General features: G+C 49.0%; 1 protein-coding gene, 1 long non-coding RNA gene and 1 pseudogene across 3 annotated transcripts; 1 reads left to right on the top strand and 2 right to left on the bottom strand.

Moving 5' to 3' along the window:
- Positions 1-89,171: 89,171 nt before the first annotated feature.
- Positions 89,172-118,943, top strand: LOC147679357 (uncharacterized). The gene is made up of 3 exons (XR_015300994.1): positions 89,172-89,216; positions 89,571-89,668; positions 118,773-118,943. It is a non-coding gene; the product is annotated as an uncharacterized LOC147679357 (long non-coding RNA).
- A 92,216-nt stretch (positions 118,944-211,159) lies between these two features.
- Positions 211,160-957,881, bottom strand: GCN1 (GCN1 activator of EIF2AK4). Of its 2 annotated transcripts, none has more exons than XM_086942874.1 (58): positions 957,792-957,881; positions 909,660-909,762; positions 882,995-883,058; positions 826,799-826,930; positions 826,009-826,117; positions 825,782-825,880; positions 825,551-825,685; positions 824,749-824,817; positions 823,884-823,992; positions 793,236-793,310; positions 792,210-792,338; positions 779,362-779,412; positions 737,295-737,393; positions 736,966-737,139; positions 713,276-713,428; positions 684,922-685,014; positions 683,955-684,030; positions 654,846-655,005; positions 654,009-654,198; positions 647,423-647,547; positions 601,352-601,530; positions 600,940-601,033; positions 600,500-600,613; positions 600,043-600,241; positions 597,738-597,893; positions 588,977-589,158; positions 587,277-587,357; positions 586,035-586,178; positions 580,474-580,601; positions 558,725-558,914; positions 550,764-550,834; positions 550,266-550,431; positions 548,029-548,223; positions 547,475-547,721; positions 547,053-547,174; positions 546,787-546,901; positions 546,077-546,256; positions 507,619-507,839; positions 506,467-506,535; positions 506,109-506,247; positions 501,048-501,244; positions 500,229-500,371; positions 462,702-462,819; positions 457,921-458,136; positions 455,171-455,335; positions 424,700-424,861; positions 423,442-423,534; positions 414,053-414,196; positions 413,558-413,827; positions 388,331-388,444; positions 387,867-388,097; positions 387,245-387,438; positions 356,148-356,262; positions 355,951-356,047; positions 355,488-355,636; positions 342,013-342,120; positions 236,906-237,124; positions 211,160-211,800 (listed from the first exon to the last, which is right to left on the bottom strand). In XM_086942874.1, exons 1-58 carry the CDS (start codon positions 957,879-957,881, stop codon positions 211,675-211,677), a joined length of 8,088 nt encoding a protein of 2,695 aa, XP_086799000.1. In that variant the 3' UTR covers positions 211,160-211,674. The 2 variants fall into 2 exon arrangements, with proteins under 2 accessions (XP_086799000.1, XP_086799001.1); XM_086942875.1 differs by having other exon boundaries at positions 647,423-647,544; positions 957,792-957,876.
- LOC147679356 (uncharacterized) lies at positions 358,548-380,932 on the bottom strand (annotated as a pseudogene).
- Positions 957,882-1,003,178: the final 45,297 nt, after the last annotated feature.

Raw genomic sequence — 1,003,178 nt, 5'->3', positions numbered from 1 at the left:
GTTTCATTTGTCAATCCTTCCGCTAAACCCGGAAAAGTTGTGGCTTTGAAGAGCAAGGCTTACACAAAGGAACAAGTGTAAAGCATTTAAACAGCGCCAAAACAATTGAAGAAGAAATCGACAAGACACTCAAGAAATCTGACACAAATTTATAAAAATAGACAGTATTTTCAGACACCAGAACAAAAAAGATCCACTGGAGGGTTCCAGAGATAAGAATTTACAAGGTATAGTAAATCAAATCATTTCAGTCAAGCGCAAACAAGGATCAGAAAACTCAACAAATTTGACACTTAGAATCTGTTTCATTAAAAAGTTGGGTTAGGTGTATTGCGATTACCTAGAGTCACTCTAGGCGACCAACTGCAGTAGGGAGCCAGCCAGTTGGACCAGCAAGACCCTAAGAAAACAGTTACATCAGTAGATGAAACAGTTCCATGCACTCTTCCCCGTTGCAGTTGTTTCCTATGGAGGTGTTCTTGATGCAAGGTATGAAGGATGCTAACGATACTCAAGGATGTGATGCAGCCAGTGGCCGGGGGGGGGGGGGGGCTCTTCCTGTGGTCTTCCTGTGGCTACTCCTCGGTCTTCAAAGAGGAAAAGGCATTCCCGGTCACATTAGCAGGTCTCCTCAGGAGGGCAGAAAGCTGACTCCAAGACTTCTAAAGTTTCACTTTGCTCAACAATGACATTAAACTCGATTTAACCATTGAATCAAAAGTGAATTTGGTATTGAAACTTCATACGTCATCTAAATGTTTGATGCCTTTAGATTTTAATGCAATGTACTGTTATCAGCACTATGGCCATCACTTTTTGCATAAAACGAGGGCACCACGTAATGTTTCCGCATACCACCAATGGGAACTTTGCCCAACACAGCCGAAAGGTTGTTCACAAACGTTTGCACAAAAGTTTGCTTATTTTCTGGATTCAATACATCAGATCCACGCTTATATTATTATAAGCTTGCACCTATATCAGCAAGGAAAAATATGCTCACTAACACAAAACAATATAGTCTGCATCCTTTATTGCCCAACTATCTGAACAGGGTTTCAGCTTATGGAAAGACACAATAGACATTAAGTCTGGGGGACTAAAGAATGGAAGGTTCAGGGAACCAAGGCACTATTCAGAGCACGCCTCATACCACAACAGATGATTTTCCTGAACAACACTGTGCAACAGACTTCCTGTCTTAGGTTAGCCAAGATTAAGGACATGAACACACCTTGTATTCCCTCGCTTTCACACTTGGAGGGATGGCACAACTGTACAGAAAATGGTGAGGGTACACTAGATGACATCATGCATGGCGTTTCATACAATTCAACAGACCCCAATTGGAAGGGATTGTTAGTTTGGCCTATCAACACAAATAGGTGTCAGTCATGATTCAGGGGTACTGCAGTAGGATTTAGTATCCATAGGCCTGACTTACGCTATGTACAACGAGAACATCGGGGGTGGTGATATCATGCAGTGTTGGGAAGTTATGCCTAGATTGGCTTAAGAACCTCGACACTGTCACAGGTGAAAAAACACTTGTTTATTTATTTGCACCTTATAAAGCACCTGGTTACTACAATTCCTAGTGTCCCTGTGCTAGAAACTAACTAACCAGAGTAAGAGAGACTGGGCAAAGACTACTGTTGGTTAAGTTTTTATTTAATTAGCCAGGTTTTGAGGCGTTTGCGGACGGCCAGTTGAGAAGGGTCTAATCTGAGTACTAAAGGAAGAGAATCCCATTGAACTGAAGTAGGTGCCACCAAAGCATTTTCTTTTGTATGAGGGGACCTTAGCCAATCCAGTGCCAGCTGATCTCAGGCAGCGTCCAGGATGGTAAGGTTAGATCATCGGGAGCAAGAAATGCAGTATTTTGTGAGCATACCATAGGGCTTTGAAGGATGTACTTTCCTCCACGGGTAGGCAATGGAGTTTCCAAGGCCTGTCCTGTGAGAGATGACATAGATCTCAGGGATTTTTTATTAGGTCCCCGTAAGCAACGTCAGAAACACTTCTTATATGCTGTTTATAATGACATTTGAAAAATCACCCAACAGGAAGCAGTGGAGAAATTGCACGAAATTGACAGAATGAACTTGGAAAAGGCTTCGGCTGTGGTTGACAATGGCATGACCACACCAACATCCAGGATTTATTCACTGGGCAGCATTGTATCTTCTGCTATAGATATAATGGAACAGGATCTGTCCATTTTACAACACGGACAATCACAGCTACTTTCTATTATGTTATTAAGCTGGACGCTACAATAATTGCGCCCAGGTTACGTGCCCTGGCGATATATCAACAGTACGTCCCTGTTCTCTGTATATAATTTGACAGAAAAGCAGACAATAGTGGCACAAAGGGTTGCGAAATATACAAAGCTGCGCATTGAAAAATTTGACCAATTACCTTTCAGCGCGGCAGAGTCACTGTCCACAGAATGGTTAATTCATGGCCATATAACATTGCCAGGAATAACTTTCCAGTTAATGTTATGTTAATGTTAATGTTAAGTTGGTCTTCTATAGCGCACGGCTACTCCAAAGGAGTGTCCCGGCACTTTAATTAGTGACCGGAAAAGACAAACGGCAAGAACACAAACAAAACCACTACAGAAGAATAAGAAAAATACAGCAATGGAAAGAGAGCACACTACCGGGCAAAGAGCCATGTTTTAAGGCCCTTCCTAAAGGCCAGTAGATTAGGTGTACTGCGTAGTGCAAATGGAAGAGAGTTCCAGAGCTGCGGAGCTAGCAGCCTGAAAGAGCGCCCTCCAATGCGTGCCTTTTTTACTCGGGGAACCACAGCCTGGAACAGAGACTCAGATCTCAGGGATCGGGCCGGATGGTAAAAGGCGAGTCTCCTTTGGAGATATTGGGCTCCCGTGGTATGCAAGGCCTTATGGGCCAGTGTCAAGGTCTTAAACACTATCCGCTTCCGGATAGGCAGCCAATGAAGCGACTGCAATAGGCTCGAGACTCTGGCCCGCCTGTGGAGGCCAAAGATTGACCGTGCGGCCGCGTTCTGGACCACCTGCAAGCGTTGCAGGAGATACTCCTGCAGGCCAAGATATAGTATGTTGGAATAATCTAATCTTGAGCCGATTAAGGCCTGAACCGTGGTCCTCCTATGCTCTTCAGAGAGCAGAGGGAGGAACTTCCGGAGCATCTTGAGAAGGCCAAAACAAGTTCCTGAGAGAGCCAGAACCTGGGATCTTAATGTCAGCCCGTTGTCAATCTTAATTCCCAGGTTCTTAGCTAACTGGGACGAGTGCGCTGGAGGGAACATGTCGGCAGGCCACCATTCATGCCACTCTGTGTCAAGTGAGCAACCGAAGAAGAGTATCTCAGATTTATCTGAGTTGCACTTGAGGCTGTTTAGCTGGAACCATTTGAAAACAGCCCCAAGGCACTCTTGGATACTCTCTCCGTCGAAATCTTCTCCTTTCCGACATGTAAAGAGGAGCTGGGTATCGTCGGCATAGGATACGATCTGGGCCCCAAAGGACTCCACCAGTGTCGCCAAAGGGGTCATAAAGATGTTAAAAAGAGTCGGGCTCAAAACAGAGCCCTGAGGGACTCAGACTCCCAATGGCGGCATCTCGGCAGAGTTAGGAGAGGCCCAGACCGTTTGTCGTCGGTCAGCCAGGAAAGATCTAAACCAGCTGAGCACCGTCCCCCTTAGACTGATCTCATAAAGTCTGGCGAGGAGACCCTCATGGGGGACGGTGTCAAATGCCACCGACAGATCAAGCATGACAAGCATGGCTTTGCGTCCCGAATCCTGCGACTCTTTAATGGCTTCAGACACCTCCAACAGCGCCGTCTCGGTGCTTAAGTTGGGGCGGAAACCAGATTGGGAGGAATGTAGCAGATCGTGGGACTCCTAAAAGTTGGAGAGCACGATATGCACATGTTTCTCCAAGATCTTAACCAATGCGGGAAGGAGCGAGATAGGCCTGTAATTGGCGAGAACCTCAGGAGCAAGGCCGGCTTTTTAAGGAGGGGAATGACCATTGCCTGCTTCCACGCCTGCGGAACCACCCCTTGACTCAGAGAAAGATTCAAGAGCGGGTTTGCCAAAGGATTAACAATAACCGCCATTTTCGCCAAGAATTTGTCCGGGCACGGATCAAGAGGCGATTCAGATTTAAGATTAGCCATAAGAGCCAAGGACGAGGCTGTCGAAAATGGCGGAAACACCGCCAAGACTGGACCTGAAGGAATCAATGGAACTGGCCCATCCACGGGGCTGGGAAAAACATCAACCAGCCTCGTGGGAAAAGAGTCCTGGATCAGCTTTATCTTAGTGGTGAAGAAATTGGAGAGGGCAGACACCCATGACTCAGAAGGGGCGGCCTGAGTTGAATTAGATCGAGGGGTCGTGAATTCTCTAACAATCGTAAAGATCTCCTTACAGGAGTTGGCTGCCGCCTCAATTCTCCTGGCGAAATAGCTTTTTTTCTCCTGGAGGATTTCCCGGTGGTAGGCTTTAACCGTTGTTCTGTAGACAAGCCTAGCATCGGCATCATACTGTGACCGCCAAACCCTTTCGGCTACTTTGCACTGCCTGCGGGAATGCGACAGTGCTTCAGTGAACCAGGGGGCAGAAACCCGTTTAGATGTCGATCGGGGGGAAATCACAGGGGCTAGATCGTTCAGCCTATCCATCAGCCACAAATGCAAAGATTCTAAATCTTTGTCCAGTTCGCCCGTAAAAGGGAAGGGATGATCCAGAGAGGCCTGAGCCAGCATCTCCGGAGTCACCCGATGGTACGCCCTGGATACAGTTTCAGTATTGCTTAGAAAACCAACAGGTAGGCAGGTATGAAGCAATGGGTAGGGAATTCATCCATGAATCTTGGGAATTACCGTATAGATTTAGATGCAGGAACGGGAACACTGAAGTGTTTCTCAGCGGTACAGACTGTGAGAATTCTTTGCGAGGATCTCTCATTTGCCAGGACATTATGCTTCACAGGGCCTGTTATGATTCAATAGATAACTTATCCTGTCATTTGAAAGATTCCACAGCTGCCTTGATTAATCTAGTGTTCAAGCTGCTCTTGAATGGGAGTTACTTAATGCTGAATGATTAAGGTCGTTGTGGGATGCTTCGCATATCTTGTCACTGTAAGTTCCAGGGGTACTTGTTGTATGCAAGTATTGTTTCCACCAACCCACACAGTCAGGGAGGCGCCAGTATGGCCCTTGTTGAATGTTTCCTTTATACGGTTTGATACTCGGAGCTGAATGAAAGCCATGCTTTTACAGAAAGATGTACCCTTAACCGCAGCCTGAAAAACTTTTGATATCCAGGTTGCAAGATCCTCTGCTGAGATACAGTCACTATTACGAACTAACTGCTGTTTCCATTTCAGAGAAATGGTACCGCGTATCTTTAACATGTCTGATACGAAGGGTATAGTACACCTATTTAAGACCATAGGTTCTGGACTGTTAAGCACCTTTCAAACAGTCTTCGGAGTGATTCCAGCTTGCATACAGTCCGTATTCTGAAGCATTTTTTGAGGGCTTCCGTAAATCCTGCTACTGGGAGTGGGTATCCTGATTTAAATGTTTCTGCTATGCAGTAAACATTCCAGTGACCAAAGAAATGGAAAATACGCTTTTGGAGCGATGTTACCGTGATCCGATGGTACTCCATCTTGGCACACCTCGACTTCGGGAGCTAAGCGAGTCTTGGTTCCTATTATTTCGACCAGTCTGGATTGACTGTGTTTTGCTAGTCCACCGTTGCTTGTTATGCAGCTATAAATGCGTGTTGGACCTCTGTCTAATACATCCATCGGTTGAGCCACCGGACACGGATCCATTACTGGACCTGTTAACAGTCCATGTACTGCCGTGTCCCCAGCATATTCCAATGTTGATGTTGGCATACTTAGAGCCACCATGCGATGCTTCAGTTCCTATTGGACCGGATACTGGCTCTGCTGCAGGCACACATGCTTTGGATGTTACAAATGTTTCCCCAGCATCGGCTGTGGGAACTGAGGAAGATCATCTTTGCTCAATTGACCTGATCTGTGAGGTGTTACAGGGACCGTTGTCTGTGAAGGTAAGCAGCAGTGATGTTGCGTCTCCCACACAGGACACATAAACATTAGGCTCTCCGTGTGCAGGGAAGAATTTGGCCTTTTTCCAAAACAACAGAAATTGGAATTTTAAACATAATTTTTCTTTTCTATACTACTACTGAGCTCCATGGGCACATTCAAGAGAAGTGACGCATCGCTGCGTAAAAGCAGCGATGCGTCACTTGTCAGTGCGCCCTCCTTGTGACCTGATTGATGCGTCATATTTACTGTATGACGCATCATGTCGCAAGGAGTTACAGATACGTCAGTATTTCTGACGTATCTGTATGTCACAAAAGTGACGCAACTCCAGCAATGTGTCCTTTCACATGGGGCAAGTCCCATGTGAAAGGGCTTGCATCAGTCTTACGCCTGCTGTGAGGCAGGAAAAAGATATTGACTCATTTGCGTCCTAGAAGTGGCGCAGTGAAATCTGGTAGATTTCACTGCGTCACTTCTACGACCCTTTCTTGCGTGGGAACACCCCCCCTGAATACATTATACCTGGCACAGGTATAATGTAGGGCAGGGGTTTACAAAGTGACGTATCCACCTAGATGCGTCACTTTGTAAATGTGGAGCAACAAGGCGCATTTTTTACACTGCTGCTGCGTCACAAAAAGTGATGCATCAGTGGTGCAAAAGTGACGCAAGGGCTCATAAATAAGCCCCCATGACTTTCAGACGTTCTCAGTGGCTCGGAATATATATATATATATATATATATATATATATATATATATATATATATATGCCACAAACGATAACCTTCTCACAAGGAAACCCAGGGACACAGCGGGGTACAAGTAGGAAGCCTTTAATGACCAGTAACACCAGCATGATGCATTTCGGCTTTGAAGCCTTCTTCGGATGCCGCATTACTTTCAGGTATCACCTCCTCCCTCCTTTGAACTGCCAGGGAACTCCCATTTGATGAGAGCTCAGCCTATCCTGTCGCTTGGTCGAACTGCAGCGTTGTGGACGACTACAGTTCCCAACATGCACTTGAAAAGTTCATGTGGCAGCTGGATTCAGTTTTTGATCGCGCTGAGTTATTGCCACGCAAAGGGGGGCCATGTAGTAGCTGGTGACCCCGTTTTTCACTCTCGGTGTGCAAGGCTCCCTTTGTCCCCAACGTCCAAAGCCTCAGAAGACTGTAACACGGCAGGGTCGTGAGGCGGGAGGAGCTCAACCCGCCTCCCCGTAAAGTTACAGTCTGCCACCGGCAGCGACCACTTGCTCGGCCCGTTCCTTGAGGCGTTCCTGGATGAAATCACTACTGTGATGAGGGAACAGGTTTGCCAACCAAAATCCAGGAAACTTGACTTGGACGGATCCCTGTATCAAGCTGTTGGCGAGCGCGAAAATTATGCCACAAACAATAACCTTCTCACAAGGAAACCCAGGGACACAGCGGGGTACAAGTAGGAAGCCTTTAATGACCAGTAACACCAGCATGATGCATTTCGGCTTTGAAGCCTTCTTCGGATGCCGCATTACTTTCAGGTATCACCTCCTCCCTCCTTTGAACTGCCAGGGCACTCCCATTTGATGAGAGCTCAGCCTATCCTGTCGCTTGGTCGAACTGCAGCGTTGTGGACGACTACAGTTCCCAACATGCACTTGAAAAGTTCATGTGGCAGCTGGATTCAGTTTTTGATCGCGCTGAGTTATTGCCACGCAAAGGGGGGCCATGTAGTAGCTGGTGACCCCGTTTTTCACTCTCGGTGTGCAAGGCTCCCTTTGTCCCCAACGTCCAAAGCCTCAGAAGACTGGAACACGGCAGGGTCGTGAGGCGGGAGGAGCTCAACCCGCCTCCCCGTAAAGTTACAGTCTGCCACCGGCAGCGACCACTTGCTCGGCCCGTTCCTTGAGGCGTTCCTGGATGAAATCACTACTGTGATGAGGGAACAGGTTTGCCAACCAAAATCCAGGAAACTTGACTTGGACGGATCCCTGTATCACGCTGTTGGCGAGCGCGAAAATTATGCCACAAACGATAACCTTCTCACAAGGAAACCCAGGGACACAGCGGGGTACAAGTAGGAAGCCTTTAATGACCAGTAACACCAGCATGATGCATTTCGGCTTTGAAGCCTTCTTCGGATGCCGCATTACTTTCAGGTATCACCTCCTCCCTCCTTTCAACTGCCAGGGCACTCCCATTTGATGAGAGCTCAGCCTATCCTGTCGCTTGGTCGAACTGCAGCGTTGTGGACGACTACAGTTCCCAACATGCACTTGAAAAGTTCATGTGGCAGCTGGATTCAGTTTTTGATAGCGCTGAGTTATTGCCACGCATATATGAATATATTTTAAAAGACATTTAGGGGCAGATTTACAAGCCCCTTGCGCCACTTTTGCGTCACTTTTCCCATGTTAAACAGGACACAAAAGTGGCGCGAGGGCCTTGTAAATAGGCCCCTTAAGTTTATTTTTTAGAGATTTTTTTAGAAGCTTTCTTTAATGCATTTTTAACAATGTTTTATGCTTAATTAGACGGGAATTCCCTTTTTAGCATGTTGTCTGGTCGGATGAGGAGTGGGTGTTACGTTTCATAGGGTACCCCAATATAGGCCTGAGTATTTTCCTATCCCTTCATCTACATTTACAGAACCATTACACTACACAACAGGTTTTGGTATTGGCCTTTTGTCTAGTTAAGCGCTGCATAAAATGTTGTGTGGTATTCCCCGAAAACTAGTCTCATTAAATATGCATGAAGATTCTCAGAATCACAGCAGGATTACCATCTTGTACATAATAACTATGTATAAAGGTCATCCCTTCCATCATCCTCTACCGACATGACACAGTAAGGTAGAATTCCCTGAAGGTACCTTTTTAGTATATATACACCATATCTTTGCCAAGGCAGGTAGAGGAGAAAGTCTTCTCTGCTGACACACTGACACATGATGCTGAGGTTCCTGCACGCACACATTCCAGCAGGCAGTGGTCTGACATCCCTCACGGGGTGTCCATCTTGAGACTAAGACGGGGTCCCACAGTCTCTCACTTCAGGTAATGGGGTTGGTTTCAGCCTAGGGGGATTCTAGGCTCTACACCTACATACATGCTAGGGACACTTAGGTACATCTAGTTACGGTCCCATCGTAGGAGTACTCATTATTATTGTCATGTATTTTTATACCTGCCTGTATTGATGGTTTTAACACTGTGGTAGGAATCTACCATCCATTTACCCTATTGGTGCTTATAATCATTTATATCTAGTTCTTTCTTATGGTTGTTTCAGTACCCCTATTTTACACTAGAATGACGCTGGTTCAATAAATGCTTATTGAAAACGTCCCCACCGTTTATTCTGTGTTTCTCTCTGAGAGAAAGTGAGCACGAGTGACTGAGCGAAAAGTACAGTACTGTTTCAATGATCCCTGATGGGATTGAGTTGTCATGTTCGATAGTTGCCAAGAACTATTCCCTACTTGGTAAGAGGAGTGTACAGTAGTACTGTGAGAAGTTGGCCTGTCATATGATGTCTACTATTCTAGTGGGCACCTTGCACCAGTCCAAACGACCCTTATTGATGGTAGGTTTAAGACAACCTTTATAGAAAGCTATCCTAGTGGTAGCTGTGGAGAGCAGCTTTCAGGCTAAGTCTTGAAGGAATGTATAGCAGCTTATTTTACCAGTCTATAATCTCTTGAGTGATCAAAAGAAAGAGCACCACACCAGGTATACATCAAATATATATGTATTTATTCTAAACCCAACCCCTCTAGTCTCTTTATGAGGCTAGAGGCAAAATTACAATACGAGAACCTAAATAGCACTCAGTAAATTAGCACAGTATACGTTTTGCCCTAGGGGCCTCACAAACCATATACTAAGTAAGTGATATAAGAACCATGTGAGGGATAGAAGTTAGGCCAAGAGCCTAAAGAACTGGTGGGGCAATCAGGAACCACCCAAGGTAGGGATGCAGGAGACCCACGGGGGCACATGCAGTGTCTAAACACAGCCGTAAATTACCATTGACTTCTATGGCGAAAGTTAAAGTTACGAGTTTAAAGATTAGGGACACTTAGAAGTGGACTACGATGGAACCCCTTCAGTACTGGACACTTTGAGAGTCAAGACCCACGGGAGCACTGAAGTACTCGTGTTACCTCACCCAGGGAAGCCGGGTGCATAGGTGTCTTTTCGTGTCGGGTTTCGTCGTAGTTTTCAATGGAGAGCTGCAAAGAAGAGCTGCAGGCCACCATAGGAAAACTTTCCGGATGAATCCAAGGGTGGATCGGAGATCTGAAGAACCTGAAAGCAGAGGGGACAGAGTCTGGGTCACTAGCCAGTGACCAGGATGGCGCCAAGAAGATGCCAGCCGATGTCGGGTACTTTCAAGTGGAGGAAGTGAAGCTTGACTCTTCAGGAGGCAACGACAACAACCAGGAGCTGAATTCGAGCTGTCCCACATTGCATGTGGAGTGCTGCACCGTCGGTATCCGGATTGGACCCAACAAGCCTTGGCAACAGCAACCCACGCAAGATGACAAGATTGGCTTTGGTGCAGACCAGCAAGGTCTGAGGGACTCACCCTTTGGAGGGGAGTCAGGGCACATCTGGAGCAACCAGGGAAGCCTAAGAAACAAAGGATTGTCCTTTGTGGGGACCCACTAGCCAACGGACTAGAGATCGCAAAGGAGCCTCGAGCGGAAATGCTGAAAGCGGACCCACGGAACACTCGTGGAGTGTAGGCCCACAAAAATCCTCGATGCAAAAGGTGCTCAGGGCTTGGACTACAGGTAGCCCAATGCACAACTTCGGGAAAGCTCAGGAAGTCGGTGCAACAGCAAATGTGCAGGATGTCCAGGAGTTCCGGTCCCGCATCTCTCGTGATAGCTACAGGTCTCAGCTTCACTGGGGACTCGTGTCAGCCTCGGAGATGTCTGGAAGTCCGTGTCTTGTGTCGCAGATTCTTCGGGATCCGGCGAGAGCCTCAAAATGAAGACCAGCCAGATGCTTCTTTGGTGCCTGTTTGAACAGGGGAGTCACTCCTTGAACCCAAGGGAGATTTCTTCCGTCTTTCAGTCGATATGGAATGGAATGTCGAAGGTCCAAGATTTATGTTTCAGCGCTTCGTCCAGGGTAATCTAAAGTCTCAGTGACTGGGTTCCTATACTTATACTAAGTTTAGTGGATGGACTAACTCTAGGGTCACACCTATGGGAGGCCCTGGAGAGGGGGTGGTTACACCCCTTCCCTTTTGTCCAGTTTCGCGCCAGAGCTGGGGCTGAGCACCCCAGCAAGCGGTTTGACCTGGGAATGCATGGGACACCTTGCATTCACTGAATGCAACCCACCCTGCCTCAATGCACTAAAAGCTGTCTGGGGAGGTGCTGGCACCTCCCTGGACAGGAAACATATTGTCTAGGCCTCCCCTGCCAGAGTTTCGTCCAGAACAGGAGGTCAGACTCGTGTCTGTGGCAGCAGCATCCATTTTGTGATGCTGAGGTTCTTTTAAACTATTACCGGGTTTACAATTGTGTACATGTCTTCTCTCTTTAGAAGGGTGGAATGCTACCCCCACCACCAGACCTGGCGGGGTGGGGTAGTATTCCAAAGTGTTTGACACCAAACATGACATGTTTTGATAAAGCCAAACCAAAGTTAGCATTAACAGCGAGGATTATAAAGCACTTAAGAGTATATGGTATGGCCATATCACAGAACAGCTGTAAAGAAGGGTTTTTGAAAGCTGCAGAGGGGCTCAGCTCATGCTAGGGCACCCTCTCACACAAAACCAAACACTCTGCCTTCAGGATTGTCAAGGCCTGCCATAGGAGTGACTTAAAGGTTAATATGTGTCTGTTTTAAATGGTGGATATAGGTATACTATATCCCAGTAAGGAGTGATTACACCACCTTACCCAGGATGCAAGTGCAGACCTATGGTGCCATTTGGAAGGGTTCCCAGGGGTGACATAATACATGCTTCAGCCCCTGGTTGGCCTCTGGGGTACCTATGCCCTTGGTACCTAAGGTACCATATACTAGGGACTCACAAGGGTAACCCAGTAACCAATCTGTTGTGTACCTAATGTACAGGATATCAATTTAGAGAGAGAACACCTAGGCTGTGGTCCTGATTAGCAGGGCCACAGCCAGACTAAAGTCGATAAACCAGTGAAACACAGCAAAAAAGTTGGGGTAACCATAGGAAGCAGATCCTTCTCCCCTACAGGTACTGTGAGCTAGCTGGTATACAGGCAAACATATCCGGTGGAGGTGTCTGGAATCAATCTGGACACCAATCCCACAGTCTATGTTGTCTAAACGCGCAGATCCTGTATATGTTAATAGAAACTACACAACACAGCTCCCAGCCTCAGTGCCTGTTAGGCTTACCTTAGGGGTGACTCATATATATTTAAAAAAGAGGGTTAGGCTTTGCCATTGCCTCAAATCGCGAAGTTGAATTAGCAGTTTTAAACCTCCATTCCATTCTGCAGTGGCAGAATGGGAGCTATGTTTGACCTTACGAACTAATGCTACAGTCCACGAGAGACACCTCAACTTACCATGTACTAGGGACTTACAGGTAAGCTGGGCTGTGCCAATTTGAGACATTTCAATAAAACATGCACCATTTTAAGGGTCAGAGCACATAGACTGACTGAGTTGTTTTGAGCAGGGCTTGGGGCATTTCAGAGCCAGTAAACCAGTACGTAGTCAAATTTGGGGCAAAAGTTGAGGCAAACATGCAAAAAGCCTGCTTCCTTGGAGTGCTGATCTACTCTGGAGGCACGTTGGTGTTTGGAGGTCTTCTGACCAGAATCAGCCACATAATGTTTTTGAATGTGATCAATGAGAGGACATGGGCAAGCAGGCAGCCATGTAAGATGCAAGCAAAGTGAGCTCCATGACAAGCACCATTATTAGTTATCCTAGACTGTAATATCCCCCCTACCTCATTTTGGGGGTGGGAGTCCTTTGTGGTGCTCTGGTCCAAGTAGATGGATTGGGGACGAAATCGGTTCCTTATGGCCACCGGAACCTACTGCGACAGGAGACATGACTTAGGGCCAGCTGGGGGAGGCACTACTGCCACTGCTGTTAGGCCGGCCCTAGACTGGAGCCGTGGGTGCACCAAAGAGAGAGTTGATGCCAGTTGCACCTTTGAGGCCCCCGAGGAGGAATTCACCTTTCGTTGCCAGCCTGCTCCTGTGAGTGTTTGAGGGCATACATGGAACCGGAGTAGAGCGACGTACCAACCGATGACTTCCTTGCTGGGGCGGGCTTGAAGAGGCGAAGCTGCCCTGAGTGGTCTCCCCTGCCAAGGGGTGGATAGCTGCTTTCCCCGACAGCCTGCACCTGTGGACGAGTTGAGGCAGATGCGGCCTAACAGAGGATGACGCGCCCACCCATGGTGAGCTGAGACTTAGCAGCAGGATTGGAGCCTGAGTAAAAGAGGTGGAGCTGCCTCGGAAGCCCGAGGGGAGACCAGGGCACGTCTGAGACTGCCCTCCACTGGAGGTACGGCCGAGAACAAAAGGGGACCCTTGCATGTGATGAATGATGAGTAGGGGGAATGCCTATACCAAGATCTTTCCCCCAGAATAGCGCCGGTGACTGCTGCGTGTGGCGTTGAGTTCCCAAGCGGCTGTGCTGTCAATGGACAGGTGGGACACAGTGAGCACTAGCTCTGTGCATTTGTTCTGCCCTGATAAAAATGGAGAAGCTCCGTTGATTGAGGTCCGCTGATCAGGGGGATCATATTGACCCACAGGGGCTGTCAGGGGACCATACTGCACCACATGCAGAAACCACGGTGACCACCCTGCGCAACCACTTAGACAAGTTTCAGGCCAGCCTCCACGCCATCCAAGATGTCAGGACAACATTAGAACCCAAAATTGATGCCAAGGCCATAGACCTGGGTTTGGTCCGAATGGACCACAGGAAGCTTACGGACAGGGTCGAAATGAGGGAATCAATGCTTGCTGTGATGCTCCCAACCATGAAAGAGATGCAAACCAAAGTGAAGGATTAGCAAAAGGAAGTTGACTTGCTGTAATTAAATTGCAGTTATGCTGAAGGTAGATCATGTAATAATAATATTCACATCGTTGAATTGCCAGAACTTGTAGAGGGCCAGAGCATGGAATTGTACCTTGAAAAATGGCTTGTGAACATGGTACTGGCAGGGAAGCAGTCAACATTTTTCTCAGTGGAATGGGCGCACAGAGTCCAAGGCCATGGCCGGGCTTGTGGTGCCCTCCCCCCCCCCCAGCCAATAGTGGTGTGCCTCTTTAATTACAGGGATAGGGATCATATCCTGCAGACCTCCAGGAGCAAAGGCCCGTGGGTGGTGTAAAACTGCAGTGTAAATATATTCCTGGGTAACATGTCAGAAATGCAGTAGTAGAGGGCCTTGTTCCTCCCAGTCAAACAACGTTTGTGACAACTGAACCTTTGTTACTCCCTATTATATCCCACCAACTTGTGAATCATCGAAGGCGAATGCACATACTTCTTCTTAACACCAGCAGAGGTGCCCACATGGCTGGAATCAAATAGAAAGACTGCAGTGACGGACAAGGTAACATAGGATAGTCCCTGACAAATCCAAAGACGGAAGAGCAGGAGCAACCGTAGAGTGCACAGACCCCCACTCTCTAAGCGGGCAACAAAAGAACATGTTGTGGTAATGGAAGAGATGGAACAATAAACTGCTGTGATCACAAACATCACTGAATGGCACGGCCTCCCAGGATGAGTGCAACGTAGATGATCTGGCTGAGATAGAACATGAACTACTGCAGGGGCCAGACATCACCCTGATGACAACAGATTTAGCTCACTGACACTATTTAGCTGTATCTTTTAGATGATTGAATGTCGACGCCCATGGGAATGTGAAGTTATGCTAGATGCAGGCACACCCACGCATGCCTTATACGGGGGTGGAACCTATAGATCTTTCTTATGGTGATGAGGGATCTCACATGGATTCGTTTTTTTTTTGCACATGTCCATCGTATTGGGCCTCTCTACACACTGAGATGGATGCAGCTTGGGCGACACATGATGAACTCCTTTAACATGCATGAGGAACATGGCAATACCATGCTCGTGTGATAACACAGGTTGTCACAGATGTATTGGTACGTAATGCAGAAAAACTCACTAAAACCAATATTAAAATAAATTTGATCAATCAACTCCTTCCTGTTTTTGTTTTAGCCTGGCAATGGCAGCAAGATTACTGTTCTAATGCCTTCTAATCCAAAAACTGGAACAGGTGGTCCGTATGATAGCAGGAAAACATTTTTGGGGGGGATTTTTTTCTTGCACTAGGTCTTCCACCCATCAGCATCATCAGGAATCTTATCTTCACCTGTGGTAGAGTTAGAATTCTTCACATTAAATAATTTAGTTCTAGTTGTTCAAAAATTCTGCAATCGAGTTAATTGTACCAGTGGGTCAGAGGTTTTTTTGACTCGGCCGCTTTCTTGGGGACATCAAGATCAGGCATATACATTAGATGTCCAAAGAGCATTTCTTACAGGGTATGACCATCTAATACCCCTCTAGGTAAATTATTGTATGCTCTCTAAACCCAGTAAACATTACATAGCAAACTCAGTCCTGTATCCAATACCCCAGCAGTCAGGTCTTGTTTAAGCATACATTTAGCGCCTACTAAAATATCATTACTTTCTGAGTGGAAAGGGTGCCAATATAGCAGCTGTACTCCCAGAGCAGTGGCAGTCTTTTGTGGCCAAACCCAAAGGAACCTAGACCATGAATCAACAGCAACCAATATATATAAATTGGTTAACACTCTGGATTGGCCCAATGTGGTTGAGGAAAATTACCCCAAAGGGTTTGTCAGAGATAGTATGGGGAGTCTGCACTGGTTTTGTGACAGCAGAGTGTTTTCTCTTTTGCCAAATAGTGCATTTCAGCACATATTTTTTTTAAAGTTTTGATAAATATGACCACCAATATTGTTGCTGTAGCATTGATACAATAGCTCTTATCCCAACACATGTATAAGTAATCCTCGCTTGAGGTGCCCTGATAACATCTAACCTAGCTCACTCATTAGGAATATATCGATCTCTTACTCCAGGTATAAAAAACCATAGTAACATTATCTTTAGTGAGGGTGTACACGTATTTAGAAGGAAAATCAGTTCAGTTCAAGAAAACATTATTTCGGTCAATATGACCTAAAAAAATACAAGCACATACATACAATCATTTATAAAATTACATCAAAGCATACAAGCATCAAATTTAGAGCGCTGTAAGAAAATCATTATAAACATAATTGGCATACATGAGTAACTCCATACATTATTAGAAAGAACAACAGTCTTACGGAGTGTTACTATGCAGGAGACTTGCAAAATAAATAAATAAATAAGTTAGATAAAAAGAGATTCATAAAAAGGATGACCCATAGATATAAAACAATAAAATGAGCCACGGAGGAAGGTTATACCAGGTTATGATGTTATTATTTTTGATTCCCTAGGAAAGGTCCAATGCATCTTTAGTTTTTTTTTTTTTTTTTTTTTAAATTGTTCCAAGACCTTTATTGAAAGTGTATGTTAAAGAAACACAGCTTGGTGCCTACAACCTTGATCAGGCCGGCAGCGTCGTGATCCGTAAAGCATGTGGCATGTAAATAATCTTGTAATGTAAATGTATTTGAGCTTATATAGCGCACAGCTACCCGCAGTGGGTTTCCCGGCGCTTGCGTAGGGAACCCGTCCTGGTATTCCCCTGTGAGATAGCAGGGTATCCACAAGATGAAAGTCAGGCATCCCGCCGCGAGGGGCCGTTGTGGAGATTAAGCAAGCTATTGCCCAGAGTCGCAGAGTGTGAACCCGTGAGTCGAGAAGGCACTGGAGCGAGAATTATCGAGTCCGTGGAATTTTTAGCCCAAGACCCGCCGAGGCGGGGAATTGAACCCTGGTCCAGGACCGATCTCAGCTTCCGGGTCTGCCGCCTCTAACCCCTGAGCCACACTTCTCCATCTTCATAGGCAGCACATAAATACACAGCAAGTCGCCTACTACCACTACAGGACAGCCGCGTCAACAATGATATATGGTCTTGGTGTTTTACTTTTTCCAATACGGAACAAACATCAACCAAACTGGATCATTCCACTACCGCGCTCCCCACCCAGTCAACAGTACTGCGTGAAGTGAACTGCGGTGCCGTTGTGCAATTGAGACAACAGTAATGATAATAGGCTTTTAACGTAACTCTCAGCAAAGACATTCAATCAGCAGTGTGTGCATTCAGGTAGGTCGTCAGGTACACCCAATAGTTTTTAGGCCGGGCCCTAGGTGGCAACATTTCTTCATAAGTACATAGTGTGTCCTGGCAGTAAGACATATCCCTCAGCCACTGTTTGACCGATGTAGCATTGGTACTCTCCCAGCACATTGAGATTCTGCGTTTAGCCAACAGCAAGGTCACCGCACAGAACTTACGCTTTGTGGCCTTCACTTTTCCCAGTAGACCCAGGAGACAGCAGCGAACAGTGCATTCAATGGCAACCCCCACCATTTCAGACAATACAGTTACTACTTCTGTCCAATAGTGTTGAACCCTCGCACAATGCCATGCTAAATGGACAAAGTCAGCTTGGTCGAAGCCACACCATTTGCATCGTGCTTCATCCTGCAAACCATATCTATGTAATTGAACCGGGGTATAATATGCCTGGTGTAGGTACTTAAAATGTATAATCCGCAAATTACCATTAGGTGTGAGCAGTTTAGTCAGCGTGCAAGCAGTCTCCCAGTCTTTGTCTGTGAGGGGGACCTCCAGAACTAGGTTCCATCGTTCCTGAGCTCTGGTAGCCCTATGGCCTATTTCCGTCTGTGCCATTGCATAGAGTCGAGATACTAAGTGTTTAGTGTTCTGGGCTGTCAGGACGAGTTGTAGTGTATCTAGAGTAGGTGGTTCATCAGGAAAGGTAGGGTAATGTTGTCTAATCGCACCTTTCAGCCTGTGAAATGTGAATTGAAATAATAACGTTGGGTTCTGTATATAGTCCAAGTCCTGTGCCGTGAGGATTACTCCATCTTTATATAGGTCATCCATTGAGACTATCTCCACTCGATTTAGTAGATCCATACCCACGGTTTCAGCCGTAACCGACAAATTGGGATGGTGGTGGAGAGGTAAAGCAGGAGCGTAGAGTGGCAGTTTGTGTGCCAGTTTACCTAATCGTCTCCATGCTGCGTTTGTGGTGTCAATTGAATTAATGTCCTTGTTGTGGAGAGGAGGTCTATCATGTGTGATGATGGCATCCAGTGGGACAGGCCTAGCGTTGCCCTCCTCAATAGCTACGTGGGTCAAATATGGAGTTGGATGGTACCAAAGGTTGGCATAGTGTGCCTGGGCGCATAGGTAGTATAATAAGAAGTCTGGTACCCCCCACCCCCCTTTGGAGTATGGTAACGTTAATACAGCTAGTCTGATACACGCTTGCTTACCACGCTTGAAAACTTCCCTTGGTGGCTGAATGGGGATATTGTTGAAGAGGTAGAGGAGTTTAGGAAGCACTACCATCTTAACAATCGCTATGTGGTCAGCCAGCGATAGCGGGAGCTGTATCCACCTCTTAACTTTGTCCTCTAGGGTGTCTATTACTTTTCCATAATTCGTCCTAATTACTATTTCTGGGTTCCTATGGAACCAAATACCCAGGTAGCGTACGGGATCTGTCTGCCACTCCAATGGGAATTCTATTGCAGTGTAGTGTCCGTTAGTGGGAATATCAAGGATTTGTCCCAATTTATCTGTAGTCCCGAGAGTCCCCCAAATTTAATATATGTACGCAAGAGGGGGTCCAGATTTTTCGCGGAGTCACGAACATAAAGGAGCATGTCGTCTGCATAAAGGGAAATATGCAAGGGTCTGCTTGGGAATTGGAGTGCTAGGTGATGGTTCTTCTGCCGAACTGTGCAGGCCAGTGATTCCAGGGCAATGGCAAATTGGAGAGGGGATAGCGGGCAGCCCTGTCTGGTCCCTCGTTCTATATTAAAGGCATCCGAGACATAACCATTGATTTTAACTCTGGCCGTAGGTTGCGTGTACAATAACTGGATCCATTGAATAAATATTAGAGCGAAGCCCATCCTGTGGAGTATTGTAATTAGATAGGACCATTCAATGGAATCAAATGCCTTTGCGGCGTCCAGCATAACCGCTACAGCTTTCGTGGTCGGTGACATGTAATGTTAGACTGCAAAGAGTGTCCTAGTGTTGTGTGCGGTGTTTCTGGAGGGTATGAAACCCGACTGGTCCGGGAGGACCAAGTTCGGCATGAGCGGTTGTAATCGCGTTGCGAGAATTTTTGCGAGAATTTTCGAATCCACATTCAGCAAAGACAGTGGACGATGTGAGTTACATTCATCAGGCATTCATCAGGATCTTTGCCTGGTTTAAGAAGCGCTATGAGCCTCACGCAGCGTAGATGGTAGTATCTGGGCGTCATGCGCGGCCTCGAACATAGCAACAAGCCGAGGCGCTAGGATATCTTTGTACGTTTTGTAGAATTCACAGATGAATCCGTCAGGACCCGGGGCCTTGCCATTCGGCAATGATTGGATCACCTCCGTCCATTCCTCCACAGTGACAGGCAGAGATAAATATTGCCTTTGTGCGTTGGAGAGCCATGCAATGGCGATGTCCTCCAGATAATGGAGCGTTTCTTGCTGCGTGGCCACCGGACGTGATTTATACAAGTCACTGTAGTTTTGGACAAAGCACTGCAGTATACCCTGTTGATCCGTGTGTATCCTCCCATCTTCCCCTTTAATCTGCGTTATAGTGTGGGTTTTACGGCCGGCACAGATTTTAGCCACCAGTACCTTCCCGGGACGCCCACCCTCTCCGCACGCTCTGGCTATGTGTTTTTTACTCAAATATTTAATTTCATCAGCTGCAAATGCTTGATGTTCAGTTAGTGTGTCTCTAATTTCACTAAGGATAGAGGGCTGTGGGGTTATTTCATACTGATGTTCTAACCTACTGAGTTTGGATTCGCAACGAGACAGCTGTGTTCTGATATCACGCAATAAACCTGCCGCTGTGCAGATGCAGACACCACGTATTGTGGCTTTAAACGCCTCCCATAAGAGGCCAGCATCGTCGGTGGATGTTTCATTTAGTTGAAAGTATTCCCGGATTGCCTTCTCTATTGTGTCTGCATAAACTGAGTTAGTAAGCGCCGCAGCATTGAACCTCCAGCTGTATGGTGGTGGTGTGTAGTTAGGAATTTGTAGGGACAGCTTGATAGGGTTGTGGTCTGAAAGCGTCTTGGGCGTGTGTGTAATCGTCCTGGTCCACAACAGTAGGTCATCAGACCCCAGCCAGTAGTCTATACGTGACCAGCTGCCATGTGCCGCCGACGCATGCGTCGCCTCTCTGACTCCTGGGTTACGTGCCCTCCAGATATCTTTGATATTTAAATCTAAAAGTATGTCGTGTAGGTTGGCACTGGCCCATGTATGGTGTTCCGTCGTGTTGTCTGATCTGTCCAGACTATCATCAAGAGCAATATTTAGGTCACCACCCCAAAGCAAAGTCTGCACATCCTCAGTGTGGAGCTGTTGCCATACCTCGTGATAAAAGTCAGGTTCATCAGAGTTTGGGCCGTATGCGTTAACTAGTGTCAGTCGCCGACCCCGTATCCTGCCCCTGAGTATAATGTAGCGACCATTCGTGTCCAGTGTCGTTGTGTCAATTCTGAAGTTCGTACTTTTCCTAACCAGAATGGAGACCCCTCTAGAGTATGATGAATATTTTGAGCAGTGAATAGTTTCTGCCCATCTCCTTCCCACCTGAGCATGTGAGTTCGGAGCATCGTGTGTTTCCTGGAACATAACAATGTCAATGTGCTACCTGTCCAGGCATGCAAATATCTGACGTATCTTTAGGGATTGGTATACCCTCTTACATTCCAAGTGAGCAAATTTAACGTTTGTGTAGGTAACGTAGGCTCAGTCATGGGGCCCAATAGTGTGATCCGTGAATGTTCTTTGTCTCATCCTGACAGAATCTCCTCATGATAGTCAACACATATTGCACATAGGCACCATATTGAAAACAACAGACATTTTTCGATTGGATGTAGGCAGCACATCTTAAGTAGTCTGATCCATGAACTAAAACAGTGACCCTCCTGTCCCCCCCCCCCCCTCCCACAACAGCAGCCCAATCCTGCTGATGCCACACCCCAGTTAAACACCCCAATTGCATAGATTTTCGCAGGGATCACCCATTGGGGGGTCCGCCTGGACTACACGTCTCCATCCGAACTAACGGATGTGGACGGACTACGCTATCAAATAGCGTCCTAAGTAATATACCAAACTATACCATGGTAGCAATTAACAGTGCATTTCGAAGAGCCCATACATATCACAGCATCCTGCAAGGCGTGCAACTTACATTAGCGCTCTTGGCATTACACGTAAGACAGTGTGCAAGCGATGTAACCTGAAGTGGAGCAGATGCTGTACCAGATACAATGGTGGTAGAGAGGACACGCCACGGCACATCCAAAGGCGCGACCATCCGTTCACATGTGTAAAGAGGACCAATTTTGCAAACCACATTCACATGAATGTCAGCCGTAGTCGCCTCTTATCTAAGTGGCAGCACCGTACCCAAACAGTTCCCCCCAACCTATTATAATTACAAGGACATGAAGCTCAGGTCTGTCAATTTCCCAGGATTTGCACAGAGAGAACACAGCAACAGCATGTTAAAGCAGATACACCCTGTACCCGTAGCGTAATGAAACTAGTGTGTGGAGCAAACGGAGATATACATGAAGGCAGTCACAACGTAATGTCTCTGAGGCATGGTTCCTAGGTCAACCAGCGCTACATCCGTATTTACATCTATACCTTCCTAGTCCATGCAATGACCATTCTTCACCCAGGTCCAATCCCCAGTCATCTCTGTGAGGTAGAGGATACACACCCACCTAGTATAATAAAATTATGTGCTAAGGTCCTGCACACTTCAGGCCATATAGTACCCATTGCATATCGAGACAGTTTAACTTCATATACGTTTATAAAGACATGTGTACTATTGCCTGGTAACGCTTCAGAAAGTGGACTTACCACTGGCAGGGTGCCCAGCGCGACTCAGTTCAGCAGGTATAACAGTCAGGGCAGTTCCTACCAGACCGCCTGGGACAGCCGTGATTATCAGTGATACCGACAGTGTCTGTTTCCAGCAGAGCTTCACTCCTCGTCATGTTCCTGATCCTGCTCTCCTCTATTCTTCCAGGCGGTCACAATGGTTTTGATGAATTCGTTCGCTGCCCTTGGTGTGGTGAGCATAGTTGATTTGCCATTCCAGGTTACCTTCAGACGCGCCGGGTACAACATAGCATATTCTATTTTCAAATCACGTAGTTTGGTGTTTGCTGTGTTAAATTCTGTGCGGGCCTGCTGCACCGCCATTGTGTAATCGGGATAGAATTCCTGTCGGTTGTTTTGGAAGGTGAGGTCTTTATGCTCGCGAGCCATCCGCAATATAGCATCTCTGTCGCGATAATTCAATATGCATGCAACTATTGGCCTGGGTGGTGTGCCTGGCGGGGGACGCGGTGCCAGGGTACGGTGAGCGCTCTCCACGATGAATACCGGTGATAGTGCGTCTTTGCCAAAAAGTGTCAGACAGAGTTCCTCCACATACATCTCCATTCTGCCCGTGTTTGTGGATTCTGGCACAACTGCGATGCGTACATTGTTGCGACGTGACCTGGCTTCCAAATCCTCCGAGTTGGACCTTATTACTTCCAGTATTTTTTCGAAACCAGTGCATTTAGATGTGCTCGTGCGTGCTTCATCCTCCACCGCCGATATTCTGGTTTCAGCCTCATCCAGCCTTTCGCCATGCTTGTCCATCTTCGCCGCCATATTATCCACGCGGCAGGTGAGGTGGTCCAGCTTACCATTCATGTCCTGGATGTTGGACTGGATGGCTTTCAGAATGGACTCCATCCCCTGCGTCGCGCTCTCCCCCAGGTCTGTCTCTGTGTCCGAATGTGACGCAGGTGTCCGTGTCGTCCTGCGTTGCTCAAAGTTGAGCTTAGGTTGTTGCTTGTCCGGCTTCCCCATCTTGGAACGGCAACCATCGCTATGGTCCGCAATCTGGCGCAGTATGACACAGCACTCAAATGATGGCAAGACGTTATCCCTGCTATGTGCTCAACAGTGGTAATGCGAACTGGACGTCTCCCCCGCGGTGGAGCTGCAGCTATGTGAGCATGTACACCACAGCCCTCAATTACAATGCCACCGGTGTAACCGGGTCCACCTCGCTGTGATAGGACTGTGCTTCCAGAAAGTGTGCACAGGATGAAATGCGTACACTTGTGCCCGAAGACACACCTCAGTAAGGAAGCTGTTGGGGCCTGTGTCACGTGTTTTGCACCATCCAATGACCACGTCAAAATGGCAGTTTGGCTAGATGTCACATAGACAGTTTTATCAGACTTGGCAGGCAAGAGATACCGTGCTTCCCACAAAATACACCACCATGAGATGTTTCGTGAATCTAACAGCCTTATAAAGGAGGTGGTGTAGCTCGTTTGTGCAATGCTCCGCCGTTGCTCCAAGAATCAGGTGTGTCACAGTGTCACCGCAGGGCTGGCATAAAGCAATTCAAAGTGTGCGCTGTAGTGACTTCGTGCGTGGACTCTGATACGTTTAATCATCCCCGGCTCGTTCTCCAGCCAGTCGGAGAGAGTCGACAGGGAAATGGGCAGAGTGTTGTTAATAGGCATTCTTAGGTAGCGTTGCAGCCACTACCACTGTTGTTCAGTATCTGCATGTTCGACATTAGCACGGTGTTATGAGGCGGTATACACAGCAACGTAGGTCATCATGTTGCATGTCACATATATCGCACTGTAGGTTATGGGCTCCCCGCCATTTTACATCTTATTAGCGCGCCATAGCCACGTCTCCGTTTGAATCAGCCCGTACAGAGGCTATTATTAGCATTCGGACAGCAGAATGCTCAGGGGGACCGTGCTACCCACCATCCACTGTGGAGTAAACAGTGCGCAGATATGAGGGCATGCATCCACCTCAGGAGTGCAGAATTACGGGCCGTTATTAGCGCAGGGAGCTGCCATTTTGCCGTTCTTTGTGTAGACAAGCATTGCCCACCACTACGGAAATGTCTCAATTTCGCAGGCATGTACTTCACAACATCTCCGTAAAATAAGCGGCTACGCTACTACAGCCTTAGGCGTTTCTCCGGTGGGTCTCGGACAGGCGGCAGTTAACCCTTGCAAGCCTAGTTGGTTGCGGGCGCCATCTTACCCGGTCTATGGAAGTTCCTCGCCAGCAGGTCCGGGGCGAGTTGCTCCGCGCATATCAGCAGATGTGGCCTCAAATAGCTCTCATTAATCGCCCTGCATATTCCGCTCATGGATCTTGTATGGCAATACCGATTTCAAGTGTTAGAAACGGTATAAAACTCGTGATTTCCAGTCCGTCCGGCGGAGCTGCCTTTTCAGCCAGCCATTCCACAGTGCGCTCTCTAGCGCCCCCCCCCCCCCTTTAGTTGATTTCAAAAAGACCCTTCTGGTACACCACATAGAAAATAGGAATCCTGCAACTGAGTAGACAATCGGGATACTGAGGTCATACTTCAGTATCCTAAACACCTCAGAACAATGTCTACTTCCAAGGTTCCTACAAATCTGCACCAACCAACATTTCCTTGCTTTGTGGTAGCCAGGGCAGCTACAGAAAACGTGGAGTACTGATTCTTCAGGGTGATCACATGCCGGGCAATGCACCGCTTGCAAACCTCTCCATTTGGATGTAAAACAGCGGAGAGGGAGAACCCCATACCTAAACTGTAAATAGAGCTTTCTTGCCGCTACTAAGGCCATCTCAAAGCGGAAACTAACTTTTATTTCTAAGAAAGCTATGGTTAATTTGCCTGTTTGGGAACAACAATGGAGTTGAGTCATTCTGTACTCCTCATAGTGGACCCTCATTTGTTTCCTTGATATTAGTGAGCAGGCAAACTCGGGATCAACCCAGCAATCCCCCAGGCCCATACTGGTTAACAAATGTTTAATATGAGCAAACCAAGGCAATTTAGCAGCATCCCGTGCAATCATAACTTCCAACAGTTCCTCCCTGTATGGAAAAATTTGGGAGTAGTCCACAGGCGATGCCAGTACAATAGGGGTTTAAGATTAGACACTTATGCAATCACCATTAGCCCCCATAACTCTGCGCCATATAGCGCACCACCTCGGGCTTGAGCCTTGTAGATTTCTATTGCCGGGCTAACTGCTCTCTTGCTCGACTTGCGGAACACCTTCATGATGTCACCTGTTGATTGCGCTAATTTTAGTGTTGATTTAATAATATGAGCCCCCCAGTCCATAGTTTCTGTGATGGTAATGCCTAGATACATAAAGGAAGAAACTCTTTCGAGGGGTTTGCCGTTTAGTAAAGGGTTAGGGAGTGTACTTTTTAGACTGTTAAACGCCATAAATTTGCCATAGAGGTACCAGTGGAGCGAGCGGCACCTGGTGGCCACCCAGGTCGCAAAGAAAACTCCCAGGGCGGGCTGCTGGGTCCCCTGACCCGTGCGGCAAGCAAGTAGGCCGCATCCCAGCGATTGCATCCGCCCGGCGGTCACCGGAGATTGCCAAGTGGGGCAGGCTAGTCCCTGAGGGTGACGCCACACAGGATTCTGGTAAAGGGCCCACGCCCTACACCATAGTGGGCCCTGGATGCAGGAGCTCGCGTAAAATGTGACCTGGAGGGCATAACGACAAGAGGGAGTGTCTGAGGCCCGGTGGTGAGAGTGGTGCAGGTGGGTCATTGGATCAGCAGCCTCAAAGCGCCTCACTGGCACGAGGACCTACAGGGCCATAGCACCGCCTGGCCTGCGAGTGATCTGGGGGAGACCCCCGCGCCGAGTGACCCTGACGGTGGGGCCCTCCGAACTCTCCTCTGACTGGGCCCTTGGGTGTATTCTTCTAAGAGAAAGCAAGCAGTCCTGAGACCCACATCCTGGGAGCTGGGGGGACATCACGTCCGGCAAGGTGTGCCCCTGATAGCGGCGCAGCATACTAGGAGGCCTGGATACCAGCTTCCCTGCCTGCACGCCCAAGCTACTCTCCTGCTGAGCAGGCCCTGCATCGAGACTCTGCACCCTGTGTCCCCAGGCGACCGTGCATACGATGCAGTGCCTGAAAAATCAAGCAGTGCACACAGTCTGAGTCACTCCAGAGGGGCACCCTTCTCCTGAAAGCAGCGTTCTTGGCCTTGGAGACCCTCCATAAAAGACCTCTTGCAGAAACCAAACCCTAAAAAGGCTGTGAGTAGATCTCTGGACCATCCAGCAGCTCACATCCAGGAGAAAGAAGCGGACCACGCTGGGGAGCACTCAGAGGAACCGGTCACTTGTGGATTTTTAGAACAACTGTTCGGAACTCTTCGAGAAGATATTGCTGGCCTACAACAGGATTTTACGTCCGATATCAAACAACTCAGGTCTGAGATGCAGGAATTAGGGGACCGCGTGGACACGCTTGAACAAAATGACGACAGCAGGGAGAAAGACCTCACTGAACAGACACGAGAACTGCTGGAGCTCCGAGACCGCAGCGATGAGCTCTACTTGCTCTACCTGCGACTGAAAGACCTTGAAAACCTTTCTCGGAGATCTAACATCTGCCTCAAAGGTGTCCCTCTACAGTCAGACAGGGAGAAACTGGAGGAGTGGGTGGTCCTTTTCTTCCGCCACGCAGTGCCTGCACTTGGGGACTCCTGGATTACGGAAAGCGAATGAAATATCACAGCCGTCAATGAAACTACATCGGAGGCACGGTGGCAAACAACAGAAATCTACCAAGCCCACAGAGCTAGAACATCAACAAGAAAGAGACGCCCTCTTACGAACCTGAAACCTCCCTGAAAGGCTTATCCTGCAGCATCGGTAGATGTTGGCTTAAGGTGGGGATGAAGAATAGCTGCATCCCGGGATGGACACTACCGGTCTTGGTGGGCGGGCCCGACTCTTCTGAAGTAATGCCTGAGGATCTACCACATGGACCCATGCACGTTCGTTCAAATTCTGCCATGTTACAGACGAACTCTGGCTTCCTTTTCTCCCTCTACTTGTTTCTTTCTCTACTCTTCTTTCCCTCTTACCTTTACGTATGGATGTCTGGGATTTCTCCTTACTACGGTGGGGGAGGAACCCCGAAGGGAGACCTCAGGGCACTGGGGAGGGCTAGAGGGGTGGACACGGACACGAGAGGATATGCGGCGACACCCTGCACAACATATCGGTTCCCAGCATCATGCACAACACTCTGGAATACGGCTCAGCTTATCATCCAGCCTAGCTTCAGAACTTGGGCCAGATGTTGACCTCCTGGACCCCACGGCTCAATCACAGGAAGGGAGGGAGGAAGGGTCTGGGCCCAGCGCAGACAGTGCAGCATGGGCTAGGAGAACAACGTGGCGGGTGTACCCACACACTCTCAAGGGAACCCCATGTTTACTCCTCCATAGTTTTCCATCACCCACCTGACACCACTTAAAGTCCTACTTTTAAGCCTTAATATATACGGCTTAAACTCACCACTCAAACGACGCACACTCCTCATGATACTCAGGGACACTAAGCGCGACATCTGCTTACTGCAGGAAACGCACCTGTTGCGCTCCGATTGGAAGCATCTTCGCTCTAAATGGTTTGACAGACAGTACCTCTCCTCAACACCAAAGAAAACAGCAGGGGTGGCCATCTTACTTGCTACTCACTTCCCCGGGATGGTACAGGGGGTTCATGTAGAAATACCAGGGAGACTGCTGGCATTAAGAATATCGATGGGTGCCCACACATACCCAGTCGCAACCATATACGGCCTGAATGAACAGCAGAAGCGCTTTCTGAGAGACGCACAGAGTAATATCCTGGAGTCCCCGGACGAGGACCTGATTCTGGTGGGTGACTTCAACATTGTCCCAGATGCCCAACTCGATAGATCAGGGGCAAGGCTACGACACTCAGGTTCACTCTCTGGCCCAGTGCTACAGAGACTGGAGGAGGTGGGTCTGACAGACGCTTGGCGACATCGCTATACGTCAGCACGGGACCACACATTTCTCTCTGCGGCACATCACACCTACGCAAGAATAGACCTCTTTTGGACATCCCCACGGGTCACTAACTACACACAAGATGTCAGCATAGGCACAGCCTCTCTCTCAGACCATTCGCCAATCTCTCTGGAGTTATCTGCCTGGAAGGACCCCAGGGCGGAAAACTTGGCACTTAAATCAAAACCTACTCCCATACGAACCCAAGGTGGCCAAGACATGGGCAGCTGTAAAAACATACCTAGCGATTAACGATGGCGGCACGGCCCAAGCACCTATGGTCTGGGAGGCGCTAAAGGCAGTTATTAGGGGTCACTGCATAGCCATAGCGTCAGGGCTGAACAAGGATAGGAGAGACAAATGAGTACAACTAGAGGCAAGCGTCAGGGAATTGGAGGGTGTCCACTGCCGCACAGGGGCAACACAGGCCTGCCGACAGCTCTACGCTGCCCGCAAACAATTGAAAGCCCTTTGACAGGGCGGAGTATGCCCTCTTACGCACTAAACAGTGCTATTATGAGGGGGGAAACAAGGCAGGTAGACATTTGGCACACCTCTTGCAATCCCAGGCAAACTCCTGACGTATCGCCAGGATACGGAACTCCAAGGGGGAGATCCTATCGACAGATAATGATATTGCTGTGGAATTTGAAGCATTTTATCAGTAACTTTACTCTGCCGAGCACTTAGACTATGCAGCAGATGAGGCTTATTTTGGGTCAGCGCCAGTGACGCCTCTCCCAGCTCTAGACGCAGAGGCCCTGGAGGAAGACATCCACCCGGAGGAGGTTCTGCGAGCCATCCAGGGACTTGCCTCAGGGAAAGCTCCAGGCGCAGGATTCTCAACTGACTTTTACAAGGTTTTCGCCTCAGCACTCTGCTACTTGTGCGTCTTTTTAAATCTTTTAGCGATACTGGTGCCCTAACCCCTCTCATGACTATGGTGGAAGGGGTAGTATTGCTGAAGCCCGGTAAGAACCCTCAGGAATGCACATCCTACCGACCCATCTCCTTATTTAACGTGGACCAGAAGATCTTTACCAGCGTACTGCAGGCCGCCTTGCCCCTAATATGAAAGGTCTGGTAGACCCGTACCAGTCCGGCTTTATCCTGGAATGCAATTGTAGTGATGGTTCTTGCCACCTGTGCCACCTACTGGATAAAACCCATCGCCTTCAACACCCCATGGTATTCATGTCCGTCGATGCCGAGAAGGCTTTCGACTGCGTACATTGGCCCTATCTACAACAGGTCCTACGGAGATTTGGGGGTGGCGAGTGCTTCTCTCGCTGGGTAAACTGAATGTATAACGACCCGAAAGCTTGCATTAGGGTGAATGGGATAGCGTCCCGTCCAATAGCGACCAAGAGAGGTATGCCCCAGGGGTGCCCTCTGTCACCCTTACTTTTTGCGCTCTATATGGAGCCATTTGCAGAATGCGTGCAGCACTCTCCTAATGTCTCCGGGATCAGGATGGGGGATAGGGAGCATGAAATCAACCTTTATGCGGACAACATAGTGGTCTTTCTTATGCAACCACTGCTCTCTCTGTCTCCTCTTCTGGACGAACTACGAGCCTTCGGCAAAGTCTCAGGCTTTAAAGTCAACATGCAGAAGACCCTTGCCCTCAGCATCACTTTATCTGCAGCGGATCTGCAGCAATTGGCCGCCTGCCTCCTGTTCACCTGGGCCCATAAGGGGGGTTACATACCTGGGGCTGCTGATTCTCCCCACAATCGAGAAAACGATTAGAGCCAACTATTTATCTCTCCTAGAAGGGACACGTCGGGAGCTCCTTAACTGGAAGAGGCATAGAATGTCTTGGCTGGGTAGATTAGCTGGAATCAAAATTACTTTATTGCTGCGCATCTTATATGTGCTGCAAACATTACTGCTGTTCCCCCGCCCGATTACTGGCTAGATGCAACATCTAATTGACAGTTTCATCTAGGAAGGGAAAAAGTCTTGTATGGCGAAAGGCACAACATATTTAAGTCAAGTAGATGGTGGCCTCTGTGTACCAAACTTGGAGAAATATTTCCAGGCAGCACAACTGCGATACATGACAGAATGGTACAAACTAGAATCTGAGAAACACTGGTGCTTTATCGATCGAGGGATTGCAAGGATGCCTTATATGGTAGGTACCCTGGCACCCAAAGAAACACCGCCTGGTGTATATCTTCCCAGTTCTGCGAGCCACCATGGGCACTTGGGACAAGGTATACATGGCGTGTGGTCTCTCTACACCGGTGTCACCCTTGACGCCCTTTATAAGTAATCCAGACTTTGCCCCAGTCCTAAAGAGCAATAGCCACCTCAAATGGCAGGTAGCCAACTGCAAACTAATAGGGGACCTTTTTGATGAGAAAGGGATTATGGACTTCCCCCAGCTAGTCCTAGGATTCGGAATCCCTAAAGAGGCATAATGGCAATACCTAGCTGTTAGATTTGGGGGTCTCTAGTTGGCACAGGTAAGTACTTGTGACAAATAGGGACCCTCTCCTCTAGTCAGGGAAAGGGGATTACACACCTAAAATAACCCCTGCTCACCCTCTAGGTTGCGTGGTGTGAGCGGTCAAGGCTTACTTCAGAGGCGTTGTAAGTTAAGCAGTTGTGACCACATACAGTAACCCAGTGACAACACTACAAATGGACACCACACAGGTTTTATATAAAAAAATAAGTAGACTTTATATAGAGTTACCACAAGACCATAAACAACAAAAATACACACTATGATTACTTTAAGATGGTAGATTAAGTTTAGTTAATTTCAGTTCTTAGATGCGACACTCTGCGCCAATGTACCTTAAGTTGCGTTGCTCTTCCACGACAAGCAATGTCGCAGTGATGGGAAATGCTGCAAAGTTCAGATACAAAGAAATAAAGACGTGAAGATCTTCCAGATGTGTCCGGCTTCTCGGGGAAGCGAGAAGCTCTCGGTTCGATGCGTGGACTGCAGCGGCGACACCCTTACGATGCAACGGCAACAGCTCCTGCGGCGACACTCTTCTCCACGATGCGTGAAGCTTCCGCTCGTGCGACAACTACAGCGGCAACATCCAAAATGCAATGGCAGCAGCTCCAATTGCAGCGCGCTTCTCGGGGATGCAAGGTGCTTTTGATCGATGCGGTGCAGCGTGACAGTTCCAGCGGCGACACCCTCCTTCTCCGGAGTTGCGAAGGCAGGCACAGCGTCAAGCTCCGACCTTGTTGTGAGATTCTTCTCATGATGCGGTGCAGTGCGACAGCTCCAGCGGCGACACCCTCCTTCTTCGGAGTTGCGACGGCAGCAGCAGCGACGGCGACACGTTTCCTCTTCATTGCGGCACGCTTCTCTCCGATGCGGTGTAGTGCGACATCTCTAGCGGCGACACCCTCCTTCTCCAGAGTTACGGCGGCAGGTACAGCAACGGCGACACGCTTCTTCTCGTTGAGTCGCGCTTCCAGCTCCTTGCGACACGCAGTTCCTCATAAGGCCCAAAACAGCAGCAGGCACTTCCACAAGAACTCTGGGGAGATGGGGGTTGACGTATGTTGTCCCTGAGACTTCAGCAGGAGGCAAGCTCTTTTCCAAGCCTTGGGGATCCTTCAAAAGTTGAAAGCGAAGTACACAAAGTTCCTTTCTCCTTCCTTTTTCAGTAAGGCAACAACTGCAGGCCAATCCCCCAAGCAGCACTTCAGCTTTGGAATAGTCTCTCCTCAGTTTCTTCAGAATCCTCTCCTCAGTAAAGGTTTCTTCTTGTAGTCCAAAAGTGATCTAATTTCATGGGAGCAAGGTCCCAATATTTATACCCCAAAATCCTTTGTTCTCTAAGGGGTGAGGGGCATGTGCCTATTCCAAACCAGTTCCTGAGCACTTTGTTGACAGGACTCCTTCTTTTCTTTCAGTGTGCAGGGCAGAGACATCAGCCACTCCCCAGGGGGTGGAGCCAGCATTGTGAAAGGCAGGCACAGCCCTATTCAAGGTTCAGGTGCACTCCTTTTTCCCATCTACTCAGCCTGCCTCCTGGAATTCCCCAGCCCTGTCACTCACAGAAACCAGACATAGGAATACACAACCTAGCAGAGGCAGGTTTGAATGGTTAGACAAGCAAATACCTACTTTCTAAAAGTGGTATTTGCAAACACAGAATATTAAAATAACCTTCACTAAAAGATGTATTTTATTATTCTGAGTTCAGGCATACTAAACTCGATTATCTACCATGTTCTCTGAGCCTGTTAGGATTATAAAGTGTAACAATTCTAACAGCCCATTCTGACCTATGGAGAACAGGTAGCCTTGCAATAGTGAAAAACGAAAATGGCTGTAATTAACTATTAGGACATGCCACACACACCAGGTCTTGTCCTACCATATACTTCTAATGCACCCTGCCCTTCGACCTACTATAGGGGTGACTGATATGAAGAAAAGTGAAGGTTTAGGGACTGGCAAGTGGGTTGTCAGAGCCTCAGTTGGAATTCTCACCTCACAAGATCTTGCGCAGGAGCAGAAGTCGATAATTCCCAACTCCCGCCCAAAGCTCTCCCCGAGCCTGTTATTAACTAGACTCCGGAAGATCCTCAGGGGGGAAAGGGGAGTGGATAAAATAATAAACTGACAAAGAAGAGACTGCTCGGGTATTCCTTCTGGCTTCTCTTTGGTGTCCGTTCTGCAGACTCCTGATTCAGAGAAGACCTGTAGTGTGATGACAAGAATTCAGTCAAAAAGGCCCTATTCTACTCTTCGTCTAACATTTCTCTCTTTCTGTTCTCTCCTTACCTAATTACCCTGAGTTATTGCTTCTCTCCTGCTCTCTTAGCTTTTAATGCTCTTCAACTAGAAGATATCTGTATGAGAGGAATATACATGTGCAAAGGTAAGATTAATTGTGTGCTTTCTATTCTCCTCATGAATCTCTTACTAATTAATATAGTTCTTCCTCTTACCTTCTCTCACTAGTTGTAGTCTGTGTATTTTATTCACCTTATAATCTTCCAATCTTTTCTCTCTGTACCTTGTGCTGTCGAACCTATGGGTTACTACTTTACCTCTGTAAATTCCTTTTACATGTGCTTCTGAATGTAACTCTTATTCAGTCTTTTCGCTATTGTCAAAACTGCCTTGTAATTTGTTCTTCCTTTTCCTTCTAGGAACACACTCTGTTATCTTAGTAAATATGAAACTTTATTTATGCCTTTCTTATACTCCGCTATCTCAGGTAAGTGCTAGTCTGTATCAATTTGCAATTCTTAACTCTCTGTGACTTTTGACTAAAACCTTATGTTCTAATCTTTAACTTATCTCTTTTCCTTGACAGACTTCTTCCGTCGTGCTGGCTGCCCTTTCTGGACGCGTTGGAGGCCTCTTGACGATGCTCTGTACTCTCGACGTGAAAAAGTGTTTCTAACCTTTTTTTCTTCTTTTGCTTTCTCTATATTTCATTGAGTCTCATTCAGTAAGTTCGGAATTTGCACTTGACATTCAGCGCCAAAACAAGGGGGCATATTACCAAGCACAGCGATAATTATAGCTATTGCTTGGTTAGAGACAAAAATTTACCGCAGCGCTGCGGCGATTTTTACCGCAAATAAACCTTGGTATTACCAAGATTTAACGCAAATGCGGTAAAAATCGCCACAAAGCATGAATATCGCTGAAAAGTCCGCGATATTCATGCATTACCGAGCTAATGCTCTTAGCCATGTTATCCACCTCCCATTGGATAACATGGCTAAGAACTGCTCAGGGCAGGTGTTAGCTTTTGGAGATATTCCCGCTTAGCGCGAATATCTCCAAAAGTTGGTAATAGGAGATAGCGATGTTAGCGACTGTTTTCAGTCTCTAACATCTTGGCACGCCCACTTTGCATCTCATTAGTGATAAATATCACTGACATGCAAAGTGGGGCCCAAGATGGTCGCTATCTCCTACTAGCTGTCGCTAACTGGTGTTAGCGGCAGCTAGGTAATAGGGAGATAATTTTATCTCCGCTTTCTTGGCTTTTAAAGCCAAAAAAGCGGAGATAAACCCCCTTGATAATATGCCCCAAGGTTCTATAATGACTCTTTACCAGAGCCCTCAAATCTCAACTCGATGCCGGGAGGACTTAAGGTGAAGTGCGCCATTAGTTAGATTTGCGCGCCTCACCTCACATTCCTGCATCTGGAGATTCTTCAAGAACTAGACCGCTAACTCGCAATTGAGTTTAGCGGCCATCTTGAGTTACGCCATTGAACGCGGAGTCTCCAATGATTGCAAGCGGGTCTTTTTCTTAGCAAGGATAGCGGCTGCTTCCCTACTAGTGCTGAAATATTGTGATCATGAAACCCCGAGGTTCTGACATGGGTGCAGTTGCCCAGTCAGCATGACAGTACCAGACTGCACGCAGACTCTGCAATGGCAGACCTTAGACACATTTTACAAGGCTGCTTCTGTGGGTGGCACAACCAGTGCTGCAGGCCCACCAGCAGCATTTGGATTACACGCCCTGGCACACTTAGTGCACTAGACTAGCGTCTGACAAGTAAACCAAAATAGCCAAACATGGAACCACTGATTGATACATCAATTTACAATAGGGAGCACTTGCACTGTGGCTCTGGATAGCAGTGGCACAGTGCCCAAAACATCTAGCACCAGCAAAAACACATGAGGCAACAGCAAAAATGGAAGGGAGACCCACGCTAATGGTGCCAGGTCTAACACGTGTCCCCTCCAGCTGAAAAGGTGGGGAGAACTACCCTAACTCCTGGGAGTTCTCTTCGCTAAGGCGGAAAAATCTGGATAGACCATCAGCGTTGGCGTGTTCTGTACCAGGGCGGTGTTCCACCGTAAAGTCCATACCCTGTAGGGAGATGAACCACCTCAACAGCTTTGGATTCTCACCCCTCATTTGCATCAGCCATCTGAGGGGCCTGTGGTCTGTCTGAACCCAGAAGTGAGTCCCAAACAGGTATGGTCTCAGCTTCTTCAGTGCCCAAACCACAGCAAATGCTTCACGCTCAATAGCACTCCACCTCTGTTCCTGTGGAAGTAACCTTCTACTGATAAAGGCTACAGGTTGATCTAGGCCCCCCTCATTCATTTGTGACAGAACAGCACCCACACCATGCTCTGAAGCGTCTCTTTGGACAATGAGCTCTCTTGGGAAGTTGGGTGCCAGGAGCACGGGCGCTGTGCACATGGCAGCTTTCAGGACCTCAAAAGCTTTCTGACAGGTGTCAGTCCAGATCACCTTCTTGGGATGCTTCCTGGAAGTCAGCTCTGTCAAGGGTGCAACAATGTTGCCATACCCCTTGACAAACCTCCTGTAATACCCGATGAGACCTAAGAAGGCTCTCACCTCTGTCTGGGTTTAGGGTGGCTCCCAAGCCAGGATTGTTTCAATCTGGGTTTGTAGGGGCGCCGCCTGGCCGCTCCCAACTTGGTGTCCCAAGTACACCACAGAACCCTGCCCAATCTGGCACTTACTCGCCTTGATCTTGAGTCCTGCCTTGTGCAGAGCCAACAACACTTCCTAGGGGTGGCGCAGATGTTCCTCCCAACTGACACTGAACACGGCGATGTCATCCAATTAGACGGCACTGAATTCCTCCAGTCCAACCAACACCTGGCTGACCAACCTCTGAAAGGTGATTCAGAAAAGGGGGTGGTGATGAAAAGAGTGTCTGAATTAAGCAGACCACTCTTACCCAGTCAAAAGATCAGGGCTTGATCCATCACCATTTTTTAGCTCACTGCACCATCCCAGCTCAGAACTTGGCTATATGCAAATTAGTCTGACCCTGGCCCAGTGCATCATGGGAACAGGGCAGACCAAACTACCAAGCCAATTCTTATACTGGGAAGGAAACAAGCTACCGGGGACCGGTTTCTGGCATTTCAGCCGTCTTCGGCCCGGCTTGCTTGAATCCTGGTGGTGCAATGAGCTAGGGACTCACATCTGAGTATACCCTTCCACGCTTATGGTGGACAAAAATGATTCAGAAAAGGGGGTGGTGATGAAAAGAGTGTCTGAATTAAGCAGACCACTCTTACCCAGTCAAAAGATCAGGGCTTGATCCATCACCATTTTTTTAGCTCACTGCACCATCCCAGCTCAGAACTTGGCTATATGCAAATTAGTCTGACCCTGGCCCAGTGCATCATAGGAACAGGGCAGACCAAACTACCAAGCCAATTCTTATACTGGGAAGGAAACAAGCTACCGGGGACCGGTTTCTGGCATTTCAGCCGTCTTCGGCCCGGCTTGCTTGAATCCTGATGGTGCAATGAGCTAGGGACTCACATCTGAGTATACCCTTCCACGCTTATGGTGGACAAAAATGATTCAGAAAAGGGGGTGGTGATGAAAAGAGTGTCTGAATTAAGCAGACCACTCTTACCCAGTCAAAAGATCAGGGCTTGATCCATCACCATTTTTTAGCTCACTGCACCATCCCAGCTCAGAACTTGGCTATATGCAAATTAGTCTGACCCTGGCCCAGTGCATCATGGGAACAGGGCAGACCAAACTATCAAGCCAATTCCTATACTGGGAAGGAAACAAGCTACCGGGGACCGGTTTCTGGCATTTCAGCCGTCTTCGGCCCAGCTTGCTTGAATCCTGATGGTGCAATGAGCTAGGAACTCACATCTGAGTATACCCTTCCACGCTTATGGTGGACAAAAATGATTCAGAAAAGGGGGTGGTGATGAAAAGAGTGTCTGAATTAAGCAGACCACTCTTACCCAGTCAAAAGATCAGGGCTTGATCCATCACCATTTTTTAGCTCACTGCACCATCCCAGCTCAGAACTTGGCTATATGCAAATTAGTCTGACCCTGGCCCAGTGCATCATGGGAACAGGGCAGACCAAACTACCAAGCCAATTCTTATACTGGGAAGGAAACAAGCTACCGGGGACCGGTTTCTGGCATTTCAGCCGTCTTCGGCCCGGCTTGCTTGAATCCTGATGGTGCAATGAGCTAGGGACTCACATCTGAGTATACCCTTCCACGCTTATGGTGGACAAAAATGATTCAGAAAAGGGGGTGGTGATGAAAAGAGTGTCTGAATTAAGCAGACCACTCTTACCCAGTCAAAAGGTCAGGGCTTTATCCATCACCATTTTTTAGCTCACTGCACCATCCCAGCTCAGAACTTGGCTATATGCAAATTAGTCTGACCCTGGCCCAGTGCATCATGGGAACAGGGCAGACCAAACTACCAAGCCAATTCTTATACTGGGAAGGAAACAAGCTACCGGGGACCGGTTTCTGGCATTTCAGCCGTCTTCGGCCCGGCTTGCTTGAATCCTGATGGTGCAATGAGCTAGGGACTCACATCTGAGTATACCCTTCCACGCTTATGGTGGACAAAAATGATTCAGAAAAGGGGGGGGTGATGAAAATAGTGTCTGAATTAAGCAGACCACTCTTACCCAGTCAAAAGATCAGGGCTTGATCCATCACCATTTTTTAGCTCACTGCACCATCCCAGCTCAGAACTTGGCTATATGCAAATTAGTCTGACCCTGGCCCAGTGCATCATGGGAACAGGGCAGACCAAACTACCAAGCCAATTCTTATACTGGGAAGGAAACAAGCTACCGGGGACCGGTTTCTGGCATTTCAGCCGTCTTCGGCCCGGCTTGCTTGAATCCTGATGGTGCAATGAGCTAGGGACGCACATCTGAGTATACCCTTCCACGCTTATGGTGGACAAAAATGATTCAGAAAAGGGGGTGGTGATGAAAAGAGTGTCTGAATTAAGCAGACCACTCTTACCCAGTCAGAAGATCAGGGCTTGATACATCACCATTTTTTAGCTCACTGCGCCATCCCAGCTCAGAACTTGGCTATATGCAAATTAGTCTGACCCTGGCCCAGTGCATCATGGGAACAGGGCAGACCAAACTACCAAGCCAATTCTTATACTGGGAAGGAAACAAGCTACCGGGGACCGGTTTCTGGCATTTCAGCCGTCTTCGGCCCGGCTTGCTTGAATCCTGATGGTGCAATGAGCTAGGGACTCACATCTGAGTATACCCTTCCACGCTTATGGTGGACAAAAATGATTCAGAAAAGGGGGCGGTGATGAAAAGAGTGTCTGAATTAAGCAGACCACTCTTACCCAGTCAAAAGATCAGGGCTTGATCCATCACCATTTTTTAGCTCACTGCACCATCCCAGCTCAGAACTTGGCTATATGCAAATTAGTCTGACACTGGCCCAGTGCATCATGGGAACAGGGCAGACCAAACTATCAAGCCAATTCCTATACTGGGAAGGAAACAAGCTACCGGGGACCGGTTTCTGGCATTTCAGCCGTCTTCGGCCCGGCTTGCTTGAATCCTGATGGTGCAATGAGCTAGGAACTCACATCTGAGTATACCCTTCCACGCTTATGGTGGACAAAAATGATTCAGAAAAGGGGGGGGTGATGAAAAGAGTGTCTGAATTAAGCAGACCACTCTTACCCAGTCAAAAGATCAGGGCTTGATCCATCACCATTTTTTAGCTCACTGCACCATCCCAGCTCAGAACTTGGCTATATGCAAATTAGTCTGACCCTGGCCCAGTGCATCATGGGAACAGGGCAGACCAAACTACCAAGCCAATTCTTATACTGGGAAGGAAACAAGCTACCGGGGACCGGTTTCTGGCATTTCAGCCGTCTTCGGCCCGGCTTGCTTGAATCCTGATGGTGCAATGAGCTAGGGACTCACATCTGAGTATACCCTTCCACGCTTATGGTGGACAAAAATGATTCAGAAAAGGGGGTGGTGATGAAAAGAGTGTCTGAATTAAGCAGACCACTCTTACCCAGTCAAAAGGTCAGGGCTTGATCCATCACCATTTTTTAGCTCACTGCACCATCCCAGCTCAGAACTTGGCTATATGCAAATTAGTCTGACCCTGGCCCAGTGCATCATGGGAACAGGGCAGACCAAACTACCAAGCCAATTCTTATACTGGGAAGGAAACAAGCTACCGGGGACCGGTTTCTGGCATTTCAGCCGTCTTCGGCCCGGCTTGCTTGAATCCTGATGGTGCAATGAGCTAGGGACTCACCTCTGAGTATACCCTTCCACGCTTATGGTGGACAAAAATGATTCAGAAAAGGGGGTGGTGATGAAAAGAGTGTCTGAATTAAGCAGACCACTCTTACCCAGTCAAAAGATCAGGGCTTGATCCATCACCATTTTTTAGCTCACTGCACCATCCCAGCTCAGAACTTGGCTATATGCAAATTAGTCTGACCCTGGCCCAGTGCATCATGGGAACAGGGCAGACCAAACTATCAAGCCAATTCCTATACTGGGAAGGAAACAAGCTACCGGGGACCGGTTTCTGGCATTTCAGCCGTCTTCGGCCCAGCTTGCTTGAATCCTGATGGTGCAATGAGCTAGGAACTCACATCTGAGTATACCCTTCCACGCTTATGGTGGACAAAAATGATTCAGAAAAGGGGGTGGTGATGAAAAGAGTGTCTGAATTAAGCAGACCACTCTTACCCAGTCAAAAGATCAGGGCTTGATCCATCACCATTTTTTAGCTCACTGCACCATCCCAGCTCAGAACTTGGCTATATGCAAATTAGTCTGACCCTGGCCCAGTGCATCATGGGAACAGGGCAGACCAAACTACCAAGCCAATTCTTATACTGGGAAGGAAACAAGCTACCGGGGACCGGTTTCTGGCATTTCAGCCGTCTTCGGCCCGGCTTGCTTGAATCCTGATGGTGCAATGAGCTAGGGACTCACATCTGAGTATACCCTTCCACGCTTATGGTGGACAAAAATGATTCAGAAAAGGGGGTGGTGATGAAAAGAGTGTCTGAATTAAGCAGACCACTCTTACCCAGTCAAAAGGTCAGGGCTTTATCCATCACCATTTTTTAGCTCACTGCACCATCCCAGCTCAGAACTTGGCTATATGCAAATTAGTCTGACCCTGGCCCAGTGCATCATGGGAACAGGGCAGACCAAACTACCAAGCCAATTCTTATACTGGGAAGGAAACAAGCTACCGGGGACCGGTTTCTGGCATTTCAGCCGTCTTCGGCCCGGCTTGCTTGAATCCTGATGGTGCAATGAGCTAGGGACTCACATCTGAGTATACCCTTCCACGCTTATGGTGGACAAAAATGATTCAGAAAAGGGGGTGGTGATGAAAAGAGTGTCTGAATTAAGCAGACCACTCTTACCCAGTCAAAAGATCAGGGCTTGATCCATCACCATTTTGTAGCTCACTGCACCATCCCAGCTCAGAACTTGGCTATATGCAAATTAGTCTGACCCTGGCCCAGTGCATCATGGGAACAGGGCAGACCAAACTATCAAGCCAATTCCTATACTGGGAAGGAAACAAGCTACCGGGGACCGGTTTCTGGCATTTCAGCCGTCTTCGGCCCAGCTTGCTTGAATCCTGATGGTGCAATGAGCTAGGAACTCACATCTGAGTATACCCTTCCACGCTTATGGTGGACAAAAATGATTCAGAAAAGGGGGTGGTGATGAAAAGAGTGTCTGAATTAAGCAGACCACTCTTACCCAGTCAAAAGATCAGGGCTTGATCCATCACCATTTTTTAGCTCACTGCACCATCCCAGCTCAGAACTTGGCTATATGCAAATTAGTCTGACCCTGGCCCAGTGCATCATGGGAACAGGGCAGACCAAACTACCAAGCCAATTCTTATACTGGGAAGGAAACAAGCTACCGGGGACCGGTTTCTGGCATTTCAGCCGTCTTCGGCCCGGCTTGCTTGAATCCTGATGGTGCAATGAGCTAGGGACTCACATCTGAGTATACCCTTCCACGCTTATGGTGGACAAAAATGATTCAGAAAAGGGGGTGGTGATGAAAAGAGTGTCTGAATTAAGCAGACCACTCTTACCCAGTCAAAAGGTCAGGGCTTTATCCATCACCATTTTTTAGCTCACTGCACCATCCCAGCTCAGAACTTGGCTATATGCAAATTAGTCTGACCCTGGCCCAGTGCATCATGGGAACAGGGCAGACCAAACTACCAAGCCAATTCTTATACTGGGAAGGAAACAAGCTACCGGGGACCGGTTTCTGGCATTTCAGCCGTCTTCGGCCCGGCTTGCTTGAATCCTGATGGTGCAATGAGCTAGGGACTCACATCTGAGTATACCCTTCCACGCTTATGGTGGACAAAAATGATTCAGAAAAGGGGGTGGTGATGAAAAGAGTGTCTGAATTAAGCAGACCACTCTTACCCAGTCAAAAGATCAGGGCTTGATCCATCACCATTTTTTAGCTCACTGCACCATCCCAGCTCAGAACTTGGCTATATGCAAATTAGTCTGACCCTGGCCCAGTGCATCATGGGAACAGGGCAGACCAAACTACCAAGCCAATTCTTATACTGGGAAGGAAACAAGCTACCGGGGACCGGTTTCTGGCATTTCAGCCGTCTTCGGCCCAGCTTGCTTGAATCCTGATGGTGCAATGAGCTAGGGACGCACATCTGAGTATACCCTTCCACGCTTATGGTGGACAAAAATGATTCAGAAAAGGGGGTGGTGATGAAAAGAGTGTCTGAATTAAGCAGACCACTCTTACCCAGTCAGAAGATCAGGGCTTGATACATCACCATTTTTTAGCTCACTGCGCCATCCCAGCTCAGAACTTGGCTATATGCAAATTAGTCTGACCCTGGCCCAGTGCATCATGGGAACAGGGCAGACCAAACTACCAAGCCAATTCTTATACTGGGAAGGAAACAAGCTACCGGGGACCGGTTTCTGGCATTTCAGCCGTCTTCGGCCCGGCTTGCTTGAATCCTGATGGTGCAATGAGCTAGGGACTCACATCTGAGTATACCCTTCCACGCTTATGGTGGACAAAAATGATTCAGAAAAGGGGGCGGTGATGAAAAGAGTGTCTGAATTAAGCAGACCACTCTTACCCAGTCAAAAGATCAGGGCTTGATCCATCACCATTTTTTAGCTCACTGCACCATCCCAGCTCAGAACTTGGCTATATGCAAATTAGTCTGACACTGGCCCAGTGCATCATGGGAACAGGGCAGACCAAACTATCAAGCCAATTCCTATACTGGGAAGGAAACAAGCTACCGGGGACCGGTTTCTGGCATTTCAGCCGTCTTTGGCCCGGCTTGCTTGAATCCTGATGGTGCAATGAGCTAGGAACTCACATCTGAGTATACCCTTCCACGCTTATGGTGGACAAAAATGATTCAGAAAAGGGGGGGGGTGATGAAAAGAGTGTCTGAATTAAGCAGACCACTCTTACCCAGTCAAAAGATCAGGGCTTGATCCATCACCATTTTTTAGCTCACTGCACCATCCCAGCTCAGAACTTGGCTATATGCAAATTAGTCTGACCCTGGCCCAGTGCATCATGGGAACAGGGCAGACCAAACTACCAAGCCAATTCTTATACTGGGAAGGAAACAAGCTACCGGGGACCGGTTTCTGGCATTTCAGCCGTCTTCGGCCCGGCTTGCTTGAATCCTGATGGTGCAATGAGCTAGGGACTCACATCTGAGTATACCCTTCCACGCTTATGGTGGACAAAAATGATTCAGAAAAGGGGGTGGTGATGAAAAGAGTGTCTGAATTAAGCAGACCACTCTTACCCAGTCAAAAGGTCAGGGCTTGATCCATCACCATTTTTTAGCTCACTGCACCATCCCAGCTCAGAACTTGGCTATATGCAAATTAGTCTGACCCTGGCCCAGTGCATCATGGGAACAGGGCAGACCAAACTACCAAGCCAATTCTTATACTGGGAAGGAAACAAGCTACCGGGGACCGGTTTCTGGCATTTCAGCCGTCTTCGGCCCGGCTTGCTTGAATCCTGATGGTGCAATGAGCTAGGGACTCACCTCTGAGTATACCCTTCCACGCTTATGGTGGACAAAAATGATTCAGAAAAGGGGGTGGTGATGAAAAGAGTGTCTGAATTAAGCAGACCACTCTTACCCAGTCAAAAGATCAGGGCTTGATCCATCACCATTTTTTAGCTCACTGCACCATCCCAGCTCAGAACTTGGCTATATGCAAATTAGTCTGACCCTGGCCCAGTGCATCATGGGAACAGGGCAGACCAAACTACCAAGCCAATTCTTATACTGGGAAGGAAACAAGCTACCGGGGACCGGTTTCTGGCATTTCAGCCGTCTTCGGCCCGGCTTGCTTGAATCCTGATGGTGCAATGAGCTAGGGACTCACATCTGAGTATACCCTTCCACGCTTATGGTGGACAAAAATGATTCAGAAAAGGGGGCGGTGATGAAAAGAGTGTCTGAATTAAGCAGACCACTCTTACCCAGTCAAAAGATCAGGGCTTGATCCATCACCATTTTTTAGCTCACTGCACCATCCCAGCTCAGAACTTGGCTATATGCAAATTAGTCTGACACTGGCCCAGTGCATCATGGGAACAGGGCAGACCAAACTATCAAGCCAATTCCTATACTGGGAAGGAAACAAGCTACCGGGGACCGGTTTCTGGCATTTCAGCCGTCTTTGGCCCGGCTTGCTTGAATCCTGATGGTGCAATGAGCTAGGAACTCACATCTGAGTATACCCTTCCACGCTTATGGTGGACAAAAATGATTCAGAAAAGGGGGGGGTGATGAAAAGAGTGTCTGAATTAAGCAGACCACTCTTACCCAGTCAAAAGATCAGGGCTTGATCCATCACCATTTTTTAGCTCACTGCACCATCCCAGCTCAGAACTTGGCTATATGCAAATTAGTCTGACCCTGGCCCAGTGCATCATGGGAACAGGGCAGACCAAACTACCAAGCCAATTCTTATACTGGGAAGGAAACAAGCTACCGGGGACCGGTTTCTGGCATTTCAGCCGTCTTCGGCCCGGCTTGCTTGAATCCTGATGGTGCAATGAGCTAGGGACTCACATCTGAGTATACCCTTCCACGCTTATGGTGGACAAAAATGATTCAGAAAAGGGGGTGGTGATGAAAAGAGTGTCTGAATTAAGCAGACCACTCTTACCCAGTCAAAAGGTCAGGGCTTGATCCATCACCATTTTTTAGCTCACTGCACCATCCCAGCTCAGAACTTGGCTATATGCAAATTAGTCTGACCCTGGCCCAGTGCATCATGGGAACAGGGCAGACCAAACTACCAAGCCAATTCTTATACTGGGAAGGAAACAAGCTACCGGGGACCGGTTTCTGGCATTTCAGCCGTCTTCGGCCCGGCTTGCTTGAATCCTGATGGTGCAATGAGCTAGGGACTCACCTCTGAGTATACCCTTCCACGCTTATGGTGGACAAAAATGATTCAGAAAAGGGGGTGGTGATGAAAAGAGTGTCTGAATTAAGCAGACCACTCTTACCCAGTCAAAAGATCAGGGCTTGATCCATCACCATTTTTTAGCTCACTGCACCATCCCAGCTCAGAACTTGGCTATATGCAAATTAGTCTGACCCTGGCCCAGTGCATCATGGGAACAGGGCAGACCAAACTACCAAGCCAATTCTTATACTGGGAAGGAAACAAGCTACCGGGGACCGGTTTCTGGCATTTCAGCCGTCTTCGGCCCGGCTTGCTTGAATCCTGATGGTGCAATGAGCTAGGGACTCACATCTGAGTATACCCTTCCACGCTTATGGTGGACAAAAATGATTCAGAAAAGGGGGTGGTGATGAAAAGAGTGTCTGAATTAAGCAGACCACTCTTACCCAGTCAAAAGATCAGGGCTTGATCCATCACCATTTTTTAGCTCACTGCACCATCCCAGCTCAGAACTTGGCTATATGCAAATTAGTCTGACCCTGGCCCAGTGCATCATGGGAACAGGGCAGACCAAACTACCAAGCCAATTCTTATACTGGGAAGGAAACAAGCTACCGGGGACCGGTTTCTGGCATTTCAGCCGTCTTCGGCCCGGCTTGCTTTAATCCTGATGGTGCAATGAGCTAGGGACTCACATCTGAGTATACCCTTCCACGCTTATGGTGGACAAAAATGATTCAGAAAAGGGGGTGGTGATGAAAAGAGTGTCTGAATTAAGCAGACCACTCTTACCCAGTCAAAAGATCAGGGCTTGATCCATCACCATTTTTTAGCTCACTGCACCATCCCAGCTCAGAACTTGGCTATATGCAAATTAGTCTGACCCTGGCCCAGTGCATCATGGGAACAGGGCAGACCAAACTACCAAGCCAATTCTTATACTGGGAAGGAAACAAGCTACCGGGGACCGGTTTCTGGCATTTCAGCCGTCTTCGGCCCGGCTTGCTTGAATCTTGATGGTGCAATGAGCTAGGAACTCACATCTGAGTATACCCTTCCATGCTTATGGTGGACAAAAATGATTCAGAAAAGGGGGTGGTGATGAAAAGAGTGTCTGAATTAAGCAGACCACTCTTACCCAGTCAAAAGATCAGGGCTTGATCCATCACCATTTTTTAGCTCACTGCACCATCCCAGCTCAGAACTTGGCTATATGCAAATTAGTCTGACCCTGGCCCAGTGCATCATGGGAACAGGGCAGACCAAACTACCAAGCCAATTCTTATACTGGGAAGGAAACAAGCTACCGGGGACCGGTTTCTGGCATTTCAGCCGTCTTCGGCCCGGCTTGCTTGAATCCTGATGGTGCAATGAGCTAGGGACTCACATCTGAGTATACCCTTCCACGCTTATGGTGGACAAAAATGATTCAGAAAAGGGGGTGGTGATGAAAAGAGTGTCTGAATTAAGCAGACCACTCTTACCCAGTCAAAAGATCAGGGCTTGATCCATCACCATTTTTTAGCTCACTGCACCATCCCAGCTCAGAACTTGGCTATATGCAAATTAGTCTGACCCTGGCCCAGTGCATCATGGGAACAGGGCAGACCAAACTACCAAGCCAATTCTTATACTGGGAAGGAAACAAGCTACCGGGGACCGGTTTCTGGCATTTCAGCCGTCTTCGGCCCGGCTTGCTTGAATCCTGATGGTGCAATGAGCTAGGGACTCACATCTGAGTATACCCTTCCACGCTTATGGTGGACAAAAGGTGGCAGGGGCATTCTTCATCCAAAAAGGCATAACACAGAACAGGAAATGCCCATCTGGTGTAGAGAATGCTGACCTCTCCTTTGCCCCATCAGTCAAGGCGATCTTCCAGTACCCAGACGTCAAATCAAACGTGCTGAGGTACCGTGCAGCCCCTAGCCGATCTGTTAGCTCATCAGCTCTGGGGATGGGGTGCGCATCAGTCTTCGTGACTGAATTGCGCCTTCTGTAGTCCACACAGAACCAGAGTTCGGGTGTGGCACCCTGCGCTGCAGCCTTCGGGACCAAGATCACTGGGCTGGCCCAAGGACTACTAGATGACTCAATCACCCCAACTGCAAGCATCTTTGAGACCTCCTCTTTAATGCAAGCCCTTACCCTGTCAGTTACCCTGTAAGACTTGTGCTTCACAGGTAAGCTGTCTCCTGTGTCTACATCATGGACGCACCAATCTGTGACACCAGGAACCAGGGAAAACAGATCAGAAAACTGTCCCAGCAACTGGCGGCAGTCATTCTGTTGCTCAGGGGTCAGGGTGGAAGAGAGGTTAACACCATCCACTGACCCATCTTGCTCTGACGCTGACAGGAGGTCAGGAAGAGGCTCAGTCTCCTCCTCCATCCCAGCATCTGTTGCCAAGAGCATGCCCAATTCAGATCTCTCTCTAAGTGGGGCTTAAGGCGGTTGACATGTAGGGCCCTCAAGGGGTTCCTAGGAGACCGCAAGTCCACCAAGTAGGTAACAGGACTCTCCACAAACTCAAAAGGTCCGGTCCACTTATCTTGGAGCGCGCAGGGCTCCACTGGGGCCATGACCCACACCTACTGTCCAGGTTGAAGCTCTACCAGAGTGGCATTCTGGTCATATCAGCGCTTCATTTCCTCCTGGCTGGCCTCCAGATTCGCCTGAGCGATTTGACTGAAGCGCCTAGTCTGGTTTCTGAAGGCCAGCATGTAGCTAATTACATCCTAGGGAGGTTTCCTGGGAGATTGCTCCCAGCCTTCTTTAACCAGACTCAGAGGTCCTCTGACCGGGTGCCCATAGAGAAGCTCAAAGGGACTGAACCCTAGAGATTTCTGTGGCACCTCCTGGTATGCAAACAGTAGGCACGGTAAGAGGACGTCCCACTTACGCCTCATGGGTTCCTCAAGACCATTATCATGCCTTTCAGGGTCCGGTTGAACCTTTCAACCAACCCATTTCCTTGGGGGTGGTAAAGAGTGGTGAACTTCTAAGTTACACCGCACTCCTGCCACAGGGACTTCATATACTTGGAAATGAATTTTGTTTCCTCGGTCAGACACTACCTCGCGAGGGAATCCTACTTGTGAGAAAATTCCCATCAGTGCTTGTCTCACCATGGGGGCAGTCACTGTCCTCAGAGGCATGTCTTGGGGTCCTGTGGCCCCACAATGTCAATCCCTACCCGTTCAAAGGGGGTACTGACTGCAGGAAATGGCTGGAGAGGAGCCTTCTGCTTCCTCCCACTCTTTCCACTTGCCTGGCAAGTCTGACAGGTCCTGCAATGAGTATCAGAACTCTTACGCATTTGGAGCCAATGAAAGTGGGTGACAAGCCTCTCAAAGGTCTAGTCCTGCCCCAAATGTCCTGCTAATGGCACATTATGAGCCAGCCCCAGTAGGAAGGCTCTGAACTTCTGGGGTACCACCAGCACACGGGCTGACCCAGGTTCAGCAACCTTAGGCTCACTATAAAGGAGACCATTCTCCCAGTAAATCAACTGTGACCCTGACTGATCACCTGCTGCCTGGCTTGCAGCCTGTTGCCACAAGCCCACAAGAGAAGGGCACTCTTTCTGCTCCTTGCAAAATTCCTCCCTGGAGGAGCCTACTTCTTGCTGCCAATGGGTCAGCTCAGGCAGGTCCCCCAGTTCAGCTACCTGTTCCCCGGTAGGCTCCAGGACATCCCCCTCAGGGTCTACCTCCTCCTAGGCCGTGGGAACTTCAGGGGCTGGTTTCCCGTGCCCCTCGACACTTCTCTCTTCGGCAGGTTCCTGGACCTCTCTCTCAGGCTCCAGGTCCTCTTGAGAACCTCTACTGGCTGACATTGACCGGTGGTCACACACGCCCAGTCAGGCAGCCCAACCATCTTCAAGTGAGTACTCTTCTCTACCTTTTCGCAAGGGGAGCTCTCCAAGTCATTTCCTAACAAACAGTCAACAGGCATGGCGGGCCTCACAGCTACCTGAAGAGTACCAGAGACCCCTCCCCCACTCAAAGGGAACCTGAGCCATTGGACAATGACTCTCTGTGTTGTCGGAGTTAACAACTTGGCAAAATGCATGAGGGAAAATCTGCTCTTGAGTCACCAGGTGACACCTGACATCTGTCACAATGGCTCCTGTGTCTCTAAGAGCCTCCACCTTTTGGCCATTGACGCTCACTCGCTGCCCATATTTCTTATTGTTCCTGGGTAGCTGAGCTTCTGAAACCTTCTCACAGTCTCCTAAAGAGACAAGGGTCATCTGTGCGGAACCCCACCTACCTTCGACATCCATCTCCTCCCCCAAGGCTACACTAGCCATCTGCCAGGGCGGAGCACTAGTGGGTGCTTGTTTACCAAACAGGCGGCACCTGGTATAATTCGCCTTATGACCCAGGTCACCACACTTGTAACATTTCAGGGGCCCCTGGGGAACAGGACTACCTGCCGGACCCTTTACTTTCTCTCATGGGGAGAGGCTGGGAACCTTTCACAGGGTTCCCTTGGGACTACTTTGGGGTCCTTTGCAGAACTCCTTCTTTTTACCCTTGTCCCCCCACTCTTCTGCTGGGGACCCTGCCCACCTTTGGCTGAGTCTCCCATGTGACCCTTGTGGACCCTGGTACTGACCCAGCGGTCCGACTCCTCAGCAAACTTCCTAGGGTTAGTCAGCTTGCTATCTATCAGATGCTGGCGCAGCTCTGTAAAACAATTAGCAGACAAGTGATCCCATGCAATCAAATCAAAGAGACCTTGAAAATCATTAACCTTGCTGCCCTTTATCCAACCATCCAATGCTCTGCAAAAGAAAGTGACATATTCAACCCAAGTACTGTTTTCTAACTTTTTGCATTTCCTGAACCTCTGCCTATAGAGCTCAGGTGTCTATTCCAATCATGGAGTCCCACTCTGCAACTCTGGGCAATAGCTTGCTTAATCTCCACAACGGCCCCCACATCGCTAAGGATGCCTGGCCTCCACCTTGGGGGTGCCCAGGAGTGGACACCTCACAGGGAAAGCCAGGATGGGTTCCACAGCGGTATTCGTACAAGCGCCTTGAGACCCTTGCGGGTGAGTAGTGTGCTATACAAGTATCAATTTACAAACCATATCTAGACATCAATGCATCTTTCACGTGGCTGTATGAATTGTGGACTTCAGAAGTCAAGTCTAACAATGTATCCCGCCCCTCACTAAGGAACCTTCCCCACAATCCCGCTCCCCAATCTCTCTCAGGGATCCGGTGGGAAGACATGGCTACCTTATAGGCTTTGAACCACTGACCAATATAATCATTTTTGTAAAACTCCTTCACCACATCCTTGGGAATATACACTCTACTTTCTGTATGTACGGACGGTACGCTGCCACCAGAGGGAGTAATTTCTAAACTTTTGCTTTTAACTCCAACTCCCTCAAAACTTTTTGATGCTCAAACTGTATTTTCTTTTCCTCAAGATCTAACCTTCTAGTTTCTATTTCTAGCTGCCTATTCACCTTGAACTTAGTTATCTCCATTTCATGCCTTCTTGATCTCTCTCTGTCCTCCAATTCCTCTGGAGTCAGACTTTTGTTAGAAGCACTGCTACATGCGGGGGAAGGTACTTTACTTCCTCCTACGCCCACTGGCCCTTCTTGTTGCACAATTGCCAAGTCATCCTTGTAGGAGAGTAGGGTCTGCAATCCTATGATCACCCAGATTTTTTGCTTTTGTTTCACTGGTTTACAACTTTCTCTGGCTGTGGGCCTGCCAATCAGACCCACAGCCTAGCTGTTCTCTCACTAAATTGACATGTGTACCTTAGGTGCATTATCCAATTGGGACTGGGCCACCTTATCAGACCCTGTAACTCAGGGCATAGGTGTACCCAGGGCCTACCAGGGGCTGAAGCATGTATTATGCCACCCCTGGATGGCCATCTAAATCTGACACAACTGGCTGCACGACAGCTGGGGCAAGGTGGTGTACTCACCCTTTGCTTTAGATATAGTATACCTATATCTAACCCTAAAAATGGACACACAGATTCCTATCAGTCACTCCTATGGCAGGCCTTGACAATCCTGAAGGCAGAGTGCTTGGAATCGTGTGAAATGGTGCTCTGGCATGAGCTGAGCCCGTTTGCAGCTTGCGGAACCAAGTCCTAATAGCTGTTCCATGATAACGCATACCATATACTCTTAAGTGCATTATAATCCTCGCAGTTAAATGCTATCTTTGGTATTGCTTTATCAAAACATGTCGAGTAAGGTGTCATACGAATTGGAATACTAACCCCTCGCCAATTCTGGCGACGGGGTTAGCATTCCACCCTTCTAGAGGGGCACGACATGTATGTAACTGTGAACCCCGGGTAAAGTTAAACGAAGCCTCAGCTCCACAAAATGGATGCTGCCAACACAGACACGAGTCTGACCTCCTGCTGCTGGGAGTCCTTCCAGCGAGGAGAGCTTGGACAAAAGGTTTCCTGTCAGGGGCGGTGCTAGCACCATCCCAGACAGGGTTTTGTGTATCCTGGGTAGGCAGGGCTTTACAGGAAGGTGACTGCAGAGTGGCACCCCGGTGCTCACTACGCATCTGCCGGCTAGAACCACTTCCAGGGGCACACCAGCCCCTGGCCTGGGGAAAGTCCGGCATGGGAGAGGGGTGTAACCACCCCCCTTCCTGGTCCCACCCCTAGGGCAGGACCTAGTCGCGTACCCACCCCTTTCTTTAGGATAAAGGCAGGAGCGGGGACCCTTCCAAATTAGATCATCTTTGAATCAAGAAACTACTTTCTACGAAAGGAACTCTCGACTCTTCTCAAGATTCTCCCTTGTGACTAAGGAGTAGTCACCCTGCATCCGCAGGCACCATCTAAGAACTCTGCGGTTTGCTGCACGTCCTTCCTCAGGAATCCGACCGACCAGCACAACAAGACCCGGCTTCCCTTGCACCTCTGACCTCTACCTACCTCTACAGCTAAGCTAAGAACCGTAGGTGCGACGAGACCTCGAGGGACCGGCCATCATCAGAACTGCACGACTTCTATCCAGCACGACCGCCGAGGGATCCTCTGGTGAGTGCTTTGGGGTCCGAGAAGCCCCGACCCTGAGCAGCTCCAGCACCGAAGTCCAGCCTCCCAGCATCTCCACGATCTGCGTGGGGCCCTTCTGCTTTTTGCTGCTCACCGCGTTGTTTGGCTACTAGCCCGCTGGCTTGTGGCCTTCTTAACGACGCCCGACGACATCACCGCTGCTGGTCTGGTTGCTCCAGACTGGCCCTTGCTCCCTTCCAAAAGAGGAGCACCCCGGACCCTCCTGGTCCACTCCAGACGCCATTTTAGGTCCACCGCGTGGGCTTGAATTTGCCAAGACTTGTTGCCCAATCCTGGGTCCAGTGACGTCGACAGCATCATCCATCGTGGGACAGCTCGCACCTCCATCCTGGTCGCCGACAATGCCTCCTGGTCCGTGAGACTGCAGAGCCCAGCGTCGCCCACTCACCTAGTCGAGGTGACTACCATCCGGTGCCCTCCTGGTGCCATCTGACTACTGGCTAGTAGTCACGAACTTGGTCCCCTCTGCTTTCAGGTGTCATCCATCTTCGATCCAGGCTTGGATCACTGGAACTATCTTCACTGGACGCCTGCCAGCAACTTCTTTTCTTCAGGCTCCTGGTTCGTCTACGAGGATTCCCAACGTCTTTTGAGACATATGCAGCTGCAGCCCCTGGGCTAGGTAACTTCGGCATTTCGGTGCCCCAGCATAGCCTCACTATCCAAGGGTCAGGATCCACTGTCGTTTTCGATCTACCTTATCGAGTTCGCCCGAGAACACTAACTTTGTCTTTACTAGCTCCCATAGACTTTGTCCCGCGTCCCGCATCCCGCGTGAGAGTGCACACTCTGCACCCGAGTCCCCTAGGCCTCCTACTAGTAATCTGAAGGTTCAGTAACGTAGTCCTAGCGATTCCAAAGCCTATTAGTACAGTACTTACCTGCTAGTAATTTCGCATTCCACTTTCAGAGTATATGGTTTTTCGTGCCCCTCGGGCATTTGTGTAAATTGTGCAACTTGAAGTATTTTCCAAAGAGTTTTGTTGTGTGCTTAGTCAAAGAGTACAGGGCTGTTGTGATTCTAATAAATACACTGTTTATTTTCATAACACTTGTGTGGGGTCCTTTCACTTGGTGTTCAAGGGGTATATGTGATGGTATAACATCTGGCTTAACACGCCCTCTAGAGTTTAGCCCGAAGACTGCTCGTATCCACGCTACTAGGATAGCTGGTCTAAGGTTGACTTACAACCAATCACCATAAGGGTTGTTTGGACTGATACAAAGTGCTCACTAGAATAGTGAACATTATATATCAGGCCAACTTCTCACATTGGTGAGCAGCGGTTGGGATTTGAGCTTGCTGTTGTTTTACCACACGTATCCTAAGAATATCTTGTGAAAGATCACATAAGTACTCCAGGTACATATAACTTAGCTTAGAATACTCTGAGTTCTACTGAACCAGCTGTTGTAGCTCCTCAAGGCTTAGCACACCTTAGCTACAACTCTTAGCAAGAGATCAGTAGGCAAACATATAGTGTAGGTAGGTGCATCACTTACACCACACTAGAATCAGCATGTCAGACAAAGGAGGAAACTCTGAGTCTCCCCTTGTGTCAGTGGACCCTCCACAGGTCACTTCCAGATATGCTGCTCTTAGCTTCCAGGAGATGAGACAAGTGTGTACCTCCAGGGAACTAAGACAGGGGTCTAACCCCACAATCCCATTTCTGATTGGTCTCTTAGAGACTTATGATGCTAGGAGGGCTGGTAACACAGCACCTTCTCATCCAGATGGGAACATGCCTCCCCTAGAGGGAACCACAGGTGACCCTGACCTTATCCATCTCTCTGCAGAAGGTGAAGAGGAGGATGAGGATCTAGAGCCATCTGAGGATGAGGCAGACAAAGGTCCAGAAGTAGTTAGCCAGCTAACTAGGGACAACTTAAGCAGGCATGAGAATGGTACTAGGAGACCCCTGGGGCCCCTCTCAGGCCAGCTTAACATTGGGAATGGACGAGTTAGGTCTCTATCAAGAGGCTCTAACAGATCCATTCGAACCAATGGCTCTCAGGCCTCTTCTCACAGAGGGATGACATCCCCTCAGAGGAGAGTATATGAAGCCAAAGTAAGGGAAGTCAATCTGAGGATTGAAAGGGAAGAACTTGCCCTGGCCAAAGAGAGACTTGCCTTTGCTAGAGAGCAAGAATTGAGTGGGACAAATCCCACTGGTGGCAGCATTCCCCCAAGGGAAAACAGGAGTTTAGACACTAGACACCTGAGTAAGATAGTGCCCCCCTTTAAACAAGGGGATGATATCCACAAATGGATTACTGCTTTGGAAAGGGCCTGCACTGTACAGTGTGTCCCCCAGAGTCAGTGGGCAGCTATCTTGTGGCTCTCCTTTGAAGGTAAAGGTAGAGATAAGCTCCTCACTACTAGAGTTGAGGATGCTAACAATTACCAGGTCCTGAAGAATACACTGATTGATGGGTTTGGCCTAACCACTGAGCAGTACAGGTTGCTGTTCAGGGATACCCAGAAAACTCAGTCTCAGGATTGGTCTGATTTTGTAGATTGTGCCACTAAGGCTTTGGAGGGCTGGTTGCTGGGCAGTAAGGTTACTGATTACACAGGATTGTATAATTTGATCATGAGAGAACAGATTTTAAACAATTGTCAGAACCAGTTGTTGCATCAGCATCTTGTTGACTCAGATCTGACCTCTCCCCAAGAATTGGGAAAGAAGGCAGACAGATGGGTCAGAACAAGAGTTAAGCAAAACCAGGGCCAGAACCAGGCTGGTCAGAAGAAAGCAGACCAGAAGGGTAAAGATTCTAAGGGTGAACAAAATGACCAGAAGTCTTCGACAGGTCCCCAACAACCCAAAGAAGGGGGGGTCAGGCTTCCCAGAAAAAGAAGAATCAAGAAGGCCAATCAAAAAGGTGGTGCCAATACTGTAAAAGTAAAACTCACTGGTTTAGTGAGTGCACCAAGAAAGGAGGGCAGACTCCTGCTACTGCAGCCCCTAAGGCACCTGTGCCCCCTAGTACAGCCAGCAGTAGTAGTGCACCTCCCAAGGGATTAGTTGGGTTAACCTTGGGTTCTGAGGGGTATGACAACTTAGTTGGCACACTCACTCAGGCTGTCCTTGTCTGTACAGGGGATATGGATATATCCCCTGATATCAGTCCCAATACTTTGGGCAAATACAGGCAGACACCTTTAATAAATGGAAGAATGGCTCAGGCCTATAGGAACACTTGTGCCAGTGTCACAATGGTGACACCTAACTTTGTGGACCCTGGACAGATCATGCCAGGTACAGATTTCCTGGTGACCAATGCAAGCAATGTCACTACCAGTCATAGTATGGCAATTGTTGCTTTCTCCTGGGGAGGGGTAAATGGCCAAAAGAAGGTTGTAGTTAGCTCAGACCTCCCAGTGGATTGTTTGTTGGGCAATGATTTGGAGTCATCACAATGGTCAGAAGTGGAGCAGAGGACTCACATGGAGATGTTAGGCTTGCCAGCACATGTGCTTGCTGTGACTACGTCACAGGCCAGAAAATGCCCAACTGAACAGGTGCTGGATCCTGGAACAATGGACCAGACACCTTCCAAGAAGAAGAGCAGTAGGGTTAAGGCATTGCCTTCCCCCAGGTTGAGGATCAAGTCTCAGAGGAGGCTGACCTACAGGAATTGAGGGAAACTGAGCCTAAAGAATTTGAACTTGATCAAGTTGAATTTCTGGGCTCAGGGGGACCCTCAAGAGAAGATCTGGGGAAGGAACAATTAGACTGCCATTCCCTTGAACCCCTCAGACAGCAGGCTGCTGCTGAGGCTGCTGGGAACGCCACAGGTACCCACAAGGTATACTGGGAGGATGGACTCCTGTACACTGAGGCAAGAGACCCCAAGCCTGGCATGACCAGGAGGCTGGTTATCCCCTTGTCTCAGAGAGGTTTCCTTCTTACCTTGGCCCATGAGATTCCCTTGAGGAAAACGAAAGGAGCCAGGCCCTTATGGACAGGTGAGGAGGCTGGACCCTATTGCAATCTAAACACCAAAAAATTGCCTCTTACACCTATATTTTTGACCACACTTGCGGAAAAGTTGAGCACGCTATTAATCGTATTCAACAAGCTATTTTTATTTATACCAAACCAATCATAGAATTAATCGGATTCAAACCAACATATTTTCACACATATAAAGACACATGGATACATGAATTATTTACACCATGAATATTGAATACATTCAAAATACAAATATGATCCTGATTCAATTAAACAAAAACATTTAGGAACAAAATAAGTGATGATTCTATAACAAGACAAAACATTTCAAACATGTGTTACATACAGTGAAGCATTTTCAACTGTGAGGGACAATTAAAGCAAGAAGAGTAATGAAGAAAAAAGAAGGTAGAAAAGAAGCAAAGTTAATTTGTGAATTTTGCAGCAGCAGAATTACTGCTGTCTCGAAATAAATCAAAACAACTCCTTTCTAACTGGCCGACGCGTTTCGATTCCAGTAAGAAATTTCTGGAATCTCATCAGGGCACAAGTGAAGTTCTGTCTGTAGAGAAAGAGGGGAATTGAATTAGGAGTCTGAACACTATAAGTTCTATCTCCCACAAAAATGACGCTGAGCAAAAGGAACCTACCAGAGTGTAGGAATTGTAGAAATGCACATAATTTCTGGAAGTGCAACGTCAAGCTTCTAAGGCATATGATCAAACAATGGGCTGGGGGTCACCTACGAATTAAGCAATTTATAATCAGACATATGTATTATGTCCATGCACAATCGCAAAGTTAATGAAATGAATAGAAGGGACATACCGTCCAAAGGCGAATATGAAAATCCCGCCTATCGGCGCTATGTCACTGTTGTGTTCTCAATGGGGAGAAGGGCAGAGCGCGGGGCTCTGACTCGCGCTGTGAGAAAAAGGAGCAACAGGTAAGTGCCAAGGGATATTTGTCTGGCCAATCTAACTGCAAGTTATGTGGGGACCACGTACCTTTCTTTTTGACAAATTACTGGGCTTGGCGCTCCGTGGTTGATTATCGTGGATATCCCATCGTGGCTTCAAAGTTAAAGAGACGTCCGCTGTAAAAATAGCGGAAAACATAAATAATGCGTCCCTGTGGATCGATATTTGCAAATCAAGAAGCGGGAGAAGAGAGCGTTGCGTACCTGTGTCCTATGGATCTCTGCCTTCTGACGTTCTATGCCGAATCCAAAATGGGCGCCAGGTGTGTCTACCTGTATCTAGCTCACCGGTGGGAGTATAGGCATTCTGGGAATTGTAGTTCCTCACCCGGTGCGTGTAAAAAATACACGGTGAGGCGAATTTGGTTCAATTGAGGTTTATGTAGGTGGTGACCCATACATGTACATCTTTGGGAATTTAAAAAGAGGAGGAATGAGACAAACAGGGCAGCCTAGGTGGCCGCGACCCGCCGCGGCACTTGATTGGAATCTTTAAACTCTAGAAATTTCAGATAAAGTGTTGAGACCATTTTGCGCACTCTTGAATTTTAAAATGAGATATGCTTCCTTCTGAAGGAGCATTCTGTCAATGTCCACATTTCGATTCGAGGATCGAAGTGTGTATAAAACCGTCCACTTCAGATCGTTGGCATCATGTTTCTCATTCAAAAAATGATCCAACATAGGGGCATTAGCGATTTTATTTTTTAACCTTGATCTATGCTGGCAAATGCGGGTATTGACTTGTTGTGTCGTCTTGCCGATATAGATCTTTGCACAGGGGCATTGGACTAAATAAACCACATTCTTGGTTTTACAATTAGAAAATTCTCTGTGGTTCCATCTTATCCCCTCGTGTGTGAACTCATCACCTTCAATGGTATTGGGGCATACAGCACAGGTGCCACATTTGTGGTGGCCTGTGATCGGTTTGAGATTCCACTGGGTCAATAAATCACATTTCTTTTTAGGTAACGATAAGTCTGCTCTCGTGATTTGCTGCCCTATGCTTTGGTTTTTTTTGTACGCGAATATGGGCCGTGGAAACGGGCATTCAAGATTGGCAAGTAGATGCCAGTTACTCAACACGGCTTTTCTCAATTTATGAGTGTCTGGTCCAAAAGTGGAAACACAGACCAATCTGTCAAGAGCAGGCTTAGGTCGAGTTTGAAGAAGGGTTTCTCGAGGGGTATAGCGCGCTCTTTTACAAGAGTGCTTAAGTAACTTTTTAGGGTACCCCCTATCTTCCATTTCTTGGCAGAACCTCTCAGCATGGTAAGAGAAATCCTCCAAGTGTGAACAGTTTCTCCTGATTCGTAACAATTGCCCAAATGGGAGATTGGATTTGAGATTGCCAGGATGAGATTCCCTTAGCAGGTCACTTAGGCCAGACAAAGACTTGGGACAGACTTGTCTCACACTTTCACTGGCCTCACATGAATGAGGATACCAAGGAGTTTTGTCGCTCCTGTGTCACTTGCCAAGCCAGTGGTAAGTCAAGTGGCACAACAAAGGCCCCCCTTATACCAATTCCTGTGGTGGGGGTGCCCTTTGAAAGAGTGGGGATTGACATTGTTGGTCCAATGGAACCCCAGACAGCATCAGGGCACAAGTTTATACTGGTGGTAGTGGATCATGCCACCAGGTATCCTGAAGCTATTCCCCTTAGGACCACTACAGCACCTGTTGTGGCAAGAGCCCTAGTTGGAGTGTTCTCCAGAGTGGGCTTCCCTAAGGAGGTTGTCTCTGACAGAGGTGCACACTTCATGTCAAGCTACTTAACTGCTATGTGGAAGGAATGTGGTGTCAACTACAAGTTCACTACACCCTATCATCCACAATGCAATGGGCTTGTTGAAAGGTTCAACAGGACCCTAAAAGGGATGATTCATGGACTACCTGAAAAGCTTAGGCGTAGATGGGATGTCCTGATACCCTGCCTTCTGTTTGCTTACAGAGAGGTCCCACAAAAGGGGGTTGGCTACAGCCCTTTTGAACTTTCGTATGGGCATCCTGTAAGAGGCCCCCTGTGTTTGGTGAAGGAAGGATGGGAGAGACCTCTCAAAAAGCCTGCAACCAACATAGTGGACTATGTACTTGGTCTCCGCTCCAGGATGGCTGAGTATATGGAGAAGGCATCTGAAAACCTTAAGGCCAGCCAAGAACTCCAAAAAGCTTGGCATGACCAAACGGCTGTCCTGACTGTGTATCAGCCTGGACAGAAGGTGTGGGTGTTGGAGCCAGTGGCCCCAGCAGCACTCAAAGACAAATGGTCTGGGCCCCACACAATTCTTGAGCAAAAGGGAGAGGTCACCTACCTGGTGGACCTTGGAACTTCCAGAAGCCCCCACAGGGTGCTTCATGTAAACAGGCTCAAAGCATATGTCGACAGGAAGGACATGAGCTTGCTCATGGCCATAGATGAGGGACAGGAGGAAGAGAGTGACCCTCTCCCAGACCTGCTCACTCAGAATCCTGATGATGGATCAGTAGATGGTGTTGTCTTTTGTGGCAGCCTCTCTGAACATCAACAGAAGGATTGCAAACAAGTTCTTCAATCCTTCAGGCATATGTTCTCTCTAACACCCAGTCAGACCAATTGGTGTACCCATGAGGTTGACACTGGTGACAGCTTGCCAGTCAAGAGTAAAATCTACAGGCAGCCAGATCATGTTAGAGACTGCATCAAAACAGAAGTGCAGAAAATGTTGGAGTTGGGAGTCATTGAACCCTCAGATAGCCCTTGGGCTAGTCCAGTAGTTCTAGTGCCAAAGCCTCACACCCAGGGTGGTAAGAAAGAGATGAGGTTTTGCGTAGACTACAGAGGTCTCAATGCAGTCACTAAGACTGATGCCCACCCAATACCAAGGGCAGATGAACTTATAGATAGATTGGCTTCTGCCAACTACTTAAGTACATTTGACCTGACAGCTGGGTATTGGCAAATCAGGTTAGCTGAGGATGCCAAGTCCAAGACAGCATTTTCTACCCCTGGTGGGCATTATCAGTTTGTGGTAATGCCCTTTGGTTTGGAAAATGCACCTGCCACCTTCCAAAGGTTGGTGAATCATGTTCTCACTGGGCTGGATGACTTCTGTGCAGCATATCTTGATGATATTGCTGTCTTTAGCTCCACCTGGGAGGATCACCTGGTCCACCTGAGGAAAGTGTTAGAGGCACTGCAAGCAGCAGGTCTCACTATCAAGGCCACCAAGTGCCAGATAAGGCAGACACAGGTTGTATACTTGGGCCACCTTGTAGGTGGAGGCCAAGTTCAGCCACTGGAGAGCAAGATACAGCCAATCAGGGACTGGGCTCCTCCAACCACCCAGACTCAGGTTCGAGCTTTCTTGGGCCTGACTGGTTACTATAGAAAGTTTGTCAGAAATTATGGATCAATTGTGACTCCACTTAATGAACTGACAAGTAAGAAAATGCCAAAAAAGGTTCAGTGGACAGCAGGCTGTCAAAAAGCATTCGATGACCTAAAGCAGGCCATGTGCACAGCACCTATCCTCAAGAGTCCAGACTACTCCAAACCATTCATTGTCCAAACAGATGCTTCTGAGTTGGGTGTGGGAGCTGTTCTATCTCAACTGAATTTTGATGGTCAAGACCAGCCCATTGCTTTTATAAGCAGAAGGCTGACCTCCAGAGAGAAAGATTGGTCAGCTATTGAGAGGGAGGCCTTTGCTGTGGTTTGGGCCCTGAAGAAACTGAGGCCATACTTGTTTGGCACTCATTTCAAGATTCAGACCAACCATAAGCCCCTCTTGTGGCTAAATCAGATGAAGGGTGAAAACCCCAAACTGCTTAGGTGGTCCATTTCCCTACAGGGGATGGATTTTACAGTGGAGCATAGACCTAGCACTGATCATGGCAATGCAGATGGGCTCTCCAGGTATTTCCACTTAGAGCAAGAAGACTCACCTGGTCAAGGTTAGTTTATTGTCCCAAAGTTTGGGGGGGGGGGGTCATGTAGGAGAGTAGGGTCTGCAACCCTATGATCACCCAGATTTTTTGCTTTTGTTTCACTGGTTTACGACTTTCTCTGGCTGTGGGCCTGCCAATCAGACCCACAGCCTAGCTGTTATCTCACTAAATTGACATGTGTACCTTAGGTGCATTATCCAATTGGGACTGGGCCACCTTATCAGACCCTGTAACTCAGGGCATAGGTGTACCCAGGGCCTACCAGGGGCTGAAGCATGTATTATGCCACCCCTGGATGGCCATCTAAATCTGACACAACTGGCTGCACGACAGCTGGGGCAAGGTGGTGTACTCACCCTTTGCTTTAGATATAGTATACCGATATCTAACCCTAAAAATGGACACACAGATTCCTATCAGTCACTCCTATGGCAGGCCTTGACAATCCTGAAGGCAGAGTGCTTGGAATCGTGTGAAATGGTGCTCTGGCATGAGCTGAGCCCGTTTGCAGCTTGCGGAACCAAGTCCTAATAGCTGTTCCATGATAACGCATACCATATAATCTTAAGTGCATTATAATCCTCGCAGTTAAATGCTATCTTTGGTATTGCTTTATCAAAACATGTCGAGTAAGGTGTCATACGAATTGGAATACTAACCCCTCGCCAATTCTGGCGACGGGGTTAGCATTCCACCCTTCTAGAGGGGCACGACATGTATGTAACTGTGAACCCCGGTTAAAGTTAAACGAAGCCTCAGCTCCACAAAATGGATGCTGCCACCACAGACACGAGTCTGACCTCCTGCTGCTGGGAGTCCTTCCAGCGAGGGGAGCTTGGACAAAGGGTTTCCTGTCAGGAGCGGTGCTAGCACCATCCCAGACAGGGTTTTGTGTATCCTGGGTAGGCAGGGCTTTACAGGAAGGTGACTGCAGAGTGGCACCCCGGTGCTCACTACGCATCTGCCGGCTAGAACCACTTCCAGGGGCACACCAGTCCCTGGCCTGGGGAAAGTCCGGCATGGGAGAGGGGTGTAACCACCCCCCTTTCTGGTCCCACCCCTAGGGCAGGACCTAGTCGCGTACCCACCCCTTTCTTTAGGATAAAGGCAGGAGCGGGGACCCTTCCAAATTAGATCATCTTTGAATCAAGAAACTACTTTCTACGAAAGGAACTCTCGACTCTTCTCAAGATTCTCCCTTGTGACTAAGGAGTAGTCACCCTGCATCCGCAGGCACCATCTAAGAACTCTGCGGTTTGCTGCACGTCCTTCCTCAGGAATCCGACCGACCAGCACGACGAGACCTGGCTTCCCTGGCACATCTGACCTCTACCTACCTCTACAGCGAAGCTGAGAACCGTAGGTGCGACGAGACCTCGAGGGACCGGCCATCATCAGAACTGCACAACTTCTATCCAGCACGACCGCCGAGGGATCCTCTGGTGAGTGCTTTGGGGTCCGAGAAGCCCCGACCCTGAGCAGCTCTAGCACCGAAGTCCAGCCTCCCAGCATCTCCACGATCTGCGTGGGGCCCTTCTGCTTTTTGCTGCTCACCTCGTTGTGTGGCTACTAGCCCGCTGGCTTGTGGCCTTCTTAACGACGCCCGACGACATCACCGCTGCTGGTCTGGTTGCTCCAGACTGGCCCTTGCTCCCTTCCAAAAGAGGAGCACCCCGGACCCTCCTGGTCCACTCCAGACGCCATTTTAGGTCCACCGCGTGGGCTTGAATTTGCCAAGACTTGTTGCCCAATCCTGGGTCCAGCGACGTCGACAGCATCATCCATCGTGGGACAGCTCGCACCTCCATCCTGGTCGCCAACAACGCCTCCTGGTCCGTGAGACTGCAGAGCCCAGCGTCGCCCACTCACCTAGTCGAGGTGACTACCATCCGGTGCCCTCCTGGTGCCACCTGACTACTGGCTAGTAGTCACGAACTTGGTCCCCTCTGCTTTCAGGTGTCATCCATCTTCGATCCAGGCTTGGATCACTCGAACTATCTTCACTGGACGCCTGCCAGCAACTTCTTTTCTTCAGGCTCCTGGTTCGTCTACGAGGATTCCCGACGTCTTTTGAGACATATGCAGCTGCAGCCACTGTGCTAGGTAACTTCGGCATTTCAGTGCCCCAGCATAGCCTCACTATCCAAGGGTCAGGATCCACTGTCGTTTTCGATCTACCTTATCGGGTTCGCCCGAGAACACTAACTTTGTCTTTACTAGCTCCCATAGACTTTGTCCCGCATCCCGCGTGAGAGTGCACACTCTGCACCCGAGTCCCCTAGGCCTCCTACTAGTAATCTGAAGGTTCAGTAACGTAGTCCTAGCGATTCCAAAGCCTATTAGTACAGTACTTACCTGCTAGTAATTTCGCATTCCACTTTCAGAGTATATGGTTTTTCGTGCCCCTCGAGCATTTGTGTAAATTGTGCAACTTGAAGTATTTTCCAAAGAGTTTTGTTGTGTGCTTAGTCAAAGAGTACAGGGCTGTTGTGATTCTAATAAATACACTGTTTATTTTCATAACACTTGTGTGGGGTCCTTTCACTTGGTGTTCAAGGGGTATATGTGATGGTATAACATCTGGCTTAACACGCCCTCTAGAGTTTAGCCCGAAGACTGCTCGTATCCACGCTACTAGGATAGCTGGTCTAAGGTTGACTTACAACCAATCACCATAAGGGTTGTTTGGACTGATACAAAGTGCTCACTAGAATAGTGAACATTATATATCAGGCCAACTTCTCACAATCCTCCTCAATCACAGGAGTTTTCCTTGCTTCTACCCAGCCCCTCAGCGCCTTGTAGAATTCTTCTTTTACTCTGAACCCAGAGGTGGGAACATTGAACTTTTTGCAAAATAATTTCAGCTGTGCAACTTTGTAGCTTTCCAATTTCTCTTCTTCCCATTCAAGATAAGTAGAGGCTATGGATTCTGCCCTCTCTATTACAACTGAATTAGGCATCTTTCAAAAACAGGCAATCCAAAAATTCAAAAAGGAATCTACCAAAAAGTATGCGGTATCGTTATGGTCTGCACTCACTAAGTAGTGTTCACCAGTCACTGTACATGAGTCGCAAATGCAAATTCGGAATCCCTTCCGCTGCCTACCAATGTTAGATTTGGGGGTCTTTAGTTGGCACAGGTAGGTACTTGTGAGAAATAGGGACCCTCTCCTCTAGTCAGGGAAAGGGGATTACACACCTAAAATAACCCCTGCTCACCCTCTAGGTTGCGTGGCGCGAACAGTCAAGGCTAATTTCAGAGGCGTTGTAAATTAAGCAGTTGTGACCACATACAGTAACACAGTGACAACACTACAAATGGACACCACACAGGTTTTATATAAAAAATAAGTAGACTTTATATAGAGTTACCACAAGACTATAAACGACAAAAATACACAATACTATTACTTTAAGATGGTTGATTAAACTTAGTTCAGGTCAGTTCTTACATGCGACACTCTGCGTCAATGTACCTTAAGTTGCATTGCCCTTCCACGACAAGCAATGTCGCAGCGATGGGAAATGCAGCAAAGTTCAGATACAAAGAAATAAAGATGTAAAGATCTTCCAGATGCGGCTGGCTTCTCGGGGATGCGAGAAACTCTCAGTTCGATGCGTGGACTGCAACGGTGAAGAAGCATGTTAAAAAACTTGTTTAGAAGCTCGTTGAAAAGGACCTTAGCAAGTGATCTTGGTGACAGATACTGCTGTGAAGTGTGGAGGTTTGCCACAATAGATCAATAGATCTCAAACGAAGAGAGTGACAGTAGCAGATGAAGACCTGGTGATTCAAACCACTAATTCACAAATTCAAACTTTAGTTCACAACATGGATCTACAAGGGAGAGAACAAAGAATTCAAGAACAACAAAGAATTCAAGAGGAAGAACTACAAAAAAATAACAAGAAAATCAAACTTTAAAAACTCAATCTCTGAAAACCCTAAGAGCAACTCAAGGTATTCCAGGTGCAAGCTGTGCAAATCATGAAACAAGTGTAGATGAAAATGAGGCAAGTGTAACAAGTCTGACTGAAGATGGAAACTTGATACAAGCTGATTAGTCTGAAGGTGTGAGAAGGAAAAAGAGTGCTGTAGGGAGCTCACAGTTTCAAGAAAAATGGACAAAAATCAGCTGAGACAGTAACAGAACTGATTGACAGAGATTCCGAGAAGCCTGAGGTCAGGAGATCAACAAGAGTAGGAATGCCAAACAAGAAGTATGCCTATTTGTCAGATTGAACCAGAAGAAAGAGACATTGCTCTGAAAGACAATTGGAGGAACTCCATGATTAGGAATGAACTGAGAATGATGATCAACATAGAATAATTTCCTGATGGAATAATGGAACACTTTTTTACATCTTTGAGGAGAATAGTTTAGATTTTCACAGTGTGCTTGCATAACTCTCTAAGATTAGAGACTTATGTAGAGTCGTTTTCTTCATGCCTGCATTTTTCAAAATAAATACCTGATTTGAAGATATTTAATTTGTACCTTAAATAGCCTACTGAAGATAGTTTTGTGTCTGGAATGACCATTATGAGTTGAACTGTTCATTGGGGCCAGCAAGGGCGAGTGACAAATAGATTCCAGATTGCGCGAGGGGTTCGGCAGGGGTGTGTACTGGCACCGACTTTATTTTCTCTTTACATTAACAGGGTGATTAAGTATTATGAGGATCACCCCACTGATGCTCCGAATTTAAATGGAAGTAAAATACCCCTGTTAATATTTGCCGATGACACCCTGCTACTTTCGAAAACCCAACAAGGTCTGCAGAAGGCCATAGTAATATTTGAGTTGTTTTGCCAGGACTTTGGTCTCAAAATTAACGCAGACAAGACCAAGTTCATGATCCTACACAAACAAAAAACTGTAAAAGGGAGAGTTACCTTGAACAAAGTTTTACTTGAGCAGACACATGTTTTTACGTATCTTGGCATTGCATTAAGCTCTAGACTTAATTGGAACCCACATTTGGATCAGTTGCTACTAAAACATGCTCAATTGTCTGGTGCTCTGTTAAAAGAGCACCGGTTATCTTATACAAAGCAGATTGCCCCCGTTCTGAAAATCTATAATGCAAAAATTGCAGCTTCGATTTTTGTACAGGGCTGAATATGGGGTTTCAGCAACCTATCGGCACTCTCGACCTCGCAAAATAAATGTATGAGGGCTATTACAGGCCTGCCCCAATCTACTCCACTAATACCGCTTTATTACGACCTGGGAAGCCAGTATTTAGAGGATGTGACTCGCTTTAGACAAGTAGCTTACTGGAGGAGGCTCTGGGTCACCCCCGAGCTAACCCAGTATGTGCAAGCCCTATTGGAGGTTAGAGATTCAGATAGTGCTGGAAAAATTTCATGGTTGAGGCAGGTAAAGCCCACTCTGAATGATATGGGCCTTAACAGGTTGTGGCAAAATGGTACATTTCCATCTCGAAAAGAATTGAGGGGCTATACTGGAATATGGTCACTATGAAACGTTTCTCGTCTCTGACGAGTCCCTCACTGTCAAAAGAGTTTTTAGAGACCAAACATGTACCTGATTATGAAATGTACTGGGACCTTCTAACGGTTCCCAGTGATAGGAAATGGTACCACCAATTTAGGATAGGTACCCTTCCGATTAAATCATTCACTGGAAAATGGGGTATAGGTTCCTGTACGGAATGTCCGTTTTGCCCAACACAATCAGAAACTATAGCCCATATCTTTTTTATTTGCCCCGTTTATAAGAACCTGAGGTACAAATGGCTGAAGCCCATCTGTCAGATGATGGGGATTACTTCTGGCTCTGAAGCGTTAAGGATCCTAAAAACAGATGGAAATGAATTAACTATAATCGCGATCGCCAAATTTTTACACGGCATGTGGATGACTTGTGCTCATAGATTGAGCAATTAATACTGTTGAGGGATACAATAGGTCTACCATAACGAGATTGTGCTAATTGGTTTTATTTAAAATCTGGTTCATAGTACTGCGGCCTGACTTTTTATTGATATTCATTGTCTATTTTAAATGTATTTTTATTATATTAAATTATTGTATTTTTGTATGTTAGGAAGGAATAACTAAGAATTATTTTGAGGGGAATTTTGTACTTTGTATTCAATAAGGAATGAATTGTCAGGATATTACTGTTATTGTTTTAAATGTAAATGTCTTTTATAATTATGTAATCGAATAAAGACTTTGAACTTGCGTTAGACTGTTGAATTATATGCCAGTATCTGCTTACATCAATCCATTTTGAGAACTGAAAAACTCACATCAGAATCTCTAAAATTTTTAAAAGTTAATTTGCTCTGACAATTTTGCATCTTCTTTAGAGGTTTAGTTTTTGTTTATGAAAGTTTGTATAGAAAGAAGATGGCTACTTGCAAGCAAATTCTAGGCTTGGCTCTAAAAGAACACGTTACTTACCTTTGATAACGCTCTTTCCTCGCAATTTGAGTTATTCCAAGGGGCAGACTTTTTCTGGAAACCTTTTCAGCAGTACCTCTGCACACTGGTAGGTGGCGCAAGAGGCTCTCCTCCGACGTCATTCCATTCTGGAAATGATGTGGAGAGCCTATAGGGGCGACTCTACTGCAAGCTGATTTAAAGCTGTCCAAATTGGTTGCGACCAGTGGTAGAGTTATAGGGATCTTCCTAGGGATCTAATGGATAGAGTCCAACCACAGAACAGAGAGGATGGGAGTGTCACTGAGGACTTTGAAGTTAGATAGAGTCTCCACCAGAAAGAGAATTACTGAAGGTAAGTAACTTGTTCTTCTCATAGAAACTTCTAGCCACAACTTTTTAATGGATACAAAAGCTGTTCCTTGTTAGGTCTCGCCTTGGCAGCGCTGTCTCAGCATGCGCTGTCTCAGCGAGACTTAAAGTAATCTGTATATTGGCTTCAACTCTGTGTAATTTCTCCTGCCCCTCGCCATTGGTTTAAGTCTGGTATTGCTGTTGTTTTCCTGATTTCTGTTGGCCCTAAGGTTACTTCCGTGTAGTCCCAAGGCAGTGGCGCCTAACTACAGTTTTGCTCTACTCTGCTCGCACTTAATTGCTTTCAGTGTGCCATCTGGTTGGGACCCCCTCCCCTCGTTCCGCTCGGCCTGCTTAGTTGTATTAGAGGAAACGTGCAGTGTGCCATTTGGTTAGGGGAGTGGCCCCCCTCCCCGTTCAGCGTGGCCTGCTTGTCTTTGCAGCTTCCTTGTATCAGAGGAATCCGCACATTCGGTCTTCCTTTTATCCTCTTTTTTTTTCATTCTGACCTCCATGGCCGCGTGTTTCCTTTTACTTTGTCCTACCTTTTTTTCAAATTTATTTTTATTAAGAATTTTGGTAGAGTACATCATATTACATTACCATAAATCTCTTCACAGGAGTGTTGTTGAGAAAAAAGGGGGTTACAAAATTTGACATTGTGAAAAGTTATGCAAATCTCCAGGGTCAGACCCCGGCCCAACCATATTGGAATGCACATTTAAGGAGTACAGCTTCTAACGTAAAAGGGTTTAGGTCATGACCCTGCCCCTTACAAAGAGCGGTAAATGAATCTAGAATTGTCCCATCGACCTTTGCGACAGATCTTTCGGGAGTCCTACTGAATCAAGGGTATTGCATAGAAAGTACTACAGTGAAGTAAGAACGGTTCCCAACCGTGGAGTAAGAAACAAAAAGTCATTAACCCAGCCCTTCTCCACCCTCACCCCCTCCCCAAACATGGTGGTGGCACATAAGCAAAGAAAGAACCAAGGAAAAAAGCAGGTGTTACAATTTACTTGGTAGGCTGTACTTTATATCTGGAAGAGGTGAAGCACCCTAATGGAGGAGGGACAAACAGCGGATGGAAGACCGCGGGAGAGAAAGGTGACCGATGGACCCCATTTAAATTAAAAGATTTTAAAGTCATTCCTAAAGATATCTGAAATTTTCTGCAAGCTAAGGAGCTTCCACAATCTAGAGTGCCAGAGGGAAATTGCCGGGGCCTCTCTTCTTTTCCATGCCGCTGTTAATGTAATTTTCGCAGCCCCTATACAAAGCCACATGATCTTTTTGTCTTTTCGGGTCTGGTGTTCTAAGGAAGAGTCCCGCAGTCCCAACAAGACCTCCACCATGTTTGTTGGGATAGGTTATCCTAGTATGTCTTTAATATGAGCAAGGATTTCCTCCCAAAAAGGTCATATGTGTGGGCAATCCCACCAGATATGTTGGAAGTCTCCCAAAAATCCACACCCACTCCAGCACCTATCGGAAGACCCAGGAAAAATTTGACGGAGTTTGGAGGGGTGAATGTACCAGTCCATCATGGTCTTAAGGTGTGCCTCCCAGCGCTCAACTGAGTGGTTAAACTTCGTAATATCTGACCATAGGTGGGACCACTCATCACCTGTGATATCCCGCTGCAAAATACCCTCCCACATTGCCATGTAACGTGGGCGCGGAAAGAGTATGGTAGTAATTAGAAATTTATATATAATGGAGATTGTACCTTTCATTGACGTTGCCTTGGTGAGATTTTTGTCAGGGGCTTAGTAGCTGCCTCCCGGACTTGTGGTGTGAGGGCCCAGTGTAGCAGCTGATTGTAGCGGAATTTGTCTGAGTTCTGTACATTGTACTCCCTCTTACAGCTATCAAAAGTGAGGGGGTCAAAATTATGGAAGAGGTGTGTTAGGGCTAGGCATCCCCCCTCCCGCCAAGCATCGAACAGGCCCGGCTGCAGTCCTGGAGCGAATGCAGGGTTGAAGTGCAGTGGTGTAAAGGGGGAGGGAAAGAAGGTCCATCTCTCGTCGATCGATACCGTGTCCCATATCTTAAGTGTTGTGCGTGTAGGGGTGCTAATATAAGTATTCTTAGGGCTATCGTGTTTGGGGCGCCACACCAAGTCCCATATGGTCCGACCTGTCACACTACGGTCCATGTGAAGGCAGTGTTTATCTCTCGTATTTTGACCATTCCGTGAGTACTCGTAGCTGGGCCGCCTTGTAATACAGGAGGAGGTGGTCCATTGGAGTGGCGTAAGATGTTGGAGACTCTGCATCGTAGCTAGTGGGAGCATAAGGTTAAGAATAGAGGATTTACCTAAGTTCACTTTGAAGCCTGGCACTTTCTCAAATCGAACCAAATCCAAATGTAAAGGTGGGAGCGATGTCGCTGGCTCTGTAAGGGATAGCAGGACATTGTCGGCGAAGAGGGAGATTTTATGTTGTTCTCCTGTGAACGGGATCCATTGGATTGTAGGGTTTGCTCTAATTGCCGCTGCGAGGGGTTCGATACTAAGAGCAAAAAGTAGGGGGGAAAAGGGACACCCCTGCCTTGTACCTCTTGAGAGAAGAAATGAGGTGGATTGCATGCCATTGACTAGCACTCGAGAGCGAGGTTGTTGATAGTTGGCTCGGATCATAGTAAGGAACTTGGCGGTGGAGCCAAAAGCCAACAGGGTGCGGAACAAGAACTCCTAGTCCACACTGTCGAAAGCCTTCTCCAGTCCAGCCCCACAAGGACCACGGGGATCTGGCGGTTGTTGGCCTTCTCGATAAGGTGCACAATGCGACGAGTGTTATCGTGAGTTTGGCGACCTTTGATAAAGCCGACTGATCGGGGTGAATGAGGTCAGGCATGAGATCATTTAACCTTTTAGCTAAGATGGAAGAATATAGCTTTGCGTCAAGATTGAGTAGAGCGATAGGCCTATAGGAAGCACATGCCTCAGGATCTTTCCCCGGTTTGGGAATAACAGTAATTACTGCTTTCGATAAAGAATCGGAGGTGGTACCTTCCTCCGCCATTCTATTAAAGAGTTGAGTGAGATGTTGGGTGATATCGGAGGCAAAGGTTTTGTAAAATAGAGATGTAAACCCATCCGGGCCTGGGGCTTTATGCAATTTGAGAACCTTAATCCCCATGGCGACATGCTCGCAAGTAATAGGAGTCATAAGTAGCTCGTTCCACTCAGGGGAGACGTGTGGGAGCTGAAGGGTTTGTAGATATTCCCGTTGGGCTTCTGGATCTAAAAGATCCCCAGTGTATAGGGCACTATAAAAGGACCTAAAAAGTTCCAACTTAACCTCATCGCTATGAGTGAGATCTCCGTGAGAATCCCGGATACCGCCAATGTATTCCCGTACCCGTTTATCCGTGAGTTGCCTTGCGAGATGTTTGCCAATCTTATTGCCCTGGGAGTAAGAGAGTTTGCGTAATTTCAATAGGGTAAATTCCACCCTATTATTATAGATGACTCGTAGTTTACCTCGTAGTGCCATGAGACTACTGAGGGTTTGCCTAATAGGGTTCAATTTATGGGCTTGTTCAGTGGCGGCCAACTCTGATTCTAGAATTTCCCTTTCCGCGGCACGTTGTGAGTTTAATGCGGAATTGAGGGAGATGCATTTCCCCCGAATAACTGTTTGAACGCGTCCCAGTTGATAAATTCCGATGTGTCGTCAGGATTATTAATATCAAAGAATTTGGTGATCGCCTCCCTTAATTTAGTACAGGAGTCCTTATCACGTGTGAGAGCAGAGGGGAAGTACCATCTAGAAGAGGGAGGGTTGTTGGCCCTCCAGCGCAGAGAAATCGCTAGGAGGCTGTGATCGGAGATAGAGAGAGGGAATATTTTAGCGTCTTGCAGATCGCCCAAGAGTGGTTGGCTGATAAAAATGTAGTCCAGCCGGGAGTAAGTGCGGCACACATGGGAATAGAATGTGAAGTCACGAGACGTAGGGTCTAGAGTATGCCAAGAGTCCAAGAGACCCATATTGTGGATTCGTTGCTGAGTGTCTGCATAAAAGGAACCAGTGTCTGAGCGTTGTGGGTGAGTGCTATCTAAGTTCTTTTGCCACGGTAAATTAAAGTCGCCCATGAGAATTATCTGTCCTTCTGCAAAGTCTAGAAGTTTCCCCATAAAGGTGTACTTTGTCCTACCTTTTAACTTACATTGGGCACATTGAAGGTTTGTTCTTTGCTTCCTGCTGCAATGACATATTGACTGCTGAAGCCACACAGGAGGCTGCTCACAGCATTTGCAGTGCAATACCTCTCTTTTTAGCCAAAATGCCAGCTATTGACATAGCAAATGCAAATGTTATTTCATTTTAAAGTATGTTAGTATTAGCATAAACAAAGAAATTATTTTCACGAAGAAAAGGGTGCAGTAACACAGGCTGTCCCTAGGTGTCCCTGTTCCTGCACCCTTCCCTTCGTAAAAGTAATTTCTTTGCGTACTGCTACAATGCAAAAGGTCTCGCATTTACCCTAGTTTGAACTATTAGCATTGCAAATGAGAATGCCTTTTATTTTTAGGTTTTGTTTTTTGAAACATAAATAAAACATATTGTCATTTACAATTCCAATAGTTTAAACTTGCATAAATGCGAGACCTATTGCATTGCAAATGCTTGTTGTAGATGGGACTGGAAACGAACTCAAACCAGAAAGTCCCGTAGGACCTCGCACGCAAAAAGTCCTTTCTGCATGGAATTGCCTTTTGTAGCTCCAGTGAACCCCACATAGAACTGATCCTCCACCCGGTTTCTCTGGTACAATCAATGTAAAAGGTTAGTGCTCTTTTGGAGTGCAAATAATAGAATCTCCCCATCTCCGTGGAGGGGTGAGGCGGAGCATAGAGCACTGGCAGGGTGATAGTTCGAAAGGTGTGGAATGGAGTCACAAACTTCGGAAGGATTCTCGCATTTGCAGAAACAGTTTATCTGGGAAGAAGGTGGTGATTGGTGGTCTGATACATAGCGCTTGAAGCTCACATAACCGCTGCGCCGATGTTATGGCAATGAGGAACACTGTGTTAAGGGTGAAAAGTCACAGGGAGGAGCTGTAATGCGGCTCAAAGGGAATGCACATCAAATATGCGAGGACCAAGTTAAGGTCCCACTCTGGCACGAGAAAGGAAGAAGGCGGAACAGGTCTTGTAAACCTTTCAAAAAACGCATCACAACAGATGTTTTAAACAACAAGGGCTAATCTGGAAACCATAAAAAGGTCAATAGAGCTGAAAGGTACCCTTTAACCGTGCCCAACGCAAACCCTTGCCAAGTGAGAAACAAAACAAACAACACAATGCCGGGCCCCGGGGAAAGCAGAGTCGCAGACTAGTCTTTCCCCGGGGTCTTTCGCGCAGGGGATAGGCCAGGTAGGGGAAGGGGAGGAGTTAGGGGGTGGGTACTTAAGCGCGGAGGAGGAAGGGATCTTCCTCTTTTCCGCGCCTGGCACCTTCGGGAGGGAGCTCGAAAGGAGTTAGTTAGTGCTTAGTTTGAGGCCTAGTGCTAATTCTGGGGGATTTTGCTCGGAGCTGTTCCACGGCAGCTGGGGTGTATCTTTTTCCCCTTGTTTGTTTCTCTTGCTTGGTTAGGATGTCTGGTGTGTCTGCGGAACAGGTCCGTGAGGCCTTGTTGCTGCTTGCTAGGGCCGGCCGCGACGATCTTATTAGGCCAGGGGTCATGGATCAAGCTTGGGTGGGGGCCACCAGGGGCACGCGGGCTGCCTCGGCCGGGGTTCAGGCGGCGGTTTTCGCCTGCTTGGAGGACGAACCGGACCAGGAGGGGGGGTCTGGGGTCAGGAGGGGTGGGGGTGTTCCCAAGGATACGGCGCGGGGCGGGAAGCGCAGGACAACCTCCGCGCGGCCCTTCCCCCCGCTGGAATTTTTGCCTGGGGCCTCGGGTGTGGCCGTGATGGCCGCGCCTTCCGCGCTTCCGCTCCGCGGGCCTCTGTCGGTGCTGGCCGGCGCCGTGCGGGGGGAGGGGCAGGCGGGCGCCCCGGCCGGGCCTGCTGTGGTCCTGGTGGGGTCATCGGGTGGCGTTAGGGCCCCTGGGCCTTTGGTCCGCCTGGAGGATGATCCTGTTCAGGGGGATGGGTCTGGGCTTGTGCTTCGGGAGTCAGGCGAGGTGTTGGGGGAGGCCCTCATTGACTTGTCCAAGGGTTCCAGGGCAGGCACCCCGGCCGTTGTGAGGCCTTTGGCGCCTGGGTTTCCGGCGGGCCGGAGCGCTTCGCCCGCTCTGGTCCCCATTAGCGGTCCGGGTTGGGTGCAGGGTTTTCACCAGATGGGTTTCTTTCCCCGGGGGAGTGATTTCTTTGGCTACGGCCCGCCCCCCCCCCACACCGATTTGGGGTTCTGTTTCCTGGGAAGAGAGGTCGCGTGGGGAGCGGTTTCTGGAGCAAATTCAGGAGGTTAGGTGGGCTGAGGAGGCGAGGGCCAGAGTGGGTGCAGTTTGGGGCCCTGAGATTGAGGGTCCTCCCACCCCCACCTCTGAGGAGGAGAGGGAGGCGGAGAGGCAAGAAGAGGAGGCCAGGAAAGCCAGGTTGAAGAAGTCAGGGCCGGCCGCCAACCTTTCCAAGGGCGCGGCTGGAGTAGGGACGGCCAGCACGGCTTTGAGGCCCGATGGTGCCGGGGCCCTGCCAGGTTTGAGCGACCTGGGGGGTGGGAGGGGTTCCAAGTCGGCGGTTGTCGGCAGAGCAAAGGGGGGCCTAGTGGGGCGCACCACGGCTCCGAGACGCAGGCCGGAAGAAGTAGGGCAGTCCGCGGCGGCTGTCCCTCCTCCGCGGGATCGGGCGACTTCGGCACGTGGCGCCACCGGAATGCGTGGCCGCGGATGTATGCAGAAGGGTGTGAAGCGTGCTGTGAAAGAGGTGGCCTGCGAAGGTGTGGCTCTGGAACCGGTGCTTGAGCTGGATTACAGTGATGAAAGTGAGGAATTGGAAGAAGGGGAGGTGCGGGATGACCTGGAAGGCGTAGGCGGCGCAGCGGGAGACAACGACCTTGGTGTGTTGCAGGTCGAGCCCGGGACGAGGAAGAAGGCCGGATCCACGACGATCCGGGGGAAGGAGTCCAGAGGAAGGCCCCGGGAGCGGACGACGGCACTGACAGGTGAGGGTGCCTGGTGGGCGGTTTGGGATGACGCTCCTCGGGGCGGGGAAGGTCGGAAACGCACCTGCCGGTCGGTGGGTGTGGGGGATGGGTCTGTGAGGGAGGGGGAGACGCCGTCCGGCGGTCCACCTGAGGATGGTAAGAAGGTGGATGGTAAGTCGGTGACTTTGGGGGTGCAAACGGACAATGGTGATGGCAAGGAGGGAAAGGGGATGAAGGTCCCTAAGAAAATGCCTTACATGGGGTTGGCGATGCCTTTGGGGTCGCACTTGTCGGAGAAAATGAGGGACAAAATATGGAAACACGAGTTTGTGGATGTTTTTAAGTTGCTTCATCGGGAGGTTCAGGCTAAGGAGGGCTCCCAGGAGGAAGAGTGGGAGTTGACGAGGCGGCCCAGGGTGCCGATAACTATGGAGAACTGGACGTCGGCCTTTTTGATTTATGCCAGTGTGTATTGCCAGAAGTATCTGGACCGGGCGATTGCGCTGTTCAAGTATATGGATATCATTCGCAAGGCCCAGATGCAGTTTGGGGGGTTTGCATGGTTGAGCTACGACGAGGAGTTTCGGGCCCGGGTTAGCGCGGATCCGGAGAAGAGTTGGGGTGAGGTGGATCAGGAGCTTTGGATGCAGTGGATGGCGTCTTCGCACTCGTCGGCCTCGACCCACACGGCCACTGGCTTACCGGTGTTGTATCGGTCTTTTCCGACGCGTCCCGCCCAGGGCGGGGCGGGGGGCGGAACTGTGCCCAGCACCATTGTGTCCGGTCAGCCATCCAAACCCGGAGGGCCCACTACGGGTGCGTGTTGGAGCTACAATCGGGGTTTCTGCTCTCGGTACCCATGTAAGTTCAAGCACGAGTGCTCGAAGTGCGGCGGGAAACACGCCCTTACGCAGTGCCTCACGCTCACCACCCCTTCCGAGCAGTGGAGGAACGCGAGGGGTCGGGGCCAGCCTGGACCGAAGGGCGCCTACTCCGGTTAGGGTGGAGGCGATGGCCCCGTGACTCGCGTGCTATCCCGATCGCGAGGCCGCGGTGCAGCTCTTATGGGGTTTCACTGAGGGCTTTCGGGTAGGCTACCAGGGTCCCAGGGAGCGTCGTTGGGCTGAGAATTTGAGGTCGGCGAAGGAGTTGCCGGGAGTGGTTGCTGCGAAATTGGACAAGGAGGTGGCGGAAGGGAGAGTAGCGGGCCCGTTTGCTGACTGGCCGTTGCCGGATCTGATCATTTCTCCTTTGGGGGTGGTGCCCAAGAAAGAGGAAGGGGAGTTCAGGATGATTCACCACTTGTCGTGGCCGGAGGGGCGGTCGGTGAATGACTTCATTGCAGAGGAGGACTCGAGGGTGCTGTATGCGTCGGTGGACGATGCGGTCCGGATGGTGAGCTTGTGTGGTCCCGGTGCGGAGTTGGCGAAGTGTGACATTAAGTCGGCTTTCCGTCTCCTGCCTATTCACCCGGCCGATTTTGCGCTGTAGGGCATGCAGTTCGGGGGTGCCATCTACGTGGACAAGGTCCTGCCCATGGGGTGTGCCATCTCCTGTGCGTTGTTTGAGCTTTTTGGCACTTTTCTGCAGTGGGTCATGGTGCGGGTGAGTGGGTGCCGTGAAGTCACTCACTATTTGGACGACTTCCTCTTCCTGGGCAGGGCGGGGTCGGGGGATTGCGGCAGGGCCCTGTCGTGTTTCCAGGCCTTGGCCGTGCAGTTTGGGGTGCCTTTGGCGCCCGAGAAGACGGCTGGTCCCAGCTGTTGCCTCACATTTCTGGGGATTGAACTGGACTCGGTGGAGTGGTTGGCGCGCCTGCCGGCAGCTAAGGTGGAGGAGATTCTTACGTGTCTGGAGTGGGCTGTGTGGGAACGGCGGATCCCTTTGCGGGCGGTTCAGAGGCTTCTGGGTTTCCTTAATTTTGCGTGCAGGGTGGTGCGGGCAGGGCGGACGTTCTGCAGACGGCTCGGCATGGCCATGTCGGGGGCAGTGCTTCCGCATCACAGAGTGAGGATTTCCCTGGGGGTGAGGACGGATTTGAGGACTTGGATTACGTTCCTGCAGGATTTCAACGGGGTGCCTTTGGATTTTGATGAGGAGAGGGCGGTCTGGCAATGCCAAATTTTCTCTGACGCGGCTGGGTCAGCGGGGTTTGGTGTTTTCTGGGATGGCCGGTGGTGTGCGGAGAGCTGGCCGGCCTCCTGGATCAAGCAAGGCAGGAGCATTGCCTTTTTGGAGTTCTTCCCATTGCTGGTAGCACTGGTGGTGTGGGGGGAGGACTTTCGGAACAGGACTGTGCTCTTTCACGTTGACAACATGACGGTGGTGGACCTTGTTAATAACCAAAGGGCGAGGGACCTGCGAGTGCTGCTGCTGTTGCGCAGATTCATGTTGGCGTGCCTGCGGTTGAATGTGGTGTTTCGGGCCAAGCATGTCCCTGGGGTGAATAATGACATTGCGGATGCTTTGTCTCGTTCGCAGTGGCAGCGGTTCCGGCACCTGGCGCCGGGAGCGGACGCCTGCAAGACCGAGCTGCTGGCCGGCATCTGGGCCTTGGGGGAGTGAGGATGATTGGTCTGGTGGAGGGTTCGTTGGCTCCGTCCACGAGGAGCACTTATCGTCTGAATTTTGTACTTTTATGGGCTGGACGGTGGATGGTGTCGTGAGTGGGGAGGCGGCGGTGCTGGAGGGTTTGAGGGGTTATGTGCTGGCCTGTATGGATCAGGGTCTGACTGCCGCTACGATCTCTGTGAAATTGGCTGGAATTTCCTTTTACTGTGTTTTGTTTTTGGGTTTTGACCCCACCAAGGATGTGGTGCTGGCTCGCATGTTGCGGGGGTGGGGTCGGGAGAGGGGGGCGGTCAACTGCGGGAGGCAGTGACGTTTGATTTGTTGCTTCGGCTGGTTGGGGTGTTGCCGGATTGTTGTTATGACCAGGGTGAAGTGGGCCTGTTTCGTTTGTGCATGGTTTGGATGTTCTTTGGGGCGATTCGGGTGTCTGAGCTGTTGGGCACGAGACAGGGGGCGGGCAGGTTGTTTGAGGATGTGCGTGTGGATGCGGGGCATCTGGGGATCTGGCTGGGTCGCTCAAAGACGGATCAGGCGGGCAGGGGCAAATGGGTGTGGTTGAATGAGTCTGGTGGGGCGGTTTGCCCGGTTCTGGAGTGGAGGTCTTTCTGGGGGTCGGCTGGGGCCCGGGGTGGCGAGATTTTCTGCCATGCCTCCGGTGCGAGAGTGACGGCTGGCCAGTTGTTGGCGGTGCTGCGTATGGCTTTGGGACGATTGGGGATTGATGTAACTGGTTACGGTACTCATTCCTTTCGCATTGGGGCTGCGACTGCGGCGGCTCGCCTGGGTTGGTCCTGGGACAGGATTAGGAGGATTGGGCGTTGGAAGTCGCGCTGTTGCGAGAGGTATGTGAGGAAGTAGTCGGGTCCCAGGCAGGTTGTTGGTGTTGCACTGTTTTGTTTGACTGTTCTAACATCTTTTTCTTCGTAGGTTGCGTGGGTGGCCCGGGCGGTAGGACGGTGACTTGGATCGTTGGGCACTCATTCGTGCACTGGGCTTCCAAATATGCAGACCAGCAGGTTTACGGCCGTAACCTGGGGCTGAAAGGACAATTGCACGAGGTGAAATGGTGGGGGAAGAGCGGAATGCGATGGGGGGCACTACTGCCCTGGCTCGCGAAGATGGTCCCACAGAGGGGATGCCCGGATTTGTTAATCATTCATTTGGGGGAAAACGACCTGGTGCAACTGTCTGGATTGGCATTGTTACAACTTATGCAAAGGGACTTGGATGTGTTGAAATCCAGGATGGCGGAGGCCTGCATTGCCTGGACGGAGCTGGTCCCCAGGAAAGTGTGGAGGGGAGCTATGAGACATGGGGCCATTGAGAAGGCCCGGAGGAAACTTAATCGGGCAATGAGACTGTACTGTGCGGACAGGGACGTTAAGGTCATCTCGCATCCTGGGATTCGACTGGAGGAGCCTTTAGCTTTTAGGGAGGACGGTGTGCACCTGTCTCGGCTGGGCAATGCGTGGCACATGATGGAGTTGCGGGATGTGGTGAGCAAGTTGTGGAACGAGTCTATATGGTGCCGGCGGGAGTAACTGTGCAGTGACGGACGGACGGCCCTGTGGGGGGGTGGGGCAGTGAGCCGCCCTACAGGGGGTCCACTGGTTGGCAGGATTCGAAGGGACAGGGGGTCAAGAGCGGGCATACCCATCCCTTGGGGGGGGGAGTTGGCACAGGACGGACCGAAGTTTGAATGGAAGTTTGCAATGACTGGGGGCTGGAAGACGGTGATTGACGGCCAAGAGAAGGGTGTTTGGAGCAGCTAAGGCTTAGTGATGACGTGGAGTGAATGAAACGAATGGGGGGGATGTGTGAGTGGGGGGTTGCTGTTACTGTTATTGTTGATTTATTGTTATGTACAGATTTGCAGTTCTGGTCTAATAAAATGGCCTTTTACGCTGACACTGCGTGGTCTGTTTATTGCGCGATGCCGGGCCCCGGGGAAAGCAGAGTTGCAGACTAGTCTTTCCCCGGGGTCTTTCGCGCAGGGGATAGGCCAGGTAGGGGAAGGGGAGGAGTTAGGGGGTGGGTACTTAAGCGTGGGGGAGGAAGGGATCTTCCTCTTTTCCGCGCCTGGCACCATCGGGAGGGAGCTCGAAAGGCCGCCCACCCACCCGGCAGTTGGAGGTGGTTTCTGGGTTGGTCGATAGCGTTGCCAGTTTAGGCCAGAGCTGCTGTAGGCAGGATTCGAAGGGACAGGGGGTCAAGAGCGGGCATACCCATCCCTTGGGGGGGGAGTTGGCACAGGACGGACCGAAGTTTGAATGGAAGTTTGCAATGACTGGGGGCTGGAAGACGGTGATTGACGGCCAAGAGAAGGGTGTTTGGAGCCGCTAAGGCTTAGTGATGACGTGGAGTGAATGAAACGAATGGGGGGGGATGTGTGAGTGGGGGTTTGCTGTTACTGTTATTGTTGATTTATTGTTATGTACAGATCCGCAGTTCTGGTTTAATAAAATGGCCTTTTACGCTGACACTGCGTGGTCTGTTTATTGCGCGACATCAGATAACTTGGCCTGGCGAGGGTCAATCTGGCATGTGTCACATCAACGCCCTCCGGAGGAAGATCAGAGGTGTCAGCTGTCGCCGTTCACTCTGGATCCATGAAGGGGGACATCACTGACCCATCCCACTCCTCAAATGACGTGCAGAGCCCATTCCCGCATGCTGATGTCAATTCATTACTTTCAGCAGCACCAGTCAGTGAGCCGGAGCTACCGCTCGTCTCTTTGAGACAATTTACCTCAAACGTTTTTCTGTGCGAAGCAAATGTCACCTCCCAAAATGACAGGTTTTATGCCCTGTAAAGACTGTCACAGATCCTCATCAGTTTTCCCTGTGGTGCCTGGGGTTGCGCCACGACTCGAAGGCCCAAAGGCCATACAAGACTGCAAAGCAAAACTATATATCACCAAGCACTGGAAGACTGCAGCGAGACCAGTCCACATCGGAAGGTCGGTCCTGGTCCAGAAGCCACAAGAGTAGTTCCAGAGGACAGTCATTGTTGCGTTCCAAGGGGCAGATTTACAAGCCCCTTGCGCCCCTTTTACGCCTTGTTGCATCGCTTTTGTGACGCAGAGCCGGCGCAAAACAAGCGCCATGGTGCGGGGTACTTACAACGTGACGCATCTAGGAGATGCATCACCTTGTAAAGCCCTGTGCCACAAGGAGGCGTTCCTGTGCAGGGGGGGGGGCGTTCCGGCACAGGAACGCCTCCTAAAAGTGGCTGAGTCAAATCTACAAGAGTTAACTCAGTCACTTTGGGGGACATGCTGCGTCAAAACCCTGCGCCTGCTTGAAGCAGGCGTAAGGATTGACGCAACATTAACAAGATAGCCCCCCCCAGAGCCTTGCTGGAGCTGCGTCGCTCTTGTGACGCAACTCCAGCAATTCACCGCTTTTACGGCACAGATGCATCACACATCTGTGCCGTTTTTGCCCAATGGTGGCAGAGGCATGGCGTACAATAAGTGGCGCTTCCCTGCTGATATGCAGGGATGCGCCACTTATTGTAAATCTGCCCCCAAGTCTTTGGGTAAGACGTAACATAAACATACCAAATCCAAGTGAGACTTTGCCTCTTCCTGCCTATACATAATCCGGAGATGGCACAAGGGCCTCGCCATGCCTCTTGATCTTGCTCCCGAGGTCGGTGGACATTGGAACACCCATCCACCAACTTGTCCTGGCACAATCCGAGTTTCCTGGGCCATCTGCGTCACTGAGGCAGATCGAAGAGTTCTGCAAGACCATGCTCTGAAGCTTCTGATCTTTACCCATTCCCCCTGGCATGCCTGGGAGCTCCAAGGAGCCAGAGGCCTTCCATCTGGGATCCCGTCAACTGGTTTGCCTTTGACGTCAGTTGAATCCTCCGAATGCGGCACTGACTCTAGCACCACTCTCCACGCCGGTAGCCATAGCTTTGACGCCAATGCGGATTCCATTGATGCCGAAAGACGAGGTGCCCATTGCGCTCTTCAGCTTCGAGTCGGCTCAGTCATGACTATGACCGCGGCAGCACTCGATTTGCATCGGAGCACAACTTCTGCTTACCACCACTACAAGGAAGAACACACATGGTGTTTTCCTTATATCGTGCATTCCTTATTTGGTACTGATTCGGTCACCAATTATGATACGGGTAATGTGATAGAGCAACCATACCATGAAGAAAGTTGGTATGATTACCTTCAAGAGGCCAGTTGCCTTGACACTTCCACCCAATCTGGACTCTTCTCTCTCCCAGGCACGGTCAATGACAAGAGTGCATCTTTAGCAATGGTCATGCGTAGGGCAGCTGCAGTTCTTGCCTCCAGATTTCCATCTTAGAGGTCAAAACAAATGTCTCAATGGAAGTGCTCCAGCTGGGGCAAACATCTACTGAGTAGCTCCCACTCTTCATTGGGGCACTTAAAGATACTGTATTAGGGGCCTCGGCAAATCTTGCTCTGGCTGCTCAGTTAGTCGCCAAATTGTGAGACCCACTGCCCGCCTCAGGCGACCCTGTATTTTGTCTCAGTACTCCGTCTGGAAGCTTGGTGGTACAGGCACCTACCAGACCGATGAACCCAAATACCTTTTCAACTACTCCCACGATAGGGAGCCCAAACGAGTGGGGACCTTTCAGAAGAGAGTATTTTCTTCCACTAGTTTGGCCCTCAGGTCTGTTAATGCCACTTGCCTACTAGCTATTCTCACGCTCTTTGAGATTGAGTGGCCTCCCAGGTGTCTTTGACCCAAGGCATACAGGACGGTCATTACACAGACATGTTCACAATTCGTTGTGGCCTGGATACCCGAGATTCCATTGGCACTAGCGCCATTATTCGCTGCCATGCCTTGCTGTGATCACTGGTTTTGTGTTTTTCATGCTATGTCCAATAGTCCCTCATAGACATGCCCTTTTGCGGGACTCACCTGTTTGGGGGTAAAAGAGCAGATCCACAGCACACTCCCTGGGCTTAGCTGCCTTTTCTTGCCAGCTGCATCAACCCTACCTTTCATTTTGCAGTTTTGGCAGAAGTAGCCCCATACCAGCAATCAACTCAGCCTCAGCAAGGTGCCCAGGGTTAGGCGGTCGAGTTGTAGTAAATGTAAATGTGTGTGTCTTGTAAAGCACACTGCTACCCGGAGGCGTCCTGGAGCTATAGACCACTGGGGAACCCGTCCTGGCTTTCCCTGTGAGATGTTCCCTCCTGGGTATCTCCAAGGTGAAACCAGGCATCCCCGGCGTTTGTGGGGGGCCGTTGTGGAGATGAGGCAAGCTAATGCCCAGAGTTGCAGAGTGTGATCCCTGGTTAAAGTAGGCACCGAGGCGAGAATTATCGAGTCCGCTGACCCTGGTTCACAACCCTGCCGCGTCGGGAATTGAACCCTGGTCCCGGGCCGTCCTCTGCTTCCAGGTCTGCCTCCTCTAACCAGTGAGTCACACCACTCCGAGTTGTAGTGCCCTAGCGCCCCTGCAGTCATGGTCAGCGAGCCACTCAGTCCCTTTTCCCTCTGCAGCCCCACATGCCAAGCCCCTTTCCCATGCCCTTAGTGGATGACAGCCACCTGGTTGGAGTCCAGATCAAACGATTCTTGCCAGGTTGTCAGATCATCATATCGTACATGTGGGTCCTGCAGCTAGATTGAAAGAGGTACTCCCTGTCCTTTATTGCCACTCTGCTGCACCTTCCACCATCTCCGGAATGACTGATGGAGGGCCTTCTCCCCATCTTAGGACAGGAAATACAAACCCTTTTGGCTTTAAGGTGCATCGAGAGGGTGCCTGTGCCAGAAGTAGTTCACGAGTGTTACTCCCACTACTTTCTGGTGCCAAAGAAGGAGAAGGCCTTTGTCCTATTTTAGGCCCACACCCTCTCAACGCATTCCTCTGGAAGGAAAAATAAAAGCTGCTCACACTGGCCCAGGTCTTTTCTGTTTACGACCCTGGAGACTTGAAGATGGTGTTGAATCGGCAGGACATCTATTTTTATATACCTGTTCTACAGGCCCATTGGCTCTACCTGTGGTTCATGGTGGAACAGGCACATTTTCAGTTTGCTGTGCTTCCTTTTGGTCCTACCAGCGCACCTCAGGTGTTTATGAAAGTGGTGGCGATGGTAGCAGCACATCTTCGGAGGTCGGGAATTCTAGTACCTCCGACAACTGGCTGTTGAAGGCCAGCTTGCCCCAGGCAATGACCTCCACACTGTGATGAACCTTCTTTCATCTTTGGGGTTCACTATCAATGTGCTGAAGTCACACTGGACTCCTTCTCAGATGCTCCGCTTCATTAAAAATGTTCTGGACAACGTTAGGTTTTATGCCTTTCTCACGGAAAGGAGAGCCCAGGAGATTCAGTCTATGATCTCAATCTTTTAGATTCTGTACTGGATTTCAGTCAGGCTGACTCTAAGTCTGCTGGGAGTGAATGCCTTCTGCATCCTTCTAATCAAGCACACCAGGTGCCATATGAGGGCTCTGTAGTGGGATCTGTAGTCTAAGTGGGCATAACATCAAGGGGATTATGAAAGCTCTAAGTGTGGCACCTGGACCACGATTGGGTCATCAGCAGACTCCTCTCCCCACACCACCCAAAAATGACAGTGGTGACCAATGCGTCACTTGTGGGTTGGTGCAGCCACCTAGGAGAGATGGCAATCAGAGTACTCTGGTCTTTGGAGGAGGCCCTGTTCCATATCAACCTCCTGGAGCTCTAGGCCATCTGCTTGGTGTTGAAAGCCTTCCATCTGTTGATTAATGTGAGGCTGGTACAGCTCCATCACCATGTGCTATTATAATAACCAGGGTAGAGTGGAAACCTGTGTCCTGGGCCAGGAGGCCCTATGCCTCTGGAAAGGGGTGAACCATAAAGGAATTTTCCTGGTGGTGAACAATCTGGCAGGATCTGTGAATGCCAAGGTAGACAACCTCAGCATTTGACACCTAGTGCATCACGAGTGGCAGTTACATCTAGAGGTGGCACAAGGTCTCTTCCATGACTGGTAAGAATAATGGCTCAATCCACTCGCCACCACCAAGAACGTGCAATGTCAGCAATTCTGCACATTGGCGTTTCCAAGGCATCTCTCACTGGGACATGCATTCCGCCTAGAGTGGAACACGGGACTTGTGTATGCCTTCCATGTAGGAGAGTAGGGTCTGCAATCCTATGGTCACCCCCGATTTTTGCTTTTTGCTTCACTGGTTTATGACTTCCCTGGCTGTGGGCCTGCTAATCAGACCCACAGTCTAGCTGTGCTCTCTCTAAAATTGACAACCATGTACCTTAGGTGCATACCCAATTGGATACTGAGTCACCTTATCAGTCCCTGTACCGTGCACCTTAGGTACCCAGGGCCTAGGTGCACCCAGGGCCTACCAGGGGCTGCAGCATGTATTATGCCACCCCTGGCTGGCCATCCAAATCTGACACAACTGGCTGATCAATCAGCTGGGGCAAGGTGGTGAATTCACCCTTTGCTTTAGATATAGTATCCCTATATCTAAACCTAAAATGGACACATATCCTCCTATCAGTCACTCCTATGGCAGGCCTTATCAATCCTGAAGGCAGAGTGCTTGGAATTATGTGAGATGGTGCTCTAGCATGAGCTGAGCCTGTCTGCAGCTTTCGGAACCAAGTCCTTTAGCTTTTTCCATGATAACGCTATACCATATACACTTAAGTGCATTATAATCCTCGCGGTTATTACTAACTTTGGTATAGCATTATCAAAACATGTCGAGTAAGGTGTCCTACGAATTGGAATACTACCCCCTCGCCAATTCTGGCGACGGAGGTAGCATTCCACCCTTCTAGAGGGACACGACATGTATGTAACTGTGAACCCCGGTTAAAGTTAACTCGAGCCTCAGCATCACAAAATGGATGCTGCCACCACAGACACAAGTCTGACCTCCTGCTGCTGGGAGTCCTTCCAGCGAGGGAGGCTTGGACAAAGGGTTTCCTGCCTTGGGAGGTGCTAGCACCACCCCAGACAGGATTTTGTGTATTAGGTAGGACAGGGCTGAAAGGAATGAGACATGCCTGGGGCACACAAGGTGTCCCTGTGCATACACCGGTCTAAACCAGTTCCTGGGGCACTTCAGCCCCAGAGCTGGCGCAAGACCGGACAAAGGAAAGGGGGTGTAACCACCCCCCTTCCTGGTCCCACCCAGAGGAGGGACCTAGTCGTAGTGCAGCCCCCTTTAGCCGGATAAAGGTAGGAGCTGGTCCCATTCCAGATTAGATTATCCTGATCAACTTTACAAGAAGAAACTCTGGACTTCGACGTTCTGCTCCACAGAAGACTGAAGAAATCTCCCTTGTGGGCAAGGAGGGTCCACCCTGCACAAGCAGGCACCATCAGCGTACAGCGGCTTCCCTTTGTCGTCTTCCTGCAAGGATCCAGACTTCAGAGCCCAACGAGACCCGGATTCCCAGACCTCTCCGACCTCTACCTACATCTGCAGCACAGCTGAGACCCGTGGGTGCGACGAGACACTTGGGACCGGCCATCTTGAAAGAAGCGCACTTCGCTCCAGCACGACTTCAGAGGCATCCTCGACCAAGTGCTTTGGGGACTGAGAAGCCCAGACCCGAGCAGCTCTTGCAAAGAAGACCAGCTCTCCAGCCTCCACGAGATCTGCGTGGGGCCCTTCTGCCTGTTTGCTGCTCGACGCGTTGTCTGGTCACTTGCCGGCTGGCTAGTGGCCTCCTAGACGATGAACTATGAAATCTTCACTGCTGATCTGGTTGCTCCAGACTGGCCCTTGCTCCCTTCCAAAAGAGGAGCACCCCGGACCCTCCTGGTGCACTCCAGATGCCGTTTCCACTCACCGCGTGGGTTGCCTTTGCCAAGGCCGGTTGACTCCGAATCCGAAGACGACACCGCCGACAGCGAGAGCCTGCGTGGGACAGCTCGTGCCTCCATCCTGGTCATCGAAGACACCACCTGGTCCATGTGGCTGCAGAGACAAGCGTCCACCTTCACCTGATCGCGACAACGACATCTGGTTCCACTCCTGGTTCCACTCCAGTCACTGGCTAGTGACTTTGAACATTGTCCCCTCTGCTTTCAGGTTCTTCTCTTCACTGATCCACCCTTGGATCACACCGGACATCTTCCTCCTGACCGCCTGCAGCATCTTTTCCTCCAGGCTCCATAGACTTCAATGCCGGAACCCGACACGACTTGGCACCCATGCACCCGCAGCCTGTGGGTGAGGTAACACGAGCATCTCGGTGCTCAAGGGTAGCTTGACTCTCCTAGTGTCCAGTTCCACAGTCGTTTTGTCCTATCTAGTCAGGGACGTCCGTACTCACTTTTTTCTTAAACTGTACTGTCCAAAGACCTTTGTACGCATCTCGCGTGTGAGTTCACACTCTGCACACGTGTCCCGTGGGCCTCCTATTACTTACCTCAAGTTAGTATAGCGTGGTCCCAGCGATCCTACAGCCTCTGGACAGCTCCATTCCTATTATTGACTTTCACATTCCACTTACTTAGTATATGGTTTGTCGTGCCCCTAAGGCACCATTGTAAATCGTGCAACTTAAACGTATTTTTCCTAAGAGTTTGTCATGTGCTTAGCCCTCTGACCTCATAAAGAGTTCAGAGGTGTATGTTAGTTAATAAATACTTGTTTATTTTCATAACAACCTGTATGGTGTCCTTTCACTTGGTATTCAAGGGGTTATATGTGGTAAAACAGCTGGCTTCACATGCCAAAAGAGTTTAGCCTAAAGACTGCTTTGTCCATGCTACCATTAGGATAGCTGGTCTATAAGGTTGACTTACAACCAATCACCATAAGGGTTGTTTGGACTGATACAAGGTGATCACTAGAACTAGTGAGCATCATATATCAGGCCAACTTCTCACATTCCAGACAATACCTCTTCTTCCCAGAATTCTGAAGAATATCAGAACTGGGCCAGCCCAAGTCATCCTAATTTCCCGGGATTGGGCACAGAGAGTATGGTATCGATTACTCCTGGGCTTGAGCATCAGTCCTCTTATTAGGCTGTGCCTAGGGTAGGACTGCTGCTGCAGCAATAGGGGATTTTCTTTCTATTTTATTAATATTAGTTGGCATGCATTTTAGTGATTGTGTACACTCCTGTTGGATCCACTTCAGAAGATAAAAAGAAAAACAATTGTTATCATAGTAATGTTACAAGAGATAGTAGATCATAGAGATGTTTTTGTTGGGAAGTTGAGGGAAAATACTTATGTTCATTTGTTTCCTGAGTACTAGAGGATTATGAATGTTACAAATTGTTATATCTGTACTTACCTGCCTCGGTCTGTGTGAGGGAGAGTAACTTATTTTCAACTTCTGTTAAGCTAGCCTATGGTATATCTTGCAGCATTTATTTTACAGTTCTGTTATTACAGGATCAGTTGGAGGAGTATGAAGTGGGCAACAATTGTCTTTGGCGGAGTTACCTGTAATTAAGAATTGGGCTTTTGCTAACAAAAAATAAATAATACATTGATTATGCTATTTTATCAAAGATTAACACTACTTACAAGAGGTCTGTGAGTTGGGTAGGTTAACTGATGTAGAGTGTAATTTTACAAGAGAATTTAATTTAAAGGAGATTGAAAATGAATAGCAATGCTGTAGGAGATTCAAATACAGGAAGAAGGGGCGAGATCTAGAAATTCAACAATGCATCCTAGACTTAGAATTCATCAGGAGAAGAAAGGAGTTATATGCCTGACATTTGAGAAACATGATGAATGAGATACTTCAGAGCTGATTGGGACCAGTGAGTGCATGCATAACTATATAGTTGGCAGTGATTATGGGCCTAATTCTCAAATTACATTTACACATTTGTGTAAGTTTACTCTTTCGCTATTCACAAACTCTGACCTAATAACTTTACAACTGTGAAGACTCTGCATTCGGGGCAGAGAACTCTGCACATATAAAATTAGGTCAGGGCTACTGTTTGATGTGCAGAGTTCTCTGCAACGATTGCGGAGTCTCTGCATTCGTAAAGTTACTATTAAATCATAGTTTGTGAATCCCGAAAAAAAGTAAATGTACACAAAAGTAATTTTACCTTGGTGAATCAGGCCTTTATATGTTGGGTAATGACCCTATATTTTGGGGCATTTATCATGTCTGAAGTAAAACAGCGTATTCTAACAATGTAAGTAGTTGGGTAGGTTCCTGTATCTAGCATTAATCTTTCAAAGAGTATATCATGTAAATGAGATACGTGAAACAAGTCTTAAAAGAGTGAAAAGTGGATTTGGCCGTGACCCACCCTCAGATGATGATAGTTCTAGCTCCGATTCTGATTAATGTGTTGAAAATGCCGCACGTGCCTCTGCCGAGACGGTTACATTCCGATATATCTGTATTTATGGCATAGTAATGTTATTTTCTGTTGGACTGATGATGTGCTCTGTTCATCTAATAGTTTCACTGAACAATGTATCGCGTTGTTTTGAAAATGCAAATAAAAATAATTTAAAAAAAAAATGTGGATTTGGCCAAGTGCTCATGGATATAAATGGTATATTGATTCCTCCTATTGGTGTGGGTTTGAATGATGCAAAGATTAGAAAGCTGTCTACTTTATTGCATTGTTTGGCTACTAACACTGCATTAACTAAAAATAATGAAGACATGATAGCCAGTTGTGCCATGATTATCCAAAACAGATTAGCTTTGGATATTTTGCTTACAAAAGATGGTGGTGTGTGCTGTGTTATACAGGTCCAACAGTGTTGTACATCTGTGCCTGATAATTTCATGCTAATTAATTAAATTAATATATTTATAAAATAACTAATATTTCACCTGAAACTAAAATCTTAGGAGACACTGGTGCATGGTTCAGTTAAATTGGATAAGGAACTGGTGAGTGGTTTGATATGGGCTGTTACTTGGTAGAAAGTATACTAACCCCTACTATTACAATTATTCTTATTTTAATCTATGTCTTCTGCAAAGTTTTTTTATTTAAAGAGAAGAATACATTGTGATTGTGGATACAGGAAGATGACCAGAAAAAGGAAGAGAGAAGGTGCTGAGCTTAATGACATCAAATCTAGAGTGTATGATTGTAGGAGGGATGGGCGGGTATATGGCTTTGGAGGCAGATTTTATTTACTAATTGTGGTGTTTTTTTGGACATGTATCATACACATATACCAGGATGGACAGAGGAACGTCTTCCTTTTAGATCCAGCGGTAACCGAGTTGTCATTCTTCTCTTCTCTCCCCTCAGGATGGTTGCCGCCAGTGTCCTCAGGAAAACAGAAACAAATGCGGTAAATAAATGTTCTCACTAGGTGTTGGTCATTCCCTTCACCATAACAATTGTGAGCAAAGTGATTTGGGCCCTAAGTGGGATGAACATGCTCTCCATACCACTGGAATAAAGCTATCCTGGCTGATGAGCGCTGAAAGCCTGAAACTGGTCCTAGGATGCTTGTTTCCAATCCAGGGAGGACCTGGCCTGGCAGTTTGGGCTGGACTTTTCCCATTAGGCGCAGGGTCAAGACTGATTTGCATATGGCTGGGTCCAAATTGGATTTAGGCCCAGATCTCTGTACTGGGGTGAATGTATGACATTGTTCTGCATTCTATCCATCAATTGTTCTTTTTGCATTTGTCTCCCCCAGTGGGACGGGTATGCCCAGACGTGGGTCTCGTGCTCTCCATGCCACTGGAGTCAAGCTATCCTGGCTGATGAGGGGTCTGTCCAAACTGGAATGGCATGGTAAGCAAAAAAACAATTGATTTAGGCCCAGATGTACAAATTACTTACTTTCGGTAACAATGTATCTGGTAGAGACGATTCTAGCCGCAGATTCCTTAACATAGAATAATCCCCAGGCGTGAGACTGGATCCGGAAAATGTTCTTTGCCACAGTATCTCTGCGCGCCGGGGCGGTACCACGTGACTCCGCCCAGACGTCGTCCGCGGGTGTGACGTCAGCGAGGTCACATAATCCCCAGACGGCGCACTGACGTCAGTTTACTTCGGAGAACTTTTCCGCGCCACAACGCGGAGGCATCACAACAAAATTGTGGAGAGTATGGGAGCAGTGTGCAAAAAAGTAGTGACAATAGAAAAGGGAGGAAACAAAAGGAGAGGAACAGCACCATTTGGAAAAATGCTATGGTACTGAAAGCCATAGCAGGGAAAGAGCAGAGCACTGCTCTGAGGAGCAACCTTGCAAGCTAAGGCAACATTCTCCATGGAGGCAGAAAAATATGTGAGGAATATCCTAGCAGACAAAGAGTCTGCAATCACAATCCACAACAGTGAAGGGCAACAATTCCAGAACAGATGAGTAACGGCAAATTACCCCAAGACAACACCATCAAGGAAGGCTGTATCCCCTGGAAGGAGCTAAAGGCTGAGGTATAGCCAAAAGACCCCAACTCAGAGGACTGCAGAGGAGTCAGAAACCTCATGCAATTAAAAGTGAAGAAGAGTAAAAGTAGGCCCCCACACCCGAAAGAACCAGGGTGTAGGGATGCAGAAGTACACATGAACCAACCAACCTTGTACTAGCAAGGAAGGGGTGGAACAATCAAACAGAACAAAGCATACAGTCAGGGAGGAAGTGAAGAGGACACTCACAGGAGACAAGCCACCCGGGAGGGGGCGAGTGCATAAAGCCAAGCTGAAGGTCCTCGCAGAACGGGGAGGAAGGGCGGGTCATGAAGGAATCTGCGGATAGAATAGTCTCTACCAGATACATTGTTACCGAAGGTAAGTAACTTGTACATCTGATAGAGACTACTAGCAGCAGATTCCTTAACATAGAATAGATACCCTAGCCATACTCAGAGGGGAGGAGGGCCTGCGAGAGAACCTCCCCAGTTAGGAAGAAACACAGGGCCTCTGCAGGGTATGTGTCATGGGACAAGAAGGGTGTCCCAGCCCCACCCAGGCAGAAGTAAGCAAGGACGAGGCGAGGGGAGGCCAGAACACCCCCAGTCCATCCAAGGTACCAGGAACATCCACCAGAAAGCCCCGGAGGGACAGAGAACGGCAGATGAGTACCGAGGAAGAAAGAGTTACCCCAAACTCTAAGGAGAACAGGTAGAAATGGGGCAAGGCCCTACACAGGAGAGCACCCAAGTGAAGGGGACAGCTGAACCGGCCCTAGCCTCGAGTCAGCAGGCAAGGCAGGAACGGTTCCACAGTCAAGAAAAGCAGGCAAGAGAAGACAGACGCAGTCGCGCAATGCTCCAGCAGAACAAAAGGCAAGGGCACACGCCAAGGCCCCCGGCTGTGGACCAAAAGAGCAGGTGTGCACAGCTGGCAGCTGGCAAGTACCATAAGCCGAGCACCCAAACCAAGCCGAGCGCAGGATGAAAGCAAAGGTCAGGGAAATCCAGAACAACCCCTAGAGGGAGGCCGTTCCAGACAAAACCGACACACAAAAAGAAGTGGGACCAGCCAGAAGAGTGGAGGAGAATTACGTAGGACGGACAAAGCTGTCCAAAACACATGAAAAAAGGGCAGAGAATCCAATCCTTCCTGAAACACCAGATAGAGGACCAGGCCAAAACGCCGGACGAAAAAGGGCAGAAACACCACAGCACAACGCCGCAGGCGGCATGCCAAAGCCAGTCCAGCGATGTAGCAGATAATGAAAAGGACAGAACCTGGAGTAGTGTAAGCTACGCCCAGACAAGAGCAAAGAAACCGCACCAGGGATATACAGTAACACCAGGAAAGGCGAGGAACACGCAAGGGGAGTCCACACACCCCCAGCGTATGACAGAGCTATACAATAGCTACAAGTACCCCACGTAGGGTAAGACACGTCCCAAAGAAAATATGGGATCCACTCGTACGGAAAACTTCCTGCAGCAGAGAACAAGAACATAAGGACTTGTGACTAGAACCACAAACGGCTTACCAATCGGCCAAAAGATGCCCAATTGCCAAAAGGGCTGAACCAGCAGCCAATAGGAGAGAGGGCCAACCTAGGGACCCTGAAGGCACGGCAAACCACACAGAACATACAGGCGGGCCACTCAAAACACCAGACTCCAGGAAAAAGGTGGGATAACGCCTCCCACCAAGCCCAGGAGGATCAACAAGCCAAGCTTAAGGATGGGGGGAAGGACCGAGCCCCGCAAGGAGACGTTGAATGGCGGAGTCCGCGTGGGTGTTAAACAAAAGAACCCCAGCAAAGGGCAGGTCAACCAGACGCTCCCTAATATTCTCAGGAAAAACACCATCCCGCAACCAAGCATGGCGACGGAGAGCCACAGAACTGCCCATAGCACGGACGAGAGCATCCGAACATCCAAGGCCGCACGGATAATAAACGCGGCCAACTCCGACCATCCAGCACATGGTGCCGTAGATCAGCTGGCATTGTCTAGGGAGACGTGAGACAGAAGGGACTCCACAGAATCCCACAAGCTGTAGGTAGCCCTGGCCAACACACAAAGAGTGTTGAGCGCTCGCAAAGCAGCACTAGAGGAAGCAAAGATGTTACGCCCCCCATTAATCCAACCACCGTGATGGAGGAACCAACACCACAGGCAAGGACGGAAAAGCAGTCTGCAGAAGAGTGCCAGAGTAGAAGAGTGGAATGAAAGGCAGACCGGGTCGTGCGAAGCAGGACGGTGGTGGTGTAGGAGCGGCTGAGGCACCGGATCACCCGTGGCAGGATCCCCGAAGCCCCCCGAAAAGGAGTTGGGGAGCGAAGCTTCGAATGGAAGAAGCAGCTCCCGTCCACCAGAGCCCTGATGGAGAACTTCCAATAGATGATCCGTAGGGAATGGGGTGATGGGGTTACCCATTCGCAAAAAATGCCAACAGCAGTGGAAATAGCCCAAACAAAGGCAACATTGGCCTCCGTAGGGCGCCGCGGGGGAGAAAGCAACTCCTATGTGGGCGACGGTTGTAAACTAAGCTGTCCGTCCCCAAGTCCAGTTAGAAGAACAAACGGCCAGCCCCTGAATAGTGGGGGATCCAGGGACGAGTGGGGAACTTTAGGGGCCCCCGGGGTAGGAGGAGAAGCCAGTGGAGCAACCAACCGTGAGCTGCGGAAGAGAGGGTCCGAGGGCTGAGGCTGCTGGGACAGCGAGAAGCCCTCCCTAGAAGACACTGGTGAAAAAGCAACGACGCAGCGGCCCATCTCTAAAGAAGAAGAGACCAGGAGCTGACAAACCTCTGGAGAGGAAGGAACCTCTGGAGATGAGTCGAGGACCCAACATTGGCACGGCACCGTGGAGACCGCAATGACCCAAAGGGTTTCATAATTAACCTCTTAAAAACTGCCCTGCCCGAACTCCAAGCATGGGAATTGGATTGTGAAGTCCAACGTGCTTATCGCTTTCCTCTAACACTCCCCAAACATTCTCATAGAGCAAATCAATACCCGAGGGCCATATTGGTCTGTTTTGGAAACTTTCTCCTACGAGAGGCCATTTATGATATTGCTCGACCAACGAGCAAAAGAGAATATAAAGGATTTATTTTTTTGGCGCGCCTAGACTTTGCTCATGCAACTGTGGAACGCCGCTGGAGGATGCGGCAACTCTTTGCCCCATTTGAGCAGATAGGAGCGACGGTTTACCTGCAAAACCCTGCACGCCTAAGAGTTATCTACAAAGGAGTAACCAAGAATTTTACAAGTGAAATCCAAGCGGAAGCTTACTTACAAGAACTTTCAGACTCAGGCAAATCGGGGAAAAATAAAGGCAAACAGTAACAAACATCTAAAAAACAAAATATAATCAAATATAAGATATGTAATAAGTTACGGGGCACAATCAGGAAAGGTGGTAGGGGAGCAGGATGGGGAAAAGATAGTTCTTTTTTGTTCTTTTGTTGTGTACATAGAAAAGTTTAACAAGCTACTGGGAAATTACAAACGAAATTAGCTTCACATCTCACCCATCAGTCTTTTTCTATCCACTTCACTTTTATTTTTATTGTCAGGCCACTTAGCGAGCTGTGACGTACGGACCACTCGGACGCCCACACCTGGGTGCCCTATGACCCAGGAAATCTCAAGTTATGGTGGGGGGAGGGGGGTCGGTGGCTTTTAGCGGTGGGTGGCTGGACATGCAGGAAAGGCATCAGGGTAGAAGCTATGGCTTGGTTTGTCATTAAGAGAGCTGTTCTAGAAGACAAGGTGGATCTTATTGGTATTAATGGCTAAGTTGAAAATTTTGACCATCAACATTTGTGGGCTAAACGATATAAATAAAAGACAAAGAATAGCAATAGGTTTTAAATCAATCGGGGCAGACATTGTTTGTCTGCAAGAAACTCATGTCAAGGGGTCCCAAACACATTTATTGAAAACACTTGGATACAGAGTTGTCACAGCTACAACCCAGACAAATAAAACTAGAGGGGTAGCTATCCTGGCACGGGGTGGAGGGGTCCGTTTTACGAGATCTGCAGCTGATAAATGTGGCTGATGGGCCATTTCAGAGTGCCGATATGGTAAGGGAAAAAAACGTACGGTTTGTTCAGTATATGGGTGTGTCACCGATGATCTCAATCTCCTGAATTTCCTATCTAACGAACTAGCACACTGGCCAGTTCCTATGATTGTCTGTGGCGGCATTAATTTAAATCTTCCATCCAATTGGTCATCCGTGAATAACTTTAGCTACCAGGGCAGGAAACCAAAAACATTTAGAGCTCTTAGTGATCTCTGTAATACTCATGCGATCTCAGAATGCTGGGAGATGAAATTCCCAACTAACCCCGAGTATACTTTTTTTTCACACCCTCATCTCAAATTTGCAAGATTGGACTATATTTTTGCATCAGATACTATTATATCGAATTGTTCGGTAGACCGATTACCAAGGGTTTTTTCCGATCATAATCCCCTAATTGTAAGTATAGAAATAGGGAATCAACAAACAGACCGTAGTAACTGGACGTTCGAAAGCGCTTTATTGCTTAATGTAAAATACTGTAACCTCATAGAAAACTGGATTCCAGAAATTTTAAAGTATAATCTGGGGAGTGCTCCGCTGGTAGTGGTCTGGGATACACTAAAGGCGGGAGTACGGGGAGAAACTCTTAGATTCTCAATTAAAAATAATCAAGAAGCAAAACAAAAATGAATAAACCTACAGGATAATCTTGTTGGTAAAGAAGAAGATCTGATGATAGCAGTCCAGGGCGGTACTAACATAGAAGGGGCTGTAAGAGATGTTGCAATTGCAAGAAATTTAATAACGGAAACCCTTACCACAAAAGCTATATGTAAAGCCACCTTGAATAGGGAGAACGCTTATGAGCTCAGTGAGCAGGTAGGACATCAATTGGCAGTCTGCACAAGACAGCAGAACAGTGATAATACAATTAAAAAGATTAGAGATCCCTTCAATGGCCTCACCTGTGACTCCAAAGAGATTAGGGATGCGTTTCAGAAATATTACGAGGATCTATATACTGAGACTGGTAAGAGTCAGTCTAAAATAGATGAATATTTCGATCTCGCTATGGGGGCTCAACTACCTCTAACTGATAAAGATACCCTCGCAGAGGCACCTCAATGGGTCAAAATTCTCCTGTCTATTAACAGCCTCCCAACCAGCAAGGCAACGGGTTTAGATAGAATTCCTGTGAAATTTTATGCAAGATTTAATAAACAATTAAAAGAAATTTTAACTAAACTGGTGAAACATGTCTTCCAGGGTGGCCGACCACCTGAATCCTGGGATCGGGCTAAGATCATTGTCTTTTCAAAAAAGAATAAAGATCCATCGGAATTAGGGGCCTATCGCCCAATTACATTGATAAATAATGACGCTAAAATATATTCTAAATTACTCGCTAGCAGACTGGCCCCAGTAATTCATAAAATTATTTCTGTCAGGCAGCACAGATTCGTCCCAGGCAGATCCACCACTGATCACATCCAGAGGGTGATCACACTCTTTGACATAGCAGACGTAACAGGAGACCCTATGGATCTAATACTCTTAGACGCCGAAAAAGCCTTTGATAGGGTCTCCTGGAAATATCTATGGACTGCTATGTCAAGGAGTGGGATCGGGGACGTATTTATCAACGCAGTCCGCATGATGTATGCCAACCCAGAAGCAGTGGTCATGATAAACGGGGAAACTTCTGACACCATTAAAGTGTCTGGAGGAACAAGGCAGGGGTGCCCATGTTCCCCTTTCCTATTTGCCATATTTATAGACCTGTTCATCCTTAGGTTAGAAATGAATCCATCTATAACGCCAATGAAGACTCCTAATGGTAAAACCAAGTCCCTGGCATATGCCGATGACATCGCAATAGTTACAGCCGATCCAAACGAAACTATCAACGCAATGGAAAAAGAGGCAAAAACTTTTGGCGAAATTTCAGGATACAAATTAAATCAGAACAAAACTCAGATTATAATTAACAGCAAATGTAATTTTCATGATGAAAGGGTGACGGAGGATAATGCGATGTATCGAGGCGTTAATTTTACTTCTAACCTAAATAATCTGGTAAAACTTAACATGAACCCACTAATGAAACAAACGGAAAAAAGCTTAATAAAGCTGCATAATCTACACTTAACAATTATAGGAAGATGTAACCTAATTAAAATGTTATTTTTTCCTAAATTTTTATATTTTTTTCGTACAATTTGCTTAAACTTTGACCCACTGATATTTAAAGAAATAGACGGTATCTTTGCCCGTTTTATATGGGGGTATGGAAGAACCCGCAGAGCTAATAGATTTGTCACGCTACCAACAGACAGAGGAGGTCTCGCACTTCCTAATCTTAAAGCCTATTGAAACTTTGTCAGTGGGGTGGCGTCAGTGTGTCTCAACAAGGTCCCCCCCCATGATGCCACCCTTCGTGCTAAATAATCTTCTAGACACCTTACCGGGCACATGGAGGACCCGGGAATCCTGCGTATGATTACGCAGTCACCCATCCCACTTTGATCGGTCTTGGACCTGACAAATGAGACCGTCATCGTCTCCCCTCTGATCTGGACGTGCTCCTGGCACAATCCTCCTGTCACATCCTGCTTGTTCCTCGCCACTAGTTCGCTTACCCGCATAGCCCCATGGAATGCCAGCATAAAAGCGGCTCGGAATAACACCGTCTCAAACTGAGATGAACACGTAGCAGGGAGTCTGGATAATAACTGGGCCAGCCTATCCAAACCTATCGGGCGCCTCTCGTCTACTCTGCGACCCTCAAGGCGTTGCCACCCCCGTAGCGCTTTCTGTACTACGAAAGACGCTGTCGGGTCCTGGATCCCATGAGCCCTAGCAACAAAAGAAATGGCAGCCCGATGCCTCTGAGCCGTGGCCACCGATTTCCCAACCAGGTGTAATGACATCAGAAAATTTACCACCCACTCCTCCTGTCCCCAAAGCTCCTCTCTATCAGTCCCCAAAAAGGCTAAATAGGACCGGAACGCCCCTTCATATGCCTTCCTCGTCCTGGGTGCTAAACTCTCTCCCACGAGGTTACGAAGTTCGGGGCACCGAGAGGCCAGAGAGCTTCGGGAAAGGGTGCCGGCTCCGGGTCCGCTGTGGGAAGAAAACCCCAGAAAGCCTGCATACGAAAACGAGACAGTGCATCAGCTGCCTGGTTCATTACCCCCGGGACATGTCTAGCTTTAAACAACACATTCAATTGCATACACAGTAAAACAATTTCTTTTAGTAATCTCAAAATCCATTTGCATCGTGCTGCCTGGCTGTTGATACACTCGACCACGGTCATATTGTCAGACCAGAATACCACGGAGTGATCCTTGAACCCTTCGGGCCAAGTTCTCAGGGCCACTAAAATGGGGAAAAGTTCCAGGAAAGCAATGTTACTTGTCAATCCACTGTCATGCCACCATGTCGGCCACTTTTGTGCCGACCATCTTGTGCCGAATATAGCACCAAAACCTATGCTCCCTGCCGAATCCGTCCACAGCCCCAGCTCCTCAGAGGACACGGCCGGTTTATTCCAGACGACTCGACCATTGAAATCCGCCAGGAATGCCAACCAAATGCGCATGTCCTGGCGGACCTCAGCCGAGAGCCTCGTGCGATGGTGGCCTTCCTTCCGGCCGACCATGGCTTGAGCAATCGAACGAGAAATGGGGCGGGCCATTGGTATAACCCTCAGGGCAAAATTCAACTGGCCCACTAGCTGCTGTAACTGATGTAGTTTGACCTTGGATCCATTTATACACATTTGCAGGGATGACTTGAACTTTAACACTTTTTCGGCTGGTAAACGAAAACAACCTTCATTGGAGTCCAACTCGATCCCCAGAAACTCGAGGCAAGTGGACGGCCCCACAGTCTTACCAGGTGCCAATGGCACGCCAAACTGATTCATCAAGACACAAAATTGTGCCAAAGCCTGCCCACATTCCGGATCCCCGGCTGCCCCCAGGAACAAAAAATCATCAAGGTAATGCATCACATTTCGGAAACCCGTCTTCCTTGTGAAGACCCATTGTAGAAAAGTACTGAATTTTTCGAAATAGGCACAAGATATAGAGCACCCCATCGGCATACACCTATCCATGTAATAATGACCCTGAAACATGAAACCTAGGAGACGCTGATCGTCTGGATGTACCGGGAGCAACCGGAACGCTGACTCGATATCAGATTTTGCCATCAGCGCCCCGGGCCCCAGGCGATTCAAAATGGCTACGGCCTCATCGAAGGATGCGTACCGCACCGAACACACTTCCGGGTCTATCGCTTCGTTTACGGAAAGACCACGTGGGGCTGATAAATTATGTATCAGTCGAAACTCACCCGGGTCCTTCTTTGGGACCACACCTAAAGGGGAACAAACAAAGTTAGGAACCGGTGGTACACTAAACGGACCGGCGACTCGACCTCGAGTCACCTCTTTCCTGATCTTATCCTGTACCACGGTCGTATGCTGGAAGACCGATAGCTGATTTTTACATTTTGCTGCACCTTGAAAGTCCCCCACTGGGATGCGGAAACCATAAGAAAACCCGTTCCGCAACACCCCAGCAGAAGTACGATCCGGGTATTCACTGAGCCAAGGAATCATCGCCAAGGTATCAATCGGGGTAGGTAAAGGCGCCCCTCGGACTATATTAGACCTGTTTGGCGCCTCCTCTACCCCCGTTATCACCCGTTTTGGCTCTGCACGTGGACTCAGGATGGGATGATTGCCCACACCCACTACATTCGTGCCTAAATTTGCACGATCCCTGGGGCCTGGTACATTTACCCCTGTTGAAGTTCCAACAAACCCCCCTTTTTCCTGTATTTCCTGTATTTCCGGCAGGCCTCGAATAATTGTCGGTACCTGTACCTGATCGAAAGGGCGTCCCCGCATACTGGCGGTAGGATTCGCCAACGTTACTTCCCACCAATGGCACTTTCAACATACCAGTCTCCTTCATTTTATCCCAAGACACAGAATCATAACAATCCCAAGTTAAGCATTTATCATGTTCTTTAGCCTTTCTAAACAGATTATCATAGCAGAACCAATGGTTACCCTCATGTGATACCGAGTACCCCATGATTCGAGACTGATAAATCGGCAATTCGTGCAGCAGATCGGGCCTTCGTTCCCCCAAGATCGATGTAAAGACCCCCCACGCTTTGCCCCAATTGCCAATATTTTCGTTCACCTTAAAGGCGGCCATTTTAGCGCGCCAAACACTCGGATGCATGAGATCTTTCTGGCCCTTAACATGCTCCATTTCATAGTGATCAGTAAGCAACGAGAAAATGTTTACATATTCTCCCGCCCATATCTTCTCCTTAATAGCCAAGGGAACATGCTGGCCCACCCTTTCCCTACGAGAAGGTGCTGACTCATCCCTTGCAATCGGCAATGGCCGCTTACCTGAACCGGACGGCGTCTCTGCGACCGAACCTGTCCCCTGTGGCTTCTCTACTACCGCAGCCGGTGTGGATACCTTCGCTGCTTCCCGTGACTCACGCAGTTGCTTCATCAGCACCTGCGCGTCGACAGCCGTGGCGCCCTCACTATCTTTACCCAACCACGCTGCTAGTTGTGCTGCCAGCTCAGGCGGCATATCGTCCCCGGACACGGGGGTGACCACAACGGGAATCGGATTCCCTCCCTCCGGCACGGGGGTGGGTGCCTCTAGCGGGGCACTAGGGCCCGGGATGTCTTCCACAGCTCTCCCTCTCCTGGGCCTCTTGTTTTTCCCTCCCGGGGCTGCTCCCGCCAAAGGACGTTTCGGTCCCCCTTCCTCGTTTTCATCCATTCGCCTCTTTAACTCAGTCATCTCTTTCATAAGAACGCGCAGCATCTGGTCAGTAGTCATGCGCTTTCCCGCCTTCTTCGGCATTCTCCAACAGAGTATCTGGAAGACAAACAAGAAAGATTACAACGCTCAAAATTGGCTCTTCGTTCCGTCTCGAGCTCACGTGCAGCGAGGAGGTGCAGCTTCAGAGCACAGGAACAAGAGGATGCCTTCGGATCTTGCTTCTCCTTTTATCCGTCTTCAGGGCGGGCGTAAACCCGCCCCTGCCTGCCCCAAGGGCGTGGCCAGCCGCGTCGGTGTCTAGGCCAACCCACTCTAGGGCGGGAAAAGGCGCGCCCCGGCTACGCCGCTTCGGGCATACCAGCCGAGACTCGCCTCCCGCCCAAGATGGCTTCCCGGGGGGATCGTGGTACTCCGCCATACGTTCGGGGGGACCGAGTGGTCGCCCCTTTCCAATAGATTTGTCACGCTACCAACAGACAGAGGAGGTCTCGCACTTCCTAATCTTAAAGCCTATTGGTGGGCGACAATCATTAACATCAAATCAAGATGATATCCCAGAGAGATCGGTTCCAACTCCTCAGGAACTTATTCTCGGTAAAGAAGCTGGTGAACATCTGTGGCGATTGACCTATGATTGTCATTTTAAGAAAGTGCGCTTCAAAACCCTTAAACGTTTCTACGCTGCCTGGAATTATGTTCGTAAACATTTGGGGATAGGTAGGTTCTCGTATTATACGACCTTTATCAGCAATAAAAACACTTCTATGACGCAGTGGATCAGGTCAGGTATATCCCAAATTGGCTCTTTGTATGAGCCAACAGGCTTTAGTTCATTTGAATCCTTAAAAAATAAATTTGGTTTAGAACATCGGGACTTTTTCAAATATCTACAGGTTAGGGATTTTATAATGAAAAAGGGGGGTGGCAGGGTAGTATTCTAGAAAATGGAGTTAATTGAAACAGTGGTTCATTGTAGTGGAGTTAAAATTGAGGAAATATATAACAATTTAATCATTGGCTATCCCGACGACCTGGATAAACATACTCATAATTGGCAGAATAAACTAGGAACCCCAGTCATTTCTATTCAGAGAGCATTTCAATTCTCTCAGTCGCTATTAATGTCTTCTAAATTGCAAGCCCAATTTTACAAAACTTTTTTTAACTTATACACCACCTACAGGTTAGCAAAATAGAGTACAGGTAAAGGGACATCCTGCCCCAGATGTGCGATGCCAGAAGCAGATTTAATACATATGTTTGCTACATGTGGGGCACTCGGTACCATCAGAGATCTCTACTTTTCTTTCAGAAATATTTGAGACACAAATAGAGATCACAACCGCAGAATAATTTTGGGGGTAGAAAGGGACTTTTGTTTGTTTCAATGGCAGTGCTCAGAATTTGTCTGGCTTCGGCCTGGCTTGACCCAGATCCTCCAACTTTTCAGCAATGGCGGGCACGATTATTATCGACCTGTAGCCTGGAAATAGCTATGTACAGTAGGAAGGGTATGAATAAGATAAAGAAGGGACTAGAAATTTGGTACCCACTTACGCATTGGATAGAATGTCTAGAACAGTAATGTCTTCAATTAATTACCTAGATGGAAATATCAGTATTGTTTTCTTGTAATAGTATTTCACTATTTTTAGTATATGCAATGTAAGCTGAAATTGATATTATTATTATTATTTAAAATTGCCTGTATCGGGGTGGGTGGGGAGGGTGGAGTGGGTTGAATAAAATGTTAAGAAAACTTTCTTCAATAAAGAATGGTTTAAAAAAAAAAAAAAAAGGTGCCGGCGCGACGCCGATAGCCACTGGAGTGGACATAATTGGCGCTGAGTCGACCTCCACCACCATGTCCTCCCTAGGAGAATGGGGCGGGTCGGAGCCAGTTCGGCTAAGGGATGGCGCTTCCACCTGTGGCATCGCCCGGGCCAGGGAGGAAAGCCTTCGGCGCAGAAAAGGCGCCTGCACAGAGGACCAAGGAGGACTCGGGGACGAGCCTTGAGTCCCGGCGATCTCCTGCGACATCACAGGGAGCTCCGTAGGGATTGGCGGCAAGGCAGGGACACCGTGGGTCGAAGAGGAGAGCCCCGCAGGACCGCGCCCCAATGACACCACCCTCCTACAACCTGAAGCCGACTCTGTCGGCGCCGGGGTCGAAGCTGCTGGCGACTCCGTGGAATGCTCTTTGCGAGGCAAGGGATCCGCAGATGTCTCAGGGCCAAAGAAGTCTACAAAGCCGCAGCATAGGTTTTTGTTTGGGCCTTAGTCGCCCCAACGCCAGGAAACGGCGGGTAGGGTGGCGACAGGCGACGGCGGACGTCCCAAGGGAAACCGTGCCCTCTGCCAAACGAGGACAAGGCCTCGGAGACCAGCTACAGGACCTACCAGCTGGCGAGTGATGCACTTAGGGCCATGGCGCAGGGTGATGCCGTAGTCGGAATTGACGGCTCCTGGCTTCAGAGGTAGGGGACGGACGCTGTGACAACACCCACCTGGACAAGTGGCCCAACAGCAATTTCCTCCGGCGCTCCGGCCGGGACTCAGTTTGAGGTGCTGACAAGCTTCGCAGTACGTAGAGTCATGGTGCTCACCCAAACACCACATACAGATAGGGTGAGGGTCCGTCGCCGACATCTGACATGCACAAGTACACGTCTTGAAGCCCGAAGGCAGTTGCACACTGTTCCGCAATGCAAAGCGTGAAAATAAGGCCAGGACACGGTCCGGATCCGCGTTGGAACACAGAAAAGAAAAAAACTGATGTCAGCGTGCTGGGTTGGGGCTTATGTGACCTTGCTGACGTCAAGGCCCGCGGACGACGTCAGGGCAGAGCCCCCCCGGACCCCCCCCCCGGTCCGCTCATAGATGCTGTGGCAAAGAAAATTTTCTGGATCCAGTCTCACGCCCGGGGATAATTCTACGTTAAGGAATCAACGGCTAGTAGTCTCTATCAGATCTCTGTACTGGGGTGAAAGTATGACATTGTTCTGTATTCTGTCCATCAATAGTTCTTTTTCCATTTTAAAATGTGCCAATAGTATGAGGCCTACAGGCTTACTCATTTTAATGTTCCACTGCTGTGTGCTTACCTCTTCCTTGGCCTACATCAGTTTTGTGTGAAGTGCTGCCAAGCAATTGAATGGTGTATGTGGGGTTGGTGTGTGCGTTCCTGGGAAGGGTACAATACAGGGATAATGCAGTACTGGGTAGTGCATGCAGGTTAAATGCATGTGCTGGGTATGTGTGCTTGTGAGTGGTGCAGTACATGACTGATACAGTGCTGGGCAGTCCATGCATGTTAAATGTATGTGCTGAATGTATATGTGCCTATGCGTGGTACAGTAAATGAAGGATACAGTGCTGTGCGTGCATATTAAATTCAAGAGCTGGATGTATGTGTGCCTATGAGTGGAACAGTACATGAAGGATACAGTGTTATGCAGTGGGTGTGTGCTGTATACATGCACAGGATGTATGTGTGCCTATGAATGGTACAATACATGGCAGACTATAGATTCCATTTTGGGAGACCCTGGCCTCCCTGGGGGGAAAGCCAGGCTTCCCCTGAACACTTCTAAGGCTGCTCTTTAATTTAGTTAGAGGTCACAAGAAAGGGACTTGGGCACATCTCATCAAAGAGATGGGGCTGATACAAGAATCATAAAGAGTAGGTCTGGGGCCCTGGGCTAACCTTTTAATACATATCACTGTGACTCTTAACTAAGGACTGTGTTGTTGGGCTATCCGCTTTGGAGTCACTCCTTCTGTGAAAGACTGCTTTCATGAGGAAGAAGAGGGCAGAGGAGAGGGCCCTTGAAAAGAGGCAGACTATCAACATACACATCAAAGACTCATATTCTAAATCACAGTATCAGAAAATGGACTATAGGGAGAGTTTGAGACCCCAAAAATGGTCATCTGTCAAGCAGCCAAACGGGCTGGGTGAGGACGGGAGGCTCTGTAAGACTTCTGCTTGTAACTAGGACTGGGAACCATGGCCTGCTAGTCTCGCTGCTGGGTGAGGGGACATCACCCAAGGAATCCAAGACCACCTGAGCTAGATCCTGGAGCACCATTGCATGCCAGCTTGCCAAGACCTGTGTATAGGAAGCTGGCTCTGTATATACTATACCAAAGTAAGGTATTGTGTGCACAGAGTCCAGTGGATACCCTGAGGCTTTACAGAGGCTCAAGTAGATAATACTAAAGCTCTCTTTTGTGGTTGTGTGGGCTTGCAGTTAGGCTTATCAGAGGGCAGTGCCAAGCATTTGTTGTACACACACAGGCATGAAATTATTACACACACTCAATGACTAAATCCGGTACCTATGGTTTGTAAAAAATATTACTTTTAGTATACTTATTTTATAGAACCAAAGATACTTTGTTGCAGTAAAATACATTTTGCAATATCACTGTTTTTAATGTAAAACGTGGGCATTGCATTTTTCAATTAGTACAAGGTTATCCTACGGGAGGAAATGCAATCAGCAATATGCAAGTAAGTAAACGATTTACGGTATTGAGATTTTCAATGAAGAATCAGTATCAGGTAAGTGACCTCACTGCACCACAGCGGCACTAGTGCAGCCGGGTGCAGAGATCATACTCTGGATTTGGTGCTAATGTTATCCAATGGAAAAAAGGGGCGATCAAAGTGGTACTACTTTAGGTAAGTAGAATGGTTTGGTAACCCAGACTCCAAGGATTCACCACAAGACAGCACCAAACTTACACCCTCAGTGGCACATGGGCAGCCGGATGCAGAGTGATAACACAGCATTGGGCGCTCAATGCAAACAAATGAAGAATCTCAAAGTCACAAAAAAACTGCAGACTGAGGCCGGGAGGCTGGATGAAAGAAACCTACAGCTGCACAGGTAAGTTGGGGTGTGCTGGAGCATCAGGACACTATCTGTAGATGTCCCCATGGTCCAGGGGCTCTGGGTGCAAGGGTGTCCTTTGGTGTTGGAAATCGGCTTACCATTGAGTTCGCAGTTGGGGTGACTTGTGCACAGGCTACAGGCATCGATGTGGAGTCTGGCAGGGGTCAACCCACGAGGGACTCTTGCTCAAGATTGCTGGGGGACCTTTTCTGCACCAGTGGGTCACTTGGACTCAGGCCGTGGGCATCGGGTGCAGAGGTGGTTGGTTTCACGGTTCCACAAGCAGAGCACTTTTGTCTTTAAAGTTGGTTTTCTTCTGGTCCGCTGTCCACTGGAGATTAGGAGTCTTTTTAGAAGGTAGGCAATCCTCCCAGGGTTCTTGAGGTCTCTGGGCTGTGGAACGAGTCGCTCTTCTTTAGCAGGGTCTTTGGGAGCTTTAGACAGGCCGGTAGTGCTGGGGCCAAGTCTGTTGTCTTCAGCATTCACTGCTGCACAGCTCTTGTTTGTCCTCTTTTTGTCATAGGTTGTCATTAATCTGAGGATTGAGGTTCTGTGGTGCCCCTAAATACTCAATTTAGGGGCGTTACAGAGGTTAGACAGTAGTAGCCAATGGGCTACTTACCTTTAGGGAGACTACACCCTTTGTATGTCCTCTCCCACTGATAAGGGGCCGGCCTATCCCTAACCCTATTGGCTAGAATCCTCCAAAACAATATGGAGGATTTTCGAAGGAGGGGGGTTACTATAGCTCGGGGCACCTTAGGGATGGTACTGGCTGAGAGGGGACACACATCTCCTGTTTACTAATTTTTTGCATCAACCTTGCTGCCAAAAGTGGGGCTTGTTCAGGAGTGGGCATCTCCACTAGCTGGTTAGCATAACAAAGGGCAGGAAGCCTTTGAGGCTCATCGCTGTTCCATACTGTTCCTGATTGGGGTTGTAAAGCACCTCCACCTAGAGCAGGCTTTGTTTCTGACCCACGAGAGCAAAAGGCGTTCACCTGAGGGGGTCAGAAACATGTCTAGAGATGGCAGGCTGGTGCAGACCAGTCAGGCACACACTAGTGGTTTGGTAGGTTTGCAAGGGGCACCTCTGAGGTGTCCTCTGAGTGCATTTATTAATGAATCCAACACTGGCATCAGTGCAGGCTAATTCATTTGAGGTGTTTGGTACCAAACATGTTGGAATTCCGTGAAAGGCCAACGGAGCTGTGGAACTGTAGTGTCAAGCTCCCAGCCCATGTACACAGTATGGCTTCACTGTGCACTTATAATGTTCAAGAATGTACTTCGTATAGAGGCATATCTGCTCATGCAGTTATACCCTCACATGAAGTTAAATGCACCCCGACTTAGAGCTGTAAGGGTAACTTACCTATGCCTCTTGTAGTGCTAGTAGGTCTAGCACACAAGGATGTGTGCCAGGTCGACTCTTCTATCTGCACGCCGCAGACTGCAGTGGCATTGTGCATGTGTTTGGTGAGAGGTCTCTTAGGGTGGCACAATACATGCTGCAGCCTTAGTCACTCAAGTTACAAGGCCCTTGGTATCTCTGGTACCTTTTACAAGGGACTTATATATGTGTTAGAGGTGTGCCATTTGTGGAACTAAAGGTACACTTTTGGGAAAGAACACAGGCACGGGGAACCTGGTTAGCTTGAACCCAGTGCACATTCAGTGAAAGCTGCATCAGAGTCAGGATAAAAAGTGGGGGGTAACCCTGCCAAAATGAGTACTTTCCTACACTGTATGCAATGTGAGGAAGAGGAGAGCATTGGAGGGAAGAGGTCCAGTGGGGAATCCTGTTGAGTGGATTCCCGGTGCGAGGTGTGAGGAAACGGCTCCTGCACCAAACGGGTCATTGCCTGTGTGCAGGACAAAGCCGGCAACCACCATGTGCCAGGAGAGATCTGCAGTGAACTGGACCACCGGGAACGCTGTGCAAATCTGTCTGGAGCCTGTGTGCAGATGAAAACCGGCAACCCGGTATCCTAGGAAGGGCTGTTACACGTGAACTTTATTGAACGATGTGCCTATCTGCCCATAGCACGTGTGCAACTGAGTATCTGCAACTTTGTGTGCCAGGAGGGTTTGCTGTGTGGACACCTGCTGTGCAGAGTGAGTCAATGTCTGTGCACAGTAGGGCCATGGTGACCCTGCATGCCAGAGAGGATCTCTAAACCTAGCAAGAAATGTTAAATGTCCCAGAGCATAGTCAGAGGAGTGAGGCACATGTAGGACCCCCCCCCCCATGCATTTATCCCCAGATGAGGGATCAGCACTGGGAATTTCTTGACATCTTCCTCTGTCATGGGAGAGACCAAAAAGCCTTACATGCAACATGGAGCTGTGAGCAATCTCCGGTCGTTTCAGGAGCAGGACCACATGTAAAGGAGATAAGGGATCAATAAGTGCAGGCTGCGTGCAGTCCATTGACCTGGACAAGCCGTTGCCGGTCAAACGCCCTTAGAAGAGGCACGCTAAGGAAGCCTGCTGGTGCGAGTAAGATTGAATTCAGTCGAATTGGTTGTGGGGGAACATGCCAGCTAGAAAGGTGCTTCCATACTAGAACACTTTTGACTTTAGAACAGAGTCCGAATGGACTCTTGAGACTCGAACTACTAGTGGGTCATTTCTTAGATGTTGCCAATAGTGAATGGGGGAATAACCACTATCGCTGGTGCAAGGACAATGTGGGACAGAGTACCGCCAAGGAAACACTAGTGCCCTGACCCCTGGGGGACTGTGTAGTTGTTTGTGGGTCCCGTATTTTTCCTTTGTGTGAGTACCGCTAGAAATAAAAAATCTCTTTTTTCGTAAAAGTGAGTTTAAAGAAACAGGCTTTTTGCAGGTTCACCCCCACTGTTTTCCCCTATTTTGACTGCTAGGCAGTGGCTGTTCCTCAGCTATGGTGGAGGAGCATTGAGCCCCCCCCCCCCCCCCCCATGTCCTCCTCCCCCGCTAGCATCCTCAAAATTATTATCAGTTTATTTTTCAAGTTCTAAGGGCAGAGTCTTGGGGGTAGGGCCATTGCGGGGCAGTCATGGAGGGGAAGAGGTAGACACTGTTGTCAGTGGGCATGTTAGTTTGGCCACTCATCTTAGGATGGGCAAACTGACATGTGCACTGAGCAGTCTTTAACCCGAGCTGCGTTGCGGGTCGGAGACAGCAGGCACCAGCTCCCAGTCTCTCTAGGAGCGAAAATCCAGGTAGCTCAAGCCAATCATAACGTTGCTCTCATGCTGACAGCATCAATCGAGCAGCGTCTAGATTGGCCGCAGGGGTGTCTGGGAGCCTGTGCTGCAGTGGAGCCAGAGAGGGGCGATGTGGCGGGCAAGTTCTTTTTGTTTGTTTGGGTTTTTTTCTTTCTCCTAGTCTGCTCCCCTGCTACCAGCCGCTACTACTGCTAGGTACTGATGTAATGTCTCTCAAATGTCCAGAGCACTGCTAAACAGGATTCAGTGCATCTACTCTGGCCCTTAAAATGGTATATGTTTGAATTGGCTTGTCCCCAATTGGCAAAGTTCAATCTACTTGTAAGTCCTTAGAATATGGTACCAAGGGTACCTAGGGCCTGTAAGTTGAAGTATCTCTCTTGGACTGCAACACTAGTTGTGCCACCAGGAATATGACAAGATACAACTTAGCTCCCAGTCTACTACTGCAGAATGAAAGGGCAGTTTAAAACTGCCAGCTCAACTTTGACATTTAAGGTAAAGGCAATGCCTAATCCAACCTTTTTAATATACGTTAACCTAAGGTACACCTATGGAGCCCTAAGGCAGGGTTCTGTATATTAAATACCGGAACATGTACTTTTATGTGTTCTAACAGTAAAGACGCAAACTTGTTGTTTTAACAAGTGGAAAGGCTAATGCACAAGTTACTTACTTGTGTAACGATATATCTGTAAGAGACATTAGTTAGTGATAGATTTCTTACCTTAGAACATCCTCAGGCGTCAGACTGGATCCGGAAAGTTTTTTTGTCAGAAGTACCCCTGCGCATTAGTAGGCGTCATCGTACTGCTCCGCGTACGTCGCAGTCACTAAGATGACGTTGCTGGAGCTACTTAGATGTGCCCACGTGCGCGGACATCAGTTCTGTACACGACTTTCCGCACCAGGAAAGCAGAGCCATGTAATATACTGACCACTGGTGCATTGAAACTAGGGCCCTGAAAGGGATGACCTTAACCCTAGAAATCAGTTTGCAGAATGGGGAGGATGGGTGGGGCGTTAAGGAATCTATAACTAACCTATGTCTCTTACAGATATATTGTTACACAAGTAAGAAACTTGTGCATCTGAAAGAGACAGGTTAGTGATAGATTCCTTACCTTAGAATAGATACCCCAGCAATACCAACCCCGGAGGGTCTGCGAACCAAGATCACACCAGAAAGTCACGTAGAACAGAACGACCAAAGAAGCCGTCTCTCCAGCTTGACTGCCAAAGCAATGATGCTTGGTAAAAGTGTGCAGGAAGGCCCACATGGCTGCCTGACAGATGTCTTGCAGGGGGACACCGCGTCCCGATGCAGTAGTAGATGCTGTCGCCCTGGTAGAATGGGCGCGCAAACCCCACCGGAAATTCCTTTTTAGCCAGAGAATAACAGGCTTTGATACACAAGACGACCCAGCGGGAGATTGTCCTCTTGTGTATGGCCCGGTCTTTCTTGGCGCCCACGTAGCCAACAAAGAGCTGGTCATCCACCCGGAACTATTGTGTATATTTCAGATAGGAAGAGAGGGCAGGTTTTGGGTCCAGACGGTGGAACCTCTTCCTTTCTGGAAGGGTGCGGAGGCAGAAAGAAAGTGGGCAAGGTGATAGTCTGCCCAATGTGAAAAGCAGTGACCACTTTTGGCAAGAAGGAAGGACAAGTGGGAAGCACAACCTTGTCCGGATGGACTGACAGAAAAGAAGGCTTACAAGAAAGAGCCTGGAGCTCACTCACATGCCTAGCTGAGGTGATAGCAACCAGGAAATCAGTCTTCAAAGTCAACAAATGAAGAGGACAGTTGTGAAGTGGCTCGAAGGGAGCACACATCAAAAAAAAGTACCAGATTCAAGTCCCACTGTGGCATAACAAACGGAATAGGAGGGAAAAGGTGAGTAATGCCTTTGAGAAATCTACTAACAGGTGACTTGAAAAGAGAGGGTTGATCTGGGAGCCTGAGAAAGGCAGAGATAGCAGAAAGGTAGTCCTTGATAATGCCCACAGCAGAGCCCTGCCAGGCCAAAGAAAGAAGGAACCAAAGGACCTCTGAAAGAGGGACAGAAAGGGGGTCCACAGCCTTTGCTGTGCACCATGCAACTTATTTGTTCCACCTGCAGGCGTATCCCGATTTAGAGGAGGGACGCCGGGCTGCCAGAATGACATCACAGACTTCAGGAGGAAAGTCAAACAGAATAAACTGTTGTCGCTCTATCTCCACGCATGTAGGTGGAGGCTGGACAAGTTCGGGTGGAGGACAGTCCCCTGCTGCTGCGACAGAAGATCCTCCTGAAGAGGCAGTCGGATCGGGGATCCACGCTCATACTGAGTAGCTTGAGATACCAAACTCTTCAAGCCCAGTCCGGGGCCACAAGAATGACTTGGGCCCGGTCACGCCTGATCTTCTCCAGCAGTCTAGGTAGAAGTGGTATAGGCGGAAAGGCGTACAATAGACCACAGCTCCATTCGCGATGAAAAGCGTCGCCGAGCGAGTGCCACCTTCGAAATTCCAACGCGCAGAACAGCTGACATTGCACATTCTCTTCGATGGCAAATAGATCTAACCAAGGCTCTCCCCACTGTTGAAAGAGACCTTGCGCCAGCTCCGAGTGACAACGACATTCGTGATCCATCAGGCACCGGCGGCTCAGTTAGTCCGTCCTGGCGTTCAAAGAACCTGCCAGGTGTTGAAACGTCAAGGAAATGCCTTGTTGTTCCAACCATGTCTAGAGGCGCAGAGCCTCCTGACATAGGGTCCACGACTCCACCTGCCCAGTTTGTTGCAATTCCACATGGAGGTGGTGTTGTCTGAGAACACCTGCACCACCTTCCCCTTGACAGAGGGAAGGAATGCCTTCAGTGCAAGAAGGTTCGCCCGAAGCTCCAGAAGGTTGATATGGAGCCGGGACTCCGCCGGAGACCAGAGGCCTCTGATCTCCGCCTCTCCCATGTGGCCGCACCATCCGAGGAGAGATGCATCTGTCACCACTGTGTGCTCCGGTTGGGGAATAGAGAGGGATCTGCCGCTGACCCAATGATGATTTGTGAGCCACCACTGCAACTGTTGTGCAGTGCCCTTCGAGATCTGGACGTAGTCGGAACTAGTTCCCAAGATGCTGCGCCCACTCGAACTTCAGGTCCCACTGCAGAGCCCGCATATGCCATCTGGCATGGTTGTTGAGCAGAATGCAGGAGGCCATGAGGCCCAACAGCCTCAAGGTCGACCTGACCGAAAAGCGGGATGAGGGCTGAAAGATCGGAATCATAGCCCGAATGTCCCGGACTCGCTGTTCGGGAGGATAGACCCAAAACTGCAACGTGTCCAGAACCGCTCCGATGAAGAGGAGCTTCTAAGAGGGAATCAGATGCGACTTCGGCACGTTGTTGGAAATCCCCAGCAAATGCAGGAGGTTGGCCGTAGTCTGGAGGTGGGAGACGACTGTTTGGGGCGAGCCCTCCTTCAACAACCAGTTGTCGAGATAGGGGAAGACTGAAACCCCTGCGCAGATGAGCTGCGACCACCGCCATTACCTTTGTGAACACCAACGGGGCGCTTCTGAGGCCAAAGGGGAGCACGGTGAACTAAAAATGCTCCTGCCCCAAAATGAATCGCAGATAACGCCAGTGGACCGACAGGACAGGAATATGACAATTTGTGTCCTGTAGGTCTAACGCTACCAACCAGCCTTGTGGGTTGAGGGCAGACCAGACCTGAGCAAGTGTGAGCATCTTGAACTTCTCTTTCCGGAGGAAGCCATTGACATTCAGGAGGTCCAAGATAGGACCCAGGCCTTTGTTCTTCTTTGGAACCAAGAAGTAGTGGGAGTAACAACCACAACCTACTTCTGGCATCGGAACACGTTCAATGGCCCCCTTGGCCAAGAGGGCCATAACTTCCTGCTGGAGAAGTGCCAAGTGGATCCCCTGACATGTGGTGGTACTGTGGTGGCATGGCTGGAGGGGTAGATTCGGAGGGGAGGGAGTAGCCCCTTCGGACCAGTTGCATAACCCACCAGTTCTGATGTGATGGTGTGCCAGTGGTGGAGGTGATGGCGAATCCTGCCACCCAATGGCGCCTGGTGGGCCTGAAACACCGGACTAGGAAGGTTTGGAGGCAGAGTCTGCAGGGGGGGGGGGGGGTGGACTGACCCGTATGCTGGCCCTGTGATGCGCCTCTTCGGGTACCACGTCTGCGGCTGCGCTGAGACTGTTGCTGCGCAGGCCTGTGGCTTTGAAACAAACATGCTTGGGCGCCCCTTCCTTGGCCGCGAAAGGAGCGAAAAGCAGAAGCGGAAGGAGTGTGTGTGACGAAAGGCCCAAGGACTTGGACGTAGCCCGTGAGTCCTTAAAATGTTCCAACGCGCAGTCTGCTTTATCGCCGAACAGGCGAGTGCCATCAAAGGGCATGTCCATCAACGTGTTCTGGACATCCCCAGAAAAGCCAGTCGTCATCAGCCAGGCGTGAGGGCGTAGCGCCACTGTCGTTGAAATCGCCCTGCCCAGCGAGTCAGCAGTATCAAGACCGCAACGGATGGTGAACTTGGCTGCGTCTCTCCCCTCAGCAATAGCTTGGGAAAGAATTGTCCAAGCCTCCACCGGACACTGCGGCAGCACTTGCGCAACCGTATTCCACACAGAATTGGAGTAATGGCCCAAGAGACATGCCGTGTTCACAGACCGCAGGCCTGAACTGGTGGAAGAGAAAATTTTCTTCCCAAACTGCTCCAGTTTCTTGGATTCCCTGTCCTGAGGTGCGGAATGAATGCGCTTGGGGACGCAGAGGCTTGGACAACCAAGCTTTCGGGGGTGGGATGTTGGGAGAGGAAAACGGGGTCGCACGGGGCCGGGCAATGGTGTCGGGCCTGAACCAGGTGCCCAAAAGAACGTCTGATAGTGTGTCGTTAAAGGGCAGCAGCGTCTCCATAGTAGCAGAAGCTGGCCGAAGCACCTCTGTCAGCAGATTAGTCCTGACGGCCACTGAAGGGAGTTCGAGTTGGAGAGCCTCGGCTGCCCTACGCAACACCATAGAATATGATCCACCCTCCTCCATAGCCACAGTAGAAGGAGATAGTGCGCCAGGTTCAGGAGCATAATCCTGGTCACCTACATCCTCCGGATCCTCATCCCAGTCCTGGTCTAACTCGCATTGGGCTGTGAGAGGGTCCTTAGACCCCTCCCAGTCCTCTCCTTCCTCCATAGCCTGTGGAACAGGTGGAACATACGGAGATGGGTGGACAAAGGGAAAGAAATTCCCAAACGGCTTCGGAATCTGCATCGGTCGATACACTTCTGGCACCTGTCCCATGCCGGGGTCGGGGCCGGCGACGTCGATGCCGGTGGAGGTCGCACAGGGCCAATCGGCATGGACGGAGATCCAGGCCTGGATCCACGGAGGGCCCTCAGCGTCGACGCCGGAGTCGTTGACAACGTCGGGCCGGTGACGTCGAAGAACGAGCACCCCCAGCCAGCCAGGATCGCTGGGCCCGAAGGTGCAACGGAGGGGACGGACGGTCTAAAGACACGTGCCATGGCTGACAGGAACTCCTGCAGCTGGACCAGAGTTGCCGATGGACCCGGAAAGGGCGGGTAGGCCATCGGCAACTGTGTAGGCTCCGCCGGAGCCGCAGAGGGGTGGCGCCACCTGCCCCCTTAGCCGTGTCACGGGACCGGCTAGGGGAAGGCTAAGAGCGACAACGCTTCTTTGACTTTTTATGCTTCGCCTTACCTGTCTCAGAGTGTGAAGGCTGCGAGTGATGGTGATGGCTCCGCGCCCAGTCCCTCGTTCTCCCTCTGGACTCCCGTGCCTCCAGCCACTTTCAGGACCGCTCCCGTAAAGGTTTCGGAGCCATGGCCCGGCAGTGGGGGCACAACTTGGAGTTGTGGTCGCGCCCCAGGCAGTAGAGACACTCACAGTGCAGGTGTGTCAACAACATCGTGCGGGGACAGGCTGCGCAAGACTTAAAACCGGGCATCCCTATGCACCTGTAGATTGTATAGATTACTTGAAAACAGAGACAAAAGTCCCCAAAAACTCAGTCAAAAACTGACTGGGGGTACCGCTCTGTCCAGATCTGCGCTTGCAGGCACGGAAAAAGAAAGAACTGACGTCAGCGCGCTTGGGAGCGTCTAAGTAGCTCCAGCGACGTCATCTCGGCAACTTCGACGCCAGCGACGTACGCTGAGCTGTACGACAACGCCTACCGACGTGCAGGGGTACTGCTGGCGAAAAAACTTTCTGGATCCAGTGTGACGCCTTGGGATATTCTAAGGTATGGAATCTATTACGAACGTGTCTCTTTCAGATAGCCCCTATAGCAAGTACAGAGTTATAGGTGGACACCTCAGCTCTGCAACTTCAGAATGGGACTACTAAAGTTGGTACTGTAATGTATCAAAATAAACAGTGCATTAAATCAGATTTCATAGTGAAGTTGAATTTATTATCACTGGTGGGAAAAAGTGCAATTTCAGAAGTTGCCACTTTAGTTGCGATAGATCTTCAGTGACAGTTCACAGTTGTACACGGTGTCTGCCTTCCAGACAGCTTTCTACCCTCCTGAGGAGACGTGTTAATGATTCCCTGGAATGGAAACAATAGAAGCCTGCACTGTAGAGAGGTGTTACCTCCCTCCTGCAGGAAGCTACATGGGTGTTAGCCTAGACACGCTTCAAAGGGGACGCTGCCTTTAAATCGAAAATGTTTAACACTTGGGAGAAGGGCTGTTCCATTGGCTGGCATTATGGACAGTGAAGGGGAAATTAGTTGCCAAACCAGTTTTTCATGGGTATGCTGCCCCCTTGGTAGCCACACATCTGGGTTTGGCTAGGGAGCTCTGGATGCTGAGAGGGGTTCTGCCATGTTGGAAGTGGGCAGAATGGTCCATCTTAAGATATCCAGATGCCACACACCACAGGAAGAGGTCATCAGGAGAGAGGGAACCTGGTAGCCCATTGGCAGCCAAACGCATCCTACCCTGAGGGGACCCCTTGCAACCTGAACTTAAATCTCAAAAGGAGTGGAAGAAGGACAGGAGAAGAACTGCCTTGCTGACCCATGGAACCTGCAAAGAGAGGGTGCACTGGCATAGACTGCACCTGCTGAACCTGGTGGCTAGCAAAGGGGAAGGTAGGGGCCTGCTTGAGGAGAAGTCATCTCCATAGCCCAGCTGAAGCAAGAGACTCCAAGGGTCAGTTGCTTGCCCTCCTGTTCACAGCACAGGGCCACATCAGCTGAAGAAGGCTGCAGGGGTAGGTTCGCGGCCCAGACTTTTCAGACAGCCACTGTGCAGCACCAGAGACCAGAATCAGATGCTCAAAGTTGCACACTTTGCTGAGCCAGGGAGAGTTGTTGAAGTGCAGCGTGGTCACCCAGAAGATGAGCTATCACACAGGGAAGGATTTGGCTGTAACCACGATACCGCGTAACTGGTAGCCCAGTGGCGACTGGGTTGCAAACAGGACTAAGAGGACTTCGTGGGACGTCGACCCTTTGACCACGATCGTCTTCCTCCCTTCGTTGACCAAGAAGTAGTCGCAGGAAGAACCCTGTTGACTGCATTGCATCCATAGCATTCTTGAGCATCTTTAGCAACCTGTTTCCCATGATCAGGATCATGTGCATAGGGAACTATTGCAAAGGATAAAAGTGCCTGGAACTTACTGAAGACTGCTTCACCTGCTGATGCAACAATATGATGACCTTGCTGGTTCACCCTAACTGGCTCTCAACTGAGTTGGTTGCCTAAATGATTTTAAATGACTTCTATACAACTAGCCCAACTTTTTACTGAAACAGTTTGGGTCACATTTGTTGGATTTGCCAAAGCTTGTTTGTTGTTGGGTGAAATGCTTTGCTTTACTATACCTTGTAAATCTTATACCTCCAGAATCCTCCAGTAGATCTTTTTTGTTGTGGTGTTGAAAAATACATAAAAATACAGTGTATGTTTATAGATTTGTGTCGGATTTTGAGTGTTTCATGTATTTCTTCTTCAATTGGTTTGGTGATGTTTGTAAGAAAGTGCCATCTTTCTTGCATGGTATGCCCCCAAGTTTTGCTGACTTGCTGATGTACTTTGACTGAGTGTGCCCTGGGTTCCTGCCAACCAGGTACCCAGGGCCTGTGTTCCTTCCCTAAAACTGTGTTGAAACCAAAACCCAATTGGTATCTCTGGCCACAGGTCAGTCCCTGGTAAATGGTACCCTCGGTACCCAGGGCACTGTGACCAGAGAAGACAAATAAGGGCTGCAGCACTTATTGTGTCACCCTTACGGGCCCCTGTACCCTGACACACACACACACACACTGCCTTTGCAGGCTGAGTGTCTTGGTGCAGAACTAAACAGAGAGTCAACACGGCACACATCCCTGTGTGCCATGACAACAAACACACTGCCCTGGCATACCTCAGTCACCCCTCTAGCTGGGTGCACTATGCCAGTGGTGTGGGCACAGGTGCATGAGCCCTGTGCCCCTACAGTATCCAGGGCCATTCCTGGGCACTGTAAGTACAGTGATGTCATTAAGGGTATATGGTGCTGTGAGGTTGTCATTACGAACTCCACAGTACCATAATGGCTACAATGAAGACTGACAAGTTTGAAATCAAACTTCTCAGCACATTAAACCCTCACTGATGACAGTGTGGGATTTAATGTAAAATGCACTACTGAGGTCATCTTAGAGATACCCCCTGAAATCTAACCAACACCCAGTGTCCTGACTGCGTGGCTACCGAGGCTGCCACCACCCGACATGTTTCTGGACCCCTGGTTTGAGAGCTTGCCGTCCTCAGGGCCTGAAACAATGCACATCCTGGGACGAGGTGCCAAGCCTCCTCGCCCAGGATGGGCAGGGGAAGCTTCAAGGGCATGCTGCCTTTTGTGAGCTTCCCTAGGCCAATTGCTGTACTCAGCAACTGGCCCCCACCGGCTCTGATACCCACTCTTGACGGGAAGACAGGCGGGAAACCCTAAGTGAGGAAAGGGGGTGTGCAAGCCTGTGCTAACTCCACCCCTCAGGTGGGAGAGGTGAGGTGAAGCACAACTCCGACCTAACGCCATCTTGAGGATGGGGAACCCTACCCAATCAGAGCTAGGCCCCTGCCCCCTCCCACAGGAGGGGAGCAGGATAGGGGGTGTACTCACCCCAGGACAGGGACCCACTGTTCCCTGCCCTTGCCCTAACTGTAACGCCCATGAATTTAGGATTTAGGGGCACCCTGAACCTTCTTTCCTCAGATTCTGATTTAAAACAAGAAAGAAGAACAAGAAAAAAGAAGACCTTCCGTGTAGCTGCTAACAAGAGGACGACACCAACTGACTTGGCCCCAGCCCTACCGGCCTGTTTTTCCTTGAACCTGCTCCTGCTAAAACCCCGGCGTCTCGTGCGGACAGCAACCTCAAAAACCCCGAATGACCTGCCTGCCTTGGTCATCTAAAGACTGGGACTCCGATTAGCAGTGGTTCTGCTCAAACAGCAACAACCCCTGGTGCCAGCCAGGAGCAGCGAATCCAGCACACTCAGCACCCGCCGAGCCCGGCCTGTGCCTGAGTGGGCAAAGACCACGAGGATGTCCCCCCAGCGACGGTGACCTGAAATCCAGTGCCCAAAGACCCTCCTCGACAATCCTGATGACGCCTGCAGCCTCACAACAAGGGACCCCTCCAACCACGACCAGCTGCAGGTAAGATTTCCCGACACCAAAAGACACCCCTGCACCCGGCGCCCCACAGCCCTCTATGCCTAACTCCTGGGTGTCTACCTATCCTCCAAGATCCCAACTTACCTCTCAAAGTGGTGGTTGCACCTGAAGAATCTCCGTCCCGAGCCTGCAGCCTTTGTTCAACTTCCAAGTCTCCCATTGAATAACATTGGGTGCCCGAAGGCCCAAAAGCACCCTGCACCCAGCCGCCCGAGTGCCGCTGGAAGTGCAGCAACTACCCTAAGTGACCAGGAGCTCAGCTCCCACAGCAGCGTGGCCTACCTGCTAGCAGCCACCAACTGAAGGCCCCCTATCCACCATAGGATAACATTGGGCCTACTCACTCTGCACCCGGCTGCCCCTGTGCCGCTGAGGGTGTAACAACTGTACTTACCTGACCCTGGGAGACCCCTGAATCTACCCCCAGATCCTTAACTCTGCCAGCCGAGTACTTACCCAAAGACCGATAACTTCATTTTCTCCATAGGGTAACATTGGCTGGGTGTCACTCAGTGTGGAGTTTTGCAACTTTAAAATATTCACTAAAAATCAGCCGAACAACGAATTCCGAATTACGCACCTGTTATCAGGAGAGAACCCAGTGCTGTATTCTTTAGCCCAGCCCTGAACCTGAAAAGTAATTATAACCCTGATTTACTGTTAACTCAATTTTCCTCCATAGGAATCCATTATCTGTTTTTCACCAGAAAATCTTCTGTGTCCAATTTCTAAACTCACACATATTCCTTAAAAATCACCTGTATGACCTAAATGCATTCTTTCAATTGCTTACAGGAGATACACCACACTGAGTAAGAAAAAGGAACGATAACACTACTTACCTGCTAAGTGAATTTCCTCCCATAGGATAACATTGGTGATTCTATGTGAAAAAGTTTTGAAGTGTCATCTTTTAAAATACAATATTATTCCTTAAAAATTACAACAGTAACCATAACGCTTTTACTCAATAGTTTACAGGAGCTGTCCCAACACTGAATATAGGATCCAGTCCTGTGGTTAGAAACGTAATCCTTAAAGAAATCAATTTCATTTAACTAGAAATTCCCATTGAGCTCAATGTCACATTGTCTTTGAAACTGTGTTGTCTATTGCAACAACTGTAGCTATTGTACTCAAAAAGTCTATTGCCTATTTGAAAAGTATTTAACTAAAGTAACTCATTCTGAGAAAGTATACTTTGATACCTATTGTTGATTCTAAAATAAAACAACTATATATTTTTTATACAAACCCTTGGCCTAAAGTTCAGTTCTTGAGTGAGTGAGACCATTTGCTGACTGAGTGTGTACAACAAATGCTTTACAGTGTCCTCTGATACGGCCTTACTGCTCGACCAAACTACCACTTTAGGAGTCAGGTGTGACTTAGACATGTTGATAGTAAACCCTAGGGAGTACAGATAGTTTGCCGTGGTCTGAAGGAGGTCGACAACTGCCTGGAGTGAGCCCACCTTAAGCAGCCAGTCGTCGAGGTAGAACACTGGAAACGCTGATGTCAATAGATGTGCTGCAACCACCGCCATCCCTTTTGTGAACACCTCAGGGGGCACTAGTAGCGAGCTGGAAACGCTTGTGGCTTAACATAAACCAAAGGTAACACCTGTGAGCCTGCAGGTCAGGATTGTGGAAATGTGTGTTCCGCAAGTCCAATGCTATCTTCCACTCTCAAGGGTCCAGGGCAGACAACACCTGAGCCAGGGTGATCATCATCACAATGTCTCTTTTTGCAGAAAGGCACTGAGAGGGCACAGATCTAGTATGGGTCAGAGGGCTTCATGCTTTTTCTGCATCGAAAAGTTGCAGGAATAAGGACAACCTACTTCTCGTGCCGTCAGCTGTTCTGGGGCTGGCAGCAAAAGTTTAGGGGTTTCTATCAATAAGAAGGGCATAACTCCTCTGCCACACTTGCCGGAGGTTACTTGGGTCCATTGGGGCAGATGGTGCCTACTCGGCGCAGGCCTTGCGGTTATGGCTCGACCTCAGGCACCAAAAACAGATCAGGTGGGAATCAGACACAGACATCTGTCTGTGACAGTCCCCACATGAATTAAAAACCTGTAGATTTGTTAGGGGACATAGTCCTAGCACACTGGGAGAAATTGCTTAAAAAATGCTGGACAAAAAAGGGAAAAAAAGTGGTAAAAAAGGGACAAAGGTAGCTCTCCACATCAGAGCTTTTGATGTAGAAAGAAAGGAACAGATGTCTAGGTGACGCGGTTGCACATATATGGGCACCGTGGAGTCACTCCCAACGCTGTTGACATCAATGCCATTAGCACCTCTGAAAACCCACTCCAGCTGGCGGAAAACTCTGTCTGAACCCTGGTTTAATAAAAAACATAAGTTACAAAAGCAGCTCTAATGAAGAAAGGAAAGGCAATGGGCCTAATTATAAAAATAAGTATGCCCAATCCATATTGGACTATAAAAGACTAATCATGGAAGAAAAAAGCTAATAGTTTTCTTCTAATATCGGACAGTCTTAAAACTTGCACAATAAAAAATCTAGCTAAACTACCAGACCCCACTAATACTGTAGCCAGGACCTTTGTAACTCACTGGCAAAATTCTTTCAGGGTAAAGTTGAAGAAATCTATAACTCCTTTACAACCAGCAACTCTCAAAGTGAATATGTTGATGAAATCCCTAACACTTAACGTTCACCAATAACCCTTGAATCCTTCTCTCCGTTTGATACAGAATAACCTTTAAGGCTTATGAATTTAACCAAACCTAGCTCACTAGCTGAACCCTGTCCTCCACGAATAATCCATGTAGCACCAGTAATTATAAGTGACCAACTCACTAATATTCTCAAAAGAATTATAATGATAGGACTTTTCCCAGCTGATTGGAAAATGGTTTTCATATCTCAGCTGATAACAATCTAACCTAGAGCAGCTAAAGACCCATTCCCATGGTACCGTTCCCTTCAAAAGTATTAAAAAATGGCACTAAACATGTAATGAACATCTTTCATAAATAACAAGTCTCCTAGATCCAACCCAGTTTGGATTTTAAGCTGTTCACAGCTCGGAGACTGCCTTATTTGCAGTCTCCGAAGAGGGTACTATTGATACTGGATGAAGGAGGGAAGGCGGCCTTATCGAACAAGTTACTTACCTTCGGTAACGCTATATCTGTAATAAACATTAGTTAGATTCCTTACCTTAGAATATCCCCAGATGTCAGACTGGATCCGGAAAGTTTTCGTCAGCAGTATCCCTGCGCTTCGGTAGGCGTCGTCTGTGGCTCCGCGTCCGTCGTCAGCGTTGTGATCGCCAGGATGATGTCGTGAGAGTACTTAGACGCAGCCCTCTCACACTGACGTCAGTTCAGTAAATAGCTTTCCGCACCAGGAACGCAGAGCCATGCAAGAAACCGACACTGATGCCATGAAACTAAGGCCCTCAAAGGGAGATACCTTAACCCTAGATATCGGTTTGCAGAACAGGGAGGATGGGTGAGGCGGTAAGGAATCTATCTAACTAGTGTTTCTTACAGATATATCGTTATCGAAGATAAGTAACTTGTTCATCTGAAAGAAACACGTTAGTTAGATTCCTTACCTTAGAATAGATACCCCAGCAATACCAACCCCGGTGGTGGGTCTGCGAACCAAGATCACACCGGGAAGTCCTGGAGAACAGAACGGCCAAAAAAGCCATCTCTCCGGACTTGACTGTCAAGGCAGTAGTGCTTGGCAAACGTGTGCAGTGAGGCCCACGTAGCTGCCTGACAAATGTCCTGTAAAGGGACTCCCCAACCCAGGGCAGTAGAAGCCGCCGTGGCCCGAGTGGAATGGGCGCACAGCCCCACAGGAGGTTCCTTTTTTTTTTAAAACCTTTATTGCACTTTGCATATTACACAGCGGAATGGCTACAACCCTGTGGGCCGGCCGCTAATACGTGCTCATTAGTCACGGTGTAGCTTTGCATTGTGGTAAATAAATCAACAGTTTCAGCAATTGTCCAGTAAAGCATACTGCAAAGTAAAAGTGCATTTGAAATAGCATTGTCAACATTCGAGGAGGTTTTGATGGCATTTTTTCTTATTTTTGAAAAACAACAAACTCTAAACTGAAAACATTAGGAATGACATTACGGTCAGACATGGATCAATGCCGTTCGAATTGCAAGTGCCTCTTGGGAGATGCCTACTCCCGTCTCGTACCCCAGTGTTCGATCGCCCCCGCCCACGTTGTGCTTACATCCACCCCCGTCCCTTATTCAGCCGTTCAAAGGAAGGAACGCATGTAGCGGCCTTGGTCGTCCTCCTGCCCAACCACTTCATCCAGCTTCATCCCTCCTCCCCCTCCTCGTCAGAGTCCTCCTGATCATCTTCCAACAAGGGTTCACAAATGTCCCCCCTGTACCCATTCCATTGCAGCCACACCTTATTCCATTTCCCTGGGCAGGCTCGGCTGGAATATACCACCCTCTCGGTCACCATCACTCTATCCATATGTAGACACCATTGGGACTTGGACGGTAGGTCTGCCACACCCCATCGCTGCGCTATGTCACGCTTTGCCACCATCAACCCCACCGTGACCCAGAGCTGTTCATATCTGGAAAGGTCAGTAGGCTCCCAAATGTGAAGTAAGCACCTCCGTGGGTCAGGCAGCAGGGACCGGTTTAATGTTTGTGAAATTGTGCGGAGTATTTTCTTCCAGTATTCCTGTATCTTGGGACACTCCCATATGGTGTGAAAAAACTTGCCCTCCTCCCCACACCCACGAAGGCAGTATGGATGGGGCGTCTGATGTATGCGGTGTAGCATGGTTCTCGTATAATAAACCCTGTGTAGGATCTTGAACTGCACTAGTCGCATGCGCGCTGAAATGCCTACTTCCTTAGGGGACCCAAGTGCTTCATACCATTCATGTTTGTCCATATCGCCGATGTCCCCCTCCCATTTCCCCTTTAGTTGGAGTGTTGGATCCGGGGAGTTATTGAGCAATTTGCGGTAAGTGAGTGACGTTGCCCTTTCTAACATGTAGTCAGTGAGGAGGCGGTCCTCCAGAGGCGAGGACTCAGGCAGAGGTGTGTCGGGGGGCAGGGCTGTGAGCAGTACGTGTTGTATTTGGATGTACCTATAAAGCTCCCTGTCACCCAAATCATATAGTTCTTTTAGCCGGGCAAAGGGTATCACAGCATTCCTCTCCCACAAATCACCCACCGTGGAAATACCTATCGTATCCCAGTGAGCAAAACCCTTAGTATTCCTCATATTGCCCAGTGCCCGAGAATCCCACAGCGGAGTCATTTTAGTGATTTTCCCTTTCCAGCCCAGTGCCGCTGTTGCCGTGTGCCACAATTGAACTGTTAATTTAGTGGGGCCCACTAAGGCCCGCACCTTGCGGTGGTCATACAACGGACCCAACAGAGTATCTGTGCCTAATTGTGCCCTATCCGACTGGAAGGCTGGTTCGGTTTGCGGAGCGTGAATCCAGTGGTTTATTGGCTTAAGGTGTGCAGCCCAATAATATAGTCTTAGGTTTGGCAGCGCAATACCCCCGTCATACCAATCTCTGTGCAGCTTGGACTGTGCCACGCGTGCAGGGAGGTTCCCCCATAGAAGGTTTGAAACCAGAGCTGCCACTTTCTGGAAGAACCTAGGTGCCACGGGATAGGGTGTATTTTCGAGGACGTACAGAAAACGTGGCAGCGCCATCATCTTGTAGAGTGCCGCCCTGCCCAGGAGTGTCAGCGGCAGGCCGGACCAGAACATGACATCTCGTTTCAGCCTGTCCAGGTGAGGTTTCCAATTTTTTTTAACAAATTCTGTCGGGTCTTTGGTGACATGGATGCCCAGATATTTAAATGATGAGCCCGCCAACTTCAGCGGGCACGTGCCGGCCAGATTCGGGGCCGGACCCTGCAAAACGTACAGTTCTGATTTGGTCCAGTTCAACGTATAGCCGGAAACACTTCCATACTTCCATACTTCCCACTGGTAGTTAGTAGCATAGTGGGTAGCAGACTGGATTACTGCAATTCGTTGTATCTAGGGGCCCCGTTATATATTCTACAAGGGCTCCAAAGAATCCAGTCGGCGGCAGCTAAACTTGCTCTTGGTTGGCAACGCCGCTCCTCGACAACAATGGCACTGAGGGAGCTGCACTGGTTACCGGTGACAGAACGTATTCGCTTCAAGTCCCTGTGTCTGGTTTTTAAAGCGATACATGAGTTAGGGCCAGTCCCTTTGGAGGAAAGGTTCTCTAGGTATCAACCCTCCAGGCAACTGCGATCATCTAGTGCCTCACTACTCACGGTGCCCAGGTTCAAACGGGCCAGGTTAGGAGGTAGAGCATTTAGCGTAGTTGGCGCTCGGCTGTAGAATGGACTTCCCCAGAGCCTTAGACAGATTAGCGCCCTGCTGGAATTTCGCAGGAACCTGAAAACCTGGCTCTTCCCCAAAGCCTAGCAGGAATCCTCTATACAGGTAAGGGCTGATGTAACCTATTTAATCGTGACTCAGTTTTTAGTCGAAAGCGCCAGGATACCCGTGGGGTGATAGTAAGCGCTATATAAGTTTTAAAATCAATCAATCAATCAATATGTATCGCAAATGTGTAGCAAAGCCGGCACCCCACCCTCGGGGTCAGTTAGATAAAGCAACATATCGTCTGCGTATAATGACAGACGGTCCTCCCAACCCCCCTTCCATGTTATACCCTTGAGGAGGGGTGAGGTCCTTATAAGGGTCGCAAGAGGCTCCAAGGAGATTGCAAACAACAGGGGCGACAAAGGGCACCCCTGTCGCGTGCCCCTCCCCAATGGGAACGTGTGTGAAATATGGCCGTTAGCCACCACGTGCGCCACCGGGTCGGTGTACAATAGTTTGACCCACGCAATAAAGCGAGGTCCAAACCCCAAGCTTCTCAGCGTTTCAAAAAGGTACTCCCATTCCACCAAGTCAAAAGCCATCTAGGCGTCAAGTGCCAAAATGACTGCTGGTGCGCCGATGGTGTCCGCTCTAGCCAGTACACCGTGCAGCCGCCGCAGATTCAACGTTGTGTTTCTGTGCGGCATAAATCCGGACTGGTCCGGATGTATAATCGACGACAGATGGGGCAGGACCCTTTGCGCTAGGAGTTTAGCCAATATCTTCACTTCAGCATTTAGCAAAGAAATGGGTCGATAAGAGGAACACTCCTCCGGCGGTTTGCCTGGCTTGGGGATAGTTACGATGGTCGCTGCCCGTTGGTCCGGCGGGAGGGAACCCTTCTCCAAACAATCCCTATACATTCCTAACAGATGTACACTGAGGGCCTCAGGCATCGCTTGGTACCATTCAATGGGTATGCCGTTCGGTCCCATTGCCTTACCCGGGTTTAGAGCCTTAATCACCAATTGGATTTCGTCGGCAGTAATGTCCACCTCCAACTCACTTGAGGCCTCCAGCGACAATGTTTGGACCTCGATCGGAGCTAGGAGGGCTCTGGCCCTCTCAGCTGTGATCACACATTCCGGGGTGTATACTCGTTCAAAATGGGCCGCCAGTAATTCTGTGATACGCCTTGGATCAGTATGCGCCTCCCCACTCTCATCTTTCAGACGCTGGATCCCCCTGGAATTTCCCTCCCGCTTATCAAGCCACGCCAGCATTTTCCCTGCTTTGTCACCTACCTCATAAATTCTATTTTGAGTGTCGGCTATGTGTCCTTTTACCAGCAGGCGCAAGTGAGCATTATATAGTTGCTGTTGGAGGGTGAGTGCGTGAAGGCCGGAGGGAGAGGGGTGTCGTTCGTGAGCTTCGGTCCGTTCCTGCAATGCCACCTCCAGATCGGCCAGTTCCTGTGACAGCTGCCTCCTATGCCCCGTAATGGAATTAATGGCTTGCCCCCGTAGGACCGTTTTATAGGCTTCCCAGAGTGTTTCCGGGGAGCGCACTGAATGCATGTTTTCAAGGAAATATTGCTTTGTTGTGTTTTTAAGAACCTGTGGGACTTTTAAGTAGGCTGCACTAATGGGGTAAATGCGTTTGCGCGCTCTTGCCTGTGAGGAAAGTGTCAGTGTGAGTGGCCAGTGGTCCGAAATCCCTCGAGGGTGAATTACCATTGCATCAATATGTCGGAGGCCCTCACCCAGCGACAGGAAGTAGTCAATGCGCGAGAGGCTACCATGCACCGCAGAGTGGAAAGTGTATTGCTGCGCGCTGGGGTGCAAGTGTCTCCAGACATCAGTCAGTCCCATAGCCGCTGTAAATCGCTGGAGGTAGGAGCCCCCCCCCTGCAGAGCCGGTGCGGGGTATTTGTCTAGTTGTGTGTCCATGACCGCATTAAAATCCCCCCCCATAATGGTCTCACCCTTGGGGAGAGTCAGGAGGAATTCTCCCAGTTTCGGGAGGTGGACCGACTGCAATGCTGGTGAAATATACACGGACACTACGTTAAAGAGCTTTCCCTCCCACTGTCCGTGTAGGGCCGCAAAGCAGCCCTGGTCATCAGTCTTAGTCGACAAAGGCAGGAATCGTGAGTTTTTCTGTACCAGAATGCCGGACCCCCTGGAACCGGACGTGAACTCGGAGTGAACCCACATTTTATAACCGCGTCTGTCCAAGGCCTTTACAGCCCCCCCTACCAGGTGGGTGTCTTGCAACAGGGCTATGGTAGGCCGCTGTCGCTTAATTGCTGTCAATACCAACCCCCGCTTAACCTTGTCTCCCAAGCCCCTCACATTCCAGGACATTAAACGCAGGGGAAGGCATTGTGAGTCGGTGGACTCTACTCCCCCTGCCGGGACAGAGTTATCAGCCATTGGTGATTACAGGGCTCATGATGCATCGGCTGAGAAGCAGAACTGATCTAGCGGCTATGCCGTCGCATAGCAAAGAACCAAGGGACATCACTGGGGCATAGTATCACTGGCCATCCCCATCAACTTGCACTGGCACACACAGGAATTGAAACATTGACCCCGACCGTTTGCGTACATTACCAACAACAACAAGAACATTACAAAACAAACCCCCTCCCTGCCCCCCTGCCAAACGGACTTCGAATTGCCCGCCACCCCAACTGAGCAGAGTGCTTTTCCCATCCCACAACCAGAGTACTTGCGTGTAGGGGGGAGAGCGTCTCCCCGGGCAGGCGGCCTCCCTGTAGGCTGTCGGGGCGGCCATGCCAGAGTCCACGTGCAGCAGTTTAAACAACAAGTCACATTGGGAATCAGCGACTTTTAACAACGCAGAGTCCGGGGTAGGAGTCATTCGTCCCCACCTCCCCCTTCAAATCCTCGGGATGGAGAGCGTTCCGCTCCCTCCACTCGGCCAGACGTTTGTGAGCCAGTTCTGCTGCCACCTCTACGGTCTTGATCCGGTCTGTGCGTCCTGCGCTGTCGCCCAACAGTATGCCAGCCCTCCAGCCAGTCCCGGGCTGCTTCCGGGGAATCGAAAAACCACACTTTTTTGTCCGCAACCACTCGAAGCTTAGCCGGGAATATCATGGAGTACGGCAGTTCCTTTTCTCTCAGGGTCTTTTTCACTTCTAGGAACGTTCTCCTCTTTCTGGACACCTCTGCCGTGTAGTCCGGGAAGAAAGCAATCCTCGAGTTCTGGATTTGAGTGGCCAGCGCCACTCTCGCAGCCTGTAAAATGGCATCACGATCTCGGAAATTGAACAGTCTAGCCAAAATTGGTCGCGGCGCGCCTCCCGTCTTGGGTTTTCCCCCCGGAATGCGGTGAGCCCTTTCGACCGAGAAGAAGTTCGAGAGTCCCTTGGGTTGGAGCCGATTCTTGACCAAGTCCTCCACGTAGAGGTCCAGTGCCCCCTTGTCCTCCGATTCCGGCACACCTATAATGCGAACATTGTTGCGCCGGGAGCGACCTTCCTGGTCATCCAGTTTGTCTCTGAGCAGCTTGTTATCAGTCTGCAGCCGTTCCATCGCCGTTTGCAGTTTGGACACATCCTCGACCAGCGATTTAGTAACCACTTCGACCTGCTTGACCCTCTCATTCATTTTCTGGAGATCCGCCCTTATTAGGTTGACTTCAGTTGCCGTGGCACCCACCGTTGCCTGCACCTGGGCCAACGCCGCAAGGACATCATCAAGCGTGGCCTTTTTTGCCCCGTCGGTCTCCACCACTTTTCCGGCATTCTTGCGTTGCTCCTGGGGCGGTGACTGTCTCTCGTACGCAAATTTGTCCAGCTTGGCTTGAGTTGAGGTGTTTTTAAGGCCCCTGTGTGACATGGTGCAGGCTGTAGCGATGCCGCCAAAAGGGCGCAGTTGGACGCGTCTGAACGGAGCTGGACCGTCCCCACGTGCTGCGGTGGTCGGCCGCGTTGAGGCGTGTAGGCAGATTCACAGTGAGGGAGGAGGACGTCTCCTCGCAAGTTCACAGTAGGGGAGGGGGTGCCCTTACAGGCGCTATGCACCAGCCGGTTGCCGAGTCTATGTCGAATCCACACCCCTGTAGCGGGCCTGTTGGGTAATTGGGTGGCTTGTTGCAAATTATAGCCAACACCGGGCTATGCCCCCGTGGTATGCCTCACCCCAGTGCCCTCTTGATGTGAGCGCAGTCCGGGCCCCCGCCCCTCCGACGGCGCGGCTAGTGAGCGCTACTCGGCGCCCTCGTGGATAGGTCTGCACACGCTGCCGTCTCCCACAGACAGTGGGCACCGTGATGTGCAGATGGCCGCTGCTGGGACCTGGTGCGCCTCGTGGGTGCAGCGGGAGAATGGCGGCGCCGAGCCCAGTTTGCACGGTGTCCTCTACACCTCCGGGTGGGTCACGCGGGCCGGCAAACATGAAAGGGCTGCACTTGGAAGCGCTCGTGTACCTGGGTCACTGGAGGGAGCTCCGTGGATTATCGGAGTGACGCTCCCGGCGAGCCGGCACTTCCGGTCACTCTTCCCTCGACACCAGGCCACTTCCGGCCGGCTGCAGACGCACTGTGGCTCCGTGGCTGCACTGCGGAAGGTAGGCCCAGCTCCTCCTCGGTCTTCAGTCGGTGATTCAGTACCCGTTCAAGCCTCCGCCGCTCCCGAAATTTCGGCAGTGATAGCCGCACGGACTCCGGGTCCGGTCCGCCCCACACAGCTAGTGGGGAAAAGGATATTAGTCACGGATTGTTGCGGGAAGCCGCTTCTTCCTGGGAGCCTCCCAAAGCCGCGGCCGCCATCATCGGCTGCTAGCCACGCCCCCCAGGAGGTTCCTTTTTAGCCAAGGAATAGCAGACCTTGATGCACAAAACGACCCACCGAGAGATGGTCCGCTTGTGCACCGCCCATACCTTCTTAGCGCCCACGTAGCCAGAGTTGGTCGTCCACCCGGAACTGTTGTGTGCAGTTGAGGTAAAAGGAGAGCGCATGTTTTGGGTCCAGACAGTGGAGCCTCTCTTCCTCTTTCGAGGGATGCTAAGGCGGAAAGAATGTGGGCAAGGTAATAGACTGGCCAATGTGAAAGGCAGTAACAACCTTGGGCAGATAAGAAGGACAAATCCTCAGAACAACCTTGTCTGGATGGACAGAGAGGAAAGGAGGCTTAGAGGAAAGAGCCTGGAGCTCACTCACTCTTCTGGCAGAGGTGATGGAAACCAGGAAAGCAGTTTTGAGAGTCAGAAGACGAAGAGGGCAATTATGAAGTGGCTCAAAGGGAGCGCACATCAGATAAGTAAGAACCAGGTTCAAGTCTCACTGGGGCATCACGAAGGGAACAGGAGGGAAAATGTGCGTGAAGCCTTTCAAGAATCTATTTACAACTGGGGACTTAAAAAGAGAAGGCTGATAAGGAAACCTCGAGAAGGCCGAAATGGCAGAGAGATAGCATTTGATAGTGCCCAGAGCAGAGCCCTGCTGGGCAAGAGAAAGAAGAAAGAAGAAAGAGGAGAACCTCAGAGAGTGGATCCACAGCCTTTGCTGTGCACCATGCCACAAATTTGTTCCACCTGCAGGCGTATACCGTCTTTGTGGAGGACGCCTGGCTGCCAGAATGACATAACAGACTTCAGGAGGCAAATCAAATGGCCTCAACTGTCGCCGTTCAATCTCCACGCATGTAGGTGGAGACTGGACAGGTTCGGATGGAGGACCGTCCCCTGCGGCTGCGACAGAAGGTCCTCCTGAAGAGACAAACGACTCGGGGGATCTACTGACATGCTGAGTAGCTCAGGATACCAGTATCGTTGTGCCCAGTCCGGAGCCACAAGGATGACTTGGGCCCGGTCACGCCTGATCTTCTTCAGCACTCTGGGCAGAAGTGGTATAGGCGGAAAGGTGTACCTAAAATAGACCAAAAAGTTAGTCAAAAAGTGACTAAGGGTACTAGCTCTTCCTAGATCTGCGCTTGCTGGCGCAGAAAAAACAGAAGAACCGATGTCAGGGCACGAGGGCAGCGTCTAAGTACTCAGACGACGTCATCCCGGCGGTCACGACGCCGACGACGGATGCGGAGCCGCAGATGACGCCTACCGATGCGCAGGGGTACTGCTGATGAAACCTTTCCGGATCCAGTCTGACGCCTGGGGATATTCTAAGGTAAGGAATCAAACTAACGTGTTTCTTACAGATTTATTGGATTTTTCTGCAGCCTTCTACACAGTCAACCACGACATTCTAATCAACTGACTCTCAGGGTTTAGAATAAAAGATGCAGCATTAAAAACTCTTAAATCGTTCCTGTCAGACAGAGTATAACATGTAACAATGGGATCCTTCTCCTCTGATCAATTTAGGTTGAGATGCGGGGTACTGCAGGGCTCGTCTCTAAGCCTCACCCTTTTTAATCTATATGTAACACAGCTGGCAAAGCTGATAAAATCTTGTGGTTTCGGTCGTATCATATGTTGATAACACTAGCTAATTGTCTCAATATCTTGTAACCCAACTGAAACAGGAGAACGCTTGAATGGTTGCATGGCCTAGATTAATAAATGGATGAAAGCCAACTCAGATTCCTTGTGTGCTTATAAACGCAAGATTTTTGATTAAAAATACTATTGCATTCCGCGAATTCATTGAAGCCCATCAAATAGAAATGGCTATCATCACGGAAACGTGGGCCGATGCTTCTTCAGACCCAGACTTACTTTTGGCCCTTCCTGGAGGATTCAAGATCCATAGAGTAGATAGGCAGATAAAGAAAAAAGGGGGAGAATTAGCCCTAATCCTTAGAATCAGCCTCAAGTCCTGGGTCAAACCTCTCCCTGACAAGCTAGATTGTGAGGCTATAGCCTTCAAAATCGAACTAGACAGACAGAATTCTGTTAACGGCATACTACTCTACTGCCCACCCAGGGTCAATTGATTGTATTGGTCAACTTCTAGAAGTCAAGGCAGATTCTTCCAACTTCTCCATTCTAGGAGATTTTAACTTCCACATGGAAAATGTCTTTGACTGTGAAACAGAAGCACTCCTTGATCAAATGTCCAGCACAGGACTAAGTCAAATTGTAAAGGGCCCAACACATATAGCAGGGCATTGTCTAGATGGGATTTTTTCGGACAATCCCAACCTTGAATGGACCAGCTTACTTCCCCATATATGGTCTGACCACAAGGCAATTCTGTTTGAAATTTCACTCCCACAAAAAGTGTCTGATAAATACCTTGAAAAGTTGATCACCGGGCGGCCTTAGAATAAGATAGAAGCTGAATAACTAAAAATCCTGCTCACTCAATCCTTGCAGGAGACACCCCCTGAGCTAGACATCGCAGCAGCAAATTATCACTCTTGGATTGACTCTAATTTTGCCATTAGCTCCTTCTGTTAGCCATTGGCGTCTAAGGCTCTCAGCTTCGGGACCCTGGTTCAACGACTCACTTAGAGCTCACAAACAAATATGTCAAAGATTAGAAAAAAAATGGAGATTAGATGATAATCCTTGCACAAAATCGGAATACAAAGTCTATAAGAACCTAATACTGAAGGAAAAGGCTTCCTACTTAAAAAAAAAAAAATTGAAGCAGGGAATGGCTGCTCAGAAGTATTATTTGCCACTGTAAAAAGTCTCTCGAAGCTTCCAGACACACATGATCTCGGAGCTAGCCAACAATTTTGCAACTCACTAGCTATGTCATTTCAGCATAAATTTAAATCTGTCTATGACACTGTTATGCTCCAGGACAAAGGCTCAGACCAGACACCAACCCAATTGAGCAAATTATCTTCATAGCCCGCTCAATGCGACCCGGCAATACCAACGCTCTTGTCGTTTACCATCTTAACCTTAGATCAGATTTTAAAGATTATCTTAGCAGTCAAATCAGGATCTCCCTCCGACCCCTGCCCACTGAGAATTATACATCTGTCCCCAGAGATCATAGCCACTGCTCTCATGTATATCTTTAATCTAATGCTTATGTCAGGGCGATTTCTCACTTAATGGAAAAAAACATCCATACTACAGCTGTTGAAAAAGTCCAATTTGGACGCTAACAACACCCTTAACTTTAGGCCTATCTTGAGACAGCCTTTCCCTTCAGAGGTAATAAAAAAAACTATTGATATGGAATTAACCACCTTCATTTTGAATAATGCTAGTCTTGATCCATCTCAATATGTATTTCGCACCCTCCATAGCACAGAGCTAGCCTTGATTACTGCCACTGAAGAGCACAGACAAACTTTGGATGGTTGGGGGAGTGCGGCCCTGATCCTGTTGGATCTTTCAGTGGCTTTTGACACGGTCAACCATGATCTGTGGTTGACTGTCTATCCTCGCTCAGGATCAGGGATAAAGCGCTCTCCCTGCTGAGCTCCTTTTTATCAGATAGCTCCCAAGCGGTGGCTCTTGGAGTCTTTATCTCCTCATCCATCTCACTATCCTGTGGAGTACCTCAGGGATCCTCCTGAGTCCGACATTATTTAATCTGTACGTTATCCCTCTGGACAAATTAATCAAAAGCTACGACTTTGTATTGGTGTCTAATGCATATGACACACAGATAATTGTCTCAATGCACAAGTTAATTACCTTCAGTAACAATATATCTGTAATAAACAGTAGTTAGTGTTAGATTCCTTACCTTAGAATATCCCCAGGCCTCAGACTGGATCCGGAAAGTTTTCGTCAGCATTACCCCTGAGCGTCGGTAGGCTTCGTCTGCGGCTCCGTGTCCATCGTCGGCGTCGTGATCGCCGGGATGACGTCGGAGTGCTTAGACGCCGCCCTCGCACGTGGACATCAGTTCTGTACATAGATTTCCACGCCAGGAACGCAGAGCCATGCAAGAAACCGACACTGGTGCCATGAAACCGGGGCCCTCAAGGGAGATACTTTAACCCTAGATATCAGTACGTCGAACGGGGAGGATGGGTGGGGCGATAAGGAATCTAACCCTAACTACTGTTTCTTACAGATATATCATTACCGAAGGTAAGTAACTTGTGCATCTGAAAGAAACAGGTTAGTGCTAGATTCCTTACCTTAGAATAGATACTCCAGCAATACCAACCCCGGTGGTGGGTCTGCGAACCAAGATCACACAAGGAAGTCCTGGAGAATGGAACGGCCGAAAAAGCCATCTCCCAGGACTTGGCTGTCCAGGCAGTAGTGCTTAGCAAACGGGTGCAGCGAGGCCCACGTAGCTGCTGACAGATGTCCTGCAAGGGGACTCCCCGACCCAGGGCAGTAGTAGCCGCCGAGGCTCGAGTGGAATGGGCGCGCAGCCCCAGAGGAGGCTTCTTTTTCGCCAAGGAGTAACAGACCTTGATGCACAAAACTACCCACCAAGAGATGGTCCGCTTGTGCACCACCCGTCCATTCTTAGCACCACGTAACCAACAAAGAGCTGGTCGTCCACCCGGAACTGGTGTGTGCGGTCTAGATATAAGGAGAGCGCACGTTTTGGGTCCAGACGGTGGAGCCTCTCTTCCTCTTTTGAGGGATGCGGAGGCGGAAAGAAGGTGGGAAAGGTGATGGACTGCCCGATATGAAAGGCTGTAACCACCTTGGGCAGGAAAGAAGGACGAGTCCTCAAAACAACTTTGTCTGGATGGACAGAGGAAAGGAGGCTTAGAAGTCAGAGCCTGGAGCTTACTCACTCTCCTGGCAGAGGTGATGGCAACCAGGAATGCAGTTTTAAGAGTCAGAAGACGAAGAGGACAGTTATGCAGTGGCTCGGAGGGAGCGCACATCAGATAAGTCAGTACAAGGTTTAAATCCCACTGAAGCATCACGAAGGGAACAGGAGGAAACATGTGTGTGATACCTTTCAAGAATCTATTTACAACAGGGGACTTGAAAAGAGAAGGCTGATCAGGAAGCCTTAAGAAGGCTGAAATGGCTTAGAGATAGCCTTTGATAGTACTCAGAGCAGAGCTCTGCTGGGCAAGAGAAAGAAGGAAGAGGAGAACCTCTGAAAGGGGGGTGGAAAGTAGATCCACAGCCTTTGCTGTGCACCATGCCACAAATTTGTTCCACCTGCAGGCGTATACCGTTTTTGTGGAGGGACGCCTGGCTGCCAGAATCACATCACAGACTTCAGGAGGCAAGTCAAATGGCCTCCACTGTCGCCGCTCAATCTTCATGCATGTAGGTGGAGACTGGACAGGTTCGTGTGGAGGACCGTCCCCTGCTGCTGCGACAGAAGGTCCTCCTGAAGAGGCAGACTAATCGGAGGATCGACTGACATGCTGAGTAGCTCGGGATACCAGTATCTTCGTGCCCAGTCCGGAGCCACAAGGATGACTTGGGCCCGGTAGCGTCTGATCTTCTTCAGGACTCTGGGAAGAAGTGGTATAGGCGTAAAGGCGTACAACAGACCGCAGCTCCACTCGTGACGAAAAGCGTCGCTGAGCGAGTGCTGCCTTGAAAATTCCAAGGCGCAGAACTGATGACATTGCGCGTTCTCTTCGGTGGTGAATAGATCTAACCAAAGCTCTCCCCACTGCTGAAAGAGACCTTGTGCCACGTCCGAGTTCAGATGCCATTCGTGATCCATCATGCACTGACGCCTGAGTTCGTCTGTCCTGGCGTGCAGAGAACCTGCCAGGTGTTGAACCACCAGGGTGATGCCCTGGTGTTCCAGACATGTCCAGAGGCGCAGAGCCTCCTGACAAAGGGTCCACGACCCCACCCGCCCTGTTTGTTGCAGTACCACATTGCGGTGGTGTTGTCCGTGAACACCTGCACTACACTTCCCCGGACAGTGGGAAGGAATGCCTTCAGTGCAAGCCAGATCGCCCGCAGCTCCAGAAGGTTGATAGGAGCTGGGACTCCGTGGGAAACCAGAGGCCTCTGATCTCCACCTCTCCCATGTGGCCCCCCATCCCAGGAGGGACGCATCCGTCACTACTACATGCTCCGGTTGGGGCAGGGAGATGGATCTGACGCTGACCCAATCGGGTCCGTGAGCCACCACTGCAACTGTCTCGCAGTGCCCTCTGAGATCAGGACGTGGTCGGACAGGTTGCCCTGATGCTGTGCCCACTGAAACTTCAGGTCCCACTGCAGCGCCCGCATCCGCCACCTGGCGTGATGCACCAGCAGGATGCAGGAGGCCATCAGCCCCAGGAGCCGCAGCGTCAACCTGACCGAGACTCGGGATAAAGGCTGAAAGATCAGAATCAGAGCCTGAATATCCCAAACCCGCTGCTCGGGAGGATAAACCCAAAACTGCGCCGAGTCCAGAACCGCTCTGATGAAGAGGAGCTTCTGAGAGGGGCACAGGTGTGACTTCAGCAGGTATTTTTTTGATGTTCAAACTGTTTTATTGCATCTTTCATACAGTACACCGCTTTTTGTGCCTACAACCCTGAGGCCGGCAGCATGATATTCATGTCAATATGGGGGTAGCAACTGGTGTGACACAGCCTTTCTTTACCGGCATCCCGGAGGCCCGGCGGCGTTTTGTATTAACAGTTATTACTTGTTCTGCATGTTAGGCAAATTCTATTCTGATATGTCGTCACAGTAGAACATTTTGTAAATTTTCCTACATATTAACATCCTTAACTTTTCCCATAACTTAACAAAGAGCACTGCCTCACAACATTCTCACTCCTGTCGTGTTCGTGGTATTCTGTTATTGATTTCTGACATGGTGTCCCCATGTTATCACAGGCCTTACCAACAGAGGAAACAAACAAAAAAAAAAGAAACTACTGTGTACTCACCATCTGGCGTTGACCTCCCCTTCAGATATTCAATTAGGTACATCCAGTAGTCTTTGGGTCTAGCACCTGCCGGTAGTTCCTCCTCATACGTGTTTAACGTGTCTTTACAATATGTGAGATCCGCCAACCAGTTTTTCATCTTAGGGTGCCTTTTGCTGTTCCATAGGAGTGAGACTCTACGCTTAGCCATTAGCAATGCTATTCCACAGAACTTACGCTTTCTTGCTCGTATATTCGGAACCAGGCCCAACAGGCACACTTTTACTGAACATTCTATATGCGTGTCTAGCATTACGCCTAGTGCTTCTGTCACTTCTCCCCAATAGTCCGCTATCCCGGGGCAACTCCAAGCCAGTCTGCACTTAAACCGTATCTATGCAATTTGTGTGGTGTGTAGTACATTTGATGTAAGTATTTGTAGTGAATTATTCTTAGGTTACCATTTGGGGTAAGCATGTCAGTTAACATACATGTTACGGACCATTCCTCTGTAGATAGTGGTTCATCTATAACGCTATTCCATTTAAGCCTCATTTTGTCTGTGTTGTTCGCGATGTCTTCCTGTAACCTGGCATATAACCTGGAAACTAAATGCGCTGCTGTGGGCGTTGTCAGCAGGTATTGTAAGGAGAGCAGTTGCTGAGGCTCTTCAGGGTATACAGTTTACAGCTCCTTCATTGCCCTCTGCAATCGGTAATAAGTGGAAGTGAACAGTAAAGTCGGGTTACTAATATAACTCAATGTGTCTAGTGTTTTAAAACGTTCTTCCTCGTAAAGATAGCCCATTTTATCAATCCTGCACGTTGTAACAGTTCCATGCCTACTGTTTCTTGCGTCACCGATAGCTCCGGATGATGTGCTGTAGGTAAGTCAGGTGCATACAGCGGGAGCTTTTTTGCTTTTTTTGCCATCAGTTGCCATGCTGTGTTGGTGGCATCTATCGTATTTATGTCTTTTGTATGCAGTGGTGGACGCTTGTGTGGCAATATTGCCGACAAAGGAATGGGGTGGGCATCTCCTGTCTCAATAGCTACGTGCGACATGAAGGGTATCTCGTGGTACCAGTAGAAAGCGAATTGCGCTTGCGGGCACAGATAATAGAGATAAAGATCTGGCACCTTAAAACCGCCCTGCGCATATGGTAGCGTTAATGTTTGGAGTTCAAGTCTAGCCTGTTTTCTTGCCCAGATAAGATTTAGGACCAATCTATGTTTTGGAAGACTGCTGCCGGTGGTTTGATAGGAATGTTGTTAAAAAAGTAGAGAAACTTAGGTAGAAGCACCATTTTCACTATGGCAGTTCTGTCTGCTAACGAAAGTGGTAATTTATTCCATCTGTTTATTCTCTCCTCCATGTCGGAAATGACCCTCCCATAGTTCGTGCGAATGACCAGTTCAGGGTCCCGGTGATACCAGATGCCTAAGTATCTTGTGGGTTCGTCCTGCCATTCCAGTGGGTAATCCAATGCAAATGGGGTGGTGCTGTCAGTTAGCGCTAATATTAGGGATTTGGCCCAGTTGATCTGCAGACCAGAGTGTTGACCACATTTAATGTATTCCCTCAACAATGAGTTGAGGTTTTGGGCAGGGTCTTTCACATATAGCACCATATCGTCGGCATATAAGGATATATGTAAGGGTCGTGTTGGGAACTGTAGTGCCGAATAATAGTGGTGGTGTTGCCTGATTTTGCATGCTAGAGGCTCCAGCACCAGCGCGAACAGCAGGGGGGACAAGGGGCAACCCTACCGATCGCTACCGGGTCCGAAACGTAACCAATCGCCCTTATTCTAGCCGACAGATCCTTGTACAGCATAGCAATCCATTGTGTGAACATTATCGGAAAGCCCATTCAATTGTATCGAAAGCTTTTGCTGCGTCCAGAAGGATCGCCGCAGCTTTGGTGTCTGGCGTTAGGTAATGGGAAAGGGCAAATAATGTCCTTTTGTTATGTGTCGTTGCACTTTCAGGTATAAAACCTGATTGATCTGGTCTAATCAGCAATGGCATTAATGGCTTTAGGCGTGCGGCCAGCAATGATGTTAGGATTTTTGCATCCACATTTATAAGTGATAGGGGCCTATACGAGTCACAAAGCTCTGGATCTTTCCCGGGCTTCAGCAGGGTGATTAACATCGCCTCTCAAAGAGATGCCAGGAGAATTTGTTTCTCGTGCGCTTCCCCATACATCCCTACCAAGTGCGGGGCCAGCTGATCAACAAACGCTTTATAGAACTCTCCAGTAAACCCATCAGGCCCTGGCGCCTTACCGTTAGGGAGAGCTTTAATAATCTCGGTTACCTCTTCTACCGTGATCGGGCTGGACAGATATGCCCTATGACCATCCGATAGCCAGGCGATTTCAACATCCTCCATGTAGTCTAAGATGGTGTCAGGTGAGACGCACAAAATCGATTTATAAAGGTGGCCATAAGTCTTACAGAATTCCTCCAGTATCCCTTTCATGTCATATCTATTGTTTCCAGCGGTCTCCCTTACTGTATGAATGTGCTGTGGGGCACGGCCTGTACATATCTTCTGAGCGAATACCCTTCCCGGCCTGCCACCTTCCCCATATGCCCTGGCTATACCCCGCTTTGTGGTGTACTTAATTTCTGCATTTGCATATTCCTGATGTTCAGACAGGACTTGTTTGATATCTCCCAGTATGGAAATATCTTGTGTGTGTTCAAATCGACGCTCCAGTGCACTCAGTTTGTCTTCCCTAGTCCGTATCTGCTGTCTAATATCTTTTAGTATCCCCGCTGTTGTGCTAATACATTTTCCCCTTATCGTCGCTTTGAAAGCTTCCCACAATAACCCCTTGTCTTCCGTCGACGGAGCGTTGAGGTCAAAGCATTCTGCTATGGCTTTGTGTATGGTTTCTGTGTATACTGTGTCTAGGAGCGCCGTTGCATTAAATTGCCAGGTGAAGGGCGGGGGCACATAATTAGGTAGCTGCAATGACAATAGTACTGGGCTGTGGTCAGAGAGTGTGCGTGGTAAGTGTTTAACATCTGCTGTCCATAAAGATACATCACTTGACCCCAACCAGTAGTCTATCCTCGACCAGCTGTGATGCGCTGCCGAGACGTGTGTGGCTTCCGCATAGCCTGGGTTGCGTGTCCTCCAAATTTCCCTTAGATGTAACTCTTCTATAGCATCTTGCAGTTCTCGCGTGCTCGTTTGTGTGTTTCTACCGTGGTAGGTGACCTGTCTAACCCATCATGTAGTGCTATATTAAAGTCGCCTCCCCACACCAAATGCGGTACATTTAAATCTGATATAACATGCCATAATTTTGTGAAAAAACCTGGATCATCCGTGTTTGGTCCGTACGTGTTCACTAAAGCTACTGTGTGGTGTCTGAGTAAGCCAAGGACTATAACATATCTACCTTCCGGATCTTCGAGTACCTTTGATACTCGGAAATTAATATCTTTTCTGATTAGTATGCTTACACCTCGTGCGTACGATGAGTAGTTGGAACTATGCACAGACTCCGCCCACCTCCTTCCTATGGTATTCGTTGTATGTGCTGCAATGTGTGTCTCCGGGAGGAAGGCAATGTCTATCTTGTGTCTTGTGAGGTATGCAAATAACAGTCACACTTTTTTGTGATGATTCATACCCCTTACATTCCAAGTAAGAAAGTTCAGGTTAGTGCCCTTTAGGATTTCAGCGTGTGACTTTACCACTCATGGTCTCGACTCTATTCACCTTTTGTAATTTGCTATTTGGCCCGTTGGCTACTACAAGGAAATCTACCATCTCATACAGAAAAAGTGATTTGGAGTTTGCAATGCTTCTCAGATACAGTGATTTGCAACAAACATCCCCAACGGTTCCTTTTTCCCCCCCACCCACTTCAGCAACCCAATTCTGCCAAAGCCAGAACCCCAAACAGGTTAAACTATGAAACCAACATGTTTTGGGGAACACCCATGTAGGGGGTCCACCAGGTTCACACATCTTCACCCACATTGTGGGTGTGGACGGGTAGACCGTCACAGTCAATTAACGCAATCATGGTGCTATAAAGCTACAGTCTTTTCCTATGCTGTCGTAATTCTATGTAATGTGTCGGAGCTACAAAGCCCCCAATCCAAGACCTTGATCCCTACTCTGTAGGAGCGTCAAATCATTATCATGTTAGTGCCTCACCGTTGTGTCAGTAAGGTCCCTTTCTGCCACTATGCAGATCACCGACAGTGCATTTCCCGCCAAAACCAAATATCTGCTCAGTGTACGTGGGAAATGTTTACGTAACTGGGTCACGAAATTTACCCCTAGTTAGTTTCCCTTGTATCAATATGGTCTTCACCTTTCAACAGCATGTTGATGTAATCATTTTACTATAGACTGTGTCGGATCGGTGCATTCATCTCATATCTCTTGTGTCCTTGCACAATGTAATTGCAGTGTATAAGCGATCTACAATCATCATTAACTCGCTAATTATGGCAAAAATCAGTCTTGGGTTTGTTTTTCACGGCTCGTGGAGCGTTCAGGGTATCCCACCCACCATCAAACAAAGATCATGTCTGTCATATTGTTTATGTGGCCATTGTTCAGTGTGTTCGAGAAAAGTGATAGGAAAGCACACCTTGTCTCAGTCCACTTCAGTCTAGTTTCCAGGCGCTATACATCGGCAGTACTTTATATCATAAGTCTACATTGGTACAGCATTACCTTGTTGGTATCTCTCAGCTCTCGTCGTCCTTCCGTTCTTCACGTTCTGGTGTGCGTCTCCACCTGTCTAATTTTTTGATAAATTCTTGACCTGCCTGTGGTGTGGTTAAAACCATTGATTTTCCTTCTTGGTTTACTTTAAGTTTTGCGGGATAAAGCATGGAATATTCCACCCCTAAGTCTCTGAGCTTCTTTTTCGCTGAGTTATATTCCTTGCGGGCCAACTGGAACGCTATAGTGTGATCTGGATAGAAGTCGAGTTTGTTACCTTGGTGAGTAATGTCGCCTTTTTCTCGTGTCCATCTGAGGACAATGTCCCTGTCCCTGTAGTTCAACAGTCGTGCTATTATGATGCGCGGGGGTGCTCCAGACTTCGGACGTGGTGCCAAGAATCGGTGGGCCCTCTCCACCAGGAATACCGTCGAGAACTCTTCCACTCCAAATAGATCTTTAAGGAGGTTTTCCACATACACTTCCATCTTGCCAGTGTTTGTTGACTCCGGAAGGCCCGCTATGCGAATATTATTGCGGCGGGACTGCGCTTCCAAATCATCCGCCTTACTGCGTAGAGCTTCCATCGTCTTTTCCATGGCGGCACAGGCTGAAGCGTTGGTATTAGCGACGTCTTCCACTGCCGATATCCTTGTTTCCGCCTCCACCAACCTTTCCCCATGCTTGTCGATTTTGGAAGCCATGTGGTCCACTCTCTGTGTGAGAGTATCCAATTTACCGTTCATTTCTTGTAGGCTGCGCTGTATGGCGCGTAGTACTCCTTCCATTCCGACTCCCTCCTCTAACTCATGGTCTCCCTCCGTCTCTGACCCACCAGTCGCACCTTTAGTTTGCTTTTTTGCCTCAAATTGCAGCTTTGTTTGCTGTTTTTCCGGCTTACCCATTGCGCTGGTCACGTTGGGTCCTCCGCGATTTGTGCGCGGCAGATTTTGAATGGCGTGCGCCCTTCTCGTCACTGTGTTCATCCGGTGTTTGTGACACTGGCTGGCCTTCAGCAGCGATGTAGGTTAGGGTCCGTGTCCGTGCCAACACCTCACCAGTGGCCCACGGGGACTCGGGCATCCATCCCCTCTCGAAAGCTGCGTACTCACACTTCTTCTCCCATTTATATTCTTTCCTCCGGGCACATAGGTACTTGTTGCAGATCACGCGCAGCTCGCCAGATGCAGGCAGCTCACAATGTCACACAGGGCCTCCTTCTTTTATCGTACAACATCAATATAGTGGGGTTGTTTCTACGGAACCATCGTGGCACACCACTGCGTGTGTAAGGCTCTCACGCCTATCTCCGATCGACGAACATGGGACCGCTGCGTGCTCCTTATGTCTCAAGGGTACCGACACTCCAAGGTCATGTGCTAGTTATTGCCAGTTTCCCCACATTAACTTGTTGGCTCCAACTCCTCCGGCTCCGTTGCTCTCCCGCCAGAAGGGCCAATTCAAAAGCCTCCAGCTTCCCACACATACGCTCTCACTAACAGACGCAAAAGGCCCAGCTGTGGGACAGACGCTATTGTGGGGTATGCCGGCAGGGAGAGGCCGGCACGCTTATTTGGTGGACGTATCGAGAAACATCGCTGCGGCGTATGTTGTTCTTCAAAAGGCGCACAGTAGTCTTGTGCGTTTCATTGCGGCTGCCATCTTGTGCTTCGTGGAATGCACGGCTTAATGTACTCACAGTTCGTGCCTGCCTCTGTCAGTTAGCAATTCTTCCGTTCCGGATGGTTGGCCGATCTCCACGCTGTGTTAGGGATGCATTTAGGGTCCAATCCGCGGTCTCTTCACGTTCATTTTTCGCCGTCCCCTCACATCGCGGTTTCCACCATTTTGAATGTCTGTCCGAGGTCCTCGCTGTTTCGCCCCACAGGTCCTGATTTAGGCAGTTTTGGACCTCAGAAACCCCTGCCTGGCATTCCACAGATGTTCCGACTGCCCGTCCAGCAATGCCCACTCATTTTCGCAGCCTCAGCACCGCTGTTTATGCATTAAACGGTCTCCCGTCCGGCGGAGCCGACTCAGGAGCCAGCCATCCCACAGTGCGCCCTCTTGCGCCCCCGTGACTTCGGCAGGTTGATGGAGAACCCCAGCGAGTGCAGGAGATCAGCTGTAGTCTGGAGGTTGGAGACAACAGCCTGGGGCGAGCCCACCTTCAACAACCAGTCGTCGAGATAGGGGAAGACTGAAACCCCTGATCTGCGCAGATGAGCTGCAACCACCGCCATCACTTTCGTGAACACCAGTGGCACTGGTGGGGCCGAAAGGGAGCACGGTAAACTGAAAGTGCTTGTGGCCTACCGTGAACTGCAGGTAGCGCCGGTGGGCCGGCAGGATGGGGATGTGGAAATATGCGTCCTGCAAGTCCAACGCAACCATCCAGTCTCCAGGGTCCAGGGCAGCCAGGACCTGAGCTAAAGTCAGCATCTTGATCTTCTCCTTCCAGAGGAAGCCGTTGACACTCCAGAGGTCCAAGATAAGGCGTAGGCCTCCTTTGCCCTTCTTGGGTACCAGAAAGTAGTGGGAGTAGCAACCACAACCTACTTCTGGCCCAGGAACGCGCTCGATGGCCCCCTTGGCCAAGAGGGCCATAACTTCCTCCTGCAGAAGTTGCAAGTGATCCCCCGACATGCGGTGGTACTGCAGTGGCATGGCTGGAGGGCTTTCCTTGAAGGGGAGGGAGTAGCCCCTTCGGACGATTTGCAGCACCCACCTGTCCGACCTGAAGGTATGCCAGTGGAGGAGGTGATGGCGAACCCTGCCCCCCACCTGCGTGGAATGGGCCTTAAAGGTCAGACTAGGAAGGCTTTGAGGCAGATGCTGCGGGAGTGGATGTGGGCTGACCTTGCCGTTGTCCCCCAGCACCGCCACGGCTGTTACCACGTCCGCGGCTGCGTTGAGGTTGGTTCTGTGGCCTGTGGCTGGTTGGACCTGTGGGGGCGCCCCTTCCTTGGCCACGAAAGGGGCAAAAAGCAGAAGGCTGCTGGCGCTGGCCCGACAGGTTCAAGGACTTGGACGTAGCCCTAGAGTCCTTGAAACGCTCAAGCGCACTATCTGCTTTGTTGCCAAAAAGGCCAGGATCATCAAAGGGCATATCCATAAGCATTGCCTGGACATCCCCAGAAAAATTGGTGGACCTCAGCCAGACGTGGCGACGAATCACCACCGTCGTGGAAATCGCTCTGTCCAGCGAGTCCGTGGTATCAAGTCAACACCTGATCGAATGACGCCCGCATCCTGCCCCTCAGCAAGGGCTTGAGCGAGCCGTGCAAGGGCCTCCTTCGGACACTGGGGCTGCACGTCCTCAACCGTGCCCCACAGGGAGTGGGTGTAATGACCCAAAAGGCAAGTAGTGTTGATAGACCGCAACCCCAAAGTCAATGAGGAGAACAGTTTCTTGCCAAACTGGTCAAACCTTTTGGATTCCCGATCCAGGGGAGCGGTCGGGAATGCGGTCTGGGACGTAGATGCCTGGATCACCAGGCTCTCGGGGGTGGGCTGTATGGACAGAAAGCTGTGCCCACGTTCTGATCCACAGGGGGCACTGTGGAGGGCTTGGACCAAGTGCCCATCAGAACGTCCGTGAGGGCTTCATTGAACGGCAGCAGAGGCTCCAAAGAGCTTACTGGCGGCTGAAGCACTTCGGTGAGTAGGTTAGTCCTCACGGCCGCGGCAGGGAGCTCAAGAACCAAAGCCTTGGCTGCCCTGCGCAACACCACACCTTAGGTAGCACCCTCCTCCGTAGTCACGGAGGGAGGAGAGAGGAATCCAGTGTCAGGCGATGTATCCAGACCACTGGCCTCCCCCAGCTCATCTGCCCTGTCCTGGCTCAACTGGCACTGTTGTGCCAGAGGGTCCTCAGATGCCTCCCAGTCCTCCCCCTCATTTGTGTCCTGATAAACAGGCAGAAATGACGGACCCAGGTCATAGGTGAAGGCCTCACGCATCGACGCCGGGGCAGAAACTGGGGACGGTGTCTTTCGAAGACAGCGCCTGGAGTGACACCATCGGGGTCGGCGCCAGTGGAGGAGTCGTGAGGTCAACTGGCGCGACCAGGATCCAGGGCTGGATCCCCCCGGGCCCTGTCGCGTCGAGACCGAAGTAGACGACAGCGCCGGGGCCGAAGCACCCGATGGCGCCGGCCCACCAGGGCCCCTAGTCGGGTCTGCGGGGCCCGGAGGTGCGCAGACAAGCCTCGATGAAGGGAAGCGAGTCCTCATGGCCACGAGGAAATCACGTATCTCCCCCGGCGTCGCATGCAGCCCAGCGACCAGAGGGTATGGTCCTGGATGCAACGCCTGCGGCTCCGGTGGAGCCACGCGGTTGGTGTCACCCAAACCCTCAGCCGTGTCGCGCGACCAACGAGGGGAGTTGGAAGAGCGATGTCGCCTCTTCGACTTCTTTTTAGAGTGCCTCGACTTACCAGAGGACTTGGAGCCCGACGAGTGGTGATGGCTCGACGAGCGGCAATGGCTGCGGCTCCGCGACCGGTCCCTAGACTTGGGAAACATCCTTTACAACACAACTATTACCACGCAATGCCTTTACGACGTAACTTTTACAATGCAAACCATTACAACGCATTGCGCTTGGGGGCGCTCTAGGATAGGGAATACGTTTAATTTACTATCCAACACCTTCCCTAGTGTCTACGGGGACTGGAGTTGGAATAGTAAATTAAACTATTCACTATCCAGCACCCCAAAGCGCTATGCGTTGTGAAGGTTTGCGTTGTAAAAACCACGTTGTAAAGGCATGCGTGGTAAAAGCATGCGTTGTAATGTCATACATCCCTAGACTTCCTCCTTGACCGGGACCTTGAGAGGCGCAGAGCCGACTGACGGATCTCGAGTAGCTTGCGGGACAGCTCCCATCTAGCCTTCGAGGTCAAGGCCCGGCAGTCTGGGCACGACTTGAATAAAGCTTGGGGTTTATTACATAATACTCTATAAACAAAGGTTGTCTCAGATACCAAATGCATTAGATTCAAATATATGTAGCAAACTTATAATCTAAAGGCATGAATCAATAACTGAGCAAACTATAATACTGATTAATAAACAAGCAATAACTGATATAAGGTAAGATACACTGGACGTCCTGCAAGAGATCAGAAAGATGTATATACAGATACACTGGACGTCCTGCAAGAGATCAGAAAGATGTATATACAGAGTAGAGGATCACTCTGGATGTGCACCTCCCACACCACAAAGAAAACACCTCAAACAATCACAGCCACTGGCTCACATCACAATGGCAATAATCACAAAACTCGATACATCACCTGATGCATACACTGCCCACTTCTGGCCGGGGTAAGTCTTCAAACTCCCAAACCTCTACTTCCAACTTCCACCAGACCAGTGGAGGCTCCCCCTTTTTAATACAAGTGGAAACATTGGTCGAAGCTTCTAGCAAGCCTCGCCTCCTTTTCCCATCAGATTCTGTACAACTCCGTGCCCAGAACATAGCATTGGTTGATCAGGCCTTTGCTATGACCTCGAGAAGGAGCCTGTTCATTCCTCTGATAAGAACCGGTTTCTACTAGCACATAGAGTGCAGAAAAGAAGTGAAAGCAAAACATCACTTCTCACCTAGAAAGGCTCAGAAGATGGAGTCGCTTAAGCATAGGTCACTAATGCAAGTTGGCATAAGATTATTCCAAAGCCAATAGGCAAGCCCTGCCATTAAGCAAGATAAAGTCAGAATGGTCAAAGCCAATAGTAAGAACTCATAATTCTCACCACGGACACATTCCTACACAACTGCACACCTTCAAATGCACATCCCACACGCTCTGCTCTTGGCAAGACTGTTCCACTCAGTAACAGCTCCCACTGAAAGACAGCAAGATTACAGAACCGAAGAGAAGCAGGCAAATGCAGGACCATCCTACATTAAGGAACACACTAAAATCAATTAAAATGGTGGTGGTGAGGGTCCTCATAGGGTGCCAAAATCACAAGAGTGGCTCATTTATTACATGTAACCCCACCTACGATTCCTAGTCAAGCGTTACAACTACTACAATCCTCTCTCCTGTCCCTTGACACCCAGCTAACGCCTGTAGTAATTTTCCAAAAGTATAGGCTTAAATTAGGCACAGGTGCAGTTCACCCATAATGACCCCACAGTAGTGGTGCTTAACTTGCAGTCTGAGGATCCCTGGAGCGCCTCAAAGCTTAATCAGGGTTCTTGAGGACTCAGAAACTTAAATAGCTGAAAATAGGTTAGTATTCTCAGAGCAGTGCAAGTGCATCAAACAAGATAGCATGGATAACGAGAGACCTTAGCTAAATTTAAGAAAGCTCTAACCTTCCCATTATGATTAAAATTTTGATTTTCTTTTCTGTATCTGAATTAAATTACATATTCCATCATTCTGTATTTTTTGTTTATTGTTTGCGGTTCAAATGAAAATGCTTAGGCTGGGGTTCCAGGCTTCCCGTAATGACTCAATGGGGGTCCATTAATTTCGATAATGATTCAGTGAGGGTCCCTGGGTTCCAGCAGTGATTAAGTAGGGGCCACAGAAATCAAAATGTTAAAAACCACTGCCCTACAGAATAAACTGTAGATAAGTTTAGACTGTTCTTGCTGAAAGCGATCACATTGGCAACAGTTAGTGTTCTCACAACAGTTTTACCTCTGGACCATCAGTTCAGTTTTTGTCTTTCACTTTTACGCATCCTTTACTTACTCGGGAAGATAGAGCTTTTGTGCTGATCTGACCTGCAACTTCAGCATTGGCTCTGGCAATGCGGGTAAGTATGGGCGGAAAATCCGTTCCGCTCGCGGATTTTGCGGATTTTCTGTAAATTCGCAATCCGCGAGATTTGCGAATTTTCCGCAAAATCCGCAAATCCGCGAGCAGCGGATTTTATGGCTTGCTCACACTGTTCGCGTGAGTTCTCGGCTTCCCAGTTCAACTTCGCGCCCCGCGAATAAGCGCTAAATTGCAGAAATACGATCTTAGCAAAACTGAAACTACTTACCAGGTTCAAAAGTTCAAGCTCATCATTAGTAGCCATTTCCTGTAGTGCTTCCTGAGGGGCCCCTCCAGAGTTCAGTTGCCTACTTGCAACTATTATGTGACCCTGCTCTGACCCTCAGAATAGTTACACATATGCCACAAAGGTCCTGAATTACAGCTAAGGGAGACAAGCAGGAGCCAGGCTGGAAGTTCAAATCCAGTGACACATTAATCAGCCCCTAATTCATTATTGTCAGTTGGGGCAGGGCAGGTGTTGTAACTAATTTTGCAACAATGAAAGCACTTAGCAAGTGCAAAAGATCACTAATCAGGAAGCACTAAGGAAGCAGGTGCCAGCTAAAAAAATATTCTGTGACACATTAAACAGCCCCAAATTAATTCAGGTCACTTGAGGCAGGGAAGGTGTGCTTTGCTTTGCCACAATAATGTACACTGGACAACCAGAGGGTGCTGTGATGAAACAGAGGGTGGCATGTGTAGGAGAGAAGGGTCTGCAATCCTATGATCACCCAGACTTTTTGCTTTTGTTTCACTGGTTTACGACTTTCTCGGGCTGTGGGCCTGCCAATCAGACCCACAGCCTAGCTGTTCTCTCGCTAAATTGATGTGTACCTTAGGTGCATTACCCAATTGGAACTGGGCCACCCTGTCAGACCCTGTAACTCAGGGCATCGGTGTACCCAGGGCCTACCAGGGGCTGAAGCATGTATTATGCCACCCCTGGATGGCCAGCTAAATCTGACAACTGGCTGCACGACAGCTGGGGCCACGTGGCGTACTCGCCCGTTGCTGTAGGTGTAGTATCCCCATACCTAACCTTAAAATGGACACCCGAGTTCCGCTCAGTCACTCCTATGGCAGGCCTTGACAATCCTGAAGGCAGAGTGCATGGAACCGTGTGAATTGGGCTCTGGCACGAGCCGAGCCCGGTTGCAGCTTGCGGAACCAAGACCCAATGGCTGTTCCATGATAACGCGTATCATATCGGTAACTTCGGTATCGCGTTATCAAGACATGTCGAGTAAGGTGTCATACGAATCGGGATGCTGCCCCCTCACCAATTCTGGCGACGAGGTTAGCATTCCGCCCTTCTAGAGGGACACGGCATGTGCGTAACTGTGAACCCCGGTTAAAGTTAACTGAAGCCTCAGCTCCACAAAATGGACGCTGCCACCACAGACACAAGTCTGACCTCCTGCTGCTGGGAGTCCTTCCAGCGAGGAGAGCTTGGACAAAGGGTTTCCTGTCAAGGGCGGTGTTCGCACCGTCCCAGACAGGGTTTGTGTATTCTGGGTAGGTAGGGCTTTGCAAGAAGGTGACTGCGGAGTGGCACCCCGGTGCTCACTACGCATCTGCCGGCTAGAACCAGTTCCAGGGGCGCGCAGCCCCTGACCTGGGGAAAGTCCAGCAGGGGGAGAGGGGTGTAACTACCCCCCTTCCTGGTCCCACCCTTAGGGCAGGACCTAGTCATGTACCCGCCCCTTTCTTTAGGATAAAGGCCGGAGCGGGGACCCTTCCAATTTAGATCATCTTTGAATCAAGAATACTTTCTACGAAAGGACTTCGAGACTCTTCTCAAGATTTCTCCCTTGTGGCTAAGGAGTAGTCACCCTGCATCCGCAGGCACCATCTAAGAACTCTGCGGTTTGCTGCAAGTCCTTCCTCAAGGATCCGATGGCCCAGCTCGACGAGAACCGGCTACCCTGGCACCTCTGACCTCTACCCACCTCGTCAGCTCAGCTGAGATCTGTGGGTGCGACGAGACCTCGAGGGACCGGCCATCATCAAAACCTGCACGCTTTCTTAACCAGCACGACCATCGAAGCAATTCTCTGGTGAGTGCTCTGGGGTCCGAGAAGCCCCGACCCTGAGTAGCTCCAGCACCGAAGTGCAGTCTCCCAGCATCTCCACGATCTGCGTGGGGCCCTTCTGCTCGCTGCTCAGCACGTTGTCTGGTCACTAGCCGCTGGCTTGTGCCCTTCTCTGACGACATCCGACAACCATAGCTGCTGGTCTGGTTGCTCCAGATCGGCCCTTGCTCCCTTTTTCGAGAGGAGCACCCCGGACCCCCCTGGTCCACTCAAGACGCCATCTTAGGCCCACCACGTGGCCCTGAGATCTGCCAAGGCTTGTTGCCCCAAATCCTGGGCCCAGCGACGCCAACAGCATCAACCTTCGTGGGACAGCTCGCACCTCCATCCTGGTCGCCGACAATGCCTCCTGGTCCGTGAGACTGCAGAGTCTAGCGTCGCCCACTCACCTAGTCGAGGTGACGGCCATCCGGTGCCTTCCTGGTACCCTCTGACTACTGGCTAGTAGTACGAACTTGGTCCCCTCTGCTTTCAGGTATCAACGATCACTGATCCAGGCTTGGATCTCTACGAACTATTCATCACTGGTCGCCGGCCAGCCACTCCTTTTCTTCCGGCTCCTGGCTCGTCAGCAAAGACCCCCGACGCCTGTAAGACTTGTGCAGCCGCAGCCCTCGTGGCTAGGTAACTTCGGCATTTCGGTGCCTGCATAGCCTCCTTACTCTAGGGTCCCGAGTCCCTCGCTTCCGACTTGCCTTATCGGGTCCGCCCGAGACCACTAAACTTTCCGTGCCCTCGAGCACTTGTTTTAATTGTGCACTTGAAGTATTTTCTAAGAGCTTTGGTTCTGTGCTTAGTACCCTGTCCTCATAAAGAGTACAGGGCTGTTGTGATTCTAATAAATATACTGTTTATTTTCATAACACTTATGTGGTGTCCTTTCACTTGGTGTTCAAGGGGTATGTGATGGTATTACAGCTGGCTTAACACGCCCTCTAGAGTTTAGCCCGAAGACTGCTCGTAACCACGCTACTAGGATAGCTGGTCTAAGGTTGACATACAACCAATCACCATAGGGGTCGTTTGGAACGATACATAGTGGTCGCTAAAATAGCGAACGCTGCATATCAGGCCACCTTCTCACATTGGTGAGCAGCGGTTGGGATTTGAGCTTGCTGTTGTTTTACCACGCGTATCCTAAGAATATCTTGTGAAAGATCACATAAGTACTCCAGGTACATATAACTTAGCTTAGAATACTCTGAGTTCTACTGAACCAGCTGTTGTAGCTCCTCAAGGCTTAGCACACCTTGGCTACAACTCTTAGCAAGGGATCAGTAGGTAAACCCATAGTGTAGGTAGGTGCATCACTTACACCACACTAGAAGCAGCATGTCGGACAAAGGAGGAAACTCTGAGTCTCCCCTTGTGTCAGTCGACCCTCCACAGGTCACCTCCAGATATACTGCACTTAGCTTCCACGAGATGCGACAGATCTGTACATCTCGGAAGTTAAAACAGGGTGCAAACCCTACCATTCCGTTTCTGATTGGTCTCTTGGAGACTTATGATGCTAGGAGGGCGGGTAACACCGACCCTTCTCATCCAGAAATGGGGATGCCTCCCCTCGAGGGAACCCGAGGTGACCCTGACCTTATCCATCTCTCCGCCGAGGGCGAAGAGGAGGACGAGGAACCAGAGACATCTGGGGACGAGGCAGACGAAGGTCCAGTCATAGTTAGTCAACTAACTCAGGACAACTTAAGCCGGCACGAGATTGGTACTAGGGGACCCCTGGGCCCTCTCTCGGGCCAGATTAACATTGGGAACGGACGAGTTAGGTCTCTGTCGAGAGGCTCTAACAGATCCGCTCGAACCAATGGCTCTCGAGGTTCTGCTCGAAGAGGGATGACATCACCTCAGAGGAGAATGTACGAAGCAAAGGAGAGGGAAGTCAATCTGCGGATCGAGAGGGAAGAACTTGCCCTAGCCAAAGAGAGACTCGCCTTTGCTCGAGAGCAAGAGTTGAGTGGGACAATTCCCACTGGTGGCAGCATTCCCCCACGGGAACCCAGGAGTTTAGACACTAAGCACCTGAATAAGATAGTGCCCCCCTTTAAGCAAGGGGACGACATCCACAAATGGATTACTGCTTTGGAGCGGGCCTGCACTGTACAGTGCATCCCCCAGAGTCAGTGGGCAGCTATCTTGTGGCTCTCCTTTGACGGTAAAGGTAGAGATAAGCTCCTCACTACTAGAGTCGAGGACGCTAACAATTACCAGATCCTGAAGAACACACTGATTGATGGGTTCGGCCTAACCACTGAGCAGTACAGGTTGCTGTTCAGGGATACCCAGAAAACTCAGTCTCAGGACTGGTCTGATTTCGTTGATTGTGCCACTAAGGCTTTGGAGGGCTGGTTGCTGGGCAGTAAGGTTACTGATTACACAGGATTGTATAATTTGATCATGCGAGAACAGATTTTAAACAATTGTCAGAACCAGTTGTTGCATCAGCACCTTGTCGACTCGGATCTGACCTCTCCCCAAGAATTGGGAAAGAAGGCAGACAGATGGGTCAGAACAAGGGTTAAGCAAAACCAGGGCCAGAACCAGGGTGGTCAGAAGAAAGCAGACCAAAAGGGTAAAGATTCAAAAGGGGAACAAACTGACCAGAAGTCTTCGACAGGTCCCCAACAATCCAAAGAGGGGGGGGGTCAGGCTTCCCAGAAAAAGAAGAATCAAGAAGGCCAATCGAAAAGGTGGTGCCAATACTGTAAAAGTAAAACTCACTGGTTTAGTGAGTGCACCAAGAAAGGAGGGCAGACTCCTGCTACTGCAGCCCCTAAGGCACCTGTGCCCCCTAGTACAGCCAGCAGTAGTAGTGCGCCTCCCAAGGGACTAGTTGTGTTAACCTTAGGTTCTGAGGGGTGTGACAGCTTAGCTGGTACGCTCACTCAGGCTGTCCTTGTCTGTACAGGGGATGTGGATATATCCCCTGACGTCAGTCCCAATACTTTGGGCAAATACCGACAGACGTCTTTAATAAATGGAAGAATGGCTCAGGCCTATAGGGACACTTGTGCCAGCGTCACCATGGTGACGCCTAACTTTGTGGACCCTGGACAGATCATGCCAGGTACAGATTTCCTGGTGACCAATGCCAGCAACGTCACTACCAGTCATAGTATGGCGATTGTTGCTTTCTCCTGGGGAGGGGTAAATGGCCAGAAAAAGGTTGTTGTTAGTTCAGACCTCCCAGTGGATTGTTTGTTGGGCAATGATTTGGAGTCATCACAATGGTCAGAAGTGGAGCAACGGACTCACATGGAGATGTTAGGTTTGCCAGCACACGTGTTTGCTGTGACCAGGTCACAGGTCAGACGATGCCCCACTGAACAGGTGCTGGATCCTGGAACAACGGACCAGACACCTCCCAAGAGGAAGAGCAGTCGGGTTAAGGCTTCGCCTTCCCCCTTGCCCCAGGTCGAGGATCAAGTCTCAGAGGAGGCTGACCTCCAGGAATTGCGGGAAACTGAACCTAAAGAACTCGAACTTGATCAAGTTGAGTTTCTGGGCTCAGGGGGACCCACACGAGAGGACCTGGGGAAGGACCAGTTAGACTGCCCTTCTCTTGAACCCCTCAGACAGCAGGCTGCTGCTGAGGCTGCTGGGAACGCCACAGGTACCCACAAGGTATACTGGGAAGATGGGCTCCTGTACACTGAGGCAAGAGACACCAAGCCTGGCATGACCAGGAGGCTGGTCGTCCCCTTGTCTCAGCGTGGTATCCTCCTTACCTTGGCCCACGAGATTCCCTTAGCAGGACACTTAGGCCAGACGAAGACGTGGGACAGGCTTGTCTCACACTTTCACTGGCCTCACATGAACGAAGATACCAAGGAGTTTTGCCGCTCCTGTGTCACTTGCCAAGCCAGTGGTAAGTCAGGTGGCACGACAAAGGCCCCCCTTATACCAATGCCTGTGGTGGGGGTGCCCTTTGAACGGGTGGGGATCGACATCGTCGGTCCCATGGAACCACCAACAGCATCAGGGCACAAGTTTATACTGGTGGTAGTGGATCATGCCACCAGGTATCCTGAAGCTATTCCCCTTAGGACCACTACAGCGCCTGTTGTGGCAAGAGCCCTAGTTGGAGTATTCTCCAGAGTGGGCTTCCCTAAGGAGGTCGTCTCCGACAGAGGTGCAAACTTTATGTCGAGCTACTTAACTGCTATGTGGAAGGAATGTGGTGTCAACTACAAATTCACTACACCCTATCATCCACAATGCAATGGGCTTGTTGAGAGATTCAACAGGACCCTGAAAGGGATGATTCATGGACTACCTGAAAAGCTTCGGCGTAGATGGGATGTCCTGATCCCCTGCCTTTTATTCGCTTACAGAGAAGTCCCACAGAAGGGGGTTAGCTACAGCCCTTTTGAACTTTTGTACAGGCATCCTGTAAGAGGACCCCTGTGTTTGGTGAAGGAAGGATGGGAGAGACCTCTCAAAAAGCCTGCAACCAACATAGTGGACTATGTGCTTGGTCTCCGCTCGCGGATGGCTGAATACATGGAGAAGGCAACCGAAAACCTTAAGGCCAGCCAAGAACTCCAGAAAGCTTGGCATGACCAAAAGGCTGTCTTGACTGTTTACCAGCCCGGACAGAAGGTGTGGGTGTTGGAGCCAGTGGCCCCAGCAGCACTCAAGAACAAATGGTCCGGGCCCTACACCATCCTGGAGAAGAAGGGAGAGGTCACCTACCTGGTAGACCTGGGAACTCCCCGGAGCCCCCACAGGGTGCTTTTTACGGAATACCCAATACCAAGGGCAGACGAGCTTATCGATAGATTGGCTTCGGCCAACTACTTAAGTACGTTTGACCTGACAGCTGGGTATTGGCAAATCAGGTTAGCTGAGGACGCCAAGCCTAAGACCGCATTTTCTACCCCTGGTGGGCATTATCAGTTCGTGGTGATGCCCTTTGGTTTGAAAAATGCACCTGCCACCTTCCAACGGTTGGTGAATCACGTTCTCACCGGGCTGGATGACTTCTGTGCGGCGTATCTTGACGATATTGCGGTCTTTAGCTCCACCTGGGAGGATCACCTGGTCCACCTGCGGAAAGTGTTAGAGGCTCTGCAAGCAGCAGGCCTCACTATCAAGGCTACTAAGTGCCAGATAGGGCAGACACAGGTTGTATACTTGGGCCACCTCGTCGGTGGAGGCCAAGTTCAACCACTGGAGAGCAAGATACAGTCAATCAGGGACTGGGCTCCTCCAACCACCCAGACTCAGGTTCGAGCTTTCTTGGGCCTGACTGGTTACTACCGGAAGTTCGTCAGGAATTACGGATCGATTGTGACTCCGCTCAATGAACTGACGAGTAAGAAAATGCCACCCTGTGGGGGCAACAGGCTCAAGGCATATGTCGACAGGAAGGACATGAGTTTGCTCATGGCCATAGATGAGGGACAGGAGGAGGAGAGTGACCCTCTCCCCGACCTGCTCACTCAGAATCCTGACGATGGATCGGTAGATGGTGTTGTCTTTTGTGGCAGCCTCTCCGAACATCAACAGGAGGATTGTAAACAGGTTCTTCAATCCTTCCGGCATATGTTCTCTCTAACACCCAGTCAGACCAATTGGTGCACCCATGAGGTTGACACTGGTGACAGCTTGCCCGTCAAGAGTAAAATCTACCGGCAGCCTGATCACGTTAGAGACTGCATCAAGAGTGAAGTGCAGAAAATGTTGGAGCTGGGAGTCATTGAACCCTCGGATAGCCCTTGGGCTAGTCCCGTAGTTCTAGTGCCGAAACCTCACACCCCGGGCGGTAAGAAAGAGATGAGGTTCTGCGTAGACTACAGGGGTCTCAATGCAGTCACTAAGACTGACGCCCACCCAATACCAAGGGCAGACGAGCTTATCGATAGATTGGCTTCGGCCAACTACTTAAGTACGTTTGACCTGACAGCTGGGTATTGGCAAATCAGGTTAGCTGAGGACGCCAAGCCTAAGACCGCATTTTCTACCCCTGGTGGGCATTATCAGTTCGTGGTGATGCCCTTTGGTTTGAAAAATGCACCTGCCACCTTCCAACGGTTGGTGAATCACGTTCTCACCGGGCTGGATGACTTCTGTGCGGCGTATCTTGACGATATTGCGGTCTTTAGCTCCACCTGGGAGGATCACCTGGTCCACCTGCGGAAAGTGTTAGAGGCTCTGCAAGCAGCAGGCCTCACTATCAAGGCTACTAAGTGCCAGATAGGGCAGACACAGGTTGTATACTTGGGCCACCTCGTCGGTGGAGGCCAAGTTCAACCACTGGAGAGCAAGATACAGTCAATCAGGGACTGGGCTCCTCCAACCACCCAGACTCAGGTTCGAGCTTTCTTGGGCCTGACTGGTTACTACCGGAAGTTCGTCAGGAATTACGGATCGATTGTGACTCCGCTCAATGAACTGACGAGTAAGAAAATGCCAAAAAAGGTTCAGTGGACAGGAAGCTGTCAAAAAGCATTCGATGACCTAAAACAGGCCATGTGCACGGCACCTATCCTCAAGAGTCCAGACTACTCCAAACCATTCATTGTCCAAACAGATGCTTCTGAGTTGGGTGTGGGAGCTGTTCTATCTCAACTGAATTTTGATGGTAATGACCAGCCCATTGCTTTTATAAGCAGACGGCTGACCCCCAGAGAGAAAAATTGGTCAGCTATAGAGAGGGAGGCCTTCGCTGTGGTGTGGGCCCTGAAGAAACTGAGGCCATACTTGTTTGGCACTCATTTCAAGATTCAGACCGATCATAAGCCCCTCCTATGGCTAAATCAGATGAAGGGTGAAAACCCCAAACTGCTTAGGTGGTCCATTTCCCTACAGGGGATGGACTTCACAGTGGAACATAGACCTGGCACTGATCATGGCAATGCAGATGGGCTCTCCAGGTATTTCCACTTAGAACAAGAAGACTCACCTGGTCAAGGTTAGCTTATTGTCCCAACGTTTGGGGGGGGGGGGGTCATGTAGGAGAATAGGGTCTGCAATCCTATGATCACCCAGACTTTTTGCTTTTGTTTCACTGGTTTACGACTTTCTCGGGCTGTGGGCCTGCCAATCAGACCCACAGCCTAGCTGTTCTCTCGCTAAATTGATGTGTACCTTAGGTGCATTACCCAATTGGAACTGGGCCACCCTGTCAGACCCTGTAACTCAGGGCATCGGTGTACCCAGGGCCTACCAGGGGCTGAAGCGTGTATTATGCCACCCCTGGATGGCCAGCTAAATCTGACACAACTGGCTGCACGACAGCTGGGGCCACGTGGCGTACTCGCCCGTTGCTGTAGGTGTAGTATCCCTATACCTAACCTTAAAATGGACACCCGAGTTCCTCTCAGTCACTCCTATGGCAGGCCTTGACAATCCTGAAGGCAGAGTGCATGGAACCGTGTGAATTGGGCTCTGGCACGAGCCGAGCCCGGTTGCAGCTTGCAGAACCAAGACCCAATGGCTGTTCCATGATAACGCGTATCATATCGGTAACTTCGGTATCGCGTTATCAAGACATGTCGAGTAAGGTGTCATACGAATCGGGATGCTGCCCCCTCACCAATTCTGGCGACGAGGTTAGCATTCCGCCCTTCTAGAGGGACACGACATGTGCGTAACTGTGAACCCCGGTTAAAGTTAACTGAAGCCTCAGCTCCACAAAATGGACGCTGCCACCACAGACACAAGTCTGACCTCCTGCTGCTGGGAGTCCTTCCAGCGAGGAGAGCTTGGACAAAGGGTTTCCTGTCAAGGGCGGTGTTCGCACCGTCCCAGACAGGGTTTGTGTATTCTGGGTAGGTAGGGCTTTGCAAGAAGGTGACTGCGGAGTGGCACCCCGGTGCTCACTACGCATCTGCCGGCTAGAACCAGTTCCAGGGGCGCGCAGCCCCTGACCTGGGGAAAGTCCAGCAGGGGGAGAGGGGTGTAACTACCCCCCTTCCTGGTCCCACCCTTAGGGCAGGACCTAGTCATGTACCCGCCCCTTTCTTTAGGATAAAGGCCGGAGCGGGGACCCTTCCAATTTAGATCATCTTTGAATCAAGAATACTTTCTACGAAAGGACTTCGAGACTCTTCTCAAGATTTCTCCCTTGTGGCTAAGGAGTAGTCACCCTGCATCCGCAGGCACCATATAAGAACTCTGCGGTTTGCTGCAAGTCCTTCCTCAAGGATCCGACGGCCCAGCTCGACGAGAACCGGCTACCCTGGCACCTCTGACCTCTACCCACGTCGTCAGCTCAGCTGAGATCTGTGGGTGCGACGAGACCTCGAGGGACCGGCCATCATCAAAACCTGCACGCTTTCTTAACCAGCACGACCATCGAAGCAATTCTCTGGTGAGTGCTCTGGGGTCCGAGAAGCCCCGACCCTGAGTAGCTTCAGCACCGAAGTGCAGTCTCCCAGCATCTCCACGATCTGCGTGGGGCCCTTCTGCTCGCTGCTCAGCACGTTGTCTGGTCACTAGCCGCTGGCTTGTGCCCTTCTGACGACATCCGACAACCAACGCTGCTGGTCTGGTTGCTCCAGATCGGCCCTTGCTCCCTTTTTCGAGAGGAGCACCCCGGACCCCCCTGGTCCACTCAAGACGCCATCTTAGGCCCACCACGTGGCCCTGAGATCTGCCAAGGCTTGTTGCCCCAAATCCTGGGCCCAGCGACGCCGACAGCATCAACCTTCGTGGGACAGCTCGCACCTCCATCCTGGTCGCCGACAATGCCTCCTGGTCCGTGAGACTGCAGAGTCTAGCGTCGCCCACTCACCTAGTCGAGGTGACGGCCATCCGGTGCCTTCCTGGTACCCTCTGACTACTGGCTAGTAGTACGAACTTGGTCCCCTCTGCTTTCAGGTATCAACGATCACTGATCCAGGCTTGGATCTCTACGAACTATTCATCACTGGTCGCCGGCCAGCCACTCCTTTTCTTCCGGCTCCTGGCTCGTCAGCGAAGACCCCCGACGCCTGTAAGACTTGTGCAGCCGCAGCCCTCGTGGCTAGGTAACTTCGGCATTTCGGTGCCTGCATAGCCTCCTTACTCTAGGGTCCCGAGTCCCTCGCTTCCGACTTGCCTTATCGGGTCCGCCCGAGACCACTAAACTTTCCGTGCCCTCGGGCACTTGTTTTAATTGTGCACTTGAAGTATTTTCTAAGAGCTTTGGTTCTGTGCTTAGTACCCTGTCCTCATAAAGAGTACAGGGCTGTTGTGATTCTAATAAATATACTTTTTATTTTCATAACACTTGTGTGGTGTCCTTTCACTTGGTGTTCAAGGGGTATGTGATGGTATTACAGCTGGCTTAACACGCCCTCTAGAGTTTAGCCCGAAGACTGCTCGTATCCACGCTACTAGGATATCTGGTCTAAGGTTAACTTACAACCAATCACCATAGGGGTCGTTTGGAACGATACATAGTGGTCGCTAGAATAGCGAACGCTGCATATCGGGCCAACTTCTCACAGCATGGGTGAGCCAGAGGGTGGCATGTGGTGACAGAGGGTGGCAGTGATGAAGAAGAGTGTCCCAAACAGGCTGGACACGTAGAAACAACAAGTTCGCAAAACTTGCGACCCGACAGGTAAGTTTGCGTTTGCGAAATTGTACAAAAACCTTTGCGACCTGGCAGAAACCCGCGCAAACACAAAAAAAAAAATCCGCAAATTCGCGAGAATTCGCGGATTTTGCGGATTGCGAGTTCGCAAATCCGCAAAATTCGCGAACGCGAGATTCGCAAAATTCGCCCATGCCTAAATACGGGACCACGGTGGCAACTTCACTCTAGACTTGGACTGCTGGGGTGGAACAGTGCTTGTCTTCGGCATGTGTGACCTCTGGGCCAGGATCATACAGGTTCCCATCTTCAGCATGTGCGCCATCTGCAACTGTTGCGGCCTCCTAGCTGTGCGCGTCTTCTGTATATTAGTCCAACAGCAGATTAATCACCGTCCTCCTAACTCCCTGTTCTATGGAGTGGTCTCATTTTAACATCTAAATAGGTCTCAAGTTAGAGATCAGAAAACTAGTAGGAATAACTGTTCATGCTTAGCATCTGAGGGTGCAGAAAGGAAAATAAAAAACAAATGTGTTTGTGTGGGTGGCCTCACAGGTCGGTTATTTAATGGTATTCCACCAAACTTAAAAAGTTAGACAGAGACGAAAATACATTCTAATACTTCCCACTGCAAGTCCTTGCTGGGCCAAAGATAGAACAAATAGTAATGCATCTGACAGTTTGTCTTCTAATAGGTTGTGTCATAGGCACTCCACTAAGCCATAAACTTGTCCCAGCGTCCTGGGTAAATGGATTTCCACTACGTAGGGAAGCACTTTACTGGGGACTGACAGTAAACCAACTAAGCCAATCATGGAAATTAATTATATGTACACTTTACATAGGGAGCGCTTGCACTGTGGCACTGATTGGCAGTGGCACAGTGCCCTGAGCAGCTAACACCAGCAAAACATCTGAGGCACATCAGCAAAAAGTGGAAGGGAGACTCACGCCAAGGTGCCAGGTCTAACACGTGTCCCTTCCAACTGAAATGTGGTGAGAACTACTCTACCCCAGGGAGTTCCTCATCACTAAGGCGGAAAAACCTTGCTAGACCGTCAGCATTGGCGTGATCTATGCCAGGGTGATGTTCCACAGTGAAGTCCATACCCTGTAGGGAAATGGACCACATCAACAGCTTTGGGTTCTCACCCCTCATTTGCATCAACCATCTGTGGGGCCTGTGGTCTGTCTGAACCCGGAAGTGAGACCCAAACAAGTAGGGTCTTAGCTTCTTCAAAGCCCAGACCACAGCAAATGCTTCACGCTCAATTGCACTCCACCTTTGTTCCAGTGGAAGTAACCTCCTACTGATGAAGGCTACATGTTGGTCCCAGCCCTCCTCAGTCATCTGTGAGAGAACAGCCCCTACACCATGCTCTGAAGCGTCTGTCTGCACTAGTCTTCAGGGTGTCAAAAGCTTTCTGAGAGGTGTCAGTCCAGATAACTTTCCTGGGCTGCTTCTTCGAAGTCAGCTCTGTCAAGGGTGCAACAATGCTGCCATACCACTTGACTAACCTCCTGAAGTAACCTGTGAGTTCTAAAAAGGCCCTCACCTCTGTCTGGGTCTTTGGCGGTTCCCAAGCCAGGATCGTTTCAATCTTGGGTTGCAGGGGCGCCACCTGGGCGCTCCCCACTTGGTGTCCCAAGTACACCACTGAACCCTGCCCGATCTGACACTTGCTTGCCTTGATCGGGAGGGCTGCCTTGCGCAGTGCCATCAACACTTCCCAGAGGTGGCGCAGGTGTTCTTTCCAGGTACCACTGAACACTGTGATGTCATTCAGGTAGGCGGCGCTGAACTCAGCTAGCCCAGGTAACACCTGGTTGACCAACCTCTGGAAAGTAGCAGGGGCATTCTTCATCCCAAAGGGCATAACCCGGAACTGGAAATGCCCATCTGGTGTGGAGAATGCTGACCTCTCTTTTGCCCCATCAGTCAAGGCGCTCTGCCAGTACCCAGACGTCAAATCAAACGTGCTGAGGTACCGGGCAGCCCCTAACCGATCTATGAGCTCATCAGCTCTGGAGATGGGGTGCGCGTCAGTCTTGGTGACTGAATTGAGTCCTCTGTAGTCCACACAGAACCGGAGTTCAGGTGTGGCTCCCGGCGCTGCAGCCTTTGGGACCAAGACCACTGGGCTGGCCCAAGGACTGCTGGAGGACTCAACCACCCCAAGAGCAAGCATCTTTGAGACGTCCTCTTTGATGCAGGCTCTGACCCTGTCAGTTACTCTGTAAGCCTTGTGCTTTACAGGCAAGCTGTCTCCTGTGTCCACATCATGGACGCACCAATCTGTGATACCAGGAACCAGGGAGAACAGATCTGGAAACTGCCCCAGCAATTGGCGGCAGTCATCCTGTTGTTCAGGCGTCAGGGTGGGTGAGAGGTTAACTCCATCCACTGACCCATCTTGCTCTGAGGCTACCAGGAGGTCAGGAAGAGGCTCGCTCTCCTCTTCCATCCCATCATCTGTGGCCAAGAGCATGCCCACTTCGGACCTCTCCAAGTGGGGCTTAAGGCGGTTAACATGTAGGACCCTCAGGGGGTTCCTGGGAGACTGCAAGTCCACCAAGTAGGTGACAGGACTCTTGCGCTCCACAACCTCAAATGGACCTGTCCACTTATCCTGAAGTGCACAAGGCTCCACTGGGGCTAAGACCCACACCTTTTGTCCAATTTGAAGCTCTACCAGAGTGGCATTCTGGTCGTACCACCGCTTCATCTCTTCCTGGCTGGCTTCCAGATTTGCCTCAGCAAGTTGCCTGAATCGCCTAGTCTGGTTTCTGAAGGCCAGCATGTAACTGTATACATTCTGGGGAGGTTTCCTGGGAGATTGCTCCCAGCCTTCCTTGACCAGACTTAGAGGTCCTCTCACTGGGTGGCCATACAGGAGCTCAAAGGGGCTGAACCCTAGAGACTTCTGTGGCACCTCACGGTATGCAAAGAGAAGGTATGGCAAGAGGACGTCCCACTTATGCCTCATGGGTTCTTCCAGACCCATTATCATGCCTTTCAGGGTTCGGTTGAATCTTTCAACCAACCCATTTCCTTGGGGGTGGTAAGGGGTGGTGAATTTGTAGGTTACACCACACTCTTGCCAAAGGGATTTCATGTACTTGGAAATTAAATTGGTGCCCCTGTCAGACACCACCTCTAGAGGGAATCCCACTCAGGAGAAAATTCCCATCAGTGCCCGTCCCACCACGGGGGCCGTCACTGTCCTCAGCGGGATGGCTTCTGGGTACCAGGTGGCATGATCCACCAGGACCAGAATGAACCTGTTGCCCATGGCTGTCCCGTGGGCCAGAGGCCCCACAATGTCAATTCCCACTCGCTGGAATGGTGTACTGACCACAGGGAAGGGCTGGAGAGGAGCCTTCTGCTTCCTCCCACTCTTCCCACTTGCCTGGAAAGTTTGACATGATCTACAGTGAGTATCTGAGCTCCTACGCATTTGGGGCCAATAAAAGTGGGTGACAAGCCTGTCAAAGGTCTTGTCCTGCCCCAAATGTCCTGCTAAGGGTACATCGTGAGCCAGTCCCAGTAGGAAGGCTTTGAACTTCTGGGGTACCACCAGCGAACAGGCTGACCCAGGTTCAACAACCGTAGGCTCGGAATACAGGAGGTAATTTTCCCAGTAAATGAAGTGTGTCCCGGACTGATCACCATTGGCCTGGTCTAAAGCCTGCTGCCGCATACCTATGAGCGAAGGGCATTCTCTCTGCTCCATGCAGAATTCCTCCCTGGAGGAGCCTCCTTCCTGCTGCCAATAGGTCAGTTCAGCCAGGTCCTCCAGTTCGGCTATCTGTTCCCCAGTAGGCTCCAGAGCATCCCCCTCAAGGTCTGCTTCCTCAAGGGCCGTGGGAACTTCAGGGGCCGGTTGCCCATGTCTCCTGCGCCCTCTCTCTAAGGCCGGTTCCTGGGCCTCTCCCTCAGGCTCCAGGACCTCTTGAGCACCCCTACTGGCTGCCATTGACCTGGTGGTCACGCACCCCCAGTCGGGTAAACCCACCATCCTCAGGTGAGTTGTCTTCTCCATCTTTCCCCAAGGGGAGCTCTCCATGTCATTCCCTAGATATCAGTCAACAGACATGACAGTTCTCACAGCAACCTGCAGAGTACCAGAGACCCCCCCCCCCCACTCAAAGGGAACCTGAGCCATTGGACAACAACTCTCTGAGTTGTCAGCATTGACAACCCTGCAGTAGGCATGGGGTACAACCTGCTCTTGAGACACCAGGTGCTGCCGGACTGCAATCACACTGGCTCCTGTGTCTCTAAGAGCCTTTACCTTCTTTCCATTGACGGTCACTACTTGCCCATATTTCTTAGTGTTGGAGGGTAAGTAGTACACAGGGACCATCTCACTGTCTCCTAAAGAGACTAGGGTCATCTGAACAGGACCCCCCCCCCCTTAGACTGCTACTTCTTCCCCAAAATGAACAATAGCTATTTGCTGGGGGGGAGCACCAGTGGGTGCGGGTTTTCCAAACAGGAGACACTTAGGGTCAGTGGCAAAATTACCCTGGTCACCACACCTGTAACAGGTGATGGGCCCTCTCTGAACAGGTTTACCTGTCTGTACCCTGGTCTATTTCTGGGGTGGGGGAGGCTGAGAACCTCTCCCTTGGGGATTACTTTTAGGGGCCTTTTTGGAATCCTTTCTATTTACCCCTGTACACCCCACTCTTCTGCTGGGGACCCTGCCCACCCTTGCCTGAGTCTCCCACTTGACCATAGTGGACCCTGGTGCTGAGCCAGCAGTCCACCTCCTCAGCAAGCTTCCTAGGGTTAGTCAGCTTGCTATCAATCAGGTGCTGGCGTAGCTCAGGAAAACAATTACTAGACACGTGCTCCCATGCCATTAAATCAAGAAGCCTTTGAAAATCATTCACTTTCCTACCGTTCACCTAACCATCCAGTGCCCTGCAGAAAAAGGTTACATACCCCACATAAGTACCCCCAGGAATCTTAGTACAACCCCTGAACCTCTGTCTATACATTTCAGGAGTTAACCCAAACCTGGTCATTAAGGCTTAGATAAGAATTGTAAACTTCAGAGGGTAGATCTAGCAGAGTGTCCCGCCTCTCAGTAAGGAACCGCCCCACAACCCCGCTCCCCAATCTCTCTCAGGGACCCGGTGGGAGGACATGGCTACCTCATAGGCCTTGAACCACTGCCCTATGTCATCCCCCTTAAAGTATTCCTTTACCACATCTTTAGGCATGTACACCCTTGACTCTACCTGCACCGGCGTTGTGCTGCCACCAGAGGGGGTTGTGTCCAAACTTTTAGCTTTCAGCTCCAACTCCTTCATTCTCATGTCATGATCCATTTGGAGTTTTTTCTCCTCCATTGCCAATCTTTGTTTCTCCATTTCCATCTGTCCATTTAACTTCGCCATCTCCACTTCATGTGCCCTGGCTGCTGCCCTGCCTGCCAGCTCCTCTGGCGACAGGACTCTGCTCACATCAACAATGCTTTCTGGTGGTTCCACTACCACTGCATTTTCTGGATCCCTTGACTCCTTCCAGGCCTTTACGAAGTGGGGTTTCCTTTTGCATCCAGCGTGGGCAACTCTGAACCTCCTGCAGTAGCCTTTCAACTGCTCTACTGTGTAACCCTCCAGTCCCTGGTCTTCCCAATCTACTTCATCAATTCCAGAGATTATGGAGGGTGCTCTTCCAGCAGGGAGTGAGCCAGGCATGACTTCAATAATTGGAGATCTCTCAGCAAAATTTAAACAACAATAAATCTGTGGCTGCGTTATAGGTCTGCTCTCACTATGTAATGATCAATAATTTATTGTACATAAATAATAAATGCAAATTCGAAAATCCTTTCCGTTGGTTCAAATGTTAGAACTGGGGGTCTCTGGTTGGCACAGGTATACACTTCTGACAAACAGGGACCCTCTCCTCTAGTCAAGGTAAGAGAATTACTCCTTAAAAATAACCCCTGCTCACCCTCTAGGTAGTGTGGCGCGAGCAGACAAGGCTAATCTTTCAGGGCGTTAGTTAAGCATTTATGACCACATACAGTAAACACAATGACCCACCACAAATGGACACCAGGCTATGGAGTATGAAAATGACTATGTAAATATAAATCTATAGATAGGCTTAATACAAGACCATAATAATGTTTTCTTTAAAGGAGGCCACAGTACTTTGATATCACAAGAGTTCTTAAAAGTTCTTTAGAAAGGCTTCCCTCACAAATTTCATTTGCTTTAAAATGGTCCCAATATCCTTTAGACCGGTTCTACAATCTGTAAGGCAAAGTTCCGTTCTGTTTTGGCAGTGCTTTTCCCTGCTGGGCGCTTCGTAGCGCTCCTGTACGCTTTGTAAGCTTCTTAGAAACTCTGTGGAACCTCTGTGACGCTTACCTGTTGCCCGGTGTCCACGTTAGTCCCGCTGCTGGTCCTGCTGTGCCCACCCGCCTCCCGCTGCCGCACACTTGTTTCATCTTGGTGTGGTCGCTGTGTGGAGGGGGGGTCCGCGGCACCTAGAGGAACTCCATCTCTCACCAGTCAGTGCGGCCGGAAGCTGATACCCGGGCAAGCGCGCCAGGAGGTGCTTAAATTGCGGCATCACTCCCGGTGGAGCGGGGAGCCTCTTAGAAAATCTGTGGAACCTCTGTGACCCTTACCTGTTGCCGGTGTCCACGTTTGTCCCGCTGCTGGTCCTGCTGTGCCCGCCCGCCTCCCACTGCCGCACACTTGTTTCATCTTGATGTGGCCGCTGTGTGGAGGGGGGGTCCGCGGCACCTGGAGGAACTCCATCTCCCACCAGTCAGTGCGGAGGGAAGCTGATACCCGGGCAAGCGCGCCAGGAGGCGCTTAAATTGCTGCATCACTCCCCGCGTCGCGGGAGCACGCGGGAGTGTCCCGGGAGAAGCCCAGGACAAGGGTGGGCCGCCTGGGGACGTAAGAGGACGGGCCGGGCCATACCACTGACATTTACATCTGAATGCCGGTCTGTTGGGGAGGAGGTATCATCCAAACAGAACACTCTTCATAGGTGAAACAAATATCGTGGACGCTATTGTTATAGATACTCAAATGAGCTCTGCTAACATCAAATCGTTCTAACAGTCTTGGGGATTATTATATCTTTTGTGAACATTGGGTAAGGCATGGGCAAGCGTAAATCGATGGAAGGAGGAGGGGGGGCGATTGAGTAGGTCAAGAGACCAAAGCAGAGTAAAAGAAAAAAATCGAAGGGAGCACCAAAACACTAAGCCATGAATTTTGTTATAGATAGGATTGACTCAATCGTTGATGAATGCCAAGAAATCCTGACTGACGAAACAGGGGCCCTTGGGATGTTGGGCTCTGCCATTGAGGTTGGTGGGGTTGTAAATGCTGGTCAAGAGACAACAGGCCCCTCTATTACGATCCCAGATATGTTCAGAGCACAGTCTAAATCCTCTGTGGTCAAATCGCCGTACCAAGTAACAGAAAGGCTTTCTAGACGGGGGGAGGGTGGTCATCCTGGTGACAAATGCCCTGGTCAACATGGACAAACTCCTGCCCAAATTGTAATTGACAACGACTCTATACCATGTTCTAATAGATTTACGGTTTTAGCAGACATACAGCATGAGGGGCAAAATGTCATCTCTAGTCACCTCGTTAACACTTTCCAAAATATTAAAACAGGAACCGATGGTGATCTTACAAGTGCTATTGACAGCTTAAGAACCTTCAGCGACTTAGTCAAATTAGTCTCATTATTGAGAGACGAGATTGAGACCATGAAAATATTAATTATTAATTTAACCTCAGTAATAAAACCTGCCCCGGCTAATCCCTGGGTCCAATCTGGGGTTACTCAAAAGAAAGTTACTGCTTACCCAACTAAAGGAAATTGTACACCTCTAGATAAATGTGAACTCTCGGGTAACAAAGCACCCCAGACTCGCCTCATAGATGGACGTGTAAAAAGTTCATCGAGCACTACTAAAGTTACCACTAGTAGGGTACAAGGTTCCTCAATGTCAAATAGGATAGAAAATCATTGCAGGCTTAGTGAACAGAGGACACAGAGAAATCCTAGTGGGGGCAGCAGATTATCGGGGTCGTCCCAACAAAAGGTAACAGGATCAATTGTTGGGGCACCGCAGAGTAATATTTTTAAACATCAAATCCAGGGGATATCAAACCGTAGTTTAGAGCTCAGCAGGGCAGAGGCACATATGATGGGTAATTTTACTACAAATAAAATATACATGACTAATGTTCCAAGGCAAGACAAGAGGGCTAACTGTCTCAGGGAAGGGGTAGACTCTCTGACGAACAAAGCCATACACTGGCTGCGCTACGTCCGAGGTAGTAGATCAGTCATAAGAGACGATATAGTAAAAGATAGGAGGCTGAGCCACCCTGGGGAAATCCACGATGTCATTGAACTAACTCTGTGCTCTGAGGCTTTAGTTGAGAATTTATTCCAACTGGAATTTAGATCTAGCCCACCTATCCATTCAGGCATACAGCTTAGGAAGGTGCCCCCTCCTCCATTTTCACGCATTTCCCCTATGTTTTAAAACAAAAACAGGCCTAGGAATAGTAGCTCTGAACTGGAAAACATAGATTGACAGCCTAATAACGGGACAGGTGAAATACCCGACGAAACACTGGGGACCAGAGAGAGTAACATCAATGTCGTTTGCAGAGGGGGTGAGGGGACTGATAATCTGGACCAGCCAGGGGATAGCCCAGTAAAGGGCAACCTGCCCAGCAGTAGTGCTGGGGTGGTATCCTAAGTTTCACATTTAGATCTAGAAGCAGGAATTCAATCTCCAAGGGAAAAAAGGTTAAGTACATCTAATCCAGTTACCACAGGGCTACAGCAAGAATTTAGCAGGGATAGGGGCAAGATAATTTCCTGGAATATTGCGGGACTGGGCACTAGATTGCAATCACCTGAATGGCTTTCTTTCATTATGGGTTTTGACATCTGCCTCTTCCAGGAGACCTGGGCCTGTGAGCCCCAGTTTCTCCAGGGTTTCTTGAACTTTTTTGTGCCGGCACTAAAGGGACTATCTGGTTACGTCAAGAACTTTTTGACAGAGTATTAGAGCTCCCAGCTAACAACAGAGACATTCAGATGATCAGGCTACCAATGGGTTCTTCGGGCACTTTGGATATTTATAACCTGTATGTTAGAGGGTCAGGTGGGGGAAATCCCAGGTTCTGGCAGCCCTGGATTATCTGATTGGTTTAGAGCCATGCGGAAATAACATGATAATCGCTGGCGACTTAAACATGCCCTTTGAGCCACTCATAGCAGGCGACTGGTATGCAGGAGAGGAAGAAGACTCCCAATGGGGGATTCCTAAGCTGGATCTAAACCCGATAGACAGATGGACTGATAGCATAATCCAGATTAATGCAATATGCTTTGAAAGAGGGCTTAGAGCACTGAACGGCAGAACTGCGAGTGACGGCCAGGGCGAAAACAATTTTGACAGTGGTCGCTCAACAAGTAGGATTGATTATGTTATCTGTAATATGGCAATTTGGCACCTTATGCAAGACATGAAAGTAGTTGTCAGGCAGGAGAGTGATCATAACCCTCTATGCATTACCCACCAGTTGTGGGGAGGTGAGACAGGGGGGTTAAATAAGGTTGAGGAGGCTTTAGCTGACATTGTTCCAACAAATGACATGAGGTGGGCGCAAGTTGTGATGAATAGTAGGGTGTTGGAGAACATTAGTGACGAGCTGGATAAAGCTACTACTGCAATGGATACCATAGTGGGGATAGTAAAAGAAAACCACCTCAGGGGAATTACTAATTTACATGACAGTTTCTTCGAAAGTATAAGGGGACACTTCTTTAAGGCAGTTACTAAGTCTACGGGCAAAAATAAACAGCCTAAAAGAGTGGAATGGTACAACGATGCTTGCAGACTTGCAAGAATTTCCCTAGGAAATGCAATTAAAAGAAGAGATCCGAATGCTGTTAGAACAGCTAGGCAGGCCTACAAGAAAACTATACATAGGGCAAAGAAACAATGGGACGAACAACACTGGCAAGACCTTAAAACAGCCAGTACTGCAAAGGATTCTAAACTCTTCTGGAGAATTGTTAAGTGGGGGCAAGGAGGCCATCCTGAACCACCTATAAACCATGTAACACAGAGTAGTTGGCTGGATCATTTTGTTCCCCAATATGCATGCCGCCCTGAGGATAGGTATGGAGAACCTGTAAATAATACCTTATGTGTGGACCCCCCCTTTAATATTAATGATGTAGCAGTGGCCCTTAAATCTGTCTCGAGGGGAAAAGCACCAGGGCCTGATGGGGTTCCAGCGGATGTTCTTCTCCATGATAAAATGCATTGGGGCTTGTATATTGGGAGGTTGCTGGCTAATGCCGTGGCGCTAGGGGCGCCAGTATCAAAGTCCTGGCAAGGGGCAATAATAATCCCTGTATATAAGAAAGGTGACAAAACACAGCCTGGGAACTACAGGCCTATTAGCCTGATCGACACGGTACAAAAGGTAATCGGAAAAATGACCCTGGAGAAAATATTAGACTGGGTAGAAGGGGAAAACATTCTGTCCCCTTTTCAGTCTGGCTTGCGCAAATTAACTAGCACCACTGACCAGATATTTTGTTTTATCCTGCTCCACTGGAAGACGGTAGCCTTAGGTAACGGCAGCATTTATGCTGCTTTTATTGACTTACGTGCAGCCTTTGACCTGGTGCCACGGTTCCAGTTATGGAATGTGTTAGCCAAGATGGGCATGCCAACTGAGATTTTGACGCTAGTGATGAGGCTGCATGAGTCTAATTACGCAAAATACAGTGGTGGGGGCAGGGACAAGTCACTCCAGAATTCCCGGTAGAGCGTGGGGTGCGCCAAGGCTGTGCTATGGCCCCCACGCTCTTCTCACAGGGTAGTTGAAAGTATGCTTTTGGGATGTGTAGATGCCCCTACCTTGGCTGGAGTGAAAACTCCTATTTTATTATTTGCGGACGATACGCTTATCATATCCAAAACCCCAAGTGGGTTACAGCGAGCCATGAAGAGTTTTGAGGACTTCTGTGTTGACCGTGGGCTGGAAGTCAATGTTGCAAAAACAAAGCTCATGGCATTTAATCCACACCGTAGTCTCAGAGGGAACTTTTTTATGAATGGTCAAAAGGTGGAAATGGTGTCGGATTTTGTTTATCTGGGCATCCCCGTGGCAAAAGTTGTTAAATGGGGGAAACATACAGAAATGGCAGCATTAAAACTTGGCCAAAATGCGGGAGCAATAATCGTAGAGCACAGAAAATCCCTGACTAAGCCGATACAGCCAGCACTTCAGGTGTATGAGGCGAAAGCTCTAAGCTCGGCACTTTATGGAGCCGAAATATGGCGTTATGACAATTTAACATCACTAACACTTGCTGAAAATACATTTTTGCGCAATCTTGTTGGTCTCCCTAAAAGCACACTGATGAAACCATTGCGTTACGACTTAGGAAGAAAGGCCTTAGCCGATGTGGCTAGATTACGACCTGTACTATATTGGCGACGTATCTGGGTCACTCCGGAACTTGCCCATATGCCCAGGGATTCTTAAACGTAATCAAAATGGATGATTTCCACAAGATAACGTGGCTGAAGGAACTGGGTAAAACCCTGGTGGGAATGAGGTTGCAGGGGTTGTGGGAGAATCCGGAGGTAGCCCCGTTCCCATCTAAAGATATCTTAAAAGAAAAGTACTGGGAAATGGTCGCTTACCGGAATTGCAATGCCACTGATCCCTCTACTATGGAGGGTCGTTTTTGGAAATTAAAGCTTCGCCCAGTTTAGAGCCCTATTGGGATGGCATCACAAAACCCGGGGACAGGAAGCTTTATTTTCAGTTTAGAGTAGGGTCCCTCCCTATAAGAGCACTAACTGGTAGATGGGCTGATGGTAATTCTAATATGTGCCTGGCTTGTAAAAATGATAAAGAGACCATTGCCCATATTCATTTTGTTTGTAGGGCCTATTCTATCCCCCGACGAGTTTGGCTAAAAGCAATGTGCAAATTGTTAGGCACCAGGGATAGCATGGTGGCACTAAGATTAATCTCCACCAGCACCTTACCGGTTATCACAGTTGCGGTTGCTAAATACCTGGGTTGGATGTGGGCCATCTGAAAAAAGCTTTATGACGTGAGTGATACTTTGCTGCGATTAATTTGCGCTTTCCCAGCTTTTATGTTTGTGGAATATCTAACTGTTTTTAAGCAGATGTATAAGATCATAGGGTACTGATTAGTACCAGCCTTTGAATATATGACTATTGATTGTTTTATTGGTTTTTTAAATCAGTACTGTCAAAATGCTTTCTCTTATCTTTGATAAATGTAGCTTTTTTAATTGTTTTATCAAATATGTCATTGTAAATATAGTGTAGTAACGATGGTCTGTTTGTATTTATGCTTTTATGAGTTTTTATCATGAATAAAGCAAATTTGACTGACTGGCTTCGTTCGGTGCGTCCAAGAGGCCTCGCCAAACTTCACGCGCCTCGCGGACACGTTAGTCCGAGGCATGGCGCTTGATGCGAGGCGCACACGCTGTGGGCTCACAATGGGGTACGCGTTGTTGCAGTCCCGTGCGATGCGTACCTCGCTAGCTGAACAAAGGCGGTCCAAATCCTACGCGCCTCGCGGTAGAATGGGACGAGGCGTACAGCGATGCAAGGGTCGAAACGAATGGCGATGCGTACAGCGGATGCAGGGTGTGAGGCGTCGGTTGAAGCTTGCGAGACGTCCTCCACCAATATGCAGTTGCCGCTTGACGAACCTTCGGGTCTGTAAGGGGCTGGGCGCGATGCTCCAGGCAGGCAGGTGCGGCACTGGGCTCCTAGTACGAACTGTACTGGAGACCTCGTAGGTGTGCGGCATGGCCCTTCTGATGCAAGAGGGCTGAGCGGGGCGGCCGGGTACGTTTGCGAACGTCCGGGCCGTCCGAGGCAGGATCCAGCGCTCCGATCAGTTTCTGGAAGGAGGGGTGAGCAGCCCAGCAGCCCATTCTGGCCTATGAGAACAGGTAGCCTTACAATAGTGAAAAACGAAAATGGCTGTAATTCACTATTAGCACATGCCACACACATCAGGGCTTGTCCTACCTTATGCTTACAATGCACCCTGTCCTTGGGCCTACCATAGGGGTGACTCACATGAAGTAAATGGAAGGTTTAGAGCAGGGGTCTCCAACCTTTTGTGTAGTGAGAGCTACTTCTGGTCAGTGAAAATTATCGTGAGCTACCACACCCCATGCAACTCGCGCATTTTTCCGAGAAACCTCCCACGCCCAGTTTCATTGACGTTAAGGTTAAAAAAACTATTTTCTTCCGAGTCCACCATACTGTGGTTAATAAATAATGTTTGATGCACAATGCAAGGCATATTTTTACATTGAGATCACCAAATCCACAACATCATACAAATACTGCAAAAGTGCAAATCAAGATGAATGACTCACAAAACGTTAGTTAGGTTGTGTTGCTGAAAAAAGACAGTAGTTTTGGCAGGTATGCCTGGGTTACAACTCTGTGAACGCCATTACATACTCTTTTCACCCTGGCCTATGCACAACCTGTCCCTGTTGATTGCAGAGTAATTCATATCTGACAGAGCAGACGAAGAAGAACAGATATTGATTTATCACCGCCTCTTGTGTGGAGGGGGAGACAAACTGAGGAGCTCCCTCGCTGCCCCTCGCCAACCCACCACCACCCCTCCAGCCCTCTCCACTGCTGCAGTCTCCAGCAAAGCAAGTGCTAATCATAATCAAATGGAGCAGACAAAAAAAACACGGCCCACCAACTGGCCTCAGCCGAAGGACCGCCTTGCCGATCCGAGGCAGGGTGAATTTATTTCAACACCACCTAGCCTTGGTATTCGGGAACAAATATCCAACCTAAAGCACCACCACCGGAACAGAGCTTTGGGGTGCAACATTAACTCATTTACAACCAGCTGCACAGAAATTAATTAGCACCCCTGGCCCTGACTGACTCTGCAGGCATCGATTTGGGGCCCACATTTCAGCACAGAACGCGTTGGCTCAAAGAGACGGATTGAGCCAGAGAAGGGTTCATGGAGCGGGTACACACCCTGCGACGTGTGACAGCCTCCAGTGTGACAAGTAAAAGGAACAATTATCACAGGTATGAATGAAAAGATATTACACATCCGTGTTAACACCTCCGAGAGGACTACCTGCTGCTCGGTTGATAGAAGGCGGCAGCGGGGCTGTACTGAAGGCAGATGGCGCGCGTCTAAACAGATCTAATCTACTGCTTGCGTGACCTGCTGCTTTGCCCTGCCACTCCCGATGCTGCTCCGCACTCGTCACTGATCAGCGTGGTGCCTACGAGGAAGAGGCAGGGGGCGCTTACAGAGTGTCACGAGACCCTGATCACGTCATACTCTTCACCCCGCCCCGCACTAGCTAAGCTGCCGGACAATCTTAGCAGCTGGTTTGGGGGAGGGCGGGTTCTGTGGAAGTGCAGGCCAGGACTGTTCGAGGCAGTGAGTGGGTGGGTTATAAACAATAAGCACATGATTAGGCGCTCAGTCTTGCCTGCGTAAATAATTATAATCCACAACATTCACGGAAATACATTTTGGGTATTTACAATGGCTTTTGCATAATTGCCACATGACAAGGCACATTTTAGCACAATCCAGCGCGAGCTACTGGCAGGGTCTCGGCGAGCTACCAGTAGCTCGCGATCGACTGGTTGGAGACCCCGGGTTTAGAGGCTGGCAAGTGTGTGCACTTGCCCAGCCAGTATGACAGTACCAGACTGCTGGCAGGCTCTGCAATGGCAGACCTAGACACATTTTAAAGGGCTGCTTCTGTGGGTGGTGCAACCAGCGCTGCAGGCCCACTAGCAGCATTTGTACTTACAAGCCCTGGCACTCCTGGTGCACTTTACTGGGGACTGACAGAAAACCAACTAAGCCAATCATGGAAATCAATTATATGTACACTTTACATAGGGAGAACTTGCACTGTGGCACTGATTGACAGTGGTACAGTGCCCTGAGCAGCTATCACCAGCAAAACATCTGAGGCACATCAGCAAAAATTGGAAGGGAGACTCACTTCAAGGTGCCAGGTCGAACAGGCTAGTAGTCTCTATAAGATATAATAATACGTGCCCGTACTGGAGTGACAGAGCATTCCCTTTTTCATGGGCAAATATTGGTATGCTCTATGTAGTAGAAGAGAGTGTTTCAAAGAGAAAGTCATCCTCTAAGGAGTCTTCATGCAAGGGGACCCGATGATATGCAGCTGCCCTAGCTATTAGTTCCTGAAATGATGTTGCATCACTTGGGGGTGATGGCTTAGCTGGGCAAAGGTCTGGGTCATTATCACTCGGAGAAGGGAAGAGGAGGTGGATGGGAATGTCATAGCTGTCCCACAGATCTGTGGGCTGCTGATCACAATCATCTCCTCCCCTGATCCACAGTATCAGACTGTGGGAAACCCTGTGGAGTAATGTCTCATATCACTAAGATAGTGATGTGATGGAGGAGGTGGTTGTGAGGGTGGTGGAGGAGAAGCAGGAAAGGTGGCTGTAAAGGACTGGTTGCAATGTCCTTTTTCTGTTTCTTAGGAGGTACATGTAGATTGTTGGCCTCCTCAAAAGAAAGTTGCCTTTCAATGAAGAAGGGAGATCACTGTACTGTCTTTGCAAAATCATCATCTGCTCAGATTTAGCCTTTCTTTCAGAGATTGGAGGATCGATTCTGGTGCTGAAGAACAAGTTACTTACCTTTGGTAACAATATATCTGTAAGAAACATAGGTTAGTAATAGATTCCTTACCTTATAATTACCCCCAGGTGTCAGACTAGATCCGGAAAGTTTTTCGTAAGCAGTACCCCTGCGCGTCGAAAGGTGGCGTCATGGTCGCTGGGATGACGTCTCGGTAGCTACTTAGACGCCGCCCTCGCGCGCCAACATCAGTTCTGTACATGACTTTCCATGCCAGAAGCACAGAGCCATGCAAGAAATAGACCACTGGTGTACAAAACGAGGGCCCTGAAAGGAAATCCTTAAACCTAGAAGTCAGTTCCCAGAACGGGGAAAATGGGTGGGGCGTTAAGGAATCTATAACTAACCTAGGTTTCTTACAGATATATCATTACCGAAGGTAAGTAACTTGTTCAAATGAAAGAAACAGGTAGTTATAGATTCCTTAACTTAGAATAGATACCCCAGCAATAACAACCCCGGAGGTGGGTCTGCACCAGAAAGTCCTGGAGAACAGACGGCCAAAGAAGCTGTCTCTCTGGACTGGGCTGTCCAGGCAGTAGTGTTTTGTGAACGTGTGCAGCAATGCCCACGTAGCTGCCTGACAGATTTCATTGATGGGGGACTCCACGTTCCAAATCACTGGTAGCTGCAGTCACCCTGGTGGAATGGGCGCGTACCTCCACTGCAGGCTTCTTCTGTGCCAAGGAATAGCAAGCTTTGATGCAAAAAACGACTCATCTAGAGATGGTCCATTTGTGCACGGCCGACCTTTTTTAGCACCCACCGGAAATGCTTTGTGCGATTCAAATAAAATAAAAGCGCACGTTTTAGGTCCAGACGGTGAAGCCTCTCCTCCTCTTTCAAAGGAGGCGGAAAGAAGGTGGGCAAAGTGATGGTCTATCCAATATGGAAAGAAGTAACCACTTTGGGGAGGAAGGATGGATGAGTTCGAAGGACAACCTTGTCCGGATGAACAGCCAGGAAAGGAGGCTTAAAAGACAGTGCTCAGAGCTCACTCACTCTGTGCGCAGAGGTGATGGTCACCAGAAAGGCAGTTTTTAAAGTCAGAAGCCTGAGAGGACAGTTATGAAGCGGCTACAAGGGAAGGCACAAAAGATATATACGAACCAAGTTCAAGTCCCACTGAGGCATTACGAAGGGAACAGGAGGAAAAAGAGGAGTAATGCCCTTAAGACACAAGTTTTGCGTAGCAGTACCCCTGCGCGTCGGTAGGCGTGGTCTGTGGCTCCGTGTCCGTTGTCGGCGCCGGGATGATGTCGTCGGAGTACTTGGACGCGGGCTGACGTCGGTTCTTATACACAGCTTTTCCGCGCCAGAAACGCAGAGCCATGATAAAAACCAACACCGGTGCCATGAAAACTAGGGCCCTAAAAGGGGATGACCTTAACCCTAGATATCGGGTCGCAGAACGGGGAGGATGGGTGGGGCAGTAAGGAATCTAATACAAACTACTGTTTCTTACTGATATATCGTTACCGAAGGTAAGTAACTTGTGCATCTGAAAGAAAAGGTTAGTATTAGATTCCTTACCTTAGAATAGATACCCCAGCAATACCAACCCCAGTGGTGGGTCTGCGAACCAATTATCACACCAGAAAGTCCTAACGGAACGGCCGAAAAAGCCATCTCTCCAGGCTTGGCTGTCCAGGCAGTAGTGTCTTGCGAACCCGTGCAGCGAGGCCCACGTAGCTGCCTGACAGATGTCCTGCAAGGGGACTCCCCGACCCAGGGCAGTAGTTGCCGCCGTGGCCCGAGTGGAATGGGCACGTAGCCCCACAGGAGGCTCCTTTTTAGCCAGAGATTAACAAGCCTTGATGCACAAAACGACCCATCGAGAAATGGTCTGTTTGTGCACCGCCCGTCCCTTCTTAGCGCCCACGTAACCAACAAAGAGTTGGTCATCCACCCGGAACTGGCGTGTGCGATCCAGATCATATGAGAGCGCACGTTTTGGGTCCAGACGGTGGAGCCTCTCTTCCTCTTTCGAGGGATGCGGAGGCGGAAAGAAGGTGGGCAAAGTGATGGACTGCCCGATGTGGAAGGCTGTGACTACCTTGGGCAGGAAAGAGGGTCGCGTCCGCAACACAACTTTGTCCGGATGGACAGAAAGGAAAGGAGGTTGAGAAGATATAGCTGGAGCTCACTCACTCTCCTGGCAGAGGTGATGGCAACCAGGAATGCCGTCTTCAGAGTAAGGAGACGAAGAGGACAGTTATGAAGTGGCTCGAAGGGAGCGCACATCAGATAAGTCAGAACAAGGTTCAAGTCCCACTGAGGCATCACGAAAGGAACAGGAGGAAACATATGAGTGATACCCTTCAAAAACCTATTTACAACTGGGGACTTGAACAAAGAGGGCTGATCAGGGAGCCTTAAGAAGGTGGAAATGGCAGAGAGGTAGCCCTTACTAGTGCCCAGAGCAGAGCCCTGCTGGGCAAGAGAAAGAAGAAAGAGGAGAACCTCCGAAAGGGGGGCAGAAAGCGGATCCACAGCCTTTGCTGTGCACCATGCCACAAATTTGTTCCACCTGCAGGCGTATACCGATTTTGTGGAGGGACGCCTGGCTGCCAGAATTACATCACAGACTTCAGGAGGCAAGTCAAATGGCCTCAACTGTCGCCGCTCAATCTCCACCCATGGAGGTGGAGGCTGGAAAGGTTCGGGTACAGGACCGTCCCCTGCTGCTGCGACAGAAGGTCCTCCTGAAGAGGCAGGTGAATCGGGGGATCGACTGACACGCTGAGTAGCTCGGGATACCAGTATCTTCGTGCCCAGTCCGGAGCCACAAGGATGACTTCGGCCCGGTCGCGCTTGATCTTCTTTAGCACTCTGGGCAGAAGTGGTATAGGCGGAAAGGCGTACAAACAGACCGCAACTCCACTCGCAACGAAAAGCGTCTCCAAGCGAGCGCCGCCTTGGAAATTCCAACACGCAGAACTGATGACATTAGTCGTTCTCTTCTGTGGTGAATAGATCTAACCAAGGCTCTCCCCACTGCTGAAAGAGGCCTTGCACCACGTCAGAGTTCAGAGGTCATTCGTGATCCATCATGCACCGACGGCTGAGTTTATCCGTCCTGGCGTTCAGGGAATCTGCCAGGTGTTGAACCACCAGGGTCACGCCCTGATGTTCCAGCCACTGCCTGAGTCGCAGAGCCTCCTGGCATAGGGTCCACGACCCCACCCCGCCCGGTTTGTTGCAGTACCACATGGCGGTGGTGTTGTGCGTGAACGCCTGCACTACACTCCCCCGGACAGAGGTGAGGAATGCCTTCAGTGCAAGCCGGATCGCCCGCAGCTCCAGAAGGTTGATGTAGAGCCGGGACTCCGCCGGAGACCAGAGGCCTCTGATCTCCCTCTCGCCCATGTGGCCCCCCCAAATCCCAGGAGGGACGCATCCGTCACCACTACGTGCTTCAGTTGGGGTAGGGAGAGAGATCTGCCGCTGACCAAATCGCGGTTTGTGAGCCACCACTGCAACTGTCTTGCTGTGCCATACGAGATCCGGACATTGTCGGACAGATTGCCCTGATGCTGGGCCCACTGAAACTTCAGGTCCCACTGCAGAGCCCGCATCCGCCACCTGGCGTGATGCACCAGAAGGATGCTGGAGGCCATCAGCCCCAGAAGCCGCAGCGTCAACCTGACAGAGACTCGGGATAACGGCTGAAAGATCGGAATCAGAGCCTGAATATCCTGATCCCGCTGTTCGGGAGGATAAACCTGAAACTGCGTCGAGTCTAGAACCGCTCGGTTGCAGAGGAGCTTCTGAGAGGGACACAGGTGTGACTTCGGCACATTGATGGAGAACCCCAGCAGGTCGGCCAGAATCTGGAGGTGGCTGACGACTGTCTGGGGCGAGCCCGCCTTCAACAACCAGTCGTCGAGATAGGGGAAGACTAAAAACCCCTAACCTGCGCAGATGAGCTGCGGCCACTGCCATCACTTTCGTGAACACCCGTGGGGCGCTGGTAAGGCCGAAGCGGAGCACGGTAAAAACTGAAAGTGCTCATGGCCTACCATGTACCGCAGGTAGCGCCGGTGGGCCGGCAGGACTGTGATGTGAAAATATGCGTCCTGCAAGTCCAACTCTACCATCCAGTCTCCCGGGTCCAGGGCAGCTAAAACCTGAGCCAAAGTCAGCATCTTGAACTTCTCCTTCTGGAGGAAGCTTGACGGTCCTTAGGTCCAAGATAGGGCGTAGGCCCCCTTTGCCCTTCTTGGGAACCAGAAAGTAGTGGGAGTAACAACCACGTCCTACTTCTGGCACAGGAACGCGCTCGATGGCCCCCTTGGCCAAGAGGGCTGAAACTTCCTCTTGCAGAAGTTGCAAGTGATCCCCCGACACGGGGTCATACGAACAAGTTACTTACCTTCGGTAACGATATATCTGTAAGAAACATTAGTTAGTGTTAGATTCCTTACCTTAGAATATCCCCAGGCGTCAGTCTTGATCCGGAAACTTTTGCGTAGCAGTACCCCTGCGCGTCGGTAGGCGTCGTCTGCAGGCGTCCCCTGCGGCTCCGCGTCCGTCGTCGGCGTCGTGCGCCGTGATGACGTCGCTGGAGTATATAGACGCCGCCTCCGCGCGCTGACGTCAGTTCTTTGCACACAGCTTTTCCGCGCCAGGAGACGCAGAGCCATGAGAGAACCAACACTGGTGCCATGTAAAACTAGGGCCCTGAAAGGGATGACCTTAACCCTAGGTATCAGTTCGCAGAACGGGGAGGATGGGTGGGTTCGGTAAGGAATCTAACACTAACTAATGTTTCTTACAGATATATCGTTACCGAAGGTAAGTAACTTGTTCATCTGAAAGAAACACGTTAGTGTTAGATTCCTTACCTTAGAATACATACCCCAGCAATACCAACCCCGGTGGTGGGTCTGCGAACCAATACAAACTACACCAGAAAGTCCTGGAGGACAGAACGGCCAAAGAAGCCATCCCTCCGGACTTGACTGTCCAGGCAGTAGTGCCTCGCAAAGGTGTGCAGCGAGGCCCACGTAGCCGCTTGGCAAATGTCCTGCAAGGGGACTCCCCGGCCCAGGGCAGTAGTAGCCGCCGTGGCCCGAGTGGAATGGGCCCTCAGCCCAACAGGAGGCTCCTTCCGAGCCAAAGAGTAGCACGCTTTGATGCAGAGGACGACCCATCGAGAGATGGTTCGTTTACAAACCGCCCGTCCCTTCTTCGCACCCACGTAGCCAACAAACAGTTGGTCATCCACCCGGAACTGGCGTGTGCGATCCATGTAGAATGAAAGCGCACGTTTTGGATCCAGACGGTGGAGCCGCTCTTCATCCTTTGAAGGATGCGGAGGCGGGAAGAAGGAAGGGAGGGTGATGGACTGCCCGATGTGAAAGGCCGAAACAACCTTGGGCAGGAAAGAAGGTCTAGTCCTCAGAACCACCTTATCAGGATGAATGGACAGGAAAGGAGGTTGGACAGAAAGAGCCTGGAGCTCACTCACTCTCCTGGCAGAGGTGATGGCAACCAGGAAAGCCGTCTTTAAAGTCAGGAGACGGAGAGGACAAGAATGAAGGGGCTCAAAGGGAGCACACATCAGGAAAGTTAGAACCAGGTTCAAATCCCACTGAGGCATCACAAACGGAACAGGTGGAAACATGTGAGTGATGCCTTTCAAGAATCGAGTTACAATCGGGGATTTGAACAAAGAAGGCTGATCAGGAAGCCTCAAAAAGGCTGAAAGGGCAGAAAGGTAGCCCTTGATAGTGCCCAGAGCAGAGCCCTGCTGGGCAAGAGAAAGAAGAAACAGAAGAACCTCCGAAAGAGGGGCAGAAAGAGGGTCCACAGCCTTTGCTGTGCACCATGCCACAAATCTGTTCCACCGACAGGCGTATACCGACTTAGTGGAGGGACGCCTGGCTGCCAGAATAACATCACAGACTTCAGGAGGCAAGTCAAATGGCCTCAACTGTCGCCGCTCAATCTCCAAGCATGGAGGTGGAGACTGGACAGGTTCGGGTGGAGGACCGTCCCCTGCTGCTGCGACAGAAGGTCCTCCTGAAGGGGCAGGCGGATCGGGGGACCGACTGACATGCTGAGTAGCTCGGGATACCAGTACCTTCGAGCCCAGTCCGGAGCCACAAGGATAACTTGGGCCCGGTCGCGCCTGATCTTCTTCAGCACTCTGGGCAGAAGTGGTATAGGCGGAAAGGCGTATAACAGACCGCAACTCCACTCGCGCCGAAAGGCGTCGCCGTGCGAGTGCCGTCTTGGAAACTCCAACGCGCAGAACTGATGACATTGCGCGTTCTCTTCTGTGGCGAATAGATCTAACCAAGGCTCTCCCCATTGCAGAAAGATGCCTTGCGCCACGTCCGAGTTCAGACGCCATTCGTGATCCATCGAGCACCGACGGCTGAGTTCGTCCGCCCTGGCGTTCAGAGAACCCGCCAGGTGTTGAACCGTCAGAGTCACGCCCTGACGTTCCAGCCATTGCCAGAGGCGCAGAGCCTCCTGGCAAAGGGTCCACGACCCCACTCCGCCCTGTTTGTTGCAGTACCACATGGCGGTGGTGTTGTCGGTGAACACCTGCACTACACTCCCGTTGACAAAGGGGAGGAATGCCTTCAGTGCCAGACGAATCGCCCGCAGCTCCAACAGATTGATATGGAGCCGGGACTCCGCCGGAGACCAGATGCCTCTGATCTCTGCCTCTCCCAAGTGGCCACCCCAGCCCTGGAGGGACGCGTCCGTCACGACAACGTGCTCCGGTTGGGGAAGGGAGAGGGACTTGCCCCTGACCCAATCGCGGTCCGTAAGCCACCACTGCAGTTGTCTCGCAGTGCCCTCCGAGATCAAGACGTGGTCGGACAAGTTGCCCTGATGCTGGGCCCACTGAAACTTCAGGTCCCACTGCAGAGCCCGCATCCGCCACCTGGCGTGATGCACCAGAAGGATGCAGGAAGCCATCAGTCCCAGCAGCCGCAGCGTCAACCTGACCGAGACTCGGGATAGCGGCTGAAAGATGGGAATCAAAGCCTGAATATCCCGAACCCGCCGTTCCGGAGGATAAACCCGAAACTGCGCCGAGTCCAGAACCGCTCCGATGAAAAGGAGCTTTTGAGAGGGACACAGGTGTGATTTCGGCACATTGATGAAGAACCCCAGGTCGTGCAAGAGGTCTGCCGCCATCTGAAGGTGGTGGACGACTGTTTGGGGCGAGCCCGCCTTCAACAACCAATCGTCTAGGTAGGGGAAGACTGAAACCCCCAACCTGCGCAGATGGGCTGCGACCACCGCCATCACCTTTGTGAACACCCGTGGGGCGCTCGTAAGGCCGAAGGGAAGCACGATAAACTGAAAGTGCTCCAGGCCTACCGTGAACCGCAGGTAACGCCGGTGGGCCGGCAGGACGGGAATGTGAAAATAGGCGTCCTGCAAGTCCAACGCTACCATCCAGTCTTGTGGGTCTAGAGCAGCCAAGACCTGAGCTAACGTCAACATCTTGAACTTCTCCTTCCGGAGGAAGCCGTTGACGTTCCTTAGATCCAAGATAGGACGTAGGCCCCCCTTGTCCTTCTTGGGCACCAGAAAGTAGTGGGAATAGCAACCACGCCCTACTTCTGGCCCAGGAACGCGCTCGATGGCCCCCTTGGCCAAGAGGGCCGTAACTTCCTCCTGCAGAAGTTGCAAGTGGTCCCCCGACACACGGTGGTTCTGCGGTGGCATGGCTGGAGGAGAGGTCTCGAAGGGGAGGGAGTAGCCCCTTCGGACGATTTGCAGCACCCACCTGTCCGAAGTGATCGTGCGCCAGTGAGCGTGGTGATGGCGAACCCTGCCACCCACTGGCGTCACATGGGGCCGAAAGCACGGACTAGGAGGATTTTGGGGTAGATGCTGCGGGGGAAGGTGTGGTCTGACCCCGCCGTTGTCCCCGACCGCCACCACGGCGGTTTCCACGGCCGCCACCGCGTTGGAAGGATTGTTGCGGCGCGTGGCTGGCAGCACGTGTGGGGGCGCCCCTTCCTTGGCCACGAAAGGGACGAAACGAACCCGTTTGCTGACGCTGGGTCGAGAGACCCAAGGACTTGGCCGTGACCCTGGAGTCCTTGAAGCGTTCCAGCGCGTGGTCCGCCTTGTCACCGAACAGGTGACAGCCATCAAACGGCATGTCCATCAATGAATTCTGGACATCAGCCGAAAAATTGGCGGATCTCAGCCAGGCGTGGCGACGAATCGCCACCGTCGTTGACATAGCTCTGCCTAGCGAGTCGGTCGTATCAAGACCACACCATATTGAATATTTCGCTGCATCTCGGCCCTCAGCCACAGCTTGACCGAGTTTTGCCCGCACCTCCATGGGGCATTCTGGCAGCAGTTCCGCGACCGTATCCCACACAGAGTGGGTGTAGCGGCCCAAGAGGCAAGCGGTGTTGCAAGACCGCAGGCCCAAACTAATGGACGAGAAGACCTTTTTGCCAAACTGGTCATACCTCTTGGATTCCCGGTCGGGCGGGGCCGACGGGAATGCGGACTGGGAGGTCGAGGCCTGGATCACCAGACTCTCAGGAGTGGGGTGGGTAGACAGGTACTCGGGGTCGTCCGGACAAGGACGGTGGCGCCTGGCCACGTTCCGATCAACAGGCGCACCTGAAGCGGGCCTGGACCACGTGCCCAACAGAACGTCTGACAAGGCTTCATTAAACGGCAGCAGTGGCTCCTGTGGGCATGACTGCGGTTTGAAGACCTCGGTGAGGATGTTAGGCCTCACGGCCGCGACGGGGAGCTCAAGGTGTAAGGCCTTGGCAGCCCTCATCAGCACCACAGAATAGGCAGCTCCCTCCACCGATGCCACGGAAGGAGGAGAGATCAAACCAGGGTTAGGAGAGTCGTCCAAACCACTGGCATCCCCCAAGTCACCTGTTCAGTCCGGGTCATACTGGCACTCGCGTGACAGAGGGTCCTCGGACCCCTCCCAACCTTCACCGTACTCCTCATCTTCTCCGTATTCGGAGTCAACGATGAAGACCGGCTCCTCGGGGTTCATGGGCCCCATCGGCGCCGGGACCGGCGTCGAGCGACGCCCGTCCGGCGCCGCGTCCGGCGTCGGGGAAGGTAAGGGGACGGCGCCGCCCGGAGCCGGCGCCGGAACCCCACCGCCGGCCGGAGCCGGCACTGGAGAACCGGCGCCGCACGGGGGCGGCGTCGGGGGTAACCCCGATGGCAACGGCGCCGGGGAGGCCGGAAGACCAGCCGGCGCCGATCCCGAAGGCCCTTGCGGCGCCGGGGTCGGAGCCGTCGGCGGCCCCGGGGCCGGAGCACCCGACGGCGCCGAGGCAGGGACACCCGAACCGCCAGGGCCCCCAGACGGTAGCACTGGGCCCGAAGGCGCCGTAGGCCCTGTCGGAGAAGCGAGCGCCCTCATGGCCATGAGGAACGCCTCGATCTCCTCAGGCGTCGCGCCATGCCCAGGGACCGGAGGGTATTAGGCAGGCCGCGCCGGCGACTCTCGCGGAGCCGCGGGGTTGGGGTCACCCGAGCCCCCGGCCGCATCGCGCGAGCGTCGGGGGGAGTCGGGGGTACGATGACGACGCCCCGACTTCTTGTGCTTCCTACCTGACGAGCCTGACGAGTGGTGTCGACTTCCGGAACGCTCGGAGCGGCTCCGCGACCGCTCCCTCGAACGCTCTCTCGACCTCCGGCCGGACCGGGACCGCTCCCGGTCCCGACGTGGGGCCGACACCCGGAGCTCCAGTAGCTTGCGGGACCGCTCCCGCCTAGCCTTGTTGGTGAGGGCCCGGCAGTCGACACAGGAGTCCACGTCGTGGTCGGGGCCCAGACACCGGAGACAGAGGCGGTGATGGTCCGTGACCGACATCGTGCGCTCACAGTCATCACAGTGCTTGAACCCAGGCATCCTATCAGGCACAATAAGAGAAAAAACAATCGAAAAACTTGGTCAAAGACCGGGTACCGCTCTTCAGATCTGCGTCCACTGGCGCGGAAAAAAGAAGAACTGACGTCAGCGCGCGGAGGCGGCGTCTATATACTCCAGCGACGTCATCACGGCGCACGACGCCGACGACGGACGCGGAGCCGCAGGGGACGCCTGCAGACGACGCCTACCGACGCGCAGGGGTACTGCTACGCAAAAGTTTCCGGATCCAGACTGACGCCTGGGGATATTCTAAGGTAAGGAATCTAACACTAACGTGTTTCTTTCAGATTGCGGTGGCATGGCTGGAGGGGTCACCTCAAAGGGGAGGGAGTAGCCCTTTCGGACGATTTGCAGCACCCACTTGTCCGATGTGATAGTGCGCCAGTGGAGGAGGTGATGGCGAACCCTGGCCCCCACTAGCGTTAAATGGGCCTGAAAGCTCGGACTAGGAAGGTTTTGAGACGGATGCTAGGGGGTAGATGTGGACTGGCCGCACCGCCCCCTGTTACCGCCGCGACGGTAACCACGTACGCCACCGCACTGAATGTTAGTCTGCGCCCCGTGGCTGGCAGGATGTGTGGGAGCACCCCTTCCGTGGCCACGAAAGGAGCGCTGGGCAGAAGAATGCTGGCGCGGGGCCGACAAGCCCAAGGACTTGGCCGTAGCCCTGGAGTCCTTAAAGCATTCCAGCGCATGATCTGCCTTGCCACCGAAGAGGTGGCTGCCATCGAATGGCATGTCAATAAGGGTGTTTTGGACATCGGCCGAAAAGTTGGCGGACCTCAGCCAGCCATGGCGGTGAACCGCCACAGACGTGGAAATCGCTCTTCCTAGCGAGTCCATGGTATCCAGTCCACATCTTATAGAGTACCGCGCTGCGTCCCTTCCCTCCGCGAGGGCTTAAGCAAGTATCGCCCGGGCTCCCTCCGGGCACTCAGGCAGCACGGCCGCAACCATATCCCACAGAGAGTGGGTGTAACGGCCCAAGAGGCACGCGGTGTTGACAGACCACAACCCCAAACTAAGGGAAGAGAACATCTTCTTTCCGAATTGTTCATACCTCTTGGATTCTCGATTTGGTGGTGCAGTCGGGAATGCGGATTGGGAAGTAGAGGCCTGGATAGCAGGCTCTCGGGGTGGGGTGGGTAGACAAGAAACTAGGGTCGCCCGGGGCTGGGCGGTGGCGCCTAGCGACGTTCCTATATACCGGGGGTCCTGTAGGAGGGCCTGGACCAAGTGCCCAACAGGACGTCTGTGAGAGCCTCATTAAATGGCAGTAGAGGCTCTGGGGAGCTTACCTGCGGTTTAAGGACCTCTGTGAGGATGTTAGAGGTGGACCAGGGACGGCGCACCAGGGACGGCGCCGAGGATGACAGCCTAGGGGCCGACGCCGGCAGGGTCGTAAGGTCGACCAGCGGCGACCCGGATCCGGATCCAATGGGACCTTGCGGCGCCAGGACCGAAGTCGCCGGGGCTGAAGCACACGTCGGCGCCGACGCACTCGGCCCGCTTGGGCTCCCAGTCGGGGCCGCTTGGCCCGAAGGCGCCGCGGAACCAGACAGAAGAGAGAGCGACCTCATGGCCATGAGGAAGGCTTCGATCTCCTCCGGCGTCGCGTTCTGCACAGGGACCGGCGGATATGGAGCAGGCCGCGACGCCTGCGGCGGAGCCGCGTAGGCGGTGTCACCCGAACCCTCGGCCGCATCGAGCGAGCGTCGGGGGGAGTCAGAAGAGCGATGTCGCCTCTTCGACTTCTTGTGCTTCTTACCTGAGGACTTGGAGCCCGACGAGTGGTGTTGACTCGCCGAGCTGTGATGACTATGGCCCCGCGACCGGTCCCTCGACCTCCTTCCGGACCGGGACCTCGAACGGCGCGGGCCGACTGCCGGAGCTCGAGGCGCTTACGGGATCGCTCCCGCCTAGCCTTCGACATAAAGACCCGACAGTCGGGGAACGACTTGTCATCGTGGTCGGGCCCCAGGTAATGTAGGCACCAGCGATGGGGGTCGGTAACCGACATTAGTCGGTTGCAGTCGGCACAGGGCTTGAACCCGGGCATCCCTACCTGCACTGTAGGAGTCGTACGACTCGAAACGGATCGAAAAAGCTTAGTCAAAAAGTAATCACAGGGTACCACTTTCTCAGGACCTGCGCTTGCTGGCGCAGAAAAAAGAAGAACTGACGACAGCGCGTGAGGGCAGCGTCTAAGTACTCAGACCACGTCATCCCGGCACCAACGACGGACGCGGAGCCGCAGACGACGCCTGCAGGGGTACTGCTACGCAAAATTTTCCGGATCCAGTCTGACACCTTGGGATATTCTAAGGTAAGGAATCTAATACTAACCTGTTTCTTTCAGATGAAGCGATTTATAACAGGGGACTTTAAAAAAAAAAGGCTGATCAGTTAGACTAAGAAAGGCTGAAATGGCCGACAGGTAGCCCTTTAGAGTGCCGAGAGCAGAGCCCTGCAAGGCCCAGAGGAGAACCCTGCAAGGCCGAAGAAAGGAGGAACAAGAGAACCTCAGAAAGAGGGGCAGAAAGGGGATCCACAACCTTTGCTGCACACTATGCCACAAATTTGTTCCATCTACAGGCGTATGCCATCTTAGTGGAGGGACGCCTGGCTGCCAAGATAGCATCACAGACTTCGGGAGGCAGGTCAAATGCTCAATCTCCATGCAAGTAGGTGGAGGCTGGACAGGTTCGGGTGGAGGACCGTCCCCTGCTGCTGCGACCGAAGATCCTCCCGAAGAGGCAGTCTGATCGGAGGATCAATGGCCATGTGTAGCAGCTCGGGAAACCAGAGTCTTCGTACCCAATCTGGAGCCAGAAGAATGACTTGGGCCTGGTTGCACCTCATCTTCTTCAGCACTCTGGTCAGAACTGGTATAAGTGGAAAGGCGTATAGAAGACCGCAACTCCACTCGGGACAAAAAGCATCGCCTAGCGAGTGCCGCCTTGGAAATTCCAACGAGCAGAATTGCTAACATTGCGCGTTCTCTTCGATGGCGATAAGATCTAACCAAGGCTCTCCCCACTGCTGAAAGAGTCCTTGCACCACCTCCGAGTGAAGACGTCAATCGTGATCCATTATGCACCTGCAGCTGAGTTTTTCTGCCCTGGCTTTCAGGGAACCTGCCAGGTGTTGAACCACCAGGGATATGCCCTGATGTTCCAGCCATGTCTAGAGGCGGACAACCCCACCCGCCTTGTTAGTTGCAGTACCACATGGCGGTGTTGTCCGCAAACACCTGCACTACTCTTCCCTGGACATAGGGAAGGAATGCTTTGAGTGCAAGACACATCGCCCGAAGCTCCAGAAGGTTGATGTGGAGTCCGGATTCCGCCAGAGACCAGAGGCCTATCATCTTCGCCTCCCCCATGTGGCTGTCGCATCACGGAAGAGATGCATCGGTCACCACTGTGAACTCTGGTTGGGGAAGGGAGCGAAATCTGCTGTCGACCCAATCCTGGTTCGATAGCCACCACTGCAACTGATGTGCAGTGCCCTCCGAGATCTGGACGCAATCGGACAGTTTCCCCTGATGTTTTGCCCACTGGAACTTCAGGTCCCACTGCAGATCCCGCATATGCCATCTGGCATGGAGTAGCCAGAGAGTCATCCTGACCGAAACCCGGGATAGAGGCTGAAAGATTGGAATCATAGCCCGAATAGCCCTGACTCGCTGCTCGGGAGGATAGACCCGAAACTGCTTCGTTTCCAGAACCGCTTCGATGAAGAGGAGCTTCTGAGAGGGACTCAGGTGTGACTTCGGCACGTTGATGGAGAACCCAAGTGAATGCAGGAGGCCGCCCGTAGTCTGGAGGTGGGAGACTACAGCCTGGGGCGAGCCTGCCTTCAACAGCCAGTCGTCGAGATAGGGGAAAACTGGAACCCCTGATCTGCGCAGATGAGCTGTGACCACCGCCATCACTTTTGTGAACACCCGTGGGGCGCTGGTAAGGCCAAAGGGGAGCAGGGTAAACTGAAAGTGCTTGTTGCCTACCGTGATCAGTAGGTAACGCCGGTGGGCCAGCAGGACGGGGATGTGAAAGTAAGCATACTACAAGTTCAATGCTACTATCTAGACTCCAGGGTCGAGGGCAGACAGGAGCTGAGCTAGCGACAACATTTTGAACTTCTTCTGGAAGAAGCAGTTGATGTTCCTGAGATCCAAGATAGGACGCAGGCCTTTGTCCCCCTTGGGCACCAAAAAGTAGTGGGAATAGCAACCACAACCTACTTCTGGGACAGGAACTCACTCGATGGCACCCTTGGCCAAGAGTGCAGAAACTTCCAGTTGGAGAAGGGCCAAAATGATCCTCCAACATGCGATGGCACTGAGGTGGCATGGGTGGAGGGTTAGTCTCGAAGGGGAGGGAGTAGCCCCTTTGGACTATTTGCAAAGCCCACCTGTCCGACGTAATGGTGCACCAATGGGGAAGGTGATGGCGAATCCTCCCATCCACTGGTGATTGGTGGCCCTGAAAGGTCGGCCTAGGCGGGTTTGGAGGTTGCAGCAGAGGGGGATGTGGTGGATTGGTCTGCCCGCTTGACCCCAGAACCACAGCGGTGGTTCCCACATCCCTGGCCGCGCAGGGGCTGAACAGCTTGCGCTGGCCTGTGGCCCTGGGTGGGACCTGGCGGGGCACCCCTTCCGTAGCCACGAAAGCGGCGAAAAGCAGACTGCGCAGGGCAGGTGGTGGAGAGGTCCAAGGCCCTGGCCGTAGCCTGAGAGTCCTTAAAGCTCTCATCTCCCTTCGGCAACTGTACAGGAGTACGGCCCGGGCCTCCTCCGGGCACTGAGGCAGCACTTTGCCCCATCATATCCACACAGTGGGTATAACGGCACAACAGATATGATGTGTTTACTGACCGCAGTCCCAAGCTGGAGGAAGTAAACATCATCTTCCCAAGATGGTCCAGCTTTTTGGATCCCTATCAGGTGGTAGGTTAGGTAATGCGCCTTTGGAGGTGGAGGCTTGGACCACCAAGCTCTAAGGGGTGGGGTGTTGGGAGAGGAAAGATGGGTCGCCCGGGGTCGGGTGGTGGCGTCGGGCAATCATCCTATCCGCAGGAGCCCCTGTGTTGGGCCTGGACCAAGTGCCCAAAAGATTGTCAGTGCCGGCTTCATTAGACGGTAGCAGGGGCTCTGAAGAGCTCGCTGTGGGTTGAAGCACCTCTGTCAGGAGGTTGGTCCTGACTGCCACCATAGGTAGCTTGAGAGCCTCGGCTGCCCTACACAACGCCACGGCATAAGACGCTCCCTCCTCCGTAGCCACGGTAGGAGGAGACATGACAAGATCTGGTGAGGTATCCAGATCACTGGCTTCCCCAGTTCCTCTCTCCAGTCCGGTTCATTGCCCACCTGGTCAGTTAGAGGGTCTCCAGACCACTCCCAGTCCTCCTCACCCTTTTCTGGTTGCCAATCTGCTCTAAAAGAGCAACGGGTAGAACAAGGGCACAAAAGTACCCATCGGCGCCGGATCCTGCGTCAGTCTGCGCCGGTCCGGCTCCATGTCTATATCAAGGTAGAGGCCGGGGTCGACGTTGGCTCGGGACACAGCCGACGCCAGCTGCGGACGTGGTGCCGGGGGAAGCGTAAAAAGGTAGACCGGCTCCGATCCGGATCCAGTCGTGGATCCAAGGGGACTAACCAAGTCCACGGGGCCCAAAGACGCACCAGGGGAGTTGGGCTGCCCAAAGATGCCATGCAACGCTTTGTAAAATTGGGGCACCAGGTCCCGGGAAGGGAGGGAAGCCTGGAATCGGCCCTTCGTGCTCCGCATGCAGAGCAGCGGGAGGGGCACCACCCGCATCCCTCGTTGCGTCGGCTGACAGACGGGGAGAAGTCGAAGAGCGACAATGCTTCTTCGACTTCTTCTTGTGCTTTGACTTACCTGACCCCCAAATGCGAAGACTTGGAAGAAGAGTGATGATGATGACTCTGCGACCGGTCCCTTGACCTCCCATACGACAGGGACCTTGAACGGCGTGGAGCAGACTGCCGGGCCTCAAGAAGCTTTTGGAACCATTCCCGCAAAGACTTCGGATTCATGGTTCGGCAGTCGGAGCACGACTTGGGGTCATGGTCGCGCTCAAGGCAGAACAGGCATACGCGGTGCAGATCCGTCACCGACATCATAAATATTATCACCGTGCATACTGTGTACTGGCGTTTTTTCCACGTGAAATGACGATCTTTACTTGTCCAGACATCTTTCCAGAATTATCTTGTATCCAGGGGGATAGGGGTCTCCCCCCGTCATGGACAAGTACTCTCAACATATCCTGCTCAATTAAATACGGCTAGTAAGGGATTGGGACCATTCACCCCTCCATATACTGAAGATCGGCATGGAGATTGGTTGGCTCAATGCAGAGAGTTTCAGATTGGCTTCTGGTGGCGGGCCTGAGGGTGGGGCTTCCTTAGCAGATGTTCAGTGCCTACCACGGCCAGTCGACAACGGTGGTCCGGGAGCCATAATTTCGGTCTAAAATGAGTCTCTTACTGAGTTGGGCAGGGTCATTGGTACTCACTGTGCGCTGTCCCGAAGTTAAGTCCTACATCTGTAGGCCAAACTCTATTTCAGGCTGGAATGTGGAGTCTGATATGGAAAAGGCTACTTCCTCCTTTGCAGAAGCCTCGTGTTGTTCCTCCTCCTTGTGCTCATCATTTTGGTAAAAAATGTCAGGTGTCTTGTCCAGATTTCGCAGCGGCATCTCTTTCTATTGCGCCCGATGTTCCCGCATTGTTTTCTTCCATCAAAAAGATTGACAAGCCTCACAGTTTTCCTCGTTGTGGTCAGGAGAGACAGAGGTTATAAATCTGTAGGTCTGTATGGGGGGCTTTTGCTTGACAGTTGGGAAAAAATCGTAATGAGTTTGGTCCATTGGCTTTACAACATTGGTAGAGTTGATGTAGACAAGAAACATGGCCCGAAAAGGTGAGGCCCGAAGGCCGTGACTGGAGAACATCCAATTGATGATTGAAAGATTGCTTCTGTTTTTGAAAGGCAACTGTGTAACACGAACGAAAACAATACAGACAGGTATAGATGTTCACAACTAACAGAAGGGAGCCTGAAAGCAGTCTCGTACTGGTGTTTCAAAGAACACATCCAAACCAGATGGTGGAAAGAAAACAATCTATAAATGGAGTTGATGCCAATGTGCAATACCACCGAAAAAAGGAGTCACTTTACCTCGAGAGACTTCTTCGCAGAAAAAAAACTTGCACACATCCAGACCCAACATTAGATGGCAGGAGTATGCAGAGCATGTATAACTACAGCCACACCTGCTAGAAAAAGAACTGACGTCAGCGCGCGGAGGCGGCGTCTATATACTCCAGCGACGTCATCACGGCGCACGACGCCAACGACGGACGCGGAGCCGCAGGGGACGCCTGCAGACGATGCCTACCGACGCGCAGGGGTACTGCTACGCAAAAGTTTCCGGATCCAGACTGACGCCTGGGGATATTCTAAGGTAAGGAATCTAACACTAACGTGTTTCTTTCAGATCACATAATTTTCACAAAACGCATCCACTTTCTTCATCTCCCTGTCCAGTGAGATCATAGGGAAGAAATTGGGGTTAGCTCTACTCGCGGAGGCCTGTACCACCAGGGCTTACAGAGTAGGATGCTGGATAAGAAAGGTCAGGCCAACGGGGAGCTGGTCTGTTGCAATGTACCACCTTCTCTGTTCTCAAGAGCATGGTTTTGCCCAAGTGCCCATAAGGGTGTAAAGTGCTTTATTACAAGGAGGCAGAGGCTCCCTAGAGGAGCGTTTGGGCTGCAGAACTTTTGTGACGACGTTAGTCTTCACTTCAACTGAAGGAAGTTGTAAATATAAGGCCTTGGTTGCTCTACCAAGGCAGACTCTTCAGTACAGGGGCCACTACGGAATACGAGACCTGTTTCAGGGGATGTATCTAACCTTCTTGCCTCTTATCTATACTACTATTATAAAGAGAGAACTGTGTCCTTTGAGCCAGGTAAACTCGAAAAGTACACCACCAATCGTAACACCCAATACAGCGTTGGAAAGGGGGGGTCCTGTAAATGGACATAGGCTATTAAAAAAATAAAAATAAACATTATTTAAAAAATAAACAATAAAAAAAAGTAGTCCCTAAGAAGCAGCGCCTGCCGTGTGCGCTAACAACGTGGAGGTGCGTGCTGACAACATCTAGCGCGGGGAGGAGCGGCAGACAGCAGCGGTGAAGTCGGGCTGAGATACATGAAGCGTGGGGAGGAGCGGAACGTGTGCGGCTCAGAGAAGCGATGGGAGGAGGCGGAACGAGGAGCAGTGAAGTCGGGCTGATGGGAGGAGGCGGAACGAGGAGCGGTGAAGTCGGGCTGATGGGAGGAGGCGGAACGAGGAGCGGTGAAGTCAGGCTGATGTGAGGAGGCGGAACGAGGAGCGGTGAAGTCGGGCTGAGGTAGGTGAAGCGCAGGAGCGCTGGGAGGCGGAACGTGTGCGGCTCACTGAAGTGCTGGGAGGAGGCGGAACGTGTGCGGCAGAGTGAAGCGCTGGAGGAGTGGAAATGTCGTGGCGGGCGGGGGCCGGGGCGGGAGTGCACGCAAGCCTGAAATGCTGCCCCCAGCCCCCTTCTGCCCCGGGCAACGCTGGGGCGGGCTGCTAGTTGGTCTATATAGAAATTGTCATATTGTGGGGAAAAATTCTCCAAGCCATAAACATCTCCAAATGCAGGTTGGCTCTGCTCAGAGTCCGCCCTAAAGAGATTTTCAAGTGCGTTCGGGGAGACTTCTAGGTAAAGGCATCATCTTATCTGAACCAGAATTAGATCTAGACTGGGCGCGTAGGAATTGAACAAGCATGCAGCTATGTTCGAGGTGGAAACAGTTTGGAGTTGGACAGAACAATGGGCTCAATACCCTCCTCCGGCATATGCGTCGATGTGGCAGGAACCATAGTTGATCACGGTGCTGGTTGTGAAATGGGCTCCGGAGTCTAAACTGAACCGAAAGAGGTTTCAGGCATCATGGAGGGCAGACCCACCAGCGGTAACCTGGCTAGTACCCTTCATGGGTCCTTGGGGCCATAGGCGCACCAAAGGATACTGTTAAGGTGCTGTAGATGGAAAGCATGGCATCTTTAAATCCCGTTGTGGTTTCGCCAAATTACTTAAGAATTCTAGCTGCATCAGTTGCGGTATTGGGTCGGACTCTTGAGGAACTTGTGACTTCATCAAAGGAGAGTAACGAGGCTGGGGCAAGTCTCATTTAGACTTCTTGTGCTTGAATGTTCTCCAAAATTGAAACTAATGTAACCAATCCTGGGCACAAAAGAATGCTGCACACGTACAAGTTACTACTTGTGTAACGATATATCTGATATATCTGTACATTAGTTAGTGATAGATCCCTTACCGTTGAATATCCCCAGGCGTCAGGCTGGATCCGGAAACTTTTGCGTAGCAGTACCCTTGCACGTCGGTAGGCATAGTCTGCGGCTCCGCGTCCGTCGTCGGCGCCGTGATGACGTCGTCGGAATACTTAGACGCCGCCTCCGCGTGCTGACGTCAGTTCTTAGACACAGCTTTTCCGCGCCATAAAAGCAGAGCTATGCTAAAAACCATCACTGGTGCCTTAAAACTAGGGCCCTGAAAGGGGATGACCGTAACCCTAGATATCGGTTCGCAGAAAGGGGAGGATGGGTGGGTCGGTAAGGAATCTATCACTAACTAATGTCTCTTACAGATATATCGTTACACAAGTAGTAACTTGTGCATCTGAAAGAGACACGTTAGTGATAGATTCCTTACCTTAGAATAGATACCCCAGCAATACCATCCCCGGTGGTGGGTCTGGAAACCAATAATCACACCAGAAAGTCCTGGAGGACGGAACGGCCAAAGAAGCCATCCCTCCGGACTCCGGACTTGTCTGTCCAGGCAATAAGGTCTTGCAAACGTGTGCAGCGAGGCCCACGTAGCTGCCTGGCAAATGTCCTGCAAGGGCACACCTCGGCCCACGGCAGTTGTAGTCACTGTGGCTCGAGTAGAGTGAGCCCTCAACCCAACAGGGGGTCCCTTCTTTGCCAAGGAGTAACACGCCTGGATACACAAGATGATCCACCGCGAGATGGTCCGCTTGTGCACCGCTTTCCCCTTCTTAGCACCCACATAACCAACAAAGAGTTTGTCATTCACCCAGAACTGGCGTGTGCGATTCACGCACGTTTTGGGTCCAGACGGTGGAGCCTCTCTTCCTCCCTTGAGGGATGCGGTGGCGGAAAGAAGGTGGGCAAGGTGATGGACTGCCCAATGTGGAAGGCCGTGACTACCTTGGGTAGGAAAGAGGGCCTTGTCCGCAACACAACCTTGTCTGGATGGACTGAAAGGAAAGGAGGTTTACAGGATAGAGCGTGGAGCTCACTCACTCTCCTGGCAGAGGTGATGGCTACCAGGAAGGCAGTCTTCAAAGTAAGAAGGCTAAAAGGACAATTGTGGAGTGGCTCGAAGGGAGCGCACATCAGAAGAGTAAGAACCAGGTTCAAGTCCCACTGAGGCATCACAAAGGGAACAGGAGGGAACGTATGAGTGATGCCCTTCAGGAATCGATTAACTATAGGGGACTTGAACAAAGAAGGTTGATCAGGCAGCCTCAGAAAGGCTGAAAGAGCTGAGAGATAGCCCTAGACAGTGCCCAGAGCAGAGCCCTGCTGGGCAAGAGAGAGAAGAAAGAGGATAACCTCAGAAAGGGGGGCAAAGAGGGGATCCACAGCCTTTGCTGTGCACCATGCCACAAATCTACTCCACCTGCAGGCGTATACTGACTTTGTGGAGGGACGCCTGGCTGCCAGAATGATGTTACAGACTTCAGGAGGCAAGTAAAATGGCCTCAACTGTCGCAGCTCAATCTCCAAGCATGGAGGTGGAGACTGGACAGGTTCGGGTGGAGGACCGTCCCCTGCTGCTACGACAGAAGGTCCTCCTGAAGAGGCAGACGAACCGGGGGATCGACTGACATACTGAGTAGCTCGCGATACCAGTATCTTCGTGCCCTGTCCGGAGCCACAAGGATGACTTGTGCCCGGTCGCGCCTGATCTTCAGCACTCTGGGCAGAAGTGGTATAGGTGGAAAGGCGTACAACAGACCGCAACTCCACTCGCGACGAAAAGCGTCTCTGAGCGAGTGCCGCCTTGGAAATTCCAACGCGCAGAACTGATGACATTGCGCGTTCTCTTCGGTGGCGAATAGATCTAACCAAGGCTCTCCCCACTGCAGAAAGAGACCTTGCGCCACGTCAGAGTTCAGACGCCATTCGTGATCCATCATAAACCGGCGGCTGAGATCGTCCGCCCTGGCGTTCAGAGAACCTGCCAGGTGTTGAACCACCAGAGTCACGCCCTGATGTTGCAGCCATTGCCAGAGGCGCAGAGCCTCCTGGCAGTGGGTCCACGACCCCACCCCACCCTGTTTGTTGCAGTACCACATGGCGGTGGTGTTGTCCGTGAACACCTGCACTACACTCCCTCGGACAGAGGGGAGGAATGCCTTCAGTGCTAGACGAATCGCCCGCAACTCCAAAAGGTTGATATGGAGCCGGGCCTCCGCCGGAGAGCAGAGGCCTCTGATCTCCGCCTCTCCCATGTGGCCTCCCCACAACCACGTGCTCCGGTTGGGGAAGGGAGAGGGATCTGCCGCTGACGCAATCGCGGTCCGTGAGCCACCACTGCAGCTGTCTCACAGTGCCCTCCGAGATCAGGACATGGTCGGACAGGTTGCCCTGATGTTGGGCCCACTGAAACTTCAGGTCCCACTGCAGAGCCCGCATCCGCCACCAGGCGTGATGCACCAGAAGGATGCAGGAAGCCATCAGTCCCAGAAGCCGCAGCGTCAACCTGACCGAAACTCAGGATAAAGGCCGGAAGATTGGAATCAGGGCCTGTATATCCCGAACCCGCTGTTTGGGTGGGTAAACCCAAAACTGCGCTGAGTCGAGAACGGCTCCGATGAAGAGGAGCTTCTGAGAGGGACACAGGTGTGACTTCGGCACATTGATGGAGAACCCCAGCTGGTACAAGAGGTCTGCCGTCGTCTGGAGGTGGCTGACGACCGTCTGGGACGAGCCCGCCTTCAACAACCAGTCGTCGAGGTAGGGGAAGACTGACACCCCTAACCTGCGCAGATGTGCTGCGACCACCGCCATCACTTTCGTGAACACCCATGGGGCGCTGGTAAGGCCAAAGGGGAGCACGGTAAACTGAAAGTGCTCGTGGCCTACCGTGAACTGCAGGTGACGCCGGTGGGCCGGCAGGACGGGGATGTGGAAATAAGCGTCCCGCAAGTCCACGCTACCATCCAGTCTCCAGTGTCCAGGGCAGCTAAGACCTGAGCCAGAATCAGCATCTTGAACTTCTCCTTCCGGAGGAAGCCGTTGACGTCCCGTAGGTCCAAGATAGGGCGTAGGCCCCCTTTGCCCTTCTTGGGTACCAGAAAGTAGTGGGAGTAGCAACCACGTCCTACTTCTGGCCCAGGAAAGGGCTTGATGCCCCCCCTTGGCCAAGAGGGCCGAAACTTCCTCCTGCAGAAGCTGCAAGTGATCCCCCCATACACGGTGGTGTTGCGGTGGCATGGCTTGAGGGATCGTCTCGAAGGGGAGGGAGTAGCCCCTTCGGACGATCTGCAGCCTTCACCTGTCCGAAGTTATAGTGCGCCAGTGAGAGAGGTGATGGCGAACCCTGCCCCCCACTGGCGTGACATGGGCCGAAAAGCACGGACTAAGAGGGTTTTGAGGCGGATGCTGCGGGGGAGGGTGTGGACTGGCCTCGGCGTTGACCCCGACCACCTCCACGGCGATTTGCACGGCCGCCACAGCGCTGGATGTTAGTTTGCGGCATGTGGCTGGCAGCACGTGTGGAGACGCCCCTTCTGTGGCCACGAAAGGAGCGAAAGGCACCCGATTGCTGGCGCGGGGCCGAGAGGCCCAAGGACTTGGCGATAGCCCCGGAGTCCTTAAAGCGCTCAAGCGCATGGTCTGCCTTGTCGCCAAAAAGGCGACGGCCATCAAACGGCATGTCCATCAGAGTGTTCTGGACATCTGCCGAAAAGTTGGCGGACCTCAACCAGGCGTGGCGCCTAACCGCCACTGTCGTTGCCATCGCTCTACCTAGTGAGTCGGTGGTATCCAGCCCACACCGGATAGAATATTTGGCTGCATCCCAACCCTCCACAAGGGTTTGGCCGAGTTTGGCCCGTACCTCCAACAGACACTCTGGCAGCACTTCCACAACCGTCTCCCACAGAGAGTGGGTGTAGCGGCCCAAGAGGCATGCGGTGTTGGAAGACCGCAGTCCCAGACTAAGGGAGGAGAAGATCTTTTTCCCATACTGCTCGTACCTCTTGGATTCCCTGTCCGGCGGAGCCGACGGGAATGCGGTCTGGGAATTGGAGGCCTGGATGACCAGACTCTCGGGGGTGGGGTGGGTGGATAGGAAACATGGGTCGCCCGGGGCTGGGCGGTGGCGTCTGGCCACGTTCCTATCTACGGGCGAACCCGTAGCGGGCTTGGACCAAGTGCCCAAAAGGACGTCGGTCAAGGCCTCATTAAAGGGCAGCAGAGACTCGGCCGAGCTTGACTGCGGTTTAAGGACCTCAGTGAGGAGATTAGTCCTCACGGCCGCGACGGGGAGCTCAAGGCCCAAGGCCTTGGCAGCCCTCATCAACACCACACTATAGGTTGCCCCCTCCTCCGAAGCCACGGTAGGAGGGGAGACAAAACCAGTGTCTGGAGAGGTGTCCAGGCCACTGGCCTCCCCAAGGTCTCCTGCCCAGTCCTCAGACCCCTCCCTATCCTCCTAATCACCCATCTCCTGATACTCAGGGTCCTCAAGCAATGGGGCCTGTTCATAGAAGTGAAACTCCCCAAGCGACGTCTGGTGCGGCGCCCAGTGGGGCCGTCCCGACGTCGGCGCCGGAGGTGACACCTGATGGCCCGACGCCGGGGAGGTCGTAAGGTCCACCGGCGACAACGCAGATCCCGAAGAAGGTCTAGAGGGGTCCCGTGGCGCCGGGTCCGAAGGCGCCGGGACCGCTGGACCCCGTGGCGCCAGGACCGCTGGACCCTGCGGCGCCGGGACCGCTGGAACCTGCGGCGCCGGGCCCGAAGGCACCGGCGATGTCGGGATTGTGGGGCCCTGCGGCGCCGGGGCCGAAGCACCCGACGGCGTGGGGGCTGAAGCCCCCGACCCGCTAGAGGCCCCAGACGGGTCCGCTGGGCCCAAAGGCGCAGCGGAGCCCGTCGGAGGAGAGAGTTTCCTCATGGCCATGAGGAAGCGCTCGATCTCCTCCGGCGTTGCGTCTCGCCCAGGGACCGGAGGGTGTGGAGCTTGATGGGGTGCCCGCGACTCCGACGGAGCCGCGTGGGTGGTGTCACCCGAACCCCCGGCCGCATCGCGCGAGCGTCGGGTGGAGTCCGAAGAGCGATGACGCCTCTTCGACTTCTTGTGCTTACCTGACGACGACTTCGACCCAGAGGAGTGCGGCCTACTCTCGGAACTGTGGTGGCTCCGAGCCCACGACCTCTCCCTCGACCTCCCGTGCGACCGATGTAGGAAGGTACATCCTGACTATGGTTGCCCCCAACTTTTTGCCCTGTGTTTTAGCTGGTTTTTGACATAGTCAACCTGGGACCCTGCCAATCAGGACCCCAGGCCTACTGCTCTCTCTGTAAAATGGATTCCATGTACCTTAGGTACATTTTCAATTGGTACTGGGCCACCTTATCAGACCCTGTAACTCAGGGCATAGGTGTACCCAGGGCCTACCAGGGGCTGAAGCATGTATTATGCCACCCCTGGCTGGCCTCCTAAATTTGACACAACTGGCTGATTGACAGCTGGGGCAAAGTCGTGTAATCACCCTTTGCTGTAGATATAGTATACCTATATCTAACCCTAAAAATGGACACACGGATTCCTATCAGTCACTCCTATGGCAGGCCTTGACAATCCTGAAGGCAGAGTGCTTGGAATCGTGTGAGATGGCGCTCTGGCATGAGCTGAGCCTGTCTGCAGCTTGCGGAACCAAGTCCTAATAGCTGTTCCATGATAACGCATACCATATACTCTTAAGTGCATTATAATCCTCGCGGTTAAATGCTAACTTTGGTATTGCTTTATCAAAACATGTCGAGTAAGGTGTCATACGAATTGGAATACTAACCCCTCGCCAATTCTGGCGACGGGGTTAGCATTCCACCCTTCTAGGAGGGACACGACATGTATGTAACTGTGAACCCCGGATAAAGTTAAACGAAGCCTCAGCTCCACAAAATGGATGCTGCCACCACAGACACGAGTCTGACCCCCTGCAGCTGGGAGTCCTTCCAGCGAGGGGAGCCTGGACAAAGGGTTTCCTGTCCAGGGCGGTGCTAGCACCATCCCAGACAGGGTTTTGTGTATCCTGGGTAGGCAGGGCTTTACAGGAAGGTGACTGCTGAGTGGCACCCCGGTGCTCACTACGCATAGGCCGGTCAGAACCAGTTCCAGGGGCACACCAGCCCCTGGCCTGGGGAAAGTCCGGCATGGGAGAGGGGTGTAACCACCCCCCTCCTAGTCCCACCCATAGGCAGGACCTAGTCACCGGGTCAGCCCCTTTTCTTAGTATAAAGATAGGAGCGGGCCCCCTGTTCAAATTAGATCATCTTTGGAATCAAGACACGACTTTCTGCGAAAGGACTGATTTCTTCTTCAAGATTCTCCCTTGTGGCTAAGGAGTAGTCACCCTGCATCCGCAGGCACCATCAAGAACACTGCGGTCTGCTGCAAGTCCTTCCTCAGGAATCCGACGACACAGCTCGACGAGACCCGGCTTCCCTGGCACCTCTGACCTCTACTCACCTCTACAGCCAAGCTGAGAACCGTGAGTGCGACGAGACCTCGAGGGACCGACGATCGCCAAGACTGCACGACTTCTGCACAACAAGCCCGCCGAGTGTCCCTCTGGTGAGTGCTTTGGGGTCTGAGAAGACCCGACCCTGAGCAGCTCCAGCACCGAAGATCAGCCCTCCAGCATCTCCACGATCTGCGTGGGGCCCTTCTGCTTTTTGCTGCTCACCGCGTTGTTTGGCTACTAGCCCGCTGGCTTGTGGCCTTCTTAACGACGCCCGACGACATCACTGCTGCTGGTCTGGTTGCTCCAGACTTGCCCTTGCTCCCTTCCAAGAGAGGAGCACCCCAGACCCTCCTGGTCCACTCCAGACGCCATTTTGAGTCCACCGCGTGGGCTTGAATTTGCCAAGGCTTTGTTGCCCAATCCTGGGTCCAGCGACGCCGACAGCTTCATCCATCGTGGGACAGCTCGCTCCTCCATCCTTGTCGCCGACAACGCCTCCTGGTCCGTGAGATCTGCAGAGCAGAGCGTCACCCACTCACCTAGTCGAGGTGACTACCATCCGGTGCCCTCCTGGTGCCACCTGACTACTGGCTAGTAGTCACGAACTTGGTCCCCTCTGCTTTCAGGTGTCATCCATCTTCGATCCAGGCTTGGATCAACTCGAACTATCTTCACTGGTCGCCTGCCAGCAACTTCTTTCTTCAGGCTCCTGGTCCGTCTACGAGGATTCCCGACGTCTTTTGAGACATATGCAGCTGCAGCCCCTGGGCTAGGTAACTTCGGCATTTCGGTGCCCCAGCATAGCCTCACTATCCAAGGGTCAGAATCCACTTTCGTTTTCCTCCTACCAGGTCGGGTTCGCCCGAGAACACTAACTTTGTCTTTACTAGCTACCATAGACTTTGTCCCGCATCACGCGTGAGAGTGCACACTCTGTACCCGAGTCCCCTGGGTCTCCTAGAAGGAGTCTGAAGATTCTATAGTCAAGTCCTAGCGATTCCAAAGACTATTAGTACTGTACTTACCTGCTAGTAATTTCGCATTCCACTTTCAGAGTATATGGTTTTCCGTGCCCCTCGGGCATTTGTATATACTGTGCTAACTTAAGTATTTTCGTAAGAGTTTTGTTTTGTGCTAAGTACCCTGTCTTCATAAAGAGAACAGGGCTGTTGTGATTCTTAATAAATATACTGTTTATTTTCATAACACTTGTGTGGTGTCCTTTCACTTGGTGTTCAAGGGGTATATGTGTGGTATAACAGCTGGCTTAACACGCCCTCTCGAGTCTTTAGCCTTAGACTGCTCGTATCCACGCTACTAGGATAGCTGGTCTATAAGGTTGACTTACAACCAATCATCAATAAGGGTTGCTGGACTGATACATAGTGTTCACTAGAATAGTGAGCACTGCATATCAGGCCACCTTCTCACAACCGAGACCTCTCGCGGCGCGGGGCCGACTGCCGGAGTTCGAATCGCCTGCGGGACCACTCCCGCCTGGCTTTCGAAGAGAGGGCCCCGCAGTCGGAGCAGGCCTTGTCGTCGTGGTCGACGCCTAGACAAGTTAGGCACAGGTGGTGAGGATCCGTGACCGACATCGTGCGGACGCAATCCTCGCAGTGATTGAAGCCAGGCATCCCTACGGCACCGATCGGAGTCGCAAGACTCCGAGAAATGATCAAAAATGATCCAAAAGGTAGTCAAAAATTGACTAAGGGTTACTGCTTTTTCCAGATCTGCGCTTGCTGGCGCGGAAAAAAGAAGAACTGACGTCAGCACGCGGAGGCGGCGTCTAAGTACTCCGACGACGTCATCACGGCGCCCACAACGCCGGACGCGGAGCCGCAGACGACGCCTACCGACGCGCAAGGGTACTGCTACGCAAAAGTTTCCCGATCCAGTCTGACGCCTGGGGATATTCTAAGGTAAGGAATCTATCACTAACATGTCTCTTTCAGATATGTTCTCGCGCCACTGCGGTAAACCATGTAAGGTACCATCTAGTACCAGTAACTAGAAAAGTCTGTTGTCTGGCACAGAGGTTCACCTAGGGAAATTGTGGAAGCGAGTAACAATATTTAACTTTATGAAATTCCCCTTCTAGGAAAAGGAATATTTTGTGCTTATGTAAACAGTTTGTGTAGCTTAGACCATACAAAATTTAAAATTAATGAAAACCAGAGGACCCACTGAAAAGCCATGCATGACAATGCTTCTTGTCCAATCACATAACTATCTCCATTGTTGAATAGGTGACCAACCTTTCCAACTATATGCCTGCCAAAAATGATTCATAGAACAGGCGTCTTCCAGAAAATAGTTGTCAGTTCCAAGTTGTTTAAAAAACGATTTTCCCTTTCTGTGCTTACTGTCTTTGCATGTGGTCTGCCCAGCCCCCACCCCCAGGCCAGCAGACCATAGGCTATTCAGATACCAGGCAAGTCTGAGCCCTCCTCTCACACCTGCCCAGGCCCCTTAAGGCCTTGCTGGTTGCACCCCAAATCATTCTCCTCCATCTTGTGAATTGCAACCTACCTGTGCCCCAGATTGCAGTGAGCAGAGTCCAGGAAGTGGTAAGGAGACAGACTAGTGCTGTCTCTTCCCAAAACACAAGTTGTTTAAAAAACGATTTTCCCTTTCTGTGATTACTGTCTTTGCATGTGGTTGTTACAGTTTAAAATTGCAGTTTTGACCTGCCTGTGATTGAATATGTTATCACCTGTTTTGTGTTTTAAACTTGTGGTTTTCCTTGCCATGATTGCTTGCATTTAACGTGTTGAACTGTGGGATTTGCAGTCCAACCTCTGTAGTTTGTCCCTCTCATTCCTTGGTGACAAATAGGTTTTCCCTCCAAATTTCTCCTTTGCTCTGTGCTAAGACCTGTGTGTTAAAAAACAGTGCACCCCCAGCTACCATTTTGTGTTCACAAGCCAGTGAAGCCAGCCCCCCTGCCCCCCTCCCCAGCAACAGGGATATTCTACATCAGAGGGTGCTTCTGTGAGCAGTTTAAACTGTATTTACTGGGGCCTGTGCACTTCGTTTTTTGGCCAGCAGGGGGAGTAAAGTTCTATTCAAACAGTATAGTTAGATTTCGAGTTAGTGAAGCCTTTACCTGCAGAAGTCTAAAGTGTGGATTAAGCCTGTCTGTCTCCTAGGAGAAGCAGCTGCCCAGCCCCCACCCCCAGGCCAGCAGACCATTGGCTATTCAGCTACCAGGCAAGTCTGAGCCCTCCTCTCACACTTGCCCAGGCCCCTTAAGGCCTTGCTGGGTGCACCTCAAATCATTCTCCTCCATCTTGTGAATTGTAGCCTACCTGTGCCCCAGATTGCAGTGAGCAGAGTCCAGGAAGTGGTAAGGAGACAGACTAGTGCTGTGTCTTCCCAAAACAAAAGTTGTTTAAAAACGATTTCCCTTTCTGTGATTACTGTCTTTGCATGTGGTTGTTACAGTTTAAAATTGCAGTTTTGACCTGCCTGTGATTGCATATGTTATCACCTGTTTTGTGTTTTAAACTTGTGGTTTTCCCTGCCCATGATTGCTTGCATTTAACGTGTTGAATTGTGGGCTTTGCAGTCCAACCTCTCTAGTTTGTCCCTCTCATTCCTTGGCGCCAAATCCGTTTTCCCCTCCAAATTTCTCCTTTGCTCTGTGCTAAGACCTGTGTGTTAAAACGGTGCACCACCAGCCACCATTTTTGTGTTCACAAACCCTATTTCTCATCCTGTGCCTCTGTCAACATATTTAATCTAAATATACTTACTTCCTTTATGTATCTATATACTTTCAATGTACTTATGGATCTAAAGATTTATCACTTTCTTCTAATTTAGCATTTCCAATGCACTAGCCTATTTCTCAGCCTATACTTCGCTCAATATATCTTCTAGCCCAACCTTCTGACTCATCTCAAACTTCTTTCTACTACTCCTTCCAATGCACTACCCTATCTCTCATCCTATACATCTATCAATATATACTCTACATCCTCTCTCTTTTATCCCAAACCCCATACCACTACTATGATCGCCAAAATAACCCTTTCTAGACTCTCTCCTGCTCTACCCCTCCTTGCATCATCGGACACCTCTTTTTACTATACCGATCCCCTAAAACAAACCTTTCTAAACTCTCCCCTCTGACTCCTCCCCTCTAAAACTCCTTTTTACTCATCCAAAAGCCTCTTCCTACTGCTAAGACCTAAAAAAAAACCCCAAAAAAACCTTCACTCTTTTATCCCTCCACTATCCTTTTCAATCAAAATTAACAGACTAACATGTTCACTTCTCAAATTCCATATTCAACTATACTAATATACTGCCCAAATAACTGAATAACATATCTACTACTCAAATTACTTCATATTTATACTGTACTAATTTTCAATACTAATCCTTTATGAGTTTCGGAGTGGCGTGCTACTCGCCAGAAAAGCGCTTCAACACCCATCAGGGGTAACAAGTGATATATGAATGCAAATCTTTCTTCCCTTTTTATCCCTCCGATATCCTTCTCACTCCAAGTAACAGACTAATATCCACCACTGAAATTACCTCATATTTCACCGTATTAATTCACCACTAATCCTTCCTGAATGCGTCAACAAGTGATAAATAAATACAAACCTTTGTCCTCCTCTATCCTTCTGCTATCATTCCAAATCCAAATAACTGACTAACCTATCCACCACTTAAAAAGTACTTGCATGTTTCACTATACTAATTCAACACTAATCCTCTATGGGTCCCGGAGTAGCGTGCTACCCGCTGAAAAAGCGCTTTGACGCCTCGTCAGGGGTAGTAAGCGCTATATAAATGCAATTACAATACAATACAATACTTGTGTAACAATATATCTGTAAGAGACATTAGTTAGTGACAGATTCCTTACCTTAGAATATCCCCAGGCATCAGACTGGATCTGGAAAGGTTTTGCTAGCAGTACCCCTGCGCGTCAGTAGGTGGCGTTGTGCGGCTCCGCGTCAGTCGCTGGCATCATAGGTGCCGAGATGACGTCATGGAGACTACTTAGGCGCCACCCATGTGCGCTGATATAATTTCTGTGCACGCCTATCCATGCCAGGAATGCAGAGCCATACAAGAAACTGACTACTAGTGCCATGAAACTAGGGCCCGTAAAGGGATGTCCTTAACCCTTGTAATCAGTTCGCAGAACGGGGAGGATGGGTGGGCAGTAAGGAATCTATCACTAACTAATGTCATTTACAGATATATCGTTACACAAGTAGCAACTTGTGCAACTGAAAGAGACACGTTTGTGATAGATTCCTTACCTTAGAATAGATACCCCAGCAACACCAACCCCAGTGGAGGGTCTGCGAATAAGATTACACCAGAAAGTCACGGAGAACAGAACGGCCAAAGAAGCCGTCTCTCCGGACTTCACTGTCAAGGCAGAAATGCTTGGTAAACGTGTGCAACTAGGCCCACGTAGCTGCCTGACAAATGTCCTGCAAGGGAACGCCGCGTCCCAAGGCAGTAGTGGCTGCAGTTGCCCTGGTGGAATGGGCACGCAGCCCCACAGGAGGCTTCTTCTTTGCCAACTAGTAACAGGTCTTGATACAGAGATCGACCCCCCTAGAGAGGGTCCGTTTGTGCACGGCCCAACCTTTTTTGGCACCCACGTAGCCAACAAAGAGCTGGTCATCCACCCGGAACTGTCGTGTGCGTTTCAGATAGAACGAGAGCGCACGTTTTGGGTCCAGACGGTGGCGCCTCTCTTCCTCTTTCGAAGCATGCGGAGGCAGAAAGAAGGTGGGCAAAGTGATGGTCTACCCGATGTGGAAGGACGTGACAACCTTCGGCAAGAAAGAAGGACGAGTCCTTAAAACCACCTTGTCCGGATGAACAGAAAGGAAAAGAGGTTTTTGAAGAAAGGAAGACTCGGAAAGAAAGAGATGGCCAAAAGATAACCTTTGAGAGTACCCAGAGCAGAGCCTTGCTGGGCCAAGGAAACTAGGAACAGAAGGACCTCAGAAAGAGGGGCAGAAAGGGGATCCACAGCCTTTGCTGTGCACCATGTCACAAACTTGTTCCACCTGCAGGCGTATACTGTCTTAGTAGAGGAACGCCTGGCTGCCAGAATGACATCACAGACTTCGGGAGGAAGATCAAAAGCTGTCAACTGTCGCCGCTCAATCTCCATGCATGGAGGTGGAGGCTGGACAGGTTTGGATGGAAGACCGTCTCCTGCTGCTGCAACAGAAGATCCTCCTGAAGAGGCAGTCGGATTGGAGGAATCGATCATGTTGAGTAGCTCGGGATACCAGTATCTTTGAGCCCAATTTGGAGCTACAAGAATGACTTGGGCCCGGTCGCGCCAAATCTTCTTCAGCACTCTGGGTAGAAGTGGTAGAGGCGGAAAGGCGTACAACAGACCGCAACTCCACTCGCGACGAAAAGCGTCGCTGAGCGAGTGCCGCCTTGGAAATTCCAACGTGCAGAACTGATGACATTGCACGTTCTCTTCGGTGGCGAATAGATCTAACCAGGGCTCTCCCACAGCAGAATGAGCCCTTGCGCCACGTCCGAGTTCAGACGCCATTCGTGATTCATCATGCACCAGCGACTGAGTTTGTCTGCCCTGGCGTTCAGAGAATCTGCCAGGTGTTGAACCACCAAAGTAATGCCATGATGTTCCAGCCATGTCTAGAGGAGCAGAGCCTCCTGACACAGGGTCCAGGACCCCACCCTGCCCTGTTTGTTGCAATACCACATGGCGGTGGTGTTGTCCATGAACACCTGCACCACACTTCCCCGGGCAGAGGGAAGGAATGCTTTCAGTGCAAGTCGGATCGCCCGAAGCTCCAAAAGGTTGATATGGAGCCGGGACTCTGCCGGGACTCCGCCGGAGACCAGAGGCCGTTGATCTCCACATCTCCCAAGTGGCCTCCCCATCCCAGGGGGAAGCCTCCGTCGACACTGTGTGTTCCGGTTGGGGAAGAAAAAGGGATCTGCCATTAACCCAATCGCGATGCGTGAGCCACCACTGCAAGTGACGTGCAGTGCCCTCCGAGATCCGGATGGGATCGGACAGGTTGCCCTGATGCTGTGCCCACTAGAACTTCAGGTCCCACTGTAGAGCCCGCATATGCCATCTGGCATGTTGCACTAGCAGGATGCAGGAGGCCATCAGGCCCAGGAGACCGAGGGTCATCCTGACCAAAACCCAGGATAGAGGCCGAAAGATCGGAATCATAGCCTGAATATCCCGGACTCGCTGCTTGGGAGGATAAACCCGAAACTGCGTCGAATCCAGAACCGCTCCGATGAAGGGGAGCTTCTGAGAGGGACTCCGGTGCGACTTCGGCAAATTACTGGAGAACCCTAGCAAGTGCAGGAGGTCGGCCGTAGTCTGAAGGTGGGAGATGACTGCCTGTGGAGAGCCCGCCTTCACGGTAAGTCTGACACCCCTGACCTACGCAAATAAGCTGCGACCACCGCCATCACTTTCGTGAACACCCGAGGGGCACTGGTAAGGCCGAAGGGGAGCATGGCAAACTGAAAATGCTCCTGGCCTACTGTGAATCGCAGATAGCGCCGGCAGGACGGGGATGTGAAAATATGCGTCCTGCAAGTCCAACGCTACCCTCCAGTCTCCAGGGTCAAGGGCATTCAAGACCTGAGCCAGAGTCAACATCTTGAACTTCTCCTTCCGGAGGAAGCGATTGACGTCCCTGAGGTCCAAGATGGGGCGCAAGCCCCCTTTGTCCTTCTTGGGAACCAGAAAGTAGTGGAAATAACTACCACATCCTACTTCCGGCCCAGGAACGAGCTTGATGGTCCCCTTGGCCAAGAGGGCCATAACTTCCTGGAGAAGCGCAAAGTGATCCCCCGACATGCGGTAGAATCGAGGTGGCATGGCCGGGGTGGAAGTAACCCCTCCTGATGGGTTGCAGCAGCAGCCCCCACTTGTCGGAAGTGACAGAGCGCCAATGGAGAAGGTGATGACGAATCCTGCTACCCACTGGCGTGGAGTGTGACCTGAAGCTCTGACTAGGAAAGATTTGAGATTGACGTCGCAGGGGTGGAGGTGGACTGACCTCACGCCGGTCCCCGGGCCACCCCTGCGGCCTCCACGCCCACGGACATGCTGAGTTTGGTTCTGCGCAGGCTTCTGGCCGAACGAACGGGCAGCGGGGCCTCTGCCCTGGTCATGAAAGGAATGAAAAGTAGACGTGGCCGGGCGCATGGTGGAAATGCCCAAGGACTTGGCTGTAGCCCGAGAGTCCTTAAAACGCTCCAGAGCAGTGTCGGCCTTATCACCAAACAGGTGAGTGCCGTCAAAGGGCATGTCCATGAGCGAGCCCTGGACGTCCAGGGAGAACCCGGTGGACCGCAACCAGGTGTGGCGACGAAGCGCCATGGGCGTGGAAATTGCCCTACCGAGAAAGTCCGCGGTGTCCAAGCCACAACCAATGGCGAACCTAGCCACGTCCTTACACTCAGCCACCGCCTGAGAGGGCACAATCTGGACCACCTCCGGGCATTGAGGCAACACCTCAGCAACGGTATCCCACACTGCGTGGGAATAGCAGCCCAAAAGGCACGCAGTGTTAACCAACCGCAGCTCTAAACTGGCCGAAGAGAACAACCGCTTGCCAAACTGTTCCAACTTCTTCGAGTCCTTATCCGGCGGAGCCGTGGTAAATGCACTCTGGAACGTTGAAGCTTGAATGACTATACTCTCAGGTGTGGGGTGGGTGGTCAGAAGGGTGGGTGGTCAGAAAGGCAGGTGGGTGGTCAGAAAGGCAGGGTCACCCCGCGCCGGGCGATGACGCCTTGCGATGTTTTTATCAACAAGACTTCAGTGAGGGCATTGTTAAAGGGCAGCAGTGGCTCCAATGAAGTGGACGCCGACTGGAGCAACTCAGAAAGGAGATTAGTTTTAAGGGTCACCGTGGGGAGATAGAGGTTAAGGACCTCAGCAGCCAGACGGAGGCCCCTTCTCCATAGTGGGCGGGGAGAGTCAAACCCCGGATCAGAGGAGACAAAGGCCGCTGGCCTCCTCCAAATCGTCCACCCAATCCTGCTCAAAATCACAATGACGAGCAAGAGGGTCCTCAGACCCCTCCCAATCATCCTCCACCGCCGGCGCAGGCGGCGGGGCAGGGATTGGGGAGGGAAGAAACTGCGTCGGCTGGGACCGAGCCAATGCCATGTCCCTATTCGGATCCCAGGCATGGACAAAACCGTCCGGGAACCGGGGCAGAGGTGGAACCAGCGGTATCCACTGTGGCGTCGAGGGCGGCGCCAGGGTCCGAGCCGGCAGCTTGGGACCTCTTGGTGCCGGAGCCGGAGGTGCAGGATCCTGCGGCGCCGGAGCCACAGGCAGTGCCGGAGCTGAATCAGCCGGAGAGGTCGACGGACCAGCAGGATCCTGACACAGGACTTCGGGGCCCAAAGGTGCACCGGCGGGAGCCCGAGGCCTAAACAGGCGGTCAATGGCAGCAAGAAATTCTTGCATTTGTGCGGGAGTCGCCGATGGACCCGGGTAAGGTGAGTAGGCCGCGGGGTTCCCAGGCTCTGAAGGAGTCGCAGGGACGGAGCCCCTGTCCCCTTCGTCCGCATCCGAGGACCAACGGGGGAACATTAGAAAGCAAAAACGCTTCTTCGACTTCTTTTTGTGACGTCTCTTGCCCGAGTCCGAGGGTGAAGACTTGGATCCAGAGGAGCAGTGATGACGGCTCCGCGAGCGGTCATGGGAACGACCCCTGGATCTCGAACGGCGCAGGGACGAGTGCCCAACTTCAAGCAACTTCTGGCGCCGCTCCCTCAAGGCCTTCGGGCCATAGCCCTACAGTCCAGACAGGACCGGGAGTCATGGTCGCGCTCCAGGCAGTAGAGACAGACATCGTGAGGGTCCGCCACCGACATATTGCGACGGCAGGTCCCGCAGCACTTAAAACAAGGCATCCCTACTCGCACCAGAGAAAATCAACACGAGACAAAAGTCTCAAAAAGATAGTAAAAATATTATTGAGGTACATGCTCTAAGCGGCGCGGAAAAAAAGAACTGATGTCAGCAAGCATGGGTGGCGCCTAGGTAGTCTCTGTGACATCATCTTGGCGCATACGACTTACGCGCAGGGGTACTGCTAGCAAAACCTTTCCGGATCCAGTATGACGCCTGGGGATATTCTAAGGTAAGGAATCTTTCACTAACGTGTCTCTTTCAGATAAGTAATTTAACAATACTTAATTAGTTTGCTATTAAAACATTCTAAAACCAAATGGACAGAATTCACTCCCCATGTTTGTACTAGGATACCATATTTGGAGGATAATGTGCCAGCCAAAATCACTCATCTAAAATGCCACCCAAAGGGCACTTTCAATGTGTCATGCAGTACTGTACAGTAACAAAAACATTCAGCAATGCAAGAAGCCAATTCAAACCATCTGGATTAAATCAAACCATTTATTAATCATTTATGTGAGCAGCTGCTATTGTGTTTGAATCCTGCTCCAAGATTCAGCCTTTGAAGGCTAATGAAATACAGTTTTAGATTCAAACCTCAGAAACAAACAGAAGAGTCCACTTTCACATGTCGCCTGCTTCATGTACTTGTGGTAACAAGGGAAAGGCAAACAATAGCTCCATGGGCAAAGCTTTCAAGCAAATATTGTTTGGGGGACAAAGCCCTTTCAGGTGTGGGATCCAAGCTACTTCCAAGTCAATCAATCAATGGACCTGCCTTAAGGCATTCACTCATGGAGGCATATTTTACATTTTTGGCTTGTTGTAAGGCAATGCCTTCTGGTACAAGCAATGGTCCAAATTTGCACTGGCAAGCTCTATTTTTGTGCCTTTCACAATGAATCTATTTTCAAAAATGAAAACATTTGCTTGATTTTGAGCCAGGATGCTGATGCAGTGGGTGGTTCAATGACGTCTCTTCTTGGGCCCAAGTTGTGCTCATCACGTTAATATGGTTTCATCAATCTGTTCAGTGGAGTCTGCTTGGCTGGCTAACTTCTTCAGAGACCTTCGACAGCTCTCATTTAACAGCTCCAAACTAGCTGCATCCAGGATCTTAGAAACAGACTGAAAAAGAAGAAAATAGGCTTCAAATTACAACACCTTCACCCACAAATGGAATTTCAGATATATGTATTTCTAAAGCATACACGGAGTAACATTTTGACAGTCACTCTGGTCAAAGTAGCACACATGATCTAACTGTTGCACTGATTCAAAAAGTATTTAATCTGCAGTTAGAAGTATCCATGTGAAGAAAAAGATAATAACCCCTGGCAGCACTCTTTTTGGTGGATTCTCTATCACCCCACATAGTACTCCCCAATGTTCCAGAGTGGAGGGCAGAGAAGTACTGGCAAATTAACTGACATCGGCATGAAGGGGTGAGGCCTGTATGCAGCACTGTACTCACTTCCAGTGGTAGGGCAGAGCCACCACGGAGTCATATGGTACCACCTGCTAGTGCTCCGGAGCTATTGCAGAAGACATTTTTTGCCAGATCAAGTTTGGCACCTGGTAGGGTTCAAAATCTGAGGGATGCGCTGTGAGAACTATTCATCAGAAGAATTAGTTACTTATTACTGGCAGCACCTCAGAGGCTGACGAGATTGACAAAACAGCAGTACACCATACTAACTTAGGACCTTATTAACAGTCACAAGACCACGACTTAGAACAAGAAGGTGGCCGTGGTCAGACACATATCTGCAGGTTGAGTCGCAGATAGATCATTGCAGAAGGAAAGTAAGGAAAATGCTACTTACAGTATGCATCTGTTCTTGGCATGTAGAGCTGTAGATTCGTATACTTGTGGATGGATCGCCATCTGGTGTTGGGCTCGGATGTTTGCACTTTGTTTTTGCCTTGGAAGAAGTCTTTGTGGTCACAAGGTAGGTGACTCCTCCTTAGGACAACAGTGCGCATGGGAATCGACTCCATCTCCAGATTGTTTTGCCATGGAGGGTTATGATGGAGTTAGTAAGAAATAGAAAAGGATGTCCATGTGTAATGTATCTAAGTAAGATAATTCTAAAAGAGATAGAGGTATCTGGGGAGGCGGGTGGGCGTATACGAATCTACAGCTCTACACGGCTAGAACAGATGCATACTGGTAATTAGTCAAAAATGGACTAAGGGTACAACTTTTTCCGGATCGGCGCTTGCTGGCGCGGAAAAAAGAAGAACTGACGTCAGTACGCGAGGGCGGCGTCTAAGTACTCCGACGACGTCATCACGGCGCCAACGACGGACGCGGAGCCGCAGAAGACGCCTACCGAAGCGCAAGGGTACTGCTACGCAAAAGTTTCCGGATCCAGTCTGACGCCTGGGGATATTCTAAGGTAAGGAATCTAATACTAACCTGTTTCTTTCAGATTAGCATTTTCCGTTTGAGGCATATGAGCTGTAGATCATATACTTGTGCATAGAATATACAGCAGTTACCTTTTTAGTGGTGGCTACCTGCATCTGTTGCAGTGGTTTGAAAAAGTTTTCTTAATACAGCCTGGCCCACACTAGCTTGTTGTTTTGCCTGCACATCTACACAGTAGTGTTTTGTGAAGGTGTGTGGTGTAGACTAAGTTGCTGCTTTGCAGATGTCATCTAGGGGAATGTTCCCTAAGAAAGCCATAGATGCCCCTAGTTTACGTGAAGAGTGAGCTCTAGGGGGAATGGTTAATGTGCTTTTGGCTTTGCATAGCATATTTGGATGCATATAATAATCCACCTTGAAATCTCTGTTTTTGAGATAGGATTGCCCTTATGAGGCGGGGAGAAAGCAAGAAATAGTTGCTTAGTCTGTCTAAAGGTTTTTGTTCTTTCAATGTAGTAAAATATTGCTCTTTTCATGTCTAGAGTGTGAAGAGCTTGTTCAGCTACGGAGTCTGGTAGAGGGAAAAACACTGGGAGTTCTACAGAATTGTTAAGGTGGAAAGCAGACATGACTTTAGGTAGAAATTTTGGGTTAGTCCTAAGAACCACTTTGTTATGGTGAATTTGTAGAAATGGTTCTTGTATGGTTAATGCCTGGAGTTCACTGACTCTTCTGAGAGAGGTGATGGCAACCAGGAAAGCTACTTGCCCATGTCGGACCAATCAGGATCGTTGTGAGGAAAGGCTGTTTGAGCTTCAGAACCACTATCGGAATGAGTGGGAGAGGCGAAAAAGCGTAAACAAATTTGCCTGACCAGGTCATCCATAGCGCATTGCCTTTGGACAATGGGTGTGGATACCTGGATGCGAAGCTTTGGCATTTGGCGTTTTGGTGTGTGGTTAACAGGTCTATTTATGGTGGCCTCACATTTGAAAGAATGGTAGCCGAACTTGAGGATGAAGTTCCCATTCATTGATCTGCTGTTTTTGGCGACTGAGTAGATCTGTAATTTGATTGTGTACTCCTGGGAGGTGTACTGCAAGGAGATAACTGTTTTGAGGAATGTTCCATCTCCATATGCTTTGAGCTAGGTGTTAAATCTGCAGAGAGAGTGTGTGTGTGTCCCCCCCCCCGTTTTTGAATATAATACATTGCTGTCATGTTGTCTGTACAGATTAGGGCAGCTTTACTCATGAGGTGAAGATGAAAAGATTTTAACGCTAGAAAGTTTGCTAACAATTCCAGGTAATTTATATGGAATTGTTTTTGCTGAGGGGTCCATATGCCCAGAATGGTATGGGTTTGAAGATGCGCTCCCCAGACGGTGAGCAATGCGTCTGTTAGCACTACCTGTAGAACCGGCTCGAGGAACTGCCACCCTTTCGAAAGGTTTTGTGTGTTCCACCACTACAGAGAGTGATGGGTGCTGTTGTCTACCAACACCAGATCTGTTAACTGACCTTAAGCCTGGTTCCACTGACGTGCCAAACACTCCTGTAAGGGCGCATCTGGAGTCTTGCATAAGGGACGATGAGAATGCAAGAGGCCATAATCCTGATTAACTGCATGAACACTTGCGCTGGTGGAGAGTGTTGAGGCTGAATTTTTTGTGTTAGAGCTAGAATCACACTTATCCTGACTGGGTTGGGGCATGCTGGAGCTGCTGTAGTGTCTATTGTAGCCCCTAGATATTGTTGTATGTTGGATGGTGGGATTTGGTGAGGTTTATTGTGAATCCAAAGTGGTGAAGCAGCTGGATTGTTTTGTGTGTGTGTTGCACATAGTTGCTGTGTGACTTGGCTTTTATGAGCCAGTCGTCTAGATAAGGGAAAACATGAATGTGAGTCTTCTTAAGTGGGCTGCGACTATTGTGAGACACTTGGTGAAGACTCTGGGTGATGTAGTCAACCAGAATGGGAGGACTTTGAACTGGTAGTGTTGACCATCTACCATGCATCTGAGATATTTCCTGTTAGTGGGGTGAATGGGAATATGAAAGTAGGCAACCTTTAAATCCAGTGTAGAGAGAAAGTCGCCTTGTTGAAGTAATGGGAGTGACGATGTGGAAGTGGTCCGACTGAATGTAGAGGTCTAGCGGTCTGAGGTCAAATATAGGCCTGAGAGAACCATCCTTTTTTGGGATCAGAAAATAGAGGGAGCTACCCCTGTGCCTAGGTGAGGCAAAGGGACTGGTTCTATTGCATGATTTTGTAATAGAGAGAGAACCTCTTGTTTGAGAAGTGTAAGATGTTCAGTGGACATTGGACGAGGTCTGGGGGGAATGTTTTGGGGGGTAGAAGTGAGTTCCAGGCAGTAACCATACTGGATAAATTCTCTTACCCACTTGTCTGTTGTGAATGAAATCCAGACAGGTTAGAACTATGATCGACGTCCCCCGACAGGAATGGAATGATTGGGGGTAGTGGAGGAAAGTCACTGGTGGTAGGGGAAGTGAGGGTGGAGTTTCCCCTGCCCCTTCCTCTATTGTTATTCCCTCTGAATCCTCCCCAAAAATATCCTCTAGATGAGGAGTATTGATTGGGGCTTTTATAAGATGAGGAGGTGTTTTCTGAAGCAGCCGTCTTTGAGCCACCCCTATAAAAGGAGCGACAAAAAGAACCTCTATTAGAGGGTAGTTGTAATGCCCCCATGGCTTTAGCAGTCTCTGTGTCTTTCTTCATTTTCTCCAATGAAGAATTGACAGTGGGGCCAAAAAGGGGTTGTTGATCAAATGGCTGATTAAGGAGTGCTGACTGTACTTCTTGTTTGAATCCTGAGATTCGAAGCCAAGCGCGTCGGCGTAGCAAAACGCTGGTGTTAATGGCACACGAAGCCGTGTCAGCTGCGTCAAGGACACATTTGACACAAGTGTTTGTGATAAATTTACCCTCTTGAATGAGGTTGTGAGCTTTATCCTTGTATTGGTCTGGTAAGGGTTGCATCCGTTTTTCTAGCTCGTCATACCGAGCCAGGAGAGCTTGTGCATTGGCAATGCGCCAATAGTTGGCAGCTTGAGATGCGATTGTCTTGCCTGACGCATCTATAAGTTTTGATTTTTTGTCAGGTGGAGGGTCGTCACCTGTTGTATGAGAATTTGTCCTTTTCCGTGCATTTGCAACAAGCGAATCTAAAGATACCTGACCCGTGAGGTAAATTGGGTCTATAGGAGCCACTTTATATTTTTTGTCTACCCTTGGCGTCAGTATTCAGGCTCCAACAGGATCTTTGAATACCTCATTAACGTGTGCTATCATACCTTTGAGCATGGGCAGAGTGTTTGTGGTTTTTTGTGAGGGAGTGAATGTTTCCACTAGAAAATCATCTTCTAAGGGATCAGTATGTAATTCCACCCCATGGTATTATTAATGAGCTATGTGAAACAAATATTCTAAGTCAGAGGGTCTTGTATAGCGCAACATGTCACTGTTAGGTCTCAAATATTGTCATTGAGTGGTGATGGTTTTGAGAGATATAGATCGGGTCATTAGTATGATCCGGGTCTTTATCATAATCCTCCCAGGGGTCTGCGTCCTGTGGAATGCTGTCCTGATTATCATCCCCATCCCGATCTCCGTCTTCATCTCCATCCCCATCCCCATCCCCATCATTATCATCCTGTGGCCCAGGTAAAAAATGTGGTGGTGGTGAATTTGCTGGTGAAATTAGCAGATGTGGGTTAAAAAGTGGAGGAGAGGGAGGTATGTAAGGGGGATAGGGGTTAATTCCCATGTCTTTTTTTTCTTAAGAGGTATGTGGTAGTCTTCAGGGAGGTCCAGTTTCAGTTTTTTGGGAAGTGTTGCTTGAAGTTTCCCAGTGTCTGAGTCAATATGCAGCTGTTTTTGCTTCGGATCCAAAGAGTCTTGTGGAGGAAATTCTTAGTATGGATGTTTAGGAGGGCTTCCGTGTTTTTAAGGCTTGGTGCCCTTAGGTGCGGGTTGTTTCAGCTCCCAGGGCTTGGTTTTACCCTGTTTTGGATCTGAAGGCTTTTCTTTTGGTTTCGGTTCCGAAATCTTTTCCTTAACTGGTTTCGTCTCTGATGCTTTCGGTTTAGCCGGTGTTGGTTCTGGAGCTTTCAGTTTCGATGGAATCAGCTCCGAAGTCTTTGGGTTATGTGAGTCTTTAGGTGCCGAAGATGTCTTCGGTGCCACTAGCGGAGTATCAGACTTAGCCTTGTGTTTCGGTGCCGAAGATGTAGGCTCGACACCTGCATAGGATTGGCTCGATCCAGAGCCAGAGGGCTTGTTTTTATGTTTCATAGCCAGGATCGAAGGCGGGGTGTCCGAAATTGTATCACGGGGTCGACCTGAGCTCAAAGGCGAAGGTGTAACTGGAGTCTTTGGTGTTTTTGTGAGCATTTGGGGCTCGTTACCCACAGTTCGTTGACTTGGAGTGATGCTCGAGTCCTCTTCAATACAGTTGAGTGGTATGGATTGCGCGTCGAAAACGTTTGAAGAAGATCCCGAACCGGAGCGGCGCAATACACATCTGAACCCGATGGCGGAAAAAAACAATCTGGGGATGGAGTCGATGCCCATGTGCACTATGGTCCTAAGGAGGAGTCACCTACCTCGTGACACAAAGACTTCTTAAAAGACAAAAACAAAGTGCAAACATCCGAGCCCAACACCGAATGCTGATCTTTGCTAAAGTATACGATCTACAGCTCATATGCTTCGAACCTTGCTCTACTGACAGCTGCTTCTATCTGCAGATTCCTCATCTCTTGAATCACTACCTGAGTACTCCACTATTTAAGATGTCCAGCCACACAACTGGCAAAATAGCCGTTTCTACAGTCTTTAGAGTCAAGACAGTAATGAACAAAGCTCAAGTTATGGTTTATTAAGTACTATTTGTAGTAGTGTGGACGAGCAATAAGGCTGTATCAGAGGGTAGTGTTAAGCATTTGAGGTACACACTCAATCAGCAAATGATGTCACACACTCAAAGACTGAACTCAGACCAATACACTGGGAGTTTCGAGGCAGGTCAGAGATCACTAGATCTCGGGTCAGAAACGCCGGGGAGACCTCCTCGTGGTGTTGGGCTACTTGAACTCGGGCCATGGGCGGCGGGTGCAGAGTGATGCAGACTCAATGATTTTACTGGATCGGGTGTCTGTGGATGAACAAATCCGGTGTTCACTGGAGACAAAGTCCTTTTTTGGAAGGCAGGGCAGGTCCTCGGATTTCTTGAGGTTGCTGGGTGCAGGACACATTGGAGTTTCGCTTCTGCAGGTTTGAGGTGGGGACAGGCCGGTTGGGCTGGGGCCAAGTCAGTGGGCGTTCTCCTCTTAGCTTCGGCATGGCTGTTCGGTCCTTCTTTTCTTCTTGGTTGTTACTTGTCTGAGGAGGCACAGTTCTGGATGCCCCTAAAGAACTTACCTTCGGTAACAACATTACTGTAAGAGACATAGATTAGTTATTGTAGGAGAGTAGGGTCTGCAATCCTATGATCACCCAGATTTTTTTGCTTTTGTTTCACTGGTTTACGACTTTCTCTGGCTGTGGGCCTGCCAATCAGACCCACAGCCTGGCTGTTCTCTTTCTAAATTACCTCATGTACCCTAGGTGCATCTACCAATTGGTACTGGGCCACCTTATCAGACCCTGTAACTCAGGGCATAGGTGTACCCAGGGCTGCCAGGGGCTGCAGCACGTATTGTGCCACCCCTGGCTGGCCTCCTAAATTTGACACAACTGGCTGCATGACAGCTGGGGCAAAGTCGTGTAATCACCCTTTGCTGTAGGTGTAGTATACCTATACCTAACCCTAAAATGGACACACAGATTCCTATCAGTCACTCCTATGGCAGGCCTTGACAATCCTGAAGGCAGAGTGCTTGGAATCGTGTGAGATGGTGCTCTGGCATGAGCTGAGCCTGTCTGCAGCTTGCGGAATCAAGTCCTAATAGCTGTTCCATGATATCGCATACCATATACTCTTAAGTGCATTATAATCCTCGCGGTTAAATGCTATCTTTGGTATTGCTTTATCAAAACATGTCGAGTAAGGTGTCATACGAATTGGAATACTAACCCCTCGCCAATTCTGGCGACGGGGTTAGCATTCCACCCTTCTAGAGGGACACGACATGTATGTAACTGTGAACCCCGGTTAAAGTTAACTGAAGCCTCAGCTCCACAAAATGGATGCTGCCACCACAGACACGAGTCTGACCCCCTGCAGCTGGGAGTCCTTCCAGCGAGGGGAGCCTGGACAAAGGGTTTCCTGTCAGGGGCGGTGCTAGCACCGTCCCAGACATGGTTTTGTGTATCCTGGGTAGGCAGGGCTTTACAGGAAGGTGACTGCTGAGTGGCACCCCGGTGCTCACTACGCATAGGCCGGTCTGAACCAGTTCCAGGGGCACACCAGCCCCTGGCCTGGGGAAGTCCGGCATGGCTGAGGGGTGTAACCACCCCCCACCTAGTCCCACCCATAGGCAGGACCTAGTCACCGGGTCAGCCCCCTTTTTTTAGTATAAAGATGGGAGCGGGCCCCCTGTTAAAATTAGATCATCTTTGGAATCAAGATACCACTTTCTTCGAAAGGACTTCACGATTTCTTCTTCAAGATTCTCCCTTGTGGCTAAGGAGTAGTCACCCTGCATCCGCAGGCACCATCCTAAAGAACACTGCGGTCTGCTGCAAGTCCTTCATCACGAATCCGACGACCCAGCTCGACGAGACCCGGCTTCCCTGGCACCTCTGACCTCTACTCACCTCTACAGCCCAGCTGAGAACCGTGAGTGCGACGAGACCTCAAGGGACCGACGATCGCCAAGACTGCACGACATCTTTACTGCAAGCCCACCGTGTCCTCCACTGGTGAGTGCTTTGGGGTCCGAGAAGCCCCGACCCTGCGCAGCTCCAGCACCCAAGATCAGCCCCCCTGCATCTCCACGATCTGCGTGGGGCCCTTCTGCTGTTTGCTGTGCACCGCGTTGTTTGGCTACTAGCCGGCTGGCTTGTGGCCCTCTGAACGACGCCCAACGACTTCACGACTGCTGGTCTGGTTGCTCCAGGCTGGCCTTTGCTTCCTTCTTCAAGAGAGGCACCCCGGACCCTCCTGGTCCACTCCAGACGCCATTTTAGGTCCACCGCGTGGGCTTGAATTTGCCAAGGCTTTGTTGCCCAATCCTGGGTCCAGCGACGCCGACAGCTTCTATCTTCGTGGGACAGCTCGATCCTCCATCCTGGTCGCCGACAACGCCTCCTGGTCCGTGAGATCTTCGAGTCAAGCGTCACCCACTCACCTAGTCGAGGTGGCTACCATCCGGTGCCCTCCTGGTGCCCACTGACTACTGGCTAGTAGTCTCGAACTTGGTCCCCTCTGCTTTCAGGTGTCATCTATCTTCAAGATCCAGGCTTGGATCCGACTGAACTTTCTTCACTGGTCACCGGCCAGCATCTTTTCTTCCGGCTCCTGGTCCGTCTACGAGGATTCCCGACGTCTTTTCAGACCTATGCAGCTGCAGCCCCTGGGCTAGGTAACTTCGGCATTTCGGTGCCCCAGCATAGCCTCACTATCCAAGGGTCAGAATCTACTTTCGTTTTCTCCCTACCAGGTCGGGTTCGCCCGAGAACACTAACTTTCTAATTCCTAGCTACCATAGACTTTTGTCCCGCATCTCGCGTGAGAGTGCACACACTGCACCCGAGTCCCCTAGGCCTCCTAGACATAATCTAACGATTCCCTAGTCAAGTCCTAGCGATTCCAAAAGCTATTAGTACTGTACTTACCTGCTAGGAATTTCGCATTCCACTTTCAGAGTATATGGTTTTCCGTGCCCCTCGGGCATTTGTATATACTGTGCTAACTTAAGTATTTTTGTAAGAGTTTTGGTTTGTGCTTAGTACCCTGTCCTCATAAAGAGTACAGGGCTGTTGTGATCTTTAAATAAATAACTGTTTATTTTCATAACACTTGTGTGGTGTCCTTTCACTTGGTATTCAAGGGGTATATGTGTGGTAAACAGCTGGCTTAACGCGCCCTCTCGAGTCTTTAGCCTTAGACTGCTCGTATCCCCGCTACTAGGATAGCTGGTCTATAAGGTTGACTTACAACCAATCATCAATAAGGGTTGCTGGACTGATACATAGTGTTCACTAGAATAGTGAGCACTGCATATCAGGCCACCTTCTCACATTGGTGAGCAGCGGTTGGGATTTGAGCTTGCTGTTGTTTTACCACACGTATCCTAAGAATATCTTGTTGAAAGATCACATAAGTACTGTTAGGTACACATAACTAAAGCTTAGAATACTCTGAGTTCTACTGAACCAGCTGTTGTAGCTCCTCAAGGCTTAGCACACCTTGGCTGCAACTCTTAGCAAGGGATCAGTAGGTAAACACATAGTGTAGGTAGGTGCATCACTTACACCACACTAGAAACAGTATGTCGGACAAAGGAGGAAACACTGAGGTTCCCCTTGTGTCAGTTGACCCTCCACAGGTCATCCCTTCAAGATATACTGCGCTTAGCTTCCATGAGTTACGACAAGTGTGTACCTCTAGGAAGATTAAGCAGGGGTCTAACCCCACAACTGCCTTTCTGATTGGTCTCTTAGAGACTCATGATGCAAGGAGGGCTGGTAACCCAGACCCTTCTAATTCAGATGGCAACATGCCCTCCTTACAGGGTCCCTTTGATGCCCAGGACCATCCTCTTCAGGAAGCAGATGATGCTGATGATGAGGATGATGATTTGGTATCAGGGGATGAGGCAGAAAAGGAACAGGTAGAAGTCAGCAGACTAACCAGGTCCAACTTAAGCAGACATGAGATGGGCACTAGGGGACCCTTGGGGCCACTCTCAGGTCAGCTTAACATTGGGAATGGACGAGATAGATCTCTATCAAGAGGCTCTATCAGATCCCTTCATACCAATGGCTCTCAACGTTCCTCTCAAAGGGGAATGACATCTCCCCAGAGGAGAATGTATGAAGCTAAGGAAAAGGCAGCCAATCTGAGGATTGAAAGGGAAGAACTTGCCCTGGCCAAAGAGAGGCTTGCCTTTGCTAGAGAGCAACAATTGAGTGGGACAGTCCCCACTGGTGGCAGCATTGTACCTAGCAATAGGGAAAGGAGTTTTGATACAAAACACCTTGGTAAGATAGTGCCCCCCTTTAAACAAGGGGATGACATCCACAAATGGATTACTGCTTTGGAGAGGGCCTGCACTGTGCAAGGTGTTCCCCCAAGTCAGTGGGCAGCTATCTTGTGGCTCTCCTTTGAGGGTAAAGGAAGAGACAAGCTCCTCACCACAAGGGTGGAGGATGCTAATGATTACCAAGTCTTGAAAAATGCACTGGTTGATGGGTTTGGCCTAACCACTGAGCAGTACAGGGTGCTGTTCAGGGATACCCAGAAAACTCAGTCTCAAGATTGGGCTGACTTTGTAGATTGTGCCACTAAGGCTTTTGAGGGCTGGTTGCTGGGCAGTAAGGTTACTGATTATAAAGGATTGTACAATTTGATGATGAGAGAGCAAATTTTAAACAATTGTCAGAACCAGTTGTTGCATCAGCATCTTGTTGACTCAGATCTGACCTCTCCCCAAGAATTGGGAAAGAAGGCAGACAGATGGGTTAGAACAAGAGTTAAACAGAACCAGGGCCAGAATCAAGGTGGTCAGAAGAAAGCAGACCAGAAGGGTAAGGATTCGAAAGGGGAACAAAATGACCAGAAGTCTTCGACAGGTCCCCAACAACCCAAAGAGGGTGGGGGTCAGGCTCCCCAAAAGAAGAAAGAAGGCCAATCTAAAAGGTGGTGCCAATACTGCAAAAGTAAAACTCACTGGTTTAGTGAGTGCACCAAGAAAGGAGGAGGGCAGACTCCTGCCACTGCAGCCCCTAAGGCACCTGTGCCCCCTAGTACAGCCAGCAGTGGTAGTGCACCTCCCAAGGGTTTAGTAGGGTTAACCCTGGGTTCTGAGGGGAGTGACAACTTAGTTGGCACCCTCACTCAGGCTGTCCTTGTCAGTACAGGGGATATGGATATGTCCCCTGACATAAGTCCCAATACTTTGGGCAAATACAGACAGACACCTTTTATTAATGGAAAAATGGCTCAGGCCTATAGGGACACTTGTGCCAGTGTCACAATGGTGACACCTAGCTTTGTGGACCCTGGACAGATCATGCCAGGTACAGAATTCCTGGTGACCAATGCAAGCAATGTCACTACCAATCATAGTATGGCAATTGTAGCTTTCTCCTGGGGAGGGGTAACTGGCCAAAAGAAGGTTGTAGTTAGTTCAGACCTCCCAGTGGATTGTTTGTTGGGCAATGATTTGGAGTCATCACAATGGTCAGAAGTGGAGCAGAAGACTCATCTGGAAATGTTAGGTTTGCCAGCACATGTGTTTGCTGTGACTAGGTCACAGGCCAGAAGATGCCCCACTGAACAGGTGCTGGATCCTGGAACAATGGACCAGACACCTTCCAAGAAAAAGAGCAGTAGGGTTAAGGCTGTGCCTTCCCCCTTGCCCCAGGTTGTGGATCAAGTCTCAGAGGAGGCTGACCTGCAGGAATTGAGGGAAACTGAGCCTAGAGAGTTTGAACTTGATCAAGTTGAATTCTTGGGTTCAGGGGGACCCTCAAGGGAAGACCTGGGGAAGGACCAGTTAGGCTGCCCTTCTCTTGAACCCCTCAGACAGCAGGCTGCTGCTGAGGCTGCTGGGAACGCCACAGGTACCCACAAGGTATACTGGGAAGATGGACTCCTGTACACTGAGTCAAGAGACCCCAAGCCTGGCATGACCAGGAGGCTGGTTGTACCCTTGTCTCAGAGAGGTTTCCTACTTACCTTGGCCCATGAGATTCCCTTAGCAGGTCACTTAGGCCAGACAAAGACTTGGGACAGACTTGTCTCACACTTTCACTGGCCTCACATGAATGAGGATACCAAGGAGTTTTGTCGCTCCTGTGTCACTTGCCAAGCCAGTGGTAAGTCAGGTGGCACAACAAAGGCCCCCCTTATACCAATGCCTGTGGTGGGGGTGCCCTTTGAAAGAGTGGGGATTGACATTGTTGGTCCAATGGAACCCCAGACAGCATCAGGGCACAAGTTTATACTGGTGGTAGTGGATCATGCCACCAGGTATCCTGAAGCTATTCCACTTAGGACCACCACAGCCCCTGTGGTGGCAAGGGCCCTAGTTGGAGTGTTCTCCAGAGTGGGCTTCCCTAAGGAGGTTGTCTCTGACAGAGGTGCAAACTTCATGTCAAGCTATTTAACTGCTATGTGGAAGGAGTGTGGTGTCAATTACAAATTCACTACACCCTATCACCCACAATGCAATGGGCTTGTTGAAAGGTTCAACAGGACCCTAAAAGGGATGATTCATGGACTACCTGAAACACTCAGGCGTAGATGGGATGTCCTGATGCCCTGCCTTCTGTTTGCTTACAGAGAGGTCCCACAAAAGGGGGTTGGCTACAGCCCTTTTGAACTTTTGTATGGGCATCCTGTGAGAGGCCCCTTGTGTTTGGTGAAGGAAGGATGGGAGAGACCTCTCAAAAAGCCTGCAACCAACATAATGGACTATGTACTTGGTCTCCGCTCCAGGATGGCTGAGTATATGGAGAAGGCATCAGAAAACCTTAAGGCCAGTCAAGAACTTCAAAAAGCTTGGCATGACCAAAAGGCTGTCCTGACTGTTTATCAGCCTGGACAGAAGGTGTGGGTGCTGGAGCCAGTGGCCCCAGCAGCACTCAAAGACAAATGGTCTGGGCCCCACACAATCCTTGAGCAAAAGGGAGAGGTCACCTACCTGGTGGACCTTGGAACTCCCAGGAGTCCCCATAGGGTACTCCATGTCAACAGGCTCAAAGCATATGTCGACAGGAAGGACATGAGCTTGCTCATGGCCATAGATGAGGGACAGGAGGAAGAGAGTGACCCTCTCCCAGACCTGCTCACTCAGAATCCTGATGATGGGTCAGTAGATGGTGTTGTCTTTTGTGGCAGCCTCTCTGAACATCAGCAGAAAGACTGTAAACAGGTTCTTCAGTCTTTCAGACGTATGTTCTCTCTGACACCCAGTCAGACCAATTGGTGCACCCATGAGGTTGACACTGGTGACAGCCTGCCAGTCAAGAGTAAAATCTACAGGCAGCCTGATCATGTTAGAGACTGCATAAAAACTGAAGTGCAGAAAATGTTGGAATTGGGAGTCATTGAACCCTCAGATAGCCCTTGGGCTAGTCCAGTAGTTCTAGTGCCAAAGCCTCACACCCAAGATGGTAAGAGAGAGATGAGGTTTTGCGTAGACTACAGGGGTCTCAATGCAGTCACTAAGACTGATGCCCATCCAATACCAAGGGCAGATGAACTTATAGATAGATTGGCTTCTGCCAACTACTTAAGTACATTTGACTTAACAGCTGGGTATTGGCAAATCAGGCTAGCTGAGGATGCCAAGCCCAAAACAGCATTTTCAACCCCTGGTGGGCATTATCAATTTGTGGTAATGCCCTTTGGTCTGAAAAATGCACCTGCCACCTTCCAAAGGTTGGTGAATCAAGTCCTTACTGGGCTGGATGACTTCTGTGCAGCATATCTAGATGATATTGCTGTCTTTAGCTCCACCTGGGAGGATCACCTGGTCCACCTGAGGAAAGTGTTAGAGGCTCTGCAAGCAGCAGGCCTCACTATCAAGGCCACCAAGTGCCAGATAGGGCAGACACAGGTTGTATACCTGGGCCACCTTGTAGGTGGAGGCCAGGTTCAGCCACTGGAGAGCAAAATACAGTCAATCAGGGACTGGGCTCCTCCAACCACCCAGACTCAGGTTCGAGCTTTCTTGGGCCTGACTGGATACTACAGAAAATTTGTCAGGAACTATGGTTCCATTGTGACACCATTAAATGAACTGACAAGTAAAAAAATGCCAAAAAAGGTTCAGTGGACAGCAGGCTGTCAAAAAGCATTCGATGACCTAAAGCAGGCCATGTGCACAGCACCTATCCTTAAGAGTCCAGACTACTCCAAACCATTCATTGTCCAAACAGATGCTTCTGAGTTGGGTGTGGGAGCTGTTCTTTCTCAACTGAATTTTGATGGTCAGGATCAGCCCATTGCTTTTATAAGCAGAAGGCTGACCCCCAGAGAGAAGAATTGGTCAGCTATTGAGAGGGAGGCCTTTGCTGTGGTTTGGGCCCTGAAGAAGCTGAGGCCATACTTGTTTGGCACTCACTTCAAGATTCAGACCGACCATAAGCCCCTCTTGTGGCTAAATCAGATGAAGGGTGAAAACCCCAAACTGCTTAGGTGGTCCATTTCCCTACAGGGGATGGACTTTACAGTGGAACATAGACCTGGTACTGATCATGGCAATGCCGATGGGCTCTCCAGATATTTCCACTTAGAACAAGAAGACTCACCTGGTCAAGGTTAGCTTATTGTCCCAAAGTTTGGGGGGGGGTCATGTAGGAGAGTAGGGTCTGCAATCCTATGATCACCCAGATTTTTTTGCTTTTGTTTCACTGGTTTACGACTTTCTCTGGCTGTGGGCCTGCCAATCAGACCCACAGCCTGGCTGTTCTCTTTCTAAATTACCTCATGTACCCTAGGTGCATCTACCAATTGGTACTGGGCCACCTTATCAGACCCTGTAACTCAGGGCATAGGTGTACCCAGGGCTGCCAGGGGCTGCAGCACGTATTGTGCCACCCCTGGCTGGCCTCCTAAATTTGACACAACTGGCTGCATGACAGCTGGGGCAAAGTCGTGTAATCACCCTTTGCTGTAGGTGTAGTATACCTATACCTAACCCTAAAATGGACACACAGATTCCTATCAGTCACTCCTATGGCAGGCCTTGACAATCCTGAAGGCAGAGTGCTTGGAATCGTGTGAGATGGTGCTCTGGCATGAGCTGAGCCTGTCTGCAGCTTGCGGAATCAAGTCCTAATAGCTGTTCCATGATATCGCATACCATATACTCTTAAGTGCATTATAATCCTCGCGGTTAAATGCTATCTTTGGTATTGCTTTATCAAAACATGTCGAGTAAGGTGTCATACGAATTGGAATACTAACCCCTCGCCAATTCTGGCGACGGGGTTAGCATTCCACCCTTCTAGAGGGACACGACATGTATGTAACTGTGAACCCCGGTTAAAGTTAACTGAAGCCTCAGCTCCACAAAATGGATGCTGCCACCACAGACACGAGTCTGACCCCCTGCAGCTGGGAGTCCTTCCAGCGAGGGGAGCCTGGACAAAGGGTTTCCTGTCAGGGGCGGTGCTAGCACCGTCCCAGACATGGTTTTGTGTATCCTGGGTAGGCAGGGCTTTACAGGAAGGTGACTGCTGAGTGGCACCCCGGTGCTCACTACGCATAGGCCGGTCTGAACCAGTTCCAGGGGCACACCAGCCCCTGGCCTGGGGAAGTCCGGCATGGCTGAGGGGTGTAACCACCCCCCACCTAGTCCCACCCATAGGCAGGACCTAGTCACCGGGTCAGCCCCCTTTTTTTAGTATAAAGATGGGAGCGGGCCCCCTGTTAAAATTAGATCATCTTTGGAATCAAGATACCACTTTCTTCGAAAGGACTTCACGATTTCTTCTTCAAGATTCTCCCTTGTGGCTAAGGAGTAGTCACCCTGCATCCGCAGGCACCATCCTAAAGAACACTGCGGTCTGCTGCAAGTCCTTCATCACGAATCCGACGACCCAGCTCGACGAGACCCGGCTTCCCTGGCACCTCTGACCTCTACTCACCTCTACAGCCCAGCTGAGAACCGTGAGTGCGACGAGACCTCAAGGGACCGACGATCGCCAAGACTGCACGACATCTTTACTGCAAGCCCACCGTGTCCTCCACTGGTGAGTGCTTTGGGGTCCGAGAAGCCCCGACCCTGCGCAGCTCCAGCACCCAAGATCAGCCCCCCTGCATCTCCACGATCTGCGTGGGGCCCTTCTGCTGTTTGCTGTGCACCGCGTTGTTTGGCTACTAGCCGGCTGGCTTGTGGCCCTCTGAACGACGCCCAACGACTTCACGACTGCTGGTCTGGTTGCTCCAGGCTGGCCTTTGCTTCCTTCTTCAAGAGAGGCACCCCGGACCCTCCTGGTCCACTCCAGACGCCATTTTAGGTCCACCGCGTGGGCTTGAATTTGCCAAGGCTTTGTTGCCCAATCCTGGGTCCAGCGACGCCGACAGCTTCTATCTTCGTGGGACAGCTCGATCCTCCATCCTGGTCGCCGACAACGCCTCCTGGTCCGTGAGATCTTCGAGTCAAGCGTCACCCACTCACCTAGTCGAGGTGGCTACCATCCGGTGCCCTCCTGGTGCCCACTGACTACTGGCTAGTAGTCTCGAACTTGGTCCCCTCTGCTTTCAGGTGTCATCTATCTTCAAGATCCAGGCTTGGATCCGACTGAACTTTCTTCACTGGTCACCGGCCAGCATCTTTTCTTCCGGCTCCTGGTCCGTCTACGAGGATTCCCGACGTCTTTTCAGACCTATGCAGCTGCAGCCCCTGGGCTAGGTAACTTCGGCATTTCGGTGCCCCAGCATAGCCTCACTATCCAAGGGTCAGAATCTACTTTCGTTTTCTCCCTACCAGGTCGGGTTCGCCCGAGAACACTAACTTTCTAATTCCTAGCTACCATAGACTTTTGTCCCGCATCTCGCGTGAGAGTGCACACACTGCACCCGAGTCCCCTAGGCCTCCTAGACATAATCTAACGATTCCCTAGTCAAGTCCTAGCGATTCCAAAAGCTATTAGTACTGTACTTACCTGCTAGGAATTTCGCATTCCACTTTCAGAGTATATGGTTTTCCGTGCCCCTCGGGCATTTGTATATACTGTGCTAACTTAAGTATTTTTGTAAGAGTTTTGGTTTGTGCTTAGTACCCTGTCCTCATAAAGAGTACAGGGCTGTTGTGATCTTTAAATAAATAACTGTTTATTTTCATAACACTTGTGTGGTGTCCTTTCACTTGGTATTCAAGGGGTATATGTGTGGTAAACAGCTGGCTTAACGCGCCCTCTCGAGTCTTTAGCCTTAGACTGCTCGTATCCCCGCTACTAGGATAGCTGGTCTATAAGGTTGACTTACAACCAATCATCAATAAGGGTTGCTGGACTGATACATAGTGTTCACTAGAATAGTGAGCACTGCATATCAGGCCACCTTCTCACAGTTATGGATTCCACATCTTAGAAATACCCCCAGGCATCAGACTGGATCCGGAGAATTTTTCTTTAGCAGTACCCGTGCGCATCAGTGGGTGGCGTCAATCGAATCAGCGTTCGACGTTAGCATCTTGGTCGCCGGACGGAAGTCACAGTATCTACTTAGAAGCCGCCTCTGCGCGCTGACGTCAGTTCTTTACACGACATTCCACGTCATAAGTGGAGAGCAATGCAAGACACTGACCACTGGTGCACAAAACTAGGGCTCTGAGTCCCTTACCCTAGAAGTCCCTTACCCTAGAAGTCAGTTTGCAGAAGGGGGAGGATGGGTGGAACGGTGAGGAAGCCATAACTAATCTATGTCTCTTACACATATATCGTTACCAAAGGTAAGTAACTTGTTCATCTGAAAGAGACAGTTATGGATTCCTCACCTTAGAATAGATACCACAGCAATACTAACCCAGGAGGTGGGTCTGCGTACCAAGTTCACACCAGAAAGTCCTGGAGAACTGAACAGCCAAAGAAACCCATCTCTCAGGACTTGGCTGTCCAGGCAGTAGTGTTTGGTAAACGTGTGCAAAAAAGCCCACATAGCTGCCTGACAGATCCTGCACGACCGAGTGGGAGTAACGGCCAAAGAGACATTTGGTGTTCACCGACCGCACTCCTAAGCTGGAGGAAGAAAACATCTGCCCAAGGTGGTACAGCTTCTTGGATTCCCTATCAAGTGGTGGGGTAGAGAATGCGCCTTTGGAAGTCTATATTTGGACCACCAAGCTCTCTTGGGTGGGATGTTGGGAGAGGAAATGGGGTCGCCCGGAGCTGGTCGGTGGCATTGGGCAATCATTCTGTCCATAGGATCCCCTGAGTTGGGCTTGGACCAAGTGCCCAAAAGGATGTCCGTAAGGGCCTCATTGAACGGCAGCAGGGGCTCCTAAGAAGCCGCTGTCGGCTTAAGCACCTTATTCAGGAGGTTAGTCCTGACCGCCACTGTAGGAAGCTCAAGGTTTAAGGTATAGGTCGCCCAACGCAACACCACTGCGTAAGATGCACCCTCCTCCGTAGCCACGGTAGGAGGAGATAGCATTCCAAGGTCTGGGGAGGTGTTCAGACTACTGGCTTCCCCCAACTCCTCTCAACAGTCCAGTTCCTCTAACTGGTCTGCCAAAGGGTCAATAGACTCCTCCAAGTCCTCCTCACCCTCCTCTGGTAGCCACTCAGGGCGATAGAGAACACCAGGGGAGAACAGTGGTACAAAGTTATCGGTCGGCACCGGTCCCGACGCCGGTTCGGCTCCGTGTCCATATCGATGTCAGCTGGGGACACAATCGGCATCGGTGGGTACAGAGGTGTCACCACTGGATTTGTCGCCGGAGGAGGTATAACGAGGTCGACCAGCGCGGATCCGGATCCAGGACTGGATCCCTGGGGGCCCTGTGGCGCCGGAGCTGCCGACATCGAAGGCCTGGAGCCCCCAGCCGAGTCCGCGGGGCCCGAAGGCGAGCCAACGGAGTCTGGCTGCCCAAAGATGGAACAGAGGGCTTCGTAAAATCTACGAAGTTGGGCAGGGGTCGCTCTGGCTCCCAAAGAAGGCGGGAGTCGACCCAGCCGGACGACTACCTTCCACTTACTGCGTCGCGTCGTCCGACGGACGGGGACAACGCGAAGAGCGACGGTGCTTCTTCGCCTTCTTCTTGTGCTTCAACTTACCCGAAGACTTTGACGAAGAGTGGTGGTGACGACTCAGCGACCTCCATCTCGACCGGGACCCCGAAGGGCGCAGAGCGGACTGCCAGGCCCCAAGAAGATTTCCGGACCGCTCCCGCAACGACTCCGGGTTCATGGCCTGGCATTTGGAGCACAACTTCAGGTCGTGGTCGCGCTCCAAACACCAAAAGGCACACAAAATGCGGGTCCGTAACTGACATCAGTTTGTGACATGAATCACAAGCCTTGAAGCCGGTTTGAGGACAGGACATCCCTGCGTGCACCCAGAGTCAAACGACTCGAAAAGATGTTGACAAAGAGTCAAAAAATTACTTGAGGTACTGCTCTCTCCAGACCTGCGCTGGCTGGCACGGAAAAAGAAAGTACTGACGTCAGCGTGCATGGGAGACATCTAAGTAGATACTGCAAGGTCATTCCGGCAACCACGACGCCAACGACGAACAAGGAGTCGACCAATGCCACCCACTGACGCGAAGGGGTACTGCTAAAGAAAAATTCTCCGGATCCAATCTGATGCCTGGGGGTAATTCTAAGGTGAGGAATCCATAACTAATTATCTCTTTCAGATTGCTCCTTTAACGTCCATGCACATTTGATGGACCCGTCATTCGATGGAGCTCGCTTGTTCTGAGACAAGTCTGACTCATTATTGGAGGAACTTAAGGCAAGAAAGGCTACAGCCTGCTCCGTGGGACTTCAACTACTGCCCCCACCCCACCCCCTCAAGATATTGCAAATGTTGCCATTTTCGTGGCTTCTCATGGGAATTCTCGTTTTATCAACTGTAGTAATATGGTGGTTTGCGTCCATTAATGAATCAAGAATTTAAATTCTTCCTTAGAAAGAAAAAGTTCAAGATACTGTTGCTAGCACAAGTGTTACTGGCGTGGGAACCTTTAGACTGGATGGTGGCACTTGACCTGTAGGAGGCATACTTCTACATTCCTATCCTGCCGGAAGTAGTTGTGATTTTAGGTGGGCTCTACACACTACCAATCTGCAGTTCTCTTCCATTTGGCTTAACGTCGTCACCTTGAGTTTAACTGGGTTATCCCGAAGTCCGACCGGAAGTGTCCGAAATCAACTACTTTGTTAACTTTACGTTCCCATTGACAGTCTATGAGAACCCGCGTGTGTGTTTAGACACTGCACACGCATCCTGTGAGACTCCTACTTCCTAACCTGTGGTTGTTCAGTGTAGTCCCAGCGATTCCCTAGGCCCTAGGCCTATTTACCTTTTTTGAAGTGGTTCTTATACCACTTACTTAGTATATGGTTCGTGAGGCCCCTAGGGCAGAATTTTATTTGTGCAACTTATAGTATGCTTATTGAGTCACTTGTGCTGTATCTCGAACTCTGACCTCATAAAGAGTGTAGAGGGGTTGTGTTAGTAATAAATACATATATATTTGATATGTACCTTGTGTGGTGTCCTTTCATTTGGTATTCAAAGGGTTATTATTGGTAAAACAATTGGCTTTAATAAAGGAGAGGGACAGGTAGGGCTATTTTGGAAGGGTCCAGCGTACATGCCCGGGGAAATAACAACAAAGAAAGGTACGCAGTTTCCCTGAGGAAGGGTGAGTGTCCCCTGAGATAATAAACTAATGGGACCCAGGTAACAAACTAAGAAAGGACAGATGAAAGGGGGATGGGGATCCTCCCTTTCGGGACTTAAAACCCTCACACACCCAGCGAGCTAGGTGTCATGCTTCATCATATGGGTTTTTGCTCCTCGTCAAGGTGGCGGTGCATTGCCTGACGTGCACCTAGATGTTGCTCTTTGTCGGAGATCTTTTGTTGCTGCCAGTTGGTGCATGCAGGTTTGAGAGCCTAGTGCGAAAGGGTGTAGACATGTGTGAGTGATAGTGGTGTAGGGAAACTCCCTGGTTCAATGATCCAGGGCAGTATGCTCTACCAAGTGATCAATTAGTGGTCGGTCGACATGTTTCATGCTTTAGTTCATAAGGATACAGCGCAATTCTTCAGGACCTTAACAAAAATAAAAGCGCACAGTTAAAAACAAGGCCCAACAGGGGTTGCAACATAGCTAGTCAGCACAGTTCATTGAACCAGGGAGTTCACCTCTCCATATTGTTTTTAGTAAGGTAGATAACCACGCCAATAAAAACCATTGTGGATTACCTAACCTTTGTTTTTAACTTTACACCACTATCACTCACACACGTCTACACCCTTCGTTTGTTACCTGGGTCCCATTAGTTTGTTATCTCATAGGACACTCACCCTTCCTCAGGGAACTGCGTACCTTTCTTTGTTGTTAAAACAATTGGCTTCACATGCTCTCTGAAGTATTAGCCTAAGACTGCTTTTTCCATGCTGCCACTAGGATAGCTGGTCTATAAGGTTGACTTTACAACCATCACCATAAGGGTTGTTTGGACTGATACAGGTTGCCCACTAGAATAGCGAACATCCCATATCAGGCCAATTTCTCACAACCTGTTACTTTCAGATGGAGTACCATCGTGTAGGAGGCACGTGCCTCCATCGTAGGCGGGGAAGAGGCGAACCCCGGATCAGAGGAGACATCAAGGTCACCCTCATCCTCCAAATCGTCCCCCCAATCTTGCTCGAAGTCATATTGCTGGGCAAGAGGGTCCTCGGACCCTTCCCAGTCTTCGTACGCCTCTGGTGTAGAGGGGGCTAGTCACGGCGGCAGATCCGGAGCGAGAGAAGGGACGAACGGCGTTGGGAACGGCGCCGGCTGGGGCCGGACCGGCGCCGGCTCCTAATGCGGATTCCAGGTCGGAACAAAATGGTCTTGGAACAGGGGCAAGGGAGGGATAAACGACACTCAGCGCGTCGCCGAGGGTGGAGCTGAGGGCGGCGCCGGTGGCGGAGCCGCCGGGCCAACAGGATGTGGACACGGGGCCCTCGGGCGCGCCGGTTGAAACCCGAGGCTTAAAAAGGCGGTCCGTGGCAGCAAGGAACTCTTGCATCAGTTCGGGAGTTGCCGACGGACCCGGGTATGGTGGGTAGGCCGCGGGACTCCCAGGCTCCAGAGGAACCGCAGGGGGGATATCCCTGTCCTCCTCGTCCGTCTCCGAGGAGCGACGGGGGGACGTCCGAGAGCGAACACGCTTCTTCGACTTCTTTTTATGGCGTTGCTTACCGGAATCTGAAGGCGAAGACTTGGAGCCCGAGGAGCGAGGGCTTCGGTCCCGTGAGCGGTCCCGGGAACGGCTCCTAGACTCGGAGCAGCGGTGAGGACCTCCAGACATTTCCTACGCAGCTCCCGCAAGGCCTTGGGGGTCATGGCTCGACAGTCCCGGGAGTCGTTGTCGGTCTCCAGGCAGTAGAGGCAAACATCGTTCAGGTCCGCCACCAACATATTACGGCGACAGGCCCTACAAGACTTAGACGGGCATCCCTACGTGCACCAGGAGAAAAAAAAGGGGGGGGGGGGGTCAAAAGTCTCAAAATAGCAGCCAAAAAGTGACTAAGGTACGTGCTCAATCCGGATCTGCGCTTACTGGCGTGGAACATGATGTCATCTCGGCACTGACGACGCCAGTGACGGACGCGGAGCCGTAGGACGCCACCTACTGAAGCGCAAGGGTACTGCTAAGCAAAACTTTCCAGATCAAGTCTGACGCTGGGGATATTCTAAGGTAAGGAATTTATCACTAACGTATCTCTTTCAGGTGCGTGTTTTAGTTGTCAAACATACATACTTGCACTTAGAGGAAAAATAATGTATCTGTTCTCCTTTCGAGACACGATGAATACACATAAATAATAAGGATTTGCTTTCCAATATTCATCTGGTCTGCTTCCTAAAGGGCATATGATTGATGCTGCACATATGGGATATTTTGGTTGCATTATACAAGTCTGGGAATCTCACCCTCGGAGACCTGGCTTCAGTGAAGGTCTACTTTTGGTGTGAGTAATCTATGTCAAGATTACATGCATGAGACAGACAAGGATGAGAATCTCTAATGCCTTGTTAAATCATACTCCCACTGCCAATTATAACTGTGAAACATTGCTTTAATTAACTGTTTTGATGTTGATTGTTTAAAAAAGCCTTGTTATATACCAACAATGTGATTGATGCACATTATATGCGTATTTATCTATACCTTTGTGGCCAACATTTTGTTTACATTTTCTAATATATTAATTTATAATAAAACAACTTTTCAATGGATGAATTTTTTTGTGAGTGTCTCTAGTATTGAAGTACTGCAATGTTGTTCAAATATGCCCACAATATAAATTAATGATTACACTGCAATATGTTTTGTTGCACCATCTCACGGGTTATTTGCCCATGTAAAAACAAATGTGAATAATAGGTGTAATCCAGTCTATATGAGGGAGTAGAAACAGCTCCTAAACTACACTTTTTAAAATCTTCTAAACACAATCTCCTTCAAAAAGAGATTTCTGACCCTTGCCTATTACCGATGATGGTTCTGTATAAAAAGTAATAATGACCAAAACAGCAACTAATCAAAACATCTAAGAGGGAGACTCTTGTTGGGAATGGTTACCGTAAGCATTTCTTTTTGAAGTACTTTGAGGATATAGCCTCTTTGTTATGCTCTATGTTGAACCTCCTTTCTCTTTCTTTACAATAACGTCCGTATTACTGTCTCTTTCTTGTATTCGATTATCTGTTTTGAAGGGTTGATGGATGGGGTTTGCTAATAGGATTGTATATACACTATTTTTATGGATTTTTGTAATAAAGCCAAAGAGTTTGCAAGTACTCTCGCTTCATGATTATTCATTCCTATAAATTTGGTGGTGCTATTATGCTTTTAATATAAATACACAGACTGACAAAGGAGCATTGTTTTTGAATTATTATTATATTAGAAAAGTGAGCACCAAATTAAGGTCCTACTATGGCATAAATAAGGAGGAAGCCACAAACAAATGGGTCAACCCCTTTCAAAACTCTTACAACAGTAGAGGACTTAAATAACAGACATATCCAGTAAACCAAGAACGGCTGAAATGGACAACAAATAACCTTAGCAGTGCTCAAAACATAGTCAGTTTTTATTTTATTTTATTTTACTGCTCCGCAAATTAACTGAAAACCATTGTGACAGCTTCTATGCATAAACATCATAAATCCAGGGGTGGCCATTTTGGTTTGTTCTTGGTTGCAGACACTGTTTAACGGCAACAAGCATTCTATTTCTTTTTGACAAACCTGTTCACCAATGGCAAAGCATAAAGTTTGGCTAATGCCTTTTGTCTTTGCTTAATGACTTGTCGCATTTTCAGTTAGTGTTTAGAATCTGAAATTTACCCATGTTAAAAATTGAGCACCATTTCCTCCTCTGCCTTTGACCACTCACAGCTCCCTTTACTTATGTCTTTGGTAAAAGCAATTTTCCTCCTACAGAAAGTGTAAATAAGTGGATTTATCTGCTTTAAAAACATGTTTGGAAAAGCCCTTCCTTTCAGTTTCCAAACGTATGCCTTGTAAAATGTAGAAGAAATTGCAAGTCTATTTTAAGAGCTTGAAAAAAGCATGAGGAGGGTGTGCTCAAGCAATGAGGTTTCAACAAGGAAACCATTGGTTATAAACGGGACTAAAATGGATTAGATTCATTTTTAAACAAAGGCTGAATTGCACCTGGCAAAAAAGTAAAAGAAGAAGGGGTGGCCTTGAATTGAACAAATCCAGCTTGAAATCAAGCTTTACTTTTGCATTCTGACTAAAGCTGTTTTTCTAAATGGCAACTTTGAAAGCGATTAAAAGAAAAACAAGTGACCAACACACATACCCATCACTCACAAAAACAAAACACACAAACCTTCTTTGTTCTGTACATCAAGTAAAGGTGACTGCATAAAAGACCCAAAGAAACACTACCGAAAATAAAAAAGCAAAAATTTAGTTTTTCCAGAGAATGGTCTATATCTGACTTACCTGAAGCACTAGTTCTCCTGCCCTCATCTTCAGTAGGTTGACTATGGCTTGGTCGCTGTAAGCCCGCACACTTGTATTTTTGTCCTTCGTATTATCCAAGAGTGCCTTCAGGAGAGGCTTAATGGTTTGAGGATCCAATGGGGGGAGTTCATCCTTGTTTGCCCACCAGATCATTTTCTCTGCAGCCAACTTGATGTCACTGGATGGGTTCTGAAGACACTAAGGTGAAAAAAAGGCTTTTTACAATAATTGCTATAAACACAGTTAACTTGCAAGACAAACCATTTCCCCCATTTTTACTAAGCAGTTCATTGTATGTGGAATTGTATTGCTAACAATCAAATGAAATAAAGCATCAACCAATCTCAGGAAAAAACTACCACAAATGTAGGGAGGCGTTATTGTGTATTGGATAGTTAAAAGTCTCACTGCGCAGTGACCTTAAAGGCTCCATAAACTAGATTAGCGAGTGATGGTGGCACAAAAAAAATTGAACTGAGCAAAATATTTATTTTGGCGGACTAAATGATTTTTAGTCAAACATACAGCAACAAAACAGAACTCCAGGAACAAAACAGTCATAGAATGAATTCCCTATGGCAACTTTCTTTCTGATTGATAAGTGAATTCAATTCCTTACTTGAACCCCTTCCTAGGCCCCAGACTGGATCTAGAAATATTTCTGTAATAATTCAGTCATTAGTACCAGGCAGCACTGTTTAGAGTCCGCAACTGTAGCGTTCAGGTGCCCTTGGATCCTAACTCATCAAGGCAGGCTCCTGTAGCTTTTATGGCCCTTTGGCATAACTGGGAGTCAGCCAAATGACTCTTGGAATCACATTCTCAATCTGGAGCTCGGAAATGACTTTTCCTTGAGTGGGACAACACAGGCACAGTCCTTTCTTTGCTAGCCCATGGTACAGCACATGCAGTCTGGTTTTTAATGCAGCCTTTTCACCTCTCTTTGTTGGGTGTAGGGAAAAGAAGGGCCGTCCTTCTTCGGTCCAGTACAGAGGTGATCGGTGGTCTGGGTGCCACTTTTATGCCTGTTTCACACCCTCAGGGATGTGGCCGCTACTGGTCAATGGGCAACCAGATCCCCTCCCGCCTAATGACTACTTCTTGCGAAGTGTGGCATATAGCTTGTCCAAATGGCACCATTCTGCGAATCCCAACATAGCAGAACCCTTCTCTTGGTGTGTGGAGCTCCCTAGGCCTTCCCAGAGGTGGATCTACACGATCACGGAAAAAACGTTTTTGCAATGCCTTCCCCTTCTCTATCTGAGATGCCAGCCTATCTGCTAAAACAAAAGAAAACCCTTCTCGTGTGTGACTACCATTTGCCCTTCAAAGGTTGCTTCTCCTTTGAAGCTTGCCTTTTGTGCTCACATCCTGTTTGGCGGTCCGCCAGGAGGCAGGTCACAGCTCTTTCAAAGGCAGGCCCTTTGTGGTCCTTCCAGAGTTGTTCACATCTCCCACCAGAAGGGCAGAAGACCATCTCGAGGACAACAGCTTGTGGGCAACTGTAAACTGTAACAGGAAAACTTTGAGTAACAAAGTGGCAACTTTCTGAAGTTGCCATTTGTATAAAACTTACATTAAAGTCGACCTGAGTAATAAGTCTGGGTTAATGCAACAATTGAACAAGTTACTTACCTTCGGTAACGATATATCTGTAAGAAACAGTAGTTAGTATTAGATTCCTTACCTTAGAATATCCCCAGGCGTCAGTCTGGATACGGAAACTTTTGCGTAGCAGTACCCCTGTGCGTCGGTAGGCGTCGTCTGCAGGCGTCCCCTGCGGCTCCGCATCCGTCGTCGGCGTCGTGCGCCGTGATGACGTCGCTGGAGTATATAGACGCCGCCTCAGCGCGCTGACGTCAGTTCTTTGCACACAGCTTTTCCGCGCCAGAACACGCAGAGTCATGTGAGAACCAACACTGGTGCCATTTGAAACTAGGGCCCTGAAAGGGATGTCCTTAACCCTATGTATCAGTTCGCAGAACGGGGAGGATGGGTGGGGCGGTAAGGAATCTAATACTAACTACTGTTTCTTACAGATATATCGTTACCGAAGGTAAGTAACTTGTTCATCTGAAAGAAACAGGTTAGTATTAGATTCCTTACCTTAGAATAGATACCCCAGCAATACCAACCCCGGGTGGTGGGTCTGCGAACCAATACAATCCTACACCAGAAAGTCCTGGAGGACCGAACGGCCAAAGAAGCCATCCCTCCGGACTTGACTGTCCAGGCAGTAGTGCCTCGCAAATGTGTGCAGCGAGGCCCACATAGCCGCCTGGCAAATGTCCTGCAAGTGGACTACCCGGCCCAGGGCAGTAGTAGCCGCCGTGGCCCGAGTGGAATGGGCCCTCAGCCCAACAGGAGGCTCCTTCCGAGCCAAAGAGTAGCACGCTTTGATGCACAAAACGACCCACCGAGAGATGGTCCGTTTATGTACCGCCCGTCCCTTCTTCGCACCCACGTAGCCAACAAACAGTTGGTCATCCACCCGGAACTGTCGTGTGCGATCCATATAAAATGAAAGCGCACGTTTTGGGTCCAGACGATGGAGTCGCTCTTCATCCTTTGAAGTATGCGGAGGCGGGAAGAAGGAAGGGAGGGTGATGGACTGCCCGATGTGAAAAGCGGAGACAACTTTGGGCAGGAAAGAAGTTCTAGTTCTCAGAACCACCTTGTCTGGATGAATGGACATGAAAGGAGGTTTGACAGAAAGAGCCTGGAGCTCACTCACTCTCCTGGCAGAGGTGATGGCAACCAGGAAAGCCGTCTTTAAAGTCAGGAGACGGAGAGGACAGGAATGAAGTGGCTCAAAGGGAGCACACATCAAGAAGGTTAGAACCAGGTTCAAGTCCCACTGAGGCATCACAAACGGAACAGGTGGATACATGTGTGTGATGCCCTTCAAGAATCTTGTTACAATGGGAGACTTGAACAAAGAAGGTTGATCAGGCAGCCTCAGAAAGGCCAAAAGGGCAGAAAGGTAGCCCTTGATAGTGCCCAGAGCAGAGCCCTGCTGGGTAAGAGAAAGAAGGAAGAGAAGAACCTCAGAAAGAGGGGCAGAGAGAGGATCCACAGCCTTTGCTGTGCACCATGCCACAAATCTGTTCCACCGACAGGCGTATACCGATTTCGTGGAGGAACGCCTGGCTGCCAGAATCACATCACAGACTTCAGGAGGCAAGTCAAATGGCCTCAACTGTCGCCGCTCAATCTCCACGCATGGAGGTGGAGGCTGGACAGGTTCGGGTGGAGGACCGTCCCCTGCTGCTGCGACAGAAGGTCCTCCTGAAGGGGCAGGCGGATCCGACGACCGACTGACATGCTGAGTAGCTCGGGATACCAGTACCTTCGAGCCCAGTCCGGAGCCACAAGGATGACTTGGGCACGGTCGCGCCTGATCTTCAGCACTCTGGGCAGAAGTGGTATAGGCGGAAAGGCGTATACCAGACCGCAACTCCACTCGCGCCGAAAGGCGTCGCAGTGCGAGTGCCGTCTTGGAAACTCCAACGCGCAGAACTGATGACATTGCGCGTTCTCTACTGTGGCGAATAGATCTAACCAAGGCTCTCCCCATTGCCGAAAGAGGCCTTGCGCCACGTCCGAGTTCTGACGCCATTCGTGATCCATCGAGCACAGACGGCTGAGTTCGTCCGCCCTGGCGTTCAGAGAACCTGCCAGGTGTTGAACCGTCAGAGTCACGTCCTGACGTTCTAGCCACTGCCAGAGGCGCAGAGCCTCCTGGCAAAGGGTCCACGACCCCACCCCGCCCTGCTTGTTGCAGTACCACATGGCGGTGGTGTTGTCCGTGAACACCTGCACTACACTCCCGTTGACAAAGGGGAGGAATGCTTTCAGTGCCAAACGAATTGCCCGGAGCTCCAACAGGTTTATATGGAGCCGGGACTCCGCCGGAGACCAGATGCCTCTGATCTCTGCCTCTCCCAAGTGGCCTCCCCAGCCCTGGAGGGACGCGTCCGTCACAACAACGTGCTCCGGTTGGGGAAGGGAGAGGGATCTGCCTCTGACCCAATCGCGGTCCGTAGGCCACCACTGCAGTTGTCTTGCAGTGCCCTCTGAGATCAAGACATGGTCGGACAGGTTGCCCTGATGCTGGGCCCACTGAAACTTCAGGTCCCACTGCAGGGCCCTCATCAGCCACCGGGCGTGATGCACCAGAAGGATGCAGGAAGCCATCAGCCCCAGCAGCCGCAGCGTCAACCTGACCGAAACCCGGGATAACGGCTGAAAGATGGGAATCAAAGCCTGTATATACTAGACTCGCCGTTCCGGAGGATAGACCCGAAACTGCGCCGAGTCGAGAACCGCTCCGATGAAAAGGAGCTTTTGAGAGGGACAGAGGTGTGATTTCGGCACATTGATGGAGAACCCCAGCTCGTGCAGGAGGTCTGCCGTCATCTGAAGGTGGTGGACGACTGTCTGGGGCGAGCCCGCCTTCAACAACCAGTCGTCTAGATAGGGGAAGACTGAAACCACCAATCTGCGCAGATGGGCTGCGACCACCGCCATCACCTTGGTGAACACCCGTGGGGCGCTGGTAAGGCCAAAGGGGAGCATGATAAATTGAAAGTGCTCGTGGCCTACCGTGAACCGCAGGTAACGCAGGTGGGCCGGCAGGATGGGGATGTGAAAATACGCATCTTGCAAGTCCAACGCTACCATCCAGTCTTGCGGGTCTAGAGCAGCCAAGACCTGAGCTAAAGTCAACATCTTGAACTTCTCCTTCCGGAGGAAGCCGTGGACGTTCCTTAGGTCCAAGATAGGACGTAGGCCCCCCTTTGTCCTTCTTGGGTACCAGAAAGTAGTGGGAATAGCAACCACGTCCTACTTCTGGCTCAGGAACGCGCTCGATGGCCCCCTTGGCCAAGAGGGCCGTAACTTCCTCCCTCAGAAGTGCCAAGTGGTCCCCCGACACACGGTGGTTCTGCGGTGGCATTGCTGGAGGAGTGGTCTCGAAGGGGAGGGAGTAGCCCCTTCGGACGAGCTGCAGCACCCACCAGTCCGATGTTATTGAGCGCCAGTGGGAGAGGTGATGGCGAACCCTGCCCCCCACCGGCGTCACATGGGCCTGAAAGCACAGACTAGGAGGATTTAGTGGCAGATGCTGCGGGGGGAGGTGTGGCCTGACCTCGCCGCTGTCCCCGACCGCCACCACGGCGGTTTCCACGGCCCCCACCACATTGATAAGTCTGTTGCGGCGCATGGCTGGCAGCACGTGTGGGACCGCCCCTTCCTTGGCCACGAAAGGAGCGAAACAAACCCGTTTGCTGGCGCTGGGTCGAGAGACCCAAGGACTTGGCCGTGACCCTGTAGTCCTTGAAGCGCTCCAGCAAACAGGCGACTGCCATCAAACGGCATGTCCATTAATGCACTCTGGACATCTGCCGAGAAGTTGGCGGATCTCAGCCAGGCGTGGCGACGAATCGCCACCGTCGTGGACATCGCTCTGCCCAGCGAGTCGGTCGTATCAAGACCACACCTGATGGAGTATCTTGCTGCGTCTCGGCCTTCAATCATAGCCTTGCCGAGCTTAGCCCGTACCTCCGGCGGGCATTCAGGCAGCAGGTCCGCGACCGTATCCCACAGAGAGTGGGTGTAGCGGCCCAAGAGGCACGCGGTGTTGCAAGACCGCAGTCCCAGACTCAGGGACGAGAAGACCTTTTTGCCATACTGGTCGTACCTCTTTGACTCCCTGTCGGGCGGGGCCGACAGGAATGCGGTTTGGGAAGTGGAGGCCTGGATCACCAGACTCTCAGGGGTGGGATGGGTGGACAGAAACTTTGGGTCGTCCGAACACGGACGGTGGCGTCTGGCCACGTTCCTATCAACAGGCGAACCTGAAGCGGGCCTGGACCACGTGCCCAAAAGAACGTCAGTTAAGGCCTCGTTGAACGGCAGCAGTGGCTCCTGTGGGCATGACTGCGGTTTGAGGACCTCAGTGAGGATGTTAGTCCTCACGGCCGCGACGGGGAGCACAAGGTTTAGGGCCTTGGCAGCCCTCATCAACACCACTGAATAAGCTGCTCCCTCCTCCGAAGCCACGGTAGGAGGCGAGACAAAACCAGGGTTGGGGGGAGTCATCCAGACCACTGGCGTCACCCAAGTCACCCGTCCAGTCCAGGTCGTACTGACACTCGCGGGTCAGAGGGTCCTCAGACCCCTCCGACTCCTCTCCGTAATCTACATCTTCACCATATTCGGAATCAACAATGTAGACCGGCTCCTCGGGGTTCACAGGCCCCATCGGCGTCGGACTCGGTGTCGGACAACGCCGGTTCGACTCCGTGTCCGGAGTCGGAGAGGGAATGGGGGCGGCGCCGCCCGGAGCCGGCGCCGCGCGGGGGCGGCGCCAGGGGTTGCCCCGATGGAATCGGCGCCGGAGAGGCCGGTTGACCAGCCGGCGTCGACCCTGAGGGTCCCTGCGGCGCCGGAGCCATCGGCGGCGCCGGGGCCGGAGCACCCGACGGCGCCGGGGCTGGAGCACCCAAACCGCTAGGGCCCCCGGACGGGATCACAGGGCCCGAAGGCGCCGCAGAACCCGCCGGAGGAGACAGAGCCCTCATGGCCATGAGGAACGCCTCTATCTCCTCGGGCGACGCGCCTTGCCCAGGGACCGCAGGGTATGGAGCAGGCCGCGTCGGCGACTCACGCGGAGCCGCGGGGGTGGGGCCACCTGAACCCCCGGCCGCATCGCGCGTGAGTCGGGGGTACGATGACGACGCCCCGACTTCTTGTGCTTCCTACCTGAGGAACCAGAGGAATGGTGACGACTCCCGGAGCGCTCGTGACGGCTCCGCGACCGCTCCCTCTATCGCTCCCTTGACCTCCGGCCGGACCGGGACCGCTCTCGACGCGGAGCCGACACCCGGAGCTCGAGCAGCTTGCGGGACCGCTCCCGTCTAGCTTTATTCGTCAAGGCCCGGCAATCGACGCAGGCGTCCACGTCGTGGTCGGGGCCCAGGCACCGGAGGCAGAGTCGGTGATGGTCCGTGACCGACATCGTACAGTCACAGTCGTCACAGTTCTTAAAACCGGGCATTCTACCGGCACCGTAAGAAGAGTCAAAAAGATCAAAGATCAAAAAACTTGGTCAAAAGACCGGAGTACTGCACTTCTCGGATCTGCGCTAACTGGCGCGGAAAAAAGAAGAACCGACGTCAGCGAGCGGAGGCGGCGTCTATATACTCCAGCGACGTCATCACGGCGCCCGACGACGGACGCGGAGGGGTACTGCTACGCAAAAGTTTCCGGATCCAGACTGACGCCTGGGGATATTCTAAGGTAAGGAATCTAATACTAACCTGTTTATTTCAGATATTTTGATACCTTGATGTACCATATTATGTCACCCCATTCAAAAGTTAGCACTGCTGATTGGTCAGCATGTAACCCTCTACTCTCCAAAGGGGCTACCAGCATTTCTACCGTAAAATACAAACAGTATGGGGCATTTACTGTCAGGACATGTAAAAAATACCATGTCCTACTTTTTAGTATACAGCACCCAGCCTTTACGGCTTGTTAGGCTTGCCTTAGGGGTGACATATGTTAAAAAATAAGGTATGGGGTTTGCCATTACTTTAAATGGCAAAGTTGAGTTAGCAGTGTAAAAACTGCCATGCCAGCCTGAAATGGCAGAATGGGAATCATGATTTTGTTTTGTGACACTCATGGTAGCACAATAAAAGCTTCAGTTCACGAGGGACACAACTTAGGCCCTTGTTCCCCATCGTACCATATAATAAGGACTTACAATGCAAGATAACCTAAGCTAATTGGGGGTGAGCCAATTAGAGATATACCTTTTAAAGGCAAGAAGCACTGGCACCGAGGCCCGTTTGGCAGGACTCCGTGTACTTACAGAGTAAAAAAAAAACCAGCAGCATCAGTCCCAAAACTTGGGGAGAGAATGCAAAGAGTATTTTCATTACATGCACACCCGCTCCCTCCAGATGAAAGATGATCAGCAACTAACCTACACCCGATGTAGGAAATTGGGTTTCTGTTGCAGTAAATCCCTCCTCCCACACTTTTTGCCAGATTTCTGATGCACTTTGACTGAGTGTGCGCTGGGTCCCTGCCAAACAGGTTCCCAGTGCCTGTGTTCTTTCCCAAAACTGTACCTTTGTTTTCACAATCAACACAGCTTTGGCTCACATGTAAATCCCTTGTAAGAGGTACCAGTAGTACCAAGGGCCTAGTGATGGGAGAGGGTCTCCAAAGCCTGCAACATGTATTGTGCCACTCTCAGAGACCCTCCACCAAACACATACACACTGCCATTACAGACTGTGTGTTTTTGTGCAGACAAAACCTATGAGTCGACATGACACACATCCCTGTGTGCCGTGCCCACAAACACTGCCTATGGCACAGGTAAGTCCCTCCTTTAGCAGGCATCACAGCCCTAAGACAGGGTGCACTATACAACAGGTGAGGGTATAGCTGCATGAGCAATATGCCCCATACAGTGTCTAAGTCCATTCTTAGACACTGTAAGTGCAGTGAAGCCATATTGAGTACATGGGCTGGGAGGCACCCGCGTAGCTAGGGGGGGTGGTGGGTGGGGGCAGGGCGGTCCGCCCCAGGTGGCACAATTGGGGGGCGGCCGCGCTGCACTCTAGGTCCGTTGCGGCGGCATTTATAATTTATTTGGGGACACTCAGTGACAGTACTGTCAGTGTCTCCAAATAAATTATAAATGTCGCCGCAACGAGTGTTGCCAGATTGGGTTATTTTTTTCACGCACCAAGTGAATGGGAATATTGTCGCCTATTTGTGCGGGGAAAAAAATCCAAATTGTAGGCGGCTAATCTTTGGGCGTTTACTGGCCTGTTGTCACATTGTGCGCATATTTGTAACCTGGGGCGGCGCTTCAGCAGTGTCTAAATCATCCTTGGCAGCCAGCCCTGATTTAGTGATTGGAAACCAAGTGTGCTGCGCTGCGCAGCATAACTAAAGCCGCGAGTAGCCAGTGTGTGTAGCAACTGCATTGCGTGCACCACCTGAGCTTATTTTAAAAGTGTACTGTACTGTACCTTCATATTTGGTTGGATCTCGGGCGTCTGGCTGGGGGCAGATTGTGTGCAAGTAATACTTTCACTTTCGCTTCCCACTGTGGAACATGCAGATCGTTAAGAGATTCAAGTAACAGCAGGTAAGTTTCCCCCCTAGTTTATAACACTATTTTGTGGAGGTGGCGGCACTTCTAAAAAGATAAAATGCGCGTCACTCTGGGGTTGAGGTTAGGGAAAGAAGGACACAGCCCGAATAGAAGTGTTTTTTGTGTCATGTGTAGAGAGACAGGGTGTTGCAGGGACAAAAGTTCACAGCTACAGGGGAAGTGTTTTAAATGGGCCTGCACATATAAATATACTTCTCTTCGGTAGGTAATGGAACGTTATTTTACAGTTTTGTAGCAGTGTAGTTCGCCACTCAGCCGGTCTTTGATTCCCTGTGAACAAATTGTGAGCATACCACAGACACCACAGACTCCATGCGAGGGGGACCGAGGCTGGCTGTAGACATTTGGTGAGTGTAAAGTGAGCTGGGTGAATGGGCGCCCTTCCATAACAGGCCACAGGCGCAGGAGCATGGACAGTCACTAGACATCGTGTACGGTTACGTGCAGATGACCACGAGCCTTGGTTGCACCTTTATTACCTCCGGACCGAGCACAGGCAGTAACATGCATCAAAGTGTTCTAGTGGAGGACGACTCACTACAGTGAGAGTGTCAAGGCCAGCGAGGGACGTCTCGAGGACTGCGTCCAGCACGTCCGGGGTGGTTGAGAACGTCCCCTGTGGCTAGTGTCAAGTGCTCATGTCAGAGATGTACTGGATTCTAAAGAGGGGTGGAAAGGACCGGTACACAATCAGATGGCTGACTATGTCATGCCTTATTTATCTAAACTTCACAAGCAGTGCGATATGCAAAACTGAAGAATTTTAAACAAGCACCTTAGCAACCATTCCCAGCATCCCCTTCACAGCACACTCTTCACAGCGCCCCCACGCACCCTTCGCAGCATCCCCTTCAATGCATCCCCTTCACAGCATCCCCTTCACAGCATCCCCATCACAGCATCCCCTTCACAGCACCCCCCCTTCACAGCACCCCCAAGCACCCTTCGCAGCATCCCCTTCAAGGCACCCCTTCACAGCATCCTCTTCACAGCATCTTCTTCACAGCATCCCCTTCACAGCATCCCCTTCACAGCACCTCTTCACAGCACCCTTCGCAGCATCTCGTTCAACACCCCTTCACAGCATCCTCTTCACAGCACCCCTTCACAGCATTCCCTTCACAGCGCCCCCTTCACAGCACCCCCTTCACAGCACCCCCTTCACAGCACCCCCTTCACAGCACCCCCTTCACAGCACCCCCTTCACAGCGCCCCCTTCACAGCGCACCCTTCACAGCGCACCCTTCACAGCGCACCCTTCACAGCGCACCCTTCACAGCGCCCCCTTCACAGCGCCCCCTTCACAGCGCCCCCTTCACAGCGCCCCCTTCACAGCGCCCCCTTCACAGCGCACCCTTCACAGCGCACCCTTCACAGCGCACCCTTCACAGCGCACCCTTCACAGCGCACCCTTCACAGCGCACCCTTCACAGCGCACCCTTCACAGCGCACCCTTCACAGCGCACCCTTCACAGCGCACCCTTCACAGCGCACCCTTCACAGCGCACCCTTCACAGCGCACCCTTCACAGCACACCCTTCACAGCACACCCTTCACAGCACACCCTTCACAGCACACCCATCACAGCACACCCTTCACAGCACAACCTTAGTTGTGTTTAAAGTAGTAGAAAGTTCCTTGTATATTGAGCAGTTTTGGGCAACAAACAAAGTGCCAAGTTAACTCTGGTGAATATTTTACCTGCTGGAGAGAGATGGGAGTTTCGTCTAGTGACAGTTTTCACTTGTGTAAGGTAGCCCAGAGGGTTAATATCGTAGCTGGCTCGTATTCGCATTGATGTTGTGACTTTCCATGTTTGCAGTGACTTATGAGTGACATTCCACAGGAAACGTAACTCTTCTAAAACACTTTATAATGTGTTAAAATAATGAGTTGTATATTCATTGTGCTTTAAGTCATAAGCTTGGACATTTACCTCACTGCCAGCCAAACATCTGTTCCTTTACTGTCTGGTTACATTAATCTGCAGTGACAGAATTAATCTATAACATTTCATAATGCAAACAAGTGCATTTCCTACTGATTACTTTAACTTTGATTTATCTTTAGACGTACAGTGTGCCTTTATTTTGAATGCTGTTACCTGAAGGTGAAGACAATCAAAACTAGTGACTGAATAAACCTATTTTGTCCTCCAACCCTTTTCCCATTCGTCCGGCCTGGTACTGCCCCAGTTGCAGCACTCAAGTTAGTCTAGTGATCAGGTGCGCTGGACTCACCTGTAGTATCCTGAAGGTGCTGCCGGGCCAAGCCTGCAGAGTGCGTGGTGAAACCCAGTGTGGTGGACCGGTCTGCAGACATTGCTGATGTTACCTACAGGCCCAAGGCCTGCCAGGCAAGGCTACTCTTTGACCTTCTTAGTCACGGTCTCTTGCTGTTACACTAGGTGATCCTAAGTACTAGTTAGCAGTGCCCCCTTTGAACTGCACCCACCACCGCCCACTGGACAGTCTACAGGGACCCCTTCAGGATCAAAGGCCAGGTGCTGGTGATGGTTAAGTTGCTTGCTATCTTTAGGCAAACTGTCCAGTGACAGCTGCCTGCCAGCAGCACAATCATAGAGAGCACGCTGTAAGAGTCTCACAATGCTGTTTGCTTGGTGAGCATGGTAACAGGTAAACAAACCAAAATTCAGCCACTGGCTTGGATTATCTTTGCAGACTTTCTGTTGATGGTACAGAAGTGCCGGATCCTGGCTGTGTTTATGCTCTGCAGTGACACCAGATGACCAGGTGGAGGGCCGGGCCTGGAGCAAATGTATTTAAGCTGCAGGGCAGAAGTATATGTGTGTTTTTAGAGAAGTTTTGACACCATAGGTCACAACGTTACTCCCTAACAGCCAAAGCGTAATCGGTTATAAGCTCCTAATTGCAGCGCTGGACAACCAGTAGCGCAGCAGGTGCTGGCAGTGGCTGCTTTTATCAGAATATGAAGCAACGTGTTGTGATTCTTCCAGGAGCTATAGTATGCGTGACTAACACATTTTAGTACGTGATGCAGGCATCAGTACTAAAATGCCTTAGTCCAACCCCTGATGCGTGGTACTTGGCAAGACTAATACGCTGCTGCAAAGGACCTGTGCCATGCATATCAAAGATTATTATTTTAGGGATACAGGTCAGTGGGTTACTGCTTTTGTCACAGAGATTCTGTTGTTACTGTGTAGTTCATATGTTAAATTCGTAATCTAGAACAGTGAGCTATGAACTGGTATCTAAGAGCTTCATGGTACTTGTTAGAAAGTGATGTGTTTTTTCCAAGTCTTTCTATTTCGATGTTGCTAAGAAAGGTTTGTTTGGGTAGAAATACATTTTTTTATTAAAGTCGATCCTAAACACTGTGTTATGTTCGGAGTCTGTCCTTCTCCAGACCAAGCACTCTTAACAAGTGCCTACCAGCATGGGTGGCATATGAATCTTACACCTTTTGGTCTTCTTTGCCTTATGTAACATTTTCTATGCACTAATTCACAAACATATAATTAATTGTGTCTGGGTGTGTGATTTTGAGAATGTGGAAAGGTTTTGCTTTAGGAGCAGGGATTAATGGAGTCCTTTTTAAATGCAGACTGTAACATCTGCAGTTGTAAAGCAAGCATTCAAGCCTTTGGGCATTCTGGCTTCAGATAAAATGTTTGTTACTGATGAGCTATGTTTCACACAAGTTTCCCTATTAGGCACACTATGTCATACCGCCTTCAATTGTGATCTGCTTTCGAGGCACCATGTTTGTTGAGACCAAGTGTGGTGTGGCAGCATATGCAAAGAAGGTGGGACTGTGTCTGACAAAGGGTAGGGTGTTGAAAATGCACTGGAGAAAGTTAATTATCGTGCATTTCCAATGAATGCATGATGATACATAAAGCGCAATAATGTATGAGATTCCATACATACTAGATGGTACCTCTGCTGTGAGAGAACTCATGTAGAGGCTTGCACAATATGCATTACACAACAAAAACACACATGACTCCCCTATGATGTCCCATTTTTAGGTCTCGGCTAGAAGCGAGCGAAGCTCGCTCTCGCCAGAGACCTTATTGTTAGCGGCTCAGCTTCCCAGGAGGACAGTCCTGGCCGCGCGCAAGGCGATTTGAGCCGGCCACGCGCGCGCGAACGCGCTGTCCTCCTCGGAAGCTGAGACGCTAGGTATACCTCCCGCTGCTTGCGCATGCGCCGTGCCCCATTGAAGGTTTCGGGCTTACGCATGCGCCGTGCCCCTTACTGCAGGACCGGCCGAGGCAGACCCGGGGCTGCGGCCGTCCACGGAGCGCGCGAGGACGATGTAAGTGTTTTGTTTTCATTTTGCATTTATTATTTCCCTAGTTATTCGGCTCTCAACACTGTAGATGTAGACACTTGAGCACCGGTTAGAGGGTTTTTTCTGGACATGCTTTAGACCTGATTAGAATCTCAGCGCTTACTCCGTGGGGTTTTTAATAGCATACACTTCTTAGCAAAGCAGAATATTTTGTATATTTTACCATTGCAGCTAGACCTGCGGGGGTCCAGTTGTTTATTTTGGATCTGACCCGCGAACTGAAACAGTATTTTCTTGTAGCTGTAGAACAATAATTTCTGTATCACGAGCTGAGGAAGAAATGCCCCACTTGTAATCTTCTTAATGTGCAATTTGTGCAAGCAAGGAAATGAGGTTGTGACACCTATGATTCTCATCCAGCAGGTGCTTAAGGCACTAAAGAACACGCCCGGAAAAAAAACGAATTTATATGCAGTTGTTTCAGTCGTCCTCAATTGTGCTGTTGTTAAAGAGTGTGTGGCTCACAAGAGCCCCTCCTGTTTTGTAGCCCGCGGATTACGATCGTGGGCATCCCATTTACTACAGAGATTAACTTTTAATATCTCGTGAAGTCGACACACACATGCTCGTGTTTTTCAGAATTCAAAAACAAAGGCACAGCCAACGTGATAATTGCTTCGAGGCAAAAAACGCTAACATGTACATTTACTAAATGTTGTTTAGGAATAAGCATAGCAAAAGCACAATTTACTAGTTTGCGTGTAATAATTACTGTGTTGCAGTGTGCGTTGAGAAATGGCAGCCTTTCCATGGTGGGGTATGTTTACACAATTGATATAAACTTTGCAAGTGTGCAAACAGTGTTATTTGCCATGAATCATATTGCGCATATTTTATTTTCTCTCCCCAGCCAAGTAGCTAGTTGTTTAAAACATATTGTTAAACCTGACTTCACCATATCGATATTAGAAGGCCTTGTGCATAATTCACATGTTGCATTTGGGACACTCATTTCCATCCTCGGCTATGCTCCACCTTATTTGCCGCTCCTTATTGGGCAGCTACCACCCAGTCGCACTACGAGGGAGAAAGGAAGACTTAGGTGCCCCTGGACCTGCCTATTGGCAATGTAAATGACAATGCCATTTACTTATGATTTATAAAAAAATGTCATGAGCAATGCCAATAGCTCTACCTTTAATAATGCCGAGACCATTGCATTGTAAATGCTTGTTTTTCTATCTTCTTTGGCTCAGTGTAGTAATAGGTAGGGATGTCTCTCAACCTTGCCTTTATCATTATCCCATATATACTAGATGTTACCTCTACCTTGACACTCTTATTTAGAGGCATACTCCCATTCTGTGTGAAACTTCTTTCTCCAAGGGCAGCAGCAGGCAGGAGTGTCTCAAAACTTAGCCAGTAGCATTTTTCCATACACACTAAATGGTACCCTCGTTTTGAGCGATATCATGTAGAACATGCTCCATAAGTAGCATGCACACACACTACTCCCTAGTGCTGACCCCAGTCTGTTTGCACTATCGTTCTCCCAGTACAGTATCAGGCAGTAGTGTCTGAGCCTAGCTAGTAGTATTCTTCCACATAGACACAATGATAGAGATCTCATGTAAAACATGCACAATAAGCAGTATGCAACTTTATACTCCCCAGAGCTGCCCCAATTCTGTTTCCGTGTGAACAGGACATGGAGAACCCTATATGCCAACGAGAAGCATGGTAATTGTATTACATTCCATCAATAGTCCTGTGGGACTTATTTATGTTCTACTTCAATCTTATTTCAAACCAAATGTGTGTAGACTCAATTCTATTAGTCAGAAGAAAGGTACAGGATGCCTTCTTATTTGAATAGAAGTTAATTTGTTGTCTAGTAACGATATAGCTCATAAATCGAAAAATAGAACATACTCATGTAATGAAGATGAACTGTAAACATCTGCGTCGTTGACACAGTGTTCTGTTTTGTACACAGGAACTGCATTGCTGACATGGATTATCTTTAGGTTTTTTTTATGGCCATTATTGAGAAAGGTGTATATATTTTTTTTCACACTTTGAGCATTATTGAGATATTGATCCATGCTTTTGCCTTGAAATTTAAGGAGCTTGTTAGAGTGCCCATTAGTGATCCATTGCAAAGGCAGTTTTAGTAGCTGCTCTGTGTGAGAAGTTGGCCTGATATATAATGTTCACTATTCTAGTGAGCACTTTGTATCAGACCAAACAACCCTTATTGATGATTGGTTGTAAGTCAACCTTATAGACCAGCTATCCTAGTAGCATGGATACGAGCAGTCTTCGTGCTAAACTCTAGAGGGCGTGTTAAGCCAGCTGTTATACCATCACATATACCCCTTGAACACCAAGTGAAAGGACACCACACAAGTGTTATGAAAATAAACAGTGTATTTATTTAGATCACAACAGCCCTGTACTCTTTATGAGGACCGGGTACTAAGCACACAACAAAACTCTTACGAAAATACTTTAAGTTGCACAATTTACACAAATGCCCAAGGGGCACGAAAAACCATATACTCTGAAAGAGGAATGCGAAATTACTAGCAGGTAAGTACTATACTAATAGGCTTTGGGATCGCTAGGACTGGACTACTGAACCTTCAGATTACTAGCAGGAGGCCTAGGGGGATCGGGTGCAGAGTGTGCACTCTCACGCGGGATGCGGAACAAAGTCTATGGTTGCTAGAAATGACAAAGTTAGTGTTATCGGACGAATCCGACTAGGTAGAGCTGAAACGAAAAAGGATCTGGACCCTTGGATAGTGAGGCAATGCTGGGGCACCAAAATGCCGAAGTTACCTAGCCCAGGGGCTGCGGCTGCATAGGTCTGGAAAGACGTCGGGAATCCTCGTTGCAGTCTATGGAGCCTGAAAGAAGGAGTTGCTGGCAGGCGACCAGTGAAGAGATTCGGATGGATCCAAGCCTGGATCGAAGATGGAAGACACCTGTAAGCAGAGGGGACCAAGTTCTGAATCACTAGCCAGTGATTAGATGGGCACCAGGATGGCACTGGATGGAGTCACCTCGACCAGGTGAGTGGGCGACGCTGGGCTCTGCAGTCTCACGGACCAGGAGGCGTTGTCGGCGACCAGGATGGAGGTGCGAGCTGTCCCACGATGGTATCTGCTGTCGACGTCGCTGGACCCAGGATTGGGGCAACAAGTCTTGGCAAATGCAAGCCCACGCGGTGGACTCAAAATGGCGTCTGGAGTGGACCAGGAGGGTTCGGGGCGCTCCTCTGTTGGAGGGGAGCAAGGGCCAGTCTGGAGCAACCAGACCAGCAGTGTTGATGTCGTCGTTCGTTGTCGGGAAGGCCACATGCCAGTGGGCTAGTAGCCAGACAACGCGGTGAGCAGCAAAGAGCAGAAGGGCCCCACGCAGATCTCGTGGAGGCTGGGAGGCTGAACTTCAGTGCTGGAACTGCTCAGGGTTGGGGCTTCTCGGACCCCAAAGCACTCACTCGAGGATCCCTCGGCGGTCGTGCTGGGCAAGAGTCGTGCAGTCTTGAAGATGGCCGGTCCCTCGAGGTCTCGTCGCACCCACGGATCTCAGCTGAGCTGACGATGTGGGTAGAGGTCAGAGGTGCCAGGGAAGCCGGGTCTCGTCGTGCTGGTCAGTCGGATTCCGGAGGAAGGACGTGCAGCAAACCGCAGTGTTCTTGGATGGTGCCTGCGGGTGCAGGGTGACTACTCCTTAGCCACAAGGGAGAAATCTTGAGAAGAAGTCGAGAGTTCCTTTCGTAGAAAGTAGTTTCAGGATTCAAAGATTATCTAATTTGGAAGGAGGCCCGCTCCTATCTTTATACTAGGAAAAGGGGCTGGCACGCGACTAGGTCCTGCCCATGGGTGGGACCAGGAAGGGGGGTGGTTACACCCCTCTCCCATGCCGGACTTTCCCCAGCTCAGGGGCTGGTGTGCCCCTGGAACTGGTTCTAGCCGGCAGATGCATAGTGAGCACCGGGGTGCCACTTGCAGTCACCTTCCTCTAAAGCCCTGCCTACCCAGGATTCACAAAACCCTGTCTGGGATGGTGCTAGCACCGCCCCTGACAGGAAACCCTTTGTCCAAGCTCCCCTCGCTGGAAGGACTCCCAGCTGCAGGGGGTCAGACTTGTGTCTGTGGTGGCAGCATCCATTTTGTGATGCTGAGGCTCGAGTTAACTTTAACCGGGGTACACAGTTACATACATGTCGTGTCCCTCTAGAAGGGTGGAATGCTATCCCCGTCGCCAGAATTGGCGAGGGGTTAGTATTCCAATTCGTAGGACACCTTACTCGACATGTTTTGATAAAGCGATACCAGAGATAGCATATAACCGCAAGGATTATAATGCACTTACTAGTATATGGTATGCGTTATCATGGAACAGCTATTAGGACTTGGTTCCGCAAGCTGCAAACGGGCTCAGCTCATGCCAGAGCACCATCTCACACGATTCCAAGCACTCTGCCTTCAGGATTGTCAAGGCCTGCCATAGGAGTGACTGATAGGAATCTGTGTGTCCATTTTAGGGTTAGATATAGGTATACTATATCTAAAGCAAAGGGTGATTACACCACCTTGCCCCAGCTGTCGTGCAGCCAGTTGTGTCAGATTTAGATGGCCAGCCAGGGGTGGCCTAATACATGCTGCAGCCCCTGGTAGGCCCTGGGTACACCTATGCCCTGAGTTACAGGGCCTGATAAGGTGGCCCAGTTCCAATTGGATAATGCACCTAAGGTACACGTGTCAATTTAGTGAGAGAACAGCAAGGCTGTGGGTCTGATTAGCAGGCCCACAGCCAGAGAAGTCGTAAACCAGTGAAGCAAAAAGCAAAAATCTGGGGTGATCATAGGATTGCAGACCCTACTCTCCTACACTCTGCCTAAAGCCATGAGTGGCTGATAGGTTTAAAGGCATTGCACAGCCTGAGATTTCACTGATTTTTTCTTTTTTTTTAAATATATTTTTATTGCAGGAATCAGTAAATTATTACATAGTGGACCAGCATTATAAGTTCAATCAAAATTAGTAGGATACATCCCATCGTCCCTCAGCAGGATGGTCCATTACACAGCCATTTAGCCCACAACCCAAGGGTCGGGCGGTGATTACCAGTGGGGACTCAACAGGAAGTCGAAGCCGGTCCGGATGATCTACTATCCGTCATCTGCTTTTCTAAACCATCCTACAAAAAAGGGCCAAAAGAAACCCCCCCCCCCCCCCCAAAACACTATGAACCAAACAGAACCCCCCCCAACCCCGCCATCAGTGCACGGTAACAGCCGCAACAGGATCTATGAGAGGACCCCCGGGGAAAGCAACAGACATGTAAAGTGCAATCGTCTATCGGGACTCAGGGCGAGCTGCATCCTCACTTTCGGAATCGCTGGGAGCGCAATAATCCCTGAGGGCCTGCACTAATGTCTCCCATTCTAGCGCTGCCTCCTGCGCCTTCTCGTTGTGTTGTCTCCTAGCTAACTGGTACCGCAGCGTACTTTCCCCCGCCGCCCATTTCAAGAGTTCGCTGTGCCATCGGGCCCCCGTTGGACCAACCCGTGCCTTCCAGTTCCTGGTCACCTCCCGTTTAGCAAGGAGAAGCCCCAGATCGATGAATTTACTAGTGATTTTATTTTTGGGGGTATGCGGAAACCAGTGCAGGAGGCCCTCTGCCGCATCGACCGATAAGGACCTCCCCGTTACCTCCTTCAGGGTATCCCCCACTTCCAGCCAATAGGAGGACAGCCCCGGGCAAGACCACAACATGTGGAGGAGGTCTGCATCAGGCGCATGGCACCTGGGGCAGTCCGCAGAGTCCGTGGCAAAATATTGTCGGATCTTCGCCGGGGTCAAGTATGCCCTGTGGAGTACATAGTAGTGGACCAGTTGAAAGCGGGCATGGCGCGTGCCCTTCCAGGCCCGCCTCATGAGTTGGGACCAGGTCGTCTCCGGGATTTCCTTCCCTATGTCCTCCTCCCAACGGGTTTTTAAGGTAGTGAGGGGGGCCAACCCCTCATTGAGCAGTCTGCCGTATAGGCAAGCAACCGCCTTAACCGTTCCCGCGGACATCATGACATATTGGCACACCGGAGATGTAGGAGGTTCCTCCTGCCCGTGCTTCCAGTGCGCCTGAATCGCTCAGACCAGGGCCGTGTGCAAGAGAAAATCGCCGCGAGGAACTTCGAAGCGATCAATGAGCTCCTGAAAGGGCAATAGCGCCCCGTCCTCGTAAAGATCACCCAAGAAACTGTAGACCCGCGTCCTCCCAGTCCGCTAATCGTGACCAATCACCGCCATGAGGCAGGGCCGTCAGCATGCCCAGAGGCATTTCGGGTGCATACGGTATCCGCACCTGGCCCCGGGCGTGGGCTCGGTTCCAGCATAATCGAATAGTCCTCTCTTCGAGCGTCAGGTCCCGCAAGGCCAAACGTTGTCGCAGCGCTATGAAGGAGAGAACGTGCCTAGCCATCCCTGTGCCCCTCCTGTCCTCTGGGCCTCGGAATTCTCTGGCGACCTCCTGGGTGAAAGTCTGCAGCTGCGCTGCCAAGTAATACTTTTCAAAGTCCGGTACCGCAAGCCCACCCTCAGCTTTCGGTCTCGTCAGGGTCTTGAGGGCCACTCTTCGGCGGCCCGATCCCCAGAGGAATCCCACCATCATTGACCGTAACAGTCGAAATGTGGCTGGCGGGACCCAAATCGGCAGCGCCCGGAAATAATACAGCAGCCGGGGGAGCGCCACCATTTTAAGCAGAGCGATCCGTCCCGCTACCGAGAGCGGTAGAGTAGCCCAGAAGTCCATGCTACCACGCAGCGCGCGAGTGCTGCGAGCTATGTTCCCATCCAGAAGGTCAGACGGTTCATGGTAGACGTACACCCCCAGGTACTTAAAGCAGTCAGGTTCCCACCTAATCTCTCTGCTGATATCGGGGCTGGGTGTACCCTTGCGAACCGGGAAAAGACAGGTCTTAGCCCAATTCACCCGGAGGCCCGAGACCTCCCCAAATGCCGTGAGCGCCGACGCAGCCCCATTCAAGGCAGCAACCGGGTCCTCAAGGAAGAGCAACAGGTCATCGGCGTACAACGATATATAATGTGGGCCTGAAGGTGTCCATAAACCATTATAGTGGGCCCCCGACCGGAGTAGCAGCGCCAGTGGCTCCACCGCTAACGCAAAGAGAAGCGGGGATAATGAACAACCCTGCCTCGTGCCTCTCTCCACCGGGTATTGCGAGGAGATCAGCGGGCCTGCCCGTACCCTGGCCGACGCCGAGGCATACAGTACCGTGGTCCATCTAACGAAACCCTCACCGAGGCCGAACCGCAGCAATACAGTGCGCAGGTAGTCCCATTCCAGGCTGTCAAAAGCCTTCTCCAAATCTACCGAGAGGACTACCGGGCATGGGGCGTCCACGAGCGGTTCTCCCAGCAAGCGGAACAGCCTACGGATGTTCATGGTCGTGTTTCGCTTGGGGATGAATCCGGCCTGGTCCTCGTGTATCAGAGAACTCATGTGACCTAGCAATCTCGATGCTAAGATGCTGCTCAGTATCTTATAATCGACCGTCAGCATTGATAAAGGACGGTAGGACGCTGGATCGGACGAGTCCCTTCCCGGTTTGAGGAGGGGAACCACTAAGGCCTCGCACATCGAGCCGGGGAGCCGACCAAGCCGCTTCGCCTCTCTGTAAACTATCAGCAACCTCGGTGCCAGGAGATCAGCATAGGCGGCATAAAATTCAACCGGAAGGCCGTCTAGTCCCGGGGTCTTATTCCTCGCCATCTTTTTAATGGCGCTGCGAATTTCCCCCAGTTCAATGTCGGAGCCCAGGGCTTTCGCTACGTCAGGCTCCACCAGTGGGAGCTCTAGGGGTCGCAGGTAGTCATCGATCAGGTCGGGGTCTCTGGCAGAGCGACTGCGGTACAAGCATTCATAGTAGCGCAGGTAACAACTCAAAATCTCAGGCTGAGTGGGCACTTCAGCCCCTTCCGCCGTACGCATGGATGTCGTTAGAGAGGTCTGGCGCGTGGGATTAGCTAGCCACGCCAGCAATGCTCCCGACCTGTCCCCCTCCGCGAGCGACCTAACAGTATAGGCCTTATAGTCGAAACAGCGCAGCCGTTCGACCTCCGCCGCTACCCCCTCCTTCGCCGCTGCCGTGCGTTCCTGAAGTTCAGGACGCCCGGGGCGGCGGAGTTCCAACTCACGGAGTTTCCGATCGGCCACAGCCAAATCATCAAGGATGATCCGCCTCATGCCCACCTTCTTAGAAATGCAGAATCCCCTGACCACCACCTTAAAGGCGTCCCATTCCAGCGCCCTCGATTCCGAGATCTTATCCTCTAAGTCCGCTTTGAAGACTATGTCCTCCAAGATTTCGGGACGCATTTTCCAGGTGGGTACAGCAGGCACCCCAGGAAACCAGCGAAGGTCCAGCAGGAGAGGGTTATGATCTGAGATGGTCCTGGTCAGATATTCAGACCGGACCGCTGCTGAAACCAATTCTGCCGAGCCCAGAAACCCGTCCAGTCGGACGTGTAGCTCATGCAGGCCTGAGAAGTAGGAGTAGTCCCTAGTGTCGGGGTGCTGTGCCCTCCAGACATCCGTCAGACCCCAGTGCGTCTGCCAGTCCCTCCGACCTTTAGCCACACGGCGAACCGGAGAGTCAGGGAGGGAGGGGGGGGGGGGGGGGGGGTGCGAGCGGTCAGCCTCCACATCCACTATTGAATTGAAATCCCCGCCAAGCAGGAGGGGCCCGGAGAAGAAGTGGGCCAACGAGCCCGATAACCTGGAAAGGAAGGCAAGCTGGTCCACATTAGGCGCATAGATACAGCAAACGTTTAGGTCCCTCCCCCCCAGTGTGCCCGAAATGGCCACGTAACGACCCTCCGGATCCACCACTGATTTCGTAACCTGGAAAGGAACCCCAGCTCTGATCCAAATCAGCGCCCCCCCTGGCATACGCGGAGTACGAAGTGCAAAAGACCTGCCCCCTCCACCTACGCTGTAGCGCCGCCCCTTCCGCCTTGTTAAGATGGGTCTCCTGCAGCAGCGCCATTTGTACCCCTCTACGCACCAAATAAGCGTGGACTTTGTGACGTCTAGACATAGTGTGAAGCCCCCGTACATTCCAAGTGATGCATTTCACATTAGCAACATCAGCCATTGTCCCATATCGTTCGTGCAAAGTCTCTCCATCCGGGTCCCAACAAAGAAAGATCAACAATCAACCCAGCACTGATGGCGGCCATTTTCCCCAACCAAAAAACAACAACCCCCGTTCGATCCAAACCCTTGCCCACCCTCCCGAGAACAGGACCCAAATAGTACCATCTAGTTCCCATCCAAACCATACCCCCAACAAACCCACTGTCCCCAACTTATCCTGCAGTCGCCACCGCAGGAAGGCCTTAAGGGCTAGGTGCGGGCTGGGCGCCGGCAGTGGGCCCTCGATTCTCGGGCTACCGAGACTTAAGTGAGCCCAAAACAATAAAAGAAAACCCCCCCGTCCCGAGCAGGGCACCCCACTGTAGGAAGGTACATCCTGACTATGGTTGCCCCCAACTTTTTGCCCTGTGTTTTAGCTGGTTTTGGACATAGTCGACCTGGGACCCTGCCAATCAGGACCCCAGGCCTACTGCTCTCTCTTTAAAATGGATTCCATGTACCCTAGGTACCTTTCCAATTGGTACTGGGCCACCCTATCAGACCCTGTAACTCAGGGCATGAGTGTACCCAGGGCTGCCAGGGGCTGCAGCATGTATTATGCCACCCCTGGCTGGCCTCTTAAATTTGACACAACTGGCTGCATGACAGCTGGGGCAAAGTCGTGTAATCACCCTTTGCTGTAGGTGTAGTATACCTATACCTAACCCTAAAATGGACACACAGATTCCTATCAGTCACTCCTATGGCAGGCCTTGACAATCCTGAAGGCAGAGTGCTTGGAATCGTGTGAGATGGTGCTCTGGCATGAGCTGAGCCTGTCTGCAGCTTGCGGAATCAAGTCCTAATAGCTGTTTCCTGATAACGCATACCATATACTCTTAAGTGCATTATAATCCTCGCGGTTAAATGCTAACTTTGGTATTGCTTTATCAAAACATGTCGAGTAAGGTGTCATACGAATTGGAATACTAACCCCTCGCCAATTCTGGCGACGGGGTTAGCATTCCACCCTTCTAGAGGGACACGACATGTATGTAACTGTGAACCCCGGTTAAAGTTAACTGAAGCCTCAGCTCCACAAAATGGATGGTGCCACCACAGACACGAGTCTGACCCCCTGCAGCTGGGAGTCCTTCCAGTGAGGGGAGCCTGGACAAAGGGTTTCCTGTCAGGGGCGGTGCTAGCACCGTCCCAGACATGGTTTTGTGTATCCTGGGTAGGCAGGGCTTTACAGGAAGGTGACTGCTGAGTGGCACCCCGGTGCTCACTACGCATAGGCCGGTCTGAACCAGTTCCAGGGGCACACCAGCCCCTGGCCTGGGGAAGTCCGGCATGGCTGAGGGGTGTAACCACCCCCCACCTAGTCCCACCCATAGGCAGGACCTAGTCACCGGGTCAGCCCCCTTTTTTAGTATAAAGATAGGAGCGGGCCCCCTGTTAAAATTAGATCATCTTTGGAATCAAGATACCACTTTCTTCGAAAGGACTTCACGATTTCTTCTTCAAGATTCTCCCTTGTGGCTAAGGAGTAGTCACCCTGCATCCGCAGGCACCATCCTAAAGAACACTGCGGTCTGCTGCAAGTCCTTCATTACGAATCCGACGACCCAGCTCGACGAGACCCGGCTTCCCTGGCACCTCTGACCTCTACTCACCTCTACAGCCAAGCTGAGAACCGTGAGTGCGACGAGACCTCAAGGGACCGACGATCGCCAAGACTGCACGACATCTTTACTGCAAGCCCACCGTGTCCTCCACTGGTGAGTGCTTTGGGGTCCGAGAAGCCCCGACCCTGCGCAGCTCCAGCACCCAAGATCAGCCCCCCTGCATCTCCACGATCTGCGTGGGGCCCTTCTGCTGTTTGCTGTGCACCGCGTTGTTTGGCTACTAGCCGGCTGGCTTGTGGCCCTCTGAACGACGCCCAACGACTTCACGACTGCTGGTCTGGTTGCTCCAGGCTGGCCCTTGCTTCCTTTTTCAAGAGAGGCACCCCGGACCCTCCTGGTCCACTCCAGACGCCATTTTAGGTCCACCGCGTGGGCTTGAATTTGCCAAGGCTTTGTTGCCCAATCCTGGGTCCAGCGACGCCGACAGCTTCCATCTTCGTGGGACAGCTCGATCCTCCATCCTGGTCGCCGACAACGCCTCCTGGTCCGTGAGATCTTCGAGTCAAGCGTCACCCACTCACCTTGTCGAGGTGGCTACCATCCGGTGCCCTCCTGGTGCCCACTGACTACTGGCTAGTAGTCTCGAACTTGGTCCCCTCTGCTTTCAGGTGTCATCTATCTTCGAGATCCAGGCTTGGATCCAACTGAACTTTCTTCACTGGTCACCGGCCAGCATCTTTTCTTCCGGCTCCTGGTCCGTCTGCGAGGATTCCCGACGTCTTTTCAGACCTATGCAGCTGCAGCCCCTGGGCTAGGTAACTTCGGCATTTCGGTGCCCCAGCATAGCCTCACTATCCAAGGGTCAGAATCTACTTTCGTTTTCTCCCTACCAGGTCGGGTTCGCCCGAGAACACTAACTTTCTAATTCCTAGCTACCATAGACTTTTGTCCCGCATCTCGCGTGAGAGTGCACACACTGCACCCGAGTCCCCTAGGCCTCCTAGAAGTAATCTAACGATTCCCTAGTCAAGTCCTAGCGATTCCAAAAGCTATTAGTACTGTACTTACCTGTTAGGAATTTCGCATTCCACTTCCAGAGTATATGGTTTTCCGTGCCCCTCGGGCATTTGTATATATTGTGCTAACTTAAGTATTTTGTAAGAGTTTTTGGTTTGTGCTTAGTACCCTGTCCTCATAAAGAGTACAGGGCTGTTGTGACCTTTAAATAAATAACTGTTTATTTTCATAACACTTGTGTGGTGTCCTTTCACTTGGTATTCAAGGGGTATATGTGTGGTAAACAGCTGGCTTAACACGCCCTCTCGAGTCTTTAGCCTTAGACTGCTCGTATCCACGCTACTAGGATAGCTGGTCTATAAGGTTGACTTACAACCAATCATCAATAAGGGTTGCTGGACTGATACATAGTGTTCACTAGAATAGTGAGCACTGCATATCAGGCCACCTTCTCACATTGGTGAGCAGCGGTTGGGATTTGAGCTTGCTGTTGTTTTACCACACGTATCCTAAGAATATCTTGTTGAAAGATCACATAAGTACTGTTAGGTACATATAACTAAAGCTTAGAATACTCTGAGTTCTACTGAACCAGCTGTTGTAGCTCCTCAAGGCTTAGCACACCTTGGCTGCAACTCTAGCAAGGGACCAGTAGGTAACACATAGTGTAGGTAGGTGCATCACTTACACCACACTAGAAGCAGTATGTCGGTCACAGGAGGAAACACTGAGTCTCCCCTTGTGTCAGTTGACCCTCCACAGGTCATCCCTTCAAAATATACTGCTCTTAGCTTCCATGAGATGAGACAAGTGTGTACTCTCAGGAAACTAAAACAGGGGTCTAACCCCACCACTTCCTTTCTGATTGGTCTCTTAGAGGCCTATGATGCCAGTAGGGCTGGTAACCCAGACCCTTCTAATCCAGAAGGAAGTATGCCCTCCTTACAGGGTCCCTTTGATATCCATCCCCTCCATGAGGCAGATGATGCTGAGGAAGAGGATGAGTTGTCTGGGGATGAGGCAGATAAGGGACAGGTAGAAGTCAATAGACTAACCAGGTCCAACTTAAGCAGACATGAGCTTGGTACTGGGGGACTCCTGGGCCCACTCTCAGGTCAGCTTAACATTGGGAATGGACGAGTTAGGTCTCTATCAAGAGGCTCTAACAGATCCTTTCGAACCAATGGCTCTCTCAACTCTTCTCACAGAGGAATGTCTTCCCCTAAGAGGAGAGTGTATGAAGCTGAAGAAAGGGCAGTCAAACTGAGGATTGAAAGGGAAGAACTTGCCCTGGCCAAAGAGAGACTTGCCCTTGCTAGAGAGCAAGAATTATGTGGGCTAGTTCCCACTGGTGGCAGCAATAAACCTAGCAATAGGGAAAGGAGTTTTGATACAAAGCACCTGAATAAGATAGTGCCCCCCTTTAAAGAAGGGGATGACATCCACAAATGGATTACTGCTTTGGAGAGAGCCTGCACTGTGCAGGGTGTTCCCCAAAGTAAGTGGGCAGCTATCTTGTGGCTCTCCTTTGATGGTAAAGGTAGAGATAAGCTCCTCACCACAAGGGTGGAGGATGCTAACAATTACCAAGTCTTGAAAAATGTACTGGTTGATGGGTTTGGTTTAACCACTGAACAATACAGGATGCTGTTCAGAGACACCCAGAAAACTCAGTCTCAAGATTGGACTGACTTTGTTGATTGTGCCACTAAGGCTTTTGAAGGCTGGCTACTGGGTAGTAAAGTTACTGATTTTAAAGGATTGTATAATCTAATTATGAGGGAGCAAATCTTAAATAATTGTCAGAACCAGCTATTACATCAGCACCTGGTAGACTCTGAGTTGACCTCTCCACAGGAATTGGGTAAGAGGGCAGACAAATGGGTCAGAACCAGGGTTAGGCCTAAAAACCAGGGTGGTGACCAGAAAAAGGAATCAACCAAGCCTCAAGAGAAGGGTGGGGATAAATCCACAGAGAAGACTTCCCAAGGGCCCCAAAACTCCAACAAGGGTGGTGGGTCCCAGAACACTCCTTCTGAACAAAAGAAACCTTATTGCCATACCTGTAAACAGGTGGGCCATTACAAAAGTGATGCCAGTTGCCCTAAAAATGGTAATAAGGGAAATATACCCCCAGGTAATACTCCTAAACCTCCTGTTACCACTAGTGGTAATCCCCCAGGTGGTGGGAGTGCCCCCAAGAATGTGGTGGGCATTACTTTGGGCAATCAGGAGGACTATGGCTTAGCCAGGTTCCCTGACCACACTCTTGTCTGTGAGACTGGCATGGGGTTTGCCAACTTCACTACTGGACCCCACATTTTGGGCAAGTATAGACAAGAAGTTTTAGTGAATGGTCAGAAAGTTGAGGCATTCAGAGACACCGGGGCCAGCCTCACCATGGTGAGTGACCATCTGGTCCCCTCTGCTCAACTGACCCCTGGTTTTACTTATCAGGTGACAGACATTCATGGAGTGAAGAGAAGGCATCCCATGGCAGTAGTCAAGCTCAGTTGGGGTAATGTCACAGGGCCCATGAGAGTGGCAGTGACAGATAACCTACCTGTAGATTGCTTACTGGGGAATGACCTGGAACTCTCAGCATGGGCTGAGGTGGAACAAGAAACACATTCCAGAATGATAGGCCTATCCAGACAGGTTAGTGGGGCAGTAATAGCTACAGCCCCAGTCCAAGCACCATTCCTCCCTGAAAAGGTTGGAAGGGCAGTGGTAGCCACTGCCCAGGCTCAGACAGACTTTTCAGAACAGGATAGGAGGGCTGTGACAGTCACAGCCCAAACACAGACTGAGTGCCCTCCTGAAAAGGTTGGCAAGGTTGAAATGGTCTCAGCCTCTACTCAGACAGATAGTGAGGTTGTGAAGCCTGAAACAATGGATCACTCCACTCAAACCGAGAGCATTGAGGAGGAAGAAGAGTCTTCCCCCTCCCAGACACTAGGTGAGAGCCAGCCTCCTCAGGGAACTGACTCTACCCCTGTTGAAGGAACTGCCCCAGAGGTAGTCAGGCCTAGCCTGGCAGAGCCCCTGATGGCAGTGGACCCTTCCCAGGTGGGACCCAGTCTGGAGCAGGTAACCTGCACCTCTCTACCCTGCCTCAGTCAGCCCAGGGCTGAAGAGACCAGGGAGGCCAGTGGTGGACCCCAAAGGGCCCCCTGTCCAAAAGAACCCCCTAATCAGCAGATTAGGATCACTGAAGCTGGTAAACCTAGCCAAGTGAAAATAGAACAGACTCCTGAGGGATCCCCCTTAAAAGTAGTTAGGGAACTCCCACAGCTGGACACTGTTGGGCACAGCCAAACATGGGGCCTAAAAACCCCAGACCTGACCTGTCCCTCCAGTAAGCCAAACAGAGGGACTCAGCCTCCAGCTTTAGGTAGCCAGAGACTGACCCTGAGAGCTCAGTGCATCTCAGCTAAAGAAAGAAAGGCACACATGATGAATGGTGATTGGAGGAAGTTGAGCCCAAAGGTAGAGGAGCCTCACTTCAGCACTCCATCCCAGCATCAGCCTTCTTCTTTCCCAAGACACACCAGAGACAGAGATTCCCTATGGTGGAGACCCTCAGATACCCTTAGGGTGAGGGGTTGCCTAGTGGACCATGACACAGGGGGAAACCAAGCCAGAGCTGGTACTTCCTTATATGGCCACTTAGGTAATAGAGGCTTACCTGGACAAGGATAGCCTTATCTCCTTTCGTTTGGGGGGGGGGTTGTGTAGGAAGGTACATCCTGACTATGGTTGCCCCCAACTTTTTGCCCTGTGTTTTAGCTGGTTTTGGACATAGTCGACCTGGGACCCTGCCAATCAGGACCCCAGGCCTACTGCTCTCTCTTTAAAATGGATTCCATGTACCCTAGGTACCTTTCCAATTGGTACTGGGCCACCCTATCAGACCCTGTAACTCAGGGCATGAGTGTACCCAGGGCTGCCAGGGGCTGCAGCATGTATTATGCCACCCCTGGCTGGCCTCTTAAATTTGACACAACTGGCTGCATGACAGCTGGGGCAAAGTCGTGTAATCACCCTTTGCTGTAGGTGTAGTATACCTATACCTAACCCTAAAATGGACACACAGATTCCTATCAGTCACTCCTATGGCAGGCCTTGACAATCCTGAAGGCAGAGTGCTTGGAATCGTGTGAGATGGTGCTCTGGCATGAGCTGAGCCTGTCTGCAGCTTGCGGAATCAAGTCCTAATAGCTGTTTCCTGATAACGCATACCATATACTCTTAAGTGCATTATAATCCTCGCGGTTAAATGCTAACTTTGGTATTGCTTTATCAAAACATGTCGAGTAAGGTGTCATACGAATTGGAATACTAACCCCTCGCCAATTCTGGCGACGGGGTTAGCATTCCACCCTTCTAGAGGGACACGACATGTATGTAACTGTGAACCCCGGTTAAAGTTAACTGAAGCCTCAGCTCCACAAAATGGATGCTGCCACCACAGACACGAGTCTGACCCCCTGCAGCTGGGAGTCCTTCCAGTGAGGGGAGCCTGGACAAAGGGTTTCCTGTCAGGGGCGGTGCTAGCACCGTCCCAGACATGGTTTTGTGTATCCTGGGTAGGCAGGGCTTTACAGGAAGGTGACTGCTGAGTGGCACCCCGGTGCTCACTACGCATAGGCCGGTCTGAACCAGTTCCAGGGGCACACCAGCCCCTGGCCTGGGGAAGTCCGGCATGGCTGAGGGGTGTAACCACCCCCCACCTAGTCCCACCCATAGGCAGGACCTAGTCACCGGGTCAGCCCCCTTTTTTAGTATAAAGATAGGAGCGGGCCCCCTGTTAAAATTAGATCATCTTTGGAATCAAGATACCACTTTCTTCGAAAGGACTTCACGATTTCTTCTTCAAGATTCTCCCTTGTGGCTAAGGAGTAGTCACCCTGCATCCGCAGGCACCATCCTAAAGAACACTGCGGTCTGCTGCAAGTCCTTCATTACGAATCCGACGACCCAGCTCGACGAGACCCGGCTTCCCTGGCACCTCTGACCTCTACTCACCTCTACAGCCAAGCTGAGAACCGTGAGTGCGACGAGACCTCAAGGGACCGACGATCGCCAAGACTGCACGACATCTTTACTGCAAGCCCACCGTGTCCTCCACTGGTGAGTGCTTTGGGGTCCGAGAAGCCCCGACCCTGCGCAGCTCCAGCACCCAAGATCAGCCCCCCTGCATCTCCACGATCTGCGTGGGGCCCTTCTGCTGTTTGCTGTGCACCGCGTTGTTTGGCTACTAGCCGGCTGGCTTGTGGCCCTCTGAACGACGCCCAACGACTTCACGACTGCTGGTCTGGTTGCTCCAGGCTGGCCCTTGCTTCCTTTTTCAAGAGAGGCACCCCGGACCCTCCTGGTCCACTCCAGACGCCATTTTAGGTCCACCGCGTGTGCTTGAATTTGCCAAGGCTTTGTTGCCCAATCCTGGGTCCAGCGACGCCGACAGCTTCCATCTTCGTGGGACAGCTCGATCCTCCATCCTGGTCGCCGACAACGCCTCCTGGTCCGTGAGATCTTCGAGTCAAGCGTCACCCACTCACCTTGTCGAGGTGGCTACCATCCGGTGCCCTCCTGGTGCCCACTGACTACTGGCTAGTAGTCTCGAACTTGGTCCCCTCTGCTTTCAGGTGTCATCTATCTTCGAGATCCAGGCTTGGATCCAACTGAACTTTCTTCACTGGTCACCGGCCAGCATCTTTTCTTCCGGCTCCTGGTCCGTCTGCGAGGATTCCCGACGTCTTTTCAGACCTATGCAGCTGCAGCCCCTGGGCTAGGTAACTTCGGCATTTCGGTGCCCCAGCATAGCCTCACTATCCAAGGGTCAGAATCTACTTTCGTTTTCTCCCTACCAGGTCGGGTTCGCCCGAGAACACTAACTTTCTAATTCCTAGCTACCATAGACTTTTGTCCCGCATCTCGCGTGAGAGTGCACACACTGCACCCGAGTCCCCTAGGCCTCCTAGAAGTAATCTAACGATTCCCTAGTCAAGTCCTAGCGATTCCAAAAGCTATTAGTACTGTACTTACCTGTTAGGAATTTCGCATTCCACTTCCAGAGTATATGGTTTTCCGTGCCCCTCGGGCATTTGTATATATTGTGCTAACTTAAGTATTTTGTAAGAGTTTTTGGTTTGTGCTTAGTACCCTGTCCTCATAAAGAGTACAGGGCTGTTGTGACCTTTAAATAAATAACTGTTTATTTTCATAACACTTGTGTGGTGTCCTTTCACTTGGTATTCAAGGGGTATATGTGTGGTAAACAGCTGGCTTAACACGCCCTCTCGAGTCTTTAGCCTTAGACTGCTCGTATCCACGCTACTAGGATAGCTGGTCTATAAGGTTGACTTACAACCAATCATCAATAAGGGTTGCTGGACTGATACATAGTGTTCACTAGAATAGTGAGCACTGCATATCAGGCCACCTTCTCACACCTGTGAGAAGGTGGCCTGATATGCAGTGCTCACTATTCTAGTGAACACTATGTATCAGTCCAGCAACCCTTATTGATGATTGGTTGTAAGTCAACCTTATAGACCAGCTATCCTAGTAGCGTGGATACGAGCAGTCTAAGGCTAAAGACTCGAGAGGGCGTGTTAAGCCAGCTGTTTACCACACATATACCCCTTGAATACCAAGTGAAAGGACACCACACAAGTGTTATGAAAATAAACAGTTATTTATTTAAAGATCACAACAGCCCTGTACTCTTTATGAGGACAGGGTACTAAGCACAAACCAAAACTCTTACAAAAATACTTAAGTTAGCACAATATATACAAATGCCCGAGGGGCACGGAAAACCATATACTCTGAAAGTGGAATGCGAAATTACTAGCAGGTAAGTACAGTACTAATAGCTTTTGGAATCGCTAGGACTTGACTAGGGAATCGTTAGATTACTTCTAGGAGGCCTAGGGGACTCGGGTGCAGTGTGTGCACTCTCACGCGAGATGCGGGACAAAAGTCTATGGTAGCTAGGAATTAGAAAGTTAGTGTTCTCGGGCGAACCCGACCTGGTAGGGAGAAAACGAAAGTAGATTCTGACCCTTGGATAGTGAGGCTATGCTGGGGCACCGAAATGCCGAAGTTACCTAGCCCAGGGGCTGCAGCTGCATAGGTCTGAAAAGACGTCGGGAATCCTCGTAGACGGACCAGGAGCCGGAAGAAAAGATGCTGGCCGGTGACCAGTGAAGAAAGTTCAGTCGGATCCAAGCCTGGATCTTGAAGATAGATGACACCTGAAAGCAGAGGGGACCAAGTTCGAGACTACTAGCCAGTAGTCAGTGGGCACCAGGAGGGCACCGGATGGTAGCCACCTCGACTAGGTGAGTGGGTGACGCTTGACTCGAAGATCTCACGGACCAGGAGGCGTTGTCGGCGACCAGGATGGAGGATCGAGCTGTCCCACGAAGATAGAAGCTGTCGGCGTCGCTGGACCCAGGATTGGGCAACAAAGCCTTGGCAAATTCAAGCCCACGCGGTGGACCTAAAATGGCGTCTGGAGTGGACCAGGAGGGTCCGGGGTGCCTCTCTTGAACAAAGAAGCAAGGGCCAGCCTGGAGCAACCAGACCAGCAGAAGAGTTGTCGTCGGGCGTCGTTCAGAAGGCCACAAGCCAGCCGGCTAGTAGCCAAACAACGCGGTGCACAGCAAACAGCAGAAGGGCCCCACGCCGATCGTGGAGATGCAGGGAGGCTGATCTTGGGTGCTGGAGCTGCGCAGGGTTGGGGCTTCTCGGACCCCAAAGCACTCACCAGTGGAAGACTCGGTGGGCTTGCAATAAAGATGTCGTGCAGTTTTGGCGATCGTCGGTCCCTTGAGGTCTCGTCGCACTCACGGTTCTCAGCTTTGCTGTAGAGGTGAGTAGAGGTCAGAGGTGCCAGGGAAGCCGGGTCTCGTCGTGCTGGGTCGTCGGATTCGTGATGAAGGACTTGCAGCAGGCCGCAGTGTTCTTTAGGATGGTGCCTGCGGATGCAGGGTGACTACTCCTTAGCCACAAGGGAGAATCTTGAAGAAGAAATCGTGAAGTCCTTTCGAAGAAAGTGGTATCTTGATTCCAAAGATGATCTAATTTTAACAGGGGGCCCGCTCCCATCTTTATACTAAAAAAGGGGGCTGACCCGGTGACTAGGTCCTGCCTATGGGTGGGACTAGGTGGGGGGTGGTTACACCCCTCAGCCATGCCGGACTTCCCCAGGCCAGGGGCTGGTGTGCCCCTGGAACTGGTTCAGACTGGCCTATGCGTAGTGAGCACCGGGGTGCCACTCAGCAGTCACCTTCCTGTAAAGCCCTGCCTACCCAGGATACACAAAACCATGTCTGGGACGGTGCTAGCACCGCCCCTGACAGGAAACCCTTTGTCCAGGCTCCCCTCGCTGGAAGGACTCCCAGCTGTAGGGGGTCAGACTTGTGTCTGTGGTGGCAGCATCCATTTTGTGGAGCTGAGGCTTCAGTTAACTTTAACCGGGGTTCACAGTTACATACATGTCGTGTCCCTCTAGAAGGGTGGAATGCTAACCCCGTCGCCAGAATTGGCGAGGGGTTAGTATTCCAATTCGTATGACACCTTACTCGACATGTTTTGATAAAGCAATACCAAAGATAGCATTTAACCGCGAGGATTATAATGCACTTAAGAGTATATGGTATGCGATATCATGGAACAGCTATTAGGACTTGATTCCGCAAGCTGCAGACAGGCTCAGCTCGTGCCAGAGCACCATCTCACACGACTCCAAGCACTCTGCCTTCAGGATTGTCAAGGCCTGCCATAGGAGTGACTGATAGGAATCTGTGTGTCCATTTTAGGGTTAGGTATAGGTATACTACACCTACAGCAAAGGGTGATTACACGACTTTGCCCCAGCTGTCATGCAGCCAGTTGTGTCAAATTTAGGAGGCCAGCCAGGGGTGGCATAATACATGCTGCAGCCCCTGGCAGCCCTGGGTACACCTATGCCCTGAGTTACAGGGTCTGATAAGGTGGCCCAGTACCACTTGGTAGATGCACCTAGGGTACATGAGGTAATTTAGAAAGAGAACAGCCAGGCTGTGGGTCTGATTGGCAGGCCCACAGCCAGAGAAAGTCGTAAACCAGTGAAACAAAAGCAAAAAATCTGGGTGATCATAGGATTGCAGACCCTACTCTCCTACATGACCCCCCCCCAAACTTTGGGACAATAAGCTAACCTTGACCAGGTGAGTCTTCTTGTTCTAAGTGGAAATATCTGGAGAGCCCATCGGCATTGCCATGATCAGTACCAGGTCTATGTTCCACTGTAAAGTCCATCCCCTGTAGGGAAATGGACCACCTAAGCAGTTTGGGGTTTTCACCCTTCATCTGATTTAGCCACAAGAGGGGCTTATGGTCGGTCTGAATCTTGAAGTGAGTGCCAAACAAGTATGGCCTCAGCTTCTTCAGGGCCCAAACCACAGCAAAGGCCTCCCTCTCAATAGCTGACCAATTCTTCTCTCTGGGGGTCAGCCTTCTGCTTATAAAAGCAATGGGCTGATCCTGACCATCAAAATTCAGTTGAGAAAGAACAGCTCCCACACCCAACTCAGAAGCATCTGTTTGGACAATGAATGGTTTGGAGTAGTCTGGACTCTTAAGGATAGGTGCTGTGCACATGGCCTGCTTTAGGTCATCGAATGCTTTTTGACAGCCTGCTGTCCACTGAACCTTTTTTGGCATTTTCTTACTTGTCAGTTCATTTAATGGTGTCACAATGGAACCATAGTTCCTGACAAATTTTCTGTAGTATCCAGTCAGGCCCAAGAAAGCTCGAACCTGAGTCTGGGTGGTTGGAGGAGCCCAGTCCCTGATTGACTGTATTTTGCTCTCCAGTGGCTGAACCTGGCCTCCACCTACAAGGTGGCCCAGGTATACAACCTGTGTCTGCCCTATCTGGCACTTGGTGGCCTTGATAGTGAGGCCTGCTGCTTGCAGAGCCTCTAACACTTTCCTCAGGTGGACCAGGTGATCCTCCCAGGTGGAGCTAAAGACAGCAATATCATCTAGATATGCTGCACAGAAGTCATCCAGCCCAGTAAGGACTTGATTCACCAACCTTTGGAAGGTGGCAGGTGCATTTTTCAGACCAAAGGGCATTACCACAAATTGATAATGCCCACCAGGGGTTGAAAATGCTGTTTTGGGTTTGGCATCCTCAGCTAACCTGATTTGCCAATACCCAGCTGTTAAGTCAAATGTACTTAAGTAGTTGGCAGAAGCCAATCTATCTATAAGTTCATCTGCCCTTGGTATTGGATGGGCATCAGTCTTAGTGACTGCATTGAGACCCCTGTAGTCTACGCAAAACCTCATCTCTCTCTTACCATCTTGGGTGTGAGGCTTTGGCACTAGAACTACTGGACTAGCCCAAGGGCTATCTGAGGGTTCAATGACTCCCAATTCCAACATTTTCTGCACTTCAGTTTTTATGCAGTCTCTAACATGATCAGGCTGCCTGTAGATTTTACTCTTGACTGGCAGGCTGTCACCAGTGTCAACCTCATGGGTACACCAATTGGTCTGACTGGGTGTCAGAGAGAACATATGTCTGAAAGACTGAAGAACCTGTTTACAGTCTTTCTGCTGATGTTCAGAGAGGCTGCCACAAAAGACAACACCATCTACTGACCCATCATCAGGATTCTGAGTGAGCAGGTCTGGGAGAGGGTCACTCTCTTCCTCCTGTCCCTCATCTATGGCCATGAGCAAGCTCATGTCCTTCCTGTCGACATATGCTTTGAGCCTGTTGACATGGAGTACCCGGTGGGGACTCCTGGGAGTTCCAAGGTCCACCAGGTAGGTGACCTCTCCCTTTTGCTCAAGAATTGTGTGGGGCCCAGACCATTTGTCTTTGAGTGCTGCTGGGGCCACTGGCTCCAACACCCACACTTTCTGTCCAGGCTGATAAACAGTCAGGACAGCCTTTTGGTCATGCCAAGCTTTTTGAAGTTCTTGACTGGCCTTAAGGTTTTCTGATGCCTTCTCCATATACTCAGCCATCCTGGAGCGGAGACCAAGTACATAGTCCATTATGTTGGTTGCAGGCTTTTTGAGAGGTCTCTCCCATCCTTCCTTCACCAAACACAAGGGGCCTCTCACAGGATGCCCATACAAAAGTTCAAAAGGGCTGTAGCCAACCCCCTTTTGTGGGACCTCTCTGTAAGCAAACAGAAGGCAGGGCATCAGGACATCCCATCTACGCCTGAGTGTTTCAGGTAGTCCATGAATCATCCCTTTTAGGGTCCTGTTGAACCTTTCAACAAGCCCATTGCATTGTGGGTGATAGGGTGTAGTGAATTTGTAATTGACACCACACTCCTTCCACATAGCAGTTAAATAGCTTGACATGAAGTTTGCACCTCTGTCAGAGACAACCTCCTTAGGGAAGCCCACTCTGGAGAACACTCCAACTAGGGCCCTTGCCACCACAGGGGCTGTGGTGGTCCTAAGTGGAATAGCTTCAGGATACCTGGTGGCATGATCCACTACCACCAGTATAAACTTGTGCCCTGATGCTGTCTGGGGTTCCATTGGACCAACAATGTCAATCCCCACTCTTTCAAAGGGCACCCCCACCACAGGCATTGGTATAAGGGGGGCCTTTGTTGTGCCACCTGACTTACCACTGGCTTGGCAAGTGACACAGGAGCGACAAAACTCCTTGGTATCCTCATTCATGTGAGGCCAGTGAAAGTGTGAGACAAGCCTGTCCCAAGTCTTGGTCTGGCCTAAGTGTCCTGCTAAGGGAATCTCATGGGCCAAGGTAAGTAGGAAACCTCTCTGAGACAAGGGTACAACCAGCCTCCTGGTCATGCCAGGCTTGGGGTCTCTTGACTCAGTGTACAGGAGTCCATCTTCCCAGTATACCTTGTGGGTACCTGTGGCGTTCCCAGCAGCCTCAGCAGCAGCCTGCTGTCTGAGGGGTTCAAGAGAAGGGCAGCCTAACTGGTCCTTCCCCAGGTCTTCCCTTGAGGGTCCCCCTGAACCCAAGAATTCAACTTGATCAAGTTCAAACTCTCTAGGCTCAGTTTCCCTCAATTCCTGCAGGTCAGCCTCCTCTGAGACTTGATCCACAACCTGGGGCAAGGGGGAAGGCACAGCCTTAACCCTACTGCTCTTTTTCTTGGAAGGTGTCTGGTCCATTGTTCCAGGATCCAGCACCTGTTCAGTGGGGCATCTTCTGGCCTGTGACCTAGTCACAGCAAACACATGTGCTGGCAAACCTAACATTTCCAGATGAGTCCTCTGCTCCACTTCTGACCATTGTGATGACTCCAAATCATTGCCCAACAAACAATCCACTGGGAGGTCTGAACTAACTACAACCTTCTTGTGGCCAGTTACCCCTCCCCAGGAGAAAGCTACAATTGCCATACTATGATTGGTAGTGACATTGCTTGCATTGGTCACCAGGAATTCTGTACCTGGCATGATCTGTCCAGGGTCCACAAAGCTAGGTGTCACCATTGTGACACTGGCACAAGTGTCCCTATAGGCCTGAGCCATTTTTCCATTAATAAAAGGTGTCTGTCTGTATTTGCCCAAAGTATTGGGACTTATGTCAGGGGACATATCCATATCCCCTGTACTGACAAGGACAGCCTGAGTGAGGGTGCCAACTAAGTTGTCACTCCCCTCAGAACCCAGGGTTAACCCTACTAAACCCTTGGGAGGTGCACTACCACTGCTGGCTGTACTAGGGGGCACAGGTGCCTTAGGGGCTGCAGTGGCAGGAGTCTGCCCTCCTCCTTTCTTGGTGCACTCACTAAACCAGTGAGTTTTACTTTTGCAGTATTGGCACCACCTTTTAGATTGGCCTTCTTTCTTCTTTTGGGGAGCCTGACCCCCACCCTCTTTGGGTTGTTGGGGACCTGTCGAAGACTTCTGGTCATTTTGTTCCCCCTTAGAATCTTTACCCTTCTGGTCTGCTTTCTTCTGACCACCTTGATTCTGGCCCTGGTTCTGTTTAACTCTTGTTCTAACCCATCTGTCTGCCTTCTTTCCCAATTCTTGGGGAGAGGTCAGATCTGAGTCAACAAGATGCTGATGCAACAACTGGTTCTGACAATTGTTTAAAATTTGCTCTCTCATCATCAAATTGTACAATCCTTTATAATCAGTAACCTTACTGCCCAGCAACCAGCCCTCAAAAGCCTTAGTGGCACAATCTACAAAGTCAGCCCAATCTTGAGACTGAGTTTTCTGGGTATCCCTGAACAGCACCCTGTACTGCTCAGTGGTTAGGCCAAACCCATCAACCAGTGCATTTTTCAAGACTTGGTAATCATTAGCATCCTCCACCCTTGTGGTGAGGAGCTTGTCTCTTCCTTTACCCTCAAAGGAGAGCCACAAGATAGCTGCCCACTGACTTGGGGGAACACCTTGCACAGTGCAGGCCCTCTCCAAAGCAGTAATCCATTTGTGGATGTCATCCCCTTGTTTAAAGGGGGGCACTATCTTACCAAGGTGTTTTGTATCAAAACTCCTTTCCCTATTGCTAGGTACAATGCTGCCACCAGTGGGGACTGTCCCACTCAATTGTTGCTCTCTAGCAAAGGCAAGCCTCTCTTTGGCCAGGGCAAGTTCTTCCCTTTCAATCCTCAGATTGGCTGCCTTTTCCTTAGCTTCATACATTCTCCTCTGGGGAGATGTCATTCCCCTTTGAGAGGAACGTTGAGAGCCATTGGTATGAAGGGATCTGATAGAGCCTCTTGATAGAGATCTATCTCGTCCATTCCCAATGTTAAGCTGACCTGAGAGTGGCCCCAAGGGTCCCCTAGTGCCCACCTCATGTCTGCTTAAGTTGGACCTGGTTAGTCTGCTGACTTCTACCTGTTCCTTTTCTGCCTCATCCCCTGATACCAAATCATCATCCTCATCATCAGCATCATCTGCTTCCTGAAGAGGATGGTCCTGGGCATCAAAGGGACCCTGTAAGGAGGGCATGTTGCCATCTGAATTAGAAGGGTCTGGGTTACCAGCCCTCCTTGCATCATGAGTCTCTAAGAGACCAATCAGAAAGGCAGTTGTGGGGTTAGACCCCTGCTTAATCTTCCTAGAGGTACACACTTGTCGTAACTCATGGAAGCTAAGCGCAGTATATCTTGAAGAGATGACCTGTGGAGGGTCAACTGACACAAGGGGAACCTCAGTGTTTCCTCCTTTGTCCGACATACTGTTTCTAGTGTGGTGTAAGTGATGCACCTACCTACACTATGTGTTTACCTACTGATCCCTTGCTAAGAGTTGCAGCCAAGGTGTGCTAAGCCTTGAGGAGCTACAACAGCTGGTTCAGTAGAACTCAGAGTATTCTAAGCTTTAGTTATGTGTACCTAACAGTACTTATGTGATCTTTCAACAAGATATTCTTAGGATACGTGTGGTAAAACAACAGCAAGCTCAAATCCCAACCGCTGCTCACCAATGTGAGAAGGTGGCCTGATATGCAGTGCTCACTATTCTAGTGAACACTATGTATCAGTCCAGCAACCCTTATTGATGATTGGTTGTAAGTCAACCTTATAGACCAGCTATCCTAGTAGCGTGGATACGAGCAGTCTAAGGCTAAAGACTCGAGAGGGCGTGTTAAGCCAGCTGTTTACCACACATATACCCCTTGAATACCAAGTGAAAGGACACCACACAAGTGTTATGAAAATAAACAGTTATTTATTTAAAGATCACAACAGCCCTGTACTCTTTATGAGGACAGGGTACTAAGCACAAACCAAAACTCTTACAAAAATACTTAAGTTAGCACAATATATACAAATGCCCGAGGGGCACGGAAAACCATATACTCTGAAAGTGGAATGCGAAATTACTAGCAGGTAAGTACAGTACTAATAGCTTTTGGAATCGCTAGGACTTGACTAGGGAATCGTTAGATTACTTCTAGGAGGCCTAGGGGACTCGGGTGCAGTGTGTGCACTCTCACGCGAGATGCGGGACAAAAGTCTATGGTAGCTAGGAATTAGAAAGTTAGTGTTCTCGGGCGAACCCGACCTGGTAGGGAGAAAACGAAAGTAGATTCTGACCCTTGGATAGTGAGGCTATGCTGGGGCACCGAAATGCCGAAGTTACCTAGCCCAGGGGCTGCAGCTGCATAGGTCTGAAAAGACGTCGGGAATCCTCGTAGACGGACCAGGAGCCGGAAGAAAAGATGCTGGCCGGTGACCAGTGAAGAAAGTTCAGTCGGATCCAAGCCTGGATCTTGAAGATAGATGACACCTGAAAGCAGAGGGGACCAAGTTCGAGACTACTAGCCAGTAGTCAGTGGGCACCAGGAGGGCACCGGATGGTAGCCACCTCGACTAGGTGAGTGGGTGACGCTTGACTCGAAGATCTCACGGACCAGGAGGCGTTGTCGGCGACCAGGATGGAGGATCGAGCTGTCCCACGAAGATAGAAGCTGTCGGCGTCGCTGGACCCAGGATTGGGCAACAAAGCCTTGGCAAATTCAAGCCCACGCGGTGGACCTAAAATGGCGTCTGGAGTGGACCAGGAGGGTCCGGGGTGCCTCTCTTGAACAAAGAAGCAAGGGCCAGCCTGGAGCAACCAGACCAGCAGAAGAGTTGTCGTCGGGCGTCGTTCAGAAGGCCACAAGCCAGCCGGCTAGTAGCCAAACAACGCGGTGCACAGCAAACAGCAGAAGGGCCCCACGCCGATCGTGGAGATGCAGGGAGGCTGATCTTGGGTGCTGGAGCTGCGCAGGGTTGGGGCTTCTCGGACCCCAAAGCACTCACCAGTGGAAGACTCGGTGGGCTTGCAATAAAGATGTCGTGCAGTTTTGGCGATCGTCGGTCCCTTGAGGTCTCGTCGCACTCACGGTTCTCAGCTTTGCTGTAGAGGTGAGTAGAGGTCAGAGGTGCCAGGGAAGCCGGGTCTCGTCGTGCTGGGTCGTCGGATTCGTGATGAAGGACTTGCAGCAGGCCGCAGTGTTCTTTAGGATGGTGCCTGCGGATGCAGGGTGACTACTCCTTAGCCACAAGGGAGAATCTTGAAGAAGAAATCGTGAAGTCCTTTCGAAGAAAGTGGTATCTTGATTCCAAAGATGATCTAATTTTAACAGGGGGCCCGCTCCCATCTTTATACTAAAAAAGGGGGCTGACCCGGTGACTAGGTCCTGCCTATGGGTGGGACTAGGTGGGGGGTGGTTACACCCCTCAGCCATGCCGGACTTCCCCAGGCCAGGGGCTGGTGTGCCCCTGGAACTGGTTCAGACTGGCCTATGCGTAGTGAGCACCGGGGTGCCACTCAGCAGTCACCTTCCTGTAAAGCCCTGCCTACCCAGGATACACAAAACCATGTCTGGGACGGTGCTAGCACCGCCCCTGACAGGAAACCCTTTGTCCAGGCTCCCCTCGCTGGAAGGACTCCCAGCTGTAGGGGGTCAGACTTGTGTCTGTGGTGGCAGCATCCATTTTGTGGAGCTGAGGCTTCAGTTAACTTTAACCGGGGTTCACAGTTACATACATGTCGTGTCCCTCTAGAAGGGTGGAATGCTAACCCCGTCGCCAGAATTGGCGAGGGGTTAGTATTCCAATTCGTATGACACCTTACTCGACATGTTTTGATAAAGCAATACCAAAGATAGCATTTAACCGCGAGGATTATAATGCACTTAAGAGTATATGGTATGCGATATCATGGAACAGCTATTAGGACTTGATTCCGCAAGCTGCAGACAGGCTCAGCTCGTGCCAGAGCACCATCTCACACGACTCCAAGCACTCTGCCTTCAGGATTGTCAAGGCCTGCCATAGGAGTGACTGATAGGAATCTGTGTGTCCATTTTAGGGTTAGGTATAGGTATACTACACCTACAGCAAAGGGTGATTACACGACTTTGCCCCAGCTGTCATGCAGCCAGTTGTGTCAAATTTAGGAGGCCAGCCAGGGGTGGCATAATACATGCTGCAGCCCCTGGCAGCCCTGGGTACACCTATGCCCTGAGTTACAGGGTCTGATAAGGTGGCCCAGTACCACTTGGTAGATGCACCTAGGGTACATGAGGTAATTTAGAAAGAGAACAGCCAGGCTGTGGGTCTGATTGGCAGGCCCACAGCCAGAGAAAGTCGTAAACCAGTGAAACAAAAGCAAAAAATCTGGGTGATCATAGGATTGCAGACCCTACTCTCCTACAACACCCACCTCCACTTCACCGGAGTTCATGAGCAATCGCCTACCCCGCCACCCCCGCCGCGGCCCCCCACCCAAATGGACTCAGCTCACCCCGTCATCCCTGTCCATCCAAAAGGTCCTCAACTGAGTTCGGAGTGATCACCGGCGTGTGGACACTGTCGGTCACCGATTCCTCCGAGTCCGTTGGCGCCCCCTCGTCACCAAGGTCCGCTTCCTCTTCAATGGGACCATCTCGTGAGCCAGACAGCGCAGACAACACCTCCAACACTCCCTTCCGCTCCGTCGACGTCTCCACAGTCGAAGGTCTGCCTGACTGGCCACGGCGACTCCGAATCCTTTTGGACCACCGCCGCTGTCCAGGCTCCACTGCTAGTTGAGATGAGGAGCCAAAGCCATCCTTTCCGGCTCTGTATAGTTCGAGCCAGTTACAGACGTCCTCCGGGGAATCAAAGAACGGAGTCTTGTCATCAACGATTATGCGGAGCCTTGCAGGAAACAGGAGCGAGTATTGGATGCCCTCGCTCCGGAGCTCGCGCTTGACCGCCAGGAAAGAGAACCGCCTGCGCTGGGTCTCATATGTGTAGTCCGGGAAGATATTCACCTGGCTATTCTCCACCTTGTAGGGGCCATTATGTCTGGCGGCATTGAGGATGAGGTCTCTGTCCCGAAAGTGCAGTAAACGTGCCTCCACCGGTCGCGGGGCACGGCCCTGCTGCGGCGGCCTCGCTGGGACTCTGTGCGCTCGCTCCAGGGTGTAGAAGGAGGATAGGCCCTCCGGGGCCACCGTGTCCCGTAGCCAGGCTTCCAAGTAGGCCACCATGTCGCCATCTTCAATCTTCTCCGGCAGGCCCACCACTCGAATGTTATTCCGCCTATTACGACCCTCCGCATCCTCCGCTCGCCGCTCCAGGGCATCAATCCGGGATAGGGCATCCTTCATCGTCGCGGCCAGGGTTCTCTGTGCTGGCTCCAAGGTCTGTACCGAGCTCTCCACTTCTTTGACCCTATCCGAAAGCTTGCCGTGGTCCGCTCTAAGGAGGCCCAGACTCGTCGCAACCTGGGCAATGTCCTGCTGGAGGGCCGAGCGCGTGGTCGCGATCGCCTCCAGGACCCGGTCAAATTGTTGCTGCAATGGCGCACCACCAGAGCTCTCCGGGTCCCCACGTTCTTCTTTGTCCGGGGCCTCCGAGTCTGAGGCGGCTGGGGTGGTCCCCTTGGCTCCCCTCGGTTTTCCCATGGCACAGGAGTCCCACGGTGGAGAGTCAGTCAGAAGTGCCACCGAGTGCGGGTGTCGACTATGTCTCTCTCGGCTGGTGGTCTTCGGGCCGAGGGCCGACGATCTCTGTCTCCAGGGCCTGTTGGTCCTCCACAACCTCGGGCCGCGCCACCACCGCATCGTCTGAGGGCACTGAGGAGGAGGCGGGGACAATCGGCGCCAGGTCGGGCAGGCCCGTTTGGCCGATGAGGATCTGGAACGAGGCTCACCAACACCACCGGAGACTTTGTGGCGCCAAGGCGCCGTGCTGCCCATGGAGGCCAGTCGCTCGGCGGGATGCAGCCGGGTGCGGCTTAGGGGGTCGGCACCGCAGATAGGGCCGCCAGGCGTCCGTGAATCGAGGTCCACGATAATGTGGGCATCTGACCATCCAGGAGCGATCACCGTGTCCAAAGTCCGATCAGAGCGACACCCAGACCATCACATCACAGGGAGATAGAAGGCGGAGGGTGCGCTGTAGCCAACGACGCTCCTACAGACTAAGGGTCCCAGCCAAGGAGACAAAGAGGTCCGGGCGCCATGTTGGGCCGCACTCCGCGGGACCTCAAACTTCGATTTTCCGCCGGATCAACCCGTGTTCGAGTTTCACCGGGTGCCTTAGCAGGTCCCAATCGGTCCGATCAACGGTTTGCGGGGGCTAGGGTGCCCCGCGGACTCCGATCTGCAGGATAATCACGGGCTCAGTCCCGGAGCCGAGCTCTCAGGCGACCATCGCCATCGGCGTCCAAGCCACGCCCCTCCCTGAGATTTCACTGATCAATGTTGATATGAGAGCCCGACGGTGCGTATGATGAAGAACTATTAGCGGCGGTACTACATGTCTTTTGGACCTCTTGCAAGTGCTCGCCGTCCTTTTTCCCCTGCACCCCTCCATCCCAGGGGCGGCAATCTGAGGGATAGCCCCGGGCGCCACAAGCTCTAGCTACGCCCCTGCTGGGAGGTTGTCATTTTACGAACTCAACAGCTCCATGATGGCTTTACTGAATGCGGAGAAGTTTGGTATCAAACTTCTCAGCACAATTAACTCACAATCAATCAATTAGGGGTTTGTATGGCACACTACTCACCAGGTAGGGTCTCAGGGCGCTGGGGGGCATGGGGGGTGCAGCTAGTTGGGTCACTAAGAGTCAGGATTTGAGGTCTCTCTTGAATTGGTTCAGTGTCGGGCTTAGCCGGAGGTGAAGGTGGAGATCGTTCAAGGTCTTGGCTGCAAGTTAGGAGAAGGACTTTCCACCTACTCTGTTCCTGTAGAAGCGTGGGACAGTGGCTAGGGAGAGGTTGGCTGAGCGGAGGTTTCTCTCAGGGGCGTGGAAGGAGAGGTGGTTGTTGAGGTACTGCGGTCCGATGTTGTGGCTGACTTTGTAGGCATGCGTGAGTAGCTTGAAACGTATTCTTCTTTCAACGGGGAGCCAGTGGAGGTCGCGGAGGTGTTGGGTGACATGGTTGTGTCGTGGGATATCAAGGATAGCAGAGGAGTTTTTTGTTGATTCCAGCATAGAGGGAGTAGTCTTACTCCAGTCTGCTGGTGGTGTGGGTGTGAGTGACAGTTTTCCTGGAGTCAGAGGGTATCCATTTGAATGTTTTGCGTAGTATGCAGAGGGTGTTGAAGCATGCGGAGAAGACTGCGTTGATTTGGCGATTCATAGCGAGTGATGAGTCGTAGCTCGGGTGCGATAGCTGTGGAGGTTTTGTGGAAGATGTGTGGTCGGCAGGGGTCTGAAGGTGCTCCGGAGTGGATGCTCTTCATGGTCTTTAGGGTGTCTTCGGTTATGAGTGGGGTCCAAGTAAGTAGGGCCTGTTGGGTAGAGTCACTGCGGGTAGGGGTCGAGGGGGTGATGAGGACTTGGTTGTCTAAGTTGTAGTAGAGCGTCTTGATCTTGAGGTGAAAGAAGAAGCTGAGTCTATCACAGAAATTTTGGGAGGGAGGGACGTCTGTTATTTCACAGTTGGAATTGGCAAATTCTTGTATAATGGAGAAGAGTTCCTTAGAGTTGTAAATTCTTCTTTGTGGATTTGATGAGTTGGTGGTGTGCGGTAGTGGCTGTTTTGCAGGTGGTGCGTGTTTCTGGGGTTTTGTTGCCAGTGTTGAATTTATTATAAAATGCACTCAGAGGGCATCTTACAGCTGCCCCTGAAAAACTACCAACCCAATAGTGTGCAGCTGACTAGTGTGCACCAGCCTGCCACACACAGACATGTTTCTGACTCCCTGAGGTGGGAGCCCTTGTGCTCTCGTGGGTAAGGAACAAAGCCCGCTTAGCGTGGAGGTGCTTCTCACCTACCCCCACCCCCAAACAGGAACAGCATTCAGGGTGATGAGATCAAAGGCTTCCTGTGCTTTGATAGGCTAGCCAGGGCAACTCCAGCTAGTGGAGATGTCCAATCCCCTAACTAATCCCCACTTCTTGCAGCAAGGTCGATAGGAAAATTAGGAGTCAGGAGAGGTGGGTCCCCTCTCAGCCAGGACCACCCCTAAGGTGCCCTGGACCAAGATGACCCCCTCCTCAGAAAATCCACCATCTTAAATGGAAGGATTTCAGTCAGTCAGGTTAGGGGATGCTCCCTCCCCAAAAGAAGGGGACATTACTAAGGGTGTAGCATCCGAAAAGGCAAGTAGCGCATTGGCCACCTGCTGCCAGTAACACTGCTAAATGTACGAGTTACTTACCTTCGGTAACGATGTATCTGGTAGAGACGATTCTAGCCAAAGATTCCTTAACGTAGAATTATCCCAAGGCGTGGGACTGGATCCGGAAAACTTTTCGTTACAGCATCCCTGCGCGCCGGGGGGACGGCACCACGTGACTCCGCCCTGAAGTCATCCCCGTCCGTGACGTCAGCAAGGATACATAAGTCCCACCCCGGCGCGCCAACGTCAGTTTTCTTCGGAGAACTTTTCCACGCCACAACGTGGAGCCATCACTAACAAAACGCACAAGTTACTTACCTTTGGTAACGATATATCTGTAAGAAACAGTAGATAGTGTTAGATTCCTTACCTTATCCCCAGGCGTCAGACTGGATCCGGAAAGTTTTGCGTAGTAGTATCTCTGCGCGTCGGTAGGCGTCGTCTGCGGCTCCGCGCCCGTCGTCGCTGGCGCCGGGATGACTATGTCGGAGTACTTAGACGCCGCCCTCGCGTGCTGACGTCAGTTCTTATACACAGCTTTTCCGCGCCAGAAACGCAGAGCCATGATAAAAACTGACACTGGTGCCATGAAACTAGGGCCCTCAAAGAGAAGAACCTTAACCCTAGATATCGGTTCGCAGAACGGGGAGGATGGGTGGGGCGGTAAGGAATCTAACACTAACTACTGTTTCTTACAGATATATCGTTACAGAAGGTAAGTAACTTGTGCATCTGAAAGAAACAGGTTAGTGTTAGATTGCTTACCTTAGAATAGAAACCCCAGCAATACTAATCCCGGAGGTGGGTCTGAAACCAATGATCACACCAGAAAGTCCTGGAGAACAGAACGGCCGAAAAAGCCATCTCTCCGGACTTGGCTGTCCAGGCAGTAGTGTCTAGCGAACGTGTGCAGCGAGGCCCATGTAGATAGCTGACAGATGTCCTGCAAGGGGACTCCCCGACCCAGGGCAGTAGTAGCCGCCGTGGCCCGAGTGGAATGGGAACGCAGCCCCACAGGAGGCTCCTTTTTAGCCAGTGAATAACAAGCCTTGATGCACAGAACGACCCATCGAGAAATGGTTTGTTTGTGCACCGCCCGTCCCTTCTTAACACCCACGTAACCAACAAAGAGCTGGTTGTCCACCCGGAAATGGTGTGTGCGGTCCAGATAGAATGAGAGCGCACGTTTGGGTCCAGACGGTGGAGCCTCTCTTCCTCTTTCGAGGGATGCCGAGGCGGAAAGAAGGTGGGCAAGGTGATGGACTGCCCGATGTGGAAGGCTGTGACTACTTTGGGCAGGAAAGAGGGATGCGCTCTCAAAACAACTTTGTCCGGATAAACAGAGAGGAAAGGAGGTTGAGAAGATAGAGACTGGAGCTCACTCACTATCCTGGCAGAGGTGATGGCAACCAGGAATGCAGTCTTAAGAGTTAGAAGACAAAGAGGGCACTTTTGAAATGGCTCGAAAGAAGCGCACATTAAATAAGTTAGAACAAGGTTCAAGTCCGACTGAGGCAGGACAGGAGGAAACATGTGAGTGATGCCCTTCAAGAATCTATTAACAACAGGGGACTTGAAAAGAGAAGGCTGATCAGGAAGCCTCAAGAAGGCTGAAATGGCAGAGGTAGCCTTTGATAGTGCCCAGAGCAGAGCCCTGCAGGGCAAGAGAAAGAAGGAAGAGGAGAACCTCGGAAAGGGGGGCAGAAAGTGGATCCACAGCCTTTGCTGTGCACCATGCCATAGATTTGTTCCACCTGCAGGCGTATACCGATTTTGTGGAGGGACGCCTGGCTGCCAGAAGAACAAGTTACTTACCTTCGTTAACGCTTTTTCTGGTGGATACATTATCTGCCTGTGGATTCCTCACCTTGTGAATATCCCCTTGCGTCAGCACTTTCGGAAATTCTTTCATAGCTCTTCAGGCATATGTGGACGACGTCACAGAAGCACGTCATCGCGCGCGGCTCCGCTGATGTCACAGACTCCATAATAGGCCTACGTGTGCGTGATAACTTCAGTTCCGCCCTTTTTTCCGTGCCTTCGAGGCACACTGACGGACCAACAACAGTAGATATATACACAATGTACACAGTACCAAATAACCAAAGTAACACACACAGTGTGCAGTCAATGCTGGAAAGCAATTAAAACGAATACATTTCCTTTGACAATAAAATACATACATTAAAACAATGTCACTAATGCAGGTACAGAAGAGTGGACAACGGGGAGGCGGGTGGGCCAGAGAGGAATCCACAGGCAGATACTGTATCCACCAGAAAAAGCGTTAACGAAGGTAAGTAACTTGTTCTTCTGATGGATACATCTGCCAGTGGATTCCTCACCTTGTGAATAGATTCCCACAGCAGTCCCACTCCCGGAGGTGGGTGTCCACTCTCCTATACCAGAAAATCTTGAAGGACAGAACACAAAAGTGACCGTCCCTCCTCACTTCGGAATCTAAGCAGTAATGCTTCGCAAAAGTGTGGAGGGAGGCCCAAGTCGCCGCTCTACAAATGTCCTCTACAGGCACACCTCTAGATAAAGCAGATGTAGCAGACCTTGCTCTAGTAGAATGAGCTCTCAAACCTTCAGGAGGTTCCTTACCCGCCAAAGAGTAGCATATCTTGATGCACAACACAATCTATCTTTATAACATGCGCTTGTGATCAACTCTGAACTCTCTGGTCCTGTCCAGATAGAAGCTTACCGCCCTCTTAGGGACCAAGCGGTGAAGTCTCTCCGCCTCCTTAGAAGGGTGAGGGGGAGGATAGAAGGTAGGAAGGTAGGAAGGGTAATGGACTGCTCCAGATGGAAAGGGGTTACCACCTCAGGCAGAAAAGCAGCCCTGGTCCTGAGTACCATTCTTTCAGCATGAATGGTCAAGAATGGGGGTTTTGAACTAAGAGTTTGAAGCTCACTTACCCTCCTTGCCGAGGTAATCGCAATCAGGAAGACCGTTTTATAAGATAAAAGTCTTAAGGGACACTTGTGCAAAGGCTCAAATGGAGAACCCATTAAGAAAGTAAGCACAAGATTCAAGTCCCATTGAGGCACAATAAAAGGAGTAGGAGGAAATTTATTTGTAAGGCCCTTTAAAAACCTTAAAACAATAGGAGACTTAAACAAGGTCGGCTGATCCGGCAGAAATGCCGACAAGGCAGATAAATAACCTTTTACTGTAGCTACAGCAAACCCTTGCTATGACAGAGAAAGTGCAAACTGAAGAATGTCAGACAAACGAGCCTTCAAAGGGTCAATGGACTTCTCCCCACACCACAATACAAATTTGGACCACCTTTAAGAGTAGATAGAATTGGTGGAATGGTGCCTGGCTGATAGAATAACATCCACCACATCATGAGTGAGAGAAAAATAATTCAGGTTACCTCGTTCAATCTCCAGGCATGAAGGTGTAAGGTCTGGAGGTGGGGGTGTAGAACTTGCCCCTCCATCTGAGAGAGGAGGTCTGCCCTGAGAGGGAGATGGAGCGGCGGGCACGAGGAGAGGTGGAGAAGACGAGTACCACACCCTTCTTGGCCAATCCGGGGCGATCAATATGACTTGGGCCCGGTCTTGGTGTATCTTCCTCAGAACCAGAGGAATCAAGGGTATGGGAGGAAACACGTAAAGGAGTTTTGAGACCCAACTCAACTGGAACACGCCCCCCAAAGCTCCCTGCATCGCATACTGGAGACTGCAGAATGACGGGCAGTGAGCATTCTCGTGAGTGGCAAACAGGTCCACTAGAGGAGTTCCCCACGTCCGAAAGACGTGACGAACTACCTCTGGATGAAGCCTCCACTCATGGTCGGCCAAGAACGTCCGACTGAGACTGTCTGCACGCACGTTCAGAACTCCGGCCAGATGATTTGCCATCAGACAAATCTGATGATCTTGAACCCAGGACCAGAGACGCAGAGCATCTCTGCAGAGACACTGCGATCCCACTCCTCCCCGTTTCTTGACATACCACATCGCGGTGGTGTTGTCAGCTAGGACTTGAACCGACCGACCACAAAGGGAGGGGAGGAAGGCCTTGAGCGCCAGACGTATCGCCCGTAATTCCAGAAGGTTGATGTGAAGCAACATTTCCTCTGGAGACCAAAATCCCTTGATCTCCATGTCCCCCAGATGAGCACCCCACCCTAGAGTGGATGCATCCGTTATCACTGTGCTACCGATGGAGGCAGATGAAAGGGCTTTCCTCGAGATAGATTGCCCTCCACGCTCCACAAAGACAGATCCGCTGCAGCTTCTCTGGAGATCCTTACTGACTCCCTGAGATCTCCGTTGTGCTGATACCACTGCCTGCGGAGACACCACTGGAGTGCCCTGATGTGCCAGTGTGCATGGTTGACCAACAGAATGCAGGAAGCAATCAGTGTGAGAAGTTGGCCCGATATGCAGTGTTCACTATTCTAGCGACCACTATGCATCGGTCCAAACGACCCTTATGGTGATTGGTTGTAAGTCAACCTTAGACCAGCTATCCTAGTAGCGTGGATACGAGCAGTCTTCGGGCTAAACTCTAGAGGGCGTGTTAAGCCAGCTGTTATACCATCACATTCCCCTTGAACACCAAGTGAAAGGACACCACACAAGTGTTATGAAAATAAACAGTATATGTGAGAAGGTGGCCTGATATGCAGTGCTCACTATTCTAGTGAACACTATGTATCAGTCCAGCAACCCTTATTGATGATTGGTTGTAAGTCAACCTTATAGACCAGCTATCCTAGTAGCATGGATACGAGCAGTCTAAGGCTAAAGACTCGAGAGGGCGTGTTAAGCCAGCCGTTTACCACACATATACCCCTTGAATACCCAGTGAAAGGACACCACACAAGTGTTATGAAAATAAACAGTTATTTATTTAAAGATCACAACAGCCCTGTACTCTTTATGAGGACAGGGTACTAAGCACAAACCAAAACTCTTACAAAAATACTTAAGTTAGCACAGTATATACAAATGCCCGAGGGGCACGGAAAACCATATACTCTGAAAGTGGAATGCGAAATTCCTAGCAGGTAAGTACAGTACTAATAGCTTTTGGAATCGCTAGGACTTGACTAGGGAATCGTTAGATTATGTCTAGGAGGCCTAGGGGACTCGGGTGCAGTGTGTGCACTCTCACGCGAGATGCGGGACAAAAGTCTATGGTAGCTAGGAATTAGAAAGTTAGTGTTCTCGGGCGAACCCGACCTGGTAGGGAGAAAACGAAAGTAGATTCTGACCCTTGGATAGTGAGGCTATGCTGGGGCACCGAAATGCCGAAGTTACCTAGCCCAGGGGCTGCAGCTGCATAGGTCTGAAAAGACGTCGGGAATCCTCGTAGACGGACCAGGAGCCGGAAGAAAAGATGCTGGCCGGTGACCAGTGAAGAAAGTTCAGTCGGATCCAAGCCTGGATCTTGAAGATAGATGACACCTGAAAGCAGAGGGGACCAAGTTCGAGACTACTAGCCAGTAGTCAGTGGGCACCAGGAGGGCACCGGATGGTAGCCACCTCGACTAGGTGAGTGGATGACGCTTGACTCGAAGATCTCACGGACCAGGAGGCGTTGTCGGCGACCAGGATGGAGGATCGAGCTGTCCCACGAAGATAGAAGCTGTCGGCGTCGCTGGACCCAGGATTGGGCAACAAAGCCTTGGCAAATTCAAGCCCACGCGGTGGACCTAAAATGGCGTCTGGAGTGGACCAGGAGGGTCCGGGGTGCCTCTCTTGAAGAAGGAAGCAAGGGCCAGCCTGGAGCAACCAGACCAGCAGTCGTGAAGTCGTTGGGCGTCGTTCAGAGGGCCACAAGCCAGCCGGCTAGTAGCCAAACAACGCGGTGCACAGCAAACAGCAGAAGGGCCCCACGCAGATCGTGGAGATGCAGGGGGGCTGATCTTGGGTGCTGGAGCTGCGCAGGGTCGGGGCTTCTCGGACCCCAAAGCACTCACCAGTGGAGGACACGGTGGGCTTGCAGTAAAGATGTCGTGCAGTCTTGGCGATCGTCGGTCCCTTGAGGTCTCGTCGCACTCACGGTTCTCAGCGGGGCTGTAGAGGTGAGTAGAGGTCAGAGGTGCCAGGGAAGCCGGGTCTCGTCGAGCTGGGTCGTCGGATTCGTGATGAAGGACTTGCAGCAGACCGCAGTGTTCTTTAGGATGGTGCCTGCGGATGCAGGGTGACTACTCCTTAGCCACAAGGGAGAATCTTGAAGAAGAAATCGTGAAGTCCTTTCGAAGAAAGTGGTATCTTGATTCCAAAGATGATCTAATTTTAACAGGGGGCCCGCTCCCATCTTTATACTAAAAAAGGGGGCTGACCCGGTGACTAGGTCCTGCCTATGGGTGGGACTAGGTGGGGGGTGGTTACACCCCTCAGCCATGCCGGACTTCCCCAGGCCAGGGGCTGGTGTGCCCCTGGAACTGGTTCAGACCGGCCTATGCGTAGTGAGCACCGGGGTGCCACTCAGCAGTCACCTTCCTGTAAAGCCCTGCCTACCCAGGATACACAAAACCATGTCTGGGACGGTGCTAGCACCGCCCCTGACAGGAAACCCTTTGTCCAGGCTCCCCTCGCTGGAAGGACTCCCAGCTGTAGGGGGTCAGACTCGTGTCTGTGGTGGCAGCATCCATTTTGTGGAGCTGAGGCTTCAGTTAACTTTAACCGGGGTTCACAGTTACATACATGTCGTGTCCCTCTAGAAGGGTGGAATGCTAACCCCGTCGCCAGGATTGGCGAGGGGTTAGTATTCCAATTCGTATGACACCTTACTCGACATGTTTTGATAAAGCAATACCAAAGATAGCATTTAACCGCGAGGATTATAATGCACTTAAGAGTATATGGTATGCGATATCATGGAACAGCTATTAGGACTTGATTCCGCAAGCTGCAGACAGGCTCAGCTCATGCCAGAGCACCATCTCACACGATTCCAAGCACTCTGCCTTCAGGATTGTCAAGGCCTGCCATAGGAGTGACTGATAGGAATCTGTGTGTCCATTTTAGGGTTAGGTATAGGTATACTACACCTACAGCAAAGGGTGATTACACGACTTTGCCCCAGCTGTCATGCAGCCAGTTGTGTCAAATTTAGGAGGCCAGCCAGGGGTGGCATAATACATGCTGCAGCCCCTGGTAGCCCTGGGTACACCTATGCCCTGAGTTACAGGGTCTGATAAGGTGGCCCAGTACCAATTGGTAGATGCACCTAGGGTACATGAAGTAATTTAGAAAGAGAACAGCCAGGCTGTGGGTCTGATTGGCAGGCCCACAGCCAGAGAAAGTCGTAAACCAGTGAAACAAAAGCAAAAAATCTGGGTGATCATAGGATTGCAGACCCTACTCTCCTACATGACCCCCCCCCAAACTTTGGGACAATAAGCTAACCTTGACCAGGTGAGTCTTCTTGTTCTAAGTGGAAATATCTGGAGAGCCCATCGGCATTGCCATGATCAGTACCAGGTCTATGTTCCACTGTAAAGTCCATCCCCTGTAGGGAAATGGACCACCTAAGCAGTTTGGGGTTTTCACCCTTCATCTGATTTAGCCACAAGAGGGGCTTATGGTCGGTCTGAATCTTGAAGTGAGTGCCAAACAAGTATGGCCTCAGCTTCTTCAGGGCCCAAACCACAGCAAAGGCCTCCCTCTCAATAGCTGACCAATTCTTCTCTCTGGGGGTCAGCCTTCTGCTTATAAAAGCAATGGGCTGATCCTGACCATCAAAATTCAGTTGAGAAAGAACAGCTCCCACACCCAACTCAGAAGCATCTGTTTGGACAATGAATGGTTTGGAGTAGTCTGGACTCTTAAGGATAGGTGCTGTGCACATGGCCTGCTTTAGGTCATCGAATGCTTTTTGACAGCCTGCTGTCCACTGAACCTTTTTTGGCATTTTCTTACTTGTCAGTTCATTTAATGGTGTCACAATGGAACCATAGTTCCTGACAAATTTTCTGTAGTATCCAGTCAGGCCCAAGAAAGCTCGAACCTGAGTCTGGGTGGTTGGAGGAGCCCAGTCCCTGATTGACTGTATTTTGCTCTCCAGTGGCTGAACCTGGCCTCCACCTACAAGGTGGCCCAGGTATACAACCTGTGTCTGCCCTATCTGGCACTTGGTGGCCTTGATAGTGAGGCCTGCTGCTTGCAGAGCCTCTAACACTTTCCTCAGGTGGACCAGGTGATCCTCCCAGGTGGAGCTAAAGACAGCAATATCATCTAGATATGCTGCACAGAAGTCATCCAGCCCAGTAAGGACTTGATTCACCAACCTTTGGAAGGTGGCAGGTGCATTTTTCAGACCAAAGGGCATTACCACAAATTGATAATGCCCACCAGGGGTTGAAAATGCTGTTTTGGGTTTGGCATCCTCAGCTAACCTGATTTGCCAATACCCAGCTGTTAAGTCAAATGTACTTAAGTAGTTGGCAGAAGCCAATCTATCTATAAGTTCATCTGCCCTTGGTATTGGATGGGCATCAGTCTTAGTGACTGCATTGAGACCCCTGTAGTCTACGCAAAACCTCATCTCTCTCTTACCATCTTGGGTGTGAGGCTTTGGCACTAGAACTACTGGACTAGCCCAAGGGCTATCTGAGGGTTCAATGACTCCCAATTCCAACATTTTCTGCACTTCAGTTTTTATGCAGTCTCTAACATGATCAGGCTGCCTGTAGATTTTACTCTTGACTGGCAGGCTGTCACCAGTGTCAACCTCATGGGTACACCAATTGGTCTGACTGGGTGTCAGAGAGAACATATGTCTGAAAGACTGAAGAACCTGTTTACAGTCTTTCTGCTGATGTTCAGAGAGGCTGCCACAAAAGACAACACCATCTACTGACCCATCATCAGGATTCTGAGTGAGCAGGTCTGGGAGAGGGTCACTCTCTTCCTCCTGTCCCTCATCTATGGCCATGAGCAAGCTCATGTCCTTCCTGTCGACATATGCTTTGAGCCTGTTGACATGGAGTACCCTATGGGGACTCCTGGGAGTTCCAAGGTCCACCAGGTAGGTGACCTCTCCCTTTTGCTCAAGGATTGTGTGGGGCCCAGACCATTTGTCTTTGAGTGCTGCTGGGGCCACTGGCTCCAGCACCCACACCTTCTGTCCAGGCTGATAAACAGTCAGGACAGCCTTTTGGTCATGCCAAGCTTTTTGAAGTTCTTGACTGGCCTTAAGGTTTTCTGATGCCTTCTCCATATACTCAGCCATCCTGGAGCGGAGACCAAGTACATAGTCCATTATGTTGGTTGCAGGCTTTTTGAGAGGTCTCTCCCATCCTTCCTTCACCAAACACAAGGGGCCTCTCACAGGATGCCCATACAAAAGTTCAAAAGGGCTGTAGCCAACCCCCTTTTGTGGGACCTCTCTGTAAGCAAACAGAAGGCAGGGCATCAGGACATCCCATCTACGCCTGAGTGTTTCAGGTAGTCCATGAATCATCCCTTTTAGGGTCCTGTTGAACCTTTCAACAAGCCCATTGCATTGTGGGTGATAGGGTGTAGTGAATTTGTAATTGACACCACACTCCTTCCACATAGCAGTTAAATAGCTTGACATGAAGTTTGCACCTCTGTCAGAGACAACCTCCTTAGGGAAGCCCACTCTGGAGAACACTCCAACTAGGGCCCTTGCCACCACAGGGGCTGTGGTGGTCCTAAGTGGAATAGCTTCAGGATACCTGGTGGCATGATCCACTACCACCAGTATAAACTTGTGCCCTGATGCTGTCTGGGGTTCCATTGGACCAACAATGTCAATCCCCACTCTTTCAAAGGGCACCCCCACCACAGGCATTGGTATAAGGGGGGCCTTTGTTGTGCCACCTGACTTACCACTGGCTTGGCAAGTGACACAGGAGCGACAAAACTCCTTGGTATCCTCATTCATGTGAGGCCAGTGAAAGTGTGAGACAAGCCTGTCCCAAGTCTTTGTCTGGCCTAAGTGTCCTGCTAAGGGAATCTCATGGGCCAAGGTAAGTAGGAAACCTCTCTGAGACAAGGGTACAACCAGCCTCCTGGTCATGCCAGGCTTGGGGTCTCTTGACTCAGTGTACAGGAGTCCATCTTCCCAGTATACCTTGTGGGTACCTGTGGCGTTCCCAGCAGCCTCAGCAGCAGCCTGCTGTCTGAGGGGTTCAAGAGAAGGGCAGCCTAACTGGTCCTTCCCCAGGTCTTCCCTTGAGGGTCCCCCTGAACCCAAGAATTCAACTTGATCAAGTTCAAACTCTCTAGGCTCAGTTTCCCTCAATTCCTGCAGGTCAGCCTCCTCTGAGACTTGATCCACAACCTGGGGCAAGGGGGAAGGCACAGCCTTAACCCTACTGCTCTTTTTCTTGGAAGGTGTCTGGTCCATTGTTCCAGGATCCAGCACCTGTTCAGTGGGGCATCTTCTGGCCTGTGACCTAGTCACAGCAAACACATGTGCTGGCAAACCTAACATTTCCAGATGAGTCCTCTGCTCCACTTCTGACCATTGTGATGACTCCAAATCATTGCCCAACAAACAATCCACTGGGAGGTCTGAACTAACTACAACCTTCTTTTGGCCAGTTACCCCTCCCCAGGAGAAAGCTACAATTGCCATACTATGATTGGTAGTGACATTGCTTGCATTGGTCACCAGGAATTCTGTACCTGGCATGATCTGTCCAGGGTCCACAAAGCTAGGTGTCACCATTGTGACACTGGCACAAGTGTCCCTATAGGCCTGAGCCATCTTTCCATTAATGAAAGGTGTCTGTCTGTATTTGCCCAAAGCATTGGGACTTATATCAGGGGACATATCCACATCCCCTGTACAAACAAGGACAGCCTGAGTGAGTGTACCAACTAAGTTGTCACACCCCTCAGAACCCAGGGTTAACCCTACTAAACCCTTGGGAGGTGCACTACCACTGCTGGCTGTACTAGGGGGCACAGGTGCCTTAGGGGCTGCAGTGGCAGGAGTCTGCCCTCCTCCTTTCTTGGTGCACTCACTAAACCAGTGAGTTTTACTTTTGCAGTATTGGCACCACCTTTTAGATTGGCCTTCTTTCTTCTTTTGGGGAGCCTGACCCCCACCCTCTTTGGGTTGTTGGGGACCTGTCGAAGACTTCTGGTCATTTTGTTCCCCCTTAGAATCTTTACCCTTCTGGTCTGCTTTCTTCTGACCACCTTGATTCTGGCCCTGGTTCTGTTTAACTCTTGTTCTAACCCATCTGTCTGCCTTCTTTCCCAATTCTTGGGGAGAGGTCAGATCTGAGTCAACAAGATGCTGATGCAACAACTGGTTCTGACAATTGTTTAAAATTTGCTCTCTCATCATCAAATTGTACAATCCTTTATAATCAGTAACCTTACTGCCCAGCAACCAGCCCTCAAAAGCCTTAGTGGCACAATCTACAAAGTCAGCCCAATCTTGAGACTGAGTTTTCTGGGTATCCCTGAACAGCACCCTGTACTGCTCAGTGGTTAGGCCAAACCCATCAACCAGTGCATTTTTCAAGACTTGGTAATCATTAGCATCCTCCACCCTTGTGGTGAGGAGCTTGTCTCTTCCTTTACCCTCAAAGGAGAGCCACAAGATAGCTGCCCACTGACTTGGGGGAACACCTTGCACAGTGCAGGCCCTCTCCAAAGCAGTAATCCATTTGTGGATGTCATCCCCTTGTTTAAAGGGGGGCACTATCTTACCAAGGTGTTTTGTATCAAAACTCCTCTCCCTATTGCTAGGTACAATGCTGCCACCAGTGGGGACTGTCCCACTCAATTGTTGCTCTCTAGCAAAGGCAAGCCTCTCTTTGGCCAGGGCAAGTTCTTCCCTTTCAATCCTCAGATTGGCTGCCTTTTCCTTAGCTTCATACATTCTCCTCTGGGGAGATGTCATTCCCCTTTGAGAGGAACGTTGAGAGCCATTGGTATGAAGGGATCTGATAGAGCCTCTTGATAGAGATCTATCTCGTCCATTCCCAATGTTAAGCTGACCTGAGAGTGGCCCCAAGGGTCCCCTAGTGCCCATCTCATGTCTGCTTAAGTTGGACCTGGTTAGTCTGCTGACTTCTACCTGTTCCTTTTCTGCCTCATCCCCTGATACCAAATCATCATCCTCATCATCAGCATCATCTGCTTCCTGAAGAGGATGGTCCTGGGCATCAAAGGGACCCTGTAAGGAGGGCATGTTGCCATCTGAATTAGAAGGGTCTGGGTTACCAGCCCTCCTTGCATCATGAGTCTCTAAGAGACCAATCAGAAAGGCAGTTGTGGGGTTAGACCCCTGCTTAATCTTCCTAGAGGTACACACTTGTCGTAACTCATGGAAGCTAAGCGCAGTATATCTTGAAGAGATGACCTGTGGAGGGTCAACTGACACAAGGGGAACCTCAGTGTTTCCTCCTTTGTCCGACATACTGTTTCTAGTGTGGTGTAAGTGATGCACCTACCTACACTATGTGTTTACCTACTGATCCCTTGCTAAGAGTTGCAGCCAAGGTGTGCTAAGCCTTGAGGAGCTACAACAGCTGGTTCAGTAGAACTCAGAGTATTCTAAGCTTTAGTTATGTGTACCTAACAGTACTTATGTGATCTTTCAACAAGATATTCTTAGGATATGTGTGGTAAAACAACAGCAAGCTCAAATCCCAACCGCTGCTCACCAATGTGAGAAGGTGGCCTGATATGCAGTGCTCACTATTCTAGTGAACACTATGTATCAGTCCAGCAACCCTTATTGATGATTGGTTGTAAGTCAACCTTATAGACCAGCTATCCTAGTAGCATGGATACGAGCAGTCTAAGGCTAAAGACTCGAGAGGGCGTGTTAAGCCAGCCGTTTACCACACATATACCCCTTGAATACCCAGTGAAAGGACACCACACAAGTGTTATGAAAATAAACAGTTATTTATTTAAAGATCACAACAGCCCTGTACTCTTTATGAGGACAGGGTACTAAGCACAAACCAAAACTCTTACAAAAATACTTAAGTTAGCACAGTATATACAAATGCCCGAGGGGCACGGAAAACCATATACTCTGAAAGTGGAATGCGAAATTCCTAGCAGGTAAGTACAGTACTAATAGCTTTTGGAATCGCTAGGACTTGACTAGGGAATCGTTAGATTATGTCTAGGAGGCCTAGGGGACTCGGGTGCAGTGTGTGCACTCTCACGCGAGATGCGGGACAAAAGTCTATGGTAGCTAGGAATTAGAAAGTTAGTGTTCTCGGGCGAACCCGACCTGGTAGGGAGAAAACGAAAGTAGATTCTGACCCTTGGATAGTGAGGCTATGCTGGGGCACCGAAATGCCGAAGTTACCTAGCCCAGGGGCTGCAGCTGCATAGGTCTGAAAAGACGTCGGGAATCCTCGTAGACGGACCAGGAGCCGGAAGAAAAGATGCTGGCCGGTGACCAGTGAAGAAAGTTCAGTCGGATCCAAGCCTGGATCTTGAAGATAGATGACACCTGAAAGCAGAGGGGACCAAGTTCGAGACTACTAGCCAGTAGTCAGTGGGCACCAGGAGGGCACCGGATGGTAGCCACCTCGACTAGGTGAGTGGATGACGCTTGACTCGAAGATCTCACGGACCAGGAGGCGTTGTCGGCGACCAGGATGGAGGATCGAGCTGTCCCACGAAGATAGAAGCTGTCGGCGTCGCTGGACCCAGGATTGGGCAACAAAGCCTTGGCAAATTCAAGCCCACGCGGTGGACCTAAAATGGCGTCTGGAGTGGACCAGGAGGGTCCGGGGTGCCTCTCTTGAAGAAGGAAGCAAGGGCCAGCCTGGAGCAACCAGACCAGCAGTCGTGAAGTCGTTGGGCGTCGTTCAGAGGGCCACAAGCCAGCCGGCTAGTAGCCAAACAACGCGGTGCACAGCAAACAGCAGAAGGGCCCCACGCAGATCGTGGAGATGCAGGGGGGCTGATCTTGGGTGCTGGAGCTGCGCAGGGTCGGGGCTTCTCGGACCCCAAAGCACTCACCAGTGGAGGACACGGTGGGCTTGCAGTAAAGATGTCGTGCAGTCTTGGCGATCGTCGGTCCCTTGAGGTCTCGTCGCACTCACGGTTCTCAGCGGGGCTGTAGAGGTGAGTAGAGGTCAGAGGTGCCAGGGAAGCCGGGTCTCGTCGAGCTGGGTCGTCGGATTCGTGATGAAGGACTTGCAGCAGACCGCAGTGTTCTTTAGGATGGTGCCTGCGGATGCAGGGTGACTACTCCTTAGCCACAAGGGAGAATCTTGAAGAAGAAATCGTGAAGTCCTTTCGAAGAAAGTGGTATCTTGATTCCAAAGATGATCTAATTTTAACAGGGGGCCCGCTCCCATCTTTATACTAAAAAAGGGGGCTGACCCGGTGACTAGGTCCTGCCTATGGGTGGGACTAGGTGGGGGGTGGTTACACCCCTCAGCCATGCCGGACTTCCCCAGGCCAGGGGCTGGTGTGCCCCTGGAACTGGTTCAGACCGGCCTATGCGTAGTGAGCACCGGGGTGCCACTCAGCAGTCACCTTCCTGTAAAGCCCTGCCTACCCAGGATACACAAAACCATGTCTGGGACGGTGCTAGCACCGCCCCTGACAGGAAACCCTTTGTCCAGGCTCCCCTCGCTGGAAGGACTCCCAGCTGTAGGGGGTCAGACTCGTGTCTGTGGTGGCAGCATCCATTTTGTGGAGCTGAGGCTTCAGTTAACTTTAACCGGGGTTCACAGTTACATACATGTCGTGTCCCTCTAGAAGGGTGGAATGCTAACCCCGTCGCCAGGATTGGCGAGGGGTTAGTATTCCAATTCGTATGACACCTTACTCGACATGTTTTGATAAAGCAATACCAAAGATAGCATTTAACCGCGAGGATTATAATGCACTTAAGAGTATATGGTATGCGATATCATGGAACAGCTATTAGGACTTGATTCCGCAAGCTGCAGACAGGCTCAGCTCATGCCAGAGCACCATCTCACACGATTCCAAGCACTCTGCCTTCAGGATTGTCAAGGCCTGCCATAGGAGTGACTGATAGGAATCTGTGTGTCCATTTTAGGGTTAGGTATAGGTATACTACACCTACAGCAAAGGGTGATTACACGACTTTGCCCCAGCTGTCATGCAGCCAGTTGTGTCAAATTTAGGAGGCCAGCCAGGGGTGGCATAATACATGCTGCAGCCCCTGGTAGCCCTGGGTACACCTATGCCCTGAGTTACAGGGTCTGATAAGGTGGCCCAGTACCAATTGGTAGATGCACCTAGGGTACATGAAGTAATTTAGAAAGAGAACAGCCAGGCTGTGGGTCTGATTGGCAGGCCCACAGCCAGAGAAAGTCGTAAACCAGTGAAACAAAAGCAAAAAATCTGGGTGATCATAGGATTGCAGACCCTACTCTCCTACAGTATATTTATTAGAATCACAACAGCCCTGTACTCTTTATGAGGACAGGGTACTAAGCACAGAACAAAACTCTTAGGAAAATACTTCAAGTGCACAATCAATACAAGTGCCCGAGGGCACGGAAAGGTTAGAGGTCTCGGGCAGACCCGATAAGGCAAGTCAGAAGCGAGGGACTCGGGACCCTTAAATAAGGAGGCTATGCGGGCACCGAAATGCCGAAGTTACCTAGCCCCAAGGGCTGCGGCTGCACAAGTCTTTACAGACGTCGGGAGTCTTCGCTGACGAGCCAGGAGCCGGAAGGAAGGAGTTGCTGGCCGGCGACCAGTTGAAGATAGTTCGTAGAGATCCAAGCCTGGATCAGGGATGGATGACACCTGAAAGCAGAGGGGACCAAGTTCGTACTACTAGCCAGTAGTCAGAGGGTACCAGGAGGGCACCGGATGATCGTCACCTCGACTAGGTGGGTGGGCGACGCTAGGCTCTGCAGTCTCACGGACCAGGAGGCGTTGTCGGCGACCAGGATGGAGGTGCGAGCTGTCCCACGAAGGTTGATGCTGTCGGCGGTGCTGGGCCCAGGATTGGGACAACAAGCCGTGGCAAATTTCAGGGCCACGTGGTGGGCCTAAAATGGCGTCTTGAGTGGACCAGGAGGGTCCGGGGTGCTCCTCTCGTAGAAGGGAGCAAAGGCCGGTCTGGGGCAACCAGACCAGAGGCGTTGGTTGTCGGATGTCGTCAAAAAGGTCACAAGCCTGCGGCTAGAGACCAGACAACATGCTGAGCGGCAAAAGCAGAAGGGCCCCACGCAGATCGTGGAGATGCTGGGAGGCTGCACTTCGGTGCTGGAGCTGCTCAGGGTCGGGGCTTCTCGGACCCCAGAGCACTCACCAGAGGATCCCTCGGCGGTCGTGCTGGTTAAGAAATCGTGCAGGTTCTGATGATGGCCTGTCCCTCGAGGTCTCGTCACACCCACGAATCTCAGCTGAGCTGACGATGTGGGTAGAGGTCAGAGGTGCCAGGGAAGCCGGTTCTCGTCGAGCTGGGCAGTCGGATTCCCGAGGAAGGACTTGCAGCAAACCGCAGAGTTCTTAGATGGTGCCTGCGGATGCAGGGTGACTACTCCTTAGCCACAAGGGAGAAATCTTGAGAAGAGTCTCGAATGTCCTTTCGTAGAAAGTAGTTCTTGATTCAAAGATGATCTAATTTGGAAGGGTCCCCGCTCCTGCCTTTATCCTAAAGAAAGGGGTGGGTACGTGACTAGGTCCTGCCCTAGGGGTGGGACCAGGAAGGGGGGTAGTTACACCCCTCTCCCATGCCGGGCTTTCCCCAGGTCAGGGGCTGGTGTGCCCCTGGAACTGGTTCTAGCCGGCAGATGCGTAGTGAGCACCGGGGTGCCACTCCGCAGTCACCTTCCTGTAAGCCCTGCCTACCCAGGATACACAAAAACCTGTCTGGGATGGTGCAAACCCCGCCCCGGACAGGAAACCCTTTGTCCAAGCTCTCCCCGCTGGAAGGTCTCCCAGCAGCAGGAGGTCAGACTCGTCTGTGGTGGCAGCATCCATTTTGTGGAGCTGAGGCTTCAGTTAACTTTAAGCGGGGTTCACAGTTACGTACATGTCGTGTCCCTCTAGAAGGGCGGAATGCTAACCTCGTCGCCAGTATTGGTGCGGGGTCAGCATCCCGATTCGTATGACACCTTACTCGACATGTCTTGATAACGCGATACCGAAGTTACCAATATGGTACGCGTTATCATGGAACAGCCATTGGGTCTTGGTTCCGCAAGCTGCAACCGGGCTCGGCTCGTGCCAGAGCTCAATTCACACGATTCCATGCACTCTGCCTTCAGGATTGTCAAGGCCTGCCCTAGGAGTGACTGATAGGAACTCGGGTGTCCATTTTAGGGTTAGATATAGGGATACTATACCTCAAGCAACGGGCGAGTACGCCACGTTGCCCCAGCTGTCGCGCAGCCAGTTGTGTCAGATTTAGATGGCCATCCGGGGGTGGCATAATACATGCTTCGGCCCCTGGTAGGCCCTGGGTACACCGATGCCCTGAGTTACAGGGTCTGACAAGGTGGCCCAGTTCCAATTGGGTAATGCACCTAAGGAACAAGTTACTTACCTTCGGTAACGATATATCTGTAAGAAACATTAGTTAGTGTTAGATTCCTTACCTTAGAATATCCCCAGGCGTCAGTCTGGATCCGGAAACTTTTGCGTAGCAGTACCCCTGCGCGTCGGTAGGCGTCATCTGCAGGCGTCCCCTGCGGCTCCGCGTCCGTCGTCGGCGTCGTGCGCCGTGATGACGTCGCTGGAGTACATAGACGCTGCCTCCGCGCGCTGACGTCAGTTCTTTGCACACAGCATTTCCGCGCCAGGAGACGCAGAGCCATGAGAGAACCAACACTGGTGCCATGTAAAAACTAGGGCCCTGAAAGGGATGACCTTAACCCTAGGTATCAGTTCGCAGAACGGGGAGGATGGGTGGGTTCGGTAAGGAATCTAACACTAACTAATGTTTCTTACAGATATATCGTTACCGAAGGTAAGTAACTTGTTCATCTGAAAGAAACACGTTAGTGTTAGATTCCTTACCTTAGAATACATACCCCAGCAATACCAACCCCGGTGGTGGGTCTGCGAACCAATACAAAACTACACCAGAAAGTCCTGGAGGACAGAACGGCCAAAGAAGCCATCCCTCCGGACTTGACTGTCCAGGCAGTAGTGCCTCGCAAAGGTGTGCAGCGAGGCCCACGTAGCCGCTTGGCAAATGTCCTGCAAGGGGACTCCCCGGCCCAGGGCAGTAGTAGCCGCCGTGGCCCGAGTGGAATGGGCCCTCAGCCCAACAGGAGGCTCCTTCCGAGCCAAAGAGTAGCACGCTTTGATGCAGAGGACGACCCATCGAGAGATGGTTCGTTTACAGACCGCCCGTCCCTTCTTCGCACCCACGTAGCCAACAAACAGTTGGTCATCCACCCGGAACTGGCGTGTGCGATCCATGTAAAATGAAAGCGCACGTTTTGGGTCCAGACGATGGAGCCGCTCTTCATCCTTTGAAGGATGCGGAGGCGGGAAGAAGGAAGGGAGGGTGATGGACTGCCCGATGTGAAAGGCCGAAACAACCTTGGGCAGGAAAGAAGGTCTAGTCCTCAGAACCACCTTGTCAGGATGAATGGACAGGAAAGGAGGTTGGACAGAAAGAGCCTGGAGCTCACTCACCCTCCTGGCAGAGGTGATGGCAACCAGGAAAGCCGTCTTTAAAGTCAGGAGACGGAGAGGACAAGAATGAAGGGGCTCAAAGGGAGCACACATCAGGAAAGTCAGAACCAGGTTCAAATCCCACTGAGGCATCACAAACGGAACAGGTGGAAACATGTGAGTGATGCATTTCAAGAATCGAGTTACAATCGGGGATTTGAACAAAGAAGGCTGATCAGGAAGCCTCAAGAAGGCCGAAAGGGCAGAAAGGTAGCCCTTGATAGTGCCCAGAGCAGAGCCCTGCTGGGCAAGAGAAAGAAGAAACAGAAGAACCACCGAAAGAGGGGCAGAAAGAGGATCCACAGCCTTTGCTGTGCACCATGCCACAAATCTGTTCCACCGACAGGCGTATACCGACTTAGTGGAGGGACGCCTGGCTGCCAGAATAACATCACAGACTTCAGGAGGCAAGTCAAATGGCCTCAACTGCCGCCGCTCAATCTCCAAGCATGGAGGTGGAGACTGGACAGGTTCGGGTGGAGGACCGTCCCCTGTTGCTGCGACAGAAGGTCCTCCTGAAGGGGCAGGCGGATCGGGGGACCGACTGACATGCTGAGTAGCTCGGGATACCAGTACCTTCGAGCCCAGTCCGGAGCCACAAGGATAACTTGGGCCCGGTCGCGCCTGATCTTCTTCAGCACTCTGGGCAGAAGTGGTATAGGCGGAAAGGCGTATAACAGACCGCAACTCCACTCGCGCCGAAAGGCGCCGCCGTGCGAGTGCCGTCTTGGAAACTCCAACGCGCAGAACTGATGACATTGCGCGTTCTCTTCTGTGGCGAATAGATCTAACCAAGGCTCTCCCTATTGCAGAAAGATGCCTCGCGCCACGTCCGAGTTCAGACGCCATTCGTGATCCATCGAGCACCGACGGCTGAGTTCGTCCGCCCTGGCGTTCAGAGAACCTGCCAGGTGTTGAACCGTCAGAGTCACGCCCTGACGTTCCAGCCATTGCCAGAGGCGCAGAGCCTCCTGGCAAAGGGTCCACGACCCCACTCCGCCCTGTTTGTTGCAGTACCACATGGCGGTGGTGTTGTCGGTGAACACCTGCACTACACTCCCGTTGACAAAGGGGAGGAATGCCTTCAGTGCCAGACGAATCGCCCGCAGCTCCAACAGATTGATATGGAGCCGGGACTCCGCCGGAGACCAGATGCCTCTGATCTCTGCCTCTCCCAAGTGGCCACCCCAGCCCTGGAGGGACGCGTCCGTCACGACAACGTGCTCCGGTTGGGGAAGGGAGAGGGACTTGCCCCTGACCCAATCGCGGTCCGTAAGCCACCACTGCAGTTGTCTCGCAGTGCCCTCCGAGATCAAGACGTGGTCGGACAAGTTGCCCTGATGCTGGGCCCACTGAAACTTCAGGTCCCACTGCAGAGCCCGCATCCGCCACCTGGCGTGATGCACCAGAAGGATGCAGGAAGCCATCAGTCCCAGCAGCCGCAGCGTCAACCTGACCGAGACTCGGGATAGCGGCTGAAAGATGGGAATCAAAGCCTGAATATCCCGAACCCGCCGTTCCGGAGGATAAACCCGAAACTGCGCCGAGTCCAGAACCGCTCCGATGAAAAGGAGCTTTTGAGAGGGACACAGGTGTGATTTCGGCACGTTGATGGAGAACCCCAGGTCGTGCAAGAGGTCTGCCGTCATCTGAAGGTGGTGGACGACTGTTTGGGGCGAGCCCGCCTTCAACAACCAATCGTCTAGGTAGGGGAAGACTGAAACCCCCAACCTGCGCAGATGGGCTGCGACCACCGCCATCACCTTTGTGAACACCCGTGGGGCGCTGGTAAGGCCGAAGGGGAGCACGATAAACTGAAAGTGCTCCAGGCCTACCGTGAACCGCAGGTAACGCCGGTGGGCCGGCAGGACGGGGATGTGAAAATAGGCGTCCTGCAAGTCCAACGCTACCATCCAGTCTTGTGGGTCTAGAGCAGCCAAGACCTGAGCTAACGTCAACATCTTGAACTTCTCCTTCCGGAGGAAGCCGTTGACGTTCCTTAGATCCAAGATAGGACGTAGGCCCCCCTTGTCCTTCTTGGGCACCAGAAAGTAGTGGGAATAGCAACCACGCCCTACTTCTGGCCCAGGAACGCGCTCGATGGCCCCCTTGGCCAAGAGGGCCGTAACTTCCTCCTGCAGAAGTGTCAAGTGGTCCCCCGACACACGGTGGTTCTGCGGTGGCATGGCTGGAGGAAAGGTCTCGAAGGGGAGGGAGTAGCCCCTTCGGACGATTTGCAGCACCCACCTGTCCGAAGTGATCGTGCGCCAGTGAGCGTGGTGATGGCGAACCCTGCCACCCACTGGCGTCACATGGGGCCGAAAGCACGGACTAGGAGGATTTTGGGGTAGATGCTGCGGGGGAAGGTGTGGTCTGACCCCGCCGTTGTCCCCGACCGCCACCACGGCGGTTTCCACGGCCGCCACCGCGTTGGAAGGATTGTTGCGGCGCGTGGCTGGCAGCACGTGTGGGGGCGCCCCTTCCTTGGCCACGAAAGGGACGAAACGAACCCGGTTGCTGACGCTGGGTCGAGAGACCCAAGGACTTGGCCGTGACCCTGGAGTCCTTGAAGCGTTCCAGCGCGTGGTCCGCTTTGTCACCGAACAGGTGACAGCCATCAAACGGCATGTCCATCAGGGTATTCTGGACATCAGCCGAAAAATTGGCGGATCTCAGCCAGGCGTGGCGACGAATCGCCACCGTCGTAGACATAGCTCTGCCCAGCGAGTCGGTCGTATCAAGACCACACCGAATTGAATATTTCGCTGCATCTCGGCCCTCAGCCACAGCCTGACCGAGCTTTGCCCGCACCTCCATGGGGCATTCTGGCAGCAGCTCCGCGACCGTATCCCACACAGAGTGGGTGTAGCGGCCCAAGAGGCAGGCGGTGTTGCAAGACCGCAGGCCCAAACTAATGGACGAGAAGACCTTTTTGCCAAACTGGTCATACCTCTTGGATTCCCGGTCGGGCGGGGCCGACGGGAATGCGGACTGGGAGGTCGAGGCCTGGATCACCAGACTCTCAGGAGTGGGGTGGGTAGACAGGTACTTGGGGTCGTCCGGACAAGGACGGTGGCGCCTGGCCACGTTCCGATCAACAGGCGCACCTGAAGCGGGCCTGGACCACGTGCCCAACAGAACGTCAGACAAGGCTTCATTAAACGGCAGCAGTGGCTCCAGTGGGCATGACTGCGGTTTGAAGACCTCGGTGAGGATGTTAGGCCTCACGGCCGCGACGGGGAGCTCAAGGTTTAAGGCCTTGGCAGCCCTCATCAGCACCACAGAATAGGCAGCTCCCTCCACCGATGCCACGGAAGGAGGAGAGATCAAACCAGGGTTAGGAGAGTCGTCCAAACCACTGGCATCCCCCAAGTCACCTGTCCAGTCCGGGTCATACTGGCACTCACGAGCCAGAGGGTCCTCGGACCCCTCCCAACCTTCACCGTACTCCTCATCCTCTCCGTATTCGGAGTCAATGATGAAGACCGGCTCCTCGGGGTTCATGGGCCCCATCGGCGCCGGGACCGGCGTCGAGCGACGCCCGTCCGGCGCCGCGTCCGGCGTCGGAGAAGGTAAGGGGACGGCGCCGCCCGGAGCCGGCGTCGGAACCCCACCGCCGGCCGGAACCGGCAGCGGAGAACCGGCGCCGCGCGGGGGCGGCGTCGGGGGTAACCCCGATGGCAACGGCGCCGGGGAGGCCGGAAGACCAGCCGGCGCCGATCCCGAAGGCCCCTGCGGCGCCGGGGTCGGAGCCGTCGGCGGCGCCGGGGCCGGAGCACCCGACGGCGCCGAGGCAGGGACACCCGAACCGCCAGGGCCCCCAGACGGTAGCACTGGGCCCGAAGGCGCCGTAGGCCCCGTCGGAGAAGCGAGCGCCCTCATGGCCATGAGGAACGCCTCGATCTCCTCAGGCGTCGCGCCATGCCCAGGGACCGGAGGGTATGAGGCAGGCCGCGCCGGCGACTCTCGCGGAGCCGCGGGGTTGGGGTCACCCGAGCCCCCGGCCGCATCGCGCGAGCGTCGGGGGGGAGTCGGGGGTACGATGACGACGCCCCGACTTCTTGTGCTTCCTACCTGACGAGCCTGACGAGTGGTGTCGACTTCCGGAGCGCCCGGCGCGGCTCCGCGACCGCTCCCTCGAACGCTCTCTCGACCTCCGGCCGGACCGGGACCGCTCCCGGTCCCGACGTGGGGCCGACACCCGGAGCTCCAGTAGCTTGCGGGACCGCTCCCGCCTAGCCTTGTTGGTAAGGGCCCGGCAGTCGACGCAGGAGTCCACGTCGTGGTCGGGGCCCAGACACCAGAGACAGAGGCGGTGATGGTCTGTGACCGACATCGTGCGCTCACAGTCATCGCAATTCTTAAACCCAGGCATCCTATCAGGCACAATAGAAAAAACAAACGAAAAACTTGGTCAAAGACCGGAGTACTGCTCTTCAGATCTGCGTCCACTGGCGCGGAAAAAAGAAGAACTGACGTCAGCGCGCGGAGGCGGCGTCTATGTACTCCAGCGACGTCATCACGGTGCACGACGCCGACGACGGACGCGGAGCCGCAGGGGACGCCTGCAGACGACGCCTACCGACGCGCAGGGGTACTGCTACGCAAAAGTTTCCGGATCCAGACTGACGCCTGGGGATATTCTAAGGTAAGGAATCTAACACTAACGTGTTTCTTTCAGATGTACACACATCAATTTAGCGAGAGAACAGCTAGGCTGTGGGTCTGATTGGCAGGCCCACAGCCCGAGAAAGTCGTAAACCAGTGAAACAAAAGCAAAAAGCCCGGGTGATCATAGGATTGCAGAACCTACTCTCCTACAATCAGACCGAGCAGGCGAAGGACCTTTAGGACTGGAACGACTGCTCCATTGAAAAATAAAGGAATGATCTCCTGTATGTCGCGAATCCTTTGAGGAGGAGGAGGGAATGCCCGACACACAGTTGGATCCAGTAGTGCACCTATGAACAGGTTGCACTGGGAGGGCACATGGTGAGATTTGGGCACATTTATCGAAAAGCGCAATCTGTACATCAACTGAGTTGTGCATTGCAGATGATGGAGCACCTTCTCTGGAGATTCTGCTTTGATCAGCCAATTGTTCAGATAAGGGAATACTGGAATCCCTGACCTTCTGAGATGTGCTGCCACCACAACCATCACCTTGGTGAAGACTCGAGGCGCAGTAGTAAGACCAAACGGAAGGACCGCAAACTGGTAATGTTGCGAACCCACCGTGAAACGGAGATACTTCCTGTGCGACTTCAGAATGGGGATGTGGAAATAAGCATCCTGCAAGTCGATCAACACCATCCAGTCTTCTTCCAGCAGCGCTTGAAGAACCTGCGCAAGGTTGAGCTTCTGGAACTTTTCCTGTTTCAGAAAAAAATTCAAGACCCTGAGGTCCAGGATCGGATGAACTGTGCCATCCTTCTTGGGGATCAGGAAATACCGGGAGTAGCATCCCTGACCCCTTTCCTGCTCCGGAAACACCTCAATCGCACCTTTTCCTAGTAACGCCAGGACTTCCTCCTGCAGAAGTAGCAGAAAGTCCTCTGTGCAAAACCCTTGGCAAGGAGGGTAATTCGGAGGGAATTCCTGAAAAGGAGGAGCATACCCATTCTCCACGAGATTGAGAACCCAAAAGGTCAAATGTGACCGATTCCTAATCTCGCAGAAAATGGGTAAGCTGACCCCCCACAGGATCCACATGATCCAGAATGGTGGATCTAGGGCTGCTTTGCTGAGGTTGGAGAGGGGTGGGAAGAGGAGGAGGATGAAGCTTGACGTCCTCGAGGGCGAGCCCTTGGTCTACCTCTGTATGCCTTGTACAGCGGATTTTGATGTTGCTGCTGCTGTTGCGGTTGCTTGTAAGATTCAAAGGAAGACCTTCCGAATCCTCTATACCTCTTACTCACAGAACCTCTGGACTGGAGACCCAAAGATCAAGCTGTTGCTCTGCTATCTTTGAATCTCTCCAACGCAGCATCCGCCTTTTTCCCAAAAACGGTACAAACCATCAAATGGCAGATCCACTAAAGTAGCCTGGACATCTGCAGAAAATTCAGAAGTCTTCAGCCAAGCTGCCCTCCTGATGGCAATAGATGACCCTATGACTCTCGCCACAGAGTCAGCTGTGTTCAAACCACTCTGGATGACTTGGCGAGCAGCAGCTTGAGTATCAACAAAAACCTCATTAAAGTTCTGCCTGTCCTCCTCAGGCATTTTGGGGACCAATTGCTTCACAGAGTCCATCAGAGCATGGATATAACGCCCTAAAAGACAGGTGGCGTTCGTTGACTTGAGAGCCATGCTAGCTTAAGAAAAAACGTTCTTTGCCGTCTGGTCTTGCTTTTTAGACTATTTGTCGCCAGGCACCTGAGGAAAGGCACCTGCAGATTCCTTAGAGCAGGTTGCCTGCACCACCAAGCTCTCGGGCAAAGGATGAGAAGATAAAAAGTCCGGGTCTCCAGGAGCCACTCTATATCTCCTTGCAACAGCTTTTGAAACTGCTGGAGCCGTAAGAGGCTTACACCACACATCCAAGATTGGCTCTGTCAACACCTCATTAATAGGAAGCATAGGCACTACCACAGAAGATGGAGAGTGGAAAACTTCTGTTAAAATATTTGATTTAAATTCCGCAGTAGTCATATTTAAATTCAAAAGTTCTGCTGCCTTCTTGATGACTACATGATATGGAGCCCATCCGAAGGGGAACACGGTAAACTGAAAGTGCTCGTGGCCTACCGTGAACCGAAGGTAACGCCGGTGGGCCGGCAGGACGAGGATGTGAAAATATGCGTCCTGCAAGTCCAACGCTACCACCCAGCCTCCTGGGTCCAGGGCAGCTAAGACCTGAGCCAGAGTCAGCATTTTGAACTTCTCCTTCCGGAGGAAGCCGTTGACGTTCCGTAGGTCCAAGATAGGGTGTAGGCGCCCTTTGCCCTTCGTAGGTACCAGAAAGTAGTGGGAGTAGCAACCACACCCTACTTCTGGCCCAGGAACGCGCTCAATGGCCCCCTTGGCCAAGAGGGCCGAAACTTCCTCCTGCAGAAGCCGCAAATGATCCCCGATACGCGGTGGTGTTGCGGTGGCATGGCTTGAGGGGTCGTCTCGAAGGGGAGGGAGTAGCCCCTTCGGACGATCTGCAGCACCCACCTGTCCGAAGTGACAGTGCACGAGTGAGAGTGGTGATGGTGAACCCTGCCCCCCACTGGCATCAAATGTGCCTGAAAGCTCGGACTAGGAAGGCTTTGAGGCGGATGCTGCGGAGGTGGATGTGGACTGGTATCGCCGCTGTCCCCTGGCACCGCCATGGCGGTTACCATGTCCGCCGCCGCGCTGGATGTTAGTCTGCGTCCTGTGGCTGGCAGGACGTGAAGGGGCGCCCCTTCCTTGGCCACGAAAGGAGCGAAAGGCAGATGTTTGCTGGCACTGGCCCGACAGGCCCAAGGACTTGGCCGTAGCTATGGAGTCCTTGAAACGCTCAAGCATGTTGTCTGCCTTGTCGCCAAAGAGGCGACAGCCATCAAACGGAATGTCCATGAGTGAATTCTGGACATCAGCCGAAAAGTTGGTGGACCTCAGCCAAGCGTGGCGGCGAACCGCCACCGTCGTGGAAATCGCCCTGCCCAGCGAGTTCATGGTATCCAGCCCACATCGGATTAAGTATCGTGCTGCATCTCGCCCTTCCGCAAGGGCTTGAGCGAGTTTGACCCGGGCCTCCTCTGGGCAATCTGGCAGCACGTCCGCGACCGCGTCCCACAGAGAGTGGGTATAACGGCCCAAAAGGCAAGCGGTGTTGACCGACTGCAACCCCAAACTAAGTGAGGAGAACAGCTTCTTACTGAACTGCTCATACCTTTTGGGTTCCCGATCAGGTGGAGCAGTCGGGAATGCGGTCTGGGAGTTAGAGGTCTGGATAACCAGGCTCTCGGGTGGGGTGGGTGGACAGGAAGCGAGGGTCGCCCTGGGCCGGGTGGTGGCGTCTGGCCACGTTCCGATCTACAGGGGGACCAGTAGCGGGCCTGGACCAGGTGTCCAAAAGAACGTCAGTAAGGGCTTGATTAAATGGCAGTAGAGGCTCCAAAGAGCTTGCCTGCAGTTTAAGGACCTCAGTGAGGAGGTTAGTCCTCACGACCACGAGGGGGAGCTCAAGAGCCAAGGCCTTGCCCGCCCTTGTCAACACCACGCTGTAAGCAGCCCCCTCCTCCGTAGCCACGGTAGGAGGGGAGACAAAGCCAGTGTCAGGCAAAGTGTCCAAACCACTGGCCTCCCCTACATCCAATGTCCAGTCCTGATACGACTGGCACTCCCTTTCCAGAGGATATACAGACCCCTCCCAATCCTCCTCGCCTCCCATCTCCTGATAGTCAGGTGCAAAGGATGGGGTTGGATCATATAAGAATTGCTCTTCTCTCGGCGTCGAATACGGCGTCGAGCGACGCCGGTCCAATGCCGGATCCGGACCGAGGGAGGGATCGGGGATGTCATCGTCCGGGGACGTCGTCGGGGGTGACACACTGGAGGTCGGCGCCAGCGGAGGGGTCGTAAGGTCGACCAGCGGCGACCCGGTTTCGGGCCCTGCGGCGTCGGGACCGAAGCACCTGATGGTGCCGGGGCCGAAGCACCCGGCCCGCATGGGCTACCAGTCTGGGCCGCGGGGCCCGAAGGCGCCACAGCAGGCCCTGACGGAGGAGAGAGCGACATCATGGCCATGAGGAAGGCATCGATCTCCTATGGCATCGCGTTCAGCCCAGGGACCAGCAGGTATGGAGCTGGCAACGGCGCCTGCGGCTCCGGCGGTGTCGACCGAACCCCCGGGCGCATCGTGCGAGCGTTGGGGGGAGTTGGAAGAGCAATGTCGTCTCTTCGACTTCTTGTGCCTCTTACCCGAGGACTTGGAGCCCGACGAATTGTCTCGACTCGCCGAGCTGCGATGACTGTGGCCCGTGACCGGTCCTTCAACCTCCTCCTCGACCTAGACCGTGAATGGCACGGGCAGACTGCCAGAGCTCGAGGCGCTTACGGGACCGTTCCTGCCTAGCCTTCGACGTCAAGGGCACGACTTAACGTCGTGGTAGGCCCCAAGGCAATACAGGCACCGACGGTGGGGGTCGGTAACCGACATCAGGCGGTTACAGTCAGCACAGAGCTTGAACCCGGGCATCCCTACCGGCACCGAGAGTCTATCGACTCGAAAAAGGACCCAAAAAGGATTGAAAAAATTAGTAAAAAAGTGACTAAGAAGTACTGCTTTTTCCAGATCTGCGCTTGATGGCGCAGAAAAAAGAACTGACGTCAGCGCGCGAGGGCGGAGTCTAAGTACTCAGACAACGTCATCCCGGCGGCAGCGACACCAACGATAGGCGCGGAGCCGCAGACGATGCCTACCGACGCGCAGAGGTACTGCTATGCAAAACTTTCCAGATACAGTCTGACGCCTGGGGATATTCTAAGGTAAGGAATCTAACACTAACCTGCTTCTTTCAGATTGTGAGAATACTGGAACAGTGTGCGAAAAATCCCGCTAAATAGAAGGGAAAGAAACAAATGGTGAGGAACAGCACCATCTAGAATAGAGCCAGGTACTGAGGCACCAAGATCTGGAATGAAAGAACAGGGCACCGCTACTGGAAAGCAATTCTGCAAACAAATACAACAGCCTCCCCAGGGCAGACGCATGTGAAAAATACACAGCAGACCAAGAAGTCTGCAGCCACCGCCCAGAACAGAAAGGGACACCAAGGTCAGAACCGAGAGCAATGGCCATTTAACCTCAGACAATACCAGCAGGGAGAAAGTCTCCAGAAAGTCAAGGTCGAGACCAGCCAAGGTACCTCAACCCCAAGGACCACGGTGCAAGGGCATAGAAGTGCCTATAAAAGTCAAGAATGGAGCAACAACAAGGCGAGCATCCCCTGAAGGAGGAAGTAAGAAAAGGCACTCGCAAAAGACAACCACCCGGAGGCAGGCGAGTGTAGAAGACCAAGAGGGCCCTTGCAGAACGGGGAGGAAGGGCGGATCGTGAAGAAATTTATTTTATTTTTGGAATTTTTATTGCGCATACAATTACCCGAAGGTGTCTCGGCGCATGTGTGAGCTAGCGGGACCAACAACAGAATTCACTGGTTAAACAGCCATGTCTTTAAGAGCCTACGGAAACTCATCAGATTAGGGGCATTTTTGATAGCAAAGTGGCAGAAGATTCCAGAGTTTTGGCGTAGCAACTAGGAAGCGTCTGTCTCCCCAGGTTACCGTTCTTGTGCGAGGTACCGGTAGGAGGCATGTGTTAGCAGATCTCAGCAACCTTTTAGGGCTGTACAACTGAAAAGCCTCAGTCAGAAACTTGGGTCCGACGCCATGTACTGCCTTATAGGCAATGCAGAGGGTCTTGAATCTGCTGCTAGAATCGTCTCTACCAGCTACATCTTTACAGAAGGTAAGTAACTCGTACATCTGATAGACTACTAGCCACAGATTCCTTAACGTAGAATAGATACCCTAGCCATACCCAAGGGGAAGGAGGGTCTGCGAGAGGACCACATCAGCTCAGGCGAACCCAAGACCCCGACAGGGGACAAATCACCGAGACAGGGAAATAACCCAGTCATACCCAACAGAGAATGAGCCACAGGGACAGGGGAGGAAAGAGCCCAGTCCCCCCACCCCACCCCCAAGCAGACTAGAACCTCATTGTCGCGGAGTACACCGCCCCACAGGGGATGTGTCAAGACAAGCGGTAGCCCCGCCCTCACCAAGCAGCAGAAGGAAGGGCAATACGAAAGGAGGCCATCAGCCAATGTACCCGGGACCTCCACCGGAAGCCCCAGGTACAGGCAATACGAAAGGAGACCAGCAGCCAATGTACCAGGGACCTCCATCGGAAGCTCCAGGTACAGGCAGTATGAGAGGAGACCAGCAGCCAATGTACCAGGGACCTCCACCGGAAACCCCAGGTACATGCAATAGGAAAGGAGGTCAGCAGCCAATGTACCAGGGACCTCCACCGGAAGCCCCAGGTATAGGCAATGCGAAAGGAGGCCAGCAGCCAATATACCAGGGACCTCCACCGAAAGTCCCCGGTACAGGCAACGCAGGGGAGTACCGAGGAAGAAGTGTAACCCAGAGACTACAAGGACTACAAGCCCAGAGTCCTGGTGGTCTCCTGCGAGGCCACAGGGAGCCCCGTAGGGATTTGCAGTGAGGCAGGGATGCCAGGCACCGAAGAGGGGAGCCCTGAAGGACCGCACCTTGACGACACCACCGTCCTACGGAGCCGCCGGCGACTCCGCGGAAAGCCCCCGTGAAGCAAGGGATCCGCGGACATCTCATGAGGTGGAGGAAGGGCCAAAGAAGCCTGCAACACCGCCGCGTAGGCTGTCATTTGGGCCCTAGTCGCCTCTGCGCTGGGAAACGGTGGGTAGGAAGGCAACAGGCGGGGGGCGCATGTCCCGGGGGGAGCAGGCGCCCACCGCGAAAGGAAGACAAGGCCTCAGAGATAAACTGAAGGACCTACCAGCCGGCGAAAGACGCCCTTGGGGACGCGGCGAAAGACGATGTCGCAGACGAAACCGGCGATTCCATGCTTCCGAGGTAGGGGACTGACGCTGGGATGACACCGACCTGGACAAGCACGCCGACAGCAACTTCATCTGGTGATCCCGCCGTATCTTAGGCTTAAGGTGCTGGCAGGCGTCGCAGCTCTCCGAGTCGTGGTGCTCACCCAGGCACCACATGCAAATTGGGAGAGGGTCCGTCGCCAACATAGGGCGTGCACAGGAGGTACACGTCTTGAAGCCCGAAGGCATTCGCACACTGTTCCACTTAACGCCAAAGCGAGTAAAAGAATAGAAGGCCGGAAAACAGGCCAGGACATAATCTGGATCCACGTTGCTCGCGGAAAAGAGAAAAAAACTGACGTTGGCACGCCGGGGTGGGACTTATGTCACGTGGTGTCGGCGCGCAGGGATGCTGTGGTAGTTTTCCGGATCCAGTCTCACGCCTAGGGATAATTCTACGTTAAGGAATCTGCGACTAGTAGTCTCTCTCAGATTCAGAATTTAGGGGCACCCATGAAACAGATTACTGCAACCTACAAATAAGACACTGTGCAGCAGAGCTTGAAGACAATGAATGACTTGGCCCTAGCCCTACCAGCCTGTTTCCAAGTGAAAGAGCCTGCGAAGCAGACGACACCTGTCCTGTGGCCAGCAAATTCCAAGAACAATATGAAGAATACAATTTTTCAACAAAGACCAGATCTACTGAGGACAGCAGCCCTGTCCAGAAAACTCCAACTTCAAGGACTCCATATTCAAGTAGATCCGCAACCCCTGCCCACACCGCACCGGGCGCCCACAGCCTGAGTCTGAACGACCCTTGACCCCACCAGGTAGGTCGCTCCCCCTCCGCACAGCACTGCCTGTGCCTCTCTGACCCAGCTGCCGCTGCTGAGGACGTTCGAGGCCCTCCACCACCCGCAGGCTACCACCTGCGCCTCATCCCTGGTGGTCAGTGTTAGGCTGTAGGTAGGTTTGTTCATCCTCCGCTTTATTGCTTTTATTGTATTGCCTGTATTTTCATTGTTGTGTCTGTGACTGCTGTTGTGTGTCTTCCCCCGCTGCCTGTACGTGGTCCGTGCCCCTTTGCCTTCCCTCTGTTCTCCTCGCTGTCCCCGTGATCTCTCTGCCCGGTCTTTCCTTCTGTACCCCTCGCTGCCCCAGTGTCTCTGCCCGGTTTTCCCTTCTGTTCCCCTTGCTGTCCCCATGCCTCTCTGCCCATTCTGCCCTCTGTTCCACTTGTTTTTCCCTCGTTTTTTGTGCCTCTCTGCCCTCTGTTCCACTTGTTTTTCCCCCTTGTTTTTTGTGCCTTTCTACCCTCTGTGCCACTCGTTTTTTGTGCCCTCCTGCTCTCTCTGTCACTCGTTTTCCCCTCGTTTTTTGTGCCTTTCTGCCCTCTGTTCCACTCTTTTCCCTCGTTTTTTTGTGCCTTTCTGCCCTCTGTTTCACTCGTTTTCCCTTGTTTTTTGTGCCTTTCAGCCCTCTGTTCCACTCGTTTTACCTAGTTTTTTGTGCCTTTCAGCCCTCTGTTCCACTCGTTTTCCCTCGTTTTTTGTGCCTTTCAGCCCTCTATTCCACTCGTTTTCCATCGTTTTTTGTGCCTCTCTGCGCCACTCTGCCCTCTGTGCCACTCGTTTTTCCCTCGCTTCTGTGCCCCTTTTTCCTCCTGTTACCTACGTTGTCCCTCACCGCTGCGGCACCGCCCCCTGACTGCCCGCTGCCCCCGGCTCCCAGCTGCTCCTCCCTCCCACCTCCCCATATACGGCAGCCGCTGCGCGGCCGCGCCACTGGCGCGCAGAATGCGCGCCTAAGGCGAGTCCATCTGCGGCTGTCTGCGCCTGGACCACGCCCAGCACCAGAACGTCTGGCCCCTGCACCCGCCACGACGACCGCGGCCAGCACTCTGCACGCTCTCAACTCCGGACGGAGCCACACTTGCTTCAAGGCCGCCCCCAAACGCACACACGCCCACTTCACCTGCCGGAACTGCAGCTACACCAGCCTCAGAGCCGATGAACCACCCGCCAAGAAAGACCCCAACCGCCGCACCAGACATCGCCATAGCCATCTCAGACGGCTACAAGATCACCCGCAGAGACCGCACCAACGGAGTCGGAGGAGGAATCGCCATCGTTCACAAGAACAGCATCAGGGTCTCGACTAGCACCGACTACGTGCTCAGCACCGCCTAACACATACATTTACAGATCCACACAGACCCTAATTTAACCCTCAGAGGCACCCTCGTCTACCGACCACCCGGACCCCGCCCCCAGTTCAGCGACTCCATCGCTGACTTGATCAGCACGCACGCCCTGACCTCCATGACTACATCCTCCTCGGAGACCTGAACTTCCACCTTGAGAACAACAACAAATCCACAACCCTACTCGATAACCTCGCCAACCTCGGACTGAAGCAACTCGTCACAACGCCCTTCCACTCCGCCGGGCACATGCTCGACCCAGTCTTTTCCTCAAGCCCGTTCACCTCCATCAGCCACACCACCGAACTCCTCTGGACCGACCACCGCTGCATCCACTTCGCCTTCCAGAAACCCACCACACACCACCGCACCCAAATGATCCCCCGCCGCTGCTGGAGCAAAATCACAGAAGACCAACTACACACAAACCTCGCTCTCAGCCCACCCACCGAACCCTCCAACACTGATGACGCTGCCCACAGCCTCAGACGCTGGATCGAGGACTGTGCCAACACCCTCGACCCGCTGAAGAAACCCTCCCACAGAGACACCAGCAAGAGGGTCAGCTGGCTCACCCCCGAACTCCTAGCCTCCAAGCAAGCCTGCCGGAAACTAGAGAAGAAATGGAACAGTGAACAAACTCCGGACAGCCACGCAGCACACAAGGACGCCATCCGCAACCACCACCACCTCATCAGGGCGGCCAAGAGGACCTCCTTCAAAGACCGCCTCAACAACAACGCACACAATAGCAAGGAGCTCTTCAACATTGTGAAGGAACTCTCCAACTCCAGCTCCAACACCAACGACGTCCCACCTTCGCAAGCCCTGTGCGACTCCCTCGCCACCTTCTTCCACTGCAAGATAGCAGACATCCACGACAGCTTCAACACCCAGACAGCCCCAACAGACAGCAACACAACTGACCCTCCGTACACCATCGACCACGACCCCCTGCTAGCCTGGGCCAGCATGAGCATTGATGACACCATCAAGACCATGCGCTCAATCCACTCCAGATCTCCGTCGGACCCATTCCCGCACCATGTCTTCAACAGAGCAAGCAGCACCATCGCACCTCACCTGCGCAACGTCATCAATCTCTCCGTCGAGACCGCGACCTTCCCAGAGATCTGGAAACACGCCGAGATCAACACCCTACTCAAAAAATAAAAAGGCAGAACCAAGAGACCTTAAGAACCTCCGGCCCATCTCTCTGCTCCCCTTCCCGGCAAAGGTCATCGAGACAGCTAACCCGATACCTCGAAGAAAACAGAATCCTGGACCCTTCCCAGTCAAGGTTCCACAGCAGTGAGACTGCCCTCATCGCCGCCACCGACGTTAGGACCCTGCTGGATAACGGCGAGACCGCAGCACTCATCCTCCGAGACCTCTCTGCCGCCTTCGACACAGTCTGCCAATGCACACTACACGCACGCCTCCACGCCGCAGGGATCCGAAACAAGGCTCTGGATTGGACCACCTCCTTCCTCTCCGGCAGAAGCCAGAGCGTCCGCCTCCCCCCATTCCATTCCAAAGCCTCCGAGATCATCTGCGGCGTACCCCAGGGATCCTCCCTCAGCCCGACGCTGTTCAACATTTACATGGCCCCGCTCGCACATGTAGCCCGACAGCACAACCTCAACATAATCTCCTACACCAACGACACTCAGCTGATCCTCTCCCTCACCAAGGACCCCATCACAGCCAAAGCCAACCTCCACAAAGGAATGAAGGCCGTCGCCGACTGGATGAAGACCAGCCGTCTGAAGCTGAACTCGGACAAGATGGAGGTCCTCATCCTCAGCTCCAACCCTTCAGCCTGGGACGACTCCTGGTGGCAGACGGCACTGGGGGCAGCCCCGACACCCACCGACCACGCACGCAACCGCGGAATCATCCTCGACTCAACGGTCTCAATGACCAAGCAAGTCAATGCCGTCTCCTCCTCCTGCTTCAACACCCTCTGCATGCTCCGCAAGATCTACAGATGGATCCCGATAGATACAAGAAAGACAGTCACCCAGGCCCTCGTCAGCAGCAGACTCGACTACGGAAACGCCCTCTACGCTTGAGCCCTGACCAAACTCATCCAACGACTACAGCGCATCCAAAACGCTTCGGCAAGACTGATCCTCGATGTACCTCGCCACGGCCACACGCCCCCACCTGAGAAACCTGCACTGGCTCCCCCGTCAACAAGAGGATATCCTTCAAGCTCCTCAGCCACGTACACAAGGCTCCACAAGACTGGCCCAGCCTATCTCAACAGACGGCTCTCCTTCTACATCCCCAACCGCCAGCTACGCTCTGCCGACCTCTCACTCACCACCGTCCCGCGCATTCGAAGAACAACCACCAGTGGGAGATCCTTATCCCACCTCGCTGCCAAGCACTGAGCCTACGACAGACCCAAAACCTGCCTCAGGGGGATACTAAAGACCTGGCTGTTCGATCAGTAGTGCCCCCCGCGCGCCTTGAGACCCTCGCGGGTGTGAGAAGTTGGCAAGATATATGATGCTCACTAGTTCTAGTGATCACCTTGTATCAGTCCAAACAACCCTTATGCTGATTGGTTGTAAAGTCAACCTTATAGACCAGCTATCCCAATGGTAGCATGGACAAAGCAGTCTTAGGCTAAACTCTTTTGGCATGTGAAGCCAGCTGTTTTACCACATATAACCCCTTGAATACCAAATGAAAGGACACCACACCACCCTGGTAGATCCTGAGTGCACCTATGCCCTGGGTACCTAAGGTATACTGTACAGGGGCTGATAAGGTGACCCAGTATCCAATTAGATATGTACCTAAGGTACATGGAGTCCATTTTAACAGAGAGAGCAGGAAGCCTGGGGTCCTGAATAGCAGGATCCCAGGCCAACTAAGTCGAAAACCAGCAAAACACTAGGCAAAAAGTTGGGTGAAACCATAGTCAGATATCCACTTTCCTACAGCGGGTATGTAGTGCGCTTTACAAATGATTGATTGGTCTAAACCCCTGAAGACTAGAAGAGTAAGACGTGAACTTATCTGTTAATGCCTTTAACTGTTCTCCTTTCATAGGATTGCATTGCATGTCTCCTATTGCATTTAACTATCTTTTACAACTGCAAAGTTTGCTACTGTTTTTGATTGACAAAACAAAGACCATACTATAAACTATTCATACTGCCTTTGAAAGACACTTCCTGTTGCATTTTGAAAAGTATTACTACTCTTGAAACTGTTAATTAACTGCAACTGAGTTCCACTTGGTTCTAAAATAAAATAACTTTTTATACAAAACAATTTGTTTGGGATTCAGTCTGAGAGTGTGTTATCATTTCTTGCCTGAGTGTGTACTACAAATGTACAAGTTACTTACCTTAGGTAACAATGTATCTGGTAGAGATGATTCTAGCCGCAGATTCCTTAACGTAGAATTATCCCCAGGTGTGAGACTGGATCCGGAATCTTATTTGCCACAGCATCTCTGAGCGCCGGGGGCGGTACCATGAGAGTCCGCCCTGACGTCGTCCGCGGACGTGACGTCAAAGGCCACGGAGGCAGACCATACAGACAATGCGTGTGCAGCAGAAAGCTGGCAAATACCATGAAGCAGCGTGTTCAGAAGAAGCTAAGCGCAAGATGAAGGCAGAGGCCAGGGAACTCAAGAACAAACCCCAGAGAAGTGTCGTTCCAGAGACACAAGCCGACCCACGAAAAGAAGTGGGACCAACCAGAAGAGAAGGAGGAGAAATACGTAGGACGGACCTAGCAGTCAACCAGAACACAGGAGAATACTAGGAGAATCCTAGCCCCCCTGGAACACAAGACAGAGGACCAGGCTGAAAAGCTGGACAAGAAGGTGGAAACACCACGACAACGGCGTAGACGGCATGCCAAAGCCGGTCTGGCGATTTAAATCTGAAAGAAACACGTTAGTGTTAGATTCCTTACCTTAGAATATCCCCAGGCGTCAGTCTGGATCCGGAAACTTTTGCGTAGCAGTACCCCTGCGCGTCGGTAGGCGTCGTCTGCAGGCGTCCCCTGCGGCTCCGCGTCCGTCGTCGGCGTCGTGCGCCGTGATGACGTCGCTGGAGTACATAGACGCCGCCTCCGCGCGCTGACGTCAGTTCTTCTTTTTTCCGCGCCAGTGGACGCAGATCTGAAGAGCAGTACTCCGGTCTTTGACCAAGTTTTTTCGATTGTCTTTTTCTACTATTGTGCCTGATAGGATGCCAGGATTTAAGAATTGCGATGGCTGTGAGCGCACGATGTCGGTCACAGACCATCACCGCCTCTGCCTCCGGTGTCTGGGCCCCGACCACGACGTGGAATCCTGCGTCGACTGCCGGGCCCTTACCAACAAGGCTAGACGGGAGCGGTCCCGCAAGCTGCTGGAGCTCCGGGTGTCGGCCCCACGTCGGGACCGGGAGCGGTCCCGGTCCGGCCGGAGGTCGAGAGAGCGTTCGAGGGAGCGGTCGCGGAGCCGCGCCGGGCGCTCCGGAAGTCGACGCCACTCGTCATCCTCGTCAGGTAAGAAGCACAAGAAGTCGGGGCGTCGTCATCGTACCCCCGACTCCCCCCGACGCTCGCGCGATGCGGCCGGGGGCTCGGGTGACCCCATCCCCGCGGCTCCGCGAGAGTCGCCGGCGCGGCCTGCCTCATACCCTCCGGTCCCTGGGCTTGGTGCGACGCCTGAGGAGATCGAGGCGTTCCTCATGGCCATGAGGGCGCTCGCTTCTCCGACGGGGCCTACGGTGCCTGCGGGCCCAGTGCTACCGTCTGGGGGCCCTGGCGGTTCGGGTGTCCCTGCCTCGGCGCCGTCGGGTGCTCCGGCCCCGGCGCCGCCGACGGCTCCGACCCCGGCGCCGCAGGGGCCTTCGGGATCGGCGCCGGCTGGTCTTCCGGCCTCCCCGGCGCCGTTGCCCTCGGGGTTACCCCCGACGCCGCCCCCGCGCGGCGCCGGTTCTCCGCTGCCGGTTCCGGCCGGCGGTGGGGTTCCGACGCCGGCTTCGGGCGGCGCCGTCCCCTTACCTTCTCCGACGCCGGACGCGGCGCCGGACGGGCGTCGATCGACGCCGGTCCCGGCGCCGATGGGGCCCATGAACCCCGAGGAGCCGGTCTTCATCATTGACTCCGAATACGGAGAGGATGAGGAGTACGGTGAAGGTTGGGAGGGGTCCGAGGACCCTCTGGCTCGCGAGTGCCAGTATGACCCGGACTGGACAGGTGACTTGGGGGATGCCAGTGGTTTGGACGACTCCCCTAACCCTGGTTTGATCTCTCCTCCAACCGTGGCATCGGTGGAGGGAGCTGCCTATTCTGTGGTGCTGATGAGGGCTGCCAAGGCCTTAAACCTTGAGCTCCCCGTCGCGGCCGTGAGGCCTAACATCCTCACCGAGGTCTTCAAACCGCAGTCATGCCCTTTGGAGCCTCTGCTGCCGTTTAATGAAGCCTTGTCTGACGTTCTGTTGGGCACGTGGTCCAGGCCCGCTTCAGGTGCGCCTGTTGATCGGAACGTGGCCAGGCGCCACCGTCCTTGTCCGGACGACCCCAAGTACCTGTCTACCCACCCCACTCCTGAGAGTCTGGTGATCCAGGCCTCGACCTCCCAGTCCGCATTCCCGTCGGCCCCGCCCGACCGGGAATCCAAGAGGTATGACCAGTTTGGCAAAAAGGTCTTCTCGTCCATTAGTTTGGGCCTGCGGTCTTGCAACACCGCCTGCCTCTTGGGCCGCTACACCCACTCTGTGTGGGATACGGTCGCGGAGCTGCTGCCAGAATGCCCCATGGAGGTGCGGGCAAAGCTCGGTCAAGCTGTAGCTGAGGGCCGGGATGCAGCGAAATATTCCATTCGGTGTGGTCTTGATACGACCGACTCGCTGGGCAGGGCTATGTCTACGACGGTGGCGATTCGTCGTCACGCCTGGCTGAGATCCGCCAATTTTTCGGCTGATGTCCAAAATACCCTGATGGACATGCCGTTTGATGGCTGTCACCTGTTCGGTGACAAAGCGGACCACGCGCTGGAACGCTTCAAGGACTCCAGGGTCACGGCCAAGTCCTTGGGTCTCTCGACCCAGCGTCAGCAACCGGGTTCGTTTCGTCCCTTTCGTGGCCAAGGAAGGGGCGCCCCCACACGTGCTGCCAGCCACGCGCCGCAACAATCCTTCCAACGCGGTGGCGGCCGTGGAAACCGCCGTGGTGGCGGTCGGGGACAACGGCGGGGTCAGACCACACCTTCCCCCGCAGCATCTACCCCAAAATCCTCCTAGTCCGTGCTTTCGGCCCCATGTGACGCCAGTGGGTGGCAGGGTTCGCCATCACCACGCTCACTGGCGCACGATCACTTCGGACAGGTGGGTGCTGCAAATTGTCCGAAGGGGCTACTCCCTCCCCTTCGAGACCTCTCCTCCAGCCATGCCACCGCAGAACCACCGTGTGTCGGGGGACCACTTGACACTTCTGCAGGAGGAAGTTACGGCCCTCTTGGCCAAGGGGGCCATCGAGCGCGTTCCTGGGCCAGAAGTAGGGCGTGGTTGTTATTCCCACTACTTTCTGGTGCCCAAGAAGGACAAGGGGGGCCTACGTCCTATCTTGGATCTAAGGAACGTCAACGGCTTCCTCCGGAAGGAGAAGTTCAAGATGTTGACGTTAGCTCAGGTCTTGGCTGCTCTAGACCCGCAAGACTGGATGGTAGCGTTGGACTTGCAGGACGCCTATTTTCACATCCCCGTCCTGCCGGCCCACCGGCGTTACCTGCGGTTCACGGTAGGCCAGGAGCACTTTCAGTTTATCGTGCTCCCCTTCGGCCTTACCAGCGCCCCACGGGTGTTCACAAAGGTGATGGCGGTGGTCGCAGCCCATCTGCGCAGGTTGGGGGTTTCAGTCTTCCCCTACCTAGACGACTGGTTGTTGAAGGCGGGCTCGCCCCAGACAGTCGTCCACCACCTTCAGATGATGGCAGACCTCTTGCACGACCTGGGGTTCTCCATCAACGTGCCGAAATCACACCTGTGTCCCTCTCAAAAGCTCCTTTTCATCGGAGCGGTTCTGGACTCGGCGCAGTTTCGGGTTTATCCTCCGGAACGGCGGGTTCGGGATATTCAGGCTTTGATTCCCATCTTTCAGCCGCTATCCCGAGTCTCGGTCAGGTTGACGCTGCGGCTGCTGGGACTGATGGCTTCCTGCATCCTTCTGGTGCATCACGCCAGGTGGCGGATGCGGGCTCTGCAGTGGGACCTGAAGTTTCAGTGGGCCCAGCATCAGGGCAACTTGTCCGACCACGTCTTGATCTCGGAGGGCACTGCGAGACAACTGCAGTGGTGGCTTACGGACCGCGATTGGGTCAGGGGCAAGTCCCTCTCCCTTCCCCAACCGGAGCACGTTGTCGTGACGGACGCGTCCCTCCAGGGCTGGGGTGGCCACTTGGGAGAGGCAGAGATCAGAGGCATCTGGTCTCCGGCGGAGTCCCGGCTCCATATCAATCTGTTGGAGCTGCGGGCGATTCGTCTGGCACTGAAGGCATTCCTCCCCTTTGTCAACGGGAGTGTAGTGCAGGTGTTCACCGACAACACCACCGCCATGTGGTACTGCAACAAACAGGGCGGAGTGGGGTCGTGGACCCTTTGCCAGGAGGCTCTGCGCCTCTGGCAATGGCTGGAACGTCAGGGCGCGACTCTGACGGTTCAACACCTGGCAGGTTCTCTGAACGCCAGGGCGGACGAACTCAGCCGTCGGTGCTCGATGGATCACGAATGGCGTCTGAACTCGGACGTGGCGCAAGGCATCTTTCTACAATGGGGAGAGCCTTGGTTAGATCTATTCGCCACAGAAGAGAACGCGCAATGTCATCAGTTCTGCGCGTTGGAGTTTCCAAGACGGCACTCGCACGGCGACGCCTTTCGGCGCGAGTGGAGTTGCGGTCTGTTATACGCCTTTCCGCCTATTCCACTTCTGCCCAGAGTGCTGAAGAAGATCAGGCGCGACCGGGCCCAAGTTATCCTTGTGGCTCCGGACTGGGCTCGAAGGTACTGGTATCCCGAGCTACTCAGCATGTCAGTCGGTCCCCCGATCCGCCTGCCCCTTCAGGAGGACCTTCTGTCGCAGCAGCAGGGGACGGTCCTCCACCCGAACCTGTCCAGTCTCCACCTCCATGCTTGGAGATTGAGCGGCGGCAGTTGAGGCCATTTGACTTGCCTCCTGAAGTCTGTGATGTTATTCTGGCAGCCAGGCGTCCCTCCACTAAGTCGGTATACGCCTGTCGGTGGAACAGATTTGTGGCATGGTGCACAGCAAAGGCTGTGGATCCTCTTTCTGCCCCTCTTTCGGAGGTTCTTCTGTTTCTTCTTTCTCTTGCCCAGCAGGGCTCTGCTCTGGGCACTATCAAGGGCTACCTTTCTGCCCTTTCAGCCTTTTTGAGGCTTCCTGATCAGCCTTCTTTGTTCAAATCCCCGATTGTAACTCGATTCTTGAAAGGCATCACTCACATGTTTCCACCTGTTCCGTTTGTGATGCCTCAGTGGGATTTGAACCTGGTTCTAACTTTCCTGATGTGTGCTCCCCTTGAGCCCCTTCATTCTTGCCCTCTCCGTCTCCTGACTTTAAAGGCGGCTTTCCTGGTTGCCATCACCTCTGCCAGGAGAGTGAGTGAGCTCCAGGCTCTTTCTGTCCAACCTCCTTTCCTGTCCATTCATCCTGACAAGGTGGTTCTGAGGACTAGACCTTCTTTCCTGCCCAAGGTTGTTTCGGCCTTTCACATCGGGCAGTCCATCACCCTCCCTTCCTTCTTCCCGCCTCCGCATCCTTCAAAGGATGAAGAGCGGCTCCATCGTCTGGACCCAAAACGTGCGCTTTCATTTTACATGGATCGCACACGCCAGTTCCGGGTGGATGACCAACTGTTTGTTGGCTACGTGGGTGCGAAGAAGGGACGGGCGGTTTGTAAACGAACCATCTCTCGATGGGTCGTCCTCTGCATCAAAGCGTGCTACTCTTTGGCTCGGAAGGAGCCTCCTGTTGGGCTGAGGGCCCATTCCACTCGGGCCACGGCGGCTACTACTGCCCTGGGCCGGGGAGTCCCCTTGCAGGACATTTGCCAGGCGGCTACGTGGGCCTCGCTGCACACCTTTGCGAGGCACTACTGCCTGGACAGTCAAGTCCGGAGGGATGGCTTCTTTGGCCGTTCTGTCCTCCAGGACTTTCTGGTGTAGTTTTGTATTGGTTCGCAGACCCACCACCGGGGTTGGTATTGCTGGGGTATGTATTCTAAGGTAAGGAATCTAACACTAACGTGTTTCTTTCAGATGAACAAGTTACTTACCTTCGGTAACGATATATCTGTAAGAAACATTAGTTAGTGTTAGATTCCTTACCGAACCCACCCATCCTCCCCGTTCTGCGAACTGATACCTAGGGTTAAGGTCATCCCTTTCAGGGCCCTAGTTTGTACATGGCACCAGTGTTGGTTCTCTCATGGCTCTGCGTCTCCTGGCGCGGAAAAGCTGTGTGCAAAGAACTGACGTCAGCGCGCGGAGGCGGCGTCTATGTACTCCAGCGACGTCATCACGGCGCACGACGCCGACGACGGACGCGGAGCCGCAGGGGACGCCTGCAGACGACGCCTACCGACGCGCAGGGGTACTGCTACGCAAAAGTTTCCGGATCCAGACTGACGCCTGGGGATATTCTAAGGTAAGGAATCTAACACTAACTAATGTTTCTTACAGATATATCGTTACCGAAGGTAAGTAACTTGTTCGATAATGAGAAAACAGAACCTGGAGCTGCGCAAGCTGCGTTACGACAAAAGAAAAAAGACCGTGACGCTAGGAAAGGCGAGGAACCCTAAAAGTTGTCCACCCTCTCCCAGCTTAGGACAGAGCTACACAATAGCTACAAGCACCCCACTTAGGGTGTGACATTTCCCAAACAAAACATGGGAACACCTCGTAGGGAAAAAACCCGCAGTAGAGGACAAGAACATAAATTACCTGCCTTACCACAAACGGCTTACCAATCAGCCAAAAAAGGCACAGATGGCCCAACCTGAGGGCCTATGCGGATTTACGAACAGCCAAAAGACTACACCACAAAAATATAAGGGCTGTACCAGCAGCCAACAGTACAGAGGGGCCCACTGAAGGACCCCGAAGGCACTTCAAGCCACACAGAACACATAGACGGGCCAACCGAAACACTAGGCCCAAAGACAAAGGTGGGATAAATGCCCACCATAAAGCACCCCAAGGAGCTGTTGAATGGCGGAGTCCGTGTGGGTGTTAAAAGAACCCCATCAAAGGGCAGGTCAACCAAACGCTCCTTAACATTCTCTGGAAAAACGCCATCCCGCAACCAAGCATGGCGGCGGAGAGCCACAGAACTTGCCATTTTTTATGAAACAACAGCGGTCCCATGCAAGCAAGTGAATACGAGACAATGAATATAGACGAGATCAGTACTATATTTGGAGCGACATGTCCAGCCGGACAGAGGTCTTCAATTTTTACTCAATTGAAAGTTTTTCATATACAGAAGGAATACCTTCGACACATCACCAGTGTGGGGCACAAGCCTGTACCCAAACACAATTGGATCAAATACAGAAGGTGACAAAGAACAACAACAGGGCTTTTAAGGCAAAAGCAGAGGTTTTCTGTAAGAATTCAATGTACAGAAAAATCACAAGGGCACCATTACATATATACAACATATAAATAAAGTTTTTGTATAAGGTGCACAACAGGTCGACGGCGTTTTGATCCCACTATTAAATCATGGGGACCATCATCAGGACATTAATTTAATGCTTTATCATTTTAAGCCTCTAATGCCTAGGGAAGGGGGGAAAAAACATACATATATTTTATGACATATACATGAGAATTGCATATTTCACGGGTGACTTAGTGAGCCGTAGGGCGTCGCGGGGGAGACAGCAATTCCTCCGTGGACGACGGCTGTAAACTAAGCCTCCCAACCCCGAGTCCAGCTGGAGGAAGAAACGGCCAGCCCCTGTAGGGTGGAAGATCCATGAGTTGGGGGCCAGAGGTGCCGGCAGAGAAGCCTGCGGGGCAACCAACAGCGAGTTGCGGAAGAGAGGATCCGGGGGTTGTGGCCGCAGAGACAGCGAGGATCCCTCCATGGAAGACGCTAAGGAAAAGGCAGGGACGCGGCGTCCAGTCTCCGGTGAAAAGGAGACAAGGAGATGACAAATCACTGGAGAGGAAGGGACCTCCGGAGACGAGTCGACGACCTGACGCAGAGACGGCGCAGTGTAGTCCGCACCGGTGCGACTTCGATCGGCGCCGAAGCGGTCATCGGGGGCGCTGAGTCGACCTCCACCACCACGTGTGTCCTAGGAGAAGGGGGGGGGGGGCGGGGGGTCGGAGCCAGAGCGGCTAATGAACGGTGTCGAAAAGGTGCCGACGAGGCAGCCGCCTGTGTAGAGGACCGAGAGGGACCCCCCCCTGGCCCCAGCCACCACGCGCGGCGCCGTCCGGGGAGGAAAGCCGTCTGTGCCTGAACGACGCCGGCTCGGCCTCCAGTAAGGCAGCCGCCTGCCCAGAGGACCGAGGGGGACTCTGAGACGAACCGTGAGTCCCGGCGACTTCCTGCGACACCACAGGGACCTCCGTGGGGATTTGCGGCGAGGCAGGGATGCCGTGGGTCGAAGAGGGGAACCCCGTAGGGCCGCACCTCGACGACCACACCCCCAAAACCTGAAGCCGAACTCGTTGGCGCCGGGGTCGAATACGCCGGCGACTCCACGGAAGGACCTGTGCATGGCAATGGATCGGCGGACGTCTCAGGAAGAGGAGGGGGCCCAAAGAAGCCTGCAGAGCTGTAGCGTAGGGCTCCATTTGGGCCCTAGTCGCCCCAACGTCAGGAAACGGCGGATAGGGTGGCAACGGCCGAGTGCGCATGTCCAGAGAGGAACCTGCACCCTCTGCAGAACGAGGACAAGGCCTCAGTGACCAACTGTAGGACTTACTGGTGGGCGAGTGATGCTCCTGGGGCCTCGGAGAAGAACGATGCCACAATCTGAATCAGCAGTTTCTGTGCCCTTCCGAGTTAGGGGATGGACGCAGCAACGAGACCGATCTGGACAAGTGGGCAGAAAGCAATTTCATCCGGCGCTCCCGCCGGGACTTCGGCTTGAGTTGCTGACAAGTGTCGCAGTCCGTCGAATCATGGTGTTTGCCCAAACACCACATACAAATAGGGTGAGGGTCGTCGCCGACATCTGGCGGGCACAAGAAGTACACGTCTTGAAACCCAAAGGCATTCGCACACATGTTCCTTAACTCAAAAGCGTTAAAAGTAGGCCTAAAACAGGCCACGGAACGCAATCCGGATCCGCGTTGCACGGGCAAACAAGGAAAACTTACGTCAGTGCGCCAGGTGGGGCTTATGTGACCTCGCTGATGTCACGTCCGCGGACAACGGCAGGGTTGAATCACGAGGTACTTCCCCCGGCGTGCAGAGATGCTGTGGCAAAAAAATTGCGGATCCAGTCCCACGCCTGGGGATAATTCTACGTTAATGAATCTGCGGCTATTAGTCTCTATCAGCTACTTGACACAGCCGTCTGACACACCTTACTGCTCGACCACACTACCACTAATAGAGCTTTTAGTACTGCCTCTGGGGATCCACTGGGCTCTGTGCACAAACGTTTTTGAGTAACCGAACACAAACAGTCCAACTAAGTCAGTTCCAATCCAGATCGAGCATCATTGGCTGTGGTGTCCCACAGGGAGCATCGCTAAGCCCCACTTTATTTAATGCCTACGTATCATCCCTGGCTAAAATCAGTAGAAAGTGGGGAATCAGCATTTGCTCCTATGCGGATGACACACAGCTAATGGTAGCCCTTAGGGAAAGACCTGAAGTTACAAAAATAAAACTCCACAACTGTCTTTCAGAGATGGCACAGTGGATGCATGAGCACTGCTTGAAACTGAACGGAGGGAAATCGGAGATCTTGCTCTTTGGAGGTGCCAAGTTAATTTGGGACGCCACATGGTGGCCGCAAACACTTGGCGCTGCTCCTATCCCGAAGCAATGTGTAAGAAACCTGGGCATTCTTATCGATGATACTCTTTCCCTGAAGGACCATGTGCGGGCCCTTGTAAGGGTTTTGCAACCCTGAAATTGCTATCTAGGCTCTTCCCCTGGATTCCCTTGGATTGCAGAAGAATAGTTCCGCAAGCCCTGCTCATAAGTCAGATCGATTACGGAAACGCCTTATTCATGGGCATGACTGAGTACCTATTCACGCGGCTGCAGGTGCTTCAAAATGCCGCAGCCAAACTGGTATGTAATAAAAACAGATTAAGCTCTGCGTCAATGTGCATAAAAAACCTGCATTGGCTACCCAGGCGTCAAAGAGCAGTATTTAAACTGCTCAGTCATGCACATAGAGCACTGTATCTAAGCGGCCCTGAGATACTCCAGGAGAAAATTTATTTTTATGTCCCCACAAGGAGCCTACGGTCACCACATCATGCTTTAGCCAGAACAAAACGTATCAAGAAGGTGAGGCCTGGAGGGCGCTCCTTCTCATATCTGGCAGCCAGGAAATGGAATGAACTTCCCCTGGACCTACGGCTCACTCCTAGCTACCTGGCGTTCTGAAAAAAACTAAAAACGTATTTATTCCCAAAATACTAATACTTACTTGTATCCCTTTATCAGCAGCCATGCCTTGTTTGCCACTAGCGCCATGATATCCGTTGGGATGAGTGTTGCGCTTTATAAGAGAGATACATAAATAAATGTACCCTACTTAGGTATAGTATACACAGAGCTTGCTTCCTGCACTGGTGGATCAGCGGTGGGGTATACTACTCTGCATTTGCTGGACCACTCTGACAATAAGTGAGCACACAACTACAATCCAAAAATTGCCTTTAGATTCACTGTATTTTTGGGAATGACACATTCTCCACATTTTTCAACTCTAAAAAGGGCCTTGGTCAAGTCCCTTTAGAATTTTCAAAGTTTAACCCCTCCCACGCTGGTGATGGAACCGTTCCGTCACGCCCCTCGGGTGGGCTGTGCTGGTGACGGACCCATTCCGTCACAAGCACAGCTCACCCGAGGGGCGTGACGGAGCGGTTCCGTCACCAGCGTCGGAGCGCCGTGCGCCCCCACCCCACTCGCCGCTTAGCACTGCGGCAGAATAGCCGCCGCAGCGAAAGGGTAAAAAGTCTACATTAGCTAGGGAAAAAGTACTTGGAAGTTTTTTTGAGTCTTTTAAAAAAGGCCCCATCTATTAGTAAAATAATGGAAGGTGCTGGTGAAATGGTGGTGGAACTCTACCTGACCCCTCACCTTTATCTTGAATGGAAGAAGCCAAGGACCCTGCACAAACTAAAAAAAAAATACAAACTGGTTCCAATCCTACCAAGGTTAAGCTGCAGGAGCTCTTGGTAGAATAAGCAAAGCAACACCCTTCTGAAGGGATGACCTCCCTGAAGGAGGCAGTAGGGATGAGGGGGACAATTCCCATCCACCTCACCTCACCTACATAGAGATGTTGTGGTCCCTGCACCCATCTTCCCGAAAGTAATGTTTAGGGTACCTAGATCTCACACAGGTGGGACAGGCACACCAAGTGATATTTAGGACAACCTCAATGAAGAAGACATTCTTTTAGCAAGGTTGAATAGAAGACTAGCTCTACAGGCTAAGCTCTTAGCTCTAGAAAAGGAAAGAGCAGAATTGGGTATAACACCCAGATATGGTGGCAGAAATATAATACCAAGGGACAGAGAGAATTTGTATGACCCTAAAATCTCCAAAGGGATGGTTCCCAAATATGAGGAAGGTGATGATATCACAAAATGTCTCACCGCCTTTGAGAGGGCCTGTGGAATGAGAAAAGTGGAGTTGTTGCACTGGGGAGCCTTGCATTGGGAACCGTTGACTATAACTGCAAGGACAGACTCCTGACCCTTACTTGAGCAGATGCTGAGTACTAGGACCTCATGAAGGGTACCCTGATTGAGGGCTTTGGACTTACCACTAAGAAATATAGATTTAGATTCAGGGGGGCTTACAAATCCTCAAGTTAGTCTTGTGCTGACTTCATAGTCTACTCAGTGAAAACACTAGATGGCTGGTTAGCTGGAAGTGAAGTGCAGGACTATGCTGGGATTGATAATCTGTTTATGAAAGAACACTTGAGTAATTGCATTATTGAAAAGTTGCATCAGTATCTGGGAGACCTAGGTCCAATTTCTCTCCAAATATTGGGTGCGAGAAGCTGGCCTGGTATATGATGTTCACTAATGTAAGTAGGCACCTTGCACCAGTCCAGACAATCCTTATGGTGATTTAAGAGGTCTCAGACAACATTAGAAAGCTATCCAAGTGGTAGCTGAGGAGAGCAGCCTTCAGGCTTAGTCTTGAAGGAGTGTAAAGCAGCTTGTTTACCAGAATGCACTCATAAAATAGATTAAATGAAAAGGACCCTCACAAAGTGTCCATATAAATATGTATTTATTATATAACACTCTCTAGTACGTTACAGTATCTCCTACGTGGAGATAGACAAAAAGCGCACAATACTTTAGCAAAGAAAACACAGTAAATAGCACTAATGAATGAGTTACTTACTTTTGGTAACGATGTATCTGGTAGAGACATAGTCTAGCAGCAGAGTCCTTAACTTAGAATATCACCAGGCGTCAGACTGGATCCGGAAAACCTTTCGCAGCAGCACCTCTGCGCACCGGGGGCACCGCTGCACGGCTCCGACCTGACGTCCACGGACGTGACGTCAGTGGAGCCATATATGCCTCTCCCAGCACACTGACGTCCGTTTTAGTCGGAGAATCTTTTCCGCGCCACAACGCAGAGCCACCATGATGTATTTGGCAGAGACGGTTCTAGCCACAGATTCCTTAACATAGGATTATCCCCAGGCATGAGACTGGATCCGGAAAATCACGCGACTCCGCCCAGGCGTTGTCCGCGTACGTGACGTCAGTGAGGTCACATAAGTCCCAAGCTGGCGCGCCTACGTCAGTTTTCTTCGGAGAACTATTCCGCGCCACAACACGGAGCCATCAGACAAAACTGTGGGAGTATGGGAACAGTGTGCGAAAGAGCAGAAAAAGTGGAGAAAAAAAAGGAATGGTGACAAACACCACCATAAGGAGCAGTGCCAACACTGCAGTACCCAAAGTATCTGAGTATCCACCCTACCAGTATGTAAACCTTTCACCCCTTGAGACCAGGAACATATAATGTCATGACATGTAGCAGGACTATAACCCCAACCAAGAACAACGAAGGGGAACCAGTTCCAACACAAACAGGAAACGACAAACCTCCAAGACAACCCCAGCACAGAGTGCGACCACCCCCCACCAAAGGAACAAAGGCACGGCCAGATGGCACCAACCCATAGGTTAGCAGAGCGGCCAGGACCCTTAGTAACAAAAAGGAGGGAGGGGAGGGACGAGAGTAAAGGCAAGCCCCTATCCTGGAGCGAGCAGAGGGGTACAGGAGTACTTATAAACCCATCCTCCAAACTGCCAAAGAGGAGGAAAGGAATAAGAAACAAGACAAATCATCCTGACAAAAAGAACAAAAGAATGCACTCACAGAAGACATACCCACCCACCTGGAGGCGAGAGCAGAAGACCAAGCCAAGGGTCCTCGCAGAACGGGGAGGAAGGGCGGGCCGTGAAGGAATCTGCAGCTAGTATCGTCTCTACCAGATACATTGTTACCGAAGGTAGGTAACTTGTACATCTGATAGAGACTACTAGCCGCAGATTCCTTAACGTAGAATAGATACCCTAGCCATACTCACGGGGAAGGAGGGTCTGTGAAAGGACCCCACCAGTCTGGACATAACAGAGGGTCCCTCAGGGGGACTAGTCCAACAGACAGGGCAGGGAGCCTTGTCCCCCCAGGCAAGGGGAACCCCTACAAGTAGAACACCACCGACCTCAAGAAAAGAAGAAGAAAGAGGAAGCCCACTCACACTCAACAGAGAAACAAGAGCAAGGCCAGGGGAGGCCGAAGCACCCCACGCCTCTACAACCCAACAGAACCGCCATCCAGAGCCAAGGCAAGGAAGAGGAAGAAGAACAACCTAGAGGACCCAAGGAGGTGAGGGAAAAGAAGGCAAGTCCCCCACTGGGAACACGCCCCTCAAAGAGGGTAGCTGAGCCCACCACAGCCGGAAGTCAATAGACAGCAATAAAGCAGTCGGAAGCAGGAAGGGCAGCCCGTGGCCCCCAGGAAGACCGGGCAGGCTGCACCTGAAAGAAGAAGGAACATAAACCAGGAACATAAACCACCCCAGGACAGAGAACATGAGGGCAAAGAAGAGCCCAGACACACCTCAGCAAGGGGTCCGCACACACGACCCAAAAGAAGCAAAACCAGAGCCACAACGCCAGGCCGCAGACAGCAAGTCAGAACTGGCGAAAAGCGCAGCGACCCCAGAGCACACCGGGGCGCCACCAAGGTATTCCAACCCAGCAATAAGGAAATTGCACCTGCAACGTACATAAACGCCATGGATAGCAGATGCCCTAAGGCGACCACAACTCCCCAGCACAGAACAAGCTATATAACAGCTACCACTACCCCACATAGGGTGTGTTAAGTCCAAAGACATGGGAACCCTCTTAGGAAGAAACTTTCGCAGCAGAGGACAACAGAAAGAGCTGGGGGGAAAAACAAAAACAGAAGAAGGCTTATCAAGCAGCCAAAGAGAAAAAACAGAAAGCCTAATCTCAGGACTATTCTGGTGAAGATAACCCAAAGCAAAAACACACAGTCAAGATGGGCCGTCTAGCAGCCAACAGAACCACAGTCTCAACAAGGAGGACTTGAGTGGCCATGAAACACACAGAACAACAACTAGGGCGACCCGCCCTAAAGGAGGAACACCTCCAAGAACTAGATCAACTCACAGGTCACTGAGGGGGAGAATAAGGAGGAGAAGGAGGAGGCAGTCGAAGCCCTGCCAAGAACCTCCATGGCCGAGGCTGCCGGGGCATGGAACAAGAGAGTGCCATCGAAGGGAAGATCAACCAGCCGTTCCCGAACATTTTCCGGGAACACACTGTCCCGCAGTCAAGCATGGCAGCGAAGGGCAACCGAAGAAACCATGGCACGACCAAGCACATCCGAGATGTCCACAGCGGAGCGAAGAATAAACCCCTCAAGTTCCCGGTCATACAACGCATGGTACCGCAAATCAACCCGAGCATCCTCCTGTGAAGTGGCGGATCCCAGGGACTCAGCCGAGTCCCACAAACAAGAGGTGGCCCTAGCCAACACACAAATTGTAAAGGGCCCGCAGAGACGCACTGGTCGATGCAAACATATTGCGCCCCCAAGAGACTAGCCAGCGGGCCTCCAGTGATGGTGGAGACAACAGCGGCGACAGGGATGGGAAGGCAGTCCACAAAAGGGGCCTTGAGGCAGAGGGGTGGAGTGAAAGACACACCGGGTCACGTGGTGCTTGAAGGTGCCGGTGCAGAAGGTGTTGGGGCACCGGATCCCCCGTGGTAGGGCTCCCCCAAGTCCCTATCAGGGAAGAATGGAGCGAAGCCTCAAAGGGAAGCAGCAGCTCCCTCACACCAGAGATCTGGTGGAGAACTTCCAAAAGATGATCCGTGGGGAAATGGGCAACCGGATTACCCATGCGCAAAATAGCCACAGCCATGGGACACAGTGCGAGCGAAGGCCGCACCTGCCTCCGTAGGGCTCCGCGGTGGCGAAAGCAGCTCCTCCGTGGTTGACGGCTGCAAGCTAAGGCGGCTGTCCCCGAACCCAACCGGAGTGGGCAAAGGCCAGATCCGGAAGGGAGAAAGAGGGACAGAGGAGTGGGAGACCTGTGGCTCCTCCGGTGAAAAACGCGGCTGCAGCAGCGGCGAGGAGCCGTCCTTTGATGATGTCGGGGAAAAAGCCACAACGCGGCGCCCCTTCTCCGGCGAGAACGACACCAGCAGGTGCCCAACCTCCGGGGAAGAGGGGTAGTCTGAAGACGAGTCGGAGACCCGACGCCTGTCCGGCGCCGTAGAGTCCGCAACCCAAGGCAGGACGTCATCATAGTCGGGCGCCAAAGGGGACGCCGGACAGGCTTCCTCCTCACCAGACAGCGCAGGGGACCGGGGCTGGGCCGGAGTTAAAGTGGCTAAGGGACGGCGCCAACTCGACTTCCGACGGGTCAGCCGCCTGCGTGGAGGGACGAGAGGGACCCGGGGAGTGACAAGGAGCCCCCGCCAGTGCCGGCACATATTGGGACGAGGGGGGTCCGCTGACCAATGTGGCGCCATCGAGGCCGACTCGATCTCCGACGAGGCAGCCGCTTGCGCGAGGGACGAGAGGGGCCCGGAGGAGAACGTGCGGTCCCCCGCCAGCCTCGACCCATGACGGGACAAGGGGGGTTCGCCGACCCCTCTAGCGCGTCAGGGCCAGCAGGTGCCGGCGCCGCAACGGCGTCACCTCGGCCTCAGACAAGGCCGCCACTAGTCTGGCGGTGGTTGACGACTGCCTGGGGCGAGCCCGCCTTCAACAGCCAGTCGTCAAGGTAGTGAAAGACTGACACCCCCGACCTGCGCAGATGAGCCGCGACCACCGCCATCACCTTCGTGAACACCCGAGGGGCACTGGTAAGGCCAAAGGGGAGCACAGCAAACTGAAAATGCTCCTCTCCTACCGTGAACCGTAGGTAGCGCCGGTGGGCCGGCAGGACGGGGATGTGAAAATAAGCGTCCTGCAAATCCAATGCTACCATCCAGTCTCCAGGGTCCAGGGCATTCAGGACATGAGCCAGAGTCAGTATCCTGAACTTTTCTTTCCAGAGGAAGCGATTGATGTCCCGGAGGACCAAGATGGGGCACAGGCCCCCCCTTGTCCTTCTTAGGAACCAGAAAGTAGTGGGAATACCAACCACTCCCTACTTTCTGACCGGAAACGCACTCGACGGCCCCCTTGGCCAGGAGGGCTGTGACTTCCTGTTGAAGAAGAGTCAAATGATCACCCGACATGCGGTGGTACCGATGCGGCTTGGCTGGAGGGGAGGACTGATAGGGAAGTGAGTAACCTTGGCAGATTATCTCCAGCACCCACTTGTCTGATGTAATTTCGCGCCAGTGGGGGAGGTGGTAGCGGATCCTGCCACCCACTGGTGTGAGGTGCTCCCCGAAGCACAGAATAGGATGGTTTGTAGGCAGAAGCAGCGGGGATGGAGGAGGACGGACCCGCACGCTGGTTCCCCGACCGGCCCCATAGGAAACCGCGACCACGGCCGCGCTGAGGCTGGGTCTGCACAGGCTTGGTGATGGGCGTGCCTGGGAGCCTCTGCCCTGGCCACGAAAGGAACGAAAACCAGGAGAGGCCGGGTACTTAGCAGAAAGACGCAAGGACTTGGCCATGGCCCACGAGTCCTTGAAGCGCTCCAGGGCGCTTGTAAGTCTTGTCGCCAAACAGGCGGGTGCCATCAAAAGGCATGTCCATGAGTGAGCTCTGGACATCGGGTGAGAACCCAGTCGAACGCAACAAGGCGTGGTGCCACAACGCCACAGTCGTAGAAATCGCCCTGCCCAAGGAGTCAGCGGTGTCCAACCCACACTGAAGACGGACTTAGCCGCATCCTTACCCTCAGCAATCGCTTGATAAAGGACAGCCTGCACCTCCCTCAGGATACTGAGGCAACACCTGGGCAACGGCATCCCACACCGCGTGGGAGTAGCGGCCCAACAAGCAGGCGGTGTTCACCGACCGCAACCCCAAGCTGGCAGAAGAGAACAACTTCTTCCCAAACTGGTCCTGTCTTTTAGAGTCTTTATCCGGCGGGGCTATGGGAAAGGCACTCTGCGACGTCAAGGCCTGAATGACCAGGCTCTCAGGCTTGGGGTGAGTGGTCAAGAAGGCAGGGTCACCTGGCGCCAGCGTCGTTTTTATCTACAGGAGCCCCCGTCGCCGGCTGCGACCAAGTGCCCAAGAGGACCTCGGTCAGGGCGTCATTAAAGGGAAGCAACGGCTCCGATGAAGTAGACGCCGTCTGGAGCACCTCAGTAAAGAGGTTGGTTTTGAGGGTCACTGTGGGGAGGTTGAGGGCCTCAGCAGCCCGACGGAGCACTATCGTGTAGGAAGCGCCCTCCTCCATTGTAGGCGGGGGAGAAGCAAACCCCGGGTCAGAAGAGACATCAAGGTCGCCAGCGTCTTCCAGATAGTCTACCCAATCCAGCCCGGAGTCACACTGCCGGGCAAGAGGGTCCTCGGATCCATCCCAGTCCTCCCAATGCGGATCCCAGATCGGAATTAAATAGTCCTGGAACTGGGGCAAGGGAGGGATGAACGGCACCCAATGCGGCACCGAAGGTGGAGGCGAGGGCGGCGCTAGGGCCGGAGCCGGAAACGCTGCATCTCGTGGCGCTGGGGCCGGGGCCAACAGAGTAGGAATACTGTGGCGCCGGGGCTGCAGCCGGTGGCGGAGCCGTGGGGCCAACAGGATCTGGACACGGGACCGCAGGGCCCGAAGACGCGCCGGCGGGAGCCCTAGGCCTAAAAAGGCAGTCCATGGCAGCAAGGAACTCTTGCATCTGTTCGGGAGTCGCCGACTGACCCGGGTATGGTAGGTAGACCGCGGTACTCCCAGGCTACAGAGGAGCCGCAGGGGCGAAGCCCCTGTCCCCCTTGTCCACCTCGGAGGAGTGACGAGGGGACGTCCGAGAGCGAACACGCTTCTTCGACTTCTATTTATGGTGTCGCTTACCAGAATCCGATGGCGAAGACTTGTAGCCCGAGGAGCGACGGCTCCGATCCCGGGAACGGCCCCTAGATCAGGAGCGGCGGCATGACGAATGCTGGACCTCCAGCAATTTCCAAAGCCGCTCGCGCAAGGCCTTGGGGGCCATGGCACGGCAGTCTTGGGAGTCATGATCGGTCTCCAGGCAGTAGAGGCAAACATCGTGGGGTCTGCTACAGACATATTGCGGCGAAAGGCCCCACAAGACTTAAAGCCGGGCATCCCTACGTGCACCAGGAGAAAAAAGGGGAGACAAAAGTCTCAAAATAGCAGTCAAAAAGTGACTTAGGTATGTGCTCAATCCGGATCTGCGCTTACTTGCAAAGGAAGAAGAAAGAACTGACGTCAGCACGCATGGGTGGCACCTAGGTACTCTCCGTGACATCTCGGCGCAGACGCCAGTGACGGACGCGGAGCCGCAAGACGCCACCTACTGACGCGCAGGGGTACTGCTAAGCAAAACTTTGCGGATCCAGTCTGACTCCTGGGGATATTCGAAGGTAAGGAATGGATCACTAATGTGTTTCTTTCAGATATTAGGATCACAGAACAGCAGAAAAAGAGGCCCACAGCAAGATTGTTGCGAAAAACTCCATAGGAGCGTACCAGTGCTAGGCAGCCACCAAATAGCCTAGAAATACCCCACATAGGGTAAGTGTCAACCCCTGCAAGGGAAGTCCTCTTGGGCAAAATACACATTCAGAGGACTGAAAGGAAAAACAGAACCAGCCGTCTGGCTGCACGTAAAGAATACTGAGATGGCGGAACCACCGCCTACACTATCCGGGTGCTACGCAGAGAACCGGGATATGTATGAAATTAAACCTACAAGGCAACATCACCTACGCAGAATAAAAGAATACTCATAAGGCAAAAAAAGACTCACAGTAGCTCTGACTTGAGGCAGAAGACCGCTGAATCTGCGTGGCTATCAAAAAAGGTTCACGCCATTGAAAGGCAGATCCCTACGAGCATCCAGAACATTGTCCGGGAAACGACTGTCACGCAGCCAAGCATGGTGGCGCAGAGCCACAGACCGAGCAAGAGCTCGTCCCACCGACTCCGTGGCGTCAAGAGTAGAGCGGAGGGAAAATTGCACCATTCCACTTCCATCATGCAGAAGGCAGATTAATTCTACTCGTGGGCCTTCTGGAATTGAAGGTAGAAGAGCCTCGACCAAGTCGCAAAGGGAAAAGGATGCTCCTGCGAACACGCAAGCCGTATTCAAGGCGCAGATGCCAGCACTGGCAGTGGCGAAAAGCTGGCGACCACATGCGTCTAACCACCTAGACTCCCTGGTGGGAGGCAACAGAGGCAGGGCGGAGGAAGACTAAGTCAAAGGCCACCTGAACAACTAGGCCCTGAAGGGACAGACAGAGCGGATCATTAGGGGCAGGACGGTGTCAACGAGCTAAGGTCCGATCAACAGGGTCACCAAAGGTAGGCCTCGCCCATGTGCCCAGCATGATGTCAAACCCATCCACTAGACAGTAAAAGTGTAGGAGCCAGGGGCTGATCCGGAGTCCACACAAGGTACCTGCACCATGGGCCGAAACGGCCGCATATCAGGGGTGACCAGAGGAGCGTCAGCGTGTGGCATAAGATGAGGCGCCGGCATCGACGTCTAAGGAGTCGGGTGGAATATTAACCTCCTGAAATAGAGGAGACCTGGACCTCAGCACCGGCGTCAAAGGACATTGAGCCGGAGTCGCCTGGACATCGACGACCTCCAAGGGGGACTCTGGCTGGGCGCCATCCAACGTCGACCCCACTGCAACATGTGGGGAACAGGGCGTCGAGCCCAGCGCCGCCTCCGGCGTTGATGCAGGGAGCTGCTGAGGGCTATGCGGAGACTGAACGGGTGGGCTAGACGGACGACTGGGAGGACCCACTGGGCCGTGTACCGTCGGCGTCGTATCCGCTCCGGAACCGGAGTCGATGCACACAGCCGGTGCAGAGGACGAATCTGCCGGCGAAGATCCAACATGAGTGCTTCTACCTCTATTGGACCCGAAGGCACACCAGGGAGAGGGGGTGACCCAAAGTAAGGGGGGAGTGCTTCAGAATAAGCCTCCATTTGGGCTTGTGTTGCTCCAGCACACGGAAAGGGGGGGTATGGAGGAGACGCCACAGTCACAGGTATGGGAGGAAGAACTTCTGTACTTGCGTTTGTGTTTACCCGCATCCGAATGACTTCTGTGGGAACGACCTCTGGAGTGGGTTTGATCCTGAGAGGCAGAGCGGCGACGCGAAGGTGCAGGACCGGACAGCTGTGCGGCCAGCAAATTCATCCGACGCTCCCGTAAGGACTCTGGTTTCATCGGCTGACAATCGTCGCACTCTTTAGAGTCGTGGTGCACTTCGAGGCACCACATACAGTTGGCGTGCGGGTCCGTTACCGACATCTGACGTGCACAGGTCTCACATGCCTCACAGCCCGAAGGCATCGCACACTGTTCCGGGACGCTGAAGGCATCGTGAGGAACCGAAAAACAGGTCAAGGAACCGCTGGTTTTCCAGGATCTGCACTGGGACGCAGAAAAGGAGAAAACTGACGGCAGCGTGCCAAGAGGGGCATATATGGCTCCCGCTGAAGTCACGTCCGTGGACGACGTCAGGGCTGAGCCATGCGACGCCACCCCCGGCGCGCCGATGTGCTGCTGCGAAAAGTTTTTCCGGATCTAGTCCGACGCCTGGAGATATTCTAAGTTAAGGAATCTGTTTTTTTTTTTAAAGAATAGAGGAGCGACACCTCCGGCTTCCGCCTCAAGGGTAGCTGTTTGTCAACACCGGCTTGTTGCTCAGCGCGGCGTTATAAGCGTCAGGGAGGGGGCGTGGCTAGTTGTAAGGGGCGTGGCCTCGAGTCTCGTGGGTGGTGATGGCGGCTGAGAAATCGCCCTTCCTACAGCAGCGCTGGCTCCGCTGCGCAGGAAATTGTCATCAAAAGCCCAGAGCAACACAATTAAAAGAGCAGTAAAAACGAAAACACAGTTTGTTTGTGAAATCAACAATGTGCAAATTACGCTGTTTTTTTTAAAAGAATAGAGGAACGACACCCCCGGCTTCCGCCTCAAAGGGTAGCTGTTTGTCAACACCGGCTTGTGGCTCAGCGCTGCGTTATAAGCGTCAGGGAGGGGGCGTGGCTAGTTGTAAGGGGCGTGGCCTCGAGTCTCGTGGGTGGTGATGGCGGCTGAGAAATCGCCCTTCCTACAGCAGCGCTGGCTCCGCTGCGCAGGAAATCGCACACAGAGAAACCAAATGTGCCCCTCAGGCAGACTTCCAGTAGCTGGCAAGCACACCCATCCAGCTCTAATACACTATATCCTGTCTGGGAGGTGGTCACAACTTCCTGTGACAGGGTGCCTATTGTTCTGCCGTCCCCTGCTCGAGCTCTGGACTAGAAGGCTGGTACCAGGTACATTGAGCGCTTAACGAAGGTCTCTCCCGGTGGGTGGAATCATACCTCCCACACCGGTAACGGTGTGGAAATAAGATTCCAATATGTTTGACACTAAACATTATAGGGTTTGTTGCAGCAGTTTTCGAGATGGTCATCGAGCAGTCACGTTATGCCCATCTATTTTAGTATATGGCTGCTTCACTGGCAACACGGGAGAAAGGACTCCGTAGGCTGCAGGGGTGTCCTGCCTATGAAGGGGCATACTCTCACTTAGAACCAAGCACCCTGCCCTCAGGATGGTAAAAGCCTGCTAGAGGAGTGACTTATAGGGTTTAAGTGCAGTGACCCTTAGATATAGTAAACCTATATACATCTTTCATAAGTGGTGCATGCACCAACGTACACAGGCTGCAATGATTTTTTTAAAGTGAAAAGTATTTTTTAATAAAAGCGTACTTACCTGATTACAAAGACCTGGGCTACCATTTGTTCACAACTTGTACTTGCAATGCCTAGTTATCTAAAAATGTAGTACCTTAAAGATTGATCATAGATACTCCTAGAGGCTGTGAATCTCTGCGAACTACCGCTTTTCTCATCTCATTTGTAACCAAGAAAACACTTGTACTTGAAAAAGAGACAAAAACCCTCCTCTGACCCAGTCTATCTTTCTCTTTCCCTACCTTCATTAAATGAACATGCCAACATTTTTCTCAAGATTTGAATTAAAAGACTGGGGAAGGGGTTCCCTTTACGGGTCTAAAAGCATGCTTGGAGGTACTATGTAAGAAAAAGTCTACGAAACGGCTTGCTCATTTAATTAATGTAGGGGCCGAACTGGGGCAGGGTCAGAGGAGGCCATATGTTTTAGTTTTCAACAGGAGGAATACATTCAGATGAATGCTTAGTCAGAAAAGATGTAAGTTTTCTTTAATTATATATAGGTTATGATCAATCAGAACATCCATCCTTTTCTTATGTGGTTAACGTTATGTAGGAGGCAGAAATATGTCCTTTAGCATTATCCACTGGAAAAGCAGTGAGATCTCCATTCTTTTACTTTGTTAGCAGCACTATAAATATAATCAAAATGTTTGGGGAGTTTAACAGCAAATCCTACACCATTTTGTGAACATACCTTAATGAAGAGGCTAGCAATCTTTGGAGGCAGATTTCCATCCTCTGCTTCAATGCAATGCTTCATGAGGAAGCCCATTCCCTTAATACCACTGATGGCGATTGGAATCTGCAGAACAAAAATAATAGTAGGATTAACAGTGAGACTTCAGAAACACACAGGAAACACAGAGGAGGCTTAATAATCGAGTGAACTCTGAAGAGCTGGAGACCCAAAGAACAACCCAAGGTAAGAACACAATTGGGTGCTCAATACAAGTGAATGGGTAAGTCACAGTTGCAGTTTTCAAGAAGAAGGACCCTTCCCAGACAACCCTGTGGAAAATGGAAGGTTGGAGAGTCAATCCACCTGTGGATACACTGGGAACCAGGATACCTACACCAGGGAAGCAGGGTGCATAGGTGCGTACTGACATAAGAAACTGCTGTAGACCTTGTAATATGGTGCATCTTTAACCTACTGAATGATGTTGAGCTGGAACGGGACTGAACGTGAGAACCGATCTTGAACGATCGTAAGCAGCCTCGCAACTTGGAGTAGGACATATGTGTGAGAAGTTGGCCTGATATATGATACTCACTAGTTCTAGTGATCACCTTGTATCAGTCCAAACAACCCTTATGGTGATTGGTTGTAAGTCAACCGTATAGACCAGTTATTGGTAGCATGGACAAAGCAGTCTTAGGCTAAACTCTTTTGGCATGTGAAGCCAGCTGTTTTACCACATATAACCCCTTGAATACCAGATGAAAGGACACCACACAGGTTGTTATGAAAATAAACAATATATTTATTACTAACAAACAGCTCTGAACTCTTTATGAGATCAGAGGGCTAAGCACATAACAATACTCTTCAGAAAAATACAGTAAGTTGCACAAATTACAATGGTGTCCTAGAGGCACGGCAAACCATATACTAAGTAAATGGTATAAGTAAAACGATAGGAAATGAGGATGCCCAGAGGCTGTAGAATTGCTGGGGCTACACTACCCTAACCTTAAGTAAGGAGCAGGAGGCCCACGGGACGCGTGTGCAGTGTTAGAACACACACGTGTGTTTCAATGCAAAGTCAATGGGCATGAACAAATTACGAAATAGGTAAGTAAGGACAGTTCCGACTGGTTGAGACTGAAACTACAGGATACCTGGACACTAGGAGAGTCAATCTACCTATGAGCACCGAAAGGAGGAAGATGTCCAGAGTGATCCAAAGGCGGATCGAGGAAGATCGAGACCTGAAAGCAGAGGGGACAAGGTTCAAAGTCACTAGCCAGTGACCGGCGTGGAACCAGGAGGGAACCAGATGATGTTGTCGCGATCAGGTGAAGAGGTGACGCTTGGCTCTGCAGCCACGTGAACCAGGAGGTGTCTTCGACGACCAGGATGGAGGCACGAGCTGTCCCACGCAGGCTCTCGCTGTCTGTTCCGAGATCGGAGTCAACAGGCCTTGGCAAAGGGAACCCACGCGGTGAGTGAAGATGGCGTCTGGTGCGGACCAGGAGGGTCCGGGGAACTTCTCTTTTGGAAGAGATTTCAAGGTTCGTTGTCTAGGAGGCCACAAGCCAGCCGGCAAGTGACTAGACAACGCGGCGAGCAACAACCAAGCAGAAGGGCCCCACTCAGATCTCGTGGAGGCTGGAGGGCTGGTCTTCGGTGCAGGAGCTGCTCGGGGCTGGGGCTTCTCAATCCCCAAAGCACTTTCTCGATGGTGCCTCAGAGGTCGTGCTGGAAGCGAAGTGCAGTTCTTTAAAGATGGCCGGTCCCACATGTCTCATTGCACCCACGGGTCTCAGCTGTGCTGCAGTTGTGGGTAGAGGTCGGAGAGGTCTGGGAGTCCGGGTCTCGTCGAGCTCTGAGGTCTGGATCCGGCAGGAAGGACGACAAAGTTAACCGCTAGGACACTTGATGGTGCCTGCTTGTGCAGGGTGGTCACTCCTTGGCCACAAGGGAGATTTCTTCAGTCTTCTGTGGAGCAGAACGTCGAAGTCCAGAGTTTCTTCTTGTAAAGTTGTTCAGGATAATCTAATTTGGAATGGGACCAGCTCCTACCTTTATTCTGCTAAAGGGGGCTGTACTAGTGACTAGGTCCCTCCCATGGGTGGGACCAGGAAGGGGGGTGGTTACACCCCCTATCCTTTGTCCGGTTTCGCTCCAGAGATGGGCTGGAGTGCCCCAGCAACTGGTTTGAACCGGGGTATGCACAGGAACACCTTGTGTGCCCCAGGCATGTCTCATTCCTTTCAGCCCTGCCTATCTGGATACACAAAGTCCTGTCTGGGGTGGTGCTGGCACTTCCCCAGGCAGGAAACCCTTTGTCCAGGCCTCCGGTGCTGGAAGGACTCCCAGCTGCAGGAGGTCAGACTTGTGTCTGAGGCAGCAGCATCCATTTTGTGATGCTGAGGATCTGTTTAACTTTAACCGGGGTTACAGTTACCTACATGTCTTATCCCTCTAGAAGGGTGGAATGCTACCCCCGTCGCCAGAACTGGCAAGGCGGTAGTATTCCAAAGCGTATGACACCTTACTAGACATGTTTCGATAATGCTATGCCAAAGTTAGCAATAACCGCGAGGATTATAATGCACTTAAGAGTATATGGTATAGAGTTATCATGGAACAGCTATAAGGACATGGTTCCGAAAGCTGCAGACAGGCTCAGCTCATGCTAGAGCACCATCTCACATAATTCCAAGCACTATGCCTTCAGGATTGATAAGGCCTGTCATAGGAGTGACTTATAGGAGTATATGTGTCCATTTTGGGGTTAGATATAGGTATACTATATCTAAAGCAAAGAGTGATTACACCACCTTGCCCCAGCTGTGTTACCAGCCAGTTGTGTCTGTTTAGATGGCCAGCCAGGGGTGGCATAATACATGCTGCAGCCCCTGGTAGGCCTTGGATGCACCTCTGCCCTGGGTACCTATAGTACACTGTACAGGGGCTGATAAGGTGACCCAATATCCAATTGGAGATGTACATAAGGTACATGGATCCATTTTACAGAGAGAGCAGATAGCCTGGGGCCCTGATTGGCAGGGTCCCGGGCCAACTAAGTCGAAAACCAGCTAAACACTAGGCAAAAAATCTGGGGTAACCATAGTCAGGTATCCACCTTCCTACAATATGCATCAACCTTTACCTCTTCTTATGTTCCGCAACAAAGTTTTGTCGCCTGTTCCAGGTTTGGGTACACAAGGGTACAACTTGCATTCAAGAACAAAGCCCAAGCGCTGAACACACAGGTGCAGGTTTATGGCTTGAATCCTGTCATTTTCGAGCAGCACATGATCCGCTGAACACTAGCTGAGGTAAATTTTGGAGGCATCAGAAAACTGAAAGTTGGGAGACGAGGTCTGGATTCGCATCGAATGGAGCGGAACGAAAGAAACTGATAGCAGTGATACAGGGGTGTCCCCTATGTAGAGGTGTACTGTTTCCAGGGCAGTACCAAGTCACTGAGGAGCCACATGGTGCCAACTTCTAGTGCTCAGGAGCACTGCTGAAGAATTTCTCTGGGTCAAGTCTGCAAAGTGAGAATATTTTAAAGGTAAGGAATCTGCAGTTAGTAACATCCATCAGAAAGTTTAGCTTTCTGGATTCGGTGGGTGGGATAATATTGGCATTTCTAAACTGGGGGTTGGAGAAACTGGGCTTTGAACTAAAGACCATATTAAATCCTTCCAAATATTGAATGACTAATTCTTGATACACAAATCTAAATTTTATGTGTACCTTCAACTGTGTCAAGCTCTTAAGATGTACAGGTCTAGTTTCAGCGCGCTTTTTTTTTGGTTTAAATCTTTTATTGAAGGTTTACCACAATAGACATAGGATACATAAACATCTCGGGTGAGCATGCGGTCGCCCTCAGCGCGCTTTTTGAGCCCCTTGACGCTAAATTGACATTTGAGTGATTGGAAACTAAAGCCATCCCACAGGTCTGCTGCACCATAATCATTAATGCACCTCATCACTAAATGGGTTGGAGATCTCAGTCCCTTAGACAATGGTGAATGGTGAGAAGCACTAACAGTGTCATGAAAAATGGTCACATCGGTCAAGTTATGCTTCATACAATTCAAATATTTCCACTGGATATAATAAACCCCATAATCTCCACAGGAAAGATGGGTGGTGGTAATTTCACAAACTGTCTGATGTGCTTGTCACAAGTGTAGATTTACTACAAGTAACAAGAGGATACTTTATTATTGGCTCTAGATCTCAATGGTCAAGTCTGCTGTTTTTGGATACAGGTCACACACTCTTCCAGAACAGTGCTCCATGGCATTATTGGGGAAGGTGGTAATACAAAAGGCAAGCAAACTCATGGGCCTGCGGCTCTTATGGACTAAAGAACAAGTTACTTACCTTCGGTAACGATATATCTGTAAGAAACATTAGTTAGTGTTAGATTCCTTACCTTAGAATATCCCCAGGCGTCAGTCTGGATCCGGAAACTTTTGCGTAGCAGTACCCCTGCGCGTCGGTAGGCGTCGTCTGCAGGCGTCCCCTGCGGCTCCGCGTCCGTCGTCGGCGTCGTGCGCCGTGATGACGTCGCTGGAGTATATAGACGCCGCCGCCGCACGCTGACGTCAGTTCTTTGCACACAGCTTTTCCGCGCCAGGAGACGCAGAGCCATGAGAGAACCAACACTGGTGCCATGTAAAACTAGGACCCTGAAAGGGATGTCCTTAACCCTAGGTATCAGTTCGCAGAACGGGGAGGATGGGTGGGTTCGGTAAGGAATCTAACACTAACTAATGTTTCTTACAGATATATCGTTACCGAAGGTAAGTAACTTGTTCATCTGAAAGAAACACGTTAGTGTTAGATTCCTTACCTTAAAATACATACCCCAGCAATACCAACCCCGGTGGTGGGTCTGCGAACCAATACAAAACTACACCAGAAAGTCCTGGAGGACAGAACGGCCAAAGAAGCCATCCCTCCGGACTTGACTGTCCAGGCAGTAGTGCCTCGCAAAGGTGTGCAGCGAGGCCCACGTAGCCGCCTGGCAAATGTCCTGCAAGGGGACTCCCCGGCCCAGGGCAGTAGTAGCCGCCGTGGCCCGAGTGGAATGGGCCCTCAGCCCAACAGGAGGCTCCTTCCGAGCCAAAGAGTAGCACGCTTTGATGCAGAGAACGACCCATCGAGAGATGGTTCGTTTACAGACCGCCCGTCCCTTCTTCGCACCCACGTAGCCAACAAAAAGCTGGTCATCCACCCGGAACTGGCGTGTGCGATCCATGTAAAATGAAAGCGCATGTTTTGGGTCCAGACGATGGAGCCGCTCCTCATCCTTTGAAGGATGCGGAGGCGGGAAGAAGGAAGGGAGGGTGATGGACTGCCCGATGTGAAAGGCCGAAACAACCTTGGGCAGGAAAGAAGGTCTAGTCCTCAGAACCACCTTGTCAGGATGAATGGACAGGAAAGGGGGTTGGACAGAAAGAGCCTGGAGCTAACTCACTCTCCTGGCAGAGGTGATGGCAACCAGGAAAGCCATCTTTAAAGTCAGGAGACGGAGAGGACAAGAATGAAGGGGCTCAAAGGGAGCACACATCAGAAAGGTTAGAACCAGGTTCAAATCCCACTGGGGCATCACAAACGGAACAGGTGGAAACATGTGAGTGATGCCCTTCAAGAATCGAGTGACAATCGGGGATTTGAACAAAGAAGGCTGATCAGGAAGCCTCAAGAAGGCTGAAAGGGCAAAAAGGTAGCCCTTGATAGTGCCCACAGCAGAGCCCTGCTGGACAAGAGAAAGAAGAAACAGAAGAACCTCCGAAAGAGGGGCAGAAAGAGGATCCACAGCCTTTGCTGTGCACCATGCCACAAATCTGTTCCACTGACAGGCGTATACCGACTTAGTGGAGGGACGCCTGGCTGCCAGAATCACATCACAGACTTCAGGAGGCAAGTCAAATGGCCTCAACTGCCGCCGCTCAATCTCCAAGCATGGAGGTGGAGACTGGACAGGTTCGGGTGGAGGACCGTCCCCTGCTGCTGCGACAGAAGGTCCTCCTGAAGGGGCAGGCGGATCGGGGGACCGACTGACATGCTGAGTAGCTCGGGATACCAGTACCTTCGAGCCCAGTCCGGAGCCACAAGGATAACTTGGGCCCGGTCGTGCCTGATCTTCTTCAGCACTCTGGGCAGAAGTGGTATAGGCGGAAAGGCGTATAACAGACCGCAACTCCACTTGCGCCGAAAGGCGTCGCCGTGCGAGTGCCGTCTTGGAAACTCCAACGCGCAGAACTGATGACATTGCGCGTTCTCTTCTGTGGCGAATAGATCTAACCAAGGCTCTCCCCATTGCAGAAAGATGCCTTGCGCCACGTCCGAGTTCAGACGCCATTCGTGATCCATCGAGCACCGACGGCTGAGTTCGTCCGCCCTGGCGTTCAGGGAACCTGCCAGGTGTTGAACCGTCAGAGTCACGCCCTGACGTTCCAGCCATTGCCAGAGGCGCAGAGCCTCCTGGCAAAGGGTCCACGACCCCACTCCGCCCTGTTTGTTGCAATACCACATGGCGGTGGTGTTGTCGGTGAACACCTGCACTACACTCCCGTTGACAAAGGGGAGGAATGCCTTCAGTGCCAGACGAACAAGTTACTTACCTTCGGTAACGATATATCTGTAAGAAACATTAGTTAGTGTTAGATTCCTTACCTTAGAATATCCCCAGGCGTCAGTCTGGATCCGGAAACTTTTGCGTAGCAGTACCCCTGCGCGTCGGTAGGCGTCGTCTGCAGGCGTCCCCTGCGGCTCCGCGTCCGTCGTCGGCGTCGTGATGACGTCGCTGGAGTATATAGACGCCGCCTCCGCGCGCTGACGTCAGTTCTTTGCACACAGCTTTTCCGCGCCAGGAGACGCAGAGCCATGAGAGAACCAACACTGGTGCCATGTAAAACTAGGGCCCTGAAAGGGATGACCTTAACCCTAGGTATCAGTTCGCAGAACGGGGAGGATGGGTGGGTTCGGTAAGGAATCTAACACTAACTAATGTTTCTTACAGATATATCGTTACCGAAGGTAAGTAACTTGTTCATCTGAAAGAAACACGTTAGTGTTAGATTCCTTACCTTAGAATACATACCCCAGCAATACCAACCCCGGTGGTGGGTCTGCGAACCAATACAAAACTACGCCAGAAAGTCCTGGAGGACAGAACGGCCAAAGAAGCCATCCCTCCGGACTTGACTGTCCAGGCAGTAGTGCCTCGCAAATGTGTGCAGCGAGGCCCACGTAGCCGCTTGGCAAATGTCCTGCAAGGGAACTCCCCGGCCCAGGGCAGTAGTAGCCGCCGTGGCCCGAGTGGAATGGGCCCTCAGCCCAACAGGAGGCTCCTTCCGAGCCAAAGAGTAGCACGCTTTGATGCAGAGAACGACCCATCGAGAGATGGTTAGTTTACAAACCGCCCATCCCTTCTTCGCACCCACGTAGCCAACAAACAGTTGGTCATCCACCCGGAACTGGCGTGTGCGATCCATATAGAATGAAAGCGCACGTTTTGGGTCCAGACGATGGAGCCGCTCTTCATCCTTTGAAGGATGCGGAGGCGGGAAGAAGGAAGGGAGGGTGATGGACTGCCCGATGTGAAAGGCCGAAACAACCTTGGGCAGGAAAGAAGGTCTAGTCCTCAGAACCACCTTGTCAGGATGAATGGACAGGAAAGGAGGTCGGACAGAAAGAGCCTGGAGCTCACTCACCCTCCTGGCAGAGGTGATGGCAACCAGGAAAGCCGTCTTTAAAGTCAGGAGACGGAGAGGACAAGAATGAAGGGGCTCAAAGGGAGCACACATCAGGAAAGTTAGAACCAAGTTCAAATCCCACTGAGGCATCACAAACGGAACAGGTGGAAACATGTGAGTGATGCCTTTTAAGAATCGAGTTACAATCGGGGATTTGAACAAAGAAGGCTGATCAGGAAGCCTCAAGAAGGCTGAAAGGGCAGAAAGGTAGCCCTTGATAGTGCCCAGAGCAGAGCCCTGCTGGGCAAGAGAAAGAAGAAACAGAAGAACCTCCGAAAGAGGGGCAGAAAGAGGATCCACAGCCTTTGCTGTGCACCATGCCACAAATCTGTTCCACCGACAGGCGTATACCGACTTAGTGGAGGGACGCCTGGCTGCCAGAATAACATCACAGACTTCAGGAGGCAAGTCAAATGGCCTCAACTGCCGCCGCTCAATCTCCAAGCATGGAGGTGGAGACTGGACAGGTTCGGGTGGAGGACCGTCCCCTGCTGCTGCGACAGAAGGTCCTCCTGAAGGGGCAGGCGGATCGGGGGACCGACTGACATGCTGAGTAGCTCGGGATACCAGTACCTTCGAGCCCAGTCCGGAGCCACAAGGATAACTTGGGCCCGGTCACGCCTGATCTTCTTCAGCACTCTGGGCAGAAGTGGTATAGGCGGAAAGGCGTATAACAGACCGCAACTCCACTCGCGCAGAAAGGCGTCGCCGTGCGAGTGCCGTCTTGGAAACTCCAACGCGCAGAACTGATGACATTGCGCGTTCTCTTCTGTGGCGAATAGATCTAACCAAGGCTCTCCCCATTGCAGAAAGATGCCTTGCGCCACGTCCGAGTTCAGACGCCATTCGTGATCCATCGAGCACCGACGGCTGAGTTCGTCCGCCCTGGCGTTCAGAGAACCTGCCAGGTGTTGAACCGTCAGAAACACGCCCTGACGTTCCAGCCGTTGCCAGAGGCGCAGAGCCTCCTGGCAAAGGGTCCACGACCCCACTCCGCCCTGTTTGTTGCAGTACCACATGGCGGTGGTGTTGTCTGTGAACACCTGCACTACACACCCGTTGACAAAGGGGAGGAATGCCTTCAGTGCCAGACGAATCGCCCGCAGCTCCAACAGGTTGATATGGAGCCAGGACTCCACCGGAGACCAGATGCCTCTGATCTCTGCCTCTCCCAAGTGGCCACCCCAGCCCTGGAGTGACGCGTCCGTCACGACGACGTGCTCCGGTTGGGGAAGGGAGAGGGATCTGCCTCTGACCCAATCGCGGTCCGTAAGCCACCACTGCAGTTGTCTCGCAGCGCCCTCCGAGATCAAGACGTGGTCGGACAAGTTGCCCTGATGCTGGGCCCACTGAAAGTTCAGGTCCCACTGCAGAGCCCGCATCCGCCACCGGGCGTGATGCACCAGAAGGATGCAGGAAGCCATCAGTCCCAGCAGCCGCAGCGTCAACCTGACCGAAACCCGGGATAGCGGCTGAAAGATGGGAATCAAAGCCTGAATATCCCGGACCCGCCGTTCCGGAGGATAAACCCGAAACTGCGCCGAGTCCAGAACCGCTCCGATGAAAAGGAGCTTCTGAGAGGGACACAGGTGTGATTTCGGCACATTGATGGAGAACCCCAGGTCGTGCAAGAGGTCTGCCGTCATCTGAAGGTGGTGGACGACTGTCTGGGGCGAGCCCGCCTTCAACAACCAGTCGTCTAGGTAGGGGAAGACTGAAATCCCCAACCTGCGCAGATGGGCTGCGACCACCGCCATCACCTTTGTGAACACCCGTGGGGCGCTGGTAAGGCCGAAGGGAAGCACGATAAACTGAAAGTGCTCCTGGCCTACCGTGAACCGCAGGTAACGCCGGTGGGCCGGCAGGACGGGGATGTAAAAATAGGCATCCTGCAAGTCCAACGCTACCATCCAGTCTTGTGGGTCTAGAGCAGCCAAGACCTGAGCTAACGTCAACATCTTGAACTTCTCCTTCCGGAGGAAGCCGTTGACGTTCCGTAGATCCAAGATAGGACGTAGGCCCCCCTTGTCCTTCTTGGGTACCAGAAAGTAGTGGGAATAGCAACCACGCCCTACTTCTGGCCCAGGAACGCGCTCGATGGCCCCCTTGGCCAAGAGGGCCGTAACTTCCTCCTGCAGAAGTGTCAAGTGGTCCCCCGACACACGGTGGTTCTGCGGTGGCATGGCTGGAGGAGTGGTCTCGAAGGGGAGGGAGTAGCCCCTTCGGACGATTTGCAGCACCCACCTGTCCGAAGTGATCGTGCGCCAGTGAGCGTGGTGATGGCGAACCCTGCCACCCACTGGCGTCACATGGGGCCGAAAGCACGGACTAGGAGGATTTTGAGGCAGATGCTGCGGGGGGAGGTGTGGTCTGACCCCGCCGTTGTCCCCGACCGCCGCCAGGGCGGTTTCCACGGCCGCCACCGCGTTAAAAGGATTGTTGCGGCGCGTGGCTGGCAGCACGTGTGGGGGCGCTCCTTCCTTGGCCACGAAAGGGACGAAACTAACCCGTTTGCTGACGCTGGGTCGAGAGACCCAAGGACTTGGCCGTGACCCTGGAGTCCTTGAAGCGTTCCAGCGCGTGGTCCGCCTTGTCACCGAACAGGTGACAGCCATCGAACGGCATGTCCATCAATGTATTCTGGACATCAGCCGAAAAGTTGGCGGATCTCAGCCAGGCGTGGCGACGAATCGCCACTGTCGTTGACATAGCTCTGCCCAGCGAGTCGGTCGTATCAAGACCACACCGTATCTAATATTTCGCTGCATCTCGGCCCTCAGCCACAGCCTGACCGAGTTTTGCCCGCACCTCCATGGGGCATTCTGGCAGCAGTTCCGCGACCGTATCCCACACAGAGTGGGTGTAGCGGCCCAAGAGGCAAGCGGTGTTGCAAGACCGCAGGCCCAAACTAATGGACGAGAAGACCTTCTTGCCAAACTGGTCATACCTCTTGGATTCCCGGTCGGGCGGGGCCGACGGGAATGCAGACTGGGAGGTCGAGGCCTGGATCACCAGACTCTCAGGAGTGGGGTGGGTAGACAGGAACTTGGGGTCGTCCGGACAAGGACGGTGGCGCCTGGCCACGTTCCGATCAACAGGCGCACCTGAAGCGGGCCTGGACCACGTGCCCAACAGAACGTCTGATAAGGCTTCATTAAACGGCAGCAGTGGCTCCTGTGGGCATGACTGCGGTTTGAAGACCTCAGTGAGGATGTTAGGCCTCACGGCCGCGACGGGGAGCTCAAGGTGTAAGGCCTTGGCAGCCCTCATCAGCACCACTGAATATGCAGCTCCCTCCACCGATGCCACGGTTGGAGGAGAGATCAAACCAGGGTTAGGAGAGTCGTCCAAACCACTGGCATCCCCCAAGTCACCTGTCCAGTCCGGGTCATACTGGCACTCGCGTGACAGAGGGTCCTCGGACCCCTCCCAACCTTCACCGAACTCTTCATCCTCTCCGTATTCGGAGTCAACGATGTAGACCGGCTCCTCGGGGTTCATGGGCCCCATTGGCGCCGGGACCGGCGTCGAGCGACGCCGGTCCGGCTCCGCGTCCGGCGTCGGGGAAGGTAGGGGAACGGCGCCGCCCGGAGCCGGCGCCGGAACCCCGCCGCCGGCCGGAGCCGGCACCGGAGAACCGGCGCCGCGCGGGGGCGGCGTCGGGGGTAACCCCGATGGTAACGGCGCCGGGGAGGCCGGAAGACCAGCCGGCGCCGATCCCGAAGGCCCTTGCGGCGCCGGGGTCGGAGCCGTCGGCGGCGCCGGGGCCGGAGCACCCGACGGCGCCGAGGCAGGGACACCCGAACCGCCAGGGCCCCCAGACGGTAGCACTGGGCCCGAAGGCGCCGTAGGCCCCGTCGGAGAAGCGAGCGCCCTCATGGCCATGAGGAACGCCTCGATCTCCTCAGGCGTCGCGCCGTGCCCAGGGACCGGAGGGTATGAGGCAGGCCCCGCCGGCGACTCTCGCGGAGCCGCGGGGTTGGGGTCACCCGAGCCCCCGGCCGCATCGCGCGAGCGTCGGGGGGAGTCGGGGGTACGATGACGACGCCCCGACTTCTTGTGCTTCTTACCTGATGAGCCTGACGAGTGGTGTCGACATCCGGAACGCTCGGCGCGGCTCCGCGACCGCTCCCTCGAACGCTCTCTCGACCTCCGGCCGGACCGGGACCGCTCCCGGTCCCGACGTGGGGCCGACACCCGGAGCTCCAGTAGCTTGCGGGACCGCTCCCGCCTAGCCTTGTTGGTGAGGGCCCGGCAGTGGACACAGGAGTCCACGTCGTGGTCGGGGCCCAGACACCGGAGACAGAGGCGGTGATGGTCTGTGACCGACATCGTGCGCTCACAGTCATCACAGTGCTTGAACCCAGGCATCCTATCAGGCACAAAGAGAGAAATAACTATTGAAAAACTTGGTCAAAAGACCGGAGTACTGCTCTTCAGATCTGCGTCCACTGGCGCGGAAAAAAGAAGAACTGACGTCAGCGCGCGGAGGCGGCGTCTATATACTCCAGCGACGTCATCACGGCGCACGACGCCGACGACGGACGCGGAGCCGCAGGGGACGCCTGCAGACGACGCCTACCGACGCGCAGGGGTACTGCTACGCAAAAGTTTCCGGATCCAGACTGACGCCTGGGGATATTCTAAGGTAAGGAATCTAACACTAACGTGTTTCTTTCAGATACAGATGTTTAGATATTGGTAATCCACTAAGCCTTCCCTCTACTATCCAGGAGTGGTTGAGATGCATGGGCCAATTTTCACTAATAGACTCATACAAATATACTAAGTTTTGAGGCGAATCATGGGATAATTTTTGTGCAACAGTGGTGTGATACTGAAATGTAAGGTATACATGGTTTTTTGGCCTGTTGGTTAACTGTGCCTTATCCTGTATATTTATTTGAACTGGCCCTGCAATCTATAACAATATTGTCGCTATGTTTTACTCCTTGTAGATTTTACAGTTGAATGATAAAATGTATGTCTGGAACCAGCTACTTGCCATTTATTGCACTATTAAGACATTCTAGTCCTTCAGAATTGAGAAATGCCCTTCCCTGGATCACCAGAACATGCCCTTTCTCTAGCAACTGAAACTAAAAACTAGAGATAGTTCTTAATCAGTCTGCTTTGACACTACAGATGTTTATATTTGCAATTTCTACTTAAGAAACAGAATGTTCATAATTTGTCAGCTGCAGTACCTTATTTCCAATAACGGCAAAAGAAAAAGTTGGAAAAAAAGTGCTGATGTTAATGTTACTGTGATTTATAGAGCGCAGGAATACCCGGAGGTGTCTTGGCGCTGACGACAATAGTGGACCTGCACCAATGCCTACACTATAAGATCCATGTCCTTCCCCCGAGAGATCACTTTACCTAGCTTTCTTTTTCTTCTGCTGCTGGTTATTAACAATTTTCTATTGGGTATCACCAAGACACTGCATTGGCAGCCTGTGGTGACATTGGTGAGAATACATGGAAGCCAATTAAACCAGGGTTTTGCACTTGTGAAGATCAACTGGGCACTTCACAAGTGTTTGGCTAGAGATTCATTGCAGAGAAACCTCAAGGAGATCATCTTACTATCTCTGCAGTAGCAGTGCTAGTGTTCACCCAGACATATCCTAACTTTTCTACAGGAGGAAATTCTTCTAAAGTGGCAGACTCCACCGCAAGTTTGCTGTTGTATTGTTGAGGAAGTCTACTTACTCGGTCAGCTGTTGCATTGCTGAGAACCATTGCTTGAACACTGTTGCTGTACTTGGGTGTACAGAGCTTGCTGGAAGCTACATTTATGGCAACAGAGAGCGCCAAGCTCCGACCATGCCTCACCATCCAGTCAATGCCAGAAATGTCCGCTGTAAAATGTAGGAGACAAATGGGGAAAAATCTGAATCATAAATCAAATGTCATAGTTCAAGGCAAATGCCCAATTGGACTAAATCAGCATTCCACCTCTTAATATATTTAGTGTATGACAGAAGTTGTCAGCTGATCATGCGTTCAAATACTAATAGGAGTTGTAAGTTAACAATCCAGTATATTTTTAAATTTCATCCTTATCCAAGCTGGACAAGATTCTCTGTAAACATGAGCTTGATGATTAAATACATTGAAGTACAGGTTAGCTGCCACATATTATTCGAAAAGTTATTCTGAAAACAATCTGTACCTAGGAGATGTTGCTGAAGGACGTTACTAAGCTCATCTTCTGCAAGAAATGTACACAGCTCTCCCAGACAGCCTGCTGAGGCCATGCGAGTGGCATCCTGTTCAAGCAAAGCAAACAAATAGTTGAAACATAGATGTTGGTATCAATATAAAGCTAACAAGCAGTAGCAATTTGGCTTCAGTGTACAAATCACGTACCTCGTCGTGCCCAAGCATTCCTAGCAGTGCTGCAACTATATTTTTACGTATTGTTGCATCTATTTTCACACCAGCTCCCTGAGTGACAAACCGCAGGGCCTGCAGCATAGTCTCCCTGTACCAAAAAGTGGATAAACGTAAGAATCTCAGAGTCAGCATAAAATCAGCTATTATAAAAATGCTCACATGGTCAAAATGATCATGTATTTGTACTACCATATTAATATATATATCTGATCCCTCAGACCAACTCCCACAACCTACCCCACACGCGCACACACACACATACATACACATGATCAACAAATGTGCATACATACATGCATATGGTTGGAAAAAAAGAGAAGGGTGACATCAAACTGATTTCTTCTCCAAAACACGCAAGGTGTGAAATTGACAACCAAATGTTGCAGGAACACAAGCTCATCCAAGACACTCAACTGCTCCAGTTTCATGGCAGGAAGGGGTCTGAATGTTTAAACAGTGCAGCAAGCAAAGGTGGGGGTTAAGTTTGACCCTTGCATGGGTGAGAGGCCCGAGAAGGATCACGGAGTCTGTCATGGCAAGTTGGTTATCATAGTTTTACCATTTTAAATTACAATATATGCTCTGCAAGCTGAATGAGAATGCTCATGTAGATATGTCCTCACATGTAATATAATGCACCCTACCTTAGGTCGACAAGGCTTGCTGCAGGAGTGCATTACAAATATTACATGCAGTTTTAGGGGTCATGGCACACAAGTGTGTGCTATGTCGTGCTTTAACTTTTCAGAGCACCTTGTCACGCAGCCTTTAGTGGCAGTGTGTATGCGTTAGGTGCTGCGTTCCTTAGTGTGGTACAAGATATGCTGCAGCTCTCAGGGACCTTCTTTAGAACTTATGCCCTAGGTACCAGAGGTACCACTTGCTAGGGAATTACAGAGGTGCTAAAGGCCTGGTCACTTGGCTATCAAGTGACCAGTTGTCTTGTTTTGGGGAAAGAACACTGACACTGGGGACCCGGCTAGCAGAACCCAGAGCACTTCAGTCAAAGTTGCACCAAATACCAGGCTACATTGGGAAAAGAAGAAGAATAAGGCCCTACAAGGTGCTCATATGGCAGTGCTCCAACAGTATGTTGATGTTTAGATGCCGGAGGTATAGGATAGGTCAGAGAGTCCCATCTTTCTTAGGGGTCAGAAAGCACAGGGAGTAGACTTACTGCACCCACTGTTGAGGGGGCATGGGTTGACAGTACGTTTGGGTAGGAGCATTTGTACATCTTCTTTTAACAGTTACAGTAATAGTCAGCTGCAGTGATTAGTCCAGGATTGGCCTGCCTGGCAACACATTTGTTTTATCTTCGGAGTGCATGCTAGGTTCTGGGCCCAACCAACACTAGATCTTCCCATGACCCTGAACTTGTGACCACTGCCTAGCTAAGCGCTCCTGCAGAGGATGCATGTGTAGTCTTGAGTGCAGCACTATGGCTAATCTTGATGTAGTAATCGACCACAGTTTCATTGCTGTCCTTAATGTGTTAGGATGTGATGTCTGAAAAAAGAAGTAAGAGTCATTAGATTGCCATCACACGTCTCTTAATTTCCTGAGATGGAGTTCAGGACAGCTCCTAGAAGAGACTGGAGATGCTGTGGTACGTAATACAACTTTTTGGCACCGATTATGAAACCTAGCATGTGCAACAAAGACAATGTTGTTCAAGTGAGTGCTGGGCATCTTTGTTGGCTGCTGCTCTTTATCAGCCAATGGTTTAGGTAAGGAAAAACATAAAAGGCATTTCTGTGCAGGTCTTTAGCCACCACTTCTAACACATTTGTTTAACACCTTCAGGGCCGTTGTGACCCTGAAGCAGACTAGTTTGAATTGGTAGAGTTGTCCATATACCACAAGATGGATACCTGCACTGGGTAAATGAGGATGTGTAAGTGTGGGTCCTTCAAGTTGAAGGTCACAATGTTATCAATCTCTGGGGAGCAGTAGGATGACATCTTGTGGAGTAGAGCAGTGCTCTGACAGGATATCCCAATTGAGGTGCCCGAGATCTGGGATCTGCTGGAGAGTTTGGGGGCTAAGGAAGACGAGGGGATAGACTAAATGACTACATTGGTGAGGGGTTACGGGTTCAAAAGTGCTGTTGGCCATTAGCACCTGCACATCGTCCTGCATAGAAGGTCTTGATTAATTACATGGCGATGATGAGCTGTGTTTGGTGGTGTGGTAACCACCTCAGTTCAACAGATGGCACCCAATTTTCAGAGGTTATTTCGTTCCACTGTGGAAAGAATACCCTCAATCGTCCCTAGACAGGTGTTCTGTGATCAAGTGAAATGATGGGCGAGTCACTGCTTGCAGGCAAAGATGTTCTTGTTGGAGCCACCTCTGCCATTGCCATTTATGCTACAGAGCTTTGTTTGCTGTGTGACTGATAGGGCTGCTGTTGGTGAAATCCATGGCCTGTAGTAGGACTGCATCATTTAGGACCTCCTCTTGCCTGCTGTTTGCGGTAACTTGTGCTTCATCTGAAATCTTATAAACAATGTATCTAAACTGATAGGTAGGAAGGACCAATCTGTCCAGGAGTAACAAGGTTTTCATCACGAAAACACAAAGTCTGAGGACAAGGACATACAAGACATCCTGGTCAGCCTGCCCATTCCTAGATTTCACAATAATCCTAGGGTGTATGCTTCGGCCTCCATCCAGCTCAAGACACTAGCTTAGTCTCTGCATTCCTGCCATCAGGTGTGCATACCATTGGCAGCAGGTAGATGTGCAGACTTTCAACCGCTTGATACATCAATATAGCCTGTTTAGTTCTTGACCATAACCCTTAACTCCACTTACCAGCGGTCACTGGTTGAGACCTAGACTGTGGTGGGTGCTCCAGTCCGGCAAGCGCCCCAGAGCCTGAAAAACGACTGCCACCAACCCATTTCTTTATAAGTGCTCCCAACGCTTTATACCGCAGGGGACTGCATAGTGGATACTGACCCTTAACAACCTTTGTTCCGCTATAATAATTGAAACTTTACAAATGCTCAACTCTAATGTGGTTACAGGACTCGGAAAGACTGGCTAAAGGCCCTCAACACAGAACTATGTGCCTATTAACTGGACTCGGGCGGTATTTGACACGCCAAAACCTAATGACTGGCAGGGAGGGAGTAGTTGGGCTAAGAAGGTTTTAACTGAAAACATAGCAGAAGGATCTCAAACTCACTTAAGTTATTAACGTTGCAGTCAAAAACAGATATCAGGGGGGGTGGCTTGGCCAGAGAAGATGGCGGTTGAGTCTTGATCGCGCTCCGACCAGCCCCGCATTATCCTTTACATTGATCCTGCCTATCCGACCTAGAGTCGGTATAAACACAGACCGAGTGCCACCGGAAAGCTCGGTCATCCTCCCGGGCGAGTCCCGAAGCGGTAGAAGGAGCAGCGGCGAAAATAAGAACGCCGAATGCGGCCGAGGCCTATGAAGGAGGCGCTCTGCGCGAAGCCGGGAAATCTCCTGACTTGATAGGGTGGAGGCGGGGCCCGGACAATGGACCGGCTGGTGGGTGGGCCGCGAGACTACCGGCGTCCCCCGCGACTGTCTGGCAGAGGGGAGCCCAAGTGAGACAGCAGAGAGCCCCACACACTGAAGAGGACTGCGGCGTGTGTCGGTGGCCGAATCGGGCCACAGAGGTAGAAACTTTTGGCGGTAGTTGCGATGGTGAGTCGGCGGCCATATTGTGCAGCCCCGGGGCGGCCGCGCGGACATCTGCAGATAAGAAAGAGTGGTTGTGACACTGGGACCCAAATGCTAATGATTGTGGGGTCTGCTTTGACTGCTCCTCCCCTGTATCATCTGATCTCCTCCACCATCTACCGGCAGTGATACTCGGCGGCTGTGTCGGGCTGAGGGAGGGGGGGATGAGGGGGGGGGCGGAGGGGGAGGGGCAGTGCCCCAGAGTGGAGGAATACCGGAGGGCCCGCCTGGATAAGAATCAGGCCCCTGGAGCTGGTTGGACGGGACAGAGTGGTGTCTGGGGCCTGTCCAGGGACTGAGCTTTTTTCCGGCTCTGTACCCCTGGTGAGGCTGCGGCCGGCGGGTGGCTGCTGGTTTTAATCACTGCTAGTGGTGTGAACCGCCGTTTTGGGTCGCTGCTGCGGGGCTGAAGGTGAGGATGCTGGTCCCAGACGCGGGTTAGACTCCCGTTGGTACCAGGGAAGGTGCAGGCTCCTGGAGTGGACGTGGGGCCAAGGATCCCGGGCAGGAGTGGGACTACTGGAAACGTGTAGCCCTCCTTCCCCCCAGTTCTCCACTCGATCAGGGCAGGTGCCGGCTGGGGGTCCAGCGGTCGTGTCGGGCCGCAAGGAGGAGGGGGGTGCGAGACCTTCCTGGAAGTGAACCGCGTGGCGGTGAACTCGGACTGCGCTTGCCCGCTGGAGTGACTCGCATCTGACGCCCTTGGGTGCCTGTTTGGAGCGCCTTGTTGATCGACAGGACGCGAGATAAAGGCAGTGGGGGCAGATCAAACAGGGCCCAATCGACAAATTCACCGGGGCGGAACCGGCGGCTGGGACAGCAGGGGCAGGTGTCCGATTACGCAACACTCCTGGCGGCTATTACCCAATCCAGGGAAATGCTTGACGCAAAAATTGGGACAGTCGGCTCCAATATCATGCTGCTGCGACAAGATCTGTGCAACGCTGTGGCACGCATTACGGAGGACGAGACTCGCCTCTCTGGGGTCGAAGATGATGTCACTACCCTGAAGAAGAAGGCTGCGGCCATGGAAACCATCCAAAAGGGACTGGCAATGCGGGTGGAGGATGCAGAGGGGCGTGCCCGGTGCTTTGTAGTGGAACGGGCACACAGGGCACTTATGCAGAAGCCCCCGCAAGGGGCTCGCCCGCGACCAATCATAGCAAAACTCCTAAATTACTTGGACCGTGACACTATCTTGAAGCAAGACCAAGCCAAGGAACCCCTTATTTATAACAATGCACGCATCCTTATATTCCCGGATTACACACCACTGGTGTAGCAGCAATGGCAATGTTTCTTGCGGCGAAGGCCCGCTTCCGGGACCTCAAGCTCCTGTATGCCCTGTTATTACCAGCCCGCCTGAAAGTGGTGTACCGCTCTCGTACGCACTTCTTTGATACCACTGAGCAGGTTTTTAAATGGACTGATGAGACAGTGCGGGTGCGAGACCATACACCACCTGGTGGGGAATCGGATTCATCCTCTAGCGAGGCAGCCCAGAGGGGACCCCGGGGCCAGCTGAAGAGAAGCAGGAGATTGAGGTGCAGGTGTCGTTCCCAATCCAGAATCGCCCTCTCGCGGGGGCTCCGCTTCTGAAAGACAGGCCTCGGCGGACTAATCCTTGGGTTCATTTGGGGCTGTGGGACCTCGGACTGTGAACTAATTGCCGGATAGGCTTGGAATTCGGGCTGATATCTCTGCCAAGCAGCTGCTGGCGGGGGAGTTGCCCACGGGGCATGGGTTGTCAGTTGAGGATCCATTGGGCGGTATGGTTCCTGTCCCCCGGCTGGGGATTCAGCTCCTATCTGACAGTGACAGATACTTCAACGTTTGTGAGGTATGGGGTGGGGGGGCTGTTATGGAGAGAGGGGTTGTTCTTGTTTTTAGATTTGTCGTCCACTATGGGTTCTCACAGATTAGCACACACACGGAGAAGCGTCCATACCAGTCAAGGTCATAAATGCTTATTGGGGTGTCTGATACAACTGGCTGGATGCAGGTGACGTCGAGAATACACATATCTCTCCATAATATATGATTAATTTTCGATACTGACTACCTTTTCGTCCCCAGGGTGATAGTGCATATGGTGGTGTCGGCAGATATTTTACCAAGGGGCTTGCCAGATGATTCATCGGTGACCCTTACACCACAGATAGGTCCAGGGCGGCAACCACTCAGATGGCGCATGTCGGTGTGGCATCTGCAGAAAAGAGGACTACAGGGAGCATCTGACCGAAGCTATAGATCACTACTTGACAGTTAATGTAGGGTCCGTTTCCTCTGCCGCAGTACTGTGGAGGCACTAAAACCCATGCTGAGAGGGGTAGATATTTCCTGGTGTGTGGCAGCAAGTAGGGAGCGCAAGAAGGAACTGTTGCGTGTAGAGGCTGAAGTGGAGGCGCTGGAACCGGCCTGGTCAGACGGCAACAAATAATGGTTCAGCAAAACTATGCAGCCCAGCTGATGGACGAGGCCCGCCAGGCTTGACTGGCAACGCGTAGTAGGGTGTATCAATGGGGGGACCAATCCAGCAAGATTCTGCATCGACTATGCCAGGGTGCCTTTCATTTCCAGGCTCTACCGAGAGTCCTGGGCCCGGCCGGGGTGGCGGTTATCGAGCCCCAAGCTATTGCAGAAAGCTTTGCTACATACTATGAGGACCTCTAAGCACCGAAAGAATGCCTTACAGCCGCCGTCATAGCTAAATTTATAGATGACTTACCACCCAAGGCCGTTTCTGATGAGGTGCAAGACCGACTAGATCGGCCACTGACGGATGAGGAGTTGGGCACTGCTCTGGGGAACTGAATCCGGGGAAGGCTCCGGGACTGAACGGATTCCCCAGCGAGTTTAAAAAAAAATGTTTTGTACAGCTGGCACCACACTTTAGACCGGTGGTGGAGAAGGCGCAGGAGGGCCTGCTCGCTTCCTCCGGACTGGAGGCATGCGGAGGTGGTGGTCTTCCTGAAACCTGGCATCCCTCAGGAGCAGCACACGTCGTACCGTCTCATCTCCCTCCCGAACGTGGAGGCGAAGGTCTTGGCCAAGGCAGTGGCCAGCCGGCTTCTACCACACATTTCCACTCTGGTGCACCCCGACCAGGCTGGGATCATGCCCCAGAGGGCGGCGCGTCATATCAGGTGCACACATGTGGTGGTGGCGGCCAGCTGGGTGAACTTGCGGCACTCTTGTTGGCCGACATGATAGGGCCTTTGACTCGAGTTGGGTGTATCTCTTCGCCTTATTACGCAGACTCAACTTCGGCCCGAGATTTCTAGCTTATCTGATGCTATTGTACACTGACTTGACGGCGTCGGTGCGGGTGGCGGGAGCGCTCTCCAGACCCTTTTCTATTCAGCGGGGCTGCCCCCTTTCCCCGTATCTATAGGCGCATGCCATGGAGCCGCTGGCGGCCTGGGTGCGCATCGATGCCCAGCTTCGGGGATTTGAGTGGGCGCCGGGTTCTCAGAGCGCCGGATCTTTGGGGTCACTCTCTTGCTGTTTACAAAACATTGATTGAACTCTTATTCTGTTGCAGCCTTGAGAAAGCCCTGTCATGATCTGCCACAAAGGGCGAAACAAGTGTCGGCTGTCTTCCTCACTGTCAAAAAAAGCTGACTGTTTTCCTTAATAAAAACTGATGAAACCAACAAAGAGTGTAAAGGATTATATAAGTGGCTAATTACTGGAAATGGAACAATAGCCCTCTATCAACGAAACATTTGATAATAAGGATTTATCCTCGTTGACTAAGTATTTGTTCAAAAAGAAGGGACATTAGCTCATAAACACATAACCCTACTTGACTTGACGAAGCTACCACGGTCCAGAGCTTCGAGCACAGTTCCTTCACCTTCTAATTCTCTAGGAATCAATATCTAGACCTAGGATCCCTGGATCTGTTGCCCTTGTTTGAATAAGTAGATTATATAAATCCTATTCCATTGTTGAGTCTCTGGCACTTGTCCTATTCACTAGTACGATTGACAAAACTTGTAGAGAAACCTAAGGAGTTCGAGGGCGATTCAAACGCACCAAACGCTACCTAATATGATAACACTAGCCATAGAGTTTGTTAGTTTGAAATCTAGCAAATAGATTGTCAGTGACAAACATTTTCAGGCCTATACCTCCTCCGATTTAGTTTTTATGCATCATAGTGGTCACTACTCACTTTACTTCCCTGCAATAAGAGCCCTGGTCTTCTTCTAAATTGTAGCACTGGTTGTATGCATGTTATATAGTGTTAGTCTATAGTTTTAGTACTGTCCCACTCCAGGGGCAGCTGTACCTTTTAATCTGGAAGAGTGAACATTATTTACACGAGACAAATGGGTGCTAAATATACTGTTTCTCATGTATTTTTCAAAGCCAATCCGCCACCAGTTCCTTCAATACCAATAGTAAGGCAGCCCCTCAGGAATGAAAATAATTGTATTATGTAAATGTGCAACTGAGCCAGTTCCACTTCATCTTAAAGACCAAGGAGTATATTCTGTGTAGTCCCTGGTGCAGAAAAAAAGGTTCAAGATATGTATAGAGTGTATAGAGTCCAAGTGTCCCCAGAGGTAGGCAGAGGTTAAAGTTAGATAGAACCTTACTCTCTAATAGTGGTAGCTTGTCCGAGTAGAAAGGCAGTATCAGAGGACAGTGTTAAGCATTTGATGTACAGACTCAGTCAGCAAATGCATTCACACACTCAAAACCTGAACTCTAGGCCAATTGTGTTTGTATGAAAATATAATGTTTATTTTTAGAACCAAGCAGGCCTGCTACAGGTAAGCATTAAATACTTTTCAGTAATAAGTTACTGGATATAGAACAGTTTGAAAATGCAATAGGAATTGTACTCTGATTTACAGGGGAGCAGTAATATGCAACACTTAGCAAATACAGTACATTGAAATGAATAGGCTTTTTCAGTAAACTGCAGGAAAGTTACTTTTTATGTTACTTTTCTAACTCAGTACTGTATACCTAGATTCAGCAATGGGACATTTCCTCTAAACAGGTAAGGTATTACATTTTGGTTATTCGCATGATTTTTTCAAAACTCCACACTTAGAAACTTTTTAGAGCAGTACATTGAAATGAATAGGCTTCTACAATAAATTGCAGGTAAGTTACTTTTCACGTTACTTTTCTAACTCAGTGCTGGATTGCTGGATACCTAGATTCAGCACTGGGACATTTCCTGCAAACAGGTGAGTAAACACGGTTTGGCTATTTGTGCAATTTTTAAGGAATATTTTTAGATTTCAAAACTCCACACTTAAAAACTTTTTGGAGAACAAGTATCAATGTTATCCTACAGAGGGAAAACAGGTTAACGGTTCTCAGGTAAGTAATCGACTGTGGGAGTTAAACTTAGGGGTCCCCCAGGGTCAGTGATGCATTATTGTTGCTCCCTTAGCGGCACTAGGGCGGCCGGTGCAGAGTATTGAGGCCCAATGTTATCCAATGGGGGATAGGGGGCCTCCGGTTAGTGGCTGCTGGCAAGCAGGCCACTGGGTTGTGGGAGCAAAGCTCCTACGGTTAAGGTCAGGGCAAATGGGGAAACAAAGTAGCACAAAAGGTGCACCCTCAGCGGCACTGAGGCGGATGGGTGCAGAGTGCTGTTACTACATTGGGTGCCCTGTTGTTTTCTATGGAGAACCGCCGGTTTGCAAAAGCACTGCAGGCAGGGAGACAAAGGACTTCTGGGTGCGACCACCACTTGGGAGAGGTAAGTTGGGAAGTTAAGGGTTGGCTAGGCACCATCAATTTGGGCACACAACGTGTCGGGTTCAGGGGTGCCTTTTGGGGTCAGATCTTCTTACAAGCTACTGGTCGCGATTAGGGGGGCCTTCTGGATTTAGCCTGCAGGCATCGGCTGGAGGCTTAAGGCAGGCCAGGGTTCGCCGGTTCTCGGGTCAGGATCGCAGGGATGACCTCCTCATGGTGTTTTTCCACTCGAGCTCGGGCTGGGTTCGGCAGGTGCAGACTGGATTTGCGGTCTCTGGCTGGCACGAGAAGCTGCAGTTTGAACAAGTCTGGTGTTTATGGGAGATTCCATCTTTGAAGTGAAGGCAGGCAGGTCCTCCGGGGTTTTTGAGGTTGCTGGCTGCAGGACACACCAGGATTTCGCAGGAGAAGGAGAAGGTTTGAGGGGAAACAGGCCTGTAGGGCTGGGGCCAAGTCAGTGGGCGTCGTCCTCTTGTTAGCTCTGCATGGCTTCTCGTTCTTCTTCTTTTCTTGTTGTTTCTGTGGAAGGAAGGTTCAAGGTGCCCCTAAATACTTAATTTAGGAACATTACAGGTAGGTAAAAGTCAGGGACCAATGGGTTCCTTCCCTGGGGTGGGTACACCCCCGATTCTGCCACTCTCCAGTGGGAGGGGGGGCAGGAGCCTGTCCCTGGTTGGCTGATTCCCCCCATCCCCAAGATGGCGGGGACTCGAGGTTGTGCTTCACCTCTGCTCCCCCCACCTGAGGGAGGGAGTTGGCAGAGGTGAGCACACCTCTTTTCCTCACTTGTTTTTCACACCAGTTCTCCCGCCCAAAGTGGGGGGGGGGGTAGAACCAATGGGGACCAGTTGATGTAAGCAGCAAATGCAGGGGGTTGGGGGGGGGGGGGGCGTTCGCCTCGTCCCAGGATGTGCATTGTTTTAGGCCCCCGAGAGCGGCAAGCTCTCGAGTCCAGAAACATTTTTGGAGTGGCAGCCTTGGCAGCCACTCAGTCAGGTCACTGGGAGTTGATCGAGTATCAGGGGGCATCTCTAAGATGTCATCTGTCATACATTTTACATTAAATCCCACACTCGCATCAGTGTGGGTTTAATGTACTGAGAAGTTTGATACCAAACTTCCCAGTCTTCAGTGTAGCCATTGTGGTGCTGTGGAGTTCGTAATGACAACGTCCCAGCACCATATACTCCTTATGGCAGCACTGCACTCACAGTGCCCAGGAATGGACCTGGGTACTGTAGGGGTACAGGGCTCATGCACCTGTACCCTCACCACAGGCATAGGGCACTCAGCTAGAGGGGTGACTGATGTATGCCAGGGCAGTGTTGTGTGCGTCAGGGCACAGGGCCTTTAAGGGTGGCACAATAAGTGCTGCAGCCCTCACGGGCCTTCTTTGGTCACAGCGCCCTGGGTACCTAGGGTAACATTTATCAGGGGCTGACATGTGGCCAGAGATGCCAATTGGGTTTAGGCTTCAATGCAGTTTTAGGGAAGGAACATAGGCCCTGGGTACCTGATTGGCAGGAGCCCAGGGCACACTCAGTCAAAGCACATCAGCAATTCAGCATAATGTGGGGGCATACCATGCAAGAAAGCACTTTCTAACACCATGTTGGTCAAAGGGACCACAAACCTCACAATGAGATGTCTTGAAGATGCACACCTCCACAGGCATCTGCGATAACGCTGACTTGTGGAATGAGGTCCACAAATGGCCTGCCCTGCAACAGAATGTGAGTTGACGATGTGGCTGGAAAAGAGACCGTATGAACGCCTAAACCTTCTCTTGTAGGAGAAGAACAATAGTTACTTACATGTAATCTGTGGTTCTCCAGTATTGGTGTCTTTCATAGATTCACATGCCTGAATCATTCCCCGTCGTCGGAGTGGGAGTCCCACGGTACATAAAAAAGCAATAATATGCTATAATAACATAGAAAAACTTGGTAATAACCAACCTGGAAGTAAAATAGCCAAAGCTACAGGAGAAACAAGCATTGGAAATGCAATAGGTCTCGCACCATTAGAGTTAGTGCTTTTAGAATTGTTTATGGGGTTTTTTTGTAAATGTTTAGCATTTTTGTTTCCTGTAGCCAATGCTAAAGTATTACAAATAAAAAAAGCCAGAAACATTTCTAAAAGCTCTAACTGAAATGGTCTGAGAACTATTGCACTGTGTGAGGGTGAGGGTGGGTGAGGGTGAGTGAGGGTGAGGGGTTGAGGGTGAGTGAGGGTGAGTGAGGGTGAGTGAGGGTGAGGGTGAGTGAGGTGTTGAGGGTGAGTGAGGGTGAGGGGTTTAGGGTGAGGGGGAGTAGTTGAGGCTGAGTGAGGGTAAGGGTGAGTGAGGGGTTGAGGGTGAGGGGTTGAGGGTGAGTGAGTGAGGGTGAGGGGTTGAGGGTGAGTGAGGGTGAGTGAGGGTGAGGGGTTGAGGGTGAGGGGTTGAGGGTGAGGGTGAGGGTGAGTGAGGGTGAGGGGTTGAGGGTGAGTGAGGGTGAGTGAGGGTGAGGGGTTGAGGGTGAGTGAGGATGAGTGAGAGTGAGGGTGAGTGAGGGGTTGAGGGTGAGTGAGGGGTTGAGGGTGAGTACTGCAATAATGGTAAATGCTGTTATTATCTGTGAAGGCCTTTTGAAATATACACAAGTTAGGATTTACTCCTTGGTAGTCCCACATTTGGAATTCAGGTAAAATGAGTAACAATAAAGCAAAATAATTTGGGAAGGTTCACCAAAAATTAGTCAAGTGGGGAAGCCAGGACTCGAGCCCAGATTTCCTTTCACTGGCCAATGTCGCCTCGCTCCAGTTTACACTTCAAAATAATTCCCACCTGGGGTATCTTACAAGAGCTAAATTAGAACACTGCATTAAATGAAGTTGACTTAAAAAATGCATGTTGTTGTATCTTTGCCTTTAATTCTAACATTCTCTGTTAAGAATGTTATTCTGTCATGATTGAGAATGTGTGTGTGGGAAGCTATGACCAGTTGAAGCTGCCGTTTGACTGTGGCCACATGCCTCTCCGATGGTTGTGAATAAAGCTACTTTAATTCACTTGAACAGGATCTTCGTTTTATTACTGGCGATGCAGGACGCCCATCGGAAAAGAATCCGACGTGCAGGAAGTCATTTTGGATAACTTACATGGATTGGAAGTGGGTCAGTGTACTTTGTGACTTTTAGGATTCCTTCAAATATTTATTGACTGTGTAGCTGAACTCCGGCTGAAGTTAACAGTATAGCAACATTTATTTACCTTATTTTAGCAAGGTAAAAGTGTTTGTGAGAAGTGCTTACTGTTGTTTGTTTAGTGTTTCGCTGGTAGCATCTTTTAAAAATCCTATTGTGCGCGTGTGGAAGCAACGTGGACAGAGGCGCGAGAGGCTCAAGCTTGAAACAATGTGTCGTACGTGACATTCTATTGTGCGCGTGTAAAGGCAGCGCGAACAGAGGCGTGTGAGGCACAAGCTGGAAACAATGTGCTGTACGTGACTGGAATCCTGTAGGAAGCGTATAAAGACAGCGCGAGGAGAGGCGCGTGAAGCGCGAGACGAGAACACTCTGCTGTGTGTGTGATTTGAACACCGTCGGATGAGATGTCACCGGACGTGTGAGACGCTGGAGCACACCACGTTAAGAGCACCGTGAAAGGAGCCTACATAATCAGCGCTATTTAGAAGGAAACGTTAAAGCAAGTTCTTCTAAAATTCACTCATTGCTCCAGATCGCAAGGAATGAGTGCGGCACGGAGGGAAGAGAGGGGAGGGGGGAGGAGAAATGCGACACGGCGGGAAGGGGAGGGGCGGAGCGGGTTAAATTAAACAAACAAGACGGACGGAGGAGAGGGGAGGGGGGAGGAGAAATGGGACACGGCGGGAAGGGGAGGGGGCGGAGCGGGTAAAACAAGACGGACGTGCACCCGCTTTTAAGCTCAATGCGCATGCGCATTGAGCTTAAAAGTCACGGGCACTGCAAGGAATCGCCACGATTCCTTGCAGTGGATAAAGAGTGGATAAGCCCCCATAGTCTCGCTTGCTCGATGCGCATGCGCATCGACAGGCGAGACCTAAAAACTTCCACACCCATGACTATCCTAGTCATTTTGTATAGCCCAAACTGCAGCCAATCAGGCAACAGCACCCACCAGAAAGTTCTCCCCAGAGGCTCAGGCTCTCAGATTTTCTCGCACAGGAGTGATGGGAAAGCAATGTAGCCTATGAACCTCTGCGGGTAGGTGGGTGGGTTGCATGTGAATCTATGAAAGACACCAATACTCGAGAACCATAGATTACAGGTAAGTAACTATTGTTCTTCTCCAGTATTGGGGTGTCTTACAAAGATTCACATGCCTGAATCAGAGTAGATAGCAGTACATATCCGTGCTTGGAAGACGCTATTTGTAGCATAAGGAATATGCTACTTACCAGTATGCATCTGTTCTCGGCATGTAGGGCTGCTGACATTCATATCTCTGCATACATCGCCGCCTAGTGTTGGGTCCGGATGATTGCACATTGTTGTCCTGGAAGAGTCTTCAAAGTATCACAAGATAGGTGGCTCCTCCCCTGGCCTACAGTGCGCATGGGCATCCTCTCCATCCTTAGATTGTTTTTCGCCATTGTGGCAGAGGTGGAGTGTTGTACAGTAAGAGATGTCCATGCAAGAAAGTGAGAGTTAGAATGAATGAATGCTACAGCTGCGACAGGCACCGGGGAGGAGGGTGGGCGATATGAATGTCAGCAGCCCTACATGCCAAGAACAGATGCATACTTGTAAGTAGCATATTCCGTTCGAGGAATGTGGGCTGCTGAATTCATATCTGTGCGTAGAATGTATAGCAGTCTCTCCCTTAACGGTGGCTACCTGTGCCAGCTGCAGCAGTCTGAAACAGAGTTTTTAGAACGGCCTGTCCTACAGCAGCTTGCTGTTTGGAATGTACATCTACACAATAGTGTTTTGTGAAAGTATGTATGGTAGTCCATGTGGCTGCTTTACATATTTCCTCTAGAGAAATGTTACCTAGGAAAGCCATGGATTCCCCCATTTTGTGTGTTGAATGCGCTCTTGGGGGAACTGTTAAAGTGCGTTTTGCCTTAAGATAACATATTTGAATGCACTTAACTATCCATCTGGCTAACCCAGATTTAGAAATAGGGTTGCCTTTGTGTTGTGGTGAAAAAGCAACAAACAACTGTTCTGTCTTCCTGAAATCTTTTGTCCTGTCTATGTAATATAGGAGAGCCCTCTTAACATCTAGTGTGTGTAGGGCCCTTTCAGGTACTGACTGTGGATTTGGGGAAAACACTGGCAGTTCTATTGTTTGATTGATGTGGAAGTGGGATACCACTTTTGGCATGAATTTAGGGTTTGTCCTAAGCACGACCCTATTTGCGTGAATTTGGAAGAATGGCTCTTGAATAGTTAGGACTTGCAGCTCGCTAACTCTTCTAAGCGAAGTAATCGCTACGAGAAAGGCCACCTTCCATGTTAAAAATTGTATTTCACACAAGTGTAAAGGTTCAAAAGGTGGTCCCATTAGTATGGTTAAAACAACATTTAGGTTCCAGATAGGTGAAGGTGGGTGTCCTGGGGGGGGATCACTTGTTTGAGTCCCTCCATGAATGCTTTAATTGCAGGCACTCTGAATAGCGAAAGGTGTTGCCTGTTCTGAAGGTAAGCTGCTATGGCAGCTAAGTGTATCCTTATAGATGTATAGGCTAGATTGCAGCGGTGTAGGTGCAAAAGATAGCATATGATATTTTGAGTTGATGCGTCTAGTGGGTTTAGGTCATTGTTGTTACAGTAAATGACTAAACTTTTCCACTTTGCCGCATAGCATGCTCTTGTGGTAGGTCTTCTTGCCTCTTTGATAATGTTCATGCAGTCAGGAGGTAAGTTTAGGTAGCCAAACTCTATGACTTTAGGAGCCAGATCGCAAGGTTCAGCTGCTGCGGATCTGGGTGCTGAATGTCTCCATGGCTCTGCGTTAAGAGACTGGGTGTTAGTTTTAGTCTTTGATGAGGCACCACGGAAAGTTCTAGGAACGTGGTGTACCACGGTTGCCTCGCCCATGTTGGAGCAACTAGGATTAGCGTCATGGAGTGCTGGCGCAGTTTGCGTGTCACTAGCGGTATCAACGGTGCTGGTGGAAAAGCGTAGGCAAATTTGCCTGACCAGTTCATCCATATCGCATTGCCCTGAGACTGCGGGAACCTTGCGGCGAAGTACCGGCATGTTGCGTTTTGTTTTGTGGTGAACAGGTCTATCTCTGGTTGTCTCCACTGTTGGAAGTATGGTTGAAGCACTGAGGGATGAATCTCCCACTCGTGCACTTGTTGGCTGTGTCTGCTGAGCAGATCCGCTATTTGATTGTCCTTGCCTGGGACGTGTTCCGCCATGAGAAAAATGTTTCTTTGAATGGCTGTTAGACCTGTCTGCATCTGGGGGTGTTCTAACCATTGTTATTTATTTTTGTCACCCTTAGCCTCCCAGTGTTTCTATTTTTATTTTTATGTTCACCAGGATTTTTCAGCGCTGTCAGAGGGCTAGGTGTTCCTTGACTACGACACCATTTTCCCCTTCATACTCTGTGAGGCCTACTTAAGCTTCTGGAAAATCTAGGGACACTCAGGAACCTAAAATGGTGTCCACCAACTGCCATAACGGACATCCCAGGAAGGCAGACCCATAGGCTAACATGAGGAAGGTTCCAGAACCATCTAGTGGCTTCCAGGGGTCTGAGGCCAGCCTATAAAAGGCCAGTGACCAGCAGCCATTTTGTGCATTATCAGGAGTGACCAGTGTGGAGAGAGGCGACTTAAGGAGGAGGATTGCGCACTAGTAGTGACAAGATCGACCTGTGGGGCCGGCTGTCGCACTACTGGGAAGTGCCCCCTTTTAGGCTGACCAAACCCCACTGCCACAGCGTTCATAAACAGTGACCAGAGACTCTGTGGCAAGTTTTATCAATCACTGCGACTCTATGTAGAGTGGCCCTCGAGTGACCTGACCGCCCCGCCCTGAAGGCCGTGTGCAGAGCAGGTGAATTTGGACTCAGTGACGCGCTGACTGGCCCAGGAATCCGGGGGCAAGGAGTAAGGACAGCCGCAATTGCAGCACTCGAGTCCGAGTCACACCCTGAGGGGAAAGGCGGTAGAATCAGCTGTGGCTCCTACCTGTGAGAGACGCAGACGCCAAGTCGATCCCTGACGCGAGACCGGAAACGAGAGAAGTGCCCAGCTGTCCCGTGTTGTTGACGGGAGGAGTCGACGCTGAGGGAGAGGCGGAGTCCGGAGACGGGAGGAACCCGGCGGCGTCAGAGGAGGCGCGCCTGAAGCCAAGCCAGCTGAGGAAGAGGCGGAGCTTTGGCCTGAGGGAGCGCGGAAGGAGGTTGAAGCGCTGACCCAGACTCGCAGGAGGAGCAGCACGGTCCGGAATAACTTCTTATTTCCCCCCGTCGCCAACTCCCACGGAGCCCTCATCTACGGCGCTGGATCAAGTCACCGGAGCGTGCGAGCAACTCCAGCCGGGTTGCTCTCTTCAGAGGAAGTAAGCGGGGAAAACGTGGGGAAGCGGGAGGAGGCACAGCCGGCGTACAGTGTTCCCTGAATCGCCGACAGAGAGATTAACTGTCAACTGGCATCCCGTTTGGAACAGGAACTTAAGAAACTTGGTTTCTATCCCTCAGAGAATAACATTAAGATATTGGGGGAGTTAGAAGGGAAACGGAGCACCGAGTATATGAGCCTTAAGCAAGGGTATTGGAAGCTGGGCTACAGGGTGCCAGTAGCAATCAGAGTTCATCCTGAAAACCCCTCCAGGCAGTGAACCACTCTGAATCAGAACATCTCCAATAGGGGTATAGTAATAGAATAGACACAAGAAAGCATAATTAATTTGCCTTGTCTTCTTTTAGCCATCTAGCTGGCTGCAAGCTTTGTGAGGAACGCTGCTGGGGGTAGAATTCTGTTGAGCTGTTCTGGACCCTGAGTGCAGATGGGTAATGTACATGCCAGGTTATGTAAAATGGCGCATTGAATCTATACAGTGAATTTTCCCTTCTATATTAGCTAATTAAAGAAGCAATACTGATGTAACTGATGGTGAATTACCTCAAATGTAATGTACCTTCTTCGCTGGATTGAGAAAAGTGTTGAAGATTGTGAATTGTATATGGAAACTTATGCTAAACTGAATGTATACTGCTTTTGACTAAGAAAAGATCAAAGAGAACTTTTATAAAAGGTACTGGTATTTTTCTAATTTGGTGTAGTGTCCTTTACTTGTAGTGGTAAGTCATTGGGTTACTGTGAGTGGGTCTGTAAGCACTTAACCAACGCCTTGGAGATTAGCTGTTCCCCCTACTGTGCCAGGCTACCCTATGTAGTCTAGGATACCCTAGGTCTAACAATGGCCCACTTCCACATGCTTTGAGCTAGATGTGACAGCTGTGGAGAGTGTGTTCCTTCCTGTTTCTGTATGTAGTACATCGCAGTCATGTTGTCCGTCCGGATCAACACGGTCTTGTTGCACAGATGTACTTTGAAAGCTTGAATTGCCATAAAAATTGCCATCAGCTCCAGTAGGTTGATGTGCATTTTCTTTTGTTGCGTGGTCCATAAGCCCTGCACTGTGTGGTGGAGCACATGGGCTCCCCACCCTATCAGGGATACGTCCGTCGTTAAGACTATTTGTGGTACATGCTCTTGGAACAGTCGTCCCTTGCAAAGGTTTTGTGGATTCCACCAATGCAGAGTTGTATGCACGACTGGTCACCAACACTAGGTCGTTTAATTGTCCTTGAGCCTGGTTCCACTGACGTGCTAGGCACTCCTGCAGCGGACGCATGTGCAGTCTTGCGTGAGGGACTATAAAAATGCATGAGGCCATCATGTCTATTAGTTGCATAAACACTCGGGCTGGGAGCGAGTGTTGGGGCCTGAATCTTTGGATTAGTGTTTGAATGCTGTTTATTCTGACAGAATTTGGCTGTGCTTTCCCTGCCAGAGTGTCTATCGTCGCTCCCAGGTACTGTTTTACGTGGGCAGGCTGAAGATGGGACTTTGGGTAGTTCAGCGAGAAACCTAAACTGTGCAGGAGGTGAATAGTGCGTGACATGTGGCTGGCACATTGCTGGGCTGACTGTGCTTGTATTAGCCAGTCGTCCAGATATGGATAGACATGAATATGCTGTCTTCTTAGATGTGCAGCTACTGTCGCTAGGCACTTGGTAAATACTCTCGGGGCTGTTGTCACCCCGAAAGGAAGGATTTTGAATTGGTAGTGCCGATTTTGCATTGTAAACCTGAGATATTTCCTGTGTGCTGGGTGGACTGGTATATGGAAATATGCGTCTTTGAGGTCTAGTGTTGCGAGGAAGTCTCCTTGACGCAACAGTGGTAATACCTGCTGTAGAGTGAGCATGTGGAAATGCTCTGATAAAATGCATTGGTTTAGGGGCCTGAGGTCCAAAATTGGCCTGAGAGACCCGTCCGTCTTGGGGATTAGGAAGTACAGTGAGTACACCCCTGTACCCTGGTGTTCTAAGGGTACTAGTTCTATGGCCCCCTTTTGTAGCATGCTGATGACTTCTTGCTGCAATAAGTGTAGGTGTTCTGCGGACATAGGATGGTGTCTTGGAGGTATGTTGGGTGGTGTGGAGATTAATTCTAGGCAATAGCCATGCTGGATAATTTGCCTCACCCACCTGTCTGTAGTTATGTTTTCCCAGACTTGTTGGAACTGCTGCAATCTTCCCCCGACCGGTGTTACATGGTCTGGGGGTAGTGACCAGAAGTCACTGTTTGGTATTGGTAGAGGATCTGGTGGTGTTATTCCCTCGTCCTCTACCCTTGCTGTTATTGCCACAGTATCCACCTCTACTGTTTTTGTTGTATGTGTTTTGCGTATTCCCCTTGTTGTATGAGGTTTGCTGTGTTGAGCCTCCTCTTGCAGCTACTCTGTTGCCGGAGCGACGAAAGGAGCCGCCTCTGTATTGTTGTGACTGCAAGGCTCCCATAGACTTGGCTATCTCGGTGTCTTTCTTCATTTTGTCTAGTATTGAGTCCACATTAGGACCAAATAAATAATCAGTGTTTACAGGTTGATTGAGTAAAGTGCTCTGAACCTCATTTTTAAACCCAGATATGCGTAGCCACGCATGTCGTCTTAGCATGACACTGGTATTGATAGCCCTGGCTGCTGTGTCTGCTGCGTCTAGCGCACACTTGATGGCGGCGTTAGATATTAACTTTACCTCTTGTATTAGGAACTCTGCCTGTTCCTTATAAAGGTCAGGTAGATTCTGGAGAATTTGCTCTAGTGTGTCGTAGTGGGCCCTGCCGTACCTGGCTAACAGGGCTTGTTTGTTTGAAATTCTCCATATGTTAGCTGCTTGAGCAGCTACCCTTTTGCCTGAAGCCTCCAGAATTTTAGATTCCTTATCTGGAGGTGGAGCCTCGCCACTAGTTTGAGAATTAGCACGTTTCCGTGCATTGGATACTACCCAAAGAGTCTAAGGGCAGCTGTCCCTTAATGTATGTAGGGTCCACTGGTGCAGGCCTATATTTCTTTTCTATTCTGGGGTTAATGACTCGTGTCCTGGTTGTTTCCTTAAATATGTCTCCTGCGTGTTTAAGCACCCCCTTTAACATTGGCAATGTTTTGACTGATCTCTCAGAAGTGATGAAAGTGTCAAAGGGGAAGTCTTTCTCAATGGGGTCTGCATGCATTTCCACGTGGTGGTTGTATGCTGCTCTTTCTATTAATGCATTGAAAGCAGCGGTGTCCTCTGTAGGCGAAGTTTTAACAGGGTATGCAGTATTGTCTTGCATGGGCTTAGAGTCTACAGGATCTACAGGCTCAGACCATGGTTGATTTTGGTTGTCCTGTTCATTGTCCACAGGATAATTATACAGTTCATTATCCTCATATTCCACATCCTCATCTGTGCGTGTGGGAGAATATGTATAAGTGTCTTGCACATGTGGTCTGATAGGCTCAAAGAGAGTTGGAGATGTAGAAGAGTCTCTTTTCTTTTTTAGTGGTATTTTGTAGGTGTCAGAGTAAGTTTCTGGTCTGATTTTCCTTTTTAATAGGGTAACTCTGCCAGTATCGGGGTCAACATACAGTTTCGACTGTTCTTCTGTTGAGGGCTCTTGCTCTTCATGTGCTTGAGCTCTTTTCCCCGTTATCTCCTTTCTTGTTTGTGTCGGTTCGATTTCCGTAGGTGTTTTGACCGTTTTTTGCCGCATGTGCGTTGGAAGTCCAAATTTTATTGGTCCGAGGGACTTTGGTGCATCAACTGTCTTTTTAGGTTGTATGAACTTCTTCGGTGCCGTAATTGTCATCGACCCAACTGTTCTTCTTTGTTCTATGACCACTTTTTGCCCTTGTGTTGTCTTCGGAGCTTGCTGCTTCGGAGCGATGTTTTGCCTTGACCGACCCCTTCGCTTCGATCCTCGCCTTCGGCTCGAGTGTTTTTGTTTGCGCCGTCTTTGGCTTGTCGACTTTGTTTCAGTTCGACAACCATCTTCTGCTGGAGTCCTTTGTTTGTGTTGCCTGGCGTCGACATCGATCTCGTCTGTTTGACGGCCTTTATCTTAGGCATGTCCCTAGTTGTACTGGCTCTCGGCTCGACAACCCTCATATGCGACCCAGCCGGGTCGACGGCCATTTTGTGTTTGCTCGGCGCCGATGGATTCGCACCTTTCGGTCCGAAGACTGTAAAGTCTATCAGTTTCGGTTTCTGTTTTTCTTCTTTTACTTTCGGTTTCGAAATTACCAGGGAATGGTAATGTTGCACCGATGGCTCTTGCCTTATGTTCTTAGCCGGGCTAAATTGCGGGGCTATAGAATCGATGTGCTGATCTTGGCTAAGGCCTTCTGGCGATGCCTCGACCTGAGCCTCTGGAAGCGTATCAGTAAATGTACTGGGCTCCGTACTCACGGTTGGCCCCGTGGCCTCGCCGGAGTCGTCCTCTACGGCTCCGATGCCTGGATCGTCGTCCCCTACCTCGACGATGTCGTCTTCTTCGTCGACGTAGTAGTTGGAGTCATGTTCTGACCCTTGCTCCGACTGCTGGTCTGAGTCCTCAGCTTCGACGACCTCTTCGTCGTCTTCAAAGATGTTCTCCGGGTCAGGCACTGGCTTCTGCATCGTCTGTCTCGCTGCTCTTCGAATCCGAAGTGTTTTCTTTGAACGAAACTGCGCACAAGCTAAGCAGTCAGCTTCATTGTGTTCAGGAGATAAACACTTGTTACACACAGGGTGTTTATCTATGTGTGGAAATTTCGAGTTACAGTTGGGGCATCTTTTAAATGGACTTCGTTCCATCGACGATCGGTCCCTTGTTGTCGAAAAGGCCATGCGGCCCGATTCGACGTTCTGAGTATAAAACAACAGAAATAACGTTGTTGGCTCTGATCGAATAACAATACCGACAACCCCGAAGGCCTTTTGGCCTTTAGAAAGGTTTTTTATCGATTCCGAACTCAGAGTTGGAAATCACACCGAACCCAATGGCAGAAAAAAACAATCTAAGGATGGAGAGGATGCCCATGCGCACTGTAGTCCAGGGGAGGAGCCACCTATCTCGTGATACTTCGAAGACTCTTCAGGACAACAATGTGCAATCATCCGGACCCAACACTAGGGGGCGATCTATGCACAGATATGAATTCAGCAGCCCACATGCCTTGAACGCCTGTACATATGAAAAAGTACATAACCATATAACAGAAAAGTCGCATTTTCTAAAAGCATGAAAAGTGCAGTTACATGAGCATGTACATAATAATAAGCATGAACAAGCGTCTGAAAAGCAGTAGGAGGAGGAGGGAAACAGAGGCTCACCTTATCTGAAAAGATTACACCAAACTACTTGACCCACTGAAGCGTCAGTCTCGCTGGCTGCATCCAAACAATAGTGTTTGGTGAAAGTATGCTTGCTGGCCCAGGTTGCTGCCCTGCAGATGTGCTGAAGAGGAACCCAAGCGAAAAGAACAGTCGAGGAAGACATGGCTCTCGTCGAGTGAGCCCTTGGAGCTGCCTGCAAAAGTCTTCCTGCTTGTATATAGCAATAGTCAATAGCTGCAGAGATCCATCTTGCTATTGTTTGTTTAGACACGGCATGACCTTGACGGAATTTTCCATAGGCGACAGACAATTGGTCAGATTTGCGTATTGTAGATGTCCTTTGTAAATAGAACTTTAAACACCTCTTGATGTGTAGTGTATGCAATGCCCTTTCCGCAGGGGATTGTGGGTTAGGAAAAAATTTCCTTAAGATGACTGGCTCGTTCAGGTGAAAGTCCGAAGGCACCTTAGGCATGAAATTTGGGTTTGTGCGGAGCACTACAGAATCTGACGTGAACTGCAAGAAAGGTGGATGGACTGTGAAAGCCTGGACATCACGGACTCTTCTAGATGAAGTCAAAGCCAACAAAAGCTGTATTATTCTTTAAGTGTACAGAGAAGTGGACACATCCTGACGATACCTTGAAATGGCTGCTAGTAAAACCTTTAGAGTTGCGTGAGATAATCCTGTTTTTGCCAGATGTAAGAAAAAAGGCAATATCTGTTCTGGCTTAGCCTGAAAGGGATGAATCCCAGCCGAGTGACACCAGATACAGAATCTCTTCCATTTAAGTCTGTATGTTTTTATTGTAGCAGGTGCTCTTGCTTTGGCTAGTACCTCCTTGCAATCTGCAGAGATATTCAGATGGGTGAATTCAAGGTACTCAGGCGCCAAGCCGCAAATTTCAGAGAAGTCAGGTCCGGATGGTAAATCTGACCATCCTGGATAGAGAGGAGATCCAGTATTTGTCGAAACTGAATTGGTTCGCACTCTGATAGGAGAAGGAGCTTGGTGAACCAGTATTGGTGAGGCCACCTAGGGGCTATGAGAATCAGGCAACACTTTTCTTTTTTAATCTTCCAGAGAACTCTGGGAACCAACGGTATTGGAGGAAAGGCGTAAGCATATATTTGAGACTAGTTGATCGAAAATGCATTCCCCTGAGAGTCTTTGTGGGGATGTCAGCTTGCAAAGAACCGGCATTTGCTGTTCTTCTTGGTCACAAAGAGGTCTGGATCTGGATGACCCTACTGCTGAAAAATCCGATCCACCGTCGGTTGATGAAGTTCCCATTCTTGGGTGGACACCGTTGTCCTGCTGAGAGTGTCGGCAAGAACGTTTGCCGTTCCCGATACATGGACCGCCAGAAGATTGATTTTGTGTCGTATTGCCCATGCCCATATATCTTGGGCTTCCTGAGACAGAAGAGTCGATTTTGTTCCTCCCTGTTTGTTCAAATAGTGCATGCTTGTAGTATTGTCTGTGCGAACCAATACTGTGGCCCCTTGAACTATTGCGCTAAAGGACTTGAGGGCTAGGAAGATGGCTCTTAGCTCCAACAGATTGATGTGCCAGACCTTCTGTTTAGGACTCCATCTCCCGCTGACCGTCAGCTCCTGAAGATGTGCTCCCCAACCTTCGAGGGATGCGTTTGTGGTGATTGTAAAGTTTGGTGCGTCTTGGAGGAACGCGCAACCCTTTTGTAAATTTCTCCTTTGAATCCACCAGAGAAGAGCACCTCGAATGCGAGGGGTGATCCGGATGAGGTCCTCGAATGAGCCGGAGACCTACAGACATTGCAGGTTGAGTTCTTCTTGAAGAGGCCTCATCTTGAGACGGCAATTCGGTATCAAAGGAATGCAAGAAGAGACCATCCCCAGAAAAGACTTGAATTGTCGGATTGAAACTAACTTTCTTGATAGTAAAGTCCGAGCCATGTCCTGTATTTTTTCTTGCCTCTCGTCCGATACGAAAGCTCGGACCAGCTGTGTGTCCAAGGTTGCTCCCAAGAAAGGTTGTCTTTGGGATGGTTCCAGCTGTGACTTGCTGTGAAATTGATGGAGAGACCCAGTAACTGGAAGAGAGACTGGTTGTCTGTGTTTGCGTAAGAACTCGCCTTGATAAGGCAGTCGTCTAAGTAGGGAAATATTTGTATTCCCTCCAGCTGGAGGTGTGCTGCTACCGAAGCCAGGACCTTTGTAAACACCCTGTGTGCCGAACGCAGCCCAAAGGGGAGGACCTTGAACTGATAATCCCTGCCAGCCACTCTGAATCGCAGGAACTTTCTGTGACGAGGTAAAATGGGGATGTGGAAATACGCATCTTGGAGGTCCAAGGTGGCCATGTATTCTCCCTCCGAAAGAAGATGCAGTATTTCTTGGAGTGAAAGCATCCGGAACGTTAGCTTCTTCAAATACTTGTTTAGGGCGCGGAGATCCAGAATTGGACGCCATTCCCCAGACTTTTTCTTTATTAGAAAGAATCTGGAGTAGAATCCTGCTCCTCTCTGAACCTGAGGAACCTTTTCGATTGCTCCTTTTTTTAACATCAAATTGATCTGGGAAAACAACTCTTTTAGATGAGCTGGAGGTGGGCCCCTTGGGGGAACATTTAGAGGAAACTTTTCGAATTAGAGGGCATGGCCCTTGGCCACAATGTCCAAGACCCACCTGTCTGATGGTATTGAGGACCATTTTGAGTAGAATTTTGAGATCTTTCCTCCAATTTTTATGTGAGACTGCAGGTGATGACACTCATTGTCTTTTATCCTTTCCGCGGTAGGCAGGCTTTCTTTTGTTTTGGGAATAATTAGTGTTGCGCTGGCCGTAGGACTGGTAACGTTGGGTTTATGAACGTTGATTCCCTTGTCTGTAGGAGGACTGCTGACTATAACCTTCTCTAGTAGAGGACGATCCTCGATCCTACGATCCTCGATCCTCTCGCACCTCAAAAGGGCGGCTTTTGAAATTGTAAGGTGCCCAGGGATCCTTGTAAGGTGCCCAGGGATCTAGCGGTCTCTGTGTCCTTTTTTATTGTCTGCAAGGCTTCCTCTACTTGCGTTCCAAACAAAAACTCCCAGTCATAAGGCATGTCTAACACCTTAGCTTGAACCTCCTGGCGGAACAAAGTCGCTCTTAGCCAGCCTTGCCTGCGCAAGACAGCAGCTCCTTCTAACTGCCTGAACCAAGTTGAAGCTACATCAACTGCAGAGTCAATCATCTCAGCCGAGATTCTTTCACCTTCCCGCAGTATTTTCAGAGCTTCTGACTTGGAGGGCTCTGGAAGCATGTTGACAAATGGCAAGATGTCAGACCACATTTGCCGGTCATTTCTGCTCAGAATGGCTAATGAGTTGGCAGCCCGGACTGTAGTTGCTGCAATTGTTGATACACGCTTTCCAATAGCATCCAGACGCCTGCCGTCTCTATCCGGTGGGGCTGCGATTGTAGAAGAAGGATTTCTAGATCGCTTCTGTGCAGCCTGTACGATCACCGAATCCAATTTTGGATGTCCTATAAGGCAAGCTGGGGAATTTTCAGGAGCCATATATTTTTTATCTATCCTCGGCAGAACTGGAGGGATAGATGCAGGAGTAGACACAACTTTAACTCCCTCTTTCCAGATGAAGTCTAAAATAGGTATAGACTTAACCTGCCTCCTTGGCTGGTCCTTGAAATCATAGAGGAAGCATTCCTGCTGTGTAGTCTCCATGTCAATATGGAAGCGTTTTGTAGCTCTTTTCATTAGAAGATGGAATCCTCCCACGTCTACTGGGGGTGAATCAGCGGTTACCGGAGGTGAAGTAGAAGGTGTTTGGACCCGATAATCGTCCCACTCCGACATCATGGATCCGTCATCGACTTCCCCTTCTTCTCTCTCTTCTTCGTCAGAAGAATGTTGTTCTTCAGGCTGATGGGACGCTACAGGTGGAGGAGACTTTGGTGGTCTTAAATCATGTATGGGCGTTTGCACCACAGGTGTAGGAGGCGCAGAGTCCGCTGACTCAGACGGTGGAAAACGCCTGTAATATTCATTTAGCATGTGCTGTATATTTGTTAGCAATGCTACTGGCATCTGAGCTGAGGGGACATAGTACCAGGTGATGTCACATGCTCAGGCGAGTGTTGGTCATCTTGATCGTCCTCTTGGTATTTAATGTGTAATTCTGAAGGACTTGTAGCCGTACCAAACATTTCATGTCAGAATCCTCCTCACTATCTTCAGAGTCCAGTAACTTGTCAGGGACCTGTAGGGGTACTGTTTGAGGTGACAGGCGTAGAGGCGATAAAGGTTCTAGGCCAGAACCGCGTCTCTGAAGCAAGGATGGCTTCGATGTTGACGTAAAAGCCGTAGACGGTGACCAAACTTGCATGGTGGTACATGTAGACAGTTGCGGCGTCGACAGAGGCCCCATCAACAGGCTCGTCGACGGGGGCTTGGCTCCAGAAGACGAAGAGGTCGTCGTCGACGGTTGAGTTGTCTACGCCGACGAGGGTTTCGTCGACGACGGTTTCTTCGTCGACGACGGTGTCTTCGGCGACGGTACAGGAGTCGTAGACGAGCTCGTCGACGACTGGATGCTCGTCGACGGCGATGGAGCAACCGTTGACAGTGGCGTCGACGAAGCTATCGTCGACGGAATCTTCTTCAGCTTGGCCGCCGACAGGGCCCTGACGATGGAAGATGAAGCTTCTTTCGTCGACGAGATAGGCCTTTCAGTGAAATAGACCATCGTCGACTGTGAAGACGCTGTCAACAATAACATCTCAGGTTTATGTGAAGAGAAAGTTACCGTAGACGTAGATGTTGCTTCGACGGAGATCTTCATCGACGAAGGAGTCGACAACGGCATCGTCGACGACAGGGTCTGTTTCTGAGGTAAAGTCTTCTCAGAAGTCGTCTTTTGAGGTAATTTTGTTATTGTTCTTCTCGGGGATGTGGAGGGCCTAGGTTTGCCCTTAGTAGGGGGAGTAGCCATAGAAGTGGAAGGCTTCTCAGACCCCTTAGAAGATTGTTGCCTCAGGAAGAGCCATCTGTGGCAGGAAAGCTTCAAAGGCCTTGCTGTCTTTGCAACGCGACCTCCAGCATCTCCTGCTGTGAGAAGCAGACCCCCTCCCTGTCTCACCCCCTTTCGGCGGAAAGACAGGCGGGAAAAATTAAAACATCTCAGAAGGTGTGCCCACCTCTGCCAACCCCACCCCTCAGATGGGGGAGGCGATTTGAAGTCACTTGTCAGTGTCCGCCGTCTTGCAGATGACAGGCACTCAACAAGCAGGATTAGGGATTGTGCCCACTCCTCCACGTGGGGTGAGCGAAACAAGGGTTTAGTCACCCTAAGGTCAGAAGCCCATTAACTACTACCAAAATACTCCTAAAACGCCCCTAAATACAATATTTAGCAGGCAGCCCTGAACCCAGAAGGCAGATTCCTGCAACCGATGAAGGTCAGAAGAAGCTGCACAGCAGAGGAGACTACAGAGAAGAACTGACATGACCCCAGCCCTACCGGCCCGTCTGTAGTTTCCGGAGATCCTGTGCCAAAAGTCGACTTGTCCTGCAGCCAGTGACCTCCAAAACCCCTAGCAGAACTGAATGCCTTCAACAAAACAAGCAACCTCCATAGGATTGCATTCAGCTCCTGACCCCTCCCAAGCACCCTGCACCCAGCTACCACAGCGCCGCTGGTGGTGCAGACCTGGTATCCTCTTTGCCCAGACCTTAAACATAGGAGCTTGGCTCCCGAGACAGAGTAGACTGCCCATGAGAAGCCCCCAACCAAGGTGCCCCCTAGCCCCATTGGCGTCCTGCACTCTGTACCCGATAGCCCTAGTGCAGCTGGTGGTACAATTTGAGAGCCTACCTGACCTTGGGGGACCTTGGTCCTAACCCCCAAAACTCCCACTTGTAAGACATTTACTTACCTGTAAAACCGATAACCATTTTTACCCATAGCTTGAAGTTTTTGGCCTAAAATGCTTAACTGATGTTTGAATGGAGAAAAGAGAACTAAACTGCAAATTCTAATAAGTCTTACTTACCTTGTATTGTGAGATCCTTGGTGTGTTATCTATCACCCCAAAAAGTCATTGTAATCTGAAAGTAATCAAAAAGTATTCTAAAAGCAATTAGTCTAATTTAAGCTGCTTTTTGAAACCCTACCACCCTGTAATATTTGTAAATCCATTCCCAACTGCATTTCTGTGTAAAGGTTTACAATTGAAAGTATGTAATGTAAAAAATATTTATAGAGCGCACGGACACTAAACGGTTTCATGGCGCTAAAGGGAATGAGTACGCAAGAGGGAGAGGCAAAGTGAAAATGTTAATCATAGGCTTGACGGAACAAATGAGTATATTTTACATACCTGTACCAAGTCCTGCTTGGTTCTAGAAATAATACAAGTATACCTGATTTCGACTAACCCAATTGGTCTGGGTTCTGCCTCCGAGTGAATGCTATCAGTCTTGATTGAGTGAATACAATAAAGGCTTAACACACCCTCTGGATAAGCCTAACTGCTCACCCACACTACCACAAAGAGAGCTGTAAGTACGTACCTAATTTAGCCTCTGCTATACCTCTGGGGTCTCCCTGGACACTGAACACTATGCCTTACTTTGGTATAGTATATACAGAGCCAGCTTCCTACACCCCTTAACATTGAAAGACACAAGAGGGACACACTGTCCTGGATAGAGTCTCAACCAGAAACCATTGTCCTCAGGCATAACATTCATTTCTACGGTACAGTAGGCATCTGCACCCTAAATAACCCATTGATGTGCAGTGGTGTAATCTGATTGGGGAGGTCCCTTAACAGGGACATGTTCTAGGTGTGGGTACCCCAGGGGTTCTATTTCATAGTCCTCCAATGGGGCATGTTTGGGGTGTTTGTACAGAGGGGCTTCCAAGCCCTCTAAAGCGGAATAGGGCCATAGGGCCTGTGTCCAAAAATGACTGCATTGACCCCAGTGCCAAGCATGGGGCGGTAAAGAAGGTGGAGGTGCAGTACGGTGAGACGTTGCAGGTGGAGTTGGTGTAGAAAAAGGGGAAGGGCTTGCAGCCTTGACTTTGAGCCTTTAGGGGTAGGGCTTCTCATTATGGAGTCTTGGGCAAAGTCTTTCCAGGGTTAGCAGATATTTTGCCAGTGCAGGGGGGATAATGATCTACCTTCATCAAGTTTCTGCTGAAGCTTCTCGAGGGAGGGCTTTCGGAGTGTTTAAAACTGGCTGTGGACGGCAATGTTTGGGCCTTAATGTTTAAACAGGGCCTTAAGCTTTGCCATGTGCTTGGATGTCTCAGGGCTGAGACGTCAATAAGACTCGAAGAACGATGGGGGTTGAGGCTTTTGCCTCGATTCCGTCTCTGCTCTGATGCCTTGCCTCAATGCTCACCGAAGCCCGAGGATTAAGCATGGGGCTTGATGGCTGACCCTCTTAGGGTTGGAGCTTCGCCTAAGCTTTTCGTGTTTTGCGATCTTGGGTTTTGACTGTATTCATGATTCTCAACATGGACTTGTTGCAATGGTGGGTGTCAACTGGCCATTGCAACTGAGGTGGATGGAGTGCCTTTATCCCAGTATTATCTTATTCATCGGGTACGGTCTCTGAAGTGAGTAGAGGGAGAAGAGGAGGGATGACCGTCAATATAGAAATCTTCTCAGCAATGGGAGTGGAGAGAAAGAGTCCCGGAGCAGCGAACATTCAACCTCTAATGCGTTGAGTCCGGGAGCAACGCTGATACACCCCCGAACCAGATGGTGGGCAAACACAATCAAACAATGGAGACCATGAGCATTACTACCTAGGGAAGGAGTCATAACATACCTCGTGACTAGAAAGACGACTTTGAAGAAAAACAAGTTGCAAATGTCCAAGCTCAAAATTAGATGGCTGGAATATGCAGCATATGTGTATCTACAGCCAAACACGCTATGAGCATGGTTGTTTCACATTTCAAATATCCTTGGTCTTTAAATAAAACTGTAAAACCATTTTGAAATCCAATGTGCAAAGAAATCAGTCTACTAGAAGAGATAATTGGAAGAGAGAGTCTGGAATAGATCAGCCACTTTAAAATGAAGCAGCAACAAACAGCACAGATTCATAGCCTCAGATCGAGCACCACAGTCTTTACTGCTAGACTACAATCTGGAGTACCACAGACTTCACATGTCCATGTTCTTTTGCCTTGACACCAGGGTGAATCACTGTTGTGCACTGGTAATTATCTTTATATAGAGATCTTCATGCGCCACAATGCAAATGGAGAGAGGTGTGGCTCACTGGTTAGAGGCGGCAGACCCGGAAGCAGAGAACAGCCCGGGACCAGGGTTCAATTCCAGACGCGGCAGGGTCGTGGACCAGGGTCAGCGGACTCGATAATTCTCGCCTCGGTGCCTACTCTAACCAGGGATCACACTCGGCAACTCTGGGCATTAGCTTGCCTCATCTCTACAACGGCCCCCCACATTCGCCGGGGATGCCTGGTTTCACCTTGGACATTCCCAGTAGGGACCATTTCACAGGGATAGCCAGGACAGGTTCCCCAGCGGTCTACAGCGCCACAACGCCTCAGGGCAGCAGTGCGCTTTACAAGACACATACATTACATACATTACAAATATATTATTTGTTGACTCTGCAAACATTTATTTCCTAATAATGTTTCAGCCTTTCTCATGCACTTGTTTTTCAAGAGCTGTGCCACCATCTCATTGCTACACTCATCAGTGCATTGATTGCCAAACCTTCTGATTACATACCTAACTCCAGAGTCTTCGCTAGTCCGGATCCCATTTAAAAGTTCCACAAAAAGAGGATCCACTTTTGTGTGTATAGCTATGAGCTTTCCTAGTGCATCAGCAGCTTTCAGTCGTACTGTGCGGTTGGAGTCCTGCAGTGCTTTAGTGAAGGTTGTCTGCAGTTGAGGTAGGAACGGCTTTAGGGCAATGCCAACCTGTAAGAAAAGAAGTGTGTCGAGATAATAAAGTTCAAAGCGACAAGAGCATCTGAGCATCAACACAGGATGAAAAACACAGAAAAAACCAAAGTGATTTAGCTTCCACTCAGTTTTGTATTGTGTCCTAGTCTGGCACATGGATAGCTACAAGTCCTAAACTTCAGGTCCTGTACACAGCTATCTAGTCTCTCAAGAGGCACGTATAGGTTATCCTTTAACAACCAAACTACATATTGAAAACAAATTTCTTATCACGTCCTGCACATGACTGCCATACTTTTTGTACACATGGGTCAACTACCAGGCTCAACAAATCTTCCTTTCACTAGACACAGAACCCCTTGCAAAATGTATCATGCACTATGGATGACATGCATTCCTTCTCAAGCAAGGTTGCCACGTAGAGATAGTCCATCCCAGCTTACCTTGGCTAGTAGCAGGCTCAGTGTCTCCAAAAGGGCCACCTTGACATTCCAGCTGAAACGGTCACCTAAGATGCGGATGAGCGGTCCAGTGATTCCAACCACAGAGGGTTTAAGAGCATCTGCAGATGTCAACTTAATAACCAGCCCCAAGGCTTTGGCTGCCTCCTCTTTCTGCTCTGGGTTTCCAGTCAACACCCCTTCACGCAGAATGGGAAGAATGGAGGTTACACCCTGAGACAAGATGGGGAAATAAACATTTAGACTGGATCCTCCTAGGTGAACTCGAAAGCATCATCCTCTGAAATAATTATACCAAATCGAAATATGATATCCTGCCCAGATAGAATATAAATCAGTGGCCCCATAAGGATAATATTTACAGGTTTTTGCGAAGGTACTCGTCATCAGTGAACGATATGAGAAAGTTGTTATTGGGAAACCATCTCAGAGATGACCCTTCTTACTTTTTTGGGAATGCAGAATCCTGGAACGTGCTCTCCTTTAACCTCGTTTCCCACCATACGGATGTCCCTGTGAAGGTCTTCAATGAGAGCCAGCTGATTCCCAGCATCCAATTTCTGCAGATATTGGCAGTAGATCAGAGAAAGGGAGAAATTAAAAAAACATTCAGGCCAACGACTCAAATTAATGGCTTGGAATACAAGTACCATACATTTATTAAATATTAAACATCCTTGTCCTAAAGCACAAGTTACTACTTGTGTAACGATATATCTGTAAGAGACATTAGTTAGTGATAGATTCCTTACCTTAGAATATCCCCAGGCGTCAGACTGGATCCGGAAAATTTTGCGTAGCAGTACCCTTGCGCGTCGGTAGGCGTCGTCTGCGGCTCCGCGTCCGTCGTCGGCGTCGTGGGCGCCGTGATGACGTCGTCGGAGTATATAGACGCCGCCTCCGCGTGCTGACGTCAGTTCTTAGCCACAGCTTTTCCGCGCCAGAAGCGCAGAGCCATGACAAAAACCGACACTGGTGCCAAGAAACTAGGGCCCTGAAAGGGGATGACCTTAACCCTAGATATCGGTTCGCAGAACGGGGAGGATGGGTGGGTCGGTAAGGAATCTATCACTAACTAATGTCTCTTACAGATATATCGTTACACAAGTAGTAACTTGTGCATCTGAAAGAGACACGTTAGTGATAGATTCCTTACCTTAGAATAGATACCCCAGCAATACCATCCCCGTGGTGGTGGGTCTGCGAACCAATATTCACACCAGAAAGTCCTGGAGAACGGAACGGCCGAAGTAGCCATCTCTCCGGACTTGACTGTCCAGGCAGTAGTGCCTCGCAAACGTGTGCAACGAAGCCCACGTAGCAGCCTGGCAAATGTCCTGCAGGGGCACACCTCGGCCCAAGGCAGTTGTAGTGGCCGTGGCTCGAGTGGAATGAGCCCGCAGCCCAACAGGTGGTTCCTTCTTTGCCAAGGAGTAACACGCCTGGATGCACATGATAATCCATCTAGAAATGGTCCTCTTGTGCACCGCTTTCCCTTTCTTCGCGCCCGCGTACCCAACAAAGAGTTGATCATCCACCCGGAACTGGCGTGTGCGATCCAGATAGAATGAGAGCGCACGTTTTGGGTCCAGACGGTGGAGCCTCTCCTCCTCTCTTGAGGGGTGCGGAGGCGGAAAGAAGGTGGGCAATGTGATGGACTGCCCCATGTGGAAGGCCGTGACCACCTTAGGCAAGAAGGAGGGCCTAGTCCTCAAAACAACCTTGTCCGGATGGACTGAAAGGAAAGGAGGCTTACAAGAGAGAGCCTGGAGCTCACTCACTCTCCTGGCAGAGGTGATGGCTACCAGGAAGGCAGTCTTTAAAGAAAGAAGGCGAAGTGGACAGTTGTGAAGAGGCTCAAAGGGAGCGCACATCAGAAATGTCAGAACCAGGTTCAAGTCCCACTGAGGCATCACGAAGGGAACAGGAGGAAAAGTATGAGTGATGCCCTTCAGGAATCGATTTACGATAGGGGACTTGAACAAAGAGGGTTGGTCAGGCAGCCTCAGAAAGGCTGAAAGAGCCGAAAGATAGCCCTTGACAGTGCCCAGAGCAGAGCCCTGCTGGGCGAGAGAAAGAAGGAAGAGAAGAATCTCAGAGAGAGGGGCATTGAGAGGATCCACAGCCTTTGCTGTGCACCATGCCACAAATCTGTTCCACCTGCAGGCGTATACCGTTTTTGTGGAGGGACGCCTGGCTGCCAGAATGATGTTGCAAACTTCAGGAGGCAAGTCAAATGGCCTCAACTGCCGCCGCTCAATCTCCATGCATGGAGGTGGAGACTGGACAGGTTCGGGTGGAGGACCGTCCCCTGCTGCTGCGACAGAAGGTCCTCCTGAAGAGGCAGACGAACCGGGGGATCGACTGACATACTGAGTAGCTCGGGATACCAGTACCTTCGTGCCCAGTCCGGAGCCACAAGGATGACTTGTGCCCGGTCGCGCTTGATCTTCTTCAGCACTCTGGGCAGAAGAGGTATAGGCGGAAAGGCGTACAACAGACCGCAGCTCCACTCGCGACGAAAAGCGTCTCCGAGCGAGTGCCGCCTTGGAAATTCCAACGCGCAGAACCGATGACATTGCGCGTTCTCTTCGGTGGCGAATAGATCTAACCAAGGCTCTCCCCAACGCAGAAAGAGGCCTTGCGCCACGTCCGAGTGCAGACGCCATTCGTGATCCATCGAGCACCGACGGCTGAGTTCGTCCGCCCTGGCGTTCAGAGAACCTGCCAGGTGTTGAACCACCAGGGTCACGCCCTGATGTTCCAGCCATTGCCAGAGGCGCAGAGCCTCCTGGCAGAGGGTCCACGACCCCACACCGCCCTGTTTGTTGCAGTACCACATGGCGGTGGTGTTGTCCGTGAACACCTGCACTGCACTCCCTCGGACAGACGGGAGGAATGCTTTCAGTGCCAGACGAATCGCCCGCAGCTCCAACAGATTGATATGGAGCCGGGACTCCGCCGGAGACCAGAGTCCTCTGATCTCCGCCTCTCCCAAGTGGCCACCCCAGCCCTGGAGGGACGCGTCCGTCACAACTACGTGCTCCGGTTGGGGAAGGGAGAGGGATCTGCCGTTGACCCAATCGCGGTCCGTGAGCCACCACTGCAGCTGTTTCGCAGTGCCCTCCGAGATCAGGACGTGGTCGGAAAGGTTGCCCCGGTGCTGGGCCCACTGAAACTTCAGGTCCCACTGCAGAGCCCGCATCCGCCACCGTGCGTGATGCACCAGAAGGATGCAGGAGGCCATCAGTCCCAGAAGCCTCAGCGTCAACCTGACCGAAACCCGGGATAACGGCCCGAAGACCGGGATCAGGGCCTGTATATCCCGGACTCGCTGTTCGGGCGGGTAAACCCGAAACTGCGCCGAGTCGAGAACCGCTCCGATGAAAAGGAGCTTCTGAGAGGGGCACAGGTGCGACTTCGGCACATTGATGGAAAATCCCAGCCTGTGCAGGAGATCCGCCGTAGTCTGGAGGTGGTGGACGACTGCCTGGGGCGAGCCCGCCTTCAACAACCAGTCGTCTAGGTAGGGGAAGACTGAAACCCCTAACCTGCGCAGGTGAGCTGCGACCACCGCCATCACCTTCGTGAACACCCGTGGGGCGCTGGTAAGGCCGAAGGGGAGCACGGTAAACTGAAAGTGCTCGAGGCCTACCGTGAACCGCAGGTAACGCCGGTGGGCCGGCAGGACGGGGATGTGGAAATACGCATCCTGCAAGTCCAACGCTACCATCCAGTCTCCTGGGTCTAGGGCAGCCAAGACCTGAGCCAGTGTCAGCATTTTGAACCGCTCCTTCCGGAGGAAGCCGTTGACGTTCCTCAGGTCCAAGATAGGGCGTAGGCCCCCTTTGCCCTTCTTGGGTACCAGAAAGTAGTGGGAGTAGCAACCACGTCCTACTTCTGGCCCAGGAACGCGCTCGATGGCCCCCTTGGCCAAGAGGGCCGAAACTTCCTCCCGCAGGAGCCGCAAGTGATCCCCCGACACGCGGTGGTGTTGCGGTGGCATGGCTGGAGGGGTCGTCTCGAAGGGGAGGGAGTAGCCCCTTCGGACGATCTGCAGCACCCACCTGTCCGAAGTGACTGTGCGCCAGTGAGAGTGGTGATGGCGAACCCTGCCTCCCACTGGCGTCACCTGGGCCGGAAAGCACGGACTAGGAGGGTTTAGAGGCGGATGCTGCGGGGGCAGGTGTGGACTGGCTCCGCTTGCCTCCCCTACCGCCTCCACGGCGGTTTCCACGGCCGCCGCCGCGCTGGACGACAGTTTGCGGCGAGTGGCTGGCGGCACGTGTGGGGACGCCCCTTCCGTGGCCACGAAAGGAGCGAAAAGCAGCCACTTGCTGGCGCGGGGCCGAGAGGCCCAAGGACTTGGCCGTAGCCCTGGAGTCCTTAAAGCGCTCGAGCGCGTGGTCTGCCTTGTCGCCAAAGAGGCGACGGCCATCGAACGGCATGTCCATGAGAGTATTCTGGACATCAGCCGAGAAGTTGGCGGACCTAAGCCAGGCGTGGCGTCGAATCGCCACCGTCGTAGCCATCGCTCTGCCCAGCGAGTCAGTGGTGTCCAGTCCGCACCTGATCGAATACTTCGCTGCGTCCCGACCCTCCACAAGGGCTTGGCCGAGTTTGGCCCGTACCTCCAACGGGCACTCTGGCAGCACTTCCGCCACCGTGTCCCATATAGAATGGGTGTAACGGCCCAAGAGGCATGCGGTGTTGGAAGACCGCAGTCCACAACTAAGGGACGAGAAGACTTTTTTGCCAAAGGCCTCGTACCTCTTGGATTCCCGATCAGGGGGTGCTGACGGGAAGGCGGTCTGGGAGTTAGAGGCCTGGATGACCAGACTCTCGGGGGTGGGGTGGGTGGACAGGAAACATGGGTCGCCCGGAGCCGGGCGGTGGCGTCTGGCCACGTTCCTATCTACAGGCGAACCTGTAGAGGCCTGGACCAAGTGCCCAACAGAACGTCCGACAAGGCCTCATTAAACGGCAGCATTGGCTCCATGGAGCATGACTGCGGCTTAAGGACCTCAGTGAGGAGATTAGTCCTCACGGCCGCGACGGGGAGCTCGAGGCCCAAGGCCTGAGCAGCCCTCATCAACACCACACTATATGTAGCGCCCTCCTCCGAAGCCACGGAAGGAGGAGAGACGAATCCAGTGTCTGGAGAGGTGTCCAGGCCACTGGCCTCCCCAAGGTCTCCTGTCCAGTCCATGTTAGACTGACATTCCCTTGTCAGAGGGTCCTCAGACCCCTCCCAATCCTCCACTTCCCCCATCTCCTGAGACTCAGGGTCGTAAGTGAATGAGGATGGGTCACAGGGATGGAAATCCCCGACCGGCGTCGAGATCGGCGCCGACAGGCCCCGTCCCGACGCCGGAACCCATACAGAAGAGGAATTGGGGACGGCGTCGGCCGGGACCGACGCCGGCGGGGACACCACACGGACCGACCCCGGGGGGGTCGTAAGGTCCACCGGGGACGCTCCATCGCCCGACGAGGGCCGAACGGCGCCCTGCGGCATCGGACCCGAAGGCACCGACGACGCCGGGACCGCCGAACCCTGCGGCGCCGAGCCCGAGGGCAGCGGCGGCGTCGGGATCGCAGAGCCCTGTGGCGCCGGCGTCGGAGACGTCGGCGGCGTCGAGGCCGAAGCACCCGACGGCGTCGGGGTTGAACCCGACCCACTAGGGCCCCCAGACGGGTTCACTGGGCCCGAAGGCGCCGTGGAACCCGTCGGGGAAGAAAGGGACCTCATGGCCATGAGGAAGCGCTCTATCTCCCCCGGCGTCGCGTTCAGCCCAGGGACCGGGGGGTATGGAGCCGAACGCGGCGCCCGCGACTCCTGAGGAGCCGCGTGGGCGGTGTCACCCGAACCCCCGGCCGCATCGCGCGAGCGTCGGGGGGAGTCGGAAGAGCGATGACGTCTCTTCGACTTCTTATGCTTCTTACCTGACGACTTGGACCCGGAGGAGTGGCGCCGACTCCCGGAGCTGTGACGGCTCCGCCCCCGCGACCTGTCCCTCGACCTCCCGTGGGACCGGGACCGGGACCTCACTTGGCGCGGGGCCGACTGGCGGATCTCGAGTCGCCTGCGGGACCGCTCCCGCCTGGCCTTCCTCGAGAGGGCCCGACAGTCGGAGCAGGCCTCGTCGTCATGGTCGACGCCCAAACACGTCAGGCACAGTCGGTGCGGGTCCGTTACCGACATGAGTCGCTCGCAACCGCCGCAGTGCTTGAAGCCGGGCATCCCTAACGGCACCGTCGGAGTCGTGAAGACTTCGAAAGAGATCAAAAAGATCCAAAAAGTTAGTCAAAAAATGACCAGGGAACTGCTTTTTCCAGATCTGCGCTGGCTGGCGCGGAAAAAAGAAGAACTGACGTCAGCACGCGGAGGCGGCGTCTATATACTCCGACGACGTCATCACGGCGCCCACGACGCCGACGACGGACGCGGAGCCGCAGACGACGCCTACCGACGCGCAAGGGTACTGCTACGCAAAATTTTCCGGATCCAGTCTGACGCCTGGGGATATTCTAAGGTAAGGAATCTATCACTAACGTGTCTCTTTCAGATCCTTGACTTAAAGTTTTATAAAACACTTAAGACAAAAATGCATGTTCCCCTCTCCTTGTCTGTATGGCTACACTCACTGGACTTTTTAACACCTCTGTTTTCCTCTTCACACTCCTCATTTCACTACTAGTTTTCAGTAATCACCTAATCCTTGAAGCATTTTTGCTTCTTCAATGGACCCCTTCTTTTACTGAAAAAACTGCATTTGTGCTCCGATATATAGCCTGTGGTACAGGAAACCATTGGATAGAGAACTGTCCCCAGTAGTGTTTAGCCTCTGCAGGCTGCTGGTGTCACTGGACTCCACTTAGTCTTCAGGCAAGCAGGTGCACCTAGGATGTTGGTCTTAATTTGTTTTCTGCTGGAGACCCCAGCACACCACTGGTATCTACCCTTCTCCCCTTATTATATGACTTCTCTCTAATCTATTTCTTTTTTCTATTACTAACAGCTTGACATGTTATCTTTGCTGGTTCCCAACCCTGGCCTAGAGCATGTAAACTTTGATACAATGGCTGCAACACTAGAAACCACTCGATTGCTGGCATCATTTGATACAATCAACAGCGTAATTAAATACCACTTATACGTAATTTGTTATGGCCTGTCCAGGGCCCACTTGATGCTAGACAGCATAGTTCTGGATTTAGATGCTGCCATTTTCAGGTGGGAAGATATGATTTATCTTCCTTTCTTGAAGGGGACAGATGTATGGGTGCACCCACATTACATCACAACCATGACAAGGACAGGCCATTACTTTAACTCCACTACATTATGAAACATTACAAGTCAAAGTTGAGTAATAAATAGTACGATAAGGGGAAGGGTTCATGTAGGAAGCTGGTTCTTTATATGACAGCTCAATAAGTTGACATACCATGTAAAGAGTGCAGGGGTTACCTTATGAGTGGACAGGGACTTGCTATGCAATTCCAAAGTGCTCTGTTAGGAGGTAGCGAGGTTGAGCAGCCTTGGGCGTAGGCTTAACACAGAGTGCAAGACACTTGCAAATACACACACAACTCAAGAAGGAGTTCCACACCAATTTATAAAAATAGCCAATATCTTTATATATGATTTGGCATCAGAGAAAAATCATTCAGGTCAGCACATTTTTTTTAATTTCTTTTTATTAATATATCATAAACAATGAAACAAAATCAACAAATGCATTGGGGGTACATCGACATTATTACTGCAGTGCTAGGAGCAGAGGAAGTCTCGCCAACAGAATAAGATACACAGAATAATATTAAACTTAGAATCGAGGGGAATCCTGAGTGTCCGAATCAGACCGCCTCGCCGGGGGAGCACAAATGTTGCCTTGGTAAATATTCCACGGTCCCCAAACCTTTATCCACTTTTCAGGACAGCCCCTCGCAACAAATACAGCACGCTCTCTGAACAAACACCAGTCCAGATCCTGGACCCATTTGGTGTGCTGCGGCGATTGAGTGGCTCCCCAGAGCTGTGCTATATTGAGCTTCGCGATCATACAGGCCAGTGTAACCCACTGCTTTAAGTATTGATTAATATCAGTGGGCTCCCAGATATTCAAAAGACATCTGCACGCTTCCAATCGCACCTCACAGCCAGAACCTTCTTCAGCGTATCATGAGTAGCGCGCCAATAACTCTGAACACTATTGCAGTGCCACAGTATGTGCAAAAACGTCGCAATCTCTCCACAGCCTTTCTTGCATTCGCCATTCGTACTCCATCCCATCTTCACCAGCCCCGGACCCGTAACATAAGATCTATGTAGAATTTTTAATTGCACCAGACGCAACCTCATCTGTATTGCAACTACCCTAGGGGAGGTCACGGCCTCAGTCCAATCCTCGTCGTCCATCTCCAAACCATCAGCAACCCACGCCACCCTGAGAGACCCCAACGGATCTTCCATGTGATTAATCAACTTACGATAAATCAATGAAAATAGTTTTCTCTGGTATATGTCCATCTAATACACGATCTTCAAGAGGGGAGGCCTCGGGGAGGGTGTCCCCTGGTAACACATGGGAGAGGAGGGCGTGCCTGACCTGTAGATAATGAAACCGCTCATTACTGTGAAGGTGATGTCGCTGCTGGAGCGCCTCGAAGGATAGTACTTCCCCTTTCCCCCAGATATCCTTAATCTGACCAATACCAATCAACTCCCACTTGTCAAATCCTTTGGTGGACCACAGATTGCCCAATTTGGCTGAGCTAAAGAGAGGGGTCGCGAGAGTCAATCTCCCTTCCCATCCCAGACTCCTGTTAGCCGCATGCCAGACCTTCACCGCGTGTGAGGTGGGACCTGCGAGCGAAAACCGTCCCGGCCGATTATACAAGGTCCGAAGAAAGTCTCCCCCGGGCGATTGATTACGTTCCATGCTGTACCCAGGGTCTCCTGGCAAGCCATACACTATCTGATTAATAGCTGCCAATTGGGAGGCCCAATAGTATTTCTTCAAATCGGGAAGCCCGATAACTCCATCATACCAGGCCAGGGTGAGTTTAGTATAAGTGATGCGGGGTCTACCATCTCATAGAAGTAGCCTTTGAAGCGCTTCTATCTCCTTAAAGTATCTAGCGGGCACAGGGCCCATAGCATTTTGGAGAGCATATTAAAACCGAGGAAGCGCCAACATTTTAAACAATACCGCTCGACCCAGGAGAGACAGAGGCAACACCCACCAACGCTCGACATCAGTACGTAATCTAACCAGCAGCGGCAACAAGTTCTCTACGTATCTTGTCCTGGCGTCTAAGGCAATATAGATTCCCAGATACACAAAACCCGTAGTGGCAATTTGGAGGGGGCAGGTCTGTGGAATTACCGGCAGATCACCCGACAACACTAACAATACGGATTTCGCCCAATTAATAGCAAAGCCCGAGTACTCACCAAACACTCTGAGAATGTCAAGAAAGACAAGCAACGAGGATCTAGGCGACGTGAGATAGAGAAGCACATCATCGGAATAAAGCGAGATCTTGTCTTCCCAATCTGGAGACCACCTCAGCCCACGTACCGACCTATCCCATTTGACCCTAGCCGCCAACGGCTCCAGCGCCAACGCAAACAGAAGGGGCGACAGAGGACATCCCTGCCGCTTCCCTCTCTCCAATGCAAAATCGTCAGATTGACAATTGTTCCCAATGACGCGAGCCAAAGGGGCCGTGTATAGCAGGCGCACCCATCCAATAAACTCAGGCCCGAAACCCAGCTTCTCCAACACCGCGAATAGGTACGACCATTCGACCCGATCAAAGGCCATGGTGGCGTCGAGGGACACCAACACAGCGGGTTGTAGCAAATCACGGGCCCTACCCAGCACTCCATGTAAACACCGAAGATTTAACGCAGTGTTGCGGTGTGGCATAAAGCCCGACTGGTTTGGGTGTACCAAAGTGGAGATCACCCTGACCAACCTGATAGCCAATATTTTAGCCAAAATCTTGGGTTCCACATTGATCAAAGAAATAGGTCTATAGGAAGAGGGGGAGGTTCGGGGCTTACCTGGCTTGTGAATAACGACAATATTCGCAATCCGCTGATCATAGGGGAGGCTACCAGACTCTTTACTCTCCATAAACATGGCATTAATATGCGGCGCAATTTTGTAGGCATTCAATTTATAGAGCTCAATCGGAATACCATTGGGACCTGTTGCCTTCCCCGAGTTAATGCTCTTGATGGCTCCCACTATTTCGTCATCCGTAATAGCGGAATCCGTATACTTCCGATCTTTCTCAGACAAGCTAGGCATAATAATATCCCTAATCATCTCAGCCTGTTCAGCGCCAGTATATGCGTCCGAGGAAGCATAGACACTCTTATAGTGACTGCCAAAGGAATCCGCGATCGACTGAGGATCCGTGAGAGCCTCAGGACCGCCACTCTCAAGCTCCGGTACCAACCGAGAGGCGCGCTCTCCACGCTCCAACCACGCTATGAGCTTGCCAGCCCTATCGCCATGCTCATTAATCCTACTATGGACATTATTATGTTGCGTTACCGCTGATTCCCTAGACAGCCACTCCCCTTTTTGGGGAAGGATCCAGTATGTAGGGCTTGGAGTCTCAGAGACCCCTCTGAGAGAGTCCACTGCGTTTAGGGAGCCTCTTGCAACAGAGATGGGGAAATGATACCACTTCCCCTGGGATCACAGTTTACTGGACTTTGGACGCAGCTCTGACTCGTCTACCGGTTCGTGTCCCCGTCACCCTCCCCACCCCTCTTTCCATGCTGTGGTTTATCACCCCTCCTCTTCCCCCTTCTCCATTCTCTCTACTTCCCCTGCTCTTACCCCCTCCTCTCCTGAATATCTCCCCTTGCCTGCTTTTTCCCTTACGTATATGTCCATTTGTTTGTCTCGACCTTACTTGTCACGATGTTGCCAGGCTCTAATAACTGTGTAACCTTTTGTAACAATTTAACTTGCAATTTATGGTCTGATAACTCATGTAAAGCGCTTTAATACCTCCGGGTCTAGCCAGCGCTATATAAAACTTTTTAAATAAATAAATAAAAAATACTCGTCCTGTTTGAGGTGTAGCTGATGTTGATTCTCAGCAGACGCCCCACTGGCAACTTGCTCTTCCAAGTCAACAACCTCCGCCTCAACAGCATTGATGTCCGCCAGACGTCTCTTTTTCTTACCCGAAATGAGAGACAAAGCCTCCCCGCGTAGAACCACTTTATAGGCCTCCCACAGCGTCTGCGCACAATCCACAGTGCCCTGGTTATGCTGAAAATACTGTTCCGAAGCCCTACAAATCTCTTTCCTAACGATGGGGTCTCGAAGGTGCCAGGCGTTAATAGGCGCAATTCTACCCACCGTAGGCTGTCCCATCTCAACTCGGACCCAAACTGGGGAGTGATCTGAGACACCCCTACCCAAATGGCACTGAGAAATGTGTATAGCTCCGCAGTACAGGATGCAAGAGGCGCCACACATCAACCAGACCCAAAGAATCAAGAAATTCGGGGAGCCACTGACGCGATGGAGGGAGCGATCTCGGCGGGGTACGGTCCAAACTATCGACAACGGTATTAAAGTCACCACCAAGAACTAGAAGACCAAGTGGGAGCGAGAGAAAGACCATGGCAAGATCCTTAAAAGTGTCAGATTGGAGGCCCGGGGGAACATAGATAGAAAGAAAGGTGGCAGCTTTACCCCCGATCCTCCCAAAGACACCCACATATCTGCCCCGCTGATCGGACCACGTAGCCTGAACCTTAAATGGGAAGGCCTTCTTCACCAAGATTCCGAGCCTGTCGTGAAACCCGCATGCGCGATCAGTTTATATCCCCCTCTATGAAGGGCCATACAACGGTTACCCACAAGATGCATCTCCTGTAGAAGTACCACCTCTGGTGAATGACGCCTGATAAGCTGTCCATACCTCTCTTAATTTTGTCCCCCAGACCATTCACGTTCCAACTCAACACCCGAATCCCCGATCCATTATTAGAGCAAGACATTCACCTCACTCCACACGCGCACATTCACATTCGCCAACACCCAATGCATTTCAAAACGAAACGGAGAACAAAAAGAAACAAACAACTCCCCTCCCTCACTCAAAGCTCTTCCCCCCCCTCCCTGCACCCCTGCATTAGAACAAAGCCCCAACCCCAACTCACAGTGTGCCTGCCCAACAATGATAACTAAAAGTAGGAAGAGGAGGCGCCTGCCGCATAGCCCCAAACCCATCCCCCCACAAGAATCATGCCTAAGGAACAAACGTGCTAGCCCAAACCAGTACTGTTACACAATAAGAAAAGGTAATATCTACCTCCCGTGTCCAAAGACCAAGTGAATCGTTCAGTGTAGCAGTCTCTCATTCCGGGCCCTGCCACTCATCCTCTGTCTCATGTCGCCGGTCTTCAGCACCATCAGCCATCAAAGTGTCCAACCAATCCGATGCCACCTCCGCATTGTCAAAAAACCAAGTCTTCCCATTCGCTTCGACTCGTAGCTTAGCAGGATATAGCATTGAATATTTCAACTCTTTGTCTCTCATCCTCCGCTTGACTTGGAGGAAGCTGTTACGCATCCTCTGTACAGCTTGCGTGAAGTCCGGAAAGAAGGACACAGTAGTATTTTCGTACCGTAGCAGGCCGTCCGTCCGTGAGGCCTAAAGTATGGCATCACGGTCCCGAAAATTCAGGACCCTCGCAATCATGGGTCTAGCTGGCGCCCCCACTTTTGGCGGCCCGCCTGGAACCCTATGTGCCCTCTCCACTGTGAAAAACTTGCTGAGTCCCTTAGGCTTCAGATGTTTAAGGATCAGGTCTTCCACGAAGAGATCAGGTGTACGATCTTCCGCCTTTTCCGGTACACCTAGGATGCGAACGTTGTTGCGCCGATTACGGCCCTTGTAGTCATCAAGCAGCCGTTGGGTCTCCTCCCGTGCCGCTTGCAAGGCCCGGACCTCTCTCTGTACTTCAGCAACGTCGTCCACCAGGCTAGTCGTTTAGATGTCCAGGGACTTCACTTTTTCACTAGTCTTAGCATGATCAGTGCGCAGAAGGTGAACATCGATCTTAACCGAGTCCAGTTTGGTATCAAGCGCATCCATCCTAGTCCCCACATCCATTATGTCTTTGAGAGAAGGCTCGGAGCGGTCCCTTGGGGAGGCGGTTACGGTCGCGGGGTGCTGCCTCTGGTCCCTCGGAGATCCCTTAGGAGGCGTATATCTGTCCAGTTTGTTGGACTGGACAACTCTCTGCGCTCTTCCACCTTTGGGGGGAGGTTTCTCGATCTCCAACCTCGCCTCCATGGAGGGTGATCGAGGAGGCCTCAATCAACCGGCCGATGTCGCACAAGTTCACACCTCCAGCAACACTTCACACCTCCTCCGCGCTCCGAGACCCAAAGCAAAAGCAGTCAATTAGTGCAGGGAAGCCGTTAATTTCCTGAGAACGGTTCCAGGAGGAGGCACCACTTCCGGTCGACACAGCCGCTGTTCTCACATTAGTGCCAGGCCACACCTATCACCACAGTCCGCAGCTCAAGCGACAGAAAGGCCCAAAACTTCAGACGACGATCCGGGAGGGTAGAATTGCACCTTTCAAGCCGCAATTTCACCAGGGCACAGCAATACTATTCTCCCCTCGAATGCGGTCCTCAGGTCTCAGGATAAGTGGCAGGAAAGACAAACGGAGGGACGGGTCTTACGGAGCTACACGATCACGCGGCCATCTTGGTCCCGTGCTAGGCTCCTCCAGGTCAGCACATTTTTAAATATAAATTCTTTTTACTTTAAAATGTGGACAGTGCAATTTTGGAGTTTTGCAATTTTATCCTATGGAAGGAAGAATAAGTTATGCAAACAGGTACAATACATCGACTTACAGGACCAATCTCCAGGAGTTTAGGTGAGTGGTGGGCAAGGTCCAAGACAGCACCAACAGTACACAACCAGTGACACGAGTGCAGCAGGGTGCAAATCAGCATCGGGAGTCCAATGCATTTCAATGGGGATCGGTCACTATAAAAAGAGGCTGCACGTTCTGGCTCGGAAGCCAGTCGGACAGAACCAGTAAGTGGGCTCAAGCCTAGCGATGCATGTGGGACATCTAGGGCTCTCTTCTCAAAGTGCAGGTTAGTCCTTATTGGAGCAGTCACGATTGAGGAGGGGCCTGCATGCAGAGGCTGCAGCCGATGTTGTGGAGTCCAGGAGAGGAGACACCATGATAGGCTCGAGCTCTGGAGAGCTAGGGAACCTTATTGAGACCAGTGGCCCACATAAACTCGGGTCAGAGGCCAAGGGTGCAGTATTGGCTTTGGGTGTCAGGTTTTGGCGATTCCAGAAGCCTTAGAGACTTCTCTGTTGGAGATGCTTTAGAACATGTCTGTTGTTAACAGAAAGTCCTGAGTCTTTTTCGAAAGCAGGTAGTCCTCACAGGTTTCTGGAGTCATAGCTGCAGGACGAGTCGACTTTGGCGCTGTTTTGATGAGGGATGCAGACAGGTCGACAGGGTTGTTACCAGTTCAGCTGCTGCTTCTCTTTTCTTGGCTTTTGTGGCTCTTCGGTGTCCTCCCTCTTCTTAGGTCACCAGGATCTGCTTCTCTGGTGCCAGGCACTGCCCTAAATAAATTAATTTAGGGGCGTAAGGGGAGTGAAGGCTGGTAACCAATGGGCTACTGACCCTTGGGGTCACTACGCTCCCTATATAACCACTTCCTGTTGGAAGTTGCCATAACCCTGCCATACAATTCTTAAGTATGCCGTCACAAAGATGGCTACTTCTGAAAAAATTGTCTCCCCATCACAGTAGCTCACCTTAGGGGTGGTACTAGCCTGGAGGTGGCACACCTACCTGACTAGCTCATTTTAGCTATTCGGACCGTGGATGTGCATGAAAAAGGTTGAGCAGAGGGTAGTTGCCCGGACGGAACTATTCCGGGCATGAAGGTTCTCCCCTGCCACGTGTCCATGGGGACTTTTTCCCGATACTGACAAATTTAACAGCCCTCACGTGCTGGAGGGGTTACACTTGGAAGTTCCTGTGCACCGGTTACTTTCAAGTTTGTAATCTTTTCTTTATTTCCACGCCCTTTTTGTGCTGGCGCCTTAGCGAGCGCCACCTACGAGCGAGGATTTGTATGGTCCTGATGAATGCTGAGCTGACTATTGGCTCACTCAAAGCAGAAACATGTCGACCTTTGCACTTTTATGTTTAGGACTCTTTAGTTCAAATTAACCCAATCATCTGTATGTCCGACTTTCACCTTTTTTAACGGAGTTAGAACTTTCCCTTCATTAAATAAATATTTTTCTGGTTTGGGGAATAGTCCATACTCCTTTTAATTCACCTCACACTGTAGGGTACTACTTCACGTACTTATAACAAGAACCCAATGAAGACAACTGGCTACCAACTTTCAGTTGGTCTCTGAGGGTTCTTTTTCTTCACTGTGTCTCCAAAGCTCACCCTTTGTTTCCTTTTTGGTGGTAGTAACTGAATATCTTTACCCCCCCCCCCTCCCTTTTTTTGTTTTTCGTTTCAGTCACTCTTCTGTTGTTTGATTGTAGTATTTCTAAAGGGTTTAAGAGTGGCTTACTTACCCTTTCTCTTTCGTTGATTATATATAGCTCATTTTCCAGCCAGTCCAAGAGCAAAGGGGGCTGTGGATAGGGGAGGGGAGCTAGATTTGCATTCCAAAGGTGGCAGCTTCTTTGATGCTGCCGCCACAATGAGGCTAATCAGCAGGACTGCCTGTAAAAGGGCTGTTGCACCCTCTTCCCAGACATGCTTTTGTTCAGGGTCTCCTGAGAGCAAAGGCTCTCCCCCAAGGAGGTCAGAACAACTTTTCCGGTGGCAGAAACCAAATCAGTAAGGACACCAGAGGCTGGTATGTTTTTAGGGGACACCTCTAAAGTGTCCTCTGGGTGCATGTATTGGTAAATCCAACACTGGCATCAGTGTGGGCTTACCAATACAAGATGTTTAATACTAAACATCCCTAATTTCTGTGAAACCATCATGTTGGTGGGGAACTCGTTTTCACCAGTGTCCAGCACGTTTTTGGCTTCCCTTGTCATTTGTACTGGCAGTAATAAGACTGACCAGAACAGGAGCTTATCTGCTCGTGCAGGTATGCCCTCACATGTATTATTCAGCATCCTGCCTTAGGGCTTAGAGGCCTGCTATAGGGGTGACATACAAATATAATATGCAGTGGTAGGGGATGTGGCACACAGGGATGTGCGACAAGTTGTGTTTTAACTTTTGTCAGCACCAAGACACGCAGCCTGCAATGGCAGTCTTGCATGTGCTTGGTGAGGGGTCCCTTAGGGTGGAACAAGTTCAAACTGCAGCCCTTTGGGGCCCCCTTTAGTACCCAGGCCCTATGTACCAAGGTACCATTTGTTAGGGACATACAGAGGGTGCTAAATGTTTTGCCAATTGAGGGACCAATTGTATAGTTTTGGGAAAGAGCTCTGGCCCTGGAGGCCTGGTTAGCAGGAACACAGTGCACTTTCAGCCGAAATTACATCATGTACCAGGCAAAAAGTGGGGATGACCATGTCCAAAAGAGGCAGTTTCCTACAGCTCAATATTTGAATAATAAATAGGGTAAAGTCACCATAACGTAATAAACAAAAGCAATACAATTAAAAGGTGCAGTTTGATGGGGTCTGTAATGTACTGACACCACCAGTGTATGGAAATGTATTACTATTTTTGTTTTTAAGTATGAACAGTACGATGCCCTGTAGTTCGAACACACACAAATTTACCTTGAGGTTGCAGGAAACCTACCCTCCTCCTTTGAACATCCTTGAGACACCAGCTCACCAAGATCACCATATGCCAGAACAGGCATTATGCCCTTTAAACTCAAAGTCCATTTTACTTGTATGGTTAGTTGATACCAGAGCTGTAGTCTGGAATACTCAGCAGACCAATGATATTAGTTTTCACTTTGAACTCCACGTCTTGTTTCTTACAGAACTTAGTTGTCTGACTGACACAATCAACTGTTGCATTGGCAAACTTGCTCCGTGTTGTTAGCATGGTCTCTAGGAAGAGAGATCTCAATAAGCAAGGGTGAGGAGCAGTGCGTCATTGGTAAGGATTATTTGTCCTTTCATTCCTTTTAAACTAGACTCATCAATGGATTTGAGTCACCTTTCAGCACTTCAATTATATACCCTAACTATGCTATAATGCATTTATCAAACTATAACTCCAAGGTATGGCTGCTAGTTTCCAAAACGTTTCTGAGATTATGCTACATGTATCTTGCTCAAAGCTTTGTAAGATGACTGGGAAAGTGCCTCTTTTGACATGCCCCCCACTCTTTGCCTGGAAAATGAGTGGTTTCAATTGAAAGTGCACAGGACCTCTGCCAAAGCTCTTTCCCTTAATCTGTACCACGATTGGCACAACTTCAAACCGCCTTGTAAGTCCCTAGTAAACGGTACAGCTGGAACATAGGGCATTGGAACTGAACAGGGTCCCTTAACCAAGGTAATGCAACTGCCACTACAGCCTGCATGCCTAGGTGCAGACAAAAACAACAAAGTCAACATGGCACACTGGCTGAGTGTCATGTAAAAGCAGTACTACCTAAAGTATGGGTAATGCACTCCTCTAGCAGGCCTTACAAGACCCAAGACAGGGTGAACTATATCTTAGGTGTGGGCACAGCTGCCTGAGCAGATATTCCCCTACAATATTGAAGTCTATTCTTAATATTGTAAGTGCCAGGGAAGCCACAGAGAGCACATGGGATGGAAACTTGACAGCTCTAGTTCCCCAGGCCCATGATGGCTTCCCTGAACCCAGGAGTGTTTGGTACCAAACTCCTCCTCTTAATAAACCCACTCTGATGCCAGTGTAGGATTTATTAAACCATGTGCTCAGAGGGCATCTCAGAGGTGAGCCCTGAAAACGACCAACCCTGGTGTGGTCTCTGACTGGCTTTAGGCAGCATGCCCCCACCAGACATGTTTCTGGACTACTGGGTCAAGAGTCCCTGCTCTCTGAGAAACGAAGCCCATTCTGGGCGGAGGTGTCACATCTCTTTCTCCAGGAAGACACAGTGTGCGAGAGGGAAGCTTCAAAGGCCTTGTCGCCTTTATAATGCCACCCCAGCCTCTACTGCTAGCAGCAGATGGTAGCCCTCGGTTCAAACCAACACTTATGGCTGGAGAACCAGCTGGAAAACTAAGTGAGAATAGGAGGTGTGTCCCACTTCGCCAACTCGACCATTCATGTGCTGGAGGCGAAGTGAAGCACATTTTTCAGTGCCCATCATTTTGAAGATGGTAGGACTTTTCCAATCAGAGCTAGGGCTATGTTCCACTCCAGGAGGGTGTAGACACCCCAGAAAAACTACGCAACCTGTCACTTCCCTGTAACACCCCTCAAACTAGTTTTTAGGTGGCCCCGCCGAGACCCTGAAATCAGATTCCTAACAACCTACAAAGCCCAGACACCAAACAGCCGCAATAGCAAGAAAGAGGAAGGACCAGTGACTGACTTGCTGCCAGCCCTGCTCTCTGTCTCTCGCCATTGCTAGAAAAGTCTACTTGTCCTGCAGGCCCAGCGACCTCCAAAACCCTATTAGGACTGCCTCTCTTCAATAAAGATCACAAACGCTGGTGGACAGCGGACCCATCCAGAAGAAACCAACTTTACAGAACAAAGAACTCTGCCCTGAGAAACTGTGAAACTGCCTACCAGACCCATCTCTACACCCGAGGCCCACTCCTCGAGTCCTTGTGGCTCACCGGTCCTGCAAATGTACCCCAGCAAATCTGGGCAAGAGTCCATTGTAGGCGGACTCCTGCTGGACTTCTAGTCAATGCCTGCAGCCTGTGCACAACAACTACCCACAACAGCGACCTGCCTGGTAAACTGCCTGGTAAACTGTTCCCAACAACATACGGCACCCCTGCAGCCAAAGGCCTTGGGGAGCTTGAGCAACGGTGTCACTACGTCCCCTAGCATAAGGATGTACCTGGGCAGCTGTGGGTTTTCTTCATTAAGCCTCCTGGCAGTGCAAATAGCCTCTTTTCACCACCTACCTCCCCCACTGCTTAGCAATGAGCACCCAGTGCTATATTGGCACTCTGCGCCCCTGAGGGTGGAAGTTTGGTGCTGCATCGTAGCCCCCCTGTGCTTACAATAACCCCCGGAAATTGACCACTGGCACTGCTTTACTTACCTGTGAAAGAGAAAAAGGCTGGGTCCTGTCTCTGACCGGCTGGACCACTCTTTTATAACAAACACAAGAAAGTGCCGGACAGTCTGAATAGAAGCAAACAAATACACACCTAGTATAAGTAATTACCAGGTGGACAACCCATTCGTGATTGATCACTTGTATTTTATAGAAACCTTTTCTGAAATGTTTTTGGCATCAAAAGTTACACACCACATTCACAGAAAGTACACAAATGCATTGAAACCAAAATACAATACATAACATAACATTATAACATACAAATATAGTGATTATGAATACAATAAACAACTGTGCTATGCCTCACAATACAGTGTTATACTGAGGCACCAATCCTGAATTACAAATGAACAAGTGGACAGAGAAATGAAATACTAGCCTACTTGTTTCCACCACCCTGGACACGTGTTAGTTTTAACAAATGGTACAAAAATAGGAACACACAAAAAACTAAGCAGACATGTCAAATTTGTGCGAATCCTGTTCCTATTATGCCCTAATATTCGCAGTGTCTGGGTGGAGCAGGACGCCGACGCGTTTCGAACCCATAGAATTAGTGGAGGGTTCTCCTCAGGACAAGGATTGGGGGTCGTTGTTGCTTAGACTTGCAATGTCAGGAAACTCTCTGTGGGTTGCTTCTATTCAGACTGTCCGGCACTTACTTACCTGTGAGCAGCACATCTTCGATCATCCACAGTCATTGGTTAACATTGTTAACATCAGACTCCGAATTTGACCTCTGCACCCGTACACGCTTGTGCCGCTGGTGGTGCAGATGTGGTACTAATTTAAACCTTGCCTGGTGTTAACCTTAAACCCCAAAGACTGGATTTGTAAGTCGTGCATTTACCTTCAAAACTGTATTCTTGTTTTCCTCCCCTAGGTTAACATTGCTAAATGAAAAATTGCACTAAGTGTCCACTTCTTAAAGTGAAAAGTATTTTTATTGAAAAATATACTTACCATGGAACGTACATCTTAGTCTTAAAATAAATCTAGAAAGAAACTTAGTTTTGTATATTGGTGTGGATGTCCTTTTTGAGTCGTGTGTCATTTATTAATCAATGTGTGTATAACAAATGTCTTAAACTAATCTGTTAGACCTAAGGCTGCTCGACCACACTACCACAAATCGAGCACTCTGAATTTACATTGAGCCCTGTACACTTCTGGGGAAATCTCTGAACTCTTTACACAATATAACCAATTATTGGTATAGCACATAGAGAGCCAGCTTCCTACAATGACTTTCAACATAAAACTGTAGCCAATCTCAGCGGGTTAAATGGTTTTCTGTTTTTGTATTACCTGCTCTGGGTTTCACTGGTGATCCTGGCTCACCTAAACATGCGTACAGGCTACTAAAGGTATTACAAGCTACAAAAATGTGTAGGGCAAAGATACAGAGGTCTGGCCACTCTTGGTCAGATCGGCAGGCCATTGATTTTTAAGATTCCAATCTCAATGGCTAAAGCTGTGCCTATCATTGTTTTGTGTTGCACAATAAAAGGGGCGACTGGTGTGATAAACAATTCAAAAACATTTACAAGCGATAGACGGTGAACAAGATTGGCACTGTTACAATAATTAAAATCATTGGTCCATATATATCCTTGTCTCTACATATTGATGTTACAGTTTTGTGTGGAAAGAGTACCTTTTATAATAAATTAGCTATTATGAACATTATCATAGCCTCATCTTCAATTTGAAGCATATGATATCTCAAGAGGTCTATTTTCAAACCTAAACAAAGTATTATTCATACTTAAAACGCTTTAGTATTCCTTGCCCACCTGACCACACTATTTTAGGACCCTAACTTCTCATCCCTGTTCAATAACTTGCTCAAGGGGCTGGTTCTCATCAGAGCTAAAAACAAATCTTTTTATGCCTTAAATTTGCAATATTCTCCTGCCAATCTTCTCCATCACAAAGTGCCACTAAAAACCAACCATCAAGCCAAAAAATAACAGACGTTGTCATTACTGGCAAGACAAATTTAGCTATAGAGTTGTTAAGTTCCACAGAAAATGAGTTCTATGCTAACAATTTAAAGGAAACCAGTACAGACCTGCACTGCCCTGATAGCTAGTCTTTCGCTACTCTCTGATTTTCTCACTAGTTTGTTCACTTATTGCTACAATTCTCTTCTGGACGGTGTGTCCCTCTGTCACTAAAAAGATGCAGCCTTATAGTGCAAAAAAGATGTGGCCCAACCAAAGTGATTGTCACAAGCCAGCTCCAGGCAAACCTTGGTGAAGTGTCACTTTTAGACAAGCATTTGCAATGCAATGGTCTCGGCATCATTAAAGGTAGAGCTATTGGCATTGCTCATGACATTTTTTTTTCTTTAAATCAAAAATAAATGGCATTGTCATTAACATTGCCAATACACAGCACTCTGCACTCACTGCTCTGCACACTCACTCTGCACTCACTACTCACTGCTCTGCACACTCACTCTGCACTCACTACTCACTACTCTGCACACTCACTCTGCACTCACTACTCACTACTCTGCACACTCACTCTGCACTCACTACTCACTACTCTGCACACTCACTCTGCACTCACTACTCACTACTCTGCACACTCACTCTGCACTCACTACTCACTACTCTGCACACTCACTCTGCACTCACTACTCACTACTCTGCACACTCACTCTGCACTCACTACTCACTACTCTGCACACTCACTCTGCACTCACTACTCACTACTCTGCACACTCACTCTGCACTCACTACTCACTACTCTGCACACTCACTCTGCACTCACTACTCACTGCACACTCACTCTGCACTCACTACTCACTGCACACTCACTCTGCACTCACTACTCACTGCACACTCACTCTGCACACTCACTCTGCACACTCACTCTGCACTCACTACTCTGCACTCACTACTCTGCACTCACTACTCTGCACTCACTACTCTGCACTCACTACTCTGCACTCACTACTCTGCACTCACTACTCTGCACTCACTACTCTGCACTCACTACTCTGCACTCACTACTCTGCACTCACTACTCTGCACTCACTACTCTGCACTCACTACTCTGCACTCACTACTCTGCACTCACTACTCACTACTCTGCACTCACTACTCTGCACTCACTACTCACTACTCTGCACTCACCACTCACTACTCTGCACTCACTACTCTGCACTCACCACTCACTACTCTGCACTCACCACTCACTACTCTGCACTCACCACTCACCACTCACTACTCTGCACTCACCACTCACCACTCACTACTCTGCACTCACCACTCACTACTCTGCACTCACCACTCACTACTCTGCACTCACCACTCACTACTCTGCACTCACCACTCACTACTCACCACTCTGCACTCACTACTCACTACTCTGCACTCACCACTCACTACTCTGCACTCACTACTCTGCACTCACCACTCACTACTCTGCACTCACCACTCACTACTCTGCACTCACCACTCACTACTCTGCACTCACCACTCACTACTCTGCACTCACCACTCACTACTCTGCACTCACCACTCACTACTCACCACTCTGCACTCACCACTCTGCACTCACTACTCTGCACTCACTACTCTGCACTCACTACTCTGCACTCACTACTCTGCACTCACTACTCTGCACTCACTACTCTGCACTCACTACTCTGCACTCACTACTCTGCACTCACTACTCTGCACTCACTACTCTGCACTCACTACTCTGCACTCACTACTCTGCACTCACTACTCTGCACTCACTACTCTGCACTCACTACTCTGCATTACTACGGCGGGGGAGGGAGGGACTCGGTGCACTTGTGTGTGTGCGCGTGTGTGTGTGTATGTGTCAGGGGGGGTGTCTCTGTATGTATGTATGTGCGTGCGTGCATGGGCGCTTGTGTGTGTGTATGCGCATGCGTGTGTGGTGCTTGAGCTTCCCAGGAGACAGCGCCTGGCCACAGCGCGCGTTCCCGTTTCAAATCGGCTCCAAGGATGCGCGCGGCCGGAACTGTCTCCTGGGAAGCACACTCGCTAACCAGAAATCATTGCGGTACTGTGGGCGCTGAAATGACAGACTAGGACGCGCACGAGGTGATGGGATGGATACAATGGACCTAACTGCTAATCCGAGTTTGGGAGTGGAGATGAGAGCGACCAGTGCTAAAGGTGGGCGAGCTGGCCTTTCACCCCAGAAGAGGCTCCGCCGTGGTGGCGGGCACACGGCCAGTCGCCCACAGTCGTCATTAGCTTACACACAGCAGCTCCCTAATTTCACTCCCCCGTAGTTTAGTTAGGTGTCAATCAAAGACTCTGTGTGCTTTGGGGTGCCCCGCGTCCTTTAAAGGGGTCCCATCTGTTTGCACAGTGGGCATGGAGAGAATAGGTCGACTTGAACCCCCTCCAGTGTCCGAACAAACTTACAGGGCCTGCGTGGGCTTGTGTTTGGAAACCGTTTTGATGTTATTATCGAAGGGACCATCAGGGGGCAGCTGTGACCACCAGACATGAGAGAGGCTTCAGAAAGCGAGGAAGGAAATCCGCGAAAAGGGCTCGAGAAATACAGCGCGCATCATGGAGCAGGGAGAGCGAAACAAAAGTACACACACGACTTCACAGGGAAGGAGACGGCGGGAGCGACGCGAAAAGCGCACATTTCAAAGGAGACCGCAGAGCAACGGCACATAAAGGGAACGGCGACGACAGTCAATTATTATTAAATTATTAAATATGTAAATAAATGAAAGGTCAATGATTAAAGAAGATTTTGAAAACGTTGGACGTTAAAAGGAAGAGTGTTTTTTTTGTGTGAGCTAAAGTTACAAGCGGTTTGCACTCGGGGATCGGTTTGTGACCGTTGATTTACCTTTAAATACAAAGGTCGGAATTCTAAGGCGGGATTCGTTGTTATCAGTGATGACTAATGTTATGACGGGCACAAAGTACAGTTTATATTAAAAATCGAATGTGCCATAATACGAGAATACACGGGTTAAGGGGCACCTACAAGACACACACCATAATGCCATAAACTAAGCTGAACTCACCCTGGATTATGCGGTGTGTCATGTTGTGGAGTGTGTTGCGTTGTGTTTGTGATCGTTCACGAGGAGCTAATGTTTTGTATAGAGCTACGATTTTACCTTAAAAACACGTTAACCAATGTCACTCGGTACTTTAAGACCGTCACAGACTGCAACCATTGTCATATTAAAGTACAATTCAAAAAATTTGGAAGTAATTTAATTAAAACGATTAGACGGAGTAAGAAGAGTTAATGTAACACACATACATAGTAGTCAACGTACATGCTGAGGAGCATCCTAAATGCCCCCGGAATCCCGCCGCGGCCGCCCCGGAAGTCAGGCACGGTCGCCTGTGACGGGGGCGGGCCACGTCCAGACCGGAAGAGGAGGCAGGCGGAGTCAAATGCGTCTCGCGCCCGGGGCTCCTGTGAGCGGTTTGGAGCCCCGGGGCCGCGCCAGCAGGAGGTTGGGCGCCGCGTGCTGAGAGCAGAGTCCCTGACATTGGCCAGGTAAGTTCCAAAAGGCTGGGGGGTGTGTGCGCGTGTATGCTCGTGTGTGTATGTATGTGTGCGACGGTGACTGCGGGGGAGGGAGGGGGGTCCTCGGTGCACTTGTGTGTGTGCGCGTGTGTGTGTATGTGTCGGGGGGGGGTGTCTCTGTATGTATGTATGTATGTGCGTGCTTGTGTGGGCGCTTGTGTGTGTGTATGCGCATGCGTGTGTGGTGCTTGAGCTTCCCAGGAGACAGCGCCTGGCCACAGCGCACGTTCCCGTTTCAAATCGGCTCCAAGGATGCGCGCGGCCGGAACTGTCTCCTGGGAAGCACACTCGCTAACAAAAGATCTCGGCGGAGACGCGCTTCCGCGCGTTTAGCCGAGACCTAAAAAAACACAACTGATCTTTTGCATTGTGCCTGGTACCAACACCACCTTGATCAAAATCGCAGATAACTCTCTGGATATTGATTGAGTGGAAATGGACTTTCTAATTGTTATGGACCTCTCAATGAGGAGACAATGAGACAACCAATGTATGCTTTATAAATGTGCTTATTTAGTCATTTGTTCCTACAAGTTAGACAGAAACAAACCACTAACACAAATTCTTCAAAAGATTGTTTTTGGATATAGCTTTCCTTGAAGATGCGTGTGCCAGTAAAATGTAGCTGTGCATTGAAGTTTGGAGGTATGGAACTCTGCTAGATAATTTATATCAAGAGCGCCAGCTAGAAAATAAAGGGTCCAAAATAAGCACGTTAGACAAAGCCAACTCAATTTTCAGCTATTATGCCTCAGATTAACGGTTTTCTAGTCTCTAAATATTAGCAAACTAGTGTGATTTTCTAGGATCTCAAGAACATTTAATAAAAAGCATGTCGTAGCTCACCTTGGTTATGGCGTTGATCGCATCCCAGCTCTCATTCAGAACCACTTCATTGGAATCGTTCAAAAGACGGATAAGACCAGAGAGCAGGTTTCTAAGGTGAGCAGTGTAGTCCGCCTTTGTTTTTGCACAGTAGATATTCAGGATAGTGGCAGCAGCCTGCCGCAGGCCCACCTCAGAGTTGCGAGTGGCTTCTAACAAATCCTCAATGACAATCCTCTGTCCTGCATCATCCTCCACAGACAAAATCACTGCTTGGCAGTTTGCCAACTCCTGCAAGAAACACAAAAGTGTAATGTTAAAAATGTTTGTTTTTAAAAAGAACAGCCAGTGCATAACATCAAGCTCCTGATTTCTTATACCAAGCCCTACCACAAGCCTATCAATTGTACCTTGCAGGCATGGAATTACAGAATATGGTCCAAGACTTAAGGTGGTCTCTGTGATGACAGAATGTGATATTCTGATGAGATAAGCAACTACAGCGTTATTACTTACCAGCTGCTCCCCCTCAGTCCCAAGTCTTTCCTTTAGGGCTGACATCACTGCTGGGAGTATCACGTTGAGGTGTCGTGTCAGAGCATCTCCTGCTACAGAAGAGAGGAAAGCCAGCACTCTGGTGTTCACAGGAGGAGATGTCAGCTGCAAGACACAAGTGTTAATTTATAATGAGATGGGACACAACACAATTTTAAATCTTCCATTAGAGAGGGACAGACAGAGTTCTATGTTCCAAGATCTCCAATCTTGCTCTCTGAACTTTGCCACATCATGAACACACGTTATGCCCAATTATTAAGATGATCCTAAAAATACCAAAACTCAGAGATGTACTCTGTACCCCACAACAAACTACCAAATACAGACTACACAATGAACCATATCACTAGCTACGTCCACTTTACATAGTTGCATCTGTAAACCAACTCCCAGTCTGTAAGACAGATGACACAAGTTGCATCAAAGCTTTTCCTTTCTACTTCATTAATGATAGTACCAATATCCAGATATTCATCAGACCCATTTCATTAGCAAAACTTAATTCTCAGGTAAACACTGAGTAATGTCTCCCCATCTCACCCTTTTCAGATAATTTGTGATTATAAGGCAAGATATTACCCATAGGCCAGATTCCTAGATGCTCAATTCTCAGATTGTCGATTTTCAGAGAAGGTGTGAACCAGAATTCTCTGAGAAGACAAAGCTAACTCACCCAATTCTATGTCAGGACTGGAGGAGAAGATTATGCCTTCTTTCTTCACTTTAATGAACAGCAGCGAAGATACAAGAAGACTACATTTCCCATGCAACAAAGGGAATATGTAGTCAAACAAGAAACACATGGTAACAACCAATCACAGCACATAGTACCAATGTCCAATCAGGGCTTAGGCAGTCCTACATAGTCCATCAACAGTGTCCTCTCTTCCTCTTTCTTCGCTGCTACGCAGCAAGTGAAGTACACTTCAGTTTTCTGTCTAGTGCTTTTTTTTATGCTAATGATGTTTTCAGGACGAGCGCTGCTTCGCGCTGTGTTTAGGAGTGCTTGGTTAAGCTAATTATGTTGTTATAAGACGAGCGCTGCTTTGCGCTGTACTTTCTGACTGCTAATTCATGCGGCATATGCTAATGAGGTTTCTCTTTGTCGGGCGCTGCTTCTCTGATGCTACAAGCTAATCTGCGGCTTTGTGCACTTGATTAGCGGCACATGTGTTTTCTTTCTAGCAGAGCGTTTCCTTTCAGATTTGTGCGCTTTGATTGGCAGTGCGTGTACTTTTTCCTCCAGCAAAACGGTTTCTTTCAAGTGCCTTTCCACAGCGTGTGAGCTACGCTTTGGAGATTCTAGCCGCGGGCACAGTCTCCCGTCCCAACGCGGCTTCTCGCTGGTTGTGGTTCCCTGGCCTCCCGCCGCCATAAGGCGTGGGAGGCAGTGCAGGGTGGCGACGTTTGATCTCTCTTGAGGAGTTTTCAAACGTCGCACGCGTGTTTATGAGGAACCGGGTCTGAGGGAGACGCCTTGAGGGGTATAGAACGGCGTTTGTGAGCTGTTGAATTGCCGTTTTTGTTCCTGTGCCCATGCTCTATGCCTTGGCCCACAACCTTCTGTTGAAGGCAGAGCCTGTACCCAAAGGGAACACTTTTTACGCCTTTTAAGGTCTTGTATTTATAAAGGGCACTGGTGACGGACATTACCAAGACCTGTTTACCCTGTGAAAGGGTTGATTAATTTACTTGGCCAGCGTTGCCCCTGGGCTTGGACCCTTATATTTCTGCGGTTTTTCTGCGTGCATAAAATTATTTAGGCTGCCACCCAGCCTGTTAAAGCCCTAGCTTGCGGGGCCAGTGTTTAAACACTTTGATTTATTGTGCGACGCTTGCAAGGGCGTCAGTATGGAGTATTATGAGGATGACTAGCAGGAGGAGAAAGACCCCCTCGCTGACAAGCCTTGGGGTGATGCTTTCTATGAGGTGGTTGATACCTCTATTTACAAGGCTGTTGAACAGGCTATCTCCCCTCTTGAGGATAGGCTTTCACGCCAGATAGAGCAAGCCTTTGCCAAGATTTCTCAGCAGATCGCTCCTCCTGTTCCCCATGTTCCGTCTACTTCTGCTCAGGTCCCTCTTAGCCCCCCACCGCCTAAACATTCCTGCGAGGTGGGTGTGGATGGGGATGCTTTTGACCGCCTTAGGCAGGCCTTCATGGCTAGTCGCCCGGCGGTTCCTGCCACGGTTCCCCTTGCCCCAGGCATAGGTTCCCCTTCAGGTCAGTCTCCCCTTCCTGCTATTCCAGTTCCTCAGGCTCTTCCTGGGGTATCTCAGGATCCCCTAAGTACCGCAGACATGTTGGATCCCAACAACATCGTCCACCCGGGGTCATCTGAATGGACCCCAGCAGATAAAGTTGCTGCTTATGTGGCCGCCCACATACGACGTCCTCTTGAGAAAGCCTTGCAATTGTTTGCGGGCAGAATGCCCCCGCCCCACCTTACATGGTAAGGTAGCCTTGACGCCCCTATATCGACCCGCGGATGGGCACCTTTCTCTAGAAATTCATAAGGGACCCCAAAAAGGGGATAGATAGACCCTGGAGGGCCTGTCAGGATAAACTCCTGTACGCCCTAGGCCCGATTACAAAAATTCTAGATATGGCAGAGAAGGCGAAAGAGTCAGGCTGTAATATTTCCGCCGAGACCCTCTCAGGCTGGGCACAACAAGTTTTCATTTTTATGGGAAATGTAAATTGTGCGCTTTCCACAGAGCGCCGCCGGTCCCTGCTCATCAAAATTTACCCGAAGTTAGGGGACCTGGCGGATTTGGAAGTGGGCGCTGTCGCCCAAGGGGGCCTCTTTGGTGAGCCCTTCGCGAAGGAACTCTGCAAATTTGTTAACACCTTCACTTCGCTGGATTGGACTCAGTCCACAATCAAAAAGGTGTTCCCTCGTGTTTTTCGCACAGTTTTTCAGTTAAGGACGCTCTCCTAGTGGACAAAGAGGTTTCTTCTCTGCTCAGGAAGGGCGCCATCTCCCTCACTACCCAACATACCCGGGGTTTTTTGAGCAATATCTTCCTGGTCGACAAGATCGATGGTGGCAAGAGGCCGGTGATCAATTTGAGCGATTTCAATCAATGGCTGGTTTACCGCCATTTTAAGATGGAGGGAATCCATCTCTTCAGGGACGTCCTCCGGCTACTCGACTGGATGGTTCGGTTGGACCTCAAAGATGCTTATCTGATGGTTCCAATTTTCCCGCCACATCGGCGTTTTCTCCAATTCCACTGGGGTCACCACACTTACAAGTTCACGTCTCACCCGTTCAGCCTCTCTTCAGCCTCTTGGTGTTTTACCAAGGTTCTCAAGCCAGTAGTGGATGCCGGCTTGTCCCATGCGCCTGTTGCAGCATCTGCAAATGGCGATATTGCTTCTTCAAGATCTAGGGTTTGTACTCAACGAGAAAAAGTCCTGGGATTCGTCAGACTCCACGGTCTCCACACTCAGCCTTCCGGGCAGGAAGATGACCAAGATCCGTCACGAACTGCGTCGCATTCTCACCAAACAACGGATTTCCCTTTGCCAGCTAGCTCGGGTGGTAGGTCTCTTGTCCTCTTCCATCCAAGCCATCTTCCCGGGCCGGCTCCATTACAGGGTCCTGCAGCGCCTCAAAGGTTTCTTCCTTTGCAAAGGCTATCCGTATTCACACAAAGTTTGCTTGTCCATCGAGGCAAGGTCCGAGATTCAGTGGTGGCTGGACCACATGGAAGCTTTGAACGGAAGAGCAATCTTCGGTTCCGCTCCGGACATGGTGATAGAATCGGATGCCAGCCGGCTCGGCTGGGGTACCAGATGCAGAGATCTCTCTACAGGAGGGTTGTGGTCACCCGACGAACAAAGATTACACAAACTGTTTGGAGCTTCTGGCGGGGTCCTTTGCGGTACGTTGTTGGACAAAAGATTCAGTGCAGTCGTGTGTGCTCCTGAAGATGGATAACATCTCGGCAGCCTGCTATGTGAATCATCTGGGGGGCACAAAATCAAAAGCCATGTCAGATCTAGTGGCAAGTTTCTGGCAGTTTTGCCTCGAGAATCAAGTCTCCCATCACAGAGGAGTACCTCCCAGGCAGGGACAACCTGGAAGCCGATTTCCAGTCTCGCCACTTTTGGGATTCCAGTCTCTGGCGTTTAGACCAGTCAGTCTTCGCGAGACTGAGCGAGCTTTGGGGCCCGTTTTCGGCAGACCTGTTTGCGTCCAGGCTGGATCACCAGATCCCGCCTTTTTTCAGCTGGCGGCCGGATCCTCTGGCAGTAGTTACGGATGCGTTCCTTCAGAATTGGAGTGTGGAGCAGGGCTACGAGTTCCCGCCCTTCGCGATGATTACAAGGGTGACTGTGCAGGTTCGCAGGCAAGCAGCAGATCTGGTGTTGATCACTCCGCTGTGGAGGTCTCAAGTGTGGTTTACGGTTCTTCTGGAACTTTCTTGGGATTTTCCAATACTACTCCCCCCAGTTTCCGACTCTCCTCGTGAGTCCGAACGGGTCTCCTCACCCACTGGTGGTCAAGAACTCACTGAGGCTCATGGCGTGGTGGATTTCAGGAGCAGATGGGAAGCCTCTGGCCTTTCGGGAGAGGCTGAGTCCTTCATCTGTAAGGCATGGGCGGACAGTACAGTCAAAAGGTACAGATCCGCATGGAACAGATGGACCTGTTGGTGTGTGCGACGGGGGTCGCAGAAGTGGTCCACATTGTGAATTTTTTGGCACAACTGGCCTCCGACGGTCTGGCTTATCGGTCGGTTAATACCTTCAGGTCGGCTGTGTAGTCTGGCCACGACATCTCTATCAGAATTTTTACTACAGATGGTGTTACGTTTACTTTGCTTAGACGCACTAAGTGCCATAGCAGGTCTATTTCCTGCACTGAGTTTCCAGATTCCCCGAAAGCTTTGTGTGGTTTGCTGCCTCAAGGCTTATGAGAAGATGACGGAGGAGTTCTGCCCCCCTGGGGAGAGACAACTCCTCATTTCGCTTCGGAAAACCTTTAAGGCGGTTTCCTCACCCACCATTGCCAGATGGGTCAGTTGGGTGATGCAGGAAGCAGGCATTAGCCTTAACCAGTTTGGTGCTCACTCCGCGATAGGAGCCATGGCTTCGAAGGCCTTCAGTCTAGGGGCGCGTCTAGAGGATATCCTCAACGCTGTAGACTGGTCCTCAGATTCCACGTTCAAAAGGTTTTATTTTAACCCAATTTTGAACATGGCTCATTTGGTTGTGGGCAAGCTTTAAACAAGCATAATCCTCGCCACCAGTCCTGACAGAATGAAAAATTTCCTAGCTAACGTAACGGAAAGGTTCAATTCTATTAATGACTCGGAGGCGAGGATTATCCCGCCCTTGATTCCTGGAGGAGATCGATCTATTAGAGCCTCTCGACAGAGACCTAACTCGTCCATTCCCAAGGTTAAGCTGGCCTGAGAGGGGCCCCAGGGGTGTCCTAGTACCATTCTCGTGCCGGCTTAAGTTGTCCCTAGTTAGCTGGCTAACTACTACTGGACCTTTGTCTGCCTCGTCCTCAGATGGCTCTAGATCCTCATCCTCCTCTTCACCTTCTGCGGAGAGATGGATAAGGTCAGGGTCACCTAAGGTTCCCTCGAGGGGGGGCATATTCCCTTCTGGATGAGAAGGGTCCGTGTTACCAGCCCTCCTAGCATCATAAGTCTCCAAGAGACCAATCAGAAACGGAATGGTAGGGTTTGCACCCTGTTTTAGCTTCCTGGATGTACAGATCTGTCGCATCTCTTGGAAGCTAAGTACAGCATATCTGGACATGACCTGTGGAGGGTCGACTGACACAAGGGGAGACTCAGAGTTTCCTCCTTTGTCTGACATGCTGCTTCTAGTGTGGTGTAAGTGATGCACCTACCTACACTATATGTTTACCTACTGATCCCTTGCTAAGAGTTGTAGCCAAGGTGTGCTAAGCCTTGAGGAGCTACAACAGCTGGTTCAGTAGAACTCAGAGTATTCTAAGCTAAGTTATATGTACCTGGAGTACTTATGCGATCTTTCACAAGATATTCTTAGGATACGCGTGGTAAAACAACAGCAAGCTCAAATCCCAACCGCTGCTCACCAATGTGAGAAGTTGGCCTGATATGCAGTGCTCCCTATTCTAGTGATCACTATGCATCAGTCCAAACGACCCTTATGGTGATTGGTTGTAAGTCAACCTTAGACCAGCTATCCTAGTAGCGTGGATACGAGCAGTCTTCGGGCTAAACTCTAGAGGGTGTGTTAAGCCAGCTGTTATACCATCACATACCCCTTGAACACCAAGTGAAAGGACACCACACAAGTGTTATGAAAATAAACAGTGTATTTATTTTAAGTCACAACAGCCCTGTACTCTTTATGAGGACAGGGTACTAAGCACACAACAAAACTCTTAGGAAAATACTTCAAGTGCACAATCTACACAAATGCCCGAGGGCACGGAAAGGTAGTGTTCTCGGACGAACCCGATAAGGTAAGTCGGAAGCGACAGTGACTCTGGACCCTTAGATAATGAGGCTATGTGGGCACCGAAATGCCGAAGTTACCTAGCCCAGGGGCTGCGGCTGCATAAGTCTTTACAGACGTCGGGAGTCCTCGCTGACAAACCAGGAGCCGGAAGGAAGGAGTTGCTGGCCGGCGACCAGTGAAGATAGTTCGTAGAGATCCAAGCCTGGATCAGAGATGGATGACACCTGAAAGCAGAGGGGACCAAGTTCGTAACTACTAGCCAGTAGTCAGAGGGCACCAGGAGGGCACCGGATGATCGTCACCTCGACTAGGTGAGTGGGCGACGCTAGGCTCTGCAGTCTCACGGACCAGGAGGCGTTGTCGGCGACCAGGATGGAGGTGCGAGCTGTCCCACGAAGGTTGATGCTGTCGGCATCGCTGGGCCCAGGATTGGGGCAACAAGCCTTGGCAAATTCAGGGCCACGTGGTGGACCTAAAATGGCGTCTTGAGTGGAACAGGAGGGTCCGGGGTGCTCCTCTTTCAGAAGGGAGCAAAGGCCAGTCTGGAGCAACCAGACTAGCAGCGTTGTTGTCGGGCGTCGTCGAGAAGGCCACAAGCCAGCGGGCCAGTAGCCAGACAACGTGATGAGCGGCAGGAAGCAGAAGGGCCCCACGCAGAACGTGGAGATGCTGGGAGGCTGAACTTCGGTGCTGGAGCTGCTCAGGGTCGGGGCTTCTCGGACCCCAAAGCACTCACCAGAGGATCCCTCGGCGGTCGTGCTGGTTTAGAAGTCGTGCAGGTTCTGATGATGGCCAGTCCCTCGAGGTCTCGTCGCACCCACGGATCTCAGCTGAGCTGACGATGTGGGTAGAGGTCAGAGGTGCCAGGGAAGCCGGTTCTCGTCGAGCTGGGCAGTCGGATTCCTGAGGAAGGACGTGCAGCAAACCGCAGAGTTCTTAGATGGTGCCTGCGGATGCAGGGTGACTACTCCTTAGCCACAAGGGAGAAATCTTGAGAAGAGTCGAGAGTTCCTTTCGTAGAAAACAGTTTCTTGATTCAAAGATGATCTAATTTGGAAGGGTCCCCGCTCCTGCCTTTATCCTAAAGAAAGGGGTGGGTACGCGACTAGGTCCTGCCCTAGGGGTGGGACCAGGAAAGGGGGTGGTTACACCCCTCTCCCATGCCGGACTTTCCCCAGGTCAGGGACTGGTGTGCCCCTGGAACTGGTTCTAGCCGGCAGATGCGTAGTGAGCACCGGGGTGCCACTCCGCAGTCACCTTCCTGTAAAGCCCTGCCTACCCAGGTTACACAAAACCCTGTCTGGGATGGTGCGAGCACCGCCCCGGACAGGAAACCCTTTGTCCAAGCTCTCCTCGCTGGAAGGACTCCCAGCAGCAGGAGGTCAGACTCGTGTCTGTGGTGGCAGCATCCATTTTGTGGAGCTGAGGCTTCAGTTAACTTTAACCGGGGTTCACAGTTACGTACATGTCGTGTCCCTCTAGAAGGGTGGAATGCTAACCCAGTCGCCAGCATTGGTGAGGGGTCAGTATCCCGATTCGTATGACACCTTACTCGACATGTTTTGATAACGCGATACCGAAGTTAGCAATAAAGAGTATATGGTACGCGTTATCATGGAACAGCCGTTGGGACTTGGTTCCGCAAGCTGCAAACGGGCTCAGCTCATGCCAGAGCGCCATTTCACACGATTCCACGCACTCTGCCTTCAGGATTGTCAAGGCCTGCCATAGGAGTGGCTGATAGGAATCCGTGTGTCCATTTCGGGTTAGATATAGGTATACTATATCTATAGCAACGGGTGATTACACCACCTTGCCCCAGCTGTCTTGCAGCCAGTTGTGTCAGATTTAGATGGCCATCCAGGGGTGGCATAATATATGCTTCAGCCCCTGGTAGGCCCTGGGTACACCGATGCCCTGAGTTACAGGGTCTGACAAGGTGGCCCAGTTCCAATTGGTTAATGCACCTGAGGTACACATGTCAATTTAGCGAGAGAACAGCTAGGCTGTGGGTCTGATTGGCAGGCCCACAGCCATAGAAAGTCGTAAACCAGTGAAACAAAAGCAAAAAAATCTGTGTGATCATAGGATTGCAGACCCTACTCTCCTACATCTTGTATCTTCGCTGTTGTTCATTAAAGTGAAGAAAGAAGGCATAATCCTCGCCTCCGAGACCTTAATAGAATTGAAACTTTCCGTTAGCTAGGAAATTTTTCATTATTGATGACTCAAGACACCCTTAATTCACAAACACAGATCAAACTCGGTTTCAGAGGGCCAACTGAAGCATTATTCAACTCACATTCAGATTCTAACAAAAATTAGGATTAAGCTCACAAACGTATTCCATAACTTTCAAGTTCATCAATACTACTTCCCATCTACACCATTATCAGAACCTTGTATCACTGGTAACACCATGGATGAACACGTAGATCGTCCAGTCCTCATCATTCAGCTATGCCTAAACGATCCCTTCAGGATTTTACCTCTTCATACACTTGAAACTATTCAATGGAACAGACACACGAGTAAAATCCATGCAACTCCCTCCTCCATTAAAAACTGCCTTTAAATCATTTTGGCTTTGTCTTAAGGAAAAACATGTATCCATGAAATAATCACAGTTTCTCTGTAGATGTGTAAAATACAAAATATATTCCCAGTATGTTAAGTCAGTGCTGTTTAGGAATGCCTATCAAGACTCTTTATCTCCATGTATCTCTAACCTGAACTGTTGATGCCCTTGTGTACAATATGTACTGCTCTGTACACTGTTTGCAAGAAAGGCTGACACACTAATAAATACTTTAGAAACACAATACTTTAAGTTCAGGAAAACTCTTGGTCCAGGCATCAGTCTCAAATGTACCTTTGGAACCAGGTAAGGCAACACCACGCGGCTCTTCACTGCCATAACCTGCTTGAGTCCATCCAAAGCAAATTCAGAGTGCAATTCGTCATCCTGAAGGAAGAAAGTAGAAGGGTCGATGAGCATCAGTAGAGAATGAAAAAGTAAAATGAGCAAAATAGATAATGGGGGGTTTCAAGAGTGACTGAATCAAAGCCTGTACACTGATGTGCTCGGCATATGAGAAAATACGGAGTGAACAAAAGAAGGCTCTTGCTGAGAGTGCAGAGATACTTCTTACGGTTACAAAAGTAAATACAGTGCTGAAAGCATTACATCAGAAAAAAAAAATCTTCATTCTTGTATAATCGGACCTTCACGGCCTATCTCAAAATAATCACCTCCAACCTCCTGTGATTACACACTTTCTAACTCCTTTCAATAATCCTTTTATAACCCCAATTATAGCCATTGCATATGTCATAGAACTCTATCTTTAACTTATTCTTTCCTCTCGCAACTCTTACCACAAGAAGTGTCATTTCCCAGCCCCATCTTCATCCTTTCTCCATTTAGCCTATCTTCAAGTATCCCATCATCTGGTGAAACACAATTCCAATTGCTGAAGCCCGGTTTTGGCTATTTCACCCAGAACTGAAATCCCAGTATAGCAATTGCAAGCTTACAGAACAACCACTAAAGCTATAACTTATATTACATCTTCTCGCACCACTACCCACTATTCTTCCTGGCTCCAATACACCCTATTCTTCTCTGCCCATTTGAAACTATCAAATCATTCTCTTGCTCCAATCTTTCAGCCAATCCATCCTTCTGATACTAAATTACTGATCTTCGTTTCCTTCACAACAACTTCCTTGACTCAATCTATCCCCCTCAAACTCACTTGCAGAAATAAATCCCACAGCTCAACCTAGAGCTTGTCTATTTTTCCAGGACCCTTTCTGCAGGTGTCGTAATCACCCCCTGAAACTAGCCACACTCTCAGGCATCAAAGTATTTCACTTTTGCAGATGTGGTTCCTGATGCAGGTTACCCCATAATTTCCTTAGAGGTCACTTGTCTCAAAAACCTTCTCCTAACCCATTTGGTGGTACTAAAGCCATCTTTGAATTTATATCTAGCTCATGCAGCTTACAAAATGAACAATACTGGAAGTTAGGCAAGACGGGATACCTGAATCATGATTATACAAAACTCAATGTCAAACATTTGCCATGCATTTCCTCATAGAACCATCACAAGTTTGGTTCCTTACCAGCTGCTCTAGCAGGAAAGGCAGGATATCTTCAAGGGCTTGAAAACCAATGGTAGAATGCAGCTGTTCAAATGTTTTAGCTGCCGCCTCTCTGACCTCTTCCAGGGGGTCACACAAAGCCTTTCGTACGGTGGGAACCAAGGATTCTGAGAAAAACATTACCTGCAGGAGTAAAGTCAACATGACTAATTACACAGTAATTGTGGTATGGATGCATGTGAGATGGATGTAAAAGCAGCCAGTAACTATGAGAAAATATAAATAACCACCCTCTTTTTTTGTTATACAATCTGTCACAGGTAGGTCGTGTAAGAAAGTGGCTCTGTATATACTGGACCAAAGTAAGGTACAGTGTGCACAGAGTCCACGGTCACCAGAGGTATGGCAGAGGCTACAATTAGATATACCCTTACTCTCTAAGTGGAAGCTTGGTCGAGCAGTAAGGCGGTATCAGAGGACAGTGTAAAGCATTTGTTGTACACACTCAGTCAGCAAATCGTCTCACACACTCAAGAACTGAACTCTAGGCCAATTGTTTTGTATATAAAAATATATAGTTGTTTATTTTAGAACCACAAGTAGGTATCATACAAACGTTCTCAGAATGAAATGTTGCAATTGAATACTTTCAAATAGAAATAGATATTTAAGTGCAATAGCTACAGTTGTTGCAATAGGTAACACAAGTTAAACACAAAATAACATTGAGCTCAATGGGAAGTGTTAAGTAAATGCAATAGAATCACTTTAAAAATGTTTTTCTTACTCAGGGCTGGATCCTGGATTCAGCCCTGCTGCCTTTCCTGTAAACATTTGAACGAAATCGTTTTGTTACACAGGCGATTTTTAAGGAATGTTTGTAAGTTTTGAAAATCGACACCTAGAAGAAATTCTGGCAAATACTAGGCAATGTATTCCTATGGAGGAAAATCGGGTTAACAGTAAATCATGGTTATAATTACTTTTCAGGTTCAGTGCTGGGCTCAAAGATACAGCACTGGGATCTCGCCTGATAGCAGGTGAGTAATTTCGTTTTCTTTGTTCAGCTGATTTTTAGTGAATATTTTAAAGTTGCAACACTTAGATGAAATTCTGAGTGAAACCCAGCAAATGTTACCCTACGGAGAAAATCAAGTTGTCGGTCTTTGGGTAAGTACTCGGCTCGCAGAGTTAAGGTTCTGGGGGTAGACTCAGGGGCCTCCCAGGGTAAGGTAGGTACAGTCGTTACACCCTCAGAGGCACAGGGGCACACAGGTGCAAAGTGAGTAGGCCCAATGAAGGGAGCCTTTGGTTGGGGGCTGCTAGCAGGCAGACCACACGCCTGTGGGGGCTGAGCTCCTGGTCACTTACACAGGGCAAGTGGGGAAGTTGAGTACGGTAGATGCTCCACTCCCAGTGGCACTCGGGCAGCTGGGTGCAGGGTGCGTTTGGGCCTTCGGGTGCCCAATGTATTTCAATGGAAAAGCTGGAAGTTGAACAAAGGCTGCTGGCTCGGGGACGGAGATACTTCAGGTGCGACCACCACCACCTCAAGAGGTAAGTTGGGATGTTGTAGGATAGGTAGGCACCCAGGAGTTGGGCACAGGGGGCCGAGGGGTGCAGGAGTGTCTTTTGGTGTCGGGAAATCTTACCCTCTGCTGGTTGTGGTTGAAGGGGTCCCTTGGTGTGAGGCTGCAGGCGTCGTCAGGAGCGTCGAGAAGGGTCCTTGGGTACTGGATTCTGGGTCACAGTCGCCGGGGGTACGTCCTCGTGGTCTTTGTCCACTCAGGCATGGGCCGGGCTCGGCGGGTGCAGGGTGTGCTGGATTTGCGGTTCCTGGTTGGCACCAGGGGTTGTTGCTGTTTGAGCAGAACCACTGCTCTTGGGAGTCCCAGTCTTTAGATGAGCAAGGCCGTCAGGTCCTCAGGGGTTTTCGAGGTTGCTGACCACAGGAGACGCCGGTATTTAGCAAAGCAGGTTTGAGGGTCTACAGGCCTGTAGGGCCCAGGCCAAGTCAGTTGGTGTTGTCCTCTTGTTAGCAGCTGCACGGCAGGTCTTCTTTCTTCTTGCTCTTCTCGTTTCAAAATCAGGATCTGAGGAAGGAAGGTTCAGGTGCCCCCAAATATTAAATTTAGTGGCTTTACAGGTAGGGCAAGGGCAGGGACCAATTTTATTTATTTTATTTTGAAAGTTTTATATAGCGCGAACAAGATCTTTGCAGATATCAGAGCGCTTTACATAGGAAGGGATACGAACATGAGAGTGAATAACAATTGGGGTGGGGAAGGTACATGGGGGAGCAAAATCAACAGATACATCAATAATGATTACAGTACAAATAAGTGTGAGCAAAACAATCAGGTAAGTCAATAACACAAGTCATACAAATATGCAAAGGGTTCGAACCTGTAGGAAGGTGGCTACCTGACTATGGTTACCCCAGATTTTTTGCCTTGTGTTTAGCTGGTTTTCGACTTAGTTGGCCTGGTTCCCTGCTAATCAGGGCCCCAGGCTATCTGCTCTCTCTGTAAAATGGATTCCATGTACCCTAGGTGCATAACTAGATTGGCTTGGGACACCTTATCAGCCCCTGTACAGAGCACTATAGGTGCCCAGGGCATAGGTGCATCCAAGGCCTACCAGGGGCTGCAGCATATCTTTTGCCACCCCTGGCTGGCTATCTAACATTGACACAACTGGCTGATCACTCAGCTGGGGCAAGGTGGTGTAATCACCCCTTGCTTAGATATAGTATGCATATATCTAAACCTATCTGGACACATATAAACCTGTGAGCCACTCCTATGGCAGGCCTTAACAATCCTGAAGGCAGAGTGCGTGGTTTAATGTGAGATGGTGCTCTAGCATGAGCTGAGCCTGTCTGCAGCTGTCGGGACCAATTCCCTTAGCTGTTCCGGGATAATGCCAAACCATATACTATTAAGTGCATTATAATCCTCGCGGTTATATGTCAACTTTGGTTTGGCTTTATCAAAACATGTCGTGTAAGGTGTCATACGAATTGGAATACTACCCCCTCGCCAGTTCTGGCGACGGGGGTAGCATTCCACCCTTCTAGAGGGAGAAGACATGTTACTTTACTGAAACGCGGTTGATTTAAAATGAGCCTCAGATCCACAAAATGGATGCCCCTGCCACAGACACGGGTCTGGCCTCCTGCTGCTGACCGAAACCCGGCAGAGGAGGCCTGGACAAAGAGTTTCCTGTCACAGGGCGGTGTCAAACCACCCCAGACAGGAGATAGTGGATTGGAGTAGGGAGGTTTCAAAGAAACCAGACACTGCCTGGGGAGCACAAGGCTGCCCCTTGCATAATCCGGCCAAACCGGTTCTGGGGCCTCCCAGCCCCTGTCCCAGCGCGGCCAGGATCAAAGGAGAGGGGTGTAACCACCCCCTTCCTGGGTCCCACCCATAGGAGGGGACCTAGCAGGATGTCCAACCCCCCAGATTCGAATAAGAGGGGGAGCAGTCCCAATGCAACTCAGATCATCCTGAAGAAACATAAGAAACTAATTCTGGACCCTTCGACTTTCTACACGACGTGAGAAGACTGAAGAATCTCCCTTGTGGTCAAGGAGTGACCACCCTGTGCAAACAGGCACCATCCAGCCCTCGACCCTTGCTTTGTTGCAGTTCCCGCCGGAACTCGAGCGACAGAGATCGACGAGATCAAGCTTGCCTGCCTTCTACCTGCCCGATCCACAGTCCCTGCAGAGCTGAGACCCGTGGAGGCGACCGGAAGCGTGGGGCACGCCATCTTGAAAAGGCCACGAGACGCTGACCGTGCAGCCCACGAGTGATCCTCGAAGCTGTGCACCGGGGTTTGAGAAGCCCCAGCCCCGAGCTCCACTTGCACCAAAGCTCACCCCTCCACACTCGACGAGTGCTGCGTGGGACCCTTCTGCTTGTGTGCGCTCGACGCGTTGGCCCGGTCACTTGCCAGCTGGCTTGTGGCCCCTGTGCCGACGAAACTTGAAATACGACTCGCTTTTCTGGTTGCTCCAGATCTGCACCAGCTCCTGTGAAAAGGAGCACCCACTCTGACCCTCCTGGTTCGAGTGATAAGCAATCTCCCGGTTCCGCGTGGATTGCTTTTGCCAAGTGCTGTTTGCTGCAATCGTGAAGCCGACGGTGCTGACGGCGAGAGCCTACGTGGGACAGATCGTGACCTGCTCCTGGACGTCGCAGATGCCCCAGAGCCCACGTGACAGCGGAGAGAAGCCTATCGACAACCGCCTGATTGCGCCCGACATTGCCTGGTTCCGTCCTGGTTCCACCCTGGTCACTGCTGAGTGACCCAGACTCTGTCCCCTCTGCTTTCAGGTACTCTTCTACTTCGATCCACCCTTGGATCGCACCGGACACTTCTGCTTCACAGCGCCTGCAGCTGCAACAGCTTCAAGCACCAAGAACCTGCGTGACAGAACCCGACGCCACTTCGACCCTGTGCACCCACGGCCTGTGGGTGAGGTAACATTGCAACGCCGGTGTCTATACACTGGTACACACCTCTAGGGTCTGTGACTAAGGTTTTGTGTTCCTAGGTTCAGCGGAAGTATCTTTTAATTCACTTTAACTGACTTTTACGCACCATTGACAGTGCATTGGTGCGCGCCGCACTTTCCGTGCTGCACCCGTCTCCTGTGGGCTACTCCCGACTTCATCATTGCTAGTCCTGACTGCTCCCAGCGAATCTCTAGGCCCTAGGCCTAACCATTGTTCGATAAGTGTTACTTATACCATTTTTTTAGTATATGGTCTGAGTGGCCACCCGCCCTCATCCATAATTGTGCAACTTTATATGTGTAACAGTGCTTTTGATTTAACGCTTGTTCCCCTTTCCTCATAAAGAGTACTGGGGAGTAATTTAGAAATAAATACATATATTTTTATAATATATACTTGTGTGGTGTCCTTTCATTTGATTACAGGATTGTATGTGGTAAAACAGCTCGCTTAACACGACCTCTTAAGTTAAGCCTTTAAGGCTGCTTAGTCCATGCTACCACTAGGATAGCTTGTCTAACAAGGTTGACTTACAACCTGACATCTTTGGGGTTTGTTTGGACTGATACCAAGTGGTTCCAGAATTGGAAACACTACATATCAGGCCAACTTCTCACATTGGTGTGCAGCGGTGCGGATTTGAGCTTGCTGTTTGTTTTACCATTGCAATCTTTATCAAATTGAAAGATCACATCAAGTACCTCTAGGTACATATAAATAAAAAAGCTTAGCATATTAAGTTCTACTGAACTTAGTAGTTGTAGATTAAAGGGATTAGCACACCCTGACTACAACTCACTAGCAAGGTACAGTAGGAAACCACTTAGTGTAGGTAAGTGCATCACTTACACCTCACTAGCAGTCATGTCTGATACAGGTAGAGCCTCAGGCTCTGCTCCTGTAATAGTTGATCCTATAGGGACAACATCCAGATATGACAACCTTAGCCACAAAGACCTGAGTGCCTTGTGCACAGCCAGGGGGCTAAAAAAGGGGCAGAGGCCCTACCATTCCTTCCCTAATAGCTATCCTAGAAAAGGATGACTTAGATAAGGTGAGTCAGGCTCCCTTAGATTCAGGTGAAGGGATACACTCCCCTGAGAATGAGAATCTTCCAGAAGAAGAAGAGGAGGAGGAAGAGGAAGAGGAAGGCTCTGATTTAGAAGAGCCTGAAGATCAGGATCAAAGGGGAAACCAGGTACAGGTTGCCAGGCTTAACCAGGCCAACCTGGACCTACATGAGAATGGAGAGGGCCAGCACCACTCCAGATCTCATAACCAAATTCTCCCAGGTAACAGGAGGGTGAGATCTCAATCAAGGGACTCTCATCTTTCTAGTGCCTCAAGAGAATCTCAAAGAGGGATGACTCCCTCCCAGAGAAAAGAGCATAGGGCCAGGATGAGGGCTGTCCAACTCCAAATAGAAAGGGAAGAGGTAGCCTTGGCTCAAGCTAAACTTGCTTTAGCAAGAGAAAGAAAATTGTGTGGCTTAGATGCCACTGGTGGCAGCAAAGTTCCTAAAGAAAAAGACAGGGCCTATGACAATAGAAACCTGACAAAAATTGTGCCCCCCTACAAGGAAGGGGATGATATCCACAAATGGATGACTGCTCTTGAGAGGGCCTGCATGGTACAGCAGGTCCCTAAGGATCAGTGGGCAGCAATTTTATGGTACTCCTTTTCTGAGAAAGGGAGGGACAGGCTCCTCACTGTTAGACCTGAGGATGCCAAAAACTACTCTGTCCTGAAGAGTGCTCTTATTGAAGGGTTTGGCCTAACCACTGAGCAATACAGGTTGTTGTTCAGAGACACCCAAAAAGCACAGACTCAGGACTGGACTGATTTTGTTGATTGTGCAACTAAGGCTCTGGAGGGTTGGCTGAATGGCAGCAAAGTACATGACTTCACAGGATTGTATAATTTGATTATGAGGGAGCAGATCCTAAGTAATTGTCAGAACCAGCTCTTACACCAGCACCTGGTGGACTCAGATTTGACCTCTCCCCAAGAATTGGGAAAGAGGGCAGATAAATGGGTCAGAACCAGGATTAGGCCTAAGAATCAGGACAATAACCAGAAGAAGGAGTCTACCAAGCCTCAAGATAAGGGTGGGGATAAAAGTAAAGAAAACACTTCCCCAGGGCCCCAAAACTCCAAGAAGGGGGGTGGGTCCCAAGACACTTCATCAACTGAGAAAAAACCTTATTGTCATGCCTGTAAACAGGTTGGGCATTACAAAACAGACAGCTGTTGTCCCAAGAATGGCAATAAAGAAAACATACCTCCAAAGCCAGCTCCAACACCTCCTGTTACTGTCAGCAGTAATCCCCCAGGAAGTGGGAGCGCACCCAGGAATCTGGGTGGATTTACTTTTGGAGCCCAAGGGGACCCTGGCCTATCCAGGTCCCCATCCCCAAATAATCTTGTTTATGAGACTGGCATGGGGTTTGCCAACTTCTCTGTTTGCCCAAATACCTTGAGCAAGTATAGACAAGAACCCATCATCAATGGTTTGAAAGTTGAAGCTTTTAGAGACACAGGGGCTAGCATCACCATGGTGGCTGACTGTATAGTCCCCTCTAAGCAACTTTTACCAGGTGCCACATACCAGGTAACAAACATTGATGGCATCCAAACAAATCATCCCATGGCAGTAGTAAGTCTCAGCTGGGGAGGTGTCATTGGCCCAAAGAGAGTGGCAGTGTCACCAAACTTGCCTGTAGACTGTCTACTGGGTAATGATTTGGAAATCTCAGCCTGGGCTGAGGTTGAACAGGAAATCCATTCTAGAATGGTAAATTCCAATGGAAAGGTTAGTGGGGCTGTACTGGCTATAGCCCCAATTCAAGATGTCCTTCCTGAAAAGGTTGGTAGGGCTGAGCAACTCTCTGCCCCATCTTTACCAGAAGCTCTTCCAAACCAGAATAGCAAAGCTGTTATGATAACAGCAGAAACCCAAACTGAGTCTCCTCCTGAAAAGGTTGGTGGGGCTGTGATGGCCACAGCCCAAACTCAAACAGATATGTGTGTTGTGAAGCCTGAAAGGATGGATCACTCCACCCAAACTGAGAGCATGGAGGCGGAAGAGAAATCTCCCCCTCACCAGACAGTAGGACAGGATCAGCCTCCTCAGGGAACTGATCTTACCCCTGATGAAGGAACTGCCCCAGAGGTTGTTAGGCCTGGCCTGACAGAGCCTCTGATGGCAGTGGACCCTTCTCAGGTGGGATCCAGTCTGGAGCAGGTAACCTGCCCCTCTCTACCTTGCCTTAGTCAGCCCAGGGCTGCAGAGGACAAGAAGGACAGTGAGACCCAGAGGGCCCCCTGTCAAATAAAGCACCCCCGTCAACAGATTAGGGGCACCAAAACTAGTAGCCCTAGTAAGGTGAAAACTTTAAAAACTCCTGAGGGAGCCCCCTTAAAAGTAGTTAGGGACCTCCCACAGATGGATTCTGTTGGGCACAGCCAAACCTGGGACCCAAAGGGCCCAAACCTGAACTGTCCCTCCAGCAAACCAAACAGAGGGACCCAGCCTCCAGCTTTAGGTAGCCAGAGGTTGACCCTGAGAGCTCAGTGCAACTCAGTTGAAGAAAGAAAGGCACACATGGTGGAAGATAATTGGAGGAAGCTGAGTCCTAAGTTAGTGGAACCTCACTTCAAAACTCCATATCCAAACCAGCCTTCTAACTTGCAAAGACACACCCAAGGTAGTGATTCCCGATGGTGGAGACCCTCTGATACCCCAAGGGTGAGGGACTGCTTAGTGGACCATGAGACAGGGGGTACCCATGCTAGTGCAGGTACTTCCTTATATGGCCACTCAGGCAATAAAGGCTTACCTGGACAAGGATAGCCTTATCTCCTTTCGTTTGGGGGGGGGTTGTGTAGGAAGGTGGCTACCTGACTATGGTTACCCCAGATTTTATGCCTTGTGTTTAGCTGGTTTTCGACTTAGTTGGCCTGGTTCCCTGCTAATCAGGGCCCCAGGCTATCTGCTCTCTCTGTAAAATGGATTCCATGTACCCTAGGTGCATAACTAGATTGGCTTGGGACACCTTATCAGCCCCTGTACAGAGCACTATAGGTGCCCAGGGCATAGGTGCATCCAAGGCCTACCAGGGGCTGCAGCATATCTTTTGCCACCCCTGGCTGGCTATCTAACATTGACACAACTGGCTGATCACTCAGCTGGGGCAAGGTGGTGTAATCACCCCTTGCTTAGATATAGTATGCCTATATCTAAACCTATCTGGACACATATAAACCTGTGAGCCACTCCTATGGCAGGCCTTAACAATCCTGAAGGCAGAGTGCGTGGTTTAATGTGAGATGGTGCTCTAGCATGAGCTGAGCCTGTCTGCAGCTGTCGGGACCAATTCCCTTAGCTGTTCCGGGATAATGCCAAACCATATACTATTAAGTGCATTATAATCCTCGCGGTTATATGTCAACTTTGGTTTGGCTTTATCAAAACATGTCGTGTAAGGTGTCATACGAATTGGAATACTACCCCCTCACCAGTTCTGGCGACGGGGGTAGCATTCCACCCTTCTAGAGGGAGAAGACATGTTACTTTACTGAAACGCGGTTGATTTAAAATGAGCCTCAGATCCACAAAATGGATGCCCCTGCCACAGACACGGGTCTGGCCTCCTGCTGCTGACCGAAACCCGGCAGAGGAGGCCTGGACAAAGAGTTTCCTGTCACAGGGCGGTGTCAAACCACCCCAGACAGGAGATAGTGGATTGGAGTAGGGAGGTTTCAAAGACACCAGACACTGCCTGGGGAGCACAAGGCTGCCCCTTGCATAATCCGGCCAAACCGGTTCTGGGGCCTCCCAGCCCCTGTCCCAGCGCGGCCAGGATCAAAGGAGAGGGGTGTAACCACCCCCTTCCTGGGTCCCACCCATAGGAGGGGACCTAGCAGGATGTCCAACCCCCCAGATTCGAATAAGAGGGGGAGCAGTCCCAATGCAACTCAGATCATCCTGAAGAAACATAAGAAACGAATTCTGGACCCTTCGACTTTCTACACGACGTGAGAAGACTGAAGAATCTCCCTTGTGGTCAAGGAGTGACCACCCTGTGCAAACAGGCACCATCCAGCCCTCGACCCTTGCTTTGTTGCAGTTCCCGCCGGAACTCGAGCGACAGAGATCGACGAGATCAAGCTTGCCTGCCTTCTACCTGCCCGATCCACAGTCCCTGCAGAGCTGAGACCCGTGGAGGCGACCGGAAGCATGGGGCACGCCATCTTGAAAAGGCCACGAGACGCTGACCGTGCAGCCCACGAGTGATCCTCGAAGCTGTGCACCGGGGTTTGAGAAGCCCCAGCCCCGAGCTCCACTTGCACCAAAGCTCACCCCTCCACACTCGACGAGTGCTGCGTGGGACCCTTCTGCTTGTGTGCGCTCGACGCGTTGGCCCGGTCACTTGCCAGCTGGCTTGTGGCCCCTGTGCCGACGAAACTTGAAATACGACTCGCTTTTCTGGTTGCTCCAGATCTGCACCAGCTCCTGTGAAAAGGAGCACCCACTCTGACCCTCCTGGTTCGAGTGATAAGCAATCTCCCGGTTCCGCGTGGATTGCTTTTGCCAAGTGCTGTTTGCTGCAATCGTGAAGCCGACGGTGCTGACGGCGAGAGCCTACGTGGGACAGATCGTGACCTGCTCCTGGACGTCGCAGATGCCCCAGAGCCCACGTGACAGCGGAGAGAAGCCTATCGACAACCGCCTGATTGCGCCCGACATTGCCTGGTTCCGTCCTGGTTCCACCCTGGTCACTGCTGAGTGACCCAGACTCTGTCCCCTCTGCTTTCAGGTACTCTTCTACGTCGATCCACCCTTGGATCGCACCGGACACTTCTGCTTCACAGCGCCTGCAGCTGCAACAGCTTCAAGCACCAAGAACCTGCTTGACAGAACCCGACGCCACTTCGACCCTGTGCACCCACGGCCTGTGGGTGAGGTAACATTGCAACGCCGGTGTCTATACACTGGTACACACCTCTAGGGTCTGTGACTAAAGTTTTGTGTTCCTAGGTTCAGCGGAAGTATCTTTTAATTCACTTTAACTGACTTTTACGCACCATTGACAGTGCATTGGTGCGCGCCGCACTTTCCGTGCTGCACCCGTCTCCTGTGGGCTACTCCCGACTTCATCATTGCTAGTCCTGACTGCTCCCAGCGAATCTCTAGGCCCTAGGCCTAACCATTGTTCGATAAGTGTTACTTATACCATTTTTTTAGTATATGGTCTGAGTGGCCACCCACCCTCATCCATAATTGTGCAACTTTATATGTGTAACAGTGCTTTTGATTTAACGCTTGTGCCCCTTTCCTCATAAAGAGTACTGGGGAGTAATTTAGAAATAAATACATATATTTTTATAATATATACTTGTGTGGTGTCCTTTCATTTGATTACAGGATTGTATGTGGTAAAACAGCTCGCTTAACACGACCTCTTAAGTTAAGCCTTTAAGGCTGCTTAGTCCATGCTACCACTAGGATAGCTTGTCTAACAAGGTTGACTTACAACCTGACATCTTTGGGGTTTGTTTGGACTGATACCAAGTGGTTCCAGAATTGGAAACACTACATATCAGGCCAACTTCTCACAAACCAGTAGTACAGATCGGTGCAGAGTCTTGAAATATAATCCCCAGTAGCTATTCAAGTGTATTTAGCCATGAGGATAGCTTTTACTTCTCTCTTAAAAAGTGTGGTAGAGGAGATGAGCCTGGTTTCAGGAGGGAGTGAGTTCCAAATCCTGGGTGCCATTCCTGAGAAGGAGCGTTTATACGTTTTTTCCTTGCGGAATCTTCGGGGCTTTAGCAAAAGATTGTTTGTGCCTTTAGTGTTTCTGGAGCCGCCAGAAATCGTCAGCTTCTGAGCGAGGTATCCGGGTGATCTCAGGTGGACAGCCTTGTGCGTCATGCAAGCGATTTTCAGATGTATTCTGGCTTCAAAAGGCAGCCAGTTCAGGGATTTCAAGTCAGGGGAGATGTGTGAGTGTTTTTTTGACCCAGTGATGAGTCTCGCTGCGGCGTTTAGGGAAGCTCTTAGGGGTGCCGTAGTAGTTAGGGGGAGACCGCAGAGGGCGATGCTGGCGTATTCTATTTGAGGGATGACTAGTGCTTGTACCGCAGTTTGGTGATATAAAAACAGTCAAAAACGGATTTTAGACAATACAGGGCTGATAATATGGACATTGCAGAACTGAAAGGGATTAACATGTTTATATTCTCTTTGATGGCCAGCTGGTGAGTGCTTGTATGGCTGTGCCTATCAAGTACACTTTGCCCTATCAAACACTCGGACACAATGAGCAATACTAAAATGGATAAACAAACCAATATAATCACTTTACTGCCCAACCAACGAAACTAAAGTGCTAATGAGTACTAAAGTGACTGGGCCTGCCTGTAACAGTGTTGTCCAGCCAGTGAGTGATGGTGTGGCCATGCCTAGCAAATACACTCAAGCCCATCAAGCGTTCAGACACCATTACTAATACTAAAGTGGCTAAACATGCCAATATAATCACTTTGCTGTTTAACCAATGGAACTATGGTGCTAGTGAGTATTAAAGCCATGGTGAATGTCTGTAAAAGTCTTAACCGGCAAAAGATCAAGATGCAAATAAATTGTTGTTAGCTGAATGAGCTAGGATGCTTGTTTCCGGTTCAGGTAAGACCTGGCTGGGCAGTTTGGGCTGGACTGTTCCCATGAGGCACAGGGTCAAACATATACCTGGGTCTGAACTGAGGTGGCTAAGTGAGCTAAAGAGCGATGATGGATCTGACTGGGGCGAGTGTCTGAAAAATGTCAGCGATCCGTCCATCATCTCCTTGTGTGACCATGTTATAACAGAATAACCTGGTGCGCTGCACCTAATGCCAATGCCATGTGTTTTAGTCTGCAAGAATAGAGGGGAAAAGTCTAGAGATAGTATAGACTGGAAAACGTGGAATGAAGTTATGAAGGCTTTGTATAGGTCGTTTAAAACCTGATCCCAAAAACAGATCGCTTGGGGCAGTGCCATAAAAGATGGAGTGAACCCATCGCATCCTTTCCAACATTCCTTAGAGCGTTGGACATTCCATGTCCTAATCCTCACCGGAGTCATGTACCGGTAGGACACAATCTTGTATACAGTGTCTGTGCTAGACATGTTATGTGCCATATGTCAAGTTCGGTAAAATATGCCTGTCCACTCAGTATCAGAACCCCATGTTTCTTGAGAAGTTAGGGTTCTTTCCAAATATGGGAGCCAGAGACTGCCAGGTCCATGAGACACCAGTGTTTCTCAGTGACGTCTACTCTACCGGAGCTTGAAGTTGCGAGGTGAAGTAGTACCGCAGGAGTGAAGGTACTGCAAGGCCACCGTCGTGTGTAGAGCGGAAGAAAACATTTTTATGTAAGTGAGGCTTCTTTCCCAGCCACCTCCTCACCCCCACCCCCAAATAAATAAACCTGTTAATCTCTATTGGCATGGAATGGGGTCAATAGGTAGTGTCAAAGGCAATGCTTGACAAAGGATGCTGTGATCCTACCCATCCAGGGTAAGCCCAGGCCATTCCAGCAGTGTTTTGGTAAATGAGCTATAGGTAAGAGCGATAGTCATAGTATTTGCCAAATGGACCCAGAGATAAGGAATGAAGTAGACGCCCAAAAAAAGGGAATGGGCACATAAAGATAGCTTATTTTGGGGGGAGAACCGAAAGATTCAAAATTTTAGAATTTTGCATTTTGACTTGAAACACGAAAAAGGATCCAAAAGTCCGGAGTTCCGAAACTAAGTAGGGAGAGAAGTAAAAGGGTCTGAAACAGCTAAAATCAGGTCATCCACATACAGGCTATTTAGATGTTGCTCATGACCAAATGTGATGCCAGAGATATCTGGATGTGACCACATGTGTAGGGCAAGGGGCCCCACATAGAGCAAACAAGAGGGGAAAAGGGAGAGTTTGTCTCATGCCCTACCACACAGGGAAAGAGATAAAAGCCCATTAACTCCCACTTCAGCTATAGGTGAGCTATAGATACTCCCAATACAACCAAGAAACTGGTGCCCATGATCAAAGCATTCTAAAGCCCAAAAAAAGTAAGGCCAGTGGACTCTTATTGAATGCATGCAATGTGTCGATCAAGAGAAGAAGGGCTTCCCTTTGGGACCGAGAAACTTTGTTGAGCAAATGGTAGATGTGCAGAGTGTTGTCCCCACATTGCCATCCTGGAATGAAACCAACACCCTTGTGAGATCAAATCCGGGAGACTTGTAAAAGTTGCAAAAGGCATCTCCGTGTAGGAATGGACAGTAGTGGTTGGAGGAGTGTGAATTGCCTGAGAGGAGCAGAAGTGAATCATTGCATGCTATCGATGGGCCAGCATTCACCCGCAGCGGTTGCTACCCAAGTAGTACTTATGCTTCAAGCGAAGTAGGGCATATTCCGCTCTGTCTAAATCAAGGTGCTTAATGAGCAAGCGCGATCGCTCTAGTTCCCTCCAAACCCAATGGGCCCCAGGGCACATGGAGTGCTTTAAATTAAAGGACTACTTTCAAGGTTCTTCTGCTTCTCCTTACGGAGTCGATGTCCTGAGGCAGATATGGTAATAAAATCCCTGCGGAAAACCAATTTCAATCCCTCCCAAAGGGAAGCCAATGCTATCCAACTGGTGTAGTTTGTCTGCATGTAATCACCAATCGACTTACAATAGTTATGACTGTTGCGGGTCACTGGAGCAGCATATCCCTAAGGCGCCAGCAGGAGAAATATGGTGGTGTCCTGCCAATGCGGATGAAGAAAGCAAGTGGGTCGTGGTCCGAGTGAGCGAGGAGTCGATGAATAGCAATTAAAGGGAGACGGTGGCTCTCCCTTCCTCATTGCCATCCCATGAAGGTGAGAGTGGAGCGAGTACTACTTGGTTTAGAACAGAAAAAGGGGAGAAAAAAAAAAGAAAAAGAAGGGCAGCACTACTGTCTGTGGGGTAGTGCTTCAGTCATAATTTGCTGTTCGAGATCTGCAGTTCTTGACACGGATTAGCAGCTCAGTATTAGACCACCAGGACGAGATAGGTGACCCAATAGGCTTCAATCTACAGTCCATTCCCTGATACTGTAACCAATTTGACACCACTCTTGAAGATGGAGCAGCCTCTGGAATTACCAACCTTACAGAGCTCGGATCTGGAACAGCACTACTCTCCCAATAAAGAGTCACTGTTTCGGGGTTGCAAGGTGTTTGAAGACAGAAGGATGGCTCTTAGAAGTCCTGTCTCCAGAATGGTTCTTATAATCAATTTTTTTGTATGGCACAAAAGAATTTTGTAGAGCTTACTTTGAACCTAAGACGGAAAACAGCTTGAAGGACTACATTGCACACAGCAATTTCCCAAGAAGAGGCCCTTATTAAACAACTGCCTTGCTACTGGCAAGAGTTCATCTTTTCAAGTTGCGGCCCAGCTACCACTGGAGTAACTCGATTGGTGAATTTATGAAACCGCACTAATGAGGGAGTGTCTAGTAGTGAAAATGCAAAATCCTCATAAAATACTCTTCAGTCCAGATACAAATTGAAATAGACATACTCCAGCTAACCAAGCACAACCGGCCCTTGTCAGTCTGCACCAAAAACCAGCATTTTGAAGTTGAAGGGAAGAAAAACTAGTGAAGGCTGAAAAGACCTAGGATACACCAGAATATAGCATTGTAGACCAATGTAGGCAGACTGTTAGCTCCATTTTTAGTTTAGGTTTTCTTAGTTGTGATGCTTGGCAGAACCTAGTTAAAACATATTGTAGTGCCCTTTATTTAGACATTAGACTACCTCGAACAGCTCTGTATGATTTGTTTTTTTGCAGGTTACGATGCTGAACTTTAATAAATTACCACTAAGAGCCAGGGGTACATAAAGAGAATGTGGCTCGCCTTGAACTGATTAGCTGAATATAGGGGTAGTTTAAGCTCTGTACCGTGTACAAAATCCTTTAGCAACATCTTCATACAACTATTATAGCTAAAGCTTTTACCCCTAGTTGCATCACTGTCACTTAAGCTGGTTGGCACTAAAACCCCCTCAATTAGTAATACTACTTATCGTACTATTACTACTGTACTGCTGACTCAATCATAAGAGCGCCTGTGTAACTTCAAGCCAGGGTGACAAATGGACAGGGACAGACCAAATTATGACACAGGGTAAACTAAATTATGTGGCAATGAAAGAAATTATGCAGCACATTTTGTAACAGTATCACTGCATTAATTTTATTTAAAAATGTTATCGCTGTCCGAGTAAAGGTTCCACCTCATTAGTAACAGATCAATACTCAAATAAATGGTGACCAGACGACGTTTGAAAAGACTGAGGAAATAGAAATTTTTAGGTAGTCAGTGTGACCCCCACTCGCACCCTATCCATGCACCCGTGCCCCATGTATGTCATGTAATTCCCTTCCCGTGTCCGCCATGAAGACGCAATTGCATTTGCGTCCAACGTTAACATGTCATCTACCAGGCCCTCCATGAACGAAACGATAATTCAGCCTCAAAGCCTACGTTTCCAATGCATTTACATGGTGCACTTTTAAATATTGCAAAGCACACGTTTTCCACGTTTTTCTGGCTCAGTCGAGCCAGGCCCTTAATTGAGGCTCAGAGTCTCTTCTGTCTCTGAAAGCTGCAGTTTAGGTATGCATCCCTGACCTCTACCTTACTTCCTGCCCAGCCAAGCGGTGCCCGGCTCGGCCTGGCCTGCCTGCCAAGACGGTATTTTGCCTACAGTTATCTGCTCAGCCTTCGAAAAAACACATTCCAGTCTAGTGAAATAGGTAAACATATTCCCGGCTGCAGAGCAAAGGGCCCTGCCTTCCTGTCTCCTTGCAAGTGATTTACCGAACCCGTTTCCATGGTAGGCCCATGGCCCCCGTACATGCATGAAGAACCATATGCACGCACTAGCATTCAGTATTGAACGGCCTCTGCCCGAGAGACCTTTTACTTCAGACAACACATCCTCCAAACACAAGATATCAGATATGCTATAGGTGCAGGTCGTTCTGACATCCCAGACACCAAGACTCCTCTTCTAGTGCTAAAGTCAAGCCCCCCAGCTCTCCCCAGTTACACGTCATGCTCAGTTGCGCACGCATCCAGGGTAAAGGTTTCTGCTGACCCTGCAGAATTTCTCTATGCATCCACCCACCTCTGACACTTCTGTGACGCTTCCAGCACACACCTCCGTGTACGCCCCTGTACACGTCTTCTTTTACGCCCATGTGTTCTTATCTCTTCTCTTTTCACTTGTTACGCCTACTGTATTCATTTCAATTATGCAGTTTTACTATATATAATGTGTGATGTTAATAAAATGTTGAATATCCCTTCCTGAACCTTAGTGGTGATGGAACCCGATGTCCAGTGTCTCGAGCCACTTAATTAAAGCCCGTATGACTCAGATACCACGGACTCTGCCTCTCATTTTATTGAGCTATCCTTATTGTCATTTAATGTATAGAAAAATAGTCCCGGTAATTTTATTTACCACAAGACCCTTCCACTGCGGGGCAATTCAAGCTTGTTTAGTAATTTTATTATCCATTGGAGCTCGAAACTTTTTTTTATTAAATCTGCAAATTATGCAGCAGATGTTCGAGGATGTGGATAATGTATTCTTATGCAAACAAATGCCACGGCTGCAGAATCGAATAATTCCAGTGGCCTTGCTTACAGTACAGCACCTGTACACTATAAGAACAGTTAATACTAGTCGAAGTTACCAGTAATACTGCCAGCATGACTTCGAGGTGAAATACAAAGGATATTCAAGTTAGACTAATACTAGCCCTCCAATTGTAAGTTTCCCCACTACATTGAGTGCTACACCCACAATATAAGCTGCAACTGCTTTCGATCAAAATTTATCGGATTAACTTTGAATAAATGCTTCACTCAATTATAGGGACATGAAACTAAATTAGATACGGGGTGATGGATCTACATCCAAGGGACATTTCACCCTAGTAGCCACTGCACTCTGATTGCATTTGGTTCACAAAATGCAGTAGCACCTCAGATTTTTAACCTCAACTATAAACGCTTATGGGGAAACTATCTTCAGAAAAGCCAGAAAAAACTCTTTGGTGGCATCTTCAGCTAATGGTACAAGACAGCTGAGTAAAACATACCTTAACTAACATCTGAGGCCATTGGACAGATGAGTTTCACTGGGACATTTACAAACGGAAATTAAAGTACAAACTCTAAGATACTGACTCTCAGAAAGGCAAAAGACTCCTGGTGCGAATGGCGTCAACATGGAGATCTTTTCATAACAGCACACAACAAACAGAGCAAGCCATTGAAAGATGAACTACCTACAACTGACAGATGGTGAAGAGGGCAACTTGTGAAGCGAAGAGATTATCTGCCATTACAAATGAAATCTCCAGAAAAAAGGCAAACATTTATGAATGCCAGCATGTACCTTCATTAGCTCTCATGATGCATCCTCAACAATAGGTTTTACTTTCTGTGCAACAGGTAAGCAAAAGGAGTGAGCTCATTATGCTAACGAACTATAAGATTTAAACAATTAAGCGCACTGGTATTTGCACAAAAATTACGTAGCTTTTCAGAGAGAAGTGAGAGGACAGGAGCAAAACACCAACAGGCAGTAAACAACTAACTAACATATGTCCTTTCTCCAGCCCCAGACTGGAAAAGTTTTAACAGTTCAGATTATTTTCATAGTGCCCGACGTGCCAACTCAACACTGAAAAAGGTTCACGGTCTTTCGAAGTGAGAATCACTTGGACTTCGAAGTCCAAGTCTGTTTTTCATGCTGTACAGGTTTTAATATATCTTATTAAAAAATGCCAGTTACAGAAACACATGTATGCTGTACAGTGTCACAAAGAAAGAAGGTCCTATGGTTAGTTTACCCAATGGGTCCCTATCCTCGGGTGAGTACCGAATATGCTACTTACCAGTATGCATCTGTTCTTGGCATGTAGGGCTGCTGACATTCATATTTGTGCATAGATCGCCGCCTAGTGTTGGGTCCGGATGATTGCACATTGTTGTCCTGGAAGAGTCTTCGAAATATCACGAGATAGGTGGCTCCTCCCCTGGACTACAGTGCGCATGGGCATCCTCTCCATCTTCAGATTGTTTTTCGCCAGTGTGGCAGAGATGGAGTGTAATACAGTGAGTGTTGTCCATGCTACATAATAATTCTGAATGCTTCAGCTGCTACAGGCGCCGGGGAGGACGATATGAATGTCAGCAGCCCTACATGCCAAGAACAGATGCATACTGTTAAGTAGCATATTCGGTTCGAGGCATGTGGGCTGCTGAATTCATATCTGTGCATAGATTACATAGCAGTCCCTCCTGTTAGCAGCGGCTGCCCATGCCAGCTGCAGCAGTCTGAAAAAGAGTTTTGATAACAGCCTGTCCTACAGCTGCCTGCTGTTTGGAATGCACATCTACGCAGTAGTGTTTCGTAAATGTATGTGTGGTGGACCAAGTGGCTGCCTTACATATCTCTTCAATTCAATTCAATTCAATTCAATGAATTTATATAGCGCGCTACATACCCAGAGGGTCTCAAGGCGCTTGCAGAAGGGTGGGGAATTACTTGACGAATATCCAGGTTTTAAGTTGCTTTCTGAATGCTAGGTGGTTCTGAGTGAGGCGAAGGTGAATGGGAAGTGAGTTCCAGGTTTTAGCTGCCAGGTAGGAGAAGGATCTTCCTCCCATGGTGGTTTTGTTGATGCGAGGTACAGCAGCAAGGGCTTGGTTGGAAGAGCGTAGCTGGCGGGAGGGGGTGTAGAAGGAAAGTCGTGTGTTGAGGCATTCGGGTCCAAGTTCGTAAAGTGCTTTGTGTGCGTGGGTTAGGAGGCGGAATGTTATCCTCTTATTGACGGGGAGCCAGTGGAGGTTTTTCAGGTGACCAGAAATGTGGTCTTTACGCGGGATGTCTAGTATGAGTCTGGCTGATGCGTTCTGGATGCGTTGGAGTTTTTTCTGGAGTTTTGCGGTGGTACCGGCGTATAGGGTGTTTCCGAGGTCCAGGCGGCTTGTAACCAGTGCGTGGGTGACCGTTTTTCTAGTTTCGGTGGGGATCCATCGAAAATTTTTTTTGAGCATGCGAAGAATGTTGAAGCAAGATGATGAAACGGCGTTGACTTGTCTGGTCATCGAGAGTGAGGCGTCCAGGATGAAGCCCAGGTTCCGTGCGTGGTCCGTCGGGATGGGTGCTTTTCCAAGGGCTTCTGGCCACCAAGAGTCGTCCCAGGCGGAGGGGGAGGTACCTAAGATAAGGACTTCTGTTTTGTCTGAATTCAGTTTCAGACGGCTGTGCTTCATCCATTCGGCTACTTCTTTCATTCCTTCATGTAGGTTGGTTTTGGCGGTGTTAGGGTCTTTGGTGAGTGAGAGGATCAGTTGAGTGTCATCAGCGTAGGAGATGATGTTGAGGTTGTGATGGCGTGCGATGGCCGCGAGGGGGCTCATGTATACGTTGAAGAGGGTGGGGCTGAGTGAAAATCCTTGTGGCACGCCGCAAATGACTTCAGTGGCCTCTGATTTGAATGGTGGGAGGCGGACTCTCGGAGTTCTTCCGGTAAGGAACAAGGTGATCCATTCCAGTGCTTTTCCTTGGATTCCGATGTTTCTGAGGCGTTGTAACAGGGTGCTATGACAGACTGTGTCGAAGGCTGCGGAGAGGTCGAGGAGGATGAGGGCGACTGTGTCTCCATTGTCCAGTAGAGTTTGAATGTCGTCTGTTGCTGCGATGAGTGCGGTCTCAGTGCTGTGTTTGGCTCGGAAGCCGGACTGTGAGGAGTCGAGGGATTTGTTGGTTTCGAGGAAGGCGGCGAGCTGGTTGTTGACAGCTTTCTCGATGACTTTGGCCGGGAATGGAAGGAGCGAGATGGGGCGGTAGTTTTTGAGTTCGGTGGGGTCAGCTGTGGGTTTTTTCAGAAAGGCGCTGAGTTTGGCGTGTTTCCAGCTTTCCGGGAAGGTGGCGGAGTTGAGGGAGCAGTTGATGACATCTCTGAGGTGTGGTGCTATGATGGAGTCTGCTTTGTTGAAGATGTGGTGAGGGCATGGGTCTGTGGGGGATCCTGAGTGGATGGAGTTCATCAGGCGGATGGTGTCCTCAGTGGAGATTGGGTTCCAGTCGTTAAGGATGTTCGAGGGGGGTGAAGGTACGGCAGAAGGTTGGGTGGGTTGGTCTCCGGGTTGGTTGTCGAAGCTGTTGTGGATGTCTGCGATTTTGTCGTGGAAGAACGAAGCTAGGGAGTCGCAAAGGGCTTGAGAGGGAGTGATGTCATTGGAGTTGGCAGTGGGGTTGGTAAACTCTTTGATGATGTTGAATAATTCCTTGCTGTTGTGGGCGTTGTTGTCTAGTCGGTCTTTGAATGCAGCTTTCTTGGCAGTAAGGATCAGTTGGTGGTGTATGCGGGTGGCGTTTTTGAAGGCGTCCCTGGTGCTGGTGTTTGGGTCTTTTTTCCAGGCCTTCTCAAGGGAGCGACAGAATTTCTTGGATTTCTTAAGATCATCGTTGAACCAGGGGGCGTTTTTGCTGCCTAGTTTGATTTGATGTTTTTTCAGAGGTGCTAGGTTGTCGGCGCTGTTGGTTAGCCATTGAGTGAGGTTAATGGCTGCTTGGTTGGGGTTCGAAGAGTGGGGAGGGGGGTTTTGAAGAAGCGATTAGGAGATCTGGTTGATGGTGATTTTGTTCCAGTTTCTTCGCAGAGTAGGTGGAGGATGGTTGTGGTCTTTTTTGTAGATAAAGTGAACGCAGCTGTGGTCCGTCCAATGGAGAACTGTGGTGTGACTGAAGGAGATATGTTTGCTGGAGGAGAAGATAGGGTCGAGTGTGTGACCTGCGTAGTGAGTAGGGGTATTAACAAGTTGTTTGAGTCCGAGGTTGGCGAGATTGTCCAGAAGGGTGGAGGTGTTGCTGTCGTTACTTTTTTCCAGATGAAAATTGAGGTCTCCCAATAGAATGTAGGCCTCGGAGGGGAGGGCGTGTGGGGTAATAAAGTCAGTGATGTCTTCACTGAATTGTGCACGGGGTCCTGGTGGCCTGTAGAGGAGGGTGCCTCTGAGTGTGGTCTTGGGGTCGGTGTGGATCTTCTAAAGGAATATTCCCCTGGAAAGCCATGGACGCTCCTAACTTACGTGTGGAGTGTGCTCGTGGTGGAATGGTTAGTGTGCGTTTAGCCTTAGCATAGCAAATCTGTATACACTTAACGATCCACCGGGCTGTCCCTGCTTTGGAAATGGGGTTGCCTTTGTGTTGTGGAGAAAAGGCAACAAAAAGCTGTTTTGTTTTTCTGAAATCCTTTGTTCTGTCTATATAGTACATTAGAGCCCTTTTGACATCTAACGTGTGTAGGGATCTCTCCGCGACATTTTCCGGATTAGGAAAGAAAACTGGCAGTTCTATGGTCTGGTTCATGCGGAACTGCTAAATCAACTTAGGCATAAAGGTAGGGTTGGTGCATAATACAACCCTATTTGCCTGGACCTATATGAATGGCTCTTGAATGGTTAGTGCCTGGAGTTCACTAAATCTCCTTAGTGAGGTAATGGCTACTAGGAAAGCAACTTTCCAGGTCAGAAATTGAATCTCACAAGAGTGTAGAGGTTCAAAAGGTGGTCCCATCAATCTGGTGAGGACCACATTCAGGTTCCAGACTGGTGACGGTGGGTGTCTGGGAGGAGTCACTCTTTTAAGTCCTTCCAGAAAAGCTTTAATGGCAGGCACTCTGAATAATGAGAGGTGCTGCCTGTTCTGAAGATAGGCTGCTATGGCGGATAAATGTATACGAATGGAACTGTATGCTAGATTACATCTGTATAAATGCAACAAATAACAGATGTTTTGAATAGATGCATTCAGTGGGTTAATGTCATTGTTGGTACAATAAATGACAAACCTTTCCCATCTAGCCGCATAGCATGCTCTGGTTGTGGGCCGTCTTACCTCCTTGATGATATTCATACATTCTGGCGGCAAGTTGAGGTAGCCAAATTCTAGGACTTCAGGAGCCAGATCGCCAGGTTGAGCTGTTGCGGATCTGGATGCTGAATGTCGCCATGGTTCTGCGTCAAAAGCCTGGGTATGAGGCGTAGCCTTTGATGCGGTACAACGGATAGTTCCAGAAACGTGGTGTAGCATGGTTGGCGTGCCCACATTGGAGAAACCAGTATGAGGGTCATAGAGTGTTGCTGTAGTTTGCGCGCCACCAGCGGTATCAAAGGTGCTGGGGGAAAAGCGTACGCAAATTTGCCTGACCAGTTCATCCATATCGCATTGCCCTGCGACTGTGGATGTGGGAACCTGCTTGCGAAGCTTTGGCATTTTGCGTTTTCCCTTGTGGCGAACAGGTCTATCTGTGGATGACCCCACTGCTGGAAGTACGGTTGGAGCACTGATGGATGTATCTCCCACTCGTGCATCTGGTGGCTGTGTCTGCTGAGCAGATCCGCCATCTGGTTGTCCTTGCCCGGGAGGTGTTCCGCCATGAGGAAGATGTTCCTCTGAATGGCCCACTTCCACATGCTCTGAGCCAGATGAGACAACTGTGGAGAGTGTGTTCCTCCCTGCTTCTGTATGTAGTACATGGCAGTCAAGTTGTCCGTCCGGATCAACACGACCTTGTTGCATAAGTGTACCTTGAAAGCTTTCATCGCCATGAAGATTGCCATCAGTTCCAGAATGTTGATGTGCATCTTCATTTGCTGTGCTGTCCATAGTCCCTGCACTGTGTAGTGGAGTACATGAGCTCCCCATCCCTGGAGAGACGCGTCCGCCGTCAGTACAATTTGTGGCACAGGCTCTTGGAAAGGTCGGCCCTTGCAACGGTTTTGTGGGTTCCACCAATGCAGAGAGTTGAATGCCCGACCGCTCACCAACACTAGCTATTTTAACTGTCCTGGAGCCTGATTCCACTAACGTGCTAAGCACTCCTGAAGCGGACGCATGTGTAGTCTCGTGTGCGGGACTATGAAGATGCAGGAGGCCATCATGCCTATCAACTGCATGAACACTTTCGCTGGAAGCGAGTGTTGAGGTCTGAATTTTTGTATCAGCAATTGCATGCTTTTTATTCTCGCTGAATTTGGCTGAGCTTTGGCTGCCAGAGTGTTTATTGTCGCGCCCAGGTACTGTCGCATGTGGGCGGGCTGAAGATGTGACTTTGGATAATTCAGTGAGAATCCCAGACTGTGAAGAAGATGAATGGTGTGGGACATGTGGCTGGCACACTGCTGGGCCGTCTTTGCTTGAATAAGCCAGTCGTCCAAATAAGGGTAGACATGTATGTGCTGTCTCCTGAGGTGTGCTGCTACTGTTGCCAGCACTTTGTGAACACCCTGGGTGCCGTTGTTACTCCGAAAGGGAGGACTTTGAACTGATAATGTTGATGTTGAATAGTGAACCTGAGATACTGTCTGTGTGATGGGTGTATGGGTATATGGAAATACGCATCTTTGAGATCCAGTGTTGCGAGGAAGTATCCCTGACTGAGTAGCGGCAGAACCTGCTGTAAGGCAAGCATATGAAAATGCTCTGACAGAATGCAACTGTTTAGAGGTCTGAGGTCCAGTATAGGACTGAGAGACCCGTCCTTTTTGGGTATTAAAAAGTACAGAGAGTACACCCCTGACCCTTGGTCTTCTACAGGCACGAGCTCTATGGCCCCTTTTTGCAGCATGCTGACGACCTCCTGCTGCAATAACTGTAAGTGCTCTGCGGACATAGGACAGTGTCTTGGTGGGATGTTGGGTGGAGTGGACGTTAATTCCAGACTATACTCGTACTATACAATGTCTCTCACCCACCTGTCTGTGGTGATGGACTTCCAGACTGGCAGGAACTGTTGTAGTCTCCCCCCGACAGGTGTTATATGGTAGGGGAGCAGTGACAGGGCGTCACTGTTTGGTATGTGACTGCAGAGCCCCCATAGACTTTGCAGTCTCTGTCTTTTTTAAGTTTTTCAAGGGTGGTGTCAACCTCGGGTCCGAATAAGAAGTCTGGGTTAACTGGCTGATTGAGGATAGAAGTTTGAATTTCAGGTTTGAGTCCTGAAATTCTCAACCAGGCGTGTCACCTTAACATAACGCTAGTGTTGATGGCCCTGGCTGCAGTGTCAGCTGCGTCTAGAGCGCATTTGATGGAAGCATTGGTTATCAGTTTCCCCTCCTGGATGAGTAGTTCTGCCCCTTCCTTGTACTGATCAGGTAGGTGTTGTGTTGCAACAGGGTCTCAAGGGTATCATAATGTGACCTGTCATATCAGGCCAAGAGTGCCTGAGTGTTGGCAATGCGCCAGATGTTAGCTGCCTGCGCAGCTACTCTTTTCCCCGAAGTTTCCATAACTTTTGACTCTTTGTCCGGAGGAGGAGCATCACCTGTAGTCTCGGAGTTTGCTCTCTTACCTTACGTGCGTTAGAAACAACCAATGAGTCCAATGGCAACTGTCCCCTTATATAAGGAGGGTCCACAGGGGCTGGCCTATATTTCTTCTCAATCCTTGGGTTTAACACCCTGGCTCTAGTGGTGTCTTTAAAAATGTCACTAGCATGCTTGAGGACCCCTTTGAGCATGGGTAGGGTTTTTACTGCCCTTTCTGAAGTGGAAAAAGTGTCTACCAGAAAGTCTTCATCCACAGGGTCAGCATGTAGCTCGACGTCATGATTACTGGCTGCCCTTTCAATAAGGGCGTTAAAGGCAGTTGTGCCCTCAGTAGGAGACGTTTTCACACTGTACACATGAGTGTCCGGGCCAGTCTGCGGATCCCTTGAGTCAGCAGGGTCCGTCCATTGTACGTCTTGATCATCAGGATCAGTGTCCACATGATAGAGGTCATCCTCATGTTCATCATCCCCTGTCTCCACATCGGAGTATGGTGGGGAAAAATGTTGAGGTTCCTGTCCATAGTGATGGATGGGTTCCACAAGAGCTGGAGAAGTTGCAGAAACTCTCTTCTTCTTCAAGGGAATCTTATATGATTCCATGGGAGTTTCTGGCATTAATTTTATTTTGTATATGGACAGTCTACCAGTGTCTGAGTCGATGAATTGTCTCGGCTCCTGGTCTTCAGGCTCTTCTGCAGCCTCCATTTCCGTCGACACATGTTTAGTGGCGCCGATCGATTGTTTCGGCTCGAACATCTTCGGACGCACCGAGGGTGATAACCCGAATTTGATAGGTGTCGACGCGGTCTGAACTTGTCCGACCAGGTTCGGCGACGGGGCCTTCTTCGGTCCGACCGATGTAGCCTTTTCCTTGATGCGTTGGAGCGACTCCGACACTTCTTTGGCTATGAACGGACTGGGACGCGTCGGCTCGACAGGGTCCTTGGAGCCAGTCTTCGACTTGTCCGTAGGCCTCGACCGAGGATCGATCCCGTCTTTCGGTTCGAGCCTTTTGTGCGAATCGACTCCCTTCGGCGTCGGCCTTGGTGGTTCGACGGCCTTGACCTTGGTCTTCGGTGCCCCAACCATCGGCTCGACTACCTTCTTGAGGCTTTCCGGCATCGACAGCCATTTTCTTTTTCTTCGGCTCCGAGGGGTTTGAGGCCTTGGAGCCGACTAGAGTCACTTGCACTTTTGGTTTCGGCAAAGATGCTGTCGGTTTCGATTTCTTTGTATCGACCGATGGCGGTTTCGAAACCGAAGGCTCTTTAGTAATGTTCGAAGCCGGGCCTTTATGCGGGGCTGTAGAATGAGATTGTAGATCTTGGGTAAGGCCTAGTGGCGATCCCTCGACCTGAGCATTATTGAGTGCGTCATCTTCGGCCCCCGTATAGCCGGTTTGGCCTAGCTCTTCGCCCGAGCTATCTTCTACGGCCCCAAGGGCCTCCACGTCGTCTCCTTCCTCATCGACAACGTTTTCGTCTTCGTCCTGCACCTCCTCGTCTTCGGCGTCATACTCGGAGTCATGGCCCGAAGCCGGATCGGAGCAGTGTTCCTGATCCTCCAGATCAACGACCTCTTCGTCTTCGGTCCCAAAGATGTTCACGGGAACAGGCGCTGACTTCTTTGACTTCAATCGAGCCGCGCGTCGAATCTTGAGAGTTTTCTTCGACCTGAACCGGGCACAGGCCATACAGTTGGCATCCTTATGGTCTGGGGACAGGCACTTGTTGCACACCGGGTGTACATCGATGTGCGGGTATTTTGCATTGCAAAAGGGACACCTCTTGAATGGACTTCTTTCCATTCGAGATCGAAGATCGGGTCGAGTGTGGAAAGAAAAACCTGTTGAGTCCTCGATGTCCTCCAGAAGAAAGGCACCGATACCGAACGAAACGATACCGACGCTATCGAAAGCCTTTTGGCTTTGTAGAAAGTTTTCCTAACTTGAGCTAAGATAGTAACATTCGAACCCAATGGCGGAAAAAAACAATCTGAAGATGGAGAGGATGCCCATGCGCACTGTAGTCCAGGGGGGGAGCCACCTATCTCGTGATACTTCGAAGACTCTTCCAGGACAAAAATGTGCAATCATCCAGACCCAACACTAGGCGGCGATCTATGCACAGATATGAATTCAGCTGCCCAAATGCCTCGAACACCCCCTATCCCGCCACTCTCCAGTGGGAGGGGGGCAGGAGCCTAGCTCTGAATGGGTGGGGCTCCCCATTCTCAAAATGGCGAGAGCCAGAGTTGTGCTTTACCTCGCCTCCCCCACCGGAGGGGTGGGGTTGGCAGAGGCTGGCACAGCCCCTTTCCTTCCTATGTTTTTCCCGCCTGTCTTCCCACCAGAGTGGGGGTCAGTACAGGTGAGGGCCAGTTGCTGAGTACAGCAAGTGGCCTGGAGAGACTCACAAAGGCCGCATGCCTTTGAAGCCTCCCCTACCCATCCTGGGGGAGGAGACCTAGCACCTTGTCCCAGGATGTGCATTGTTGCAGGTTCCAGAGAGAGGCGGGCTCTCTACCCAGGGGTCCAGCAACATGTCAGCTGGGTGGCAGCATAGGCAGCCTCTCAGTCCAGACACAGGATGTGGGATGGTTTCAGGGGACAACTCTCAGTTGTCCTCTGTCGTGCATTGTACATTAAATCCCACACTGGCATCAGTGCGGGTTTAATGTCCTGAGAAGTTTGATACCAAACTTCTCAGTCTTCGGTGTAGCCATTATGGTGCTGTGGAGTTCGTAATGACAACCTCCCAGCACCATATACTCTTAATGGCATCACTGCACGTACAGTGCCCAGGAATGGCGGTGGGTACTGTAGGGGCACAGGGCTCATGCACCTGTGCCCACACCTTTGACATAGGGCACACAGCTAGAGGGGTGGCTGAAGTATGCCAGGGTAGTGGTCAATGTTCCCTCTAATTTTTTTTCTCTGTGTGCGGCAGTGTAAGGTCTCTGGGCGCTGCAGCCAAGGTTATGTGCGCCAGGAACCAGACCGTGTATGGGGGTGCAGCGTCTAAAACAGGGGCGCGGTCAACATTAAATGAATGTGCAGGGCAGTGTGTTTGTGGGCATGGCACACAGGGATGTATGCCATGTCGACTCTCAGTTTAGTTCTGCATCAATACACTCAGCCTGCAAAGGCAGTGTGTGTGTGTCAGGGCACAGGGCCTCTAAGGGTGGCACAATAAGTGCTGCTGTCCTTAGGAGCCTTCTCTGGTTACAGTGCCCTAGGTACCTAGGGTACCATTTACCAGGGGCTAACCTGTGGACAGAGATGCCAAATGGGTTTAGGCTTCAATGCAGTTTTAGGGAAGGAACACAGGCCCTAGGTACCTGATTGGCAGGAACCCAGGGCACACTCAGTCAAACAAAGTACATCAGCAATTCGGCAAAACGTGGGGGCATACCATGCAAGAAAGATGATACTTTTTCACAGGTCGTGGCAGGTCCATGGAGTGGATAGAGAAAGAGAAAGGAGGTGCTATAATCAGCATGTCAACAGGTGGGGACCCCCTGCATGTCCAGTCCACAGTCACACATGCTGTGTCAACTGCCATGAGTCAGCACACTCAACGTCCACTGCCAACTGTACAGCCAATGAACACAGCTCCTCAATGCAGTCAACCGTCTGTCTTCGCTGCCAGTTTATCAAAGTACTCATCCCATTTTGGTTGCCTCTCCCTGCTGTGGCAGAAGTGAGCGCCAGGCATTGATCTCGGCTGTCGCCCATTTGAAAAGGTCTGTAAGCCACAAGGAAAATGGGGATGGGGGGGATGAGGAGGGGGGACTGTGGTGGACATCCACACAATTGCTAAGGAGTGTTTTAACAGGATATACGCCAGGAACACAAACCTTGTGACATATTTGTTCTTGCTTGCAAGGGATGTCAGACTCAACAAACAGTGCAGGGTATCCAACTGTAGGGGACGTCCCATAATGTCCGTTAATGTAGCCATTAGCGTCCGACTGATATCACCAAATTTCGGGGCAGTTTCACACCAAATGGTAGAAGTCTGCTTCTTGACATATACACTGTGGGCATTTCAGGCCTACCACTGTGAATATGCAGTGTAGGCATTTGGGAGTAAGATATATCTTGTGTAGGTAGATGAACATGTGATTTTGAAACATGGGTTCCTAGAAACACTACAGAGCTGCTCCAGCGCAAGGGACCACTGCCTATCCATGAGCTCTTGCCCGAGAAGGAGGGCCAATTTATTCCTTAGATCAAAACCCACCCTCTTATGCAAATACATATTCATTCCCTCTGAGAAGCGTTTTTACACCTTTAGGGTGAGCATCTGAGGCAGCAGCAGATTGCAGTGAAAAGCCTACAGAAACGTTCATAAAGATGAAGGGGGAGGTTAGAAAACAACAAACACAACAGTGTGTAGATACTAATTCAAAATGCTAAGAAAGCAAGCACAACACAAAACAAAGGTGAAATTACTTTGTGTGTCTGTCTAGGAGGTGGGTGTTTGTAACAGAAGGAGGCATGGTCCCCCTTACACAAAGACTGGATTAGCAAAACCCTTTCCCTATACTATTCAGGTGCTGCAATGAGACAGACTGGAGTCTAAAAAAGATAGATACATTTCATGGGTTAAAAATCAACAAATGCCAAACTACTCTTCACAACGCCAATAAAATATTTACTTTATTCTTGAGCCAACACAAATTTTGGCTAAAACACATACTTATTATAATTCCAGTGACACGGGGGTTTTTTGAAGATAGGACTAAAGGGCGCGCTGCCTGGGTTAATACGTTACAAAGTGTGTAAGAAGCAAAACAGTAGTTCATGTAGTGCGTGAAGAGCAGACGGCAAACACCCTTAACCGTCCAAACAAGTCAAAAGACAAAACATAAGTACATAGCCAGGCTCTCGCAACTACATTCATGTATGTTCCAACAAGGTACAATGAGAGACGACCGCCGGGAAACTACAGAGGAGGGATTGCCTGCAGTGGCAAACCACTGCGGAGGACACGTACCCGTTTCCTTCCTTTTTTGGCGCCATAAAGAATCCCCTCCCGGCTTTCCGTTTTACTACAAAACAAATAGCAGACATAGTGCTATTTCTACATAGAAAATTACCAGTGGGATAAGACAACTATTATCCTTATACTGCAACCGAACATTATGCCACACAGCATCTACTGTTGCATAATCTCCTAGTAAACCCATTGCTCGATACAGAGCTTTCAGAGGTCCAGACTTACTCCATCCACATATTGGTATCGGAGTGGAAGCCCTGATGAGTCGTGTGACTCAACCGCACACGACGAAACACGTGTCGGCGTTTGTATTATTTCAAGTCTGGAGAAAATAAACATCTTGCTGTGACAAGAGGACTTACATCAAAGAACCTGCTTCTGCGCTTCCTTTAGACTTTGGTCATTGTACCTTGTTGGAACATACATGAATGTAGTTGCGAGAGCCTGGCTATGTACACATACTTATTATATCTCGGATGGCATGACTGATGAACTCAAATGAAACCATCCTCCCTCTTACACTTACCGCATCCCTACTGGTAGACTTCATGATCTCGCTCAACCCGATGCACACCCCCTGCCTTTCATCTCTCTTATCGGATCGTAAGCCTTCTTCCAAGATGGGGATGATTTCTGGTAGAATTTTTTCTCCAAGTTTACGGACAAGATCCCCAAGTGTCCTCGCTGCAATCTTCAGTGAAAGACAAAACATAGCATGCATGATTTTCATGGTCAGAGTTAATGATGCCATTGTTCTTACATGTCTACTGTGTTTCACATCCTGTTAAACATTGTGTTTATATGTAAGAGGAGCAGTTACACTTGTGTTGACTTATCACACATATTAAAATAATGTTAGAGCACACACTTGAATATTACACACTAATGTCACCATAAATCACTGAATACTCAAGCCGCTACTGCTCAACAGAGCAAGGAAATGTCAGTGTTATTTGCATTGCTGATCTGCTCAGCTGTGGTTATGTTGTCACATGTGGCTGGAGTGGCACTTACAGTAGGCAGAGCAGTACACATGTTGATGAAGAGGAGGAAAACTTGTAACAGGTATTCTTCAATAAACCTTAATTAGAAGGATATGTAGCAACCATGATGCACTTGGAAAAAACGTTTGTAATTCAGATTAAGTCAAATGGAAGTACCAAAGATTTTTTATTTAAACGTTCGTTATTTTTGCCTATCAATTGTCTTTCACAAGATTTGAAATGGGCATTTTGTGTTTCCCAATTAACATGGCTAACCATCCCCCAACCTCCTCCAGCACTATTACATTCTCATGCCTAAGGATTTGTAGCACATTAAAGTGCCCAAATCACTATCTTTTCAAATCATATTCCTGCCTTACCGTCTTCGCAGTTTGTACCTCTGATCATCAGGTACATAACAACAAAAACAAATGGAGGCCAGATATCTTTATGCTGTGACGTTGGAATCACTTTCTTAAAATATTATTACTTAAGGTCATGACATTTTGTGAGTTGGAATAACTAGTCTTTAGAAAGTGTAACAGCTTTCTTATTCTAACACATTGCAACTTCATGTTTTGCTTAAGTATAGCCAACTAAACCAACCTTCTCCAGACTTTCGGAATCTAATGGGCATTCCTTTCTATACCCATCCCCACCATTGTTTGATGACCTGGATGGCCGCCTCCCTAAATGCCCACATGGTACAGATGTACCATGCAAGATGCATAAAATCTGGGTCTTCCATGACACATCTGTTAAACTTTCCAGTGTTTTCCTGGTACATATTTTGTAGCCCTCGAGGGGTACAGTAGATCTCATGCAAGTATTTGAAATGCAATAGCTGTGTTTTATCTACCTGCACAAATACTTCCATCTGCAGTTCCTATCTCACCCTCCCGTTTCTCTCAAGAGGTTCTCAAAGAACCCATCTCTGATTTATAAAGTGGAGAAATTAGTTTCCCCTTTTATAATACAATATAAATATATAAAATATCTTTTTATTTTAAAGTTTCCTGGAGTCACAAAACTAACTCCACCAAGGAACCAAGTAAGACTCAAACGCTGCATGCAGGACATTAATATCCTCATTAGAACATAACGGGGGCCCCAGGAATGTCCGTACAAAGTAGGGAAAGCGTATGCTATGCCCAGCCCAATTTTACCAGTCAGTCTTTTCCAGGCCCAACTAACCAAGCTCCAGCTACTGACCCCTTTCCTAGCCATCGTTACTTTGCCGATTATGCCTCTGGCCACTCTAGTCAGATGAGCTGGTGCCCTTTCACTTGTACGTGAGTACGGCTATTACTACTAATACCAGACTCAATCTTGCATGCATGTTTTGCTGAAGTTTGACATTTTGCTTTGAGTAGTAGGAGATGCCGTGCAGCACGCTTCTACTTTATTTCCAAAGATATGCTTCTTAAACTGTATAGAGAATCTCCCAATTGGTTGTGGCTCAGTACCTTTCGCTTAATGAGGGCTACCCCAACTGCTGGGTGTGACATTATTAAAGGAGGACAGTGGTCATTCCCATAAGGGGGCCTTGGGCTTATTTCACCCTAAGAGTTTTCTGGACTAAAAAAATTGCCAGGATTGAGACAGTGTAATCATTTTAAAGATAAGGCTAAGATTGGTTCGCGTTCCCCAATTATGTTGCTTAAATATGTCACAAGAGGGTCCTTCGAGAGCTCTGAATGTTCTCATTGAATGTATCATTCCAAAGGATTCAATTAGAAGTATATGTAGCAACCATGATACACTAGGAAAAAAAGTTTGTGGTTCAGATTAAGTCAAATAGCTTTACCAAAGATTTTTTTTTTAAACTTTCGTTATTTTTGCATATCAATTGTCTTTCACAAGATTTGAAATGGCCATTTTGTGTTTCCCAGTTAACATGGCTAACCATCCCCCAACCTCCAGCACTATTACATTCTCATGCCTAAGGATTTGTAGCACAATAAATTGCCCAAATCACTATCTTTTCAAATCATATTCCTGCCTTACCGTCTTCGCAGTTTGTACCTCTGATCATCAGGTACATAACAACAATAACAAATGGAGGCCAGATATCTTTATGCTATGACTTTGGAATCACTTTCTTAAAATATTATTCTTTGAGACAGTGTAATCATTTTAAAGATAAGGCTAAGATTGGTTCGCTTCCCCAATTATGTTGCTAAAATATGTCACAAAAGAGTGTCCTTCGAGAGCTCTGAATGTTCTCATCCAATGTATCATTCCAAAGGATTCAATAGGGGTCTTAACAGGAGTAGCATCAGGGTGAACTCACCGTTCTCTTGTCTGCACAAGTGCTAGCCAGGAACCCCAGCAAAAGGCCAAAGAGAGTTGGAAGAATTTCCCGCAGCGTACGAGGTGTGTTTGACACCACAATCTTCCAGACGTGAAGAGAGGCTTGCCGTACGACCAGCTGGGTGTCTGATCGCCCCATGTACAATCCAGCAAGTACTCGGTTCCTGCGCTCGGCTCCCAGAGCACCAACAATGGCCTGAAAGAAAGGAGTAAAATCTCTATTTCACAAACCTGTCCTTTGAAACTACTGGCATGAGGCTTAATGATGAAAAATACCAAGAAGAGGACTAAGTACAGTGTGTGCACAGCGACAATGAAGGATGGGGTTGGCAGAAAAGCAAAGGCAGAGTGAAAAGATTGACTCAAGAACTGTCAAAGACTGGGACTGGCTGAAGAACAGTCAGAGAGGGGGAAAGGCCATGGGATCATCAATGCAACAGACGAGTTTAAGATTGACAGGGGGCCCAGCGAAGGGGGAGTAGGCCTTGTGAAGCAAAAGCAGGGGCCACAGTGTAGGACGGACAGGGGCCACAGTGACAGGGGCCACCGTGAAGGACAGAAGGGGCCACTGTGAAGGACAGACAGGGGTCAACGTGAAGGACAGACAGAGGTCACCGTGGAGGACAGACAGAGGTCACCGTGGAGGACAGACAGGGGTCACCGTGAAGGACGGACAGGGGTCACCGTGAAGGACAGACAGGGGTCACCGTGAAGGACAGACAGGGGTCACCGTGAAGGACAGACAGGGGTCACCGTGAAGGACAGACAGGGGTCACCGTGAAGGACAGACAGGGGTCACCGTGAAGGACAGACAGGGGTCACCGTGAAGGACAGACAGGGGTCACCGTGAAGGACAGACAGGGGTCACCGTGAAGGACAGACAGGGGTCACCGTGAAGGACAGACAGGGGTCACCGTGAAGGACAGACAGGGGTCACCGTGAAGGACAGACAGGGGCCACCGTGAAGGACAGACAGGGGCCACCGTGAAGGACAGACAGGGGCCCACCGTGAAGGACAGACAGGGGCCACCGTGAAGGACAGACAGGGGCCACCGTGAAGGACAGACAGGGGCCATCGTGAAGGACAGACAGGGGCCACCGTGAAGGACAGACAGGGGCCACCGTGAAGGACAGACGGGGCCACCGTGAAGGACAGACCGGGGCCACCGTGAAGGACAGACCGGGGTCACCGTGAAGGACAGACCGGGGTCACCGAGAAGGACAGACCGAAGTCACCGTGAAGGACAGACAGGGGCCACCGTGAAGGACAGACAGGGGCCACCGTGAAGGACAGACAGGGGCCACCGTGAAGGACAGACAGGGGCCACCGTGAAGGACAGACAGGGGCCACCGTGAAGGACAGACAGGGGCCACCGTGAAGGACAGACAGGGGCCACCGTGAAGGACAGACAGGGGCCACCGTGAAGGACAGACAGGGGCCACCGTGAAGGACAGACGGGGCCACCGTGAAGGACAGACGGGGCCACCGTGAAGGACAGACGGGGCCACCGTGAAGGACAGACGGGGCCACCGTGAAGGACAGACCGGGGTCACCGTGAAGGACAGACCGGGGTCACCGAGAAGGACAGACAGAGGTCACCGTGAAGGACAGACAGAGGTCACCGTGAAGGACAGACAGGGGCCACCGTGAAGGACAGACAGGGGCCACCGTGAAGGACAGACAGGGGCCACCGTGAAGGACAGACAGGGGCCACCGTGAAGGACAGACAGGGGCCACCGTGAAGGACAGACAGGGGCCACCGTGAAGGACAGACAGGGGCCACCGTGAAGAACAGACAGGGGCCACCGTGAAGAACAGACAAGGGCCACCGTGAAGGACAGACAGGGGCCACCGTGAAGGACAGACAGGGGCCACCGTGAAGGACAGACGGGGCCACCGTGAAGGACAGACAGAGGTCACCGTGAAGGACAGACAGAGGTCACCGTGAAGGACAGACCGGGGTCACCGTGAAGGACAGACAGAGGTCACCGTGAAGGACAGACAGAGGACACCGTGAAGGACAGACAGGGGTCACGGTGAAGGACGGACAGGGGTCACGGTGAAGGACGGACAGGGGTCACGGTGAAGGACGGACAGGGTTCACCGTGAAGGACGGACAGGGGTCACCGTGAAGGACGGACAGGGGCCACCGTGTAGGACGGACAGGGGCCACAGTGAAGGACGGACAGGGGCCACAGTGAAGGACGGACAGGGGCCACAGTGAAGGACGGACAGGGGCCACAGTGAAGGACGGACAGGGGCCACAGTGAAGGACGGACAGGGGCCACAGTGAAGGACGGACAGGGGCCACAGTGAAGGACGGACAGAGGCCACAGTGAAGGACGGACAGGGGCCCCCGTGAAGGATGGACAGGGGCCCCCGTGAAGGACGGACAGAGGCCCCCGTGAAGGACGGACAGGGGCCCCCGTGAAGGACGGACAGGGGCCCCCGTGAAGGACGGACAGGGGCCCCCATGAAGGAAGAACAGGGGACCCCGTGAAGGACGGACAGGGGCCCCTGTGAAGGACGGACAGAGGCCCCCGTCTAGGATGGACAGGGGCCACCTTGAAGGATGGACAGGGGCCACCTTGAAGGATGGACAGGGGCCACCTTGAAGGATAGACAGGGGCCACTATGAAGGAAGGACCGGGCCACCGTGATGGACAGACAGGGGCAACCATGGCGGACAGACATGGGCCATAGTGTAGGAAAGACCGGGCCATAGTGAAGGACAGACAGGGGCCACCGTGAAGGACAGACAGGGGCCACCGTGAAGGACAGACAGGGGCCACCGTGAAGGACAGACAGGGGCCACCGTGAAGGACAGACAGGGGCCACCGTGAAGGACAGACAGGGGCCACCGTGAAGGACAGACAGGGGCCACCGTGAAGGACAGACAGGGGCCACCGTGAAGGATAGACGGGGCCACCGTGAAGGACAGACGGGGCCACCGTGAAGGACAGACCGGGGTCACCGTGAAGGACAGACCGGGGCCACCGTGAAGGACAGACAGGGGCCACCGTGAAGGACAGACAGGGGCCACCGTGAAGGACAGACAGGGGCCACCGTGAAGGACAGACAGGGGCCACCGTGAAGGACAGACAGGGGCCACCGTGAAGGACAGACAGGGGCCACCGTGAAGGACAGACAGGGGCCACCGTGAAGGACAGACAGGGGCCACCGTGAAGGACAGACGGGGCCACCGTGAAGGACAGTCGGGGCCACCGTGAAGGACAGACAGAGGACACCGTGAAGGACAGACAGAGGACACCGTGAAGGACAGACAGGGGTCACCGTGAAGGACAGACAGGGGCCACCGTGAAGGACAGACAGGGGCCACCGTGAAGGACAGACAGGGGCCACCGTGAAGGACAGACAGGGGCCACCGTGAAGGACAGACGGGGCCACCGTGAAGGACAGACAGAGGTCACCGTGAAGGACAGACAGGGGTCACCGTGAAGGACAGACAGAGGTCACCGTGAAGGACGGACAGGGGTCACGGTGAAGGACGGACAGGGGTCACGGTGAAGGACGGACAGGGGTCACGGTGAAGGACGGACAGGGGTCACGGTGAAGGACGGACAGGGTTCACCGTGAAGGACGGACAGGGGTCACCGTGAAGGACGGACAGGGGTCACCGTGAAGGACGGACAGGGGTCACGGTGAAGGATGGACAGGGGCCACAGTGAAGGACGGACAGGGGCCACAGTGAAGGACGGACAGGGGCCACAGTGAAGGACGGACAGGGGCCACAGTGTAGGACAGACAGGGGCCACAGTGTAGGACAGACAGGGGCCACAGTGAAGGACGGACAGGGGCCACAGTGAAGGACGGACAGGGGCCACAGTGAAGGACGGACAGGGGCCCCCGTGAAGGACGGACAGGGGCCCCCGTGAAGGACGGACAGGGGCCCCCGTGAAGGATGGACAAGGGGCCCCCGTGAAGGACGGACAGGGGCCCCCGTGAAGGACGGACAGGGGACCCCGTGAAGGACGAACAGGGGCCCCCGTGAAGGACGAACAGGGGCCCCCGTGAAGGACGAACAGGGGCCCCCGTGAAGGACGAACAGGGGCCCCCGTGAAGGACGGACAGGGGCCCCTGTGAAGGACGGACAGAGGCCCCCGTCTAGGATGGACAGGGGCCACCTTGAAGGATGGACAGGGGCCACCTTGAAGGATGGACAGGGGCCACCTTGAAGGATAGACAGGGGCCACTATGAAGGAAGGACCGGGCCACCGTGATGGACAGACAGGGGCAACCATGGCGGACAGACATGGGCCATAGTGTAGGAAAGACCGGGCCATAGTGAAGGACAGACAGGGGCCATAGTGTCAAGCAGAAAGAATATGCAGCGTTAAAAAGACAGGAGAAACAATGTCACAAAGACAGGAGACACAATGTCAAACAGACGGAGGGACACGGTGAAGGATCGGCAAGGTGACACAAAGAGGGATAAGCATGGGAGACCATGAAGAGCAAACATGGGAGAACAATGAAAAAAGGGATAAGAGGGCACAGCAACAGATTGGCAGGGAGCACAGTTACAGAGCTAGTAAACTAACTTACCTTTTATTTGATAAGGGAACTTGGATGGTGGGTTTATTCTTTGTGCGGATCATTGTGTCTCATGATGCATGCTTAGCTCACAAAATGCCTTTAATAACCCTATGTGGAATCCTTCACCTTTACTTGCATGTAAGTTCAAAAAATTACACTATTATAATCCACATACTATGACCAAATGATCCAACATTCCTCACCTTAGTAGACTGGGCTGTTCCAAAGTTGTCATCCTCTGAGGCAGTTTCCGTTGTCATCTTTCCAGAGACTCCAGAAATGTGGAACAGGAGATCACCAAGAAGCTGGACAGAGCTGAACCTAAGTACACAAAAATACAAGAAAATAGAAATCACACCAAGTTACAAACCATCATTTACTAGAATGAACAATAACATAGATCTAAGGGTTCAGAAAGCAAAAGATTATTTAACCGTAACCATCTGTTTGCAGCGTGCAGTGCTGTAGATCCACCTGCTATGCATGCTCCTGCCATCTAGGGTTGGGGTGGATGCTGCCAGTTTTTCTTCAAAGTAGAGGTTTGGGTTCTAGTAGACTCACAATACCTGCCCTGAAACTTACAATGCATCACAACAGATACCACGGTAGACTGCATTTTTCGAATACAGACAAGAATAACAATAAGTAGCGATGCAAAGCAGTTACGCCTTTGTGTACTTTTGTATTAATATGTATTTCAAAGATGAGTAACCACTTAATATCATACTGTGGAGTCTCCTCTGGGGAAGCGGGTGAGAGACCATGTGATTCTAGAGCATTATAAACAGCTAACTAATTGTTACATATAAGAAATGATTTCAATTTGCAGCATGGGCTGCTTGAGATCTCATGCTCTTCATAGAATGTAATAGCAGTACGCTTCTCCCTAAAGTAACAGCTTGTGGATAAGAGAAGATGATGTTTGGAAAAAGGTTTAATGAAGAGTTTTCAGGCATGAATGTCCACACAGTAATTTCTGGTGAAAGTGTGGATCATACATAATGTCGCAGCTTTACAGATACCAGCAAGAGGATTGTAGCCTAGGAAAGCCATGGTGGCTCTTTCCTTTTTTTTCAATCAGAATATGCCCTACACACGGAGCCCAGTGTGCATTTGGCATTTACGTAGCAAACTTGAATACATTTGACAATTTATCTGAAGAGGCCACTTAGGTAACTGGCTTCTTTGAGGTGGGGCAAGCCAAAAACTATAAATATATACTTGGTCTTCCTAATGGATTTGGTATGGTCAATTTGGCACATACAGGCTTTTTTAACATTTCAAGTATGTAAAGCCCTTTCCACAATCAACTGTGGTCAGGGAAAAAAGCTTGATACATCAATAATTTGATTGACATAGAAACAGAGGGGACCTTAAGCAGAATAAGGTTTGTTCCAAGGACGACCCTATCTATGTTCCCTCTACTGTGAGGGATTGCTGTTTCACTAACTATGTAGATACATGAGTGGAATAAGGACTTACAATGTGCATGTAAGAAACTGCAGTGGTTAAGAGTCTCAGCTCAAATGCTGGCTTCTGTGATCAATGCAAGGACAATGTTCAGGGCCCATGAAGGGACTGATGGTGTCTGAGGAGAGATTACCCTCTTAAGGCGTTGGTAGCAGCTATTTTTAAGACTGGTTGGTGTTCTCGGTTTTGTAGGGAAGCTGCTACAGCGGTTTAGTGTACCCTCCTGAAGAGTAGGCAAGCCCTGCCTCTTGTCAGTGTAAGAAGAAATAGATGATATCTTGTACCGAGGTATGTAAGGTGGCTTCCAGAGATTTTTACAATAGTGAACACTTCTTTCTGCAATGTAGCACGCAATTGTAAATAGCTTTCAGACTGTCTTAAGAATTTGCATCGACATTTCTGGAAGCTCCAGGTACCTAAATTCTAAGACTTCTTGTGGCGGTACCTGTGTCAGGGTCAGTCTGAATCTGGCGCTGATATGGTGGAACAGGTTTGATGGCTCTCCTTTGAAGCAATGTCTGCACTTCTTGCTGCAGCTTCCTTTGGTGATCTTGGCTGACTATGTTCCAGGATGGTGGAAAATTTGGTGTTGCAGTACAGAACTCCAGGTGATAGACTTGGGCAACGATGGAGAATACCCACTTGTTAAAGGTAATTTCCTCCATATACAAATCGTATAAGCTTAGGTGTTACTCAACAGCTGTTGAGTGGTTGGAGGGATGCATGGAAGGACACTGCTCAGAGGCAGAGTAGCCATTGCTTGGAGACTATCTGCCTTTACAATTGATGGCTGTTGTAGATGGGGTCTTATGGCACTGCTTTATATTTTTTTCTCAACATTAAGTGTCGCAACTCGAGGTTTTTACCGGGTCTTTCAAGTTTCCTTGAGGACATTGGAGCATGTTCTTTAACATATGCAGAAACTGAACATAATATTCGCTCTTTGCCAGCGCCTCAGTGAGAAGGAAGTCTTTTCCTCTACCACGTCAAGTTGGATCCTGAGATGGCCTACCACATGCTGGTTCACTGTGTGATATGCTGCAGTATTGACATGAGGGGAATGCTTGATGGGACAGGGCCCCAAAGAAGAGTCAATGTTCTAGTCATGCCAAAGGCTGCCTCAGTCATCCATGGGTATTGGGCCCTCAAAATGGTCTGGCTGATATGCAGGGAGGCCCTAATAATTGTCCTGGGGGTGGCAGACTGTAGGTAAGTGTGGGTGGTTTTGTGGGCAACCTAGGTTCTGTCTTTTTGGGAAAAGGGTCACACCCTTAACTCAAATGTGAGTCGATGTATTTTTTGATCTGAGGCTGGCCAGTTGCACTTTCAGGAATGTGACCAGAGTGGGCCAATATAGATCCTCCTATCTCTTATATTAGGCTGGTCTCCTTTTTTTTCCTGTTGGTGGGGTTTCACTCAGCATTGGGGCTGGTCTTGAGGTCCACTTCAGAGTTTGCCTCGATTCTGAGGCAGACAGTGTTGACTCTTGGGGCTTATAAAAGGTGTCTCAGCATCAAGGATCAAGCTCAGGGTCTTGCAGCTTTTCTGGGGTGGAGGCTGGCTTCCACGGTGAAGATGGTCCAGGAACAGTGGCCGGCTGCGGACTACAGAGGCCTTTGTTTAGGTTGACAAATGCAAAAACCACAGTTGATGGACAGAATGCAGAACAATGTCATACATTCACCCCAGTACAGAGATCTGGGCCTAAATCCATAGTTTTTTTGCACTCCACACCACCCCAGTTCAGACATTCTGTCCATCAACTGTGGTTTTTGCATTTGTTTAGGTTGAAGCAGTTCACTGACTGAGTCAAAGCGATGTTCGAGGCGGAACACTAAAGAGGTTCTAAATACACTGTGGGGTGTAGGAAGCTGGCTCTTTATATAGTATACCAAAGTGAAGTATACTGTGCGAAGAGTCCAGGTATTCCCTTATGAGTGGACAGGGGCTTGCTCTACCAATCAGAAGGTGCTCTTCTAGGCGGTAGTGTTGTCGAGCAGCCTTAGGCTTATCAGAGAGGTGTGTCAGACAGCTGCAAATACACATAATAGTCAATAAATGATGCACCCGACTTAATCAGGAGATCCACACCAATTTGTAAAAATAACATGTGTCTTTATATATATTTAGACACCAGAATCAATATGATCAGGTAAATATGTTTTGCAAGAGAAATCCTTTCATGTTTAAGAAGTTGACGCAGTGCATATTTCAGAAACTGCAATGTTAACATATGGGAGATAGAACAAGTACAGCATTCAGGTAAGTACAGCAACTTACAAGACGAATCTCAAGGACTTGAGGTGAGGGTAGGGCAAGGTCCAAGGCAGCACCAGCAAGCCACCACCAGCGGCACTAAGGCAGCCGGGTGCAGGGGTTCAATACCGCGTTAGGTGCCCAATAAAAGTCAATGGGAATCGGTCTTCGTAAAATGAGGCTGCAGGTTTTCATTGGGAGGCCAGTCGGGCTGAACCAACAGGGGGGCTCAGGCCTCATGATGCTCAGGGACGTGGGGACACCGTTTGATCTCTTCTCCACGGGCCAGGGGTAACGGGTGCAGAGTTGCCTTTAGGCATTGGGTCTTTGTCACTGGGAGCAGTTGCAGAAAGAGAGGGCCTGCAAACAGACGCTGCAGGAGGCATTGAGAAGCCCACAGTGGGAAAAGCCAAGGTGGGCTTCAAGTCTGGAGGGTCTTAAGACCACATTGACACAGTTGGCCCACTTCAGCTAGTGCTTGGCAGCTCAGGTGTAGTAGTGCTTTCTGGAATCTAGTTCTTGCGGTCCTGGAGCCTCACAGATCAGTCTTTGGTACCTGCAAGATGTAAGGGAACAGCTCTGCTACTCCACAAGAGTGCATGGTTCCTAGGTGAAGTGCTGGCAGGTCTCTCAGGCTTTGGAAACACAGCAGCTGCAGGACAAGTCGTCTTTTGGTGCAATTGTTGGAAGTCAGCAGGCAGGATGGCAGGGTTGGTGCGAAGTCAGTTGCTCGATCTTCTGTTCTTGGTCTTTGCGCCTCTTCACGTCAGGCTTCTTTCAGGACGTAGGATATGATTTTCTGGTGCCAGGGGCTCCCCTTAATACTAAATTTAGGGGAATTAGGGGAGTGTAGGTTAGTAGCCAATAGGCTAACTATGCCTGTGGTCACAACGGCCGCTATATACACACACTACATGTGGAAAGTGGCATAACCCTGTCCCTGAGTTCCTAGGTTTGCCATCACCAAGATGGCCAACTCTGAAAAGTTGTGCCCACTTCAGGTTAGACCACCTTAAAGGCACTAGCCTGGGGGCAGGCATGCCTAGCTTACTAGCTAATTTGCTCACCTGTCCAGGTGCCAAAGGGCTGGACTCTAGATAAATGAGGTTAGCTTGAATCTCTTGAAAGGGGAGACAGATTCACATTTCAAAGGAGGTAGCTTCTTTGAGGGGGGGGGGTAAGGTGGTGAACATCCTCTGTAGGAGAGTAGGATCTGCTTACTATGGTTACCCCCACTTTGTCTGGTGTTTCACTGTTTTTCAACTTTAGTCTGGCTGGGGCCCACCTATTCAGGACCCCAGCCTAGCGGTTTCCTCTCTAAAATGATTGCAGGTATTTTAGGTACACTCCAGATTGGTTACAGGGTTACCCTTGTGAGTCCCTAGTATATAGTACCTTAGGTACTAAGAGCATGGTAACCCCAGAGGCCTACCAGGGACTGAAGCATGTATTATGCCATCCCTGGGAAGCCTTTCAAAATGGCACCACAGGTCTGCTACTGCAGCCTGGGTAAGGTGGTGCATGCACCTCTTACTAAGCTATAGGCTACCTATATCTACCTTTAATCACTGGCACATATAAACATATAAGTTACTCCTATGGCAGGCCTTATCAATACTGAAGGCAGAGTGCTTGGTTTTGTGTGAGAGGGTGCCAATGCATGAGCTGGGCCCCTCTGCAGCTTTCGGAGCCTCTTCTCTGAGGCTGTTCTGTGTTGCAGCCAGACCATATACTCTTAAGTGCATTATAACCTTGCAGTAAATGCTAACATCGGAATGGCTGCATGAAAACATGTTGTGTTTGGTGTCAAACACTTTGGAATACTACCCCCTCCCAACCCCTCCCCCCCCCCCCTCGCCAGTCCTGGCGGCGGGGGTAGAATTCCACCCTTCTAGATGGAGAGACATGTACACACTGGTCTGACCGGTAATAGTTTAAAAGAGCCCTGGCATCACAAACTGGATGCCACAGACACGGGTCTGACCTCCTACTGCTGGACGAAACTTCGGCAGGGGAGGCCTGGACAATAGGTTACCTGTCACAGGGAGGTGCAACCACCTCCCAGACAGGCTTTAGTGTATTGGGGCTGGGTGAGTGCATTCAGAGAATGCTTTTCAGACAGTGCTGGGGGCAAACTTGGTGTCCCTGTGCATACCCCAGTTCAAACAAGTTGCAGGGGCGCTCAGCCCCTGCTCTGGCGCAAAACTGGATAAAGGGAAAGGGGAGTAACGACCCCTCTCCCCAGACCATCCCATAGGTGGGTCCCCAGAGTATGTCCAACCTTAGTGTAAGTTGTTGACCCCAGTCCTTAGGACTTCAGATTACACCTGGACGAAACTCTGCAACATATGCACAAGTTACTTACCTTCTGTAAGGATATATCTGTAAGAAACAGTAGTTAGCATTAGATTTCTTAACTTAGAATAACCTCAGGCGTCAGACTGGATCCGGAAACTTTTGCGTAGCAGTACCCTTGTGCGAGGGTAGGCGTCGCCTGCGGCTCCGCGACCGTCGTCGGGATGACATCGCCGGAGTATTTAGACGCCGCCCTCGCGTGTTGACGTCCGTTCTTATACACAGCTTTTCCGCGCCAGAAACGCAGAGCCATGATAAAACTAACACTGGTGCCATGAAACTAGGGCCTGGAAAGGGGATGACCTTAACCCTAGATATCGGTTCGCAGAACGGGAAGGATGGGTGGGGCGGTAAGGAATCCAATACTAACTACTGTTTCTTACAGATATATCGTTACCGTAGGTAAGTAACTTGTGCATCTGAAAGAAACAGGTTAGTATTAGATTCCTTACCTTAGAATAGATACCCCAGCAATACCAACCCCGGTGGTGGGTCTGCGACCCAATGATCACACCAGAAAGTCCTGGAGAATGGAACGGCTGAAAAAGCCATCTCTCCGGACTTGGCTGTCCAGGCAGTAGTGTCTTGCGAACGTGTGCAGCAAGGCCCACGTAGCTGCCTGACAGATGTCCTGCAAAGGGACTCCCCGGCCCAGGGCAGTAGTAGCCAACGTGACTGTGAGGAATGGGCACAAAGCCCCACAGGAGGCTCGTTTCGAACCAGAGAGTAACAAGCCTTGATGCACACGACGACCCATCGAGAAATGCTTCGTTTGTGCACCGCCCGTCCCTTCTTAGCGCCCATGTAACCAACAAAGAGTTGGTCATCTACCCGGAACTGGCGTGTGCGATCCAGATAGAATGAGAGCAAACGTTTTGGGTCCAGACGGTGGAGCCTCTCTTCCTCTTTCGAGGGATGCGAAGGCGGAAAGAAGGTGGGCAAGGTGATGGACTGCCTGATGTGGAAGGCTGTGACTACCTTGGGCAGAAAAGAGGGTCGCATCCGCAACACAACAGATGGACAGAAAGGAAAGGAGGTTGAGAATAAAGAGCCTGGAGCTCACTCACTTTCCTGGCAGAGGTGATGGCAACCAGGAATGCAGTCTAAGAGTAAGGAGACGAAGAGGACAGTTATGAAGTGGCTCGACGGGAGCGCTCATCAGATAGGTCAGAACCAGGTTCAAGTCCCAGGAGGGAACATATGAGTGATGCCTTTCAAAAACCCAATTACAACTGGGGACTTGAACAAAGAGGGCTAATCAGGGAGCCTTAAGAAGGCGGAAATGGCAGAGAGGTAGCCCTTTAGAGTGCCCAGAGCAGAGCCCTGCTGGGCAAGAGATAAAAGAAAGAGGAGAACCTCTGAAAGAGGGGCAGAAAGAGGATCCACAGCCTTTGCTGTGCACCATGCCATAAATTAATTCCACCTGCAGGCTTATACCGATTTTGTGGAGGGACGCCTGGCTGCCAGAATCACATTACAGACTTCAGGAGGCAAGTCAAATGGCCTCAATTGCCGCCGCTCAATCTCCAAGCATGTAAGTGGAGACTGTACAGGTTCAGGTGGAGGACCGTCCCCTGCTGCTGCAACAGAAGGTCCTCATGAAGGGGCAGACTAATCGGGGGATCGACAGACATGCTGAGTAGCTCGGGATACCAAATCTTCTTGCCCAGTCCGGAGTAACAAGAATGACTTGGGCCCGGTCACGCCTGATGTTCTTTACCACTCTGGACAGAAGTGGTATAGGCGGAAAGGCGTACAACAGACCGCAACTCCACTCGTGATGAAAAGCGTCACCGAGAGAGTGCAGCCTTGGAAATTCCAACGTGCAGAACTGATGACATTGAGCGTTCTCTTCTGTGGTGAATAGATCTAACCAAGGCTCTCCCCACTGCTGAAAGAGGCCTTGCGCCACGTCCCAGTTCAGACGCCACTCGTGATCCATCATGCATCGACGGCTGAGTTCGTCCGCCCAGGCGTTCAGGGAACCTGCCAGGTGTTGAACCACTAGGGTCATGCCCTGATGTTCCAGCCACTGCCAGAGGCGCACAGCCTCCTGGCATAGGGTCCACGACCCCACCCCGCCCGGTTTGTTGCAGTAACACATTGCGGTGGTGTTGTCCGTGAACACCTGCACTACACTCCCCCGGACAGAGGGGAGAAATGCCTTCAGTGCAAGCCGGATCGCCCGCAGCTCCAGAAGGTTTATGTGGAGCCGGGACTCCACAGGAGACCAGAGGCCTCTGATCTCCGCCTCTCCCATGTGGTCCCCCCAGCCCTGGAGGGATGCGTCCGTCACAACTACGTGCTCCGGTTGGGGTTGGGAAGAGGGATCTGCCGCTGACCCAATCGCGGTCCGTGAGCCACCACTGCAACTGTCTTGCAGTGCCCTCCGAGATCAAGACATGGTTCGGACAAGTTGCCCTGATGCTGAGCCCACTGAAACTTCAGGTCCCACTGCAGAGCCCGCATCCGGCACCTGGCGTGATGCACCAGAAGGATGCAGGAGGCAATCAGCCCCAGAAGCCGCAGCGTCAACCTGACCGAGACTCGGGATAACGGCTGAAAGATCGGAATCAGAGCCTGAATATCCCGAACCCGCTGTTCGGGAGGATAAACCCGAAACTGTGCCGAGTCTAGAACCGCTCCGATGAAGAGAAGCTTCTGAGAGGGACACAGGTGTGACTTTGGCACATTGATGGAGAACCCCAGCAGGTGCAGGAGGTCGGCCGTAGTCTGGAGGTGGCTGACGACTGTCTGGGGCGAGCCCGCCTTCAACAACCAGTCGTCGAGGTAGGGGAAGACTGAAACCCCTAAGCTGCGCAGATGAGCTGCGAGCACCGCCATCACTTTCGTGAACACCCGTGGGGCGCTGTTAAGGCCGAAGGGGAGCACAGTAAACTGAAAGTGCTCGTGGCCTACCGTGAACTGAAGGTAGCGCCGGTGCCTGACAGACGGTCCAACGCTACCATCCAGTCTCCCGGGTCCAGGGCAGCTAAGACCTGAGCCAGTGTCAGCATCTTGAACCTCTCCTTCCGGAGAAAGCCGGTGACGTTCCGCAGGTGCAAGATTGGGCGAAGGCCCCCTTTGCCCTTCTGTGGAACCATACAGTAGTGGGAGTAACACCCACACCCTACTTCTGGCTCAGGAACGCGCTCGATGGCCCCCTTGGCCAAGAGGGCCGTAACTTCCTTTCGCAGAACATTCAAGTGATCCCCCGACACGCGGTGGCATGGCTGGAGGGGGCGCCTCGAAGGGGAGGGAGTAGCCCCTTCGGACGATTTGCAGCACCCACCTGTCCGATGTGATGGTGCGCCAGTGGAGGAGGTGATGGCGAACCCTGCCCCCCACTGGCGTCACATGGGCCTGAAAGCTCGGACTAGGAGGGCTTTGAGGCGGATGCTGCGGGGTGGATGTGGACTGGCCTCGCCGTTGTCCCCGGGCACCGCCACAGTGGTTACACGTCCGCCACCGCGCTGGATGTTAGTCTGCAGCCAGTGGCTGGTAGGACGTGTGGGGCACCCCTTCCTTGGCCACGAAAGGAGCGAAAGGCAGCAGTTTGCTGGCGCGGGCCGACAGGCCCAAGGACTTGGCCGAAGCCCTGGAGTCCTTAAAGCGCTCAAGCGCACTGTTTGCCTTTGTCGCCAAAAAGGCGACAGCCATCAAACGGCATGTCCATAAGGGTGTTTTGGACATTGTGAGAAGGTGGCCTGATATGCAGTGCTCACTATTCTAGTGAACACTATGTATCAGTCCAGCAACCCTTATTGATGATTGGTTGTAAGTCAACCTTATAGACCAGCTATCCTAGTAGCATGGATACGAGCAGTCTAAGGCTAAAGACTCGAGAGGGCGTGTTAAGCCAGCTGTTTACCACACATATACCCCTTGAATACCCAGTGAAAGGACACCACACAAGTGTTATGAAAATAAACAGTTATTTATTTAAAGATCACAACAGCCCTGTACTCTTTATGAGGACAGGGTACTAAGCACAAACCAAAACTCTTACAAAAATACTTAAGTTAGCACAGTATATACAAATGCCCGAGGGGCACGGAAAACCATATACTCTGAAAGTGGAATGCGAAATTACTAGCAGGTAAGTACAGTACTAATAGGCTTTGGAATCGCTAGGACTTGACTATAGAATCGTTAGATTACTTCTAGGAGACCCAGGGGACTCGGGTGCAGTGTGTGCACTCTCACGCGAGATGCGGGACAAAGTCTATGGTAGCTAGAAATTGCAAAGTTAGTGTTCTCGGGCGAACCCGACCTGGTAGGGAGAAAACGAAAGTGGATCCTGACCCTTGGATAGTGAGGCTATGCTGGGGCACCGAAATGCCGAAGTTACCTAGCCCAGGGGCTGCAGCTGCATAGGTCTGAAAAGACGTCGGGAATCCTCGTAGACGGACCAGGAGCCGGAAGAAAAGATGCTGGCCGGTGACCAGTGAAGAAAGTTCAGTCGGATCCAAGCCTGGATCTTGAAGATAGATGACACCTGAAAGCAGAGGGGACCAAGTTCGAGACTACTAGCCAGTAGTCAGTGGGCACCAGGAGGGCACCGGATGGTAGCCACCTCGACTAGGTGAGTGGATGACGCTTGACTCGAAGATCTCACGGACCAGGAGGCGTTGTCGGCGACCAGGATGGAGGATCGAGCTGTCCCACGAAGATAGAAGCTGTCGGCGTCGCTGGACCCAGGATTGGGCAACAAAGCCTTGGCAAATTCAAGCCCACGCGGTGGACCTAAAATGGCGTCTGGAGTGGACCAGGAGGGTCCGGGGTGCCTCTCTTGAAGAAGGAAGCAAGGGCCAGCCTGGAGCAACCAGACCAGCAGTCGTGAAGTCGTTGGGCGTCGTTCAGAGGGCCACAAGCCAGCCGGCTAGTAGCCAAACAACGCGGTGCACAGCAAACAGCAGAAGGGCCCCACGCAGATCGTGGAGATGCAGGGGGGCTGATCTTGGGTGCTGGAGCTGCGCAGGGTCGGGGCTTCTCGGACCCCAAAGCACTCACCAGTGGAGGACACGGTGGGCTTGCAGTAAAGATGTCGTGCAGTCTTGGCGATCGTCGGTCCCTTGAGGTCTCGTCGCACTCACGGTTCTCAGCTGGGCTGTAGAGGTGAGTAGAGGTCAGAGGTGCCAGGGAAGCCGGGTCTCGTCGAGCTGGGTCGTCGGATTCGTGATGAAGGACTTGCAGCAGACCGCAGTGTTCTTTAGGATGGTGCCTGCGGATGCAGGGTGACTACTCCTTAGCCACAAGGGAGAATCTTGAAGAAGAAATCGTGAAGTCCTTTCGAAGAAAGTGGTATCTTGATTCCAAAGATGATCTAATTTTAACAGGGGGCCCGCTCCCATCTTTATACTAAAAAAGGGGGCTGACCCGGTGACTAGGTCCTGCCTATGGGTGGGACTAGGTGGGGGGTGGTTACACCCCTCAGCCATGCTGGACTTCCCCAGGCCAGGGGCTGGTGCGCCCCTGGAACTGGTTCAGACCGGCCTATGCGTAGTGAGCACCGGGGTGCCACTCAGCAGTCACCTTCCTGTAAAGCCCTGCCTACCCAGGATACACAAAACCATGTCTGGGACGGTGCTAGCACCGCCCCTGACAGGAAACCCTTTGTCCAGGCTCCCCTCGCTGGAAGGACTCCCAGCTGCAGGGGGTCAGACTCGTGTCTGTGGTGGCAGCATCCATTTTGTGGAGCTGAGGCTTCAGTTAACTTTAACCGGGGTTCACAGTTACATACATGTCGTGTCCCTCTAGAAGGGTGGAATGCTAACCCCGTCGCCAGGATTGGCGAGGGGTTAGTATTCCAATTCGTATGACACCTTACTCGACATGTTTTGATAAAGCAATACCAAAGATAGCATTTAACCGCGAGGATTATAATGCACTTAAGAGTATATGGTATGCGATATCATGGAACAGCTATTAGGACTTGATTCCGCAAGCTGCAGACAGGCTCAGCTCATGCCAGAGCACCATCTCACACGATTCCAAGCACTCTGCCTTCAGGATTGTCAAGGCCTGCCATAGGAGTGACTGATAGGAATCTGTGTGTCCATTTTAGGGTTAGGTATAGGTATACTACACCTACAGCAAAGGGTGATTACACGACTTTGCCCCAGCTGTCATGCAGCCAGTTGTGTCAAATTTAGGAGGCCAGCCAGGGGTGGCATAATACATGCTGCAGCCCCTGGTAGCCCTGGGTACACCTATGCCCTGAGTTACAGGGTCTGATAAGGTGGCCCAGTACCAATTGGTAGATGCACCTAGGGTACATGAAGTAATTTAGAAAGAGAACAGCCAGGCTGTGGGTCTGATTGGCAGGCCCACAGCCAGAGAAAGTCGTAAACCAGTGAAACAAAAGCAAAAAATCTGGGTGATCATAGGATTGCAGACCCTACTCTCCTACATGACCCCCCCCCAAACTTTGGGACAATAAGCTAACCTTGACCAGGTGAGTCTTCTTGTTCTAAGTGGAAATATCTGGAGAGCCCATCGGCATTGCCATGATCAGTACCAGGTCTATGTTCCACTGTAAAGTCCATCCCCTGTAGGGAAATGGACCACCTAAGCAGTTTGGGGTTTTCACCCTTCATCTGATTTAGCCACAAGAGGGGCTTATGGTCGGTCTGAATCTTGAAGTGAGTGCCAAACAAGTATGGCCTCAGCTTCTTCAGGGCCCAAACCACAGCAAAGGCCTCCCTCTCAATAGCTGACCAATTCTTCTCTCTGGGGGTCAGCCTTCTGCTTATAAAAGCAATGGGCTGATCCTGACCATCAAAATTCAGTTGAGAAAGAACAGCTCCCACACCCAACTCAGAAGCATCTGTTTGGACAATGAATGGTTTGGAGTAGTCTGGACTCTTAAGGATAGGTGCTGTGCACATGGCCTGCTTTAGGTCATCGAATGCTTTTTGACAGCCTGCTGTCCACTGAACCTTTTTTGGCATTTTCTTACTTGTCAGTTCATTTAATGGTGTCACAATGGAACCATAGTTCCTGACAAATTTTCTGTAGTATCCAGTCAGGCCCAAGAAAGCTCGAACCTGAGTCTGGGTGGTTGGAGGAGCCCAGTCCCTGATTGACTGTATTTTGCTCTCCAGTGGCTGAACCTGGCCTCCACCTACAAGGTGGCCCAGGTATACAACCTGTGTCTGCCCTATCTGGCACTTGGTGGCCTTGATAGTGAGGCCTGCTGCTTGCAGAGCCTCTAACACTTTCCTCAGGTGGACCAGGTGATCCTCCCAGGTGGAGCTAAAGACAGCAATATCATCTAGATATGCTGCACAGAAGTCATCCAGCCCAGTAAGGACTTGATTCACCAACCTTTGGAAGGTGGCAGGTGCATTTTTCAGACCAAAGGGCATTACCACAAATTGATAATGCCCACCAGGGGTTGAAAATGCTGTTTTGGGTTTGGCATCCTCAGCTAACCTGATTTGCCAATACCCAGCTGTTAAGTCAAATGTACTTAAGTAGTTGGCAGAAGCCAATCTATCTATAAGTTCATCTGCCCTTGGTATTGGATGGGCATCAGTCTTAGTGACTGCATTGAGACCCCTGTAGTCTACGCAAAACCTCATCTCTCTCTTACCATCTTGGGTGTGAGGCTTTGGCACTAGAACTACTGGACTAGCCCAAGGGCTATCTGAGGGTTCAATGACTCCCAATTCCAACATTTTCTGCACTTCAGTTTTTATGCAGTCTCTAACATGATCAGGCTGCCTGTAGATTTTACTCTTGACTGGCAGGCTGTCACCAGTGTCAACCTCATGGGTACACCAATTGGTCTGACTGGGTGTCAGAGAGAACATATGTCTGAAAGACTGAAGAACCTGTTTACAGTCTTTCTGCTGATGTTCAGAGAGGCTGCCACAAAAGACAACACCATCTACTGACCCATCATCAGGATTCTGAGTGAGCAGGTCTGGGAGAGGGTCACTCTCTTCCTCCTGTCCCTCATCTATGGCCATGAGCAAGCTCATGTCCTTCCTGTCGACATATGCTTTGAGCCTGTTGACATGGAGTACCCTATGGGGACTCCTGGGAGTTCCAAGGTCCACCAGGTAGGTGACCTCTCCCTTTTGCTCAAGGATTGTGTGGGGCCCAGACCATTTGTCTTTGAGTGCTGCTGGGGCCACTGGCTCCAGCACCCACACCTTCTGTCCAGGCTGATAAACAGTCAGGACAGCCTTTTGGTCATGCCAAGCTTTTTGAAGTTCTTGACTGGCCTTAAGGTTTTCTGATGCCTTCTCCATATACTCAGCCATCCTGGAGCGGAGACCAAGTACATAGTCCATTATGTTGGTTGCAGGCTTTTTGAGAGGTCTCTCCCATCCTTCCTTCACCAAACACAAGGGGCCTCTCACAGGATGCCCATACAAAAGTTCAAAAGGGCTGTAGCCAACCCCCTTTTGTGGGACCTCTCTGTAAGCAAACAGAAGGCAGGGCATCAGGACATCCCATCTACGCCTGAGTGTTTCAGGTAGTCCATGAATCATCCCTTTTAGGGTCCTGTTGAACCTTTCAACAAGCCCATTGCATTGTGGGTGATAGGGTGTAGTGAATTTGTAATTGACACCACACTCCTTCCACATAGCAGTTAAATAGCTTGACATGAAGTTTGCACCTCTGTCAGAGACAACCTCCTTAGGGAAGCCCACTCTGGAGAACACTCCAACTAGGGCCCTTGCCACCACAGGAGCTGTGGTGGTCCTAAGTGGAATAGCTTCAGGATACCTGGTGGCATGATCCACTACCACCAGTATAAACTTGTGCCCTGATGCTGTCTGGGGTTCCATTGGACCAACAATGTCAATCCCCACTCTTTCAAAGGGCACCCCCACCACAGGCATTGGTATAAGGGGGGCCTTTGTTGTGCCACCTGACTTACCACTGGCTTGGCAAGTGACACAGGAGCGACAAAACTCCTTGGTATCCTCATTCATGTGAGGCCAGTGAAAGTGTGAGACAAGCCTGTCCCAAGTCTTTGTCTGGCCTAAGTGACCTGCTAAGGGAATCTCATGGGCCAAGGTAAGTAGGAAACCTCTCTGAGACAAGGGTACAACCAGCCTCCTGGTCATGCCAGGCTTGGGGTCTCTTGACTCAGTGTACAGGAGTCCATCTTCCCAGTATACCTTGTGGGTACCTGTGGCGTTCCCAGCAGCCTCAGCAGCAGCCTGCTGTCTGAGGGGTTCAAGAGAAGGGCAGCCTAACTGGTCCTTCCCCAGGTCTTCCCTTGAGGGTCCCCCTGAACCCAAGAATTCAACTTGATCAAGTTCAAACTCTCTAGGCTCAGTTTCCCTCAATTCCTGCAGGTCAGCCTCCTCTGAGACTTGATCCACAACCTGGGGCAAGGGGGAAGGCACAGCCTTAACCCTACTGCTCTTTTTCTTGGAAGGTGTCTGGTCCATTGTTCCAGGATCCAGCACCTGTTCAGTGGGGCATCTTCTGGCCTGTGACCTAGTCACAGCAAACACATGTGCTGGTAAACCTAACATTTCCAGATGAGTCCTCTGCTCCACTTCTGACCATTGTGATGACTCCAAATCATTGCCCAACAAACAATCCACTGGGAGGTCTGAACTAACTACAACCTTCTTTTGGCCAGTTACCCCTCCCCAGGAGAAAGCTACAATTGCCATACTATGATTGGTAGTGACATTGCTTGCATTGGTCACCAGGAATTCTGTACCTGGCATGATCTGTCCAGGGTCCACAAAGCTAGGTGTCACCATTGTGACACTGGCACAAGTGTCCCTATAGGCCTGAGCCATTTTTCCATTAATAAAAGGTGTCTGTCTGTATTTGCCCAAAGTATTGGGACTTATGTCAGGGGACATATCCATATCCCCTGTACTGACAAGGACAGCCTGAGTGAGGGTGCCAACTAAGTTGTCACTCCCCTCAGAACCCAGGGTTAACCCTACTAAACCCTTGGGAGGTGCACTACCACTGCTGGCTGTACTAGGGGGCACAGGTGCCTTAGGGGCTGCAGTGGCAGGAGTCTGCCCTCCTCCTTTCTTGGTGCACTCACTAAACCAGTGAGTTTTACTTTTGCAGTATTGGCACCACCTTTTAGATTGGCCTTCTTTCTTCTTTTGGGGAGCCTGACCCCCACCCTCTTTGGGTTGTTGGGGACCTGTCGAAGACTTCTGGTCATTTTGTTCCCCTTTCGAATCCTTACCCTTCTGGTCTGCTTTCTTCTGACCACCTTGATTCTGGCCCTGGTTCTGTTTAACTCTTGTTCTAACCCATCTGTCTGCCTTCTTTCCCAATTCTTGGGGAGAGGTCAGATCTGAGTCAACAAGATGCTGATGCAACAACTGGTTCTGACAATTGTTTAAAATTTGCTCTCTCATCATCAAATTGTACAATCCTTTATAATCAGTAACCTTACTGCCCAGCAACCAGCCCTCAAAAGCCTTAGTGGCACAATCTACAAAGTCAGCCCAATCTTGAGACTGAGTTTTCTGGGTATCCCTGAACAGCACCCTGTACTGCTCAGTGGTTAGGCCAAACCCATCAACCAGTGCATTTTTCAAGACTTGGTAATCATTAGCATCCTCCACCCTTGTGGTGAGGAGCTTGTCTCTTCCTTTACCCTCAAAGGAGAGCCACAAGATAGCTGCCCACTGACTTGGGGGAACACCTTGCACAGTGCAGGCCCTCTCCAAAGCAGTAATCCATTTGTGGATGTCATCCCCTTGTTTAAAGGGGGGCACTATCTTACCCAGGTGTTTGGTATCAAAACTCCTTTCCCTATTGCTAGGTACAATGCTGCCACCAGTGGGGACTGTCCCACTCAATTGTTGCTCTCTAGCAAAGGCAAGCCTCTCTTTGGCCAGGGCAAGTTCTTCCCTTTCAATCCTCAGATTGGCTGCCTTTTCCTTAGCTTCATACATTCTCCTCTGGGGAGATGTCATTCCCCTTTGAGAGGAACGTTGAGAGCCATTGGTATGAAGGGATCTGATAGAGCCTCTTGATAGAGATCTATCTCGTCCATTCCCAATGTTAAGCTGACCTGAGAGTGGCCCCAAGGGTCCCCTAGTGCCCATCTCATGTCTGCTTAAGTTGGACCTGGTTAGTCTGCTGACTTCTACCTGTTCCTTTTCTGCCTCATCCCCTGATACCAAATCATCATCCTCATCATCAGCATCATCTGCTTCCTGAAGAGGATGGTCCTGGGCATCAAAGGGACCCTGTAAGGAGGGCATGTTGCCATCTGAATTAGAAGGGTCTGGGTTACCAGCCCTCCTTGCATCATGAGTCTCTAAGAGACCAATCAGAAAGGCAGTTGTGGGGTTAGACCCCTGCTTAATCTTCCTAGAGGTACACACTTGTCGTAACTCATGGAAGCTAAGCGCAGTATATCTTGAAGAGATGACCTGTGGAGGGTCAACTGACACAAGGGGAACCTCAGTGTTTCCTCCTTTGTCCGACATACTGTTTCTAGTGTGGTGTAAGTGATGCACCTACCTACACTATGTGTTTACCTACTGATCCCTTGCTAAGAGTTGCAGCCAAGGTGTGCTAAGCCTTGAGGAGCTACAACAGCTGGTTCAGTAGAACTCAGAGTATTCTAAGCTTTAGTTATGTGTACCTAACAGTACTTATGTGATCTTTCAACAAGATATTCTTAGGATATGTGTGGTAAAACAACAGCAAGCTCAAATCCCACCGCTGCCACCAATGTGAGAAGGTGGCCTGATATGCAGTGCTCACTATTCTAGTGAACACTATGTATCAGTCCAGCAACCCTTATTGATGATTGGTTGTAAGTCAACCTTATAGACCAGCTATCCTAGTAGCATGGATACGAGCAGTCTAAGGCTAAAGACTCGAGAGGGCGTGTTAAGCCAGCTGTTTACCACACATATACCCCTTGAATACCCAGTGAAAGGACACCACACAAGTGTTATGAAAATAAACAGTTATTTATTTAAAGATCACAACAGCCCTGTACTCTTTATGAGGACAGGGTACTAAGCACAAACCAAAACTCTTACAAAAATACTTAAGTTAGCACAGTATATACAAATGCCCGAGGGGCACGGAAAACCATATACTCTGAAAGTGGAATGCGAAATTACTAGCAGGTAAGTACAGTACTAATAGGCTTTGGAATCGCTAGGACTTGACTATAGAATCGTTAGATTACTTCTAGGAGACCCAGGGGACTCGGGTGCAGTGTGTGCACTCTCACGCGAGATGCGGGACAAAGTCTATGGTAGCTAGAAATTGCAAAGTTAGTGTTCTCGGGCGAACCCGACCTGGTAGGGAGAAAACGAAAGTGGATCCTGACCCTTGGATAGTGAGGCTATGCTGGGGCACCGAAATGCCGAAGTTACCTAGCCCAGGGGCTGCAGCTGCATAGGTCTGAAAAGACGTCGGGAATCCTCGTAGACGGACCAGGAGCCGGAAGAAAAGATGCTGGCCGGTGACCAGTGAAGAAAGTTCAGTCGGATCCAAGCCTGGATCTTGAAGATAGATGACACCTGAAAGCAGAGGGGACCAAGTTCGAGACTACTAGCCAGTAGTCAGTGGGCACCAGGAGGGCACCGGATGGTAGCCACCTCGACTAGGTGAGTGGATGACGCTTGACTCGAAGATCTCACGGACCAGGAGGCGTTGTCGGCGACCAGGATGGAGGATCGAGCTGTCCCACGAAGATAGAAGCTGTCGGCGTCGCTGGACCCAGGATTGGGCAACAAAGCCTTGGCAAATTCAAGCCCACGCGGTGGACCTAAAATGGCGTCTGGAGTGGACCAGGAGGGTCCGGGGTGCCTCTCTTGAAGAAGGAAGCAAGGGCCAGCCTGGAGCAACCAGACCAGCAGTCGTGAAGTCGTTGGGCGTCGTTCAGAGGGCCACAAGCCAGCCGGCTAGTAGCCAAACAACGCGGTGCACAGCAAACAGCAGAAGGGCCCCACGCAGATCGTGGAGATGCAGGGGGGCTGATCTTGGGTGCTGGAGCTGCGCAGGGTCGGGGCTTCTCGGACCCCAAAGCACTCACCAGTGGAGGACACGGTGGGCTTGCAGTAAAGATGTCGTGCAGTCTTGGCGATCGTCGGTCCCTTGAGGTCTCGTCGCACTCACGGTTCTCAGCTGGGCTGTAGAGGTGAGTAGAGGTCAGAGGTGCCAGGGAAGCCGGGTCTCGTCGAGCTGGGTCGTCGGATTCGTGATGAAGGACTTGCAGCAGACCGCAGTGTTCTTTAGGATGGTGCCTGCGGATGCAGGGTGACTACTCCTTAGCCACAAGGGAGAATCTTGAAGAAGAAATCGTGAAGTCCTTTCGAAGAAAGTGGTATCTTGATTCCAAAGATGATCTAATTTTAACAGGGGGCCCGCTCCCATCTTTATACTAAAAAAGGGGGCTGACCCGGTGACTAGGTCCTGCCTATGGGTGGGACTAGGTGGGGGGTGGTTACACCCCTCAGCCATGCTGGACTTCCCCAGGCCAGGGGCTGGTGCGCCCCTGGAACTGGTTCAGACCGGCCTATGCGTAGTGAGCACCGGGGTGCCACTCAGCAGTCACCTTCCTGTAAAGCCCTGCCTACCCAGGATACACAAAACCATGTCTGGGACGGTGCTAGCACCGCCCCTGACAGGAAACCCTTTGTCCAGGCTCCCCTCGCTGGAAGGACTCCCAGCTGCAGGGGGTCAGACTCGTGTCTGTGGTGGCAGCATCCATTTTGTGGAGCTGAGGCTTCAGTTAACTTTAACCGGGGTTCACAGTTACATACATGTCGTGTCCCTCTAGAAGGGTGGAATGCTAACCCCGTCGCCAGGATTGGCGAGGGGTTAGTATTCCAATTCGTATGACACCTTACTCGACATGTTTTGATAAAGCAATACCAAAGATAGCATTTAACCGCGAGGATTATAATGCACTTAAGAGTATATGGTATGCGATATCATGGAACAGCTATTAGGACTTGATTCCGCAAGCTGCAGACAGGCTCAGCTCATGCCAGAGCACCATCTCACACGATTCCAAGCACTCTGCCTTCAGGATTGTCAAGGCCTGCCATAGGAGTGACTGATAGGAATCTGTGTGTCCATTTTAGGGTTAGGTATAGGTATACTACACCTACAGCAAAGGGTGATTACACGACTTTGCCCCAGCTGTCATGCAGCCAGTTGTGTCAAATTTAGGAGGCCAGCCAGGGGTGGCATAATACATGCTGCAGCCCCTGGTAGCCCTGGGTACACCTATGCCCTGAGTTACAGGGTCTGATAAGGTGGCCCAGTACCAATTGGTAGATGCACCTAGGGTACATGAAGTAATTTAGAAAGAGAACAGCCAGGCTGTGGGTCTGATTGGCAGGCCCACAGCCAGAGAAAGTCGTAAACCAGTGAAACAAAAGCAAAAAAATCTGGGTGATCATAGGATTGCAGACCCTACTCTCCTACAGACATAAGCCGAAAAATTGGCAGACCTCAGCCAGGCGTGGCAGCGAATCGCCACCGTCGTTGCCATCGCTCTGCCCAGCGAGTCCGTTGTATCCAGCCCACATCGGATGGAATACCGTGCCGCATCTCGACCCTCCGCAAGGGCTTGGGCGAGTTTAGTCCGGGCCTCCTCCGGACATTGTGGCAGCACCAAGAGGCACGAGGTGTTAACTGACCGCAGTCCCAAACTCAGTGAGGAGAACATCTTCTTACGATACTGTTCGTACCTCTTGGATTCCCGATCGGGGAAGCCGCCAGAAATGCGGTTTGGGAGTTAGAGGCCTGTATGACCAGGCTCTCTGGAGTGGGGTGGGTGGACAGGAAGCAAGGGTCGCCCGGAGCCGGGCGGTGGCGTCTGGCCACGTTCCTATCTACAGGGGACCTGTAGCGGGCCTGGATCAGGTGCCCAGAAGAACGCCAGACAAGGCCTCATTAAAAGGCAACATAGGCTCCGAAGAGCTTGCTTGCGGTTTAAGGACCTCAGTGAGGAGGTTAGTCCCCACGGCCGCGACAGGGAGTTCAAGGGATAAGGCCTTGGTCGCCCGCGTCAACACCACACTATAGGCAACCCCCTCCTCCAAAGCCACGGTAGGAGGGGAGACAAAACCAGTGTCTGGCGGAGTGTCCAAACCACTGGCATCCCCTGGCTCACCTGCCTAGTCATGATAAGACTGGCACTCACGTGCCAAAGGGTCCTCAGACCCCTCCCAATCCACCTCGCCACCCATCTCCTGGTAAAATGATGGGACCGGGTCATAGAAGAAAAAAAGTCTTCTCTCGACGTCGGAACCAGGTCGAGGGGGGGACCGGGGGCGGCGTCCGTGGACGGTGCCGGAGGCGACACCCAAGGGGACGGCGCCAGCGAGGTCGAAGGTCGACCGGTGATGACCCAGATCCGGAATCGGATCCAGGGGGGCACTGCGGCGTCGGGACCGAAGTCGCCGACGGCGCTGGGGCCGAAGCACCCGGCCCGCTTGGGCTCCCAGTCAGGGCCGCTTGGCCCGAAGGCGCCGCAGAACCCGACGGAGGAGTGAGCGACCTCATGGCAGTGAGGAAGGTGTCGATCTCCTACGGAGTCGCGTTTTACCCAGGGACCGGCGGGTATGGAGCAGGCCGCGATGCCCGCGGCTCCGGCGGAGCTGCGTGTGCAGGGTCACCCGAACCCCCGGCCCCGTCAGGGGGGGAAACGGGGGGGGAGTCGGAAGAGCAATGTTGCTTCTTCGACTTCTTGTGTCTCTTACCTGAGGACTTGGAGCTTAAGGAGTGGTGTCAATCCTCCGAGCCGTGATGACTCCAGACGGGCGACTGATCCTCGACCTCCTGCCGGACCGGGACCTTGAACGGTGCGGGGCCGACTGCCGGAGCTCGAGGCGCTTGCGGGACCGCTCCTGCCTTCGACGTCAAGGCCCGGCAGTCGGGGCAAGACTTGTCATCGTGGTCGGGCCCCAGGCAATAAACACACCGGTGATGGGGGTCGGTAACCGACATCAGTCGGCTGCAGTCAACGCAGGGCTTGAACCAGGGCATCCCTACCAGCACCGTCGGAGTCGTTGGACTTCGAATAAAGATCAAAAATGATCGAAAAAGTTTAGTCAAAAATTGACTAAGGGTAACACTTTTTCCGGATCGGCGTTTGCTGACCCCAAAAAAATAGGAACTGACGTCAGCACGCGAGGACGGCGTCTAAGTACTCCGGCGACGTCATCCCGGCGCCAACGACACCGACGACGGACGTGGAGTCGCAGACAACGCCTACCGACGCACAAGGGTATTGCTACGCAAAAGTTTCCGGATCCAGTCTGACGCCAGGGGATATTCTAAGGTAAGGAATCTAATACTAACCGGTTTCTTTCAGATATTCTGGAACTTCAACATTCTACACAACTAGAAGACTGAAGAATCTCCCTTGGGGTCAAGGAGTGACTCCCCTGTTCAAACAGGCACCAAGAAGCATCTTTACAGTCTGCATTTCCGAGGCTCCCACCAGACTCTGAAGTATTTGCAACTCAGGACACGGACTTCCAGACTTCTCAGAGGCCGACACGAGATCCCAGCAAAGCTGAGACCCGCAGCCAACTCCTGGACACCGTGCACAATTGCAAGTGCATCGACTTCCCGAGCTTTCCCGAAGTTGTGCATTGCATTGGGCATTGACCAAGCCCCAGGCACCATCTGCACCAAAGATTGTGGGCCTACACTCCACGAGTGTTCCGTGAGCCCGTTTCTAGCAATTCTGCTCGAGGCCCCTTCGCGATCCCCGGTCCGTCGGCATATGGGTCCCCAAGAAGGTAACTCTTCTTTCCTTCGGGCTTCTCTGGTTGCTCCAGACGTGCCCTGACTCCCTACCAAGAGGTGAGTGTCTCAGACCTTGCTGGTCTGCACCGAAGCCAATCTTTGCTTTCTGCGTGGGTTGCTGTTGCCAAGGCTTGTTGGGTGTAATCCGGAAACAGACACCGCAGCACTTAACATCCTTCGTGGGCAGCTCAAATCCAGCTCCTGGTCGTCATCGACGCCTCCTGGTCCTCATGGCTGAAGAATCAAGCTTCACCTTCTTCACCTGAAATCACCCGACATTGGTGGGCATCTTCTCATCGCCCTCCTGGTCACTGGCAAGTGACCCAGACTCAGTCCCCTCTGCTTTCAGGTTCTTCACATCTCCGATCCACCCTTGGATCCATCCGTACACTTTCCACTTGGACGCCAGCCGCACTTTGCAGCAGCTCTCCATTGAAATAGACGGCGAAAACCCTCACGAAAAGACACATAGGCACTCGGCTTCCCTGGGTGAGGTAACTCGAATAATTTTTTGTGGATGAGAAGCAACATAAATTAGATCAAGTTACAAATGCACAATCAGATTAACGAAGGGAGTCTTGTGTTGGTATTCTTCTTTTATTGTCAGTCGCGTTTTGATATGCACAGAAATAGAATCTGCCAACGCGTTTCGCCCAATGAATGGGTTTCTTCAGGTCAATGAATTGTTGAAAACGCAAGTGACTCATCAAAGTTTGTCCATCTGATACGTAGTTGAGAAGCGGTCTGAGTTAGAAAAGGAAAACTATTCCTTTGTCAGAGAGTGTTCTTTAGTAGCAGAAGGGACCTGTTGGTCATAGATGCTGGATCTGTTTTAAGGAGCCTTGTCCGGTAGTAGTCCTTCCGCCTGCAAGCATGGAGCGCAGTCTTGGTGGTGCTGTCTGCTAGCACACAGCTGCTTGTTCCTACAAGAATTCAGGTAACTCGAGTACTCTGATGCTCCCGTGGGTGTTAACTCTAGAACCTCCTAGTTCTAAAGGGGTTTGCTCCAAGTCATCTTCTAAGTGTCCTTAATCTTTAAAATTCCAACCGCGACTTTCCCCATAGAGGTTAATGTTGATTCGCGGCTGTGTTTAGACACTGCACGCGTCCCCCGTGGGTCCCCTGTGTCACCACCTTGGGTGGTTCCTGGTGGCCCCAGCAGTTCTAAAGGCTTTAGGCCTTGTTTCTATGTCAGTCGTGGTTCTTATACCACTTTCTTAATATATGGTTTGGTACGCCACTAGGGCTCTGTGAGAAGGTGGCCTGATATGCAGTGCTCACTATTCTAGTGAACACTATGTATCAGTCCAGCAACCCTTATTGATGATTGGTTGTAAGTCAACCTTATAGACCAGCTATCCTAGTAGCGTGGATACGAGCAGTCTAAGGCTAAAGACTCGAGAGGGCGTGTTAAGCCAGCTGTTATACCACACATATACCCCTTGAATACCAAGTGAAAGGACACCACACAAGTGTTATGAAAATAAACAGTATATTTATTAAAATCACAACAGCCCTGTACTCTTTATGAGGACAGGGTACTAAGCACAAAACAAAACTCTTACGAAAATACTTAAGTTAGCACAGTATATACAAATGCCCGAGGGGCACGGAAAACCATATACTCTGAAAGTGGAATGCGAAATTACTAGCAGGTAAGTACAGTACTAATAGGCTTAGGAATCGCTAGGACTTGACTATAGAATCTTCAGATTACTTCTAGGAGGCCTAGGGGACTCGGGTGCAGAGTGTGCACTCTCACGCGTGGTGCGGGACAAAGTCTATGGTAGCTAGTAATGACAAAGTTAGTGTTCTCGGGTGAACCCGACCTGGTAGGAGAACAACGAAAGTGGATCCTGACCCTTGGATAGTGAGGCTATGCTGGGGCACCGAAATGCCGAAGTTACCTAGCCCAGGGGCTGCAGCTGCATAGGTCTCAAAAGACGTCGGGAATCCTTGTAGACGGACCAGGAGCCTGGAAGAAAGAAGTTGCAGGCAGGCGACCAGTGAAGAAAGTTCGATGGATCCAAGCCTGGATCGAAGGAAGATGACACCTGAAAGCAGAGGGGACCAAGTTCGAGACTACTAGCCAGTAGTCAGTGGGCACCAGGAGGGCACCGGATGGTAGCCACCTCGACTAGGTGAGTGGGTGACGCTGTGTTCGCAGATCTCACGGACCAGGAGGCGTTGTCGGCGACCAGGATGGAGGAGCGAGCTGTCCCACGATGGATGAAGCTGTCGGCGTCGCTGGACCAAGGATTGGGCAACAAAGCCTTGGCAAATTCAAGCCCACGCGGTGGACTCAAAATGGCGTCTGGAGTGGACCAGGAGGGTCCGGGGTGCCTCTCTTGAAGAAGGAAGCAAGGGCCAGTCTGGAGCAACCAGCCCAGCAGCAGTGATGTTGTCGGGCGTCGTTCAGAAGGCCACAAGCCAGCCGGCTAGTAGCCAAACAACGCGGTGAGCAGGCAAAAGCAGAAGGGCCCCACGCAGATCGTGGAGATGCTGGAAGGCTGATCTTCGGTGCTGGAGCTGCTCAGGGTTGGGGCTTCTCGGACCCCAAAGCACTCACCAGTGGAAGACTCGGTGGGCTTGTTGCAAAGAAGTCGTGCAGTCTTGGCGATTGTCGGTCCCTCGAGGTCTCGTCGCACTCACGGTTCTCAGCTTTGCTGTAGAGGTGAGTAGAGGTCAGAGGTGCCAGGGAAGCCGGGTCTCGTCGAGCTGGGTCGTCGGATTTGTGCAGAAGGACTTGCAGCAGACCGCAGTGTTCTTAGGATGGTGCCCGCTTGATGCAGAGTGACTACTCCTTAGCCACAAGGGAGAATCTTGAAGAAGGAAATCTTGATGTCTTTCGCAGAAAGTCGTGTCTTGATTCCAAAGATGATCTAATTTGAACAGGGGGCCCGCTCCTATCTTTATACTAAAAAAGGGGGCTGACCCGGTGACTAGGTCCTGCCTATGGGTGGGACTAGGAGGGGGGTGGTTACACCCCTCTCCCATGCCGGACTTTCCCCAGGCCAGGGGCTGGTGTGCCCCTGGAACTGGTTCTGACCGGCCAATGCGTAGTGAGCACCGGGGTGCCACTCAGCAGTCACCTTCCTGTAAAGCCCTGCCTACCCAGGATACACAAAACCATGTCTGGGACGGTGCTAGCACCGCCCCTGACAGGAAACCCTTTGTCCAGGCTCCCCTCGCTGGAAGGACTCCCAGCTGCAGGGGGTCAGACTTGTGTCTGTGGTGGCAGCATCCATTTTGTGGAGCTGAGGCTTCGTTTAACTTTAACCGGGGTTCACAGTTACATACATGTCGTGTCCCTCTAGAAGGGTGGAATGCTAACCCCGTCGCCAGAATTGGCGAGGGGTTAGTATTCCAATTCGTATGACCCCTTACTCGACATGTTTTGATAAAGCAATACCAAAGATAGCATTTAACCGCGAGGATTATAATGCACTTAAGAGTATATGGTATGCGATATCATGGAACAGCTATTAGGACTTGGTTCCGCAAGCTGCAGACAGGCTCAGCTCATGCCAGAGCACCATCTCACACGATTCCAAGCACTCTGCCTTCAGGATTGTCAAGGCCTGCCATAGGAGTGACTGATAGGAATCTGTGTGTCCATTTTAGGGTTAGATATAGGTATACTATATCTACAGCAAAGGGTGATTGCACGACTTTGCCCCAGCTGTCATGCAGCTAGTTGTGTCAAATTTAGGAGGCCAGCCAGGGGTGGCATAATACATGCTTCAGCCCCTGGTAGGCCCTGGGTACACCTATGCCCTGAGTTACAGGGTCTGATAAGGTGGCCCAGTACCAATTGGTAAATGCACCTAGGGTACACGTTGTAATTTAGAGAGAGAACAGCCAGGCTGTGGGTCTGATTGGCAGGCCCACAGCCAGAGAAAGTCGTAAACCAGTGAAACAAAAGCAAAAAATCTGGGTGATCATAGGATTGCAGACCCTACTCTCCTACAGGCTCAACGTATATTGTGCTAATTTACTGTGTGCTAAATAGGTATACTGAATGTACTTTTGCCTCTAGCCTCATAAAGGGACTAGAGGGATGTGTTTAGAATAAATACATATATTTTATATATATACCTGGTGTGGTTCTCCTTTCATTTGGTCATTCATGAGATTACAGACTGGTAAAACAAGTTGCTTTACATTCCTTCAAGACTTAGCCTGAAGGCTGCTCTCCACAGCTACCACTAGGATAGCTTTCTATATAGGTTGTCTTTAAACCTACCATCAATAAGGGTCGTTTGGACTGGTGCAAGGTGCCCACTAGAATAGTGGACAGCATATGCCAGGCCAACTTCTCACCTCCTCTCCCTGAGCAGGCTTTGTTTCTGACCTCCTAAGAGAAATGGTCCTCACCCTTGGAGGTCAAAAACTTGTCTCTGGTGGCAAGCTGATAAAAACCAGCCAGTCAACACACCAGTGGCTGATAGGTTTGCAGGGGGCACCTCAATGTTGTACTATTTTTTCTCAGAGGGAGCGTCGGTGGGGATGGAAATAAGAGTGGTCGGTTGATCCGCATGGGCCTTACCCTGTGCAGGGTAAAAGGGTGGCCTCTAAAGGCTAAATGGACACTTGCCAATGTGAATAGAGACATGGGCATGCCAATATAAGTTAAGAGGGTATAACAATACATAAGCAAAAGCACTTGCAATGCAAGCGAGGAGTTAGTGAAACCACTGACATTTCTTGAGGGTAGGGTTAATTTTGTCAGATTGGCAGCATCTGACATTCAAATAATTAGCAGCCTGGAAGACAGCGTGGGCATAACCTGGATGAGTGACCAGTAGGACACTGGCTCAGTTCATGTGGCAGAAGACCAGGTTCGTATGCAGATGCACAATTTGTAAGCTGGAAGGTTGTTTTTGCTACATTCCGATCTGGGGTTCTTATTTACATGCTACTTGAAGGAAACCTGTAGTAAACAAGGGCTGAATCCACAGGAAAGACTGACGGGTCTCTTGACTTGGCTTATCTGAGAAAGATGCCCCTGCCCCTCCCAGCAACAGGGATATTCTACATCATAGGGTGCTTCTGAGAGCTGTTTAAACTGTGTGTACTAGGGACTGTGTACTTTGTTGTTTGGCCAGTAGAAGGAGTAACGTTTTATTCAAACAGTATCGTTAGATTTCAAGTTAGTGAGGCCTTTACCTGCAGAAGTCCAAAGTGTGGATTGAGCCTGTGTGTCTCCTATGAGATTCTGAACAGGAAAATCAGCTTCCAACTACCTGGCCAGCAAACCTTGTCTGAGGTCACTGGGACCTTATATGGTCTGATATTGTTTGGTACATGTGTACACTGATTGGTGTTTATATCTGATGTTTCTATTGGATTAGGGTTAGTGTCCTCATTGGTTGGGTATTTGGGTGTTCTGATTGGTTTCTGGGTCTATGATTCAATCAATGTAGGGTTGGGGCTAGGGTTAGGATTTCTATTGGAAGTAGGGACTAGGGTTTCCTATGTTTTTGGTTGTTGGGACTAGGGTGGGACTAGGGCTAGGGTTAGACTTTTAATTTGAAGTAGCGATTAGGGCTTCTGGTGTGATTGGGTGCTGGACTGGTTGTGGGACCAAGCGTAGGGTTAGGCTTTCTATTGGAAGTAGGGACAAGGGCTTCCTGTGCCATTGGGTGCTTGGACTTGGGGTAGGACTACTGGTAGGGCTAGGGCCTTTATTGTACGTAGGGATTAGGGTTTTTGAACTGATTGGGTACTTGGACTAGGGCTAAGATTGGCTATAAGGTCCTGGTCTCCTATTGTTTCTAGATTTGTAGGGCTTTAGGGATTTTTAGGGCTAGTGTTCTGATTGGATAGTGTTAGGGCTAGGGTTCCCTCTGGCTGACAGGGTCAACTGATTACTAGGGCTATAAAAGGCAAGGCTTAGGGCGTCTCTTCCCGGGCGTCGAGGCTAAGGGCGGAGAGGAAAAGGGCGGAGAGGAAAAGGGCGGAGAGGAAAAGGGTGGAGAGGAAAAGGGCGGAGAGGAAAAGGGCGGAGAGGAAAAGGGCAGTTGCCTGTTTGAGCCTGTTAAGGGCGGAGAGGACAAGGGCAGTTGCCTGTTTGAGCCTGTTTGAGATTAACCAGGGCTAGGGCCAGAAATGCTTCCCAATATACATACCTCCATTATGCATCTATATACTTTTAATGTACTTATGGATCTATATATTTATCACTTTCTTCTAAATTAGCATTTCCAATGCACTTCCCTATTTCTCAGCCTATACTTCGCTCAATATATCCTCTACATCCACTCTCTCATTTAACCCCAACCCCCATACCACTACTATGATCCCAAAAATAACCCTTTCTGGACTCTTTCCTACTCTACCCCTCCTTGCATCATCTTACACCTCTTTTACTATACCGATCCCCCAAAACAATCTTCATATTTTACTATATTAATTTTTAACTTTCTTTCCCTTTTATCCCTCCGCTATCCTTCTCACTTCAAATAACTGACTAATATCCACCACTGAAATTACTTTGATATTTCACCATATTAATTCACCACTAATCCTTTATGGGCTTCCTGAATAGCATGTTTCAACACCCCATCAGGGGTAACAAGCGCTATATAAATACAAACCTTTTTTTCCTCCTCTATCTTTCTGCTATCATTCCAAATCCAAATACCTGACTAACCTATCCACCACTTAAAATGTACTTGCATGTTTCACTATACTAATTCAACACTAATCCTCTATGGGTCCCGGAGTAGAGTGCTACCCGCCGAAAAAGCGATTCGACGCCTTGTCAGGAGTTGTAAGCGCTATATAAATGCAATTACAATACAATACCTACACAGAAGACAATTGTAGATTCAAAGTCTTTGACTTCCAGCCATGGGAAGTATATAGCCAAATGGTCTTTTGTAGGTCTAAATAAAATTGACATCATATTATGGGGAGAATTCATTCCTACCATCACCAAAAGCTGCTTGACTCTGGTTGGAGCCCGATCCAAAGAGTTGTAGGAGCACTGGAGGGTGGATTCTAGGCAAAGGAGCTGACCTATCGTAGTCCTAATGTATGGGGCAGACTGTTTATGGAACTGAACTCACTCTTAGCCAGGGTCAAGAAGGATTCCGCTGAGAGTCAAACAGTACTATAGACTCAATGTCCTCCTCTGGGATCTCCAGCGTCCGTGCCAGTGTCAACGTGGCAGAAAAGAAGAACCGAAGCACACTAAGATAGGTATAGTTTATATACACCAATACAATATTTCAAAGTCCAGGTGAATGTCGATTATGTTTATTCTTCTCAATTTTCTCCACAGTCCTTCAGGTTGAATTAAGACATCAAAGAAAAACAGCAGCAGACATGTGTTTTGTCTTGTAGACTTTTTCAAGGCTGTAGTCACAAGTCGAGTCATCCTCGAAATGGCGTGGAGTACATTGGTTTATATCACCAAAATCTGTCAAGCAGTAACACTCATGCAAATAAAGGAGTCCCATGTGCTCCATATGTTCAGTTCCAAATCAAGCCAGCTGTCACCAGAGTCATCGGCCGGCTAGTCATCAATTGTAGTGAACATGCTGTGAGCCTTCAATCTAACTGCATTTTTAAGCTCAGTGAGGCTGCGAAAAGGGCAATGCAACAGTGAAATAGAGTGGCCTTGATAAGCCTGGAAAGTAGAGTTAGTCGGTGTATACTTTCAAGAAAAACATGGGCAACAGTGCTGGGTATGGAGTCAGGTCCAGAGTTGGAGCTGAACCAAAAGAGTGTTTAGGAGGCATTGATGACCAGAGGGCAGCTCCGCAGGCTGTAACACGACTGGAGGCCTGTGCCAATCCATGGGGCTTGAAGGCACACCAGAGGGAGCTGGTAGAGTGCCAAATATGTGGAGAGTGGCCTCTTTAAATGGCACAAGCTAGTGTGGTGTTGCCAAAAGACTTGGAAATTTAGGGGGCACCAGAATCACTACGGTATCGGCTCCTTAGTAAGGGACCGGGAGTGAGACCATCGAACACTTTGACCTCATCCTAACTTCTCAGACGGAGAGTGGCAAGGCTTGGAGGAGGCCCACTTGGAAATCTGTGTTTCTTTTTTGACTTAGACATACACAAAGTCTTGAATTGTCACAAAGACATGCTGCAAAAGTGGCCCAAGAACAGTCATGGGGGGGAGGGTGGGAGTCTCTGACCTAGGCTTCTAACAGAAAAAAGTTTTCTTTTGATGCGTGGCAATGTACAGCTTGACTTCATGATCCTGGATTGCCTTCATGTGCATCTGGCACACTCCCTGCACAAGGGAGTTGTGGCCCAACCCTAAACACTGGTATAGAGTCATAATATGGATGTTTAAATATTGATACGCCATAATATGTTTGTTTAAATATAGATGTGACACAATATCAACCTGCAAGAATATGGTCGACTAGAATATCGGCATGCGGGTAAGAAATATCATTTTTGTTAATATCGAAGTTAGTAATATCGTTAGTCAAAATATTGTTAATATCGACATTTATTTTAGTGTTCTGTATTTTAGTATATGTGTTAAAAATATAGTTTATTTTTCTAAAGCATGTTTGAAATTTTTAGAATGAATTTTATGTTAAGCAATTTTTTGCGTATTTTAGTTCTGTAGCGGGTTGTGGGTTTAGAGGGTGGGAAGTAATTTAATTATAATATATTTATACAAAAGTTATTAGTTTTATAAAAATGAAATACTGCGTTTTAGCTCCGTAGCGGGTGTGGGTTTATAGGGGAATAGGGTGGGAAGTAATTTAATTATAATTAATTAATAATTTTAATTAACTAATATTTTTGTATTTAATATTTTATATTGTTAATTGTGTTAAATAATGTATTATTAATTGGTTATTAATAATGAATTGGTAAATATGTAAATTGTGTCATTTTTTAAGAGCAGGTTGTGGGTTTTTACTGGAGTATGTGGGAAGTAATTTAAATGTAATTAATAATTGTATTAATTAATATTTATAGATTTATATTGTTAATTGTGGTAATTAATGTATTATTAGTTATTGATTGGCTATTAATTATTACTTGGTAAATATGTTAATGGTGTCATTTTTTTAGGAGCGGGTAGTGGGTTTATAAGGGAGTAGGGTGGGAAGTAATTTAATTACAATTAATTAATACATATTTAATAATTTATATTGTTAATTGTGTTAATTTGTTATGAATTAGTTATTAATGGATATCAATTATTAATTGGTAAATATGTTAATTGCCTTATTGTTTTAGGAGCGGGTTGTGGGTTTATTAAGGAGTAGGGTGGGAACTAATCTAATTATAAATAATTAATAATGTTTATGAATGAATATTTGTGTATTTCATATTTTATATTGTTAATTGTGTTACATAATGTATTCATTAATTGGTTATTAATTATTCATAATTAATTGGTAATTATGTACATTGTAATTTTTTAGGATCAGGTTGTGGAGGGAGGAGTGTGGGAAGTAATTAAAATGTAATATATGTTTTATATAATACTTAGTTATTGCTATTTTATAGTCTTACTAGTGTGTAAGTAAGTAAGTTTATTATGCATAGTTAGTTAAAACCAGTGCAAAACGTTTTACAAAAAAAGTTTTAAAATATCATAAAAATGTGTTCATTATAATCATCATTAAAAAGCATACACTAAAGGACCCAGTCTGATTGTCCAGGAGCATTTATCTTAAGGCGAGGCAGCATATTCCCTGGAGTCCTGTTGACCGCCTACTTGTTGCCTAAGTCAATGATGGAAAGTTTTTATGACAGTTTTTGCTCGATCATTGCAAGGAACTTAAATTATCTGCAGTTCAGTTCCGTATTAGAAGGATTGAGGCAGGCGAGCACCGCTTGCCTTCTAGTGCGAGTCCCTAGCTGCTTGAACTGGTCCTTTAAGAGCTGTTGGCGGGCTGGCCGTAGCTCTTCACAAAGACAGGTCATGTGAAGTATGTTGCCCTTATCTATGTTGTAAAACGGACTAAGTTCGTGGCCGTTGCTCCTGAGCCATGGTGGAAGATGCTCTCTACTAGGCAAAACCCCTAGTCTATGTTTCAAGAACTTCAGTTTTGTGGCCTTTGGATAACCCTGACTGAAGTTTGATTGTGGTGTTTAATGTCATCCATGCATGGTTCTTTTGGCGAATGTGGCCTTATCCTCTAGTCTTAATAGTGTGAAATAATTTAATTTTGGTGGTGTCATTTATAGGGGGATTTGGTGGGAGGTAAATTATTTTTTTATTACTTAAGTATTTGTTAATTAATGTTTATTATTTTGCTGGAGTGGGAATAGTAAATTATTTTACTCTGCTACCCAACACTTTCCCTATTGTTGCAATTGTTGGAGTGGGAATAGTAATTTTATCCCCTACGCTGTCCAACACTTTCCCTACTGTTGCACTCCGTGGAGTGGGAAAAGTAAATTATTACCCTCCACTATCAAACAATTTCACTACTGTTGCACTCCCTGGAGTGGGAATAGTAAATTATTCCCCTCTGCTAGCAAACACTTTTGTATAGTTGCACTTGCTGTAGTGGGAATAGTAATTGTATCCCCTACGCTATCCAACACTTTCCCTACTGTTGCACTCTGTGGAGTGGGAATAGTAAACTGTTCCCCTCCGCTATCTAACACTTTACCTACTGTTGTACTTGCAGGACTGGGAATAGTAAATTATTCCCCTCCGCTATATAACACTTTTCCTACTGTTGCACTCCATGGAGTGGGAATAGTAAATTATTCCACTCCGCTATCCAACACTTTCCCTACTGTTGCACGCACTTGCTGGAGTGGGAATAGTAACTTTATTCCCTCCGCTTTCCAACACTTTCCCTACTTTTTCATTCCCTGGAGTGGGAATAGTATTTTTATCCTCTAAGCTATTCAACATTTTCCCTACTGTTTTACATAATGTAATGTAAAATGCTTTTTTTAAACTTAAATAAGTATATATATATATATATATATATATATATATATATATATATATATATATATATATATATATATATATATATATATATATATATACACACATAAAAAACCATAGGTTTCAGGCCTTATATAGTTAGGAATTCGCATTTAAAAAACCATTGAAATTGCTCCTATTTAGTTAGTTGTACTAACTATATTACGCGCACCCGCAATCCACTGCTGATGATGGTCCGTGACATCACTGATGACATCATCCAGTGACTGTGTGTTTCTGTAAAGTTTAAATAGGTTTTACATATTGAAGAATGAGTGGATGTATAAGTGTCTGGATGAAGGATTTAGTAGGTGTGTGACTGACTGTATGAGTGAGTGATTAAATGTGTCTTACTAAATGCATGGGTTAGTGACTAAACTGTCTGAATGTGTGCATCTGTATGTCTATTGTTGTGTAAGCTGCTGCATGTGCTGATCAGTAGCTATATGAGTGGCTATATGGGTTATTGATTGGTTGCCCAAGTATTTGAATGGGAGACTGAGTGTGTGTGTGGGGGTGGCTGGGAGGTGTGTGACTGGGCATAGATGTGTGAGCAGTTGATTCACTAGGTGTATGAGTTCAAGAGTGCATGTGGAAACAGCTATATGGGCGGTTGACTGTGTGCATGGGTGTGTTGGTGAGTGAATGGATATCTCAGTGCTACATGTCCAAGTAAGTACATATGTAAAAATACAGTGCATGTGAGAGTTGGCATATATAAATGACTATACATGAGAGCCAGTGAATGTGCGAGTGGCTGTATGGATCATTGTGTACTTGTATCAATGATTGTATAAGAGAGTAAGTATGTGTTAGTATATGTTTGAATAAGTAGGGTGTTGTGTGTATAACTGTACAGTTGAGGAAATGGAAGTATGATTGATTCTTTGCATGACTGACTAGGTGTGTGAGTAACTCCATGGATGAGTGGCAGTGTTTGAGTGTCTGTATGGGTGTATGAGTGCATATGATAGTGTTGTATTGATGAGTGACTGTATGTATGAGTGATTCTATGGGTGAATGAGTGAATGTGTGTGTAGACCTAGGAATCAGTGAGTGCGTATGTAGTAACTGGTTTTGGTGTGTCAATGGTTTCAAGAATGGTAGTCTGTATTTAACACTGGGTGTATCAAAGGTTATATTAGAGTGTGAGGAGGTGCATCGTATTATCACATGAATGATATCATCAGTGATGTCAAATGAGATGTCATCAGTGATGTCACTGACCATGTCATGAATGATGTAATATGTGACATCATCAGCAGTGGATTGCGGGTGCGCGAAATATAGTTAGTACAACTAACTATATAGGAGCAATATCAATGGTTTTTTAAATGCTAATTCCTAACCATATAAGGCCTGAAACCTATGGTTTTTTAAGTGAATTTGCAAGGTTTTTAAAATGCTAATTCCTAACTATAATACTATATAAGGCCTGAAACCTATGGTTTTTTTAAGTGAATTTGCAAGGTTTTTTAAATACTAATTCCTAACTATATAAGGCCTGAAACCTATGGTTTTTTCAGTGAATTTGCAAGTTTTTTTCTAATGCTAATTCTATTAGCTGATAACGTTTATATGTGTTATTATCCTTCTGGGACCACCTGAGCAGCCATCTTGTTTCTCAGGAGAAGTGAGGCAAAAGAGAGCACAAAACAAGAGTGGAAAACGCGAAAAGGGGGCAGGGTGAGACCCCCTGACCCCTAGCCCTTCTCAGGGGGTCCCAGAAGGACCGGCAAGTGCAAAAAAAAAGTATTCTTTTTTTTTTAAATCGCGGGGTACGCGCACGGTACGCGTACCTTACGGTGTGCGTACCCCTCGATTTTTTTTTATTTTTTCCTTGGGGTTCCTTCTGGGACCCCCTGAGAAGGGCTAGAGGGTTGGGGGTCTCTACCCTGCCCCCTTTTCGCGTTTTCCTGAAAACAAGATGCTGGCCAACACTTCCTGGTTTGGACAGTTTGGAATGTTGACAGTCGACTGCCAGCCAATCAGAAACTCGCTCTCGCACGCAAGGGTACGCGCACGTACGCGTAAGGTGCGCGTACGGTGAGCGCATATAGATATATAATTTGCTCAAATTCCATTTTCTCAACAACTACTGGAGGGATTTTCACCAAATATAGAAAAGGCACTACTGCATACCTGTCCCTACCATTTTGCCAAGTTTGGTGTAATTCCGTTCAGCCGTTCGGGCTGTAGCCGTGTCTAAAGGTCCCATAGAAAATGCCATTTGACAATTTCAAATTCAACTTTCTCAAGAACTACTGGAGGGACTTACACCAAACATACAAAAGGCACTGCTGCATACCAGTCCCTACCATTTTGCCAAATCTGGTGTAATTCCGTTCAGCCGTTCGAGCTGTAGCCTTGTCAGAATGTCCCTATGGAAATTAACATGGGGAAAACACGTTTTGGGACCCCCCTTTTTTTAATCGGCCCCCGCTTGACGAATCCCCCCGAAACTTTCAGGGAGGGAGCGGAGCGCAGCGAGGCAAATTTAGGGAAAATTACAGGCAGATCCCTCAATCGACGCCAAAGTTATTCCCAATAGAATGTTTGGAATTTCCTATGGTAACTAGGTCCTAACTATATATACCTACTGGCGACCGCCAGTAGGTAATATATATATATATTTATGTTACAGGTTTATGCGTATATATATATATATATATATATATATATATATATATATATATATATATATATATATATATATATATATATTTAAATTAGGTTTCTAACATTTTATAATGTAATAAAATAATTAATCAATATTATTAAGTAAATATATATAATAATTTTTATATATGTATGTTTAATTGTTTTTTATATTACATTTACTTTTTATAGTTTTTAAAACATTTAAATCATTTTACGTTTTTATTATTTATATTATTTTTAAGACATTTGAAAGAAAAAGGTGACTTTGGACAACTATATTTCGTTTCCGATATTTTTGTACTTATCTTTGTAGAGATAGGATGTTGATATTCTTGACATCGATATTCTGTACACGAAATTTGTGTACCTCGATATTCCTGTCGTCAATATTCTGTCAGTGATTCCCCAAACACCTGAGAGACACCTCATGGCAATCCATCACAGACATTTGGTTGAAATAACCCCTACAAGGCTTAAATCCTGTAGTTTAAGGAGGGGAGAAAAAAGCTTATCAACGGAGTCAAAAACAAATAGGAGCTAGCTCTGCATCCAAGTACAAAGGTGCAGATTGAAAGGAAATGACATCAGTGAGATTGGGTGGTGTCTATAGGCGGCTCCAACCGTCATTTCCAGGAGTGGAGCAGACAAAAAAGTTCATTTTCTTTGGTAATGCTCCTACTGGTAGATATAATAGTAGATTCCTCAGCTTTTGAATACTTCCCCAGGCGTCAGACCAGATTCTGAAACATTTCAGCAGTATCTGCATGCCACCAGGTGATCTATGTGGATCTGCTCTGATGCTGTTCCACTTCAGAAATTATGTGTGGAGCCAATATAGGTACCACTCCAACACACGGACGTCAGTTGCTTTCAAGGCTGTCCTCACCACAGAGAGGACCAGCAGCTAATTGACTTTGACCAGTGCGCAGATTCCTAGATGCAGATTCCTAGACTTGGGATCTTTTGAAATGAATAGAGCCCAATTCACAGGACGGGGTATGGGAGGGTTGTGTTGCTAGATATAGTCTCCACCACGAAGAGCATTACGTAGGTAAGTAACTTGTTCTTCTGATAGAGACTTTTAACCTCACATTCTTCACCTTTTGAGTAGATACCAAAGCAATACCTATGCATAGGGTGATCTGTGAATTGGCTCAAACCAAAATATTCTGTAGGACAAAGGGGGTGAAAAGCCCTTCTTGGTGAACCTGGCTGTCCAGACAGTAGTCTAAGGACACCACACAAACAATGAAAAAGCATGTCTGCCAAAGTCAACTGTGTGGGAAAACAATCGTTACCTTATTCTCCAAAGGTCATCAAAGAGGCCTTGCTCCAGCTGTGGCAGCAATAGGGCGATGGCTGTTTCTGCATACATGGAAATAATTCGCTGTCCAGCGCGGAGGGCAGTGTCCCGTACAAACTCGTTCTCATCAGCCAGCGCCTAGACAAAACCCAAATGAAGTAAATCAACGCAAAGCAAATTCCATAGGTCCAATCTGGAGAGAGAAACAACTTAATATGCATTTTCCATTAGCACTCTCACCCCCCCTGAACACAAGTGCTTAAAAGGTAAACATTTTCAATGCAAAAGCTATCTGCAAAAAGATTTAACCAGTTGAATCTGTCAAACAATGGAAATGAAACCTAGTGAAAATTAACAAGTCTGAAAACCTCATAGCTCATCTGGTCTATAACATTAGTATTTATTGTAAATAAGGACTGAGCAGTTCATATGTGCAAGAATAACTTTAAGTGAATGAACAAGGTACAATCACACTTTCACCAACACATTTGGCTCCCGAAACCAATCTGGCATTTTTTAGCAATAGATCCAAGTCTGCAAAAATGTAATTGGAGCCTGTGAGAAATTAATTGACAGATGATAAATTAGTTTAATGCAGTGATTCCCATGCAACACTGATAACTGACAACCTAATATCAGCAGGCTGCAACTGGACTTGGAGAGTTATTCAACAAGATATTTAGGAGTTGAATGGGACAGAAACAATCAAAAGGTTTGTATCAGGAAACCATAACTGATTTCGTGTGAGGTTAGTCATGGAAACGAAAAAATAGTGGAGATGAAATATATATTAATTTCAGAAATGGTTTTGTACCTTTAGAATACATGGGATGATGGGTCCCACATACGGTGTGAACCTTTCTCCAAATGTGATGGGCAGGTAGATGAACATCATGATGTACCCATCTCTGACATGAGAGGCAATGTCTACTTTACTGGCAGTTGCTACAATCTCAGGCATAAGCTTTTCCAGTTTTTCCACTCCCAGGCCAGCCATTACTTCTGCCAAGCCTGAAAATGAAAAGCAAATCATTTAAAAAAGTGACTACAAGAATAGCAGAACATCACAATTGCATAAACTGTAAAGAAGGCCCCACACCCTGTATTCTCAATTCCTTCACCAAGCCACCCCATCATGCATAGAATGAATACACCACTCTACCCCAGTGAGGACACAACTTGTCCTGTAAGGAGGCTGAAAGCTTGCTGAAATTCACAAACAAGCCTAACCTTAAAATAAATGTTTTTTTCTGATTCTTGTTCCCTAAAACAGATCCTGAAGCCTTGTTTTTATCGAGTAATACTAAATAACTACCACATATAAAGTCTCCATTCAGCCAGTCAATACCTGTGGGATAATTCTAAAAAGATTTAAGCCATATGTTCTAGATAAATATTAAATTTAACACTATTTAAAAAAAAGTCTGTAAACATGTCAGTTGGGAGTTAACATGGAAAAGGAAGGACACCTTGGAGAAACACGAAAGTCATGCAGATGGAAGTGGCAGAAAAACTTAGGAGATATGGAAAGAATCTACCATAATCCTAACACATTTTTGATAGATGTGTAGTGGACTATAAGTGGTTACTAATTGAGCCATGCTGGGTATTTTTGATTAATTCCCCTGCATGCTTTGTAAAGCTTTGCCGCACGGTACTTGTATCTATCCTGGACAGCGCTGTTTTCCCCAATGAGATTTACATTTAGATAATCTTGTTTTTCTGACTGAGACAGAGCTGGGCTCATATGTCAAGGCAGAACCCAAATTTCCCACCTCTTTGAAAGCGGGAACTACTGTCTCCTCTAACAAGGTATGAGAAGTCAATAGTAGGAGAAGCATAATCATAGTGCACAAGCTTTTAAACTGTACCCTCTTGACACACGCTAGACTGCTCCCTCCAATAAGGTCTGTGCAGTCTCCCATATCAGAGTTCCATTACTTTCATGATATTTGGGACAGTCTTGAAGACTTTATATGATTAGTTATAAATGTTCCTAGATATGTGAATGGTGGAGCCCTTTGAACACTGTGTGTGTGATTTTCAAGATGTTGGTGACCTGTGTAGGAGGCTGGCAACATCCACCTTAAACAATGTAGCCCATGCGTACACATTCCCATATTCCCCTCCCCAACACCAGCAGACTGTGGGTGGATGGTAACCATAAAAATTTTAATGTAGCTGATGCGAGAGTGAACCCCATTCCATCACATTTTCTTTAGTGGATTGCTCCCTGTTTTGAGTCATACCATGTTTCGTTGGAACCAGCCAAAAATATACTTAGGAGGGGCAGCAGGGAGGTATGACCTGGACAACAGAAGTTCAAACCTGTGTCATCCCTTTCCCAGGAATGGAAGGGCCTCTGGAAAGTACCTCTGCAACAGCAAAAGGAATAGAAGACGACTGAAAAAAAGCTGAATATCGTGAACTGAAACTCTCACTATGGACTGGGACTAAGCCCAGTATAAATCTGCAGGATACCTTACTGCTTGCCTGTGGGGAAAAGGAGACCTATTTGCCTGAAGGAAGGAGCTGGACTGTGCCTACCAGGAGGAGTGACTTCAACACAAAGGAATTGCGAGAATCCGCCGATTGGAAGTAGCCGCTTAGAGGGCATCTTAATTGACTAAGACTGCTAAAAGCCACAAGGGCAACCAAAACAGCTGTTTAAGAGAAGCAACACACCTCTACCCCCCCCCCCCATACCCCGGGTGATTCCAGTGATGGATTTACCAATACATGCACCCAGAGGACACCTTAGGGATGCCCCCTGAAAACCTAAGACCCTCTTAGGTGTGCTTGATCACTAGTTTCTGCCAACCTGCCCCCAAGAGTCTGTTCTGACCTTCTAGGGTGAGAGCCTTTTGCTCTCAGGGGACCCAGAACAAAACCCTGTCTGGGAAGGCTTAACACCCCCTCCCACAGGATGACCTACTCATTAGCCTCTTGTGGCCAGTAAGCTGCCTTTGGAATGCAAATCTGGCTCCACTCACCGGAAAGGAAGTCACCCCCTTTGTCCAGGACCCCCCTGGCAGGTGGACAGGTGGGTAAATTAGCTAGCACGGTAGTCGTGCCACCTCCAGGCTAGTACCACCCCTAAGGTGGACTACAGTGAGGTGGGCACGATATTTCAGAAGTAGCCATCTTTGTGATGGCATACTTGGGGTTTCTGTGACAGGGTTATGCCCACTTCCCACAGGAAGTGGTCATATAGTTGGTGTAGTGACCCCTAGGGTAAATAGCCCATTGGCTACTACTCTACACTCCCCTAACACCCTTAATTTCAGTTTTTAGGGGAGCACCTGGCACCAGAGAAGCAGATCCTGACGACCTAAGAAGAGAGAGGACACCTAAGGGCAGCAAAAGCAGAGAGGAGAGAAGACGCAGCTGACCTGGTACCAACCTGGCTGGCCTGCCTACAACCCTCATCGAGAACTGTGCCAAAGTCGACTCATTCTGCAGCTATTGACTCCAGAAACCTGGGAGGACTGGCTGCCTTAGAAAAAGACTGAAGACCTCCAGTGAACAGCAGACCTGTTCTCAAGAAACGCCAAAAGAGAAGAGGCCTCTTGGGTCGCCAAAATCCGACACACTAAGTCAGCCCTGCACACGTCACCTCTGGCCCGAGTTGCAGTGGGCCACTAGAGTCAACAAGGCCCGCCAGCCCTCCAGAGCTTGAGTCCGTGTGGCTTCACTCCTCTTGGACTCCCGGACATCTCCTGCAGCCTCTGCACGCAGGTCCCCTCAACCGCGACTGCTCCGGTAAGGAAAAAACAGACACACCTAAGGACACCTCTGCAACAGTCGCCCATGGGCCCAGGAGAATAGGACCAAAGGTGTCAACCCATCCCTGAGTATTACAAGACCTGATCCCACGTGCTGGTTCAGGATTACTGGCCTCCTGGCCAGAGCCTCCAGCCTCTTTCCGTAGTGACCAATCTCCATTGAAATAAATGGAACTATACTCACACGATTTGTGTAGTAGTCACAGTGGATTTTGTGTTACCACTTTAGTTTCTAAGGAGGTATTGTATACCTCTAATATTTTCGCCGCGTGTCTTCAGGGGAAAGTGGACACAATGGTCCCAGGCCGCTAATGGAGGTTCCTCCGCGTCTTGTACTGGCTCTGCCCCTGAAAATTAGCTAGCCAGGTAGGCGTGCCCCCTCCTGGCTAGTACCACCCCTAAGGTGGGCTACACTGAGTACCATCCCTAAGGTGGGCATCACAGAGATGAACACGATTTTTCTTAAGTAGCCATCTTGGTGATTGTGTACTTCGGAATTGTGGGACACGGTTATGTCCACTTCCCACTAAGAAGTGGTCATATAGGGGGTGCAGTGACTCCAGGTGTCAGTACCCTATTGGCTACTATCCTACACTCCCCTAACTCCCCTAAATGTAGTATATAGGGGAATTCCTGGCACCAGAGAAGCAGAACCTGATGACCTACGAAGAAGGACACGAAGAGCCACAAAAGCAGAAGACTGACGAGAGCAAGAGACCTGGTCTCAGTCCATTTGACCTGTCTGCCCTTTTCTGCCTCTGCACGCAGGTCCACTCTACTGTGATTGCTGACGGTTTGAAAAACAGACACCTAAAGTCACCCCTTCATCTGTCGTACCCTGACCATAGAGAAGAGGACCAAGTGTGTTCCTACGTTCCCAAGCACCACAGAGCCTGATCCCCCTCTGTCGGTTCCTGACAGAACCTGCAGCCTTGTTTTGCAGTGACAGATCTCAATAGAATAACATTGGGTTCCCAACGCTGTTTTGCACCCTGCTGCCCCCATGCCCCGGTTGGTGTACTGATGATGCTGCCTTCCACCTTGTCCACCACTCACCTTAACTCCTGTAGATTGGTATTGTAAGTCACTGTGCTATACTTATTTGCATTACTTGTTCTTCCACCCATAAGATAACCTTACCAAACTCAAAAATTGCAGTGTGTCCACTTTTTTAACTGAAAATATTTATCTTTAAAAACTTAGTTACCTGAACGATTTCTCTCTGATGCCTACACATATAAAGACACTTGCTTTTTTAAATAAACTGGTGTAAATCTCCTTATTGAGTCGTGTGTGTCATTTATTGATCATTGTGTGTATTTGCAGATGTCTTGCACTCCTCTCAGTTAAGCCTAAGGCTGCTTGCCCACACTACCCCATATATAGCACCTTGGGATTGCTGGATAAACCCGTCCACTTATAAGGAAACCACTGGACTCTTTACACGGTATATCAGTTTATTGATATATCACATACAGAGCCAGCTTTCTACAATCTCCCATTAGAAATGTTTTAAAAGCAGAGATTAAAGTGAAGCAGGCGGTAGAGCTCTGCCAATCTAGAAAGTATAGGAGTAATATGGAAGGGCCACATCAAAGGAAGCAGTAATTAAGACAAAACAGAGAAATAAGTATTCCGTCAAAAGCAATGAAACAAAAAGGATTCATACACAATCAGTGGGATCAAAATGAGCTAGGCTTATGGAGTGTTGTGCTTTGATTGTATTGGAAATTGGTGCACCACCTACCCCGTCCCCCATGTTTATATATAGAAAAAAAGGGCATTTGATACCGTTACCAGGAAAGCAAATACAATTTGTGTAATGAGACTAGAAAGGAATAAACGTTTCAAGTTGCCACAATCCAGCTACTCTTCATAAAACGGACATAAAACGCCCCATCAACAGTTTAAAAAGGAAGAAGCAGAAATAAATTGAAGGAAATTCCGGATGCAAACTGAAGCCTCCATTTGATTAACTGCGTTATATAATGCCAAAGACTTCACCACTTGTGCCCTTTGGCGCATTCCACAATGCCAAGCACCAACTGCTGCTGACTGGAGGTTCCACATTTCCCCCTTCAAAGTCTCACCCTGAGCAGCTCCAGATCGATCCACAGAGCTCTGTTCAGATGCCAGCGTTTCCATCAGCCAGGGCAACAAGTCATCAAAGCAGGACTCTCCCATCCCCTTCACCATTGCCCCCAAAGCCTTGGCAGACACTGTCCGCACCTGGAAGGGTCGAGAAAAGAGCAAGTAAACATAGGCAGGGAGGGAGACTGGACAACATACAATTAATGTATCCAAATGTACACCTTGTCTACTTGCAATCCACACTAACGATCAACCATGTGACTGAGGATACCAGACAAATGTACATATATTCACAGATATCCCACAACAGCGAAAAAGGTTAAAAAAAAAAGCATAAATAGGTAAATAATCTCTTACCTCTGGTACAGGGTCAAGTAAGGAAGCCTTTAGACCAGGCGTAACACTGGGCAGGTATGGAGACAGGTCCTAAAACAAGAACGAAGAGAATTAAGTGGCTCGTTTTGAAAAAGACACAATGCTACGTGACTCACACTTGAGAAATAAATCAGAATAGGCATTCAAATATAGAACATTGTAGTGTTTCATCCATACAATATAATTCCCCAAAGTGTCAGGCCCAGTCAGCTTTCTATTCAATCCACACAGCACTTATCAACTTCATTATCATTTAACAATCACAACAACTTTTCTTTTTAGAAACCAAGGAAAAACACAATGAATTGGGCTTACATACCCCCTTAACGGCTAGCATCAAAAGGTTCCTCACTTGTCAAGCTTCATGCTCACCCCAGTAAACCAATACCAGCCCAAGTGCAAAGTACTGCCACACTTCATAGCCATTACCCAAAATAACTAGGACTAAAAAATTAACAGCAAACATTTCCACTTCATCAATTAAACATTAGAATTAAACCCACATGGTAAACATTGAGCATTGCGGCTCTCCTGTTAGATGTGTGCTGCACAAATATGCCTGTATACAAATACACTCCTTTACTCGATCACCTTTATTACCACCCCTGTGCAACCAGTCTTAACCACTCTTCAACCCAAGCCATATCTGAATCCCTGTACACAAGGTACACCAAATCCAAATCAGTAAAAGCCAATGACCTTATGAATTTCACACAAAATCTTTAATATTCAGCTTTACAGTTAAAACCATTTGAGCTGGAATGGTACTACAGCAGTCTTTAGACACCTCCAAATGACTCCTGCATTCTCATACACAAACAAACTGCAGGCATCCATTCAACCTTTTACTTTGAAATGAGGACACCAGCAGCAGAAACACTAACAACGTCCTTATTGTATCCACACAACACCAACTCTGCTTGCATGCACCCCCAGCTCTGTACTGCCATCCTCTGCTGTCCTCCCTATACAAACATAACATCAAAAACCTATCAATTAATGTAAAGTTTTACGTTAGAAGCGTCTCTTTATTAGGACAGGTTTGATTTTCACTCCACATATCCAACTGTCTAATCAGTTGTTGAGTCACAGATTCCAATTCAAGCCCCTCCCCTCATATTTACAGCTTCTTACCTTTTGGTCTGTTAGAGAGTACATGTTCCCAATGATCTGAGCTGCCATTTTCCTGGTGTCTGTGGAACGGTCTTGGAATGCTCTCTGAACAATGGGCATAATCAAGGCAAGAGATGGTGCATCAATGAAGTGAACAAATTTAGTGTCGAGCAGTGTCTGCAAACATTTATGAGTCTTCCTCGAAGGGTCAGTCAGAGCATCCAATAGAATAGGAGAAATGGCTAAAAAGTGAAAAAAAATGACATCCTTGATTAAAATGGAGTGCATACGTGTGTTTTTCATTACCGCACATATTTTCTTTTCAGCAATAACAAAATGTGTTATTTTAGGGGAGAGGATGTGGCCTAACGGCTAGAGGGGTCGACCTCAGAGCTGGGGAACCGGGTTTGAGTGTCGGCAGGGATGCTCAACACCCTGCAATTCTGTGCAAATCACTTAATTTCCCCTTGCCTAACGAAAATTAATGTGTTCGTCTGAAACGCAACTGGTGCCCATGTAATGCTCTCCGATACCTTCAGATCTAGTTCACACTATATAAAAGCAGCCCACTCCCCCCCCAAAAAAACGCTAACAATCGATTTACAGTTTATAGTGATGTAGATCACATGCTTTGCTCAGAATGCTGCAACTTGGTTTTCTCTGACGAAGTTCCCTAATATTTGGGGGAACTCGTGAATACCTACCCTGAATCCTAAAATGCACAAGACTGCAAACTCTACCTGAAATTGTGTTTTTCCCCCACTGTCATGTTTACTTGTAAGATTGAAGGTGTGAAGCAGTATAGCGTCTACACAAAGTAATGTAAAAATTGTACCTCTGATTGTACAATGTTACATCTGTCAAGTAAACTTACATTAGAGGTGGCGAGTAATGGGCAATTGAACTCACCGTTCTACAAGCTGTAAACTGGTTGTTCGAGGTAAGAAAAGCACTGCTTACCTGTAATAATAACTTTGCCGATTGAACACTTTTCTGGACTCTCATGCTGTGCATTATTCCGCCATCTAAAAAGGGAAACCGTTTCGGACCACCGGTTTGGTCCAGGTCTATTAATTTTTTCCTTTTGGGCATCGACCCGAAGGTGGGCTGTAGCAGCCCATCGTAAAGCCCACAATGCTCCATTTAGTGCATAGTGGTCATCTTCAGATACTACTCTCTACTGTGGTTTAAAAAGTAAGGTCCAGAACTCTAGGTTGGAGACTGACAAAGAAGAGAGAAGAGGCACAGAGCCAGAATCTTTTTCCATTTGGCACATGCGTAGCTGTAATCACATGCTTTATTTCACAAACTTGTGCTTCTTAGGGGGCCTAACTAACCACAGAATTATGCTTAGTGAATGTTGTAGGAAGCTGGCTCTCTATATGGTATATCTAAAAGAGATATACTGTGCAAAGAGTCCAGGAATTCCCTTATAAGTGAACAGGGGCTTGCTCTAGCAATCCCAAGGTGCGAGCCAGGGGGCAACTCTAAGGTACCCTCTGTGTGCATGTATTTATAAATCCAACACTGGCATCAGTGTGGGTTTAATACGAGATGTTTGAAACCAAACATCCCTATTTTAGTGAAATCATCATGTAGCTGGGGAACTCGTTTTCACCAGTGTCCAGCACATGTACTTAATATGGTTTCCGTGTTTACTTATAGTAGCAGCAACGGAACTGACCAGCAGAGTAGTATAATGCACTCTGCCTTAGGGCCGGCTTACCTATACTGCATGCAGTGTCTGCAGCACCAAGTTGTGTTTTCACTTCTGTCTGCACCATTACATTCAGCCTGCAGTAGCAGTCTGTATGTGTCTGGTGAGGGGTCCTTTAGTGTGGCAGAATCTGTGCTGCAGCCCTTAAGGACCCTCTTTAGCCTCTTTGCCCTATGTGCCAGAGATACCACTTATTAGGGACTTACAGGGAGGGCTAAAGGTATTGCCAACTGGGGTACAATTGCACCGTTTTGGGAAAGAGATTGGCACTTTGGACCTGGTTAGCAAGAACCCAGTGAACTTTCAGTGGAAATGACATCAAATAACATGTAAAAAGTGGTGGTGACCATGTCAAAAAGGAGCACTTTCCAACAAATGTTTGGCGAGCTGACCACATAGTGGCTTCTCAAACATCTGCTAATAGAATGCTCCTTTAGGTTGCTAATGTACGAGTTACTTACCTACGGTAACAATGTATCTGGTAGAGATGTTGTCTAGCCGCAGATTCCTTAACTTAGAATATCCCCAGGCGTCAGACTGGATCCGGAATTATTTTGCAGCAGCACCTCTGCGCGCCGCCACATGACCACGCCCTGACGTCGTCCGCATATGTGACGTTAGCAAGGTCATATAAGTCCCTCCTGGCGCGCTGTCAGATTTCTTCGGAGAAACCTTTCCGCTGCACAAAGCGGAGCCACCAACAAAAAACTGTGAAAGTATGGGAACAGTTTGCGAGGGATGAAAATCCGTGAATAAAGGAGGATGGTGGAAGACACCATCGTAAAAAACAGAATTAGACAGCCCCGCAAGCTAAGCGAAGAACCTTCCCCGAGTGCAACGGGGAAGAACATCTCAACAGACAGAAATAGACTGATTGTGCCTTGTAGAACTGTGCCGTCTAGTAAGAATGGAACACATTAAGAACAGTCCACCGTAGGAAGAGATGAAAAGACTGGCCTTTTCCCTCTAATAATGGAGGATGGAAACAGAGCACAACCAACCCTCAAAGAGGATGACCACGAGGAGACTAGGACCCCGAGTTAGTAGAGAAAAGACGGAAGGAAGGGAAGGTACCTGGAGAGGAAAACGAATCTCTTCGTGAAACAAAAGGCACCATATCACAGGAAAGAAGGACCTGAGTGGAAGTTAAGTGTATATGGAAACACTCAAGTCAAGTCAAGTCAAGTCATAAAATTTATATAGCGCACTACATACCCAGAGGGTTTCAAGGCGCTTAGGGAGGGGAGGAGGATTATTTGTCAAATATCCACGTTTTAAGTTGCTTTCTGAACGCTAGGTGATTCTGGGTGAGGCGAAGGTAAGCGGGGAGTGAGTTCCATGTTTTGGCAGCCAGGTATGAGAAGGATCTGCCTCCCATGGTGGTTTTGTTGATACGAGGGACAGTGGCGAATGCTTGGCTGGAAGAGCGAAGTTGGCGGGAGGGGGTGTAGAAGGACAGTCGAGAGTTGAGGCAATCTGGTCCGATGTCGTAGAGTGATTTGTGTGCGCGGGTAAGCAGTCGGAAAGTAATCCTCTTATTGACGGGTAGCCAGTGGAGGTCTTTAAGGTGACCAGAGATGTGTTCGTTGCGTGGGATGTCTAATATGAGCCTGGCTGAGGCGTTTTGGATTCGTTGTAGTTTCTTCTGGAGTTTAGCGGTGGTACCTGCGTAGAGGGTGTTTCCGTAGTCCAGTCGGCTCGTGACTAGAGCGTGGGTGACTGTTTTCCTTGTTTCGGAGGGGATCCAGCAAAATGTTTTTCTGAGCATGCGAAGGATGTTAAAGCAGGAAGAGGATACGGCGCTGACTTGTCTGTTCATTGAGAGTGAAGAATCCAGGATGACGCCAAGGTTCCGTGCGTGGTCTGTCGGGATGGGTGCATTTCCGAGGGCTTCCGGCCACCAGGAGTTGTCCCATGCAGAGGGGGATTTACCTAAGATGAGGACTTCTGTTTTGTCTGAGTTCAGTTTCAGACGGCTTTGTTTCATCCATTCGGCGACTTCTTTCATTCCTTCGTGTAGGTTAGTTTTGGCGGTGCTGGGGTCCTTGGTGAGAGATAGGATCAGTTGAGTGTCATCCGCGTAAGAGATGATGTTGAGGTTGTGTTGGCGGGCGATGGCCGCGAGGGGGCTCATGTATACGTTGAAGAGGGTGGGGCTGAGTGAGGATCCTTGTGGTACGCCGCAGATGATTTCAGAGGCTTCGGACTTGAATGGTGGGAGGCGGACTCTCTGGGTTCTTCCGGAGAGGAACGAGGTGATCCATTCCAGTGCCTTTCCTTGGATACCGATGTTTCTGAGGCGTTGTAAAAGGGTGCTGTGGCAGACTGTGTCGAAGGCTGCAGAGAGGTCGAGGAGGATGAGGGCGACTGTGTCTCCATTGTCCAGTAGAGTTCGAATGTCGTCTGTTGCTGCGATGAGGGCGGTCTCAGTGCTGTGTTTTGCTCGGAAGCCGGACTGTGAGGAGTCGAGGGATTTGTTGGCTTCGAGGAAGGCGGCGAGCTGGTTGTTGACAGCTTTCTCGATGACTTTGGCCGGGAATGGAAGAAGCGAGATGGGGCGGTAGTTTTTGAGTTCGGTGGGGTCTGCTGTTGGTTTTTTCAGAAGGGCGGTGAGTTCAGCGTGTTTCCAGTCTTCTGGGAAGGTAGCGGAGGTGAAGGAGCAGTTGATGACGTCTCGGAGGTGCGGAGCTATGACGGAGTCTGCTTTGTTGAAGATGTGGTGAGGGCATGGGTCTGTGGGGGATCCAGAGTGGATGGAATTCATCAGGCGGATGGTGTCCTCAGTGGAGATTGGGTTCCAGGCGTTAAGGGTGTTAACGGGGGGAAGATAGTCAGCTGATGGTAGGGTGGGTTGGCTTCCGGGTTGGTTGTCAAAGCTGTTGTGGATGTCAGCAATTTTGTTGTGGAAGAAAGAGGCTAGGGAGTCGCAGAGGGTTTGAGAGGGGGTGATGTCGTTGGAGTTGGCCGAGGGGTTGGAAAATTCCTTGACGATGTTGAAAAGTTCCTTGCTGTTGTGGGCGTTGTTGTCGAGTCGATCCTTAAATGCTGTTTTCTTGGCTTTTCGGATCAGTTGGTGGTGAGTACGGATGGCGCTTTTGTAGGCGTCCTTGTTGCTGGTGGATGGGTCTTTTTTCCAGGCCTTTTCAAGGGAGCGGCATCGTTTCTTGGATTTCTTGAGGTCTTCGTTGAACCATGAGGCCTTCTTGATGCCAAGTTTGTGGTGGCGTTTTTTCAGTGGTGCTAAGGTGTCGGCGGTGTTGGATAACCAAAGGGTGAGGTTGGAGGCGGCTTCGTTGGCGTTAGAAGAGAGGGCTGGGGAGGTTTGAAGGAGCGAAGTGGAGATCTGCTCCGTGGTGATTTTGTTCCAGTTTCTTTGTAGAGTTGGTTGTGGGGTGATGAAGTCTGTGATGTCTTCACTGAATTTTGCGCGGGGTCCTGGTGGTCTGTAGAGGAGGGTGCCTCTGAGTGTGGTCTTGGGGTCGATGTGGATCTGGAAGTGAAGGTGTTCGGAGTTGGCGAGGTTGGCGTCAGAGCTGGTTGAGATGCGGATTGATTTCTTGTGGACGATAGCGATTCCTCCTCCTGAATGGTCGGTGCGGTCTTTGCGTGTAATCTTATAGTCATCAGGGATAGCGATGGCGATGTCAGGGGCGGAGGAGGCGTTCATCCATGTTTCCGTTAGGAATGCGACGTCTGGAGAGATGGTGTCTAGTAGGTTCCAAAGGTCAATGGCGTGCCTGTGGACCGAGCGGGTGTTGAGAAGGATGCATTCTAGGTGGTTGGGGTCGGGAATCTGTGGTGTGGTCGGAGCGGAGACGTTGTTGGTGCCGCTGAATTTGCAGGAGAGGCAGGAGAACGGTCCATGGGTGCGTCCAGGAGCGGCTTGGACGCAGTTGGGGGCGCGACCGGGGTTAAGGGCTAGGAGGGCGGCGGAATCGTAGGTAATGCGGGGGGGCTGGGCTGCGCGAGGGGCAGGGGGACTGGCGCTGGGCGCGGTCCAGGCGCGGACGGGCGTAGACGGGCTTACCTTTGGCGCACCTTCGGCGTGTCCGTAGCACGTGGACGCTGCGCGTGGAACCATCTGACATTCATACACTTTGAGGGGGGGGGGGCGTGGGAGGGGCAGCAGGGAGGCGGGAGCGTTGCGAGGAGGAAGGGCTCTGACCAACAACAACAAACAAAATGGAGGTAGAGACAAGTCGAGTGAGGCTGGGGCACAGGAAAAGGTCACAGGCGCTTTAAATATGCTGATAAAGATTGAAGTAACCAGGTAGAGCGCAGCTCCGTTTCCGTCGCGCTAATTAAATGGCCTGAATTATGTTGCGCTGCAGAATGCCTGAAACGTGCCACACACAGAGCGGACTGAGCAGTAAATCACTAGCGCTGAGACAGATTCACAGTTACAAGCGCTAATGCAGGTTAACAAATCGCCAATTACAAATCACGAGTGCTAATGCAGAAAGCAAATCACGAAAGTAAATGCACAGGTACACAGAGGTTTGAGGAGAGGGTAACGATACCGTCAGGAGCCAGGGAGCGTGGGAGCGACCGTATCTGACGAAGTCAGGGCGGTCACAGCTGGAAATCCTACGGGGTCTACAGTAAGGGTCAGTGGGTGGGAGGGGCAGCAGGGAGGCGGGAGCGTTGCGAGGAGGAAGGGCTCTGACCAACAACAACAAACAAAATGGAGGTAGAGACAAGTCGAGTGAGGCTGGGGCACAGGAAAAGGTCACAGGCGCTTTAAATATGCTGATAAAGATTGAAGTAACCAGGTAGAGCGCAGCTCCGTTTCCGTCGCGCTAATTAAATGGCCTGAATTATGTTGCGCTGCAGAATGCCTGAAACGTGCCACACACAGAGCGGACTGAGCAGTAAATCACTAGCGCTGAGACAGATTCACAGTTACAAGCGCTAATGCAGGTTAACAAATCGCCAATTACAAATCACGAGTGCTAATGCAGAAAGCAAATCACGAAAGTAAATGCACAGGTACACAGAGGTTTGAGGAGAGGGTAACGATACCGTTGAGGTAATATAAATTTTATGGTCATGTTGTGTTCCCTAGCGAGTACCCCACCGACTCCATGTACGAGTTAAAAGTGCATGTAACTTCCCTCCTGTACCAGCTATGAAGACGCAAATACATTTGCGTCCAACGTTAACTTGTCCTCTTTCAGACCCACCATGAATGGGTTTGATGGTCCGTTCCTAAGTATGCTATGCCAACGTCTTTTTGAAGTGTACTCCTACGTTTTTCAGCCTGGCTGAAAGTAGGCCCTGAATCTCTGCCACCGAGCCTCTTTTCTGGCTTCTGACTGCGAGGGCCTCTGCCCAAGCAGCCCCCGTACCCGTGAACTCTGACTTACTTCTAGCGCGGCCCTCCGTGCTCAGCTCAGCCTGCTGCCTGCCAAGATTGACTATAACCTTCGAGTTATCTGTTTTCCTCCCCGAAGATACATTCCAGCCTGCTAGCTTCAGTAAACATCCTTCCTCAGCTACAGGGCTAAAGGGCCGACCTGTCTTTATGCAAGTAATTCATAGCCTCTGTTGCCATGCTTCCATGGAAGGCCCCATGCCCCCACGCTTCTCATACAGACACTCAGGCGCTTATACACGCACTCACAGCAAGTATAGAATAGCTTCTGCTCTAGAGACCTTTCTGCCCAGATAGCTTAGTTCCTAAACATCAGATATCGGATATGATAGAAGCACAAGTTGATCTGACATGCCAGACTTCTGTCTCTTTCCGCCAGTGTAAATGTCAAGTCCCCTGCACCCCGTCTATCACACGTCATGCAGCTGCGCGCGCATCCAAGCTTCCGATTTCCGCTGACATTGCAACATTCTGTTAGCACCACCCCTTGGTGCCACCCACTTGCGTCACCTATCAGTGACGTTTCTAGCACACACGCCTAGTTTACGCCTCTTGATGATGTACTAGCACCACGTGTATACTGTTATCTTGTCTTCTCTCAGCTGTTACGCCTCTTACATTGAACATTATGATGTAAATCAAGTATATAAGCTATGTATTGTCAATAAACAACGGCGCGCTCATCTATCCCTTCTGACATCCTGTGTGGTGGTCAGAACATGATATCCTGATTCCTTTATGAGGAATAAAACCCTTAGAAACTCTTACACCACGGACTCTGTTTTCCTTCATTTCGATTGAGTTATTATTGATTAAGTACTTACCTGCATAGAAATTAAGAGAGTAAATTAATTATTTACATCATTTTGGCGCCCGAATAGGGACCCCTCCCCCACCTCACGCGCCGGAAGGTGCGTTGCAATCCGTGTCCCCTGCCATCAGTTAGACGGACAACACGTGTACTGACAGGATTTCCTGCATCCCCCTCTGACACACGGAGGTGACGAAGACTGCGATCAGTGCCCAGACGAGGCGGTGAGGAGTGCGGAGGATCCCGACCAGAGCCCAGCCGAAGGAAGCAAGGTCCGAGGTGTGAAGAGGCCCACCAGTTTTCCGAAGTTTTCCGAAGTTTTCCGAAGTTTTCCGAAGTTTTCCGAAGTTCCGAGTCGAGTCCAGTCGAGTTTTCCGAGGCCTTCTGTTTTCCGTGCTTCCCGGTGAGTACCATTGCTGGGTCGTATCTAGACGGGTTTGGGTACGCAAGTCCGGTCTGCACTGTTTTTAGGCAGTGTATCTGTACTGTTTAGCAGTATATAAAGTATTCCGAATTTCTGCACTGTTACAGCAGTGTATCTGTATCGTTGAGCGGTACATTCAGAGTAGGGGGGAAGTTAGCTATGTCTTTAAATGTTTCATGTGATTAATGTCGTGGTATGAATGTGATTGTTCTTGTGTATTATTGTGTTTGTTTGTTTAAATAGTTACAGGCGAAATTAAGTATTAAGGATCAAGCATTTCAGTATCAAGTAGGCACAATGCCGTTTTTTAACAAATTAAAGCAGATAGGAACTAGGAAAGGGATGTTAGAGGAAGAGATTCCAATCCCCCCTAGGGACACTCCAGGTAATTTCATGTATAATAAGCATGGCATAGACGCCATCTTGTATCTAGAGTTATGGACAGATTATACCAAGCACCTAGAGGAGAGATACCGATGGCCAGTTAACGGAACATGGGATGCCGAGTGCATCATAAAGGTAGAAGAAATATTACGGAAAAAGAAAGCTAGACAATCTCAGAAAGACGCCATAGAATTTTGGCGTAAGGAATCACGTAAGCGTGCTGATAGAGCACTCCGTAGAGAAGACAGGCTTAAAGAATCAGAAAAGGCCCAAGAAAACGAATTAGTTACTGAGGGAATTCGAGTAAAAGTAGAACAAATAGATCGTATCCTAAATGGCAAAGTGAACAACATGTATCTTTTGGCCGATGGTACCCCTGACGCCATTTCAGAAATACCGAAAAATTTGCCGTCACCATTAGTTCCAACTAAAGTAATGCATAAGACTACTAAAGACATATTCCTAAATTCATATCTCGAAGATGTAGCGCCAGCTTACACCAATCTGCCTGTTCGTGCCCTGCCTACTGACAGGGCCGGGGGTGGTATTGCCCCCCAAGATCACTCTCAGCCGACACCGAAAAAGACTAGTCCCGTTCCGCCAGCTCCGCCACTTCCCTCACCTAAAACTGATCTGCCGAAACCACTTCAATCAGATCCTACTAAAAGACAAATTCAGATACTGACTACACACAGAGATAATGCCCAAGTTTCCGCTTCAGGAGGTGCGACCGCGGGTCTCCAGACCCCGCCACCGACTCACAGATTAAATCTCAGAGGTATGCAGAGTCCTTTTACGCACAGATCCCCCCGTTCTTCTAATTCATCCCGTCTTGATGCACTAAAAGAAAATATGTCAGTTTGTAGATATGATCCAGAACCTGGACAGGACGACTTAATGATATTAGCGTCTTTACGGTTAAGATCTGCTACTGATAGTTTGTTATGTTATGCAGGAATGAAGGAGCACCTAGATAGAATATATGAGTTCGTTCAAACGGGAAAGGACCCCGACAGTATTAAGGATGCCCTGGAGAAACAGAAAGTTACCATGCAAGCACTGATACTACGATTTTTCATAAATTGTCTAATAAGAGAACGAGACAGGCCCGGAACAGAGCAGAGTGAATTGGATGCATTGAACAAGTGGGGTCAAAATATAGCCGATGGAAAACATGACAGACAAAATTGCATAGAGGCCATGTATAAAAAGATTAAGAAAGCAGTGATAGCAGTACACGAGAAAGAGAAAGAAAAGGCTCCCTCCGAGGAGGAAGAAGAATCTGAAGAACTAGAACCGACTACAAGCACTATAGCATATGTAGGTAAGGGAACTTATCTTAGGAAGGGTATCCGTCCAGAAAGCAAGAGAGTTTTCTTCTCTGCCTTAACGAATCCGAATTCTGCTGAACATCAGTTCCAGGAAACTGATAAACGGCTTCGAGATCGAGTTGGGTACCATGTACTCAATTCTATGGATGAACAAGAATTAGCCCGATCAGCGGTATCATGGGCCGAAAATGCAGACATATATAATGATGACACCGTAGCACAGACATTTCTGAACCTCTCCCCCGACGAACAGAAATTAGCAGGTATATATATGATTCAGCACCTTCTCATTAAGTACAGAAAACATTATTCCGATCCAGGTCCCTTACATGAGACACTAGAAGCACTACTGATGGATAGATGGAGAGGCCTAAGCACTAAATTAGTCCAAATAATTCTAGAACAACGACGCAGATATGACACCTTTGTAAGTCCTGAATATGTTCCCGCCCCACCTCCAGAAAGGAAAATGTACCATATGCAGTGCGGGGGTGGTATTGAAAGTCAGAACCCCTTGCGAGAAGTGCACCCTGTTATGGGTGAGGATAAAATTTTGAAACGCGTGTATGTACACACGCCTCTAACTAAATTAGAACTGTTAGAAATGAAGAAATTAGTACCGTGCCATGATAAAGACCCTGCAGGTTTTCATAGAGAGCTCAAAGACATGTTACTGATGGGGGACTACACATATGATGATATCATGAAAATGTTGAAAGTATTATTGCCTACGGGTATATTCGAGAAATTAAAGGAAAAGGACTGGGAGGTGGGAGACGCAAAGATTGCCTGGGCAGAAATAGAGGATGAAGAAAAGAAACGGGTTCCAGGGTTAGGCCTTGGGGACAAAACTAAAGCATTACCAGGTTTAATAGTACAGGTCCTGCCCAGATTATTGACAACTAGAAAGGAGGATTGGGATGCAATCTCGTCCTGTAAACAGAAACATGATGAAGATACTAGCGACTTTTATTCAAGATTCGAGAAATGTTTTATTATCAATAGTGGCCTCCAGCCAAGTAGCGAGTCGTACCCACATCTTTTTGTATCAAAGTTAGTCGAGAATTCCCTACCGTTAGTTAAAAATAGAGTGTATAAAGTCGAGAGTACATGGCAAGCAAATACGCCATCCCAGATGTTACAAATGTTACAATATCACCAGAATAGAATTAGGGAAGAACAAGATCAGGAACAGAAGCGCATGAAAGACACGAAAATGAAAATGTTAGTAGCCCAGACGGTCCCATCCGACAGTCACAGGAAAGGTACGACCCAGACAAGTCACGCTGCAGCTCCTGTTAAAGGGACATGCAATTATTGCAAGCAGCCAGGTCACTACGTACACGAATGTGCAGTTCTGAAACATAACATAGCGACAGGTAAAACTAAAGAGAGACCGCATCCGCCTAGACAAGACCATAACCAGCATCAGTCTACACAGAATACACAGCCCATGCATGCATCCGCACAGACAGCACAGACCGTAGCAGTACCACAGCCACAGCCCATTGCTGCAACTCAGCAAGTCTCACAACAGATGTACCAGTATGCCCAGTCTGCTTACCCCGAATATTCCCGATATACATGAAACAGCCTAGAGAGGGAAGGTGGCTTGCCTCTTATCGAGATTCCTGTAGATCAAGAAGGTCCTTATGTACACAGTCAAGTATTGGGGAAAGATAGAAAGTTTTTAATTGACACAGGGGCAAGTCGCACTACAATAAGTCATGACGAAGTTCCAGGGGCACCCCTCTCAGGCTCACAAAATGTTTCCCTTGGTTTTTCAGGACAACCTATTGTAAATGAAGTCTCAGAACCAGTTCCCCTGGCTGTGGGTCCATTATCACGCGTTACAGACCTGTTACTAACAAAATCATGTCCGGAAAATCTGTTAGGAATTAAAACACTGAAGGCTCTAGGGGCTATAATATGCTGCTCCCCGGAGGGAGTTAGACTCTTTCTGCGGGATTTCAAGGGTCATTACGTCCTTCGTGAGTTTGACGTCAGATTGAAAAATGTACCTGATTACTTGTGGGCAAAAGGCCCAACTGATGTAGGATGTATGCACATTACACCATACCGCGTTACCCTCAAGGCAGGTGTTGTATTACCCAGAATCAGACAATACAAGTTACCACCCGATGCTGTAGCGGCTTTACTGAAAATCATTGAAGAGCTCATTGCCCAAGGAGTGGTCGTCGAGACCGACTCCAATATCTGTAACTCACCCATCATTCCGATTCTTAAACGTACTGATCCCAATGCACCGCCAGTATATCGGCTGGTGATTGATCTTCGAGAATTGAATAAATGCATTATCCCACAGTATCCTGTGGTCCCCGATATATCATCTCTCTTGACTGCTATTGATTCAGAAGCAACGTTCTTTACTGTAATTGATCTCAAGAACGCCTTCTTCAGCGTGCCTATTGATCCAGAGAGCCAATATCTCTTCGGATTCTGTTTAAATGGACGCAGTTTCAAATTTTCGCGCGCACCTCAAGGATTCACAGAAAGCCCCAGCATCTATAGTCAAGCACTGAAAAGACAACTAGATTGTATTCAAATGCCAGTTAACACCGCTTTACTACAATACGTCGATGATCTGCTGATCACCGCACGAAGTGAGCCCGAATGTGAGAAAGCATCACTGACAGTTTTACATTTCCTGGCCGACAAGGGACACAAGGTGTCTCCTTCGAAGCTACAATTCTGTGTTCAGCAAGTTGTGTACTTGGGTCACTTGCTGTCCAAAGTGGGGAGACAGCTCACTCCCGATCGCATTCAGTTAATTGTGAACATGCCGCAACCCAAGACACAAAAGGAAGTGCGGGCCTTCATAGGCCTCACCTCGTACTGCAGACAATGGATTCCCCAGTATGCATTTCTAGCTAAACCACTCATCCAGTTAACGACACAGGAGGCAGCGACTTCGACTGTCCTCCCTTGGACTCAGGAACACACACAAGCTTTTGAAGAATTAAAGAAAGTTTTATGCCAAGCACCAGTTTTAGCGACACCATGTTACAGCAAACCGTTTACACTTTTTGTTACAGAACGTGATGGCACAGCGTTGTCTGTCCTCACTCAAGACCAAGCAGGTTCACATAAGCCTTGTGCTTATTTTTCTAGTACATTGGATTCAGTAGCTCAAGCACTCCCTGCGTGCTTAAAGTCAGTAGCAGCAACAGCGTTAGCAATAAGACAAAGTGATTCAATTGTTTTAGGTCATCAGTTAACAGTTCAAGTACCACATTCTGTAGAGGTTTTGTTAAACAGAACCCAGACTCAACACTTAACTATAGCACGACTGACAGGTTATGAATTAACACTATTCCAGCCACACATAGAAATCAGACGTTGCAGCATCCTGAACCCCGCAACACTGTTACCTACAGTTATGACAGATCCAGCTCCGCATGATTGTATAGAAATAATTAATGCAGTAACTAAGCCTAGACGAGACTTAACAGATGTCCCATTGACAAATCCAGACCTGACACTTTATGTGGACGGTTCATGCATGAGAACAAGTACAGGAGAATTAGTGGCCGCGTACGCCGTGACCACTGAAACTGAAATTAAAGAAACACATCGTATTGACACCCTGTCTGCTCAAGCAGCAGAGCTCATCGCTCTGACTCGAGCCTGTATTCTAGCCAAGAACAGAAATGTTAACATATACACAGATTCCCGCTATGCCTTCGGAGTTGTACACGACTTCGGAGTCCTCTGGCAAGAACGAGGTTTTCTGACTTCCCATGGGGCCAAGATACAACATGGCCCCCTCATTCAAGCACTGTTAGAAGCAATACATTTGCCCTCGGGCATATCAGTCATGAAGTGTAAGGCACATACTAAAGTCACAGATTCTGTTTCCCAGGGTAACGACCTGGCAGACCAGACAGCAAAACATACAGCATTGACTTACACCCAGACTACTGATGTGACAAAGACAATAGTCCAGACCCAGTGTATGGCAGTTAGAGATCCCGCCCTAGATGTAATTGATATCCAGACACATGCTACTCCAGAGGAGATAAAGAAATGGACTGAACTAGGAGGGATTCAGACAGATCAAGGTTGGGTGACGAAGGGAAAATCTATATGGTTTCTCCCCGACTCAATGGTTCAAGTCATGATAAATACAGCACATAGTCCTGCCCATCTTGGAGAGAAAGCCATGTTAGACAGTTTACAGAATCTCTGGTACAACAAACACTTACGAGCAGCAGCAAAACAGAAAGTGCGTACTTGCATGATCTGTTGTCAGTTCAATCCAGGTAAAAGCGTCCCTGTTGAGCAAGGTGGATTTCATCCTCCCGATCACCCTTTTGAAGTCCTCCAGATGGATTATATCCAGATGAATAGCTGTAGAGGATTTAAGTATGTCCTTGTAATTGTTTGTGCTCTGTCCCGCTGGACCGAAGCATACCCAGTTCCAGACTACACTGCTCCGACCACTGCCAGACAGTTGGTTCGTGAATTCTTCCCACGGTACGGTTTGCCCCGTGTCGTGTATTCAGACAACGGACAGCCGTTCTCGTCCGAGCTGATGAGACAAGTTTCCCTCTTGCTAGGATATCAGTGGAGGTTCCACTGTGTCCGACATCCCGAAGCAGCTGGCCTTGTAGAAAGGCATAATCAGACACTAAAAATCCGTCTTGCCAAGATCTGTCAGGAAAAAGGGGTCGACTGGATAGTCGCCCTGCCCGTGGCACTATTCTACATGAGGATGGTCGCCCACTCGAGATCAGGGCTATCCCCGTACGAAGTGGTCTTTGGCAGACCGCCGAATATGTGGGGGACGCCCGTTCCGAAAAAGATCACTGATATTGATTGTAACATGTTGACAGATTACCTTGCCTCCTTGATGTCTGCACTCCAATCATGTCGTTCACAGGTTGCCGCAGCCTTCCCTGACAACACCGATGTAAAGGCGCATGAGGTCCGCCCAGGTGACCTGGTAGTCGTCCGGAATTTCGACCGGAAAAGTCCGCTGGAGCCCCGCTGGAAGTCTCCAAAGACCGTTCTGCTTACCACTAGGACCGCCGTGAAAATCGAGGGGAGAAAGGGGTGGGTCCACACGAGTCACATCAAACTATGCAATGAACTAAAAAACGGACTGAAACAGGACTCTGACTCGTCCACCCCCACCAAAGACTGTGTTGAAGCACAAGACGTTACTGTGCCTAAAAGAGAAAAGACTCCTCAAGAACTTTACCGAATGAAGCTTCGATCTAGCAAGTCAGACAGTTTAATTGTTTAAGTCCTCCCTTAGGTGAATCGGTTAAATAGTTTCTGACATGTATCCCCTAGATCGAGTTAGAGAGAGAGAGGAAAAGAGAAGAACATATTGCAAATCACTTCGTAGTCACTGCATAGTGACACTAATAATCATGTTTATTCTGAGTATTCTAATTATTATTGCCAGCATTCTGCTTCCTATGTACTGGCCTATTTTCAGGCGTGAACAATCTGCTTACAATGTCTCTGCTGAACACACTTTTAGTGAACTTCCTGCACATGAACTCTCTTACAGACTTGCGCTGCGCAACAATACATTCATTAGTATGTTACACCATTCCCATCAGACAAATAATGCTACAGACTGTTGGATATGTGGCCGACTCCCTCCCTACCAGAATTACAAGGGAGCTCTGCCTCTCTTTCCGTACCCATTCACTCACAATGGCTCCTGTGGAGCATGGTTTAAAATAATTAATTCTTTAGATCCTGATATTGCTGTTTTCGATGGGGGCTGGGTTTGGGGAAACTTGAATTTAGTCCTGCTCAACGTCTGTTATCCTGATCAAGAAGGACTTCCCACTCGAATAGGAACTGATCTAGAAAATGAAGTATATGGATTAGGTAATTACACAATCAGCCTTATGATCCTCACTGTTGAATCTGAAACTGCTCCAGTTCTGCCCCATATGTTAGTACTACCAGTCACAGGTGAATTATGTGTTAGCAAGAAAGGTTCAGTACACGTAGGTCATAGTAAATGCACTACTGTGGTCGAGTTTAGTGACCATGGTAAATCGTCCTTTAAAGCTATCAGTCATTCCTACTTTGTTTGTGGTCATACCGCATACATACGTTTGCCTCCAGATTGGGATGGTACCTGTTACATTGCCTTCCTTCTGCCACCTGTTTTCCTAGCTCCTCCTGATTACCATAGAAATACGAATCTAGCACCGAATAGACCCAAAAGAGATATTCCCCTTGTCGACTACACAGAAACGGCATGGGAACAGTACACTGATTTCAATAAAGGATTCTTTTTCTTCCTAGGACCTGTCCAAAACAGTAAATTAATACGCAGATTAACGAGAACACTCGAAGCAGTAGTGAACGAAACTGCCTCCGCTCTAGGTAACTTAACAGAGGAGCAGTCTGCTATACGGACTGTTGTCCTTCAAAATCGTCTCGTGATTGACGTCATCTTGGCAGATAGAGGTGGAGCTTGTAAGGTCATCGGGTCAAGTTGCTGTGTTTTCATTCCACAAAACGCACCATCTGTCTATCAAGCTATCACCCGTTTACATAAAATTGCAAATCAGATACATCAGAATCCAGGCACCTGGACTTGGTCCGGTTGGTTCTGGACTACGTTAACAGCTTGGGGATGGAAGATCTTATCGTTCCTAGGCATTGGCCTTGTTATAGTATTCAGTTGTTGCCTGTGCCTGCAGTGTGGGCCAGCGATATGTGGACTGTGTGCCACATCCTGCATTGAGCATTCCAGTTGCCTCTCAAACAGTCAAAGAAAGAAAGACGAACATATAATGTTACAAGAACAAACTGATCGATTTATGAGGATCGATATATCATGAAGGGTCCGTAGGGAACAAGGAGGGAATGAGGTAATATAAATTTTATGGTCATGTTGTGTTCCCTAGCGAGTACCCCACCGACTCCATGTACGAGTTAAAAGTGCATGTAACTTCCCTCCTGTACCAGCTATGAAGACGCAAATACATTTGCGTCCAACGTTAACTTGTCCTCTTTCAGACCCACCATGAATGGGTTTGATGGTCCGTTCCTAAGTATGCTATGCCAACGTCTTTTTGAAGTGTACTCCTACGTTTTTCAGCCTGGCTGAAAGTAGGCCCTGAATCTCTGCCACCGAGCCTCTTTTCTGGCTTCTGACTGCGAGGGCCTCTGCCCAAGCAGCCCCCGTACCCGTGAACTCTGACTTACTTCTAGCGCGGCCCTCCGTGCTCAGCTCAGCCTGCTGCCTGCCAAGATTGACTATAACCTTCGAGTTATCTGTTTTCCTCCCCGAAGATACATTCCAGCCTGCTAGCTTCAGTAAACATCCTTCCTCAGCTACAGGGCTAAAGGGCCGACCTGTCTTTATGCAAGTAATTCATAGCCTCTGTTGCCATGCTTCCATGGAAGGCCCCATGCCCCCACGCTTCTCATACAGACACTCAGGCGCTTATACACGCACTCACAGCAAGTATAGAATAGCTTCTGCTCTAGAGACCTTTCTGCCCAGATAGCTTAGTTCCTAAACATCAGATATCGGATATGATAGAAGCACAAGTTGATCTGACATGCCAGACTTCTGTCTCTTTCCGCCAGTGTAAATGTCAAGTCCCCTGCACCCCGTCTATCACACGTCATGCAGCTGCGCGCGCATCCAAGCTTCCGATTTCCGCTGACATTGCAACATTCTGTTAGCACCACCCCTTGGTGCCACCCACTTGCGTCACCTATCAGTGACGTTTCTAGCACACACGCCTAGTTTACGCCTCTTGATGATGTACTAGCACCACGTGTATACTGTTATCTTGTCTTCTCTCAGCTGTTACGCCTCTTACATTGAACATTATGATGTAAATCAAGTATATAAGCTATGTATTGTCAATAAACAACGGCGCGCTCATCTATCCCTTCTGACATCCTGTGTGGTGGTCAGAACATGATATCCTGATTCCTTTATGAGGAATAAAACCCTTAGAAACTCTTACACCACGGACTCTGTTTTCCTTCATTTCGATTGAGTTATTATTGATTAAGTACTTACCTGCATAGAAATTAAGAGAGTAAATTAATTATTTACATCACCGTCAGGAGCCAGGGAGCGTGGGAGCGACCGTATCTGACGAAGTCAGGGCGGTCACAGCTGGAAATCCTACGGGGGCTACAGTAAGGGTCAGTGGGTGGGAGGGGCAGCAGGGAGGCGGGAGCGTTGCGAGGAGGAAGGGCTCTGACCAACAACAACAAACAAAATGGAGGTAGAGACAAGTCGAGTGAGGCTGGGGCACAGGAAAAGGTCACAGGCGCTTTAAATATGCTGATAAAGATTGAAGTAACCAGGTAGAGCGCAGCTCCGTTTCCGTCGCGCTAATTAAATGGCCAGAATTATGTTGCGCTGCAGAATGCCTGAAACGTGCCACACACAGAGCGGACTGAGCAGTAAATCACTAGCGCTGAGACAGATTCACAGTTACAAGCGCTAATGCAGGTTAACAAATCGCCAATTACAAATCACGAGTGCTAATGCAGAAAGCAAATCACGAAAGTAAATGCACAGGTACACAGAGGTTTGAGGAGAGGGTAACGATACCGTCAGGAGCCAGGGAGCGTGGGAGCGACCGTATCTGACGAATAAACCCCCTTGAGAGATAACCCAATGGCAACTAAAGAGGCCAGTGGAGAACACCATTAGACAAGGTTCTCGCATAACGTGGAGGCTGGGTGGGCGTTAAGGAATCTGCGGCTAGACAACATCTCTACCAGATACATCGTTACCAAAGTAACTCGTACATCTGATAGAGACATCTAGCCGCAGATTCCTTAACTTAGAATAGATACCACAGCCATACCCCAAAAGGGAGGTGGGTCTGCGAAAGAACAACAGAAAGCGCCAAGCATCTGATCTGGCAATAGAGTGACGGATAAGGGTGAAAGTTGTGGCGGAACAGCCAGACAGCAACCCAAGCAGCTCCAAAGAGCAGAAAGAACAGGATAAAAGATATCCTCAAAATGCCAGAATGGCGCTATACCATACCAGTTTCAAAAATGACAGGTAGAACGGCATGAGCCCTATACCAGAGCAAAGAAAGAGGAAGAAGGACCACTCTCTGCTTAGTGGCGCAAGAGGAGTACACCGACCCAAGCTTTTAATGAACTTGAAGAGATGCAAACAGAGCCTAACGGACTAACCTATAGAAGGAAGTCGAAGGAGCCGGTGTCAAAAGCCCAACGGCAAGAGCTAGAACCTGAGCAATGCGTTGGGAATGGACAGCAGGACAAGAAACACGCCAAGTGCACACCCAACCCCAAAAAAGGTAATTAGGGGCAATTAGCATAAATTCTGAACCAGCTGAAGCAGGTAGAAATATGCAGCAGGCAACTGTCCATAGAGACCTTAAAGTGGCTTACACAAGAAGCATAAGAGTGCCCAACCGGCAGTATGAAGCCAAAGTGAGAAACAACCCACAATATAGACTTGCAGGCAGTAGTCAATGACCACTGCCATCAGAAGAACTGCCCGCAGACATAGCTTTAATAAGAGTAGGTGATAATTTGGAAAAAAGGCATATCCGAAGGAAGTGGCCAAAAACACCAAGTTAACGAATGGTGGGAAGAGTCTCAGAATCCGAGACCGACACTCCAGAAAAGATACGTACAGTGTTGAACACCAAAAAGGGAGCATATGTCAATTTGGGAAATCACTCCAGTAAGCGGAAACAAGGAGGAATCTATGGACAACTTGCAACAACTCAGAAAAGCTCCCCCACACATGGAGATATTGGTCCAGACCTCGCAGCCTCGACAAGAGGGGGCCACGTAGAAAGAGGAATACCAAGGCAACCGGCATGTATACAGAAATGTATAAACATGCAATATGTAGAGACAGAACTAGCCAGGAGCATGAACATGTCCATTCCGGATCTTACCTAGTCCAGTAAGGGCAGGTAGGAGCTGTTTTTGAAGAGGAGACCATGAAACCTCCCAAGGAGGTGAATGACCGTGGCGTAAGCAGATGGCACCAGGGAAAAACATAGAACACTGTACAATCGGACCACCAAGCGATAGAGCCCAAGCCATAGAGCCCACAGGAACCCCAGGCCCAGGTGAGATAAGCAAAGCTATATATTAGTGTACAAGTACCCCACATGGAGTATGCATACCCCAAACAATGGGGAACACCTCTTAGGGCAATAAGCTAAGCCAAGCCAAAGAGCGCAGTAACGAATCGAACTCGTGAACTTGAGTTCCGAGCCATATGGCATTACTGAGCTGAGCCACCAGCTCAATACCACAGTCAGAGGACCAGACACAGAAACCTATGGAACATGGCCACAGCAGGCCAACAGGCAGCTCAAAGTAAAACGCATTAAAGGGATGCCAATAAAAGGGTAATCACCCTTGATCACAGAAAAAGAAGACGTAAGGCTCACTGCCCATGTTAAACACAGCGCACATCTGAAGGATGCGAAATGAAAAAGTACCACCACGGAAGATAGTCTAAGAAGACCTAAGTGGGAGGATGAAAGCCCGCAAGGAGCCGGTGAACCGCCGACTCGGCGTGAGCATCAAACAGCAAAACCCCATCAAAGGGTAAGTCAACTAGTAGCTCCTGGATATTTATGGGGAAGACGCTATCTCGCAACAAAGCGTGACGCATTAAGGCAACAGAGCTCGCCATAGCTCGGTCCAAAGAATCTGCAGTATCTAAGGATGAGCAGATTGTGAATTCAGCAAGGTTGCGGCCATCCCGGAGGAGGTGAAGGAGATCAACGAGAGCGCCTTCAGAGGTGGCAGAAAGCAAAAACTCTGCAGAGTCCCACAGGGCAGAGGTAGCACGAGCAAAACAAACACTGTATTTAAGGACCGTAGGGCTGCACTAGTGGATGCAAAGATGTTCCTACCGCATGAATCAAGCCATCTGGACTCCAGAGAGGGAGGAAGCGTTAGAGGGGACAGAGAAGGATAGGCAGTCTGCAACACAAACCCCTGTGCATCAGGATGCACAAAAAAACTAACAGGATCATGTGGAGCTGGACGGTGGCGGTGGAAAACTGAACGAGCCGCCGGTTCACCTGAAGCAGGCCAAACCCAGGTACCCAAATGGGCATCATAATGGGAAGCCTCAAAGGGCAGAAGCAGCTCCACATTTCCGGACCCACGTGAAGGACCTCAAGCTAGGGGTCCACAGACAAACGGGCAGAAGGGGGTTGCATGTTTAAAATTCGGGTGGCCAATGAGGCTACTCTTAAAAAAAAAAAAAAAGCTGCACTAGCCTCGGTAGCCCTCTGCGGAGGGGACAACAGCTCATCAGTGGGGGAGAGTTGTAAGTTGACCCTCCCAAGACACTGAGGGTGCGACCAATGCCCCACGTAAGGGAGCCCCATTGAAGAATGAGGAACTGATGGGGCTCCTGGGGAGGCGAAGAGTCTGCCGGATCTGGGAGCTCCTGATAAGGCTCAACAAATTCCAAGGGGGGATGGGCAACAATACCTCAGGCGACGCCGGGCGAGAGGGCGGCGCCAAACTCTCTCCAGAGCCTTCTAGAAAGGAGTCCACAACTCGGCGTCGACAACATCACCAAAACGACGCTTGTTGGGCCGATCGTGCCTAGTCAGTCACTGACTTGGCTGCATCCGGCGTCGAGTCAGCACCGTCCGGCGCCAAAACTATGACAAGCTCCCCTTCCCAAGAAGGAGAAGGCGCCGGAGCCGGCTAGGCAAGCTTTCAGCGCCGACTCCGCCTCATCCAAGACAGGGTCCGACTCCGGGGAAAGAAGCTGAGGCAGAGTCAAGGAGGCGAGCCTCCAACACTGGTACTGCACCGACCCTGGCTCCAGACAGGCGACGGCCTGCCGGTAGTCCAGGTGTGCTCAAAGCAGAGCTATGAGCACCGGCAACTACCTGCGGTGCCACAGGGAGCCCAGCGGGGCTATGCGACGAGGCAGAGGCAACGTGAGTTGCAGAGGGGGACCCAAGTGGGCTGTGCCCTAACGACACCACATCTCCGATGTTCCGGCAGGGGTAAAGGCTCAATCGGCGCCAGGGGCGAACCTGCCGGAGAGTCTGTCGGGTTTCCCACAAGAAGCAGAGGCCCCGAAGACGCCCCAGGAACGGGGGAAGAACCAAGGGAGGCCTGAAGAGCAGTGGCATAAGCCTCCATCTGGGCCCGAGTCGCCTCCACACCCGGATAGTTCCAGGAACCAGTGTCCCTGACAACAGAAGAAGGGGAGGTCAAAGGGTTCGGCGACAAGCGCCTTGACTTACCAAGCGGCGAACGACGGCCCTGGACCACAGAGGCCGATCAACGGCAGAACCGGACAGTAGAGGGTCCTGCCGTTCATGAGTAGGCCGGGGAGCGAGATGACTCCGACCGGGACAGCCATGCCGAGAGAAGCTTCATACGGTGCTCCTGCCTAGACTTCGGCTTCAGGTGTTGGCAGGCTTCGCAGTCCGTGGAGTCATGGTGCTCACCCAGACACCCCATACAAATAAGATGCGGGTCCGTCGTGGACATCTGCTGCGAACAAGTTTTAAAGACTGAAGGAATCGCACACTGTTCCGGACGCGAAATGTCGAAAAAGGGCCAGAGGAACCACTCACTCCGGATCCGCGTTGCAGAAAAAAATAATTCTGAGTGCTACAGCTGCGACAGGCACCGGGGAGGAGGGCGGGCGATATGAATGTCAGCAGCCCTACATGCCAAGAATAGATGCATACTGGTAAGTAGCATATTCCGTTCGAGGAATGTGGGCTGCTGAATTCATATCTGTGCATAGAATAAATGTTATGTTATGTTATTTTATTTTGTATAGCGCACAGATGCCGCAGCCAAGTGGCATCCCGGCGCTTTAGGAGATGGTAAAACACAACACAACAGAAATAAACCAAGACGAGTGAAACTAAACTGTGGAGAATAAGAAGGTTTTTAGTGCCTTCCTAAAAGGGAGCAGATCGGGGATGGAGCGGAGAGGAGCAGGCAAAGAGTTCCAGAGAGCTGCCGCCAACACTGAGAAAGAACGTCCACCCATTCTAGCTCTTTTAAAGCGTGGCACGATGGCAAGATTTAAGCCTGAGGATCGAAGGGCTCTGGAAGGGACATAGTGATGGATTGTCTGCGAGAGGATAGGAGGGGAGGCAGACTTAAGAATTTTAAAAGTTAAGCAAAGAGCTTTAAACTTAATTCTTTGCCCTACAAGCAACCAGTGGAGGTCTTGGATAGTACGACGGGCAGAGACAAACTTCGGGAGGCCGACCAGCATCCTGGCCGCCGCATTTTGCACCCTCTGAAGGCGAGCTAATTCTGCCTGATTCACACCCAGAAACAGAGAGCTGGCATAGTCCAATCTGGTAAGAACCAGAGCTTGGACTATGATCTGTCTGGTATCCGCATCAAAAAACTTGAAAATGGGTCGGAGGCACTGCAGGGCACCAAAACATGTACCAGCTACACGTTTAGTGTGGGAGGTGAAAGAGAGTTTGTCATCGAGCCACACCCCAAGATTTCTAACTTCGGCAACGGGGGTAGGAACAGGGCCCAATTCAGATGGCCACCATTGATCTCCCCAGAGCCCACTTTCCCTACCAAAAATAATAACTTCAGTCTTAGAGGCATTAAGTTGGAGTCGGTTATTCGCCATCCAGCCTGCCACAGCTTTGAGAGCTGACTGAAAGGTAGGGGCATCCATATTGGAATCACCATTAAGTGCCACCGCCAACTGCGTGTCATCGGCGTATGACACCAAATAGCAGTTTCCTCCTTAGCGGTGGTTGCCCGTGCCAGCTGCAGCAGTCTGAAAAAGAGTTCTGAGAACAGCCTGTCCTACAGCAGCTTGCTGTTTGGAGTGTACATCCATGCAGTAGTGTTTGGTGAATGTATGTTTGGTGGTCCATGTGGCTGCTCTACATATATCCTCTAGAGGAATGTTACCTAGGAAAGCCATGGATGCCCCTAACTTGCGCGTGGAATGCGCTCTTGGGGGAACTGTTAATGTGCGTTTAGCCTTTTGATAACAGATCTGTATGCACTTAACAATCCATCTGGCTATACCTGATTTGGAAATAGAGTTGCCTTTGTGCTGTGGAGAGAAGGCAACAAACAGTTGCTTAGTTTTCCTGAAATCTTTTGTCCTGTCTATGTAATACAGGAGAGCTCTTTTAACATCTAGTGTGCGCAGTGCTCGGTCTGCCACTGAATCTGGATTCGGGAAAAATACTGGCAGTTCTATTGTTTGGTTAATGTGGAACTGTGACACCACCTTAGACATAAATGTAGGGTTGGTACGCAGCACTACCCTATTAGCATGAATCTGTATGAAAGGCTCTTGAATAGTTAGGGCTTGCAGCTCACTAACTCTTCTTAGCGATGTGATCGCTACTAGGAAGGCCACTTTCCATATCAGAAATTGTATCTCACAAGAGTGAAGAGGTTCAAAAGGTGGGCCCATTAGTCTGGTGAGAACTATGTTTAGATTCCAGACAGGTGAAGGCGGGTGTCTGGGAGGAATTACTCTTGTGAGTCCCTCCATAAAAGCTTTAATGGCAGGCACTTTGAAAATGGAAAGGTGCTGTCTGTTTTGAAGATAAGCTGCCATTGCAGCTAAATGTATCCTGATGGAACTATATGCCAGATTGCATCTGTGTAGATGTAACAAATAACATATAATGTTTTGCGTTGATGCATCTAGCGGATTTATGTCATTATTGGAACAATAAATGACAAAACGCTTCCATTTTGCTGCATAGCACGCCCTGGTTGTAGGTCTTCTAGCCTCCATGATAATGTTCATACAGTCAGGGGGCAGGTTCAGGTAGCCAAACTCTATGACCTCAGGAACCAGATTGCAAGGCTCAACTGCTGCGGATCTGGGTGCTGAATGTCTCCACGGCTCTGAGTGAGGAGACTGGGTGTGAGTCGCAGTCGTTGGTGAGGCACCACTGAAAGTTCTAGGAACTTGGGGTACCATGCCTGCCAGGCCCATGTTGGAGCAACTAGGATGAGTGTAATTGAGTGCTGCCGCAGTTTGCGCGCTACCAGCGGAATGAGCGGTGCTGGAGGAAAAGCGTATGCAAATCTGCCTGACTAGTTCATCCATATCGCATTGCCCTGAGACTGCGGGAGTGGAAATCTGGCGGCGAATGTTTGACATTTTGCATTTTCCTTTGTGGCGAATAGGTCTATCTCTGGTTGACCCCACTGCTGGAAATACGGTTGTAGCACCGAGGGATGTATCTCCCACTCGTGCATTTGATGGCTGTGCCTGCTGAGCAGGTCCGCTATCTGGTTGTCTTTGCCTGGGAGGTGTTCCGCCATGAGGAACATGTTTCTTTGAATGTCCCACTTCCACATGCTCTGGGCTAGGTGTGACAATTGTAGAGAGTGTGTCCCTCCCTGCTTCTGGATGTAATACATGGCAGTCATGTTGTCCGTCCGGATCAGCACGACTTTGTTGCACAAATGCAATTTAACGCCTTCATTGCCATGAAGATTGCCTTCAGTTCCAGCAGGTTGATGTGCATCTTCTGCTGCTGCGTCGTTCATAGTCCCTGCACGGTATAATGGAGGACATGCGCTCCCCAGCCTTGGAGAGAAGCGTCCGTCGTCAGCACTATCTGTGGTACAGGCTCTTGGAACGGTAGTCCCCTGCAAAGGTTTTGTGTGTTCCACCAATGCAGAGAGTTGTGTGCACGACCGGTCACCAACACTAGGTCTTTTAGATGTCCCTGAGCCTGGTTCCACTGTTGTGCCAAGCACTCCTGAAGCGGACGCATGTGTAGCCTCGCGTGAGGGACTATGAAGATGCAGGAGGCCATCATGCCTATCAGCTGCATAAACACTTGCGCTGGGAGTGAGTGTTAGGGTCTGAATTTTTGAATCAGCAATTGCATGCTGTTGATTCTTGCTGAGTTTGGCTGTGCTGTTGCTGTCAGAGTGTTTATTTCCGCTTCTAGGTACTGTTGTACATGTGCGCGTTGAAGATGAGATTTTGGGTAATTTAGTGAAAATCCTAGACTGTGTAGGAGGTGAATTGTGCGGGACATGTGGCTGGCACATTGCTGGTCTGACTTTGCTAGGACAAGCCAGTCGTCCAGATAAGGATAAATATGGATGTGTTGTCTCCGAAGGTGCACAGCTACTGTCGCCAAGCACTTGGTAAACACTCTGGGGGCTGTAGTGACCCCGAAAGGCAGGACCTGGTAATGCTGGTTGTTTATGGTGAACCTGAGATATTTCCTGTGTCCTGGGTGAATGGGAATGTGGAAATATGCGTCCTTCAGGTCTAGGGTTGCTAGGAAGTCTCCCTGACTGAGCAATGGTAGAACTTGCTGCAAAGTGAGCATGTGAAAATGTTACGACAAGGTGTATTGGTTCAAGGGTCTGAGGTCCAGAATGGGCCTGAGAGACCCGTCCTTCTTTGGGATTAAGAAGTACAGTGAGTACACCCCTGTACCCTGTTGTTCTAAAGGCACGAGTTCTATGGCCCCTTTTTGCAGCATGAAGATGACTTCTTGCTGCAATAAGTGCATGTGCTCTGCGGACATAGGACGGTGCCTTGGGGGTATGTTGGGTGGAGTGGAGGTTAGTTCTAGACAATAGCCGTATTGGATACCTTGTCTCACCCACCTGTCTGTGGTAATGCCTTCCCAGACTGGCAGGAACTGCTGAAGTCTTCCCCGACCGGTGTTATATGGTCTGGGGGCAGTGACAAGACGTCACTGTTTATTGGTGGTGGAGGATCTGGCATTATTATTTCCACGTCCTCTGCCTTTGGTTGCTGTTCCCACGGTATCCACCACTATTGTTTTTGTTATAGGGGGTCTGTGTTCCTCCTTTGTTGTATTGGGCTTGCTGTGATGCTTGACCTCTAGAGGCTCCCCTGTTACCGGAGCGACGAAAGGAACCGCCCCTGAACTGTGACTGCAGAGCTCCCATGGATTTGGCTGTCTCGGTGTTTCTTAATTTTTTCTAGGGTCGTGTCTACATCGGGACCAAATAGAAAGTCAGGGTTAACTGGCTGATTGAGTAAAGTTGTTTAGATCTCTGGCTTGAAACCAGAGATGCGGAGCCAGGCATGCCTTCTGAGCATCACACTTGTGTTGATGGCCCTAGCTGCTGTATCTGCTGCATCTAGCGCACATTTAATGGATGCATTTGAAATCAGCTTCCCCTCCTGTATCAGCATTTCTGCTCCCTCCTTATAAGCATCAGGCAGGTGTTGTAGTAGCTGCTCTAACGTGTCGTAATGAGCCCTATCATATCTGGCTAACAGGGCCTCTGTATTTGAGATTCTCCAAATATTTGCCGCTTGAGCAGCTACTTGTTTGCCAGAAGCTTCGAAGAGTTTGGATTCTTTGTCTGGAGGAGGAGCATCACCACTTGTTTGAGAGTTTGCTCTCTTACGAGCATTAGCCACTACTAAGGAGTCCAATGGGAGCTGGCCTTTGATATACATAGGGTCTACTGGCGCAGGCCGGTATTTCCTTTCAATTCTTGGGTTCACAACCCTTGCCCTTGTGGTTTCTTTGAAAATGTCACCAGCGTGTTTAAGGACACCCTTTAGCATAGGCAATGTCTTTACCGATCTTTCTGAAGTCGAGAAAGTGTCAAACAAGAAGTCTTCCTCTACCGGGTCAGCGTGCATGTCCACATCATGGTTATTGGCTGCCCTTTCAATCAATGCGTTAAACGCAGCTGTATCTTCCGAGGGTGGCGCCGCCTTCGATCCGACCGACTTCGTCTTATCACTATTTTGTTTGTGGCCATGCGTCAACTCGAGCTCTTGGTGCGCAGCAGGCACGCTCTTCTGCTTCGACTTGACATGCTCTTTCGGGCCGATTTTGGTCTTTGACTCGAAGGCCTTCACCACCAGTGGCTTGGAGGCCGAAAGCTTCGGATCGAGAGTCTTCTGAGCCTCAAGTCCCTTATTAGTGTCGCCATCTTTGGACGTCGACTGCGTCAGTGCGACGTGCTTGACCTTAGATACAGGCTTTGGCGCCCCGACCTTCGGGTCGACACCCCCTTGTGACCCCGAGGGGTCGATGACACTCTTCAATTTGATTGGATCCGAGGAATCCGAAGTCGTCGATCCGATGACTGTCTTTAACAGTTTCGGTTTCGATTTAGTGTCTGTTGGTTTCGGTTTTATCGCTGATTGTGGTTGATCGACCGATGGCTCCTTAGAAATATTCTTAGCCGGGCCTTGACGCGGGGCTATAGAATGTGGATTAAGATCTTGGCTGAGGCCTTCCGGCGATGCCTCGACCTGAGCCTTGGAAGGTACAGTGTCATTATCGGGCCCCGCGACTGCGGTTGGGCCTTGCTCATCGCTCGAGTCGTCATCGACGGCTCCAATGGCCTGTGCGTCGTCTCCTACCTCGACGACATCTTCATTATGGACGTAGTCTTCTTCTTCATCCTCATCATAGTTCGAGTTCTGCTCCGACGCAGGATCCGACAGTTGATCAGGATCCTCTTCTTCGATGCCCTCGTCGTCTTCAGCCTCGAAGATGTTCTCTGGGTCGGGCGCCGTTGTCCGCGCCGACTGTCTCGGGGCGAGTCGAAGCCTAAGTCTTTTCTTCGACCTGAACCGGGAACTGGCCATGCAGCTGGCCTCGTCGTGGTCCGGTGATATGCATTTATTGCACACCGGGTGCATATCGATGTGAGGGTATTTAGAGTTGCAAACGGGGCATCGTTTGAACGGGCTCCGTTCCATCGTCGATCGTTGATGGGGCCTTTGGTGTCGAAAAAGGCAAGCGGCCTTCGACGTCCGGCTCGAAGAGCTGGAACAAGTACGTGGCACCGAACGAAAGACAATACCGACGCCCCGAAGGCCTTTTGAAAAACTGTTTTATATCGATTCCGAACGTGAGTTAAGAAAGTACATCCGAACCCAATGGCGGAAAAAAACAATCTGAGGATGGAGAGGATGCTCATGCGCACTGTAGTCCAGGGGAGGAGCCACCTATCTCGTGATACTTCGAAGACTCTTCCAGGACAACAATGTGCAATCATCCGGACCCAACACTAGGCGGCGATCTATGCACAGATATGAATTCAGCAGCCCACATGCCTCGAACACACAGTTACTATGTGGCAGGTGTATGCAGAGCATGTGCTCTACACCAGCACATTCTATAAACGCAACAGTTTTGTTTTATTAATGCACTTGGTACAAGCTAGATAGTACATTAGAGTTCTGGTAACATTTAGAGTGTATAAAATAATTTTTGCAGCCAACTGTGGCTGGGAAAACAATGAAGGCAATTTAATAGACATTTAACATGGAAAGGAGTGACACATTTAGGCAAAAACTACGGCTGCTTCCTGACAACTACAGGTTTGTTATGAACCTGAACAAACATTCATCCACTGGCAATGCTTGAAAATGTGCTTCTTCTGCATATGGGAGTGATGGCAACAAGAAACACCACCCTCCACGACAAAAAAAGTTAGTGTTTACTAACGGGGGTGCTTAAATAAAGAGGACCCCCTTATGTCTAATTGGAACAATATTAAAATTCCATGAAGGCAAAGGAGATAAGCTTTGTGAATGACCCTTTTTAATTATTTCATGAACGCCTTAATGAATAATATTATGATTATAATGTGCCACTTTAAGGGATACCTGAACAGTTTTGATATATTGGGAGGTGGAAGACTCTTCAGGTTTCTTCTAGGGCATTTTCTTTGTCAAAGCATGGTGCTCGCAGGGCAGTTTCTTAGTTTTGAGCCAAGACTCTGTTCAAGGTTGGAATTTAGAAGGAAGATCTGCAGTACTTAAAGGTGCAGTATGCACCTGCAGCTATGAGGGATGGACCTGGCTTTAGTAATAGAAACCCAAGGTGTGGTCTTAGCCCTGAGTACGTGTTTCGTGGAGGACCCTGGAGAGTCTTCTCTTGAGTCTGAGTCATCAGAGGAGACATTATATGGGACTCCTCACATGCATGGCTTTGGGAGTACCGAATGGGCCTCCCTTTGTCCAAGAAGTGGGCTCGTTTGACTTTCTTACCTACTATGGTGACGAGGGAGACGCATTGCTGCACTGGAGATAATGTACCCAAACACAATTAACATTGATGCTGAAAAGCTTCCTTCTATCCATAGTCTTTATAAGCCAAACCGCACTTTTGTTGAAGTCTCTCAGTAGACAGAGGTTATAAACCTGTTAATGGTTCGACCACAGGAGTTTGATTGTATGAAGGGCAGAAATGAAAAGGTGTATCCCCCATACACTCTCCCTAAATGCAATGGCTGCAGGTATGGATCAGGAGTAGCAGGGCGGGGGCAGGATGCAGCTCAAAAGATCTAATGGGTTTCAATAGAATGATAACATAAATGTTGAGCAATGTAGGTGAGAAAGCCGACCCTTAAGGGAAAAGGGATCAGATGCGAATTCGCCAAAGGACACCCTTTGTTCTCTGTTTGGAAAAAAATGATCCGAGGAACGCCAGGGCTACACCTCTAATACCGACAAGAATGATGCACTGTATCAAATGTGGCTGAGAAGTCGAGAAGTATTAATGCAGCCCTATCTCCCTGAACCACCAATCTACTTATCTCCTCTGTCACAATCAATAATGCTAACTTCATGCAATTATGGGGTCTGAAACCATGTTGATGAGGATCTAAAACATCATGTGTGTTCAGATAGTCTCCAAGTTCCTCATTAATGGCTTTTTTCTAATATCTTTGCAGGAAGAAAGACTTTGAGATAGGGATCAGCAAGGCCTAAGAAGGCCAACATGGTGACTCCTCTGCTGACTCCGGCAGTGGTAGTGAGGGTAATGTGTGTGAGGATGGCAGTAGAGTTGGTGGAGTACCATAGGGGGGAGGGCAGTTTAACTAGTCTCTACGTCCTGGGATGCAAAGGGTGATATGGGTTCCATCCCTAAGACAAGCCCAATCTTGAGAGGCAAAGTCTCTGTTGGCTTCGGTGGAAGTGATATAGCCAACATTTTGCTGGTGACAGAATGAATAAAGATGCGATTCTGTCTGGCATTAAACTCTTCTTGAAGCACTTGAAGGATTGGACGCTCTGATTCCTCAAAACAGAAGGTCGTCAGTACTTTCAGCATTGATGCAGCCTTTAGAGTGGGCAGAGATCTCTGTGTTGAGGGTGGCATCAGCACTGTGTTCAAATGGTGGCAAGACTATTTGGTTATTTTGGACTGTGAGAAAGTGGCTCTATATATACTGGACAATAATGATGTATAGAGTCCACCAACCCCAAAGGTATAACAGAGGTTAAAGTCAGGACTGACCTTACTCTCCAAAGTGGTAGCTTGGTCGAGCAGTAAGGCAGTACCAGAGGGCAGTGCAAAGCATTTGTTGCACACACTCAGTCAGCAAAGGATTTCACACATTCAAAGACTGAACTCCAGGCCAATGGTTTTTATATCCAAAGATATAGTTGTTTTATTTTTAGAACCAACAGGCATAAAAATATACTTTGCTAGATGTGAATACTCTCATGTAATTACTTTGCAAGGAAGCAATAAATGTTGTGCCCACAATGAATACAGTAGTGACAGTAGGCAACACACTCCTGAAACACACTATAGCATTAAGCTCAATGGGTTTTCCACATATAAGTACAGTTGATTACTATATAGATTACTTTAGAAGTTCCAGGACTAGATCCTAGATTCAGTCCTGAGGTCTTAGCTGAAACCAGATTAGCAAAATAGTTGAATTTTCATGAATATAAAGCTGTTTTAAAAGTTCACACTTAAAAACTTTTCAATGTAAATCTGACAATGTTATCCAATAGGAGAAAATTCAGGTTGCAGGTAAAGTACGATCGCGTTACTTTTGTAATCCAGTACTGGGCTCCTGGGGCCAGCACTGGGGTCTCAACTTAAAACAGGTAGGTAATTGTGTTTCAGTATTTCGTAGGATTTTTAAAGAATATTTCAAGTTTTCAAAAGTAGACAGAAGAAATTTCAGAGAAAAGCATACAATGGGTTCCTATGGAGAAAATACAGGTTAATGATAAACCCGGTAAGGATTACTTTAGCGGTTCAGTACTGGGCTACAAGGTACAGTACTGGCTTCTCCCCTGATCACAGGTGAGTACTTCAGAATTCGGGTGATTTTAAATGAATATTTTTAGTTTCCAAAACTTCACACTTAGAAGATTTTTCAAGTCAAACGAGTCAATGTTATCCAATGGCAGGTAAGTGAGTCGCCAGTTTCCAGGTGAGTACTTGGCTGGTGAAGTCAGAGTTCTGGGCATAGACTCAGGGGTCCCCCACTGTCAGGTAAGTACAGTTAGTTCATTCCCAGAGGCACAGAGGCGGCCGGGTGCAGAGGTAGTTAGGCCCAATGATATCCAATGAGGGAAAGGGGGCCTCCGGTTGGTGGCTGCTGGCTAGCAGGCCACGCAGTTGTGGGAGCTGAGCTCCTGGTCATTTGCCCAGGGCAAGGGGGGACGTAGGATAGGACAAAGGTGGCACAGCCAGCGGCACTCGGGCGGCTGGGTGCAGGGTGCTTTTGAGCCGTCGGGCACTCAATGTTATCCAAGGGGAAAGGTCAAAGGGGAACAAAGGCTGTAGGCTCGGGGATGGAGAATCTCCAGGGGCGACCAGCACTTCGAGAGGTAAGTTGGGATCTTGGAGCACAGGTATGTACCCCAAAGGGAGGCACAGGGGGCTGAAGGGTGCCGGGTGCAGGGATGTCTTTGGGTGTCGGAAAAGCTTACCCTCAAGCTGGTCGCGGTTGGGGCGGTCTGAGTCTGCAGGCGTCGTCTGGTTCGTCGAGGAGGGTCTTTGGGCACTGGACTTCGGGTCCTAGTCACCGGGAAGATGACCTCGTGGTCTTGGTTCGGTTGGGCTCGGCACGGGCTCAGCGGGTGCAGAGTGGGCTGGTCCAGAGCTTCCTAGCTGGCACCAGGTGGGTTGTTGCAGCAGAGCCTCTGCTGATGGGAGTCCCAGTCTTTAGGAGGGTCAAGGCAGGCAGGTCCTCTGGGTGTCCCAAGGTTGCTGTCCGCAGGAGTCGCAGGGATTAGGCAGCAGCAGGTTCCAGGATCAAAAGGCCGGTAGGGCTGGGGCCAAGTCAGTTGTAGTCGTACTGTGGTTAGCAGCTGCACAGCGGGTCTCCTTCTTGATCTTCTTTCTTCTTTTTCTTCTCTGGATCTAAGGAAGGAAGGTTCAGGGAGCCCCTAAATAACGCCCCTAAATACTGAATTTAGGGGCGTTACAGGTAGGGCAAGGACAGGGACCAATGGGTCCCTGTCCTGGGGTGAGTACACCCCCTAGACGCCTCCTCTTCTGTGAGAGGGGGGCAGGACCCGAGCTGGGATTGGGCAGGGCTCCCCATCTTCAAGATGGCCGGAGTCCGAGGTTGTGCTTCACCTCGTCTCCCTCACCTGAGGGGTGGGGTTGGCACAGGTTGGCACCCCCCCCATCCTGACGTAGGTTTTCCCGCCAGTCTTCCTGCCAGAGTGGGGGTCAGGACTGGTGGGGGCTGGTTGCTGGGTACAGCAAATGGTCTGGGAAAGCTCACAGAGGTGGCATGCCTTTGAAGCTTCCCCCTGCCCATCCTGGGGGAGGAGACCTAGCACCTCGCCCAGGATGTGCATTGTTGCAGGCCCAGGAGAGCGGGGGCTCTTCTACCCAGGGGTCCAGCCACATGTCTGCTGTGTGGCAGCCTCTGCCTCCACCCAGCCCAGATGTGGATTGTAGGTTAGGTTTTCAGGGGGCATCTCTAAGATGCCCTCTGGTGCATTTTACATTACATCCCACACTGGCATCAGTGCAGGTTTAATGTCCTGAGAAGTTTGGTACCAAACTTGTCCGTCTTCAGTGTAGCCATTATGGTGCTGTGGAGTTCGTAATGACAACCTCCCAGCACCATATACTCTTAATGGCATCACTGCACTTACAGTGCCCAGGAATGGCCCTGGGTACTGTATGGGCACAGGGCTCATGCACCTGTGCCCACACCTTTGGCAAAGGGCACACAGCTAAAGGGGTGACGGAAGTAGGCCAGGGTAGTGGGTTCTGTGGGCATGGCATACAGGGATGTGTGGCAGGTCGGCTCTTTGTTTGGTTCTGTACTCAGACACTCAGCCTGCAAAGGCAGTGTGTGGATGTCCGGGTACAGGGCCCCTGAGGGTGGCACAATAAGTGCTGCCGGCCTCAGGGGTCTTCTCTGGTCACCATGCCCTGGGGACCTAGGGTACCATTTACTAGGGGCTGACAGGTGGCCAGAGATGCCAATTAGGTTTTAGTTTCAAAGCAGTTTTAGGGAAGGAACACAAGCCCTGGGTACCTGGTTGGCAGGAACCCAGGGCACACTCAGTCAAGCACATCAGCAATTCAGAAAAAGTGGGGGCATACCAATGCAAGAAAGATGGCACTTTCTCACATGGACTGTGAGAAGGTGGCCTGATATGCAGTGCTCACTATTCTAGTGAACACTATGTATCAGTCCAGCAACCCTTATTGATGATTGGTTGTAAGTCAACCTTATAGACCAGCTATCCTAGTAGCATGGATACGAGCAGTCTAAGGCTAAAGACTCGAGAGGGCGTGTTAAGCCAGCTGTTATACCACACATATACCCCTTGAATACCCAGTGAAAGGACACCACACAAGTGTTATGAAAATAAACAGTGTATTTATTTAAATCACAACAGCCCTGTACTCTTTATGAGGACAGGGTACTAGGCACAACACAAAACTCTTACGAAAATACTTAAGTTAGCACAGTATATACAAATGCCCGAGGGGCACGGAAAACCATATACTCTGAAAGTGGAATGCGAAATTACTAGCAGGTAAGTACAGTACTAATGGGCTTAGGAATCGCTAGGACTTGTCTATAGAATCTTCAGATTACTTCTAGGAGGCCTAGGGGACTCTGGTGCAGAGTGTGCACTCTCACGCGTGATGCGGGACAAAGTCTATGGTAGCTAGTAATGACAAAGTTAGTGTTCTCGGGTGAACCCGACCTGGTAGGAGAACAACGAAAGTGGATCCTGACCCTTGGATAGTGAGGCTATGCTGGGGCACCGAAATGTCGAAGTTACCTAGCCCAGGGGCTGCAGCTGCATAGGTCTCAAAAGACGTCGGGAATCCTCGTAGACGGACCAGGAGCCTGGAAGAAAGATGCTGGCAGGCGACCAGTGAAGAAAGTTCGAAGTGATCCAAGCCTGGATCTTGAAGATAGATGACACCTGAAAGCAGAGGGGACCAAGTTCGTGACTACTAGCCAGTAGTCAGGTGGCACCAGGAGGGCACCGGATGGTAGTCACCTCGACTAGGTGAGTGGGTGACGCTGTGCTCGCAGATCTCACGGACCAGAAGGCGTTGTCGGCGACCAGGATGGAGGAGCGAGCTGTCCCACGATGGATGAAGCTGTCGGCGTCGCTGGACCCAGGATTGGGCAACAAAGCCTTGGCAAATTCAAGCCCACGCGGTGGACTCAAAATGGCGTCTGGAGTGGACCAGGAGGGTCCGGGGTGCCTCTCTTGAAGAAGGAAGCAAGGGCCAGTCTGGAGCAACCAGACCAGCAGCAGTGATGTCGTCGGGCGTCGTGAAGAAGGCCACAAGCCAGCCGGCTAGTAGCCACACAGCGCGGTGAGCAGGCAAAAGCAGAAGGGCCCCACGCAGATCGTGGAGATGCTGGAGGGCTGATCTTCGGTGCTGGAGCTGCTCAGGGTTGGGGCTTCTCGGACCCCAAAGCACTCACCAGTGGAGCACACGGTGGGCTTGTTGCAAAGAAGTCGTGCAGTCTCGGCGATCGTCGGTCCCTCGAGGTCTCGTCGCACTCACAGTTCTCAGCTTTGCTGTCGAGGTGAGTAGAGGTCAGAGGTGCCAGGGAAGCCGGGTCTCGTCGAGCTGGGCAGTCGGATTCCGGAGGAAGGACTTGCAGCAGACCGCAGTGTTCTTAGGATGGTGCCCGCTTGATGCAGGGTGACTACTCCTTAGCCACAAGGGAGAATCTTGAAGAAGGAAATCTTGATGTCTTTCGCAGAAAGTCGTGTCTTGATTCCAAAGATGATCTAATTTGAACAGGGGGCCCGCTCCCATCTTTATACTAAAAAAGGGGGCTGGCCCGGTGACTAGGTCCTGCCTATGGGTGGGACTAGGAGGGGGGTGGTTACACCCCTCTGCCATGCCGGACTTTCCCCAGGCCAGGGGCTGGTGTGCCCCTGGAACTGGTTCTGACCGGCCTATGCGTAGTGAGCACCGGGGTGCCACTCAGCAGTCACCTTCCTGTAAAGCCCTGCCTACCCAGGATACACAAAACCCTGTCTGGGACGGTGCTAGCACCGCCCTCGACAGGAACCCCTTTGTCCAGGCTCCCCTCGCTGGAAGGACTCCCAGCTGCAGGGGGTCAGACTCGTGTCTGTGGTGGCAGCATCCATTTTGTGGAGCTGAGGCTTTGTTTAACTTTAACCGGGGTTCACAGTTACATACATGTCGTGTCCCTCTAGAAGGGTGGACTGCTAACCCCGTCGCGAGAATTGGCGAGGGGTTAGTATTCCAATTCGTATGACACCTTACTCGACATGTTTTGATAAAGCAATACCAAAGATAGCATTTAACCGCGAGGATTATAATGCACTTAAGAGTATATGGTATGCGATATCATGGAACAGCTATTAGGACTTGGTTCCGCAAGCTGCAGATAGGCTCAGCTCATGCCAGAGCACCATCTCACACGATTCCAAGCACTCTGCCTTCAGGATTGTCAAGGCCTGCCATAGGGGTGACTGATAGGAATCTGTGTGTCCATTTTAGGGTTAGATATAGGTATACTATATCTACAGCAAAGGGTGATTACACGACTTTGCCCCAGCTGTCATGCAGCCAGTTGTGTCAAATATGGGAGGCCAGCCAGGGGTGGCATAATACATGCTTCAGCCCCTGGTAGGCCCTGGGTACACCTATGCCCTGAGTTACAGGGTCTGATAAGGTGGCCCAGTACCAATTGGAAATGTACCTAAGGTACATGGAATCCATTTTACAGAGAGAGCAGTAGACCTGGGGTCCTGATTGGCAGGGTCCCAGGTCGACTATGTCAAAAACCAGCTAAAACACAGGGCAAACCGTTGGGGGCAACCATAGTCAGGAGGTACCTTCCTACATGGACCATTTGGGACTTGATGGTTGAGAGGGTGAACACCTTTGAAATGGTTCTTCTTCGGATCTGAAGACATCTCCCAGTGCTGACTAGCGTCCAAAGGTAGCTGACGCCATGGAAGTGTCAGTCTTTTGTGGATAAGACTCAACACCCTCAGAATCGTTGCTCTGCCTTGGAGTGAGGCCTCTTGTGAACATCTAGTGAGTTTCGACTCAGCGCACCCCTTATGACCCCGAGTGTGATCTTCATTCGAGAGCTGCTGGTCTTAGCTGTCGGCAAGGATTACTCTCCGACCTCAGGTTTGAAGGCACAGGAGAATATGGTGGAGGACCCGGCATCCTCCACTTCCTCAGTGCAGAATGGGTCTTGTTCGCCAAAGATGTCAGGGACGTCAAGGAAAGTCTGTTGATGCATCTCTCCCTTTAGTATTGTGGACTGTTGATGCTCTCTCCCTTTGGTACTGTAAGTTCTTTTTCGAGAATGAGGTGAGGCAGGATTCCCAGGAAGCAGCATCCTGGCTTGGGGACAGACCTCGTGATGGTCTGACTAACAGGCACTTAGTATGGCACCGGGGGCAAGTCTTTTAGGGCATCCATTCTAGCACCCTTAAAGGATCCACATTCTTCGGTAGTAAAAGTGGCCCTCGAAGGGCCCTGGCGAGTAGGGACTTGGGTCGCTAGGGATCAGTCTTCAGAGGATGACTGATAAAGAAAACAAGGTTAGCTCGGACTGGTTTTTCATAGTGTTTGGTGTTAAGATCCCAAAAAAACAGGTGAAACATGCTGAATCATGGAGCCAAAGTCAATATAAGTCGGAAACCGATGGCAGAAAAAAAAAGTCTAACATGGATTCGGTAAACATGCACTTTGGCCACTAAGGTAGGAGCCGCACTGCATCCCATGACTTCGAAGAAAAACAGCCTGAAAACATCCAAGCCAAACACTAGATGCAAGGATTACACGTAGCATGTGTATCAACAGCCATAAACGCTGCGAACAGACATTTATAGTTTGACGTAACTATTACTGTTATAGTTGGTTAAAAGGTTATGATTTTCATTTGTAAATTTTACGTTTGCTTGCTTCCTTTTATCAACAGCATGTTACACACATCAAAGTTTAGACATTCCACTTGTAAATCTAGGCGCAACTGTTCCTTTTTCAGTAATATTAATTGACCAGGACAAGAATAGGAATAATGTGCGGGACAGTGTTCCAGAAATTATCAACAAGAAAATTCGCACAACAAATAATGCAAACTTGGAATCGCACAACAAATAATGCAAACTTGGAATCGCACAACAAATAATGCAAACTTGGATTTACTCTACCATGCTACAAACTCCTATTAAACTTACCCAAAATCTCTGGGTTTCTGATGACAGACCCAATCTGTCTGAGAGCTTGCTGTCCAGCCTTCTGCACTTTAACATGGGAGTCTGTCAATACTTCAGTGAGCTTTGGCACAATATTTGGCAAGCAAGAGGAAAGTTGCTTTGGTGCACAGTAAGCCATAGCACCTAATAATTCCACCGATCCTATGCAAGAATCACAATGACATTAGGAATTAAAAAAACAAGATATGAGAAGATCAGCAGCATTGTTGAGGACTGGACTGAGAAACAGAGTGTTAAGGGTGATGAAATGAACAGATTATGAGAAGCACCACATTACTGCATCAAGACTTAAGAAGAAGAAACACAAATTGGAAGTGGAGTCGATATTACTGGAAAGCAAATGAGGTTTGTAGTGTTCATTTTATAAAGAGAAGTATGACTAGGAACAAAGGTGTGAAGTGTGGATGTGGCAAGCATAATAAAAGCAACATACATCAGCAATGATGTTGAGATTAGAGTAGATGTTTCTTTATTGAGAGGCTTAGAAATGAACAGTGTGTATAAAGAAAGGATGTGGTGCATATATACCACTAGCAAGACCACAGACTTACATCAGATTAAACCTACCAAAGTGTAAACAAATGGAAATTGGGTATACAACATGGACTACTTGGATTTAGAAGCCTTACAATGAAATGGGAAAAAGAGAAGCAACTTTAATGTCTCTGTACCAGCTTTAGTCCGCCACGATTCTTGCTCCAGTGCTTCCAATAGTGATGGAAGCACAAGCTTCACACCATGGGCACTCAAGTTGCTCATCACAGCCTTGGCACATTCATCTGCTGCCTATAAAACATAAAACCTGGGGTGTTGAATCTTTTACTGAAGAGCAGAGTTGCCAAACATACAAGATACATGACAAACAGCAACTGCAGAAGTTATCTTTAATAGCAAGACAATCAAGCAGGGTAAAAATTAAATCATAACTCATACTTACCTCTCGAACATACTGGTTCCCATCGCCAAAGCAGAGAAGTAGATGAGGTAACACATGAACCACATAAGGTTCAAACAGTTTCCCTAACATGTTGCAGAGCATCTCGAAGGCAAAAAGAGCCCCTGTAGAAAAAATGTCAGCTACTGAGTCATACAGAAAACCACAATTTGAAGAGACCAGAAACACATGATGAAGAAACTCTTGAAAGTACATCATTCAAAACAGTGAGAGCCAAAGAAGAAGGTGGAATTGTTAGAGAACACTATCATAGACAGGTATGCAATACAAAGCTATGTTCAATGTGGGCTTTTATAATAAAAGGATAGATTTAGGACTCCATTAAATAAATCATGCAAAAGTGGATGGGGGAAACTGGAGCAAATCCTAATTGAAAAATAAAAGTGACAATAGCCAACCCTAACCTTCTCGACGCCTGAAGTTCTTCTTATCCTGGATGGCATCTGTGAGCTTCACCATCACCTCTTGTTGCTTTAAGGACAGGATGCCGAGGCCCTTCACCAAGCCTGCCAAGCCATAAGCTGCCCCTTTGCGTTCAGCGTACTTATCAGACTCCAACAGCAATTCCATTAGCTTCTGAATCATTCCTCCAGCGTCTTCCTTAATTGCAGGTACGAGCGGAGGCAAGCAACTGGCAACAGATTCTTGAACCTACAGAATGCCAGACTGTTTATCAGCAGTAGTATCGGCAAACTCAATTTCCCTTTCACTTTCACCCACTCAATCAATGCATATTAAATAGTGGTTATGTCACCTGTCCTGTGTTTCATCACAAATGAGTCACATTTACCAGTGATGATGTCCTGCTCAGTACCTCTAACAGAAGTGACTTTTAATATTTAATAGAATCCATTAATTAAGCATGCAATAGCTCTATCTGCAAATCTGCTCTTCATTGTGTACTTTTGCGACTTTATTTGCATACACTTTTTACCAAACTTTTTGTGGAAGGAGATACCTGCTGAGAAGGAGTTGAGAGCGCAGTGATCAGTTTGGCAACGATTGGCTTCACTTTGGGGTCACTCTTGTCCAAATGCTTTGCCAATGAGCCCATGAGAATAACCACACTCTGGCGTACTGCATCATAACTGGCATCATTGGGAGCATTCTTCAGAAATTCTTCAAACACCGGTAATAGAGAACTAACACTGTCCTGAAAGAGAAAAGATTAGTGACAGTGGTTTATTGGCAACAGCAGATCAAAATTAAGCGAGTTCATAGAAGATCTGTATAGCACATAAAGGAAAGGAAGCAGCGGTGAAATGCTAAGTTAGGACAAGTGCAGACTGAAGACTGATAGCTGTGTAAAAAGCATGAGAAATAATGTATGATTGGGTGCTGAGATGAGGAGTGAACCTCTCTGTTTAGGAGTGCACACACAAGGGTAATAAGTTAGGGAAGTAGGGAAAGGGAGGGAAGATAGGTTAAGATAAAAGACCCTCAGATTCATTCAAGGGTAAATCGGTCAACTAACAGATCTAAGTAGAGCAATGACAGAGTAAACCATGGGAAAATATATATGTGAATCTATTGTCTGAGGTAATGGTAGAAAAATCCAATAACCCTTTTCCACAACTGGCCTACTGTATGGCCAGTAAATAACGGAAAAGATTTAGTGTGTAAACGTACCCTACCCTGCCACTCTTTTTCCAATGATTTATACCTTCTATCCTGTGTGCCGTATACCTTCCATAATGAGTGACATTACATTTCACAAGTACAGCATAACATTCAGTAATATAAAGTCTACACAGAGCAAAACTGAGAACTTGGTTTAATGGCACTTCCAATCAGAATCCAAGCCTGATACAATACCTCCTCAGCCTATGCACAACTTTAACACACCCATGGCAGATTCCAATCAACAATCAACTATTTAAAAACACACCTGTACTCTTGCAAAGCCCTTACAGCAGAAAGATTGCTTAAGCCAAAATTGTCTACCCTTCAGTGAAACTGATCCCATGCATCAAGTCAGCCGGCAGCATCTGCTTAAAAAACACACAACATAAATATTTAACGAATGGTCAGATCTGCAATGCTTTACAGTAATGCTGCCAGAAACCTCACTGCAACAGTTTTAAAAAGAAACATTTCTAAAGCAGATCTCCATAACCCACTTGGTAAATTTGAAATCTACCGGCAAATTTATCACTGTTCATAGAACCAAAGGTCACAAAAATCTAAAAACCGAAAAGCCTTTGCCGGTGCCCTACCATAGGCTCATCTGAATGTGTTCCCCAGTCCACCGACTTTCAAGTGGCTCTATCACATATACTAGTCATCTAATATAAAGACCAACAGTTGAGTTCTAGTTTGAGCTAAATCTAGATATCCGCTCATCCTCAGGTCTAGAAGCTGTAGAACGCTCCCGCCTTAAAACGCTTGGCTCATCCCACGTATTCAACATTAGATAAAGATGTAATTTCAAATAGAATCTAAAGACCTGCTTTTATACCAAAGCACTTCCTTTGCTGATTGCAATCTTGTAGGTTAAGTGAACAGATATGAGAGCTCAACAAAATATTCTGACAAAATCACTGAATTACCAAGACAAACAACTCAGCTGCTGGTTACAATCTTTATAAAGCAAAGGCTGTTTAGCAAAGTTTACAGATTTGCACGAACTGAAAGGCATCCTAGAGATAGCATATAAAGCACACAATAGATGGTATCCACATGTGTATATTGTGAGTGGATTAAAAATCAACTCCTTTATCAATACGGACACTGCCACTATCTGAAGTACCTGAAGGGAACCAAGGTAAACACCTTTACAAGTTATCAGGTTAGTTCAAACGCACACACCCCACCAATCTCATGGCAAAAGTAGCAAGATACATAAAAGAAAGGCATGCTATTGACGCACGTGTAACTGTTCATAACGTATACTGTATTTATTCATAGTACCGAAAATTATGTTCACTACACATAATCTGACCTAACAATTATGTGTTGCATAAAAGTCTTTATACAGTGATGCACTTTTATGGGAAGCATGATCTGTGTTCATTATAGTTGCATCTTACAAAAACAGAAGAGTACAGAAGGTCTTTGAGAAGTTCAGTGTAAAACGTTCTTTTTCTCTTAGAAGAATGGGTGAAGTTTGTACTTAGACCAACGTACAATCATGAGACAATTCATAAGGTGTTGTTTAACTGCTGGTGTTGTTTAACTGCTGGTGCCAATCCTTACCTTGCCATGGGTATTGAGGGCTGAAAGAGCTGCATCCAGCATGCACTTCCTGACCTCCGGGTATCGATCATTGAGGGCTTCTGGCACAAAGAACTGAAAAAGAGGCTTCACCTGAGAACCATCCAGGTACTGAGAAAGCTTGTTTAAGGCAAGGGCAATGCCACACCTGGGAAAACAAAGTAGAGAAACTAACATCTTAAGGTTGAAAGAGACTTGTAGAGAAACTAACATCTTACGGTTGAAAGAGACTTGTAGAGAAACTAACATCTTAAGGTTGAAAGAGACTTCTGAAACACACCTGCACTGCGAGTGCAGTTTCACCTCCACAGTACAAGGCAACCTATTGAAGACTTTTGTGTGTTTAGTGTCTTATTCTCTGTCCAGCCAAAACGGGTAAGCAGTACCAAAGTCATCAACCACCTATACAAACAGCACACTGGTTCTTCATCAAAGGCTCCAATAAGCATGCTCAAGAGTGAAATGCATGATAACACATACCTGGCTTCCCACTGGTCCGGCGGAGATTCAGAAATGACACGCCCAAGAGCATCAAGCACTGGTGGGGGCCGCTGTGAAATACAAATTTTAACAAATCTCAGTCAAGCATATAGAGTACTGGGGGAAGAGGACAGTAGAAACCAAACTTATTTAAACACTCTGAGCACCCAAAAAAACTGTAAAATGAATTTCAATTACAAATATCAGAACCAAGAGTAAATGGAAGTGTGAGGGAAATATGAAAGGCGTTACTCTACAAACATCTTTGTATTGCATGACAACAGCTGCTAACCACAAAGCCAAATGCTAGCAGTGTGCAGAGGCCAGTGAATGTTAATCACAAGCTCTCCGCATCAAAAGCAAACAAGAAAGGCCACAGCACACCGCAAACAAGCTCTACAACAGATCGCACCAGTGGTAAGCCTTAGCAAAAGCAAAAACTAGACAGCCTGATAAAAATACATGGCAACTGGGTGTATCTATTAAACTGTTTCCTTCTTGATATCAGAACATATCACTTCTATCCCTCAGCATTAATAGGGAAATAGAAGTTCAGAGCACTACCAAGAGCTACATTTGTTTCCTTTAAAGTAGAACAGAGAGAAGCAGGTTCCTTCCCAATTCAGCTACTCATCCACTTTGTATGTTTACATGCTCTTTATTCTACTCCCACTGCTCTCTGCTAATGTTTATGTTTGAAGGTTTTTGTGTTGTATTTAACTAGTTTCTATGCAAACAAACAGAGAATGTGTGACTGTGTGCGTTCACTTGTGAAAGTCTGCGACAGCCAATATTGTATGCAAACTAAAGAAACTGATGTAGCAACATTAGGCATTTTTGTGTGTTATTTTTATTTAAGTATTATGATTTGAATATTGATTTTATGTCTCCCAGTGAAATCAAAAGGACATTGAATTGAAGTAGGTTTGCACAATCTTGCTTTTCCATAGACGGTCTATGCAGGAAACTGGGTTTGTGTTGCATTACCTCCCACGTTTTGCCCCTTTTTTAGCTAATAGATGCTGGTTTTCAACTCTGAAAGTGCACCGAGGCCTGCTAACCAGACCTCAGTGGCATTGTTCTGTAGGAAGCTGGCTCTGTATATACTATACCAAAGTGAGGTATAGTGTGCACTGAGTCCACTGGAACCCCAAATGTAGGCAGAGGTAAAAGTAGATAGCACCATACTCTATTTGTGGTGGTGTGGTCGAGCAGTAAGGCTGTATCAGAGGGTAGAGTAAAGCATTTGCTGTACACATTCAATCAGCAAATGATATCACACACTCAAAGACTGAACTACAGACCAATTGGTTTTGTATAAAACGAATATGCTACTTACCAGTATGCATCTGTTCTTGGCATGTAGGGCTGCTGACATTCATATCTGTGCATAGATCGCCGCCTAGTGTTGGGTCCGGATGATCACTCATTGTTGTCCTGGAAGAGTCTTAGAAGTATCACGAGATAGGTGGCTCCTCCCCTGGACTACAGTGCGCATGGGCATCGACTCCATCCCCAGATTGCTTTTAGCCATTGTGGCAAAGATGGAGTGTGACACCGGGAGTAAGGACCATGCTAAGAGTGATTCTGAGTGCTGCAGCCGCTACAGGCGCCGGGGAGGAGGGCGGGCGGGCGATATGAATGTCAGCAGCCCTACATGCCAAGAACAGATGCATACTGGTAAGTAGCATATTCGGTTCGAGGCATGTGGGCTGCTGAATTCATATCTGTGCATAGAATGCATAGCAGTCCCTCCATTAGCGGCGGCCGCCTGTGCCAGCTGAAGCAGTTTGAAATAGTGTTTTTAGAACAGCCTGCCCTACAGCTGCCTGCTGTTTGGAGTACACATCTACACAGTAGTGTTTCGTAAATGTGTGTGTGGTAGACCATGTGGCTGCTCTACATATGTCTTCTAAAGGAATATTTCCAAGGAAAACCATGGAGGCCCCCAACTTTCGGGTGGAGTGGGCCCGTGGGGGGACCGTTAGAGTGCGCTTGGCTTTTTGATAGCAAATTTGAATGCACTTAACGATCCACCTGGCTATACCTGCTTTGGAAATGGGGTTGCCTTTGTGTTGTAGCGAAAAGGCAACAAATAGTTGTTTTGTTTTCCGAAAATCTTTGGTCCTATCAATGTTGTACATTAAGGCTCTCTTGACGTCTAGTGTGTGGAGCATTCTCTCCGCCACTGACTCAGGATTTTGGAAGAACACAGGCAGTTCTATAGTCTGATTGATATGGAACTGTGAAACCACCTTAGGAAGAAACCTAGGGTTAGTGCGAAGCGCCACCCTGTTGGAGTGAATCTGTATGAATGGCTCTTGGATAGGCAGTGCCTGGAGTTCACTAACGCGTCGCAGCGATGTAATCGCTATCAGGAAAGCCACTTTCCATGTTGAGAACTGAATCTCGTATGAATGTAGAGGCTCAAAAGGTGGACCCATCAATCTGATGAGGACCACATTTAGGTTCCATTCGGGAGCCGGTGGGGTCCGGGGAGGAATGACTCGTTTGAGTCCTTCCAGAAAAGCTTTGATGGCAGGCACTCTGAAAAGTGAGAGATGCTGCCTGTTTTGGAGATAAGCTGCTATTGCGGATAAATGTATATGAATGGAAGCATAGGCCAGATTGCATTTGTATAGATGTAACGGATAACAAATGATGTTGTGAGTAGATGCGTCTAGCGGGTTGATCTGGTCTGCACAATAAATAACAAACCGCTTCCATTTTGCCGCATAGCATGCTCTGGTGGTGGGCTTTCTTGCCTCTCTTATGATATCCATACAGTCGGGAGGCAAGTTGAGGTAGCCAAATTCTAAGACCTCAGGAGCCAGATCGCCAGGTTGAGCTGTTGCGGATCTGGATGCTGAATGTCTCCATGGCTCTGCGTCAAAAGCCTGGGTGTGAGGTGCAGCCTTTGATGCGGTACCACGGATAGTTCTAGAAACGTGGAGTACCATGGTTGGCGTGCCCACGTCGGAGCAACCAGGATGAGTGTCATCGAGTGTTGCTTCAGCTTGCGTGCCACCAGCGGTATTAGAGGTGCTGGGGGAAAAGCGTACGCAAATATGCCTGACCAGTTCATCCATATCGCATTGCCCTGCGACTGTGGGTGTGGGAACCTGGCAGCAAAGCTTTGGCATTTGGCGTTTTCCTTTGTGGCGAACAGGTCTATCTCTGGATGACCCCACTGCTGGAAGTACGGTTGGAGTACTGATGGATGTATCTCCCACTCGTGCATTTGGTGGCTGTACCTGCTGAGCAGGTCTGCCATCTGATTGTCCTTGCCCGGGAGGTGTTCCGCCATGAGGAAGATGTTCCTCTGAATGGCCCACTTCCACATGCTCTGAGCCAGATGAGACAACTGTGGAGAGTGTGTACCTCCCTGCTTCTGAATGTAGTACATGAGTGTCATGTTGTCCGTCCGGATCAACAAGACCTTGTTGCACAGATGTACTTTGAATGCTTTCATCGCCATGAAGATAGCCATCAGTTCTAGAAGGTTGACGTGCATCTTCTTTTGCTGCGTTGTCCATAGTCCCCGCACTGTGTAGTGGAGTACATGAGCTCCCCATCCCTGGAGAGATGCGTCCGTTGTCAGAATGATCTGTGGCACAGGCTCCTGGAACGGTCGGCCCCTGCAAAGGTTTTGTGGATTCCACCAATGCAGAGAGTTGTATGCACGACCGGTCACCAACACTAGGTCTTTCAACTGTCTGTGAGCCTGATTCCACTGACGTGCCAAGCACTCCTGAAGCAGACGCATATGCAGTCTCGCGTGCGGGACTATGAAGATGCAGGAGGCCATCATGCCTATCAACTGCATGGAAGCGAGTGCTGCGGTCTGAATTTTTTATCAGCGATTGAATGCTGTTGATCCTCACTGAATTCGGCTGTGCTTTGGCTGCCTGAGTATCTATTGTCGCGCCCAGATACTGCCGTACGTGGGCGGGCTGAAGGTGGGACTTTGGATAATTCAGTGAGAATCCCAGATCGTGAAGAAGGTGAATGGTGTGGGACATGTGGGTGGCACACTGCTCGGCCGACTTTGCTTGGATAAGCCAGTCGTCCAGATAAGGGTAGACGTAAACGTTTTGTCTCTGTAGGTGTGCAGCCACTGTCGCCAGGCACTTTGTAAACACCCTGGGTGCCGTGGTCACTCCGAAAGGGAGGACCTTGAATTGATAATGCTGATTCTGAATGGTGAACCCGAGGTATTTTCTGTGTGACGGGTGTAGCGGAATATGAAAATATGCATCCTTCAGATCTAATGTTGAGAGGAAATCTACCTGACTGAGTAACGGTAGAACCTGCTGCAATGTTAGCATGTGAAAGTGTTCTGATAGAATGTACTGGTATAGGGATCTGAGGTCCAGTATGGGTCTGAGGGACCCGTCCTTTTTTGGGATCAAGAAGTACAGCGAGTACACTCCTGTACCTCTTTCTTCCACAGGCACGAGCTCGATTGCTCTTTTTTGCAGCATGAGGACTACCTCCTGCTGCAATAAGTGCAAATGCTTTGTGGACATAGGACGGTGTCTTGGGGGTAGGTTGGGTGGAGTGGATGTTAACTCCAGACAATAACCGTACTGGATAAGCTTCCTGACCCACCTGTCTGTTGTGATGGATTTCCAGACCGGCAGGAACCGTTGTAGTCTCCCCCTGACCGGTGTTGTATGGTCGGGGGGCAGTGACAAGGCGTCACTGGTTGTTAGTGGCGGAGGATCTGGAGCTGTTGTTTCCACGATCTCTGCCCTTGGCGCGGTTTCCACGATAGCCACCTCTACTTTGTTTGGTGAAAGTGGTTTGCGCGCCACCTTTATTGTACTGTGTTTGCTGGGACAGCTGGCCTCTGGAATCTCCTCTATTGCTTGAGCGACGAAAAAAACCATCCCTGAACTGCTGCGACTGGAGAGCCCCCATAGACTTTGCAGTTTCAGTGTCCTTTTTGATTTTTTCCAAGGTGGTGTCCACCTCTGGGCTAAATAAATGATCAGGGTTTACAGGCTGATTTAGTATGGTGGTCTGTATCTCTGGCTTGAACCCGGAGATTCTGAGCCAGGCATGTCGCCTTAACATGACACTTGTGTTAATGGCTCTGGCAGCGGTGTCTGCTGCGTCCAGTGCACATTTGATATGAGCTTTCCTTCCTGTATGAGCATTTCTGCTGCCTCCTTATATTCATCTGGCAAGTGTTGTAACAGGGTCTCCAGTGTGTCATAATGGGCCCTGTCATATCTGGCTAAGAGTGCCTGAGTGTTTGAGATGCGCCTGATATTGGCCGCTTGAGCTGCCACCCTTTTCCCTGATGCTTCTAGCACTTTAGATTCTTTATCAGGGGGAGGAGCATCACCCGTTGTTTGCAAGTTCGCCCTCTCCCGGGCATTGGAAACAACCAGAGAGTCCAATGGCAACTGTCCCTTAATGTAGGTAGGGTCCCCAGGCGCCGGTTTGTACTTCTTTTCAATTCTAGGGTTTATGACCCTGGCCCTTGTGGGCTCTTTAAATATGTCTCCAGCATGTTTTAAGACACCCTTTAGCATTGGCAGAGTCTTGACAGTTCTCTCTGAGGTGGAAAAGGAGTCAAACAGTAAATCCACTTCAATAGGGTCAGCATGGAGCTGGAGATCATGATTTTTGGCTGCCCTTTCAATAAGTGCATTAAACACCGCCGAGTCTTCAGTAGGCAATGTTTTTACAGCATACACATGACTGTCTGGGGCAGTGTGTGGATCCCCTGGGTCAGCAGCGTCCACCCAGGGTTCATTGTGATCTTCTGGATCAGTGTCCACAGGATAGCTGTACTCCTCATTGTCACCTTCCCTTGTCTCCACATCCGAGTAAGTGGGCGAAACAGGAGCAGTGTCTTGGCCACGTGGAGATATAGGTTCAACAAGAACGGGTGTTGTAGTAGAATCCTTCTTCTTTTTCAATGGGATTCTATATGACTCCATAGGCTGTTCCGGGGCGATCTTTTTTTTGTAAATTGAAAGACTGCCCGTGTCGGCATCAATGAATTGTTCCGGCTGCTCTTCAAGCGAGGGTTGTCGATGCTTTGTGACCAGTACCGCAGTTGTGGGCTTCGGCCCCGTGGACACCTTCTTGGACGCTTTGACGGTCATCTTAGGGGCGAAGGCCTTAGGTACCACTTTTGGGGCAGCGTGAACTGGATGGGCGCCGGCGATTTTTTGGTTTACTGGCAGGCTTTGGTGGTGGAGTATCCTTTGGTCCGACAGCCAAAGCCTTTTCCTTAATTCGCTTCAGCGATTCCAACACCTGCTTCGAGAAGGAGGCGGACGGCTGCGTCGACTCGACGGGTTACTTCGAGGCACCGCCAGGCGTGGACTCTAGGTTCGTACCGCTCTTAGCCTTGTCTGGTCGACGCGTCAGATCGAGAACCTTCTGAGCTCCGAGTCCTTTGTCTGTGTCGACGGTCTTCGGCGCCGATTTTTTCGGGTCGACGTCTTTGACCAGTTTTTTTGGTGTCCCAGTATTCGGCTCGACACCCTTTAGCGACCTCACCGGGTCGATAACACCTTTATGCTTCGTCGGTGCCGATAGTTCAGAGGACTTCGAGCCGACCAAAGCAATACGCACTTTCGGTTTCGATTTCGCCTCTAGTGCTTTTGGTTGCGTAGACACCAAAGCTTTCTCTTTCGATTTGGCAACCCGTGGCTCCTTAGAAGTGTCCGAAGCCGGGCCCGAAGGCGAGGCTGTAGAACCTAGTGGGAGATCTTGGGTAAGGCCATGTGGCGATCCCTCGACCTGAGCCTTATTAAGTGTCTCGGCCCCAGTATCAGTGTTCGGGCCTAGCTCCTCGCTTGAGCTATCTTCCATGGCCCCAAAGGCCCCATCGTCGTCTCCTACCTCGTCGACGACGTCTTCAGTATCGACCATCTCAATATCAACGTCGTAGCTGGAGTCGATCTCCGATGCGGGATCAGACAGGTTCTCTCGAACCTCCCGCTCTGCACCCTCATCATCCTCGGCATCGAAGATGTTCACCAGGTCAGGTGCCGTCTGCTGGGCTTCCTTGAGCGCTGAAGTCGAATCGTCTTCTTGGAGCGGAAACGAGAACAAGCCATACAGCTGGCTTCATCTTGATCCCGCGACAGGCACTTGTTGCACACCGGGTGGACGTCGATGTGAGGATATTTCGAGTTGCACACGGGACCATCTCTTGAACGGGCTCCGTTCCATGATGATTCGTCGATAAGGCCTCTGGCGTCGACCGGGCCTTCAGTGCTGAAAAGCTACGCGGCTCCTCTGGATGTCCGGCTCGGGAACTGAGCTGGAACAGATCGATGCCCATACGCACTGTAGTCCAGGGGAGGATCCACCTATCTCGTGATACTTCGAAGACTCTTCCAGGACAACAATGTGCAATCATCCGGACCCAACACTAGGCGGCGATCTATGCACAGATATGAATTCAGCAGCCCACATGCCTCGAACATATTCTTTTACTTATTTTGTTTTCCAGAACCAAGCAAGCTTTGCACAGGTAAGCAATAAATACTTTACAGTACTAATGCAGCTTCTAAACAGTTTGAATTGCAATTGTATAGGTACTTTGATTTGATTACAGTAGAGCTACTAGTAATGCAATGCTTTTGATATACTGGACATATACTTTGTATTGGCTTTTTAGTAGAATGTCAAATCGATTACTTTACACATTACCTTTCTTACACAGTGCAGTATACCTGGATGCTGCACTGGGACATTTTCTGTAAACAGGTAAGTAAAAGCGTTTTTGTTATTAAGGTACCGTTTTAAAGGGTTTCTTAGATTTTTCAACTCCACACTTTCAGCATTACCGCCATCAAATGTTCTTTTTGCATATAATATCCAAGACTGCATATGAGTAATTTTTCATCTCTGTTTATGTCTGAAATATCCTGTATGCTTTGATTGGTATATAATAACCTATCCTCAGTCAATATTAATCTCACACTTACATAGAGTTTCTCCTCGTAGATCTCCATTAGCTTTTTCATGACGTTTGAGGACTGGTCTCTATACTGAGACACAGCATTGGAGAGTGCCTCTGCACCGGCCTGCCGAACAGCTTCCTCATGATAAATCACATCCCTGATTAGCAGTGAGCAGATATCAGGCTGCAGCTCCAGGCCCATGGCCTCCCAAAGCCTAAAAGAAAAGAATTTATAGGTGAGAACTACATCATGGTGGGTGGGGATTTAAGGGATAAGTATACAAAGATTGGCAAAGCAAAGCAGATGATTATAGCATTGGTGCACAAGTTACTTACCTTCGGTAAAGATATATCTGTAAGAAACAGTAGTTAGTGTTAGATTCCTTACCTTAGAATATCCCCAGGCGTCAGACTGGATCCGGAAAGTTTTCGTCAGCAGTACCCCTGAGCGTCGGTAGGCGTCGTCTGCGGCTCCGCGACCGTCATCGTGATCGCTGGGATGATGCCGGAGTACTTAGACGCCGCGCTGACGTCAGTTCTGTACATAGCTTTCCGCGCCAGGAACGCAGAGCAATGCAAGAAACAGACACTGTTGACATGAAACTAGGGCGCTCCAAGGGAGCTACCGTAACCCTAGATATCGGTTCGCAGAATGGGGAGGATGGGTGGGGATGTAAGGAATCTAACACTAACTACTGTTTCTTACAGATATATCTTTACTGAAGGTAAGTAACTTGTGCATCTGAAAGAAACAGGTCAGTGTTAGATTCCTTACCTTAGAATAGATACCCCGGCAATACAAACCCCGGTGGTGAGTCTGCGAACCAAGATCACACCAGAAAGTCCTGGAGAACGGAACGGCCGAAAAAGCCATCTCTCCGGAATTGGCTGTCCAGGCAGTAGTGCTTAGCAAACGTGCGCAGCGAGGCCCATGTAGCTGCCTGACAGATGTCCTGCAAGGGGACTCACCGACCCAGTGCAGTAGTAGCCGCCGTGGTCCAGGTGGAATGGGCGTGCAGCCCTACAGGAGGCTCCTTTTTCGCCAAGGAGTAACAGACCTTGATGCACAAAACGACCCACCGAGAGATGGTCCGCTTGTGCACCGCCCGTCGCTTCTTAGCGCCCACGTAGCCAACAAAGAGCTGGTCTTCCACCCAGAACTGGAGAGTGCAGTCTAGATAAAAAGAGAGCGCACGATTATTTAGGTCCAGACGGTGGAACCTCTCTTCCTCTTTCGAGGGATGCGGAGGCGGAAAGAAGGTGGGCAAGGTGATGGACTGCCCAATATGAAAGGCTGTAACCAACTTGGGCAAGAAAGAAGGACAAGTCCTCATAACAACCTTGTCCGGATGAACAGAGGAAAGGAGGCTTAGAAGATAGAGCCTGGAGCTGACTCACTCTCCTGTCAGAGGTGATGCCAACCAGGAATGCAGTTTTAAGAGTCAGAAGACTAAGAGGACAGTTATGAAGTGGCTCAAATGGAGCGCACATCAGATAAGTCAGTACAAGGTTCAAGTCCCACTGAGGCATCACAAAGGGAACAGGAGGGAACAAGTGTGTGATGCCTTTCTAGAATCTATTTACAACAGGGGACTTGAAAAGAGAAGGCTGATCGGGAAGCCTTAAGAAGGCTGAAATGGCAGAGAGATAGCCTTTGATAGTGCCCAGAGCAGACCCCTGCTGGGCAAGAGAAAGAAGGAAGAGGAGAACCTCTGAAAGGGGGGCAGAAAGTGGATCCACAGCCTTTACTGTGCACAATGCCACAAATTTGTTCCACCTGCAGGCGTATACCGTTTTTGTGGAGGGATGCCTGGCTGCCAGAATCACATCACAGACTTCAAGAGGCAAGTCAAATGGCCTCAACTATCGCCGCTCAATCTCCACGCATGTAGGTCGAGACTGGACAGGATCGGATGGAGGACCGTCCCCTGCTGCTGCGACAGAAGGTCCTCCTGAAGAGACAAACTAATCGGGGGATCTACTGACATGCTGAGTAGCTCTGGATACCAATATCTTCGTTCCCAGTCTGGAGCCACAAGGATGACTTGGGCCCAGTCTCGCCTGATCTTCTTCAGCACTCTGGGCAGAAGTGGTATAGAAGGAAAAGCGTACAACAGACCGCAGCTCTACCCGCGATGAACAGCATCTCCGAGCGAGTGCCGCCTTGGAAACTCCAACGAGCAAATGATGCCATTGCGCGTTCTTTTCGGTGGCGAATAGATCTAACCAAGGCTCTCCCCACTGCTGAAAGAGACATTGCGCCACGTTCGAGTTCAGACGCCATTCGTGATCCATCATGCACCGGCGGCTGAGTTCATCCGTCCTGGCGTTCAGGGAACCTGCCAGGTGTTGAACCACCAGGGTGACGCCCTGGTGTTCCAGCCATGTCCAGAGGAGCAAAGCCTGACTCCACCCGCCCTGTTTGTTGCAGTACCACATGGCGGTGGTGTTGTCCGTGAACACCTGCACTACACTTCCCTGGACAGAGGGAAGGAATTTCTTCAGTGCAAGCCGGATCGCCCGCAGCTCTAGAGGGTTGATGTGGAGCCGGGACTCCGCCAGAGACCAGAGACCTCTTATCTCCGCCTCTCCCATATGCCACCCCCCCCCATCCCAGGAGGGATGCATCCGTCACAACTACTTGCTCCGGTTGGGGAAGGAAGAGGGATATGCCGCTGACCCAATCGCGATCTGTGAGCCACCACTGCAACTGTTTCGCAGTTCCCTCTGAGATCAGGACGTGGTCGGACAGGTTGCCCTGATGCCGTGGCCACTGAAACTTCAGGTCCCACTGCAGAGCCCGCATCCGCCACCTGACATGATGCAGGAGGCCATCAGCCCCAGGAGCCGCAGCGTCAACCTGACCGAGACTCGGGATAAAAGCTGAAAGATCGAAATCAGAGCCTGAATATCCCAAACCCGATGCTCGGGAGGAGAAACCCGGAACTGCGCCGAGTCCAGAACCGCTCCAATGAAAAGGTGCTTCTGAGAGGGGCACAGGAGTGACTTCGGCACGTTGATGGAGAACCCCAGCGAGTGCAGGAGATCGGCCGTAGTCTGGAGGTGGGAGACGACTGTCTGCGGCGAGCCCGCCTTCAACAGCCAGTCGTAAAGGTAGGTGAAGACTGACACCCCTGACCTGGGCAAATGAGCTGCGACCACCGCCATCACTTTCGTGAACATCGAGGGGCACTGGTGAGGCCGAAGGGGAACACGGTAAACTGAAAGTGCTCGTGGCCTACCGTGAACCGCAGGTAGCGCCGGTGAGTCGGCAGGACGGGGATGTGGAAATATGCGTCCTGCAAGTCCAACGCTACCATCCAGTCTCCAGGGTCTAGAGCAGCCAGGACCTGAGATAAAGTCAGCATCTTGAACTTCTCTTTCCAGAGGAAGCCGTTGACGCTCCAGAGGTCCAAGATAGGGCATAGGCCTCCTTTGCCCTTCTTGGGTACCAGAAAGTAGTGGGAGTAACCACCAAAGTCCTACTTCTGGCCCACGAACGCGCTTGATGGCCCCCTTGGCCAAGAGAGCCGTAACTCCTGCAGAAGTTGCAAGTGATCCCCGACATGCGGTGGTACTGAGGTGGCATGGCTGGAGGGGTCGCCTCGAAGGGGAGGGAGTTGCCCCTTCGGACGATTTGCAGCACCCACCTGTTCGAAGGGATGGTACGCCAGTGGAGGTAATGGCGGACCCTGCCCCCCACTGGCGTCGAATGGGCCTGAAAGGTCAGACTAGGAAGGCTTTGAGGCGGATGCTGCGGGAGTGGATGTGGACTGACCTTGCCGTTGTCCCCCAGCACTGCCACTGAGGTTACCACATTCGCAACCGTACTTAGGTTGATTCAGCGGCCTGTGGCTGGCTGGACGTGTAGGGGCACCCCTTCCTTGGCCACGAAAGGGGCGAAAAGCAGAAGTCTGCTGGCGCTGGCCTGACAGGCCTAAGGACTTGGCCCTAGCCGTGGAGTCCTTGAAACGCTCAAGCGCACTGCTTCGAAGGGCATGTCCAGGAGCGTGGCCTGGACATCCCCCGAAAAACTGGCGGAACTCAGCCAGGCGTGGAGGCGGACCACCACCGCCCGTGGAACTCCCCCTGCCCAGCGAGTCTGTGGTATCCAGTCCACACCTGATCGAATAACGTGCTGCATCCCGCCCCTCAGCAAGGGCTTCGCGAGCCGTGCTCGGGCTTCCTCCGGACACTGGGGCAGCATGTCCGCAACCGTGTCCCACAAGGAGTGATTGCAACGGCCCAAAAGGCAAGCGGTGTTGATAGACTGCAACCCCAAAGTGAATGAGGAGAACAGTTTCTTCCCAAACTGGTCAAACCTTTTGGATTCCCTATCCAGTGGAGTGGTCGGGAATGCGGTCTGGGACGTAGAGGCCTGGGTCACCAGGCTCCGGGGGTGGGGTGCACGGACAGAAAGCTGGGGTCGCCCGGAGCTGGGCAGTAGCATCAGGCCACGTAACGATCCACAGGGGGCAATGTGGAGGGCCTGGACCAAGTGCCCATCAGAACGTCCGTGAGGGCTTCATTGAATGGCAGCAGAGGATCCGAAGAGCTTACTGGCGGCTGAAGCACTTCGGTGAGGAGGCTAGTCCTCACGGCCTTGGCTGCCCTGAGCAACACCACACTACAGGTAGCACCCTCCTACGTAGCCACGGAGGGAGGAGAGATGAATCCAGTGTCAGGTGATGTATCCAGACCACTGGCCTCCCCCAGCTCATCTGCCCAGTCCTGCCTCAACTGGCACTGTTGCACCAAAGGGTCCGAAGACCCCTCCCAGTCCTTCCCCTCATCCATGTCCTGATAAACAGGCAGAAATGACGGAGCAGGGTCATAGATGAATTGCTTACCCATCGGAATCTGAGACGGGGCTGAGCGGCGCCGTTCCGACGCCGGACAAGGACTGGGGCTGAAACTGGGGCGTCGGCGTCCGAAGATGGTGCCGGGAGCGACACCATCGGGGTTGACGCCAGCGGAGGAGTCGTGAGGTCAACTGGCGTCGACCGGGATTCAGGCCTAGATACCTCAGGGTCCTGCGACTTCGGGACCGAAGCCGACGACGGCACCGAAGCACCCGACGGCGCAGGTGCCAAAGCCGCTGGCCCGCCAGGGCCCCCAGTCGGGTCCGTGGGGCCCGAAGGCACGCCGACAGGCCTCGACGGTGGGAAGTGAGTTCTCATGGCCACGAGGAAATCACGTATCTTCTCCGAGTGTCGCATGCAGCCCAGGGACCGGAGGTTATGGGGCTGGATGAGACGCCCGCGGCTCCGGCGGAGCCGCGTGGGTGGTGTCACCTGAAACCTCAGCCGCGTCGCGCGAAGGGAGTCGGAAAAGCGATGTGGCCTCAACTTACCGGAGGACTTGGAGCCCGACGAGTGGTGATGGCTCGACGAGCAGCGACATCTGCGGCCCACCACCAGTCACCTCGACTTCCTCCTCGACAGGGGACCTTGAGCGGCAGGGAGCTGACTGCCGGATCTCGAGTAGTTTACAGGATCGCTCTCGCCTAGCTTTCGAGGTCATGGCCCGGCAGTCGGGGCATGACTTGTCGTTGTGGTCGGCCCGAGGCAGTAGAGACACCGACGGTGGGGGTCAGTCACCGACATCAGTCGGTGACAGGCGTCGCACGGCTTGAAGCCAGGCATCCCTACGACACCAGGAGTTGAAGTCGACTCGAAAAGAAATCCAAAACAGATCAAAAAAGTTAGTAAAAAAATGACTAGAAGTACTGCTCTTCCCGGATATGCGCTTGCTGGCGCAGAAAAAAGAACTGACGTCAGCGCGTGAGGGCGGCGTCTAAGTACTCCGACGACATCATTCCAGCGATCATGGCACCAATGACGGAAGCGGAGCCGCAGACGACGTTTACCAACACGCAGGGGTACTGCTGACGAAAACTTTCCGGACCCAGCATAACGCCTGGGGATATTCTGAGGTAACAAATCTAACACTAACCTGTCAGATAATGCAAATGCTACTTACCAGTATGCATCTGTTCTTGGCATGTAGGGCTGCTGACATTCATATCTGTGCATAGATCGCCACCTAGTGTTGGGTCCGGATGATTGCACATTGTTGTCCTGGAAGAGTCTTCGAAGTATCACGAGATAGGTGGCTCCTCCCCTGGACTACAGTGCGCATGGGCATCGCCTCCATCCCCAGATTGTTTTTAGCCATTGGCAGAGATGGAGTGAAGAATGTGAGTGATGACCATGCTATGAGCATATGTATATATATGAATGAATACTGCAGCTGCTACAGGCGCCGGGGAGGAGGGTGGGCGATATGAATGTCAGCAGCCCTACATGCCAAGAACAGATGCATACTGGTAAGTAGCATTTGCAGTTCGAGGCATGTGGGCTGCTGAATTCATATCTGTGCATAGAATACATAGCAGTCCCTCCATTATCGGCGGCCGTCCGTGCCAGCTGCAGCCGTCTGAAAAAGTGTTTTTAGAACAGCTTGACCAACAGCTGCCTGCTGTTTGGAATGCACGTCTACACAGTAGTGCTTAGTGAAAGTATGTGTGGTAGACCATGTGGCTGCTCTACAGATATCTTCTAAGGGAATGTTACCTAGGAAGGCCATAGAGGCCCCCAACTTCCTGGTGGAGTGGGCCCTCGGTGGGATAGTGAGGGTGCGTTTAGCTTTAGCGTAACAGATCTGAATGCACTTTACTATCCACCTAGCAATCCCTGCTTTTGAGATAGCGTTTCCCTTGTGGTGTGTGGCAAAAGCAACAAAAAGCTGCTTGGTTTTGCGAAAATCTTTTGTCCTGTCTACATAATACATCAAGGCCCTCAGAACATCAAGGGTGTGGAGCATGAGCTCCGCCAGTGTCTCCGGGTTTTGGAAAAACACCGGCAATTCGATTGTCTGGTTTAAGTGGAATTGGGATACCACTTTGGGTAGGAATTTAGGGTTAGTGCGGAGCACCACCCTATTAGCATGTACCTGGAAGTAAGGTTCTTGGATGGTGAGCGCCTGCAGCTCGCTAACCCTCCGTAGCGATGTAATTGCTACTAAGAACGCAACCTACCAAGTCAGAAACTGAAGCTCACAAGAGTGCAGTGGCTCAAAGGGAGGACCCATCAGCCTCGTAAGAACCACGTTGAGGTTCCATTCTGGAGCTGGAGGGGTCCTTGGTGGAATGACCCTTTTGAGTCCTTCCAGAAAGGCCTTGATAGCAGGGACCTTAAAGAGTGACAGGTGCTGCCTATTCTGGAGGTATGCTGCCATAGCAGACAGGTGAATGCGGATGGAAGAGTATGCCAGATTGCATTGGTACAGGTGGAACAGGTAACAAATGATGTTTTGAATGGAAGCATCTAGCGGGTCAATATCGTGGTTAACACAGTAGATGACAAACCTCTTCCATTTAGCCGCATAACAAGCTCTAGTAGTGGGCTTCCTTGCCTCCCGAATGATGTTCATGCAATCGGGAGGTAGATTGAGGTAGCCAAACTCTAGGACTTCAGGAGCCAGATTGCCAGGTTGAGCTGTTGCGGATCTGGGTGCTGAATGTCGCCATGGCTCTGCGTCAGAAGGCTGGGAGTGAGATGAAGCCTTTGATGCGGTACCACGGAGAGTTCCAGAAACGTGGTGTACCACGGTTGGCGAGCCCACGTTGGAGCAACCAGGATGAGAGTCATCGAGTGCTGCCTGAGCTTGCGTGCCACCAGCGGTATCAGAGGTGCTGGGGGAAAAGCTTACGCAAATTTGCCTGACCAGTTCATCCACATCGCATTGCCCTGTGATTGCGGGTGTGGGAACCTGGCGGCGAAGCTTTGGCATTTTGCGTTCTCCTTTGTGGCGAACAGGTCTATCTCTGGATGACCCCACCTTTGGAAGTACGGTTGGAGTACTGATGGATGTATCTCCCACTCGTGCATCTGATGGCTGTGCCTGCTGAGCAGATCCGCCATTTGATTGTCCTTGCCCGGGAGATGCTCTGCCATGAGGAAGATGTTCCTCTGAATGGCCCACTTCCACATGCTCTGAGCCAGATGAGACAGCTGTGGAGAGTGTGTGCCTCCCTGCTTCTGGATGTAGTACATGGCCGTCATGTTGTCCGTCCGGATCAACACGACTTTGTTGCACAGATGTACTTTGAACGCCTTCAAGGCCATGAAGATTGCCATCAGTTCCAACACATTGATGTGCATCTTCCTTTGCTGTAGTGTCCATAGTCCCTGCACAGTGTAATGGAGTACATGCGCTCCCCATCCCTGGAGAGAGGCGTCCGTCGTCAGGATAATCTGTGGGACAGGCTCTTGGAATGGTCGGCCCTTGCAAAGGTTGTGTGGATTCCACCAATGCAGAGAGTTGTATGCCCGACCGCTCACCAACACTAGGTCTGTCAGTTGCCCATGAGCCTGAGTCCACTGACGTGCAAGGCACTCCTGAAGCGGACGCATATGTAGTCTCGCGTGCGGGACAATGGAGATGCAGGAGGCCATCATGCCTATCAACTGCATGAACACCTTCGCTGGAAGCGAGTGTTGGGGTCTGAATCGTTGGATCAGCGCCTGGATACTGGCGATTCTCACTGAATTTGGCTGCGCGGTGGCTGCCAGAGTGTTGATTGTCGCGCCCAGGTACTGTCGCACGTGGGCGGGCTGGAGATGGGACTTTGGGTAGTTCAGAGAGAATCCCAGATCGTGCAGGAGATGAATGGTGCGTGACACGTGGTCGACGCACTGCTGTTCTGTCCTTGCTTGAATGAGCCAGTCGTCCAGGTAGGGAAAGACGTGGACGTGCTGACGACGGAGATGCGCTGCCACAGTCGCTAGGCACTTGGTAAACACTCTCGGTGCCGTGGTGACCCCGAACGGCAGAACCTTGAACTGGTAATGCTGGTCTAAGATCGTGAATCTGAGATACTTCCTGTGGGAAGGATGCAGGGGGATATGAAAATAGGCATCTTTCAGATCCAGCGTAGCCAGGAAGTCCCCCTGTTGAAGCAGGGGAAGCACCTGCTGCAACGTGAGCATATGGAAGTGCTCCGAGAGGATGTACCAGTTCAGGGGCCTGAGGTCCAGGATCGGCCTGAGGGATCCGTCCTTCTTGGGAATCAGAAAATACAGGGAGTAAACCCCTGTTCCCCGCTCTTGCAATGGAACGAGCTCTATCGCCCCTTTTTGCAGCATGACTAGAACTTCTTGCTGCAACAAGGTCAAGTGCTCGCCTGACATAGGACGGCTCCTAGGGGGTATGTCCGGTGGATTGGACGTAAGCTCTAGACAGTACCCGTACTGGATAATAGACCTCACCCACCTGTCCGTGGTGATGGTCTTCCACGCCGGCAGGAACTGCTGGAGTCTCCCCCCGACCGGTGTTGCATGGTCGGGGGGCAGTGACAAGACGTCACTGTTTGTTGGTGGTGGTGGACCTGGAACTATTGTTTCCACGTCCCCTGCCCTTGACATTATTGCCTCTGTAACCACCTCGACCCTTGTTGTTATACGAGGCTTGGGTGTTACTTTTGTAAAATTGGGTTGACTGGGACGCCTGTCCCCTTGAGGTGCCTCTGGAGTTTGAGCGGCGAAAGGAACGACTCCGAAACTGCTGACTTTGTAGAGCCCCCATAGACTTGGCAGTTTCTGTATCTTTTTTCATTTTCTCCAGTGTGGCATCCACCTCAGGGCCAAACAGGCGGTCAGGATTCACTGTTTGATTGAGGATCGTAGTTTGGATGTCGGGTTTGAACCCCGAAATTCTAAGCCAGGCATGGCGTCGAAGCAGCACACTGGTATTGATAGCCCTGGAGGCTGTGTCTGCCACATCCAGTGCACATTTGATGGATGCATTCGTAATGAGTTTACCCTCCTGAATGAGCATCTCTCCCGCCTCCTTGTATTGGTCAGGCAAGTGTTGCAGTATGGCCTCTAATGTGTCATAATGGGCCCTATCATAACGTGCAAGTAATGCTTGGGTGTTAGATATTCTCCAGATATTAGCTGCCTGTGCAGCAATTCGTTTGCCTGGGGCCTCAAAGATCTTGGACTCTTTGTCTGGGGGAGGAGCGTCACCAGTAGTTTGAGAGTTCGCCCTCTTCCGAGCGTTGGAAACAACCAAGGAGTCCAATGGCAAGTGTCCCTTGATATATGTAGGATCCGTGGGCGCTGCCTTATATTTCCTGTCGATGCGAGGGTTGACCACACGCGCTCGGGTGGGCTCCTTGAAAACCTCTGTTGCATGTTTCAGCACCCCCTTAAGCATCGGTAGTGTTTTGACAGACTTTTCGGCTACCGAGAAGGTGTCGAACAAGAAGTCCACATCCGCGGGGTCCGAGTACAGCTCGACGTCGTGGTTAGCAGCAGCTCTCTCTATCAGAGCATTGAAGGCCGCCGAGTCCTCAGACGGGGACGTCTTGGCCGCGAAAAGTTGAGTGTCCTGAGCCGACTGCGGGTCCTCCGTGTCGCCTCCGGCGGACCACGGTACGTGCTCCTCCTCCGGATCCGAGTACGCCGGATAGTTGTACTCGTCCCCTTCCTCGTCCGCATCGGCTGCAGCGGAATGCGTTGGCGAGTGTCCTAGGGTTTGCGGGGACACAGGCTCCACCACAGCCGGAGAGTCCTCGGAGTCCCTTTTGTTTTTGAGAGGAATCTTAAAGGGTTCCAACGTCGGCTCCGTCGTGATCTTCCGTTTGAGGAGCGACAGTTTTCCGGTGTTGGCGTCGATTATTACCGCACGATGTTCCTCTTCCGCAAGCGGCTGGAGACGCAGCTTCGACACCGCCAAGGCAGCCTTCGGCGTCAACACCTCCCTCGAGGGTCCGCCCTGTTTCGGTGCGAAGGCCTTCGGCGCCGACTTGGGCGGCAGGGTGAAACGGATAGGCGTTTGCTCCCTCGCAGGCTTAGGCGTCAGCTTAGGCGCACCGGTGTCCTGTGCGGGAACCACACTGGCCTTTCGAATCCGCTGCAAGGATTCCGCTACCTTCTTTGTCCAGGCCGGAGAGGGCTGGGCCGGTTCGAGCGACCCCTCATCTTCGAGAGCCTGTTCGCCGGCAGGCACCGTCTTCGGGGCCGACGCCCCCTGCCTATGCGCGTCGTCGCCCTGACGCTTCTTCGAAGCAGTCTTCGGGTCCGCGACCCCTTTCGGCGCCGACGCAGCCGCGTCGGAGGACTTCGCCTTCGGCGCCGACCCCGAGGGCTTCGGGTCGGCCATTTTGGCGTGGCTCTTCAAGTCGGCCATTTTGGTTTTCTTGGAAGTTGACACCTCCAGAACCTTCTTCACCTGCGCCACTTTCACTTTCGGTTTCGCATCCGAGGATGCGTGACCAGTTGGCTTCACTTTCGTTTTCTTCGACGTAAGTGATGGTTCATAAGTGTCTGTGACCGGGGATGTAGGACTCATAGTTAGATCTTGGGTAAGGCCCGAAGGCGATCCCTCGACCTGGGTCGTATGAAGGGGAACAACCCCTGAGTCAGGTTGGGGATGCTCTTCCTCCGAGCTATCTCCCATCGTGGTAAAATCCTGATCGTCGTCCCCTACCTCGTCGGTGACTTCGTCAAAGTTCTCCTCACCCGCGTCGTAGGCCTCTCCCTCGGATGCGGGATTAGAGTCCGAACCTTGCACGTCGTCTTCTCCCTCGACATATTCTTGGAAAATGTCGTCAGGCGGGGGCGCCGTGGCCGATAACCTAGCCTGGAGCCTATTGGCCCGACGAATCTTTAAAGTCTTCTTGCTCCTGAATTTCGAACACGCCATGCAGGTGTCCTCGCGGTGATCCGGCGACAAGCAGGTATTGCACACCGGGTGCACGTCGAGGTGCGAGTATTTAGAGTGACACAACGGGCACTTCTTAAACGGAGTTCGCTCCATAGCAAGAGTGTAGTACAGGCCCGACCGCGCCGAAAGCACGTGGAAGGGCAGCAAGAGATCGGAGCTGAGAGTCAGAAAGAAACCCGTACGCAACTATACCGACGCCCAGCCTAAAGACCTTTTGGTCTCGAGTAGAAGTTGAACAACTATCGGTTCCGACAGAGGGAACCGAAACACATCCGACAACAATGTGCAATCATCCGGACCCAACACTAGGTGGCGATCTATGCACAGATATGAATTCAGCAGCCCACATGCCTCGAACTTGATGTACATATGGTCTAAAAGCAAAATGCTCTGTGGTGATGTTATGTTATGTTAATAATTGCTTATTGAGCGCAAGTACACCAGGAGGTTTCATGGCGCTAGCTCTAGTGTTGACTGGGACCAATAGGAATTATATGTGAGCCTGTGTGAAAAGCCATGTTTTAAGCAATCTCCTAAAGCTTAGGAGGTTGTTGCATGATCGAATTTCCAATGGAAGGGAGTTCCATAATCTAGGGGCCAGAGTCGCGAACCAGCGTCCGCCCTGGCGTTGGAGCTTGAAGGATGGGATGGCCAGGAGATGGAGGCTAGAGAAACAAAGGTTGCATGATGGAATGTATCTAGGAAAGAGATGTTTGATGAATTGTGGGCTACGACCGTGAAGGGACTTAAAGACAATGCAGGACGTCTTAAAAGCAACACGTTGGGGGATTGGGAGCCAGTGAAGTTTTTTCAGCAAGGGTCTGGCCGATTGCCAGCGTGGTTGCTAGGAGATCAGTCTGGCCGCCTGATTCTGGACCAGCTGAAGAAGTTTACTGACGAAAAGTGGAAGGCCTAAATAGATTGAATTGGCATAGTCCAAGTGTGAAAGCACTAAGGCTATCACCACCTGAATCAAGGCCGAGTTGGTTAGCATACGGTTGATCTTCCTGATCTTGCGAAGCTGGAAGAAGCAGGAGTACTTGGGTTTTTAGGGAAAGATCATTATCCATGATCACCCCCAAACTTTTTACCGATGGAGTGGGCGGGGGACCGAGCTCAGGAGGCCAATAATGTGGGCCCCAGAGAATTTGACTTTTTCCGTTCAGGACTAGCTCGGTTTTACCGGGGTTCAGCTTCAGATGGTTTAAATCCATCCAGTGACGGACCATGCCCTGAGACAAAGATTCATTAAGGAAGGTCAAGATGGGGGCGAGAGGACCGAGAAGGTGTCTTGAGATGTGCGAGGGACAGAAGTCCCTAGGTGAGACGGACTTTACCATCGCCAATAGGGCCTGTAGACAAAGTGGAAAATGGTCAAGGGTGTGAGAGTTGAATATCATGGTCGGGGGATCTATATTAGGGCCGAGGATAGGGATGCTAGCTTTGATGGTAGCAATCTTTTCCAAGAAATATTTGTTAAGGGAGTCGCACAGATTTTGGGTAGCCGCAGGTTTGGGGAGGATTCTCTCTGTATTGGAGAGCTCGTTCACTCTGGCAAAGATATCTTTTGATTTATTATTTGATTTCTCGATTTTTCCGGATTAGTAGGCTTTAGTGACCTGATATAGTATCGGCAAAAAACATGTGATGACATGATGCGGACATGAGATGACAGGATTCTATAGGCACCTGCATCATTCATTAGGCGTGGCCATTCGAGAAGATGTATGTGCATGCATCACCACACGTGCATGCGCACGCCTACTGAATATCACTGATGCCATTTTATTAATTGTTTTATTCATCATTCCAAAATGGCAGATACCACTTAAAATGGTAACTAAAAAATAATTTCCACTTGCAGAAAATAACATTTATGAAAGCTACTGGGCCCTGCAAACAAAATATGTTTTAAAAAGGTGCTGCGAGCATTGGGGGAGCGGGGGGAGCTACAGAGAAACAGAGAAGCAGGATGAGGGGGAGAGAGAAAGAGAGGGAGAAAGAGAGGGGGAGAGAGAAAGAGAGGGGGAGAGAGAAGGAGAGGGGGAGAGAAAAAGAGAGGGGGAGAGAGAGTGTGTGTGTGTGTTAGTTAAATGAAAATAAAAAAGACAGGGTAGTAGAAGACAGGAGCTACAGGGAGCTCTATCAACAGGAACAGAAGCATACATGGAAGAGAGAGCAAGTGGTGGAAGAGAGTAACATGGAGTGAGGGGAGGCAGATGTTGGGGGGAGAAACACAAAAGTGAGAGAGCTGGCAAACATGCACTCTCACAAAGTGTTTGTAGACAAAAATAGTTCCCTCAATGTGAGCAGTGGAAAGATTAAAGGCAGCCAATCAAAAAGGATGGCTAAAATAGACTGCCTCACACAAGAGACAAACACAAAAAGAGGAAGGTAAGTCAACTAATAAGAAGCATACCAATAAGAGTGTCAATAAAGGCAACCAGTGGTAGGCAATGAGAGGGCTCGAAGCCCACTGTAAGTTTTTGGTATGGTCCATAAGAGGCTTTCGTCTACAGACAGCTAACACCTGTATGGAAAGCGAGATCTGAAAAGCAATCATTAGAAAAAACAATAGTTACTTACCTGTAATCTGTAGTTCTCCAGTATTGGTGTCTTTAATAGATTCACATGCCTGAATCATTCCCCGTCGTCGGAGTGGGAGTCCCACGGTACATAAAAAAGCAATAAATGCCATAATAACACAGAAAAAAACTGGTATTACCCAACCAGGAAGTTAATTAGCCTAAGCTACAGGAGATAAAACTTCCACACATGACTATCCTAGTCATTTTGTATTGCCCAAACTGCAGCCAATCAGGCACCAGCACCCACCAGAAAGTTCTCCCCAGAGGCTCGGGCTCTCAGATTGTCTCACACAGGAGTGATGGTAAACCAATCTAGCCTCTGAGGGGTTGTGGGCGGGTTGCATGGGAATCTATGAAAGACACCAATATTGGAGAACCACAGATTACAGGTAAGTAACTATTGTTCTTCTCCAGTATTTGGGGTGTCTTTCATAGATTCACATGCCTGAATCAGAGTAGATAGCAGTATATATCCATGCTTGGAAGACGCTATTAGTAGCATAAGTCTGTACATATGAAAAACACATGATCATATAATAAAATGTCTCATTTCTGAAAGCATGAAATTTGCAGTTACATGAGAATGTACATAATAATAAGCATGAATAGGCGTCTGAAAAGCAGTAAGAGGAGGAGGGAAACAGAGGCTCACCTTATCTGAAAAGATTCAGCAGAACTGCTTGACCCACTGAAGCATCAGTCTCACTGGCTACATCCAAACAATAGTGCTTGGTGAAAGTATGCCTGCTGGACCAGGTTGCTGCTCTGCAGATCTGCTGCAGAGGAACTCCAGCGAAAAGAGCAGTCGAGGAAGACACGGCTCTTGAAGAGTGAGCCCTTGGAGTTGCTTGTAAAGGTCTTCCTGCTTGTATATGGCAAAAGTCAATAGCCGCAGAGATCCATCTAGCTATTGTTTGTTAGACACTGCATGTCCTTGTCGAATTTTTCCACAAGCGACAAACAATTGATTGGATTTGCGTATTGCAGAGGTCCTTTGCAAATAGAACTTTAAACAGCTCTTGATGTCAAATGTATGCAATGCCCTTTCCGCAGGGGATTGCGGGTTAGGAAAAAATGTTCTTAAGATGACTGGCTCGTTCAGGTGATAGTCTGAAGGCACCTTAGGCATAAATTTTGGGTTCGTGCGGAGCACTACTGAATGAGACGTGAACTGTAAGAAAGGTGGATGAACAGTGAAAGTCTGGACATCACTGACTCTTCTTGATGAAGTCAAAGCTAATAAAAGAGACACTTTCCAAGTAAGAAATTTTAAATCCACTCTGTGAATTGGTTCAAAAGGGTGGCGCATGAGCACTATATTGAGATGTCATGACTGAGGTGGATGACGTACCGGAGGAAACATTCTGAAAAGTCCTTTAAAGAACTGCTGTATTATTCTTGAAGAGTAAAGCGAAGTGGACCCATCCTGACGATACCTTGAAATGGCTGCCAGGAAAACTTTTAGTGTTGCGTGCGATAAACCTGATCTTGCCAGGTGTAAGAAAAAGGCAATATCTGATCCAGCCCTGCTTGGAAAGGATGAATCTCAGCCGAGTGACACCGGCTACAGAATCTTTTCCATTTAAATCTGTATGTCTTTATCGTAGCAGGTGCTCTTGCTTTTGCTAGTACCTCCTTACAATCTGCAGGGATATTCAGATGGGTGAATTCAAGGTACTCAGGCGACAAGGCGCTAATTTCAGAGAAGCTGGGTCTGGATGGTGAATCTGACCATCCTGAATGGAGAGGAGATTCGGTATTGGTCGAAAGTGAATTGGTTCGCACTCCGATATGAGAAGTAGCTCGGTGAACCAGTATTGGCGAGGCCACCTGGGGGCGATGAGAATCAGGCGACATGGTTCTTTCTTCATCTTCCGGAGAACTCTGGGAACCAACGGTATCGGAGGAAAGGCGTAAGCATATATTTGAGACCAGTTGATCGAAAACGCATTCGCCTGAGAGTCCTTATGGGGATGCCAGATTGCAAAGAACAGGCATTTGCTGTTCTTCTCGGTCGCAAAGAGGTCTTGATCTGGATGACCCCACTGTTGAAAAATTCGATCCACCGTTGGTTGATGAAGTTCCCATGCGTGGGTGGACACCGTAGACCTGCTGAGGGTGTCCGCAAGAACGTTTGCAGTTCCCGGTACATGGATAGCCAAAAGATTGATTCTGAGTCTTATTGCTCATGCCCATATTTCCTGGGCTTCTTGAGACAGACGAACCAACCGGGTTCCTCCCGGTTTGTTCAAATAATGCATGCTTGTAGTATTGTCTGTGCGAACCATTACCGTGGCCCCTTGAATTACTGCGCGAAAGGAACTTGAGGGCTAGGAAGATGGCTCTTAACTCCAACAGATTGATGTGCCAGACCTTTTGTTGAGGGCTCCATCTCCCGCTGACCGTCAGCCCATGAAGATGTGCTCCCCAACCCTCGAGGGATGCGTCTGTGGTAATTGTGAAGTTTGGTGCGTCTTGAAGGAACGCGCAACCCTGTTGTAAATTTCTCTCCTGAATCCACCAGAGAAGGGCTCCTCGGATGAGAGGGGTGATTCGGATGAGATCTTCGAATGAGCCGGAGACCTGCAGCCATTGGAGGTTGAGTTCTTCCTGAAGAGGCCTCATCCTGAGGCGGCAATTCGGTATCAAAGGAATGCAAGAAGAAGTCATACCCAGAAAAGACTTGAACTGTTGGACTGAAACTGTCTTTCTTGCTAGTAAAGTCCGACCCATGTCTTGTATCCTTTCTTGTCTCTCGTCCGATACAAAAGCTAAAGCTCAGACCAGTTGCGTGTCCAAGGTTGCTCCCAAGAAAGCTCGTTTTTGGGACGGTACTAGCTGTGACTTGCTGAGATTGAAGGAGAGACACAGTGACTGGAAGAGAGACAGACACCGTTGGACGTGGTTGTCTGTGTTTGCATAAGAACTCGCCTTGATAAGGCAATCATCTAAGTAGGGAAATATTTGTATTCCCTCCAGCCGGAGGTGTGCTGCTACTGGAGCCAGGGCGGTACAAAAGGGGGTAGTGATGGACGGAGCATCTGAACCAATCAAACACTCACACCCAATCAACAGATCTGGGTTTAATCCATCACCGTTCTTTAGCCCACTCTTCCACCCCAGTTCAGACATGGCCATATGCAAATCAGTCTGACCCTGTGCCTCATGGGAACAGTCCAGCCCGAACTGCCAAGCCATGCCTTCCCTGGACCGGAAACAAGCTTCCAAGGACCGGTTTCTGGCATTACAGCTGTCTTCAGCCAGGCGTGCTTTGAATCCAGTGGCAAATTGAGCAAGGGACTCATGTCTGAGCATACCCTGCCAACTTATGGCGAACAAAGCAGTACAAAAGGGAGTGGTGATGGACGGAGCATCTGAACCAATCAAACACTCACACCCAGTCAACAGATCTGGGTTTAATCCATCACAGTTCTTTAGCCCACTCTGCTACCCCAGTTCAGACATGGCCATATGCAAATCAACGAAGCCAGGACCTTCGTAAACACCCTGGGCGCTGAAAGCAGCCCAAAGGGGAGGACCTTGAATTGAAAATCCCTGCCAGCCACTCTGAAACGCAGGAACTTCCTGTGACGGGGTAAAATGGGAATGTGGAAATACGCATCTTGAAGGTCCAAGATGGCCATGTAATCTCCCGCCGAAAGAAGATGCAGTATTTCTTGGAGCGATAGCATCCAAAACTTTAGTTTTCTCAAGTACTTGTTGAGGGCACGAAGATCCAGAATTGGACGCCATTCCCCAGATTTCTTCTTTATTAGAAAGAATCTGGAATAGAATCCTGTTCCTCTCTGAACCGGAGGGACTTTTTCGATTGTTCCTTTTTTTAACATCAGATTGATCTGGGAAAACAACTCCTTGAGATGAGCTGGAGGTGGGCCCATTGGGGGAACATTTGGAGGAAACTTTTCGAATCAGAGGGCATGGCCCTTGGCCACAATGTCCAAGACCCACCTGTCCGACGTTATTGAGGACCATTTTGAGTAAAATTTTGAGATCTGTCCTCCAATTTTTATGTGGGAATGCGGCAGTAGCGGTGGCAGGTGATGAGGCTCATTGCCTTTTATTTGAATCCTTTCCGCGGTAGGCAGGTTTTCTTTTTTTCTGGGAATAATTTGTGTTACGCTGGCCGTAAGACCGGAAACGTTGGGATTGGTAATGTTGATTCCCTTGTCTGTAGGAAAATTGTTGATTATAACTTCCTCTAGTAGTGGACGATTCACGTCCTCTCGCACCCCGAAAGGGCGGCTTTTGAAATTGTAAAGTGCCAAGGGACCTAGCTGTCTGTGTCTTTTTTGATTGTCTGCAAGGCTTCCTCTACCTGCGGGCCAAACAAAAATTCTCCATCGAAAGGCATGTCCAACCGCTTAGCCTGCACCTCCTGGCGGAAGGAAGTCGCTCTTAACCAGCCTCGCCTGCATAGGACACCAGCCCTTGCTAACTGTCTGAAACCAGTCGAAGCCACATAAACTGCAGAATCAAGAATCTCAGCTGAGATTCTCTCCCCCTCCTGCAGTATTTTCAGAGATTCTGCTTTGGAAGGTTCTGGAAGGATGTTGATATATGGCGAGATGTCAGACCACATTTGCCCGTCGTATCTGCCCAGGAAGGCTAAAGAGTTGGCAGCCCGAACTGTAGCTGCTGCCATTGTAGACACACGCTTCCCAATAGCATCCAAACGCCTGCCGTCTCTAACCGGTGGGGCTGCGATTGGGAAGGAAGGATTTCTGGATTGCTTCTGTGCAGCTTGTATGATCACCGAATCCAACTTCGGGTGTCCTATAAGGCAAACTGGGGACTTTTCAGGAGCCTTATATTTTTTATCTATTCTCTGCAGTACTGGAGGGATAGATGCAGGAGTAGACATCACCTTAATTCCCTCTTTCCATATGAAATCAATAATTGGTATTGACTTAGTCTGCTTCCTTGGCTGGTCTTTGAAATCATAGAGGAAGCATTCCTGTTGGAGACTACACATCTGAACATGGAAACGTTGTGTAGCTCTTCCCATAAGAAGATGGAATCCTCCAACATCCACTGGAGGTGAATCTGCGGTAACCCGAGGTGAAGGAGAAGGTGTTGGGACTTGATAATCGTCCCACTCTGACAACAAGGATCTGTCATCACCTTCACCTTCCTCTCTCTCTTCTTCGTCAGAAGATTGGTGTTCTTCAGGATGATGGGAAGCTACAGGCGGAGGAGGCCTTGGACACCTGGGATCAGACATGGACGTTTGCACCACAGGCATAGGAGGCAGAGAGCCCGCTGACTCAGAAGATGGAAAATGCCTATAATAGTCATTCAAGAAAACTGGATATTTACCTGAACCTCCAGTTTTCTTGTTAATAGGCCCTACCTGCCCTCCCTCCTTTGGGCCAAACCCTTTCTTTTTCACAATGTAATAGTCATTCAGCATGGGCTGTAGATTCGCTAGCAATGCTACCGGCATCTGTGCTGTGGGGACAGCAGTAATGGGTGATGTTACATGCTCAGGCGAAGATTCGCCATCTTGATCGTCCTCTTCTTGGCCCTTGATGTGCAATTCGGAAGGACTTATTGCTGTTCCAAACCTTTCAATCAGGTCAGAATCTTTTTCACTATCAGAGTCCAGAAAATTGTCAGGGACTTGCAAGGGCACTGTTTGGGGTGATAGGTGTAATGGAGATAAAGGTTCTAGTCCAGAACCGCGTCTCTGAAGCAAGGAATGCTTCGGTGTAGATGTAAACGCCGTAGAAGGTGACCAAACCTGCATGGTGGTACATGTAGACAGATGCGGCGTCGACGGAGGCACCATTGACAGGCTCGTCGACGGGGGCTTGGATCCTGACGATGATAAGGTCGTTGTCGACAGTAAAGTGGTCTTCGCCGATGAGGAAGGTTTTGTCGACGATGGAGCCTTCGGCGACGGTCTAGTCTTCGACGGTGTGGGTGTCGTCAACGAGCTCGTCGATGACAGGATGGTCGTAGACGATGATGGAGCAACCGTCGAGGGTGGCGTCGACGATGAAGCTATCGTCGTCGGAATCTTCTTAAGTTTGGCCGTCGACGGGGCGCTGATGATGGCAGATGAAGATTATCTTGTCCACGAGATAGGCTTGACAGAGAAATAGACCAACGTCGGAGAAGACTCTGTCAACATAATCATCTCTGGTTTAGAAGAAGAGAAAGTTACCGTAGACTTAGATGCTGCGTCAATGGAAATCTTCGTTGACGAAGGAGTCATCGACGGCGTCGTCGGCGACAGGGTCTTCTTCTGAGGTAAAGTCTTCTCGGAAGCTGTTTTTTTAGGTACATTTTTGGTCGCTCTTCTCGGGGGTGTGGATGGCAAAAGTTTGCTCTTAGCAGGGGGAGTAGCCTTAGAAGTAGAAAGCCTCCCAGACCCCTTAGAAGAGTGTTGCTTCTTCACAATCTTGGCCCCAGGAGAAGATAACACCTCTTCAGCAGCTCTCTTACTAGAAGCTGTAGTAAACCCAGTGGCAATACTGCCTACCTCAGAAATATGATTATCTTGATCCTTGAGCTTTTGTAGCCACAAATGCACGCGGCCCTCACTTTCCCTGAGGGTCTTCTGAGGGAAGGTCCTACAAATATTGCAATTCTTCACCTGATGGTCTGGGTATAGGCAGTAAATGCACTTCTTTCGGGGATCTTCCATGAACAGCAGGAGCTTACCACAAGAGTCACAAGTCCTGAATAAAGATTTCTTAGAGGAAGACATCCTAAAATCCAGGATCTTGAAGGAAAAAAGAGAAGTACTGAACAGAGCTCAGGGAGACACATGACGTGCAGTAGAACATCTGAGAGCCTGAGCCTCCGGAGAGAACTTTCTGGTGGGTGCTGTCACCTGATTGGCTGCAGTTTGGGCTATACAAAATGACTAGGATAGTCATGAGTGTGGAAGTTTTTTTCCTGTAGCTTAGGCTACTTTACTTCCTGGTTTGCTATTACCAGGTTTTTTTCTATGTTATTATGGCATATTATTGCTTTTTTATGTACCGTGGGACTCCCACTCCGACGACGGGGAATGATTCAGGCATGTGAATCTATGAAAGACACCCCAAATACTGGAGAATAACTGGTTGCAAAAAAGTCCAAAACATTCTGAACCGCGATCAAACGGAGGTCTGCACAGGGGTTGGAGTTTCAAGAGCAACACATGAAGAGGGTCTATGCAGGATGTAATAAAGTAAGAGTGCTAGTCATACTACTTTGACCAGCTTGTTTGCATTTCTACTATTAGTATATAAAAGGGCATTGCAATAATTTCTTTGCACAAGAGCAAGTCGCTAATGGCCCTAATTTCAGCAACCCAACTTCTCCCCCTTTACCTACCTACATTCATCTATGGGTCGAATTTTGGCCTTTAAAACTACAAAACAATGCAATCTCCTCCTGTTATTCACTTTCACTTCAGGCCAGTGATTAAGACCCCGCTTACCTCTCTGCCAGTATTTTGATCTCATCCTCCACATCAAACTTTACAACCCATAGTCTATGCAGTAGATTCACTCCATTCTTCTCATCGCTGTCTGGAGTTGGCAGCACCATCTGCATTTCCATCAATCCCTAGTTGAACGATAAGGGAGTTAACAGGGAAGTTCAGAAGAAATTCACAAAACAAGAGAAATGTGTAACACATAAGGAAAACCAACATGTGAGGCAAACGGAAGAAGCAACGAAAGTCTACAAGGAGGTACTTTGAGCTGGTTAAGAACAGATTGTGTAGCCGACCCTGTGATTGAGCCCACTGATGTGCTAAACATTCCTGTAGCAGATGCATGTTTAGTCTTGTATGGAGCACTATAGCAATGCATGATGCCATCATCCTTTGAAGTCGCACAAAAGTGTTGACTGTTAGATACGGATTGCTTTGAATTTGTGGTAGTAGTCCTTGAAAATGTTGAATCCTGGTTGCATGTGGATAGGCTAAACCTATTTGAGTGTTGATCACAGCTCCTAGATATGGTTGAAGCTGTGCAGGTTGAATCCCAGCTGATGGAGAAGATTGATGGTAGTCATAGTGTGTTGTTGACACATAACATATGCATTGGTTTTGATCAGTCAATTGCCTAAATATGGAAAAGACATAGATACGTTATCTTCTTAAATTAGCTGCTACCACTGCTAAGCATTTGGTGAACACCCTGGGTGAAATAGTGACTCCGAATGGGAGAGCCTTGAATTGATACTGGTTCCCTACTATGACAAATTTGAGGTATTTGTGATGTGTTGGGTGTATAGGGATAGAAAGGTATGCATCATTTAAATCGAGTGCTGACATGACGTAGCCCTGTTATAGAAGTGGAAGCACTTGTTGAGGTGTGACCATTTGGAAGTTTTCAGATAGTATATAGAGGTTTTAAGGCCTTAGGACTAAAACAGGCTAAGAGAGCCATTCTTTTTGGTAATTAGAAAGTACAGGGAGGAAACCCCTTGATGTTGTATTAGAAGTGACTTTATAGCTATGTTACTTAATAGAGCTTGTATTTCCTGTTTGAGCAGATGTTGATGTTCCAAAGAAACTCTGAGCGTGAGGTGGAATATTAGGATTGCTGGTCAGCTCCAGTCAATAACCATGTTGGATAATGTTCAGCACTTACTGGTCTGATGTTATTGAATGCCAAGTGGGAAAGACTGTTGTAGTCGACCCCCGACAGGTGTAGGATGATCAGAGGGAATGATTATGGAGTCACTGTTTGTTGGCAGATGGAGCGGTACGGGTTGGTGTACCTTTGGAGTTGTTAACCCTATAACTGCCTCTGCAGCATCCTCTAGAAGGAGAGGATTGATTATGTGGCCTATACAACGATGTTGAAGGTTCTGTGAAAGTAGTTTTTGAACGTCCTCTGTAAAAGGAGCATCGAAAGGAGCCTCTATTGGAAGGCGTTTGAAGTGCTACCATGGATTTAGCCACTTCAGTGTCTTTCTACCTCTTTTCCAAGGCTTCATCCACTTGTGGGCCGACTAGATTTTGTTTATCAAGTAGGAACATTTAATATTGTCCGTTGGACTTCTGGTTTAAAACCAAACATATGTAGCCAGGCCTGTCTCCCTAAGAGGGCACTGGTATTAATCCCCCTGGCAGCGGTGTCAACAGCATCTAATGCACACCTTATGGAGGGGATGGAAATTAATGTATCCTCTTGCACAAATTCCTGCACGCTTTTCATATGTTCCTCTGGGAGATAATGAAGTAATTCTTAAATATCTCCCCAGTGAGCTCTGTCATATCTGGCAAGAAGACCCTGTGTATTGGCCATAGGCCAGTGATTAACCGACTGTGCAGCAACTCTTTTACCTGAGGCATCTATCAACTTTGACTCCTTGGCAGGTGGTGGTGCGTCAGCTGTGGTTTTTGAGTTTGCTCTTTGCGAGCATTGGACACAACCAAGAAGTTTGGTGGAAGCTGACCTCTAGTAAAAATTGGTGTAGATGGTGGGGATTTATATTTTTGCCTACCCTAGGTATAATAATGTATGTATGTGCAGGGCATATTAAAATATCCTCTGTGTGGCGCATCACGCCTTTTAAAATTGGTAAAAATAATTATGTTTTATGTGAAGTACCTGAGGTTTCAAATAATCAGTCTTCTTCTAATGCTTCTTAGTGCAAGCTGACCCCATGATATGCAGTTGCCCTGGAAATGAGCTCCTTATCTGAGGTGTTATCACAGGAGGTGAGGGTTTTGTAGAACAAAGATGAGGATCTGTGTCTCCTGAAAGGGTCCACATCATAACCCTGCCAGGGGTCTGGTGGTGCTTCATAAATATTGTCCTCCCTTTCATGTGCTTCTGGGTTTGTGTGAGGTGAACTTTCAGGGGTGATGGTTAGAGGGTTCGTAGGTGAAGAAGGCAAAGGCACAGTTGAATGTGGTGGAGGTAAAGAAGGAAAAATAGAGTGCATGGGAACAGTAGCTATGTCCTTTTTCAAAGGTATCTTATATCCTGTGTCTGAAAGGAAAGACGTTTTCCTTTGGGAAGATGGTACTGGTGCAGGTTTTGTTATAATACTTACAATCTGTGGATGAATATGTATATTCTTTCAATTTAGATCCAGTTTTACCAGTCACCCTGTATCATGGTCACAGTTAAACCCTTTCCTGGGTATTCACTCCTCTTCTGATCAACCAAGACGCACTCCGATGACTTTTCCACATCCAGCGGATTCAGGTGCAACTTTGAGCATCAGGTTCTGGTCTCTGGTGCTGCACGGCGGAGGCTGGTGGCAGTCTGAATATTCTGGGCTACCAACTTGCTCCAGCATGCTTCTTCAGCTGTTGTGGCCCTGCTCTGCAAACAGCAGGTCAGCCAATTGACCCTTGGAGTCTATTGCTTCAGCTGGGCTCTGGAGAAGACTTCTCCATGGGTTGGACACAGCAGCCACAGTACCACTCCTTTGATAGCCATCAGTTTCAGCAGGTCCAGTGCACCGTCTCTTTGCTGGCTTTATGGTGAAGCGGGCGGTCTTTCGTCTAGTCCATTCTATATCTAAGTTATGGGTGTTGGGGGTACCCTTTTTATGCTCAGAAAATGCCCTCAGGGTAGGATACAGATCAACACCATCTCCTCCACCTGCTTACTCACTCTGCACATGCCATGTAAGTTCTTCAAGTAGCTACCCCTAAACAAAGGTCGCACTGTGGCACAGCCCTTTATCACCAGCCGAATGGATGCCACCCAATGATACCCCTTGGATACTGGTTTATCTCTTCCCTGCCCCTAGGGCCTGTCTGTCTAGGGCCAGCGTTAGAGCAGTGTGACCGGTGCAGTCGCACTGGGTGCTGTCCAGTGGAGCGGGGCACCTACTTCAGGGTGGGTGCAGTGTTTAGCAATAACCTATGATTGGACAGATGAGGGACACTTTTTCCCGGTGGTAATGAAAGAATCCAAGGAGGCAGACGTGAGGGTGCCAAAAATTACTGTCGCACTGGGCGCCCCCAGCGCTAAAGCCAGCCCTGAATCGGTCTACCTAGACAATGAGCAGCTCCTTTCCCATTTGCCCTTTAAAGGCGGTGCATCTTCTTTAGAGCTCACTTTTTGGACCAACACCTGTGTGGTTTACTGGAGGAGGGTGGTAACACCTTGCTCCAGTGCAGGCTTCTATTGTCTCATCATTTCCTGAGAGTTGTAAACATGTCTCCCCAGGAGAGCAGAAGCGGTCCGCAGGACTAAACCCCAAAACAAAAGTAAATGTGCAATGGAAACAAACTAAAGTGGCAACTTCTAAAATAGCACTTTGCCCACCAGTGACTTGATTTGATGTACTGAATATTTCAATACCTTAAAGTGCCAACTTTGGTAGTACCATTCAGAAGTTAGTAGGGCTGAGATGTGGGGTTGTAACTCTGTACTTGCAAATGTAGCTACTAGCCTTTCCACATTAAAAATTACAATTTAAGGTTTATACTGCTGGAACATGTAAAAGTACATGCATCACTTCTTAAAATACAGCACACTGCTTTAGGACTTGTTAGGCCTACCTTAGGGGTGACTTACATATATTAAAAAGGGAGGGTTGCACTTTGCCCTTAGTTTAAATGCTCAAGTGGAGAGGACATTTTTAAACTGCCCTTCCAGTCCACAGTGGCAGCCTGGATGCCATGTTTTACCTTGTCCTACTTATGGTGGCACAGCCAGTACTGCAGTGCACGTGAGACACTTCAACTTACAGGCCCTGGTTATCCCTGGTGCCACATACTGGGTACTTACAAGTAAGTTGGGTTATGCCAAATGGAGGACAAGCCAATTAAACATACCCCATTTTAGGGGTCTAAGCACATGCACGGAGTCTTGTTATACAGAGGCACAGGGCATTTGAGAGCCGTTACACCAGTACCTAGTAGTCAAAACAGGGCCATAATGTGGGGTAAACATGCTAAAACCTGATTTACTTTCAGTCAGCATTGTCTGATTGAAAGCTGTACTTTGTTTGGGGTCTGTGCCACAAGCTGGACCTTCAGGAAGGGAGAGGGTGGCTCCAGTTACAAAGCCAGGTTTCCAGAAAACAGGCTCTGAAGAAGACGTTGAGGCCAGGGTCAAGGAAAAACACTGACTTGAGGCTATACCTTTCGAGTTGGAGCAACTGCACAACACTGAAAAGTCCCTCTTCCAAGCCTCCTTGTGCTTCTGGCACCAGAGACAGACCTTGTGAGGGTGGAGAGCAAGATTTTGCTCTGAAAGGAACAAAAAAGTTCAAACCTAAAATTTTGGGGAGAGATGTTCTAAAATGTGTAGGAAAATGTTCATAGTACAACAACTCCATATCTGCTTCAAAGGGTGCAGAAACAAAATAAACTATCAGTGAGACAGGGTGGCACCCTATAAAACTTCCTGATGCCAAATCCAGGACTATTTCCAGAGCCAAGGCACCTCCTTTCGACGCAGGAGAGCCATTACAAGTTTTCCAAACCAGTTTGGCACCTATTGGAGTTTCAAGGGCTGAGGAATCTGCAGCAAATAGTGTTCATCAGCAAACTTTATTTTTAATAAGAAAGAAAAATGTATTTTTTTAAAAGAAGGTTGTTCCAGCTTACAAAAGGAACGTAGCAACTCTACTATAATTCCTCCAAGGTACCACTCATTGAGTAGACATCTCACACTACGCCATGTATTCTTACTCCATGCTATCAACAATGGCTTCAAACTCGAAAGAGTTCTGGCATATGGAATTTTTTTTTTTTACTAAAGAGGATCTTTTGTTCTAAAACATGAGTTTGCTCTAGTGTTCTCGAGATCGCGCTGTACGTGTTTGGAGGGTTGAGGGGGTGATAGACCTGCACACACTGAGTTCAGATTGGTGTAGGTTCACAAGGTCAGATGCTAGAGTTTTATAGGCACCAAATTCAATGTGGAAATCAAGGTCTCTCTCTACATGCACCTCATCAAACAAGCAGGTTATTTATAGCGGTTATATTTCTAAATCAGACATAAAAAGAAAACTTCAACATTTTATTATTTAATTTTCAGAACCTTCCATCATCCATAATCCAAATACACTCACCCGGAGAGATGCATCTCGCACATTAGAGCATGGGGATTGTAGGGCCTGGAGTAATACATCAATCTCATCCTGCTCTGCATAAGCACAGCCATCCTCTCCACTGCTGCTGGTACACAGTGCTGTCAGGGTATTCGATGCCAGGATCTGATATTAGGAAACACAAAGATGGCATGACAGTCTTACTAACAAACAGGAAGCCTTCACTGGTCACTTACTTTACACAGATTGCTTCTCTCTCCCCGTATCCCCTTTAAACACTGTCTCACTAGAGCTGTTCCTCCCTCCACCTCCACCCACCATTACTGTACTCACCCTACAAGATTGGTACAGCTGTTGTGTAACCGTCAGGCCACGGCTCATCCCCCTTATCCTTCTTCATGCACTACTAGATTTTGGCCAATAGTACCTCTATTAACAGCAGAGGAACTGTACTATCCCATATCTACCATGATGGAATGCATTTCTCATCCTTAACTCATTGGTTTCTGTCATTTTCAGGGAAAGGTTTTTACTGTACTTCTGAAAGTTGTCATGCCACCCAGAATCAAACACCATTGTCACTCAATTGGGAGTGGAATAGGAATGAAAGGACAAATAAACTGAGTGGGTTTGTGGCTTTGCCACAGTACATCGACTACTGTCCATTTTAATCTCAGCCACAAAATCCAATTGTGTCCATGAGTTGCTGACGTCTTCCTACATTTGTTGCTATCTTTCCTTACCACAGTGCTTTTTTAATGGGGAGACAAGTGACAACTTCGCCTTTAAAGGAAAATTACAAGTTCATAAGTCAGCTCAGCCCTTCCTGCGATCCGTCTGGAGACAACATAGTAGCACAATGGAAGCAGGATGCAAAAAATTAGCCCCTCACACATTAGTCACCTAGGCAACTTGTGAATACGACCAGGAGACTTTGGCGTAGCCTTGGACTAGCTGGAGCGACATTGATATTCCACTCTGCTTGCTTAATTTGCCAAGATGCTCAGGTGGGGCATGCCAGGGGCTAGAAGGGCTCAGTCTTATGGTGTTGGTGAGTGGAGGTGTGGTAGTCTTTTCACTCTAAAATACAGAGTGTAAAGCCACAGAAGACTGAACAATTTGTATTAGTACAAAATCCCCTTTTGACACAACTTAAGCACACTCTTCGCTAAACAGCACCACGTCGGCGCATTTCACTTTAAGCTCGAATGACTATGGATTCCAGCAGCAGTACAATTTGCTTATGACATTGGTACAACTCACCTGCAAGCGCGGAGCACCAGTTCCAATTACCCTTGTCAGCAGAAGTAGCATATCCACACGAGGCAGCAAATCAGGGCCATTCTGAGGCGGCAATAGTGAAAGAAAGAATTAGAACCTGAGAAAACCTTATTCAGTACCTATTAAATTTAGACTAGAAAGCATTCCCAAGAACAACCAAAAATCACCTAAGGCAAATTACAGAGACACACTTAGTTTATTGTAAAATACAGCAGCATGGAATCACAAATCATATATCCTTTCTATAGCTAATGATGTGCCATATCCATCTCTATAGACAATGCTCTAAACTCCACCTAGCACTATAAAGAAGTGTATCAATACCTCATAAAAAACATCACAGATGAGTACTACAGCAAGTTCTTTTTGGACTATTGAGAACAATTCCCATCACTTCCATACCAGAACACCACCTCCAAAAGGGTTGATGGAGCCTGATGGGATTCACCACAAATCATTTAATTTACAGGTCAGTAATGAACCATAGCCTGACTTGTGTAGTAAAATGCTTACTATCTGTATGAATAAGCTCTCAGTGTAATTTTAGAATTCCCACCACCAACTCTAGCTTTAAAAATCCCCAGGGAAGCTAAACATTAGCAACAGTTGCACCAACAGAATATTAATTGCCATCAGAGATGTGGTTAGGTGGCTAAAGACTCATGAATGCAGGATAGTCTGGGTTCCAATCCAGGTATTAACAACAATTGTGACACTTTGGGAAAATCAGCAGTGCTTCAGCTCAAGCTGTGAATATCTGTAATGTAAATATGTTTTTTAAGTAGCTGTACAAGTTGCTACCTAATACTGTTCCAATTACACGTTTCTAAACCCTTGTTCAATCACATCCTAAGCATTGTGTTCAGGTGTCAACCAGACCACATAACCAAAATGCAATATCTCCTGTTTAGAGATACTTTACTACAAAAAAGCTTTTCCATTTTAAAGCACATTTGTGCTTCATAGAACTTGATCTATTATATCAAATACCTCATTATCAAAACTGCTGTTGTAGATTCTGGATATGGTTTCCATCGGCTACGCTCAAAAGAACATTACTACTAATTCTGAATCAGTCCATCAAAAACTGCACTTAACTAAGTAGAGCAGCTCATGCATTGCAGATAATTTTACCATAACTTCCATGACCCGCATGCTGTCAACCTGTGTTGACTCCCTCTGTAAAATTACTGCACTGAACCAGAAGAGGTAAATACAAATATCTCCACTAAAAAAAGACTCATTCAGATCAAATGGTCTTAAAAATAGAACTCCTCAGCCAGGAGCTACCATCACCAAAGGTCCACTCATGTAGTTCTCAAAACATTGCTCTCCTACCAGTACTCCAACTAACCATCTCCACATCATGACTGGTACCAAACACTAACACTCACTCTCTTAATAAAACAAATGTTAGCAACCAACTGGTGTCTTAAAGTGGTCTTATACCTACAGGTTGAGTCATGCATATTTAAAAATATACATATAATTGACCACCTCCTCGTCCACTATAAATCCAGAAGGCTAGATCCAAAGCCACTCTTGGAATGCAAAAACAACTGCACAATAAACAAAGCAAAGTGCTCCAACGGAGAGTTACTATATGAAATGAAACCTCTGTACATGATGGAACCTAGGCAATACAAGCCTGCATGAATCAACAATACTAAAAAAACACTGACCTCATCCACCAACTTGGACTGACAGTCAGTGGCAGACCGTAGCTGGGCATGAAGAGTCAGGATATTCAAAATCTGAATAAGAAGCTCCTCCTTCTCCTCACTGTCATTTGGAGTGTCCATCAACACCATCTTTAGGAATGGAAAAACGAAGGCAAATGCAGGTGCAGAAAGGGAAGAAGTGCCTGTATAAGAAAGGGAGAGGAATTCAAGACTTCAAACAAAAATCTAAATAGGACAACTTGAGAGGCTTGCACCTCCAATTAGATACATTGTTAAAAACATGCTGTTTACCAGAGTGACAAAAAAGCTGCATCAAGAAGTGGAATATAAAAAGAAACAAGCATTGCCAAACCAAAAGATCTGGGTTTAAAGTAAAACTGGAAACGCACTGTTGGCACATGAAAAAGACAAATCTAAGCGAATAAACCAGGCCATATTGAAGGTTCACCTCCAGTATAGTCTGGTTCCATTCTTTTGATTCTATCTGAAATGAAGGTCAGGCGGAAATAAGCCTTCATTACAGTATTTGTTTCGGTTTATGTCATAGAAACCAAATAAGTACTTCAAAGAAAGCCCCTTATACCACTACACCTTTGTTTGTATAAAGGACTGTAATTAAGGCCAGGGAGAAGAGAGGCTACCAAGAGTGAGTGACAGGCAGACCCTACAGGGCATAATACATACGCGACAGCATTATATGTCGGAGGGAGGGAGGTTCAGGTAGGAGGAATGAGGAGGGACATAGAGAGAGGGAAAGGAGGAGGGGTGAGGTATTATGTATTTTTCCCAAAACGAGAATGCAATGACCTCATGACGACGCTGAAGGTACACAAGATCAGAACAACCATCCTGGGGTCTGGTGTCCCAACGGGTCAAAAAATGAAAGTAAATGGAGCTGCCACGACTGGGTCAGGCTCAAACTGAAGCCTGTAAAAAAAGTGATCTAAAAAAAGCTTGGCGCATTTAACAATATTAACTGGATTGATCAGGATATGCAAAGAAGGCTTGAAAATTAAGTCAATATAATAAACAGTGTGTTAACTTTTGAAGTGTTAAACAGGCCCTCATGCATTGTAATGGAAATGCTCAATTGGAGGCGAACTAAAGTGCAAGAGAGAAATACTCCAATGGGTTGAGCAAATATGTGATCGACAACGTGTCAAGTCGAGGAATGAAACCTGAAAAAGGCAGGTAAAAAAATATATATAATTCAAAAGGGCACACCTAAAGCCCGCATAACGTATTTTTAAAATTAGTAGAAAGCTGCGCTTTCAAAACTCAGATCTAAAAAAAAACGGGAAAAGACAAAGGGGATACCAGTGACAGAACGAACGCTTAAAGAAATAAACATTATACCAGAGGAACCCTGAATCCATCTTGGTTTGGTTTATAGCTATTGGGAGCTGCCTTAACTGAGTGCTCTGACTCCTTGCGGAACACTCTGTGTTCCACAATTTTGAATGAGGATGGCTATAGCCCCATTAATCTAGGCAATGCAGTCCCAGATGATCAAAAGTAGAGAGGCACATCCCTTTTTACATGTACTCCTGTAGAGAGAAAGCCTACTGGTCTTCAACATTTAAGGATATGTCCTCTTTCCAAAACTGAGGTTCCTTGTAATCTTCATGTGATGAACATGTCTGGAGGAAGGGGTGTGGGTTGAAGAGCAAAGTCAAGAGATTTGATGAGACCAAATAAATTGTGGGGGTGCATCTGGCCCTTGTTTGTGTGTGTATAATGGTGCAGTCCAGAGTGGCCACGTGAGCCTGCATACATGCCTTTCCAGGTCTTCCTCGCTGAAATCACTTGAAGATAAAAAGAGAATGCCATCCAATCACTTTGTTAGAAAAGATGTCTACTTCCTCGAATGAAAACACCCCACTGGCTCTTCCTGTATTGTCATAAATAAACAGACCAAGAGATGTCGAACCTCAAAACAACCTTGATCAAACTAATTTGATTTTAGCTGTGCTTGACTTCAGCGATCAGGAAAATTGGACACAAGAAGAGACACTCTTCTAAGATTGGAGACATTAAAATAAAGCATGCCCTCTGGATGGCTACAGTTTATTATCCAAAGACAATACAGTATGGCACCCTTAATATTGTTTGGATATAGACACCTAGGAAACCCTGTACTTCATGGAGTAAAACGTCTGCCTTCTTGCCACTGTCACTTAAGACAGCGACTAAGTGTGGGACACCTTTTGATACCTGGCTACGCTGTACCACTGGAAAGGTTGCTTACCTGGCTGCAGTCAGACCTGCACTGCACCCACTAGAAGGAGCTGACTTGGGATGAAAAACACAAGGACCACAAAGAAAGTATAGTTTCTTACCTGTTAGTGTAGTTTTGCAGCTTGAAGACTTTCTGGATTCACTATGCTGTGCATTATTCCGCCATCTAGTGGTTGGGTCCGGAATTGTAGTATTTGATTTTTTTTGTGGCCCAGGTGGGCATCGACATACCACCATTTGGTGTCTTTCTTGACGTCGAAGCGCTTCCTCCGGAAGCTCCCACCTTTGATCTCCATCTTCGGATTATTTTTTCTTGTGTTACTTTGGTTTCTCCTTTAATCTTGTAAAGTCTTTCTCTAGTTTTATTCCCTTCTCCAGTACCCCCCCCCCGTCTCATCTTTCTGGCAGAGGAGGCTGGGTTCGCTAGTGAATCCAGAAAGTCTTCAAGCTGCAAAACTACACCGACAGGTAAGAAACGATAAGTTTTGCAGCTTGAATCTTTCTGGATTCACTATGCTGTGCATAGACTTTATAGTGGTTTGTCTTATTGTGGTGGCTGGGTGGAAGATGAGCTCTGGTTACTGAATATGTGTTGTAAGACCTTCTGTGCCACTTGTGCTTCCTTGTTCATTTGGATATCAACACAGTAGTGCTTAGTGAACGTGTGTACTGAAGACCATGTTGCAGTTTGGCAAATGTCTTGAATTGGTATGCTAGCTAGAAACACAATTGTAGCTCCTTTCTTCCTTGTTGAGCTGCTCCTTGTAACAGTTGCCCTGCTTGTTTGTGGCATAGTTGTATGGTTTGTGAAATCCACTGTGCAATGGTATTTTTGGTAACTGGTCGTCCCAAAAAATTGCTGGCAAAGAAAACAAAGAACTGCTTTGTCTTTCTGCACTCCTTTGTCCTTTCTATATAGTGCATTACTGCCCAGTGTGTGTAGCGCCCTTTCTGTGATTGTAGCTGGTTTTTGGAAAACACTAGGTATTTGAAATGTTTGATTGATGTGGAACCGTGACACCACCTTTGGCATGAAGTTTGGGTCTGTTCTCATTACTATCCAGTCATTGTGTATTTGCAGGTAGGGCTCTTGAAGTGTTAGCACTTGCAATTCACTTACTCTTCGTAGTGATGTGATAGCCACTAAGAAGGCTGTCTTTACCATGAGCATGTGCAGTGTAGTTTTGTGAATAGGCTCAAATGGTGCCTTCATCAATTGAGTTAGCACTATGTTTAGGTTCCATGCTGGTGCAGGCATCCTGCTTGGAGGTGCGATTCTCTTTGCTTCTTCTAGAAATCTTTTTACTATTGGGAGGTGAAGAAACTTTTCCCTGTTTCTCCTCTTGTGTAAGCCACTATCGCCGCTAAGTGCACCCTTAGGGATATGTAGCTTAGTTTACTTTGTAGTAGATGCGTTAAGTATTTTAGTACTGTTGATTCCCTTGTGATTCTCCTTTGCAGTTTCTCCCTAATGCACCCTTGAGAGAATGTTTTCCACTTTGCTACGTAGCACTTTCTTGTGGTAGGTCTTCTCTCCTCCCTGAGCACTGCCATTGTGCTTGCCGGTAGTTTGAGGTGTGCAAATTCTAGGTCTTCAGGAGTCATGCAGATAGGCTGAGGCTCTCTGGCTCCGAGTGGAGCACCCTTCCATTCCGCATTGTTAACAGGTCCCTTCTTCTTGGGAATCTGTGTGCTGGTGCTTGCGCCATTTCCACTATTTGTGAGAACCAGGACTGTCTGGCCCACTGAGGTGCTATTAGTATTAGCGATATGTTGCTGATCCTGCATTTGAGGAGTAACCTGTGTATCAGTGGTATCGGAGGAAAAGCGTATGCAAATGTCAGTGCAATTTCTGGGTGCAGCAATATTATCAGATGGGGGAAAACATGTACTGCATTCCGGCACTTGACCGACTTATGAGACTGTTCTCCAGGACTTAAGGTGAGTATGGTGAAAGGTCCAAGGCCACACCAACAGGTCACCTCAGGAGTCTCTGTGGCATCCTGTGCAGAGGTGTTTTACGCCGACAGGTGCCCGATTCACTTCAATGGAGAACGGTCTGGTTAGAAAGAGGCTTCAGGCTGGGACTGGGGGACCAGTCCTAGAGAACCCACAGGGCGCTCGACCCTTGAGTTGATCGGGCATGTAGGAAAACCCAAGGTCCACTTCTCCTCAGGCTCCCACATGCGGGTGAAGTGCTGTCTTCTGGCGTTCGGTTCTGTGCTGGAGTCACTCACGGTTGGAGGGGGCCTGCAGAAAGTGGGTGCAGGCAGCCGACTGGAACCCAAGGATGGGCCGAGCCTTTGAGGGTCTCGGGACCCTGTTGGCACCATCACCTTCCTCAGACTCAGGCTTTGGAGTGGGGGTGCAGGGGTGCTTTGAAGTAACAGCTGGTGGCCGCACTCAGAGGCTCTCTCTTTGTCTTGGTTTCTGCGGCTGAGTGGCAAACAGCACAGCAGGGCCACTAACGATGTTGGTCTCACTGTCCCTGAAGTCCCCCGACATGCAGGTCGGTTTTCCTCAGCGTTAGTGACAAGTTTGGAAACATCAAGCCTTGGCTGCTGCAAGGGGTCCCGTACCCAAAGAATTGGTGTTGTGGGGCTCCGGTTGGTCCTGGCCTCCCCAAACTTGGAGGAACGACGGATCTGACTTGTAGGAGCACCGCTACCTCTTCCTGGGCGGCTGCATCATCGGTAATCCTAGTGAGTGAAAGGTCAGGTAATCCAATCTTGCACCTTTGGTGTCTGTGGCTGCAAGGCAATAGCTCCTCTATTCCAAGAGAGTTTCTTTGGGAGTTGGCGAACAACTGCCAGCCCTCTGGGTCTCTTGGAGTCTGCAAAACGGTAGAACGAGCCCGTTACTCCACGAGGGTCAGGTGCAGCAGGCAAGCTGGCAAGGATGGCACCAAGTCCGTTGTGATCCTCGGGTGTCGGGTCAGAAGTCTTGTTTGTCCACTCCTTTTGTGTCAGTTGAAATCCAAAGTGCTGGTATCAGGGGTGCCTTAAATATTCAATTCAGGTGTGTTAAGGAGAGTGAGGGGTTGTAGCCAATGGACCACTTACGCCTGGGGCCACTACACCCCCCAGATTATCACTTCCTCTGGGGAGTGGCCATCACCCTGTCTTAGAGTTCCTAATTCCACCACACAAGATGGTGGTATTTCTAAATTCAAGTTTACTTCAGGCTTGTTCACCCAAGAAGTGTGTCCAGATTGGTAGTGCAAAACGCCTCCTGCATCGCTAATATTCCCGCCAGTCCTGGTACCAGATGTCCAAGGGCAGGGGGTGGCATCTTCCTTGTTTGGGGAAGCCTAGGATCGCAAATCAAAGACAGCAGAGGCCATTCACTTCCTAAGGGGTTAGAAACTTGTCTGAGGCGGTAGACTGGACTAGCCAGCTAGCATACTAGAAGGTTAGTACGGTCTAGAGGGTACCTCTAAGGTACTCTCTGGGTGCATGTATTATTAAATCCATCATCACTGGCATCAGTGCAGGTTTATTAATACAAGTTGTTTCATACCAAACATCTCTATTTTCAGTGAAGCCATCATGTAGTTAGGGAAATCGTTTTTACCAGTGTCCAGTACAGGTTTTAAAATGGCTTCCCTGATCACTGGCAGTAATTGAACTGACCAGCACATCGGCATATCTGCTTGTGCACATATGTCCTCATATGTAATATAATGCACCCTGCTTTAGGGTTGCAAGGCCTGCTGTAGGGGTGACTTACAAATATGATATGCAGTGCTAGGGGACTTGGCACACAATTGTGTTCCATGTCATGTTTTCACTTTTTAGAGTACCTGGTCACGCAGCCTGCAGTGGCAGTATGTAGGAGTTTGGTGCTGGGTCCCTTAAAGTGGCACAAGATATGATGTAGCTCTTAGGGACACTCTTTAGTATCTATGCCCTAGGTACCAGAGGTATCACTTACTAGGGACTTAAAATGGGGCTAAAGGCCTGGTCACTTGGGGTTTAAGTGACCAGTTGTCTTATTTTGAGGAAAGAACACTGGCACTGGGGACCTGGTTAGTAGGAACCCAGTGCATTTCAGTCAAAGTTGCATCAAATACCAGGCAAAAAGTGGGAGGACTTCTGCAACAAAAACCCAACAACCAAATGTTGTAGGACCCAAATTCTGTGGATGGATTAAAATTATTCTATACAGCACCCATGGCACAAGTGGTCGCCAATGGTCATATATCGCATACAATCACACTGGGTCGCGGAACGAGGTAGGGGTGCCCACTATCCCCACTCTCATTCGCACTCATACTAGCACCCCTGCCGGTGAAAATTCGCTCGGAACCTATGATCCATGGGATCACATGGGAGGCGGGATGGGAAGATCACATTTCCCTCTACGCCGATGATGTATTGATATATTTAATGTCCCCTGCCTCGTCCCTGGCAGCCCTGATGGACATACTCAAGACCTACGGGAAAGTGTCAGGATACACGATTAACTGGGCCAAATCGCTACTATATTTATTACATGGACAAATACCCACGCTACCTCCTGCATGCACCTTACAAACTGTGACTAGAGGGTTTAAATACCTTGGAATATATGTCACCCCACAGGAAGCGATTTTTGTGGAACAAAACTTACTGAAACCTCTACAGAGGCTAAAATCGGATGTAACACACCGGCGCTCCCTCCCACTGACACTGTTGGGAAGAGCAGCACTATTTAAGATGCTGTCCCTCCCAAGGTTCCTCTAAAACACCCAATTTCCGGTCCCGCTCATGTATTTTAAGTCAATTGACGCAGAAATCTCCTCACTATTATGGGACGGAAAACCAGCCCGCATAGCGCACTCTAAACTAATCCGCAGTTGGTACGACGGGGGGGATCACCCTGCCAAGTGTTAAACTGTATTACTGGTCTACACAACTAATGGTAGTCAACCAGTGGCTACATGCGCCACAACATGACCCAGCATACAGCCTCGATAGGACTATACTTCCCCCAGACCAGCTGATGAGAGCTCTATACTAACAAACGGTGACACACATTCACAGGCCCTACGGCTCATACAGTTAAGATTTGGCATACGGCTCAAAGGGCACTGGGATGGGAGGGAGTGCTCAAACTGGCTACATAGCTCTGGGATACACGTCGCCTTGGTACCTTGGCAAATACAAAGGGGTTCAAGCAATGGGACCTTATTGGTATATGAATAGGCGACTTGTGGATACGGGGGGAGATCATCACATTCACAGCCCTGCAAGAGAAGTACGGAATAGCAGATACCGAGCAGTATCGGTACGCCCAAATCAAACATGCCCTGCAAGGGGCCATCCCAACGGGTACTACGCTTGCCGAACCCTCCCCCCTGGAGGATAGACTCCTCACGGACCACCTTGACAAGAAATCGATCTCACTCACATACCGCGAGTTGGTAAACAATCTCCCGGACCCCACAGTATTTCTCTGTAGCAAGTGGGAGGTGGAATTAGGAGACATAGATGACGAAGACTAGTTATACGCTCTAGCATCGGCCAGGGAGGCCTCCATACCATCTCGGCTAAAACTCATACAGTTAAAAATATTGTACAGAATATACTATTCTCGCACGCTACTGCATAAGCTAGGTCACATCACGGAGCCTGACCGGTTGCGGGGGTGCGGGTTACCGGTAACATACTTTCATATACTGTGGGATTGTCCCAGAATACAAACGTATTGGGTGAATGTTATGTCCGAAATTTCTGAAGCAAGTGGGGTAGAACTACGGCCAGAACCCAGATGCTGTTTGTTAAATATCTGGTCACCGACGGATCTAAATCGAGGGTTGCAGACCTGGGAGACACTGGGTATGGCCCTTGCAAGGCATAACATTGCTAGGAAGTGGGGTTCCAGACTGATACCCATGAGCACACAATGGGGGAATGATATGGATGTAGCGATGGTGGCAGAAAGAGCTGTATATGTACATAGGTGCTGCCCCAAAAAATGGTCCAAGATCTGGGGGAAATGGAACGAATATCGGGGAAACCTGCGTGAACCGCCACAAGATGTATCTGAACCTGAAGCAAGCCCATGATGGGAGGAACCTGTAAATTTAAAAGTTGTAATAGATGCGTCTTAGGATATAAGGGGAGGGGAGGGAAGACAAATACTCTATTTTGCTGTCTATGGTTGATGGGGGAGGAATCCAGTTCATGTATAATCTAGGAATACCCATGGGGGAGGGAACTTTCAATGATCTAATCATCTCATACTTACAGATCTATTGTACTATAAATAACCAAAGTTGATTCTAAATGCTATGCAGACTTATGAAACAGAAGAAATTATTATATGCACATACGTATCGAAAACCAAATAATGCATGTTTTGTGTAAATTGATAAAAAAGCCAATAAAAACTGTTTAAAAAAAACAACCAAATGTTGGGGAATAATATGGATGGAATTGAAGTGTATTAAATCTAGATATAGCATACTGTCGAACTGTAGATTCAAACTTTTAAAAGCAACACCAAGACACAGGCAGATAACTGATGTTGTAGAACATACCATGGTCTCCTTTTCCTGTCCTGCTTGGGGTAGTGCTCAAATGTAGGAGATTAACTGCACGACTCACACCAACGGACAGCTCTTCCTGGCACCAAGCTTCATCTAATTCACATTCAGGTTTGAGCAGGCGCAGCGTCAGGTTACCAATCAAGGTGCCTGCAGAGCAAACAAATTAGTCATGGACTGTGTGAATGGAAAACAAACAGATGTGGAAATCAGTTTCCCCCATTGTCAAACCATGAACAAATTGCAAAGTGCACAGAAGCTATGTCTATGTAAGATGCAACAATATCCCATTCATCACCCACACATAAAAATAAGCACAGAACATGGTTAAAACAAATGTGCTGCCTAATTCATGAGTAATAAAATGCAGGAGACAAAACAAGTTGCAAAGAAAAGATTCACCTTTCTTACCTATGAGAAAATCAAGTGTACAGAGACCATAAGCAGAAGTCTTAACACATTATATGCATTATACGGGCAAGTGTAGCAGGGAGTTAAACCAATTTGAGAGCGAGCAATGTACAGATATGAAGGCAGAATAAAGCCAAATTGTCTAGTCATAAGCACATGTGCAATATAAAAATACTGTGTACAGGTAAAAGGATGCAGAGAGTACATCCCTCATGCTGTCATCAATGAGTCCGGTGAGAAAGCTGCCAGCATGTGACAAAAGCAACCAAATCAGGTCCTCTCCATGTAATAGGTGTGGGAATCTGAAAATGAGCCAAATGGGCTTTTTCACCGTCAGAAACATTCTCTTCAAAAACCCTTAGGAGCCTGACCAATGCCTGAGGTTAAAGGCTAAGAAAAGGTCTGTGGGCTGCATAAAGGGAAATATGTGAATTACAAAACATGGTCGTAATCCAGAGGAACCAGGAGCTATGTTTAGGCAGGTCCTGCACACAAGCTCCACTGGAATAATGTATAACAAAGGGATGTGCAGTTCCTAAAAAAGGAGGGCAACGAGAAAGAGAGGTCTTTCTTAGTGGTGCCCTCAGATACACCGGAGGATGCCATGCTTCATCATAGGGCCTGCTCCTTGTCGGGCCGGCGCTGCAATGCCCGACGGGCACCTGTTAACGGGGCTCTTCGGCAGAGATCTTTTGATGAAGCCATAGTGTGAGTGCGGGTGTGTGGACTGGGAAGTGCAGTGAGTAGCTTGGATAAAACAAGTCTAGGGCAATCCAACTATTGTATTTATTCTTATGATTGCGCTAGCCAAACAAAAAGATTAGTAGGCCACTAAATGGATACAATGTTCCTATAGGACTAAAATGGTGTGGTAGATTGACATGTTTCGTGCCTGTTAAGCCCCTAACGGGTCTTGTGGCACTTTATCAGGACCATAAGTGTAGTTAAATTAACTGTGTAGTTCGTGTGCACTACAGCAGGCCTGGTTCAGTTCATTTTTTACTGATAGCCAGAAACAGTAGAAGACCCCAGTTAGAATCATGCCGGGGTGCAGAATACCAAAATTGGAATGGTCAAGGACTGACAGGGGAGGCAGAGCAAATAATTGCTCGCATTAGCTGGGCGGTCGAACAACTAGCTTCCGTCCTACCATGACTCTATACCCCGGCATGATTCTATCTGGGGTCTTCTACTGCTTCTGGCTATCAGTAAAAAATTAACTGAACACTAATTACACAGTTCATTTAACTACACTTATGGTCCTGATGAAGTGTCACCAGACCCGTTAGGGCTTAACAGGCATGAAACATGTCGACCTACTACACCACTTTAGCCCTATTGGAACATTGTATCCATTTAGGGGCCTACAATTTTTTGTATTAGGCTAGCGCTACCATAAGAATAAATACAATAGTTGGATTGCCCTAGACTTATTTTATCCCACCAACTTACTGCACTACCCAGGTCACACACCCGCACTCACCCTAAGGCTTCATAAAAAGATCTCTGCCAAAGAACCCCGTCCGCAGGTGCCCGTCGCGAATTGCAGCGTCGGCACGACGAGGAGCAGGCCCTATGATGAAGCATGACATCCTACGGGGTGTGTGAGGGCACCACTAAGAAAGACCTCCCTTTCCCCTCCCTCCTTTACTAGGAACTGCACACCACTTTGTTATAAATTACAAAATATTGTCTCAACCACAGCAATTAAAGACTTCAGGAGCAGTTGAAGGTGTTCTGGTTTCCAATTGGTTCATCTTTTTAAAACTAGTTTATGAAAAATGCTCTTTATCAAGCTCGAAGTGTCTGATTTAGGGTGTCTGCTCCAGCTACACTCTCTGTATCACTGAAGTACAACCTGAAAGGAACACAAGATGCAAAGACTAACCTAGCGTATGCAGCCGTGCAGGCATGACCGTGTCTGCCAAAGACAAGAAAGGAGTCTTCACCCTGGGAGCAGCCAGCGGCGACTTGAAAAGTGGCAAGAAGGAGCTGACCAAAACAGGAACATACTGCAAGAGTTCTGATGGTTTTTTCTTTATGATAGCATCCAGAAGACCAAGAGTCGCTGCCAGTTCAGTGTCCAGCTTAAGGAGATAAATAAGTTAATAATGGAACTCAAATTCCAAAGAGACATTAATGTGTTATCAGATAAAGCCGGACAATCTGGGTCCCAAAACTACATTATGCACAACACCCAAACCCCTTTATATGGATGATAATCACATTCAAACTGTGCAAAGATTAATCCTAAAGGGTGCGAATGTACTACAGCAACCCCACAACCTTACAAAGAGATGGAAAGGGAGCAACACCATTACAGACACAGGATGGCAGAAACTCACCTCAACCAACCGTTTCCTGATTTGGGCCTCCCTTTCCAACTGTGCTTGAAGCAGCTCCTTCTGTTTAATTGTCAGCTGCACCTCCTCTTTAATCCCCTTCTTCTTCATAATTTCCTGTGGGGCAAAATAAAGAATTTTCACCACAAAATTGAACTTGGAGAAAAAAAAACGATGTGTTGTTTTGCCCTAATGTGAGGCTGTGGGGCAGTATTTCAAAATAATGCTAGACCCCTGTTCTCAGACACAGATGCAGCCCCTTCTTTATCAATAATTTAGAGGAAAAGGAAAGACTTTTTAGAGAAAAGAGATTGATAAGCATTACTGAAAAGTGACTGCAAATGCCTGTAAATCTCATTTAATTTGCATAAATAGCTTGAGAAACTGAATGAAGATCTGTAACAAAAGTGCTCACCTAAAAATGGTGCTTATAGCATCCTCACCTCTTTCAATTCAAGTTCAATGATCTGCTCCTTGAATGAGTATGCCTTGTTTTCCCTCTTCATGTTAGCTTTCTTCATATTGTCCTGTTGAGCACTAGTGAGAGTGAAGAGGCAAAAACATTAACTGTGGGAGAGCGGAGCTCTGGTATTCAACATAACGTGTATTTGTAAAGAGTACTTTCCCCCAAGGGTATCTTGCTGCTGCACAACAGATGTTTATTATTTAACAGGCATGCAAACCAGGGTACTGAAGTGACCAAACCGTGTGTTCACAAGGGGATAAATGGTGGAGATTACAAACAAGAAAAGTAAAGGAAAAAAAAACAACAGAAAAGAGTGTGCTTAGAAAGGCAAGCATGGAGAGGCACCAGTGAAGACGTAAGTGCATAAAGCTTCACTGGATAGCGCTCACCTTTGAAGAATGGATTTGTCATATAACTCCCCTTCAGGAGTCTGCATTATGGCGTACTCTTCCCGAGTTACATGGCGCAGAGCAGTGTTCCCCATTGACGCTGTTATGGTGTTGATCAACTGTGGGAGCACTCTACTGGGGGACAGTGCAGAAAGCGCTCCTGCGGAATTCAAGGCAGCCTGAAAACAAGAGCAAGTTGCATCACTACACAGAGAATTTCGGAATATATCACAATCAAGGCACCTTAAAATCCTGGTCACGAACAATGCACCCATATCAGAGCCAAACCCACATAAAACATGGACCGCAATTATACACAGCAAGTAATTAGAAACCGATGGGCTATTGTTCTGCAAGTTATGGCTATCTTTTGCTCTTTGTTTACAAAATTGTAGCCAATGGTGCTTGGAGCTACTGCAGGGATATTAACAAATAATAAAGCTACCCCAAATAACACATATTAGAAAGAGAAAACTATATTAAACCACAAGAGACATGGCTCACCAAGGAGCCTACAACTGTCACTGTTAACACTAAAAGAGTAGTTCTAGCAATGAGATCTTAAAAATTTCCACTAGGAGGAAGGAAAATGTTGCTTACCTAGTAAGCATCTGTTTGTATTGTGTAGTGCTGTAGATTCACATGGTATGCATACTTCTGCCCTCTAGTGTTAGGATCTGACATTGCAAGTTGTTTTTCTTCGAAGAAGCTTTGAGTCATCAACTAGATACAAGATTACTTCTCTCTTAATCCAGAATGCACATGAACACAGAGTCCACCCTTAGACTGCTCCAATCAGCAAGTGAAAGGTGAAGTGGAGCACTAAGAATAGTAGGTATGTGCGCTTGGCGTTGTTGGTTGATAATAAATGTGTGTTTAGTAGAAGAAATGTGCAATCAATGCCTGCTTCCGGGGAGGCTTGCCTGTGCATGTTAATCTACAGCACAACAAACTACGAACATATGCTTAGAGGGCAAGTAAAATTTTCCGTTCATAGAATGTGTGGCTGTAATACAGATTGTAAAGCAATTTCCTCCTTGTGGTGGCCAATGGGCAGATGATACAGATGTTCGAAACAAAGTTTTAATATCATTTGGCCAACCACAGCTTGCTGACAAGCTACTATGTTCAAACAGTAATGTTGTGCGAAATTGTGTGGCACTGACCAAGTAGCAGTTTTACAAATATCTGCTAAGAAATGTTACCCAACAAAGTGGTAGTGGCTCCCTTTTTAGGTCTCAACTAGACACCGCATGCACGGTCTCTCTGAGACATCTGGATAACTATTACTGGGTTTACGGCCCGCCCATTTCTCACCAATGGACTTCAAACCCTCGCACGGCTGCTTGCTTCCTGTCAAGTTAGCTCTGTGGTCTGCACTTCTTGCAAGTGACCCTCCCCTAGAACATGGCCCAAGCACTTGTATCCTTACACCACTCCCGCTTTTGAGAGCTACTTTTTTCTTTTTGTTGAGTCACTCTATAGAGTGCATCTTCTGTAGTTAGCTCTGTCGTTTGCTCCCTGCCACCCTCCCTTTGCCTGTGTTTGCTTGTTCCTTCTATGTTGGCTCCCGGAAACAGCACAATAAATGAGTTAAGAAGCAAGATGCCTTTGTGCAGTCGTGCTTCATGAAAGCCTGTGACATTTGCTTTAGTTGTAGTTTTTAGGTCTCGTGGCATGGACTGCGCACATGCGCAGTATCGCTCGCAAGATTTTATGATCTTGAGTAGCTTACACTAACGGGCTTTAAGCCCCGTCCCCCTTTCCCATTGCCCGGCGTCACCGTTTATACTAAACGGTGGCCAGCCATTGGGAAAGAGCTTGTGGTGAGGTACAGTTTTCTCTCTTTCTGTCGTCCCACTTGGACGGACTGCCCTGACTTCCTGCTGGCGTAAAAGGTTTGTTATCTTTATGGGTCCAAACAGATGGCCCCATAAAGAAGATAATAAACCTTTTTAGGCCAGCCGGAAGTCGGTCCAAGTCTGTCCAAGTTGGCCGGCAGACAAAGAGAAAACTCTATGTCATGCCGAGCGCTTGTTTAATAGGCTCATGCTTTTCCTGGTTAACTAGCTGTGCCTCCTCAGTATAGTGTATTGCTGGCCATGCTCTCTACGAGGTTGCGCTCCTCCTCGAAGATGCTCGGCGGGAGGAAGGTCGTGTGGGGCGTGGTGCAGAGATTTGTTTTCTGATAGCTATTGCCTTCTTGCACGTTCAGTGGGAGGGTCCTCTGTAGCATAGCAGTGTGATACCTTAGTGGAAGGCAGTGCTTGCTTCTCTGAACGCTGCTGAGCAACTTTTCTCAGTTCTTCTTTAATGGCATAGTCGATTGGGTCGGGGTGCTGCTCAGTATAATTCGATCCTTGTTCATTGTTTTCTTCTTGTATGTGCTCTGTGTGGGCAGCCTGCTGTGAAGTGTGGTGACGAGATTCCCTGCTCGGTGCCGATTTGTAAGGATAGCCGCTTGTGTCCTGTTGCTGTAATGGGTTATTGTGGCTCTGGCTCTCCCGCCCCGTGGGTCCGTTGTGGCGGACGCTGTCCCTCTTGCCTATGCATGGCAAGATGTCCAGGTGCATGCATCCCTCCTCTCATGGCTTTGCTGTTTGGGCTCAATCTGACCGATGTAAGTCTCTCCGCATGTCCTCCTCTTGCCCCCGGACGCCCTCATCAGCTCGCTGGCGCTGAACAGGGCGTTACTGTAGAAGGCTTCGCCGGGTCCCACCTGAGCTCGCAGCAGATACGCCAGGTAGAGGTTAAGCTCACGAACATAGTGGAGCAAAACGTGTCTAATTGCCAATTGCACCGAAATCTGCACTTAGTTACAATACACATTTGCATCTATCTTTTCAAATATTGGTGCATCGGTGCCAATTAAGCAACCAGCAAATTAAGCAATCGGAGAACGTTTGTTCTTCGTTATGCATTTGGTTATCTAGCCATTACTATTTATTGTTACCTTGAGCAGTATTTTTATATAGCGCACATATGTAATATGGCACTTATGTAAAATAGCGCCTCAGTAAAAATCAGTACCACCCAGGCAGTGCATGTAATTCGGGCCCATAAAATCAAAGAAAGCGTTTATGCATTGAGACAAATAAGTCTACATTTGAGTACAATCGATGATCCTTCTGAGGATACTGCCTTGGGTTATAAGACGGGTGCATCTATCCCCAGCTCCTCTTTCCATCTGCCGAGTAATCAATTTACTCGGCACACGGAAAGAGGATCTGGGGATAGATGCACCAGTCTTATAACCCAAGGCAGTATCCTCAGAAGGATCATCGATTGACCTTCAATGCCCAATTCTCCATGGAGACACTTTTATAAATATGTCGAAAATCTATGTAAACGCTTATTCAGCGCGTCTTTGAGTGTCCCACGCGATCGATTCAACTTATTATTTCCCGAACCACGGATGCAACTTGCAAAGAGAATTTCGATACACCACCTTGTCAATTAACTGTCCAGGGCCCTGTTGGGTCGGAATTATCACAAACGAGGCGACTCTCCCAACGACACTTCATTTCTTCTTAGCCCTGAGGAGTCGCAGGAAGACTGTCCCTTACACGACGAAACACGTGTCGGATGGTTCTCTTGAACATTAAAGAAACCTTTTCCAACGACTGATTCCATGAAAACCAATTATTTAATTGTTTGCTAATGAAAGGCTTTGTCTCCAATGTCTTGTAAGTCTACATTGACACTACTGCTTAATAATTAGAGTCTGCATAGTTTTTTGTCTCGTACTACACGCAGTGTTAGCCTGAGCTGACACTACACTGGGGGGTTACAGGGCTGATGCCCCTCCACCGATTTGCACCTCACATTCTACTAAAAATCACTTAATATCCTTGCGCCCTTTTCTTTAGTCTGACTAAAAACCCTTCTCCTCGACTCTTAAGTCTACGTTTGAGTTCTGTTTGTTTCAGAAGGCATGCGCAAAAAGCAAAAGCGCTATAATTTTTTTTTGCATATTTATATAGCGCGAACTCGACCCAAAGGTATTGGAGCGCTTTACACAAGCACCCTATTTACATTACACATTCAGGCACGGGGAGATTAAGTGATTTGCCCAGAATCACAGGATGTGGACGCGACCCCGAGGCTCGAACCCTGGTCTCCAGTACCAAAGTCGGCAGTCTAGCCGACAGAACACATCCCCTCCCCTAAAATATAAATAAATAAAATATAAATATAGTACAAAAGGTGCACTTGAGCGCAGCGAGAGAACTGGAATTGGAAAAAAGTAGTACAGGATTGTTCTTGCTGGATAGGACTTGACGATGACAGAATCTAAACATTCCTGGCCATCAGAGGAAATGGTGTTTAGTATTGGGAGCTAACTTGTGAATTCCCTGCAATTACCGGATCTCACAAGGTTTGTAAAATGGCAGAGTTGCTTTAAATGGTAGACGCGGGCTAGTGTCTTGAGCCCGAGGTGGGAACCTGGAGAGCTGCAGTACAATCGTGGCTTTGCCACTTAGCCGGGTACATCGTATGATTCTGGGCAGATCACTTCATATCCATGTGCTTGAAACAGTAAATATTTTGTAATCCAGCGGTACGATTTGGTTTATTCTAAAGAGCCCAGGTCACGACCCCCTCGCCCCCCCTCCCCATCACATCCTAGTTTTAGTAATACGGTTTAACCTGGTCCTGCATATAATTTCTCTTCTACAAACTGCACCTTGTGATCTTTAAAACGCACCTGCTACAAAGCTATACATAAAACACACACACACACACGAATACACATATATATTTAAATTTCATAACAAAGGCACATGCCATTTCGCAGGACAGTGTTTCAACTCAATGTTTACATTTATTAATTGCTTCCAGAGTGAACATCTCAAAAGACCTCCCCTGCCTTTCCCTCCTAAACTCTTTTTCAATAAGTAATCAGCGGTTTAAATAAATAAATAAATAAAATAATTAATAATTGAATAAATCCACTAAAAGATGGGCGATAATAAGCTGCACATTTTCTATTCAGTGCTGGCTACTGGGAATTGGTTCTGTGTAAATCGCTGCTTTCTGACTGTAGGGCCTTGCTATAGAAAACACACTGCCTCCACCTCCTGTAAGGCAGAAATGGGTCCAGTGAACCCCCTTAAAGTGACAAAGAGAGGATGTGGCATAACGGTCAGAGCTGCCACCTTTATAGCTTGGGAACCAGGTTAGAGCTTGTTTTTGTATGATCTCGTCAGTAGGCAATAAATAAAATATATTACTTTTAAAGCAATAAAAATTATACGCACACCCGTACTGAGAGCGCTGATACTATTTTGATAGTGTTTTTTATGTTTCGTTAAGACTTACAACGGACCTGCTTCGTGTAAATTGCAAGTGTTTATAATAAGTTAAAGTGAGATGAATGTATCAACTAAGACAGGGGTTGTGGGGGAGGGTCACAAAACAGGTTCAGGGGCTCCTCGACCTAGGAATACTTTGCTCTGTCAGACTTCAGGAGGGTTATATGACAGGGGTGAGGGGGTCGGTGGGGGTCAGAGGTGGTCTCCATACTTACCATTTCGCAGATGGGCTATAGCCTCAGAGGTTTTCTGACCATCTGATTGCACATCAGGCCGGGTAATGAGCACGGCTTGGAAATATGTGTGGAATCAGGCCGCGCGCGTTGTCTCGGACTTTTATCCTCCTGGGGTTGATACAAGCGAGTAAGTAGCATTTGAGGAGGATGATAATGACGCACCTGTTGCTTTAAATGTAGTCAGGCTGTTTCCTGTCGAACTGGATAAAATTGTATATTGATTATGTTTGCAATTCTTCGCCTGAGGAAATAAAAGGGTATGCACGTACATACGTTTGCGTGTGTGTAATAAGAATCTCTAATATACCGACAGATGCATAACTATCTCCAAACCTAATGTACTGGTACTGGATGTATAGTTGGTTTATTAATTGCCAATTGTGGTTCCAAAACAAGCGAACTGTGACCCCGGCTACCTCTCTTGATCAAACTGTGTGATACTTAAAAAATCGCGGTAGCAGTTACTTGCAATTGGAATAAAATGACTCTGCGACTCTCTCGGAGTAAGACAATTCCTTGTGAGAACAACAGAGCTCAGTGGTTCACATTTAATGTACCCACCTTTTAGTAGGATTGGGGTATAACACACAGGAGAGAAATAAGAGCATTCAGTGAGAAAGAGTCTCTATATATACTGGACCAAAGTAAGGTACAGTGTGTATAGAGACCACAAACCCCAGAGGTATAACAGAGGTTAAAGTCAGGGCCGACCTTACCCTTAAAAGTGGTAGCATGGTCGAGCAGTAAGGCAGTACCAGAGGACAGTGTAAAGCACATGTTGTACACACTCAGTCAGGAAAAGGTTTCACACACTCAAGGAGTGAACTCCAGGCCAATGGTTTTTATATCAAAAGATATAGTTGTTTTATTTTTAGAACCAACAGGTATCAAAATATACTTTTCTCAATTATGGGTGATCTCAAGTAACTACTTTGCAGAAAGGTAATAATTGGGTAAACACAATAGGTACAGGGGTTGCAGTAGGCAACACAATTCTAAACACACATTAGTGTTTAGCTCAATGGGTTTTTCTACAAAAATGCAGTTAATTACTTTGTAAATTACTTTTGTAATTCCAGGACTGGATCCTAGATTCAGTCTTGGGGTGTAAGCTGAAAACAGTTTAGTAAAAACGTTTTGGTTATTGCAATGCTTTTTAAGGAATATAAAGGTATTTCAAAAGTTCACACTTTGAAACTTTTCAGTGAAAATCTAGCAATGTTATCCAATGGGAGAAAATTCAGGTTACAGGTAAAGTACGTTCTCGTTACTTTTGTAACCCAGTACTGGGCTCCTAGGTCCAGAACTAGGATCTCTACTTGAGACAGGTAAGTAATTATGTTTCAGTAGTACGATTTTTAAGGAAGATTTCAAGTTTTCAAAAGTAGACACTTCGAAGAAATTTCATAGAAAGGCAGACAATGGATTCCTATAGAGAAAATTCAGGTTACTAGCAAACCCGGTTAGGATTACTTATGCGGTTCAGTACTGGGCTACAAGGTACAGTACTGGCTTCTCTCCTGATCACAGGTGAGTACTTCGGAATTCGGTATTCGGCTGTTTTTATAGGAATATTTCAGAGTTTCAAAACGTCACACTTGGAAGATTTTTCGAGTCAAACCAGCCAAGGTTATCCTATGGCAGGAAAGTGAGTTATCAGTTTCCAGGTGAGGACTCGACCAGTGAAGTTAACGTTCTGGGCGTAGACTCAGAGGTCGCCCAGGGTCAGGTAGGTACAGTTGGTACACCCTCAGCGGCATTGGGGCAGCCAGGTGCAGAGGTAGTTAGGCCCAATGTTATCCAATGAGAGGCAGGGGACCTTCAGTTGGTGGCTGCTGGCTAGCAGGCCACACGGCTGTGGGAGCTGGGCTCCTGGTCACTTGCTCAGGGCAAATGGGGAAGTAGGTTAGGACACAGTGTGCTCGGCCAGAGGTCCTCGGGCAGTTGGATGCAGGGTGCTTTTGAGCCGTCGGCCGCTCAATGTTATTCAATAGGAAAGGTAACAAGCATTTACAATGCAATGGTTTTGCCTTTGTTAAAGTTAGAGCTATTGGCATTGCTCTTGACATTATTTTTATTTGGTTTTTTTTTTAACATAAATAAATGGCATTGTCATTTACAATAGCAACTTCAACCAATCATCTAACCCATCTGAACACCCAGCCACTGATCCATCCGCTCATCTATCTACGCATGCACTTGCCAATCTCTTCATTCACCCACCCAGCTGCCCACTTGTCCATTCTGGTACCCACTCATCTATCAAAGCAGGCGCCCGCCGACCTCATCATACATCCGCTCCCTCGTTCCTCCCTCCAGCTGCCCACTTACTCATCCATCCACTCATCCTTCCACCTATTCGTCCATCCGCTCACACATCCATCCGCCCACTCATCAATCTGCTCATCCTTCCACCCGCTCATCCATCCTCTCACTCATCCATATGCTCATCCTTCCACCCACCCATCCGCCCGCTCATCCTTCCACCTACTCATCCATCCACTCATCCTTTCACCTACTCATCCATCCATCTACCCACTCATCCATCCGCTCATCCTTCCACCCACTCATCCATCCGCCCACTCATCCATCCGCCCACTCATCCAAGTTTACCAACAATCAGCTCTCAAGCCCCAAAAGTAAAGCACCAGGTAGTGTTGCGCTACAGGCGCACGTGCCTTGAAAGAACACACTGAACTTATGTCACCGTACAATTCTCACTACCACATATTCTTAGGAGATATAGCAAACGACAAAGGAGGAAAACGTGCATCTCTGGAACATTGGAAGCAAAATATGGGTGTTCTCTATTAAAACATGTGCAGATCCTTAGATTCCTGTGTTAAAACTGCAGGAGTCTACAAGAGGTGGAGTCAGCGCTTAATTTGTAAAAAAAAAAAGTCCTACCTGTTCCTGAGTAGCCAGCGGGCTGCTGTCTGGCGAGCAGCGCCCTGGGCTCAGCTGCCCGGTTCATTTTCCCATCATGTATTATTTGTGCGTCTGCGAAGAGCTGAGTGAAAAGCTGCTAGTGGGGAAACGTTGGGGGCGTGTTTATGAGGGCATCGCCGGCCTCTCTCAGCCACTGACCACCGTGTCGCCAGCCCCCTGGGGATCTGGTAAACTAGTGAGGCACCAGCAGGGGCTCTCCAGCAGAGCCTTGCTGTGTGTTGAAGGGGTTAACTTGTGTGTGTGGTCCCGAGGTAGCCATACATTATATGCGCGTGCTGGTGTGAAAACAGTGCCGATCACCATAAACCCACCTTACCCACCCCAAGCACGGATGTACCAGCACGGGCTCTCCGCCCAAGCCTCCCTGTGTACTGAAGGGGTTAACTGCTACTCTAAGGGTCCCGTGATGCCGTCTTTTGCAGCAATGCTCACTATTAAGCACGGACCATCTTATCACCAGAGCTCCTGGGACTCTGATGAACTATTTCTGCACCAGCTGCAGTTTTCCCCGCCCATCCGCGACGTGCACTGTCATAAGGGCTGGGGTATGTCCGTGGACACATTGGAGGCGTGTTTGTGTGGGGCTAGCGTCGACCACCATAAAGCACTAATCAGCCTTGTAGCCGGCTGCCTCCAGAGTGTGGGGTGAGCTATTGATGGTGGAGTGATGCTGTGCTGCTGTCAGATAGGGATAGGGAGACGGCAGTGCACGGCACACGTGTGTAGAAATGGATGGGGTGTTTGTGTGGATACGAGTGCCCTAGAAACAGAGGTGGTGAAAACAAGGGCTCCGCTCTTGCGTTGCACCTGCCTCGCTCTAGTGTGCAGGGGGTAGCTGCTGCGCAGGGTTTAGCTGCTACGCTAACGCCAGATGGGCGCTAGTTGTGCTCTGTGGACTTGTGTGGAAGCACAGGTGGGGGAAACGAGTGCTCGGTCTAGCGTTGCACCTGTCTCGCTCTTCTGTACAGGGGTGAGCTGCTGTGTTAATGGCACCAGGGCGCTAATAGTACTGTGCAGACTAGTGTGTAGTGTGGAAACAGAGGTGAAAACTCGTGCCCCGGCTGTGCGCAGCACCTGCTGCCTCGCTCTGCTGCGCAGTGCATGGGTTAGCTTCTGTGCAGGTTGTAGTTGCTGGCTGAAGGGGCCAGTGCTCCAGTGGCGCCCCGCAGACTTATGTGGGAACAGAGGTAGTGAGATCGAATGCTCGGCCTTGTGCCCCTCCTGCTTAGCTCTGCTGTGCAGGGGTCAGCTGCTGTGCTCAGGGGGTCAGGTCGTGCTCCCGCAGACGTGCTTTGAAATACCGGAGGAGGGTTTGTGTGCCGAAGGACTGACGTCCATTACAAGCCACTGACCACTTACCGCCACCCTTGCAGTATTCTAGTGATCTAGTGTTGCACCTACCTGTTGTGCCACCGAAGGGGTTAACTATTATCAAAGAGGAGGGGACGGGGGAAGGGCGCGAGCTGTTCACTGCAGCACTGAACATAAAATCCTCCCCGCAGGGGACCCCAGCTCTGGGGATCACCCCAGGTGCACCTCAAACGACAGAAGGAGCGAGCTTAGGCAGTGTGACTTATCAGTGTTTGCGACCGGAGCCCGGCACGCTTCTGGCGTCTGCAGACGGGGGCAGGGTGGATGTCGTGTGTTTTATCCCACGAAGCAGAACGTCTTCCGACGACTCGGGGCTTAAAGCAACAGTGCGTGAGAGTATCAAATATGGACATGTGCATCGTGGATACTGCGCCTCTGTTACGACCGGCCTTGCTTCTGGTAAGCAGCACTATGAGCACAACCTGCTGCTTACGCGCTCCTGCAGGTCTTGCTCTTTCGTCCTGCTGCGCCACAGAGGTCCTTGCCTTTGGTGTATTCGTCAAGATGCAAGAATGGGTCTGCCTTCGTGAACTCCACACCCTACCTGGCTGCAGTGTACACTCGCCCGTAACCGTCAAAGACTTAACCCACTGAGCTATCTCGCCGCCTCGACTCCCCTGCCTTCCCGTGTGGACGCCTGCGTGGCTGCGGAGCGCGAGCTCCGTGGCCCCGCCCCTTTGTGCTTTAGGTCTCTCCGACTACAGCCCCGTCACCTGTCACTTGACAACCTGCAGCCGAGTGCACCTGGCGCGAGCCAGGCGGCGTTTCAGAGACTGTTCCGGGGATACTCGCAGGAGGGTTCTCCCCGTACTGCAGGTGGCAGGTTAGAGCACTAAAGGGGCGCCCCACTAAAAACGACGTACTTTGGGGGGCTACTGCGGACTGCTACTGGCAGGGGATGCACCACCAGACAGAGGCACGTCCTAGCCAGCTTCCCGTCTCTCTTTGAATGCGTGCCTCCCCGTGGCTGCTTCAAGACACTGCTGCTAGGACAGAAAACCTACAACCCTGGCAGTGGCACCAAAGTGGCTCTTTTCCAGTCTTTTTTTGGATTTACAATCAAAGCCTCTGCTGAGGGTCCCGGCCAGGCGAGCTCCGTACACTCTTGCCGTCTTCCTTCTTCCCCCGGGCTGCGGGGGGCGGTAACTTCCGGCCGGCCGCGCTAGGATTGGCCGGCCGGCCAGTCACGGGGCGGGAAACGGGGGAGGAGAGACGCAGAAGTGCCGGCAATGCCGGACCAGACTCGGGGGCGTTCCCGGCGTCGCGTGACGTCGGCAAAAGCCAAAGAATGTCGGGAACGCCCCCGTGTCTGGTCCGGCATTGACGGACAGGCCCCTCGTCCAATGGCAAGGCTCCATTTACGGAGCCAGCCAATGAATGACGAGGGCCGAGCCAAAGCACACTACAGTTCTCATCAGGTTTTCGCCTGCGCCGAAAAAGATGCGCAGAGCGCATCTTTTTGGCGAGGCAAAACCTAAAAAGGGAACAAAGGCTGCAGACTCGGGGACGATGATTCTTCAGGTTCGACCACCACTCCGAGAGGTAAGTTGGGATCCTGGAGAATAGGTAGGTATCCCAAAAGGGAGGCACTGGGGCGGCAGGGCGCCAGGAGCAGGGGTGTCTTTGGGCGTCCGGAAATCTTACCCTCAGCTGGTCACGGTTGGAGGGGTCCTGGTTCTGAGGCTGCAGGCTTCGTCTGGTTCATCGAGGAGGGTCTTTGCGCACTGGACTTCGGGTCCCAGTCGCCGGGGGGATGTCCTCGTGGTCTTAGTTCACTCTGGCACGGGCCGGGCTCAGTGGGTGCAGAGTGGGTTGGTCTTGTGCTTCCTGGCTGGCACTAAGGGTATGGTTGTTGAAGCAGAGCCTCTGCTTATGGGAGTCCCAGTCTTTAAGAGGGTCAAGGCAGGCAGGTCCTCCGGGTGTCCCAAAGTTGCTATCCGCAGGAGTCGCCGGGATTAAGCAGGAGCAGTTTCCAGGATCGACAGGCCAGTAGGGCTGGGGCCAAGTCAGTTGGTGTAGTCCTGTTAGCAGCTACACGGCGGGTCTTTCTATTGATCTTCTTTCTTCTTTTCTTATCGGGATCTGAGGAAGGAAGGTTCAGGGAGCCCCTAAATACTGAATTTAGGGGCGTTACAGGTAGGGCAAGGGCTGGGGTGGGTACACCCCCTAGTCTGCTCCTCTCCTGTGGGAGGGGGCAGGAGACTAGCTGTGAATATGCAGGGCTCCCCATCTTCAAGATGGCCGGAGCCCAGGGTCGTTCTTTACCTCTCCTCTCCTACCTGAGGGGTGGGGTTGGCACAGGCTTGCACACTCCCCTTCCTGATGTAGGGTTTTCCGCCAGAGTGGGGGTCAGAACCAGCGGGGGTCAGTTGCTGGGTACAGCAAATGGTCTGGAGAAGCTCAGAGAGGTGGCAGGCCTTTGAAGCTTCCCCCTGCCCATCCTGGGGGAGGAGACCTAGCACCACGCCCAGGATGTGCATTGTTGCAGGCCCAGGAGAGCGGAAGGCTCTCCACCCAGGGGTCCAGCTGTGGGGCAGCTAGGCAGCCTCTCAGTCCAGAGGTGGATTGTAAGTTAGGTTTCAGGGGGCATCTCCAAGATGCCCTCTGGGGCATTTTACATTAAATCTCACACTGGCATCAGTGCGGTTTAATGTGCTGAGAAGTTTGACACCAAACTTCTCAGTCTTTAGTGAGGCCATCATGGTGCTGTGGAGTACGTAATGGCGACCTCCCAGCACCATATACTCTTAAGGGCAGCACTGCACTTACAGTGCCCAGGAATGGCCCTGGGTACTGTAGGGGCACAGTGCTCCTGAACCTGTGCCCACACTACTGGTATTCGGCTCCCAGCTAGAGGGGTGACTGAGGTATGCCAGGGCAGTGGGTCCTGTGGGCATGGCACACAGGGATGTGTGCCATGCGACTCTTTCGTTTAGTTCTGTACTTAGACACTCAGCCTGCAAAGGCAGTATGTGGGTGTCAGGGTACAGGGCCCCCAAGGTGGCACAATAAGTGCTGCAGCCCTTAGGGGTCTTCTCTGGTCACCATGCCCTGGATACCTAGGGTACCATTTACTAGGGGCTGACAGGTGGCCAGAGATGCCTATTGGGTTTTAGGTTCAACACTGTTTTACGGAAGGAATACAGGCCCTGGGTACCTGGTTAGCAGGAGTCTAGGGCACACTCAGTCAAAGCACATCAGCAATTCAGAAAAAAGTGGGGGCATACCAATGCAAGAAAGATGGCACTTTCTCACACATGCAAGCTGTGGTTTTGTAATGAATTCTTGAAAGGAGATACATAGGTCACGTGTATGTTTCATTTCAGCAAGCTGACTCGCTGTAACATTGGCGCGCATTTAGATACACTCGTACTAATAACTCGGCCTGAAGCAAATATAGGGCCAACATTATTAACCGCTTCCATGCTCGTGACGGAACCGCTCCCTCACGAGCCTCGGTTGAGCTGTGCTCATGACGGAGCTGTTCCGTCATGGCCCGCTCGGCGCGCATTCGCGGCGCTGATTTCGCTCCTGCGCGGCGCGTTCTATTAAGCGGGCGGGGCCATGACAGAACCACTCCGTCATGAGCACAGCTCAACCGAGGCTCGTGACGGAGCGGTTCCGTCACAAGCTTGTGAGCGCCGCTCGGCCCCCCCTCCCTCCTAGCGCTGCGGCGGAATTGCCGCCGCAGCGAAGGGGTTAATGGAGGGTGTGGCATAAGGGCAAGAGTTGCTGACTTTGGAGTTGGGGGAAACCAAAGTTCGAGTGTGACGTTCGCTCACCATCCTGTGATTCTGGGCAAATCACTTAATCTCCCCAAGCCTACAAAAAATTAACGTGTCCTTGTGTAAGCAACGGGTACTTGTTTATTTTAAAAAATAACATTTATAGCTAAACCAAAACAACAGTCCCTTGCACAGGCCGACAGTATATATATTATGTATCATGGATAATAATAAACCAGCATTTGCATTGCAATAGGTCTCGCATTTGGAAGAGTTTAACCTATTGGCATTGTAAATGACAATGTCTTTTATTTACGTTTTAAAAACCAACACATAAATAAAAGGCATTGGCAATGGCTCAAACTCTAACAACTGCAAGACCTATTGCATTGCAAATGCTTGTTATAATGTGCAAACTCGACCAGACGGTTTGGAGTGTTTCACACAAGGACACTTTAATTGTGTGTAGGCAAGGAAAGTTTAAGTGATTTGCCGAGAGTCACAAGATGTTGAGCTTTGTCCGTTAAGTCACATCCTCTCCCTTGGCTTGTTTACAGATGTAAGATAAACATATTTAAATTGCTGACGTTCTTTATTATTGCACTGGTTATTAAAAGGCAAAAGCTTGTATAAACTACAACACCAGGTATTTTTAAATCCAAGGAAGAAATGCATCTTTTAAAAGTGGCCCACACATGTAAACGCTATCATCATTAATTTCTGAAGTGCCGAATTATGCCTATACTAAGGCATGATATATTATTTTATATTGGTACCACTTTGCAAAGTAAAACTATCTGTGCATGCTTCCGAAAGATTACAAATTTGAAATAACTGGTAAATGTACCTTTGGCTTGGTATGATGTATAACGTCTCAAAGAGTCCAACTGGGAAGTGCCCACTGAAAAGGGTTCTTTTCAGACATGGCCGATGTACTGAACAGTGAACAAAGATCGAGATGGACTGCTGCCGGCAGAGTTGGAGTTGTGCGGCACCCCCCTGCCTCCACTAAGAGCAATCATGTTGCATTCCCGACTGAGGCCACTCCTCAGGCCATGGAGGAAGTTTGCAGACATCAGCATGAGCTGGTTAAAGGCAATGGCGCCACCGAATTCTCAGCATACAGGGAAGAGGGTTTGGGAATGGCGGACAAAATGGTAACCATATTCCTGAAGCTCTTTGCAGCCGCTGTCTCTGACATTAGCTCTTTCCTGATCCTTGTGGTTAACAAGAGCATGCTGACCGCTACAGGTGAGGCTCGAGCAAGGGATGATGCACTGTACTTTGAGCTCCTAGTAGGAAAGTTGAGCACCCGCAGCAGTCAAGCATCCTGTGTTACTGTGTCTCAAAGAATGCCAGTCGGCAACACGAGCCTCTTGCTGTTGAAAGGATAAATCCATGCCTTGCACTAGCAATATGGTGACTGGCCAGCTCTGTGAGCTTGTAGACCCAGCTGAAATGCAGTGACGACCATTACTCTGGGGAATAGAATTATTTCAGATCATAGATACTTCACAGGCCCTCTGTGTGTTTTTGAGTTTTGTACAAGGCTCTTGCAGTAAGAAAACCATGTTATTTAATTTTTGCCACGTCACCTACAAAGGTACTCCAGACATTGACAGTTATTTGGCTTTACAGCACAGTTACCTAAGTGTTTCGGATATTTATCTGTTCTCTGCAGACACTGTCAAAGATCCTTTTTCAAATGGAAGTGTAGTGCCATCATAACTTTTCACTACGTTCATATTACTTAATGAAACATTTTAACTCCCTTGTAGCCTGAAACTTTCTAAACCCCATTCATGGTTTCTAGGAGTATTCAGTCTCTTTTGGAACTAAACATCTAACTTTCCTTTACCGTCGATCTTTATCGTTTAGGCCACAAATGGAAATACCCTCTTATTCGTAAAAACACTTTGAACTTATATTTAATTTGGGAACACACCTGAGAATGATAGCGATCATTAAACATAATTTGCAACAATGGATGCTTCCACGCGTTACACGGAAAGCACATCACCCCTGTTTTTCTTCTCCCTCCCACCCCAGCTTCTTTTCTCCTCTTCCACCCTTGTCCTCTCTCCCCATCTACCCCCGCCCATGGTTTCTTCTTCCCCTCCCATTCGTGGTTCCTCTACCCCTTCCATCCCTCATCCCTGCTTCTTCTATCCCCCCACCCCCCCCCCCAAACAGAAAATGGGAAAAAAGCACTATGAAGGTGCCAGCGCTGGCTACTTCATAATGCTTTTTTACCAGTCCTGCTATCCACCCCCACACGATTGGTAAAGCCAATAGCTTACCCACAAGCAAGACCGATTGGCTCTGCCAATGCTTGCTACATATAGAGTGTGCCCATGGAGATATGGGGTGTACATGTTTAGCCTTTGCATAATAAGCTTATATGCATTTAACAATCCACCATGTGGGGAGGCCACAAACTAACACCAGTCATACACCACCAGCGGCACAGGGACGGCAGGGTGCACATCGTCGGTCGCCCCTAGTACAGGGGGATTTCAGTCTCACAGAGAGGCTGCAGGCTTGGACCAGGAGGCTGGACGAAGGTGAACACCAGCTGGGCAGGTAAGTTGAGATGTCGGAGAAGGCCTGGGCACCGTCAGCTCGCCTCCCTAAAGTCGGGAGCTGAGGATGTAGGGGTGCCTTTAGGTGTCGGATTTTCTTTACCGGAGCCGGTCGCAGTCAGGGAAACCCTTCGTGAAGAGGCTGCAGGTGTCTTTGTGGAGTCCAGGAGAGGTCAGCAACAAGTGGAAAATAGGTCAGGATCGCTGGGGCGACTTCACTGGACAGGTGAGCCACTCAGACTCTGGCATCAGGTGCTTAGTGGGCAAGAATTGCTGTTCCAGCTGGATCTGGAGTCCTTGTAGTTGGATTACTCTGGACAGGGCTGCTGTCCTCTGGAGATGTGGTCTTTGTTGAAGAGTGGGCAGTCTTTCTGGGGTTTCTGGAAGTCACTGGCCACAGGACAAGTGTAGTCTTTGCAAGTTCTTTAAGCTGGAGACAGGCTGGTAGGGCTGGGGCCAAGTCAGTCGTCCTCTTCAGTCTTTGCTGTACAGCATCTTCTTCGTAGGTTGGATGAATCTGAGGATCAAGGTTCAGGGGTGCCCCTAAATATAAAATTTAGGGGTATTACAGGTACTGGCAGATGGTACCCGATGGGCTACTTGGCTTTTAGGGTGCCTACTGTAGGAAGGTACCTCCTGACTATGGTTGCCCCCAACTTTTTGCCCTGTGTTTTAGCTGGTTTTGGACATAGTCGACCTGGGACCCTGCCAATCAGGACCCCAGGCCTACTGCTCTCTCTTTAAAATGGATTCCATGTACCCTAGGTGCATTTCCAATTGGTACTGGGCCACCTTATCAGACCCTGTAACTCAGGGCATAGGTGTACCCAGGGCTGCCAGGGGCTGCAGCATGTATTATGCCACCCCTGGCTGGCCTCCTAAATTTGACACAACTGGCTGCATGACAGCTGGGGCAAAGTCGTGTAATCACCCTTTGCTGTAGGTGTAGGTGAAGTATACCTATACCTAACCCTAAAATGGACACACAGATTCCTATCAGTCACTCCTATGGCAGGCCTTGACAATCCTGAAGGCAGAGTGCTTGGAAACGTGTGAGATGGTGCTCTGGCATGAGCTGAGCCTGTCTGCAGCTTGCGGAACCAAGTCCTAATAGCTGTTCCATGATATCGCATACCATATACTCTTAAGTGCATTATAATCCTCGCGGTTAAATGCTAACTTTGGTATTGCTTTATCAAAACATGTCGAGTAAGGTGTCATACGAATTGGAATACTAACCCCTCGCCCATTCTGGCGACGGGGTTAGCATTCCACCCTTCTAGAGGGACACGACATGTATGTAACTGTGAACCCCGGTTAAAGTTAACTGAAGCCTCAGCTCCACAAAATGGATGCTGCCACCACAGACACGAGTCTGAACCCCTGCAGCTGGGAGTCCTTCCAGCGAGGGGAGCCTGGACAAAGGGTTTCCTGTCAGGGGCGGTGCTAGCACCGTCCCAGACATGGTTTTGTGTATCCTGGGTAGGCAGGGCTTTTCAGGAAGGTGACTGCTGAGTGGCACCCCGGTGCTCACTTCGCATAGGCCGGTCAGAACCAGTTCCAGGGGCACACCAGCCCCTGGCCTGGGGAAAGTCCGGCATGGCAGAGGGGTGTAACCACCCCCCTCCTAGTCCCACCCATAGGCAGGACCTAGTCACCGGGTCAGCCCCCTTTTTTAGTATAAAGATGGGAGCGGGCCCCCTGTTCAAATTAGATCATCTTTGGAATCAAGACACGACTTTCTTCGAAAGGACTTCAAGATTTCTTCCTCAAGATTCTCCCTTGTGGCTAAGGAGTAGTCACCCTGCATCAAGCGGGCACCATCCTAAGAACACTGCGGTCTGCTGCAAGTCCTTCTTCACGAATCCGACGACCCAGCTCGACGAGACCCGGCTTCCCTGGCACCTCTGACCTCTACTCACCTCTACAGCAAAGCTGAGAACCGTGAGTGCGACGAGACCTCGAGGGACCGACGATCGCCAAGACTGCACGACTTCTTTGTAACAAGCCCACCGAGTCTTCCACTGGTGAGTGCTTTGGGGTCCGAGAAGCCCCAACCCTGCGCAGCTCCAGCACCCAAGATCAGCCTCCCTGCATCTCCACGATCTGCGTGGGGCCCTTCTGCTGTTTGCTGTGCACCGCGTTGTTTGGCTACTAGCCGGCTGGCTTGTGGCCTTCTGAACGACGCCCGACAACATCACTGCTGCTGGTCTGGTTGCTCCAGACTGGCCCTTGCTTCCTTCTTCAAGAGAGGCACCCCGGACCCTCCTGGTCCACTCCAGACGCCATTTTAGGTCCACCGCGTGGGCTTGAATTTGCCAAGGCTTTGTTGCCCAATCCTGGGTCCAGCGACGCCGACAGCTTCTATCTTCGTGGGACAGCTCGCTCCTCCATCCTGGTCGCCGACAACGCCTCCTGGTCCGTGAGATCTCCGAGCACAGCGTCACCCACTCGCCTAGTCGAGGTGGCTACCATCCGGTGCCCTCCTGGCACCCACTGACTACTGGCTAGTAGTCACGAACTTGGTCCCCTCTGCTTTCAGGTGTCATCTTCCTCCGATCCAGGCTTGGATCCATCGAACTTTCTTCACTGGTCGCCTGCCAGCAACTTCTTTCTTCCAGGCTCCTGGTCCGTCTACGAGGATTCCCGACGTCCTTTGAGTCCTATGCAGCTGCAGCCCCTGGGCTAGGTAACTTCTGCATTTCGGTGCCCCAGCATAGCCTCACTATCCAAGGGTCAGAATCCACTTTCGTTTTCCTCCTACCAGGTCGGGTTCGCCCGAGAACACTAACTTTGCAATTTCTAGCTACCATAGACTTTGTCCCGCATCTCGCGTGAGAGTGCACACACTGCACCCGAGTCCCCTGGGTCTCCTAGAAGTAATCTAACGATTCTATAGTCAAGTCCTAGCGATTCCAAAGCCTAGTAGTACTGTACTTACCTGCTAGTAATTTCGCATTCCACTTTTCAAGTATATGGTTTTCCGTGCCCCTCGGGCATTTGTATATACTGTGCTAACTTAAGTATTTTTGTAAGAGTTTTGGTTTGTGCTTAGTACCCTGTCCTCATAAAGAGTACAGGGCTGTTGTGATTCTTAATAAATAACTGTTTATTTTCATAACACTTGTGTGGTGTCCTTTCACTTGGTGTTCAAGGGGTATATGTGGTATAACAGCTGGCTTAACACGCCCTCTCGAGTCTTTAGCCTTAGACTGCTCGTATCCACGCTACTAGGATAGCTGGTCTATAAGGTTGACTTACAACCAATCATCAATAAGGGTTGCTGGACTGATACATAGTGTTCACTAGAATAGTGAGCACTGCATATCAGGCCACCTTCTCACACCTACAACCTTACTATGTCCCCTCCCTTTGGAGAGGAGACATCCCCTAACCTGATTGGCTAAAATCCTTCCATTCAAGATGGAGGATTTTCTAAGGAGGGGATCACCTCAGTTCAGGACACCTTTGGGGTGGTCCTGGCAGAGAGTGGACACACCTCTCCTGAATATTAATTTTCCCACCGACCGTGCCGCCAAAAGTGGTGCTTGGTCAGGGGGGCGGGCATCTCCACCAGCTGTAGAGGCGCTAGCTAGCATATCTAAGAACAGAAAGCCTTTGAGGCTCAACGCTCTGAATGCAGTTCCTGCTTGGGGGTAGGTGTGAAGCACCTCCAACCCAATCAGTCGTCGTCCCTGACCCACAAGAGCACAAAGGTTCCCACCTCAGGGGGTCAGAAACATGTCTGTGTGTGGCAGGCTGGTGCAGACCAGTCAGCTGGATACAAGCATTATGGTGGTTTTCAGGGGGCATCACTAACTTGCCCTCTGAATGCATTGTGAAATAGATCCAACACTGGCATCGGTGCAGATTTATTATGCTGAGAAGTTTGATACCAAATGTCTTAGCATTCAGTAAAGCCATCAATGAGCTGTGGGGTTCGTAATGCCAAACAGCCAGCCCATGTACTCAATATTGCGTCACTGCACTTACAACGTATAACAATGGACTTGGACACTGTAGGGGCATATTGTTCATGTAGCTATTCCCTCAGCTGTGGTATAATGCATCCTGACTTAGGGCTGTGAGGGGTGACTTACCTATGCCACAAGCGGTGTTTGTGGGCATGGCACACAGGGATGTGTGCCATGTCGACTCTTAGGTTTCCAACATGTTCATGTACCTACATTATATTTAAGGATGGTTTCCTTACTGCATCATTGCATATTCTGTTTAATTGTAGAATAATCCCTGATGAAGGGCGCCGTGCCCGAAATGCATTGGAGCGCATTTGAAATTACCATTGGATTATGATTAACGTCATTGAATTAATACAACGATGGATGGAAACTAAGTCCATTATACTTAATCTTTGGATTACAAATTTCGACTACTGTCTTTCTTAATACTTAACATTAACGGATACTAACCCTTTCCATAGGGTCAAGGATTGTGCCTAGGGGGATTCAACCAAGTTTCCAGGGCTGAACTATTGACAATATACCAAGCCACACTTACGACCAGAAAGCGATACCCCAGGAGCACATCAAGCATAATTACCTTAAGATTTAAAAATGTCAGTCAACTGGCAGCTGTGCACCTGCACTCTTTTCAGACTTTTAAGTTTTGTCTGCACCACAACACATAGTCGGCAATAGCAGTGTATATGTGTTAGGGGAGGGCTCTCTGAGAGTGGCACAATACATGCTGAAGCCCTTAGAGACCCTCTCTGGTCACAGGCCCTTGGTACCACTGGTACCTTTTTTAAGGGACTTATATGTGGACCAGAGGTGTGCCAATTGTGAAAACAAAGGTACAGTTTTGGGAAAGAACACAGGCACTAGGAACCTGATTTGCAGGGACCCAGGGCACATTCAGTCAAAGTGCATCAGAAACCTGGCAAAAAGCGTGGAGGTTACTGCAACAGAAACCTACTTTCCTACACAAGGTGCTCTATTTGTGGTAGTGTGGTCGAGCAGCCTTAGGCTTATCAGAGGGGAGTGGTAGGCATCAATTGCACATACAGAGTTAATAAATGAGACATACACTCAATAAGGAAATCTGACACCAATTTATAAAAACACACTTTTTAGAATTATTAAGACACCAAGATCTCCGAGTTTAGGTAAGTACTGTTCGAGTTAGTGATTTTCAACCACTTAGAAAATACAGCTGACAGATTTGAGGCATGAGCCTCAAATGTGGTAATGTTATCCTATGGGAGAACAATACACTGCATAGGGTCACTTGCAAAACACTGTTCTTCAGGACTTAAGGTAAGTAGGGGCCAAGATCCTTAAAACTACCAGCAGCTTTGGGGGGACCTGTCCTGGAATGTCTGGGTGCAGAGGTGCTGCTCGCAAGGGTAGCCTCAAACGCTACAGCTGAAATCTATGGAGATACTCGTAAGCAGAAAAATGCAGCAAGTGGGAACCTAGGGATATGTCTGTCATAACCTAAATGGGGGCGTGGTTCTTGAGGGTCTCTGAGGCAAGGGTGCACCATCAGTAGGTTTGGACTCGGGCTGAGGGGCTGGGGTGCAGAGGTGTTTTGTCCAGCGGGTCGCTTGCGTTGGAGACTCTCACATTTGGTGTCGACCTAGAGATGCAGACTAAACAGCACAGCAGGCCCACTTTCGGTGCTGGGTTTGGTGATGTGGACGTCCCCCATCGGTAGATCGGTCTTGGTAGTGTTGGTGTTCAGGCTAAACACAGAACAAGCCTTGGTTGATGCAAGGGGTCCAGTACCCTGGGTAACTGGTGGGGAGATGGATGTGACCTCCTGGAGCATGACCTCCCCTTGGGCAGCTGCTGCGTTGGTGGGCTCTGGTGGTCAGCAGGTCAGTGAATGGGACGTTGCAGTGGGTTCCAGCAGAAAAGAGGCTCTTCCACTCAAGGGAGATGCTGACAGGTTGGCGAAGTGCTGGCAGTCCTCCGAGGCTTGTGGAGGATGGACAGCTGAAGGACGAGTTAGGTCTTTGCAATGTTCGAGACAGAAGCAGGCAGGCAGCGTTTGGTGCCACGTCCACCGTTAGACTTCAGTTCTTGCATTCTTCGGATCTTCTTTGCCAGTCGTCTTCTTGGGTAAGGTGAATCTGCATTCCTGGTGTGAGGGGGCCACCTAAACACTGAATTTAGGGGTGTTAAGGGGAGTGAAGGGTAGAAGCCAACCAACAGGCTACTTACTCTTGGAGTCATTACACGGCTATATGACCAATTCCTGTGGGAAGTGGGCATAACCATGTCCCAGAGTTCTTAATTCCACCAAAAACAAGATGGTGGAATCCTTTCGTTGAGAACATCAGGCAACCCACCTTAGGGGTGTGACTAGCCTGATGGTGCAACACTTACATAGTTAATTTTCTGCCTGTCCTGGTGCGAAAAAGGCCACAGGACAGGGAGTGCCATCTCCCAGGTCTTGGGGAAGCCAGGGTCGTATATCAAAGGCGGCAGGCACTTTGAAACCCCTGGCCTTGACATGCTAAATCGCTAGCCATCCCGCTGGCGGAGGTGTGAACACTTTCCTCTGGAGCGGTCATTGTTTCTGGCCTCAAAAGACGTGGGCTCTCACTTGCAGGAGAGGAGAAACATGTCTGTGGCAGCAGGCTGGACTAGAGCAGTCAGCCAGCATACTAGACAGTGGCAGGTTTTTCAGGGGGTACCCCCTAATGTGCCCTCTGGGTGCATGTTATAATAAATCTTGCACTGGCCACAGTACAGATGTATTAAGACAAGGTGTTTGATACCACACACCATAGGTTTCAGTAAAGCCACCATGTCGCTGGGGAACACTTAATGACCAGTGCCCAGGACATATATTTAAGATGACTTCCCTGTGCTCATGTTGTAAGAAAATTAGTTTCTGTTGCAGTACCCCCCCACTTTTTACCTGATGCACTTTTTCCTTGGTGTGCCCTAGGTCCCTGCCAATCAGGTACCCAGGGCATGTGATCGTTCCTCAAAAACAGTATTAAAGCCTAAACCCAATTGACATCTCTGGCCACATGTCACCCCTAGGACATGGTACCCTAGGTACTCCGGGCATTGCAACCAGAGAGGACCCTGTAAGGGCTGCAGCACTTAGTGTGCCACCCTTAGGGGCCCTGTACCCTGACACACACACACTGCCTTTAGCTGGCTGAGTGTCCCGGTGCAGAGTCGACATGGCACACAACTCTGTGTGCTATGCCCACAAACCCACTGCCCTGGCATACATCAGCCACCCCTCTAGCTGGGTGCCTTATGCCAGTGGTGTGTGCACAGGTGCATGAGCCCTGTGCCCCTACAGTACCCAGGGCCATTCCTGGGCATTGTAAGTGCAGTGATGCCAGTAAGTGTATATGGTGCTAGGAGGTTGTCATTACGAACTCCACAGCACCATAATGGCTACACTGAAGTCTGACAAGTTTGATATCAAACTTCTAGGCACATTAAACCCACACTGATGCCAGTGTGGGATTTAATGTAAAAAGCACTACAGAGGGCATCTTAGAGATGCCCGCTGAAACCTAACCTACAATCCACGTCTTGTATGAGGGGCTGCCACACAGCAGACATGTTGCTGGACTCCTGGGTGGAGAGCTCCCGCTCTCCTGGTCCTGCAACAATGCACATCCTGGGACGCGGTGCCAAACCACCTCCCCCAGGATGGGCAGGGGAATCTTCAAAGGCAATCCGCCTTTGTGAGCTTCTCCAGACCACTTGCTGTAATCAGCAACTGGCCCCCACCAGTTCTGGTCCCCACCAGTTCTGACCCCCACTCTGGCGGGAAGACTGGTGGGAAACACTATGTCAGACAGGGGGGGTGTGCCAGCCTGTGCCAACTCCACCTCTCAGGTGGAAGAGGCGAGGTGATGCACAACCCCGGGCTCCAGCCATCTTGAAGATGGGGAGCCCTGCCCAATCACAGATAGGCTCCTACCGCCCTCCCACAGGAGAGGAGCAGGCTAGGGGGTGTACCCACTCCAGGACACGGACCCATTTGTCCCTGCCCTTGCCCTACCTGTAACACCCCTAAATTTAGTATTTAGGGGAACCCTGAACCTATTTCTAGAGATCCAGATTACGAAACAAGAAAGAAGATCAAGGAACTCGAAGACCTGCCGTGCAGCTGCTAAAAAACAGGAATACACCAACTGATTTTGCTCCAGCCCTACCAACCTGTCGACCCTCAAACCTGCTCCTGTTAAACCCTGGCATCTCCAGTGGTCAGTAACCTCAAAAAACCCAGAGGACCTAACTGCCTTGTGACTCTGACTACCTGGGTCTCCCACGAGCAGTGGTACTGCTCAAAGCAAGTAACAAGCCCTGGCATCAGCCCGGAACTGCGAACCCTGCACACTCTGCACCTGCCAAGCCTGGCCTGTGCCGGAGTGAATCAAGACCCTGAGGACGTCCCCCGGCGATTCTGACTTGGAATCCAGTGCTCAAGGACCCTCCTCGACGACCCAACGAGGCCTGCCGCCTCTGGATAAAGGACCCCTCCCACCGCGACCAGCAGGGGGTAAGATCTCCCAACCTCAAAAGACACCCCTGCACCCGGCGCCCCACAGCCCCCTGTGCCCAACTCCTGGGTGCCTACCTATCCACCAAGATCCCAACCTACCCCTCGAAATGTTGGCTGCTCCAGAAGATCCTCCATCCCCGAGCCTGCAGGCTTTGTTCCCTTTTCAAGATCTTTACTGAATAACATTGAGCGCTGGGCGGCTCAAAAGCACCCTGCGCCCAGCCACCCGAGTGCCCCTGGCAGTGCAACCTATTCCCTATTCTACTTCCCCACTTGCCCTGAGTGACCAGGAGCCAGCTCCCACAGCCGCGTGGCCTGCGAGCCAGCAGCCACCAACCGAAGGCCCCCTGCCGCTCATTGGATAACATTGGGCCTAACTACCTCTGCACCCGGCTGCCCCTGTGCCGCTGAGGGTGTACCAACTGTACCTACCTGACCCTGGACGACCCCCGAGTCTATGCCCAGAACCTTAACTTCACGAGTCGAGTACTCACCTGAAAACCGATGACTCACTTTCCTGCCATAGGATAACATTGACTGGTCTGACTCGAAAAATCTTTTAAGTGTGAAGTTTTGAAACTTTAAAATATTCATCTAAAATCAGCCGAATAACGAATTTCGAATTACTTACCTGTGATCAGGAGAGAAGCCAGTACTGTACCTTGTAGCCCAGTACTGAACCGCAAAAGTAATTACAACTGAGTTTGATAGTAAACTAAATTTCTTCCATAGGAAACCATTGACTGTTTTTCTGTGAAATTTCTTCTGTCTACTTTTGAAAATTACAAATATTCCTTAAAAATCGTACCAACTACTAAAACGTAATTACTTACCTGTCTTAGGAAGAGACCCCAGTGCTGAACCTAGGAGTCCAGTACTGGATAACAAAAGTAACGAGAACCTACTTTACCTGTGCTTTGAATTTCCTTCTGTTGGATAACATTGCTAGTTTTTCACTGAAAAGTTTCAGTGTCAACTTTTAAAATACCTTTATGTTCTTTAAAAAATCATTGCAATAACTAAAACGTTTTTACTAAACTGTTTTCAGCTTAGACCCCAGGACTGAATCTAGGATCCAGTCCTGAAGTTACAAAAGTAATCTATAAAGTAATCAGCTGCATTTATGTAGAAAAACCCATTGCGCTCAATGTTAAATTGTGTTTAGAATTGTGTTGCCTACTACAACCATTGTACCTATTGTTTTTACAAAGTGTATTGCCTTTTGCAAAGTAATGACCTGAGAGTACCCATATTGAGAAAAGTATATTTTGATACCTGTTGGTTCTAAAAATAAAACAACTATATCTTTTGATATAAAAACAATTGGCCTGGAGTTCAGTCCTTGAGTGTGTGAAACTTATTGCTGAATGAGTGTGTACAACAGATGCTTTACACTGTCCTCTGGTACTGCCTTACTGCTCGACCAAGCTACCACTTTGGAGAGTAAGGTCAGCACTGACTTTAACCTCTGTTATACCTCTGGGGGATTGTGGACTCTATACGCACTGTACCTTACTTTGGTCCATTATATATAGAGCCACTTTCTCACACATGTAACCTCTAGTAATTGAACCAGACAGCTTAGGGGCACATCTGCTCATGCAGATATGCCCTCACATGTAATATAATGCACCCTGCCTTAAGTTTACAAGGCCTGCTGTAGAGGTGACTTACATATATTCCATGCAGTGACTTGGGAATGGCACCCAGTGAGTGTGCCATGTATTTTCACACTGGATGGTGGGTTCCTTAGGGTGTGTCCGGAAGGACATTCTTTAGTACCCACACCATAAGTATCCAGGGTACCACTCACTACGAACTTATAAGGGTGCCAATTGTGTGCCTATTAGCCCTTGTCACCTTGTTTAAGGGAAAGGGCACTGGCACCCAATTAGAAAGGATCCAGTGCACATCGGTCGAAAAACATCACTACCAGTGGCAAAAAGTGCGAGTGACAAAGACAAAAAGGGGCATTTTCCTACAATGTGTCAATACCGAAGGTGTTTCCTCAAGTTCCTGCCCCTTAAAGCCACTTGAAGACATGGTCTGAGGGCTGGATGTGGACTGATGAGCAAGCACTCCAGAGGTTCTGGACTCCTCCACATTGAGGGGATCTTGTTCTCCAAAAACATCTGGCGTCTCAGTGAATGACTGTTGTTAAATCTTTAGGTGCACCCAATGTTTTTTCCGTCAGTACCTTAGTGTCTCCTTGAAATAAAAGGTGACACAGGACTCCCAAGAGGTCTTTTTGTGCTCGGGGAGAGGCAAAGGTTGTATAGTCTGTGGTGATCGGCCAAAAAGTACTTGGCGTTGCACTGTGGGCAAAATTGGAATGGCGTTTGTTCTATCGTTCTGTACCTGCCTGCATTCTACGAGTTGTTCTGCTGAAGTTTAAGAAGGAATCAACCAATGATTTTGAGATTGAGTGGTCTTCCTCGATCTTGATCCGATCATTAACAATCATTCAGAGAATCGCAAAGATTGCTCTTTTATTGCCTTAGTCATGTAAGAAAGTGGCTCTGTATATACTGGATCAAAGTAGGGTACAGGGTGTACAGAGTCCACAGTCCCCATAGGATTGGCAGAGGCTAAAGTTATATATAAAGTTACTCTCCAAAGTAGTAGCTTGGTCGAGCAGTAAGGCAGTATCAGAGGACAGTGTAAAGCATTTGTTGTACACACTCAATCAGCAAATGGTCTGACACACTCAAGAACTGAACTCTAGGCCAATTGTTTGTATAAAAAATATATAGTTTATTTTAAAACCAACAAGGAATCAAAATATACTTCCTCAGAATGAATTACTTTAGTTTAAATACTTTGAAAATAGGCAATAGACTTTTTAAGTACAGTAGTTACAGTTGTTGCAATGGGCAACACAATTTCAAACACAATGCAACATTGAGCTCAATGGGAATTTCTAGTTAAATGCAATTAGTTACTTGATGGATTACTTTTCTAACCAAAGGACTGGATCCTAGATTCAGTAGTGGGACATCTCCTGTAAACAGTTGAGTAAAAGCGTTTTGGTTACAGTAGTGATTTTTAAGGAATACTATTGTATTTTAAAAGTTGACACAAAAACTTTTTCACATAGATTCACCAATGTTATCCTATGTGAGGAAATTCACTTAGCAGGTAAGTAGTGTTATCGTTACTTTTTCTTACTCAGTGGTGGATCCTGGATCCAGCACTAGTGCATCTCCTGTAAACAGTTGAAAGAATGCGTTTAAGTCATACAGGCGATTTTTAAAGAATATTTGTAGTTTGTGAAAATCAACAAACTTTTTTGGTGAAAACCAGACAATGGGTTCCTATGCAAGGAAATACAAGTTGCTGGAAAGTCTGGTTAAAATTACTTTTCGGGGTCAGTGCTGGGCTAAAAGATGCAGCACTGGGTTCTCTCCTGATAATAGGTGAGTAAATCGGAATTCGTTGTTCAGCTGATTTTAGGTGAATATTTTAAAGTTTCAAAACTCCACACTTAGAAGAATTTCCAAGTGAAACCAGTCAATGTTACCTTATGGAAGAAAAGCGACTTACCGGCTTTGGGGTAGGTCCTCAAATGGCAGAGTTAAGGTTTAGGGCATAGACTCATGGGCCTCCCAGGGTCAGGTAGGTACAGTTGGTATCCCCTCAGCGGCACAGGGGCAGCCGGGTGCAGAGGTAGTTAGGCCCAATGTTTTTTTAATTTTTAAAAAATATTTTTATTTGCTTTTTAAACTGCATGAACATAACAGGCATGACATATGTAATCATCCCTCATTCCCCGGTGCTGCTCCACCCTCCTCCCTCCACCCACCAGACCATCAATCTAATAAGTAAAACGACAGATCTGAAAAATAGTTCCCCAAAAGTCTCTACATCGCAGGGTTCATGTGATTGTCTCCCAGTCTGCATTATGGGCACATGGCTGTCCTCTCCTCCCTTTTTCACAGTCCCCCGTCCAGGCCATGATACTGTCTCCATTTCCCCCACACTCTAGTGAACTTCTTGAGGCATCCCCGAGTTTTGTATGTGACCCTCTCTGCTGCCATATACATATCCATGCCCCTTCTCCAGCCTCCTATATGAGTGGGTATGGGAGCACCCCACGCTTGGGCCACGTCTCTTTTAGCCACCACTAAGGCTAGTGCTACGAAAATCAGGAGTGAGCGATTCAGGTTGACATCGTTGGTTATTCCCAGCAGCACCAGTTTTGGTTCCACCGGAAGGGCCACCTCCAGTACCCTACTCAATTCCCTCAGTATCTTAACCCAGTATTCCTGATTATATGGCACTCCCAGATAATATGATAAAAGTCCCCCTGAGCATGCCCACACCGCAGACAGTTGGTGTCACTAGCCCGCCCCATACGATGCAGCCGTAGTCTGTCATAATATACCCTATGGAGAATTTTATACTGAATGAGCCAGAGACGGGACTTAATTGCAACTTCTCTATGATGCATCAGGGCTGTCTCCCAGTCTACCGTGTCCATCTCTTCCAGGTTTTGTTCCCACGTTTCTCTAAGCTTCCCTAGTCTGTCAGGCATATTATTAATCAAAGTTTTATATGTCAGAGATACTGTTTTGCATGGGATTTGCTTCTGTAATAAGCGGCCCTCGAGCAGGGCATACTCTGGCATGGGAGAGGAGAGCGCCGTCTCTGCCCTCCATGCATGGCGCAGTTGTGCATATTTCAAGTACTGAGTGTGGTGCAATCCGTATTCTAGCCTCAGTGTCTGAAAGTACTTTAGGTCTCCCCTCTGCAGCAGGTCTGCTAATGTAGAGACTCCAATATCGTCCCACCCTTTAAACCCCTTCAGCTCGTGCAGTTTCTTTAACTAGGAACAGTACCATATCGGGGTCTGTTTTGTTGGTTTGTGCGTCCAGCCAATCGTCTTAGTCACTCTCTCCCAAACCTCTATAGTAACCCGCGTCCCTGTGTACAGTATTTCTTTCCCCCTACCCCTGTAGATACAGTGCAGACAGGTGCGGTGAGCCATTGTCCCTCTTTCTAGTCTATACGTGGGGTGATCGGCCGGAGGGTGAAGCCATTCATTTATCGGCGATAAGTGTTCTGCCCAGTAATATGCTTCAATATCTGGCAGGAAGATCCCCCCCATTGTATTGATTGCTTTGCAGTGTATCTAGGGCTATCCTGGGTTGTCGCCCTAGCCAAAGTAATGACCAAAGCTCGGCATTTATATCTTTAAAAACCTGCCGGGAAAGGGGGAAATATTAATTCTGTAGGGCATATAGAAAGCGTGGCAACGTAATCATTTTGAACATTGAGGCGCGGCCTAAAATCGTGAGGGGGAGAGTCTTCCATCTAATAGCATCATTAACAAAGTTTGTGAGCACTCGCTGGATGTTTCTCTGGTGGGAGAGATTTTCATCTGTGGTTACATATACCCCCAGATATGTAAACCCTGTTCCCGTAACCCGAAGGGCACCGGGCAAGAGGGGCCAGACCTCTCCCTGCCTGGGGTTATATAGGATCGACTTGTGCCAATTTATCATATATCCTGAATAGGAGCCATAGCGGCCCAAAAGTGTAAACCACACTGGGATTGTGCTGGCTGGGTGGGTGACATTTAAGAGGACATCGTCCGCGTAGAGCGATATTTTCTCCTCGGACGTATCCGTCTGCTTGATTTTAAACCCTTGTATCTCAGGCCACTATCTCAATGTTAAGGGCGAATAGTAACGGGGATAAGGGATAGCCCTGCCGGGTCCCTTTCCTTATGGGGAATTCATCTGAAAACACCCCGTTCACTTTAACCCTTGCTCTCGGGTCCCTATAGAGGAGTCTCACCCAATTCCGGTACGTGGGACCAAAGCCGAATTTGGTTAACACTTCCTCAAGGAAGGGGCAATGTACTGCGTCAAACGCTTTTTCAGCATCTAAGGACAGAAACATATGTGGTTCCTGACGTCTTGCACCTCTATTAGCCAGTTATGGGTTCTCCTAAGATTTAATCTGGTCGCCCTGTCTGGCAGGAAGCCTGTCTGATCCAAGGGGACCAGGCTGGAGATTACCCGGCGCAGTTGGAGTGCCAGAATCGTCGCCAGGAGCTTGACCTCCACATTCAGGAGAGAAATGGGGCGGTAGGATGCGCATTCCTCGGGGGGTTTACCTTGCTTATCAATAGGGATAATTGTGGCCATACAGAGGTCAGGTGGTAGAATGCGTTCTTGGGCTGCCTTCATGAACAGGGTCAAGAGGTGGCCACTCAGTAGATATGCTGTTTTTTTTAAAGAATTCAACAGGGAATCCGTTCGGGCCTGGGGATTTCCTTGGACGGAGTCTGGCTGGGGCCTCTTTGATCTCAGTGGTCGTTATGTCAACTTCGAGGCTTAGCTTATCCTCCTCAGTTAAGGTGGGAGTCTAAATGCTGTCTGTGTACGGCAGCATATCTTCTATTGCAACCAGGTCTCTAGCCTTGTAAAAATCATTATAGTAGGCGGCCAATACCTGGACTATTTGGACATCTTTCCGCAGGGTTTGTCCCTGCCCATCAATCACCTGTTCTACCCAGCGGGCATCCTGCTCTCTACTGCTCAACCACGCCAGGAGCTTTCCAGACTTATCCCCTACATCATATAAACTATGAAGGGTCGCCTGTGCTTGAGCTTTGGCTTCATCTGTCACTAGGGCCTTGTACTGTTGTTGTTTGTCCACTAGAAGTCGAAGTATCTGTTTGTCCCGTTCTAACACATGCCTTTGTCCTAGCTCCAGGATGTTAGTTTCCAGAGCGTGTAACTCTTCCTGCACTTTCCTTTTCTCCCACGCTATCTTATTTTGGGCCCTGTCGCGCTGAACAGTCTTAAAGGCTTCCCAGAGTATTACACCCGATTGCAACAACCCTATATTTTCTGCGAAGTATACCTTCATATCTGCCCTGAGTCCCCGGAGCAGTTCCTTATTCTGGCGGTCCCATGCCGTCAAGACGCCAACCCCTGCCCCCAACCTTCTGTTTCCCGCCAAGTTGTACCATAAGGGGTGAATGATCTGAGATTCCTTGTACTTGACACTCTGCCACATCCTCAATGCTGAGGGCATGTCGGGGGAGGAAGACATAGTCTAACCTAGAATATACCCTGTGCGCCCCTGAGAAATATGAGTAAGTTCTGGCTTCCGGGTGTAACCATCGCCAGACATCTGTTAGTCCTAGTGTGGCGATATCCCTGGCCGGAGGGGGGCCTTTATTAGTCATCAAGTCGATTCCTCGATCTGTCCATCTGGGAAGACATAACATCATTAAAGTCCCCGCCCACCACGTGCAGTGAGTCTGGTGTGTCCAGAAGGATATCAGCTAGTCCAGTAAGAGTTCTGGTTTGAAGTTTTGGTGGTGCATATATCGAGACTATCGTGATCTTGTGTCGTCCCCATGTTCCCGTTGTTCCCACATATGTCCCCTGTGGGTCTGTCCATGTCCGGGTAGCTACAAAGGGTGGGGATTTCTTAATCAAAATGGCAACCGCTCTGGAGCCTGTCGTGTATCCAGCATGCGACAGAACTTTATACGGTCCTCTGGCCAGAAACCCACATTTTGTTCCCTGAAGGTGGGTCTTCTGTAGCAAGACAATATCCGGACAGGACCAGCCCCCTCTTTATTTTGTTGCCCAGGACGTTCACGTTCCACGTAAGTATCTTGAAACAGCCACTCACATGTGAAGCAGCCTGGGGACTGCCTTCCATCGCAAGAATCATCAGTTGTAAAATGCATGTGTGGTACCAGGAGTCGGGTGACTAGTATACAGGTGTGTGGAATGATCCCATATCTAGCATGCCTTAAAAACATAACTTTAAACCTCGTCAAACATGTAACAAGTTCCCCACCCTTACCCCCAAGAAACAGTTGAATCCCCCATCCAAATCCCCCCATCCAACTCCCCCCTCCCCACCTCCATCCCCCCCGCTGTCCCATCTCCGGCTGAATGGTAGAGAATGAGCTTTTCGGGTGATGGAGGTCTGTCACCCACCCACTCCCAAACTCACAAAATAGGAGAAGCCCGCTCTGAATCTTTAAAGTGACAGCATATAAAGGTGGGAACAAGAGCAAGCAAAAACGAGAAAGAATAAAGACAGAACAAACAAACAAACAAAGAGGGGCGTCCAACTTGCTTGCTCAAAGCGAACGCTACAGATTCTTGGTCAGCCTAATCCGTCCCTGCATCATGAGTTAGAGACCAGGGGTTCCCCCTGGGTCGCCATGGTGTCTGGTGTAGCCTCATGCTCCATCGCACTTATCTCAACCGCCAAAGGATGCAGCGACTGTCTGTCCGACTCCTCCTCCACATCCGAACGCAATTTCTCTGTAAGGCAAAGGAATCAGGACCCCGTCGGCAGGTTAGAGTCAAGGGAACCACCACTCCGATGCCTCTGTCTTTCAGGTCCAATTTTGGGGTATGGAGTCGCCCCTGGAAGTCGTCACCCGCCCGTTGTGCATTCTTTGTAGTTTCGGTGCCCCATTGGACCTCACCATGGGTCTCTCTGCAGCATCCGTCTTTTGGGTACTGGTCGTGGGCCTCGTCAACGAAGGGCGTGCCTCCAGCCATTGCCACACCTCTTCCGGATTTTGAAAAAAGTGGGTTTTATCCTTGTATATTACTTTTAGTGTGGCCGGGAACAATAGCATGTACTGGATTTGGAGGGCTCTCAGTTTGGCTTTTATCAAGTCGTAGGAGCGTCTCTATCTCTGCAATTCCTGGCTATAATCAGGGAAGATCATTATTTGGGCATTGCCTTGTCGGATCTCTCTGAGTTTTCTAGCTTCTCGGAGAATCATGTCTCTATCTAGAAAATTCAAGAAACAAGCTATTACTGGTCGAGGTCTCGCTCCTGCGGGTGGTTTGGCCAGCAACGCTCGGTGGGCCCTTTCTATAATGAAGCAGTTAGAAAATTTATCCTTTGGGAAAGTGCGTAATAGCCAAGAGTGCAGAACTCCGCCATGTTTGTTCCTTCTATTCCCTCTCTAAAACCAACAAAGCGGAGATTGTTGCGCCTTGTCCTATTTTCGGCATCGCCCACCTTCCACAATAGCTGTTTATGAGACAATTGAAGCTCTGCCACACCTTTTCTCATACCTTGTATGGTGTCCTCAGCCTCCCCCAGCCTCGTTTCGGATTCTGTTACTCTTTCTGCCAAATTCCGGAGATCCTGCCGCAAGAGTGTTACTTCCGTGCCCACCGCTCTGATTTTATTCTCAAGGATACAGAAAAGGGGGTGGTGATGAACAGAGTGTCTGAATTAAGCAGACCACTCTTACCCAGTCCAAAGATCAGGGCTTGATCCATCACCGTTATTTATCTCACTGCCCCATCCCAGCTCAGAACCTGGCTATATGCAAATTAGTCTGTCCCTGGCCCAGTGCATCATGGGAACAGGGCAGACCAAACTACCAAGCCAATTCTTCACCAGAAAGGAGACAAGCTACCGGGGACCGGTTTCTGGCATTTCAGCCTCTTCGGCCCGGCTTGCTTGAATCCTGATGGAGCAGTGAGAAAGGGACTCATGTCTGAGTATACCCTGCCACACCTATAGTGGCCAAAAAAGATACAGAAAAGGGGGTGGTGATGAACAGAGTGTCTGAATTAAGCAGACCACTCTTACCCAGTCCAAAGATCAGGGCTTGATCCATCACCGTTATTTATCTCACTGCCCCATCCCAGCTCAGAACCTGGCTATATGCAAATTAGTCTGTCCCTGGCCCAGTGCATCATGGGAACAGGGCAGACCAAACTACCAAGCCAATTCTTCACCAGAAAGGAGACAAGCTACCGGGGACCGGTTTCTGGCATTTCAGCCTCTTCGGCCCGGCTTGCTTGAATCCTGATGGAGCAGTGAGAAAGGGACTCATGTCTGAGTATACCCTGCCACACCTATAGTGGCCAAAAACGATACAGAAAAGGGGGTGGTGATGAACAGAGTGTCTGAATTAAGCAGACCACTCTTACCCAGTCCAAAGATCAGGGATTGATCCATCACCGTTATTTATCTCACTGCCCCATCCCAGCTCAGAACCTGGCTATATGCAAATTAGTCTGTCCCTGGCCCAGTGCATCATGGGAACAGGGCAGACCAAACTACCAAGCCAATTCTTCACCAGAAAGGAGACAAGCTACCGGGGACCGGTTTCTGGCATTTCAGCCTCTTCGGCCCGGCTTGCTTGAATCCTGATGGAGCAGTGAGAAAGGGACTCATGTCTGAGTATACCCTGCCACACCTATAGTGGCCAAAAACGATACAGAAAAGGGGGTGGTGATGAACAGAGTGTCTGAATTAAGCAGACCACTCTTACCCAGTCCAAAGATCAGGGCTTGATCCATCACCGTTATTTATCTCACTGCCCCATCCCAGCTCAGAACCTGGCTATATGCAGTGTAAGAATTGGCTTTTGTAGTTTGGTTTGCCCTGTTCCCATCATGCACTGGGACAGGAACAGACTAATTTGCATACAGCCAGGTTCTGAAACTGGGATGGTGCAGTGAGCTAAAAAACGGTGTTGGATCTAGCCCTGATCTCTTGACTGGGTGAGAGCTTTCTGCTTAATTCAGAGACTCTGTCCCTCACCACCCCTTGTTGTAAATACTGATTTTATTCTCAAGGGCTTCACGGGATGCCTGGATTGCATGCATCAACAGGGCTGTATCCGAACGGGTAGCCGCAGATTTACCATCTGCCTGGGGCGCCGATTTGGTATAGCGGTCAAGTGTGCCCTGTCTGGGAGGCTTAGGGTCCTTTTCCTTCGTCCTGCCCATATTGCGCCGCGAGGGACCACAAACCTGCAGAGACGGTCCTATCGTGGCACTGTCCAGCAACGTGCACCCCCTCACTTCCCTCAAGTCCCCCTCCGGCCAGTCCCCCCCGACGCCACGTGCCCATGTACCCTTAGCAGAATATTTACCCCTGTGACCAGATATCACCCACCACTGGCTCGCCACGCAGGCAGGTAGGGAGGCGGGGTCAGAGTCAGTCCCCTGGATGGCCAAGTCCACGAGGGCCAGGGGTAGATCAAGCAAAACTGAATCAGTTCTGGGCTGCCAGATCACCTGCAGCTTGTATGGCTTGGCGAGAACAGTTTATGAGTTAATGTTGCATAGTTGTGTGTGCCCAGACAGCCTCATCCTGGTAGCAAACGCAGCACTGGTTGCATCCTATGACTGCCTGTTATTACAGTAAGAAGCCGCTCCGTGCCACTGTCCACAGCTATGCGCCCAGCTTCTTCAATTGGTTGCACTATTTCTTGTATTGCGCACTTCAGCTCGCGCACACCTCGGGGGGGGGGGGGAACAGTCTCTCAGGGTCCCTCCTCTATGCAAGGGGGTCTCCCTCGGTCTCTTCCAGGTGACTCCCCCAGGTCTCTACCACCAGGGTCACGGAGCCTCCCCTGCCACAATCTGTTCCCAGGTTCTTCGCGGTCTCCTCCCTACCGAACCGGGAGGAGGGTCGTCTGTTCCCACCGCAGATCCCCGCGGCCCAGCGCCTGCTCTCCGGCCTCCGCACGCGCAGCGGCCAGCCCTCACCTTCGGGGCCGCTGCTGACTGCCGGAGCAGCGAGATCCAATCCAGGCGGCAGCTCCTCCGTCCGCCGCTTCGCTGCTCCCTTAGGGCAGTTCTGGAGGTCCGTTATCTGCCTCCGCTCACCTCAGGGACATCGGCGACCAGGCGCGGGCGTACTTCAGCATACCTGGGGCCCTCTTGAGCCGTCAGGGTCTCTAGCTGCACCGGCTCTCCCTTCAGCAACACAGCGGCACAATTTTTGTTTGCGCTTGCGGGCCTCCGAACCATTCTTCGTCACAGCGTTTAGCGGGCTAGCCGCGTCCTCCGCACACAGTCTTCTGCTGTCGGGCAGTATTGGACCCCCAGGAGTAAAAATATGTGGTCTCCGGGACTTCAGGCAACCAGAATTCACGACTGATCATTTTAGTTCCTATGTTATCCAATGCGGTTGGTGGCTGCTAGCTAGCAGGCCATGCAGCTGTGGAGCTGGGCTCCAGGTCACTTGTTCAGGGCAAATGGGGAAGTGGATTAGGACAAAGAATGCACTACCACGGCCACTCAGGCGGCTGGGTGCAGGGTGCTTTTGAGCCGCCGAGCGCTCAATGTTAGTCAATGGAGATCATGGAAAAAGAACAAAGGATGCAGGCTCGGGGACGGAGACTCTTCAGGAGCGACCAACACTTTGAGGGGTAAGTTGGGATCTTGGAGGATAAGTAGACACCGAGGAGTTGGGCCCAGGGGGCCAGGGGGCGCCGGGTGCAGGGGTGTCTTGACGTCGGGAAATTTTACCCTCTGCTGGTCGCGGTTGGAGCGGTTTCCTGTTTTGAGACTGCAGGCGTCGTCTGGGTCGTCAAGGAGGGTCCTTGGGAACTGGATTTCAGTTCACAATCACTGTGGGGACGACCTCAGAGTCTTTGTCCACTCTGGCACAGGTCGGGGTCGGCGGGTGCAGAGTGGCCTGGATTTGGGGTTCCTGGCTGGCACCAGGGGTATTGCTGTTTGAGCAGAACCACTGATCATGGGAGTCCCAGTCTTTAAGAGGTTTGAGGAAATATAAATTTTATGGTCAAGTTGTGTTCCCTAGCGCGTACCCCACCGTCTCCATGTACCAGCTTAAAGTGCATATAACTTCCCTCCTGTGCCAGCTATGAAGACGCAAATACATTTGCGTCCAACGTTAACATGTCCTCTTTCAGACCCACCCTGAATGGGTTAATTAGTCCGTTCCTAAGTATGCTATGCCAACGTCTTTTTGTAGTGTACCTTACACGTTTTTCTGCTCTGGCAAAGTAGGCCCTGAATTTCTGCCATCGAGCCTTTTTCTGGCTTCTGACTCTGAAAGCCTCAGCCCAGGCTGCCTATGTACCCGTGAACTCTGACTTACTTCCAGCGCGGCCCACCGCGCTCAGCTCAGCCTACTGCCTGCCAAGACTGACTATAACCTTCGAGTTATCTGTTCCGCTCCTCGAAAATACATTCCTGCCTACTAGCTTCAGTAAACATCCCCCTCAGCTACAGAGCCAAAGGGCCGACCTGTCTCAGTGCAAGTAATTCATAGCCTCTGTTACCATGCTCCCATGGAAGGCCCCATGCCCCCACGCTTCTCATGTAGACACTCAAGCGCTTATACACGCACTCACAGTCAGTATAGAATAGCTTCTGCCCCAGAGACCTTTCCGTTCAGATAATATGGTTCCCAAACATCAGATATCAGATATGATAGAAGTACAAGTTGATCTGACATGCCAGACTTCTGTCTCTTTCCGTCAGTGTAAATGTCAAGTCCCCTGCACCCTCCAGTTTCACGTCAATCACACGTCATGCAGCTGCGCGCGCATCCAAGCTTCTGATTTCTGCTGACATTGCAAACATTTCTGTTAGTGCCACCCCTTTTGTGACACCTACCTGTGACGTTTCTAGCACACACCTCCAGTTCACGCCTAGTCCACGCCTTCTGATTACGTACTAGTAACACGTGGATACTGTTATCTTGTTTTCTCTCAGCTGTTACGCCTACTGTATTGCTTTCTATGACATGAATTAAGTATATAAGCTATGTACTGTCAATAAAATGTAGCGCTCTATCCCTTCTTCCACCCCTGTGGTGGGAAGAACATGATATTCTGGTCTTGACCATTCCTTTTTGAGGAATAAAACCCCTAAGAACTCTAACACCACGGACTCTGGTTTTTTCTTTCCGATTTGAGTTATTATTGATTAAGTACTTACCTGCATAGAAATTAAGACGGTAAATTATATATTTACATCAGGTTCAAGGCTGGAAGGTCCTCCGGGGTTTTCAAGGTTGCTGTCCACAGGAAACACTGGGATTTAGCAGGAGCAGGTTCAAGGATCAACAGGCCTGTAGAGCTGGGGCCAAGTCAGTTGGTGTTGTCCTCTTGTTAGCAGCTGCATTGCAGGTCGCCTACTTCTTGATCTTGTTTCTTGTTTTCTAATCGGGATCTGAAGAAGGAAGGTTCAGGGTGCCCCTAAATACTAAATTTAGAGGCATTACAGGTAGGGGAAGGGCAGTGACCAATAAGTCTCTGTCCTGGGGTGAGTACACCCCCTATCCTGCTCCTCTCCTGTGGGAGGGGGGCAGGAGCCTATCTCTGATTGGGCAGGGCTACCCATCCTCAAGATGACCAGGACCAGGAGTTGTGCTTCACCTTGCCTCTCCCACCTGAGGGGTGGAGTTGGCACAGGTTGGCACACCCCCTTTTCTCACGTAGGGTTTCCCGCCAGTCTTCCCGCAAGAGTGGGGGTCAGAACCGGTGGGGGCCAGTTGCTGGGTACAGAAAGTGGTCTGGAGAAGCTCACAAAGGCGGCATGCCTTTAAAGCTTCCCCTTCCCTTCCTTGGGGAGGAGACCTAGCACCTCGCCCAGGACGTGCATTGTTGCAGGCTCAGGAGAGCGGATGGCTCTCTACCCAGGGGTCCAGCAACATGTCTGCTGGGTGGCAGCCTCTCAGACAAGATGTGGATTGTAGGTCAGGGGGAAACTCCAAGTCGCCCTTTGTCATGTATTTGGCATTAAATCCCACACTGGCATCAGTGTGGATTTAATGTGCTGATATCTTTGATATCAAACTTCTCAGTCTTCAGTGAAGCCATCGTGGTGCTGTGGAGTTCGTAATGACAACCTCCCAGCACCATATACTCTTAATGGCAGCACTTACAGTGCCTAGGAATGGTCCTGGGTACTGTAGGGGCACATGGCTCATGCGCCTGTGCCCACACCACTGGCATAGCGCATCCGCCTAGAGGGGTGACTGATGGATGCCAGGGCAGTGTGTTTGTGGGCATGGCAGACAGAGATGTGTGCCATGTCGACTCTGTTTAGTTCTGCACCAAGACACTCAGTCTACTAAGGCAGTGTGTGTGTGCCCGGGTACAGGGTCCCTAAGGGTGGCACAATAAGTGCTGCAGCCCTTAGGGGTCTTCTCTGGTCACCATGCCCTGGGTACCTAGGGTACCATTTACCAGGGGCTGACAGGTGGACAGAGATGCCAATTGGGTTTTAGTTTCAACACAGTTTTAGGGACGGAACACAGGCCCTGGGCACCTGGTTGGCAGGAGTCCAGGGCACACTCAGTCAAAGACAATCAGCAATTCAGAAAAAAGTGGGGGCATACTATACAAGAAAGATGGCACTTTCTCACACTCTTTTATTGCCTGAGTCAAAGTTACCCAACAGCTAGACCCCAGAAAGGCACAGGGAATTAGTCGATCTCTAAACTGTTACTGAATAATGTCCTAACCAGATGTCTTCACCATTTCAAGCCAGGTACATCAAACTTTAAAACGAAGTCAGTAGCACAAATATGACAAAAGGGATATTATTCAGGTCATGAACCTGAACTAAGACTGCTGAGGCAGCGATTCATTCACAGCCAGACAATAGCCACACTGGATTTAAGGCTTGCATCAAGTGATCCATGTCACCCCCAATTCCAATAAAAAAACAGTATTTCATATTCACTCAATGTCCATTATGCAGAAAAACATGATAGGAATATGCTACTTACCAGTATGCATCTGTTCTTGGCATGTAGGGCTGCTGACATTCATATCTGTGCATAGATCGCCGCCTAGTGTTGGGTCTGGATGATTGCACATTGTTGTCCTGGAAGAGTCTTCGAAGTATCACTAGATAGGTGGCTCCTCCCTTGGACTACAGTGCGCATGGGCATCCTCTCCATCCCCAGATTGTTTTTTGCCATTGTGGCAGAGATGGAGTATAGTATAGTAAGAGATGGCCATGCAAAGAGTGAATGCTACAGCTGCGACAGGAGGCCGGTGGGCGATATGAATGTCAGCAGCCCTACATGCCAAGAACAGATGCATACTGGTAAGTAGCATATTCCTTTCGAGGCATGTGGGCTGCTGAATAAATATCTGTGCATAGAATGTATAGCAGTATCTCCATTAGCGGTGGTTGCCCGTGCCAGCTGCAGCAGTCTGAAAAAGAGTTTTGAGAACAGCCTGTCCTACAGCAGCTTGCTGTTTGGAATGTACATCTAAACAATAGTGTTTGGTAAATGTATGTATGGTTGACCATGTGGCTGCTCTACAAATTTCGTGCAAAGGAATATTTCCTAGAAAAGCCATGGATGCCCCTAGTTTGCGTGTAGAATGCGCCCTAGAGGGAACTGTTAAGGTGCGTTTTGCCTTTAAGTAACATATCTGAATACACTTAACGATCCATCTGGCTATACCGGATTTAGAAATAGGGTTGCCTTTGTGTTGTGGTGAGAAAGCAACAAACAGCTGTTTTGTCTTTCGAAATGCTTTAGTTCTATCTATATAGTATAGCAGAGCTCTTTTGACATCTAGAGTATGCAAGGCCTTTTCAGCAACTGTCTGTGGATTTTGAAAGAACACTGGCAGGTCTATTGTTTGATTTATATGAAAATGGGATACCACTTTTGGCATGAATTTAGGATTTGTTCTGAGAACTACTCTATTCACATGTTCTTGAATGAATGGCTCTTGAATAGTTAGGGCTTGCAGCTCACTAACTCTTCTAAGTGAAGTAATGGCAATAAGGAAAGCCACCTTCCAAGTAAGAAATTGAAGTTCGCATGAGTGTAGTGGTTCAAAAGGAACGTTGTGTACCATGGTTACCTCGCCCATGTGGGAGCAACTAGGATATGCGCCAGTGAATGTTGGCGCATTTTACGTGCCACTAGCGGTATTAATGGAGCTGGGGGGGAAGCGTACGCAAATTTGCCTGACCAGTTCATCCATATAGCATTGCCCTGCCACTGTGGATGTGGGAACCTGGTGGCAAAGTACTGGCATTTTGCGTTTTCGCTTGTGGCGAACAGATCTATCTCCGGTTGTCCCCACTGCCGGAATAATGGTTGGAGCACATTGGGGTGAATCTCCCATTCGTGCATCTGTTGACTGTGCCTGCTGAGCAGGTCGGCTATTTGATTGTCCTTGCCTGGGAGGTTTTCTGCCATGAGAAACATGTTACTTTGAATGGCCCATTTCCACACACTCTGAGCTAGATGCGATAGTTGTGGGGAATGTGTTACTCCCTGTTTTTGAATATAATACATAGCTGTCATGTTGTCCGTCCGGATCAACACAGTCTTGTTGCATCAGTGTTTCTTGAACGCTTTTAGTTCTAGAAAGACCGCCGTCAACTCTAGTAGGTTGATGTGCATCTTTTTCTGTTGTATAGTCCATAGACCCTGGACTGTGTAGTGCAGGACATGGGCTCCCCAGCCTAGCAGGGATGCGTCCGCCGTTATCACTATTTGTGGGACAGGCTCCTGGAACAGTCGTCCTTTGCAAAGGTTTTGTGGATTCCACCAATGCAGAGAGTTGTATGCCCGACTGGTCACCAACACTAGGTCTTTTAATTGCCCCTGAACCTGGTTCTACTGCCTTGCTAGACACTCCTGTAGCAGACGCATGTGTAGTCTGGCATGAGGGACTATGAATATGCACAAGGCCTTCATGCCTATTAGCTGCATAAACACTTGAGCTGGCAATGAGTGTTGTGGCTTGAACCTTTGTATTAATGATTGCATTCCGTTGATTCGTGCTGTGTTTGGATATGCTTTTGCTGCTAGTGTATGTATTGTAGCTCCCAGGTACTGTTGTACGTTGGAGGGTTGTAGGTGTGACTTTGGATAGTTCAGCGAGAAACAGACTGTGCAGGAGATGAATTGTCTGACATGTGGGTGGCACATTGCTGGGCCGATGGCGCTTGTATTAGCCAATCGTCCAGATATGGGTACACATGAATGTGTTGTCTTCTGAGATGCGCCGCCACTGTTGCTAGGCATTTTGTGAACACCCGTGGAGCTGTTGTTACACCGAATGGTAGGACTTTGAACTGGTAGTGTTGTCCTTGAATTGTGAACCTGGGATACTTTCTGTGAGCAGGGTGTATTGGTATATGAAAGTATGCGTCTTTGAGGTCTAGAGTTGCTAGGAAGTCTCCCTGCCGCAGCAGTGGTAACACTTGTTGCAGAGTGAGCATGTGAAAATGTTCTGATAAAATGTACTGGTTGAGGGGCCTGAGGTCCAATATTGGTCTGAGAGAACCGTCCTTTTTGGGAATGAGGAAGTATAGTGAGTATACTCATGTTCCTTGATGTTCTAATGGGACTGGTTCCATGGCCCCCTATTGCAGCATATTGATGACCTCTTGCTGCAATAATGTTATATGTTCCTTTGACATTGAGTTCTAGGCAATATCCATGTTGGATAATTTGTCTGACCCACTTGTCTGTAGTGATGGTTAGCCAGACTGGTAGGAACTGTTGTAGCCTTCCCCCGACCGGTGTTGTATGGTCTGGGGGTAGTGCCAGGAAGTCACTGTTTGGTATTAGTGGAGGATCTATTGGCATTGCCTCCACGACCTCTGCCCTTGTTATTATTTCCTCGGTATCCACCACGATTTGTGTTTTTATTGTATGTGGATTGCGTATTACTCTTGTATGTGAAGGATTGCTGCGATGTGTTACCTCGCGCTCCTCCTCTGTAGTTTGAGCGACGAAAGGAGCCTCTGAGTTGTTGGGACTGAAGAGCCCCCATTGACTTTGCGGTATTTGTGTCCTTTTTCATTTTGTCCAGAATTGAGTCAACTGCTGGACCAAACAAAAAATCTGGATTGATTGGCTGGTTAAGAATTGTGTTCTAGACCTCAGTCTTAAATCCAGATATGCGAAGCCATGCGTGTCTCCTAAGCAGTACACTTGTGTTGATAGATCTGGCAGCTGTGTCTGCCGCATCTAGAGCACCCTTAATAGAGGCATTGGTAATGAACTTTCCTTCCTGTACAAGTTCATCGGCCTGCTCTTTAAAAGGCTCAGGCAAGTGTTGGAGAAGTGGTTCTAAACTGTCATAGTGCACCCTATCATATCTAGCCAACAAGGCTTGAGTATTGGCAATTCTCCATGAGTTTGCTGCTTGAGCAGCTACTCTCTTGCCTGATGCTTCTAAAATCTTTGACTCCTTGTCAGGAGGAGGAGCCTTTCCAGTAGTTTGAGAATTTGCACGCTTTTGTGTGTTGGAGACCACCAGTGAGTCCAGAGGCAGTTGTCCCCTGATGTAAGTAGGGTCTAATAGTGCAGCCCTATACTTTTTTCAATTCTAGGGTTAATGACACATGCCCTAGCAGTTTCTTTGAATATGTCATTTGCGTGCTTTAGGACCCCTTTTAACATGGGAAGTGTTTTGACAAACTTTTCTGATGTTGCAAGAGTATCAAACAGAAAATCTTTCTCTATAGGATCTGCATGCATTTCTACACTATGGTAGAGCGCTGCTCTATCTATTAATGAGTTGAATGCCACCGTGTCTTCTGTAGGTGATGGCTTAGCTGGGTATGCAGGTGCGTCTATAATGGGTTGAGCCTCACAGGGTCTGGGTCACCCCCCATGGTTGTGAATTGGGGTCTACATTTGGGTTTTGGGGATATCCAAAACCAACATCTGTGTCATGATCTACATCTGGGTTGTAGTCAGAGCGTGTAGGTGAGTATGGTGCATATGGAGTAGTAGGCATAGTTGGAGAGATAGGCTCGAAAAGAATAGGAGAGGTTGCAAAGTCTCTTTTCTTTTTGAGTGGAATAGTAAAAAAGTCTTCAGAAGGCGCTGGTCTTTTCTTCCTTTTGTAAACAGTCACTTTCCCAGTATTTGGGTCAATATATAGTTTAGACTGATCTTCTGTAGAGGGGTCTGGATGGATGATCTCCTCTTCCACAGTCTTTTGCCTAGGTGCCACTGATTTAGATTTGACCTTCTTCGGTTTGAAGCTTTGTTTCGGTCTGACCGTTTTTGGTGCCGGGATCTGCTTTTGAGGTTTTATGGGCAGTGTCTGTCCGACAGGTTTTGTCGGTGCGACGTCTTTCACAGGTTGCACCACCTTTTTTGGACCGATTGGTTTTATTAGTTCGACAACCTTTATCGGGAGTCCTGGCTTGTTCGGCTGCACAGGTGTTCTTGGAGCCTGTGACTTCGGCTCAATGCCCTTCTTTGGATCGGTGGGCTTCGGCTCGGCGCCCTTCTTCGGATCAATGTGCTTCGGCTCGACCGTTCTTGGTTGACTTTCGGTTTTGTTTTTGGGTCGATGGCCGGCTTGGGCGTAGCCCCTTTGGTTTCGTAGACCAACTTTTGGCCTTTTTCGGCTGTCGAACTGGATTTTTTCGAGTCGACAGAACTTTGTTTCGAAGGTTTATATGGAACGCTGGCCTTCGGCTCTGCGCCCTTTGTGTTTATCCCCTTCGGTTCGACCATGTTCGGTCCGAAGACTGTCGTGTCGATGACTTTCGGTTTCGATTGAACCGGTCTTGGATTACGTGTTTCAAAAGGCTCTTTTTGTATATTCTTAGCCGGGCTGTATTGCGGGGCTATAGAATCAGTGTTTAGATCTTGGCTAAGGCCTGTTGGCGATGCCTCGACCTGAGTCTCTGATATAGGTGTAGTGTCTGTGGGGGGCGTTGTACTCACGGTTCGCCCCCCGTTGTCATCGAAGTCGTCTTCGACAGCTACGATGTCTTGGTCGTATTCATCGACCTCGACGATGTGTTCTTCCTCGTCAATATAATATTCAGAGTCGAGCTAGGAGTCTTGATCCTCTTCTTGATCCGAGTCTTCAACGTCTACTGCATCTCTTGCCTCGCCACCCGCCGATTCCGGATCGTCTTTTTGGACCGGAACTGGGCACAAGCTAGGCAATTGTCTTCATTATGATCTGGTGATAAACATTTGTTGCATACAGGATGCTTATCTGTATGCGGGAACTTTGAGTTGCACTGCGGGCAATATTTGAATGGACTTCGTTCCATCGACCGTCGGTCCACGTGGCGTCGAGAAGGCCCAAGGGCCCGATTCGACCACCGGAGTGCACGTAAATTGTGAAGAACGCTTTTCGGTACCGATCGAAAACAATACAGACGAATCCGAAGGCGTTTTGGCCTATTCGAGAAGTTTATTTCGATTCCGAACTTGGAGTACAGGAAATTGCATCTGAACCCAAAGGCGGAAAACAACAATCTGGGGATGGAGAGCATGCCCATGCGCACTGTAGTCCAAGGGACGAGCCACCTATCTCGTGATACTTCGAAGACTCTTCCAGGACAACAATGTGCAATCATCCGGACCCAACACTAGGCGGCGATCTATGCACATATGAATTCAGCAGCCCACATGCCTCGAACACACAGTTTCCAATTAGGATTTTGCCGTTTATGCATGCAATTAGCAGGACAGCATCTTATGCTGCAAAGGCCTGTACCAAAAGAGAGGTGTGCTAGCACAGCAAGGCACTTAAGGAGAATGATGCTAGCAAATATCAAAGCAACCTCATATCTGGCATAGAAGGCTTGTAATAAAAATAATAGGTTCAAGGAAGCATTTTACAGCTTTAGGCCGATACCTGGTCTATGATTTTTCCAGTAGTGATTATGGGAAGAATAGCATCAAGGTGCTTATGTGCAAACTCCACTGGGTCCAATTTCATCTTGAGAAGCAAAGCTGGCCAGAGGCCAGGTTGGGCGCCTACTGCAAGGTAAAAGAAGAGGAAAGAACGATCTAACTACAATAACAATAGTTATGCGGAAGACAAAACCATGGATACATTCTGAGGAATCACACATTTATACACATCAACTAAAATTGCCCTTGGCACAACCCCCATGCACCTTCAGTGGGTGAGACAAACCCCCCACAAAGACACTTCAGTCAGACCAACACATCCACCTTCTTGCTATGATCGCGTCTTCCAACCGTACAGATGGACTATGATAAGCCTAAAGCCCATAACTATGAACAAACTCCACTTAAACATGCCCCACCAAGGAAAGAAAGAAAGACTAACACCCACACAGAACTTCAAAGGGAACATAATTTACTCATGTAGCAAAAAACACCATTAGACACGTCTGCACACACAGCAAAACATTGCTTACCTGCTGTAATGATCTTTCTGGTGAATACTTTTAGCTAAATGTAGATTGTTTGCCTGTAGAATAATCCTAGGTGTCAGACAGGATTTGGAAACCCCAAAGTTCTCAAGTCGCTAGTAGGGGGTGCTGGCTTCATTCCAATACCTGGAAGTCATGCTGGAGGTAGTCACCAAGGCCATACTGCACCTTTCCTGGCACAGAACTTATGTTTCCACTCATTTTTTCCAAGCCTTCCATTTGAGTGAATGGACAGACATTAAGTAGTTCAGGTCCAAACTTGAATTGGGGCATTATTTACATTCCCTAAAACAGTTCCATAGAACAGGGAGGCGGGCAGTAACAGTGAGCAATCTGCAGGTATATAGAATATCCACAGAAAGATTGTTACTACAGGCAAGTAATATGTTCTTCTGATGGATTCTTCCACCATCAAAATCTCCACCTGTACTACATATTCCAAAGCAGTACTCTTCCTGGGGGAAGAATAGAGGATGGTTAGATAAGGAAGTCCTGCAGAACTGATAGGGCAAATGGGCAAAAGTGTCTAGGGATGCCCATGTAGGTACCTTGCAGATCTCACGGCAATGGTGGCGGTAGTCGAAGAAACCAGGAAAATCATCGATGCAGGAGGATCAGTGGCAGTGATCCTCCTGGACCTCAGCGCAGCATTCGACACCGTCAACCATAGCATCCTTGCCCAACGCCTGGAAAACCTCGCCATCACTGGGAAAGCCCTCGAATGGCTAAAATCCTTCCTCCACAATCGCTCCTTTCAGGTGGCGGAAGGAGACTGCATCTCTAGGGAAACCCCTATACGTTGCGGAGTGCCCCAGGGCTCCTCACTGAGCGCTACACTCTTCAACGTATACATGGCACCTCTTGAACAAATCGTCATCCCCTATGGCATTAAACTCTTGACATACGCGGACGACACACAGCTGGTCGTCTCCCTCAGCCAGTCAGAACCCCCCACCATTGATCTGTATTCCTGCTTGGAGAATATAGTCAGCTGGATGAGCGACTCCCACTTAAAGCTCAACGGGGAAAAAACTGAGCTAATGGTACTAGGCAACCAGTCCCACTTCCGCCCGGAGTCTCTCTGGCCTTCCAGTATGGGCCCACCACCAATCCCCAAAACTGATATCAAGAGTCTGGGGATTTGGCTGGATGACAAACTTACTCTCAACACGCAGGCCAAGAAAACTGCAGGAATTTGCTTTGGCCTGCTCCGCTCCATCCGTAAAATTCTCCCACTCCTACCATTCCAGTCAAGAAAATTGGTTATGCAGGGCCTCATATTGTCTAGACTTGACTACGGCAACGCCCTATATCTTGGTTCCCCAAAAAAAGTCATCTCTAGGCTGCAGGTGGTGCAAAATGCGGCCGCCAGAATTCTCACTGGCACCAAAAAACGCTGCTCCGCCAAACCTGCACTCAAGGAGCTCCACTGGCTCCCGGTTGAACAAAGGGTGCAGTTCAAGGCCATGTGCCTAACCCACAAAATCCTGCATGGAAAAGCCCCCCCGGTCCTGAAAGATCTCGTGACCCCTCACACGACAATCAGAACCCTACGTTCAACCAATGCCCACCTGACCAAAATACCTAAGATCAAAAAAACACGTTTTGGAGGTCGACAGTTCTCATTTCAGGCGTCCAAGATGTGGAATACTCTTCCACCAGACCTTCGGGCCCAACCTAATCTCCTATCATTCCGCAAATCCCTGAAGACATGGCTGTTCCCCTGATCTCTTCTTTTCCCGCCGGTCCCCTCCTCTGGAGTTGATAGTGGATTTCAATTAGCGCTGGGACGCTCTCGGGCAGCCATGCGCTCTATAAATCTCCAAAATAAATATGAGGCTGAAGATTTAGCCCTTGTGGAATGAGCGCTGAACCCTTCTGAGTGTTCTTTCTTGGCCAAAGCATAGCAGGTCCTGATGCAGAGGATGATCCATCTGGATAGCATCAGTTTCTGGCCTGCTTTGCCTTTCTTGGCATCGCAGTACTCAACAGAGAGCTAGTCATCCAGTCCCATATCCTCGCGTGGCAAGTAAGAAACAGACCACCCACCAAAGACCCAACTTATGAAGTCGCTCCTTCTAATTTGTGTGGTGGCTCAAGGGATAAAAGATCAGTAGGGTGATGGACTGACTTATGTAAAAGGAGTCAGTACTTTGGGAAGAAAAGCAGAGCTGGACAGAGATCAAGGACTGTAATTCACTGACCCATCTCACCAATGTAATTGCCAACAAAAATGCTTTTTTTTTTAAGGTTTACATCAGTGACTGGCAACTGTGAAGGTGGTTAAATGGAGACTCCAACAAAAACTTGACTAAAAGATCAAAGTCGCAATGGGCATACAAAAAGGGAGTTGGCAGATAAAAATGAGTTAACCCCTTCAGAGAACTTATCACAGTAGGAAATATGAACATGAAAGGTAGATCTGGGAGACAGAGGAACGGCAAAAATGCCTTAACTAAGCCAACATCAGACCACCTTTGGGCTAGGAAGAGAGTGAACTTAAAGATCTGTGCCAAATGACACTGAATAGGATCTATGCTGCTGTCTGCGCACCATGAAAAAAAGCTGTTCCATCTTCCAGAATTAACAGATTTTTATGAAGCAGCGACTAGCTGACAGGATTATGTCGACCACCTCCAATCGAAGGTAAAAGGAGCCTAAATATCCCCATGTAATCTCTATGCATGAAGGTGGAGGCCTTGGCAATTTGGGCAATGCACCAATCCACCTGACAGAAAGAAGGTCTGCCCTGAATGGCAGCCTGAGCAGGGGATATAGGGATGCATGCCTAATGGCTATATACCACACCTTCCTGTGCCAATTTGGGGTTATTAAAACAAATTGTGACCGGTCTTCCTTAACTGAAGGAATCAAGGGGGAGGGGCGTGCAGTGCAGTTGAAAGTTTCACCTCAACTGAAATGTGTTTCCCAAGCCTCTGCTCAACCTATATTGGAAGGCACAGAACTGCTAGCATTGAGCATTTTCAGAGGAGGTGAAAAGTCCACTTGAGGATCGCTCCACTGAGTGAAAATGGCCTGGACTACCTCCAGCATGAGACACAACTCATGATCTGAAAGATATTGCCAGCCCAGGATGTCAGTTCTGACAGTTGGAGACCCTGGCAGGTAATTGGCTGTTAACTAGATCCCTTGGCAGTGTGCCCAAGATCACAGCTTTAATGCCTGTAGACAAATGAGAAAAGACCATACCTCCCCCTTGTTTGGTCATGTACATCACTGTCAAATTGTCCGTCACAGACCAACCTTGGATGACGGTGAGGAAGGACTGAAGTGCCAGCCGAATTGCAAACAGTTACAACAGTTTGATGGGAAGCAACTGCTCCTCTGGAAACCAGACGCCCCTGATTTCCAAGACCACTATAGGGTGTAGGCATCTGTCACTACCTTGCTCACACTTGGAGGGGGACTGAAGGCCATCTCATTGTGCAGGTTTGACTCGTTCCCCTTCTAAACTACATCAGCTGTAGAGCTTGGGGAGACTGACAGGTATCTCCCGTGCTGCAACCACTGCCTGTGGAGGTACCATTACTAATTCCTCATATGAACGTGGAAATATAAGTCCTGCAGCTCGAGTGACACCATCCAGTCTGCAGATTACAGAAAAAACCTGAGCTAGGGTCGGCATCTTGAACTTCTTCCTGATGAAGAAATTAAAGTCCCTGAGGTCTAGGATTGGACGAAGACCCTCCTCCTCCTTGGGAACAACGAAAAGGGAGTAAGATCCTTGTCCCATTTCCTGCTCTGGCACTAAATCCAGAGTTCCCTTCAAGAGAAGTGATGCCACTTCTTGTTGCAGGAAAAAGAGATGGTCTGGCTACGGGGGAGATGTTTGGGGCAATGGTGAGGTTGAGCTTAAAGGAAGGGTAGGGTGTAAGCCCTTTCTAAAAATGTAAGGACCCATAGGTTGGAGAGAATGGTCGTCCAGGCAAGTAGAAAGGAGGACACCGTCCCCTCCCCACAGGCCCCACTTAGGTTTGGAGAAGTAAACCAGACCTGCGTTCCTAGTAGTGAGGAAGAGGAAAAGAAGGAGGTGGTAGAGTGATCCCTGGCCCTTGCCTCTAGTTCTGACCCCGTACTGCATCACCAGTGAAGTTTGGAGGGTGCTCGGTCTAAGTGCTGGAACGACATTACTGGGGTAGGATGCCCTGCTACAAATTAAATCTTCATCTCCAGGGAGGTGTCCAAATCACTGGCCAATGACACGCTTGCCAACACCCTATCACCATCATCGTAAATACCAAAGGCAGATAATATGGGGATCAGTAATAGACATCTGTCCCTCACAGTCCCTATGAAGCTTGAAGCCCGGATGCTTTGGAGCAGACTTCTGAACCGCACTGAAGTCAATTTTATGTGAGGAAAACTCACAGTCTCAGGGTAGAGCAAGCTCTGGACCCCTGTTAAAAGTGTTGAATAAAGGGGACTGACATTATTGTGCGAGAGTGAGAACTAAATGGCTTTGGTTAGGTCATCTGACTTTACTTCCACCGTTGACATGAAGCCGGCACATGAGAAGGGTTGATGTTGGAGAACATTCAATGTTTAGTGTAAATACTATAACATACCATTTTTATAGCATCACTTCTACCTGCACGTCTACATAAATGTATACAAATGCCTGACTCACTGTCCTCAGGTTAAAGGCTTTTGTATTCCTCTCATAAGGAGATTTTTTCTATTGTGCGTGAATTCACCAGCCCCCGGTCCATCTCTACTCAGGGTGCTCCAGTGGAGACCTGGGCTAAGACTATTGCCAACTTCTTTACCACCAAAATTAGGCAAATCCAGGTTTCTTTCCCGCTGAGAGCTCCAGATGATGTGTCTGCGGTGCCGACTGAGACAGCCCCTCTGTCTCCCCCAGGCCCAGCTTTGCTTGACTTTCCTCCCCTTTCGGATGTCACATCTTTAGCCTTGATGAGGAACCTTAAATCGGGCTCACCGCTAGATCCATGCCCAGCAAAATTTCTAGCAAAAATGGCAGACGTCATCAACCCCATAGCCAATCCTATCCTTAATCTATCCCTGAGTCAGGGCTTTCTGCCCAGGCCTGGAAGCAAGCCATGGTCATCCCCTTGATCAAGAAGCCCAATCTTGACCCAGAGGCACCTTCTAATTATAGGCCAATTTCGCTCCTTCCAGCACTGACTAAGATCCTGGAGAAACACGTGCACAGCGTGCTTTCCAACTTCCTGGAGTCTAATGAACTACTTCATGAATCCCAATCGGGCTTTCGCTCCAACTTAAGCACCGAGACGGCGCTCCTGGAAGTCTCGGAGATCGTTAAAGAGGTGCTGGACACGGGAGGCAGGGTGATGTTAGTCATGCTAGACCTGTCGGCCTGAATACCTCCTCCAGCGTCTGACGGTCACCCAGAACGCTGCTGCGCGTGCCATTTTTGGCCTACACCGCCGCACTAGTGCCTCTAATCTCCTTGTATCCCTTCACTGGCTTCCGGTGCGGAAGAGGATACTGTTCAAGGCCATGACTCTTGCCCATAAGGCCTTGCATGGCAATGGTGCCAAATATCTTCAGAGGAGGCTGGACTTCTATCGACCTGTACGATCCCTCAGGTCAGAAGCTCTGGCTTTGGCTCGGGTGCCACGCATCAAAAGGGCTCGGCTAGGCGGCCGGTCCTTTAGCTTCCTTGCTCCTCAGCTGTGGAACTCTCTACCAGTGTCCTTGCGAAACACCGCAAACCTGCTTGTCTTCAGGAAAGACTTAAAAACCTGGCTGTTCGCTGGATAATTTGCCCCCTCTTCTAGGCCCCTGTTCTTTTACTGTTATGTTCTCCAGCTCTCTTCTTTGGTCTGGAGCTCAAAGCGCCGGGACACTCCTCGGAGTAGCCGCTGCGCTATAAAAGTCCCATTTTAACATTTTTTTTTTTTTAACATGTGCATACAAATCATCACAAACTTATGCACTTCTTCCCCATACTTCAGAGAAGCACTCATTTCTGCGATCAAGCACACAGTTCACAAAAATTCCTTTGGTATGGCTGTAAATGCACTTTTGCTTCACCTATAGATGGGTGGTGTGCCAAAATCAGCAGCTCCTTTGCAAGTTTCTCTGCCTCTGGGCTTTCTGGCTCTAGCCCAGGCACATTAGCAATGGCATTAAGCGTTTCCTGAAGAACACGAGGGGGTACATATGATTTCCCCAATTCAGAGAGCTCCCCTGACTCAGTCACCAACACCTCCGGCGGCAACACCTGGGGAGCAACCAAGACAGAGAGAGACCTCAATTAAAAACACAGAGACTAGGAAGAAGAAGGTGCAAGACAAACTGAAGGGTATGGAGAAGCAAAAAAGAAACAACAAGCATCGGCAAAGCCAATAGTTCTTCTTACACATACAACCATAGACATTCACAAATGTAGCAGACATGTACTGCCTGCACCAATGCAGTTTACCACATTAAAGCCTGACCTACGGACTGTCTTTGTAAATTCTGGAGTAAAGGTATCAATAAAGGATTGCTTTTTGTGCAGAATGCATATTGTAGATAAACCATTCAAAGTGGCAAACTGTGATGATCAATTTAAGTTGCAAGATGTGAAATAGTACCTCATGTATTCAGTGGGAAGCACTTCTTGGAAGGTGGAATAATACATCAAATAGCCAACAGTTTAGGGTAAGAGAGTAAAAGTTTACTGGGCAGACAACGTCCACTCTATACTTAAAGTAAATTAGAAACATTGCATCAGCAAACAGCTGTGCTATCAGGCCAGTCCTAAAAACAACATAAGGAGTCAGCTTAGAGCTGCTGCCGGAGGAAGACTATTGAGACTGCCCAAGAGACTAAACAGATATGAGGTGGATATAAACACCTAAACGGGGTAATTTCCATAGAACATACCTTATGAGTATTCAGAACAGTTTTAAGTTCTCCCAAGAGTCCATCTGCAAGCCGAAAACCACCCAGTGAAGAGAGCAGCTTCTTGACAGTTTGCTGGGCCAGCTTACGCACTCGCCAGGAACGGTTGAGTAGTACTGAGAGCAGCGTGCGGTGATAAGGCCTGGAACCAGAAGGGGAGCAATGTGAATGGCCAAGATGTTAGAGGTGTGACCTTGAAACGCAAGCAGCCAGAATAAGCAGAAGTGTATTGCATGCAATGTTTTCCTTGTGCTGGATGGAAAATGTTACTTACCAAGTAAGCATCTGTTTGTGGCATTTAGTGCAGTGGATTCATATGCTTAGCATAAGTCTGCCATCTAGAGTTAGGCACGACAGTGTGCAAGTTATTTTTCTTCGATAAAGTTTTTCGAGTCACGAGGTGTAGTGCCTCCTCATCTTCCTTGCAATACACATGGTACTTGACTCCATTTGCTAGATTGTTTACCACTTGACAGGTGAGGATTGAGTGTGAAGGATGATGTATCCTAGTGAGATGATCGTGCAAAAATAGTATGATGTTTAATTTAGATAACCTCAAACAGATGCTCACTGGGTCAGTTACATTTTCCATTTGATGGCATATGTGGCTGTAGATACACAAGCTTAGCATAGACTGTAAAGCAGTTTTCCTCCCATCATTGTGGCTGACCTTTGTGGGTTGCGTTTGTTTGAAATAATGTACGGAGAACTGCTTGGCCCACATTGTTGTGTAGATGCCATGACCCGTCAACGAGCCAATGTTAAGTAAATGTGTGCGATGTCGTCCTTGTAACTGCCTTACATATGTCAGCCATGGGTATATTGCAGAAAAAGGCCATGGAGGCTCCCTTTTTGGGAGGGATAAGTAAAGTTAGTTTAGATTTAGCGTAACAAGTTTGGATGCATTTTACAATACAACGTGAAATGCTTGCTTTACGGATGGCCCTTTCTTTATGTGGTTTTGAAGAAGCAACAAATAGTTGTGTCTTTCTAAATTATTAAGTTCTGTCAATATAATATATGAGAGGTCTTTTTACATCCACTGCGAGTAAAGCTCTTTCGCAACAGAATCGGGTCATGGAAAGAATGTTGGCAACTCAACCGATTGATTTAAGTGGAACTATGAGACCACTTTTGCAAGGAATTGAGGGTTGGTATGTAGTATCACTTAGTCCCTATGACGTTGGAATTTTTTTTTTCTCTAGAGTTAATGCCTGAAGCTCAGTGACAAGTGTGAGTGAAGTGATCGTAATGAGAAAAGTCACTTTCCCGGATAGAAACTGGAAAGTGCATGAATGTAAAGGTTCAAATGGGGGACCTGTATGTATGTATGTATAGGCATTTATATAGCGCACTACTTACCCGTAGGGTCCCAAGGCGCTTCGACCGCTGCGAAACCCTTCCTGGCTTCCCTGAGAGATGGTCCCTTAATGGGCATCTCCAGGGTGAGACCAGGCATCCCCGGCGGTCTGGTGGGGCCGTTAGTGAAGATGAGGCAAGCTAATGCCCAGAGTTGCCGAGTGTGATCGCTGATCAGAGTGGGCACCGAGGCGAGAGAATTATCGAGTCCGCTGACCCTGGTCCAGAAACCTGCCGCGCCGGGAATCGAACCCTGGTCCCGGGCCGTCCTCTGCTCTCGGGTCTGCCGCCTCTAACCAGTGAGCCACACTACTTCACTACTTCACAACACTGATGTTCCAAGCTGGTTTTGGAGGAACACTAGGCACAAATTTAAGGCCATCTAGGAAATATTGAATGACAGGAATCCTGAATATAGAAGTTTGTTCCCTGTTTTGGAGATGTGCTGCAACTGTTGCTAGGTGTAGTCTTATGGAAGTGAAGGCTAATTCATAGATTTGTAAATGGAGAAGGTAACAGACAGGGTCTTGAGGCTTCGCTGTTTCAGGGTTAATATCCTTTGAATGGCAATAGAGAACAAAGCGTTTCCATATTGTCGCATAGCAGACTCTAGAAGTGGGTCTTCTTGCTTTTTAAAGAATATCCATACACTGTTGAGGTAGATTTAGGTATCCAAATTCTATGACCTCTAGAGCAAAATTGAGAGATCAGGGGTTTGAATGTCTTACTGCTCGCTGATTTTGGGTTAGAAGGTCCTGCCAGTCAGGAAGTACCTGCTGTGGAACTGAGAGTTCTAGTAGTGTGGTGAATTATTGTTGTCTGACCCATGTGGGAGCCACTAGGATGGGGACTTGGCATTTTCTGCTGTGGAAAATACATTTATGCCTGGGTGATCTCAATGTTGGAAGACTAGGTGGAGGACATGTGGGTTGAGTTACCACTTGCGGCCTTGTTGTCTCCCGCTGACGAGATTCACTAAGTCGTTGCCCACCCCCTGTAGTTACTGTGCTAATAGGTAAATGTGTCAGAGAGAATACCTCCAGACGGTCTGGGCTACATGAGATAGCTGAGACAACCTCATCCCCTGTTTTTGCAGATAATACATGGTAGTCATGATGTCTGTTTTCATGAGATCCACTTTGACAGAGAAGTGGGGAAGGAATGTTTTCAGCTGCTGGATGAACAGCAAGCAACTCTAGAATCTAGCAACTCTAGGTGACTGATTTGGAGATTAGTTTGACTGGGTGTCCCGTGGTCCTGTACAGTAACTTCCTGTGAGTGCGCTTCCCAACCAGGGAGTGATGAGCCTGCTGCTATGGTTCCCTGCAGAACTGGGTCTAGAAAAGGCAGTCCCTTTAGAATATTGTTAGAATTCCTCCACTGCACAGTGTGGTAATGCATGTTGGCTGATCAAAACTAGATCTTGTAGCTGACCTTCTACTTCAGTTCATTGATGCGCTATGTATGCGCTAAGTTTTCTTTCAAAGGGTGCATATTGAGTCTGGCATTTGGTACTATGGCTATGCATGATGCCTAGGAGGTGAATGACATTTCTCACTTCATTTGCCAATAAGGTTGAAATTGTGGAATAAGTGCTTTGAAAGATTGAAAATTTGCAGCATTTGGGTAAGCTATCCCAATGTGTGAGTTGAGGATGGCTCCTAGGTAAGGTTGTATTTGAAGGGGCCGCAGGCAAGATTTGACTGAATAGGTAGTGAAACCTAGTTGTTGGAGTAGGTTTATGGTAGTTTCAGTGTGTTGTAAACAGGTTTGAGGAGATTTGTTGTTAATGAGCCAATCATCCAGGTAAGGGAAAACATGGATGTTTTGCCTGTGTGAACTGCTACTATAGCTAAGCACTTAGTAAATTGCCTGGGGCTGTGTCGACTGCGAATGGAAGCCCTTTGAACTGAAAATGTTGTCCATTTAGCAAGAATTTGAGGTATTGACAATGTGCTGGGTGAATTGGGATGTGGAAGAAGGCATCCTTTAGGTCCAGTGCAACCATGAAGTCACCTTGTTGTAGTAGCAGAATTACATCTTGATCTTGGTCAGACACCCATCCTTTTTTGGAGATAAGGAAGTAAAGTGAAAAAACTTTAAATGACAGTCTCTAGCTGCAGGGTGGAATGTTTGGAAGTGTGGAAGTGAGTTCCAGGCAGGCAATAACTATGCTGGATAATATCCAACACCCCTTAGTCGGATGTGATAATACTCCATGTGGAAAAGAGCTGCTGTAGTCTTCCGACAGGTGTAATGTGATCGGGGTAATGGTGGGCAAGTAAAGGCTTGGTGGTGGAAGTGGAAGGTTTGGTAAAACCTCCTCTACCTCGAGTATGTTTTCCCATATATGAACCTATAGTATCCTTTGGGTTGGTTAACTGAGTGCGTGTGTTATAAGAGGTGGATGCCTCAGGGGAGGTTTCCGTGATAGATTCAGCAGCGAAAGGAGCCACGTTGGCTTGTGTTTGCAACACTTCCATCACTTTTGTTTTGTTATCCTTTTTTATCTTCTCTAGAAGGGAATCTACCTCGGGCCCAAAAAGATGTTTGCCGTGGGAGGGCTAACAAGTTCGCAGAATTTCAGGTTTCAGGATATCCTTAACCAGGCATGTCTCCTGAGAAGGAGGCTTGAATTAATGCTTCTAGCTGCTGTATCAGCTGCTTCAAGTGCGTATCGTATGGTTGTGTTGGATAGGAGTTTGCCCTCTAAAGAAATCTGGTATGCCTTTTTATAGGTCGAGCCTAGCGCAGCGCGCATGCGCTGTCTACGAGAGGCTTCTTATGAGGGCTCAAAACTTCTCTGTGTGGGTCGGGCTCCTCCTACACATCTGATTGGCCTTTGCGTGTCTCTTTTAGTAATGAAAGCACGCAAATGGCCTAAGGCGGTGCATGTCCCACCTCTTCTTCAAATGTTCACTGCCACGGCATTTTGCTCTCTGGAGTGAGCCGAGCCGCGCAGGCTGGCAGCTGCATTCCTCCCTTGTCGTGGATCATGTTACTAATTAAACACAGCGTGGTCGCTTTCACTTTCGCGGCCACGCTTGTTGTTTTATGTGGGCTTTTTGCTTTCTTTTTTTTTTGCATACAGAAATGAGAAACTTTTCACAGACACAAACAAGGAGGAAGAACAACAGCGGCATGTCCGTGAACACTGGAAACGTTAGTGTTTTCACTTGCAAAGCGGCAGAGCCGTTGGTTTTAAAATGTGACACTTCTCCAGGGCATCCTTTCCTGGAACCAGACTCCAAAGTGTTTTCTGTTAGCTACTGTCAGCAGTTTAACTGATTGCAGCGAGCCCCACAGCTCGCATTTCTTATCGCCTGCATCCATTTGCAAATTAAACATCTAAATGTCTGACTCCAGACTAGCTGATCCCATTCAGGGGCTGGGGGGGGTCCTCCCCTTTGTTTGCACAGCGTGTGAACACCTACTCCTGTTGTACGGATGGTCCGTGGTAAATTTAGGAGGCAGTGTGTAGAAAACAGCTTCATTCAGGGATTACTCCCCGTTAGGACCAGAGCACAACTAGTTTGGTATATTTAATAAGAGTTTTGAAGGGTTTTTTAGCTAAGGCTTTTGCAGACATATAAATGAAATATATCAGATAACTACAATGTAATTTTTTTTTTCATCATTGCACCCATCCCGAGCGCCTGTATTACAGCTAGGGAGATGTAAATATTAATGCATGCAGCCCAAATAGAATGTCCCTTTCTCATCGCGCATTTCCTTATCTAATGTCAATGTTTCCATCTACTTTTACAGCCAATTATTAAGGAACAAAAGCTATTCAGTTGGTTCACACATTTCCAACAAAATGCATTAAAACGGTTCTTTCAGCATGTTCCATTGAGCTCTGCGTTTGGTGTAAAAAATACTTTTCAAGCAGATCAAATTTATCAAAACATAAAGCCACTTTAACACCTTAGCTGCTTTGGAACGTCCAGCTCCAGTGCTGAACGTTCCATTGCGCAGGTGCAGCTGGAACGTCCAACGGCCGACGGCAGCACTCCCGAGGTAGCGGTGCTGTCGGCCGCTGGTATAGGCGCAGCACTTAAGAGGTTAAAACCCGGCTCTGCTTGGTCAGCTGTGTTTAGACAAATAATGGCAGATTCAGAACTAAATTAGTGGCTAGGGAAATAACACAGCGCCCTGATCAATGGGAAGAGCCACAAGGCGCTGCTGTTTATGCAAATATTTATGAGCGAGGAGGCAATGTGAAGTCTTTTTTATGTTACCGGGAAAACCTTTCATGATCACGGGGTATTGTCACTGCAACAGTATATCATCGGTTTTATTAGTATTATTGTTAGTAACTGCAATATTATTACTATCACATTAATGTCAGCGATAGCAGTAATATTGTCATTATTTTGTCACTGCAACAGTTTATCATCTGTTTTATTAGTATTATTGTTAGTAACTGCAATATTTCTACTATCACATTGTCATCGATAGAAGTAGTATTGTCATTATTTTGTTATCATCATCTTTAGCGGTTTGTAATGCACTTGTGATAACATAGCATGTTTTTTTTAAAGTTGTATATTGCAAAACTCGACCCAAAGGTATCAGAGCCCTTCACATGAGCACCAGTTACCTGCAGAGGGGGGCGAGTTTACGGGAATGCATTCAGGGGCGGAGGCATTTAATGTGTGGCATGAGATGTGGACACAGTATCACTGTATTATAACTTTTCAACATGATGCACAGCAGCCACACTGCTCTACAACATAGCTTGAAGACATTGCATGCGAGGTAAAGGCATCTACGTGGAAAAGGCATGTTCTGGCTAAACACTTATAAAGTCCCAAAAGGCAAGACCTATTGGCTATGCCAATGCTTGTTTATGTTCCTATGGGAGATGCTGGAGAATATCCTCCATAATAACCTATCGTAGCGTGATAAGAGATCAATGGTGTTTGCAATACTCCAATGGTTGGCATACTGTGGTGCCAATCTCTTACCCGCAACATCTATACTTTTACTTTCTTTATCTGGTGGGGTGCCTCACAATATGTTTGAGAGCTTGCCCGTTTTCGGGCTGTAGCCACCACTATGGAGTCAGGCATAAGCAGGCCCTTGATATATAGGCATGGTCGACTAGGGAAGGTTTATATTTCTTATCAAACCTGAGAGTAATAACCCTGGATCTAATTGGGTCATTAAAAAGGTCCTCAGTGTGCCTGGGCAAAACCTCGAGCATAGGGATGTATTGGGTCAGAAGCTGAGAGGACAAGACAGTCTCTGATTAAAAGTCGTCCTCTAGTGGCTTAGTGTGGAGTGGCACTTTGTGGAAGTGGCTGCCCTACTTATAAGTAGTGGTGTCATCAGGGGGGAAGGTTTGATGATAGAGATCTGTGTTTTGTTTTGATCTGCATCATATGACTCCCAGTAATCTAAGGTGGTATTGAAAATTGATTACACCCTCCTCCTAATCTCATGTAAAGGAGTGAAGTGAACCCTTTGATGATTCAGTAGTGGTGACAAGAGTGTGCACAGGAGGCAGTGGTGATGGACTGATGTGCAGTGGACTAGTGGCTTAATCCACCCTCTTTTTTCCTTCCGAGGAACAGGAACATCAACTGCCTCCTCAAAAGACAGTTGCCTTTTAGCAGGCTGTCTCCTTGAATGGGGAAGCCTGGTGTCCTGTATCTGGATGAACCATCAGCTGATTTTGCAGAGGTGTCAATTTCTTGATTAAGTATCTTGAGTATACTAGTTGCACAATGTCTGGAGAATGCATCGAAGATGTGTGTTTCGTCAGCTCTGATGTCAATTTAGGCAGGGGCCGAAGGTTTTGGTTCAGACGCTGATTTTTCTATGCCAAATTGGAGTGTTGTTTCGGTTCCAAAGATTTTGGTGCCTAAAGGCTGCACGAGTCTGATATGGAGTGTTTTGGCGCCGAAGGATGGCTTAAATCCGATGTTGAGGGGCTCGGATCGGCGACCTGCTGTCCAGGCCGTTTATTCGGCTCCAAGCCGTGACTAGATGTTTCGGAAGCAGTCGGTTGGCAGTTGTGGCTCAATGTCAGTCTTTGGATCATGAGATGGGTGAGGCTTTGCCGGTGTCGCTGTGGTAGGGTTGAAGGTGGAGGGGGCACAGTACTCATAAGTTGTTGCCCTGGAATGATGTTGTGTAATGTATAGTTTACCTGTTGGTGCAGTTTTGCAGCTTGAAGAATTTTCTGGATTCACATACTGTGCATTATTCCACCATCTAGTGGTTGGGTCCGGAATTGTTTAACTATGTCCTTCTACTCTTTATTCTTTTTTTTTTTCTTTCTTGCTGGTGGGCGTCGACGTACCTCCATATTGTGTCCCGTTGTGATGTCACTGTGCTTCCTCCGGAAGCTCCCACCTTTGATCGCCATCTTCAGATTCCTTTTTTCAAACTTTTTTTTCCCTCCCACCTCGTTTCATCGTCATTTGTGGAGGAGGGAAGGTTCGCTTGTGAATCCCAAAAATTCTTCAAGATGCAAAACTACACCGACCGGTAAGAAACTATACATTTTGCAGCATGAATCTTTTCTGGATTCACATACTGTGCATGGATTTTGTAGCGGTTTGGTACTACAGTGCTGGGTTGAAGATTAAGATGATTTGAGAATAGATGCTGTAAGACCTTTTGTCTTAACACTAGCTTTCTTGTTCATTTGAATATCTACAAAGTAGTGTTTTGTGAACGTGTGCACTGAAGACTATGTTGCTGCCATGCAAATGTCTTGAAGTTTTGTGATAACTAGAATGGCAATAGTGGCTCCTTTCTTCCTTGCAGAATGTGCCCCTCGAGCCCTTTGTAATTTTTCTCCTGCATTTTTGTGGCACAATTGTATTGTTTGTGCTATCCATCTTGCAATTGTTTTCTTGGTCACTGGTCTCCCTTGAAAATTATAGAAAGTTGTTTAATTTAACTGTACTCCTTAGTTATTTCAATATAATAAATTACTGCCCTTCTGGCACCTAGGGTGTGGAACATTCTTTCTGCATGTGTCTCTGGAAGAAACTTGGTATCTGTACGGTTGGAATTATATGGAACTGCGAGATCACCTTTAGCATGAATTGTGGATCGTTCTCGTGAAGATTTTGTCCTCACTGGTTAGAGGCGGCAGACCCGAGAGCAGAGACGGCCCGGGACCAGGGTTCGATTCCCGATGCGGCAGGTTTTCGGACCAGGGTCAGCGGACTCGATAATTCTCTCGCCTCGGTGCCCACTCTGATCAGCGATCACACTCGGCAACTCTGGGCATTAGCTTGCCTCATCTTCACTAACGGCCCCACCAGACCGCCGGGGATGCCTGGTCTCACCCTGGAGATACCCACTAAGGGACCATCTCTCAGGGAAGCCAGGAAGGGTTTCGCAGCGGTCGAAGCGCGGAGATACTCCTCCGGGAGTCGATCCTAGCGCTATATAAACCTGCAATTAATTAATTAATTAATTATGCATTTGTAAATAAGGTTTCTGTAATGTTAGTTCCTGTAACTCACTAACTATGTAGTGATTTTATGACCACCAAAAACGCTGTTTAGTGTGAGCATTTGTAGTGTAGCCTTATGTAATGGTTCAAATGGTGCCTTCATCAGTTGAGAGAGTACCACATTTAAATTCCAAGTAGAAGGTGGTACCTTCTTTGGGGGTGCGATTAATTTTGCTCCCTCTAGGAACCACTTGACCACTGGTGAAGTGAAGAGGTTTCCAATGTGCCCCCTTGTATATGCTACGACTGCTGCTAGGTGAACCTTCAGTGATGCATAGGTCATCTTACAATCCAGTAAATGTGTTAAGTACCTTAGCACCGTTTCATCCGTTGTGTTCTTTTTGAATAGCTCTTCCTTAAGACACCATAGTGAATATCGTTTCCATTTTGCCATATAAAACTTCCTAGTGGTTGGCCTTCTTGCCTCTTTAAGGATTGCCATTGTGTTCTCCACCAACTTTAGGTGTTCAAACACTTAAAGTCCTCAGGAGCCATGCTGCCAGGCTTAAGGACTTCCTTCTTGCATTGCTAACAAATCTTGTCTTTTTGGCAATTTTTTTATTTTTTTCAGCAATATTTCCTTTATTTACAAGAACCAGGTTTGTCTTGCCCATTGTGGAGCAATTAGTAACAACTTCATGCTGCCGATTCTGAATTTGCTGATCACCTTGTGAAATAGTGGTATCATGGGTGGGCATATGCAAATATCCCTGACCAGTTTACCCATATTCCCTTCCCAATGGACTGTTCGCAGTGTTGATTGGAGGTGAAGCGTTGCCATTTTGTGTTCTGGGGTCTTGTAGAGAAATCCATCTCTGAAGTTCCCAATTTCCCAGTCGGTGCATTGCTACAATGTTCATTTGCCCAATTACTCAATTGTTGAGCTAATGTTGAGAGGGGTATTGATTGTGTCCACCCTGTTTGTTTACATAAAACAGGGTGGGTGTGCTGTCTGTCTATATCAGTAGTGTTTTCCCAAATAGCTCTTTCTGAAAGGCTTTTAAGGCTAGAAACAATCTTTAATTCCAGGATTTTGATGTGTTGTATAGCATCCTGCTCTTTCCACACTCCCCTTATTCGGAGGTTGTTCATGTGTGCTCCCCATCCCATCTGGATGGTTGTGGAAATGGTTTTCCTTGTGTTATGTTCACTGTGTTCCACCATCCTATCTCTTCCTGTATCCTCTGCATGTCAACCACTAGATCTTCCCAACTCCCTGTTGCTTGTGACTATTGTGCTTGTATAGCCATTCCTGAAATGAACTCACGTGTAGTCATATGTTTGGTATCAAATAGATGCAGAAGCCAACCTTCCTTGCAGCTTCCACACTGTCCTCAGTGTGGTATAGCTGTATTTCCTTCAGCAGTGCTGCTATTCTCTTGTCATGGGGAAATCTTTCCCTTTAATTGAATCTATTTTTGCCTCCAAGAACACCTTCCCCTGTTCCGGTTCCAGGGGTGACTTCTACCAATGAACGGAGAATCCAAGCTGGTATAGTGTTGCAAATGCTACTTACCAGTATGCATCTGTTCTTGGCATGTAGGGCTGCTGACATTCATATCTGTGCATAGATCGCCGCCTAGTGTTGGGTCCGGATGATTGCACATTGTTGTCCTGGAAGAGTCTTCGAAGTATCACGAGATAGGTGGCTCCTCCCCTGGACTACAGTGCGCATGGGCATCGCCTCCATCCCCAGATTGTTTTTAGCCATTGGCAGAGATGGAGTGAAGTATGTGAGTGATGACCATGCTATGAGCATATATATATATGAATACTGCAGCTGCTACAGGCGCCGGGGAGGAGGGTGGGCGATATGAATGTCAGCAGCCCTACATGCCAAGAACAGATGCATACTGGTAAGTAGCATTTGCAGTTCGAGGCATGTGGGCTGCTGAATTCATATCTGTTCATAGAATTCATAGCAGTCCCTCCATTAGCGGCGGCCGCCCGTGCCAGCTGCAGCAGTCTGAAAAAGTGTTTTGAGAACAGCCTGACCAACAGCTGCCTGCTGTTTGGAGTGCACGTCTACACAGTAATGTTTAGTGAAAGTATGTGTGGTAGACCATGTGGCTGCTCTACAAATATCTTCTAAGGGAATGTTACCTAGGAAAGCCATAGAGGCCCCCAACTTCCTGGTGGAGTGGGCTCTTGGTGGGATAGTGAGAGTGCGTTTAGCTTTAGCGTAACAGATTTGAATGCATTTCACGATCCACCTAGCGATCCCAGCTTTGGAGATAGCGTTTTCCTTGTGGTGTGTGGCAAAAGCAACAAAAAGCTGCTTGGTTTTGCGAAAATCTTTTGTCCTGTCCACGTAGTACATCAAGGCTCTCTTAACGTCAAGGGTGTGGAGCATCCGCTCCGCCAGCGTCTCCGGGTTTTGGAAAAACACCGGCAACTCAATTGTCTGGTTCATATGGAATTGAGATACAACCTTGGGTAAGAATTTAGGGTTAGTGCGGAGTACAACCCTGTTAGCATGCACTTGGAAGAAAGGTTCTTGGATGGTGAGCGCCTGCAACTCGCTAACCCTCCGTAGCGATGTAATTGCTACTAAGAAAGCAACCTTCCAAGTCAGAAACTGAAGCTCACAAGAGTGCAGTGGCTCGAAGGGAGGACCCATCAGTCTTGTAAGAACCACATTGAGGTTCCATTCTGGAGCTGGTGGGGTCCTTGGTGGAATGACTCTCTCGAGTCCTTCCAGAAAAGCCTTGATAGCAGGGACCTTAAAAAGTGACAGGTGTTGCCTATTCTGGAGGTATGCTGCCATAGCAGACAGGTGAATGCGGATGGAAGAGTACGCCAAATTGCATTGATACAGGTGGAACAGGTAACAAATGATGTTTTGAATGGAAGCATCTAGCGGGTCAATATCGTGGTTAACACAGTAAATGACAAACCTCTTCCATTTAGCCGCATAACAAGCTCTAGTAGTGGGCTTCCTTGCCTCCCGAATGATGTCCATGCAATCGGGGGGAAGATTGAGGTAGCCAAACTCTAGGACTTCAGGAGCCAGATCGCCAGGTTGAGCTGTTGCGGATCTGGGTGCTGAATGTCGCCATGGCTCTGCGTCAAAAGGCTGGGTGTGAGATGTAGCCTTTGATGCGGTACCACGGACAGTTCCAGAAACGTGGTGTACCATGGTTGGCGAGCCCACGTTGGAGCAACTAGGATGAGAGTCATCGAGTGTTGCCTGAGCTTGCGTGCCACCAGCGGTATCAGAGGTGCTGGGGGAAAAGCGTACGCAAATCTGCCTGACCAGTTCATCCACATCGCATTGCCCTGTGATTGCGGGTGTGGGAACCTGGCGGCGAAGCTTTGGAATTTTGCGTTCTCCTTTGTGGCGAACAGGTCTATCTCTGGATGACCCCACCTTTGGAAGTACGGTTGGAGTACTGATGGATGTATCTCCCACTCGTGCATTTGATGGCTGTGCCTGCTGAGCAGGTCCGCCATCTGGTTGTCCTTGCCCGGGAGATGCTCTGCCATGAGGAAGATGTTCCTCTGAATGGCCCACTTCCACATGCTCTGAGCCAGATGAGACAGCTGCGGAGAGTGTGTGCCTCCCTGCTTCTGGATGTAGTACATGGCCGTCATGTTGTCCGTCCGGATCAACACGACTTTGTTGCACAGATGTACTTTGAACGTCTTCAAGGCCATGAAGATTGCCATCAGTTCCAACACATTGATGTGCATCTTCCGTTGCTGTAGTGTCCATAGTCCCTGCACTGTGTAGTGGAGTACATGCGCTCCCCATCCCTGGAGAGAAGCGTCTGTCGTCAGGATAATCTGTGGCACAGGCTCTTGGAATGGTCGGCCCTTGCAAAGGTTTTGTGGATTCCACCAATGCAGAGAGTTGTATGCCCGACCGCTCACCAACACTAGGTCTGTCAGTTGCCCATCCTGAGCCTGAGTCCACTGACGTGCTAGGCACTCCTGAAGCGGACGCATATGTAGTCTCGCGTGCGGGACAATGGAGATGCAGGAGGCCATCATGCCCATCAACTGCATGAACACTTTCGCTGGAAGCGAGTGTTGGGGTCTGAATCGTTGGATCAGCGTTTGGATACTGGCGATTCTCACTGAATTTGGCTGCGCAGTGGCTGCCAGAGTGTTTATCGTCGCGCCCAGATACTGTCGTACATGGGCGGGCTGGAGATGGGATTTCGGGTAGTTCAGAGAGAATCCCAGATCGTGCAGGAGATGAATAGTGCGGGACACGTGGTCGGCGCACTGCTGTTCTGTTTTTGCCTGAATGAGCCGGTCGTCCAGATAAGGGTAGACGTGGACGTTCTGGCGTCGTAGATGCGCCGCCACAGTCGCCAGGCACTTTGTAAAAACCCTTGGCGCTGTGGTGACCCCGAACGGCAGAACCCTGAACTGATAGTGCTGGTCTTGAATCGTGAATCTGAGATACTTCCTGTGGGAAGGATGCAGGGGGATATGAAAGTATGCATCCTTTAGATCCAGCGTAGCCAGGAAGTCCCCCTGCTGAAGCAGAGGGAGTACCTGCTGTAACGTGAGCATATGGAAGTGCTCCGAGAGAATGTACCAGTTGAGGGGCCTGAGGTCCAGGATGGGTCTGAGAGATCCGTCCTTTTTGGGGATTAAAAAATACAGAGAGTAAACCCCCGTTCCCCTTTCTTGTAGTGGGACGAGCTCTATTGCCCCTTTTTGCAGCATGACCTGAACTTCCTGCTGCAACAAGTGCAAGTGCTCGCCGGACATAGGACGGCTTCTTGGAGGTATGTTTGGTGGAGTGGAAGTAAGTTCCAGACAGTAACCGTACTGGACAAGAGATTTGACCCACCTGTCCGTGGTGATGGATCTCCACACGGGCAGGAACTGCTGGAGTCTCCGCCCGACCGGTGTTATGTGGTCGGGGGGCAGTGACAAGACGTCACTGCTTGTTGGCGGCGGTGGACCTGGAGCTGTTTCCACGTCCCCTGCCCTTGACATTGTTGCCTCTGTAGCCACCTCTACCCTTGTTGGTGTATGAGGTTTGGGTATTGCTCTTGTAGTACTGGGTGGATTGCGATGCCTGACCCCTTGAGGTGCCTCTGGTATTGGAGCGGCGAAAGGAACCACCCCGAAACTGCTGAGACTGGAGGGCCCCCATAGACTTAGCAGTGTCTGTATCTTTTTTCATTTTTTCAAGCGTCGCATCAACCTCGGGTCCAAACAAATGGTCAGGATTAACCGTCTGGTTCAGGAATGTTGTTTGTATATCAGGTTTAAACCCTGAAATCCTAAGCCATGCATGTCTTCTGAGCAACACACTAGTGTTGATTGCCCTGGAGGCTGTATCAGCCACATCTAGCGCACATTTGATGGAAGCGTTTGTGATGAGCTTTCCCTCTTGCATTAACATTTCCCCTGCCTCCATGTACTGGTCAGGCAAGTGCTGCAGCAGTGCTTCTAGGGTGTCGTAATGAGCCCTATCGTAGCATGCAAGTAGGGCCTGCGTGTTTGAGATGCGCCAAATGTTAGCTGCCTGTGCAGCAATCCGTTTCCCTGAGGCCTCAAATATTTTTGACTCTTTGTCTGGGGGAGGAGCGTCACCAGTTGTCTGTGAGTTCGCCCTCTTGCGAGCGTTGGATACAACCAAAGAGTCCAGTGGCAAGTGTCCCTTGATATATGTTGGATCCGAGGGCGCTGCCTTATATTTCTTATCAATGCGTGGATTGATGACACGTGCCCGAGTGGGCTCCTTGAAGACCTCCTGCGTGTGCTTGAGCACTCCCTTGAGCATTGGCAAAGTCTTGATTGACTTTTCAGCCACAGAGAAAGTGTCAAATAAAAAGTCCACATCCACAGGATCGAAGTGCAGCTCGACATCATGGTTAGCTGCAGCTCTCTCGATCAAAGCGTTGAAGGCTGCAGAGTCCTCCGTCGGCAAAGTTTTCGCCGCAAAGAGCTGCGGTTCTTGACCCGACTGCGGGTCCTCAGGGTCGCCTCCGGCAGACCAAGGTTCATGTTCCTCCTCCGGATCCGAGTACGCCGGATAGTTGTACTCGACCTCCTCCTCGTCACCATCCCCCGCGTTGGAATGAGTTGGTGAACGCGGCAGGTCTCTTGGAGACGCCGGCGCCAAAGGTGCTGAAGTACCCGCAGAGTCCTTCTTGTTTTTGAGAGGAATGCGAAAATGTTCCAACACCGGCTCCGTGGTGATTTTCCTCTTGAGCAGGGACAGTTTCCCGGTATTGGCGTCGATGATGACCTCACGACGTTCTTCCTCCGCAAGTGGCTGGAGCCGAGGCTTAGACACCACTGGAGACGCTTTGGGCGTCAACACCTCCTTCGAGGGCACGCCAGCCCCATGCTTCGAAGCGAAGGCCTTCGGCGCCGACTTCGGCGGCAGGGTGAAGCGGATAGGCGTTTGTGCCTTTGACGGCTTCAGCGCGGGCTTCGACACCCCTTCTTCCGGTTCGGGAAGCACAGCGACCTTCCGAATCCGTTGCAGGGACTCCTCGACCTTCTTCAATAGGGCTGGAGAGGGATTGACCGTCTCGGGCGATTTCCCAGACTTGGGAGTGGTGTCGGCGAGAGGCACCGTCTTCGGAGTCGACGCATCACCGTCCTTGGCCCCGACGGCCGGAGCCGGCGAAGCCAGAGCCTTGGGATCGCCTTGACGCTTCTTTGAAGCCTTCTTCGGGTCATCGACCGCGACCATCTTCGGCGCCGACGCAGCCGCGTCGGACGACTTCGTCTTCGGCACCGACCCTGAGGCCCTCGGGTCGGCCATCTTGGCACGACTCTCCATGTCGGCCATTTTGAATTTCTTAGACTTTGACGCCTCCAGAGCCTTCTGTACAGCTTTCACTTTCGGTTTTGAAACCGGAGGTGTGGATCCCGAAGGCTTCACTTTCGTTTTCGGAAACGTGAGTGGCACTCTAAAATGTCCGTGGCCGGGCCCGTAGGCGGGGCTGCTGGACTAAGAACGAGGTCTTGGGTAAGGCCCGAAGGCGATCCCTCGACCTGGGCCGCAGGAAGGGGGTCGACCCCTGAGTCAGTTCGGGGATGCTCTTCCTCCGAGCTATCCCCCACGGTGGCAATGGCCCCATCGTCGTCCCCTACCTCGTCGCCGGCTTCGTCAAACTCCACGTCTCCTGCGTCGTAGGCATCCCCCTCGGACGCAGGGCTAGAGTCCGAAACCTGTTGGACATTGTCGTCTCCAACGTCTTCTTCGAAGATGTCGTCCGGCGGGGGCGCAGACATCTGGGCCTGGAGTCTGGCAGCCCGACGAATCTTGAGGGTCTTCTTACACCGGAACCTGGAGCAGGCCATACACCTGGCCTCTGAGACATGCAGCTATTGCTGCTAGGCACTTTGTGAATACTCTTGTTGTTGATTTTATACCAAATGCTAACACTTTGAATTGGTAGTCTATTTTGTTGACCACAAACCTTAAGAATGTTTTGTGCTTTGCACTCATGGGGATAGGTAAATAGGAGTCCTTGAAAGCTATTGTAGCCATGTAGTCCCCTTTTTGTAGTTGTGGGTTTTACCTCATGCCGGGGTGTCATGATGAACCTTACATTTTTTATTAAATTGTTCAGCAACCTTAGATCCAAGATAGGACGTAGTGTCCCATCTATGGAATTAGGAAACCTGTTGAGTAGTTTTCTTTCTTTATTTCCTTGTTTGGCATTAACTCTATTGCTTCTTTTGGCAACATTTCTTCTAATTCTTTGAGTAGATGTGTTGTTTCTTCCTTGGAATGTACCTCACTCCCTGGACCTTTGGAGGTGTTTTAATTAGTTCTATGCAGTATCAGTACTGTCTGAAGTGATTTGTTTCCATTTGTGAAGGAAATGTTTCAGTCTGCCTCCTACCGGAGTAAGGGGTAGGAGTAACTGTTGGTTTAATTCTGAATGTAGTTGCTTTGTCTTCCTTGTTGACAAGCTCCCTAGTCTTCTTGGGCTATGCACTGTGCCAGAAGTCCAGTCATTTGGTTGTAGGGTGTGCCATGCCCACAAACCACTGCCCTGGCATACATCACTCACCCCTCTAGCTGGGTGTCCTATGCCAGTGGTGAGGGTACATGTGCATGTACCGTGCACCCCTACAGTACCCAGGTCCATTCCTGGGCACTGTAAGGGCAGTGCTGCCATTAAGAGAATATGGTGCTGGGAGTTTATCATTACGAACTCCACAACACCATAATGGCTACACTGAAGACTGGGACGTTTGGTATCAAACTTCTCAGCATATTAAACCCACACTGTAAGAAACTGGCTCTGTATATGCTGTACCAAAGTGGGGTACAGTGTGTACAGAGTCCAAGGGTCTCCAGGGTTCTGGCAGAGGCTAAAGTTAGATAGAACCTTACTCTCTAAAGTGGTAGCTTGGTGGAGCAGTAAGGCAGTATCAGAGGACAGTGTAAAGCATTTGATGTACACATTCGGTCAGCAAATGGTCTCTCACACTCAAGAACTGAACTCTAGGCCAATTATTTTGTATAAAAAAATATACTGTTTTATTTCTAGAACCAAGCAAGCCTGGTACAGATAAGCATACACATACTTTTCAGTAGTAAATTACTTGTATGAACACAGTTCAAAATTGCAGTGTAACTTGTACTGGTTTTGGTTACAGTTTTGAGTAACAGTTTGCAACACATTGCAGGTACAGTACATTCAATTGAATGGGCTTTTTAAGTAAAATGCAGTTAATTATTTTTCAGATTACTTTTGCTAACACAGGACTGGATCCTAGATTCAGCCCTGGGACATTTCCTTAAAACAGGTGAGTAAATGCATTTTGGTTAAAGGTACGATTTTTAAGGAATATTATTGCATTTCAAAAGTTGACACAAAAAACTTTTTTCACATAGAATCACCAATGTTATCCTATGTGAGGAAATTCACTTAGCAGGTAAGTTAGGTTATCGTTACTTTTTCTTACTCAGTGCTGGATGCTGGATTCAGCACTAGGACATTTCCTGAAAACAGTCGAGAAAATGCTTTTGGGTTATTCGGCTGATTTTTGAGGAATATTTGCAGTTTTCAAAAGTTGACACTTAGAAACTTTTTGGGAGAAAAAGTGTCAATGTTATCCTATAAGGAACAAGCATTTGCAATACAATAGGTCTCGCATTTACGCAAACTTGAGCTATTAGCATTGTAAGTGCCAATGCCTTTTATTTGTTTTAAAAACAAAAACATAAATAAAAGGTATTGTCATTTACAATGCCACTAGCTCAGACTCGTGTAAATACGAGACCTATTGCATTGCAAATGCTTGTGTATATGTTTCAATTGATTGTACCATTTAAAGTTGAGAACAGTTCTATAAAAAAAGATAACACAAATCAAAAAAACCTGCACACACACTGGCTCTCTCTTTCCCTCGGTCTACCACACAAACACACACACAAAGGTACCAAAAGTTTAATTCTCATCTCCCCCATGTCCAAAGGCAGCGTCTCTCAGCCTGGCCTCTGTCCTTGAGTGGTGAGTCATACAGCCGTGGTCATAAGACCACATTCGGTGCCCCGAGTTGTATTTACCCAGGCTGTAAAGAGCGGGCTGCCGCTCTGGGGCCCGGACAGCCCTCCAAAGCCTTTCTGAGGGGCGCGAAAAGCAATAGTTGCGGGTAAGGTTTATAGCACGAGTGATTCAGGACACATTCAAATGCTGCTTTTAGATGCTTTCTTTGTTGTTATTCCACAAAATTATCCAGAACAATCCTGTTTGAAATGGGATGCATGTCATGGGAAGGGCTGTTGTAGGGGTCTTTCTACATCACAAGTGTCACAACCAGTGGTCATTTAAAAGTCTGTAGTAATAACTTTAATTCGACTGCATTTTACATCAATAAGATGTTTCCCCGAGTGTGTCACGAAAAAAGCACTGAAATGTCACACCTAAGTACAGTGAAAAAATTTCAAAGTCGCACAATGGGAAAAAAACTTGTCAGCTACGTGCGTATGTTTTCAAAAACAAATAGTGCGTGCTATTTGGGTGGTCTTTGCTACATGGTTGTAAGAGGTGGCTTGGTTGCATCTGACGGGATGGCGCCCTAAGTGCCTCAACAGCAGAACCTGGCATTAAGTTCCTTAAAACAGAACCCGGCCCTATGTGCCTCAACAGCAGAACCCAGCCCTAAGTATCTGAACAGCAGAACCCTGGCCCAAGTGCCTCAACAGCAGAACCCTGGCCCAAGTGCCTCAACAGCAGAACCCTGGCCTAAGTGCCTCAACAGCAGAACCTTGGCCTAAGTGCCTCAACAGCAGAACCCTGGCCTAAGTGTCTCAAGGGCAGAACTCAGGCCTAAGTGTCTCAACGGCAGAACTCTGGCCTACGTGCCTCAACTGCAGAATCCGTCCCTAAGCTCCTGAACAGCAGAACCCTGGCCTAAGTTTCTCGACAGCAGAACCCTGGCCTAAGTGCCTCAACAACAGAACCTGGGTGTAAGTGCCTCGACAGCAGAACCCTGGATGGGTACCTCAACAACTGAAGAGGAACACCCGGCCCTAGCCTTAGTCAGGGCTCATCCCTGCACATCAGAGCGAGTACGAAGGCTGGTGCTCTTGTGGTCTGTAAGAGAGCTTAAGTCAAAGTGGAATTAACAACCGATGGCACTACCCCATCCAAAGGAGCTGTGACCAATGAACAGCGGCTGGATGACGTCACTCTTTTAGTGAGTGTACACTTGAGGCTTCACTCCTTTATTTATTTATTATAAGATTGGGTGCTCGGGGTTCCCCAATAGTTGTTGTTTTCTTTCAGTGGGTAATAATAAGGACGGCGTAGTTGCGGTTTCATTAATTTACACTTTGGATTAAGTTGCTTTTTAAAGGACATCATTTTGAGTGCTTTGTTTCTGAAAGCCTGCTTAGAACAAGGAACTCACGCACCCCAGAGACAGGACTGAGTGGCCAGGGCCAGGCTCTCACGCAGCAGCTGAGGTTCAATGAATCATACAGTAGTATCACCAATGAAATTGCCCGCTGTGCAAAACAAACTGAGCCGTGAGCAGAAGGAAAGATGAAGGGTAGCCTTAAACATAAAAGACTCTGAAAGTAACCAGGAGACTGTCAGGATCGCAAACTGAGAAGGTGCACGGAGGCACTGGGTCATACTGCCCTAAACAGGAGGTGAACCCTTATTCATAATGCCCTAAACAGCAGATGAACCCTGGTTTATACTGCCCTAAACAGAAGGTAAACCCAGTCCATCCGCATCCCAAGTCAGCCCTTCTCGGATGATGATGAGGCATCAAGTGCGCTGGCACTTAGGCGGGCTCCTGCACATGCTGCTATGCTCTCAGCTCCCACGTTGTACTCAGTGTTGTTGAGTGGTTTTTACTTCCTATCGAGTCGTTTTTTCCGGATGCACTAATAGATTTTACATTTCACAAATTAAGCACATGCTTTTTTAACAAGTGTGTGAAAACGTTTCCATACTGTAAACAATCCGATGTCTGACTCTAGTGTGCCAAGCACAAGAATCCTAGATAAGGTTTAAAGTGCACTAAACTTGCCGAGAAATGAAAGAGAAACACGTTGGTTTACACTTTTATGGATTTAAAAGATTGTATGAAACTGAACTAACTTTATTGTGATGACGAAGATGGTGAAGGGACAACGCAGTCCTCCACATTTGACGAATTAGAAGCTGTTAACCACAGGAGTCAGACCGACATTTGAAACCTGGTCTTTGAAAAACAGAAAGTGTTACAAGAAATTCCCCATCAGGGCCTCTTCATAACTTATATTATCCAGCTTAGCTCCTCGAAAGCCATCTGGGGGTGCTGCAGCTCCGAGGTCCGCCAGGTTACAGCACGCCTGCTGGGAGAGTCAGTGTGAGACCTGCTTCAGAGAAGGCGCAACGTCTGCAGCAATGGAAGCTGGTGCCAAGGGTGACAAAGGGGGCAGAGGGGTGGGCGTGTGCCTGTATGTATAATCTCAACATCCTTAAAGTGTGCCTGTTAGTCCCTGTGTGCATGCAATACAACAAAGCCAGAGCTATTGACCTTGCCAGTGCTTGTGCATATAATACTTAATACCTGTAAAGTGCCAGTTTCCAAGAGCTCTCAGTTTAGGAAGAAAGGGAAAACGTGAAGAAACCCCAATGCACGGACAGCGGACTGCGGGCGGGGGGGGGGGGGGGGGAGGGATGCAAAAATTCAGGGACAGCGAATTGCGGGCGGGGAGTGCAAAAAAACATGGACAACGGGCATAATAATGATATACTATGAGGTACTGGAGACCAGGACACAACGTGAAGAGACGCCGCGCGCATGCGCTGCAACGCTAGCACTTCATAAGAAACCAGACTGAAAACCAACGACTATAGATCTCGCAAGCGAGCAGCGCATGTGCTGCAACGCAGGCGAAACCTAAGGGGCGGGGCCTAAGGGAGACAGGGCAGTCACCAACCCCACTTCCAAAGAAACCGGACAGAAACAGACTATAGATCTCGCAAGCGAGCACTGCATGCGCTGCAACGCAGGCGAGACCTATCTGCTTCAAGATAAATAATCGAGTTAAGTTTCTGGGGTTAGACTCAGGGGTCTCCCAGGGTCAGTGATTCACTTTTGTTGCACCCTCAGCGGCACTCGAGCGGCCGGGTGCAGAGTGATAAGACCCAATGTTATCCTATGGAGAATAGGGGGGCTTCGGTTAGTGGCGGCTGGCAAGAAGGCCACAGGGTTGTGGGAGCAAAGCTCCTATGGTTAAGCTCAGGCAAGTTGGGGACCAAGTCAGCACCAAAGGGGGACCCTCAGCGGTGCTAGGGCAGCCGGGTGCAGGGTGCTGTTTTGAGGTCGGGTGCCCTGTTGATTTCAATAGAGATACTACAGGACAAAGAAACACTGCAGGCTCGGGGACGAGGATCTTCCAGGAGTGACCACCACTTCGAGGGGTAAGTTGCAATGTAGAGGGATGGTTAGGCACCGCTGGGTTGAGCACACAAGGCCGGGGGCATCGGGTGCAGGGGCGCCTTTGGACACCAGATTTTCTTACCCACTCTAGTTACGGTAGGGGGGTCCTCTGGATGAGGCTGCAGGTGTCGTCTGAAGGCTTGAGGCAGGTCAGGGGTCACCGGATCTCAGGTCAAGGGTCGCTGGATCTTGGGTCAGGATCGCCGGGGGGGGGGGGGGGACCTCCTTGTGGGATTTGTTCACTCAAACACCGGCCAGGCTTGGCGGGTGCAGAGTGTGCTCCATTCACGGTTTCTGGCTGGCACCAGAAGCTGCAGTTTAAACACGTCCGGTGTTCACGGGAGAAACAGCTTGGAAAGTGAATGCAAGCAGGTCCTCCGGGGTTTTTGAAGTTGGTGGCCGGTGGATACACCAGGTTTTCTCAGGAGCAGGTTCGAGGCGAGACAGGCCTGGGGTCAAGTCAGTGGGCGTCGTCCTCTTGTTAGCTCTGCACGGCTTCTCGTCCTTTTCTTATTGTTGCTGGATCTAAGGTAGGAAGGTTCAGGGTGCCCCTAAATACTACGTTTAGGGGTGTTACAGGTGAGTAAGGGGCATGGACCAATAGGCCCCTTCCCTGGGGTGGGTACACCCCCTATTCTGACACTCTCCATTGGGAGGGGGGCAGGAGCGTGTCCCTGGTTGGCCGGGTCCCCCCATCGTCAAGATGCGGGGACTCAAGGTTCTGCTTCAACTCGTCACCCCCACCTTAGGGGTGAAGTTGGCAGAGGTGGGTACACCTCTCTTCCTCACTTGTTTTTCCCGCTGGTTCTCCTGCATAAAGTGGGGGGTAGAACCAGTGGGGACCAGTTGCTGAGTACAGCAAGTGATCTGCAGAGGCTCACAAAGGCGGTATGCCTTTGAAGCTTCACATTCGTGAACCCTGCCCTTCCTGGGGGAGGAGACTTGGCACCGCGTCCCAGATGGGCATTGTTTGAGGACCCCCGAAAGCAGCAAGCTCCCGACCCAGGGGTCCAGAAACATGTCTGGGGTGGCAGCCTCAGCAGCCACTCAGGTCACTGGGAGTTGGTCGAGTTTCAGGGGGATGCCCTCTGTCATGCATTTTACATTAAATTCCACACTGTCATCAGAGTGGGTTTAATGTACTGAGAAGTTTCAGTGTAGCCATTATGGTTCTGTGGAGTTCATAATGACAAACTCCCTGCACCATATACTATTAATGGCATCACTGCACTAACAGTGCACAGGAATTGACCTGGGTTCTGTAGGGGTACAGGGATCATGTACCTGTACCCTCACCACTGGCATAGGGCACCCAGCTAGAGGGGTGACTGATGTATGCCAGGGCAGTGTTTTGTGGGCATGGCAAACTTAGATGTGTGTCATGTCGACTCTTCACTTTGTTTTGCACCAAGACACGCAGCCTGCCAAGGCAGTGTGGGAGTGTCAGGGTACAGGGCCTCTAAGGGTGGCACAATAAGTGCTGCAGCCCTTAGAGGTCTTCCATGGTCACAGTGTCCTGGGTACCTGTGATACCACTTACCAGGGGCTGACCTGTGGCCAGAGATGCCACAGGTCAGCACTGCTAAGAGTTCGTTTTTTGGGGGAAGAACACAGGCCCTGGGAACCTGATTGGCAGGGACCCAGGGCACAACAAGGAAAAGTGCATCAGTAGTCTGGCAAAAAGTGTGGGGGGGGGGAGGGTTACTGCAACAGAAACCCACTTTCCTACACACGCTTAGGCCAGTGTGGGATTTAATGTAAAATGCACCACAGAGGGCATCTTAGGGTTGAGAGTTGCTGCTCTTGGGGGGCCTGAAACAATGCACATCCTATGATGAGGTCCCAAGAATCCTCCCCCATGATGGGCAGGGTTCACGAAGGAGAAGCTCCAAAAGCTTGCCGCCTTTGTGAGCCTCTCCAGACCATTTGCTGCTTTCAGCAACTGGTCCCCCCTGGTTCTACCCCCACTTTGGGCGAGAGAACCGGCGGGAAAAACAAGTGAGGAACTAAGGAGGGGGAGGCGAGGTGAAGCACAATCTCGAGGTGAAGCACAATCTCGAGTCCCCGCCATTTTGAGGATGGGGGACCCAGCCAACCAGGGACAGGCTCCTGCCCCCCTCCCACTGGAGAGCGGGAGAATAGGGGGTGTACCCACCCCAGGGAAGGGACCCATTGGTCCCTGCTCTTTACCTACCTGTAATGCCCTTACGTTTTGTATTTAGGGGGCACCCTGAACCTTCCTTCCTTAGATCCAGAAACAACAATAAAAGAAGATAAGAAGGACGAAGAGTCATGCAGAGCTAATAAGAGAACGACGCCCACTGGCTTGGCCCCAGCCCTACAGGCCGGTCTCCCCTTGAACCTGCTCCTGCGAAATCCTGGTGTGTCCTGCAGCCAGCAACCTCAAAAACCCTGGAGGACCTGCCTGCCTTCACTTCAAAGACTGAATCTCCTGTGAACACCGGACTTGTTCAAACTGCAGCCTCAATCCAGCAAATCCAGCCTACTCTGCACCCGCCGAACCCGGCCCAACCTTGAGTGGAAAAACACCACAAGGAGGTCCCCCGGTGATCCTGACTCGAAATCCGGCAACCCCTGACCTGCCTCAAGCCTCCAGATGACACCTGCAGCCTCAATCCAGAGGACCCCCCTCTACCGCGACCAGAGCGGGTAAGAAAATACGAAGTCCAAAGGCACCCCTGCACTGTAAGCTCCACGGCCTTGTGTGCCCAAACCAACGGTGCCTAACCAACCCACGACATCCCAACTTACCCCTTCAAAGTGGTGGTCGCACCTGGAAGATCCTTGTTCCCGAGCCTGCAATGATTCTTTGTCCCAGAGGATCGCCATTGGAAACAACAGGGCACCCAACCTCAAAACAGCACCCTGCACGCAGCCGCCCTAGTGCCGCTGAGGGTGCTACTTTGGTCCCACACTTGCCCCAAGCTAAACCGTGGGAGCTTTGCCCCCACAACCTTGTGGCCAGCTTGCCAGCAGCCACCAACCGGAGACCCCCTATCCTCCGTAGGATAACATTGGGCCTCAACACACTGCACGCGGCCGACCTAGTGCCTCTGAGAGTGCAATTCCAGTGCATCACTGATCCTGGGAGACCCCCCCAGAGTCTAACCCCAGAACCTTAACTCCCACAGTCGTTTACTTACCTGCAAACCGATGACCTGTTTTTCCTCCATAGGATAACATTGACAATTTTCCCTCTCAAAAAACGACCAAGTGTGGAGTTTTGAAATCTAAAGATATTCTTTAAAAATCGTACAAATAACCAAAGTGTTTTCTCCCCGGTTTGCAGGACATGTCCCAGTCCTGAAACTAGGCATCCAGCAATGAGTTAGAAAAAGTAACGTAAAAGTAACTTATCTTCAATTTGTGGAACAAGCCTATTCATTTCAATGTACAGCTCCAAAAAGTTTCTAAGCGTGGAGTTTTGAAATCTGAAAATATTCTTTAAAAATCGCACAAATGACAAAAACGTATTTACACACCTGTTTTCAGGAAATGTCAGAGTGCTGAATCTAGGCATCTAGCACTGAGTTAGAAAAAGTAACGTAAAAGTAACTTACCTGCAATTCGTTGAAAAAGCCTATTAACCGCATCGATGCAGCGGCTTTTCCCGCTGCGTGCGGAATTTTTTTTAATTACCGCGGTACATGACAAGCTCAGCTCGTCATCAGCACACGGCTGGTAATCCTGATGACGAGCTGAGCTCGTCATCTGCATCGAAGTGGTTAATTCCAATGTACTGTATTTGCTAAGTGTTGCATACTACTGATCCCCTGTACATCAAAGTACAATTTCTATTGCTTTTTCAAACTGTCCTATATCCAGAAACGTATTACTGAAAAGTATTTAATGCTTACCTGTGCCAGGCGTTGCTTGGTTCTAAAAATAAACAGTATATTTTTATACAAAAACAATTGGCCTAGAGTTTGGTTGAATTCATTTGCTGACTGAGTGTGTATATCAAATGCTTAACACTGTCCTCTGATACTGAGCATCGAGGACACAATCAAGACCATGGGAAGAGTCCACTCTGGATCCCCATCGGACCCTCTCCTGCACCACATCTTCAACAAAGCCAGCAAGTCCGTCGCTCCCCACCTGCACAAAATCATCAACCTCTCCTTCGAGACCGCCACCTTCCCTGAGATCTGGAAGCACGCAGAGATCAATGCCCTACTGAAGAAACCCAAGGTGGACCCGAGCGACCTCAAGAACTTACGGCCATCTCCTTGCTTCCATACCCAGCTAAGGTCATCGAGAAGATAGTAAACACCCAGCTCAACCAGCACCTTGAAGACAACAACATCCTAGACCCGTCCCAATCAGGATTCCGCAGCAACCACAGCACCGAGACCGCCCTAATCGCCGCCACAGACGACATCAGGATCTTACTAGACAATGGCGAGACAGCGGCCCTCTTCCTCCTGGACCTCTCCACCGCCTTCGACACGGTCTGCCACCACACACTACGCACACTCCTTCATGACGCAGGGATCCGTAACAAGGCCCTGGACTGGACCACCTCCTTCCTCTCCGGCAGAACGCAGAGAGTCCGCCTCCCCCCGTTCCGATCCGAGGCCTCCGAGGTAATCTGTGGCGTCCCTCAAGGATCCTCCCTCAGCCTGACGCTGTTCAACGTCTAGATGGCGCCACTAGCAGGCATCGCCTGACAGCACGACCGCAACATAATCTCCTACGCCAATGACACTCAGCTGATCCTCTCCCTCACAAAGGACCCCCTCACCACCAAATCCAACCTCCACCAGGGAATGAAGGCCGCCGCCGACTGGATGGAGGATAGCCGCCTCAAACTGAACACAGACAAGTCGGAAATCCTCATCCTCTAATCCAACCCCTCTGCATGGGACGACTCCTGGTGGCCCACATCACTGGGGTCCCCCCCGGCCCCCACCGACCACGCACACAACCTGGGAACCTTCCTCGACTCAAAACTCTCCATGACCAAACAAGTCAACGCAGTCTCCTCTACCTGTTTCAACACCCTCCGCATGCTCCGCAAAATCTACAGATGGATTCCGACCAACACAAGGAAAACAGTCACCCAGGCCCTAGTAAGCAGCAGACTCGACACGGGAAACGCCCTCTACGCCGGAGCCCGGTCCAAGCTCATCAGCAGACTACATAGAATCCAGAATGCCTCTGCACGCCTGATCCTCGACGTCCCGCGCCGCACCCCATTCCCCCCACCTGAGGAACCTGCACTGGCTCCCCGTCGACAAAAGAATCTCCTTCAAGCTCCTGATCCACGCACACAAAGCACTCCACAAAACCGGCCCAGCCTATCTCAAAAGTCGACTCTCCTTCTACGTACCCAACAGGAATCTCCGCTCCGCTGACCACGCCCTGGCCGCGGTCCCACGTATCCGGAGAACCACTTCCGGAGGCAGGTCCTTTTCCCATCGCGCCGCCAAGACCTGGAACGCCCTCCCCCTCGACCTGCGACAAACCGAAGACCTGCTGACCTTCGGGAGACAACTCAAGACCTGGCTCTTCGACCAGTAATAGCACCCAACCCCCCCGCACCCCTCCCCCCCCCCCCCACCACCGGGTATGTAGTGCGCTTTACAAATTATGTGATTGATTGTGATTGATTGACTGCCTTACTGCTCGACCAAGCTACCACTAGTAGAGAGTAAGGTTCTATCTAACTTTAACCTCTGCCTACCTCTGGGGACACTTGGACTCTATACACACTATACCTCATTTTGGTGTAGTATATATAGAGCCAGTTTCACACAATTGCATCTTAGAGTGGCATGAACTGTGGAGCATTCAGGACTGAAAAAACAGTTGGAGTAGGTGTCTGCTCTGGAGATACCTCTGGAGGAGATGGAAGTTTGGCAGCAGGCTCTGAAGGTGGTAAGCATTGGCGGTAATCCTCTAACATGAATTGGAGATCTGAGAGTATGGCTGATGGCATCATCACCATCTCTTGTTGATATTGCTGAAGGCAGGGTTCCGGCGGGCATGATAAGTCTGGGCATTGTATTTCTGCTCATCTTCATCATCAGGCTGACCCTTAACGTGCACGTCAGACTGACTATATGCATCCCCAAAAAGACCTTTGTAGTATGCTGTGCCTTAATGTATTACTAGTTGCTAAGTAGAACTCTGCATTGCTACTATTCTGTATATCATGGTAACAGTACTAAGACTCCCTTCCTCTTCAGAATTTTCTAATTCTAAAAGATGAGTGGGAAGGAGAGGTGTGATTTACTGGGGAAGTATTGTCTGGGGCAATCACAATAGGTGTGTATTGTTTGCAGTGTTTTTCTGCAGGTGCATCAGTTTTCCTCGTCCACGATCGGCTTGTCAACTATGGCGATTTGGCCATCGACAGTAATTTTGGCGGCGGAGTCTTTGTCCACAGCTGGGCTTAAGCCGGCAGTTGTGTCGTTGTCGAAAGAGGTGAGCTCAACGTCATTGCCTCCTGCGATACCGTTGTCTCTGTCAACTACGGTGTCTTCTTCGATGATGGTTTATCCTTCAACAGTTGCTTCTCCGTTAACGATGATTTGCTTGGCAAGCGTGGCTCCCCCTTTAACTGCAACTTCATCAATGAATGTTTCGTAAACATTGACTTAGACGACGGCGAGTGCTTCGTCGAAGGCAAAAAGTCTACCGGTTTTGATGACAACTATAAAATGGTCGACGAAATCAAGGTCTGACTCGAGGAAGAGACAGATGACAATAGAGAGCAGTCGACAATGACATTCCAGAAGTGCAGTCTTTCGTCATCGACGAAGCTGACAAACTTTTTTCGTCACTGAAATGGTCTTAATCACAGTAGGTTACTAACAGGCATGATGAAGAGACCATTTAAGTGCAGATGATGCAACTGGGGTTGACAACTCAGTCATGCATACGTTGTCATAGCAGGTTACTTGTCTCCCTGAAGTATACTGTGTCTCTGCGATACATTGCTATGTGAGATGTATCAATCAAGGGAGTTGGGAGACTTCATTATGTCTGTTAATCACAGCAGGTTACTAAAAGACTATTTCAGTATGGATGGGGCACCTTGGAATTGACATGTGTCATGCTCGGAGTAATTTTTCTGTATACATTGTCATAGCAGCTTACTCGTCTCTCTAAAGTGTATTGCTGTGCCTCTGTGATACATTGCTATGCATGCTGTCCAATCATGTGAGTTGTTGATTCAAATCAATTAAAAACCACTTTTTTTAAAAAAAAAAAAGAGAGAATATTTCAGTAAAGTAGGTAGTAGTTAGTGGATTGCCAAAGAATGTAGTCACCAAGATACTGAAAAGTTGTCCTGATGACAAAGATTAAAAAACCATGATTGGCGCCAAAGATGTACATACTGAATTTTGTTGTTGGGAAGTCTGTGAATCTGGTCGAGGAGTAGTCTTTCAGTCAGCTGTAAAACTGTGCATAAGGCTGTGGAAACAAAGAAAATACTCAGGAGAGACAAATGTGCAACATATTTACCCCAATAGAAAATATAGAGAGCTTGTGCTAAAATAAAAAAAGGACAAACCCACTACAAAATAAAAAAAGAGATATATGACAAACGAAAGGTTTGGATCACTTTCTGTATCTTCTTTTCTCACATGCACAAAGAATAGCAACAAAAAGAAAGGGTGAGTGTGTCTTACTGCTTAGCAGCACTAGTACCCAACCCACTTTGGTTATAGAGCAAGGAAGAAGGAATAATCTGGTCTTTGGCATGACATCCCCACTCCTCCCCTGTCAACCACCACCCCTGGTATGCGACACACACACACACACCAAACCACACGAAACTTTTATTTGGGATAACGGAACTGAAATGGGTACACTAACCCAAAAGGTGGTGGACAGACAAGGGAGAGGTAGAGCTCCTTGAGATAGTTCACAGAGAGGGCTTGTGATCATATTCGTGTTTGGTGTTCTGGTTTGGGCAGGTGAGACTAAAGTTGAAGAACGTGGCCTCTTTATGCTTCTACCATAGTTTAAGAAAAGGGGTACAAGGCATGTTTAAGTTACTTCAATGAAATAGATCTGGGTTATAAACAAACACTTAGTATTTGATTTCTGGTCTCTTTCTTCTACTATCAGCTTCATCTTCTCATTCTGGCCTAACATCATAGCCCAAAGACAAAGACACCACTATTTAAAGATTTTCTTTTCCAGATTTTGACCTCCTCTTGCCCACCTAAACCCAAGTTTAATGCTTTTAAAGCTTTGCTATAATTCACTCCACTCCCTCCTAATAAAAACCCCAGAGTTCATATGTGCTCTGTGGTCCAAAGGTAAAATGGCATTGCTATGCTGTTGAAAGAGACTCACCATCTTCAGATGCCATGGAAAGGAACTTCTCAGAAGTAAAAATCTGCTTCTTTTCATCCAAAACCAGAGACCAAAAGTTGTTCAGCTTGGACTCTGCCAAAAGATGGAGAGGACACTGCAGTCAAATTACAAGTAGATGACAAATTTGCACGCCTTGGGTGGCTGACTGCTCATTAAAGACCTTTATTCACAATGCAGTTTATTATCTCACATTCACAAAACTATCCTCCTCTTCACACAGTTAGAAGTTAATACATGAGGGTGGAGGCAGTAAGAGCAATATTCTGTTTCAGTGTCAAAAAGTGACATTCCCAAGATGGCCGCAGACTAAAGGGACTCCGTGGGTGAGACTCCTTCCCCACTAATCCGGCTATTTATACGTTACAAAAATTATGCCCAGAGACTACATAAGTACGTCGGAGGAGGAGCGGAATACAATACACCGACTCTGCTGGTGATCCGAGATCGGCTACTCAAGTTATCAGCGGCGCGAGATTGAGGCCTGATCTGGTGTTCGGAGCCGGCAGCTCGATTTTGGCAGGTGGACCGGAAGTCTGTGGAGCGATTTGCCACAGCGGCTACGGGGAAGACTGCGCCCTCCTGGATTGAGCGCAAGAGGAACTGCCACTGCGGCGAGACAGGCAGCTGATGCCCGAAACGACGGCAAGGCGGAGGTGAGACCGTCCCGGGGACCCGTGTCGGTGGACGGGGGCGGAGACGGAGGGAGGCCTGTTGGGTGACGCGCCTGAGCGCTGGTGCCAGATGCTCCCGGGCCCGGCATAGACATCCTGGACGCTTACCCGGGGAGATGGGGCACTGAGGACGGGCCCCCTGGAGGCCGAAGGTTGAACCGGCAAGGCTCCGTGTGCAACGGGCGAACAGGAGCTTTGCTGGAGGGAGCCGAGGACTCGAAAAACAACATCCGGCTGACGCGACAGCCTTGGACGCCTTTTTAGGACAGGGTGCCGCTCTGAAGGGCGAGACAGGCCCACTTGGAATAAAGGGAGACATCAGTGGCCCCGTGGAGAGGGGGGGTACTCTGCGAGGCAAAGAGCCGCATCAAAAGTAACACAAGGCTTGGGACCAGAACTGTACAGACCCTGCAGTCTATTCTAGCGCAGGTCGATGGAGAACTAAGTCGGGAGGTGGGCGATGGTCCCCCTGGTGAGCTCCTATAGTCTCATGATATGGACACGGCAGTATTGAAATTCAGTTGCACTTATCAGGCAGAAGCGCAGGACGCGGAGGTCTAGCACGTCTCGTAAGCCTGAGAGCCTCGAACACCTAAACCTACATTGGGTGAACTCTGCCAGGGAGACACAACTCCGGTGAAGGTCACTGTGGACGGGACTGAATGACCGGTACAATTGGCGAAAATACAAGTCAGCTACCGCCCAGGACGATGTGGGTCCGCAGTAGGGCCTAGTGTGACGCATCACGGCAGAGGTGCATCGTGAGGGGCGATATTGCGCAGGTGCCAACCGACAACCATCCAGGCAGAGTCTCTCCATACTCGGTACAGGGGTGCAGTGGAGTGGGGGCGCGGCCGTGAATGACGCAATGAGTGGAAGGGGGTCTTGGACCACCCAGCAGGGGAAGTTGGACAAGTTTGCTGACGCAAAAGATTTTCCGTCACTGCCAGAACAGAAAAATCCAGCAGAGAAAGGAGGTAAGGAGGCGGATGCGCCTAAGGTGACACTGGAGAACATTATGGCGGCTCTCAATAATGTCCAGACGACGGTGGGTTCCATTTCAGCAGACGAAACGTTCTTGAGAGCAGACTTCCAAATAATGTCCGCCAGGGTTACGGAGGTGGAACAGGCAACAACATCACTCACTAAAGACACTACCATTTTGATTAAGAAGGTAGAGCAACTGGAGGCTGAAAATAAGCGAATAGCGGACAAACTGGATGATCAAGTAGGGCGGTTGTGCCGAAATAATGTGTACATAACGGGAACTCCAGAAAAAGAAGGGGGCCCGCCATGGATCTATATATTGAGGACTTAATAAAAACAAGGCTACAACCTAAGGGTCTTTCTAACTACTTCTCCTTAGAACGTGCGCATAGGGTACCGGGGGGGGGGGGGGGGGGGGGGGGGGGGGCGGTAGGCCTAGACCCGGCATCCCCCACCCCCAAGACCGGTGTTGGCCCGCATCATCAACTTCCAGGAAAGAGACGCCATTCTTCAAACGGCGAGGGTGGCACCGCCCATACGAATACAAAACTCTGTGATCTAATTTTTCCCGGACTACACGGCGGCGGTCTCGGCATGCCGAAGGAGCTTTATAGAGGTCAAAAAGGCGCTGAGGGCCCACGAACTAGCATACTCTATGCTCTTCCCGGCGAAATTACGAGTGGTAGCAGACAATAAGATCTGGTTCTTTGAAACACCGGAAGAGGCGCACGACTGGTTGGAAGGATGGCGACAGGTGGAGAAGCCCGGAAAAGAGCAAAGGCGGCGCCGCCGTCTTGGAAGGGAGAACGACCTTGCGGACACTGAGCAAACAGAGGGCGAGGATGACCAACTGCGCCAGGAATCAGGAGAAAATAGGTGACGGACCACTGGCACAAGCAGAAACTTTCCCCTGAGGGGGATGTCAGACCTCTTCGACAACACAACAAGGTTGGAACTATTGACGGACAAGAACTCTGGGATCAGGGGATGTGATGGTCTTCCTTGGAATTTCCGCTCCCATAAGTACAAGTAATGGTTACGGGATTGGATTCAAAGCACTCTGCTGAGTTGGGGTGGCGGGCAGTTTCAGGTCCGCATAGCAGGGAGGCAGGGAGGGGGGGAGGGGGGGGGGGGGGGGGGAAATGGAAGGGTTTGTTAAAAGTTTGCTTAAAACAAAGTTATAGCATGGTTCAACACACACACAGATATGCAATCATGGCACTCACTAAGAAGTACTTTCACTGTATCCTGCACAACTTTAATAGTCCTGCTGGACATGTCAGGTGCAAAAACACAAGGCGTGGCGCAGGATGAGGTGACGATAGGCCCCGATACTACGATGTCTACTCTCTCCCTACTCACATTGAATGTAAGAGGTCTGGGCGATAAAATTAAGCGAGGCGTGGTGCTTCAATGCATTAAGAGAGGTGGCCCAGCAGTAGTATTGCTACAAGAGACACACCTTACTGGCACATCAAGCAAAGCGATGGACAGATGGGGATATAAAATGGTCGTTCACTCAGAATTTACGTCAGTATCCAGGGGGGTGGGCATACTGCTGAAGAAACAGTTCCCATTAATTGTAAGTGCTGTTAAGTCTGATGGTATGGGACGGTTCGCCGCCATTATTGCCTAGTGGGAGGGACGGCCTCTAAACATAGTCTCAGTTTACATCCCCCCGGCGCTGCATGCAGTGGCCCTAGCAGACCTTAGTGAGTTTTTGCTTGGGCTTCCGGAGGGAGAGTCAATTATTGGAGGTGATTTCAATGCTACTCTGAATGAAGCCCTGGATAGATATCCGGTAAGATCTGGGACATCGGGAGGGTCGCGGCCTGACAGATCTATGGAGAAGACACCACCAAACAGACCGCCAATTCACGTATCACTCGGTAGTCCATAATAGCTTAACTCGGATAGTTTACTTGCTGGGATCTGCAGGTAGTCTTCAAAATGTAGAGTCTGTAGAAATCAGACCCCGAGGCGTCTCTGACCACTCCCCTATATTGCTTAGGTACACTCACTACCAGCACAGAAGGCGCCGCATTTATCCTATACGCCCTGGGTACTTACAGGTTAAGAAAATTAGAAAGGCGCTTAAAAAAGAAACAGGCCTATATTTTAAGGACAATGTAGGAACGGTCGCCTCTCCCATCATCTCCTTGGAGGCATTAAAGACAGTGATCAGGGGCCAAGCCATTGCCTCCATTACAGCACATAAAAAAGAGGCACAGTTGGAGCTGCAGATTCTAGAAGCCGAAGTGCACACTGCAGAAACTCTGCATGCCACAGATCCCACCCCTGATGCATCCCACAGTCTGCACCTAGCGCAGCAATGGCATAAAGTACACCTCCCACTGTTGTCTAGGCAACGCATACAGGCTACGCGACACAAAATATAAGACATAGGGGACAAGGCCGGGAAGCTACTAGCGTGGCTAGACCGACGAGAAAAAAGTGAGAGATGGATAGCGCAACTCTACACGGAGGGAGGGGAGGGTAAAACGACCCCCACATGATAGTTGATACACTAGCACAACGTTTTAGGGCAGTTTACCCTTCAGACTCGGAGATGCCAGTGGAGGAGGCACAGACGTACATACAAGACCTTAACATGCCCAAACTAACTCCGGAAGCAGCAGAGGAACTAGAAAGTGATCTAACTATTGAGGAACTGCAGGTAGCCATTGGGGCGCTACAATCGGGCAAGGCGGTGGGCCCGAACGGCATCCCGGTAGAATTCTATAAAAAACTATGATAGCCACTGCGCCGCATTTACTAAATATGTTCACCGAAAGTCTAAGGGTGGGTTAACTGCCGCCGGACCAACGGACGGCCACAATCGTGGCCATCTTAAAACCTGGAAAACCGGCAGATGGATGCACTTCGAACCGCCCCATTTCTCTGATAAGTGCAGAAGCTAAAACCCTCGCCAAGCTGCTGGCTAACCGGTTCACTCCGCACCTGTCAACACTAATACACCCCGACCAATCAGGCTTTATGCCAGGCAGGAACACAGCCCTTAACCTGAGGAGACTGCATGGGGTGATTGCTCGCGATGCCTATGTGGAGGAACCAAACGTGGTTCTTTCATTGAATGCGCACATGGCATTTGATATGGTTAAGTGGCCCTTTCTATTCACGGTGTTGAGACACCTGGAGCTTGGACCCAAGTTTTGCTCTTGGGTACAGCTCCTATACACCAAACCTATGGTGCACGTCACTGCCAATGGTCATATATCAGAAGATTTTCCCCTAGTGAAGGGCACGCACCAGGGCTGCCCGCTATCGCCACTACTTTTTGAGCTGGTGCTACAGCCTCTGGCAGCATGGATACGATGGGAGCCGACGATCCGAGGCCTCAAATGGACAGAGGATTGGGAGGACCGGGTATCCCTCTATGCAGATGATATCCTGTTGTATCTGTCCACCGAGGCAATCCATTCTTACCATTCTGGATGTATGTGAGGCTTACGGTACGGCTTCTGGTTACACCATTAACTGGTCTAAATCAATACTCTATGTGCAGCGCGGCCCGCCGCCACGCCTTCCTGAAAGTTGCCCGCTGCAAATAGCGGGAAATACGTTCAAATACCTGGGTATACACGTCACGGCCGACTTTGGAGAATTCTTTAAAAAAAAACTGCAGCCCCCACTGGATCGATTGGGGCGAGATGTGCGACACTGGGGACCATTACCACTAACGCTATTAGGAAAAGCAACGCTATTTAAAATGATGGAGCTGCCTCGTTTTTTATACATATTAGAAAATGCACCCTATCAGGTTCCGCCGACTTATTTCAGGGCCATCTCAGCGCAGGTTTCAGCCCTCCTATGGGGCAACAGGCCAGCCCGCATAGCACAGGCCAAATTGGTGCAAGGATGGTATGAAGGGCTTGGGGATAGCGCTCCCTGATATACAACTCTACTACTGGGCAGCGCAGGTGAAGGTGATAAACCAATGGTTACATGCTCCGCAGACAGATCCCGCATTTAGGGCAGATCGAGCACAACTGGGTACGAGAGGCATGCTCTCACCCTTGTATGACAAGAAAATGGCATTAACAATGTTCGGCCCACTGCGCCATACACTGGTGATATGGCATATCGCCCAGTCCAAATTGGGGTGGCGGGGGTGATAACCAGACTCACTCCGCTGTGGGACACAAAAAAGCTAGGTAGACTTAGAAACAGCAAAGGCTTTGATCAATGGCATGCTATAGGAATATCCACAGTGGGTGATTTATGGCAAGGAGGTGAGATAGTGCCATTTGAACGTCTTCAACGCCTATACGAGTTGACGACCTCTGAGCTATTTAGATAAACGCAAATCAGACATGCCCTGATGACAGCGCTGCCACCCGGAACCGAAGTCCCGGATCCCTCCCCCATGGAGGATAGGTTATTAACAGATCACATGCAGAAGAAGGCCACCTCATTTACCTATCGTAAACTAGTGAACAACCTGCTCTACGGGACCCCTGAGAGCTAAGTGGGTACAAGACATAGCTGAAATGGACGACTCAGAATGGCAGGAAGCGTTAGCGTCCTAGAGGGAGGTGGGCATACCCTTGCCCCTTAGGCTGGTGCAGCTCCGTATCCTGCATAGATTGTACTACACTAGGCATGTTCTGCACAGAATGGGACGAATAGAACACCCCTACTGTCTCCGTGGCTACGGGGAAGTGGGACATTTTTTCCATACTATATGGGAATGTCCTAAAATAACACCATACTGGACGCGAGTGATGCGCACCATGTCACAGTCAGAGGGGGTCCTACTAGTGCCGGAACCATGACGATGCCTCCTAGGCATATGAGAGCCAAATGATCTTACACGTCATGGACAGAGTTGGGTCACACTAGGTCTTATAATAGCCAGGAGGAATATAGCACAAAAATGGGGTGGAGCAGATGCGCCATCACTCACAGCGTGGAGTAGAGACATGGATGGGGCGATGATAGATGAACGGGCGGTATATATTGGTAGAGGATGCCAGTATAAATGGACTAAAATGTGGCTGGATGGAACAAATACAGGGGGGATATTTGCGATCCACCATCAGATGGAGAAGAAGAGGACTCCGAGGCGGGTGAGGATTGAGATGAGAGGGGTGGTGGAGCGGGGCCTGAACAAGACTGCTCGCGGATGGCGGACCTGTACATTTGTGGTAATGAGTGACTTATATAACAGTGAAACGTGGTGCTATGATGATTCTGTATATAAAAGATTGCCTTATTTTGTCACAACACTGAAAATGAATAAAAAGTTTCTTTAAAAAAAAGTGACATTCCAAAACACGTTTGTGTAGATAAAACTTAACTGAATACATCATTACCTATCTGTGATGCACAGTTGGAAATGTTTCCTTTCACAGTCCTACGACCAAAGAATAGATCACTATGCTTCAGACACACGATCACAAACGCTAAGCAGCCCGTGCAAGCTATATCAACAATCAAAGGCCATCCATCTGGTGCACACTTTCTCACTAAGCTGCAGAAGGTGAAGTGCCATTTTTGCCACTGGTACGGATGTTATTTGACTGATGTGCACTGGGTCCCTGCTAATCAGAGCCCAGTGCCAGGGCTCTTTCCCCCCTAAAACAAGAACAAATGGTCTAATTGCAACACAATGGACACACTTTAGCACCCCTGTAGGTTCCTTTAAAGTGGTCACTCTGGTACCTAGGGCATGGGTACCACATACGGTCCCCTCAGGGCTTGCGTATGTATTATTCCACCCTAAATAACACCCATTGCAGACTGCGTGTCATAGTGCAAACCACGAGTGAAAACGCGACATGGCACACTTACTGTATGCCATGTCAAAGCCACTTCATTTAATATATGCAAGTCACTGCTACGGCAGGCCTTGTAGGCCCAAGGGAGGGTGATATATAATACATGTGAGGACAAATCTCCATGAACAGATATGCCCCTGTGCTGTCTAGTTTAATTACTAAATGGTACAAGTGTACAGGGAAGCCATCATAAGTCTATGTACTGGGCACTGGTCATTACCAGTTGCCCAGCCACATGATGGCTTCACTAAAACCTATTGTCTTTGGGATCAAACACCTTGTCTTAATAAATCTGTACTGTTGCCAGTACAATATTTATTAGGACATGCACCCAGAGGGCACCTTAGAGGTTCCCCCTAAAAAAGCTACCACTATCTAGTGTGGTGGATTACTGGTATTGACCAGCCTGCCACTATAGTGGAGTTTCTGACCCTCTTCAAGTGAGAGCCCACACTCTGATTCTAGAAACAATGCCTGTTCTGGAGGAAGGTGTTCACACCTCCGCCAGCAGGATGGCTAGTGATTGAGCATATCAAGGCCAGGGGCTTCAAAGACTCTGCCACCTTTGATATGCGACCCCGGCTTCCCTCAGACCTGGGAGATGCCACTTCCGGCCCTAAGACCCATTTGGCACCAGGACAGGCAGCAAAATTAGCTTTGCACGTAGGCGTGTTGTACCACCAGGCTAGTCACACCCATAAGGTGGGCTCCACGAAAGAAGGATTCGACCATCTTGTTATTGGTGGAATTAAAACTCTGGGATAGGGCAATGCCTACACTCCACAGGAAGTGGTAATATAGGGTGTGTAGTAACTCCAAGAGTAAGTAGCCCATTGGCTACTACACCTCACTCCCCTTAACTCCCCTAAATGTAGTATTTATTAGGTGGCCCTTAACACCAGGAACTGAGATTAGACTGATTAAAGAAGGAGGACAAAGAAGAGCCGAAGAACACTACAACTTTGGACTGACTTTGGAATTGGCGCCAAACCCTGCCTGCTCCCGTCCCAACAATAGTTAAGACCCAACTTGTCCTCAACTGTGCATCCACCCAAACCCTCGGAAGGGTGCCGGCACTTTGCCAACCAGCCAGCATCTCCCTTTAAGTAGAGGAGTTGCTTCCTTGCAGCTTGCAGGCACCAACCGATGAGTCCAGTTCAACTAAGTAGCAACACAGGAGGAGGTCCCAGGAGGTCAACCCCGTTGATCCATCCAATCTTCGAGCCGCTGATCCATCCTGGAGGCTTCTTGCACCAATTACAAGAATAAAGGCAATCAAACCCTTGGGAATTACTGTTGCCCTCTATTATTGCTCATGACTGTGATTAGATGATTGTAATTGTAAGTACTGTGTCAATTTATGATTTTCTGATTTATTGAACTATATATATATAAATATATATATATATAAATATATAAATATATAAATATTTCTGTATTTCAGATGTTGTCGATAAAGACATATGTGGTCTGTACATGTGTATATAGTATGATATAATCAATAAGTAATTTTTCAGTAGGAAACTTGCCCAATATATATCCTAAAAATAACAGTTATATCCTATGCTATTTTGCTTTTACTACAAAAAGACGGGGACCTGATGAAGGCGATAACGCAGAAACGCGCGTAGTCCTCACTACCGCCTTGCCTCCATTAATATCTGTCTATAAGTTGTGTGTACTGTCTTTTTAATCATTTTTCACAACAATGAAATGATTTCTTCTTTTTTTGATATGATTGTTTATATACCAAGAAAAATACAAAAAAAATATATACTTTATTCTAGACATGACAAAACGATAAAATAAAATAATACTCAAGCGAAATGATGTGTTGATACATATGCCATGTTTATGCTATACTTGATTGAAATGAACTAGTGGGCGTTTTTCCTTCATATTTATTTATTTGTATAATTCAGTTGACTTAGCTATAGACCTTTATCTACAAAGGTATTTTCCCTATGTATAACAAGTACATTACATATATAGGGGTCCCCTGTATCAAAACGAATCAATTACTGGGGTACCAGAGCCTGTTGCAAGCAACAAGATCTGTTTGTATATAGTCCGAACATAACTACTGTCAAAACGTACCTGCATTTTGGTGGACTTCAACAGAGGCCAGTTCCACGCCAGTCTTGCTGTGTTTCTTCTTCCTTTTCTGCAGGTGCACCGAGAACTGTGAGAGACTCAAACTCACCGACCACTCGGACAAAACACCTACGTTCCTGAGACTACAGTAGAGACTATTGAAACCAATGGTGTTTCTGTGGTCCTAGACCCTCAAGAGCCGAGCTCCCCTTTGGGTTGTGCCGTACTGGTCCCCCAGTCCATACTTGCAGCCTTTCTTTGCAGGTCCTGTTCCCAATTGACGTCAATGTATAGAATTCAAGGCTAATAACAAGAAAAGCACCTCTAAACCTGGACACCCCAGGACATGTAAACTTGAACTGTTGGTGATTTCCCGGTCCTTACTTCCTTAAGTCCAGAAGAACAGTCCTGAAAGTAGTTGGCAAATGACCCTATGCAGTGTATGATTCTCCCATAGGATAACATTACCACGTTCGAGGCTCATGCCCCAAAACTGACAGCTATATTTTCGAAGTTGCTGAAAATCACTAACAATAAAAGTATTTATCTGATCCAGAAGATCTTGGTGTCTAAAAGTATATGAAAATATGTGCTATTTTTCTAAATTGGTGTCAGATTTCCTTATTGAGTGTGTATCTCATTTCTTGATGTTGTGTGCCTAAATCTCCCCTCTAAGCCAAGCCTAAGGCTGCTCGATCACACTGCCACAAATACAGCACCTTGGGATTGTTAAAGCAAGCACCTGTACACAAGTAAGGGATATCTGGATGCCCTACACAGTGCACCTCATTTTGGAAAACACTACATAGAGAGGCAACATCCTACATTGATGGTGCAGTGGTGAGATACAAGACATTGTAAGTGCAGTGCTGCCAATAATAGTTTATGGTGCTGGGAGTTTGTCATTACGAACTCCAAGGCACCATATTAGCTACAATGAAAACTGGGAAGTTTGGAATCAAACCCCTCAGCACATTAAACCTGCACCAATGCCAGTGTGTGATTTAATGAAAAATGCACACAGAAGGCATCTTAGAGATGCCTCCTAAAAAACTACCAGCCTCTGGTGGGTTCCCTGCCTGGTACACATTAGCCTGCTACCACAAGACATGTTCCTCGACCCTTTGGGTGGATTCCTTCGCTCCCTAAGCCCAGAAACAAAGCCTTTCCTGGGCAGAGGTGTTCACACCTCCCCAGGCCAGGAAGAGCCATCTGTGGCAGGGGAGCTTCAAAGGCCTGGCAGCCTTTGTTATGCAACCCTCAGCCTCTCCTGCTATCAGGAGAAGGCCCCCTTCTTGTCTACTCTCCTTTTTGGCAGAAAGACAGGTGGAAAAAACTAAGCAGCCCAGAAGGTGTGCCCACCTCTGCCAATTCCAACCCTCAGGTGGGGGAGGTGAGGTGAAGCTCTCTTTTCAGTGCCTGAATCTTTCAGATGGCAGGCACTCCCCAATCAGGATTAGGGGTTGTTCTCACTCCCCCAAGTGGTTGAGCACACCAAGGGTGTAGTCACCCTAAGGTCAGTAGCCCATTGGCTACTGGCCTAGAGTGCCCTAAAACTCCCCTAAATACAGTATTTAGGGGGCAGCCCTGAACCAAGAAAGCAGTTCCAACAACCTAAGAAGAACAAGCATTTGCAATGCAATAGGTCTCGCATTAGGGAAGTTTGAGCTATTGGTCTTGTAAATGACAATTTTTTTTAAAGTATGTGTTGGTTTTGAAAATAGCTAAATTAATAGCTTTGTCATTTACAATGCCAATAGTTATAACTTTCGCAAATGTGACACCTATAGCATTTATAATGCAACATGTTTTGCATTTAAGTGACTTAGATGTATTGATATTACAAATAACAATGGCTTTTCATTTTTTTTAAATAATTAATACTTAAATAAAAGTGATTGTAATTTATAATGGCAATAGCTTAAACTTTTGTAAATAACTTTTGTGAAGATTATGTTCAGTGTATTTTATTGTGACGAAAATCCAAGAACAGAAGTGAAATATTAACATCTTTTTGTGACATTTGTAATAAAGCTTGAAACATTGAGAGAACATATTTGAACCAGTTGTTGTTGAATGGTTGCACAGATTGATGCTGTGATGGCGCGGAGTGATGTTGTGGTGGCGACGAGTGTTGCTGTGGCATCCAGTGATGCTGTGGTCGCGCATAGTGATGCTGTGGAGGCCCTGAGTGATGCTGTGGAGGCCCTGAGTGATGCTGTGGAGGCCCTGAGTGATGCTGTGGAGGCCCTGAGTGATGCAGTGGTGGCGCATAGTGATGCAGTGGTGGCGCATAGTGATGCAGTGGTGGCGCAGAGTGATGCTGTAGTGTTCCAGAGTGATGCTGTAGTGTTCCAGAGTGATGCTGTGGTGGTGCTGAGTGATGCTGTGGTGGTGCTGAGTGATGCCGTGGTGGTGCTGAGTGACGCTGTGGTGGTGCTGAGTGATGCTGTGGTGGTGCTGAGTGATGCTGTGGTGGTGCTGTGGTGGTGCTGAGTGATGCTGTGGTGGTGCTGAGTGATGCTGTGGTGGTGCTGAGTGATGCTGCGGTATTGAGTTATAATGCGGTATACCCTAACAACTCATGAACCTGGGTAAATAAGTAAAGTACAAGGAAAGTGATCAGAGTTTGCGCATTTATTCAAAGATAATCTGTATTACTTCAAACAAAAGTTCACCACAAATACATATAATTATTCATTGATAAACATTGTGAACAATAAAGCTTGCAATATTCAAGATTTTATTGTATTTATTCTTACAATCGTGTAGGATATAATTACTGCATCGCCAAATAAACATTTACTCTTCATAGTTAAATGTGTAATTTTTAAATCATTACAACGATGGTGCTCTCAGTGAAGGAAGGAGGGGGTGTGATCGGGTTTGTGAGGGACTGGGTAAAGGTAGTGCAACATTAATAACATCACATTAGAATCAGTAGGCCTTTACACTAAAACTAGTACACATGTTCCCGAATCACATCACAAATAGGCTAGACAAATCCATTGCGTTGAGTCCTATGGCGTGTTGGGTTGGTGTAGTCTACGTTTCGACCCCTGTATGTGTGTAAGGGTTATTGTTGCCTCATGCTGGGGTCTTCGTCAGGATAGATAAAAATGTGAGCACATGTGAACTGTCGGTGTCTGAACCGTGCCTGCGTGGGCCTGCGTGGGCTCCAGAAGAATTTGGGCAAAGCTCCTGTGATCATGTATACATCTCCGTTATTGTCACTGGAGGAAGTCCAATGTAAGACAAATTCTTGTTTCAGTGCGGGAAAGCACCGTTTTGGTCCGACTCGGCGTCTACTCTGCCGTCAGGGTGCAGTACTCCTGGCTAACTCTAGTGATGCTGGAGTGGCGCTTAGTGATGATGTGGTGGTGCTGAGTGATGCTGTGGTGGTGCTGAGTGATGCTGGGGTGGCGCTGAGTGATGCTGGGGTGGCGCTGAGTGATGCTGGGGTGGCGCTGAGTGATGCTGGGGTGGCGCTGAGTGATGCTGGGGTGGCGCTGAGTGATGCTGGGGTGGCGCTGAGTGATGCAGTGGTGGCGCTGAGTGATGCAGTGGTGGCGCTGAGTGATGCAGTGGTGGCGCTGAGTGATGCAGTGGTGGCGCTGAGTGATGCAGTGGTGGCGCTGAGTGAGAGTGATGCTGGGGTAGCGCCGAGTGATGCTGGGGTAGCGCCGAGTGATGCTGGGGTAGCGCCGAGTGATGCTGGGGTAGCGCCGAGTGACGCTGGGGTAGCGCCGAGTGACGCTGGGGTAGCGCCGAGTGACGCTGGGGTAGCGCCGAGTGATGCTGGGGTAGCGCCGAGTGATGCTGGGGTAGCGCCGAGTGATGCTGGGGTAGCGCCGAGTGATGCTGGGGTAGCGCCGAGTGATGCTGGGGTAGCGCTGAGTGATGCTGGGGTAGCGCTGAGTGATGCTGGGGTAGCGCTGAGTGATGCTGGGGTAGCGCTGAGTGATGCTGGGGTAGCGCTGAGTGATGCTGGGGTAGCGCTGAGTGATGCTGGGGTAGCGCTGAGATGCTGGAGTGGTGCTGAGTGGTGCTGTGGTTGTGCTGAGTAGTGCTGTGGTTGTGCTGAGCTGTGGTTGTGCTGAGTGGTGCTGTGGTGGTGCTGAGTGGTGCTGAGTGGTGCTGAGTGGTGGTGCTGAGTGGTGCTGTGGTGGTGCTGGGGTGGTGCTGAGTGATGATGGGGTGGTGCTGAGTGATGATGGGGTGGTGCTGAGTGATGATGGGGTGGTGCGGAGTGATGATGGGGTGGTGCGGAGTGATGCTGGGGTGGTGCTGAGTGATGCTGGGGTGGTGCTGAGTGATGATGAGGTGGTGCTGAGTGATGCTGGGGTGGTGTTGAGTGATAATGTGGTGGTGCTGAGTGATAATGTGGTGGTGCTGAGTGGTGCTGCTGAGTGATAATGTGGTGGTGCTGGGGTGGCTCTGAGTGATGCTGTGGTGGCGCTGAGTGGTGCTGTGGTGGTGCTGAGTGGTGCTGAGTGATGCTGTGGTGGTGCTGAGTGATGCTGTGGTGGTGCTGAGTGGTGCTGTGGTGGTGCTGGGGTGGCGCCGAGTGGTGCTGGGGTGGCGTCGAGTGGTGCTGTGGTGGTGCTGAGTGGTGCTGAGTGATGCTGTGGTGGTGCTGAGTGATGCTGTGGTGGTGCTGAGTGGTGCTGTGGTGGTGCTGGGGTGGCGCCGAGTGGTGCTGGGGTGGCGTCGAGTGGTGCTGTGGTGGTGCTGAGTGGTGCTGTATGATGCTGGGGTGGCGCTGAGTGGTGGTGCTGAGTGATAATGTGGTGGTGCTGAGTGGTGCTAAGTGATGCTGGGGTGGCGCCGAGTGATGCTGGGGTGGCGCTGAGTGATGCTGGGGTGGCGCTGAGTGGTGCTGCTGAGTGATAATGTGGTGGTGCTGAGTGACAATGTGGCTGTACTGTGGTGGTGCGGAGTGGTGCTGTGGTGGTGCTGAGTGATGCTGAGGTGGTGCTGAGTGGCGCTGAGTGATAATGTGGTGGTGCTGAGTGGTGCTAAGTGATGCTGGGGTGGCGCCGAGTGATGCTGGGGTGGCGCTGAGTGATGCTGGGGTGGCGCTGAGTGGTGCTGCTGAGTGATAATGTGGTGGTGCTGAGTGACAATGTGGTGGTACTGTGGTGGTGCGGAGTGGTGCTGTGGTGGTGCTGTGGTGGTGCTGAGTGATGCTGAGGTGGTGCTGAGTGGCGCTGAGTGATAATGTGGTGGTGCTGAGTGGTGCTGTGGTGGTGCTGAGTGATAATGTGGTGGTGCTGAGTGGTGCTGTGGTGGCGCTGAGTGGTGCTGTGGTGGTGCTGTGGTGGCGCTGAGTGATGCTGGGGTGGCGCTGAGTGATGCTGGGGTGGTGCTGAGTGATGCTGGGGTGGTGCTGAGTGGCGCTGTGGTGGTGCTGAGTGGCGCTGTGGTGGTGCTGTGGTGGTGCTGTGGTGGTGCTGAGTGATAATGTGGTGGTGCTGAGTGATAATGTGGTGGTGCTGAGTGGTGCTGTGGTGGTGCTGAGTGGTGCTGTGGTGGTGCTGTGATGGTGCTGAGTGATAATGTGGTGGTGCTGAGTGGTGCTGTGGTGGCGCTGAGTGATGCTGGGGTGGCGCTGAGTGATGCTGGGGTGGCGCTGAGTGATGCTGGGGTGGTGCTTAGTAGTGCTGTGGTGGTGCTGAGTGATAATGTGGTGGTGCTGAGTGGTGCTGGGGTGGTGCTGAATGATGCTAGGGTGGTGCTGAATGATACTGTGGTGGTGCTGAGTGATAATGTGGTGGTGCTGAGTAGTGCTGTGGTGGTGCTGAGTAGTGCTGTGGTGGTGCTGAGTAGTGCTGTGGTGGTGCTGAGTGGTGCTGTGGTGGTGCTGAGGAGTGGTGCTGTGGTGGTGCTGAGGAGTGGTGCTGTGGTGGTGCTGAGTAGTGCTGTCGTGGTGCTGAGTGATAATGTGGTGGTGCTGAGTGGTGCTGTGGTGGCGCTGAGTAATGCTGTGGTGGTGCCGAGTGGTGCTGTGGTGGCGCTGAGTGATGCTGGGGTGGCGCTGAGTGATGCTGGGGTGGCGCTGAGTAATGCTGGGGTGGCGCTGAGTGATGCTGTGATTGTGCTGAGTGATGCTGTGGTGGTGCTGAGTGGTGCTGTGGTGGTGCTGAGTGATAATGTGGTGGTGCTGAGTGATAATGTGGTGGTGCTGAGTGATAATGGGGTGGTGTCGAGTGATAATGGGGTGGTGATGAGTGGTGCTGTGGTGGTGCTGTGGTGGTGTGGTGGTGCTGAGTGGTGCTGTGGTTTTGCTGTGATGGTGCTGAGTGATAATGTGGTGGTGCTGAGTGGTGCTGTGGTGGTGCTGAGTGGTGCTGTGTGGCGCTGAGTGGTGCTGGGGTGGCGCTGAGTGATAATGTGGTGGTGCTGAGTGGTGCTGTGGTGGTGCTGTGGTGGTGCTGAGTGATGCTGAGGTGGTGCTGAGTGGCGCTGAGTGATAATGTGGTGGTGCTGAGTGGTGCTGTGGTGGTGCTGAGTGATAATGTGGTGGTGCTGAGTGGTGCTGTGGTGGCGCTGAGTGGTGCTGTGGTGGTGCTGTGGTGGCGCTGAGTGATGCTGGGGTGGCGCTGAGTGATGCTGGGGTGGTGCTGAGTGATGCTGGGGTGGTGCTGAGTGGCGCTGTGGTGGTGCTGAGTGGCGCTGTGGTGGTGCTGTGGTGGTGCTGTGGTGGTGCTGAGTGATAATGTGGTGGTGCTGAGTGATAATGTGGTGGTGCTGAGTGGTGCTGTGGTGGTGCTGAGTGGTGCTGTGGTGGTGCTGTGATGGTGCTGAGTGATAATGTGGTGGTGCTGAGTGGTGCTGTGGTGGCGCTGAGTGATGCTGGGGTGGCGCTGAGTGATGCTGGGGTGGCGCTGAGTGATGCTGGGGTGGTGCTTAGTAGTGCTGTGGTGGTGCTGAGTGATAATGTGGTGGTGCTGAGTGGTGCTGGGGTGGTGCTGAATGATGCTAGGGTGGTGCTAAATGATACTGTGGTGGTGCTGAGTGATAATGTGGTGGTGCTGAGTAGTGCTGTGGTGGTGCTGAGTAGTGCTGTGGTGGTGCTGAGTAGTGCTGTGGTGGTGCTGAGTGGTGCTGTGGTGGTGCTGAGGAGTGGTGCTGTGGTGGTGCTGAGGAGTGGTGCTGTGGTGGTGCTGAGTAGTGCTGTCGTGGTGCTGAGTGATAATGTGGTGGTGCTGAGTGGTGCTGTGGTGGCGCTGAGTAATGCTGTGGTGGTGCCGAGTGGTGCTGTGGTGGCGCTGAGTGATGCTGGGGTGGCGCTGAGTGATGCTGGGGTGGCGCTGAGTAATGCTGGGGTGGCGCTGAGTGATGCTGTGATTGTGCTGAGTGATGCTGTGGTGGTGCTGAGTGGTGCTGTGGTGGTGCTGAGTGATAATGTGGTGGTGCTGAGTGATAATGTGGTGGTGCTGAGTGATAATGGGGTGGTGTCGAGTGATAATGGGGTGGTGATGAGTGGTGCTGTGGTGGTGCTGTGGTGGTGTGGTGGTGCTGAGTGATGGTGCTGAGTGGTGCTGTGGTTTTGCTGTGATGGTGCTGAGTGATAATGTGGTGGTGCTGAGTGGTGCTGTGGTGGTGCTGAGTGGTGCTGTGTGGCGCTGAGTGGTGCTGGGGTGGCGCTGAGTGATAATGTGGTGGTGCTGAGTGATAATGTGGTGGTGCTGAGTGATAATGGGGTGGTGTCGAGTGATAATGGGGTGGTGTCGAGTGATAATGGGGTGGTGTCGAGTGATAATGGGGTGGTGTCGAGTGATAATGGGGTGGTGTCGAGTGATAATGGGGTGGTGTCGAGTGATAATGGGGTGGTGTCGAGTGATAATGGGGTGGTGTCGAGTGGTGCTGAGTGGTGCTGTGGTTTTGCTGTGATGGTGCTGAGTGATAATGTGGTGGTGCTGAGTGGTGCTGTGGTGGTGCTGAGTGGTGCTGTGTGGCGCTGAGCGGTGCTGGGGTGGCGCTGAGTGATGCAGTGAGTGATGCTGGGGTGGCGCTGAGTGATGCTGGGGTGGCACTGAGTGATGCTGGGGTGGCGCTGAGTGATGCTGGGGTGGCGCTGAGTGATGCTGGGGTGGCGCTGAGTGATGCTGGGGTGGCGCTGAGTGATGCTGTGGTGGCGCTGAGTGATGCTGTGGTGGTGCTGAGTGGTGCTGTGGTGGTGCCGAGTAGTGCTGTGGTGGTGCTGAGTGATAATGTGGTGGTGCTGGGGTGGTGCTGAATGATGCTGGGGTGGTGCTGAATGATGCTGGGGTGGTGCTGAGTGATAATGTGGTGGTGCTGAGTGGTGCTGTGGTGGTGCCGAGTAGTGCTGTGGTGGTGCCGAGTAGTGCTGTGGTGGTGCTGAGTGATAATGTGGTGGTGCTGGGGTGGTGCTGAATGATGCTGGGGTGGTGCTGAATGATGCTGGGGTGGTGCTGAGTGATAATGTGGTGGTGCTGAGTGGTGCTGTGGTGGTGCTGGGTGGTGCTGTGGTGGTGCTGTGATGGTGCTGAGTGATAATGTGGTGGTGCTGAGTGGTGCTGTGGTGGCGCTGAGTGATGCTGGAGTGGCGCTGAGTGATGCTGGGGTGGCGCTGAGTGATGCTGGGGTGGCGCTGAGTGATGCTGGGGTGGCGCTGAGTGATAATGTGGTGGTGCTGAGTTGTGCTGTGGTGGTGCTGAGTAGTGCTGTGGTGGTGCTGAGTGATAATGTGGTGGTGCTGAGTGGTGCTGGGGTGGTGCTGAATGATGCTGGGGTGGTGCTGAATGATGCTGGGGTGGTGCTGAATGATGCTGGGGTGGTGCTGAGTGATGCTGGGGTGGTGCTGAGTGATAATGTGGTGATGCTGAGTAGTGCTGTGGTGGTGCTGAGTGGTGCTGTGGTGGTGCTGTGGTGGTGCTGAGTGGTGCTGAGTGATAATGTGGTGGTGCTGAGTGGTGCTGTGGTGGTGCTGAGTAGTGCTGTCGTGGTGCTGAGTGATAATGTGGTGGTGCTGAGTGATAATGTGGTGGTGCTGAGTGATAATGTGGTGGTGCTGTGGTGGCGCTGAGTGATGCTGGGGTGGTGCTGAGTGATGCTGTGGTTGTGCTGAGTGGTGCTGTGGTGGTGCTGAGTGATAATGTGGTGGTGCTGAGTGATAATGTGGTGGTGCTGAGTGATAATGTGGTGGTGATGAGTGGTGCTGTGGTGGTGATGAGTGGTGCTGTGGTGGTGCTGAGTGGTGCTGTGGTGGTGCTGAGTGATGGTGCTGAGTGGTGCTGTGGTGGTGCTGTGATGGTGCTGAGTGATAATGTGGTGGTGCTGAGTGGTGCTGTGGTGGCGCTGAGTGATGCTGGGGTGGCGCTGAGTGATGCTGGGGTGGCGCTGAGTGATGCTGGGGTGGCACTGAGTGATGCTGGGGTGGCGCTCAGTGATGCTGGGGTGGCGCTCAGTGATGCTGGGGTGGCGCGGAGTGATGCTGGGGTGGTGCTGAGTGATAATGTGGTGGTGCTGAGTGGTGCTGTGGTGGTGCTGAGTAGTGCTGTGGTGGTGCTGAGTGATAATGTGGTGGTGCTGAGTGGTGCTGGGGTGGTGCTGAATGATGCTGGGGTGGTGCTGAATGATGCTGGGGTGGTGCTGAGTGATTCTGAGTGATAATGTGGTGGTGCTGAGTAGTGCTGTGGTGGTTCTGAGTGGTGCTGTGGTGGTGCTGAGTGATAATGTGGTGGTGCTGAGTGGTACTGTGGTGGTGCTGAGTAGTGCTGTGGTGGTGCTGAGTGGTGCTGTGGTGGTGCTGAGTGATGGTGCTGAGTGGTGCTGTGGTTTTGCTGTGATGGTGCTGAGTGATAATGTGGTGGTGCTGAGTGGTGCTGTGGTGGCGCTGAGTGATGCTGGGGTGGCGCTGAGTGATAATGTGGTGGTGATGAGTGGTGCTGTGGTAATGCTGAGTGGTGCTGTGATGGTGCTGAGTGGAGCTGTGGTGGTGCTGAGTGGAGCTGTGGTGGTTCTGAGTGGTGCTGTGGTGGCGCTGAGTATTGTATTGTATTGTATTGTATGTCGATTTGTAGAGCGCGGTTGATGCCCGGGGGCGTCCAAGCGCTAAGAACCGTCATCATATCGAGAGGGGTGAGTGATGCTGGGGTGGCGCTGAGTGATGCTGGGGTGGCGCGGAGTGATGCTGGGGTGGCGCGGAGTGATGCTGGGGTGGCGCGGAGTGATGCTGGAGTGGCGCGGAGTGATGCTGGGGTGGCGCGGAGTGATGCTGGGGTGGCGCGGAGTGATGCTGGGGTGGCGCGGAGTGATGCTGGGGTGGCGCGGAGTGATGCTGGGGTGGCGCGGAGTGATGCTGGGATGGCGCGGAGTGATGCTGGGATGGCACGGAGTGATGCTGGGGTGGCACGGAGTGATGCTGGGGTGGCACGGAGTGATGCTGGGGTGGTGCTGTGATGCTGGGGTGGTGCTGTGATGCTGGGGTGGTGCTGTGATGCTGGGGTGGTGCTGTGATGCTGGGGTGGTGCTGTGATGCTGGGGTGGTGCGGAGTGATGCTGGGGTGGCGCTGAGTGATGCTGGGGTGGTGCTGAGTGATGCTGGGGTGGTGCTGAGTGATGCTGGGGTGGTGCTGAGTGGTGCTGAGTGGTGCTGGGGTGGTCATGAGTGGTGCTGGGGTGGTGCTGAGTGGTGCTGGGGTGGTGCTGGGGTGGTGCTGGGTTGGTGCTGGGGTGGTGCTGGGGTGGTGCGGAGTGGTCCTGGGGTGGTGCTGAGTGGTGCTGTGGTGGTGCTGAGTGATGCTGTGGTGGTGCTGTGGTGGTGCCTCAGTTCCCATGCTTAGTATCATTCTCGATTCTAAACGTCTCAATTGTTGTAATTGATCACCACCCCGTTCCGGGAGTTTGCACAGTTTTATTCACGAATATTTCAAGAGAGTGGTATCACTTTGATGATATTGGGCAAAATGTGTGGCCATTGGGTAACACGGGTCCTTGTTCTTTATCGCCCTTAGGTGTTGTAGTATTCTCAACTTTAGTTTGTTTATAGTGCTCCCAATGTAGTACTTGCCACAAGGGCATTGAAGCCTATAAACCACACATTTGGAGTCGCATGTAATGTGGTCATATATGGTTTCTTTTCTGCCATTCTGTAGTAAGTAGTATTTGATGTTCACCCCATGCTCGCAGGCCTTACACTTGTGGCATTTCCAGAAGCCAGGTGTTGTTAGCCATCTCTGTTTTCTCTCTTCACGCAATACTAGATGACTTTGTGTTAGTATGTCTCTTAAGGAGGAGGTTTTTCTGTATGTTATGCTGGGATTTTTCGTCAAGCTCTCACTCAAAGTGTTATCCAGACGGAGAATTTGCCAATGTTTTTTGTAGGCTTTTCTCATTTGTGTGCTTTGGTTATCATAGTCAACTATTAGTCTGGTTTTTTCACTGCTCTGATCTGGTTCTTGTTCTTGATCTCTCTTGAGTTTCTTATTTTTTGGGGATAATAGTTCTTCTCTTCTCTTCAGATGCATCCGGGTTTTTGCAGTGGCAATCACTTCCATTGGATATCCTCTTTCAAGGAATCTGGAACTCATATTCTCTATTTCCTCATTCAAGTCATTTTCCTCGGAGCAGTTTCTTTTTGCCCTTAACATTTGGCCATAAGGGATACTCCACTTCAATCTTATTGGGTGTCCACTATTAGCATGTAGAATGCTATTGCATGCTGTTGGTTTTCTGTGGATTTTTGAACAAAGTCTATTATTCTTGACAAAGATTTCCACATCGAGGAATATCAAAGAATGGGAGCTAGTTGTGGATGTGAATCTTAGACTGAATCGATTGTGGTTCAGGGATTCAGTAAAGGCTTTCAATGAGTTCTCATCTCCGTCCCAAATGACGAACAAGTCGTCTATGAATCGACACCAAAGTTTTATTTTTGGCCCATCCGGATTTTCATGATCTTTCTTAATCACCTCATTCTCCCATGCGCCCATCAGGATGTTCGCATATGTGGGTGCAAATGATGTCCGCATTGCTGTCCCCTGTTTCTGGAGATATGTCTCCCCCAGGAACAGGAATGCATTATGAGTCAGGCAGTATTGGAGCATATCCAGTAACATATTTGAGTGTTCTAGAAAATTTACAGATCGTGCCTTGAGGGCTTCTTTCACAGCCTCAATACCATCCTCATGGCGTATTGAGGTATATAGTGATGTGACATCGATTGTTGCCATTTGGTAGGTTGATTTCCATTCACATGTGGATATTCTCTGCAAAAAATCCATTGTATCCCTTAGAAAAGATGGTAAATTGGTCACATAGTTCATCAAAAATACATCTATGAATCTTGAGGTGGATTCCAAGAGGGACCCTATTGAGCTCACAATGGGTCTCCCTGGTGGACGGTCTAGTGATTTATGGATTTTTGGTAGGAAATATATGGTTGCCATGATCGGGTTGTTAGTTTTTAGGTAGTTGTACTCATCAAAATCCAATAGACCCCTATCTTTCCAGGCTAACAGCATTGAGTGATATTCATTTGTCCACACTTCCATTGGATTTATGGTCAATTTTTCGTAGTGTTCCTGGATAAGAAGTTGTCGATTTGCTTCCTCAATGTAATCTGTGACATTTTGGATAATAGGTTGCCCCCTTTATCAGAGGATTTTATGATTATGGACGCATCATTTTTTAAGTCCATCATTGCCTTTTGTTCTTCCAAAGAAAGATTTTGTCTTCTAGTTCGTCCATTTTCTGTGGTTTTGTCTGAGATTTTCATTATTTCCTCAACCATAAGTTCTTGAAATAGGTCGACTTTATTGCCAGGTGGAAGTTGTGGGCAAAATTTAGAGTTCCTTTTGAATCCACTGTTTCCACCCATATTAGTACGTAGACCAATGCTTCCACAAAAGTTAATTTCCATTTCCGAGGTAATTGTGTTGTCCTCTTGGCTGATGGAGGGGGTTTCTTTGATTGATGTTAAAGTTATCATAGCAGTTAGATCCTTCTGTGTAACTGTTGATATTCTGTTCGTTTTAGATGCACTAGCTTTTTTGATATTCCGATTTCTTTCAGCAAAGTGTTTTTTTAGTTTCACCTTCCTGCAGAATTTATAGAGGTCAATGCGTGCGTTAGGTGCATTCATAGTCTTTGTCGGGCAAAAGGAGAGACCTTTGTTTAAAAGTTTTAGATGAGTGTCCGAGAGTTGTTTATTCGATAGATTTACCACTATGTTGGGCATGGACATTTGTTTCTTTACTTTTATTTTGGCTTTCCTTTGCCTCGCTTTGCTTTTACTTCTTTTGCCACCCCTTCTGGTTTTTGGTTTGTCGGGGGTTTCTTTGGTGGACGTTGTTGCCTTCCCCAAGCATTGGATCTTCCTCTTCCTCTTTGTCGCGTTATCATGTGTGCTAGCTTGATCTCCCCCTGAAAATCCAATGGGGTTGTGTTCTGTTCTCCTTCAACTGAACTTACTTCGGAACTGTCTACTTCTTCAGTGGGATCAGTGGTTCTATCCGTGTTTTTATCCATGGCAACATGGCTCCTTAAGGTGTCATATTTTCTTGCGAAGGTGTAAATTCGGCCATTCATATAATCCAACCTGTCTCTCATAAACTTATTGGCTTTCCTTTTCTCTACCTCCATCTCATGCTTAGCTACCTTCTTTTCCATGTTTTCCAATGCTTCTTTGCTCTCTTCAGATGTAGGGATGTCTGCGAGTTCTGCTTCCAGAGCCACTATCGTGCTCAGAATTTTCTCCAGTTTTCTCTCCGCATGGATGATTAGGGTCCTCATTAACTTGTAAGAGCATTCGTTTGTGTCAGTTTGCCATAATTTTATCAGATCAGTGTCCAGGTCATTCAAGGTTGGCATAATTAGGATCCTCAATCCTCGAGGAACTCTTTTGAATTCAATATATTTTTCTAGTGATGTCTTCTCCCACCATTTGTTTACTTCCTGGATTCGTTGGTTCTGTAGTTCTCTTACAATGTTGGCAAATGTTCTCTCCTTAGTTTTCTCTCCCCCATCTCTCTTAGCGTCTGAGGGTGCTGTTGGTGAGTTATCGTCATTCAGAAGCTCACTTGCCCTCAGCTGGCGATTTCTTGTTTTATCTGCCATGTTTTCACTTGTGCCGGGTTGGTTATTAATTATTTCTTCTTGATACACTGTTGCAGTTTGCTTGGTGTGTTGAGTGTTCGTATTCAGATTGGGATAGCCAGCTCCTTTGATCCCAAAGGTTTGCTGGACCCAATTGCACGCGTCTGTTGCTCCCTATGAGACACCTTGTGCTCACATGGTGATTCCAAAAATGCTGCGCTGTCCCTTTAAGGATAATCTGAACTCGTCGATCTCGCCGATGACGTAGTGCCTCAGTTTCCTTGCAGGGTAAATCGTTAACGTTCTCCCATATATACACATATATATATATACATATACATATCTATATACATGTACATATACATATATATATATACACACACATATATATATATATATATATATATATATATAATATATATATATGCAAAACCTCCATTTCCTTCGCGCTGCGTCCTTGCTTTCAGACACGAACAGGAACCAGGCACGGGCCACAAATTCGATGATTTGTTTTATTGCTGTCGCCATAACGTTTCGCCTCGCATGAGCCTTGATCACAAGACAGCGTGTCATAGTGAAGGGTGAGTATTTAAAGTGCCAGTGCTGCAATGGTATTGGGTCATCGTTACATAAACATAGAAAACAGACCTGCTGTGTCATCAATGTAAAATACACGATGTATACACTTTTAAAGAAAACAGTTTTTTTGGAGATGCAGGTAGAATACCTAAATCCTATTATTGAAAATACACCTCAACAATTTACTACACGATGTCAAAGACAAGGTCACATAGAAATGTCCAAATGTAAACATCACAAGACACCAAGAAAATAACGGGATAAATCCCCGACGGTGTATAGACTGTACATAACGCGACCCGTACCTAAAGTGCTTAAATAAGTGAAAGTGCAAAAGTGCATTAGTGCAAAAGTAATCCATGTAAACCACACGTATCCAACAACCAATTTCCCGACAGACTGAGCCCAGTCTGCCTCTTTCAGTAGAGTTTGGTTGTCAGCTAAGCTCCCAAAAATTCTTTGAAGGAACAATCGGTTTTCAACATAAAGGTATATACAGAAAACAAGAGAAAATCAATATAAGAGTGGGAGGTAGACATAGCTGTTAGACATACTATAACAGAGAGGAACCGTTGGTTCATTGGCAGACAAATTCCTTACAATACCCTGTATTGAGAGTCCTGACAGAGGAGAACAATGTGCAAAATGCGCAATAAATATATATTCATCATGTATTACCAAATGAAATGAACACAGTCTGGATAAACAGTCAAAACACTATAATATAAATAGAGCCGGCGTCAAGTTAAAATAATAAATAAATAGTTCGTTAATATTCTCATAAAACCACTATCTAAAAGTATTTCATACGCACAGGCTCAAATGAATAGCTAAAAAGGAATAACATTTCTGTCCTAAGTAGCCTAATGTAAACAAGTGTAGAGGTCTTCCGTAACGTTCAACCCCCCAGGCTGCTTGGTGTTTAACTGTAAGATGTACCTTGTTTCCAGTTTGCGCAATTTTGCCTCTCAATTGCCCCCTCTTCTACTCGCCAGGACTGCATCTATAACATAGAAACGGAGTTCCTTGTTGCTGCTTAGATGATGTTGCTTAAAGTGTCGCGCAACAGGGTAGGTGTTATCTTGTGAGGTGATCGCTCTGAGGTGCTGCAATATACGTTTATGTACGGGGAGCTTAGTGCTCCCCACATAACGTAGTGCACAGGGGCATTCCAGAATATAGATAGCAAATTCTGTTTTGCACGTTAGGGTCTTACTGATCAGATGTTCATGATCGCTAAAACCATCCTTGTAGACCCTTTTATTGATTCCGTGTGTACAGGCTTTACAAGTTTTCAGTTGAAAAAGCCTCCCTTGTTCTGAAACCAAGATGTTTTAGCCAGCACCTCAGGGCCAGTATCGACCAACCTGTCCTTTGCTATAGGTTATGGACACCTTCTTAGGTAGTAGGTGCCCAATTACCGGGTCTTTCAGTAAAATAGGCCAGTTTTTATTCACCATTTTGCGTATGTCTTTGTGTTGAGTACAATACCCAGTGATGAACCTAAAAGAGTCAATTGTCTCCGTGTTCCCAGAATTATTCACTGTGTTGTCATTAGTTAGTTCCATTGAGGTGTCATATTTGGCCAGTAATCTTTGACGACTAAAAACCAAGGATTTTTGTATGGCCTTGTCTATGGTCTTACGTGTGTACCCTCTTGGTCTCGACTTTGGAATCGATTCTCCAAAAGCCCTACATGAACGTGCAGGGATAGACAAAGATGGCTGCTCTCGCCATTTGTCCAAACCTAACAGCATGCGCGCGCATGTAAGGACAGTGGACAGTCCGCCGCCATCTTTTTGAACACACGTGCTTTCACTTTATACTCAGTTTAAAGTGAAAGCATGCCGCCGTGCGCGTGCACTGCACACCAGCCCGGCAGACCACCCTTGTTCCTGTCGTGCCAGCCGTTCACAGACCATTCCCTTTCTTCTTTACGGGAAGACCGCCATGGCTTTATAAAAGGCGTGACAGGGCGGGCAGATTTCATAACGCCACTGTCTCACCCAGCTCGGCTTGCATCACGGGGCCGAGGGGGCAGCGCTCGCCTACTATCCAGTCCCGTTGTGAGGAGAATGTGACAGACATTTTTCTAATTAAAAGCATGAGGCATACGCGGCTATGTGCCGATGAAGTCGGCAATGGAGTCGCTGAACTGTGGTCGGGGTCCGGGGGGGTCTGTAGATCAGAGAGTTACTCTGAGGGTGGTGTTGGAGTAGGTGTGGATCTGGAAGTGCATGTGTTTGGCGGTGCTGAGGGTGTCGTCGGTTTTGGTCGAGACTCTGAGGGTGTTTCTGTGGACATTAGAGATTCCTCCTCCAACATCGTTGGTATGGTCCCTGCGGGTGATCTTGTAGCCTTCCGGGATGGCTATGCCGTTTTCGGGGGCTGAGGTCGGGTTCAGCCAGGTCTCCGTCAGGAAGGTGACGTCTGGGGAGGTAGAGTTGAGAAGGTCCCAGAGTTCGACAGCGTGTTTGCGGGCCGAGCGGGTGTTGAGGAGAATGCATCTGAAGTAGTTGGGTTCTTTGGCTGGCGGTTTGGTTGGCCGGGTCCTTGGATGCGCTTCGGGGTGGCCTGGTAGCAGGTGTGTTCTCGTCCGGGGTTGAGTGCGTGGAGGGTGCTAGCATCGTAGCGGAGTCAGGCGTTGTGGTGTTCGCGGGGCCCAGGGGTTATGGCGGTGGGCGCGGTCCAGGTGCGGACGGGATTGCCTTAGGCGCGCATTCTACGCGCCAGCGCGCGGCCGCACAGCGGCCTCCATTTATGGGGAGGTGGGAGGGAGGAGCAGCTGGGAGGCGGGGGCGAGCGAGGGGGCGGCGCCGCAACGGGGGAAGCGGGAAAATGGGATACAAAAGGCAAAAACAGGGGGGTCAGCACAAACACAGGTGATACAATAAAGGGGCACAAAATGAAAGTGGGGAGAAGTAGGCAACAAGTACCACAGATTCAGGTGCAGGTATCACGGGCACAGAACGATAAGGAGGAGCGGCAAACTTGCGGCAGCAGCAGGGGAGAGGCGGGGACACACAGGAGGTGCTGTATGGCGTGGGGAGCGGCCTAACCTGCAAGCAGGGTCACGGGTCGTTCCTCTACTATAAATAATTAATAATAGTACTCTCTAGTACTGACTCTCTACAACTCACTCTCTACTCTACTACTCACTCTCTACTCTCTACTCCTATCTCTACTACTCTCTACTCCTATCTCTACTGCTCTTTACTACTCTACTGCTCTACTGCTCTTTACTACTCTACTGCTTTTACTACTCTACTCGCTACTACTCACTCGCTACTACTCACTCTAAGCGCAAACATACATACATCTCTATATATATAAATATATATGCATTTATGTATATATATATATATATATATATATACACATATATATATATGGCTCAGGGGTTAGAGGCGGCAGACCCGGAATCTGAGATCGGTCCTGGACCAGGGTTCAATTCCCCGCCCCGGCGGGTCTTGGGCTAAATTCCACGGACTCGATAATTCTCGTCCCGGTGCCTCCTCGACTCTCGGGTTCCCACTCTGCGACTCTGGGCAATAGCTTGCTTAATCTCCACAACGGCCCCTCGCGGCGGGATGCCTGACTTTCACCCTGTGGACACCCTGTCAGGGCTTCTCACAGGGGAATACCAGGACGGGTTCCCTAGGCAAGCGCCAGGATGCCCTTGTGGTGACAGGTTGCGCTATATAAGTATACCTACATTTACATTTACATTTACATACCCATATATACACAAACACATCTGCCTATCTATATCAATACAAATATAAATTCACGCATACATATACATATATGCATACATATGCATGTTATGTACATGAAAGTTTGAAAAACACTAATAAAAGTGAAGCTAAAAAGCCACCTAATAACAAAAAGTATTGCTTTAACTTAAACGAGGGCGAGACCTATTGCATTTTCAATGCTTGTTTTTTCTGCCGTCACTTCTAGGAGCAGTGCAATACTGCCACTCAGTCCAATGGTGCCACCTCTTGGCGCATGGAGAAATAGCAGAAAACTTCCACAAGGTGAGACATGGAAACAATGGATCCATGCACTTGAGAGATATAACCAACAGGACAGACAAGAACAAAATCAAGCAATGGTACTAATAACCAGTCTTACCGCTCTGGAGATCAGCAACAGACATCCGGCAGACCAATACTGCTGCAGCCAGACCTTCTGTCACTATGGGAACTTGTGTGGTCTGGGAAGATGCCTTCTCCACAGTTTGCACTAGCATTGGCAGCAGTTCTTGGGCCTGCTGGAGCGTGTCACCTAGGCAAAGAAATGTATCCAGGTGAGCAAGAATTAACCAGTCAGAAATGTCATGTCTCAATCATGGGTAAATATAAAACTATACATGACAAATTACTGCTGAAGTGTAATTGAACAAAAAACATACAAGGAATATGAAGTGACCTGGCCATAGCCTCAACCAGATGGAAAATAAGAAAGCAATTCATTTGTAACACAGGGTGGTAAAAAACGAAAAAAGGTATATACGAGCAACATGATCATACTCATTGCCTCTGTTGGAATGTATATTCCTCAACAAGTCTGTAGGAAAGTGGGTTTCTGTTGCAGTAACCCCCCCCCCTTTTTTTGCCAGACTACTGATGCACTTTTGACTTGATGTGCCCTGGGTCCCTGCCAATCAGGTTCCCAGGGCCTGTGTTCTTCCCCAACCCTAATTGGCATCTCTGGCCACAAGTCAGCCCCAGGTAAATGGTACCTCAGGTACCCAGGGCACTGGGACCAGGGAAGACCTTTAAGGGCTGCAGTACTTATTGTGCCACCCTTGGAGGTCCTGTACCTTTACACACACACTGCCTTTGCAGGCTGCGTGTTTTGGTGCAGAACAAAGTGAAGAGTCGACATGGCACACATCCCTGCGTGCCATGCCTACAACCCACTGCTCTGGCATAGATCAGTCACCCCTCTATCGGGGTGCACTATACCAGAGGTGGGAATACAGGTGCATGAGCCCTGTACCCCTACAGTGTCTAAGTCCATTCTTAGAGAAGAAGGAGGAGGAGGACAGAGCCCTGCCAAGAACCTTTGGATGGCGGAGTCAGTCCGGGTTGAGTGCGTGGAGGGTGCTAGCATCGTAGCGGAGTCAGGCGTTGTGGTGTTCGCGGGGCCCAGGGGTTATGGCGGTGTTTGCGGGGGCCAGGGGTTATGGCGGTGGGCACGGTCCAGGTGCGGACGGGATTGCCTTAGGCGCGCATTCTACGCGCCAGCGCGCGGCCGCGCAGCGGCCTCCATATATGGGGAGGTGGGAGGGAGGAGCAGCTGGGAGGCGGGGGCGAGCAGGGGGGCGGCGCCGCAACGGGGGAAGCGGGAAAATGGGATACAAAAGGCAAAAACAGGGGGGGTCAGCACAAACACAGGTGATACAATAAAGGGGCACAAATGAAAGTGGGGAGAAGTAGGCAACAAATACCACAGATTCAGGTGCAGGTATCACGGGCACAGAACGATGAGGAGGAGCGGCGAACTTGCGGCACCATCAAACGGAAGATCAATCAGCCTCTCCCGAACTTTTTCAGTGAACACGCCGTCCCGAAGCCAAGCATGGCGACGGAGGGCGACTGAGAAAGCCATGGCCTGGCTCAGAACCTGCGAGTTGTCCAGAGCAGAGCGGAGCGGAGAATAAACACCGCCAGTTACCGGCCATCCAGCGCATGATGCCACAAGTCCACTTGAACAGTCTCCTGTGAAGAGGCGGATCACAAAGACGCAGCCGAGTCCCACAAACAAGAGGTGGCCCTAGTCATCACCCACAAGGTGTTAGGGGCCCGCAGAGCAGCGCTGGTCAAGGTAACGAATATGCTACTTACCAATATGCATCTGTTCTTGGCATGTAGGGCTGCTGACATTCATATCTGTGCATGGATGTCCCCCTAGAGTTGGGTCCGGATGATCGCACATTGTTGTCCTGGAAGAGTCTTCGAAGTATCACGAGATAGGTGGCTCCTCCCCTGGACTACAGTGCACATGGGCATCGACTCCATCCCCCAGATTGTTTTTAGCCATTGTGGCAAAGATGGAGTGTAACACCGTGATTGATGACCATGCTAAGAGTGATTCAGAGTGCTGCAGCCGCTACAGGCGCCAGGGAGGAGGGCGGGCGATATGAATGTCAGCAGCCCTACATGCAAAGAACAGATGCATACTGGTAAGTAGCATATTCGGTTCGAGGCATGTGGGCTGCTGAATTCATATCTGTGCATAGAATACATAGCAGTCCCTCCATTAGCGGCGGCCGCCCGTGCCAGCTGCAGCAGTTTGAAAAAGTGTTTTTAGAACAGCCTGCCCTACAGCTGCCTGCTGTTTGGAGTGCACATCTACACAGTAGTGTTTCGTTAATGTGTGTGTGGTAGACCATGTGGCTGCTCTACAGATGTCTTCTAAAGGAATATTTCCAAGGAAAGCCATGGAGGCCCCCACCTTTCGGTGGAGTGGGCCCGTGGGGGGACCGTTAGAGTGCGCTTGGCTTTTTCATAGCAAATTTGAATGCACTTAACGATCCGCCTGGCTATACTTGCTTTGGAAATGGGGTTGCCTTTGTGTTGTGGCGAAAAGGCAACAAATAGCTGTTTGGTTTTCCGAAAATCTTTGGTCCTATCAATGTAAGGCTCTCTTGACGTCTAGTGTGTGGAGCATTCTCTCCGCCACGGACTCAGGATTTTGGAAGAACACAGGCAGTTCTATAGTCTGATAGATATGGAACCGCGAAACCACCTTAGGAAGAAATTTAGGGTTAGTGCGAAGCACCAACCTGTTGGAGTGAATTTGCATGAATGGCTCTTGGATAGTTAGTGCCTGGAATTCACTAACGCGTCGCAGCGATGTGATCGCTATCAGAAAAGCCACTTTCCATGTCAAGAACTGAACCTCACATGAATGTAGAGGCTCAAAAGGTGGACCCATCAGTCTGGTAAGGACCACATTTAGGTTCCATTCAGGAGCCGGTGAGGTCCGGGGGGGAATGACTCGTTTGAGTCCTTCCAGAAAAGCTTTGATGGCAGGCACTCTGAAAAGTGAGAGATGCTGCCTGTTTTGGAGATAAGCTGCTATTGCGGATAAGTGTATACGAATGGAAGCATAGGCCAGATTGCATTTGTATAGATGTAACAGATAACAAATGATGTCGTGAGTAGATGCGTCTAGCGGGACGCTTCCATTTCGCTGCATAGCATGCTCTGGTAGTGGGTTTTCTTGCCTCCCTTATGATAGCCATACAGTCGGGAGGCAAGTTGAGGTAGCCAAATTCTAAGACCTCAGGAGCCAGATCGCCAGGTTGAGCTGTTGCGGATCTGGATGCTGAATGTCGCCATGGCTCTGCGTCAAAAGCCTGGGTGTGAGGTGCAGCCTTTGAAGCGGTACCATGGATAGTTCTAGAAACGTGGTGTACCATGGTTGGCGTGCCCACGTCCGAGCAACCAGGATGAGTGTCATCGAGTGTTGCCTGAGCTTGCGTGCCACCAGCGGTATTAGAGGTGCTGGGGAAAAAGCGTACGCAAATATGCCTGACCAGTTCATCCATATCGCATTGCCTTGCGACTGTGGGTGTGGAAACCTGGCGGCAAAGCTTTGGCATTTGGCGTACTCTTTTGTGGCGAACAGGTCTATCTCTGGATGACCCCACTGCTGGAAGTACGGGTGGAGTACTGATGGATGTATCTCCCACTCGTGCATTTGGTGGCTGTACCTGCTGAGCAGGTCTGCCATCTGATTGTCCTTGCCCGGGAGGTGTTCCGTCATGAGGAAGATGTTCCTCTGAATGGCCCACTTCCACTTGCTCTGAGCCAGATGAGACAACTGTGGAGAGTGTGTACCGCCCTGCTTTTGAATGTAGTACATGGCTGTCATGTTGTCTGTCCGGATCAACACGACCTTGTTGCACAGATGAACTTTGAATGCTTTCATCGCCATGAAGATAGCCATCAGTTCTAGAAGGTTGATGTGCATCTTCTTTTGCTGCGTTGTCCATAGTCCATGCACCGTGTAGTGGAGTACATGAGCTCCTCAGCCCTGGAGAGATGCGTCCGTTGTCAGAATGATCTGTGGCACAGGCTCCTGGAACGGTCGGACCCTGCAAAGGTTTTGTGGATTCCACCAATGCAGAGAGTTGTATGCACGACCGGTCACCAACACTAGGTCTTTCAACTGTCCGTGAGCCTGATTCCACTGACGTGCTAAGCACTCCTGAAGCAGACGCATATGTAGTCTCGCATGCGGGACTATGAAGATGCAGGAGGCCATCATGCCTATCAACTGCATGAACACTCGTGCTGGAAGTGAGTGCTGCGGTCTGAATTTTTGTATCAGCGATTGAATGCTGTTGATCCTCAGTGAATTTGGCTGTGCTTTGGCTGCCAGAGTATCTATTGTCGCGCCCAGATACTGCCGTACGTGGGCGGGCTGAAGGTGGGACTTTGGATAATTCAGTGAGAATCCCAGAAAGTGAAGAAGGTGAATGGTGTGGGACATGTGGGCGGCACAGTGCTTGGCCGACTTTGCTTGGATAAGCCAGTCGTCCAGATAAGGTTAGGCGTGAACGTTTTGTCTCCGTAGGTGTGCAGCCACTGTCGCCAGGCACTTTGTAAACACCCTGGGTGCCGTTGTCACTCCGAAAGGGAGGACCTAGAATTGATAATGTTGATCCTGAATGGAGAACCGGAGGTATTTTCTGTGTGACGGGTGTAGCGGAATATGAAAATATGCATCCTTCAGATCTAATGTTGCGAGGAAATCTCCCTGACTGAGCAACGGTAGAACCTGCTGCAATGTTAGAATGTGAAAGTGTTCTGACAGAATGTACTTGTTTAGGGGTCTGAGGTCCAGTATGGGTCTGAGGGACCCGTCCTTTTTCGGGATCAAGAAGTACAGGGAGTACACTCCTGTACCTCTTTCTTCCACAGGCACGAGCTCGATTGCTCCTTTTTGCAGCATGAGGACTACCTCCTGCTGCAATAAGTGCAAATGCTCTGTGGACATAGGACGTTGTCTTGGGGGGTATGTTGGGTGGAGTGGATGTCAACTCCAGACAATAACCGTACTGGATAAGTTTCCTGACCCACCTGTCTGTGTTGATGGATTTCAAGACCGGCAGGAAGTGTTGTAGTCTCCCCCCGACCAGTGTTGTATGGTCGGGGGGCAGTGACAAGGCGTCACTGTTTGTTAGTGGCGGAGGATCTGGAGCTGTTGTTTCCACGACCTCTGCCCTTGGCGCTGTTTCCACGATAGCCACCTCTACTTTGTTTGGTGTATGTGGTTTGCGCGCCACCTTTATTGTACTGTGTTTGCTGGGACAGCTGGCCTCTGGAAACTCCTCTATCTATCCACCCCTGAACTGCTGCGACTGGAGAGCCCCCATAGACTTCGCAGTTTCAGTGTCCTTTTTGATTTTTTCCAAGGTGGTGTCCACCTCTGGGCCAAATAAATGATCAGGAATCACAGGCAGATTTAGTATGGTGGTTTGTATCCCTGGCTTGAACCCGGAGATTCTGAGCCAGGCATGTCGCCTCAACATGACACTTGTGTTAATGGCTCTGGCTGCGGTGTCTGCTGCGTCCAGTGCACACTTGATAGAAGCATTTGATATGAGCTTCCCTTCCTGTATGAGCATCTCTGCTGCCTCCTTATATTCGTCTGGCAAGCGTTGTAACAGGGTCTCAAGTGTATCGTAATGGGCCCTGTCATATCTGGCTAAGAGTGCCTGAGTGTTTGAAATGCGCCAGATGTTGGCCGCTTGAGCTGCCACCCTTTTCCCTGATGCTTCTAACACTTTGGATTCTTTATCAGGGGGAGGAGCATCACCCGTTGTTTGCGAGTTTGCCCTCTTCCGGGCATTGGAAACAACCAGAGAGTCCAACGGCACAGTCCCTTAATGTAGGTAGGGTCCCCAGGCGCCGGTTTGTACTTTTTTTCAATTCTTATCACCCTGGCCCTTGTGGGCTCTTTAAATATGTCTCCAGCCTGTTTCAAGACACCCTTTAACATTGGCAGAGTCTTGACAGTTCTCTCTGAGGTGGAAAAGGTGTCAAACTGAAAATCCACTTCAATAGGGTCAGCATGGAGCTGGAGATCGTGATTCTTGGCTGCCCTCTCAATAAGTGCATTAAACGCCGCCGAGTCTTCAGTGGACGATGTTTTTACAGCATACACATGACTGTCCGGGGCAGTGTGATGATCCCCTGGGTCAGCAGCATCCGCCCAGGGTTCATTGTGATCTTCCGGATCAGTGTCCACAGGATAGCTGTACTCCTCATTGTCACCTTCCCCTGTCTCCACATCCGAGTAAGTGGGCGAAACAGGAACAGTCTCTTGGCCACGTGGAGATATAGATTCTACAAGAACGGGTATTGTAGTAGAATCCCTCTTCTTTTTCAATGAGATTCTATATGACTCCATAGGCTGTTCCGGGGCGATCTTTCTTTTGTAAATTGAAAGTCTACCCGTTTCTGTATCGATGAATTGTTCCGGCTGCTCTTCAAGCAAGGGTTGTCGATGCTTTGTGACCAGAACCGCAGTTGTGGGCTTTGGCACTGTGGACACCTTCTTGGACGCTTCGACGGCCATTTTAGGGGCGAAGGCCTTCGGTACCACTTTAGGCGGCAGCGTGAACTGGATGGGCGCCGGCGATTTTTGAGGTTTACTGGTAGGCTTTGGTGGTGGAGTATCCTTTGGTCCGTCAGCCGAAGCCTTCTCAATTCTTTTCAGCGAGTCCGACACCTGCTTTGAAAAGGAGGCGGACGGCTGCGTCGACTCGACGGGTTCCTTCGAGCCACCGCCAGGCGTGGACTCTAGGTTCGTACGGCTCTTAGGCTTGTCTGGGCGACGCGTAGGATCGAGAACCTTCTGAGCTCCGAGTCCTTTGTCTGTGTCGACGGTCTTCGGCGCCGATATCTTCGGGTCGACGTCCTTGACCATTTTTTTTGGTGTCCCAGTCTTCGGCTAGACACCCTTTAGCAACCTCACTGGGTCGATACCACCTTTATGCTTCGTCGGCGCCGATAGTTCAGAGGACTTCGAGCCGACCAAAGCAATACGAACTTTCGGTTTTGATTTCGCCTCTAGTGCTTTTGGTTGCGTAGGCACCGAAGCTTTCTCTTTCGGTTTCGGTTTAGCAACCCGTGGCTCCTTAGAAGTGTCCGAAGCCGGGCCCGGAGCCGAGGCTGTAGAACCCAGTGTAAGATCTTGGGTAAGGCCATGTGGCGATCCCTTGACCTGAGCCTTAGTAAGTGTCTTGGCCCCAGTATCAGTGTGTGGGCCTAGATCCTCGCTTGAGCTATCTTCCTTGGCCCCAAGGGCCCCATCGTCTTCTCCTACCTAGTCGACGACGTCTTCAGTATTGACCATTTCAATATCATCGTCGTAGCTGGAGTCGATCTCCGATGCGGGATCAAACAGGTTTTCTGGAACCTCCCACTCTGCACCCTCATCGTCTTCGGCATCGAAGATGTTCACCGGGTCAGGTGCCGTCTGCTGGGCTTCCTTGCGCGCTGTGCATTGAAGTCGAATCGTCTTCTTGGAGCGGAAACGAGAACAAACCATACAACTGGCTTCCTCGTGATCCGGTGACAGGCACTTGTTGCACACCGGGTGGACGTCGATGTGAGGATATTTCGAGTTGCACACGGGACATCTATTGAACGGGCTCCGTTCCATGATGAATCATCGATAAGGCCTCTGGCGTCGATCGGGCCTTCAGTGCCGAAAAGCCACGCTGCTCCTCTGGATGTCCGGCTCAGGAACTGAGCCGGAACAGAACTGGGCACTGATCGCAAGACAATACCGACGACAAACTAAAGGCCTTTTGGCCAAAAAGAAAGTTTTTTATCGATAATGAACTTGAATGAACAAATCTGCATCCGGACCCAATGGAGTCGATGCCCATGCGCACTGTAGTCCAGGGGAGGAGCCACCTATCTCATGATACTTCGAAGACTCTTCCAGGACAACAATGTGCGATCATCCGGACCAAACACTAGGCGGCGATCTATGCACAGATATGAATTCAGCAGCCCACATGCCTCGAACACATGTTACACCCCCAACAGTCCAGCCAGCGCGGGCCTCCCGGGACGGTGGAGTCAACAGTGGCGTCAGGGAGGGAAAAGCAGTCCGCAAAAGCGGACTTGAGGCAAAGGGATGGAGAGAAAGACACGCTGGGTCACGTGGCGCCGGAAGGAGTCGGCGCAGAGGGTGTTGAGGCACCGGATCCCCCGATGCGGGGTGCCTCCAAGCCCCCATCAGTGAAGAAAGGAGAAAACCCTCAAAGGGAAGCAATAGCTCCCTCCCACCAGAGCCCTGGACGAAAACCTAAAAGAGATGGTCCGCCGAGAAATGAGAAACCGGGTCACCCATGCGCAGAATACCCACAGCTGTGGACACTGCGTTGGCGAAGGCCGCACCCGCTGCTGTAGGGCCCCATGGTGGAGAAAGCAGCTCCTCCGTGGGTGACGGCTGTAAACTGAGGTGGCCGTCCCCTAAGCCAAGCGGGGTGGGCAAGGGCCAGACCTGGAAGCCAGAAGGGACCTGGGAAGAGTGGAGGGATCTGTCGCTCCTCCGGCGAACACCGCGGCCTCGAAAATGGCGGGGAGCCGCCCTTCGATGATGCCGGCGAAAAAGCCAATACGCGGCGGCCTGCTCCGGGGAGGATGGCACCAGTAGGCACCCAACCTCCGGAGAAGAGGGAGCGTCCGAAGACAAATCGGCGACCTGACGCCTGTCCGGCGCCGTAGAGTCCGCCGCCTGAGCCAGGACGGCATCACCATCTGGCGCCAAGGAAGACGCCGGCTAGGACTCCTCCAAGCCACACCGCGCCGGGGACCGGAACGGGGCCGGAGCCGAAGTGGCCAAGGGGCGTCGCCGGATCGACACCGACTCGACCTCCGACGGGGCAGCCGCCTGCGTGGAGGAACGAGAGGAACCAGGGGAGTGACACGAAGCCCTCCGCCAGCCTCGGCCCAGAATGTGACGGAGGTGGCCCGGCGACCCATGCGGCACCGCCAGGACCGATTCAACCTCCGATGAGGCAACCCCCTGCGTGGAAGGACGAGAGGGGCCCGGAGGAGGACGAGGGGTCCCCGTCCAGCCTCGACCCAGAGCGGGACGAGGAGGGTCCACCGACCCCTGTGGCGCTGCCCAGTCCAGCAGGTGCCGGCGCCGTAGTGGAATCAGCTCAGCCGTGGACAAGGCCATCGCCTGTCCAAAGAGCGGAGCGGGGCTCGGGGATGCGACCAGAGCCCTGGCGACATCCTGCGACACCACAGGGACTCCCGCGGGAGTTAGCGGCGAGGCAGAGGCGCCGTGGTCCGAAGGAGGGACCCCCGAAGCGACGCAACCCTAAATGTGGAGGTAGAGTCCAATCCCCAACTCGGCCCGCAGAAACACCTCCATCAGGGAGTGGTCAGATATTCCTCGGGCCCTATGACAGCCAGCCTGTAAGAATCCGACCGAGAGAGTGTGTGTGTGAAGATAGAGTCTAAACGTGATCCACTACCATGCGCTGCGGAGATGTGGGAGTTTTGTCTGATAGCGGGATTGTGCAGTATCCACAAGTCCACCTACCCCATTGCAGTCGCAAAAACCTCCAATGGCAGCAGCCCCCCGGCTCTGTGGGAGCGCGCATCTCGGTCTAGTTCCTGCGATATCGTCTCATTCATGTCCCCACCCAGGATGAAAGTACTCACTGGCATGTACAACAGTAGTTTGCTAAGTTCTGGGAAAGTTACCCCGTGCATTCTCGGAGGGATGTACTCTGAGCATATATTAAGGGTATGACCCTCCTACACCCCAGTCAGCGCCATATAGCACCCCATATGATCACACCATGTGCAAATTATCGCAAGTGGCACCGTGTTGTTGAGCAATATCGCTGTGCCCCTGGAACCAGTGGTGAACCCTGCATTTGTCACCAGCGTATATCCAAACCGATTGAGCGCTATATAATTATTTCCCTTCAGGTGCGTCTCCTGCAGGAGCACTATAACTGGAGAGTGTCTACGGAGATACTGTAACATCATGGTAAGTTTGATTTTGTCCCCAGACCATTCACATTCCATGATAGCACCTTTAGTTTCTTAATGTGTTGCGAGGCCATCTAGGAGGAACATATGTTAAGTGTCCACCCCACTTTTCCCCTCTTCATCCTGCTGCCCCCAACCCCTATATATCGATGTGGCACCTTCTGTCCTAAGACCCAGATCCCTTTGAATTGCATTGATAGACTGAAGCAAGCATAACACAACAGCAGAAAGGAAAACCCCATTAACTATAAGCCCCCTCCCTGCTACCCCAACTAGCAGAGCACCTGTCGCCCAGTAAACAATCAAATAGTGAAGGGGCTGCCGAGGGTCGCCACCCTAAGTCCCAGAGAGGCCGCAACCCAGCCTGCAACCCAGCCCAAGTCCAGTAAAGTTCTGTTGCAGTGCACTACCAAAGCCAGTGGGGCCACCCAGCATAAGGATTTTAAGTCTCCACTTACTGGGCATTGCCATATACATTACATGATTCCACTGCGAGTTACAGAAAACATGAATATGCGTCACTGAGGTTATTTTCTATTAGTCTCTAAGACCGCTGGGAACATAGATCGTGACCGCCGAAAACGTTGGCCTCGCTTGTCCAACCCCTCCCACCCACTCGAAGATCCAGATGGATGATCACAGGTGTCTCTCCAGCCACCCTCCTTACGCTAGTTGCCCCTCTGCGAATGTCCCTCATCCAGCCAGTCTTGCACCTCCGAGGGAGGGGGCTGTGAAGAACTAGGACTGACCATTGTCGATCAATTTGAGTTACGCCAGTAAAAACATCATATACATATACCTTATGACCCTTTCCCTTAGGGCGCGCTCCACTCCAAGGTGCGGAGCACATGCTGCACCTTTAAAATAAAGTCCGGGAAAAATGTTATGATCGGGTTTTCTTTTGGGGGGGGGGGGGCTGGTTACCATGGAGCCTAGCAGCTTGCAGAATAGCGACCCGGTCCCTATAATTCAGGATCCTAGCAATGAATATTCTAGGGGGTTCCCCCAGCTTCGGCGGAGGGATCGGAGCTCTGTGAGCCCTTTCCACTGTAAAAAGGGTGGACAGTTGTTTAGGTTTGAGATGGTTTAGTATTAGGTCCTCAAGGAAAAAGGTCCATATTGGGGCCTTCCGCCCCCTTCGGGATCCCAACCACCCGAATGTTGTTCCGGCTGACCCTTCCTTCCTGGCCCTCTAGCTTCAGGGCCAATTGTTTGTGTTGGTGAACCGGTTGTTGAACCAGCTCCTCCAATTTGCGTGTGGTAGATTGAAGTTCCTTTATGTTTGTCTCATGCCACTGCAACTCTTTCCGAGGTCCTGTTCATATCTGCACAAATTAAGTTCATTTCTATAGAGACTTTATCAATCTTTGTTTCTAGCGTTGATCCGAGAACGTGAATGGCCGCAATTATTGGGCCTAGCAATGGCTTGGATGCTGCCTCCCGTTCACCAGAGGCTCCCTCCTCTGTGGATGGCTGCTTCGGAACCGTATATTTGTCCAGTTTGTTGGACTGCACCTGCGGTGCTCCTTTTGAGTCATTGTGCATAAGGCTAGGCCACTGTAGAATCGCTGTATGGTTGACACCCAGTGCACACCTGTCTTTCTCTGCTTCTCCAATTAGGCCCAGTCGCTGAACCTTATCGTCGGGGTGGGTACACACCAGGAAGGGGTCCACAGCACAACTATAAGCAACATCCCAGGATTCCATTTCCGAAATTGTCGTCCTCTCGAATCGAGATACGTGTACAAACCCAGCGCCGGAGTCTTCTGTGAGGCTAAGCCCCTTCCCTCACAATGAAAACAGCGTAGCTCCGTGAAGCAGAGTGTGGTGAGGCCTCCTGTACCTTACCTGCCGCCAGGTCTGGAGTTGCACTCCACCGGAGTACAGGCCTGGTGATGTGTAAGGCCCGTCGCCCTCTAGCGCATCAATCCCAGGAAACCAGCACAGATTCAGGCCGGTCGCTTCGTGAGACTCGGACCTTCGGATAATGGTGCTAAAGCACTAGCAAAAGAGTGCCACACAGTGATAGGGGGCTCGCTGTGACTACGGTTGGTGGCTGCTGGCAAGCAGGCCACTGTGTTGTGGGAGCAACGCTCCTGGATTTTATCTCAGGGCAAATGGGGAAACAAAGTAGCACCAAAGGTGCACCCACAGCGGCACTAGGGCGGGCGGGTGCAGGGTGCTGTTTCGAAGTCGAATGCACTGTTTTCAATGGAGAGCCTCCGGTTTGCAAACAAAGCTGCGCAGGCAAGGAGACAAAGGACTTCTAGGTGTAACCACCACTTCGAGAAGTAAGTTGGGAAGTTAGGGGTTGGTTATGCAGCATCTGTTTTGGCACACAAGGCCGTTGGGCGTCAGGTGCAGGGGTGCCTTTTAGGGTCGGATCTTCTTACCAGCTCCTGGTCGCGGTTAGGGGGGCTTTCTGGATTTAGACTGCAGGCGTCAGCTGGAGGCTTGTCCGGGGTCGCCGGATCTCGGTTCAGGAGCCGTGGTGCCCCCCTTGTGGTGTTTGCCCTGTCGAGCTCGGGCCATGGACGGCGGGTGCAGAGTGGGGCGGATTTGCGGTCTACGGCTGCTGCCAGAGGTTGCGATTGAACAAATCCGGCGTGTACAGGAGAAGCAGTCTTTGGAAGCTAAGGCAGGATGGTCCTCCAGGGATTTTGAGGTTGCTGGCTGCAGGACACCAGGATTTCGCAGGAGCAGGTTCAAGGTGGAGACAGGCCGGTAGGGCTGGGGCCAAGTCAGTGGGAGTCTTCCTCTTGTTAGCTGCTGCACGGCTGTTCAGTCCTTCTTTTCTTGTCTAGATCTTAGGAAGCAAGGTTCAGGGTGCCCCCTAAACACTAGATTTAGGGCATTACAGGTAGGTAGAAGGCAGGGACCAATGGGTCCATTCCCTAGGGTGGGTACACCCCCTATTATGACACCCTCCAGTAGGAGGGGGCATGAGCCTGTCCCTGGTTGGTTGGATCCCGCCATCCTCAAGATGGCAGGGACTCGGAGTTGAGGGGTGGAGTTGGCAGAGGTGGGCACACCTCTCTCCCTCACTTGTTCTTCCTGCAGTTTTTCCCGCCCAAAGGGAAGGGGGGCTAGAAACGGTGGAGACCAGTTGCTGAAAACAGCAAGTGGCCTGGGGAAGCTTACCGCCTTTGAAGCTTCCCCTTTGTGAACCCTGCTCATCCTGGGGGGAAGAGGCTTGGCACCTCGTCCCAGGATTGCATTGTTTCAGGCCCCAGAGAGTAGCAGGCTCTCGACCCAGGGGTCCAGAAACATGTCTGGTGGTGGCAGCTGAAAGCAGCCACTCAACCTGGATACTAGAGGTGGGTTAGTTTTCAGGAAGCACCTCTGTGTGCATTTTTCATTAAATCCCACACTGTAATCAGTGTGGGTTTAATGGGCTGAGAAGTTTGATATCAATCAGTTTTCAGTGTAGCCATTTGGTGCTGTGGAGTTCGTAATAACAAACTCCCAGCACCATATACTCTTAATGGCAGCACTGCACTTACAATGTCTAAGAATGGACTTAGACTCTGTATGAGTACAGGGCTCATGCACCTGTATTCCCACCTCTGGTATAGAGGGGTGACTGATCTATGCCAGGGTAGTGGGTTGTAGGCATGGCACACAGGGATGTGTGCAATGTCGACTCTTCACTGTGTTCTGTCCCCAAACACACAGCCTACAAAGGCAGTGTATGAGTGTAGTGGTACAGGACCTCTAACGGTGGCACAATAAGTGCTGTAGCCCTTAGAGGCCTTCTCTAGTCACAGTGCCCTGGGTATCTGTGGTACGATATATCAGGGGCGGACCTGGGGCCAGAGATGCCAATTGGGTTTAGGTTTGAGGGAAAGAACACAGGCCCTGGGAACCTGACTTGCAGGGACCCGGGGCACACCAAGTAAATGTACATCAGTAGTCTGGCAACATGTGGGAGGGTTAGTGACACAGAAACTCACTTTATTACACACACCCAATCTCCTGAGGGAGCTAAGGGAGGCCTGGGAGACAGACATAGGGCTGTTGGAGGACGATGATTGGGTAGAGGCCATACAAAGCCCATGAGAGGTTGTGGTCAGAGCCAAATTCAGACTAGTCCTGCTACGAATCCTCCATAGGTCCTACTCTGAGTATGCTCATGCACAAACTCGGACACATCCACATTGATACTTGTATAAGGGGCTGTAATATAAAAGATACCTTCTTCCATATCATATGGGAATGCCCAATTATACAGCATTATTGGCGGAAAGTAATACAGGTGTGTAAAAAAGAGGCTCTGTATATACTGGACCATAGTAAGGTACAGTGTGCACAGAGTCCACAGTCCCCAGAGGTATGGCAGATATAACTCTCTAAAGTGGTAGCTTGGTCAAGCAGTAAGGCAGTATCAGAGGACAGTGTAAAGCATTTGTTGTACACACTCAGTCAGCAAATGGTCTCACACACTCAAGAACTGAGCTCTAGGCAAATTGTTTGTATAAAAAATATATTGTTGTTTTATTTTAGAACCAACAATAGGTATCAACATATACTTTCTCAGAATGAGTTACTTTAGTTAAATACTTTTCAAATAGGCAATAGGTTTTTTAATACAATAGTTACAGTTGTTGCAATAGTCAAGACAATTTCAAACACAATGTGACATTGAACTCAAGGGAATTTCTAGTTAAATGCAATTAGTTACTTTATGGATTACTTTTCTAACCACAGGACTGGATCCTAGATTCAGTCCTGGGACATCTCCTGTAAACAATTGAGTAGAAGCGTTTGGTTACAGTTGTGATATTTAAGGAATATTATTGTACTATAAAAGTTGACAGAAACTTTTTCACATAGAATCACCAATGTTATCCTATGGAAGGAAATTCACTTAGCAGGTAAGTAATGTTATCGTTACTTTTTCTTACTCAGTGTTGGATCCTGGATCCAGCACTGGTGTATCTCCTGTAAACAATTGAAAGAAAGCGTTTAAGTCATAAGGAGATTTTTAAGGAATATTTGTCGTTTTTGAAATTGGACAATTGGACGATTTTCTGGAGAAAACCAGACAATGATTTCCTATGGAGGAAAATTGAGTTAACAGTAAATCACGGTTATAATTACTTTTCAGGTTCAGTGCTAGGATCTCTCCTGATAACAGGTGAGTAAATCGGAATTCGTTGTTCAGCTGATTATAGATGAATATTTTAAAGTTTCAAAACTCCACACTTAAAAGATTTCCCAAGTGAAACCAGTCAATGTCACCTTATAGAAGAAAAGTGAGATATCAGCTTTTGGGTAAGTACTCGACTGGCAGAGTTAAGGTTCTGGACATAGACTCAGGGGTCTCCCAGGGTCAGGTAGGTACAGTTGTTACAGCCTCAGAGGCACAGGTGCAGCCGGGTGCATAGAGAGTAGCCCAATGTTATCCTATGGAGGATAGGGGGCCTTTGGTTGGTGGCTGCTAGCAGGCAGGCCACGCGGCAGTGGGAGCTGAGCTCCTGGTCACTTACACAGGGTAAGTGGGGAAGAGTATGATAGTTGCTGCACTTCCAGCGGCACTCGGGCGGCTGGGTGCTGGGTGCTTTTGAGCCGTCTGGCGCTCTATGTTATTCAATGGGAGACTTGGGAGTTGAACAAAGGCTGCAGGCTCGGGGACTGAGATTCTTCAGGCGCGACCACAACTTCGAGAGGTAAGCTGGGATCCTGGAGGATAGGTAGACACCCAGGAGTTGGACACAGGGGGTCGTGGGGCGCAGGGATGTCTTTCGTTGTTGGAAAATCTTACCCTCAGCTAGTGGTGTGTTGGCGGGGTCCCTTGCTGTGAGGCTTCAGGGGTCGTCAGGATTGTCGAGGAGGGTCTTTGGGCACTGGATTCTGGGTCACAGTCGCCGGGGGGACATCCTCGTGGTCTTTGTCCACTCAGGCTCAGGTGCAGTGTGTGCTGGATTCGCGGTTCCTGGCTGGCACCAGGGGGTGTTGCTGTTTGAGCAGAATCACTGCTCATGGGAGTCCCAGTCTTTAGGTGAGCAAGGCAGGCAGGTCCTCCGGGGTTTTCAAGGTTGCTGTCTTCAGGAGACACCAGGGTTTTAGCAGGAGCAAGTGCTAGCATCAACAGGCTAGTAGGGCTAGGACCAAGTCAGTTGGTGTCGTCCTCTTGTTAGCAGCTGCACAGCAGGTCTTCTTGTTTCTTGTTCTTCTTGTTTCAAAATCGGGATTTGAGGAAGGAAGGTTCAGGGTGCCCCTAAATACTAAATTTTGGGGTGTTACAGGTAGGGCAAGGACAGGGACCAATGGGTCCCGGTCCTGGGGTGAATACACCCCCTATCCTGCTCCTCTCCTTTGGGAGGGCGGCAGGGGCCTAGCTCTGATTGGGCAGGGCTCCCCATTATCAAGTTGGCGGTAGCTCGGAGTTGTGCTTCACCTTGCCTCTCCCAGCTGAGGGGTAGAGTTGGCACAGGCTGGCACACCCCCCTTCCTCACCTAGGGTTTCCCGCCTGTCTTCCCGCCAGAGTGGGGGTCAGAACCGTTGGGAGCCAGTTGCGGAGTACAGCAATTGGCCTGGGGAAGCTCACAAAAGGTGGCATGCCTTTGAAGCTTCCCCTGCCCATCCTGGAGTAGGAGGCTTGGCACCTCGTCCCAGGATGTGCATTGTTTCAGGCCCCCGAGAGCAGCAAGCTCTCGACCCAGGGGTCCAGAAATGTCTGGTGGTGGCAGCCTTGGTAGCCACACAGTCAGGATTTGGTTAGATTTCAGGGGGCATCTCTAAGATGCCCTCTGTAGTGCATTTGGCATTAAATCCCAAACTGGTATCAGTGTGGGTTTAATGTGCTGAGTTTGATAACAAACTTCTCAGTCTTCAGTGTAGCCATCATGGTGCTGTGAAGTTCGCAATGACAACCTCCCAGCACCATATATTCTTAATGGCAGCACTGCACTTACAGAGGGGTGACTGATTTATGCCAGGGCCGTGTGTTTGTGGGCATGACACACAGGGATGTGTGTCATGTCGACTTTGTTTAGTTCTGCACCAGGACACTCAGCCTGTAAAGGCAGTGTGTGTGTCAGGGTACAGGGCCCCTAAGGGTGGCACAATAAGTGCTGCAGCCCTTAGGGATCTTCTCTGGTCACAATGCCCTGGGTACCTAGGGTACCATTTACCAGGGACTGACATGTGGCCAGAGATGCCAATTGGGTTTTAGTTTCAACACAGTTTTAGGGAAGGAACACAGGACCTGGGCACCCGGTTGGCAGGAGCCCAGGGCACACTCAGTCAAAGCACATCAGCAATTCAGAAAAAAGTGGGGGCATACCATGCAAGAAAGATGGCACTTTCTCACAGGGTGATATTGGAGGTCATAGGACAAGAAATCCCGCTGGATGCTAAAAATCCATACTTTGTTTCAAGAGAGAACAGACATGGCCAAAATACCAGAAACTCTGTCCAATGGTTGTTGCAATGGTGGCCAAGATAAATATAGCCAGGTCATGGGGGCTGCCCTTCCGCCAAAGGTGGAACAATGGAAGACCAACTTAGATTAGTGTTGTGATGCAGAAAAAGTTGTGTATAAGAGCAGGGGTTCCCCCAAGAAGTGGGAGAAAGTGTAGAACCCTTGGGAAGACTATAGATGTTTAGAGGATGTGGGAGGGAGGGGTGGGGGGGGGGGTCGATAGGTCCAACACCAAGGGGTGTTAGGGCTACTACATATGTGCGGTTTGAAATGCAAGATCTGCGGATTAATGCACCAACTATTGTGTCATGAACACTGTACGCTGTGATGCCCTATCATCCTTTTTTTGTGCTTATTGTACTGTATACTGCATAAGTTATATACTTAATAAAAAGATTTATTAATAAAAAATTCATGGTGGCCGGGCGCTGGTCTGTGGCATCCGGCTATTCACCAGCAGGCAAGAGCAAGGCTTAGACCAAGTGCCCATCAGAGTATCAGGCAGCACTTTGGTGAATGGGACTAAGGGCTCAGAGGAAGTAGACCCATCCTGCTGAACTTCAGGATGTTTATCTTAACTTCAACAGAAGGCTAGCACTTTCTTCTGTGGCCAGCCTAAGAGGGCAAATCAGGGGAATTGTCACGTCTATTGGCTTTCTGTAAGTTCATTTATAAACTGGCAAGAATATAATATGGGTAAAGCATTCCCATCACCACCACTGTCATCTCCAGGTGGTGGTAAACTCTACTCACATTCCGAACCGAAAGAATTGTGGAACCTTTGACAGAGGCTCCATGACACTGCAGGTTTACAGGAAACGGCTCAGGGCTGGACAAAAGAGTTGACCTGGAGCCTCCTTTGGTGTTGGCAAACTCAGGACCGGTGTTAATGAAAGAGGGACCAATGCAGGTCTTGGAGCCAGAATGAAAGTCAGCAACAGAGTCGGTACGGAACCAAAGACTGGTTCGATGAGCTCCGACGGCTCAGAGAACAGATCCACTAGCGAAAGCCCTGCTGTGGTTCTTTGAGGTTCGAAGGCACACCAAAGGGAGCAAGAAGAGTGTCAAATTTGTGCAGCATGGCTTCCTTAAAGGCCTCGACCTGTTGAACTGTCGCTGATGGCCTGGAGAACTCTATGCTCATCTGGACCACCTACGGAATCGCCTTCTCAATCAGGGATCAGATGTGAGATGTACTGGCACTTGGAAGCTCTTGCAACTTCTCTCTTTAAGCAGAGAGCAATGGATGGGGTAAAGTCTCACTTCGACTTCTTATGTCTCCTCTTAGATTTGGACTTCGACTTACTTGATGACTCTGAATGCGAAGGTCATCTTTCACAGAGAGAAAGACTCACGCAAGGTCCATGACTTCTAGGTTTGTTAGATTTGAGGGTCTCTGGTTGGCACAGGTAGGTACTTGTGACAAGTAGGAACCCTCTCCTCTAGTCAGGACAAGAGGATTACACACCTAAAATAACCCCTGCTCACCCTCTAGGTTGCGTGGCGCGAGCAGTCAAGGCTTATTTCAGAGGCATTGTAAGTTAAGCAGTTGTGACCACATACAGTAACCCAGTGACAACACTACAAATGGACACCACAAAGCTTTCATATAAAAAATAAGTATACTTTATATAGAGCTACCACAAGACCATAAACGACAAAAATACACACTATGATTACTTTAAGATGGTAGATTAAGCTTAGTTCAGTTCTTAGATGCAACACTCTGCATCAATGTACCTTAAGTTGCGGCGTGCTTCTCGGGGATGTGAGGTGCTCTTGGTCGATGCGGTGCAATGCGACAATTCCAGCGGCGACACCCTCCTTTGGAGTTACGACGGCAGGCACAGGGATGGAGACAAGCTCCGACCTCGTTGTGGGATTCTTCTCCTGATGCGGTGCAGTGCGACAGCTCCAGCGACACCCTCCTTCGGAGTTGCGACGGCAGCAGCAGCGACGGCGACGCGCTTCCTCTTTGTTGCGGCACGCTTCTCTCCGATGTGGTGCAGTACGACAGTTCCAGCACCGACACCCTCCTTTCTCCAGAGTTGCGACGGCAGGCACAGCGACACGCTTCTTCTCGTTGAGTCGCGCCTTCCAGCTCCTTGCGACACGCAGTTCCTCAGAAGGCCCAAAACAGCAGCAGGCACTTACAAAAGAGCTCTGGGGAGCTGGGGGGTGAAGTCTGTTGTCCCTGAGACTTCAGCAGGAGGCAAGCTCATTTCCAAGCCCTTGGAGATCCTTCACAAGTTGAAAGCTAAGTTACAAAGTTCCATTCTCCTTCCTTTGGCAGTAAGGCAACCACTGCAGGCCAATCCCCCAAGCAGCACTTCAGCTTGGGAATAGTCTCTCCTCCGTTTCTTCAGGTTCCTCTCCTCAGTAAAGGTTTCTTCTTGTAGTCCAAAAGTGATCTAATTTCATGGGAGCAGGGTCCCAATATTTATACCCAGAAATCCTTTGTTCTCTGAGGGGAGAGGGGCTTTTGCCCAGTCCAAACCATCTCTGAAGCACTCTATTTACCAGACTTATCCTTTCCTTTTACAGTGCAGGGCATGCACATCAGACGCCCCACAGGTGGTGGAGCCAGCATTGTGGAAGGCAAGTACAGTCCTGGAGCACTCTGTTGACAGGACTCATCCTTCTTCTTTCAGTGTGCAGGGCAGAGACATCAGCCGCTACCCAGGGGGTGGAGCAAGCATTGCGGATGGCAGGCACAGCCCTATTCAGAGTTCAGGTGCACTCCTCCCTCCCATCAAGATGCAGATCTCTCTATTCACCACTGGGTGACTCAGCCTGTCTCCTGGAATTCCCCCGCCCTGTCACTCACAGAAACCAGACATAGGAATACACATCCTAGCAGAGGCAGGTTTGAATGGTTAGACAAGCAAATACCTACTTTCTAAAAGTGGTATTTGCAAACACAGAATATTAAAATAAACTTTACTAAAAGATGTATTTTATTATTCTGAATTCAGGCATACTAAACTCGAATTTCTACCATGTTCTCTGAGCCTGTTAGGATTATAAAGTGTAACAATTCTAACAGCCCATTCTGGCCTATGGAGAACAGGTAGCCTTGCAAAGTTAAAAACGAAAATGGCTGTAATTCACTATTAGGACATGCCACACACATCAGGGCATGTCCTACCTTATACTTACAATGCACCCTGCCCTTGGGCCTACCATAGGGGTGACTGGTATGAAGAAAAGGGAAGGTTTAGGGACTGGAAAGTGGGTGCACTTGCCCAGTCAGCATGACAGTACCAGACTGCAACGCAGGCTCTGCAATGGCAGACCTTAGACACATTTTACAAGGCTGCTTCTGTGGGTGGCACAACCAGTGCTGCAGGCCCACCAGCAGCATTTGAATTACACACCCTGGCACACTCAGTGCACTAGAATAGGGTCTGACAAGTAAACCAACATAGCCAAACATGGAATCACTAATCTATACATCAATTTACAATAGGGAGCACTTGCACTGTGGCACCGAATAGCAGTGGCACAGTGCCCAAAGCATCTAACACCAGCAAAAACATATGAGCAACAGCAAAAATTGAAGGGAGACACACACCAATGGTGCCAGGTCTAACAATGTTCATCAGCATACAGCTTTGCTTCTCGGTCCCCGATCGTCATTGGGTGTGTGAGGGCACACTTGGAGTCGCCCCGAGCCTTAACACCAAAGGCACACCATGTGATGGCCAAGTCAATTACTGTCATGTGTTTCCAACTGTCACGGCTTGGTTTGAACCCTGCAATTTTATTTGGGGACACAGTTCCCTTGCACAGAGGATTTGATTAAAAAAAAAATTGAAAACTGACACATAAGAGGGAGTGGATATCCGCATCCATGTTTGAAGGCACAGAAAGGAAGGAATTGACATTGGTGCACAGGGGTGGAGCATATATTTGGCTCCATTTGGACACTTCCAGGGAACAACATAGCAAAACAGCTACACTGATTCACCTGCACAAGGAAACACTGCTATAATTACTTCAGGATGCAATCTGAAGCCTGACGTTTGGTTATCTAGTGCCCAAGAGACACGTTGTCACGTGTAGATACACTGTGTTGTGATACATGGTTTGGCCTATCGCCTTCAATAATTTAGAATACACTTTCAATATGATAGCTTGTCTGGTAAGAGTCTAAAGATTTGTGTACTAATATTATCTTGCCCAAGCAGCAGCAACAACTTTTATTTTGCAGAGAATCAGAGGAAATGGGAGAAGAAGGTGTATAGAAACATTCATGATCATTTTTGGAGGAGGGCTACCCAACCTGTCTGCTGGAAAAGCTTGACATTTCTTGCCTATGTTCTTATGAAAAAGTATATAGAAGTACTATTCCCCTACAGCCTTACTGGGAAAGACCGCCTGTGGGTGACACTGGGATTTATAGTGGCTAAACACAACATTGCTAGACTATGAAATGCCCCATTAGCTCCTAGGTTCAACGATTGGAAAGGTTCCATGAATTGGTGCATGGTGGCTGAAAAAAACATAAATGAAAGAAGGGGCTGCCCCGGCAAATGGTCAAAAATTTGGGGGAGGTGGAACGAGTATCATGGCATGATATGTGCACCAATACTCCTACTAAGACAAAGAAACCAGACGGTAAACACCTGAATGATGGGGGTCTTGAGGAAGTGATCGGTAATATCCTACATTTATATGATCTTGCTAAAATGAATACTATATCATGGTGCTAGCTCCACAGCATATAAAATGGTACTAAATGTACACTGATTTTGCAGAACGTCTTTTGTTTTGTTTTACTTTGCCTAAATAAAAAGATACATTTGCTAAAGTGTTGAAGAGTGTGACTGCAGTTTTCATTCGGAATAGACTAGATTATGCAAATAACTTTTATCTTGGGCTGCCAAACTGTGATATCGCAAGATTACATTTATTTCTGAATGCTGTAGCTAGACTGGTCTTCAAAGCTCTTAGCAGAACACACACCCTACCCCTTCTGAAACAACTTCACATGTTTTCAGTAAAGCAGCGCATCCAATTTAAAACTTGCTGCATATTTTTTAGGCTCTTCATGGGATGGCCCTGACATTTTGACCAGTTGAGTGGCAAGACATGTCCAGACGACAGAACTCATTTCTTCTACAGCCAATCTCTTGGTAGTGAGATTTTACAACCCAAAGAATGGAGGTTGCAGTTTCTCGGGGTTATCTTGAAACTCCCTCCCATACCTCACTGAAATAAAATCTTTCAGGAATGCTTTAAAACCCTGGCTCTTTAATAAAGCATTTGAGTTCCAATTCTAATTTTAGCCTAAAGCTTCAGTGTTAACATCTCTCTTATATTTAGTGCCATGAAACCCTTGGGTGAACGAGCGCTCTATGAATGCTGTCTAACATAACTAGACAAGAGAGGAAGCTCTGGTGGTTTACCGCTCTATATGCTTGTTTAGATACTTGCTATAATGGTTGAGGAAATCAAGTTCACAAACATGTAATTATTGATGAGGGAGGTTCTGCCTCGACGTGTAAGGCTTTGTTGACAAGGCAATTATTGTGGCAGCTGTTGTCAAGGTGCTGAACTAATGCAACCAAGACTGTTTTGGCATTTTCTTTTGGTGTCAATGAGGAGTTGTTCCAAAGGAGAGGGCACAATTTCCACCAACGAGATGTGAATCAGTTCCGAAACGTTCCTCGTTGGAAGGTTCCAACGGTTTACATTTGTGTCTTTTTTTTTTTTTGCAGAAACGAGTCATGTACTGTGTTAATCACATTTACAAGGGCTTGACAGCCATTCTTTTTGCCTTTAGCTGGTACAGATTGTCAAATAAAAAAGCTGGTGTGGGGAAAGGACGAAGGAGAAAGAAATAAAAAAAAGTATTTTCCATAAAAGTAGCTGATTACAATCTGTACCTTCTAATGCTGTGAAGTGCAAACCTCATTCAGAGGATTCCCAAGACAAGCTGCATGGTAGTAAATCTGAGGCATGGCTTCAATACAGAAAAAAAGCAATTATTTGGATATGCCAAAGCACTGCTGTGTTTTAATATAATTGTGTACAGCATTTTACTGGTGATTGACAACATTTGATCACTGGATAATGTGCTTGTCAAATTTTACAATACATTCAAAGCACAGCCTTTATAGTTTCCCATGAAATATCTTGCCATCAGAAGAGCAGGTCTTACTGTGCAAAATGACTGGATGAGTTTTAGTTTCAGATCATTCAAATATATTTGTGCAAATGCAAGCACATGGAGGTAGTAGAACTTAAATCTGGGGAGGTGTTCCAACACAATGGTCCTAGAAAAGAAAGGTGTGAAAACTGGAGGCTCCAACTTTAAGGACAAAGGAGAAAAAGTAAGTACCTTTAAAGGACACCAGCATGCTCTGTAGGTAGGCATGCCGCACACCAGTAGTCGATGTTTTAAGGCTGCAGGCTTTCTTGTACCAATCCACCAACTTTCTGGGGACCTCTGTGTTGAACTTCTGACACCAGAGAGTGAGGACTGACACTGCATGTACCAGGGTGCCTTCATGAACTAAATTAGACAGAAAAAGGTGAAATCAGTAAGAAAATAGCTAACTTGCGCCCACATTATATCACATTCCCCAAATAACAGAATGGATTTAAAACATGTCTGCAAGGTATCAAAAGCTGCAATTACAGCGATAGAAGAAGTTGTAATATATTTACCTTCCTGTGACAGAAAGGGAATGAAGAGCTCCAACACTACTGAGCTCAGAGCCTGGCTGGAGGATCCAGAAACACCATGACAACTTAAGCTGCCGATCCCTGGAGGGGAAAAAAACTTTTCTGTTTATTGTGCAAGACAGACTAAATCCACAGAGGAAAACATGTAAGCATTTAAGCATTCAATGCTGACAACCATTTCAACCCGTTAGATCTGAATCCCAGCTGGATTAATTTGCTATGTGCATGTTGAGTGAGTACCACTGAATTGGATGATACTTTGCTGCCAGAATAACACATTCTCTTTTTCTACGTATCTGCGGTTCAATAATCCCAACAAAAAGGGTATATTTAAACACCCATAAAATAATTACTGTGTCCGGTCTCCTCTAAGCTGCCTGTGTGCGCAGCCGCACAGCAATACTTTTCATGGCATATGCAGTAAGGCTGAGAGCATGAAGACTGCAGTTATTACTTCCAGGAGTGGACTGGGGTAGTTTACATGGCTGAATTGAATAGTGAATGGAAAATGTCTCGGTTCATCATTTACATTCAAAAAATGAAATTAACCACTATAGAAGACAATATTTCTAAATGTGTAAAGAGGGGAGATTAAGCACAACTCACATTAATTTAATTTGTAGCATTTTGTTTATCTTTTTCATAAATTCTTCAGCATTAGTTTGTCATTAAATTTAGTATAGCAGACCTCCTTAACAGCCCATTGAAAAAGACTTGAAAAATAGTCATCTCAAAGATAGTGAGCTAAACAAAAGGTAGCGCCAGTCGCTCTACAGTAATCATCAAACAAAGTTTGTGTATTATATGGTGCTTTGCAGTAGGAGATACATTATTTTTATTACACACAACAGAAATTACCTCAAGCACAAAACGGGCTATATGTTTATATTGAAAGACACTGCATCCCACTCCTCAACTTGTAGGCAAAACTTGCAAGACAGTCTACAAGAACGTGAAATACCTATAGATGACCTCATGTTCCAAGTGCAGTTCCTCCTACTTTGCACCCTGCTTGTCAAGCTCTTGCTCGCAGCAGACCCCACCACCACACCAAGATCAACTTGTACAACTGCATGAAAAAGGTCACAGCCTGGATCAAGGACAACTTTCTGAAGCTCAACACAAACAAGACTGAAGTACTGATCTTTGGCACCACACCAAAAGACCACGCACGCAACTTCGGCATCATCCCAGACAGCAAACTCACCATGAAACAATAGATTACCCCAGTCTCCTCTGCCTGCTTCCACTCTTCGCATGCTCCGAAGAATCTTTAAATGGCTCCCCACAAACACAAGAAAAGTCATACAAGCCCTGATCACTAGCCTTATGAACGATAGCAAGGTTCTGAGTGCAAGAGCCACTGCTGAACTCCTGGGAAGGCTACGGATGATACTGAATTCAGTGGCCAGACTGATCCTCAATCTTCACAAACGAATCCCCAACACCGGAGGAACCTCCGCTGGCTACCCATCCAGTAAAGATGCCAAATTAAGCAGACACAAGCCTACAAATCCATCCACGACAACAAACCAGCTTACATAAACTACCGACTGAACATCCATCAACCATCCAGAAACCTCAGCTCCGCATCCCTCGCCAATGCACAGACTCTGTGCATCTGTCGTAGAAACAGCAGAGGTCAATGCTTCTTGCACCTCACCACAAAGTCAGGGAACGCCCTACTTTTCCACCTCAGAACATCACCCTTGCTGACAGATGTCAGGAAGAGACTCAAGACTTGGCTTTTCGACTAAGCCCAGCTACTCAGCTCCTGGACAGCCTCACGGGTGATTAGCCACGCTATACAAGTACTGTTTGAGTCACCAAGAGCCAAACCTGAGGTCTCATGTCACTTGCAGACAGAAAGCTTTATTCCAGCTTTCTGCGGTTTACACTTCTCCACGCTGTGACTGCTCTGACAAATAGCAGGTTTGCTCTTGCTGGGGAGCTTTTTTCCTGGACATGCTCATGTTGAGGAGCGTGAGTCACTACCCCCGCCATCTAGAATTCCTCTTTCCTTCTCTAAGGGCTAGATGTAGATAACTTGGAAATACCGATTCCTAAATACCGAATTTAACCGATTCGGTATTTAGGAATCAGTATTTCAGATGTAGGTAAGAATTCGATAAAAAAATACCGAATTCCTAATATTCATTATTACCGAATCGGTAATTGAGATTCTGTAATAACGAATACCTACCCATTCATTCCTATGGGCCTGGAGGCCCATAGGAATGAATGTGAAGACATTCTGTATTACCGATTCGGTATTACCGAATTGGTAATACCTGGAGGTATTTCAAGGGTGCCAGGGTGTCCAAAGGACACCCTGTTGCACCACTGAAATGTGCATGTGTGCACATGTGGCACACATGCATGCCCTAAGGTTATGGATGTGTGCCACATGGCACATTTCAAAAAGCAAAAAGTGCTTTTTGAAAGGAAATCGCTATTTACCACCAACTTGGAGTTGGTGGTAAATAGCGATTCCTTTAGGCTGAGGTGCACTGTTTTATGTGCTACCTACATTGCATTTAAGAATCGGTATTACCGATTCTTTAAATGCAAGGCCATAAGGAATCGGTATTAAGGAATCGGTATTTACCGATTCCTTAATATTGAATCCTCCCTACATCTCAAATGCCTAAATACCGGTCGGTAACGGTGAAATGTAACGAATTTCACCGTTACCGACCGGTATTGGGCCACCTACATATGGCCCTAAATTTCCTGTTTTTTCCACTGGCCCGTTTCCTCCCTACATTGTATCCAGTTTCCTTGTGGTCTTGCTCTCGAACTACTAGCATTGTGCCTTGACTTTATTGGTGTTGTTGAAGCACAAAACAGTGGACATGCTCTAGTTTTGATGAACTTTGACCTATTTTCCACACTTACCCTATCAGCGTCAGCCCCATCTGTGAATTTTTATGTAGTGGGATGCAGCACAGCCAGACACTGATAGTCCAGTTTTTTTCTATATATTTTGCAATACAGCAGCAGGGTGAAGTGAATCCACCAAGTAAAACTGGAATACATTTTATTTATATACCTTTCAGCACAACTACTCATAATTGAGATAAATCCAATGTGAGTAAGCATCAACTGCAAACCCTTGCAGAGTAGGTAATTTTGCCAAAAATGAGGATCCAAATTGAACAGGACTCAACTCCATCCAACAAATACATGCTTTTCTTTTGAAATGCAAAGTTTTTTTTGATAATCTTCCTCATGCGTCTTCTGCTACCTTACTTTGACACACCACCTGTATTAACACCACAATGAAGGCAGAAGGTTCAGTGCTCTTCTGTTCTTCCACAGGTTCAATTGTGTTATGACTAAGGCTGGGTGGGGGCCCACCTTTGTAAGTTGCACTAGCCTGTGAGTGGAGGTTGAACACTCTAAGACACTGTTAATTACTCTCTAATCAATGGAGGAAACGTTCCCAGAGAGTGGCCCGCCTACATTTACAGTAGTCACATTGTGCTTTATTGAAAACAGGCCCAAAATACAATGTGTCATGGAATTTTCAAGATGAGGAAAGTCTTCACTAAAATGGGCTCTGAGGCTGGGTGTAAAAGGAGTGGACTATGGTAATCACAATGCCCCCCAAATCCAACACTAAAATCCAGTTTGAAGCAGGTACTGTATCCACGACAAACCCAGAGACAGAAGTTTGATAAGGAAAAAGACAGGGTGCTTCACAGGAATTCTGGTTAATAGATTTAGATAGCAACCAATAAAATACAAACGCTTTTTCCTAATAAAAGCATACTTTTATTAGGAAAAAAGTTTTTGTATTTTATTGGTTGATCATTAGTGAGGGCTTTAATCAATTCAAAGATGCTTTATTCGGTTTGTAAAGAAAATACAACCATATAGCAACAGACATAAAAGTTTACACAATACTAAGGCAGGCTACCCAAAAAAACTATGTAACAAGATAGCTCTCAAAAAATAAAGACATTTAGCAGCATTAATAGTACAAAATCATTAGGACATTCAAAAAGTGCATTTAACTGTAATAATGTCAATTATACGACCTTTGATTGTGTGCAATTATGCAGTTAAAGTGCTAAGTATCGTCTCTATATTAGTATATGTGCAAATTTTGCAATTCCAAAGAGGAATTCGACAGCATCCTTCCTAAAAGTGCAATATGCAGTTAGCAGCGCCTTGTCTGGCTATTCACAAGGAATGATAATAAGTGTAACCAAGTGCTAGGCTATTCCAACAATAGATATTATACAATAGCAGCAATTAATCCAACAAACATATATTTGCAAATTAGCATAATAATACATGATGTCAACAGCATCTTGTTTTAAAGTGCATAGCACAATTAGCAGCTGGGAGAATTCATGTAATAATTGATTTTCTTGCAAAAATACATTTATAAGAAGTGGCCACATAAAAGCATATATCTGGGGACTCTAGATTAAACACTAGTTTCATTGCTGTTTGTAAATGATGCGCATTACATTTTAAAAAGATGGGTTTCAAATAATATTTCCTAAAAGAGGTATAAAAGGTGCAAGATAACATAAAGTGACACGTGCTCTGTTTTGATTTGCCATCACATGGGCACAAGCAAGTTCCAGGTTTTTTAGGCACAGGGAAGGCCACAAGGTGATGCACAATTCCTAGGCGGAGACGGGTTAACACAAATCGATGGGAGGGAATACTAACTATTACAAGGTAAAATTGGAAACCTGCGTTGATGCTATATTGTTGGTAGAGATTGAATGTACTCTGTTTATTATATTTTTCCATCCTAGTCTCTGCTGTATACTTCAAAAAGGAGACCTTCAACTCCCGCTTTGATAATATAGGATCCATTATAGAAGCTTTAGAAATGTCCAGACCATACAATGTTTTATACCAATGGTGTATATGATTCAACCAAGGAATATTCGATCGGCGATCAAGTTTAATACAGTCAGTTATTACGTCCTGTGTAAACTTTGTCTCCTCCTTTGCCCATATTGAATGCCATAAGGACAAGGGACGGAGGGCAATTAGGTCATTAACATAATACAAATCTAGTTCCTTATGTATTAACTCCGTTGAAGCCGTAGCTGGGGCACTGATTAATCTTTTTAAAAACACATTTTCCGTCCCCTGGACAATTTTGGCACTCTGTGCATCGTACCCCCATACTCCTGCCCCATATATAGCTGAAGAAATCCATCTGGGGTTAAAAAGGGTTAGCATTTCATGAATTCTGCGATCCCCTAGTTTTGCAGCAAATCTAAAAATACAATTTGTATTCCTGGCCATTTTAAAAAGAACACTTTTTTGTTCGTTTATCCATTTGCCATCTACTGAAAAGGTAATGCCTAGATAGCAGAAACTATTAACAGATTCTAATCTCCCCCTTCTAAAAAAAAGGGCTTGTGTTTTCTTGGTTTCTTACCACACACCATGGTAACTGTCTTCCCTTTGTTAATTTTCAATTTCCTATTTTCAATAAATATGTGGAATTGATTGATTAAATGCTGCAGTCCATTATGGGTCCTGGAAAGGAGGACCGCGTCGTCCGCGTATAAGAAGACTGGGATAGGGTTACCATTTATAGTTGGTGCATCTGCATTAATCATTCTTAAAGTTGTATCAACATGATTAATGAAAAGAGAGAAAAGTAGGGGGGCGAGTACGCATCCTTGACGGATGCCTCTCTTAACTTAAAAGAAAGGGGTGCACTCACCATCTGTTCCAAACCTTACTTTGCTTGTTAGATTATTATACAAGCGGGCAAGCAGGTGGATAATTTCAGTAGGGGCGCCCATTTCCAGTAATTTGGGCCAGAGCAGTGCGTGTTCCACCAGATCGAACGTGGAACTCAAGTCGGCAAAGCATAGGTAAAGGTTACCAGTAGTATACTTGCCAACTATGAGTTCCAGGTTCACGCACTGCTCCATTGTACCTATTCCCCTACGGAACCCATACTGCACAGGGGACAGGGTGTTGTTCTCCTCGGACCAGGCTTCCAATCTCACTAATAGGGCTCGACTAAGGATTTTAACTGTCGAGTCCAGAAGTGAGATTGGTCGATAATTCCTTGCCTCTGACCTGGATCCTTTTTTGTAGAGGGGTATAATAATTGATTGGCCCCATGTCAGTGGTAAATTATCTTCCACCGCTGCATTAAAATAGCGAGTTAAGATTGGGGCCCATAATAATATTTCATGTTTATAAAAGTCCATGGGTACCCCATCGGGCCCAGGTGCTTTACCCCCCTTACTGTTTTTAATTGCCTCTGTCACTTCATTTAAAGTTGAAAACAACTGCATTTTCTTCCATTTAAAACATAAAATAGACCCATCTGTATTAAAATCAGAATTAAAAATCTCAGAGAAATGTGCAATCCATGCAAGACAGCTGACGTGGGAACTGACCTCAGGAATATTTTCACTCTTTAAGAATGGGCCATTTTCAGGGAGGAGCTTCGCGGGCAAGCAAGATGGCCGCGTAAGCTCGGAGCTCCGGAGACCCTCCGACCCTCCGCATAAATCCTGACTGAAATCCTGATCCACGGCGGTGGAATATTCTTGGTGAACGGTCGTTGAGACGGGACCCGCTGTCCGATTTAAAATCCGACACTCTTGGACGGAGTTACGTCGTTCTGAAAGATCGTGCTAGGGATGGGCTATTGTCTCTGTGGTGGCCGCCGCCGACGACACCGTAACGCATGACCGAAATGCTGCGTGAGTGATTGCTACGCTGGCCCTACGGAGCACGCGGAGTTGCGGAGTGATCTGCCGCTGAACGACTATCGGTGGCCGCTACACTTTGCGATTGCTCTGTATAACCGGAGTGGCCTTGGTATACCACCCTTTGTCCAGTTCCCCAGTTCCATCATGGCGGGCAGGGGCGAGCCAGACAGGACGGCGAGCCGAGTTAGTAGGAAGACTACTCAACCCCAGTCGAATAAGATTGATCGCTATGCCCAGCAAAAGACTTCACCGGGTGTGATTGCCCGGCCAAAGGACTCTCATCGGGAAGGATCGCCAGACACGTCAGATCCGACACTTCGGGATGTTATGGGGGCCATAGCCGGCATCAAGACGGAGATGCACAAACAGCATGAGGTCCTGACACACAAAGTGGACACTCTGGTGATCGAAATTAACCTGATTAGAGCTGATATGGGTAAGACTAACGATAGGGTCAAATCGTTGGACATCAAAACGGCAAGCCTCACGACTGATGTCTCGGACCTACAGACGGAGGTCCGGGACTTGAGATCGGCCAACGAACTCTTCTCGAGGCGACTAGAAGATTTTGAGGGACGTGCCAGACGGCAGAACGTTCGAATCATTGGTGTGCCGGAAGGGGCAGAGGACTCGGCCACTGATCTCTTCGTAGAAGACTTGATACAAACTCATCTGGCCTCGGCGGGCCTCAGCCATTTCTTTTCAGTAGAACGGGCCCATAGAATGCCGGGGGGACGTCCCAAGTTGGGCGCCACACCGCGACCCATTATAGTGTCATATGGATACTTCGTTACATATATTGCGTTAAGTTAGCATGAGTGCATTACATGTTTAAACAGCCTTTTTTCCTTCGGCTTCAGTTTTGCACACGACACATACTTGTTGTTGTCGCCTTCACCCTAGAAGCGGTGAGGTGGTTTATTTGAGAATAATATGTTATTTCTATGCTATCAGCTTTGCCTGGTACACTTGGTACAACTGTCTGCACACTGAGAGCTGCACACTCTAAAATTAACCTAACACAAGGTTGCTGGGAGGCTTGATCCTCGCACCACATTAGACATAACACAAATAATGTTGATGCCAACATTTTGGGCTCTACGCGGGTTTAAGATAGAGTTACACGGAATGAACGTAGACACTTGGTGCTGCGCATGAAGAGAGCTGGTAGCTGTTGATGTGATCTGCTCCTACTGACATTGAGAGGTATGGGGCCGCCCTGCTAAAGCCCGAATGAGACCTTCTTAGATATAAAATAATATGCTAGATAGGGTGCGCGAAATATAGGTGATATAGATTTCTATAGAAATTGCATCATAACATGCTAGCACCTTTTGCTTACTATGGATTAGTGACTATGCTGCTGACTCTGATTTTTATAATCTGCATTTTGGTATTATACAAGATACTGCGTTTGAGAACTTTGCATTGAATAATAAATATTTCAAACTTGCACTTGTGTTCTTTGACTCTCAGTTTTGGTTTGAAATGATTATATAACGAAAGAGTGTTCATGTGTTCCACGACTCCTGAGGTATTCTAAAGATCATGTTCTGGTTTGTCTAAGACATGGATCATTCCAGAATGATCCATGAGACACTGTAGCTAGCTAGGTAAGGGGATTTCTGACACTGAGATGAGTTTTTGGATCATCCTAACTCACTGAGGTTCTAGATCTCTATGCACAGTTCTGTGGGAGAACGGAAACCCTGCTACAATAGCACAGCTGTTAAACTTCAGAGATCGGGACGTCATCCTACAAGCCTCAAGACGAAACGGACCCCTCAAGTTCCAGAATGCGGACATCAACTTTTACCCGGACTTCACTCGGGCTCTTCAGCGGCAGCGACAGAGTTTCGCTGGAGTGAAGAGGCGCCTTAGAGACCTTGGGACGAAGTACTCAATGATGTTCCCTGCGAAGTTACGCATCGAACATGACGGCCGTGCTATATTTTTTGATCTGCCTGAAGTGGTGAGCGAGTGGTTGGGCACTTTGCCGCACCGTCACGAAGAACGAGAAGAACACTCGGAGGGCGCCTCGGGAGGCCCTGAGAAACAAGACTAGAACTCGCTCTCATGACTTTGCCGGACAGTGGCCTTGATGGCAACGACCAATTTCATACTGATGCACTTTACGATGTATATCCTTCTTCCCGTTATGGAGGGTGGCGGGGGGGGGCCTGTGTGATCTCCTTTCTCCTCTAGGGTCCTTTTGTAGAGTAGTTAATGGGGCGACAGGCACACTGCTGGTTGGGGGGGCTTTTTAGTCTTATGCAGGGGTGCAGGGTGGGGGGAGGTTTGAGTGTTGGTTCTGTTTTTCCTTCTTTTGGTTCTCTTCTTTCAAGGCAATGCAAAGACTGTTGTATTTCTGCTTGTGTAACAATGAGGCCTGCCGGGAGCGGCGGGGGCCCACGTTTTGACGATGGGGGGTAGGAAACTAAAAGTGCTGTGTTGGAATGTTAATGGTTTGGGTAGTCGCATTAAGAGAGGGGTGGTTCTGCAGCTGTTTAAGAGATGCATGCTGCAAATGCTACTTACCAGTATGCATCTGTTCTTGGCATGTAGGGCTGCTGACATTCATATCTGTGCATAGATCGCCGCCTAGTGTTGGGTCCGGATGATTGCACATTGTTGTCCTGGAAGAGTCTTCGAAGTATCACGAGATAGGTGGCTCCTCCCCTGGACTACAGTGCGCATGGGCATCGCCTCCATCCCCAGATTGTTTTTAGCCATTGGCAGAGATGGAGTGAAGTATGTGAGTGATGACCATGCTATGAGCATATACATATATACATATGAATGAAATACTGCAGCTGCTACAGGCGCCGGGGAGGAGGGTGGGCGATATGAATGTCAGCAGCCCTACATGCCAAGAACAGATGCATACTGGTAAGTAGCATTTGCAGTTCGAGGCATGTGGGCTGCTGAATTCATATCTGTGCATAGAATACATAGCAGTCCCTCCATTAGCGGCGGCCGCCCGTGCCAGCTGCAGCAGTCTGAAAAAGTGTTTTGAGAACAGCCTGACCAACAGCTGCCTGCTGTTTGGAATGCACGTCTACACAGTAGTGTTTAGTGAAAGTATGTGTGGTAGACCATGTGGCTGCTCTACAGATATCTTCTAAGGGAATGTTACCTAGGAAAGCCATAGAGGCCCCCAACTTCCTGGTGGAGTGGGCCCTTGGTGGGATAGTGAGAGTGCGCTTAGCTTTAGCGTAACAGATCTGAATGCATTTCACTATCCACCTAGCGATCCCAGCTTTGGAGATAGCGTTTCCCTTGTGGTGTGTGGCAAAAGCAACAAAAAGCTGCTTGGTTTTGCGAAAATCTTTCGTCCTGTCTACATAGTACATCAAGGCTCTCTTAACATCAAGGGTGTGGAGCATCCGCTCCGCCAGCGTCTCTGGGTTTTGGAAAAACACCGGCAACTCAATTGTCTGGTTTATATGGAATTGAGACACAACCTTGGGTAGGAATTTAGGGTTAGTACGAAGCACAACCCTGTTAGCATGCACCTGGAAGAAAGGTTCTTGGATGGTGAGCGCCTACAGCTCGCTAACCCTCCGTAGCGATGTAATTGCTACTAAGAACGCAACCTTCCAAGTCAGAAACTGAAGCTCACAAGAGTGCAGTGGCTCGAAGGGAGGACCCATCAGCCTTGTAAGAACCACATTGAGGTTCCATTCTGGAGCTGGTGGGGTCCTTGGTGGAATGACTCTTTTGAGTCCTTCCAGAAAGGCCTTGATAGCAGGGACCTTAAAGAGTGACAGGTGTTGCCTATTCTGGAGGTATGCTGCCATAGCAGACAGGTGAATGCGGATGGAAGAGTACGTCAGATTGCATTGATACAGGTGGAACAGGTAACAGATGATGTTTTGAATGGAAGCATCTAGCGGGTCAATATCGTGGTTAACACAGTAGATGACAAACCTCTTCCATTTAGCCGCATAACAAGCTCTCGTAGTGGGCTTCCTTGCCTCCCGAATGATGTCCATGCAATCGGGAGGAAGATTGAGGTAGCCAAACTCTAGGACTTCAGGAGCCAGATCGCCAGGTTGAGCTGTTGCGGATCTGGGTGCTGAATGTCGCCATGGCTCTGCGTCAGAAGGCTGGGAGTGAGATGAAGCCTTTGATGCGGTACCACGGAGAGTTCCAGAAACGTGGTGTACCATGGTTGGCGAGCCCACGTTGGAGCAACCAGGATGAGCGTCATCGAGGGCTTGCCTGAGATTGCGTGCCACCAGCGGTATCAGAGGTGCTGGGGGAAAAGCGTACGCAAATCTGCCTGACCAGTTCATCCACATCGCATTGCCCTGTGATTGCGGGTGTGGGAACCTGGCGGCGAAGCTTTGGCATTTTGCGTTCTCCTTTGTGGCGAACAGGTCTATCTCTGGATGACCCCACTTTTGGAAGTACGGTTGGAGTACTGATGGATGTATCTCCCACTCGTGCATTTGATGGCTGTGCCTGCTGAGCAGATCCGCCATCTGATTGTCCTTGCCCGGGAGATGCTCTGCCATGAGGAAGATGTTCCTCTGAATGGCCCACTTCCACATGCTCTGAGCCAGATGAGACAGCTGCGGAGAGTGTGTGCCTCCCTGCTTCTGAATGTAGTACATGGCCGTCATGTTGTCCGTCCGGATCAACACGACTTTGTTGCACAGATGTACTTTGAACGCCTTCAAGGCCATGAAGATTGCCATCAGTTCCAACACATTGATGTGCATCTTCCTTTGCTGTAGTGTCCAGAGTCCCTGCACCGTGTACTGGAGTACATGCGCTCCCCATTCCTGGAGAGAGGCGTCCGTTGTCAGGATAATCTGTGGCACAGGCTCTTGGAATGGTCGGCCTTTGCAAAGGTTTTGTGGATTCCACCAATGCAGAGAGTTGTATGCCCGACCGCTCACCAATACTAGGTCTGTCAGTTGCCCATGAGCCTGAGTCCACTGACGTGCAAGGCACTCCTGAAGCGGACGCATATGTAGTCTCGCGTGCGGGACAATGGAGATGCAGGAGGCCATCATGCCTATCAACTGCATGAACACCTTCGCTGGAAGCGAGTGCTGAGGTCTGAACCGCTGGATCAGCGCCTGGATACTGGCGATTCTCACTGAATTTGGCTGCGCAGTGGCTGCCAGAGTGTTGATTGTCGCGCCCAGATACTGTCGCACGTGGGCGGGCTGGAGATGGGACTTTGGGTAGTTCAGAGAGAATCCCAGATCGTGCAGGAGATGAATGGTGCGTGACACATGGTCGACGCACTGTCGTTCTGTCTTTGCCTGAATGAGCCAGTCGTCCAGGTAGGGGTAGACGTGGACGTTCTGGCGACGGAGATGCGCCGCCACAGTCGCTAGGCACTTTGTAAATACCCTTGGCGCCGTGGTGACCCCGAACGGCAGAACCCTGAACTGGTAATGCTGGTCTAGAATCGTGAATCTGAGATACTTCCTGTGGGAAGGATGCAGGGGGATATGAAAATAGGCATCTTTCAGATCCAGCGTAGCCAGGAAGTCCCCAGGGGAAGCACTTGCTGTAACGTGAGCATATGGAAGTGCTCCGAGAGGATGTACCAGTTTAGGGGCCTGAGGTCCAGGATGGGCCTGAGGGATCCGTCCTTTTTGGGGATCAGAAAATACAGGGAGTAAACCCCTGTTCCCCGCTCTTGCAATGGAACGAGCTCTATCGCCCCTTTTTGCAGCATGACTAGAACTTCTTGCTGCAACAAGGTCAAGTGCTCGCCGGACATAGGACGGCTCCTTGGGGGTATGTTTGGTGGAATGGAAGTAAGTTCCAGACAGTACCCGTACTGGATAAGAGACTTGACCCACCTGTCCGTGGTGATGGATTTCCACGCTGGCAGGACCTGCTGGAGTCTCCCCCCGACCGGTGTTGTATGGTCGGGGGGCAGTGACAAGACGTCACTGCTTGTTGGCGGTGGTGGACCTGGAGCTGTTGTTTCCACGTCCCCTGCCCTTGACGTTATTGCCTCTGTAACCACCTCTACCCTTGTTGTTGTACGAGGTTTGGGTGTTACTCTTGTAATACTGTGTGGACTGCGATGCCTGATCCCTTGAGGTGCCTCTGGAAGCGGAGCGGCGAAAGGAACCACTCCGAAACTGCTGACTTTGTAGGGCCCCCATAGATTTGGCAGTTTCCGTATCTTTTTTCATTTTTTCCAGTGTCGCATCCACCTCAGGGCCAAACAGGTGGTCAGGATTAACTGTTTGATTCAGTATTGTAGTTTGGATGTCGGGTTTGAACCCTGAAATTCTAAGCCAGGCATGCCGTCTAAGCAACACACTGGTATTGATCGCCCTGGAGGCTGTTTCTGCCACATCCAGTGCACATTTTATGGATGCATTCGTAATGAGCTTTCCTTCCTGAATCAGCATTTCTCCTGCCTCCTTGTACTGTTCAGGCAAGTGTTGCAGTATTGATTCTAAGGTGTCATAATGAGCCCTATCATAGCGTGCAAGTAGGGCTTGTGTGTTAGATATTCTCCAGATATTAGCTGCCTGTGCAGCAATCCGTTTGCCTGAAGCCTCAAAGATCTTGGACTCTTTGTCCGGGGGAGGAGCGTCACCAGTAGTCTGCGAGTTCGCCCTCTTCCGAGCGTTGGAAACAACCAACGAGTCCAATGGCAAGTGTCCCTTGATATATGTTGGATCCGAGGGCGCTGCCTTATATTTCCTGTCAATGCGAGGGTTGACTACACGCGCCCGGGTGGGCTCCTTGAAGACCTCCGTTGCGTGTTTAAGCACCCCTTTAAGCATCGGCAGCGTTTTGACTGACTTTTCAGCTACTGAGAAAGTGTCAAATAAGAAGTCCACATCCACGGGGTCCGAGTGCAGCTCGACGTCGTGGTTAGCCGCAGCTCTCTCGATCAGAGCGTTGAAGGCCGCCGAGTCCTCCGTCGGTGACGTTTTGGCCGCAAAAAGTTGCGCGTCCTGGCCCGACTGCGGGTCCTCTGGGTCGCCTCCGGCCGGCCAAGGTTCGTGCTCCTCCTCCGGATCCGAGTACGCCGGATAGTTGTACTCGGCGTCTTCCTCGTCCGCATCGCCTGCGGCGGAATGCGTTGGCGAGTGTCCCAGTGCTTGTGGAGACACAGGTTCCACCAGAGCCGAAGATTCCACAGAGTCCCTTTTATTTTTGAGAGGGATCCGAAAATGTTCCAACACCGGCTCCGTAGTGATTTTCCTCTTGAGGAGAGACAGTTTCCTGGTGTTGGCGTCGATGATTACCTCACGACGTTCCTCTTCAGCAAGCGGCTGGAGCCGAAGCTTCGACACCACCAAGGCAGCTTTCGGTGTCAATACCTCCTTCGAGGGTCCGCCCTGTTTCGGCGCGAAGGCCTTTGGCGCCGACTTGGGTGGCAGGGTAAAACGGATATGCGTTTGCTCCTTCGCAGGCTTAGGCGTGAGCTTAGGCGCTACAGTGTCCTGAGCGGGAACCACACTGTCCTTTCGTATCCGCTGCAGGGATTCCGCTACCTTCTTCGTCAAGGCCGGAGAGGGCTTGACCGGCTCGAGCGACCTCTCTGCGTCGAGAGCCGGATCGCCGGCAGGCACTTTCTTCGGGGCCGACGCCCCATGCCTATGCGCATCGTCGCCCTGACGCTTCTTTGGAGCCGTCTTCGGGTCCACGACCCCTTTCGGCACCGACGCAGCCGCGTCGGACGACTTCGCCTTCGGCGCCGACCCCGAGGGTTTCGGGTCGGCCATCTTGGCGTGGCTCTTCAAGTCGGCCATCTTGAATTTTTTGGAAGTTGACGCCTCCAGAACCTTCTGCACCAGCGTAACTTTCACTTTCGGTTTCGCATCCGAGGGTGCGTGACCAGACGGCTTCACTTTAGTTTTCTTCAACGGGAGTGGCTTCTCATAAATGTCCGTGACCGGGCCCGGAGGCGGGGACGTAGGACTCATAAGTAGATCTTGGGTAAGGCCCGAAGGCGATCCCTCGACCTGGGCCGTATGAAGGGGAGTGACCCCTGAGTCTGGTTGGGGATGCTCCTCCTCCGAGCTATCCCCCACTGTGGCAAAAGCCCGATCGTCGTCCCCTACCTCGTCGGTGACTTCGTCAAAGTTCTCCTCACCCGCGTCGTAGGTCTCCCCCTCGGACGCGGGACTAGAGTCCGAACCTTGCACGTCGCCTTCGCCTTCAACAGATTCCTGGAATATGTTGTCTGTTGGGGGCGCCGCAGTAGCCGATAACTTAGCCTGGAGCCTATTGGCCCGACGAATCTTCAGAGTCTTCTTGCACCGGAATTTCGAACACGCCATACAGCTGTCTTCGTCATGGTCCGGTGACAAGCATGTATTGCACACAGGGTGCACGTCGAGGTGTGAATATTTGGAGTTACACACCGGGCACTTCTTAAACGGTGTTCGCTCCATAGCAGAAGTGTAGTGTAGGCCCGTCCGCGCCGAAAGCACGCGGAAGGGCAGCAAGAGTTCGGAGCTGAGAGTCAGACAAGAAACCCGTACGCAACTATACCGACGCTCAGCCTAAAGACCTTTTGGTCTCGAGTAGAAAGTTGAACAACTATCGGTTCCGACAGAGGGAACCGAAACACATCCGAACCCAATGGCGGAAAAAAAACAATCTGGGGATGGAGGCGATGCCCATGCGCACTGTAGTCCAGGGGAGGAGCCACCTATCTCGTGATACTTCGAAGACTCTTCCAGGACAACAATGTGCAATCATCCGGACCCAACACTAGGCGGCGATCTATGCACAGATATGAATTCAGCAGCCCACATGCCTCGAACCTGACGTTATACTGCTACAAGAGACACACTTGGTGGGGAATACGTGCCAAGCGCTTAACAGGAAGGGATTCAAGATGGTGGCACATTCAGGGTTCTCCTCGGGATCCCGGGGGGCGGGGATCATGGTGCGCGCGTCTCTCCCACTTGAGATTAACTCTAGCGTTGTTGATGAGAGGGGGCGGTACGTTGCGTTCTCGGGGAGGTGGGAGGGACGACCTCTGGTTCTGGTTTCGGTTTACCTCGCCCCTGGGTTGCAAAACAACACGTTTCAGGATCTTGGAGGCGCCATCTTGAGTCTACCCGAGGGGCTGCTTATTGTGGGGGGCGATTTCAACTCAGTCTGCTCGGGGACCTTGGACAAACATCCACCCAGAGATCTCCGAAGTTCGCAATCTTGGTTGCCCGATTTCCTGGATACTATGGGGCTGATTGACTGCTGGAGGCTTAGGCATCCTACCCAACGTCAATACACATTCCATTCCGGGGCACATGGTAGTCTTTCCAGAATTGACTATGTCCTGGCCCTAGCGGCCCATGCGTCGGCAGTTTCTGAGGCCCGATTACTGGCGAGGGGCATCTCGGACCATTCCCCGGTCTGGGTGTCCTTCGACTTTGATATTGTGGTAACCGAACGGGTGGCCGCGGTCAACCCATGGTACTTCCGCAACCCGAAAACGTGTGGACTCATGGCCAAGGCTATTGAGCTCTATTCTTCTGAGAACTCTGGGTCGGTTGCATCGGCCGTCACCCTGTGGGAGGCATTTAAGACGGTCCTGAGGGGTGAAGCGTTCTCCCTAATTGCTGACGTTCGAAGACGCAGAGATGCGGATGTGGTGCGTATCGAAGCTGAGATTAGAGATCTGGATTCCCAACTGGAAGTCGGCCCGACACCGGAACTATTCCATGTTCTCTCGCTTAAACAGTCAGAATATCGAGATACTGTTTCAGGCGCGGCTAAGGTCATGGGTAGGGAGCGACAGGGTAGGATTTACGATGTCGGGGATAAGGCGGGCAAGCTCATTGCTTGGCTGGACAAAAAGGAAAGAGCTAACCGGGTGGTGCCGGAAGTGCTGGGGGAGGACGGCTTGACTGTCACCGATCCGAGTGCTATAGTTGAGACGTTTGCAGACTACTTTGAGACTATTTACACCTCTGTCTCTGACCGGTCTGAGACAGACTCTGGAGAGCTTTTGGCGGAGGTTGACCTCCCGTGTCTGTCAGAGACGGACCGGGATGACCTAGATAGGGAAATTTCCGCAGATGAGATAGCCCTCGCCATTCGCTCCCTTAGATCCGGCAAGACACCCGGCCCCAATGGTATACCGGTGGAACTTTACAAGATCAAACCCGATGTCGTCTCCCTGTCCCTGCGGAACATGTTTCTGGAGGCGCGGGAGAAGGGCAATTCCCCACGACCAGAGACTGGCCACCATTGTGGTCATTCATAAGGAAGGGATACCCAGAGATCTGTGCCGATCGTATCGTCTAATTTCTCTGTTGAATGCTGAGCCTAAGACTCTGGCTAAATTGCTGGCCAACCGTTTGATTGGCGACTTAGTGCATCCGGACCAGTCGGGCTTTATTCCACACCGCAACACTGCCCTTAACCTTCGGAGACTCCATGGAGCCCTGGCTAGGGTCCACACGCTCAGGGAGCCGGCCATCCTGGCGTCGCTGGATGCCACGATGGCGTTTGACCCCCTTGAATGGAACTACCTGTGGGCAGTGTTAGCGAAGCTCGGATTACGTTCGGAATTCGTAGGGTGGGTCAAGCTCCTGTACGCCAGCCCGCTGGCCAATGTAACGGTCAATGGTCGTGTTTCCGCGTCCTTTGTTCTCCACAGGGGCACCAGGCAGGGTTGCCCCCTGTCGCCCCTGCTGTTTGCATTAGCGCTTGAACCGTTGGCTGCGTGGCTACGTCACCACCCAGATATACACGGAATACGTTGGTCCCCTGGATTCGAGGACCGAGTGTCGCTATATGCTGATGACATCTTGCTGTATCTCACCTCTGTGCTTCGTCTCTTTAACGATGATGGATCAAGCCCTGATCTTTGGACTGGGTAAGAGTGGTCTGTTTAACTCAGACACTCTGTTCATCACCACCCCCTTTTTGTAAATCGTTTTTGGCCACTATAGGTGTGGCAGGGTATACTCAGACATGAGTCCCTTTCTCACTGCTCCATCAGGATTCAAGCAAGCCGGGCCGAAGAAGGCTGAAATGCCAGAAACCGGTCCCCGGTAGCTTGTCTCCTTTCTGGTGAAGAATTGGCTTGGTAGTTTAGTCTGCCCTGTTCCCATGATGCACTGGGCCAGGGACAGACTGATTTGCATATAGCCAGGTTCTGAGCTGGGATGGGGCAGTGAGATAAATAACGGTGATGGATCAAGCCCTGATCTTTGGACTGGGTAAGAGTGGTCTGTTTAACTCAGACACTCTGTTCATCACCACCCCCTTTTTGTAAATCGTTTTTGGCCACTATAGGTGTGGCAGGGTATACTCAGACATGAGTCCCTTTCTCACTGCTCCATCAGGATTCAAGCAAGCCGGGCCGAAGAAGGCTGAAATGCCAGAAACCGGTCCCCGGTAGCTTGTCTCCTTTCTGGTGAAGAATTGGCTTGGTAGTTTAGTCTGCCCTGTTCCCATGATGCACTGGGCCAGGGACAGACTGATTTGCATATAGCCAGGTTCTGAGCTGGGATGGGGCAGTGAGATAAATAACGGTGATGGATCAAGCCCTGATCTTTGGACTGGGTAAGAGTGGTCTGTTTAACTCAGACACTCTGTTCATCACCACCCCCTTTTTGTAAATCGTCTCTTTGGCCGGCATTCCGGCTTGGTTATTAATTGGTCGAAGTCGCACCTGTCCGTGCTGAGAGGGGGGACGCCTCGGCTTCCGAGAGACTGTGACATACAGGTCGCAAGGCAGGGATTTAAGTACTTGGGGATCTACATTTCAACAGACCCCAAGATACGCTACATGAACAATTTGCTTCCCCCCCTCGTCCGTCTCCGACGTGACGTAGAGGGATGGCGTAGACTCCCGCTCTCCCTTCTTGGGGGTGCGGCATTATTTAAAATGATGTCCCTGCCGAGGTTCTTGTATGCTCTACAAAATCGAAGTCGCACCTGTCCGTGCTGAGAGGGGGGACGCCTCGGCTTCCGAGAGACTGTGACATACAGGTCGCAAGGCAGGGATTTAAGTACTTGGGGATCTACATTTCAACAGACCCCAAGATACGCTACATGAACAATTTGCTTCCCCCCCTCGTCCGTCTCCGACGTGACGTAGAGGGATGGCGTAGACTCCCGCTCTCCCTTCTTGGGCGTGCGGCATTATTTAAAATGATGTCCCTGCCGAGGTTCTTGTATGCTCTACAAAATACCCAAGATCCAGTCCCAGCCAGTTACTTTAGGGAGATCGAGAGCCTGCAACGTGCCTTGCTCTGGGATGGCAGACCGCGCATAGCTATCACAAAACTTACGCTCCCGTGGTATGACGGGGGTATAGCACTGCCTGACATCCGAAGGTATTATTGGGCCTCCCAGTTGGTAGCCCTTAATCACGGCCTCTACGGTCCAGCAGAAAGCCCGGGCTATGCCATGGGTCGGTGGCTCCTGGATGACGGGAAATACCAAAGGGCGTTGTACTCGAGATCTCTGGATGGTCGAATGTCTGGGCCAACGAAGACAGCGGTGCCCATATGGAGAACGATCACTAAGTCGCAGGGGTGGAAGTATAGGCTCACAATGGCAACCCCTCTCTACGATTCCGAGATACTGGGTAAACTGTGGCACACTAAGGGATTTGACAAGTGGGACATGATAGGAATATCTAAGGTGGAAGACATGATAGTGAGAGGGGAGGTAAAATCTTTTGCTCTACTACAGACGGAGTTTTTCAGCTGGGCGGAACGGAATTTTTCCGGTACGCCCAGCTGCGTCACGCACTTCTGGCAGCGATCACAACAATGCACAAACTCAATGGGTTACCCTGGGAAATACAATTGCGAAACGGGACATTGCACAGATGTGGGGTGCGACAACAGCCCCTAAGGTGATCCAGTGGAAAGCCAACATAGATTGGTGTATGTTCCGAGAGAAGACAGTGTATGTGGCCAGGGGTAAACCCAAAAAATGGCAGAACATATGGGGGGCCTGGAATGAGTATAGAGGGGACATCTGCATACCACCTGATATTGCCCCAATGGAAGAACGTTTGACCCCATAACCTATACCTCCAATACGCGTTCTGATTGCATAGCCATCCTGTGTTTCCCTTCCCCCTATGGTTCCACATGAGTACTGGTTTTTGATTGTAACTGTGATTATTGGGCCTAGCCGACTCCAAGTTCAGGCTTTGTTGCACAACTGTTTCAATTGCCTTACTTCTTAGCACTAGTTCTGGTGCTCTCTTTCTTGTACCTGTTATTTGTTAAAAAACAGAAAATTATAACCTTGGTACATCCTAGTAACTTGCTCCTTGCACACTGGACTTCTGGTTAATTATATGCTGCCTAGCCTCCGGGATGTATGGCTGAATAGCTGTGTGCACTCATTTGAAAATAAAGGTTTTAAAATTTAAAAAAAAAAAGAATGGGCCATTTATAGTTTCCCAAAAGAGTTTATGGTTTTTAGTTGCAACAGCCATATCAAGTTTATTCCAGGCATCATTCTGTAACTCCCTTTTCCTAGTGGACAGGGCCAATTTATAATTTAAACGTTCTTCTCTAACTCTTTCTTTATCTCTGGGTTTAACATCAAGTACACTTTTCAACCTTTTCAGAGTATTGGCACAATGTTTGTCAAACCACACAGTTTTGTTTCTTTTAATCCTTCTGTTTCTTTGTAACAAGGAGTTTTCAACTGTGCATGTAATTTTCATAAAATTAGAGAGAACGGATGACGCTATCACATTAGGTGCTAGGCAGTATTCAACCTCTCTGGTACATTTACAAATAATATCTTTCGTTAATTTGTAAGGATCAATTTTAGTCCATTTAATTCTCGTACCATTTGGTCTCACAGCAGAAATCCCATGGACAGATCTACCGTGCACAACAGTTTTTGGGCCCCAACCCATTAACTCCACTGAAATGCTGTTGTGATCACTCACAGGCTGCTCTATTACCCAAACATTGCAGAAAACCAAACCATTAGACACCAAAATATGGTCAATATTAGAATGGGCATCTCTCCCCCTAAATGTTGGGCATATTTCATTATTTTTGTTTTTTGTACATTCAAGCAGTTCCAGATTAAATTTGGCTATTTAGTTATTCAATGCGCTGCCATAATTACTGTGCGGGAAATGATTAACGTAAACGCTGTCACCCCCTGCATGATCCTCGTGGTGACCACAAATCCCCTTCCGACATGTCTGCAGGCTTGAATGTTAAAGTCGCCTGTCCACAATATTGCAAAATTGTTCTTGGAGAGAACAATTGCAGCTTCAATAGCACTTTCAACATCGGGGACAATCCCATCTCGTTTGGGGCCCACAATATTATTATAAAAATTTACAATAATTAAGTCTCTGCCGTGCCTGTGTGTTAGTCGCAATACAGACGCATGCTGACAAACTACAGTGTGTCCCCCAACATTAAATTCCGTTAATTTAGTTGAAACCAGAGTCAGTAAGCCTCCCTTAGCTCTACCAGCTTTGGAGGCTACTGCTGCCACACTGTAGGAGGTATAACCTTCAACTTCTATTTGTTCTGTATGCCATGTCTCTTGTAAACATATGATATCATAACCACATGTGATTAAATTATCCCAAAACGGGGTGCATAATTTCGAAGCAATTCCCGCTATATTCCAGGTACCAATTATAAGGGAGTCAGCATGACTGGTTCCTGTACTTTCAGGGTGATTAGACAAAAGTGAGGCTTCTAAACTTACAATCGGAATAACGTTATCATTAACATTTGTTGCGGTTGCATTATTATCTATATCATTATCTGTAACATTGCCTGTACATAGCATATTATTTGGCAAAAATAAATGTGGCACAGTTATAGTTTTTACGTGACTTTCATCACCCGACTCTTTTCCCAAAGTTAGTATATCACCCATTTCAATGCTTTCAGAGTACGGGGTCAAGGGTAAATCATTCAGTCAGTCATTCTCCTCAAGTGAATTAAGCAACTGGTATCTATTAGAAGTTGGGACCAGGAAGTTGTCATATAGATTATGGAGTAAAGGGGGACAGATGGGTACAACATTAGGATACTTAATAAAAGCCGCTCTTGGATGTTGGAAGTTCTGTGTAATGATTTGTCTTCCTGACTGGTTCCTATAAAAGTAGTCTAGTGGGAACAGTGTGATGTTATATTCATGGCTCGATGGCATTGGTGCGTGTAGGATCGAATCTCTCGCCCATTCTGTAGTCCTAAAGTTTATGACTATACAGTCCCCATCTATCTCCTTTTTATTTGGTCCCACCCAACCTACCCTCTGTGTGGTTATAATCTCTTCTGCACCTCGTATTGGGAAACCACAGTTTTTCGCCAACCAGTGCAGGGTTTTATTTTTTAGGGTTTCTTGATTTTCAAATTGGTTGGGCAACAACTTGGGGACATTAGCGAGTATCGCTACAAATGGTCTACTGTCAGGTGGCAAGTTAATAGTGGCTGGAATGACGTTATTAATATGGCGCCTCGGTATAGGTAGGCTCTAATTATTATAGGCGGGGCCATTGGTGTTTCTTTGGCCCGCAACTACTTTTTGCCCGCCTACTATCTTAGGGATGATGGTTGTTGGACTCTGCCTTCCACTTGTAGAAGGTACCGGGTTTGCCGCCACAGTGGGCACACGAAGTACGATTTACTGTACTTAATTTGTTTTTGCTCTGATTCCCAGGATCTACATTAGTTGTGTGGGATCTAACTTGCGTGCCCAGATGTTCTAGGACATCCAAGTTGGCTATGCCCAGTTTCTCTAGGTTCTCTATTTTTTTGCTTAGAGTTTCTAGAGATACCATCACTGGTGCAATATAGGTTTTTACCACTTTCTCGAGGCATGCTGTAAGTGCCTCGATAATTGTTGGAGTTAGTGTTTCCAATAATGGTGTATCCTTTACATGTCTCCCTCCACTGTTCTGCTGTATCTCACCCTCTCTTTCTTTGGTTTCTAAAATTTGGAATGACGGCATTGGTATCACGACCATCCAATTCCCTAATGTTTACAGGCACATCACTATATGTTGTGGGCTGTGGTAATATGCTAGCTGACAAGTCAGGTGTTATAGACAGTCTACTCTCCCTAGTACAAGAAACAGTAGGTTCTAAAGGTTGTGGTACATCTGATTGAATTAAGTCATACCTTGGCAAACCGGCAAATGATTCCAACAAAAGTGAATCATGGGACATAGTTGTTTCATTTGTAATGCTAACATGTGTATTAATGATTTCTGGCGTTTGACTTATTAAACACATACTCGCAGGTAAAGAAAGTCTTCTTTCTGTATTTTCGATAGCGTTAACAACCACTCCAATTGTTTGTTGCAGCATCCTATCAATTGCAGTTAAAGTGGGTAGAGGGGTTGGCGCCAATGTTTGTTTCCTTGTGGTTGAGCATGTATGCATAGGTGTTTTTCTATCCCCCACTCTACTATGACTTTTGACCTCCATCAGGCCGGTTGCAAACTGTTATCTTTATAAGTCCGCAAGAAGGGGTGATTACCTTGGAGAAGCGAAGAATGGCAAATGACAGGGGGGTAGCCCGGTCCAGTCTCCTGCGGTCTCTGAGGGCCTCAGAGGGCCCGCCCTTTGCCCGGGCTTTACCCGGCGCGTCCCGCGCGCGTCCTCGCGGGGCGAGGGAGGAGTTCTCCCCTTATGCGCCTCCTGGCGCTACGCGCTGACGCTGGGGGAGGCGCTCTCACCTCAGGGCTGCTGGGGGTTGTAGTTGGTGGGTCTCCCGACCGGCGGAGCCAAGCCCGGCCAGCCGGAAGTGCTGTTTGCTGAAGCGCTGCGGCGGAGCAAGGCCAGGCCGCCCCCTCGGTCCCTGCAGGCATTCAACACGCCACAGAATGAGCCTCGGTGAACTGGAGGTAGGCTCACAGACAGGAACTGCCACACGGTGCTCGGCAGGAGCTCTCCCCTTATGCGCCTCCTGGCGCTACGCGCTGACGCTGGGGGAGGCGCTCTCACCTCAGGGCTGCTGGGGGTTGTAGTTGGTGGGTCTCCCGACCGGCGGAGCCAAGCCCGGCCAGCCGGAAGTGCTGATTGCTGAAGCGCTGCGGCGGAGCAAGGCCCGGCCGCCCCCTCGGTCCCTGCAGGCACTCCACATGCCACAGAATGAGCCTCGGTGAACTGGAGGTAGGCTCACAGACAGGAACTATATATTTTGCAATACAGCAGCAGGGTGAAGTGAATCCACCAAATAAAACTGGAATACATTTTATTTATATACCTTTCAGCACAACTACTCATAATTGAGATAAATACAATGTGAGTAAGCATCAACTGCAAACCCTTGCAGAGTAAGGTAATTTTGCCAAAAATGAGGATCCAAATTGAACAGGACTCAACTCCATCCAACAAATACATGCTTTTCTTTTGAAATGCAAAGTTTTTTTTGATGGTCTTCCTCATGCGTCTTCTGCTACCTTACTTTGACACACCACCTGTATTAACACCACAATGAAGGCAGAAGGTTCAGTCCTCTTCTGTTCTTCCACAGGTTCAATTGTGTTATGACTAAGGCTGGGTGGGGGCCCACCTTTGTAAGTTGCACTAGCCTGTGAGTGGAGGTTGAACACTCTAAGACACTGTTAATTACTCTCTAATCAATGGAGGAAACGTTCCCAGAGAGTGGCCCGCCTACATTTGCAGTAGTCACATTGTGCTTTATTGAAAACAGGCCCAAAATACAATGTGTCATGGAATTTTCAAGATGAGGAAAGTCTTCACTAAAATGGGCTCTGAGGCTTGGTGTAAAAGGAGTGGACTATGGTAATCACAATGTCCCCCAAATCCAACACTAAAATCGAGTTTGAAGCAGGTACTGTATCCACGACAAACCCAGAGACAGAAGTTTGATAAGGAAAAAGACAGGGTGCTTCACAGGAATTCTGGTTAATAGATTTAGATAGCAACCAATAAAATACAAACGCTTTTTCCTAGTAAAAGCATAGTTTTATTAGGAAAAAAGTTTTTGTATTTTATTGGTTGATCATTAGTGAGGGCTTTAATCATTTTACTATGTATTTGTAGGTACCTTTGAGTGTCATTAGCATGTGCCTTTCCTGAAGAAGGTGTCTTTCTGAAACAGGCATACACAATTGAATACAAGCCACATTACATCTTATTTCAAAGAAATGTGTTCAACAGAATGAAACAATGAATGTTTTGTCTACAGATCAAAATCTCAAATATTATTGTCCGTTTGACAAATCCACTGTACTCTATTGTTCAGATGTGGGTGTATTTGAAATATTTTCTTTGAAGCCCCCACAGGAGCTTAGTTCTGAGTCTTTCAACCTCAGTCTCAGATGGGTTGCCTCCTGGATGGAAAGCAACTCGTTTAAACTAAACAGTGGTAAAACCAAGGTTATGGTTTTAGGTAGGAACCCACAATACTGGGGCCTTGAATACTGGCCTGAGTCTCTGGGGACCCTTCCAACTTTATCCCCCAAAGTTAAAAGTCTGGATTTTTGGCTAGATGAGAATCTGTCCAGGCGTCCCTAAGTTGCCAAAGTTGCATCCACCTGCTTTGCCGTAATAAAATGGGTGAGAATTTTTTTAATTATTCCTCACTCTGCAAATTGTTAATTCCTCACTCGGCACAAAGGACATTGATTCAGGCCCTGGTACTCAAGAGTAGATTCCGGCAATGTTCTCTATCTAGGAGCGTACAGGTTCTGCATCCGCCGACCACAGATTTGCAGCTGAGTTCTGCACAGACTTATCGCTCGGCTCCTAAACCATGCCCCAGCCTCTCCTATTTCGGCGAGCTGCACAGGCTGCCAATTGGAAAGAGTGCAATTAAAGCTCTTTGCTACAGATGGATTTGGCCTCAGATATGTAAATGACCTAGTCTCTCCCTATCAACCTTGTCAGAGACTAAGGTCAGAGAATCACGGTCTCTCCTGTGTGCCTAGAATCCGTCTGCTTGTCCCAGCGGACGCTCTTTGTATACTTAGGTCTAAAACTTTGGAATGCCCTACTAAAATTTTTAAGACACTGCGCCTCACTGCTGCTATTACGTAAACATCTAAAAAAACTGGTTATTCCAGTTCCTGCCTGGCTTCAGCTGCATCTCAGCTTATGATCAGCACTAGGAACCCCGCTGGGTAGCAGGGCGCTCTATAAATGGTTAATAAAAATGTAGATGCAAACGTGGTACATGTGTGTGGCAAATTTCTCTGATTTTATGAAGAATATATTGTCTTATTATTTTCAGTGTATTTGATAATGAGAATTGAATCCTAAATAATAAAAAATATGTTTGTGATACACTCTGTATGCTTTTTTCAAACCCTTTTTCTATTATCTTTTATTAACACAAGATTGTGAATTAAAATTGTAAGTTGCCTCAGGTTCGTATGCATGGAATAAAGCAAATTGGCCTCCAAGAGTTTCAGGCAGGGAAAAGCGAATTCTCTAAAAGTTACCCTTTCTCAATATTTATTAAAAATCTGACTTCACCACTGAACTATCAAAAAATAGCTGTGTAAATATTTTTCTAGCTGGTCCCTTTTCATAGTTACCAGTATTAGTATTTAAATCTGCATCCTGGTTTTCTACATGGGGCAGCTAGGTCTGTCACAATCAAAATAGCTTTTTGTACCTTGACACTGTAGGTATATGGCAATACTAATTTTCTACCTATCCCTCTTTTAAATACCATGCACCCCATCTTGTGGGCTATAATGCATACATATCGGTGACTTACTAATAAAATATTTAATATTGTGTTTTTACCTACTAAAAAGAGTTCTTTTAAAAGGCTGCACTGCAGCTTTTACATTGCAGCAGAAGACCACAGAAATATGCGTATAGTCATGTCTCCACTGCAACTGTAGTGGAACCACAAGCAGCATTCACTTGTCCTTCCTGTGCGCATTTTCTACAACACATATTAGGCACTTACAGGTAAGTTTTTTCTTTTTTTTTAACTTTATTTAGCATTTTCACAGATTAGCAAACATAGCCATGAAACATGTGCTTATATCTAGTTACAGAGAAATATGTAGTACACAATTTATATGAATGGTCATTACAGTATAGACCAGGGGTCTCCAAACCGGTCATGGAGGGCCGGATCCATGCCAGATATTTTGGATATCCCCATTGAGATACATGAAGTTATTTTAAATCTGGCATGGATCCGGCCCTCAGGACTGGTTTGGGGACCCCTGGTATAGACAATTACAGGTAGGACAATACCGTAAAAATTAAACCCACTCATGACAATAATCCACCTCAGGCTCGGGTAATGAGTAGTGGCGACGTATGTTATAGCTTTATCCAATACAGTGCAACCATACTCGCACAGACACCATCTGTAACCCAATATGTATACCGGTGTACTGCAACCCTGGAGGTCGTCGTATATGCCGGGGCAATCTACCCAACACCTTTAGGTACAATGCCTTGCTCTTGCTGTGAAGCAGGGTCTGCTTGCTATGCATTTGGGTAGTTCCTAAACGGAGCCTATATGTCTTTGGGTCTGAAGGCGGGGGGGTCTTGGTTGCATATAATTCACTTTTGATGGAGCATAAGGCTAAACTAGTCAGCCTGCTTTTTACTGATGGAGTAGTTTTCCCACCGCAATGAATGGAACCTCTCTTTTAGCGAGCAACAGGCAGATGGCAACAAATCTGCGGATTTGGGGAGGAAATTGCACCACATATCCTAGCAAAGCGATTTCCTGCAGGGGTATCATTGGGACGTTCACCATACTGCTTATAGTGTTATGCACTAGTACCCAAATTGCAGTTATGCGTGGGCAGTTCCATGCCAAATCGGCAAAGTCTGCACTGGGGACATTGCACTTTGGGCGGTGATTAGGCCTAGACGGGTCAATCCTGTGTACTCTAGCCAGAGTTATGTATGCTCTACGCAAAAAATTAAAGTGTATTAATTTATGACAACGGTTAATTGTGACTGTTTTGATGACTGAGCAGCAGAAAGACCATTGTTCATCTGAGATTGGGGAGCCTAAATCTTCTTCCCATGCCTTACATCTTCCATCCTCTTTCACTGGGATGAGATCTGCACATGTTTTGTAAAGCTTGGATATCTAATGTATTCCTCACTCACTTTCTATGACCATGATGAGTGGAGAGAATGACGTGGATTCAAGCAGAAGTTAGGGGCGATAGTACGCAATACAGAGCGTAATCTCATGAGAATAAATGTATCCCTGAATGTTGTCTCAGGGAATCAAGACACGTCATCTGGATCAAAAATGTGGCCACCAGGAAATAGATCTCCCACTTAGGCTATATTGAATTTGGCGTGTGTCCGCTGTACAAGTGTTTCACCCGTAATAGGATACAACTTAGCATTCAAAAGGGAAACTAGGTCTAAAGAGGTCTCTAGGTAAACCTGTAGGCAAAACTGATGTCAGAGGGTCTGGATGGACCAAATCGGATTCTGGGCGGAGATATGGAATTCTTGCATCCAGGTGGTACCACGACTGAGCGAAGCTACACTGAGCCACTAAATAATATAACTGCATGTCTGGGACACCACATCCCCCTCTGTCGCAAGGCAATATTATGATCTGCCTTTTCACCTGTACTGCCCGTTACCCCAAACCAGTCGTATTAAATGAGAACGTAAATTCAAAAAGAAAGTATTTGGTAAGGGAATCGGAATATTATGAAATAAATATAAAAATTTAGGGAGTACAACCATTCTAATAAGGGCCACCTTGCCCGCCAGAGATAAAGGAAATTTGAGCCATTTATCTACTTGTGCCTCCAGGGCAGTAATGGCCTGCCCGTAATTCTGTCTAATGATTTGTTTAGTGTCTAAGTGGATATGTATTCCCAAATATTCAACTGAATCTGTGCACCACTCCAATGGGAACTCCAGCTCCCATCGGGCTGTGCCGGTCGTAAGAAGGAACATCACAGACTTGCACCTATTGATGCCCAGCCCAGAATATGTACCAAAGCGCAGAATTTCTCTGAGGAGAGGGTCTAGGTTAGTCTGTGGGTCTCGGACGTACAGTATTGTGTTGTCCGCATACAGCGATACCAACAGCGGGCCTGTGTTGAATTGTAAACCCCTGTTGAGGTGTTTCTCTTGTAAATGACGCATCGGATAGGATAAGGATAGGATAAGAGTTTATAAAGTGCTTGATTGCCGTGGCGTCTTGGCGCTAGTGTGTGTGAACAAATCCAGAGACTGCTTCATCAACAGTTTAAGTGACAAAAAGAAGCGTCTTCAAGTTCTCCCTGAACAGCTTCCTGTCAGCTTGAAATCTCATGGCCAGAGGTAGTCTATTCCACAAGTGGCCTGCCCCATTGGATAGTGTCCTACCTCCCCATCTGGCCCGCTTAACCCTAGGCGTCTTAAGCAGACCTAGATTAGTAGATCTTAGAAGGCGTGAATAATTTGGAAATCTCGTCGGCGCCATCTCCATACAGCACCTTATGAACCAGGCACACGGCCTTGAACTCAACACGCTGCTGCACTGGAAGCCAATGCAGTGATTTAACACCCGCTGAGGTTGAGCCACCACTAGGGATGTTCAAAAGCAGCCTTGATCCTGCATTCTGGAGAGATTGGAGCTTTCCCATCTGTGTTTTATCTATACCCAAATAAAGGGCATTACAGTAATCTAATTTAGATAGAAAAAAACTCACCATTACTGTCTTCGGACGCTCACGTGAGATAAATGGAAAAATCTTTCTTAATGTTTTTAGGAGAAAGAAACAGGAAGAAGTCAGGCTATTGACCTGGGCGGAGAAATTTAACCTGGCCTCCAAACTCAAAAGGGCGGGTCAATCCAGGAACCTCAGAAGCTCCAACACACTGCTACTCATCCCTCTGAAATCACAGAAATGCAATACCTCAAATAAATCCTTTGCGGGGAATGCTCCCAGGATCTGGAACGCCATCCCCCCCCACATCAGAAGGACCGCCTCCTTCCCGCAATTCAAATCGCTACTCAAAGCCCTCTTCCTGGAACGCTCCACTGCTTAACGAGAACTCCTCTCCATTGGTGAAATCAGATATCTCTCCTGATCTAGAGCCGATCGTTTTGCTCTTGAACTCCATCCCATTTTTGAGGACAAGTTGTTGTTTTACAGACTCTATTTCCTACCTGTTGTTCCCGATTCCGGCTTTTCTATGTTTATTCTTCCTGTTGCATTTCTCTATTTGATGTGAAGCGTTCTAATACCCTCGGGTCCAGCCAGCGCTATACAAAACTTCAATAAATAAATAAATAAATAAAAACTTGTCATCAAAGATGACCCCCAGGTTCCTAACCTTAGAGACGGGAGCTGGACACTTCCCAGCCTCGACTGGCCATCTTGAGTCATTCCATACAGGGGATCCCCCACCAAATTCCATCACCTCCGTTTTGTCTGTGTTGATCTTCAGAAAATTGTGCTTCATCCAGGTAATGGTCTCGGATAGGCAGGCATGAAATTTTGCGGCTGTGACCTCAGGCTGCTTGCAGATGGAAATGACAAGCTGCGAATCATCCGCGTAAGATACCAACGCGAAACCATACCTTCTGATGAGCCTCGCCAACGGGGTGACATAGATGTTGAACATTGTGGGAATAGAGCTGATCCCTGCGGAACCCTGCATGGAAGATGAAAACTCCTAGATACCAGTCCATCCCAAACCAAATTTTGTTCCCTATCCTCCAGAAAGGAGGAGAGCAGGGCAAGGGCGGTATCCTCAACCCCTAGATCCTTCCGCGGCTGCACTAACACCGTGTGATTCACAGTGTCAAATGCTGCCGATAGGTCTAGGAGAATAAGGACCGCCCTGCCCCCCTCATCGACAACCCTCCGTATTTCCTCAGTTGCAACGATCAAGGCCGATTCGGTAGAATGACAGGCCCGAAAGCTGTGTTGTGTTGGGTCTAGTAAGTTATGAAAGTTTACATAGACACTCAAAACTTTGTTCATCGATTTCTCAATGACCTTCGCCACCATAGGCAGTCCCGCAATCGGACGATAGTTCTTTAGCACTTGAGGGTTAAGGTTGGATTTTTTTTTAGCAAGGGTCTAATGGCCACTTGTTTCCATAGTGCAGGATATTATCTAGTCTTCAACCCTTGATTGACTTCTTGGAAGCCGGATGCATAATAGCAGGGGGGCATGGGTCCATAGGAGAGCCTGATTTTATGGAAAGGAGTAGATTTTTCACCTCCTCATTAGCCATTTCTTGAAAACAAGATAACCTGCACTGCATAAGCGGCAGGTCCTCATCTGGGTATCCTTGGCGTCACAGTATCCCTGTATGTTTAAAAGGTCCTCATGTATTGCTTGGACCTTATTTTGAAAGAATAGGGCCAAATTATTGCATATCTCCTGATCTGCCTTAAAAGCAGATTCCTGCTGTGGTTTTGTCAATAGGTTAACTACTCTAAAAAGCTCTTTGTTAGAGTTAGCCACATCTCTAATTTTAGTGGTAAAATAGTGCTCTTTAGCCACAGTTATCGCGTTCTTGTATCGTGGCAATGCTTGATTATAGATTGCTTTCCTACTCTCACTATAGTCGCGTCTCCACAGGTTTTCTGCTCTCCTGCATTCCACTTTTAGAGCTTTGAGCTGAGGAATGTACCAAGGGGGAAGATATCCTTGGTCTCCTTACAGTTAGCACTTTCTCAGGGGCTACCTGCCTGGCCGCCACCTCAATCCACTCCTTAAACAGCAGTGCAGCAGTATTATTGTCCAATGAAGGCATTTCAGGACCAACATCCTCGGCCGCCCCAAAATCACTACCCTGAACCTTATTCCAACCCCGGACCCTCCTTTTACTAGGTTTGGTGAAGGGTTCTCGAATGGGATGTGCGGTTCTGTTAGTGAAATGTACAGCCCTATGATCCGTCCACGCCAAGGTGGTTATGTCCTACACCTCAATGTTTGGATTGTTTGTGAAAATGCCATCTAAGGTATGGGCCAGCTTTATGGGTCGGTCCGGTCACTAGTTTTCCGAAACCGTACGCCTCCAAAATATCTAGCAATTTGGCAGACTCTGGGTTATTTGGCAGTTCTAAGTGATCACCCAGAATAGTAAGAGGCAAGGAGTCGGTACAGGATTCCAACAGTGTTTGCAGGGCTTGGGTAAAAGCTAGCCTCACCCCAGGCGGGCGGTAAAGGACGCAACCCTGAAATTAAGTAAAATTATTTAATTTTATGCAAAAGCGTTGTGCTTCTGCCGGCAACATTGATATGGATTCAGCCTGTGTCTTAAAATGCTCTCTGTATATAATGGCTATTTCCCCACCACGACCCTTTTCTCTATCCTGCGACAGGATGGCATATCCCTCCGGAACCGCAATGTTCCAGTTGGGAGCGGCAGTATTATCCGTCCATGTTTCCGTCAGGAAAAGTATGTCTGGGGAGGATGTCTGAATCAGTTCCTCCACTTCATATTTATGTTTTCCCATAGAGCGAACATTTAATAAAATACATTGGGCCGTACATTGAGTTGTCCCTAGTTGGTCATTGACTAGTCCCCCCCTATTGGTATCCTTTCCCCTTATCTCCCCTCCTCCCACATTGTCCCGTTCCACTGACTCGCTCGTATGCGGTTTCCCGATCCTGTTACTATGGTCAGGCACATTTTTGCTGTCTGACGAGGGAAGGGAACAGTAGTCGGCGACCTGACCCTCTTGAAAGCTCTGAGGCCAGGTAGCACTACTCCTAAGAGCAAGGAACTGGGCACGACTATACTTATAAGACATCGTACCACCTGGCTCTAGGCACGGGCCAGGCTCGGACGGGTGCAGACGGGCTTTCCTTTGCGCGCCCCAGCATGCGTTTAAATGCGGTCGGCAAGAAAAGAACTAGACCGCCAACCAATGTTCCCTCTAATTTTTTTCCTCTGTGTGCGGCAGTGTAAGGTCTATGTGCGCTGCAATTTAGGCTATGTGCGCCAGTAACAAGGCGCGCGTGTGGGTGCAGTGCCAAATATCACTCCAAACTTTTGCTTAAAAAAGTGAAAAGACGGTGCATTTCCTCACATACAGATCCACGCAAACGGTGTTAAAGGCAGGTTTGAAACCATCCCACATAGCAATTTGAAACCTTAGCAGCTACTTTTCTGCATTTCTTTTCATAATAGTGCTGGGCTGTGGGGTGATTGCGTGCATTTGTTCAATTTTTCATGTTAATTTCAGCTCATGATCGGCGATGCGATTAACATGAAAATTTTAACAAATGATCTCTGAGCAGAAAAAATAAAATTATAATAACGTTATTAAAATTTTACTTTTCGCAGTTTCAGGGCTGGGTTAGGGTAGGGCTGCATCAGGCTTTCGACTAACACATTTTAATGCATCACCACATTAAAATGCATCAGTCACGTATTCTAGCGCCCCTCTGGCAATACTGCAATTGAGGCACACTGCCAATGAGGCAGCCCAGCATGCTAAAATTGTCTAACATATGAGAGCATGCAACTGTGCCTTTAAATTTAAAATGCTATGTATCAGAGATATAATATTCATGAACAGGGCTGAGCAGGCAGGCCAGAATTTAACAGATCAATTAGCCGTGCCCCAACCAGTCTTCCTGTGAGTCTACTCTGGGGGTACCAGCCATCACGAGGGTGATCCATGGAGCGGGTCTTGCCTGCTGTTTTCCCACAATCACACCACCCTTTTGGTGACCAGAAGCACACACATGCTTCAAAGATTGGACACACCAGCGGGTGATAGCTTTGTTTTTCCTTTTCCCACCCCCCAGCTGAAAAGTCACATTACCTGAGCTTCTTGCGTGGGATGTTATAGTTTTACAGCCTGCTGGGCCCATTCCTTCCTAAGTCCCTGCATCAGCCTGGACAGAGATTGTTGACAAAACAGACAACTTCTCAGCCCCTGCCATGCCCTCTGACCGTGTGTACTTTCCTGAACCGAGGCACAGTATTGATCTTGTCACTTGATCATGGGACTTGATTGTCGACAGAGCGACACAAGTATTTAAGTGTGACCGGCAAAGGTAGGCGGCGTTTTTAAAAAAAAGCTTATAATCCATATTTTCAGACATTCTGTTTGTGTGATCTGGGTTTAAAGCAATAATCGTTTATATACTTCAAAACACTTTGTTTTGGAAATAATCTGCTTTGCCACACATTTCGAATCATCGTCGTTTAACTAGTCTAACCATCAATAAACTTTACTTTACCTCTCAAAAAGACAAAAGAGACTCACTGTACTGTTTAATGAAGATGGATAGCTAGCTATACGTTGATAACTAGGATATTTTTTGTATATCTGATTTAAATGTTTTCTGTTGTCAATGTTTGTTGAGTCTTCTCACTGTCATTTCTGTACCCTCATGTTTCCTATTGATGATATTTCAAATATACTTTTCTAGTCTGACCCACCCAGTTGTAATTAATTTACCAATCTATTTTGTTTAATTAGTTATGAGTTATTCCACTGATTGTTATTATATATATATATATATCCTCTCTCTCTCTCTCTCTCTCTCTCTCTCTCTCTCTCTCTCTCTCTCTCTCTCTCTCTCTCTCTCTCTCTCTCTCTCTCTCTCTCTCTCTCTCTCTCTCTCTCTCTCTCTCTCTCTCTCTCTCTCTCTCTCTCTCTCTCTCTCTCTCTCTCTCTCTCTCTCTCTCTCTCTCTCTCTCTCTCTCTCTCTCTCTCTCTCTCTCTCTCTCTCTCTCTCTCTCTCTCTCTCTCTCTCTCTCTCTCTCTCTCTCTCTCTCTCTCTCTCTCTCTCTCTCTTATCTCTCTCTCTCTCTCTCTCTCTCTCTCTCTATCTATATATACCGTAAATCCTTCTTCTAGGTAACAGCAAGTCGCGGACAACAAATGCTTTAAAGCAGTGATTTATTTCAAAAGCAGCAAACCAACTCGACGCATTTCAGGAAAACACTTGTTCACAAGTACTGTGGTAATTACTTCCTGATGTTTAAATAAACATGTGATGTCAAAAACAATAGAAGCTGAAAACAGACTTTACGATTCAATGTTCAGCTAACGTGAATTTGCTTAAAAGTATGAATTACATTGTGTTACAAAAGTCACATCGTTTCCAAAACAATAATTTATATAATTGTCATGAATGAATATCATAGCGATTTCACATTTTTAACACTACATGTCTATTAGCGTTGTGGTGCTGCGCCTACACAATCAGAAAACAACGTTGTCACGGCAATGCCTGCGATCCTATATGGATTATATATCTGTAAATCGTACGATCATATCCTGGATCGTATTGCCTAATTCGTGCTCGCGGAGCATAAATCGCCTGCTACTTGTTCGGTACACATTGAGTGCAGGACAGTACCATCATAAATTTAATTACACAATATTTCGGATGAAACAACAGAATTTTGCCAAAAGCAGGCATTTTGATTAGTCACGTGGTCAACAATAAAGCTACATTCCTATATGCTTATTGTACAAAGTCACTAACGTCACTGTGTTACAAAGAATTTATAATGACTTTCCATTGCTATTAAGGTAGATACATACTATGATACTAGATTATACGCGTGACAAACGTAAATATTAAAAAATGAGCAAGCTAGCACTTCCAAAACAATTGTTTTTAATATTCATGTGTGTCACCAATGGCGTCCAGCACCACATCACCTTGTGTATAATCTGGCATCAATAGTATGTATCTACCTTAATAGCAATGGAAAGTCGTTATATAAATTCTTTGTCACAAAGTGACGGAAAAGTCTGATGAAGTTGTTATCGTGCCCACTGGGGCTTAATACTTACCGACATGATTTATTCATTGGTGCAACAAGCTTGTAGCGAGAGCTGGATGTAATATTACAATGTGAGGCACAGCAACAGTTTCGCAGGAATCCCCTCCGTGTCCCCCCCCCCCCAGCAAAGAGGAGGCCACGGACCATGTCTGCAGGAGCCTGGTGCCATTTCATGAAGTCCTCTTCTGGCCAGTAATTGCAACAACCCTCGGGAGCGCCCCTCTGCGCGGCCCCCCTCCATGAAAGGAGAGAGGCAGGGAGCTTTGCACCGAAGGGCAGTGCTGTTTGACCCAGCTGGGCCCTGATGGTTTCAGACTAATCCGAATGTAGGATGTCATTCTACTGTTGGCGGCAGCTGCACTGCATGCTCGTGGGAAGCTGCGTTGGGGCACCAAGGGGATGGGGGTGTCCCAGCGAGGTCTCTCCCAGATCGGTGCCGTTCCCCCAGGAGTTCAGAGGCTGTACCTGGGGGCCCTGTTGTTATGAGCTCCTACCTTGGGGCCATTTGTTTGCCCGTGATAGCAATGCCAGGGATAGTCCTTGATGGAGGTCGCCGTGTCAGAAAATAGCGAAGTTGACAAATTACCATATAAAAGGTAATAGGAGCACCGGAGAACTGGGTACTACACTTTATGGTGATTCATGAGTTAGTGTGCACTACCTAACTGCTCTCTGACGATTGTGATGTAAGCTTACAAACACAGCGTGTGCTTTTAAGTGATTCTAAAAGCACACGCTGTGTTTGGTGCAGCATTTCTTTTGTTTTGTGAAGCGTGACTGCGGGCAGATTTGTGCTTTTGTTTAAAGCATTAGTGTTAATCGCTGCTCATGACGGCCTCTGCAATTAACCACTTGGCTGCTAAGGCAATATTTTACTTTTCATTGAATTTCCATTGAAATCAATGAAAAGTGCATGACGAGTTACCCTTGTCATTAGCGGCGAAGAGGTTAACACAAATATTAAAACAAAAGCATGCAATGGACCCCACAGCCGCACTCTAGAAAACAAAAGACATTTGGAGCACTTGCTAAATGCAGCTGCGGCGCTGAATGCTCTTGAGGATGTGTGCGCGCCACAGAGACAGCAGTGCGCGCTACGGGGAACGGAGGTGCGCGGTGGCGCAGGCGCGCGGCTTGGAGGGAACACTGCCGCCAACCCCAAATGCTGTGCGGTCCCTTCTAACTTCCGGGTACCGCTAGGGTCGGGCGGGGAGCTCAACAGTGCGAGATAGAGTCTGGCGGGAAATGGAGGTAGGTGGATCAAATTTTACAAAGCTACTGTGCAAGGCACCGTAATTCTACAAAGACTAGTGCAAATACGCAATTTTAAAATACAGAGCAATTAAATGCAGTTCCAAAAGCACTCACACACACGTAGCGCGGTCGCCCCAGTTTGCGGTTAAATGCTGTCGGCAAAAAAAAGAACTAGACCGCCAACCCCAAGTGCAGTGCGGTCCCGTCTAACTTCCGGGTACTGCTGGGGTCAGGCGGGGAGCTCAACAGTTCGAGATAAAGTCTGGTGGGAAATGGAGGTAGGTGCATCACATTTTACAAAGCTACTGTTACAAGGCACCGTAATTCTACAAAGACTAGTGCAAATACGCAATTGAATAGCCAACCCACTACTCAGAGGGTCCATAGCTAGAATAAATAACAGGGGCGACAGTGGGCACCCCGGGAAAGAGTGAAGGGAGCACTCAATGTACCGTTCAGTCTCAATCAAGCAGTGGGTTGGCTATACAATAGCGCTGTTGTGGCCACGAAACTCGCCGGCATGCCCATCCGATGCATAATGGATACAATGAAAGGCCATTCTAGAGTTGAATGCCTTTTCGGTATCTAATAGGACTGCAGCAGCTGGGATCGCAGAGTTTATCCTATGAAGAGTATTGAATAAGGTGCGCAAATTGAAGACAGTCGAGCGGGTGGGAATGAATCCTGATTGTGCCATCGATATTATGGATTCCATTAAGAGGGAGAGTCTATTAGAGAGAACCTTAGCCAGTATTTTAGAGTCCAGGTTCAAAAGGGAGAGAGGGAGATATGAGCTGCATAAGAGGATCGTTCCCAGGTTTGGGGAGGAGGATAATGACCGCCTCGCGCAAAGTAGGGGGTAAGATCTGACTTTCCAGCGCCTCAGCGAAGACCTCTAAGAGCTGTAGAATTAATAAATCGTTGAAGGCTTTATAGAAGGCTCCAGTGAAGCCATCTAGGCCAAGAGCTGAAGTGGACTTTAAGGCAGTAATGGCTTCATCTATGTCTGTTTCTGATATGGATTCTGCAAGGAAGCCCTGCATATAGCTCTCAAGGTATACAAGAGCCACCTCAGAGAGATAAGCTTCCTGGCCTGTCCGATCTTGTACTGCTCTCGAGGTGTATAATGTCTTAAAATACGTCAAAAATTCCCCCTGAATGTCTATTGGGTCCATAATTTGTTGTCCAGAATCTGTTTGCAATTGAGCTATATATGCATTTTGATAAGGAGGTCTGATCATCTGGGCCAAGACCCGTCCTGGGCGTTCACCCTCACCATATCGCAAGGCAGTTTGATATTACCCCAAATATAGGATCTCTTTGTCAGCCGTGTCTCTATAATCCGCGATAAGCAACAGTCGTTGCCCATCAATTTCTGGGTCTGGCAGCAGGAGCCGTCTGGAGTCTAATGCCACAAGTTCTTGTTCCAGGCGTGCCAATGTTCTACGCAAATCTCTTAGTACCCCAGCATGTTTAGATATACATATGCCTCTCAAGTAGGTTTTAAAGCCTTCCCACAACATTGCCGCAGATTCAACAGAACCAGTATTGATTGCAAAACACTCTTCAATCACTTTGCGAATGTTATTCTGCAAAATCTCATCATCTAATGCTCGATTCGGAAACCACCACTTTCTCTCAAAGCCCTCGGGGTGGGATCTTCAGGGTCAGCAGTACTGGGGAATGATCAGAATATGTTCGCGGAGGTGTACGGGCGGAACAACACCAACTAAATATATCTGGGGAAGTCAACCTGTAATCTATCCGTGTCCATGTGTTGTGGAAGCCAGGATAGTGAGTATAGTCTGTGTGGTTATGGTTGTGGGTGCAGCCAACATCTATTAAAGAGAATTGCTCGATGAGGGAGAGTAAAGCCTTTCGTGCACGTGGTTTGGGATCCGGTGCGTGAGAAGTAGTGTCTAGGGTTGGGTCTGGTGCAACATTAAAGTCTCCCCCAAGTAAAATGGATACCGGGCCCAATTGCATCAGGAGGGAGAGTAGTGAATAATAAAAATCGGGGGAGTCGATATTAGGGCCGTAAATACAGACCAGCGCTACCTTATGCCCCATTAATGTGCCCAGTACCACCGTGTATCTGCCTTCACTATCACTATTTGCAGAGTAGAAACAGAAGGGGACCCTTTTGTGTTTAAGGATGGCTGTACCTCTAGCATAGTTGCTATAGTTGGCAAAATATCTGTGCGTGCCCCAACTAAAAGCAAAGAGATTCTGGTCTGTCTTGGACAAGTGAGTTTCCTGCAGGAATGCTACGTCAATACCGTGCCGGATTAAGTAATTGAGTACCTGTCTTTTCTTACGGGTGCCATTCAAGCCTCGGATATTCCACGTCACTACATACAATTCCGAGGGGGCGGAGTTGTGTCCTACCCGAGCCATCCAAAGATTAACATAACAAATGTATCATGTAACATTCGATCAAGGCTATGTCCCTGGACCGTATTAGACTGTGTCACTAGCATAATAACATAACAGAAAAACAAAAAAACCTCCCTCCTCCCCCCACCCAGCCTCCCTGTCCTGTCTGGAAGGCAATCCCCACATTATTGAATGAGAACGAAGTTTCTAGTGAAACATTAGAATTAAAAATATCTCCTGTAAAAGGTGCCTTAACATAACATAGAACATTTGTACGGTGATGACAAAGGGGGGGGGGGGGGAGGGGGGGGTGACAACGCCCGGTCCACCATTAGGCAATGAAACTGAGGTGTAGGATATACTGTAACCCATACACTGTAAATTATAACTGAAGAGTAGTTCGGTAGGAGGGGTCAACCACGTCCCGTTCCAGAGAAAAGCTCTATATTGGCATCCGATCCGCTCTGTGGTGGGGAGAGTCTATGTTCGTCATTAGTGTGAGTGTTATTTGCCTTGTACTTGTGGCAGAACTCCTGTGCTTCAGTAGGGACTGTCAAAGATGCAGGCCCTACCGTTGGATTCTACTCTGAGCCGGGCCGGGTATAACATGCCATATTTCAGTCCCAGATTCCTCAAAGTGGCCTTTACTCTATTATATTTCCGCCTGGCTTCCTGTACCATGATGGTGAAATCTGGGAACAGTGAGAGTTTGGAGCCCTGCCATATTAATTCGCCACGTTAACGTGACAGACTGAGTGCAGTGTCCCGGTCTCTGAAGTTCATAATGCGGGCTATTATCGGTCAAGGCAGGCAACCAGGATTAGGTCTAGGACCCAGAGAACGGTGAGCCCGCTTCACCACGCATCCAGCTGTAAATGAGACCCTACCAAATAGATCAATTAAGATCGTCTCTACGAAGGTGTCCAAGCGACCATTAGCAGTAGATTCGGGCACGCCAAGAATTTGCACGTTGTTTCGGCGACTGAGCGCTTCCAATTCCTAATTTTTGGTAGAAACATCTTTAAGGATTCGTTCAACGAGCTCTAGCCTCTTGAGTGATTGCGCAGTGCCATCTTCGAGATCAGAGGTGTGGGACTCCACGACATATAGGCGCCTGTCATGTGCCTGGATCTTAATTCCCATTTCCGAAATGTTCTTGTCTAAGGAGTCAAATCGCACATCCAGTGCCTTGAAGCAAGCATGCATCTCCTGCAGCAGAGACCCGATCTGGGCGATGGACTCTTCAGGCGCCGCCGTCTTCCGTCCTCCCTCCGCCATTTCGCCGGGCTGGTTTTGTTCAGTATCCATCACCTTCTCAAGAGGTAGTAAACGCTGCTTCGGCCCTGACTTGAAAAAACAAATGTGCTTGCAGGCCTGTCCCCGGCGCACTGGTGTGTGTCTACGTGCTGTGAGGGGGCTGCCCTGCTACACGTCCACGGAGGCCGACGGACCTCCCACTAGTGCTTCGCCGAGATTGCCGCAGTTGAATTAAATCGCGCACCAGCCCGCACCAGCCCGCCCCCGCCAGCTCACGCCTTATGTTTATACCGAAGTCCCACCGAGCGCACGCAGCCGCGGCATCTCCAGGCCTCTTCGGCTCCCCCGGGTGCCACCATGTTGGATTTACGGGCAGAGCTCCAGCCCATGTCGCATTCGTCTTTGCCGGCAGGATGTCCGAATCTGAAGGGCTCTTGCGGCTCCGGGGTCACTCCGCAGCTACATGCAGCATAGTATGAGCCACGGGGTCGGGCTGGAGTGTGGATTATTGGTCAATTGCCGAAGCGGCCGGCGGAACTTTAGAGCCGCACAACCATCTCAGTCTCCGGCTTGGCCACACCCCCGCACTTACAGGTAAGTTAAATGTGCCACTCAGAAATAGGCCAATTTATCCATGTTTAACCCCTTGGGCACGGGCGCGATTCTGCGCCTGTGCGGCCGTTTTGAAGAGTGGGCTGGTTCCTGACGGCCCCAGCCGTGATCAGCACACGCCCACCATGATGCATGACAGACGGGCCGTCATCAGCATGCAAGGGGTTAAACGGGGAGCACAGACTTTTTATTACTGCATAACAAGGGCAAATCCATAGAATTCTAAAGACAACAAAGCAGATAGGGCCAAAATCTGAGAGGAACATTACACAAAAGATGGTAATTTTCTACTCTTGGTTTTACACAGACTAACAAAAAATCAATAATATGGATATGCTTACAAAGAGGCGGTTAGCACGCAGGCCCCCTTTTAACTGTATAGGGTTTACAAATTGGAGGACCGATTAGAATCGTCTTAAATCTAATCCAATAAACCTTTTTGCTATGCTTGTGAGCCGTAATCTTTCATTATAAAAACATTCTACATAGTTTTAGACAAATAGTTTTCTAGACTTGTACATCTTTTTTTCCAATTTACTTTACAAATGTACGGTAAATAAATGAGCTTTTCCCTTGAGGACATGATAGGACGTCTACATGTTACTCACATGTGCACTGTGCATATACTTACCGAATTTGAGTACTACACTAAAAAGGAAATTAAAATCAGGAAAGTGTGAAAAATGCAGGGAGGGCTGTTTGAGATCTGCTCTACTTTTCAGCACCTGCATAATTATCTGCCCTACAAGATCAGTCCATCACCTTTCATGACAATACCAGTCACCTGCAGTGCTATCAATCTGCAACATCTCAAGTAGTAAATGCTGGATAAAAAAAGCAAGGTATTGGTGGGGAGGTGTGATCTTCTGTGCAATCAGCAGTGAAAGAGCTAATCTGGAGATCCCAACATGGAAGTCACATTTCAGCAGAGTGCAGAGGAGGGCACTAGAAATTGCAAATACCCAGCAAACTGGGCTGTGAAGTTGGCAGGTATACAAAATAGGGTTCAGTGTAGCCATAGAGCAATTCAGTGTAATGCAAGAAGGGGTCCAAGATCAGCTGCCAATATACAATAATAAAGTGTTTTACTACAAAGGAAAGATCCTTCAATAAGCTGTGCTCCATCAAGATCACCTTAGCATCTGTTTTGCTTTAAAAGCAGAAGCAGCCTCTCACCTGAAAGAACGCTCATCTTCTGTGCAACGGCTGTCAACTTTCCCTCTGAACCTGGAAGAGATTTGCATTATTACAATGCTGAAAAAGAAAAGGCACTGGTTGTGTCTAGTGACCCACAGAGTAGATTAGGGAAGAAAAGGACAAATCAACTGAAGCAAAGAAGGACAAGTAGTATGACACATGAGGGTTTTAAAGTAAGAACAGAACTATTGGAAAACAATTAAGGGAAAATATTATATAACATTGAGGATATGAAGGAGAATAAAGAATGACAGTGGCAACAAAGCACAAGTTACTTACTTGTGTAACAATATAACTGTAAGAGACATTAGTTAGTAATAGATTCCTTACCTTAGAATATCCCCAGCCATCAGAATGGATCCAGAATTTTTCATCAGCAGTACCCCTGCGCCTTCGTAGGAGTCATCTTACGGGTTCGCGTACGTCCTAGTCGCCGAGATGACGTCGCTGGAGCTACTTAGACGCGCCCACGCGCATGGACGTTAGTTCTGTACACTACTTTCCACGCCAGGAAAGCAGAGCCATGCAAGATACTGACCACTGGTGCATTGAAACTAGGGCCCTGAAAGGGATCACCTTAACCCTAGAAGTCAGTTCTCAGAACGGGGAGGATGGGTGGGGCGGTAAGGAATCTATCATTAACTAATGTCTCTTACAGATATATCATTACACAAGTAAGTAACTTGTGCATCTGAAAGAGACATGTTAATGATAGATTCCTTACCTTAGAATAGATACCCCAGCAATACCAACCACGGTGGTGGGTCTGCGAACCAAGGTCTCACCAGAAAGTCACAGAGAACAGAACGGGCAAAGAAGCCGTCTCTCCGGACTTGACTGTCAAGGCAGGAATGCTTGGTAAAAGTGTGCAACGAGGCCCATGTGGCTGCCTGACAGATGTCTTGCTGGGGGACACCACGTCCCAATGCAGTAGTAGCTGCTTTCGCCCTAGTAGAATACGCGCGCAACCCCACCAGAGGTTCCATTTTAGCCAGAGAATAACAGGCTTTGATACACTAGACGACCCAGTGGGAGATAATCCTCCTGTGTACAGCCCAGCCTTTCTTGGCGCCCACGTAGCCAACAAAGAGCTGGTCATCCACCCAGAACTGTTGTCTGCGAATTCAAATAAAATGAAAGCCAACGTTTTGGGTCCAGAGGGTGGAGCCTCTCGTCCTCTCTGGAAGGGTACGGAGGTGGAAAAAAAGTGGGCAAGGTGATAGTTTGCCCAACTTGGAAGGCAGTGACAACCTTTGGCAAGAAGGAAGGACGAGAGCGAAGCACAACCATGTCCGGATGAACCGACAGAAAAGGAGGCTTACAGGGAAGAGCCTGGAGCTCACTCATGTGCCTAGCGGAGGTGATGGGAACCAGGAAAGCAGTCTTCAAAGTTAGTAAACGAAGAGGACCGTTGTGAAGCGGCTCAAAAGGAGCGCACATCAGAAAAGTAAGAACCAAAGTCAAGTCCCACTGCGGCATCACAAACTAAATAGGAGGGTAAGGTGAGTATTGCCTTTGAGAAATCTATTTACAACAGGGGACTTGAAAAGAGAGGGCTGATCAGGTAGCCTGAGAAAGGCCGAAATTTAGAAAGACAGTCCTTGATAGTGCCCAAAGCGGAGCCCTGCTGGGCTAGAGAAAGAACAAAAAAAAGGACTTCTGAAAGAAGGGCAGAAAAGGGGTTCCACAGCCTTTGCTGTGCACCCTGCCACAAATTTGTTCCACCTGCATGCGTATACCAATTTAGTGGAGGGACGCCTGGCTGTCAGAATGATATTAAAGACTTCAGGAGGCAAGTCGAAAGGAATCAACTGTCGCCGCTCAATCTCCACGCATGTAGGAGGAGGCTGGACAGGTTGGGGTGGAGGACCGTCCCCTTCTGCTGCGATAGAAGATCCTCCCGAATAGGCAGTCTGATCGGGGGACCCATGCTCATACTGAGTAGCTCGGGATACCAAAATCTTCAAGCCCAGGCCTGAGCCACAAGAAAGACTTGGGCCTGGTCGCGCCTGATCTTCTTCAGCACTCTGGGTAGAAGGGGTACAAAAGAGCGCAGCTCCACTCGTGACACAAAGCGTCGCAGAGCTAGTGCCGCCTTGGAAATTCCAACGCGCAGAAGTGATGACATTGCGCGGTCTCTTCGGTGGCGAATAGATCTAACCAAGGCTCTCCCCACTGTTGAAAGAGACCTGGCACCACCTCAGAGGGAAGACGCTATTTGTGATCCATCAAGCACCGGTCGCTGAGTTTGTCCACCATGGCGTTCAAAGAACCTGACAGGTGTTGAATTGTCAAGGAAATGCCTTGACGTTCCAGCCATGTCCAGAGACGCATAGCCTCCTGACATTGGGTCAGCGATCCCCCCTGGGTGGTTGTGTCTGTGAACACCTGCACCACCTACCCCTTGACGGAAGGGAGGAATGCTCTCAGTGCAAGAAGGATCGCCCAAAGCTCCAGAAGGTTGATATGGAGCCAGGACTCCAACTGAGACCAGAGGCCTCCGATCTCCGCCTCTCCCATGTGGCCACCCCATCCTAGGAGGTACGTGCCTGTCACCACTGTATGCTCCGGCTGGGGAAGGGAGAGGGAGCGGCCACTGACTCAATGCTGATTCATGAGCTACGCACAATCCACCTTATCGCCGAACAGGCGAGTGCCATCAAGGGGGATGTCCATCAATGTGTTCTGAACATCCCCAGAAAAGCCAAATGTTCTCAACCAGGCGTGGCTGCGTAGCGCCACTGTCATGGAAATCGCCCTGCCCAGCGACTCAGCAGTGTCAAGACCACAATGGATCGTGAACTTGGCTGCGTCTCTCGCCTCAGCAAACGCCTGGGAGAGTACTGACCGAACCTCCACCGGATACTGAGGCAGCACTTGCGCAACCCTATCCCACACAGAATAGGAATAACAGCCCAAGTGACATGCGGTACTCACAGACCGCAGTCCTGTACTGGCAGAAGAAAAAATCTTCTTCCCAAACTGCTCCAGCTTCTTGGATTCCCTGTCCGGTGGTGCAGAAGGGAAAGCACTCTGGGACGCAGAGGCTTGGACAACCAAGCTCTCAGGGGTAGGGTGTTGGGAGAGGAAAACGGGGTCGCCCGGGGCCAGGCGATTGCGTCGGGCCACGTTCTTATCCATTGGAGCCCCTGTGTTGAGCCTGGACCAGGTGCCCAAAAGAACATCCTAGAGTGAATCAAGGGCAGCAACAGTATCATGGAAGAAGACGCCGGCCATAGCACCTCTGTCAGGAGGTTAGTCCGGACGGCACGGTAGGGAGCTTGAGGTGGAGAGCCTAGGCTGCCCTACGCAACACCATAGAATAGGAGCCACCCTCCTCTGCAGCCACGGTAGACGGAGACAGAGAGCTAGGTTCCAGAGTATAATCAGTGTAACCGCAACAAAATTATAAGGAACGTGACAAACAATAGGTAGGACTACGGTGGTCAGCATGTAGGTTATGTCAAGGAGTGCTTTATTTTGACATTTTTTTTGCAAAACTTTAATGTTGTCATCATTATAACAAACATTGGCAAAAAAAATAATATTTTTGGTCACAAAAAACAGACATTGCCACGGTAGGTCCAGTCACTGAATAAAACTACTTTTGAGTGCCAATATAATCCTTGTGGAAGAGCAAAAAGCTGTCACTGACAGGTAAGCCAGTTGGTAGATAAAAAAGGATAGAAATAATAACAAAACACTAGACCTAAATAGGAGCCAAATTTTGAAAGAAAGTGACAAAAGTGAACCCACAGTATATGTCCTTGCAGTAGCGCAGATTTGCGTCCTTCCTGAATTCACAAGAATTTAGAGAAGTAGGTCCGGAAATTGTACTACTAGAAAATATTTGAGAACTGCATTTTAGCACTGGTGAATAATCATGTTTAGATTTAGTCACACGAAAATCTGTTCACTTTCCCATCGGACACTTTGTTCCCCAACCCTGGAAGAAGTTTTACCTCTGCCCTTGTCAGGAGTAAATTTCCAATATTTCTCTAATTGGGAAAATATTGGAGACAAGCTGATGAAAACTCATAAAACAGGCAAGTTAGCAGGTTTGCATAAACTCAAAATGGCATTCCTACCATGGGAAACTATTGCTTACCACTACCTCCAGCCCCAGTATGTAGATCCGTGGAAAGGTGGTAAAACAATGGAGACAAAAACCACTCTTTCAATGAATGGGTTGATTGGCAAAGGTCTAGGAAAACACCAACAGTTCAAGTTTACCTGCCCTGGGGTGGCCAAGTGCAGAAGTGCTTTTCGTAGTGGTAGCCTCAAACACTACACGTTGAAGTCCATTGGGATCAAAACCTGCAAAATAAGACTGCAAGTGGAGACTGGGGGATCAGTGTGGCAGAACCCAAAGGGAGGCTCGGCTCTTGAGAGTCTCAGGACCACAGAGAGACCATCTGTTTCAATGGACTCAGGCTGGGGGCTCAGGTGCATACGTATTTTGTCCAGCAGGTCAGTGAGTTTGAGGATTTCACAGTTCTCAGGGTACCTGCAGAAGAGGGGAAGCAAACACAGCAAGACTACTTCTGAAATGGAACTAGCCACTCACAAAGTACCTCGATGTGCAGGTACGTTTTGGTGACTGTGGTTTTCAGACTGAGCACAAACCAGCCTTGGTGCTTACAACAGGCTCTGGTACACTGGTTATTGGTTCAGGGAGCCTCCAAGGTGGATCAGCATCTCAGACACTTGATGGATTGACGGGGCTGACCGCTTGGACACTTGGTAACCTTCTCCTGGGCTGCTGCTGCGTCGGTGGACTCGGTGGTCAGCAGATCGGTTAACCAGATGGTGCCTGCTGGCAAGTTGCTCCTCCACTTCATGGGAGATGCTAGCTGGTTGGCAAAGTGCTGGCAGCCCTCCAAGGCTTTGGGAGGATGCACAGCTGCAGGACGAGTCTGGTCTTTGCAACTGTCAGGAAACGTGCAGGCAGGCAGGGTTTGGCTCCAAGTCCACAGCTAGTTCAAGTTCTCGTGTACTTCAGCTCTGGTTTGTCCTTCTTTAGTCAGACGAATCAGGGTTCCTGGTGTCAGGGGACCACCTAAATAATGAATTTAGGGGCGATAAGGGGAGTGAAGGGTAGTAGCCAATGGGTTAATTACTTTTGGGGTCACAACACCCCCTATATGACCACTTCCAATGGGGAGAAGGCATTACCCTGCCGCAGAGCTCCTAATTTCACCCAAAACAAGATGGTGGAACCCTTCTTTTGTAAATCACATCAGTTAGCCCACCTTAGGGGTGTGACTAGCCTGCAGGGGCAACACACCTACTTCCAAAGCTAATGTTGCACCTGCCCAGGAGCCAAATGGGCCTCAGGGCAAAGGGTGGCATCTCCGAGATCTGGTGGAAGCCAGGGTCGCATATCAAAGGTGGCAGGGGCTTTGTATCTCACCCGGGCTTAATATGCTAAATCACTAGCCATCCTGCTAGAGGAGGTGTGACCACCTTCATCCCGAGCAGGCATTGTTTCTGGCCTAAGAGAGTGTGGGCTCTCACCTGCAGGGGACCAGAAACTCATCTGTGGTGGGAGGCTGGTCGATGCCAGTCAGCCTGTACAATAGATAGTGACAGGCTTTTCAGGGGGTGGCTCTAAGGTGCCCTCTGGGTGTAGGTATTAAATGTAGTACTGGCTCGCTAGATAGTGCACCAAAATGAGGTACACTGTACACAGAGTCCAGAGATAACCCAAAGGAATTACAGAGGCACAAATGACACCCCAAAAGCTTTCTTGTGTGGTAGTATGGGCGGGCAGTTAGGCCTATCTTGAGTAGCCTCTGGTAAAGTATATTAGAGTAGTCTAATCTTAAAATAATTACTGAAATTATGATCATGTGCATCAAGAGAAAAAATTGGAAGAATTATTTGCAGTGTTCTTGTAGGAAGCTGGCTCTTTATATAGTGGACCAAAAAGAGGTACACTGTAAAGAGTCCAGGAAAACCTCAGTTGGCTTACAGAGGCACAAATGATAACCTAAATGCTCTCATTTGTGGTAGTGTGGGTGATAAGTTAGGCGCATCTGAGGATAGTGCTAAGCATTTATTACACACGCAAAGGCAGTAAATGCGACACATACTCAAAGAAATCTGATACCAATTTATAAAAAATAACACGCAATCTATACTACTATTATTAAGAGAGAACACACACCTTTGAGCCAGGTAAACTCGGGAACCACAGCGACAATTCACACACCCGATACATTGTAGAAATTGTCAGGGTGTGCAGATGGACAGAGGCGGTAAAAAATTTTTTAAAACGTAAATTTAAAAATATAACTTTTTAAAAAAGTAGTGCCCTGAAAGTAGCGCCGGCCGCGACGCTGTGCTGGCCGCGACGTAGCGCTGGCCGCGACGTGCGTGATGACGAGCGGCGGAGAAGTGAGGAGCGCGGAGAGAAGCGGCGGCTCAGGTGCGTCATGACGAGCGGCGGACATGGAGCTGCGGTGAAGTGAGGAGCGCTGGAAGGAAGCGGCAGGTAAGGTAAATGCACATTGGAGTCAGGGCGGGAGGGAGTCGGGGCGGGAGGGGGTCGGGGCGGGAGGGGGTCGGAGCGGGTGTGAACAGAGGGACGGGCGGGAGGAGTCGGGGCGGGAGGGAGTCGAATAGGGAGGGGGGCGGGAGCGGGTGTGCACAGAGGGACGGGCACGCAAGCATCAAATGCTGCCCCCAGCCCCTTTCTGCCACTGGCATCGCTAGAGCGGGCTGATAGTTTTATATAAATTTAGATACCAACTCATCAGAATCAGATAAGTACTTTTGGAGTTATGAATTTTCACAGTTTTCAAAAGTTGACAGTGCAATTTTTGAGTGCAGTAATGTTATCTTATGGGGGAAAAACATGTACCACATTCGGGGACCTAACAGGGACTTATGGGGACAATCTTCTGGACTCAAGGTGTATATGGGGCAATGTCCAAGGCAGAACCAACAGGTCACTTGGTGCGGCACTGGGGTGGCAGCCTGCAGTAGCTAAAAAAAAAACAGGAAGGACTGAAAGCAACCCTTATAAAATGGAGAGCTGCGTAATTAAGTAAGGACTACCACAACAGTTGAAGTAATATTACAACAACATGGAAGAGGACAAGTTATGAGATCACAGTAAAAAAGATGAAGCGCCTCAGTACTAATTATAGACACTGTAAAACAACATATTGAGGAACTGGAGAGACCAACATTTTCTAATTGTGAATGAAGTTGTTGCAAAATGTCTACTGTAGATGCAGGACTCTGGTGACTGCACTCTCATCTGGTGCCATTAGAGTCAGACTCCGTAATGCCAATACAGTGCAGTATCCCATCCACCGCGTAAGTCTATGTGCAAGTGTGGTCAACAGCAAGTGTGGTCTATGTGCAAGTGTGGCCTAACAATTTACCGTATGTATTTGCCCTACTGCTCACTCTTACATCCTGGATATGCTGGCTGATTACTAGTGTCACTTTGTAATTTATAACTTATTACTGTGTATCCTACTATATGCACCTGTTTTTCTATACACGTTTTTCTGCACATTGGTACCACTATAGTGCACTACTGCATCCTCCCATACCCACCTAATCCTGCAACATGGACCCCATCGGCAAACACACATACAAAATCAACTACCCACCATCACTCACCAAAAAAGCCGCCAAACGCTTTAAACACAACTTCCTTAGGTCACACTCGGAAACGCCCTTTGCTGACACCTACTTCTCACCGGTCAATGGATCCCTGAACACCGATATCATCTTCCACACTACACGCAGAGCTCAATGGAGAAAAGCGTTCTCCCTACTCACCGTCTCCTCCACTAGAAAATCCGCTCACAGCCTAACTCTCACCATCTCACCATCCCAAGTCTTTCCAGGCAGAGCCACCATCACTATTTACAATAACGGGATTGTCCTATCACAATCCACAGACAGGAACCTGGAACTGCTGGACAACATGTTCCCCACTTTCAAAGAACACCTTTCCAAGTCACGGACAAACACTCATATCTCCCCCAGTCCCACCAACCATGACCTCACAGCCACATACTCTTCAATCAGGGACACACCTACCACCCCTGACCTCCCATCCCCTACCTACAACCCCACTATCCCAATTCAGCACTCCGTCACAGACACAGATCACTCCCCCTCATACACCGCTCTTTCCCCCGCCCCTTCTACCAACTTGCGGACCTCCACACATACCCTCAACACTCCTATCACACCTACAGCGGGCATTAACACCCCGCTCACCGCTGACAGCACAGTTCCCACCCATAACACACCTAACTTAGTCCAGCACCAGAATAACACGCATTCCGACAATTCCCCCACTTTATCCCCCCCCATTCTCAGTCCTCATTACCCTCCAACCAACTTCGCAGAACGTACCCCCTCTCCTAATTTAACTCCCCCTCCCCTCAACAGGACCATCTCCAATCCCACTTCCCCTCCTACTCTCAGCCCCCACTACCCTCCTTACACCCCCACCACGGCTACCAGTCTCCCAGCCTTCACCTTGTCCCCCCCGCCTACCACCAATGCCCCCACCCATAACACCAACTTCCTCCCTACCTCATCCACACCCCTCCCGTCCAAAACCTCTCGCATCCCTAACCCCATCCCGCACACCAACACAACGCAGACCTGCTCGAACACCAGCCCTCCCTCCCACCGGCACACGAATCCCCTGGCCAGCCATTCACCCCTGACTGCCACTCCCACCCCCACCACCTACCCTACGATGGAATACATCACGGCCACCCTCACTCAGATCAAAGAAGACATTCACGCCATCAAAGAACTACTCTCCACACGCCCCATACACCGCCCACCCACCTCCACCCCCCCCTCCCAAATTGTCTCCTACTCCGCCGGCGGACCCCCACCCTCATCACACCCCACACCAGGCGTCAATCCCTGCTCATAGGCGCAGCAACTGCACTCGTCCCCCGCATCGCCCCTGCAACCCCTCACACATCTACACCTCCCCGCCAAACTTGTCCCCTACCCCTCCGAATAACTCTCGCACCCAGCTATCCCCCAATCTCACATCAATCCCAGCTCTTAATCGCAACAACCGCCCTCGCCGCACCCACAACTCTTCTTCTGACCTCGACACACTCACCCTTCTCCGCTCCTATGACCCAGCCCCCCAAACTCACACAAGCACCCCACACCGCAACATTCCCACGATACACCCAAATCCCCTTAGACCACCCACACTAAACAGCAGATTCTCCATCCCCAATAACCTTAGAAAAGTCCCTCTCTCGCTAGAACCATCTAACACCCTCTACACACCCCGTCTCAAGTGCGCTCTTCTCAACTGCAGATCGGCCACGAAACACTCAGCAGCCATTGCTGAGCTCCTCTTATCGCGGGACCTTGACCTAATCATCCTGACTGAAACGTGGCTAACTGAATATTCGACACCCATAATGGACATTCTGGTTCCTCCCAACTACCACATTATCAGGCTCGACAGAACAGGCCAAATAGGTGGCGGAATCGCATGCATATACAGGAACAACCTCTCTGTTCAGAAAGTCAATTCCACATCCCTACCATCACCAACATCCTGGGAATACATCTGCCTCGACATTATTAGTGAGGGCAAACCGATATGCTCTCTTCACAGCATTTACCACCCACCCAGGGACAACCTCACCTTTTCCCAACAAATCATGGATATGATCTCAACCAATTCCGGAAGCCAGCTCACCCAAATATACCTTGGTGACTTCAACCTCCATTGGAACGACCGCAACGACGCGGTGGTAAATAGTCTTAAAAATGTCCTCGATGCCCTTAACCTCACCCAAATATGCAACAGCCCGACCCACGAGAAAGGCTCTACCATCGACCTGATCATCTCCAAAGAGGACTCTATCCAACTCGAATCCATCCAACCCTGTGACTGGTCAGATCATCATATTATCACATTCTTTATCAACGAAAAAGTCAAAGTCAATCCGGCGCAACTCTCCAAGCCCAAAGTCTGGAAAAGAGACTCGAAAAAGCTCAACCCAGGCTCTCTGCCCCCTAACAGTTGCAATCTCCTACTCCCTCCTGCAGGCGCCTCGGACGTCCAAACTCTGACGGACCACTATCTCAACACTATGACCTCTATAATTAATGAGGCTGCTCCTATGCAGCTAAAAAGAGTCTCTACTAAAATCTCCAAACCATGGTACGACGGGAGTCTCAACGAAGATAGAAGAGACATGCGAATGGCAGAACGGACCTGGAGATCAGCCCCCTCCGCAATGCACCTAAAGGAGTTGAAGAAAAAGAGAAACGCCTACTTCAGGAAAATAAAACGCTCAAAATCGGACTTCTTCAGCCTCCAACTTAACCAAGCAAAAAACCGCCCGAGAAAACTGTTTGAGCTAATCAAATCGCAATCCAAGGAACAACCACAACCACTCAACACTGGTCGTGAGGCACCCTCCTGTGAAGACTTCGCTGCTTTCTTTATCCAAAAAACTGACAAAATAAAAAGCGATCTCCTCATTGACGCAAGCCTCTACTCCAAACCCAAATGCCTAGCACCCGCGGAACCAAAAAACAATGCTACATGGTCAACCTTTGACACATACTCGGAAGAAGAAATTGGCAAATTACTCAGCACCCTGAAACCATCCAATCACCTCACGGACCCCCTCCCTGCCTTCGCAGTAAAAGACTTTACCCCTTTGCTTCTCCCTCTCTGGACTAAAATCATCAACAGCTCTCTCCAACAAGGAAACATACCTGACTCCCTCAAGGTTGGTCAGGTCACACCTCTACTAAAGAAACCAACAGCCGACCCCTCTGACCTCAACAATTACCGTCCCATCACCAATATCCCCACTCTCGCCAAACTGCTGGAAAAATGCGCACAACTACAATTGACTAAACACATTGAGCAATTCGATCTCCTAAACCCTCACCAGTCAGGCTTCTGAGCAGGACACAGCACAGAAACTGCTATGACTCACATAATTGACGACGCACTTCAAATGCTAGACCAAAACGACACCTGCCTCCTCATCCTTCTTGATCTCTCCTCAGCATTCGACACCGTTAAACATGAGAATCTACTAGAACTACTAAACACAAGAATGGGCTTATCTGGAACTGTCCTCAAATGGTTCACTTCCTTTCTGCACAACAGGTCGCAGAAATTCAAGAGCAACAACCTGATGTCTTCGCCAATACCTGTAACGCTAGGCGTCCCCCAAGGATCCTCTCTATCCCCAACCTTGTTCAACCTAGTCATGGAACCTCTCACCACCTTGCTACAAGCATCCAATATACACTTTCACATGTACGCCGATGACACCCAACTTTACCTCAAATTACAATCACCCAATGACATCCTGCTCCTGAACTCAACGATCAGATGCACCCAATCCTGGCTTGCCGACAATCACCTCAAACTCAATGCCCTGAAAACAGAGTTCCTTCTGATCTCACCTCCAGCGAAGATACCCACCACTCAACATTGGCTTAAACTCCTAACCGCACTCAATGTCCAACCCACCATCGTGGACTCAGCAAAATCTTTAGGCATAACACTCGACACCAATCTCAACATGCAGCAACATATCAGCCAGGCAACAAAGGGAGCGAACTTCCAGATCAATACTCTGAGGAAACTTAAACCCTACCTCCCAGCCAAAGACTTCCAAACTGCGGTACAAGCACTAGTCATCCCACGAATTGAATACGACAGCACCGCCCTCTGCGGACTCCCACTAACTACAACCGCACCACTAAAAGCGTCTCTAAATGCTGCAGCGAGACTCATCACTGGGTCAAAAAAGCACTCCCACATTACCCCTGACTTGAAGTCCCTGAATTGGCTGCCTTTTGAAGCCAGAATACTTCTGAAAATCGCCTGCATGACACACAAGGCGGTACACCTAAACTCACCCGGCTACCTCGCTCAGAAATTGACAATCTCTGGGGGAATCAGAAACACGAGAGGCACAAACAATCTTCTGCTGAAACCTCGAAGATTCCGGAAGGAAAAAACATACAAGCGCTCCTTCTCAGGAATGGCGCCTAGGATTTGGAACTCACTCCCTCCCGAAACCAGGCTTATCTCCTCCACTACACTCTTTAAAAAAGAAGTAAAAGCTATCCTTATGGCTAAATACACTTGATCTACTATCTCGAACCCTATTAACACCCTGCACTGATCTGTATTACTTGCTTGACCCCTTTACTTATTTGTATGAGTTGTCTTATCACTCACATGATTGGCTTTGCAGCCACCTATTTGTATTATTTGTACTGTGTGATCTACTGCTTTACCTATTTGACTTTGTTCCCTCATGTACCCTTCTGTACTGTGTGATCTATTGATTTACCTATTTGACTTTGTTCCCTCATGTACCCCTCTATGTAAAGCGCTCTGATATCTGCGAAGATCTTGTTCGCGCTATATAAAACTTTGAAAATAAATAAATAAAAATTGGCAATTTGGATTCACCCTATAGGCAGGAAGTAATCTAGATAACCTTTGGCCACCTGGTCACTCAATGAGATAGGTAGCAAGATTGAGTACTTAAAGAAAAAAATAATTATATATTATACATCCATGTAATATGACAGGCCTGTATAGCAAGCACCCTGTTGCTTTAAAATCAGGTCTGCACTGCGGAAATACTCCAATAATCATAGACCCCAGCATCTTAATACTTGAGTTCCTTTTACTTAAGTTCCTTTACCATTACTTTGAAACATCAGCTGTTCAAGTCCTTATTCTTTTTCCCCCTATTAATGGCACATGAAGCAATTTTTCCAAAGCCTAACATTGTGTAACGATTTCTGCTGTGACTCACCGCTTAAAATAGCGAACAGGTGCCTTGTCAGAGATTCAACCGCAGGAGGGTCACTGCACTGCCGAGCAAGATTCCGTAAAGCCACCACTGCTTCGTCCATTAGCTGAGTATTGTTGGATTTTAACTGACCTAGTGAAAGAACAGAAAGTCAGGCATGAAGCAGACCAGGAGGTTCTACCAAGCTCCTTTTGAGCAAATGGGAATGAAACATAATGCTAGCATCTCAAGATATGCTGTGCTGCATTATTACAGTTAGGCATATATGTGAGAATTTTCACAGGGAGCAAACTGCCATACCATTTGGAGCAGGCAAAAATCTAGACAAACTGCATGGAGGTGGTAGTAAAACTAACTTGAGATGCAGAAGACTGAATAAACTATGAAACTAGACGTCTGAGTCTATAGGCAAGTGTTGCTCTGTTCAACTTCAAGGATCGTTGCCTCTTGGCAAAGACCCAGCCATTTCTGCTAAGATTCAACATATGGACTATAGCAGTTATGTACACAACCTGCACAACCTAACCATGTGTTCAAAAGCCAGATGATTAACCAGTTTTACAAAAATGTTCTTGTGTGCTAAAACCTGTAAGCCATGACAAGTGTATGCATCCCATAAGCATTAAAAATCCATTCTCAGAGCTGTCACATACTTCCTTGATAGTAAAGAAATGAAGCTTTGCCTTTAAGAGACCATTTATATTCAAGACGCCACTACACTCAACACTTCTCGGATGTTTTATTGCCAGCTGTGCACCTTATTGACAATCACTATTTCAATGCTTCAAATTGGCACATGGGTTCCATGACTTAACAACTTAAGTGAGAAATGACAACGGTTTGTTTTTAGTGTGCCTTTTTTCTAGCAAGAGTATAATACTAAGGTTCACTTTTATGTGCTGACATTCCCATATGCCCCATGATTTGTGATCAGAAACCTTGTAGAGTCGGATAGTTAAAGAGGATATTCATATGTTTTTATGGAACACCGTGTGATATTAATATAACTAGCTTGTGGGAAGTACTTACTGGCCAAACCTCTCCCTATGTCCAGTGCATACTGACTCAGGTCAAGAGTAACAGAAGCAAGTAAGCAGGAGATCGCTGCAAAACAAAATGGGATTAATGAAGAGTAACATGTACCAAATAAATACTTCACATACAAGTTTGCATGCTTACCTACCTGCCCAGGATATGGCAGACATCAACCTATATTAAAGCACCAAAGACTGGTAGCAACTTTGGCAGGAGAACTAATCTTGGTCATGCTAGAAGTCTACTACAAAGTGCTAGTCTACCGCCAACTGGCCTTAGGCACCAGACAGCATAAGGAACAAGGCAAGTGCTTCAACCATTATGAACATTCATAGGTGAAGATCAGCTATTTGTGAAGTCCTTCATTAAATTACCACTGCCTAGTTATTCTAGCTGTTCATCCAAGTCACATCATTATCATTTTACTAACTTGCTTATTCTACCTCTAAACCAGAATCAAAATCCATGGAAATGTATCAAACATTTTAGTCTCCCCCTCCTACCTCAAAAATTCAGCGACGCAGTTCATAAATTCCATAGAGGACAGATACAGAAACAGAAAGGGGCATAGCTCACACTTAACATAGAACACCTGCAGACTAAGAAGCATCGTATATACAATACATTTAGCAGAATTTACTTAATTGTAATACTGATTCTCCAACAAAGACATCATGCAGCACAAGTTTTTTGGGAATATTCCTCAGCCGTTAGGAGAATTACCAGAAAAGTTTGACGCATATTCGGAGAACAATTTACCCCAGATTAATTCTAAAAATGTTGTTTTCAAATGTATTTGCTTCTTTCCGTCCCTAAATTGGTGCTTCACCATCACCTCTATGCAGAGCTGATCCATATGCCGATAGTGGAAATAGACCACTGTGACGCTATTCAGTCAAGCACCCTTCATATGTCTCAAATGTTCTTATGGGTTCGGCCTCACTTAAGGGTCCCATTTCATCGGAGATCACTGGGAACTAAACCTGTGTTGCTTTACATTTCAGCCTCAGCTGCTTGTTGTCTTGGACCTATGCTGCCATGTTGCGAGCAGGCAAATAATCAGGGAACAATTCCCATAGCGTACACTGTTAGATTAAAAGGCTTCAGGGAGTTGAATTTTAATGCTTGTGAAAGATGGACTTTATCAAGGGCTTAAATTTAAATCCACTCTAACAAATACTTTCAAGTCATGTTCAGGCACCTATTTCCTCACTTTTTAATGGAGTTTATTTCAGAAGGATCATCTCATTGTAAAGATGGGGCAAGAAGAATTGCTTGCAAATGTAAAACAAAAAATACCCAAATTAGAGAATCGCTTTGACTGGCAACTAAATTAATTAATTTTTCTTTAATAATGAACTGGTCTACAGTCACAACCTAGTCAGGAGAAACAGTAGTAAATACTCTTTCAGAGCGGTGGATAAATAAATGATTGAATCTCGGAAACATTTTTAGAAAACAGGATTAGTCTTGTCAAACAAACAGTAAGGTAAGCACACACGAACAAGCCAGAGGCAGATTAGCCTCAAGGTTGTGTCACAGATGTTATGTATTTTCTATTCTGCTTATTCCCCTTCTTAAATTACACATGCTAATCAATCAATAGCAAATATGTGTTATCAACAGAATGCGCATTTAGTTTATGTTACGATCTACAACATGTTAATTAAGTATTAAGAGTAGCAAGAATTTTTGAAATGCACACAAAATATACCAACTCCAAATGCCTTACTAATACAAGACAATAAGGGCATGTTCGACACGGATGGCTCTGTACAACCTGGGGTTAGTAATAAATAAAAATATAATGCGGCTTCTGCTGCAATGCAGGACATTTTTTACGCTGTTCTTTCTTTTGACGCTTCCAAGGTAATTTGTGTTGAAAGTGTCGCACCTGCAATTTGCTTAGAACAGAACTGTTTCTACCTTTTGAAGGTCATATTTTTATTACTGTACTGTGAATTTTTGTTGTTTTGGTCTTGTTTGGTTTAGATAAAGATTACTTATTTTTCTAAACTGGTAGGGTGTCCATTCATAGCGTTTTCACTGTATTACTGTATGTGTTCACAAATGCTTTACACACTGCCTCTGAGATAAGCCTGTCTGCTCGTGCCAAGCTAGCAAGGGGGTGAGCAGGGGTTCTTTTAGAAGGGTATTCCCCTTACCCTGACTAGGAAGAAGGGTCCCTACTTGGACAAAGGGGCAAACCCTTGCCAACTAGAGACACCCATTTCTAACAAGGGTCATCACCGTGAGCCTCCCCTCCCAGCCCAAGTATTTTGTTGCTGCTCACCATGCCAGTGCCACAGTCCAAGAATGCTGCAGTAGACCCTTCACCGCCCATCTGGGATACAATACGGGAAATAATCCCCTAGCACCCAAGGGGATTCTATCCACCCTATATGCTGGCTCTGTTCAATCTCCAAATACCCATCCATTTACCGTGACTAAAAGGGCAGCCCAGTAGTAGCTCTGGATGTAGGGCAATGCTAGTCCCCATCACAGACCCCTCGCTGAAGTGTGTGCAGCGCTATCCGTGGCGCACCATAATAGGATAATAGGAATCGTGGCTCGGCATTCACTCTTAGAAAGAAAAGTGGGAGGATCGCATATGGCGTATTTTGCAAGGCATATAGTAGCCATGGGCCAGTCATCATTTTAAATAGCGCCGCCCGTTCTATGAGGGTACACTGCAGGGTCCGCCAAAGTTTGGAGTCCACCAGGAGTCTATCTAGTTGGGAACCCAAGATACGTCGGTAGAACTCCCGGTAGTCTCTCATGATATAAATGTCTAAGTATTTAAAGCTTTGTTTTTCGATCGACACATCACACCTGGAAGTCAGGTCGGGGATCCCACCCACGTAGGGGGAAGAGAAGGGATTATCCCAGTTAATGCGGTATCCTGAATATTCCCCATAAATACGGATGATCTGCAGTATCCTGTCAACTCACTGTCTCGGTCTTCTGTCATATAGTAGGATATTGTCCGAATAGAAGGAGATGCGTTCCTCCTATTCTTCCCCAATCATGACTCCACAAATCAAGGGGTCCTGCCCTGCCCATGCCCCCAAGGGCTCTAGAGCCAAAGCGAATAAGAATGGAGACATCTGTGCCTTGTTCCTTTCAGGAGAGAGAATATTCTGAAAACAGTGGCGCTGACTCTCACCCTAGCTAGGGCGGTTGATAAAGGAGTTACCCCCACCCGATGAACCTGGGCCAAACACCAAACCGGCTCAGTACAGCAAAGAAGTAATGCACTCCACACTATCAAAGGCCATCCTGGCATCGAGAGACAAGAGGTCTGCCTGGTCGGAGAAGTCAGTTTCTGTGAAATGAAGGACACCAAATAGCCTGCGAAAGTTTAATCTAGTTACCCTATGCGGCATGAACCCAGACTCTCCCGGGTGTATGAGGGAGGTGATCACCCCGACCAAGCACGAGGATAGGAGTTTTGCTAGGACCGCGACTTCATAATGGAGCAGAGAGATTGGCCTATATGAACCACATTCCGATGGGGGTTTGCAGTCTTTTGGGTTCACGGCTATTACCGCCGTCCTCTGGTCTGGAGGAAGGATACCCTTCGTTTAGCCTCTGTCAGCATGTCCATGAGATGTCTTGCCGTTTTACTTAAAATACATTTGTACATCTCTACAGGCAATCCATTGGGTCCTACTGCCTTACCGGACTGCAGGGAATGGAACAAAGTAACTATCTCTTCGATCGTCAACTCCCCTCCAACATTTTTCTATCTTCTACCAATATTTGCAGTAAAGTTATGTCTGGCAGGATGTCACTGCAATCCTGCTCTGTTTTCGTGGAGGAGTAAGTGTACAGTGCCTCATAGTAAGTGGCAAACATCTCCGCCACCCTTTCCCGGTGTCTTATACACACCCTGCCTATTCCACTAATCCTGGGACCCATCTGCCACTCACCCTCCTCTTATCCAGCATAGTGAGAAGTTTGTTTGCTTTGTCCCCTGCCTCATATAGTCTGTGCTGAGTGGCCAAGGCCTGTGTCCTGGCAATATACTCTAGTAGCTCAAGCAATTCCTTCTGGCACAGCCGCAAAAGGTGTCTTCCCTCTGCCACCGGAGGCTCCAGACTCAAAAGATCTTTTTCTAGGGCCCAACACTGGAGAGGTTTTTCTTTCTTCATAATGCCCACTCGTGCTTGGGCGAGCTCTCTGATCAGTTTTAACGGGCTCCCAAAATAGAGTCACTTTGGAGTTCATAGATCCCACATTGTCAGTGAAGTATGATACTGCTCCGTTCCTCATGTCTTCCCTAAACTCACTGTCACTAAAGTAGCATCGGTTTAACCATGGGGGCAGGGTGTTGTCCTTGTCGGGGCCTTCAAGCCTCGCCTCCAATGGGGAGTGGTCAGATATACCGCGAGCTATGTGTGTTGCACCCATAAATTCCCTTAAATCAGGGAGTTGTGTAACAAGATAGTCCAATCTGGAGAGCCTCCTGTGTGCTGCCGACATGCAAGTGTATTGCTTTGTGGTGGGGTATTGGTGCCACCATATATCCCCAGGCCCATAGCTTCAATGAAGTCCCCAGCGATTCCATTCTTCTCCCTGATGATGTCCCTCCAGCTACAGCCATCTCCCTGGAGATAACTACACGCAAACATCAAAATACTTGCAAATGTGGGGTCCCCACGTGCCCAATAATATTTCCGACAAATCACTTCCACTCTCACCATTATTTTATGCAAAATTACAGCCCTACAAAAATGCTCAGTAAACACGAAGGGGAACACTAGGCAAAACATTTCCGCTTCACTGAATGAAGTCCTGTGACCCTCCCACTCTCGCACCCACAATCCTCCCTTGCAACATGAAATTCCAGCCCATTCTATTCTATGCACTGCCACGCACACTCAATCTCCGGCCACAAAAATCGGTCCCAGTCTGAACAGCAAACCACAAAGCTCAGTCTGAGCAACTCTACTGAATCGAACCAGTAACTGCCCGGTTAAACCCCATAACATTGGCATTGCAAACACACACCCACCCCACATATGCAACTGGTGACCACAGGGACCAGCACTACAAACGTGTCCAACATAACAACCTCCCAGATGAAACAGGACACACACCTCTAAAATTTTACAGACCATGAGCATCTCCATATGAAACTGTAACCACCAAATGCCGGCATTCATCCATAGCGCACCAATCCAAATCTGCTAGCACTTTATTATAATTCCACGAATACTGCACCCACAAGCGGTCCACCCCAAAAAAATAGGACACAAACAAATGCAGTCCATAGCACAGAATGCAGGCGTAGCTAGACCCCAGCATACAGCGAAACCATAGCAACCATCTGTACATCACGCAAAGTCCAGCGCTGAGAGGGCACATGCGCATCACAAAGCTATGCAGTCAATACAAAACGATCACAACCAAATTAAATTAAAATAACCAAAAGGAGTCAATAGATCTTCTCTTGCTACCTCCAGTATGGCACAAACTCTGCCAGATGCAAGGGGTAGCAAAGGAAAGAGATGGAGAAAGTATGAAGAGTATACAGATGTGGAGTCAAATTGAAACTCAAATTTGTTTGGTTAATTAAAATCTTACAATATAGTGACAATAATTCCTGTTGTAATAAGGATATTATTGATAAAAGTCCAGCTTAAAATTAATAAAAACATACATTGATAGGTTAATCAAAATCATCATAATAGTTAAATATAGCAACACTTCATAGTTCAGACCTCATAATACAAATGTACATATTATGTACATCCTATATTACAGCACAAATTAATCTTGCTGGTCTAACTCCCTTCTTTTTGTTGATAAAAACTTTACAAAAGCGGAGTTCAGTGCTATGTCATCTGAACGTAGACATCTTATCAGTGCTTGTCTACAGGTCCGTACTCCTCGGGAATTAAAATGCCAGTATAGATCTTCTTTCATCTTTAAGTTTTGGGCATATACAAAGCAAATAAATAAGTTCTCTTCTCCCATTTTGCATAAGTGGCAGGGCATCAATTCCGCTGATCGAAGCCAAGGCATTATGTGACATAAACCTGGGAAGACGCCAAAACGGTCTTTTATAAAAATATTTTTTTGCTTCAAAGACCAAGGAGTTTCTAATTAGGATTGAACTTTCACTTTTGTATACCCGGTCATTAATGACCATGGAATGTATTGTTTTTGCAAGAGAATCTTTATCAGTATATAATGATAGATGTAGTGTTATTTTATTGATAAATATTGTAAATGAATCTGTAGTTATTGGCATGTTTCAGGTCATGTGGGCAGAATATTCATCTAAAGTGGCTTGTAAATATTTCCAGAATTGAGACATCAGACTTGTTTTTATTTCCTGCCATAACAGATTGGACATTTGATTTACATTATCCATTTTAATTCTATTCCATACTTTTATGAATTGGCCTTTTCGTGCAATTAGCTGGTTAGTTAGCCCAAATTCCAATCTAATTTGTGCAGGCGATGCATTATGGGGAAGATGAAAAAGTGATTTGAAGATTTTCGTCACAACATTATTGATGATTATAGTCTTTTTCACACAATGCTTCGCTACCATACGTTAACATTGGCAATAGTTTTGCCGATATTACTTTTAAAAGCTGTAGGTAATTCAGCCCCCCTAGTGACTTCTGCAAGATTCTAAATTCTGTCATTAGGGTGTTAGCTCTCCTTTGCATATCAACTGTATGTGGATGAAATGATCCTTTATCATCGAATAGTACTCCCAGATATTTATATGATCTTACTTGTTCTAATTGTAAGTTTTGGAGGAGCCATTTATGCTTATATTTTGACCCTAGGTTTTTGTTGACTTCCATTAAATTGTGTCTTGGTGTCGTTTATAATCATACCATTTGACTGGGAGCACCTTGATATCCTATTTATCAGGCGTTGTAGCCCAACCTTTGTTTGGCTTAATAGGATAACATTGTCTGCATATAACAGATTTGATATTGGAGTACTAGCAAATTTTGGAAGGTAGGCATTCACCTTATCCATCGCTTGTGTTAGGTCCGATAGAAACAGAATAAAAAGCAAGTGGACCAAAACACATGCTTGCTTTAGGCCCATGGAAGTTGGAATTACCTTCGAAACACACAAGCCATCACCCAACCGAATTCTAACCCACGTCTTTGAATAGAGTAATTGGATCGATGTTAAGAAGGAAGATGTAATGCCTTGCTCTTTCAACTTTTGCCAAAGTAGTTGCCTTTGTACATAATCGAAGGCCGATTTAAAGTCCACAAATACAGTGGTTGCTTCTTTTCAATATATTTGTTCATTAGTACTGATAACACTAATATATTTGTTTTGGTTCCCAATCCTGGTGTGAACCCCGTATGATTTGGTAGAATTATCCGTTTCTCCTTTGCCCAGGCAGATCATTTTGATAGTAGGACTCCTGCAAATAATTTAGCATCAGTGACTTGTGGGGTAATTAATCGATAATTGCCAGGCTGTGCCCAGTCACCTTTTTTATAGATTGGTGATATTAATGAGCCCTTCCATGTTTCCGGTATTGTCGATGTCTCACAGATTCCTTAAACACCTTCATGAGATATTCTGCCCAAAGAGCAGGATTTTCTTTATATAATGCCAATGGAATACCATTGGGACCAGGAGCACCATCTTCTTGTTTTTGAATTAGTTTGCATACTTGATTTTTTGTTATGTCAATTTCATAATCAAAATCCTTTGTTAGCATATCTTTCACCTTCACACGGTCATCTTTTTGTGTGATTCCCCAGTTGGTGTTTAGGTGTGATGTTAAGTATCTGATCCAATCTGCTTCGCTTAATGTGGATGATACAGTTGTTTCAGTAGGTCATAATAAACCATTTATCATTTTCTAGAAATCTTTTGAGTTTTGTTGTTTACTTGTATATAGTGCCTTAACCCAGAGATCTTGCTGTGCTTGAATTTTTTTTATCCCAGATTAGCCTCTGTAAGTTATGATTAATACTTTTAAAATTAGAACGTAAGACCATATCATTTGGGCGTCTTTTTTTCTTTCGCCAAAGCCTATTACGAGATCTTCTCAGGATCTGCGTTGTGTGTGATAATTTTATTTCTCGCTTCAAACTTGACTCCTTTGGTATTACTTATAATAGGGGTTTGACACAAATGTATTAACTAGTTTTTTTATGCAGTACACCCAACTTTCCATTACAGTCAAAGATTCCTCTTTGAAGCTTTCTTTAACCAAATTTTGGAGTCTTCTTTCCAATTTAGTCTCCTATAATTGTTCCCGTCTGTTCGGGTACAGTTGCATATTTTTTATGTTGTGTACAATGCAGCTTTATAACAAGTATTTGCTGGCTATGGTCACTATCATTCACTTTCTCAATACAGAAAGATGATTTCTTGATAAAAACATTCAAAGGTGCAATTGTATAGTTGATTCTTGATTTGTTATGGTGTGAATGATATGTCCATGCTCATTGTGTATCATGTGGAAACCACCCATTTAAAATTCTGAATCCCAATGATTCTATATCGTGGGGTACTAATTACCATAGTTGATGTTTGCTGTGGAATTGCAGATAATTAATCCTGTTGTAAGATTGTATAGTCTCTTGAATAGGGCAATAACAGGTTTAGGTTAAAGTACCCTGAGATAATATATTCAATGACTGGGTCCTCAATCATTTGCTGTAATAAAAAACTAGTAAAACTAGTACTCATGTTCTTCCCTGAGCTTAATTTAGAATGTATATATAAGTTTATAAGTAATAATAATTGTAATTTATTACTTTCCATGTACCGTAGCTTTACTATTAAGAAATGATTATAATTTGGAACCACTTGTACATGCTCCACTTTCCAGTATATGGCTATAAATGTTGCTAGGCCCCCAATAGGGCATCCATATTTGTTTAGTTTCCAGCCCAAAGTATCCTTTGAAACCTTACACCATTACTGAATCTGTAGCCCAAGTTTCTTGTAAAAATATAAACTGGTAGTTGTTTGACATCGAGGAAGGTATGCAATTTTTATTTTAAAAAATACCCCGTTTATATTTCAGGAACAAAGTTTTATGGGTTCACATAAGTTATATATTTCCTCCTTGGGCTTCTTAAAGTTATTTTGTCACGGTTGACCTCTACCATGAAGGGCTGCTGTAATCCAGCCTTCATTTAGTCTAATTGGCATTTCTGTTTTAGATTGATTCATTATAGATGTTGCTAAATTATCCGTTTTGCCTATAGGGCTTTTCAATATTGAAAAAACCTGAAGATTTGTATTTTTCTGTTGAAATTTTGGGCTCTCATAGAAGGTAAATGAACTTGGATATACAGTTTGATGAGGCCTACGAACAATTGTTACTTACCTGTAAACAGGTGGTTCTCCAGTATTGGTGTCTTTCATAGATTCACATGCTTGAATATTCCCTGTCGTCGGAGTGGGAGTCCCACGGTAAATAAAATTGCAATAAATACTAAATATATATAATAATATATAATAAATATATATATACATAATAAGGAAAAACCCAAAAAATGCATACAAGAAGCATCTGGTACCTAACCAAAAAATTCCACATAGGAATGCATGGGGAAAAAGAAGTTCCAATGCAGCCTATCCTTGTCATTATGTTAGTCCAAACTGCAGCCAATCAGGCGTCAGCAGCCCTCTAGAACCTTCTCCTCAGAGCTCAAGCCCTCAGATTTTCGTAGCACAGGAGTGACCACAGAGTCTATGAGGAGAAGAGAGCCTCTGAGGGGAGGATGGGAGGGTCGCATGTGAATCTATGAAAGACACCAATACTGGAGAACCACCTGTTTACAGGTAAGTAACAATTGTTCTTCTCCAGTATTGGGGTGTCTTTCATAGATTCACATGCTTGAATATAGAATAGTAAGCAGTCCGTATCCGAACACAAAGTTTCCAGGATGCAATGTATACACAAAAGGTTGGAATCAACAGGTGTAAACCCATGCCATAGAAGTTATATAACTATATGTATACATAGAGAAGACAAGCATAAGACTGGAAACCATAGGAGGAGGGTAGAACAGAGGCTCACCTTATTGAAAAAGATTACGGAGCACAGCTTGTCCCACTGCGGTACCTCCTTCAGCCATGGCACCCAGATTGTAGTGTTTTGTGAACGTGTGCCTGCTGGACCACGTGGCTGCTCTGCAAATCTGATGCAATGGAACTCCGGCAAAGAGTGCAGTCGAAGAGGCCACAGACCTGGTAGAGTGGGCTCTTACTGTAGACTTTAAAGGCTTTCCCGCTTTCTGATGGCAGAAAGCAATCGCCGAAGCCACCCAGCGGGCTACTGTAGGTTTGGTGACTGGTCGCCCTTTTTGAAAACGGCCATAGGCCATGAAGAGCTGATCCGATTTTCGGAACTGGGCTGTTCTGCTGATGTAGAACTTTAAACATCTTTTAATGTCCAAAGAGTGCAAGCGTTGTTCCGCAGGTGATTGCGGGTTGGCAAAGAAAGACTTCAGTATAACAGGCTCATTAATATGGAAGTCTGACGGCACTTTTGGAAGGAAAGTAGGGTTAGTGCGTACAAGCACAGAATCCGGTTTGAACTGCAGAAATGGTTGTTTAATCGTGAAAGCATGTATATCACTCACTCGACGTGAAGACGTCAAAGCAAGTAAAAGCGCAACCTTCCAGGTGACATACTTGAGGTCTGCTTTATGGATTGGTTCAAACGGAGCAGTCATTAACTGTGATAGGACAATGTTGAGGCGCCACTCTGGAGGGGGACGCCGAACTGGAGGAAAAGTCCGAAGAAGTCCTTTGAAGAATTGACGTATCAATCTGGATGAGCATAAGGAGGCGGAGCCATCATGGCAGAAGCGTGATATTGCCGCCAGAAAAACTCTTAAAGTAGCATGTGACAAACCCGACTGAGCCAGATGGAGAAAGAAAGGGAGAAGCTCAGCGGGCGTGGCACGCAAAGGATGTACTCCGGCGTCTGCACACCAGTGGCAAAAGCGTTTCCATTTCAACTTATAAGTCTTTACAGTTGATGGAGCCCTGGCCTGAGCGAGGATGTTACGTCACTCCTGAGGGATGCTTAGATGTGCAAATTCACAGTGCTCAGGTTCCAGGCTGACAAGCTCAGGGAAGAGGGGTCCGGATGATAGATTTGACCCCCGTTCATGGAGAGAAGATCCATTCGAGGATGAAGAAGAATGGGTTTGCATTGAGACAGGAGTAGCAGCTCCGAGAACCACGCCTGTCGTGGCCACCTGGGAGCAATCAGAAGGATGTGGCAGGGTTCTCTCCGCATCTTCCAAAGTACTCGAGGCACTAGAGGGATCGGAGGAAAAGCGTAGGCGAAGAGATTCGACCAATCCATCAAAAGGGCATTGCCTTGGGATCCTTTGTGGGGATGCCAGCTTGCGTAGGCGGGGCATTTGCGGTTCTCTGGAGTCGCAAAGAGGTCGATTTCCGGGCATCCCCAACGGTGAAAGACCATATCGAGTGTTGGCTGGTGGAGTTCCCACTCGTGGTTGGATGATCGGGACCTGCTTAGGGAATCCGCCAGGAGGTTGGACAACCCCGGAAGATGAACTGCTGTGATTTGGATTTGATGATTGATGGACCAGTCCCAAATCGCCTCTGCCAGGCGGGATAACACCGGAGACTTTGTTCCGCCCTGTTTGTTTATATAATGCATGCAGGTCGTGTTGTCCGTCTGTATGAGAACTGACTCTCCCTGCAGCACTGGTTGAAATGATTTCAGGGCCAAAAAGATAGCCATAAGCTCCAACTTGTTGATGTGCCAGGTCTTTTGATGCAAAGTCCATTTCCCTTTGACGGACAGGTCTTGGAGGTGAGCTCCCCAGCCCTCCAGGGAGGCATCCGTCGTTAGTGTCAAATCTGGGGTGTTGGACAGAAAGGACGTGCCTGCCGCTAGCTGGTGTGGTTGTGCCCACCATTTGAGCGCCTTCTTCATGGGAATGGTGATGGAAACCTGATCGTTGAAGGAACCGGTGACTTGACGCCACTGCTTGTCCAGAGCCTGTTGGATAGGTCGTGCTCGTAGCCGGGAATGAGGGACAAGAGCGATGCACGACGAAGCCATCCCAAAAAAGGACTTCAACAAACGGACTGAAACGCACTTCTTTGCTAGAAGTAGCGAAACTAGTCGGAGAATCCTTTGCTGACGTTCCCGAGAGACAAATGCCTTGGCTAGTTTGGTGTCCAGCGTTGCTCCTAGGAAATCCCTGCAAGTTGTTGGCTGCAATTGAGATTTCTCCAGATTGATGGACAGACCCAAGGAACGGAATACTGTCTGACAAACTGCAGTATGGTGTAGAAGTTGTGAGCGGGATTGTGATTTCAGGAGGCAGTCGTCGAGATATGGGAATATCTGTATGCCTTGTAGACGAAGAAAAGCCATGACCGGAGCCAACATTTTTGTAAAGACTCGGGGGGCTGAACGGAGGCCAAATGGAAGGACCCTGAATTGGAAATGAAGGTGCCCCACCTTGAAGCGCAGGAACTTGCGATGACCCGATAGAATTGAGACATGGAAGTAAGCGTCTCGGAGATCGATGGTAGTCATGAAATCTCCGACTGAGAGCAAACGCAAGATCTCTGCAAGCGTCAGCATACGGAAGGTCTGATCCTTGAGATAATGATTGAGTGCTCTCAAGTCCAGTATTGGTCTCCATTCTCCGTTCTTTTTGATGACAAGGAAAAAACGGGAATAAAACCCCTTCCCTCTCTGAGACCTTGGCACTACTTCCACCGCACCTTTTTGAATGAGAAGGCGAACTTGATGAAATAGTTCCTTGAGGTGCGGAGGTGGTGGTCCGGAAGGTGGCGTTGGAGGAGGTACCTCGACAAATTCCAATGCATGGCCTCTCTTCACAATGTCGAGTGCCCAACGGTCCGTAGTAATGGAGGACCATTGAGAACCAAACAGAGAGATTTGACCTCCAATTCTCCGTTCGATAGACAAGTCATTGACGTTTGTTGGATTGTCCTCTGTAATTAGACTTCCCTCTGTAAGTTCTGGCAGATTGCTGGCGGGAAGACTGCTGGCGGTTACTGGTGAAACGTTGGTTACCTTGGTTGAAGGACCGATATTGACTGCTTCCTCCACGAAAAGTGGATGTAGTGCCACGTCCTCGAGCACCCCGAAAGGGCTGCTTCTTAAACTGAAGGGTACCCAAAGCACGTGCAGTGTCCGTGTCATTTTTAATGGATTGTAGCGCTTCATCTATATGCGCTCCAAATAATGACTCGCCGTCATATGACATATCTAGGATTCTTGCCTGAACTTCCTGTCGAAACGAAGTGGAGCGTAACCAACCCTGACGACGCAGGACAGCCGCTCCAGCGAGTTGGCGAAAACCAGTGCAGGCTACATCCACTGCACAATCAATAAGTTCTTCTGCCGTTCTTTCACCTTCTTGCAGAATTTTCTGTGCTTCTACCTTGGAAGCATCCGGGAGTAACGCCACATAGGCGGACATGTCAGCCCAAGCCTGACGGTCATAACGACCTAATATGGCCATTGCGTTAGCAACTCGAACCGTTGTAGAGGACATGGAGGAAAATTTTCGCCCAATAGCATCTAGGCGACGGCCCTCACGGTCCGGAGGAGCAGTGATTGTAGACGCCGGATTCTTTGAACTTCGTTGAGCTGCCTGCGTGACGACAGAGTCGGGCTTAGGTTGACCTGTAAGGCATGCTGGAGATCCTACAGGAGCTTTGTATTTCTTCTCTAACCTCGGCAGTTGTGCTGGTAGAGAGTTTGGCGTCTTCATAATTTTCTCCCCTTCAGACCAGATGAAGTCTATAATCGGGACTGTGTGGATCTGTTTCAAGGGCTGGTTCTTGAAATCGTATAGGAAGCAATCTTCCTCTCTGTGAGCTCGTGGCAATTTGAATCGCTGCGCCGCCCTGTCCATTAACTGGTGGAAGCCTGCGATATCTACTGGAGGAGAATCCCCTGTTGGCACCTGAGAAGGAGATGGTGTTTGAGCACGATAGTCATCCCACTCCGCTAAATGTTCTTCACCATCCTCATCTGCTTCAGAAACTTTACCATCTTCACGCTCTGGAGGATTCTCGTCATCATCATCCTCTGGATAAATGGTAGTGTGAACACGAACTGATGTAGTTCTGTGAATAGTTACAGGCGACGCCGGTTGAGGAGGAGCCAGAACCGGGTCAGAAACTGGATTCAGCACCGATGGAACAGCTGTAACCTGTGGTGTTGGTGGAAAACGGCGATTGTAATCTTCCAACATACTTTGGAGGTTTGATATCATTGATATAGGCAACATCGCAGTTGGAACTTGAGGGTGAGATGTTTGATGTTGGCCATACTGATCTTCCTCGTCGTTACTGAATTCTTGGCATTTAATATTTAGATCTGAAAGACTCTGCGCTTGGTTATCAGACTCTTGATCAGAATCAGTAGCAAACAGCGGAGATGGAGGATTAATCATCTCACTTTCTGTGAAAGTCTCGAACTGTGTTTTGCTGGACTGTAAAGGCAGTAAAGGCATAGTAGCAAATGAAGAGGCCGGCGTCGAAATTGCGTCTTGCATACGCGTCGACGGCATGACATCAGTCGACTTCTGCGACGGAATCGACTTGGAAGCCATCGTCGACGAGGAGACCGTCGACGGAGCAATCTTCATTGGTATCGTCGCAGCCATCGTCAATGGAACCTTCACTTTCAAAGTTTTCGTCGACGGAGTCATCGTCGACGGAATCATCGTCGACGGAGCGGTCGTCGACGGAGCGGTCGTCGACGGAGCGGTCGTCGACGGAGCGGTCGTCGACGGAGCGGTCGTCGACGGAGCAGATGGCACAGGCCCTCTCGTCGACGGGATAGACTTCGACGGTGCGCTCATCGTCGAGGGCGCCGACGGAGTCAGAGTCTTCAAACTTCTAGTCGACGACGACCGGGTCGTCGACGAGTGAGGTTTCTTCGTCGACGAAGATGAAATAGGAATCAAAGAAGACACGGTCTCAGAACTAAGAACCACTCTCATCGACGACGAAGACGTCGACGCTAAAGCTGACGACGATCCAGAGGCCGAGTCGTCGTGACCGTCGTCGTCAATTTGGAACCAGAGACAGCCACTCTCGTCGACGGAGCTGGGACTACCGTCGTCGACGAAAATTCAGTTTTCTTCACAGAAAAACTGGACATAGAAGCAGAAGGAGCCTGAGAGCTTTGTCTCGTGGGCCCAGACGTGGTAGGTAAGGGTGAAGACACCGCAGGGGTCAAAGCGAGGGAAACTTTCCTCTTTTTAAGAAATGGTGAAGGCACCTCCTGCACACTAACACGTTTAGAAGCTGCTTTAGAACGGCCTGGCACTTGACTTTCAGCATCAGAAAGTACATTGTCCTTGTCCTTTAGCCTTTGAAGCCAAACAAGTAAACGGCCTTCTCTGTCCTTTTGAGTTTTCTCTGAGAATTTTCTACAGAGTTTACAGGTGCCTACTTCATGGTCCGGGTAAAGGCAGTAAATACACTTACTGTGTGGGTCATCATGAAATAATCTCAGCTTTCCACAGGAGGAACAAGCTCTGAAGAGAGTCTTCTTACTTGAAGACATTTTGGAGAAAACTGGAACACTTGAAGAAAGAAAACTGAGCAGAGCTCAGGGAGACTCCCTTACACACGACGTGCGGTAGAAAATCTGAGGGCTTGAGCTCTGAGGAGAAGGTTCTAGAGGGCTGCTGACGCCTGATTGGCTGCAGTTTGGACTAACATAATGACAAGGATAGGCTGCATTGGAACTTCTTTTTCCCCATGCATTCCTATGTGGAATTTTTTGGTTAGGTACCAGATGCTTCTTGTATGCATTTTTTGGGTTTTTCCTTATTATGTATATATATATTTATTATATATTATTATATATATTTAGTATTTATTGCTATTTTATTTACCGTGGGACTCCCACTCCGACGACGGGGAATATTCAAGCATGTGAATCTATGAAAGACACCCCAATACTGGAGAATAATTGTTATTCCCTAGCTTAAAAAGGTTTCATTTTCATCAATGATTAGTTCTAATGCACAGTCAGAGTTCAGAGTTATCAATGTCATTTCTTGACTGTTTTCTTTATTTAGGAGGAATTCAATAGCTTTAATGTTTTCAATTGTGATGTTTTCTAAAGACGGAATAGCTTTAAAAAGATGTAAGATATTCCTCTGTTTATTATGTCCGGTCTACCCCTGGATCAGTATTCAGGTTTAAATAAGAGTTGGATATTACCATTGATGATTGATTTCTCTCTTCCATCCTATGCAATGGTTGAATGCTTGCTCCTTCATTGGTAGACTCTGTTGTACATTTATTGACTCCATCAAGCCCTTCAGAGTCAGATACATACTCTTATTTGATCCATTTTGGAGCAGTTTTGGACTATGATTTGAACTTTGATGTACCTTGATTGTTCTTTGTATCCGTAGTATAGGGCAACTCTCTGTATCATTCCACGGTACCGCAGTTTATACCTGAATCAATTAACGTTTTTGTTTCAGCTTTTTCCAGCAATACATCTGTTTAGCAGCTGACATCTTCTCAAATAGTTTATGCTCTTCTAACAGCACAGCTTCTTTCTGTGTTATGTTCATATTTATCCCTTCTATGTCTGGTTCGTAAGGATGTAACCCACTTGTTTTTTATCTTCAGACAAATTTTGTCGGTCACTTTGCTCACTATCTACATTACTTAGTTCCTTTAACGTTTTTTCACTTCTGCCTATCTTGAATAGAAAGAAATATTTCTTGCTTTTTTCATTAGATTGAGTAGACTGTTTTCCATGTATTTCTTTATCCTGATTTCCCAGTAATTCATTATGTTTTAGACTATCTGCGTTAGTCTTCTATTGTCCTATTTCTTGGTTTTGTATAGTAATTACGGAGTTACATTTAGCCATGTTTCTTGCTTTTTGTATTTTTTTTGTCAAACCAAAGAACGGAGAAGTTACTTGCTTTTCCCCCCAAGCTTCTTTTTCTTCTGTAAACAGTTCTATAGGTTTTTGTGGAGTATTTGATATCAACCTTTCTTGCTGATGATCTTGACCGGTTACCTTTATTGTCTTATGCTTGCTTGGCGTTTCGCTCAGTGGCTTCAACTGACCAAAATCACTTTGTAATGTTGTACTAATTAGTTCAATATCTTTTGTTTTTCTGTTTTCCCGTTGTTCGTTTGACCTTTCAATTTGAAGGCTCAATTTTAAGTCTTCAAGCATAGTATTCATCACATCCGGTATTGTTGCCAATTTATTAATTATTGGGGCACACGTACAGTCCAAATATGAGGCAGCTGCTTGCGTTTGAGCTCTTAATATCAGGCTATTTAGTGTTGCTCATTTCGGATCTATTCCGGCCACTGCATTTGCCATGACAATAAGTAAGTCAATTTGTACCTCCATTTTATTTGATTGAAGAGCAAGACCTTCCAGTGTCAGGTGTAAAGTTCTATAACATATGTCCCATATTGCCCAAAGATCTTGTTTACCCGAAGTTGGTAAAGTTTGGCTTTGCAGGCATTCCGAATCACATTAGGATGTATTTATGTAGCCAACTGAAGGGTTTATTTGTTCTTCCTCTTTCTTTTTTGTCGTACTTGGGAATTTTTTATCACTGCAGGTATGAATGCTACATGGAGTACTCCAAAGCTGTAGGTTATCCTCTTTTATTCAGAGTTCTCCTTTTTGTTCTTGATGCTCTTCAAATTTGCCAAAACGTTCATTAAAGAGTATGCTGTTCTCCATATCCAATCTTACCTCTGAGTTTAAACCCAGGGGGTTCGAACTGTCACTTAATACTCTGTACTGTAATTCCGGAGAACCAGCTACTAGTGACTCTTAATTTATCTGGTTTACTTCAGGAACTAGGGGCGTTGGGTTCTGTCTCAATTTAGCTTTTTTTGATTTCTTCTCTAACTTCCAGAGGGAGGTGGGCCCCCGATATCAGAACTTTCTGAGGTCTCGTAAGTCTGCATCATCTTGTGCCATTTGCATTGTTGATGTTTTTGTTAGCATTTCCAGGTCCATATTATACCCCTCTAGCAAGCCTTCATTTTCTATTTTCCCCAAATATTTAACTTTAATAATGTTTTGTGGATCTTGACCGTGACCCTGACCCAGCTTGCATCTTAAAATCTGGATTGTCTGAGGTTGAAAGTTGTTGTTTCTGTCTCCCATTTGTATTGACAGCATGGCTCCAATGGAATCTTTCATAAAATCTAATATAGGAGCAATTTTCATAGATTTTTAGAACAGCGAAAAATCTGCAAAACTGAAGATTGATTCCCTCCTGAAGTTTTTGCTTTTACTCTTTTTCATGTTATTGAATCCAGCTGTTTCTTTGTTCTTCTTGTAGGAGGAACAGGAGCTATTTCTTGACCTGAGCGCATGCTTCCTACTACTATTAAATTTAACAACTGCCAGAAGTGATGATATTGGTTCAATAATCCGTCCCGAATACTAGTTTGATTCTTGCTTCATGATTTTTAGAGTGTCTTAAAGTTAAATGAAAACCCAAAGGGGGTCTGCATTATGGTGCCTGATGTAAAACTACTGCAGGCCGTACTTGACCCTCCTCAGCTCGCCAGTGCATGCACTTTCCAAGCACCAGGAACTCACTGCTGCACTAACATTTGTCTGGGAGACGGAAGTAGCAAATGGAAATAAAGACTATGGCAATACTGAGAAACAGTTAACTAGTAGTGACGAGTGGGGCACTCTGGGAGAGCCGCAGGATGCACCCGGAAGTAACCGGACCCCCTCCGTGGCACTCCTCGGGCCATCTAATGGCAGCTGCACTCGCAAGCTGGACTGAACGGCTTTCGTGGCAATTGGTCTGGCGGAGAGGAATAAGGACCATAGACTCTACGCACTGACTCACCAGCTTAGAAGCTTCTTGAACCTCTTCAGTCATTTATCCTTGAGCCTTTGAGCCAGAACTGAACCATAACCACTACAAGGACGGGAACAGAACCATTCAGAGCTACTTGCTGCTGGGTTAACGCACCCTGCTTCTTCTGCACCCCCCCTCCCTCGCTCCGATTCTCCACGAAAACGACAACTTGGCTGACGCGGTTACCGCAGCCGGCACAGGCTATAGGAAGCGGGGCAGCAGCAGCAAGAGAGCCGCGGCTGTGCATTGAATAGAGTCCCGGTGAGTCGCGCGGGCAGCAGTGGAGTCGCGGCTGTGCGTTGAATTGAGTCGTGGTGAGTCAGTGCGCTGCCGGTTTGCTGACAGCCTTCCTGCCTAAATGTGCAACAGCTTAGAGCATCACAATCCGAAGACCAAGTCTGATGCTGAACCGAAATCAATGCGAGATTCGGAGTCAGGAGAGGGAGGACAAGACAAAGGTACACCGGCACAGAAGGGGACTATGAAAAAATAATAGAAGCTGAAAAAGACAATCAAAGGGAGGATACGGGTAAGGGACTAAACAAGGGAAGAGAGGGTTGGAGGAAGAGGAAGATGGATGAGAAGGAGAGGCCAATATTAAACAAGCATTTGGAATGCAACGATCTCGCCTTTGAAAAAGTTAGAGCTATTGGCATTGTAAATGACAACATTTTTATGTTTGTGTTGGTTTTGAAAACAGATAAATAAATGGCACTGTCATTTACAATGCCAATAGCTTAATCTCGCGCAAAGGCCACACGCAAACACACACACAGAGTCCCACACACATACATACCTACAGAGCCACACACACACACACACACACAGAGCCACACACACACACACACATACAAAGAGCCATATACACAGACACACACGCAGCACACACCCCCCCGCCCCCCCCACGTCGGGACGCACCCTCCAGGGCCAGCATGGACGGGAAGTCCTTGTAGTTGGAGATGCCGGTGGAGTCGGTGATGCAGGTCTTCCACAAGTTGGACCAGAAAGTGGCCGTGGTGATGACCGTGCCGTCAATGCTCGACACCTTCCAGTAGTCGGTGGGCAGCGTGGAGCAGACCAGCACCCAGCCCGACAGGGCCAGCAGGAAGGCCACGATCTCCCCCGCCATGCTGGCCATGGTCACCGGCGAGGGTCACAGGGCACAGGTGTCAAGAGCTGAGGGCACGGGTGAGAGCAGAGGGCACAGGGGTAAGAGCTGAGGGGTGAGAGCTGAGGGCACAGGGGTAAGAGCTGAGGGCACAGGGGTAAGAGCTGAGGGCACAGGGGTAAGAGCTGAGGGCACAGGGGTAAGAGCTGAGGGCACAGGTAAGAGCTGAGGGCACAGGGAAGAGCTGAGGGCACAGGTAAGAGCTGAGGGCACAGGTAAGAGCTGAGGGCACAGGTAAGAGCTGAGGGCACAGGTAAGAGCTGAGGGCACAGGTAAGAGCTGAGGGCACAAGTAAGAGCTGAGGGCACAAGTAAGAGCTGAGGGCACAGGTAAGAGCTGAGGGCACATGTAAGAGCTGAGGGCACAGGTAGGAGCTGAGGGCACAGGTAAGAGCTGAGGGCACAGGTAAGAGCTGAGGGCATAGGTAAGAGCTGAGGGCATAGGTAAGAGCTGAGGGCACAGGAGTCAGAAGCGAGGGCCTAGGAAGAGCTGAGGGCACAGGGCAGGGTAAGAGCTGAGGGCAGAGGGGTAAGAGCTGAGGGCAGAGGGCAGTGTAAGAGCTGAGGGCAGAGGGGTAAGAGCTGAGGGCACAGGTAAGAGCTGAGGGCACAGGTAAGAGCTGAGGGCACAGGGCAGGGTAAGAGCTGAGGGCAGAGGGGTAAGAGCTGAGGGCAGAGGGCAGTGTAAGAGCTGAGGGCAGAGGGGTAAGAGCTGAGGGCACAGGTAAGAGCTGAGGGCACAGGAGTCAGAAGCGAGGGCCTAGGAAGAGCTGAGGGCACAGGGCAGGGTAAGAGCTGAGGGCAGAGGGGTAAAAGCTGAGGGCACAGATAAGAGCTGAGGGCAAAGATAAGAGCTGAGGGCACAGATAAGAGCTGAGGGCACAGATAAGAGCTGAGGGCACAGATAAGAGCTGAGGGCACAGAAGTCAGAAGCGAGGGCCTAGGAAGAGCTGAGGGCACAGGGCAGGGTAAGAGCTGAGGGCAGAGGGGTAAGAGCTGAGGGCACAGGTAAGAGCTGAGGGCACAGGGGTAATAGCTCAGGGCACAGGGGTAAGAGCGGGGGGCACGGGTAAGAGCGGAGGGCACGGGTAAGAGCGGAGGGCACGGGTAAGAGCGGAGGGCACAGGTAAGAGCGGAGGGCACGGGTAAGAGCGGAGGGCACGGGTAAGAGCGGAGGGCACGGGTAAGAGTGGAGAGTACAGGGGTAAAAAGTGAGTGAGGGCCCGGGTGAGATCAGATGGCAGAGGATTCAGAGCTGAGGGCACCTGCGAGGGCAGAGAGCAACGCGGCTTGCAACTTTAAGGAATGCCTGGAACGTTGGAGTCCCGCTCGGGGGACTCTGAATAAGAAACTGCCCAAGAGCCTCTCACGGGCTCTAAAAGAATAATGCCCTAGGATGTTGTGGCGGAACGATTGGGCGGCCCTCTGCCCTAGAAGGGAGAAAGGAGGGATGGAAGGGAGAAAGGAGGGATGGAAGGGAGAAAGGAGGGATGGAAGGGAGAAAGGAGGGATGGAAGGGTGAAATGATCAATCAGTGAAAGGATGGACTGATAGAATGGATAGATTGATGGGAGGGTGAACGGACGGCTGGATACATAGAGAGAAGGAATGATGAAAGGGTGAGGGCACTGCTTCCAGTGAGGCCTGGGCCCGCTCGGTGTCACTTCAGGAAAGGTTGACAGGAGGGTTCTTCGTGGCTCTGCGTTCAGAACAATCGCAATCATGCTCATCAAAGGCAAGAACATTTAATAATGATATCGTTTAATAGATGAGTGTGAGGTACAGACATACATAAGAAAGAGGCTGACAAAACACACACCTCTGGCAGAAGGGCCGCCGGGCGGTGCCACCCTTTAGGGGTTCTTTTTAAAACGTGTTGCAGCATCACACTGTCACGCTGCGAGGCAGGTGAACACCGCACACTGCTACAACATTCCTTTGGGGGTCTAGGCTGGTACCGGGGCTTCTGTGGTAAAAGGAGGCATGACTCTGAAAGCGCGCTCCTCACACCGTGGGCAGGAGGCGCTAGACGGGTGCATGAGGCGCTATGTGAATCAGAGCAAACCCAAGAGCACTGAGGGCGCAAACAATGGAGGGGAGTGGTGGGGTGCCTTGGCATGCACGGACGGCCCAAGAGGTGCTTCGCTTGGATCGACGGGGTTCATTCCTTCATTCATTCACTGAATTGTCTATTCAAAGATTGATCTATTGGTCCCTGACACCCGAGGGAGGGAGGGAGGGCTGGGGCTGTGTCTGGCACACACATATGCGGTACAGTCTCCTCGCCTGCCCTCTCCCTTCCCCCACCCCACGTGGGTGCAATGCACCATCACCCCGCACCCCTGGCCCCTGCGCTGGGAGCAGCGCTGCTGGAAGTCTTCAAGGCGCGGTCGGCGACAACAACCTAAGAATTACTTACTACTATCAGCCGCCGGCCCCTGCCCAGCTGTGATTGAGACGGGAAAGAGTGGGCAAGATCTTGACCCCGGGTATGGGAGGAAACAGGGGGGCACTCTAGGGTCGGAAAGGTCAGATAAAAAAAAGTGTCAGAGAAATAGGGACTGGCAGGGCGTACCCCTGAGTGATGTATCCCTGGGACTGGGAGAGCAGGGGAGGGCTAGTATTGGGGTCATAGGACAGGGGCGGGGGACTCTTCTTAAGCTACGAAGGAAACAGGACTCCTGGGAAGGGTGTGGAGCGCACAATGCGGATTGTATCCTGGGAAAAGAGGTCACGCCAGAGGCAAGGTAGTCAGGACAGGGAGGGGAGGGGGGAAATCACCAGAGGACCAGGGGGTTGGGAAACGTGAGATCCCCAGGACAGAATTTTTTTTAAAAAAAACAAAGAAGAAATAAATCTAGGCAACCAAGAACAGATCAGTTTGAGGAGATCACATCCAGAGAAGACGACCCGATCCAACAGTGAACGCACAGCCCAGTCAATAATCCACCTGCAAAACGCAGTGAAGTCCGCGGCTCGGACAGAACTTCTCTGCGGCGCTGCCAGCTCCGGCTGTGGGATCGGAGCCCCTCCTCCCCACGCCCCTCTGCTCCAGCCCCTCCTCAGAGCAGCACACTGTGGGTCACAGCGCTCCTGCCTACGCCACGCTGATCTTGGACAATATCCGCCCCTCGCCGGCTCCCCTCCAGTTGTCACTTGCTGCCCCCTGTCCCTCCTCTGAACCTTTGCTCCTCCTCGGCAGCCCTGCTCCTCTGTAGCTCCAGTGCACGAACGGTACAGCTCCTCGCTACAGCTCATCCGTCTCAGTAACCAGGGGCGTAGGAGACACCATATTTCTGGGGGAGACAGGGGCAGCCTTCATTGACCCCATACAAAGTACCCATGGTCTGAGAGCTGCAGGCTCCTATGAACCTACGCACTTACTTGCATAGTTCGGAAAGGAAAAGTGAAATAATGATTAAGGCGGACATGCGACAGGACACGGAGTAGACCTACAAAAGAACAAAAACAAAAGACGGAAAGAAGCCACAGACAACGGAACACGGAGACGACAGGAAACAAAGCGCAGCCCACTCCTGCAAAAGACACGATGGAAATAATAAAAACATGGCGTAAAAAAAAAAACTACCGCCCACCGCCGCATGTGTTCTAAAAAGGGCGGAGAGAGAGAAAATCACCGGAACGCCCACGAATCTGCTTGGAGAATTACTGACAGATCTCTCTTCCAATGGCTAGCCTCCATTTATGGAGCTAGCCAATGGAAGAGAGAGGCGGAATAAAGCCCCGTACTAAAAAACAAAAGATTTCGCCTGCGCGACACTGCTGCGCAGTGGACGCCAGGCGAAACCTAAAAAGACTGGGGATACTTACAAAGAGAAGCTGCAGAAAGAATTTGGGAAGCTGATAGAGGTTTAAAGTACTAACCAATGGCTTTCAGGCTCTCTCAAAACGAGTGTACACAATTTCCACCAACATTCCATCAGCCCTTGCTCTTCTAAAGGATGATTTAGGTCTTTTACAACAAGGACAAGCAAAGATGTAAGCAATAACACAATTAACCTTGAAAGCCGGTAAAGTGTCATGCAGCTCATACATGAAAGTGCCACGTTTGACACTTCAAATTTTACCTCAAGACGGAGAACTATGCAAAAAAAAGCATTACATACTCTTTTAGTACTGAGGAAATAGAAAGCACCCCATTTTTGTGGCAGAAGATCCACACATTACACTGCTCTTACATAAAGTGATCACCTTGCCTTTTGTATGATTGTCAAAACATACATCATTAGGATGATATGAAAAAGTACACCAAGCCTTCCTTTATATTGAATGGAAATCGCCATTTGAATTTCTCTGTTGGACACAAGAGAAGACAGCATTCATAAGCACATCTACATGCACCAATCTTCTGGGGCATTCACTCTGCACAGAGCAAACAATCCTTTCATGACTAGTTTTGCACATTTTTGGGCAACAACTGCTTCATGAATTCCTTCCTATCACACAATCTTATGAAATGTCCTTATTAAGTAAGGGCAAATGATAGTTGTTGTGGGATGACCTCCGGGTTTACCTCTTCCTCAACTGTTCATAAAAATTGTAAGATGTTGTGGTATTGCACTATATCCTCCTCCATGAACTATATTAATATTATTTAACCTCTCTGCCAGAAACTTTTGCCTTGCAAACAGCCTGGGTCTGCATCTAAAATTCAAAACATGCTGAAAACTCAGTTTCCAACCTCTTGGACATAGCGACAGATGGTTTTCTGAGATAGTGGGCAATAATAACAAAGCACTTGTACGGTAGTTCATCTGGCAACTGGTTCAGAGGGTGGGGTAATCAGGAGTTACTGTGCTCCAATTGTAACAATCAGAGTGTTTAACCTCTAGTGTTCTGTGACCACCTTACCATAGGACACAAATTGGGCACAAAGTACATCCCTGTAGCACTTGATCCTCATGGTAGGAAAGCAAAGCAGTATAAGGCTTACTCAACGAGGTGGTGTGTGTTACGAATTTACAACTCAGCAAGGCATATGAACATATAATAAACCAATGTCCAGTTAGTAATATTACTTTAATATTAAATACTAAACAAAAAATTACAAATGAGCTTTAAAACTATCCGAACTTTCTTGCCACTCTTTAACTGGAGGCCTGTGTCAGAATGTTTTGTAGTGTTAAACAATGTAAAGCTTATTCATAAGGCTTTTATCAACGTTCACAATATAAAACCAATTCCTACTACATCTATTAGAGAGTCCACTATGTGAAACCCATTCCAATTGCCTTCGTAAGACAGACCAAAATCTAAAACCCATTCTTATTACATATACCAATGTAAACACCATTTAAGTTATATCGGTCATTAGGTAAAACAGTTCATAATGTACTGGACTTTCTATGACCCATGCAAAGTCCCACCCTAATGTATTTGACACGGGCTCCGAGTTAACGTCTCCATCACTGATAGGCAATGGTACTATTTCACAGGCCGGCTTACTCAAGAGCTTCTTAATTAAAAGCTCATAAACATGATCGACAAAGGAGGAGAGACAAAGTCTAGGAGGGTCACATCAATACAGGACTCAAACCGAGCACCAAGTACACCCCTTTACCATTTAACTCTCAGGGTAATGAGGAGTTATATTCCAAGGCTTATTCAAGGAGGTGGTGTGGATTAGAAACTCTGAACAAAGCGTAATGGTTAATAAATCAATGTCCCAAGATTTTATTTTTGAAAAGATGATAGTACGACACACAACTAAATACTAACAAAAAATAACATACACAACGGAAAAAAGACCACTCAAGCCCATCATGAACAAGAAATATATGGAAGACAGTTTGTCAGTAATAAAAAAATGCAAAGCCCCTTTTCTATGGTGTTGTCAAAGCTTTCACAATATTAACTATCTCACAATTCTATGTCAGAGAGTTTACAATGTAAATACCCTTCTTAATGCACGAGTCCCAGAGTTTCAAAATGGAAAGCCGTTCCTAATTTTTTTTTAGTAGAGGTTGTGTTAACAATATTTTTATCACCCATTAGTAATTAGTAATGGGGAACTACTTCAGAAACTGGCTACCACGAGTCCTGTCCAATTAAATGTCCATAAAGGAGATGATCAAACAAAGGGGTGTAACCAAAGAACCTCTCTCTGTACTTTTGTAGTATTATTTTAAATGACATGAACTCTGGGTGCGCAGCCCCAGAGGAGGCTCCTTTTTAGCCAAGGAATAACAGACGTTGATGCTCAAAACGACCCCCCGAAAGATGGTCCGCTTGTGCAATGTCTGTCCCTTCTTAGCACCCACGTAGCCAACAAAGAGTTGGTCATCCACCCGGAACGGTCGTGTGAGGTCTAGGTAAAAAGAGAGCGCGCGTTTTGGGTCCAGACCATGGAGCCTCTCTTCCTCTTCCGAGGGATGCGTAGGCGGAACGAAGGTAGGCAAGGTGATGGACCTCCCAATGTGAAAGGCAGTAACCCCTTTGGGCATGAAAGAAGGATGAGTCCTCAGAACAACTTTGTCCGGATGGAGAGGGAGGAAAGAAGGCTAAGAGTAAAGTGCCTGGAGCTCACTCACTCTTCTGGCAGAGGTGATGGCAACCAGGAAAGCAGTCTTGAGTGTCAGAGACGAAGAGGGCAATTATGAAGTGGCTCAAAGGGCGCACACATCAGATAAGTAAGAACCAGGTTCAAGCCCCACTGAGGCATCACGAAAGGAAAAGGAGGGAACATGTGCGTGATGCATTTCAAGAATCTATTTAAAACTGGGGACTTGAAAAGAGAAGGCTGATCAGGAAGCCTTAAGAAGGCTGAAATGGCCCAGAGATAGCCCTTGATAATGCCCAGAGCAGAGCCCTGCTGGGCAAGAGAAAGAAGAAAGAGGAAAACTTCTAAAAGAGGGGCATATAGTGGATTCACAGCCTTTGCTGTGCACCATGCCACAAATTTGTTCCACTTTGCAGGCGTATACCGTTTTTGTGGAGTGGAGGGACACTTGGCTGCCAGAATGACATCAAAGACTTCAGGAGGCAAGTCAAATGGCCTCAACTGTCGCCGCTCAATCTCCACGCATGTAGGTGGAGACTGGACAGGTTCGGCCGGAGGACCGTCCCCTGCTGCTGCGACAGAAGGTCCTCCTGAAGAGGCAGACAAATCGGGGGATCGACTGACATGCTGAGTAGATCGGGATACCAGTACCTTCGTGCCTAATCAGGAGCCACAAGAATGACTTTGGCCCGGTCGCGCCTGATCTTCAGCACTCTGGGCAGAAAGGCTTACAACAGACCGCAGCTCCACTCGCGACGAAAAGCGTCTACGAACGCGTGCCGCCTTGGAAATTCCAAAGCACAGAACTGATAACATTGCGTGTTCTCTTCGGTGGCGAATAAATCTAACCAAGGCTCTCCCCACTGCTGAAAGAGACCTTGCGCCACGTCCGAGTTCAGATGCCATTCGCGATCCATCATGCACCGGCGGCTGAGTTCGTACGCCCAGGCGTTCAGGGAACCTGACCAGGTGTTGAACCACCAGGGAGATGCCCTGGTGTTCCAGCCATGTCCAGAGGTGCAGAGCCTCCTGACAAAGGGTCCACGACTCCACCCCACCCTTTTATTTGCAGTACCAGAAGGAGGTGGTGTTGTCCGTGAACAGCTGCAGTACACTTCCCCAGACAGAGGGAAGGAATGCCTTCAGTGTAAGTCGGATCGCCAGCAGCTCCAGAAGCTTAATATGGAGTCAGGACTCTGCCGGAGACCAGAGGCCTCTGATCTCCGCCTCTTCAATGTGCCCCCACCCCATCCCAGGAGGGACGCATCAGTCACCACTGTATGCAGGATTCCCGATCCGGGGGAGAGATCGGGAATGCGGTCTAGAACATGGAGGCCTGGATAACCAGACTCTCTGGGGTGGAGTGGGGTGGTGGACAGAAAGCAGGGGTCGCCCGGAGCCAGGCGGTGGCGTCGGGCCACGTTCCGATCCACAGGAGGCACTTTGGAGGGCCTGGACCAAGTGCCCATCAGAACGTTCGTAAGGGCCTCGTTGAACTGCAGCATAGGCTCCGAAGAGCTTACTGGTGGTTGAAGCACCTCAGTGAGGAGGTCAGTCCTCACGGCCGCTGCAGTGAGCTCAAGTGCCAAGGCGTTGGCTGCCTTGGCAAACACCACAGCATAAGTAGCCCCCTCCTCCGTAGCCACCGAAGGAGGAGAGAGAAACCCAGTTTCAGGCGATGTGTCAAGACCACTGGCATACCCCAGCTCATCTGCCCAGTCCTGACGTAACTGGCACTGCTGTGCCAGAGGGTCCTCAGAACCCTCCCAGTCCTCCCCTTCATCCGTGTCCTGATAAACAGGCATAAAGGACGGAGCCGGGTCGTAGGTGAAGGGCTCACTCATCGACACCGGAGACGGCGCCGTTCTGACGTTGGACCCGGACCGGGACTGAAACCTGGGACGGTGGCATCCGAGGACAGCGCAGGGAGTGGCACCGCCAAGAAACCGTCCGGTGAATGCCGCGCTTTATAAGTAATTTTTACATTACATTACATTACATTACATTACATTACAGGGGTCTGCGCCAGCAGGGGAGTCGTGAGGTCGACTGACATCGACCAGGATCCAGGCCTGGATCCCTGGGGGCCTGCGGCGCAGGTACCGAAGTCGCCGACGACGCCAGGGCCGAAGCCGCCGGCACGCTAGGAGCCCCAGTCGGACCCGCGGGGCCCGAAGGCGCACGGGCTGGCCTCAACGGCGGAAAGAGTCCTCATGGCCATGAAGAAATCTCGCCTGGAGTCGCATTAAGCCCAGGGACCGAAGGGTGTGGAGCTGGGCGCGACTCCTGCGGCTCCAGCTGTGCCTAGCGGGTGGTGCCACCCGAATCCTCTGCCAAGTCGCGAGACCGGTGAGGGGAGTCAGAAGAGCGATGTCGCTTCTTTGACTTTTTCTTTCCATGCCTCGACTTACCTGAGTGCGAGGACTTGGAGCGCGACGAGCGGTGATGGCTGCAGCTCCGCGACCAGTCCCAAGACTTCCTCCTCGACGAGAACTCGAGAGGCGCGGAGCTGACTGCCGGAGCATGAGAAGCTTACGGGATCGATCCCACCTAGCTTTCGAAGTCAAGACCGGGCATTCGGGGCACAACCTCTCGTCGTGGTCGGCCCCTAAACAGTAGAGACAACGGGGGTGGGGGTCGGCAACCGACATCAGTCGGTGACAGGGGTCGCACAGCTTGAAACCGGGCATCCCTTCCGGCACCAGGAGTCTAAGTCGACTCGAAAAAGATAGTCAAAAAGACCAAAAAGTTAGTCGAAAAGTGACTAAGGGTACTTGCTCTTCCCGGATCTGTGCTTGCTGACGCAGAAAAAGTAGAACTGACGTCAGCGCACGAGGGCGGCGTCTAAATACTCCGCAAACGTCATTCCGGAGATCAAGACGCCGATGACGGACATGGAGCCGCAGACGACGCCTACCGACGCGCAGGAATACTGCTGACGAAAACTTTCCGGATCCAGTCTGACGCCTGGGGATATTCTAAGGTAAGGAATCAATGGAGAAGGACTTCTCAAAGTGCAATTAGACCAATTATATGACTAATGTGGTAGGACTGATCCATTGCACAAAAGTTACAGTTTTTACCAGGGAGATTTTTTGGGGAGCAGAACTCGCACACCCATCAGGTACCAGCCACTCTAGAAAAACAAATAAAAAAGCTAACAGGGCTAAAACCAAATTATGATAAGCTACTCTGACAGTATTAATACAGTAGGTGGGATAGGGAAGCCCATAGAACCACTATTTAAGTTTCAACATTTATTGTGATGCATGAAGTCCGGAAGGCTACTTTTTCAACTTCTTGTATTCCACATGAGACCTCTGATTAAGATGGCACTCCACCCAGGGGTACAAAATTTAGCATGTTAAAAGACTTTGATGAAAGGAAGAAAACATTGAAAAGAAGACCTTTGCTTCGCTTGCCTAGCAGAAAGCATAGCTCGTTTATCACAGCAACAATTGGAATAAATTGAAATCATTAGAATTTAGTCAGAACTAGTCAGCAAAAGGTTGCAAACTTAAATATGCATATAAAATGCAAAATCAATGTCACTGTGGAAAAGCTCCTGGAAACCGATAGAACTGCTACAAAAAAATAACTGGGGAATGTAGAGCTACCATAAAAGTCAAATTATTTTAACAATCTGTTTAAAGATGAGTTAACAGATGAATAAGTTTGGAACTCTAAAGTGGATATGGCGTTTTCTATTGTTATTCTTGTAACCTAGATGTTATTCAAACATCAAAAACAGCAGATTTTCTACTAGAGTGCCAAGGTCTTTAATAGAGATGATAGATGATGGTAACTGGCCAACACCCTGCAGCAGGATTCAAAGGACTGGTGTTTCATTTTGGTTAAAGAAGCTTCCTCTGACTGCCCCTTTGAATAGTTTATCATATTGACTGATCTGAAATACCAATGCCGCACACCACACTTTAAACCACCTTACAAACTGTACAATACACGAACACCAGAAACCACTTCACTACTTTTCTACCGACAATTATCTCCTTTTGCAGTTCCCCACTCATTCAAGAAACCCCATTAGGTTACTCCCATGCAGTTACTTACTTTCAATTACATTTTCTGGGCTTCGGAGAAGTGATTTCTGAAGGGCCGGCAGAACTAACTCTTTAAATTCAGCGTGAGAGAGATGCCGGATCAATGGAGAGCAGTTATCCTAGAAGAGACAACCAGTCAACTGAAGAAAACTGGGTCAAACCACAAATAACAGAGCTAGAGAGAGACAAGCAATTGGCAGCTATTTCAGCTCAATTAACCAGAAATACTTCTGGTAGAGTGAGGTAAAACACAGATGCACTCATATTCCCTATTCATAAAGTAATACACAACCGGAGTCCACTCAAGATCAGCCAGTCGTGTCAGCGCAATAGTAACCAATAGTTTACTACTAATAGTCTCCAGAAGAAACCAACATGGTCTTGGAGATCCAAAGCCTACAGTAATCTAATTGTTGGGCACAATTTCAGACTAAACAGCCAAAGTGCTAATCAATCTTGATCTGTGAAACATGGAAAACTGTGTTTTGTCAGGCTCATTAACACGAAAACCATTAGAAGAGTGTGTGCTTTGTACTCTTGTTTTTTCTTGTTTCTTGAATAGGTGTGTCCATGTTAGGGCCCCACCTGTCCAACCCTATTTATTTTTCCTGAACATCAACACAACACGATAGGGTCATAATGTTGCCATAACTCGGGCTCTTAAATGACAACATGCTGGAAGAATGAACTATAAGTGTGTCAGGATCATCCCGGTCATCATGTAACTCTACTGTACGAGAGGCCTGCACAAGCATACAAACAAGCATATTAGCTTAACCTGCAAAGGGGTCAACATAATGTTGACATTAGTACAAGACAGTCATCATCTTAGTGTTACAACAAAGACAGTTTAAAGACCAAACTGGTACTCTTACCAGAAGATGCTTTTGCGGCTTCAGCTTACTCATCAGAATCATTTTCATGTAGAAATCCAACAGGGCACCCTGCAGGAAAGACCAAACCAGGTTTTCACATAAACTCTCATTCATCAACAAACGGCACAATCGCTATATTTCATCCCAGGTGCTCCACATTTACTCATTCCAGCCACTTGACAACTTCCTCAACTTTGTTCCTCATGAAATGAAGCACCCACAGAATCAACAAGTGGCACTAAGCGGGCTGGACCATATTGCAATGAGCATCAACTTCATGTTCTCAATCAAGTTCTCTACAATCTCTCCATTTTTCATCTCACTTAAACCAGCTTCCTTAGAGACATCCTCCCACCCACCAAACGAGTCCTCCATCTTCTCAGCAACTCGGCTCCCATAAGCCATGTCCCTGGTTTAATCATTTGCAGCTCTAGCACTACTTTATGAGAATACCCAACACCTTGATCTAAGACCCTGCATATCCAACATCATCACCTCAAGTACCAAGTACCTCAAGTACCACGTCATCCAAATGTTTCTACAGCCTTCATTCTCCATGCATCAGAGTTCTTGACTAACTAGGACACCCACAACTGCTGGACATTTTGTGCTTAAAGGTACTCACTGCACTTCCAGTATGTTTACATCACAGTTTTTCATGTTACTATTTTAATTTGATGTACAATATTCTGGATCACACACCCAGAAAATTCACTGGGTAATGGTCCTGCCACATGATCTGTCTCAAAGTGGGCCCTTAAGAAAAATAACACTGTAGCACAGCACTGCATTTAGCACTTGCCTTGTGTTTGTTAACTACTTCCATCTCTTTCTGAGTCATACAGAACTGCACCAGGAGTCCCAGCATCCCTGTGTAGTTCTGGTTGGGTTCCAGACCAAGGGTAGTGGCCAGGTACTGATCCACCAATCCAGGATTCTAAATAAAAATAGGACACCAATTAAAGCAAGGACAATGCATAGTACACAAAAGAGCTGATCCGAGTGATTGTAGGAGCAGACTATGAAAAGTAACCTCTTTCCAAAGATGGTTTAATTTCTTGACAACTCCTTGCACAGCATGCTGGTGTGAGCCTCCCAGCACTTCCATTAACAAGAGGCACTGAACTTCAACCTAAGAAAGAGAAAACAAACCTTTGAGGATCCATGCAACACGTTAGCATTCAATTACACCCAAGCAGCAGAACGCCACCTGTGCAACATCTCTTCCACCACCTACATCTGACAATTCAAGAAACTTACAAGTTTTTGCCATAATTCGCCTTGTCGTTTGTCAGGTGTTTGGAAGACAGTCGGCATGAGGAGGCCAGTCCAGGAGAAGGCCAATGCAGCAGCTGACCCGCTGCTCTTACTGCAAGATGGAAACAGAGAGCTATTTATATACTACCATGGCAAACCTGTTGCAATAGACAAACATTATAGCCACCGACCCAGCTACTAGACCACCTGAAATTATTCTTTCCAAGAGATCAAGAAAATAACTGTTGTGAAGACCATGACATTTAACATATGCCCTTCACTCAATTCAATAACCAGAGTACAGAGCTGGCCTTTTTATTTTTCATCACAAATTGGGGTCAGTGTTACTGCCTAGACCATTCATTCCACAACAGGCAAATAGGGAAGCATACTTGCCTATAATAACAAACTTACGGCCAACATGCAATGCTTTGGCTTCATTTTAGAAATCAATTCTATTTCAGTAAATAGTTTTAAAAGGGTCTTCGAGTAAAAGGTACAAAACGAGCTCTATTAGTAATTCCACATCATTAAGAATAAGGATTCTAAAAGTCACTTTTAGAGGATGCCTGGGTGAAGTTTTGAAGTTGTGTTTTGACATCATTCACTGGATGACTCATTTGACAGATAAGAGGCCAAGACTTTTTGTGTGTGCTGACCTCCTGCTCTGCTGTGACCCTTAACTAAGATGTCCTTAATCATTTTCACCTAATTTCTTACAATGTTTAACAGTTATATAACTAACTCCTGAGTGCTATCCAGAGGTTTACTTTATAGGGTGTATTGGTCTCACCTGGGAGCACCATTCTTGCCACCTAGCCCTGTGGACTGCAGGGACTGCAGCAGGTTCTTGGCTGCAACTTCAGGCTGTGACTCCACAAGCTGCTGGATGGCGGCACGAAGGGCCCGGCGAGATGTTGCATCTCTAAGAAAGAAAATGAAAGGAAACATAACATTAAAGAAAATTAGCTAACAATAGCAGCTCAAAAGATGCCAAAGAGTAAACTTTTTCAATCCTTACTACACTGCAAGGCCTGACTAATGGTAATATAGAACTATGTAAGTCTTCGTTAAACAAATATAACAAACCATTGAATCAAATAAGATTTAATAGCTAATCCAGATGATGAGGTATCAAGATGTTATCTACTGAGCAGCATGCACTGAGCCAACATTACTTTGATGGTGAAACAAAAGTTCTTTATGCTCAACATCTTGAACGATACTGCGGTACCTCAAGAAATCACCCCAAAAAAATATTACCTGTGGTAATACTCAAAGGCAGCAGTCATCAAACAGTTTATGATAAATATCAGTTATCCACCAAAATCAATTAAAAACAAAGGGAATGGGGGGCGTGGCCAAGTAAGATGGCGGATCAGTCGTGAACTTGCTCAGCTCCGGACCCCACCAATCGTGTGATGGGCTTTCTTGGAGTGTAGGGAAGGTGATACTCACCTCCCCAGTATCCGCTTCTTCCTGGGAGCTGCCTAGACGGTGGGAAATGTTGGCTGCGCTGGGGGACTGGTGAAGCAAGAGTCGAGCGGCGAGAGAGCAGGGTTCCCAGGCTCCGGGCGCCATTTTGTGGGTGCCTGAGCTGGGAGTTCCGTGAACAATCCTGAGCGCCGGTGTGGACAGTGGGGGCCTCCTCTGGCCTCGGGGGCGACCTCCTATCTGGTCGCTGTGGGGACGGCACGCTGGAAAGTGGATTGGCGCCTCTGGCGGAAAGAAGAGCGAGTGCTTCTGCGATGCCACCATCTTCCTGGCAACGCGCTGCGGCTGCTCAGTCAGAGCTGAACGGCGGCGGGGGCACACCATGGCCTTGTGATGTAGTGCGGCTGGGCCCCCTCATCTTATTCTCAGGAGGAGCCTGCCTGATCTTAAGATGGCGGAGATTTTGGGACAGATGGTGGCGGTGGCGAGGAGAGCGAGACCTTGATTGTGCTGCAGCCGGTGTGTCATGGAGAGAGGGTGAGGCGAGCGGCCTTCTGAGGGAGGTCGACCTTGGATTTAGTAGGGAAGCAGACCCACATATGAACAATAGTTACTTACCTGTAATCTGTGGTTCTCCAGTATTGGTGTCTGTCATAGATTCACATGCCTGAATCATTCCCTGTCGTCGGAGTGGGAGTCCCACGGTACATAAAAGAGCAACACTATGCCATAATAACATAGAAAAAACCTGGTAATAACCAACCACCAGGAAGTAAAGTAGCCTAAGCTACAGGAGAAAAAAACTTCCACACTCATGACTATCCTAGTCATTTTGTACAGCCCAAACTGCAGCCAATCAGGCGACAGCTCCCCCACCAGAAAGTTTTCCCCAGAGGCTCAGGCTCTCAGATTTTCTCACACAGGAGTGATGAAAAACCAATCTAGCCTGGAGAACCACAGATTACAGGTAAGTAACTATTGTTCTTCTCCAGTATATGGGGTGTCTTTGATAGATTCACATGCCTGAATCAAAGTAGATTGCAGTATATATCCATGCTTGGAAGACGCTATTTGTAGCATAAGTCTGTACATATGAAAAACACATGATCATATAGTAAAATGCCTCATTTCTAAAAGTATGAAATTTGCAGTTACATGAGAATGTACATAATAATAAGCCTAAATAGGCATCTGAAAAGCAGTAAGAGGGTGAGGGAAACAGAGGCTCACCTTATCTGAAAAGATTCTGCAGAACTGCTTGACCCACTGAAGCATCAGTCTCACTGGCTGCATCCAAACAATAGTGTTTGGTGAAAGTATGCCTGCTGGACCAGGTTGCTGCTCTGCAGATCTGCTGCAGAGGAACTCCAGCAAAAAGAGCAGTCGAGGAAGACACAGCTCTTGAAGAGTGAGCCCTTGGAGTTGCTTGTAAAGGTCTTCCTGCTTGTACATGGCAAAAGTCAATAAGCCGCAGAGATCCATCTAGCTATTGTTTGTTTAGACACTGCATGTCCTTGTCGAATTTTTCCATAAGCGACAAACAATTGATCAGATTTGCGTATTGCATAGGTCCTTTGCAAATAGAACTTTAAACACCTCTTGATGTCAAGTGTATGCAATGCCCTTTCCGCAGGGGATTGCGGGTTAGGAAAAAATGTTCTTAAGATAACTGGTTCGTTCGGGTAAAAGTGTGAAGGCACCTTAGGCATACATTTTGGGTAAGTGCGGAGCACTACTGAACGAGACGTGAACTGTAAGAAAGGTGGATGAACAGTGAAAGTCTGAACATCACTGACTCTTCTTGATGAAGTCAAAGCTAACAAAAGAGACACTTTCCATGTAAGAAATTTTAGATCCACTTTGTGAATTGGTTCAAAAGGGTGGCGCATGTGCTGCGCTAACACTATATTGAGATGCCATGATGGAGGTGGATGACATACCGGAGGAACCATTATGAAAAGTCCTTTAAAGAACTGCTGTATTATTCTTCAAGAGTAAAGCAAAGTGGACCCATCCTGACGATACCTTGAAATGGCTGCCAGGAAAACTTTTAGTGTTGCGTGGGATAAACCTGATCTTGCCAGGTGTAAGAAAAAAGGCAATATCTGATCCGGCCTTGCTTGGAAAGGATGAATCCCAGCAGAGTGATACCAGCTACATAATCTTTTCCATTTAAGTCTGTATGTCTTTATCGTAGCAGGTGCTCTTGCTTTTGCTAGTACCTCCTTACAATCTGCAGGCATATACAGATGGGCGAATTCAAGGTACTCAAGCGCCAAGCCGCTAATTTCAGAGAAGCTGGGTCTGGATGGTGAATCTGACCGTCCTGAATGGAGAGGAGATTCGGTATTGGTCGAAACTGAATTGGTTCGCACTCCGATAGGAGAAGGAGCTCGGTGACAAGGCCACCTGGGGGCGATGAAAATCAGGCGACACGGTTCTTTCTTAATCGTCTGGAGAACACTGGGAACCAACGGCATCGGAGGAAAGGCGTAAGCATATATTTGAGACCAGTTGATCGAAAACGCATTCCCCTGAGAGTCCTTGTGGGGATGCCAGTTTGCAAAGAACAGGCATTTGCTGTTCTTCTCAGTCGCAAAGAGGTCTAGATCTGGATGACCCCACTGTTTAAAAATCTGATCCACCGTTGGTTGATGAAGTTCCCATTCGTGGGTGGGTACCGTCGACCTGTTGAGGGTATCCGCAAGAACGTTTGCAGTTCCCGGTACACGGATAGCCAAAAGATTGATTCTGTGTCTTATTGCCCATGCCCATATTTCCTGGGCTTCTTGAGACAGACGAACCGACCGGGTTCCTCCCTGTTTATTCAAATAATGCATGCTTGTAATATTGTCTGTGCGACCGAATACCGTGGCCCCTTGAATGACTGCGCGAAAGGACTAGAGGGCTAAGAAGATGGCTCTTAACTCCAACAGATTGATGTGCCAGACCTTTTGTTGAGGGCTCCATCTCCTGCTGACCGTCAGCCCTTGAAGATGTGCTCCCCAACCCTCGAGGGATGAGTCTGTGGTAATTGTGAAGTTTGGTACGTCTTGAAGGAACGCGCAACCCTGTTGTAAATTTCTCTCCTGAATCCACCAGAGAAGGGCTCCTCGGATGCGAGGGGTGATTTGGATGAAATCTTCGAATGAGCCGGAGACCTGCAGCCATTGCAGGTTGAGTTCTTCCTGAAGAGGCCTTATCTTGAGGCGGCAATTCAGTTTCAAAGGAATGCAAGAAGAAGTCATCCCCGGAAAAGACTTGAACTGTCGGACTGAAACTGACTTTCTTGCTAGTAAAGTCCGAGCCATATCTTGTATCCTTTCTTGTCTCTCGTCCGATACGAAAGCTCGGACCAGTTGTGTGTCCAAGGCTGCTCCCAAGAAAGCTCGTCTTTGGGACGGTTCTAGCTGTGACTTGCTGAGATTGATGGAGAGACCCAGTGACTGGAAGAGAGACAGACACCGATAGACGTGGTTGTCTGCGTTTACGTAAGAACTTGCCTTGATAAGCCAATCGTCTAAGTAGGGAAATATTTGTATTCCCTCCAGCCAGGACCTTCGTAAACACCCTGGGCGCTGAACGCAGCCCAATGGGGTGGACCTTAAATTGAAAATTCCTGCCAGCCACTCTGAAACGCAGGAACTTTCTGTGATGGGTTAAAATGGTAATGTGGAAATAAGTATCTTGAAGGTCCAAGGTGGCCATGTACTCTCCCGCCGAAAGAAGATGCAGTATTTCTTGGAGCTATAGCATCCGAAACGTTAGCTTTCTCAAGTACGTGTTGAGGGCATGAAGATCCAGAATTGGACGCCATTCCCTAGATTTCTTCTTTATTAAAAAGAATCTGGAATAGAATCCTGATCCTCTCTGAACCCGAGGGACTTTTTCGATTGCTCCTTTTTTAGGTCTCGCTATTCGATGCGCACGCATCGAGCTTGCGAGGATATAGGGCTTTAAACAAACTTTAACTAACTGGGCGATTTGGTGCTGTGCCCGTGGCTTTTAGGTCAATGCGCAAGCGCATTGACCTAAAATGCGCGTGCACATCACCAAATCGCCGTCTGTTCCCTCAGCCGCACTCCAGGCCCCTGCTGCTTTCACACCCTCTCCCCGCTCCGCCCCCTCCCCTGCCCGCCGTGTCGCATTTCTCCTCCCCCCTCCCCTTCTCTGCCTTCCCTCCCACACCTCTCACACATTCATAGCATTATTCCCAACACTCGGGATTTTGTCACTGTAGGCAATTGTTGCTTCACCTTTTTAAAAACAGGGTCCTAACATGAGGAATAAAGCTGCAGGGTAACATCTGCTTAAGAAATGTATATGGATGATTTATGCAGGGAAATTAGCTTAGTAACATGCTCACTGCTGACGTGTGTGCATGCTGCGGACCACATATTCAAAACCTGGAAAGGCCAACTCAGCTTTCGACCTTCTGAGCTATTGAGAAACAATTCAATTGTGTAGCAGTTCCACAATATGTTAGTGCTTCTAAATGGAAAAATCTGAAATAACTCAGTACGAAAAAAGTGGGCACTTTGAAAACAGGCTTCTTTCCGTTAACAATTCTTTAGTTAATCCTTTGGCACACAGACCATTAAACGTGCTAATACTACATTCATGCGGACTTACATTTTCCGATGAAATAATTGAAAAGTACATTACTGACTTGTGATCTGTTTTTAAGCAAAGGGGGAAACAATCATGAATAACAGTGGGCCAAGTCGATCAACTAAGTTCAATTAACACAAAATCAGCAACTTGTCAGACTTCTAGAGAACATCTAAGGTTTTTTATGTACGTCTGTCCTCTGTTGTTTATCAAATACACACGGCAAGATCTATTAAAAATACCACAGAAGTGACTTGAAATTTAAACGTACAAATAGGCACACACAAGTTTCTTGCCCACAGATTTCTCTTGTTTTCACCAAACCGGTTCTACACGCTTCTCAGCGTGCGCTCTGACTCAGGCCGGCACATCTCCTCCCCTAATTATTCACTGCATGGCCTGCTACAGAGCGCACGCTGGGAGAAGCTTGTGGTAGGAAGGCTGCAGCCGTGTATATCCTTTTCCTCTCCTTGCCCCTTTCTCATTATGTCTGACTTGTTAAATGATTGTCCTATACTCATAGCATTATTCCCAACACTCGGGATTTTGTCACTGTAAACGAGATCTCTTGAGGCCGGTTTAAAATGAGTTTGTCAGTGCAAAGAAACCACGCTGCTGGCAAACGTTCCCTTCACAAACGGACTTTGATGACTTCTGTGTAGAATGTTCAAAATAAATGTTGCGCCTTTACACCTCCATCCCACTCGTCTTATTCCTCCTAAAAGAACTTAATTAAAAAAAAAGTGCAAATGTGTCTAGCTTCACCTTTCTTAATAACTCGACTGACAACATAACTCCAGTATGCAAACAACTTATTGATCTATTGCAGCATAAGGATTCATTTATTAATCAGTGTTCTTCTGATACTGGCCATGACGTGTTAGTAACGTGAATACCATCAGTTGTAGTGATACTCGTGAAGATAAATATTTCAATGTTCCTATTATTTCAACACGCGCTGTTAATTTTAGCATATTTCCTAGCGGTTTCTGATCTTAGTGGGCTTTAAGTGTGTATTTCCACTGTCCTACATTATTGATAAGTGGTTAGAGGTCTACATTTGCAATGCCAATAGTCTCTCTCCCTTGCTCCCTCTAGCTCCCTCTCTCTCTATCTCACTCCCTCTAGCTCCACCACCACCACATCCACCACCACCACCGCATCCACCAACACCACATCCACCACCACCACCACCACATCCACCACCACCACCACATCCACCACCACCACCACATCCACCACCACCACCACATCCACCAACACTTTAACCACACCCACCACCACCACATCCACCACCACTACATCCACCACCACCCCATCCACCACCACCCCATCCACCACCACTGCATCCACCCTCACCACCGCATCCACCACCACCACATCCACCACCACATCCACCATCACCTGCACATCCACCATGACATCCACCGCCACATCCACCACCACATCCACCGCATCCACCACCACCGCATCCACCACCACCACATCCTCCACCACCACATCCTCCACCACATCCACCGGATCCACCACCACATCCACCATCACCACCACCTCCACATCCACCATGACATCCACCTCCACATCCACCACCACATCCACATACACCGCATCCACCACCACCACATCCACCACATCCACTGCATCCACCACCACATCCAACACTTCCACCACCACCGCATCCACCACCACCACATCCACCACCACATCCACACCCACCACCACATCCACACCCACCACCACATCCACCACCACATCCACCACCACATCCACCACCACATCCACCACCACATCCAACACTTCCACCACCACCGCATCCACCACCGCATCCACCACCGCATCCACCACCACCACATCCACCACCACATCCACACCCACCACCACATCCACACCCACCACCACATCCACCACCACATCCACCACCACATCCAACACATCCAACACCACTTCCACCACCACCGCATCCACCACCACCACCGCATCCACCACCACCACCGCATCCACCAACACCACATCCACCACCACCACCACATCCACCACCACCACCACATCCACCACCACATCCACCACCACCACATCACCACCACATCCACCACCGCCACCACCACCACATCCACCCCCACATCCACCACCATCACCACCACATCCACCATCTCCACCACCACCATATCCCCCAGATCCACCACCACCACATCTATATGTGTGTGGCTCTGTGTGTTTGTAGGTGCAAATGCAATGTTCTTGGATTTTCGTCACAATAACATACACTGAACATAATCTTCACAAAAGTTATTTACAAACGTTTAAGCTATTGCCATTATAAATTACAATAACTTTTATTTAAGTATTAATTATTTACAAAATTAAAAGCCATTGTTATTTGTAATATCAATACATCTAAGTCACGTAAATACAACACACATTGCATTACAAATGCTATAGGTGTCACATTTGCAAAAGTTAAAACTATTGACATTGTAACTGACAAAGCTATTCATTTTGCTACTTTCAAAACCAACACATACATTAAAAAAGTGTCATTTACAATAACAATAGCTCAAACTTTCCTAATGCGAGACCTATTGCATTTCCAATGCTTGTTTAACATCAGATTGATCTGGGAAAACAACTCCTTGAGATGAGCTGGAGGTGGGCCCTTTGGGGGATCATTTGGAGGAAACTTTTTGAATTCGAGGGCATGGCCCTTGGCCACAATGTCCAAGACCCACCTGTCCGACGTTATTGAGGACCATTTTGAGTAAAATTTTGAGATCTGTCCTCCAATTTTTATGTGGGAATGCGGCAGTAGCAGTGGCAGGTGATGAAACTCATTGCCTTTTATTTGAATCCTTTCCGCGGTAGGCAGGCTTTCTTTTATTCTAGGAATAATTTGTCTTGCACTGGCCTTAGTAATGGAAACGTTGGGATTGGTAACGTTGATTCCCTTGTCTGTAGGAAGATTGTTGATTATAACTTCCTCTAGTGAAATGAAATGAAATGAAATGAAAAATTCCATTTATATAGCGCATAACCACCCGGAGGCCTCGCAGCGCTTTAGACTGATTATTGTATCGGGCTACTGGGTGAATTAGTACGCTTTTGAAAACAGGTGGGTTTTTAAATCTCTCCTAAATGACATTCGGTTGTTATTTTGTCTAAGGGTTAGAGGCAGGGAGTTCCAGAGTTTCGCCGCTGTATGAGAGAAAGAGCGGCCGCCCCAGCGGGCTTTCTTGATTTTTGACATGGTAGCCAGATGCAATGAGGCCGAACGAAGAGCTCTGGATGGTAAGTAAGGTAACACTAGGGAGTACAGAACTGCCGGGCCAGTTCGATGGAAAGATTTGTGCAAAATGCACATGGCCTTAAACTGTGTTCTGGCAGCCACTGGAAGCCAATGAAGTTCTTTTAAGGCATTCCTTGCTGATTGCCAGCGGGGGATGTTAAACAATAGACGGGCGGCACAGTTTTGGGTGACTTGGAGTTTTTTAGTCACTGCTGCCGGGGCTCCTAGATATAGAACGTTTCCATAGTCCAGGCGAGAGAGTATCAGGGCCTGGACCATGACCCTTCTCGCCTGAAATGGAAGTAGGGGGAGCACTTTGCGGAGCATTTTCATTAGTCCCACACAAATGGAAGCTGTTTTAGTAGCTTGGACTGAGAAATCCAGCGCTCTATCAAGCCAGATTCCTAGGCTCTTTATTTGGTCCTTAGGAGGGGGGGGGACACAGAGGCATGTAGGCCAGCCAGAGGCTAAGGAGGTTGGGGAGGGGTTACCTAGTAACATGATCTCAGTCTTCTCCCCGTTGAGTTTGAGGTGGGAGAGTTGCATCCACTTAGCAACAGCCTCTAGACAAGGGCCCAAGGTGTTAGACGAACCCTCATTGTGGTCCAGAGAGACCACAAGTTGGGTATCGTCTGCGTAGGTGACAATTCGCACACCAAAAGGGAGGACTATCTTCTCTAGAGGCTGCATATAGACATTAAAAAGTGTGGGGCTCAGGTAGGAGCCCTGTGGAACCCCACAGCTAAGCGGATGTTTTGATGATGCCACCTCTCCCTCAAACACCTGAAAAAAGCGTTCCTCCAGGAAGGAGGTCAGCCAAGTCAAGGCCGCGCCCGACACTCCCATGCCCTTCAAACGATGTAAAAGTGGACAATCCACATCCTCTAGCACCCCGAATGGGCGGCTTCCGAAATTGTAAGGTACCAAGGGACCTGGCTGTCTCAGTGTCTTTTTTGATTGTCTGCAAGGCTTCCTCTACCTGCGGGCCAAACAAAAATTCTCCATCGAAAGGCATGTCCAACACCTTAGCCTGCACCTCCTGGCGGAACGAAGTCGCTCTTAGCCAGCCTTGCCTGCGTAAGACAGCAGCCCCGGCTAACTGTCTGAAACCAGTCGAAGCCACATCAACTGCAGAATCAATCTCAGACGAGATTCTCTCCCCCTCCTGCAGTATTTTCAGAGCTTCTGCTTTGGAAGGTTCTGGAAGCATGTTGATATACGGCGAGATGTCAGACCACATTTGCCGGTCATATCTGCCCAGGATGGCTAAAGAGTTGGCAGCCCGGACTGTAGTTGCTGCCATTGTAGACACACGCTTCCCAATAGCATCCAGACGCCTGCCGTCTCTATCCAGTGGGGCTGCGATTGGAGAGGAAGGATTTCTAGATCGCTTCTGTGCAGCTTGTATGATCACCGAATCCAACTTCGGGTGTCCTATAAGGCAAGCTGGGGACCTTTCAGGAGCCTTATATTTTATATCTATTCTCAGCAATACTGGAGGGATAGATGCAGGCGTAGATATCACCTTAATTCCCTCTTTCCAAATGAAATCAATAATTGGTATTGACTTAGTCTGCTTCCTTGGCTGGTCTTTGAAATCATAGAGGAAGCATTCCTGTTGTGTAGTCTCCATCTGAATATGGAAACGTTGTGTAGCTCTTTCCATATGAAGATGAGTGACCACTGTGCCTGTAACAAGGCCGGGTCACCCCTCCTGCTCCTGACGCCGATTTCCTGCCGTAGCTGACCCCGAGCGACCCAGCCGCCGCTGAGCCGCCCACCTGCCTGCACAGATTTCCCGCCGCTGCCTCCCTGCGACCCCGCCCACCACCAGCCCATTCGCCGCCCCGCTCCCGCCACCCAGCTGACCCGCCCTCTCGGCTCCTTACTTATGACGCCCCCACAGCGACCGCGCAGCAGACGCGCGCAGCGGGAGCACCGATTGAGCGCCAAAGGTAAGCCCGTCTGCGCCTGGACCGCACCCAGCGCCAGGACCCCTGGTCCCCACCGCCGATGCAAGACTTCACGACAGACCTACGACGCCACCACTCTCAACGCACTCAATGCCGGCCGGAACCCTGCCTGCTACCGAGCCACCCCGAGACGCACCAACGGACCCTTCGCCTGCAAAGCCTGCCACTTCACCTGCCACCGGACCTGCACCGCCCCCGCCGACTCCAACACTAACAGCAACCACCTGAAGTGCATCCTGCTGAACACCCGCTCCGTCCACAGGCACGCCGTGGAACTCTGGGACCTGCTCGACACAACTGCACCGGACGTCGCCTTCCTCACCGAAACCTGGATGAATGCCTCCTCAGCGCCCGACATCGCCACAGCCCTCCCGGACGGATACAAGATCACCCGGAAGGACCGCGTCAACCAGACGGGAGGAGGCATCACCATCGTACACAAGAACACCATCCGCATCTCGACTAACTCCGACAAAACCTTCTCCGCCGCCGAGCACCTGCACTTCCAGATACACACCGGCCCCAAGACCACCCTCAGAGGCACCCTCATCTACAGACCACCGGGACCACGCACGCAGTTCAGCGAAGACATCGCAGACTTCATCACGCCCTTTCCTCCGCCGACTACATCCTCCTAGGGGACCTCAACTTCCACCTGGAGAACAACAGCGACAGAAACACCACCGCCCTGCTAGACAACCTCGCCAACCTCGGACTCAAGCAACTGGTGGACACCCCCACCCACTACGCCAGACACACGCTTGACCCAGTCTTCTCATCCAGCAAGCACGTCTCCTTCAGCCACGCCACCGGACTCCACTGGACAGACCACAGCTGCGTCCACTTCAGCTTCAGTAGAACTACGACCCACCACCAACCGCAACGGGTCCCCCACCGCAGCTGGAGCAAGATTACCGCCGAGCAGCTCACCGCCTCCCTCAGCCAGAACACTCCCACCAGCACAACGGACCCCAACGTAGCAGCCAGCAACCTCACCAAGTGGCTGACCGCCTGCGCCGATTACCTCGCACCACTACACAACCCTCCCAGCAGACCCGGCAGCAAGAAAACCCCCTAGTTCACCAATGTACTCAAGGAATCCAAGAAGAACTGCCGCACCCTCGAGAAAGCCTGGCGGCTCAACCACACCACAGACAACTGGACCGCCCTCAAGCACGCCACCGCAAACACCATCAACTGATCCGCGCCACCAAGAAGACGGCACTCAAAGAACGACTGGACAACAACGCCCACGACAGCAAGGAACTCTTCAGCATCGTCAAAGAGTTCTCCAACCCCAGCGCCGGAACCAACGACATCACTCCCACGCAAGACCTCTGCGACTCCCTCGCCTCGTTCTTCCACCACAAGATCGCCGACATACACAACAGCTTCGACTCACAGACCACGCACCCTACCACCGAACCAACGCCCGCCACCACCACCCTCTGCAACTGGACCCCGATGAGCACCGAAGACACCACCCGCACGATGAACTCCATCCACTCAGGATCACCAACCGACCCGTGCCCACACCACGTCTTCAACAAAGCCGCCGCCACCATCGCACCCCATCTCCGAGACGCCATCAACTCCTCCTTCCACACCGCCACCTTCCCGGAGAGCTGGAAGCATGTCGAGCTGACCGCCCTCCTGAAGAAACCAACGGCGGACCCCACCGACCTCTAGAACTACCATCCCATCTCGCTCCTTCCTTTCCCGGCCAAAGTCATCAAGAAGACCGTCAACAAACAACTTGCCGCCTTCCTCGAGACGAACGGATCCCTCGACCACTCGCAGTCCGGATTTCGGGCCAACCACAGCACCGAGACCGCCCTGATCGCAGCAACCGACGACATCAGAACCCTGATCGACAACGGGGAAACAGCGGCCTTCATCCTCCTGGACCTCTCCGCAGCGTTCGACGCGGTCTGCCACCGAACCCTAGTGAAGCGCCTCAGCAAAATCGGAATCCGAGAGAAAGCGCTGGAATGGATCATCTCGTTCCTCACCAGAAGAACCCAGAGAGTCCGCCTCCCTCCGTTCAGATCCGAGGCCACCGAAGTCATCTGCGGCGTACCACAAGGATCTTCTCTCAGCCCGACCCTCTTCAACGTCTACATGAGCCCCCTCGCAGCCATCGCACGCCAACACCACCTCAACATCATCTCCTACGTCGACGACACCCAGCTGATCCTCTCCCTCACCAACGATCCCACCACCGCCAGAGCCAACCTACACGAAGGGATGAAAGACGTCGCCGACTGGATGAGGAACAGCCGTCTTAAACTGAACTCAGACAAGACGGAAGTCCTCATCCTGGGATCATCACCCTCCGCCTGGGACGACTCCTGGTGGCCCCCGGCCCTGGGCACCGCCCCCAAACCAACGGACCAGGCACGCAACCTGGGCTTCATCCTGGACTCCTCCCTGTCAATGACCAGACAAGTCAACGCCGTTTCTTCCTCGTGCTTCAACACCCTTCGCATGCTCCGCAAGATCTTCAGATGGATTCCCACTGAAACCAGGAAGACCGTCACCCAGGCACTCGTCACCAGCCGGCTGGACTACGGGAACGCCCTCTACGCCCGAACCACAGCCAAACTCCAGAGAAGACTCCAACGCATCCAGAACGCCTCCGCACGACTCATCCTGGACATCCCCCGACACAACCACATCACCAGACACCTGAGAGAACTGCACTGGCTCCCCGTCAGCAAGAGAATCACGCTCAGACTCCTCACCCACGCAAACAAGGCTCTACACGGCCTGGGCCCCAAGTACCTCATCGACCGCATGACCTTTTACACGCCCACGCGCCAGCTACGATCAACCAGCCACGCACTCGTCACCATACCACGCATCCGCAGAGCCACCGCCGGAGGAAGATCCTTCTCCTACCTGGCAGCCAAGACTTGGAACTCCCTCCCCATTCACCTTCGACGTACCCAAGACCATCTCTCCTTCAGGAAGCAACTCAAGACCTGGCTGTTCGAGCAGTAACACACCCCTCTCCCCCAGCGCCTTGAGACCCTCCCGGGTGAGTAGCGCGCTATATAAATGCCATGATTGATTGATTGATTGATGGAATCCTCCAACATCCACTGGAAGTGAATCTGCGGTAACCGGAGGTTAAGGAGAAGGTGTTTGGACCTGATAATCGTCCCACTCAGACAACAAGGATCTGTCATCAACTTCACCTTCCTCTCTCTCTTCTTCGTCAGAAGATTGGTATTCTTCAGGATGATGGGAAGCTACAGGCGGAGGAGGCCTTGGAGACCTGAGATCAGACATGGACGTTTGCACTACAGGTGTTTGGATGCACATTGCCTGCTACCTCAGAAGGTGGAAAACGCCTGTAATAGTTATTCAGCATGTGCTGTAAATTCGGTAGCAATGCTACCGGCATCTGAGCTGTGGGGGCACCAGTAATGGGTGATGTTACATGCTCAGGCGAAGATTGGCCATCTTTATCGTCCTCTTCTTGGTACTTGATGTGCAATTCCGAAGGACTTGTTGCTGTTCCAAACCTTTCCTCCAGGTCAGAATCTGCCTCACTACCAGAGTCCAGCAACTTGTCAGGGACTTGCAAGGGTACTGTTTGCGGTGATAGGTGTATTGGAGATAAAGGTTCTAGTCCAGAACCGCGGCTCTGAAGCAAGGAAGGCTTCGGTGTAGATGTAAACGCCGTAGAAGGTGACCAAACCTGCATGGTGGTACATGTAGACAGTTGCGGCGTCGACGGCGGCACCATCGACGGGCTCGTCGACTGGGGCTTGGATCCTGACGATGAAAAGGTCGTCGTCGACGGTAAAGTTGTCTTCGCCGATGAGGAAGGTTTCATCGACAAAGGAGACTTCGTCGCCGAAGGAGCCTTCGTCGAACGGTCTAGTTGTCGACGGTGTAGGTGTCGTCAACGACCTCATCGACGAGGGGATGGTCGTCGACGATGATGATGGAGCAACCGTCGATGGTGGCGTCGACGATGAAGCTATCGTCAACGGAATCTTCTTAAGCTTGGCCGTTGATGGGGCGCTGACGATGGCAGATGAAGATTATCTCGTCGACGAGATAGGATTGACAGAGACATAGACCAACTTCGACGGAGAAGACGCCGTCGACATAATCATCTCTGGTTTAGGCAAAGAGAAAGTTACCATAGACGTAGATGTTGCGTCAACGGAAAACTCTGTTGACGACTCCTTCGTCATCGACGACAGGGTCTTCTTCTAGGTAAAATCTTCTCAGAAGCTGTTTTTTAAGGTAAATTTTTGGTCGCTCTTCTCGGGGGTGTGGATGGCAAAAGTTTGCTCTTAGCAGGGGGAGTAGGTATGTAACTGTTACCACGGATTTTTACAACGCATACCATTACCACGCATACATTTACAACGCAAGTCATTTTACAACGCGTACCTTTACAACGCAATACACTACAACGCACATACTATTACAACGCATACCATTACAACGTAAGTATTATTATAGGTAAGTTTATCTTTTTTTAAATATTTTTTAGTGGTATTTGGTTATGGGGTACAGGGGTATTTTTACGTTTTAGGGCTGGGTATGGGTTTTGGGGTACAGGGGTATTTTTAGCTTTTAGGGCTGGTTTGGGTTTTGGGGTACAGGGGTATTTTTAGGTTTTAGGGCTGGGTTTGGGTTTTGGGGTACAGGGGTATTTTTAGGTTTTAGGGCTGGGTTTGGGTTTTGGGGTACAGGGGTATTTTTAGGTTTTAGGGCTGGGTATGGGTTTTGGGGTACAGGGGTATTTTTAGGTTTTAGGGCTGGGTATGGGTTTTGGGGTACAGGAGTATTAGGTTTTAGGGCTGGGTTTGGGTTTTGGGGTACAGGGGTATTTTTAGGTTTTAGGGATGGGTTTGGGTTTTGGGGTACAGGGGTATTCTTAGGTTTTAGGGCTGGGTTTGGGTTTTGGGGTACAGGGGTATTTTTAGGTTTTAGGGCTGGGTATGGGTATGGGTTTTGGGGTACAGGGGTATTTTTAGGTTTTAGGGCTGGGTTTGGGTTTTGGGGTACAGGGGTATTTTTAATATATATTTACAAATACTAAAATTAAAATTAATTTCATTAATATAATTATTAATAATTAAATAATGAATAATTAAATTAAATATTACAAAAATAATTATTTAAAATATATATTAATATTATATACTTACCTATACTTACGTTGTAATGGTATGCGTTGTAATAGTATGTGCGTTGTAGTGTATTGCGTTGTAAAGGTATCCGTTGTAAAATGACCTGCGTTGTAAAAAATCCGTTGTAATGGTATGCGTGCTAAAAGTACGCGTTGTAACATCATATATCCGGGGGAGTAGCCTTAGAAGTAGAAAGCCTCTCAGACCACTTGGAAGATTGTTGCTTCTTCACAATCTTGGCCCCAGGAGAAGATAACACCTCTTCAGCAGCTCTCTTCCTAGAAGCTGTAGTAGACCCAGAGGCAAAACTGCCTACCTCAGAAACAGGATTATCTTGATCCTTGAGCATTTGTAGCCACAAAAGCAAGCGGCCCTCCTCTGAGGAAAGGTCCTACAAATCTTGCAGTCCTTCACCTGATGATCTGGGTACAGGAAGTAAATGCACTTCTTGTGGGGATCTTCCTTGAACAGCCGGAGCTTACCACAAGAGTCACAAGGCCTGAATAAAGATTTCTTAGAGGAAGACATCATAAAATCCAGGATCTTGAAGGAAAAAAAAAAAGTATTGAGCAGAGTTTAGGGAGACTCCCTTCACACGACGTGCAGTAGAAAATCTGAGAGCCTGAGCCTCTGGGGAGAACTTTCTGGTGGGTGCTGTCGCCTGATTGGCTGTAGCTTGGGCTATACAAAAGGACTAGGATAGTCTTGAGTGTGGAAGTTTTTTCTCCTGTAGCTTAGGCTACTTTACTTCCTGGTTGGTTATTACTAGGTTTTTTCTATGTTATTATGGCATATTATTGCTTTTTTATGTACCGTGGAACTCCCACTTCAACGACGGGGATTTATTCAGGCATGTGAATCTATGAAAGACACCCCAAATACTGGAGAAACCCAACTTCAGCTAGGGGCACCAGCAGGACTTTAATACCACGTGGGTGGCTCAGCAGCGCTTCTCGCCCTGTGGGACTAGTTCAGTGCAGCCGACGGGGGTCTGAATTACCTGGGCATGAAGAGCACTCCTTAAGACACTGACCTCCGATATTTAGTCCCCTGCCAGGCTCTGGAAATCAGGAGTGGAACCTATGCCTCCCAAGAAAAACACTAATAAAGTCTCCCAGTATTTTAAGGCCTCTAAGAAGACCTCCACCCTAGTGGAAGCCACTCACCTGCCAGAGATGGCGCTTACACGAGACGACTTGGTCGCTACCCTCCGCGATTTCATGGTTGAGTTATGCCGAGAGTTCAAACAGGACCTTAGATCCTCTGTGGACCAACTGAAAGCCTATCTTACCGAAAAACTCACCACTCTCCGGCAAGATGTGGACGCAGTGGGAACCTGAATTCTAGAGGTGTAGGGGCAAATGCAAGATTTGGCGGCTGCTCATGCCAAAATGCAAGACAAACAACAGATCCTTCAAGTCCAGGTTCAGCAAGTTATGCTTAAAGCGGAAGACTTGGAGAACAGAACCCGGAGGGAGAATATTCGGATCCGATACATGGAGGAAGGGTAGGAGGGGGCCTGATCTGGAGGCATTTTTAATAGGCCTCTTGGCCGAACTTCTCGCCCCTCAACAACTCAAAGTCAAACTGGACAGGGTCCATCGTGTGGGCATCCCGCAGGTAGATTGCCTCAAATGCCCACGGGATGTCTTGGTCAAGCTCCACTCCTTCAAAGTGAAGGAAGCCATCCTCTCTGCCGCCAAGAAAAAGAAAGCGGTGTCCTTTCAGGGCCATGGTTGCTTCCCTCTTCCAGGACCTGGCCTCCACGACCCTGGCCCGCTGGCAAGCGATGCGTCCGATTACCGCCAAGCTGAAAGAAGATAAAATTCGATATTGGTGGTCCTTTCCCTTTGGTCTCATCTTTGAACATGGAAACAAGACACACCACATATCCAAACTTTCAGAGGGTCTACGTGTCCTGGGGCTACCCTTACCAGAAGAGTTTCCAAGCCCGGGGACATAAGTAGAGGCAGCACCACCCAGGGGTAGTCCCAACCCCTGGCTACAGTCTCGAGAAACCGTTGATGCTTATTTGTCCCATCGGGGAGTTCATATCTTCACGCGTGCCTGTCATATGATGATTGGACTTTCCAAGTAGAGACTGGTGTCGGCAGCCCCCTGGATGGACGGCCTTTAGTTTTTGGGGTTGTTGATGGGGGGAGGGGGCGGGGCATTCTGGGAGGGGGACGGTTCCCGGTGGTGTCTGTTGGGGGTTGTTATTTGCTTTTTTTGACGGTCAGGTTTATAGCTTCCTGAATGTGTTGTGGGTGGGTGGAGCGGTTGGGGAAGATTGCATTGTGGACTGTCTACAGTGATTCGGTCTGTGGGGTTGTGGATAGTGGGAATCTGTGGGGAGGGGGTTGGGGATGTCCTTTGCAAGAATGTCAAGGGCCTGAACTCACCCCAGAAACGCCAGAAAATTTGGAAGTGCCTAAATGACAGCAAATTTGAGGTTGTAGCATTACAGGAGGCACATCTTAAGAGGGCGGAGGTCACCAGGCTGCGCCACAGGGATTACCCGTCCATATACACTTCCTCCGCTGCCACTAAACACAAGGGGGTTGCTTTGCTTTTCCTTAACACGACAAACTTTCAACCTGAGGCTACCAAAACCAACAGGGAGGGGAGACTGTTGATGGTCAGGGGTTGATTGAGGGGCACGTTATGCACTTTTGTCTCACTATACGCTCCTAACTCGGGGCAATCTGTCTTCCCTTCCCGTGCTCTGGAATAAATAGAGGGGTTTGCCGAAGGTCCCATAGTGCTCATGGGGGACGTCAATCTCACGTGGAAGGGGTCCCTCGATAGCACAAGTACTAGTAGGACAGCCACTTGCTCCTTTTCTAGCAAAGTTCAACAGCAAATTACTGACCTCGGGCTAAATGATGCCTGGTGTTTCGTGCACCCTACTACCAACGACTATACACAATTCTCACATGTGCACCGCATACTCCAGAATCGACTACATTTTTATCAGCCACTCCCTCATAGGGTCAGTACAGGCTGCCCAGATACTCCAGATAGCTGTCTCAGACCATAGCCTAATCACCCAGGGCTTTCATTGGAGCAGTGCCTCTTCGATGCCTTCCCTGTGGTATTTCCCTCTAGCTATCATTCGGGATCCGGTTGCAAGGGAGGACATAAGGGCAGCTATTGTTGACTTTTTTGCGCACAACGACCCACGGGACACTTCTGCGCAGAACACCTGGGATGCTTTTAAGGCAGTAATGCGAGGGAAATGCAACCAACTTAATTTGATACTAAACAAGCAGAGGACGAGGGAAAGGGTGGCTCTTGAGAAAGAACTGGAGACAGCGGAACAAGCACACAAAGCCACTCCAACCCAAGCCCTCCAGAGACAACTCACCGCACTCAGGTGTAAACTTCGGTCCATATATACCAATCAGGCGGAATTCACACTGCTTAAGATTCGCCAGTCCGTATTCACACATGGGAATAAGGTGGGCTCTCATCTAGCGCGCCAACTAAGGTTACAAAGGGAAAGGGATTTTATTGGGGGGATTCTGGATCACCAGTTGCAACTCACACAAGCCGCCTCCGCCAAAGCAATCATTTTTGGGGATTTTTACGGTCAGCTTTACCAAGGCACTATTCCAGACAACGGCACGGCAACAAACTTTTTTAAATAACCTCACATTTCCGCAGCTATCCCGTACGTCGGCTGAAGCTCTGGACTCTCCCATAACTCAGGAGGAGGTCCTAGGATGCTTGTTTCCAGTCCAGGGAGTACCTGGCTTGGCAGTTCGGGCTGGACTGTTCCCATGGGGCACAGGATCAAGACTGATTTGCATATGGCTGGGTTCAAACTGGAATGGCATGGTGAGCAAAAAAACAATGGATTTAGCCCAGATCTCTGTACTGGGGTGAATGTATGACATTGTTCTGCATTCTGTCCATCAGGCTATTTTCCAGACTCAAACTGCTCCTGGGCCAGACGGCTTTACGGACAAATTTTACAGGTGTTTTTCCACAGAGCTCATCCCCCATCTCATGGCTTTATTTCAAGCCATTGCCTCAAACGCCCGAGTCTCGGGTTCTATGGCAGAAGCTGTGATTTTGGTAATCCCCAAGTTGGGTAAAGACCCGAAGCAGGCCCATTGCACTGCTTAATTTAGATGCAAAATTTTATTCCGCAATATTAACAGCGCGTCTTGAGAATCTGATGCCGGAGCTAATTCATCCCGACCAATCTGGATTTATAAAAGGTAGGCAAACGCATGATAACATCAGACGCACCATACATCTGATTGAGAAGGATTCTAAGTTTAAAATCCCGCAGTTTTAGTGGGCTTCGATGTAGAGAAAGCATTAGATAGAGTGGATTGGGCTTTCCTCTTTTTAACTATGCGGTGGGTTTGGAGATACGTTCCATCCTCCCCACTTCCAGAGTGCTGGTAAACGGTTTCCTCCCCTCCCCCTTTGCCCTGAGCAGAGGCACCCGACAGGGGTGTCCTCTCTCGCCCCTCTTGTTCACCCTCAGTATCGAACCTTTGGCGGTCAGGATCCGACCCAATGAGGAGATTCGAGGCATTCCCTTTAGTGGTTTTGAGCATAGGTCCTCTTTATTTGCCGATGACAGCCTGCTCACGCTTACGGACCCGGTTACTTTGCTGTAGGCGGTGCAGGAAGAATGACTCCATTTTGAGCAGGTGGCGGGGTTTAAGATTAACTTCACAAAGTCCTCTATACTTAACCTAACCCTCCCTCCGAGGTGCTTGGTTTGAAAACCCAGACGCCCTTTCAATGGGCTAAACAGTCTTTACTCTATCTGTGAGTACAACTCACAGCCAACCTGGGTGACTTATACAGAGCGAACTACACCCCCACCCCCTCTCCCCCCGCTGACACATCTACAGCAGGATTTTAAACGGTGGTCGCTTCTTTACATTTCGTGGCTTAGGAGAATAAATGCAATTAAAATGACGATCCTACATAAAATTTTATATTTGTTCCAAGCGCTGCCTATTGAGCTTGAGCGACCTTTATTGCCGAGCTTCAGCACTGTGATCTCTAAATTTATTTGACAAGGGGGGAGGGCACGCTTGCCCTATCATGTGCTTCGACGTCCACGGGATAAGGGTGGCTTGGGATTACCTGACTTCACTCTATACTATCAGGCCGCTCAGTTGCGGGTGACAGCAGAGTGGTCGGCAAGGGAATCAGACAAGCACTGGCTCCATATGGATCATTCTGTAGTGGGACGCTTTATATGAGATGTCCTTTGGAAGCCCAGGGTAGATCGTCCCCCTAATGCATATATTAGCACCCCCACCCGCACGACCCTCACTGTCTGGGGCATAATCACACGCAGGGAGGGTTGGACCGCTTTCCCTTCCCCTCACTCATCCATTCATTTTAAACCCGGCATTTCCTCCAGCTTTACAGGAGCGGACCTTTGATTGTTGGAAAGAAGGAGTGTGAGAAGTTGGCCTGATATATGAGGTTTCCATTCTGGAACCACCTTGTATCAGTCCAAACAATCCCTTATGGTGTCTGGTTGTAAGACAACCTTATTAGACAAGCTATCCTAGTGGTAGCATGGACTAAGCAGCCTTAAAGGCTAAACTCAAGAGGTCGTGTTAAGAGCTGTTTTACCAATCCCAATCCTGTAATATCAAATGAAAGGACACCACACAAGTATATATTATAAAAATATATGTATTTATTACTCAAGATAATCCCCAGTACTCTTTATGAGCAAAGGGGCACAAGCGTTAAATCAAAAGCACAGTATAACATATGAAAGTTGCACAATTATGGATGAGGGCGGGTGGCCACTCAAACCATATATTAAGAAAGTGGTATAAGAGATACCAATCGAACAGTGGTTAGGCCTAGGGCATCGCTGGGAGCAGTCGGGACAAGCAATGCTGAAGTCGGGAAAAGCCCGCGGGATTCGGGTGCAGCGCTTAAAGCACACGCATGCACCAATGCAAAGTCAATGGTGCGTAAAAGTTATACAAATAGAGTTTAAGGATACTTCCGCTGAACCTAGAAGGACAAAACTTTAGACACAGACCCTAGAGGTGTGTACCAGTGTGGGAACACCGGCGTTGCTGAGTTACCTCACCCACAGGAAGCGGGTGCATAGGGTCGAAGTGGCGTCGGGTTTTGTCACGCAGGTTGATGGTGCTTAAAGCTGAAGATGCTGCAGGCGATGTGAAGGAGAAGTGTTCGGTATGATCCAAGGGTGGATCAGAGTAGTAAAGTACCTGAAAGCAGAGGGGACAGAGTCTGGGTCACTCAGCAGTGACCAGGACGGAACCAGGACGGAACCAGGCAATGTCGGGCGCAATCAGGTGGTTGTCGAGGAGCTTCTCTCCGCTGCCACGTGGGCTCTGGGGCATCTGCGACGTCCAGGAGCAGGTCACGAGCTGTCCCCCGCAGGCTCTCACCGTCTGCGCTGTCGGCTTCAAGATCGGAGCAAACAGCACTTGGCAAGAGCAATCCACGCGGGATTGGAAGATTGCTTCTCACTCGGACCAGGAGGGTCAGAGCGGGTGCTCCTTTTCAGAGGAGCGGGTGCAAGTCTGGAGCAATCAGAATCACAAGTCGTATTTAGGTTTTCGTCGCCACAGGGGCACAGGGGCCACAAGCCAGCTGGCAAGTGACCGGGCCAACGCGTTGAGCCAAGGAAAGCAGAAGGGCCCCACGCAGTACTCGTCGAGTGTGGAGGGGTGAGCTTCGGTGCAAAAGTGGCTCAGGGCTGGGGCTTCTCAAACCCCGGTGTACAGCTTCGAGGGTCACTCGTGGGCTGCACGGTCAGCGTCTCGTGGTCTTTTCAAGATGGCGTGCCCCACGCTTCCGGTCGCCTCCACGGGTCTCAGCTCTGCAGGGACTGTGGATCGGGCTGTAAGAAGGCAGGCAAGCTTGATCTCGTCGATCTCTGTCGCTCGAGTTCCGCTGCAACAAAGCAGACGTCGAGGTGCTGGGTGGTGCCTGTTTGCACAGGGTGGTCACTCCTTGACCACAAGGGAGATTCTTCAGTCTTCTACGTCTAGTAGGATGTCGAAGGGTCCAGAGATTCGTTTCAAATGTTTCATCAGGATAATCTGAGTGCGTTGGCACTGCTCCCATTCTTATACCAATCTAGGGGGCTGGATTACCTGCTAGGTCCCCTCCTATGGGTGGGACCCAGGAAGGGGGTGGATAAACCCCTTTCCCTTTGATCCAGGCCGCGCTAGGACGGGGGCTGGTGTGCCCCAGAACCGGTTTGGCCGGATTATGCAAGGGGCAGCCTTGTGCTCCCCAGGCAGTGTCTGGTTTCTTTCAAACCTCCATGCTACAATCCACTATCTCCTGTCTGGTGTGGTGTAACACCTCCCTGCGACAGGAAAGCCTTTGTCCAGGCCTCCTCTGCTGAGTTTCGGTCAGCAGCAGGAGGTCAGACTTGTGTCTGTGGCAGAAGCATCCATTTTGTGGATCTGAGGCTCTTTTAAAAATGAACCGCGTTTCAGTAAAGTAACATGTCTTCTCCCTCTAGAGGGGTGGAATGCTATCCCCGTCGACAGAACTGTCGAGGGTATAGTATTCCAAATCGTATAACACCTTACACGACATGTTTTGATAAAGCCAAACCAAAGTTGCTGTATGACCGCGAGGATTATAATGCACTTAATAGTATATGGTATGGCATTATCCCGGATCAATTTAGGGAGTTGTTCCAGACAGCTGCAGACAGGCTCAGCTCATGCCAGAGCACCATCTCACATTAAACCACGCACTCTGCCTCCAGGATTGATAAGGCCTTCCATAGGAGTGGCTCACAGGTTTATATGTGTCCAGATATAGGTTTAGATATAGGTATACTATATCTAAGCAAGGGGTGATTACACCCACTTGCCCCAGCTGAGTGATCAGCCAGTTGTGTCAATTTAAGAACCAGCCAGGGGTGGCAAAAGCTATGCTTCAGCCCCTGGTAGGCCTTGGTGGCACCTATGCCCTGAGCACCTATAGTGCATGGTACAGGGGCTGACAAGGAGTCCATTTTCCAATTGGGTTATGTACCTATAGTACATGTATGTGAATTTAGAGAGAGAACAGCAGGCTGGGGGTCTGATTAGCAGGCCCACAGCCTCAGTAAGTCGAAAACCAGAGAAGCAAAAAGCAAAAAATTGGGGTGACCATAGGATAGCAGACCCTACTCTCCTACAAGGGGTTTGCGTTAAACTATCTGACATGTTCCATAAGGGTGAGGTCCTGACATTTGATAGATCTAAAAAGGAATTTGCGATCCTCCAGAATGAACACTACCCCTAACTCCAGCTTAAACATTGGGTCACAACACCTCACATCCGACAGGCGGGTTCCGTGAAAGGCACTATTTCGGCTCTCTATGGCATGCTGCTGAACACATTGCATGCTCCGCGGGCGCGATATATGACTTTTGGGAGCAAGTTTCAGATAGGGATATCTCCGAGATGGAATGGGCTCACATCTGGAGGGACATTCCAAAACATAACAAATCCATGGCTCTTCGAGAAGCTCACTACATGACTGGTACCTCTATCTCACAAAGCTCTGACGAATTTTCCCTGGCACTTCAGATCTCTGCTGGCGGGGATGTGGGCTTCAGGGGGACTACAGGCATATATGGTGGGACTGCCCAAAGATCCGGGACGAGATCCTATCACATATCAAGGACATGTTAGGCTACCCACTCCCGACCTCCATAGACTTTGCTCTACTTGGGATTAGAGATCTAACTTTAGACCACCAAAGCTGACAAGGCGATTATGTGAACATGTCTGGGGGCGGCCAAGCTTACCATAGCGGCAGCATGGAAGAAGGCTGACACTCCGGCCGATATCACTGTGGCATGCTCGACTGTGGAGAATACTTTCCATGGAAAGTCTTGCAGACATATTCTGGGACAATTACAAAGACTTCCAGCTCAGCTGGGGTCCACTGGTTGCCTTACTGTCTCAAGGCCTGCCTTCTGCTGTTTGCCCTCCGATTGTGCGGGCTAATATAGTTTTTTTTCTGGATCACTTTGACACAATGCGACCCCTAGGGTATGCGCTGAGAAGGCCTTGGGCTCTTCGCTAGTCCATACGCCTGGATAAAACTGCCCCATGTTGATTCTCTTTTTTTTTTTCCTCTCTCAGTACAGTCTATACACCACCGGGAGGGAGAGGGGGGGGTCAGGGGGGGGTTGGGAGGGGCGGGTGTTTCGAGGTTTGGTTTTCAGGTGGCAGAACATCCTTGAGTTATGTTCTTTTTAAAATAGCATCACTCACTTCAAGGGGGAGGGGGGGGGGGGGGGGGTGGGGGGGGAGGAGGTAGAACCTGGGGTCATGTGAAGCTGAAACCACCATAGCTGTATATCTTGCAACCCCGGAGCCTGCGTGCCCTCGGGTAGCTTTGATGATCATTGACAAAATAAACAAGCATTTGCAATGCAATAGGTCTCGCATTAGGAAAGTTTGAGCTATTGGCATTGTAAATGACAATATTTTTGTATGTGTTGGTTTTGAAAATGGATAAATTAATAGCATTGTTATTTACAATGCCAATAGCTACATTCATTATTTTTAGGAATTATGAACCACCCTCTAATTTGCGTCAAGGAAAATAATGCAATGAAAGAATATTTGTATAGAGTCACACAATTTGGTCAGTAGAACAAGCAGGTAACTGAACCCAAGTTTTCCACTGACCTGCTATGATTGCAACACTCCTGTCTCCAGTTTTACGCACCACTAAACAATCATTTTATGTATGGCTGATTTCAAGAGCTAAATTAGTACCTGTGTTCACTAATGCTGATTATCAAGGTGTACAAATGAAATGATAACCACACAAAAAATATATATTTAGGAAATCAAGGAAACCTGTGCAGTCTTAGATGAACGTGCACAAAACAATTATTTGGAGCATGGATTTAAGGCCTTGCAGCAAACTGGGTGTCTTAAAAATGCATCAATGTAAGTTAAATGTAGGTACGGCGGAGCCCTCTATTTCCCTGTGACCTTGTGACGCATGATGTTGGCTCCCATCACAGGTTTCCCTGTGAAGAGCCGATATCACACGGTGGCAGGAAAACAAGCTAAACAAGGTACATTTTCGTACATCACAAAGATTCTTCCACACAAAAAATACTTTTGATCCAACTGGGTCAGAAAAGAGTTTAGCAATGCCCATCGCTAGCGAGGGCCGCCAGCTGCGGTACAGGGTCTATGCGGCAACCGTACACATGGTGGCACCTGGGAAGGGGGCGTCTGGAAACAGCCCCGGCCTTTTAGACATCCTTCGCCCTTACTGGGGCCAGCTACGGCAGGGATCTCGGGTGTCCCATCAGTACAATCTGGGTAGGGACCGTCCCGCCAGAGGGGGCCACCTCGGAACAACTATTATACCAATAGGACAATCCTATTAAACGTGGTGGGCAAGGGGAGTACTGGAGCAGCGCGTGCCCCACGGAGAGACAGACGCTGGGGCCTGTGAGTAAAGCCCCCAGCTCAACAAATGACAGCCGGGGTGAGGGTCTGTGGACAAAGACCAGCTCCCTAGAGGGCGGCCTGTGAGGACCATCCCTGTAAAGTGACAGCTAGGGTGGGCAGCGGGGGCTCTGGCACGGCTCCGGCCGCTGTTCCTGGTGCGCCAGCAACTGTGACCAGGCTGTGGAAATAAATACACGTCTGCCTTATGCGCGGCTGGCATTCAGCTCCCCACACTCAGTCAGTCAGGCACGCAAGAAAACCCAGCCCCGTGCACAACCTGATGCCCAACATCCAATAGAGCAAACAATATATTGAGCATTTTATAACAGCGCATGCAGTGCTGTGTTTAAATAGCCGGCATGACAGGCTGAGTCTTGCTTTCCGGGATTCGTGATGTGCTGATTACCCAGGCGTCTGCTGCACGCTCTTCAAAGCACATGGTTCGACGCGTGCACCCCAGACAAAACGAACAGATGACTTCCATGTCACAAATAGACTTCGCTACAGGGGCACTAACACCTCAAGCTATCACACCTGGCCTGGGAGCCGTGTCCTGAAGTTTACACTGTGATCTCCGGCGGAAGCGCTCAACCCAATGAGCTACCTTGACTGCTGTTAACATTGTTATATGATCGTAGTTGTTATATCAGATGGGCAGCGTGAGCGCTCAAATGCACCCGCTGACAGCCCTTAGTGTGTATGAGATGCCTCCGACCCCACCCCATCTGCATTCAAAAACCGACACCTCTGCAGTCCAGCAGCACCTCACCCGCGCCAGCTGTTCTGCAGAATGACGAAGAAATGAACTTTTTAGCGGTCAGAACAGCTTGGGAAAACTGAGCCCCAGTCTCTAGAACACCGAAACCTCTAAAATGCACCCCACGTCTCTGGATCAGGACAGTTTGAAAGAAAACTTCAAATACCAGGAAATGAAGCAAATTCCACCTTGTAACGAGACGGAAATGCGGGGCAGTAGCCCTCTCCCGAAGGACGGTGACGGTTACCTTGCAGGGGTCTGGTCTCAGGCCGTAGCTCGGGAGCACGTCTGCCTCTGTCTCTCCCTCTGCACGCAGGTCTCGCCTCACACTCGGATCTCGCTTATTTACCGATCTCCCAAATATGTCAAAATGCTGCAAGAAAAAGCAGCACTGAAAGTGATCGCTTACGCGATATCTATTGTAATGAAGCTGAACAGGCAGGGACAAAAGCATAGTCATAAGAATCGATTTAAGAAATAAATAAAAAAAACACTCACTAAAGTCTATGCTTTTGATTCTGTGACTGTCCGCTAACCAAAAACAAGCTGCACCAGGCATAGAGAGCGAGTATGACGCCCTCCAAGTAAGAAACGAGAGTGCCGCCGCGCTGCCCGCAGCGACCCGGAAGCTCTTGGCCGGCCGGCCAATCCGCTCGCGGCCGACCGGAAGTCCCGCCTCCCGAGGTCCGCGAGCTGCCGGCGCATGGAGCGCCCTGCCGTCCGGTGTAGCCCGGGTCCCCAGGAGGGGGCCGGGGAGAAGGAGGAGTGTGGCGCCTGTTGCGGGGCTCCTCTGACCTGAGGGAGCCCCGATTTAGATGAGGAGACGCGCCGTGAGGAGCCCCGCCGGAAGAGCGCAGTTGGTGAGTGGGGCCCAGGGCTGATGTAAAGTGCGTGCGTGCCTGTGTGTATGGCGGGGGGGGGGGGGGGGGGAACGTGTGTGCGCGCAAGAGTGACTGTGTGATTGAGAGAGAATGCGAGGTAGGGGATAGTGTGCCTGTATGTGTGCCTGTATGGGTGCCGTATGCCTGCGTGTGCATGCGCGCGCCTGTGTGTGTGTGCGTGCGTGCATGCAGAGGGGTGGGGGCTGCCTGTGTCTGTGTGTGAGAAAGGGCTTTGCGCATGCGCAGCTACCAGACGCTCGCTCCAGAGGTGAAATCTGACCTCGTCAAAGCGCGCGTCTGGTAGCTGTCCACATTCCTAAATACGGGCCACAATAGGTCTGAAGCAGACACCTTCAATGCTCACGCATTGAGGGTAGGTCTGCTCGACCTAAAAACAAGGACATTCATATTCAGTGACAGGCGATAATGTAATTCACTGATCCATCACATTTTACAAACGTTTAAAGTCTCAATTATCACCTCGACCACCACTCAACAACACAAATAGCAAACCATGAAGGCGAAACAGTGATGGTCCCACATTCGTTCAAGCAGCACTCTTGCCATTTTTAAATTACCTGAACACCAAAATACAGACAAAATACACAAACCACACAGATTGATGAAAGCAAGTTTGGAAATCTTCCAAAACTCAATTTAGGCAGATGTCCCAACTGACAACCTCTCACTTTAAACAGACATTTACCTTTTCTCCCTACATGTGAATTAATAAAGGGAACAATTTTGCAACCAATATTTTGATTAATACATCCTGTAGTTAAGGGCATCTGAGATAAACTGCTACTGGTTTGGCCACGGATGGGCCTTGGGCCACACTTCCGGCCTATGCAGTAATATTAATAACATTTTCTTCATCAATTAGTACAAATCTTTATGAAATTTAAAATATAGAGCACAGTTTATCAGTAAAAGAAGCAATCTCTGTGATTGAAAGTCTATCCCATTTAAAACTTTGAAAATATAAGTATCTTTAAATATTGTTTATCTGAGTCATTTACAAACCAAATAAAACATTCTGACAAAAGATAACTATTTTATTACATATTCTTATTACAAACCAGCATCATAACAACAAAGAGCCTTTATACTTCATCAAGGTGGCAAGTGTGTTAATTAAGACAACAGACTGGTCAAACAAATTTCAAGTTGAAAGTAGTATTTTTCTTCACCATAAGCTTATTCCCGATTAAGGATTAATCTGGCTTGGCCAACTGCTCCTGCTAGAATCCATTTAGACTGGGAAGTACCTGAATGTGAGGAAACCCCATACACAGAGTAGACCTGTCCGTTAAAATTGTAAGGTCCAAAAAATACTAACACTTTATCTTATAACCCAAAAGAAAAAAAATATTTATGCCCTTGTAGGATTTCAATTTTTGGAAAATAAGTAAATGCACATTAAGTACCACCCTGGAAACCACAGCCACCATGCGCTCTATCCACTCGGGAGCTCTCTGCACTTCGCTTTCATCAAAGAACTCAAGACCATCTGCACCGCCATCACGGCAATACTCAATGACACTCACTACCGCCACCTTTCCAGATACTTTGACACAGGGCACTATCCTACCACTCCTGGAAAAAACAGCAGAAGATCCAGAGACTCTGATGAACTACAGACCAATCTCCCCACTCCCCTACCAGGCAAAGGCATGGAAAAAAACTATTATAAGAACTAGTCAACTATCTCAACGGCAAACACCTCTCAGGACCCATCCAATCCAGATTCAGACCGAATAATAGCATTGAGACTGCCCACCTTGCTGCCTGCAACAACATCAGTCTCATCATGAACAAGGATGACACCACAGCTCTCATCCTTCTCAAATACTCTGCAGTTTGACACCGCCACCCACCAAATCCTCACCCAACACAGATCACAGATACCAGCATTAGTAAAACTGCACTTCAGTGAATCAGCTCCTTCTTCACAGGCTGAATGCAAGTTGTTGGTCTGGGCCCCCACATCTCCAGAGCCTCCAACCTAATCTGCAGTCCCGCAAGGCTCATCTCCGAGCTCCATGATCTTCAATGCCTACACAGCCCCACTTGCAAGCATCGCCCAAGTCTGTGGACTCAACATCATTTCATACACCAATGACACCCAGCTCATCCTCTCCGAGGACTCAAACTAAATTGAATGAGTGTATCTCACTCACTGGATGAAGAACAACTGCCTGAAGCGCAAATCAAACAAACCGATGGTGGTACTCTTCGAAAAAGACATTTCACTTTGTTCCTCGGACTGGTGGCACTCAGAATTAGGACCCATTCCGTTGTGCCAAGCCCGGAACCTAAGGATTGTGATCGAAAACCAAATCTTGATGCCCAGCCAGGCCAACTTGATCGCCGCCTTCCACAACCTTAAATGAAAACAGATGGTATCCGCTCAACACTTGTCAAATCATAACCTAAGCCCTTATCACCAGGAAATAGGACTACGGTAATGCTCTTTAGGTCAGAATCTCTCCACAATTCAGCAAGTGACTCCAGGTCATTAGAGCATGGCGGCTACACTCACTTGACATCTCGCCCCACCCCCACGTATTGTCATACCTCAAAGTCTCCATTGGATCCCTATTCAAAACGCATCCTGTTCAAACTACTCAGGTTCACATAGAAAGCACTGTACAACCAAAGACATGCTACCTGAACCGCTGCATCAGTTTCCACACCCCAAACAAACATCTTCGCTCCACTAGCCAACCGCTCGCCCATATCACCCGCATCTGAGGATCCAGAGCTGTTCTAGCCTAGAATGACCTGCTCTTGCACATTAGTTCTACCAGCTAAGTCCTAGAATTCTGAAAAAAATTAAAACCTAGCTCCTTCAATAGGCCCCAGCAAGGGTACCACCCCTTTCTCCGGGCACTGTGTACAGGATATGAGAAAAGGACTTTGGTTACAGTACTCCTATTTGGAAGGGGTTGCATTAGTCCTCTCCCTTAATGAGAGCTAAAGAGGAGATATTGACACTAAAGAAGATGCATAGTGTGTGCCACCAGGAAGATAGCATCTCTGGATGGCAGAAATCTCGTCCACATTACGGCATCATATGATCTGCCATTGTTTCAGTCTTTTTCGGTTTCACTCTGTGCTTGTGATCCGTCCGGCATGGGGTTCAGGAAGCAAAAAGCCACATCACTCACAATAGACTTCCTTGTCACTACCTGCTATCCTGAAATAATGCCACTGCGTGATCGGCTTTGGTCATATCACTGGATCAGTATCCACCCCAACAGAAATTCATTGCTTTACCAAAGTTATTGCGCTCAGTAAAAGAACCACCACTTTGCAGAAGAGACTATTGTGGGGCAAATCAACACACAAACCAGCAACAGCGTTATCCTTACTGTCTTTAAGGAAACATCTGTGTCCAGTCTTTAGACAGTTCCAAAACCACAACCTGTCAGGGGAGTAGTTCTACGTCCCTCTGAAGCTTTGCTGCCTCACAAGGCCCCATCTATATGGCCATGGTGGTTCTGGGATGGACGTGCGGTGCACCGGTGAGCAGCTGCCGGGGGAGGGCCTGCAGTACCTCCATCTTCCCTGGAGGCCTGCAGCTCTGGCCCGAGGGAGGCCCTGATGAGCTAAGGTTTGAGGCTGGGGATAGACCTGTGAGATGACCACACCTGCGCTGGGTGAGACGGGGTGGGAGGTTTGCGTGCACGGCCACGGAGCGACCAGGCCGGGCCAGCTGGTGTCAATTGACTGCACGCAGAGCACCAGGGACTTGATTCACTGTGTGCAGTTCCACGCTGAAAGCCCAGAACCGGTCCTAGGATGCTTATTTCCAGTCCAGGGAGGACCTGGCTTGGCAGTTCGGGCTAGACTGTTCCCATGGGCACAGGGTCAAGACTGATTTGCATATGGCTGGGTTCAAACTGGAATGGCATGGTGAGAAAAAAACCGATGGATTTAGGCCCAGATCTCTGTACTGGGCTGAATGTATGACATTGTTCTGCATTCTGTCCATCAACTGTTGTCTTTGCTCCTGCTGAGAGAAGACAGCCACAGGAGACTGCCGGCCCTACTGAGCCTTGAACGGGCCCCCTGACCACGTCCTGCACTGCCTCACGATGCCTGCCTAAATCCTTGAGGGGTGTGGAGACTGCACCTCTGTTAAGCACCGTCGAGTGAGTGCATTGTGCCCATAGATGCTTTCTGGTGAGTGGAGGGCCCCCGGGGGATATTAAACTGCAGACTGCACTTGAGGTGGCGACATCTACAATTTGTGACACTGCGAATGAGGACCCCATTTCACTGGTGGGCCTCTGCGAGCCCATTAAGGATAGTGCATGGCTCCCTGCCTGCCCATTATGAGGTTATGTTATGTGACCCAATTTCTAAAGCGCGGCGTATACCCAAAGGTGTCTTGGTGCTGATTCTACGATGAGCAGAGCAAGAGAACCTACTACTTTAAAAGCCAAGTTTTCAAAAGTTTCCTAAACTGGAGCAAGGAAGGGGCCGACTTTATGCGGAGTGGCAGGAGGTTCTAGAATGTAGCTACTCTGACCGCAAGGAACTACCTCCCCATTTATACTTTTTAAATCTAATAAAATGTATTCTACAAAAGCCTGATGATCTTAGGTTTCTAGTTGGGGTGTACCAGCGAAAGAATTTCTTGAGGAAGGTGGGTCCAGAGTCATGAAGAGCTTCATAGGTCAGACAGAGGGCCTTGAATGTAATTCTATTTTTGACCTTGAGCCACTAAAGGTCTTTGAGTGCGGCGGAGACTGAATGGTGCCTGGGCAATGCTAATAAGATTCTCGCTGCAGAATTCTAGAGAACCTGCAATTTATTTGAATATTGGGCCTGCACACCCAAGTACAGGCCATTGCAATAGTCTATCTTTGACAGTGCTAAAGTGTAAATCACTGACTTCTTAACAGACTTAGGTAGAACGATTAGTATTTTTTAAAGAATTCTCAAGATATTGTAAGATGAGGAGCCCATTGTATCGAGTTGGTTGCCTAAACGTAGGTTATCATAGATGATGACCCCTAAACATTTGCCTTTCCTAGTGGGGACAGGAAGAGGTTCCATATCTGCAGGCCAGCAAGAGGCAGACCAGCAATCGGGGTTTTTAACAAATATAAACACCTCGGTCTTCCCAGCATCAAGCTTAAAACAGTGCTTGTTTATCCAGAAGTAGATGTGTTTCATGCAGTTATGAATGTGGAGGCTGGCGTTGTGTATATTATTGGAGGCTGTTAACACAAATTGAGTGTGTCTGCATTCCAATGTGAGAGAAAACCCAAAGGTTTGAAACAAAGGAGCAGGATCTGCAACATAAACATTAAAAGTGTGGGACTGAGTGAAGAGCCCTGCGGAACCCCACAGGGTAGGCGGAAAGAGTTAGAGAAGGCATACATTTTTCCTGTCTGACAGGAAGGAGGAAACTAGTTTCAAGGCCAAATGTGTAATACCTTTTGCTTCCAAACAGTGGATCAGAGCGAAATTATCCACCGTATCGAAAGCTGCAGACAGGTCCAAAAAGATGAGAGCAGCTGATCCACCCCTCCACCCCATCTAGAATGAACTTTAGTTCATCCATAGCCTTGATCAGGCAGTCTCTGTGTTATGCTTCGATCTGAACCCGAATTAGGGAGGGTCTAGGCGATTAAATCCTTAATGAACTGATAAGTTGAATGTTCATCACTTTTTCGACTATTTTAGCGGGAAAGGGGAGTCTGGAAATTAGCCGGTAGTTGGCGGGATCTTCGGGGTCCATATTAGTTTTTTTTTTTCAAAAGAGGCACAATGGAAGCTCGTTTCCATTGGGATGGAAAGATGCCTGTTCTAAACATGTGGTTGAACATGCTTGAGAAGTGGGATGCAGTGATGTCGGGGACCAACTTAATAACTGAAGGCGGGCATAGGTCATCTGGAAAGCCCGATTTGGTGGTCAGAATGAGATATTTTATTTGCGTAGCAGAAACCTAGGAAAATGAGTCAAAAGTGGTCATAGTAAAATCATTGTTGGGAATGCCGACCCCATTGTCTTGATTGTTGGATGGAGGGTGGTTGTGAGTGTGTTCAAAGGCGTTGAAGATTGCCTCGCATTTTAAAGAAAAAATAGATTCAATCTCATCACTGAAAGACTGGCGAACCCAATCAGCTTTGTTTAGTAAGCTTATTGATGACTTGGTAGAGTTCTTTAGCTAAGTTTTTTAGCAGCTTCAATTTGCAAAGAAAAGCAGGCTGCTTTTTCTGTTATCAGAAGGGATTTATATTTGGTTAGTAGGAGTTTTTTAGTGGGAATCATATTGAGCTCTCCATTTCCCCTGTTGGCGTCTGCAAACTTGTTTTTTGCACTTGATGGCATCTGAAAACCAGGGAGCAGACGGACGAGTCCTGCTTTGGTCCCTTTTCTTTATAGGGACTATTTGTGAAAAGCCGAAGAGGAGCCAGTTAGAATAGAACTCTGCTGCGAGCCCTGGAGTGTCATCGGTTGGGGGGGGGGGGAGGGGGGGGAAACAGGGGTAGGGCAGGGGGGGTGGAGGTTTGACGAAATCAGTAGCTGCTGTAATTGATTCTTGTCACTTTTTAGCCCAGACTATGTTGAGCCTCTTAATTGGGGCTGTAGTAGCTGCTTTATTCAGAAAAAAGATGGCTGTGTAATCAGACCAGGCTTTAGCACTTCTTAACGAACCCCCCGGAAGTAGAGAGCAAGCAGAACACTAGAACACTGAACCACCAACCACCTAAAATGGCACTCAGATGTGCTGTTGAAGCCGTCAACCCTCTCTCCACTCAACGGGAGGCCCTGCGGTGGACCAGAGAGTGAGAAGACTCACTCATAGAGGTAGGCAAAACAAATTCGAAGACAGTAACAATGCTACAGGGTGTATTTAAATAAGATAAAAAGCAATGGAGGCAGAGCGGCACCTTACTTGCGGTTGTGCACGCCCAGATTAGCTTTTTGTTTTAAAGAACCCCCCCGGAAGAGGTGCATGAGCAGGACACTAGAACACTGACGCGCTAACCACCTAAATTGGCGCTCAGATGTGCTGCTGAAGCCATCAACACTCCCTGCTCAAACAGGAGTCCCCGCGGTGGACCAGAGAATGAGACGACTAACTAACAGAGGTAGGCGAAGCAAATTCTAAAATAGTAACAATGCTACAGGGTGTATTTTAAAAAGATAAATAAGATAACAAGCATTTGCAATGCAATAGGTCTCACATTAGGATAGTTTGAGCTATTGGTATTGTAAATGACAATTCTTTTATTTATGTGTTGGTTTTGAAAATAGCGAAATTAATAGCTTTGTCATTTACAATGCCAATAGTTTTAACTTTCACAAACGTGACACCTATAGCATTTGTAATGCAATATGTATTGTATTTACATGACTTGGATGTATTAATATTACAAATAACAATGGCTTTTATTTTTTTTAATAATTAATACTTAAATAAAAGTTATTGTAATTTATAATGGCAATAGCTTAAACTTTTGTAAATAACTTTTGGGAAGATTATTTTCAGTATATTTTATTGTGATGAGAATCCAAGAACAGGAATGAAATATTAACATCTTTTTGTGACATTTGTAATAAAACTTTAAACATTGAGAGAACATATTAGAACCAGTTGTTGTTGAATGGTTGCACAGAGTGATGCCGTGGCGTTCAGTGGTGCTGAGTGATGCCGTGGCGTTCAGTGGTGCTGAGTGGTGCCGTGGCCTTCAGTGGTGCTGAGTGATGCCGTGGCCTTCAGTGGTGCCTAGTGATGCCGTGGCCTTCAGTGGTGCCTAGTGATGCCGTGGCCTTCAGTGGTGCCGAGTGATGCCGTGGCATTCAGTGGTGCTGAGTGATGCCGTGGCATTCAGTGGTGCTGAGTGATGCCGTGGCATTCAGTGGTGCTGAGTGATGCCGTGGCATTCAGTGGTGCTGAGTGATGCCGTGGCATTCAGTGGTGCTGAGTGATGCCGTGGCATTCAGTGGTGCTGAGTGATGCCGTGGCATTCAGTGGTGCTGAGTGATGCCGTGGCATTCAGTGGTGCTGAGTGATGCCGTGGCATTCAGTGGTGCTGAGTGATGCCGTGGCATTCAGTGGTGCTGAGGGATGCCGTGGCATTCAGTGGTGCTGAGGGATGCCGTGGCATTCAGTGGTGCTGAGGGATGCCGTGGCATTCAGTGGTGCTGAGGGATGCCGTGGCGTTGAGGGATGCCGTGGCGTTGAGGGATGCCGTGGCGTTGAGGGATGCCGTGGCGTTGAGGGATGCCGTGGCGTTGAGGGATGCCGTGGCGTTGAGGGATGCCGTGGCGTTGAGGGATGCCGTGGCGTTGAGGGATGCCGTGGCGTTGAGGGATGCCGTGGCGTTGAGGGATGCCGTGGCGTTGAGGGATGCCGTGGCGTTGAGGGATGCCGTGGCGTGGAGGGATGCCGTGGCGTGGAGGGATGCCGTGGCGTGGAGGGATGCCGTGGCGTGGAGGGATGCCGTGGCGTGGAGGGATGCCGTGGCGTGGAGGGATGCCGTGGAGGGATGCCGTGGCGTGGAGGGATGCCGTGGCGTGGAGGGATGCCGTGGCGTGGAGGGATGCCGTGGCGTGGAGGGATGCCGTGGCGTGGAGGGATGCCGTGGCGTGGAGGGATGCCGTGGCGTGGAGGGATGCCGTGGCGTGGAGGGATGCTGTGGCGTGGAGGGATGCTGTGGCGTGGAGGAATGCTGTGGCGTGGAGGAATGCTGTGGCGTGGAGGAATGCTGTGGCGTGGAGGAATGCTGTGGCGTGGAGGAATGCTGTGGCGTGGAGGAATGCTGTGGTGTGGAGGAATGCTGTGGCGTGGAGGAATGCTGTGGCGTTGAGGAATGCTGTGGCGTTGAGGAATGCTGTGGCGTTGAGGAATGCTGTGGTTTTTTTTTCCTCATGTATTTTTGTCCATGCTTGCTCTCTCTGCTACTGGAACAAAGTAAAATAGTACCTTATGCATTCGGGTGGGGTGCAAGGACATACCTAAATAGGCAATAGAAAAAGCTGACACCAAATACTCCTGTTGGCTGATCTAAGATCTCTTAGACATTGTCACAATCTAGGGGGTTGAAGGTTCCAAGGCAAAAGCAGCCAATGGCTGGCGGAGACTGACCCAAAGGCTCTTGAAGGGAGTATAGGTTGTAAAGTGCTTGCCGTGAATGGTGTAGGGGCTGGGAGGACTGTGACTGAAAGTGACTGAGGCTAGGTGGTATGTTCCAATCGGCCAGAGGGAAGAATTCCAAGCAATGAACAAGGCTGTAGTCAGCAGCCTGTGACGATCCTGAGAGGAGACAAGCGCGGCTGCGAAAGCGCCGAGGAGCCAAGCCAGAAACGGCGGGGGGTGGGGGAGCGGATTCCTTTGAAGTTTTACCATACAGAATGAAAAGGTGCAATATTTTCCGGAAGCAAGCTATTTCTTTCTGGAGTGACGCACTCTGACCACCATGTTCAGCATCAGCCCAATCAGCCCGAAGTTTGATTGTGGTGACACAGGGATTCCTCATTAAATTGTTTTATGCCGTGCAAAGACCTGCGAAGTACTAGTCCTGAGCCCCCTATTCGCTATAAATAACTGAAAGGTGTGTTCGCGATCATGCGACAACTGCCAAATGTGGGTGAGTTGGCCGGTATGCTGGCCAGCATAATATAGTCATGGCCATGCAACTCACAACCAGGCTCCGTGATAGGCAATTAGGCATGAGGCTTAAACCAAGGAAGGGCACCACAGGGGCTCACAGTGAAGACGGGGCCTAATTTTTTTAAACCTTTCTCTGCTGCATGCGTAATTTAAAAAATAAAATGTAAGCCCTGCGCAGCTGTAGTGGAGACGGTGCTGCGCTGGAGCAAGAATAGTAGAAGGGAACTTAGGGCGGAGCAAGGCAGTGAAAGTAAACTAGTTAACAAGATCATACCTGCAAAGTTGAAATTTTGCCTGGGTCTGATATAGAGACCATGCTTTGCAATCAATCACTCCCTTATAATCCCTAGAATAGTTAAAACCTTTGATCGTGGTTTACAGATTTGTAGTGTGCGACCATTATCCTAGATAGCCCCTGGGAAAAATGTTTTTTTTTCCTAAAGCGTTACTCATGAAAATAATGAACATATAGAGGATTTCAATTATTTACTAAACACTGATTCAAAGCTAAGTTTTATTGAAAGGCTATGCCCCCACCTTCTTTTCATGAAATACATTGAAGACCAAAGTATGAGCAATATATGTATAAATTTTACTACTATTTTATGTACTGTGGGACTCCCACTTCGACGACGGGGAATATTCAAGCATATGAATCTATGAAAGACACCCCTAATACTGGAGAAGATGCCGTCTGTGGTGCATTTTACATTAAATCCCATACTGGCATCAGAGCAGGTTTAATGTGCTAAGAAGTTTGATATCAAACTTCTCAGTCTTCAGTGAAGCCATCGTGGTGCTGTGGAGTTTGTAATGACAACCTCCCAGCACCATACACTCTTAATGGCAGCACTGCACTTACAGTGCCCATGAATGGCCCTGGGTGCTGTAGAGGCACAGGGTTCAGGCTCCTGTGCACACACCACTGGCATAGGGTCCCCAGCTAGAGGAGTGACTGATGGATGCCAGGGCAGTGAGCTTGTGGGCATGGCACACAGGGATGTGTGCCATGTCAACCATTCGTTTAGTTCTGCACCTAGACACTCAGCCTGCAAAGGCAGTGTGTGGGTGTCAGGGGACAGGGCCCCTAAGGGTGACCCAATAAGTGCTGCAACCCTTAGGGGTCTTCTCTGGTCACCATGCCCTGGGTACCTGGGGTACCATTTACCAGGGACTGTCACCCCTGAGGCATGATGGGAGCTAGGGGTCATGGCTGCCTTAAAGGCACGGTGCCAGTTTATTGTTACTGTTTATGTGGGTTCGCTTTTCAGCTTTCTACACTGATGTTTTCTCTACAATGCAGCCTATGTGCTGACAATGTTTCCACTTTCCTTGCAAGATTACCTTTTCTGCTGTATAATAAAGCAATTTTCAAAGGATTTTTTTCTCCCTGTTTATTGGAATGTATTTATGTGCAAAGACGTCTCTTGCAGCATTGTTAAGCATGTCTAAGGAAGGAAGCATTGTATGTTTTTATAATATATATATATATATATATATATATATATATATATATATATATATATATATATATATATATATATATATATATATATATATATATCTCTACATATATGGTTGTGCAATATATGGTATATGTTTCCGGGGTCCCGCGCATGGGTGGGAATATTCATGTGCTTATGACTATTGATGAGGATCCAAATAAACAAAAAGATTCTATCAAAAAGTGCAAGTGATAATTTTTAATTCTTGTTTTTTTGAATTTTTAAAGTGTAGTATAAGGCTCTTCCTCAGATTGGTGAGATGAAGGCACTATGTGCTTTTAAAATACCCCTCACACACTAAGAATCCCTTAGTGTCATGCTTCATCATTGGGGTCTTCCCGTCCCGTTTCGGAAGCAATTTCGAAATGTGAACGACCAACATAGAAGAAACACTGGCAAAATCGTACCAACCAGGAGGTGTTCCGGGATACGCGGCCATTTTGGGTTAGCATACTGGTGTTTGAAACTCGTGAAAGGGTGATGACATTGCACAAACCGGCTTTCATAAAACGATGACAGCCATGTGAAGCCGATGTTTCCTCGGAGCGGCACGAGGGCAGGATTTGAAGCAGTGCACATAAGCGGTTACGTAAGTAGGAGACTGTGACCAGCAGTCGAGAATATCAGGTCTTCTCATATAACGAGGTAAAAACGCTCTTCCGAACAATGTTGTCTGATGGGAGGGTGCCGCTCTATTTATTCTTTCAGTTGAAATGAAATGAAATGAAATGAAAACGGGATTTATATAGCGCATGGCTGCCCGAGAGCGTCCCAGCGCTGAGATTGCATATGCAGCTGAGGGGGAGGGGAGGGGGGCAATGGGTCAAAGAAGGAATGGGAAACTTTATTGTGGGAAGAAGTGCGTTTTGAGTAGCTTCCGGAATTTCATGTAGTTGGGTTCGGCCCGAAGTTGAATTGGTAGGGCATTCCATAGAGTAGCAGCTGTAACCGAAAAGCGGCGTCCTCCAGTACGGGCTTTCCTTACTCTGTGGACCGTGGCCAGGTTACTTTGAGCGGAGCGGAGGGACCTATTGGGTTTGTATGGGTAGAGCAAGGTCTTCAGCATCGGTGGCCCTAGGTTTTGCAAGGCTCTATGGGTGGTACATAGGGCCTTGAATATGACTCTTTCTCGGATCGGCAGCCAATGAAGTGCCTTCAGGGCTGGTTTAGCAGATGATCTCCGGGGTGTTCCTGTCAGCATCCGAGCAGCGGCATTCTGTGTTCTTTGGAGAACATTGATGGTGGCTTCTGGAGCCGCCAGGAAGAGGGCGTTGCTATAGTCTAACCTCGATAGTATTAAGCCCTGGATAAGCAATTTTTGTGATTGTGCGGGGAGAAGAGGGAGAATCTTCCTGGCTGAGCACAGTAAGCCAACACAGGTACCGGCAGTTTTTTTTGCCTGTGTTTTCATAGATAGATCCTGTTCTAGCCAGAAGCCTAAACTCTTGAGTTCCGTCTTGGGCTGAGGGAGGGGACCTAGGCATGAGGGCCACATGGCGGAAGGAAGAGGCGACATTTGATGTCCCAACAGCATGAGCTCGGTTTTGGAGCCATTAAGTTTCAACCTTGAGTTGGACATCCAATCGTAGATTCCCTCAAGACAATCATGAAGGTTTTTTATCTTTTCACCTTCAAGGGAAAAGGACACAACCATTTGGGTGTCATCAGCATATGTGACGGCTTTTATCCCAAAGGGGATGACCACATCCTCCAGGGGGGCCATGTATGTGTTGAATAGTGTAGGGCTCAATGAAGAGCCCTGTGGAACCCCACACTGGAGGTGGAACGGATCTGATCGTATATTCCCTTCACAGACCTGGAAGGTTCTGTCCTTCAGGAAGGATGAGAGCCAACTGAGTGCCTTGTCCCTCACTCCCGGGTTAAGTAGTCGCTGGATCAGGATCTTGTGGTCCACCGTGTCAAATGCAGCGCTTAGATCCAGGAGGATCAGTAAGACCGATCCCCCTGAATCCAAGATGCATCTGGCTTCCTCGACTACTTTAACGAGGGCGGTCTCTGTCCCCTGTCCGGGACGAAAACCTGTTTGTGATGGGCGTAGGAGATTGTTAATTTCAAGAAAGTTTGACAGTTGCTGGTTGACCAGTTTCTCTGCGATCTTACTCATGCCTGGTAAGAGAGAGATTGGGAAAGGTTGGAAAAGTCTGAGGGATCCTGGCCTGGCTTTTTTTGAAGGGCTTTGACGATCGCATGTTTCCAGTTCGGGGGGACTACTCCTTGACTAAGAGAGGCATTGATAAGATTTGTTGCTAGGTGTGAAATGGTTGGTCCAATTTGTTTAAGGATACGAATGGGGGCTGGGTCAGTGGGTGAGCCACTTTTCATACCTGAAAGAGATTTCAAGAAGTCTTCGTTGGATAGCTGTTGAAAACTATCTAAAGTCGGGCCGGTTGTGGAGGGTGCCCGTTCATCAAGGGGTTCATTCTCCGTTACAGGTGGAAGGTTTTGTAAAATATTGGTGATTTTATTCTGAAAAAAGGTTGCTATTTGGTTGCATCTGGAAACTGTGGGTTGCTCAGTAGAGGGAGGATTGGGAATTTTGAGTAACTCTTTGACTATTTTATAAGTCTCTCTGGATGAATTGGATGCATTTTTTATTTTTTCATTGAAGAAGGATGCTTGGGCTGATTTTCGTGCTAATTTGTAGGTTCTCATAGCTTTTTTATATTCATCTTTGATGATGGGGTCCCAGTTTTTCCTCCAGTTCCGCTCTTTGATCTTACAAATTTTTCTAAGGTTCCTTAGTTCTTGGGAGTACCATGGGGATTTGAAGGTTGTGTTTTTTTTCTTTATGTTTTTTTTGGGAGCAACTATATCAAGAGTAGATGTGAGCCATCTAGTGAAGTTTTCGTCTGCTTTTATGGGGTCGAGAAGAGCAAAGGGGGCAGAGCTTATCAGTTCTTGGGTCCAACGCTCAAATGAGAGTTTGGACCAGATTCTGTCATATTCTCTTGATGATAAAGTTTGGGGAGAGTTAGGGGTAATTTGCCAAGTAAAAGGAATGAGGAAATGATCCGACCATGGCAACGGGAGTGCAGGTCGTGTTTCTATTTTAGACAGGTTAGAGAAGAGAGGGTCTAGAAAATGTCCCTTGGTGTGGGTTGCCTCCGAGTTTAAGAGGTGTAAGTCCAGTGCTTTTAGTTCAGAGATGAGGTCCCTAACGGTGTTGTCTGAGCTGTCCTCAAAATGGAGGTTTAAGTCTCCCAGCAGGATACGGTTAGAGGCTGAGGTGCAGGAGGAGATCGTGGAGTCAAGTAGTGAGCCGACAAAGTTTCCTAGGTTGCCAGGTGGTCGGTATACGAGGGTACCCGAGAGGGATTTGTTGGGAGTAATTTGGAGGGAAAAGTAGGCGCTTTCGCAGTCATCGATTCCTCCTTCTTGTATCCTGCATGTGAAGGAGCTTCGGTAAACAATCGCTATACCACCTCCTTTTCCCTTTGGACGGTTTAGATGTTGTATCAGGTAACCATAGGGTAGCATATTAACAATGTCAGCCTCTGAATGAGGTGTAAACCAAGTTTCCGTAAGGAAAAGTATGTCCAAATTGATGTCTTGGATTAAGAGTTTAATTTCTAAAGAATGTTTAGACGCGGATCTACAATTGAGTAGAGCAAGGCTAACAAGGTAGGGTGAGTGGCAAGTAGTTTTCCGTGGGGATTGACCCGGCGGCGGGGGTGATGGGGTGGAGGTAGGGGCGGTCGTGTCAAATTGTAGGAGGTAGTCCCGTGAATGGATAATTCGATGGCTACGAAAATTGGGCATAGTGGGTGGCCCTGTGCCCGGCCTGGCCCGGACGGGCCCAGACGGGCTTGCCTCTGGCGCGCCATCGGCGCGCCCGCTGCGCCCGCCCGCTGCGCGGACGAGAAGAGGGCTTCATTTTGTAGTGGTTGGGCCCAAGTCGCCCAGCCACTAGAGCGCTGTCCAATCCCCCTTCAAAGATGGCGCCCGTGGAGTCTGCGCCTCGAGGGGTGTTGCTATGAGAGACCGGGAGCCCTGATAAAGCTTCAGGTCATGCAATTATTCTGCATGAGGAAGCGGCTCACTACGGTCAAATAGGTAAAATTAAATTTAAACAACAAATTTGCACAATTGTAGCAGTAACACGATGAGACAGTGAAAGTTTTAAAAAGCGCCAAGCGCTATTAAAAAGCGGCGCTTATCAATGCGAGTTGCAATTATTTAGTAAGCGTGGATTTGGCCTCCCGGCTTCCGCCTCAGGAGAAATGCAATCAGGGAATGGAAAGATACCGATTGGGAGCTCTTTTGTAGTGGTTGGGCCCAAGTCGCCCAGCCACTAGAGCGCTGTCCAATCCCCCTTCAAAGATGGCGCCCGTGGAGTCTGCGCCTCGAGGGGTGTTGCTATGAGAGACCGGGAGCCCTGATAAAGCTTCAGGTCATGCAATTATTCTGCATGAGGAAGCGGCTCACTATGGTCAAATAGGTAAAATTAAATTTAAACAACAAATTTGCACAATTGTAGCAGTAACACGATGAGACAGTGAAAGTTTTAAAAAGCGCGAAAACCGCTTGACCGCGTTGAAAACCCTCGGTTTTGCCGGCTCATGAGGCACACAATCAGAACTTGGAAAGTATGTATATATATTTATGTTCCCTCTGATCTATTTGCCATTTGCAATCGCAACTCGGACAACGAGTTAACCCATCGCAAACACAAACAATACCTTGCGTCTTAAGACATTAAATCGACGGGTGTCTGCCTTTATGTATGAGTCATATGTGTACGTGTGTCTTGTTGAGATTATGTGTTTGTCTTTAGAACGGACAGGCTCCAAAGGAAGGAGCACATTAACTTTGGCAATGAATTGTTGCCCAAACCTATTGGCATTTCAATGCAGCAGAAAAGCGTGTGCATCATTTATTGTTTAAAACAATGACAATATGGATAAAACGAGTTTATTGTGAACTATGTGCCAAAATTGAATATATTCATTGTGTTATATATATATTTTTTTTTTCCCTTTTTCATTTCAGAGACCAGTGAGTCCTTTTTTCCAAAAATCTTTTTAGAAATATTAAGCTTCACCTTGGGCCCACTCATGCCCTGAAGCACAAAACTGATAGCTTCTTTTTGCTATCGGTTTGTAGGACTCTAGGCAAACTTTAGAACTGAGTACCTTCTAGTAGGGACCATCAGAGGTCCTGATGAGCAGACAGTAGGGGACTGTCTGTGAAACATGTCGACCTGGTAGGTGCCAACAGCCCTACCACACAACCCCTTTTTAACATTCCTAGCCAGGGAAGTGAATAAAATATTTTTTCCACTAGCCAGGGAATTTTTAATTTTTTACTCACATTATTAGGTCCCTACACATCACTAATTACACTGACACTGCACTAACACATAGTCTTTCATCACAAAAACAGTGCTCCCGCGTAATTCGTAGGTCGTAGCACGCCCCGCCCGTAGAGGGACGGGAAGACCCCAATGATGAAGCATGACACTAAGGGATTCTTAGTGTGTGAGGGGTATTTTAAAAGCACATAGTGCCTTCATCTCACCAATCTGAGGAAGAGCCTTATACTACACTTAAAAAATTCAAAAAACCAAGAATTAAAAATTATCACTTGCACTTTTTGATAGAATCTTTTTGTTTATTTGGATCTACAAGGAGGGTGATTCTATCAATTCCTCTACACTTCCTCTACTGTTTTGGAGTTTATGGCAGCGCACAGCTGCGGAAGTTTAAAAGACACTTTTTTTCTTGAAGCACACGGCGTGACTCTGCATTGAGTAGGGACCCATTTAATAGACGGATACAAGTGAACCAATACACTATCTGAACCTTGGAAGATGGCCGATCTTGGCCTCGCTTTCACCGAGGATGAAATCTCCAACCTAATGGCAACATTAGGGACTTTTGAGGGTCTAAACTGTGGAGATCCGGGCACAAAGAACAATGATTGGGATGAGTTGGAGGAACTAAGAAGAACACAAATTAAGACAGCAATTCATGGGTTACTGATGTCTGAGTACCTTAAAGTTAATACTGCTCCAGCGGGCCTCATTGTCCGCAATGAACCTTTCATTTTTTTTGGACGACAAAACCTTTAAAATTGATTGGTCCCAAATCTCGTGGCAATGCACACGGGATTGGATTGTGTTAATAATAAAGACCGCGAGCAGACTGGCAACAGACCTGAAAGTAGAGATACAAACAATAGAAGTACGATTAAAGAACTATGAATCTCCAGCAAACTTGAAGAAATATCTAGATGAACTAAATAAGACACTAAACGAATTTGAAATATCTCTTAAACAAAGCAAGTATGAGAAACTCAAGAAAGATACGAGTAGATGGACCAAGGAAAGAATCTACCCTTATATTAAGGAGGACTATAAACCATCTCGCGAGAACACCACAGAGGATGAATCATCTGATACTGGATCCAATAGCTCGGGCTCGAGCAGGAATAGAAGTCCTAGACAACAAGGCAGAGGAAGAAACTTCCGAAGACTAAATTATCGAGGCACAAGAGGATGGAACAACTATCCCCCCAGATGATGTTCCCACAACAAGGGTATGGCCCGCCGCCCTTTCAGCACCCACAGGGGCCCCTTCAACCTTGGGGTTATCAACAGCAAGACTACGGGTATTTCAACCATACGCCTTTTTTAGGGGCACGCCAAGGACGGAACAAAGGAAGGAACAGGAGAGGAACCAACGTGCATTGGGACACCACAACAGAGGATCCACCGAGAGTGTCCACAAGGAGCATGACAGGGGCATCGAAGAAGTAAGCCTAGTAGTAAACCTTACAGACATCGAACTATCTGAATCACCGAAAAAAGTATTGGAAAAGGGACTTGGATATGTCCCTACAGCTAACTTGGATAAATTTCATTTATGTAAGGAATTACAAGAGTTCATGAGACGCTTGAAACTCCAAGTCTTCTTTAAAGATAAAGAAGAAAGCCAGAACCAAGGAGACACAGGACTCAAACCGAGATCCAACTTTACCCCGATGGATAACACACTAGCTGTAGAACTACTTGCATTCGAGAATGCTGTTATGAAGGAGCTTGAAGAATTGAATCCAATGAACAAACCAGTGTACCAAAACATCTCCAAAGATGAACGAATAGCTCTGCGCGAATTGAGTAACAACAAAGAAATGGTAATAAAACCAGCAGATAAGGGGGGTGCCACTGTAATTCAAAGCAAGGAACAATATGACAATGAATGTATGCGACTTCTGAGAGATCGACAAAACTACGAGATCCTTCGAGAAGACCCGACTGAGAAAATACGAACAAAAATCAATACTATGGTTGAGGAAGCCTTGGCCCACGATTGGATCACGAAAAAAGAAGGGGAATTTCTATGCCAAAAAAATCCGAAGATCCCCTACCTGTATACATTGCCAAAGATCCACAAAAGTCTACAAAATCCCCCAGGACGCCCGATAGTTTCAGGGATTGGTTCAATTCTGGAACCTGTGTCCAAGTTTGCAGACGCTTTTCTAAGACCAATGGTCCAACGGACATCCACTTACCTTAAAGATACAAAGGATGTGTTGAACCTACTTGAAGACCAGACTTTTAATCCTAACACCCAGCTTCTAATTAGCTGTGACGTAGAATCCCTCTATACGAGCCTACCACACCATTTTTTTAAATTTTTTATTTGAGATTTTTATTGCGCGACAATTACCCGTGGGTGTCTCGGCGTATAGGATTACTCAGATAAGAGACTCCCACAATTATTGAAGACGTGCTGTTTGAAGAAGAATGGGACTATCAAACTCCACGCAATGTAATCATGGAGTGTTGTTCGTTGGCACTAAAAGAGAACTTTTTCGAATATGAGGGTACCATATACCTCCAAAAACATGGGACCAGCATGGGGAGCACATTTGCTCCCAGCATAGCTGGTCTCTATGTCCACCATCTGGAGGTCACTAGGATCCTGAACCCAAGAAACCCTTTCAGGAATAACATTAAAACCTGGAAGAGGTACATCGATGATATCCTAATCATCTGGGATGGAGATGAAAAAACCTCCAAACAGTTTCTAACATGGCTGAACTTACAGGATGATTTTTTTTTTTTTAATTCACAAGTACTACCTCAAATAGTAATCTAGTCTTCCTAGACTTAAACATCTTCCCGAAGGATGGAAGGCTGAGGACTACAACCCATTTCAAAAGTACATCAAAAAACTGTTTGCTAATGTACCAAAGTTTCCACCCGAAACATTTGCGGGACAACTTGCCCTATGGTCAGTTCCTGCGACTCCGCAGGAATTGCACAGAGATCAGAGATTTCAAACTCCAATCCAAAGACATAAGGAGGAAGTTAGAAAAACGCCAATACCCCAAAAAAATCCAAGCCTACAAACGAGCAAGAAATAATTGTAGAGAAAGTCTTCTTGAGGAGAAGAAACACAAGGAGGAAGAGCGAAGACCAATTTATGTTACCACATTTAACACAAGCTCTAATCAGGTGACAAAGATCATCAACAAGAACTGGAGGATTCTGAATAGTGGCAACCTCCAACTGCCAAAACCAATCTTCTCCCATAAAAAAGCACAGAGCATACGAGATTTGTTGGTTCACACAAGACCGAAAACTGACCGCACCAACCAGGCGAGGAATCCGAATTTTGCACAAGGCCACCATCCTTGTGGAAATTGCAAGGTCTGCTGCCTGACCAAGAAAAGTACCACACTTACCTTTAATGATGGCACGAAGTGGGAACAGAGAAGCTTCAGCAATTGTAACAGCGCAAATGTCATGTACCTCATTAAATGCCCATGCACGTTGGAATATGTGGGCATGACCAGTCGGGCCATAAAGACAAGGATAGGAGAGCACAAAAGCACCATTAAATGTAAAAAATCCAGCACAGGGGGCGTGGCCAAGATGGCCCCCCGAGCCCTTCATAGCTTTGTTTAGCGGTTTTGGGGCGTTTTCGGCCCTGGCTTTGACTCTCCTGGGTCTACTGAGGCGTCCTGCACTGGTTTGTCTCTTCTCCTGTCGAGCTACGACACGGGACGGCGGACTTGGCCGAGGTGTTACTTCAGTGACGCACTTGCTCCGGAGCAGCCTACGGGCCTTTGTCTGGGCGGCTTCGACTCTTCACAGGAGGGGACTCAGGACTCTGGCGAGTGATCGAGTGCAGCCCGTCTGTGCGAGTCCCCCACATTGGAGCTGTGACGAGCCCGCCTGTAGTTCCAGTGGCCTAGCTGGCAGTTAACACCGAGAAGAGGTGGCGTGGAGGCGCCGTCTTGTCTGGAGCCTTGCTGGACAGCGCTATCGCCGAACGATCGGAGAAGTGGTGCCATCTTGCCTCTCATCATCGGCACTGGGGAGTCGCGCCATGACAACGAGGACTCGCCTTAATAAACCGGGGAAGGAGGGTCCCGGGAAGGGGGCATCTGGATCGCCCCCGGGCCCTAGCAAGTCGCCGACCAAAGACGACACTGACGGCCCGGTCACGAAGGCCTTCCTGATTGAGCTTTTCTCCTCCATTAAGGAAGACATCACGGAACTGAAAGCACAACTAGCCTCCGACCACCGTGAAGTCCGCTGTGATGTAGACGGCATTGGCGAGCGTGTAGCTACACTAGAGGACCATGACTTGGGCCTCAGTGGGGATGTTCATCAGCTTCAGCAAGATCTGCTCCAGCTCCGTGAGCAAAATCTGGACCTCCAGAACCACTGCGAGGATCTGGAAAACAGGTCCCGTCGCAATAACATCCGGATTAGAGCGGTGCCCTGGGATGGAGACGGTGGAAATCTGCGGGTATATGTGGAGGCTCTCTTTCTGCACATTTTGGCGGAGGACGATCGCAATGAAGTCAAGCTGGACAGGGTACATAGGGTGGGCCTGCCGCGTGGCGCACGCTCGCCGCCTCCCGACATCTTGGTTTGTGTCCACGACTTTCAGCTGAAATAGACGATCCTGCGGAAGGCGAGAGACATTAACAATTTGCTTTTTCGTGGACACTGCCCCCAACTTTTTCAGGACCTGGAGGCCACCACCCTGCAAAAGCGACGGGACTTTCGCCCAGTCATGGCCTTCCTGAGGGAACACGGGGTGTCCTACTCCTGTGGTCACCCCTTTCGGCTTATCTTCCAATGGCAAAATAGACTGGTACAAGTGCGGACAGTGGCCGCCGCCAGGGACTTGCTTGGAATGGAGGAAACATCTGCGTTGGCGGACGCCAACGCCTCACAGAGAAGACGTCGCCGTTCCCGATCCCCACCTTGGCAGAGAGTGGGTCGACAGGTCGCAGCGGAGGGGCCATCCCCGTCGGCGAGCCAGAATGAAAGGGGAGATGCTTTGGCCTCGGTGGCCCAGGTGACTGAATCGAGCCGAGTGGACAGCTCCTCTGCGGCTTAGGCCCCCTCAACAGCGGCCCGCGGGAGCCGGGGGGCTCTACCACCTCAGGTACTCTGTGGGACAATTCTCCGATGGAGGGTTACCCCGACCCTGGAATCGGGGGGGGGGGGGGCATTACCTGGGTCTTCTACCCCCGACCCTTACGGTCATGTCCGACTTTCATTGTTCTTTTTCTACTTTTTACTTCTCTTTTTCTATGGTTCGTTCTTGAGGCTCCTGGGGGCTCCAGTGGACTAGTTGGGGATAGATGCCGGTGGTGGTGGATGGGGACTTGGTATGGCAGTGGTATGTTTGGTTTGTCTTTAGAGTTGGGCTGCACTAACGGAAGCGTTGGGGGGGGGGAGGTTGCTGTTACGATAGGCTCCTGGAACGTTAAAGGCCTTAACTCGCCTCAGAAACGTCAGAAAATTTGGAAATATATTTTAGATCATCAACTAGATGTGGTGGGCCTGCAGGAGACTCATTTGGCTCGCAAAGATGAATCCAGGCTTAAGCACAGGCAGTATCCTCTGATTTATAAGTCCTCAGCCACTACTAAGCACCGTGGGGTTGCACTTTTGTTCCGATCTGCCCTTCAATTTCAACCTATGGGGGTGCGGGGGGACAAGGAGGGGAGGTGGCTGATGGTTAAGGGAATGCTCATGGGTAAACTCTGCACGTGGGTGGTGGTCTATGCTCCAAATACTGGGCAACATGGCTTCCTTGAGACTCTTCTGCAGGTGATTGGGGACTTTGGAGAGGGAGCGTTGATTGTGATGGGGGATTTCAACTTGGTTTGGGATAAAGGTCTTGACTGTTCACATCAACAGAGGACTGAGGCGGGTCTCTTTTCCCCGGAGCTGCGCGATGCTTTGTTGAGTCTTGGCCTTATTGATAGCTGGCCCTCCCTCCACCCCCACACTAGGGACTACACGTTTTATTCACATGTTCACCACACATATTCTCGTCTCGACCATATTTTTGTACACCAATCTTTACAGGGTGACCTGCGAGATAGCAAAATTTTTCCACTTTCAGTTTCGGATCATAGCCTTCTGGCGACATGCTTGGTCTGGGCCCCTGAATCGTCCCCTCATCGCAAATGGTATTTCCCGGCATCCCTCACGCGAGATGAGGAGTCTTGCAAGTAGCTTAGGGCGGCCATTGGGGAGTTCTTTGATCTTAACAAGGTTGGTGACACCTCGATCTTTACCCAATGGGACGCCTTCAAGGCGACGACACGGGGTACGTGCATTGCTTTGAACTCCGCCCTGAATAGGCTTCGTCGGGAGGCGCTGGAGGCGGAGCTGACCGCGTTGGAAACTGCGCATAAGCAGAATCCTTCTAGAAAGACACTTCGCCCTCTTGCTGCGGTGCGAGGGAAGCTCAAGGCGCACTATAATAACCGAGCGGAATATACCCTCCTGCGCCTACGGCGCCTGTCTTACGCTCAGGGCAATAAAGTGGGGAAGCATTTGGCACGGCAGCTCCGGGACAAACGTGAAAGAGAGTATGTGGGTGGTGTTCGGACCCCCTCCGGGGTGGTGGAGCACAGGGATGCGGTTAAGGCAGAGCTCTTCGGTGACTTCTATGCTACTCTATACTCGGCGGACCGCTTAGTGCCGGTCGCACAACAAGCATATTTGGAGACCCTGGCGCTGCCGCAGGTCTCCAAGGAATGGAATGAGCTCCTGGAGGCCTCGTTCACCAGGGAGGAGGTACTCTCTGCCATTCGGTCTCTCAAACCGCAAAAGGCACCGGGCCCGGACGGTTATACGGCCTCCTTTTATCAGACGTTCGCGTCCGAGTTGGGAGACCACTTGGTGCTTCTTTTCAACGCCATAAGGGAGGAGGGCCGCACCTCGGGTACCATGGCGGAGGCTATGATTTCGATCATTCCCAAGGCGGGGAAAGACCCCTCCAGGTGTGAATCCTATCGGCCCATTGCCCTCCTGAACGTTGATGACAAATTATATTCTTCTATCCTAGCCACTCGCCTTAAGGACCTTATGCCCGCTCTCATCCATCCGGATCAATCGGGCTTTAAAAAGGGTCGCCAGACCCACGATAACACCAGACGGCTAATTCAGCTGATTGAGAAGGCCGAACGTTTTCGGATCCCAGCGGTTCTGTTAGGCCTTGACGCTGAAAAGGCATTCGACCGGGTGGATTGGAACTTTCTTTTTATCACTCTTCATGCTTTTGGCTTCTCTCCCAAATTTATAAATATGCTTCGAGCCAATTATGACCCGCGCTCGAGGGTCATGGTGAACGGTCACGTCTCACAATTTTTTGCCCATTCCCGAGGCACGAGGAAGGGCTGCCCCCTATCCCCCTTACTTTTTGCGCTTAGCATAGAGCCTCTTGCCATTAGGGTTCGTGAGGACCCGGATATTGTGGGCCTCCCCTTTTCGGGGGAACATCATAAAATATCTTTGTTTGCGGATGATGTCCTTCTGTCGCTAGCCGACCATGGGACTTCCCTTCCGCGGGTGCAAGATGTGCTGTCCCAGTTCGAAGCAGTGGCGGGGTTTCGAGTGAACCCCGGCAAATCGTACATACTCAATCTCACGCTTCCGCCCTCTGAGGTAGAGCGCATCCGACCGCTCACTCCTTTGGCCTGGGCGGGCTCCTCCCTTCAATATCTTGGGGTCCACCTGACCTCTTCCGTCGCCACCCTGTATGCGGCTAATTTCCCGCCCCTGCTGTCTCAGATACAGGCCGAGCTGAATCGCTGGAAGCCTATGTTTATTTCTTGGCTTGGGCGCATACATGCCGCCAAGATGACGCTGCTCCCCAAGCTTTTGTATCTGTTCCAAGCCCTCCCCATTCCCTTGGACGGGGGTTTCTTTCGGCGTTTGAAGACTATGGTCCTGCGTTACATCTGGCAGGGGGGCCGTGCCAGGCTTTCCTTTCTCACGCTTCGCCGACCTCAGAGGAAGGGTGGGGCTGGCCTGCCGGACATGCTTCTTTACTACAAGGCGGCACAACTCCGAGTGTTGGCTGAATGGACCCAAATGGAGTCGGAGAAGCATTGGTTGCACATGGATAGGAGTGTGGCGGGGCGCTCTATTTGGGACCTGGTTTGGAAGGCGAAGGGAGATTGGCCTCGCAACGCATACATTAGCACCCCTACGAGCACCACTCTGAAGGTCTGGGACTCAGTCTCTAGTGACGAGCGGTGGACTACCTTTCCTTCACCCTTCACACCTATTCACTTTAATCCAGCATTCCCGCCGGCGCTAATTGAGGGGCCCTTTGATGGGTGGAAGGCGGGAGGCTGCCATGCACTTACACACTTGTTTCATGGCTATGAGCAGCTCACCTTCCACAATTGCATGCGTGACTATGGTGTACCTCCTACTGAATGCTATCGGCATGCCCAGCTGTTGCATTGGGCACTGTCTCCTGAGGTGCGGGACACTGCGACAAGGCCTCCTACAGCTTTCGAGACCTACATTACTTGCACATCCTCCATAAAGGGGGTGATTTCCTTTCTCTACGACTTACTGTTAACCACAGCTATTTCGCCTCGCCCTAGATACATGGGTCTGTGGGAGGAGCACCTGGGGAGGGACATCTCCGAAGTAGAGTGGTCTCATCTCTGGCGCGATCTACACACATTCAATCATTCGATCAACCTTAGAGAAGCACATATGAAAACCATGTTGGATTGGTATCTGTATCCCACCCGATTGAAGAGGATCTTTCCCTCAGCTTCTGACAGATGTTGGCGGGGCTGTGGCCTCCTGGGGGACTTCCGCCATATCTGGTGGGATTGCCCCATCATACAGCCCTATTGGGAGGAGATTCTGTCTCATATTAGGGAGATCCTGGGCTACCCGGTTCCAGATTCCATTGGCTTTGTGCTCCTTGGCCTTCGAGACCCGCTTTTGGAACACCAAACCAGGGCCGACAAGCACATCCTTTGGCTCTGCCTGGGAGCGGCCAAACTGACTCTGGCTGCTTCATGGAAAAAGAGGGAGGCCCCAGCTCTTTCCCTTTGGTTTGCTAGGTTATGGAGATTGCTGAGTGTGGAACGTATGGCGGATATCTTCAGGAATAACTTTAAGAATTTTGCTTTCAGATGGGGCCCGCTGGTCCGCTTTGTTTCTCGGGGGTTGCCGTCAGCGGTATGCCCGCCCACTATACGTGCCCTACATCTGTTTCAGGTGTGACCCATGCCTGTGTGAATGGTTGTTGTCTGGCTGCCACCATCGGGGGGGTTGGGCGCACTGGGGAGGTTGGAGCCTCTGGGGGGGGGGGGGTTTGGGGTTTGCTTTTCTTTCTTGTAAGGGGATGTGGATGATTTGCCTTTTTATGTTCTTGCATTTCACATTGGTTTTCTTATGGCCGCACTGTGGGGAGGCGTACTTGGACTTGGTCAACTGAGCCTCTGAACTGGATTGACTTGCCCGATATCGTGCGGGCTCTCCCCTCCGGACTTCTCCGAGGACTTGACACTCTCCCGGGCTGCTTTTTGGAACTTTTTCTTCTTGTGCTATTACGTCCTGCCCTGAGTGTTGACATTGCTAAGCCCTTCATGACGTTTATTGCTGCTCGACCTTTTTGCATTGACCCCTGCGTGGGTACTACAATGATTTGCATTTCATGTGTATTCATCCCCCTTTTCTTTTCTATTGTTTCTGTCTTTCTGTTCTCTCAATAAAGATATCTTTCAAAAAAAAAAAAATCCAGCACAAAACTGACCAACCACTTCTTGGAAATGGGCCATAAAGCAGAGGACATGTCCTGGACAATAATCGAATTGGTTGCAAGAGAGGAACAACTCCTAGAGAAAGAACAAAGGTGGGTGTTCCGCATTAAATCCAACAAAAACGGCCTGAACGATGATATCCCGTGGGGCCGAATATGAGGATATGCACCAGATCGTTCTATAAGAAGTTCCAACTTCCCAAAAAAAACGGTCTTATGATCATTTGATGAACCTTCAAACCACTGGCAAAATTCCTTGATAGGTAGGAACAAAAACCAAATAGGGATATGCAATAATATCTGTGCACTCTAATGTCGAGCAGAATCAACCATAACCTCAGTTCATATTATCCCCTTGACACTGGCATCTACCCTTATAAGAAGTAATTTGTGGAATAATACCTTTGACCTAAAATTAATACTTAAAAATTTCGAAGCAATTCCGAAATGTGAACGACCAACATAGAAGAAACACTAGCAAAATCGTACCAACCAGGAAGTGTTCCGGAATACGCGGCCATTTTGGGTTAGCATACTAGTGTTTGAAACGCGTGAAAGGGTGATGACATTGCACAAACCGGCTTTCATAAAAAGATGACAGCCATGTGAAGCTGATGTTTCCTCGGAGCGGCACGTGGGCAGGATTGAAGAAGTGCACATAAGCGGTTACGTAAGTAGGAGACTGTGACCAACAGTCGAGAAGATCAGGTCTTCTCATATAACGAGGTAAAAACGCTCTTCCGAACAATGTTGTCTGATGGGGGGGTGCGGCTCTATTTATTCTTTCAGTTGACCGCGTTGAAAACCCTCGGTTTTGCCGGCTCATGAGGCACACAATCAGAACTTGGAAAGTATGTATATATATTTATTTATGTTCCCTCTGATCTATTTGCCATTTGCAATCGCAACTCGGACAACGAGTTAACCCATCGCAAACACAAACAATACCTTGCGTCTTAAGACATTAAATCGACGGGTGTCTGCCTTTATGTATGAGTCATATGTGTAAGTGTGTCTTGTTGAGATTATGTGTTTGTCTTTAAAACGGACAGGCTCCAAAGGAAGGAGCACATTAACTTTGGCAATGAATTGTTGCCCAAACCTATTGGCATTTTCAATGCAGCAGAAAAGTGTGTGCATCATTTATTGTTTAAAACAATGACAATATGGATAAAACGAGTTTATTGTGAACTATGTGCCAAAATTGAATATATTCATTGTGTTATATATATATATATTTTTTCCCTTTTTCATTTCAGAGACCAGTGTGTCCTTTTTTCCAAAAATCGTTTTTGAAATTTTAAGCTTCACCTTGGGCCCACTCATGCCCAAGCACAAAACTGATAGCTTCTTTTTGCTATCGCTTTGTAGGACTCTAGGCAAACTTTAGAACTGAGTACCTTCTAGTAGGGACCATCAGAGGTCCTGATGAGCAGACAGTAGGGGACTGTCTGTGAAACATGTCGACCTGGTAGGTGCCAACAGCCCTACCACACAACCCCTTTTTAACATTCCCAGCCAGGGAAGTGAATAAAATATTTTTTCCACTAGCCAGAGAATTTTTAATTTTTTACTCACATTATTAGGTCCCTACACATCACTTATTACACTGACACTGCACTAACACATAGTCTTTCATCACAAAAACAGTGCTCCCGCGTAATTCGTAGGTCGTAGCACGCCCCGCCCCGTAGAGGGACGGGAAGACCCCAATGATGAAGCATGACACTAAGGGATTCTTAGTGTGTGAGGGGTATTTTAAAAGCACATAGTGCCTTTATCTCACCAATCTGAGGAAGAGCCTTATACTACACTTTAAAAATTCAAAAAAACAAGAATTAAAAATTATCACTTGCACTTTTTGATAGAATCTTTTTGTTTATTTGGATCTACAAGGAGGGTGATTCTATCAATTCCTCTACACTTCCTCTACTGTTTTGGAGTATTAATGAGGATTCCATGGAAGAGAACATCATGTTGCTTGTTATTTAAAAATTGACATGGTTTAAGAGCAGTTTCAAGCCCTTCAAACAACTGGAATAGGGAGGGATGCGAATTGCTGATTTCTGATTGCACGGCCCCAAAAAAGATGACTTACCACAATATTTACTCAAGTATACTTCTTAGACATAACCCTTACACACATATACATAACTTCAAAGTACAAAGAAAAACCAACTGTGCAGGGAGAGTAGCCACCAGACTTACCTGTACCGATGCAATGTCAGGCAGAACAGTTTGCAGAGGCCTTTGATTGCTCCCTCTGGTAAGTCTGAAAAAACAAAAAACAAAAATCGATTAAACATGAACATGGAACCACAAGTGCTGAAAAGACCCTAAAAAGTAGAAAGAAAAGTGTACACTGTAGATATTCAAATTATGGTACTGTCATTTGTGAAAGAAAGATTAACACCAAAAAGTCACAAGTGAACAGACGTAAGCCTGAAAGGATTGCAGATACCTCCCTAAGTAGATCTATAAATGCTTCTTCACAGAGGATACCCATAGTAGAACTACAAATACTGCCAGAAAGTGTCCTGAGAAAGTGAAGAGCCAACAACTCAGAGGTGTGTATAATCTTTCAGGTTGTACGTTGAAGCACTAGCAAGTTTGTCTCAGGCTTTGATTTTTCAGGAGTCATTTGAACGCATATGTAGGAACCTGGATTTTTGTGGCGATAGTCCTCCGGCTCCCACTTTTTGCCTGGTATTTGATGAAACTTTGACTGAAGTGCACTGGGATCCTGCTTACTAGGTTCCCACTGCCACAGTTCTCTCCCCAAATCAAGTTAACTGGTCAGTTGAGCCCCAATTGACCAGTCCTTTAGCAGATCATTAAGTCCCAAGTAAGTGGTAGTCCTGGGCATAGGTACTAAAGATAGTCCCCAATAGTTGCAGCATATCTTGTGCCACTCTAAGGGACAAAGCACAAAACACATGCAGACTGTCTCTGCAGGCTGCGTGACAAGGTGCTCTAAAAAGTGAAAACACAAATTGGCAAACACCCTGTGTACCATGTTCCCTAACACTGCATGTAATATTTATCAGTCACCTTTACAGCAGGCCTCACAGCCCTAAGGAAGGGTGCATTATATTTCATGTGAGGACATATTTGCATGTGCTGACCAGTTCAATTGGCACAGATCAAAACAAGCTTCTCAGGTTTTTGGTATCGAACATCTCATTAATAAACTCCCACCAACTCCACTGATCTGTTGACCCAATCCTGGTTCGTGAGCGACCACTATAATTGGTGTGCAGTGCACTCCGAGATCCAGACGCAATCGGAAAGATTCCCCAGATGCTGTGCCCACTGGAACTTCAGGTCCCACTGCAGAGCCTGCATATGCCACCGGGAGTGATCCACCAGCAGGAGGCAGGCGGCCATAGGGCCCAGCAGCCTCAGGGTCATTCTGACCGAAACTCGGGATAGAGGCTGAAAGATCAGAATCATAGCCAGAATATCCTGGACTCGATGTTCAGGAGGATAAACCTAAAACTGTGCTGCATCCAGAAATGCCCGAAGAAAAGGAGCTTCTGAGAGGGAATCAGGTGTGACTACGGCACGTTGATAGTGAACCCCAGCGAATGCAGGAGATCCGCCATAGTTTGGAGGTGGGCGACGACAGACTCAGGCGAACTGGAATTTAACAGCCAGTCATCGAGACAGGTGAAGACATGGAACCCCTGATCTGCGCAGATGAGCTGTGACCACTGCCATCCGTTTTGTGAATACCCGAGGGGCTCTGCTAAGGCCAAGGGGGAGCACGGTAAACTGAAAATGCTCGTGGCCTACCGTGAACCGTAGGTAACTCCGATGGGCAGGCAGGACAAGGATGTGAAAATAGGCGTCCTGCAAGTTCAACGCTACCATCCAGTCTCCAGGATCACGGGCGGACAGGACCTGAGCTATTGTCAATATTATGAACTTCTCCTTCCAGAGGAAGCGTCTGACGTCCCGGAGATCCAAGACCTTTGTCCTGCTTGGTACCAGGAAGTAGTGGGAATAACATCAACGACCTACTTCTGGCACAGGGCCTCGCTCGATAGCTCCCTTGGCCAAGAGAGACGTAACTTTCTTAAGGAGAAGGGCCAGATGATCCTCCGACATGCGATGGAGGGAGGGTGGAATAGAGGGAGGGGTAGGCTCGAAGGGGCGTGAGTAGCCCCTTCGGACTATCTGCAAAACCCACCTGTCCAACGTGATGTTTTGCCAGTGGGGGAGGTGATGGCGAATCCTGCCGCCCACTGGCAACTGGTGACCCTGAAAAGTCGGACTAGGAAGACTTGGAGGCTGCTGCAGAGGGGGCACTATTGGGCTGGCCCGCCCACTGTCACCCAGACCCACAACGCTCGGTCCCATGTCCCCGGCCATGCAGATGCTGGGTAGCTTGCGCAGGCCTGTGACTCTGGGTGGAACGTGGTGGGCAAAAAGCAGACTGCGCTGGGCGAGAGGTGGTAGCAAGGCCCACGGATCTGGCCGTGGCCCTAGAATCCTTAAAGCGCTCGCGCACGTTGTCCACTTTGTCACCAAACAAGCGACGGCCGTCAAAGGGAATGTACAAAAGAGTTGATTGGACATTGCCCGAGAAGCCAGTGGACCTCAGCCAGGCGTACTGACTTTGAAATAGTCCTGCCAAGCGAGTCAGTGGTGTCCAGCCCACATCGTATGGCGAACTTTGGTGCATCTCTACCCTCAGCAACTGCACAGGAGAGAAGGGCCCGGACCACCTACGGCCACTGTGGCAGCACCTGCGACCGTATCCCACAATGAGTGGGTGTTACGGCCCAAGAGATATGCAGTGTTCACCGACCGCAGTCCTAAGCTGGCGGAAGAAAACATCTTCTCAAGATGATCCAGCTTCTTGAATTCCCTATCTGGTGGCGCAGTAGGTTGACGCGCCTTTGGAAGTTGAGGTTTGGACCACCAAGCTCTCGGAGGTAGGGTGTTGGGAGAGAAAAATGGGGTCGCCCTTGGCTGGGTGGTGGAGTTGGGCAATCATGCTACCCACATGAGCCCCTGTGCTGGGCTTGGACCAAGTTCCCAGAAGGATGTCCGTGAGGGCCTCATTGAACGGCAGCAATGGTTCAGAAGAGGCCGCTGCCGGTTAATGCACCTCGGTCAGGAGGTTGGTCCTGACCGCCACAGTGTAAGAGGCTCCCTCCTCCATAGCCAATAGGGGGAGAAAGCATGCCATGGTCTGGGGAGGTGTCCAGACCACTGGCCTTCCTTTCTCCAGTCCGGTTCATCCAACTGGTCTGCCAAAGGGTCAACAAAGAGCTCCCAGCCCTCCTCACCCTCCTCTGGTTGCCACTCAGGGCGAAAAGGAACACCAGGGGAGAACAGTGGCACAAAAGTACCAGTCAACACCGTTCCTGCTTCATGTCCAAGTCGAGGAGGAAGCCGGGGTCAACGCCTGCTGGGGACACAACTGGCGTCGGAGGGGGCGGAGGTTTTATCAATTGATTCGGCACCAGAGGTGTTGTAAAGCCGAAGCAGCCGGCATCGAAGGCCTAGAATTCCGAGCAGAGTCCGCGAGGCCCTAACTCACGCCGGTGGAGTCGAGCTGTCCAAAGATGGAGTGGAGGGCTTCGTAAAAACTACGAAGTTGAGCAGGGGTCGCTCCGGCTCCTGGGAAGGGATGGGACGGAAGCTCGGAGCAGACTCAGAAAGCTCCACAGGCGGAGCCAAAGGACAACGACCTTCCCAATACCGTGTCGGCCGACGAACGGGGATAATGAGAAGAGCAATGGTGCTTCTTTGCCTTATTTTTGTGCTTCAACTTACCCAAAGACTTCGAGGAGGAGTGTTGGTCCCGCGACCTCCCTCCAGCCAGGACCTCGAGCGGCGCGGAGCTGACTGCTGGGCCTCCAGAAGCTTTCGGGACCACTCCCACAAAGACTTCAGATACATGGCCCAACCGTCGGAGCACCACTGCGGGATGTGATCGCGCTCCAGGCACCACAGGCACATAAGGTGCGGGTCCGTAACCGACATCAATTTGTGACAGGAGTCACAAGGTCTGAAGCCTTTCCGCCGATGTGATATTCCTGTGCACCAGGAGTTAAACAACTCAAAAAAGATCTTGACAAAAAGTCAAAAAATGCTAGTCAAAAAGTGACTAAGGACCCGCTCTCTCTCAGATCTGCTCTGACAGGCGTGGAAAAACAACGAACTGACGTCAGCACGCAGGGGCGGCGTCTAGGTAGATACTGCGACGTCATCTGGCGATCACGACACCAGCGACGAACGCAAAGTCGACCGACACCACCTACAGACGTGCAGGGGTACTGCTACGAAAATAATTCTACGGCTACAATTGGACTCCTGGGGGTAATTCTAAGGTAAGGAATCTATAACTAATAGTCTCTTTCAGATATGTACGTTTATATGAATTTAGATCCCAAGATCATCAGAATCTGTTAAGTACTTTGAGAAATGAATTTATACAGTTTTCAACAGCTGATTGCACTTTTTGGGAGTGGTAATGTTATCCTATGGGGGGAAAGAATGTACTGCATTTGGGCACTTAACAGCAACTTATGGGACTATTCTTCTGAACTTAAGGTAGTATGGGGTCAAGGTCCAGGGCCACACCAACTGGTCACCTCAGGCGGCTATGAGACGTCCAGGTGCAGAGGTGTTTTACGGCATCGGGTATCCCATGCATTCAACGGTGAACGGTCCGGTTACAAAGAGGCTGCAAGCAAGGACTGGAGAACCAGTCCGGGGGAACCAACAGGGGGCCTCGACACTTGAAATCCTCTGGCATGCAGGACACCCTTGGTCTACTCTGGTGCAGGTTATCTTTTGGTATCGGATCCAGTGCTGAAGAATCTTGTGGTTGGAGGGGGTGTTTATATGGAATTAGATGCATTTGTAGTTGAAAATGATATCTCGTCCTTCTTGATAGATTCACCCATTGTGAAGTGAACATCAACTTGCAGATATGTAGTCAGGCAGGCCCTCAGACGACGGCCTGGGATTGCGGACTGATCATACACAGGTGGGAGGGTGTATAGGTAGCAGGCTGACGCTTAGGCAGGAGACTCTTGATAAATCCCACAAATAGGCACAGCAACATTACTAAAGGTCAAAGGAGATTGCCCCAATAAAACATACATGGCTGCAAGGGGTATGCGCATTTCCAAAAGCACCATAAAAGTCGGATGCCACATGAGTTAGGAACACATAGCCAATCAGGGCCTGGCATACAGGCTCCTCAGGCCAGACACGTTCACCACTGGCCACATTGTGTCCATGCGAGGTAGAGACCCACCTTCGGTAACCATTGGATAATTAACTTAGAACTCCAATGGTAGCAACCAACATTCCTTACCATATATGGTGAGCTGGAAACTTTTACAACCTGCTAAAAGTTGTATATAAGAGGGATACCAACAGCATGTAAATTGAGACAGTCCTCAGACCCTGTGGCTTTAATTGTTCTCCCGGATTTTAACGTTTTATTTATTATTTAAAAAACTGTTCTTGTTTCGCCAAACGCCTCTTGTCTTCTGTTATTAAAGAGATTTCAAACTCAAGTAACATTGTGGTGAGCCACCACTGAAGCTGATTGGGGCCTTGAACCCAAATGCAGTCAAAGGAATTGAACCCCAACCGGGCGAATTCATGTTTGCGCAGCAAAGAAAGTGGGCAGACACCCCAATTAATTGGAAGTTCTGTTGAATCCGTGGGACAGAGGTCAGTCATGAAGGAGCCCTCATTGAGGGTAAGAGACTACATTTGAACCTAAACATAGTCTAAAGCATTTGGCCTATAGTAAACTAGGGCGAAGCATAAAAAGAGAACTTGAGCACCCTGCCACTGACGGGATCTGGCATATTACCTATTTCATATGCCCTAACTATATCAGTTGCAAGGCGTCCTCAGGGGCGATCCCGCGGAAGTAACCTTTTTTCAATAATCCGCACGCTAGGGAAGGTGAATATTTATATAGCCCTTTATAACTCCCAGGATGCTTTTTTTGTTATACAGCTATCCAGACTGTGGTCAGCTCAGTGTCATCGTTTTTTAGCTCAAGGATTTCCCAGTGTTAATCAGGTTTCTTAACACTGTAGGTATCTGAAAGGAGTGTGGGAGGCGCAGGTCGCTTGGTCCTCTGGGAGAGACAAGGTGAAATTTGGACATTAGGGAAAAATTGGACCCAGGAAACTGACGTAACTTGTGTGGGTGGCCAAGAGGGCGCCGTGACTCCAGAGTTACTATGTATGGTATCTATGACTACCACCTTTGTCTAGGAGGGGATATTAGCAGACTATCTAGTTCACTTAGCAATGTGCAGATGCTATTTTAACATATCGAATTATCGCTCTATGTTGCTATCCTGCATGCATTTTGATCTTGCTTCATTGAAATGTTCAGCCAGATTGTTTTATTGTAAAAGTACTGAGCTCCTAGTACGCAATTCGTAAGAGTGCACCATGTAAGATCGTACACGCAACTGTCCCTACGATTAGAAGAACCAAAACTCCAAAACGATATTTAAAGTTGTATTTGTCTAAACTACTATAATTGCCATGGATTCCAGATTGAAGCATATGAAAGGATTATGTTACCTTGTAAGTATCTGTTTGTTGCGTGTTGTGTTGTAGATACACATACTCCTTTTATTTAGTGTTGGGTTCAGAGTTGATTTTCTTTGAAGAAAAATTTCGAGTCATGAGGTAGAGTGACATCTACTCTCGGAGATATTACGCATGGCATTGACTCTTTTGTTAGATTGTTTTCTCCAAGGAGGGTGAGAAAGATTGTTTTCCCCAAGGAGGGTGAGTAAGGAGTGTAAGGAAAATAGAGATGTCCATGCTAAAATCTTAATTCATCAGAGAGATGTATCAAACCATAACTGCAATGGCCACAAGCATCCAGGGAGGGCGCATGTGAATCTACAGCACTACAGACCACAAACAGATGATTACAGGGTAAGTAACATAATCCGTTCTATGGCATGTGTGGCTGTAGATACATATGTTCTACACAGACCATAAAGCAAGCCCCTCATCAGAAGCAGTGGCCAGCATGTGGGAGTTGCAACAGTTTGAAAAAGGGTATGTAGCACTGCCCAACCTAAATTAGCTTGTTGGCGTGCTAAAATATCCACATAGTAGTGTTTAGTAAATGTGTGTGGAGTAGACCATATAGTGGGTTTACAAATAGTGGCTTTACAAATATCAGCTATTGGAATATTGCCTAAAAAAGGCCATAGTAGTTCCTTTTTTACGAGTGGAATGTGCTCTGGGAGTTGCATGTAAAGTTCTTGGGTTTTATTTAACAAGTTTGAATGCCTTTGACTATCCACCTACCTATGTCTGATTTAGATATGCGGTTGCCTTTATAGGTGGAAAAAAGGCTGAAAACAGTGGTTTTGTTTTCCTGGAAGTTTTAGTTCCCGCAATGTAGAACATGGGTGCTCTTTTTATATCCAGAGTATGGAGAGCTCTTTCTACAACAGAATAAGGGTTAGAGAAAAAAACAGGAAGCTGAATAGACTGACTGAGGTGAAACTGGGAGACTATTGTAGGTAGGAATTTAGGATTAGTGTGAAGAACCAGTTTGTCTTTATGTATTTGAAAGAAGGGTTTTTCTAAGGTTAACGACTGGAGCTCACCAACACGCCTGGGTGAGGTAATAGCATCAGAAAATGCCACTTTCCTTGATAGAAGCTGAAGATAGCAGGAGTTAAAATGCTCAAAAGGAGGACCCATGAGCCTAGTACGTAAAATATTTAAGTTCCAAGAGGGTGCTGAAGGTACACAAGATGGAATAACTCATTTGAGTCCTTCCAGGAATGTCTTAAGGACTGGAATCCTGAAGAGGAATCAATGTGGTTTATTTTGGAGATAGGCACCTATGGCAGCAAGATGAAACCTAATTTAAGTATATGCAAAATTGGATGTTTGTAACTGTAGCAAATAAAAAATAACGTCCTGTATTGTGGCTTTGAGGGGGATTTATGTGTTTAGGATGACAATAGCAAACAAAACCTTTCATTTTGTAGCTCTAGTTGTGGGTCTGTGTGCTTGTTTAAGAATGTTTATACATTCTGTTGGTAAGTTGAAGTGACTAAATTCTAAGGTCTCAGGTGCAATATCGATAGGTTGAGCATCTTGGGGTGTGGGTGTCGGATTTGTCCATGATTTTGAGTGAGAAGGTCCGGCCTACCTGGGAGCTTCTTATCTAGGACTATTGAAAGATCTAGTAGGGTTGTGAACCAGGGTTAACATGCCCAGGTGGAAGCTACAGGAATCATGTGGAGTGATGTTTGTCTGAGTTTCCGAACCAGAAATGGCATGAGAGGGAGAGGAGGAAAAGGATACGCAAATATCCCTAACCAACTCATCCATAGTGCGTTGCTCTTGGATAGAGGGTGTGGGAACTTGGAAGCAAAGTTTTGGCATTTTGCGTTTTCAGCTGTAGCAAATAAGTCTGAGGGAACCTCCACTTTTGAAAGTACAGAAGGAGAACTTGTGGATTGAGCTCCCATTTATGAGTTTGCTGATGCATCCTGCTGACCAGGTCCACAAGAATGTCGAACGTTCCTGGCATATTTACCGCCGAGAGATGAATGTGATGGTGAAGAGCCTAATTTCATATGGTCTGAGTGAGCAGTGACACCCCTCCGCGCCCCTCCTATTTTTGAAGTTAGTACATGCCTGTCATATTGTCTGTCCGGACTAGGAACACCTTGTGTGATGGATGAGGAAGTAAAGCTTTCAGTACTAAGAAGACTGTCTGAAGTTCCATGAAGTTGATATGAAGGGACTGTTTGGCATACCACAGACCTTGTATTGTTAGGTCTCGTAGGTGCGTTTCTGATGAGTCAGTGGTGAGAATGATATGAGGCACTGGGTCCAAGAAAGGCCACCTCTTCAACAGATTGTTGGAATTCCACCATTGCAGAGAGCTGAGAGTGTGGTTGTCTATCAACACTGTAGGTGTCCTGTGCTTGAGACCACTGACGAGAGAGACACTGTTGTAGTGGTCGCATGTGTAGACTTGCCTGTGGTATTATGGAAATGCAAGACACAATCATTCCGAGCAGACGAATGACAGTCTGAACTGAGAGAGTGTGGTTTGGCTGGAACTGAGGCAGAATTGTTTGAAAATGTTGTATCCTAGCTGGATTGGGATAAGCTAGCCCGAGCTGTGCGTTGAGTGTTGCCCCTTAGCATGGTTGAATTTGAAGAGGTTGAAGGTGAGATTTGGGGACACCAATAATAAACCTCAAGCTGTGGAGTAGTTCTGTCAACTGAATGAGTTATTGACATTGTTGATGGGTGCTGGCTTTGATAATCCAGTCATCGAGGTATGAGAATATGTGAACGCTTTGTCATCTTAGGTGTGCCGTTACTACTGCAAAATACTTTGGGTGACTCCCAATGGAAGAACTTTGAATTGGTAGTGCTTTCCTGCTATGACAAACCTGACGTAATTGTGATGACCAGAGTGTATGGGTATGTGAAAGTAGGCATCCTGCAGGTCCATGGTGGCCATAAAGTCACCCTGTTCTAGAAGGGGGAATTACATCCTGTAGAGTGACCATGTTAAAATGTTCTGAGACAATGTAGTATTTGAGGAGTCTGAGATTTCTAGGAATGGGAAAGTATAGTGAATATACTCCTGTGCTCTGATGTAGAAGAGGGAATGGCTCTATGGCCCCTTTGAGAAAAAGGACTTGCACTTATATCTTGAGAAGTTTTAGGTCATCATCTAATAACCTGTGAGTGCGAGGTCGGATGCTAGGTGGTGTGATAATGAGCTCCAGACAATAACCATGTTGGATATTGCCTAGTACCCATTGGTCTGTGGTGATGGATTCCCAGACTGGATGGAAAAACTGAAGTCTTCCGCAGACATGTGTTGTGTGGTCAGGGGGGAGGGTTGGGCAGTCACTGTTTAGCAGTGGAAGATGCTCCCCGAACGGAAGCACCCCTGCCTCTGCTTTTATTGTTACCACCTCTAAGGGAGCCCCTGAAAGACTCTTTGGAGTAGGTGGATTGGCCCATTTCTGTTGAAAAGTGGAAACATCAGTATTGGGGATTTATACCCTTCATTGTAACCTGAGCGACAAAAGGACTCTCTAGATGTATTCGTTTGCAAGGCACCCAAGCTTTAGCAGTGTCTATCTTTTTTCATTATATCCAGGGCGGTGTCCACCTGAATGCCAAAAAGATGTTTCTTGTCAAAAGGGCATGTTAAGAACAGCTTGTTGTATTTCTGGCTTAAAGCCAGAGCATCTGAGTCAAGTGGGCCTCTTAAGGACGACACTGGTGTTTATTCCTCTTGAGGTTGTATCCACTGCATCCAAATCACATCTGATGGAGTGATTAGTGATGGCCTGACCCTCTGCAACAATGTATTGTCCCCTTTTACGATGCTCCTCAGGGAGATGTTGTAACAGCTTGTGAGGAGGAGGAGCTGGAGGAGTTGGATGTACAGTCAGGTGCACCTACATTGGACACATTGGAACATTTTCCCCATTACCTTTCCCCGTCTTCTCTCATGTTCTTTCAGAGCTGGACCGGGGACCGCTGGCCCTTTAAGGAGTCATTCTTCCCGGAGGAGTCGTACAAGTCACGTGGGGCGGAGTCCTTCAAATGGGGTGCCGCCGAAGCAGGAAGTCCTTCTGCAGGACCAACGGACGAAGAACGCCAGGAGAGGACGCTTGCCAAAACCTACTCGGTGTTACAGACAACGCTGGAAGCTTACACCCAGACGAAGCTAACGCGAGGGAGGAAGAGAGCCGGAGCAGTAAAGAACCCGAGGACGGCACTGACGGGCAGCCAGACCCTAACTGGCAACGCGACAACTCGAGCCACGGCCCTGAAGGGACGTGGCTCCACAAGGTACGGAGGCGCATTTCCTCTGTCTGGGGCCGCGCACTGGAGGGAGTGAAGGGAGGGGAAGCTTCAGAGTAACGGGCCAGTCTTTAATAGCAGCGAACGCGTGACTCACTGGTGACAGCTTCCCACACTTCCCTCGTCAAACCCTATGTTCTCCGAACCATCCCCTTACAGGATTCTTTTGTTTTTCTTTCCTTTTGGGTATCGGTGACCGACGGCCATCCATCCTGACACAAGAAACCGCAATAGAGAGGAGGTCGAAACCGACTACAAGTCCCAGAAGGCTTTGCACCGGAAAGTGCTGTATCTTGTTTGAATAAGACTGTAAAGACGTGATATACGAACTGTTTCCCCTTGAAACCCTTGTTTGCTAATAAACCCACTGAACCAGATACCTTGACTCCTGGTCTGCTTCTCCACCACCCCACACAGCTCTTCCACCTCATCCCGGTAAGCACTAGAAGGGCCTGGAAATTGCCAATACGCCAGTGGTTAGCTGCTTGGGCTGCTACCTGTTTCCCCGCTGCGTTGATACAATTGCTCTCTTTTTCTAAAGATTGTGCATCTCCAGTTGCTTGACTATCAGCTCTTTTACTAGCAGTGGTGGCAACTATATAGTCTGGTGGTACCTGTCTTTGTATAAACAGAGGGTCTGATGGGGCTGTTTAATATTTTTTATCTACCCGTGGGGTAAAAACCCTGGCACGGATAGACTCTTTGAAAATATGATCAGTGTGTCACAACATACCAGGAAGCATAGGTACATAATGTGTGTCCTTGTGTATGGATGGGTGTCAAAAGAAAATCCTGTTCTAATGATTCCTTATGTAACTCAACACCACGGTAGGAGGCTGCCCTAGCAATAACCTGTTGGTAGGCACAAACATCCTTTTTGAATGCAATATTTAGAGTTTTCTGCAATAGGCAACACAATTTCAAACATAATGTAACATTGAGCTCAATGGGAACTTTCAGTTAAATGCAATTAGTTACTTTGTAGATTACTTTTCTAACCACAGGGCTGGATCCTAGATTCAGTCCCGGGACATGAGCTGTAAACAGTTAAGTAAAAGCTTTTTCGTTACGGTAGTGATTAAGGAATTGTATTGTTTTTTAAAAGTTGACAAACTTTTTCAGTTGAAGTTACCAATGTTATCCTACGGAAGGAAATTCAATTTGCAGGTAAAGTATGTTCATGTTACTTTTGTAATCCAGTGCTGGACTCCTAGGTTCAGCACTTGGACTTCTATCTAAAACAGGCAAGTAATTACGTTTTTATCGTTGGCACGATTTTTAGAGAATATTTATAAGTTTCAAAAATCGACACTTAAATACTTTTCCAGCAAAAAGCAGGCAATGATATCATATGGAAGGAAATTCAAGTTACTGGTAAGTACGGTTAGAATTACATTTCAGGGTCAGTACTGGGCTCAAGCATGCAGCACTGAGGTCTCTCCTGATAACAGGTGAGTAAATCGGAATTCGTAGTTCGGCTGATTTTAGATGAATATTTTAAAGTTCCAAAACTCCACACTTTGAAGAATTTCCAAGTGAAACCAGTCAATGCTAGCCTATGGAAGAAAAGTGAGTTATCGGCTTTTAGGTAGGTACTCAACTGGCAGAGTTAAGGTTCTGGGCATAGACTCAGGGGTCTCCCAGGGTCAGTTCGGTACAGTTGGTACACCCTCCGCGGCACAGGGGCAGCCGGGTGCAGAGTTAGTTAGGCCCAATGTTCTCCAAAGCGAGGCGGGGGACTTCGGTTGATGGCTGCTGGCTAGCAGGCCACGCGGCTGTGGGAGCTGGGCTCCTGGTCACTTGCTCAGGGAAAACGTAGAAGTAGGATAGGACAAAAGTTGCACTGCCAGTGGCACTTTGGCGGCTGGGTGAAGGGTGCTTTCGAGCCGTCGGGCGCTCAATGCTATTCAATGGAGATCTTGAAAAGGGAACAAAGGCTGCAGGCTCGGGGACGGAGGGTCTTCTTGTGCGACCAACACTTGGAGAGGTAAGTTGGGATCTTGGAGGGTAGGTAGGCACCCCGGAGTTGGGAACAAGGAGCCGGGGGCGCCGGGTGCAGGGGTGTCTTGGCGTCAGGAAATCTTACCCTCTGCTGGTCCCGGTTGGGGGGGGTCCCTGGTTCTGAGGCTGAAAGCGTTGTGTGGGTCATTGGATTCCATGTCAGAATTACCAGGGGGACGTCCTCAGGGTCTTTGTACACTCAGGCACTGGCCAGGCTCAGCGGGTGCAGGATTTGCAGGATTTGGCTGGCACCAGGGGTATTGCTGTTTGAGCAGAGCCACTGCACATGGGAGTCCAAGTCTCTAAGAGGGTCAAGGCAGGTAGGTCCTCCGGGGATTCTCGAGGTTGCTGTCCGCAGGAGACGCTTGGATTTAGCAGGAGCGGGTTCAAGGATCAACAGGCCGGTAGCCCTGGGGCCAAGTCAGTTGGAATCGTCCTCTTGTTCGCTGCTGCACGGCAGGTCTTTTTCTTCTTGGTCTTCTTTCTTGTTTCGAAATCGGGATCTGAGGAAGGAAGGTTCAAGGTGCCCCTAAATACTAGCTTTAGGGGCGTTACTGGTAGGGAAAGGGCAGGTACAAATAGGTCCCTGTCCTGGGGTGAGTACACCCCCTATCCTGCTCCTCTCCTGTGTGAGGGGAGCAGGAGCCTACCTCTGATTGGGCAGGGCTCCCCATCTTCAAGATGGCTGGGGCCCGGAGTTGTGCTTCACCTCGCCTCTCCCACCTGAGGGGTGGAGTTGGCACAGGCTGGCACAACCCTCTTCCTGACGCAGGGTTTCCCGCCAGTCTTCCCGCCAGAGTGGGGTGTCAGAACTGGTGGGGGCCAGTTGCTGAGTACAGCAAGTGGCCTGGAGAAGCTCACAAAGGCGGCATGCCTTTGAAGCTTCCCCGTGCCTATCCTGGGGGAGGAGACCTAGCACCTTGCCCAGGATGTTCATTGTTGCAGGCCCAGGAGAGTGGGGGGGGCTCTCCGCCCAGGGGTCCAGCAACATATCCGCTGTATGGTAGCCTAGGCAGCCTCTCAGACCAGACGTGGATTCTAGGTTAGGTTTCAGGGGGCATCTCTAAGATGCCCTCTCTAGTGCATTTTACATTAAATCCCACACTGGCATCAGTGTGGGTTTAATGTGCTGAGAAGTTTGATATCAAACTTATCAGTCTTCAGTGTAGCCATTATGGTGCTGTGAAGTTCGTAATGACAACCTCTCAGCACCATATACTCTTAATGGCATCACTACACTTACAGTACCCAGGAATGGCCCAGTGTACTGTAGGGGCACAGGGCTCATGCACCTGCGCCCACACCACTGGCATAAGGCACCCAGCTAGAGGGGTGACTGAGGTATGCCAGGGCAGTGGGATTGTGGGCATGGCACACAGGGATGTATGCCATGTCGTCTCTTTGTTTATTTCTGCACCAGACACTCAGCCTGCAAAAGCAGGGTGTGTGTGTCAGAATGCAGGGCCCCTAAGGGTGGCACAATAAGTGCTGCAGCCCTTAGGGGTCTTTCCTGGTCACAACACCCTGGGTACCTAAGGTACCATTAACCAGGGGCTGACATGTGGCCAGGGATGCCAATTGGGTTTCAGCTTGAATACAGTTTTTAGGGAAGGAACACAGGCCCTGGGCACCTGATTGGCAGGAGCCCAGGGCACACACAGTCAAAGCACATCAGCAAAGCACATCAGCACCCCACTCCCATGCCCCCCAGTGTTTGATCTAGGTGTGCCTGGAGGTCTAGCATCTATAGGATCATGATGTGGAGATGCATGAGACAAGGAGGGGACGGTGGAGGAGGTGGAGGCGGAAGTGGTGGACGATGATGCGGATGAGTGTGGCTTTTAGCAGTGTTCATTATCCTCTTTTTGTAAAGGCACCGAAGTGTCAAAAACCTCCTCAAAAGTCAAATGCCTCTTTGGTGGGGGAGAGGGCCTTATTCTCCCAGTTCCATGTTGAATCTGGATTTTCTTTTTTGCAATATCCATGGTTTCGAGGATAGGCTCAACAGGAGACATGGAAACCGTGAAGAAATGATTCAAAGTTTTTGTCCTGGATAGTTTCAGAACCAAAGTATGATTCGAGGATCTTGATTTGGTTTGTTTCAGAACCAGAGCTTTATAAGCAGAGGAATGTTTTTGACTAGCACCGAGGAGTGGGAGAGACAGGCGCATGTGCTCGATTCGAGGAGGTTTACACCGAGGCTTTGCGATTGGTGGAACTTTTAGGTGCTGAGCCCTTAACTAGGGCATCTGAAGTATCTTTTCAGATCCGGCCATTGCCAGGTGGAAGTGGCAGACCGGCGACCTCTAATAATGGAAAGGGCGTAGATTTGGAGGAGTGAGGAACACAGTCAGGGTCGGAAGTACTCACGCGCTGACCGAAAGGCAGGGTGTACTCCAATTCTTCCTCCAAATCTGAGCTTAAAGTTTCCTCGATGGAGAAAGCTTCCTCTTCCTCCTCAGCAACATGCTCTTCCTGGGCATGCTCTTCTCTGAAAATGTCAGCAGAGTTGTCTTCAGAGAGACTAGACATTTCCAGCTGACTTCCGCATCTAGCCCGGAGAGTCTTTATTGATCAGAAAGACTTGCAGTCACACAATCAGCCTCACAATGATTGGGTGAAAGGCAAACATTCAACACACAATGTTGGTCCATGTGTGGGTACTTGGTGTGATATTGCGGGCAAAATCAAAAAGGCGTCCATTCCATCAGGAACACATCTTCAGAACCAATGGTGCACGTGGATGGTATTGCACAGCAAAAGGGGCAGCCAGGAATCAAACAGCAGAGGCTGGGCCCTCGCCAAAAATTCTCCAGTTCTTATAAAATAATGTCGACCAACTCAAACACAACAAACTGAATATGGGCTATATCTTCAGTCAATGATGAATGTCTAACTTTTTTAAGTTGAATCCATCTAAAACAGAGGTTCTGATTGCTATCCCAGGAATCTGCAACTGGAATCCCCTTTCTTGGCCAGACTCAATGGGTGGACGCCTTTAACCAGTGAACGCTGTAATAAATTTGGGAAGCTTCTTTGATGGGTGATTTTTCTCCTTTTAACTACCAAGCTGTTAAGGTAGTCCAGCAGCTGTTTTGTCTTCCTGCGAATTCTAAAGAAAATCCATTTTTTCTTGGACTCTAAGCTTCCTGTTCCAGTTTCAATGCTCTGGTCTCATCAAGACTAGACTACAGCAACTCATTCTATAGAGCCTTTCCAGCCAAACTACTTAAACCTTTACAGATAGTTCAGAACTTTGCAGCCCATAGTATATCAGATCCCATATTGTGGAAACAGACTTCCACAGTCTTAAGACCATAGATTTATCTTTAAATCAGTGCGTTTATTACACATTGCCTATCGAACAGAAAAATCTTAAATTGTTATCCTTCAAATTTTGCTAGCATACCAATATGAGAGAACTTTATTTTCCCTCAATTCCCAAAATAAGGGCATTACGGCATGGTGATCGAGCATTTTCGCTGTGCCAAAGGTTTTGAACTCTATGCCTTTTTCCATTTGAATTCAAAACGTTTTTGCTTTTTTTAGGACACTGCCCAAGATGTGAGCTTTGTAAATGATTTTTATTTTGTAACTTGTCAAATTTTAGCATGTCTATATTTCTCCAACAGTACCAAGAAACCCTGATGTTTGTACGTTAGTACATGCATTTACGATTAAAAAAATTCATATTCCCTAGAAATGTGAAGTGGGTTTATTATTTCTAAGCAACTAGCCCAAGCTAAATCAGTTATTTAGCAAACACTCTTCCCTTTCAGCCCATGATTCAGATTTTGACATAACTATAACAAGCTAGGGAAGCCTGCAGGAAAACTTGAGATCCTTATAAAACTGTGTAGGCCGATATGAGCCCCATCAATATCAATTTCTAAGACCAAAATTGCACCTGTCTAGGCTGGTATAAGCAACATAAATTATTTCAGTTTTAAGTACAAAACAAGGAGTTTTACAAACAGTAAAATAACACAATAAGTCACGAAGAAAAATGATGGGACACATAAAAACAGTAGTTTGTCGGGATCTCCACTTTACAAGTGAGACTGCATTTCTGGCAGATCATTGCCATTTGTGAAGGCGATATTATAAACCAAGTCTGAATATTCATGTGCCCACCTTGCTGCAATTTATAATATTAATGAGTGATTTCAACTAACAGTATAATATTTCCTTTAACAATAATGAGGAAACAAACAGGTTGAAAGAACTCCATATTTTGGTCACCTTGCATTCGTATTTAGAAAGTGTATCTCCTATTGCAACCTCTGGGTCTGAGGCAGGCCTGCAAGAGTTTAATATTTCATGGTGGGTGTTCCATCTTGGAGTATGAAGCTGGCTTCTCAAAGACCAAGAAGACTGCAGCACGTTGGGCAGTTCATATTTTCAACAGACCTTTTCTAAATGCATTCCTTCTTATTTTGCAGGTATCTTTGGATCCAATCATGAGATGCTATTTGCAGACATTCTTTCTGCTATGAAGCAATAATCCTAGATTGTTTTATCGCTATCTACTGGTAGACAAAGACCAGTGTGGGGCAGTGGCCATCCAAATCCTCCTATGGACTGCATGTCAAGTGTTACACATGGCCTGTATTAGAAAGCCAAAGAACCTACCTCACACCTTACAAAGGTTAAGATGCCGAAAACAATTCTACTAAAGAACCTGCCTTCAGGAGCAAAATTGAACACCAAAATAAGAAAATAGTTTTTAAAACACACGTCAGGTGCTAAGGATTGATATAGTGTTCATAAAGTGCATTTTTTCTTTGCTTGTTTTCCACCATCACTAAAAAATTGTGAGACCATAGCAACAAGTTAGCTTTCGAAAAATGACCAACTGTTACTGCAGATTCTTAAAAAAATCAGCTTTTGTAACATTTTCTTTCTCCATTGTATTTATCGCTGTCTCATCTTGCGATTTTATCAACATTGTTGTAATTGTATTTTATATTGATGTAGGATTGATGGAGCGGTTAAGAAATGTCAATGGTCAACGTTCTACATGAGGGAGAGCACACAAGAAGAGCAACAAAAAGCAAACACTCCCACAGAGTGTTGAAAGAAAAAGAGAAAGGGGTTCCCTGAATATAAGCAATAGAAATATGCTATAAAGCTATGTTCCAGGGGTGGGGCAAACATAAGAGGATGGAAAACGATTAAATAAGAAGGAAATGAATGAAACTGACAAGAAAGCCAGCCAACGGTTTGGACCCAAGCAATGGGCTGATCCAGAGCCCACTGTAAGTATTGGTATTTTTCATAACAGGTCTTCGACAAAAGACTGCTACAGATTGTCTGGAGATACGTTCTAACAAGCATTAAAAATGCAATAGGTCTCGCCTTTCATTAAGTTAAAGCCATTTGCTTTGCTATACATTACCATTAGCAAAGCAAATGGCTTTAACTTAATCAAAGGCAAACCCAATTGCATTTTCAATGCTTGTCATGTACAAACACACAGAAATATACCGCATTCAGACATAAGAGGTTGCATCTCTTGAGCTGCTGTTGCAATTATTCAGTATCTTACTACAGACAGTGACATTAGTTTTGCTAGTGTATTGTGACAATGCCCTATACGGACCTGTTTTTTGGCATCCGTATTTAGACATCCCACTCTAGTCGTTTGCACTTTTTACGCACTTGATCTGTGCAAAATGTCTGAAATCTTCAGGGAAAAAGGAAATGTAGATTTACTATAATTGGTGCTGGTTATTTTCCCTGTCCCTGTCCAAGATTATTCCATTGAAGCAGAAAATCATATGTGCCTATGTGTGGGCCCAATCCACAAAGCTTTTTCAGTGACTTACTTATGTGTTATTACTTATGGGTTATTCCTGAATTCCAGGACTTCATTTTTTTACAAGGTAACTAATCTTTTAATCTGTCAACCACTGTATATTTCACATAAAATCATTAACGCAACTCTCTCCTCTGCCCCAACAAAAACACAGTAATCTAGAATGTTCACCCAATACAAATAAGCAGATTGCTAAACAGTTCAATATCGCAATAGAAAAAAAGGTCCTAAAAATGACAATCTCAGCAGGTCTAAACATACTATAAGCAGCAGAGGGTTCATCCATCTGGCTCATAAGAACCAAAGTACCAACCGCATACACTATGTCGTGATACGACAATTGATCAAAGTAAACAAATATACATGTAGCCAATGATACGCCAAAATGACCATGTAAATATAGCTTATAGTCAGAGCTAGAAAATAAAAAGCGCTGTACCAAGCAAAATAAACACCCGTAGTTGTTTTATAAAGACAATCCCCGGCCACATGCAATATGACACCACATATGTGCACATGTGAACTCATGCTGGGCATGTACAAATAGACGCATATGGGGAAAAGTGCATCTCATGGTGAGATGACGGAACAACCATGAAGGTTTAAATGAAACAAGCCTCTTTAGAGAATAGACATCACTCATAGAAACGCGGTCACCCACCAAACGTTCTTAAAGGGCATAAACGTGAGAAAGCGTGTTAAGAAAAGTGCACTCAGAAACAACGGATGAAATAACCATAAAAATCATTGTAGTGCAACATGACGCTTTACAACATAACAGATGCTAACAGAAACATGGCCACACACTAAACGTTTACTTACCGGCAACAATAATAATTTGGCCCTCCACGGGTTTCTGAACGGGCCTTAGTAATGCCCCCTATATAATCCCTGCTGTAATTCGGCAAACGTTCTATACAAAGTTCCTCTTCGATGTTGCGAGGGTCAGGGCAAAAGTTGAGCCATTATCGTGGCCATTTTGCAATGGTAATTAACAAGAGAAGTAAACACATATAAACCTAAACTGTTTAGTGAACATTAGATCCTCCTAAGTGCTTACGATATTGTTAGCACAGCTCCCCAAAGCATGTGCCTTTTAGTTACATAAAAGCACCCCCTCCACAGATCTACTCTTGTAATGCACTATTCTACAGCACTTAACATTGACATAAGTGTGGAATGAGCCCCTATTCTCTCTCACCCCCACCTCTATTGGGCACAGTACTTTTGTAATGCACTTCTACCGCTGGTGTGAGCTACTCAGTGATCGAAGTGCATTCGAAAAAGTATGGGAACTCTGATGCTGTGTGCAAGGGCGTGGCAGGTGGTGGGGTAAGTGAGGGTTTGGGTTTGGTTAAAAAACTAAATATTCAGGGTTTTTTTAACTTTTACCTTCCGGTTACTGCATATAAAACAACACATAACTTAAATGAAAATTAATATGTCAATCAGTGGGAAATACAATTTTGTACATTATGAAACCTCTATTAGTTAATCCACTGCACCAAATCCTGGTTGATGCAGTTTAGAATCGTGACTTGTGTATGTTTAGTAGTACAAAGTCCCAGTCTCTGGCCGAAAGCACTGTGAATATGCAAGTCATTATTTTAAACTTACATTACACACAGTAAAAGACAGGCTCCGATAAAATGCGCAAAAAGGTTAATGATATAAAGTGTGTCCAAAATATAGATTTTTCGCAGGCGGTACACATTTCACAGCTTAGCTTATAGCTCCCTTTCAATACCCCTTAAAAAATGAATGTGTGTCATCAAGAAGCAATTTTTTTGCTGGTAACTTTTTTTAAAGTACACACTTTACAGCGTAGCCGTTAGTTCCCTTACACTAGCAAGGGTACTCATAGTACGGCCCGCGGGCCGGTGGCGGCCCGGCAAGCCTTCCCTGGCGGCCCGCGGACCGTCCAAACATCGTATCTGTGTTTTAATATATATATTTTTTAATAGTGTCAGCAAACACCCCTGCGGCAGCGAGTCTGCTGCTCTGTGGGGGCCGGGCAATTCCGTGGAGCTGCAGGGGCCTACGAGGTGAACAAAGCCTCATTAACATGGGAATGGTCTTTTAAAGACCTGTTAATTGCTCGGGTGCGGCTGTGTGTGTGTGTGCCCGGAAACTGTCTCAGCCCCGGCACACACAGGCAGGATTTGAAGACAAGGTGTGCATAAATCTGGTAGGCTTTGTGCTTTAAACAAGGGGAAGTCTAGTTGAGATTGATGCTAGCTATACCAACTATAGTTTGGCTTCTGAATCTAAAAGCATCTATATTTGGTATTTTTGAGCAAACCGGCACCAGGGGGAGGATGGATGGCTACCTGGTCTTAAAGAGGTACAATTCATCCCCGTCTGCGAACCTACCAAATGGCGACATTTGAAAGTCAGGGGGAGCTAAGGTAGAACCAGTCACAGGTCAGCCTTGCATCTTTAAGGGAATGAGGGCTTTGGACGAGTGAGACCCTGTAAGGCCGACGGGGCTGGGCCAGCGTCAGCCACACTTGTGCAGCTAAACGATAAAGAAAGACTACTAGGCTGGTCACTGCATTTTAAAAGTGCAGAAAGGCAGATGTATGCAGCAACGTTATATCTATTGTCTCACCTTTAACACCTTCTTGGTTTTTACTGATAAATGACAACTCTTTTTGTTATAGACATGCACGGACTATTTTCTCAGTTTAGGTCCTATCTGGAAATCAAATGAGGCGGGGCGGAATCAGTCACGTCATGTTATTAGGTTGGCATAGAAGGGTTTGTCATTCTGTTTGTATCTGGAAGAAACTGGAAAATGAAACACTATTTAAAAAGGCAAAAAGTGTTCCAAGAAATGGCACACGTTTTTAAGGGAATACAAAAGCAAATATATGTTATATTAAAATGTCTATATATGGAGAGGAATTTGAGTTTGATCCTTAGTCTAGATGGGGCTAATGAGTTTTAATTAAGGGTCTCAGTTAAGGTTAGACGGGTTGGTCACCAAACCATTGGGCTGGGGCTTAGGACAGATACACATCTCCTTTCCCCTGACATACACTGGGGTGAGTGTTGGGGGGCTTAGGACAGACACACATCTCCCTCCCTGAGGGAGAGCGAGTGAGAGCCAGACAGAGGGAGAGCGAGGGAGAAGCAGACAGAGGGAGAGCAAGGGAGAGCGAGGGAGGGAGGCCGAGGGAGGGAGACAGAGGCAGACAGAGTTAGAGCGAGGGAGAGTTAGAGCGAGGGAGAGTTAGAGGGAGGGAGAGGCAGACAGAGGGAGAGTGCAGGAGAGTGATGGAGAGCGAGGGAGGGAGACAGAGGCAGACAGAGGGAGAGCGAGGGAGGGAGACAGAGGGAGAGCCAGACAGAGGGAGAGCGAGGGAGAAGCAGTCAGAGGGAGAGCAAGTGAGACAGAGGCAGACAGAGGGAGAGCGAGGGAGGGAGACAGAGGCCAAGGGAGGGAGACAGAGGTAGACAGAGTTAGAGCGAGGGAGAGGCAGACAGAGGGAGAGTGAGGGAGAGGCAGACAGAGGGAGAGTGAGGGAGAGGCAGACAGAAGGAGAGCGAGGGAGAGTGATGGAGAGCGAGGGAGGGAGACAAAGGGAGAGTGAGGGAGGGAGACAAAGGGAGAGCGAGGGAGACCCAGACAGAGGGAGAGCGAAGGAGAGCGAGGAAGCGCGAGGGAGAGGCAGACAGAGGGAGAGCGAGGAAGGGAGACATAGGCCGAGGGAGGGAGACAGAGGCAGAGCGAGGGAGGGAGACAGAGGGAGAGCAAGGGAGAGTAAGGGAGTGAGACAGAGGCAGACAGAGGGAGAGCGAGGGAGTGAGACAGAGGCAGACAGAGGGAGAGCGAGGGAGGGAGACAGAGGCCAAGGGAGGGAGACAGAGGTAGACAGAGTTAGAGTGAGGGAGAGGCAGACAGAGGGAGAGTGAGGGAGAGACAGAGCGAGGGAGAGAGAGACAGAGAGAGAGAGAGCGAGAGCGAGAGAGAGACTGAGAAAGAACGAGAGAGACAGATGTGTGTATGTCGGGTCTGGTGGCTCAGTAAACGAAGGCGTCCGCTGCAGGGACCAGTGATCAACCTCATGGTACCAGTTTTTTTTTGTTGCTCGAGCCCCGCCCCCTCCCCACTGACCCCGGCCCCACCGGTGCGGCCCTCTGCCACAAACCACACTGTAAATTTGGCCCCCGAGAGAAAGTTTGTGAGTACCCATGCCTTACAGTATCTCTCGGAATAAATAAATGCCCAGGAAGCTTCAAGTGATTCCACCAGATAAAGCCAGTGCCACTTCCAGTGGCTCTTTACATTAGCAGGCTCAGCATTTTTTGCACATTTACACTTCTTTCAGGCAAACAGGCGCACTGCTAAGACGGCTTCACTCTGTTTCACAGCTCAGGAGGCTCCCTGAATGACACTTCAGCTGAAGCTTACCAACTCCCGGAATTAACCATCTCGGGAAGGTTGACTTTTGACAACAAGTAGGGGAACTGTTTTTGTGAAATTAAAACAGTAAGGGCCTGCCTTGCCCCTCAAATCCCCCACACCTCGACCATTGCGGAGCTACTAAAATGTAACAGCGCTGAACGTCCAGGTCGCCAGTGAGTTTGGGATATCTGTGAGTCAGTTTTAGAAACGTCTGACACTCATTTACAATTAAATAAACTGCACAACATGAAGTAAAATACTGAATAAATGATGGACCCTTCCTAGAGTAAGCACCTGACTAACTTTCCCCCACGAGGTATTTTAACCCTTAAGTTTAATCAAGGGGGTTGTGTGCACACTGAATGGCACCCATCATCACCGTGCCTATTCCCTGGGGAATTTTAATTCAGATCAAACAAAAGCAGTAAAACACATACAGCCGACGCGTTTCGTCCCAAACTGGGACTTCTTCAGGGCTTTAGGTAAGTTGGACGTCGCATGTGGGGAAGAATATGAGCGGAAGCGGGATCCAGGGGTCACCTTCCCGGTTACAGTAATCCTGTTATATTGGTTCATTCATAGGTTGATTTTACAAGCATGGACCTTGATATAGGCATGCTAGCGGGAAACAGACGCGTCGGCTGTATGTGTTTTACTGCTTTTTGAAAATAAAGATCTAAAGACAACTTCAACATCTCTGAAGAAATATCTTCTTATTGTGCTCAAACGTCATTTGCACTTACTGTTTCATGTTTTGTGGTGCACCTTTGCGGTTGTTTAAACTGCACAACATGATTTTGTTTTGGACAATTTTTTACATCCTGAACGAGTTAAAATAATGTGGCTTTTGGTTGTAAGAATTAAGACAGACTCTATAGTTGTTAGAATAGCTATGCTTCACCATAGGGAAATGTATTCGCAGACATTCTCTATGGCTTGTGCACTTTAGAACAAATACTTAAGATGAAATCAACACCAATGAGTTAACCCGAACTCGTAAATTTGGTTTCCGCAGTTTATCGAATGTGTTCATGCAGTATAATAAAAAAAATCCAAAACAGACCTCCAGTTGTGGCAATTCCGGGCTCTGGTCTACTTTCCCAGTGAGGAACATCAGATACCGATCCATAACCCTGGCAAACTGCTCTACCTGACACTGCTCAGCGAGAGAACAGCCGCTGCTCTATCTGAGCAGAGCTACAAAGTGTTGCTGCATCCAAAAAAAAAACGCTGCAACTCTTCGCTCTTCCGCCCCGCTGAGAGCAGCAAAAGCAAAGGCGGACAACGCAGCCAGAGCCACTTTTGTTTGGAAAAAAAGTCTGTATTGCAAGGAGCTTTTATCTTGTAACCTCTTTTTTTACATAAAAAAATTACCATAAAATGTCAGCTGTGCTTATAAACATAAATCACTAACCGCACGTTATAAAAAAATATGTTTTGTAGTAAAAGTGTACAGCCACATCTGCATAAAACATTTATGAAAATGAATTGCATCTAAATAAACGTTCATCCTCGAGAAAAATCGGTAAAGCATGGAACTGTAGGAGTACATTTTCAAAACAAGTACGGTCCACTTTCACTTCCGTGTGTCGCAAAACGATTTCTTGTCTTTATGGGGCCATGTGTTTGAAACACATGGCCCCATAAAGATAAGAAACCTTTTACGACGGGAGGAAGGCTGACGAGCCCGTCCAAGTGGACCGTCTATAAAAGATTGGACCTCTCTGCCGCCTTCGATACGGTCCCACACTCCCTCCTACTTACCAGACTAGCAGCCATAGGCATAACTGGCCCAGCTCTCGGCTGGTTAACATCTTTTTTAGACAACAGGTCACAGCAAGTGTGGATGCCGCCTTTCTCCTCCTCTCCCAAAAAACTTTCTACTGGTGTACCACAGGGCTCCACCATAAGCCCCCTGCTTTTTAATGTTTATATGACCCCCCTCATTTATCTTGCGGAACAGCTAGGTGCCAAAATTATGGCTTATGCCGATGATACTCAGCTTTTGTTTACATGGCCCAAAAACAACTCGGACACATCGAGAGTTCAATTTTGCTTATCATCGGTTTTCCGCTGGCTGGCCTGTGCCCAACTTAAATGTAATGAGAGCAAATCTGAAATCCTGCTGTACGGCTCCTTTCCAGATAACTTTAGTGACTCTCTCTGGCCCACCGACTTTCCTAGCCCCAAATCCATTGGCGGACCTGCTAAAAACCTAGGAATTTGGTTTAGCAACAATCTCAGATTTGAGGACCACCTGAAAAAACTCACTGGAATCTGCTTCTCCACCCTTAAAACCTTGCGCAGATTTCTTCCTCTGCTTCCGAGAGCAGCCAAGGAGACGGTCATCCGCGCTCTGATATTATCCAGATTGGATTATGTGAATGCTCTCTACTGTGGACTCCCAGCCTATCTGATCCACCGCCTCCAAGTCATCCAAAATGCTGCGGTCCGGCTGCTGTTTAACATACCCAGAAGATCTAGTGTCCGCCAACCTCTCAGAGATCTTCACTGGCTTCCAGTTGCCCAAAGGATCTTATTTAAGATCCTTGTGCTAGCTTACCGAGCACTCCATCTAACAGGCCCAACCTATCTGAGAAAAAGATTTTCCCTCTATGCTCCCAACCGCCCTCTTAGATCAAGCAATCTTCACCAAATGACTGTGCCAAAGTTTAAATATAGCAGGCTTGGTGGCCAATCCATCTCGGTTAGAGCAGCGAGAGCTTGGAATACCCTGCCTCTGCAGTTGAGAACAGCCCCTTCCATCATGGCATTCAGGAAAGGCCTAAAAACCCACCTCTTTGCATAATGGCTGTCTCTCTCTTGCATTTACTGTGATCTGCTCCCCTCTCTCTCGCGCCAGGATACTATACTATTTAGTAACAGAGCGCGCTACAAAAGCCTCTATAATAATAATAATAAAAGTCTACGTCAGACAAACCTCTTTTCCAATGGCTGCCCACCGTTTAGTGTAAACGGTGACGCCGGCCAATGGAAAAGAGGGGCGGGGCTTAAAGCCAGGTACTGAAAGCCCTCTAAATCATTCAATCTCGCCAGCGAGACTGCGCATGTGTGCAGTCCACGCCAGCCGAGACCTAAAAAGGGCATGGAATGTTAGCTTTACATACTGAAGCAATACAAATACTGGTGTCAGAAAGTGTTAACAGTGTATATTTGGAGGCAAAAACTGATTCTAGCACAATTTACAAGTAACATTTCACTTGCATGTACATTACGGAAGATTACCCATTCTACCAAATTTAGAGGGACCAGCAATTATTAAGCAGTTCCACTAATCAATCTATCACACATTGAACATACTTACCAGTCAACCTTCCATTCTGACACAGATCTGATGATTTTTACAAAATAGATATGCAACTTAATCCATGCAGTGCTTATGTACCAAGAGGAACACGTAAAAGAGGTAGTTTATTTACAATGTATTGCTTCAGACTGGATTTCATTTGCAACATTCTTACATTCAGCGGGCACTATGATCAATATTGGATGGTAGAAAGCCACGGCTTAGTCTGATTGCCAGCTACTCTTATTCCAGTTCTAGAAAGATTTCTTTAGGGGTGTGCCTTTGCCGAGGCTGTTATGGTGGAAATTCATATGCTGAAATTAAAGCACCATAACAAACAAGATTGTAGAACATCATGTTATCTTGTCAAGTCCAAATTGCCTCTATAATGGAAACATTTGGACTTCTTTGAAATATTTGCAGGAACTGAACTGGAAAAGAGTAGCGTGATTAATTACCTTTGGTTGTGACACATTTTCCAAGCTCATTAAGGATTTCTCTACGTTCTTTTACGCTGGATGATGTAACTTTCACAGCAAACTTCTTCAAAGTTTCATGAACCTTAAAGACAAAACTTTGATTAGTAAAGTTTGTACACTTACCATTCTGTACAGGTGCATTTTGCTCTGTCTTATCAATTAACCATCCCTCAACAGTTACAAAATTCCCCCAGGGTTCACTGTTCTCGGAATACTTATGATTTGTTCTCCAGCGTAAAAGAGGTCATAGCTGATCCCGCAAATACACTTTTTCTTCCAGGAGGACTACAGTCTCCTGCCAATCTAACATGAGCACACCACTCGTAATAAACCAAAAGACCTCTTTTCACAACAATACATAACATTCTGCCATCCTTATGAAAAATAACTCTTTCAGAAACATACTGAAATCATTTCATATATTGTAGTTCACCCATTCACATTATAAGCACATATTTGCGTTAGGTACCCAACTTGACACCTCTTCTGTTTCATATTCCGAATACAGGCTCTCCTCCTTCATGCTCAAAGCTTATCTCCATGCTAATATCTTGAACCTTGATTATCATAATCTCCATGCCCCAAAACATTTATACCATAAAACGTCACCGTGGGCTGCATCAACAATCCATTTAAATACAATCATCTTATTGTTGTCACCAATTCTGCAAACATCTGAAAGTACCTCTTCTGTCAAGCATTATGATTAATACACATTCTAGCCCATGCTCATTCGCTACTCTTTAAATCATCGCCTGCTTACATAATCACTTTACAAAAAATATAAATAATAATACTTTTTGAAATTCCAAGATTATATTCACTCGCCATGTGCAAGGGTTAGTCAATAAATTTGCACAAGTAAAATGTAGCCTGAATATTTATTTAGGCGCTGGAAGCAGATCTGTGATATGTTAACATAGGGGTGCCCAACAGCCATTGTCGAGATTCCTCAGAGACTCACTGCTGCCAAAGCTAGTGTCACAAACCTTCTATGTCTTTCTCTCCTTTACTTTGGTACTCAAACAGAATGAATAGCCAGGGCAAATACGGTTATTGGTTTAAAAAATAATAATTTGTTTAGGTGAGTATATTATATTTATCTGTATTAACACAATGATACATTATTATTATTATTATTATTATTATTATTATTATTATTATGTTTGCACTTGTAAAGCGCGCTGCTACCCGGAGGTTTCCTGGCGCTGTGCAACGCTGGGGAACCCGTCCTGGCTTTCCCTGTGGGATGGTCCCTGCTGGGAGTCCCCAGGGTGGAGCCAGGCATCCCCGGCGTTGGGGGGGGGGGGCCCCAACGCCGTACAATGTAGACATGTTTCGCATTAAATCTTAACGTTGAATATACCTGGCCTATACTCCTACTGGTAAATATTATATAGATATCAAAGGAATAGAGCAATATTTCAATTAACTAGAATAATACAACAAGAAGTACAGGTTGTGAGTCCTGTTTTTATGTCTATATGCGTTTGTTGTTTCCATGTGTTGGGATAGATGGTTTTGGGCACGTTATATCATATGTACGAACGATTTTGCAGAAGTGGTAGTCTTATTTCCTATGCTTGGTTTTCCTTTCAAATGGTAAGGCTCTGCTTCTATTTTTTTTTATGGTGGATAATATCACTGTGTTTTCTTCTATGCATTTCTATATTAAGTAGTTAAGGGGTTCATTATGAGGTCTGTGTCTCTGTTCTGTAGGAGATACTAACCTCGATTCAGGGTTGTTTCAAACGTATCTAATACGCCAGTCCCACAGGTGAGCAATGGATTGTCTGCAGGGGCCTCAGTTTTCTTTTCTATGAAGGATGATACTTTCATTCTTGACCCAATTTAGCACTTTACTATGCCAGTGACCTAGTGGTGGAACAATGACGAACACCAAGTTATGGATATAGTACTTTTGGCTAGTAATAACGCTAGGTCTTGAATTTTATTTCTTACCTTGTTTAGTGTGGGGCAATTAAGAAGGCACAGCCGTCAGTGAGTTGGTTTGTAGTACAAATCAGTGTCTCTCCAATCTTGGGTTTCTGCCAATGGTTTCTAATGATGGCGTATTTACACACCATACTTAAGAATTCCACCACTAATTTACATCTTGGTAGAATACGGTTGTTTGTCTTTATATTCTAAGGAATCCCTTAGGTGTTAAGTAAGTCCTATGGGTAAACCAAATTGAACACACGAAGCAGGAGTTTTTGACACTTTGTGTGTACATTTTAATAACTTTTCCTGTTTCTTAACATTTTTTATTAACCTAGGCCTGGTTCACAACTGTGCGTGGGTGGCTTTGTACAGTACTGCGAACAGCGTAAGAAACTGGATTATTTTTTGAGGTTGGGCGGGAAAACAGACTACCCACCTCAAGGAATTATCAAAACCTTTGTCAGGGTGGATCCTCAAAGTTTTTGAGATCAAAAGAGAGAGCAAGGGATATTATCACTGAGAAGTGAAAAAAGAGATAACTCCTATTCCCCTGATAGGAATATTTATGAAAACAATGAGAGGAGTATCCCCTACGTAGAGTTTTGGAAAAAACTTTCGGAGGGTGAACTTCTTGGCAAAAAGGAAAAAATCAACCTTTTTGTTTTAAAACCCCTCACTCACCAACCTAGTGGTGACTTGCTTCATCATCGGGGTCCACCCTGGTGACCTAGCGTCACCAGGATGTGCTTCGACACCTGTGTTACAGTGGAGCAGGTTGTGACTGTAAGTGCAAAAAATGTGTTAAAAATTGTCCTGGTTTAACTTAAAATTAAATTTTTATTTTAAAGTAACAGAACAATGTTAAAAATCGGTGGCGAGATACTGGTAGGTGAGTTACGACCCGAGTATCTCTATATGTGTCTGTGTGGCTTGGTCGACATGTTTCTACCATAAGGGCTACTGCCCGGTATTCCTCAGGACCAAAGAACAGGTGGACGGGAGGTGTGGGCCCCCTAAAAGGCGCACCCTATCCTGATCCCCTGTGTACCAGCTGGAAAAATAGCCAGTGGTTGATGTGCTCAATCAAGGTGATGAGAGCCGTCAGAAAAGGTTAAAAGAAAAAGAGACCTGTGGAGAAAAGTAAAAAGATAAACTGTTTTCAGTTAAGTTCATATTTACTCTCCTGTTACGTCGTGAAGTGTCTCTGTGCTATGACTTTTCATGCCAAAGGGAAATGCCCTTCGAGTGATAAAGTATTGTGTTCAATACGTGTAGCTGGAAAGGAGGTATTATCCGGACACACACACTTATCAATGGGTGCGTGTGTTTTTACATGCAATATTATTTATCGTCTTCATATCGGTTTACGAGCATGCGTTTCTTTTCGAATACACGCATCCATGTTCCATCATTCATGTCATTCATCTAATATCCATATTTGTGCGCAGTGAATATCAATGAGCACCTTAGGTAGATGTGGCTGATAGTGGCGTTTTATCGTTTGTGCATTAGCATTCAGTTGCGCCAAAATGACAGACTGTAACATACAAGACATACACACAAATAACATGTAGGAGTACACACATATTCCATGGTTCGAAATGGGGGCTTACTTGTTTCTAGCCTCTAAAGTACTTCAACGGGCAGGGGGTAGGTTCTTCAAACCGACATAACATATTCTGAAATGGCGCGAGAAATATTTACAAGGTGAGTGATACATAAATTTTAGCGCGCGCCGAGCGGTATGCCCGGCGGGAATCAAAGTGTTCTCTGGTTCTGGTTTCCGGCTTTCTAGGTAAGGAGAGGGGCATTTACTTACAGTTTGCGGAAGAAGGTAACGGCCATTAACCTACTGCTATCCTCCTCTGCTCGGCTAGTAGTGCCGTGTGGGAGTTCTATCGTTAAATGTTGTTTTCCTTCCGGGATGGGCGTGGTTCCGTCCGCCGGAGGGGGAGGAGTTACTGGGCGGTTACGGAACGTGGTGACGATTGCAACGTGTATGTTTGTAAACAAACAACGTGCCAGGAATTTAAGTGAATCGAGATGGATTTACTAATGCCGGCTGGTGTGTTAACATCAGCAAGTTTAGCATTTTTAAAGTTAATAAAGGTCCCCCACAGAAACCCCTCCCATTTACTACACGCAGACAGTGGCACAAACTCACACTGGATGCGCTAGAAAAGGCGTGGAAAAAACCCGAGATCAGAGATACTGACGAAGTAGAGCAAAAGCTAACCGTGCTTCAGCAAACTTTGACGGTAGCCATCGACAAAATTGCCCCTATGAAAACACTTAGACAGCTTCCGGTGGCCAAACAGGAAAAATGGTACACCGAGGCCCTAAGAAAAGAGAAGCAAGAATGTAGAAGGATAGAGAAAATATGGAGGAAAACACATTCTGAGGATAATAAAAAAGCACATCGTGCAGCCCAAGCTAATTATTACAAACACATCAAGGCTGCCCGCAAAAACAACATCGCTCAACAGCTCATGGAAGCCGATAACTCTCCTAGAGAATTGTATAGGATTCTTGACACTTTTGTAAAACCCACGGCATGTATATGCCCAGACGACTTCTCACTAAGTCTATGTGAAGAAGTGTCATCTTACTTTGAAAATAAAATAGAATCCATTTATGGCAAAATCCTAGGATCCCAACCCAATAGCGACTCCCATAAGGCCTCCCCACTCAATCTGAATACAAACTCTACCTTAACCACATTCCCTCCTATAAATATCGAAGAGCTTGACACAATAATGACTCAAGTCAAATCTGGATCTCCGGACGATCTTATTCCCGCTAAAATCCTAACCCCACTTCGTACCCTGTTAGCCCCTTACATTCAAGATATCATCAACCAGTCCCTTAAAGAGGGAAAAGTACCAACTGAATGGAAGAGAGCTGTGGTGAACCCAATCCGCAAGAATGCGGCCCTTCCTTGGACGGAGCTCCCCAACCTCCGTCCTATTTCGCTCCTACCCTATTACAGCAAGATGGCCGAGAAACATGTTAATGCACACCTGTCCAACTACATCGAGGCAGCGGGCGGCCTAGACCACTCGCAATCTGGGTTTAGGCCCAACCATAGCACCGAATCAGCCCTTCTGTCAGTGACAGATAACATCAGAATGTTACTTGACAGAGGGAGCTCAGTGATTCTGGTGCTATTGGATTTGTCCGCTGCCTTCGACACGGTGTCGCATGAAGTTCTTCTCGGCCGTCTGAAGGGAGTAGGAGTAGAAGGGACCGCCCTTGCGTGGCTGAAGAGCTTCCTCGGAGACAGACAACAAGGTGTCAAATTAGGCTCCTATAAATCTGTCTGCAGGAAGCTTACCAAGGGGGTGCCACAGGGCTCATGTCTAAGCCCCACGTTATTCAACGTATATGTGGCCCCCCTGGCAGAGATCATTAGATCTCACGGGTTTTCACCAATCTCTTATGCTGATGATACTCAGCTGCTTTTCCCCTTTCAAACCATTACACCTGCAGTCATGCAGTCTTTCCAAGACGGTATGAGAGCGGTGGCAGGTTGGATGGCCCAGAATTTCCTCCAATGCAACGTGACCAAAACTGAGGTCATGTTGTTTGGAGGGGCATCCCTGCTCTGGTCCCCGGAATGGTGGCCAATGGAGCTCGGTCCTGTCCCAGCGCCCAAGCAAACCATCAAAAACTTGGGGGTACGCCTGGACCAATCCCTGATTATGAAAGATCACGTCAGTCAGGTTGCGGGAACGTGCTTCCGCACAATTGGTCTTTTACGGCGTATCTTCCCCCTCCTACCAAACACCCATAGGAAGACGCTGGTTCAGGCACTAGTCCTTGGACGAGTGGACTACTGCAATAGTCTACTCATTTCTGCCAACCAGGAACAACTTCGCAGACTGCAGGTAGTACAGAACACCGCGGCAAGACTTATCATGAATGCTCCGCCCCGCACCCCCTCCCGCCCCCTCCTCTCCCATCTTCACTGGCTCCCGGTGCAACAGCGTATTCATTTTAAGCTGTGCTGCATTATGCATAAATGTATCTACGGCTCTGGTCCCAAATATCTGAAAGATGTCTTTCTTCCTTACTCTCCTGGACGTACCCTACGCTCCAGCAACACTATGTTGCTATACGTACCTAAAATAAATAGAGCAAGACAGGGTGGTCGTGCCCCCTCCCTTAAAGGTCCAATGCTGTGGAACTCACTTCCCCCCCAGCTAAGACAAATTCCTCACCTTCTGAACTTTAGGAAGAAACTAAAGACCTACTTATTTACACAGGACTAATTTAGCCTCCCCTTTGCCCTTTCCGACTTATGGTTTTGCATTACTCATTCAGAAGCCACGCGCGGAGATACCCCTTCGGGGCTGATTCTAGCGCGATACAAGACTATAAATAAATAAATAAGTTGTAAAAGAATGTGGGTGACTGAGGGAGTTACCTGCCATGTCGGGAGGGGTAATAACGTACAAGGTTATTTTGCACATTGGAAAAGGGAGTTGATTGGGAAACACTGACTACTAGTGGATCTGAATTTTCAACGTAAAGTATGTGCAGGTGGTCCAAGGTAGGATCATGGGCCAGGGGGTGGTGCACTGACCCAAAGTATAGCAGATCATTTGAGTACATTAGCCCATGGAATATTATCATTGAGTCCGGTTCATCATACAATGTGCCACCCTGGCCCTCAAAAGGAACTATTTCGAATATGAGGGCACACTGTACCTGCAAGTAGGGGGTACATCTATGGGCAGTGTTTTTGCTCCTAGTGTGGCGGGCCTTTATGTATATGACTTTGAACTCAAATACATCTTGGCAGCTGACAATCCATTTGGCAGCCATATAAAATTTTGGCGGCGATACATAGATGACGTCTTTTCTATATGGCAAGGTTCACAAGAGACCTTAATGGAATTCATAACTTGGCTGAACACCCGTGATCAGAATTTACGGTTCACCCACTGCATAGACAGGGACAAGATGGTCTTCTTGGACATTGAAATACAAAGAGAAAATGATAATCTAATAACTAAGACACATTTCAAACCTACGGCAAAGAACAACTTACTAAGATACGACAGTTTCCACCCTCGTCCCCTAAGGGAAAACCTACCCTATGGACAGTATCTCCGCCTCAGAAGAAACGGTAGCAAATTGTCCGATTACAAAAGCCAGGCGGAAGACCTAACGAAAAAACTATCCTCCCGTGGCTACCCCCAGAAAATAACAAATAAATGCCAGAAGAGAGCACGGAACCAACCCCGACAAGCCCTATTGGAAGACACAACCAAAAACGATGATGACGTTCCACTAACATGCGTCACGACGTATAATGCAGTATCCAATCAGGTGAGCAAGAGTATAAAGAAACACTGGTCCATACTTAACACGGGTAACTACAAATGGGACAAACCTCTGTTCTCCTATAAGAAGGCACGCAGTCTGAAAGACACTCTGGTGAACACTAGACCTAAGCAAACCTTGACCATTACCAACCCAACCATCACGGAAATATGGGGTCTCCCCCCAGTAACAGGACATTCAAGATGTGGGGATTGCAGTGTCTGCCATTTGACGACCAACACTAAAACATTGAACCTTGAGGAAGGGAAAACTTGGGAACAGAGAGCACATACAAACTGCAACAGTCAGAACGTTGTATACTTGATCAGATGTTCCTGTGAAAAACCATATATTGGAATGACCACCCGCAAAGTGAAGCAACGCATATCTGAACACCGCAGCACAATCAGGTGCAAGAAAAATAACACAAAACTCACAGATCATTTTCTTACCATGCAGCACACCCCCAATGATATGAGGTGGACTGTCATTGAGCAAATCCAACCAGGCCCCAACATACAGTCACGCCTCTATGAGAAGGAACAAAGGTGGATTTACAGACTTTCCACACACAAGATTGGACTCAATGATAATATTCCATGGGCTAATGTACTCAAATGATCTGCTATACTTTGGGTCAGTGCACCACCCCCTGGCCCATGATCCTACCTTGGACCACCTGCACATACTTTACGTTGAAAATTCAGATCCACTAGTAGTCAGTGTTTCCCAATCAACTCCCTTTTCCAATGTGCAAAATAACCTTGTACGTTATTACCCCTCCCGACATGGCAGGTAACTCCCTCAGTCACCCACATTCTTTTACAACTTGCTGATGTTAACACACCAGCCGGCATTAGTAAATCCATCTCGATTCACTTAAATTCCTGGCACGTTGTTTGTTTACAAACATACACGTTGCAATCGTCACCACGTTCCGTAACCGCCCAGTAACTCCTCCCCCTCCGGCGGACGGAACCACGCCCATCCCGGAAGGAAAACAACATTTAACGATAGAACTCCCACACGGCACTACTAGCCGAGCAGAGGAGGATAGCAGTAGGTTAATGGCCGTTACCTTCTTCCGCAAACTGTAAGTAAATGCCCCTCTCCTTACCTAGAAAGCCGGAAACCAGAACCAGAGAACACTTTGATTCCCGCCGGGCATACCGCTCGGCGCGCGCTAAAATTTATGTATCACTCACCTTGTAAATATTTCTCGCGCCATTTCAGAATATGTTATGTCGGTTTGAAGAACCTACCCCCTGCCCGTTGAAGTACTTTAGAGGCTAGAAACAAGTAAGCCCCCATTTCGAACCATGGAATATGTGTGTACTCCTACATGTTATTTGTGTGTATGTCTTGTATGTTACAGTCTGTCATTTTGGCGCAACTGAATGCTAATGCACAAACGATAAAACGCCACTATCAGCCACATCTACCTAAGGTGCTCATTGATATTCACTGCGCACAAATATGGATATTAGATGAATGACATGAATGATGGAACATGGATGCGTGTATTCGAAAAGAAACGCATGCTCGTAAACCGATATGAAGACGATAAATAATATTGCATGTAAAAACACACGCACCTATTGATAAGTGTGTGTGTCCGGATAATACCTCCTTTCCAGCTACACGTATTGAACACAATACTTTATCACTCGGAGGGCATTTCCCTTTGGCATGAAAAGTCATAGCACAGAGACACTTCACGACGTAACAGGAGAGTAAATATGAACTTAACTGAAAACAGTTTATCTTTTTACTTTTCTCCACAGGTCTCTTTTTCTTTTAACCTTTTCTGACGGCTCTCATCACCTTGATTGAGCACATCAACCACTGGCTATTTTTCCAGCTGGTACACAGGGGATCAGGATAGGGTGCGCCTTTTAGGGGGCCCACACCTCCCGTCCACCTGTTCTTTGGTCCTGAGGAATACCGGGCAGTAGCCCTTATGGTAGAAACATGTCGACCAAGCCACACAGACACATATAGAGATACTCGGGTCGTAACTCACCTACCAGTATCTCGCCACCGATTTTTAACATTGTTCTGTTACTTTAAAATAAAATTTTAATTTTAAGTTAAACCAGGACAATTTTTAACACATTTTTTGCACTTACAGTCACAACCTGCTCCACTGTAACACAGGTGTCGAAGCACATCCTGGTGACGCTAGGTCACCAGGGTGGACCCCGATGATGAAGCAAGTCACCACTAGGTTGGTGAGTGAGGGGTTTTAAAACAAAAAGGTTGATTTTTTCCTTTTTGCCAAGAAGTTCACCCTCCGAAAGTTTTTTCCAAAACTCTACGTAGGGGATACTCCTCTCATTGTTTTCATAAATGGATCCTCAAAGTCACAAAATTAACCTGCACTCAACCCCCAGGTAGCTGTGGCACAGAGATGTCAGGCTTAACTTAGGGCAATGTGTAAAGTATTATACAGCCCCCAAAAAGTTGAATGAAAAAGAAAAAAAACATTCCCAAAATGAAATAAAAAACAGAGTAAAGGGGGCGTGGCTTGGAACGCCAATATGGCGGACATGGGTTAAATGTTCTCCGTCCAGCTCATCTCAATATCCTGCATAATGCTGTTTCTCCGTTCGTATCTTTGGACTCCGTGCCGCCCTGGAGTTGAAGGACGTCGGTGGCTCATCGCTGGATAATTTGGCCTTTGTGGGATCCGCGGGAGGAGAGTGCACGCAGGTGACGACTTGGGGCCTGCAGATGGCATGGCCTCTGGAGACGCGGGCCGTCACTTGCTATCCTCGCTGACTGGAGGTGCCGCGGCCTCGGCAGTCGGATCTACGCAAGGCGGGGCTGAGGCATTTGTGGAGCCGGCGTGTGTGCCTGGACAGATAGAGGCCAAAGAGGACTTCTGTGGGGGCGACGCAGCACCTCAGCGGTCATGTCGGATCGCGGTGATGATGGTGGGAGCCTAGCAGCCTCCATTTCTGCATGAGAGGCCGGCTCGCGGACTGGGCAGTAAGGCCGGGGGTGCACATCTTTCTCTTCCTTAACCCCCATCCTCACGCTCCCTTTGGTCTGGTGGTTGGCCGGGTGCACGAGGGCAGCACAGCTTGGGCGTGAGTCCGGCTTCAGACGGTGGTGATAGTTGTGGCCCGAGGACATCAGGGCACCTCTTCCCCCCCTTCTTCCTCCCCCACCCAGACTTACAGATCTGTGGGGTATTGGCGTTCGCATTAGACCGCGGGGCCGCGGGGGAGCAGTGCTGCAGAGACTGCATGTGGAGGAAGGCCAGCACATTGGGGGTTGTTCAGGACCCAGGGGATTGGCAGTGGTGCTGATAACCTCCCCCGCAACATAGACCTGAAGAGAGTGAGCTTGGCGGTCGGTCGGACTGCATTGGGAGTCCCAGTTGGGCACTGGGGGCCCTCTTGCATTGGCCGTGGTATCATGTCGCATGGGCACCGGGGGCACTCTTGCATCGGCCGGGGTATCGTGTCCTGTGGGGGTGTTTGGGTGGGGGGGGGGGGGGTTTGTCATACGCCCGGCTCTGGTGAGCGGCTTGTTTCCTGGGAAGAGTGTGGAGGCTGCCCTGAGTTCCACCTATATCCTACTCCCCTCCCTCGGGTGAGGTGTACCGTGATCTTGGGGGCATAACATGGCATGGTGCAGGGTGGCGTGGGGAATATCCCGGGGGCCGCTGGAAGGGAGACCACCTGTGAATTGCTGTCCTGAGAGGGGCGGCCCCACCTGCCGGTTGTAGAGTACTGACCCCCTGGGCCATATCCGCGCGCGTGGATTCCCTAGGGGGGCTCGGTGACGGGGCCCTGGATTGCACGGACTAGACAGTGTCATTGTCACTGGGCTTCAGGGGCCCCACTGAGACCATTTGCTGGGGGTAAGGGGGGCGATGGGAAGGTGGCATTACCAAAACTGCTAGTCTGGCTGCCTCCCTGTTGAACCCCCGGCAGTCATATGCTTCCGTTCGGTGGTCTAGCTGGGCTGCAGGGGTCCGGGGAAGGAGTGTTCTGGTAAAAGGCCCCCCCTTCTTTCCACCCACTGCTTGGATCCATTGCTACCAGCTCAGGCGGCGTTGGGAACAGCCCGAAGGCCGCCATGGCGCGAGACAAAGGTGGGAGTGGGTCACCTAAACAGTGACCTATGGATAAATTCATGGGCCCAGGAGCCGCTGCTAGGTCCACGGGGGGACCGCAGTGACTCGTACTGGATAACGCAGCACTTATGGCCGCCATCGGACAGTCTAGAGACATGCTGGATGCTAAGATAGGGGCGATTGGCTCCGATGTAATGCTGCGGCAGCAGGAACACCGTATCTCACATCACCGAAACTGAGACCCGGCTCTCCGGAGTGGAGGACAATCTCACCATACTAAAGAAAAAGGTGGCGCCATGGAGACCAGTCAGCGGGGCCTTGTGCTGCGGGTGGAGGGCACGACGTAACAACCTTTGCTTCGTTGGCTTTCCGGAGGGGCTTGAGGGAGGTAACATGGAACAGTTCCTCACCCAATGGCTGGAGAGTTGGCTCCCCCCAGACTCCATGTCTCGCTGCTTTGTGATCGAACGAGCCCATCGGGCACTTTTGCAGAAGCCTCTGCCAGGGGACCGCCCAAGACCAGTCATCGCAAAGCTTTTGAACCATCACGACCGCGATGTTATCCTGAAGCAAATAAGACTTAAGAAACCACTACAGTACGACAATGTTCACATCCTCGTCTTCCGGGATTATACAAAGCTAGTTCAGCAGCAAAGACAGTCGTTCCTGGCAGCCAAGGCCTGACTGCGAGATCTTAAGCGTCCCTACTCCCTGTTATATCCTGCTCGCCTGCGGGTGGTTTATCGCTCCCACACTCATTTCTTTGACTCGCCCGAAGAGGTGGTTAAATGGACCGATGAAACAGTGAGGGTAGTGGCCCATACACTGCCCGGAATAAAGTCTGATTCCTCGTCTACAGGGGCGGCTCAGTTGGGCCCCAGCTGAAATTGAAGAACAGAAGATCACGGTCCAGACACCGCTCCAAGTCCTGCGAGGCGCCATCCCGGTCTGGTTCGGCCCCGGGCCGACAGGTTCCCGTGCCATGACTGACACACCGATGAGGGGTGGCAGTGAAGCAGTTCAAACTGTTCGAAGCGGGGAGACTTACTGATGGGCCAGGTTCACTTAGTGGACCGGTGCTGACAGGGAGAGTACTAGGGTTAGATGGGTTGTGAGTTGGGAATCCATTGGTTGGGGCAGGTCGGGCCCTCCCATTGGGGGGCGCGGGTCGTTCTCACCGCAACAGATGCTTCATTGTTTCTGGGGTGGGGGGGGTTTGTTGGGTTGGTTGATCGCACTACACACACTGACAGAGGGTCTATGTATTCCTACCGGGCTCATCTTCATACCCGTGCAATGGCAGACACAGCATCACATGGCAGAACTTCACTGTGGCGAGTAAGACCTTGGGTTTGCTTCGTTTTCTCAGCTGGAACGTGAGGGGTGCCCTCGATAAGATTAAACGTGGGCCATACGGGTTGGGGTGGACGTCCTTATGCTGCAGGAGACACACCTTTTGGGGCACAAGGCTCTTTGCTTTCAGAGGTATGGGTAACACCAGGTACATCACTCCGGCTTTGTGAGGGGATCGCGAGGAGTGGCTATATTGATCCATCAAAGGGTCCCCTATGTGCAGGTTAAGTAATGGACCGACACTCAGGGGCGATAGTTATTCCTACAGCAAAGGTTGGGGAGGAATCCCTAGTGCTTGGCAGCGTATATGCCCCCCTCCATCACAATGGAATCTAGACGAGCGTATTATGACCATTTGGGCGAACGTTCCAGATGGGGTATCTGTGGTAGGGGGGGGGCTGGAATGATGTAATGAACATGGCAGCAGATCGATGGAGGGAGAGGGGGGTCACGGTGAGTGGGGGTACAACAAAACTCTATTCTCTAGCGATAGGTTTGGACTGGATAAATGCATGGTAGCATGTATATCGGCATGATCAGGAACTCACATATCTATCGTTGGGCGCATGACTCCTAATCCAGACTTGATTATATTTTTATCTCATGAGTGCATGTGGGCAGGGTGGAGACAGCAGAGATTCCTCCAGGAGGTTTGTCGGATCACTCCCCAATAGCTCTTACCATGCGGGGGGAGGCAGCCGTTTCGGTGGCGCTAGTCGGTGTGGCATTTGCAAGATGCTGACTATAGGAAGCACATGGCCATCACCATAGATGACTATCTTAGTGTGAACGTTGGGTCTGTCGCTGGGGCCTGAAGGTGTGGGAGGCAATTAAACCAGTTTTGAAGGCAAGGAACACATCTTGGTGTGCGGCAGCACATAGAGAATATGGCAAAGCGCTTCTTCGGGCAGACGTTTCAACAGGCCAAACGTACGCCCCAACCCGTTTGGCCTGTTGAAGTATGGCCCCACGTTTAATCTTATCGAGGGCGCACCTCACGTTCCAGCTGAGAAAGCGAAGCAAACCCAAGTGCAAGCCGGGGGCGGGCAGGCTAGGCGGTGATTACTACTTGCACAGCAACATTACGCTGCGCTCCTACTAGATGATGCCCAGGAGGCTTGGCTGGCAACGCGCAGTAGAATATACCAATGGGGGGGATAAGTCTGGTAGGATGCTCCATAGGCTTTGTCAGGGTATATAACATACAAACACTCCCTGGCGTATTGGGCGTGGCTAGTGAGCCACTCAAAGAGCTGTGCGCTCTGGCCGACAGCTTTGCCGCATATTATGCAGACTTGTACGCCCCTAAACAATGTCTATCTCCTGACATGATCGATCGGTTTCTGGCTGACCTACCGCCCAGGGCACTGACAGATGCACTGAGAGAGGAGTTGGAGCTCCCGCCGACTGAGGAGCTGGGATCCGCGTTGGGGGAACTCCTCTCAGGTAAAGCTTCGGGGCCCAATGGGTTTCCGAGCAAATTTTTTAAACGTTACTTCTTGCAGCTGGGTTCTCACTATCGCGCGGTGGTAGAGGAGGCGCGGGAACGCGGCTTTCTCCACCTGGACTGGAGGCATGTGGAGGTGGTGGTGTTTCATAAACCCGGCAGGCCACCAGATCAACACACATCATATCGGCCCATCTCCCTGTTGAACGCAGAGGCCAAAATATTGGCGAAGGCCCTAGCAAATCGTCTATTACCTCACATAGCGACACTGGATCAGGCAGCTTTCATGCCTCAGCAGGCGACTAGGCACAATATAAGGCGGGCGGACGTCCAATGACCGGGCGCTCCGACGGCACTGCTGCTGGCTGACATGGATAGGGCGTTTGATTCCCTCAGTTGGGTATATCTTTTTGCACTGTTGCGCCGGTTGAACCTCGGACCGTGGTTCCTGTCTTATTTGACCCTGCTATATACCGAACTCACTGCCTCGGTGCGGGTAGCATATGCAATTTCCTCCGTGCTGGCTATAGGTCTGGAAACGAGACCGGGATGCCCTCTGTCTCCGTATCTATTTGCACTCACGATGGAGCCACTGGCCGCGTGGGTGCATATGGACGAGCAGGTCCACTGCATTGAATGGCCTCAGGGGTTGTCGGACAGGATCGCCCTGTAAGCGGATGACGTCCTCTTTTTCATCACGGAAGTGGATAGAACGCGACCTCGGCTCCTGCGTATTATGCAGATATTTGGGGAAACATCTCGATTATATATGAATCCCGCCAAATCTACGCTGTGGTTGCTTAGAGGTCGGTGTGATCCGGGTGGCTGGGCATAGCCGATCCAGTTGGCGACAGTGGGACTGAAATACTTAGGGTGTTTTATAACACATAATCCTGCAGTTGCCTAGGAGCGAAATTTAGCTCCGGTTTGGGAGCGAGTTAGCAATGACATTAAGACCTGGTCCCGTATGCCATTGACCATCTATGGCAGATCAGCCATATTTAAGATTTTGGCCCTCCCTCATCTCCTCTATTAGTTGCAGAATCACCCGTATCCAATCCCCCCGTTGGTTCCAGCAGGTAAACGCGGCCCTCGGGCAGTTCTTGTGGGAGGGGGGCAAGGTAAGTGTGGCCCTACGGACGTGTTTTCTATCTACATATAGTGGAGGGCTAGCGTCGTCTGACATCCTAACCTATATCAAGCTTCTCACCTACTCGTATTGAACGAATAGTGGTATGGCTATCGAGAGGACCAGGCATACCCGGTGGAGGGGCGACTCATGGGTGACCATTCGCTAAATGCAGTATTGTACTCTGCACCACTACGGGGGACCATTGCCCCCGGCAATAAAGATGGTGTCCCAGGTTTGGAGGCAGGCACTGTGTAGAATGGGGTGGTGGAAAAAGCTGACGCAGGAGACCCCCCTTTGGGATAATGGGCACTTGCCGCAATTAGCTGCCCTGCAAGGTTTCAGAGGGTGGGATCTAATAGGGATCCCGGTTTTGGGGGATGTTATGAAGGGTTTGACATTGAAATTGTTCCAGGACCTTCAGACGGAGTTCCAAATGCCACAGTCCCAATTCTTCAAATACCTTCAGTTTCGGCACGCCTTGTCGCCCAGCCTAGTGGGGTTAGAATCAGTGCCCAAGATCAGTCCCCTGGAGGCAAAGGTCTTTATGGGGGATCTACAGGACCGCAAGATATCAAGGATATATCAAAGCCTGGTTATTCACCACTCCTCCACACTGCAGAAACTCCAGGAAGATTGGGAGGGTGACTTGGGACCCTTTGTGGAGGATTGGGTGGAAGCCCTAGCGGCGCGTCTACACCTGGTCCAGTTTAAATATTTGTATTGGGTCTATTACACGTGAACCCGGTTGTGGAGAGCGGGGTTGGTTGCCTCCCCGCAGTGTTTCAGATGTCACAGGGAGGAGGGTACGCCGATTGATACGGTTTGGCAGTGTCTATCTTTGGATCGGTTTTGGAGGGGAGTCACTTGCCTATCGGCGGTTTTGGGCTGGGATCTTCCCCGTTCACCGAAACTAGCACTATTACATGTCCTAGAGGGGATAGGAGGCAATGTCTATAAACATCACTTGTTATTGTTAGGTCTCACATTAGCAAAGAGGGACATAACGAGGGCATGGAAGGCTCAGAGGCTCGCGGCAGTGACCGCATGGAATTATGGCCTAGACTTTTATATGGGCCTTGAGAAACCGATCTTCCTTGCTAGGGGATGTCCCCTAAAACATTTTAAAATATGGAAACAGTGGGCTGACTATTGGGGATTGCTCCTAAACCCTGTTTCTGTAGAATGCGATTAGTGATTATAAAACTCGGGCTGCTTGGCCGGGACCCTGGTGGGTAATTTGACTATCAATACCAATGCAGATCTGGTCAGGGTGGATGGGTAGTGCACTCGAGGGGTGGGGGAGGGGTGTTGAATTTACGTTGTATTTCCTTTAAGGTCTTATTGGGAATAGTAAAAGTAGCGGAAAAATGTCAAAGTCAATTCTATATGTTATAATTGTGCAGATGTCGCTGGGTTACAGAGCTCTGCTGTACATGTGCAGCTTGACAAATAAAATTTGTTTAAAAAAAAAAGTGTCTCGCACCTTCTTCAACACCCCAGAGGAAGTCTTTCAATGGACAGATGAAACTGTAAAAATTCGACCCAACAGAGCAAAGGGAGGAGAGTCCGACTCCTCTGCAAGCAATCCGGCAGGGGGAGACCAGGAGAGCCAACTTAAGCGCAGGGGCAGTTCACGCTCAAGTAGCAGCTCGAAATCTGTATCAGCCACGCGTCGAGACGGGGGAGCCCAGGACGCCCAGGAGGATGTGCCTTGACTTTTGTGAGACCTGACTAATAACTTGCTTAAATGTTGTATGTGTAGGGACCAGTCACCTTGCTGTCGAGGCTGGTGTCCCCACAAGTTGGGAGGGGGCGACGGCCTAGTTCCATATGGGCTGCTGCGAGGGGTTCAGTTGGAGGGGGTGGTACTTGGCTCCCAGTTGGGGCCGGGATCATCCTCCGACTACGACAGGTGCTTCCACGTTTGGGAGGTGCGGGGTGGGGGGGTCGGAGGGGGGAAGTTGGGGTTTGTTTGCGAGGGAAGGGGAGAGGGGTTGCGCTGGAACTACTGCTTGCTGACTGTCCAAGAGGGTGCCAAGGTCGCCGGCGTGGCGTGCGGCTGCAACACTTTGCATTTACTCCAGAGGTTATGGCTGGTGAGGGAGTGCGGTTAGGCCCAGGCGGGACACGGATTATGTGTGGAATGTGCGGGGCATGTTGGATAAAGTGAAGCGGGGGGCTGTCTTTACATGGGCAAAGAGAAGGGGGACAGATATACTCCTCCTGCAAGAAACGCATCTGCTCGGTACCAAGGCCCTGTGTTTGCAGAGGAATAGGTTCATACACTCATACCACTCGGGGTTCACTAGGGGATCGCGGGGGTGGCGGTCCTTGTCCACCACAGGGTCCCTTTTATACATAAACGCACCTGGACAGACCCACAAGGTAGATTCGTGTTTGTACATGGAGAGATTAGGGGTGACCCGTCCTCATTGGTAGTGTATATGCCCAGCCACCGCTATAATGGCCTCCGGTTGAGAAATTGCTTTCCCTATGGGTTGACATGCCAGATGCCATGTCCGTCGTGGGTGGGGACTGAATGACGTAATGGATGTTGCAATGGATAGGTGGCGCAGTGTGGATGGTGAGCGTGGAGCGGTGGGTGGGGACAGTCACACTTCCCGGTTGCGGGCTCTGGCCACAGGCTTGGATTGGATGGACACGTGGAGGCATAAACATGGCATGCGCAGGGAGTATACTTATTTCTCGTCAGCGCGCGATTCCTTCTATAGGCTGGATTGCGTTTTTGTTCCGAGGGGCATTGTATATAGAGTATTGTCCGCCGACATCCTGCCGTGGGCGTTGTCTGATCACTCGCCGGTGTACGTGATACTAGACACTGGTCGAGCCCGACAGCCGTTCAGATGGCGTTTGTCATCGTGGCAACTGACGCAGGGACCATACCGGGCCCATATGACATGTGAAATTGCACACTATCTGTCGATGAATGTGGGCACAGTGGATACCGCGGCGATGCTCTGGGAGGCGATGAAGCCCACACTGCGCGGTGTGGACATCTCATGGTGTGCGGCTGTGCGCAAGGAGAAACGTAGGGACCTGGTGCGGCGCGAGGCGGAAATAGAGGCGCTGGAGCGAAGGGGCAGAGGGGAGGATGGTGGGGCGGCCAGGAGACAGTTGGTCTTAGCTCAACAGCAATACTCAGCGGTGCTTCTAGATGAGGCCAAGCAGGCATGGGGCGATAAGTCCAGTAAAATGCTGCACCGCCTGTGCCAGGGCGTCATGCACGCCCAGCCACTGCCCCAGTTGGTGGGAATGGATGGGCAGCCCCTCTTGGAGCCAGCGGCGCTGGCTGACAGTTTCTCCACGTATTATGAGGCACTTTATGCGTCAAGGGAATGTTTGGAGGCGGAGGTGGTACAGCGCTTCATAGATGACCTTCCTCCTAAGGCCGTCATCGATGAGGCTCGTGAGGTATTAGACCGCCTCCTGTCGGATGAGGAGCTCACCACAGCGCTGGGTGAACTGAACACGGGCAAGGCTCCGGGGCCAAATGGGTTCCCTAGCGAGTTTTTTAAACACTTTGTGACTCAGTTGGGCCCGCACTTTCGCCCAGTCATAGAGGAGGCACGTGAAATCGGCTCGCTGCCGCCGGACTGGCGCCATGCAGAGGTGGTGGTGTTTTTGAAGCCTGGACGACCACCAGAGGCCCATGCGTCCTATCGCCCGATATCTTTGCTCAACACAGAGGCCAAGGTACTAGCTAAGGCCCTCGCCAATACATTACCGACCTGGTGCATCCAGACCAGGCTGGTTTTATGCCACAGCGTGCTACACGCCATAATATACGACGGGCGCAGGTTGCGGTGTCGGCCTGGCGAAAGCTGGGGGAAGGGGCTGCACTGTTCTTAGCTGACATGGATAGGGCGTTTGATTCCCTAAGCTGGACGTATTTGTTCGCTCTTATGGGGCGTCTCAACCTGGGCCCTCGTTTTTTGGCGTATGGGCGGCTCCTATACACTGATCTCACGGCGGCGGTACGTGTGAGGGGGGGGGGGAGATTTCCCGCTCTTTTCGGCTTGAACGTGGGACGCAGCAGGGCTGCTCCCTCTCCCCCTATCTGTTCGCCCTTGCTATGGAGCCCCTTGCGGCGTGGGTGCGAATAGACGCTCAGCTCAGACGCTCAGCTCAGGGGTTTCCAGTGGGCGGGGGGAATGACTGATAGAATAGCGCTGTACGCCGATGACGTACTGTTTTTCCTCACCAACCTGGAGCGCTCAGGGCCTCGGCTCCTGCGGATCCTGCAAATTTTTGGTGAAACCTCAGGACTATACTTGAACCCTCGGAAATCTACATTATGGATCCTGGACGGCCCTCAGCCTGTTGGGCATTGGGCGGGGGAGCTTCAAATAGCCACAGACGGCATGAAATACTTGGGGGTGTACCTGTCGGAGGACGCCTCCATTGCTATGGAACGTAACAATACCCCGGTGTGGGAGCGCACCCGAGACGACATGAAAGTCTGGTCCAGAATGCCACTCTCCATACATGGTCGGTCGGCCATCTTTAAGATGGTGGCTCTCCTGCGTTTGATATACCAGCTGCAGAATCACCCGGTCCTGATTGCGCAGAGTTGGTTCCAGCGCCTTAATTCGGCGCTCAGCCGATTTCTATGGGAGGGGGCACGGCGCGGGTTGCCCTGCGGACCTGCTTCCGGTCAACCTATACTGGGGGCCTGGCTACCTCAGATATCCTTTCCTATTACCAGGCGTCCCACTCGTTGGTCCTGAATGACTGGTGGTATGCTGACAGGAGTGACCCCGCCTACGCGGTGGAGAGGGCTATGATGGGCACGGCGTCCGTCCATTCGCTTCTATACTCGGCGCCGCTCAGGAAGGCTTTGCCATCAGCCACGCAGGTGGTTTTTCAAATGTGGAGCCAGACGCTACGTAGAATGGGTTGGTAGAATGTGTTAACCCGGGAGACCCCACTCTGGCACAATGGCCGCCTACCCCAGTTGGACACCTTGCCGGGCTTTCGGGGATGGAATGCGATCAGCATCTCCACCTTAGGCGATGTTATGTCAAGGGGTGTGCTCAAGTCCTTTGATGACCTGCGCGTAGAATACGCGATGCCGAGAACCCAGTTCTATAAATATCTTCAATTCCGACATGCTTTGACACCATATATAGCGGGGTTGGATGACCTGCCTGAATTTAGCCCGCTAGAGGCTAAAATATTCATGGGGGAGCTACCGGACAAGAAACTGTCCCGAATATATCAAACCGTAGTCCGACACTGTACTACCGACCTGCAGCACCTTAGAACAACATGGGAGCAGGACGTTGGGGACATGGATGAGGAAGATTGGGTGGAGGCACTGGAGAGCCCTAGGGGAGCTGCAATATCCACGCGCCTGCGACTCATACAATTTAGGTACCTACACCGCACATACTATACTAGGCAGCGCTTGTGGAAGGCGGGGTTGGTAGCGTCCCCGGATTGCCTCAGGTGTGGGACGGAGGTTGGAACACTACTGCATACAGTGTGGGAATGCAGGGCGCTGCAGAGGTTTTGGACAGGGGTGCTTGGATGAAGTTCTAGCCTGGGTTCTTCAGAGGGACCCTAAATTGACACTACTACATGTTATGGCCGGGGTGGGAGGCAACAGGTACAAGCGCCACTTGCTCCTCTTGGGCTTAACCTTGGCGAATCGAGACATTGCGTGTTCGTGGAAAGCGCCCCAGGCTCCCTCTCTGGCGGCATGGAAGCGGGGCATGGACTTCTGCATGGGGATGGAGCAGCCTGTCTTTGTGGCCAGGGAGTGCCCGCTCAAACATTATAGGGTGTGGAAGCGGTGGGCGGACTATCGTGATCTGGAGCTGGATCCGCCTCCCGATGACACCACGGACCAGCCTCGAATGTAGCCGGACTACCTTGGCACCTCTGTACAATGGTCAGTGGCAGTACTACACTGTGCACTGACCCAGTAGAGCAGACAGCAGCGCATAGGGAGGGGGAGAGAGTTGTGGGTGGTGGGGGGGTGGGGGGGGGGGGGGGGGACTAGTTTGTCATATCCTTGAATTGCATTGCATTTCCTTTTCTTCTTATTATGTAACATGAGAAAACGACTGCATATGTGTTCAAATTTCATGATGATGGTGATTGACTCTGGGTGACCGAGCGTTACAGAATATATGCTTATTATGCACTCAATAAAAATCTGTTTTCAAAAAAAAAAAACAGTGTAAAACGTAATAAACAAAACAACACAAATAAAAAAACCAAATAAAGAGAAAAAGAGTTCTGAATTCTTAAAGTTTTAGGTCAGAACAGCACCAAGAAGCACAAAGTTAAAATGATAGTCCATGATTGCGATAAAGACAGACCTAGGCTCAATTTGATGCTAACTGCGATGGTGAGCGGGACAGATACAACAACCAGGTTCATCGTGGATAAAGATGTTACCTTCTGACTAAGTCCTCTAAGTCCCAATCCACCTCAGGAGTACACTTCTTAAGGCACCCCCCAACAATAGGACTTTGACAATGGAGTTTTACAGAATGTCAAGGCAGAAGCCAAACAGAAGGGTCCAGTCCAGGTCCAGTGGCTAATGGATAGCTAGGTTGTTGCAGAAAACGTCCAGAGAGGCGCCTTAGCATCCATTTACTTGTCCTGAGTACAAGATGGAAAACAGGTTCAGTTCTAGTCTTCTAGGATATTCTTGGGTCTCAGACCGCAGGTTCAGTCCTCTTCTGATCTTCCAAAGTTTCAGGAGTGCTCGGACATGGGTGCCTGGAGATGCCACAATTATGTCTGTGAAAAGCAGTGTGTGGTAAGGACACCCTAACCAATGGGATAAACATTCCCATGGCCAAACCTATCCACTTTGGGCATTTTCAAGATGTATTAAGTCTTTGACACTAAGCTCAGGCTCTGAGGGTGGGGATATATTAGGAGTCTACTATGGTAATCATAGTTCTAGCTTGGGACAGTGTCTATACCTCCAATAAACACAGACAGCTGGTAGAACAAAACAGTGTTTTACAGCAACCAGACAATGGACACACAACAACTGTTTTTTTTCATCCTGCTTCCCTGCCTTTTAAGTGTGTCCATGTGATATATTTAAACACTAGCAGACTTGTCAAGTAGGATTTGACACTATAGCAGGATTTGCCACTTAGTGTCAACAGGTATTGGCAAAGCCAATAGGTCTCGACCTATGGGAGATTTATTGGCTTTGCTGGAGTAGAGTGGCATTGTGGCAATGTGAGGCATGAAGTGGCACTATGTGGAGTAGAGCAGAGTGGCATTGTGTATTGTGGAGTGGCACTGAGTGGAGTGGCAATCTGTAGTGGAGTGGCATTGTATGGCATGAAGTGGAGTGGCATTGAGTGGAGTGAACTGGCACTGAATGGAGTTGAATTGTGTGAAGTGGCAATGTGTGGCATGGAGTGACATTAGGTCGAGTGGAATGGAATTGCGTGGCATTGTGCGGCGTGGAATGGCATTGAGTGGAATGGAGAGGCACGGATTAGAGTGGCATTGTGTGGCATGGAGAGTACAGCGCGACTTGGAGTGGGGAGAGTGGCATTGTGTAGAGTGGAAATGGCATTGTGGGGAATGGACTGGGGTGCCACAGAGTAGCATAGTAGTACCTGATTAACAGCGTGATCAGAAGCTGGACAGTAAACACAAATCAATCTGTGCTTGGTCCATGCTCCACAGTAAGACCAGGATTTGCAATGCAATAGAGCTCGCTTTTGTTAAATTTAGAGCTATTGGCTTTGCAAATGAGAATGTTTCTTAGAATCTTTTCTGTTCTCCAAAAATTTCCTAGCAGAAGCAGAACTACAAAAGTCAATAAGCAGAAAAAGAAAAAGGTGCGTCCGTGGCATTGGTTTCTTTTTATTTACTTTTGTAACAATAGCAGCACAACGCACATTACCTTAAAACTTTTACGTGTAAAGCAAGGTGTGCCGCGATTGCTGCCAAAGTAAATAAATCAAAAAGAAATGTGGCGTACCCAAGACAACCCAAAAAATTGAACCAGATCTAAGGCTTGTAAACAAAGCATAATAATGTACAATATTCTTTCTTTTGCCTCCACTTACTATAATCGAATGGACCAGATTTAAGCAATGAAAAGGATCGCTATATCAAGTCATGAAACTAATCAATGTACATATTTTGTCTGTGGTCGCTAAGCAGAGTGACAAAAGCTGTAAACCGTGGGAAAAGTCAATATAAAAGGTCCTACATTTATATGTGTACTGCTCTCGTCAAAGTGAAAGAGCTGGAAGCTTATAAGGTACACTAAAGCAGGTCCTAAAAGGCGAATAATAATAATAATATTCTAAATACCAACTTAAAAGAAAAATAAAATACATACCCTTTCTAGATATAGAAAGGCAACCATTGTCAATATGACAATTAAAAACAGAGTTGTGAGGGCTGATTCCACCTTAAAGTATTCAGGAAATTAGTATTTTAAATTTTTTGCTTGGAAAGATAAACAAGGTCTGTAAAATGGAGTAAAAGTAAATAGGACAGGATGAGCAAAACGGGGTAATGTATGCTTTTATTAATGAAATATCAGGCTGACTGCGGCCATCTGAAGGTAAAGAAGTGGAATATGTTCTGATGAAAGCTTTAACCTTTTGCACTGTTTACTGATTTTTTGCAGTCAATTTGTCTTTGCCTCTTTGCCTCAAGTCTGGCATTTCTTCAAGTACATGTAGCAAGTTAGTGGATTGCAGAAGCTTATGTGTAGAGTGTGTGTAGAGCCGAAAATGATGATTGCAAATAGACAAGAGTCTTTAGTCATCTGCCTATGAAAGAAGTTTAATTATTCCATGCTGAGCTCCCCTTCGAACGGTGTAATGAAATTTAGCAGGATGCGGTAGCAGCCAGTATTGGATTCCACCGCCATTCCAGTAGCCCTCTTGGTGGGGGATATTGAAGGAGAAACGAATAACATGGTATTAACAGTTCTACATCTCTCATGAGTGGCAGAAAGGGCCAGAAATACTATCAAAGTCAACACTGCTTCCTTTGGAGAGCGCTCGTTTCTATCGAGCTCAGCTTTTTTTGTGCCCGCTGAGGTACTGGGATTGCTAAACAGTAACTCAGTGACCTTATTCCAAGGGGATTGTGAAGGCCTCTGTGGCTATGCTTTCATTGTTCATGGCCAACCTCTTAAAGGAGTGTGGTCTATCCACTACAAACTGATTGGCGACGATCTAACTACATGGTCACAAAAGAACCCAAGCGTGCTTTAAAAAAATTAGAAAAAGAGAAGACCTACATGTCAAGGCAACAGATCTTCAATTAATCTACATCAAGAAAAAGCATCTGGAATCATCTGCTACTCGTTAAGTCAAGGAATACATCAATGAACTCGTGAGCAAGTATACAGGACACTACGAGCTGGAAGGAGTTTTTTTTAAAATCTTTTTTTATTTATATAAAAACAGAAAATAATAAAAGGCGTACCAAGTGCAATACAGGCAATTATGAACGTTAAATCAGGATATAAGCGGGACAACAAGCAGGACACCGAGACCCAACACCTATAGTTAGTCAAAAATACAAGAACAAATTATATTTACGATATATCCTCTGCGTGTAGCACTCGGGTCCTGCCCACCCACTAAATCAGGATATCAAAGCTTGCATATCCCCCTCGATATTGAAGCCATAAACAGGATAAATTACGGACATCGACATATATCGTAAATTAATCAGAATAGTAGAGCTTGTATTGCCACCCGATACTGGAATATAGTCAGGATAAATGACGGGTATTCGTACTTGGAAAAACCAAGAAAAGGAAGGGAAAAAAAAAAGAATAATAAACAGCGCAACAAGCGCAACTCCCTGCCCCCCACCCTGCACCCCTGCATATAGCTTACGCTCGACCCCAACTAGCAGTGTGCCTGTCGCCCCATCTAAACTACATTACCTAAAAATTGTAATCGGAGGAGGACCTTCGTTCAGGCTCCCGGCCTCTCCCCCCCCCCCCGCCATATTTAAGCCTCCCCTTTATTCACAGAATAACTAGCTAATAATCAAACAGACTGAGAGTAGTGAAATCGTCTTTTGCCAAGTTCACCCCCCTTACCAATGTTTTGAAAGGGAGTCCCACACATCCACCAAGCCAATAAATGTCTTCAAACGGTCAGTTATTCTCAGCCTTGGCCCGTTCGATCAGATGCACGGATGTTTCCTAGCCGAACTGCCGCCGTCTCAAGAGATTTGAAGGGCCAGAGATATTCGTCAAGCTGCACACAGTAGCAAGCCGGGAACAACTGGGCATATTCGATCACACTGTCCCTGAGTTCCGTCCGAACCGACAAGAACCGTCGGCATTGTTTCCAGACCAGTTGTGTAGAATCCGGGAAGGAAGGAAGGGCCATATAGTCAAACCACCTTTGAGTCTCAGTCCAATCAGTCAGGAGCATAGCGCCACGCAGATTTTCCACCACCAGAGCGGATATTGAATGCCAAGCTTCGTCCGGGACCTCCAGTGATCGGACATTAGTAGATTTGTGGTCCAGAAACTCCTGCATCTCCCGTTTTCTGGGGTTTACGCCGCTGGTTGGTTTGGCTGCTGTGGGTATCATGGCTCTCCGTTTGTCAATCGGTGGGATGATAGTCGTTCTCATTAGCCCCAGTTCAGATGTTATAGCGACCAATTTATTTTCCAAGGCTCGGGCTCTCTGTCCCAGGGAAGAATGTAAGTTACCGATAGCCGCCATGACAGTTCCAATCGTCGGTCAGCCCCGGCCAGTGCCAATTCTTCTCCCTCATTATCGATATTCATACCATCCTTGGACAGGATATATCGACCCAATTGGTCCATTCGATCGTTCTTGGTCACTTTGGAGGAGAGAGTCTGAATTGTGATTAGTTCAAAATCGGGTGCCATTTCGTTCTTTTCGATCGCGGTCTGAGCCCCGCGTCTATAGATATAGACCCGCTCTGCTGTAAAGTCACAGGCCAGATATTAACCCATCGATTTGTTGGGACATTTCAGGATAATTTTCAGGATTACGTCCGTATCCAACGGGCCGAGACCCAAATGATGCCCGAGCCGTTCATACTCCGGGCTGCGTGAGTTGGGGCATTCCAATTACTTCCGCCAAGCTACTATATCGCTCCTCTTGTGCCACTAATCAGTTCGGATGTTTGCCGCTAGAATCGGACAAAACTCCACCTCCATACCAGTTGACCGGTTCCTCCCGGACATTCATGGCTGATGTTATTCAACTAGAGACCGGCTGCTCCCATACTCGAGGCCCCGGCTTCAAAGCTGATGTAGGCCGCAAACTTAAGGCGACGTTTCTCCGTCCTCGAAGCTGGTGGATCACTCGGGATCACTCGATCAGGCGTCGTTACGATTCATCTATACGGGGGTGTTGCATAGGCGCAGGATAAGTAACAGGATCTTGTGGCAGGATAAGGAGGTCTACGGAGCCGGGAGCCTAACCAGCCATCTTGGTCACCAGCTTGGCTCCTCCCCTCAGGAGTTTTGCTTTTAACCTCGTCTATTCTAAAGACCTCTTCATGCCACATCCAGCTTTCATTACTTTTTGTGCACTTTCACAGCTATAATTTTCATTGCGCAGACATTTCTCCAACCATATTTTTTTGTATTTCTATCGCCTAATACCCGATGTATATTTGGCATTATTTGAACAATTAAACTGCCACCTACTTCATCCCTCGGGGACTGACAACACAGCCATTGTTCCCATACGAGCATTCTTCTTCGAATCCTTTCTGTCTGCGCGTTCCTGATTACAGCATCAGCATTCATCTTCTTTACCTTGCGTTCCAAGCCTCTGTGTATCTACGTTGATTCTGCACGTACATTCAGGAAGCAGTCCCTGCGTTACAAGCCTCTCTCCGAGCTTCTGTGTTCCACTACAGTGACGCTGAGCATCTATTGAGCAAGCAGCTTCTGCGTTCCAAGCCTCTCCTTGAGCTTCTGTGTGTCGGACCTCATGCGTCAATAGAAGAGTTACCGTAGCAACCATTCTCTTCACTGCTGCGAGATTTGTTTGCATTGCGACTGCAATTGTCTCTTGGTGTGTCACGGTGATACACGCACCTTAATGTAGTATATTTTTCAATGTGTGCTGTTTATACACACATTTTCATCTTTAAAGCTGCCTGAATATCATCTCCATTCTGCATTTTACACTAAGTGTGTCACGCAGTGATACACACACCATATTTAAATTCACAGTGACACACACACCTGCTCATTTACCAGTGGGTCACGTAGAGTTTAAATATCTATGGTTTTATTCAGTGTGTGTAACATTTTTAGATATTTTGACTTTTCTTTTCACTGCTAGATCATACTGTTTGACCTTACAGTAATATTTACAAATGTTCTCTTTTCATCTGTTTCACTTGTGTCACAGTGTGATATACACCCTATTATACTTTGTTGTGATCCATTTTTTGTGTAGTCGTGATCCATTTTTTGTGTACCATGCAAACTGTTAATCCTCCTCCTTCATTTCTGGACACTCCAGGTGAACCTCCAGTACGTTGGGAAACATGGTTCGTAGCCTTTGAAATATACCTTGGAGCAACAGGAGCATCTAGATACGCTGCTGATAGGAAAAATATATTTTATTACATTCTTTAGGGTTTGAAGGAAGATCTATATTTAAACATCTTCCTACTCTTTCTGCTGAAGAAAGTGATGGCCTTGATGAATTTTGTCAAACTGTGATGATACTTAAAAAAAGATTCGACAAACAACCCAATCTTATGATATTATGGCACACGTTTTTCAAAAGGAAGCAAGTAGATGATGAAGGCGTTGATTCATACATTTCTTCATTAAGAAAACTAGCTGCAGACTATGGGCCTCATTAGGATGGCGGTGAATCCGCATCCCCCGGGCCGGCGGTGGCTTCACCGCCGCGGCCACAGAATACACCCACCGCCAGATTTGGATGGAGGTGGGATTGCGGTAGGACCAGCGGCGGACGACAGGTCCGTCTGCCGCTGATCCGCGGGGTGTGGAGGGCCATTTGGTGGCGGTGTCTGCAAGACACCGTCAGCCAAATTAGGATGTGCATCGTCACATGCTTTTCCACGGAGGCTTTACCGCCGTGGAAAAGCATGTGGTCTTTGGTGTTTGAGGGCCCGTTGCGGGCCCCCAGGGTGTCAGGGGGTGGGGGTGCACATGGGGGGTACCTATGGTACCCCCCAGCATTTACATGCACAAAGCGGCAGGCACCGCGCGGTGCCTGCCGCTTTGTGCATGTAAATGTTAAACATGCGTTTTTAACCTTGCGGCGGCTGCTGCTTCAAGCAGCACCCGCCGCAAGGTTAAAGATACAGGGTGTGACCGCCAGGGTGGCGGTCACATCCTAATTGCACCTAGGGACCGCCGCTGCCCCTGTGGACGGTCCCTCCCCCTCGGGGTGGTGGACAGACGCAGGTCCGTCCGCCATCCTAATGAGGCCCTATGTTTGGAAATTCTACGGGACAGTTGATAAGGGACTTGTTTGTTTGTCATTGTAAAGAGAAAAGCATTAGACAAAAACTTCTTACTTTAAGTGATCCGTCACTTGAAGAAACCATTAAAATTGCTAAGAGCATTGAGACCTCTATGTCGTCGCTCAAAGAACTTGAGGAGAAAAATTCTGACAAACTTAATGAAAGTATAAACGCTATTAAGATTACTAAGTCACAGTCCAAAACAAAAAATGTATCTAACAAAAGTAGTGTGAAACCATCCAAACCTAATGGGATTAATACTAACATGTGCCTTAGATGTGGTAACCCTACTCATACAAAAGGTAGTAGGTGTCCTGCTTTCACTTATAACTATTGTAAAAAAGTGGGACATTTTGCGAAAGTTTGTTTGAAAAGGAAAAATTCTAACAAATCTGTTACATGTTCTGTTGACTCGGAAAGTGATTCAGAAGTCATTTCTGTCATTCGTGAGTTATGTTACCAAACAATCTGATGTTGAAGGTCATCCTTCCGATCGCGTAGACCCCATCGTAGAGATCGGTATTTGCACAGGTAGACATATAAAAGGAAAGGTTTACGTAGCCGTCAAAGGTTTGAATATCCTTGGGTGGTTCCACCAGGGCCTGTCTGGCATGATTTTGAAACCAGGCACACAGGAACAAGTATTAGTTGTGGAATGTCTTGATGACCTGAAACTGGATGATGTCAAATAAAAGTGGACATCTAAGTTTTCTTCCGTATTTGGAAATCACTTAGGTAAGATAAGTGGTTTCAAGCACAAGATTGTGGTTAAGCAAGGTGCTGTACCCGTGAAGCACAAACTTAGGGGAGAACCTTTCAGCGTCAGATCAGATTTAGAAAAGGAGCTAAAAGAATTGTGCGCTAAAGGGGTCATTGAGCCTGCTGAATCCTCCCTGTGGCTTTCTCCCTTGGTTGTAGCATGAAACAAAATGGGCAGCTCAGAGTCTGTGTTGACTTGAGATCTCTTAACAAAGATTTGGGTTGATTCTCACCCTCTCCCAAAAATATCAGATTTGTTTGCCACTACCAAGGGAGCCAAATGCTTCAGTAAACTTGATCTTGCCAGCGCATATCATCAAGTTGAGCTCCACTGAGTCTAAACATCTAACTGCTTTTGTCTCTCCGTTAGGAACTTTTCAATACCGTTGGATGCCCTCTGGCTTAGCCTCTGCAGCTTCCGTTTTACAGAGAGTCATGAACAACATTCTTAATGATTTGGACTCCATTCTTGTTTTTCAAGGCGATGTTCTTGTTTTTGGTCCAGACTCTCATTCTCATAATACTACACTTGAGAAGGTGTTATCATTATTCAAGGAATATGGTGTCTTGAAATCTGAGAAATGTGAATTTAACTGTGACAAATTGGAATATTTAGGACACGTTGTGTCTCAAGAAGGTACCAGTCCCAGACCAGGTTTATTAGAAGCAATAACATGTGCCCCTCCACCATCTGACAAAACTGGTGTTAAGTCACTGTTAGGGTTGTGTGAGTACTATTCAAAATTCATTCCTGATTTTGCCAAGATTGTTCGTCCGATAAGTGCTCTGTTAAAAAAGGGTGTACATTTCAAATGGAGTGAAGAGTGTGTCTTGGAGTTGGAACGTGTGAGATCACTATTGATACATTGTAAAACCCTTAAACCTTACGACCCTAATCAGGACTGTTGCGTCACTGTTGATGCCAGTCAGGTCGGTATAGGAGCTATGTTAACTCAAATTGTTGATGGTGTTGAAGAAACTACTGGATTCGCTTTAAGAGTCTTGAGAGCATCTGAACAACAATATTCGGTCATCGAAAAAAAGAGTTACTAGCTTGTTGTTGGGCCATAGAAAAATTCAGCTATATGTGTGGGGAAAAAGGTCCGTTCTTCTTACTGACCATAAACCTCTAGTGAATATTCTGGGGTATAACATGAGTAAGTGTTGCACGCCCAGAATTCTCAGAATGGTCGCCAGACTTTTGCAATATCGGTTTGATGCCAAACACATTGCGGGTGGGAAGAATTTCAGGGCAGATTTTCTGTCCAGGTTCCCTGTTAGCACCAATGAACAAGACAACAAAGTATAATGATCTGGTTGAGGAAGATTCTGAAGATTGTTTTGTTGCTACTATTGACATCCCTGAACTTAAGGTGCGTTTAGAAGAGGAATGGAGATGTGCTTTTCTAGCGGACTCCATTGTTTCTAATGTTTGAGAGCTGGTTAAGAGGGGTGAAAAGGGTCTGTCTCCTAGGGTACAACCTTTTTGCAAGATTGAAAATGAGTTCTCTAGAAGATTTATTATTGAGGGGCGAAAAATTAGTCCCTCCTTTTCTCAGAGATAACATTTTAAAGAAAGCTCATGAGGGACATCTTGGTGCAACTTTAACTAAACGTCGTATCCGAGATGCCTTCTGGTGGCCGTCCATGGATTCTGATGTAGAGGATATGATTCAAGAATGTTGTGTTTGTAGGACTTCAGACAAGACTCTCAAAGTATCCATTCCTCCTCTATCACCTATTGAGTGTCAGGATGGACTGTGGGTGAAAGTAGGAATTGACATTCAAGGTCCTTATGATGTTTTGTACGGACAGAACAAGTACGTTTTTGTTCTTATGGATTATGCTTCTAAATGGCCTGAGATAAAGCTTGTCAAGGAAGCAAATACGAAATCTGTTATTGATTTTCTCACCGAATTATTTTTGAGGGAAGGTTTTCCGGAAATAGTGGTGTCCGACAAGGGAAAACAATTTGTATACAAAGAATTTCAGCTTTTTCTACAATCTTCAGGTATCAAACATGTTAAGAGCTCACTGTACCATCCCCAGAGTAATGGTTTAGTAGAAAGGATGAATTGTGTTGTTGGGGAATGTGTTAAATGGGCCAGAGCAGGACATCATGATGTTGTGAACGCCCACAATGATATTATTTGGTCTTACAGGACGACACCACATTCTTCAACAAAAGTTGCATCGTTTGTTCTCATGAGAGGGAGAAAGGTCAATACATTGTTTAAACCTGGTTGGATGTCAAAATGTATTAAGTCCAACACTTGTGTTGATAATGTAATGTCTATTGTCAAAGAAAATGTGTCAGAAACAGAAGAGTTGGTTCGACTCCAAGAAAGGTGTCAAATTGTCTTATCTTAATGTGGGAGATTTTGTCAAAATCAAGTCTCCTATTTATGCCAAGAAAGGGGAAAGCAAATTTGGAAAACCCATTCAGTTAATTAAGATTTATGAAAATGCTGTTCAAGTCAAAGGCGGACACTGGTGGAATTTGTCTAAGGTTTCCAAAGTTCTCCAGTGCTCTGGTTCTTCCAATGTTCACATGTCTGATGGGGTGTTGAATGCTGGTTCTGAATCTCTGAGGAAATGTGTTACTTCAGATAATGTTATTCATCAAGGTCCTGTGCCTTCCCATTTTGTGAGAAGGAGCGTTAGACCTCGTACCCTACCTGCTCGTTATCGTTAACTTTAGTTGTTTTTGTTTTTTTGTTGTTTTGTTCAGGAACAAAGGAATGTATGTAGTAATGTGTATTAGTTTCCAAACATACCTTTATGTTAGTGTGTTAATTATCTAAGAGGTATTACCCATGATGTCACCTTTGGAATCTTTGGGTTTCCAAGATATCGGTGTTGTTCAGTTAGGTCCTTCTGCTGAACCTGGTGGGGCTGTCTTCTTCCTACTCCACGACCATGTAGTCTAATAAATACTTCTTGTATTTATACAGTGTTTCCGCCTCAATCACTACACTGTGCTAGGTCATAAAACAGAGCCCGGCAGTGACCCGTTTCAAGATCCTTTTTAAAACCTGCCGGTGCTCAAACTCGGTGGGGCCCGGCCCACTTAAAGCCCTGGGCCACAGTATAGTTTCAGGCCCTTGGCCCCCACAACATTGCAACATTCAAGTTAGTCTATAACTCCTCGGGTCTAGCCCACTCTAGACTGGGACACCAAGGGACCCGTACTTTTAGCGTGTTGGTGTCACCCTCTCGTCGTATCAAGGAAAATACTCCATGGGAGGGGTCTGGCGGCGCTAACTTGACTACATCAGGCAGTACAACATACCATGAGGTGGCATCAGAAAAAGTTCACCGGACCCCCAATGTTCTACCCACATAAAGCCCTACAAGCACACTTGTCGCATTGAGATTATACAGGCTCTAGGAGACACGGGGTCAAAACCCATGAAGTCAGGGAAAGTATGGGGAACACTACCCTCTAGACCCCAAAGGAAAAATGTAAACAGACGAAACATCCTGCACCCCTAACCGAGCCATCTCTAATCATTACTGGAACAGATTTTTATCACCAAGGCCGCTGCGCAGACAGAGCTTTTAATCCAGATACGGGTCCTACTGCTGTCAGGACCTCAACATGCGCCTTTCAGACAGAAATATATTGCAAGTTTTACTTCCTGAAGAATGCACACTCTGCCCTTTTTAGGGCTCAGCCTAGCGTACACTGCGCAGCAGTGTCACGCAGCCGAGATCTTATGTTTCCCCAGTACTGGGGCTTGAACCCGCCTTCTCTTCCATTGGCTAGCTTCATAAATGAAGGCTAGCCATTGGAAGAGATGTGTGTCACTCAGGGCTGGAGCAGATTCGTGGGCGTTTCTTGCTTTTTTTAAGCCCCGCCCCTTTTTGTTCGTCATTCAGAGTTGTTTTTTTATTATTATTTTTTTGGGGCGGCACTTTTGTTTTGCCATTTCCCCGCCGCTGGAAGAAGTCGTCCTCAGGTGAGTGCTTGCTGTCCTGCCCCCCCCTCGTAATTCGTGCTTGCTGTCCTGCCCCCCCAATGGGGTTCGTGCTTGCTGTCCTGACGCCCCCCCCTCGCGCCGTTTTGACTGGCTGTTTATTTATTTTTTGTAACCGATATTTACTGCTAGATCCCGTCCCGTACAACAACCAAAACAGGTGAGTTAAGTAAAACACTGTATCGAAAAAGTCCTGCCGCTGCGCGTCGCCTGCACTGGGCATGCTCAGATCAAGGATGCTGGGCTCTGATGAGGTAACCGAAGGCTGAGAACCGTCGAACAATGCGACGCGGTGAGGTGCGGGAGGAGTGTCAATCAACAGCAGCTCCGGAGACACCGGGAAACCGAAGCAGAGGCTGTCACCCCCTGCCGGGGCTGCCGACAGAAGCAGCCGTCCTTTCCTCCGAGGAGTGAGCGGCCGCTGGTGAGTGAGGGGGCCTGGTGTGGGAACGCTGCAATGGTCGCATCTCGATGGCGAGTGGCTGGTTAGTGGGGAAGGGGTGAGTGGAGTGAAAAAAAAGACAGCCCCTGGCTTTTTTTTCTGGGTCTCCCACCTGACTCTGGTCTGCCCGTACCGGCCCTGAGGTTTGTTGTCAGTCACAAGGGTGCCCATTTTGTTAAACGCAATTGAACTTTAACATTCAGCTGTGAGCAGCGGGGCACCCCTCCCGTATGCGCAGCTCATTTTTTTCCGCCAGGGAAGCAGATAATTAGTTAAAGTCCCTGCCTTACCCCAGAGGGATCATGGCGTATGTAGAGTTGTTGCAGAGCCTTCCACATACACATGGATGTGGTGGGGGTTGCCGAAGAGGCGGTTCGGTGTTTATCTCCAGGCAGATCCTGCCATGCCAGTTGTTGCCTGAATGCTGATTATGCATGCCTGCCTCTGTTGGATAATCAGCATGTCTTACATGCAACTGCTTCTCTCTGGCGGCCCTGCCTGATTTTGTTTTTGATGGATCTGCCAGTGTGTTTTGTTTTTTAGGAGAAGCGTTTGCTTGACTGTGAATACGCTTGGGGCACCTCTTACAGATCATGTGATCTTAAGTGCACAGCACTTGCCAGCTTCCCACATTTATGCCAGTCCACTTCTTTATATTTTTCATTTGTCTTTCGTTGTCGAATGGGTGGGTGCACAGCGCAACTGTCGGCAACAGATTGTAAACAATTACGTACTATTTAGATAGATTGGCTTTGGCTTCACCAGTGAAGTGCTATTTTTATACCTGGTGCAGTTGGTTGTTTTGTGCATCATTCCGCCTTCCAGTGAGTGCTTAACTGTATTGCATTTGTTTCTATCTTAAAAGTACATAACGTCTTCACAGTTTGACATTCATTTTGTATGTATACATTTTAATCAGACACCAGTCTTTTCTTGGCTTCTGCCCCCTGATTGTGCCGCTTTTCTTGCCTCTGTTCCCCTGATTGTGCCGCTTTTCTTGCCTCTGTTCCCCTGATTGTGACGCTTTTCTTGCCTTGTGTGTGTGGCTGTGTGTGGCTCTGTGTGTGGGGCTCTGTGTGTGTGTGTGGGGCTCTGTGTGTGTGTGGGAGGATCTGTGTGTGGGGGGAGGATCTGTGTGTGGGGGGAGGATCTGTGTGTGTGTGGGGGGGGGCTCTCTGTGTGTGTGGGGGGGGGCTCTGTGTGTGTGTGGGGGGGGGGATCTGTGTGTGTGTGTGGGGGGGGGGGCTATGTGTGTGTGTGTGGTGCTCTGTGTGTGGGGGGGGCTCTGTGTGTGTGGGGGGGGGCTCCGTGTGGGGGGCTCCATGTGTGTGTGTGTGGGGGGCTCTGTGTGTGTGTGTGGGAGGATCTGTGTGTGTGGGGGGGGCTCTGTGTGTGTGTGGGGGGGGCTCTGTGTGGTGTGGGGCTCTGTGTGTGTAGGGGCTCCGTGGGGGGCTCCGTGTGGGGGGCTCCATGTGTGTGTGTGGGGGGCTCTGTGTGTGTGTGTGTGTGTGTGTGGGGGGGGCTCTGTGTGTGTGGGGGGGGGGCTCTGTGTGTGTGTGTGGGGGGCTCTGTGTGTGTGTGTGTGTGTGTGTGGGGGGGGCTCTGTGTGTGTGTGTGTGTGTGTGTGTGGGGGGGGGGGCTCTGTGTGTGTGGGGGGGGGCTCTGTGTGTGTGTGGGGGGGGGCTCTATGTGTGATGGGGCTCTGTCTGTGCTGGGGCTCTGTCTGTGCTGGGGCTCGGTCTGTGTGGCTAGCTTTTTTTGTAGGTGGCTCTATGTGTGGGAGGCTCTGTGTGTGGGTGGCTCTGCGTGTGTGTGGCTCTGCGTGTGTGTGGCTCTGCGTGTGTGTGGCTCTGCGTGTGTGTGGCTCTGCGTGTGTGTGGCTCTGCGTGTGTGTGTGGGTGGCTCCGTGTGTGTGTGGGTGGCTCCGTGTGTGTGTGGGTGGCTCCGTGTGTGTGGGGGTGGCTCCGTGTGTGTGGGGGTGGCTCCGTGTGTGTGGGGGTGGCTCCGTGTGTGTGGGGGTGGCTCCGTGTGTGTGGGGGTGGCTCCGTGTGTGGGGGGGTGGCTCTGTGTGTGGGGGGGTGGCTCTGTGTGTGGGGGGGTGGCTCTGTGTGTGTGTAGGTGGCTCTGTGTGTATAACTCTGTGTGGGTGGCTCTGTATGTGTGTGTGGGTGGCTTTGCGTGTGTGGCAATAGGTCTCGCATTTGCGAGCGATTAAGCTATTGGAATTGTAAATGACAATGCCATTTATTTATGTTTTAAAAACAAAAACATAAATAAAAATAATGTCATGAGCAATGCCAATAGCTCTAACTTTAACAATGCCGAGACCATTGCATTGTAAATGCTTGTTTCCAGTAGTGATGAACTCTTGGATCTTCGGGCACCACTGCTACCTGAGGCGGCAGTTAATTAAAACAGGGGTGGGCCCTGATCAAACATCCAGCACGCACCTTACTGAAGCCCAAGCACAACCCCAGAGAGCGGGCGCGGGACGCAGGTCGTCACCGGCAAATAGGAACCTCCTGGGACCAAGCAGAATGCAAACCCCCAGACAGGAGGAGGAGGCCCTCAGGTTCCTGCTAAATAAACCGTAAACCATGACCCAGGAGGAACTCCATCAGACCACTGTGCTCACCAGCAGACCTCTTCAACTCTCAGCAGCGACAGAATAAGCCATTCTGTCCTGGAGAATCACAAAGGGGTCCAAGGGGTGCTCTTGTACCTTGGAACCCAAGAATGAGGAAATTATCGCATCACACCTGCAAGAGCTGCCCTGGGAAACTTCCCCTGCACCTGGCCGACAAGGTTGCAAAGCTGATCTTGGACGGGAAAAAGGATCACCCTTGGACAGCATCTGTGTGTCTCTCCTGAACATGGTGCAGATGTCAACTGAGGCACTGCAATATCAATCAAATAAAATGGACATCCAGCTGTCACTGCTCAACACCCTGGCTGTCTTCGTTAACGGCATCCATGAGAAGCTAGGAAGCTTAAACTCACTCCTTAAGCAAGCACAGCCAAATAATGAGCATGCGCAAGTAAGCTACCCTTGCATCTTGATTGAAGACAAACGGACTTCAGTCTCAATCATGCTCAATGACCTACTCACAGATATCAAACAACACCCTAAATCCCCTTGGGAATGCCACCTTTTATAGCAACCAACAACTCTGGGGCACAAGGTTTGCAAGAACCTGAAACACCAACAACTTCAGCTTAGAGCAGCGGATGATATAACATCAGCAGATCACTTGTAGGAGCACAGCGACTCCCCTCATCGGAGCAACTAGCAGAAACCATTACGCTGAATCTCACACCTGACACTGCTCTGGATTAAAAAAAACAACGCTACATACAGACGGTCTCAAAGGAAGAAAGGTCAGAATAAAAAGAATGACGCACCAAACCATACAAGAGTCAATCCTCTATTCAGATCAGCGATTAGACAAATGGAGGAGACACATCAGGAATTGGTTTCTCAATTGCAAGGCACGCCAGCAGCACACAACCAACCTACCTTCAGTGCCAGCGAAGGGAACCGTAGTCACTAAGTCCTGGGGAAGCAATCCAGTTCCAACACTGAGGAAGGGACCCCAGTAGTAGATCAACTCACCTTCGGTGCTAGCGAAGGGCATTGCAGTCACTACATCCTGGAGGAGCAGACTTGAACCAATACTGATAAACTGGTAATGACTGAAGGAACGAGGAGTACGACAGTGAAGCCTGAAGAAGCAATTATTTGCTCACTGGGCTCCGCATGACGCCACCACAGAAGCATTTATGGCCCCCAACATACAACACCTTGGGCCAGTGCTCCCTCGGGTGGCGCTCAGGAAAATAACTCGGGAGACAACCCCGCCTTAGCAATAATGGTCAGAGAGCAGGTCCAAGTCAGGACAGTATCTACTTACCCTACTGCCCCACCATCCGGCACCAACCAGTAAAGGGAGAGGCAGCAACCCCCATTCAAAAACCAAAGCCTAATCACTCAACACCCTTGGGGAACTGAATATTTGACACCTGTACTGTCTGACTTGCCGGAAGACAGAAATACATTAATTCTCATTCCAGAGTACAAATCCAGGGTAAAATGTGACATTCTGAATAGGAGCCACATCCTACTGTTATCATCAACCTTGAATCTAGCAGATTTAAGGTCAACGGATCTTATGTCGATATCATTTATCCATACAGAGGACCTTCCAGAGAGTGAAGACACCAAGGCCACCTGGAAAACATCCGCAATTGCCAAAGAAGTGTTGACAGAACAGTTGCATTTCAAGAAATGTGGAATAAAGCTTACCTTGTATCATGAACCAGGCTACCCTCTACCTTTGCTTCGCCCAGATTCAACAAGAGTGGCCACAAGACCACACAAACTCCCTTATTCTGTACTCCGGGGGGCTTTGGGGAATTCACCAAGAAAGAAGGTAGTATTTAATAACCAACAAGGTTGAAACCGTAACACAGCTGTACTTCAGGACAACAACTTGAGAACAATAAACCGTTCATCTGGTAATCCACACCAAAACGTACACTATGGCGCATTTTCCAAGGACAACCAAGGCTTCCTACACTTATGTTCTTGGAATGTCAACGGCCTTGCCAGAAGAACAACTGACTCCTAATTCCTTCAGTATGTTCAATCCTTTGACATCATCCTTCTGCAGGAGACATGGCTCACTGAACCATTTCACTTACAGGGGTTCACAAATGTACTTGCTTCAGCCGTCAAAGGGGCAAACTACGAGCACTTACTTGGAGGCCTTGCAAATTAAAACTCAATATCAAGTGCAGTCTCAGAGAGAGCACTGTATTCCAAGCCACAAGCAATTATCGCAGTCAAGATCACTATCTGTCCAAACCGAGGTGGTAATCATCAATGCTTACATCCACCGCAAAATTAGACCAAAGGCCTCATGACAGCTGGTGGAGCAGCTTCTGAGGTACACAGAGGAGGAGGAGGAGGAAACTTAATCCTTTCGGGCAACTTTAATATGCACCTTCTGGGCAACTCCGTGGACGTTTGTGTTAGCCCAATCCTCATACTGGGACATACTGGCGCAAGGCAGAAACTGCTACAGCAATATGAATAAAAACAGCCAGACAATTATAGGATGACTAAGAACAACTCAGCTTCAGGGACCTCAATGGCAGGTTCACAGAGGACAACTCTTCAGCAGACTCATTCCACTCCACCACTACCAGTTAGACATTAGATTACACCTTAGTTACCCTCTCGCAGTTCCACCGGGTCAACGAATTCCACCTAGGGGACAGACAAGACAGCTATCGACTCCCACAAGAGCCGTCCTTTTTTGCTACTCTGCACTTAGTCGCACAGTAGAGGTACCTGGCTCTGTGTTCACTGTTAACTAAAAGAGAATTAAGCATTCAGAGGATCTGTCAGCATCGGAAAAAAACTGCTACAAGGATCAGTAGTAACATCTAACTGCGCCCTAAAAGCATGGGAGTGTTTCATCAAAGGGCTGGCAACTACATTCACCATTTCTCTTAAAACAAGGACCCACAACAAATACACTGGGCAGCAGGACAGCATACCCCTGGCCCAATTAACAGAAATGAAATAACTCAACACTCTTAAGAACCTTATGCCGCAAACCAGGGGATACTGGTCTACAAACAATGCTGAGACTACAAAGCAACCTCGCATAAGAAGCTAAAGTGGACCATAAAAAGGTCCCAAGAAGACGAGCTATGTGCAAAACTGTTTTCAGATATAAAGCACGACAACAGTGCAAGTTTCTGTGTGGCAGCCATTAAGCTATTCCGTCAGGCCCATGGAGGCGTCACTTCATACATACCCGAGGAAACCTTGGCACATTTTCTTGGTGACCACTTCAACCAGCAATTGGAAGGAAGCACCCAGTGCCACCTATCCAAAGGCAGCTAGTCCAGCTCCAGCTTTGTCTCAACTCAAGGCAAACAGAATGCTTTTAAGTCAAATTGCAAATGGCAGAAGAAAGGGGGCTACGGGCCCATACGGCATCCCCCCTGCTCTTCAAAGCAAGAAGCAGAGCACAGGGCTGAGGCACTTGAACCAGTCGTTTCCCAAATTAGACTAGTAGGCAGACTGCCAGCCTCATGGAGAGGCTCTATAATCTCGCCCATTTAAAAACAGTGAGAACAAATTGTTGGCTAAAAACTTTTGTCTAGTGACCCTCACCTGTAAACAATGCAGCTAAATACTTTGTAGGGACATTGCCCGACAAATTAACATCTTGGGCCTCCAACAATGTCATAATCCTGCTGAACCAGACAGGGTTTTCAAAGCCGACAGTCAAAACAACCAACATCCTGACCATATCCCTCTCCAGGCAAATACCAACAACCAAAGGGCTGTAGCCTGGGTGTGTTCTTCCGCAACCCCGGTTTAACCTCTTCTTGGCTGACCTGGTGCAAAATCAAAACACCTAAAAGTACCACCTCCCAAAATTAGGGGACATGACACTCTCCAGCGTTCTATAAGCTGATGATGAGGGACACCAAAGTGAAGCTGCAATGTCTGCTCAACACAACGCAAGAGTACTCTGCCGAGAACAGCTTGCCCATCAACCTCGAAAAAAACACAACGCTTAACAATAACAACAAAAGAACACTGTCTTTGTATTGGGCCAAATCGCAGATTGGCACGTCTGCAGAATATAAACACCTGGGAGTAATCATTGATAAAAGCAGCTTATTTGTTCGCCAGAAAAGGGCAATCAAAAAGAAATGCCTATCACTGGCGGGAACGCTAAAAAATCACAAAGGAAATGGACAGAACCAACATTGTGAGCCCTGCTTCTGTTGGCACAAGCAAAGTTATTACTGACTATCACATATGGAAGTCAACTATGAGAAGAAGCGATGCCAAAATACTGGGCAGTACAGTGACGAAAGCATATAGGCTAATCTTCAATATTATGAACTATACCTCTCTGGCTCAGATCAGGCTGGAGTTTGACTTACAAAAGCAGGCCCTGGCCAGATGAGCGGAGTACATACATTGTTGGAACAAAATCAGAAAGGCAGATTCCAACACCCTGAATTACCATCTGTGGCAGGAGCTGAAATGTAGGGATAACTCGACAACCAGATATTACCTTCATAGTGCTAAAACATTCCAATTGCATTATCGAGCAAAATTTATTCAGGAAAAGCTATTTTTAGGGACTACTCGCCTTTTCTGGCTAATTGAAAATCAGGAAAGAAACTGACTTTTGACCTTTGCCTCTGGAAGCAGAGCAAATTTGACAAGATAACTAGATATAAAGGCATCTTTATTGCTCACAAAGTGAATGCCATTAAATCTCATCTTGTCAGATTTGCTAGCTTTCAGAGACAGAGCTCAAAATGCAGCTTCTCTTATTACATTTATTTTTCTTTCTGTGACTTAAGTTAGAGAATTTTGTAAAGTGAACTGTATGAGAATTGAAATGTGCAAAGCATGTTCAATGAAAGGCTGTAAGATGGCAGGCAAGTTTCTAACAACATTGAAATAGCAAAGCGAACTGTTCAAACACTTAAAATATATTTCACTAGTTATGAAAACCCATTTTTGTAAGTCTGTGGTGAAAAAAATATTATGGGATCAAAACAAATTAGAACACTTTACTTGGTGATGTGCACAGTTTAAATATGTTTGCTGAAACCCAATTACCAAAAATTGTTTATGTGCTATTTATTATCAGTAAAACTACGTTAATGGGAACATTTTGTGGCCAGTTCAATGGAAAATATGCTATCTGTAAATGACACTCCCCTACCATATCATGCTTTGGTGATAAATGTATTTATGAAAAGTGAGTTTTTAAACATGAACTCGGCATTATTACTGCTCCTGCCCAGATCACTATGCTATTAGTGAACTAAGAGGCAAGACAGGAATCATGGTTACCCTATAAATGGGCTTGATTCTTGTTATGCATGGAGCAAACATTTAGTCTATCTAGAGAATAAAAAAATAGTTTTTTAGTACAGCAGAAATAGCAAACTTGCATATGTGAAGGCGCTTTCTTATGTGATAATAAAGAAAAAGGTGGCTCCACAAGACAAATATTTGCCTAGAATCACACAATTTGAGACCAGTTCATGGGTCAATTACATTACAGTTAGGTCGAGTAGATTATTAAAGTTACTAGACCTGCAGGTCTAGTAAACATTTCCTGATTTTTCGAGCCCTGCCTCCAAGAATCACTGTCAGTCAATGGGTTAAACCTGCTTTGGGACACTCCCCTCAGCCACTTGGCCTTAAAAAAACTGGCCAGGAAAACAATACGTCTTTCACTCACTGAAGACAAGGCCGCCTTGGCATGCAGAGCTCACACCTGAATGACTAAATCCACTTACACCTCCAAAATTTTTTAACACTGCGTATTTCTGAGCTGCCAAAGTGAAGTTCTTGAAATACTGTTTGGGGTTGCTTCTCGCTCTACCGCAGAGCTTTCCAAACTGTGTGTCCCGACACACAACTGTGTCACCTGCAAGTGGTGGGTGTGTCGCTGGATGAGGCACTTAGCACATAACTGCTAATTAGGAGGGATTCCTTTGAAAGACTGTCTTGGAGTCAGCCACAGCAGCGCAGACTCCGAGATACTCTGCTCTAGGGAGGCCAGGAGATTCACAACAAAGCCCTATTAACAAGTAAATGGTCCTTTAAAGACCTGCGAAGTACTCGGGTGCAGCTGTGTGTGCACTGGAAGCTGGGGTGAGGTGACAGAGCATGACAGGCAGAGGGAGGGAGACCGTGAGCTAGAGGGAGGGAGACCGTGAGCTAGAGGGAGGGAGACCGTGAGCTAGAGGGAGGGAGAGAGGGAGGGAGACCGTGAGCTAGAGGGAGGGAGACAGGGAGAGAGGGAGGGAGAAAGACAGGGAGAGAGGGAGAAAGACAGGGAGAGAGGGAGAAAGACAGGGAGAGAGGGAGAAAGACAGGGAGAAAGACAGGGAGAGAGGGAGAAAGACAGGGAGAGAGGGAGAAAGACAGGGAGAGAGGGAGAAAGACAGGGAGAGAGGGAGAAAGACAGGGAGAGAGGGAGAAAGACAGGGAGAGAGGGAGAAAGACAGGGAGAGAGGGAGAAAGACAGGGAGAGAGAGACACAGACAGACAGACAGACAGAGAGAGAGACAGACAGAGGGTGGGAGACAGACAGAGGGTGGGAGACAGACAGAGGGTGGGAGACAGACAGAGGGTGGGAGACAGACAGAGGGTGGGAGACAGACAGAGGGTGGGAGACAGACAGAGGGTGGGAGACAGACAGAGGAAGCGAGACAGAGGAAGCGAGACAGAGGAAGCGAGACAGAGGAAGCGAGACAGAGGAAGGGAGACAGACAGAGGGAGACAGACAGAGGGAGGGAGGGAGACAGAGGGAGGGAGACAGACAGAGGGAGGGAGGGAGACGGAGGGAGGGAGACAGAGGGAGGGAGGGAGACAGAGGGAGGGAGGGAGACAGAGGGAGGGAGGGAGACAGACAGACAGAGAGAGACAGAGGGAGGGAGGGAGACAGACAGACAGAGGGAAATAGAGACAGGAAGAGGGAGGCAGACAGAGGGAGACAGACAGAGGGAAATAGAGACAGGAGGAGGGAGACAGACAGAGGGAGACAGACCGATAGAGAGAGACAGACAGATAGAGAGAGACAGACAGATAGAGAGAGACAGACAGATAGAGACATAGGCAGAGAGAGGGAGGGAGACAGAGGGAGGGAGACAGAGGAAGCGAGACAGAGGGAGGGAGTTAGACAGAGAGGGAGACAGACAGAGACAGGCAGAGGGAGACAGACAGACAGACAGACAGAGGGAGATATAGGCAGGGAGAGGGAAGGAGACAGAGGGAGGGAGACAGAGAGAGAGGGAGGAAGACAGAGGAAGCGAGACAGAGGGAGGGAGGTAGACAGACAGGCAGAGGGAGACAGACAGATAGAGGGAGACAGACAGATAGAGGGAGTCAGACAGAGGGAGACAGACAGATAAAAGGAGACAGACAGACAGAGACAGACAGACAGACAGACAGACAGACAGACAGACAGAGACATAGGCGGAGGGAGGGAGAGAGAGGCGGAGGGAGGGAGAGAGAGAGGGAGGAAGACAGGGAGAGAGAGGGGGGAGACATAGGGAGAGGGAGGGAGACAGAGAGAGGGAGACAGTTACAGTGGGACACAGAGGGAGGGAGACACAGGGCAACAGACAGAGGGAGGGAGACGGAGGGAGGGAGACAGACAGAGGGAGGGAGATAGAGGAAGCGAGACAGAGGTAAGTAGACAGACAGAGGGAGACAGACAGAGGGAGAGGGAGGGAGACATTGGGAGAGAGAGGGAGGGAGATAGTTACAGAGAGAGAGAGAGGGGGAGAGAAAGAGAGTGAGACAGACGGAGTGAGTGAGAACCCCCCTCAAGCCCCCCTTAGGTGGTACGGGCTCGCTACGCTACGCTCACTCGCTACACTGCCTTACTGTGTCCCAAAATGATGCATCTCCAAAAAGAGAGTCCCCAACATAAAAAGTTTGTAAAGCTGTGCTCTACCGTATCTCCCCCTAAGCAGCAGAAGCTCACACTGATTTGCTCCTTATGTGGCCAAGGATAAGAAATCTTGCTCGATCAATTATGCTCCAGTAAGGAGTTACTGGGGGTAAATTAAACAGCTGATAATGTTCTCCTAATATCAAGATTTGTCATATATTCGCTCACATCCCCAAATCGAAGCACGCTCCACTCACCAGTACATGTTAGAGCAGGGGTCTCCAACCAGTCGATCGCGAGCTACCGGTAGCTCGCCGACCCTCTGGGAGTAGCTCGTGCCTCCTATCTAATGAAGACGTGATTTCGCATTTTATTTCGTATTACATCATTCTCTTTTATGGCAATCAGCTCCTGCCGCCTTCACCCAAACCAGCTCCTCAGATTGGCTAAGGTGAGCTTTGCTGGGGCGGGGCGGGCTGAAGAACGTGACGTTCTTCCTGAAGTCACGCTTCCTAAAGTCATGCACCACCTCTTTTTTCCATGCTGGCGCCGTGCTTCGTATTTCCTATTTGATCCTCCCGGAGTTACTGCAAGGTAAGATGGCCCGTGGCCGAGCAGCAGCATAGTGATTTGTTAAAATTAACCCCATGCAAGCAAGGCCCTTTGGTTTGAACGTCGGCTCCCACCGCGCTTTAGATCTGCATTAAAAAATAATGCGCGGTGGCAGGCGACGTTAAGATCAAAGGTGCTTGCAGGCACTGGGCTGCTACGCCGTGGCAGCTGGTGCTAAAATGCAAGTTCCTTGCATGCCCGGAGCTGACTTCACCACGCTTTCATTTGCCTGCGCGTTGTAGTCTGTGAAAGTGGCTCCGTGCATGCAAGGAACTTTTGAGTTTAATATGGGCTGCAACAGCGCTTTACATCTACCGGAATCAGAAGTCGTTGCATGCACTGGGCAGCTGTGGCGCTTTTTTATTTGCCTGCCGTCATTAGTAAAACACGGTGGCAGATAACAAAAAAATCCTTGCCAGCAATAAAACTCTTCACTGTCTACTTCAGGCAACTATATTGCGTGGTGTAATATTCAGTGAAAGTTTTAACTGATTACTACACCGCGCTATATATTTGCCTGAAGTAGAAAGAGAAAGCTGCTCCGAGCATGCAAGGAACGTTGGCAGCCACCGCGCTTTACATCTTTCTTCAATAGTAAAGTGCGGTGGCAGCGGATATTGCAATCAAAGGGCCTCATATGCACTGAGCTTCATTTTTGTAATTTAACTGTGGGGCAATTTGAAAATGAAGGTCAGACTTGGGCGAAGTATAACAGTGCATTGAAAATATGTGTTTGCACTGTCAACATTATTAAATATATATATTTTTTGAAACATGAAGGCTGTGTGCCTCTTGCTTTGCATATTTCCATTCTGCAACATATGTGTAAACGTGCAGAAACAGGGCATTGCCACCAGTCAAAGACGGAGTCCCTTTGATGAGTTTTTGTCTTGTTCTTCTCTGCTTTTTAATGTCCAGACTGCAAAATTCATGCCACAGAATGTGAGAAGGGAAAATACATTTTTACTTTCCAATCTCCTACTTTTGCAGTAAGGCACAGGCTCCAGATGAGTAGGGACCCATCAAACATTTTGTTAGCGGTGCGCAGACCAAACAATTAACAGACAGAGCACAATGGTTTTTGAGACAAAGAATAGTAAAATGAATTCAAGTATGCACTGGCAGCCCTCAATATTTTGAGCACGTGAAGCACCATGGCTGGGATAGTACACAGACAGATTGATGCCCTCACATTCAAAACCTTTTTTGAAGAGGTTTACACCTGCGTGCCTTATGGGTATGTAGCAATTGTGCGCAGAGGATAGCTGTACTGTTAGTGAATGGCTTTTGAGAAAATGGAGATGTGCTTAGTGTAGGATGCAGAAAATGCTGACATCTGAAATCTGTGAAGTGCAGGACGAAGTGTGAGAACATAATTGAGTTAGGGGTGAAAGCTAGACTGCAAAGTAAGCCCTTGTAAAATAGACTGCAAATTATGGTTTGATTAAATAAAAGGCTGCCAAGAGATTGGAGTTGGATTTCTGGAAGTAGAAGACTGGGCAGAGAGTGGAAGGCTTAGCAGACAGTATGTTGCTGGGCTGAACAGAGTGAAGAACTATGGCTATGCATTTTCTGGACTTTGTAGAGTTGAAGTATGTGTTATAGAACTGAGTGAAGTGCTTTTTAGTGAAACTAGGTTTGCCACCTTTCCAAATGCCGGCCATTTGTTGCTGTTTTAATAGTTTGCAAAGGCCCAAGCATGAAAAAAAGTAATATGTATTCACTTGTAACATAACTTTTCTCCCTTTGTTTACTTTACTTTATTTGATAATGAAGTAAGGGGAGGCCTTCTGTTGCAGCTTTTTATCTATTCTAGCGCTTACTAATCCAATGTGTGGCACTGAAGCACTTACCTACATGGTCAGCAAGCTATGGCATGTGTACTGTGGGTAGTTGGACATGTTTTGTTTGGTTTGTGATCCTATGTGGGAAGTGTTTCCTTGTCTTCCCTGATGAACAGCAGTAATTAGGCTTAAAGTTAATGAAGCTGGGTGTGGGGAGATGTCTCAGAAAAATGCGCGAGTTGCTCGGCCTTTAGTAGCTCACGACTATTTTTACTGATCAGAAGTAGCTCTCACTACAGAAAAGGTTGGAGACCCCTGTGTTAGAGCATTGAACACATTCCCACAAAGCACACACATACAATATAGTTGGCTATCACCATTATCGCAGTAGCACTCCCTAACAGGATATTAAGGGAAACTCTTAACATGCATCCAGCACAGTGCAAATATAACATTACAGATTATGGCATTCAACAACACTCGCACACATCTTGCATGTGAAAACAGAAGACGTGCAATAAATATGGTACAGCCCTCAGTTCGCACCCAAACTCCACGGTCAGGTTACCAAGGACGACTGTGCGGGTGCTCTTCAATTTTGCGCCGCGAAAACAGACCTTTGTATTGTTGAGTACATTTACACAATGCTTTGAACTCGTATCAGTATATCCCCAATACCAACAACGTAGTATTGGCCACTTCTTTCTCGACCCCCCCCCCCCCCCTAGTAAATTCACAGAATGGCACTATGCCCCACACTCATATAGCAATATTCTTTTGACCTCCCCTAGGTCCGAGATTGAACGCTGCACGTATTCGTCATTACTGAAGCAAACAGTGGCATGCTCCATTACCTTTCACTTCTTACTGTCCACATATGTGCCCTGAAGGCCTATCCGCTCTGCAATCCCACTTAGATCGCACACTAACAATTGTAAGGTGCCCGGGATTCACTCCCTTGTCCCCTTCTCTGTCACCATTTACACCCCACTACAGCCAGGTACACAAGCCGCCTCGTCTTTTAGCATTAAACATATCCTCTGTCCTATTTTTTTTGTAATAAATGCTCACGTGTTTAATGCCCTACCTCTTATTTGGTCAGTGCCCTGGCATGTCAGGTGGAAGTCTATCGCATAATCGCAACTAGACGTCAACCCCGCCTACCCAAAGAAAGTGTCACAAACAGCGCCGTAGAGACCCCACCCGAAGTTTTTAAGATTCAGCTGTTGTACTTCCATAGCCTCCTCGGAGGACAACATGTACTGCAGCTATACCGAATCAAACACGGCCACACTCACTTGCGTGTCTGCCGCCATCTTGCCGGCTGCAACCCAGGAAGAACATCTGACGCACTTCCGGGTTGTACTGTAGGTTTCCTGAGTTGACATTTGAGTGATTATCGCGCCGTACCAAAATATACACCAATCGTTGAAAGATGTCCTGTAAGTCAGTCAATTGTCGCCATTTTAGAATGGGGAGGTTTCCTTTGGTCCTGTTGTAGTGGGAGATTACATGTTAAATTGCGTCCATCTTAGAGTGGGTGTTTTAAACGCACTGTGGTGAATTTTCGGTGTTCCTAAAGATCCTGCAAGTTATTCTAAGTGGGCAAATACGGTGCTCATGTAAAGCGCTCCAATACCTTCGGGTCGAGTTCGGGCTATATAAAAAACGCAAAAAAATATAGAAATAGGGTGGCTATTTCCTTAATCACTTTGCAGGCTAATTTGCACTCGTGGACATACTTTGCATGAGGTTTCACAATATTTTTTTTTAGGGATCGAGGAAACCATAAGCATACCTGATACGTTTTCAGATTGCTAATGTGTAACATTTCCATGCTTTAAGTGTTTATAGTGTCATGCTACTGCCGAATGTGTGTTCAATTCAAGAGACAAGGAATGAAGCAAGTATAAAGAAAGAAGCATATAAACAAATTCTATGTCAGGACAGGAGGCTCCGATTATGCTTTTCTCATTTCTTTATTAGAAATGCCCAGCAGCCAATAAAACAGTAAAAAACTACAGTACCCATAAACACCAGGGTAACAACCATAGAGACCACAGTATAAAAGGTCATATAGCTAGTCTATTTCCTCTTTCTTTGCTGCTCCGCAGCCAGTTAAGTGCTTTTGACTTCTTATCTACTCTTGTATTTACATTTAATGCTTGTATACTGCATATATGTTTTGCTTTACTTAGCGCTTCAACTCGCGCTGCATTTTGTGTCTCACGCGTTCCTCGTTCTTGGTTGCCGTGTTCATTGTTCCGCCGCTTCTGCGTGCGCTGCTGTTGGGAGCGTGGGCGCACCTCCCTTTAAACTGGTCGCTTGTCGCCCGCGTTTTCATTTGCTTTGTGGAGCTGGAGACCGGGGTTTAGGAGGCTTGCGCGCTGTGCACGAGCTCTTCTCTGTGAGTCCCGAGGCGGCAATTTCCCGGCTTGGATACTGTGTTTCCACAGCGCCAGGAGTGTTTGCATTTCGTCTTTGTTACGGCAGAGTGTAATAAAGATGATTCCAAGGACAGGAATGCAGATTGAAGATGATTTATTGATAAGCAGAGAAAGCCAGTCCATACATGAAACCTGGGTCGTAACTGTCATCCCATGGAATCCGGAACACAGCAGTGTTCCTGATTCTAGGTATGACACGACAACACCACACATTCCCCTTCGTAAGAGAAAATAAAGCGACATAAGCAATAGATAAAGAACAAGAACAAACAAACAATATACAATATGAATTCTGAAAAGAAAAGACATAAGTATGAATATCTGGAGAACAAATTACATAATACACAAATCAGATCACCTATAAAGTTGATAGTCTTTAGACCACACAGGAACATGACATTTCCTCTGTGCTCGTTGGACAGGCACATAGTCATCAGAAGAACAGGAAGACTTGTTTTCAGGAACACTCTGAAGGGTTGTAGAACCAGAGAATTTCCTCCAATTGCTAGCACCATTAGAAGACCTCAAGCCGGATGGAACTCTAGACTCTGGGGACACTTTCTTGGGCCACAACCACCTAGGAACCTTTACCACTTTAGACAAATTCCACACGTTACCATCTGAAAGTTCAACAACCTGTCTTCCAACACGCGTGACCATCAAAGGACTAGAATACCGTGACTCACCAGACTTGACATTTCTACACTTCTTGACACGGACCCAATCATTGACACAGAACTGGGAAGAATCACTACATGGAGCACGATCAACCTCAACTGCCCTACCTGTACCAAGCATTCTCATCCAAGGTTGACTCATGTTGGAGCCACTCCTCCTCCCTCTCATCTTCTCAAAAGGAGACAGATCAGCCATACTCCTAGGTGTGTTTCTGTAACACCACAGGACTTCACTAATGGTTTGTTTACAATCTCTACCATTCTGCAAGGCTAGTTGAAGGCCTTCCTTAAACACCCTGATCCACCTCTCAACAATGCCATTACTTTTGGGATAATAAACTGACACACGTTTATGTTTGATACCATGACGCTCCAAAAACTCCCTCATCTCCTGGGATACAAATTGCACACCATTGTCAGTAGTAATAGATTCTGGAAAACTCTCCCTTTCAAACACTTCATTTAAAAACTTGATCACTACACTAGATGTTATGTTAGAAACCATTTTTACCTCAGGCCACTGAGACAACTGATCTATCAAAATTATAGCATACATCACACTCTTGTTAAATGACAAAGAGCCAGCAATATCTAATGATACACTTTCCCAAACCCGTGAGGGTCTAGAAATGGGAAACCGTTCATATGAAATATGCTTTTGAGACTTATCACTCAAACAGCAATCCAAACAGACTCTGACATGCCGTTCTATGCACTTATCCATTGCTGGCCACCAGAATTCACTTCTAATCCTTCTTTTCATAGATGTCATTCCAGGATGCCCTTCGTGAGCCATTTCTAAAATCTTAGGTTGTAATTCACGAGGCACCACTAATTGCAGACCCCTAAACAATACTCCTTCAACAACCGACAACTCCTGAGCAACGTGAAACAAAGGAAGAATCTCATCAGACAACAAAGGTTTGCGTGGCCACTGGGTTTTTACAAAATTACAAATATCACTAAGAACAGAGTCACTACAACACGCCAATTTCCATGCATCCTCATCAACACAACCTTTGGAGATTTCACAAATTGACACAACATTATCATCATCCTTGTCTTCTTCAACAATATTGTCATCAGGAATAGGCAACCTAGATAAACAGTCAGCTAACACATTCCTAATACCAGGGATATACTCCACTTTAAAATGAAAATCCTGAAGCTTGTATTGCCATCTAGCAATCCTTGAAGTCGCTTTTCCACAACCTTTCGTAGTAAATAAATCCACTAAAGGACGATGGTCAGACCAGAGCTTAAAAACAGTACCGTACACATACTTGCGGAAATATTCTATACCCCACCGGCAAGCAAGAGCTTCTTTTTCTAAAGTAGAATATTTGCACTCAGCATCCCTTAAAGGTCTTGATGCGAATCCAATAGTTACCAATTGACCCTTTTGACGCTGCATTAAAACTGCACCAATACCTACATTACTTGCATCAGTGATGATAAATGAACAATGTGCAGTATTAAACGTTGCTAAAGCAGGTGCAGATGCAATGTTTTGTTTCAACAACATGAACTCTTTTTTGCAATTTTCATCCCAAAGAAATTGAACATTTTTTTTCATCAAGTTCCTCATGCTTGCAGTCTTATCAGAGAACAGGGGAATGAATTTGGAATAATATTCAGCAAGCCCCAAGAAAGATCTGAGCTGATCTTTATTCACAGGGTCTGGAGCTAATTCAATGGCCTTGACTAAATTCATTTTCGGGGAAATGCCTTCCTTACTAATGGTATGTCCCAAATAGTCAACAGAAGACACACCAAATTTACATTTTTCCTTTGTAAGTGTAAGACCACTATCTTGCAACACACATAATACTTTATACAAAATTTCAGAATGATCAGATGGATTAGATGCAAAGATCAAAATGTCGTCTTGGAAGTACAAGACATTATCAAAATCCTTAAAAAGGTTGTGCATCACCCTTTGAAAGACAGAAGATGCTGATATCAGACCAAAAGGCATCCTTTTGTACCTGAAAGCACCTTCTGAAGTGATGAAAGATGTCAAATGCTTACTATCCTTGTGTAACGCTATCTGGTGATAAGCATTAGACAGGTCTAAAGTAGAAAAAATGGATGCCCCCTTCAATTTAGTGAACATTTCATTAATATTAGGCAACGGATGTCTATCCACCCATACGTTTCCCTTTAAATCTCTTAAATCCACACAAAGTCTCACTTTGCCGTAGGGCTTGTGAGCGACTACGACTGGGGATAACCAAACAGAAGATTCTATCTCCTCAATGACATCTAAATCACATAATCTTTTGAGTTCAGATTTTACAGCATCTCTTAAATGTAAAGGGACATTCCTAACTTTATGGACTTTTGGTACAGCATCTTCTCTAAGAATGATTTTATGTTCAAAGTTTTTTAAAAGACCTAATGCGGATGTAGAAAAAACAGAAGGAAATTTCTTTTCACATTCAGAACCGAGATCAGGCTCTACACTCATGACCAGATCAGAATATCCAAGCACTTGTTCAGGATGATTGGGATCCAATTTTATCATTAAGTCCCTCTGTTGAGGCCATCCCAATAAACAAGAGCCATCTTTAGCCACATAAACCTTGGAATTAATGGTTTTACCCTTGCAACTTAGGGATGTCGTAAAAAACCAAGAATTTCAATGGGTTTCTTCCCATACCCAAGCAACTTTATGTCTGGAGGAGATAATTTTAAACCCGGAAACTCTTTTACCCATTCTTCGCCAATGAGAGTACGTTTTGCCCCAGAGTCTGCCATAACATTGATATCCTTCCCTCCAACATTCACAGTGCAGTAAGGAGACTCTTTATCACATGCATTGACTTCATACACTGCAAAAAGAAATTCTTCTTCTAAGTAATCGTCATCAATTTCATTAACATGCTCATCTGAACTTCTTTTTTGATTAAAACCCTTACTTTTAAACTTGTTCTTATTCTTACACATTTTACTAAAATGACCTTTCAATTTGCAATATCTGCACACTTGTCCAATTGCCGGACACTTTCTATCATTTGCTAGGTGATCCGGACTACCACATTTAAAACATGCAAATTCTCTCCTCTCTTGGAATTGTTGGTTTCTGTTTCTAAATGAAGATCTTTCCTCTAAGTTAGATTTCTTTACAACATTGACTTCAGCAATATTTTTTTCTGCAAGTTCCTTCACACCAAGTTTCATGTTCTCAAAACGATGTGCGATATCTAACGCTTTGTCTAAAGTCAGATCCTCAGTGTCTAAAAGTTTTCCTTGAAGCTTGACATCAGCAATTTTGTGGACCATTTGATCACGCAACATTTGATCATGAAAGGTTGAATAATTGCACTTAGATGCCAAAACTCTCAAGTCATTCATAAATGAGTCAACAGATTCACTTGGTAATTGACCCCTACTCAAGAATTTATGACGGGCAACTACAACGTTGACTTTCTTAATATATTGTTTATCCAACTGTTTGATCGCTTCCTCGAAAACATCTATCGCTTCTTCAGAAGATGTTACACTACCTGCAGATAAAGGTAAATGACTTAAGACATGTCTTCCTTCAGCACCTAAACAGTGTTTTAAAATGGCAAGTTTCCGTTTATCGGTGTAGTCATCTCCACCAATAGCTTCAATGTAAGCATAAAAACCTTCTTTCCATCTTTTCCATTCAAGGATAGGTTCACCTGGATTTGGTAGAAATGGAGGTGGAGCTGAAAAACTTTCCATTTTGATAAAGCAAAAACATAAAATAATTTGGTAGGTGAATAGTAGTGTTCCTTATTGAATAAGGTCGTTTTGCTTTATACATTTTTTTTTTATATATATTGTAAGGCAAAATCAAACTTTCTCGCAGAGTTAATACCAAATCCAAGAGTTAATGCCAAAACCAAAATTTCAAAACGATCGATGAAAGGCTAATACGCAATGTTAGCACATTCTCATTGCCTTTCATTCAATTTTGTCCCAAAAGATGGCTGCCGTGCGTCAAAATGCGTCGTGACGTCACGCGCATGCGCACAGGCTCGAACTACCAGACTTGCGTAGTTTCAATCCACCAAGATTCGATTCTTGAAAATGGCCAAAATTATAAATATCCGTCACAGATGGGTACAAAACTGTGGCGGTTTCACCTTTTTGATCCTGCTACGGTCCGTGACACCGCGCAGACAGCTCCGACAGCCCTCCTTGACAGTTCCTGATCCTCCGCATCTGACGAAAAGCAACGATGCAGGTAGGGACTCCAGGCTTGTTTAAAAGTTCTTGCCTAATCGTCGCCAGTGTAATAAAGATGATTCCAAGGACAGGAATGCAGATTGAAGATGATTTATTGATAAGCAGAGAAAGCCAGTCCATACATGAAACCTGGGTCGTAACTGTCATCCCATGGAATCCGGAACACAGCAGTGTTCCTGATTCCAGGTATGACACGACAACACCACACAGAGCCCACAGCCTCACGACTTAACCCCTTTCACGCCTCTTGCTCACAGAATAGCATTGGGCTGCATAATAAGCATAGGCTTTGCCTAGAGTGCGTTTTTTCTTTGGCAGCAAGCCCTCCCTCCACCTTTAATTTATTACTGTGCAGGTTTTGCCTGTATTGCTGGCTTGCTGTGGGGTTTTGGTCACTTCCCCTGCATTGTGCCTTTGGCCACGTATATTTTTTTTGTCATCTTGTGGGCATTAATTTTACACACTGTGTAACCATGGAGGATTATTACGATGAAGATGACTACTACGATAAGGAGGATGCCTCTGACTCTTTGGAGCATGATTTAGTGGAGGCTTTAGACCAAGGAGTGCAGCGCTCCGTGAATACCGCGCTTGTGCGTGCCATTAATCCTTTGAAGCGCCATTTGACTCAATATGCTCAACAGCAAGATTGGTTGCCTACTGCACGTAAGTCCTCCAAATCCCCTGTCAATCCTCACAAGTCTGATTTTCAGAAGGTGGCTAAGATTTTAGCGTCTGGCAAATCCAAGTCCGCTGTGGGTGCGTTGTCAGCCGCCCCTCCTCCTACTGATACCGATGACACGCATTCTTCTACATCTTCAGATCATGATGACCCTCCCCCTAGGAAGAATGTCTGTAAAGAACATTTCGTGGATGCCCCCACAACCCTCCCGTGTTAACTTTTGATCCTGCAGATATTATCCATCCTCATTCCACCTCCTGGCTTCCCTCCCCTGCGGTGGCAGAGTAAGTCCAGACGCACATCCGCCAACCTTTTTAGAAGGATGTTAGGGCGCGGCTTCGGTCCGAATGCCCTAGGCCGGTTCTTGCTGACCATTTGGCGGAAACTCCTGAGGTTGACCCCACGACGGTCACCTATCTAAGGAAGTACGCCAAGGATCCGAAGAAGGGTCTGGACAGACCTTGGCGTTCCTGTCAAGACAAGGTGCTTGATTTATAAGTCCTCTCACGAAGATTCTGGATCTTGGGTTCCTGGCAAAGGAATCTGCGGCTCTTGTGGACCCTGATGAACTTATTGAATGGGCGCAAAGAGCTATTTGCCAGTTGGGTAATGCCAACTGTGCAATTTCGTGTGAGAGACGCCGGTCTATACTTCTTAAATTGGATCCGAAGTTGGCAGAGCTCTCCTCCTCAGAATCTGGTCCTGCTGCTCAGGGTCTGTTATTTGGCCCACCCTTTTTGAAGGATCTCCCCAAATTTGTGGCCACCTTCAGTGGCCTGGATAAGGTTCAGGCTTCGCTGCGGCGAGCGTTTCGTCCGGTTTTTGCCAAGGCCAGACGAAACAGGGGATGCTCGTTCGGCTGTGGCTCTCAGCAACCTTCCCAAAAGGGATACCAGTCCCAAAGAGGCGGTGGTCAAGATGCTGGTTACCATTCCAAGTCAAATTATTACCCCTCTCGCAAAGGGAGAGGACAGTATGGGAAAGGACGTTCCGGAGGCAACCGAGGTGGCTACCAGGATTCCAACACTTCAGGTGAGCCTAATTCCTGCTTGCGATGTGGTTCTGGGGGGGGCTGGATAAAATTGTTTCTAAACAATTGGCGTCTAATCTCCAACGATGCATGGGTGCTGGAAACTGTTCAAGGTTACCGAATCGGGTTTTACCAGCCCCAACATCAGACCCGCCCTCCCATGCCTCTGTGCTTCTCCATTCAGGATCAGGAGTTCATTTCGGTGGAAATAAACTCTCTCCTAAAAAAGGGGGCAATAATTCCAACTGTCTGTCATCCCAAGGGGTTCGTCAGCACAGTGTTTCTTGTCGAGAAGAAAGGGGGCGGATCCCGCCTAGTTCTCAATCTGAAGGACTTCAACGGAGGGGTCATTTACAGGCATTTCAAAATGGAGGGGATCCATCTGTTGCGAGATGTTCTGAGAGAAGGGGATTGGATGGTTCGTCTCGATCTCAAAGACGCGTACTTGTCGATTCCCGTCTTCGGTCCTCATCGCCGATTCCTTCAATTCCATTGGCAGGGGACTTGGTTCGAGTATCAGGTTCTCCCGTTCGGCCTCTCGTCAGCACCTTGGTGCTTCACGAAACTTCTGAGGCCTGTCGTGGAACACTTGCAAGTTCGGGGTGTTCGCCTGATTATTTACTTGGACGACATTCTGATTATGGCAGATTGTCCCCTCAAACTCCTGTCTCATCTGGAGTGGTCCATCGACGTCTTACAATCTCTGTGGTTTCTGGTGAACGTTCAGAAATCTGTCTTGGCCCCAACTCAGGTGATAGACTTTCTGGGCTTCAAGGTCAAGTCACTTTCGTGTCAGCTTCCTTTGCCCAATCAGAAGATTCGGTATATCAAGAGGGAATTGACTTCGGTTATCTCCAGACAGACTGTGTCATTAAGATCATTAGCACGAGTTGTGGGTCTCTTGGCGTCCTCCATTCAGGCGGTCTTCCTAGGTCCCCTTCATTACAGAGCTCTTCAGCGTTTGAAGATTCGTCCTCTCCAAAGAGGCCTTCGCTACTCAGACCAGATTCCTCTTTCGGAGGAAGCGAGGTGGGAGGTGCAGTGGTTGTTACACCACATGGATGCCTGGAATGGACGAGCCCTGTTCGGTGCGTCACCGGACCTAGTGATAGAGTCCGATGCCAGCCTGTGGGGCTGGGGAGCCCGGTGCAGTCCTGTCTCGACGGGGGGTCGATGCTCTACCCAGGAGTTATCTCTCCACATCAATTGCCTGGAACTCCTGGCAGGGTCGTTTGCGATCCGTTGTTTCTCTCCTCTTCAGTCCAATTGCTGCATACTTCTCCGCATGGACAACATTTCGGCGGTTCGCTATGTCAACAAGTTTGGTGGAATGCGATCCAAGATATTGGCGGAAATAGCCAAAAATTTTGGGCATTTTTGTCTGCAACACAAGATCACGGTTATTGCAGAATACCTTCCCGGTCGCAACAATCAGATTGCGGTTTGGAATTCGCGACATCTTCGGGACTTCAGTGATTGGAGACTTCATCCTCGCGTTTTCCGTTCTCTCCTCCGGCTCTGGGGCCAGTGTCAGATCGACCTGTTTGCCTCTCGCATCAATACTCAGCCCCGCTGTTCTTCAGTTGGAGGCCGTATCCGGAAGCCCTGGCCACTGATGCCTTTCTGCAGACTTGGCCTTCGAGCCTGTGTTATGCCTTTCCCCTGTTTATGATGATTCCCAGAGTCTTGGCTTACATGAAACGTTATCAATCCAAATTGATTTTGATTGATCCTCTGTGGAGAGCACAAGCGTGGTTCCCGGTTCTCCTGGAAATGTGTTGTGCGGTGGAGCTCCTTCTTCCCCAGAAGTCGAATCTCTTGCTGGATCCTCTCGGCAATCCGCATCCCCTGATTCTGTCCGAAAATCTTCATCTGCTGGCATGGCGACTTTCGGGGACCGCTGGATGGTCCCAGGCCTTTCTCGAGAAGCTTCCAAGTTCATTAGTGAGGCCTGGTCACCCAATACTCACAAACGCTACAGGGGGTCTTGGAAGCGATGGTGTGACTGGTGTGTTCAACGGGAGATTGATCCCGCTTCAGCGGATGTCTCCATGATCATTAATTTTTTGGCCTCTCTTGCTTCCTCCGGTTTGGCTTATCGGACTGTCAACATTTTCCGTTCCGCCATTTCTGCGGGTCATATCCACATTGATGGTAAGCCTGCGGGTGAGCATCCTATGATTGCCAAGTTGCTTACGGGAATCTGTCTGGCGAAACCTCCATGTCCTAAATACGCCTCTTTATGGGATGTTTCCATTGTTTTACGATTTCTTGAGGCCTGGCCTCCCAATTCTTTATTGTCCCGTAAACAGCTGTCAGCCAAACTGACTATGTTGTTATGCCTTGTTTCCTGCAAGCGGGTGTCTGATGTTCGAGCTTTGGATTTGGCAGGCCGCAGTTTTACACCTGACGGGGTTACGTTTCTCCTTTCCAGACGTACAAAAATGAATACTACTTCGATTACCTATCCTTCCGTTCCCTCTCATCCCAACCTTTGTGTTGTTCAATGTGTCAAATATTATGAAGTAAGTACTGCTCCTTTACGTTCAGATATGCAAGGTCAGTTGTTGATTGCTTTTTTGAAGCCTTTTCCCCCTGTTACCCCAGCTACATTAGTTCGCTGGGTTCGATGGCTCATGTCCGAGGCTGGCATTGATGTTTCCATTTTTGGTGCCCATTCGGCACGTGGGGCGATGGCTTCTAAGGCATTCTCAATGGGTGTCACTCTCTTTGACATTATGAAGGCAGCGGATTGGTCTTCTGATTCTGTATTCAAAACCTTTTATTACAAACCGATTGATCATATTGCTTCTGTGGTGGTGGATCAGCTTTAAACAAGCATAATCGGAGCCTCCTGTCCTGACATAGAATTCAAAATTTGTGAACATTCGTGACAAGAATTTTCAATTCTATTAAGGACAAGGAGGCGAGGATTATCCCACCCTTTGTTATTGTTTTTCTGCATATATTACTAATGTGGACATATTGATATTTGTGTATGGATTTCTTCAAATTCCTTGTTTTATGCCCCCCCCCCTGATTTCTGTTTACAACTTATGCACTGGATGTGTATTACGGCTATGTGTCTCTTTTCAGGTTCTGACCCGAAGTAGAGGTTTTGTCTTTCCCCCTGGCTTCGCTTCACTTTCCATGGATTTCTGGTTCCAGTATTCTTCAATTGCCCGCATCCTCGTTCAGCTTGGACTTCGCCTGCGTTCATGGACATCCTTCTTGATGTTCTTCGTTTGGATTTCTGTTTTGATTTGAACTCTTTTCCTCACCAAAGAAAGAGGAAAAGAGACTATCTATATGACCCTTTATACTGTGGTCTCTATGGTTGTTACCCTGGTGTTTATGGGTACTGTAGTTTTTTACTGTTTTATTGGCTGCTGGGCATTTCTAATAAAGAAATGAGAAAAGCATAATCCTCGCCTCCTTGTCCTTAATAGAATTGAAAATTCTTGTCACGAATGTTCGCAAATTTTGAATCCTCTTTGAGCAATGAAAAGCTCAAATCGGGCTTTGAATCTGCTGGTGAGTCCCTGAAATGGAAGGTCAGTACCATACTTGACGGTGAATGCATTTATTTATATTTATTTTATGCATTTTTATATAGCGAAGACTTTACCCGAAGGTGTCAGAGCGCTGTATAATAGAACCAGTTACATGCTTGAGAGAAATGTTACAAAATAGAACTTTACAAAAATAAACAGGAGACTAGAAGAGGTAGGATAAATCCATAGAAGGCAAGAACACAATATCAAACGCATCAAGCAAGGGTGGGGAATGTACAAGAAAATATTACAAATTTACAATGATAAACAAACTTCCTAGAGGGGTCTGGGAATGAAGGTATTAGTTCTGAAAGTGTATTTGGAAGTGAAGAGTTTTGAGGTCAGCTTTGAAGATCCGGATAGAGGTGGTGGCACGAAGCAATGGAGAAAGCGAGTTCCAGATTCTCACCGAATTACCTGAGTGTTGTGTCCTGAGCCCCCACAGATACAAGGGAGACAGGTAAGGATTGATGATTCTTTATTAGTAATGGTGTACTGAGCTGCCCACACTCACGTCTGCCCACGCTCCTTCGTCCCTCTGCACTCCCCCTCCCACACCCTTGACCGGATGTGGTGTCCGGCTCCCTTGGGGTCCCCACTGTCCACTGGAGGGTAGTAGTGCCCTGCCCCAGGTCCCTACATCTCCCCCTTTTGTCACAAAGAAATGATGAGAAAAGTGAAGCACAGAGGTGTGTAGATAGAGAAAAGATGCAAGTCTGCCAGGGCACAGGTCGGTGTGCTTCCCATCATTACATTTCTTCTATTAGTCTTTTTGGCCGTCTGCATGCTCTTCTCAGGCCGGCCTCCATCTGTTGCTCTTCTGCTGGTCCCTCACCATTGTTTGTTTCTTTCCTGTTGTGCTCCTGCTCTTCTTGTTCTGCTGTTTCCTTGTCTTGGTCTTCCTTTTTAGGTTTTGCCTCGCCGAAGATGCGCTCTGCGCATCTTTTCGGCGCAGGCGAAAACCTGATGTTAACTGTAGGGTGGCTTGGTTCGGCCCTCGTCCTTGATTGGCTGGCTCCGTAAACGGAGCCTTGCCATTGGACGAGGGGCCTGTCCGTCAATGCCGGACCAGACACGGGGGCGTTCCCGACATTCTTTGGCTTTTGCCGACGTCACGGGACGCCGGGAACGCCCCCGTGTCTGGTCCGGCATTGCCGGCACTACTGCGTCTCTTCTTCCCGTTTCCCGCCCCGTGACTGGCCGGCCGGCCAATCCTAGCGCGGCCGGCCGGAAGTGCCCGCCCCCGCAGCCCGGGGAAGAAGGAGAGGAAGACGGAAAGCACTATGGCGGCGCCCGCGGGGAGAGCGGAGAAGTGCCTCTCCAACCTGCCGCTCTGTCTGGGCTGCCCAGCTGCGAGCGGGAGCCTCCTCTGCAGCACCATGCACCCCGGGGGTGGGTTCATCCAGGAGCAACGACCCGACGGATTTCGAGTCCCCCACGGCCCAGCAGCCTCGCCAGGCAGCCTCCAAGGAGGAAGGGACTCGCAGGAACCGACCGAGCAAGAGCCAGAAGCGAAGGTACCCCCTCCGACTCGCAGGACAGAGCAAGCAGCAGGACGACAACAGAGCTAGGCGGCACCTCGCGGAAACCGGGGTGCAGGAGTTCGTGATCAACCACCAGCTGTCGGAAGGCGACCGAGGCGGAGCAGGGTGCCAGAACGGCGACCCGAATGCACCTTAGGCCAGAACGGCGGTGCTCACAAAGAAGCGATCCAGGGCAGCTGGCAGATTGTGGCACAAGCAGCTGGGACAACTAAGGCACAGCAGCCAGGTCGGTACCAGGCGGCGGTCGGCGCGGGCGGTGGTGCCCCCGAGAGGACATAGGCCGGGGCGGGCGACAGTGCCCCCACAGCCATCAAAGGAGGTAAGAGACAAGGCAAGGCAAGGTACAGGGAAATAGGGAGGTAAAATGCGCCCGATACCTAGCAGCCTCGATAGGCTAGAGATCGATGTTGCAGCACTTATGGCGGCGCACCCGCAGAAGGACATGTTTGCAATGTTACCTCAGGCAGGGTTTCTCACATCGCAGTATGGCGGCGGGCCACCTAAGGGCGCGAGTAAAAAAAAAAAAAAAAATGGCAAGAGTAGCCGTTGGCACAGGCCGGTCGGGTTATCTCACGCTGCGGCTGCCGACCCTGGCGGGGAGGTCAGGGTAGAGCCTTAGAGCAGTTCCGCGCTGCTTTTACATCAGACACTCGTGCCAACATGGGATCTCAGCAAAGAGACACCAGGGAAATAGCGTAAATAAAGTAGTTAACAATAGACGGAGGACTATGCTACACGATACATGCCCCGGGCGCTTCCATGCAGGAAATGAGGATTAGAAACTGGCGCTACCATCGCCTCAAACGTGCTTGTGTTTTGAGAAACACTCCTCGCACCACACCCCCATGCTGCATCGGCTGAATAGACACAGATACCGAGCCCTTGCGTGCTGGCCCAGCTGCGCACAAGAATCCAGTTTGGCTCAGAGAAGAAGCCAAAACCTTCAGAATGCAAGCTGAGAACTGCGCAATTACAAGATTAGCGACAGCATACCGGCAGCAGGGCAATCTGATTCGGTGGTCGAGGGTCAGCTGTATAGAGTCTTAGTTTGCTGTAGGACAACCAGATTAGTGGCGGATAGTTTTCCAGCTCAGGATATATTTGTCTGCTGGCCTTCCCCCGACCTCTTTGTGTGCGATAAAATGCAGGGCTGGAAGTGAAAGTTTTTCGGGAACTTGAGCAGAGGAGCACTTGTGCCTGCCGCCCAGACGGCCATTACACTGGGAGACGCGGGGTGGGGGCTTGCCCTAAGCAGGTCCAGAGCGGGAGAGTGTCCCCAGTATGCCTGGGCATGCATTTTACGGCAATAAGACAGTGAAAATGAAACATGTTATAAAAGCCCATGAGGCGACAGGCAAGAACCTAGATGCTTTCAGAATGAAAGTCATTAGGTGATTCTGGGCTAAGCACTTAATCTCCCCGCGCCTGAAGGCGTAAGGTCATTACGGTGCCCAGGTAAAGCGCTCCAATACCCCCGGGGCGAGTCGCGCTATATAACAGAGACAGTTGGGGTTGCAGGGAGCGTTTTTATAACGCCAGTTAAGACAGCTACCCATGTACAGGGGTTCTTGGTTCCCTGTCATTTCGGAAGTACCTTCAGGACAGAAGTAAGGTTGGGAAATCACGAGCGTGTTAATTACTACATTAACCAGCAAATCCTGGTAGGACTAGCGCAACGTTCTTTCATCAAGATAGGAAGGTATGCCTATGGTAGCCACCACCCGGGCAACTAGGTGAATAGGCCAAGCTGCGTTCTCATAAAAGGATAAGTGAGATAGCTCGCTAAGGGATGTCGGGGGGTCAGGCCCGACCGCATAAAAAATACGAAAAATGGAGGTATAAAGAAAAATGCCTGGCTTCCTCAACTCCACACGTGTAAAACCATTTATGAGCATGGAGAGCCACTTTTCAGCGCGACCATGGTGATGCGTCTGACGAGGCCCAGAGGAGTGTGGGGGAGACTGTGACATAACAGCTAGAGTTGCCGACTTTGGAGCTCAGGGAAGCAGGTTCGAGCCCGGCCTCGGCTCAACATCCTGTGATTCAAAAAATGAATAATGTAACTGGGCTCATGCAAAGCGCTCCAAAGATCTATATAAAACCACTAGTCTCCGAAGTTACATCAAAAGCAGTGAAGGGTGGGATTCGTGCAGAGTTCATATATTTTCCCGACACCCGCAACGCTACAGTCACAAGTGACAGATGGTTAATATTCTTGCTGCAAAGGGCTTGGACCAGGCAGAGGGCAATGCATATTAGTGAAAGCTAAGTCAGCTAGTTCCTGTTTGGCGGAAAAACCCTGACGGTACTCGCTTCAGGAAGTGAAAGATCCTAGAAAAGGGGGTGCTACAGACAAGGATGCCCCAGTGCCAGGGTGAAAGTAGCTAACACGGTACGGGTACACCCGGGCAAGTGGGCGCAGGTACAACCCCTCAACACCTCACCCTCAACACCTCACCCTCAACACCTCACCCTCAACACCTCACCCTCAACACCTCACCCTCAACCCCTCACCCTCAACCCCTCACCCTCAACGCCTCACCCTCAATCCCTCACTCACACTCACTCACACTCACTCACACTCACCCACCCTCACCCTCACTCACACCCACCCTCACTCACCCTCACTCACCTTCACCCTCACTCACCCTCAACCCCTCACCCTCACTCACCCCCACTCACCCTCAACCCCTCCCTCACCCTCACTCACCCTCAACCCCTCACCCTCACTCACCCTCAACCCCTCACCCTCAACCCCTCACCCTCAATCCCTCACCCTCACCCACACTCACCCACACTCACCCCCACTCACCCACACTCACCCCCACTCACCCTCACTCACACTCACCCACCCTCACTCACCCACCCTCACTCACCCTCACCCACCCTCACTCACCCTCACCCTCAACCCCTCACCCTCAACCCCTCACCCACCCTCAACCCCTCACCCTCACTCACCCTCAACCCCTCACCCCCTCAACCCCTCAGCCTCACCCTCACTCACCCTCAACCCCTCACCCTCACTCACCCTCAACCTCATGCTAAAGATTTACAAAAAAACCCATAAACAATTCTAAAAGCACTAACTCTAATGCTGCGAGACCTATTGCATTTCTAATGCTTGTTTTTAATGCAGGGGACGGGATTTGATCATGCCCATTACGCCGTATTGCTTTTCAAAGGCAACTGTTGCAGAGCCAAGTGGGCTGTTGAAAATTGTGTTTTCTCCACCTGCCCCTGTTGCCTGCTTGTGCCTCCGTTTTCGTGCCCCTGTTGCCTGCTTGTGCCCCTGTTGCCCGCTTGTGCCTCCTTGTGCCCCTGTTGCCCGCTTGTGCCTCTGTGTGCCCCTGTTGCCCGCTTGTGCCTCTGTGGGCCCCTGTTGCCTGCTTGTGCCTCTGTGGGCCCCTGTTGCCTGCTTGTGCCTCTGTGGGCCCCTGTTGCCTGCTTGTGCCTCTGTGGGCCCCTGTTGCCTGCTTGTGCCTCTGTGTGCCCCTGTTGCCTGCTTGTGCCTCCGGCTGCCCCTGTTGCCTGCTTGTGCCTCCGTCTGCCCCTGTTGCCTGCTTGTGCTGTGTTGGTGTGTGTGGAGGGCTCTGTGTGGCTGTGTGTGTAGGAAGCTTTGTGTGGCTGTGTGTGTGGAGGGCTCTGTGTGGCTGTGTGTGTGGGGGGCTCTGTGTGGCTGTGTGTGTGGGGGGCTGTGTGTGCGGGGCTCTGTGTGGGGGTGTGTGTGGGGCGGCTCTGTGTGTGTTTGTGTGTGTCATTTGCGATAGATAAAGCTAGTGGCATTGTAAATGACAATGCCATTTATTTATGTTAAAAAAACATAAATAAAAATAATGTCAAGAGCAATGGCAATAGCTCTAACTTTAACAAAGGCAAAACCATTGCATTGTAAATGCTTGTTCTTCTCCTTCAGTTCTTTAAAGTGAGAGCTATTCCGTGTTATCCTCTGGTGTTCTGACTCTGCCATGATCATTGGGCCCTTCACTTTTGTTACTGTTAGCGGGTCTTTGGAGAACATGCTGTCAGATTTCCTTTGTTGTCATTGACGCTCTACCAACGTGTCTCCTTCCTTTAGGTCTGACAAGATGGCAGGCCGCTTGGCGTCTGCATATCTTTCCATTTTCTCTTTCGCCTCTCTGTCTTTTTCTGCAATGCTGCTGGTGACATAGTTACTTCTATTTGCGGTAGCCTCGTCCTACTTGTTCTTCCCAGTACTAGCTCTGCTGGGCACCTTCCTGTGGCGTTGTGGGGCGTGTTTCTGTAGTCACGGAGTACCTGGCACAGAGCTTGGCCAAGTGATATCTGTGCCAGCTTCGCCCTTTGAACTGCCTTTTTGATGTTCCCCATGAACCTCTCCACCATTCCATTCACTTGAGGCCACAGCAGAGTTATCTTCCTGTGGGTTATCCCTAGATAGGCCATGAATCTGTGGAAATCTTCTCCTGAAAATGGAGGACCATTGTCTGTTTTTAGCGTTTCTGGTGAGCCCCATGCTGCAAATATGTCATCTAATATCGGTAAGGTTGCTGTTGCTTTTTAAAAAAATTTATTTATATTTTCACAGCGAGAACACATAAACAAAAAAAAGAAATCCATTACAGTTCATAGACCTAAAGGAAATAAATCAGCACAGATCATCATAATAAATAACAATAACGATACTAAAGCAAGCAAAGGAAGAAAAAGAAATACCGAAAAATACAGCATTTCTATCGTTTTCTGCATAATTTATTCATATCAACAAATATTAATCCTAATAATAATTACAGAAAGCGCCCCAAATGTTCAAGCCCAGTTGTCTCCTCCTAGAGCCCTTAACTGAAAAAAGCCCCATTTCCAATTTATATAATATAATAAACTATACATTTTGGTTTTGGCTCGCCATTGTTGAAAAGCAAGTGGATTTTCCTGTAACCACTCAGTTGCTATACACAGCCGGGCTACCGTCATAAAAAAATAAATAAATAACGATGTTGATATAATACATCCAGCAACCTATTTGTAGGAATTTTCCCCAGTAACATCATGGCAGGTGTGATAACTAAAGACATTTTTATAACCAATGACAGAAACTTTTCAATATCTGCAATAAAGCTTTGGAGTTTAGCACAACAAAAAAAAATATGTAAACTATCCGCGTCATCCTCCCTACAACGAAAACATTTGCCCTCATAACCACCCCCCCATTTTGCCATTCGTGCCGGGGTATAATATAAATCAAATAAAGTCTTAAAAAATTAATTAAGGGAGCTACGACACCAACCAAGATGGCCACATAGTCTCCCGGCTCCGCTGACCTCCGTCCTACGCTCGCTTATCCTGTCGACTATCCTGATCTCCTGCCCCGGATTCGTGTGGGTGAACTAGTCGGCACCCCGATGGTGTGACCACGGCATTTTTCTGATGTTCTGGGGTGAAGTAACATTGAAAATGGTTTGAGGCCTAACTCAGACTGGAAGCCGGGGTCTCGATTGCTGGTCTACCCGGGTCCAAAGTGAACAACAATGGACTGAGGAGAGTGGTTGGGTCTGGTCCTTGGAACTTTTGAAAATTTCTCTGGACTACTTCACAACCATCTGCTGCCTAGTGCTGTACCTGAGGTGAGGTGACGGGTGATGCGCGGTGCTGCGTCACGGGGGCCCTGGCCCGGAGGCCCGGCACTAGCACCGCTGGTACCCCGGGGTGGGGGTCCCGCCGCGCGTTGCTGCGTACTGCTGGCCCGTCCCTCACGGCTTGATTCCGCTCCGGCGTATCCTGCCCCGGAGGAGGTGCCTCTCCGTGGGGATCGTTATGCCTGCGGACGTGTTGAACTTGGCGGAGCGGGCTCAATGTGGCCCTTCCTTGCGGATGGTAATGGCGGAACTTGTGGCGCTTCGCGCGACGATGAGGGCCCAGGTCAACCGTTTGCTGTCGGCAGCAGATGGGATCATAGGACCGGGAGCAAGCCCTGATTTGATTTTTGAGACCCAGCAGCCGACTTGCCTCCTGTTGGGCGCCCTAGTGGCGCGTCTGGACCCGGTGCTGGACGCTGTGCCTGCCCTCGAAGAAATGGAACTCATCGTGTGTGCTGAGATTGATGACTCTCTTAAGTTCTCGGAAACATCGGTCCTACAGTTGTCGGAACATTTCACTGCTTCCCCCATCTTGGACACTGTTGGCCTACACTGCAATATGTATCGGAACGAGTCGCACCCCCTCCCCAATCGGTTTTCCAACATGGCGGATGTAACCATGCTTGGCGTCGGAGACGGGGAGGGACATCGTTTGTGCAAGCCGTGTGCGTTGGGATCTGCTATTCCTCTCCCATTTGCTTGTCCAATCTTTGGCTGCTACTGTGTGACTCTTGACTTTAAAAGATGGGGCTTTACTTATCCGAGGGACTCGGCAACTTTGATAGACGGGGCCAAGGCTGAAACTGTGGGTTGCATTGCTTACGAAGGATCTATTGGTAGCGGGACTGCTTCACTAACTGATGGATTCCGGGGCGGGGGGTTTGTGGTTCCCCCCGGGGTATTTTCGTAGGGTGGTCAACTTTATTCGTGCTGGCTTAGGGGGGCCCCCTTTGTTAGGGCGGCGCAGAGACTATCGCCCTCCTCCACTTCCCCGTTTGGTGGGGTTTCCTTTCTTTTTCTCTGTTTCTTCTATATTTCGGGTTTGGTTCTCGGGCGACAGGCACACTGCTGGGGGGGGGGGGGGGGGGGCGTAGTCATATGCAGGGGCGCAGGGTGGGGGGTTGGGGGAGGGGATTTTTCATTTTTATTTTGTTACTATGGCCTTTGTTCTCTTCTCTTCTCTTTCTTTGTCTTTTTCTTTTTCTGGGTCAGTGCAGTGGGTTTCCTTTGGTTTTGATCACTGCTTATTCATCTGTGCCTCAATTTTCGTGGTGTTCTCTGGGTCTTAGGGCAGGTGACTAGCAGGCGCGAATTGACCGCAATATTCTTTCATATCCTGAACCGTTTTTTTTAGCGCCATTGATTTGACTGATTGCATTTTACTGTTGACATGTTTACTATTCTGCCTGCCTTTTTTGCTGCTGAGAAATTGTTCGGCTCCTTCCATCTTATACTATAAAATGAAAACCTTTTATATCCTGTTTTTCTAATTGTGCTGTTCAGTGACCAGGAGTACGTTAGTATGGTGATTCTGCTCCCTGAGGTGCTGCATGTGATTTAAAACTTGTTCTTTGCCAATCTAACTGCTTAGCGGCCAGCCCCGGGGGTTGTAGGCCCATGCTTGTATTTGGTTGAACTGTCAATAAAGGTTTTAAAAAAAAAAAAAATAATAATAATTAAGGATTAATATACAGGGCAAACAAAAGAGAGGAACAGGGGCAACCCTGCAGAGTTCCCAGAGTTATACTCAATGAATCAGAAAGCAATCCCAGTGCAGATATCTTAGCCTTAGGGGATACATAATGAGACTGTAAAGCCGCAATGAATTTCTGGCCAAAACCCATTTTATCCATAAGTTTCCACACATAGCCCCAATGAATGCGGTCGAACGCTTTCTCAGCGTCGAGTAAAATAAGTGCTAACTCCCTTTTCTTTACACCTGCAATATCAAGGTTGATGTTGCTGATGTCGATTGGACATGTCGTACTATTGGAAATCGTGAGTATTCATCGATGACCACAAGTAGATAGTTGCCTGTGTCCCAAAGAAATCAGCTGCTAATGTTGTCCACACCGCTCCTGGAAGTTCTGACATTTGTAGTGGTTCATGCCTAGCTGGTGGTCATGTCACTTGACAGAAGTGGCATGTCGTTATGGTGTCTTCTACCATGCGGTTTAGGCCAGGGACTTCAGACTGTGTGGGTCCGGTTCACCGAACCCCAGGATGTATGCAGTTCAATTTGAAACAAACTGTTTCTTATCGTTTTTCTTCCAATGTAACAAAAATATTTCATAGGTTTCTCTGGGTTAAATCATTATATTTGTTTATTCAATCATCCATTTCTTCATGGCAAAATCCATTACTTTGGTCATTTGCAAAATTCTTAATCAGACCATTTAACAAAACCCAATGCTTTTCGGGTCCAGTCAGAGACCGTTCCTCAGGGGTCTGTAAAAAGAAAGATGCATGAAACTAGATCAGCCATTATTGAATCATTCTAAATTATATACATGGAAACATACAAAGTAGGTTTTGTATTCAAAATGCAGTGTAGATTACAACTGAATGATCATCATAATCCTGTCACTATTTGAATATGAACGCACTAGCTGTGTTGTTGAATTAAATATCACTGTATACTGCTATTTACGCAAAACAAGTTCAAGGCTAGACATCACATTAAGCACATAACTGAACATTACGTGAGGGTCCATGAAAAACTCTAAGCACGTTTCAATCTAATGTTTTAAGAAGCTGCACTCAGCGCGGGAGTTAGTTAGGGCTTCTCTCACTTGACGAGTGTATCTTGGCTAGGAAAACGCGAGTCCGTGTAAACATGATTTTAAGGGCTCGACACTGCACGCAAGGTCGTTTATGGAAAGCAATCCTGTATCGTGCTTAATTTAAAGGTTTGAACTTCAAACCAGTTCATATTTACTTACATATGTGGTCTGATTTCCTGCGCCTGTCGCATGAAGACGTAATGGCTCTCACTTCCTGGTTAGAATTCAAGGAAGTTACGAATCAAACTTTCGCTCAATCAAGAAGCGGTTTAGAAGGTTCACTGTGCACGTGATTAGGGTGAGTAGCTACATAGCGGCTTCAAGACACGAGTTTTATTCGACCAATCACAATGCTGGGATTTTATTAAGAGCGAAGCAAAGTCCGATCTTCACTTTACATTAAAAAGTCAAGCTTTGTCAAGTCTAAATAAACATGATGTGACCCTTATATGTAGAAATTACGCCAGAAAGATGTTACACCCTATTACGAGTGTTGGACTGTGTAATAAAAAGAACAGTTACAGAAAAACATTTGTACTGCCTATCCATGTAGACCTATGGATTGGAGAAATCATTTCTAGCAAATAGACAATATGTTAGTGCACTGATGAAATCAGTAATAGAAATCCTTACTGCATCATAATAGCTGGGAATTCTTGTAGGATGTTATCCGATGTTATCCGTTTCTGACATGTGGTATGTCATTGCTAGTAGCCCCATCACTTGCGCCGTCACATTGCTTAGCAGGCATGGTGCTGGGATGTCACCCTTGCAAAATACAAAACAATGATGCCTAGGGATCAATACTCTAAACAAATGGAGAAAAAATATACCTTTAATTATCTGTTTCCAATGTGTATCTACACTAATAAAATCTGTATCTCTAATTTCCTTAACCAATGGCAGCCAGAAAAGAATTTTTCAAAATAGATATTATTTGTGGTATTTATTTTACCTTCTTTTTTCAGCAAAGTATAGTGTTTTAGTCACTACTTTGAAAACACATATATACATATACACGACATTATTACAAATATACATATATATATACAATATACACACGAAAAACATGATATACATACACACAATATATTCAAGTCCAACAAAAAAATAATAACATACATATATTTTTAGTATTTTTTTGAACCGACAAGTTTCTTCGCCCTTGATAAATTTCACAAAAGGATGCTTATAACCATATTATAAACAAAAGTATTCCTTATACATGAAGGTCACCAATCTTAGAGGAGAGTATAAGAGATATAGCCATAAATCTCTATTTATTTATATATACTCCCTATGAGCTGGTGCCTTTAAAACAAAAAAGTGTCGACGCGTTTCAGCCTATTCAATTTTCAGGCCTCATCAGGACTAGGGCGTTTGTGGTTCTCGATGAACGGCTATATCGAAAGATTCTCTGTCAGAAGTTCCACTTTCCAACATGCAATACCAATTAATGCGTGCCTTCCTGGAGTATAAATCTCCACTCGCTTTTATTACAGCTGCAAGCCCTCACTGTGTGGTAGTATCTCCTTGTTCAGGTCGCCAATTAAAGAATTGCCGAAAGTTATAAATTCTCCTGAGCCGCGTAGTCATTCTGCGTTCCAACGAGCCGCCATTGCGCCCTCAGTGGAATACACATCAATATTTAGAAAATTCTTTTCTGGCTGCCATTGGTTAAGGAAATTAGAGATACAGATTTATTTCATTAGTGTATATACACATTGGAAATAGATAATTTATGGTATCTTTTTTTCTCCATTTGTTTAAAGTATTGTTCCCTAGGCATCATTGTTTTGTATTTTGTATTATTACCCAGATGCCGTCGGGTTACTTGGGTTTCCCCTGTATTCTTAGGGATGTCACCCTTGAGCATGTGTATTTCATCTTGGTAGGACCTGCCTTTGTATGTTAAAGTCTCTGTAAATGTTCCCATATTTTCGACTGGGCTTTTGGAGCCCCACATGAACACATCCACGGTCGATAGTGATAGCTGTGGTTTCACTCTCATTTTCTTGTACTCCAACATGCACATGATGTTGCATGTGGCTCCACTGTCAAGCACGAACTTAGCTTGGTGGCTCCCTACGTCAATGTCCACGGTGGTGGTTTTCTTTATTTGCTGCTTCTCCACAAGATGAACGTGCTCTGTCCTTTTAGCTTCTTTGGGCGCGTCTGACATTAGATATAGTCTCGCCTCCCTCACAGGTGCTGCCGTTTCTTCCGACTTGTCAGAAGAGCTGCGATTAACCATTTCCATGTGTTGTGCGTACCTGTTGCTGGTAATCCGTGGTCTTATTATTCTGCCTCTCTTACTTCTGAATTGTCTAGTCATGCACGCGCTTGAAAAGTGATGGTACCTGTTTCACTTCCTGCACTTCTGGCCATTGCTGGGCAGGCACCGACGTGTGGTCACATCCGTAGCTTGTTTGTTCGCTCTTCTTTGGTAGGACCTACGCCTGGAATTCTTTTTTCTTTTTTTTTAAATTCCCAGTGAAGTGATGTGCTAATGCCACTCACTTCTCCTTTCCCAGCTCCATCTGCTTGGCATGCTCTGTGGCCCGTGCTTCAGTACGAGCCTTCGTCAATATATTTTCCAGCGTCGTTAGTTCCTTCAAAATGTGTGCTCGGAAATCCACTGATTGACACCCTTTGATAATACACAGTCTTATTGCTTGCTCATTGTCAAATTTGTCAAACTCGCAGTATGTGACCAGTTTTCTAAGTCTCATTGCAAAATTGCCTAGGCTCTCTTCTCCTTGCTGGCATGCAGTGTTGAATGTGTACCTCTCAAAATCAAAGTTTCGTTGAGGGTCAAATTTCTGTGTGAGACACTGTATCACTCCATTGTAATCCGCTGTTTGACCAGCGGGGAAGGTTAAATGCAGATCTTCTATTTCATCCCCTGCGAGATTCAGAAGCAGGTGTAGTTATTTGCTATCCGGGACGTCCATGGCGCTCATGTAGCGATCACATTTTCTGATCCATCTTTCCCACCTGATGCATGCTTGCGGCTTCGACAGGCTAAATTGTAGAGGCCTGCTTGCGTGCTCTGCTTCTCATCATTGTCGCTCATTTTCCTTCTTAAGCACTCTCCTACCCTTTTTTTCCTTTTCTTTCTTTAATTCTTTATTTGTCCCTTTGTTTCCTCTGTATCCTGCTGTATTTCCACTGTTTTCCTCTTCTTTTTGTGTCTTTTCACTCTCTTTCCCTGTTTTCCTTTTTGTTTCAATGGCTACCTGACTTCAAAATGGCCGCCATAGTCTCACGAGGTTTCTTTGTCTCTCTCGCTTTGCCTGACCTCTTAAGATGGCTGCCGCTTGTTTCTTGCTCCTGATTGGCCCTGTTTGCCTGTCCTCAAGATGGCCACCGCTCTTGCTAGAGTTCGTTTGAACTACGCATGTCTTTATCCTTCAATTCTCTTTAAACACTCTCGGGTGCTGACGCTTTCCTGCTCCTCGCCGGTGGACGCCTTATTTTCTTTCCTCTTGCATGCAGCCTCAGCGCTCTTACCGTTTCTTCGGTGGCCGGGGTGGGCGCCCGCGTCGCTGCCTCTTTGGGGTGCGCTCCTGGCTCCGCTTCTTCTTCTCCACCGTCACGCTGATCGCCGCAATGTTCCTCCTGTTGGCCAGCGGACCAGGGTGGGATCCTGGTCCGTTGCGCTGTTTTTTTCCGGGGAAACAATGATCCGATTCACTTCTGCTCTTCTGTGGGTGGTGGACGATCCCACCTTCGTCGCCAGTTGTTGTGTCCCGAGCCCCCACAGATACATGGGAGACAGGTAAGGAGCAATGATTCTTTATTAGTAATGGTGAGCTGAGCTTCCCACACTCATGTCTGCCCACGCTCCCTCGTCCCTCTGCACTCCCCCTTCCACACCCTTGACCGGATGTGGTGTCCGGTTCCCTTGGGTTCCCCACTGTCCACTGCAGGGTCCTAGTGGCCTGCCCCTGGTTACTACACTGAGAACGATTGAGCAATCGATCTTTCCCTTTTGAAGGACGGGGGCTCAAGTAGAAACTTTTACGCATTCCGAGAAGGTCTTGAGCCTCAAGACATTTTCAGTTTATTCGCCTGGTATCGAGGGGTGGAAGTGTGCAAGGCTTTGTGGGTGATGCAAGCGGTTTTGTAAATAGATCTTGCCTTGATGGGAAGCTATTGAAGAGAAGACAGGATTGGAGTGATTTGGTCACTTCGTTTGCACCCTGAAATAAAGCGAGCTGCTGAATGGAGGACGTATTTGAGGTGGGAGATGTGATTGGGTAGGCCAGTTAGAAGAGAATTCCAGGATTGAACAGGAGGAGGGGAGAGAGAGGTAGATAGGAGGAGGAATTCAGTTTTGGAAGGACTGAGAATAAGTTGGTGAGCTAACATCCAGTTGTGAATAGAGTTGAGAGTAGAGTTGAGTAGTGAGTGATCGTGTGCAGAAGACACCTTGAGGTAGATTTGAGTGTCATCCGCATAGAGATGGTAGTGGATCCCAGCTTTACTTAGGAGGTTCCCTAATGGTTCCAGATAGAGATTAAACAAAGTGGGTGCAAGGCTATAACCTTGGGGGATGCCTTGGCCTACCGCCAATGGAAACGAAAGACTGTTTGCTATCTTGATCATTTGGGATCTGTCCGAGAGGAATGAGGCAAACCATTTAAGCACTGTGCCTTCCACGCCCATTCTTGGTTGAAGAGTTTGTAGTAATTAAGGCACTACAATAAGTAGATTAATAAGATCAATTTATTATCTTTTAACAAGTGCTGTGCAGCAGCAGAGGCAACATAGCAGATCAGGCTGGCAGCAACTGACAAACGCTTTGAACTACAACAAGTCATGGAATCTAATAGATGATGACCTAGATACATTCCAGAATTACAGTGAACAACAAGCCTAAGTAAATGAAAGGAATACAATGAATACTACAGAGTGTTAGGAGGGTGTTGTGATTAACAGTATCAAAGGCTGCAGAGAAGTCAAGGAGAATCAGAAGGCACGATTCCCAAGATTCCCAAGATTCGAGTATGTGTAGTGCATCATCAATCACTTGTAGCAGGGCTGTTTCAGTACTGCAATTTTGAATGAAGCCAGACTGGAACACGTCAAGCAGATTATTGTCCATAATATGTAGGGAAAGTTTTTTTTTGTGATTTTCGAAAGAAAAGGGAGGTTGGTAATGGGGGGAAGTTATTGAGGTTGTTCGCATCGCAGAGGTTTTTTTTAGAAGAGGGGTAACCTGTCCTGTTTTGAGGGCAGCAGGTAGGGAGCCTTGGCTGAGGGTGTGGTGGGAGACCTGATCCACCAGTGATTTGACCTTTTCATCAAAGAATATAGCGAATTCTGCAGCTTTCTTTGAAGCTCCTCAGGCTTGATGGTTTGGGAGAGCAGTTTGGGTGTTTGATGAGGTCAAAAAGTTTTTGGGGTCTGTTTTTGGCTGAGTCGAGGAGGGATCTGAAATGTGATGCTTTTTCATTGTTGTATTTGGATCTTGCTGAGCGTAAATGAGCGAGATTAGAGGTGGATTGAGATTGTCTCCAGTGTTTCTCCAAAATTCTAAGGTTCTTCAACTTGTCGACGGGTATGACCTCCCACCAGGACAATTTTTAAAGCATAGGCAACTCCTAGATAGCTCTCGCCAGCTCTGGGACCTACGGGGCAGAGAACCCCCAACACACCCGGTGCTCCATACGATACTCCGAATGGGAGCAGGTAGACACCTAGTAACATGGCACTACAAAGCTATCAGAGAACTTGCTAACGTCTCCCTGGACAACCTGAGGCAATCATGGGAAGACGATGTGGGTAAGGTATTTCATGACAAGGAGTGGACAAGCGCTCTGGAATATCCTAAAAAGGTGCCCCGGAATACACGGTTCCTGGCTTCCTGTGAAACAGCGCATCAATTTTAAAATCTGTAACATCATACACAGATGCCTGTATGGTACCAGCCCCAAATACTTACGAGAGAAATTTATACCTTACTGCCCTAGACGCGCACTCCGCTCTAGTAACCATCTGCTGCTACAAGTTCCAAAAATAAGAAGAGCTAGACAGGGAGGCCGAGCCCTGTCCTACAAAGGACCCTTACTTTGGAACTCCCTGCCCACTGAACTGAAACAAATTAGCAATTTAATGTTGTTCAGAAAAAAATTGAAAACTTACCTTTTCACCAGGCCATAATACCTATCATCCCCCCCTCGCATTCACCCCTGTAGTGAGCTGCCCTAAAACTGCTGGCAACAGCGCAGAGATATCCCTTCGGGAATTGACTCAGGCGCTTTACAAGCAAATAAATAAATAAATAAAAACATACAGTTTAACATACTACACCGTGCATATCTCACACCAGACAAACTGCATTGGTACTATCCAGATACACAATTCAAATGTCCCCGACAGTAGAGGCGAATTTCCAGCACATGTTCTGGGACTGCCCCTCCCTAAAGCAATACTGGACCAAGATACACCAAACACTCCTTACACTGGTTCACCTGCCACATATCGACACGTGGAAGGTCTGTGCCTTGGGAATCTACGAAAAGAAAAAAATCAGAAAAACTGCAATGGCGATTCACATCCCTCGCTCTCCTCCTAGGAAAGAGAGCCATAGCCATGCACTGGAGATCCCCCTCGGTCCCCCCAGAACCAGCCTGGGTAGGCGCGGTAAACAAATGGGGGGCGGCAGAAGAAGACATTCTGCGGGAGGAAGAAGTGAAGGGCACACGTAAACATCCAATCTCCCTAGAATGGGCGCAACTGCTTATACAATTTAAACAAGAGACAACAATAGCTGAGGTGCCAGAGCCATCACCACCACAACCCCACAATCCCTCCCAATGCCCCAGCCCGCCAGGCCAGACACTAGGAGAGTGAGATCCCCGACGGGAGGGCGTAACGAGACAGGCGACCAATCCCACTGGGAATAGCATCTACTCCCACAGCAGATTGCTCCCTTTCCCCCCCGCAAACCTCGCGACCCTCACCCCTCGAGCCAACGGTCAATACACCCCGCCCACCATAGCCACTGCCCTCCCTTCGCGCTCCCCCTTCCTCTTGTTCCTGGAGGAAGTTTCCTCCCACAGTTTCTAGTTCAGTTTCAGTCGGCGGTTTAGATACCGACTCACCAATTGTAGGCTAATAACCGACTACATCGCAAGGGATCATCTAGGCAAACATGGGGGAGATACCTACACCAGCCTCCACCATTGCATAGCCCAAGGGACAAGTCACGGTATGTCACGACATCCTACACTAAGTTAACTTAGCAGCAATTCACAAGCAGCGATGTGTAATCCCTTCTGGTGGAACGGAACACAAATGTCGAACATGAATTATGTTTGTAGAAATTATGTAATCACTTTGTGTGTACTAAATGATCTATGATAAATATGTTGCCCCACATGGGAATTTGAAATGTAAAACCCTAATAAAAAGATTTAAACCAAAAAAAATTCAGTTCAGCCAAGGCCGCACTCAGGAGCCTGCACTGGCTTCCGATGGACCGCAGGATCTCTTTTAAGATCCTGTGTTTGACTCACAAAGCCTTTTACCATGTCGGCTCTGAAGACATCAAGGCGCTTGTCCAACATTATACTCCCAGTAGACCCCTTCGATCTGCTCACAAAAATCTCCTTGCTGTCCCTAGGTTTCAGAAGGTCAAATGGGGGGTAGAGCCTTTTCCACGGCTGCACCCAAACTGTGGAATTCTCTCCCCCTAGAGATCTCTGGCCTGGCCTCTCTTCTGTTATTTCATAAGGCCTTAAAAACCTGGCTTTTTCCCTGATATCTCTGCTAGTGCTATTTTCCTGTGTCCAGCCCCTTGATGCCCTTGGGCTAAGTTTAGGCGTTAAAAGACTACTTTCATTCATTTATTCATTCATTCATATCCCGACACATACAGAGAGTTCTGGGTTGGTTCGGAATGCAAACGTTAAAGCACATTGTATTACAGACTACTCTCCAGTGGAGGTGATTTTTCAGGGTCTGCCGAGAACGACGGTACTACCACCCAGAGTAGATCCCTGGGTTTTCAAGAATAAAGGTCTGGTAGACCAAATTAGAGAGAGGGCGCAACTCTATTTCCTGGAAAACAAAGGGTCAATGGACTAAGCATGCACCTTATGGGAAGCATTTAAGCAGTGGTACGTGGGTATGTACAAGCATTGCTCGGGGGCAAAAAAAAGAAAAAAGATCTAACACCTTGGAGAGAGAAATAGTTAAGCTGGAAGAAAAAAATACTAACAGGGGAAAAGTCTGACCCGCCACTCGTACATCAAGAAAGGCTCAAGCTGCAGGAAGTGAAAGATCTGGTGGAAGATGCGGCTAGATCTCTTGCATTAGCAACACAGAGGAGGTGATACGACCTCAGAGATAAAGCCAACAAAATGATCGCTTGGCTGGAAAAGAAGGATAGAGAGAGGAACTTTGTGGTGGAAATACGAGACTCAAAGGGGGTAGCACAGACGTCCGGGGATGGAATAGTGGGGGCCTTTGCTGATTATTATGAGGGAAGATACACCTCTACACCCACTTGAACAGTAGAAGACTGTAGAGAGCTACTGGTAGACGTCAGGCTCCATACATTGTCAGTTGGGGACAGAGAGGACATGAAAAAAGACATCACAGTTGAAGAAATGATAGGGGCTACACGTGACTTACAGACCGGGAAGGCATGGGGCCCAACGGCCTCCCGGCCAAATTGTATAAGGGCACAGCAGGGGTGGTGGCTCCACATTTGCTGAAAATGTTTGAAGACACAAGGGAAAGGGGATACTTACCAGCAGATCAGCGAACAGCCACGATAGTGATGATCCCCAAGATGGGAAAACCACCAAAAGAATGCATCTAATACAGACCTATATATTTGCTAAATTCGGAGGTTAAAATCCTAGCCAAGCCACTACAGGGTGCTTTACTCTAGACCCCAACGATATCCCCTCACAGGACCCACCAGACACTCGTTTCAGGTTTGGCATGCAGCGAACCGAAGCCTGGGGTCGAGCCGGAAACTCACAATAGGTACTCCTCTCTGGGATTTGGTTCAATTGGGCACTCTGGGCACCTCAAATGGATTTGATAAATGGGAACTCATTGGGATCTCGAAGATCGGGGACCTATTGGACAAGGGCAAGGTGGTGCCATTCGCATCGCTCCAACATGAACATGATCTAGCCAACACCGATTTATTTAGATATCTACAGGTCCGACATGCCCTCCAGACAAATTTGCCAGAAGGGGCCTCCCCACCAGAATCTTCTCTACTGGAGGACAGGCTACTAGACGGCTACCTGCCAGACAAAGCAATATCCCAGACGAACAACAAGTTAAAGTTAATTAATAACACGGCTGATCCCCTAGGACAGATACGAGAGCGCTGGGAGGGAGATGGGTTGGAGATGGACGACGAGGAGTGGCAGGAGGCGGTGGCCTCTCCACAGGAAGTTGCGATCTCATCCAGACTACGTTGTATTCAACTAAAACATTTACATAGAGTATACGTTTCTGGACCCAGACTAGCGCAAATGGGAAGGGTGAATAACGGAGAATGCATGAGTCTATGTGGCCAAGTAGGCACTTTCATGCACATAATATGGGAATGTGGATGTGTTCAGAAATATTGGAAGAAGATACATGACTGTATGGGTGAGGTGTTAGACACTGTGATTAGGCCTGAAGCAAACAGGTGCCTTTTAAATGTCTGGGAATCCACAGACCTCAACAGTAAAGACAAATTATGGGTCACCCTGGGGCTAATGGTGGGCAAAAGAAATATTGCACAGTTGTGGGGGGCAGAAGTGTCTCCAAAAAGTGTGGCTTGGAAAGCGGATATGGACTGGTGTATGATCAGAGAAAAAAACAGTATATGTTGATCGCGGATGCCCCCAAAAATGGACTGCTGAATGGGGCAAATGGAATGCTTTTCAGGGAAATATTTGTGTCCCACCTGAACTCCCCCTCCCATGATGAACCAACTTCACAGTAAATGCTGTAACTTGTATTATCTCATGGAAAGTGCTCTGTAACACACCGTTGTCAGCTCATTCTGGTCGTATAATTCTCATATATGTAATGTACAATGCCGAGCTTGTTAATGGTTAATAAAAAGAATTATAAAAAAAAAATCCTAGCCAAGTTCTTAGTGAATCGTATCGGGGGAGCTGTTACGACTCTGGTACATCCAGACCTAGCGAGCTTTATGCCACACCGGTGTACCAGACTAAACCGTAGGCGTCTATATGGGGTAATGCAATTGAATCCGTCCCAACCAGAAGATGAAGCGGTGTTGCTCTCATTAGATGCATGTATAGCGTTTGATTGCATTGAATAGCACTATTTGTTTGCAGTCTTGGAAAGATTTGAATTTGGCCCCCGATATCGATTATGGATTAAATTATTCTAGACAAAACCAATGGCACGGGTATGTGTGAATGGCTCGGTTTCCCAATCTTTTGACTTACATAGAGAGACGAGGCATGGATGGAGTAGTTTCTGTCCTGTAACTCCAGTTCTGTAGTAGGGGTATATCTGTTATAGTCATAATCTAGTGAATAGTCCCGCCCATGTACGTGGACCCCGGATCAATCAAAAATAATCTCTTAAATTGTCAAAAAATGCAGAACTGCAAAGACACTTAAGAGAGAATGTAAAGACAGATAATGCAGCCTATATCCACAGGCTACACTGTCCAGTACTTCAACTAGAAATTCCACCAAAACAATCACACAAACAGCACAGCTTGCCCAGTTTCCTCACAGAGAAAGCTTGCCTCTACCAGCAAAAGCCTCTGGAATGATAGAGAGGAAGGTATGGACAGACAAGCCCCATAGGCTGCCATTATGTGGCTCAAATAGGATACTGTGCCTTTAAGAAAACTTTCCAGAACTCTCTCAGTATCCCAGAATGAACAGCAGGTCCCTTTTACTTTCAGTTCTTTTTGAAGGCGTAACACGCCAGACCTGTAGCATTCCTTACATGGATATCTTACTCCACCGGGGAGGAGGGCGGGCGCTTATGACTATAACAGAGATACCCCTACTACAGAACTGGAGTTACAGGACAGAAACTACTCCTTCTGTAATAGGGGATCTCTGTGTATAGTCATAATCTAGTGAATAGAATGGCAAGCCCATCCCCACACCAAAGCGGCGGTGGAGAAAAACACATAACACCACTACTGTGCGAACAGATTTCGCTGTGAAGCCTGCCCAACCTGAGCGTCTGTCCTGGCATCAGTGTCCAGACAGTAATGCTTAGCAAAGGTATGGACCGACTTCCAAGTGGCCGCCTTGCAGATTTCTGCAATTGGAACATTACGTAGCAAAGCAGTCGTGGCAGCTTTGCCCCTGGTGGAATGAGCCTTAGTTTTACCCCCTAAGGTCTTATTAGCCTTTTGGTAACACAATTGTATACAAGGACATAATCCACCTAGAGATGGACTGTTTGGAGGTAGCAAGACCGGTCCTGACTGATCCATAATTGATAAACAATTCTTCTGACCTACGAATATCTTTGGCTTTATCCAGATAAAATTTCAACACCCTCCTAACATCCAGGGAATGTAAAGACCTTTCCGCTGGAGATGAAGGATTCTGAAAAAACGTAGGCAAAGTTATAGTCTGGTTGACATGAAAATCAGAAATAACCTTGGGAAGAAATTTAGGATGAGTACGCATAACAACCTTAGCAGCATGAAATACACTATAAGGTTCTTGGCAACACAACGCCTGAATTCCACTCACCCTGCGGGCCGATGTAATGGCCACGAGGAACGTTGCCTTCCAGGACAGGTGCTGCAATGAAGCCTTATGAATAGGTTCAAAAGGCTCCTTCATCAATCTGGACAGCACCACATTCAATTCCCATGAAGGCGAAGGAAGCCGGACAGGATGGAATACTTTCTTCAAGCCTTCCAAAAAATCATTGATCACAGGGATCTGGAAGAAGGAAGTCTGTGAAGGGCATTTCCTGTAGGCAGTCAATGCATCGAGATGAACCTTAATGGAATGAAAATTAAGGCCAGACTGCGCCAAATGTAGAAGATAAGAAAGGATGGCATCCTCCTTACACGTCGTAGGGTCATAGTTCTTGGACTTGCACCAGATGCAGAATCTCTTCCGCTTGTAAGCATAAGAAGTCCTAGTGGAAGGTCGCTTAGCCACCTTCAGTATGTCCATACACTCTTCGGGTAGATTTAAATGGCCATATTGCACTATCTCAGGAGCCATGCCGCCAAACTCAAAGACAAGAGGTTCGGGTGCACCATCTGCCCCCTGAACTTCGTGAGAAGGTCCGGCCTGCACGGCAACCGTATGTGAGGAAGGAGAGACCGGTGAAGCAGGTCCGTGAACCACCACTGTCTGGGCCATTCCCGGGCGATCAATATCATCTGCGCCCTGGATCAGGACAGCTTGATGAGCACCGCCGGAAGCAGGGGAATGAGTGGAAAAGTGTACAGAAAGCTGTTCGACCAGTCGATCCATAGGGCATTCCCCAACGTCCCTTGTTGGTAGTACCTGGAGGCGAAGTCTCGGCATTTGCTGTTTTCGGCGGTGGCGAACAGATCTACGTCTGGAGTCCCCCACCTTGCGAAGACTTCTCCTAGCACTTCGTCGTTTATGACCCATTCGTCGTTTTCCTGAATCAGTCTGCTCAGTGCATCCGCCTGAACAATCTGCACACCTGGTGGGTAGCCGTTATCGTCAGTCCTCTGGCCAGAAGCCAGTGCCAGATTGCCTGCGCCTCCTGCGACAGAGTGTGTGATCTCGAGCCCCCCTGCTTGTTGAGGTAATACATCATGGTCGTATTGTCCGTCTGTACAAGCAGAGAGTTGGTCTGAAAGGACCGATGAAAGGCCTTCAGTGCCAAGTGAACAGCTCTGAGTTCCAGGAAATTGATGTGGTACGTGGACTCCGACGGAGACCACGTCCCTTGAATCTCTAAGTCTCCGGAGTGCGCTCCCCAGCCGTGGAGAGACGCATCCGTCACATCGTCCGTGCGGGAATGTCCTGGTGGAAGGGAACCCCTCTGAGGAGATTCTCCGCTGAACACCACTACTTCAGAGACTGAAGAGCATGCAGAGACAGTCGTATTGTGTCGTCCCAAGAACCAGTCCTCTGATCCCACTGATCCTCCAAGCACTCCTGCAGAGGTCTCATGTGTAGCAGTGCATGAGGAGTGAGGAAGATACAAGAGGCCATCGATCCCAGTAGAGAAGACACCGTCCTCACTGTTGTAGATGGAGCTGTCATAAGAGCCTGAGCCTTCCGAAGGAGTGATAACGGTCGCTCCTCCGAAGGAGACATGCTTGCTGACAGCGTATTGATGGAGGCTCCCAAGTACTGTATGCATTGGACCGGAGTTGGGACAGACTTGGACATGTTGATGTGCAACCCCAGCTTGTTCAATAGAACGCACGTCTTCTGAAAGTGTGCTTGAGCTTCCGAGAAGGAGGAGGCCTTGATCAACCAGTCGTCCAGGTACGGGTAGACAAACACCTTGTTCTTCCGCAGGTGTGCCGCTACCACTGCCATGCACTTCGAAAACGTCCTGGGTGCAGACTTCAGCCCGAATGGCAGTTCTGTGTATTGATAATGATTGGCGCCGACTTGGAATCGCAGGAACTTCCTGTGTTCCTGTGCAATGGGCACATGGAAGTATGCATCCTGTAGGTCTATAGCACAAAGCCAGGTTCCCTGCTGCAGCTGAGGGTAAATCTGCTGCAACGACAGCATGCGAAATCTCTCTCTGCGAATCCACTTGTTTGCTTGCCGCAAGTCCAGAATGGGCCTGAACTCGTTCTTGTCCTTCTTGCGGACCAGAAGGAACCGTGAGTACAGACCTCTTCCCCTTTGAGGCAGAGGTACGTCTTCTATCGCCCTTTTCCTTAATAGGATGTCGGCCTCTGCCTGGAGTTCGTGCAGCTGAAACTGCGAGCTCACCCACGGAATAGCTGGAGGCGGGCTGGTGAACCGAAAACTGTATCCATTGCAAACAATATTCAGCACCCACTTGTCCTGAGTAATTTTTCTCCACTCTGCCAGAAAAAATTAAACGCTTCCCCCCACCGGAGTGGGTAACGGATGTAGGGGAAGTAAACGCTCAGGGCCTAGACCCGGCCGGGCCTTTGGTCGCTGTTGCGGACTGTTGGCCTCCTCTGCCCCTCTGGCGTTTCTGGAAGGGCTTCCGGAACTGCTGCTGTTGTTGTTGCTGCTGTCTAGAAGTCTGTCCTCGCTCTCTGCCTGAATTTCCGAACCGTCTCTGGAACGGGCGGTAGTATTTCTTCTTCCCAGGCTTCTCTAACCCGACAGCCGTCAGGGTTTCGGCTTCTGCTTTCATACGGGCCATTTCATCGTCCGCATGCTTGCCGAACAGGGTTTCCTCCGAGAAAGGCAGGTTGGCCACCCGCTGTTGCGCCTCCGGTTTGAGTGAGGTGAGGCGAAGCCAAGCGTGACGCCGTTGATTGATGCCTTGGCAGTATCCGTGCGCCGCCAGAAGAGATACATCAGCAGCCGCGCTGATGATATGGTTAGACACCATCATCCCCTCATTTAATATCTCCAGAAAGTTCTCTTTCTTGTCACGAGGGAGGAGCTCAGCGTACTGCTGGAGGGACTCCCATAGGGCACGATCATATCGCCCCAGCAGAGCCCTGGCACTTGCAGCCTTCATGGTGGTAGATGCCGTCCCACAGACCTTTCTGCCCGCCGAATCCAGCCAACGGCTGTCCTTATCAGTCGGCACTGTTGAAAAAGGAGTGGTGGCATGCTGCTTCTTAGCCGCTGTCACAATAACGGAGTCTGGTGTTGGGTCCATTCGAAGGAAAGCCGGGTCAGATTCCGGAGTCCGTTATTTCTTGAGGAGCCTGGAGGGAGCTGCCTTCGTCATCGCCGGAGTGAGAAACAACTCCTTGGCGGGCTCCTCCAATCCGGGTACCAACGGCAGCAGCAGTCGAGACAAATGCTTCTTGTGAAGCGTCTCGAAGATCACGGATGTCGTAGGTGTTGGCACAGTCACCATGATCCCTAGCTTAGCCGCACCCCTCAACAGCACTTCCTGGAAGGAGACGATATCGTCCACGGGCGACACCCTCGTCCCTGGAGACTCCGACAGCGTCGGTGAATAATCCCTGGTGGAAGAGCCTGCGCGGGTTCTGGATCTGCGCCTCCTGTGGTGTCGTCTAGATCGAGATGACGACCGGCCACGGCTCCGCGATCTCCCTCTCCGGCCGGAGCGGGAGCGCGATCTTCTCGGCCTCAGACGATCCGCAGGCCTCGCAGGAGCAGGCGATGTCGGCCTGGCCGGAACCCTTGGCTGAGGGATCCCCTTAGGAGGCGTTGGATAGCGTGGCAACGAGGCCGTCCTGGGTGGAGGAACAGGTGGAGGAACGGAGGGAAGAGGCGGCGGTGGGAGCTGAGGCGGCGGTGACTGACGAGGAGCTGGCCCACGAGGCGGGGGTGGAAGTGGAGGCGGGGTAGGGTTCCACGGAGGCAGACCCTTCGGCAAAGGAGGAGGGGTAGGCGTCTTAGGTTTAGTAGGCATATACACCACTGAGTACACACCGAGCCCGGTGACTTTGTCTTCTTCCTTGGCGACGATGGCGAACCAATCGGCGACCTCCTAGCGTCCGGACTCCTCCTGCGCTTCCTTGGCGTCAAAGAACGCCTCCTCGACGTTGAGGAATGTCTTCTCGACATCGACCGGCGAACGCCTCCTCGACGGCGAGGATCCCCTCGACGCCGATCTTCTCCTCTTCACCGACGGCGAACGGCGGTGTCGCCTCGACGGTGAGCGCCGATGCCGGGCCTTTTCTTGACGTCGATGACTCGACGATGACGTCGACGATGTCGACGACGATGCTGTTGGCGGTGGTCTGTTCAGCTCCCTCGACGCCGAACGTCGATGCCACTTCTCCCCAGAGCCCCGGGGAGATGGGGAACGGACCGTTGTCATCCCCCTCGACGCCGCAGTCAACGCAATCGACGCTGGCGGAGTATGGGGACGCTTGCTGGACCTCCTGCCCCTGGGGAGCCCCCAAGAGACCTCAGCATGGGCAGATGAAGCATGCCCTGACCCACCTTGTGCCTTCTGACATCTGTCCTCGAGGCCTTGAAGCCTGATCTTCATCCTCTCTCTCAGGGGCCTGGCAGAGAAGGTTTTGCAGATTTCACACTCCTCTGGGGCATGAGAAGAGGGGAGGCAGACGATGCACACTCCATGTGGGTCGGATTTGGCCTTTTTGACAATACAGGCATTTTGACAATACAGTGAAGAAAAAGGGCTTAGTACTTAACAACAAGCACTACACACAAGAAAAAGTGAAAAAATCACCAATTAAAACCCTTGAAAGGGAGAGTTCAATGCTCCAGGGTCCTCCTTGCAGGAGCCGGAAAAAAGAACTGAAAGTAAAAGGGACCTACTGTGCATTCTGGGATACTGAGAGAGTTCTGGAAAGTTTTCTTAAAGGCACAGTATCCTATTTGAGCCACATAATGGCTGCCTATGGGGCTTGTCTGTCCATACCTTCCTCTCTATCATTCCAGAGGCTTTTGCTGGTAGAGGCAAGCTTTCTCTGTGAGGAAACTGGGCAAGCTGTGCTGTTTGTGTGGTTGGAATTTCTAGTTGAAGTACTGGACAGTGTAGCCTGTGGATATAGGCTGCATTATCTGTCTTTAAATTCTCTCTTAAGTGTCTTTGCAGTTCTGTATTTTTTGACAACTTAAGAGACTATTTTTGATTGCTTCGGGGTCCACACACATGGGCGGGACTATTCACTAGATTATGACTATACACAGAGATCCCCTACTACAGAAGCCCACTATCCCCCATCCTATTTGCGTTGAAACTGGAGCCACTCGCGGCCTGGGTAAGAGGAGACCCGTTAATAACCGGGATAAAAATGTGAGACGGAAACTGGGAGAAGCGTATATCATTAGACACCAACAATATTCTGCTATACGCACAGTAAAAAGGTTGTTGCAAATATTCCGATTGTTTGGTGACTACTCAGGGTACCAAATTAATTAGGACAAGATTCTCCTGTTTATGCTTATGGGAGGACCAATGCTCTTGGTGACTGGCGATGTCGAACTCCAAACTAAAGACCAATTCAAGTATTTAGGTATTAATATTGTGATAACGGAGTTCCTGGAAGAAAACTTAAAAGCCCCAACTGGAACATCTGAGAAGAGACGTGGCGCACTGGAGGACCCTGCCAATCTCCCTGATGGGGAGAGCAGTACTATTCAAAATTATGACACTGCCACGCATGCTACATGTCCTACAAAATACCCCATACAAAATACCAGACAAATTCTTTAGAGAGGTTGATGGTGAATGGAGGAAGTTCCTATGGGAAAGGGGTGGCAATAGGATAGCGCTAACCAAACTACAGGGAAGTGTATACGAGGGAGGCCTCGCCATTCCAGATATTAAAAAATACTACTTGGCGTCACAGCTGGTAATGGTCAATGAGTGGATCTTTGCAGATAGAGACGATTCGACGTACAGGGTGGACCATTTAGGGATGGGGCAGAGGGGTTATCCAGATACACTGTACTGTAAAGCTGTAGACAAACAAATGCCCCTACGTACAGAAGCTGTGCTACACGTTTGGCGGAGAGCCACTAATTTCCTTGGGTGGGAAAATAGATTAACGCAAAGAACCCCACTATGTGACAGCGAAATGCTACAAGAAGTAGGTAAACTACAGGGACTCAATAAATGGAATCTGAAAGATATTACTCATCTGGAAGATGTATTGAGAGGCCTGGCAATAATCCCATTCGAAGACCTACAGAAGAAATACCAGTTAGCTGACTCCGAAAGATGTAGATACATGCAGTTGGGGCAAGCACTATGTAGGCACATTACAGAAGGGGAGCAGCTCCCAGAATCCAGCTCCTGGAGGATTGGCTTTTATTTGACCCGATCCTTGAAAAGGCTACTTCTTCAACATACAGGAAGATAATTAATAACGCACGATCCACTGAGGGCTTTACGAGAAGCCTGGGAAGCAGATATTGGGTTATTGGAAGATGAGGACTGGACCGAAGCAATACAAAGCCTGAGGGAAGTAGCGATCAGGGCTAGATTTCGGCTGGTCGAATTAAGGATCCTGCAAGGATCCTACTCTACGAATGTGCATAAATTAGGGTGTTACCCCACAGACATGTGCGCAAGAGGCTATAAGGATTTGTTACTCACCTGTAATCCTAGTTCTCTTCCAGGGGTATCCTCATCAAAGTCATAAGCACTAGAATATTCCCACCCATGTGCGGGACCCCGGAAACACAATCATATATGTGCCCCACATATTTGTATTTCCATATATATATATATGTATATATATATATATATATACATATATATTACCTACTGGCGGTCGCCAGTAGGTAGTTATAGTTAGGATTATTTTCAATGCAAAATCTCAACATTCTATTGTGAATAACTTTGGCGCCGGTTGAGGCATCTGCCTGAAATTTTCCTCAAATTTGCCTCGCGGCACTTCGGTCCTTCCATGAAAGTTTGGGGGGGATTCGTCAAGCGGGGGCCGAGATAAAAGGGGGGTCCCAAAATGTGTTTTCCCCATGTTAATTTCCATAGGGCGGTCGACCTCACTTTTAGCCCGAACGGCTGAATGGATTTCCACCAAACTTGGCAAACTTGTAGGGACTGGTAGCCCGATGTGCCTTTGCTATGTCTCAAGATATGTGCTCCAGTGGATTATGAGTAATTTAGGTTAAAAAAATATATATATATCTATGGCCGCGCCCCGGTATGCTGCACCGGGGCGCTACACGAGTTTGCGCGCGGAAAGCTGATTGGCTCTCGGGTGTCTTTCAACATTCCAAACAGTCCGGAGCGGCCGCCATCTTGTGTCTCGGTAGGATCGAGACACAAGAGGTGGCAAAAACAAAGTGGGAAATGACCATAAGGGGGCAGAGTAGACCCCCCCTGACCCCCTAGGTTTGATGTGGGGGCTATAAAAGGGCCCCGCGGGGCAAAAATAATTTTTTTTTTTTCGATTTGCGCGGGGGGAGCGCCCGGTACGCGCACCACGGAGCGTACCGGGGAGCGTACAATGGGGAAAAAAGAATGATAGAGTTTTAAAAAATTTAGCCTTTTTTTATAAATTGGAGGTAGTTCTAAAAAGAACAGTTTTTTTTCTTCTTTTTGTTGTTTTATATTTTTTTAATGTTTTTTGAACATTTTGTACTTTTTTTGGCTTTTCTGAACTATTTTATATTTTTTTTGTTATTTTTATGTTTTATGGGGAGAAACAAAAAACAGGGAATTGAAAATGGCTCAACTGGAGCAAAAAAAAAAAAAGGAAAAAATTAGGGTTTTTTGGGGCAATTGTGGTTGTCACCAGCAAGGAGGATGAGCTTGATGCTCTGTTCACCATAGGAGATGGTCTTACCACAAAAAATACATGTAATTCTGTATTCCCCAAACCGTGGTTGTATGCAAGGGATTGTCTCCCTTGTCTCTGGTCCCGATGGAGTGGGTTGCTTTCTTTTGGAGGTGGTGGTTGAAGATTGGGGAGGGTTACTGGCCAGTTCTCTCATCTCTGCAGCATAATAGTTGTTTGGATGCTTGCGCTGCATGTGCCTAATCATGGTATTATTACCAAAAGAATATTTTTTGTTCGGGTTCCCCCTTGAAAGTTCCATGTCACAGATTAGGCAAGTCACCTGGGGCGCATTGACTTTCTTCTTGCCCTCTGGGATAGAAAAAAACTCCCATACAATGTGTGGCCTTGGCTTGTATGGGGTATTGTCTTCTGGCAGCCACCTTCTCCCTTCTCCCTCCTTCCTCCTTCCTCCTCCTCCTCCTCCTCCTCTTCTTGACCACCAATGTAATGTTGTGGTGGTCCTCTTGGTGGTGGTGGTGGTGGTGGTGGTGCAGATGCTCCAGCTGCTGCTGCTACTGTAGCCATTTTAAAGTACAAAATTTTGCACAAAAATGTTCAAACAGGTCTTCCTCAGTCAAGGGACAAAGTCAGAATAAGGAAAAAAGGTGGGGTCTTTCATCATTTGGAAAAAAAACTGTCCTGAACCAATGAAAAGTGTTATTTTCAGGTCACCTGACCCGGGCTTTCATCATTTAGAAACCAAAACTGTTCTGCACCAATGAAAAGTGTTATTTTTAGGTCACATGACCCGACGCGCTTACGTGACGCGCCCCCGGGTGCGCCCCGGGGCACGCACTGGGGCACGCCACGGGGCGCATCGTGTAAGCGCATCAGATGATTACGTTGCGCGATCGTATTCGCTTGAGTATTTACGGGTGCGCTTACGCCGTGCGTATTACGCGGACGCGGCTACGCGATACGTCATGATGTTTTCGTTTGCGGCAATAGCGCTAATGGGACACTCACCGGTGCGCGACCCGGGCCGCTCCAAAAAAAATGCGCTTTCCAGTGCGCACACCGGGGCGCGCACCGGGATCGCACCAGGGCAATAAAAAAAAAACCAAATAATATATAAATATACAATATAGGATTCATTATAAAAAATATTACATTTCATAGGTTTGAGGCCCTATATATAGTTAGGAATTAGCATTTAAAAAACCTATGAAATACACTGAAAAAACCATAGGTTTTACACCAGTTATAGTTAGGAATTAGCATTTAAAAAACCTATTAAATTCACTGAAAAAACCATAGGTTTCACACCAGTTATAGTTAGTAGGAGGTTTTACTCTCATAAAACCATTGTAATTCCCACGTTATAGTTAGTTGGACTCACTATAACTTGCGCGTGCAATGCACTGCTGATGCCGTCACATATTACATCACTCATGACATGGTCAGTGACATCACTCATGACATCACTGATGACACCATCTTTGTGACAGAGTGACAGACCTAATTTCACTGTAATGTAACCCATGAAACACATATTGAAAAATATAAATTATTTTTTTTTTTAAATGGAGATACCCATACCAGTTACAACAAACAATTCAATAATTCCACCATCTATATGCACATCCACTCATTCACCAACAGTTCTATATAGTCACTCATACATATACTCACTCATCATATGTAGTGATTCACCTATACCTCCTGTTACACACCGACAGTCATCCAAAAGTTACTCTCACACATACTCACACATGCAAGTAAACTATTGAACATCCATTTATTTGCATTTACAGCTATACACACACTACCACCTTACTTCTAAGGAAACTTACACATACTTACTCTCTTAAACAATCACTTATAGAAACACAATTATTTAAACAGGAACTCTTTCAATATCTCACTCTCACATATACTCACTTACATACATCAATACTCACATATACTAGATTAAAACATATGTAGTTACTGATAAAGACACTAGTGAGACAGTCATTCACTCACTAACACACACATATACACACTCATCCACCCATACAGTCCTGCATATATGCTGTCTTCAAAACACATACAAAGAGAGAGTTAGTCATTCATGCATCTATGTGATAAGTAATACCCCCACGAAACCATACAAACACTCATACTGATACTAAAGAAACATCTAATAACCCATATACCTACACATGTACCTACTCACTAACCCATGCAGCCACTTAGACACAAAGTGAAACACTAATACATATATATAAATATTTAAACATTACTCACTAATATATGTATTCACTAAGAAACACTTAATAAGCCAGTTAACTAATCAATTTTTATAAAAAAAACATCCATTTAGACACTTATTTAAACATTTATTCTTCCATCAACTTTTACATATACATATATAAAACAAATTTATTTTTCAAAAAGACACACATTTACTGGATGGTGTCATCAGTGATGTCATGAGTGATGTCACTGACCATGTCATGAGTGATGTAATATGTGACGTCATCAGCAGTGCATTGCACGCGCAAGTTATAGTGAGTCCAACTAACTTTAACGTGGGAATTTCAATGGTTTTATGCGAGTAAAACCTCCTGCTAACTATAACTGGTGTGAAACCTATGTTTTTTTCAGTGAATTTAATAGGTTTTTTAAATGCTAATTCCTAACTATAACTGGTGTGAAACCTATGGTTTTTTCAGTGAATATATATATATATATATATATATATATATATATATATATATATATATATATATATATATATATATACTAGCAGCCCGTCCCGACCTTGTCCGGGAGCAATCAGGCTTCCCGGACCCCCGCCCGCCCCGACATTGTGCAGCAGCCCGGCCCTCCGCCCGCCTTGACATTGTCAAGCAGCTCGGGCCCCTGCCCGCCCCGTCCCCCGCCTGCCCCGACCCCCACCTGCCCGGAGCCTTACCTCAGCCGCCTCTCCTTCCCCGCGCTCCTCATTTCACCGCTCCGCTGCTCCTCGCCGCTTACCGCTCCTCCCGCCTGTCCGCCGGTACTCACCGCCATTCCGTCGTTCGTCACTGCTCCTCCCCCGCGCCATGTCCGCTGCTCCTGTTCCGCTCCTGCACGCCGCTCCTCCCCGCGCTCCTGATGTCACCACGCAGGTCGCGGCCGGCGCTACTTGCAAGGGACTACTTTTTTTTATCGTCAATTTTTAAATAACGTATATTTTTTTTATTTATATAGCCTATGTCCATCTGCACACCCTGACGATTACAATGATGTATCGGGTGTGTGGATTGGCGCTGTGGTTCCCGAGTTTACCCGCCTCAAAGGTGCAAAGTTCTTCTGTTATTATAGTAGTATATATATATATATATATATATATAATAAGCAACTGCAGCCTTATACACACCAGAGCTGAATAATGCTGTAAAGACTACCCATTATATCATAATGACATACATTAGAAACAGGGAAAAACAACAGTAAAAACATATTTTTAATCTGTTTTAATGCTTAGCAGTCAGAAGAAATTATCACATAGGACTGAAAGCATATACAGCTCCCAAGCTGCATTGCAGAAAACATAGTCTAAAATGACTGAAAAGCTAACTCATAGCAACATAGAGATTGACTGGCACCGTGGCTTTAAAGCAGTCATGACCCCCAGCTTCTCATCATGCCTCAGGGGTGAAAGTTAGGTCAGTTGTTCTTTCTGGCTCCTTCAGGAAGGATCCTGGTTACACAGCTTCACTTCTTTCTGATTTTAGTCAGAAATAATCTTCACTTTTTTGAAAAATGTTGACTTACTTCGACGTCTTCCATCTTCTGAAGTAAGGTTCTGTCTTCTTTTTGACAGTTTTGGGCATTTTTTTCCACTAAAAATGTCATCCTTTTTTGACCCCTGCCATATATATATATATATATATATATATATATATATATATATATATATATATATATATATATATATGTATTCAAAAAAGGTTGCTCTCGCAATTGAAGCGCCCACACAGCGTTTGGAATTCACCTTTATTTTCGTCACTTGGGCAGCAAGGAGTCCAGCACACAGGTAAGTGCAGTTGTTCAGAGCCCGAATGCCGACGCGTTTCTGGAGCCAGAGCTCCCTTCCTCATGGCAGGCTCAGGAGGCAGAAACCAGCTGCTTCGTGTTGCGTATTTTCAAGTGTTGCTTTGTTACGCCCCCAGGGCGTGTACTCTAGTAGCATTATGGTTCTTGCAGTCTCTTGACAGTAAAATCCATCATGGTTCATGCAGCCGTTTAAACACCTTCCCACTGTGTTTTTCTCATCGGATTGCCTTCACCAATGCGTGCCACACGCACTCGCTTTCTTCCGCCCAACTGACAGGTAACGCTGTTCCTTTGGCGGTATTCTTCGAGTAGAAAACCAGGACCTGTTCCTAGCGGGGGGGCTGCTTCGTGACCCGAGCAGGCCACTTAATATTCAAAAAAGGTTGCTCTCGCAATTGAAGCGCCCACACAGCGTTTGGAATTCACCTTTATTTTCGTCACTTGGGCAGCAAGGAGTCCAGCACACAGGTAAGTGCAGTTGTTCAGAGCCCGAATGCCGACGCGTTTCTGGAGCCAGAGCTCCCTTCCTCATGGCAGGCTCAGGAGGCAGAAACCAGCTGCTTCGTGTTGCGTATTTTCAAGTGTTGCTTTGTTACGCCCCCAGGGCGTGTACTCTAGTAGCATTATGGTTCTTGCAGTCTCTTGACAGTAAAATCCATCATGGTTCATGCAGCCGTTTAAACACCTTCCCACTGTGTTTTTCTCATCGG

The sequence above is a fragment of the Lissotriton vulgaris genome, chromosome 11 (assembly GCF_964263255.1).
Source record: "Lissotriton vulgaris chromosome 11, aLisVul1.2, whole genome shotgun sequence".
NCBI classification, from domain to species: Eukaryota; Metazoa; Chordata; class Amphibia; order Caudata; family Salamandridae; genus Lissotriton; species Lissotriton vulgaris.
The sequence above is the reverse complement of the archived record's forward strand: the minus strand, read 5'-3'. Positions and strand labels throughout refer to the sequence as shown.

Coding starts and splice junctions, on each gene's coding strand:
- GCN1 (XM_086942874.1), bottom strand. CDS start 957,881: ATGTCAACTCAGGAAACCTACAGTACAACCCGGAAGTGCGTCAGATGT. Junction 713,429..736,965: donor CATGCTGGTGTCCTTTAAAG/GTACTTACTTTT, acceptor TTCTTTGCCTAG/GTGACACGCTCCAGCAGGCC. Junction 423,535..424,699: donor CTTTCCTGCTAGAGCAGCTG/GTAAGGAACCAA, acceptor TTCTTCCTTCAG/GATGACGAATTGCACTCTGA.